The sequence below is a fragment of the Mesoplodon densirostris genome, chromosome 12 (genome assembly GCF_025265405.1).
Source record: "Mesoplodon densirostris isolate mMesDen1 chromosome 12, mMesDen1 primary haplotype, whole genome shotgun sequence".
Taxonomy (NCBI): Eukaryota; Metazoa; Chordata; class Mammalia; order Artiodactyla; family Ziphiidae; genus Mesoplodon; species Mesoplodon densirostris.
Genome location: NC_082672.1, coordinates 77,546,648 through 78,700,080, shown reverse-complemented (window position 1 = coordinate 78,700,080; position 1,153,433 = coordinate 77,546,648). Strand labels below are relative to the sequence as shown.

General features: G+C 37.4%; 1 protein-coding gene and 1 non-coding gene across 2 annotated transcripts; one reads left to right on the top strand and one right to left on the bottom strand.

Moving 5' to 3' along the window:
• Positions 1 to 213,159: 213,159 nt before the first annotated feature.
• On the bottom strand, positions 213,160 to 1,003,125 carry ADGRB3 (adhesion G protein-coupled receptor B3). Its single transcript, XM_060114602.1, has 30 exons — positions 1,002,369 to 1,003,125; positions 690,244 to 690,354; positions 683,573 to 683,734; positions 677,328 to 677,492; positions 663,028 to 663,192; positions 662,386 to 662,550; positions 644,946 to 645,047; positions 644,487 to 644,593; positions 617,140 to 617,334; positions 599,536 to 599,604; positions 595,265 to 595,373; positions 568,357 to 568,506; positions 567,197 to 567,272; positions 547,583 to 547,685; positions 534,133 to 534,176; positions 360,618 to 360,744; positions 358,912 to 359,015; positions 354,374 to 354,476; positions 270,158 to 270,308; positions 267,431 to 267,500; positions 265,047 to 265,113; positions 262,077 to 262,162; positions 257,655 to 257,753; positions 257,159 to 257,330; positions 245,769 to 245,864; positions 244,291 to 244,330; positions 239,843 to 240,486; positions 229,379 to 229,414; positions 219,634 to 219,738; positions 213,160 to 213,348 (listed from the first exon to the last, which is right to left on the bottom strand). The coding sequence occupies exons 1-30, from the start codon at positions 1,003,123 to 1,003,125 to the stop codon at positions 213,160 to 213,162; spliced, it is 4,569 nt and encodes a 1,522-aa protein (XP_059970585.1).
• Positions 467,607 to 467,713, top strand: LOC132500454 (U6 spliceosomal RNA). The gene has a single exon (XR_009534045.1). It is a non-coding gene; the product is annotated as a U6 spliceosomal RNA (small nuclear RNA).
• Positions 1,003,126 to 1,153,433: the final 150,308 nt, after the last annotated feature.

The following is a 1,153,433-nucleotide window of genomic DNA, read 5'->3' as shown; positions in this document are numbered from 1 at the left end:
CAATGTTGATTCTTCCAATCCAAGAACATGGTACATCTCTCCATCTATTTGTATCATGTTTAATTTCTTTCATCAGTGTCTTATAATTTTCTGCATACAGGTCTTTTGTCTCCTTAGGTAGGTTTATTCCTAGATATTTTATTCTTTTTGTTGCAATGGTAAATGGGAGTGTTTCCTTGATTTCACTTTCAGATTTTTCATCATTAGTATATAGGAATTCTAGAGATTTCTGTGCATTAATTTTGTATCCGGCAACTTTACCAACTTCATTGATTAGCTCTAGTAGTTTTCTGGTAGCATCTTTAGGATTCTCTATGTATAGTATCATGTCATCTGCAAACAGTGACAGCTTTACTTCTTCTTTTCCAATTTGGATTCCTTTTATTTCCTTTTCTTCTCTGATTGCTGTGGCTAAAACTTCCAAAACTATGTTGAATAAGAGTGGTGAGAGTGGGCAACCTTGTCTTGTTCCTGATCTTAGTGGAAATGGTTTCAGTTTTTAACCATTGAGGACGATGCTGGCTGTGGGTTTGTCATATATGGCCTTTATTATGTTGAGGAAAGTTCCCTCTATGCCTACTTTCTGAAGGGTTTTTATCATAAATGGGTGTTGAATTTTGTCGAAAGCTTTCTCTGCATCTATTGAGATGATCATATGGTTTTTCTCCTTCAATTTGTTAATATGGTGTATCACGTTGATTGATTTGCGTATGTTGAAGAATCCTTGCATTCCTGGAATAAACCCCACTTGATCATGGTGTATGATCCTTTTAATGTGCTGTTGGATTCTGTTTGCTAGTATTTTGTTGAGGATTTTTGCATCTATGTTCATCAGTGATATTGGCCTGTAGTTTTCTTTCTTTGTGACATCCTTGTCTGGTTTTGGTATCAAGGTGATGGTGGCCTCATAGAATGAGTTTGGGACTGTCCCCCCCTCTGCTATATTTTGGAAGAGTTTGAGAAGGATAGGTGTTAGCTCTTCTCTAAATGCTTGATAGAATTCACATGTGAAGCCATCTGGTCCTGGGCTTTTGTTTGTTGGAAGATTTTTTATCACAGTTTCAATTTCAGTGCTTGTGATTGGTCTGTTCATATTTTCTATTTCTTCCTGATTCAGTATTGGCAGGTTGTGCATTTCTAAGAATGTGTCCATTTCTTCCAGGTTGTCCATTTTATTGGCATAGAGTTGCTTGTAGTAATCTCTCATGATCTTTTGTATTTCTGCAGTGTCAGTTGTTACTTCTCCTTTTTCATTTCTAATTCTATTGATTTGAGTCTTCTCCCTTTTTTTCTTGATGAGTCTGGCTAATGGTTTGTCTATTTTGTTTATCTTCTCAAAGAACCACCTTTTAGTTTTATTGATCTTTGCTATTGTTTCCTTCATTTCTTTTTCATTTATTTCTGATCTGATTTTTATGATTTCTTTCCTTCTGCTAACTTTGGGATGTTTTTGTTCTTCGTTCTCTAATTGCTTTAGGTGCAAGGTTAGGTTGTTTATTCGAGATGTTTCCTGTTTCTTAAGGTGGGATTGTATTGCTATAAACTTCCCTCTTAGAACTGTTTTTGCTGCATCCCATAGGTTTTGGGTCGTCGTGTCTCCATTGTCATTTGTTTCTAGGTATTTTTTAATTTCCTCTTTGATTTCTTCAGTTATCACTTCGTTATTAAGTAGTGTATTGTTTAGCCTCCATGTGTTTGTATTTTTTACAGCTCTTTTCCTGTAATTGATATCTAGTCTCATAGCATTGTGGTCAGAAAAGATACTTGATACAATTTCAATTTTCTTAAATTTACCAAGGCTTGATTTGTGACCCAAGATATGATCTATCCTGGAGAATGTTCCATGAGCACTTGAGAAAAATGTGTATTCTGTTGTTTTTGGATGGAATGTCCTATAAATATCAATTAAGTCCATCTTGTTTAATGTATCATTTAAAGCTTGTGTTTCCTTATTTATTTTCATTTTGGATGATCTGTCCATTGGTGAAAGTGGGGTGTTAAAGTCCCCTACTATGATTGTGTTACTGTCGATTTCTCCTTTTATGGCTGTTAGTATTTGCCTTATGTATTGAGGTGCTCCTATGTTTGGTGCATAAATATTTACAATTGTTATATCTTCCTCTTGGATCGATCCCTTGATCATTATGTAGTGTCCTTCTTTGTCTCTTCTAGTAGTCTTTATTTTAAAGTCTATTTTGTTGATATGAGAATTGCTACTCCAGCTTTCTTTTGGTTTCCATTTGCATGGAATATCTTTTTCCATCCCCTTACTTTCAGCCTGTATGTGTCTCTAGGTCTGAAGTGGGTCTCTTGTAGACAGCATATATATGGGTCTTGTTTTTGTATCCATTCAGCCAATCTGTGTCTTGGTGGGAGCATTTAGTCCATTTACATTTAAGTAATTATCGATATGTATGTTCCTATTTCCATTTTCTTAATTGTTTTGGGTTCATTATTGTAGGTCTTTCCCTTCTGTTGTGTTTCTTGCCTAGAGAAGTTCCTTTAGCATTTGTTGTAAAGCTGGTTTCGTGGTGCTGAACTCTCTCAGCTTTTGCTTGTCTGTAAACGTTTTAATTTCTCCATCAAATCTGAATGAGATCCTTGGTGGGTAGAGTAATCTTGGTTGCAGGTTTTTCTCCTTCATCACTTTAATTATGTCCTGCCACTCCCTTCTGTCTTGTAGAGTTTCTGCTGAGAGATCAGCTGTTATCCTGATGGGGATTCCCTTGTGTGTTATTTGTTGTTTTTCCCTTGCTGCTTTTAATATGATTTCTTTGTGTTTAATTTTTGACAGTTTGATTAATATGTGTCTTGGCATATTTCTCCTTGGATTTATTCTGTATGGGACTCTCTGTACCTCCTGGACTTGATTAACTATTTCCTTTCCCATGTTAGGGAAGTTTTCAAGTATAATCTCTTCAAATATTTTCTCAGTCCCTTCTTTTTCTCTTCTTCTTCTGGAACCCCTATAATTCGAATGTTGGTGTGTTTAATGTTGTCCCAGAGGTCTCTGAGACTGTCCTCTGTTCTTTTTTTTTTTTTTTTTTCGATACGCGGGCCTCTCACTGTTGTGGCCTCCCCCGTTGCGGAGCACAGGCTCCGGACACACAGGCCCAGCGGCCATAGCTCACGGGCCCAGCCGCTCCGCGGCATATGGGATCCTCCCAGACCGGGGCACGAACCCGTATCCCCTGCATCGGCAGGCGGACTCTCAACCACTGCGCCACCAGGGAGGCCCCTGTCTTCTGTTCTTTTCATTCTTTTTTCTTTATTTTGCTCTGCATCAGTTATTTCCACTATTTTATCTTCCACCTCACTTATCCGTTCTTCTGCCTCAGTTATTCTGCTATTGATCCCATCTAGAGTATTTTTCATTTCATTTATTGTGTTTTTAATCGATGCTTGATTCATCTTTAGTTCTTCTAGGTCCTTGTTAACTGTTTCTTGCATTTTGTCTATTCTATTTCCAAGATTTTGGATCTTGGAAATAGAATCTTGGATCATCTTTACTATCATTATTCTGAATTCTTTTTCAGGTAGACTGCCTATTACCTCTTCATTTGTTAGGTCTGGTGGGTTTTTATCTTGCTCCTTCTCCTGCTGTGTGTTTTTCTGTCTTCTCATTTTGCTTATGTTACTGTGTTTGGGGTCTCCTTTTTGCAGGCTGCAGGTTCATAGTTCCCGTTGTTTTTGGTGTCTGTCCCCAGTGGCTAAGGTTGGTTTAGTGGGTTGTGTAGGCTTCCTGGTGGAGGGGACTAGTGCCTGTGTTCTGGTGGATGAGGCTGGATCTTGTCTTTCTGGTGGGCAGGTCCACGTCTGGTGGTGTGTTTTGGGATGTCTGCGGACTTTTTATGATTTTAGGCCACTTCTCTGCTAATGGGTGGCGTTGTGTTCCTGTCTTGCTAGTTGTTTGGCATAGGGTGTCCAGCACTGTAGCTTGCTGGTCGTTGAGTGAAGCTGGGTGCTGGTGTTGAGATGGAGATCTCTGGAAGATTTTCGCCATTTGATATTATGTGGAGCTGGGAGGTCTCTTGTGGGCCAGTGTCCTGAAGTTGGCTCTCCCACCTCAGAGGTACAGCACTGACTCCTGGCTCCTCAATTTGGGATGATTTGTTGTCTATTCATGTATTCCACAGATGCAGGGTACATCAAGTTGATTGTGGAGCTTTAATCCGCTGCTTCTGAGGCTGCTGGGAGAGGTTTCCCTTTCTCTTCTTTGTTCTCACAGCTCCTGGGTCTCAGCTTTGGATTTGGCCCCGCCTCTGCGTGTAGGTCGCCGGAGGGTGTCTGTTCTTCGCTCAGACAGGACAGGGTTAAAGGAGCAGCCTCTTCGGGGACTCTGGCTCACTCAGGCCGGGCGGGAGGGAGGGGCACGGAGTGCGGGGCGAGCCTGTAGTGGCAGAGTTCGGCGTGACGTTGCACCAGACCGAGGCGCGCCGTGCGTTCTCCCAGGGAAGCCGCCCCTGGATCCCGGGACCCCAGCAGTGGTGGGCTGCACAGGCTCCCGGAAGGGCGGTGTGGACAGTGACCTGCGCTCGCACACAGGCTTCTTGGCTGCGGCAGCAGCAGCCCCAGCGTCCCACGCCCGTCACTGGGCTCCGTGCTTTCAGCCGCGACTCACGCCCGTCTGTGGAGCTCCTTTAAGCAGCGCTCTTAATCCCCTCTCCTCGCGCACCAGGAAACCAAGAGGGAAGAAAATGTCTCTTGCCTCTTCGGCAGCTCCAGAGTTTTCCCAGACTCCCTGCCGGCTAGCTGTGGCACATTAGCCCCCTTCAGGCTGAGTTCTCGCCGCCAGCCCCAGTCCTCTCCCTGCGCTCTGACCGAAGCCCGAGCCTCAGCTTCCAGCGCCGCCCGCCCTGGAGGGTGAGCAGACAAACCTCTCGGGCTGGTGAGTGCCGCTCGGCACCGATCCTCTGTGCGGGAATCTCTCCGCTTTGCCCTACCCAAGTATGTGGGGAGTTTCTTGCCTTTTGGGAGGTCTGGGGTCTTCTGCCAGCATTCAGTAGGTGTTCTGTAGGAGTTGTTCCACATATAGCTGTATTTCTGGTGTATCCGTGGGGAGGAAGGTGATCTCTGCGTCTTACTCTTCCGCCATCTTACCCGGAAGTCCTATCCATCAGTGTCTTTTGATCATCTTGATGAAGTATGCCAAAATATTTTGGCTTCAACATCTGGTCATTAAAACATTGAGTAATCAAAGGCCTGAAACTATTATACTAACTGAAAATTGACTTCCTTGCTAAGAGGGCCAAAAACTATGTTTAATTATGAGCGACAATGCTTTTTAAATATTTCCCCTTTACAACAAACCATCACATTTCTCTACAAGATTTTTACCTATACCATATCATTCGACCTCCAGAGCATCATGTATATATATGTTACCAATAGGTTAACAAATGAAAAAATCTTAGTGAAATCATTTTAAAGAGGATAAAAAATTTTAATGGCTAGGAAAATTAATTTAGCATCAGATTTAAAGATGTGCCCCATTATGTGTCAGAAACTGGAACCCACCAGAAAAGATCTTACCCTTATTTTATATATGACATACAGTGGTTTTTAGTTATGCTTAGAGGGGGCATAGGGAAAAGTTTATTTACTCTTTCTTCCCAGAAGTAGAAGTCCAATCTTCATGCAGTTATTTATTTACTTCTTTATTTATTTTTAGTAATTTTTAAAAAACATCTTTATTGGAGTATAATTGCTTTACAATAGAGTGTTAGTTTCTGCTTTATAACAGAGTGAGTCAGCTATACATATACATATATCCCCTTATCTCTTCCCTGTTGCATCTCCCTCCTACCCTCTTTATCCCACCTCTCTAGGTGGACACAAAGCACTGAGCTTATCTCCCTGTGCTGTGCGGCTGATTCTCACTAGCTGTCTATTTTACATTTGGTAGTGTATATATGTCCATGCCACTCTCTCACTTCGTCCCAGCTTACCCTTCCCCCTCACTGTGTCCTCAAGTCCATTCTCTACGTCTTTATTCCTGTTCTGCCCCTAGGTTCTTCAGAACCACTTTTTTTTTTTTAGATTCCATATATATGTGTTAGCATACAGTATTTGTTTTTCTCTTTCTGACTTACTTCACGATGTATGACAGACTCTAGGTCCATCCACCACACTACAAATAACTCAATTTCGTTTCTTTTTATGGCAGAATAATATTCCAATGTATATATGGGCCACGTGTTTTTTATCCATTCATCTGTCGATGGACACTTAGGTTGCTTCCATCTCCTGGCTATTGTAAATAGTGCTGCAGTGAACATTTTGGTACACGACTCTTTTTGAATTATGGTTTTCTCAGGGTATGTGCCCAGTAGTGGGATCGCTGGGTCGTATGGTACTCCTATTTTTAGTTTTTTAAGGAACCTCCATACTGTTCTCCATAGTGGCTGTATCAATTTACACACCCACCAACAGTGTATGAGGGTTCCCTTTTCTCCACACCCTCTCCAGCATTTGTTGTTTGTAGATTTTCTGATGATGGCCATTCTGACTGGTGTGAGGTGATACCTCATTGTTGTTTTGATTTGCATTTCTCTAATGATTAGTGATGTTGAGTATCCTTTCATGAGTTTGTTGGCAATCTGTGTACTTTCTTTGGATAAATGTCTATTTAGGTCTTCTGCCCATTTTTGGATTGGGCTGTTTGTTTTTTTGATATTGAGCTGCATGAGCTGCTTGTATATTTTGGAGATTAATCCCTTGTCAGTTGCTTCATTTGAAAATATTTTCTCCCATTCTGAGGGTTGTCTTTCCATCTTGTTTATGGTTTCCTTTGCTGTGCAAAAGCTTTTAATTTTCATTAGGTCCCATTTGTTTATTTTTGTTTTTATTTCCATTTCTCTAGGGGGTGGGTCAAAAAGGATCTTGCTGTGATTTATGTCATAGAGTGTTCTGCCTGTGTTTTCCTCTAAGAGTTTTATAGTGTCTGGCCTTACATTTAGGTCTTTAATCCATTTTGAGTTCATTTTTTTTTTTTTTTTTGCAGTACGCGGGCCTCTCACTGTTGTGGCCTCTCCCGTTGTGGAGCACAGGCTCTGGATGCGCAGGCTCAGCGGCCATGGCTCACGGGCCCAGCCACTCCGCGGCATATGGGATCCTCCCGGACTGGGGCACAAACCCGTATCCCCTGCACTGGCAGGCAGACTCTCAACCACTGCGCCACCAGGGAGGCCCCATTTTGAGTTCATTTTTGTGTATAGTGTTAGGCAGTGTTCTAATCTCATATTTTTACATGTAGCTGTCCAGTTTTCCCAGCACCACTTATTGAAGAGGTTGTCTTTTCTCCATTGTATATTCTTGCCTCCTTTATCAAAGATAAGGTGACCATATGTTCATGGGTGTATCTCTGGGCTTCCTATCCTATTCCATTGATCTATATTTCTGTTTTTGTGCCAGTACCATAATGTTTGTTGTCTATTCATGTATTCCACAGATGCAGGTACATAAAGTTGACTGTGGAGATTTAATTCTCTGCTCCTGAGGCTGCTGGGAGAGATTTCCCTTTCTCTTCTTTGCTCACACAGCTCCCAGGGTTCAGCTTTGCATCTGGCCCTGACTCTGCGTGTAGGTCACCTGAGGGTGTCTGTTCTTTGCTCAGACAGGACGGGATTAAAGGAGCAGCTGCTTCGGGGACTCTGGCTCACTCAGGCCGGGGGTTGGGGGGAGGGAGGGGCACGGAGCCGGGGCGAGCCTGCGGCAGCAGAGGCCGGCGTGATGTTGCACCAGCCCGAGGTGCACCCGTGCGTTCTCCCGGGGAAGTTGTCCATGGATCCCGGGACCCCGGCAGTGACAGGCTGCACAGGCTCCCAGAAGGGAGGTGTGGAGAGTGACCTGCACTCGCACACAGGCCTTTTGGAGGCGGCAGCAGCAGCCCCAGCATCCCACGTCTGTCTCTGGGGTCCACACTTTCAGCCACGGCTCGCGCCCGTCTCTGGAGCTCCTTTAAGCAGCGCTCTTCATCCCCTCTCCTCGCGCACCAGGAAACAAAGCAGGAAGAAAAAGTCTCTTGCCTCTTCAGCAGCTCCAGACTTTTCCCCAGACTCCCTCCCGGCCAGCCGTGGCGCACTAACCCCTTCAGGCTGTGTTCACGCCGCCAACCCCAGTCCTCTCCCTGCGCTCTGACCGAAGCCAGAGCCTCAGCTCCCAGCCCCGCACGCCCTGGCGTCCTGGCAGACGAGCAGATGAGCCTCTCGGGCTGGTGAGTGCTGGGTCAGCACCGATCCTCTGTGCGGGAATCTCTCTGCTTTGCCCTTCACACCCCTGTTGCTGCGCTCTCCTCCGTGGCTCCAAAGCTTCCCCCTCGGCCACCCACAGTCTCCGCCCGCAAAAGGGCTTCTCGTGTGTGGAAACCTTTCCTCCTTCACGGCTCCCTCCCACTGGTGCAGGTCCTGGCCCTATCCTTTTGTCTCTGTTTATTCTGTTTTCTTTTGCCCTACCCAGGTACGTGGGGAGTTTCTTGCCTTTTGGGAGGTCTGAGGTCTTCTGCCAGCGTTCAGTAGGAGTTGTTCCACACGTAGATGTATTTCTGATGTATCTGTTGGGAGGAGGGTGATCTCCGTGTCTTACTCCTCTGCCATCTTGAAGGCGCCTCCTCTTCATGCAGTTTTTAAACATGATAATATTTATGTTAAAAAGGAACAGTGTGGGTCTGGAACACAGTGAAACCTGGTAGATACCTATCAAGACTCAGAGCTACATGCTATTATATAAAAAAATAGATAACTAATAAGGACCTACTGTATAGCACAGGGAACTCTTCTCAATACTCTGTAATGGCCTGTATGGAAAATAATCTAAAAAAAGAGTGGATCTATGTATATGTATACTTTGCTGTACACCTGAAACTAACAGCATTGTAAATCAACTATACTTCAATAAAAATTAACTTAAAAAATGACTCAGAGCTAGGTTGTGAGGGTAGGATAGAGAAAAGAGGGACAGAAAAGATGGGAGTAAGAGAAAAATCAAATGGAAGACCAGGACCACACCTATTTGAGGCGTGCTCTGGATAGATGCCTAGAACTCGAGTGTCTCTTCTCTTTGACCTTCCAACCCTCTACAACAGTGAGGAGCTAGGGTGAAGACAACTGAAAAAGTCCTTATAATGATGTTGTAAAAACAGAGTACTAGTTAATAAAAATGCAACAGTTAAAAAAAAACAACCTTGTAGACTAGACCTTCCCCGAGTCGACTTTTAGTGAATTAATTTACAGCTGCTTCATGTGAGCCAGACAGTGAGGTGTAGTAGCTATGAACTTTAGGAAAACCCAGCAAATGATTCATGAGTCTTTCTTATGTCATTCTTAAGTAAAAGCTGACAATTTAACTCTAAAATCTGACTCAGTGAAAGCGATTTAGAAATTATACTGAGATGGTAGTTCTATTTTTAGTTTTTTAAGGAAACTCCATATTGTCCTCCATAGCAGCTGTATCAATTTACATTCCCACCAACAGTGTAGGAGGGTTCCCATTTCTCCACACCCTCTCTAGCATTTATTGTCTGTAGAATTTTTTAATGATTGTCATTCTGACTGGTGTGAGGTGATACCTCATTGCAGTTTTGATTTGCATTTCTCTAATGATTAGTGATGTTGAGCATCTTTTCATGTGTTTGTTGGCACTCTGTATATCTTCTTTGGAGAAATATCTATTTAGGTTTTCTGCCCTTTTTTGGATTGGGTTGTTTTTTTTTTTTTTATATTGAGCTGCATGAGCTGTTTGTATATTTTGGAGATTAATCCCTTGTCAGTTGCTTCATTTGCAAATATTTTCTCCCATTCTGAGGGTTGTCTTTTTGTCTTGTTTATTGTTTCCTTTGCTGTACAAAAGCTTTTAAGTTTCATTAGGTCCCATTTGTTTATTTTTGTTTTTCTTTTCTTTTCTCTAGGAGGTGGATCAAAAAAGATCTTGCTGTGATTTATGTCAAAGAGTGTTCTTCCTACATTTTCCTCTAAGAGTTTGATAGTGTCTGGTCTTACATTTAGGTCTTTAATCCATTTTGACTTTATTTTTGTGTATGGTGTTACAGAGTTTTCTAATTTCATTCTTTTACATGTAGCTGTCCAATTTTCCCAGCCCCATTTATTGAAGAGACTTTTCTCCATTTAGTGCATGTATGTGGAATCTAGAAAAATGATACAGATGAACCTATTTGCAAAGCAGAAATAGAGACACAGACCTAGAGAACAAAGTATGGACACCAAAGAGGGGTAAAGGGGTGGGATGAATTGGGAGATTAGGAGTGCCATACACACACTACTATATATAAAATAGATAACTAATGAGAACCTGCTGTATATCACAGGGAACTCTACTCAGTGCTCCGTGGTGAACTAAATTGGAAGGAAATCCAAAACAGAGGGGATATATGTATACATATAGCTGATTCACTTTGCTGTACAGCAGAAACTAACACAACATTATAGAGCAACTATACCTCAATAAAAAAATAAAAATTATACTGATAAATAACCATATACTAACATTCATCAATCACTTAATATGTTCAGTTACTGATGTGTATTCCTTTCCATTATTGAATACAATTCATTGACAGCAGTGGTTTAGGACCTTTTCTGGATCACTGACTCCTTTGAGAATCTGAGGAAAGTTATAGAAACAATCAATATATAAACAGAAAAACATATAAACAGAGAAAACATATAAACAGAGTGGCTATTCAGATGGGCTGCACTGTGACCACATACTGGCTGGCAACTATTTGGTCAAGGATATACTCCTATCAGTGCTGCCTGAACCACGCTGGTTCTTAAATATTTTAAATGTCAGCCCTGCATTATTAGCACCCAATTTTTTATAACATGTCAGGAGGTTCCTGAGGTCTCCCCAGATATATTCCTGAACCACTCAGATACTATGGATCTCAAGGTAAGAACCCTTGATCCAGATAAGTGTGGACTGCTTATCTTTCAAAACATTTTCCATTAGTATCAGTTCTCTGACCCAGGTTTCTATTACTTATTTCTGTTACTTATCTCAAACAAGGGTTATATATAATTAGAGATGACTTCAGTACATTCTCCATCACTATTTAATTAAATTTTGGCTATATTCCCAGCTTTGGGCATGATTCACTTACCCTGATTCTTAAGATCCTTCTGAGAGCTGGGTCACTGACATTTAGCAGCTTCTCTTGCTATCAAGCCTTGCACAACATCTCTTACATGGATTGCTTTACTCTTAAATACTCATTAAATAGTGGTATATGGACCAGCAACTTTGGATCTGTTAGAACTGCAGAATTCATCCCTATTGAACAAGAATCTGCATTTTAACAAGATTCCCAGGTGATCTGTGTACTCAACATTTGAGAAGCAACTCTCTTTCTCTGAAGAAAGATTTATTTCTTTAGCAAGATTGTTTGTTCATTTGTTTTTGTCCTTTTTGTTTGTTTGTTTGTTTTGGCTGCTTGGCTTGTGGGCTCTTAGTTCCCTGACCAGGGATTGAACTCAGGCCCTCAGCAGTGAGAGCATGGAGTCCTAACCACTGGACTGCCAGGTAATTCCCTAGGAAGATTGTGGTTGCCCCAAGATACAGAGGAACGTTAGTAACACACTTTGTATAGGACGGCAAGTTACCCAACAATGGATTTAACTCTTTCCAAGTGAATCTACTCTGAAACCAACAAAGTTGCTCCTAGGATTTTGCTTCTCAGGTGAAAATTGGTTCTTGAGATTGAGTTCAAAAGAATGTATGCAGTTGGCTATCTCTTAACAATGATTCCCTTGAGGCATTGCACCAGACTCTTGCAACTTTCCATTCAGCAAAAATAGGACCAACCAAAATAATGTAGAAATTCTCATCTCCTTTGAAAGTTTCAGAAACTTTATTGCTGATGATGGTGAGGTCCAGGGTTGCCAGATAAAATACAGGACACCCAGTTAAATTTGAAAATCAGATGAACAAAAATGTCTTTTCAACCCAAATATTGCATGAGACATACTTATATTAAATATTCATGGGACATGATTATACTAAAAAAAAGTTGTTTATCCAAAGTTCAAATTTAACTGAGTGTCATATTTTTATTTGCTAAGTCTGGCAGCCATAGGGAGGGCAAAACTTGAAAGAGGCAAATTAATGGGAAATCAGAAGACAGTATTTGAATATCAATGTTTATATTTTGATATAAAACATAAAGGCACCCTTTGAGCCTCCAGAGATCATTCTCTTGGTATCGGGACAGCCAAATTTATTCCTACCAAATTGGTGAAGAAAGCAAATGGAAAAGACTTTGATTTTGCATTAATCCAGGTCTTGCTTTTAAAAATGAGTTTACCCTTGATGTAACACATCAAGCACCAGTCCAAATCTGAAATCAATTGCTATGATGTGAGAAAACCAGGTATGCTACCAGGCAATTAGCTCTTGACAGCTGCTAAGTTCAGTAGAGATTTCTGCAGCTATATCCTTTGAGATGTTAAATTCTGGGAGCCTTGACTGCACAGCTGCAGAAAGTAGGATTCCTCCAACATATTACAATCAACTGTCCTGTAGAAGACACACCTGTGGCTCTTTAGGCACAAGATATAGGAAAATGCTTGTTAATTCTGCCTTACAACTCAACCTAAATTAAATTTGACAAGTATTCCAAAATTACATAATTTTCCAGGTAACCAGTTTTTCTTCAGCAACTTAGACGATATGAAGAAGTCATAAATTTGTTGGTAATTAATTCCTTGGGTAACTTATTCCTATGAAATTAGCTTAGGCTATGAAGTGCTCCTGGGTAATTGTAAAGCGAATTATGCCAGAGCAGCATTTCACATCAGCAGTTTTCTTTATATATATATATATATATATATATATATATATGTATGTATGTATATGTGTGTGTGTGTGTGTGTGTGTGTGTGTGTGTATAATTAAATGCTGCAAGCAAACTGTTAAAGAGTCTAATTCATTTCAGAGTACCATATTTTGCATCATCTAAAGATGGGAAAGTTTTGTTTGTGGTAAATGAGAGAGTTGAACATTCAATTTAGAAATCCATACTTTAGGATGGATTTCCCCTTATGAATTCTTTTGTTTGTTATTTCACCATCATTATTTTTACTGAAAAAAATTTACTCCTGTTTATAACAACTCCTTAGTATGAAAAATATCAAACAATCACAAAAGCAGAGAATATTATAATAAACTCTCAGGTACCCAGAGCCCATCAGCACAATGTTTGCTCTTTCTCTTCATTTCTTCTCTCCATGCGGGATTACTTGAAAGTAAATCCCAGACATCATCTCTCACCTGTGTATATTTCAGAATGTATCTGAAAGACAAGGACTTCCCTTTTAAAATATAGCCACTGTAGGGCTTCCCTGGTGGTGCAGTGGTTGAGAGTCCGCCTGCTGATGCAGGGGACATGGGTTTGTGCCCTGGTCCGGGAAGATCCCACATGCAGTGGAGCGGCTAGGCCCGTGAGCCATGGCCACTGAGCCTACACATCCAGAGCCTATGCTCTGCAACGGGAAAGGCCACAACAGTGACAGGCCCACGTACCGCAAAAAAAAAAAAAAAAGAAAGAAAAAAGTATATATATATATATATATATATATATATATATATATATATAGCCTCTGTATTATCATTACACGTTCCCCCCAAAATAAACAGTAATTCTTTAATGTCACCTATCTAGTGGTCACTCTCCACCTATTGTTCTGTAAATATTAATTTTGTTTTTGTTTGACTTGGTATCAAAACAAGGTCTTGTTTCATCTATAGGTGTTTCATCCTTTTTTTTTTGCTTGCGTATTTTTTGTTGTTAATAAACTAGGTATTAGTCCTGTAGAAGTTGCTGATTGCATTCCTTTACCATGTTCTTCTGTCCCTTATTTACTATAAATTGGTATTTAGAGCTAGAGGTTTCATTGGCATTCTATTTCATTTTTTTTGGCAAAATTACATCATAAGTGGTGGTGGTATACTTCCATCAAGAGGTACATAAAGTCTGGTTGTTTATGTTTCTGCCATGATATCTGTAAAACAGTGCTGTGAAAATTCATTTAATAGCTGGAATAGTTATATAAGGTGATACTTCCCCTTGTTAACTATTTGCTTATGCTGAAGCATAGTACATATACAGGAAGCAGAAAAATGCTAGATTCTTTCATTTTATTTACCAGTTTTCAAAATTATGTTTTGGTTTCTTGTATACTACAAAGGTGATCAATGGTATTTTAAAAAAAATTTATCATTATGTACTCATAGACTTAAACATATATTATATGTTTTAATCTACTGCCGTTAGTATCCTTTTTGATGCTCAAATTGTTCTGTAGGAGCCTATTCACATTGACCCCTGAGTACTTTTGACATATGACCCTAGTAATCTTTGGTCACCTCATTTTGTTTTCTTTTGTTTTCTGGAATACCAAGATGTTTCAGGATCATTCTAACACATTTCTTGCCCAGACCTGGAATAAGCCACTTCTCCAAGGAGCCTTAGTTCCTTTTAGTGGGAAATGGTATTTAGACACAACAATCCAGGTGTTAGAGTTGTTCTTTGCTACCAGGCAGGATCCTGTTTCTAGGCATTTTAAGAACGATGAAGGTTTTGAGATTTTACTTATTTGTAATTTATGAAATTTGCCTTCCAAAGTTTCATGAATATTGGTGGAAGACAAGAGATTCCTGGGTCAAAGATGAAGAAAAGATTATTACTCAATTCAGTAGAAGTAGCTAGAGTATCAGCATTTTTACTTCAGTATCTCCCATTTCCCCATTTCCCACACAGTGGGCCAGGTGATACTGCACAGGAGCTGAGTGTGTTGTGCTGAGCTTAGGAAACCTGGATATTTTCTCAAGGGCAATAAGAATTTTTGCCCTGTGCTCTGGAGGAAAACTCTGTTTCCATCTTCCAAGGCTGTTCTCTATAGAAACATCCATGAAAGGATAGTTGGAAACAAAGGGCAGTCAGTAGCTCTGCTCATAAGATGTGCAGACCTGTGAGACATCCATGGATTATTGTATCCCAACAGGTGTTTTCAGTGGACATTTGAAATGAAACAATGAATCCATGTAGACATTTCCAATTCAAATTTGAGACAATAAGGTTTTTTACTTCATCTGTTGATGTTACATTTGTATTTTCTTTACCACATGCCCCATATCCCAGTTCTCATGAACAACAACATAATTATCCATTTTCCTTGTCTAACCCAAGGAAATAATACTCAGAATAAAAATACCAATACTAGCACTGAAAATATAAATAATATGATTCCTATAACAGTTAAATTGTTTTTTTGCATTTTGTTCTTACGGGTATATATACAAGAATATACAGTCAGTTTACAGAACAGAAACAGACTCATAGACATGGAAAACAATCTTATGGTTACCAAAGGGGAAAGGAGGGGAGGGATAAATTAGGAGTTTGAGATCAACAGATACGTACTACTATATATAAAATAGATAAACACAAGGACCTACTGGGAACTATATTCACAGGGAGGTATATTCAGTATCTTGTAATAACCTATAATGGAAAAGAATCTGAAAAAGAATATATATATTTAACTGAATCATTTTGCTGTACACCTGGCAACAAAACGTTGTAAAATTAACTATACTTCAATTTCAAAAAAATTAAAAAAAGAAAATACAGTCAAATTTCTATGCTTTAAAGTCATTTGAATTAGTTGCCTTTGTATGGTTATAACATCAACTGGATACACAATGTATTTTTTATGTTACTCTCAGTTTTTAGGAATTGTTGTTTTAAATTTAATTTGAACTTCTAAATATGTAAAGTATTTGCAAGACTTCAAAATAAAATATATGAAACAAGATAAATTCAGAGATGTCTAGCTTCTATTCCTGGTTCCTCCATGACAAATAGTACTAAAATATAAAGCCCTGTGGATTTATCTTTACATATTTTGGCCAGTCTAACTTTGGGACAGACAGAAGTGGGAACCCTGGATCAAAGGGTAGATGCATACACAAAGTGTTCCACAAGCTCAGTGTGTTTTAAGGTTTAACAATGTCAGAACTATAAATGTTAAAAACTTACAAAACTTATCACTTGATGGCTCAATTATTTAAATTTCATTTACATACTTAACCTTGTCAGTTGGAAAAATAATTTTCTAATTTTAATTTTTCAATCAATGTTTGCATCATCTATGAGAGAGCCTAAAAAGTAAATAAAAATTATTACTTAAAATTCACAACAGTATGTGAGTATATAAGAATATAAATAAACATTCAAATTATTTTTTGTAGGCTTATAGCATTTATTGTTCCGAAGTTAATAAAGCTTAAAAATGCCCTAAGACTTTTGGGATACCCTTACAATGCTGTTAGATAGTGTGTTCGTTTGCTAGGTTTGCCATAGCAAATTATCACAGATTGGTTGGTTTAAACAATAGAAATTTATTTTCTCACAGTTTGGAGGCTGAAACTCCAAGATCAAGGTGCCTGCAGATTCGGTTTCTCCTGAGGCCTCTCTCCTTGGCTTGCAGGTGGCTGCCTTCCAGCTGTGTTCTCACACGGTCTCTCCTCTGTGCAGCTACATTTCTGTGTCCAAATTTCCTCTTCTTTTAAAGGCATCGGTCGGATTAGATTAGGGTACACTCTAATGGCCTCATTTTAACTTAGTCATCCATTTGAAGGCTCTATTTCTAAACACAGTTATGTTCTGAGGTACTGGGGCTTGGAGCTCCAGCATGTGAACTTTGAGAGGCTACAGTTCAGCCCATAACAACATCAAAGTCTCCTCCGTGCAGTGGTGACATGTAGCATTCCCACGAGCACTGCCTGGAGGTCCCCTTCCTTCACAGCCTCACCATCAGAGTACATTGTGCATCTTTTGAATTTCTAACAACCTGGTGGGTGAGATATGATGTCTCAGTGTAGTTGTTTCTGTAACTTATCTTGTTGAAGTATGATATGCATGCAGTAAAGCACACAAATGTAATGTAAGGGCTCCATTAACTTCAGAGTGAACATGCACATATTCACTGCCCAAACCAAGACAGAAAACTGCCATTATCCCAGAAACCTGTCTCAAGCCCCCTTCAGTCATTCTCCCCCTAAGGTGACACTCATTTGACTTCTATCACCCCAGATTCTGTGTGCCTATTTTTTGAACTTTATATAAATAATATCTTAGTCTTCTGTGTCTGGCTCATTTTGTTCATTTCTGTGATATTCATCCATATGCTTATACAGCAATAAAATACCCTCTTTCGTTGTATAACATCCCATTATGTGAACATACCAACATTTATTTATTCATTCTATTTATTGATGGCATTTGGGTTGTTTCTAGTTTGGTGCTACAGAATAACTATATTCAGCTTTAATAGACAGCAATTAATTTTCCAAAGTAGCTGCGCCAGTAACCTCCCCAGCAGCTGTGATTACAATTTCTTTGGTACACATCCCACCAACACTTAGTGCTGTTAGTTTTTAAAATTATAACCATGCAGATGTGTGTGAGGTGTTTTCTTATTATAGTCTTAATTTACCTTCTCTTGATGACTAATGATGCTGAGCACATTTTTATATACTTACTGGCAATTTGCGTATTCTATTTTGTGAAATACCTACTCAATTCACTGGACCATTTTTATTTTTCCTCATCAATTTGCCTTTTTCTTTATATATTCTGTATACAAGTTTGTTCTTTATGTTTTCTATATGTAAGTCCTTTCCTGAATATAAGTATTAAAAATATTTGTCCCATTCTGTGGTGCAAATTACTTTAAAAGTGAATTTTATTTTAGAACAGTTTTAGAGTGACAGAAAAATTGCAGATAGTACATAGAATTCCTGTATATCCCATACCCAGTTCCCTCTATTATTAAATCCTACATTAGTATTTTTCATTTGTTAAAACTAATGAACCAATATTGATACATAAATATTAACTAAATTTCATATTTTATTCAGATTTACTTAGTTTTTTACTAACGTCCTTTTTCTGTTCCAGGATCCCATCTGGGTTATCACATTACATTTAGTTGTCATGTCTCCTTAGGTTCCTCTTGGTTGTGACAGTTTAGTAGACTTTTCCTTGTTTTTCATGACCTTGAGAGTCCTGAAGAGTACTGGTCAGATATATTGTATAATACCCCTCTACTGGAATGTGTCCGATGTTTTTCTTTTTTTTCATTTTGTACTTAAGAGTATACATAGAAGAAGATACAGTCAATTTACAAAACAGAATCAGATTCACAGACATGGAAAACAATCTTATGTTTACCAAAGGGGAAGGGTGGGGAGGGATAAATTAGGAGTTTGGGATTCACAGATTAAACTGGCATCATGGGCTTTGCGGAGGAAGATCACAGAGGTAAAGTGGCCTTTTCATCACATCATATCAAGAATGCATACTACAAGCATGACTTATTGCTGGTGGTGATAACCTGATCAGCTGGCTGAGTTGGTGTTCTCTAGGTTCCTCCTCAGTTAAGGGTTTTCTCCTTTTGGGGGGAAGTCACTGTGTGCAGCCCACCCTTCAGGATTGGGAAGTTAAGTTGCTATGCTCCCCATCCTTGAGAGCAGAGTATCTACAGAAATTATCTAGAAATCTTTTGCACGGTAGATTTGTCTCTTCTCCTCTGTTTATTAACTTACTTCATTTATATCAATATGAACTCAAAGATATTTGTTTTATATTTTGGGTTATAATCTAATGCCATTTTACTTTGTTGCTCAAATTCTTCCAACTCTGGCCATTGGGAGCTCTTTCAATTGGCTCTTGTGTCCCTTTGATATACCCCCAATATTGTGGGCTATTTTGGGGGGAGCACATCCTTATTTTCTGGCTCTACAGAGATGCTCAGGTGTCATCTTATGTATTTTCTGTTCTAGTTCTAGAATCAGCCATTTCTTCAAGGATCCCTGATTCCTTTTATTAGAGGAAGGGTGCTAGGTGGGATCATTGCTAGTGGAGAGTCTCTGCTTCTATGCCCTTTCAGCTGATAGAGCAAGGCTGTATATGTGCATATACTAACCTGTGTATATGCACACATTTATAAATGTTTCTGTGTGTAAACATTGATATCTGCATTAGCTAAATGAGTTCATTACTGATGAGTTCATGATCAGCTAAATGAATTTATACACAGTGTCTAATCCATCACCACATGGATCATTCCAGCCTCTTCCACTTGCTTCTCAATAACCTCTGACTCCAACAGTAAGAAACCTGGATCCCACCTCCCACCATCCATCCATTTAATTGTTCAATTCTGGTACACATGGTTAGTGGTATCAGAATTGTTCATCTATGGCTCGACTTTATATAGAGTACAGTTTCTTTTGCCTCTAGTCTTATAAAGATGAAACTCATTTGCAAAGTTATTTAGTTTAAAACACCCACCTCCTTCAGTGAGGTTGTTTCATAAATGTGTAATACAGTTAGATTGCTTTGCCACACTCTACATTCCGTCAATTTGCTAAAATCACCATTTAAGTGTTGCTACAAATTTATGGCTCCAGTGACTTCTGCTCAGGGTAAGCTGATTTCAGTCGCTATATCATTCAGCATGTGCCTGTTTCTTCACATTATGGGTTTTTTTGAATTTTATTTTATTTAATTTTTATACAACAGGTTCTTATTAGTTATCCATTTTATACATATTAGTGTATGTATTCATCCCAATTCATCACACACATTCTTCACATTCTGAAGTCACTGTTTGCCCTGCAATCCCATTCCTCTGATGGATTAAGCAAATTTGTTTATATTCAGTTTGTTTATGTTTTTCTTGTTTAAGGGTGGAGATGATGACTTCCAAGCCTTTTATATGTTGGAGTTTTGGTTTGATTTTTTACACTCTTAATGATGTCTTTTGATGAATTGAGATGCTTTTTAATGAAGTCTGAATTTTTACCCTTTTTGGGTATTAATTTTTCCTTCTCGCTTAAGAAATCTTTGTTTTTCCAAGTTTGTGAAGCCATTTTTCTATGTTCTCATCTAACAACTTTGTTGTTTTATCATTCACATTTTGATCTATGATCCATCTGAGATTGATTTTTATGTGTGGTAGAGGTGGAACTAAGATTCATTTTTTTCCCCCATGTGGACTTCCAACCGATTTAGCACCACTTGCTGAAAAGTCCTTCCTTTCCCTACTGCATTGCATTGGCACCTTTATTGAAAATTAGGTGATGATTTATTTAGACTCTTTCTAGACTCTTAATTTTGTTCCAATGGTCTATTTGCTTATCATAGTATCAACATCACAGTGTATAATTACTAAATCTTTACAATAAGTCTTGATATTTGGTAGTGTAATGTCTTAATATTTAGTAGTAGAAGTCTTTTATTCATCAAGATGGTCCTCTCTATCCTTGCTCCTTTCAATTTCTGTAAAAAATTTGGAATCAGTTCAACAATTTTCACAAAAATGTCTGCTGAAATTTTGAATGTGATTGCATTGAATCTTAGAGAAAATTGAGAAAAATTAATATCTTAAAAATATTGACTCTTCCTATCCATGAAATGGTATATCCCTCCATTTATTTTGGCCTTCTTAAATTTGTTTTTAGTTTTTTCTCTAATGGTTTTACATCTCTCTCAGTAAATTAATTCCCAGGTAGATGATATTTTTGACTTATTATAAATTATTTTTAAAGTTCATTTTCTATTTGTTTTTTTCTAGTACATAGAATAACAATTAATTTGTATATTATCCTTATAGCTAGTTACCTTGTTAATTTAACTTAAGTCTAATAGTTTTTCATAGATCCTTTAGATTTTTCCATGTACATAATCTTATTATCTATGAATAATGACGGTCATGTTTCTTCCTTTCCAGTCCTTGTAACTTTTCTTTATTTTTCTTTTTGAAGTAATGAGGACTTCTCTTACGTTGTTGAATAAAGTCATGATAGCAGGCTGTCTTATTTATTCTCTATGTCAGAGGGTAAAACTTAAACTCTTTCAACTTTAAGTAAGACATTTGCTGTGTAGTCTTTTTTTAGGTAATATCATTGATTACATTATACGAATCAATGATAAGTAATAAGTAACAAGAAGTTTCCTTTTCATTCCTAATTTAATAAAATTATATATATATATTTGTGTATCTATATTTATAATGAATTTTACATTTTTTTTTGTGTGTGGTTTATTTTCCCATGATTATTTTTTGCTTTATTTTTTTTTATTCGTTTCTGCTTTATAACAAAGTGAATCAGTCATACATACACATCTGTTCCCATATCCCTTCCCTCATGCATCTCCCTCCCTGCCACCCTCCCCATCCCACCCTTCCAGGCTGTCACAAAGCACCGAGCTGATCTCCCTGTGCTCTGCGGCTGCTTCCCACTATCTATCTACCTTACGTTTGGTAGTGTATATATGTCCAAGGCTCTCTTTCGCTTTGTCACAGCTTACCCTTCACCCTCCCCATATCCGCAAGTCCATTCTCAAGTAGGTCTGTGTCTTTATTCCCGTTTTACCCCTAGGTTCTTCATGACATTTTTTAAAAAAATTCCATATATATGTGTTAGCATACAGTACTTGTCTTTCTCTTTCTGACTTACTTCACTCTGTATGACAGACTATAGGTCTATCCACCTCATTACAAATAGTTCAGTTTCATTTTTTTATGGCTGAGTAATATTCCATTGTATATATGTGCCACATTTTCTTTATCCATTCATCCGATGATGGACACTTAGGTTGTTTCCAGCTCCGGGCTATTGTGAATAGAGCTGCAATGAACATTTTGGTACATGTCTCTTTTTGAATTATGGTTTTCTCAGGGTATATGCCTAGTAGTGGGACTGCTGGATCATATGGTAGTTCTATTTTTAGTTTTTTAAGGAACCTCCATACTGTTCTCCATAGTGGCTGTACCAATTCACATTCGCACCAGCAGTGCAAGAGTGTTCCCTTTTCTCCACACCCTCTCCAGCATTTATTGTTTCTAGATTTCTTGATGATGGCCATTCTGACTGGTGTGAGATGATATCTCATTGTAGTTTTGATTTACATTTCTCTAATGATTAATGATGTTGAGCATTCTTTCATGTGTTTGTTGGCAGTCTGTATATCTTCTTTGGAGAAATGCCTATTTAAGTCTTCTGCCCATTTTTGCATTGGGTTGTTTGTTTTTTGCTATTGAGCTGCATGAGCTGTTTATAAATTTTGGAGATTAATCCTTTATCAGTTGCTTCATTTGCAAATATTTTCTCCCATTCTGAGGGTTGTCTTTCCATCTTGTTTATGGTTTCCTTTGCTGGGCAAAAGCTTTGAAGTTTCATTAGGTCCCATTTGCTTATCTTTGTTTTTATTTCCATTTCTCTAGGAGGTGGGTCAAAAAGGATCTTGCTGTGATTTATGTCATAGAGTGTTCTGCCTATGTTTTCCTCTAAGAGTTTGATAGTTTCTGGCCTTACATTTAGGTTTTTAATCCATTTTGAACTTATTTTTGTGTATGGTGTCAGGGAATGATCTAATCTCATACTTTTATATGTCCCTATCCAGTTTTCCCAGCACCACTTATTGAAGAGGCTGTCCTTTCTCCACTGTACATTCCTGCCTCCTTTATCAAAGATAAGTTGACCATATGTACATGGGTTTATCTCTGGGCTTTCTATCTTGTTCCATTGATCTATCTTTCTGTTTTTGTGCCAGTACCACACTGTCTTGATTACTGTAGCTTTGTAGTATAGTCTGAAGTCAGGGAGCCTGATTCCTCCAGCTCCGTTTTTCGTTCTCAAGATTGCTTTAGCTATTCGGGGTCTTTTGTGTTTCCAAACAAATTTTGAAATTTTTTGTTCTAGTTCTGTGAAAAATGCCAGTGGTAGTTTGATAGGGATTGCATTGAATCTGTAGATTGCTTTGGGTAGTAGAGTCATTTTCACAATATTGATTCTTCCAATCCAGGAGCATGGTATATCTCTCCATCTATTTGTATCATCTTTAATTTCTTTCATCAGTGTCTTATAATTTTCTGCATACAGGTCTTTTGTCTCCTTAGGTAGGTTTATTCCTAGATATTTTATTCTTTTTGTTGCAATGGTAAATGGGAGTGTTTTCTTGATTTCATTTTCAGATTTTTCATCATTAGTGTACAGGAATGCCAGAGATTTCTGTGCATTAATTTTGTATCCGGCAACTTTACCAAATTCATTGATTAGCTCTAGTAGTTTTCTGGTAGCATCTTTAGGATTCTCTATGTATAGTATCATGTCATCTGCAAACAGTGACAGCTTTACTTCTTCTTTTCCAATTTGGATTCCTTTTATTTCCTTTTCTTCTCTGATTGCTGTGGCTAAAGCTTCCAAAACTATGTTGAATAAGAGTGGTGAGAATGGGCAGCCTTGACTTGTTCCTGATCTTAGTGGAAATGGTTTCAGTGTTTCACCATTGAGTACAATGTTGGCTGTGGGTTTGTCATATATGGCCTTTATTATGTTGAGGAAAGTTCCCTCTATGCCTACTTTCTGAAGGGTTTTTATCATAAATGGGTGTTGAATTTTGTTGAAAGCTTTCTCTTCATCTATTGAGATGATCATATGGTTTTTCTCCTTCAATTTGTTAATATGGTGTATCATATTGATTGCTTTGCGTATATTGGAGAATCCTTGCATTCCTGGAATAAACCCCACTTGATCATGGTGTATGATCCTTTTAATGTGCTGTTGGATTCTGTTTGCTAGTATTTTGTTGAGGATTTTTGCATCTATGTTCATCAGTGATATTGGCCTGTAGTTTTCTTTCTTTGTGACATCCTTGCCTGGTTTTGGTATCAAGGTGATGGTGGCCTCGTAGAGTGAGTTTGGGAGTGTTCCTTCCTCTGAAATTGTTTGGAAGAGTTTGAGAAGGATGGGTGTTAGCTCTTCTCTAAATGTTTGATAGAATTCGCCTGTGAAGCCATCTGGTCCTGGGCTTTTGTTTGTTGGAAGATTTTTAATCACAGTTTCAATTTCAGTGCTTGTGATTGGTCTATTCATATTTTCTATTTCTTCCTGATTCAGTATTGGCAGGTTGTGCATTTCTAAGAATGTGTCCATTTCTTCCAGGTTGTCCATTTTATTGGCATAGAGTTGCTTGTAGTAATCTCTCATGATCTTTTGTATTTCTGCAGTGTCAGTTGTTACTTCTCCTTTTTCATTTCTAATTCTATTGATTTGAGTCTTCTCCCTTTTTTTCTTGATGAGTCTGGCTAATAGTTTGTCTATTTTGTTTATCTTCTCAAAGAACCACCTTTTAGTTTTATTGATCTTTGCTATTGTTTCCTTCATTTCTTTTTCATTTATTTCTGATCTGATCTTTATGATTTCTTTCCTTCTGCTAACTTTTGGGGTTTTTTGTTCTTCTTTCTCTAATTGCTTTAGGTGCAGGGTCAGGTTGTTTGCTCGAGATGTTTCCTGTTTCTTAAGGTGGGATTGTATTGCTATAAACTTCCCCCTTAGAACTGCTTTTGCTGCGTCCCATAGGTTTTGGGTCATCGTGTCTCCATTGTCATTTGTTTCTAGGTATTTTTTAATTTCCTCTTTGATTTCTTCAGTGATCACTTCATTATTGAGTAGTGTATTGTTTAGCCTCCATGTGTTTGTATTTTTTACAGCTCTTTTCCTGTAATTGATGTCTAGTTTCATAGCATTGTGGTCAGAAAAGATACTTGATACAATTTCAATTTTCTTAAATTTACCAAGGCTTGATTTGTGACCCAAGATATGATCTATCCTGGAGAATGTTCCATGAGCACTTGAGAAAAATGTGTATTCTGTTGTTTTTGGATGGAATGTCCTATAAATATCAATTAAGTCCATCTTGTTTAATGTATCATTTAAAGCTTGTGTTTCCTTATTTATTTTCATTTTGGATGATCTGTCCATTGGTGAAAGTGGGGTGTTAAAGTCCCCTACTATGATTGTGTTACTGTCAATTTCTCCTTTTATGGCTGTTAGTATTTGCCTTATGTATTGAGGTGCTCCTATGTTTGGTGCATAAATATTTACAATTGTTATATCTTCCTCTTGGATCGATCCCTTGATCATTATGTAGTGTCCTTCTTTGTCTCTTCTAATAGTCTTTATTTTAAAGTCTATTTTGTTGATATGAGAATTGCTACTCCAGCTTTCTTTTGGTTTCCATTTGCATGGAATATCTTTTTCCATCCCCTTACTTTCAATTTGTATGTGTCTCTAGGTCTGAAGTGGGTCTCTTGTAGACAGCATATATATGGGTCTTGTTTTTGTATCCATTTAGCCACTCTGTGTCTTTTGGTGGGAGCATTTAGTCCATTTACATTTTAGGTAATTATTGATATGTATGTTCCTATTCTCATTTACTTAATTGCTTTGGGTTCGTTATTGTAGGTATATTCCTTCTGTTGTGTTTCTTGCCTAGAGAAGTTCGTTTAGCATTTGTTGTAAAGCTGGTTTGGTGGTGCTGAACTCTCTCAGCTTTTGCTTATCTGTAAAGGTTTTAATTTCTCCATCAAATCTGAATGAGATCCTTGGTGGGTAGAGTAATCTTGGTTGCAGGTTTCTCTCCTTCATCACTTTAATTATGTCCTGCCACTCCCTTCTGTCTTGTAGAGTTTCTGCTGAGAGATCAGCTGTTATCCTGATGGGGATTCCCTTGTGTGTTATTTGTTGTTTTTCCCTTGCTGCTTTTAATATGATTTCTTTGTGTTTAATTTTTGACAGTTTGATTAATATGTGTCTTGGCGTATTTCTCCTTGGATTTATTCTGTATGGGACTCTCTGTGCCTCCTGGACTTGATTAACTATTTCCTTTCCCATATTAGGGAAGTTTTCAAGTATAATCTCTTCAAATATTTTCTCAGTCCCTTTCTTTTTCTCTTCTTCTTCTGGAACCCCTATAATTCGAATGTTGGTGTGTTTAATGTTGTCCCAGAGGTCTCTGAGACTGTCCTCTGTTCTTTTCATTCTTTTTTCTTTATTTTGCTCTGCATCAGTTATTTCCACTATTTTATCTTCCACCTCACTTATCCATTCTTCTGCCTCAGTTATTCTGCTATTGATCCCATCTAGAGTATTTTTCATTTCATTTATTGTGTTTTTAATCGATGCTTGATTCATCTTTAGTTCTTCTAGGTCCTTGTTAACTGTTTCTTGCATTTTGTCTATTCTATTTCCAAGATTTTGGATCTTGGAAATAGAATCTTGGATCATCTTTACTATCATTATTCTGAATTCTTTTTCAGGTAGACTGCCTATTACCTCTTCATTTGTTAGGTCTGGTGGGTTTTTATCTTGCTCCTTCTCCTGCTGTGTGTTTTTCTGTCTTCTCATTTTGCTTATGTTACTGTGTTTGGGGTCTCCTTTTTGCAGGCTGCAGATTCGTAATTCCCATTGTTTTTGGTGTCTGTCCCCAGTGGCTAAGGTTGTTTCAGTAGGTTGTGTAGGCTTCCTGGTGGGGGGGACTAGACCCTGTGTTCTGGTGGTTGAGGCTCGATCTTGTCTTTCTGGTGGACAGGTCCACATCTGGTGGCGTCTTTTGGGTTGCCTGTGGCCTTATTATGTTTTTAGGCAGCCTCTCTGTTAATGGGTGGGGTTGTGTTCCTGCCTTGCTAGTTGCTTGGCATAGGGTGACCAGCACTGTAGTTTGCTGGTCATTGACTGAAGCTGGGTGCTGGTGTTGAGATGGAGATCTCTGGGAGATTTTCGCCGCTTTATATTATGTGGAGCTGGGAGGTTTTTTGTGGACCCGTGTCCTCAAGTTGGCTCTCCCACTTCAGTGGCACAGCACTGACTCCTGGCTGCAGCACCAAGAGCCTTTCATCTACCCAGCTGTTCTGCCGGAGCAGCTCACTCCTGGTGGACGAGGCGCTCTTCCCGTTGGTGCATGCCTGCGCACGCACTTCTCTCAAGTTTTACATTTTTATCAAATGCTTTTTTGTTCTTTTTTCTCCTTATTTTGTTAATATGGTTAATTACATTAATTGATTTTATATTTAAAAAATTACATTCATGGATTAAATCCAACTTGATCACAATGTTTATATTTTACAGAGTTGATTTACTAATTTTTGTAGGTGCTTCACATCTGTGTTGTAGGAGAAATCTCACTGCAATGTTCCTTTCCTGTAATATTCTTGCCAAGTATTGATATCAAGGCTATGCCAACCTCACAAAATACTTAGAAAGTGTACACTCTTCTATAAATCTCTGGAAGAGTTTGCAAAACTTGGTGTTAAATATTTGTAAGAATTCATTAATGAAGTCATCTGGTTTTGATGATTTCTTTTTGAAAAGCTTTTAATTTATAGACTGTAGTAGACTATATCTGTAGGAGCGTTTAGATTTTGATTTTTATTGTGCCAATTTTGAGAAATTGGATTTTTAAAGGATTTTGCTCATTCAATACTATTATCTTTTTAATATCTGTAAGTTCTCTAGTGAAGTCCTTTGTTTACTTCTTAAAATGGCAATTTATGTCTTCTCTCATTTTCATCTTGATCAATTTTTCCAGAGATTTATTGATTTGATTAGCTTTTCCAAAAATCAATTTTTGGCTTTTAAAAATTCCTAGTTTTTTGTTTTATGTTTTATTTATTTCTGCTTTTTTTTCTTTCTCAATTCCTCCCTTGTACATTTTTGAATTTTACCTTTCTCTTTTTCTTCTTCCCTTCCTTCTTCCCTTCCTTCCTCCTGTACTTCTTTCTTTATTCCTTTTTTTTTTCTTCTAACTTCCTGATTTAGGTTGACAAAGAACCTTTTGTACATTATCAGGGACCTAGTTGGTAATGGCCCAATGAATCACTTCTGAAATCAAGCATTAAGCCCAATTATCTTAGGTTCATAGTGGTGGTTACCTGTAAAATATTGTCATTAAAAACAACCTCAAATATATTAGGATTCATAATCATAATCAAATGAATTATTTATAAGAATTCACAAGTGTTCATTTTTTTGCTTAATAATATGCTGTGAATATTCTTTCACAACACACTAATTTTTATAATGCAATTTTTAATGGCTACATAATGTTCTAGTGTAAGAACAAAGCATACTTTATTGTTACAGTTAATAAACAATTTTATATTGTTGGATATGTAAGGTGTTTCTAATTTTTACTACTGATTTACTTATTGTGCTCTAATTTAGTTAGTAGATATCCTCCTGAAAATTATGTAGAATCTAATTTTTTGTGAATTAATGGTTATTGTGGAGAGAACAAGCATGGTAATTCACTGTGTTAAAAGGAGTAATTTGTTTTCTAAAATATTTGTTTCAAACATCTAAATGTTTACATAAAGTTTGACTTAAAATTGGCTGACAGCTGTGATATCATGCTCTTCATTGAATGAATAATTCTTTTCCTCTCTTTCTCTAACACAACCATACACATTAATTTATATTTTCGGATTTGACCCATTGACTTTGTACAACAATAGATTGTTAGACTAAAGAGAACTTGAATTATTTTCTAGAATTTATAAAAATGAGCACTTAGACATAGGAAGATGATGTCATCTATAGTAAGAAGGAAGAAAGGGAAACAGAAGAGGAAGCTTTGCCTTTCATTGTGCTTATTGCCACCACCTTTGGCACCTGTGTGGTGACTGACAGGTATTTCATGTGGAACCTGCTGGCTTCTTGCTTCCCTGTGCTCTGGAAATCACCTAAATTCACCCTCTGTGGAACGTCTTCCCAGCATTATCCCAAGGGTTATGAAATTGTCAACCTAGTACATGATACACCAAGGCCGGGACCACTGAAGGGTTAAGTAGAGATTTTTTATAAAGCACTTCAGAAATGAAAAATGTTCTACAAATGCCAAGATTATTAAGGCACTTGGCAGCATTTCAGAAAGTGGAAATTTTTCTGCTGACTTAGGTTTTGCTTAATCTTTAAAATGAAGGTGTCAAACCCTCAAATTTCAATTTAATTCAACAAACATTTATTGAGTATATATGATTTTCAAAGTTTGTAGACTAAAATTAATAAAACTTGTTCGTCCCCTTCAGAGGTTTACTGTTTAGTGCCTGGATAAACAGGCACACAGCTCCTTATAATACAGGGGAAATCCCAGAAGTTCCTCAAAGAGGTATACGGTGATCACTGTAGTTGTCAGAGCCAGAGGGCACTTCCAACCGGAGTTAACTAGAGATTGAGTTGTGGAGGAGGAGACGTCTGACCTGGGCCTTGAAGGGTGTTAAAATTTTAACAGAGCAGATCCTGGGAAAAGGGCATTTTAAGCAGAGGAAACTAAGCATTTAGAGGTGGAGAAGGCATTTCATGGAAAATGGAAGTGTCTCAACTTTGTGCATCCTGAGCAAAGATTGGGCTGAGGAAGTAGGATGGGGTCAGATTATAGAAGACCTTTATTACCGGGCTAAGGAGGTAGTAGAGCACTGCTGAAGGCCTTTGAGAAGGGCAAGTGAGGACACAGGGCATGATTGGACCCAAAAAGTAGACACTCAATTGTTTATGGAGTCATCCAATGCATTACATTTTCTTAGGAACATTCTAATGCCAAGAGCAGTTTTCTTAGATAAGTTCCCCTTTCTGTTCAAGGCAATGGGTCGAGTTTCTATTAAGATCCAGGTTGTGTTTTAAGTATATCTGACCTCTTCCTTTGGCAGAAGTGTTTCTCTTTACCTTGTCTTCACCGTCCCATCTTGGTCTCCTCCCAGGCTTGCTCATCAGTCCCCCCATCCCCTTGAAGGCAAAGTCACTTCCCTGTTCACTCTTGTGCTGGCATCTCTGGTCGGGTTACTTTCCTTTTCTTACTGATTCTAGGTTCTATTGTTTCCCTTCAGATAATGGAGAGCTAGGTGTACCCATGAACTTCTGTGATTCTCTTTTTTTTCTTTTTTAAGTTTTCAGTGCTTAGATTGAATCACTGTAGAGAAAAGTGAAAAGTGCTAGTGAACAAAAATGAAACCCGGAGGGAAGAGAGAGCAGAAGAGAGATCTTTAAAGCATTTTTAAAAACTAGCTATTGAGCAAGATGATATCTCTGCCTCAGCTTCTTCGTGTGTCACAAGGAGGATGATAATGTGTACTGCATGTATTATTAAATGAATTAAATTAGTTCATATTTTGAGCAAAATGTTTAGCCAACCGACTTGTACAGGGTTACCATGCAGTAAAAGTTCCCTTAAACAGAAGGATGAACATTCAGTAGATATCCTAAAATAATTTTATCATGGAAAAACAAGTTTGCTTTTTCTACTATCGTTATTTTACTTTTCCTCCATCTTGTTCTAGATTTCTTAAGTATTTGTAACCTTGAGAAAACATAACATAACCTCTGTGTAGAGATCCTCCTGTCTTCCAGAAATCAGCTAGTAGAAGGAAGGCCAAGTAGCAGCTGAAGAGACAACCACCTAAACCAAATTTGTATTGAAATCTTTCTTGCTTAACTCCAAATTTCATTGGTTACTTCTTCTTCTTCTTCTTTTTTACACCTTTACTGGAGTATAATTGCTTTACAACGGTGTGTTTCTGCTTTATAACAAAGTGAATCAGTTATACATATACATATGCTCCCATATCTGTTCCCTCTTGCGTCTCCTTCCCTCCCACCCTCCCTATCCCACCCCTCTACGTGGTCACAAAGCACCGAGCTGATCTCCCTGTTGCTATGGTGCTGCTTCCCACTAGCTATCTATTTTACGTTTGGTAGTGTATATATGTCCATGCCACTCTCTCACTTTGTCACAGCTTACCCTTCTCCCTCCCCATATCCTCAAGTCCATTCTCTAGTAGGTCTCTGTCTTTATTCCTGTCTTACCCCTAGGTTCTTCATGACATTTTTTTTCTTAAATTCCATATATATGTGTTAGCATATGGTATTTGTCTTTCTCTTTCTGACTTACTTCACTCTGTATGACAGACTCTAGGTCCATCCACCTCATTACAAATAACTCAATTTCATTTCTTTTTATGGCTGAGTAATATTCCATTGTATATATGTGCCACATCTTCTTTATCCATTCATCCAATGATGGACACTTAGGTTGTTTCCATCTCCTGGCTATTGTAAATAGAGCTGCAATGAACATTTTGGTACATGTCTCTTTTTGAATTATGGTTTTCTCAGGGGATATGCCCAGTAGTGGGATTGCTGGATCATATGGTAGTTCTATTTGTAGTTTTTTAAGGAACTTCCATACTGTTCTCCATAGTGGCTCTACCAATTTACATTCCCACCAGCAGTGCAAGAGTGTTCCCTTTTCTCCACACCCTCTCCAGCATTTATTGTTTCTAGATTTTTTGATGATGGCCATTCTGACCGGTGTGAGATGATATCTCATTGTAGTTTTGATTTGCATTTCTCTAATGATTAATGATGTTGAGCATTCGTTCATGTGTTTGTTGGCAGTCTGTATATCTTCTTTGGAGAAATGTCTATTTAGGTCTTCTGCCCATTTTTGGATTGGGCTGTTTGCTTTTTTGATATTGAGCTTCATGAGCTGCTTGTAAATTTTGGAGATTAATCCTTTGTCCGTTGCTTCATTTGCAAATATTTTCTCCCATTCTGAGGGTTGTCTTTTGGTCCTGTTTATGGTTTCCTTTGCTGTGCAAAAGCTTTGAAGTTCATTGGTTACTTCTTACAAGTGAAGAATGGGATATCTCTTGTAAAAAATTAACTAGAGTCAGGAGGCCAGCAGGGGGCGCTCTCACACCCTCTGATGATGGCAGAGCCCAGTGGGGAGAAGAAAGACTCCTTTTCTTTCCTGGCAAGGACTCAGCCAATGAAAGCTGTGGACGCTTTGTTTACTCCAGCCCTCCCAGTTTCCTTTCGCCTCTGTGAAAGACTTCTCTATTTTTGCTGGGGACTTGGACGGTCACTCGCCATGGTTGCAGACCCCAAACTGCAATTCTCTACTGATCCTGAATAAAACCAGTTTTGCTAGAGAAATATCTGGCAGTATATTTGTTTTAGGTCAACACTCTGTACATATTTTATCTGATAAAGCTCACATATTTTACTCAGTCAATTTCAGTCATAATAGCTAGGATCAGTGATTCTCAATCAAGGGCACTTTTTTCTCCCAGGGAAGAGTTGTCAATGTCTGGAGACACTTTTATCACATCTGGGGCTTGCTGCTCATGGGTAGAGGTCAGAGATGCAGCTAAACATCCTACAGTACACACGATGGCCCTCCACACACACACACACACGAACGTTACTCAGGATCAAATGTTAATAGTGCCAAGGTTGAGAAACTCTGGATCATATTGAGAGGGTCTACGCTTCAGTGCCAGCTGAGAGTGAGGCTTTGAGGAGATGGTGCTAGAGGATGAGCAGGTGGAAAGTCAAGCTGACTACCTGGCATACCTGAGTGGAGGATTCTGGACCAGGGCAGGTAGGAGGAGGACCCTGTGATCCAGGGAGAATTTCTGGTGATTGGGGTCTGAAACAAGTTTTGCTTATTTGTCAACTTGGTCAAGACAATAGGAACAGGATATTCAGGGAATCACATGGCTGTAGGGAAGGGCTTGCTGTCATGTTTCTTCAGATGGAGACCTTCCCAAAAGGTATGAATGGTGACCTGGGCCAGGTTGAGGGGAGCATCCAGTGCTGATTAGCTCAGCATTTGTGGGCACATTGCAATAAAGTCAAGATAGCAGGAAGAAAACATGACCCAGAGCCAGAATCATTCAGAATATTTGCAATGAGATAGATATAAGGGGTGGGTTTAAAATATGTGAAAAATTCCTCGATGTTCCCTTCAAAGGGGGAGCCTAATTCTCCTCCTCTTGAGTTTGGGTTGGGTTTAGAGAATTAGGTCTAATGATGGGCTAAAAAAGAAGTAATGGAACATGACCTCCGTGGCTAGGTTACAAGATTCATGGCCTCTGCCTTCTTCTCTCTTTTTGGATCACTTTCTCTGGGGGAAGCCAGCTGTAGTGTCATGAGGACACTCAGGTAGACTCACGAAGACATATGAGGTAAGAAACGGAGGCCAACAGCCATATGAGTGAACCATCGTGAAGCAGGTCCTCAGCCCTGGTGGAATGCTCAGATGACTGCTTGAGGACACATGGAGATCCTGAGCCAGAACTCCCAGCTGAGCCGCTCTCGTATTCCTGACCCTCAGAAACCGTGTGATAATACATTCTTGGTGTTTTAAGGTGGCAGATTTTGAGGTAGTTTGTTAAACAGCAATATATAACTAGCACATAAATATTCAGGAGTGAGTTTTTTCATTAAGGATTGTTCTAGATAGTATGCAGGAGGTTTAGGTGTAACTTTTAAGGGGTAGAGGTGTCATTGCCTCTTCATTATAAGAGATAGAATTTTGATTCAGAATTGTGTGCTTAGGGATATGGACTTGTGAACAGACTGCCAGGATTCCAATGCTGATTCCCACGTACTAGCTTTGTGACCCTGGGCAGCTTAACCTCTCAGGATTCAGTTTGCTCATTTTTAAAACAAAGATAAGGATTAATAGTTGTAAAGTGCTTATAAGAGTGTCTGGAACATAGTAAGCATGAAATAAACATTAGCTGTTATTATTATTTCTGTAGTTGTATCACCTTACACTCAGAAGGTGATTCACATTTATAAAATACTCTGCGTATGTTATTGGAAAGCTTGGAGCCTGGGTCAGAATGGGCTCAGTGAATGAATTCTCAAATTTGGCATCAAGGGCTATCTTTATGTGGGACCCTGTCACACACAGTTTTCAGGCTGGCCTGGAGGCTGCAGCACTTAATGCCAACTGTGTGGTGGTTGCTTGTTCACTATTGTCATAAGAACAACCTCAAATACATTTGTGTGAGAGGCAATAAAATAGTCATAAAATGTTCATATTTTTTGACAGCTTGGCTTTTTTTTTTTTTTTTTTCCGGTACGTGTGCCTCTCACTGCTGTGGCCTCTCCCGTTGCAGAGCACAGGCTCCGGACACGCAGGCCCAGCGGCCATGGCTCACGGGTCCAGCCGCTCTGCAGCATGTGGGATCTTCCCGGACCTGGGCACGAACCCGTGTCCCCTGCATCGGCAGGCAGACTCTCAACCACTGCGCCACCAGGGAAGCCCTAGCAACTTGGCTCTTAATAAATACTCTTTCCCCTGAACTCTTAAAGAAAATTTATCTAATTTTAGTGCCAGGTACATTAACTTTTCAAAGAAGGAGATTTGATCTCAAATGTCATGTGCCCTTACATACAATACATTTTTACCCACTGGTTAAGGTTGATAATGATGTTATATGGATTTCAAGTAATTGGCACAAATCTGGAACTTGAAATATAAAATTTCAAAATAAATTTTAAATTTACCAAAACTCTTCTCAAAACTACCTTTCCGTTTAAATGAGGAGTATCAGCCCTGCTCCGCCCATTTGCTCTCTCTGTTACTTGCACCTGTGAGCTTTCAGAATAAACCCATCATCATGCCCTGAATGCTTGTGTCCCCTCCAAGATTCATAGCTGAAAACCTACCCCCCACAATTAATGGTATAAAGAGGTGGAGTCTTTGGAGGCAATTAGTATTAGATGGGTTTGCTTCTGCGGACACAATGAGAAGTCAGCCATCTGCAGCTCACAAGAGGGTCCTCACCAGAACCTGACCGTGGGGCACCCTGACCTGGGATTTCCAGCAGCCAGAATAGTGAGAAATGAATGTCGGTTGTCGATAAGCCATTCAGTTTATGGTATTTGTTATGCAGCCTCAGCTGACACCAGGCATATTTACTAAACAGCATCACACTCAAGTCAATTGTGTGTCTAAGGGGAGAGTAAGGCAGAGCAATGGATCACTTTGGATTTTTTTCTTTTTTTCTTTTTTTCCCTAATCTTGAAATAGCACAATAAGTGGAGAGAAATTTTAGAAAATTTTGCTGGAAAAATAAAATATGAGAAAATATGCCAAGAGCGTGTCTTTCTGCCATGATGGAAATGGCAGATTTCCATCATGTTTATCAGAAAGAAGGAAGAATAAAATCAAAGCACTTGAACTGCATGTGCTTTTAAAATATAGAAAGAGCTGTACTGTTCAAGAGACATATTAAATCAAAAAAAGACAGCTTAGCACATTTTATTGTGTGGGGAGGAAACTTACTTTCGCTAAAACTGACACTATTTAGAAAATCACAATACCACCTCTAATCACGGTGTATCTTGTATGGGTCTAACCTGTTTGCTTCACAGATTTTACTGAAATCAGTCTGACTTTGTTTTGTCATTTTTACTAGGACAAATCCTTAAGCAACTGCATTTCAGATTCTTTCTTGATATAAACTCTAGAAGTGATAGAAAGAAAAGAGAAAACTATTTGGGGGAAAATGCTCTCCTTTTTGTATGAAGAAAAAAATTTGAAATAAATAACTATATTTTGTTTTTCTATAAATAGGGATAATAATATTTTCAAATTTATAGGGTTGTTATCAAAATGAGTTATCATTAGGAGTCAATATTAATAAAGAATTTAGAACAGAGCCTTGTTCATAATGCATGTTATATAAGAGCTACTTAAGTGCATAAATAAGAGAATTTTTAGGATGCAATTGTTTAGGGTAGAAATAAGTGTTAGTGATAATGTGGCATGAGGTAGGTCACCGGAGGTGTAATAGGAGGGTAACAGTCACCTAGACGTTCATTTGTATGATGACTTCTGTTTGTTTCTTAGCAAACGAAGTTGACGCAAACCATTCAGACAGGTCTGCAGAGGTCTGAGCAGATGAGGACAGGAGATGGTTGCTTGAGTGCTGAAAATTCTTTGCTCTTCTTTCCTTTGTTAGGGCTTCACCCCTCCTTGCTTGGTTCTAGGAGAGGCTTTCGGATTTTTCTTTAAGGCTTTTTTGTTAAATTTCTTCCATCAGAATGTTTCCTACCCTTATTATCTTGCTTACTGAATTAGAAGAGTACAGTTTTAACATGGTGTATCGCCCCGAAACATGTGCTCACCCACTCATGCACTCACAGGAATATCCCCTGGCATGAATGCTGGACACATTTCAACTAAAGTTTGGTTTCTTTTCTGTCAGAATTCACTTATCCTCCAGGGCAATTATTCAGTTAAGGGAAGAAGGGTCTGGGTACTCTGATTCTCTCTGAAGTAGGCTTAAACTTTCTGCGATAATATCAACAGCTCACATTTGCTTCTGGCTTTGCAATTAAAAAATACTTTCTGGAAATTATCCCTTTTGATTCTCATAACAATCCTATAAAGTATTAATATTGTTCACTTTTATCTGAAGGGAAAACTGAGTCTCAGAGATTAAATTACCTACCCCAATACCACAACTATATGTAGAGTTAAGAGTTTCCAGACCTAAACTTTCTTCCCAACTTGCTTTCAGTCTATCACTCAGGGTTTTATTTTTAAAACCAGAATCAAGGCAAAAGATTCAATATGGTTAGCCATTTTATTTGTTTGTTAGTTTACTTTGCTCTCTCTCTCTCTCTCTTTTTATGTTTCACCCTCTCTCCATAGTTGCTTAAAAGGACAAGTTGGAATATCAATTAGCCACACATTAATGCCTTTAGCTTGAGGCTTTTAGACCTTGTGGGAGGAAAAATTCTAAAGCTGTCTCCTCTGATTCCCATTCCCTAGTTATCCCATCAAATAGTTGTCTGGACAGGGACTCTGCAGTTGTAACTAAGGTTACTAATCAGTTGACTTTAAAATAGCGAGATTATCTTGGATTTTCTGAGTGCACCCATTGTGACACACGAGCCCTTTGAAAGCTGGAGAGGAAATAGAAGAGAAAAAGCCAGAGGAATTCAAAGTGTGTTGACTCCATATTTTGTTGCTGGCTTGAAGGAGGAGGAGGCCAGAGAGGAATTCTGCCAACCACTAGTGAGCTTGGGTTAGGATACTGAGCCCCAGGTGAGAACTGCAGCCCTGCCTGGTACATTGGTTCTAGCCTGGTGAGACCCTGGGCAGAGAATCCAGCCACGCTGTGCTGGACTTTTGGCCTACAGATCTGTGAGATAATAAATGAGTACTGTTTTAATATGCTAACTATGTGATAATTTGTTATGCAGCATTAGAAAACTAACACAGATCTGTACATTTAAGTCTATATAATTCGAAAGAGAATATGTGAAATTTTTATTTACCACATTCTTGGCCTCACTGGACACTGAGATGAGAGAATGATAACAATCTCCATTCATCATTGTCAAAAAGCACATGGCTCCAGGGGATTCTAAATAGTTTCTAAATTTAAGGGAATTCTACTACTCCCTAAGCAGTAGTAACATTGCTCTACCTGGTAATAAAAGTAGTTTGAGTCACTTCAAGGGGTTGTGCATTTGGGTGATTCCAATAGTGATGATATTGTCTGCCAAGATGGCTACATGCTATTTCACCTACTTACACTGGCCAGGGCCACACATTTCTCACCATAGGGACTCTGTAGCCTTTATTGTGTGTGTGTGTGTGTGTGTGTGTGTGTGTGTGTGTGTGTGACTCTAATTGACCCCATGGTAATGAACCAAAGATCCCAGACTCCTTTGTAAGAGTAGAAAAAAACACAGCCAGCACCTAAGTCCCATCCATTGGGCATTTTGTTTGGAACATGAGTTCTATTCCCAGAGATTATAGGCTGAATTGTGTCCCTCAAAAATTCATATGCTGAAGCCCTAAACCCCCATTACCTTTTCTGGAGTAGGGTCATGGCAGTGGTAATGAATTAAAATGAGATCATGCTGGAGTAGGGTAGAATACCCCAGTCCAATTTTTTTTTTTTTTTACCGGTACGCGGGCCTCTCACTGTTGTGGCCTCTCCCGTTGCGGAGCACAGGCTCCAGATGCGCAGGCTCAGCGGCCATGGCTCACGGGCCCAGCCGCTCCGCGGCATGTGGGATCTTCCCGGACCGGGGCACGAACCCGTGTCTCCTGCATCGGCAGGCGGACTCTCAACCACTGCGCCACCAGGGAAGCCCCCCCAGTCCAATTTTACTGGTATCCTTATATCAATAAAAAGGGAAAATTTAGACACAGATATACACACACAGGGAGAATGCCATGTGGAAATAAAAGCAAATATTGGGGTGATTCAGCAAAAACCAAAGAACACCAAACATGCCAGAAAACCACCAAAAGCTAGGAGAGAGGCCTGGAACAGATCTTTCCTCACTGCCCTTAGAAGGAACCAACATTTCCAACACCTTGATCTTGGACTTCTAGCCTCCAGAACTGTGAGACTATACATTTCTGCTCTGTAAGCTACTCAGTTTGCAGTACTTTGTTATGGCAGCCCTAGCAAACCAATATACTGCATGATATAGAAACTATTCCCAGACCAGCCTTCATTACAGCTAAAGAATGACAGGGTAACCTGTCCCACAGGCTTGTGTCAATCTAGTTGTAATTCTGACCTTGATGGCAAAATTTTTCTGACACAACCAAGGTATTCAGCAATCTGGTGTCACCTCTAAACCTTTTCCAGATCAAGTCTGCCTGTACGAACCTATATTCATCAGTTACCCTGAAGCCCCACATGGAGGTGACAGCACCTAAGATAAGCACATGACTCATTGATTTGAGATGGGCCAAATTCTGAGAAATATTTGATTGCTTGTCATAAAAATGTGTTAAGTAAGACCACAAAAAGTATTTTCAAAGAACTACCATAGTTTCATGAACAATCAAGGCAATGGGTTTTCTGAAGTTAACAAAATCGACTTATTGGTCCTTTACATCAATATAAAAGTTTAGAATAGGGAAAATACTCAGCACTAAGCTTTTTACTAATTCTAATAGCTTCTTGTATTAAACACAAAAAATGCCAAATATGTTTGACAACATTTGTCTGTAAAATAGAACATACATTTAAGAACAAAATGTTGTTTTTCTTATCTATGTATTTAGCAACCTTGAAAGTTAAGGTTAGATGACAGAGAGAAAAAGGAAAAATCTAAGATTTGGGAAATAAGTGTTCCATGTCCAGTTTCTGATATCAGGCACAGTTTGGGGCCATCGTTGTAACCTCCCTCTGTCTGGTTCTTCATCTGTGAAATGGAAGTGGGTGGGCTGCCATGATAGTCTTCCCCGGAATGTTATGATGAGATGACTGTGGAAGTTCTTTAAGTTCTTTGAAAAATATATCCAGTAAGTATTTTCCCAAGGAAATATGAAAACTATTTCTGTACATGTGTGTGTGAAAACTCATCTGCTACTGTGGCTTCTAAGTCACCAGCTTATTGGAATCGTTTTCTATAAAGATTTGGTTGGAAAGAGAGGAAAGTGAGCAGGGCACGGAGGCTACAAGGTAGCAGTGGATGCGGCCTGTGTCAGGGAACCAAGGCAGGAAAGAGACCAGGAGGGGCAGCTTGACTGTTACAAGGGTCTACATTTAGTACTAACACTGATATTATCAATGCCTATGACATTTTGCAAAAATGCTGAGGTTGGGATGATTGGTAAGCTGGGACAAAGTGAGAGAGTGGCATGGACATATATATACTACCAAATGTAAAATAGATAGCTAGTGGGAAGCAGTGGCATAGCACAGGGAGATCAACTCGGTGCTCTGTGACCACCTACAGGGGTGAGATAGGGAGGGTGAGAGGGAGACGCAAGAGAGAGGAGATATGGGGATATATGTATATGTATAGCTGATTCACTTTGTTATAAAGCAGAAACGAACACATCATTGTAAAGAAATTATACTCCAATAAAGATGTTTAAAAAAATAAATAAAAATAAAAAATAAAAACCATTTCCAGGGTTACCTCTCCCCACTCTGTGACCCTTGCAAAAACACTTTAGTCTGCTGTAAGCTGGTAATCCCTTAATACATGGATACCCTGGTGGGGAAAATAAAATCGGATTGTATACCTTAAAAAAAAATGCTGAGGTTGGGATGATTTTATATATGTACGTATATGCGCACACACACACACACACACACACACACACACACTCTGAAGCTTCATATAATGAGGCCATATATAACAAGCACTTTATATAAAGACTAAAGCAATATGGAAAGACACACATAAGGCTTTCTAGTTTTGAAAGGTTTATCTCACAGCTTTCACCCTGACATCGATTCACCTGCATTCACAGATTCAGAGCGGTAAGAAACCCCTGAATTACAGGGTTGTGTGTACAAGAAATTCAAGTGGGGTAACTGCGGCAGAGTGACCCAAAACAGCTCCTTATAAAACCGTACTCATTCTCCCAGGCTCGGTCACTCTTTTCCATGGAGTGTTTCTGACCTCCCACTTCCCATTCTGATGCCCCCTGCACAGAACTGATTCATTTCACGCCCGTAAACTTATCACGTGGTATTAGCTCAGAAATCGCTTTCCCTTCCTCTCGCACAAGCTTTTGGTGCTGAGGTCACAGCAGTGAGTGGTAGGGCAGACCCTGGCAGGGACTGGATCTCCGCCCCTCCTCGACGCCACGCAGAACCCCTGGAGCTCACGCGCAGGCGATGGACCTATTTGATTCCATAATGCCGTGTGTTTATTCAGGACATAGGCCTGTGACTGTCTTCAGTCAAGTTCTTGCTTCTGCCTCTAATCTTTTCTGTAATGGGCCCGATAGTAAATATTTCCAGCTTTTTGGGTCATGTGGTCTCTGGTTGCTTTGCTGTCACAAGTGCAACCATAGATAAATGGACATGGATGTGTTCTGATAAAACCTTATTTGCAAATACAGGCATTGGGCCAGACCTAATCACTTGTCCTGCCTGTTTTTCTCTCCCTTCCTATTTTTCTGAGTTAAACTATTATCAAGATCCCTACCTAAGCTCTGGCAGTCGTGTCTATAACTGTACGCTGAATGAGCAAACAGACTTCTACACAATCTGATGCTGTGTAGTGTCTAGGAGCTCGGGCTCTGTGATCAGATTTGTACTGAAACCCTATCTTGGCCACTAATTAGCTTTGCGATTGCAGGCAAGTCCCTCAACTTCTGTAAGGCTCATCTGTAATATGCAGGTAACAATATTTACCTTACAGGGTTATTTGAAGACAGAATCTCATATATAATTAATTATCCTTATGATTTTTTTTTTTTTTTTTTTTTTTTTTTTGCGGTATGTGGGCCTCTCACTGTTGTGGCCTCTCCCGTTATGGAGAACAGGCTCTGGACGTTCAGGCTCAGTGGCCATGGCTCACGGGCCCAGCCGCTCTGTGGCATGTGGGATCTTCCTGGACCGGGGCACGAACCCGTGTCCCCTGCATCGGCAGGCGGACTCTCAACCACTGCGTCACCAGGGAAGCCCTTATGATTTTGTAATGTCTTTTTTTGTTTATGTCCGCTATTTACAGGGACCATCTTTATTGGCAGTTATATCTTCAGAACCTAGTGCAAGGCACCCTGATCTGGCAGTGAGTAACTTAGTGTTAGATAAACGGTAGGATCACGGCAGGTCACTAGAATTTTTGCAGGGACTTTTGTAGAGCAGTTTTAGGTTCACAGCAAAATGGAGAGGAAGGCATAGAGATTTGTGATATGCCCGCACCCCAAAATGCATAGCTTCCCCCCTTATCAACATCCTCCCCATTGATGAATCCATATCAATGAACATCACAATATGATTTTACATAAAAATATAGTTGGGATAGAGGAAGAGTCTCCCATGCAGGGAGGCCACTTTTGGACTCATATCATAGAGAAAACATATTTGGTTCTACTGATTTATTCAAATAAGAAGCAAGGGTCACAGAGATCTGCTCTCAGGCGTGTTTCCTGCCAGGACATGAGCTCTTGACACTGGGTGAATATTTCACATCCCCACCTTAGGTCAGGCCACGCTGACTGTTAGCTACCAGTGAGACATGTGTTACCAGCCTAAGGTCCACATCTGCCTCACCTGAGATAAAGGTGTCTTTAACTTTCTTCCTCTCAGGGAAAAGGGCATCAGCAGTCTGTGAAATTGCTTCTTGGAAATCAGATATAGGTTTTGCGCTTTGGGCAAACTCAGTGCTCCTCAAAATGTACTGAATTCTTGAAAAGAATATTTCTTAATGGACAATTTCACTTTGCTATGATATTGAAAGTAGCTTATGAAATTCTCACATGCAAAAATTTAACATTTTCATATAATTACAAAATAATATATACATATTGTATGAAAGTCAGAAGATACATCAAAGAGCTGAGAGGGTAACAAGAATCAAGATAAATATGCTGGATTCTGGATATACATATACACACGTATCTATGTGCATATATACATATATTGAGTTATTCTAAGTGTTCAAATGTATTGTGTCATTTAATTTTCATGATACTTCAGTGAGTTAAGTACAATTACTCTTTCTATTTCACAGATGAGGAAAATGAGGCTTAAAGAGACTAAATGACTTGACTGAATTCATACAGATAATTGTGGAACCTGAATTTTAACTCAGATGCTGTGATTTGCATTTCTGTTCTTCAGTCTCTATGGTGTGTGTGTGTGTGCACACACATATGTACAAAACATTTACGGTCATATTGTATATACTCTGTGGAAACCTGTTTTTCAATTGGTTATAAATATTTCTGATGTCATTAATATTTTTCTATGACATAATTTTGGGTTATGGCATAGTTATCCATTGTAAAGCAGGATTTGTTTATTTAAAAACACATCGTTAGGGCTTCCCTGGTGGCGCAGTGGTTGAGAGTCCGCCTGCCGATGCAGGGGACACGGGTTCGTGCCCCGATCCCGGAAGATCCCACATGCCGCGGAGCGGCTGGGCCCGCGAGCCATGGCCGCGGAGCCTGTGTGTCCGGAGCCTGTGCTCCGCAACGGGAGAGGCCGCAGCAGTGAGAGGCCCGCGTACAGCAAAACAAACAAACAAACAAACAAACAAACAAAAAAAACAAAAAAACAACACATCGTTAGACATTAAAGACATTCTCTGATGAATATCAATACTCATAAGTATAATGGTGTCTACAGAATGCATTCCTAGAAGGAAATTGCTGGGTCAAATGATGTGCAAATTTTAAGGCTTTCAATATATATTGAACGAAGTGTTCTAAGAATTGTTGCAACTTCTTTCTCTAAAACAGAGGTCTGTCTTACCAGATCTGGCCCAATGCCTGTATTTGCAAATAAAGTTTTATCAGAACACATCCATGTCCATTTGTCTATCGTTGCACTTGTGATAGCAGAGCAAACAGAGACCACATGACCCAAAAAGCTGGAAATATTTACTATCGGGCCCGTTACAGAAAAGATTTACAATCCCCTCTCTACATAGTAGATTATAAAAAGTATGTTTCCTTGCATTCCTGTCCATCTTGGATATAAACAGGTAGATGGACAGGTGTATATATATATATATATATATATATATATATATATACAGTCACAAATGTGGTAGGCTAGATTAGTATATCAATGTAGAAAAGAAAATTTCTTACATTTACTGTCCAGTTGCCTTTCTTCTTTTGTGTCCATTATCCTTTTTTTAGTGTTTTTACTCTCTTTATTTGCCATTTTGTTTGTTGAGTTCTTTATAAATTAAAGATGTCTACAAATTTCCCAATAGATGTATTTCCCTTTGAGCCATCTGTCTTTCATGTTATTTACAGTGGCTTTTGTTATATAGGAGGTTTGGATTGTTTTGTAGTGAAATCTGTCACTACAGTGAAATTTTTATTTAGGATTCCTTCCTTCAATTAAATTTTACTTAGGAAACCCTGTTTTCCCTTGTGCTTTGTGCAATTCACACGTATTTTCACTTGGCTCTTTTATAATATACTTATTTATTTTTGTAATCATTTATTAGTTATTTCTTTAATTCATCTGGACTCTCTCTCTATATATATATATTTTGCGGTACGCAGGCCTCTCACTGCTGTGGCCTCTCCCATTGTGGAGCACAGGCTCCGGACGCACAGGCTCAGCGGCCATGGCTCACGGGCCCAGCCGCTCCGCGCCATGTGGGATCTTCCCGGACCGGGGCACGAACCCACGTCCCCTGCATCAGCAGGTGGACTCTCAACCACAGCTCCACCAGGGAAGTCCATCTGGATTATATTTTGAATGAGGCTGTCAAGTGAGGAACTAGTTTAAAATATCTAGACAGTCAATTATCCAGCCTTACTGATGGGACAATTTTTCCCTACTGATTCACAATTCCACTGTTATCACCTGCTAAATTCTGGTTCACATGAGTGTCTGCTTCTGACTTCTGCGATAGTTCACTCATGTCTGTTCTCAGGTTATCCACTAAATTCGTACTCAGTTTTAATTGATGAACCAAATGCCCTCATTACATTTTTATATTTTTTTTACATCTTCTATCCTATTTATTCTTTCAGCTGAATGAACTTTTGAATCACTTTTTCATTTTTAAAAAAATTAATCAGGATTTAAGTTGAAATTCATTAGAACAATTATTTGAAAGAGATTGAAATCTACCATGTTAAGTCTTTCCATTGAGTCAGATTCTGTTATGTTTCTGAGAAATATTCAGTAGTTTATGCAGTATAGATCCTTCACACATTTTCAAATGTTTATTCCTACATAAATCAAATTCTCTTGTGCTAATAAACTTTCATCCATTATGTTTTCTAAATGGATGTTCTTGGTATTTAAAAAAAGCTATTATTTTTCTAACAGGTTACTTTTGTGTCTTCTCTTAATACTTTAGTTATTCCTCAGTTGATTCATTTGGGTTTTCTAGGTAGAGAATCTTTTAAAATATTATACTTCTGATATAAGGCTTTTATTGTGTCCATCAGAAATTTTAGATAGTGTCAAGTCCTAGGAGCAGCTGTGTGCATCTTACCTGTGCATCATTCCTCATTTTAAAGTAATTCCTTGAATGTTTCTCAGTTATACCTGAGGTTGGCTACTGGGTTAATATACACTTTCTATGTCATGTTAAGGAAGTATTCTGCTATTCCTATCTTATTAGGGAGTTAGTTGTTTAAAAATAAGTGTTTGCTGAAATTTAGCAAATGGCTTTAGATATCTGTCAACACAGTTTGTTAGTCTGTGCTTTTCTTTTTGATCTATGAATAGGAAATGTTATATGAATAAGTCCCTAATGTTAAACCATCTTCGCTTTCATGGAATAAGTCCTACTTGCCATGGGGTATCATTTTTTACACAGTGTTGAGTTTGATATAATAGCATTTTGTTTATTATTTTTAAAAATATATTTATGATGATAATGAACTGTAGTTTTAGTTTTATCTTTTTTTAGGTGTTGTTATTACGTTTTTTACAAGTTTGGTAACATACACTCAGGTGACTGCATGCTTTCTGTTGTGGTGGTAAGAACATTTAACACTAGATCTAACTTCTTAATAAAATTTGAAGTGAACAATACAGTATGTTAACTATAGGGGTGATGTTATACAGCGGATCTCTAGAACTTCTTCATTTTGCGTAACTGAAATTTTATACCCATTGGATAGCAACCCTGACTTCTCCCTGCCCCTAACTCCTGGCAAATACCATTCTCTGCTTCTCTGAGTTTGCCTATTTTAGAGAGTTCACATAAGTGGAATCATGCAGTGTGTGTCCACTTGTCCTTTTGTGACTGGCTCATTTATTTCATTTAGCATAGTGTCCAGTTTCATCCATCTTGTCATATATGACAGGATTTTCTTTTTTTTAAAGGCTAAATAGTATTCCATTGTGTGTATATACCACATTTGATTCATTCATTCATCCATCAGTGGACACTTTGGTTGTTTTCATGTCTTGGCTATTGTGAATAGAGCTGCAGTGAACATGGGAGTGCAAATCTCTCTTCAAGATCCTGATTTCAATTCTTTGGGATAAATACCCAGAAAGGGATTGCTGGATCATGTGGTGGCTCTATTTTTAGTTTTCTGGGAAACCTCTATATCAGCTGTGCCATTTTACATTCCCACAAACAGTGTACGAGGGTTCTCCATGTCCTCCCCAACACTTACCTTTTTAATTTTTTTAGGACAGTCATCCTGACAGGTGTAGATGGTATCTCACTGTGTTTATTATTTATTTTTATTTATTTTTATTTATTTTTTTTAGTTTTTATTTTTTGTGGTGCGCGGGCCTCTCACTGTTGTGGCCTCTCCCGTTGCAGAGCACAGGCTCCGGATGCGCAGGCTCAGCGGCCATGGCTCACGGGCCCAGCTGCTCCGCGGCATGTGGGATCTTCCCGGACCGGGACACGAACCCGTGTCCCCTGCATCGGCAGGTGGACTCTCAACCACTGTGCCACCAGGGAAGTCCTCACTGTGGTTTTGATTTACATTTCCTTGATGATTAGTAAAGTTGAGCATCTTTTTATCTACCTCTTGGCCATTTGTATGTTTTTTTTGGAGAAATTTTTATTCAAGGTCTTTGCTCATTTGTTAATAAATGTTCTGGAACAGTTTATGTAGCATGACAGTTATTAAAATTTAACAAAACTTCCTAGTAAATTCTGTGGGCCTAGTGACTTTTATAAGGTTGCCAGTAATGTTTTAAATTGGCTTCTCTCTGGCTAGTGATTTCTTCAAATATTTTTAAGGTTTTGGATGAATTTAAGAAGTATGCCCAATCAGAATATGATGAACTGTCCTGGGTACACAGCTTGAAGAGCACAGGACCTGTATACAAGTAAACTTTTCTAAATCACTAGTATTCAGTAACATCTTCCTGCTCTCAAAGTTCCTGCAGTCTGCCAGCCCAGACACACTCTGCATTACCATCTCTAGGGGGATAAACCTCTGGTTTTCTGCGAGGTGGGAGAGAAGCAGTTGGTGGGCTGCAATTGGGGAAGGGATTCTTTTGTTTTTAATCTCATCCTCAGAGGCAGCTGGTACTGCCAATGGCTGAGTGTTTGCTGGGATTCTGTAGGGTAAACTAGCTGGCTGTACACACCACTGGCTTCAGATTCAGCTCTTTGGATCTGTTAAGTCAATTACTACTCATTCATCTGCTTCCCTGTTTCCCAAGTTCTGTTACACCTGCTCATCTCTTTGTCCTTGTGGATTTATATGGTTTAAAAGTCACTTTTAGTGGAATTTTGTGGCAGCTAATGAAGCTACCTGCATTATTTACTTCCATATGTTTGGTTGTCTTCTTTTTTTTTAAACTTTTTACATTAAAAATATTCAAGTTTGGGCCTCCCTGGTGGCGCAAGTGGTTAAGAGTCCGCCTGCCGATGCAGGGGATACGGGTTCGTGCCCCGGTCTGGGAGGATCCCATATGCCGCGGAGCGGCTGGGCCCGTGAGCCATGGCCGCTGGGCCTGCGCATCCGGAGCCTGTGCTCCGCAACGGGAGAGGCCACAACAGTGAGAGGCCCACATACCGCAAAAAGAAAAAAAAAAAAAAAAAAAATTCAAGTTTATGAAAGTTTCAAGAACATTTCCCTTAGATGTATCAATTGTTAACATTTTTACCATGCTTGCTTTATCTCTCTACATATCTTTGATGTATTATTTTTATAAACAATTGGAGAGTAGATTGCAGATGTCATGATCCTTTATTCCTAAAATCTTCAGCATCTAGTTCCTAAAAGCAGGATGTTTTCTTACCTAGTCATAACACAATGAAAGTATTCAGGAAATTTGGCACTGTTGCAACACTGATGCAATATTGTATCTAAAAGACAGCCTGCATTCAAACTTTGCCAGTGTTCCCAGCAGTGTCTCTACAGCAACTTGGTTCTTACACTGCATCTAGGTGTCCTGTTGCTTTGGTCTCCTTGATGAGGAACTGTTCCTTTCATTTGAAAAGCTTCCTCAGCCTTTCTTCAATTTTCAGGACATTGACACTTTTGAAGAGCACCAGTCAGTTGTTTGGACAGTGTTCTTCATTTTTATCTATATGACTGACTCCCCATGATGAATTTCCGTTAGCATTTCTGGAGAGAACACTACTAAGTTATGCTGTGTCCTTCTAGGTATCACATCAGGAGTCACATGTTGTCAATTTCTCCCATTACTGATGATGTTAAATTTCATCACATTTACAGACTGAATTGTGTCTCTCCCCAACTCATATGTTGAGCCTTTAACCCCCAATAAGACTGTATTGGAAGACTGGGCCTTTATGGAGGTAATTAAGGTTAAATGAAGTCAGAAGAGTGGGGTCCTGACTCTATAGGACTGATGTCCTTATAAGAGGAAGAGGGGACACCAGGAGCATGTGTGCACAGAGGGAAGACCACGTGAGGACACAGCAAACAGGTGGTTGTCTGCAAGCCAAGAAAAGAGACCTCACTATAAACCAACCCTCCTGGCACTTTGATCTAGGACCTCCAGCCTCCAGAAATGTGAGAAAATAAATGCCTGTTTCTCAAGCCATGAAGCCTGTGGTATTCCATTATAGCAACATGGGCAAGTTAATAAAACTACTTAGTTAGGTTCTGTCTGCAAGAGTTCTCCATTTTATTTTAAAGGAAATTTTATCTCCCTTTGTAATCAACAGAATATTTCAGGAGATATTTGAGGTTGTGTAGATATCTTATTATCTAATGTGTAGTACTTTTTACCGCCATTATTCTTTTGGATGATCAAAATGTCCCAGATCCAGCCAGTGTCACCTCCTTCAGGCTGACTTCTTATTTTCTGGCACAAGGTGTTCTTTCCTACTTCACCTCCTATTTCCTTCCTACTTCACACCTGGAACTGGCCATTTCTCCAAGGAACCCACGTTCCTCTTACTGGGGCACATGGATGCACATTGCTGCTGAGGTGTCATTGTTTCTATACCCTTTCAGAAAACAGAGCCAGGAGAAAATTTTTTTAAGGAATGACTTCATACCAATACCTGAATTTCCATACAGTTTTTTTCTCATCTTCCTTTATTCTAATTCATAGTTTATTTCCCTTTTGATGGCTTTTATTTGCTAATAAACTAACAAATGATGTCAAGTTCAGCTGAGATCATGGAAGTGAAAGAAATAGTTGGAATTTTGAGGAAAAAGGAGATGCATTATCAGAGAGTAAACTTATTACAAGAATAGAGTAGGATTATGAGGTATGTTTGAGGGCCCCCTTAAGGTTTGGAGCAATAAAGTGGCTCTAATCTGTACACATGTGTGTTTTTTGTAAGCCAATGTCTACAGCTCAAGAACAAGCCTGGAGTAAAGAGAGAACTGAGTTTAATCAAGTTCAGATTTTGCCGACCTACATGATGAAGTCAAGGAAGTTGCAAGTAAATGCAAGAGAGGGATTAAAATGATCATGGCATCTAACTAGATAAGCAGGTGAGGGGGGAGATGAACAGTGGAAAAACGGTAGGATAAAGAGACAGGACAGAGGGAGAGAGTCCAAGGAAGTTGGCTGGAAAGATGAATGGTGGTGATCGGAAAGGCAGATCCCTGCGATGGACAGTCAGGAACTGCTGCTGATGTTGTCAGTGTTGACGTTTGACCACGGGATGCGTGGTGGAGTGGACCATGTGACAAAGCCACTTGGAGAGGAGGAAAAATAAAGAAATTGAGAGGCCAGTGTTTGGATGGGACCATTCATGTTGATATTGAAATAATGAAGAATCACCATAGAAGTAGTGGTAACAGTGGAATGGAGCAGGACCCTACGGTCATTCCCCCACCCCCAGGTCCTCTGCCTGCCTTTTATTTATTATTATTATTATTATTATTATTATTATTATTATTTTGTGGTACGCAGGCCTCTTACTGTTGTGGCCTCTCACGTTGCAGAGCACAGGTTCCGGACGCGCAGGCTCAGCGGCCATGGCTCACGGGCCCAGCCGCTCCACGGCATGTGGGATCCTCCCGGACCGAGGCACGAACCTGTGCCCCTGCATCGGCAGGTGGACTCTCAACCACTGCGCCACCAGGGAAGACCTCTTCCTGCCTTTTGTCTGTAGAAAAACTTTAGCCAAAGAATAAGTTTAATCAGAGAAATGAGAAAATGCAGAAGCAAAGGAAAGCAGTCAAATAAGATCAAATAATAATATAGTCATAAATCAAAGTCAAGGACATTTAATTCCTCCTCAATTGTCAAGGGTTATAGACAATATTCCGAGCCATGTCTTTTGAGCTCTTTTGTAGACACTGAAACCTTCACCAGGTGGAAGAAGTTAAGTGCATGATGACCAGACTATAATCATGACATAAGCTGCCACAGTTCAGAGAACTGGCCTCAAAGAAATGGGAACAAATCGACCCTGGGACTGAAAACTAACTGTATTTAAAACAATCAGGATGACACTGATCTGACCAGGGCAGGACCAATTTCAAGACGACTGTCAGAGCTGCCTGTGCTCTTTCTGCATGTAGCCCCCTCCCTCTGCCTGTGCACCCCTGAAACTCCCCTTTAAAAGCTCTAGTCCATTTGCAGTGACATGGATGGATCTAGAGATTTCAGTACTGAGTGGAATAAGTTAGACAGAGAAACACAAATATTATATTATATAACTTACATGTGGGATCTAAAAAAATGGTATGAATGAACTTATTTAGAAAACAAAAAATGGAGTCACAGATGTAGAAAACAGACTTATACTTACCAAAGGGGGAAAGGGGAGGGGGGAGGGATTAACTGGGAGATTGGGACTGACATATGCACACTACTATATATAAGATCACTAATTAGGACCTACTGTATAGCACAGAAAACTCTACTCAGTACTCTCCAATGACCTATATGGGAAAAGAATCTAAAAAAGTCGATATATGTATAAGAGATTTGCTTTGCTTCACAGCAGAAAATAACACAACATTGTAAATCAACTATACTCCAATAAAAATTAATTTAAATAAAAAATTAAAAATAATTAAAATAAAATCTCTTGCCCGCTGACTGGCAGGGGGAAGTCGGCCTTTGGATATAAGTCTGCCCTCACCCCCGGTTGCCGGCCTCTGAAATAAAACAAGCTTTCTTTTCCACTAACCTTGCCTCTTGAGTATTGGCTTTCAAGCAGCAATGAGCTGACCTGACTTTCAGTAACAACTAGGAAAGTCACAAACAAGGTGCTAAAACCTGGAAGAGGGTTGACTAGAGACTCAGTAGACAGCTCCCACAGGTGACATGTGCTTCAAAGGGGTAGAGATGGGGCTTCCCTGGTGGCGCCGTGGTTGAGAGTCCGCCGGCCGATGCAGGGGCCACGGATTCGTGCCCCAGTCTGGGAAGATCCCACATGCCACGGAGCGGCTGGGCCCGTGAGCCATGACCGCTGAGCCTGCGCGTCCGGAGCCTGTGCTCCGCAACGGGAGAGGCCACAACAGTGAGAGGCCCGCGTACCGCAAAATAAACCCCAAAAAACAAACAAACAAACAAAAAAACAAGGGTAGAGATTTATGAGAAAAGAGGCAAGAAAATTGTCTGAAGGTGTCGACAGGGAGCAAGGGGGACCCACCCTACCTCCAGACTCTGAAGTATATGCAACATTGGAGGAAAAAGGTCCTACAGGAGCAGCTACTGGCATAGTCCTCAGGGTGGGAGCAGATTTCTCCAGCAGAGAGTAAAACAAAGGCTCTGTTGTGAGTTTGAGGGTGAAGGATATTTTGCTGATATTAAGGTGCAAGTTACAGAATTTCCATCTTAGAAGGTCTCAGAGGGGTTAGAGCATGGATAGGATTAGGGGGTCTACAGAGCTGTGCATGATGATTCCAGGTTATAAAAGATAACCCGAAAGTCTGGGACTGAGGCCAGCAAGGACATAAAGCAGAGGATTAATTCCAATTTTTGTTTTTTTTTTGGAGGTGGGGAAACTGAACGAAGCTTACCTTTGCATCTGAATGTCTTTAAAATGAGAAACTCATGTATTTACCTTACTGGGCGTAAAGAAAGATAGTGATAAATGAGGTCGAGAACTTGAAAATGAAACTGACTTTTGATACCACGGGACAAATGTCGACCTCACACATTTGTGAACAAAATCATACAAGTATCATACCTTACATACTCTCAAACATTGAGCACTAAGCGGGTACAATAGAAGTAATTTGAAATCATCTTTACAAAATAGATATGCCCATTGAATCATTTCATTCAAAATAATTTGATGAAGTAAAATAGGAGAACTGATATTTTGTAAAATCAGATGATCAAGACAAAATGAAAGAATAATAGAAAAAACAAAATCAAATCAGGAAACCATAGGTTTAACATTTTATCTATGGATTTGAAGGAGAATCAGAATTAACATTTAGAAGCAATTTGCATTTATTCACTTTTTTTTTTCTGTTAGGAAAACACACTTTTTCTACATCTCATGCTTTCTTTCTGATCCCAAAGTCTGATGTTTTTTGTGTTTGGTAGCATACTGTCCCTCCAGCCTGCATTGTGGGCTGCGGTTATGTCATTGGGGCTGAGGACAAGTGAGAGGAAAGTGACGCGGTGAAGATGCAGCCTCACCACCTGTTACATTTAGGAACCCAACCCTTCGCTGATAATCCTTTATGCTATAATTAGACTTACAGGAATCTGGTTGTCACCTGTGAATGCCAAGTATGCTTCCACGTCGTGTTTCACGTTTTATCTGCAGAGACAGTACACCCAGGAAATAACCAGCTTAAAGAATGTGCAAATTCACACCCCTGAACTGCTGAGAATTTCTTTAGTCTAACTTAGTAGCTGTCAGGGGAGCTATATTTGCTCTCCCTGACTGACGTGTAACAGGAGTTCAAAAAGTCACTTATTTTTCCTTCCATTATTACAAATGTGACTGAACATAGAAGTAGAGTGCAAGGGTTTTGCTCCAAAGTTGAAAAAAAATCACCGTTTGAGCAGCACCTGCTACACAGAGCATGGTGACCAGCGTGGAGACTCCAGCCAGCCCTTCCTGGACCACTGAGGGCACCCGACAGACTGAAGGCTGTGATCTCCTCTGAGCAGGAAGGCCTGTGACACAGTGCTTTCCTTGAGCAAAGAGGACTCACGGCCTATGTGGGCGTCCTGGATAATTTCATTAGGACAGGCCACCAAAATATTTCTCCTGGTATTGACATTTCCTGGGAGTAATTTGAAAAAGTGGAGGCATAATCAAGACAATGAAATATTTCTATTTCTCCACTAACTTTAGAACTGTGGAGGGGATAAATGCCAAGGCTGAAACCTTGCAGGAAGGCTGACTGTTCCCAGAAGAGAGGTGTTTGCCGCTTGATGAGAACAAGAGGGAGAGACTGAGGAAAATGTCATCTACAAGAGACAGAACACGAACTTGAGCCCGAGGTTAGGTACGTCGTGGGCCTCAGCATGTGACGTCTACCTTGAGTTTAGATTTATTTCTTGGCATGCGGTGTGGCAATAAGTTAGTCTAGGATCTAGGTGGATGTCTTTGGAAACAGCTGGATCCTACAAGAATACTCTTTTTAATTTTATGACTGAGTATGTTGACAGCTCACGTCAGACAAGCAGACTGCAGCCTAAGCAATGGTGGGTGAAAGAGCTTGCAAAGTGGAGGTGAAAAGGGCATGAGGAAAACCAGTGTTACCTCTGAAATAAAGGAGGGCTTTTCAGGGCAGTCATATGGAATTTCAGCTGCTGGAGCACTCCTACAAAGAGCATCTAAAACATTGCCCTCCCCCCTCCCTCCCTTCCTCCCTCCCTCCCTCCCTTCCTTCCTTTCTTCCTTCCTTCATTCTCTCTTCCATCCTCCTTCTCTTTTCTCTTTTCTCTTTCTCTGCTTTTCTTTCTTTCTCTCTTCCTTCCCTCCTTTCTTCCTTCCCTCCTTCCTTCCTTCCTTGTCAGACAAGCCATGATTTTTACTGCTTCAGTGCTATGCAGTGATGGCTGTGGGTTTATCTTTGCTATGGTATTAAATTAGAGTCGGGTTAGTTTCATTTTGCTGATGAAGGATGTGAGTGTAAGATCATTTTCCATTCTTTCTACCCTGTCCCCTTCCAGAGGCAAAATGGTCTTTGACTTTCTTGACTCTTCACTTCATCCACAAGCTTGTTCATTTTATTATCCATGGTGATACTGTTATATCTAAATCAATCTCTCTAGAGCAGTGCTTTTCAAACTGACCTATACAGGGTCTTGAAATTAATTTAGTGGGTTGTAACCAGTGTTTAAAAAATGAAATAGAGGGGAATATTTGATGTGGGAATGCCTTGCACATTGGAAGAGTCTTGTTTTAATGAAATAGGTTTAATTTATATGTATGGCTGTACTAGAACACTATAAGAAATATATCCCTTCATGTGGACGCAGATAAGAAAGATTGAAAACCACTGCTGAGGGATGGTGGGGATTCACTGGTGGCTGCTGAGGGGTCCCAGAGGGCAGTGACCACAGTGGCCCACAGACATGCCATCTGGATTACTTGAGGGGGCGTCTGGTGCAGATATTGTTCTTCTGTTTTCTAAGCTCTTGGAGTTACATTAGTTTCCATTTTCCAAGCCTTGTCTTTTAGACAGTTCTATAAACTCTCACTATCCTTCTGGTAAAATATTTTGCTGCCTAAATGAACCAGTGTTGGACCATAGTAGCTTGAAAAGGTCTCGGAATTATGCCCTATGTAGAAGAGTTAAATGTTAACCCACCTGATACTGATGCTGCAAGAGTTCTCACATGGGGGAGGTCAGCTGTAACTTGGGTCACAAATCCAAAATTAATGTGGTTTACTCCCTTTCCCTTTTTCTCTGCCAGGAAATACAAAGAAAGTCAAGTTGATTTCACTAATTAGGGTCAAACAGATCCTCCAATGAAGCAGTATTCTGAGTATTGGTGATGTCATTTAGAATTTTAATGAAGTTTAATATGCCACATCACTCTTTTTTTTTTCCTTGAACACCTCTTCATTTATTGAATGAAAGATTCTTTAAATTTTATAGTTCTTTACAATTTTCAAAAGTTTCACACAAAGGATTTCATATAATCCCATAATAACCCCCTTTTTTAAAATCTCCCACTCCTGTCTTCCCCCTCCCTCCTTCCCTCTCCCCACTGGTAACCACTAGTTTATTCTCTATATCTATTTAGTCTGCTTCTTTTTTTGTTTTATTCACTAGTTTGTAGTATTTTTTATATTCCACATATAAATGACATTATACAGTATTTGTCTTTCTCTGTCTGACTTATTTCACTTAGCATAATACCTTCCAAATCCATCCATGTTGCTGCAGATGGCAAAATTTCATTCTTTTTATAGCTGAGTAGTATTCCATTATATATATATATATATATATATATATATATATATATATATATATATTCTTTATCCATTCATCTGTTGATGGACACTTAGGTTGTTTCCATACCTTGGCAATTGTAAATAACACTGCTATGAACATTGCGGTGCATGTATCTTTTCGAATTAGAGTTTTCATCTTTTCCGGATATATGCCCAGGAGTGGGATTCCTGGATCATATGGTAATTCTATTCTTAGTTTGTTGAAAAATCTCCATACTGTTTTCCTCAGTGGCTGCACCAATTTACATTCCCACTAACAGTGTAGTAGGGTTCCCTTTTCTCCACATCCTCACCAACATTTGTTATTTGTGTTCTTTTTGATGATGGCCATTTTGAAGGTGTAAGGTTGATATCTCATTGTGGGTTTTTTTTTGTTTTTTAAATTTTATTTATTTATTTATTTATTTATTTATTTATGGCTGTGTTGGGTCTTCGTTTCTGTGCGAGGGCTTTTTCTAGTTGCGGCAAGCGGGGACCACTCTTCATTGTGGTGTGTGGGCCTCTCACTATCATGGCCTCTCTTGTTGTGGAGCACAGGCTCCAGACGCTCAGGCTCAGTAATTGTGGCTCACGGGCCCAGCCGCTCCACGGCACATGGGATCTTCCTGGACCGGGGCAGGAACCCACGTCCCCTGCATCGGCAGGTGGAGTCTCAACCACTGCGCCACCAGGGAAGCCCTCATTGTGGTTTTGATTTGCATTTCCTTGATGATTAGCAACGTGGAGCATCTTTTCATGTGCCTGTTGGCCATCTGCGTTTCCTCTTTGGAAAGATGTCTATTCAGTTCTTCTGCCCATTTTTAAATCAGGTTGTTTGTTTCTTTGATGTTGAGTTGTATGTGCTGTTTATATATGCTGGATATTAACCCCTTATCAGTCATATCATTTACAAATATCTTCTCCCATTCATTGTTGTCTTTTCATTTTGCTTAGCCACTTTTTAAAAATATCTTTATTGGAATATAATTGCTTTACAATGTGTGTCAGTGTCTGCTCTACAACAAAGTAAATCAGCTATACGTATACATATATCCCCATATCCCCTCCCTCTTGAGCCTCCCTCCCACCCTCCTTAACCCACCCTTCTAGGTGGTCACAAAGCATCAAGCTGATCTCTCTGTGTTATGCAGCAGCTTCTCACTAGCCATCCATTTTACATTTGGTACTGTATATATGTCAGTGCTACTCTCTCACTTTGTCCCAGAGCTTCCCCTTCCCCCACCATATTCTCAAGTCCGTTCTCTACAACTACATCTTTATTCCTGCCCTGCCACTAGGTTCAACCTAACACCTATTTGTTTTTCTCTTTCTGACTTACTTCATTCTGTATGACAGACTCTAGATCCATCCACCTCATTACAAATAACTCAGTTTTGTTTCTTTTTATGGCTGAGTAATATTCCATTGTATATATGTGCCACATCTTCTTTATCCATTCATCTGTCCATGGACATTTAGGTTGCTTCCATGTCCTGGCTATTGTATATAGGGCTGCAATGAACATTGGGGTACATGTATCTTTTTGAATTATGGTTTTCTCATAGTATATGTCCAGTACTGGGATGCTGGGTCATATGGTAGTCTTATTTTTAGTTTTTTAAGGAACCTCCATACTGTTCTCCATAGTGGCTGTACCAATTTAGATTCCCACCAACAGTGCAAGAGGGTTCCCTTTTCTCCCCACCCTCTCCAGCATTTATGATTTGTAGATTTTTTGATGATGGCCATTCTGACCAATGTGAGGTGATACCTCATTGTAGTTTTGATTTGCATTTCTCTAATGATTAGTGATGTTGAGCATCATTTCATATGCTTCTTGGCCATCTGGATGTCTTCTCTGGAGAAATGTCTATTTAGGTCTTCTGCCCATTTTTGGATTGGCCACATCACTCTTAAGTAATGTTCGCTGAGAACCTATTGTTATACTTGGCAGTTAGAGTTAGAAAGGATTGTAAAGGGTAAAATCACCAGATGAAATTGTTTGAAGTAGGAAAATTTGTGTCTGTGCTAATAATTCAACCAAATATTAAACACTTATAGGGTTTAGGATCTAGGCAGAGTTCTAAGTTATAAGTAATATATATATAGAGAGAGAGCACTTCCTTTGTTCATAGTTGTACAAAATGAGACATAATCTAAACATTCATCAATAGGGAATTTTAACAATTAATTGGCTATTTATATAATTGACTGTGATGTAATGAAAAAAGAAAGTTTTCTTTATGTACTGACATGAAACAATCTCTGAAAAAAACTAATTTAAAAAAACAAGGTGGAGGGTGATGCATATAGTAAGCCTCATTTGGTTAAAAATAAAGAGAATATTACATGTTTATTTGCTTAGGCATAGAAACACCTGTGGAAAGAGCCACAAGAAACTGATGCCTTTGGCAAAAGAACCTGGAGGACAGAGAAGGCTACTTTCCTATTATCTTCTGGACATTTTGAATCTTGCATTAAAAAAAACCCAGTAAATTAAAAATGAAAAACGTCTTCTACATGCTGATCTTTGATCCGTTTTTTGAGTTTATTTAAGTTTCGTTTGCTCTTTTTACCCTAGCCTTGGCATGATGAAAATAATAGACTCTCAGAATTCCCCATTTGGGATAATGTGGAATTGAGATGAATAATTAGCCTTGATGAATCCTGAAATACTGGGGACCCAGCAGCACATGACTTTCCAAGGGTGAAATTTGGCCCTTGTCACTTGGACCAAGCATGTTTTGGCATGTGCGAGAGAGCAGCAGCATCTGTTTTATTATTTTGTATTGAATATATCACTTGTAAGTGTTTCTACAAATGGCAGGTATTTAAAGCATAACACCAGATGTGCACAAATAAAAATATCCCCATTGATGAGGACTTGATTGCTGTCATAACTCATCAGTGATCCTGAAATTGACTATTTTGTGACACCCAGGATTATCATTTGCTACGACTAAACCCTTGGTACTGTCCACTTCTTATCAAGGCATTTCTATGAATGTATTTGATGACTATAATTGTATTTTATATTTATGAAACAGATGAAAAAGTCTGATGCAATATACTGGTATTTAAAAAGGCACTATGTCCTACAGCATCAAGAACAGCACTTGGACCATAATCTTCTAAAGAACCCAAGAGAAAGGAAAATAATTAGATAACTTTTAATAGAATGCTTCTCTGTGCATTTGTTTAATAATTTAAACATCTATGCTTCTTATAATCTATATTTTTCCATGTTGTTTGAATTTTTCTAGTACCCAGAATGAAATAAACCCAATATGCCTCTCTATTTTTCCCTTTGAGCCCTCATTTAGATATTAGCATATTCGATCAATAAAAAATATATGTTGTCATATCCATAGTATATTTCAAAAACTTGACCTAAAATTCTTGACACATATTGGCTAAGTGGGTGCACTAATAATATTCAATATTCTATGAAGTTTTATTAGTAGAGGTATAATAATAAGATAAAAACAGTTTAAACTTTCAGGTTCAACTCCATAATATCTAATTCATTGTATGCATTTTAAAAGGTGTCATATTTTCCACGGATACAGCTTGCATACCATCTGTTTGGTGAGGGGATATTTGGAGTCATGCCAGTTGGCAGCAAAAGCTATTGTTGAAGCTTAAATTTGGCACTTAATACCCTCCTTCTTATCCCTACCACTTATCCATTCATCCACCAATAAATTTACCTGAGCTAAGTAGATAGGTTTAAACAATTCAACCATTCACAGAGTTTTTCTTTCTCTCAGACACAAAGTGATCCTGGTAGAATCTGCAGTATAGATGATTATCTCTCCCAATGCTGCCTGTGAATTTTGGAATAGAAAATGTTTTATCTAACTATCGGCTTGGCTATCTCTATGTGTATATCTATATATAGATTTAAGATTTCCCCCTGAGGGTGGGAGGGAGGGAGAGAGGGTGGGAGGGAGGGAGATGCATGAGGGAAGGGATGTGGAAACAGATGTATATGTATGACTGATTCACTTTGTTATAAAGCAGAAACTAATAAAAAAAAATACGTAAAAAAAAAAAGATTTCCCCCTATGGAGTGAGGCTCCACAACATAAAGCAGCAGTATCAAGAATGATAAGGATTCTTGGTTGAAGGAAACTGATGATTCTGGAAACGATGAGGGGGAAGGAGGAGAGAGTCCATTTGCAGAGTAACAGATGTCTTAGACTGGAAATAGATCTTGGGTTTGGCAAGAATTCGTAAAAGCTTCAGAGGTAACCTCTGCTACCAAAGTTGACATTACTTTTCTTTGTCCAGCAATCAGTTAACTTCAGTAACACCAGAACTTTGGGCCAACAATCTGGCAGGGAAGATGATTTAACTCAGAATAAAGATATTAATGTTTAAACAGAAACACCCTTAGGTTTCATGTGGTTATAAAATTGTTTTAAATAATGCAAACAAATGAAAACTTCAAATTAGATATTACAAATGTTATTATAATTTCAGTTTCTTCTTGGTAATAATACGTGCCTAGTGGTGCCTTTGCTACTTGGCCTCTGGCTTCCTAAAAAACTGCGCTACATAGGACAGAGCAATATTCAACCAGAAATGCATTTAGTTCTTTCCCATGGATATATATCTACATTTGTTTTTCCATTTGTGTTTCCAAAACATAAACTCTCATATGGATTTTGTTGAATTATTTCACTAGGAAACTGGTAAGTATATGTCCTTGTACTGATTAGGTATAATGACCTTATTTTGAGACTAGACATAGAGAAACACTGTATCAATTTATTAAGTACATGCATGAAACCATCTTTTTCAGCTTTGCTTTTGATAGTGACACACTCTTACTGCTATACTGTGTATCTATATAGTGAAACGCATCGATGTCCAGGGAGTGGAGCTTTAGGATTAAAAGCATGGGCTTTGGAGTAAAGAAAGTTTTGACGTCAGATCTCAGCTCAACAGTTATTGGCTATAGGACTTTGGCAGAACTACTTAATCTGAGTGTCAGTTTTCATTTGTAAAATGGGGAAAGTAATTATACCTACATCAAAGATAGAATTAAATGAATTGTGTGTGATGAGTATTTTTCTTCTGCTGTCAGTTAATTTCCTTTCTTGGCTTTTTGTCTAATATCTTATTGTTTTACTTATTGATAATCATGGTTTGTATATAATGCTAACTTATTATTATATTTGTGGTGAACAATCATTCCCAATTCATAGCCTTGCATTTTATTTACAATATTTTAAATGTGAAGTTTTAGAATTTTGATGTTGGCAAAATTGCCTTGTCCTCTCTAGATTATATCTTCCATTGTGCTTTACAGTAAGAAAGTCTTTCCTTACCTAGAGATCAGGTCCTCCTAGATATACAAACAGTTGATCTTTGAACAACGCCAGGGTAAGGGACGTCGACCAAACTCAGAACATGTAGTACTATCGAACGTATTTATCAAAGAAATCTGTGTATAAGTGGACCCGTGGAGTTCATACACACACACACACACACACACACACACACACACACACACGGTCATTCTTCAGTATTCACAGGGGATGTCAGGACCCACCCATGGGTACCAAAATCCATGGATACTCAAGGCCCATAGTTACCTTATCTGCTGATTCTGCATCCACAGATAAGGAGGGCCGACTGTATATGTATTTCTTGTTTTTATGCTTCAGTTTAACATTTATTTCTTCAATTTATTTATAATTAGCATATGATGCCAGATGACAACTTGAATTAATGTTCTTCCAAACAATTAGTCAATTTACCCAAAGACAAAAATCTTCCCACATCTTCATGTATTTAAAATAATACATTAAGTTCTTATTTTGCTAGGATTGACTTCTAAGTTTTTTTTTTTCTGTTACGCTTGTCTCTCTGTTAATTCTTCACTGCTTCACTTCACTGCTTCACTGCTTCTTCACCTATCTTTTCTTTTTAATTACTTCATAATATATTATTGTATAAATATATTTTTTATTTAAAAAATCTATTGCCAATGAATATTTAGATTGCTTGCAGTCTTTTGCTACTGTAAACAATGTAGCAATGAATGATTTCATCTTAAGCACATGTGTAAGTATATTTGTTGATCAATTCCTAGAGGTACAATTGCGGATCAAAGTGTATGTTCATATTAAATAGTAATAAATCTTTTTGATTTGACCTCCATAGATATTATATTAACTTGTACAGACATCAGTGATGTGTGATAGATTCTGTGTCAATACTGTATTACTAACACAAGAGATTATCAAGTTTGGTCTTTGTTGGTAAGAGAGGTGAAAAATGTTGTCTCATGGTTTTAATTTATAGTTGTTTAACTATGATTAAGTGATTTCCTCTGATATGCTTTAAAAATTATATTTATTTTTATTTGAGAAGTCAATGAATGTCTTTTGCCCATTTTTAAAATTAGAGTTTTGCTTTTTTTATATTGATCTATAAGAACTTTTGGAATATTAAGAATATTTGGTCTTTGACATGTATGTGGCAAATATAATTTTTCCATCTCTTCACTTGTCTCCCATAGTTTATGAATTTTTTTGAGGTGTAGAAATCTAAAGTTGCTCTGTGTGTCAAGTTAATCAATATTTCTTTCTGTGACTTCTTGGTTTTGACTTATCTTTTGTGTCAAGGTCTTGGTAGTAGGTCACATCTGTTGTTCCCTACATTTTCTGGATGCTATTTAGGAATGAACTCAGGAGAATTAAGGGTTAGGAATAAGATGCTCACGTTCTGATGGTGGTCCAGCCCAATTTAATGGGTTTTAAGGTGTGCCACCAGAAGATTAAAGTAATGGAGTCAGAGCAAGGCAATCATCGTCATTTCCATCTGTCATGAGAATGAGCTTAGTGTCTTCCTCTCTAGATAAGGACTGCTTGCTGGTGAACTGCCAACCCACAGGCCATAAGATATAAGCTATCATTTCCTTCCATTTAGTAACTTCTTTTCTTTGGGCAAGTTACTAAAAGTGGAATTTTAGACCCAAGAATAGGGATATTCTTAAGGCCTTTGACACCTATTCGTATACTATCCTCCATAATTTGTAGAAATTGGTACCAACAATGGATGAGAGTTCCCTTTCCTAGAGCCCTTGTTAAGGTTTTAAAATCTCTCCCAATTTGTAGGTAAAATATAAAATTCCATTAATTGTGTAATTTGTATTTTTTAAAAATTGCTAGTGAGGCTAAAATGTTTTTGCTTATTGTTTTTATGTTTTTAGAAATGATTATGTACTTAAATAATTTCAAAATTTTATGGTGTTTGACTTTTTATTATTGATTTATAAGTGCTCATTATATATTAAGTTTATTAATCCTTTAACTGTCATCTAGTGTACTGATTATTCAACAATCCAAATGTTCTGGGTTCTGTTAAAATATATGTATATCACATATTTATACTTAATTATTACATATCATTTTACCAGTTTTCTCTTACATATAAATGCCTATAAAAGATAAATGTTTATATAAATATAAATAAATGCCTATAAATATGCATTATTTCTTTTTAGATTTTAGATAACAATATGACTATAAAGGACATTCATTTACTGTGGCATATTGTTTTGAAATTTGTTTTAAAAATAGTGTAATTATAAGTCTCTTTGTTAAAATTTTAGTGTAAGTTTTAGAAGTTCTACCCTTCTAACCTTGTCTTGAGTATTAAGGACATTTTGCCTCTGTAATGTTGCTCCAGATGCTTTCTTTTATTAAGAACTCACTTACAGGAGGAGTGACATCAGCTTCATGGTGGTGTGAGATGCTGTCTTTTTCCCTTCAATTTACAAACAGTAAAACATCCATAACTCAACAAAGGTTCCTCTGTCCAACACACTAGGACACCAGAGAATCCCACACATCCATACTTCTGAAGGTGGGTGTATTGGAATATATGGAGGAGGAACAGCTGAGGAGAGCCCACAACCCAAGTAACCCTAGACACAGCAGAGGCACTCACTGTCCTGGTGCTCCAGGTGGTGACACCAGTGACAGCAGTGATACTGGCAGCAACAAGGCACCAGCAACCGTGGAAGCTCAGGTTCAACAAGGGCACCAGGTGACATTTCTGGCAGAGGCGATGGAGGGTAGAAAGTGCAGATGAGGAAGCCTAAGAGAAACCAAAAACTTGCGCTATAGCGCCACCTACTGAAAAATAAAGACATCTAATTATCAAGCTGTTGAATTGTTAGAATCAAGTGAAAACAAACAAACAAAAAAAAAAACCAAAAGAAAATAAACCCCTCTGCCTAAGGAAGAAAGGTGTTCACTACTTCAAATGCACTAAAAGAGGAACAACTTATCAAGCACATGATAAAACATGGTATCACAGTACTACAAAAAGAAAATGATAATTCTCCAGAAGCCAAACTTAAATTTACAGAATATTGTGATCTAACTGATAGAGAATTCAAAATAGCTGTCATGAAGAGACTCAATTAGCTACAAGAAAAGTCAGAAAGAAAGTTCAGTGAGCTCAGGAATAAAGTTAATGAACAGAAGGAGTACTTGCCAAAGAGATGGAAACAATAAAAAGAACCAAACAAAAATTCTGGAGCTGAAGAGCTCAATAATGAGGTAAAGAGTGCATTAGAAAGCACTGGAAACAGAGCAGATCAGATGAAAGAGAGAATTAGTGAACTCAGTGATAGAAATGATACAGGAGAAAAAGAGAGAGAACTCAGATCTTAAAAAATGAAGATTCTATGAGAACTATCCAACTTCATTGGGAAGTTCGGCATAAAGATAATGGGTATTCCAGAGGGAGAAAGGAGCAGAGACTTTATTTAAAGAAATAATAGCTGAGAACTTCCCAAACCTGAGAAGGAACTGGGTATGCAAGTCCAGGAAGCTAAGAGAACACCTAATTACCACAATGCACAAAGACCATTTCTAAGACACATTATATTAAAACTGTCAAAAGTCAATGACAAAGAAAGAATTTTAAAGTGGCCAGGGAACAAAGGATGGCTTTCTAGGCAGAAACTCTATAGACCAGGGGAGAGTAGAATGACTAACTCAAAATACTGAAAGTAAAAACAGTCAACCAAGAATACTCTATCCAGGAAAGTTATCCTTTAGATATGAAAGAGAAATAAAGGCTTTCCCAGTCAAACAAAAGCTGAGGGATTTCATCACCACCAGACCTGCTTTACAGGGTATTTTGAAAGGAGCTCTTCACCCTTAAATGAAAGGGCAAAAGTACAGAAAACTTTAAGTAAGGTGATAAATAGAGAGGCAGAATCAGAAAATTGCAACTCTATATCAGAAGAGGTTGTTAAACACTTAATTATAGCATAAAGATTAAAGGGAGAAAAAGCAGTAAAAATAACAATAGTTACTTCAATTTGATAACAAACTCCTAACATAAAAAGAGATTATTTGAGACAATAAAAACATAAAAGAGGAAGAGAAAATGGATGGAACTTGTATAGGCAAATAAAGATAAAATTTTATCAGCAGAAAAAGGACTATTTTTATCTATGATGTTTTTTTTGCATAAAAAATAGTCCTTTTATATAAAAGGACTATTTTATACAAACCTCATTGTAACCACAAAACATAAATCTAGAGCAGAGACAGGAAACATAGAAAAGAGGGGAACCTGAAAAAAGTTATAGAAAATCACCAAACTAAAATGGCAAACAGGAACACAAGGACAAAGAAAAAATGGTGATGCAGAGCAGCCAGAACACAAAAGACAAAATGGCACAACTAAGTCCTCATCTATCAATAATCATCCGAATTGTAAATGGATTTCATTCACCAGTCAGAAGACACAGAGTGGCTGGGTGGATTATAAAACAAGATCCAAGTATATACCTCTTCCAGGAAACACACCTCAGCTCTAAAGACAAACAGAGGCTCAAAAAAGAAGGGATGGAAGATGATACTCGAAGCAGATGGCAGCCAAAAGAAACCAGGTATAGCCATTCTCATATCAGACAAAATAGACTTCAATCCAAAAGAAGTAACGATAGACAAAGATGGACACTTTATATAAAGGGGATAATGCAACAAGAAAGTATAACAGTTATTAATATATATGAACCTAACATAGGAACATCAAACTACATAAAGCAATTATTGCCAGACCTAAAGGAAGAAATGGACACTACATAATAACACTGGGGGACTTTAACACCCCACTTACATCAATGGATATATCATCTTCACAGAAAGTCAACAAGAAAACAGCAGCCTTAAATGAAAGATTAGACAAGATAGACTTAAAAGAGTTATATACAACATTCCATCTGAATGCAGCAGAATACACATTCTTATCAAATGTACATGGAACATTCTCAAGGATAGAACATATGTTGGGACACAAAACAAGTCTCAGTAAATTTAAGAAGATTGAAAGCATATCCAACGTCCTTTCTGTCTTCAGTGGTATAAAACTAGAAATCAACTGCAAGAAGAAAGCTGGAAAAAATCACAAATATGTGGAGACTGAACAACATGCTACAGAAAAACTATTGGGTTAATGAGGAATGAAAAGAGAAGTAAAAAAATGACTGAAGAAAAATGAAAATGAAAATACAACATATCAAATTCTATAAAATGCAGCAAAAGTTGTACTGAGAGGGAATTTTATAGCAATTCATGCCTATGAAACTCAAATAAACAATCTAACATTACACCTAAAGGAAATAGGTAAAGAATTAAAAATGAGTCCAAAGTCAGTATAAGGAAGGAAATAATAAAGATCAGAGCAGAAATAAATCAAATGGAGACCAAAAAAAAAAAAAAAAAAAAAAAAAAAAAGAACACACATGAAAGATCAATGAAACTATGAGCTGGTTCTTTGGAAAGATAAACAAAACTGACAAACCTTTAGCTAGACTCACAAAGATAAAAAGAGAGAAAACTCAGATAAATAAAATCAGAAATGAAAGAGGAGAAATTACAACAGATACCACAGAAATACAAAGGATTATAAGAGTATACTATGAATAGTTATCCACCAACAAATTGGTCATCATAGAAGAAATCAATAAATCCTTAGACTCATACAACCTTTCAAGACTGAATCATAAAGAAATAGAAAACCTAAGTAGATCAATCACTAGTAAGGAGATTGAGATGGTAATTTAAAAAACCTCTCAAAAAACAAATATCCAGGACCGGATACCTTCCAGGTGAATTCTACCAAACCTTCAAAGAAGATTTAATACCTATTCTTTTCAAATTCTTCCAAAAAAATTGAAGAGGAGGTAATATTTCCTAACTCACCTTGCATGGTTAATAACACCCTGATACCAATACCAGACAAGGACACCACACACATAAACAATTACAGGTCAATATCTCTGATGAGCATAGATGCAGATATCTCAACATAATATTAGCAAACCAAATACAATACATTATAGGATCATACACCATGATTAATAGGGATTTATTCCAGGGATGTAAGATGGTTCAAATCGGCAAATTAATTAACATGACACATCACATTAACAAAATGAAGTATAAAAATCAAATGATCATCTCAACAGATGCAGAAAAAGCATTTGATGAGATTCAATACCCATTTATGATAAAAACTCTCAACAAGGTGAGTATATAAGGAAAGTACCCCAACATAAAAAAGGCCATATACAAGAAACCCACATTTAATGTCATACTCAATGGTGAAAAACGGAAAGGTATCTCTCTAAGATCTGGAACAAGACAAGGACGCTCACTCTTGCCATTCTTGTTCAACATAGTCCTAGCCACATCAGTTAGTCAAGGGAAAAGAAATGCACCCAAACTGGGAAGGAAGAAAAACTGTCATCATTTGCAGATTACATGATTTTATATGTATAAAACCCTAAAGACTCCACCAAAAGAACCATTAGAAATGTTAAATGAATACTGTAAAGTTGAAGGGTAGAAAATCAATATGAAAGTCTGTTGAATTTCTAGGCACTAATAACAAACTAGCAGAATGAAAAATTAAGAAAAGAATCTCTATGTCTTCTTTGGAGAAATGTCTATTTTGGTTTTCTGCCCAGTTTTTGATTGGGTTGTTTGTTTGTTTTTTGATATTGAACTGTATGAGCTGTTGTATATTTTGAAAATTAAGCCCTTGTTGGTTGCAACATTTGCAAATATTTTCTTCCATTCTGTAGGTTGTCTTTTCATTTTCTTTATGGTTTCCTTTTCTGTGCAAAAGCTTGTAAGTTTGACTAGGTTACACTTGTTCATTTTTGCTTTTATTTCCTTTGCCTTGGGAGACTGATCTAAGAAAGTATTGCTAGGATTTATATCAGAGAATGTTTTGTCTATGTTATCTTATAGGAGTTTTATGTGTCATGTTTATATTGAAGTCTTTAAGCTATTTTGAGTTTATTTTTGTGTATGGTGTGAGGGTGTGTTCTAACTTCATTGATTTACATGAGGCCATCCAGCTTTCCCAACACCTCCTGGTGAAGAGATTATCTTTCCCCACTGTATATTCTTTTATTTTAACTTTTTATTTTATATTGGAGTATAGCTGATTAACAATGTTGTGATAGTTTCAGGTGCACAGCAAAGTGACTCAGCCATACATATACATGTATCCATTCTCCACAAATTTCTCTCCCTTCCAGGCTGCCACATAGCATTGAGAGAGTTCCCTGTGCTATGCAGTAGGTCCTTGTTGGTTGCCTCCTTTGTTGAAGATTAATTGACCATAGGTGTGTGGGTTTACTTCTGGGCTCTTTATTCTGTTCCATTGATCCATATGTCTGTTTTGTGCCAATACCATGCTGTTTTGATTACTGTAACTTTGTAGTAGTGTCTAAGTCTGGGAAGGTTGTGCCTTCAGCTTTGTTCTTTTCCCTCAGGATTTCTTTGGCATACAGATGGCCAACAGACACATGAAAAGATGCTCGACATCATTAATTATTAAAGAAATGCAAATCAAAACTACAATGAGGTACCACCTCATACCACTCAGAATGGCCATCATTAAGAAGTCTACAAATAATAAATGCTGGAGAGGGTGTGGAGAAAAGGAACCCTCCTACACTGTTGGTGGGAATGTAAATTGGTGCAGCCACTTTGGAGAACAGTATGGAGGTTCCTTAAAAGACTAAAAATAGAACTACCATATGATCCAGCAATCCCACTCCTGGGCATATACTCAGACAAAACTATAATTCTAAAAGATACATGCACCCCAGTGTTCATTGCAGCATTATTTACAATAGCCAAGACAAGACAATAGCCAACCTAAGTGTTCATCAACAGAGGAATGGTTAAAGAAGATGCGGTCTATATATACAATAGAATATTACTCAGCCATAAAAAAAGAATGAAATAATGTTATTTGAAGCAACCTAGAGATAATGATACTAAGTGAAGTAAGTCAGACAGAGAAAGCCAAATATCACATGATATCGCTTATATGTGGAATCTAAAAAAAGGATACAAATGAACTTATTTACAAAACGGAAACAGATTCACAGACATAGAAACAAACATATGGTTACCAAAGAAGAAAGGGGTGGGGAGAATAAATTAGGAGTCTGGGATTAACAGATATACATTACTATATATAAAATAAATAAACAACAAGGACCTACTGTGTAGCACAGGGAACTATATTCAATATCTTGTAATAACCTATAGTGAAAAAGAATCTGAAGAAGAATATATATATTCTTTATACATTTATATATAAATCTGAAAAAAGATAATATACAAACATGTATATATATGTATATCTGAATCACTGTGTCATACAGCTGAAACTAGCACAACATTGTAAATCAACTATACATCAATAAAAAAATCTCATTTACAAACTCAAAAAAATAAAATACCAAGAATAAATTTAAACACTGAAAATTGTACACTAAGAAAGATAAGATATTGTTGAAAGAAATTGAAGAAGACAGAAAGAAATGGAAAAATATTCTGTGCTCATGGATTGGAAGGAATAAATTGTCAAGATGTCCATATTACTTACAGTAATCTACAGATCAATGAAATCCCTATTAAAATCCCAATGATATTTTTCACAGAAATAGAACAGAAAACTTAAAATTTGTGTAGAATCACAAAAGATGGCAAATAGCCAAAGCAATCCTGAGGAAAAAGAACAAAGCTAGAGGTATCACATGCTCTGATTTTAAATTATACTACAAAGCTGTATTAACCAAAACAGCATGGTATTGGCAGAAAACAGACACACAGATCAATGGAACAGAATAGAGAGTTCAGAAATAAACCCATATAGATACTGACAACTAATTTACAACAAAGGAGCAAAGAATATACAATGGAGAAAGACAGTCTCTTCAGTAAATGATGTTGGGAAAACAGGACTGCCACACACCAAAAGAAAGAAACTAAATTGCTACCTTACACCACACACAAAAATTAACTCAAAATACATTAAAGACTTGAATGTAAGACCGGAAACCATAAAACTCTTAGAAGAAAACATAGATAATACACTCTTTGTAATTGGTCTTATCAATATCTTTCTGGATTTTTCTTTTCAGGCAAGGGAAACAAACAAAAATAAATGTGACTGCATCAACCTAAAAAGCATCTGTACAGAAAAAGACATCATCAACAACATGAAAAGACAGCCTACCAAATGGGAGAAGATTATTTGCAAATCATATATCCAATGAGGGATTAATATCCAAAATATGCAAAGAACTTACACAACTCAAGAACACCAACAACAGAAAAAACCAAGCTGATTAAGAAATGGGCAGAGGATCTGAACAGGCATTTTTCCAAGAAGAAAAATGGCTCATAAGCACATGACAAGATGCTCAACATTACTAATTATAAGGGAAATGCAAGTCAAAACCACTCTGAGATATCACCTCACATCCATCAGAATGGCTGTTATCAAAAAGTCCAGAAATTACAAGTGCTGGAGAAGGTGTGGAGAAAAGAGAACCCTCATAAACTGTTGGTGGGAATGTAATTTGATACAGCCATTGTGGAGAACAGTATGGAGGTTCCTCAAAAAATTATGAGTAGAACTACCATATTATCCAGCTATTTCACTTCTGAGTATTTATTTGAAGAATATGAAAACACTAATTAGAAAAAATATATGCACGCTTATGTTTATTGCAACATTGTTTACAGTAACTTAGATATGGAAAAAACCTAAGTGTCCATCTATGGATGAAAGGATAAAGAAGATGTGGTATATATATATATATATATATATATATATATATATATATATATATATATATATGCCACCTGAATACTATTCAGCCATAAAAAGATGAAATCTTGCCATTTGTGACAACATAGATAGACCTTGAGGGCTTTATGTTAAGTGAAATAAGTCAGACAGGGAAGACAAAGACCGTATGATCTCACTCCTATGTGGAATTAAAAAAAATAAATAAAATGAACAAACCAAACAAAAACAAACATATAGACACACAGAGAAGAGAATAGTGATTGCCAAAGGGGATAGGGGTGGGAAGAGGGTGTAATGGGTAAAGGGGGTTAACTGTATGGTAATGGTTGGAAACCAAACTTTAGGTGGTGAGCACCCTATAGTGTATATAGAAGCAGAAATGTAATGTTGTACATGTGAAACTTATATACTGTGATAAACCAGTGTTACCTCAATTCCCCCAAAAAAAATATGTTCACTTGAGTAAGACTGACATATTTTGAAGTATGCTTCTTTAGTTACTTTCAAAATGAAATTTCTGCTTCCTTATGCTGTTATTTCAATGTGCATAGAATTTTGAAACTGAAGATGCTTCAAAAGGGATTCTTCATTTCCTTGAGCACATGCAATTCGTTCTTAAAACAAATCATTGGGTTGGAAGACTGTATAACTCAGTTGTTTATCTAGTTCACAAAATATGCCTTGTTGATCAATTTGTCATTTTCCTGTGTCCTTTTTAATGCTCATCTCATGATTCCAAGACTCACTTTGTCAAATATAAAGCAAGTACTATCACTACACTGTGCTAAGTACTGTTCCAAGTACTTTCACTTCATTGTCATTTAATCTTCACAAAAATTCTATAAAGTGAGGTATATTATTACCCCCAATTTGTAGATGAAGAAATTCAGGCATGGAGAGGGTGACTTTGCACAGATCATTCAGTCAAGGCAGCCAGGATTAGGCCTACAGAGCCCCAGGTGAATCAGAAAGTTGTATTTTAATGTAAAATCTCTAGATCTGTTAATGGTGGTAACTAACTCAAATAAATTTTAAATATTGTGTGAGTCAACAAAACGCAGGCAAAAGGCAAAATATCTGCACACTGAACACAGCAGTGCACATTCAGTTTTTGACTTCAGGCTCTTAGGATTCCTTGCTCATTTACATCTTCCAGGTACTCCTGGCTTTGCTCACCACTGCTGCCTCTTCTGAATCTTTCTATGGGCCATTTACCACACTCTGATTTCCACATTATTAAGTTGGGCTTGTTCACTCTCTTCTTCTCACCTTCTTGCAAGTAATTTAAGAGGACAAATAGGCACAATTGAAGGAGGTGGACTGTGGGTAATAGAAGGACATACATTTATTGAAAAAAAATCCACATATAAGTACACTCATGAAGTTCAAATAAATGTTGTTCAGGGGTCAAATCTACACTGAAATAGGCTTCTGAAGATGACTTCAGGAAAATGAAAATGTTATATTCTGAGATGAATCAGGCAATCTTATAAAGAAGCTGTTCCTTGCCTCTTACCCTCTTTAAGAGGTTATTTGGGCTGAAATACTGCAGCTCTCTGTCTCATTAGTGGAGTGCGTTAAGTCTGTTGTAGGATTATGTTATCTCTCATCTCCATTCTGTTGTCTATAACTTCCTTTTAGAGTTTGAAAACTCCTCATTTTAAGTTTCTTCCCCATGCTCTTTCTTGTGTTACATTGGTCACACTTATTCTCTTTTCTTCCTTTCTTTGTTTTGCATATATATTGCTAGTGGTACTAGTCTTCACATTTCAGCTGCAGTTTAATTAGGATATTTCATTTGAATCCTTAAGCTTGTCAGTTTTACACTGTGTTGCTCACAACATCCAGCAGAGAAATCAGTCCCATCAGTTTTCTCTTCTCTGGGTTGACATCGTTGAAGTACTCTACAGGAAAAGGAGGCCTTGATTCCAGACATAGAGAGAAACTTCATGAACTGAAGGGCTGGTGTGTGACCTGCAAAACCAAAAACAAGATTGACTAAACTGGGACATCTCTGCCTCTTCCTGCTGCACTAAAATAGAGAATATATTCGGGTGACCCCATTTGTAGTCTGCTGTTTGAGGGCTCTGTTATAAGGGCTAAATGATGACAGGGAATAAAATCTAAATGAATGCCAGGATTTAAAAAAATATATATATATTTACAAATTCCTTTAAAGATGTAACTGATTTTAACTACATTATAGTACTAATTATAACTACATTATAATTTTGTAAAAGAGATCATGATTGACAATTTTTTATTTTGTATTTGAAACATTTCCCCTCAGTTTTTGTGAAAGGACCCTTTTGACTCATCCAATAATGCTAAGCAACCAGGTATATAATACTAAATGATATTTTATCTGTATTTTCTCAACATTCTATGTACAATAGGAATTTGGATGTACAAGTCTTCCTTCCTTAGTGAAAACATGCAAATATCTCACAGAAAAGAAATGGGTACAGTAATCTTTGACATGCCCTGTTTCAGAACAGTGGCCATATACTCATTAGTATTATTTATTGTAATAAGAAGAAAATAATTATATAGCAGGGTGATAGGAGGTTTGGGATTTTCTTTAAACTATCCCATAGAAATCTGACAAGTTCCACTTATATTTTAAGGTCAGCGTTTATTATACCTCCTAACTCTGCCAGGCAGAATTAATTATTTATCTTTTCTGCTTCATAGAATTTTGTTCAGTCATAGTACTTGGTGTGTTGTATTTTAATTTATATTTCTGTCTCCTCAGAAGGACTGTGAAGGACTATATTCTTCTGGAAGAATATATGGTATATATCTGCAAAGAAAAGGATCTCACTCAAGTGTTAGTAATTATTAGCTTTGGATAGAGAGATTATTTGTGATCTTTGCAAATAAATTATTTTTGTTTCTGTTTACTTAAATTTTCTATTTTTTCTAGTATGTTGTCATTTTTTCCCAGCAAGTACGTATTGGCTTTTTGTCAGGTATTGTTCTAGGAATTAGGTAGTATGCTGAGAACAAAACAGAGCAAAATCCCTGTCCTCATGGAGCTTATATTCTCATGGGAGGAATCAGAAAAAAAATGTAAAGAAGGAAAAGAAGGAAGAAGAGGAAAAAAGGAGGAAGAAGAGAGAAGATGGAGAAGAAAGAAAAATAACACTAGTAGTAGAGATCAGTGATGGCTGGAGATCATTAAGAGGTGAAAGCAAGTGAAAGGTGGTTTCTAAGCCCGTGCACCACAGCTACTGAGCCTGCACTCTAGAGCCCATGAGCCACAACGACTGAGCCCACATGTCACAACTACTGAAGCTCATGTGCCTAGAGACCGTGCTCCACAACAAGAGAAGCCACTGCAATGAGAAGCCCGTGCACCACAATGAAGAGAAGCCCCCGCTCGCTGCAACTAGAGAAAGCCTGCATGAAGCAATGAAGACTCAACGCAGCCAAAACAAAAAAAAAAAATTGAAGACATTTTTCAGAAAGTAGGAACAGAGGATAAGTAGGAACACAAGTGATGGAAAATAGGAGAATATATATTTAAAAAGCAGAGGATCCATTCAGGAGGCCTAATATTTGACAAGTAAGGGCTCTAGTCAGGGAAACCAAAGTAATGGGACAGAAGAGATCATCGATGGACCTGTCATACAGTTTTCCAAGGGTCCGCCTAATTCACGCTCAAACCCACCAGTCAAATGTGAGGGCAGAACAAAGGCTCTTTATACATGTGGGGTCTCACAAAGTTATCTTCTATATATTTTCTGGAAGTTGGTAGAGGAAGCGCTCCACCAAAACAAGAGGGTAAACAATACGGGAGAGATGTGGGGTCGAAGGACAGAGGGTTCTAACAAGGGAGTGGGTGAAGCGAATTCCAAGCATGCGGGTGGAGGGAAGTGCCAGGGCTTCAGCTGGAGAAGCGTGGGCTAGAGCAGGAGGACAAGGGGCCACCACACGGAAGTCCCCCCCAAGGACCACCATGAACTGCTGACATACCTGATGGATTTGTACTGAGATGTATCTGAGAGTTTGTTAGGAGATTTTTAAAATATATAAATTTGTGATGAATTCATGGAAGACTAAGCAAGCAAACAAAACCAAGCAAACGAATAAGCAACAGTAACAAACAAACTAAAACACTCCAGTCAAATAGAAACACTAGAAAAAAGTAAATGAAGAGCAAATGTTAAGAAGAAAGAAAATATAATCATATATGTACTATGTGAATGAGCTGTAACTATGTATACATAATCACAATTTTGTTAAAAATGAATATTGACAATAAAAATTATGATATAACCACATTGTGAGAATGAGGTAAGATGTATATGTATTTGGTCATATAAGAGATTTAAAAAATGTACTTCTGTGTAGGGTGCCAATTGACAATATCTAAAAAATAATGATATATTATTTATAAGCCTGCTGTTTAGATATGGGAAGTAAAGCAATAGAATAAAAGGATAATATAGTTTAAAATGATTATCTTTTGGTGGTGGAAGCAAATGGTGAGGAAGGATAAAGCAGGACACTGGTGTTTTTTTGCTGTAAGTCTTGCAATAATAGTATTTGACTTCTAAAATATATACACATGTTATTTTGAGGAAGGAAGTAAAAAAAGGGAACAAAGCAGGAAAGGAAGGAGGGATGGAGGAAAAGAGGGAGGGATGAAAGGGGGAGGGCAGGAGGGAGAAAAGGAGAGAGAGAAAGAAAGGAAGAAAGAAGAGTTAAGAAGAGGCACAGAGACTACAGGCAAATAATAGAATAATAAGTACATTAGCCCTGCAGAATACATCAGCTATTTTTGTGTGTTATGAGGGTATTGGGGGTGGAGAGGAAGGGATGATCTATCCTCTACCTTTTTCCTCTTTGGAGCTAAAATCTCCAAATTCTTGTCATTATAGTGAGAATTCAACACCCAGCTTCACTTTCATTGACATGGAAGCATACAACCCCAGGCTGATCAGTGTTCTCTCATAATTCTGGACAAAGTGATTGGCTCAAGGATGGACACATCATTGATACAGATTGACATGGATACTGGGGGATAGAGTATGTCTTTCTTTTTCCTGGATTTCTTAGCTCTAACCCTGGAGCTGCTGGGGATCATCTTTGCTACCACGTGATTGAATCTTTCTAGAATAAAGCAAACACAGAGGAAATCAGAGGGTAAAAAGACACAGCCTCAGATATGGGATGATATCATGCTTGAAATAGGTCAAGGATTTCTTAGTTATCCATACCAATATATCTCTCTTGTGTTTTGGCTAGTTTGATCTGGCTTCTGCCATCTGCCACCAAGAGTCTTGAGTCACTGAGCCTTATTTCCATTCTCCATCCACTTTCTTCTTTGTCCCTGACTTGTTTATACCACCAACTTCAGAAATCCATAGCTCTCTTTTACAAAAATCCACATTCAAAAAATCTGTATAAACAGTTTTGGAAACAAATTAATATGTTATCTTATTTGGGAGTATTTGAGTGTTGATATGACATGAAATAGAGGTGAATATTAGGATGTTCTTTTGAATTTTGTTTTTTTAGGATATTACTTAATTTATTATTTGTTATTTATGTTGACTGATTGAAGTATAGTTGATTTACAATGTTGTGTTAGTTTCAGGTGTAGAGCAAAGTGATTCAGCTCTCTCTATATATATATGTATGTATATATATATGTATATATGTACATATATATATATATATGTTCTTTTTCATACTTTTCCCTTATAGGTTATTACAAAGTATGATGTATAGTTCCCTGTGCTATACAGTAGGTCCTTGTTGGTTATCTATTTCATATATGATAGTGTGTAAATGTTAATCCCAAACTCCTAATTCATCCCTCACCTGCTCTGTTATTTATTTATATATATATTTGAAAAAATTGTATATGCTTAAGGTGATGATTTGATATACATACACATAGTGAAATGATTGCCACAGTCAAGTTAATTAACATATCTTCCCCCATAGTTACCATTTTCATATGTATAGTGAGAGCACTTGAAATCTACCCTCTTAGCAAATTTCCATATTCAGTACAGTCTTCCTAACTACAGTCATCACGCTGTACACTAGACCTCTAGACTCATTTGTCCTACATCAAAACAACTGTGCCCTTTGACCAACCTTTCCCCATTTTTCCCACCTCCCTGCCTCTGGTAATCACTGTTCTATTATCTGCTTCTATGTATTTGACATTTTTAGAGTCCACGTATAACGGGATCATGCAGTTTTCTTCTTTCTATGTCTGGCTTATTTCTCTTATCATAGATCCAAGGATGGAGAGAATGAAACGTGCCCACCAAACTGAGAAGGTATCTTGAAACTGAAAAATGCAGGAGCCAGGTCCCTATAATCAATGGGTCAGTTTATTATTGAGTGACTTACATACAGTGTGGAATCAGGCAGACAGGGATCCCTCTGCTATTCAGCGATTCCCTGCACCACCAAGGGGCCACCACTGGGACAACTTTATAGTCAAACTCAGACATGAGGGTACGTGCTCAGAGACAGGGCGTGCATTCCTAAGTCAAGACTGTATCTGATCTATGATGGTTAACTAGACTTATGAGTGCCAGGAACATGTCAGAGAAAAATCTTAATGTTCAAAGACTAACAGAGCATATGGGCTACTTAATGAACATTAAACAGTATCTATTAACTACAAAGCCCTTGACAACAGAGAAGAGATTTACTACACAGTAAAGTCCCAGGTAGGGTCAGAGGAAGAAAAGGAGGAGCTGAAGGGGCCCAGGATGGTGTTAGTTATGCTAACAGCTGTACAACGTAACAGCCTCCAGGTTCATCCATATGTTGCAAATGGCAGAATCTCCTTCTTTAAGGCTGTGGCTATATATATATATATATATATATATATATATATAGCCACAATTTCTTCTTAATCCATCTGTTGATGGACACTTAGGTATTATTCATATCTTGGCTCTAATGAATAATGCTACAAAGAACCTGGGAGTGCAGATATATTTTTGAGATACTGATTTCATTTTCTTTGGCTACATCGCCAGAAGATGCATTGCTGGATCACAGTATAGCTTTATTTTTAGTTTTTTAAGGAACCTCCATACTGTTCTCCATAGTGGCTGCACCAATTTACATTCCCACCAACTGTATACAAGGGTTCCCTTTTCTCCACCCCCTCACCAACACTTATCTTTTTCTATCCTTAGGATATTTTAACTGTCTGGAAATCTAGGTGATAATTAGTCAGGCTTCATAAAAGAGAAAAGAAGTATGTTTTAATTCTTGCAAACAACTTGAAATGTTAGCAAAAGCTGAGGTTACCTTTAAGTCGTTGACGTCGTGTATGCATTTAAAGGACAACTTAATTCAGTCAATTATTTGTATCTTTTTAGAAACAAAATCATGTTTCTAGAATGTATAAATAGTCAAATAATTGATTTTTTTCTTTTTCAAAAGTTAGATATATGTCACATAATGTGTGTGACTGTATTTTTCCAACATTTCCCCTTCTCAATTATTCTTTCATTTCTCCTATCATTGCTAGAAATTTTAAGCCAACTAGAGAAATCCTTTTGTTGCTTCACATTTTTTGCTCCCTGTCCTCTTTCTCCAGGGTGGGTACCTTGATTCTGAGAGCTGGCCATGGTGATGAGGCCTGTGTGGGATGTTTTCCTTGGATTGTCACAATGTTTGTACAGATCTGTTTCCTGAATGAACTTTCTGGCTAAGGGCAAGCAGAAACTGTACTTAAAGGAGCTAACATAGAAGGCATTTTGTGGTTTCTGGATTCACCATATTAATCAAAAGGAAGTCACTGAATTGACCCTTTTTAAATTTTTTAATTGGAAAGTTCTCAGAAATCAGCTGTAATATAAATTCCCAAATGGAAAAACTGAAGATGAGCAAAATTGAAAAACTGAACTAGATAAATGCATGTGTGTTTATTTTACCCACTCTGCTTATAATTGTAAAATATATGCCATAAATAGGGTGAAAATTTTGGTAACTTGGTGTAAGTGTACATGTTTACTGCTGACAGTCTTCATTTAGATTTTAAGAGCTCTTTATAATTCTTAATGACTTAGCCTGAAACATTGTCTTTGTGAATGAGTAGTTCATCTCTTCACAGGTGTAACATCTGTACAGAGTACTGTTGTAACACAACATCCTTCCTGTGCCAGGTAAAGGTCAAACTCAGGAACTTCTTGTTGCTGTTGCAGATATGACTGGGGAGTTTTCATTACAGGGAAAGCTAAAGGTCAGACTGGAACTGAGCCAGCGCACACTTTATGTGGAAGGAATTGCCAGAACCAGATGGAGGACAGTGGAATTTCTATCCATGATATAGGGGTGACCCCATCACTCTTGAATGGCCCTAGAGATTGGGAATGAGGACACCTCTGTGTCAGTTAATGCTAGTTCTTCAAAGTACAATATTTGTGACAAGTTCAATTATGAAGATTTCCATCTGTAAACTTTTCCAGAGATTAAATTTAGTGATAACTGTTCCTACTTTCTCACTCTCAGGATTCACACTGCATGAGAATTGACATTCAGAATTACAGGGGAAAGAAGAATGAGAAAGAGATGTGCTTTGTTTACAATTAACCTGTAATCATAGAAAAGTTTCTGCCCCTTGTTCATTGCCTCATTTTCACATCTTGTTCTTTCTTCACATCATAGAGACCTCTAATAATAAGTATTAGTGTTTTAAGATAGTCAGTAGTCCATATACTATTTAAATAAAAAGTTGTTATTTTTAAGGAAAAAGTTTCCCAGAGTCACTGAAAGTAGAATCAAAGAACACCAATTCTTTTTTTTTTTTTTTTTTTTTTTGCGGTATGCGGGCCTCTCACTGTTGTGGCCTCCCCCGTTGCGGAGCACAGGCTCCGGACGCGCAGGCTCCGGACGCGCAGGCTCAGCGGCCATGGCTCACGGGCCCAGCCGCTCCGCGGCATATGGGATCCTCCCAGACCGGGGCACGAACCCGTATCCCCTGCATCGGCAGGCGGACTCTCAACCACTTGCGCCACCAGGGAGGCCCAAAGAACACCAATTCTTAAGTGCAAACTGCTAAGACAGTTTTCTCTGATATCAAAGCAACCTGAGATAGATTACCATGCATCCTGCTCCAAGGCTTTCTGAGGATGGAGATGGTACTAATGTCTGCAGAAGCTTCCTTTTGAACGTTATAATCTCTGTCAACAAAACTCTCTTATCTCTAGTGTCAGTCTCTTCTCAATCACAATTTAAATCCACTTCCCACCTTATATAGCCCTCATAGTATGGAAATACTAGGAAGTACCCTTTATATAACATTTTTCTACTTTTTAAAGTAGCCGTCATCCCATTACCTTCTTTTTTGAAGATTAAACAACCCATATGCTTTATTCTTTCTTAATAGGCTTTAATCATCCCACCCATAATCTTGGTCTGCCAAACGGGAATCTGTGCCTACTCTCATCTGGCCAACTCCTCCAAATATGAATTTTTAAAGAACTCAGTGCTGACTCATAATAAACTCATGGTCTGTTATCAGTTCCCACATTTAAAAAAATGTGGTCCTGATGTCTAGTCAGTGATTTCCACAATTAGGATAGTGTTTGGTTTGGGATTTAAAGGACTGGGAGATAAATGGTGAAATATTCCCCTTTTTCTAATCTGACATTAATGATGTATGGTACCCCCCATTGTGGAACGGTCAAAATTCTTTATCCTACTTTGGTGAATATAGTCTCATTAAGAACATGAAATGTTTTAAGTACTTCAGGAGGAGAGCTACTTGTCAGCCAACTTGACATTGTTGTGTAGAGATAGCTTCTCAATCAGTAGAAATAAGCCAGTGGTAATATTTGAGAAAAATTGCCAATCTGAAACTCTTCTCAAACTTCATATGTATTTATCTGCAATTTGTACATTAGCATATTTATAATACACACATATGTTTATTGTGTATCCTCAGTGTGCTAGGCAGTGTGCAGAAGGGAAACATAGTTCTAGTCTTTGCAAAATTTTGGAAAAAAATAACTTTGCAAAACTTCAGCATGTCACAAACAGAATATGCGCCTGTATAAATATGGTCACATGTATTTAAAATATATACATGCTATAATTCTGCTTTTCTATTTTGGCAGTTATTTTTTATTTTTTTCCCATTAAGTAGACCCAGGTAGATAATACAGAGCAGTGTCAGACATATGAATCTAAATGTGAGACTCACTCCTTCTTAGACTCATACTTTTTCTGAGATGAGCTTGAATTTAAGAAAGATTTTTAATGAAGGAGAAATGATGGTTTAACAGATGGCAGATGGGAGGTTGTTCTAGGTTTTCGAAATAGCATAAACTGTCCTATAAAGCATCTATAGAAAGAGACAGACAGAAGGGGAAGTGAGTGGTATTTCTTGATTACTGTGTTGGAAACAGGTGGGGGAAATAATGGAGGTGTTACAGGTAGGTGGGCTAGGGAGAGTGACACGGACATCCCGACTGATTGGCAATGCAGGATAAAGCACCATGATCTTCCTCTGAGGAGGAAAATCATTTTTGCAGCAGCAAAGGAAGAAGAACCAGCTATTTGCTAAGTGAGAAGAGATAGGATACAGAAAGTAAAAAGAGGAGACTTAGCATATGGTGAACATTCAACCCCTAGAAAGAGTTCCAGCTGCCCTTTCTAACTTCCCACCATCAACTTCCCTTCCTGAGGGTCAGCCTCTGAACTGAGTACAGTGAGAAGCAGGTTTAACTGAAGAGTCTCTATCTTCCATAAACACACATCCTTCAGCACTCCCACACAGGCATGTCTCCAGTCCACAGCACTGTGATCACAAAGGTGGGCAAAAGAGCATTCCTCCCAATCCTCATGGAAATTTTTTGGGGGAGGGATAAGAAAATAAGTAAGCAAAGAAGTAAATACCTTGCAAATTGTACTAGATGCTGTGAAGAGGAAATAAAAACGTGGAATAAGAGAGGCTACTGGGAAATGTCATGGGGTGGGGTGAGAAAACTATTTTAGACAGCATAGGGTTAATAGAAGCTTTCCTGAGGAGGTGATATTTGAGATTAGTCATAAGATCAGAGAAGTCAGCGCTCAGAGGAAAGAGTGTTTCAGGTAGAAGGAACAGCCTTTGTGAAGACCTTGAGGAAGGAAAGAGCTTAATGTGTTTGAGACTCTAAAGAAGGCCAGTGTGGCTGGAACAGGAGTTCAAGCATAGGAACAGGAGAGATGGGGCTGGGTCCGATCACAGTCTTATAGGCCATGTTAAATGATTTGATTTTGTTCAAAGTGAAATGGGAATAATGGGAATGCTTTTAACAGGAGTGTGACATGGTCAGATTTACTTTTTTGAAAGATTGCTCTGGCTATTGTATTGAAAATAGCTGTAGCAAAGTTGGCAGAATTATACACAGATATTGTAATAACTTGAGCAAGAGTCATTAAAGCAGTAGCAGCTGAGAGGAAGAGGCTCAAGATATTTTTGTCGTTGAGTTGATAGGGCTTGGAGGTAGATTAGACACTAGTGATGAGAAGGAAAGAGGGATCAAAAACAGCTCTCGGGGCTTCCCTGGTGGTGCAGTGGTGGAGAGTCCGCCTGCCGATGCAGGGGACATGGGTTCGTGCCCCGGTCTGGGAAGATCCCACATGCCGTGGAGCGGCTGGGCCCATGAGCCATGGCCGCTGAGCCTGTGCGTCCAGAGCCTGTGCTCTGCAACGAGAGAGGCCACAACACTGAGAGGCCCGCGTACCACAAAAAAACAAAAAACAAAAAACAAAACCAGCCCTCGGGTTTGAGCACCCAGTGAATGGTGGTACCATCTATGAGAATATGGAGGACACACAGGAGAAAAACTGGGAGGTTGAGTATTGTAGGCACTGTGTTTGAGACACATGAAATTTGAGATGTCTGTAAGACATTCAGTTGGAGGTATCAACAGGTCTCTGTTTGATATCACAATAAACACGTGAGTCTGGTGCTCAGAGGAGATGTCTGAGTTACAGAGGCACATTTGGAAGTTATCGTCTTGTAGATGGTAGAGGAAACATTCATATGGACATACACCTATTCTGTGGATGGGAAATATCCAGGGTACATAAACAGGTATATTCTACCACAAAGTTACATTTGCCATCTTAGATATCTCAGGTCCTATAAACTTTGAACTTTACTCTAGGATGGGCTTTAGAGCCTAATAGAATTTTGTGGAAACTTCAGGATACATTTGAAGATGGAAGGCTTAATTTGTTTTGAAGACTATGCTCTGCCAGGCAATTGGTGAAGAATCCAGTTAGGATTCTCTAATGCAAAACTCTAGTCCTCCTCAGTTTTGCAATTGTTACCTTGTTTTTGCTATTGGGCCCAATAGATTTTTTTCTTTATTCCTTTCACAGATGGTTGAGGACATCTGTATTAAGCCAAAAATGAGGATCACTGCATTATATTCTTCTTCTTGCCTTTTAGCTGTTATGATAATAATAAAAATTAGCATTTTGGAGTAATCTTTTATACCTTCAAGTTCTTTTTAAAAACACTTACTAATTATTCCTCAGTACACTCTTACGTAAAAGGAAATGCTTTTATGGATGTAAGGATGAGAGAGCAGGTAAATTGATATCATTTTGACAGCTGTTGTTTATTCAAACCATCACTGAAATTGCTAGGTGAAATTTCTTAGCTAGTGAGTACAATACATTTACTTTTAAAAGAACAGAGTGACAAAGAATGAGTTCATGTCCATAGAAAGGTAAATTTCAGTTATTCAAAAAACTGAGACTGAATCCTAAATAGCTGAACTATAGTCTATATAATTATGTAAGAAAATAGCTATACATATAAACATCTACATATATAAAATTTTATATAACTATATATTAACTTAAACCTTTATAACATTATTTATATTATACATAACTATATATACCTTTATATATGATATATAACTATATATATGAAAAGTTTGCCTCTTTTTCAGACTTGGAATGTCAACCATTTCACATAAAATATTTGGAAGAAAACTTTACATCTTCTTAATCAGAACAAACTAAACATAATTTAATATTTTCTAGATGACTTAGGATTATCACTATAAACATACACTATTGCACTGTCCTACAGTAATATGAGACCCACTTCCCAGGAGCTGTGGAAGGTTTTCTTCTGGTTTCTCCATGAGACGGCAAAAGATGGTGGTACTCTTGCCCTTATCTGCTTTCAGTACTTTGCTTCCTGCTCATGCCTGTAACTCTTTTCCTAAATTCTCCTTCATTTACTTATCTCTCATCAGTCTCATGCCCAAGTCGATGCCCAAGGAACCCTATGGGGTAAAAATCAACAAATTTTTTAAAAATGTAAATTTTTTTCTACTTTTTAAAGTTTGTTTTTTTATTGAGCTCCTTTAAGCTCTGTTTAGAGAAGTGAGTTATAATCAGAATAATAGAAATCCATCATATTTATCACGCATACTTACACGAGTACATATCATATTATGCATATCCACATACAAAATGATTATAGATTACTAAGTATAGATTGTCATTTGGATTACCCTCATGGTATCACAAGCCCAAACTCAGACAGTAATATAAAAAGTTGCCTGGAAATAGTGAACTCCATAGAGCCATGAACATGGCTAATTTAGAAATTTGCAATATGGATTTATTCCAGAAATGTGACTATGATTTAATAATTTAAAAAGTTAATAAATAGAATTCACCACATCAGTAGATTAAAGGATAAAAATAATTTTATTATCTCAATAAATGTAAATAAATAGTTGCTAAAATTCAACATATGTCCAGAAAACTAGGAATTTCTAAATCTTACAAAGGCTATCTATTAAAAAATCTACAGAAAACAACATACTTAATAGTGAAATATTGGAAGCTTCCTCCTGAGATTGGGAACAAGAAAAAGATATCCATTCTCACCACTTCTATTTAACATTTGTATTAGAAGTGCAGTAAAACAAGCAAAGAAAAAGGTATAACGGCTAGAAAGGAAGAAGGAAAACTGCTGTTATTCACAATGACATGATTACATTCACAGAAATTTTAAAAACCCTGTAAACAAAATCTTTTTTTTTTTTTTTTTTTTTGCGGTATGCGGGCCTCTCACTGTTGTGGCCTCCCCCGTTGCGGAGCACAGGCTCCGGACGCACAGGCTCCGGACGCGCAGGCTCAGCGGCCATGGCTCACGGGCCCAGCCGCTCCGCGGCATATGGGATCCTCCCAGACCGGGGCACGAACCCGTATCCCCTGCATCGGCAGGCGGACTCTCAACCACTTGCGCCACCAGGGAGGCCCACAAAATCTTAATATTAGAAATAAGGAAGTTAGGTTGCAAGGTATAGATCAATCTATTGTGTTAACAACCAACAAACAATTAAAATTAAATTAAAAACAATATCATTTACAATAGCACCAAAAATCATATAGATAGAAATAAATCTAGTAAAAGCGCACGAAAAACTATATGATATTGCTGAAAGAAATTAAGGAAGGACAAGTAAACAGAATGATTTACCATGTTCATGGATTAGAAAATTTAATATTGATTATATGTCAATTCTCCATAAACTGATCTTTATATTCAATTCAGTCACAGTCACAATTCTAACAAGGTTTTTTTTTTTCTTTCTTTTTGCGGTATGCGGGCCTCTCACTGTTGTGGCCTCTCCCGTTGCGGAGCACAGGCTCCGGATGCGCAGGCCCAGCGGCCATGGCTCACGGGCCCAGCCGCTCCACGGCATATGGGATCCTCCCAGACCGGGGCACGAACCCGTATCCCCTGCATCGGCAGGCGGACTCTCAACCACTGCGCCACCAGGGAGGCCCTCTAACAAGGTTTTTTTGATGGAAATTGACAAGCTGATTCTAAATAGGTAGAAATTCAAAGGACCTAGAATAAGGAAAGAAGTTATAAAAAGAAGAATAAAACTGTACACCTACTAACATACTTCTTTCCTAAGAAGAAATACATATACTAGCATATTAGCTACCTATATCATGTATAGCTAACTATCATATCAAGACTTATAGTAGTTACCTTTCAGGGGATATTGATGGATAGGAACCACAAGGATGCAGGAAACATTCTATGTCTTTACTTGTGTAATAGCTTAGGTATATATTACATATGCAAAAACTAACTAAGCTGAACACTCAAGATTTGTGTATTTTAATATATATAAATTGTATCTCAACTTAAAAATAAAATTGGTCTTTGGGAAGCCTTGTAATCTGGAAAGTGCTTTCTGTCAAAGAGGAGCTCACAGAAAAACATTACAAAGTACACAACAAAGTCCATCTCCAGGAGAGAAAGAATTTACTCCCAAGAACAGGGAACAATACAGTAATAAAAAAAATGTTAAAATAACTGTGTTTAAAACCAGAAGGATAAATAGAAGTTTTATCAAAGAGCTAAATGAATTAGAATCCATAAAACCAAGACAAAATATTTCATGTATGTATGATATATGTATGTATGTATTATGTACGTATGTATGTATCTTTCTCCCTCGCTTCCTCAAGGTCTGTTTAAATCTAAAATCCATGTCTTGCTCCTTTGTTCCAATAAATTGGCTCCATAATCCATTAAAAAATTAAAGAAACGAGTTCAATTCCCATACTGTTGGCACTGAAGTATTTAGAGTTAGGTTTTAGTGAAAGAATTAGTAAATATACATTAGGAAGTTGAATATTTATTATTAAATCTAAGAAAAGTAAATTTACTTTATATTCATACTTAAAGTTCTTTCTGTATATTAATAATACAATAGCCATTAAATATTTTAAAATAGAAACAGTTGAATCCCAAAATTATAAAATTAGTTTATTTTTTAGCTTAAATCATCATCTTTTGGTGCAGGCTGACAACTGCAAGTTGACTTTTTGTGTTTGTCTAAACATAAATATTAATTTTTCTCCATTAAAAAACTAATAATATAATGAACAAATTATGTAAACATGGTCAATATAGTATTTTACCATTTCTGATACCTATACTCCAAAATATTTCATCTACTTTGACTTCTAATTCCGTATGTGTGACCCCAACTGTACAAAGAAAGATTGTAGAATTAGCACTATTTAGTTGCTGTGAAGGAACAGAAATAATATGTTTACAAGATTCCGGGAGTTTGTTGTTCGTATACCAGAATGCTAAATTCTTGGTCATAACAATCGGGTAACATAGCTATAAAAATGAGTCAAGATGCAAATATTGGCCTTATACCCAGAGGATAAATCACTTGAAAACTCAGTAGTACAGTAAACTGACAATTCAGAGGACTTGTCAGGATACATTTTTGTCTTATGATGCAGACAAACCATAAATTCAGACTAGAGAGTACATTTTACCTTTTGTTTTTGTTTTGGAAATTGTTACTGAGGGTGATTTATGGACAATATTTAAAGTAATCTTTTTACATTATTGATGAATTTTATGACTTGAAAATACAGAGTATAGTTTAGTGGCTTTATTTTGTATCCTGAAGATTGTTATGTTAGATAAAGCTGCTCTCAGATCCAGAAGAATAGAATTAATCTCATGCGACCCGACATCTATGCTCTTGTGTTTCCTCCTCGACACTTCATCTATGATTACTCTTAAGTCCTCAACCATGCAGACTTGGTATATTACAGATGAGACAGCCAGGGAAACCCAGGGGTCCAGAGTTAGCTGGGCTGGGGACATATTCCTAGGTTTGGGAAAATTAGTCATTATTAGATAGACTGAAGGAAGAAAAGGCCTTCTTGCATTATCAGCTGGCATTGTAGTATCTGTCTGTCTCACAGTAAAGAAGGAAAATTAATTTTAATTTTTACACATTTTGGGGTGGTATTCTGAGTTGGGTTACTTCTAGATGTCTAGTTGTATCTGCTGGGAAGGAAAGGGCATTTATTTTGGATCTGAGACTTGGGTGATATCCAATTAGGAAACCCCTACTCCCCATATTATTCAACCCCTGAAAGCACACTACTTTAATAATAATAATAATAATAATAATAATAATAGTAATAATGGAAGTTATTTATTGAGCACTGACACTGACTAGGAGAATTTTGCCTTAACCTAGTTGATTAAATGAAGTTAATCAATGTGGACTTGTTTCAGTTTAAGGTTTTTTGTGATTTTGTTTGGTTTTTGCATATATTGTATTTATAAAATATATTCATATTTATGTTGCAAATACACATAAACATCATGTTTTAGAACAAATGTACAGTGGTTGTGCTACATTGATACACAATTTAGATACTTTTTTCCTTTATGCTCTATGTGGGTCCAGGGCAGTGTTGTTATTTGAGTTGTATTTGAAACTGGTATCACTTATTATCAGTTTTGTAATCTTGGGCCCGTCACTTTACCTAATGAAGATGATAATTGTGCCGACTTTGTTGGGTTATTGTGACACATTTATGAAAATGTGTGACAAGGAACGATATACAACAACAGACTGCTGTTAAAATTCTTTTTAACATTTTCACAAGGCAAGTCTTCAGAGATCAGGGATCGTATTTCTAGAGAAGTCTCTTGGTAAAATTCCCAATATTGCACAATGTGCCAGAAGGCTTCTGATAAATGCTGTTTGATTGCTTGATTCTGAATGATCAGGTAAGGGCGATTCAGAATTTAGGAGCTTTCTGGTGCTATAGATGAATGAGTCAGTAGAATGTAAAGTGATAATAAATTCAAAGATTTCATGGCATAATTTAGTAGCTTTTCAATGATCTGCTAGCTGTTCTTTGATTATGGTGTTGTCCTGCCTTAACCAAATTTACTACTGACATTAAGTCGGGAAATTAAATTCCTGTGATTATCAACATCCTATTGCTTAGCATCAAAACGAGAGCTCTCTGTTTGGTAGGAGTGGGTTTCTCATCATAGACCTTAAACCTTAGAACAGGGAGGACTGTCACTTTTAGGGGAGCATCATGGAAGTGTTCTGTTGATTGTGGAAATGTTAGCAGGTGTTCAAAGATATTTTTATTCCTATGTTTCCTCTGCAAACTAAGCTCTCTGCCAATATATACACAATCTCACACTTATCAAATTAAAAAAAAGAAAATAACAACACAGAATAGTGGGATGGCATGGAAGGGAATGTCACCGTCATATACTCAACTTCATTTCTGAAGAAATAGAAGACCTCCATGTTTTAACTTTGAGCGTCTTCTAATTTTTCTCTCTAGAATAATCATTGTGGTTCCATTTTAGGCCCTGGCATCAAATTCTCCTTGGATTTTTTGACCATCTTGTTTACTCAGAAATGCTAATGTCTTTCAATTAGCTAATCTAAAATTTATATAAGAAGTTCTTTAATTTTCTTGTCACTTCTTCAGCTATATAACTGGATAAACAGGGGTAATCCTTTGTTTTTATTTAGTTTTAAGGCTTTCTGTTACTCTCTGTGCTCCAACTTTTCTAGAATCATGTGCCTGATTTAAAGTTTAACTTTTAACTTCAAAATGAATTCAAAATACGTTTCTTTGATAATTCATAATATGCCCTTGAGATTATTTTGAAAAATGGCTCACATGGGTAGAAAAATACATATATATATTTATTTATAATATATATCTTTATACATAATTTTCTATATATTTCTATATAAATATATTCATCTAAAATTGCATATACATTTAAATATTATTCATATTTATATAACAAACTCATATGAAAAGCAAGAAATATGTGTAATAGCAAGTATTGTATAGAGATATTAATCCCATGGAGTAGGAGACTGGATTGCACTGATATTTTTAAGATACAAATTACACGTTACAAGAATTCTAGCCTTCTCTATTTTACACAGGGAGAAACAGAAGAATCAGACTCTAATTTAGCCATATGTATTGTGTTCCCAAGATTTACTTTAATTCCTGGGAATCCTGGAAAGAGACAAGGAAGACTGAATGCCATTGCCTTTCAGATTTTTCTCTCCTTTTCAATTCATTTCCTTTGAATTTATTTTTGGAAAGTGGTATAGGGTGTATTAGAAACTTAGCATGGTTGGGAGTTAAGCCATTGTTGAGCCCTCTCTTTCCCCTCTAATGAGCATCAGAATAATCCTTAATTTCTGAGACTCTTTATTTTTATCTGCATCTCCTCTTTTCTCCTCCATTCTTTTTTTCCTTGCGTAGATTCTTTTTGTTGTTCTGCCACCATCACGCTTTACAGAAAAATTTAAAAGGCAGTTTTATTAACATTAGTGTAGTACAGCCCACAGATTGCCTATGCAAATGACATTCTTTCCTACTTCCTTAGAAGAAAGCCCAGAATTTACTCCAAGCAGTGATGTATGTCTACGTAAAGTCTCCAGGTCACAGCTTGCAGATATGGTGGCCATGAGATGTTACTGGGTAGAGATTCCCAAAAGACTCCTCACAGGGCCTGACTTGGTAGGAGGTGTGCCCTTTGCCACCCCCTTTCATCCCTCTTCCTGCCAGGAATGCAGATGGAATGGACAGTAAGGTGACCCTGAGCAAGGAAGCCATGTTCTACTGGTGGAACCGAAAGGTATGAGAAGCCTCAGCCACTGGTAACCCTGGACCTGCCAGCCTCCAGATTCCCTTCCTCCAGACCTCAGTCAAGTGAGAGAAATAAATCTTTGTCTTGCTTAGGCCATGTACTGGGATTTTCTATGGTATGCTGCAAAATTAAATCCTGTATATGCACATGTACACATAATACAGGATTTGATTTGGGTGGATATCAGAGAATATCCAAAAGTATTTCAAAAAATTTAAATGTCTATACTGAATAGAATGTGTGTGTATACATATAATATACTATATATATAATATATAATATATATACATATATGTGTATATATACATATGTGTACATACATGTATATTCAATGTAAAAATTTGTTAGAATATGAAAGAGCATAAAACATTTAAGTAGAAACCACTTGTGACTCTATTACACAGAGACATACATTGTTAAAAATGTGTTTCCTTCTATTCTTATTTTGTGAGATTTTTTTTTTACAAAATTGAGATCTTCCTTTATTTACTTTATATCCTTTTATATCCTGTGTTTTTTCACTTACAATTATACCATATCATTAAATATTCTTTCAGAATCTGATTTTAATAATCACATACTTGTCCATCTTTTGGATCCACTGCAGTTGATTTACCTAATCTCCAGTTGTTGGATATTTAAATTGTCTCCAATGTTTTTTTTTTTTTCTTTTTGCGGTATGCGGGCCTCTCACTGTTGTGGCCTCTCCCATTGCGGAGCACAGGCTCCGGACGCGCAGGCCCAGCGGCCATGGCTCACGGGCCCAGCCGCTCCGCGGCATATGGGATCCTCCCAGACCGGGGCACGAACCTGTATCCCCTGCATCGGCAGGCGGACTCTTAACCACTGCGCCACCAGGGAGGCCCGTCTCCAATGTTTTGCTAGACTAATTTTTAAATCAATCTTTCCATACTTTTATGAGTATGTCTTTAGAATAAATTTATGAAAATGACATGTTAATCATAGTTTAAAATGACACAAACATTTCTTAAATCCTTGACAAATTTTGTCAAATGGTATTATACAAAGAACATTCTCTTCATCACTAATATAGAGTACTGCCATTTAAAATGTCTTGTGTAACTTGATTGATAAAAAGTTGCCTCTCTTTTTTAAGAAGATGTGCTTATTTGATTACTAGTGAAATCAAATCTTTTTCATACATTTTTTGGAAATTATCAGTTTTTCTTATCAGTTTATAAAAGTACATTGCAGATTAAGGATGTTGACAATTTGGGTTGAATATGCATTGTGTTGTCTGGTGCAATGTTGGCACCTAGTAAGTTCTGACAAATGTTTCTTGATTTGGGGCATTTTTCCTTTAATATTTAAAGGTAGGAACACAGGAAAGTGGTACATTTTGGTTTGTGGTAGAATATAAAAAGGAGACATTCTGTTTTGGATAAGTTGTTTTGGGGTGTTGATTGGGCATCTAAGTAGGAGTTGACCACACAGCAGTCTCTGGGAAGGTGTATGGGCACCACTCATGCTGTATGGAGAAAATATTGGAACATTTACTTGTGTTTATTTTTAATTTTTTATAAGGAATTAAGCTTTACAAAGTGTCACCTATGGATGGGCACTGGCTGCCCTGTGTGGTCCCTACATTTTTCACCAGGATGGGTTATACACAGTAAGTAAGATTTCCTGCACAGAGAGTTTAGTTTTGCCCTGAGAATTGGGCTGACAGAGGTCCCTCACATGTCTAATCAGGGCCCTGCCACACAGTAACATTACTAGATAAATGGATTTACAGAGCTAATTATTGAGTTTTAATAAATATACCTCAAAAATGGAAAAGAGGTTTAAATATTAATATGGAAATTAAACTTGAAAATGATATCAATAATATAAGAACCTGTGCACACAAGAAACTGTCAGAGTGACACTCGTGGTAGGAGCTCTTTGTCAGCCTCACTCCATGGTTAGAAACAGCGACCATCTGCTTAGATCTAACAAGGTCCACCAGATACTTTCACATTATCCAGATGTAAGTTTTATAATAACAGTAAGTGAGAAAATAACCGCCTTTTGTACTATACAGAAAATATATTGAAAATAAACATCTGGATATCTTTTCACCATTTAGCAATATGTGCCATTGATATAAATATATATACGTACTTATACACACACACACCCTCTACACACATTTAAGAAAATTGGAAACAGAATTTTCTAGCTAATTTAAAAATATTTCGTTATTGGATATTTGAAACCACTTATGAAAAATATAAAGTAACACTGTCTAATGAGTTTTCAAGGACAGTCGGATGAAATCAGAGAAAAAGCATATTTACCAGTTGAATATTTGCTTTAATTGACTGCCATGGCCAAATAAAAAATGTCTCACATAAATATCAAAATAAATTGAATTTCAAAACGGACCTGGAATCTAATTAATGTATAAAAAATATTAAACCAAGGTTTTCAAAAATAAGGCAACATATTTCATCTCATTGTATTCAATATATTTGGACAGAGTGGATAAGTAAAAGTTAAAAATACTGAAAGTGTTATATTGAAAATATTTAATCTCATTGTAAAATGATTTTATCTTTGCACAAGTGTTATAATATATGCAATATATTAATATATTAGTCCTTCAAAAACTTATACAGATAGGGGAACATTAAGCTCAGAGACCACTGGAAATAAAAATATAAGATTGCCGTTTTTAAGATATTGGGTAATTAAAGTCATTAGGGATTGCTTATCAAATGAGAAAAGGACTAATCAGACAGTTCCTCTATCTCATGACCATTTAGAATCAAATTATAGAGAGGAAGCCTAGAGGATGCATAATCCACAGAATCGATACTAGAAAGCAGGGTGAAAATGCAAAGGGCTTTGTGCCCAGAAGCCCTCACCTTCAATTCTGCTTCCACTATTCCTAGTTGTACAATTCTGGGCAATTTATTTCTCAGAAATTTAGGCTCAATATGTGTAAAATGTAAATAACACCTAATTCTTAGAATTACTCTGAGCGTTTCTGAGATAACCTGTGGAGGATACTTAGCCTCCCGCCTGGCACACTATAGGTGCTCAACCTATGGCAGTTTTTCTCACAGCATCTTTACAGGTACATTTTCAGTAGCCCGTTTGCTCAGTGTGATGTTATTGCTAGAGAAACTGGATATCCTACTAATTACCAGAAGAGGATGAATTTCATTTGAGAATAGGAGTCACTACCATTTCTTTTGTTTTATTTTCATTACTACACTGATGTGAACTAGTATTTACTCCAATCTTGTGATTTTGGATGGATATATTTCTGGTTGGTGGATAGGGTTATAAAAGATTCCTATTACCTATAGTAGGCTCCAAAAGGCATTTGTGTTTTATATCTGATCCTAGTCCATCTTGCATTTAAATCCTTTTATTAGACTTCACATCCTTTTGTTTTTCCTCTGTGCTGTTTATTAAATCATATTGCTTTATGATAGTATCCCCATGTACTCTTATCTTGCCCTTGCACCTCTCCACCCATCCCACTGTGATCAAGACACTACTTTTAGACCATCTATTTTTTAGACATAACATGGTAATGAACAGTGCTGCTGGCTGCCCTACCAGGAAATCTTGAAAACATCTTCTGTAGGCTTTGTAGTCTATCCACAGATGCTAGGAAATTCATATTTTATCAACCTCCTAGGGTCCAAATGGTACTCAGAAAATGCAGCTTTCAACTGAGCTTTGTGATTAATTGTTGCTATCAGTCATTTGTCAGCAGAAATGGTGCCTTCACTTTTAGCTTTTCACCATAAATCAAAAGTCTGAGGAGTGCCCTGGCGGTCCAGTGGTTGGGACTCTGGGCTTCCACAGCAGGGGGTGTGGGTTCAATCCCTGGTTGGAGAACTAAGATACCACATGCTGAGAGGCAAAAAAATAATTAAAAATAAATAAAAATAAAATTAAAAGAAAGATCTACATTTAAAAAAAAAGTCTGGATGAAGACAATCAAGAGGATGAGGGTAAGGGTAATGGTAGCTGATCTGAGCCTCCACCTAGAGATCCCTGGATGTCCCCTTCCTACTCAAGTCTTTCCTGTCTCCTGGAAGTGTCCTTTCCTTGTGACTCTTACAGACCTCTGTGGTTGTTATCTCTGCCAGCCTCCTCTGAAGCCCTGGGGCCTTGCTGACGTCCACCCCTGAAACCCCATGACATAGATGGGAGGGAAGTAGAAACCATCTGCAAGAGCAGCTCTTTTTTTATAATTTTTTATTGAGATATAATTGATATATAACATTGTATAAGTTTATGGTGTACAATGTGTGGAATTGATACATTTGTCTATCACAATATAATTACCACTGTAGCATTAGCTAACACCTCCAACATGTCCCACCATTGTCATTTCTTGTTTGTGATAAGAACACTTAAGATGAATTTCTTAGCAACTTTGAAGTATATAATACAGTATTGTTAGCTACAATCACAGTGCTGGGCACTAGGTCTTCAGAACGTATTCATCTTCTAGCTGCAAGTTTATGCCCTTTGAACAATATTTCCCCAATTCCTCCATCCACAGTCCCTGGTAACCCCCATTCTGCTCTCTGTTTCTACAAATACAGTATGATGTCACATGTATGTGGAATCTAAAAATGAGGCTGTATTTTCTGTGGTGGGAAAAAAAGATTTTTTAAATTCCATTTTAAAAACTTTCAAATGGAATGGGCTTTGCTTATTTATTTATTTATTTAACACACTACTAGTATTATGTATTTTATTTATTTCTATCTCCATTTCTCCAAGATCTTAGGGCAAACTCTGTAGGACTGACCCAAGGGAAAAATGAGAGCAATGCTCACATTATTATACCCCAAGTCAGTTGTTCTTATATCTGGCTGTACATCAAAATCATTTGGAAAATGTTTTTCTCTTTAATTAATTAATTAATTTTTATAGACGTATAGTTGACTTATAATATTAGTTTCAGGTGTGAGACATAATGATTCAATATTTTAGTGATTACACTCCATATAAAGTTATTACAAATTAAAGGCTATATTTCCCTGTGCTGTACAATACATAATTGTTACTTATTTATTTTGTCCATAGTAGTTATTATCTCTTAATCTCCTACACCTGTCTTGCCCCAGTCCCTTTCCCTCTCCCAACTGGTAACCACTAGTTTGTTCTCTATATCTGAGTCTGTTTCTCTTTTATTATATTCATTCATTTATTTTATTTCTTAGCTTCTACATATAAGTGATAACATGCAGTGTTTTTTTTTCTCTGTCTGACTTATTTCACTAAGCATGATACCCTCTAGGTCCATACATGCTGTTGCAAATGGCAAAATTTTATTTCTTTTTATCCTGAGTAATATTACATTGTGCAAATATATAACACACCTTTTTTATTCATTCCTCTGTTGATGGACACTGAGGTTGCTTCTGTATCTTGGCTATTGTAAATTATGTTGCTATGAATTTTGGGGTGCATGTATCTTTTCAAATTAGTGGGGGTTTTTTTGGGTTTTTTTCAGATAAATACCCAGCAGTGAGCTTGCTGGGTTATACGGTACTTCTATTTTCAGTTTTTTGAGAAAACTCCATACTGTTTTCCACAGTGGCTGCAGCAATTTACATTCCCACCAACAGTGTAGGAGGGTTCCCTTTTCTCCACACCCTCACCAACATTGGTTATTTGTATTCTTTTTGGTTATGGCCATTCTGACAAGTGTGAGGTGATATTTCATTGTGGTTTTGATTTGCATTTCCCTTATGATTAGTGATGTTGAACATCTTTTCATATGCCTGTTGGTCATCTGTATATCTTCTTTGGAAAAATGTCTATTAAAGATCTTCTGTCAATTTTTTAATCAGGTTGTTTATTTTTTTGATGTTGAGTTATATGAGCTGTTTTTTATATTTTGGATATTAACCCCTTATTATTTGTAAATGTTTTCTCCCATTCAGAGGTTGTCTTTTTGTTTTTTCAATGGTTTCCTCTGCAGTGCAAAAGCCTTTAGGTTTAATTAGGTCCCATTTATTTATTTTTGCTTTTGTTTCATCTGCCTTAGGAGATCAAAAAAAATATTGCTATGATTTATATCAAAGAGCATTCTGCCTATGTTCTTTTATAGGAGTTTTATGGTTTATGGCCTTACATTTAGGTTATTAATCCATTTTGAGTATATAGTGTGAGAAAATTGTCTAATTTCATTATCTTATATGCAGCTGTCCAGGTTTCCTAGCACCATTTATTGGAGAGAATGTCTTTTCTCCATTGTGTATTCTGGCCTCCTTTATCACAGATTAACTGACCATGAGTGCATGGGTTTATTTCTGGGCTCTCTATTCTGTTCCATTGATCTATGTGGCTGTTTTTATAGCAGTATCATGCTGTTTTGACTACTGTAGCTTTGTAGTGTAGTCTGAAATCAGGGATCATGATACCTCCAGCTCTGTGCTTTTTTTCTCAACTTACTTTGGCAGTTTGGGGACTTTTGTGGTTCTATATAAATTTTAGGATTATTTGTCTAGTTCTGTGAAAAATATCATAGGTATTTTGATGGGGATTGCATTAAACTAGTGTATTTCTTTGGTAGTATGGAAAGTTTAATAATATTAATTCTTCAAATCCATAAACATAGGCTATCTTTACATTTCTTTGCGTCATCTTCAATTTCCTTCATCAGTGTTTTATAGTTTTCAGCGTACAGGTATTTTACCTACTTGGTTAAGTTTATTCCTATGTATTTTATTCTTTTTGATGTGATTTTATGTGGGATTGTTTTTTTGCTTTCTCTTTCTGATAGTTCACTATTAGTGTATAGAAAAGCAACAGATTTCTGTATATTAATCTTGTACCCTGCAACTTTACTGAATTCACTTATTAGTTCTAATTATTTTTTTGGTGGAGACTTTAGAGTTTTCTATATCTATATCGTGTCATCTGCAAATAGTGACAGTTTTACTTCTTCTCTTCCCACTTGGATGCATTTTATTTCTTTTTCTTGTCTAATTGTTATGTCTGGGACTTCCAATATTATGTTAAATAGAAGTGATGAGAATGGGTATTCTTTTCTTGTTCCTCACTTTAGAGGAAAAGATTTCAGCTTTCCATCATTGAATATAATGTTAGCTGCATGTTTGTCATAAATAGCATTTATTATATTGAAATATAATATATGCTCCCTCTACACCAATTTTAATGAGAGTTTCTTTTCTTTTTTTTCTTTCTTTTTTTTTCTTTCTTTTTTTTTTTTGCGGTACATGGGCCTCTCACTGCTGTGGCCTCTTGTGTTGCTCCAGGCTCCGGACGTGCAGGTTCAGCGGCCATGGCTCATGGGCCTAGCTGCTCTGTGGCATGTGGGATCTTCCCAGACCGGGTCACATACCTGTGTCCCCTGCATCAGCAGGTGGACTCTCAACGACTGCGCCACCAGGGAAGCCCTTGATGAGAGTTTTTATCATGAATGGATAGTAATTTTTTGTCAAATGCTTCTTCTGCATCTATTGAGATGATCATGTGCTTTTTATCCTTGCTTTTGTTAATGTGGTGTATCATATTGATAGATTTGCAGATATTGAACCATCCTTGCAGCCCTGGGATGAATCCCACTTATCATGGTGTATGATCCCTTTTATATATTGTTGAATTTGGTTAGCTAATATTTTGCTGAGGAATTTTGCACCTACAGTCAGTAGGGATATTGACCTGTAATTTTCTTTTTTTGTAATGTCTTTGTCTGGTTTTGGTATCAGGGTAATGTCTGCATAGAATGGATTAGGAAGTGTTTTATTCTCTTCATTTTATTGGAATAGTTTAAGGAGGATAGGTATTAGCTCTTCTTTATATATTTTGTAGAATTCCCCTGTGAAGCTGTCCAGTCCTGGACTTTTCTTTTCTGGAAGTTTTTTGGTTATGATTTCAATTCCACCACTAGTGATGGGTCTGTTCAGATTACCTATTTCCTCCTGATTCAGTCTTGGAAGCTTGTATGTTTCTAGAAATTTGTCCATTTCTTCTATGTTGTCCAATTTGTTGGCATATAACTGTTCATAGTATTCTTTTATGTTTTTTTTGTACCTCTGTGATATCAGTTGTTATTTGTCCTCTTTCATTTCTTATTTCATTTATTTGGGGCCTCTCTCTTTTTTTTTCTTGGTGATCCTGGCTAAGGTTTATCAATTTTGTTTTTCTTTAAAAAAATACACCTCTTGGTTTCACTGATCTTTTCTATTTTTTGTCACTACTTTATTTATTTCCTCTCTAATTTTTATTACTCCCTTCCTTCTGCTTACTTTGGGCTTTGTTTGTTCTTCACTTTCTAATTCCTTTAAATGGTAGGTTAGATTGTTTATTTGAGATTTTTTCTATTTCTTGAGGTAGGCATGTATTGCTATAAACTTCTCTGTTAGAAGCTTTTGTTGCATTCCACAGATTTTGGAAAGAGCTGTTTCCATTTTCATTTGTCTCAAGGTATTTTCTGATTTCCTCTTTGATTTCTTCACTGACCATTTGGTTTCTTAGTAGAATGTTGCTTAGTCTCTATGTGTTTATGTCTTTCCCATTTTTCTTCCTGTAATTAATTTCTAGTTTCAAACTGTCGTGGTCAGAAAAAAAATCTAATATAATGCATATCTTCTTAAATTTGTTGAGACTTGTTTTGTGGCCTAACATGTGATCTACCCTAGAGAATGTTTCATGTGTACATGAAAAGAATGTGTATCCTGCTGCTTTTAGGTGGAATGTCCTGTAGATATCTAAGTCAAACTGGTCTATTGTGTCATTTAAGACCATTGTTTCTTCATTGATTTTCTGTCTGGATGATCTGTCCATTGATGTCAGTGGGTGTTAAAGTCCCAGACTATTATGGTATATATTATTGTACATTTTTCTCTTTGTGTCTCTTACTATTTGCTTTATATATTTAGGTGCTCCAGTATTGGGTGCATATATGTTGAGTGTAATAGCCTCTTCTTGTATTGATCCCTTTATCATTGTATAATACCCTTCTTTGTCTTTTGTTATAGACTTTCTTTAAAAGTCTACTTGGTCAGATATGAGTATTGCTATCCCTGCTTTATTGTCTTTTCCATTTGCATGAAATATCTTTTTCCTTCCCCTCAAATTCAGTCTGTGTGTGTCTTTAGCTCTGAGGTGAGTCTCTTGTAAGCAGCACATAGATTTCTCTTTTTAAAACTAATCATCCACCCTATGTCTTTTGTTTGGAGCATTTACTCCACTGACATTTAAAATGATATTGATAGGTATGGACTTCTTGCCCTTTTGCTACTTGAGTGTTTTCTTCATGAGAAGAAAACAGCCCCATGTCAGTCCCACTGGTTTTCTAACCAGTATGTGGACTCCTCTTTTCTGGTGATGAACCCCAGGGCTGGGTGCCCAATGTGTGGCTCAAGCCATTCACTCCCCAGGGTGGTTCTCCAGCTGTGAATTTCCCTTTTCCTCTGAGTCCCCTCCCAGGGACCCAGGTCCTGACCTGATGGCTTCTCCTCCCTTCCTACCTGATTCTGTGTAAATCTTTCTTACAGCCTTGGTAGTACAGGACTCTTTCTGCCAGTCTCCAGGTTATTTTCAGTGAGAAATGTAGAGGTAGATGATTTTTGATGTGTTTGTGGAGGGAGGTGAGTTCCATGTCCTCTTACTCTCTCATTGTGATCTCTCTGGGAAAGTTTTTTCTTTCTTTAATTCTATGTTTTGGAGCCTAAACTTAAGCTCCCAAAACTTACTGAATGCAAATGTCAAGGGTGGGACCCAAGAATCCCACCTAACCCTTCACCTATGAGTGACAGCCAGTGAGTGTTTCTGAACCGCGTTCAAGTACCATATTTTCCTCCTGCCTCAGAGTAATGTCTATGCCTGTTTTCTCCCTGATTCTCTCTACAATCTCCTTCTTGGAGCTTTTCCATCACTGGCCTTCAAATCTCTCCTCCTTCATCACACATGCTTGCATTAGTTAGAACAAGGAGATTAAAGTTAAGGTATAATTGTGAGGACAAATACAAATTTAAAATAAGAGACCCAGTTCCGTCTGTAGAAAATAAGGGAAGAAACTTTCCCCCCTCTAGTTTTTAGAGCATTTAGTTTAGTAAGCTCTTCTTTCTTTAAAATTTTATAAATACATTTGAGTACTAGATAGGCCTTTTGTTAGCTTTATTACCCAGGAATGACTTTCTCAAGGACCTGGGAACCATCCTTTGGAATGTAAATATCAAGAGCAATACTGCCCAGTCTCTCCATCTCTGTGGGAGGGCTAGAGCCTAACTTTGGGGGTGCCCGGCTACAAGTTGCAAAACAGCCTCCTGTCACAAAAAGATTAGATTGTTTTCCCCTGGAAAAAGCCAATTATCTAACACAGATGGTCACCCCAATAACCAGGTACAGTCAGGATGAACTCTGTGTAACAAATTGTGCTGTCGAGTCTTCTTATGTAAGCACTAGTTATTATCTTGCAAACATATGGAATGGGCTGTATCTGCTAGGCTGTATAAAGGGTGAGATTTCTCTGTCTTTGTATCTATTAGTGGACTGCCTGTGATGCACATCACAGTCTGGTTTAATGCTTATTCCATAATAAAACAGTTTTCTTTCTCCTCTCCCTTTCTGGGAAGCTTTTCTGGGTTGGGAGAAGATTTTTTTTTATTTTTTATTTTTTTGACTATGTTGGGTCTTCATTGTTGTGTGTGGGCTTTCTCTAGTTGAGGCAAGCGCGGGCTACTCTTCACTGCAGTGCATGGGCATCTTATTGTGGTGGCTTCTCTCATTGCAGAGCACAGGCTCTAGGTTCATGGGCTTCAGTAGTTGCAGCACATGGACTCAGTAGTTGTGGCACGTGGACTCTAGAGCATGCAGGCTTCAGTAGTTGTGGCATGTAGGGTCTAGAGTGCAGGCTCAGTAGTTGTGGTGCATGGGCTTAGTTGCTCCACGGCACATGGGATCTTCCCAGACCAGGGATCAGACCTGTGTCCCCCACATTGGCAGGCAGATTCTTAACCACTGTGCCACCAGGGAATATTTTGTTTTTAATTATATTTTCCTAACATAATCAGTGAAGGGAAGGCTCATGAAGGAAGGAAGAGTTTACAGTGAATAAGATAAATTTAACTGCTGGAGAAGTCCCTGATGAAGACGGGGAGGAGAAATATGGGGAGTGGACTGTAATAGGATATCTAGGAGTAGATGGGGCAGAAATGTACAGGTGACCTAAGACATCTAAGAAGAACTGTTACCATAAAATAAAAGGCAATGAGTGCCTTTTTTTCCTCTTACCATTGGGGCTGAGGTCTCAGAATGATCTGTGGGCTTTGGATTTTCTAATTTTCTAAAGCAGGAAGGTCTGGGCTGAAGATGAGAATCCAGGTGAAGGAATAAGGTTTCTTTCTCAAACCAAGGTTTGTGGAAATGATACAAACAGTCATAACTTAATGACATATTCTCATTAAGAAAAAGAAATTTTCTGACAAGAACTTCAAAAAAGTAACAATGACTAATGAAGAAATCAAGAAGATTTGAACAAAATGTTCTGTGAAACTGGGAGAATAAGTCTTTGGGGATCTGGACAGGAACAAATTTACTACAACAAACAAAAGACTTGCAAGCCCCTCTCTTCCCATGCCACCTGACAAGCTTCTGCTTCTTCCACAGTCTCACTCCCTCTGCAGATAGGAAACTGTCTGCCTCCCCAGGAGAGCCTGGCCATAAATGGTGAGTGCAGAGAACTGGGAGCAAGCAACCTTCATCCACTCAGATCAGTGCTTATGTGGTTTTCACTCACTTCTCCCTTCAGCGGCCCCTGGCACTTATCTGTAGATAGGCTTTTGACGGGTACTGGAATCGATTCATTTGTAAGAATGTTCTAGGAGCTCTGCTGCCAACTAGTGTGCAGATACAGACTGTACATCACCATGTATGAACTGCAGGCTGGGTTTGCATAAATGGCCCTATACCTTGTAGATAAACAAGGGTTAATCTACCTTCTGCAGCTCCACAGGGGGCAAACTGCCTGCATGTTGGCTCAGGAAATGTTTGAGCTCAGACGTTTGAGCCCTTGACAAGCCAGTGCATTTCTGTTTGCTTCTTGAACTGGGACAAGTATAAACAGTATCTGAGTATCTTTTTGTTCCAGTGTTTAAATTATTTGTCTAAAGTGCTATCACTTAGGCAGAAGGTATGGCTGTGTAGCTTCCAGGGCCTCAGAGCATCTCATAAATCATAAAGGAAGAATTTGAACATAGAATTGACCCTCTCACTTCTGTGAGAACATGGTACATCTGTCCAGTCTATCATACCTAAAGGTGATGTGCATTGTCTCAAGATGCCTTTACTAGGCAGCATGTAACTCTTTGCCTAAACGTCCATCATATGCATTTTTGAATGACCTATGATGGGACATCTTCTTTGGCTAGTTTGTACATTATGACTCAGGTGTTGGAAGACATTCTGTGTTTAAAGAATGAGAGCTTGTGAGCTCATGAGTATGTATGGCTCACTTTTGCCAAAATTTATTCAAATAAATCCATCAGATATTTGAGGTTACCTAGAGTATGCAGACTCCGGAAATAAAGATAAAACAAAAGAAATTATCCCAGTCCTTTAAAAGTCTACATTCTCATTGAGCATAAAAGATCAAAACACATGACTCAAAGAATGTAATGCAGTGTGTAATCTCAGTTGTTCAAATCCATTGCACTTACTTTTAAATAGGAAAAGAGAAGAAAAATACTTCAGGATGTAGATACAGCATCAACTGCTTTGACTAGTTCATAAAATGTGGTCAAATGGAGAGGACAAGGGGCCAGTCCAGCATAATCAAAGGAATGGAGGTGTGGGAATGAGCATAACTAATTCAACAAGTTCTAAAAATATCAGCTTGTCTGCAAGAGAAATTTCCTATAGGAAAATGTGTCACTTGGGATGAGTTACAAGTGCAGAGAAATCTTAATTAGTGGAGGATTTTGTTTAACATAGAATTGCATTTCCCACTCATGTGAAAACCCAGAGCTATGTGATCTGAGGACTATAGGAACACTCTGATGTCAAGAACCCAGGATCTTTCCATCCTGTGGCTCTGCCATATATTAGCTCCCTGTCAAAATCATTTGGTTGTGCATGTTGGCTTTTCCAGTCATCTGGGCATCATTCCAGCTGGAAGAAAAGGGCACACTTTCATCCTTTAAAGTCACTTCCTTCCTTTGAGGACAGTTCCTGGAAATTGCATACACAAGTCCACTGAATTCTCACGAATTTCATTGGCCAGAAGACACAAGGGAAGCGGAGAAGTGTAGTCTTCATTTCAGGCTGTCATGTGGTTAGCTTAAGAAAATTAGAGAATTAAGAATAAATATAGGGAAGAGAAAGACATCAGTGCCAAAAAGAGTGATGAGAAATAAGGTGGAGCACTTAGAGAGTCTAGATCAGGACTCTGCAAATGTTTTCTCTGAAGGACTAGATAGTAAATATTTTAGGCTTTGTGAGCTATACAGTCTTTGATATAACTTACTCAACTCCATTACAGACAGTAGTGAAAAAGTAGCCATAGACAATAAGTAAGGAAATGATCATGGCTGTGCTCCAATAAAACCTAATTTCCAAAAAACAGGTGGAGAGCACAATTTGGCCCACAGACTATAATTTTTGATTCCTGGTCTAGATTATAAACTTGACTTGGAAATTTCATGTGCAGGGCAATGTGAGGACTGAGCATGCCACGGTAGAAGGATCACTGAACTGTTGTTTGGAGACCTGGGGCCCCGTCCTGGTCTATCACAAGTTAGATCACAAGTTAGATCTGCAAGCTTGAGGAAGTCATTTTGCCTCACACAGTAACAGTGTCCTCATTTTGCTAATGAGGGGATTGAATAGAAAGTCTCTAATGTTATTTTCAATTCAAAAAGACTATGGAGATAGTAGACTTAAGATGTCTAATTGGAAACTGTTGCAGGGATCCTGGTGTGAAATGGTGAAGCTAGGGAACTAGCAGGAAAAATGGAAAGAAAATTTCAAAGACAATTTAAAAGGAAAATAAACAGAAAACAAGTGGTGACTAGATAGATAAGGTAGTTCAGGAAAGTTGTAAAATGTCTGGAAGATTTTGAGCAGCGGGGCTGAGAGAATGTTGATCCCACATCACAGACAGAAACATAGAAGGGGATACATCTTCAGTAAAACTTCCAGGGAGAATGACTCTTCTCCACTAAGATTCTTCCTTCTTTGTCAAGGGTCAGCAAACTTTTTCTGTGAAGGGCCAAAGAGCAAATATCTTAGGCTTTATGTGCCACACAGTCTGTCACAAACACTCAACTTTGCCACTGTATGGTGACAGCAGCCACAGACAATATGTAAGCAAAGGGGCATGGCTGTGTTCCGATAAAATTTTATTTATGAACATTGAAATGTAAGCTTCCTGTAGTGTTCATGGGTCACAAAATATTATCCTTCTTTTGAGTTTCTTCAATCATTAAAAAAATGTACAACCTATTTTCAGCTTGCAGGCTGTACAAAAACATGTGATGGGCCCATGGGCCATAATTTGCTGACTCCTAGCCTATGTGAGAGCTATTCTCTAGATTTCTGATCTTTCTCAACAACCTCTTTTTGGAAGTCTGTGGAGAGAAACTGGGCATGTGTAGCTCTAGCCCTTCTGTTCCCTTTGGTCTTGGAAGCTAGGGCTACCCTCCATTCTGCTCCCATCAATTGGGGATGTAATACAAGACACAATGAGTGAAACTTCTCTGGTCAAGACAAGGTACCTTTGTTTATTTCCAAGAAGTTCTTTAGTCCTCAGATATAAACTGCATCCTCCAATCCAGGTTTACCTGAGTGACATTTTGACCTGCCACAAATTGATCTTATTGGGTTCAGAACTTGAACAGTAAGAGAGAGCTATTTGTCAGGCGACCTCAAAGACCTTGGAAGTTGGCACGCATTCCCAGAGTCCAAAAAACCATTGCTTCAGAGATTTGGCCACAGACAGTGGTGACTGGGCTAGTGCCTAGGACATAGGAGTTAATGGGTAAGTGACTGGATGTGTAAACATGAAAGCATGGGAAGGTCCACCTTGATACTAGGAATAGGATTCTGAAATGGGGGTAGGGGACAGAGGTAAGTTGACTGTAACAAAACTGGGGTTATCTTCCTTCAGCTCTGAAACCGCCCATCAGCCGATACACACAGTTGTCAATGGTTTTGACTCAAGCTATTAGGACTGATAAGAAAGCCTGGGACAACAGAGAACTTAATTTAAACCATTAAGCCCTTCCTGTTACCGAAATATGGGCTTGACTTTAGAGACAGAAACATAACCAATATATGTTTTTTTAAATTTTAAGGAGCTGCTTGAGAAAAAAAAAAGAGTTAACTCCCTTTTGATAAAAAGCATGCTGTTGCACGTCTCAGAAGCAGAGAGGGAGAAAATCCATTAAAAAGAGATTTATTTGGATTCCTAATTAATGCATCTAAATACAACAGGCAAATTGACAGCAATTACTGGAACTGTTACCCAGATTTAAAACCAGTGCTAAAGGAGTTTACATTTTAGCTTTGTAAGCAATCTTGTCTCTCCTTGTTTTCATTCACCCCTTCTTAAGGTTTTTCTGCTCTTCTAGACAAGTTGGTCTAGAAAAGACCCTGGGCCTGTATCCCATTCTGTGGCATGTGTGCATGGTATTTCCCTTACACAGTACACATTCCATGTGGCCTGTCCAAGTGCAACCCTCTCTTCAACAGAAAGCCCAAGTTCCACTTCCTTTAGGTTATATTCCCTGACTACTCCAACTCTGATTCATTTTCCCCTTCTCTAAACTCAAAAAATTGATTCCCTTTTTTCAGGAAGATGGATGTTGTTAACATTCAAGACCTACCCATGTTGGGCATACACTGGTCTTGACAAAACTATAGAAGAGTATTTCCTAGATCTGCACATTTATTTTGTTGCATAATATTTATAAAATTGTTTAATATATATTGAGTAACTATAAATGGCACACTGGTAACAGTTGCTATTTGTGTGATTGGGCCTAATCAAGACAGATTGTGACTTATGTTCATTCTCCAGGGCTTTAATGTAACTCCATCCCTTTTACTATTGATGGAAGCCTAGATGAATACAAGTGAAAGTGAAGTTTGGTATTATGTGGTATTCCATGTGCCTACTGCTGAGAAAAATCCAGCCAAAATTTAGTGGCTTAAAACAACAATATTAATTTTGCTCACAAATCTACAATTGGGCATGGATGGTGGGATGGGACCACTTCGTGTCACTAGGGGTGACTCAGTGAGGGGCCAGAGGGTCACGTCCAAGATGGCACATGGGTGGAACATGGATGTGAAATTGGTTCTGGCAGCTGGCGGGAAGCTCAGCCAGAGCAGGGAGACCAAGGCCTGGCTTCCTTTCCATGTAGGCCTCCCTGTGGGCTGTTTGGGCTTTCTCACAAGTGATAACAGATTTCCAAGAGCAAACGTCCCAAGAAAACAAGGGGAGAGCACAGGGCACTGCTATGACCTTGCCTCAGAAGTCACTGATGTCTATCTTCCCTTCTCTGTTTGTTGAGGCAGTCTCAGAAGCCTACTTAGGTCCAAAGGAAGGGAGCATAAATGCAGCCTCTTGACAGAGAGTAGAAAGGGTCTAGGAGAGGATGTGGTGTAGGAGGTATTGTTGCAGTCTTCTTTGGAATATACGACCCATCACAATGGCATTTACTGTGAATGAATGGACTGCAATGCTCTAGTATTTTACCCACATTTTTGTAGAGGATCCGCTGGTTTATAACCCAGTGTTCTGGATTTAAATTTAAATTGGTCTTAAATTATTTTCCCCTGGTCGCAGGTGTACATGGCTTATTCCCCAAACTAGTTTAAAGGGCAAGGGCCATATCTATAGTTTTTAACCACTCACAAGGCTTGGTGGAATGCTGGAGACACCTAGGTGATTCAGCAAGTACACACTGGAAGGTGAGTAGAAAAGGGTTTGTGCCATAAATTCTGTCTAAATAAAGAAATGAGGCTTATGCTTTAAGCAAAACCTAAAGAAGCGGTAAAGAGACTGGCCCACAACTCTCTCTCACCTCAGCCTCATCATGCAGTTGTCTCCTGTACTCGGGGGTGTAAAGTGTTGCAGAATTCGGGAACAATTATGATAGAGGAATGGTGGGGATCAAGCCCTGTGTGATTACACGCCCTGAACCAGGTGATAAATCCACATAGCTGGGCAGAGGGAAGCAGTTATGAAAGCCAGGTGGCTTCTGTCTCTGTCCTAAGCATCACTTAAAAAATATTTTTAAGAAACGCCATGCTTTATTTGCTCCCATCTTGGAACTCTAAATTCCACGTTGATCTCTCTCTGTCTTCTGTGTGTGTGTGTGCATGAGCATGTGTGTGTTTAATACCTTGGAATGATTGTATACTTTTGATGAAACTTACCTTTAAAATGGAAATAAAAAGAAATAAGGATTTGGTTTGTACAAACATACCCCTGAGATATTGCAGGTTCATTTCCAGACCACCACAATACAGTAAATATTGCAATAAAGTTACTCACACACATTTTTTGGTTTCCCAGGGCATATAAAAGTTATGTTTACACTATACTGTAGTCTATTAAGTGTGCAATAGCATTATGTCTAAAAAACAATGAACATACCTTAATTAAAAAATACTTTATTGCAAAAAACTCTAACCATTATCTGAGTCTTCAGAGAGTCTGAATCTTTTTGCTGGTGGAGGGACTTGCCCCGACGTTGGTGGCTGCTGACTCATCCGGGTGGTGACTTCTGAAGGTTGGGGCAGCCGGGGCAATTTCTTAAAACAGGACAACAGTGATGTTTGACACATCGATTGACTCTTTCTTTCATTAATGATTTCTCTGTAGCACGCAATGCTGTTTGAGAATTGGAGAACTTCTTTCAAAATTGAGAACTTCTTTCAAAATTGGAGTCAGTCCTTTCAAACCCTGCCACTGCTTTATCAACTAAGTTTATGTCATATTCTAAATCCTGTGTTGTCATTTCAACAATCTTCACAGCATCTTCACCAGGAGTAGACCCCATCTCAAGAAAACGTTTTCTGTGCTCATCCATAGAAAATAACACCTTATCCATTCAAGTTTTATCGTGAGATTGCAGCAATTCGGTCACATCTTCAGGCTCCACTTCTAATTCTAGTTCTCTTGCTGTTTCCACCACATCTGCAGTTACCTCCTCCACTGAAGTCTGAACCCTTTCAAGTCATCCCTGAGGATTGGAATCAACTTCTCCCAAACTCCTGTTAATGTTGATATTTTGACCTCTTCCCATGAATCATGAATGTTCTTAATGTCATCTAGAATGGTGAATTCTTTCCAGAAGGTTTTCAATTTACTTTTCCCACATCCATCAGAGGAATCACTCTCTGTGGCAGTTATAGCCTTACAAAATACATTTCTTAAATCATGAGACTTGAAAGTCAAAATCGCTCCTTGATCCATGGGCTGACAAATGGATGTTGTGTTAGCAGGCATGAAAACAACATGAATCTCATTGTACATTTCCATCAGAGCTCTTGGGTGACCAGGTGCATTATTAATGAGCAGTAATATATTGAAAGAAATCTTTTGTGAGCAGTACAGTGGGCTTAAAATATTCAGTAAACCATGTTGTAAACAGATGTGCTGTCATCCAGGCTTTGTTGTTCCATGTATAGATCACAGGCAGAGTAGAATTAGAATAATTCTAAGGGCCCTGGGATTTTCAGAATGGTGAATGAGCACTGGCCTCAAGTTAAGTCACCAGCTGCAATAACCTCTAACAAGAGAGTCAGCCTGTCCTTTGAAGCTTTGAAGCCAAGCATTAATGTCTCCTCTCTAGCTATGAAAGTCCTAGATGGCATCTTCTTCCAATAGAAGATTATTTCATCTACATTGAAAATCTGTTGTTTGTGTAGCCACCTTTATTAATTATCTTAGCTAGATCTTTTGGATAACTTGCTGCAGATTCTCTATCAGCACTTGCTGCTTCACCTTGTACTTTCTTTAAACCTCATTAATCAACCTCTGCAACTTCAAGGTTTTCTTCTATAGTTTCCTAACCTCTCTCAGCCTTCAGAGAATTGAAGGGAGTTAGGATCTGGCTCTGGATCAGGCTTTGGCTTAAGGAAATGTTGTGGCTTGTTTGATCTTCTATCCAGACACTAGGAGTTTGCTATCTCCGTATCAGCAATAAGGCTGTTTCACTTTCTTATCATTTGTGTGTTCATTGGGGTAGCATTTTTAATTTCCTTCAAGAACTTTTTATTTACATCCACAACTCAGCTACCTGTTTGGCACAAGAGGCCTAGCTTTCAGTCTATCTTGGCTTTGGACGTGCCTTCCTCACTAAGCTTAATCATTTCTAGCTTTTGACTTAAAGTGTGAGATGTGTGACTCTTCTTTTCACTTGAACACTTGGAGGCCATTGTGGGTTTTTTAAAGTGGCCTCATTTCAATATTGTTGTGTCTCAGGGAATAGAGAGGCCCAAGGAGGAAAGAGATAGGAGAATGGCTGGTGTGTAGAGCAGTTAGAACACAAAAAACATTTATCGATTAAATTTGCCATCTCGTATGGGCAAGGTTCATGGTGTCCCAAAACAACTATAGTAGTAACATCAAAGATCACTGATCACACATCACCATAGCAAATATAATAATAATGAAAAAGTTTGAAATATTCCAAAACTACAAAAATATGACAGAGACACTAGTGAGAAAATGCTGTTGGAAGAATGGTGCCAATAGACTTGTTCCATGCAGAGTTGCCACAAACCTTCAACTTGTGAAAAATGCAATATCTGTAAAGCACCATAAAGTGAGATGCAGTAAAATGAGCTGTGTCTGTAATTGTAGGTGAGGAAAACTTTTCCCTTCTACTCTTCTAGGTTCTTTGGTTGGTCTAAAAATTAAATTGACATAAGAAAAATTAATGGGAGAAGAAAACATTTAATTTTGTAAATATGGGAACTCCAAGGATATGAGGTGCTCAGACAGTTAATTGAGGTTTATACAACATCCTGAGCTAAGGAGAAGGGGATAGGGGTCTGCGGCTTCAAAAAGGAAGAAGACAACTCACAGGAAGAGGAAGAGCAAACAACAGTTAAACAAATATTTGCCCTCAGATGTCTTTCTTATGTAAAAAGTTATCTCTGGGGCTTCCCTGGTGGCGCAGTGGTTGAGAGTCCGCCTGCCGATGCAGGGGACACGGGTTTGTGCCCCGATCCCGGAAGATCCCACATGCCGTGGAGTGGCTGGGCCCGCAAGCCATGGCCGCGGAGCCTGTGTGTCCGGAGCCTGTGCTCCGCAACGGGAGAGGCCACAGCAGTGAGAAGCCTGCGTACAGCAAAAAAAAAAAAAAAAAGAAAGTTATCTCTGGTAATAGCTCTTTTCCTGGTCCAGGCCCCCTGTATAAACTCTTCTAGGCAGTTAAGGAAGAGATTAAAAAACAAAACAAAAACAAAAAAAACTCTTCATGAGTTTATTAGGTCTTGATTGCCATCAGCTTAAAATAACCCACGTGCCAACGTTGCATATTTTGGGCTCATATATTCTGCTCCTGCTTGTAATACTTCTCAATCTGAGCATGTTTTAATCCACAACTTATAATTGTGTCTGTTGAGCAGATTTCTAAGATAGTGTTCATGCCTTTGTGTAATTCCCTCTTTTGAGTATGGACTGGACCTAGTCACTTGTTTCTAAAAAGCAGAGCACATTAAAGTGGTCGGATGTCACTTCCATGATTATGAGACCAAAGACTCTGCCTTCCATCTTGGTGACATGCTCTTTCCTGCTAGAAGGTTCTCTGTTGCATTCTCAGGTTTCTTGCTTTGAGGAAACAAGCTACTGTGTTGAGGAGGCTCATGTGGCAAGAAGCCAAGGGTGGCCTCTGGCTATCGGAAGGGGTCTCAGTCCAAAACCCATAAGGAATTAATTCCTGCCATCAACCACACAAATGAGCTCACAGGTGGATTCTTGCCTAGTTGGGCAGCCTGGCCACCAGGGTGAGAGACCGTAAAGCAGGAGATGTAGCTAAGGTTCATCTAGTTCCCTGATCTACAGAAACTGAGATAATACATTTTGGTATTTGAAGCCACAAAATGTTAGAGTAAGTAGTTACACCGCAATAGATAATTAATACACTGTGATGACTACAGCAAATCGTAATTCCATCATCTACAAGAAAATGAAATACAGCCCTGCTTTGGAAAATACAATAATCACCCCAAATCAGGTGATTGGTATGCAACTAGATATTTATTTTCCTTCTCATGACCTTCATTCCTTTCTTAAAAACACTTCATCAGTGAAAAACTAGTATTGGATTGAAGAAACAAAGTATACTGAGTTTAAAAGCATTGGTTTTCAGTGTGAGTTATTTCAAACTTTGTCAGGTGCCAAGTTTTGGTAAATGTTTTCAGTAGCACTTTCTTTTCTTTTTGCTTTACAATGAATGATACAAATAAATTTATTTATTTATTTTGCTGTAATTTTTTTTTTTTTTTTTTTTTTGCGGTACGTGGGCCTCTCACTGTTGTGGCCTCTCCCATTGTGGAGCACAGGCTCCGGACACGCAGGCTCAGCAGCCATGGCCCACGGCCCCAGCCGCTCCATGGCATGTGTGATCCTCCCGGACCAGGGCACAAACCTGTGTCCCCTGCATCGGCAGATGGACTCTCAACAACTGTGCCACCAGGGAAGCCCCAAATTTATTTTGACCTCAGTGATAATTCTGTCAGTAAGCCTGTATCATAAACAAATGCCAGTTGAGGGGAAAGCAATAAATGTAAGAACTAGAATGTAGGTGGTATGGGGCTTAGGTCATTTGAGCAAATGATCCATCCTGTGGGCACCAGTGCATGTGTATGAGTGTAGAGTCCCCATAGCAACAAGAATTTATATTTTGCAAAGATTTCATTGTAACTTTCTTTGGAAATTCTCCCGCCAACCCCATGTTGGAGGAAAAGCAGTGAAATGAATTCACTCCCTTCATTCGGGAATAATGGTCCAGTGATATTAAAATGATGATTGAATAAAATGGCAATTAGTCATTATTTCTCACAAATCTTTGGTCTCACAAATCAAATGTGGGTTTGTCAATTAGGTTTCCTTTGTTTCCTTTGGTGTGATGAAAGATAGCTTGTAACATAGCAAGTTACATATAGAGGAGTGAAAAACCCTGAAAAGGCAAGAATAAATTAGTTTTCCACCGACAGTTAGCAGTAGCTTGCAGTGGTCTTTGCCTTGTGTATATTTTTAATAAGTATGGAGCCTTTACAGTTGGAAACATTCATCCTGTGCTATTTGTACCAGATTCATATTGTTTAACAGTATCGCTCTATGAACTAGATGTTTCCTGGGAGACAACTGTTATGAGTGAGTTATTAAGATAACCTCATGGGAAAAATAAAAAACAATGATTGCTCTTCAATGGTGACACTTTGTTTAATGGGGTAATATATTTCCTTACAGAACTTATTGCTTTCTGGCTAAGGGTAATGAGTGAACACAGGTGGAGCTGTAGCCTGACTTCAGTTATTTTCAGGGTGTGAGGGGTGGGAAATTCCCCCTCAACATCAACTGTAACTGACAGGGGAATAAAGCTGCTGCATGGTAATGGCTTACAATTTTTTGTTTTTGTTTTCATAGAAACAATATGCACAGGAAAATATAAATCAATACAGAGGCTGCACTAAGTTTCCAAAATTTGGTACCAAAAATATATGTGAAGAGGGATATGCTTTTGCATTACCTATGACTAAGGAGGCATTTTTTCCTTCAACTCTCACAAGAAACATTAATATTCATCTTTATAGTTACATAATTTATGGGATTTACTAATAACTGCTCATTTGGCGAAATTTGGAGTATATAAAACATGCACAAATATGAAAACAAAAACGATGCACACTCCCACTGCTTAGAGAGAACTATGTGTTATGTTCTGGCGTGTGTGTGTGTGTGTGTGTGTGCGTGCACGTGTGTGTGTCCAGCTTTGCCTGTTACTGTCTAATCTTAAGCAAATAACTGAATCTCCCTGTATTTTGGCTTCTGCATCTGTAAAATGATGATAATGATAGCATTTTCATAAGACTGTTGTGAAGATTAAATAGATTTATACACACATATGCCTGGCCCATTATAAGTAAAAGCTATTATTCCTACATACACAGAATTTGATTCAAACTGATCTTATATTATACATATGATTTTTAAAACATTAGCAGTATATTAGGAAAATTACTTCTAGTTCATGAAATAGCCTTTTGTGATAAGATTTAAAATGGCTAGATAGTATTTTGTCATACGAATGTACCACAATTTAACAAATTCTTTCTTGTTAGATATGTCATTTTTGTCGTTATAAATAACACCACAATCTGCCTCCTTTTATCTCCATCTTTACCACAGATCTGACTCTTTCTTTAAAATAAAGATAAAGAGGGGAAATTCTTGAATCCAATGGCATATACGATTTTAAACTCTTTTTCTAAATGTTGCCCAGTTGCTCACCAGCATATACCCCTATGGGAAATCCATGAGACTTCCTTTTCCCTGAAACCAAACAATATGAAAAAACCCTCTTACCCTTCTTACTCCTTAAAAATCCAAACCAACACACCAAAACCAAAACCAAAATTGTAACAATTTTATATGGGTAAAAACAACATTTTAATTTCCATTTCTATTACTAGCAAAGCTGATTTTTATGTTTATTGATTATTTCTAGTTATTATTATTTTGGTCTGGATGGTCACCCTTGACATATCACTCTATGATGGTTTAGTTTCCTTTAAACATAAATTTAGTTTCCTTTAGACATAAATTTAGAGAGACTGATAACTAAGAAAAGATAAAGGAAGTAATTATTCTTCTATATCTTTGATTAAGGGCACACAGAGAGTGCCACAGCAACGTGCTACTCAAATCACAGGTAAATTAAGTTTCAGAAGTTTCAGCTTAACTAACAACTGACAAGGTTGATTAAATCAGTTAATACCTGAACTGATCTGGTTTAAAAAACAAAATATAAGTGAGATTTACTTGACTTGTGTCCACACGAGGGCTCTCAATGCTGCTAAACTTCATTTCTGGAGGAAACTTTTCTTTTTAGAGAAGACGCTTAATAGTTAGTGAATCCCATTTGAGGATTAAATTCTTTGGTCTTTAGGAATGTTCCACTATTTCATGTGAAATAAAATGTAAAGCAAAATGTTACAAATGGTGTGATTAACTGCCTAGAAAATCCAAGAGAATCTACAGACAAACTATTACAACTGAGACATGAGACCAACAATTTTGATGAATACAGAAATCACCACCAAAAAATAATCTCATTTCTATATACCATCAAAACCAATTAGAATGTGTGATTTAAAAAACTATTTTGATATAGCAAAAAAAAAAAAAACCCAAAAACAAAAAAACAAAAACTCTGTATGGTATCATCGAAAGATGAACTGAAGCACATTAAAATTTTCAAGAGTTTATTTGAGCATACATCAATTTGAACTAGGCAGCACCAAACCAGAAGTGGTTAGGAGTGTTCCCCCACCAGGAGCTAGGGGAGAGATTTTTATAGAGAAGATATGGAAGCCAAGCCAGCAAATTGTTTGATTGGCTATAGCGTAAGCAGTTACCTTATTTGGGAAAGGCTGGTTGGCTGTTTGTGACTGATTGTTCTTAAGTTTCATTTTCTCAAATTCCAATGTGTTGACTCTTAGGTTTTGACTGCTTATGTAACTACCAAGGTATTGGGGCTACCTCATTCTAACAGCCTCCTTGTTTAATTAATTTTACTGTATCTAGGAATAAATATAACACAAATCATTCAGGTTTATTATGGAAAAAAATTTAAAACCTTTACTGAAGACCTTAATAAGTGGAGAGAAATACCATGTTGTGTGTGGAAAGACTCGACATTGTAACTGTTTCTATTTTGCCGAATTAATTAATAAATTCAATACTATTCATATAAATCCCCAAAATACTTTTCTTGGAACTTGATAAGATTATCCTAAATTTGGATGGAAGATTGAAGGGCAAAGAATAGCCAAGATAATTTAACTGATTAATTAATGTGTTTTTAAATTGAAATATAATTGACTTACAATATCATATTAGTTTCAGGTGTACAAGAAAGTGATTCAATATTTTTGTAAAGTACAAAATGATCATCGTGATAAATCTAGTTACCATCTGTCACCATACAGTAATTATAATAATATTAACTGTATTCCTTATGCTATACTTGACATCCCTGTGACTTATTTATTGTATAACTGGAAGTTTGTACCTCTGAATCTCCCTGACCTATTTCACTCATTCTTCACATTGCTTTCCCCTCTGGCGACCACCAGAGTGTCCTCTGTATCTATGAATCTGTTTCTGTTCTGTTCTGTTTGTTTGTTTGTTTTGTTGTTTAGGTTCCACATATAGGTGAAGCCCTATGGTAATTCTTTATCTATCTGACTTATTTCACTTAGTGTAATACCTCTAAGTCCAACTATGTTGTAGCAAATGGCAAGCTTTTATTCTCTTTGTGGCTGAGTAATAGTCCATTGTATACATACCGCATCTTCTTTATACATTCATCTATCAATATACATTTAGATTGCTTCCATATCTTTAGCCAAGACAATTTTAAAGGAGAGGAAAGAAGAGGAGATGGAAGAGTGTTTATTTATTCTATCAGATTAAAAAACTTATAAAGTCATCATAATTAAAACTGTGGATATTGATACTAGATTAGATAAATAGGTTAAAATGAACAGAATTTTGAAATCTAGGGATAAGCTCATGTTTATAATAACTTGTTAAATGCTGAGGTTGCACTATACATTAGTAGAGAAAGAATAACTATTCAGTATGCCCTTTCTCCATATGGTGTTGAGGCAAAAAATCACTATCTCTATGAAAAAAGGTAAAATACTACTCTCAACTTATACTTTGCTTACCCCAAAATTGCAGGCATATTAAAGACTTAAATATAAAAAAAATAAATTCTAAAACTTTCATGAGAAAAATAGGAGACAATGTTTATGACATAAGGATAATGAAGTTTTTAAAATAAAACACAATATGCACAAATCATAAATGAAAATATTGATCAACTTCTCTATGTCAAAAGACATCACTGAATGTGAAGATAAGTTACAGCTTTGGTGAAAATATTTGTAAACCATAGATCTGATAAAAGATTAGTATCCCAAATACATAAAGGATATCTACCTTCCCCCAAGGAAAGACGCACATCTCTCTCCTTCCTTCCTTCCTTCCTCTCTGCTTCCCTCTCTTTCTTCCTTCCTTCCTTCCTTCCTTCCCCTTTCTTTCTTTCTTTCTCTCTCTCTCTCTCTCTTTCTTTCTTTCTTTCTTTCTTTCTTTCTTTCTTTCTTTCTTTCTTTCTTTCTTTCTTCCTACCTATTTATCTGTCTGTCTACCTACATACCCATGATTCAGAGAAGAAAATTGAAGGGCCAATAACTGAGGGTTGAAAATATGTTCATCCTCACTCATTGTACAGTCAGGATCAACTCAGGAGACATTAATCATACCAATCATTTGAACAGGGAGATATTAATACAAACACTAACTCTCAAAAAGTGGTTAACTGATAATAGAAGCTAAAAATGACTATAAGGGTACAGAAGTTACAAATGAGGAAAGCAGCTACCACCTCTAAGCTGTGGGAGAATGAACAAGAAAGGAATTAAGAGCTTAGATGACTCTGTCTCTCTTCTCTCTAAAGCTGCCAATGGGAAGAAACTTGCCGGAGGACATGAGCTAGCCAGGTGGCTGAGAAGCTTGCCTAGGGGCATGGGTAGGTTGGAGTCAGACCCTGCAGGCCGCTGAAGTGGGTACACACCACCAGGCCTCTTGTGTACCAATTTGCTGGCTGTTGTGCTAGACTAGAAAAGCACACTGGACTGAGGGAGGGACACCCCTTCCTCTTGCTGTGGCTTTACACTCCTTTCAGGGACCTCTACTGATGGAGCCATAAAAGGATGAAAGTTTAGAGGGTACAGCTCCAGTATCACAGAGCAGGACAAAAAGGATGGGTTTAAAGCTGAGAGTCAGTAAGTTGAAAACTGGTGCACTGGTAATCAATAAAGTGCATGTAAAACAAGGGGTTACCACTGACAAAACTTAAACAGGTGTGATAATAATACCAAGTATTGAAATGACAGCAATCATACCTTGCTGCTGAGAATGTAATCAACAAAGATGTTTTAAATTTATTTTTTATTGAAGGAAAGATTCCTTAAATTCTGTAGTACTTTACAATTTTCAGAAGTTTCACAGATGATTTCATATAATCCCATAATAACCCTTTAAAAATAATCTCATACCCTTATATTGCCCCTCCTCTCTTTCCTCTCTGCACTGGTAACCACTAATTTGTTCTTTATATCTGTAAGTCTGCTTCTTTTTTGCTTTTTTCACTACTTTGTTGTATTTTTTAGATTCCACATGTAAATATTATATAGTATTTGTCTTTCTCTGTCTACATAATACCCTCCAAGTCCATCCATGTTGCTGCAAATGGCAAACTATCATTCTTTTTTATGGCTGAGTAATATTACATTGTGTGTGTGTGTGTGTATAATATATATATATTATGTATATATATAATATATATATATATATTATATATATATACTATACCATATCTTCTTTATCCATTCAACTGTTGATGAACACCTAGGTTGCTTCCATATCTTCCCAATTGTAAATAATGCTGCTACAAACACTGGGGTGCACGTATCTTTTTGAATTAGTGTTCTTGTTTTTTTTCAGGTAAATATCCAGGAGTGGGATTGCTGGGTCATATGGCAGTTCTACTTTTAGTTTTTTGAGAAACCTCCATATTGTTTTCCAGAGTAACTGAACCAATTTACTTCTCACCAACAGTGTAGGAGGGTTTCCTTTTCTCCACATTCTCATCAATATTTTTTATTTGTGTTCTTTTTGATGATAGCCATTCTGACAGATGTGAGATGCTATCTCATTGTGTTTTGATATGCATTTCCCTGATGATTAGTGATGTTGAGCATTTTTTGATGTCCCTGTTGGACGTCTGCATTTCCTTTTTGGAAAAATGTCTACTCAGTTCTTCTGCCTATTTTTAAATCAGGTTGTTTGTTTGATTTTTTGTTGTTGAGTTGTATGAACTGTTTATATATGTTAGATATTAACCCCTTATCAGTCATATCATTTGCAAATATGTTCTCCCATTCAGTAGGTTGTCTTTTCATTTTGTCAATGGTTTCCTTTGTTGTGCAGAAGCTTTTAGGTTTCATTAGGTCTTGTTTGTTTATTTTTGCTTTTGTTTCCTTTGCTTTATTTATTTATTTTATTTATTTATTTTTTGTGGTACATGGGCCTCTCCCATTGTGGAGCACAGCCTCTGGACTGCAGGCCCAGCAGCCATGGCTCACGGGTCAAGCCACTCTGTGGCATGTGGGATCTTCCCGGACCGGGGCATGAACTCATGTCCCCTGCATCGGCAGATAGACTCTCAACCACTGCGCCACCAGGGAAGCCCTGTTTCCTTTGCTTTAGAAGATGGCTCCAAAAACAAATATTGCTGCAGTTTATGCCAAAGAGTGTTCTGCCTATGTTTTCCTCTAGGAGATTTATGATTTCTGGTCTTATATTTAGGTCTTTAAACCATATTGAGTTTATCTTTATATATGGTGTTGGAGAATGCTCTAATTTCATTCTTTTATATATAACTGTCCAGTTTTCCCAGCAGCACTTATTAAAAGTATTGTCTTTTCTCCATTGTATATTCTTGCCTGCTTTGTCATAGATTAATTGACCATAAGTGTCTGGGTTTATCTCTGGGTTTTCTATCCTGTTCTATTGATCTATGTGTCTATTTCTGTGCCAGTACATATTGTTTTGATTACTGTAGCTTTGTAGTATAGCCTGAAGTCAGAGAGCATGATTCCTCCAGCTCTGTTCTTCTTTCTCAGGATTGTTTTGGTAATTCGAGGTCTTGTGTGTTTCCATACACATTTAAAAATTTTTTGTTCTAGTTCTATGAAAAATGCCATTGGTAATTTGATAGGGGTTTCATTGAAACTGTAGATTGCCTTGGGTAGTATGGTCATTTGAACAATATTGGTTCTTCCAGTCCAAAAACACAGTATATCTTTCCATCTATTTGTGTCATCTTCAATTTCCTTTTTTATTGGCTGTGCCTCGAGGCTTGCAGGATCTTAGTTCCCCAACCAGGGATTAAACCTGGGCCCCTGGCAGTGGAAACACAGAGTCCTAACCACTGGATCACCAGGGATTTCTCTTAAATTTCTTTCATCAGCATCTCATAATTTTCTGAGTACAGGTCTTTTACCTCCTTAGGTAGGTTTATTGCTAAGTATTTTATTCTCTTTGATGTGATGGTAAATGGGATTGTTTCCTTCAATGAAGCCAGTTTAAATAGTAATTGTCAATCTTGAGCAAAGTTGAAGATATGCAGACCTCATCACCTGCAATGCTACTTCCAGGAACACACAACCCAGGAGACCTCCCACATGTGTACAAGGAGATGTGTATGATAGTATATATTTCAGATATATGTTTAATGACCAAAAATTGAGCAGAACACAAATGTCTGTCCATAGGGGTATTTCACAATAAATTGTGGCATTTTCAGTGGTATTTTAACTCTGCAGCAATTTGAAAATATGAAATATACCTAAAGATATCCATATTGATAATTTTCAAAAACAATGTGAGTTTAAAAAGGGAAGTTTCAGAAGATCTCTTTAATATGACATCATGTATATCCATTTTAAAAATGCAACCTAATACTCGATATCAGGGACTAGTAAAATTTTCTGTAAAAGGCCAAATAGTAAATATTTTAGGCTTCGTGAGCCACATATAGTCTCTGCTGCATATATGCATATTTTCTTTTCAAACTTTTAAAGATATAAAAACTATTCTAACTCATGGCCATACAGAACAGGCCATGACTGGATTTGACACATAGACTATAGTTTGCATACCTCTGCTCTATATTGTCTACAGAAATGTATGCATGTGAAAGCATGGATAGGAAGGCTATATAACAACTTCACAATGGTGGCTACTTCTCAGAAGGGAGTAATAAAATCAGATTTGTAGATTATGGTAGAATGTTAATATTTTCTAGCCTTGGGAAATGAGTACATGATATAGCTCCCTTACTGTACCCTGTATTTTCTGCATATTTAATATATATTTTATAATTAAACATAACTTGTAGAAAGTATAATGAAAACCATTGGCATACATAACCAGCAGATTGGGACTGGTATATTGCAGGTATAATCTAGTTGAAATAGGCAACTGAGAATTATTTTTCTGGTAATTTTTGCATTATTTATATAAATATTTAGAATTAAAGCTGAAAGTATGTCTCATTGTTAATATTAGTTTGCAGTTGTTTTCTATAATATTTAGGAAGAGGTAAAGGAAAAACTACTTAAGTAGTCTTGTTAAGAAAACAAACATGAAGAAGATAAGAATGAGGTCTAGAGATAAAAGAAAATTATTTGAGGCAGATATTGTCCTTGTGATGAAAAAAGATGAACAAGGCATAATATCAGAGAAACCAACTTTTTAAAATTATGTTTTTAGGATGAATGGGTAAAGAAGATGTGGCACATATATACAATGGAATATTACTCAGCCATAAAAAGAAATGAAATTGAGCTATTTGTAATGAGGTGGATGGACCTAGAGTCTGTCATACAGAGTGAAGTAAGTCAGAAAGAGAAAGACAAATACTGTATGCTGACACATATATATGGAAGTTAAGAAAAAAAATGTCATGAAGAACATAGGGGTAAGACAGGAATAAAGACACAGACCTACTAGAGAATGGACTTGAGGATATGGGGAGGGGGAAGGGTAAGCTGTGACAAAGTGAAAGAGCGTCATGGACATATACACACTACCAAACGTAAGGTAGATAGCTAGTGGGAAGCAGCCGCATAGCACAGGGAGATCAGCTCGGTGCTTTGTGACCGCCTGGAGGGGTGGGATAGGGAGGGTGGGAGGGAGATGCAAAAGGGAGGGGATATGGGAACATATGTATATGTATAACTGATTTAATTTGTTATAAAGCAAAAAAAAATTATGGGTTTAAATTTGAGGTATTATCTTCATAAACAATAACCATATCATGCACTGGGGGATAAGAAATTTGTTCCTGTTCTTAAATCCTTATGGGGATTCAGTAATATTTGAATTACAGAGTAAAAATCATGACAGATTTTATTTACCAGTTGTAGCTATTTGAATTTAAAAATATTTTGGAATGCAGTTGTTTCTGCTATTGGTTTGGTAATGATAAAATTCATGTCACAGAGAGCAGTGCTTTACAGAAATGCCAAGGAGACAGTCATAGCCCCTTTTCAAGTGGTTGGAGCTTTTAGGTTTCTATTACATCTTTGTTAAAGGTCATGGAGCACCCTTAACTTATGTGCAGTGTAATGTAGTCTAACATTAGAAATGAGTAGTCTTGTTTTAATTTTAACTTACCTAACATCTTATTGTATTATCTGCCAGGGAAGTAATTTTAAAAGTAATTTAAAAAATATGACCAGACCAAAAATAGAGATCATTATACAAATGCTAGCACATGTTCAAGGAGGTCAAATGCTCTTTAGAAGCATTAATTAAAATTTGTAGCTATCTAGAGAAGTAAATAAATATAATTTTTCCTATGGAGTAGTAATCTTGACAGAGTAGAGGATTGCTTAGCATGAACCTTAGTTCAAAGTCAAACGGTGAGTCATTACCCAGGATGTAGTTTAACCACCATTGTTCCTATCCCTCTAGTTTTGACTTCCCTGAGTGTAGTTTGATGTTGATGATTACTGTGAAGTACCTCACAGGCATTCTCAGTTTATGACATGATACATGAGAAACATCTTTCGCTTTGGGGGGAAATCTTTCTCTAGAAATTTGACATTCATTTTAGGTGATGAAACAGGTAATTACATCTACCAATGTAAATAAATTACTCATTAAGAGCACGTGTACAGTTATGTTCACAGTAAAGTGAAAACCATTCTTCATGAGGCAACTTAACAATTTATATAAACACTTGAAAGATATGATCTTCTAGAGCATTTAAAAATTCATATCATTATGTTTTGGAATGAAAGGATAATTGTTTTCACGTTCTATGATATATGGTCAATAATCACTCAACAGTGTTGCTACTTAGCCAGATATGTAATTGATACATTGCAAAATTCCAGAGTTGGTAATATAGAACAAGGGAAATATTAACAACACATTTTTGGTTGGTGATGGGATATTCCACAGGCTCTGACAAAAGGTGATCTCACATTAATGGTCATGAACCAGATGAATTGTTTATTAATGTATTAAATATTAAATCAGTAGATTCTGTTTAGAGGCTTCATTCAGGAATTTGCTTTCTTATAAAGGTATTACAATTGCTCCAACCAATTTAAAAACTAACCATAAAATCTAAAGAGTAAGTATAGGAAAAGCATTCACATTAGAGTATACTTTAGCAAATTTCCCTATGTAATTAATTTCATGGAATATTGCTGGGCTGGCATGTTCCCCCAACACTCCTGGGAATACTGGAAAGACAGGACAGCAACACTTAGTTCAGGGTTATAATAATAAGTTTAATTAAGATAAACCAACATTAATTCAATGGTTTGACTATGAGGTTGGCAACACCTTTTCCTCTGTGCTGCCAATGTCGTAATCTCATGAGTGTGCTTGCTTATTTAGAAGAGCTGAATGTGGGGAGTTTTCCTTTCAGACCTCTTTGAGGAAAGTGCACTTTCCTCTTGTTCAGGCCATTTTCATGGTTACTCAAGGCAATTCTAAACTTCTTAGGACCAGTAAAATCCCATGGTCAACCTCTCAACCTCATACTTATGAAACTTATCTAAAATCTAGACTCATGACAATGAACGTTTCATGATTTTGCCACAGGATGGGGAACTTCTAATTTTTTAAAATGGAAATATAGTTGATTTATAATATTGTGTTAGTTTCAGGTATACAGATTTGTGATTCAGTTATATATATATATATATATATATGTATATATATATATATATATATATATATATGTATATATAAATTTTTTCAGATTCTTTTCCATTATAGGTTATTACAGGGTATTGAAGATAGTTCCCTGTGCTATACAGCAGGTCTTGGTTGTTTATCTATTTTATATATAGTAATGCATATATGTTAGTCCCAAACTCCTAATTTATCCCCTCCTTTCCCTTTCTCCTTTGATAACCATCTTTGTTTTCTATAACTGTGAGTCTGTTTCTGTTTTATAAATAGATTCATTTGTATTATTTTTTAGATTCCTCATATAAGTGATATCATATAATATTTATCATTCTCTTACTTCACTTAGTATGATAATATCTAAGTCCATCCATGTTGCTGCAAATGACATTATTTCATTCTTTTTTATGGCTGACTAGTATTCCATTGTGTGTGTGTGTGTGTGTATATATATATATATATATATATATATATATATATATATATATATACCACATCTTCTTTATCCATTCAGCCATTGATAGACACCTAGGTTGCTTCCATGTCTTGGCTATTTTAAATAGTGCTGCTGTGAACATTGGGGTACATATATCTTTTTGAATTAGAGTTTTCATCTTTTCTGGATATATGCCCAGGAGTGGGATTGCTGGATCATATGGTAACTCTATTTTTAGTTTTTTAAGGAACCTTCATACTGTTCTCCATAGTAGCTGCACAAATTTACATTTCCACCAACAGTGCAGGAGGGGAACTTCTCTTTTCTGACCTGAAGGCTTAGAGGACTTCAAATGTCAGATTCATCACCTGGATATGGGAGCAAGGAGAGAAGAAGAAGTGTCAATCAACCCTAGCATTTTACTAATTTGCTGATTACTGGTGTACATGAACATGTTCAAATTGTAGTCTATGGATGATTAGAATACAGATTTGTAAAGACACTTGGGATTAAGTCCAGACTCACTCTCTTTTCAGGAATGCCCTCTGTGTGATCCTTTGTAGAAGAATCTTGCATTAGTCAGTGTTTCTGTAGTGATAATCCCAAAACATATGTTTCATATTCATTTTGATGTTGGTGGCTCTGGCTCTGCACATGTCTTCTCATTGCAGGACTGAGGCAGAAAAAGTTCCTAAATTCAGGACATTCTGGCTTTGTGGCCAAGGGGAAAAAGCAAGAGAGACACAAGAAACTCATAATGCCTCTGCAAGTTTAGGTGCTGCATAAAGCCTTGCTACTCAAAGTTTGGTCTGACGACCAGCAGCTGTGACATCACTTGGGAGTTTGTTAGAAATACAGTATCTCGGACCCCCTCTAGACCTACTGAATATGAACCTTCATTTTGACAGGATCTTCACCTATTTTTAGACACATTAAAGTGTGAGAAATACTGGGGTACATCACACCCCCTCACAATCATTGACAAAACCTCAACGTGGATCAGGGAAGTGCACACCCACAGGAAGATACTGCAGGTCACATGACAGTGGACAGAGATAAATAATCTCTCAGGAAGCAAAAACTTGAAAAAATAAGAACAGTCTACAGTCCTTAAAGCAGCTATGTAAAACCAGTGAGACTTACTATTTCTTGAGGCAGCCCATTTCAACAGCTGAATGTGTCTACTCATCTGGTTTTCATCCGTTGATTCTACTCTTGTCCTCTGCAATGAAGAATGCACCTACTCCCTATTCTGTATAACTTTAATTCAATGAGTTAAATGCACTGACTGTGTCTTTCCCTCTCCTGAGTATCATCCAGTGGAAACAGACCTCCTCTCCTCAGCATTTTCCTTGGGTTGTCCAGCCCATTATCCTGGGATCCCTGTTTGGTAGCCAAGCTATTCAGGTCAGGAAACTAGAATTGAATCTGATCCTTTAGTATCTGCCCAGCACATAGAAGAGTGAGACTATTTAATCCTTTTTTTAAAAATCAGGACAGAGTATTTCTATGAGTTTGCATTAGGTTTATAGTGGTTGTGTCATTCTTGTGGACTTCTAGTGTGTTTATGCCACCATCTTAGAGATTTTCATATCTCTTTCCTTTTCTATTCTGCATCTAAGCAATTGATTATTTGTGGTTAATATCAGGACATTACCTTAGTTCTGATAAATTAATCTGGGGATGTTGATTCATTCTTTTAGAAGCTGAAGATTTAAAAATTCCTGATTCCATCATACTGTAAATTAAATAGTCTACCCAGTTTCAATTTATCTATGGATTTATTAAGCTAGCATGCATGTGGGGCTGAAGCACATCCTGATCTGGGGATCCTGAAGCTTAATATAATTCTAGGAATTCTTTTTAAAGAAAAAGAATGCTAAAATACATTAGTTTTCCAAATTTCACAAAATCAATGCTAGGGCTCCTCCAAAGGCTTTGAAAGTGACCTATGGGAGTGAGAGCCTCTGAAAGTTAAGCATCATTAATTTCACAGTAATTCTGCCACTGAACTTGGGATATGATGTATGAAAAATTGAACAGTTGAAGTGTCACACAGTGTCAATATGCTTATTAAAAAGGTATTGATAGCTCTAGAATGGTAATAGAGAAAGAAGAAAAAGAATATGGGTAGAGAAGATTGAAAAATAGTTATCTATAAGCTGAAATCAGGAGCTTGAATGAAATGAGCAGTTAAAGCTGGATTAATACCCTGTCTTTCCTTCCTTCTATATCGTACAGATTATTAATAAAAATCATAAACCAGCAGGGCCATTAGAAAATTCAATAAAGTGTTAATTAAGAAAACCAATAAAAATGTGATTCCCTGTGATTCCCTCCACTCCCACAAAATCATTTTCTTCCTGGTTTCCTTCTCTCAACTGTCAGGTCCTCATGGTTCTGTGGTGTACATGATAATTGATGATGTAATTATTATTACGAATTATTGGGCTGGATTATAGTAAGTGTACATAGATGTACATACAATTTACTAGGTGTTTACTCTGTGCGAGGCACTGTACAAAGCACCTATGAAATGTTATCTCATTATCTCAATTAAATCCTTACATCAACCCTGAGGAGTAGCTACTATTATCTCCATTGACAGATGAGGCAACCAAAACACACAGAAGCTTTGTAAAAATTTAGTGATTTTAACAACAATAAAAGACAAAACTCACAACATAAGAAAAAAAATCTTTTCATGATGACTAGACAGCATCATTTGGTCTCCTCACTGTAATATCTTATTTTTGACAGGACTGCACAGGTACCTGTCATGAGAGGAACACCCATGTCTTCAGTTGACATGTACCTGCTTTCAGGCCACCTATACTGCTCTGTGAAGGGACTTCTGGTTACTGCCCCGGCCTGGATTTCAGACCTTGATGGTGAAAATTTCTGTACAACAATGAATTACATATCGAAGAGAGCCACTCTGTTTAATGACCCAAATCACTTTCTTCCAACTGCAGGGAAAGTCTCCATTCAAATAGAAGCTTCAGAGAGTTCACATTGCTTTAGAAGGGGTGGAAAATACAGTTGGATGGAAATGCTCACATGGTGCCCTTATCTCTGTCACTGCTTGGTTTAGTCTCTGAAGCTGCCCGCTGGGAATGACTGGTCTCTGTCATAGTGCTTAGGTGGGTAGGCTCTTGAGTTAGTCTGGCTCACCCTGTGCTTCATCACTGCCCATGAAACATGAGCAGATTGCTGAAGCTGGGTCTCAGTGTCGTCCTCTGTCAAGTGGGATTCATGACTGACTGACCTGGTAAAAGTGTTGTATGGACTAAATAAAATATGTAACACATTTAGTGCAATGCCTGGCCCACAAGACGCACTCAGTCTATATTAGAAGCTATCATCAACAGTATTATTAATAATTATTACATGAGTGAGCCACAATAGTATTAATAATAATAAATCTATGTCTACACTCCTTTATATGCAACCCAGTAGTTAAGAGTCTGGGCTCTAGAGCTGGGTCCACATTTGCTAGCTGTGTGTTTGGAGTAAAGCTCCTCTACCACCTGACCCTCAGCTTCCTCACCTGTATAATGGAGATAATAAGAGCACATACTTGGGCTTCCCTGGTGGCCAGTGGTTGAGAGTCTGCCTGCCAATGCAGGGGACACGGGTTCGTGCCCCGGTCCGGGAAGATCTCACATGCTGTGGAGCGGCTGGGCCCGTGAGCCATGACCGCTGGGCCTGTGCATCCGGAGCCTGTGCTCTGCAGTGGGAGAGGCCACAACAGTGAGAGACCCGCATACCACAAAAAAAAAAAAAAAAAAAAAGAGCACATACTTTATAAGGGAGTGAGAAATGATTTGAATCAATAATATACATAAAGCACTTGCTTAAAAACTGAATTGCGATTGTCATTCTTATCATGAAGCTTTCCTTCTTGGATTTACCTACCTGTGATGGTTTCCTCAGGTAAATATAGAAAATAGGGACTTCCCTGGCGGTCCAGTGGTTAGGACTTTGCCTTCCAATGCAGGGGGTGTGGGTTTGATCCCTGGTCGGGGAGCTAAGATCCCACATGCCTCGCGGCCACAAAACCAAACATAAAACAGAAGCAATATTATAGCAAATTCAATAAAGACTTTAAAAATGGTCCACATCAAAAAAATCTTTAAAAAATATATAGAAAATAAATAAATATACACACACACACACACACACACACACACACACACACACACATATATATATATATCATTCATTTCATCAAATAGCACATACTGAGTTTCATGGCTTATCTTGTTTTGGATTATCCTTCCCCCATCAAGGATGTAAGTCCCTGCCCAAAACGTTCATGTTAACATTGCCATGCACACAAACTGACCCACACATACCTCCATTTAATCCATATTTGCATCTGATTGACTGCAGGGTGCATAAACCCTATGAATGCTCAGGGAGAGCAAGTTATTTATTTATTTATTTATATTTTAACATCTTTATTGGAGTATAATTGCTTTACAAGGGTGTGTTAGTTTCTGCTTTATAACAAAGTGAATAAGTTATACATATACATATGTTCCCATATCTCTCCCCTCTTGTGTCTCCCTCCAACCCACCCTCCCTATCTCACCCCGAAAGCAAGTTATTTTGAGTGATTTGCAAATCATTCATTATTTTAACACACATATTGAGAATCCACTGTGTGCTAGCACTGTTGTAGGTTGTGGGGCTACCACAGCACATAAAGGGGATCCCTTTCAAAGAAGGGGGTTTTGTGTATCTCACTCTGTGGCAATTGAGGGTTGAGAACATGCTGGTGAAATATGAACGTGGAAAGAGGCGGCTGGAAAATGTTTGGTGACAAGATGCTGAGACAGATCGTATGGGAAGTGGAGATGTTGGTGATGTCGCAGGGATGCCTGAGGGTCGTCCTCCTGAGTCATAACTGCTGTCCAGGCTCCCTTTGCAGTGCGGTTTCTGCTTCCCTGTCTTGTTGCTACAGTTCCGTCCCAGCCCCTGCCTGGAGCCCTGTCCATCTCTCATGACATGGCATTTGCTGGACTTCTCACTGACTCAGATGCTTGCTAAATTGTGTCTCTCCTCTGATATTTGTCTGATATTTTCATGTGGGACAGAGAGAGAGGACACCATTCTAAAGGCTGGTAATTACTGATTAATCTATAAAAGAAGGGAGAGGCTAAGAAAATCAAATCCAATTTCTATGCTGTTTTTGTTTATATAATATCCATCTGACTAGTTTATAAGGATTAATCTGTGCTTAAAGTGCCCAGTAAAGCGCCCAGGACAACATGTAGATCATTTGTATTCTCTTGTTTTGTAGGGAATGGAGGTGGAGAGGAGAGACTACAAGGTAATGAGAGCTTCATCTGAGAGCAGATATGTACTTAAGCTCCTGGCAAGTCAAGGATTAAACACGACTTTTCTTCTTGTTGCAGTTATAAGACACCCAGGATCAGTGAAAAGCCTGCACAGAGATGCGCTGTTTTACTCACAAGATTTTTGGGTAAACTATGGTCTATCATCCTCCGATCTTATCATATTTATTCCCTCATCCAGCAGCATCTGTTTCCCAAATTATTTTTCATTCATTTCTTTATACCCTAGAACACTGGGATACAATGTTAAAAGATACACTTAATACTTAATGGGATAATAGTGCTGAATGGCATCTCTGTTGGTCACTCAGATATGTTTAATGGCAGAGACAATAATACTGGGTCAGTTTTTTTTTCTCAATTCTGACCTAGTCAGCCCCTGTACTTCCTTCTGACCCATCACAAAAGGGATAAATCTCAAAAAGGCTTCTCTTTTTTCCTAATCAATCTGCACTCCTTCTGAACCTGAATAATATCCTAAAAGGAAAAATCCAATGTTTTTATGTATGTGTATCTTTCTTGCCTCAATGTAAGCCCTCCTAATTGAATATGGTACCATTTCCAAATATTCAACATGTCTTCATAAAGTTAACTTTGCCTTTTCTATAATCTTGAAGTTGTTCCATGGAACTCACAGAAATCTCACAGGAAGTAATCAAGCCAAGCAGCTTAATTTAACAACAAAAATAAAATAAAAATGCAGTTGAGTGACTGTATATTAAACATATACTACAGCCACGTCTAGCCTGCTGTCAGCCATCAGATATTTTCAGCATGGCCAAGTCTACCAGCTCTGAAAATTTTGTAAAACAAAACAAATGCAATAAACTTAGGGTCTTGGGCTTGGGGTTGGATGGAGTGGGTGCAATCTTGGGAAGTAAAGGATTCTTCCCTTGTTCTATCGTTGGCTTTGAGGGGTCAAGGCTGGAGATGTTCCATCAGAACTGCAAAAACACAGTTGGCTCTCAGATTAAGATTTTGAGGGATCAAATTACTCAGCAAAATGATTTAATTGGGGCCTTGGCTGAGCGAATTGGTTGATAATAAAAATATCTGTCTAAAAACTGATTTTTTTAAAACCTTCACTTGTGACTAATATTTGTATATTTTTATGTTACTTTTAGGGCCATGGTTGAGAACTTTTTTTTTAATATTAGAGGACATAAGTTTTAAAAGCAAAAATTTAAATGGAACTTCAAGCTATCAGCAAAGCACTGTTCTGCCTGATGTTTGGTCTCTACTGCTTCACCCTAGGGATCTGTAGACATGGTTTGAAAGCCACTGTACTAGGATTTAAATTTCTAACAGCCTACGTAGACCAGTGGTCAAGAGGGCAGGTTCTGAAGACAGATGAATTTAGGCTCTAATTTTAGCCCTGAGATTTATTAGTCTTGTGAACTTGGGAAAGTCATTTGACTTTCCATGTTTCATTTTCCTTAGTTCTAAAATGAAGATGATAATATTATCAATGTCATAAGGTTATAAGAATTAAATGAGACATTTTAGTGGTTCTTAACCTTTTAGGTGCCATGAAACCCTTTGGTGTAATTGAAAATAACATTTTTCAATTCATAAAATATAATACATAGAATTAAAAGAAAACAAATCATTTTGAAATACAGTTATCAAAATATTAAAAATTGTGTGCCACACTAGTATACATGGTTCTTTACACATGAAATAATAAGATCTGAGGATAAGTCAAATAACTCATAATTTCAATGTAGTAATAAGCATAAACAAGTATTTCAAGGTATCTGTCATAAGTGTAATGTGTGATGAAAATATTTGTGATTTCTATTGAAAAAAATGTTAAATATCTGTTGAAAGAAGTGCTAATTTATGTTAAAAGCTAGGGAAAATTAAGATGTATCTTTTCCCATTCAAATGTATGGATCCCTGGATTTTATTGGATTTTTACTCAAGAACCCTTGTATTAGAAGGTTTTAGCACAGTATCTTATAGATTAGGGGTTTAAGGTATATTTGTTGTTGTTACAATTACTACCACCATCATCATTGTCACCATTGTCATCATTTCAGAAGGCAGGAATATGTATTTGTAATTATTAATTTAACAATAATGTTTGAAGCCTCCTAGGAGCTACTAAAAATAGACTAAAAGTTGAATATTCACTAACAATATGGAATGAAATATGACAGCATCAATTTGGGTATTTTCTTAAAACCAAAAGCAGAGGCTTAGAAATGTCAATAATTAGGTGCCTTCCTATCTGTAAAGTTTTTTTCATTTATATCTGTTGGAAAAGTTTTCTTACTTTTCAATTATAATGCTATGTTGTTCCCATCTCATCACTCATTTCCACATGTTGTCACATTGAATAGATAAATAATTTGGCTTTAAAAACCATTGAAATTCATATAAATCTCTTCAGAAGCTTCTTTTTTGGGGGGGATGTATTTGAAGCATGTATTTATTCAACACTACAATTTTTTCATGGTTTATGTGCATTACATCATCAGAACACTGAGGTACAGACTCCTACCTCACCTCATCAGTAGGTGCACTCTCCACTCTGAGGTTTACAGTTTGCCATACTCCTCTAGGCGCTGATCCCTATTTTTAAAGCTCACAGCCTGAGAATGTACTGTTTTCCCAGAACCACTTTTACTCCCCAGGAAGCCTTCTCTTTGTTCACTAAACTTTGAGTTTACGATTCATCACTCAAACTCCACAATACATTCTTTGCCACCTTCTTTCATAAGATAGCTACAGATAAACTAGTTAATCTGAATTCCATGAGCCATTATTTATTTCTAAGATAAATGCATAGTGTGTATTTATCTTAGAAATTCACACTGTGTATTTCTAAGAGGAGACTAGATGCTCCGTGTTCGTATGAGACACAGTAATCCATCTAGGAAAACCGGAAGTTGCCCTGAGATCAGGACTCACTCACTGGTCCCAAGAGGACAGAAGCTTCTTGAAGGGGCAGCAGTGGGAGAATTCTATGACCGATATCCAGTGAAACTTCCTAAAATGTTTTCATAACCATCTTACCCCTCAAAGACCCATTTACGGGTGTTGCTCCCTACCAGCGATCCTTTCTTCCTGTGGTTCACATGTCATAAGCATACGGCTCAATAAATGCTTACAAACTGAACTAACCGGCCCCTGGATCAAGACATAAAACCTTACCAGGAAATCCGCTCATGCTCTCCTTAGGGACTACAAGCCTCCAACTGGGTAACATGACCTGACCCTTAACATCTTAGATTAATTTTGCCTGTTGTGCTTTTAGAAACACACAGAACTCTTTGAGTCTGGTTTAATTCAGTCAACATCACTTTTCTGAGACCCATCCATACTAACTCATGTAGTTGAATTTATTAGTTGCTGAATAGCATTTCATTGTGTGAACATACCACAGTTTGTCCATTTTTCTGTATAGGCATTTGGTTTTTTTTTTTTTTTTTTTTTTTTTTGCGGTATGTGGGCCTCTCACTGCTGTGGCCTCTCCCGTTGCAGAGCACAGGCTCTGGACACGCAGGCTCAGCAACCATGGCTCACGGGCCCAGCCGTTCCATGGCATGTGGGATCCTCCTGGACCAGGGCATGAACCCGTGTCTCCTGCATCGGCAGGCAGACTCTCAACCACTGCGCCACCAGGGAAGCCCCTATTTGGATATTTTATATACATTTTGGATTAAGAATAGTCCTGATACGAATATAACACTCCCGGGCCTTAGCTGAACATCTGAATGACTTCTGTTTGGCATTCATCTATGAGTGTAATTATCGTGTCTGATTGTATAAATTAACACACAGGAAGGAATTATCAAATCAGACTCACATGAACCACAGAGATCTTATCCCTCAGCAAGCTTTACTAAATAATTTCAATTTAAAGGCGATTGACAATTTCAGAAAGAGCAGAGAGAGTTCAGGGCATCAAGGGTGGCTTCCCCGGTCTTGTCTTTCCTTGCCCAACATGTCCTGCTGGCCCAGAATAATAGATGAGATCTCTGTTACATTTGTGGGGTCACCACACAAGTCAGGAGCATTTAAATTGTGAAGCCATGGAGCTGTGTAGTTTAGGTGAGGTTCTCCAGAGGGCCATTTCTCACGTATCCTGGGTTCTTTTTCTCTGGGTAATCCGTAACTAGGACATCCTGCCAAGGGCATTTCAGATTTAAGGTCACTTCTCCCAAATATCATTAGTCTATTTACCTGGAGGTCTAGTTATAGAGCAGATTACACTGGATGACCCCAAGAGCCTTTCTCCCAAGAGCTCCCCTTGGTAAGGGCAGTGAATGGATCAAAACCCAGTTGCTTTAACTCCCTCCTCTCAGCATGGACAGTTTTAATAGAGAATGCCAACAAGATTGACAAAGTGGTTATACAAATTTACACTCCCAACAGTATTGTCGGAACATTCCGGTTTCTCTACTACCCCACCAGTGCTTATTTTCCATTATCATTTGCTTGTATATTTTCCTTTTCACCATCATTGTAGGTGTGTGGTGAAATCTATTTGTGGTTTTAACTTGCGTTTCTGTGATGACTGAAAAAGTTGAACACCTTTTCATACATTCGTTGGCTTTTTGGATATCCCCTTTTGTAAAATGTTTGGGAATCTTTGTCCATTTTTGACTGGGTTTGTGTGTTCTTTCCCTATTGACCTGTAGGAGTTCTTTGTATATTCAGGATAGATTTCTTCAGATATATGTGTTATGAATATCTTTTTCCACTCCAAGTGCTGCCTTTATACTCTCTTATTAGTGTTTTTTGATTAACAGAAAGTCTTAACTTTATTATCCAGTTTTCCATGTCTTTTTAAAATGTAAAGCCACCTGCTAATGACCTTCCCATTTTCTCTGCCTATTAGTACTAATTTGGGAAATAAAGGAACCAGGGAATTCTGAACAAAGATGATGCCTTAGGAGGGAAGGGAACAGGGAAGATGATTTTTGCTACTTTGTACATTTCACACATCCATGCAATTCATGTTGTCACATCTTATGCTCTGAATGGCTGGCCCTGTTGCTGTCTGACAGCTTTGGTGTTAGCAAGCCTGAGAATTTTGACTTTTTTGGGGGCTCAGCAGTAACTATTTGCTACTTTTGGCTCAAAAAAAATCACCTAATCCCTACTTTCCACATCAGACATTCAGACATGCAGAAACTCTGTGTATGTGTGTTCTCTACCCAACACTATAACTAAGTACATTCCATATCTGCTCTTGTTCCCAAGATACAAAGGATTTTCGAAAGCCTTCAGAGGAAAATGGACTTTATCACCAAGCACTTTCTTCAGCCTATTTTTAATGATTCACTCCTTTGAACAGGGCAATTGTAAGAAATTTGTCTATAGTTTCTTAAATCTAAATATGTAACTTTGTGCATTTGCTATTGTCAGGTTTTTGGATTTTATCCATTCTAATAGTAGTGATATATCACTGTGGGGTTTTTTTTGTTTTTTTGTGGTACGCACTGTTGTGGCCTCTCCCGTTGTGGAGCACAGGCTCTGGATGCGCAGGCTCAGTGACCATGGCTCAAGGGCCCAGCCGCTCTGTGGCATGTGGGATCCTCCCGGACCTGGGCATGAACCCGTGTCCCCTGCATCGGCAGGTGGACTCTCAACCACTGTGCCACCAGGGAAGCCCCTCACTGTTGTTTTAATTTGCAATTTTCTACTAACAAATGATGTTGAGCATGTTTTCATATGCTTATTTGTCATCTGTATATCTCCTTTAGTGAGGTGTCCATATCTTTTGCCCATTTTCCAAATGGGTTGTTTGTGTTCTTTTTTTTTTTTAATAAATTTATGTTATTTATTTATTTGGCTGCGTTGGGTCTTCTTTTCTGTGCGAGGGCTTTCTCTAGTTGCGGCGAGCAGGGGCCACTCTTCATCGCACTGTGCGGGCCTCTCACTGTCGCAGCCTCTCCTGTTGCAGAGCACAGGCTCCAAACGCGCAGGCTCAGTAGTTGTGGCTCACAGGCCTAGTCGCTCCGCGGCATGTGGGATCTTCCCAGACCAGGGCTCGAACCCGTGTCCCCTGCATTTGCAGGCAGATTCTCAACCACTGCGCCACCAGAGAAACCCTGTTTGTGTTCTTATTGTTGAGTTTTAAGAGTTTTTTGTATATTGTAGATACCAGTCCTTTAGCAGACGTGTTTTGCCAGTATTATCACCCAGTCTGCAGCTTGTCTTTTCATTCTCTTAGTAGTGTCACAGAGCAGAAGTTTTAAATTCTTTTTTTTTTTTTTTTTTTTTTTGTGGTACTCGGGCCTCTCACTGTTGTGGCCTCTCCCGTTGCGGAACACATCCCATGGCATGTGGGATCTTGCCAGACCGGGGCACGAACCCTTGTCCCCTGTATCGGCAGGCAGACTCTCAACAACTGCGCCACCAGGGAAGCCCTAGTATTGTATTTTTAATTTCAAATTACAATTGTTCATTTCTGATATATAGGAAAGCAATCGACTTTCATTGATAAACCTTGTATCCAGCAACCTTTCTATAATTACATATATTAGTTCCAATGGTTCTGTTTTCAATTCTTTGGGATTTTCTACATAGACAATCATGTCATTTGAAAAAAAGGCAGTGTTTTTCTCCCTTCCTGGTCTGTATACATTGTATTTCCTGTCTTGTCTTATTGAATTGGCTAGGACTTTCAGCACAGTGTTGAATAGAAAAGGTGAGAGAGGACATCCTTTCCTTCTCCCCAGTTTAGGGAGACGGCATCCAGTTTCTCACTGTAAGTAATGATGTTACCTGTAGGGATTTTTGGTAGGTGTTTTTAATTTGAGTTGAAGAAATTCCCCTCCATTCTTAGTTTGCTGAGAGTTTTTATTGTGACTGAGGGTTGGATTTTGTCATATGCATTTTTGCTTCAGTTGATATGATCTTTTGCTTTTTCTTCTTTAACCTGTTCATGTGGTAGATTACATCGATTGATGTTTGAATGTTGAACCAGTCATGCCTGCCTGGAATAAATCTCACTTGGTCCACAGTGTATAATTCTTTCTATGCATTATTGGATGTTATTTGCTAACGTTTTGTTGAGGATTTTTGCATCTATGTTCATGCAAGATACTGGTTTGCAGTTTTCCTTTCTTTTAATGACTATCTGGTTTTGGTTTTAGAGTAATGCTGGTCTTATAGAATGAGTTAGGAAGCATTTCTTCTGCTTCCATTTTCTGGAAGAGACTGTGGTGAATTAGAATTATTTATTCCTTAAATGTTTATAAAATTTATCAGTGAAACCATCTGGGCCTGGTATTTGATTCAGCATCTTTAATAGATATGGAACTATTGAGGTTTTTCTCTTTCTTCTTATGTGTTCTGCTAATTTGTATCTTTCAAGGAAATGGTCTATTTCATCTGAGTTATCAAATTTAGGGGCATGATGTTGTTAATAATATTTTATTATCACTTTAATGTCCATGAGATCAGTAGTGATGAGCCTTTTTTATTTATATTATTAGTAATTTATGTCTTTTCTCTTTCTCTTCTTGGCTACCCTGGCTAGAGGTTTATTAATTTTATTGAGCTTTCCAAAGAAGCAGCTTTTGATTTTGATTTTTAAAACTAATTTTTCTGCTTTCAGTTTTACCAATTTCTACTCTAATTATTTCTTTTCTTCTGCATGTTTTTGGTTTAAATTCTCTTTCTTCTTCTTCTCTCTCTCTCACCCAAGTTGCCTAAGATTATAAATTTTTAGATCATTCTTCTTTTCTGATATTTACATTTAATATAATAAATTTTCCTCTAAACACTGTTTTTGCTGCATTTCACAAATTTTGAGATTGTATTTTGTCATTTAAGTTCAAAATATTTTAAAATTTCTTTTGAGACTTTTCTTTGACCTTTATGTTATTTATAAGTGTATTATTTAATCTACAAACATTTTTGGATTTTTAAGCTGCCTTTCTATTATTGATTTCTAATTTAATTACATTGAGGTCTGAGAACATATCTGTATGATTTCTATTCTTTTAAATTTCTTAAGGTATTTTTATGGCCCAGAACATTGTCTGTCTTGGGCCATATTTCATGTCAGCTTGAGAAGAATGTATATTCTTTTCTTGTTGGATGGAGTATTCTATAAATGTCAATTACATCTATAGCTAGAAAGTGCTATTCTGTTCAACTATATCCTTATTGATTTTTTGCCTGCTTGATCTATTGATTACTGAAAGAAGGATGTTGAAATCTCCAATTGTAATAGTTGATTTGTCTATTTCACCTTGAAGTTCTATTAGGTATTTTCTCATGTATTTTGATGCTCTGTTGTTAGGTTCATCCACATTTAGGATTATTAGGTCTTCTTAAAAATTAACCCCCTTATTATTATGTTATGCCCCTCTATATTCCTGATAATTTTCCTTGTCTGAGGTTTGCTTGGTCTGAAATTAATATAGTTACTCAAGCTTTCTTTTGACTAGTGTTAGCATGGTTTATCTTTATTACTTTACTTTCAACCTATTGCTTTATATAAGTGGGTTTCTTGTAGACAACATATAGTTGGGTCATTTTTAAAAAATCTGTTTTGCCAGTCTCTGTCTTTTAATTGGTATATTTAGACTATTCACATTTTATATTTAGACAGATCACAATTTGATTATTGGTATAATTAAATCAATATTTATCATATTTGTAACTGTTTTCTATTTGTTATACTAGTTTTCTTTCTTTCTTTCTTTCCTTCTTTTCTGCCTTATCTGGTTTGGATTGAGCATTTTATATGATTCCATTTTTTTCCTCTCTCACCACATCAATTACATTTCTTTTTTTTAAAAAAAAATTATTGGTTGCCTTACAGTTTGCAATATACATATACAACTAATCTAAGTCAACTCTCAAATAAAACTGTATCATTTCAATTAGCACAGGTACCTTATAACAGAATATTCCCAACTTCTCCCTCCCACCCCATATTTCATTGTTGTCCATTTCACTTACCCATATGCTATAATCACCCAATACTATTATTTTAAACAGCTACCTATTAGACCAAATAAGAATAAGAAAAATAAAAAATCTAAAAGATTTTTATCATCTTTGATGTTCTTCCTTTCTTTATGTAGATCCCTATTTCTGACCTATATCATTTTCTTCATCCAGGAAGAATTTCTTTTAACATTTCTCACAGGCGGTTTTTATTTGTTTCAGAAAGGCTTTATTTCTCTTTCACTTTTTAGGGATAAATTCACTGGTACACAATTCTAGGTTAGTGGTTTTTTTCCTTCAACCCTGTAAATATTTCATTCTACTTTCTTCTTGCTTGAATATTTTCTGATAAGAAGTTCAATATAATTCATATCCTTGCTTCACTATGGTTAAGTATTTCACCCAACATCCTGACTTTTGACTTGTTTCAAGATTTTCTCTTTGTCTTTGGTTTCCTGCAGTTTGAATATGATAAATCTATGTTTGTTTATTTTACTTTGTTTCATGTTCTCTGAGCTTCCTGGATGTGTGGTTTGGTGTTTGTTATTAATTTTGGAAAATTCGCAGCTATTAGTACCTTAAATATTTCCTCTGCTTCTTTCTTTTCCTTCTGGTATCCCAAGTTAGTGTATGTTACACCTTTTGAAATTGTTCCACAGTTCTTGAATATTCTGTTCTGTTTTTTCATTCTCTTTTATCTTTGCATTTCAGTTTTGGAAGTTTCTATTGACATATTTTCAAGCTCACAGATTCTTTCCTCTGCCGTATTCAATCTACTGATGCGTCCATCAAAAGCATTCTTCATTTCTATTACAGAGCTTCTGATTTTTGGTATTTCCTTTTGATAAATTCTTAGAGTTTCCATCTCTCTGCTTATATTGCCTATGTGTTTTTGCATATTTTCTATTTTTTTCTAGTAGAGCCCTTAACATAGTAATTATCATGACTTTAAATACCTTATCTGATATCCCCAAATCTGTCATATTTGAGTTTGTTTCTGATCTTTGTCTCTTCAGACTGTGGATTATTATTATTTTTTTTTTGCCTTTTAGCATGCCTTGTAATTTTTTGCTGACAGTCAAACATGATGTATCAGGTAATTTGCTATGAGGTTTTATGTTACCTGGGGCTTTGTTTAATATTTGCTATAGTTGTGGGTGCCAAAGTCTTTGGTTTCATCTAGTGTCCTTGTTTTTGTCACTTGTCCTCCCTCTTTTGTCTGTGTCCCTAAGAAATTCTCTTAAATAGAGTCTGTTGCTAGCAGCTCCTTCAGATGTGGTCCACTGTTTTCTGGAGCTCTGCCATGGTGGTGGGGGAGAGGAGAGGGTCTATAATGTTGTGATTAAACCTCAGTCTTTCACTGGGCTCGGGTACCTGAACTGTGACTTTCACAAGTGTTCTTGAGCCTTTTCTTCTCCCCTTAAGTGAGACAGAAGGGTAGAGGAGGCTGGAATTGAGTAGTTGTCCTTCTCCCAAGTAGGATAAGGAGCTTATAAAGTCTTTTTCTTGGAGAGTAGCCCTTCATTATAGGGAAAAACTCAGAATGTAATTCAGAATGTTTACTTTCCTCCTCCCCCTCCCAGAAATGTAAGGGGGTTTTCCTTGAATTTTCCCTGTGAGAACCCGGTGGGGTTCCTGGAAGTAAAATTCATGAAAATGTGTCAGGTGTCCTCCTTCTTAAGTTGGTTCACACTCAGCCTCCAGCAATTCATCAAAATTACCATTTAACTGCTTCTACCAGTTTATGGCTCCAGCTGCTTCTGCTCCAAGTAAACTGGTCTCATCTGTGATTCTCTGGATTCACCTTATCTCTCCAGATCTTGAGGTGGTGGTTTTCCCTGTGACCTCAAGTCTCTAATGGGTCCAAGAAAAGTCAGATTTTCAGTTTGTTTGACATTTTTCTTGTATGAATTAGAACAACAACTTCCAAGCTCTTTACATGTCAGAGCTGAAACTGGAAATTGAATGTATTTTTTATAAATAAAAATATATGAAACTGTATCTTTTTCAACCTTAGGACCAATATAAAATTTTCACAGAGTTTCTTAGTTAAGATAACTTTAAAATAAATAAAATTGAATATACTTAAAATTAAAGTAGTGAAATCTCAGTTATCCAAAGGCTGGTTGTACTTACAGATTGTCGGTAGCTATGCCTTCTCACATTTCACCCAAGTGTCTCTGATTTGGAGCAATGCTCTTATTCAATTAAGACTTCCTAAAGTGATTGGGAGTGGGGAAAAAAGAGGAAGGAAAAAAATCCAAGACCATTTTTCTCTGTTAGAAACATCAGGGTAAGAAGTGAGGGACGAGGTTGAGACTAATAGATAAAGTGAAGTGTCAGGATCGTGGAAATGAGTTAGACTCTATCCCAGGCCTGTGTTATTATACCTAATTGAGTAGATAATATAGAATATAGGATTGGAAAGAGTTTGGTGAATGTTATTAAGGGAAGACCTTGCAAAGTATGAAATTCATCCTCTTCACCTTGTAAAATTTTTCACTTCATTCACAGTGGCTAGCAGAGTTTTCAAAGCTTTTAAATCATTTTCATCATCAGAGAAGGTCATCCTATTCAAGATTTGACAGTATGCTAAAGACCCACTTCTGTGACAATATGCCTCCACCAAAGAAGAAGGGTTATGCATTAGCATTTGCGATGTGATCTGTCAGTTCCTATGAGTTATATCATGAGGTCTTTAAATTTTTTCCTGCAGATGATCAGGTGACATCCTTGGAGCTTTATTTCTGAAGAGCATAGTATAAACTATGTTGGAAGGCAAATAAAATGCTTCTACAAGTATTAATGCTTAATTGGCAAAGTATAGCCCTATAACTTGTATTTAGATGTTAGTTTCTTATTGCTGCTTTCCAAAACACCCCAAAATTTAGTGACATAAAATGACAATAATTGTTACCAAGCCCAAGCTCATACTGCTCGCCACATGACAAGCCAATAAATCGAGAGATGAGTTGTTGGGACAAGGAATAGAGACTTTATTCAGAAAGCCAGAAAACGGAGAAGATGGTGGACCTGTGTCCCAAAGAAACATCTTGCCTGAGTTAGAATTTGGGTTTCTTTTATACTGAAAGAGGAGAGAGTAAAGTAAAACATTTCTTGGTTCCCATCAGACTCCAGAGAGGTTGTGTTAATATCTTCCTTCCTGCAGCCACTCACAGGTGGGTCTGGTCAGGATGTTTCCTGTGGGCTAAACAAAGGTATTTTAGTTGAATGCTCATCACCTGTGAGGCAGGGTTCTCAGAGATGGGCCATTGTGTACACTTTAACTTTCCTTCAGTGATGAACTTGTAATAGAACACAAAGATTCTTCCCTATTATGTAATTGTTTATCTTTCATTGTTTTTGTAGGTCAGGGGTTTGGGAAGGGCTTGCTGGGGCAAGTCCTCTCTTGAGGGTCTCAAGCAGTTGCAGTCAGATGTCAGCAGAAGCTGAAGTATCATCAAAGTATGCCTGGGGCTGCGGTCCCTGCTGTAAGGTGGCTCACTTAGCTGGCAGTTTAATGCTGGCTCCTGGCACCCAGGCCTCTCCAGTGGGTAGCTTGAGTCTCCTCACTGCACAGCCACTGGCTTCCCCCAGAGTAAGCAACCATCTGAGAACCCAAATGCCCAAGGTGGAAGTTGCAGTGTTTGTTATAACCTTACCTTGAAATTTACAGCCACGCCCACTGTGTTATTGGTCACTAGTAGTGTGATTCATCATGGGAGGGTGCTAAGTGGAGCATAAATAGCAAAAGGTATGGCTCCTTAGGATGTCTTGGAGGCTTGCTGCTGCTCAAATTTCCATTTCTTATTTTTAGAAATATGTAATAATTGATTTTATTAGTTCCCCCCAACAACTGTTCCTTAGAAGCAAACCCATCATTATTATTCAATTTTCTTATACTTCTGCAATTATTTCATTTTTATATCATTGCAATAGCCTAATGGACTAAATATTCTTCTTCTTTTTCTCTCTTCAATATTATTCTTAAAAACTGAAGTAGAAAAATATTTCTCTATAATAGCAATATGTCAGAACCATCAACTAAACTACTAGTCAGAGCCATCAAGTAAAATCCAGTTCTGTGTCTACAAGAAATCAGCCCATATCTTTATTTCCCAAGAGATATTCTGTGTGCAATAAGTTTCAAGGTTATATACAATTGTGATATTTTGGGTTTTGCAAAGCTAAACATGCTTTGTTTTTTTTTTTCTAGCTGGATTCTTTCACAGCACTAGTCTTTAATATGCTACATTCACTGCAGATTTCTAAGAGGGGGATATAATATGCAACACTTCCCAAAGTTCCTGGATCATGGAACAGTTTCCCCTTAGGACATTTTGCATTGGTGTTTTATGAAATATATTTTAGGAAGTGCTTAAATGTCTTATTTCACCTACGTGTTCCTTCTGTTTAAAGCTTAGCGTTGCCAGCAGTATTTGGGTTTAAACCCTTCCCCGTGCCTTCTTACAATTAATTTCCCCTTGCTACAGCCAGCATGTTCTTTTAAAATGTAACTATCACCCAGCTGCAACCAAAAAGTCAAATAATATTCCAGTTTTTCTTATGATTAAGCCCAATCTCCTTCACAAGAGCTTGCATGGTCGGGCTCCTCCACATGCACACCCACTCTCTGCACTGAGTCACACTGACCTCACCTCAGTGTTTACTGCTTGCTATGCTTTTCCCATCACAGGACTTTTCATTGCCTGTATCTTCAACCTAGAACCCTCTTATCAGCCCTATCTGATTAATTCCAGCTGATCCTCCAGATCTACACTCAAGGTTTAATTGAAATTTTTCTCCCTAGTCTTACTCTGTCAAGGCTCCCAGCATGCTCTACCCTTTGAAGTACTTATAGTATTTATAATTTTGTAATCATTTGTGTTATTATTTGATTACAGTCTGTCTCCCACAATAAATTATAAGCTCTCTTAGGGCAAATACTTTTGACCACCATATTCGATATTCCAAAAATATTTGTAAGTAACTAAATTGACTGCCCTCAGGAATTCCCCTGTCCTTTCTCACCATTACCATGCTGGTTCAGACGTTTATCATTCCATCCTTAAATTGCTATTGTCACCTGCTAGTAGATTTCCTTCATTCCAGTTTATCTACGTTCTAGTTCTTATTGAACACTGCAGCCAGACACCTCTTCTGAAACTACTAATTCCCATATGTTGCTCTTTTATGAAAATGTTTTAAATGGTGCTCCGCTCTTCAGAGCAGGATTGGCAAACCCAAAAGCCATCAGGTGAGGTCAAGCGGAAAACATTTGTTGCTGTTAAAGCCCATGGACCACCAGTTTATGACACTGATTTATAAGTATCTAAATATGATGTCTAAATTCCTTAGCTTTGTACTCAGGACTCAGATTTGGATTTAACCTGAGTTTCCATTTCTAATCTGTTCAACAATTACATCAATCACAGTTTCAGTCAAAAATGGCCTCTCTGGGCTTCCATGGTGACAGAGTAGTTAAGCATCCACCTGCTGGTTTCTTCCCTCCACTGTCACTGAACTGCCCCAGAGCCCAAAAGGAGGGTGGTCTCACTGAGGCTGCTGGCACTGGAGGGGACCCAGCAGCTGAAGCTGGGACAGTCCTGGGTATTGCAGGCTGGTTGCTTCAACAAGTAACTTAAAGACAAAATGGAAAAACAAGGAGGTTTGTGCCTGAGATCATGTTGCTATGAAAGCAGGGATGGCCACATTGTGCCAGCCATGTGGATGACAGGCTATTGGTGCTCCAGCTAGGCATCAGGGCTGTGTCTCTGAGGTGGGAGAGACAAGTTCAGGGCACTGGTCTACAAGAGACCTCTCAGCTCCATGTAATAACAAATGGTGAAAATCTCCCAGAGATCTCCATCTCAATGTCAAGGCAGACGTGGACCTGCCCCCCAGAAAGACAAGATCCAGCCTCATTCACCAGAACTGAGGCACTCATCCCCTCCAAGAAGAAGCCTACACAGCTCACTGAACCAACCTTAGCCACTGGGGACAGACAACAAAAACAACGGAAACTATGAACCTGCAGCCTGCAAAAAGGAGACCCTAAACACAGTAAGTTAGGCAAAATGAGAAGACAGAGAAACACACAGCAGATGAAGGAGCAAGGTAAAAACCTACCAGATATAACAAATGAAGAGGAAATAGGCAGTCTACCTGAAAAAGAATTCAGAATAATGATAATAAAGATGACACAAAATCTTGGAAAAAGAGTGGAGAAAATACAAGAAATGTTTAACAAAGTCCTAGAAGAACTAAAGAACAAACAGTGATGAACAACACAATAAATGAAATTAAAAATTCTCTAGAAGGGATCAATAGCAGAATAACTGAGGCAGAATAATGGAAAAGTGACCTGGAAGATAAAATAGTGGAAATAATTACTGCAGAGCAGAAAAAAGAATGAAAAGAAGAGAGGGTACTCTCAGAGACCACTGGGACAACATTAAACCCACCAACATTTGAATTATAGGGGTCCCAGAAGAAGAAGAAAAAAGAAAAAGACTGAAAATATTTGAAGAGATTATAGTTGAAAACTTCCCTAACATGGGAAAGGAAATATTTAATCAAGTCCAGGAAGCACAGAGAGTCCCATACAGGATAAATCCAAGGAGAAACACACCAAGACACATATTAATCAAACTATCAAAAATTAAATACAAAGAACAAATATTAAAAGCAGTGAGGGAAAAGCAACAAATAACATACAAGGGAAACCCCATAAGGTTAACAGCTGATCTTTCAGCAGAAACTCTGCAAGCCAGAGGGGAGTGGAAGGACATATTTAAAGTGATGAAGGAGAAAAAACTACAACCAAGATGACTCTACCCAGCAAGGATCTCATTCAGATTTGATGGAGAAATTAAAACCTTTACAGACAAGCAAAAGCTAAGAGAATTCAGCACCACCAAACCAGCTTTACAACAAATGCTAAAGGAACTTCTGTAGGCAGGAAACACAAGAAAAAGAAAAGACCTACAATAACAAGCCAAAACAATTAAGAAAATTGTAATAGGAACATACATATTGATAACTACCTTAAATGTAAATAGATTAAATGCTCCAACCAAAAGACATAGACTGGCTGAATGGAAACAAAAACAAGACCCGTATATATGCTGTGTACAAGAGACCCACTTCAGACCTAGGGACACATACAGACTGAAAGTGAGGGGATGGAAAAAGATATTCCATGCACATGGAAATCAAAAGAACACTGGAGTAGCAATACTCATATCAGATAAAATAGACTTTAAAATAAGGAATGCTAGAAGAGACAAAGAAGGACACTACATAATGATGAAGGGATCAATCCAAGAAGAATATATAACAATTATAAATGTATATGCACCCAACATCAGAGCACCACAATACATAAAACAAATGCTAACAGCTATAAAAGAGAAAGTCGAAAGTAACACAAAAATAGTGGGGGAATTTAACACCACACTTTCACCAATGGACAGATATCCAGAGAGAAAATTAATAAGGACACACAAGCTTTAAATGACACAATAGACGAGATAGACTTAATTGGTATTTATAGGACATTCCACCCGAAAACAGCAGATTACATTTTCTTCTCCCATGCACATGGAACATTCTCCAAGATAGGTCACATCTTGGGTCACAAATCAAGCCACAGTAAATTTAAGGAAATTGAAATCATATCAAGCATCGTTTCCAACAAGAATGCTATAGATTAGAAATCAATTACAGGGAAGGAAATGTAAAAAAACACAAACACATGGAGACTAAATATTATGGTATTTAATAACCAAGAGATCACTGAAGAAATCAAAGAGGAAATCAAAAAATACCTAAAAACAAATGACAATGAAAACACGATGACCCAAAACCTATGGGAAGCAGCAAAAGCAGTTCAAAGAGGGAAGTTTATAGCAATACAATCCTACCTAAAGAAACAAGAAGCATCTCAAATAAACAAGCTAACCTTACACCTAAAGCAAGTAGAGCAACAGGAACATAAAAAACCCCCAAAAGTTAGCAGAAGGAAAGAAATCATAAAGATAAGATCAGAAATTAAATGAAAAAGAAATGAAGGAAACAATAGCAAATATCAATAAAACTAAAAGCTGTTTCTTTGAGAAGATAAACAAAATTGATAACCCACTAGTCAGACTCATCAAGAAAAAAAGGGAGAAGACTCAAATCAATAGAATTAGAAACGAAAAAGGAGAAGTAACAACAGACATTGCAGAAATACAAAGAATCATGAGAGATTACTACAAGCAACTATATGCCAATAAAATGGACAATCTGAAAGAAATGGACAAATTCTTAGAAAAGCACAACCTTTCGAGACTGAACCAGGAAGAAAGAGAAAATATGAACAGACCAATCACAAGCACTGAAATTGAAACTGTGATAAAAACTCTTCCAACAAACAAAAGCTCAGGACCAGATGGCTTCACAGGCAAATTCTGTCAAACATTTAGAGAAGAGCTAATACCTATCCTTCTCAAACTCTTCCAAAACATAGCAGAGGGAGGAACACTCCCAAACTCATTCTATGAGGCCACGATCACCCTGATTCCAAAACCAGACAAAGATGTCACAAAGAAAGAAATCTACAGGCCAATATCACTGATGAACACAGATGCAAAAATCCTCAACAAAATACTAGCAAACAGAATCCAACAGCACATTAAAAGGATCATACACCATGACCAAGTGGGGTTTACCCCAGGACTGCAAGGATTCCTCAATATACGCAAATCAATCAATGTGATACACCATATTAACAAATTGAAGGAGAAAAAACATATGATCATCTCAATAGATGCACAGAAAGCTTTTGAAAAAATCCAACACCAATTTATGATAAAAAACCCTCCAGAAAGTAGGCATAGAGGGAACTTTAATCAACATAATAAAGGCAATATATGACAAACCTACAGCCAACATTGTCCTCAATGGTGAAAAACTGAAACCATTTCCACTAAGATCAGGGACAAGACAATGTGGCCCACTCTCACCACTATTATTCAACATAGTTTTGGAAGTTTTAGCCACTGCAATCAGAGAAGGAAAAGAAATAAAAGGAATACAAATCAGAAAAGAAGTAAAGCTGTCACTGTTTGCAGATGACATGATAGTATACATAGAGAATCCTAAAAATGCTACCAGAAAACTACTAGAACTAATCAATGAATTTGTTAAAGTAGCAGGATACAAATTTAATGCACAGAAATCTCTTGCATTACTACACACTAGCAATGAAAAATCTGAAAGTGAAATTAAGAAAACACTCCCATTTACCATTGGAACAAAAAGAATAAAATATCTAAGAATAAACCTACTTAAGGAGACAAAAGACCTGAATGCAGAAAATTATAAGACACTGATGAAAGAAATGAAAGATGATACAAATAGATGGAGAGATATACTGTGTTCTTGGATTGGAAGAATCAACATTGTGAAAATGACTATACTACCCAAAGCAATCTACAGTTTCAATGTAATCCCTATCAAACTACCACTGGCATTTTTCACAGAACTAGAATAAAAAATTTCAGTTTGTATGGAAACACAAAAAACCCCGAATAGTGAAAGCAATCTTGAGAAGCAAAAACGGAGCTGGAGGAATCAGGCTCCCTGACCTCAGACTATACTACAAAGCTACAGTAATCAAGACAGTATGGTACTGGCACAAAAACAGAAATATAGATAAATGGAACAGGGTAGAAGGTACAGAGATAAACCCACACACAAATGGTCACCTTATCTTTGATAAAGGAGGTATGAATATACAGTGGAGAAAAGATAGCCTCTTCAATAGTGGTGCTGGGAAAACTGGACAGCTACAAGCAAAAGAATGAAATTAGAACACTCCCTAACACCATACACAAAAATAAACTCAAAATGGATTAAAGACCTAATTGTAAGGCCAGACACTATAAATCTCTTAGAGGAAAACATAGACAGAACACTCTATGACATAAATCACAGCAAGATCCTTTTTGACCACATCCCAGAGAAATGGAAATAAAAACAAAAATAAACAAATGGGACCTAATGAAACGTAAAAGCTTTTGCACAGCAAAGGAAACCATAAACAAGACAGAAAGACAACCCTCAGAATGGAAGGAAATATTTTCAAATGAAGCAACTGACAAAGGATTAATCTTTAAAATTTACAAGCAGCTCATGCAGCTCAATATCAAAAAAACAAACAACCCAATTAAAAAATGGGTGGAAGACCTAAAGAGGCATTTCACCAAAGAAGATATATAGATTGCCAACAAACACATTAAAGGATGCTCAACATCACTAATCATTAGAGAAAAGTAAGTCAAAACTACAATGAGGGCTTCCCTGGTGGCACAGTGGTTGAGAGTCTGCCTGCCAATGCAGGGGACACGGGTTCGTGTCCCGGTCCGGGAAGATCCCACATACAGCGTAGCAGCTGTGCCCGTGAGCCATGGCCGCTGAGCCTGTGCTTCCGGAGCCTGTGCTCCTCAACAGGAGAGGCCACAACAGTGAGAAGCTCACGTACCGCAAAAAAACCCCACAAAACTACAATGAGATATCATCTCACACTGGTCAGAATATTCATCACCAAAATATCTACAGACAATAAATGCTGGAGAGGGTGTGGAGAAAAGGGAAACCTCTTGCACTGTTGGTGAGAATGTAAATTGATACAGACGCTATGGAGAACAGTAAGGAGGTTCCTTAAAAAACTAAAAATAGAGCTACCGTATGACCCAGCAATCCCACTACTGGGCATATACCCTGAGAAAACCATAATTCAGAAAGAGTCATGTACCACAATGTTCATTGCAGCTCTATTTACAATAGCTAGGACGTGGAAGCAACATAAGTGTCCATCAACAGATGAATGGATAAGGAAGATGTGACACATATATACAACGGAATATCTATCACTCAGCCATAAAAGGAAACGAAATTGAGTTATTTGTAGTGAGGTGGATGGACCTAGAGTCTGTCATACAGAGTGAAGTAAGTCAGAAAGAGAAAAACAAATACCGTATGCTAACACATATATATGGAATGTTAAAAAAAAAAAAAAGGTCATGAAGAACCTAGTGGCAAGATGGGAATAAAGACGCAGATGTACAGAATGGACTTGAGGATACATGGAGGGGGAAGGTTAAGCTGGGACGAAGTGAGAGAGTGGCATGGATATATATACACTACCAAATGTAAAATAGATAGCTAGTGTGAATCAGCCTCATAGCACAGGGAGATCAGCTCGGTGCTTTGTGACCACCTAGAGTGGTGGCATAGCGAGGGTGGGAGGGACGGAGACGCAAGAGGGAAGAGATATGGGGACATATGTATATGTATAACTGATTCACTTTGTTTTAAAGCAGAAACTAACACACCATTGTAAAGCAATTATACTGCAATAAAGATGTTAAAAAAAAAAAAAAAGAATCCACCTGCCAATGCATGGGACACGGGTTCATGCCCTGATCCGGGAAGATCCCACATGCCGCGGAGCAACTAAGCCCATGCGTCACACCTACTGAGCCTGCACTTTAGAGCCCAAGAACCACAACTACTGAGCCCTCATGCCACAACTACTGAAGCCCGTGTGCCTAGAGCCTGTGCTTCCCAGGAGAAGTCCTCACTCTCCGCAACTAGAGAAAGCCCACACACAGCAACGAAGACCCAAAGCAGCCAAATAAATAAATAAAATAAATAATTAAATAAATTTATATTAATAAAATGGCCTCTCTGCTTATTAACTCCTGAACAAATTTCACCCTAACTTCCAGACAAGTCTCTGGTCACCACATTCCACTGACTTAGAATCCTCTTCTTCCAGATCTATACTTTTCAGGTCCTCCAAAGACAGGAATGCTTCCTATATCCTAAGTCACTGCCCCAGCCAGGATTGAGCCCTATCCCCTAGTGGTTAGTTAGCACTAAGATATTAAGGTACAATGTTATCTTCTTTATATTTAAAATTTAAAATATTACTGTTATTTGCATTTCCTTATCCAAAATGTTCTTCTTATTTAGTAAATGCATAATAAATGTTTATCAGTTGCCTTTTTTAAACAATCAGCAGCAGCTGTTGTCAACAGGTGAAAATGTAGCAAAAGCTCCTTGAAGCATTACTTGTTAGGCTGAGAACTTATCACTTTCATTTATCTTCTTCAGTGAAGCCATCAAAGCAAGTTTCTTCAATTTCCCCATTATTAAAACCAATATGTATTCATTCAACTATGCAGAGAAATTATAAGTGTTATAAAAATAAAATAGCTTTTTAGGAAGAAAGTACAGCAGAAGTGGCTGCCATCCTATCCCATAGAAATCAATGGAGAAATTTTAGTTAAATTATTTTTGCTGGTCCCAGGAAAAGTAATGTATGAAATAAATTTGAGATAGAGCATTGTGATTGATGATGGTTTGGAATGTGTAGGAAATATTGAACAGAGCCACAGACCTACTTCCAAGGAAAGTGCCATGAGAATTCTGGAAATAATCCAGTAGTAAGGCATGTTTGAGCTGGATTGGCAGTTCCATCAGTGACTGAGTGGAATCTGAAAGGACCTGTGTGGTGGTGTGGAAGAAATGCAGCTATAGCAAAAAGTAATAGCAAGTCAGTACTTTGATGTTACTGTTAGATCCTAGAATTACTGAACTATTTAACTTGCCATGAGGAAATGGTTAATATAATATTGCCCACTTTCATTTAATATGCTCTCCTTGTGCTTTATTTTGAACAATCACAATCTCTTCACTTAAAGCACAGTCAAATATAGTCTTGTGAATAGAGACACCAAGTTCTTGGAATTTATCTCTGGCTGGGCATGTGACATTGAGCCAGTCGTTATGAATCTTTGTTTCACACCTGGAAGTAAGCCCATTAAAAAATCTCACCAGCGAAGGTTCTTAAAATTCTGTGAGATTTTGAAACGGAAATTTTATATATCACTTCTGTAAATGGTGAGAGCGCATATATATTTTATAAAGGACCTGTTAAGTCTAGCATTCTGTTTGTGTGGTTCATGTAAGATTTATCTATGACACTATTCAAATTATCATATGTAATTAATGTTATTGTTTTTAATGTAAGTATGCTACTTTATTGATTTTGTGCCCAAAGGCAACCTCTCTATTTTCTTGCACTGATGTAGCCTAAATTATGACTAATTTCCACTACCTTTTCTCTCCACTAACCCCTAGCTATTATTCCATTCCTAGTGCATAGTGACCAGATTGGCACACTCATTACCATTCCATCCCCTGCTATACTACAGAAACTAGCTGGCTACAAATCACACCTGGGGACTCCCTTGCAGCTGGAGTTCTGCACGTCTTTGAGTTCCTCCAAGCAGATACATCCACAGAAAACTGGAGGCAGAAATGAGCGATCAGAAGGGGGTGGCACCCCCTTAAGAGAGAGAGGGGTTCTTCCGGGAATACGTTTGAGAAAAACTGTAAGGCTCATATGCTGGAGCAGAACAGCTGAGGGCAGTGTCTCAGGGAACAGAATTGGCGATCACATCCTGTAGGTCCTTGTAAGATATTTTAAAGCCTTTGGTTTTACATTGAGCGAGATTGGAAACAACTGGAAGAGTTTGAACAGAGAGACATCATCTTACTTCGGTTTAAAGGGAGTGCTCTGGCTGATGTTGAAAAGAGATTGTAATGCTGCAGGGGTGGAAACAGAACGACCAGTTAGGAGACCATCACAAATATCCAAGAGGGAGGTGATGGTGGCTCCAGTTGGGTGTCAGCAGTGGAGGTGGGAAGAACAGTCAGATCCTGGGTGTATTCTGAAAGAATACCTAGGGGTTTCCTGGGTTTTCTCATCCCAGATGACAGATGACTCTTCCACTGGAGAGTGGAGTTGCCAAGTGTATCCAGGAGGGGGCGCACTAACCCACGTAAAATGCTGCCCGTAGCCTGAGGAGGGGGAGGATTGAGAAGTGAAAACGGGTCATGTGGTTGTTACAGGTGACGGAGACAAGAGTGGTTTTGGTGAAGCTGGGCATAAAAGACACATTGGAATGTATTAAGAGAGAATAGGAGGGCAGTTGGAGACAGTGTAGATAGTGCTTTCAAGGAATTTTGCTCTAGGAAAGCAAAGCAATATAGTGCTACCTGGCAGCAGAGAGACAAAGGAAAGTTGTTTTTTTTTTTTTTTTAATAGTACCAGAGAAATAACAGTGCATTTTCGTGGTAATAGACTAGCAGAGAAAATAAATGTATTGATGTGGGAGAGATAGAAGAGAATTGCTAGAATGATGCTTTTAAGGAAGAAAGAAGAGATGGGGTCCTATGTTTATGTGGATGGCCTGGTTTCAGATAGATGCAGGGGTAGTTCACTCTTAGTTACAGACAGGAAGGCAGAGCATGTAGATAGAGATGCAAGTAAGGGTCTGGAACTTCTCTTCTAGTTGCTTCAATATTATCAGTGAAAGAGGACTCAAGGGTAACAACTGCCCATGAGTTCGAGATGATTATTGGGTCAATTAATGAGTAGTCAGGTGAGTGGTGATGTATCACTATCAGGTTAATTCAGGGTTAATCACATCTTTGTCCAGTGCCTTGGCATGGCTGGATGGAGAGTAGGGGGAGGTGATTAAGAGAATGGAGTCTGAACTTCATTAGGAGGAAACTAGGCAGGAAGCAGGGCAGGGCATCCGGGACCAATTCAATAGAACTTGGGGCTCAGAAAAGGTACTGATTGCAGCAGGGGGTAGGATCTGGGAAACACTCTGAAAATCAAGGCAAACGGTGAGGATGCACACGGAATGGGGAGAACCCCTTGTGTGTATGGGATGCACAGACCCCACCCCAGGGACAGCTAGATCCTAGCAGAAACCCTGGCTCCTATCCTACTTCTAACAGTCTGTTCAGGTGCTAGGAGGGCTGAACTGACACATGGAAGCCCTTTGTTGCCTGGAGCTTGAGAAGCCTTTTGAAGCAAACGGAAAATGGCAGAATTCAGTTTATTTTTGGTCTATCTACGTAATGGTGGAATCCTATCCATTACATTAATGTTTTGTCCACACAAGCATGTAAATTTAAGCAAATAGCTGATCACTGGGCTTGTTCCAACACCGTCTCTGATATCTCAGAATAAGAATAATTTCTAAGTGAAGCAGATTATAAAATGTATGTTCCCTTTAAACAATTCAAATGTTCGTATACACTGTAACATGTTATTCTGAGAGGCATACACCACTGTGAATGAGAAAGCTGTGTGTTAGAGAGCAAAACATCCAAGATCACAAGTGGTGACTGACAGGTCCGGACCCCCAATTCTGATTTTGATTCAATGAACACTCACTAAGTTGCTATGTGCCAGACACCCTGCTGGGTGGTTTGTTTCAGCCTCTTTATTTCCAGCCCTCTGTTCTTTGCGCCGCCCCCCCCCCCCCAAATAACATCATCTCAAGAAAGCTGCATTACCAAAAGGACTATGTTTTTTAGACTAAATAATGTGAAATAATGGTCACATCTTGTATTGATCAATATCCTCCTATTATTTTCACTAATAAGTGATTTCAACTTAAATCTGCAATTATTTTCACAAGGAGGAGCTATAGCCATTTCTCCTGCAGAATTGCAATTGCCCATGTTCCAATTTTTATTGTTGTTGTTTAAAATATCATCTTCTGGGGCTTCCCTGGTGGCGCAGTGGTTGAGAGTCTACCTGCCGATGCAGGGGACATGGGTTCGTGCCCCGGTCCGGGAAGATCCCACATGCCACGGAGCAACTGGGCCCGTGAGCCATGGCCGCTGAGCCTGCGCGTCCAGAGCCTGTGCTCCGCAATAAGAGAGGCCACAACAGTGAGAGGCCCGCATACTGTTAAAAAAAAAAAAAAAATCATCTTCTGAAAGAATCTTATAAAATGAAGACTATTTTCAATTTGTTAGTCAAAGGAGAAAAGTGTTGGTGGTTTTAGTGGTGAGGCAATTAATGGTACTGAATTCATGTCCTGCCATTTCTCCAATGAATACTCTGTTTTTGACTTCAGACTAGTGTGCATAACAGAAAAATAGGAGGCAGTAAGAAAACTGTGCCTCTCTTGCACCTGTATTCATCTTGGAGGCAGGTGTTTATAGCTACTTTTAATGGGTTTTCAGATAATATGGTGAATTTTGTCATCACTATGCCAGAGCAAGTAATCAGACTCAAGAAGAGATATATATGCTTAAAGAAATCTGTCTAAGCTGACACAGTTGATCTCTATAAAGAGCTAATGGGTTTGACTGTTTAAGTGCTTGCTTGGGAGAGCATTATGAAGACAAAACTAACAATGCCAGTGGCAGTGCAGGCTAACGCTTCAATTATTTACTGTACTGGTATTTTAAGATCAATATTCCTTTAATTTATACAGTTTGGAGCCAGGATAGGACTTTATGTCTCAGAATTTCACTCTAACATCCAGGGGAGGTTGTTTTCTAAGAACGTACGCAACTATTTGAAAATTCCAACATGATGTGTGAGACTTGGCACTCCCAATCATAAAATATATATATTAAAGGTCTTTCTTTAGGAAACAGGGGGCCAGAAATTGGTACACTTGTTATGTTCTAAGTGTATTGGTTAAGTTCTCTGACTTTCCTCTGCCTAACCTTGTTGCTTATCTGAAACAGGAATGGGCTTCTTAATAGAGCAGTGCAAATAGAAATGGGGCATAGTTACTTTAATAAAGAGCTAACACATTAGAGAAAATCCCAAAGGAATTTTCAGAAACCTGTATTTAAAAGCTGATCTTTCAAAAATCTAAACAAACTACAATTGAGTTACCACTTGGTTCTCTTGCTAAAGAAAATAATTTTTATTGTTTAAAAAAATCTAGGGCTTCCCTGGTGGCACAGTGTTTGAGAGTCCGCCTACCGATGCAGGGGACACGGGTTCGTGCCCCGGTCTGGGAAGATCCCACATGTCGCGGAGCGGCTAGGCCCGTGAGCCATGGCTGCTGAGCCTGCACATCTGGAGCCTGCGCTCCACAACGGGAGAGACCACAACAGTGAGAGGCCCGCGTACCGCAAAAAAAAAAAAAAAAAAAAAAAAAATCTAGTACTTTCCCTAGGGCTGTTCACACCATTCCTACCACCTTCCTTTAAATTTTTTATACTATTTTTTACCTTAACTTTATTTAGGTTTTGAATGAATAATACTTTCATATGTTTCAAAAATAAAATAATATAAAAATATATACACAGAGAAGTTTTGCTACCACCCCTGTTTTCCCCCATCTCCAATAGGGAATAGCTGTGAATAAACATTTATTTATTTTCTTGATACTATTTGTTGAGAATCTCTAAGCTCTCTGGGGATGCAGCCGTCCTTCTCAAAGCAAGATCCATTCCAAGCAAAACCAAGTGAACTCTTGATCGTTGTTTCACTGAATAAATACTATGCAGACAAAAAAACTATAGAAACATGCTTCTCTTTCCCCTTTTGGTCTGCATAAACACATGGGCACATCATCTCTAAAAGTGGATAAGTCCATCCCTCGATGGGTTGTAAGTACCACAAAATCACAATATATACACGGTACATAGGAAATGATTCACTAGTTCAAAAGAAGTCAAGGCAGACAAAATGGCCCCTGAGGAACTGACTTCTTCAAGAAAAATGACCAAGTTTTAAAAAAATCTAATGTGTCTACTCGACAGGACTCAAATGCTCTTGCATTTATATAAACAGAAGAATCAGAAACTGGGACAGTTTTATTTCAGGTACTTGTGAGTACTGAATTTGAAAAATCAGTCATTGAACAGCAGAGTAGATACCACAGAAAACTGGATCAGTGAACTAGAAAAGCAGCTCAAGAAAGTCTCAGAGAAGATAAAGGAAAAAAATAAAGGACTAGAGTACAAAGGACACAGAGGATAGATGCAGAAAAGTCAAATATAGGCATAAAGAAAAATACCAAAATGTTTCCCTAATGTTTATGAGTGTAAGAGCCACCTGGACACAGTTAAAATGCTGCGTCCTGAGCCCCATCCTCAGAGATGCTAGCTGAGTATGTTGGGGATTCGACTGAGGTTTACCTGTTTTTCAAAATATGAACATGGAGTGATTTTAATGATATGAAAATTTGGGAAAACACTGCCACAAATGAAGAAAAAGTACCCAAACAAACAAACAAGCCAAAAAATTAAAATATTCATAGATATAATATTATTTCCAGGAGTTTTAAAAAGACTTGGTCTTCATAATACAGGGGTCATAAAATCCAAATAAAATTAATGATGAGACATAGTCTACTAAATTGAATTTCAGAAACAAAGGGAAAATCGTTCAAATACCTAGCCAGAAAATCTTATAGAAGGCAAAAAATCCTTTTTGTCATACTTCTATGAGACTAAACACTAAAAGAGGAGGAAGAAATGTCAACAGTTGTGGCATAAAAGCTATACTGCCTGAAAAACCATTGTTCACTGCAGTAGCAGAAAAGACATTTGCAGATAAACAACAGCTCAAAAAGTGCTTTATTTGCTTACCTCTCCTGAAGTTATTGCACATAGAGGAATATTAATCATAAATTAGAAATGGAAAAAGTGTAAGTCTAAAATTGTTAACATAGCTTAAAATGCCAAAAACATAATGTATTGAATTAGAATATATGTACTATCTGAAAAGAAAAATAATAATCAAGATAATCTGGATGTTTCTTTTTATTTATTTTTTAAAAAACATTTTATTTTCAAATAATTTCCAACTCTCAAGTGTTGCATGAATAGCATGACAAATTCCTGAATACCCTTGTCCCAAATTCAAGTTTTGCCCATTGTCAATGCCCTCATAACAAAAGGTCTAATTCAGGACCACACATTGTACCCAATTGTCATATCTCCCTGGCTTCCTTCAGTCTAGAAGAATTCCTCAGTCTAATTGACTTTAATGACCTTGACATTTTTGAAGGTCAGTTATTCTGTAGAAACTTTCTAAATTTCTGTTTGATATTTCCTCTTGTGTATAACCAGGTTATGATTTTATTTGCTGAAATAATAGAGAAGTGATGCTGTATTCTTCTTGTTGGATTTTTCCTTTTTTAGAGACAGATTATTTCAACAAAAACTTGGGGATGGGAAGAAGAGGAGGTAGAAATATATGAACCTTTCACCTTATGTGTGGCTATCAATAAATGTAGTTTATTTTTTACCTTGATAGACTAATATATGTTAAAATGTAATTAAAATGTGAATGCATGGCACCTGAAACAAAGACTACATTTCCCATGCTTCTTGGCAAGTTGGTGTGGCCATGGTGCCAGGAAGCGAGGGGAAGAAATTCCAGAAAAGAAAGAGACACAAGGGGGATCCCCCAAATCTGTGTACTGACTTTTCAAATCCTTCCACATGTGTGGAAGATGCCAGGATGCCTCAGGGGAAAACAGCAGCTGGAAGGCTGAAAAAAAGAAGCGGTACAGAGATTTAAGCAGCTACCCTGATGCTGGAGAGATAGAGTTTGGAGTTTGATTCCCACCAATGTTTGAGAAACACCCCAGGCTTTCCATGGAATCCAGAAGGCCATGGTTTAGGAATGGGACCCATGTCTCTGGAGAAAGGGCATAACTGAAATGCACCAGCTTTATTTAACAAAGCCTGAAACCACACTTCCACACTCTCAACGTGTTCTACCAACAATTTAATTATTTGCAGGAACAAAACTCAATACTTTTCAGAGGAAGTTAACACAGTTGTTTCTTTCTTTTTCTTTTTTTTTTTTTGCGGTACGTGGGCCTCTCACTGCTGTGGCCTCTCCTGTTGCGGAGCACAGGCTCCGGACGCCCAGGCTCAGCGGCCAGCCACTCCGCAGCATGCAGGATCCTCCCAGACCAGGGCACGAACCCACGTCCCCTGCATCGGCAGGAAGACCACCAACCACTGTGCCACCAGGGAAGCCCCCTAACACAGTTTTTTACTGGAAGCCAAGTGCACAAATAGATCAGTAGGATGGAATAGCTCAGAAACAAACCCAGATAAACAATGTATTAGGTAGTATTAGGTTCAATTGCATTTAATTGAGAACAAAAACAAAACAAAATGGAACCCTCAGATAACTCTTGCTTAAAAACCTCCACAATGTACCATCTACAAGGCTTAGTATACAATTAAAAAAATTTCTAGGTATATGACAAAACAGAAAATGTAATTCATAGTCAAGAGGAAAATATGGTTAACAGAAACAGAATAGCAGATCACCCAGATGATAAAATTAGCATGTTTAATATGTTAACAAATCTACAGAAAAATATGGAAGCAATGGGAAGAAATTAAGAAATTTCAGTAAAAAGAATCAAATAGAAATCCTAGAACTAAAAAATTACAATATCTGAAATAAAAACTTAATTGTATGATATTAATAGATCGTATAACTACAGCATACTTGGACTTAACATTTTAATTCTAAAAAATCTATCCAGAGAAAAGAAATATATGAAGATAGATATTCAATGATATACATATGTGTATGTTTATAATAAAAAATAAACATTCTGGTCTGTTGACATTTAAAGTGGTTATTGACAGGTGTATACTTATTGCCATTTTGTTACCTGTTTTCCTAGTTATTTTCTGTTCTTTTCTTCTTTTTGTTTCATTCCTTGTGGTTTGATGATATTCTTTAGTGGTATGTTTGTGTTTCTTTCTCTCTAGTTTTTGTGTTTCTATTTGTAGGTTCTTGATTTGTGGTTACCATGGGGTCCCTACATGTTATCTTGTAACTATATCTACTTGTTTTAAACTAATAGTCATTTAAGTTCAAACACATTCTTCAGATCTCCTTTTTTTATTCTCATTTCCCATGTTTTGTGTTTTTCTTTTTCTTTTTTTAAATTTAATTTTATTATTTTCTTAATACAGCAGGCTCTTATTAGTTATCTGTTTTATACATATTAGTGTATATATGTCAATCCCAATCTCCCAATTCATCCCACCACCAGCCCCCCTCCCACTTTCCCTCCTGGGTGTCCGTACATTTGTTCTCTACATCTGTGTCTCTATTTCTGCCCTGCAAACCAGTTCATCTGTACCATTTTTCTAGGTTCCACATATATGTGTTAATGTACAATATTTATTTTTCTCCTTCTGACTTACTTTGCTCTGTATGACAGTCTCTAGGTCCATCCACATCTCTACAAATAACCCAATTTCGTTTCTTTTTATGGCTGAGTAATATTCCATTGTATATATGCACCACATCTTCTTTATCCATTCATCCGTTGATAGGCATTTAGGTTGCTTCCATGACCTGGCTATTGTAAATAGTGCTGCAATGAACATTGGGGTGCATGTGTCTTTTTGAATTATGGTTTTCTCTGGGTATATGTCTAGTGGTAATTCTATTTTTAGTTTTTTAAGGAACCTCCCTACAGTTCACCATAGGGGCTGTATCAAATTACATTCCCACCAGCAGTGCAAGAGGGTTCCCTTTTCTCCAAACCCCCTCCAGCATTTGTTGTTTGTAGATTTTCTGATGATGCCCATTCTAAACAGTATGAGGTGATACCTCATTGTAGTTTTGATTTGCATTTCTCTAATAGTTAGTGATGTTGAGCATCTTTTCATGTGCCTCTTGGTCATCTGTATGTCTTCTTTGGAGAAATGTCTATTTAGGTCTTCTGCCCATTTTTGGATTGGGCTGTTTGTTTTTTAATGTTGAGCTGCATGAGCTGTTTATATATTTTGGAGATTAATCCTTTGTCTGTTGATTCATTTGCAAATACTTTCTCCCATTCTGAGGGTTGTCTTTTTGTATTGTTTATGGTTTCCTTTGCTGTGCAAAAGCTTTTAAGTTTCATTAGGTCCCATTTGTTTATTTTTGTTTTTATTTTCATTACTCTAGGAGGTGGGTCAAAAAGGTCTTGCTGTGATTCATGTCAAAAAGTGTTCTTCCTATGTTTTCCTCTAAGAATTTTATAGTGTCCAGTCTTACATTTAGGTCTTTAACCCATTTTAAGTTTATCTTTGTGTATGGTGTTACAGAGTGACCTAATTTCATTCTTTTACATGTAGCTGTCCAGTTTTCCCAGCACCACTTATTGAAGAGGCTGTCTTTTCTCCATTGTATATTCTTGCCTCCTTTGTCATACGTTAGTTGACCATAGGTGTGTGGGTTTACCTCTGGGCTTTCTATCCTTTTCCATTGATCTACATTTCTGTTTTTGTGCCAGTACCACATTGTCTTCATTATTGTAACTTTGTAGTATATTATGAAGTCAGGGAGTCTGATTCCTCCAGATCCATTTATTTCCCTCAAGATTGCTTTGGCTATTTGGGACCTTTTGTCTCTATATAAATTTTAAGAATTGTTTTGTTCTAGTTCTGCAAAAAATGCCATTGGTAATTTGATAGGGATTGCATTGAATCTATAGATTGCTTTGAGTAGTATAGTCATTTTCACAATATTGATTCTTCCAATCCAAGAACATGTTATACCTTTCCATATGTTTGTGTCATCTTTGATTTCTTTCATCAGTGTCTTATAGTTTTCTGAGTATAGGTCTTTTACCTCCTTAGGTAGGTTTATTACTAGTTATTTATTCTTTTCATTGCAATGGTGAATGGGATTGTTTCCTTAATTTCTCTTTCTAATATTTTGTTTTTAGTGTATAGGAATGCAAGAAATTTCTGTGCGTTAATTTTGTATCCTGCAACTTTACCAAATTCATTGATTATTAGCTTTAGTAGTTTTAGGTGACATCTTTAGGATTATCTATGTATAGTATCATATCATCTGCAAACAGTGACAGTTTTACTGCTTCTTTTCCAATTTGGATTCCTGTTATTTCTTTTCATTCTCTGATTGCCGTGGCTAGGACTTCCAGATGCTTTCGGTTTTTCACCATTGAGAATGATGTTGGCTGTGGGTTTGTCATATATGGCCTTTATTATGTTGAGGTAGGTTCCCTCTATGCCCAGTTTCTGGAGAGTTTTTATCATAAATCGGTGTTGAATTTTGTCAAAAGCTTTTTCTGCATCTATTGAGATGATCATGTGGTTTTTAATCTTCAATTTGTCAATATGGCATATCACATTGATTGATTTTTGTATATTGAAAAATCCTTGCATCCCTGGGATAAACCCCACTTGATCATGGTGTATGATCCTTTTAATGTGTTGTTGGATTCTGTTTGCTAGTATTTTGTTGAGGTTTTTTGCATTTATATTCATAAGCGATATTGGTCTGTAATTTTCTTTTTCTGTATTATCTTTGTCTTGTTTTGGTATCAGGGTGATGGTTGCCTAGTAGAATGAGTTTGGGAGTGTTCGTACCTCTGCTATATTTTGGAAGAGTTTAAGAAGGATGGGTCTTAGCTCTTCTCTAAATGTTTGATAGAATTCGCCTGTGAAGCCATCTGGTCCTGGGCTTTTATCTGTTGGAAGATTTTTAATCACAGTTTCAATTTCAATGCTTGTGATTGGTCTGTTCATATTTTCTATTTCTTCCTGGTTCAGTATTGGAAGGTTATACCTTTCTAAGAAGTTGTCCATTTCTTCCAGGTTGTCCATTTTATTGGCATAGAGTTGCTTGTAGTAGTCTGTTAGGATGCTTTGTATTTCTGAGGTGTCCATTGTAGCTTCTTCTATTTCATTTCTAATTTTATTGATTTGAGTCCTCTCCCTCTTTTCCTTGATGAGTGTGGCTAATGGTTTATCAATTTTGTTTATCTTCTCAAAGAACCAGCTTTTACTTTTATTGATCTTTGCTATTGTTTTCTTCATCTCTATTTCATTTATTTCTGCTCTGATCTTTATGATTTCTTTCCTTCTACTAACTTTGGGTTTTGTTTGTTCATCTTTCTCTGGTTCCTTTAGGTGTAAGATTAGATTGTTTATTTGAGATTCTTCTTGTTTCTTGAGGTAGGATTGTATTGCTATAAACTTCCCTCTTAGAACAGCTTTTGCTGCATCCAATAGGTTTTGGATATTTGTGTTTTCATTGTCCTTTGTCTCTAGGTATTTTTTGATATCCTCTTTGATTTCTTCAGTGATTTCTTGATTATTTAGTACCATATTGTTTAGTCTCCATGTGTTTGTGTTTTTTACATTTCTTTCCCTGTAATTGATTTCTAATGTCATAGCATTGTTGTTGGAAAAGATGCTTGATATGATTTCAATTTCCTTAAATTTACTGTGGCTTGATTTGTGACCCAAGATGTGTCCTATCCTGGAGAATGTTCCATGTGCATGTGAGAAGAAAATGTAATCTGCTGTTTTCGGATGGAATGACCTATAAATATCAATTAAATCTATCTGGTCTGTTGTGTCATTTAAAGCTTATGTTTCCTTATTAAATTTCTCTCTGGATATCTGTCCATTGGTGTAAGTGCGGTGTTAAAGTCCCTCACTATTTTTGTGTTACTGTCAATTTCCTCTTTTATAGCTGTTAGCATTTGTGTTATGTATTGTGGTGCTCCAATGTTGGGTGCATATATATTAATAATTGTTATATCTTCTTCTTGGATTGATCCCTTGATCATTATGTAGTGTTCTTCCTTGTCTGTTGTAAAATTCTTTATATCAAAGTCTATTTTATCTCCTATGAGTATTGCTACTCCAGTGTTCTTTTGATTCCATGTGCATGGAATATCTTTTTCCATCCCCTCACTTTCAGTCTGTATGTGTCTCTAGGTCTGAAGTGGGTCTCTTGTAGACAGCAAATATAGGGGTCTTGTTTTTGTATTGATTCAGCCAGTCTATGCCTTTTGGTTGGAGCATTTAATTCATTTACATTTAAGGTAGTTATTGATATGTATGTTCCTATTACCATTTTCTCAATTGTTTTGGGTTGTTACCGTAGGTCTTTTCCTTCTCTTGTGTTTCCTGCTTATAGAAGTTCCTTTAGCATTTGTTGTAAAGTTGGTTTGGTGGTGCTGAATTCTCTTAGCTTTTGCTTGTCTGTAAAGGTTTTAATTTCTCCATCGAATCTGAATGAGATCCTTGCTGGGTAATCTTGGTTGTAGTTTCTTCCCTTTCATCACTTTAATTATATCATTCCACACCCTTCTGGCTTGTAGAGTTTCTGCTGAGAAATCAGCTGTTAACCTTTTGGGGCTTCCCTTGTATGTTATTTGTTGTTTTTCCCTTGTTGCTTTCAAATAATTTTTCTTTGTCTTTAATTTTTGCCATTTTGATTACTATGTGTCTCAGTGTGTTTCTCCTTGGGTTTCTCCTGCCTGGGACTCTCTGCACTTCCTGGACTTGGGTGGCTATTTCCTTTCCCATTTTAGGGAAGTTTTTGACTATAATCTCTTCAAATATTTTCTCAGGTCATTTATCTCTCTTCTCCTTCTGGGACCCCTATAATGCGAGTGTTGGTGCATTTAATGTTGTCCCAGAGGTCTCTTTGGCTGTCTTCATTTCTTTTCATTCTTTTTTCTTTAATCTGTTCCATGACAGTGAATTCCACCATTTTGTCTTCCAGGTCACTTATCTGTTCTTCTGCCTCAGTTATTCTGCTACTGATTCCTTCTGGTGTATTTTTCATTTCAGTTATTTTATTGTTCATCTTTGTTTGTTTGTTTGTTAATACTTCTAGGTGTTTGTTCTTTAATTCTTCTAGGTTTTTGTTAAACATTTCTTGCATCTTCTTGATCTTTGCCTCCATTCTTTTCCCGAGGTCCTGGATCATCTTCACTATCATTATTTTTGTTTCTTTTTCTGGAAGGTTGCCTATCTCCACTTCATTTAGTCTTTTTTTCTGGGGTTTTACCTTGTTCCTTCATCTGGTACAAAGTCTTCTGCCTTTTCATTTTGTCTGTCTTTCTGTAAATGTGGTTTTTGTTCCACAGGCTGCAGGATTGTGGTTCTTGCTTTTGCTGTCTGCCCTCTGGTGGATGAGGCTATCTAAGAGGCTTGTTCAAGTTTCCTAGTGGGAGGGACTAGTGGTGGGTAGAGTGTGGTGCTACTCTGGTGGGAAAAGCTCAGAAAAACTTTAATCCACTTGTTTGCTGATGGGTGTGGCTGAGTTCTCTCCATGTTGGTTGTTTGGCCTGAGGTGACTCAGCACTGGAGCCTACAGGCTCTTTGGTGGGGCTAATGGTGGACTCCAAGAGGGCTCATGCCCAGGAGTACTTCCCAGAGCTTCTGCTGCCAGTGTCCTTGTCCTCATGGTGAGCCACAGCCACCCCCCACCTCTGCAGGAGACCCTCCAACACCAGCAGGTAGGTCTGGTTTAGTCTCCTATATGGTCACTGCTCCTTCCCCTTGGGTTCTGTTGCACACACTACTTTGTTTGTGCCCTTCAAGAGTGGAGTCTCTGTTTCCCCTAGTCCTGTCAAAGTCCTGTAGTCACGTCTGCTAGCTTTTGAAGTCTGATTCTCTTGGAATTCCTCCTCCCAGTGTTGAACCCCCCAGGTTGGGAAGAGTGACGTGGGGCTCAAAACCTTCACTCCAGTGGGTGGACTTCTGTGGTATAATTGTTCTCCAGTTTGTGTGTCACCCACCCAGTGGTTATGGGATTTGATTTTATTGTGATTACAACCCACTTACAATCTCCTTGCAGTTTCTCCTTTGTCTTTGGATGTGGGGTACCTTTTGTGGTGAGTTCCAGTGTCTTCCTGTCAATGATTGTTCAGCAGTTAGTTGTGATTCTGGTGCTCTTGCAAGAGGGAGTGAGCACACATCCTTCTACTCTGCTATCTTGAATCAATTTCCCCCAAGTTTTGTGTTTTTTATTTTATATTTTATACCATCATGTTTATCCCTTATCTGTTTATTGTAGTTATACAACTGTACTTGATTTTACAATTTTTGTCTTTTAATCTCTGTACTATCTTATTTAAGTGGTTTATCCATAGCCTTCACTATATATTTTCCTTTAGTAGGGGATTTTCCCTTTCCTATAACTTCTTATTTCTTGTTGTAACATTTTCTTTTCCACTTAGAGAAGACCCTTTAACAATTCTTTTAGGGTAGGTTTAGTATAGTTGAACATTTTTAGCTTTTGCTTGTCTGAGAAGTTCTTCATCTCTCCTTCAATTCTGAATGATATTCTTGCTGGGTATAGGGTCCTAGGTTGGAGGTGTTTCCCTTTCAGCACTTTGACTACACCACTCCCTTCAGGCCTGCAACATTTCTGTAGAAAAATCAGCTAATAGCCTTATGAGGCTTCCCTTGTTCTCTTTGTTTTTCTCTTGCTGCCTTTAGAATTCTCTCTTTATCTTTAAGTTTTGCCATTTTAACTATGATATGTCTTGGTGTGCTTCTGTTTGGGTTTATCTTGTTTGGGACCCTCTGTGCTCCCTGTACCTGGATATATGTTTCCTTCTTCAAGTTTGGAGCATTTCAGCCATAATTTCCTCAAATGCATTTTTGATCCCTTCCTGTCTTCTCCTTCTGGGACCCCTATAATGCAAATGTTGGTGTGCTTGCTGTTGGCTCAGAGCTTCTTTAAACTGTTCTCATTTTTAAAAAAATTTGTTTTTCATTTTGCTATTCTGATTGGGTGATTTCCATTATTCTATCTTCCAGACCATGTATGCGTTCTTCTATATCACCTAGTCTGCTGTTAATGAGAAGGTCCCTTGCCAAGTTATGCTTCACTGATAGAATATGTAAAACCTTTAATAATTATCATGTAGATACATGTTTCTCACTATGATATCTGTAATATGTTAAGTGAGGAAAAGCAGGTTTCAAAGTAAAATTCATAGTATGATCATACCTTTGTTAGAAATTAACATTACACACATTCATACACATGTGTATAGAAAAAAGTCTCATAATAAGCATCAAAATATTAAGCATGGTTATCTGTAGGTGGTCAAATTACAAGTGATATTTTTATTGTTCATCTGGGTTTCCTAAGCAAAATAATACAAGTAAAAGAAAGTTTCTGGGGACTTCCCTGGTGGTGAAGTGGTTAAGAATCCACCTGCCAATTCAGGGGACATGGGTTCAAGCCCTGGTCTGGGAGGATCCCACATACCATGTAGCAACTAAGCCTGTGTGCCACAACAACTGAGCCTGCACTCTAGAGCCCATGAGCCACAACTACTGAGCCCACATATCACAACTACTGAAGCCCGTGTGCCTAGAGCCCATGGTCTGCAACAAGACAAGCCACATCAATGAGAAGCCCACATACCACAACAAAGAGTAGCCCCAGCTCACCACAACTAGAGAAAGCCCACACACAGCAATGAAGACCCAATGCAGCCAAAAATTAATTAATTAATTAAAAATAAATAAATAAATACAGTTTCTGTAGACTTTTTATACACCTCCTGTGTTCTGGCTATATTCCTTGTCATCAGCTTATTGAGTAAAATAATCTTTAGAAAAATGAAGGGTTACTGCTGTGTAACAATTAGTGTCTCTTTTGAGGGGCACTTTGGGTTAAACAGGTTTCTGTGGGCTGGCATGTTCACTGTGTATAATGCTGACAGTAGGAGAAAATGAATCTGGGGTTCCAAATAACATTCTTAGGAATAAAAAATATTGCAGGATAAGAACTTCTTGTTCTTTTCTAGTTACTCTGTCCCTTTGGCAACCACTTGCTCTTTGGGTCATTGTGAGTCTCTGAATAAACAAGAGATAATCTGTGTTCATACTTTGAGTGGCAAGTTTAATTTAGACAATCCGAAAATTTGAGAAAAAGGTTCCATCCACTCTATCTGAGCTTTTCTTCCCCTCAAGTTGGCTAAAGCTCTTCCCACTGTGGCTGGGCTCAAACTTGTGTACATGGAGCTCTCTTAGTGTGGTTCAGTGCCAACATCCTGTGGAACTCAGTCCATTGTAAGCCATGAGAGTCCCTTTTAGAATCTCATCTTCTGTTTCCTGGGTTATGTAGACAACTGCACTCATGTGAGAGCAATACACAAATTTGTTACCAGGAGTGTAAGCTGCTTGAATTCTGTAACAGGAAGGAAGAAAATCAGAAACTGTGCCACATTTAGATTAAGCGTTGGGGAAAAAATGTGGGGAATTACATTGGCAATATGCTATTTCACGCTGAAATAGTAAAATTGAATGTCTATAAGGACAGTGTAGTCAAAGCCCAATAAATAAATAAACATGTTTCCTGTCTCCCTAGTTTGGAAAACCATAGGTCCCTTTTAGCTATTGGTGTTGAAATTTTTAAAAATTATTACAGGTTGTCCTTACTTTGCACAGTTGTGAAGGAACATTAAATGGCTGTGCCAGCTGACACAAAGCATGGGGATCTTAATCATAATTGGGAAAATTTATGATTGTTCTGTGCTATTAGAAACTGTCATCAAAACACTTAAAACTCTCTTACCATTGGTTTTAAGTATATAGGGAGATGTTTTTAAATACTAAAACTAATATTTATTTAACATACTGCTATTTAAAATATCAGAGGGAACTTCCCAGGTGGTCCAGTGGTTAAGACCCTGCCTTCCAATGCAGGGGGTGCGGGTTCAATCCCTGATCAGGGAGTTAAGATCCCACATGCCTCGCGGCCAAAAAACCAAAAACATAAAACAGAAGCAATATTGTAACAAATTCAATAAAGAGTTTAAAAATGGTCCACATCAAAAAAAAATTAGAAACATTAATAATGAAAGTTTCATTTATTTGTAAAAAACTTACCAAGGGTAGCTTGAACAGTGATGCCCTTATTGTTGTCATATACCTAACCGACTTGGCCGATTATCACATTCCTTCGTAAATCTGGATCAGCTTCCCATGTTGTATCCTTTTCCCTTTCAATGTTGTGAAATATCTCAAAGAATTTCTCTAATGAGACATTTTTGCCAGCGTCACTTCCTCTAAGACATCGTCCTCCTTTTCCTCACCACCATCTTCCTCCTGTCTGTCCACACTTGTCTGTCACCTCACCTCCATTAGGCTCTCCGGCTGTAGGTCTAGAGCCTCCCCAATGGTGGCTGTGCCAGTGTCCCCACAGTCAGCTGGGACTCCATGCAAGTTCCAGTGAAATATCTCTCCCAGTGTAATCACCCTCATTTATTTGCTGCACTTGCATTTTTTTCTTCACTCTTTATTGGAGTTTAATTGCTTTACTATGGTGTCTCAGTTTCTGCTGTATAACAAAGTGAATCAGCTATACATATACATATATCCCTATATCCCCTCCCTATTGAGCCTCCCTACCACCCTCCTTATCCCACCCCTCTAGAGGGTCACAAAGCATCGAGTTGATCTCCCTGTGCTATGCAGCTACTTCCCACTAGCCATCCATTTTACATTTGGTACTGTATACACGTCAGTTCTACTCTCTTACTTCATCCCAGCTTCCCCTTCCCCCCTGTGTCCTCAAGTCAGCACTTTCATCTTTGTTGACCACTTCCCTCTTTGATTATCCATTTTTGGAACGAGTCACTTGGAAGGAACCAGATGTCTTCAGGAACCACCTGGAGGCACCACTGTGAGAATAAAAGGGGTGCCATGATGTTACTACCCTGATGCATATACAGAGTGAAATATAATTTCATCTATAGGCTCAGTAATCTCCTTAACAGCAGTAACGCTAATAATCTTCATAATTTGAGAACCATTTATATCCAAATGAGAAGTCTCAGTAGTGGAACCTACTACTAATAACCTAGAATGAGAGACAAGGAGGCAACACAAGCACGTGCTTTCCTACCTGTGAACCAAACGGGATCTGCAGTGACAGACTTTGAAAGAAGCCAGGTGTTTGGTCATGATCCTGAAGCACATCTCTTATTTACCTGGTGATTTGTGGACAGTGGCTCACAGTGAAGTGTGTACTTTATGCAACTGCTCACAGTGATGACAACATGGTAACTGAAATTTGAACTTTGTGGTTGGGGTCTGCTGCTTTTTAAACTAAGCTCTGGTGAGTAGAGATCTTGCATAGTGAGGACAGCCAGTACTGGATCAGAATTACATCCTCAAAACTTAGTTGAGAGGAGACACAGTTCTGTGGGGAAAACTGGAGGCACTTCTGAACTTCCAGGGACACAACTCTTCTGAACTGTTGTATTTGAAGCTGTGGACTGAACAACAAATCACTTTGATGGCAGCACAACCCTAAAGACTCAGTTGTGTGAATACAGCTGACACATACATGGAATACAGCTGATGTGAACCAAAACTGACATTCAGAGTAAGCCTGTTGGCAGAATTGTAGGGATAGAAAAGAGCTGTTCATCTCGGTGTAATCAGAAGGAAATGAGGAAAGTTGGAAAAAACGTAGAGTGGTTCTAAACATCATAAGTAAAGTAGAGATACTCTGATTTCAACAAGGCAAGAATTTCCCACGGGGGCCCCTGGTTATTGAAGGAAGCTAATTACATTAATATTTTCTTCTTGTCTTTCCTCTGTGGTACAGTGAGTTGTTTTTCCAGGGTCTTAATATCACACCAAAACAGAACTTATTTTAAGAAAATTAAAAGGCTAACATAGTGTCTGGATAACTAAAGTAAAATTTGAAAGAAGAAAAGTTTCTAATAAATAAGGCAAACATTGTGCAGTGAACAAGAAGATTTTTTTAAAGTATGTGGGTGGTGCTGATTAAATCAATTAGCAAAAATATTTAAAATTATTTTAGAGTAGGAAAGAATTTGTCAAAACAGCTTTCAGGAAAATAATCAGAATGCTCAAGAACATTAAAATAGAGTCAAGAGATCAATCTTTGTTTTGATGCATTTTGTGAATCAATTTTGGAGCTCAAAAAAGGCAAGAATTCCATGCAGCCTAGAACTGTTATTTGCAGCTTCCTGAAAGATAGGTAAACACGTGAATTTAATATTAGGCCAGATGATTGTAGAAAAATCTGTACCTGTAGGAGGAATAAGTAAAATAATTATGAGAAGAGGTAAGAATAAATTCGATTTCATCTTCAGCTTTGATTCTTTCCCAATGGTATTACATTAGTAAATACACAGAATGTGGCTCTGCATCTGAGGTTTGCTGGAATAATTGATAGAGTGTCTTGTGAATTGGATTTATTTCCCAAACTGGGTTTAGCAGGCTTGGAGAAATGCAGCTGGGAATATTGCAATCTGGCTGACAAACCAAACCCTGATGATGGATGTGAGTGGGTCCAGCTGGAGGTAGGAAGGAACTGGTGGGGTGCCTCCCTAGTCACTGTTAGATATGATCATAATTAGTACTTTTATTAGGGAATCTGAATAAGGAGTAAATACCAAATTAATGGAAAGGCTGAAACATGAACTAGGAACATTAGTTTATAGCAGTGGGGAATGTCATAAAATGCAGGTAGGGGAAACTGAAGAACTGAAGAGAGAAAAAGGAAAGAAAAGAAAAACAAAATAGAAAGCTAGTGAATCATTTCCATAAGGATTTTCATCTGAAACTTAATTATAAAGTGCTCTGAAATGGCATAATAATAACTAAAGTTGCCTGCATAGACAATAAACTTGGGCATTATACATTGTGATCAGGGTTGTGTCATCTGCAATGAATTATTCTGCCTGCCTACACCCGTATCTCATCTGTAGCAAGGAAAGGCCAGGATGAAATGCCTGGATTGGAGTTTTTGTCGCCAGAACATCATACATACTGTCACACACACACATACAAATTGTCTTTGGCAAAAAAGCCCATAAGTATTTCCATTGGTTATGAAATAACCCTGGACTGCCTTTTATAATCACAGATGTAGGACAGAACCGTAGCTTCATGCTAAGGCAAATGGCGGGTCTGAGGCAATGAGCACCCCGTCAGGTTGAACCCTGAAGGGGGTGTCCTTTACAGGAGGAGCTACAGCTGGCAAGCTCCCGAGAATTTCTCCTTGCATCTTGCTTCCTCCTCCTGTGTCCCTCTGCCTTTTTTTCCCCCCTCATACATCTGGATATCCAAAGAATATATACGATGCTGGCTGTTTTTAATCTCTAAATTCCTTTTCATTACATTTTTCAATTCTCTGATTGATTAAGGAAGAACCTTCAGTGATAAATGGATTTCAGTGTCTACTTTAAGACTATAGATTTATCTTTCAAAAAGAGCGTTTTTCTGAAGCTTTTGGTTGGCCAAGCAAGAACCAGCTGCTAGGAGTTGTTATTTAATATCAAATACAAATTCCAAAAATTTTTCTAGCATTTAACATTTATACAGTTGCTCTTGTGTTCATTTGGAAAGTTGAATGGGTGGATAACATTCTTAATTAAGCAGCAAATCTAATGTAGCCAATGAAAACCAAACTGGAACCCATAAATTCACTTGTGAAGGCTTCCTAGGTTACTGTCCTCCAAGGAAAAAAGAGCAGCAAACTGAATTAAGGCTGAATATTTTTATGGTCTCTATGGAAAAACTTTTCTTCAACTTTTATTTTTTTACCTTTGTGCTCTTAAGTCAATTAAGATCACAGTTATAAGAGCAATTCCATCAACTTTGCCCTAACAGCCAAGGCCTTCAAATCCACTCAAATCCCTTCTGTTCTAATGTAAGACTTGTTCTATCTTTTTTTTTTTTTTTTTTTTTTTTTTTTTTTGCGGTATGTGGGCCTCTCACTGTTACGGCCTCTCCCGTTGTGGAACACAGGCTCTGGACGTGCAGGCTCAGCGGCCATGGCTCATGGGCCCAGCCACTCCATGGCATGTGGGATCTTCCCGGACCGGGGCATGAACTCATGTCCCCTGCATCGGCAGGCAGACTCTCAACCACTGTGCCACCAGGGAAGCCCTTGTTCTATCTTTTAACCTCAGACTCTAAGTCCCCTCGGCAGCCTGACAGATTCTTTTGTTGTCTCATTGTTGCCTCTAAACACACTGTGCCCTTCGTTTTTCTTGAATAAACTTAGCATTTTATGAGCAAAATGGTATGAAAGCTCTCTCTCAAATCTTTACCTTTACACCTCTGTTGGAATTTAAAAACAAAAATGAAGGCAAAAAAGTAAAACAAAACCAAATCCCAAGGTAGCCAATACCAATAATCAACAACAACAACAGCAAAAACAATGACAAAACATCAGGAATTTTAAACTAAGGGCACATTCAAATCAAGGGAGAAAATTTAACACAAACCACTAAAACATAAAATAAAAAATAAAACAAAAATAAAGCAAAATAAAACAAAATAAAAAAGACAAAAATAAAATCCTTTATTACTTATGAATGCTTTTTTTAATATAATTTTAACTAGCAGTTATTCTCCTAGTTAAGCCATATAGATATTATGCAAAGAAACAGATGATCTCATTTATTCTTATAACCTCATGAGAATACAGTATCGTTGTTCCTACTTTGGAGACAAGGAACGGGAGGCACAGAGAAGTTCAGAACTTGCCCAGAGACACACAGTCTGAAAAAAAGGTGTTGAAGGACCCACACTCAATCAGCTGTTCCCAGTCAGCTAGCTCCATTTATTTCTCATTTTTGGTAACTCCATGCTTAAGAACTTAAAAAAGAAACATATCAGGGCTTCCCTGGTGGCACAGTGGTTGAGAGTCCGCCTGCTGATGCAGGGGACGCAGGTTCGTGCCCCGGTCCGGGAAGATCCCACATGCTGCGGAGTGGTTGGGCCCGTGAGCCATGGCCGCTGAGCCTGCACGTCCGGAGTCTGTGCTCCACAATGGGAGGGGCCACAGTGGTGAGAGGCCCACATACCGCAAAAAAAAAAAAAAAAAAAAAAAAAAAGAAACATATCTCACTCATTTTAAGAAAGAAGTTCAGTGATGCAAAAGGCCCAGTGGCAATTCAGAGTGGGACTCCTCACTGCTGGGTGAAGTAAAGTGTTCATTCTGTTTTCAACCTTCTACTTCCAATTTAATCTCCTACAGCACCAGATGAGTGTTTATACTGAGCTGCCCAGGCCCTGCAGAGCAGGCAAATGTTAGGGAAGCTTAGAGGAAATATTTATGCTAAAATATGATTGACGGGAAGGTTTCCTGCATTTTTTCTTTTTTTTTTTTTTTTTTTGCTATACGCGGGCCTCTCACTGTTGTGGCCTCCCCCATTGCGGAGCACAGGCTCCGGACGCACAGGCCCAGCGGCCATGGCTCACGGGCCCAGCCTCTCCGCGGCATGTGGGATCCTCCCAGACCGGGGCACGAACCCGTATCCCCTGCATCGGCAGGCGGACTCTCAACCACTGCCCCACCAGGGAGGCCCCCTGCATTTTTTCTGATGGAGGGAAGAGGCAAGCTGATTACGGACCTTAATGATATCTGTAAAGTCTCTTTTACCAAATAAAGTAACATAATCCTGGGAATGAGATTCTGCTACATTGACAGTCCTGCCCATTCTCAAGGGGAGGGGATGTTTGCACAGAGAGGCAGGGATCTTGGAGACCAGCTTAGAATTCTGCCTACCACAGAGTAAGAGAAACTTCTGTGAAATTCGTGTTGCCTCACATACAATAGAGGGAAAAAAACCCTGAATATTTCATCTGTGCACTGATAAAGTCGATCTTTCCCCAAACCCTGGGACCCTGGAAAACAGCTATGGTTAAGAAATCCACCCACCCTTTTGTTTTTGGGAAAACTGCTAAATGGAAAGACCCAGTCTTCCCTGTATGACTGAGCTATAGCTCAGGGCTACCCCCCTTGTTTACCTCTGATGAGGCCAGACAAGGATCCTCCAAATTCCCACTCTGCCTCGTAAATGATTACCTAACTGCTTTGTCTCTACTAATCAATTGCAGCAAAATACGCATGAATCTGATATGATTGAACTTTAGTTAAGTGTCTCTCTTTCCCCCAGACCCCTGAACTTTAGTCCACCCTCAGCCTGCGTCAGCCCCTCCTAAGAGTAGGCTGACCCTGAGTCGTGCATTCTCTGACCCACTGTCTTGTCACTGCCATGTCCACACCACAGTCACATCCGTCCACTGCCCTACAGCAGGCGCCCTCTGGTTTCCAGATCTGACAGTCAGAGCATTCTCCCCATGGCAGTAATTCTTAGTCCCCACTCTTGCAATAATCTTTCCAAATAAAGTCTCTCCTTAACCTAAGTCCCGGTTTGTGTTTTTTTTAAACATACAGCTATGCCTTTCAAAGCGATATTCTATTCAACTAATGTAATTTTTTAAACCATTGCTCTGAAAGCAGGGCAATTAATCCTCCACCTCAGCTGCTGTGTGCTGAGACAATGGCCCAAGTGAGTCCTGCAGAAATCTCCACGGAGTCATAGTTCCTTTCCTTGGAGCAGTTAATTAAAAATCACCCCTCTCAGACTCCAGTTTAATCTGGCTAGCTGAAATTAACACAACTAACATTAAAGTAAGTAAGAATTTCAAGAAAGAAAACTTCAAGGAAAGGTCACAACAGTTTTAAATGCATGAGATTGCCATAGATGTTGGCAGTGTGGGAAAACTATTTTTATTTAGAGACTAAGTCAGGATAAAAGTAATCCTAATCCCTTGACTTGGTTGTGTCCTGGGATCCATATGGAATAAAGTAAAACTCACCCAGTGCATGATCTTCAAATAAGACCTTATAGTCCAGTCTAGGAACTATTAGTCACACTACATCTTCATTTGGAATGTTTAGATTTCTGATGAGGACAATTTGAAGTTATAACTGATTTTTAATATTTTTTCATAAACCATAGTAATTGGCCATTATTACTTTATTTAATGATCAACTTTACTATGAGATACAAATAGAAGATTCCACAGTTTAAACTACAAGAACCAACTTATTCTTTGATGCTGGGTAGGTCCAGGTTTTCAAAACTTGAATTAAGAAAACTCTTTGGATTACTGAGGAAATTTAGACCTTATCTTTCAAAGTCTAAACATTTGGTTCAAATTTTAAAAGCTCCATTTCTACTGAGGACAGTCCCCTTACCAGATCTAGAGATTTAAAAAGCAAAACGGAACTCAGAGCTTAGAAGTTATGGAGTCAAGCAAGTTTAAAAATATCTACTGGGCTGAATTCTCAGTAATAAACACTAGACTTTTATATTTGAATAATGTCATTTATCATACAACATCTACCATACTACATAGTTTAGAGGTGGAAAAGAAAGAAAAAACAAATCAAATTGATATACGTGTGATTTAAGACCTGATATATTTCTCTAGCCACTAGCAAAACAGAAAATCTGCTTTATTTAACATCTCCTTTTGCAAGTTAACATAAGCATAGTGGTAATTTGATTAAGGATATAAAAAGCCTGACTTAATGGCAATTAAGTGGGTCCATGTCAAGTCCTGTTATTATAATCTTCATCTATTTCTTCTTTCCTAGCCTATGTTTGAGAACACTGAATAACACTTAATCATATAAGCTGATATGATGGATTGATATGAAGTTCTTTGGAATTGGGGTACTTATAAATTTGAACATTCCTACAATTCTCTGGATCTCATTATCTTTGTAATATCACATGAACACCTTATAGATCAAAACATGGAACTAGTAGCACAGTAGGATATTTGGCAAACTAGGACCAAAAAGGGATAGAATTTGCTCCTCAAATGTAATTAGTTCAGGTACAATTTCAGAAGAAACAATAAAAGGAATCAACCTTGTCTAGATATTTCAAATATTTGAATACCAATACTTAAGCCTACAGATAAACTACTGTTACCCAGCATGGTGCTATGATAATGTCAACATCATCACCAATTAGAGTCAGGACACAGCCAGTCCTGCCACCAATTCATATGACTTGATTTTAGCGGGACCCACACCTGCGTCCAGTAACCCTTTCTTCACCTGTAAATGATCACTGGACGCACTGCTCGTGGTACCATGAGCGTGGTGCATTTCTATTGTCCTCCAATTCCAATTCCATTCTTACCATCTTTACTCTTTGTAGATGATTGCATATCAAGACAGGTCCACTACATAAGTTATTTACAAATTTTCTTTTCCATATCAAACTTTCTGCTTTTATTCTTCATATTCTTCGCTTCCACCCCAGAACAAGAAGTGAATTCTTTTTATTCCATTCCCTCTCACTCCCTCAGGCATATTGTGCATTTATTAAATCCTATTTCATTGGCTCCTATCCATCTGCCTACGGATATTTTCAAGCCATTAGTTTTCCCACTTTTTCCTTCAAGGTCAATTTTTTCCTTCAAGGCCCTTTTTCTCTAAGTTTGTATATGTCCATTTCCTCACTAGTTATGCAAAACTCTGTCCTCGGCAGTCTGGCTATTTCCCAACCATTAGTGACATCTCTATTGATTGCCTAGTTATCAAAGCTTTGAGAAAGAAAAAAAGGGTAGCCCCTAAGACCCCAAAACATTCAAGGCGGGGCCTTTCTTATAAGCTGGTCTGAGTCTCACAGCAAGGCCATATTGCTCTCTTGTTGGACATAAACAACGTCAGAGAATATCAACATCAGAAAAAGTCACTCTAAGACCATCATAAGTGGGACAAAAACAAGTTCACCGTGCAACATACAAAATAGCAAACATCCTGTGACCGCAACTTCCTTTACCAAATACAGCTTTAGTTTATCTATATAAAGTTATCTATGTATAGAATTTTATTCTCGTTTGCCAGCCTTGTATATAAGATTTACTGAGATACTCAATCACAGTGTGTGTGTGTGTGTGTGTGTGTGTGTGTGTGTGTGTGAATTACCTGGATCCAGTCACAGTGACCCATATCCCTGAAAAAGATGTCATGTTTCCTCTTCACATTGAAAAAACCCAATAGTGAGAAAGAAGAATGAAGCCAATAAGCAGAAAAGTGGGGTTAGAGAAGGAGTTGGTGTCCTGAGGTCTCTCTGCCGGTGCAGGAGTTTGTTCAGCTGTTCCTCAGATTCTGAGAGTTCATTAGTTTATCTTATTTGTTAAACTCCAACTGAGTTTCTGTCACATGGAAATGAAATATTCCAAACTGATATACTTATTAACTTTCTTCTGCCGGTCTGCATCTCAGTCTTTGGCGCCAGACCTTTAGAAAGAAGTTGACCCATGTTTCTGGCTGGAGAACTATAGAGGAGGATGTACTTCAAAGACAGACCCTGCTGACTTCAACCAAGATGTGTAGTTTTGGTTTGTTATGCATAGATAAGACCTATACTAGATCTTTCTGTGATCCTCCAGACATTTTTTAATTCTGGAAAAATATTCTAAATGATAAATGACTTTTGTTGATATGCACCACCCTTAGAGGATTTGCATGGGATGATCATGGTGGGAAAGTAAATGGTATATAAACTTTTGAAGATACCAACATCTAGCTAAATAAATTATGTTCTGATTGGAATTTCCTTTTTTTTTTTTCTAAAGAAACACACATACATTTAGGTCACAGATCTGCAATTTGCAGAGGTAATAAAATCTAGTCTTAGTAAATAAAAATGAATGAGCATCACTAACAGGTCTTATTTTATTACCAGATTTCTCCTGCATCTGGAAAAAGATCCTTGGTGTTAGCTCTAACAAGTGACTCAACGTAGGGGAAGGGACAAGCCACGGTCTTCAGACTTAGTTCCAGGCAACCTCTATTTGTGAAGTCTCAGGGTTTCTAGACAAAGACTTAACAGAGAGAAAGGAAAAGGGGACCAGAAGAAAAGATGCTTGATTTCTTGACGTTAAAATGGCAATGAATGTTTAATGTGGCCAGTGGAGTGTTACAATGAAAGAGTAATAACTATGCAAAAGAAACAAGGTTTCTTTTGATATTATATTCACATGTAACATGGTCCACTGGAAAGTCGTGAAGGACAGCATTGATTTCTTGAATCATCTATTCCGGAAGTTTTTGTTGAGCACCTGCTCTACACTACAGGCTATTCTAGGTACTAGCGATACAGTGCTAAGCAAAACAAACAAAGTCCCTGCCCTCAAGGAGCTTACATTCTCTAGTGGACAGCAATATATTGAGAATCCACGGTATGGCTGGTCTTCATCTTTGTAGACGGTGCTTGTGAAGACAACCACCATCTTTTTACATGCATGAGAAAGTTGCATTGTCCAAATGGAATTGCAAAAGCAGGCATCACTCAGCAAATTTTACAGTGGAAGCAAGACCCTTTGGGTATGCATTTGCCCCTGAATACCTGTTTTGCCAACATACTGAGGCCTGGTCACAGGGGATGAGGTCAACAGCCTTCTTCCTTCTATTTATATGGGAACTATATATAATTCATTTTCCAAACTAGGAGACCTTGGAAAGTAAAAGGAGGCACTAATAATAATTATGCCAGGACAACAGGCATCAAGTTAAGCCCTGTGACCATCAGAGCAGCATTCTCCAGATCCCTTATTCCTGCTGGGGAGGTATGAGGCTTTAAGCAGCCATCTGGTGCCACCTAGCAAGACCCTCGAGCTTCAGAAAAAGCTGGTTGACTCCAGGGATACATATGAGACTACAGTTTTGACTTCTGTAGTTTGTAGAGCTAGACAAAACTGTCAGCAGGGAATCCTTGATATTTTGACAGCCTCATCCCCAGTTCTACAAGGGAGGAGATGTTCTCTCCAAAAAAAGATCAATCTTTCTTGCTTTATCAGCTTCAGAAAAGGCTAAAGTACAGGGTTGAATTTTGAGACCTTGGGGGCCTGTAAGTTAAGAGTGAACTGTGTAAGAGCTCCCTACAGCGCCCCCACTGGGTAATTGAGCACATTGCACAATTCTCTAGGCTGCCACCCCAGGGGAGAGGGGCAAGATGATGTGACTTATAAAGGCCATTCAGTTTCTAATTTTTATGATATAATTTGTAATGCTTCATAAAAGTGACACTTTTACTAGTCCAGGTCATAAAACATGTAATCGTTTTGCTTGACAAATGTTGGTGCAGGAGATTAACAGCTCTGGATTTGTTGTTACTATTTATTATTATTTAACCTTGATTGAACTCCACTAGTATTGCTATTTCATAAGACACAGTCTTTGTGCTTTAAGAAACATATATTATGTTATTTAAAACTCATACACACGTATGTGAAAATTTGGGGGTAGGGACAGGGTGGGAGAGATTTAGGGAGAAGCTTGCCTTATCTTGGAGTAACCAGTAATTACCAACTTAATTTTACTTGATGAGTTAACCCACATTTCCTTCCAACCCCACTTGTTCAGGTCCCTTTTGGACCACTTTCCCCCGAGACATCTATGTCCCTTCCCACTAGCCTTCAGATCATTGCTAGAATTGCCTGGAAGACCGTACCTGCCTTGTTCTCTGTTGAAGTCCCGACACCTTGCACTGCTCATGACACAGTGGTTATTTGTTGAATACAACAAGTAACATTTTTAGAAATTTATGTGGGCTGGTAACGTGCAAGATGTCAGCAACATTGAAACATAGAAGCTGCCAAAATATGACCTATACTCTGGGGAATTATTTGACCACACTGTTGACATTTATAATTTCAGTTAACATAGTTTCTTCTGTATTTTAGAGATTAAGCAAGCATCTCTGTGATTTAATGATGTATATCTAGCAAACATTCCCAAAACATAAACCCTAATATATCATTTTAGTTCATTTCTTCTGAACTGAAGGACTTTCTTCAAGGGTCCCCTATTAAAATGCAAATAAACTCTGTACTGTTAATAAGCTCCATGGCTAAGGTGAGCTCCCTAGGGAACCTGAGATAGGGCTGCAGTGGTGTCCCTTGCACTGTCTGCCTCCAGTTTGCCCCACAAAGGCCATGGTAGCATTTCCACATAGGTTCCAAAATACCTGAAAATCTGCAGCTTTGTGGGGAAAGGCTCCACATTAATCAATATGTAACTTATTCAAGATTATACAACTTGAAAAATAGCAACTGTAGGCATTATTTTCTCTTTTATGAATCCACAGCTGTTTTGGGGGATAACAACCCTGGATCAAGGGGAGGAGGAGGATTTAGCTCTTATTTCAAATTAAGATAATCATCAGTTTTTCAAAAAATTATGAGTAGCAGTACCAGTGCTGCATTGGAGTTCATGTTATTTATTAGCTTTTCTTTCTATTTAACTTCCTTGAAAACTTTATTTCAGTAGTGTAGATAGGTTTTTGATGGATGGAGTGAAAACTTGTTTTTGCCTTTGAAAAATGTGTTTACTCCTCGGGCACTCAAATTTCTCATGGCAGTGTTGATAATTTGGAGAAAGTTGGGAGCATGCAAGTTATGTTTTGGGTTACAAAGGACAGAAGGCAGCACCTGTGAACATCAGATCTTCCCATCTGCTTGTGGAAGCACAGTCGCTACTTTAATCTATAATCAATTGTCTTCCTTAATCAGAAAAGTGCAGTGGGTGGAAGAATCTCCTTCAGCCTACAGTGAATGCTCTGCAAGGTCAAACTATTTTAAATACATACTGATGAGTCGATGGAAGTTTTAAAATGAAAATGTTATAACCAACAAGTTATAAAGGGGTTGCAAAGCACCAAGTGGATGATGGCTTAGAAAGAGTTTAGAAAAATGTTAATTACATGGAAAATTTGATGACATGGAAAAGAAAGGGTAAGGAGGTATACAAAATTAAAATTATGAATCACAGACTTCCCTGGTGGTGCAGTGGTTAAGAATCCACTTGCCAATGCAAAGGGCACAAGTTTGAGCCCTAGTCTGGGAAGATCCCACATGCCACGGAGCAACTAAGCCCAAGAGTCACAACTACTGAGCCTGCACGCTAGAGCCTGTGAGCCACAACTACTGAGCTTGCATGTCCAGAGCCAGTGCTCTACAAGAGAAGCCACCACAATGAGAAGCCCGTGCACCACAACAAAGAGTAGCCCCTGCTCGCTGCAAGTAGACAAAGCCTGCGCACAGCAACAAAGACCCAACACAGCCAAAAAATAAATAAATAAATAAATAAATAAATGAATAATGAATCACCCTTTCTACATAAATTACTTTAGCTAATTAACATTATGAAATCTTGGGCTTGTTGTAGATTTGCTGCACTGATGTAAGACTATTTTCACCTAAGGTGTTGTCACCATTGCCATTTAGACATCCTGCCTGTGATCAGCTTGTCTCTACCACACTTCACAAGCCCACACGTTCATGTTTCATCCAAATGTAATGGATCCAAAACGTGCCGCCCAACTAAGAAGCAAAGAATGTCAACCCTGAGCTCATCCCCTCTGAGGACAGATTTCTTAGCCCCTCTGAAAAAAAGACAGGTTTATATTTGAATTGATGTGGTACCATTATGGACAGGTCATCTATTATAGTAAATCCTATTTCAGATCTGTTTATTCATATAAGATGAAGGATAAAGCAACACAGAAAACAATAATGTGAGGTGTAATATAACACACTTGTTTTGCTAAGGATCATCCCTTAACATAAAATCTCACTATTCTCCTGGCTCTAATATAAAGGTTTTAGCTTTTATTTTATTTTACTTTTGAAATGTATGCATGTCTTACTGCTCTTCAATCTGTCTTCTTCTATTTATATTACCATATCATGGAATGAAAAGATGCCAAAGATATGCAGAGGCCAAGTCCACCCAATTTGATATTCTAAAATACAGAGAAAAAATAACTTCCGATGATATGCAGACAAGAGGAATTTTGGTTCTGGGGCAGAAAACAGTCTTCTCCTACTTTTCTACCACTTATTTCTCTGGGCTTGCTTAAAATATATAGTAAATATATATTTTTTACAATGGCATTGCAAAGATTCAGAAAAAAAATGGATAAGCTGAGCTGGAGAGATTTTATGCTTACCTCTCTCTTTTTCCACATTGTGAGCTTTTCCTTAGGGTTGCATTTATTTATTTAATTTTATCCCCAGCACTTAGCAAAGTGTTTGGCACATGAAAAGTTGGTGCTCAAAAATGTTTGAATGAACGAGTGAATACAAAATACATAAAGATGAGAATTAATAAGAAAAATTGAGACTAGGAAAAGTGACAGGCAAAGGGACCAGTCAGTTCACCATCCTTTACAAATATACCTTTTCACTGTAAACAGGAAGGTTTCGGTCCCCTGATCTTCTTCCTTCTACTATTTACCTTTATAGAAAAATAAAGCGGGCTTCCCTGGTGGCGCAGTGGTTGAGAGTCCTCCTGCCGATGCAGGGGACACGGGTTTGTGTCCCGGTCCGGGAAAATCCCACATGCCGCGGAGCGGCTGGACCCGTGAGCCATGGCCGCTGAGCCTGCACATCCAGAGCCTGTGTTCCACAACGGGAGAGGCCACAACAGTGAGAGGTCCGCGAACTGTAAAAAAAAAAAAAAAAACAGAAAAATAAAGCGCATTTGCTTCACTCTTGTTTTTGCCAAATGTCTGCCGCCTGAAGTTCCTGACTCCTGTTGCAAAAGAAAGCACATTCTCCTGTTTTTGTTTTTGTTTTTTTCCCTATAAGGAGAGTTTTTCCTACACTTCATCACTATTACCTTGACCCTGACCTGAATGCAGTAGATTCTCACGGTGGTGACTCAGGAGAGATCATGAACACACACACACACACACCCACACACATTGAATTACTGAATAAATCTAGCTTTGCTCAAGGGTTCTCAGTGATCCATTTCCTCCTCCTGTTTTTTTACACATAGTTTGTACTGTTGTGTTAGCAATAGGTCAGAGTTTTGGTTTTTCTGCATCACTGGAGAATTTAATTGATGAGAGCATTACCTTGAGTTTAACCCTCTTTGCAGTTATTTCCCTAAGAAAAGCCATGGCATTTATTTAAATGCATTTTTGTTCATATTTTATGATTTAAAAAAAAACACTTTATTGTGGGATAATTGGCATACAACAAACTGCACATACTTAAGGTGTACAATTGGTTAAGTTTCGATATCTGTATTCACAGGTGAGACCTTCAGCATACTCAAGAGAATTAACATACCTGTCACACCAAATTGCTTTTGGCCCATTTTCTTCAGGGTACTGGACTACTTCTGAAAGAAGTGAGGTAAAGGGGTGAATTCATTTTGTTTTAGTTATTCTCTCTGCCTATTCCTGGGGTATAATTAAAACTGCTGGGGTATAATTAAAACTTGTAAGAGAAATACTATTTTTACAGTTTAAGATGACTTTATTACTTCTTCTCTGTGACAGTGCTGAGGATTGCTTTTGTTTCTTCATATGGCAGAGAAGAGCTGGTTGTCCCCCACTATCCACACTTCCCCTTTTCCTTAATAAGAGCCACGCTGCATTGTAGCTGGACAGACACACGTCTTCTTAATTGACAGCCAGGTTTCCCAGTTTCCCTTGTGGTTGGGTGTGAGCAGGTTCTGTCCAATGGAGTGTAGACAAGAAGTAGTTCCTAGGAGTGCCTTGAGGGAAGGCATGTAATGCACTCTCCTTTAGCATCTTAGACCAGGAGACAGAAGCTGCAAGTTGAAGAGGGGAAGACAAAAAACAGAAGACACTCTCTCAGCCTGAGACTTTCCTAGCAAACTGTTATGTGGGAGAAAAATAACTTTCTGTCTTCTTTAAGATACTGTTACTTGGGGATTTTATTGTTGTTACTGTATCCAAACCTATATTCTAATTAATACCCTTCTATTTTATAAATAAGGAAAACTTGGACACAGAGTGGCTAAGTAAACAAAACTGCTCTGAGCCATCTTATTAAAATAATTATTTGTTTCTTCTAAAATAAACTGAAGGATAAAGTGTACTATTCAAAATCATTTCCAGTGAGGGGCATAAAATATGGGATATTTATTTAGGAAAATGTTCCAGCAAGATTGGCAACTTGAAATGCTTGCATAGCTGCTGCTTGGCAGACTTCAATGTAGTTCCATAAAGTCTGTTCCCAAGAATTGTCCTTTGGACAAATACTTGGCTAGACACACTAGCATCATTTATTATATATGAATGTTAATGTTCTTCCTATTTCTCTAGGCCATTGCTGTTTCACCTTCATTAGAGTGGCAGTTAGAAACTTTTCTAGATTGACAACAAGAGTTGATTTGATATCATCAAGGAAATGGCTCTTGCATGAGGCTTCCTTAATGCTCTGTCAGGAAGGACTGAGTGTTAAATATGTCATCATTTTATACTTTTTATGTGCAGAAAGTCTCATTTGACATTATCTCAGTGTCATAGCTGCACTGAATTTCCTTGCTGCCTTCACACCCCTCAACACTTGGAACTCCTTTATTAGAATGGTAGATATGATGTAATGAAGGTAGTTCTGAAAGGCCATAACATAACAGACGTTTACTGCTGCTGAATTGAAATATCAGGTTCAGAAGATGAACAGGTTGCCTAGCAACTGGTACTGCAAGCTCCAGTGACTGCTCATGCCCGCTGAGATTGACAAGGGAGCCATCACAGGCTGCCTGTACCTTCCTATTTAGCAATTCTGACAGTGAGACCAAAGCTCCCAAAGGAGGAAAAGAGGTGATTAAATATTCACATTTAAAGAGGGAAATATAGATATATATTGTATATACAAAATATACTGGCTATAATATAGTTAGAAACTTTTCTTAGAGAAATTCCAATATTAATTGAGAGAGAGAGAGAGTGAGAGAGGAAATCAAGACAATGGAGGAAGTAGGAAAATTAGGATTTGAAAAAGAACAAGATGTAAAAGGGACCTGCTGCGGGCTTTGGTTTTCTGTCTTCTATTGAAGTGCAGTTTATTTTGACTGAGAGCCTTACCTGATGCATGCATGACTGGGCATGCCCAAGAAAATTTATCTTAGACTATAACAACCATGAAATGACTTTTGAATATCTGAGCAGGTGTAGCTCCATGTTCACGGCACTGTTCTATATGCAATCATACTTATGATGTGTTTGCTCCAATTGTCCAGCAGTACCAGTAGTCTGACTTAGCAGTGCACATTTTCATCCACTGGGAAGGAGATTTTATTTTTTGTTGTGGTCCAAATAATTAACTATTATGAAGAATTCCTTTTCTACACTGTTTCACAGACAGCATTTATTCTCTGCAGTTTGTGAAATATGTAAACACGAAGCACCATTCAAAATGTATCTTTTTTAAATAGATTCAGGGTTTATTTATTGTGCATGACAATCCTTTTGTAAAATGTTCAAGCAAGGAATTGAAACCTCTTTTGTTTTAAGGGAAAAGAAAGAATTCATTTTAAGATCCTTCATATTTTGGAGGTAAATCATTGATTATAAGTTCTGTCCCATTTCAAATAAAATTAAATTCACGTTTTGCTGTAAATTTCATCTAGGAATTAATATTTTTAACCTCATGGATATAAAGCACATGGCCCAGCTAGAATATTTTAAAAATACATATACCTTCTGACCGAGCTTGAATTTATCTTAGAATGTGCTCCTGATGTATGAAAACATATAGGTTAAAGGACCCACAATAAAGTATTGATAATGAGAGCAAAAATCTGATAACTTAATTGTCCATTAATAGGGTACTAGTGACATAAATTATTGTTGCATATCCATAAAATGGAGTCCTAAGAATCTATTATATTATATATTATATATATGTATATGTATGTGTATTATATGTTTGTATTATATATGTGTGTATATATATGTATGTGTATACATATGCACATAATACATACTAGGGGTGTACATTTTTTGTAGGAAATATATTCAAAATACATTGTTCAGATGCAATTTGAAGAAGACAATATAAAGAAAACCACAGAATACATAAATGTTTATATGTGATACAAGCCTTTACAGCTGTTGTTTCTGGAGAAATGTTTAGGGTACACTGGCCGGTGAGTAAGGAGGGGTTTTTGCTGTTTACCATAAACACTTTTGCCTTTTAAAAAAGAATCACACACATGTATTACTTTTATAATAAAAAATGCTAAAACACATATTACTTAGTACCGACACTATAAAATACATTGTTTCATTTCTGCTTTGTGTAGACATATGCAAACCGAAAAAAACTTTTTTTCATATCATTTTAGCACAGCATCTTTAATATCATCTTGTTTTCAATAATCCTGTTAGGGAAAAGATCATAGAGGGTGTCTCGGGGTCTTCCTTGGGTCTTAATGTGTGTTTCTAGGGTCTTAAGTAAATTAACTCATGAACTTTCTGAATTACGGGCAATTATCTTTTGAAGTCTTGAGAAGAGTTAGGGGATTAGGAAGGAACAAATGTAATACTGATCTCTTTCTTTCTTTGGAGCCCCAAAGCCAAATATAATTATCTTCTATTAAGTCTATTTCATCCCCTGGTAAAATAATGAAGCAAGTAGCAGTGAAGTGGCTCTGGAGCCTTGATCATCTCTTATGCAAAGAGTGATTATTCAAGGATCTGTAGAGTCAATATTCTAATTGGGAGGAAACTGTGTGTCCACCTTGGATGGCACCACCCTTCTGAATGCTCCTACAGAAACACAGCTCATGTGTTTATTAGAGAAAATCCATGAATGACTTAGGTGCTGGGAATTTGACAGTTTATGAGAATGGTCTGATGTTTTGATGGTTTCCTAACTCTGGTCTAAGATGAGATGGTTCAAATACAATCAGTTTTTTTTTTTTTTTTTTAATTACAGCAAGAACATCTGACTTCTGGTTACCAAAGGTTTTCTGAAAGGAAAGTTAAAATACAGAGGCCCCTAAAGTGGATGTAGTAGCCAATCCATGGAAGGGCTCCAGGAGAGAAGCCTGAGCTATTTAAGAATTTGCACAAACTTACTCGCATTCCTTTGTAATATACTGGTTACCCCGTGTAAAATCACACTGTCAATCAATGTAAAATGAATGAATGAATGAGTAATATAGTTTAAATATCCCTTACTATCCTCCAACTGGGGATTACTTCAAAGTGGTTTTTCTTGAACATAAAAGGGTCTGTATTAAGCCAAAGGCCACTGTAGAATGCCCCCTCCCATACACCATCAGCACCTCCTGACTACTTTAATTAGTGGCCTGTTTACTGTAGTAATTGATATTCCCTCCACATAGATCCAGAAATGTTGCTTATAAATGTGAAATGTTATTCTGTCTCAGTCATTACTGCTGTGTAACAAACAACTCAAAGCCTAGTGGTCTGAAACCATCATCATTTAATGATGATCAGAGAGTCTGGGGGTCAGGAACTTGGACAGGGCACAGCAGGGATGGCTTATCTCTGCTCCCTGCCTAGAACTTCAGCTGGGGGACTCAAGGGTTGGGGACTGTGCATTGACTTGCCTGGAGGCTCTTTCACTCACACTTCTGGGCTGGGGCACAAAGACCCACACCAGCCACAGTGTGTTGAAAATATGGCCTCTCCATGTGGCATGGCTTCCTCACAGCATGGTGGCCACAGGGCAGTCCATCTTACGTGGGCGCTTGGGATTCTAAGCACAAGCATTCAAGCAAACAGGCGGACACTCACAGCCCCTTTACAGCCCTGCCTCAGATGTCGCACGGTGTCACCTCCAGTGAACACTCTTGGCTGAGGCAGCCACTACCCTGCACAGATTCTGGGGCTAGGGACGCAGACCCCACCTCTGGGTCGGAGGAATAGCGCAGGAGTTTGGGAGACAGTGTTTTGTTTTGTTTTATTGGAGTATAGTTGCTTTACAATGTTGTGTTAGTTTCTGCTGTACAATGAAGTGAATCAGCTATCTGTGTACATATATCCCTTCCCTCTTGGACCTCCCTCCCCCCAGCCCATCCCACCCATCCAGGTCATCACAGAGCACCGAGCTGAGCTCTCTATGCTATACCACATGTTCCCCCTAGCTAGGTATTTTACACATGGTAGTGTTTTTATGTCAAACCTAACCTTCCAGTTCGTCCCATCCTCCCCTTCCCCTCCCGTGTCCACATGCCTGTTCTCTGTGTCTGTGTTTCTATTCCTGCCCTGCAGATTGGTTCATCTGTATCATCTTTCCAGATTCTACATGTATGCATTAATATATGATATATATTTTTCTCTTTCTGACTTACTTCACTCTGTATGATAGACTCTAGGTCCATCCACATTTCTACAAATGACTCAGTTTCATTTCTTTTCATGGTTGAGTAATATTCCGTTATATATATATGTACCACATCTCCTTCACCCATTCTTCTGTCGATGGACACTTTTAAAATTACCACATTCTCATTTACAGAAACACATCAACACATTTGTTGGCCATGGAAAGTCTCTTAACATAAACAAGTATCATCCACAACCAGATCACTGAAGGCATAATTATGGAGCCTCTGCTCTTTGCCAGACCTGTATAAAAACCTCCTATGCAACAACTCTAGTTAACTGTAGTATTTTCAAATTAGACTATGAAAAACAAACCTTAGAGTAGGTAGAAGAGATCAGAATTTAGGGGCCATTTCGTTTAACCTTCCATGCAATACAGAAACCCTGTCTACACCCTCCCTGTTCTCAACTAGATTTCCATTGAATCCTTCTGTCATAGGAAGCTTACTCATTTATGAGAACTGTTCTACACAACTCTAAATACTATAATTTTTTCACTACAATGAGTAAAAAGATGTGTTTTCATTTTAATCTTTGGTCCTAATTTTGTCTATTATAGCAATGCAAATATAGTCCTCACCTATGTGACTGATTCTTTTTAAACAGCTGGAGAAAGCTAATATATTTCCTGTGTTTTCTTTTCTCCAGGCTAACTATCTTCAGAGCTTCAAACTTTCAGTTAAATATCTGAATTTCAGGACATATATGTTCCTAATCATCTTCCACTGAGTGCTTTCTGCTTTGTCTATGTTCTTTTTAAAATGCAGTTCCAGGGGCTTCCCTGGTGGTGCAGCGGTTAAGAATCTGCCTGCCAATGAAGGGGACACTGGTTTGAGCCCTGGTCTGGGAAGAGCCCACATGCCGCAGAGCAGCTAAACCCGTGTGCCACAACGACTGAGCCTGCACTCTAGAGCCCGTGAGCCACAATTACTGAGCCTGCATGCCACAACTGCTGAAGACCCCCTGCCTAGAGCCTGTGCTCCACAACAAGAGAGGCCACCGCTCGCTGCAACTAGAGAAAGCCCACTTGCAACAACAAAGACCCAACACAGCCAAAAATAAATAAATTTAATTTAAAATAAATGCAGTTCCAAAACTAAGCTCAACATCCACACTTGAGTTGATTAGGAAGAAATCAGCTACAGCTGAAAATTACCTCGTTTGATCTGGACAATATATTTCTATTAATACAACCCAATATTGCATTTGCTATTTAATTTAAGCACATCTTAGCACTACTCATGCCAGAGAGCCTTGCCTAGTGATTGCTTGTGAGGACCCAGAGTCAGAAGGCTTGGTTTCACATCTTAGAGCTATCATTTCTACTTATATGGCCTTAGACTAAACAGTCTGCCCCTCAGTTTCCTCAGCTGTAAAATGAGGATGGTGATAGTACGGCTGTGACACTGCATGTAAAGTACTTAGTGCTGCACTTGGAACAAAATCTATAGTCAGTAGATATCAGCTAGTCAAGTAAATCCAATTTATGTAAATTACTGTTAAATCAGCCCTCACTCCTCCCAGAACACCTGTCTTTGTGCAATGTTTTGAATATAAAGTGCATACCTTCAAATTACCCGTGCATATTCCATTGTGTTAGCTTGGAGATCAAACCTACTGGTATGTGTTTTATTCTTATTCTGTGTTTTGCTGTCTCAGGCATTTCCCCTGTTTTGTATCATCTGCTGAGCTCTTTGCTGTGCCGTCGCTGTCTTTGTCAAAGCCACTGATAATGGAACACAGGCCAAAGAACCAAGCCGCTGGAAACCCTTTCTTTCTTTCTCCCTCCCCGTCAACCCCACGCTCCTCCTCACCCTCTGAGTGACCGTCCTAGAGTGTCCTGTACAACTACCAATACTCTCACCCCATGGCCTGGCCTCAGACCTGCATTATTCCTTCCAGTTCTGAATCTCTGAGGCTCTGAAGAGTCCTTGTCCATTGCAGGCACTCAGAAAACAACCAAGCCAGCACTGCAAAGTGCTATGGGAAGACAAAGGAGGCATCTATTGATATGACCTTCAGCAATCAGGGAGGACTTCTTGGTGGTGGTGATGTTAGAGCTGGGCCTGGGAATCAGGAGTGTTATTCCTGGTGTTGAGGTGTTTATATAGACAACAGCACAGTAACTTCAGACCTACAGAGAAAGCCTTGTGCTGGGGCTCTGAGGGTAAACGTTTGTTGCTTATATTCAGAAAATTTAGCCTTAGGTCATTAGCAAATAAGAAGGGAGTGAGTGTGTGCATGCGTGCATGTGTGTGTGTATGTGTGTGTGAAAAGAGGGAGGGAGAGAGCAGGTGGGAGATGAGGCTGGAAAAGCAGAACTCAATTCTTCATAGCTTTAAGAGCCTTGCTAAAGAGCTGGCCTTCGTCCTGTGGGCAGAATGGCACAGCGTAAGGTTTGCTAAAGTACAGCTGCGAAATAATTAGATTTTTGTTTTGGAAAGATAACTGCAGACAGAAATGGATAGAAGACTGAACCGGGGTGGCAGCAGAGGGAGAGGAGATAATGGAATTGACTGATAAGAGTTTTAAAGGTGGTATCGATAGGACGTGGTGGCTGATGGAAGTGGGATGGGGGAGAGGCGTGGGCAGAGAGGGATGCTGGCTCGCTCCAGGGCATCCAGCTTGATTAGACGGGATGGATGAAGAGACCACTGAGGCAGTGGACAGTGCTGGGAAAGACAAGGTGTGCAATCCCGTTGCCTTGTGAGTCTGCGTCAGCAAAGGCAGACAGGAGTTTTTTATGTATCCGTTGTGTCATCTATCCGTGGATTCCTAGTGACCAGCACGGGCCTCACGAGCCTTGAGGGCAGCGTCTGGAAGCCATACAGCTTCCCTCCCTTGCTAGCTCTTGGCAGCAAAGTCTTTACTTATCCAGGTGTCTTCACCTGTAACAACACCTTCGGGGAGGGTGTGGCGTCTTTCTTCAGGATTTTAAGAAGAGAATAGACGGAGTTGAAAATAGCAGACGTCACACTAGGAAATTAGAACTAAATACGCTTAAGTTCAACCCAAAGATGGGGAATCTCTAAATAACCACATCCAAGTCTAGACGTTTTTCATTATGAAACTGGTGAAAGTCTTCAGTCAGATGGGGCGCAGATAATTCTTTCTTTTCCTCCAGGTGCTACAGGTCCGATTCTTTATTCCGTGCTGCTTTTGTGTCACACCAGAAAGTGTTCACCACCCATGAATTCATCAGTAACGGCTCAGAGTTTACTCAGAACAAAGCCATAATTGCATTCAGAGGTTCTTTATGTCAAATGCCTTACACTAAATATATGCTTTCAGTTGTTATTCCTGGTACTGCTTCCTTTCCCACACGACTGGTCTGCTCTCCCCACTCTTCCGTCTTGACTATTTGCTCTTCATTTTGCCCTTGTGAGCTTGGTATTCATTTCCAAGGGGAGGAAGAAAGAGCTAAGGAATACTAAATAGAGAATCAAGAAGGTATTCCTCCCTTTTTCCATGGACAGAACTGGCCTGACATTTACACATTGTAATGCTGCCTGCGTGATTGTATTAAAACGTTTTACTGTCTCTTGTACGTGTGGGGTTTCACTATCTTTTTGACTACCCTTGAATTGTTGTAGTTAAAGGCAAGAATGCACGTGAGATCTCCTGGTGAGGAGACTCTATAGGCAGCAGAGGGAGGCGTGAGGGGGTCCTGCTAAACAGCAACACACACAGAAGAAGGAGTGCGCGGCATTCTACCCTGGTACATGGGGGTCATCAGTTCCACTCCTTCTTTTTCTCTAAAATGCTCATAAGCCATTCATTTAATCACCCATTCCAGAATTCTGCTGGAGACCGATGCTAAGCTCACTGATGTATAGTTTCTGGAATTCCTGGGACGCTTGCCCATCTCGCCGGGCACATCTCCCAGGCTCTGTTATCTCGTTTCTCTGCACCATTCACTGTTCCCTGAGACTTGTGTCCCTGTAGAGGGCTTGGTGCTCTATCACCATCTTCTTGCCTCTCTTATGAAATCTAAATTCTGAATTTTCCTATTAATCTTAGAAGCTATCTTTTAACTCTATGCAATGAAACAGAAGATATGTTGGGGGAGAATGAGAAGATCTTAAACCTTATGGAAAACAAATAAAAAACATGGAATGCAAAAGTTATTCGATTTACCTATATTAAATTTAATACTCCGGAGTTGATTACTTTTAGAGAATGGAGTCCTTCTTTGCATCTATTGTACTTAATGTTCTTTTGGAACATTATTCTGTTAAACTATCAGTTTCTGATCACCCTTCCTCACCCTTAGAGTCTCACCTGAATTTTACATCTGCCATAATTTCTTCTCAGGTCACAACCTTAAGCTCATTAGGATCAAGTCTAAATGCATATACTCGAAGCCCATCAAAACAATGCTTAAACTGTCTGGACATTTCTCTTCCAGAAGTCCAGTGGCAGCAAGAGTTCTTATGGGGGCTCAGGTTGTCAGGGACCCAAGTGCCTCCTCTCTTGCTTCTCCTTTTATGCTTAGTGTTTGTTTTCACAGCCCATGATGTGTCACTGGCTAGTGACAGCCTTCACATTTGCATTTCAGCCAGCCGGAAGGAGCCAGGAAAGGCAACCTTTCCTTTCAATGAGACTTTCTAGAAGCCCCATGTAATACAGTATCTTCTCACAACCCATGGCCACACACATCTGCAAAGAGGCTGGGGTAACACTGTGACCAATTAAAAATCTAGGCTTTGTTAAAGGAAGAAAAGGAAAAGGAATTTCTGTCAGGCAACCAGCTATCTTTGCCATATTGTTATTCCTGAATTCGCATTATACTTATCAAAAATATCATTTACTGAGGATTAACTTTAATCATCCTTGCCCTCTTGAACTTGAGTGTAATTTTTTTTTTACAGTCTTATTCTTCTTTCCATAAGACACCCAGCTTTACGACTGCATCTTAGCACATCACAGAATGTCTTTGGGTGTGTCACTCTCAACTCTTCTCACAGTCCCTCACAGGAGTTAGGGACATTGGGGGTGAGTGAGAGTCACTTGATCTTTATGTTAAGGTTTTCATGATGGGCTGTCTGTGATGGGTAAGCTCCTGCTTGGATTTGATAAACACTGAAGAAAAAGCCATTAGAGAAGAGCAACTTTCAATCTCACTTATAGGTTCACCTGTGTCTCCCGGGAACTCTAGAGCATCCCTACATGGAAACGTGGAAATGTATGCTGGGCGTTTCTCCCCTTGACATAAAGTTGCTGTGTGGAATGCACTGCCCGACATCCGACTGTTTCCTCCCCACCCTTTGGCTCTTCCATCTGTAACCCTCTCAGGCCTCCCTTCCCTCTCCCTCCTCACTGTTGTGTTAGAGGTCATAGTTTCCTGGGCTCTCATGTCCCCTGATTCCTCTCTAGGGGCAACATCTACTCCACAGGTTCAAGGACCTCCATGGCCGACCATTCACACATGTGTTTCTCCAGTGCAAGCCTTCCTCTGGGTTGTAGACTGAGTCCCCCTCTTCTGTTGATGGTCTCCAAAGACATCTGAAATTAATTAAGACCCCAATTACACTCATGCTCTCTAGCCCCTCACTTACCCCTCTACCTGACAACCTCCTTCAGGTATCGTCTCTTCAGTGATTGCCACCGCCCTCCATCTTGTTGCAGAATCTAGACATCAGGTGGCGTCTTTGCACCTTCCTCTTCCTCCCTACACAATCCCACCCATCCTAAGTTCTGTCGACTTTACTCCCTTAAATCCAGTCACTTCTCTCCATCTTTTCAGCCAGGTGACTCTCACCTTTCACTTACTCTGCCACCTCCTAACATGTCTTTCCCATCCACCCCCACCCAGCCTATCTCTACGTCATGTACAGAGTAATGTTTTCAAAAGACAGATCAGAACAGGATCACTCTCATATTTAAAATACTTCAAAGCTTCCCCCATTTTCTCTTGGGATAAAACAGGTGCATACCATTACCTACCATGCTCCATTTGGTGGAGCCTCAAATGTGCACTTGCCCTTCTTTGGACACTTCATTCTCCATCTTACCCTCGACCACAGAGCCTTTGCACATGCCATTCTCTCTACCTCCTGCATCCACTCAGGTCACATGGGACAGCTCTTCATCATCACATTGCTGCTTCGTCATCATTATTTATGGACATGCTCCCGAAGTTTGCAACCAGGTCAAACCCTCCTCTTCTGTGTTCTCAGGGCACTGTGTCCTAGCACTTCTCTTCTTCATGAAATTTATTTGTTTTAGGAATTCCTGATTAGGAATTCCACCACAAGACTACAAGTTCCACAAGGTCTGGGACCATATTTGTTTTTGCTGTTGGGTCCTCAGTTCTCAGAAGAGCTCCCAGCTCATAGGGGACACTCAATACCTACTTGCTGAATGAATGAATGGCTCTAGTAAATCCTTCATAATGACAAGAACACATCTTTTAGGACTGATGCTCTCACAGTGACACCAAGACATTAGTTGCCTTTCCCACTGTGGTGATATTTGCACATTAATGGTGTAAACGCAACAGTGGTAAAACTTCTGGTGATTTTTAGCGCAAATAAAATCAGTGGCACCAAATGTTACTAAAAGTCATTCTGTTGTTCTTCACTGCAAGGCATTCTCAGTAGAAAAACAAAACAAAAATGAATAAAAGCAAAACAGAGCACAAAGCCAATTTCACATAAGAATGGCATTAATGAATCTATAAAAATTGTGTTACATCTTCACCCTGAGTATGTGTCCTTTTAGTATTGTGTAGGATAGAATACTACCAACCTGTAACTCACTTTGCAGCTGAGTTACAAACTGAATGAGCTACTTGATTCAGGAAGAAACATGTTTACTTGAAAGAACGAATTATAAAAAAGTACTCCCTTAGGTATTTGGGAGACATTTTTTTGAAACTGAACAAAGCAAACCTGCCACTTCAAGGAAACTGACGGACAGTATTTGTTGCCAATGATAAAATTTTAGCATTCAAGTGAAAAGTAGAATTTTGGAAAACTCAGGCCTGCCACCACAAACTTTATAGCTTCCCTACACTTAGAGACTTATCCGATGAGACTGGTGGTGATACGAATAAATGTGATCTTTTGATAGTACAAAAATGAAGTGTTTTAACACTAGGAAGAGCTGCATAACTTGTCCAATATTTTCTAAATAATCAATGTATGATATTACAAAATTGTTCAGAGTACAGGACACATTAAAAGTACAAGACAGACCAATGCATTTTAATGTAAGAGAATACGAAAATTTTATAACAATGATTTCAGATTTGACATTGCAACTTTTTTTTGAATTTTATTTTATTTTTTTATACAGCAGGTTCTTATTAGCTATCTATTTTATACATATTAGTGTATACATGTGAATCTCAATCTCCCAATTCATTACACCACCCCTCCCCCACCACTTTCCCCCCTTGGTGTCCATACGTTTGTTCCCTACATCTGTGTCTCTATTTCTGCCCTGCAAACTGGTTCATCTGAACGATTTTTCTAGATTCCACATATATGCATTAATGTATGATATTTGTTTTTCTGTTTCTGACTTACTTCACTCTGTATGGCAGTCTGTAGATCCATCCACATCTCTACAGATGACCTGATTTCATTCCTTATTATGGTTGAGTAATATTCCATTTTATATATGTACCACATCTTCTTTATCCATTCATCTGTCGATGGGCATTTAGGTTGCTTCCATGACCTGAATGTTCTAAATAGTGCTGCAATGAACATTGGGGTGCATGTGTCTTTTTGAATTATGGTTTTCTCTGGGTATATGCCCAGTAGTGGGATTGCGGGGTCATATGGTAATTCTAATTTTAGTTTTTTAAGGAACCTCCATACTGTTCACCATAGTGGCTGTATCAATTTACATTCCCACCAACAGTGCAAGAGGGTACCAGTTTCTCCACACCCTCTCCAGCAGTTGTTGTTTATAGATTTTCTTATGATGCCCATTCTAACTGGTGTGAGGTGATACCTCATTTTAGTTTTGATTTGCAAAACAAATGATTAGTGATGTTGAGCATTCTTTCATATGTTTGTCAGCAATGTGTATATCTTCTTTGGAGAAATGTCTATTTAGGTCTTCTGCTCATTTTTGGATTGGGTTGTTTGTTTTTTGCTATTGAGCTGCATGAGCTGCTTGTAAATTTTGGAGACTGATCCTTTGTCAGTTGCTTCATTTGCAAATATGTCTCCCATTCTGAGGGTTGTCTTTTCATCTTGTTTATGGTTTCCTTTGCTGTGCAAAAACTTTGATGTTTCATTAGGTCCCATTTGTTTATTTTTGTTTTTATTTCCATTTCCCTGGGAAGTGGGTGAAAAAGGATCTTGCTGTGATTTATGTCATAGAGTGTCCTGCCTATGTTTTCCTCTAAGAGTTTTGTCGTGTCTGGCCTTACATTTAGGTCTTTAATCCATTTTGAGTTTACTTTTGTGTATGGTATTAGGGAGTGTTCTAACTTAATTCTTTTACATGTAGCTGTCCAGCTTTCCCGACACAACTTGTTGAAGAGACTATCTCTTCTCCATTGTATATTCTTGCCTCCTTTGTCATACATTAGTTGACCATAGGTGCATGGGTTTACCTCTGGGCTTTCTATCCTGTTCCATTGATCTATATTTCTGTTTTTGTGCCAGTACCATATTGTCTTCATTACTGTAGCTTTGTAATATAGTCTTGCAACTAACTTTCAGGATACTCTTGCTGCTGAGTTTTGGTATAGTGTCAAAGAAGACTATCCAGAAGTATCTAAAAAGATTATTTAATGACTTCTTCCCTTTCCAATCACACATCTGTGTGGAACCTGATTTTCTTCATCTACTTCAACAAAAACAACATGTCAGAACACACTGAATGGGTGCATTGAAGGAATGCAGTATGGACCTAAGAATCCAGCTCTCTTCTATTCAGCCAGGCATTCAAAAGATCTGCAAAAAGTGTAAAATACTGCTATCTTTCTTATTAATTTTTTTTTGGTTTTGGAAAATAAATTATTCCTAAAATATGTGATTTATGCTAACAGGTTATGGATTTATTATTGTTATTTTTAAATAAATAAAAGTTAAAATAAGCTATTTAGATTTCTAATATGTATATTTCAGATATTTTAATAAAGAAACTATTTGGGAGGTAGTCAAGAATTTTTAAGAGCTTTAGAGCACAAGAAGAACTGGGAGCCAGTGTGTGCACAGGATCCCTGGGGCTGGCTCTTCAGTCTTCACAGCCCTTCAGCCTTGTCCTCTTGCCCCCGAGAACTCTGCAAGGCATGCCAGCTCTCCTCTGACGATGCACAAAGAAACGGGTACTTTGAGGTCCTTTAAGCATAAGAGGAACTTTGTGATTAAAAAAAAAAAAACACCTGAAATTGATTTCTCTACATGGCAGAATCATGACACAAGCTCCATTGCTTTGGCAGCCACAGCTCCAGGGTCTGTATGGCTGCAGGTGGGTCAAACTCCCAGAGGACAGGCGCGCATCAGCTCCATGGCTAAAGAAAAGCAGGAATCGGAACCAGTTTGTCAGAGACGTTTTGTAACCTTAATTGTTTTCTTAAATATCTTTCCCTCTGTAGTAGGTGAGACTTGAGAGGCAGTTATCTTGTCAGCATGTTTCCTTCTTGTTTTATGTTTTGCAATGCTTGGGTGATGATGAGGGGGAGTGGGGTGTGCTGCTATGGGAAGTTTTCATTCTGCAGTAAGTTGTGCAGCCAGTATTTTGAGTTTTTAATGAACATATTTTATTCTCTTTTGGAAATTGGAGAATTCACTTGGGGGCTACACTGATCCTAAAATGGTGGTGAAACCATCTCTATTACGTGGATGGAACCAGAGACTGTCATACAGAGTGAAGTAAGTCAGAAAGAGAAAAACAAGTGTTGTACATTAACGCATATATGTAGAATCTGAAAAAAGTTAGCATAGATGATCTTATTTACAAAGCAGACATAGAGACACAGACGTAGAGAAAAAAATGTATGGACACCAAGGGGGAAAGGGGGGTGTGGGATGAATTGGGAGATGGGGACTGACATATACTATTATGATACTATTGATACTATGTATAAATGGATAACTAATGAGAACCTACTGTACAGCACAGGGGACTCTACTCAGTGATCTGTGGTGACCTAAATGGGAAGGAAATCCAAGGAGGAGGGGATATATGTATACACAGAGCTGATTCACTTTGCTGTACAGTAGAAACTAACACAACATTGTAAAGCAACTATACTCCAATAAAAAAAAATAAATAAAAACCACACACACAAAAAAGAAACTCTAACTTCAACGATTTGATTGGAAGCAATTTGCCAAAAGAAGACAAATCTGTGATGGGCACATCTTCCTCAATGTTTTGCTGGAGACCTAAATTGCTTTGTGACAGTGATTATCTTCTTATGTACTTAGTGCTGTCGGCAGAGACGTTATAGGCTGATGTTATATCTGAACACAAGCCTTGCTTTAAGTAATCTTAACAATTTAAATAATTCAAATACTTGTCTTTACATAAAAGAAAAACTTAGAACATACCTTTTGGTAAATAAATTCTATTCTCTGAAAATCTTTGGAAGTGTTCCAGAAAGAACTGGACTGCAGGTAGGATAAATATTGACGTTATTTTGACAACTTTTATTATTATGTGGTTAGATAACATTTTTAAAGGTCATCACTAGCTCTCATTGTGGGACAGTAAGTAGCTGAAGGGAATTCTCTGCATTACTTGAGCAGTTCAAGGTCCAATAAGCCTACCTATGGATGTAATTTCAAATAAACATTGGCAGATTTTTTCTTTTTGTACAATGTTCTTTTTCTAAAACATAAGAGATCCTTGTGTTGCTTTTGGAAATAATAAATCAAACTCTGAGGTCTACAAAACAGGGATGATTGCTGCATAGTTTGCAAGTGTTCCATTGTGTGTGGGGAACCTGGGGTCAGTCATTGAGCTGGAGAAGCTTTTCTAGAATGTTCCCAGACTAAGTATGGTGGATAAGGTGAGATTCGGTGTCAGGGAAGATTTGACGATGGCTGCTGTCACCCTTTGAGCCTTAGAGCTCTCCAGAGGAGAAGCAGTCACGCGGGGCTCAGCTCACCAGGAACCGACTAGGTAAAAACAGTCACTTTACTAAACACCATCACTTTATGTTAGAAGAATTGATTTGAGAAGCCAGATTCAGCTTGTAATCAAATGGAGAACAGACCTTTTGGAGATAAGGCAGAGGAAATAAATGAGCACACCTCACAAAGGTCTGTGCTCCCTGTCACCAAGCAGTATTGGTGAGTTGTGGCTTTCTGTCACTTCCAATCCCTCCTCACTAATGTCCCCAAGTACCCTTTCAGCTTTGCTGACCACATCAGGAAATGAGTTGGCTACCTGCTAATCTACTTTTTAATAACTTAGTTCTTAAATGCATTTGTTATCCTAGTCAGAAAAGAAAAAGATTTCTTTATTCTCAGAAAAAGGAGTAAATCCTTGCTGCTACTGGGTATTTACACTGGGCCAGGTCAGTCTTATCATATATTTCAATAGCCTCTTACTCTCTTCAAAGAAAGAAGGCATTTTCTTATCACATCTCCTGTAAGATTATGTAGCCAGATTATGTTACAAAAACAACAATGGACTCAGTGCTCTCTCCTGTAATGTGATAGTGTGTGACGATGATCATGAAGTGCTAACTTTCTTCTCTTTTCTTTCATTAAAGTTTAGGAACATTCATAGTTTCACTTTCATTAAAAACAAAAATTTAGTAAAAGAAAAAAAAGCTAAAAATTTTCAAGGGCTTTGTCAAATTGTAAATGAGGCATGTACTATGAACTTCTCCCCTGAGACAGAAGCAAGGGACACTTTTATATTACTTATAAAGAAGATTTATATTTCAGAAACTTCTGCCATGGAATAAAAAATCACATGGCCTCTTTAATGACATTCATTTCCTCAATATGATCTTTATGTATTTTGATATATGAATTTTATGGCTCAAAATCCTTCATCTGAATTATAGACTCTTTAAGTGAGAGCAGGTTCAACATACCCTGCCTCAGGTAGTAAAGCTATTCTTAGATGTGCTTTGCTGTCCCACTTTCTACATAACTAGAAAGCATTATGTCCATGTACCCATGACCCCTCCTGTTTTCCTATTCTTCTTCTTTTTCTCCTCTGCCACATTTTTTCCTGTCCAGCAGATTCTTTTCATCTCCTACACATAAGTAATCAGAACATTTGTTCCTTTGGGCCACAGGGAATAGTAGTGTTTGCTTTTGTAATCAGTCAATAGTTGAGGCTGAATGAACTCTTGAAGGTAAAAAATCTTAGTCTTAATCTTGATCAGTACTTTAGCAAAATATAAGAATGGACTTCAAGCAGATGAAAAATAGCATTAGTTTCTCTAGATACAATATTTCTGTGGTGCCATAAATATGTTTCCCCAGTGAGTTTATACCATTTACTAGAGAACCTATTTTCTCTAGATACATAGGTAAAATATCTGTATTGGAAAAGCTTAAGCTTAAGAAGCTTTATTCCTTGTTCATAGCAACTTCTGGCCAACAGCTGGAAGTTCCCTGGACACCAGTCTTGACAAAGGACCCCACAGCTTAACATCCTGGTCAGTATCTCGGTGTGTCCTCTGCATTCTCATCACCTTCCTCCCTTCCTCCCCTCCCACCCTCTGTCCGGCCTTCTCATTTACGACACTCACGTGCTTCTTGGCCCCCCCCTTTTTTTTTGTGCAGTGTTTTTGATAAGGACTAGATGCTTTGTGATCTCCACAAGTCTTCATGCTTCTGGCCAGCAGAGAAGCATACGTTTGTTTTCTTTTCCCGAAGTGCTTTCTACATATGCCTTTTCTCTTTCTCTCAACTTAGCTCTCAGTTCTCATCCTGATGGCCTCTCTCTCTCTGTCTTCTTACCTCCCTCTGCTTCTCTTTCTTCCCCCCCCTCATCCACCAGCCCCTAAAAATAATGCTCATGGTTTTAATCGTGTGTTGCTGGAAAACACAGGTCACGACGCGAAGTGGCAAATCGATATTCATTCTCTAATTTACATTTTTGAAGACTTCTGGAAGAGGCTTTTTATAAATTTTTGAACAGCAGAAAGACTTTGATATACAAAAATTTGAAACACCTGGGCTTGTATAACTTGCAACTTAGGAGAAAAGGAGTCATTTCTAAGTGACCTATATTCCTGCATTTGTGGCCGTGAACAAGAAGTAGAATAGTTTGTTTAACCTCTTTCACCCTGAACATAGCAAGTATTTTCAGGGCAGCCCTCATCTGACTATACAATTTTGCAAGATGATGATGTGCAACTAGGCAGATGCCTGTGAATGCCTACAGGCTTTTCTTGGATGCATAGTTAAAGGAAGCAAGATGATTTCTTTTAATGATGAAATAATTTTTAGAGAATTTTCTTTTTGAGTGTCAAATGATAAATTCTGAAAAAACACCTACCATACTAGAATTATAACATTGGAAGTTAATTACACTAATTCAAATGAGGTTAGGGAGGTCTCTGCACAGCTGCAGTGAAGTGAAGCATTGGAAATTACGGACAAGGTCTAGCATCTTGCTATGTAAACACATGGCTGTCACGATGCTGGTTTCAACAGGAAGCTGTGCTCTGCCACATCCCAGAAAACGTGTAGGGGAAACACTGGGGCAGAGGGTCTCTGCTTGGGCTCCTGAGAAACCTGGATGCCATGTGCTTACTAACATTTTCTTGGCTGCTCCAAAATAGCGCTTAAACAATTGCCTTTAGGGCTTCCCTGGTGGCACAGTGGTTGAGAGTCCGCCTGCCGAAGCAGGGGACACGGGTTCGTGCCCCGGTCCGGGAGGATCCCACATGCCGCGGAGCGGCTGGGCCCGTGGGCCGTGGCCGCTGGGCCTGCGCGTCCGGAGCCTGTGCTCTGCAATGGGAGAGGCCACAACAGTGAGAGGCCCACGTACCTCAAAAAGAAAACAAACAAAAAAACAATTGCCTTTAAAAATAAATATACCAAACAATCTCTAGGATATGCTGGTCTTTTGATATCATCATAAAAAATATTAAAAAAAATCCCACAACCCTGCTTACAATTCAGGTATTTTTAAGATTTTAATAAAATTTTTTCATCAGATAGGTGATCTGCTCAGTCAAAGAAGCTGTGCTGAGGACAAATGCCTGGGGCCTGTTCAGTAGGTCACAGGATAGATTTCTGTGAAGTTGTCTGTAATTTGCTGCCAAACTTGGCAGGGACAGAGGTGCTTGTGGACTCTTCCTCCAGGCCTTTCCATGGCAAGAAGAGAGAACCTGGGCCGCACTGAGGCTGCTGCTTCATCCCAGGCATGGTAGGACTACATCAGCCAGCCCCGGACAGTTTCATAGGCACCTAGCAGGTGGGCTTCCCAGCAAATAAGGACACAGATTGGTGAAACTGGGGGACCGTGACAGGGATGGGAAAGCCTCAATTCAAAGCACAAAAGGTATGTGTGTTATATTTCCACCAGGCTCCATGAAGAAAAGTAGGTCCAATTCTCACCTCTAAGATAAATGCCCGAGAATGAAAACTGTGCAAAGAAAGGGCTTTGTCCAAGATCTCCCACGGATTGGGCCATTGGATATGGCTGATCTCTCTGCAAGTTGGGTCTAAGGAATTCTGGAAAGGAAAAAGAAAAGGAAAGGTACCCAAAAGCTGGGTGTACTACAAGATCCTGAAACAAGAATAAAGAAAATTCCTTCTCACAATGTCAACGTGGTGGAGGCCATTTGCTCAGAGTGATCTGTGGGAACGTCTCTCTATTTTTCAGGGAAGTCTGTCTGCTGATGTGATGAGATGGCTGGACCCTGGGATGAAGATGCCTTGCCAGGAGTTCACTTGGTTCTTTATTCTGCTTTCCTGATCCTTGGATCACTGGGGAGGTTAGGCGGCAAAAGAAGGACCAACCAGTTGCTTCTGGTGCTCAGTCTCTCTCTCCTCCTGTGAAGGGGAGGGTCAGGAGACAACAACCAGGTGGAATCCGTGGACCATCCCCATCGCCCATCTCCTCAGGTTCACTCTCTCTCTCTCTCTCTCTGTATATATATGAACATGGTATGCTTTAGTAACCTGATAATATTCTGTAAGCAAAACGTACTTTGATGTAAACCCTGGGATCTCATTCTGTCAGGTGCCCTTGTGTTGAACCAAACCCAGTCTTGTGCCCCGGGGAAGCAGTTGGCAGTTCTCCCTCAGCATCCTTCTGTATGGAAGGGGAGTGGTCTTCTGGATACCCATGTCTCTCTGCTTGATTCTGCAGATCTGTCCTTCATTCATCCCAAATACTTGCCAGTGAGTTTACCCTTCAACTTTCTACCCCATAAGCACTATTCAGTTTTCAGCAGAATAATAGGGAGCTTAGATTCTGGGGCCAAACTGTGAGGATGCATCCTGGCTCTGCCTTGTGTCATGTTGGAGGAGTTATGCATCCCAGTGTCTTTACTTGTAAAATGGAAATAATGATAGAACATGTCTCCTAGGCTTATTTTGTGGATTAAATTAATATTTATACATAAAGTATTTGCTAGCATGCAGAAAGAGCTTAAGATTATTACCAAAACCTCTGTTTTGGAAAGTCATCTTCATGGGTGATTTCTTGAAGTAGAATGATGTTCTCTTTTTGGATTCAGCCAGATCTTGGGAGAGCTTTGTATTTGTAGCACAATGTTTTGACTGTGAAAAACTGGTTTTGGTGATTGTACTTGGGCGGTAAGTATTTGTTTGTATTAGGATTCTCTAAAGAAAGAGAACCAATAGGGTGTGTGTGTGTGTGTGTGTGTGTGTGTGTGTAAATATTTTACAGAGAGAGATTTATTTTAAGAAATTGATTCATGTGATCACGGGGGCTAGTGAGTCTGAATCTGCAGAGGAGACCAGCAGCTGGAGATCCATGGAAGAGTTGATGCTACAGCCCTAGTCTGAAGGCCGTCTGGGGAAAGAACTTCCCCTCCCTTGGGGAGTCTCTTAAGGCCTTCCAGTGATTTCATAAGGCCTATCCATATTATGGAGGGTAATCTACTTTACTCAAAGTCTTACTGATTTGAATGTTAATCTCTTCCAAAAAATACATTCACCATGATATATAGACTGGTGTTTGACCAAATACTGTGCTCTAGTCAAGTTGAGACACAAATTAACCATCATATTACCCTTCAAGGAGAGACATATGTCAGACAGAGAGAGACAAAAACTGTATGATATCACTTATATGTGGAATCTAAAAAATACAACAAACTAGTGAGTATAATAAAAAAGAAGCAGATTCACAGATATAGAGAACAAGCTAGTGGTTACCAGTGGGGAGAGGGAAGGGGAGAGACAACATTGGGATGGGGAAGTGGGAGGTACAAAAAACTGGGTGTAAGACAGCCTACAAGGTTGTGTTGTATACAACACGGGAAATATAGCCAATATTTTTTTTAATAACCGTAAATGAGGTGTAACCTTTAAAAATTGTACAAAAAATAATCAGAAATATTTTTATGATCTCCTATATGTGGTATATTAAAAATAGAACAGGCTTTGTGTAAAAAGAGAGAGAGAGAGACATGAGAATTAAGTCTGTAAAGCTCAGGGAGCTGAGGAGGCCATGGGTATGGAATTCACCATGTAATGCAGCATGAGCGTTCATAAGAAGCACCTCTTGGTCTTTTGTGTCTACACAGGAGATGTTGGCTTTATCTTAGGGTCTTAGGGACACTGTGAACTACATAACTAATTGCAGTTTATGTATACATATATATGTATATATATATAAGATTCCATGCTGCACTGTGCGGCTGGCTTGTGGGATCTTAGTTCCCTGACCAGGGATTGAACCCACACCCTCAGCAGTGAAAGCACAGGGTCCTAACCACTGGACCACCAGGGAATTTCCTGCAGGTTCTATATTTGCACTGGTTGCTAGGAAGCCCAGAGCCTTTACTTGGTGTAGCTCCAGAGAAGAGTCTAGAACCTTGAGGCATACATTTTAGGTGTTAAGTTAGCCTCTATGTCACCTTGATTGTCCTTCCTCATGTTTTTTTACCTATGTATCAGTGTCTTTTCCTAGAGCATAAGTCCATTAAATTATTGTAATTCTCTTTGTTGGTCTGTCTGCTCCCAAAGATACTAAGTCACTTGAAAATGAGGACCATGCTTTCTTCACTGTTGAATCACCACCTCCTACCTCAGTATCTAAATATTTGTTGAATAAACATATTAATATATATATTTTTTATAAATCACCTCAAGTTCACTTCAGAATAAAGCACAACTTAATTACTAAATAAAATTATCTTCCAGTCTACATATAAAATTCTCTATGCATTTTAGAAATGCAATTCTAGATTTGAGAAAGAGAAAAAGATAGAGATACTAGATGATGCTAGGCATTCATCTGAAAAGTTGACACAACCTCGGAGCTGATTAAACAAAAGAACAGGAATTGAAATGCTGACCTTCACTTCTAATCTTTGACTCTCCTCTTTAGTTGAAAATTGCTTGTTAAAAGCAAGCTGGCTCCTCTTCCTGGAGTTTAGTGGTTTTGGTGAGGAGGAAACTGTAATCAGACACTTCTCAAGAGGCTCCGAGGTCAAGAGGCTCCGAGATCTCTGACATCGGTGGTTGCTTCCAGAAGAATCGTTTTCATGACGAATTGCTGTCTTTTGTAGGGGTGAGAAGTGGTTGATGCTTTGAGGGGACTGAACTCTAGTGGATTAAGCTTGCAGATGTCTTAACAGTTTAGTTGGCTTTTAGGTATCAGTGGATGAATTTACCTGTGACCAGGAAGATCTTAACACTCCCCTCGCTTGACCAAACTTCAGACAGTATTCTCTTCAACTCTAGGCCCATGACCTGCCTCTTCTTGGAGCTTTTACTTTAGAGAACTTGGAATCATTAAGTTCTCTATCTGCCTCTGTGAGATGTAGGTCTTTTAAAAAGCTTCTTGCAGGTTTTACAGTACAGGAATGTCTTTCTCAAGCACCTGGACCAAGTCTTTGAAATGTGATCTTCAAAGAAGGAAGGGCAAGGAGCCTAACTTCAGCAGAAGCCTTGCTTCAAGTGGAAAGTTACCTCCTCATAAAAAAAGGGGCAAGTTTGCATTTCTTTTGCGTAAGGCCAAACAGCAATCTGCATCCACATCCCAGCTCTATCTGAATTACAAACCAAAGTGCCATTTTTTACATTTTAGAAAGATCAGTATTTCTGAACCAGCACATTGTGTAGTGTAAAGATACAAGGAGTCCAAATGAAGAGATAATTGGTAAGCTCAGAATTAAAGAAAATTAGGTGTTCTCACCTAGCTTGGAATATTTACCACTTTCACTTTGGAATACTTTTTGTTTAAAGGGTCATGACTATTGTCTAATATGAGAAAAATCTTTTCTATAATCACTGCTGGCTGAACATGGACAGTTATTTATTTATTTTTTAATTGGAGGAAAATTGCTTTCCAATGTTGTGTTAGTTTCTGCCATACAATAAAGTGAATCAGCTACATGTATATCTATATCCCCTCCCTCTTGGACCTCCCTCCCTCCTCTCCCCCCTATCTAGGTCATCACAGAGCACCGAGCTGAGCTCCCTGTGCTATACAGCAGGTTCCCACTAGCTCTCTATTTTACACATGGTAGTGTATTTATGTCAAGCCTAATCTCCCAATTCGTCCCACCCTCCCTTTCCCTGCCATGTCCACGTGTCCATTCTCTACATCTACGTCTCTATTCCTGCCCTACAAATAGGTTTATCTGTACCATTTTTCTAGATTCCACATATGTGCATTAATATACAATATTTGTTTTTATCTTTCTGGCTTACTTCATTCTGTATGACAGACTCTAGGTCCATCCACATCTCTACAAATGACCCAATTTCATTCCTTTTTATGGCTGAGTAATATTCCATTGTATATATGTACCACATCTTCCTCATCCATTCATCAGTCATTGGACATTTATGTTGTTTCCATGTCTTGGCTACTGTAAATAGTGCTGTAATGAACATGGGGGTATATGTGTCCTTTTGCATTATGGTTTTCTCAGGGTATATGCCCAGAATTGGGATTGCTGCATCATACAGTAGTTATATTTTTAGTTTCTTAAGGAACCTCCATACTGTTCTCCATAGTGGCTGTATCAATTTACATTCTCACCAAAGTGCAAAAGAGTTCCCTTTTCTCCACAACTTCTCCAGCATTTAACGTTTGTAGATTTTTTTTTTTTTTTTTTTTTGTGGTGTGCGGGCCTCTCACCGTTGTGGCCTATCCCGTTGCAGAGCACAGGCTCTGGACACGCAGACTCAGCGGCCATGGCTTATGGACCCGGCCTCACCTCGGCATGTGGAATCCTCCTGGACCAGGGCACGAACCCGTGTCCCCTGCATCGGCAGGCAGACTCTCAACCACTGCGCCACCAGGGAAGCCCTGTAGATTTTTTTTTAAACATCTTTATTGGAGTATAATTGCTTTACAATGGTGTATTAGTTTCTTCTCTATAACAAAGTGAATCAGCTATACGTACACATATATCCCCATATCTCTTCCCTCTTGTGTCTCTCTCCCACCCTCCTTATCCCACCCATCTAGGTGATCACAAAGTACCAAGCTGATCTCCCTGTGCTATGCAGCTGCTTCCCACTCCCTGTGCTATGCAGCTGCTTCCCACTAGCTATCTATTCTACTTTTGGTAGAGTACATATGTCCATGCCACTCTCTCACTTTGTCCCATTTTACCCTTCCCCCTCCCCATGTCCTCAAGTGAATTCTCTACATCTGTGTCTTTATTCCTGTCCTGCCCCTAGGTTCAGCAGAACCTTTTTTTTTTTTTTTTTAGATTACATATATATGTGTTAGCATACGGTATTTGTTTTTCTCTTTCTGACTTCACTCTGTATGATAGACTCTAGGTCCATCCACCTAACTACAAATAACTCAATTTCATTTCTTTTTATGGCTGAGTAACATTCCATTGTATATATGTGCCACACCTTTATCCAGTCTGTTGATGGACACTTAGGTTGCTTCCATGTCCTGGCTACTGTAAATAGAGCTGCAATGAACATTGTGGGGCATGACTCTTTTTGAATTATGGTTTTCTCAGGGTATATGCCCAGTAGTGGGATTGCTGGGTCATATGGTAGTTCTATTTGTAGTTTTTTAAGGAACCTCCATACTGTTCTCCATATTGGCTGTATCAATTTACATTCCCACCAACAGTGCAAGAGAGTTCCCTTTTCTCCACACCCTTTCCAGCATTTATTGTTTGTAGATTTTTTGATAATGGCCGTTTTGACTGGTATGAGGTGACACCTCATTGTAGTTTTGATTTGCATTTCTCTAATAGTGATGTTGAGCATCTTTTCATGTGCCTCTTGGCCATCTGTATGTCTTCTTTGGTGAAATGTCTCTTTAGGTCTTTCACCCATTTTTAAATTGTGTTTTTTGGTTTTTTTTGATATTGAGCTCCATGAGCTTCTTGTAAATTTTGGAGATTAATCCTTTATCCGTTGCTTCATTTGCAAATATTTTCTCCCATTCTGAGGATTGTCTTTTCATCTTGTTTATGGTTTTCTTTGCTGTGCAGAAGCTTTTAAGTTTAATTAGGTCCCATTTGTTTACTTTTATTTCCATTTCTCTAGGAGGTGGGTCAAAGAAGATCTTGCTCTGTTTTATTTCAAAGAGTGTTTTTCCTATGTTTTCCTCTAAAAGTTTTATAGTGTCCTGTCTTACATTTAAGTCTTTAATCAATTTGGAGTTTATTTTTTGTGTATGGTGTTAGGTAGTGTTCTAATTTCATTCTTTTACATGTAGCTATCCAGTTTTCCACTTATTGAAGAGGCTGTCTTTTCTCCATTGTATGTTCTTGTCTCCTTTGTCATAGATTAGGTGATCATATGTGCATGGGTTTACCTCTGGGCTTTCTATCCTGTTCCATTGATCTATATTTCTGTCTTTGTGCCAGTAGCATACTGTCTTGATTACTGTAGCTTTGTAGTATAGTTTGAAGTCAGGTAGCCTGATTCCTCCAGCTACGTTTTTCTTTCTCAAGATTGCTCTGGCTATTTGGGGTCTTTTGTGTTTCCATACAAATTGTAAAGTTTTTTGTTCTAATTCTGTGAAGAATGTCATTGGTAATTTGATAGAGATTGCATTGAACCTGTAGATTGTTTTGTGTAGTATAGTCATTCTCACAGTATTGATTCTTCCAATCCAAGAACATGGTATATTTCTCCATCTATTTATGTCATTCATCTTTGATTTCTTTAATCAGTGTTTTATAGTTTTTTAAGTACAAATCTTTTGCCTCCTTAGGTAGGTTTATTCTTATGTATTTTATTCTTTTTGTTGTGATGGTAAATGGGATTGTTTCCTTGATTTCTCTTTCTGATTTTTTGTTGTTAGTGCATAGGAATGCCAGAGATTTCTGTGCATTAATTTTGTATCCTGCAACCTTATGAAATTCATTGATTAGTTCTAGCAGTTTTCTGGTGACATCTTTAGGATTTTCTATGTATAGTATCATGTTATTTCCAAAACAGAAAGAGCCATGACTATTGTCTAACATGAGAAAAATCATTTCTTTAATCACTGCTGGCTGCACATGGACTATTCTTGAATAATTCTTCTCATTCCAGTGGGCTTAGTTTCTTTCACTGTGACAGTGTTGAACTTTACCTGAGCTCTATAACTTTGAAAGATTGCAGTGGTTAAGAAATCCTCCACCCTTTTGTGTTCCAAAAAAAAAAAAAGTCTTACAAAATGCAAAGAACCACCCTTCTGATATTACTTAGACAAGACTCTCAGATGAACCTCTTGTCTACTTATGACAAAAGTCAGACACAGACCGTCCAAATTCCTATGCTTTGTCTCGAGATTACTAGCAGAACTGTTTGTGCCCATGGAAAATTTTGAACAAAATACTTGCTAACTTGACTAAACTTCAGTTGGGCATCTTCCTTTTCCCACGATCCTGAACTTTGGACCATCCTTGAGTTTAAACAACAATCAGGAGATTAAACAAGCAGGGAAAAATGGAACCACCTCCCCTGCCTATCTGTCCCAGAATTGTCTAGCCACTGAGAAAGACATTCCCAGTGTTACTTGGTCCCACTGTCCCCTCTTCCTACTCTCCCACCCAGTTCCTTCTTGTCTTGCTGACTCACCCCTTCCTGCTTGCCATCTGGGATGTTCTGGATCTCACAGTTGGAGTGTTCTCCCTACTGCAACAGTCCCTCTTCCCTATTGCAGTAGTCTTTTCAAATAAAGGTTCTCCTTATCTAAGTCTGGATTTGATTTTTGACACTCAGAAGAAGATAGCCATTTTCATTGGTCACCAAAATTTCTTCAGTCTCTATGTTCTTCTGGTTCTCTGTTCTTATTAAACCTCTTTTCTGTTGTAATATCCCAGTTACAGATAACTACAGAAACTTCTCAGGGGCAAGATGATTTTTTCATCATGTGAAACTCTGTGTAGATTGACATGCTGGAGACATGTTTGTCTCATATTCTCCAATGAAGTGCTACAACATTGTATAATTTCTTGAATTGATTTTGACATCAATAACTCTGGAAAACTAAAACTAATAAAGTTTTTGTAAGAAGCTGAGTGATTCAAAATTTACAAGCTGAATTTTTTGAAGTAGTGGGTTTTTGATTACGTCTTTTTTAAAAAAAGTTCTTGCGGCTATATATTTTTACCAAGTGTCTGAATCCAACCTGAAAATTCAGGTTGGCTTCTCTCTTCCATCTCCTGTTGCATGTGTGCAGGTAATAACAAAACTGGGTAAAACTTAAGTACATTTCAAGTGGGTTTGAGAAGTAAAGCAGGTCCAAATAGAACCACACAATGGACTCTAGATCCAAATCTGTTCAAAATCACATGTTATTTTGGATAAGCCATACTTTTCTGCCACAATAAGCTCCAGCCTCAGCACCCCCATGACAGCTAATGCATGTTTTCAGTTTTCTGCCTCTATGATTCACCTGAAAAACATTTCCATGGAACTTGTTGTTATTTGATTTGGGGATTTAATAATGTAGAAGGAACAAGTGGAAATACCGTGGCATCAGGGGAATGGCCCCAAAGTAGAAGTCAGAAGACCTGGGCTCTAATAGTGGGTCTGCCATTTATTTATGGTGATCTTAGGTAGCTCACTTAGCCTCTTCTGATCCCCATCTTTAGGGAAATTAATTCATGCCCCATGTGGTAATCTTAAGGACAAAAAGACAGTATAGGGTAATAAGAGCTTCTTAATATTTAAATAATATTAATACTTGTTTCACATATGTATCTCATATCTTCAGTATATTGTGAGCTACCTAAAACAGAGGTCTTATAGAAGTACGCACATAATAATTGTTCAGTAAACTCTTTTGGATGTGTGATGATATATATGACTATAAGAAATTTTAAAATAAATTCCACAAATAATTAGACAAATACTTATTGTGTGCATATTATTGTGGTAGGTCCCTTATAGATGCAAAAATGGATCAGATGTGAATCCTGCCCTGCAGGCACTTACAGTCCATCAGAGGGTATCAGAAATGTGTATAAGTAACAAGATAGAAGATTTTAAAAATCCTAGGAGAGGTACAGAAGCAGTGCTATAAGAGTTCAAAGGAGAATTTATTTTCTAGCTTGGAAAATCATGAATAACATCGTGAAAAAGAAATATGGCCTTATCCTGAAGCATAAGGAAAATCCGGTCATGCAGAAGGGGAGACCTTCCAGTCCAAGGGCACAAAGACCCTGTCAGGTTCTGAGTTGGCTCAGAGGGATGGTCCCAGCACTATCTGGGTGACAGCTGCACCCACTTTGGCAGAGTACGTGTGTAAGTGCAGTGGAAACTTCAAAGGCATGTACTAGAAGAAGGCTGCCTTAAAATGATGATTCCTTGATACTTACTGACCTGCATTTTTTTCTTACAGATTAAAAAACAAACGGAAAACACCACTACAACTCGGCATCTTTCTCAGAGTAAATTTACGTTAACATTTTTAAGTATGCAAGTTTTGGTTAGCTTTCATATATTAATCTAATATTTAGAGTTATTAGAACTAGAGAAAAATGGCAAAAAGTATAAGTTTTTGTTTTATGGCCATGAATATTATGGTTTTAGAAGAAATATTACTATAATATATTGAATTTATGTCTTTAAACATAAAGAATTTGTTTTCAAACATATGCCTATTGTGTTTTTTTTTTCTTTCATCAAGATTTTACAGTTTGAAATGGGGAACTGTATGTATGATTTTCACTCCCTCTACAGGGTACTGAGATGGAGCTGAGCATTATGGATTTTATATACATATATATGCATATGTATATGTGTGTCTATGTATATGTATACATAGACACACATGAATATATGTGTGTATTTATATATAATAGAGAAAGAGAGAAAGTGAGAGAAATTTACTAAATATTATCCTGCCACTGGAAAGTCATCTGATAAATTTAATAGGCATTAAGTATTACAATTACATTATAATTAGCATCAAGTTTATTTTTATTGAAAAACCAGTCCTTCATTATGTTGTATTCTTTTTTGCATAATGATGTCACTTTTATTTTTAAAATCTGATTAAAAATATACTTCTCACGTCTTTACATGAAGCACAGGAAGGGTATCTGACAGGAGTTGGGTTTTAAGGCTCGAGCTCAGAGGCGCCCTTGAGGTTGAAGCACCTTGGTGTCTGCCTCATGGCCTGTGGGCCGGGGTCCCCTTGGTCACTGGCAGCAGGAACCCATCTGAGTCTCAGCCAGACCACAGGAGACAGTGCAGCCCAGGCTTAACCAGCAAACTAAATAAACATCATAGAAATTTCAAAGCCCCCAATCTCCTCCCCACCCCCTTTACTTCTCTCAGACTGAAAAGCACAATCTCATCATCCCCGAAAGGATGAGGAAATTGCCGAAATCCTCTCCCCAACCTTCATCCCTGGTCCCCGGGTTCCTCTGGTGCCACCCTGAGGTGGGGGGGGGGACATCACTGTGTGGCTCTAACACCAGACAGGACACCAGGGAGCCTTCTGCAGTAGGCTCATGTCAGACTCTTCAAATCACAGATAAATCATCTGCCAATACATTCACTCCCCTTTCCTTCTGCTAGAGAATGTACAGATACAATTTTTTTTAAAATCCCAAATAAGTTCATTTTCCCCATATGCTATGAAGAACGGTAGTACAAGTAGTTTCTTCTGTGAAACATGCAGTGAACTTCATTACTTATAATAAACATTGTCCCTGTATTATTTTTTGTATGGTAACTTACTGTTTCCTACTAGCAGTTATCTTTTTTTGTCATGAGAGAGAAAAAACATAATATTTATGTAAGAGTATGATGGCAGCAGATTTCTGACAAGCCCCATTTACATGGTACATTGCTCCAAAGGGTGTGTGAGTAGAAAATACAGAAGCACTATACAGACCTACTATTACATTGGAGAAATCATTAGACTCAAAGGAGTAATAATGGTATGCTATTAAAACCATGAATACATTTTCATTATCTGTAGTGAAACAAAACTTTATAAATATGTAAATTTCCGTTCAACAAATCCAAAATAAAATGCACTAAAAAACTGATATGTAGACAAAAGTTTATTTACACCATACAACATTTTAAATATTTTATACACAGCTGCAGCAGAGAAAGCTACTCAGAGCTTTCTAGAGAAAACTGCAATAATAAAGATGTGAAATATATTATTCATATAAAAGTGAGATTATTACTTTATTGCATTTAAAGCAATGAAGAATGTAGCTCAACAAACATTCATTTAATGACAAAAACTTTGCTTTTATATTATAAAGTAAAAAGTGTAGTAATGGCCAAACAGACTGTTATAAACTTTAAAAACTGCATAAATATATACATTGTGCTTCATGGTGAAGTTTTTTTGAAAACTAAACCATATGAAGCGGTTACAACATGAATCGTTGCTTGAGGTTTATCTATAAAGTTTACCCTACAAATCCATTCCACGGGTACTTACAACACAGGGTGGTCAGGACTGTACACCTGGGCTTCTCTCCACTCGCCTGACTAGGGAGAAGTTACCAAAGCAAACACCACTGACATCTGGCATGTGGAGATGCTGACATAAGAGAGTCACACTGTCTGGATAGAAATGTCAGGCTTCCCAAGTCTTAAGTGTCAGTGCAATACATTTTGTCTCCACCTCTGTCCATTTTGATTTTGTTAGACTTCTGTTTGAAAGTCCCCCTCCTGCACATCCAGAGGCAAATTCAGACATTTCTCCCACTCTGCTGGCCTCAGTTCCAAGGTGTCCTTTGCCTCTGTATCTAAGACATTGATTGTGGTGTAATGTTGGTATTCACTGGGGTTTTTGAAAGTGTCCCATGGATTCTTGTTTGGTGCTGGGTTTTCCTGTCGAGAAGAGAGGGGAAGAGAGTCATTTATTTGATGACTAGGATTGCTGCTTGTTGAAATTTCCAGGAAGAGAGCCTGTTCCTTAAGCTTAATCCAGTTTATGTGATTCAGAGATGATTTGAAATTGTGGCCAGCTGCAGGAAATGGTTTTGATTTCAGTTTTCTTTCATTGAGCAAATTGATGAACACCTTTTTTTGAGTTACCCTAAAATTTTCCAGCAATCAAAGGAAGTGAATAGTATTATAGAAGGCAAGGTAGATGACGTTTTGTTTTGGGGCATCTTGTGAAGTGTCAGGATGGCTATATGTTCAGGTAGGAAGGAACGTTAAGTTACTGCTAAGATTAAATGTAGAAAATTTAAGTATTTTGTCAGAATCTCTGGAGGGATTAAAAAAATTGAGGATATGTCATAGGGCATGTTATGCAACATTAAAAACTGTAAACCCAAAGTAGCCATATTTCATAAAATGAAATTTTAGATCACTGTCTTTGTTTAGTTTTTCTGCAAGAAATTATCCTTTTTAGAATATGAAAATGCTGCTATGTGTAATCTATTTTTTTATCTGATGTATATTCCCCACAATTTTCTATATACTTGGGTGGCACACTAGCACAAATCCTTTCAAAAGCACACTTTTTTGGGAAACATATCCAGCAATATAAGCATTTTTAAAAATGTCTACAAGTCATTTATTCTTAAGTTTCACAGTCCACACCCTCTAATTACCTAAGATTTAAGATCTGCCTAATTATGACACCACCGAGACCTTCCATGTTATAGGTGCTCGATGACTGCATGAACAGACATCATTTGTGGTTTTTATAGTCTGGTATTTGCTGAAAGTTAGCAGTAAAATTTCTCTATTTTAAAGAAGTATGATTTAAAGATTTCTGTAAAATGAGGGGCTTTGAATAGGACACACTAAGCTGAATAACATCAAAGAACAAGAAGGAAATCATGACTGAAATCTCCTTAGAAAAAACTTAAAACAACTATGGTTGTTAAATGCGTCCTTTACTCCCTCTCCCTTCCCCCCTTATTCCCCCACAAATTCTGGCCTTCAACTGACTACAATCAATTACAATCAAAAACAGGTACTTGAATAATTATTTGGATTCCATTCAGTATATTAAAAATCATTCTCTGGTTGGGATAGGCCAAAGAGGTGACTTACAGAAATACTTATAACTAGAAATTACGTTATTAAAATTCCAATACATTAGATGTTTTCAACACTTATTAGCCTTAATCATGAGGACACACAAGAAAAAAGAAGCTAATAGGTAAAGATTTAATAAAAAAAGTTAACTTTGGGGATATGTACAGTGGATTAATTCTGATATAGTCTAATACCCTAAAGTCTCATGAACTATATAGTCTTGTAACTCTCCCCTTCTCTCTCTCTCCCTCTTTTCTTTCCCTGTCTCCTTCCTTGCTTCCCTTCAACCCATGTTTATTTATCAGCTGCTCTGTGCTGGCATCATGTTAGGTGCTAGGGAGAGTAAGGTGATAAATCACTTGGTGAAAAGCACATGGTCCACCAGGGAGCATAGATTTAAAGCCCAATACACACAGGACCAAATTCCAGTTACTCCATTCCATATGAATGTGACCTTGAACAATTTACACCATTTCTCTGAATCTCAACTTTACTATCTGCAAAAGAGAGATACGCTTTGTCTTTTGGGCCAAAGGAGTTGGCCAAAGGTGTAGCTCATTACCTACTTTGTGGGGCTTCAAAGATAAAAAAAAAACATGGAAGGGCTTAGTATGATGCCTGATTTTAATAAATGCTCACTAGATAGTAATCATACATATCATAAAGGTGTCTATAGTTAAATGAATGTATAAAATATACAGTTATATCCACATCTATGATCTGGAATAAATGCTGAGGGAGTTCGGAGGGTGGAAATACGGCTTCCCTTTGTGGAGCACAGAGAACTTTCTGAGAAAAATGACATTAAGGCTGGCATAGAAGCATGGGCTTTGTCATGAAGGCATATGTGTGGCTGGAGGTTGGGTGGCTGGAAAGGCACGTGTACCAAGAAGTACAAATCCAGAGAGCATGGAGATAGGACATCTCAGAACAGTGCCAATTCATTTTAGCTGGAGTGAAAAAGAATATCAGAAAAAAACGCAAAGGTGAACTGAAAGCCAGATCATAAAGGGCTTCGCCTGCCAGGCTACTTCCCTATTTGGAATTTATTTCGTAGGCAATGAAGAATGGTTGGACCTTAGAGGACACTACAGGGACCTGAGCCATCAGTCATCAATGGAAAGCCATGGGGTGGATTTATCCTTCTTGGAGGATGGCTGTCTCAAGGAGCTTTCTGGGAATCCTAGGTTTGACAGAAAGTCGAATTATTCAATCCTAAAAGCATTCAAGATATGTAAAGTGTTAGTTCACTGGCTTTAAAAATAAAGGTTTCATTATGTTTGGAACAAGTGTGATTTTCCTTTTATATTTTACAGATCAAGCACCATGGATACAGGAACTAAAAAGGCCCATTTAAAACTCTGTCAGGGTGTCTAGATTCTAATTTCAAATAGTATTATTGGCAGTACGGGACTGATCGAATTTCCGAGAGCTTCTATTAGTGGGTAATAAATTAGTTAACGTGGTTCATCTCCTCTGGCATCCCATAGTACTCCCTGCTGAGCTGTGGTTCTCACCACTGTTCCCAAGTGTGTGGACACCCTTGAGTGGAGAAGAACCGCCACCCCCAGCAATCAGGGTGGGAACAGGACCCCTGGGGAGTGAGGGGGCTGGAAGTCAGCAGGTGGTGCCCACGGGCCACCCATCTTCCTCTGTGCTTGGGGTGGATGGATTCTCACGTGGAAAGTGTAAACTATTCAACGGTCCAAGGAAAGATCAACCTTGGAACAGCCCGTGGGGATCACTGAATTCCACAGGGAGAGCCACCTAGGCCAGGAAAGCTTTCAGTGGAGGCCTAAATCCTGATATAAAATTCAATCAGAGTTGGTACAAGTTCCTGTCTTGATGTAACTGTTTTACATCGGTTGGTTTGCTTTTTGAGCTCAAGTATAGAACAGAGGCGATGTACTCAAACTGAAACATGTGTGATAAAGCCCTAATAAATTATAAACTCAGTATAAGCTAACATGCGTGAGGCTTCCAAAAATGCGAATATGGTCTTAGGCTGTATAAATAGAGAACATTAATGGAATATGAGAATTCAGAACCACCGGAAACATGGCCTGGGCTGCCTGCGTGTTTCCCGCAGTTCCCAGCCGGGGTTGAGGGTCGGGCAGACTTGTAAGTCCCTCCTGCCTCCATCCTTTCCTCTTTCCCTCCTTCCCTTCACCTCTTCTTCCCTCCCTCTCTTCTTTCTTTCCTTCCAGTCTACCGATCGCAGGGACAAAGTGAAAGAGAATGTGTTTATTTTACATTCTAAAAGAGGGAGAATTTGGAGTTGCTGCTTGCGCGGGTGGGATCCTGATGGAGACACTCACAGGGAAGGGCTGTTAACAATGCCTACCCCTTGTAGGGATTCAGGTGCTGTCCGGGCTGGAACAGGGAGATGGACTTAATAATCTTTTGGTTTCCCTTTGATTCCCCACATTCTACATAATTACCATCATTTGCAGGTGCCAGGCAGGTTTTGTGAGTTAGGAGCCGGAAAAAAAAATGAAACAGACTTCATTGAGGTTTCTGTTTTGAAAATGTCTTTCTCCACCCAATTATGCACTGTTCCATTAGCAATGTGCCGCTATGAATTATATGACTGAGTTAAGGATAGTGAACTCACTCACACGTTCCTTATTAATCAGAACTGAATCAGGATTTTTTTCTCTGTTCTCATGTATTTAGGACAATAGTGAAGCAGCAATGACAACTATCCTCGCCACTCCTAACCTCCCAAATGATAAATATTTATAAATCCTTTCCCGAAAAGGCAGGCTGCTGCAGAGATGTGCTGTAATTAGTAGACTATTTTGGTTGTCAGGAAACTGAGATACAGATATTTGTGCCATTAATGATTTAGTACCCAGACCATACAAGGGGAAATTATAGTCATATTATAGCAGTCAGCCAGCTGTATTGGTTGCATAAGGCTTTTGGATTGGTAAACATAACCTTCTCTTAAAAAAACCCAAAAAACAAAATGAAGTTTCTTCAATTCATTTCAATGTTAGCTTTCAACATTTCAAAATGAACAGCTAATAAGTTTAGGTCTAATTTCAATGGTGCAATTTTCATTTTCCTGCTAACTAAAAACTGACAGCTTAATATTTGGGGCAGGGGGGCGGTAGATGAGAAAGAACCACTCACTACGTGTAAGTGTTTTCTCTATGCCTATTGCTGTGTTGATGATTCCACATCACACATGATTCCTGCTGTATGGAGGAAAATAGACTGATATACACAAACTCTTTAGAGACCAATGAAGAGTTAAAGTGTATATACTTCTGATAACCTTCATTTAACAAATGCAGATTAAACTATTAGACATGCAAGAAATCAAGAGCGGCCGTTTACTGGTAACTTACCACGCATGACCAGCATCATACTTAGTACTGAGAAGAATGCAAGAAAAACACAAAGACACATAAATTCTTGCTGTTGATAAGCTAATGATACTAATCAGGAAGCCAGGATTAAGACCCATACACGTATGAAAGAATCACTAGCGTTAGAAAGTGACCCCAAATACCTTAGAGTGACATGTATTTCAGAACGCCAGAGGTTGGAAGGAATAGGTCCAGCCAGGGACTGCAAAAGTGTGAGGCAAAGGAGTGCCATGCTTGGAGAGGAGAAGCGTGGAGTCAGACGGCTGTCCCAGCTCCAGCCCTCAGAGCTGAGTCTCAGCTTGTAGCATCTCAGGGTCCCACCCGCTTTGGAAAGTGCATGGATCGAAGGAAGTGTATTATTGACTGTTTTTCTATGCCCAAATTAGAAGGAGAAAATTGAGGTTCAGAAATTGAACTTTGTAACTTGCTCAAGATCATTCTTGAGCTCTCGAGTACTTAGCAGAAGCTAACTATCTGCTAGAAAGCTCAAGCAGATAGCTCTTGCTTGAGCTTTCTTCTACAGATCTTCCTCAACTTATGACAGGGTTATGTCCCACTAAACCCATCATAAGTTGAAAATATCATAAGTCGAAATGCATTCAATACACCTAACCTACTGACGACCATCATAGCTTAGCTCAGCCGAACTTAAAGGTGCTCAGACACTTACATCAGCCTATAGTTGGACAAAATCATCTAACACAAAGCCTGTTTTATAATAAAGTGTTGAATATCTCACGTAATTTATAGAATACTGCACTGAAAGTGAAAAACAGAATGGTTGTCTGGGTACAGAACGGTTGTCAGTGTATCAGTTGTTCACCCTCATGATCTCGGGACTGAGTGGGAGCTGTGGATCCCTACCCCTGCCCAGCATCACGAGAGAGTACTAGACCACATCTCACTAGCCTGGGAGAAGATCAAAATTCAAAGTACGACTTCTACTGAATGCATATTGCTTTTGCACCATCATAAAACTGAAATATCTTGTCGAAGCATCATACTGATTTCTGGATGCCTGCTCCAGTGCTCTCACGAATAATGATACAGCCTTCTCTGGAGCTTTGATTGTGCCATGCACATAGTAACTGCAAAACATCATTTTATTTGATTACATCCTATGCTAGCATTATAGTAGTGGGAATGAGTGAAGAGAATGGCTGCAATCAACAATCAAAGCCCCCAGCGCTGATGTGTATCCTGAAACTCTGGTAGACAAAGCCCACCAGTCTAGTTTTAGGTAACAACTCTCTCTCTCTCTCCATATATATATATATATATATATATATATATATATATGGAGAGAGAGAGAGAGAGAGAGAGAGAGAGAGAGAGACAGATATATGTGTTATTTATATATTTATAATATATATTAATGACCTTAAAATGCCAGGCATTCTAATGAAAATATTTGGTCAAGTACTTGGAAATTTGAATTAACTGACTTTAAACTCTGATGATAAAAGGTCCAAGTGAATCCAGCACATTTTTGATATATAACTAATTCAAATTAGACCTTATAATTGAGAACATTTGAAATATGAATAAAACACTTAAAGACTCTGTCATTCCTAAGTTGCCTCTTAGTACATTTCAAAGAACCTTCGGGGGATTATTACTTATTTTTCATTTTGCCACTCTTGTGTTCCCAAGACAACTGGGAGATTCCTGAAGGCAGGGGGGACACCTGACATGATGCATCTTTATGGTGGCATCAGGCACCGATGAAGTAAAGCATACTCACCAGACTGCTTGTATTTGGTATATCCCGAAATCTGTCCAAAGTTTGAAATTTCTGATTGAGTTCCTGAAACAGTTCCATATGCCTCTTCCTTGTATGCATGACCTTCTGCAAAAGAGAGTAAGATGGCTCTTGTTTCTAATCTGATTCATGTGTTAAAAGAAGAGATTTAGTATTTTGCTATGCTAATAAGGGAAATCAAGTTTTGCAGGAACTAGAAAGTCCCAGAAGATGCCAAAAATGCAAATGGTTTGCACCAAATCCTTGTCTTATGGTCAGCACTTCTGGAACATGAAGAATTGGCTATTTCTTCCACTTACAAGATTACCAAAAAATAGTTTTCTCCTGTGGGTGTATTAAAAATATAGCAGTCATTCTTGTGTAAGAGTTTCATCATTCAAAGTTAAAGCTGTTTTACAAAAATTGTGACAATATAAAAAAAAAGTTTAAAAACGTTGACTTGTAAAGCACCACAGTCTCTCAGTGTTTGCCATGGGAGATATTACATTTTTATGTTTTATTTCTATAAACACTAAAATCTTAGCTGGCTGTACTTAAGGGGAAGCAAAATCCCAGGCCCTGCCATTTAAGGCTGACTCAAAGCACTAAAGTGTCTGAAATATAATGTGAGATCTAAAATCTTACACTTTCCTGGTGAATAGTGATTGAGCTTTGCAGAAGGAAAATCTGACCCATAGGTTTCACATATTTGTTTACAAAATGGTACAGAATCTTAACACTTAGAACTCAGAGCATAAATTGTGTGGTTGATAAGCTTCTACAAGCACAGATACAAATATATTGATATTCTTCATCCCTGGTGATATACTTCTTCCAACTTCATCATAACTCAACAAATAGAGTCAGAAATAAAAAATGACCTTGGGGTAGGTATAATATCATGAGCTGAATCTTTTTCTGTTACAGAGCATTTAAAAGAGCACTAACAAAGAAGAGTTAGATAATAAATCCCCTGTATTTACAAGTGTAAAGGAGAAAATACCTTCCTCTACTGTGATTTCCAAAGGTTAAAAATTTCAAAGTTTTGGTGGTTCTCCAAGATTATGCCTTCATGTTTGTGTAAGATTTCATAGTTTTTTTTAAGCATGTGATTCATAACTCACCATTTGCTCTTGTGGATTGCATGGGTATACTATATTCATGCCTAAGCTAGGATTTGAACATTTGGTCTATTGTTTTAATTATCAAATATTTTCAAAAGTAAGGATTTGTTTTGAAAAAAGAAATATATCTTTGGAGGAAGATCTATAATGCTCAGTTTTCTTCTCAAAAGACATTTGTGTAGAACATTTTTTCTCCTTGAGAACAAAAACGGCAAAAGAAAAACGCAAATGGCATTTTTAACATATCTTAAAAAGGCTTCTTCTCTCATGCCAACTTTAATTTCCTATATTTAATGAATCTGTGTTTAGGCAATACTTTGTTTAGCTAATTCTTCCATTTTCACTAGCCTACTTTCATAAGAGAGAATTCTGTCATTTTAAGTCTTGCTCTACTGGATTATTTCCACCTTGGCTCTTCTGAGCTCTAGGAGTTTGTTGTTGATGAATCAGGTGGGGAGGATGGGAACATGGCACCATCAGTGGTTACAGGAGCATGAAACACAGCACCCGGCTACAGAGTGATTAACTTCCCTGCAGTTTTGGGAAGAGTACAAGAAACAGATTTGCAGGGTTTACAGAGAAACACCAGGCAAACGTAACTTGACTAGTGATAGCTGATGCGGACTGATGGGAGGGGGATTTGCATAAACAACGCTATGGAGGGATATTGAGGACCAAGTAGCTGGCAAACAATGCAGTACATTCTGTCCTTAGGGAGGCAAATATTTCCAGCAGCACCAGGTCCTAAGACACGGACTAAAATACGGATTTGTGTTACAAGGAATGCTTTTTTTTTTTTTTTTTTCTTTTTTGCAGGAGCTAGACTCTGACGGTGGGGTGGGGATGGGCCGGTCTGATGACTTTCAGGGAACTTGGGGAGGGGAGGGGGGAGGAATGCTTTTAAAAACAAAACAAAACAAAACTATAGTCATCAGAATATTGACTCTGGCTCTAACTTACAAATAGTGTTTTTTCATGGTAACTAGTCTAACCACACAGTTACTTTGTGCTAGGGTGCAGTAGGAGTGATGTCATAGTACTGATATTACTCTAACGATATTTCATTCTGTCAGTTAATACATATTCATGACATCACATATCGAGCTAAACGGGGGAGTAACAATGGTGTGCAAAATCTGGTAGAGTCCCTGCCCTTTTATAGTTTGAGGTGTAATGGAGGACCTAGGTATTAATCACATAATAACTCAAATGAAAGTTAAATTAGATTGTGGTAAGGAAAACAAGTGGTGCTGTTATAGCAGTAAGTGACAGGGAAATTTGCTACGAGAAATCCACGTGAGGTCAGTTTCCCAATCTTTACATATTCATTTTTAAGTTGCAAATTCTCAAATCAGTTATTCCTGCATCGTGTTTGTTCTCTTTCTTCCATTTTATAAAATGCCGAGAATTCCTAGTACAACTTTTAATGTTATGCCCACATCCCCTTTCCTCAAGACAATCATTCCTTTCCAAAGAGATGGACTTATTTTCTTCTAAGATGGTTGATACTGCTGGCACAGCACGCCTGCTCTAAGGTGGCCCTGTGGTGGGTTTGCTGTGTCGTCTTCTACTTATCTTTTATTTCATCAGAGGGTCCCGACTTTGCACTGGGGAACTGTCCATCAAGGTCTTTACCATCTCTTTTCAAGAGGTGAGTTTTTCCATATCCTTCCAACAAAGTTCTCTTTTGTCTGTCAGTCAAAATCACTCTCTGTCTCTTGTAACCAAATATCCCTGACGGGTAAAGCATGTTTAATGAAGCAAACAAAGTGTCAAATATATCCCATGGAAATGAGGATACATTAACTGATAGGAGTTTTTAAATCATGTCCTGATTGAATGGGCAGTGCTTGATTCTGAACCGAGTGGATTTTATTTTGAGGAGTTGGATTGTTAAGACATTCTCAGAAATGTATATGGTGGATACCACTATGATACAACCAAAAAGCAGTTTGCAATGTTCTCCATAAGTTCCTGAAAGCTACTCTGAACAATGAAGCTCAAGGACCCTGAAATGAATATAAAGACAAATGAAAAATTTAGATGCTAAAATTCAGGGCCCTTCCTATCTAGAAACATCCTCATGCCAGATAACCATTCTAATTTGAAACTGCCTTCTTAGCACAGCCAGAAATCACCATAGCAATGATGGCCTCCTGGTTCTGAGAGGAGTGTCACATTAGGGTTGCCAAGGGACAGCTTACATATCTGTCATGGGCCCAGTTTGACCTTCCATGAATGATTCCTTCTTGTTCATAAACTCAAGTACATCTTTCTGCTTTTCTTAGTGGGGAAGGTTCCATTGACAAGAAAGCCAGCATCACAGTGAATATTGGATGGTTTCTATCCCAGTAATGTTCTGGGATAAAAACTTAAGCTGCAGTTTTAGTTGTCACAAGTAATAAGGGTTTCCCTTGATTTATTCACTTGCCTAAATAATTATTTATTTGAAGCAGTCATGCCTTTGATGATCTTGCTCACCTAATTAGAAATTTTCATGCTTATAAATCTTACTGGTTCATTTTGATGGCTCTTTTTGGATTTTTACAGGCCTTAGTGTTTATCTGTTTACATTTTTCTTTCTTTTGTGACCTAAACATCCTGTGTCTCAAAGAAATTGACTTCTGTGACAAAACTGTAACTCATGTGGATTTTCTACTTAAGCAATCAAATATATTCTAATTGGCAATACATATAAAATTCAGGTTCCTTCAGTTATAACGCCTTTCAAATATTACAGGCATCTTTTGCAATAAAGATAAACGCTTGGCAATGCTCCCTTGCACTCAGATTATTATCATTCAGCCTTTTTCAAAACTGTATTGAAGAGCCATCCCAAGAAGCCCAGCCACCTAAGTGCCTAAAAGTAGTGTCTCCCGAATAGCTTTTTTCATAGGACACTTCTCTTTTATTTTATCTTTGTAATTCAAGGGAGGCAGCCTTGGCAGCCTTTTAATTGTTGAAATTAGAGAAAAAGTGATACACTGTAAAACACTTTCATGAAATTTCAGATATTTGAGAAAAATTAAGATGTGAATAAACTTCATGTCTTGAGCTCCTATTACATCCCAGAAAATCTCCTTGATTAAATACTTGGGACATATCAAATCTAACAGCTCTAGGTCTGGACAAATTTGGATTATGATCCTACTTCCATGGCTTTCAAGTTGTGTGGTAAGAGGCCCAAAACCCAACCTCCCTTTAGCCACAGTTTCAGTAGTCAGAATAACCTTGTAAGATTGTTTTGAAGACTTAAAAAGGGCTATAAATCACATCACTGGAGCACACAGGTAAGAACCAGAGTAGCCATTATTATCTTCCCCAATCCTCACAATAACCTTGGGAGGTGGTGGGCCCTATCTCACTTGACTGATTAGGAGACTTAGCTTGAGAGGCCAGTAAAGCTCCCAGCTCACACAGGTAGTGGGAGGTTGGAATCCATTCTGAATCCAAGTGAGTTCTCTCTGCATGATGCTTGCTGTCTTAGATGGACCCCACAGATCCAGGGAGCATCCCTTATCAGACCATTCAAGTCTGTAATTATGCCATCTCATTTTTTCTGATGGAAAAGGAGATGAAACAGTCCAGGGTGGGTGAGGGGCCCTCTGTAGAGAGCCCATAAGCTCTGTGGATATTGATCACCCTGCAACAGTCCCATAGTACTGCAATTCTGGTTTGAAGGCTGGTCTCCTTATTTTGTCTCTGAACACCTTGTGGGCAGTGACTTTGCATCCCTGACACCTAGCACAGTGCTTGGCATTCTGCAGGTGCTCAACAGATGTGTATGGAATAAATTAAATGAATGAGATGTCATAGATAGATAGATACATAGGCCTTGGAAGGTCATCATCAATCTTGCCCCTCTCGTTCTATTCAAGAGGCCTCCCCACTGGAGGGAAGACTCATTTTATTGGCCCCAGACAAAAAGCCTCCCTCCCTGTTCTGGTCCTCTTGTGATCCCTTATTTCCTGTACAAATGTCTTATAAAGGGCCTGAAGGTGGTTTGAAACAAATGGAAGGTTTTCTCTTCCAAATTCAGAGTCTTGAATCATAGAGTTGGAATCTCTTTAAGTCTGAATTACAGATAAGATAGGCTTTACTATATATAAAGTTTTAGAAATGGAAAGAAATTGCTAGAAAAAATTGGAGAATCTCCCGACTATAAACTTTAGATTATGGGACTGGGAAATCATGTGCTGTTAGGAATTAGAAACCACTTGGCCCGAATTACCTTTTCAGTGTTAGGCATTTATATAGCTATACTGCCAATGTCCATATTTACTCATATAAAACTAGGTTTATCTCTACTCGTCTCACTGCTTTACAGGCTTCAATCCAGAGTGGGCTGTTGAATACTAGTCTGCAGTGATGTGAAAACCCATGTCAAGGAAGCCAGAGACACTGCAGGAATTAAGGTTGACTATCAAATCAAAGCCACATTGTGGGAAGGGGATGATTTATGTACTTTTCTTTGGCCAGAGTCCCAATGTATCCATAAGACAGAACCTGTAGCCATTTGAAATGTCTGACATTACAGTGTCTATTTACATTTCAAACATGTTTCTATTTGAATAAATATGTACTCAGGGCTTAAAGGAAACCAGACAAAAGGTCTGAAAAGACTGAATAAGGTGTGTGTGTGCATATATATATAGTCACTGTCACTCAAGAGTACACTTGGCTACAAATAAATACTTTTGCAATAGTTTAAATTTGGGAAGCTACAAGAGATGGATATAGCCAAGTTTGCAGTGCTCAAATTTTTCCTCCCAAAATGTGCAGATTGCTTAACAAAATGTACCCACTGCTGGGGGTCGGGGACAAAGCAGGAAGGAACCTTTTATGAAAAGGACATTTCTAAGAAATCATATGCTTTGTATTGATATTTAGAAATTAATTTAAATTTTATCTTCTATGTCATAGCTTAGCTGTGTTCACAGTGATATAAAAAGAGTATAAAATAACATTTTATCTTACTTGACTATATTCTCCCAAATGTTCCAATAAAATTAAGTCCCCACAAAGATAGCTCATGATCACCCTGGATCGATGCTGCCTTGTGCCTGCTGCCCACCACCATTGCCCATTATGAGAAGCATGGGTTTACTGGGAGTGGAAGACTCACTAGAAACATCAAAGGAACATTCTAAGGCATGTTTAAAAGGCTGCATGGTTCCCATGGAAGAATGTGACAAGGTTTATCCCCATGGTTTTGCAAGAGAAGATAATACCTCTCTCCATGTATTTTTAACATGGAAAGAATAACAATGTCTATTACGGTTTCAGAATGGAGGTTTATAATAGCGTTCCTTAGAATTCCTTGAGCTTCGTCCTCAATCCAAGACAGACAATTTAAATCACCTGCCAAATGTTTTTGTTTTAACATCATATTAGTCACCTTAGTCCTTAAAGTATTAAAATGCAACTCATCCTAGCTAGATGTCACCTTGGCTTCCCTGGATCTGTTTGTGGTACTAGTAGCAGAAACCCAGACTCAGACCCATAGAGCTATCTTTCTTCTGTTCCCCTGCCCTTTGACCCTATGCTCAGTTAAGGATCTGATCTTGACTCTGCAGTGTCCCTATGTCCTTTTCCTCTCCTACCACCTCTAGGAAGTGGACTTTCATTTCTTCTTTCTTTGACTAGTCACTTCCTAATTTATATTTCAACTTCCTCGTTCACCATACAATAATATCTCCTTCCTATTACTTCCATATTCATCTTTCCATAGCCCAGATTTGTCCTAAAAATATTCCTCACTAAAAATAAACAAAACAAAATACAACAGAAAAGACTAAGCAGCTTTTAGTAACAAATCAGGTAATTGTTTCCATGGTTGCAAGCCCTTCACTATATGGTCTCTAAATTACCCTCTCTGTCTGTGCTTTTCTTCCACAGACCCCATGTTATGGTGAATTTTGACTTGCTTCTTGTTTCTTGCACATGCCACACTCAGCCAATCTCTATGCCTTTTCCTCCTCTGGGAATTTCTACCTGCCATTTTTAGCTCCTTGAGTTATATTTGATGTGGGTAGCTTTGAAGTCCCATGTGGATATCTTTGAGGTGTTACCTCCATAGTGGTCCATTTTCTACACTGCTCTCTGCCTCAACTCAGATATAATGCTTGATCATTTTTTATTAAAGCAAACCAGATTAAAAATTCAAGTTTTCATCACTCACTCAACAAAGCCTTATTGGATGCTTATGATATACCAAGTCTCCACTTGGAGTTGGGAATACAAATCCAGTAAAAGATTTGGTCACAGAACATAGAGTCATCACTACAGTTATTTTCTGTGTAGTTTCCAGAAAGTAAGAATCCATGTTCCACCATTTTATGACCAGTCAACCTTTTGCTTTCTTTGCTCAATATCGTCTTGGAGATCAGCTCCATGAAAGGGCTCTTCCCATGTATGACACTTACCCACAGGGTTTTATGGATATGTGAGTTAAGAGAATATTGTTATCATGTGTAGTTTCTGGGGAGTGTGTGAAGGGAAGATGCTTTCAGGAGTCCAGGAGGCAAAGTTTGTCTGCCAGTGACAAAATGCCTGAGTTGGCCATTGTGTGGTAAAGCTTCCTGGGGTTGGGTGAGGGTTATCAGAAAGATTGACATAAACATACTTAATTTATCCAGCCTGAATTAAAACGGGGAGGGGACAACTTGAACTCCTCTTCAAGGACCATCCATAAAGAACAGATAGATTGTGTTAAATGTTTCAATGCATCCTAATTTTTCTGAACACAATCTATTAGACATCTGCTACATAACTATAGTTGCACATAGATGAAGGGGAGCACTATTGAACAGTTGCTTAAAAAAGAAGTAATACCTCAAAGACTTTTTCTGGCAAGATTTGACACCTATAGAAATCACGCAATAACTAAAGCAATTAAAGAGCACAAGAAAATATCCAGGGTTGCAGTGTTGCCACTTCCTTTCGTTACCAGCAGATGTTTCGATAATATCCTGGCTGTATGTTGGAATCCTAAGCACAGGAAGAAGGATCTGCTAAGGGAGTCTGCTACCAGTTGCCATAGAGAAAAATACAAATACAAATACAAAAGAAAAATAACAATTTTTCTAATGTTCCAAAGGACACTGTATGATTAGATTTCTTTTCAGTGCTGGCAATGACATAACTTTAGTTGGTTGCACTGAGACTTGATTTTAGATCTAGATTTTTACTATATTTTACCACTGATACCTAGTGGGTTAATTCCCACCTCCTTCTCTTTGTACTAACACAACAACTGATTGTTTTCAGGAATACACACACACACACACACACACACTCACACCAGATGATCCTCTTTTTTGGCTACCTGAAGAATTAATAGAAAAAACCCTAAAATATCTGTCCCTTAAAAGGCACTAAAGGATCTAAAATGAAGACTTTTGCTTATTTCTCTTTGAATGTATAGTCTTGATACTTTTACCTAAACAATTTAGAACATAATGAAATATTGGTTCTGTACCAGGTTACTACAATTGAGCCACATCAGTACTAAAATGTGCCACATAATCACTGAGGTCAGATTCATTATCATTACTTTGTATCTTGTACAAATACTCCTGAAATATGCCTAAAAAAGACCAATTCTCCTTAGACTCTATTCAAGGTAAAATCAGGACTTATGCACCATTGCAGTAAATAAAAACAGTTGTCTCCCTTTTGATACCTGATGTGCATTACTGAGCTACAACACGCATCTACATAAATGAAATGATGGAATTATGAGTTTCCATGTTCTGGGAGGCTTCTGTAATTTTAGGAATATCAGCTAAGAGTGTTGAGTTCTATGTAAGTATCACAACAGTACAAATATGCTGGAGAAATTGATAATGTACTATATCCAATTATGTCAGCAGGCTATGAATCATATCCAATTATCAAGATGCATAAGTGCATTTTATGTGATGCTCCAACATCATTAATTTTGTACATAGCACAAGCCACTCAAACGGTATGATTCCAGTAATTTCTAGCATCAGTATTACAGCAGCAATATAAATTCAATGTGAATTGGAAAATGAACATCTTCGTCTTGTTTTTATCTGTGAAAAAGCATTTACCAAACACAGGAGCACATTGAACCAACACTTGCTATTGGAAAAAAGAGTCTGGAAGGTACCACAGGGAGCCTATGGTACCACTGACTCAAAGCAAGTCAGTCCTGAGGAAGCTTAACTACCCAGCCAAAGCCCCTCACACGGCTCTCTTCACGTCCTCACTGAAGTAAAACAAACACAATTGTTTTAAATATGAAAAATCAAGAAACCGAAATGCCTATCTCCCAACAAACTGAGGGAGGTAAAAAAATTGACCAAGTTCAACTCTCAACATAAATTGTCTGCTTATCTTAGTGTTTATGAAATGGATTCTTTACTTGTCTGGAGAATCTCAGTCTTAGCATACACTTAAAGCAGTTAGAACTTAATTGTTTTTTTTTACAACTAGTTATACAGTAGGGATTTTAATTAAAAATGTTTGATTTCACATTTAATTTTTTAAAAAAGTAGAACTCCTACACAGATGCACAGGGTAATATGTTTAAGTAATTATACACCAACTTTGAATTCAAGTAATTAAAATTAAAAAAATAATCCTTAGACACTTACCTCAAAGTCAAGGTCTGAATATCGTGATTTTCTTCTCTGTTAGATATTTTTTAAAAAGAAGAAAAACCAATAAAGTTACGTTCAGTCATTCAAATAAAACAAAAATTACTGCTTTCAATAAGATAATCCTGCTTCATTGTGTTATAAGTATTTCGTGCACATAAGAATCTGTGAACATTTTTATGATTTCAAACTATTCCACTCACATTATTCCATTTTCACTTTGGACTTCCTTTAAAATTGAAGAATATAAATATACAACATATTTCTCTTGGCCTCTTAACTCTAATTTTTTCAATAAGGAAAAAAATTTAAGTGAAAATTCACACAAAACATTCAATCTTGAAGGAGATTTTAGGACTACTACAGTAAAACTACTTTATAGACACAAAGGGTTCAAAGCTGTGTGGGAAAATCATCTAGCTGTCTCAAGACCTTGCACCATCCCCCTGCAATCTTCATTTCTACCAAATTCTATCCAACCCTCTGCCTATATTCCAAAGTTCTATATAGGTCTCACCCATAAATTTCTTGGTATTTGGTAGTCCTCCATGACAGGAAAGTCCCTATCAGTGCTAGGCATTAGGATCTGAAGCATTTGTTCTAGTTTAGTAAAATGAATAACAAACAGTCTACACCTCAGCAGGACATGGATATTGATGTAAATACCTCACAATGCTTCTGACTCTGTTAAAGAGTTCCTGAATCTAGTTACAGATAAATATGCCTTGATAAAATCAGGAAACATGATTAAAATGAAATTAATGTGATTATATAATATAGTGCAGGGAAGGTGTTCTAAACATCTGCTCTAAGCGGTCACTGGATTCTTAGAATGATTAGCTGTAGAAGGAGATAGCTGATAAATACAGAAAGAGTTCACCAAATTGTTGGATATCAAAAGTTTCCATACAGCCTCTTTTTCTTTTTCTTTTTTTTTTTTTTTGAAGAAGTGGGAATGAAATACAGGGGGAATTAATAAATATTCAACAACATGTAATATCCAGGAAGTTGGGAAAATATATAAACCTTTGGAGAAACGTCTTCTGTTTTATTTTTTCCTCTTCTCCCATCCCAATAGCTATAGCATAAATTTCAACGACCTACAAGGGAATCATATCCAAGATAGGTGAGAGATTCTTGTAACTGTTGAGTATCAGGAGAGAAAGAAAGGAACTAATGCAGTTTACTGGAAAATATGACTAAATTTCTCCAGTGTGAGAGTTAAAATCATCACTATAGACCTGGAATCTTCCTAGGTAACCAAACCCCCAGAGCATGTTGCAGTAAACAGAAAGCAACATACCCAAAGAGAGATTTTGTTTAATAAAATGTTTAGAAGTTCTGAAATCATTTGATTTTGGTGGGGCTGCTTAAAGACTGAGAACCGCATCTTTCAGTGCCGTTGTGGAGAGCTCTGAAAAGGGGGCTGCTTTATTCAAGGGAAAGTCAGCCTGAGCTCACTTTACTCCCTGTGACCAGCATACCCTAGGCCAGCCCTGGTGACATCCTGCAAGAAGAGATGTGCGTGGGAAGCCGTTTAACCCAGCCCTCCTTTGCCATCTCCCTGCCACTGCTGTTGTCTGACTGTGCTGTGTAACAGCCAGGCTCCAGCGCACTGCAACCCGCTTTGCTGTGAGATGTTAGACCAATGTCAGGGTTTCCATTCTGCTCTTGGACGCTTTGCCTTCTTGGCACTGTGACTCAGCAGGACACCCCTGTAAGTATACGTTAAACAAAATTCTTTCCTAATACAGCAACATTCAAGCATGGAAACAGTGTTAAGCAATTATTAACAGAACATGAGTCACACAGTTTGCATTCCATTTGAAAATTAAATAGTGAAACTTAATGCAAAATGTTCAGTTAGTCAGCAAAGAGGCCCATCCACTGCACGTGTTGAGGGCTTCTCCGTTGCAAAGGTCCTAACAGCCATATGCTACCTTCTTCGTTGAACGCAAAGCTGTGTTGCCTAAGAACTGGAAATGTGGATGGATGCATATTGCTGAAGGCTCCCGATTTCAGGAACAAGAACAAAAGACAGATGAACGGCAGAGATAGATTCTCCCTATGACAGCAGATGCCACCTATGTGGATGAGAAACATGGAAAAGACAATGGATCTTCCCCCATAAATAAGTTTCTCTCTTGTCTATTCACTTTATGATAATCACATTCTAACCTAAGGGTATATAGAGGAACTAGTAACCTTGAGGGATTAGACTAGGAAATGAACATGTGAAGCAGATTTCAATCGAAACAGCTGAAAGATAGTTGGGGGTAAGGTGAGGAGGTGGGCTGGAAAATACAGCAGCGAAGACTTAAAAATTAGAGAGCGGAAAAAAATGTGGTGGACTTTGAGAGTCCAAGGGAGATAAAATGTGCACATTATTCATATCCCCACAACCCTGACCAAGTGTTCAGACCTTTTATAAAGTGCTTTCATGTTTGAACATGCTAACTGCCCTGTGGGATGGTTAGGAAAGTACTATGCATTATCCCTGTTTATGAATGAGGAAAACTGAGAACCAGAGGAGTTCAAATAACTTGCCTACTTCACCTGGGTAGTTACCACATGGGCTGGGATTCCCACTCAGGTCTTCTGCCTGCAAATGCTCTGTGTTCTCCGCTGTTGCTCAGCAATTGCTCAGTGGTATAAGGGGTGATGGTTCATAGCCAAGATAGTTTGCTGATTGTCCCTAGAACTCAGCAAGAATAACATTACGGGATACAGTCAATCCCAGGCTGACAGCAGTGGAACAGAGATGCTCTGCGAGCATAAAGCAACATCAGGCAGATGAACTTTTACTTGTCAATTATATTTTAAAGGAGGAAAAAAGCATCGATATGGCACTTATTTGAGAGAAAAATCTGATGGCAATTTACAATAATTTGTGTCAAATAAAATAACTTAAAATCATTCTAACATGAGATAGTTTATGAGCCATGATGCAACACAGTGGCAGGCTTCACTTTCATGATAGATCTCCCATCGCAAAATCTATTTTATCTTAAAGAAGTATCTACATTGGGAAATCTGTGATGGAATGGAAGGACTAGAATGTGAACTTCTGTTTATCAGTTCCTCATTATAACATTCATTATCTCTCAGTCTGTTTTGCAAAGTGCTGGAGAGTCTTTCAAAGCACTGAAGTCTGTGGAAACTGACTGGCTTACGTGCTCATTCAAATGTCCCTCTGAGCTCTCTGGAATGTTATTGTAAGGTAGGAAAGTGGTTAGAAAGAATGGTTATATGTTTAAAAGATGAGAATCGATGAAGAAAAGTGATCAAGTCATTACAACTTTTATGATAAGTTGATAATTAAAGAAATGCTACGTACAAATTTCAAATAAGCCAGGATGGTGTTGATATATTTTAGGAAGATATAAGTCCCTTTCTCTGTACATCCCCCAGTTCCCAAATAACTTGATACAAATCATCCTTTTTGTCATAGTAGGTGACATTTCTTTTATGCTCTTTCCATTTCTTAATTTCCCACTTAGAACTCACCCCCACTTCTGTTCTGTCCTCAACATTCCATTAAAATTCTTGTTTTCAAGGTCTCAGATGAGCTCCATCTGGACGGTTTCCGACGTCAATTTTCTCTCCTCATCTTAATGGACTCTCAGAACCTTTTGAAGGTTAATCCCTTCCTCATCTCTTTCAGCTTTTCCTTTTGTTTTCTTTTCCTCCTTCTTATTTTCTGTAGTTCTGCCAAGTCTCCTTTGTTGGCCCTTTCTCATCTCCCTGCCTTCTAAATGTTGAGTTCCATAGTTTTCTTTTTTCTTATATTCTTTCTTGGATGAAATCATTCATTCCCAGGGTTTTCAATACCATCTTTTAAGTTGCAAACACCCTTTTCTTTCCCATCACAGGAAATGTTGCATATCTAGTTGGTGAAGTCAGGCATTTAGGAGTCACCCTTCAGCCCTCCCTGCCTCTCATCCTGCACACCAAATCCACCAGCAGTGCCATCTGTTCTATATCCAAAACACATCTTAATTTGCCCTCTACAGTCAAAGGCATTCTTATCTTTTGTGTAGTTGACCTCAGTGGTCTCCTAACGGTCCTCCAGCTTTCTGCTCCACTTCTACTACCTCTCCCACTACCACTGGATCCTAATCCTTTCCATTCCAAACCATCAAAGTCATGGATGGTTGGATGGAGAAATGATCATGACAGTTGCTTAACTGTCCTCAATTTTTTCTTTCATTTTACAAAGTTCTGCAAAATCTGGTCTCTTCTTCCTATTCCAACTCGGTCTTAAGAAGCTTGCCCCTTGCTACATGTGTCTTCTAATCCTATGAGAACATTCCAAGCTCTTTCCTGGCCCAGGACCTCTTCACCTGCACTTTCTTTTGTCTGAAACACCCCGATCCTTCAACACCTCACAAGCCATGTTCCCCCTTAACTTCCTTGTTCATCCTGTGGAGCTTCAGAAGGCCTCCCAGATCACCTCATCTAAAGAAGACTGTCTCTCACACTCCATGGTTATTTCCCAGCACAGCACACTCTTTTAGATTATTCATTTGTTAACAGTTCATCATCTGTCTCTTCCATAGTGTTTATTCACCACCAGGGCAGGTTCCACATCTGTCTTGGCCACTTTAATATCCCTGGCATCTATCACAGGGCCTGGCACAATAGTAGACATTCACAAAATTATTGATGAAAGATTGAAGGAGCTACACTATGAAAGCCAAACAAATCCAAAAGAATGACTTGTATTTTGGTTATGTTTTGTTCTTTTTCTCAGGAATACTCCAGGAGAATTTGGATAAGCATGTGGGCTATATACACAAAGAAAACCATTTTGAATAGATCTATTAACAGCCAAGAGGATTGAGACCATTTAGAAGAATGCAGGCCTTCCACTAACAGAGGGGAAAATTCTTTAGGATGATTTCAGAGTAAGAAATTGCACACCAGTATGAAGCTACTCAGAGGAATACTTAGCAAGGATGTGTACAATGGCATCTGTCCATAGCGAGGCCTTGTAGAATGATGAATAATTTCTCAAAGGGAATACTTCATTGTTTGTGCCTTTGGAAATTAAGTTGGACAAGATACTAGAAGATTCACAGTGAGGAATAAATTCCATGGACTAATAAATGCCAATGTGTCTGCCATTAAAATTTCCATTACAGACTGAGCAATGAACCTACTCAAGGAGAAAGTTTTGATGTCAAATCCATTCAAAATATCTGTGTAAATGAAACTTGAGAATCATTAATTTTGAAAAATGAGTTACTTGAGCTAATTTTTCTTGTACGCCTGCATAAAAGACAAAAATTCCTAATCCAGGAGCAAAAACAAAACACTGAAGAAGGGCAAGCCTTTCTTTCACCACAGCTACATGAGGAAAAAAAAATTCAAAAAGAAAAAGATGCTCTGCCCAATGGTCAGTCCTACAATGGTTTCTGTTAGTGACAGAAGTATGGCCATAACATTTTGTCTAATTTCCTGAATACTGACCTAGTACAGCAATCAAGTTTCTTTACCAATATTCAAGATATAATGGTAATGAAATAATAATCACACGACCTTACATCTGAAGTGCCCCTTACAATGTTCAAAGGGTTTTTCATATACATTATCCAATTTGATGGTCACAGCAGCCATAAGGGAAGCACCTGAGATGTGCCACTATAGCTAAAATGCTTTACCTTTCAAAACCATTATGCTGAGCGCTCTATAATTCATGTCCAGAGGAAAACTGGTGTATAAAAAGTTAGCCTAGAATGGTGTCGCTTTTTTCCCATTTATACATTGAGAGAGATTTATCTGAGCATGTTTCGAGATACATTGTTAAGTTATATCTGAATGTTCAGAAATCTGGAGTAGCAGAACTTTGTTTAAAAAAGAAATTGTGCAATTTACTATCTAACTCTGTTTACTTATAAGAAAAGTTAAGGCAAAGCTAAGCTAAGCACTTAATGTGCTTACATTGTAGCAAAGTGTTTCACAGGAATCCCAGTGATGGAGGAACTGAGAAGTCACAAAAGGGATCACGAGGGAACCCAGGGATTTGCAGGAGAAGGGGCTACTGTCCATCCCCACCCACCAGGCTGGACGGACATGGGGAGATGACACAGTGACCTAAGCCTGGGGGCTGAGGCACCTGGCAGAAGCTGGAGGCCCTACAGAAGAACTAAGGAGACATGAGGTACTGCCCAAAGCAGAAAGAGGGGGGAAAACACCCTGGATTCCTTCTTTTCCCCAGCCTCCAATCTCTCACAGTGTTTCCTAGTGGCCAGTCTTCTCACCCAGCTAAGGACCTGTATCAACCCCGAGAGACAAAGGGGAAAAAAGGTGAAGGTGGACCTTGGACCTGCACACAAGTTGGGAAGGCTTTGAGTAAGGAAATGTGTCCTATTTAGATCTACCAGATACAAACCATCAAATGTTCCAATAAGTCAACAAATATTGACCTATCTTCTTACACTGATATATCTATAATTTTTCAAAAAATAAATAGAACCACAGCCCAAGGTTTAAACTATTGATATATCTCATAGTCCTCAATGGCTTGAGAATGCCGATACTTCTTTTTTCCCCACTTGCTTCACAGTACCTCGGAGTTTTTTGCTTTATATACGTACAATGCACTCAACACATTTTGCTCATTAATTGAAGGTGAATGACTTAAATGCTAATGACAATGTTAACCAATTAGAGGACATCTAGGACTGAAGCCATTGTGAGACATTCTACCATGTGTATGTTGCAATGAATCCCCAATTGTAGAAATCTAAAATTTTCAGAATCGCTTAACAAGTCCATTCTGGGAATGGATACAGTTTGGAAAATGGCAGATAACATATTACATGAAAGAAAGACACAAGATAATATTAAGATGGGAGAGGGCTTCCCTGGTGGCGCAGTGGTTGAGAGTCCGCTTGCCGATGCAGGGGACACGGGTTCGTGCCCTGGTCAGGGAGGATCCCCATGCCACGGAGTGGCTGGGCCCGTGAGCCATGGCTGCTGAGCCTGCGCGTCCAGAGCCTGTGCTCCGCAACAGGAGAGGCCACAACAGTGAGAGGCCCACGTACCGCAAAAAAAAAAAAAAAAAAAAAAAAAAAAAAATGATGGGAGAGAAGCTGGAAAATGCTTTTATGCCAAAAAAACTTGATACATTTATTAAACTTTCTATGCTGAATAATTGGAGGTTAGCTGAACAAGCTCTCCTGGAGGTTGGAGCCTTTTCTGCTGGCACTGCCTTCAGGGTTGGGAAGCCTCCCTCTTTCTTTGTTGCCTCCTGCTTAATTGAATAAATACTTCCACCCACTCTTTGGCTTTGTTTCTTTCTCCTTTAACTCTTGTTTTTCCTCGCCTGCACTCTTCCTCACCAATACTGAATTCTGGACTGCAACTGACAGGTTCTACCCTCTTCTTTCTCTTCTCCCACCACTTCCCTCTTTGTCAAATCATGAACACCCACTCCTCTGGAGGCAACTTCCTGAATTACTAGGAACATCTTTTTATTACTTCCCTGAAAAGTCCCTGAGGCATCAGGCCGTCCTCTGCCGTCCCAGTTTCCCAGGCAGGATGCCCCTGTGGCTGGAACCTCCCTTCTCACTCAGAGAAGACTCAAATTGTTCTATGGCCCCATGGCTGCCACATAGTCACTCACTTTCATCTTCGTATTGTCTTCTAGGTCTCAAGACACTTCCTGGCTACTGTTGCTCACCACAATCTATGTAGATACTCTAGTCATCTTTCTGCTTTTCCTCTATTGTCAGAATATCAGCTTGCCTGCTGGTTGACTGCAGACAGAGTGTGGCTCACTCCGCCCACAAAGGAAGTCACACCAGACTTTATCTGGCAACAGTCTTATCTCCAAAATCTGGCCACCACACTTCATGGCCACAGTCTTGTCTCCAAAATCTGCTAGCTGTATACATCTACACTTCATCCATTTCACGTCTTTATTCCATAAGACCAAGTGTCTGTCCAGGGTTAAATGAACTTTATAAAGTTACTCTCATGCTAATGTTCAGGCACATGACTGTTTCTTTGAGACAGCATAAAATTGATCAGGACAGAAAGATTCCAGTCCTAGATTTGCTGTGCACTTACTCTGTGACCTTGGACAAATTACTTTACTTCAAGGATTAGAACAACTTATCCGTCGTCCAGAGGTGTTGCGAAGATTAATTAATTCACGTTCTTAAGGTGATTTGAGGATCTGCTAATGAAAGATGCTATATAAATGCTAATTTTTATTATTCATTCCCACATCTATATATTCAGCTGTCTCCTAAAATGGTCACCTAAGCGATTACTAACTATTAAACTCTTTGAAAGAATGAAAATGAGGAACTGAAATTTCATTCTGAATCCTGAATTTTCTTCCTTTTCAAGATGTAAGCCTCGTGATTTCTAAGTCATTTAAATGCAGATCTTTTGGCTGAATCACACTTATATACGATGCTTATTCTTAATAATAAGGATATGGAGATTTGGAAAAGTTACCACTAAACAAAGCAGCACTCAGAAATTCAGTCTATTGTTCAAGCACATACAACCTGTACAATATCAAACCCAGCAAGGTTTTAAGCCTTTTAGACATAAAGCACTTTTATAACAAGCAAAATATTTTAATGCAATTCCATTCTAACCCCTCTAGCACATTTTAAAGAGCCATTCTATGTAGAAGACTCCATATGGTCTTTAAGATTATTTACAGTGTTATGTTATTATATGCACACTCACTGAAATTTCTTGTAAAAACTTCTGTGATTTTGCATAAATGTTATGTAGTTTGTGCTTACGTGGTCATTATTTTAGTAGACCTGCTAGTCTCTAGGATATGCAAGTTAGAGATGGAAACAGTAGCTATTCTGTTAATTCAAAATGACTGGGCGCTCTTGTCTACAGGGAGCTCCAGCCACTCAGGAGTGAACTTGGACTTACTGCTCCTATGCCTTTGGTTCCAAAGAATGATTCTCTTCAGAAACCCTATTCTGTTTAGGACTGATCTACTGATAGAATTTAGGGATTTATCCTAGATTCCCATCTAGGGCAGAATTTCCTCAATGCAGCTGGGAAAGCCCTCAAAATTACACCACACATCAAGTCACTCCAGCCTTTCAGGGTGTCTCTTCATCTTGGCCTCGCAGAAGGCACAGTCTTGTGGGAAGAAGGAAGGGGCAATTGCCTCTGGGCACTTTTGAACATTAGAACATTATCAGCAAGCTTCTGATGGAAAGAGTAGGAAACCGATTATATTGTCTTATGAAATAATCTGTTATATTAAGACAATTGGCAATACATATTTAAAAATGCATATATTGCATTATATATTGAACATATGCAATATATCAGCAGTGGGTTTACAGCAAAACTTCAAGACAGAGGATATGAAAGTCATATAGAAAACAGTAACAGGGCTTCCCTGGTGGCACAGTGGTTGAGAGTCTGCCTGCCGATGCAGGGGACACGGGTTCATGCCCCAGTCCGGGAAGATCCCACATGCCACGGAGCAGCTAAGACCGTGAGCCATGGTTGCTGAGCCTGCGTGTCTGGAGCCTGTGCTCCAAAGCGGGAGAGGCCACAACAGTGAGAGGCCTGTGTACCGCAAAAAAAAAACAGGAGGTATGTCAAAAGGAAACTAGACATTACTTGTCTTACATGACTTAGATCTTACTTGATTAATTGTAATACAATATGAGTGATATTGATACCTGTTGACTGCTCTTTACATCACTTTGTGGGTAGAAAAGAAGCTGAGGGGGCTTGCTTTTTCACAAAAGCCATGTGGTTTGACCTCAGAGTCCTGACTCTTGATCTGCTTGATTTACACCCCTCCCAAGAGTTCACAATTTAAGACCAAAATATTTAGTGGTCATAATTCTGTAAGAGCTAAGAAAAAAAAAACATTTCCTCTGAAAGATATCAGTCTAAGGTAATAATAAAGTCTATAATCAGTGTAATGGTAGATCTCATTGAAACATTCCAATTTTGTTATTTTAACAGCTGCCCTCACACAGAACACCCAGACCTTGGTTAAAGTTTGTAGTGCCATCCAGAAACTACTTGAACCACCAAAAGACTCTGGTACACAAGAAACATCAGGAGGATCTTCTGTTTGTTTAGAAGTGCTCTACTTGGTTCCCATTATGACAGATAGGTATCGTTTTAATTATAGAGGGTTCATTTTAAAAAATATGACCTCGAGAATGGGGATTCTGCTGCTCTACTGGAAAAAGCATATGTCCAGAATCTTAAACATAACATACCTCAAATTCTTAGACAATACATAATTGCAAAAGCTAATGTGACTCTTCTGCCCCAGTGCAGTGCCCCATGAATCTATCTATCTATCTATCTATTTATCTATCTATCTATCATCTATCTATCTATCTATCTATCATCTCTTATCTATTAATCAATCAGTCTATCTATCAGTTTATCATCTATCTATCTTTCAAATATCAAGGGAAGTCTTGTTCCATTGCTTACTTCTAAAGAACTCATTGATATCGTTGATCCAGTTTCACTTCTCGATAATCCCGCATTTTCATCCAACTCAGAGGCCATGAAGTTCTTCACAGCTGTGCGAGGCTCAAAGGGCAAATTCTGCATATGTTCCTGGGGTGCGAGATGTTGTTCTAAGTTCATATTGAACTGGTCCATGACAGGAGGATTCATGTTGAATTCAGGATTCACTTTGTAGTGCAATAGCCTTTCGTGTGGCAGGGTTTCCATGCCAATATTCATTTTGTTTTCTTCTTTCATTGATGGCTGGGTATTAACAGAACTTCTGGGCATCACAATATAGTCACTCTCCATCATTCTTTCTTGAGGATGGACGATGTCCATATCGGCCCCTCTCAAATTATCATCCGTACATAAGTACACAGTTCTCCTCAACTCACTGTTCTCTTTTTTCAAACATTGATTGCCCAGCTCATTCATACTCATGGGCATGTGCAGACCTGTGGGTTGCTGAATAATGACTTTGGAAATGACGTTTCCAGGCAATGTTGAATAGCTTAGCCCTTCAGGGTTTGTTCCCTTTTCTTCTTCATCATCATTTAGAGAAATCCTGGAGAGGGTGCCTGTTATTGTTGCTGCTCGGCAAGGACCAATATCCTTATGAAGAACTGTGAATTAGAACATAGAAGTAAATAAAAGAAAGTTATTGCACACTTATTGATTACTATTGTATTCTGTTGTCCCTCATTTTACTAAACATTTTCCTTAATAAAATAAAAATTATTAAAAATTACATATCTATTTTTTGCACATGGTCCAAATTACTCAGTCACCCTGTGTTGATTCTGATATGCTCTGATAGTTCTCAGGTAGCCCACAGATAAAACATATGGGAAAACTGATTAACAGACTTTCAAAAATCTCAGTGCCCTAACCCTAAATAACTCAGCCTAACTTTTCAGGGGAAAGGCAGATTACCAGAGAAATTTTCTCCATCAGTCTACTGCAAAGGGCTTTATAAAATTATGGATATATTAACAAGAGTTTGACTGTTTCCTAAAGGGTTTTCTTCTAAAGTATTCTACGAGTTCTACTCATTACAATACTTCTTGAGAGAGGTAATCAATGAGAATTTCATCCTACTACATCAGAAATCCCTTCAAAAATTATGCCCATTGAAAACTAATGAGCATTTATCTGTGAAGTCCATATGGTCAAGTAGATGCAGGGTTCAAAAGTATTTATCATCTTTAGTTCCATGCAGGAAAAGTAAGGCATTTTTTTTAACAAGAACAATCCATAAGTTCCAATACCCTTGAGGGGGTATTAAAAGTGCCAACTGACTTTAAGCAGAAAAAAGCTGTATGAGCCTCTAAAAAAAACCTGTATGATAGCAGAAAAAAACTGTATGAGCCTCTAAAACCTCCATTCCATTCTAAGCCTGCAAAATAATGACTTAGAAAACTTAAAAATGCATGATAACTTGTAGTAAGAAAGAGAACAAAATGAAAACATAAACCACACCAAGGAAAATCCAATCAACAGAAGAGTTCAGAATTCTTTATTAAAATATAATTTAGTTTTTTTCTCTTTTTTGCCTCTCTAGAAAGAAGAAAATCATATTTTATGTGTAATGGAGACAGAATGACTTGAAGCCTGCTTAGTTGTGGACAGCTGTCGGTTTTGAGGTCTGAGAGAATGAAATTCTGAAGATGTTTTCTTGGTCATGGTGGTGCTGAAAGCACACAGAACAGCACTGTGTAAAACCTGGTTCAACACGGGCTCCCAGTGCTGCCCTATCAACAAGCAGAGCCATTGCCATCGAATGTTTTGTTAGGCATAGGTAGCTATAAAGTATTTGCTTTATTATCTCTTCATGAAAAGTCTCAGACATATTCAATTTTACCCATTATTATCCAGTTTTCAAATAGCATTCTAATTATTATGCATTAAAGCAGAGTTTGCAAAATAGAAGACTCTGAATGTCTTTCTCTATTACAAAGAAGAGAAGCTTTCAAATTAATTCAAGACATGCATCATTCTTTTATTATCTTTTATCTTTAGAGATACTGTATTTAATCATTGTATTAGGTCTCTTTCGTCTTAGATATTCAAGATGTTATTCACCTATACTCCAATCAAAATTTTTAAAAAAGAGCAGAAAAAACCCCAAAAAACAAAACAAACAAACAAAAGATGTTAAGTTTACATTGTGTATTTTTTTATTAATCCGCAATTTGGTGTGACTTTTTATATTTAACTATAATGTTTAAAAAGTAGAATAATTCAGTTTAAAAAAGTTATTTCCAAACCTCTTAAAATATTAGATAGGTAATGAACTGTGGTTGCCAGGAACAATTTACTTGAAAATATTCAGAGATAAAGTATGTTAAATTAATAGATTTAGTAATATTCCAAATAAAATACCTTAAAATATCTCCAAATTCAGGGAAGAATATTTTTAATCCTTAACTATAGGCAAAAATTAACCCAAAATTGATAGCAATACAATTTAAAGGCTAGTTATGGGAACCTATTACATTTTATTAAGGACATATAATTTTATATGTTTATGAGTATTTTGTAAACTATAAAGTAAACCTTGGTACTGAATATTGATTTCATAATCTGCATTTGTATAAAATACATTTAGTTTGTATGAATGTAATATGATTTGTAGTTATAGTAGCACATTTTTATCAATGATACAGCTATCTTTGCTGAAAATTTGTATATCTTAAATATTTGGGGAAATATAATTCTTCTTATTAAGTAGTGTCGACTCTATATGAGAAATTTAACTGTTTCTTTGACTTACTTAAAATGGATATCCAAAATTTGAATATAAAACATAAACAAATCGACACCACCTACACATACAAACGTGATCTTGAAGTCAGGGGACTTTTGAGCGAAATTAGTCAAGTTGTGAAGGGCAAAATGCAAATAAAACCAAGACAAAACAAAAAGCACCTGAATATTTTGCATAATCAGATATACACTCCACCCTTTGGGAAAGTGAATTTCAACAAAACTTAGAGAAAGTTTACTCAGAGACCAGGAATTGAGACTTTAACACTAAATATATCTCAACATGGAAGGAAATCTTTACAAAAACACAGGGGCAAGTTTCTGATAAGCTCAGCTAAAAAGGGCACAGACAGAAAATGAAAAATTAAAAGAATTTTTTTCTAATAAAATAATGATACTGGCCTAATATTAAGAATACTAAATTTCAGAATACAATGAATCTGGGGAAAATTGGTATTTTAACAAAAGAGAACAAGATGAATATAACTCCTTTATTTGGAAAGTTTGGATGAAGATTTAGAAGGCATTCTTATCAAAATTTCAAAGGCCAAACAATTTCAAATGGATAGAATGGTAACCTAAAACCAGTAAGATAGTAGCAAATAGAGATAAATGCAAAGGCTAGATTTTTCATCAAGGACAAAAACAAACAAACAAACAAACAAAAAACCCCCAGAACTTTTGCATATCATAGACTGGGAAATCCCTGACAGCTACTACAAAACGTCTTGGAGATTTTAAATGATAATCAGTTGACACTAGTATTGTACCAGCTGCTATGAAATCAGATGCAAAGGTGGATAGCATTAATACAAGGAAAGAGCCAACTGTGATAAATCCTGGCTAAGTGTGGGCAGCATAGTTAAAACTTGGGCACCATAATTTCAAATGATTGACACCTGGGGTACCATGTCTGCCTGGGAGGATGCTCTGAGGAATGAGTGAAGAAACATGATTTGTTTAGTCTGGAAAAAGAAAAAAAAAAAAGACCTAGATTGGGCTAAGTAGTATTTGCTTTCAAATACTTGGATAGTTAGGTGAAGTGGATATTCACTCTTATTCTCAAAGGCACCACGAAAACCAATGAATAAAAGGTTAAATAAGGTATATTTTGTCCCAATATAAAGGAACATTATTCATCTACTTTTGGTGGGTGTCCACAGGCTGGAGAACAGACTTTGGAAACACTGTTCCTGGGACCCAGCTCTCTAAGATGGTGTGCGCATGCTCTGAAAATACAGCAACAAAGCTGTGATACACACACACACACACAAACACACTCACACACAATGGTATTTCATCCTTCCAACATGGAAGATGAAACTGAGGCACAGAGAGACATCAACTTGACTGGGCTTACACCTGACAACCAGTAATAGGTGGATGGAAGGCTTCTGTCTCCAAGTCAATGCTTTCCCGTGGTCACAGTGCTCCCAATCAACCATTCTCACTTCCTCGCATTCCCCATTCATATTCTCCCTCTCTCTGATTCCCTCCCCCCTCTCCTACATCTGCTATTACAATGCTTCCAGTTGAAAGACTCAATTTACACATTTACAGGAATATGTGATAGGTAAACCACAGCATTTTCTTTAAGATCAAAAATCATAAAAAGGATTCAATATCTAATGATTATATTTTCAAAATTCAAATATTCTTACCTGATCTACAAGCAATGTCTACATCCTTTTCAAAGTCTGTCTGTAACAAGAAATAATGACATAGAATCGTCATTTAATGAAGACCTCAAGTGACTTTTACTGACCAAATTATCTGAAGTTAACAAATATCTGACTACGAGATACCAGGATATTGTTTTGTGCAAAGGAATTTTATCAAGGAATAATCAAATTGTTTTCAAGAGTATTTTCTAGAGACCACATGTTGGATAAAATCAATGGGAACATGGTGTATGACTTTAATAAGGCAAAACTATACCCATGATCATCTAACACCAGATGTAAAAAAACAGAATTTCAAGGCAATTCCTTAAATCACAATAAAAAGATTGGAATGTGAAATATTATGAAGATACTTAAATAAATGTCTTTGTTATTTATATTTTTATGCATTCATTTTGAATATATTGTTTGTAATACAATATCTTATAATACAGCTTTGTCAAATCCTTAATAGTCAAACTAGGCTCTTCTGATGATCCATTTTCATGCAAATGTGACAAAAGACTTTCAGGCTTAGGAATTAAAATTGAAGATTAAACAATACTAATCTGGCAGAGAACCTGCTTAGAGTTTAGTTCCATCCTCATATTTTCCCCAAACTTTTACTGTAAACAAATTAGTTTATTTTTTAATGGTGAAATTAAATTAGCCCATCTTAATCAACATTTAGATTCAAGATATCAGTATTTATCTTTGTTTTTAATAAGGAATTAATTATTCCTTCTCCTCTCTTAGTTACTAGTATATCATTTAGACTGTTTTTGTGTTGCCTAATCCAAAGACATTGATAAAAAATCAAGCATATTACTAAGCAAACTCTATTTAAGCCATGATGTTAATGACACAGTTTAAACCTTACTTCACTTCTAAAATATATGGAAGTGGTTATGTGTAAAGTACCCCTTATCCCAACAACAGTCAGAGCTCATGTACAATGGTTGGCCTTCTTCTGGGAGTGTGTCTGCCCCTCATGCTTTAGGGCAGTGGCTCTCATCTTGGGCTGCCCCCTGGAGCCACCAATGCCTGGGTTCTATCCCAGGACGCTGGTTTCCTTGGTCTGGAGTGCGGCTCCTCTGAGGAATCTGAATGGGAAGCAAGGCGAGAACCACTTCAGGTCTCGCTTTAAGACCAGATGTGCAGGTACCATCCTGTTCTGATGTGTAAACAAACATGATCCTATGGACACAATGTTAACCCTAACTCTGTGTGAGGATGAACATACCCCCTGGTGTTGCCCAGAAACCCCACACTCAACACATCAAGGGTCCAATAACAGATCCAGGACTCCTAACCAGTCCAGACAGAACCGTCATCTGGTATCAGAGTTCCAAGCCTGTGACCGAGCTACAAAGTCATTCAAAATGGAATTTTGATACTATTTTATGACTAAGAATATTTGCTTATTCCCTTGAGAAATCATGACTGAATGAAGACTGAGAGGGGAATTAAAAGCTCACCATGATTTGAGCATGCCCGTTAGGAAAAGAACTGGAAGAATCAGCATTGATTGGGTCCTGACAGTTTCTTAATCGGCATCTAAATGCATCTTGAACCTGTGAAAAAAGGACAAACATTCATTTTCTTTTCTCTTGGTAATGACCAGATACTGTCTATATTGGCAATTGACTGAGAAAACCATTATCACTGTTTTGATGATCCAATACCCGTTTTGTTTACTTGGTGCACCTGGACTTTGGTCCATGCCCAGGGAATTCATCATTTGCCACCATCTGTAGAGGGAGGTGCTGGGAACTCCTCAGCTGTCCTGATACCTGTGTCTGGCTCAATACTGATTCTTGCAGGATTATTTCCACTGTTACAAACAGTATGCCTGTCTTTCAAGGGGGATTTACTATTATGGCATAATCTTCATAACAGCTTTAAACATAGGGAAAAATGAGATGACTCAATGATCTGTCGAACAAAATTGATCTGGGATTTTCCTTTTATGTCTTATGTAACGCATATTGGGGAGATCATTTCTTGTCTTGCTTCAAGTACTATGTGCCCTTATGTGCAAAAAAAAAAAACAAAAAACAAAACAAAACAAAAAAAAACCCCACACACAATGAAACAAAAAGATAACAAAAACTACTCTGTTTCTGGTTGATTCTCATGGAAAACAAAAACAAAAACAAAAAAGGCTACTTAGCAAAGCCAAACTTCCTTAATATACTTTCACAACTGGATTCTGAGCAAAGAACAAACACATCACAAGGAAATTCAAAGAACGTTAAATCCTTTTTTAAATAGTACGTGGATAAACCTGAATAGATGAATAACAAACACACAAATCAACCGACAGCTACTCTGAAGTCATGGTACCTCTGTGTCAGCTGGTCTGTCCACCTCCTGAGGCTCATTAGGTCCCTAACAAGCTTGCTGGTGGGCATCACCATAAGTCAGGTCAATGGCAACGTCATTTTACTAGTATTTGGCTTTTCTGACTTCACATTATTGTTACTCCCCTCCTTGTTTATTATAATCTGTCTTATTGGGTTACCAAACAAAGCACAGATGATGTGACATTCCTTCTATTTTCCTGAAGCACCATTGTAGGGAAACTTAATGATGTCCAGTGTTGCAAAGCATGTATATAAAATATCCTGTCACTGGTTGTGAGATGTGCATAGTTTATGTATTGGCCATAAAAAGCCCTGAACCTATTAAGCTGTTTTCAGCTCCTCTCACCCATTTCAAAAATTCATTAGCAGCCTCTTTCCCAAACGGCAAGATGTGGAAAGTGACATGAAGTTTAGTTACCACCACTGAGCCCTGACTGCAGTTCCATCATGAGACCTCTGCCCACGTGGTGGATTTCTCCCCTCAGGTTCTGATCCTGGTGATGCAACCACTATGGCTGTGAATTAAGTGGGGGGTGGGCTCCATATTCTCTGACCCTTCCATTTCCTGATTCTAATATTTCTTTTTTTAACCATTTTTAAATTGAAGTATACTTAACTTACAATGCTGTGTTAGTCTCAGGTGTACAACAGGGTGATTCAGTTATACATATACATATATATATATATTTTTTTTTTCAGATTCTTTTCTGTTATAGGTTATTACAAGATATTGAGTTCCCTGTGCTATACAGTAGGTCCTTGTTGTTCATCTATTTTATATATAGTAGTGTGTATATTCTAATATTTCTAAATCTGGAACTTTCTGGAAAAAAAGAACAAGGCGTTGTCTGATACAACCGGGTGAGGTAATTTCTTATTTCCTCTTTCAGACACATCAGGCTCAGTGAAATTTAGTCTGATCATCTTTTCCTGAAGACCTGGATGCATATTCGGAACTAATTCATCCAGCTTCTCCCTTGGAGGAGACGTGGTATGGACAAACTAGACTCTTTAGAAGCGAATGCTTCCTAGATTAAGAAGTAATAGCTGTGAGTCATAAAGTGATACAATTAATAATCAGAAGATCATTATACTCTAAGGTAATGCATCTCCAGTTTGCCAGATGATCTCTGTTTCTGTTACACAGAAATTTGCATTTGGGGGAAAACTCTAAGAAAGTATATCTGTTTCAGAAAAACAATTCTAAGAACTAATGTTAGAAAAATAGGTACTTGCCAATTTTCTGTTTGTGCCCCGAGGTAACTGTTAAAGAAGCACACACTTTATAAAAGAAGATAAATAATATGTTAGAAATGTTGCCTTCCAGGAGCTTGTCACATGAATTTGTTTAAAATCTGCTTCTGAACACCAGCATCCATAAAATATGAAAGGTGGCTCTTGGTAAAATGAAACATTAACTCTTGCTCATCAGCCATTCTATTTTCAGGCCTTCAAAGTGCAGTTGTCGAGGATATTTTTGTCTGACAATGAAATACGGAAAAGTAACTCCTGTAAGTTTCTCTTCAAAATCCACTATATGACTGCTTGAAGGAGATATAAAAGAAATCTCTTTTTCATAACACACACATACAAAATCGATACCTTAAACTACCAAACTCCCAAATATGACAATGGCTTAAAGGCATTTCCATACTGGAGAATGATGTCAGCTACATGAATCAGTCAATGCTAGTCACAAGAAATATAAAGCAGAAAAGCATAAAAACTCTACAGTAAATTCAAGGTCATTTTACTGGTCATATAAATGCCATGATTTAAGTGTTGGATTCTCTGACACTTTTAGTGCCTCTGTTCCTTCTAATTCAGAAAGATTTGCAGGAGAAACTCCTCTGTTTGATTAAAAAAAATCTTAAAAATGCATTCAGGCAATCTAGCTGAACTAACCTTAAATATTTATCCAACACTGACTAGACTAGACTAGATTTTGTACTGTGTACTATTTTCACGGAAAAGGGTGTTTCAAGCAGGACAGTACCTGGAAAATGCATCTGTACCTATTTGAAAACATTTTGATAACTAAATGAATGTTCTATCAGGTAAACAAAGAGACTTTTATCTTTGGTGAACTAATGTGTATTGTACTTATGGAGAACAACTTGAAGTTTTAAAAAACCAAGTCTACAAGGACCTTAATTCCAAAAAAGGAGAAAGCATAAAAACAAACAAAAGACAGAATCTTGATCTGGCTATTGCATGCTGAAATTAAAATTTTCTGTGCCAAAAGTAGCATTTACAACACTGGCCAATAATAGTCTTGGTGTCTTTCTTGCCTTGTGATTAAGACTGAAGAAAAATAACTGTTAGAAGATTCAGATATTTACTATTTAAACTCCTTAAGCTGACTGACTGTTTGTGGAGAACGAGTCACTTATTTGAGGTACCAATTTAATTTAAAATTTCTTTTTAGATAATAAAATCATTATACCTGAATTCTTCCAATATCAATCATGTTTTAAACTTATGTAGGACCAGTAAATACAATTTTTAAACAAATCCATCTAGAATAATGAAATATTTAATACCAATTTTGGCACAGTTAAAATCTAGATTTCAAAATGTCCTCTTTTTATAATACTCTGCCATAGATCTTTCACCTTGACATCAGACAGAGGGTTAAAAAGTATCAGGGGTGTAGCAAAGAATTGGTATGTGAATAGTCCTGGAATATTTAGGAGACTTTAAGGAAACCTGGTATCATGTCGTGAAATAAAAAAGAGTGGCAAGAAACATCTCCAAAAATAAGGTGAGGTGACCACAGTAGGCTAAAAGGTTGTCTTCTGAAAGGATCCTGCCAGGCACCACCAAAGTTATCCCGACCAGATCCTGCTGGGGCTGCTCTAAAATCTCCTGAAAAAGCTATCAACCCTTTTCCTGTGGACAGATTCCTGGATGAGACCAGAGTTCAAAGAGGTCCACAGGGCGTGTCTCTCTCCTGTCCCTCCCCTAGGGGCAGTGATTCAGTTCATCTCAGCAGCAGCCAGTGAGGGCTTCTCTGCTGGTCCCCGCTTCGAAGGCAGCTGGCAATGTCACTGCGAAAGTTGGTGCCAGATTTAGAGATTGCTGGGGAAGAGCATGGAGCATTGCTTGGCAGTGCTGCAATTTAGAGGAAGCTTCAGGAGAGAGCTGCACTGTTTGAAGCAGGCTCTGTATTTAGCTACAGACCACAAAGCTTCACCTTTTAAGAAGACAGCTTTACCTCCAGTTTTTCTTCCTGACTTCCCAATTCCAGAAGATCATTTTAAGCAAAGAAAAGAAATAAGGTTACATTCTTGTAATTCTTTTAGATTGTTAGCTTGCGAGGAGAGAAGTTTCTTAAATGTTCTGGTTATTTTCTGAATCTAATATCGACTATTGTTTCTATTGATTCACATCTGTATGAATGGCTTTTTTTTTTTTTTTTTTTTGTGGTTCGCGGGCCTCTCACTGTTGTGGCCTCTCCCGTTGCAGAGCACAGGCTCCGGATGCACAGGCTCAGCGGCCATGGCTCACGGGCCCAGCTGCTCCGCGGCATGTGGGATCTTCCCGGACCGGGGCACGAACCCGTGTCCCCTGAATCGGCAGGCGGACTCTCAACCACTGCGCCACCAGGGAAGCCCTGAATGGCTTTTTAATTACATGAAATTTCATATAATTTCACCATTAACTGAACAAGAGTGTTGTCAATTTCATGTGTCTAATACTAATTCACAGAAGCACCGTGAATGACTACACACTGTTAAAATATTATTTGACCTCTCTGATAGCAAGGGAAATGAACAAAAGTGGTTTCATTTGCTATATGTTGAAGGGAAAATATGAACTTCGGTCCCAAATTTCAGTCCTAATGATTTTCTATCGGAATTCTCTAACACCTAAAGGATCTTTCACTTAGTCTCAAAATTGTCACAGCTTTTACTCTTTTTTTGTATCAGATTTGGGGGTCACATAAGCTGTCCCAGACAGCATTTCACATACATGATATGAAAAAAATGTAACAGTATTTCTTCGGCATGCATAAGAGAAAAGAAGGAAAGGGAAATCATACACCAGCCACATCCACCCATGCCTTCACCGAAGCTACTTCATCATAGCCTCGTGCCATCCACGTCAAGGCAGAAAATAAAAACTTAACTCATGACCTCTTATTTCTTTTATTAATTTTATAACTTTATTTCAAACATACTCAACTTCCTGTCACCAGTTTAACACTGTTGCAAGCTGGGACTCTGGGGTCTGAAAAGAGAGAGAGGTGCGATTTGCCCTTCCATGCAGCCAGGCACTCCGAAGAATTTGGGGTAACAGTAAGCCATGGCTGGATGCTACCTGGCAGACATGCCAGAGTTTACCAATCTCTGCCATGAGCTCTCTGTGTCTTAATTTGTTCACTGACGCCATTGTACTAATCTGATTTCATGCTTTTGTTAGTCTCCTATATGGAGTTGGAGAACCACGCATGCAGATTAAGATGGATAGAAATATTCATGACATAATTGCAATTATGCTCCAATCAGGAAAACCTAATCTGGAGTGAGATATAAGACTTATATTCTCCTGCCTAAGAGATGAGATGACTATGGAGTGAAGGGAGCCTGGTGATTTCTGGGGAAAAGTATAGAGGGCTTTATATGGTCCTTCCGTGGGTCCTGTCCACGCTCCTATTTAAAGGCACTCTCTGTGCTTCCTACCCTCTGTTCCGATTAAAATCCAGCTTTATTGCGGTAGCTTTAGCCATCCTCCCACTTCCAGACACACATTCTATCTTATTAAAAACAAAACAAAAAAACAAAATCTTTAAATGTATTTCTTTTGAAAGCTTCAATTCAGCCCGACCAAGATAAAGCTCTTAGCAACCCACCTCGCTCTCCCTTTAACCCAACTTCCCTCCGAGCAAGGACGAGAACCCTAACGCTCCCCACCCTGGGCAACTCTCTCACTTTCTAAAATCTATTCTTCATGACACACTGTGGCCTCTCACCAAGGCTGCTGCACACCCCAAGGAGAAAACTCTAAAACATCACTTAGTGCTGTGCCCTTATATGTCATCAGTTCTGTCTTTCTTTTGGTGCTGCAGTCAGAGCCACTAAAAAAAAATCTCTCCACTTGTTTTATGCCCCCATGTGACCCAGGTGGTCTCAGAGGAGAGTCAACTCTCTACCACTCACCACAGGCTTCATTTCTTGGAAGTCGTATGCCCGGGACCCTCTCTCAATTTTCCTCCACTTGAAACTTTCGCTTTCTTAATCAAGACCCCGTTAAGTTCTGAAGTCTCCTATCACCCACTCCCTCATCTTCAAAACCCACTGAAGTCCCTGCTCTTCAGGGGGCTCTACAATGTACCTTCTTCCGTGGTCATAAGTGCTACCTAAATTCCCTGTAGATCAAGCTGGGAGATTCATGCAACTCTCCATCTGAACTTTTTTATATGCAATACGACCTCTTTTCAAATTGCTCTCTAGTTATTTCACCACTACTGGCCTCATTTATTTTTTAAAATGACCTGGGAAGAATATTGGTTTTAGATGAGATAGCTAAGGAGGCTTGTCTACTTCATATAGTGACTGTCATGTGTTTGTAAATAAGTTTGTTTATCTGTATTTTTACAAAAACAATAAGACAAAATGAGACATTGACAGAAAAAAATGGTGGAAGGGAGAAACAGAAAGAAAGAAAAAACTGTTCATGTTTATTTAAAGCATTTGCTACAAAATCACTTCCCAGGTTTGGATGAAACTTCTGGGACCTCCTCTGGCAGAGCCTGGCTCTCCTGCCAGTGCTGGAGAAAGAGAAAAGATGAGCTTGGCCCTGTTACTGATGTACAGAGCAGCCCTAGGATCCTCACATACCGATACAACAAAATTATCCATTTAAGTACTTTCCTTTTTCCCTTCCTTTCAGTGAAGGTGTTTTATTGTAGCTTATTTTGTACTACCATCTTGTTATTTTACCCCTCTGACATCAAGCTGTCTGACTGTCTTAGAGCCAGGCACAGCCAGAGACAGGAGAGATGTGAAGAATGGACAGGCACCAGGAAAGTGGTTTCCTAGCAACAGGAACTATTTCAAAGCTTTCATAACTCTTGTGCAGTTAGAATTTCCATAGCAATGTGGAGAATAGTAAATAGTGGCTATGTCACTATGTGCCTGTTGCAAATGAATTCTTCTCAAGAAATGATGGCTAAATGAAGGAAACACCTATATTTGTTCTGTTAGATCCTGTCTCATTATGTATGACACATATTAGTTTCCAAGGTCTAGGTTTGTTGCTGAAAGTAATATGTTGTGATAAATCAGATGGTTTAATTTTAAAAAATATTCTTATTCCCTCTTGGTGTTTCCACTTCTGTCAGTGACATCTGCTAAAGCAATTCAAAAGAGAAAGGGGCTTCAAAGAAGACCCTGTACTTCAAGAATACACATTTTATGAAACTGAAATATTAAGATATCAGCTCTGGAGGTCACAACAAACTGCTAGTCAAAGAATCAATTTGCTTTTTTAGAAAAGTGAAATATAATTGAGTTGAGATGGTAGTAGGGTGATCCTTTCTCCTTCTCCTCCTGACTTGAAATAATTTAGGTTTTCTAATTCGACCCACTTAAAGCAAAGCCACTTTTAAAATGGATGAAGCCCCACACACATCACATTCAAAATGCCACAGTTACAGTATTTCATTTCTTTCCTCCTTAAACTGCAAGGCTCTCTTCCCTTCTGTGCAGACCCACCTGCTTCACAGAAGACTATAAAAGTCAATATGGGTAAAGCCTTTTTTTGTTGTCTTATCTTTGACTTTTTTTTAACATCTTTATTGGTGTAAAATTGCTTTACAGTGGTGTGTTAGTTTCTGCTGTATAACAAAGTGAATCAGCTATATGTATACATATATCCCCATATCCCCTCCCTCTTGAGTCTCCCTCCCACCCTCCCTATCCCACCCCTCTAGGTGGTCACAAAGCACCAAGCTGATCTCCCTGTGCTATGCAGCTGCTTCCCACTAGCTATCTATTTTACATTTGGTAGTGTATATATGTCCATGCCAGTCTCTCACTTCTTCCCAGGTTACCCTTCCCCTTCCCCGTGTCCTCAGGTCCATTCTCTACATCTGCATCTTTATTCCTGTCCTGTCCCTAGGTTCCTCAGAACCATTTTTTAAAAATTAGATTCCATATATATGTGTCAGCATATGGTATTTGTTTTTCTCTTTCTGACTTCCTTCACTCTGCGTGACAGACTCTAAGTCCATCCACCTCACTATAAATAACTCAATTTCATTTCCTTTTGTGGCTGAGTAATATTCCATTGCATATATGTGCCACAGCTTCTTTATCCATTCCTCTGTCGATGGACACTTAGGTTGCTTCCAAAGCCTTTTGAATTCATATTGGATGATTCATTAAAGACTACAAACAACCATATTATGTTAGTAGGTATCAAAAATACACAGAAACAGAAATATGTTTATCTCTACACAGACCCTTTCTAAATTGAAGGGAATATTCCTTACATTGCTTATATACTTTTAAGAAAGTAAAAGACCAGGGAATTCCTTGGCAGTCTAGTGGTTAGGACTCTGCGCGTTCACTGCCGAGGGCCCGGGTTCAATCCCTGGTTTGGGAAATAAGATCCCACAAGGTGTGTGGCACAGGCAAATAAATAAATAAATAAACATTTAAAAAATAAACATTTAGCTTAGGTGCTGGCATACAGCAAGAACACCATAAATATTAAACAAATAAAAAAGAAAGAAAGAAAGAAAAAGTCCATATAAATTATCTTGAATTATTGTGACAAAAATATTTTAAAGTGAAGAAAGCAGTAGAAATAAAACTGTATTCCTAGCATCTCCTATGGGATTATCAAGTAGATTACTAGATTTGAGTCATTATACAATATTTTACAGGTAGCTATTACGTCTATTTGATTTGTTCTATTTTTTTTTTTTTTTTTTTTTTTGCAGTTCGCGGGCCTCTCGCTGTTGTGGCCTCTCCCGCTTTAGAGCATGGGCTCCAGATGCGGATGCGCAGGCTCAGTGGCCATGGCTCATGGGCCCAGCCGCTCCACGGCATGTGGGATCTTCCTGGACCGGTGCACGAACCCGTGTCCCCTGCATTGGCAGGTGGACTCTCAACCACTGTGCCACCAGGGAAGCCCTGCTTTGGTCTATTTTTATGAAATGTTTGTTCACAGGATATAGCAAGGATATGGAAAGATGCCTTATTCTCCTGGACTGTGGTTAATGCTAGGGCAGTGTGATCACAGGTAACATGAGATAGACCCATTGCTAGTGTTGGGCAACACACATTTAGAAGGTCAGAAAGAATTTCTGTGAATTCAGTGAGACATCCTTATGATGTGGTCTTTGGGATTTGCAAAATTTAAACAGGTTTTTTTTGGTTTTTCAGTAACAATTTCCACTGAGGAATTCTGAAAGAGACTTGCCTGTAACTGAAATCTGCTCTGTGTATTTATAGCACTGTTACAGGGTATTTTTAAGGGTCAATGAAAAAATATTAGATATGCAAGTTTCCATTTCAGTGTTGGAATGAGAGACATGACACTCTGCTATTAATTTATCATCTATAAAATTATTCAATTTGAACTAATCATTGAAAATGCAATAATAACAGTGCCAATATCCATAGTCTTATTCCCAATTAATACAGAAAATATATATTTACAGACACCTATTTAACAGAAGCATTTATTATATGATTTAATTACCCTTAAATCATGTTTTTAATAATTATTAGTCCAATTAGCAAGTATGGGAAAGTTCTGATGGAACTGAATTTTTGTGCCAAATATTTTTCTTCATGCAAGCAGCACAACTTTGATAATCAGCCAACAAAATATCTGTCACATTAAAACCTGAATGTTTTGATCATAGCCCAAGGCTTTTTAGAGAGCTTATTTCTGAAGAAAAAGAGAGGCTTACTTAGAGTTGGGACATTTTTTTCCTCTTTAACACCTAAAGTATTAATCTCTTCTGAAAATCTCATGCAGATAAATCATGGATCTTGCTTACAGCCCACTCTATTCATCCTTAATCGTCAATCAAAAATGTACCATGTGTCTACACACTTTGAACAATTTTGTTACATAAACATATTAGAGATAACGTTAACATATTAGACATAACATTAACACAGAAGACTCTCAGGATAGTTATGGTTGGAGAAGAACATAGCTCAATTTCTTTTTTAACTTTTAAGCAACTTTGGTCTATAAAAAATTCAACACTTGGAAGATTTTTAATGCTGATATTCTAGGTAGAAATTTGTGATGTCTTGGTAACGAAGACCTAGATCAGATTTTTTAAATGATGAAATCCCCCCTTCCCCTTGCAATGTGAAATCATTCTTCTGTTTTCATTGTTTTACATCATACGATGTTCTTGGAATACACATGTGGGTTTATTGCTGACATCTATATTATACTAAAGTGGCTCAGAAATACTGTTCTCCTCATCTGGTAAATGAGGTAAAAACCTTTGCTGACCTTCACTCATCGCTGTGAAAGCTATAAGATGTGTACTCAGATGCGCATGTGTCTTTTTGCAATGTGCACATCATAATAAAGTTATCAAACAAGCTAGATAATGTGAAATGACAGTGGAGACCATCTTCTCAAAATTACTAGCATGGCACTGTGTCACTGTGTGTTTTGGTCACCACCGTCCCCAGAGTAAATGCTCAAATGATTCATAAACCTTGTAAACACTGCATTGATGCTTGCAAGCACTCGGAATCATTGTTGCACCAGTTGGAAAACAATATTTTATCCCTAAACAACTCAAGTCTGAACTCCATCACTGATCTTGATGGATTTGGTGCAGGTTAGTGTCTCATGAAGGATGACTTCTTTCCTTCACTGCTGCCAAAACACCTACCCAGGACCTGCAGAAACGCTGTGATTATAGACCTACAGCCCTTGGGGACAATTACTGCCCAATCACGCTCCACTGTGTCTATTTTTTGTATTTTCTGAGCATTGACATCCATATGAAAATCATCCCCTTTGAGTAACCTTAACCGCACCTTAGTACAGAGACAAAAGAACCCCTCGTTCATCTTCAACATTTCCTTTCTAAAACAAAGTCTGTTAAGTATGAAGAATGGGGTTATGCTGTGTGTAGAAGCATGAGTTAAGGAACAGGTTTAAGAAATACCATCACAATTACATTTTAGGTACGCCGCCCACCCTCTTATCTACACCTATGATTGCATCATAGTCTCTCTTGAACCCACTGTCCCTGGCTCTTGGCACCTCTGGTTGCGTTTTCCCTTGCATCACCCCATCTGTTTTAATCTGTCACTTTCAGGGTCCAGGGAGCCCCCTTGAACTTTGCCTTAGCATTTCTCGTTAGTGTTGACTCCCAAATGACTGTCTTTAGAGGAGACCAGCTTTAACCTGAAGATCAAGTTATTAAAAGAAAAGATCCTATTTGTTAACATGGAAAATACTCTTCTAAGTATCATTCTTCTCTCTTGCAGAATGATCTTTCTCACCTCTCTCCGAAGAATGCAGTGGACCATGACGATCACAAAGCCTTGCAATGAATCAAACACAGCAAAAAGTATTTGAAACAAGATGGAGCGTTTGTCTGTCATGGCCAGAACTGCAGACATCCACGTCAGAGCCAGAAGGGGCAACACCACACAGGAGCTCCAAAGAGACGCCCTGTTGGAACACAGAGGAAGCGACATTACGTAGCTGCATGTACGTATGCCCCAGGCGATAACCAAACCCCAGTTCAACAAAGCATTCTTGTAGGTGGCACCAAGGCATTAACTTGGAAACCACAAAGCAGATAACATTTGATAGTTTTATTTATTTTTTGATAAACAATCCCACAATCGTTACAAAAGCCATTGCAAACTATAGATATTTAAGTATGCTCTTAGCTCTAATATTAGCAAACATGATTTTTTTTTCCATTGTAGCATTTTCTCACATGCACGGTAAAAGATTTGTCACAAGAAGATGTAAATGATTGGGACTAACATGGCGTTACTGGCGGTGGTGGCTGACAAAGCTGTTGTTGAAACTACTCCACACTTGGCACATTTGAGCGTCAAACCGCTATGAGGCTCACTCATCTGACTGCAAACAAACAGAACACCCACAAAAAGAACAAAATATTGAATTGTCACCAAAAAAAAAGTTGCCACTGCAAGTTAGCTTTTAAATACGATTTCATGCAGAAAAGCATATTTATCAAAGAAGAACGCTCTCGGTCGTGTTAAAGATGCATTTACACTACACATTATTTTTGTAACATTCACCGCTTAATAATATGGGTCTTTGTTACATGCGAAGCATATTTCCATAATTTACACCATAAATGGCCCTTATGTCTACAGATCAAAGTTGCCCAATACACTGAGTTAAACAAAAGCATGTGTTTGTGTAGACATACAGTGAAAAACCTTTATTCAGACCCTTGATAATCAAACAGGTAAGGATTCCTAGCTTCAAAGATTTTCAATGTCACTTACAGAAGACACGTAATATCAATTAAAATCTTCTGAAATGTACACATGTATCTCAGAAGTCCAATATAGCGAGATACATATTTTAGGCTTTTAGTCATTTGTGGAAGATGTAGTTTTATCTCAACATATTCATATTTGGAAATTTCTTATAGCATCAATGTACTATCTACATTTTAGGATGATCTGAATATAGGGCCTGATGAAATTTGATGAAATATTAGTTGATAATAAAAAGAGTGATAGTTTTCTGTTTAATAAAACACATTTAACATAGTCACCAAGTTCAAAATATTCTTTCTGCACATTTTGTCATAGACTCCAATAGCTTTTAAATGGTCTATTCAAGTCTAGAGGATATTGGAGGTAAATTCAGATTCAATCTGTTATCTCATAGAAGCAAAGTCACACTACGTAGAAAAACTTGACACATTTTTCTTTAGAAAAAATGTCCTTTGAAAATGACTGGTTTTTAGAACCCTATCATTTTAGGAGAAACCAAAAAGAATTACTTGAATCAAATTTCAAAACACTTTGAAATAATTTTCTGTGGTCTCTTGTCCATTCCCATGTGATGTTTATGTCTAAAATATAGGTTTGCCCAGTAGGTTTTTCAAAAAAATAATATTGTGGTGGGCCTGTATTACTATGTGTAAAATAAAAATGGCAGAACAGAGAAAGTCATAAGGGGCTCCTAATTCAGAAAGTCTGGTTTCTTTCAAAGAGGTGTCTTCACTGCTGAATTGCACTTGGATGTGATGATAAATCTGAAAGCTATTAAGTAAATTGATCCATAGATCCCCTGAGAAAAATCAAAGCTCTCAGAGTTAGATATGGGTATGGAGAATATGATTCTAAACCATTCACTTTACTGCTTCAACCCAGGGCATATGTACTAGACACAGGTGTCCAGACTTTTCCAAATAAGTAATAACAGTCTACCCAGTTTGGTTCATGAGTGCCCCAATGGCCGGTGTGTGTGAAACTGCTCCCAGGAGAATGCCTAGACAAGTGGTCTCCACAATATATACTTTAAAATAGTAGGTGAGAAAGTTCTGTTGCAGAAAAAAAAAGAGAAAATAAAATATTTTACTTGAGATGTTCTAAAAAGACACGTCATTGTATCTTGTTTTCATTCCTACCAACTATCATTTTATATAAGATGTGTTGATATTTACAATAAATTCCTCCTTGGTAAATACACCTTATGTATTAGAAAAAGTTAATCTAGTTTGGGTATTACAAAACTTGTCAAACTATTGTACTATTATTTAAATATTCATTCACTCATTCCTTTATAAATCTTTATTGAGCATAATCTATACACCTGGCAGTTTCTAATAATTGATGATAAAAAGAAGAAAGGGAATAGATAGAAGAAGTAGATAAAATGGGAGGAGGAACATCTTGGTACCATATTTGATTCTAAATAAATAATAATGTTTCAAAAGAAACACACACACACACACACACACACACACACACACACACACACACACACACATATATATATATATATATATATATATAAACAACCTGAAATGGTCAATATTTACAATTAGGGAGATCAATTGTTAAGTTAATGAACTATCTTCCTGCTCAATGTTTCTTTAGATAATTTTGATGATTTGTTCTTCACTGAAGTCTTTATCACTGGCCCCACTGCTTCTCTGTGAACTAAAAATTAGCTGCAAATACTCATATATTCTAAAAAATGACATTCAATCACACTTTGGAATAGAGAGCAAATTTCAATCTTTAAGTTAAAATAAGATTTTCTACTATAGAAAAAAAATTTAAGCCTAGAGTCATTAATTTGTTAATAGTCTTTTTCTGCTTTGGACAGTAACCAGCATTCTGATTCTACAACTTGTATTAACATCATTTCTATTTCTCCAGCAGTGGCCTTTGTACCAGAAAAAAAAAAAAAAACTGACTCAGTTTTTCCAGTAAAACAGGTATAACTTCTAATGATATTTTTAGAAATAAAGGTTTAAAAATTATTATGTAGATTGAAATGGATAATTTGTAAATTCATAATATGACAATGCTGTCATTTCCCCTAAACCTATATTATCTCTTACAAAGAGCTATGTGAATCAAACTGGATGTTACATATAAAATAATCAAATGAGAGAAAAATTCTGACTGAGTTTAATAAATCCTTAGCATTAAGCTCATTCTGATAATCTCGTCTTTTTCTGACTTCAGTGTCATGAATGGTGGAATGATGGATGCTTGATTGACAGAAGTTCAGGGTCCTTTGCAAGCAAACTGTCCAGCTTGGTTTCTTCATTTCACCCATCATAACAATAGCCACCAACTTCTGAGTGAGTGCTCGCTATTTGCTAGAAATTCTAATGAAAGTTTTTTACACATTGTATTTCATAGCCTCTATTATGAGGTGAGAGTTATTATCCCCATTTTACCGCTGAGAAGACTGAGCTGCAGAAAGATGAAATAACATGCCCAAAGACACACACAGTTAGGAAATTGCAGAAATAAATACTGAGCGTGGTTTGCTCTTTTATTTTAAAGCTTTATCCTAACAACTAACCCACTCCACCCCCCAATTAAAAACAATAATTATACAAATCTACACCACTAGTGGCATAACTGAGTTTCTATATCCAGTACCCAATATCAACAATTTATTCTAACTTGATTAATCTAGACAAGAAATAACTGAAGTAGCTATTGCTCCAATTCTAACCATACGTCAGGCTAATGAGTAATAGTGTGACAATTTCAAGTTCACATGGTATAGAAAGCTCAGTGTCTGTACAAGTTCAAGTCTGCCTATTTCAAGTTGCTTTAGAGATTCATCTGAAGTGAAGACACTCTCTAGATAGGAAGTGATTCCCCCTCAGAAAGGGGCCTCCAATGATGTTTTCATTCATCACTGCAAGTTCTAATGCTTGATATGAATGATATCCAAGTTTATACTGAAAGCCATTAAAATTAGTCTTTTACTAGGAAAAAAAATGCCTGGACTATCTTGTCTTATAAATCATTACATAGATTATAAATATGCGAAGGACTTGAAATTCCCACCAGTCAGTGATAAAATACTATGCCTATTCAATAATAAATAAATTATTAAAAAATGAGAACAATTAAGGGTTAAGTTTTAAATGAAAGTACAGTCAAACAGAAAGGAGAAAGCTATAAACTTTTTATAAAAAATGATACAAAGGGAAATTCAAAGGCATTAATATTTCATTCAAGTTTTTACAAATTTATATGAGCTAGCAATATAACTTTAAAAAGCTGCTATCAACCTGCTCATGAAATGTTATTAAATCATTAGCTATGGTGATATTACAATGACCGTAAAATTAAAGGACATGATTTTCAAAATTTTATAAGTGGTTAAAATGTGCAAGTGACAATTATGATTAACTCTTTGTAGCAAGTTATAGTGAACATGTCATAAAAATGAATACATATGATAAACATAGTATTTCAGAAGTGATTATTTCAAGTGAAGACTTTTTCTGATATATACAATGAATCAAAGAAAATGTAATATTTTGCCCTCCTAAGGTTCGCTTGTCCTGATTCTCTTGTGTCCCATACTGAAATTATGTTCAATCTACTCTCCTGTCCTTTGTGACTAAAACTAGGAGGTCTTTGGAAACCCTCACCCAAGGACAAGCATTTCAAGGCTAGCCTCAATATTTAATCTTATCTTACAAAGAGGCAATATGCACAAACAAATCCAGATTTTCTTAATGGTTTTTTTAATTATTTTCAAATTTTGATCACAGCTCTTTAGGAATAGCCCATTGGAAACTTGAATGGCAGAATCTACCATACACACCAGTTTGTCAAGAACAAAATTCAATGCACAGTCAAATGCAGTCGGTGACCTGGGATTGGAGTATGGGACGCACTGGTAAAGACCCTTTGAAATCCACCAGTTGCAGCTTACCCGGCTCTGTGTTTCAGCTTTCTATCTAGGATCCCATCTCTTGAAACAAGTTTATTAAATACCAAAATGCCAATCACCATGTTGACCTGTCAAATAGAAACAAAGGTTGGCCTTTCAATGATATTGAAGGGAATCAGGTCCCTGATTTTTCCTGAAAACCCACTTTTATCCATTCACAGCCTCGGCAGAATTATATAGTCACAATGGTAGTGACAGGAAGCACTTCTCAAATATTTTACAAGTGTGTAAAGGAAAACGGGACACTTTAACAGTGGTGTTAGTGTCTGTCTCTTAAAGGATTCTCATGAGTTGGAAAGGTGTGTGACCTTAATGTTTTAAAGTGCATTAAGCATATTTAATTTCTATGCTTTGCAGCTTACACTGAGGAAATTAACATTCAACTGCCGAACTTTTAAATTGCCATACCATGCCAAGCTGGCGTTCTTCTCTCTGAGTCATCCTTGAATAAAATAAATTGGTTAATGAGTTTTACCCTATGCCTGGGAATCAAAAGTCTTTGTCTTGCAGTGTGCAGCTAGGGTGAGCCCTGGCATCCAAAGGTGCTAAGGATTTGTCGTTGCTCCCAGCTGGGAGAAGAGAAAGCCTCAATTCTGCATAGTGTGCAGCTATTTCTCCCATGAGGTGGGGAGCATTTTAATGCACGATGCTTTTCTAGACAAAGGAGGAAGCCTATTCAACTCAGCAGCATCCTTTAGGATGTACACTAACACTAATTTTTACAATGTGCTCTGTTGAACACTTCTCAGCATTTTCTAAGACTCTCTCATCCACTCAAAAGGTCTTCTGCATAATACAGCTGAAATGAAATCACACATATTTGTCTTTCTCAAGTCAAATTGTAAAAAGCTGTAGAGATTGCTGTGGTCTATTTTTCTTTAAAGATTTATTTATTATGTATGTATTTATTTAATTTAGTTTTGGCTGCGTCGGGTGGTTGCGGCATGCGGGATCTTACGGGATCTTCCACGAGGCATGCAGAATCTTTCATTGCCGCGGGCAGGTTTTCTCTCCCTAGTTGTGGCACGCAGGCTCCAGGTTGCATGGGCTCTGTAGTTGTGGCACGCGGGCTCTCTTGTTGAGGTGCGAGAGCTCAGTAGTTGTGGCACACGGGCTTAGTTGCCCCAAGGCATGTGGAATCTTAGCTCCCTGACGTGGGATCGAACCCACGTCCCCTGCATTGTAAGGTGGATTCTTTAGCACTGGACCAACAGGGAAGCCCCACTGTGGTCTATATGTAGCAGCTTTACTCTAAGTGATCCCGGTTCTCTAACCTACCAGCGCTTCCTGATAAAGGAATCAAGTACAATGCTGGAACCAAGATAGATAATCAAGGAAAAATATTTTCTCCTTTTTCCCTTCTTGCCCCTCACCCTCCATGGTCAAAAGAATCTTGGTGCGACCCCCAATGCAAATGGTGAAGCCTTTACACTGAAACTAGTAGTTCACAAAATTTCTGTTTTAAATGAAGCAGGATGACCAGTTAATAAAAAAAGAAACTTCCACTTCTCCAATATGCTTTGGGCAGATGGAACATAAAGCTGAAATCTGCTGAATTACTGGTGTAAGGAAGATCCAAATCACCTGTTAGGTAAGGACTTAGGTGTCACTCTTCATAGCTTCCTTACAAGATACCATTTGATCAAGAGAAAGAGGTACTCATCTTTGTACGTCTATTATTTGAACTAAAAAAAAAAGTGTATTCCATGGATTCTATTAATCTACAATTTAATCATGAGGGAATTCATCACCACTCCAAAGAACTTTTATCTTTCAATTATACACATACTTTTTGTTTCTTCATTTTAGGGTTATAGGTATGTTAACCTAGTAGCCAAGGGAAATAATTCAATTGATTAAATAAAAATTTAATGCAGCAGACAAAAATGTGTGCAATAGTTCCATTTTCCCTATGCTCTTCTAACCCTCATGCCTAGATTTTCTTTTTCTTGTGAATCACAAACAGTTCCTGCTCTCTGTTATAATTTAGAGGCAGAAGAACAAGCTTTAAAGGAAGAAAAGTCATGCAGAGGTATTAAGATAGATATCGCTAGCTTCCAATTTATTGAATGAATCGTTCAAGAAACCAAAGGGTAAATTTTCAATTAGAAATCTAATTGTACAGCAAAATGGATCTTTGTATTTAATTCAGATTGTTTCTCTTCTAACATTTTTCAAAGATTTATTAGGCAAGAAAGATTTGTAATCAATAAATTCAGAGAGAGAGAAAGAAAGGCAGATTAGTGGGAAATTTTCATGTTCCTATAAACAAACATGTAAAGGAATTATTTTCTGATTCAGAAAAGAAAAATTTGTAAACCTTATGCATAACATATGGCAGGGGATCTCAACTGGGGCCGGGGCAGGGGGGAGATTTTTGCCCCCAGACAACATTGAGAAATGTCTGGAGACATTTTCTGATTGTTAACAACTGAAGGGTATTATTGGTATTTAGTAGGTAGATGCCAGGTGTGCTGATAAATACACAGGACAGCCTCACAACAAAGAAATGTCCAGCTCAAAATGTCTGCAGCACGGAGACTAAGAAACTTTGACCCACAAACATATATTTTTCTTGTTGCTATTTGGTATCAGCCACAGTTATTATTAAGAGATCTCAATAACAATGTAGCTCATACAGAGTAGTGTGAAGCTGAAATAATAATGATGAAATTCTATACATTAATGAGGAAGAATTTACCGAAACTTAAACTTCGTCACAAATGTGAAATTCCTGTAAAAGAAATCCCACACTCCCACGTTTAATATTCTTCAGCCTTCAAAATAAGCATATTTTAGCATAATAAAGGCCTGAATAGCAGTCAACATTCAAATTTAAGCAAAGATTCATTGAACTTTAAACTTTCTACACAATACAGAAGTGTCTCTCTAATGGAAACGAGGTAGCCTTCCTTTGCTAAGAAAACAAACTAAGTTGATTTCGGTGTTTACCAGGACAACAGCAGCTGCGGGTCCCACAAAAGCGTAGAGCAGTCCTCCTTCAAGGGAGAGCCAGCAGCTGAAAATAACATCAGATAAAAACTAACAAAAATTAGTGATAAGGGTTAAACCACTAAAGTGTGATACAAATAACTTGGAATTTTAGCATATTTCAAAGGTTTGTAGTTTAAAATAATAGCACAGAAGATGTGGAAAAAAGCTAAAATTAGTGCATTTTGTGAGTAAGAAATACTGCATACCTCTCACAGAAAAGACGCTTTGATTATAAGGTCTTACTCTTGGGCAGTTAAAACATTTTAGACAAATTACTCTTGCAGTGAGATTTTTATACTGACTTTCAGTACAAAGGTGATGATTAAGTTTTGTAAAATGCTGCTTTACATCCATTATGGAATTTTTCAAATATACTTTGAAGCAAGAACAGCGTGTTTTTAGAGTCTCATATGTGCCATTTACCTGTTCTTCTTTGAGGCCATTGAGGTAGTGGGAGACATTGGTTTAGAAGCCATCGTTGCAAAGAACGGATAATCTACATTTTGCATGTTTTTTTTTCTCTTTATTTTACTTTTTCCTAGACTACTAAAAAATCACTGAAGATAAGCTTTTGAATAAAAATAAATACAGCTGTGTTTGTTTCAATTACTAGATTCACCAAGAGATGCAGGTTTGCATCGATAGAGACATGGTAACCACTTAGGTAAAAACACTCATTCTCACATAGCAGAGGGCCATCAAGAGGTCTTCTTGAGGCAGAGTCATGCCCACCATTTCACGCACTTGTCTTTGACCTCTGACCCTTTCCATTTATTTCTCAGTCCCCAGAATCAGCAGACTGCCTCCAAAATGACCAACAATCAACAACTAACAATAACTGTTCTCTCTCTCTCTTCTAATAACTTTTCTATATTGGTTGTGGTGGTGGTTACATGACTTACACATTTGTTAAAACTCACAGAATTATATACACTTAATAAAGTGAATGTTACTATGTAAATCAGTGTATGCGTGTGTGCGTGCATGTGCGTGTGTGTGTGTGGATTCGAAGTCTGCATCTAGTTATTGCTCCTTGGCCATAACAGCAGATAGATAAAAGTCTACTTTCCCACTTTGAGGTCGACGATTTAATATCTATTTTAAAAATAAAATACCTGGAGAAAAAGCCCTTAGTCTGATAGAACGCTTCAGTTTGGTGTCTCTGAGACTGCCACTCAATTTCTACTGCATTTTTGTGTAAATTCGTCTTCAAACTGATACATTCCTCATCATATTGCATTCATTGTTAATCATACCCTCCTTGAAAGTTGGAATTGTGCCATCTATAATCCTACTCTTTCCATGTCCCCAACATGGTGCCTTTCAAAAAGAGTCATGCTACTCTGAAAAGCAATAGCTTAAAGGTAATGGTGCTGTACTAGGACTGCTTTACAGCATATATTACCAGGGAGGTTTTCCATACTGTAGATTGCATAAGAAAAGCAAGTGCTCTGATGACATGAGTTCTTGCAATTCTTTGGATGTTTCTTTCGGGTGGCAGGTGAAGTGGTGTCTTTTGGCACACTCTCCAATTGGATGTACCCACAGGAAGGCCTCATTAGTAATGATCCCTATCTCAAACCTGAGCACAGTTAAACACGACATCTCTCTTTAAGACGTATGTATGCCTCTAATAAGATGCACATCTCTTTCCTCATTTCTCTACTCTCTCCTCAACTTGAAAGAGCAGATGAAGTAAAATATGAAAGTGCATTGTTTCACATTTGGAATATTAAATGTAGTCTTGACTTATAAATTCTCTCATAGAATGTTACAAGTATTCCAGCTCTGATTAGGGTGGGCTGATGCCACATTCCTTTTTCCCCCTTCTAATTTCTTCCATAGCCCAGGAATTTTCTAGTTTGGAGTCTATTGATTCCCTGACCTACAGGTTTCAATATGCATTACCCTAACATAGCAACAAAACTTGAACTAACGTGACATAATTTGGTGACTACAAGTATATACCATCATCTATGAAATCAGAAGCTCACATTGGAATCATATTCTAAAATGTAAACATGTCAAGATTTATCCAGTTCTTTAAAAAAGGTACTGAGATTGAACATGCAAAGTAAATATTGAAATATTTTAGAAATTAAGGACACTGGTCTTACAAATAAATGGGAGACTGAAACAAGAATTCTGAATAGTTCTGCAGCATTTAATGTCTACCTTTTGTGCATTTAAGCCACTTACGTCATTCCTAAGTAATATGACATACCATTGTTAATGACTCAGTGATAAAGTGCAAGCCATCAGCAGTGCCAGCCAAGACTAATGAAGCATATTTGATGACTTACTTAATTATAAACAAGATTTATCACCGTGGACAGACTTACTAGTGATCAGTGCCATATCCTTTTGTCCTGGTGAAGCCTACTGATGTGGCCACCACTAATGCTGGTAAACCTGCAAGAAAAGCATTGTCACACTTTACATTCAGCTACAACCACTGTGCACACTGGCTCAAGCAAAGCCAGAACAAACTTGGAGTGCTGAAATCAGAGGAACTACCCTCATATGAATCACTTCATAAAGTATGCTTCCATTACAAAATTTCTTCCAAGTACAAAAACATGAGTACGCCAGCTGGGTTTTTAAGTCAGCGCATCTCTCTGATGTTGCTAGGTTACCACCGCATTTGACATGGGTTTAAAGGAAACTCATAACAGAGATTTAGTATATCTTTTTTTTTTCCCTAAGGGTTTACACTCTTATAAAGGAAATTTACATTTATAAAATCAGAAAGGCAAAAAAAGAGGATGTTCTGGTGTGATTGAATATCACAGAAATGGGACATTCAGTTGGCCTTATATTGATCCACAACAAGTTGTACTCATAATAAGATAGAAAAAATAAATCACTTAATTCTTTATGATTTACTTATAATAACAAGAATGTAGGAACAGGGTTAAGGGCTCTAGGAGTTGAGTTTTAGGCTTCCTGATCATCCTTTAACAATCCTAAACAAAGTTCAGGGAATTTATGCCAGTTTTTCTTCATGAACCTCTAGGTAGGTATCACTCCGGGCAACACTTTGTCCCTCTTGGCATTCAAGTGCCTGCATTCCTTCACCAATTCCGACCTGACACCTTTTAGTTTATGTTTCTATGAATCACGCTTACCTTGCTCAAGTTCAATGGAAACTCCCTGTGTTCGGTGAATGGGGTTCAGTCTAACCTAATGGTTTATCCAGTCATGCCTTTTTTTCAGGAAGACCATGTTTGTGTTTTCAGGTTGAAAAATCCATCATCTAATCATCTTCTTGTGTCCCCTCCATCCATCTTCTTTCTTCCTATTATTTTTCCTTATTCTCTTCTGGGAATCTTCAAATGGCATCACATTCTTTCACGAGGTTTAAATGGTGGGAACTGTAAAGAGCACCTCTGAGGGACACACCATGTTCTTTTAAACAAATGCTGGTCTCTCTCTCTCTCTGCATATATATGATATTATATGTATGTGTATATGTATATATCTCTCTGTATATATACATATATGTGTATATACACATATATATGTACACATATATATTTGTAACTATATGTATGTATGTAATTATATGTACAATGTCTCATCCTCCCCCTTTCTTGTCCTCCTTCTTCTCCTCCTTTTTCATATAGTTGACCTTTTTGATTGACCAGACCGAGTTTGTTAGAAAAAAATTCTCTTCTGGGTCCTAGCTGAAGAGCTAATAGTCTTCATTCCATACAATTTAGATTAAAAAATTTTCTAAATTATTATGTTGCACTTTGCTGTCATGAAACTCATATGCCACTATTCTGCCCATTCCCAGACCTCCTGACAGTCTAGAACCATTGGTTTAGCTTTTTTGCTACCCAGAGGAGTTTAATATTAGCAGTCATCCTGGAGACCAGCTGTGCACCCTTCTCCTCAATATCATCTTTGGTAATGGTATTAAATAAGGTAGTTAAGGTTCCTGAAAATTGCTACTTTTTATACTTCAAGGAAAGTCTTCATTTCCCTGCATACTATAGTTCTTGGACCTAATCATTTCCTGATTCAACTTTAGAAGGACTTTAACATGAAATCCAGGCAAAAATTTTAAGAAACTGTAAGTACATTACATTCTCCAATCTCTTCTTAGTGGTTTTCCCATTTCCCTGTACAGACATGACATCCCCTAGCTGAAACGGATGGATAATCTTCGTGTTCTTGGTCCTATTTTTTCCAGCATGAATTATTCTGGTATGGTAATAAGTCCACTTATTTGTAATTTTTCAGGGTCCCTCTAGCATCCTATTCTCTGGTACATTAGGCATTTGTTATATATTTGGTCCAAAATCCCCCAGTTTTTTAGTGCAGGTCTTTTACAACTCAAAGGCAAATAAGACAAAATCCTGTTTTTTTCCTCTAAAATTAGTTTCTTAAGTGAATTAAACTAATTAATTAATTAATTATAGTTAAACCAATTTATTAATTCCAATTAAACATTAGAATTGGTCCTTTGAAATGTATAGGTCTTCCAGATGTCCATTTCATAAGTCAATGTGACAGAAACTTTTCCTAATGAAGAATTAATTCATCCTCAGCCCATAATCAATTCTGTGTTTCCTTTGAGGACCCCACGGACCAGCCATGAGGTTTCACTCATGGTCTGAACAGCTTTCTCCTGTGACGCGAATAGCTCTACTGAAATGGAGTCCTCAGAGTTTTCTTGTGGGGAGTACAGTACACGGTTAGTGTACATGACTAGAACATCATGCTTTGAGCCCTGAACATCTTAAGACATTTTGTGTTTCCAGAACCTATTAGTAGAGAACACTTTGATTCCCTGTTTGTAGATACCTCAGGTCTCATTTCCTACCACGTGGGCACTATTGATTATCAACTGACCAGCTATGTGGTCATCTAATATTCACTCCTTTTTAAAGTTCCAAACGCCCAAAGAATGTTCAAATATGACCAGCCTCTTATATTTCCACTTCCACATATCAAATTAGACAAAGTAGCCTGGGGATAATCACACTCTCCAGCTTCATTCATTACAGAAGTGTTCAAGGTCATTTTAGCAAGAGCACAAAAGGGAATATTAATATGCTTACCCCATCCAAGGCACAAAAATCGTTTCCTTATAAGCCGCGTCCTAATTTTTCCAGTTACAGCCATATATGATTGCCACGCCTCAGTCAAAACCCAACAGAATGAAGCCAGGAAGAAAAAGTGCAAAAATGCAGTGGTGGTTGTACAGATGCTCTGTGGAAACAGAAAAGACTCACACTTAATATGCGGGCATCACGTGTCCTTCAGAAGGTTGTTAATCTCCAACTCATTGCTTTTACTTCAAATATCTACCTCTGCTTTGTGACAGAGTAATTATTTACAGAAATTAGAAACCCTGGAGTCTTTATGCTGTACATTATCTATGATAGAAAAAAATGTCCTAATTCCACTTGTGTGTTCAATTTTTTACGAGGTGAAGCCTGAATGTAAATTTAAACTCTAGGGAGATTTAAATTACTACTTTACTTGAATCTTTTTCTTCAAACATAATTATGGGAATGATCCTTTCTTTGGGTTAATTTAAGTTACAGACATCTTGCATACTTCTTTTTGGTACATTCTTTATCCTTCCTTTTTAACCAATAATGCTTTGTTGTATTATCTGTTGATGTTAAGATTATATCGCTGCAGCCTTTCAAAAGAAAAAAATTATTATGCTTTTTTATACAAGTGTGATATTCAAGATGTAAGGGCAAAGTACAAAATGAGGTCTGGCTAATAGCCTAGAAAAAAATAGCATACATATTTCAAAGTACTTAATACATTGCTCTGTGTTATTACACTATAATGTGTATCCTAATCAAATCATTTTGAAGAGCTAACCAAGTCACTGGCAGTACACAGCCATGATTTCAGAGATCTTTTTCTTTGTGCAACTTAATCACTTAAATGTGCCACCATTAGTTACTTGTGACTCGTCTGCAAAGATGAGCAGCTTCATTTTGGTAAAGGCTGCTACTTACTTCACTACTGGTATAGTTTCTTTGTGTAAATCTTGTTAAAATGTCAGTCTTTATAAACCAGTCCCAGTAACCAAAGTAATTTCTTCCTTTGTCAGTTTCAGTCTTGCTGTTTCCAAAAATTGAAAAAAAGCAAAACATAGAGAGCTACAAAAAGTATCACTAAACACTCATAACAAAGAAATAAAACTACAATCCCCATCCTCCCATCTCCATTCAGATCCACTATAGCAGAATATCTTTTAAAAAATTTAACCCAAATCATTCAAATTATTTGTTTATTCTTTGGAAATTCAACAGATGTTAATTTAGCTTTTCAGTTCTTTTAATCATATAAAAAAAAGTTACCATGTTTATCTCACCAGGTTGTTTTAATGAGGAGGGAGAATGTACAGATGCTGAATATGACTGTGCTAGGCAGATGGCAACTGCTTAACCAATTATGAGTATAATCATCATTTTTTAAAGTAGTACTAAAAATGTTGTTACCATTTTTCAGCACGGGATTCCTTATTTCATGTGGTACTTAAATCTACTTGGTACTTAAGTTTATTCTTACAAAACTGATGGGTGTTTGAGACTGACATGTACACACTTCTATATTAAAAATGGATAACCAACAAGGACCTAATGTATAGCACAGGGTACTCTGGCCAATATTATGTAAAAACCCAAATGGGAAAATAATTTTAAAAAGAATAGATACATGTATATGTATAACTGAATCACTTTGCTGTACACCTGAAACAATCACAACATTGTTAATTAACTCTAATATAAAATAAAAAGTAAAAAAAAAGCAATCCATAAAGAAATTGATAACTTTCAGTCTGAGAAAGTCATGGATTTCCAGCACCTTCTTCCTCATCTCTTTACTCCTGTTTCAACCATAATGTAGGAGCTTTAACCAAATGTGATTCTTCCTGTACTTGAGACACAGACTTTTTTCCACGTTGAAGTTTAAACATCTGCAGGCTGATTACTTTGCTCCTTCTTGATCTGTGGTCCCTGATCCCAACTTGAATTTCAAAGATAACCCTTCCATTCAATTCCTGGACTAGTTACACTTTCTAATTCACCTGTCAGTTCCTTCCAACTGGTCATCTCCTCTCAGTTGTATGTGTTTATTGATTTATAAACTATCAGTACAGGGTTATATGAAACAATGTAAAATGTTGAAATGTTTAAATGATAAGTGCTAGAGGCACTGAAATTTTATAGGAAGTAGTAAAATACTCAAGGTCTCACTACAGTGACTTAATTTGCTCTCGCTATATTATGCTTGTTACTTTGGGATTTCTGAGACTCCCTTTAATTCTAACGTAAATTGAAATACACATAATACAAATAATTTGGGGTTACTGACATTTATATTTCGAGAATTCATGTCTCTCGGGACAATAATATGGGCACAACATGTGTGGGGAAATATACAGTAATGAGAGAAGACCCATTTTTATAGGTGGTGGCATTCTACTATGATCAGATGAAATTCATAATCACCTAGAAAATGCTCCAAGTATGGAATTAACCTGTCTCAATGTAAGAAAGGTGTATCTGTGGACTAAAGAGGTCTAAAGTTATGAAACTAATATTGTATGAAGGGTACAGCAAAACCCTATGATGCTGAGAGAGAGGGAGCTACATTTTGCTTCATTATCATGTGAAGGATCAGTATACTCAGATATGCACTTCATGAAACACACACTGATTTTTCTACTGATGTGTTATATTTGCTAAGCTGTCTTTTAAAGTACAACTTTTATAAATAGTGATTTTCAAATAAAGTCTGTTATTTTCACATTTGTCCCATCAGTTTCCAGAAGGTGGCCACTCTAAGTCTGGGGCTCAGGATTCTCTGATTTCTTCTTCCACAGAACCTAAGTCCCACATCTGGAACCCATAGAGATCACCCATCCTTGGATTCCCACAGTATTGGGGACTTTTCCACTTATAAACTCAAACTCTGATTTTCCTTTTCTGTCAACGTTCACGTCTTGTCACTTGGTCAATTCTTCCTGCCACTGGACCCCCTGTGGTGACCTCCACCCTCTCACACTCTGTCTTTACTCAGCCCGTGTGTGTCTGCTCTCAACTCCATCAGAGCTGGGTCTTCACAGTTTGCCACTCAGTAGCTCTTCAAGCTCATCATCCACTTCTTTGGCTCCTCCTTCCCTGTCATACTCCAATTTGGTCCTGCTTGTGTATGACGAGTGTTGTTGACAAATATTACAAAACTTGGAAAGGTATTTAACTTGGCAAACTGAGGACAGTTTATACCTATAACCTTCACATACACTTTTCATCACAAATCCATAGGGACAACAGAAAAGTTTGCATAAAATAACTGGAAAGAAAAGATATATAAACTGTGGTAGACTAGGTACTGTGAGCAATGCCTGAAAAACAGAAAGCCGACGAGGGAGGAATGAAGAATACCAAGCCCAAAGCTACCCATTAGGAGCAGAGATTAAGACATGGAAAGTAGGAGATTCAAGATATATGGATGATACAGAGGTTCCTACATCTGTTTAAAAGTATTTTTGGAAGAAAAAAAGAGAGAAAATTTGGGGAGGAGGAAGCCTTTAAAGAAATATTATGGGGAAATTTCTCAGAACATTAAAGATCTTCTAGCTGAAAGACAGACAGACACACACACACACACACACACACACACACCAAGATCTATTGTGATGAAATCTGTGAACATCAAGAATAAAGAGAAAATCTTAAAAGCTGTCAGAGTCAAAAGAACGATTACTTCCAAAGGAATAAGAATCACATTGACATCAGATTCCTTGTGAGAAACCCAGGATATAAGAAGACAATAGGTTATCTTCAACATTCTAAGGGAATATAACTTTGCAGAATTCTACACCCAGAAAAACTATTATTCAAGTAGAGGCAGAAATAAAGACATTTTTAGAATGGAAAGGAACTTTGAAGTTTATTACCTTAAGATTCTCTCTGAAAGAATTGCTAGACAATAAAAACCAATAATAATAAAAAGTCCAGAAGAAGGGAATGAGACAAAAGAAGTCTCATGAATATCAATATTAAAATATGTTAAGTCTTAATAAATGCTTATTAAAAATTAAAAATATATATTCATTATATAGCCACTTGGATATATAATTCAAAATACTATCAATGAGGGCTAAAAGGTGAGAGATAAAAGTTGCAAGGGAGCAGGGTAATTTAAAAGTATGTTGAAGCCTCTTTTTTTGTCTGCAGGAATATTTCAGATACTGATTAACACTAGATGTTAGAAAAACATGTTTGAACATTTATGTTAACAATGTTAAGGTACCCAAAAAAGGTGGAAACAAATAATATATTTGTAAAATAGTAGAAAAATTGAACTAAGAAAAATCTATCAGTCCAATTAAAGGTAGGCAAAAGGACAACTAGAAAATATAATACAGAGAAAAATTAAATGAGGGTAAGAATAATTCCAAACTACAGGAATCACAATAAATGGAATGCTTTAGATTCACTAGTTAAAAGTTAAGAACTTTTATCCTGCATAAAAAAAGATAAATCCAGTAATGAGTTTATAAGAGACCTCAAACACAATGACATAGGAAGACTGAGAATAAAGAGATGAAAGAGCTATATTAAGCAAATGCTAATAAGAAAAAATCAGATGTCACAATGTTAATATTGAAAAGAGCATTAAAAGAGATGAAGGACTTTTCATACTGATAAAAGGAGCAGGCCATAAAGAAGTTTCCAAAGTAACACATTTTTATGAAACTCATCACAAGTTTCCAAAGTATATGAAACAAAACCTGAGAAATCTACAAGGACAAACTGTCAAACTAAGTTTACAATGAAAGAAAACTTATAGCTCTCAGAAAGTCACAGAAAAGTGGAGAAAAATAGTAATATGGAATAATATAACAATCAATAAAAGTGATTAATCTTCTTTCTTTGCAATATTATACATAAGAAACAACATGTGCAGTTCTTTAAAATACAAATAGAATATTTATAGCAGTTAACTAGTCCTAGGACAGAAAGTAGAATAAAATAAACTTAAGTAGTTTGATAACATACAGGACATTTTCACAAACTACAATGTAATGAATTTAGAAATCAAAATTAAAATTCTGTACCTCTTGGGGGAAAACTTTCAAATAATTAATGAATTAAAGAGAAATTAAAATCCAAATTATAAACTATTTAGAACCGAAAAACAGTATCAAAACTTGTGCAATTTTGCTATGACAGTACTCAGGATAGTTAAAGCTTTAGATAGGAAACAAGAGAAAATGAAAATAAATGGGCCACTTAAAGAAATCAGAAGGAGTTTTGACGAAAGCAGAAATTACAAACGAAAAAATTTAAAAACAGTCAAATTGATCTACAAAACCCAAGCTGATTCAAGAGGCTAATAAAGCAGCTACACCTTTGGTTATTGTGATTTTTTAAAGGGTGGAGGAGAAAGAAAAATAAATAACATTGGGAATAAAAAATGTTATTAAAAGTATCATAAAAGGATAGCAGGTAATATATATATAAAATTGAAAATCTACATAAGATGGATATTCTTCAAGAAAAACATAAATGATCAAAATTGGCCTGAGAGATAAAATTTAATCTTAGCTAAAATGAAAAGGTAGTAAAAAGTAATAAAAGAAATTTTCAAAAATGACAGGTTTCAGAAAAATTTACCAGAAATTCTAACAAACTTAATGTACTATAAGTCCCATTTTATAAAATATTTTCAGGCCAAAGAAAAAGATTAGAAGTATCTGATTCATTTTACAAGGCTAGAATAACATTGGCATCAAAATGAACAAGAAAACTATGAGCCACTTTCACTTATCTACATAAATGTGTAAGTATTAAATTAAAGATCAAATCCAGAAATACAGAAAAAATGATAATAAATCACTGTCAAATAAGTGTGCCCACTAATGCAAGATGATTTCAACATTTAAAGTGACCTCAATATAATTTATTTTATTAACAGATTAAAGAAACCATGTGGTCATATCAATAAATGTGAAAGAATTTGATAAAATTCAAAATCCAATGATCATTTACGATATCTTCATTACATATTACAAATAGAGGAGAATATTCTTACTTAATAAAGGTTATCTTTCCAAAATTTATGATTGAAAATTATATCTAATAGTGAAATATTAGAAGCATTCCCATCATGAATTAAAGCATGCCCACCATCACTTATACTATTCTAAATTGTATAGGAGGTCCTCACCAAAACATTACAAGAAAAAGTAATAGGAAAGAAAGAGACAATATTTTCATCATTGCAGAAATATATCTCCTTACTAGAAAACCCAAAAGGACCAATTTTTTAAACAATTGGAAATAATAAGAAGAATCAACAAGGTGGCTGGAAATAAGATCAACATACAAATATTATATTTCCTGTACACTGATATCAATATACAAAACTGATTTCCTTATATACCAGCAATATCCATTGGAAGATGTAGTACAAAATTTCTAATTAATCATGACAGATTTGTCTCTCTTCTCCATCCCAAACCATGTTAAAATGGCCAAATTTTTGAGCAACAGGAAAAAAAGAGAATAGGCAATAGACAAGAGTGAATGAACTCAAGGCATTGACAAATTCAGAAGATGCTGAGGGAAGGAGGTGTAACTGACTTAGAGTGTCAGAGAAAGTTACAGCCTAAGTTCTTGTAGGGTGAGGGGGTGGTGGAAGAAATACTGACTGTAATGGAGCCTATTCACTCTGCAGACCTTCAGAGGGTTTAACATGTGGAAAAAGTAGGGGCCAGAAATGGAAGGAAGACCCAGGTTTGCATGGGACTGAAAAAGAGCCAGGTTGGTTGAAAACTCTACATACAGAGTAGCTGAAACTATTTCTTCCCAGCTCAATGTAACCTAGCCCTGTCACAGGGAGGCTTAGTCTTTGGAAAATTCAGTGGGTTGGGTTCTGAACTCAGACACCAGTCTCAGTGGGTAAGTGTACAAGGCAGATACAAATGTATGTATTAAACCACAGGGCCTTCCCTCTCTTTCCCCCTCACTTCTACTCCCCAAATGCCAGCAGGTCAGAGGCTAAAATTCTCCCCCAATGGGGAAAAAATCTTCATACACTGGCTCATCCTTGATTAACATATAGATTACTTTTCAATAAGTCCATCTACCCTAGTAGAGAGCTTCAAGTCACTTTTTAGGGCCTTGTTTTATATATGATTACACAGCCAAAGATAATTAGATAATTAAAAAAATCTTCCAACATGGAAGAATGAAAAAATGCCAGGCAAAGAAAAAAAAAAGTGAGGCAGGAGGAGAGATAATAGAGGTAACAGAAAAATTAAAACTTCTAAAACAGATTAAGTCCTTCAGAAACTGAGAAAAGACATTGCACCTATAAAACAAAGTCACTAGGGAAAGATTATCAGATGAAAGAAAAGGTCCTATTCACAATAACAACCAAAATTATAAAACACCTCAAATACATTTAACAAAAATGTACCGGAGCTTCATGTAGAAAATTCTAGCATTTAATTAAAGTACACAAAACAAGACAAGAATAGATGGGAAATATATTATGTACATGAATCGAGAAGCTCAGTGTCATGTAAATGTCAATCTTCTCCAAATTGATAAATATATTCAATGCAATTCCCATCAATTTTTTTTTTTAAGTTTGACAGGCCAATTCTAAGTCATGGAGCAAACCAAATACAAAGAATCCTCCAGGAAGTCTCAAAAGAAGAATAAAGCAGGATAGAGGTTTTCCTAATGGCATAAAAGAGAATAACATGTGGTCAGATGATCACCATCCCCATTTGGCACATGAGGGTTTGGAGACACTAAGTAACTTGGCCCATGTTTCATGGTTACTGAATGAGGAGGAGCAGTTAAGACATTGTCTCTGACCCCAGAACTTGTGCACTTCCTTAACTACATAACTACACTGCATTTTGACAATGTGTTTTTGCTCATTAATAGCCTAAGCCTCACAATCTTTTTCATCTTTTTCAGGCCCCAACTTCCCCCCTTACTCTTATATCAGATGGGCTTGGCTTCAACATTACTGATGAGGTACGGACCATCAGTAGCATTGTTAACCTCATATTCCGTGGGACCCTTAGCTTCATCTACCTCTGCCTCCTTTCCAGAGCAGACCCTCACCCTCCCAGGAGCTGGTGCAATAGAGCTAAGAGGCAGGTTCACACACTGCTTCATCTGATGTAAAAATGAGTATGCTGACAGCACCTACTTTGTAGGACTCTTGTGAAGGTTAAATGGCATGATCTATGTAAAGAGCTTCATACATAGTAACTACTCTGGACCCTACATTTGGTTAGCTCTATACTCTCCCCATTTAGTTAGCTCCTATATGCTTATATACATAATCTCCTAGCCTACAAATCTGTTAAAATATCTATCTTCAACCAACAAACCAGCCAATCAACCTCCTTTTTATTGCCTTTTTTTTTTGGACTGGTTCTCATCGGGTTGCTTTCTCTCTTTCCAATTGTCAAAATTCTTGGAAGGTTAAGCTGTTCATCAACTTCTTTACTACCAGCTCACATATTCTCTTCTTGCCATACAACATCTCCCCTGAATTGCCCTCGCACATGAATATCCCATGACCTGTTAATTTCCAGAGCTCATGAATGGAATTTTTTTAGTTTGCCACACTAACTTTGGACCTCAACATTCTCACGCATAATGAGATCTTTACTATATGATCTTGAAAGACTTCCCTAGCTCTAAAATTCTACAATACCATGAATACTCTCTAATTAAAGACCTCATCAGGATATTCACTTCTTCTTGAATTAATTTAATTTTTAATTAATTAATTTTGGAAATTTATGTTTTCCCAGGAAATTATCCTTTTCATTTATATTTTCCAATGTCTTAGTATCTGATTATATACTATAATGTTCTCATAAGTTTTAAGAAATACTATTTGTTCATTTCTAAGTTTGATTATCTATATTTCTTATTTCTTATTAGGTTTATCAAAGATGTCTATTTGACTAGTTTATTTCAAATATTAATGATTCTTTAATTCCAACTTGAAAAAAATTTTACATTATTATAGTGAAAAATTTTTCAAAGTGTGAAATATAATTATTTACTCTTTTCATTTGGCAGATTTTCAAGAATTCTAAGAACAAAACACAGTGTTTACCTTATTTCCAACATTCAAATAAATCAGAAAGAAGGGTGTTAACATTTAAAAATAAGCAATCTTAGATAACTATTTTGTAAATATTTCAAAAAAGCAAAAGAGAAAATGCTTTTGATGAGAGATACATGATATAATAAAACCTCCATGGAACATATACAATGCAGAGATACCTGATTTTGTTAAAAATATGAAAAACAGAATATTGAGATGAAGCACTCCAGGAAAATATTTATAAACTATCAAACAGTATCAATATCCATATACTTTAATTTCAGCATTTATGGAGAAATCAAGAATTATTGCAGTTGTCACAACATTTTAACAATCTTAGGAAAACTGAAATAATTCCTTAATATGAATGAATTCGTATTTGAATTATTTTAATACTTTCCTGTATTCACATACTGATTTGTCCATAATAAATGAATTATAAATGTGTATACCTTGCTATTCACATGGAATAAAACATTTATTCAATACAAGACACACACAGCATAATTTTGGGATGCATCCATAACTCTTTACATATGAATGTTGCTATGGGAAGAAATTATGACTCACCACCATTGTGATGTTCAAAGACAGTCCTTTAAAGGCTACATTAGTAATTTCCTATTTGTAATTTTCAGAAAACGGTAGTTCTTACAGACTAAAAATGAATTGTTGTGATGGTGAAATAAGATAATGGATAAAAAGGGCTTTACACAAAGGTAGTACATAACTTCACATACAGAAAGTGCACAATAAATGATAGATGTTAATAATAAGATCATAATTAAAACCTTAATAAAACACATGAATTATTTTCATTTGGCAAAACAAACTTATTTAAAGATGTTTTACTACATTTTAAAAGATGATGAGAAAACTAAGTTGTCAAGCACATCTTCTGTCTTAAACACTAATTTCACAGCAATGTTACAAGGTCAATATTTATAAATGAGGAAATGAAACAGTGAAGTCATGTCTGAAGTTGCACAGGTAGCAAATGAAGAAGCATGTGCTCCTTTCACTACAATAGCCTGCCTGTGCCATGAAGGACCCGATTTTGCTAATACTCATATTTATGTGGTTATACTATATCTTTTCAAGCCACCAAAAATTCTTTTTGAAATAAAAGTGTATAGCTTTTAAATAAATAGATATTATTATAAACAAACAAAAAGGATATTAAGTGATTTGTCCTTATTGTCCAAATCATCACCAAATAAAACAGAAAAATGCACCATTTAAAAGTATAGCTTTACAACAAATAACAAATGTTGGTGAGGGTGTAGAGAAAAGGGAATCCCTGTGCACTGTTGGTGGGAATTGGTAAATTGGTACATCCACTATGGAAAACAGCATGAACTTTTCTTAAAAAACTAAAAATAAAGTTGCCGTATGATCCAGCAATTCCACTCCTGGGTATATATCCAAGGAAAATGAAAACATTAGTTCTAAAAGATACATGCACCTCAATGTTCATAGCAGCATTATCTACGATAGCCAACATATGGAAGCAACCTAAGTGTCAATCAGCAGATGAACGGATAAATCTACTCAGCCATAAAAAAGAATGAAATTTGCCATTTGCTACAACATGGATGAACCTGAAGGGTATTATGCTTAGTGAAATAAATCAGACAAAGACAAATGCTGTACATTATCACTTATATGTGGAATCTAAAAAATAAAATAAATGAATGAATAAAACAAAACAGAAACAGACTCACAGATATAGAGAACCATCTAGTGATTGCCATTGGGGAGAGAGATGGGGGAGGGGCAAGATAGGGGTAGGAGGTTAAGAGGTACAAACTATTATGTATAAAATAGGTAAGCTACAAAGATATATCTATACAGCACTGGGAATATAGTCAATATTTTTTAAAATGGGGCATAATCTACAAAATTATTGAATCACTATGTTGTACACCTGAAACTAATATAATATTGTCAATCAACTATCTTTAATTAAAAAAAGAAAAAAAATTGTTGAGACAGTAGGTTTTAATTGTTCTATTAGACAACAACAACAACAACAACAACAACAAGAAAGGTACACAAGGCAACTTTGGAAAGTGTTGGATATATCTACTACCTTGATTGTGGTGATGGTATAGTGAGTGTTTGTGTATGTCTAAACTCATCAAATTGCACACATTATGTATCTGCAGTTCTTTGTATATCAATTATACCTTAATAAAACTGTTTTAAAAAAAGTACAGTTCTGGTTATATAGATTCCACCAACACATATGCAAATGCCGAATGGAATGAATCATTAAAACCAGTAAGTGTTGTGGCTTTTAAGCATCATCATTTCACAAAACTAAATGAAAACTTTATGGTATTAAGGATTCAATCAGAATCTTTCTGTTAATGTCACTTCTTCAGCCTCCCTCATTCCATAGCTGCTGTGACATGCTACATCAACGGCAATGTAATTTGCAGAAAACTGACAAACATTTCTCATAGACCCAGATACTTAGCTTGTGCATTGTTCCCCTTGGATGTAAAGGAAAATATCAAGAGAAGAGATGTAATGGACTTCAGTTCTCTATTGAAAACTCTTGGCTCACCATTAAAATTTCTAATACTCAATTAAAAGCAGTGGCACAAAACTATGATGAGGAAATGTTATTATATTATTATCTCACTGATTCATCTTTTTTGAAAAAAAATTGAACAATAGAAGACATTGCTAAATAGTCGTGTATGATATGAAATAGTTAATGAGTAAAGGAACAATATCAATGGTTGGTAAATATGGATACCTCAAACAATAATAACTTATTTGCTAGATTTTTATAATTTCATGTTAAAATAAAGCAGCATTATTAAAAAGAAAATAAATGCTAGATAGATGTCAATAGACATAAAAAATCTGTTCCACAGATGTCAAAAATATGTATCTTGCAAAAACATGTTCCTAATTTGAAGACCTTGGAAAGTTTGTCACATATAATGGGGAAATCTAGTTCTTTGAAATATGTCCTTTGGGAATCCAAACATTTGTACATCACACACAGCAGATGCTTCATTATATACTGATATCTCCAGACTTAGGAAATAACAATTTTATTCAAAATGGAATGAAATAAGCCACTTGCTAAATAAGGCCAAGAGTTCATTTAAAGCTTCACTAATAACTTGGAATCTTCGAAATCTGTTATAAGCTCTAAGATACTTCCAAAAACTGACTTACATTGTGATCTGTATTTGTACAGGAAATCATTCATCAGTGAGTGTATATCCTCTGGTCTAAGCAAGGACCATATACAGTCACTCAAAAGGGTTAATAGTAACTCGTGTATAAAGTTGCCTTCAACTTGTAACAGCAGAGCAAATAAAATAAAACTCTGTAGTCTTTTTGCTGGGGTTTCTAGGCTTTGAAAATATTTCTTTGATGACTTGGAAGGCAGAGGAAGATAACAAGAAGAAGACACTTTTATATTAAGAAGACATTTATTTATATACTGTTTATCAAGTTTAATCAACTGTCCACTTGGTATCACAAGACTATTTAAATGTGGAGTGAAAACAACTTTTGATTTAGAGACCACATGGTGTGAAAAGGTCCTAGGTTTTAGAGGCAGGCTAGTATTTCTCAACTTTGGCTGGACAGGATTATCACCTAGGGAGCTCTAAAAATATGCACCTATTAGTGCGATCCCCTAAGATTTTGATGCAATCGGTTTGGGGTATAGCCTGGCCATTTTAGAATTTTCAAGGCTCCACTTATGATTCCAGTGTGCATCCAACATAGACAGTCAATAACTCCAGATGTGTGACCTTGCATACATTATTCAACTTCTCACAGCGTCAATCTTTCATTTGTCAGATGGAAGTAAAAATATCCACTACATAAGGTCACCTTAAAATTACATATAATTGGTGTAAAGTGCTTAACTCTTGGTGGGTTCTAAAAAGGATTAGCAATAATGACTATCCACGCAAATTCTCAACCCATTATAGTAACTTATCTAGTAGTAGTCAGTTCCTAGAAAGAATAACAAAAATGAGCCCCTGTGCTATGCATTCATATTTTAATTTATAATGCCAATAGAACTGATATACTTCTTTATAGAACCCCCCTATGAAAAGAGAATCAAGTAGCTAACAATGAAAGGTGTGGAAAAAAACAAGCCAAAACAGAGTAATGCTGTCCTTGGTGGTGCAAGGAGGAAGGCAGACTCCTCCAAATACTTGAGGGAAAATGCCTGATGCTGAAAGACCCCCTCAGTTAAATTATGCGATTCACTCGGCCAGTTATGGGACTCTGGGCATGATGACTTGTAGAAATCTCAAAGAACTTCTCCAAAGAACCAGTTTCAACCCTGAGATTGGGTGGTTCTGTTTGTGCTCACCTTTCAAATCTCTATTTCCTTATCTCCGAGCCATCCAACCCCAGATATTTCCAGTCCAATATGTCTAAAAATAAACTCTTCACCCTTCCTCTTTAGCTAGCTCCTCTTTTTCTGTTTGCTATTATTGAAAGAACACCCTCATTCTCATGAATGAATGAAATATAGATGTCAGCCTTGTAATTCCCCCACAACCAATCAATTACCCATTCCTATTTGAGTATATTTAATAATGATATATCGACTCCTCTGACCTTTCCATTTTCACAACCTTAGATGGGGCCGTCACGTGCTCTCTCCTGAACTCTTAGTGACAGAGTGAGATTTCGGTGCAGGACAACCCTTCTGCTGCCCCATCTCCAGCTCCTTTAGCAGGCTTCAGAGTAAGCACGGCAAGATGTCCCTGCCCCTCCCATCAACAATTTAATCAAGGAAAGGTCTTTGATAATTCAGAAAGAGTCATGTACAAAAATATTCATTGCAGCTCTACTTACAATAGCCAGGAGATGGAAGCAACCTAAGTGTCCATCAACAGGTGAATGGATAAAGAAGATGTGGCACATATATACAATGGAATATTACTCAGCCATAAAAAGAAATGAAACTGAGTTATTTGTAGTGAGGTGGATAGACCTAGAGATTGTCATTCAGAGTGAAGTAAGTCAGAAAGAGAAAAACAAATACCATATGCTAACACATATATATGGAATCTAAAAAAAAAAAAAAAAGGTCAGAAGAACCTAGGGGCAAGACAGGAATAAAGATGCAGACCTACTAGAGAGTGGACTTGAGGATATGGGGAGGGTGAAGGGTAAGCTGGGACGAGTGAGAGAGTGGCATGGACATAATATACACTACCAAACGTAAGATAGATAGCTAGTGGGAAGCAGCCGCATAGCACAGGGAGATCAGCTCGGTGCTTTGTGAACACCGAGAGGAGTGGGATAAGGCAGGTGGGAAGGAGGGAGATGCAAGAGGGAAGAGATATGGGAACATACGTGTATGTATAACTGATTCACTTTGTTATAAAGCAGAAACTAACACACCATTGTAAAGTAATTATAATCTAACAAAGATGTTTAAAAAAAAAAAGGAAAGGTCTTTGAATATGTCTGGTATATACTAAGTGCTAAATAAATATGTGGTGTTGTTATCAGTATTTTTATAATTATTAGAAGGGGATATGGGTACGATATTTATTTTCACAATGAGAAATACTAAAGTATGTTTAAATGTTAAGTGAAGAATCAAATAGAGAGAGAAAGTGTGAATCAGGAATGAGAAAAAAACTGACTGCATTAAGTTCAGGAAAATTCTGACAGAAATGAAATCTAAAGCACATGAGAAGAACGAACCTTTGAGAAGGTCCTAATTTAAAACAGGTAGGGAAGAAGAATGATGGGGTGAAATGCAGATGACGTGGCATATTTGTCGTGGGAACGTAAGGTCATTCTTCTCTGTGATGGCTGGCAGATTCTTTCTGGAGTAGGATTGAGACAGTTACTAAAGCTATAGAAGTAGGAGGGAGATCAGAGGTTTGAGTACATACGGAAGGACTGGGAATTCTCTTTGTTGAGAATTGGAGGGTCAGATGACATGGAATTGCTAGGCAGCTTTGAAGCCTCTATCCAGCTGAGTGACCATGCATGTATCAGCTCATCACCACTGGAAAACCAAAGACCTAGAGCATAGGCCCCCATCCAACTCTGAAGCCAAGGATTCCAGTCCCCTGCAAAAGTTGAGAAATACTGTTTCTGCTGTTTTTCTGTTTGGGTGTTTTCCTGGGTTCCATTTGCAATGGACCATCCAGTACACACATGGTTCCATTTTCTCCCTGCTTTGACTTCTTATTACACTCCCCTTGCTGCTGTGCACTCAGAAGACAGAAACCAGCTCCCTGGAAACAATTCAAACTATTGCCAGGAACAAATCAAAATTTCAGCACATTGGTTGGGCTATACTGAAATCACATTGTCTCAAACTCCTTATTCTGAAGGAAGATTGAAGATGTGTCTCAAGCTGCTTCTTATATTTTAATAAACAATGACTTTTGAAAGTTTGGAACCCTGCCAGGCTAGGTTCTCAGCTTCTCAGCATGTGGGACAGACAACTATGGTCAGAGTGCTGTGGTCCAGATTGGACAAAAATAATAGATCATAAAACAAACTATTTCCAGTATCATTACTTTTATAAGTAATGACTATAAATACCTTTTTGGAAGACATTCATTTATTGGGAAAGAATAGTTCAGCCCAGACAAACCCTAGATAATCTTTTTATTTATCATGCCTTAATAGGTTTTGCCATCAAGGAATTCAAGGTCAAAATATTTCTTGAGTATCCAGTGTATGGAAAATCCTGTATTAGGCAAGTTACAATATAAACATTTTACACAAGAACATAAAACTATAAATTACTTAAGTATAAAACACATCTGCAGCGGGCTTCCCTGGTGGCTCAGTGGTTGAGAATCTGCCCACTAATGCAGGGGACACGGGTTCGAGACGTGGTCTGGTAGGATCCCACATGCCGCAGAGCAACTAGGCCCATGAGCCACAACTACTGAGCCTGCGTGTCTGGAGCCTGTGCTCCGCAACAAGAGAGGCCGCAATAGTGAGAGGCCCGCTCAATGCGATGAAGAGTAGCCCCCACTTGCCACAACTAGAGAAAGCCCTCGCACAGAAACGAAGACCCAACACAGCAAAAATTAATTAATTAATTAATAAACTCCTACCCCCAACATCTTCTTAAAAAAAAAACCACACATTCTTAACATTACTTAATTTCTTTTATCAGTACAGAATATTAACTAAATTTTATGAGGACAATTCACTTTTAAATCTGGAGCTTAAATGACACTAGCACAAAATTGATTGAAAAGATGAAGCAAGTAAAAACATTATTTTACGTTATTTTCAGAACATTAAAACATTAGCAGTATATTACATAATAACCTCATACTTTGTTTAGAAATGGTGATGGCTGGATCACAATGTTTCTGGGTTGGCTAAAACTTTATTATTAAGCTCCTTTGGTTTCAAAGTGACATGTCATGCCTTATACCGTTTCCTTTTATCATATTTTAAATTTTTATTTAAAACCAAAACAGCAAAAATGTGTCAACAGGAAAAGAGAAGCGAAATCCAAAAAGCCATTAAGTCAAAAATAGGTCTCACTAAATATTTTAAGTGTAGTCTTTTATTCTTATATCATGAGTTTCAATTATACAGTTTAAAGTAATGTGGATGATCTGAGAAACTCCCTCCTTTTTTACTCACAAGCAAGAGTACGAGAGAGAGAGATCTGGGCTCAAGGTTGAGGGGGAAAGGGTGGGGAGTGGAGGAAGAGTGGAAAGGTGTTCCTGGTCATCTCTAGAGAGCTATCATTTCATTGCCCTAGTTTTAGGAGGGTGAAACCCGTTCCTCTCACCCCACCTCCAACCTTGCCTCCTTCTATTCTTCTCCATACATTTTTTTGCCTTCTGAGGAGAGGTGTGGCATAGTCAAAGTTAGTGTTGGAACAGAAAAGAGAGAAGAAAGAGAATTCAGTTACATCCAGCCACCTGTCCTCCTAGTTTGACCACAATGTCCTAATGTCAGGAGTTCACAAGGAAGAGAGCTTTGCTGCAGAATCAACTAGATTCCAATGAACCAAATACTATACAAATAACTGAATCAGTTCAGATCAAGCTAATATTATATAAATCATATCTGTCTTTTTCTAAGTATCTACTTATTTATCTTATTCAATTCAATATGTGCATGCCAAGTGTATGTTTCTAAGAGAAATCAGATTATGATTCATATTCTGTTCTCAATTACAGGCTCTCAATGCATGAAACACTCTCTTGTAGTACTTGAAGCACTTTGAGAGGAATACACATCTTTTCAGGTTTCTAGGATCCCATTTAATGCATGACTATAGCAAACAATGATTGTATCTCAGAATAGCACAACACCTTTTTTTTTTCTTCCATGAATTCAAAAACATTTTCTCTTGTATTATCACAGTATCTGTTGGAAACTACTATTTTTACGCTTATTTCAAAGATTATAGCTTTTAAGGATCAGGAATTTGTTTTCTTTTTTTTATGTTCAGTGGAATACCTGGCCCATAGATTTTATCCAGTAAATAATTATCTTATGAAAAAATTAAGAATGTAGCTCTGTTAATAATAAATTCAAAGGAGATTTTGGCCTGAATATACATGCTGTTGCTTGGTGGTGATTAAGTGTGAGGAGTTATCCATTATTATTGTTGTAGAGATGACTAGCTTCCTTCGATATTTGTTCACTCCTTGACCTCGTAACAGAATGTTAAAAGATAAGCCTCCAGAATAAAAACGGAAATTTTCCATCCTTTCTTTTAAGGTCATATGTTTAGATTCTTGCCAATGGAAGATAAACAAAAATAGTATGGGAACTTTGGAAAGTATCCTTTTCTTTCCTTTTTCCTTTTTGTTGTAAGATGGAAGGTTTACATGATGGCTGGAGCTTGAACAGCTATCTTGGACACTGAGTGGAAGTTGCAAATTTAGTATGGCAGAAAAATGTCCAAAGGACCTGAGTCCCTAATGACAGGGAGCTGCCTATATTTATATTAAGTATGGAATAAACTTTTATATCTTTTACATCACTCTTGTTTTGGATTTTCCCATAACTCAGAGCCAAAGTTAAATCTAAATATTATATTTGGTATCAATGTATAAAAGACAGACATGTATTATCATGCTCTTAATTGATAAAATATTATATATTGTGCTAGAGTAAATGCAGTCTGTGAACCAATTGGAATAAATTTTACTACTCTGCCATGCTCTGAAGTAAATCCAAATATTTACACTCCATTTAATATACTCTGAACCATATCTTCCTCATCTCCACTAAATGCTCCCTCACTTAGCAATAAACAATATTTGTGAGGTGAGGTAGGTGGCTTTCCCAAAGTCACACAGTAGGGGCAGAGCACGGACCCAAAGTCATGGTTTTTGACTTATTCCAGGTCTCATTTACTTTCCTTCACACTGAATGCTATTAGTAGATCTGTTTGAATTGGAAATGACCAATATCATCTAAAATTATTAAACTGGAGCAGATCCTAGATATCTAAAACTTCTCACTAAACAAAATTCTCACCTTGTTCCTCCCTGCCTTTCTAGCAGATGGAAGTCAAAATTCATGGCTTCATATTTTTCCTAGTGTGATACTGATGCCAGAATGTACACTTCAGTTTCACATTTAATTCATAAGTTGGGATGATCACCTCACCAATGTATTTAAGGCTGGGGACTCTGTAGCAAAGAGAGAGTAACATTTGTGCCAGCCACATCCCCCGACTATTCCCCCATCAGCAGGACCAGTTCCCCGAGTTCTTCCACTGGGATGACAAGTTGGCTTGGGCTATGGTAGTGAATTAGAACAGCTAGGAATGAGATCCTTCTGGGATCTTTAAGTACAGATCTTGAACCTAGAACTTGGGAGATTTCTTTCTTTTGAGGAAAAAAGTTCCTACTTGATTCAGCAAATAAAGGCAGAACCAGGTCAAGCAGAGAATTTCCAAAAGTGTCAGGGAAAGGTGAAGAAGAGCCATCCAAGAGATGTGGTTACCATGTAAGCTCCCTTTGACTATTAGTTTAAATAGGATGTTGCAGGAACTCAAAATGTATCAGTGTTCAAATTATTCAAAACCAGAGATTATGATACTTCACTTTTTGTAACCTGACTTTTTTTTTGACAATCCATTTTATTTTTAATTGTTTATTTTTTAACATCTTTATTGGAGTATAATTGCTTTACAATGGTGTGTTAGTTTCTGCTTTATAACAAAGTGAATCAGCTATACATATACATACATCCCTGTATCTCCTCCCTCTAACATCTCCCTCCCACCCTCCCTATCCCACCCCTCTAGGTGGTCACAAACCACGGAGCTGATCTCCCTGTGCTATGTGGCTGCTTGCCACTAGCTATCTATTATACATTTGGTAGTGGATATATATCCATGCCACTCTCTCACTTCATATCCACTTACCCTTCCCCTTCCCCATGTCCTCAACTCCATTCTCTAAGTTGCGTCTTTATTCCTGTCCCGCCCCTAGGTTCTTCAGAAACTTTTTTTTTTTTTAGATTCCATGTATATGTGTTAGCATACAGTATTTGTTTTTTTCTCTTTCTGACTTACTTCACTCTGTGTGACAGACTCTAGGTCCATCCACCTCATTACAAATAGCTCAATTTCATTTCTTTTTATGGCTGAGTAATATTCCATTGTATATATGTGCCACCTCTTATTTATCCATTCATCCTATGATGGACACTTAGGTTGCTTCCATGACCTGGTTATTGTAAATAGAGCTGCAATGAACATTGTTAACCTGACTTATTTTTAATGTGGATTACTCAAGCATGGCGATATCTTTTAGATTTGCTTAAAATGCAGCACTTAACACAAGTGTGACTCTGAAATCCATAAAAAAGTTAATTATATTTTTAATCAGTTGCAATACAATTGGCTCTTTAATATCATAACTTTATAGAAGATAATAACATTAAGAGATTTTTAGAATCAAATACACATCAATGAAAAGGAGTAATTATTGAGAATGCAATGAAGCTGGACTTAGAACTGTAGTTTGAAACTAGAGTATGAGCACAGTTGAGAAAGCAAGAAAGTTGGTGGTGGCAAAAAAAAAAAGAGTTATTTTTACAAGTATAACTGATACAATATCTTAAGAACAAAGCATGGAGTGAGGAGAATGAGGGGGTAGCATTGCCCTGCAATGAAACAGAGGCCACAGTAAGAAGCTATGATCTTGTGGTGAGTAGGAGTGAATAAGGTGGAACACTCTGGAAAATCTTGCTGAATCTCCAAAGTCTGCCATGTACCTTCCTATATTCTTGGGCCCCATCCTCTTGGATAAGCACCACTGTATTATCACCACTCATTTAATTGTCTATCTACTCCCACTCCACACTGCCATGCACATGTTCAGATGAAAGGACCAAGAGGAAGCTTCGGTTCGCTGTAACTTTGTTGCTGTTCATCGTTATAAATGTAGAATCAAGTCTGACCTGTATTAAGAAATAAAAACTCTCGGTTGCTGAATGAATGAGTGATTGACTGAGTGAATCACTGGATGAATGAACACTTTCTGTCTTTGCATTGCTTTGTTTCTAATTACTGATTTCTCTGGCTTATCTCCCTGAATGCAAGCCTCCAGAAGCAGCTCTATCTCCAGTCCACTCCTCTATTTGTTACTGAGTCATGAATAAGAAGATGTTCTTATTTTTCCCATAAACGAGAAGAGGTAGCACCTTATAGTCTATGTATGACAAAGACTGGAGACTTTGGATAAAAGCAAAATAAAAGATAAGTTTTACTGGTCTTGCTTTTACAAAGAAACTATATGTCGGATGACCATACATCAAGACATCATTGAACTTATGTAGATAATATCATGATGGTGCTGGATGACTCAATGACACACTCCTGATTTCTATGGTATAAAAGAAAATTCACAGTGATTTACTCACCCCCAGTCCAAAACCAACATGTATTTTGAATCAATGATAACAGACCATATGAGGGCTTGAAAAGTTGAGAAAGCTCTGTGGTCAAGGAAACAGCCAGTATAGATTACTTACATGAGCCTGTGGTCAGGAGGAGTGTTTACCTGCAGCTGCACAAAGTGACCATTGCCCTAGGTCTGGTTCCTCTGTGGGCTGGTTCGTTTCACCCTGTTCTTTCTCCCACACCCTGACACACTAACCTTAACGAGCCCCAGAGGAACCGTGAAGGAACTTATGTGTAGAAATGTATAAATCTAACCTTAGTTCTAGAAAGAGGATTAAAGTGACCCAGGAGCCTCTCCTTTATAGCACAAGGGCAACAATTTAAGAAAAAACAAAAGATGACCTGATAATTCAAACAGAGAAGTAATTCATCCTCTATCAATCAGCCATCTCTATTAACCAGAAAAGTAGATTGTGCAGCTGTCATAATGTGAATATCTTGAGATTAATAATCAGAGAAAGATTGAAAGATGTTCCTTTGTCTTAGGAGCAAATATATTTAGGATAAGTGTAATTTAGGAACATTGTATATTCGATGGCCATTAAAGGTCCTGGGTTTTGTTTTTTGTTTTTGGTTGTTGTTTGTTTGTTTGATTTTGCTTTGTTTTGAGTGGCTGCTATGTGCTAGGCACTGTGCTAAGTGTTTTAGCTGCATTATTTCTAGACTTTATGATAGTCCTTCCAGGAAATATTATCACTTATTATTATTACCATATACAGATGAGGAAATTGAGGATCAGACAGATTAAGCAACATCCTCAAAGTCCAACTAATTGTAATGAGTCATGTTAAGATTCAGATCCAGACTCACAGAACTCCTCAGCCCATGCTCTTATATGACTCTGTACTTCCTCTTAAATATTGGAAAATTACAGATTCATGTATGGTACACAACAGATTTGGACACCAAAATATTCTATTAACTACACCATTTTAGAGAATAGACTAGTACATGCCTCCAAAACTGACAATGCTGATAGAAAGTGCTACCCTTATTCTAGAGGCAGATAAACTGAGAAAAATAAAGAAATATTACACCTCCAAAGCTTTGACATACAAAGACTGACAAAATATAACTACCAAGGAAGCAAAAGATAACATTCACTTGAGTTTAATGAGTTCAAATCAATAGACAGCTGGTCCCTGACTTACATGGTTTAATTTACAATTTTTAAACTTTACGATGGTGTGAAAGTGACAGCAGTCAGTAGAAACCCTACTTGAAATTTTGGTCTTTTCCCAGGCTAGTGATACATGGTCCCTCATGATGCTGGGCAGGGGCAGTGATCCACAGCTCCCAGTCAGCCCCAAGATTACGGTCGTGAACAACTGATAGACTGACAAGGATTCTGTACCCAGACAGCCATTCTGTTTTTCACTTTCAGTACAGTATTCCATAAATTGCATGAGATATTCAACAGCTTATTATAAAACAGCCTTTGTGTTAGATGATTTTGCCCAATGGTAGGCTGATGTAAGTGTCTGAGCACCTTTAAGGTAGGCTAGGCTAAGCTATGATGGTCAGTAGGTTAGGTGTATTAAGTGCATTTTTGACTTACAATATTTTCAAAGTATGATGGGTTTATCAAGACATAACCACACTGTAAGTCAGGGAAGATCTGTAGTTAAAACATAAGGAAGACAGTTGCAGCGTCTAAGATATCTAATTTCATTTACAGATCCAGTAGCTGTATTTTCACTATACTCCCACTGCTAGTAGGAAAAGAGTCTAAGAAACACATTGTCCCAGAGAGAAGAGAGAACATTTAAATTTTCTTTAAACAAGTTTTGAAATCCTAAAATCATGGGATTGAACTTATAGAATATGTTCAAGCCATGTAGATGTTATATTTTTGTTTTGATTCAAAGCCTGGAGAAAACAAATGGGGTTTTCCATCATGATCTAATTATGCACTTAATATTATTTTGAGGAGCAAACCTACAACATTAATAACTCAAGGATTAAAAAGTTCAACTTGCTTTGCCATTCAGTTATAAAGAGTGGTAAAAATGCAGTTCAACTTGGAAATTAGAAAATAAGTGTATGAACTCTTTTTCTTTAAACTTATGATTTGTTTAAAATTTTTGCATAGAAGAATATTATTGAAAGAAGAAAAAAATAACAGAAATGCATGTCAAAGCAGATAAAAGATAAAAATCTACAGTGAGGCCATAACAGAGCCTGAGCCTTGAGAGCAATTACAGACTGAGGAAAGCATGCTGAGGTCAAGGAAAATGTCCTTCAAAGAAGAATCAGGATTCATAGGAGATTATAATCAAGCTAATGATGGGGTCCTAGTATACAACTTAACCAAACCCCAAACTCAAAAACTAAAAGCTGCTTTTCCCTGGCCTCCCATTAAACAAAAGGTCCTCTAGAGATAGGTCAGTTTTATAGGTCATTTTTAAAATAATGTCTTTTATTGTGTAGGAGAGAAGACCTAGAATGAATGTCAGCAAAACAAACAAACAAAAAAACCCCAAAACCAAAAACAACAACAAGAAAAAAACAAGAAAAGCTTAAGAAGAAACGGACTCCAAAAGGATCAGATATCAGATGATGTGAGAGGAAGTGAATAAAGGCCAAAACTTTGTGAGATGGAAAAATGTTGAGTGTGAGGACACATCTGGTGAGCAGGGTGACCAAGGGCCTTCCCATCCCCTTCTGGACTAAACTTCAGACAATCTTCCTCTGACTGCAGGCCCCACCTCCCTTTTCTTAGAGCATTCACTTTGGGAAACTTGGAATTGTAACTCTTTCTCTGCCCCTTGGAGATGCAAATCTTCTGCCACCCAGGAATGCCTTTCTCAAGGACCTGGGAGCCACCTCTTTGAAATGGAAATGTCAGGAAGGTGGTGCCCCTCCCAGTCTCTTCGGGAAGGGTCACTAACCTTCCCCATCAACCCCCAGTGCTTTTCCAGTCACTGACACCAGTGTTTAATAATCCTCTCGCCTTTTGTTTCAGCAGAGTTGAATCAATCTCGTTGCCCTGTTGCAACTGTCTTTCTCCTCTATTTCAATAAAAAGTCTTCCCTGCCATTTTTAACGAGTGTCCAGTGCACTTATTTTTCTTTTACAAGGGGAAGGGACTCAGTGCCATGGACTGCCTAGTGTATGGTTTCATGTGACTCACAGTAACTCCCGAGTGGCCTGGACTCACATAAACCCCCAAAGGCCAAGTAACAAAATTGAACATACTTAGTAAGTGGAAGAACAGGGATTAAAACCATGAGCTCTCTCTGTGGAAGACCAGAACTAACGGCAGAAAGGATAGATGTTAAAAGAGTAATTTGACAGAAACTTATTGAATGTATCTTTCTTATTGAAAACAGCATCATAGAGACTTCCCTGGTGGTGCAGTGGTTAAGAATCCGCCTGCCAATGCAGGGGACATGGGTTTGATCCCTGGTCTGGGAAGATCCCACGTGCCGTGGAGCAGCTAAGCCCGTGTGCCACAACTACAGAGGCTGCACACCGCAACTACTGAAGCCGGTGTGCCTAGAGCCCGTGCTCCACAACAAGAGAAGCCACCGCGATGAGAAGCCCATGCACCACAATGAAGAGTAGCCCCCACTCGCCGCAACCAGAGAAAACCCACGTGCAACAACGAAGACCCAACGCAGCCAAAAATAAATAAATAAATAAATTTATAAAAAATAAAAACAGCATCATAAACAAACAGAACTAAAATATCTATTTCAAGACAACTCAGAAAGTACCTTTCATGTTCGTTCACTCGGCCCCTTCTCCTAAGGACCAGCTGGTGCCCTTCTTTCTGAGTTTATCTTGAATACTTCATGAACCATCTTTTGGAACTGTTTTGTTCTCCTCTCATTAAAGGCCAAAACCAACATCCTCCCCTACTCCACACCAGCTTTAGCCACCTGACTGCTGAGGGGGAAAACTTCAGAGCTTCTCCTTTAGCTTCCTCACACCCTAGTGATAGGAAATGAACGTACTCTAAGTAGCTTCACCTCAAAAAGCATCCTCAAACCAGGTTTTCTTGACGTAGCAGTTTCCTTAAGCTTTCCTAAGTGGTCTATAGTATTTTACTAATAAAAAGCAGAAAGGAATTTACAGAGTAAAACTTCCTTCGTATTTATTGGGCTGGAATATACCGGTTCTGTCAAGATCATATGTTGATGAACAACCTCCATTGGAAACAACCATGACCTCCACTGTCATCACCACAAAACTCAAAGTATCAAGCGTTGCCAACCAAACCTGCAGTTTCCATGGTTGATTTGGCTGTGTATCAATCAGGCTGCACTTACCCCTGAGTGAAGATCTAAGAAAGATGGGAGTTGGGACAAATGCTGTTTCAACGTGGCAAGACCATAATCTAAGCCTATGATATAACGAAACCCCGATTTTACCCTGTGGACATGCACTTGATATCCTCTGAACATCTTTTTAAAAGGCAGCTGCAAATTTTCACAAAGAATGTCTATGAATGGGACAATCATAATCCCAGAGTAGAGTCTAATGAGCCATGGGGTCCTGTGAAAGTGATGACAAGTCCCAAGGTGGGTTCAGACTTTTCTGCTGAGGATGCCATCAGGTATCATGTCTTGGTCTCATCTCCTTCCTAATATGGGTACGAGGATAATGCCACATGATTCCAGTGAATACATTTTGAAATTAAAGCCTGGTAAGTAAGGAGAATTATTTTTATTACTACGAGAGTGGCCATCTGTTTCTGAAGAATTCAAGTGAGAACATGACCATTCACTTTATAGGGTGTAATTTTCAGATAACAACATTTTCATCACCTCCTGGGCTAGAATGTTACTTGAGCTGGAAGATACTCTGTCTCATAATTCTCTGACATATTGAGGGTTTGGATTATTTTTAAGGAAGGCATCAAGTCCTATTAATGCTTGAAAAATATTGCCATGTCCCAAAACTTGCATTTGGGAGATGGGAGAAGTGGGGTAAGCAAGCAAAAATAAAATAAGTAAATAATGATGAGATTGGAAACACTTCTGAGTCTCTTGTTTGTAACTTATTATTATAAGAAATAACCATTTATGTTGGTTATTTAACTTGATTAATTTTCATGAGTCCATTTAATTCCTTGAAATTTATACTGCAATTCTGTAGATTGTACTCATTACAGCTATTAACAACGATAAAATCATCTCACCCATTTGGTGAGACCCATTTGGACATTCATCAACTTAGGTAACATGAATATTTTGACAGAAAGTTCCTTGTTTGGTAGGAGTCACCAACAAATCACAATTTATTGTTTAGCTTAAATGCCAACAGAAGAAATGAGAGTAACACAACTACTCAGACTAGCTGGAAGACATCACTAACACTCTACATATGCAAACATGATGCTACTAGTCCATCAAATAGGAAACACCTTCTCAGATTTCCTCCAAGATGGCCACGTGATCTCCTGACTCACAGACACATCCTAATCTAGCCTTCCCATGTGAGTGAGGGCTGTGCTAACGTTTGGAACAGAACAGAAAACCGGAGGCAATAAATATGAACAATCAGTGTTTCATGGCTTGGCAGTTGATTATATATTTTACAGGTTATTGACTTTCCTTCTTTGACTCCATTAAGAATGGTCCAGTACTGTCAACCATGAAGGTAGAATATTGCACATTATTAATACTTCAGGTGCAAGTGTGAGGGAACTTTGTTCCCTGCCCTGGTGTTTGCATGAGGGAGCATCTTCTCCCAGGATGGGAGAGTAACCAGTGATGCCTGCAGTCACCTCTCTCTCCTCTCCTTGTTGGGTGGTTTAAGGGGTTGAACATTATTCTTCCCAGGTGGTATGGCCTCTCTCAGCCTTGGGAGCAGTCTCTCCAATCCCCCCTCCATATTCTAAATCGCCCAGCCCTCTGGTGAGAAGCCTCAGGCTCTCCCTCTGATCTTCCTGTGTGTCCAGGAGAGGAAGGTCAGTTTGGATATGGTGGAGGAACAGGATGACCAGTTACCAAAAAACGAAGGCCAAGTTCCTCAATCCAGCTCTATCCGCCACAATCCTGACCCAAGGCTTGATCTGTTTCTCAACCGTGAGGCTATGATGACTACTTCAGAAATCCTGACTAAAAAATATGGGAACGGTCTGCAGCTCTTGATCACATGCAGCTCTGTTGTTCTGTTTCTGTTGTTGTTTGTTATTTATAGATTAGATCTTGATTCCAAAGGTCCTTGCATCTTCTGACATGGATAATTGAAAATCGGCTGTAGTTTTTAGTAACATCAAGCAGTCAAGTTGATGTCTTTGCTTTTCCTTCTATTGTAAAAGCTTGGCAGTGTCTGCCAGGTCAGACAGAGCAGGCTCGCTTCAGTGAGAGAGGTTTACAAGAAAAGGCACAGAAGCAGGAGCAACAGAACATGAAAAACAGATCCTTGATTTTTCTCAGTAATTATGTTTCCAGTGATGATTTGGACAAGGTGATATAGAATACAGAGTAGAAGTTTTAGCACCCAAATTAGGATTTTTAAAAATAAAAAATCTTATTCTTTAGTAAAAAGGAGCAAAGGTCAGAAGTCAGATATAAGTCAAATTCTTGTGCATTCCAGGAAAAAACAAAGAACAACAAACCTAGGAACTGAGTCATTATATAACCCAGGCAGCATCTCTCCTGAAGTGTTATCAAGAGAACAAATGTGAACATATCCAGGCGCACTGCACAGGTTTTCTCTCCATTATATAAGTACCATATGTGTAACTCTTATTTTAAGAGCTAGCAGTGCACTGCCCTAGTAGAATGACACGTGAAAGAGATCCAACGTGGGAAGTGTCAGAGCGGATTGCAGAGAACCCAAAGGCTGCAGCTCACCAACAAAGACTCTATATTAGGTAAGAGGCAGCATTTAGTTGAATCACTATCACTTTCCTGCCCCTCTGCCGGGCATGTTGAAATATTCCCCTTCTATTTTTCTCCATCTGTCCTATTTACCTTGTAACTCCACATGCAAATTTAGGTACAGCTAAATATATAAAGCCTTTGAAATACAACTTATGAAATGTGCATATGTTAGGAAAATGTTTCAATTTTCAGAAAACATCTTATACCTCTGAATCTACCTCTGTAATGGGGCCTGTTTTCTTTAGTCCTGATAAATGCACAGAATGACCAACTGCACACAGAAAAGATCACTGCAACCTAACGCTTTTTAAAAAGCTTTTCAGTGAACTATATCAATCAGAGCACAGTCAGGAAACAGAAAACTTTCTAGGTGTTTCAAGTAGAGGGAATTTAGTGCAGGAGATTGGTTAAACAGGGGAGAGAAGAGCTGAGGAGAAAAACAGAGGACAGTGATGTAACCCAGATGTGATATTAGTGGAAAGATGCCATCACCACCATCCTCGGGGGATTCCTCAAAGTCTTAGAACTGAGCAAGGTAGAAACTGCTCTGGGCTCTTCACTTTGGAAGACCTCTCTCTGCTCCTCCCCAGCCATGTTCCTTCCTGGCTGGGAAGAACTTTCCTTCCAGAGAGAAAAAAACCTCTGGGTCAAGAGGACATTCATTCCTAGATCTCATGCCCTGCCTCCTTCTAGACCATGTTCCATGTAAACAAGTCCTGGTCTTCCCACCCAGAAGGACAAAGCTTGTCTCCAGGGCCTGAAGAAGCCTTTTACCTGGGTCTGTTCTCTCTCTGACAGCACAGATCCCTGGGGCCAAGAGGTGGCCAAGAGGAGGCAGTTATTATCAAGTGAGGAGTGGGTGGTAGTGGTGGACAGAGTTTGTCTGGGGTCTGCAGTGTCCATGTAGGTGTACTTAAAGCTCCTTACATTGTAGACAGGAGCCAAGAGAGGAAGGGAAGGGGATGGGTAGCAAGCCCGAGGCCTGAGAGTTCTGAACTTGAACCTGGCCTTACAGCTCCAGGTTCCTCTGAGGAACTTAAAGGCTCAACACCAACTAGACTAGGGGATTAGGGGACACCTGTGGGCAGATAATTCTTGGCTTGGACTGGCTGGAGTAAATCAAAATGCCTGGCATCCCCACTCACAGGATTCTCATGGCTCCTAGACGTGGGGACGAGGAAGGACACATAGTCAAGCTTTCTGTGTGGGAAGTAAAGCCCCCGCTCTAATGAGTAAGAGAAAAGGGATATTTATCTTGTGGATTCCCAAGCAAGTGACTTTATTTTTTAATTTGTCATTATGAAGTTGTATTTGCCACACACACAAAAAAGGAAAATACTTTGAGTCGTATTTGATTTATAACTTTTAAATGTTGGACATAGTTGTGGGCCTCCTTTTGTATCCTCACCCTGGATTCTGCACATGCTGAGACAAGGCTGGCCAAAGCCCCCTGCTGGAACCTTTCAGTGGGGCTGGACTCATGTGGGGGCTGATGGGTGGGAAATAGGACAGCCTAATGGGAACCAGAATCACAGAGGAGAAGCAGCCACTGTAAGCAGAGAAAGACCCTGTCTTCTCACAACCTCCTCTCTCTAATCCTCCTCCAGAGCTTCCCAAGGGTCATCCTGCCCAGGAGACAGGAGGCAATGGAGTGTGACAAATTTGGTTCCCTAGGATCTGGAACAGAGCAGAGCAGTGCAAAGGGCAGGGAATGGAAGTGAGAGCAGGCAGACAAAGGATGTCCCACAAAACAAGTAAACTAATGCAGTCTGTTGTAAACTCCTTGACCTGGTCCAGATACTCTCTGAGAGAAAAATGTATAGTATGTACACACTCTTTTCAAGTGCACATGGAACATTCTCCAGGATAAATCATATGCTAAGCCATGAAACAAGTCTCAACAAATTTGAGAGGATGGAAATTATATCAACCATTTTTTTGGACCACAATGTTATGAAACCTGAAATCAATTACAGAAAAAAAGGGGGAAAGAACAAACATTTGCAGACTAAACATGCTACTAAAAAACAATGGATTAAGGAAGAAATCAAAGAGGAAATCACTTATATGTGGTATCTAAAAAACAAAACAATTGTATAGAGCAAAACAGAAACAGACTCATAGAAATAGAAAACAAACTAGTGGTTACCAGTGGGGGAGACAGTGAGGAGGGGCAAGATGGGGGTATGGATTAGGAGATACAAACTAGCAAGTACTATGTATAAAATACATAAGCAAGAAGGATATATTGTATAGCACAGGGAATTATAGCCATTATCTTGTAATAATTTAATGGAGTATAACCTGTAAAAATACTGAACCACTATACTGTAGACCTGAAACTAATTTAATATTGTAAATCAACTATGCTTCAACAACCAAAAAGAAATGTGCATCCAAAAAATTATATATATATATATATATATATACATACTATGTCTTTTTTGGTCTTATATATCAATTGCTTTCTAAATAAGGGAAGGAGAATTGGGGTGACCTGGGGGACAATTTGCAACCCCTCACTGTATTTCTTAATAAAAATTTTCCATTCCACTCCCACTATCTCTAGAAAATGTTTGCCCTGAGGTGAGGGGTTGCTACAGGCTTACTTCACTGAAAAATGCATATAAATTGGGCAGCTTCTGTAAACTGGGCTTCAGGGTAAAAAATATGGAAAATATTGTGATGAGAACTCCATTCTGAATACTAAACATAAATGCAATTATTTAATGCTAATGGTAGTAAGGAAGTTGGAATTCATAATAATAATTAAGAAAATTTTAAATAAGAAGTAACAAGGTATTTTTGGAAAACTATGGATTTCTACATTTGAATCCTAGTGTTGCTGCTTATCAATGGATATTGTATACCTTTCAGTGAAATACTGAAGCTCCTTTAGCCATTGTTCTCTCCTCCTTCAAACAGGGATAATATCCACCTATTTAGTGACAAGTTATAATCCAAGTGTGTAAATACTCTAGCACATGTCTGTTATGTAGCAGACACTCAAGTAATGCTTATTAATAGCTCTGATGATACTAATCACAGTAACAATAAAGAGAGCATTGATGGAATTCTGAGGCTTATCACAAGGAAGACACATGCCCACAGGCTAAAATAGTCCTCATTTCTATTTTCCAGAAAAGCAAATGAAGACATTCTCACAAAAATTGATGTGAGAAACATTAAGAAGAGGATGACAAAGCTTCCTTTAGAAATTCATTTCCAGTGTTTAATATTTTATTCCTCATTGCTAATCTTAATGCTTGAGCCAAACTTTTCCTGTCTATGCAATCAGCTACAACTAAAGCGAAAGAGGAACAGAAAGGGTATCATTCTGGTAAAGATGATAAACTTTGGCTTAGAATTATCCTAAGGGAAAAAATACTAGATGTTTAGAAAATGTATTTTGAATAAAGGTCAGACTTGTTATGAGCTTGTTTTAGATAGTCACATGTTAACTTTAACGTATATTTTAAAAAATTATTATATTATTTCCTTAAGGAGTTTCACACAGTTTTGCCTGGGGCACTATTATATATGGTAAACTCATAACGGCTAGAAAATTCCTTAATTAGAGTTTGTTTAGACTTTTGCTATGAGATGTATTTACTCATTTGTTTGATATTAAAACTCTGCTTTTTATTTTAGCATTTAATGCTTGTCAGAGAGTAAAAAGGAGATAAAGTTGCATGAGTGTGTTTGAACGTCACACATTTTGAATTTAAGGGGCGTTAGTCGCATACTGACAAATAGAATTAAAGACTTAGAATGTGGCTCAGGTCATTAAGTAGTTATCGTTCGTCATGGCAGGACAAGGAAAACGTGAACTGAAGCCACCAGTGACCTACCTGTATCTCTCATCTCTCCTTTTTCCTCTGCCACCTCCCGCCCTCAAGGGTTAATGTTTTGACAACTCCACCATCAATCTTTTCACTAATTATTTTAGAACTAATGCTGCAGCAACTTCTGCTGGGTGCGATTGCTGCTTTCCCATTTATGTCCCTCCCTTCTGTAATTAACCTTGCTATTCTTAGCTACAAAGCACAGATCTCATGCCAGTCTTCTCCACGATTCTATTTTCTATTTCAATGGCCGGTTCCTGTCTGATTTTCTCCTGCGAAAGGGTCTGTAATCACTCAGTTATATTAATGATCTGACCCCATCACACCCTTTTCACTCTGATAATCTTCTGCACAATTCATCCTGGGAGTTTAGCAACTGGAACCGAATCGTTTACTTGCTGCCGGATCTGCCACAATTCTGGTCCTGAGGTGTGTGAGCATCAGTAACCGGTGACAATTAAAGTGCCCAGTAAGAAAATTCAGTGTTTACGTGGGGTTTTAACAGGCTTCCTTCCTGTTAACCAAGAAGATGAGGTGATTCTCCAATGGCTGTACCTCATGCAGTCATGGATCACCCAGCCACTGACTGTCTGCAAAGGGGGTGCACAGGATGCAGGGCAATTAGTTACAGACAGAAACACACCTGAAGGCCAGACACTGCTCCCAGCTCGGGCTGCCTGGCCCTATTTGCAGCGGAGCCAAACCTGCACGGCCAGGGCGGGGGTTATGGGACGGAAAGGCACACGTGCATCTACCACAGATCAGGTGCCTGGGCCTGGGGGGGGTCAAGTCCATGCACACCTGGAGGAAGCTCTTTTTGGTGCCACGTGCATGCAAGTGTCTGTGAGTCACAAAAGGCCATATAACCGGGTGGCTGGGGGATGCAACTGCAAAGAAAAGGCTGAGGAAGAGCTACAAAACCTGAAATAAATCTGTTCTTACTGAATTAGGAAGGGGGAGCGGCAGTGAAAAATAACTCCCCCTCTTTTTTTTTTTTTTTTTGTTTTCCTTTGGTCAGAGATCCATAAAAGTGCTAAGGGATTCTGGTGGTTGTGACAACCTGAGCCTTGACTGAGGTCCACATGTGTCCCAGGCGTGGCAGCTGGGTTGGGACCTCTGGTGTGCAGAGGTACATTCAGGTGATTTTCTCAGGCTGTGATGGGTGAGGCAGCTGAGGCTCTACCACTCAGCATCATCTCTTTATTCACTGCGAGGTCGCTTACCTCTTTGGCGATTGGTTGAAAATTCACACAATTCGTGCTGCACTCTTGGGCAGAAAACCTGGCTCTGTCTCAGGAGGTCCCCTCTGAGATATCCTCGTGCTACTCAGGGAGCCATGGGATAGACACCTTTCTCAACACTTATTTTAGTATTTCATCCGCTACCTGCCTTTTTCTTTGGTGGTTGTTGTTTGGGGGGGAGGTGCAAATAGGCGAAAAATAAATGAACGCATGATAGAGACGGTTTGCTTTGGGGGTAGGGGTGCAAATAGGGGTGGAAGGCCATAGAGGTGGAGGAGAACAAACAGGAACTGGGCTTCTTTGAAGGAGAGATGACTTTGCTCATACCAATCATGGCACCTTGACATGCTAAGAAATCTAACTTGATGGAAAACATTTTTTTCTATCATCCCATGTATAGAGGTGTCATCATTGTCAACAAAAATTGTGCAGCAGGTCTTTAATATAAAAAAAATAAAATTTAAAAATGGTTCTGAAAAACCTAGGGGCAGGACAGGAATAAAGACGCAGATGTAGAGAATAGACTTGGGGACACGGGGAGGGGGAAGGGGAAGCTGGGACGAAGTGAGAGAGTGGCATGGACATACATACACTACCAAACGTAAAACAGATAGCTAGTGGGAAGCAACCACATAGCACAGGGAGATCAATTTGGTGCTCTGTGACCACCTAGAGGGGTGGGATAGGGAGGGTGGGAGGGAGGGAGACACAAGAGGGAAGAGATATGGGAACATATGTATATGTATAAGTGAATCACTTTGTTATACAGCAGAAACTAACACACCATTGTAAAGCAATTATACTCCAATAAAGATGTTAAAAAATAACAACAAATAAATAAACAACCACAGCGGGTTGGGGGGGAGCAAAACCACAAACTTGCTCAGAAAGTTCACCAGCGTTTAAGCCAACGACCCCCTCGGGGAGTAGAGATCTTCAAGAATTGCCATTAGACTGTTGAACCTTAAGCCAATCCATCAAGATGTAACAATGGAAGAAGTTCGGAGTGAAACTTCATTTCAGTTGCTAGAGAATGGTAAGCGATGAACTTGAAGGAAAGCAAACAGTTTCAATCACAATGTAAAAGGTACTGTCAGGAACCACGTTTTGTTGCTACTGCAAGTTTCAGCTGCCCCAATAACAGAACACACTGAGAATTCAAATCTCCACCCTCTACCTTTTTTTTTTTTTTTTAAAGGCAGGTGTTTTTTTTTTTTTTTTTTTTTCTGTACGCGGGTCTCTCACTGTTGTGGCCTCTCCCGTTGCAGAGCACAGGCTCTGGATACGCAGGCTCAGCGGCCATGGCTCACGGGCCTAGCCGCTCTGTGGCATGTGGGATCTTCCCGGACCGGGGCACGAACCCGTGTCCCCTGCATCGGCAGGCGGACTCTCAACCACTGCACCACCAGGGAAGCTCTCCAAAGGTAGGTTTCTTGAAAGTTGCCATGTGTTTTAAAGTAACTTTCCCTGGACCTTAGAAAACAAAATGATTGCACTGAGACTTCTGGAGTTATATCAATACTTTGGGGTTTCTCAATTACAGAAAAGATTCAAATAGAAATTCAGGCAATCATACGAATCACTTTCATCCACAAGACCCATTTGGTTTATTAGAATTAGAGTAGAAACTGAGAAAAGTCCATATTCAGAGAGGAGTGTACAGTGGAAGAGAGGGTGGGATTGCAGTCCAGGGCAGCTTGGACTCTGTCATATATTATCTGTGTGACCTTGGCCTTCATGAGCCCCAGTCTCCTCCACAGTGAAAAAATGGGGACAATTACATGGCCACTGGGTTGTTGTGAAGTTTCAATAAATCAACATTTGTGAAGGTACCTGGCTTGATGCCTGCCACATAATCGGCTCGTTTTTCTTTCCTACTGAAACAGTTTCTTCAATGAGAAATGGTGGTGAACGCTGACGCAAGTTATTTCATCTTTTAAACAGAATCCACATGTTAAAAGTTTGCTCATCAGTCTTCCCTGGTGGCGCAGTGGTTGAGAGTCCACCTGCTGATGCAGGGGACACGGGTTCGTGTTGCGGTCCGGGAAGACCCCACATGCCGCGGAGCGGCTGGGCCCGTGAGCCATGGCCGCTGAGCCTGCGTGGCCAGAGCCTGTGCTCCACAACGGGAGTGGCCACAACAGTGAGAGGCCCGCGTACCGCAAAAAAAAAAAAAAAAAAAAAAAAAAAAAAAGTTTTCCCATCATCCTCTCCTCCCCGAGATAAGCTTAATCCATTTGGGGAATAGAGGCGTTTGAGGTCCCTTCTCACTTAGCGTCCTGTCCACTCTGCAGAGAGTGTCAAAGAGCAGACATAATGTCCTCAGTGACAGACACAGCACGACCTTGAAGGAAGAGGTGAAGCATGCACAAACACACACACCATACACACACAACATACACACCTTACACACACACATGCTCAAAAACTACAGCCTTCAAACTGTTTTTGGTTTTCTTTGAGAGCACCTTATGTTCATATATTATGAACAAAACATTATATGATGTGAGTATGGGATCCAGAGCCACAAACTTTGAAATGGCTGCTCACAGGGATGGCTGAATAAACTCCATAGAACTTTTGCATTATGTGGGCTTGATAAATGTTAGGTTAAAGAAAATCATGCTAACTTTACTCTCATCAGAGAGGCTGACGTAGTTGGTCACCAGCATACTATGTATTTAACAGCACAGGTATTACATAGTAATTTAATACCTGAGAAGAATGTGAAGATTTTACAGAATTTGATTCTACCTCCTGTTTTGTTGAGTTAGAATTCTGATTCCCTTTCCTTATAATAAGTTGCTCCCAAACTAAGAGTTAGATGGATTCCTTGGTGGATTCAAATATGGGGGCTTTTAAAACACAGCATTTATGCACATTTCAGTTTTGAAAAGACTCCAGCACAAGTTCTCCTGGTTTAATATTTGTGTCAGCAATGGCCTCCTCCACTTGGATCCAGGGGCACTTTCTGGCAGGCCCTTCTCTGGATCACGCTACCTACCTGACATCCCAGCCCCCTGCACCTGGGGTTTCTGGCACACACAGCCTTGGTGACAACAGTTAAAAAGGGAAAGTCAACATCTCCTTTGCAACTTGGGGCTCCCACACTGCTGTCAGAAATGAGCCCTTGAAAGGAGGACGGAAGAGGCCCAGCATGCCCAGCATCAATGGGGGAGGAATCAGGAGGGATAGTTAGATGAGAAGACTATGAAAGCAAAGGATTAAGAGAAAGGAAGATAGGGGCAAATCAGATGAGGGACAGTGAGATCAAGCAAATGTTAAAGAGAGATGGGAAAATATACGGTTTAGAAATGAAGGATATATTTCTGAAAGGTTTCTTGAGCCAGAAGAAAATGGCATGATTAAGAATGAAGACTGTCAGGAAAATTTAGCCAATGCCAGCCTTTCCCTAGGAAGTCATTTTTTTTTTGTTCATCCATTTTTTTTTTCAGAAACCTGCTTTGTAGACACACAAGTGGAACAAGAGTGGGCCAGGATAACAGGAAGGCCCACGTTTCAGAAGCGAGAAACCAAGTTGGGGAGAAGCCAAGCAGGGAAACAGTCCATGATTCCTTTGACTTCTTTCATTAGGGTGGCATTTAACTAAAGGAAAGCTCTTGATTTGTCTGCTGGTGGTAGAACTAGGCTGGCATCTGCCTAGAGAGAAGAGGTAAACAGAGAGGCCCGACTCCAGGAGGTCCATGTGGGGAAGAAGCTGGATGGGGAGGGTGTGGACAGGTGATGTAGAACCTCAGAGTACAGAGAGAGGCTTGAATATGCTGCTGCAAGTAGTTCTGGGGTAGGAGACTGTCACATAAAAGCACCACTTTGACAACCTAAGTGTCCATCGACACAGGAATGGATAAAGAAATGTGGTACTTATACACAATGGAATACTACTCAGCCATAAAAAAGAATGAAATAATGCCATTTGCAGCAACATGGATGGAGCTAAAGATTATCATACTAAGTGAAGTAAGTCAGAAAGAGAAAGATAAATACCTTTTGATATCACTTATAGTGAAATCTAAAAAAATGATGCAAATGAACTTATTCACAAAACAGAAATAGACTCATAGACATAAAAAACAAACTTATGGTTACCAAAGGGGAAAGCAGGGGGAGGGATAAATTAGGAGTTTTGGATTAGCATATACACACTATTATATATAAAATATTAATAGATAACCAACAAGGACCTGCTGTATAGCACAGAGAACTATAGTCAATATTTTTTAATAATCTATAAGGAAAAAGAATATGAAAAAGAATATGTATATTATATAAAGTATATTATATATAATATATATAAAATATATTAAATATAAAAACTCAATATATATATTATATAAAACTTTTATAAATATATATATGTATAACTGAATCACTTTTCTGTACATGTGAAACTAACACAACACTGTAAATCAACCCTACTTCAATTAAAAAGAGATTATGATGTGAATGGAGTGGAGGATGGTTTGGAAGCAGGGGCTACTGTGAGGCTACTGGAGGAAGGTGGGTTTGTGGAGACAGAGGTAAAGGAGCCAGACTACAAATGAATTTATCAGAGGAAGTTCATGATCTCTTCCTTAACCATTCACTCTCTAGAAGCAAAGTCATTTCTATTTCCTCTGGCAGGAAACAGAAGTATTTAGACTTCTTAATATTGGGAAAAGGTACCACTATCTCAATCCCCATAGATTATTGAAACATTTACGCCTCTTGGGCAAACCCATAAATTCTTCAAAAGGAAAAACCCATAAATTCTATAGCTTTCTGTGAGTACCTTATTACTCCCCAAAGGTGTTACATTTTTTAGTGTTAACTTTAATCATTTCTTTATTTTCAATGAGTAACTGTATTCTTAATGCTTTTTCTCTGCAATTTCTTCACAATTTCATTTGGTAAATATAACTTTTTATTTCCTTAGTGTTTTTCTTACAATTCTCAATTCTCCTTGATTGTTTTCTGCACCAACAAAGCCATGATAGCTGAAAGCCATCGTTTTTTTTTTCTTCTCTCAATGTTTTTAATGAAGAAGGGTAAATCAGTGCACACAAAAAATGGTACATACCCATGACTAGATATTTCAGGAAGCCCCTTTAGTCAATTATCAGGTTAAGTGCCAATGTTCGAGTAAATCTAAGTAAACTCAAGTTATTTTTTAATTTTTTAATTTAATTAATTAATTTATTTTTTGCCGTATGTGGGCCTCTCACTGTTGTGGCCTCTCCCGTTGTGGAGCACAGGCTTCGGATGTGCAGGCTCAGCGGCCATGGCTCACGGGCCCAGCCGCTCCGTGGCATGTGGGATCTTCCCGGACCGGGGCACGAACCTGTGTCCCCTGCATTGGCAGGTGGATTCTCAACCACTGTGCCACCAGAGAAGCCCAACCCAAGTTATTTTTGAAAGCAAGATACACAATGCCAAGAGAAAGAAAGTCCCACTTCAATTTGCATTTATTTTCCTTTTAGAAAGATTCAGAGAAAGGGCCAGATGTTGAAAAGCAATAACCAGGGTCCTGGCCCAATTTCATGTGATGCCTGGCCAGGCTTAGTCTTCATTCTGATAGTTTGCAGCCCTCTCTAGTTGCCAGTGTAGGAACCACGATGCTGCTAGTCAAGCAGATCAAGTCAGCTGATATGATTCTATTCTCTGACCTTTACCAAGAACACAGCAGGGATCAATTATTTTCATTGCCCAATAACGTCCAGAGGAAAGCGGGACTACACATGTAGTGGAAAAATATGATGACTCTACACAAAGTAAATGCATAAAGGCAGCAGCTGGAGAGAAGAGATGGAAAGTGGAAGGAAGATGGAGGGTAGCCGAGGAAATCTCAGGACCCTCATCAGGCCAGCACTGCCAGGCAAGGTGAGGGGTGATAGACCTTCAGTTCTACTCTGCTGGACAAGCCTCCAAATAGAAATATTAAGAACAATAGGACTTAAAGCTTCTTTGTCACCTACAAATAACAGTAGTAAAAGTAGTTTGGGGTAAAAGAAGCATCATTCCAGAGCCCCTTTTGTGGAAAAAGCCAGTAGCCCATGAGTCACTGTCATTATTTTTCTCTTCAGGGAAGGGCTTACAGACTCTAGGAAGTGTCTCATGCTCTGGATTTCAGTAGGGGAATATGTGTGAAGCTCAGCTGTCAGTTGACACCACCCTGCCTGAACACACTTGCTTGGTCTAGTAATGTCACAGTTGAAAATGTGAATGCCTTACCCACTTGTGCTGAGACTTCTTTGGGATATCTGTGAATTTCTTTGAATATATAGTTAATGAAGGAGAGTACACATCAGTTTACAAAAAGAGTATTCATGGACTCAAAGTAAATATATGGTCTGTAGTTCCTATTTGTAGTCATAGCTGCTAGCTATTGCCTTTTTCCCATATCCCAACCAATGTGCTAAACTTTCTTCACAGGAGAAGAAAACTGATGGGTGAAGAACTCAGTAACCTTCCCAAGTTCACACAGCCATGGTCTGAATATAGGTTCCACCACAAGAAACCAAAATAATGTCCAGCTTCTTTGGCAGGTCTTCCCTCGTGGGATGGAGAAGCCCAGCCTCCCACTGCACTGAATGGGAGGACCCTGCACAAACATGGTGGCTGTTACACAGTCAGCTGGGTGGCAAGATGCTCATTCTCCAAACCCCGAAGAGAAGTGTGAAGAATGCATTGTCTGCAGCCCCTGGGCTTGCCAGCTCTGTGCGGTATCATTGGTAGATCAGTCTTACTTGGTTTTCATTACAGTCTAATCTCTTGCTCAAAGCATTTTCTAATTGTGTTGCTACCTTGTTACCAAAGAAAAGCAAAAAGATATATCTTTTAATATATATCCCAGTCCCCCTGGCAATCTCCAAGAGAATAAAGTTTCAATCATTTCCCCAGGTGCATTCCTCTTTAATCCCACTTCTGACACCCTGTGTTTGCAGCAGCCCCTGGACTGCTAATCATTGTTCTATTCTTGCCTTGATTTTCTCCTTTGCACATTTTCCTCATTAGTCCACCTCTAGCTATTTATTTTCTGTCCATCCTTTCTTTGCTGGCCCATAGAATTTTACCTGAACCTCCCAGCTTCCACGTATCTTAAAATGCTTTGAATGGTAAGATGACTTTGCTTCTATATTTTAAGCTACTTAAAGGCAGGAATTGTGCTATGTTCATTTCTATTCCTCTTACATGATCCTAACCTAGTGATCAACAAGTATTAATATAATTACTTGCTAAGCTCCACCCCATAAATTCAGATTTAGTTTATGCAGTTTATGGTCACCTGATAAATATTGGGCAGTTTAAACCTCAATAATCCCATTATTAATCCTTTTACATATTTTCCACCCTCCCACCTATCCTTTATGAGAAAAATCCAAATGCAAACTCTTTATCATAATTCTGACTTAAGCCCTTTAAGTACTTTATGAAATTGAGATTTTTAAAAAATCAATTCTTAAGAGTCGTATTACTTACATGGAGTGGCCTAAGTGCATTTCAATTCACTTTTTATGAAAGTAATTCAGACTCTTCACTGCCTTCTTTAAATTTATGTTTTTTTAAAATTTAGTTTTGTGAATGTGTGACTATATGTTTGTTGGGACTTTTCAACTGCTCTTTTAGATTCTCATTTAGTGCCCTTTTTCTTGAGAAAACTTGATGGGAAGTGGAAGCAAGACCCCTTGGAGGATTGGGAGAGACAGACTGCCGTCTTAAGCCTCTAAGCTCTGGGTACCCAGGGAGGGCCTTGATGGACGTTCATTGTGAACCACCCTTTACTCCTTGTGAGCCTCGTAAGCTGGAGGGATCCCCCCTTACTGAGCTTTGCTCATCCCCTTTCCCAAGAACATGCCTGGATCAGGACACCAATAAATTCTTAAGGAAGCTAGCTTAGCCTCACCACTGGGGAATTTACTTTTTGCTCCAGGAATATGATCTGTCATGCAGAATGTAATAGATTTCATTCACTGTCATAGCTCTCCATCATGTAGCTTCATTTGACACCCAACACAGGGCAAGGCTTTTGTATTTGCCTAAAAGAGTGGATTCCCTCCAAAGGGAACCCTAGTACACTGTTGGTGGGAATGTAAATTGGTGCAGCCACTGTGGAAACAGTATGGAGGTTCCTTAAAAAACTAAAAATAGAGCTACCATATGACCTAGCAATCCCAATCCTGGGCATATATCTGGAGGAAACTCTAATTTGAAAAGATACATGCACCCCAATGTTCATTGCAGCACTATTTACATTAGCCAAGACATAGAAATAACCTGCATGTTCACTGACAGGTGAATGGAAAAGAAGATGTGGTACATATACATGGTGGAATACTACTCAGCCATAAAAAATGAAATAATGCCATTTGCAGCAACATTGGTGGACCTAGAGATTATCACACTAAGTGAAGTAAGTCAGATAAAGATGAATACCATATGATATCACTTATATGTGGAATCTAAAAAAAATGATACAAATGAACTTATTTGTGAAACAGAAATAGACTCACAGACATAGAAAACAAACTTGTTACCAGAGGAAAGGGGGGGTGGCAGGATAAATTAGGCATTTGGGATTAACAGATACACACTACTGTATATAAAATAGATAACCAACAAGGACCTACTGTAAAGCACAGGAAAAAATACTGAGTATCTTGCAATAACCTACAACAGAAAATAATCTGAAAAAGTATATATATATATATATATATATATATATATATATATATATATATATATATATATATATATGTAATTGAATTACTTTGCTGTACACTTGAAACAAACAGAACATTGTAAATTAATTATACTTCAATAAAAAAAGAGTTGATTCTCCCCAAATGATCCTTTCTCAATCGCCTCCCTCATCTGGCTCAGCCTGGACACTGGTCTCTCTTTCAGAGCATTCTGCCTTCCCTGGGGGTGTTCCCATGCTGGGTAGCCTGGAGCTGGGCGGTGCAGGTGTGCTGAGAGCGCTCTACAGGGGCTTGAACCATCCCTCCCCCACCTGAGCCGCGCCTCCAGGGTCTGTAGAGGGGTGACAGCTCCACACTGGGTGCAGCTCTTCTACGTGAGGCACCCATGGGAGAAACACACTAGCTGTGGATACCACACTGTTGACAGCTCTCTCTCACCACAGTTTCCTCCTCCAGTCCTCCCCACACCCCTTGTTCTATTACATGTTTCCTGGAAAGTGAGTCAAAGTGCTCATTTCTGTGAATCTGTATATGTGTCTGAAAATGAGTTCACATCCCCTAATAAATATGTGTCAGAGCCTGGTGCTAGATGCTGTTGGGCCCACCCTGTGGGCGGAGCTCCCTTTTTCCTGTCTACCTTGGAGCGCGTTGGACCAGCAAGTGGAAAAGCAGCTGAAGAAGACCTGCCTGGGCACACAGGCTACGGTGGCCAGGAATGCTCTAAATTACCAACAAAGCTGTTCCTTGGTCTGTGGCTCAATTAAATGCTGCCAGGCTGACTGAACTGCTTAGTTCTCCAGGTAGCATTGTCTTTTCCACTGAGCTTCATGTTAATTAATTGGCCTGCTCCTGTATTTCAGGAGGGGATTCAGAAAGGCTGGTGACTAGGACATTTTAGTTTGAAAGGAAGGAGATCCCACTGAGATTCTGTTTCTTTTTACAAAGAACTTTTTTTTTTCTAATATGTTTCTTATACATTTTGTTTTTTTTTTCTTTTCTTTTCTTTTCTTTCTTTCTTTCTTTCTTTCTTTCTTTTTTTTTCTTCTTTGGTAGTCACAGAAACATACAATTTTCTTTTGCCATTAAAACCTGCTGGGGTATTTGCCCTTTGGAGCCCACAGATAGCTTTGTCTTTGAGAATCATGTTAGATACACATTGTGTGCCAGTCATCATGCTGGGTTCTTGGGATGAGAGAGATTGATTAAAATCTGTTACTTTCCAAGAAAGTAACACAGACACTTGGCTGGCACTTACTGTGTGCCAGGCACTCTGCTAAGTGCTTTTCAAATATTAACTCATTTAACATTCACAGTATTAACATGAGGTAGATATTATTTCCATTAGACATAGATAGATAGATAGATAAGGTAATTGGACACAGAGAGGGGAAAACACATGCCCAAGGTCACACAGCCAGAGGTGATGGAGCCAGGATCCAAAACCAGGCAGTCGGAGGCCAGAGTCCTTGATTTTAATCATAATACAAGACTGCTTCTCAGGAAGACACAGAGAAACAAATATCTGTACGACACTGACATTGGTTCCATGTGGGATGGTGCCCCAAACAGGAGCTGACAGGTCGGTTCTACCTGGTGAGGTCTGGAAAAGCTTTAAGATTTGTGAGCCACAAATGTGAAGTGTTTTGTAGCTTTGCCCATTGAGATATACAGGCGATCTAGCCTCAGCCTTCTGTTATAAGGCAGAATATTGTTCTGCATGCAGCAGAATAGAGAGCCAAAGTGAAAACCAGGAACGTTTATTTTTAAAAGTCCCATGTCTTGCCATCCCTCCTTCTCTGGCTGTCAGATCTCCTCTGAGGAAAGCATCTCCTGCCCGTCACTGGGGAGCCTGGCCAGGAACCAGGGGCGCAGACACCCCACAACCGTGGGAGGCTGCTGACTAAAGCAGCAAGAGGCTTTTCTCTAATGTATTTTTTGCCTTCTTGGAGGTTTTGTTGGAGAGGCAAGATACAAAGAAGGGGTACCAGCTGCCAAGTGTAAGAAGATGAAACTCAAAGATAGTTCCAGTTTAATGCAAGTGAACAGATCTTTCCCAAGCTCCCATGTTGCCCTTTAATTTCTAGGCAAAAGAAAAACTTAGCATCTTTCCTTAAGAGGGCTGGATTCTATAGACATCGCAATTTTACTATGTGGCCAAAAGCGGTCCACATTTTAACTGAATTGGTTAAGGTAGCAGGTATTAACCTTGACACTGGTCATGTCAGGATGAAGCCTATTTATCAAAAATTTCAAAATCAGTTCCTCTGGTATATACAAAAATATATAACTGATATCTGATAGATCAGAATCAGAGTCAAATTTTAAATGTAGGAAAGGAGGCATCATTTAAGAAACAACTAGATAAATATACACATATATTTAAAGTGCTATCTGAGGTATCGAGGAATCAAAGAAGGGAAGTGAGAGGTGAATTCTTGGAAGAGAATTCTTGTTATAGGACTGTGAAAATCAGGGCATTGAAAAAAAAAAGCTTTCATTTTCTTTCCCAAGAATTCCATGAAGTTCCTTATTTCTGGATCATATCTAAATGTGCTATTAATTACAGTTTAAATATAGTGAGTACTTTTCTCTATGCCAGGGACTGCTAAGTATTTTATATATCTCCTCACTATCTTTAATCATCAAATAACTGTCTAAGACAGACAGTATTATTACTCCCATTTTACAGATGAGGAAATCAAGGCCAAATCAGAGCAGGAAAGCAAAGACATAGGAATTTAAACCAGGAACTCACACTGTTTACCATGATGATGATTTACTTCTTGTAGTTGACTATGAACAAATGTTTACTAATTTTTTGAAAACCTGGTTGTCATGTCTGTAGTCTGAAAGAGTTATAGATGCAGGAGGGTTAATACAGAATTTGTTCAATTTATGCTTTTGGTTAGCTGTCAATGTTATTCTGCAAAAAAATCAGATTGGGTGAAGTGAAGAGCAGTACAGGCATCAAACAATAGGTAGAAAATAATTCATGAGATAATAGGGGAATTCTAATACTCCAACTGTTGTACCAAATTAATTCATCACTAATATACTACCACTATGCACCATGGAGTTTTTACCAAAGTTCACTAAATTCAAATCTATGATGATTAACCCTTTTCTAATGCCTTGAAATGAGTAAGAAGTTATAGCAAAGTGTTTCTTGCTTTCTCATAAAAGCAACTGATCACAATGTCTGAATAATTTTCATGTATGAATATATAAAAATTGTCTTTCCAGGATGCCACGTGATAGGAAAATGCTAAACACCAGCTATTTTTTTTTCACAGTGTCTGTATGGTACATTGACATTGGAATTCTGTGAAAGTGGTTATGAATCACAAAACCCTATTCTTTTTGGTTGTTGTTGTTTTCGTTTTTTAATTTTATTTTTGGCTGCGTTGGGTCTTCATTACTGTGCGCGGGCTTTCTCTAGTTGTGGCGAACAGGGGCTACTCTTCATTGCCGTGCAAGGGCTTCTCATTGCGGTAGCTTCTCTTGTTGCGGAGCACAGGCTCTAGGTGTGCAGGCTTCAGTAGTTGTGGTGCCTGGGCTCGGTAGTTGTGGCTCACAGGCTCTAGAGTGCAGGCTCAGTAGTTGTGGCACACTGGCTTCATTGTTCCATGGCATGTGGGATCTTCCCGGACCAGAGATTTAACCCGTGGTCCCCTGCCTTGGCAGGCAGATTCTTAACCACTGCACCACCAGGGAAGTCCTTAAAACCCTATTCTTTTAAGAAACATCTTGTTTTCTGTCAAAAACATGTTTATCAAGCATCAAGAAGAAAAAAGACATGGTGTGTGCAGAGGAGGATATTAGTAAAAAGTAGCACAAATGTCTCCAAGGATAGAACTTTATTCTTGGTACATGATACAATAATTAAATAGCAGTAACAGTAATATTGGGCTGGTCAAAAAGTTCGTTCAGCTTTTTCTGTAATATCTTAATGGAAAAACCTGAACGAACTTTTTGGCCAACCCAGTAGTTAACATCCATCAAACTCCTGTTATATGACAGATACTGTTCTAAGCACTTCACTTGTATTATCTCATTTAATACTTACAACAATACTATGAGCTGAGTCCTAAGACCACTTCCCTTTTACAGATTCTGAAACTAAAGCAAGAGTGACTAAATAACTTTCCCAAGGTCTAAGAGCAGGAGGTGCATCCAGGGAACCAGACCCCGGGCTTGTGTTCTCAACCGTCATTTCTTCTGTTTGCTAATGACAACGATGGGGTGATGATGGTGGTGATTGGAGGTGAGGGGAACACAGCTCTCTAGAAGTCATCAGTAGCAGACCACAAGTCTAAAATGCGGCTACTGTCCTACCTGAAAGCTCACATTGTGGCAGTTTCTGAGATGACAGCTGCAAACCCCTTTGAATTCCCTTGGAAATGCTTATTCTACAAATCCGCAGCTCCCCCTTGAACTGTGCTAGCTCCATGATCACTCCATGAGATCTGGTATCCAATGTGTTTATGCTGATACTTGACATGCAGGACAATGGGCCACTATGCTCACAAGAGGAACAGTGGTGACTGGTAGAGAACAGTGTTCCAAAATCCATTTCTGGGTGAATGGATGGAGAAGGGGTTTAAGACTGTAGTGATGATTTTGTGTTCTTAAAGCACCCTATACATCAGAAGGTGCCACAAGGCTGGAAGGTCCTTAGGTTGATAGGCTATGAGGCGGAAGCAGCGAGGTGAGCTAATTCATACCATCTACATCTTGTCAATGAATCCATCCTCAGAAGAGCTGCTTGTTCCCCACTAGTGGCTGATGACAAGACCTTGGAAAGTCCTCTCTGGGCCCTGGAAGGAGCAGGGTTAAACCCTTCTCATAATATCATGTATGTTAAAAAAACCAAAACTTTGGCCATCATTAAAAAGTCTACAAATAACAAATGCTGGAGAGGGTGTGGAGAAAAGGGAACACTCCTACCCTGCTGGTGGGAGTGTAAATTGGTGCAGTCACTATGGAGAACAGTATGGAGCTTCCTTAAAAAACTAAAAAAAGAACTACCATATGACCCAGCAATCCCACTACTGGGCATATACCCAGACAAATCCATAATTCGAAAAGGTACATGCACCCCAGTGTTCACTGCAGCACTATTTACAATAGCCAAGACATGGAAGCAACCTAAATGTCCACTGACAGAGGAATGGATAAAGAAGACTTCCATTCTATATATATATATGGAAGTTTACTCAGCCATCAAAAAGAAAGAAATGCCATTTGCAGCAACATGGTTGGACCTAGAGTTTATCATACTAAGTGAAGTGAGACAGAGAAATATCATATGATACCACTTATAGGTGGAATCTAAAAAGAAATGATACAAATGAACTTATTTACAAAACAGAAACAGACTGAGAGACATAGAGAACAGACTTGTGGTTGCCAAGGGGGAGGGGTTAAGGGAGGGAAGGACTGAGAGTTTGGGATTAGCAGATGCAAACCAGTATATATAGAATGGATAAACAACAAGGTCCTACTGTACAGCACAGGGAACTATATTCAATATCCTGTGATAAACCATAATGGAAAAAATATGAAAAAGAATGTATATATATAACTGATTCACTTTGCTGTACAGAAGAAATTAACACAACATTGGAAATCAACTATACTTCAACAAAATTGAAAAAAATAACCCAAAACTTTGACAGGAATTCATCCATCTTCCTCTTTTACGGGGACTCCCTTCCTCCCCACCTGCCTTGGGGTATTTTTATTTTAGATTAATTCAGATGTGGACTGACTTATGCTTGATAGGTTATTTGCTTCTTTTTAAAAACTCATTTGAATGCCCCTTGACCACAGCTCTGATTTCTTAAGATTGCTTATTTCAATTTCTTCTCCTCCATTTGGTCCCTTTCTAATATCTAGATTTTTAGTGTCATTTGTGAATGTAATTAAAATGGTTGCAATTTTTCTCTTCCTGATGGTGTCCTCTCCCTCTTCCTAAGTATAAATGAAGATATTTTACAGAAATCTGGTAAATACCAGATGCTCTAGAAATCTAGGAGAATCCTCTTTTAATTCCTCATTATTTTTTTCCACAGTTCTGTCTACATTTTTTACCTTATGGGAACAACCAGTGTTAATGCCAAATTTGAATGAAGGGATATTTTCTTATTTAATACAATTTAACACCATGCAAAGAATCACAATTAATGCTTGGTTACCATGGAAATGTTGCAATTCAAGTAAAAAGGAAGAATGGCTAGGACTTAACTTGCATTTGGTGGAATGATATTGAGAGAAACCTTATAGCATATATATCTGAATACAACGTTTTTCTTATTTTTTTCTATTCTTCTTTCCTCCAGAAAGTATTGACCATTGAAACTCAGGAGAAATCATTCCATTAACCTCAAAATACTCGGAGGCCACTATAAATAATTATTTTCATACAATCGCATGTGCTGAGAAAATATCTGCATGTCTGTTGAATTTTGCACTTACACCTAGCCCTGGGCACTATTTGACTTACAATTATCATTTTTGATCTTAAGGGTCTTCTTTATTCAAAGTGTATCAACAATTAATGCCGGGGCGGGTCCTTTCATGAATTTTACAGGGAAAGCTTTCCTGACTGTGTTTCACAGTGGTATCTGGATTATAAAGAACATAATCTCAGGTCCTGCCCTCCCCTTCCCCCTTCCCCCAAGAAAGTGAAGTTTAAAAAATGCCTTACATAGAGGCTACTGCTGGGATTTCTAGTCCAATGTGGAATTATCATTACTAATACAGTAATATGTCATCCTCCCTCTCTCCCTCCCTTTCTATTTTTCCACTCAAGTTTTAGTCTCATGAGCATTTTTTCCTAAAGAATTGCAGTTGAAGTAAAGATGATGAGGAAACTATAGAGTTAATGACAATGCAAGCTCTGGAGCACTTCTGAGCTTTTGCACAAGGAATTCAATCTACTCCATGTCGTGGTCAGTGGGGTTCTGGAAAGAGGCAGTAACAATGAGATCTTAATATTCTTGGCATCCCAGGCCTACATGGCAACATTGGGGCGCCTACTAGAAGCATAGAATGGTCGGTCTCTGTAAATCCATGACAGCCCCCAAAGCGTTCGCTTTCTCTTGTCAAGAACAATTCTCCTCCAAACCTACAAGGACTGACTGGGTAGGAGCTAATTATGCAGGCCACCGAATACAGGACCTAAGTGGGGAGGGAATGGGATGGGGAGAGAAGCAGTGCGTTGGTACATTTCTAAGACTTGGTTTCACTCCTCGGCCAAAGGTCCCATTGGTGTTTTATTGCTGCTCGGCCCAGACCCTCCTCGGTAAGGGGATGTACGAAGGATTTTAAGCCCTTTCTGTTGTCTGATTGACTTCTTTCAGAGCGCAGCCTCATCTGTCCAGTTGGATTTAACTTTCTATTTGGCTAGAATAAAAAAAGGAAATGCAACTACCATCATGAAAGACAACCTCCTCCTCAGCACACGCTTCCCACACTGCACACGCTGCTCTGTAATCAGCTCCACGGTTCTTTGCTTCTTGGCATGAACACTGCAAGTCAGGTAAAAATGTTTAGCTGTGTGTGACCTGGGGATGGAGGGTAAAACTCACAAAATTGGTTTGGCTTAGAACCCAAAGAGTTTTCCAAGAGGTGAAAGGTTTGTGTACCAGCAACACAAATATTGATGTTTGTTTCTTTCTTCGCAGACATTTTGAAGAGCAACTTGGTATTGTGAACACTTCAGTGTATGGATATTCTTTTCACCTCCCAGACCTTGTTTTGCTCAGAATGCCCATTTCAGCTCCTTGTAGGTTTCAATAGAGACTTGCTGACTTGGGCTGTTTCTATTCATGTATTTACCCCAACTTCTGAAGAGATCCACCAGCAGCACGCCTCCACAGGACTCCCACACAGCTACCATCCAGAGTTGCCCTTTCTATTCTTTTTTTAAATTAATCAATTAATTAATTTATTTATTGCAATTCTAATTTTTTAATGTCCCTCTATTTTCACAGTTTTCAGGGAAATAAAGCATTTTAGGAAATTTAAAATGCTGGCAAGCTGCCTGAGCCTTAAAACCAAGAGATTTTGAACCAGTTGGTCTCCTTGTAAGTTTAAAAACAATATCAGTTAAAATTAGGTTTCACAGAAAATGGCAGAAACATCAAGGTAATAATACATTTTTAAAAATGGGTAGAAATTACTTCTCCCCCATGTAAATGTACGTAAATACAGATAATCCAAGGTGGACAAGAAATTTCCATGACCACTGGGTCCCAGCTTCTTTCTTTCTTTTTTTTTTTTAACATCTTTATTGGAGTATAATTGCTTTACAGTGGTGTGTTAGTTTCTGCTTTATAACAAAGTGAATCAGCTATACGTATACATATATCCCCATATGTCCTCCCTCTTGTGTTTCCCTCCCACACTCCCTATCCCACCCCTCTAGGTGGACACAAAGCACCGACCTGATTTCCCTGTGTTATGTGGCTGCTTCCCACTAGCTATCTATTTTACATTTGGTAGTATATACATAAGTCCATGCCATTGCAGCTCTGTTTATAATAGCCAGGACATGGAAACAACCTACGTGTCCATCGACAGATGAATGGATAAAGAAGATGTGGCACATATATACAATGGAATATTACTCAGCCATACAAAGAAACAAAACAGTTATTTGTAGTGAGGTGGATGGGCCTAGAGTCTATCATACAGAGTGAAGTAAGTCAGAAAGAGAAAGACAAATACCGTAAGCTAACACATATATATGGAATCTGAAGAAAAGCAAACAAATGGCTCTGAAGAACCTAGGGGCAGGGCAGGAATAAAGACACAGACGTAGAAAACACCCTTTGTATCCTAATTCAATGCATCATCTGTTTCACCGGGTAGCTGCTGAGCGATGCAAGTTTGCCCCAGGAACACACTGCTCTCCACTCAGCCCGTATGGACATAAAGGCCCCTGGAGCACAGCCTTCTACAGCAGAAGCAGAGCCGCTCACACCTGAAGTCTCTGTAACCCTTCCATGGCTACCCAAGGCTGTCTTCTTGCTTTTCCTTAGCACTAGTGGTCTCTTAGAGTCACACACAAAAAACTTGAAAGCCGTCTCATTGTTCTGTGTTTAACATGCAAAAATTCCCATAATAGGCCTCCAAAGAAAATGACCAAAACCAAGGGAAGAAAGCGCTTCTGATGCTGACCACTCCTGAAACCCTGCCCGATTCTGTTTTCAACACACCGACCCCAGCTGCTGGCCTGAGTCTTCAAAATCTTGGGTAACACAAACAGCCAACACTAAGGATTTCTGGATGCATAATACAACCCACAGAAAATTAAATTTTCTGTTTTTTCTAGACTGCATGCATTCACCCTTTTTTACCAGGCTGGACGTAATCAATCAAATTGCGATTCTAAGCAGCCTCCCTTTCTTTTTGAGAAAATGGAACGTGGTGAGAACATGATTTACACACTTTCCCACAGGCAAACCTGAACTTGGATTAGCGGAACCTGACCAGACCTCAGAGGCACAGAAGTGGATTTGGATGGAAAATAATTATTTTAAAAATGGTAATAAAGCAAAGAGTTACCAGGAATATAACATAGAGGGGAAACCTCAGACTTATAGAATGACTGAAAAGTATTTATTGTGCGCCCAGATGATACCAGATCGGGGAACGGGTGAGAGTCCTGGGTTGATGGCAAATCCTTCCCATCCCCTCCTCTGCCCCCAAGTCCCGCACCCCCAAGTCCCGCACCCTCTGTGGCTGCTCTGCCTGGGGCTCAGCTCTCACCTGTCTGTGGAATTGGCTGCCTTTTGTTTCCCCATCTCTCTTCTCTCCTGACTCCAACCCCTCCCGTACACTGAGGCCAACTTCATTTCTCTCAAGTTCAATTCTCTCCCCACATATGTACCATGGCACTTGGGGCCCATCTCAACCCAGCTTCCCCCCTTCTGTTCAGTACACACTACAGGCCCTGACTGCGCTGTGATGCTGGGTACTGCTTACCCCACTCTGTCTGTCTTTCTTGTTCGGCAAATTCCTATTGATACATCAACTGCTTTGCCAGTTCCATGTCCCCTGTGGAGCTTTCCCTACCGTCTCCTCCCCATTCCCACTTGTGATGTGGGGATTGATTTCCTATCTTCTCTTCTGAGCTAGAGAAGCGCCACACTGTGTCCTAATTAATTATCTGTTGACCTGCCCATCTCCTCCAGGGCAGGAATGAAAACCATTTGTCTCTGGATCCCTAGCACCTGAGAGAAAGGAGAGCTAAAACAATAAATGTCAGCACGTATTCCAAGTTCAGATGGAAATTTCTACAACTATTGGGACCAAATTTTCCTACACCTATCTTTTGGGCAGGACTTTGTGTGTGTGTGTGTGTGTGTGTGTGTGAGTGTGTGTGTGTATATGTATGTGGGCGCGTGCATTTGCTTTGCGTTTATATCATTTTTTTCTTTACTTCTTTTTTGTTCTTAATTATTTTTCTTAATTTGTTTGGAAATATTTTGTATGAGTCACTTTTCACCTTTCACATAAGAAGAGATGTGTGGTATCTGCAACAATAAGAAGTGGTGCCTTGTGCACTGCAATTTTGCTAATAAGCAAGGAAAGATTCAGATCTTAATAGGCTCTGCTAAGTCAAGAAAATGCAAGTGAGATACAGAGCCATAGTAAAGAGCAGGGGTGGCAGGGATGGGGGGACAGAGGAAGAGAGAGAGAGATGGAGGGAGGGAGAGATTGATTTACATCATTTCTGACCTGAAATGAGTTCAATAATATGTTTTCCATGATGTTTTGGCTTTGAATAGGAAACTAAAATTCAGAATAAAATACCATAATGCTACATAATTAAGGGAAGTTTGATGCTGTCTTGTTGATTTACATATTACCCAAAATAGTATTGATGAACAGAAAAGGAATCTGGATGAATGCGTTTTAAAAAAAATTATTTAACTTTTTGGACTTCGGGTGTGCAATATCGGATTAACCTTAATCTCTGGTCTAGGAAACAGTCTCCTCACTGTTCTCTGCATGGCTCTCTTTTTTCATTCACTGATCCATTCATTCATGGATGTATTAATAATGTAACACGTACTCATGGCCCAGCCACACAACACAAAAGATAGACCCTTGAAAATAGTTTTTATACAGCCATCTGGTCCTTTGCCAACTGACCTCCTCGATTCTTAGCCTATGGTGACCAACTCTAGACACCTGTTAACTGAGGTTGCCCTTTCCTTATTATTCAGTTTTATTTCATATTTACACATTCTCACATTGAATCCTTCCTCTGGGGAAAGGAAGTCTTTAGTCTAGTTCTTACTAGTGCTTACTACAACAATATTGGAGAATTCTTCCATTAATGACACAATTTTTAGCTTTCCCAATTCAATACAAATTATGCATGTCTTTATGGTAACTGATCATTTGAAGGCAAATGTTGTCAACTGATCCAAAGCCAATGAAGAGAAAATTGTCATACTACCAATTTACTGGATTGCCTGAAAAATGCCTATCTCATGTAAATTTGTCCATTTAAAATATTATTAGTCTCATCTACTGTAATAAAACAGTATGAAACAAAAATGAAAATATTTAGAAAATCAACTTAAATTTGTAGACATCACTGCAATAATCTATGTGCTGTATTGAATGAATGTGGGAAAGTGCCATTTTTAACCAAAGAGTGGGGCAGATAGTTGAATTTGAGATCCCAATGATTTGCAATATGATTGAGGCTTACAGTTCAAACTGTTATTAAAATTTGACTGTCAATTAAATCGACAAACAGATTTGGAGTTTTCCTCAGTGTCCTCATGCTTTAAGTTCCTCCTCAGTAAAATGTACATAATCAGCTCTACTTCCCTTAAAAGGACAATTTGATTACTCTTAAAGTTTCTTTCAAAATAGTAGACACCTTGTTTTTCTTCTCAATATTGAAGTCTTGTAGACTGGTACACCTTATTGTTAAAAATATTTATATTTCATTTTAATCATGCCCATAAGCCTACCCTTGACACTGAGTGTCTGAAGTTCACGTGAGAGACACTGGCCAAATCAGGCTGACGTTTACAAAGAGGAAAGCGCATATTCCACATCCCAAGACTTATCTCTGAGACAGCCTTTCTTCTTGTTGCTGTGTGAGCAACAGTATGCTCGTTTAAAATTAATTCATTTAACTGATGAATGTACTTGACATTATGTACCCAAAGCTCTAATCATGAAAAGCCTAGTGATCTAAAACTCAACTTTGACAAGAATTCACTGCTGGAAATCTAACATCAAAATGTCAGCCACAGTGGAGTAACCATGCTCATTAAGAATAAAAGGCCCATTGCAAATTTCCCAAACTGCCATAATCACACATACAACTCTGGTGAGCCAAGGTGTACAAATGAGAAACATTACACTTTATACCTTTGTGTTCTAGAATACTGTCCCTTAATTAAGAAAATTGCTCTCAAATTTTAATTTTACAGTCTTTATCAGTGTGTTAATACTACACATGCTTTTGCTCATATTTAGTGAAAGGATTCTATAAGACAGTGAAATATAATGTAGTTTCTAAAACACTTCAGTTGTTTTTAAATTTCAAAAGGGAGTTAGTATATATGCAATCCTATGTAATAAGCCTAAAGCACTAAGAATATGATACACTAACTAAATGAAACATTGTAGTGATATAAATTTTACTTCTTGGGCCATTTCTTAGTCCTTTCCTGTAAAATCATATGATACTACAAAATGATTATTCCTGTAGGCACAGCAATCATGATATTTCTTGATTTGACTGGAGGTATAAAAGATTTAATGCTAGTATTGACTATTTTAGAAATCTCAAAGCTAATGCTAACAAAATATAAAAATTATTTGATAGCTATGCATTTATGCAATTCAAATTCTAATAAAGGAGAACCACTTGAAATATAACATTTTGAATGAACAATTGTAAGCATAAACTCCTTTGTCAAAATGCACACATCAGCTTTTATCTCAAATTACAGGAACAACTATCACTTTAAGATGAAGTCTTTACATTTAAAACGTTTTACATGATGGTTCCTTTTAATATTTTTTTATCCTCTTCAAAGGAAATCTCAAGGAACACCTGTAGTCAATGAAGACAATTTTTAATACTTCATTTTTCTTTATATTCTAATAAACACCTCTGTATTCTGTTGTAGCTTAGAACATTTTCTGGAATTAGACAAGCTTACGTTCAACACTTAGTTCTGTCTGAACAGCTGTGTGACCTTGTGAAAGATAGTTAACATTTGTAGGTTTGAGCATACTCATTTTAAAGGGGGTTGATAAAAGAACCTATTTGAATGGATTGTTGGAGGAGAAAATGTGATGATTTATATAAAATGCTTAGCATAATATGTCACAGAAGGTAAATACTGAATGCATGTTGGGTGTAATAACAATACTTATGGTGATGATGATTATAAGTAGCAGGCATAGTAGACCAACAGCACATGCGAAATATGTAAACCAAGAGAACCTCATGACCATCTGTTCATCTCATTTTAGAAAAGAAAACGTCAAGGCCCAGACAGCTTCAGTGATATCCCCACTGTGTCAGCCCTCTCATGCTCTGCAAAGCACTCTGTTAACTAACCAGCCCGACGCCCTGCCAGCCCATTTTAGGAGTGGGTAATGCAAGGAAAGTAGCCTAAAGTTAAGGTGAATAGAGATTTTCCTCTAATGAACAGAGAGAAATCATGCATGACAGAAGAGCAAAGTTAAATCACTGTATCGATTGCTCAGAAAAATCAATAGGAAGTTTCTATCTAAAGAGCTGTTTCTGAGCTGAGAACAAGGGGTCACAAAGCCTGAGAAATAAAGGACACGGCTCCCCCCCAGGACAGGATGTGCCAATAGTTGCTGTGGATGCCCACAATGCCCTGGGAGTCTGAGAGCAAACCAGCCCTCCGGGTCACCTTACAATGTTAGCGGGGTCATCTTGTCAAAATGGTGATGGCTTAGAGAGAAGTCTAACAGGAACAGCAATAAATGCAACTGGATATAATGTCATAACCGTTTAATGTAATACTGGGTCTGACTTTGACTTCCTACCTAACCAAAAAGAAGCAGGCTCTTTGAGTGTATAGATCTTCCTTGATTTATGATGGGGTTACCTCCTGATAAACCCATCATAATTTGAAAATATTGTAAGTGGAAATGCATTTAATACACCTAACCTACTGACCATCATAGCTTAGCCCAGCCTAGCTTAAAGGTGCTCAGATACTTACATCAGCCTACAGTTGGGCAAAATAATCTAACACGAAGCCTATTTTATAGTAAAGTGTTGAATATCTCATGTAATTTATGGAATACTGTGCTAAAAGTGAAAAACAGAATGGCTGTTTGGGTACAGAATGGTTGTCAGTGTATCGGTGGATCACCCTCGTGATCGCAGGGCTGAGTGGGAGCTGTGGATCTCTGACCCTGCCCAGCATCACAGGAGAAGATTGGACTGCATAGTACGAGCCCAGAAAAAGATCAAAATTCAAAAATGAAAGTATGGTTCCTACTGAATGCATATGGCTTTCACACCATCTTAAAATGGAAAAATTGAAATTCGAAACATTCTAAGTCAGGGACTGTCAGTGCTCAGTTCAATGCTCAAGAAAATAAGATATACTCATTACATTTGCTTTCAAATAATTCTGCTATGAACTTGGATTTAAAAATTATAATTGGATATTATAAACACATAAAATAGAATTTCACATTATAAAAACATATTGTAAAAACTATAAGTCTTCATAGTTACTTATCCAAATACTGTCACTGTACTGTTAAAATCCTTATTGTCTGATTTTTAATAAGATTCAAAAAGTTGAAAAATAATACAATGATACATAAATCTAAAAAAATCATTCTAAATGTTTTCGAAGGTTGGTTAGTCAAAAAAAAAAAAGGATCTTCAAATCTTCATATTTTACAAATTGTGAATAGAAATATTTTTGAGATGAGTATGCTTCCTGGTTTGTAAATAAATATTATACATTCTTGAGTAGTTTAATGTAAACAGAAACTGACAACTATGTTGAATCAGAAATTATTTACTGGTGAACCAACCATTATACAAAAGTAACATCATTAACTTCATGCCATGATTTTCAGGGCTACACTCAAGATTTTACCATTGTCAGAGTGATGGCAACCCTGACAAGGTATTTGCTGCCCAGTGGCCAGTGAATATCAGATGCTTATTGCAGGATGACATGAGTCCCAAACTTAGTTAAAATTGCTAAATTTAAATCTCATGAAAATTAAATGGAAATATAATCAATTTTTCAATTGTTTTAAATAACATTTACTTTATTACAGCAATAGTTTTTAAGGCTCCAGTGGCTTCCACATAAAAGGAGCATTTTATTTGATATTTCAAATTATATTAATTATATTTATATATAATTTATATAAATAAATAAATGTGGCTTTTAAAAATAATTTAATAGAAAAGATTATTGAGTATTTTACTAAAATACAACACTGAAACTGGTGAACAGATTTATACCTGGACACATACAAATTACTTTTATGTTCTTTCTGTCATACTACATCTTTTGTAGCCCGAGATTAGCCTTTTGTGCCAAGATTTCCACAGAAAGAAATGTGCATTGACCCTCAAGGGGGAATGTCTATCTATATTTAAGTAAGGCTTCCAGAGACTTTGCAAAGTCCCCCAATATTGCAAAGTGCATATAAGCACTGAGAAACTAAAATAAATACCCTTAAATTAAAAACAAAGAAACAGGGCTTCCCTGGTGGTGCAGTGGTTGAGAGTCCGCCTGCCGATGCAGGGGACACAGGTTCGTGCCCCGGTCCCGGAAGATCCCACATTCCGCGGAGCGGCTGGGCCCGTGAACCATGGCCGCTGAGCCTCCGCAACGGGAGAGGCCACAACAGTGAGAGGCCCACATACCACAAAAAACAAAACAAAACAAAACATACAAACACATTCAGATTTTGTTTTTTTATCCGTTACTGTCAACAAGAAACCATGAATACCCTGCACCGTCCTTTGATAACACACACAAATATCTAACTATTATCTTTATCTATCCAGTAAATATTTCATGTCAGTCAGTACCTCTGAACCATATTTTCCTTTTCAATTTCCTCTCTTTTTGAAATTATCAGGCAGAAAAATATAAACAGAAAACTTACTGACATAAAAGCACTGCTCTTTCAAAAAACTAAAAGCTTCTGCAAACTCTCCTTTATCTTCATGTATTTTCTGAAAGGACTCAAGTAATTTGAAGTATTTCTGTAATTTTTTTTCACATATTAAGCATGTAAATAATGGGCCATGGAATGAAGCAGGGACTGAGCTAAACAAACTGCATTTGCCTGAAGGAGTCATTTGTCTTCTGTATAGGAGCAGGTTATTTCCACAAGGGAAGGTGATTCTCTTACCTCAGTCCATCATAGATTTGGGTTAAGCTAATTGAAAATGTCCTTCAGGACACATGTGGAGACAGCATTCAGGGAAAATAGAAAGGAAGTGACCAGGAGAAATTTCTATTTTTAAAGCTAGCCAATAAGCTCCAGTTTTTGAAACCTTGGAATACAGAAGGTCATATTTTGGATTTTTTAAAATGTTGGGTTAAAATTATTTCTTATTTTTGGAACATGTAATTTGGTAACATTCATCTAAATCAGGTTAAATTTAGAGACGCTTTCATAATGAAGTTAAATTTTAATCAAATTTACAGATTTTCTTTTTAAGAAATACATAATGCTAGGGAGTTTCTCCACCTGGAAGATGAGTGCTGTTGGAAGAATCACATGGAGAGAAACTTCAGTCATGCTCATGAAGAATGTCCTTACGGAGGTGAGGGTAGGTGGTGAGGGATGAAGTGTACGGATGTTTACCTTCTGCTCTATGGATAACGGACTATCCCACCTGTGTCAACCATGCTTGTCACCTTACAGGGTCTATTATAAACTGTGTGTCCTGGCTGCAGAGCAGCATCACTTGTGATGCTCTGTATGACCCTCATCCACTGACCTCAGCTCTCAAAGGTTCTAATTCAATTTCATGGTCCAGTCCCAGGACTCCCAGCTTTAGAAAGCTCACTGGGTAACTCTGATGAGTAACCAGGGTTGAGAACCACTGTCTAAGGCAATGTTCCAATTTATTTGTTTCTGCTGAAAGGCTATTATTTGGACTTCAGCAAGAGATAGAAAGAAGGAGAGAGAGTAAGGAGGCTAATTATATTTTGGATAGTGATCTTACTAAGAGAGAAACGAAAGAAACCATGTTTCTTGGAATTCACAATTGACTTTCCAGAAATTTAATGCATCAATAGAATACAATGAACAAGACAGTTGAGAATACCTTTCGACCACTAATATAAAAACAAGTAGATATTTTTCTGACAACTATGAAAAGATGTTTCTTTTTAATGTTGAAAAGAACTCTCAGCACAATCCATTGATGTTATTTTGTATCCTATGGGATAGCTTGGTGAGTGTTTGAGGCGAGCTGGGATGCATACTGTTAACAGGCACATCTGAGACAAGACTTATGGAAAGAATGCAAGTAAGAGTTCACACAGGAATCTGAGACAGCAGATGTAGCACTACATGGGTTTTGGTAGTAAAATACTCGTTATACTTGAGTATAAAGATGAGTATACTTATCTTTATTGGGATATAATTACTTTACAATGGTCTGTTAGTTTCTGCTTTATAACAAAGTGAATCAGTTATACATATACATATATCCCCATATGTCCTCCCTCTTGCATCTCCCTCCCACCCTCCCTATTCCACCCCTCTAGGTGGTCACAAAGCACCGAGCTGATATCCCTGTTCTATGTGGCTGCTTCCCACTAGCTATCTATTTTACATTTGGTACTGTATATATGTCCATGCCACTCTCTCATTTCGTCTCAGCTTACCCTTCCCCCTCCCTGTGCCCTCAAGTCCATTCTCTAGTAGGTTTGTGTCTTTAATCCCGTCTTGCCCCTAGGTTCTTCATGACCATTATTTTTTTTTTAGTTTCCATATATATGTGTTAGCATACGGTATTTGTCTTTCTCTTTCTGACTTACTTCACTCTGTATGACAGACTCTAGGTCCATCCACCTCATTAGAAATAACTCAATTTCATTTCTTTTTATGACTGAGTAATATTCCATTGTATATGTGTGCCACATCTTCTTTATCCATTCATCTGTTGATGGACACTTAGGTTGCTTCCATATCATGGCTATTGTAAATAGAGCTGCAATGAACATTGTGGGGCATGACTCTATTTGAATTATGGTTTTCTCAAGGTATATACACAGTAGTGGGATTGCTGGGTCGTATGGTAGTTCTATTTTTAGTTTTTTAAGGAATCTCCATACTGTTTTCCATAGTGGCTGTATCAATTTACATTCCCACTAACAGTGCAAGAGGTTTCCCTTTTCTCCCCACCCTCTCCAGAATTTATTGTTTGTAGATTTTTTGATGATGACCATATAAACAAATGGGACCTAATGGAACTTAAAAGCTTTTGCACAGCAAAGGAAACAATAAACAAAATTAAAGGACAACCTTCAGAATGGGAGAAAATATTTGCAAATGAAGCAACTGACAAAGGATTAATCTCTAAAATTTACAAGCAGCTTATGCAGCTCAATATCAAAAAAACAAACAACCCAATCCAAAAATGGGCAGAAGACCTAAATAGACACTTCTCCAAAGAAGATATACAGATTGCCAACAAATACATGAAAGGATGCTCAACATCACTAATCATTAGAGAAATGCAAGTCAAAACTACAATGAGATCATCTCACACTAGAGTTTTTAGCACACGAAAGCAAAGCCCTGCTGGGCTTGAAATAGCCTTGGTGGTTTCTAGGTATAAATCTCCATAGTCTATAGATCACAGATACCCTACTTGTAATTAACTTCTGTACTGCAAGTAAAATAAATTTCCCTAGAGAGATTCCTCCTCACTTTGTAAGTTGGCTTTTCCAAGAAATTTTAATTGGATATAGTTTTTGCATAATGTTTGCCTTAGATTTGATTTAAAAAATGGGGAGAAGCAGTGAATAAAGATAGAAATTTATGTCATCTCTGGATGAGTGCATTTCTGTGTCCAAGGACATTGTCCTTGTAGCCTCTACAGTTTTGACTCCAGAGTTAAACTGGCTGATATGAAACATAAGGAAATAAATGCAGTGAGAGGAACATTTTATTTACACAAAAGATAACTAAGTGAGGTTCACCTGGGCAGCATATACATGGAGGAATCTGATTCTGTTGCTGATTATTTGCTTTGATCAACAATCTACTTTGCTGTTTCCTCATTTGTAAAGTGAGAGGTTTTGAATGAAGCTAATCATTAAGACATTACAGTTGACCCTTGACAATGTGGGGTGAGGGAAACTGACCTTCCTTACTGTCCAAAACCTGTGTATAACTTACAGTCAGCCCTCTGAAAGCACGGTCCCTTCATATCAGGGTTATTCGTCCACAGGTTCATCCAACCGTGGATGGAGTAGTACTACAGAATTTACTACTGAAAAAAAAATAGGTGTACAAGTGGACTGGTGCAGTTCAAACCCGTGTCATGCAGGATCAACTGTATACAAATCCCTATGAGACATCACGTCTACCTCCCTTACCATTCAATCTGCCTGAAAACTCACTTGCCCATGAAGCCTCCTCAAATTAATCAAAAAGCAGACAAGTGAACTGCCCACATTTTAACATGAGTTTGGAACTTTGAGGGCTGCAGTTCTTGAATTTAGACTCAATTGCTAAACATAAATGCAACATACAGAAGACGGACGCATAAGGCGAATAGAACACACGTGTCTCTGCTACATTGTTGTGGCCGCCAAGTTGTGAGGACCTATGAAAGCCACTTAGGAGAAACCGTTGTTCCACTCATGGGTCATCCTAATTCCTTGTGTCAAAATGCAGAAGTCCTTTAGGGGTCACCATGCAAAAATCTCCCTTCTCATCATCATGATCCTTGAAAGAAAAATGAAATTTTTCTGAAGCATAATCACCTATCTTAAATATAGCAGATGAAGAACATTCACTGAATTAGTGATGGTTCTTCTCCCGTTAGTGTATAAAGACAGAGCTGTTTCCCTCGATTGCCTTACACACAGCTAACTGAAGAAAGCCATAGCAAAGCGATGATTCTTGCTTCCTTTAACACCTCCTGAGAGCTATTTTTTCTTTTTACTGAAGATAAATGATACTTACAATTAACTCTAACTTTAGCTTTTACTTTTTAATAAATAGATTCCTGAAAAGTTTTCAGTCAACCAAACCCAAAATGGCTCCCTTTGGGGGAAATTTGACATCTGTATTTAGAAAATGTTTTCTGTAAAGTCTCAACTGCACTATTATATTAAAAACATTTGTTGGAATTTTCATGTGAGATTGATGAGAAAAATTTAGGACCTGCCAATAAATGATAGATTTTTTGGAAAGAGAGTTAGAAGCAGTTAAAAATAACATGTCACACTAAGGTCCTAACCACCCACAGAGAAAATCCCTTGTGTAAGTAAAGAACTGGTATTAATAAGACCAAGGAGGATGAGGATGGAAAAAGAAATAAAACTCCTCCTCAAAAATACTCATCTTTGGACTTCCCTGGTGGCACAGTGGTTGGGAGTCCGCCTGCCAATGCAGGGCACATGTGTTCGTGCCCCGGTCCAGGAAGATCCCACATGCCGCCAAGAGGCTGGGCCCGTGAGCCATGGCCGCTGAGCCTGCACGTCTGGAGCCTGTGCTCCACAACGGGGGAGGCCACAGCAGTGAGAGGCCCGTGTACCGCAAAACAAACAAACAAACAAACAAACAACCCTCATCTTTCACATGCTTTCAAGTCTGCTTATCTTTTCTACTGAAGACTTCTAGTTTGTAAGGTACCAAAAATTTATATATGTCTAGGAAAAAATGAAATAAAATAGTCAAGAATTAGCAGGCAAATAAAATTATCATTTTTTCTTCAAGGTAGGATCTGTATGACCCACAGTGAAACTCTAAACAACAGCACTGTTTTCTATAACACACACCATAATTTGATACAAGACCAGTGTATCTTGGACCCCATTCAAAGTATGCTGACTTAAAGACAAGAAACGGTTGGTTATTTCTGGCCCTTTGTGGCACATTATGTTACTTTTTCCCCTAAAAATGTTACTTTTCTCCCTATATATTCATAGGAGATACAGAATGCCTTTGAAGGCAAGGAATGTTAACATTGACTATAAACGTTTATAATCTGTTAATATTGACCCTCTAATTTAATCTCAATTGTTTCATAAACATTCAATAATGCTATATTTTTTCCAGCACTAAGAAAGAAATACCAATGTGAATACGGAATTCTCAACTAATCTTAGGTTCTTGCAATTCTGGTCATACTTGACTATATACTATAAAATTTTCCTTTATTCAAAAGTGTGAAAATGCTTTGGCCTTCACTGGTAATTTTCAACTTGATTGGTTCAAATAAATGCTACATAACCTAAATCAAAGAGTTACCACTAAGGACCAAATATTAGACTTTATTATATATAATGACTTGGAAAATCATTACATCACATGAAACATGGATTCATATATACTCATGGGTTTATTCTTTTAGGGCTTTGTCATTTTACATGGCACCTGAATAAAAGTATAAAAAGTTTCTTGAATAAAACACTTGAATGATTTTACTGAGACTGTACAATTTTCTGATAGATGAAATAAACATATATAAATTGGCCTATTTATACAACAATTGTACAACATTCAGCAGTCACTGAATCTGTATTTTGAGGTCAAACTTATTTTCAGTTCTATCCAACTGACAGTTCTTCAGTCTAGATGAACTTTGATTTCAAAGGAATATCTTAGTCATCTACCACAAAGTTCATTTCAGCTCTGTTTACAATAGACAGGACATGGAAGCAACCTAAGTGCCTCATCAAAGATGAATGGATAAAGAGGATGTGGCACATATATACAATGGAATATTACTCAGCCATAAAAAGAAACAAAATTGAGTTATTTGTAGTGAGGTAGATAGACCTAGAGATTGTCATACAGAGTGAAGTAAGTCAGAAAGAGAAAAACAAATACTGTATGCTAACACATATATATGGAATCTAAAAGAAAAAAAAAGGTTCTGAAGAACCTAGGGGCAGAACAGGAATAAAGATGCAGACATAGAGAATGGACTTGAGGACGTGGGGAGGAGGAAGGGTAAGCTGGGACGAAGTGAGAGAGTGGCATGGACTTATATATACACCCAAATGTAAAACCCATAGCTAGTGGGAAGCAGCTGCATAGCACAGGGAGATCAGCTTGGTGCTTTGTGACCACCTAGAGGGGTGGGATAGGGAGAGTGGGAGGGAGATGCAAGAGGGAGGAGATATGGGGATATATGTTTATGTATAACTGATTCACTTTGTTATACAGCAGAAACTAACACACCATTGTAAAGCAATTATACTCCAATAAAGACGTTTAAAAAAAGGAATATCTTAGTTTTTTCAATCTCCTAATAAAACCTAAAAATATTGCTAGCTGAACTTATGGCATTTCTGAAATTCTATCAGTTCTAACAGCTTGAGACCTTTCTCTTACAAAAAACATGCAATTCCCTGCAGGTTTCTGAAAAGCTTCCCAGCAGCACTCATTAAGAAAGTCCACAGCTATAGATTAGCTTTGCTGCTACCATTTTCCTTTTAACGTATTTTTTTGGAGACAGTTTCCTATTCAGTAGTGCATCTGCATACCATTATTCAAATACAAAAGCCTGTTGTAAAAGAATGTGGGGGTGATGCAAAAACACCAAAAGCAAGTGAACTGGTGTGACTTTAGACACAACTTTGTCTTTCACTGTATTTACCAACAATTACCATTAGGAAAGATGTTTAAGAGACTGAGGGCAGATTTCGCCCATTTGCAGGTAGATAATGTTCCTAAATAAAATTTAGACTGGTTCAGATGTATAATAAACAAAATAATTTGCATCTTTGGTATACTGATGCATCATCACTAAATTGTGGGGAAAAAACTACAATAGCAACTGCTAATGTCCATATTTTGATACCAGGACGCAGGGAAATGGGAATATATGAATGGAACATGCTGGTCTAAGATGGAGTTTATGGAAATCACAACTGGACAAAAATACTGGACAAAAAAATCCTTTTTTCTTCTAGGTATGAACCCTAGGCTCTTAGAGGTGTAAGGAATTTAAAGGCAGTTTCCATTGAACCCCTCCAAGCAGAGTCCAACGCTGCCCTTACTCCACCTGGCCATCCAACCTACACCAAACATATACACACATATTTCCATTCTGCTGTTAAGAAAACTGCCGTTGAGACAGGCTAGACTTGCCTAAGGTCATCTCTGGATAAGTGACAGGGTTAGGGTCTGAGACAAGGAGGGCCTATTGTTTATATGTGCCTAAATTAGAGACTTCTGGAAGGAAGAACGCTAAAGCCTAGTGAGATGTATGGAAGTCTATAGCCTCACTGTATAAAAACATAGACACAAACTATTGCCGCCCCAAATCTGTACTCATCCAGTCTGGTCTATTATGTATTAAAAGGACAAGATAATTTAAAATTTATTTTAAGTTTGATTTTCAATACTCCCCTCCCATACATCCTCTCTCCCTCCATAACATAGAAAAGTACCAAAAAAAAAAAAAACCCTGTAACTCAGCACAAAGCACATCACACACACACATACAAACATACACACGTACAAACATACATCTTACTGGAGTAAGAACTCCAGTACTTACTTTTATTCTCTGATGTATTCAATGCCTTCTTATATCTGATTCCATTAGTATATATAATATTTATATGCATGTATAATATTTGCTGGATTATACTCTAGGACATTATTGAAAATAGATAAGTAGGGAGAAAATCTATAAACGTATTCTTGTTAAACTTTTCAAGGTGAAACTAAACATATGTTCCTGAACACAGGCACAGAGGCTACATTAAATAAATGCAGTCAGAGGGCTGACAAAGTTGGCTGCAACAAGGTAAGTCATTGCAGACTTTAAAAAGACTTAAAATTATTCCCCGTGTAGGCCCAGCTATTGTTGAGTCTCATCTGCTTGGAGCTGAGAGCTTGTATTAATTTTCTGCAAAAGTACTGACTCACTTTCTTATTAAGCAAATTTGAAATGGTATGATATTTTTAGCTTTGCTGGATTCCTTTCTCTTAATATCTTGTGCTTTTCTCCAAGAAGGCCAAAGAGTTAATATTAATCTTCATAACATTGCTGTGACATATTCTTATCCTTACTTGACACACAGTAAATCGGAGGTAAGTAGAAGATTACACGGAATAGACCAAAACAGGAGAAGTATTGATGGGCAAACTTCAGCCTTGTATTCCTTACCCACTTTTTCATTTTCTGGTACAAGCTCTGAGACCAGTGATTCTGAACCAGAATGCCGATCCTAACAACCTGCAGGGTATTTTCAATCTGTTCCCACCATTCCTGAGGGCAAAGTTTGGGGAGGACGCGGGGAAGGAGGGTTGAAAACTCTCCATGTGGTTCTAAATGCCCTGGCTCCTTTACCCTAATTGACAAACACTATTGTCTCAGTAGTTTCCCAATATGAGCACTTTGGTTCTTAAATGTATTTCCCTTTATAAATCATCTTTTAAATGATTATAATCCCATTATAATAATTTAACAATTCCTACTTTGGGACCCTGAACTATACACTGCTTAGTCTTTAGAAAAATGGTTGTGAGATCTAACATTTTTGACACATAAAGGTAATTTATTTCTTTATTGACTTTGTAATATTCACTTTATTGAATGCATTAACTTTAGTATTTAATATTTTCATACTCAGCAAAATTCCCAACTTTCTTCACTCCCGTATACACATGGATTCAATATGCAGACATTTCTTATGTCAACAAGTTATCCCTTTTACCAGTATTCTATGAAAAGAACCCCAGTATTATACTTTACTCATGTTCCCATAAAGTTACAAGAATAAGAAATAATCAGGTGGGATGAACTGGGAGATTGGGATTGACATACATACACTACTATGTATAAAATAGATAACTAATGAGAACCTACTGTATAGCACAGAGAACTCTACTCAGTGCTCTGTGGTGACCTAAATGGGAAAGAAATCCAAAAAGGAAGGGATATATGTATATGTATAGCTGATTCACTTTGCTGTACAGCAGAAACTACAAACACAAATATTGTAAAGCAACTATGCTCCAATAAAAAATAATAAAAAAAGAAATAATCATGGCTGCGCGGGATTATTTTTTATATTTAAAAATATACCAAAGCAGCTCTTCTCCATCAACAATATTTCCAATTCTGAAACTTGGTAGTTTTTCTCTAATCCTCAAGAATTCCTTTATTGATCTTAGAATTCTCCCAGCAGAAATAATTGTCTCTTTTTTTATCCTTCTCTGTGAATACAATTCCATTTCTGAAAATGGAGCTTAAGCATTTTCTTTATGTCGCTAGCTGTGGCGATTTCATTCAAATTCCCCTTTTCCAACAAATGGGCTCTGGAGGCTTAACAAGGATCCTCTTCATGCCTGGACATGAGGCTGGGGAAGATGCATAAACACACTCCAGCCATCTCCACCTTAGACTAACAACCCCATCTCTACAAATAGATAGATCTGTCAAGAAGCGTTAAGGACACTGTGTGAGCCACCCTGCGTGATTCCCCGAAGAATTGTGTTTCCCCTTGATGTGCATAGCTGAGCTCTGTTATCACCAAAAGAAATTACAAGTGGGCATCCAGGGGAGAATGTAGGCTGAAAATGTACTTTGCTCATAAAACTCACAGTATCCCCCTTGGAGACACTAACACAGACCAGTCAACTCAATCTTGAACCTGAGCAGCAGACGAAATGGAAAATAAATAACTTTTTCCCCATCTGTGGAATGCATTTTTGTCATTTGTTTACAACTGAGATTATCACTGCTTGTGAGATGTGGAACTAGGTAAACAGTATTTTGTTTACTTCAGATGGCATTTCTTTTTTTATTTACAACCCACAGTTAATAAACCCAAATGAGAGGACTGATGGATGCAAGGTTGCCAGGGATGCAAATGGGTGCAGGATGGAATATAAACACATTTCAGGGAAAAAAAAATCGGTCCTTATTGAATATGAAAAACAACAACAAGATAAATCTGGGAAATAGCTATAAGATATATAGCTTTAGGATTTACTAATCAAAGAAAATGCATCACTTTTTCTTGACAGTATAGAAAGTAAAAGGAAAAAAATATAGAAATGGTTATGCTATACACTCCTGTTTCCATATTCCTGAAACAGCCTCACGGGGAAAAATAGAAAAGCCTTTCTAATAGGAAAACACAGTTTATACTCAACAACATCCTTTCCAGTATTTGGGAAAAATATAGGCACACCCATGGTATTACTTTACTAGGAAAAAAGGACCAGGCTCTACTAATGACACACGGATAAATGTCTTATTTTACCTTTTGAATAACAACATTCATTGTGTTTACATTAATAGGCAAAAGAGTGGCTATTTTCAGATATTTGGATGCTGAGCAATTTAAAGGAAGCCAGATAACAGAATATTACCTATACTTTTAAAAAAGAAAAACCTAGTCAGTGAAATTTAAAACATAAATGGTTTCCAGACCGAATATTCACTAATGGGTTTTTAAATCTGTTCTCACTCATTGGAGATGAAGTCAGAAGTGGTCTGCTTGGCATAGATTCTGTCCCTTATGCTCCTTTCTCCCCCTTAATTTGAGAACTGCTTTGCTCCCATGTAAAAAGTGTGCCTCTGACTTGCCGGAGGGGAGCATAACTGCTCACTGTCTAGTTCTCTAAAAACACTTTTTTTTGTGCCTAGTCATAAGAGACATCAAGGGACAGGCCTATGTGCCTAAAGAGAAAGTGGTCCATGAACTTTTGATCTTAGACACAATTTTGCCTCAGCTGGTAATTAACAAGCTCAAGAAATTGAAAGAGATGAATTCAGTCTGTAATTGCATATGTTTTGATGAAAATAGACACCATTTTGGAAGGAAAACGCTCCACATTTTAGAGAAAACTTATGTAGGAAGTAATCAAGTGAAAAGTCCCAAAAGAGTGAAGGATTAAAGAACAAGGGAAAAATTGCTTGGAGCAGAATACTTTCCCTAGAGCAGGACACAGCTACCCCCATCAGTGACACAGGACACTGATTCCCCTCAACTATTTCTTGAGTTTAAACATGAACATTATACCAGAGCCAAAACAACATTGCAGTGTATGACACTCCTTTCTTTCTCAGTATCCTTATCCAATTGGTCACAAAGTCTTAACGATTCTACTTCATGAAGCCAATCCATACCCACTGCTACTAATTTAATAATAATAGTTATTGAAAGTAGATATCAGTTCTTCCCTACATTAACCAGAAGTGCAATGCCAACAAAATTGCAACAGATGTTTTTTGCAGAAATTGACAGGTTGATTCTAAAATTCATTTGGATACCCAAAGAATCTAGATCTGGCAAATCTAGTCAAATGATCTAGATTAGGTAAAATAATCTTGAAAAAGAAGAATGAAATTAGAGAACTCAAACTCTGATTTCCAGACTTACTATAATTTAATTTTTTACGAAGTTACCAAAGTAATTCAAAGGGGAAAGGAAAGTCCTTTCAACAGACAGTGCTGGACAATAGGGTATCCATATGGAATAAAACTGAACTCCAATCCCTACATCAGATCATATAGAAGAATTATTTTGATGTACCATAGATTACATAAAAGCTAAAACTATAAGGCTTCTGGAAGGTAATTTAGAAGAATATCTTCGTGACATGGAGGAGTGAGCAAAGATCTCATAGAATACTCACAAAACACAAACTCTGAAAGAAAAATATGATAAGCTAGATTTTAAAAAAATAAAAAAAACCCTTCTACTTAGCAAACAATACCATTAATAAAATACAAAGATAAGTCACAGACTGGGAGAAAATAATCTGTACATATATATATCATATATATGAAAGGTATATAAACATTATATATATATATATATATATATATATATATATATATATATATATATAACAAAAGATCTGCATCTAGAATACATTAGTTTAAAAACCTCTTACAAAGCAATAATAAAAAGAGAAACAATCCAATTTTAAAAGGGAGGAAAGGACTTAAACAGAGACTTCACCGAGGTGGCTATAAAATGGCCTATAAGCACATGAAAAAGAGCTAAACACTATTACTTATTAGGAAAGTGTAAATTTAAATGTTCGCATGGGTATAGAACACTGGAACTATCATAGATTGCTGGAACAAATATGAAATGGTACAACAATTTTGGAAAAGTGCTCAGCAGTTTTGTTTTGTTAGAAATACTCTAACCTCTCAATATTCTGTGATAACCTACATGAGCAAAGAATCTGAAAAAGAATGAATATATGCATATGTATAACTGAATCACTTTGCTGTACACCTGAAACTAACACAGCATTGTAAATCAACTGTACTCCAATAAAATTTAAAAAATACTCTAACTTCTTTTTAACCCAGCAATTCTACTCCTAGGTATTTAACCTAGAGAAATGAAAATACATGTCTGTCCCAAAACTTTTATAGGAAATTTAAAGCAGCTTTATTCATAATAACAAAAAACCCTGTAAATAATCCAGCTGTCTCTCAATTGGAGAATGGATTTAAAAATTGTGGTGTATTCGCACCATGGAATAACACTCAGCAACATAAAAGAACTAACTACTAATACACACAACATGCAGCTCAGAGACACTATGATGAGGAAAAAAAGCCCTGAACGAAAAGGTACTCATTATCAGATTCCACTTGTATGAAATTCCAAAACAGACAAAACGAAGGTATGATGACAGAAATCGGAAGGATGGCCGTCTCTAGGGACGGGTGGCTGGAAGAGGACAGATAATTTTCATGTGGTGGGAACGTTCCCTGTCTAGACTGTGGTGTTGGTTACCTGGTGCAGGTTGGTCAACCCTCACTGTGTTATTCACTGTACATCTCCCTGTGTGTACATTTTATCTCTATTAAAAGCTTATCGTGTGCTGGACACTCTCTTAAGTGTCATTTTATTTGATCCCCACTTTGATTCTCCCCACTTCTAGATTTGAAAACAATGGCAACTTCAACAACTGAGAGTTAGACATGCCCTGCATATGTATAGGGACATTTGAGGAGTGCCTGCTGTTATGTGCCAGGTGCTGGTCTGGGCCGGGGGTACACAGTGTGAATAAAGCAGACAAGGTCCCCTCCACTTTTATCTAAAAATAAGATGACGAGTTACAGTGATGATTATGAAGAAAAAGAATGGGTTCTTTGAAAAGAGCAATGAGAAAACTATGAGTGTTTTGGTTTGGGGGAGTGGCGTTTTTAGGGAAGGACTCTCTGAGCAGATTAGACTTGAGCTGCAGCCACGTGCCAGTGAAGAGGCTAGTCTCGGAATGAAGGCAGAGAGAGGGGATGGGGGACAAAGGCCTGAGGTGGGCACAGAGCGTGGCCAGGCCCAGCATACAAAGGTGGACATGCGTGAGTGGCCTGCTGGTCTTTGGACCAGGACCACGGGCACAGATCAGGTGTGAGGTCATCTGGCCGCTGGCTTGCTGGGTACCCTCCATGGTGTTTTGGAAGGAAAGCCAGTGAGACAGGAATGCAGGGAAGGAGGGGAAGGAATGAATATGAGTGGTGAGGGGGAGAAGGACTCTGGGTCAGGTCATGTAGGAGCTTGTGGGCTGTGATATGGGGTCTGGATTTCATTCCAGCTGTAACAGAAGCTTCACTTCTTCTGACTGAAGGTTTTAAAGCAGACAATCTGACTTACAATTTAAAAAGAGCACTAGGCTGGCGTGTGGAGAATGGAAAAGTAACTTGAAAAATGGCATGTAGCCAGTGGGTGGTAGAGCTTAAGGAGCCTTCAGGTGAGGGTAAGGGAAGCCTCCACTCCACCTGAGTGATGAGACACCTAACAGCACATCCTCCGCCCCCGACCAGCCTCCACATGACCGTGGCTCTCCCACATCTAATAGCAGCCCCAGGAGAGATGCTGAGCAGAGCTGCCCACCTAGATCACACCCACATTCCTGACTCAGAAACTGGGAGGACTGCAAATATTTATTTATTTTTAGGACCATTTAATTGGAGGGAATTTGTTTCGCAGCAATTGATTACCCATTTCGTTTCTATAAAAGGTGCTCTTCCTTAGGTATACAGAACTCACTTCGTAACTTTCTTTTGGAAATTAGGAAAATATATAACAAAAGTTTCTAAACAGAGAAACAGATTCTCTTATTTTTAACAAAAAGAAACAGAAGTAAATTATCTGTATGAGAAAAAAAAGAACTAATTTATATTAGTTAATATAAATATATATTTATATATAAATATAATAATTTATATTAAAAGTAATATACACTATTCTTGTCCATTAGGAGAAATCACTTTAAAATACAAATAGAATTTAATTAACAATAAGAATGTAAAATAGACACAGGTAAGATTCATTCAAAATCCTTTGTAGTCCTAGTTGTGTGTATATACTGATGTATCATCTACCACAAACACATCTGTAGATATATGTAAAAACTATGTGTATTGTAGTTTGACATGGAACATGCATCCAGGTCCTCATCATGCATATTTGTGAATTAAAATTTAATTTAATATATAATTTAAATTATATATAATTAAAAATGATCATTCTATCATACATTTCTACTGTTTAAGCTAATGATTTCTTCTTTACAATTGAAACTTTAATCTTTGATTCAGTTCGCTAGCAGCCTAGATAACTATAAATATTTTAATTTACACACTTTGAATTTCATAAATCTTAAATTTCATATATAAGACTTAAACTCAACTCAATCATATGCCTACTTCATTTTTATGAGGCTTAAGATTTAAAATGAACTGACTAGCATCACAAAAGAACTAAAGAGTGAAGTTTAATCTTCAAACATGTTCATTTTTCTCTGGTAATAGGCATTAGTGTTTGTGCTTTAGTTCTGAGGTTTGCTATAGCAATGTTTATGATCTAACATACATAATAATAATACAATTTTTAGGCTAGAGTGAGGACCGGAGGCTGAGACATGACAAAAAGACTCTTGTCTATGGTTGAATTCAGTGGGGGAATTAGCTGGACTCTGCCATCCCTCTTTTCTGTGTCAGATGTTACTTTTCTCCCCAAGACTGTCAGATGAGAGAGACTTCCTCTAATAGGGGCTTCACCACTTATTGCTGTACTTTAAGAAGTTTTCTTCTACAAAGAGCCAGCTTTGTTGTCTCATGCACTGGGCATTTGTTAGCTGCTTTTAGCTTCTTCAATTCATGAAAGCTGTTACTTGGTCGAGAGTGATTGGATTCATGTTTTATTCTAATTTTATATATACTGGTAACTAATAGTCACCATATGAAGAAACTCTGTGTTTAGTTCTTGCTCCAAAGAAGGAATTCAAAGTGCATTTCCCTCCTTCTTGTCTCTGCAGAGGCCTTTTCAGAAACCGCCAAAGGTCTCCTGTTCTAGTTTTGCAGGCTACAGAGACAAAACCTTGGGTGGAGATTTCAGAACTGAAGGTTATTTTTACATAAAAGCATCAGCCTAAAAATGGGCTGGCCTCAGCTGACACTGTAGTTCTTCCATTTATATGTACAGTAGATGTTTCTAGAAAACTCAAAATTGTTCACGGTTGGCAAACAGTGACTTCATGTCAAATCCAACCACACCCATGTCTTAATATCCATGCTGATGCAGCTTTTGAATTACAACAGCTATGCTATAGCCCACAAAGTCCCAAATATTTATTATATGGTCCTTTACCCTCCAACCTTACGAACCCTTGAATTAGATCCTGAAGTATTCATGAAAAGAGCTCTCTTTGGCCACAAAGTTAACATAATGGACTATTGAAAATTCTATTATCATCTTATCTCAAGGGACTTTCACTTTTGTAAGAATATGATTTTAAAGAGTTCACTTTATGTGGTGGTTTTTTTTTAGTGCTTTAGTACTTTAGAGTGTATTCAGAATCCTCATAAACATTATAAGTTATAATTATACAACATGGCTCCCTTGTTGACATTAGACAAATTTCTGACCATTTCATATTAGGTACTGAGAATAGAGAAAGTTAAAAAATCACACATAAGGAGAAATTTGTAATTTCTCTACTGGTTTGATTCTAGGAGAGAAAAATAATCTTCAACCTTTCTGTCATACTCCTAGAGAATCATTTGACTTCTCAAATTCCCTCTCAGATATCCTTGCATCAAAATAAAATCTGACTTATGGTGACCTTCAAAAAGACCACAAATAACAAACGTTGGCAAGGATGGGAGAAAAGGGAACTCTTGTACACATTTGGTGGGAATGTAAATCGGTGCAGCCACTATGCAAAACCGCATGGAGGTTCCTCAGAAAACTAAAAATAGAGTTACCACATGATCCAGCAATCTCAGTTATGGGCATATATCCAAAGAAAACAAAAACGCTAATTTGAAAAGATACATGCACCCCAATGTTCATAGTAGCACTATTTATAATAGCCAAGATAATGGAAGCAACCCAAGTGCTCATCAACAGATGACTGGCTTAAGAAGAGGTGGTATGTGTATATATAAATACACACACACAGGTGTGCATGCATGCATGTACATGCTAACACACACACACACACGGAATGGAATACCACCCAGCCATAAAAAAGAATGAAAAAATGTCATTTGCAGCAACATGGATGGACTTTGAGGATATTATGCTTAGTGAAATAAGTCAGACAGAGAAAGACAAATACTATCTGATATCACTTATATGTGGAATCTAAACAATAAAACATACAAATGACTATAACAAAATAGAAACAGAGTCACAGATGTAGAAAACAAACTAGGGGTTACCATGAAAAGAGGGAAGGGGGGAGGGGAAGAATAGGGGTTGGGGATTTAAAGGTACAAACTACAATGTATAAAATAAGCTACAAGGATATATTATACAACACAGGGAATATAGCCAATATTTTATAATAACTATAAATGGAGTATAATCTTTAAGAACTGTGAATCATTATGTTGTACACCTGAGATTTTTATAATATTCTATATCAACTATAACTTAATTTAAAAAATTTCCAAGTAAACACCAAAAAAAAAAAAAAGAGAGTGACACCATTAGTCACAGCACTATAAGCTGCCCCAGTATTTTGCAAAATATTTTAGCTCTCTTTGAAGAGAGGACACTGTAAGAATGTGAAACCAAGTCATTTCTAAGATTTACTGAGACCTAATCACAATCTCTTCCTACTGTCCTTCCATGCTCTAATCACTGGAAAATTTGTCATTGTTTATTGTAAATCATATAGCGTTTAAACCAAAAAACCAGACTAGACTCAGAATGTCATGGAGCCCCCAAATTATTTATGACCAATAGGAAGAATTTTCATCTATGCAAGTCTGGTATACCAAAAAATATATATAACCCAGTACTACCAGCCATGATATACCTCCCCCATCCCCAAAGCCCCCAAACTCATTAAAAACAAATTCAAAATTGAAAAAAAAGATAAAATCTGTTTTAACTAATCATCTCTCATCAAAGAAAGGTCTCAGAACAAGTCTTAGGTGTTTTTCTCAAATACTTTTTCTCATCATAAAACAACAACAATAATTGACCTTGGTTGCAATTATCCCAAATAAGGCCCCCAATGTACATTATCCCTCATTTAATCGATAGAGCCACAGCTTCATTCATTCAACATTTATTGATTTCATACCATGTTTAAACAAGTGTTAACAGTAGTGGTTTTAAAACCTGAAAGCAAAAAAACAAAAACAAAAACAAAAACACCCTTGAGAATCACAGTAAGTGGGCAAGGTTGATCAGTGAATGAAAGTTGTTGGATAATGTTGGTGTTAAAACTAGAGGTATATACCACATGATATGGAGGTGTTGAAGGGCTTCATGAGGCTGATTTACATAAGCCAACGAAGCCAGGCGAAGTACAGTGGGACAGAGGCAAGGGTGGGCCCAGCACACACGGGCTAAGATGCACTGGGAAGCACAGAGATGGGCCCCCCGTCAGGGAGCAATGGTGGGAGACCAGAAGCTCTGCTGGAGGCCACCTCAGCCTGGAGAGACAGGAGTATTTTTATAACGCATCTGTCCAGAAGGAGTGCCCTTTCTGTGTCCCACAAAGTCAGTTTATGTATTAGAGGCAGCCCTGAATGTGGGTGATGTTCTGAACGTGTGGTTAATCTCATGAGCCCTACAGACCCAATGTAGAGCTGCAAGCAGGAGAATGACTTAATAAGGTGGGTGCTTGTTTTCCTTTAACTTTAGGATCTTTTGCACAGTAATATGCTAATGTAAACAAAGGCTAAGGGAGAAGACAAAAGTTGGAAGAATGTTATGCTTCTCCAGTGAGAAATCATGAAGGCCAGGTCTAAAGTGGGGTGGCTGGGATAGACACTAGGGATTGGCCAAATGGAGGAGTCTCTACATTGCCTGTAGAACATTTCTGCACGATTGCTTGAGGATGAATGCACAGAGGTAGTCAGAGTAGGTCTGACACCCTCCAAAGCAACTACTAGCACACAAATCTCCCCTGTTGAAGGATTGCTCTCTATCCAGGAGTTTTGTCCAGCTCTGGAGACTGACCTAAGAACACACACTGAATGTCCAAATGGGCTTCCTTGTCCCTCAAGCTTATTTGCCTCCTGTTTCTGTAATCCTTCCAGTCACTCCTTGTTGTCAAGTTAATACCCCTTCCATTTCCTTTGCTTGTTTCAAACCCATTCTTCATATTGATCTTTTGCCCTAATTTGAAGTTGACTTTGATAACATGATCCTTGGCTCCGACCACACATAACTGGAAACGTATGGTCAGGGGACAAGAAGGCTAAAGTGGGCCAGGAGAGTCCCTCCAATCCCATGCCTCTCAGTGTGTGAGCTCCATACCAACAAGGCACAATAATCCTCGCTGCCGGGAGCCTGGGGAAATCAGGAAACTAACCTACCATTCTGTTCCGTGGTTTGATGAAAGTTTTCAGGAACCTAGAAGAACCCTGGGAAAGTTAGTAAGATGCCTCAAAATGGACTCAAATGAATCACACCTAAGCTTATTATATCCAAATCCTTTTACAAACATCACAGCAAGTCAATAAATGAGATTTTCATAAATCTAAATAGGAAGCTCTAGCTTTAGCCATTGGGATCACAAATGCATTTGAGACAAAATAGACATGGATTTGGGACTTTATTGGCAGGAAGTGACTTCTATGAGAGAAGTTATGAATAAGCACATTCCTTTTGAAGGTTAAGAACATTATTTTACATGACTTATCAAGTGGGAATATTCACATTTGTTGGATTTCAGAGTTTCTAACTAAACCCAGGAACCAGATTTCCTTTAAAGCATGCATGGATCACTTAGAGCTTAAACCAGGCCCCAGGAAAATAGTCTTTATCACTATGTTGGCTTAAATTCTGTCTAGAATGGGGGACCCTAATCCTTGTAAAACTAACCACAGCTGTTAGCTCCATAGGTATAAGCCTAAATGATGAATTCAAATAAATTAATTCACTTATTCATTCAATAAAGATTTATTATATATTTACTGTACTCAGATTCTATGTTGGCAATGAATTTAAGAATGAATGTAACCTAGCCTTGCCCTAAGAAGTGTATAGCCTTGTTGGAAACAGGTAACAAAATACAAAACAGTAGATTTGTGCTAGGAATCATGGAACCTCAGAGCTGGGGTACCTAAATGTGGAGGATGGGAGAGGGCCTCACAAATGAGGAAGAGTGTCAAGGATGAGCACAAGCCAGACGAAGAGGTTTGGGAAATCAGGTGGGGTGCAGGAGAGTAACAGTGTTCCAGGCTGGAGGGGAGTGAGGAGTAAGCAATCACCATGATTTTGATGAACTGTAAGCAGCTTGGTATTGCCGGTGTGACTAAAAAAAAAAAAAAAAGTCAGTAAAATAGACCGAAAATGGAGAGGTCAGCTCAGGTCATGTTTAAAGTTTCTCAAGTTTGATAAACTATAGAACTCTTTCTCAATACAGTTTATTCCTGAGCCCCAATATATTAATGCAAGAATATCAGAGAATAGGAACCTTCACAGATAAATAAAACATTCTCACTGCTTGTGTCTGAGCACAGTTTGAAAATCACTTCTGTAGGAGGTCAGACAACAATACATGTTTGCTAAGGGGAGTGGAGTGGTCAGATTTGAATTTTAGCTCCATTACTTGAGCTACAAGGTAGAGAGTGGGGTTAATGATGCTGGAAGGTTAGTGAAGGTAATTCATACCTGATTGAGGCAAAAAGCTGGAGGTGAGAAATATGTCAGGGTACACATGGCACAGGGGGCTGATTTATTAGATTTACTACATGAGGGAGAAGGAGGTATCAAGGATAATGCTCAGAGTTCCAGCTTATGTAACTGGGTTGGAGACTACAGAAAGTACATGCAATTTATATATAATGTGTTTGAGTGTGGGGCAGGGACATGAGCAAAATGGGAAATTTAGTGGTGAGCAGAAAATTGGACATGAGGAAATCTGAAGCTCAGAAGAGAAATTCAGAATCAGATGTATATCCGTGAGTCATCACCATCATCACCATCACCATGATCACAAGAACTGTTTAAGGAGTGCTTACAAAGTTCTTCATATGTACTCTCATGTAACCTTGACAGCAACACTGTAAGGGAGATACTGAGAGGAAGCTGAGGTCCATGGAGGCTGAGTATCATGCTCAAGATCACACAACTAGGAAGCAGGAGATGTAGGATGCTTGGGTCTCTCTGGCTTAAAATACCTGCTCTTCACCTTCACCACTGAGAGATGGATGTCTCCAGGGAAGCCTGGAGAGCCTGACCCTCAAGAGAAGAGCAGACTGTTTCAGGCAGTATCAGAATGGACAGAATGGGTGGCTGAAAACACATACCCAGTATTCCTCCTCAGAAACTGAATACATATAGATTCAGAGGCCAGGCATAGAAGTATTGATAAATGTGTGGAGAATCTCAGTCTCTCACAAAAGAAAGTCATGGGAGAAATAAGTGAATTAGAGAGTCCTTCACCTAATTAAAGGATTAAAATTCAAGATTTTATTTAAAAAAAAACCACAATTCTGACAACACAAAAACACCTTCCATTAGAATAACCATAGCCTTCTAGTTTGGCCTATCTTTACTAATTTCCTCTAGGCAAACTACATAACAAAAACATAACAACACTTGATAAAGGATAAATAAGCAAGGATGTAGTAAGGAAACTTTGTAGATTTTGTGACTTTAAAAAAGTGCTCCAACACAGAGTTTTCATATTTTTTGCAAGACTGAATGAAAAGGCACAGGCCTATTATGTAATTCAGTGGTCCATACATAAAGAACTATGAGATAAATTCTTTCTGAAGAGTGATAAGGAAATGTCTGCACATCTGAAATAATTTGGGAAGCTTCCTTGATCTGTCAGTGCGGACTTTTGCTAGGTCTTGTAGGTCTCCTGGGACTAATGTTAGGGTCTAACTTTGCCCTCTCACATTTAGTTATTATTTTTCAAAAATAAGGATGTCTATTCAGGATGTCTATAATTTATTTTATAACACTTTGGTATTCTCAGTATGATACTATTGATATATATGTGCCAGTTAGTTTAACCTTTAATCCTAGGAGCTGTCCAGGAATGCACAGAACAAGGCAGTCAGCTGGCATTGTATTTGAAAGGGTCATACCCCAGAGTCTTGCAGAGTCAACTGTAAGTCCTTTGGATTTAGGTAGATGTATCCACAATCAACACTTCAATTATTATCACACTGACTGCAGGAGATTGGTCTTTATTGATGAACTAGTGCCTAGTCAATTATTATGATAGATGTATCAGTGGGTTCCCTTGGTGAAAACAAAGGCATTGAAAGATATGTAGATGATCTAATATAGTTAAACACTCCTTAGTCTAAATAGACTACAGGAAGATTCCATTGAAGCTTATATCCTGTACTTCATAGAAATGAGGCCCATAGTTTTATCCCCAATCATTCTGTACTCAGACACTCGATTAGGGGGATTTCTGATTGAAAGATGCTGATTGAAGGCACAGAAGCCTGTCTCTAGAGTATTGCTATGTCCACCTGAAGTGAATGTTGCATACAAGGTGTGGTCATGGTCAAAATATCTAAAATGACAGAGACCTATAGTTTCATTGAGTTTACAGAACAGGTTTTGCTCTTGATTTGCTAATAAATGCTTATCTAATAAATATCACACTGTCTATTGAATCTAGACTTGGCTTCCTTTCATTATAACCTGGTAGTGATGTTATAGGGAGAAGTTTTTTCTCAGAATCTTCTTGGGTGTCCACCATTATCTAACCAAAAAAAAAAAAAATACCCAACTGTTTTACCAAATTTGACTTCCATCAGTTATAAAGAATGCTATAAAATGGTTAATATGATAAATCATCTCAAAGTGTTTTAGAAGAATGTAAACATATATTTTTGTGATTAAGAAAACTATTCTCTGAATATATCTGTTTCCAAAATAACCTTTACTTTCTGCAAAATATTAGGTCTAAAATAGTCTACATGGCTCAACAAAAAGCATTTGCATACTTTAAGGTGCAAAGGAAATTCTAAAAATAAACAACATTCAAGTGATAAAGGAATATCCTGGTTGAAATTTAAAATACACAGAGAAATCAAAGGGCAATGACATTTTATAAGATAGCTTGAAATATAATGAAGTCAGTCATAATTACATTTTATAACTGCATTTTAAGAAGAGATAGAAGAAATGCATTTGATTCCTTTCTCTGCTGCCAGCAATTGAATCTATAGTTCAAAGATCTGAATACGTCATATTTTAAACAATGGATCATTTCAGCTTGTTTCTATCCCAACTCAAAAGAAAACAGAGATACTCAGTAGTGAGATAATTGAATCAATTATATTTCAACAAGCAATTTGGAGAAAGATCCCAGTCTGACACTTCAAAACCATTCTGGACCTCAGTATCAAATACCAATTTTCACACAAACTAGCCATGACAACTCTCAGAGGTAGTACCAAAGAACATGTTCATCAAGAAGCCCTCTCAGGGCTTCCCTGGTGGCGCAGTGGTTGGGAGTCCGCCTGCCGATGCAGGGGACACGGGTTCGTGCCCCTATCCCGGAAGATCCCACATGCCGCGGAGCGGCTGGGCCCGCGAGCCATGGCCGCGGAGCCTGTGTGTCCGGAGCCTGTGCTCCGCAACGGGAGAGGCCACAGCAGTGAGAGGCCCGCGTACAGCAAAAAAAAAAAAAAAAAAAAAAAAAAAAGAAGCCCTCTCAGATGCTTCCATTTTTCCAAGTGGGGAATGGTAAAGCATCAATCAAAATTTACCAGGGAAATCAAAGATAGGAATTTGATCAATTACAAAGTGCCCACAGCAGCGATGGGATCCTACACACACCCTAAAAAATATACTGTACCCACTGATAATAGTTTACCTTTTTAAAATACTGTCCTGGAGTTTATACAGATCATGAGTTTATACGGATAATACATTTTGGTATTTTTTCTCTTTTTTTTTTTTTTTTGAGACATCATTAATCCTCCAAACAGTGAATCAGGTATGGCTTTTCACATACTGCTATTTCACATATATTTAAAATGAAGTGAGGGCAATTTAATTGAATTCAGCCCATGTATCATAATAAAATATATGATTATTTCCCCTGGAAACTTGATATAGTTGAGAGTGACTAAGAATAAAACCCTACTGTGTTGTATTTTTCTCTCCTAGTCACTCCATAGTGGATTGTCCTAGGCTTGCAAGATCATCTACTCAGAGCTAGTAAAGTAAAATTAACATAGCATGAGAGAAAAACAATAATTTTTCATTCTCTTTATCATCACCACCACCTATCCCTCACTCCTCCCCACAAGCATCAACAGTGTAGCAGCAGAAATCAGCACAGTCTATCTGGAACAGGACCACCAGGATCCCAAAACCATATAGAATCTATTCTGCAGAAACAAAAGTGAACTGACCTTTTATTTTTCTAAACCAAGCCCATGCTGGCCATGCTTCATAATCAGAAATGAAAAGTAAAACTAGACTTGTCTTATCTTGCCTTTGATGTTCATAATATTCACACATATCTAGCAGACATTTTAATTAAAAAACAAAACAAAACAAAAAAAACAGGACATTGAGAACCTGGAAAAGCCAAAATGGGCAAGCAGAATGTAATTTCTCAAGACTGCTTTAATCTCTAAGTATCATTACCATTTAGACCTACACAACATGGTAGTCATTTAGTACATGGAGCCACTGAGCACTTGAAATGCACTTGGTCCAAACTGTGATGTATTATAAGTATAAAACACACACCAGATTCTGAAGACTTTATTTAAAAAAAATTAAAACACTGTATTAACATTTAAAAATAGTACTTATATGTTAAAATGGTCATCTTTTGGATATACTGAGTTAAATATATTATTAAAATTGATTTTGCTTGTTTATTTTTACTTATTTTAATGTGGCTACTAAAATATCACTATTACATACATAGCTTGCATTTGTGGCCTACAGTGTAGTTCTATCGAAGAGCAATGATCCAACAGAAATACACAACAAACACTAAAATATGTGGTAAACCTTGTGGAAAATTCTACTATTTGACCATTTGGCTTAGAACTTGTAAAAACTTTGCCAGGCAGCATAACGCAGTTTTAAAAGCATATTTCCTACTGAAGACAATGATGCTTTCCATATTCTAATGAGGGACATAACTCAAGAGTGTTTGGAGGGTAAAAAATGACAAGGAGACTTTGGTGGAAAAAAAAAAAAACAAAAACTACCAGCTCAAGCTAACTCTAGCTCGAATTTTTCTGGTTCCCAGACCCAGTAAGTGATTTCTACTTCAGAGGAAAGCTCTCCTTCTTTGCACGGAGGTTCAGGGATAAACAGTTAAAGAATTGTGACCAGGTATGAACAAGTGAAGGAACATTCCTAAGGGCTCTGAGGTCCTGCCTGGTGAACAGCGAGGACAGGGGTGAGATGAGGGATTCTTCACTGCTCAGGGCTCACAGGACATCTCCCCTCCTTCATCTCCAGCCCTTTCCTTCCCTTCCCAGCTTGCTTGCTCCTACCCCCATCCACTTCCCCTCTGCTGGTTACTCTGCACACTTCTTTTTCCCCTCCCAATTCCAACTGCATCTCCCTCACTGTAGTCTTTTTCCTTTCTTCCTCTGACTTTCCTTTTCCCATGAATTTCTTGTTAAATTTAGGTTAAATAGTCAGAAGGTGGCCTTGAAATATATTTTAATAGACTTTACATTGTCTCACCTTTTTTAAGAAGACACAGGAAAGAAATGGGAAAAGAACTAAACATTCAGATACGTGAAAGGTGAAAGTGTTTTTTACTTCTACAAGGCTCCTTATTGGGCTCTTACTGTTGTTCCCTTTTTTGCTTTTGTCCTTCATGGTTAGTGACCTTCCGCTTATCCCCCCTCCCCACAGTCTTAGAGTAATATGGGTCAAGACAAAATCTTCATCAGAATCACCTAAGCAGTTTCCCAGGCCTCTCTAGACCCTAAATTGTATTCTTTGGGTAGGAATCAGATTCTTAGGAGTGTAAGTTAGCAAAATAAATAAACTATCCATAATTTTTGATGTTGATACATGTCCTACAAATATCTGATATATCAAAAGTACCCACTGAAAAGTACATTGGATGTTCTAAAAATGATAGCTTATAGGGAAGAAGTTCAATTATTGACTTTAGTATTTGGAAAAAAATTAAGAAAAGAACAAGCCCAAACTGACCAGCAAATATTATCAAAGCATTTTTTAACAGAATTCTTTTGAGGTTGGGGTAAGTTAATTTAAGATTTCTATTATGGGTTTCTTGGAATGTGTTTCAGAGTCATTTAGCAAAAAGACTGACAGTCATTTCTCAAAAAACATGGTCATTCAACTCAAGTCATACATTTTACATTCTGCTGAAAGTGATTACACAGTTAAAGAACTACAAAACTGTTTAAGTATCAAAATACTTTTTGCATAATAAAACTTTTTGAAAGGCATAAAATCTAGAGTCACTTCCTCCTAATACTGTCTTTGGTTATTGTCTAAAATAAGTTTTTTGGCGGATTTTTCAACAGCTATGTTACACTAGTTAGCAATTTATAGTTGAATTTTAGGAGTCAGTATGTTAATAAATTAGATCAAAACACAGGAAATTCTATTACAATTAGGATAATGAATTAAAATTTGTGCTTTTGGTGTTCCAAGGCTTTGAACTCATAGAGCTTTGACATAATGTTTAATAAACACATATGTTTACTATTATAAACAGCCTCTCAATCCCCAAGAAATTAAGCCAAGGGAATGTATTTCTGGACTGAAATAACAAGTACTTTTATTCAGAAACAAATAAAATATTTCTATTTTTAAAAATAATTTCATCAGAAGTTCCCTATTTCATCAAGAATAAACATTTAGATTATCATTAGCCAACTTTATGTCACAACATAAACACAGAAAGGGAAGCAGAAAAATCACCAGTCATACCTTATTATGTGTCTGAGTCTGTCCAACCAGGATGAGGATGTTGGATGAGATGATCGACAGGCAGAAGTTAATCAGAATTATGGACCTCTCAGAACGTATGTACCTAGCCAGAGAGAGAAAGTGTCCAACTTTAAAATTCAACAGAAAGATGAGAAATTCTCTATTATGTAAATTGGTGGAATTCATCCAGAAAAAGACATTAACATGAAGCCTTTACATGAGAAAAAATATTTAAAAAGTTGTTTTTAAGAAAGATTATTCTTAGAGACCCAATTTTATAGTGACTTATAGTGTCCAAGAGACCTTAAATTTATTTTTCTTTAGACATTAGTGTGGACAACATGGCACTTCTGACAGAAGCTAAATTGCACATCTGTTATCACCATAACTTTTTTTACTAGAAGTACAAAATTTCTTAGAACGATATCAATTAGTATCATTACCTTCCTATTTGTGTATATGTAATATGCTAATTATTATCATTTACATCAACCAGTAGAAACTGAAAACCAAAAGGAAAAACCCCATTCTCAAATAGCCTCCTTATTTACTAGGAAGATGCCTTTACTCTCATGAAACCATGAACAATTTTCATCCACCACTTCACTCGCTCAAGTATTTTTATATAGTTAGGCTGTTACTCTTTATGTTTTTCTTTTCCTGAATAATTGTTCCAAAACAAGACAAAAGAAAATGAATCTTTACTGCTAAAATCTAATCCAATCCACAGATGATAATTCATCATTAGGCTGGAAAATTAGCTGGAGCCTGCCCTATTTTACCCATATGGGGAAGTATTTATATACAGTCTGTCATATAATTTTTAAGCACATCAAGAATGTAAGCCCAGGGGTAAAATGGGAATAAAGTCGCAGACCTATTAGAGAATGGACTTGAGGATATGGGGAGGGGGTAGGGTAAGCTGGGATGAAGTGAGAGAGTGGCATGGACTTATATACACTACCAAACGTAAAATAGATAGCTAGTGGGAAGCAGCCGCATAGCACAGGGAGGTCAGCTCCGTGGTTTGTGACCACCTAGAGGGGTGGGATAGGGAGGGTGGGAGGGAGGGAGACGCAAGAAGGAAGAGATATGGGAACATATGTATATGTATCTTTGTTATAAAGCAGAAACTAACACACCATTGTAAAGAAAAAAAAAAAAAAGAATGTAAGCCATGGAGAAAACTGCTCAGAATCAAATGTTCTACCAGGTGTTTACCCTAAAACGGTAGCAGCTATCTTGCTTTACTGTACCCTGTGGTAGATCACTGAGTGATAGTAACAAAAAGATATATTTGTTCTTGCTATGTATTTGAGAGTGTTCAATTTGTGTTAGAACATGAACTCACTGTCCACAGCCCACAGCGTGGGCTTCCCTGTGCAGTGTTCCATGGGGGTGCCAGAGATCTGAAGGCACTCTTTGGAAGGTAAAAATCTATCAAAGTTCTCTCTCTCTGTTTGTGAGGAATATTTAGGCAGAGATCCTACATTCCATCACATGTTTCAGAAAAGAAAGTAAAACAAAAACAAGAGTAATAATAAAATATACAAAGACATTTTTTAATATAAAAGAATCTTCCTTTCTTCACAGAACAAACATAGAATGAACCTAGGTGGACCCTCAATAAAAATGGCCTCAAGAGTAGCTTAATCTTGTCCCTGCATCATCAGTATCTAAAAATATAATAAACCACACACTGGGATGCTGAAAACATCAAATATTAAGTTGTTTCTTTTTTTTTTTTTTGGTTGGGGATGTATCATTAAAACGTTTAAGGGCTGCACACAGTTGACCCTTTATGTGATATTAAAGGTTTCCATGATAGCACAAGTACACAGATGACATTACTGAAAGGCTTTCGTTGATATTATTTGCTCAGTAAATAGAAAAATCATGGTAATGAAGACCTAGACTGACCACTCTGAAGAGTCTTTAGATGTTTTCATTTTCATTAACATTGTGACATTATTGCCTTAAAAATTGCTATAAAATGTCTCAACTTTCAAAACTTTTTATAAATGTGCTTTATGTTTTAAACAAAATTTGTGAATGCATCATTTCAGTACATGGATTAAAAGGACATGCTCAGTTGCTCTGTGATGTAATGTAATTCTACAGAACATATCTGTAGATGGAGAGAACGTAACAATGGATTCATTTTTTGATGAATATTTCTAATGAGCTACATGAGACATCAGCAAATTTCAAAGTGGTATATTATATATAAAATAATTATGATGTTCACACATTTTACACATCATTAGAAAAACAAAAAATAAACTAAACCTTTTAATTAGAAAAAAAAGGCAGTAAGATCCTGACATGAGTATTATCATATAGGAATGTTACTAGGTATATTTAATGTTTACAAAATGCATTGAATTCGTCATGCTACAAGATTCACTTAATAGTTTATGAATCTTGAAACTTCTATCAAATTATTAAGATTACTTCAATTCTGCTACCTGTAGACAATGAGTTGATGGCCACTAATGGTTAGGAATTCAAATTTATGTTGTTTCTTAGTACTGTCTTCTAAACTTCTCAGTTTCATGTCAAGTTTGGATAGATCCTTTCAGGTGGTAATTCCTAGAAAGCTATTGCGATAGGTGATTTTCCTGGATTTTCTGGATTACAGCAAACTTCCCTATGGACTAAATAATCCTGTACTTCTTTGATAAATTTTATATATCATTTATACTAGCAGTGTTTGTGCTAGCGTTAGCCATATGTATTGAGGCGTGAAGAGAAGGTGTAATTGGTGGCTGAACCCTAAGTACTGAGAAATGGAACTTGGTTCTGAATACTTCAGTGAGTATGAATTATGATGCCATTGATGAATTGTGATACTATTACCTAGTATTCTGGCCCATAAACACTACCTCATTTCCTGAGAAATACCATTCAGGCAATTGTGGGAGAGAAAGTCTTCTTCCCAGCCGTTGTCTGTCTTGCTCTTGCATTACCAGGACAATGCCTGCTTGACTGAGCCCTGAACCCTGGATTCTACTGTCTACAATGTTATGCAAGCATTTCTTCCATTTCATGAGACTGGTCATATATTATCAGATTCCCTCATTTGGTATTTCACTACCCTGCATGGTAAGGCAGAACCTCTATTACGTATCTGTACCAATGGACCAAGAATGTGTACATATTTTATTTTTGTATGAAGCATGAAAATCTTAATACCTTTGACAATATAATATCCTGGACAATTAATTTTTGTCCTCAAAAGAGTAAAAAATATAATGAAGAACAATGATTTTTTTTCAAAAAATGGATGTTAAATCAAATGATCTTTCCTTATTAAATTGCAATTACTTTTTCAATGAAATTGTTTTTTTTTTTTTTTTTTGTTTGTTTGTTTGTTTGTTTTTTGTGGTACGTGGACCTCTCACTGTTGTGGCCTCTTCTGTTGCGGAGCACAGGCTCCGGACTCACAGGCTCAGCAGCCATGGCTCACGGGCCCAGCCACTCCACGGCATGTGGGATCCTCCCGGACCGGGTCACAAACCCGTGTCCCCTGTATCGGCAGGCGGACTCTCAACCACTGCGCCACCAGGGAAGCCCCGAAATTGTTTTTTTATCTTAAGTAAAACCTAAGTAAAATACTAGGCCTGGCTACCTTTGGAATTTTAATATTTCAAATATTCAGGAAATAATACATAATTATTTATTTGCTAATATGGTAACTGTTTTAGAACATTTTAAAGTAATCAAAATGAATATAAAAATGTTTAACATTTGAAAATTTATTGGGAATTTTAGTTATACACTAGTTATCAATATGTCAGTAGACATAATAAACTTCACAAGTCTAATTCTTATTAACAGAACAAGAACAAATCTTAGAGAACTACTAAATTTTCATATAATGTCAAACAGATGTAATTTCACATATTATAGAACAGTATTTTTCAATCACTTCCCCTTGTTTATGTATTTTTATGACTTTTTAAAATCAGTTTGTCAAAATCTGACTTGTTGGAAACATTCAGCTGAGAAGTCTTTTCTAAAGCTTTATGGTATTGTATTAATGCATTAATATTATAGAAGACTTTACACATTGGGGCACACTGAAAGCATGTGTTTAAAACTTAAGCATTTGGAGACCATATTTCTATAACAGAGAAATTAATTTGACTGTATCATTAAACTCTCAAGCTCAATAGCAGTTGGGATAAATATAAACAACACATAGACTGAACTTGGGGCATTAAGAGTACCATGCTTGGGGGTAAGCAACTTGTTGAAGGCTACGATCATTTGAATTGGGAAGAAAAGTGTGTGTGTGTGTGTGTTTTGTTTACTTTCCCATTATAGGAAAATACAGACAAGAAAATTAAGTAAACACTTATTTAGTGTTATTGAGCTCATTTACTATAGCTCAATCACGGCAATTATAATTCTGTTTTCAAAGTACTTCTTTCAGTAAATTAAGAAAACATGAGACATATAATAGTTATTATATTCCTTGATTTAACTCTGAATAACTGAACATTCCATTTCTAGTGTATTAATTGACTACATACCTCCATAATGCTGCATAGACAACGGCTAGGGTGATCAAGGCCAAGCAAGAAAGGCCACTGCCTACAATTAGGGTAACTGAAGGTGTACTAGAGGATTCCATGATCTGTAAATTAAACAAAAGAAGCAAAAAAAAAAAAAAAAAAAAAAAGAGAGAGAGAGAGAATTTTTAAAATAAATTAAAATAACTTCTAAACTCAACAAAACTATCCTAACACTCAAAAATAGCCAATATAGTTGTTATAGTAACCAGATAATTACCCAGTAACCACTCTGTTCACATATTCTCAACCTCTAAAATGAGTAATTCTAGCTACTCCCTCTCTCCCACTGTGAAGTAATGAAGGCCTTAAGAGTTTTCAATGCTTGATTGTGGCATATACCCACTTACGGCTTTCTAAAATAAATAAATGAAGCTACAACTTGGTCAACATTAACATGTTAAATTTCATCTAGTTTAAATTTGAAGCAGTATTTATTTTTCTTCAACTAACTACAGTTCAGTTATATCACAAAATGTATTTTGTTGAAATTTACTTTGATCCTCCCATTATGTTATCCAAATCTGGTACCTAGATATTGAAAATTTTTCAAACTTTCTGACTTTGGACAACTTTGTTCTAAGTCAAGTATTCTCTCATTTAATTTCACTAGCTTGGCCTCTAAGAATATAGAAGAAAATCAAATTTCAAGTGTAAGACCTTAGAATATATTTGTGATTTTTTTTCTGTGAACAAAATATATAGAGATAATCTTCACAATGTCAATATTAGTCTCTAAATACTTGACCTTGAAAAATAAGCCTTATATCTTTTAAAACATATATAAAGATCAAAGAGATTTCTTTCTTTAGACACTAACATGGTACTAACTAATAAAATCTGCTGTTTTTCATATTTTTAGTATTGGAAGTTTAAAGAAATACACTTTAAGATCAAGTGTGTTCCAAATCTTAGATATGCACAATCAATTTTATAGGCATTTTTGGCTATCAAAATAAGTAAAATGAGTGATGCATACTTAGGCCAGATTTAGACAGAAAGTCACATTTTTCTTAATAATTATTTTTCACCACTTCAATTTCTGAAATAATTTTTCAAAGTACATTTGATGAGGATGTTATTTTTTCTTTCAGACAGTTTATACAACTGTCTGTTTCAGAAACTAGTTTTACAAACCTATATACTTCTAAGGAATGATTTCACAGTTTCTGACAGTCTCTGCTTTCATAAAGATTTCACTTAATTAAAAAAAATAAATATCCAAGGACACCCCAGAAAACCTGTACTGAAAATATCCAATGCAGATATGCAATGTGTTTGGCTATAGTGTCTGGGGTCTTCATTCTACTACCAACAGTAACCTCACAAATTCCCCAGAACAGCTTTAGAGTTCTAAAATAAAGGTTAAGCTGACAAGTATTTTTATTTGAAAGCTTGCAGCATATTAGCAATATGATTGGAGTACATCCTCAAAACTATACTGCAGAAATTTCAAGTTAGAAGACATGAAATTGAGTAGAATTTAGTTATAGCACACCAACTAGAATTCATTTCACCAAGCTACTGTAGCTAAGGAGGAGACGAACCCAATTTTGCCACCCTGCAACATTTTCCATTTCCCCATTTAAAATGCAGTTCCCTGGAGAAACACTCTCCACAATGTCCCTGCCTTTGCATTAAAGCCGTGTTTTCCCTTTGTTACTTACTATTTCTCTAGGTTGCTGAGCCAAAATGGCGAAGGTAGAGAGACGATCACATAAGCATTTCGTATGGGATGCATCGGTAAGCACAGTTTTACATCCCTGGGTGGACCAGGTTCCCAAAGACTCGTTCCTGCAAAGGGTGGGGGGTGGGGGGGGAGATCGGGATAAATACGCCTGACTGCCAAATCCGTAATGAAGAAAATGCAATTTAATTGAGAGAATCGTCTACTGTAATTCCCGTACAGGGGAAAAAAAAAATCTACTTGTTGTTGAACAGGACGTAATTTAGATGCATCTCCAGTAATGCAAAGCGAGAGTGTTTGGAGAAAGCAGGCGGGCGGCGGTACGGCGTGCAGAGAGCTGTCCAGCGCCGGAGGTGCTGAAACCGGGACTGGCTCTGTCCAGCCCTCTGCGAGGAACGGCGGCGGCGGCGGCGGCGGCACGAGCAGCCGCCAGAGCGTTGGCAGCCACTTCCTATGCTCATCGGATCGTTTCAAACACTCACAGAGTGTAAAGAGGCTTTTCACATTGCATACCAGCTCTGACTCCCGTCCCGTATTTTTGGATCGTGAACGCTGACTTTTAAACCGAGGATTTCTCTGAAAAGCCTGCCTAAAAGGTTAGATAGCTTGTATTGGGTGATATAGAATCTTCTCTGCTGGTTAGGGATTTTTCCTCCCTTTAGAATTAGCTGCTGTGAAAATTTCACCCTGGAAATGGGAAGCAGCAGCAGCGGCATCAGCTGGTTCCGACTCCCTTTGCCTTTGCCTGATATCCAGGGGAGGGGTGGGTTTCAGACATCAGCTTCCCACTCCACACTTCACTCAGCCCAAGCTCTTCTGAAGCCCTTGACATTTCTTCCCGTCACCCACCTCTCTGCCCCGGGGGTGGAAGCACTAAGCTAACCCCGAGTCTGCCAGAACATTTAGAAGAATAACCCCACCTCAAAGTCCGGTAGGAAAGGGGAAAGAGGGCCTGCTTCAGTCTTCCCTTTGGTGTAGCCATTCAAAATTCTAAAGCATATGGTTTCTTTCCCACCCCAGCAGAACAATAAAAATGGTATCAACCTACGCCTTCTTGGTGGGGGGTGAAGATGGGGGAGAATCCTTCCACCCCCCGGCTGAACTACTCTACAGGAAGAGGAAGAAAAGAAAAAAAAAAAAAGCTATAGAGTTCAACCAATCAACTTTATTATCATTACACGTGTTATATACTGAATGCACCAATTGTCACTTCCCCTCCCCCAGGCACGGAACTCTCCAAGTAGCAAACCTGTGTGTATGTGTGTGCTTAAATTTCAAACCAAGTTACTATCTATGTTAAAAATGACTCTAAAACTCCAGAAGGATAACACATAGCTTGTTGTTAATTTTGATATGGTACTTTTTATTTCATCTACTCCATATCTCTGAATGCCTAAAGCTATTGGGTTAAATATGAATGTAGTCTATTTCTGAGCTATTTCAATGACAGAGGTTTCACTGTGACAGCTGGACTTCCAAGTTGAGCTGTAGAATATAATTCACCCTATCTCTTTTTGGGATTTAGATGCAATATCTTTTTAATATTCATTAATTTGATTTAAATATTGATTTGATATCACTAATATGCATGACTCAAAATACTCTTAATTACAACTTTTTAAAAAAGGAATAGACTATATTTGGGGAGAGGTACAAAAAACATTATACCTAAGTTCACCCAAATACTTCTAAGTATTAGCCAATTAAAAATTTGGTAGGTCTCTTTTCTTTCTCATGATGTCATACAACCATGCAATATATATATATATATATATATATATATATATATATATATATATATATATATATATATATATATTTCAGTCATATCTCAACCAACTGCAACAGTATTAAATTCCAATTCTACCTAACCAGAGCAGCACTTCAATTTATTTTATTGGCTGCCTGTCTCTTATCGTCTTGTGACAAACAGTTAAGGCCAAATAAAAAACATTTATCTCAGCTGATTAAAGTTTAAAGAAGAAAGATACATTTAAGAGAATCTGACATGTTTTAAACACAACATTGCATTATTAATCCTGTATGGCAGCTTTACTTTAATGCACTATTTGTGCTTTCAAGATGGAGTCCAATACCTACACTTTTCACATTATGTGGCTATGACCAATAAACCAATTCAAAGTCTTACCAGGAAAAAAGTTTACTGCAAATAAGACCTAATGAGACAAAGTGATATATTTATATCTAGATAATGAAAGTTTGTTTACTCAAGAAAATGTTAGTATTACTAACCTTTGGCTGTCAGATGTAAAGTCTTTGTTCAATATAATGTTGCTAGACTCTGAAGATCATGTAAATTTTATATGACATCTTCAGAAATGTAGGTCAATTTACTCTGCTCTGTACAATGATTGCAGTGCTGACATGGCACAGCCTCAGGCAAAACTAGGAAGTAAGTGACACTGGTCTCCATGTTTTAATCTTTCATTTCCCCCCGAGCATGAAGTGTTTCTAATCTCACTGGGCCCCTTTTGATGGGTACCTTCCTGAGGCTTACATAACTTTTCTCCTTACCTTTCTTAGGAATTATTATCCCTTTGTTGACTTTATCTGATGAAACTAAGGGAAAATATTATGAGTGACTGAGTACAGCTTGATGTGCTCTCCCCAGTTTAATACAAGTTATAAAACACAAAATAATGCATCTGATAGCAGAACACCAGAATATGATCAGATGAGTAGGAGTGAAAATTTTGAAAGGTGAGGAGGTAACTACCAACTTCTATATTTGGTTGCTTGCAAGAGTTGAGTAATAAGTGTGATGCCATCTGATGCCAAATTTTAAATTGTTTCATAAAACCTCTTGATATTTTGAAACCAGATAAAACTCTTATAAATTAGATTTTAAAGTCACTAGCATACATGTCACTACTATTACAAAAACTATAGTATATGTCACCTGTATTTTCACACACTTCATAGCTATTCTTACTGTACAAAATTCTTTGAAAGCACGGTACATGTGTCTGATTGACTTCAGGGAGACCTTGTAAAGCAAACTGATGTGTGATAGAGCTAATGTGAAGCAAAACAGCTTCCCCAGTCTGCACAGAACAAGGTTTTAAAGCATGTGGACTATTCCAGCAGTCACATTATTCTTTTAATGTCATATATTTGCATGCCATGATTAATGGTATATCTGTGAATTATTCTTAGTTATTAAGTCTAGCTTGTCATCAATGGGGCAAGCAAATACAATGAAATATGTATGAGCATTAAAGATATAATAAGAATAACAGACTGAGGATGTCAGAAGCAAACACAAAATGATGATACACATGTTATACTGAAAAATCACATATTTCTTTTTCATAGTGTCTTTTCTGAGCATTAATTTTTTTCCAAATAGATTTCAAAATAACTAGGCCTGCAGAAATTTCATATAACCAGCACATTCTTCGTTGGCTACACCTACATTTACCCATGTTAGCTCTTAGCTGTCATCTGTACCTCTTCTTCTTCCTATTATTAGGATGGCTAAAAGAAGAAAAGAGTCTGCCTGTCCCAAGTATTTGAAAGTACATACCCACAAGGACAGAATTCTGTGAAAATATATGACACAAAATCTATTATTTCCACCCTAATATTTATTTGAGGCCTTTCCCCAATTTCCTAAGTCTCTACATGATTCCTTTTTGGATCGGAGTTCATTGTTGGGGTCTGGATTTCATGGGAGAGTTAAATAATATAGCATGTGACTATATACTCTAGCATTTAAGATTAAAGAAAAAGATTATTCATTCACTCCAATGAAAAGTTGTTTAGGAAAAAACTGATAGCAAAAACTTATAGTGACACATTTCAAAACTGTTTCAAGAAATCAAACTTTTACCTTTTGAAATACCCATACAACTAAATATTTCACTTAAATCAGACTTTTATAAAACCATCTATTCTGCTTCATAATACATCAGTGTGTAAAGTATTTATCATGAATAAGTTATAAACTTTAGCAGGTTTATATCTCAAGGTCGATTTTTAATTTAATTTTTATTTTATTTTAAAGTATAGTTGATTTTCTTTCTTTTTTTTCTTTTTATTTATTTAAATTTTTTAACTTAAAAAATTTAACATCTTTATTGGAGTATAATTGCTTTACAATGGTGTGTTAGTTTCTGCTTTATAACAGGGAGAATCAGCTATACATATACATATATCCCCTTATATCCTCCCTCTTGCTTCTCCCTGCCACCCTCCCTATCCCACCCCTCTAGGGGTTTACAAAGAACTGAGCTGATCACCCTGCGCTATGTAGCTGCTTCCCACTAGCTATCTATTCTACATTTGGTAGTGTATATATGTCTGTGTCACTCTCTCACTTCGTCCCAGCTTACGCTTCCCCATTTCCGTGTCCTCAAGTCCATTCTCTATGTCTGCCTCTTTATTCTTGTCCTGCCTCTAGGTTCCTCAGAATCATTTTTTTTTTTAGATTCCATATATATGTGTTAGCATACAACATTTGGTTTTCTCTTTCTGACTTACTTCACTCTGTATGACAGACTCTAGATCCATCCACCTCATTACAAATAACTCAATTTCCTTTCTTTTTATGGCTGAGTAATATTCCATTGTATATATGTGCCAGATCTTCTTTATCCATTCATCTGTCAATGAACACTTAGGTTGCTTCCATATTCTGGTGATTGTAAGTACAGCTGCAGTGAACATTGTGGTACATGACTCTTTCTGAATTATGGTTTTCTCAGGGTATGTGCACAGCAGTGGAATTGCTGGGTCATACAATAGCTCTATTTTTACTTTTTTAAGAAACCTCCATACTGTTCTCCATAGTGGCTGTATCAATTTACATTCCCACTAATAATGCAAGAGGCTTCCCTTTTCTCCACACCCTCTCCAGGATTTATTGTTTGTAGATGTTTTGATGATGGTCATTCTGACTTGTGTGAGGTGATACCTCACTGTAGTTTTGATTTGCTTTTCTCTGATTAATGATGTTGACATTCTTTCATATGTTTGTTGGCAATCTGTATGTCTTCTTTGGAGAAATGTCTATTTAGATCCTCTGTGTATTTTTGGATTGGGTTGTTTGTTTTTTTGATATTGAGCTGCATGAGCTGCTTGTATATATTGGAGATTAATCCCTTGTCAGTTGCTTCATTTGCAAATATTTCTCCCATTCTGAGGGTTGTCTTTTCATCTTGTTTATGGTTTCCTTTGCTGTGCAAAGCTATTAAGTTTCATTAGGTCCCATTTGTTTATTTTTCTTTTTATTTCCATTGCTCTAAGAGGTGGGTCAAAAAAGATCTTGCTGTGATTTATGTCATAGAGTGTTCTGCCTATGTTTCTCTCTAAAAGTTTTATAGTGTCTGGCCTTACATTTAGGTCTTAATCCATTTTGAGTTTATTTTTGTGTGTGGTGTTAGGGAGTGTTTTAATTTCATTCGTTTACATATAGCTGTCCAGTTTTCCCAGCACCACTTATTGAAGAGGCTGTCTTTTGTCCATTATATACTCTTGCCTCCTTTATCAAAAATAAGGTGACCATATGTGTGTGGCTTTATTTCTGGGCTGTCTATCCTGTTCCACTGATCTATATTTCTGTTTTTGTGCAAGTACCATACTGTTTTTATTACTGAAACTTTTGTCTGATGTGTGGGAGTCTGAATCCTCCAGCTCTGTTTTTCTTTCTCAAGATTGTTTTGGCTATTTGGGTTCTTTTGTGTTCAAATACAAATTGTGAAATTTTTTGTTCTAGTTCTGTGAAAAATACCATTGATAGTTTGATAGAGATTGCACTGAATCTGTAGATTGCTTTGGGTAGTAGATTCATTTTCACAATATTGATTCTTCTAATCCAAGAACATGGTATATCTTTCCATCTGTTTGTATCATCTTTAGTTTCTTTCATCCATGTCTTTTTTTTTTTTTTTTTTTTTTTTTTTTTTGCGGTATGCGGGCCTCTCACTGTTGTGGCCTCCCCCGTTGCGGAGCACAGGCTCCGGACGCGCAGGCTCCGGATGCGCAGGCTCAGCGGCCATGGCTCACGGGCCCAGCCGCTCCGCGGCATATGGGATCCTCCCAGACCGGGGCACGAACCCATATCCCCTGCATCGGCAGGCGGACTCTCAACCACTTGCGCCACCAGGGAGGCCCTCATCCATGTCTTATAGTTTTCTGCATACAGGTCTTTTGCCTCCTTAGGTAAGTTATTCCTAGGTATTGTACTCTTTTTGTTGTAATGGTAAATGGGAGTGTTTCCTTAATTTCTCTTTCAGATTTTTCATCATTAGTGTAGAGGAATGCAAGAGAGTTCTGTGCATTAATTTTGTATCCTGCTACTTCACCAAATTTATTGATTAGCTCTAGTAGTTTTCTGTTAGCATCTTTAGGATTCTCTGTGTATAGTATTATGTCATCTGCAAACAGCGATAGCTTTACTTCTTCTTTGCTGATTTGGATTCCTTTTATTTCTTTTTCTTCTCTGATTGCTGTGGCTAAAAGTTACAAAATTATGTTGAATAATAGTGGTAATAGTGGACAACCTTGTCTTCTTCCTGATCTTAGAGGAAATGGTTTCAGTTTTGCAACATTGAGGACAATGTTGGCTGTGGGTTTGCATATATGACCTTTATTATGTTGAGATAGGTTCCTTCTATGCCTACTTTCTGGAGGGCTTTTATCTTAAATGGGTGTTGAATTTTGTCAAAAGCTTTTTCTGCATGTATTGAGGTGATCATATGGTTTTTCTCCTTCGATTTGTTAATATGGTTTATCACACTGATTGATTTTAATATATTGAAGAATCCTTGCATTCCTGGAATAAACCCCACTTGATCATGGTGTATGATCCTTTTAATGTGCTGTTGGATTCTGTTTGCTAGTATTTTGTTGAGGATTTTTGCATCTATGTTCATCAGTGATATTGGCCTGTAGTTTTTGTTCTTTGTGACATCCTTGTCTGGTTTTTGTATCAGGGTGATGGTGGCCTCGTAGAATGAGTTTGGGAGTGTTCCTCCCTCTGCTATAGTTTGGAAGATTTTGAGAAGGATAGGGGTTAGCTCTTCTCTAAATATTTGATAGAGTTCACCTGTGAAGCCATCTGGTCCTGGGTTTCTGTTTGTTGGAAGATTTTTAATAACAGTCTCAGTTTCAGTGCTTGTGACTTGTCTGTTTCTTTCTGGTTCAGTCATGGAAGGTTGTGCTTTTCTAAGAATTTGTCCATTCCTTCCAGGTTGTCCATTTTATTGGCATATAGTTGATCTCTCATGATCTTTTGTATTTCTGCAGTGTCAGCTGTTACTTCTCCTTCTTCATTTCTAATTCTATTGATTTGAGTCTTCTCCCTTTTTTTTTCTTGATGAGTCTGGCTAAAGGTTTATCAATTTTGTTTATCTTCTCAAAGAAACAGCTTTTAGTTTTATTGATCTTTGCTATTGTTTCCTTCATTTCTTTTTCATTTATTTCTGATCTGATCTTTATGATTTCTTTCCTTCTGCTAACTTTGGGGTTTTTTTGTTCTTCTTTCTCTAACTGCTTTACGTGTAAGTTTAGGTTTTTTATTTGAGATGTTTCTTGTTTCTTGAGGTCGGATTGTATTGCTATAAATTCCCTCTTAGAGCTGCTTTTGCTGCAACCCATAGGTTTTGGGTCATCATGTTTTGTGATTTGTTTTTAGATATTTTTTGATTTCCTCTTTGATTTCTTCAGTGATCTCTTGGTTATTTAGTAGTGTATTGTTTAGCCTCCATGTGTTTGTATTTTTTTACACATTTTTCCTGTAAATGATATCTAGTCTCATAGCATTGTGGTTGGAAATGATACTTGATATGCTTTCAATTTTCTTAAACTTACGAAGGATTAATTTGTGACCCAAGATATAATGTATCCTGGAGAATGTTCCAAGAGCACTTGAGAAGAAAGTGTACTCTGTTGTTTTTGGATGGAATGTCCTATAAATATCAATTAAGTCCATCTTGTTTAATATATCATTTAAAGCTTGTGTTTCCTTATATGTTTTCATTTTGGATCATCTGTCCATTGGTGAAAGTGGGGTTAAAGTCCCCTACTATGATTGTGTTACTGTCTATTTCTCCTTTTATGGCTGTTAGCATTTGCCTTATATATTGAGGTGCTCCTATGTTGGGTGCATAAATACTTACAATTGTTATATCTTCCTCTTGGATTGATCCCTTGATCATTATGCAGTGTCTTGTAATAGTCTTTATTTTGTCTCTTGTAATAGTCTTTATTTTAAAGTCTGTTTTGCCTGATATGAGAATTGTTGCTCCAGCTTTCTTTTGATTTCCATTTGCATGGAATATCTGTTTTCCATCCCCTCACTTTCTGTCTGTATGTGTCCCTAGGTCTGAAGTGGGTCTCTTGTAGACAGCATATATATGGGTCTTTTTGTGTCCATTCAGCAAGCCTGTATCTTGGTTGGAGCATTTAATCCATTCATGTTTAAGGTAATTATCATTATGTATGTTCCTATTATCATTTTCTTAATTGTTTTGGGTTTGTTTTTGTAGGTCCTTTTCTCCTCTTGTTTTTCCTGCCTAGAGAAGTTCCTTTAGCATTTGTTGTAGAGCCGGTTTGGTGGTGCTGAATTCTCTTAGCTTTTGCTTGTCTGTAAAGGTTTTAATTTCTCTGTCGAATCTGAATGAGATCCATGCTGGGTAGAGTAATCTTGGTTGTAGGTTTTTCCCTTTCATCACTTTAAATATGTCCTGCCACTCCCCACTGGCTTGCAGAGTTTCTGCTGAAAGATCAGCAGTTAACCTTATGTGGCTTCCCTTGTATGTTGTTGCTTTTCCCTTGCTGCTTTTAATATTTTTTCTTTGTATTTATTTTTTTTTATTATTTTCTGCTTTATAACAAAGTGAATCAGTCATACATATACATCTGTTCCCATATCCCTTCCCTCTTGGGTCTCCCTCCCTCCCACCCTCCCTATCCCACCCCTCCAGGCAGTCACAAAGCACCGAGCTGATCTCCCTGTGCTATGCAGCTGCTTCCCACTATCTATCTACCTTACATTTGGTAATGTATATATGTCCATAGCTCTCTCTCGCTTTGTCACAGATTACCCTGCCCCCTCCCCATATCCTCAAGTCCATTCTCAAGTAGGTCTGTGTCTTTATTCCTGTTTTTCCCCTAGGTTCTTCATGACATTTTTTTCCCTTAAATTCCATATATATGTGTTAGCATACGGTATTTGTCTTTCTCTTTCTGACTTACTTCACTCTGTATGACAGACTCTAGGTCTATCCACCTCATTACAAATAGCTCAATTGTATTTAATTTTTGATAATTTGATTAATATTTCTCTTGACATGTTTCTCCTTGGATTTATCCTGTATGGGACTCTCTGTGCTTCCTGGACTTGATTGACTATTTCCTTTCCCATATTAGGGAAGTTTTCAACTATAATCTCTTCAAATATTTTCTCAGTCCTTTTCTTTTTCTCTTCTTCTTCTGGACCCCTGTAATTCAAATGTTGGTGTGTTTAATTTTGTCCCAGAGGTCTCTGAGACTGTCCTAAATTCTTTTCATTCTTTTTTCTTTATTCTGCTCTGTGGTAGTTATTTCCACTATTTTATCTTCCAGGTCACTTATCCGGTTTTCTGCCTCAGCTAGTCTGCTACTGATTCCTTCTAAAGAATTTTTCATTTCATTTATTTTGTTGTTCATCATTGTTTGTTTGCTCTTTAGTTCTTCTAGGTCCTTGTTAAATGTTTCTTGTATTTTCTCCACTCTATTTCCAAGATTTTGTGTCATCTTTACTATCATTATTTTGAATTATTTTTCAGGTAGACTGCCTATTTCCTCTTCATTTGTTAGTTCTGGTGGGTTTTTACCTTGTTCCTTCATCTGCTCTGTGTTTTTCTCTCTTCTCATTTTGCTTATCTTACTGTGTTTGGGGTCTCCTTTTTGCAGGCTGCAGGTTCGTAGTTCCCATTGTTTTTGGTGTCTGCCCCCAGTGTCTAAAGTTGGTTCAGTGGGTTGTGTAGGCTTCCTGGTGGATGAGGCTTGTTCCTGTGTTCTGGTGGATGAGGCTGGATCTTGTGTTTCTGGTGGGCAGGACTGCATCCAGTGGTGTGTTTTGGGGTGTCTGTTAATTTATTATGATTTTAGGCAGCCTCTCTCTTAATGGGTGGGGTTGTGCTCCTGTCTTGCTAGTTGTTTGGCATAGGGTGTTCAGCACTGTAGCTTGCTGGTCGTTGAGTGTATCTGGGTCTTAGTGTTGAGATGGAGATCTCTGGGAGAGCTTTTGCCCTTTGATATTATATGTAGCCAGGAGGTCTCTGGTGGACCAGTGTCCTGAACTCGGCTCTCCCATCTCAGTGGCATGGGCCTGACACCCGGCCGGAGCACGAGGACCCTGTCAGCCACACGACCAAGTATGTGGGGGAGTTTCTTGCCTTTTGAGAAGTCTGAGGCCTTCTGCCAGTGTTCAGTAGGTGTTCTGTAGGAGTTGTTCCAGATGTAGTTGTATTTCTGATGTATTTGTGGGGAAGAAGGTGATCTCTATGTCCTACTCCTCCACCATCTTGAAGGTCTCTCCTATCTCAGGGTTTTAATGGTCAATTTATTCAAAACCAAAATAGCTACAACAGCAATTCTTTAAAAAATTACACACATCTTCTGAGTACACTGTCCTTGCAATATATGTGCACTGAAAGAAAGTAATTATTTTCCAATCATAACAGTCATTAACTTCTAAGGATTAGGTGAATCTATATCACTTTTAATGTATATGTCATACCAAAATGAATAATGCATATAGTTTCTTTGTGTAAATTATTCTCATAATACAGAAAATTTTGGAGTACAGATAAAATATGTTCACAATTTTGAGTAAAATACTGTCTTTAAGGACAATTTCTACTTTTCAAGACATTGGAAATACTGAGAACTTTGTTATCTCTAGCAACCATTATTATGTTAAAACACAGTGAATTTAGGAATTTTTGAAATTATGAAATTAGGAAGTTTTGCTAGAAGTAACTGTAGTGATCACCTAGCCCGTTGGTTTTCAACACTTGCTGTATATCAAAGTCACCTGGAGACCTTTAAAACTTAAATCCTGAGTGGGGTCTGGGCATTATTACTTTTCTAATGCTCCCCAGATGATTCTAGTGTGCAACCAAGGCTGAGAACCACTGATCTATCCCAACCACCTAGTGTTACAGAGGAGGAAAGTGAAGTTCAGGGAATTCAGGAAGCTTATTTTAAGGCACAGAGTGAGACACAACGTTGGGTTTCTCATTTCCAAATTAGAGATTTTTTTTAATACTAACTTTTAGTTGTAGTCAGTTTTAAAGCAGAATGTAATGAACAGTCTTATAAAAAAGATATGAATATCATGCCTATTTACACTTGCAAACAATGTGGCCCTCTGTAATGGTTTTAGCAAAGTATGAGTTATCAGTGGATGAAGTTAGCTAAGGACAGATTGTCATGCTCTGGTGTTCATCCTGTTTTTTAAGTGATATATCCTATGACATGTAAAAAAAACATTGATTTTATACCAATTTTTCATGACATAAAGCATCTCTCATCTCTAGTGAGATCATTTATAATTTGAGGTGATATAAAAGTTGAAATTACAAATTCTGAAAACATGATACTGAGTAAAACTTATAAGCTCTTTTTTCCTTTTAAAAATATTCTCTATTTAGATACAATGGAGGGTTTTTATATCAATTATCATAATGTCTGCATATAGTATTATACACTAGTATACACAGACACATATATAATTTTTTTAATTTAAAAAGAATAATACCAACATAAAGCATTTATAGTTCATTCACTGTGGTGAAATTTAGAAGTGAGTACTTTGCTACCAGCAGGAAGAGCACTTATCATCCACTAGGCTGAATCTGGAGTTAATATTGACCCCTCCAGACCATAATTAACACCAGATTTCCAACACTCTTTCCAACACTCCTCTGTGCATATTCATGTTTTCTGTCCAACATTAGAATATTAGTTGATAAATTCACCTCACTTTATTTATAAAATTAACACTCTCCATGTCACGCTAGAATATTAGTGCTTTTGACAATTGTTTCTTGTTCAGATTTGAATCTGTGACATACCACTTTTCACTTAGTAGGGACTTAAAATATTTGTTCAGTTAATTTAATAATTATTTACACTTCAAGGGATGGCTTCTAATGCTGTTGGACCCAGACAGATTGTCTTAGCTCCCATTCATTTGCTGTCCTTCAGCATATAGCAGAAATGCAATCTGAAGAGTATCAATGAATCTTAATAAGCTTATCTATTTGCTTTTGCTCTTCAAACATCATTTGATGATGAACTCTGAAAGACTCAGCATCCTGCAGTGATTATGTTCATTCCAGCAGTGAAGCCTGAGGCTTCACTAAGCAGTCAGTAAGTATTTAGTGAGTGCCTTTCAAATGCCAAAGTAGAAGACACATACAAAAAGAAAACTAACAGTTTCTTTCTTAGAAAAGTTGACAATCTGGTTGGAAGACTATATAATCCAAGAATGTTTTCTATCTTATTAGTTTTACAAATTATTCCAGAAAATGCTGTTGATACGGCCCTTCTATTTTAAGCCACTATCATCTCCCCTCTAGGTAAATATCATCACTGGGCTCCTTGTTCCTTCCCTGCTATCTATGCTCAAGTTCAGTTTCAACACAGCAGCCAGAGATCCTGTTGACACATATGTGAACTCACGTCACTCTGTTCAAAACTCTATCAATGGTTCTTCCCATCTCACTTGGAGTAAATGACAAAGCAGTTAAAATAACCTACAAGGACCTTTACCAGCTGGTCTGTCATTATATCTTTATTTATTTATTTATTTATTTATTTATTTATTTTTGGCTACATTCGGTCTTCATTGTTGTGTGCAGGCTTTCTCTAGTTGCAGTTAGCGGGGACTACTCTTTGTTATGGTGTGCAGGCTTCTCATTGCAATGGTTTCTCTTGCTGCAAAGCTAGGGCTCTAGGCATGAAGGCTTCAGTAGTTGTGGCTTGCAGTCTCTAGAGTGCAGGCTCAGTAGTTGTGGCGCATGGGCTTACTTGCTCTATGGCATGTGGGAACTTCCCGGCCCAGGGCTCAAACGCATGTCCCCTGCATTGGCAGGCAGATTCCTAACCACTGAACCACAAGGAAAGCCCATGTTATTACCTCTTTACCTTCCTCTTCTAACACAATGCCTTTGCCCATCGTTTCCAACCACACTGAGCTCTTTGATTTCTCACCTTGGCATTTTGCACTGGCAATTCTCATGGCCAAGAATGTATTCCTCAAAGATAGTAACGTTGTTATTCCCTCACATCACGTAGGTCTCTGCCCTTATGTCACTCTCCCAGAGATGTCACTGACTATCCAACTTAAAGTAGTAACCCTGCATCTGTAGTAGGTTAAAATGGGCTCAAACTCTATACAATTCTTCTCATTAAGAGGTGGAATTTCCTTCCTCTTCCTTTGAATTTTGATAAGCCTGTGACTTGATCTGGTCAGAAAAATGCAGTAAAAGTGATGTGTGACTTTGCCTGGAGGTCTCAAAAGGTCTTACAGTTTCTACTCTCATCATCCTGAAATTCTGCTTTCATGTGAGGACAAGAAACCAGCACCAACTACCAGTCATGTGAGTGAGGCAGTATTAGATCATCCATCCCTAGGCTGAGCAGTCAGGTGACTGTAGCCTCGTGAATGACACCAGAGGAGACCAGCAGAAGAACCAACCAGCTGAACTCAGTCAAAGAGCTTTGAACCATGGAATCATGAGCAATAACATGATTCTTTCTCTAAGTCACTAAGATCTGAGGTGATTTGTTACATAGGAAATGATACACTATCCAAGACTTTCCCACATGTCCTTGACCTTACTCTGATCTATTGTTGCCCACAGCACTTATTACATCTGATATATTTATGTATGTATTTTTAAACTCACTTTTTGCCTGTCTTTGCTAACTAGAATGTAAACTTCCTGAGGACAGTGATATTGTTACATTCATTTCAGTCTTCCCAGATCCTAAAACAGTGCTGGACACTTAGTAGGTGCTCAATAAATATTTGTTGAGTGACTACCTGTTATAGACTTTGTCCTAGTGTAGTTGGACTTTCTGACCACATTATTTCATTTGTTTTTTTGTTTTTTTAACAAATATTTATTCATCATCAAATAGATTCAGACACTGTGCTAGGTTATTTTGTGGACATACAAATTTCCACTTTGCCTTTTGGAGCTTGAGAGCTTCTGTGGAAATTATCTTGCAGGTGTAGTGTCATTGCCACTTTGTCATAAAATACACATTAAAACCAAGAATATGTTACTCTTGAGGGTCACTGAATAATATTTACAAGAATGGTAGCACCAGTTTTATTTCCAGTAATATTATTTATTTGTTTACTTACTTACATTTAAAACTGTGGTAAGAACACTTAACATGAGGTCTACAGTATATACAGTTGACTGCAGGCACAATGTTGTACAGCAGATCTCTGGAAATTATTCATCTTGGATAATTGAAACTTTGCCCCTGTAGAACAGAGACTCTCCATTTCATCCTCCCCCAGCCCCTGGCAACCATGATTTCAGAAGTATAGGCAACAAAAGCAAAAAAAAGATAAGTGGCCTCTATAAGCTAAAAAGCTTCTGCACAGCGAAGGAAGCAAACGTGAGTGAAATGGCAACCCACAGAACGGGAGGAAATACCCTCAAACTATATAAATGATAAGGGGTTAATATCTAAAATATATAAGGAACTCTTACAACTCAGTCACACACACACAAAAAAACTATTAAAAAATGGGCAAAGTATTATCTTTTTTGTTGTTTTTTAAACTGGAAATGTGAGAGTAGAAAGGAGTATGGAAAGTAATAACATTAAGGGAACCAATCTACTGGCTTATAAATATGTATAAATATCTTCACCATGATTTATTAATAATTAAAGGTTAAAATATGCTAGCTGCCATTATTAATTAGTCAATAGGCAAATAAAAAATTATCATGCTAATGAAAATAACAGCTAACATTTACTGAGTGTCTACTCAAAGTTAGGTGCTGTGGTAGATACTTTAAATACATTTATGAAAAAAAATCCTAAAATGGAATATCAAGGTTGGATAGTACTGACAAATAGACCTAATGCATCCATATGGGATCATGAGGACCCTGGAGAAAAAAGAGCCTGGAGTTGGAAGGTACCTAGATATCTCCATCTGTATAAGATCCATGTAACCCCTGGACGCCTATCTTTGGCTTTATTATTATATGTTTAAAATACAGAAATGGTGACTTTCCTAGGGTCATTCAACTGGTACAGGGCTATGCCAGGAACTGAGTCCGAGTCTGTGTGACTTCAGAGCAGATTCCCGTCCCTCTGCTCTCTCAGCGATGAGGAGATAGGAGACGGCATATTCTGAGCTAGGAATGCACAGGGAGAGCACCCAGAAAGGTCACGGTTTTGGGAATTAAAACTTGACAGATTGTCATACAGGGTGAAGTAAGTTAGAAAGAGAAAGACAAATATCATATAATATCGCTTATTTGTGGAATCTATAAAAATGGTTCAGATGAACTTATTTGCAAAACGAAAATAGAATCACAGATGTAGGAAACAAACTTATGGTTACCAAGGGGATAAGTGGGGGGAGGGATAGATTGGGAGATTGGGATTGACATATACACACTACTATATACAAAATAGATAACTAATAAGAACCTGCTCAATGGCACAGGGAACTCTACTCAATATTCTGTAATGACCTATATGGGAAAATAATCTTAAAAATAGTGGATATATGTATATGTGTAACTGATTCACTCTGCTGTACACCTGAAACTAACACAACAGTGCAACTCAACTATATTCCAATAAAATTCACTTTAAAAAAATCTCACAGAAAATAGGTGGGGAGGATCTCATAAAAAGGTGATTGGAAAGGGCAAATACTTAAGAGAATAAAAAGATGTGGCTTGAGAATTGACACTGTGGGCACAGAGGACAGTAAGAACATTTGAGAGAACGATTTTCATAGAGGTCTCAGATGGAGACTAGACTTCTGGAAGATAAAAAAAGGAACCCTGTGATATCGAAGAGGTTAGCAATAGAAGAAAAAAGACTGCATGCAAGTCAACACAGAAACATAACATTTTATCAATTATGTTTTTACTTTGAAGTAAGAATAAATCTCCTAATGCCTTCCGATGCAGACCTTAACTGTCCACTGAGAAGAGACTCTGATAAGACATAACAATGGTGAGACAGAAGTCCCAGAGTTTAGCTCAGTGTTGGTATGAGAAAGTGTTATTCGTGTCAATAAAATGAAAGAAAATTCAAGAATAAAGTTTCACTCTGTGTATGGCTGATTCATTTCGTTGTGCAGTGGAGGCTAACACAACATTGGAAAGCAACCATACTCCAATAAAAATTAAAAAAAAATTTCATTTATATCATTTTAAGCCTTTTTTGTCCTCAGAAATGTCCCCCAAATTTGTTTAGACAAATTTAAAGGAAAAAAAGAGCAGAATCAATGGGCAGAAAAAAAAAAAGAGATGGTTTGCAGGATACGGAGATAACATTTTGAATGGAAAACTGGAAGAGACTGCTATAATATATTTTAATTTATTGATGAATTATGTATGGTATGTCTACTAAAGTAGCAAAAATACACTTTAGTTCTATCTATAACTAGACTAAGAAGTATTTCCAAAGTCATTCTTGGGTGTAGGTAAGGGAAGCTCCTAAAAGTTATTTTTCCTCTCATTTCTTTTTAAAACACTTTCAAATTTCTTGAACACTGAGTGTTAGTTAATCTCAAAATCACAAAATAATTCATTCTATTTGGATATTTTCCTTCCTCCAAAAAAACTGTTTATCTGGGCTAGTATCCAGTTTCTAGTCTGATATAATATGCAACAGCTGAGATGCACAGCCCTAGAAAAGCAGGATTATTGAAATAAAACAGAGCACATGTAAACATATGTTACTTTCCACACTAGTTCTCAGATAATATGGACACAAAGCAGTCCTGGGATATGGCTAGACCATTGTAAATTTATAAAACAACAATGTGTATCCAAGCTCTGTCCAATTACAAATTAACTTGCTCATTTCCTGATTCTAATGGCTTTTGTTTCTTTTTGTACAGGGTTAATTCCAAATGTGTAAAATACACATATAAAAGAGATTGAAAATATATTTGACAAATTAATTACAGTAGTTGCTTCAGGGTATTGAATTATAAGTATTTTTTGCTTCTCTATATTTTTCCCATATTACTATATTACCTCTATAATAAAAAATTGTTTTGTGATTCAAAAATAAAATTATGTGAAATAATATCAAGCTAATATATGATTATCAGAAGACTGATTCTTTCATAGTCTTTATTTGTAGAAAATGAATATTTCTTCATAAGTACTTTTATAATTTGCACCACAATAGTCTCCTTACCAGAAAACTAAAGGGATAAATTTAAGGAAAATCTATATATAGCTTTAAAACTGTACATATATTTATATGCGATTCAGGAATATAAGAGAGTTCCATTTTAAATGGATCCTCCAAATCTTTTATTATTGGATATCAAAAGTCATTTTGTAGCATATAAATATTTTCTCTTAAACTACAGTAGCATTATGGCACACTGAATAGAATTAATAATGGTTGGGGTCATAAACTGATGTTTAATTTTATTACTTCCCACTATTTACCAAAGGAGGTATAATCTTATATAATTTTTTGCTATAGTTATATAAATAATCTACCCAGATTTATAGTGATAAAGCAGACTTTGCAAACTGACATTTAACCACTGACTTACAATGGTCATCTTTAAGCTTTAGCCACTATTTTGCACAAGACCCAGTAAAAAAGACAACTTATAAGAGAATATATAGTCCTGGACCCACAAGGGAAGGTCAGCTGTTTATACTGGAAATTTATGCTACATATTTTGGGACAAGTTGATAAGTGTTGTGAATTCTTACAGAGTTCTTAGCACCTTGAAGTCAAATCACCAAATTGTTGAAAATTATCAACTAAAAATACTTCACAAACCATTGTAAAAGGTACAACTATGATTCATAACAGTTTTCTATAGGCAAAAATCCTGGCACAAAAAATTTCAACACAGAATCACTGAGTAAGCGTCTAAGGCAGTTATTTGTATTATAGAACCTTTTTTTCCCCTATTCTATTTGAGATTATAATTATGATGTGGTTTGGCTGTAAACTGGTCTAGTCATACTTTTGGCACTGGGTCACGGGCCAGCTGTTTTCCAAGTTAAAAACTGGAGCACATGCCTGCAATGTTAACCTAAACTGGAAGAATAGTTCTCAACAATTTACTATTGAGACATGAAACTGAGGCATCACTTAGTGGTGGAAGCTTAATTCACGCAAAATTCTGACTCATTGTTTCTGGGATAAAGCTAAAAGTCTGTTTTTAATATTGGAGTTATTATTTTCAAGAAACAGAAATTTTAAATCTTGGGTTAATAATACTTCAAAAATTATGATTCATCATTGCCTACACAGAAACTGGAAAAACGAGGATTCATTAGACGTATATATAGTCTAAATGACTATCTGGGTGACACGATATTCTTAGAACTCTGAAAAAGGGAGCCCTGAGTATTAGGGGACTGTTTCTCTGCTCACTTCCTCAGTGTATTATGTGCAAATTTGGGAACGTGGATATTCACAGAGAGGAAATGGAAATGATTGTAGTGTCAGAACAAAGTATTACTGCATACAAACATGTGGACGTGAAATAAGATAGTCTATGAAAAACTGAATTCAATTAAAATATAAGCTAAGAAAATAATCTGTTCACCTCAACCAAGTGGTTCCTGGTCGTATACTTATTCAACTAACACACTAATTTTGTACCAGCCCCCCATATCACTCATCTGCAACTACTGAATTCTTTATAAATGAATCAATATCCCAGCATTGCAGTGTTGAAAGTCAAAAAGCTCATTCAATAAAAGCCACACTACAAACGTTTTGTACCTACTTGATGACAGAGATAAGTTCTTACACCAAATCAAAATTGTAATAATGGCATCAGTAAATATTCTTTTCATTTGTTTTTTTCCTTCTAATTAAAATTATGCTTTGAATTTACTTGCAACTAGTTTCAAAAGACCTTGCCAATTTTCCTCCCTTTTATATCATCTATAGAATTTATGAGAAAACAAATATCCTTGTCCTGCATAGTTGTGTCGTCTTTGTTTTTTAAAGTCGCAGATGTGGCAACGGGAAACACAGTTTCTCCTTTCAGCACCACCACAGTACTGTTATCTGGAGGAAATCCTTAGCCTAACCTGGGACTCAGTATCCTCATCGATAACATTCAACAATTGCATGTTTTAGCTGCCTTTTTGGGATTTGTGTTGAAAAAACTCAAGATAATAGATATCCTTACCAATTATTTATTTAGTTGCTATATGGCCCAGGCATTATTAATGGGAATGAAAATACTTTCTCTAAGGAAAGTTAAAAGTTCTATATAAATGCAATATATTATCATGATGATCACATCTACCATTTTATTGACAAGAAAACCATGTCAGAGGAGTCAAGTGACATGAGCAAGACTATCCATCAAAGATTCTCTCTCTTGCCATTGCATCATAACATTTCCAGGTTTAAGAGTCCGGGTTTGAAAGACCCAAAATTAAAAGAAATAAAGTAATTAATATCCTCCATGAAGAAGAAAAGAGAGGGTATGAATTGATTTTTCACCATGAATTTGTTTTGTTACTATAAAGACCTAAAGAATTGAAAACAGAACCCTGAATTAGCAAATTGCTTTGTGATCACAGAATCACACAGCCAACAGCTACATCACATATTGTTTTTAAGTCATGGGTGGCTAGTGAACTATCAAGAGAAAATGTATACATTACCATAGGAAGGATCCATGTCATATCCTGAAATGAAATACAAAGGATGTGATCTTTCTATCTCCTAAACACTGACAAGAAATTATCAGTGAAAACCTCCCATTCAAAGTACTCTCTCTGGAAATCATGACTATTTAAAACAAATGCCCTTAGAAGTATGGTCAAGAAGAACAATGTGTGAAATTACAAAAATGTAGTAATTTCTACAAAACTGTGGTTTTGAGGAAACTTGAAGATAGATCAAAAAGATGTCAGGTAAGTGAGGATAGAGGACCTCTACTGCTGATGAGAGTTCACGGAGAAAGCATTGTTCCCAGACTCTAGAAACTCCTGGATCACCCACCTAGCCAGGCATTTGCTAAGCTAACCACTCTTGACTACATGTCAACTTGACCAGAGAGAAGCAATGGAAGCCTGTGCTTAATTCCTCAATGACAGCAGAAGCAGAAAGGATGATAAAGAAGCAGTAGTGACTTTAAGTGAATTATATAATGTGGCTTTTTTAAGTTCAGTGCTTAACAGTGCTTAATGTTTAAGTTGATTTTTAAATTCTGACATAAAAGTTGAAAGAATGGTATTCTCTGAATTCTTGGGTAGGTGAAATTAAGGCTTTTTAGGTGCTGATTTAGACACCATAAAATACTGACTTTCATCATTTAGAGAACATGAAATTTTGCTTTAACCTCATTTATTTGTAAACTTATATAAAATGTTTTAATGCTTTTTTTTATGCTCTGCACCATATAGGTTATAGAGATTTCAAAGACTGAAAGATACACATAGTATAACATGAAGACAAATACTCAGCTTGTCCATCTCCACTCCCAATTAAGAAAATTTCAAACCCTATAACCCAATTAGAGACAGTAAGAGTGTGTCTAGTGATCTGGTGACAAAGGGAAACAAGTGTGTGAATCCATTTCTCAAAAGTTTGGCATTTAAAGAAATATGTGTTGCAGGTACTTAAATAAATATGTTCTATCTTCTATAGGCAGAAATCCTGGCACAAAAAATTTCAACACAGAATTACTGAGTAAGCGTCTAAGGCAGCTATTTGTATTTTAGAACATTTTTTCCCCCTATTCCATTCGAGATTATAATTATGATGTGTTGTGCTCTATCTTCCTATGTGTTCTATCTTCCTATCATGCTGTGGTTCCACTGGTACTATGGCTTCTCTGTACATTAAAAATGCGAGCTGTGAAAATTCATGGTTGAAGGACAGCCCTGAACCCTCCATGGCACAATTAACATTTTAATAAGAAGTCAGGACCTTTCGTGTTTTGGATCTCAACTCTTTGTCGTCTGAGTGGACCTCAATCTGTTGAGCTCAGAGAATGGGGTGATTCTGTCTTAGTGAGATTTTAAACAAAAGTAGATCACACAGGCCACTGTTTCGGCTTGATACTGCTCTCTCCTTCGTTAGCAGAGCTCCCTTATATTCGAAGGTGCCACGTCAGAGTCCAACAACTAGTTTTCAGCTCTGGCTTCTTTTTTAACAGGTACAAAAACTGTACCCACAACACACATTCCAGGAGTGGCTAATTGCAGGTCCCTCTCATTTGCAAGGTGCAGCGGGCTAACTGCTATTTGGGGAGGCAATAACTTGAAGAGGAAGCATTGGGTAATGCTTGTTATTTAATTATTTGCAAATCAAACTTTGCCTCATACACGAGAGGCACTAAACTTCTTCATTGGAGACAAGTTTGAAGGTCATTAAAAAACTATTTGTTTTGAGGTTTCAAAACAAAAAGTACCTTAAAAATATTCTAATGTTTAGAAAAACACTTTTACTCCTAGATAACATCTTTCAAAAAACATGAAAAACCAATCTCCTATTTTCATTACTAGGCAAAATAAAAAACTGTCATGAGAAACATTCTTATGGGAAAGTTTCAAGCATTTTAAAACGAGGCTTATAATAAGAAAGGCTTCTGTCTTACTATAACATCACTAATATAAAATTCGGGTTGCTTTTCCCTTCTTCATATCTCATTTCTGACTACTGCAGACCCATTACTATAATGTATGTTACACATATAGCACAATATTTGTTATATTATTATTCTTATAAGGTAAAGGCTTCAGAATCTCAGGGAATTTTGGCTTTTATTTCTTAGTGACAAGAAAACATAGCTCTAGTTATCTCTAAAGAAGTGAACATTAATAATGCACATACATATTGAAGTAGTTCAACCACTACTTTAAATTTTGCTTACTGATTCAGTCAAGGACAGCATGCACATTTACCTATGAGTTACATAATCTTTTAGCAAAGTTGAAGACTCCAGTTGTGCTCATTTTGTCTTTCAGCATTCCTGTTTTCCTCTTAACCATAATCAAGGATTTTAAAAAAAAACTTAAAGTATAGAAATGTCTACCATATTTAGTTGATTGATTTTATGAAGAATATTTGTCACATGGTGTCTGCCACTGAAGTGAATGTCATATGGAGAAGAAGACTCCAAGTTCTCCAAAGAGAATCAGACATCAACATAATGCTCCACAATATAAACTACCTGTCTTTGTAGCCAGCGATCTAGGATACATAGAAGATCCCAGAAAATCAGAAATACTCCTATTGAGGATGCATTTGGGAAGGCTGGTATGAAGACTGTTTATCCTCAGAATGGAACAGAAAATTCATTTTGCACAATTTCCAACATTGCAATTTTAAGACAAAGAAACAAATTACCTATGTTAAAACTTCTCTAACTCAGGCCATTAGATGTATCTTCAATGTCCTAGAGTTTAACTGTAGCCATTTGGAGCGACAGACACAGAATCAAACACAGCCCTGGGAAGTGTAACAATGAGTTCTGGAGCAGTGGTTTTATATTACTAAGGTGGCTTCTGGACTTTTAACACATGAGACAAATGCAGATAGAAATCCACTTCACCTTCAAGTAAGAGTGATGGTATTTCATGAACTGGTTTGGGAAGATATTTAAGAACCCTGTAGATGTATAGAAAATCTGTTGCGGACGACACGGTAAATTTCCACTGGCTCCACCTTTGTCCGATGAGTGCTACTCTCCCCCCTTCCTGAACTGTGTTCACCTAATTAGGCTTCTTTTGCTACCAGGCTTGCCAAACAAAGCCTCTTCTAAAGGCAACAGATTCTCTATGGAAAGTCAAGTACAAAAGAAGAGGAAGAAGAGGGAGAACTTGCTTCTGGAGTCCCCTGTCTCTAGCCCCGGAGTTCAATAGGATTTCTTTTAGGTTCTGAGTACAGACGTCCTTATGGTAACATTTATTCATATCCTTGTGAGTTTGTTTTCTTTTATATCTTACGTGAACTGTTCACTGTTATGCAGCTTCTCTTCCCAGAACCAAAGAGATTCTTGGTTTGTATATCTACACCAGGACACCAACGACCCAGAGCTGCAGTTTATACAGAAAGCTGACACAAATAGAGCTTTATAGGTGGAAGAATATTACTAATGGATTCTAAGATTGGACTGTTATTTAAAATATGATTAGGTCCCATTTGTACAAGCCTCAGTCTTGACATTAATGAGTTCAAATACTCAACAACAAGGACTTAGGGACCGCTCTGGACAGAAGTGTTCATACTGATATAACAATGGCTGCTTCATTTGCAGTATAATGCTTGAAAGACCTTGATCTTTTTTTCAGATGGAGATAAGGATTTTACACGCACAGCCAAAGGTATTAACGTTAAGTGTAAAAAGAAGTGTCTCAAGACAATCTCCTAGATATCAGAGACCTTGAATCCCTATTCAAGAGTCAGATACACTGGGCCCAATATTCTCCATCACCTCTTTCATACCTTTGCATTTTTAAAACTAAATACCTATCTAGCTCTAAAGGGGTGGGGTGGCAGGGGAAAGGGATATAGTTGCATTACTCTTAATTCGGCTAGGTTCAAATCTTACTTTCAGATATACCTCAGGAAGGACTCAAGGACAGAGAACTCTCCCACCTGACAGCCAAGGGGTCTGCGAAGAGAAGTGAATCAGGGTTTTGAATCATCCTAGCAGTACAAAGGAGGAAACACGCTAACACCAAATCATCCATCTCCCGCGGTCTCTTTCAGCCAAATTGAAAGCCATGCAGGACCAGCGTTGGATCTGCTGCAGCCCAGATGGGATGTTGGGTGACACACTGCTTCCTTTGCCTTGCAGCTAAGCCACCTTGAACAAACCGCTGCATTCCTGCTGTGTCACACAGCCTTCCTTACCAGCCATGTCACCAACTATAGATAATTTAGGACTGCTACACTCAGGAATAAGGGACAGGAAAAACAGATGCTCAAGGCTGGGTTTTACCAATTTTATTCTGTGTGCTTCCAATTGCTTCCTAAAAACTTTTTCCCCATAAGTTTTAATTGCAATCACTGTGCGGGTGGCTCTTAGAGACTTGAGGTAAGGAGGCCAGCCACTGCCTCAGACTTGCCTTCAGTGTGGTGCTGATAAGTCCCCTCCCTTCTCAGTGACTGCTGCCAGGACTCAGGCAGAGCCTCAGAGGGTTTGTCTGTGCTTATGAGGACCACGTCTCTGGAGGGACCCATTCTGGACGAGGCATCTGCACCACCCACTCAGGACTCAGAGAAGCTGAGGGTTCCCTCTTGTCAGTCATTGGCTGGACTGGATCCAGAGTGGGTGAAAGGAGGTGTGATGATTTATACACTCCTTTTGTTCCAGGAAGAAGGATCATGCCCTTGAGTGTCTTTTTCCTTTTCCTCAATAAGCCCCTTCCTGGCTTCGGGACAAGATAGGCTGCAGGTGCACGTGAGGCTGGCTGAACTGTGCTGTCCCAACTCTAAACCCGAAGGCCTGCAGTTCCTCTGTTGATTGACAGCTGATTTCATCATCTCCCTGAAGACCATTAAATTCAAAGCCACTGGGATCCCCTGCCCCTGAAATCTAAACACAGTCATTTTCAGGACCAGTGGGCGGGCTCTTTCCAGTTATTCTGGCCAAATAGATTTTTGTATACTTTGGGACTCCGTGGATGCTTCTAGGGCTTTCTAGGCTGTTTTTCTGTTTCTGCAGAACGGACACACATGGGGCTTCCTTTTATATGTTCTTGGAATTGCTCTGCTCAGAGGACTCTATATCCCAGGGTTTTCTCTTTCCTCTGGTCTCTCACAGTGGGGCCTGTAGTTGAGGACATTTATGCAGCCCTGGTCTTACCCACAGGCATTGCACAGACTGTTGACACAGTCTCACTTACCTCTGAGCTCTCTTTTGTCTGGGCAGGGGCATCAGTGCCCACCATGACCCCAACAAATCCCTGCAGTGACTCTTCCCTTCACAAAGTGTTAAAAGCCCTTCAAACCACTAAGTTTCTTGATAGGAATCTTGATCTTGAAATAGACTTAAGCAAATTTTCTCACTAATTCTGGTTATTCAAATGCAAATGTTCCCAGGCAGTAGTCTTTGGGGATGTAAAACAGTTCTGTTTAGACCCATTAGCGTCTCTCAATCAAGCAAATTCTTTGGCCCAAGGCCTCCCATTCATCCATCCACTTAAACAAAGTGTCTACTATTGTCAGGCATTTACTAGACTTTGGGGAAGATGAAAAAGATACTTTGTCACCAAAACCATTATCATCCTTAAAATAAGGTCAATATTTAGTAGCAACTTAAAAACATGATGGGCAGAAAACACATTTATTTCTATTGTAACTTCCTTTGCCAGCAGAATATTTTGAAAATAATCTTGCATTCTAGAAAGTCAAGATAGATAAAATCGGTTCAGGAGATTTAAACTTATTTTAACAATCTAGGTCAACTGTGAAGAAGAATGAATGGGTTAGCGACATTCTGCTTGAGGGTTATCAGGACCTAAGAAATGTATTTCATTGTGTAAAAGACAGCCACCCACTCTTCTCCCCCTCTAACAAGAAACGACAGAAATTTTGTTTTAACTGTGGGAGGAGGTCTTTAAATCATCAAGAATATTATTATGAGAGAATGGACAAGACCACCACTAATAAACTCTGTTATGATTATTAGTTTGTCTGTTTTTTATTTTTTGTTTTTCTCCCTAAGTCTTTAAAATGTCTCTAATGAGAATTGTGGGGAGAAGTTACATTAGGTCTCTTGTAGGTCTTATAATTCTTTGTTACAGCAAAAAACTTGAGTTTAGTCAATATTTTCCTGGAAAGAAAATGCCTTAACTTTTGAAAGCAATAGACATTTTTTTTTTGTTTTGTAAATGGTGAATTTTGTTCAAAGATTTTTTTAAACATCTTTATTGGAGTATAATTGCTTTACAGTGGTGTGTTAGTTTCTGCTGTGTAACAAAGTGAATCAGCTATACATATACATATATCCCCATATCTCCTCCCTCTTGCATCTCCCTCCCTCCCTCCCTATCCCACCCCTCTAGGTGGTCACAAAGCACCAAGCTGATCTCCCTGTGCTATGTGGTTGCTTCCCACTAGCTATCTATGTTACATTTGGTAGTATATATATATATATATATATATATATATATATATATATATATCCATGCCACTCCCTCACTTCATCCCAGCTTACCCTTCACCTTCTCTGTGTCCTCAAGTCCGTTCACTACGTCTGCATCTTTATTCGTGTCCTGCCCCTAGGTTCTTCAGAACCACATTTTTTTCCCTCTTAGATTCCATATATATGTGTTAGCATATGGTAATTGTTTTCCTCTTTCTGACTTACTTCACTCTGTGTGACAGACTCTAGGTCCATCCACCTCACTGCAAATAACTCAGTTTTGTTTCTTTTTATGGCTGAGTAATATTCCATTGTATATATGTGCCACATCTTCTTTATCCATTCATCTGTTGATGGACACTTAGGTTGCTTCCATGTCCTGGCTATTGTAAATAGTGCTGCAGTGAACATTGTGGTACTTGACTCTTTTTGAATTATGGTTTTCTCAGGGTATATGCCCAGTAGTGGGATTGCTAGGTCATATGGTACTTCTATTTTTAGTTTTTTAAGGAACCTCCATACTGTTCTCCATAGTGGCTATATCAATTTACATTCCCACCAACAGTGCAAGAGGGTTCCCTTTTCTCCACACCCTCTCCAGCATTTATACATATACACATATATATACACACACACACATATATAATTATGTTTATTCTGTCACCTTTTTTTTTGAAGCTAGGTCTAAGAACAAAAGGAAGTGGGAAGAAACATAATTTATAGGTTCTCTCTTTTTTAACATTATATTTTGAAATAATTTTAGACATAAAAATGTTGCAAAATAGTACATAGAATTCCTGTATATCCTTCACCCAGCTTTCCCTAATATATTAATCTGACAGAACAACAGTGCAATTAATCTAAGTCACGATATGAACCTTAGAACATACTATTAGGACTTCCCTGGCAGTCCAGTGGTTAAGACTCCAAGTTTCCACTGCTGGGGGCTTGGGTTTGATCCCTGTTCAGGGAACTAAGATCCCACATGCCACACCGTGCAGCCAAAAAGTAAAAAAAAAAAAAAAAAAAAAAAAGAACACGCTCTTAGCTGGTCTGCAAACCTTATCTCTACTGTCCCTTCTGTAATGGACCATCCTATCTGGGATGCTGCACTGTATTTAGTTATCCTGTCTCCCTAATCTCTAATCTGGGGTAGTTCTCATTCTTTGTCTTTCATGATCTTGACCACTGTGAAGACTACTGCCCACTTATCTTGTAGAACCTCCCTCAATTTAGACGTGTGTGTCCTTTCTTAAAAGTAGACTGAGATTGTGCATTTTTAGCAGGAGTATCACAGAAGTGATGTTTTTGTCTTACTTGTACATCATATCAGAAAGCACATGACACACATAGGTCTTATTCCTGGTGAAGTTAACTCCAATCACTTGATTTAGGCTGCATCTACCAGATTTCCCCACTTTTTCCATTTGTAATTAAGAAATATCTTTGGGGGAGATATCTATGCCCTTTTTTTTTTCTTTTTTTCTTTTTTTTTTGCGATACGCGGGCCTCTCTCTGTTGTGGCCTCTCCCGTTGAGGAGCACAGGCTCCAGAAACACAGGCTCAGTGGCCATGGCTTATGGGCCCAGCTGCTCCACCACATGTGGGATATTCCCAGACTGGGGCACGAACCCCTGTCCCCTGCATCAGCAGGCAGACTCTCAACCACTGTGCCACCAGAGAAGCCCTATCTATGCCCTCTTTTTGAAATTATCACAGGGGTGATTCTGGGGCACCTTTTATAGGGACAGGAAGCTTATTTCCTTCTTAACACCTAACATGCTCTATAGTCATCCCCATGGCTCACTGGGCAGTGCTCCTCTTAATTTTAAACCTCAGCAGAATTGGGGAGTCAAGTCTGTACAGCTAATGTCACCAGCTTGGCTGTGGTTTTAGTCACTTTTTAAGTTGATCTTTGTCAGAATTTCCTTCCACAAATACATTGTAGTTCCTGAATAGAATGCATGGCCCAACAATATAAAGGCAGTCTCTTTGGCCTAGCAGAAAAATAAAATGGATCTGAATCAGCAGGAATGGAGTATGCTTTAACTCAGTACCTAGTCAAGCAGACTGACAGCAGTATTCAAGGGCTGCTGAGAACCCAGATCAGGTACCAAACATGGTCATTTATTATCAAGCTGACACTCCAATGCAATACTAGCCCCAACTGACAACTGGAACAAAAAGGGAATTAAAGATTTTCAAAACCGTCATGCACATCCACGTCTCTGTGCCTTTGCTAAGACTGTTCTTCCCTCTTCTCCCGTTTGTATCAACATCCTTCCTTCCTTAGTCCAGGCCAAATGCTATCTCCTCTATGAAAGCATCCTTGACCTCCACCTCAGGGCTGCCAGGATTCTCCGTGTCCAGATAGCATTTGTAGCGAATCCAATATTGTACTTGGTGGTTGTTTGCCATGGTCTCTTTCACCCATACTCAGTTTTCAGGTCCTCAGTAGCAGAGACTATATCATTCTACTTGGAACCACAATATATAGCTTTGAATATATCAGGTGGTAACTACTGAGAAATTAACTACAAACTTCAAAAACATTGAAACAGTAAATGCTATATCATTGTCTTTCTAAGTATCTACTTATTGACCCATCTATCTATCTCCTCTAGCTTTACCCTTCTGGTTACAGAAAGATTTAAGGTGACATTTAAATATATACAATGAAAGATAAAAATAATAATACTAAACAAAAATAGATATGAAAAAGCAGGGGTGAGGAGAATGGGCCAGGAGTGTATCCAGCGAAATATATTTTATAATATCCTATACTGTTGCTAGGAATGGGATCTGTTTTAAACTAAGTCTTATGATAAACATGAAAAAAATAGTTCCCAAACTGTCATGAAACCTAAGGAACCATGCTGTGTAGCCACAGAATGTTCTGTTTGATGATTCTATAAAAAATTCATAAGCTGAAACCTCACTTAAACGGGGGGTGGGGGGAACCAGAAGGGGACCTTTCACTTCCTGTGATGTTGGCAGAGCCCAGCAGGAAGAATAAAGACTCCTCTACTTTCCTGGAAGGACTCAGCCAATGAAAAGCCATGGACTCTTTGTTTGCAGCCCTCCCACCTTCTTTTTACCTCTGTAAAAGGGTTCTCCTTCTTTTGCCATGAGAGAACTTGCAAGTGGCTCACCATGTTTGAAGACCCTGAAATGCAATTCTCTGCTGATTCCAAATAAACTCATCTTTTCTGGAGAAGTATCTGGCAGTCTATTTATTTTAGGTAAACTATTTCTTTATCCTAAAGCCAACATACAGTAAGTATTAACTTCTAAAAGCAAAACACAAAAATAATCCTTAATTCATGCAAAAATCTTTAGTGATTGCCAGTCAAGGTTTGTTGAAACAATCCACACACCTGCTTCCCATTCATGTTGATACATTTGGAACAAAGCTTCCTTAGAAACCAGGCATAGGTATGCTAACCATAAGTAAATTCAATATGAGGGTTAAGAGCAAAGTGACTCTCCTGTTTGTTGGATTTATCTCATTCCTAGAATTAGTATATAGGGAAGAAAATTGTGTGCATTTGAAAGCTTTCTAAAGGGGAAATGGTGGAGTGAGATATGAACAAATAGCTGAATTTGTTTATATGTGTTCACTTTAATCTTATGCTAATTGTTCACATTCATCACAATGTAAAGTGACTTCTCTGTGAAATGAATGCTTTATCTATAACTTGTACCTACTCAGGTATCTCATTAGATCAGTGGGTTAAAGTGAAACATTATTTGATCACACTACTGGAATACTTTGGTCAAGCTATGCATCAACTTTGTTACACAAGATAATATAATTTTTTCCTCTCCTTTATAAATTTAAAACGAAATAATGTCTGCTACCTCCCATTAGCTATCTACTGCTGCAAAGAGGCATCTCAGGCCCACAAATCAATGAGAAATTTCTAAAATCAGCAAGTTGAAAAACTGGTTCAGACTTGCTGATAAAGGTTACTTGCAAAGACCCTCAATCAAACACTACCCATTCTTCTTTTCCAATACATTAAGTTTTCTTATCAAACCAGTGCTTTCATGGTCTGTAATGGGGTTTGAAATACAGATAACTAGCCAATTAAATATTTCAAATATTCCGCCTACCAAATCAAGAAAAGAGAAGTGCAGTCAAGGAGTGCAATTTTACGAATGTTCATTAATCTGGAGGAATAAAAAAAAAGGGCTTATTTCAGTTTCTACTGGGGAGTCCTCTTTTTTTCCCCCCTTTTCAAATAAAATTTTTATGGAAAAAATAAAACAGTTAATCACCTTTAACTTTAAATTCATTTGGAAAGAGTTGTATATTAGCTCTCTCTTGTTAGGTCATCTTTTGAAAAATTCAATGCCCCACATAAAGTGGGAACTCAAAATAGTGTGGTCTGAATTACTCTTAAATACAAAGTTTTGCATTGCTTCCATTTCAGGCTGAAGGAACACATGCACCCACTTTAATTTTTTAAATGTAGCTGCATATGATTTACATTTTCAGCAATTCAGCAAAATAATTGGAGGACAATATTGGAAAAGGCCATCAGCAAATACATTTCACAGGCAAATAAGTGACAAGTAGAATGAGTTTTGATTTTTTTTTCTGATGTTTTATTGCAACCTTATTTGTTGCAATAGGTTGTTGCAATATGTGTTACTGCAACCTTATTTGATTTTCTGCAAATTTACTATGTCAATATTGGAACTTAATTGTACTGCTACATCAGAATTTATAGAGGCCAGAAAATATTAAACTTCTTTTATATTTAAGAATAAAAATAATTCCACTAAATAGAATTAAAAAGTGTAGTCTTGGGTTTCTCTCTTCTCTTGATATTTCTCCAGATTATGTAATTTCTGAGCATGTACCCCAAAATCAAAAAATGCTGAGGTATGTAAAACATATGTAGCCTAGTTGTAACTCACACAGAATTGACCTTACAAGATTACACGAGGGAGAGCAACATAATTTGGTGGCTAAGTGAATGGGATTTTGAGTCATCTACTCATATATATTCAACTAATCTTGTTCCAGGCTCAGCTGTAGATTCTGGGGATATGGCAACAAGCAAAGCAACATTCCTGCCCTTACATTTGAGTGGGAAGAAGATGATAATATAAACTAATAAATATTTAATAGAATGTAAACCAGAGCAGGGTAGAGACATAGTCAATGACAGAGAGAGTCCAGGGCTTCTATGTGGGCGAGTTGGCCTCTTTAAGCTCAGTTTTTACATCTTTTGTGATAACGCTTACCTCACAGAGTTTTTGTAACACCTTAAATAATATAATGCATGGAAAATGCTTTGGCAGTACCTGGCACTTAGATGCACTAAAAATATATACATATACTGTAGACTCACAGGATTAGGTTTGCCAGAAAACCCCAGATGATATTCTCTTACACATAGAAACTGAAGGAAGGTCGACCTGAGCTGTGTCAGGGACCCTGATTCCATCTCTTTTATTACTTCATCATGCATGACCTCCAGTTCAAGCACAAAGATGACTGATCCCACTCCAGGAGGACCATCTCCATTGCAGCCAGCATGAAAAAATGAATGGAAAGATAACTTTCTCCCTTTCCCTAAGGATACTTCTTTAGAGTTACATATACCACTTCTGCTTGGGTCTCATTGACCAGAACTTGGCCAGATTTAGGTGAAAGGGAGGCTGGGACATGTGAGATTGTTGTTTGTTTTGTTTTTAAATTTTATTTATTTATTTTTGCTGCATTGGGTCTTCATTGCTGCATGCGGGCTTTCTCTAATTGCAGTGAGGGAGGCTACTCTTTGCTGCGGTGCACAGGCTTCTCATTGCGGTGGCTTCTCTTTGTTGTGGAGCACTGGCTCTAGGCGCACGGGCTTCAGTTGTGGCACAAGGGCTTCAGTGGTTGTGGCTCGTGGGCTCAGTAGCTGTGACGCACAGGCTTAGTTGCTCTGCGGCATGTGGGATCTTCTGGGACCAGGGCTCGAACCCGTGTCCCCTGCATTGGCAGGTGGATTTTTTTTTTTTAAACCAAGGTGATTTTTTTTTTTAAAGATGATGGGGGTAGGAGTTTATTAATTAATTAATTTATTTTTGCTGTGTTGAGTCTTCATTTCTGTGCAAGGGCCTTCTCTAGTTGTGGCAAGCGGGGGCCACTCTTCATTGTGGTGCGTGGGCCTCTCACTATCGCGACCTCTCTTGTTGTGGAACACAGGCTTCAGACGTGCAGGCTCAGTGAGTTGTGGCTCACGGACCTAGTTGCTCCGTGGCATGTGGGATCCTCCCAAACCAGGGCTCGAACCCACGTCCCCTGCATTAGCAGGCAGACTCCCAACAACTGTGCCACGAGGGAAGTCCCGGCAGGTGGATTCTTAACCACTGCACCACCAGGGAAGCCCCTATGTTCCAGCTCAAAATGAAAGGAGTTTTTATTGTAGAAAAAGGGGAGAACAATGGTGACAGTCGCAGTCTCAGACACATGGGAACAGTATTATTGAAAATATTTCTTTACTAAAGAACCCAGGCATGAAAAACCTCTTCCTCTGGGCCAGCTTTGAAATCCTAATATCTTCGAGGGTAGAGAAATGCTGTAATAATGAGGACCCCAGATGGTGTGGGTTAAATAAAGCTTTCTTGTATGGAGTGGACTTTAGCTAACTATTAAATCAATATATTGATAATAAGAGCACTAAGCAATAATCCATTACACAATACTGTTTTAATAAGGCTTATTTCTAGCTGGGTTTGCTTTATGTTTAAAATTATACAAATTATTTAGCGTTAACTTGGGTGATGTTTTAAATGAAGGAAATATGTGAGCATATAATATAAAAAGATATTTCTTACATAATATAAAATAAATCCAGCTTTATTATACTAGATTTTGCTGAATATTACATTAGGAACATGTTAACAAGCACACCATAACTTTTAGAAATTGAAAATTCTATAAAGTATACAAAACCTACTTTCTGCTTTTAGGTGTCCTTAACGTTGTCCATTAGTACTGGAGCTATAAAAGAAATTGGTGATAATTTACAACAATTCCATGATTTTACACTCTTGGAAACTAGGTCAGGGAGGTTAAAGGACTTGCTCAAGGGAAAACAACTAATGGTGGCAACTGGAAGGTGAGTATTCTAATTATTAGATGAGTTGTTTTGTAAAAAAAATATATAAACAGTATTACAGAAAAAAGAAATATGATTTGTGTCAACTAAAAAATATAATGTTCAATGAAAACACTTTTGCCTCATGGAAAAGGGAAAATTATTTTGAGGGCTCTGGGCTTTTATATCTCACACAGAATATGTGTGAAATAACAACTTGAGAGCCAAGTTAATTTGCAGAGAGGCTCTGAAAGTTCAAGTTAATGCGCCCAGGAAAAAGGTTAAGCTTATTCTTAGTGCACCACTGGTCAGCCAGCCAGTCAGTCAATATCCTTTACTAAAAACTGAATGTGTTCAGGGCACAGCTTTGGGAGTGTTAAAATATATGTGGTAGTTCTGTTTCTCATATCAAAATGGTTAATTACCATAAAGATAACTGATAAACTTCTCAGATGAAAAACTGGAGGTGACATATATAGAAAGCTAGTGGCAACCCTCTTGGCTTCTGTACATAAGACCAGAGGGATCACAGGAATTACTCATACACAAATTTTGGTAGTGAACTGAAGAAAATTAAACCATGAGATTGCAAATGATGCATCCCATCAAAAGAGATTTCCAGTTCTTTGGAATGACATATGATGGTCAGTTGTGTGGAGTTATGTGTGATGATACCGATATGATTGCTAGGTTAGAAGAAAGATGTATGGGAGATAAGAGTAGGTAGGGGTTACAGAGAACAATGCAAGAGCAGGAAGTAGAAAGCACTGTGGCTGGAGGAGTGACCAGGGGCTAGTGACTGAAGGAACTTAAGGGCCACATTTCCAAGACTGGCCTTCACCTTGTAGATGATAGGTCAACACTGAGAGATTTCAAAGGAGAAGGACACGTCTTCCACCAGCTCCAATTTCTCCTATAATTCCCAGCGTGTGTGCAATTCTAGTATAGATAATCATGGGTGAAATAAAGAGAAGGATGAAAAAAGAAAATTAGAAGAAGTAAAAGAAGCAAGGACAAGAGAAAGAGCTCTGCAGTTTTTTGACCCTAAAGCCAAGGTCTCCACTCAATCCTGACAATACGTCTTTTTGCTGATGAATGATGTTTCACAAAGTATAGTTGTTCAAAACCTACTCAGTGATAATAACAGTAAAACTATGGCAATGATGATCTGTATATCAGACAATGCCCTTGTACTTTCCCAGATTAGAGTGTGAGTTAAAACTGTTTTCACAATGTCTTTGCATAATGCAGTGTTAATTTCACATGGAGTTTTTGATGAAATACATGTATTCTTAACTGAGCTCCTCTCGGGCCTCTGCACTCTTACCCTTCAGTGCTTGGGATAAACATGTTACATTACATGATTACTATCTGTCATGGTGTTAGTTTTCACGTACTGTTTGCTGTTATGATTAGGCACTAGCAGCTGGGAAGACTAATTTATTACTTGGCTATTATCATTGAAGGTCATGTAACTCCAACGTTCTGTTAAAGCATTTTATCACATTCTGCAGCCTCGGCCAGAGAAAGGCTTTCTTCCGGAACTCCTCAGGTTTCTGTGGAATTTATCATTTCTTCAACCACCAAAGTTGAAGCAAGTGGGTACTTATTTCTGGTGGCTGCCAATAAAGTATTTGATTTCTCAAATGCCTCTGTTCTCATAATGCAGCTTTCTCTTGATTCAGTTAGTTGTAAGAAATGGTGTTTATAAAATTTCAGCTATCTGTGCCCTCAACCTTTAACTATCTGTTGGAGACTAGCTTGGTTCTAAATATTTGAAACCTCAACTAGGAATAATCTTCATTGTATTATTTCAGTATATAGAAGAATACTTTCAACTCTAGGTAATAAAAGTTCTATTGATATTGCAAGTGTATGTTTTGGCTTATAGGATTTTGAGACAAGCAGAGAAAGAATTTATCTATCTATCTATCTATGTAAATAAATGGAACAGAAAGTATGGATTGGAATGTTTTAGAATTTAGTATAAGTGGAATAATGCAACTGGTTAAGTGTCCATGTCCTAGATGAAAAGAAAAAAAGAGTCAGGATCCACTTCAGGATATAGATAATGTATAGAGGTTCTTGGAATCTGTCATAGATACCATAGAAAACTTTGCAATTAGACATTAGTTAAATCTCAGAATTCTTAATATTGCAAAACAGAAGGGGAACCTAAAACATCAATTTCATGAGACAACTTGCCTATCAACATTAGAATATTTATAACTAAAACATAGCCTCAGTAGATTAACATCTGTGGGTTAACAGAAGCAATATATCCTCAAGACAAGCCCAAGTTCCACTTCTGAATGTAGAACCCACATAAAGGATTGCAAATCTCCCTGGTGGACCAAGCTGAGATGTAGGAATGTCATCATGTCCTGCTGGTACACTTTAAACAGAGTTCAAAATACTGAGAGCTGTATAGTAGAACTCAGCTTTTTACCTGACTAAGATTTTAATCGTGATGGTGATGCCATATTTTTGGACACCTTATTTGTGTAATTTTAAATCACAAGGAGACAACAGAAGATATATTGGTATTTGGTGAAATGACAGGCTGAATTGGAGAGTGGTGGGAATATTCTGAATGTGGTTGAAGCAGTCTGTTCAGAGAAAGAGTAGGGTCCAAATGGGAACTCTGTAAACAAGAAGCCTCATGGAAAAAGAGATACAGTGTAGGATGGACCTGATGATAATATCTGTGTAGTTATAATTCTGGAATGGACAAGAGAGTGGTAATGCTGATAATGATGAAGTTAAGAACACAGGCATATAAAGAAGGCAAAATGGTCTACTTATGCTATTTTAAATCAATAAAGTATAGATGTATAGGAGAGAATGGAGCCCAAATCAGAACTCTAGGAAATGGTCTCATTTAGGAGTTAGGAAACAAAAAGTTGGAGGCATCAGAGAAAATGAGGAGGATGGAGGAGGTCAGAGAGAAAATACTATGAACAAGGCAAGATACACACACACAGATACAGACACAAAGGAGGTTGGGAAAAAACCAGCAGAGAATTTCAAGATCAAGTAGGTAGTCAATAGTGCTAAGTGTCCCAGAGAGAGGTTCAGAAAGAAACAGCTGAGACAGAGCCCTGGGAGCTGGAAATATTAAGGAGTCAGAGGAGGATGTGACATCCAGCCAAGGTGGAGAGAGTGCAGAGGCAGCAGGTATAGACCCTCCCATGAAGATTGTTCAGTAAAGCACTTTAAGAAATGGGTGTTAGTTCAAGAGGAACCAGGGAAATATTTTAAGATAAGGGAGAAATAGTAAGGGTGTTATTTGTTGTTGTTAGTTTATTTCTTCATTGGGAAAGAATGTGGATGGAAGTGTGTGAAGAAAGAGTGATTTACGGGGCAAAGCCTTGTGACAATGGAACAACAACAGTGATTTCTGTGTTAAAACTACAAAGTCATATGCTCTGTGAAGCATTTTTTCATCTTATGTTACTTAAACGAGTGTATTTTTTGCATTTCTTTAACAAATCAATAGCCATTGGAAAGCATGCCCTCAGTCCTTTGGAAACTGCATAGGGAATGGGTTCTAGCTTCGGCTTAGAAAAACTTCTCTTCTACTTCTATTTCCGACTGCTTTTAAAATTCCACCTTGGGGATCTAGGAATTGGCTTCTTCTAGTTTCTCCAAAGCCACCTGCTTGCAGATTTCTGTTTTAGTCTACAGCAAAGCCTGTGGGTCTCCAAGGAGATGTGGCAAAGGAGCCTTACAGAGGCAACCACAGGTCTCCCAGATGCTTTTTTCAGATCATAATGGCCGCTAACTTTTCTATATCTGCTTAGATTTCCGTTTTGAACAGAAATATTCTATCTTTGGTTAGAGTCCTCAGTTGAATAAAAATTTCATGTAGACAACACCTTGTTGGGGTCTTGGACTCTGACACTCAGCATTTTTTCAGGTGTCATCAGGGTTTCTGTTCTGAGGCCTCTGCTCCTTTCTAATCCACACGTCTCTCTTTAGTACTTTGATCAGTCAACATGGGTTTAATTTCATTTGTATACTGATGACAACAGATTGATGCTATAAAATTAGCCATAATGTTCTCTCTGCCACATCTGTGCTATATGCTTGCCAAACTAATGTCAAGGATAGGGTATCTAGAAATTGTCTTCAACTTATCACTACCAAAATAGTTTTTTTCATGAAATGCAGGCACACTCTTACTCCTTGGTTTCTCCTTCCCAGTTTCTTTAAACTTCATATTGGAAATCAACACCTTGAACATGAGAATACCACACCCAATAGAGTATTCTCTTTTAATTTTTCTGATTAAAATTTTATTTCTGATTTTAAAAAGAAAAAAGTATACATAGAGCAGAAAACTGTTAACATAAAGTTCTAGCAATTTAAGTATTAAAAACAACACTTTACTTCTACTTCAGAAAGCAAAATACCAGGGGGTGAAGCCAAGATGGTAGAGTAGAAAGACTGTGAGCTCATCTCCTCCTATGGGCACACCAAAATACCCAACTATTGAAAGGGCAAGTACCTATGAGAAGGACCTGAAGACTAGGAGAAAAGGTTCTTCACAACTAAAGATATAAGTGCAAACAACACAAGATTGGTATAAGGGGCAGAGACACAGTGTTGGCAAGACACATGCCCCTGGTTGTTGACCCACAAATGGGAAGATAATCACAATGCAGAACCCCAAGGAGTGAGGGGGCCCAAGGCTTACACTGGGCTCTACAGCCCAGAGGTCTTACATCAGGAAGATAAGCCCCCAGAATGTCAGGCTTTGAAAGCCAGTGGGGTTTGTGTATGTGAGAGCCAGAGAGTTGTAGGAAACAGAGATGCTACACTTGAAGGGCACATGCAAAATCTCACACACTCCAAGTCCCAGTGCAGAGGCAGTAATTTGAAAGCCGCCTCGGTCAGACCCATTTGCTGATCCTGGAGAGCCTTCTGGAGAGGCAGGAGGCAACTGGAACTCCTCTTCAGAACAAAGATGTTGGTGGTAGTCATTTCTGGGAGCTCATTCACTATGAAGACACTGATGCTGGAAAGTGCCATTTTGCAGTCCTCCCACTAGCCTATTAGTTCTCCCACCAGCAGTCCAGCACCAGCTCCAGGATCCCCAGCCTTGTAGTCTACTTCCCTGGGAACCAACCCCATCTACCAGTGGGCTGGCAGATACTGCACAAGATGGCCTGGCCACCAACTGGGCCAGGGGTCAATCCAGGCTACAAGCATACCCACAGTAGTCAGCACAACCACAACAGAAGCGTCCCTGCAGCCCACATAAGGGATATCCTTAGAGCACGTAGATCTGGTAACCAGAGGGGAGGGTGCTACCAGGCCCCATAAGATGTCTCCTACCTAAAGCCACTTCGCTTAGATTGAGAAATGTACCTGACCTACATAATACATAGAAATAAGCACAGAAAATTAGACAAAATGAGGAGAAAGAGGAATATGTTCTGAAGGAAAGAACAAGACAAAACTCCAGAAGAAGACCTAAGTGAAGTGGAGATAAGCAATCTACATGATAAAGATTCAGGTAATGATCATAAAGATGCTCAACAAACTCAGGAGAAGAATGAATGAATACAGTGAGAATTTTCTTTTTTAACATCTTTATTGGAGTATAATTGCTTTAGAATTGTGTGTTGGTTTCTGCTGTATAACAAAATGAATCAGCTATACATATACATATTTCCCCATATCCCCTCCCTCTTGCTTCTCCCTCCCACCCTCCCTATCCCACCCCTCTAGGTGGTCACAAAGCACTGAGCTGATCTCCCTGTGCTATGTGGCTGCTTCCAACTAGCTATCTATTTTACATTTGGTAGTGTATATATGTCCATGCCACTCTCTCACTTCTTCCAAGCTTACCCTTCTCCCTTCCTGTGTCCTCAAGTCCATTCTTTAGATTTGTGTCTTTTTTCCTGTCCTGCCCCTAGGTTCTTCAGAAGCTTTCTTTCTTTTCTTTTCTTTTTTTTTTAGATTCCATATATATGTGTTAGCATACAGCATTTGGTTTTCTCTTTCTGACTTACTTCACTCTGTATGACAGACTCTAGGTCCGTCCACCTCACTACAAATAACTCAATTTCCTTTCTTTTTGTGGCTGAGTAATATTGCATTGTAAACATGTGCCACATCTTCTTTATCCATTACCCTGTTGATGGACACTTAAGTTGTTTCCATGTCCTGGCTATTGTAAATAGTACTGCAATGAACATTGTGGTACATGTCTCTTTTTGAATTATGGTTTTTTCAGGGTATATGCCCAGTAGTAGGATTGCTGGGTCATATGGTACTTCTATTTTTAGGTTTTTAACAAACCTCCCTACTGTTCTCCATGGTGGCTGCATCAACTTACATTTCCACCAACAGTGCAAGAGGGTTCCCTTTTCTCCACACCCTCTCCAGCATTTATTGTTTGTAGATTTTTTGATGATGGCCCTTCTGACCAGTGTGTGAGGTGATACCTCATTCAACCCAATCCAAAAATGGGCAGAAGACTTAAATAGACATTTCTCCAAAGAAGATATACAGATTACCAACAAACATGTGAAAGGATGCTCAACATCACCAATCATTAGAGAAATGCAAATCAAAACTACAGTGAGAATTTTTAACAAAGAGTTATAAAATATAAAGAAGAACCAAATAGAGACTGAAGAATACAATAACAGAAATAAAAAAAATACACTAGAAGTAATCAACAGTAGATTAGATGATACAGAGGAATGGATGAGTTAACTGGAAGACAGAGTAATGAAAATCACCCAAGATAAACTGAGAAAAGAAAAAAGAATGAAAAATTGAGGAAAGTGTAAGAGACCACTGGGACAATATCAAGCACACTAACATTTGCATTATAGGGGTCCCAGAAGGAGATGAGGGAGAGAAACGGGCAGGTAATTTATTTAATAAAATAATAGCTGAAAAATTTCTTAACCTGGAAAAGAAACACACCAGGTACCTGAAGTACAGAAAGTCCCAAATAAGATAAATCCAAACAGGTCCACATCAAGAAACATTATAATTAATTATGAATTTTAAATTATAGTCAATTAAAAATGAAAAATATTAAAGATAAAAAGAGAATCTTAAGAGTAATGGGGAAAAGGGACTAGTTACATATGAGGGGACTCCCATAAAGCTATCAGCTGACTTTTCAGCAGAAACTTTGCAGGACAGAAGGGAGTGACAGGATTTATTTATTTATTTATTTATTTATTTATTTATATTTATTTTTTTTGCAGTACATGGGCTTCTCACTGCTGTGACCTCTCCTGTTGCAGAGCACTGGCTCCGGTCGTGCAGGCTCAGCAGCCATGGCTCACGGGCCCAGCTGTTCCATGGCATGTGGGATCTTCCCGGACCAGGGCATGAACCCGTGTCCCCTGCATCGGCAGGCAGACTCTCAACCACTGCACCACCAGGGAAGCCTGACAGGATATATTTAAAGTGATGAAAGGGAAAAACCTACAATCATGAATACTCTACCTGGCGAGGCTATCAGTCAGATTTGAAGGAGCCATAAAGAGTTGTACAGACAAGTGGAAACTAAAAGAATTCAACATCACTAAACCATCATTACCAAAAATGTTAAAGGGATTTCTCTAAGCAGAAAAAAAAAACAACTAGAAATATAAAAATTATAAATAGAAAACTCTCATTGCTAAAGGCAAATGTACAGTAAAGGTAATAGATCACTTATAAAGCTAGTAGGAAGATTAAAAGACAAAACTAGTAAAATCATCTGTATCTACAATAGGTATTAAAGAGATTCACAAAACAAAAAGATATAAAACACTAACAGTAAAGAAAGTCATCAAATCACAAGAAGAGCAAAAGAAGAAGAAAGGAAGAACAACAATAAAGAAAATTTAATAACAACCAGAAAAAATGGACAAAAGGGCAATAAATACATACCTACCAATAATTACTTTAAATGTAACTGGACTAAATGCTTCAGCCAAAAGACATAGAGTGGATGAATGAATAAAGAAACAAGAGTCATCTATATGCTGCTTACAAGTCATTCACTTTAGATCTAAAGACACACACAGACTTGAATGTGAGGGGATGAAAAAAGTTATTCCATGCAAGTGGAAACAAAAAGAAAGCTGGGGTAGCAATATTTATATCAGACAAAATAGACTTTAAAACAAAGACTGTAACAAAAAACAAAGAAGGACATTGCATAATGATAAAGGGTTCAATCAAACAAGAAGGTATAACAATTATAAATATATATGCACCCAATATAGGAACACCTAAATGCATAAAGCAAATATTAACAGACATAAAGGGAGAAATTTTTAGTAACACAATAATAGCAGGGGATTTTAACACACCACTGATATTCATAAACAGATAATCCAGACAGAATATCAATAAGAAAACCCTGGTCTTAAAGGACACATTAGACTAGATGAACTTAGTGGTTATATATACAGAACACTTAATCTAAAAGCAGCAGAGAACACATTCTTTTTAAGTGCACACAGAACATTCTCCAGAAGAGATAACATCCTAGGCCACAGAACAAGTCTCAGTACATTTAAGAAGATTGAAATCACATCAAGTATCTTTTCCAACCACAATGTCATGAGACTAGAAATTGTCTAAAAACATATGCTGCTAAACAACTAAGGGGTCAATGAAGAAATCAAAGTGGAAATCAAAAAATAACTGGAGACAAATGAAAATGAAAACACGATCATCAAAAAACTATAGAACACAGCCAAAGCAGTTGTTAAGAGGGAAGTTTATAGTGATAGAAGTTTACCTCAGGAAACAAGAAAAACCTCCAAAAAAAAAAAAAAATCTAACCTTACACCTAATGGAACCAGAGAAAGAAGAACAAACAAAACCCAATGTTAGCAGAAGGAAAGAAATAATAAAGATCAGAGTGGAAATAAATGAAATAGAGATAAAATAACAATAGAAAAGATCAATAAAACTAAGAGCTGATTCTTTGAAAAAATAAACAAACTTGATAAGCCTTTAGCCAGCTTCATCAAGAAAAAAAGAGGACCCAAATAAACAAAATCAGAAATGAAAGAGGAGAAGTTACAACTGATGTCACAGAAATACAAAGGATATTAAGAGATTACTAAGAACAATTATATACCAATAAAATGAACAGCCCAGAACAAATAAATAAATCCTAGAAATTTACAATCTCCCAAAACTGAATCAGGAAAAAATAAGAAACATGAGCAAATCAATTACCAGTAATAAAATTGAATCAGTAATTTAAAAACTCTCAACAAACAAAAGTCCAGGACCAGACTGCCTGACATGCAAATTCTACCAAACATTTATAGAAGAGTTAACACCTATCCTTCTCAAAGTATTCCAAAACCTTACAGAGGAAGGAATGCTTCCAAACACATTATATGAGGCCAGTATAACCCTGATACCAAAACCAGACAAAGACACTACAAAAAAGGAAAATTACAGGCCAATATCACTGATGAACATGGATGCAAAAATCCTCAACAATATATTAGCAAACTGAATTCAACAATACATTAAATGATCACACACCAAGATCAAGTGGAATTTATCCCAGGGATGTAAGAATGGTTCAATATCCACAAATCCATCAATGTGATACACCATTTTAACAAATTGAAGGGAAAAAAAATCATATGATCACTTCAATAGATGCAGAAAAAGCTTTTGACAAAATTCAACATCAATTTATGGTAAAAACTCTCTAGAAAGTGGGTGTAGAGGAAACATACCTCAATATAATAAAGGCTGTATGTGACAAATCCATAGCCAACATTATACTCAGTGGTGAAAAGCTGAAAGCATTTTCTCTAAGATCAGGAACAGATAAGAATGCCCACTCTTACTAATTTTATACAACATAACATTGGAAGTCCTAGACACAGCAGTCAGACAATAAACATAAGTAAATAAAAGTAATCTAAATTGGAAAGGAGCATGTAAAACTGTCACTCTTTGCAGATGACGTGATATTATATATAGAAAATCCTAAGGATTCTACCAAAAAACTATTAATACTAATAAATGAATTCAGTAATGTTTCAGGATACAAATTTAATATATAGAAATCTGTTGTATTTCTATACAATAATAATAAACTATTAGAAAGAGAAATTGAGGAAACAATTCCATTTGCAGTTGCATCAAAATGAATAAAACACCTAGGAATAAATCCAACCAAAGAGGTATAAGACCTGTACCCAGAAAACTATAAGAACAAACTGAAGATGACACAAATGGGAAGAGAAACAATGTTCAAGAATTGGAAGAATTAATATTGTTAGCGAACATACTATTCAAGGCAATTTACAGATTCAATACAATCCCTATCAATGACGTTTTTCACAGAATGAGAAGAGATAATACTAAAATTTTTATGGAAAAACAAAAGATCCTGTATAGCCCAAGGATCTTGAGAAAGAAGAACAAAGCTGGAGGTACCACACTCCCTGATTTCAAACTGTACTACAAAGCTATAGTAATCCAAACAGGCATAAAAACAGATGCATAGATCAATGGAATGGAACAGAATAGAAATCCCAGAAGTAGGCCCACCCTTACAGGGTCAATTAATCTACAACAGAGGAGGCAAGAATATACAATGAGGAAAAGACAACCTCTTTAGTAAGTGGTGTTGGGAAAACTGGACAGCTACATGTAAAAGAGTCAGATTGGACTACTTTCTCATACCATGCACAACAATAAATTAAAAATGTATTTAAGACTTAAATATAAGAACTGAAATCATATAACTCCTAGAAGAAAAAAATAGGCAGTATTGTCTCTGACGTCAATCTTAAGCAATGTTTTTTGGATTTGTTTCCTCAGGCAAGGAAACAAAAGCAAAAATCAACAAATGAGACTACATCAAATTAAAAAAACAAACAAACAAACTTTTGCACAGTGAAAGACACTAATCAAAAAACAAACAAACAAAAAAGCTGCTTAGTAAATGGGAGAGGATATTTGCAAACAATATATCAATAAGGGGCTAACATGACATGCAACATATACAAATAATTCATACAACTCGACAACAAAAACACAAACAACTCTGTTAAAAATGGGCAGAGGACCTGATTTAGACATTTTAATGAAGAAGACATAATGGCCAAAGGTCCATGAAAAGATGCTCAATATAGCTAATCATCAGGGAAATGCAAAACAAAACCACAGTGAGATATTACCTCACACCTGTCAGAATGGCCATCATCAAAAAGACAATAAATCACAAGCACTGGTGAGGATGTAGAGAAAAGGGAACCCTTGGGTACTGTTGGTGGGAATGCAAATTGGGACAGCTACTATGGAAAACAATATGAAGTGTCCTCAAAAAATTAAAAATAGAACTACCATATGATCCAACAGTTCCACTTATGAGTATTTTTTCCAAAGAAATCAAAAACACTAATTCAAAAAGATATATGTACCCCTATGTTAACTGCAGCATTATTTACAATAGCCAAGATATGGAAACAAGATAGTGTCCATTGATAAATGATTGGATAATGGAGATGTGGTAATTTATATACAACAGAATATTACACAGCCATAAAAAAGAATGAAATCTTTCCAGTTGTGATAACATGATTTTACTTACATTAAGTGGAGTAAGTCAGACAGATAAAGACAATTACCTCATGATTTCACTTTTATGTGGTATCTAAAAAACAAGACAAATGAACAAACAAAACAGAAACAGACTCATAGATACAGAGAACAAACAGATGGTTGCCAGAGGGGAGGGGCGTGGGGACGATGAGTGAAATAGGTGAAGGAGATTAGGAGGTACAAACTTCCAGCTATAAAATAAATAAGTCACAGGGATATAATGTACAGCATAGGGAATATTGTCAGTAAAATTATACTAACTTTGTGTAATGACATATGGTAGCTAGACTTACTGTGATATTCACCTGTAAAGTATGAAAATATTGAATTGATATGTTGCATACCTGAGACTAGTATAATATTGTAAGTCTATTATACGTCAATAAAAAAGAGCAAATGCCAGAACTGACCCTATCCCTTTTCATCTCAGGAAACTATCTTCTAATCAACATCGAAAGGCTCAAAACTTTTAATAACAAAATAACTAACATTTGAATAGGGTTATAAAGATTTCAAAGGACATTTATGAAAATGATCACTTTTACTTCATATGAAAACCTTGCAAGAGAGATATTATTATTGCCCTCATTTTGCAACCAAGGTCATGAAGAATAGAAAGCTCAGATAACCTCCACAAGACCACCTGTAAAGCAGGTCACCAGTAAGGACCAAGTACAGGGCTTTGGGGTTCCAATCTCAAGATCTTTCTATAATTCCACATTCCCTCCAAGCCATCTGTTCAGTTTCTGAGAATGTTCATGTCTTCTATCACAGTAATGTTTTGTCCCAAACTACTGAACATGAGAATAGGATGATGGGCTTTCCTCTCCTAGAAAGAGGCAGATCCAAACTTAGCTTTTAGAAACTTGGAGGATTTACCTTGGTAAGACTGAATGTCAGGAAAAAAAAAAATCTTTTCCTGGTTCTAATAAGAATAGTTAATATTTCTGGAACAATGATCTCATACCAGGAACTCTATTAAGAGCTTTAAATGAATTATCTCATTTCATCAGCAGATGGGGATTATTATTATCCCCATCTACTGATGCAGAAACTGTGGCACTGGCAATTTAACTTGCCCAAGAGCACCCAGCTGGCTTAATAAACACTCTGATTCCCGAACCTGTGTGGTTAACGTCTGTTCATATTCCGTTTCAGCTAAAATACTTCGAATGCAGTTGGTTTACCAAGAAAGCTTGCTCTCCAGAATAGTAATGTAACACCTAAGGAAGCGTTGGCAGAGATGTGCTCAGCAATGGAAAAGAAAAGTGAGAAGAATAAAGTTTTTGGTGTAAGTCTCTCCACTGCAGATATTTACTGGCACACCGTCGCTGTTGGGGCATTTCTGCTTCATCTCTGCGGGTACCCTTGCTGCTCTGGCAGCACCAATAATGGATCTGCATTTAGTTACATACCCAGGTGCTCTAGGGTTCTCATCATTTGCTCCAATGAGCCCAACCCTTGAGCTAGATTCACATAAAATGATCGGACTTCTTTTGTGTTTTGATGGAGTGTGTGATTAGCAGGCATAAAATGGTATTTTGGCAATTAATCCATTAATTGCTCCAAAGCAAAAGTACTTGGACCACACTGTATTTAGGCACCACTGACCCCCATTTTCATTTATTCATTCATTCAGCAGATTTACAGTACTTGCAAAATAAAAACTAAACTCTTGGTTGACTCTGCGACACTATGTGATCTGACCCTGTTAATCACATCAGACTTGTCTCTTACAACTTTCCCCGGTGCTCCCTTATTTGCATTTTTTTCTCTTAAATAAGCCAAATTTATTCCTGTTCCAGAGCCTTTGTAGTTGCTGCTGCCTTTGTCAGAATGACTTGATCCCCCCAGTCCTCAGATTCTCACTTGATTCGGGAAAATCTGCCCAAAAGTCACTTTTTCCCAGAGTCCAGAGTTCTCCCTCATCACCTTATCTAAACAACACTCACCCTCCCAGTCCTATCCCTTCACAGTGTCTTTCCTTTCTACCACTTATCCTAAGTGATGACAGCACGTGTGTGTGTGTGTGTGTGTGTGTGTGTGTTCATTCCCATTTTTCTACACTAGAATATAAAGTCAGGGGAGTAAGGGCTTTGTCATCCATCTATGTTACCAGCACCCTGAACAGTACTTGGTTCCCTGTAGGTGCTTGAGTGCCTAGTTTTTTTCCAGGCACTTCTCTAGATTCTGGATACAGCAATGAAAAAGACTGACAAAGTCCTGTTCTCACAGAGCTTATACTCTGATGGGGATGACTGATTTAAAAATAATGATGTACCATGTCAGATGGTAATGAATTAATAACGTGTATACCTACAGTACATACCACTGTTAAGAGGTTCAGAAACACAGAAGTAGAAAACGTCATCCTATCTGACAAATTTACAATTATTCATATAAATATAAAAGAATAAAAGAGAATGAAAAGACAAAGCAATGATTAGGGAAGAGTAAAGACGTTAGGGAATCAGAGGAGGTAAGTTTTGAATTAGGTAACGGAAGACAGGGTGGGTAGATGTGAACAAAGGGAGGAAAGGCTCCGTGAACATGAGATTAATTTTTTCCAAAGTGCTTTCTGAATCCTTCTTTATTTCAGGTTCTCTTATTTCCTCCCAGCCTTTCAATTGTCTAGCCTCTCACCTTTGGTTGACATTATACCCACATCGATGGAACACCTACACTTGATATCATTGTAATATGAAGGTTTAATTTACACCCGACTCCAAACTTTTTCGGTGCCTCACCTGCCTGAATTAGATGAGCGAAGGGGACCAGGAATCCTACATTTAGAACAGGTGAGTGGAAACGTAAATTTGTAAAAATCAGTGGAGATCTAAGCTGAGCATCTGATATACCATAGTTATTCCTTTTCCATGAAACAGCATGTTCAAGGATACATGAGTTTCTGCACAATTTCTTCTTTTGAAGTCCCAAATTCGAGGTTTTCATTTAAGTGGGTAACTGAAAAATCCACCAGTGTGAAAAAAAATCCATAGAATAATGATAAGAAAGAAGATCTTCTGTTAAATGCTCTTACCATACACACAAAAATAAGATGTTGGTAGGAACTTTTGGAGGTGATGGATATTTTTATGGCATGAATTATGGTGATGGTTTTCTAGGTTTGTACATATCTCCAAAATCATCAAGTTGTCTACATTAAATATGTGCAGTTTTTTTGTATGTCAATCATACCTCAATAAAGTGATTAAAAAAAATAAAGCACATTGCTTTTGAAATTTAGGCAGAAGCTAAATCTAGTTACTCAATATAATATACATATATATGCAACATTAAAAACAATTACCATATGTAATTATATACATATATTTAAAAAATAAAAATGCTAAAATATTTTTGATTTGAGAAAATGGCAAATATACTGGTTGTATATTAGCACTACTGAATATGAAAAGAGAGAATATTAAGTTGACCAGTAGAAGTTCAATTTAGACCAAAACCTACTAGCAGAATATTTATCTCACCTTCTATCTTGCATTCAAGGGATACCAGTGTACACAGTATTAATATTAACAATATAAGAATAAAAGCTATTAGACACACACATAAACATGTACAGGTACGGTTCGCAGAGTGCAAAGTGCTATTATTTCTTTTTTTCTTTACAGTCTAAGTGTTTATTTATCTATTTATTTTTGGCCACGCTGCGCAGCTTGCTGGATCTTAGTTTCCCAACCAGGGATGGAACCCGTGCCTTCAGCAGTGAAAGCTCTGAGTACTAACCACTGGACTGCCAGGTATTTCCCAGTGCTATTTATTTCTAATTCTCACAACAACCTAGCAGGGCAGTAGTAGTAGTATCTTTGTTGCAGCTGTAATATTGAAGTTCTGAAAGGTAAATTACCTGCCTGAAATAATGCATTCAAATTCAGGTCTATCTGAACCTAAAGTCTGTGCCTCTTCCACTCTGCCTCATTGCATTTCATTAGATGAAAAATAACCCTTCATGAAAAACCAAGGATTTCTCCTTTTTTTTTTTTTAAAGTAAAGGGCAGAATGGATAGCTTGAGTAAAGGCAAATACATATGAAGAATTTCGCTTGTGGCAAAGAATTCCCCATGACTGGTGTGCAGAGAGTGAAGAATCTTTCTTACATGCCAAAATAAAAAGTTTGGATTTTATCGTATCTAGAGAGTTGTTATTGATCAGTAGCATCACCTCGTATGTCTGTATCAGGGAAGGATTACAGGAGTTAGTGTTTGTGAGGTGCTTAGAACAGAACTTGGCACATAAAGCTGCATAAGAATTAAACAGATAAATAAACAAATCTTTCATATTGTATTTTAACTATTCACTAGAAGAACTCTCTTTCTCTTATGCATGTTACTTTTTTTCCCTCTAGGGAATCTATCCATCTAAACATAAAATAGTATGCCTACCTTCTGTAAACATCTCATTTTAACTAATTAATTTAACTATGTATTAATTTGTTTTTATTGATGTATTATTGACGTATGACATTTATAATGGTTTCAGAGATACAACATAATGGCTCGATATTTGTACATATTGCAAAATGATCACCACAATAAATCTGAAGTCTCTTTTTAAACAAAAACAAGTGTACCACAGGGAACTTATTTGCTCTGCTCTTTCATTATGTAAATGTTATGGACTGATAATTGTCCTTCCCAAATTAACATGTTGAAGTCCCAAAGCCCAGTACCTCAAAGTGTAACCCTATTTGGAGACAAAGCCTTTAAAGACTAAGTTAAAATGAGGCCAGTAGGACTGGTGCCCTTATAGGAGGAGAAAGGGACATGGGGCAGAGGTGGAGGGACATGCAAAAAAAAAAAGGCCACGTGAAGACACAGTGAGAGTGGGATGTTTACTAACCAAGGAGAGAGGCCTCAGGAGAAACCAGATTTGCTTACACCTTGATCTTGGGTTTATAGCCTCCAGAACTTCAAGAAAACAAATGTCTGCTGCTTGAGCCACCCACTCTGTGGTATTTTGTAATGGCAGCCCTAACAAACACATGCAATAAAGTTGACCTGTTTGACATTTTATGAAGGTTGACATGACAGATCTATTATTACCTGGTACTTGAGTTAGGGCTTTAATTCCCATGACATTAGCAAGGGAGAAGATCTTTGCTATGCAAAAGTTTATGAGTTTATGCACTGGTGCATTACATTATACACATGATAAGAGGAAGGGAAACTTCTGTTTAGAAGTGATTTAAGGTTCTCTGAGTGGTATAAAACTTTTGTCAGAAGAATATTCATTTCTCCTTTGAAATCAACAGTTGTTTCTTAAACTCCAAATTTCTAAAGATAAATAAGGGTTTGTGACATATTTATACTTTGGTGAAGCATAGAAAAGGGAGTTTGTTTAAAATGGTGTTTAGAAAGACAGTAGAAACCAGGGAGAGAGACAGGGATTGTGATTACACAGTCCTGGTACAGTGTGGCCTAGTCTGGCCTTGTATATAGAAAACCCCTTTGTGTATTGGTTTCTCCAAATGTAGAACCAATCGATGAAAACCTGACCTCCCTGACAGGAAGCAAGGAGAAGGTGTGGAAAGAAGAATGGGAGAATAATGGATGAAATCTGGGCTTTTGAACTGCTTTCTTTACAAAGAGCAGCCAGTCTTTTAAACTTTGGAAACTAGTGTCTGCCATTTGTATAGCTTTGAAACAGTTCCATTAACGAAACTCTGAAAACTGAAAAAGTTCAAGTCCGATGTTTCCAAGGACCCAGTGAAAAGTAGGTATAAGCGGGGAGGCTTGCCCCTCAATTCCTAGGGCATCTGGGTGTCTCTCTCCATTTCCAATACTGCTCAAGTATAGCGGGGCCAACGTGCCTGCCAGCTCGGACTTCTCCTCTATAAGCAAACACCCACCTCCGGCAATGGAATCCAGGTATTTGTCCACTTGATAAGCGAAAAACATTAACAGCTAACATTTAACATTAACAGCTATGTGCCAGGCAGTGCTCTCAGCACTTTACATGTAGCAGCATACTGAAGTCTCATAATCCTTTAGGACATTAATTACAATCATTATTACATTATTATTATGTACAATTATTACAATTCACTGTACTGAGGTGAGAGAAATTAAGTGCCCAAGACCATACAGCCAATCAGCACAGAGTTGGTCTCAAACTCAGGTAGTGTAGCCCCAGAGGCTCCACTCTTAAATATCGAGTGCTGTGGGCTCAAAGACTAACAAGATCCTATGGGATCCTGGTCACCAAGATCCCTCTAGCATGGTTAAGATGTTACCCTAACTAGGGGTTAAGAGAGTTGATCACCAACACATGACTCATCAATAGTGGAACCAGATCTGGAAGCCAATACATCTCACATCCAGGCTTCTTCTCACACAATAAAAAGCTGTTTTGGGCAACAGAGAATGGAACTCAGTGCTAATCCACCTCTTTGTCTTAAGCTGCCAAACCATACTCTTATCAAGGAGGAACCAGAGAGGTATTAAGAAATTCTCCCCATCTTCTTTCTGGAACACCTGGAGAGGATGTAGTTATAGCATCCAGGCCCAAAGGTAAAGGCCTCCCCAGCAATGGTACAGCCCAGGCAGCATCACCATCACCCACTGTGTATGCCTCCCTCTGGGGGACAGAACATGGCACCAAGTGCTGTGTAAGTCCAGTTGCGTGCAAACACACACTCTCTCAGTGCAGGTCTGTGTGGTGATACTCTTTCCCACTGCTCTTTGATTTTGAGGAGGCTTCCTTCCTATTTCCTTCACCATCTGTCATATGACTTACATTTCAATTAAAAATGAAAACACATTTCTTTTGTTGTAGACCTTTATAGCAACTGCAGAGGTAAATGGAGAAATAAGAAGGAGAGAAATTCCAAAATGGAACTCATTGATTTGGAGATTTATAGAGAGAAGTGAGAGGGATGAGAAGGATGGGAGGAAGAAAACATCATGAAAATGAAATGAACACAGTGGATGGAGAAGACAGGTAAGAGATAGACCATTAGCTGGAGGAAGGAAAATGAGCACCACAGGTCAAGGAACAGAACAAACTACAGCCTTATCTCTTTTCCTGGCTCTATCAGACCTGACCCACGTTTCCCATGGGTCAAGTTCTAAAATAATGTTATCTTAATTTATGCTCTATTTGATAGTTCACATAGCCCTTCTTGTCCCTTAATACACAGAATAATCCTATGACATACTCAAAGTAGGTTATTATCTTACTTTCTAGGTGAGAAAACTAATATCTGAAGGGTTAGGTAGTTTTGCAAAGGTCATACAGCCAGTCTGTGGCAGAGCCTAGGTATCCCACCTACAAGCTCAGTGTTTTTTCTCCTGCAGGATGCTCCCTCTGCAGGGTGCTCTTCAATGTGGTGTCACAGTGTCAGGAAAGGGGAACTAGCATCTCGATGTCTCCAACTATCTCTATCTCTCTTTGTCTCTTTCTCTCTCTCCTGATTTTGTATGAGATTGAGCTAAGAAGAGAAGACTGAGAAAAAGTACAGACACTGAAGCACACCTGCGTCCACCAATAGAGGCTATTTCCTTCATACAATTCTCGTCAAGACAATGAATGCAAAGGCTCATAAAGTCACAGAACACTGTGTTCTAGGTATGTTTTCTTGCTGGCAAGTACCTGCCATCTCACCATCAGGCCACCTCACACTGCTCTGGCCTCCTCTGGGAGAAGAGGGAGCCACAGAAGTGGGGCTGCTGAGTCACGGGGAGACGGGACAGGTGTGGAGAGTGAAATGGGAGGTGGGATGAACTTGGCAGGTAGGGTCAGGCAGTCCAGAAAAACTAGCAGAGAGTAATTCACACAAGAATAGGGAGACTGGGATTGACATATATATATATATATAGACACACACACACATATATATATATATATATACATATACATATATATATATATATATATATATATATATATATATATACACAGCTGATACTATGTATAAAATAGATAACTAAGGAGAACTTGCTGTCTAGCACAGGGAATTCCACTCAATGCTCTATGGTGACCTAAATGGGAAGGAAATAAAAAAAAAAGGATGGGATATATGTGTACATATAACTGATTCATTTTGCTGTACAGTAGAAATGAACACAACATTGTAAAGTAACTATACTCCAATAAAAATTAATTGAAAGAAAAATAATCTTGAAGAGTCCATTCAAGTAAGTCTTCATTTAAGAGCAAAAAGAAATCTAGTTTAATGTACCTTAACTTGATGGTTTGTTTGGACTCATGATATTGAAACATAACAAAAAGAACATCAATCCCGCATATAAGTTCTCAGGAAATAAGTGCTTAGCCAAGTATATGTTTCCTCCCCAAACTAACTGAATTTGCAGCAAAATGTTGCAGTCAGCAGCGAAAAACTATGATAAATATCTGTAGGTAAAAGCTCTAAGTTGGGGATGTGTCTGCCTTGTTCATCGTTGTTTCACTCCCAGCGACTTTACTGTAGAATATAATGGGCCCTGGAAAATGTCTCTTTCATGAATAAAAATGAATAAACACCCATGAATGAAACAGATACGTTTTTCAAAATATAACCAAGATCTCATAAGAAGGGATCAGCACTGTCTACACACAAAGAAATGGATAACACAGATTGGTCTTCTTTGAAATAAGACAAACAAATCATTGAAAGACTCCAAGTTTTAGAACCATTTTACCATTTTATACTCTCGACAAGAGAGAACTTATGGGCTGGAATTCCTGAGGCTAAGATTAAAGCTAAGGGTTATTAGATCGCTAGAACATTGTTTGCCAAGTTGCCCTTCCCTTGCTCCCCGTAAGCTAGTTTTAAATTCCCTGCTCTAGACTTAGATCAGGAAACATTCACTCACAGTGGTCCCAGAAGCACATGTAGCTTACTTTCCAGGCAGCAAGGTGCAGAGGAGAAAACTTTTAACTAGGAGTAGGAAGACATGGGTTTCGGTCTTAGTTTCACCACTACTGACTGTGTAATCTCAAGTAAGATCTTAATATTTGGAGGCTAGTGGTATTTCACTTCAAGGGGGTAGTAATACTTGTTGAGAGAATCACATGCAATCAAGTATATGAAAGCATTCTGTAAACTCAAAAGCACCATACAAATATAAAACATTATTATGGTTATATTCTGAAAAGCACCTCTCTATCTTAAAATAAGATTAGATGCCATTAGTAAATAAGATTCAATATGCTGTATGTATCTTACAAAGTAAAGAGAATAGAATTTTATTGATGAGCAGTCTAAGGTCAACTGCTGACTCATTTTAGCAGAAATTGGCTTAAATTATAATAGATGTGCCTATTTATAATTCTGAGAGATTCCCTAAGGAGAATCATATTGAGCTAAATGGTATTTTTACCAGACAGACTTCTTTTCCACAGAATTGAATGTGAATATTAATATGTGCTACTCTGGTTACAGTCACATTAATAATTTCATAACATTCCTAACAAAGCAATAATAGAAGAAGTTTATGCTTTTTTTGTGCTGAGTCAATAGTAAATCCTGAAACCTTTCATTGCTGATGTAAAATCTTTAATATGAAAGAGCACCACTGTGGACAAATAGTAGAAAGAATTCTAAGCATGAAAAGTGCTGGTGTAAATGCAAATATCAAAACATAGTTTAACAAATAATAATTTTTAGGTGAATATTTCCCAAAGAAACTGACTCTTTGGGGGTCAATAATGAACCATTCAAGTCCCATTTCTGACTCCATGAGAGAAAAGATGTTATAATAAATTCTGACATCCATGCATTATCTCCAGTTGTGGGACTGTAGTTTTTCTTCCATTTCTAAGTGTTCCTAAAGTACCCAAAATGCTCCAGAAGAAATGATGTTAATGTCGATGGTCATCATTTCACAAGTGACTGTGGAAGAGGAACACAGAACTGCTTCCTGTTCCATTAAGTTCAACATTTTACCTTTTACCATAAAATGCTAGAGCATTTGTGATATTATATTTATTTTATCTTACTGTATATACTTAATTTTATTTCATAGGAAGAAGTATTTATAATTAAATTTCAGTTATTTGTGCTAAATGGAGGCAAATGGTTTATACAATGCTATAACGCTAAATGGAGGCAAATGGTTTATCCAGATATGCACATCCAAGCAAATTTGTCTGTTTTAATATTTATTTATTTATTTATTTATTTATTATTATTATTATTTTTGCGGTACACGGGCCTCTCTCTGTTGTGGCCTCTCCTGTTGTGGAGCACAGGCTCTGGACACACAGGCTCAGCGGCCATGGCTCACGGGCCCAGCCGCTCCACGGCATGTGGGATCTTCCTGGACCGGGGCACGAACCCGAGTCCCCTGCATCAGCACACGGACTCTCAACCACTGTGCCACCAGGGAAGCCCTGTTATAATTTTTAAAAATTTAAAAATGTTTAATCCCAGACACACAGGTATTTTTCAATGATTTTTATATTTTTTGTTTTCAATATTATGACTTGAACACAAAATGGCACCCCAAAAATGTATCTGCTGTGAAAAGTCATGAATCATAAACCTAGTAAAAAGAGACTCCAGGAAGGACACATAGTGAAAATGGCCTTAAAATATTCCTTGGGTACTCATTCACAGAGCAGAAGGCATTTCATGGAGAATACTCTGTTTTCTATCAGTGTAAGAAGCAAAAAACAAGAAAACGATTACAGTTTTATTAAAATGATAGTTCGCTGACTCTGGACCTCACTCCCTTCTCCGACCACATCCAGAACAAGGCAATACTGATCACATAATACCTTCCTGAGAACAGAAGCTTGAGAAAGAGGACTCTTACAAAAGAAATCACACCTCAGTGTGATTGCTGAAAGGAAACAGTTTGAGTTCTTTTGGTTTACCAGCACTGTAGTTATCACTTGGACAAGCTATAGAATAATTCATTTTCTGAATGACCCCACATTAAAGGGACTTGACAGCCTTCAGGTCCTCCTTGTTTTTTGCTGATGTCAGGACTATCTGGGTTCGCAGAACTTGGTGACCAGCCAATGCTGGCTCATTCTGTATCTCTAGCAGCTTTTCCCTTTCACATCCTCTGTGCTCTCAAGAGCCTGCTCTGTCAAAACTGTGGAAGCTTCATAGAAAAGTGGGCTTTTGAAAGTTCCTATATGTAGAATATCTACCTAGACAACATCCTTCTTTGATTTGTGTTAAAACTGATTTGCATTCTGCTTTTAAATTGGCTAAGCTCCAGGAAACAAAACTCACCAGGCAACAACTTCAAAGGGGATGTGAAGTCACAGGATGAATAATCCGACGTGAAACTATTACTGCTGGTACATTACTGCCTAAACTTCAATATTTCACGAGTCATATAATTTCACTTTCAAGATAAAAATATCATTCCGTAAAGACCTGATCTAATACAAGCTATTGTCTACTAGTCCTGTCAGAAACCATCATTATACAGATGTTCCCTTGTAATTTGACTACATCACCAGGTAGCCTCATAATAACTGTTGGCAGCTGTCATTGCTCTAAGCCTTATATCAGGTAAAACTCTTATCTCTGGCCCTTATGGCTTCAGATTTAACATTATAGGTAAATATCCTATTTTTTTTTAGTTTTAAAGTTGTTACTTAAATGAATTACCTAGAAAAAATTTTAAAGCAAAAATGATATCGCTCCCTCTCTGTCTTACTCCCTAACCACTACCCCAGCCCTCATATATACAAACACAAAGCAATATAAAAACCACGAAAAAGTACACATTACTTTTGATTCCACCTTTATAATTTCAGGAAGGAATGAGGGAAAATCAGAAAGAAAAAAACTCACATTTCAAATGTTACCTTTACCATCCTAATTATCATTCTAATTATTGTTCTCTCATAGTTGAATCTGCACATTGAAAAATCAATTCAGCTGTCAACCTACTTAAAAATAACCTTGCTATGGGTATACAAGGGATTAGAGACCCAAGCAACTGGTAATAGCACAACTTTGTTTAAAAAAAATGTGTGTACACACACACAAACTCAGACATATATGAGCACTGTCTCTGGCTTTTCCTACTCTTACAGACTGAAATTCAGTTTGGTTCTGGTATTGGCCCAAACAGCATATTTGAGGAAATAAGAGTTTTAGTTCAAGATTAATACAATAAGTTGGAGATTTTAGTTTATTCTGCATAACCATTTACTTATTAAAATCTGTATTAAAAATAGTGACTGAGCTTTTACTACATGCCAGGCAATTTTTTCTTGTATTCTCATTCTACACTGGGTATAAAATAAATGGAATTGGTGATGATGGGAGCAACAGAGCTTCTATTCAAGTAAGTTTTTGTCCATCTTCACCACTGATTCTAAATTTCTAAGTGCAAGGAAATCAATGCTGCCATTTGGTTCTATGAAAAAGATGAATAAAATGTGTTTAGATCTATTACTCTTAACATAAGAAACATGGGGCCTATTTGTTTAGCTGTGGCCAAGGACAAAGATAACCTACAAAGTTTCATTTGCTCAGTAAAGGGTTGAGGGCCCGTCGACAATTGTTTTGTTGCTGTTTTATTCGGTGGCTTATTTGAAGAATGACTTGAATGCCCAATGCAGCATCATACCCGGCCTCTTTTAACCCTCTGAGCAGGCTTTACCCAACTCCCTCTGTAGAAGAAATCTCCAACAAGGCTAAGTGATTACCCTCCCCCTACCGACACATGTGTGTGTGTGTGTATGTGTGTGTGTGTGTACACATACACCATGTGTATTTCAAAATCTAGAATTCTGATTTCCCTTCTTTTACTCTGCTTGATCACTTTGGTCCTTTTGCTCTATTCTGTCTTGATGTGTTTACTGCTAAAAAAGAGACTTCTTACACAAAGATATTTTATTGGAAATATAAATGTATCAGATGCCAGATTCTTGTATAAGGCTGTCATTTATCATTTGGGAGTTCACAATATGTTAATTGCTTCTCAGAGCATATAGAAGTCATCTGTATTCTTTGCATCTTAAAAGTCAATGATAAATATATTCTGCCTTTGAAAGATAAGGCACATACACATATTTTATTTCTTTCGGTTACATGAATAGAGACCTAAATAGAACCCCATGAAATAAGATAAACATATGCTTCTTGTAAAAGAAGTGATAAGAATGAGTGAGGTCCTTTAAGAGTTTAGAAAGCACTTCACTATTCAGAGGAAACATAGTGTGAATAGTGAGAGAGAAAACGAAAGGAGAAATACCAAGAAAGGCGACTCTGGTCCTTGAACCATTATGCTGTGTTCTGTTCTGTGCTGTGCTGTTCTGAAAATGTTCTTGGATCTGGTCTAATCTGGTGCCTCAGTTACATGGTCGTTTTTCTTTCATGAATGATGTGTGAGGGTTTATACACTCTCTTACCATTCCTATGGCCAAGAAGAGTTGCAGTCAAAACTTTTAAACAATACATCAGTGAATAAAATTCTGTCAAACTATAAGAAGAGGTTTCATGCTATATTATTTTCTGTTCAGCATTTTGTCAATATTAGAGTTGGATGAAGCAGGTTATATGTACAGTGCAATGATAGGTTCTTGAATTTTCATTAAACCCAACATCCAAAATGGCTATACAAAAGAAGGTAAATTTACTGCCCTGTTCTTCCATATATGTTATTTTCCTCTAAAGTAGCATTGGAAGGCTAATCCCAGTTTAGAAAATAATAAAATAATTTATATTAAAAAAAATAAAAAATGAATTGAGGATGTTTGACAAGTCTACGTGTGTGTAATGCATGGATGGATCTTTGTGCTTAATTTAAAAGAATCACTGTCATTCAGAAAACAACCTTCTCTCTCCACGGCATATGAAGAAAATAATTTAAAGCAAGTAATCTTCAAGTAAGGTTTAGGGCACATTATCTTCTGCCCCAACAAATATGTCCCATGCAAATTATGTATTTAGAATAACAAGGATATTTTTCAAAATATTTTCATTTACATTGTTTTCTCTTCCCTTAGCAGTTGTTCTTCTGGGTTCATATGAAAGTATCTTTTATCCTTTCCACAGATCCATGTACGCTTTTTTATAAAAGAAACCAATAAGATAGAAATATATTTTGAAAGGTCAAATTCTTCCAGTAAGGCAATAATGTCAGGCCAGTTTATAATTTTAAAATAAAAATAATGCTGATTTTGGACTTTACAGATGTTTTAGGATGGTAAACTCTATACATTACAGAAAATTACAAAACTCCACATACAACTAATGTACACCCACAGATTAATGATGTATTCTGTATAGTTTTTTTTCTTTTACATAATTTTTAGTTTGTTACTATTTTTGTTGATGGTGGTGGAAGCTATGATGGCAACAGTCACTTTTATTTGGGTTGGAGGAAAGAAAGATTACATTTGCATTTTCCCCCAAGTCACATGAGAAAAGTCAAACTGTCACATTCATTTTCCTGTTTCTTATAGCACTTAGGACATGTATGTACCAAGCAATGGACATGACACTGGAAGCCAATGGATGGGAACCCATTTCTTTATAATGGATGAACCCACACAGAGTCACTGGTTTCAAACAAGATTTGCTAAGTTTATTAGGACACAGAAGTGCTTTGAAACTGTTGAATCCATTTCTTTATGGACAAACATAAACTGTCCTGGCCACCAGCCTCAGCTGTTATTTGATTTATGAAGATTAAAACAACATTACTCTCTTTTGCCTACACACCCTTACCTTTTCTAGAGTTATTATACTAGCTTTTGTGAATTTATTTTTATTCCAATTGGAACCAAATGACTGCATTAATTAATTTTTCTTAATAATAACTTTTACCATAATGACATGGAAGATTAAGGGCATGTAATTTTTTTTACATTGTCCATATTCATAGGTCACAAGAAATAATATTAGGGTGTTTTTTTTCCATAAAAATGAGTTTGTTCAGACCTATGAAATTTTTATTTTCATTCATGTCTCTTCAAGTCTATAGTATTTCAGATTGTCTAATATAAACCTCTATATCTCGGAGGACCAGAATTTAAGGATGTGAGTTAACATTTGAGGTTAAACTATGGATCTGCTTTCATTCTTCACACATATCATGTAAGTTCTTAATTGCAGATTGAGGGAAAAAAGAACCTAATAATCTGGCCATGTACTCTTAGAAGTAGCTCAAGGATTTTTAATGTATAATACATACTTTTGTAAGGAGCTCTGTACCAGAATCTCGAGTCTAACACATTCAGCAATTTAAACTTGCTGGAGCACTTCACAAATTGCAATTCCAATTTGAATGAGTGAAGGTCCCCTAAAGACCCACAGCACTCCAATAATTTTAAATTATTTTCCGCTTCATAAGTTCAGAGTCCATACTGCTTATAAAGAGACACTTAAAACAAAAAGGAAAGTACCACAATCATTTCAAATCACCATGTATACTGTAGGACAATTTTAAGACAGAAGTACTTGTAGGTTTTCCCATTTCATTTGAAGACTTTCAATTTGAAAGTAAGTCAAGCAGCTTTTACAATGGAACAATTCAAAATGCACTAAGTGATTTCAAACGGAACCAAAACTATGACAAAAGTAGAGTGCACATGGCTATAGAAAAATATAAACATAAAGTGTATCCTCTGAAATACAAAAGGAAGTTAAATTGCCCTATAAATTAATTGGCATAAAATAGTGGGAATGGGGGGGGTAACATCCACATAACAGTAATATCAGATCTTTAAAGGGATAACAGAGAAAGTAGTTACTGAATTTTATAAGGAAGGATTAGAAAAAGAACAAGATCTATATTGTTGAATGTTTGATCCAGTGTTATGCTGGGGTCAGTTCCTCCAGGCTCACGAGAGTTGATCGCGCACCTCGTCCTCATTCTCTACTGTTATGTAACATTATGTTGGTAGCTTGAAATAAGTCACAGTAGCAGTATTTACATCGTGGAAACTGACAAAGGCTACAAATTAGTTCTTTTTTCCTCTGGAGAGTTAGTTGTTAGACATTTACCAACATACCATTGGTGCATTACATCTAATTCATTTCTGTGCTAGGCTCTTTCAGTTGAAAGGGGCAGTGATCACTCAGATTGCCTCAAATAATGGAATGGATAATGGTGGTTATGGGAAGAATAAGGGGAAAATGAATCTTACCCAAGAGAAGAGTTCCAGTCCCAGTGATTAAGAACCTGCCTGCCAATGCAGGGGACACAGGTTCGAGCCCTGGTCTGAGAAGATCCCACATGCCGTGGAACAACTAAGCCTGTGCACCACAACTACTGAGCCTGCACTCTAGAGCCAGTGAGCCACAACCACTGAGCCTGCGTGCTGCAACCACTGAAGCCCGCGTGCCTAGGACCGGTGCTCTGCAATAAGAGAAGCTACTGCAATGAGAAGCCTGAGCACCGCAACCAAGAGTAACCCCTGCTAGCCCCAACTAGAGAAAGCCCACACGTAGCAACAAAGACCCAACACAGCCAAAAATAAAAATAAATAAAAATTTAAAAAAGAGAAGCTAACACAACATTGCAAAGCAACTATACTCCAATAAAAAAATAAATAAAAAAAAAGAATCCAAGGCAGCCTAGGTTCCTCAGTAGAATCTTAGCTTAGGATTCCTCGGCTAGATTTCTGCTTCATTGTGCAACTCCACACTCATCTCCCCTCTGCTAGCTGGTTTCTTCATACGCTACTTTGCAACTTCTATCTATGTCATAGTTTATGCTTACTCATGATTTTGAATCACTCACATCTCTGTTTTACACGTCTCTTTAAGATCCCTCCTGCCTTATGTGTGCATCTGTGTGTGTGCATCTTTTCATTTTAAGTCCTTGTTTCCTGACAAACACTGATTATTTCTATATTTCCATGTCAAAATTACTGAGGTTGGGAAATCTGGTGAGCCAATTTCTGCCATGGAAGTCCTCTTATTGGAATCATGGAATTTTATAGAATTGAATTGTGTATTGTATATCTTCTCTAGGTATTAATGGAAACACAATGCTAAGTAAGATTACCCCTAAATACAAGAAATTATCAAACCTTTTGACTATAAAAAATCTAGTTGGCTAAAGGACTATAGTAAAATGTAATAAAATAGAAGAAGTAAAAAGATAGTGCTATGGACATTCAAAAAAAAAAAAAGAATATACTTCTGGCTATGTGAGGGCATTTTTCAGGGAAATAGTTTAAATGGCCTTTGTAGATGGATAATTTTTAGTAAAACAAAGCTTTAGAAGATGTCATTCTAGGTAGAAGAAAGAATCTGGAAATTTGGGGGCGTGTAATTCTCCACAGGTTGGTCACATTTCTGCACATCTTGAGAGCAAATCACTGATGGTCATTTTTCCTGCAATCTGTTCCAAGATAGAGATAGTATCTCTCTTTGGAACAAGGGATGGGAATTCTCCCTCTTCATCATAAAATATTGAAGCTTCCTAAGCTCGGGTTTGGTGCCTCTCTTATAGCACAACCCATTGTTAGCACTAGTACTGTCTTGCTCTCTGTGTCAACCTACTTGAAGTGAGGCTTGAGGAGCTGGCCCCCAAAATGACGATACTCTGCTCATAGTTTTGCATTGAATAATCAGCTTTCCTTTGTCTCTGTTCCAGAGTCTTATGGAGTCTACCAGCATCTATGAAGCTGCAGCCAGCCAACTTAATTGACTGCAAGTAGGAGGACATCTTGGATGCCTCACTGTTCTTGACAGAAGCACGATGAACAGGCCACATTCCATGTACAGGCTGGAACCTGCATATGTATATAGGAGACTGGAAAGAAATACTGGAAAGTCCACCAGGAGCTCCTCTCTCTTTGACTGTCAGGATGAGGTGTTTGTATTCAGTCAAGTAGTTGGTGCTGAGCCACTGAGAGGTTTTTGAGCAGAGAAATGGTTTCAGAGACATATCTGAGAAAGCTTAGTCTGACAGCAGTGTATATATAGTTCTGATTTGAGTGAGAAGAGGAAAAAGCCAGAGAGGAAACTGCTGAGGAATGAAGACACACTTGTCATTCAGGTCTGGACTGGAATAGTGGTAGTGCCAATAAAGAGGTGGGCTTGACTTGAGGCCCAGGGCAGAAGCAGAATTAACAAGAATCCACTATTAGCCAAACTTCAAAAAGGAGGAAGAACACAGAGTGACGGATAATCCCAAAAGAAGCTTAATAGAGCCGCCATGTTTGACTCAGTAATTCTCTTGGGAATCAACCTAAGGAAATAATCTTGAAGATAGAGGTTTATGCAGAAAGATAGTATCTCAATATCATTTATTACAGTGAAAGATTGAAAATAATTTAAATATTCAAGTTTTAAGAAGTGATAAGAAAACTGTCATAGCCATGCAACTAAAATATTTATTAAATATTCAAATTAAAAGTATTTAGTAAAATATATTTCCTTAAAAATACCTTAAGGAAATATTTTTGAAACACAGGGCTATATTTATTTGACAATATATATGAAATAAAAGAAAACATGGTATGATCTAAATTGTATAAAACTCTTCAAAAAAATTCAAAAGGAATTTAGCTACTAGGTAATGAAATTACAAGTATTTTCAACTCTACACATCTTTACCTCTTAGATATTTTTATAATGCATATCTAGTACCTTTATAAGTTTAAAAAAATAAAATTTATTTAAACTAAAAATTGGGTTTATGAACTCAACCTATGTGACTGTCAAAATGTAGTCTTATCTTTTAAAATGAGATATATTATAAAGGAAGATTAAACATGAAGGACATATATCATAAATAAAACATCAGTAAAAACAAATAAACCATTTCATTTAAAATAATGAGAGTTTTATTATTTATCAGTAAGTGACAGAAAATCCCTTTCTCTAGTTCTCTGGAATCTTCAGCATATCAGCTAAAGTATTTTCTGCCAAGAAGGGCTTAGATAGAACTTGGAAGTGAACAGATTCCCATTTTCCCATGTCCATCCTTACCTTCTGCATTACACTTTTTCCATCCTGGTCACAAAACCCTTTGGGTACTCCCAGCATGGTTTCATTTTCCCTGTATTCTCAGGCTTTCTCCTAGCAGTGTGGATTCACACACTGTTCCATTCCCTGACCTTCTTTATCCACTGGCCATTATCTATTCAGTATTTCTCCCACTCCTTCCAGGTCCTACTCTCTGCTGGGTAACGACAAAGAGTAGTAATGACTTAAATCACATAGAAAAAAAAATCAATGCTACAAGATTAATGAACTATTGGAATATCTCTTCTGTTTACCTAATGCTTTCATTGTGTGAAAATAAAAGTGTCCACAAACTTATGGTTACCAAAGGGGAAAGGCAGGCAGGAGAGGGATAAATTAGGAGTTTGGGATTAACATATACACACTACTATGTATAAAATAGATAAACAACAAGGACCTACTGTATAACACAGAGAACTCTACTCAATATTTTGTAATAACCTATAAAGGAAAAGAATCTGAGAAAGAATATGTATATATATATATATATATATATATATATATATATATATATATACATATATATGTATAACTGAATCATTTTGCTGTACATCTGAAACTAACACAACATTGTAAATCAACTATACTTCAATAAAAAATAAAACTATATATATATATAAATAAATACCCCCCCAAAAAAAGAAAATACACGTGTCCAACTTCATCTCCAGTGCTACTATCTTAGTCTAAGCCAACACCAGTCTTCACTTTAAACTGCAAATAGTTTTCTTACTCTTGTTTTATACACTGAGTGATCCATCAAAATGTAAATAATAAATAAACAAAAAGCTAATTACAAAACTAGGCCATTTAGTCTCCTGTTTAAAAACTTACTTAGTGGCTTCCCAGTCCCTTAGGAAAGAATGTGAATTGGTCTCCTGGCCTAGGGGGCCCGATCTGGCCTGGCCCTGCCTGGGAACTCCTGTTTCTGTATGTCCTCTGTGTACTCCAGGTGCACTGCCATTCTTCCTGTTTCCATCTCGAGCCTCTTGTGCTGTCCTGCAGGCCACAGCTCCCCAAGGAGACCTCCCTGACTGCACAGAGCAGCCCTTCTCTCCTGGAAAGTCTCTCTTCCACTTGTTTACTTGTTTATTACCTTTCCTTCCCCCTTTAGTGGATCTTGTCTGTGTAGGTCACTGCTGCTCACCAGGGGAAGGGCATGATTAAATAGAGATGTAGCTGTTCTATAATATAAATGACTCAAAATACCAGTAGTTGAAGGAAAAGAGACACTTATCCTTCTCTCATATAAAAGGAATGTGGTTAAAAATGATATGGAGGCCCCACGACCTTACTAGGAACTCAAGCTCCAATCTGTCCTCTGCTAATCCTCAGCACACAATCTCCAACCTCAAGGTCACAGCATGGTCGAGAAAGCAGCTAATAACTCAAGCCATGAAGTATGAGACCTCCAGCAAGTCATACAGAACACTTCTGCTTGCAACTCACTGGCCAGATATAGTCCTATGGCCACACCTCTCTTCAAAGGGGGCCAGGAAATGGAGTGTTAATTCTGCATGGCAATGTGCCAGAATCAAACATCGAGATCCATTACTGTGGAAAAAGAAGAAAATGGATATAGGGTAGCAATCTCTCCCATAGGATACAGAGTTAGAACAGGCTTCTTGATGTAACATAGGGTTCTCTCTACTTTTTCTTCAGCGTTGCTCCCGAGTAGTTACAAGATACTGCTTAGCATTCTTTTGTTCACATCCAGAGAGAGAGAGAGACAGAGAGACAGAGAGAGAGGGAGACGTATCTCAGGTTGCTTTATCAATAGAGAGAGGAAGCACCTTTCCTATACAGCCCAGAAAGTGTCTCCTCCAACTTCATTGGTCACAACCAACAACTACTTCCAGGGGAAGGAATTGAATGCATTAGCCTGGGGCCAAGTCATTTGCACCTTTCTAGAACCAGAAGTTAAGCCGTTGTGGCCCTAAGCAAAGGGACTGTGGCTAGGAGGTATGGATCCTGGATGAACAAGGAGAACAGTTACCCAGAGCAGGAGGAGGAGAAGGTGGGCAGGTCATTTTGGGGACTGCATGTGTTTCTCAGCCCAAATCATACAAATACATGTTGAGCAAAATACATGGTATCTCCTCGTTTTCTTCAGTTTCTTTTTTCTTTAGTTCTTGTCCTCATTAACTAAAATCAGCTCAAGTTAAGAACTGCACTGTCCAATAAGGGAGCCACCAACTACATGGGATTATACAGTTTTTGAGAGTTAGCTCGTAGGGATTGACATGGGCTGTGAGTGTAAAACACACACTGGATTTCAAAGACTTACTATGTAAAAGAGAATGTAAATATCTCCTCAAAAATTTTTATATTGATTGCATATTAAATGTTAATATTTTAGATCTACTGGGTTAAATGAAAGATATGATTTAAATTAATTTTATTATTACTTTTTTTTACTTTTGAATGTGACTACTAGAAAATTACAAATTACATAGGAGGCTCATATTATATTTCAGTTAGACGACACTCATCAAAATGGTTTTAGATTGTCTTCTAAGACACTGCCTTGCTCAAGCTCTCCACCTGGACTTCCTCTACCTTCAAGCAAACTTGAACGACTTGCAGCTGACACGCTCTAGTTCCATACCCAAATCCCACCCCCTACTCACTTTTCAAGCTCTTGTGCCAAAAGGCCATGTCTTCCATAAAGTGGTACCATGATACCTTTCCAACTTTCTTCCCCCTTTTTGAATACGACTTTACCTGTGCAGGTTTATGGCAGGGAACACCATTTTCTATGTACTACAATGGATTCTTTACATGGTTTAACACCTTTACAGACTTCATGCTTTCTTTTCTGGGTAGAAGTTTTTCTTCTAAATCTTTCTATCTCCCCTTAATTCCTTGGCTGCTGTAGGACTTTAACAAAATATCTGAGGATGAGAGAATAAATAAGTGCTGCTGTAGGGGGTAAAAAAGGGGGAGACTGATAGGCCTACTCTTGAAGAAAGGCTGAGAAGTTCAAGAGTGAGTGCTAAAGGAAAAGCAAGGGCCCCAAGGGACTTTTGAAAGCGATGAAATACCAGTTAGGGGTCATAAAGAAAAAAAAAAAAGCACTTCCTATGAAAGCTAAAAGTATGCAGGTAAGAATCCACATCATTCAAATAATTTAGATCTAGAGGCTTTTCAGCAAAATGCTTTATTTTCTACATACACTTGAACTGAAAATGGTTCAAGGGAAAAAGTTATAGACTTGGCCTTATTATAAAAATTGGGAAAATTACTTTTGAGTGTCTCAAAGCAATTCAGTCTAAAATCCTAGTAAAATGTTCTGGGGTCCCTTAAGAGCAGGGTAAGGAAAATCCATCCAAAGCTTCTCCTTTGGGTCAACCTCCCCTCATTGGCACTTAGAAATTGCCGCACTCCCTGAAGCCTGAATGGTCTCCTTGAGCTGACGTCTTGGTGGAATTATTAGCTTTCAGGAGTGCACCAGAGAGCCTTCTAGTCAATTCTAAGTTTTTCTGCATTTAGCCAGCCAAGGACCCCAGGGCTGCTAAGACAGAACAGAGGCTGTGCAGGATAATCTAGCCCAAGGTCAGGCTGTAAACTATCATCTAACCAGGCCATAGCTGCCAGGAAAACGTTCATGAGCCACTGCATTAGACAAGGTTAAATCTTCCCGAGCTTTAAACTGGAAACCAGTAGTTACAGAATATTATCCTTCTTTATATATTCCCCAAATCTTTATATTTAAGGTCAAAACAATCATCGGCAACAGATTCAACTTGCAAGGTCCTTAATACTTATTGCATTTGATTTATTTTATTTATAGCACACTTGTGTTTTATGATAGGTGACAGCATTGTACAACATAAATTTCAAATAAATAAGAGAAATAGGCAAAGAAAATAAGGCTTAGTAAACTCTAGTAGATGTTACATTGAGCACATTGTATATGCTAAGAAAACCTAGACACTTGCTAAATGTGGTTGATGTATCTCAAAATAAGCTGCATTTCTAGTAGTCAGTTGTAAAATTGTATAATGAGGATTTATACTTTTTTCCCAATCTACCCATCTGATCTCGTTTCCCCCAACACCATTTGCTTCCTTTTAATGTATATTTGTCCCCTAGACAAGATGGCTACAGAGGAACTGTCTTTTTGCCTGCATACAGTTCCCTCTGTTTTATTTAGTATAGCAGGTACAAATTACATTATTAGAAAAAGCCACTGAGAGTGAATCCCTTTGAAACATATTAAATTTTTATGGTAAATATTGAAAAACAGAAACAATAGTAACAAGTTAAATTGAGATGTTATCTTAGAGTAAATAATTAATTTATGATATGCTTATCTTAATAAATTTAGTTTATAATTCAACAAGGCATCAGTTCTTATAACCACTGTAGACTGAATCAAATGCTGATTTTTTCCAATAGAAAACTAAGATAGAGCAAAGTGGAATTCTGCCAATAATTCTGGTACGATATGAGTAATTCTACCAACTTACTTACAGAAACTTCATGAAATCAGATCTTGCAAAATTTGGAATTTCAGTCTGCAATTGATTTGCATCAAAATGAAATTTTAAGTTGGACATTTAATGTGAGTCATAGTCAGTGAGAGACTGACTAATAAAAGGCTTTGATTGAACTGGCGTGCATAAATGTTACTGTGAATTGGGTAGGTTGTTTTAATGGGGACTAGTTTTATAGAATATTACTTCATTGGAGAGTGTTTTCCTTCAAGTGACCTTTGGTTCTCCATCATCATCATCAAAACTTGGGTACTCAGATAGTGAATATTTGGGTAATTTGTATACCCCAACATTAACTAGTCATTTAAGTCTCTTTGTTGCTTCTCCATAGATTTTGTTCCCCCGTGCTAGAATTCTGCTTTTAGTTCCACATTTAATAATTCAGATAACTACAGACATATTTCCTGACACTGCTTTTTAACTGGTGAAAACGAACTTGGCCATTGCCCTGTCCTCATCTACTTGGTGGCATACTCTTAATTTCCATTGATTAAACAATTTTCCTTCATAGTCACTGGGTTGTAGTTTATTTGATTCTAAACTATGCAGCAAGTCAGAATTTCAGGCCACATAGGTATAGAGGATGTCAAATTTCTTTAATTTTCTAAAAATTAATTTGTAATATGAGCCTTGATTCTGCATCCATGCTCCAGGGATGTAAACAATCTTTAATATGAGCAGATCGTGCATCGTCCCTCACTCTGGACTGCAAGGTCACTCTAAATCCAACTCCCACCCAGTTATTAATCAGAGCCCTCAGTTATTTCTCAGAACCCTTCTTGAACACAAAGAAAAAGTTCCATTACTGTGGGAACCTCATTGAGGTTGCCTAAGAACTTTACCCATCTCAGAGCTAGGCTCCCCTGCTCCTTGCACTGGCAACTAAGAACTCTAGAGATTGACTTAGATCCTCTGCCCGGCTCCAGTACAGGCTGCCCAGCCATTTCCATGGTGCAGCTTCTTTACTTGCTGGGGAGCAGAAAAACTCTGGGATCTGGTTATTGTATTGTGCTCTCTTCAGGAATACATACATATCCTTTCTGTTCTAATATTCACACACATATCTGGGAAATGTATTATCCTCCTAGCCAGGGAAGACATTACTTAAAATTGGAGAAAACAACCAGAAAAACCCAAATTACTAAATTTAACTGTTTGGCAAGGAAATCCAGGAAGAAACAGTGGACGATCCTAAACCAATTGGGATTAACTTGTATGCACTGGAAGGATAGAGGTATGGAATGAAAATGAGGATCAGCTTTAGAGAAAGAAAGTTTATTTCTTTTTCTGAATTTTTGTACTTAAAATTTGTACCTTCTAAAAATTCATATCTGAGTATGTCACTTCTTGTTCTAAAATCTGCAATGACTTTCTACCAAATACAGAATAAAGTTCCTACTCCACATACTGGTCCTCAAAATCCTCCTGACTTGGCCCCAAGCTACATTTTCAACCCATCCTCTTTGTATTATAAACTATAGACACAATTATCTGTTTGCCAATGTGAAGACATGTACAGAAACATAGTTCTACTCAAGCTGCTCTCTGTAAGTGATGCACAGGACCAGAAACCTCCTCTCTGAGAGTGAAACTCTAAATAAACATGCAACAAAACAGAGAAGATATGCAAAAAAAAAAAAAAAAAAAGGAATGTCAACGGAATAAGACTTTAGTATACTCTAATTGTTAGAATAAACAACACTCAAGAATTTCTTTTTTTAACATATATATTTTTATTGAAGTATAGCCGATATACAATATTATGTAACTTATATATATAAAATATAGTGATGTACAGTTTTTAAAGGTTATATTCCTTTTATAGTTATTAAAAATATTAGCTATATTCTCCATGTTGTACAATATATCCTTGTAGCTTATTTTATACATAATTATTTGTAACTGTTAATCCCCTGCTCCTATGGTGCCCCTCTCTCCTTCCCTCTCCCCATGGGTAACCACTAATTTGTTCTCTAAATATGTGAGCTTGCTTCTTTTTTGTTTTATTCACTAGTTTGTTGTATTTTTTACATTCCACATATAAGTGGTGTCATGCAGTATTTGTCTTTCTCTGTCTGACTTACTTCACTTAGCATAACACCCTCCAAGTCCACCCATGTTGTTGCAAAGGGCAACATTTTCATTCTTTTTACAGTTGAATAGTTTTCCACTGTGTATATAAACCACATCCTCTTTATCCATTCATCTGTTGATGGACACATAGGTTGCTTCCATATCTTGTCTATTGTAAATAATGCTGCTATGAACATTGGGGTTCATGTATCTTTTCAAATTAGTTTTTTGGGTTTTTTTCGGATACATACACTGGAGTAGAACTGCTGGATCTTATGGTAGTCCATTTTTTTTTGTTTTTTGAGGAACCTCCATACTGTTTTCTACTGTGGCTGCATCAATTTACATTCCCACCAACAGTGTACAAGGGTTCCCTTTTCTCCACATCTTTGCCCACATTTGTTATTTGTCTTCTTTTTGATGACAGCTATTCTGACAGGTGTGAGGTGATATCTCACTGTGGTTTTGATTTGAATTCCCCTGATGATTAGTGATGTTGAGCATCTTTTCATGTGCCTATTGGCCATCTGCATGTCCTCTTTGGAAAAATGTCTATTCGTGTCTTCTGCCCATTTTCTAATCAGTTTGTTCTTTTGATGTTGAGTTGTATGAGCTGTTCATATATTTTGAATATTAATCCCTTATCGGTCATATCATTTGCAAATATTTTCTCCCATTCAGTAGGTTATCTTTTCGTTTTATAGGTGGTTTCCTTTGTTGTGCAAAAGCTTTTAAGTTTAATTAGGTCTCATTTGTTTATTTTTCCTTTTATTTCCTTTGCTTTAAGAGACAGATCCAAAAAAAAAATATTGCTGCGATTTATGTCAAAGAGTGTTCTGCCTAGGTTTTCTTCTAGGAGTTTTATGATATCCAGTCTTACATTTAGGGCTTTAATCCATTTTGAGTTTATTTTTGTGTATGATGTTAGGGAGTGTTCTAATTTCATTCTTTTACATGTAGCTGTCCAGTTTTCTCAGCACCACTTATTGAAGAGACTGTCTTTTTCTGCATTGTGTATTCTTGCCTCCTTTGCCATAGGTTAACTGACAAGAAAGAATTTCTTAAATATACAGTGAACTTGTTGTCAGTGACAGAGCCTTGGTAGAGAAGGGAGTCAGGGAGAAAACACTGACCGAGAGCTGACTGGACTGCTCACAAGAGGGTTGCTTGCCATCACTATCAGCACATGATGGGGTTGTCTCTATAACACAGATGGAACAATAGGCATATAGGACCTAATGATGTAACCCTGGTATTTAATATCTGTGAGCATAGGATCTTTGTCCCTTTTTGATCACTGTTGTATTCCTCAGTGCAGTGAGTGGCATATAGAGGTACTCAACATTTGTTGGAAAATTGTCTCACCATCTGCCAGAGCTCTGATCTCTGTGCTTCTGGCAACCTTTTAGTAATGATGTAACTTCTCATGCAGATATGACAACAAGGCATGAATGTACTTATTAGGGAATGGATGATGAATTAATAAAGTATCACTTTAATTTTTATATATTGGTTTCTGATGATTTTAAGCCAAATAAATCTAAAAACTGATGATCCTTAGAAACACTAATACTCAAGGCTGTGAATCTACAAAGCTCAGAGTGAGACTATGTGATCTTAGAGGGTGAGACTATGTGACCGCACCAGGGTCTTCCTCATTGTGAGAATCTGAGAGGCCAAGTGATCTTCCCTATTTAACGTCCTTTCTCCAAGCTACAGAACCTGCCAAAACTTCTGTTTTCATCATCTTCACCCACAGACCAGCCCTCCTAGAAGTCTTCCCAAGCTCACCTGTTCTGTATTCTGTATTCAGATTTCATAGGAAACACTCTATCAAGGAGTTAACTCTCCCCCCACTGTTAAAGGGGGGAACTAAAATGTGCCTTGCTGAAGGATGATTACTATTACTGATAACATAAATTTCCAAGTGCAGTGAGAGTAGTCAGTGCTCAGCAAATGGCAGCTATTATAAGTATCATTTCAACAATTTGCTGATGTTTCTAATACTGCATTTTGAATCAGTTCATTTTAATAAACATGTTTTCAGATGAACTTCTTGACTCAAGGAATTAAAATTTAACTTCTCTATGCCTTGGCTTTTTCAACTATAAAATATAGATAAAAATAATACCTACTTCATAGACTTTTGTGAGGTTTAAATTATGTTATATAACACACTACTGTATATAAAAGATAACTAATAAGAACCTGCTGTATAGCACAGGGAACTCTATTCAGAGTTCTGTAATGACCTATATGGAAATGGAGTCTAGAAGAGAGTGGATATATGTATATGTATGGCTGATTCACTTTGCCATAGAGCAGAAACTAACACAACATTGTAAATCAACTATACGTCAATAAAAAATAATAATTAAAATAAAAAACCTAATGGCTGCTCCTTAGGGAAGTAGGGGATGTAATACATATTTCATTTCAACTCTGTTTAAAATAAAGCATCAAGGTGCTAAATTTTTTTTAATAATTAAAATATTATATATATATAAAATGGTTAGAACAGGGCCTTATGCAATTATAAGCTTGGATTAAATACTAGCCATATTTAGTAGTGGTATTAGTAATACTTCTAGAGTTTAGAGGAGTGACATGTAAGTAATGATGATTATAATATAGTAGGACAAACAACCTCAGAGGTATGAGAAAGAACCACAGGTAACCCAAGGAAATAAGGGATGATTTTTATTAGAGCCTATTGAAGGAGACTCCCCAGAACAGGTGAAAGGTGAGCTTGTTTTTTTTTTTTTTTTTTTTTTTTTTGCGGTATGCGGGCCTCTCACTGTTGTGGCCTCCCCCGTTGCGGAGCACAGGCTCCGGACGCGCAGGCTCCGGACGCGCAGGCTCAGTGGCCATGGCTCACGGGCCCAGCCGCTCCGCGGCATATGGGATCCTCCCAGACCGGGGCACGAACCCGTATCCCCTGCATCGGCAGGCGGACTCTCAACCACTTGCGCCACCAGGGAGGCCCGTGAGCTTGTTTTTGAAGGGTGATTAAAGTTCACCAAGCAGACAGGGGACAGGGTTATGAGATGACAGCACCAACTCCAGGAAGATACATGGAGTCCAGGAGAGCATGGTTTGGTTGGTGTGCAAAGTGAGGTTAGGGGTATGACTGCTGGGGGTGAGGGTAGTGCCAGAAGATGACACAGAAGTGACAGATAGCTTGTGTCCTACTAAACAGTTTGCATTTTATCTTGGGATTCTTAAGGTAGAGTTCCTAGACCTCTATCAGGCTTAAGAAATGGGCTTCAGGAAGATCACAGACACCTAGAAACTGGGTACAGAATCTTGTGCTGTAGGTGCATTTTAAGTAGGAAAATGACCCATGGCTTTCATCAGAGTCTCAAAAGGATCTTCTTGACCAAAATGAAGGACCACTGTTATCTGCTGGAGGTGACATTCAGGATTTGAAGCAGGATCAGGTGTGGTTTTAGAAAGGTCCCTCTAGTGGCAGTGAGAAAGAAGGCTTGCAGGAGATTTGAGTGATGCGTGAGGAGACTCTCAAGGGTCCAGGCAGAGATAAGGGCCCAAGGGAGGAGGACGATGGACATGGACTGGTACCACTCTCCACTTGGTATTAGAAGGACTCATTCATTCTACAAGGACCTGTGGATGCCTTATATATTCCAGGCACTGTGATAACTACTAGATAATATTGATAGAAAGTTCTAGTGCTCAGAGAGCCTTGAAACTAAAAGAAGAAACAGAAAATGGAAAATTTTCTAATTATAATTGTGATAGGTACTATGCTTCCCCATTAAATAGATATTTCCAGAGTTCACAGACTGTGCCTTATTCGTCTATCTTCTAACAGTGACTTGCCCACAAGAAGTTCTTGATTAATGCTTGTTTCATGGAATAAATATCTTGATTTATCCCTTGAGTGGTGACCTGTCACATGGTGACTTGTTCTGAGTGGTTACCTGACCTGACAATAAACACATCTATACAGGCTTCCGAGCTGGTGCTTTCTCATCCATTAATGACAAGATTTTGCTTTGAGAGAAGAATCTTACCCTAACCTAAATTTTGTAAGTTACAAAATAATGAATTCATTTCTCCAGGTAGTTCATGGAATCATTTCAATGTCTGGATATGTGATTACATCTGATTGCCTCCTTTCTACTTTGGCAAAAAATACTAGAGATACAGAGCTAAATCAGACATAACTTGCACCTTCAAAGATCTCACAACCACATGGATGATTCTGCCTTTAAGAGAGGCAGGTAATACTGAAGGAGGAACAGGGTCATACCTGGAAGTTGTCTCCTTAGGCTATTAGGAAAACTGCTCTAGAATTTAGGAGGAATTAGAAGAAGTCAGGGTTGAAACTAGAAACAGCTCACATAATGCAATATTTGCTCTTAAACTTACTTACTCACTCAAATAATGCCATATTTTCTCACTCTTACTGAACGTGTTATGCAATATTTATCCATTCAAGCGGCCGCTTAATCTATCCTCAGGCAATCTAGGTGATGGGCATCTATTTCACCTGGGCTTTGGGTCGCTTCAAAGCAGTGGTTCTACCTACGATTCCTGAAGTGAATTGTTCAGCATTTGTAAGGTCAAACTAAAAACGCATCTTGTCTCTGCCTCTTTTAATTTCTTTTCGTATGATTTGCATGGTTTCACTTGCTGATTTTCTGGGTCATAGGGAAACTTTTCCAAATTGCATACATTTGTGCTTTGTCGAGCATTACTTATTTATCTTGTGGCAATATGGGGGGTGGCTGGTTGCAGTGCAGGCAGAAAGCCATTGCTTGATTAAGATAAAGAATCAGGGCTTTGATATACTTCTCGATGTATGTGCTAACTTTTCCATTATTGTCGCTATGGCTGAAATAGTGCCAAGGAAAACACCTACACTTGGGCCGCTGTCCGTGGAACCCGTGACTTTAAGCTGTCATGGGTTGATGTGATGGGTAATGGTTAGGGCATCTCTGTCCCCTTCTCTCTTTTGGAGATGATTAAGAAAATGGATAACATGTTGAACTAAATGGCAGCCAAAATCAGTGACCAGGAAGTGAGAGCAGACTGAGGCAAGTGAATTGACTTACAATAAGCAAGCCAAGGAAACAGAACCCTCAGCCAGGGGGGCTAAGCTGCCCCCTGCTGCTGCAGCAAAAGAATATGGAAACTGCCGTTGAGACTGGATGTCCATGACTCCGGGAGATGGGATGGGAACAGCTGATGGGGTGAGGCAGGCTGTCTACTTATGAATCTCCCACACTTTTAAAGCCATTTGTTTCTACCTTTAAATTAAAATAATTTTCCTTTCATTTTATGAAATGTTGCTCTATTTTTTATGTTCATTTTCTTAGCAACTTTAACAGCTATTGTGTCCTTGAATATATTATTAATTTGCAGCCTAGTCTACGTTTTCAGAGAGAGAAAGTTATGTTGAATGTCTGTACTTATGTATTTAGAACTGTCAATTGCCTTTATCTTAGAATGTTCTTAGTGGCCAAACCTAAAGTACCTTTTCCAATAGTCCAGCCTGAACCCTCTCTCAATTTAAATACATCTTTAGTGGTAAATAAGGGGACCAAATTGTACTGAAACCCTTAATGAAATTTAACTCCACACAGATCTTTTTATATAACCTTGAAAGTTATTTTCAAATATCTCATTTATAGAGGAAGTTTAGACTAAAAATTGGAGGCAAAATTGTTAAATATGTTGATTAAAAAAGAGTTAATTTTCAAAACATAAAAGAATATTAATTATATAAACATAACACTTATCATGTAGATTACTGCAATAGCTTTCAAAAGTCTCACCTCCATTTTCACCTCCTCTCCATGCTGCATCCCTCCCTGTCGCTCACTTCCTTAAAATTATCTACAGCAATGGTTCTCAGACTATGGTCTCCAGACCATTGCCATCGTAATCACCTTGGCCACCAAAGACTCCCACCTCCTGGTATTCACACCCTTCCACTGAGTATGGCTGGATTTAGTGACTTATTTCTACCAAACAAAATATGGCAGATATAATGGGATGCCGCCTCCAAGATTAGGTTACAAAAAGATTGTGGCTTTTATTTTCGGGCTTCTCTCTTGCTCTCCTGCTTGCTGTCTCTGAGGAAAGCCAGTTGCCATGTTGTGAGTTGCCCTGTGAAGAGTCTACATGGCAAAGAATGGAGGAAGGTCTTCAGCTAAAAAATAACCCAATCAAAAAATGGGCTGAAGACCTGAACAGATATTTTTCCAGAGAAGATATACAGATGGCTAACAGGCACATTAAAAGATGCTCAGCATTGTTAATTATTAGAGAAATGCAAGTCAGAACAACGAGATATCACCTCACACATGTTGAAATGACCATCATCAAAGAGTCTACAAATAACAAATGTTGGAGAAGATGTGGAGAAAAGGGAACACTTGTATACTCTTGGTGAGAATGTATATTGGTGCAGCCACTATGGAAAACATTATTAACCTTCCTCACAAGAAATAAAAAAAACAGGGCTTTCTTGGTGGTGCAGTGGTTGAGAGTCCGCCTGCCGATGCAGGGGACACCGGTTCGTGCCCCAGTCTGGGAAGATCCCAAATGCCCCAGAGTGGCTAGGTCCGTGAGCCATGGCCACTGAGCCTGCGCGTCGGGAGCCTGTGCTCCGCAACGGGAGAGGCCACAACAGTGAGAGGCCCGCATACCTCAAAAAAAAAAAAAAAAAAAAAAAAAGTAAACAGAACTACCATATGATCCAGCAATCCCACTCCTGGGTATATATATCCTCCCCAAAATGAAAACACTAATTTGAAAAGATACATGCACCCCAATATTCATAGCAGCAATATTTACAACAGTCAAGACATGGAAGCTACCTAATTGCCCATCAACAGATGAATTTTTTTGTTTTTTTAAAGATGTTGGGGGTAGGAGTTTATTAATTAATTTATTTATTTTTGCTGTGTTGGGTCTTCGTTTCTCTACGAGGGCCCTCTCTAGTTGGGGCGAGTGGAGGCCGTTCTTAATCGCGGTGCGTGGCCCTCTCACTATCGCGGCCTCTTTTGTTGAGGAGCACAGGCTCCAGACACACAGTCTCAGTAGTTGTGGCTCATGGGCCTAGTTGCTCCGTGGCATGTGGGATCCTCCAAGACCAGGGCTTGAACCCGTGTCCCCTGCATTAGCAGGCAGATTCTCAACCACTGTGCCACCAGGGAAGCCCAAATGGATTAAGAAATGAACAATGGAATACTACTCAGCCATATAAAGAATGAAATTCTTTCGTCTGCAACAATGAGGATAGACCTACAGTGTCTTATGCTTACTGAAATAAGTCAGAGAAAGACAAATACTGTATGATATCACTTATATGTAGAACATAAAAATAATACAAATGAATGTATATATATGCAAAACAGAAAGAGATTCACAGATAGAGGGAACAAACTTGTGGTTACCAAAGGGGGAGTGAGAGAAGGAAGGGCAAATTAGGGGTATGGGATTAACAGATACAAACTACTATGTATAAAATAGGCAAGCAACAAGGATATATTGTATAACGCAGGGAATTATACCCATTATCTTGTAATAACCTATAATGGAGTGTAATCTGCAAAAATACTGCATGACTACATTGTACACCTGAAGCTAATATAACATTGTAAATTAGCTATATTTCAACTGAGAAAAATGGGAAGGAAGCCTTGGAAAAAAAGAAGCAGTTTCTCCTTCAGTCAAGCTTTCCAATAAGACCACAGCCCTAGCTGACACTTGGGTGCAATCCTCACTTGGATTCTTGACCTACAAAAACTGAATAAATATTTGTTGCTTAGAAAATTCGAGGGTCTATTCCAGACCTATTGAAACAGAAACTTTGGGGGTGGAGGCCAGCAATCAGTGTTTATAACAAGTCCTCCAAGTGATCCAGATGCACTTTCTTTTTTTTTTGTTTTTTTTTTTGAACCATTTGAAAAGTCTTTACTGAATTTGTTATCATATTGTTTCTGTTTTATGTTTTGGTTTTTTGGCCCCGAGGCATGTGGGATCTTATCTACCCGACCAGGACTTGAACCCGCAACCCCTGCATTGGAAGGCAAAGTCTTAACCACTGGACCATCAGGGAAGTCCCCTGATACACTTTCAAATTTAGAACCACTGCTTTATAGGAGAAAGTCTAAAATCCTTAGTTAAGCCCACAAGACCCTTTCTATGGCTTTTTTTTTTAACCTTTGTTCTCTCATCCTATGTCATTCATCCCTAAGAATTCTCCTCCCCATCAAATTTCGGCAGCAGCACCTGCAGCCGAAGAAGTTTTAGAAGCCACTGACTGTCTTTTTAGCTGATGCAAACAATGCTAAGTAAATTGTATACATTATTTCATTAATTAATAATTATTAGAGTCATGATAGATACCACTTGAATGCAGACTACATATCTGGCCACTCTCTAGGTCATATCACATGAGAATCTCCTAACCAAACCCTGTGAAGTCTATAGTGTTATTATTCCTATTTTAAAACTGAGGAAAATAAGTTTCATAGAGGTAAAGTCAGTTGCCTAAGATCACATGGATAACTTTCAGAGTCACGATTTGGCATGATTCTGACTATAGCCTTTGCACATGGAGCCATCGGTCACACAGGCAGAACATGCATTTACAGTTCCTTGAGCAGTTCCTATGTTCTCTCAAGTTCCGAGGCCTCTTCCCTCTCTCTGGCATAGATACTTGCTCACTCATTCATGTTTACTGAAAGCTTATTATATGCCTGGAAATATTCCAGGCATTATAAATATAGCAGTGGAAGAAAAAGCAAACAAACCAACAGACAAAATGTACTGCTTTGGAGCTTACATTCTAGTTGGGGATTGGAGGAGACAGCCTAAAAGGAAATACTTGAAAACAAAGAGTTATTCTAGATGATTATTCAAAATAGCATACAATAAATCAGGAAGTGTATAAAGAACCTGGTGGTAGTAGAGGGAGGGTGTTATGATATTAAATACAATAATTAGGGAGGCTGGCACTGAAAGATAACATTGGAGCAGATTCCTGATGCAGGAAAGGGAGGTGGTTTCTGGTTTGGGTAGGAGAATGCCATGATTGGAAATAAGCAAGTCAAGTGAAAAGGTCCTGAGGTAGGAGATGTCTGCCATGTTGGGGCAATGGTAAGGAGACCTGAACAGCTGGAGTAGACTGACTTAAGGAGCAGGTAGCAGGAGAGGAGGCCAGAGAGAGAATGGAGGGTAAATATTAAGAAGGGTCACGTAACATATTGGGAGGAATTTGGGGTTGTCTCTGCTTGGGATGGGGGGCAGTGGAAGGGTGTTGAGCAGAGGGAATGTCATGGTTAACTAACATTTCAGTAGATCACTTAGGCTGATGTGTTGAGAATAGACTACACAGGCCAGGGTGGAATCAATAAGCCCGTTCGGAGTAGTTATAAACCCATCTCAATAACCTGGGGTCTAGACCACTGATCATGGAAGCTTGAGCCATGATGACAGCAGTGGGATTCATAAGTCTCTGTTTAAAGACAGGGCTGACAGTATTTCTAAATGATTTGATATAGAGTGGGAAAGAAAAGGAGTCAGCTTTTCTGGTCTGAGCAGTTTGAACAATAGAGTTGTCTTTTACTGAGATGAGGAGAATGTGTAAATTGTAGGTTTGAGACAAATGTTCAAAATTGTGGGTTTGTATTGTTAAGTTTGTAAAGTAGAAAAGTTATCAAAGTGGAGATGTCCAAGTGGAAATCAGATATACGAGACATTCAGAGGAGCAGTTGATGCTGGAGATACAAATCTGGAAGTCATCAGTTAATACACAATATTTAAAACCACAAGACTGGCTGAGATTATTAAGAGAATGAATAGAGATAGAATCCCTGGGACTCTTTGAAAAAATCTGTCTACTCAAACATAGCCCTTTGGGTTTCCCTGGTGGTGCAGTGGTTGAGAGACCGCCTGCTGATGCAGGGGACATGGGTTCGTGCCCCGGTCCAGGAAGATCTCACATACCGCGGAGCGGCTGGGCCCGTGAGCCATGGCCACTGAGCCTGCGCATCCGGAGCCTGTGCTCCACAAAGGGAGAGGCCACAGCAGTGAGAGGCCCGCATACCACAAAAAAAAAAAAAAAAAGAAAGAAAAAGAAAAAAAATCATAGCCCTTTCTCACTCCTTCCTGTGCTTCCTAAATATTTACATAATAAATATCTATTATCTGCTTGGCAACCAGCTGGACCTGGTTGGTCTGCTTGTTCATTTCTCTCCCCAAATAGAGCAAGAACCCATTGAACCAGGACTCATTTATATTTACCTTTCCATTCCGGGTACCTGGCATATAACAAGTTTTTAATCCATGTTTTTTGAACAAGTTGTTAACTATAATCAAGTCTACTAGGAATTGAGGTAAGAAAATAAAACACAAAAAAAAAATTAAAAAAAAAAACAATTATAGTCTGTCCATAATAATTATGACCATGGTTAAAATGCTGGTGGCATGTAAGGAAAGGCTGTTCATTTTACTTTAGAACCTCTACATTCTACTAAATGATGAGAGACTTTTATTAGAACATGGAACTTAAAAGTGGGTTAGAAAGTTATGGAAAAAATTTCAGGAACAATGAAAGGAGATGCATTAGAAGGAGCTGAGGTCTAGTCACTTATGAGTGTCTACTTTCAGATGTGCTATAGAAATCCAAAGGACATTTTGGAACTTCAGACATTAGACTAAAGCGATACTTTCTCAGTTTCCCTCACTTGAAACTGGAGAATAATTTCACAAGACATAGCAGAGAGGAAGGGGCTTGGAACCCGAGAGAAATGAGAGAAGATGAACAATGCTGCAAGAAAACTGGAGTTAGGAGTTCGGTTCTGCCTTATTTGAATCTTCAAAAAGATTGAAAAATTGTGTTAATCAAATGATATTATAGTCTGCATTATGGTATTCTTTACTTTGGAGTTGGAAGAAAAGCAGCTCACTCTGAAAAGTGCTCTTATGTTCACTTTGAAGCAGATGAGAAAAAGCTGAGTGGAAACAAATGAACAAAAAAAATGATGTCTTCAAGCAGTTTTCAGAGAAAGCTGTCACAATACTTTAGCAATGCTGGAAGACTTATAGACAGGGATACTTCTTCCCCCATAAGATCCTCCAATGAGTAGTATCAATAAGAAAAGTTTATTAGCAATGTAAATTCAAAATAAATTTTATTTTTCTTTTACTATTTTTATGAAGCTGTATTTAATTCAAGTGAGGCATAATTCTTAGCTGGAATGTCTTTGAATTAGAGCAACACACATCTATTACATTTACCTTGCAACTGCTCAAGCCTTGTTTGTATTGCTTTCTTTGACTGAACTTTAGCTGAGGGTGAGAAAATGAATACTTAATGTAATGTGTGTTTTTCAGTCTATGTTTAATTATCTTAGGTTACATGGAATTAGAGATATGAGAGATGGGAGAAGGAAGATTCAATTATCCAAAGCTCTTTTAACAGTTCAATAAACATTCATCAAGTTCATTTTGTACCCAAGGAACTTTATTAGGTATTATGGAGGGGTAAGGGGAGAAAGAAATAAAAACCAATCCCTGTCTTCAAATTATTTACAATATATTGGGTTGGCCAAAAAGTTTGTTCAGGTTTTTTCTGTTATCTTATGGAAAAACCTGGACAAACTTTTTTGTCAACCTAATAGTAAGGAGGAATCATAGAAATAAATAGTGAATAATAAAAGCATCATAAATACTATTAGGGTTCATACCTATTTTACTTGTATGATAAGATTAGGCAGAAGATGGCATTAAAGAGATCCAATTACTATTTGTTGAAAAAATGGAATGATCTGGGAGAGTATTTCAGACAGGATGATTCTACTCCAAGTAACAAAGCACCAGGCCAAAGAGGCCCAGACAAGAGAAATTTGTTAATAAAGTATACTTAAAAAGAACTCCAGATATAGGTAGTTCTCTGGTTGGAGAATTCAGCATCTCAATGATTGCCAGAATCCAGTTATCCTGTGATACACTTGGGGTTTCCTCATGGTCACAGGGTGGCTGTCACCACTCCAACCATCAATTCCTCACATAGAAATATCCAAAATCATGGATGGGAAAAGGGGAACTTCTCGGGAGGATTTCTCTCTGGAGTGCGTAGCTTTGACAAAAGTTGAAAATTAGCCACGTATTTTCTTAGCAACACTGGTCTTCCTGTTTCCACTTTTGTCTCTTTACAATCCATTGTCCACACAGCAACCTGAGAGATCTTTCAAAAATTAAACCAATCATGTTTTTTCTTTAGCTAAAGAACCCCTGTTGGTGAGGATGTGGAGAAAAGTGAACTCTTCTACACTCTTGGTGGAAATGCAAATTGGTGCAGCCACTATGGAGAACAGTATGGAGGTTCCTCAGAAAACTAAGCAATCCCCCCCCGGGTATGTATCTGAAGAAAATGAAAACATTAATTTGAAAAAATACATGCACCCCAGTATTCATAGCAGCACTATTTGTAATAGTCAAGATATGGAAGCAACCTAAGTGTCCATCAAGAGATGAATGGGCAAAGAAGATGTGATCTCTCTCTCTCTCTCTCTCTCTCTCTCTCTCTCTCTCTCTCTCTCTCTCTATATATATATATATATATATATATATATATATATATAATGGAATATTACTCAGCCATAAAAAAGAATGAACTGTTGCCATTTGCAACAACATGGATGGACTTACAGGGTGTTATGCTAAGTGAAATAAGTCAGACAGAGAAAGACAAATACTGTATCATATCACTTATATAGAGAAACTAACAAATAAAACAAACTAATGAATATAACAAAAAACAATAGATTCATAGATATGGAGAAAAAACTAGTGGTTACCAGTGGGGAGAGGGAAAGGAGGAGGGGCAAGATAGGGGTATGGGATTAAGAGATACAAACTATTATGTCTAATATAAATAAGCTATGAGCATATATTGTACAGCACGGGGATATATAGCCAATATTTTATAATAACTATAAATGGAGTATAACCTTAAAAAATTGTGAATCACTATGTTGTACACCTGAAACTTGTAAATCAACTATACCTCAATAATAATAAAAAGAATGCACATACACACACACACACACACACACACACACACACAGAAGAACCTTAACAGAAAATAAATTTAAATCAATCATGTTGTTCCTTTAGCTAAAGGGCCCCATATGACTTCTCATGGCTTTTATTTTTTTAATATAAATTTATTTATTTATTTATTTGTTTTATATATTTATTTTTGGCTGTGTTGGGTCTTCGTTGCTGCGTACAGGCTTTCTCTAGTTGTGGCGAGTGGGGGCCATTCTTTGCCTCGGTGCATGGGCTTCTCGTTCTCGTGGCTTCTCTCATTGCAGAGCATGGGGTCCAGACACGAGGGCCTCAGCAGTTGTGGCTCGTGGGCTCTAGAGCACAGGCTCTGTAGTTGTGACACACGGGCTTAGTTGCTCTGCCACATGTGGGATCTTCTGGGACCGGGCCTTGAACCTGTGTCCCTTGCATTGGCAGGAGGATTCTTAACCACTGCGCCACCAGGGAAGACCCTCGTTGTTTTTAGAAAATAACCAAACTCCTTACAATGTCCTAAAGACTGTGCATGATCTGATGTCAGATAAAACTCTGTTTTCTCAACTAATACATCCCTCCTCACAGTGGCTTGTCCTGAGCTGCTGTCTCATCCCCCGCTCCCTTCCCCCAGCCTCTCTGCTAACCCAACTGTTCTTTATCACACTATCCTGCTTTCTTTCCTTCACAGAAGATTTCCATTTTCTGAAATCATCTTGTTCATTAATTTGAGGGTACAGAAAATGCCCATCTTCTTAACCAACACCTCGAATAATAATAACTTGTTGAAAAGGAGCTTACCATTTCTGTGAAAGACAAGTACAATATTTTGGTGTTTAATTGACAGTAAGTCTCAATTAAATATTTTTAAATTAAATCAATCAGCATATATAAAACAATACTAATGTCTCCCAATTACAGTTATATTTTTTGACTTTCATTAAATATATATATAAGAAACATAAGGACCTATATAGACAGTGTCATATTGCCAAATCAGTGAAAAAAGACTAATTTTCTTTCAGGTTTTGGCCAAATATCGGCATTCAAATAATTACTGTCATGTGATTTCTCTCATTTGCAGCTTCCAAATGAAGAAACAAAGCTTTCTCCATTTTACTTAACTACGTCTTCCTCCTCTCAGAAGCAGTTGAAATTGTTGCAGTTTTTAGAAACAGATTGTCCTATGAAGAATTTTTTTAGCTGATAGAGATTATTCGTACTTAGCCTCTGCTTTAGAAACAGCTCCCACGTGAGGTGACAGCAGTAGACTGATTGGGATGGATGGGGGAGCTGGCTGTTCTTAACTCCCTATGCTGTGAAGATTCAATTTATTCCTGCATTTAATAATCTTTTAAAAATCCTATCAGCTTAAATTTTGTAATAATATAGAATTTATAATGTACCTTGACAAAGGGCAAAAGGTATTATACATTGAGGTACATGATGGCCTAATGTCAAATTTCATATTTTCTTGGAAGTTGAAAACTTGATTTCTTGTAGTCAAACAAAACATAGCGAACTGTTATTTCTATTTTGGCAGATGGAAAGAGCCCACACCACCTGCTTAGTGGCCGACACCAAAATGTAGATGTTTTTCTTGTCCGAAAGTTAATAGAGGCAGTATTTTGGGAGATGTGTCTAGAAGGGCAACATTGCCAAGGTGTGAAATATTCAGTTTATTCCTTTCTCCCTTCTTATATATACTGGACACATCCTTCCACAGGAGGGCAATTTGTCACATTAGGTTATTAGCTACATGAGAATTAGCTCTCAAATGCAACTTAAAAAATCAGCTCTTAGATTTCAGAACACTTGTAAAGACTATCAAGGGTTTCAGTGCTACTTAAACAACCAGATGAAGGCAAAATGCATTTTCAGTGTTCTCTGTTCAGTTGATCCCTTTGAAACTGTCAAAGCTACTACAATTTTAAAACCTTTAAGCTGGTCATTCTTTACTTATGAGAATATGCTATCTCAGCAAGGAGCAAGGGCCTTATAAGTGCGATGAAATCCAATACCTGTTGTCTGAAGGAGTGGATGGATGGACGGATGAAGACTGTGGCCGACTCACATACACCGTTCAGTCCAGCTCAACAGACAGTGGGCATCTAATATGAGCCAGGCGCTGTGCTGGCTGCTGGGGATATCGACTTGAAGTGCATGTCTTTGACCTTTAGCCCTGCCCTCTAGGGCGGAGACTGCCCATAACACAGAAGCTCGTTATCACGCACTGTGTGCTAAATAATTGGTCGCTACGAGGTGCTCTGAGCATACAGAGGGATGGGCTGAAGTTGTGACCTGAATTTGCCAGGCCCAGACGAAACGCATGGAGAGACTCAGCAAATGGAGCAGCAGGAAGCAAGGTGTGTCAGTGTGTTGGTTGGAAAACAATAGCCTGCTGACTGCTGGGACAATAGGGCAGGTGCAGGAGGAGGACAGAGCATGATGGAGACCAGGCTGGACCCTGGAGCCTACTAAACCACGCTGAGGAACCTGCACTTTATCTAAGGAGCAAGTGGGGAACCAAAAGAAAGAGAAAATATTCTGGTAGAAAAATGGAAGATGGATTCAAAAACCAAAGACCAGGGGTCGAATCACATCTCCTACTGCAACTGTTGATTATAAGAGCAGGTCTCGCACCATCACATGAAAAGTAGGAGCTGCCGTTAAACCCCAGCATTGACCTCGTAGGGAGACAATGAATACGTAGAGGTTGGCTTTTACGACGTCTCTAAGGTAGTTTAAGTTATTCCTACTGAATTCTAAGGTTGCAGTTTTCTGGGGGTGGCGGTCCGAGATAAGTCAAATGATCATTGTCTGATGGATTCCACTTGAAATGTCCCTCGTTTCTTAAACTTTACTAATTCTTCTTTAGGATAAGGCTATGGTGTTCTCCATCACTGAGAAGAGCTTTCCCTTTCTGTGAAACACAGTTACATTTGGATGCAAAGTGCCAACTTCTCTCTCTTTCATTGTTCTCTCCATTTACTTTTCATCTTATTTTTCTATAATCCTTCTTGGCCTTTAAAAAAAAATTCCCCCAACCTCCCTTTCCCCGTATTACTCCATCTGTTTGTGTGTCTTTAAGTCTTTAGGGTTATCAACCTTGACAAAATACCCCGTACAATTCCCTGGACCACAAGGCTACGTGTTTAGAAGCAGGGAGAAGGGTGAGTCTTGAAGGACAACTTTATAATGTTCTTCTCTCTGTCTCCATGCTACACTTTCTGGCTTCTGTAAACATTTACTTTTTCACAGAGTTTATAATTGAAAATCTAACTTTGGGCTGTTTTCTTGGGTTTCCTACATTTTAGTGATAGTTTTTTCAATATCTGGGAGTATACTTCACCCAGAATTCACTTCTAGGGCTATATATTGTTGGTTATGACGCCAAGCTCAGCATCTAAATTTGTTTTATCATCTTTTCCTTAAAACTGTGGCTTAAATATATATTAGAAAATAAGTGCCTCAGTGCAGCTCCAGGACCCTCAGTTTAGCCAGAGAGATATAAATGGCCCCCTTTAAAATCTACTTAGACTTTTCATATAGTATCACAGTATAGTATTAAAATATAGATATAAACCCAATTTATCTACCTGCTCCACCAGCTGTCTAGATATTCAAGCAGATACTATTGTAGAGAATACTATACAAAATCAATATAAATGTGTCACTGAAAATACCTTAAATGTGTCTCAGTTGTGAAGGGTCAACTTCGATATTTATAAGACAAAAACACATACCTAGTTCTGCTTATGAATTCAGGCACTTAACACACTTGTAGGTTTAAAAACTGTATAGCCAACACAAATGCCCCTCTGAGTGACTTGGGATACAAGGAATTAGCTGTTTGTGTTCTTGTGATGAGGAGCAAGTCACTAACTGCACCTGTAGTTAATCACCTGCTCACCTAATTACAGAATCACAGATTAGGTATTCTGGAAAGCGATTCACTTTCAACACTTCAGATTAAAGATACAGATTTACATAATAGGACAACATTTATCCCACTGATGGTTTCTAATAAATTCACACTAAATTTGCATTCAGGAGAGTCACAATTGGGACCTGAATTTAAACACTATCTTTCCAAGATTTCTCTCTGGTGCTAGCTTTGGAAGCTACAAGAAGCAAGGCCTCCACCAGATAAATCCATTTTGGAGTATCAAGTGTGGAATAATGCATGTCTTTTGGACCAATAAGAATAAGATGAGCTTGAAAAGAAATACGATTACTCTTTCCTCACTCCCAAAGGCCACCTTTAAAGAACAAAAATAAAATGCATTTGCTTTGGTTGGGCCCTTTCAAATATGAAATATAACAAACTAGCCAAACCATTTAAGGTAACAGAAATATATGGTCAAAGGCCCCTAGACAGGAATGTTAACAAGACATCAGCTTCATTCATTCATTCAACAAATATTTAATGACTACTTGCTCTATGACAGGCATTGGATTAGATGTAGCAGTAAATGAAACAGACACAAATCCTTCCCCAACAGAGCTTGCATGGTGGGCAGGAACATGTAATAATCCTGATAGTTAGGAAAAGTAATACAGTGTTCGGGCAGTAAATGTTAAGGAGAATAAAGAAAGCGGGAGAAGGGAGATGGGGAGTCAGTGTGGGGGAAAGGATTAATATTTCCTCCGAAGGGTGACAGAGAATGCCCCCCGAGAAGGTGATGAAGGAGAAACTTCTAACAGAAACGAGGGGGCAAGTCCCACAGGCATCTAGAGGGAGAGCGTTCCAATCAGTGCAAAGGCGGTTCTGGAGGGTGCCTGGTGTGCAGGAGGGAAAGCAAGGAGGCCAGAGAGACACGGAAAACAAGGAGGAGAGAAGTAGGAAACCAAGACAGAGACGTAATCAGGGAGCGGGTAGTTCATGCAGAGCCTTAAAGGTCGTAGTACAGACACAGGTTTATTCTTTGGGTGAATAGTCTGGGAGGAGCTTTGTCTACTGATAGCACAGTAAAGGAAAACGTAGGTTGTAAAGTTTGAGACATTGAGAAATTGGGGTATCTGAGTTATGAGCAAGCCTGAGTCTTCCATTTTAAGCTGTTGAAATCAAAGCACAGAGCAGTTGGGATCTGCCTACCTGTAGCTAGTCAAAGGCTGAATTCTAACTCAATCACATAGGCTGTCTCAAAGTCTCACAGACAGGTTCAGGAAGGAATGTGTCTTAGCTTCAAGGATGCTGGAGACTCGGAGATGAGTATCGACGCGTTTAGAATCAGTGACCCTAAGCTGAACAATCACATTAACAAAATATTGGTGGGAAAAGGAATTCTCTAACATTATGCTTTGATCTTTCTTTTGGCAAGTATTTCATTTACTGAATGTTTTTAATCTGATCATGTTCCATGAAGAAGATTTGGTTGGATTGATCTGTCTCTACATTTTCTCTTCAGGGGTTAACTTGCAGTGGTCTCAAAAACTCTTTATAGGACATATAACAGTGGTTTGCATATGCAAAGAGCATCTGTCTTGTCTATAGTTGAGTATGAGTGATGTGCATAGATGCGCAGGGCTTCATGGGAGTGCTCTATGTCCATTTGGCTTAGTGTGTGAGGCTTGAAGCTAATTAAGTTGAGAGCATGAGGTCTTCCCCATGTGGGCATGTACCTTGACCCTGTCACAGCTGCAGAATACATCCCAAACCCTGGCCAGCTGTCTTGAAAATGCATGCCCTTGGTCAGAAGGACAGAACCACACAAGTCAATCACCGTGGATGGAAAAAAAATGTTGCTCAGAGCACGTGCCATGATAATGGTGGCATGCAGCATCCTCTTAAAGCCCACGGTGATCAGTCTTGAGGTGGAATAAGGTGGTTAGTTCCCCAGCTCATGACAACAAAGACTAAATGAGCAGCAATGCTGTTTCTCAGTGTGGGTGTCTTTCTCAAGTGCAGGGGTCTCTGCTGAGAGTGTCTTTCTCAGTGGTTCTCTCTGTGTTGGGGTATGAACATGCTCTAATCTGGGATGTGATCAAGGAAGAGTGCATATTTGTTGGTTTTTCCTCTTGTTTTTATTCTATGCTCTTCTTGAAAGTCTGAGTCAGGTTACTATTTTCATGAATTATCTTATTTAACCTTATTTATGAGGCTCTTGCATTCAGAGTGTAAACTTAATGATATAATATTACCAATTAGTATGTTGTTATTAAGCTTAGAGTCTTTCCACTAAGATGCTGAAAGGACCAGGTTTGAAAGAGTTCAGTGAGTCATCGAGGCTACATGTCATAGTGGCAAGAATATTCACTCTAGTTCTTGTCTGTGCTGTGCTTCTGACAATTAACTTACCCTGAAATAAGGGAATTTCATTTCTCTGGGTCTCCATAAAATAACTGCTTTAGATAAAGGGATCTCTAAATTTCCTTCAAAATATAAAATGTTTCTAGTTTGCTCACTTCATGTTGAGAGTCAACGTGAAAATATGTATTTGAAGTCAAGATAAACTAGTTGAAAATGACACAAAAAGACAACCTACTGACTGAGAGAAAATATTTGCAAATTATGAGACCAACAAGGGCTTACTTTCCAAAATATAGAAAGAGCTCATACAACTCAATAACAAACAAACAACCCAATCAAAAAATGGGCAAAGACCTAAAGAGACATTTCTCCAAAGAAGGCATACAGGTGGTCAAGAGGCACATGAAAAGGTGTTCAACTTCGCTAATTATTAGAGAAATGCTAATCAAAATTACAAGGAGGTACCACCTCACACAAGTCAGAATAGCCAACATTAAAAAGTCTACAAACAATAAACGCTGGAGAGGGTGTGGAGAAAAGGGAACCCTCTTGCACTTCTGGTGGGACTGTAAATTGGTGCAGCCACTATGGAGAGTACAGAGGACCCTTAGAAAACTAAAAATAGAACTACCATATGACCCAGCAATCCCACTCCTGGGCATGTATCTGGAGAAAACTCTAATTCAAAAAAATACATGTACCCCAGGGTTCATTGCAGCACTATTTACAATAGCCAAGACACGAAAGCAACCTAAATGTCCATCAACAGATGAATGGATAAAGAAGAAGTGGTATATATATACAATGGAATATTACTCAGCCATAAAAAAAGAATGAAATAATGTCATTGCAGCAACGTGGATGGACCTAGAGATTATCAAACTAAGTAAGTCAGACAGAGAAAGACAAGTATCAAATGACATCGCTTATATGTGGAATCTAAAATACTACATAAATGAACATATCTACAAAACAAAAACAGACTCACAGACTAGAGAACAGACTGTGGTTGCCAAGGGGGTGGTGGAAGGGGAGGGAGGGGTTGAGAGTTTGGGATTCACAGATGCAGACTAGTATATATAGAATGGATAAACAACAAGGTCCTATTGTATAGCACAGGGAACTATTTTCAATACCCTGTGATAAACCATAATGGAAGAGAATATGAAAAGGGAAATATATATATATCTGAATCACTTTGCTGTACAGCAGAAATTAACACATTATAAATCAACTGTACTTCAATAAAATAAAAAAGATAGACTAGTTGTTATTAACACAATGGGTGTCAGCCCTGGAAAGACCTGTGATCTAAGCTTGTCTCCTACTTAGGAGTTACCGGGTGAGCTTGTGCAACTTGCACAGATTTGAAAAATTGTCTTCTCATTTGTAAAACAAGTATAAAAATCCAGAAACCATTTTTGGGAGGATTAACTTAGGTAACATACTTCAATAATTTAATGGCATGTAAAAGTAAACAATAGTAGCTATTATTAACTCTTTTTCCCACACATTTCTACATATAGTTCATGGATATAAGTCATTTCATTATATTAGTAATGTAGAAATCAACACATTTCTTCACATAAAGGCAACCTTATCCAACAGATATATGTCATAATCAAGGGACAGGGAAGATACAACCACAATAAAATCTCGCACTGAAAGCAGAATGCCGGAAATTCCTGTGTCAGCAGTTACTTTTCACACTAACAGGGCACAGAAGAAGCAGTCGTAATATCAGTAGATCACTCTGCCATTTTTGGCATTTGACTGGCTGCAGGAACAAGCCTTTGCGGCACTGCTACCAGGCAGAGAAGTAGTGACAGCAGGGGGTGTGTGGGTGAGTAGAGGGGGCTGGTAAAACACTCCCTTGAGGAAGCCCGGCTACCAGGTGAAACCAGGTATCTGGTGTGGGGACAGGCTGAGGTGAAGAAGCATGAAAATAGGGTTGAAAAGCTCCAAAAATAGGAGGGTCACCATGTTCTGAGAGTCAGAACTTGGTAAGGCACCTGCTTTCATAACCACACATAGACACGAGTGGCAGTTGTCTTACGTCGAGCCATTTTTTCAGTACTGATCAGTTTTCAAATAGAAATTCTTGGGCTTAGAGTAAACTCACAAATCAAGATCTGCTTTTTCTGAATAGAGCCATGAGCTAATTTCAAAGTAAAGTAATATTTTCCTCTAGAGTCTTCTGATGGGCATAAAGGAAGTTTTCTCCCATGAACATTTTTCCTCTTATAACCTCTGCTTTCCTTAGTCACTTGAATTATGACATGAATTTCATCATAGAGTTCTCCCTTTCAGTCTTAATGGCAGCTTTACAATGGAATATTCTTATTCCTCATTATAATTCATTAACTTAGCATTTTATAAACTTAATGTTATAAATCTCATTAATTTGGAGTTCAAGGAAGAAAAAAAAAATAGTAACCCCCAGTAAAAAAAGAATTCATCATATCTGATAATTCACTTTAATCACCAAAGAGCCTGACACTGGGCCACCCTCCTTTCTCCAAGAAAAGAACTTATGGAAAAATCAAGTAAGTTGTTGATGGGAGTGTGGAGGTCGGGGGTCATTAAGGATAGTTTTAACTCTCACTCTCACTTTGGCACATTTATGCTGTGAACACTTGACTACCATCGAATAAGTTTATCAGTAAACTGTGCTGATACCATGATGGCACCAGGTCAGGACAATTTCACAGCTATGCCTGAGCCCCAAACAGCTCTGGAAGTTAGCAGCTGAATATATTCAGGCACATGGAGGACCCTGAAATAGTTACCCATAAACTGCCTGTGGCTAGTGTCTTCCAACTACACCTTTCCTGATGCTGGGACAATGTTACTGAGTAAAATAGATGGGACAGAGACTACCAGCTATTCTACAAAAATATTTTTTCCCACATTCCTGGGAATGTAACTGAGCAGGACCCTATGGAGCCATCCCAGGACAGACCCGCTCCCCCACCGACCATGTCCTCTGCCAGCCTTCAGTGTATAGAAAAACTTTAGTCAAAGAATAAGTTTAACCAGAGAAGTGAGAAGATGAAGAAAGAAAGGAAAACAGTCAAGCAAGACAAAATAATAATTGTTTAGCCATTAAACAATGTCAAGGACTTTTAGTTTCTACTCAAGGGCTATAGATAATATTCTGAGCCATGTCCTTGAGCTGTTCTGCAGACTCTGAAACCCCACCAAGTGGGAGAAGTTAACTGCATGCTGCCCACAAACACATAGACCCCAGACAGGTTGGAACCAGAAGGTTGATGATGTTGACTCCCAATTACCTCCCCACCAGCCAGTCAGAATAATGTCCATGAGCTGATCACACATCCCACAACCCCCCTTCCTGAAAGCCACTGGGGGCTTTCAAACCCCTTCCTGAAAGCCATCAGGGAGTTCAGGCCATTTTGAGCACTAGCTGCCTGGACTCCTTGCTTGGCACCTGTAGTAAACACTGCACTTTCCTTCACCACGACCCAGTGTCAGCAGATTGGCTTTAATGCACTCGGGCGAGTGGACACGAGTTTGGTTCGGTAACAGAAACACATTACACCATACATTCCTGGCTTCTTCCCTGTCATTAGGTATGGTCATTATGTTGTTATTATATATTACATTGTATTATATTGTACTCTATTGTATTATATTACATTATATTTTATGTTATGTTGTTATATTTATAATTGTATCTCTGTGTTTGTTTTTATTTAGGTATGGTACAGTTTTCACCAATAAAATGTACCTAGAAGTGGTATGTACCATTTCTAGGACTGGATCATTAAAACCTCCCATCCTTGTTCTTCCCTGTTATTTTCTACTTTCTCTTGTATGGAGTGGACCTGATCCCAAAGCAGCCTCTGCAGATATGTTGCCAATGGAAACATATCCTCCCACTGGGTTCCTGCATGACAGGTTGGAAGAAGGTCACTCTACCAACCTCTTTATCTCCTTCACTTCATGACCTCTCAACAGGAAGAGGAAGGTATCTATTGTGTTTGAGACACAGTAAATTAAGGAGCCCTTTCTGACAGCAGCTAGCATACTGTACCTAATATGAAGAATACTACAATTTGAGAAGCTGATGTTTCAAGCCACGGATATTTATTTATTTGCTTGTTTGTTTTAATTTACCATAGTATAAACTAATTCATCTAAGCTAGCCAAGTAAGCACAGGAAATATAGGTTCACTTTATCATTTTACAAATTAGCAAGGTCTGTAGCAAAGGATAAAACTACTGAATATAACCTATTGGGTAAAGAGTAACATAGTTGACAGAAAAACAAGTCTGTATAGAGACAAGGGGAAAGGACTTTAGACTTTTATGAACTTTTACATGAGTCCACACTTGACACACACAGAATTCAGGAGTTATGAGGGACGTTGGTCGTCTATTTTAATTTCACATTTCAGGTCCCAAAAAGACCTTACAAAAAAGAAACACTACTGCATTTGTTGGGTAAAGAGAGAAAAAATATTTTTTACTAGAAAATATATATATATATATATATTTTTTTTTTTTTTCTTTTTGCAGTATGTGGGCCTCTCACTGTTGTGGCCTCTCCCGCTGCGGAGCACAGGCTCCGGACGCGCACGCCCAGCGGCCATGGCTCACGGGCCCAGCCGCTCCGCGGCATATGGGATCCTCCCAGACCGGGGCACGAACCCGTATCCCCTGCATCGGCAGGCGGACTCCCAACCACTGCGCCACCAGGGAGGCCCGAAAATATATTTTTTTAAAGAAGGAAATTAACAGTGGGGAATTGAAATCTGTTCTTTACTCAATAAAATCACTGGCCCTATAGAAGATATTATCTATTCATAGTAGGTAATATGTTTAATATACAACCAGAAAATGCCACAAAGAGCTGGGCATTATTCAAAGTAGAAATATAAATATTCTCCTCTAGGTGTACATATAAATAAAATAGGCTGTTACTTGAAGTTCTGGGTTCTAAATATAGTCTGGATATTAAAGGAAATAAAGACAGTTCAGAGAGGATCCAAATAATAAAAAATAATCAAAGACTGAAGAATTCTTCATTTTGAAGATGGAAAAGTGTAGTAGGTAGAGAATAACCAAAAGGAATACAATCATGAAGGGAATGTTTAAAAGAAAATAGATTTGTTTGTGGAATTCTAAATTTATTGACCTAGAGAAGTAGACAGAAAATTTAATATTAAATAAAATAAGCAATTAATTTTCAATATAGTAAGATGTATATTCTGTAGCAAAAACCATTGGTAGTATTTTGTGTGGGCAGGCCACTACATATTCACATTTGTAATTGATACATTCATAGAGAAAAATAGATGTCAGATATATATTCTTAATTGGGGGGGGTTAGGTGTATAAACCTAATCATGGATTATAATTGTTTTTCCCCAGAAATTATTTTATTATACTAGTGGTACTTATAGAATATGGGAAGTAATATTTACAACTATATTCATATATTTGTATATGCACATACACACTTGTACACAGACACACACACACACACGTGGATACATACATAAACATTTAAAACTGTATATATAAACACATATGTATAGTCATGTTAACTAAGGGCATATTTCTGAAATTCTTTCTTTTTTTATATCTTTATTGGAGTATAATTGCTTTACAATGGTGTTTTCGTTTCTGCTTTATAACAAAGTGAATCAGTTATACATATACATATGTTCCCATATATCTTCCATCTTGCATCTCCCTCCCTCCCACCCTCCCTATCCCACCCCTCCAGGCGGTCACAAAGCACCGAGCTGATCTCCCTGTGCTATGCGGCTGCTTCCCACTAGCTATCTACCTTACATTTGATAGTGTTTTCATTAGAGAATATGCTAGGAAAGAGATATCACAGTTATTATTTAATTTTGGTCCCTGCAATTTTCTTCCTTCTTCAGTGAAGACTAAATCAAAGTTATGCCTTGGTACACTTCCTTGTATTTCATTTCAATTACACAGGGAATCTCTTGGAGAGGGAACAATTTCTGTTTTACATTGTTTATTGCCACAGACTAACTTGTTATAACTTTACCAAATTCAACACTTGGCACTTTTTCTACTTCTCTTAATTGCCCCTGTAGTCTCTTTTTCTGGTTATTATGGACCTTTTTTATCCCCAGGCAGATTTTTGAAAATCTTAAGTCAAAAATCAGGAGTTGCTGAATTTTCCAAGTCAGATTTTAAATGGGTCCTTTGGTATTGTTTAGACACAAGACACTGCAAATTCCTAGTAATAATCATGCTTTAATTTCCTGGATTGTTTTGCCAGGACAAGAATTTTTTTAAATAATGACATAGAAAATGTACATGCTATGTTATCTGTACTTACAAAATTTATATACACAAAATTAACTCATGTATAGCCTTTCTCCTTGCTATGACAGAACATTTATTCTGTTGAGTGAAGAGAAGCTTTTTTTTAAAAAAGATAACTACACTTTTGTTGGCATTAAACTAGCCTATAGAGGACACTTTTATGGACCTTATTGAAATCAATGTCACCAGGTAAAAATCTGAAAATTCTTTAAAGAGGCCTGATGTAATTCATCAAATCCTTTCCACATAAAATGTAGTTGTTATTTTTGCTGAATAGTACTTATATCTGTTAGGCTACTTCCAGAGGATACCAGAAGATAAGTCTATAATGGACAAAAAAAGGTCACTTGCTTAGCATAAACAGTTCTGCTACTTATTTGGAATTTACAAAGCTCCTTCCTATTTTAACATCTGTTTGATGGTCCTTCCTTTCTCAAGGGAGTACTTTGAGGCTCTTCTTAAATAAAATTCTCAATGTATTTAAATTTATACCCCTCAGAATACACTGTGGAAAAAGATGATCTTTCCAGAAAACCAAAAACAACACTATCCACAGGGATTGCTTGTATGCGAAAGGTCCAGTTTACCTTTAGAAAACATACACGTTAAACCTATGTAATCGAGCTTCCCTGGTGGTGCAGTGGCTAAGAATCTGCCTGCCAATGCAGAGGTCATGGGTTCGAGCCCTGGTCCTGGAAGATCCCACATACCATGGAGCAACTAAGCCCGTGTGCCACAACTACTGAGCCTGCATGCTGAAACTACCAAAGCCCACATGCTTAGAGCCCATGCTCTGCAATGAGAGAAGCCACCACAACAAGAAGCTTGTGCATCTCAACGAAGAGTAGCCCCTGCTTGCCACAACTAGAGAAAGCCTGCATGCAGCAATGAAGACCCAACACAGCCAAAAATAAATAAATAAAATAAATTAATTTTAAAAAATCTTAAAAAAAATAAAAGAGACTATGTGATCAACCTCTGACTGAATGTATTCTTTTTTTTTTTTTCTTTTTTGTGGTATGCGGGCCTCTCACTGTTGTGGTCTCCCCCGTTGCAGAGCACAGGCTCCGGATGCGCAGGCTCCGGATGCGCAGGCCCAGCAGCCACGGCTCATGGGCCTAGCTGCTCCGCGGCATATGGGATCCTCCCAGACTGGGGCACGAACCCGTATCCCCTGCATCAGCAGGCGGACTCTCAGCCACTGCACCACCAGGGAGGCCCTGACTGAATGTATTCTATGGGAATGTTATTCAAATTCTTTTGATAGCTAGCTTGTATTTCCTTACTGTCCAATTGCTCATGTATGGTCTTAAAATTAATTATTCTCCACTTATATTAGGTATGTATGTATATATGCCCCCTCAAGTGGAGAACCCACTTTGTAGGTTCATGAGGGCAGAAAATGTCCTTCTGATCAACTTGTATCCTTCTGTCCTCCTTTTTCCAAAGTGGCTAGTGTTTACTACTGTACTTTTAAAAATGCAATAAGAATCACACGTGTGATGTGACACAGGAAGATCCATGATAGTTACAGAGAAGCAAAGGGCATGGCCTCTAATCTCAAGTGTGTTCTCAAAATTCAATTGGCAAAGTAAGACTCAGAAAGCTATCTGTCAACAATGTAGTGTTTGGTGACCAGAATAAATAATCAGTGCTTTAAAAGATACAGAACTTTATGTTGATGAGGAAGAGCTTTCAAAAGAAAGTGGGACTTGAGCCTTCAATGGAAAGTAGGAGTTGAATATGTAGAAAAGAGTAGAGAACATACATGGTGACAACAAAGGGAGAAGGGAGTGAATGTTCTGTAGGTTGAATGTTTATTTAAAGCAGATGTGTGGGTTGAAGACCAGATTACAGAGTAGAAGGACTTGAGCTCACCTCCTCTCATGAAAACACCAAAATCATAACTAACTGCCAAAGAACTATTGACAAAAAAGACTGGAACCTACCAAAAAAAGATACCCTATAGCCAAAGACAATGAAGAAGCCATACGAGATGGTAGGAGGAGTGCATATGTGATATAATCAAATCCCATACCCAGTAGATGGACAACCCACAAAATGGAAAATAATTATGAGGATCTCCAAAAGGAGTGAGAGTTCTAAGTCCCACATCAGGCATCCCAGCCTCAAGGGCTGGCATCAGAAGGAGTCCCCAGAGCATTTGGCTTAGAAGGCCAGCGGAGCTTGATCACAGGAATTCCATAGGACTGGGGGAAACAGAAACTCCACTCTTGGAAGGAGGACAAAAAGTCTTGTGAACATCAAGACCCAGGGAAAAAGCAGTGACTTCATAGGAACCTGGGCCAGACCTATCTGCTGGTCTTGGAAGATCTTCTGGGGAGGTGCAGCGGGGCGGCTGTGGCTCACTGTGGGGACAAGGACACTGGTGGTGGAGGTACTGGGGAGCACTCATTGATATGAGCACTCCTGGAGGCTGCCATTTTGACACCAAGACCTGGCCCCACCCAAAAGCTTATAAGCTCCAGTGCTGGGATGCCTCAGGCCAAATAACCAACAGAATGGGAACATCCCCACCTATCAGTAGACAGGCTGCCTAAAGTCTTCCTGAGTTCACAGGTGCCTCTAAACATACTCCTTAACATGGCTGTGTCCACCAGAGGGACAAGACCCAGCTCCACCCACCAGTGGGCAGACACCAGTCCCTCCCACCAGGAAGCCTGCACAAGCCTCTAGATGAGCCTCACCCACTGGGGAGGGGGGGCATCAGACACCAGAAGCAAGAGAAATTACAATCCTGCAGCCTGCAGAACACAGACCACAAACACAGAAAGTTAGACAAAATGAGATGGCAGAGGAATATGTTCCCAAAAAAGGAACAAGATAAAATCCAAGAAGAAGAACTAAGTGAAGTGGAGATAAGCAATCTACCTGAAAAATAATTCAGAGTAATGATAGTAAAGATGATCCAAGACCTCAGAAAAAGAATGGAGGCACAGACTGAGAAGATACAAGAAATGTTTAACAAACAGAAGATGTAAAGGACAAACGGAATTGAACAATACCATAAGTGAAATGAAAAATACACTAGAAGGAATAACAGAATAAATGAGGCAGAAGAAAGGAGGGTCGAAATCACTGTTGCAGAAGAGAATAAAATAAAAGAATGAAAGAAATGAAGACATTTCAAAAGAACTCTGAAACAACATTAAATGCACCAACAATCACATTATAGGAGTCCCAGAAGGAGAAGAGAGAGAGAAAGCTTCTGAGAAAATATTTGAAGAGATAATAGTTGAAAACTTCCCTAACATGGGAAAGGAAACAGTCACCCAAGTCCAGGAAGTGCAGAGAGTCCCAGGCAGGATGAAAACAAGGAGGAACACATGGAGACACATAGTAATCAAATTGAGAAAAATTAAGGAAAAAGAAAAATTATTAAAAGCAACAAGGGAAAAGCAACAAATAACATACAAGGGAATCCCCATAAGGTTATCAGCTGATTTTTCAGCAGAAACTCTGTAGGTCATAAGGGAGTGGCACAATATTTTTAATGTGATGAAAGGGAAATACCTACAACCAAGAGTACTCTATCCAGCAAGGCTCTCATTCAGATTCGATGGAGCATATGCTAAGAGAATTCAGCACCACCAAACTAGCTTTACAACAAATGCTAAAGGAATGTCTCTAGGTGGAAAAGAAAAGCCCATGACTAGAAACAAGAAAATTACAAATGGGAAAGCTCACCAGTAAAGGCAAACATACAGTAAAGGTAGCAAATCGTCCACACACAAATATGATGTCAAAACCAGAAATCATGAGAAGAGAAGAGTACAAATGCAGGATATTGGAAAGGCACCTGAAATTAAGAGACCAGCAAATTAAAACAATCATATATATATATATATATATATATATATATATATATACACTGCTATATCAAAACCTCATAGTAACAGCAAGCCAAAAATCTACAATTGATACACACACACACACACACACACACACACACACACAAAGGAATCCAAACACAACACTAAAGATATTCATCAAATTGCAAGACAAAAGAACAACAAAGGAAAGGGAGAAAAAAGACCTACAAACACAAATTCAAAACAATTAACAAAATAGCAATAAGAACATACATATTGATAATTACCTTAAATGTAAATGGATTAAATGCTCCATCCAAAAGACACAGACTGGCTGAATGGATACAAAACAAGACTCGTATACATGTTGTCTACAAGAGATCCAATTCATATTTAGGGACAAATACAGACTGAAAGTGAGGGGATGGAAAAAGGTATTCCATGCAAATGGAAATCAAAAGAAAGTTGAAGTAGCAGTATTCATATCAGACAAAATAGACTTTAAAATGAAGACTGTTATAAGAGACAAAGAAGGACATGACATAATGATCAAGTGATCAATCCAAAAAGAAGATACAAAAATTGTAAATATATATTACCCAATATAAGAGCATCTCAATATGTAAGAAAAAATGCTAACAGCCATAAAAGAAAAATTAACAGTAACACATTAATAGTGTGGGACTGTAATGCCCCTGTAATACCCCTGTAATCCATGGACAGATAATCCAGACAGAAAATTAATAAGGAAACACAGGCCTTAAATGACACATGAGACCAAATAGACTTAATTGATATTTATAGAGTATTCCATCCAAAAGCAGCAGAATACACATACTTTTCACGTGCACATGGAAAATTCCCCAAGCGGGATCACATGCTTGGACACAAAGCAAGCCTTGGAAAATTAAGAAAATTGAAATCATATCAACCATCTTTTCCGACCACAACTACAACTACAAGAAAAAAGTGTAAAACACACAAACACTTGGAGGCTAAACAATATGCTACTAAACAACCAATGGATCACTGAAGAAATCAAAGGTGAAATAAAAAAAATACCTAGAGACAAATGAAAATAAAAGCATGATAATTCAAAACCTATGGGATGCAGCAAAAGCTGTTCTAAGAGGGAAGTTTATAGCAATACTATCTTACCACAGGAAACAAGAAAAATCTCAAATAAACGACCTAAACTTACACCTAAAGCAATTAGAGAAAGAAGAACTAACAAAACACAAAGTTAGTAGAAGGAAAGAAATCATAAAGATCAGAGCAGATATAAATGAAAGAGAAACAAACAAAGAAAACTAGAAAAGATCAATGAAACAAAAAGCTGGTTCTTTGAGAAGATAAACAAAATTGATAAACCTTTAGCCAGACTCATCAAGAAAGAAAGGGAGTGAGCTCAAATCAATAAAATAGGAAATGAAAAAGAAGTTACAACTGACACCACAGAAATACAAAGGATCATAAGAGACTACTACAAGGAACTATATGCCAATAAAATGGACAACCTGGAAGAAGTGGACAAATTATTAGAAAAGTACAATGTCCCAAGACTGAACCGGAAAGAAATAGAAAATATAAACAGACCAATGACAAATACTTAAATTGAAACTGTGATTTAAATATTTCCAAGAAACAAAAGGCCAAGAGCAGTTAGCTTCACAGGTGAATTCATTCAAAGATTTAGAAAAGAGTTAACATATTTCTTTCTGAAGCTATTCCAGAAAACTGCAGAGGAAGGGACACTCTCATACTCATTTGATGAGGCCACCATCACCCTGATACCAAAACCACACAAAGATACCACAAAAAAAGAAAATTACAGGCCAGTATCACTGATGAACATAGACACAAAAATTCTCAACAAAATACTAGCAAACCAAATCTAACAATACATTAAAAGGATCATACACCATGATCAAGAGGGATTTATCCCAGGGATGCAAGGACTTTTCAATATCTGCAAATCAATCAGTGTGATACAACACATTAACAAATTGAAGAATAAAAACTATATGACCATCTCAGTAGATGCAGAAAAACTTCTGACAAAATTCAACACCAATTTATGATAAAAAATCTTCAGAAAGTGGGCATAGAGGGAACCTACCTCAACATAATAAAGGCCATATATGACAAACCCACAGCCAACATCATACTGTACAGTGAAAAGCTGGAAGCATTTCCTCTAAGATCAGGAAAAAACAAGGATGTCCACTCTCACCACTTTTATTCAACATAGTTTTGAAAGTTCTAGAGATAGCAATCAGAGAAGTAAAAGAAATAAAAGAAATCCAACTGGAAAAGTGCAAGTAAAAGTTTCACTGTTTGCAGATGACATGATACTATACATAAAATTCTAGAAAATTCTAAAGAGGCTACCAGAAAACTACTAGAGCTCATCAATGAATTTGTAAATTTGCAGGATACAAAATTTATACACAGTAATCTGTTGCATTTCTATACACTATCAACAAAAGATCATAAAGAGAAATTAAGGAAACAATCCCATTTACCATTGTATCAAAAAGCATTAAATACCTAGGAATAAACATACCTAAGGAAGCAAAAGACCTGCAGTCCCCAAACTGTAAGACGCTGATGAAAAAAATCAAAAATGACACAAAGAGGTGGAAAAATATACTATGTTCTTGGATTGGAAGAATCAATATTGTCAAAATGACTATACTACCCAAAGCAATCTACAGATTCAATGAAAATCCTATCAAATTACCGATGGTACATTTTGAAGATCTAGAACAAAAATCAGAATTTGTATGGAAACACAAAAGACCCCAAATAGCAAAGCAATCTGGAGAAAGCAAAACGGAGCTGGAGGAATCAAGCCCCCTGACTTCAGACTACACTATAAAGCTACAGTAATCACAGGAGTATGGTACTGGCATAAAGACAGACTTACAGACCAATGGAACAGGAAAGCCCAGAAATAAACCCACACATCTATGGTCAATTAATCTATGACAAAGGGGGCAAGAATATACAATGGAGAAAAGACAGTCACTTAAATAGTGATGCTGGGAAAACTGGACAGCTACGTGTAAAAGAATGACATAGAACATTCTGTAACACCATACTCAGAAATAAACTAAAAATGGATTAAAGGCCTAAATGTTAAGACCAGATACTATAAAACTCTTGGAGGAAAACATAGGCAGAACACTGTTTGACATAAATCACAGCAACATCTTTTTGGATCCAGCTCCTAGAGTAATGAAAATAAAAACAAAAATAAACAAATGGGACCTAATTAAACTTAAAAGCTTCTGCACAGCAAAGGAAACCATAAACAAAATGAAAAGACAACCTACAGAAGGGGAGAAAGTATTTGTAAATGATGTGATTGACAAGGGATTAATCTCCAAAATACACAAACAAGTCATGCAGCTCAATATCACAAAAACAAACAACCCAATCAAAAATGGGCAGAAGATATAAGTAGACAGACATTTTTCCAAAGAAGACATACAGATGGCCAAAAGGCACATAAAAATGCGCTCAACATCACTAATTACTAGAAAAATGCAAATCAAAATTACAATGAAGTATGACCTTACACTGGTCAGAACGGCCATGATCAAAACGTCTACAAAGAGTAAATGCTGGAGAGAGTGTGGAGAAAAGGGAACCCTCCTGCACTGTTGGTGGGAATGTAAATTGGTGCAACCACTATGGAGAACAGTATGGATGTTCCTTAAAAAACTACAAATAGAACTACCATATGACCCAGAAATCCCACTCCTAGGCACATATCCAGAGAAAACCATAATTCAAAAAGAAACATGCACCCCAGTGTTCATTGCAGCACTATTTACAATAGTGAAGACATTGAAACAAACTCAATGTCCATTGAGAGATGAATGCATAAAGAAGATGTGGTGCGTCTATGCAAAGGAATATCACTCAACCATAAAAAATAATGAAATAATGCTATTTGCAGCAACATGGATGGACCTAGAGATTATCATACTAAGTGAAGTCAAACAGAGAAAGACAAATATTATATGATATCACTTATATGTGAAATCTAAAAAAGATACAAATTAACATATTTACAAAACAGAAACAGACTCACAGATACAGAAAACAAACTTGTGGTTACCAAAAGGGAAAGGTGTGGGGGGAGAGCTAAATTAGGAGTTTGGGATTAACATTCACACACCACTCAAAATAAAATAGGTAAACAACAAGGACCGACTGTATAGCGGAGGGAATTCTACTCAATATTCTGTAATAACCTAGCTGGGAAAAGAATATGAAAAAGAATAGATAAATGTATCTATATGTAAGAACACATATATGTATATGTAAAACTGAATCACTTTGCTGTACACCTGAAACTACCACAACATTGTAAATCAACTCTATCCCAATATAAAATAAAAATTTAAAAAGTAAAGCATATGCGTGAATGATTTTTCAAATAGTCCATTTAAATTTGTGGGCTTCATCTGCAAACCACCACATGGACACTGTACTTGTTGCTATTACAAACTATGGACTTGTATTCAAACTTCAATCTACTTTTTTCAACACCATTTGGTACTAGACGTAATGAGTGTCTAGTAATGAGTAGAGTGTCACCTCTCTACTCTGCTTTAAATATAATTTTCAATATTAACTTTCAGTATTCTACTGTTTGACCTCCATGATAATGCAATGATTTCTAATTAAATGCCTTATTCTGAAAGGCTATTGAGTTAAACACTCTTCTTTTTTCTAATTTTAAGATAATTTATATTAGGTAATATAAATTATTAATATAATTAAGATAATTATATTTATATTAGGTTTTAACTTTGAAATAATGGCTTTCTTCCAAAACTTGAAATTCATGGCTTCTTTTCAGAATATCATTCTGTTTTAATGGTTCTTACTTCTCATCTGGAGATTTTCACAAAAAAATATAATTATAAATTGGGGGAAAACTAGCAAATAACTATGTCTTATATCATTTGGTATTAAACAAAGATTAAAAACATGTTCAGAAACAGACTGAGAGAGGTCGCTAATGGGATTTGCTTGGTGGAAGAACTACTAAAGGATGTATCTCAAGCAGATGAAAATTGATACAATAGGAAGGACTAAATTTAGAAGGAAATAATGGGAAAAGCATTTGCTAATCACATGCAGGTAAAACTTAACAGGTACAACATTTAAAACAAAAATAACAATGCGTAAATTTGGAAAGTATAAACATAAGGTAGATATCAAAGCCTGGAAAAAAATAGTGAATGTCAGGAGGAGTTAGAGTTCCAAATCTTTGTACTGTTCTGGAAAAGGGCTGAGATACTTATCCACACTAAACTCTGTTAAATCAAGTTTATAAGTTAAAAATAATGGACAACCATTAGGTGAAATGAAACAGAATATATAACTTCTAAAACCAGAGAAGGGGAAAAAGGCATCACAAAGCCTCAAATTATCTAAAAGAAAGAAACAGAGGAGAAAAATAAGTCAGGGTGGGGGGGTGGGAAACTTCCAAATCTACTTTAGTCAATTTAGAATAGCACTGTCCCCTCCCTTTGAAGGGTGTTATTGTCAGTGGGTGATACGAGCATGTAAGAGGGCAAATATGTGTTGAATGAATATGAGTTGTGAACTGGGTATGTTCAGGAAGCCAAGACAACACACAACAAGAATGATAACCAGGGCTTTCCCACCATCTTTCAGGCCAACTAATCTCTACAAAAACTGGTTAGAAATAATTAGGGTAGATTATTTACTGGGAAGGGAAAACTGGTAATGAGACAGAGTCTGGGAAAGGTATTCAAGGAGAGGATTGACAGTGTATTTCTGCACCAAAAAGGATCCTCAGTGAACATTTCCTTTTCTGATTTTGTACAATATAAAGACTCAGTGGATAGTAAAATGCATCAACAGCTGTAGTCCAGTGAAATAATTCTCCTAGCATCTCTACCTGAACACATGTCTGATTTGATTCACATGGGACCATGATTGGGAGTCTGAGAGATTATGGTGAATGTAATACAGGAAGAAATAATCTAAACACAAGTCCATAGATCTTTAAAAATAGAGCTTTTTTATTTAAAATTTTCAATGTATGATACTTTTCCCAGCACACCAATAATGTTTTCACAGGCTTTTTCTGTTCAATATTCTCTTCTTCCAATATTCCTTCACCCCTCACCTCAAGCAGGCTCTTTTAATTCCTTTCTCCTATTTGCACCATGAAATCCTGCACTTGGGCTAATTTCCTCCTTCACTGTTTCTTATCCTCTATTCTTTCTTTGATGCTACTCTCCAACTTCATTATTCTACACTTTTCTCTTTCACTTTTGTTTTCATCCCATCTACATTATCTACATTTTTTAAAGAAATTCTATTAGGTTCCAGAGGAGTTTATTTAATTCTACACACATACACTGAATTCTTAACTCCACTAGTTGATACTATAAGGTAGAACTCAAGAGCTGCCTAGGTTCATATTTTGGTTACCTTACATACTTGTTGTATGGGTTTGGCCAAATCACCTTCTGTATTTCAGATTAACTTCAGGTTAACTCAACTGTAAAGTAAAGATAATAGTAATACCTATTTCATTAAGTTCTGAAGATTAAATAAATTAATGCATGTAAAGAGTGTAAATGAGTGCCTGACATACAATCAGCATTTTATAAATGCTATCTATCATTATGTTTTATGCACTGTGTTAGTCTCTAGGCAGATGGATGGTTCAAACATAGATCCATGTTCACAAGGAATTTATGGTCTAGTGGTGTTCCAGCAAGTTAAATTATCTACCCTAGGAAGAGGCTGGCTGAAACAAGCTCTACATGGAAAAAGAATTCATAAACTATAAAGAACTGGTCTTGCATGTTCACTGCATCATTATTCACAATAGTCAACATAGGGAAGCAACCTAAGTGTCCACCAGTGGAAGAATGGATAAAGAAGATTTGGAGTGCTTGCTTTGGCAGCACATATACTAAAACTGGAATGATACAGAAGAGATTAGAATAGCCCCTGTGTGAGGATGACACACAAACTCGTGAAGCGTTCCATATTTTTATGACACATTAAAAAAAATGGACTTAATTGATTTTACAGGACATTCCATCCAAAAACAACAGAATACACTTTCTTCTCAAGTGCTCATGCAACATTCTCAAGAATAGATCATATCTTGGGTCACAAACCAATCCTTGGTAAATTTAAGAAAATTGAAATTGTATCAAATATCTTTTCCAACCACAATGCTATAAGACTAGATATCAATTACAGGAAAAAATCTGTAAAAAATACAAACACATGGAGGCTAAACAATAAACTACTAGACAACCAAGAGATCACTGAAGAAATCAAAGAGGAAATCAAAACAAACCTAGAACAAATGACAATGAAAACACAATGACCAAAAACCTATGGGAGCAGCAAAAGCAGTTCTAAGAGGAAAGTTTATAGCAATAAAATTCTACCTCAAGAAACAAGAAACATCTCAAATAAACAACCTAACCTTGCACCTAAAGCAATAAGAGAAAGAAGAACAAAAATCCCCTGAAGTTAGTTGAAGGAAGTAAATCATGAAGATCAGATCAGAAATAAATGAAAAAGAAATGAAGGAAATTATAGCAAAGATCAATAAAACTAAAGGCTGGTTCTTTGAGAAGATAAACAAAGTTGATAAACCACTAGTCAGACTCATCAAGAAAAAAAGGGAGAAGACTCAAATCAACAGAATTAGAAATGAAAAAGGAGAAGTAACAACAGACACTGCAGAAATACAAAGAATCATGAGAGATTACTACAAGCAACTATATGCCAATAAAATGGACAATCTGAAAGAAATCAAGAAATTCTTAGAAAAGCACAACCTTCCCGGACTGAACCAGGAAGAAATAGAAAATATAGAGACCGATTATAAGCACTGAAATTGAAACTGTGATTAAAAATCTTCCGACAAACAAAAGCCCAGTACCAGATGGCTTCACAGGCGAATTCTACCAAACATTTGGAAAAGAGCTAACACCTATCCTTCTGAAACTCTTCCAAAATATAGCAGAGGGAGGAACACTCCAATACTCATTCTATGAGGCCACCATCACCTTGATACCAAAACCAGACAAAGATGTCACAAAATATCACTGATGAACATAGCTTCAAAAATCCTCAACAAAATACAAGCAAACAGAATCCAACCACACATTAAAAGGATCATACCACATGATCAAGTGAGGTTTATTGCAGAAATGCAAGGATTCTTCAATATATGTAAATCAATCAATGTGATACACCATATTAACAAATTGAAGGATAAAAAAATATGATAATCTCAATAGATGCAGGAAAAGCTTTTGAGAAAATTCAACAGACATTTATGATAAAAACCCTCCAGAAAGTAGGCACAGAGGGAGCTTTCCTCAACATAATAAAGGCCATATATGACAAACCCACAGCCAACATTGTTCTCAATGGTGAAAAACTAAAACCATTTCCTATAAAATCAGGAACAGACAAGGATGTCCACTCTCACCACTTTTATTTAACACAGTTTTGGAAATTTTAGTCACAGCAATCAGAGAAGAAAAATAAATAAAAGGAATCCATTCAGAAAATAAGTAAAACTGTCACTATTTGCAGGTGACATGACACTATACATAGAGAATCCTAAAGATGCTAGCAGAAAACTATTAGAGCTAATCAATGAATTTGGTAAAGTAGCAGGATACAAAATTAATGCACAGAAACCTCTTGCATTCCTATACACTAATGATGCAAAATCTGAAACAGAAATTAAGGAAACACTCTCATTTACGGTTGCAACAAAAAGAATAAAATACCTAGGCATAAACCTACCTAAGCAGACAAAAGACCTGTATGCAGAAAACTATAAGACACTGATAAAAGAAATTAAAGATGATACAAACAGATGGAGAGATATACCATGCTCTTGGGTTGGAAGAATCAACATTGTGAAAATGACTATACTAGCCAAAGCAATCTACAGATTCAATGCAATCCCTATCTAACTACCAATGACATTTTTCACAGAACTAGAATAAAAAATTTCACAATTGGTATGGAAACACAAAAGACTACCAATAGCCTAAGCAATCTTGAGAAAGAAAAATGGAGCTGGAGGAATCAGGCTCCCTGACTTCAGACTATACTACAGAGCTACAGTAATCAAGGCAGTATGGTACTGGCAGAAAAACAGAAATATAGATCAATGGAACAGGATAGAGAGTCCAGAGATAAACCCACACACATATGGTCACCTTATTTTTGATAAAGGAGGCAAGAATATACAATGGAGAAAAGACAGCCTCTTCAATAAGTGGTACTGGGAAAACTGGACAGCTACATGTAAAAGAATGAAATTAGAACATTCTCTAACACCATACACAAAAATAAACTCAAGATGGATTAAAGACCTAAAGGTAAGACTGGTCACTATGAAACTGTTAGAGGAAAACATAGGAAGAACACTCATTGACATAAATCACAGCAAGATCCTTTTTGACCCACCTCCTAGAGAAATGGAAATAAAAACAAAAACAAACAAATGGGATCTAATGAAACTTAAAAGCTTTTGCACAGCAAAGGAAAATATAAACAAGATGAAAAGACAGCCCTCAAAATGGGAGAAAATATTTGCAAATGAAGCAACTGACAAAGGATTAATCCCCAAAATTTACAAGAAGCTCATGCAGCTCAATATGAAATAAACAGACAACCCAATCCAAAAATGGGCAGAAGACCTAAATCGACTTTCTCCAAAGAAGATATACAGATTGCCAACAAACACATGAAAGGATGCTCAACTTCACTAATCATTAGAGAATTGCAAATCGAAACTACAGTGAGGTACCACCTCACACTGGTCAGAATGGGCATCATCAAAAAATCTACAAACAGTAAATCCTGGAAACAGTGTGGAGAAAAGGGAACCCTCTTGAACTGTTAGTGGGAATGTAAATTGATACAGCCACTATGGAGAACAGTAGGGACATTTCTTTAAAAAACTAAAAATAGAACTACCATATGACCCAGCAATCCCACTACTGGGCATATACCCTGAGCAAACCATAATTCACAAAGAGACATGTACCACAATGTTCACTGCAGCACTATTTACAATAGCCAGGTAATGGAAACAACCTAAGTGTCTATCAACAGATGAATGGACAAAGAAGATGTGGCACATACATACAAGGGAATATTACTTAGTCATAAAAAGAAACAAAGTTGAGTTATTTGTAGTGAGGTGGATGGACCTAGAGACTGTCATACAGAATAAATCAAGTCAGAAAGAGAAAAAACAAATACCATATGCTAACACGTATATATGGAATCTAAAAAAAAGCGTTCTGAAGAACCTAGGGGCAGGACAGGAATAAAGACACAGATGCAGATAATAGACTTGAGGATACAGAGAAGGGGAAGGGGAAGCTGGGACAAAGTGAGAGAGTGGCATGGACATATATACACTACCAAATGTAGAATAGATAGCTAGTGGGAAGCAGCCATATAGCACAGGGTGATCAGCTCGGTGCTTTGTGACCACGTAGAGGGTGGGTTAGGGAGAGTGGGAGGGAGATGCAAGAGGGAAGAGATATAGGGATATATGTATACGTATAGCTGATTCACTCTGTTATACAACAGAAACTAACACACCATTGTAAAGCAATTATACTCCAAGAAAGATATTAAAATAAAAAATAAATTAAAAAAAGAAGATACGGAGTATTACTCAATCACGAGAAATAACAAAATCCTGTCATTTGTGACAACGTGAATGGCTCTTGAGTGCACAATACTAAGTGAAATGAGTCAGGCAGAGAAAGACAAATACTATATGATATCGCTTACATATGGAATCTAGAAAAGCCGAGCTCATGGAAACAGAGAGTACAGTGGTGGTTACTAAGGGTGGGAGGCAGGAGAATTGAAGAGGTGCTGGTCAAAGGGTACAAACTTCCAACTAGTAGATGAATTCCTTCTGCGGATCTATGGATAGCATTATGATTAAAGATAACAGTACTGTACTACATACTTGAAAGTCTCTGAGAGGTTAGATCTGAAATGTTCTTACAACAACAAAAAGGTAATTATATGATGTGGTGGAGTTGTTAGCTAACACTACAGTGGTAATCATATTGCAATGCATGTGTTTCAAAATCAACACACTGTACACCTTCAACTTACATGACCTTATATATCAAGTATATCTCAATAAATTGGGGGGAAAAAGACTTAGATGAGACCCATTGACTCTGTGCAAATTTAGCAACCCACAGTAGGAGGGTACCTCAGGTTTATCCTTATATTTTTATGAAAGTCAAGTATTGTAAAGCAATAAGAATCATGGAATTATGATTATTGTGAAATTGGGATAGTAAGGCCCCTACACGGGAGTAACTAAGTTCTTTGAAGATAGTCTGAAAATAAATAATTTAAATAGCATCAAACTTACACACTGAAAAAAGGTGAGAGGAGAAAGTAGCACCATCCATTTACATTTTTATTGTGTGGCTTGTTGAGAAAGCACTAAATATAGATTGCTTGGCTTCAGGCCTGGATCAATGATTCTTGGAGCTCTTTTTTTTTTCTTTTTTCCTTTGGGGAAGAGAGGTCTATATATGCTATGTGATTTGCCAAAGAGCAGAAATAGACTTTGGAAGAAATTCTATGATTCCAGTTACTATCCATTAAAGGCAAAGAAGGAACATTTTAAATGATCATTATTATCCCTGTAGAATAAATAATTGTCTTCAACTCATGGACTACAGGATCCCCTAACAGCTTTCTTCATTTAAATGGAGGCTTTAAATTTTAATAAATGACTCTAAGCTGTGGATTTTGTCATTTTGGCTTTGGGGAATTAAGTCTTTAGGTAAAATTGTGATGTGGCAAAGATACCGAAATACGTTTTACTTTCAAATACAGGGAGAGCTCTTATATACTTTTTCTTGTGAACAGACAGGTGACAGTGAGGATAAGCAGACGTGTCTCAAATACTGATGATAAGCACACACAGTGTTCACAGGGGCTTTCACTTTTCATAGATTGGGTGCAGTCCTGCTACAATGTCTCACTGGAAATAGAGTAACTGGATTTTTTTTAATGGAGAATGTGTCCATATGTGAACACATTGTGCTGACTTTTTTTTTTTTCATGACTTTATTTTTTATTTTATTTTTTTGAATGTATAAATTTTTTTTTTTTTTTTTTTTTTTTTTTTTGCTGTACGCGGGCCTCTCACTGCTGTGGCCTCTCCCGTCGCGGAGCACAGGCTCCGGACACACAGGCTCCGCGGCCATGGCTCGCGGGCCCAGCCGCTCCGCGGCACGTGGGATCCTCCGGGATCGGGGCACGAACCCGTGTCCCCTGCATCGGCAGGCGGACTCTCAACCACTGCGCCACCAGGGAGGCCCTATAAATTTTTTTTTATTTTACAAATTTAATCAGTTATACATATACATATGTTCCCATATCCCCTCCCTTTTGCGTCTCCCTCCCACCCTCCCTATCCCACCCCTCCAGGCAGTCACAAAGAACCGAGCTGATCTCCCTGTGCTATTTCCTTTCTCTGTAGGGAGACGGCTCTAGTATCTCTTTAGGGGGCGGGTATGAAGGAGACTTTCAAAGGCACTTGTGTCCAAATGCCATGCCAGAAGAAACACTGTTACCTTGGTTGTAATCTTGCTGTGTGGGCCCTTGCCTCACACAAATACCTGGGCACTGGAGCACTCCTGGAGCAAAATTTTAACACTTGGAAGTTGGTACCAAGCTGTTACCAAGGTGTTCACAGTATCAAGAATTTTTGGAAAAAGAAATCACACCTAATATATGAGGTTGACATATTCTGGAATAAAATATGTTCTGTAGTGCGAACAAAGAAAGGAAGAAAGGTTAAGTTTTTTGAATACGAACCATGATTCACATTGAATTTAATACTCTTTGAGTAGTTTTATTACATCCTCATTTTTATAACAGAGGGAAAGTAAGATGCAGAGGGCTAAGTGATATGTCCCAAGTCACCCCGTGATTAAGTAGAAACTGGATTAGAAGCTACATCTGTAGTTTCAAACCTAGAAATAACCAGACCATCACACACTCACTTGATGGTTACAGAAAGCATCACAATGACTGACTTCATGTATCTGAAGATATAAGGGAAATTTTCTAACATGGCAGAGTCTACTCATGTTCAAGAATGAGAAGCCAGGAAACCACACATAAGCAACATGAATTAAAACAGCAGTCATTTCTTTTAGGATAAAGAAGAAAACAGAAATTATGGAAGTCTCCAGTTAGGTGTAAATATCAGTACTTAATTTCCAAAAGAAATACACTATGTGGTTTAAAAAATGTGTTTTCTCTTAGTATTTTCAAAGCAACATTGCCTATCAAGACTTGAATATGATGACGAAGGTGGTAATTACTGTGGAACAAATAACACATAGCAAAATTTAATGGCAGATTTAGACGTTAACTGATATTAAGGCCTCAAACCTAAAAAACAATTTTGTGTAGTTTATGGGTCAGACTGACCTGTACAGGATCAATTTTGACAGGAGTCAGAAATCAGAAATAGACTTCTAAAGGGACAGAACATAGCTTAGGCACTGTCATGATAGAGAGAATCATGTAATTTTGAACGAGAGATTTGCAGACTACTATGCACTTTTCATAAAACATAGCGAAAAATCCAGTTTGGAAATTGCAATTTAGGAATACCATCTTCACTGAGAAATTACTCAAATTTGAAGGCAAGAATTATAAAGTTTAGTTTGTTTCAAATTCATGTCAGCCAAGACATAAGCAAACAGTCATTAATATGAGGATGTCAAGAAGGAAATGATGCCAGAAATATTGTGTTATCCTTTTCCCTTCAGTGCATATTTACTGACTGTGTAAAATATGTTAAGGCAGAACCTGGTGCAAAGTCTAAGTAGAAATAATAATAAACAAAATGTGTCTTAGTGGGCTTGTAGTAAATGTTTTAATGCCATATCTAAGCTTCAGGCTTCAGGATTGAGATTGGGAAGAGACATCTCCGTTTCTGACCTCCTTTTCAGTTTGTAAAGGTATGAGGCAGATGGTTTGGGGCATACCATGAGTGACTTTGGATGATTCTGTGTGATAACTACATTTGGACCTCAGAGATTGCTGGAACATTAATGAACGGCCATTGTGGTGCCTAAACCCAATTTCTAAGGGAGACACATTTGATTTTATCTCTTAGCATGGAAACACAATTACTATCTAATTAGTGATAAATTAGGTATTTTTATTAGACAATGTTTGTAAAGCACCTTACTATAATGTGCATTACTGGGTATGAAGAGCTCAAAATTATACAGTCAACATTCAGCTATGGGTGGATGTGAAACTCCTTTCTGTATTTATTTTAGAATTGCTCTTGGTTTTCTTCAGCATGGTCCCAGTCTCAATCAGTAGTGATTTGATAAATGTTCTCCAGCCCTACAGTTTTCTCAGTAACATCCAGATTAAAACTTAGTGTCCTTTGGGTGAATACAGTCATATTCAAACATTTCCATGATCTCTTTTCCCTTTCAACACTCTTCCCAAACTCCCTTTCCTCCTACTCTCAAACCTGATTTAAATCTGTGTCAGAAAAGACCAAAGAATATTTGCACAAAAGGAGCTTGTGAACAAATTGGTGACAGGCTGTGAGTACGGTTTGGGTCACTTCTCTGTTGGTCAGTCCTCACCTCATCTGTCCAATGAACACATCCAGCTTCGGACTCCATGGGTGGCCTGTTTGATGGTTCAGGGGCATCCAGCTAAGTGACCATCTATGGTCTCCTGACCTCATGCATCTCCCTGAAAAATGGCCACCTCTAATGCACAGTCTATCCCCCTGCCTTCACAGGGTCCTCTGCCTCACTGGGTGGGACATGGCAGTCCCTTCCCTGGTCATCTTCAGGCCCATTAAAAAGTACAGAATTCCCATCCTGTTCATTTTGACTTTGTAGGAACCTGAGGGAAGAGTGATTTTTTACCTTTCCTTTAATTATTTATTTATTTAATTAATTTTTTAATAGATATTAATTGGAGTATAATTGCTTCACAGTACTGTGTTAGTTTCTGTTACACAACAAAGCCAATCAGCTATATGCATACACATGTCCCCATATCCCCTCCCTCTTGAGCTTCCCCCCATCCTCCCTATCCCACCCCTCTAGATCATCGCAAAACATGGAGCAGATCTCCCTGTGCTACGCGGCTGCTTCCCACTACCAACTCTTTTACATTCAGTAGTGTATGTATGTCGATGCTACTCTCACTTCACCACAGCTTCACCCTCCCAGCCCATGTCCTCAAGTCCATTCTCTATGTCTACCTCTTTATTCCTGCCCTGCAACTAGGTTTATCAGTACCTTTTTTTTTTTTAGATACCATATATATGCGTTAACATATAGTATTTGTTTTCTCTTTCTGACTTACTTTACTCTGTATGACAGACTCTAGGTCCATCCACCTCACTACAAAAACCTCAATTTCATTTCTTTTTATGGCTGAGTAATATTCCATTGTATATATGTGCCACAGCTTCTTTATTCATTCATCTGTCGATGGACATTTAGGTTGTTTCCATGTCCTGGCTATTCTAAATAGTGCTGCAATGAACATTGGGGTGCATGTCTCTTTTTGAATTATGGTTTTCTCAGGGTATATGCTCAGTAGTGGGATTGCTGGGTCATATGGTAATTCTATTTTTAGGAATTTCCATACTGTTCTCCACAGTGGTTGTATCACCTAATTTATTTTACAACTCTCTAATCTCTCTACAGCCCTTTGATGGTGTTGGAGAGTGGAGTAATAAGAGACGAGGTACATCCTAGCCAGGGAACTGGGTGCTAATCCCCCTTGTGGGTTGAAATCCTGAAATGTGGGAGGGAGACACATCCACAGGCTGGAACAGGGAAGACTAATGACCTCGCTTCTTCTCCCCACACACTGTTCTCAAAAGTTCCTCTCCTCCCTCCAGCCTCTGACCCAATCTCACCTCACTACACTCGTCCCTAGTATCTTCCTAAAGGCAAATTCCAGTGAATCCACTTGGCCTCATGTTCATTTTGGGAAGAAGAGAGTCTGGTCCGAGGTTATTAAGGTTCTTTAATTTAGGAGCTGAAGCATTAACCACTATGGTTCTCAGCTTGGAGATCCCACTACGTAATCTGGCAAACTCATCTTAGGGTTGAAAGGGTCAATCTCTAAAGGAAGAGAAGGAAGGGAAGTTCTTGATGATATGACCTCCCTGTGTTAAAAATGACTATGTTAGCCCTTGGACCTAAGCCACTCACAATCCATAGTCAGAAATATGAACTGGGGAGTGCAAACTAAAAGATGTGGTCTTGACTTGCGTTCCCAAATGTGGGACAGAGCACACATTTTCATCACTTTGCTGCTTCCCCAATTCACTGAAATGATGTCAAATATATTCTTAAGATAAGTCCCAAGGTCCAAGTAGAAATTTTGAGACCATGGATGCAGACGGAATGAGACTGGAAGAGAAACCAGAGTAGAGCCAACTGCCTTCAAGGTGAGAGGTGAGCGTTGTTGTTTTCAAAGAAGCACTGGAGAACTTTCAGAGTCACTAAAGAAATTAAATGAAGAGGAGCGAGTTAGGTGCCCTCCTCCTGTTTGGATGCACATAGACTAATTGAGTTAAAGCTTGAGAAGTCTCCAAAGAAAGTGCCTGGTCTGTCTGGGGAGGGCTCCAAATATCGGTTTGGGAGCTGAAGAAAGAATCAGAGTGGAGGATAAGGGGAATCTAGACTCCCACAAATGATACGGAAGAAGGGCTCACACAAGGGAAGGCAGCACTGTCCAAGAGGGATGTTAAGCTGGGAATTGCTTGGTCTGCCTGCTTGTTCCCTGCCCATGTGCCCTCAGAGGAAGCCTGCCTCCTACAGACCTCTGCCTGGTAATGCAGACCCTGCAAGGAGTCCTTGCAGCCAAAGGGAGACTACCCATGGGATTCTCCCATGTCAGATGTATAGATACAAACAAAACACAAACAAACCATGTCTTTCATCCACTAATATGGACTGACAACTCTGCACCTCAAGGCTTCTGAAGAAAACCAATGGCAAAAAGAAAAATACCAGGAAGTAGATAGACAATGGCAGACTCTAAAGGAAATAGAAACTATTAGGGGAAGAAAATAATTTCACATTTTTCTAATTGTTATCCTCAGGGAGATTTGATAGCATATTGCATACATGGACAAAGAATAGGCTGCTCTGTAGAAAGAATGAGTCAAAAAGTGAGAAAACATCCTTGGAAATTGAAATTATATTTGCCTTAAATTTAAAAAAATATCAAAAGAACTACTCAACGATAGAGTGAAGATACTGAATGCTGAATTAGTGACCTGGAAGATAAAGAGCTAACATTAGTTTTTCATTTGATATGAACTCATTTACCCCACATAGCATTCCTACAAGGTAGGTACCATTGTTATTACCCTCATTTTATGGATGGAGAATCACAGACAACACAGAGATTAAGTAATTAGCCAAAGGTCCTACAGCAAGTAAGTGGCAAGGACAAAATTCTAACTGTGGCAGTCTGTAGTGTAGAAAAAGATAAATATATGGAAATTAAAGGAAGAAAAGTTAAGAGATGTGGGAAGATCTAGAAAATCCATCATCCTTCTTACAGGAATGTTAGAAAGGATGAGGAAATAATCTAAGAAATAATAGAAGAAATTTTCATGGTGTTGAAGAAAGATTAGAATCTTGAGCTACATGAAAACAACTTTTGGAAAAAAAGAAACAAAATACCCACTTAGACACAAACTCTATGTAAAATACAAAGAAGATTAGAAATGCTAAACATTATGGAGAGTTTAAACTATCATCTACGAAAAAACACAAACCATAGTCCCATGCGGTGCTGCGTGGTGGGGGTCAGTGGTGACTCCAAAGTTTATGGGGATGATGACTTAATCCCAGAAGCTTATTTCTAGGCAAGCTCTCAATCAAATGAAAATGCAAAAGGAAGAGATCTTTGGATGGAAGCCAGATCACGTAAGTCCTCTGCCCCAACTCTCCAGTTTCTATTTCACGCCAAGTAATTCAGTCCTGACAAAGGCCCACAAGGCTCTCTATATTTTGCATCTTGTTGTCTCCATCTCTAAAATTGCTGTCACTCCTCTCTGGTCATACTGGCCACCTTGCTGCTCCTAGATGTGCCCCAACTCCAGGCCTTTGTAGCCCCTCTTCTGACGAATCTCTTCACCAAATATCCACCCGGCTCGCTCCTTCACACCCATGAGGTTTAGACTCAACTGTCACCTCAGGGACTCCTTCCTTAAGAACTCTATGTAGAATTCCCTTCCCCTCACCTCCCCATTATCAATATCCTTCTCTCTGTTTTATCTTTCTTCATAGTGTTTATGACATAGCATGTGTAGCATATTCTGTAATTTGCTGATCGTATTTATTGTTTGCCTCCATCCACTGGAATATAACTTCCAGATGTGTGTCTATTTAGTGCACCGTTGTAGCTCAGGCATCCAGAACAGTAACAGACACACAGGAGATCTATAACATACTTTTGGTGAATGATTGTTGAACATTCTGCAAGAATATGATTAGAGAATTTCAGAGGTAGGAAATAAAAGTTTCCAAAACAGGCAGATGAGTATTGACATAAATTGTACTTATATGAGACAAGACTTTTAAAATCTACTTTATTATTTAATCCTATTGTATTACCTTCACTCTCTACTGAATGTAAAAAAATACAAAATGTTAGTTAATTTTTAATTTCCCAGCCTAGTGATGTTCGTCTATGCTCTGAAAATGTATTCATTTCTATGTAGGCCATAATAGCTCCTCAATCAGAAACCTAGAATAACAAAGACTACCATGATTAACTATTAGGTGACATTTGGAAATCAAAATGGCAGAACCAAGCTGGTTTCAAACATACGTATATAGTTTTGCTAAAACACTGCCGTGGCAAAAATATGTTAGTGACTTTGAATATAAAAACTCATGCTGTGTAACAACTTCTTTAAACCTTAAAACATTCTTTGTCACCACATAGACTTGGTTTTAGCGAATAGCTTGAGTATTTTTTCTTATAAAAAAATGAAAGAATAATGAGTTTTCCTGGAAACATGGTTCCAAGACTACATCTCCCCTTGTTTTTAGATTACTTGCAGACTTCTGTAAACTCAGAGACATCATACTCTACATTTTCTAGAAAAGTAGAAAAATGAACCTAAAGATTGCAAACCAAATTTAAACAGATGCTAAAAGATAACCGCATACATGTAGAGAAGCAAATTCAAATTGAAACAGGTTTTTCTATTTTCTAGTAAAAATACAGACTTCTCTTTTCTTTCTATATCCAAGGGAGGTAAAGAAATTACTTAATTCAAACAATTATTCCTTCTACCAAGTCACAAAAGTAGCATGATCAATCTGTCGATGACACACAACGTTTCTCAAACTTGAGTGAGCATCAGAATCACCTGGAGGTCTGGCTAAAGCACAGACTGCTGGGCCCCATGGCTAGAGTTTCCTATGGAGAAGGTCTAGCATGGGGCCCAAGAGTATACATCTCTAACATGTTCCCAGATGATGCTGATCCAGCTGATCCAGGGACCACACTTTGAGAAGCACTGCAGTATACAAATACATACTCTCCAAGCTTTTGGATTCAGAACTCCTGTTCCCTTCCCACAAACCTCGTCCATGGGTCGTTTCCTCCATCTCACTTAATGGCAACTCCATTCCTCCACAGCTCAGACTAATTTCTCTGAAGTCTTTCGTGAATCCCCTACTGCTTTCATACTGTGAATCCAACCTTGCAAACATCTTACGGCCTCTACTGCGACCATCCTGATAGAGACACCAGCATCTCTCACCCAGATCACTGAAACAGACTCACATTTGAACTTCCTGCTTATATGCTCCCTCACGTACAGCTTGCAGTAACACAGTAGCTACAGAAAGATACATTTAAAATGTAAGTTTATGTCATTCTTCCGCTCAAACCCTGACAGGACTCGTGTCCTCAGAGCCAAATCCCAAGTCCTTGTAATGGCCCAGAAGGCCCTGCACCATGTGGCCTTCAGAGCTCTCCAAAGTAACCTCTTGTTAATCTCCCCCCTCACAGCACTACAACCACTCCAGACTCCTTGCTGTTCCTTGGGCAAGCCTGGCACTCTTCTATTTCATGCCTTTTACCTACCCCAGCTGCCCCCTCTGGCTGGCATGCTCTGTCTCCAGAGGGTCACGGGAATACATTTTCTCACTTCCTTTGTCTTTGCTCCAATCTCCCATTTCCATGAGGGCTTTGCTGGCCACAGCCCTGCCCCAATCCCCACCCACATCCTTTTGCTCTACATTTTATTGTTCCCATAGCATGTATTACCTTCTATAACATGATGTGCTTATGTATTATGTTTCTTGTTTATAGCCTGTGTACCCATGTTGGAATAGATGCTCTGAGAGGACAGAAATCGTGTGTTTTACTCACTTCTGTGTTCCAAATCCCTACTACGGTCTCACACACAGCAGGCACAAATAAATACTGTTGAATGAATGAGTGAATAATTATCCCTATTCACTTAACGTTTCATCAGGCTGATAAATTTCATGCTAACAATCTGCTCTAGAATCAGCCACTCATCAATAATTCTCTCTGAAATAACATTTTAGCTCAGCGAGACAAAGAAATATAAATTATCAATAATTTCTGACTTCTGTGTAAGTCAGTAGTTTTCTATGACAGTGATTAACTGGCAAAAAGGCATTTATATGGTGGCATGTGAACTCAAACTACTGTTAATAACAAATGTCAGCTTTGAGAAATCTGTAATCTAGAGTATCAGGATATGTCCATTACAATGGCAGCTCTAATTCTTTTTGAGTAGAATAAAATATGAACAAATTAGAGCTTAACTCATATTATATTCCTTTAGGGCATATTTATCATATAGTCTTCATTTCAAAGGAAAAACAATATTTAGAATATTGTCACCAAAAATACAGTTTTCTTATAGATAGACCAAATATAAATTTGGTTATTAATTATTAATTAATCATTTTAAATACTTTATATGGTAATATATTCCCATTTAAAATAAGTATATGTACATACTAAGGCATATTTTTTTGATAAAACAGTGGCCTATTTATGGGTTTCTGGTACCAATCAGATATTGAGAACATCTGGGACTGTGGTTTGACTCCCTAAAAAACTATTCCAACCTCCAGTCTGGTGTGACACCTTCTGCTGCAGAGGCTGGGAATCTGAAATGGAACATGTCCTAGAGGCCCTGCAGCCAGGGCTGAATGTCACTTAGTTTTCATCAACCACATGCACTCACATGAGGGCTGAAGTTAGAACGGAGCTGAACAAGAAGAGCAGAGGGTGCCAGGCATGCATCCCGTGGTGCAGATTGGTGTCTGCCTTTCTTTCCTGTAGGCAGCTTCTTGATGATAGTAGGAGTGTCACTTATCCAGGTGGCTGGCTAAGTTCTATGTTGAGGCTTTGAGGGTCTCTTCTAGAAACCAAGCCCAGTGGATTCAGTAAGCCATTGAATACCACATGCTAACCTTGGAAAAGCAAATTGTTTCCTGGTAGTTTGACCAGAACAGAATCCCAGGTCTGGTACCTAGTCATCAATGCATGAGTTAGAACAAGCTTCTGGTCTCCAAAAGGGTGAATGATACCAGAATTACACCATATCTGGGGGGATCTCAATGCTCATGTAGTTTAGCCATTTCATTTTACAGGTAATGTAATGGAGCCAACTGCTTTCTCAATTTGATTGATGATAGAGCCACAGCTAGATGTCAGGTGCCCCTGACTGCCTGTTCAAAGTAATTCTTGTTATAATCACGTAGACTTGGGCCTAAGCATTCATTACACTGTTACTTCTGTGACTTTGTAAAACGCATGTATTGGTAAAAGAGTCAGAAAACAGGAATGGAAATTCTGGATGCTGCAATCAGACAATGCTGTTATCTTCACGTTTAAAGAAAGTCATTCTAGAAATGGATGATACAGCTTTGAACTGAGGACATCAGCAATTCCTAAAACAGGCAGTAGTGAAGGGAAAGGATGCTCTTTGGAGGCCATTGCATAATAAGCTCCCAAACTTAATTTTAACCTAATTCAATAAAACACATCATACTCAGACACAAGAAGACAAGACGATAGTTACAGGGCATTGAAATTTGTCTTGGGTTTGAAACTTTCTGCCTTAAAGCTCAAGATAATATAAAATTTAAAAACAAACTGTCCTTGATTCATCACCCTTATTTCTGAACTTGTTGAAATAATTACATTTTAAATTAATGTTTACTCCTGAAATATTACCTATTGCCTGTGAAAGTCTGGCTTACTGTAATATGGCTGTGATATTACTTATTAAGGGGTGATGATTTAGATAACACAAGTATATATTTTTCTCTTCCTTCCTTTTAAAGATAGAAAAAATATATATATATATGCCTGGTGGCTTGAGAATCACCAAAACCTCAGGAATGTATATTCTGTTGGAATAACATACTTTGCACTTTATTGGGGGATTATACATTTCAACAGTAGTAGAGAATATAAATATAATGGAGTTCTATGCAACCCTACCAACAGTTGTAGAAATATATTTATTGACATAGAACTATATTAATGATACAATAAATGAAAAAGCAGGGCATAAAACTGTATATAAAGCATAAACCCATTTCTGCAACTATATTCTCATTATATCCAGAGCCAGATCTATATTAACATCCTGGTAAAATTTTAAAAAAAGGTTTAAGAATGTGTACCAACAGAGATGATGGGATTACAGGTACTTTTTTGGTCTACACTTTTCTCCAGTTTCTTTCAGACACTATGTATTGGCTTTTGTAATAAAATAATGATAGTGGAAGTATCCCAGAGGCTTTGACTTATGAAATCAGCACAGCCCAACTGGAGGGAAGGGGCATCCAGCAAGCAGACCGCCAGCCAAGGTCCAAGACGGCAGGTCTGTGCCCCTTGCAGCACGAATGAAACCCGTGCATCAGCCAGGCACATGAGCACGCCTGGCATGCCTGCTGTCATAATGTGTTCTCAGAGCTCTGTCCCAGGCCATGAGCCACCTGCCTGAGGACGGTCCATTGGTTATTGAAAGTTGTCTTCTGAAAACCATATATATATTTTTTGCTCTGACAATGAAGTTTATTTGTTTATTTTATTGGAGTAGAGTTGATTTACAATGTTGTGTTAGTTTCTGCTGTTTAGCAAAGTGAATCAGTTATGCATATACATATATCCCCTCTTTTTTAGATTTTTCCTATATAGGTCATTACAGAGTACTGAGTGAGGTTCCCTGTACTCTACAGTAGGTCCTTATTAGTTATCTATTTATATAGAGTAGTGTGAATATGTCAACCCCAATCTCCCAATTTATTCCCCCCCCACCCTGTCAACCCCTGGTAACCATAAATTACTTTTCTACATCTGTGACTCTATTTCTGTTTTGTAAATAAGTTCATTTGTATCACTTTTTTAGATTCCACATATAAGTGATATCATATGGCATTTGTCTGTCCCTGTCTGACTTACTTCACTCAGTGTGACAATCTCTAGGTCCACCCATGTCGCTGCAAATGGCATTATACCTTTATCTCACTCTAGCTGTGTTACGCTTAAAGAAGACACAACTGTTGTTGGATACTATAACTTTCAGGACCTCCACCTTCTTCATACCACCTGGAACAAAAAATTGCCTTCAGTTTTCATTGTAATCAGTGAAAATAAGCACCCACAATCCCCGATTTTTCCTCCTACAGCTTACATGGGTCTCATCAAAGAAAACACTTAGCCCTGGCCAGTCAGTCCTCTCCCTGTCCCTCCATCAGGTCCTGCCCTTATTCCCCCTAACACCTGAAGTCTCTCTCTCTCTCAGTATATCTTTCAATAGGATATATATAAATAAATAAATAAATAAATAAATAAATAAATATATATATATATATATATATATATATATATATATATATATATATATATATTCTGTTTTTTTGGAGAATCCTGACTGACATGCCCACACCCACTTTGACTTAGATGTAGTAAGAGTTGGGTAATATTCAAGGATTTTGGAACCAGAGAAAGAAGGGGGAAACCTTGGTCTTGTCTTGAATGAGTCCATCACTTTTCCAGGCTTCGGATTCTTTATCAGTAAAATGATGTACTCACCTAAGGGTTCTTGTAAGGATTAAAAGTGAAGCACTTATGGGCTTCCCTGGTGGCGCAGTGGTTGAGAGTCTGCCTGCCGATACAGGGGACATGGGTTCGTGCTCCGGTCCAGGAGGATCCCACACGCCACAGAGCGGCTGGGCCCATGAACCATGGCCACTGAGCCTTCGCATCCAGAGCCTGTGCTCTGTGATGGGAGAGGCCACAACAGTGAGAGGTCCATGTACCACAAAAAAGGAAAAAAAGAAAGTGAAGCACTTAGGACAGTGCCTGGGACAGAGTGAGTACTCAGGGGTACTGACTTAAAGGAAAAAAAAAAAGATGAAAGCCATGTTGAAATGCTATGGGTATGCTCCATTTTTTTTCTCCCAAAATGTCATTGTTTGGGTCCTTCATTGTCCTAGGCACCAGAAATTCTGCAGAAATCCTAGTATTACACTGGGGACATAAGAGAGCAAGTAATGCAAATCTCTGTTTTAAGATGCACTTGAAAGAGAGCTTCCTTGCTCTGTGAATTCTAATACCCAGGCTGACTGAGGGGACATGATTAATGTCTGTTTAAATCAGACCTAAAGTAATAGTCATTCACTTATTTGGTACTTCAAAGCATTATTAGGAAAAGTCATAAAGATAAAAATTATACCCACTGCACCACACAGGAAGTCTTTGAATAAATCACTTAGCTGAAGCAAAATAATTGACTGATGGCCTCAATCATGTAAGTTTATCCTCTCATTTTCATGCCAGGAAACATTGCAACAAATAATATAAACTTCAGGACTAGGTAATATGTAAACATATTTAGTCATTTTGTATAAATATTTACAATCTATTGAAGTAAAAATTTGCTTTCTCATTTAATTTACTGAGAATTAAAAAGAAACTGGAATTAGCCATTATATTGTGGTTACTAATTATAACTTTCCTTTATTTTAGTTTTTTTAGAACTTGAATTTCTGTTAATTTGTAAAATCACGTAAGAATTAGAAAAAGTATTTCTCTGGGGAGTAACTGGAGGGGTGTGTGTGTGTGTGAAATTTATGTGCATAATACACATAAAACACACATAGATATGTATATGTATAAGATGAATATTTTATGGTATTAATGTTTTAGAAAAATGGAAAATGTGCATGGAAAATGCACATTTAGAAACATGGAAAAATGTGCATGAAGTGCATACTTAAATTGTTTCTAGTACTCTCATCTCTATAGTATTAGAGTCCTAGAAAGTTTTAGCCAGAGACTACACTTCTCAGCCTTTATTGCTACCTGGTGGGACACATGGTTTTGAGTAAGTGTTGGTCAAAGGGACGTGAGTGGAAGCAATGTGATCGGCTACCACATCACATTCTATAAAGGAAAGTGTTCAACCTCTACCCCTTTTCTTGTCCCTTTCTGCTATTCTGCTGGGTTCAATGGGGCCTCTGCCTTTGATCCAGAGGTAGAAGCCAAGCAGAGGACGACAAAGTAGTACCACCTGGGAAGGGGGTGGTCCTCAGGTGAACTTGTGGACTGAGGCACCTCCCTTCTCTGGCTGGCCTGCCTGCCCACGTATGGACTCTTATGAACAGACAGGGTAACTTCTTCCTTGTTTGAACCCCTGCATTTTTAGGTCTGTTTGTTGTAGTAATTTACTCTATGTCTTAAATATCACAGGGCCCATTTGTAATCAGGAGATGCCAGTGACCAAATGATGAGATCACTTCTGCCTGTGAGAGGATCTCAAACCACTGGGATCTATAACGGATTACTTCATGGCCACTGAAAGTGACCCAGATGCCAACACATACCCAATAGTCTACCCAGCTGGAAAATAAGTCTTTCATTCTTTCTATCAAAGGTATCACAGACAGGTCTTTGAACCTGATGGCTCATATGTGCTCAATGGTTCTGTTTCTCCTGCTTTTCACAAGTCTGAAGTGAAATGACATTTTCATTAAAAATATTTCATTGTGGCAGTCACAATTATCTTGGTTCATGTCATAGAAAACCAAACCCAAACTGAGTAAACAATTAGACAAACATGTTGAGTTGTTTAGCTGAAGAATCCAGTGTTAGTGTGAAGTTCAGGTATGGCTTGAGTCAGAAGTCCCATGATGTCACCAAGGATATACTCATATTCCTTCCTTTTTTCCATGCTGTTTCCCCGTATGACAGTTTTTTCCTAATGTTGATTCCCCAAGGTCACAAGATGGTTGCAGGAAGCAACCAGGGCTTCATACTGTTTCATTCAGGCCACAGAAAAGGGAGACAGTTGTTGCAGAAAAAGCCATAAGCTGTGGTTTTTATGGACAGTCCTAGGTCAGGTGCCCACCCCACATCCATCAGGTGGCCTTGATTTAGGTTAAATGCCATTGCTTTGGTTAGGAATAAGGTCAAACTTACACAAAACCTATGGTTTTATATGGAGGAATGATTGGTTCTCCTAAGGACAATGGTGATATTCTTCCCAGAAGGAATGGGACTACATGTTGGGCAGCAAAATAGCACTTAATATATTTCAACCCCAGTGTATCTGGAAGGTCCCTAAGTGACTGTAATATGCTTAAGTGAGATATGATTCTAATAGTGTTTGTGTGGGGAGCATCCTATTTGTTGGTAAAAGTCTCTTTATACTACAATATTATTTCATGAAAAACTAAAGCATCAAGAATAAACCAGGGGCTTCCCTGGTGGCACTGTGGTTGAGAATCTGCCCACCAATGCAGGGTACACGGGTTCAAGCCCTGGTCTGGGAAGATCCCACATGCCATGGAGCAACTGGGCCTGTGAACCACAACTACTGAGCCTGCACGTCTGGAGCCTGTGCTCTGCAACAGGAGAGGCTGCGATAGTGAGAGGCCCACGCACCACGATGAAGAGTGGCCCCTGCTCGCTGCAACTAGAGAAAGCCCTTGCACAGAAACGAAGACCCAACACAGCCAATAATAATAATAATAATAATAATAATAATAACCCAAATCCATTTGATATTTTGAATAATGATAAAAAACATAATACATTTTCAAGAAAAATTTCCTAGATGTATTCTATTTTTGTGAGGTTGAATGTTCCCACAAATGGAAAGTTTAATCAATCATGCATATTCCACTGAGAAGCTGAAGAGCAAGATTTCAAAATGTTCACTGTATGTAGACTGAAGATAACAAATATCAACATTAGGAAGGTTGTTAATTTTCCTGCTTTCTTTCTACACCCCTGGAACTATCAACAGCCTGAAAGTTAGGTACAAAATGTTTATCATTTACCACTTTAGATAAGGTTTGTATTATTCTACAAAATAGATGGGATTTTAAAATTATTGTTAATTTTAAAGTAACTTATCTTCTACCACTTTAATAAGAAAAAGGAAAAAAGATAAGGATGAAACTCGTTTCAAGAGAAAAGTTTGGGACTTGATTACATATGCATTATTAAAATAAATTCTACAACAATCAATGAGATTTCATCAATACAAGATGCTTTTAAACTTCTTCATAGTAAGTTCTGTCTTTCTATAGCAATTTCCTATCTAAAGTATGATGACTTAAAAACAAGGTCCTACTTACTGTGTAGCACAGGGAACTATATTCAATATTCTGTAACAAACCATAATAGAAAAGAATATAGAAGAGGAAAATGTGTGTGTGTGTATATATATATATCTGAGTCACTTTGCTATACAACAGAAATTAACACAACATTGTAAATCAGCTGTATGTCAATAAAATTAAAGAAAATTATGATGACATTTTTTTCCCATTTTCAACACAGAGTGACTTGGCAATCATAAATCATTCACTACTGTTAGGGATATTATGTCCAAAATATGGTCTTATTCCATTTTTAACTCAATACATGGAATGTTTTAATCTCATTGTTAAACATGGGAGTTATTCCAGAGTTAAAACCACAGCCTAAAAACAGGAGCAACAGTTCATATACTTAAAAAAAAAAAAAAAAAGCAGAAGGCAATCATAGTATCACTGTGCCATTTCCATTTTGAAAGCATCATGGCTATTAGTTATAAACAACAGTGACAATGACACCTTAAAACAGCAGAAATCATTCAACACCGTTTGCACAGGGAGGGAATTGGCCTTAGAAACTAGACTTGCTACACTAAACCCAGCAAACTGTATAAGTTAATCTTATCATCTTCTCACCCCACTGAGTCACCAAAACAGAGCTCTGACAGCTATTGACCCACCACCCCCAATACAGGGAGTTGGGGCAGGCACTCTGCCATCAGACAATCTGTGATGGAGCCCAACTCTTCCCTTGCTAGCTGGACAAGTCACCTAACCCCTGGAAAGCTCCATTTTCTCTTCTGTTAAATAAGGCTAATAACACCTACCTCACAATTTGAATTAGATAATGAATGTGAAGCCCCGTAGCATGCTTTCTGGTAATCCACATTACCTATTATTATTATTACTATTTTTATTGAGTTACATGACATCTAGCAGAACCAGATAATGAAGCGCAAAGGAATGTGAGGGTCTGGGGTGGGTGGGGCTGGGAGACAATATCGATTCTGAACCTCTCACTGGCCCTTGGTCACTGATCTTGGAAGCATATCCAAAGAGTAGGCAGCAGTAAAAGAACTTCTACATCCCTCTTTAAAGAACAAAATGACACTTCTTCTTCCCCATTTATTTCACTAATGAGATACAGTTTTAGAAGAAATCCAACATTGGCTAAAACATGTCATCAAACTGGCTCTCACTTTGTGTATGCTAAGAGAAACGGAATCCCAGAATCTTACAGGCCACTGTAGTGGGTTGTCTTTACAAAAGCATAGATGGGATAAGGTCACCCTCTAATTGAATGCCCTCCAGTGGCTTTCCATTGCCCTTGAACATGGCCAAACAGGAGGCGCCCGAGACACTCTCTGTTGCTTCGTAATGACCAACACTGCCCCCTCCCATCACCTTTGTTCTTCACTGAGCTTCCCAGCTCAGAATATGTAAGTTATGTGATTACCTCCAAATGAGGCCCAGTTTCTTGCCCCATCCCCACAAGATCACTAGCATTTCAGATCCCCGAGGGCACCAAACCCTTTCCCTGTCTGAAGTCCTCCCAGCACTCCTCCAGATCTCTCCCCTGACTGACTCTTATCCATCATCAGACCTCAGTTTGATTTTCTGTCCTCAAAAAGGCCTTGGATTCCCCTGAAGTGAATTCTGACCTCCACTCCATTCTCCTCCTTCCTAGGATCTTGTCTTTGCTATCCCTGCCCTTATCCCAATCTCTCATCTCTCTCGCCAGTTACAGATGGAGCTGACCTTAGAACTCCAGTCCATTTGACTCCATTTCCCACACATATTACCAGGCTGGTCTCACAGCCTAGGTACACACTCAGTTTCCAACACTCGCTGTACTCAATCTCCAGGGCATCGGAATTGCAATGCAGGAAATCTCTTGGCTCAGTTTGACAGTGACAGTACCTCCTCAAAGAAGGAGGGCTAACAGCCTCTGTGACTTGGAGCTAAGATTCCTAGTCCTTTCCACTGACTTACCTCTTGGTCTACACAATCGAGACAGTGTCTTCTTCTTTGGCTCCCACTTTTTTGCTCAGTGATATATATATATATATATATATATATATATATATATATATATATATTTTTTAATAGTGTATTTTGTGACTGCTAGTAACCCACACACTCTTGGTTCACTTCTCACGAGGAGAAAGCTACCGTCAAAGAAGGGTTTTAAATAAGAAGCAAAACTCTTTTATTCCTAGAACCCTGAATAATGCTTGGCATGTATTAGACACAATAAATATTTGTTAAATGAATAATTTTCAAGGGTTCTAATGTATATTTAATGTCATAGATTAAAATAATACAGGTTTGAAAGTGATGTTTTTATATACATTCAGTGTACTTGAAGAAAGAAATATCAGTTTTAGGAAAGCTGGATTTTTAAAACTCTTTTGCTCATCTTCCTAAGCAGAAATGTATCTAAGGTTTTTGCTACTTAAAAGAGCTTAACTAATAAGAAAGCACACAAACACACTGTGTAATTTTCTTGTAGAAGGTTAACAAAGATTAGTCAGAGTCTATTGTTTTGCTATGTACAAAGAACATCAAGGATTTATTTAGACATCCTCTGATGAAGATAATTATTGAACAGATTTATGTATAATAGTAGCACGAAGATCCTGGATGAAGTAATACGAGTTTTGAGAGACTGAAGAGTTGGGCCAGATGTATGTTTTCATAAGTTAATGTGCTTGGATCAAAACTGCTTCCATTTTGTTTTTTTCTAATAGGAAGGTTTTTATCCCGGCCATGTGCAGGGTCCACAGCTACACCGTACGGCTCCCCTAGTGGGGGACTCTAAGCACATTTAAATCCCGACATGACTTCCTTCAGCTGTGTAGATACTCCGTTCCTCTCTTCCACAGCCACTAGCACACCAGTCATGTTTACACTCCCACGTACTGCAGGTATGAATGGATAATTCACAATGAGTGCTTTCCCAGAAGCACTACCCTTTACAACAGAAGACCCTTGAGCAAAGTGCCTTTTCTGGCTTTACAATATAGAAGACTCTTAGAGCCTCTGGAAAACTGCTGAATCCATTGAATTCTCCAGGTGAACATGGGGATCTGACTAGTGATGATATAATTGAAATAAGTTGACTGAAGAACAAAAGCTTTTACTGACTTAGATACTCTTCAAAAGGTGGTTTACTTTCTCTCGGGAGGGACGGAGAACACAAATGCATTTTCTCACATTTTTAGTGCTGTTGGGACAGGAAAAATAAGGCCTGATAAAAGTAATAGGTGGCAGAAGTACAGCTTCAACCTTGGCCTGTGGGGCTCTGCACAACACCATCCAGTTAAATGCAATTTAAACCTCATTACTACCATATGCCTGAAAGTGTGTGGAGAGACAGGCACACCTCAGCTAGGTGATGATGGTGACATTGGCAAACTAATGTCAAAAATGTCAAAATGTAAAACGTAAATGATGTTAACAAACATAAAGAAAAGTAACAAAATTATTATCAGGTTTGATCATTGTTATAAAATAATGTTCTTAGGTTATTACTATTTTTGACACAAAATTTAACTTTTACAGCTGTGTTTGGTTCAGATAGCCTGGTTAATAAGAAGCCTTCTTGGAAGTCTATTTCTTAATGGGATCACAGTGATCTGTGTTTTTTTTTTTAAATATGACTATTTCCAAGTTCTCTAGCTGAAGTTTACTTCATTCTGTATTTATTAATTGATTTCATGGTATTTTTAGCAACTAGGAAAAAAATCAACTTTTTAGTCAAGGAGAAAAATGTATATAAAGTACATGGTTTTCTGCAAACCAATCTGCCATGTGGCAAGGAGAACTAGTTCATGGCAAGAGGCTGGTAAAGTCAACCTCAGATTATTTTAGCAGCTGTGGTGTGGAACATACACATAGATCTGAGCTTTAGATGAGACATTTCTTTCAGTCTAGAGTTGGCGGTACACAAATTATACCCACTATACATCCATTCCATTTACCACTACTATTAGTATTGACTAGCTTCCTACTTCACTTACTTATGGAGCAATTCTTAAGTCATTTGATATAAACCACAGCACTAAAGCAAGTTCATTTTCCAAATGTTATAAGAACCATAGCAAATTCATATGTTGTGATATTTGGCTTCTCCCAATAAGAAGGTATTTTAAAAGAAAGGTATCTTTTAGATAAAAATGGAAGAATAATGAAAGATACATATTTGCTTAAACTTCTTTGAGGTAGGCAACAAATAATTTGTTTAAATATGAATTTTTCCTAGAAATTTCCAGAAAAGTAAATTACCAGAAAACGTGTGGATTAAAAAAAAAAACAATATATCGAATTATTGAGCTACTGGGGAAGGTTTTATTGAAACAAATATGTTTTCAATATTATCCCTTGGTTCCTTACCACAAATGTAATTGGTTAGGAGTTTCCACGTGTTTTCTTTATGATATTATAGAAAAGGGCAGAATATTCTTTGTACAATAATTTTATTTTGTTTATAGATTTTTATGTCAAAGACTGCAAGAAATCTTATAAAAACAAAAAATCACAAACTAAAGATTAACAACAAGTGAAATTTGTGTTCTGTCCTAGACCTTTAACGAATTAAAATATAAAATTTCAGGGAATCTAGAATACAAACAAACATTTCAAACTTATAACATATTATTGTCCAGAGCCCGGCATATCCACGTGTAATTTAAATATTAATGACAGGACCCAGGAAAGCCTTGAGATAGGTTCCAATTGTTACTTAGTTTCCATACAAGTTCTCCCATTGTTACCACCTGGTAACTGTTAAACACAAATGCTTCTGCCTTAATAGATGCGGCTTTATAATTATAAATGTATTTTGCAGAAGTTCACTTGGATATATAGATGACAAAGAGAACTTTTCTGAGTGCAAGTGTAAGAGAATCCATGCAATTACCCTTCTTCATTATTTTCACAATTCATTACAGAATGGAACTATGGATGGCAGCTATAGGAAATAATTAAACATCTTTAATCAAGTTTAGGAGCTCATAAAAGATTTTTAAAAGTTGGATACATGTCATAGATTTGTCATAATTAGTAAATATCTAAAGGTTCATTGCTAAATGAGACTTTTTCTTTCCTTAACCAATGTATTAAGAAAAAAATGATTATGGAGACAGAAGGTAAGGACATTTTACTTGATTGACAACTGGCACACTCTAGTTATGACATGTATAGTTAAATCTATAAACATAACCTGCTTAATGTAGCCATCTAAGCAGAGCTATAGATAATAGTTTTTTTGATGCTTACTTTGCTTAAGGAAAATTAGCTTCTCTTGAAACATTGGCATGGTGTAAATTTCATTCCAGTAAATAATGTAACAATTTCATAGTTATGACTTATTTCTTTCAACTGAATGAAACATAATTTCAGTATACCAGAAACATTTGGATTCTTCTAAAGATCAATATAGCTGAATTTCATCTGTACGTGCCCAAATATGGATTATGCCACCTCCCTTACAGAGGTCAGCAGCTTTTCTTATTTGTTAGTTGTTTGGAGGACAACATCTGAGCACTTTATAATATTCATTTTGAGAATACCATGGAAATGAATTCATTCCAAGCATATTTTTCTTGTTGGAATTGTTGTATGAGAACGAATACACAATATAACACAATATCTTTTTTTTTTAAACAAAAAATACTGGAGGTAAAGAACAATAAAAGAATGAAATGAATACACTTTGGATTCTATGGTTGTCTATTCTTACGGAGAAATCTGAATAAATCTAAACATAAGAGTTAGCTACAGCATAAAATGAAAAACTGCACAGTGATAATTTATTCAAGAGCCCTCACATGAAGTATATCAAAAAAAGGTTACAAGTTTCTTTGAAAGAGGTCAGTTGTATCTGGACTTTCATTACAAGTCCAATCTATTCCATAAATCAGACGTGGCACCAGGTAGCCTCTTTTCTACCAAATAATCAGTGCAAAATTACTGAAGCTCTCTTTTCCATTTGGGCTCCCCCAGGACACCTTTGTTGCCCCACTGTTCACTGATCCGTACCTTAACACCACCTTATACTCATGGTGACATGTGCACCTCTGCTCCTGTTAGCCCAGGGAACGCGGCCTCAATCACAGAGCCAGAGACCTTTTATCCCTAATGTCATGTATTTAGACAGCTGCTTCTTAAAGGCTAAAACAGGGACTTCCCTGGTGGCGCAGTGGTTAAGAATCCGCCTGCCAATGCAGGGGAAACAGTTTAGATCCCTGGTCTGGGAAGATCTCACATGCCACGGAACAACAAAGCCCATGTGCCACAACTACTGAGCCCACGTGCCTAGCGCCTGTGCTCCACAACAAGAGAAGCCACTGAAGTGAGAGGCCTGTGCACCACAATGCTCGCTGCAACTAGAGAAAGTCTGCACGCAGCAACGAAGACCCAATGCAGTCAAAAATAAATAAATTAATTAATTTAAGAAAAATAAAGGCTTAAACACATTATAGACACAAGTTTGTGTTTCTTGCAAGGAACTTTAGATGTACATGAAAAACATTACGTGTACAAAAACACACATATTTGAAATATCTTTGCAGGCTTATTCTAAGTTACTCACCATACTGACTTACTTACCCTATTTATAAGAATTTCAGGACAGATGTATCTCTGCTGTTTGGGATCACTTTATGTAGTTCACTACAGCATATTAAATGATTCTAATGTGAAGACTTCAAGCTGACTGACTATGCAAATTTTGTACTTAAGTGTTTTTAAGATGGAGAGTCTTAACATATTATATCAGGAGAAAATATAGTATTCACACTGGAGTAGAATGTCTAGGTTCAAATCCGATTCTAACCTCACTAGCTTAGTGATATTGGACACTTTAAAATTCTCTGTGCTTCATTTTCTCTTGTATAAAATGGGGATGATACTATCTTATATGGTTTCATGAGATTAAACATAGTTGTATATTAAAAAAAAATTGGAACAGTACCCTGCACCTTGGAAGTACCATATAAATGTTTCTCAGAAGAATGGTAAATGGAAGTTCAAGTCTATTCTTTCATAGTCTACTTGTGTAAGAAAGATATAAACAGTGTGAAAACCTCAATGGTTCAGTGGCAATTCACCTCTGATTCCTGTCTTTTACTCTTCAGCCCTTTGTTCTGTAGCACACATACATGATACTATCTGATATTTGCACTTATAGCCCTAATGATCTTCAGCTCTCTCAAAACTTCTAAGTCAAAACAAGGAAATAAAATTGTTTTAAGAAATATTCTACACAAAATTTAATTTTGCTGTATTGTAAAGCTCTAAAGGGCAACGATCTATACTCCTGGTGTTAACCCACAGGGAACCAAACTATTCATTTAAGCTATTCTTCACCGTGTAAGCATTTTAGATCCCTTGAGGGGAGCTGTTAATAGTGATCAGATCCAAGTTGCCCTTAATCTGGGGAACAATGTAGAGCATGAAATCTCATTTGTAAAGTTAGAAAATTCTCTGTCTCCTGTCCTGATCTTGCCATGTGTCTGGAGATGCTTGTCCTGATCTGCAGCTGGGACTTCACCAGCATCCTTCTCCTTCCTTCTCTCCCTCCCTTCTTTTTCTTTCCTTTCTTTCATTAAATCTACACTTTTTCAGATAAGGAAATTGACCTTAAAGTCTTGTTTTAGAAGGTCAAAATTTAATAGTAGTTGTCTTTCTGAAATTATGATACCCAGTTTTAAGTTATCTTTTGAAACAGTTCTAGCAGCTGGAATAGTATCAAGGTCTTATCTTATTTGAAACTAGAAGCCAATGTGTGATCAAGGAGAGGTCTGTTTATGTTCCCACTGGCCCATACGCCCCAACACATTTAATTTAGGGGAAAGGCAACTGTTTTACTTGAGTAAAAGCTCTCCAGTTATTAAAAAATAGTAGAATTTAGTTTTTGCTTTTCTTTCTCTCTTTCTTAAAACAAAAGCAACTTTTCTTAGGGATCTAAGTCACACACAAAAAATATTAGTTTAGAGAAGCAGGCATTTTTTCATCTGTTATGCTAGATGCTGAAATTCATAGCTGTGAATAACATTGTTTCTCTGTTTATCACTCTGAGTATAAAGAACATGATATACACTGCAGTAAATTGGATATACCTCTCAATTGTACAACAGAATAAGCAGAAGCATAAAATACATGGTATTTGTTAGAGGTTATCCGTGCCTCAGTATACAAATAACTTTTTAGGATTGATTCTGAAGGCACTATTTTCCCGGTAAATATTTTATGGATTGGAACAAAAAAATTTTTTTTTTTTGGTTTTTATATTTCAGTTATTCTACATCTGGTTACAGCCCTCCAAGTGAATAATGAATAGTATGTGTTTTTCACAGAATACAAAGGACAAGAGCAATAAAAACCAAACAGTAAGGAAGATTGAAGGAATAAGTTAACATATGAGATACATTTAAGAATTATAGATGTAAACAGAATGATTTACAGAGAATTCTGCATCACGGTGGAGGGAAATTCTTTCACTCATATTCCTCTGCAAATGGGTATTTGTAATAAAAGTTAAAATAACATCTAGAGGGAGGCCAGTAGTTGTTTATTTTTTTAGAGGAAATACTCTTTCTTAATTTGTTCATGTAAAAATGACTTATGTGTCTAAATCTAATAATAAGGTTTATAAAATTGACTTTAAAAGTATTTTCTACATTTGGAATGACTCCACATTTTCCTGTCTTGTTCTTTATGTATATTAATGCAAGAGCCACAAATATTCACACAAAGAAACAAAGGACTGAAATATATTTCATAGTCCATGTGTAGATAGATCTCTGTGGGTGATGATTTACTTAGTTCAGCTTGCATGATACTGGGCACGGAATGCTTAAGCAGAATTGGCTCTTGGATGGTCTCACCCAATGTATGGCTTTGCATTGAATGGTGGCGAAGACCACATTTCTGCCTCGTGGGAATGAAGGAATCTATTTTCATCTCAGATCCCCATCTGGTAAACACAAACATGTTCAGAGTGTATATATTTGAGGGAGAATTAGTGAATGGGCACCTAGGTGGTAGAAAGTATAACAAAGTGAAAAGTGAGGAAGGCCACCCTTTTGGGAAAAAGATTGGAAGCAGGGCCTTCCCTTGGATACTAAGGATGAAAGTTTTACTTACAAACTTTACACTAATGCATAAGCAAAAAAGAAATACTTTCTGCTAACAGTAATATGGCAGGCGTTCCTGAAACACATAGTTGCCATATGTAAGGAAAACAGTACTAGATGTAGGTTTTAGTAGAATCTGAAAGCAAAGAAATTCAGGCTCAGCCAGAACAGAAACTGTCACTCTCTTAAGCAATTCGACTATATCATATCATCAGTACCTTGGGTTAAACTGTAACAAAGTTTCAGAGCCTCATCATTATTGCATTTTGGACTAGATAATTCTCCATTGTAGGGTATTGTCCTGTGAATTGCTGGGTATTTAACAGCATTCCTGTCCTCTACCCACTAGATGCCAGTGGACCCCCATCCCTGTTTGACATCATTGGACGTCTGCTGGGGATGGTCACCCTCAGCTGTGAACCCCCAGAAGGAACATGATGCTGATATCAAAACTGCACACCATATTTTTATAGATGTAGGAATTTAAAATTAAGTTAATTAAAGATTCCCCCAAAATTGGTGCTCGGAGAGTGCACTGGTACTAATAAAGTTTTCATTGAAATGAGATAAAATGAGAAAAATATAGGACAATATAGTGACTTTTTGTCCTAAGTAAATGTACTTCTTTTTTTCCATTAACATTTTAAAGTTATCATTTTATGTGAAAAAAAAAGTCCTTTCTTAATGTTCTTATCATAATAACATACAGTTTTATTTGGATTATTCTAGTAAAATAAGTTAATAGCCATTTCTTGGGAACCAATAACATCCCAAGTGAATACCTAGTAAGTATGAGTATGTATCTCATGGTGTGCTTCACTCATTCTCAAAAAATTCTTGTGCTGTTTTCCTAGAATCCCAAGTTAGTAACACTTGAACTTGGTAGTTCATTTTAGTCATGATTCCAGTACTCAAAGTAATAAAACTCAGATAAGATGCCCTCCTTCTTCAATTAAAGTTTTACTTGTGTGTGCACATGTTTGAAGAACAGAGAATACAATAAAGGAGTGGGGGAAAAGAACTGATAAAGTGGAGGCAGTTTATTCAAGTCAGAAATCATTCAATGGATAATTCAAGAAAATAACCTATTTTACCTAAATGATCTAAATCCAACTGTGTAAATGAGGCCACAGAATATCTGGTTTTAATGCTAACATAATTATACTTTTACTTTTTCTTTTCATATTGATTACTACAACTATTTCATTTATTGAATGAAATAACTCATTAATGTTTAAAGGTTTTTATCTGTTTCCTAGGATCTTTGGAAGGAAGACTATAATGTTTAGCTATGGTGAATATATTTGTGTATTATTCTGGGAAACACTTCCAAAGTGCTTGGTATATCTAGATTTTTCCAGTATCTTCAGCAGCCCATGAGATACATAATTATCCCTCAGAGACAAACTGTTTCAAGCACATAGACATGACCAGTTAGGAATATTACATTGGGCTCTGCAGGAAATGCTTCTCATTGAACAATTCCAGGGATTACAAAAAATGCAATGTGTTTTCAGCAAAAGATTAGTTATTTCATCCATGATCTAGCAGTTATTTAAAAAAATACATTCTTTAAGTAAAATCATTTAATCTAAAACTCTTCATTGAGTAATACTGTCATTCACTTGAAATGTTTAAATCCATAGAGTCATCTGTATTATTCTTATTAATCTGGCCACCCTGTAGAACTTAATCTGAATCATAGATATTCTAATCTCATGATGTGGTAAGTGGCGTCCACATGACCTACCTTTAAAAATTATTGAACATTCTCAAAGATAAAAGGAAACAGAATGTAATATTTACCTCTCTTTACTAGCTATAGCTTTTAAAGTGAAATCACTTTCTTAGTGTCCTATTTTAGTCTAATATTAGAGGACATCAGGGTCCCCTTCTAGTATTTATATACGGCAAAAATTCAAACAGCTAACTCACAGAGAGAATGAGATTCCTCTTTCTTTCAGATGCAATGTAAATTCCATTTGGACTCCTGAGAGACCTTGCATTTCGCTAAACATGTCACTTGAAATGCAGTGTGTAGTGTGGTTAAAACACAGAACAGAACCTCTGGGTCCCTGACCGGCTCCCTAAGATGAAATGAGGCTCTTACGGATCAGAAAGGTATTGTTCTTTTCTCTGGCAAAAATGAGACTTAATGTGCTTGAAGAGTGTACCAGTGACTTTTAAAACTCGTTAGCAGCTATGAGAGCACAGTCATATGCGTAGAAATGACCAGAGCAAGGTTTTTACAAAGAAAAAAGCACAAAGAATAAGCAAAATTTTATGGCTTGGGCTTAGGAAAATATCAGATTTTAAGTTAAAAAGCTGAGAGTTTAAGTACTTAAGGTAGTGGGAGAGCTAACATTCAGAGTTTTTTAAAATAAAAACATAAATATTTTAGCAACATCAAATAGTTAACATAATTGTGAATGCTCCTCTTACACTCGGGGAAATCTGGATGTGCATATAGATGCACAGAATAGATGATGATTTAATGGGTGATGACCAAGGTAAAGAAGAAATCCTTCTCTTTCTTGAGCAGGAGACAATCATCTTCAATCAAAGCAAGCTCACAGAGCTTTGGGACTTGACTTGGTTTTTCATCCTGATGCAAGGCATCAGCACATAAAAATGATAACTTAAATTTTAAACTTCTGATGATAGCAGTTTGCAGTGAAATATTAGGAAGGCTAAAATATGCATTTATGATCTAATGGGACTTTCCAGACTTTGTCATATTAGAAACATTTCAAATGGAGTCTTTAAAAAGTTCCAGAAAGAAATGGAAAACTCCACTAAAAAGTGCAAAGTCAATCACAGAAAAATCTGAGACAAAACAATGAATAGAAGTGTTGATTTTTAATTGTCATTAGAGGTGCTCTAGGTGCCCCGATCTTTATTTTAGATTATTATTCTTTATTTATATTTGTTCTATGTCTACTCAATATTAAAAAAGAAATAATCTAAACTAGGGTCATATGGGACATATAGAAAAAAAGCAATATGCAATGTAACAGTACAAACAAGTGTGTGTGTGTGTGTGTGTGTGTGTGTGTGTACCGCCCCAGGTTTTTGAAATACTGAAGTAAAAAAATTGCAATAGGCATCTCTGTTTGCCAAGTTCTAGGAATCACTTTGTGATTACTTTGCAAGGTAAATAAATGTCTTTCATATGGCCAGAATACATGAACTAAAAAGTAAAAACAATACTAAAGCATGGCACTTTCTGCCAGTCAAAGCTATTAAAACATTTAGGTAAAATAAAAACCTTACTGCTAAACTCAATTTTCTTAGCCTGGATTTTAAATTTACTCACCAGTCTCCCCTACCTTATCATCCTAATTATCATTATTTTCACTAACAAAATATGTTGGTGTGCCTTTGAACAAATTTACTAACCACCCCCTCTATGTCTAAGCTGTTGTCAACCATGCCTCCCAAGGACCTGTCCCCTGTGCTTCTGCAAGGCTGCACTCAACCTTCACAAAATCCACTTCAGAACTCTTTGCTGAAAGCCTTCTATGATCAAAATTTCCCATTCTTATGGCTATTTTTTCAAATTAGTAATTGCAAAACCAATTCAGTAAATCTACTGTTCTTCTGCTTGTTCTTGGCATTTAATCCAGATTTTCTTGACTGCTAGAACACTGTGAGTGCCATATGTGAAAAGTAGCCTGCAGAAAACCACAGGCCATTCAAAAACACGGGGTTTATTTATTCTGACTTGGGCTAATTAGAACAAAGGCATACACAGTCAAGAGGGAGTGAGTTATGAAATATCCCCATGCTTAACAAAGGCCTGAAGCATAAAGGCTGCGCTGATGCCTCCTAAGAGACCTGTAGCTTTGGTTATCTTAGCGTAGCTCAAGTCAGAGGTAGCTTGTGATCTGCATTATCGTAAGTGCTCCTAAAAGTGTGCTGACATGTACATCTTGAAGTTCTCTAAATAAGTTTTCTGCCTCACATGGGAGTGATCTAGGCATTGGTGGTCTCTCTGCAAGTGGGCAGGTATCCACGCCACATTATCTGACTAGAAATTTAGATTTTTTTCAATGTACATAAGCCATTCAATTAAAAAGAAACTTTAATCTTGTGTTCTATACAGATAGTCAACCATGAATATCTGAATGATATATCAGAAAAAAAGTATATTTGATGGAATAATGAAAGCCAACATCTGACGACTGCATTATAAACACAGAATGTCACATGGCTTTCAACATCTGCTGAATAATTCAATTTCTCCTGTTCTGGGTGTCAATTGAACTTGGATGTATGCATCCAAACGGTCAACATTAATTAGCATTTGTGGGTTAGTCTACCATTTGTACTCAATCAGAAAGTAGTCTGACCTAATAAACATCAATACCAGCATGTCTGTTAGTAAACACAGTAGCAACTAATAAGGGAATAGTTTTGAAAAGAAGAATTTTCACCTTTAATCATTTCAATAATTATTAGGTCAGAGCATGAGGGAATCATCAATTTTGATGTCTAGGGAAATATATCAATTACGTTTCCCTCTGCAATAGAAAAATTATCCACAGAGAGAAGGTGAGGCATAGACCCTCTGCTTCGGCCCTTAGAGTCGTTCTCCACTGTTCTCCCTCCCTCTGCCCTGTGTCCAGCTGGTCACCAAGTTCTGTTGGTTTTCAGCCACAGACACCCCTCTGACCTGTCCACACCTCTTCATCCCCTTCCACTGTCCAAACTCCTTTCTGTCTGGCCTGGATTCCCATGGGGCCTCTGAAGAAGTTTCCTGCCTGTTGCCTTGATCCCTCTGGTTCAGTTTCTTTCTCCATCACTATCTAAATTAAAAAAAAAAAAAAAAAATATATATATATATATATATGTTGGGGCTTCCCTGGTGGTGCAGTGGTTGAGAGTCCGCCTGCCGATGCAGGGGACGCGGGTTCGTGTCCCGGTCAGGGAAGATCCCACATGCCGCAGAGTGGCTGAGCCCATGAGCCATGGCCACTGAGGCTGAGCCTGTGCGTCCAGAGCCTGTGCTCCACAACGGGAGAGGCCACAACAGTGAGAGGCCCACGTACCGCAAAAAAAAAAAATAAATAAATAAAAAAAAAATATATATATATATATATATATGTTTCCTTGTAAATTTCTCTGGTTTCAATAATTTTTGTGGCTCTCCGTAACTTTGAAGAAAAAGTCCGAACTCTCTAGCAAGGCAAAAACAGCTCTCGCCCCTCTGGCTCTGACTACCCATAGTTCTTGGGGCTGCCCACCCCCTGTACTTAGGCTCCAAGCATCCCCGGCAAGCTAGGTGCTCCATCACTACCCTCCACACCCTTACACATGCTGCTTACTCTGTTTAGAAAAGTTCCTTCCTCTGCTCCCAACCCACCCATCCAGCACTCCCCTGACTATTTAATAATTCAGGCATCACTCCCTCTGAGAGACTGCCCCTGGGTCTCCTAATCTGACAGGTTCTATATGCACTCTTTTGTTTGTCAACCGTCTCCATATGTTCACTTTTCTGTTTTTACCACTACACTAATTGTAGCTTCTTGAGGGAAGGCTTCATGATTCAGTAGGTCTGAGCTGGGGCAAAATCTGTGTTTCTAACAAAGTTCTCGGATATCAGTGGTTCTCAACCGGAAATGATTCTGCCGCTTCCCATCGTCGTCAGAGACACTTGGCAACATCTGGAGATATTTTTGTTTGTCACAAGTAACGGGGAGTGAAGTGTTACCAGTCTCTAGTGGGTAGAGGCCGGGACGCTGCTAAACATCCCATAGTCCAAGGTGGAGAGAAGCTGCTGGTTGGTGGAGATGGAGGGAGTGCTCTAGGGATGTAGCATTACCTCAGCCTGGACCACACCCCTAAGCAGATTGGATAGGGGAAGGTACATGTTAGAAAGATATAGCTTAAATGAGTAGGGCTGTAAGATGGTTCTTCACTTAACTGTAAATTCTTTAACCAGGAGCACTCATTCTCCAACAATGCTGGATAAATGAGATGCCAGTAAATCACTAATTTATGTAACACACACAATAGAGGCTCGGAAATGTTCCTGATATTCCCAGGTATACTGCAAGGGAGACACTAGTTCAGAAAAAAAAAATGATGTAACTTCATTCATTGATTCATTCAACAAAAATTCCTTTTGATGTACAATTGTTGAGTGCCTAATTGACATATCCGACAGAACTGAAATAGTCTACTTTCTTTGTAAAGTTAATGATTATGCCTAAGTTCAAGTTACGTCTCAATAAATATTCTGTGTTAATATTTTTTGACATGTTTAATTACAGTTTGAACTGATTTCTACCCTGCTGACATAATACTATTCATGAAAAAAAATACTATTCTGTACTTTCAATAATAGTAGAAATCTGCAAATGACTATACTGAGCATTTTAAATATCAGAGAACAATACAACGCTTGATCTTTAGGGCTTCAAAGAATTTCCACTAATTAACCCTTTATCTCCTTAAAATGAAATTATCTCTCCCGGGCACTTCAAGACAACTGTAAGCCACCTTTTCTAAATCTGTAATATCAAAACATAAGAATCGTTACTTTCACCAGCTGTGGTTGATTTACCATTTAGCAGAACAAATTAAGAACTTATCAGTAATTATGAAAATAATTTCCTTCTTTTATTGAAATACTTTGCAGCCATGGCAGCTTAGCACATTATTATTCTGGGTGGCGTAGGTGTTGTTGAAAGGCAGTGTGAAAATAAGAGGCCGAATTATGAATTCCTCCCATGAACACTGAATCACTTTGTGTTTTCTGTGGCAAAAAACTTATTTTTCTCTTGAAGGAAAAAGAAGAACAAGAACATTTTAACTTTCAGGAACACATAGATTGCTATATTGAGCTAGATGATCTACTAACTCTGAAACAGTATTTTATTCTTTATATATGTCATAAAACTTACCATTTTTTGTGTAACATATCTATATGGACAAGGCAATAACCTACACACATTTACTATAAAATTGAACACTTCAGGTTCAACTTGGTAAATATTTATTCAATGCCTACTCTGCCTAGGAACCATTCTAGGTGCTGAAAAAGCAGAAATAGAGTGATACAGCGAGGGGATTCACAGAAACCTGGGGATGAGGGGAGGCCTCTTAAGAAAGCCAATGGCATGCAACACCATCTAATAAGTTTTGAGTGCCTGAAACTAGAAAACGTACTTTCGTGTCCTTAGTTTTGAAAGGTATCTTACACTTCAGCAACGTGTGATCTGTACACAGAGCCAGCCGAAAAGATCTGTCAGCATAGGACCTACATTGAGCTGAGGCATAAATGCCTTTTAATTACCTTTAATTGCCTTTTAATAATAATTAGTGATTATTCAAAGGACAGCTGCTCACTTGTGACCTAGACTCATGGACGGTCTGAGGTCATTCCAAAGGTGTTATATTTCTTTTAGCTGAAACACAAGCTAGTGGTCTATAAGCTGTTTTCCAATTCTCCCTACCTATACCTTTTACATAGTTTCTTTTATGTTCCCAGCGTCAGTTCAGTATGTAACAGCTGTAGGAAACCAGATATTCTACTTTCCAAATTTCTAACTTAAGAAGGTGGATGGTAATGGATTTAGTTAGGACAGTGATGTTAAATTCTACCTTCTAAGTCTCGGCTCTCTTGTCCTGAGGTTTAAAGTTGACAAAGATTAAAGAAAATAAACGAGATTCCTTCTGTAGGCAGCAAATATAGAGGCAGACTAGGCCTCTTCTCTGACTTCAGTTTCAGTGTAGGCTCAAGTTTCAAACTTTAAAGCATCCATATATGTGTATGATTCCTAAAAAAGGAGCTGACTGGTTGTGGACTTTGGTAAGTAGTACTTTATTGATACTACATGGTACATTATTATAATTATGTTTCTAATAAAAGAGCTTAGGCAGTGTGCAAAGTTTTCCTTGTTACTAGAACACTTTTGTGTGTGTGTGAGGAGGGGGTGTGCCTTGCTGAGTTAATAAAACTTCAGAATCTGCTTAGTTAAATGTATATTTCAAACACACAGGCATCCACACATAGCAATTCCCAGGTGGCTGCCACTGTGAGGCTGGAAATGTTTTAAAATACTCTATTGGAAGACTTCTTTCAATGCTACTCCTATTTCCCCTTCCCCTTCTCCATAAAAATCAAACAAAAACCTGGCACCAGGTTTCAGGTATTTAACGATATTTTCAAATACAGTTTCATAAAACCTAGTAAACTGAACCACACTTTTTTTTTTTTTGTGGTATGCGGGCCTCTCACTGCTGTGGCCTCTCCCGTTGCGGAGCACAGGCTCCGGACATGCAGGCTCAGCGGCCATGGCTCACGGGCCCAGAGCCGCTCCGTGGCATGTGGGATCTTCCCAGACCAGGGCGCGAACCCGCGTCCCCTGCATCAGCAGGTGGACTCTCAACCACTGCGCCACCAGGGAAGCCCGAACCACACTTTTAAAGATCGCAACTACATCAACTAGTGAGAGGGAACAATGCCACCCACTCTGAGTTAGCCTACTGAGCAACCCACCTTAGAACAGCGCTGGCTTATGAAGCTGGTGAAAATTCAGGGCAATGAAACTTGCCTAGTTCTTGCCAAAGCCCAGTTCTAGAAATAGCATTAAAAAGTAGTCACATAACAACAACAGGACATATGAAAACAGCTGCTTATAGAAAGCACAGAGAGTGGCTAGACAATCTTTTGTGTAATATGTATTGACAACATAGTGTTTTAGTCTGATGTTTCAATATAGATTTCCAAATTACTTTCTTTTTTATAGACCATATTTTTTAAAGCAAATTAAAATTTTTTTTTGCTTTTTTTCAATTAACTGATTTATTTTTTGGCTGCATTGGTCTTTCTTGCTGCATGCAGGCTTTCTCTAGCTGCGGTGAGCGGGGGCTACTCTTCATTGCGGTGCGTGGGCTTCTCATTGCGGTGGCTTCTCTTGTTGCGGAGCACGGGCTCTAGAGCACCCGGGCTTCAGTCTTTGCAGTGCATGGGCTCAGTAGTTGTGGCTCACAGGCTTAGTTGCTCCACGGCATGTGGGATCTTCCCGGACAAGGGCTCAAACCCATGTCCTCTGCATTGACAAGCTGATTCTTAACCATTGCACCACCAGGTAAGTCCCTAGACCATATTTATACATATTTTAAATGATTTTTTTCTGTGTGTGTGGTACGCGGGCCTCTCACTGCTGTGGCCTCTCCCGTTGCGAAGCACAGGCTCTGGATGCGCAGGCCCAGCGGCCATGGCTCACAGGTCTAGCCGCTCCGCAGCATGTGGGATCTTCCCAGACTGGGGCATGACCCCGTATCCCCTGCATCGGCAGGCAGACTCTCAACCACTGCACCACCAGGGAAGCCCTAAATGACTTCTTTTGTTTTCAATCTTTTCAAAATATTGAATCTGCAATAAGAACTCAATTTAACTCCAAATAAAAATTTTAAGATATTGGGGTTATAGTTGTTACTTGATTCATAGCTCTCAAGTACAAATGAAAATGATTAAATAGTAAGTTTAACTTTTTTAATGAAAATCATAACTATTACATACATTCTTATCCTATTGTTTTTCCTCAATGGTCCCTAAAGTTAAATCTATAACCTGTGGATTTATTACCCAACTTTAAAAAACATTGGTCTCACATTTCCTAATGTTCATTCACATTTTAGATAATTTGGAAGAGAATATTATTAAAATTTTTAGAGATATTTATGAATATATAGTGAATTTCTTGGTTAATGGGATCTAAGGAGAGATGACATTACCTATCTTTAATTACTGAATGTATTTAACACAGAAGCTGTCAAATGATTATTAACCATGGTACAAGTGAACAGTTCTGAGGCTTAAAATTAAAAAAAAAGTCAATAGCAAATTAAATATTAAGAAAAATGTCCAGTCTGTTGTTTATAGGCTATATAAGTAGGGGAAATTTTTAGCCTAAGTCATTCAAAGAGCTGAAAAAATGGAGCTCTAAAATTATCTAATATAAATTCTCTGCAATTTAAACCTGAATCTGTTCAGAAATAGAACAACAGACACTGGCAAATTAAGAGAGGTTCACCAGGGACCTGCCCTTACCAGTCAGCTCCTGTTTCTTCCCATTAATACCATATCCAGTAATATTTTAACAACCTAATTTTAAAAATCCTGTCAAAAGTGTTTCCTGGAATCAGCCCAGGGCTCCTGAGAACAGTATAAACTGGAGAGAAATGTTGGATGAATTCCCAATTTTGCTAGCACTGATTTTTAAAACATTCAGTTTAAGTAAATACTTTGACTTCAGTCACTGTGAAGATGACTGGGAGAAGGAAGGCCCGTGGGTGAGAGGTAGAGCAGGTGCAAACGCTGATGAGAGTTTCCACGGCATGGACGCCTCTCTTTGGCAGCATTGCTTGGCTTTACTTTGCCCAGCTTATTTCTTCCCTTTGCATCCTATAATACTACTCAAGGTATCTGACATCTTAAAAAAAATTACTTTTCCAGATATATTAGGCTCATTGTTCAGACAAGGGAATATGGGTATCTATCCTTCCCTGTTAGAATATCCCAGCAAGTAACCAACCGCCCAGACTTTATTGAAGTTCTGCCATGTTCCAGTCACTGAACCAAGCATGTCAGAGCAGATTCTCTGCTGATCTTCATGACCTCCGTATGCAATAGACAATACTATGCCCATTTTTACTTTTTAGGAATCTGAATTTTAGAGTATTTAGATATGTTAAACTTATTTTTATTATCATATTTTTCTATATTACTGATTAAAAAGTTGAGGCTAATTTTCAGTTTCATGTTCTCAAACACGTAGGCAGCCTTACTGAGAAATTGAGAGCCCCTACTTCCTATAGTATTTTCACTGAACTTTGAAGAGGAATACTGTGCAATATTATTCCTTCAAAAATTGCACTTTCCAGATCATTATTCATAGAGTAAATAATTGACTGTAAAAAAATATAAATCTAGATATCATTTGTAATATTTTGGTTTTAGAAATGCCTATGGATAAAGTCAGAGAGTTTTCCTTTCTGAATTTTTATGGCAAGTAGAAAATGAATCGACTCTGCCTATTTAGTGTTTTCTTTTCTTTAATTTTCAGCTGTTTCAATTTCAGAAAATATTTAACTTTCATAGTTTATGTCTACCACTTCTTTGGCATTACACAATTTAGTTTCATAGTTGGGATAACTGTGGGAACAGAGGGACAGGCACTTAGACTGCTGAGTATAAATGAAGATGGAAAGCCAGACATTTAATGAAAGGTAACTGGAAAGGACTGGAAACTTCACCACCAAATGTAACAGCTAGTTAGGTAGCCTAGGAAAGCACCTGGTCAAACCCGAGGAACCAGAGATGGATCCTGAAGTGATACCTTGCTCATTGGGAATATTTATTGTTAAATAAATATTGTATAATAAATGGTGGCATATTAGAATAAGTCAATCAAATGAATAAAAATAAATCAACTGACTTAAATAGCACTCTCTACTCTCCTATCTTGATCAAACTCGCCATGACATTTTTTATCTTTTAACACACTATATAATTTATTTATCTATTATATTTGTGTTCTTATCACTCTTACTTCCCCCATCTTCCCATATAGGCTCCATAAGTCAGGTATTTTTGTCTGTTCACTAATATATGTGTCAGACACCTTGAATATCAGAACAAATAATAGGTTCTAAAGAGATATTTGTCATATGAATTAATGAATTTACTCAGCACACTAACTATTTGCAAATCTCTTTGCTAAGCATAGAATTTACAAAGGTGAATGAGACACACTTCCAGTCCCCTAAGTACTCAGCTATACAAGGAAATATCAAATTGCTATAATACAAGGTAGAAAATATAGGGTTATCAATGATAGACATAAAGTAATTTAGGGCAGTGCTTCCAACAAATAAGGTGAACTGTTCAAGAATTAGAGGTGTGGGGCTTCTTGGGTGGTGCAGTGGTTGAGAGTCCATCTGCCGATGCAGGGGGCACGGGTTCGTGCCCCAGTCCGGGAGGATCCCACATGCCGTGCAGTGGCTGGGCCCATGAGCCATGGCCACTGAGCCTGCATGTCCGGAGCCTGTGCTCTGCAATGGGAGAGGCCACAACAGTGGTCCACATACCACAAAAAAAACAAAAACAAAAACAAGAAAACAAACAAAAAAAAGAATTAGAGATGTGATAAGATATTGATTTAGATTTCCGATTTCCAGCAATAAGTTATTTTTCAGATCAGTCCTCCTATGTGAATACTGATAGAAATGCTGGGATACATGAGGAAAAATTGGGACAATGATGCAGTCCTCCTGTAGATTTGCAGCTTGGGTTGACATCACCTGGATGGTCCAGGAAACCTCAAGACTGAATTGGAATCCCGGGTAGTAGTATCAACAAGTGCTCAGAAGAGGCAAAAACAAATCATCTTTGGAAGATGATACCTTAATAATAGGCCTCAAAGAATCCTCACAAATAATATTTTAAGGACAGTTAGGATGACATAATCTGGCACACTTGGAAATAAGGTCCTATGAGTGAGAATTAAGAGAAACAAAAGACAGCAGAACAGACCCACAAAACTTCAAATACAGAAATTATTAACCATTGATTATAGAACTTCACTTACTAAGGTGAAATAAATAAAACATAAGTTTAAAAATACCTGCATAAACTAGGAAAGTCTAAAAAGTAATCTAATTGATTTAAAAATTACCAAATGGAAACTCTAGGAGTGAAAAAATGATAATAACTTTAAATCAAAACTCTATGGATAATTAAACAACAGATTAGACAGAAGTGAAGAGAAAAATAGTGAACTGAATTGTTAGGTTAAATTTTTTTCCAAAATATATTACTGAGAGAAAAAAAAAACAGAGCAGAAAATCAGGAAGAGAGGTTATGATACAAGGAAAATAGGAAACAATATTCTTTAAAGTTCTAGATAATGATGAAACACTATAGGTGAATATGTATTTGAAAAAATAATGATTGCAAATTCTCCATAACTAATTTGCTAATGGTTCTCTCCACCCTTGGGCGCCCTAACATGACTCAGCTTTCAAACATTTCATTCATTAATCCCAATGTGCTGTATAATTATTTTATATGTGTGCCAAGACATGAAAAATGCTGGAAAACTCTTTTTTGGGGGAGGAGTTGCCAATTTTTTTCTGGAAAGGACCAGATAGTAAATATTTTAGGACTTGTGGGCCATATGGATTCCATTAAAATGACTCAATGCAACAGTTGTAGGACAAAAGCAGCCATAAACAATATGTAAACAAATAGGCGTGGCTGTGTTCCAATAAAACTTTATTTACTGAAACAGGTATCAGTCTGGATTTGTCCCACAGGCTCTAGGCTACACTTTGCCAACTCCCATTTTAGAGGATGAAGGGTTACAATAAAAAACATGTGGTGCCATTTTACTCCCAACATTAGTTCTCAGAATGCATGTTAAAGGCATAATGCAATATTTCTTGAACTTTATAGCTCACAGTAATGGACATAGTGGGTTGTTAATAATATTAGAGGCACTTGTATAAACTTTATCAGTTAAAAGGGATAGCTTATACAATAACAAATCCAAAACTATGCTTTAGGAACTAGATTAAATTGCATAGAATCTATGATGTAATTTAAAACATTCTAAATTTTTTTTCAAACACTTTAAAGGATGAAAAGAAAACTCTTGAAGAAAGCTGAAACAAGGTCATTTTAAATTATAATGGATTTACGAGAAAACACACAATTGTGGATATATGAAAACTTCAAAAAGTAATGTACAGTCTAAAACAGAAAAGCAAAAGTAAAGAAAGCTTCATTTAGCTTCTTACCAATGAATCTTTAATTATATTGGTACTTTCTCAGAAAATTAAGGTTTTTCTAATGCTTTTTGTAGTACTTTTAGAAGACTACAGCTGTTTTATGAACAGAAGCAAAAATTTTATCAATTACAAATCTGAACACCAGTAACTATTATGAATTTGGGCATGATTAATATTGACCATGATAAAATATTTAATTTGGGCTTCCCTGGTTGCGCAGTGGTTGAGAGTCTGCCTGCCGATGCAGGGGACACGGGTTCATGCCCCAGTCTGGGAGGATCCCACATGCCGCAGAGCAGCTAGGCCCATGAGCCATGGCCGCTGAGCCTGCGTGTCCGGAGCCTGTGCTCCACAATTGGAGAGGCCGCAACAGTGAGAGTCCCGCATACAGCAAAAATAATAATAATAAATTTGTTGGAAACTGGGTAAGTTTTAATTTACAAGGACTCATGTTTTGATAATGCAAGCATCTAATATTCTTATTTCTGTTAACATGTGCATAATCAAGGGGATAAAAAGTACAACACTTTTTTATTATTATAGAATTGATCATTGAACCTGAATGGATAATGGCAAATTCTATGGAATCCCGACATCTTAGACACAAACACCATAAATTTAACTTAACTGCTTCTGCAGTTGGATCCATATGGGCTCTGAATATACCCACTGAAGCAGAATTACATCAAGTGCCATTCAGAACTAGTTATTTCTTACCACTCTAACTACAGAAAAGCAAGCATGACCTCAGAGACTATCCAGTAAAATTTAACATACTGACACCTAGGACATATATTGAACATATTAGAGAATGCACATAACAATGTCAATTTGGAAGCTTGAATGTCGTAAGATTGTCATATAGTCATGTAATTTCTTTCCAAAATATTGACTTCTATGAGACATTCAGTTAAATTTTAATATTTTAAAAGACCAATCTATTGAATAAGAATAATAACGCTTCTCAAAGCTAAATAGTTTTAAAATCCTGTCTCTGGTTAATTGCACCAACAAAAATTCCAGTGATCTATTGGAATCATGACTGTAAGTATGCTGAATGTTTTGAATATAGACTTTCTTTTTTCATTGCTTCTCAAGAAAAGTTTTCAGTCAGGTAACTTCATGTCTGTAAAGGATGTTTCCATTTTCCCCCCTATAACAATATGACCAAACTATTACTGTTTTACATAGCTGTTCTTGGTCTATTTTCTTTTCTTTTTCTTCCAGTTTTTTTGAGATATAATTGACATATGGCACTGTATAAGTTTAAGCTGTACAGCATAATGATGTTGCTTTCATACATCATGAAATGATTACCACAATAAGTTTAGTGAACATCCACCATCTCATATAGACACAAAATTAAATAAATAGAAAACAGTTTTCCCTTGTGATGTGATTTGCACTCTTAACAACTTTCACATATAACATCCAACTGTGCTAATTATATTTGTCCTGTTGTACATTACATCCCTAGAACTCATTTATCTTATAAACTGGGAGTGTGTACCTTTTGACCACCTTCATCCAATTCACCTTCTCCTCACTTCTACCTCTGGTAACCACAAATCTTATGCCTTTTCCTATAATTTGTTTGTCTATTGGTTGATTTTTGAAGCATAATTGGTCTCCTTCCTTTGTTAACTATTTTATAAATTGTCTCCAACAAGAGCTCTTCCTTGTTGTTTTTGTTCTCTTATAATAACTGTAAGTTATTGAGATTATTAACTTCTGTCCTTATCAGTTTGCCCCAAGTCTAGCAGTTTAAGGAGAGCAGTTTGAATAGAGTCTATAAAGGAGCTTTATTATTTGGAGGGTAAAGGTTGGTTATCCAATAGTAGCAATGTTTTGTTTAATTGCTCTGAACTTCTAAGAGCTAACAGGTCTTTCTTAAAGTATATGTTCCTAACAGTATAACATATTTTCCCCTAATGACACAGATATGTTGGTCACCTAAAGAGCAAGGATGGTGATAACAAGCTCTCTGGAGTGATGGGATGAGGCTAGAGAGTTAGTTTTATATTTTCTAGGAATCATACCATGAGGTCAATGAAATGAAGACTTCCAATATGAGTAATAAAAAGAGGATGATGTTCTGGGTGTGAAGGAATAAAGATAGCAAAAGCAAAGAAGAGGAATCACTGAAATTCAATTACATAACTTTGAGATAAAACAAGCCAGTGTCAGTCTCAGTCAAGATGTGATTATTCCTACTTCCAACTCCAATAAATCAGTCTAAAATGTAGAGAAATGGAAAGTCTAGTCTGTAAAAGTTTTGGTTTCGACTATAAGGTAGGAAAATAAGTTATAAATGTATTGATAAAACTGTTTATCGATAGTTAAGAAGGTACAATGAAAATTCTTGCAATTAAAACTCTCGATGCAGGTGGGAGGGGCCCTCCCAGGCTCCAGACCAGAGGAGCAGGAGAGGAAAGGAAGGCATTTGTCCCACCCACTCAAGCCCAGGAAGCCTGCTGGGCTCCCAAGTGAGGTCCCCAGCCCTCTGAGGCCAGGGGTGGGGGGCACACCTGGGCCCCTTATGTTCCTTGAGCCTAAGGCCCTCCCCCCACAGCCCCCAAGGCCTTTTCCAGCCCTGTGGTTCCTGAGCATTGGTCCCGCCCACCACCCAAACCTCACCCTTGCTTAGGCCTCACTCTCACAGCCAAGGCTTTTCCCCGCCTCCTTTTTCTTCTTCTTCTTCTTCTGCTTCTTTACTGCTATTGTACTGACATGCCTTATGGTTGCTGATTCATCTATATGTTTATTTTTACATTCTTTCTAACATCACTATTAGTTTGCTAGTCTAATTTTATTTTTTACTTTGTTATTGTTTTCTCTTTTTTGCCACCCCACGTGACTTGTGGGACCTTGAATTGAAAGCACAGAGTTGGACAGAAGCTCCTGCAGTGGGAGCTCCAAGCCCAAAACACTGGACTAACAGAGAGCCTCAGACCCCAGGAAATATTCATCGGAGTGAGGTCTCACAGAGGTCCACATCCCAGCACCAAAACCCAGCTCTACCCAATAGCTTACAAACTGCAGTGTTGGAAGCCTCAGGCCAAACAACCAGTAAAACAGGAACATAATCCCATGCATTAAAAAAAAAAAGACAGCAAAAAATATGTCACAGATGAAGGTGCAAGGTAGCACCTATAAGACCAAATAAATTAAGAGGGAATAGGCAATCTACCTGAAAAAGAATTTAGAGTAATGATAGTAAAGATGATCCAGAATCTCGGAAATAGAATGGAAGCACAAACTGAGAAAATACAAGAATTGTTTAACAAAGATCTAGAAGAACTAAAGAATAAACAAACAGAGATGAACAATATAATAACTGAAATGCAAAAATACCCTAGAAGGAATCAATAACAGAATAACTGAGGTAAAAGAAAGAATAAGTGAGCTGGAAGACAAAATGATGGAAATAACTGCCAGGGAGCAGAATAAAGAGAAAACAATGAAAAGAATTGAAGACAAACTCAGAGACCTCTGGGACAACACTAAATGCACCAACATTCGAATTATAGGGGTCCCAGAAGAAGAGAAAAAGAAAGGGTCTGAGAAAATATTTGAAGAGATTATAGTGGAAAACTTCCCTAATGTGGGAAAGGAAATAGTCACCCAAGTCCAGGAAGCACAGAGAGTCCCATACAGGGTAAACCCTAGGAAAAACATACAAAGACACATATTAATCAAACTAATAAAAAAAACCTTAAAATCAAAGAAAAAATATTAAAAGTAGCAAGGGAAAAACAAAAAATAACACACAAAGGAATCCCCATAAGGTTATCAGCTGATTTTTCAGTGGAAACTCTGCAGGCCAGAAGGGAGTGGCAAGATATACTTAAAGTGATGAAAGAGAAAAACCTACAACCAAGATTAGTCTATCCAGCAAGGATCTCATTCAGATTCGATGGAGAAATCAAAAGCTTTTCAGACAAACAAAAGCTAAGAGAATTCAGCACCACCAAATCAGCTTTACAATAAATGCTAAAGAAACTTCTCTAAGTGGGAAACACAAGAAAAGAAAAAGACCCACAAAAACAAATTCCAAACAATTAAGAAAATGGTAATACAAACATACATATTGAGAATAACCTTGAATGTAAATGGATTAAATGCCCCAACCAAAAGACACAGACTGGCTGAATGGATACAAAAACAAGGTCCATATATATGCTGTCTTAAAGAGACCCACTTCAGACCTAGGGACACATACAGACTGAAAGTGAAGGGATGTAAAAGGATATTCCATAGAAATGGAAATCACAAGAAATCTGGAGTATCAGATAAAATAGACTTTAAAATAAACTGTTACAAGAGATAAGGAGGAACACTACATAATGTTCAAAGGATCGATCCAAGAAGAAGATATAACAATTATAAACGTTTATGCACCCGACATAGGAACACCTCAATACATAAGGCAAATGCTAACAACCATGAAAGGAGAAATGGACAGTTACACAATAATAGTAGGGGACTTTAACTCCCCACCTACACCAATGGACAGTTCATCTAAACAGAAAATAAATAAGGAAACACAAGCTTTAAATAACAAAATAGACCAGACAGATCTAATTGATATTTACAGAACATTCTACCCAAAAGTGGCAGAATACACTTTCTTCTCAAGTGTACATGGAACATTCTCCAGGATAGATCACATCTTGGAATACAAATCAAGCTGCAGAAAATTTAAGAAAATTGAAATCTTATCAAGCCTCTTTTCTGACCACAATGCTAAGAGATTGGGTATCAATTACAGGAAAAAAAACCTGTAAAAAACACAAATATATGGAGGCTAAACAGTGTGCTACTAAATAACCAAGAGATCACTGAAGAAATCAAAGAGGAAATTAAAAAATATGTAGAAACAAATGACAAGAAAGACACGATGACCCAGAACCTATGGGGCACAGCAAAAACAGTCCTAAGAGGGAAGGTTATAGTAATTAAATCTCACCTCAAGAAACAAGAAAGATCTCAAACAAACAATCTAACCCAACACTTAAAACAGCTAGAGAAAGAAGTACAAAGAAAACACAAAGTCAGTAGAATGAAAGAAATCATAAAGATCATATATGGCACATATATACAATGGAATATTACTCAGCCATAAAAGTAAATGAAATTGAGTTATTTGTAGTGAGGTGGATGGACTTAGAGTCTGTCATACAGAGTGAAGTAAGTCAGAAAGAGAAAAACAAATATTGTATGCTAAAGCATATATATGGAATCTAAAGTAAAAAAAAAATAAAAAAATGGGTACTGATGAACCTAGTTGCAGGTCAGGAATAAAGAGGTAGACATAGAGAATGGACTTGCTGACATGGGGTGGGAGGGCAAAGCTGAGGCAAAGTGAGAGTAGCATCAACATACATACACTACTGAATGTAAAATAGTTGGCTGGCGGGAAGCAACATCATAGCAAAGGGAGATTGGCTAGTGCTTTGTGATGACCAAGAGGGGTGGGATAGGGAGGATAGGAGGGAGGCTCAAGAGGGAGGGGATATGAGGAAATGTGTATGCATATGGTTGATTTGCTTTGTTGTGCAAGAGAAATTAACACGGTATTGTGAAGCAATTATACTCCAATAAAGATCTATTAAAATGAAAAATCTCTCAACAGAGTGACTGAGATGGCAGAGTAGGAAAACATGGAATTCATCTCTCCCCACAAACACATCAAAAATACATCTACATATGGAGCAATTCTCACTGAATCTAGCAGAAAGACTCCTGCATAACTAAGGCTGCAAGAAATATTCCCATGTAATCAAGTAGGATGGGAAGAGAATAGATCAGTTGGGGACTTGTGCTCCTGGGAGGGAACTCAGAGGAAAAGGGAGGCTACACAGTTGGAGATCCTCCCTTGGGAGTGAGCAATTTGAGCCACAAATTGGGCGCCCCAGGCATGGGGTCCAACTCTGAAAAGATGAGTCCCCTAGACTGGTTGGAGGGCTGGTGTGACTAACAGGAGGGCTGTGGGGAGCATGGACTCTGCTCGTGAGGGATGTGGAAATGTTTGCTTACTCCCAAAACAGGGAAGAGAGGGTGGATTGAAATGGTGTGGATAGCTGGCCTGTTTCCTATGACCACCCTGACATGTGCCCCAGATGGAGCTGAGCAACCACTCTGGACCCCCTTGCTTCCTGATGTAGCTCCACAGTGGGGAAGGACTGCTCTGGCCAAGGAGAGAACTCGGCATAAGGCACAGAGTCGACTGAGACCTGAAGAAGCATCTGAGCAGGGTGGGGGTAAACATTACTGGCGCTCACACAGGCCACATATCAAAAGCAGTCTGGGGCACTGACTATGGCCAGGGCCAAAACAGCCTATGTCCAGATCCATACCAAGCAACCACACCAGCCCCTCTTGCTGCTGGACCTCTGGGGTGACAGTTCCAGTGCTGGGAGAGGGGAGAGGATACATCTAGAGGGAACAAAGCCAGCTCAGACCTGACCCTCCAAGCTTTTGCTCCAGTAACTTGGGACTAAACCCTGCCCCTGATAGGTTGGTGATTGTCACTGAGCACAGGAGAAGCCCTGATTCACACTTTGCTCTGGCTCTCTTCCCTCCATATTCAGGTCCATCTCCTACCAAGGTAATAGCTGCCAGCACACACCAAGGAAAAATGTGACTTTTGTTCACATCAAATTCAACTCTCCCACCAAAACCACTGGGCACGTGCAGACTATATAGGAAAGCTATATAGGAAAGCTCCTATATAAGAACACCCATTTACCACTTCATTAGGTAACACTTTCACCTAGATTCATAGGGACAGAGAAAGTTAAGCAAAATGAAAAGGTAGAGGAACTACTTTCAATTGGAAGATGAGGAGAAAACCTCTGAAAAAATAATAAAACAGAAATTTAAAATTTAAAATTTAAAATTGACCAGATAAAGAGTACAAATCTTTAGGAATGCTAACTGAATTAGGGAAAAGAATAAATAAACACAGTGAGACTGTTAACAAGGAACTAGAAAATATGAAAAAGAACTTATCAGAATTGAAGAACACAATAATTAAAATTAAAAACACACTAGAAGGACTTACCAAACTAAGTTATATAGAAGCACACTTCAGTGAACTGGAAGATAGAATAATGGAAATCACCCAATCAGAAGAGCAAAAAGAATTTTTTTAAAAAATGAGAACAGTTTAAGGGACCTCTTAGACAATGTTAAGCATACCAACATTTGAATTACAGGGGTCCCAGAAGGAGGAGAAAGAGAAAGGGATCAGGGGGACCTTCAAGATGGCAAGGAGTAAGATGTGGAGATCACCTTCCTTCCCACAAATACACCAGAAATACATCTATACGTGGAACAACTCCTACAGAACACCTACTCAACGCTGGCAGAAGACCTCAGACCTCCCAACAGGCAAGAAACTCCCCACGTACCTGGGTAGAGCAAAAGAAAAAAGAAAAAAACAGAGACAAAAGAATAGGGATGGGACCCACACCAGTGGGAGGGAGCCGTGAAGGAGGAAAGGTTTCCACACACTAGGAGCCCCTTTGCAGGCAGAGACTGAAGGTGGTGGAAGGGAGAAGCTTCGGAGCTACGGAGGAGAGCACAGACACAGGGGTGCAGAGGGCAAAGTGGAAAGATTTCCGCACAGAGGATCGGTGCCAACCGGCACCCACCAGCCCGAGAGGCTTGTCTGTTCACCCACTGGGGCGGGTGAGGGCTGGGAGCTGAGGCTCAGGCTTCGGAAGTCAGATCCCAGGGAGAGGACTGGGGTTGGCTGCGTGAACAGAGCCTGAAGGGGGCTAGTGCAACACAGCCAGCTGGGAGGGAGTCCAGGAAAAAGTCTGGACCTGCCTAAGAGGCAAGAGACCATTGTTTTGGGGTGCACGAGGATAAGAGATACAGAGCACTGACTAAATAAACTTCAGAGACGGGTGAGAGCCATGGCTATCAGCACGGACCTCAGAGACAGGCATGAAATGCTAATGCTACAGCCACCAGGAAGCCTTTGTGCAAGCACAGGTCACTATCCACACCGCCCCTCCCAGGAGCCTGTGCAGCCCACCACTGCCAGGGTCCTGTGATCCAGGGACAACTTCCCCGGGAGAACACACGGTGCACCTCAGGTTGTTGCAATATCACGCCAGACTCTGCTGCCTTAGGCTCGACCCCCATTCCAATTTGATTACCATACTCCTTCCTCTCGCCAACCAGAGTGAGCCAGAGCCCGCTAATCAGCTGCTCCTTTAACCCCCTCCTGTTGGGGCAAAGAACAGATGCCAGAGGGTGACCTACATGCAGAGGCTGGGCCGAAATCAAAGCTGAACCCCAGGAGCTGTGTGAACAAAGAAGAAAAAGGGAAATTTCTCTGTACAGACTCAGGAGCAGCAGATTAAATCCCCACAATCAACTTGATGTACCCTGCATCTGTGGAATACCTGAATAGAAAACAAATCATCCCAAAATTCAGGCAGTAGACTTTGGGAGCAACTGTAGATGTGGGGTTTGCTGCATGTGACTGAATTGTTTCTGATTTTTCTGTTTATATTAGTATAGTTTTAGCACTTGTTATCATTGGTGGATTTGTTTATTGGTATGCTTGCTCTCTTCTTTTGAAATTATTATTTATTTTATTTTAATAATTAAAATTTTTATTTTAATAATTTTTAATATTTATTGTTATTTTTTTCTTTCTTTTTTCCCCCTCCCTTTTCTTCTGAGACATGTGGCTGACAGGGTCTTTGTGCTCCAGTCTGGTGTCAGGTCAGAGCCTCTGAGATGGGAGAGCTAAGTTCAGGACATTGGACCATCAGAGATCTACTGGCCCCATGAAATACCAATCATCAAGAGCTCTCCCAGAGACCTCCATCTCAATGCTAAGGCCCAGCTCCACCTAACAGCCAGCAGGCTACAATGCTGGACGCCCCATGCCAAACAGCTAGCAAGACACAACTCCACCCATTAGCACAGCAGTTGCATAAAATGATAAGTTCACACACACCCCAAAACACACCACAAGACACAGTTCTGCCAACCAGAAAGACAAGATCCAGCCCCACCGACCAGAACACAGGCACCAGTCTCCTCCACTGGGAAGCCTACACAAGCCACTGAACCAATGTCACACACTGGGGGCAGACACCAAAAACAACAGTAACTATAAACCTGCAGCCTGTGAAAAGAAGACCCAAAGCACAGTAAGTTAAACAAAATGAGAAGACAGAGAAATATGCAGGAGAGGAAGGAGCAAAGTAAAAACCCACCATACCAAACAAATGAAGAGGAAATGGGCAGTGTACCTGAAAAAGAATTAAGAAATGAGAGTAATTATGATCCAAAATCTTGGAAATAGAATGGAAAAAAGACAAGAAACATTTAATAAGGAACTACAAGAAATAAAGAGCAAACAAACAATGATGAAAAACAAAATAAATGAAATTAAAAATTCTCCAGAAGGGATCAATAGCAGAATAACTGAGGCAGAAGAACAGATAAGTGACCTGGAAAATAAAATAGTGGAAATAACAACTGAAGAGCAGAATAAAGAAAAAAGAATGAAAATCGAGGACAGTCTCAGACCTTTGGGACAACATTAAATGCACCAACATTCAAATTATAGGGGTGCCAGAAGAAGAAGAGAAAAAGAAAGGGTCTGAGAAAATATTTGAAGAGATTATAGTTGAAGACTTTCCTAACATGGGAAAAGAAATAGTCAATCAAGTTCAAGAAACACAGAGAGTCCCATATAGGATAAATCTAAGGAGAAACACACCAAGACACATATTAATCAAACTATCAAAAACTAAATACAGAGAAAAAATATTAAAAGCAGCAAGGGAAAAGCAACAAATAAGATACAAGGGAGGCCCCATAAGGTTAACAGCTGAACTTTCAGCAGAAATTCTGCAAGCTGGAAGGGAGTGGAAGGACATATTTAAAGTGATGAAAGGGAGAAAGCTACAACCAAGATTACCCAGCAAGGATCTCATTCATATTTGATGGAGAAATCAAAAACTTTACAGACAAGCAAAAGTTAAGAGAATTCAGCACCACCAAACCAGCTTTACAACAAATGCTCAAGGAACTTCTCTAGGCAGGAAATAAAAGAGAAGGAGAAGACCTACAAAAACAAACACAAAACAATTAAGAAAATGGTAATAGAAACATACACATCGATAATTGTCTTAAATGTAAATGAATTAAATGCTCCAACCAAAAGACACAGACTGGCTGAATAGATACAAAAACAAGACCCATATATATGGTGTCTACAAGTGACCCAACTCAGACCTGGGTACACATACAGACTGAAAGTGAGGGTATGAAAAAAGATATTCCATGCAAATGGAAATCAAAAGAAAGCTGGAGGAGCAATTCTCATATGAGACAAAATAGACTTTAAAATAAAGACTATTATAAGAGACAAAGAAAGACACTACATAATGATCAAGGGATCAAACCAAGAAGAAGATACAATAATTGTAAATACTTATGCACCCAATGTAGGAGCACCTCAATGCATACGGAAAATTCTAACAGCCATAAACGGGAAATCGACAGTAACACAATAATAGTGGGGGACTTTAACACCCCACTTTCACCAATGGAGAGATCATCCAAAATAAAAATAAATAAGAAAACACAAGCTTTAAATGACACATTAGACAAGATGGACTTAATTGATATTTATAGGCATTCCACCCAAAAACAACAGAATACACTTTCTTCTCCAGTGCTCATGGAACATTCTCCAGGACAGATCATATCTTGATTCACAAATCAATCCTTGGTAAATTTAAGAAAATTAAAATTGTATCAAGTATCTTTTCAAACCACAATGCTATGGGACTATATATCAATTACAGAAAAAAAACTGTAAAAAAATACAAACACATGGAAGTTAAATATTATGTTACTAAATAACAAAGAGATCACTGCTGAAATCAAAAAGTAAAGCAAAAAATACCTAGAGACAAATGACAATGAAAACACGGTGATCCAAAAGCTATCAGATGCAGCAAACTCAGTTCTCAGAGGGAAGTTTATAGTAGTACAATCCTCCCTCAAGAAAGAAGAAAAATCTGAAATAAACAACCTAAATTTACACCTAAAGCAATCAGAGAAAGAAGAACAAAAAATCCCTAAGTTAGCAGAAGGAAAGAAATCATAAAGATCAGATCAGAAATAAATGAAAAAGAAATGAAGGAAACAATAAAAAAGATCAGTAAAACTAAAAGCTGGTTCTTTGAGAAGGTAAACAAAATTGATAAGCCATTAGCCAGACTCATCAAGAAAAAAAGGGAAAAGACTCAAATCAACAGAATTAGAAATGAAAAAAGAGAAGAACTGACACTGCTGAAGTACAAAGAATCATGAGAGATTACTACACGCAACTATATGCCAATACAATGGACAACCACAAAGAAATGGACAAATTCTATGAAAAGCCCAACCTTCCAAGACTGAACCAAGAAGAAATGGAAAATATAAAGTCACCAAGCACAAGCACCAAAATTGAAACTGTGATTAAAAATCTTCCAATAAACAAAAGCCCAAGACCAGATGGCTTCAGAGGCGAATTCTATCAAACATTTAGAGAAGGGCTAACACCTATCCTTCTCAAACTCTTCCAAAATATAACAGAGGGAGGAACACTCCCAAACTCATTCTACGAGACCACCATCACCCTGATACCAAAACCAGACAAAGATGTCACAAAAAAAGAAAAATACAGGCCATTATCACTGATGAACATAGATGCAAAAATCCTCAACAAAATACTAGCAAACAGAATCCAACAGCACATTAAAAGGATCATAAACTGTGATCAAGCGGGATTTATCCCAGGAATGTAAGGATTCTTCAATACATGCAAATCAATCAATGTGATACACCATATTAACAAACTGAAGGATAAAAACCATATGATCATCTCAATAGATGCAGAAAAAGCTTTCGACAAAATTCAGCACCCATTTATGTTAAAAACTGCCCAGAATGTAGGCATAGAAGGAAGCAACCTCAACATAATAAAGGCCATATATGACAATCCCACAGACAACATCACTCTCAATGGTGAAAAACTGAAACCATTTTCACTAAGATCAGGAACAAAATAAGGTTGCCCACTCTCACCACTAGTATTCAACATAGTTTTCAAAGTTTTAGCCACAGCAATCAAAGAAGAAAAATAAACAAAATGAATTCAAATTGGCAAAGAAGTAAAACTGTCACTCTTTGCAGATGACATGATACTCTACATAGAGAATCCTAAAGACACTATCAGAAAACAACTAGAGCTAATCAATGAATTTGGAAAGGTAGAAGGATACAAAATTAATGCACAGAAATCTCTTGCACACCTATACACTAATGATTAAAAATCTGTAAAAGAAATTAAGGAAACACTCCTATTTACCATTCCAACAAAAAGAATAAAATACCTAGGAATAAACCTACCTAAGGAGACAAAAGACCTGATTGCAGAAAACTATAAGACACTGATGAAAGAAATTAAAGACAATACAAACAGTTGGAGAGATATACCATGTCCTTGGATTGGAAAAATCAACATTGTGAAAATGACCCAAAGCAATCTACAGATTCAATGCAATCCCTATCAAACTACCAATGGCATTTTTCACAGAATTAGAACAAAAATTTTCACAATTTGTATGGAAACAGAAAGGACTCCGAATAGTCAATGCAATCTTGAGAAAGAAAGATGGAGCTGGAGGAATTAGGCTCCCTGACTTCAGACTATACTACAAAGCTACAGTAATCAAGGCAATATGGTACTGGCACAAAAACAGAAATATAGATCAATAGTACCGGATAGAATGCCCAGAGATATACCCATGCACATATGGGCACCTAATTTACAACAAAGCAGGCAAGAACATACAATGGAGAAAAGACAGACTCTTCAATAAGTGGTGCTGGGAAAACTGGACTGCTACATATAAAAGAATGAAATTAGAACACTTTCTACCACCATACACAAAAATATACTCAAAATGGATTAAAGACCTAAATGTAAGGCCAGACACTGTAAAACTCTTAGAGGAAAACATAGGCAGAACACACTATGACATAAATCACAACAAGATCCTTTTTGACCCATCTCCTAGAGAACAGGAAATAAAAACAAAAATAAACAAATGGGACCTAATGAAACTTAAAAGCTTTTGCACAGTAGAGGAAACCATAAACAAGAAGAAAAGACAACCCTCAGAATGGGAGAAAATCTTTGCAAATTAAGCAACTGACAAAAGATTAATCTCCCAAATATACAAGCAACTCGTGCAGCTCAATATCAAAACAAAACAAAACAAAACAAACAACCTCATCCAAAAATGGGCAGAAGACCTAAACAGACATTTCTGCAAAGAAGATATACAGATTGCCAAGAAATGTGTGAAAGGATGCTCAACCTCCTTAATCATTAGAGAAATGCAAATCAAAACTACAGTGAGGTATCACCTCACACCAGTCAGAATGGCCATCATTAAAACATCTACAAACCATAAATGCTGGAGAGGGTGTGGAGTAAATGAAACCTTCTTGCACTGTTGGTGGGAATGCATATTGATACAGCCACTATGGAGAACAATATGGAGGTTCCTTAAAAAACTAAAAATAGAACTACCATATGACCCAGCAATCCCACTACTGGGTATATACCATGAGAAAACCATAATTCAAAAAGAGACATGTACCACAATGCTCATTGCAGCAGTATTTTCTATAGCCAGGACATGGCATGCAAGCAGCCTAAGTGTCCATTGACAGATGAATGGATAAAGAAGATGTGGCACATATATACAATGGACTATTACTCAGCCATTTCAAAAAAATAAATGAAATTGAACTAGTTGTAGTGAGGTGGATGGCCCTAGAGTCTGTTATACAGAGTGAAGTAAGTCAGAAAGAGAAAAACAAATACCATATGCTCACACATATATGTGGAATCTAAAAGAATAAAAATGGTTCTGTAGAACGAGGGCCAGGACAGGAATAAAGACACATATGTAGAGAATGGACTTGATACATGGGGAGCGGGAAGCACAAGCTGGGATGAAGTTAGAGAGTAGCATTGACATATATACACTACCAAATGTAAAATAGATAGCTAGTGGGAAGCAGCTTCATAGCATGGGAAGATCAGTTCTGTGCTTTGTGACCACCTAGAGGGGTGAGATAGGGAGATTGGGAGGGAGACACAAGAGGGAGGAGATATGGGGATATATGTATACATATAGCTGATTCACTTTGTTATACAGCAGAAACTAACACTCCATTGTAAAACAATTATACTGCAATAAAGATGTTAAAAAAATCTGGAAAAAAAGACTACCTGTTTGAAATAAGTAAATACAGTCATGAGACATTATATATGAACCTCATGGTAATCACAAATCAAAAACCTACAAGAGATACACAAAAACCATAGAGGAAAGAACACAAGCATACCATTAAAGAAAATCATTAACCCACAAAGGAGGAATCTAAAAAGAAGAGAAGACCTACAAAAACAACCAGAAAACAAGTTGTAAAATTGTAATAAGTACATATTTATCAATAATTATTTAAATTTCAACAGACTAATTGCTCTAATAAAAAGACATTGGGTGGCTGATTTGAGAAAAAAAAAGACCATTTATATACTGCTTACAAGAGACTCACATCAGATGTAAAGAAATACACACAATGAAAGTGAGAGGATACAAATGGAAATGTTGAAGAAGGGTAGCAGTACTCACATCAGACAAAATAGACTTTATAAGAAACTCTTTCACAACAGACAAAGAATGACATTATATGAGGATAAAGGGATCAACAAAAGAAGAGGATATTACATTCATTAACATATATGTATGCAATATAGGAATACCTAAATATAAAAAGCAAATATTAACAGACATACAGGGAGAAATTTATAATAGTATAATTACAGTTGGGGACTTTAACACCTCACTAACATCATTGGATGGTCATCCAAACAGAAAATCAAGAAGACAACAGTGGTCTTAAATGACACAATAGACCAGTTGGACTTAATACATTTGTACGAGACTTTACATCCAAAACCAGCAGAATACACATTCTTCACAAGTTCATATGGAACATTCTCCAGGATAGATCACATGCTAGGCCACAAAACAAGTCTCAACAAATTTTAGTGGATAGAAATTATGATATATAGTGTTTTTTTCCCCAAACAAAATGGTATGAAACTAGAAATCAACTACAGAAAGAAGAATAGGAAAATAACACATGGAGACCAAACAACATTGTACTAAAAAAAACTGGTTTGATGAAGAAATCAAAGGGGAAATCAGAAAATATACCAAGACAAATGAAATTGGAAACACAAATTTTCAAAATTTATGGTATGTATCAAAAGCAGTACTAGAGGGAAGTTTACAGTGATACAGGTCTTCCTAAAGATATATATAAAAAAAACACCCAAATAAGCAACCTAACCTGCTACCTAAAAGAATTAGAGAAAGAAGAATAAACAAAGCCCAAAGTCAGCAGAAGGAAGAAAATAATAAAGATCAGAGAGGAAATAAATAAAACACAGACCACAAAAAGAAAAAAAAAAAGTCAACTCAATGAAACAAAGAGCTGGTTTTTTGAAAGGACAAAAAAATTGATAAACCTTTAACTGTCTCACCAAGAAATAATGAGGACTCAAATAGCCAAAATATGAAGTGAAAGAGGAGAAATAACAACCAACACCAGAGAGATTCAAAAAATCATGAGAACAGTATGAACAGCTATATGCCAACAAATTGGACAACATAGAAAAAATGGGCAAATTTCTGGTGACCAACACCTGCCAAGAATGAAACAAGGATAAGCAGACAATTTGAACAGAACAATTACCAGTGGTGAAATTGAATTTGCAATTAAAAACTTCAAGCAAACACAAGTCCAGAACTGGACAGCTTCATAGGTGAATTCTACTAAACATATAAAGAAGAACTAATAACTATCTTTCTCAAACTATTCCCAAAATTAGAGAACACAACACTCCCAAATTCTTTCTATGAGGTCACGATTACCCTGATACCAAAACGAGACAAAGATACTACAAAAACAGACATTTACAGGCCAACGTATTTGATGAATATAGATACAAAAATTCTCAACAAAATATTAGTAAACCAAATTCAACAATATATAAAAAGGATCATACACCATGATCAAGTTGAATTTATTCCAGGGATACAAGGTTGCTTCAACATTCACAAATCAATCAGTGTGTTTCACCACAACAACAAAAGGAAGGATAAAAATCACATGATCATCTCAATAGACACAGAAAAAGTGTTTGACAAAATTCAACACCCATTCATGATAAAAACTCACCAAAGGGGATATAGAGGGAACATATCTCAGCATAATAAAGGTAATTTATGGCAAACCCACAGCTAACATCATGCTCACTGGTGAAAAGCTGAAAGCCTTTCCCCTAAAATTAGGAACAAGACAAGGATGTCTACTTTCACGACTTCTATTTAACATAGTACTGGAAGTCCTGATCACAGTATGAGATAAGAAAAAGAAATAAAGATATCTAAATTGGAAGAGAAGAAGTACAACTGTCACTGTTTGCTGAAGATAGCATAATATACATAGAAAACCCTAAAGTCTCCACCAAAAATCTATTAGAACTAATAAATGAATTCAGTAAAGTTGCAGGATACAAGAAATCTGTTGCTTTTCTATACACTAATAGTGAACTATTAAAAAGAGAAAGCAATAAAACAATCCCATTTACATTTGCATCAAAAAGAATAAAATACCTAGAAAAAACTTAACCAAGGAGATGAAACACCTATACTCTGAAAACTATAATACATTGAAACAGGAGACTGAAGATGATACAAAGAAATGGAAATATACCTCATGCTCTTGGATTGGAAATATGAATATTGTTAAAATGGCCATACTACCCAAAGAAATCTACAGATCTAATGCAATCCCTATAAAAATGACATTTTTCACAGAACTAGAACAAGTAATCCTAAAATTCATATGGAACCACAAAAGAACCTGAATTGACAAAGCAATCTGGAGAAAAAAGAACCAAGCTGGAGGTATCTTGGTCCATGACATCAGACTATACTACAAAGCTACAGTATTCAAAACAGCATGATACTGACACAAAAACAGACACATAGATCAATGGAACAGAATAGAGAGCCCAGAAATAAACTCATGAACCTCTGGGAGAAAAGACATTCTCTTTAATAAGTGCTGCTTTGAAAATTGGACAGCTAAGTGTAAAAATCTGAAAACAGAACATTTTATCACACCATGTACAAAAATAAACTTAAAATGAGTTAAGGATCTAAATGTAAGGCCTGAAGCAATAGAACTCCTAGAAAAGAACACAGGAATAACACTCTGAGATAACTTGTAGTAATATTTTTTTTGGATCTGTTTTCTCAGGCAAAAGAAACAAAATAAAATATAAACAAATGTGATCTAATTAAATGTAAACGTTTTTGCACATCAATGGAAACCACTCACAAAACAGAAAGACAACCTATGGAATGGAAGAAAATATTTGCTAATAATATGGCTGAGAAGGTGTTACTTTCTAAAATATATAAATAGCTCATACAACTCTATATTAAAAATCCAAACCACCCAATTAAAAATGGGCAGAAGACCTGAATTGACAGTTTTCCAAAGAAGACATACAGATGGCCAACCGGCATATGAAAAAATGTTCAGCATCACTAATCATCAGAGAAATGAAAATCAAAACCACAATAAGATATCACCACACACTTCTCAAAATGTCTAACATCAAAAAGTCTACAAATATCAAATATTGGTGAGGACGTAGAGAAAATGGAACTCTAGTACACTGTTGCTCAGAATGTAAGTTGGTGCAGACACTATGAAAAACAATATGGAAGTTCCTCCAAAATCTAAAAATAGAACTACCACATGATCCAACAATTCCACTCCTTGGTATATATCTGAAGAAAACTAAAAACACTAATTTGAAAAGATACATGCACTCCAATGTTCATAGCAGCACTATTTATAATAGCCAAGATATGAAAGCAACCTAAGTGTCCATTAACAGATGAATGGATGAAGAAGAAGTGATATATATATATATATATATATATATATATATATATATATACTACTCAGTGATATATATTATATATATATATATATATATATATTACTCAGCCATAAATAAGAATGAAATTCTGCCATTTGCAAAAATGTGGAGGGACCCAGAAGATATTATGCTTAGTGAAATTAGAGAAAGACAAAATCTCTGTGTTTTCTTTTATATGTGGAATATAAAAAATAAATAAAATGAATGCATATAACAAAACAGAAACAGATTCACGGATATAGAGAACAAACTAGTGGTTACCAGTGAGGAGAGGGACGGGGATGGATCACAAGTTTGGGGTATGGGATTAAGAGATACAAACTACTGTGTATAAAATGAATAAGCAACAAGGATATATTGTACAACACATGGGAATATAACCATTATTTTGTAATAACTTTTAATGGAGTAAAATCTCTTAAAATGTTGAATCACTATGTTGTACTCCAGAAACTAATATAATATTGTAATCAACTACACTTCAATAAAAGAAAGCAAAAAACAAACTCCAAAATATTTTCTGAGAATAAACATATTTCACAGACAGGTTAGAATCAGATGGTGCTACTGAAACCCATGGAGAAACACCACAAGTTCACATAAAGGAAGGACTATGGGTTTTCCAGTGAAATCCCATGTGTGTAGTCAACACACATGATCCAATAACAAAAATCCAAATTTGGAGTAGCCCAAAGAATGTGCAAATTATCAATCACACAAGTGTAATAAAATAACAACAACAACAACAATAACAAAGCACTTTCTGTAACTAAAATAAGCCTTTTTCTGAAGTGAGGAAAGTACTTTCAGTTTATTTCATGGGTCACCCATGATGAAGCATTTTCTGCATCCTGTTAACCAGTTACTCAAAGCAGAATAAAAATGTCTTTTATAATTGTCTAAAACTGTTGAGCCTAAGCAGAGTAAAATAAAATGGTTTTGTTTGGGATTATCAGGGTAGTAGATTATCACTAGAGTTAAAGTTAATTGTTTATGATGGACCTTAGTACTGTAACACACTGAAGCATTCTCCCTTCAATCTTCCAATCTAATGATTGCTAGAAGTATATGTCACTAATAAAATGAAACATAAATGAAAATAATTCTTAGGTAAAAAAGATACCTTAGAAATATTCAAACATTTATTCTTATACAAAACTAACCAATAAGTATTTGTTGAATTCATACTATGTGCAGGTGTATCAGTCATTAGTGCAGTTAATGAATAAGAAAGGTAAAGTCTCTCTCTTGTGGTATTTACTCTCTAGTGGGGGAGACAGAGAGTAAGCAAGAAAAATAAATAAAAAGAAACAATGCATGCTGTGAAGAATGTAAAATAATGTTATATAAAGAGAACAACAGATAACGAGTTGGACTGAAAGACCACCTCAAGGAGGGATGTACAAGGAGGTATGCAGAAGAACAGTTTGTAGAATAAAATAAATTGAAAACCACTTCAATGCCACCAATATTGGGAATACTAGATAAATTATGATATATCTATACAATGCAGAAGGTACAAGGGATAAAACATATGTAGTGAAATTTTAAAACTTCCACAATAATCATTGAATTAAAAATTTAAGATGACAAGTGTTACATACAGTATGACAATATTTATGTTAGATTAGTGTTAATTTCTATGGTTACACATGTGTGTCAATGCATAAGTAGATGCCTGAAATTATACATAACAAAATATAAGTAGGAATGACCTTGGAGAGGTGGTGGATGTGGAGACCCAAGGTATTAATGATTAATGGGGTCTTGTGCCTTAGCAGTTATGTTTTATAGTTTTACAAGTAAAATATACTCATGCATTATTTTTGTAGCTAAAATTTAATTTTAAATATTTAAAAGTAAGGCAACTTGATATTGCCAGAGGGGAGGGGAGATGGGGGTGGGTGAAATGGGTAAAGGGGGAGGGTCAAACCCTCCAGTTATAAAATGAATCAAACCTGGTGATGTGATGTACAGTACACAGGGGATGACTATAGTTAATAATATTAGATTGCAAACTCAAAAATTGCTGAGAGCAAATCTTAAAAGTTCTTAAAGAAAAAGAATTTGTAACTATGTATGGTGACAGATGGTAACTAGACTTACTGTGGTGATCATTTAGCAGTGTATACAAATATTGAATCATATTTCACACCTGAAACTAATATAATATTATATGTTAAATATACCTCAATAAAAAATTAAGGCAATTTGATTATGTAAACCAAAATTACAAGACAACTTCTAATTTCAACTTTGTTACTGCAATCCTGAAAACACCATTTAGATCAACGCTTTTCTGTGTAAAAAGGAATAGTTGTATCTCTTCATTAACTATTCTTAGAGGTCTTATACTCAAAGTTAACATCATTGCATCGATAAAACTATTGTGTATGTGAACACGAGATAGTGGCATAGACATATATACACCACCAAACGTAAAATAGATAGCTAGTGGGAAGCAGCCACATAGCACAAGGAGATCAGCTCGGTGGTTTGTGACCACCTAGAGGGGTGGGATAGGGAGGGTGGGAGTGAGGGAGACGCAAGAGGGAAGATATATGGGAACATATGTATATGTATAACTGAATCACTTTGTTATAAAGCAGAAACTAACACATCATTGTAAAACAATTATACTCCAATAAAGATGTTAAAAAAAAAAAAAACAGAAGAACAGATGTGAAGAAAGAAAATAAAATTGTCTTAACCTTCACTGTTTAAAACTCACCCAGAAAAACAATTTAATGATGAAAGAGCCTGGTAAAACGTGTGATGGGATGGACATTCTGTCATAGTGGAAAGCTTTTTGATCACCTTTCAGATACATCAAGGAAACATGAACTGCACTGATCTCTGGAGATAATCTGATCTGAAAGGCAGCTAAGCACACCTCCTCTCTCTCGTGAATTGTTTTCTTCAAGGACAACTGAAATTTGTATAGCTAAGACATGTTCTTTGTGATGGATAAGAGTTAGCAGATGTTAGAGGAAACAGAGTGTGCTTGATTCCTAAACTTAACACTGACCTCAAGCCCCAACAGTTTTATAAATTAAACTTAAAACCTTAGAAAAACTGTGAAAGCAAACCCAGAGAGGCACAAAATAAGGGAATATTGTTTCTTCTGTAATATCACTGTAAGTCCCGAAGGTCTTTTGGAATAACCAACACGTTCCCCTTTTTGGATCAACATAGAAGCACATTCTACCCACTAAAAAGGTAATAAAACTAAATAAAAGTTGGTTATTATTCATGGAGATATGCAAGTATCTGTAATCAGGTGCTTAAGATGGCATGTTTTTCTTGAGTAGAAAACGTTTAATTAGATTTTTGTAGGCTTTTATTTTTCCCTTGTCTGTACAACATACTAAACAGTGCCTTAGAATATACTACCAGCATCTTCTCTGGCTATTGGTATAGAGGAAATCTTGCAAAAATTCTATGACCACGGATTTCTCTATGTGGTTTTAAAAAGAAAAAAAATAATAATAATGACATCAGTGAGAAACATCCAGCTCATGTTATCACCAGAACAAGTTGGGATTCTCCATATGCACTAAGGTTCCTAGGAGAAGAGGATCCCTAGAATATCAAAGTCTATAGCAAAAAATCATGCTTAATATCATTGATTTTTCACCCACATAAATACTAGTTTAAATTACCTCAGTATCCTAAGAATTAGCACATTTCCAGTAGGTTTGCTCTTTACCTAGAAAGTCTAAGAATGTCCCTCTTCTAGACTCTCTGTAACTACTGATGAGAGACAAGTAACATCATAAAACCTTAGATGTAGATCCGATTTAGGGTGAAGAACGTGGGGGGAAATCTTAGAATACATAGAACCCAACAATGTGGTGCGTTAACTGACAGCATATACATGGTGGTATTAGCTTTTGAGATTGATTGACATTTATCCCCCTTCCAAGCAAAACAAAACAAACCAAGATTGTATAACCTGGCTATTAAACTGAAATAAACCCACAGAAGTACTTAAAGTTTGGGAGTCTAATTAAGCCTTAATCATGAATTTTTCTGCTCTTTGAGACCTTAGAATCTCATAGCATTACCAACGAGATTAAGATGATTTTGACCAGATATATTGCAATTACTTGTTACAAACAAAGTAATACATGGAAGAATTATTCATCCTTAGTATATGAATAAGAAAATTAAATGTCACTCAATGTTTTTATAACAAAATAATTTGGAAGGGCCATATAAATATTGCATTACTCTGATAATAGATTCAAGGTCATGCAAGTAATGTATTGGCTAAATGACCATAGAGATTGCTATTTTATTCTGTGATTCTAAGCTGAATTACTAGGGCAAAATGTTGAAATAGCATCTGAGCTCCTATAATTTTAAAATATTAAGAGCTTTTAAAAATCCTCATGGAATTCGCATTGCAATGTGCCTTACACATCAGGTAATGCAATCTTACCTTGGGATGTAACTTGATGGCATCATCACACACAAACACATTCATCATGCTGTCCTACAGATTCAAAAAGGAGACTGCTTTCTCTCCTAGTGTAACTCACATCCCACTAACTTATATTCCTGTTGACTAGAAAGCAGCTGAAATATCTTAATGTGCTTTGAATATTTAGTCCAAAGTCATGTAAGAAAACATCTGTCACTTACGTTTTTGAGTCATCCCATAACACACAATAAGGATTCAAAGTACCCTAAAAATAAACAGAGAAAGAATAAATGTATCTTGAGTACATACATAAAAAACTGAAGGATTATGTGAAATGCAAAAAGAATGGCACATCTTTTTATCCTGCAGTAAGATTCTTTAAGGATTCCACCTCTTTTTTTTGCATTAGAAATTTGCATGTCCTTTCTCACAGGTTTAATGTCTCATTTTATGAAATTTTATTCATGAAAACTTTACATTTATTCCAAATATCATAACCCATAGTTTGTTTTTTTTAAAATTATAAGTGAAGGCCTCATAAATGACAAGGTCTATACTTTGATGATTTCTATTTCATTTTTTCCCCTAAAATAGTAATTGCTGGATTCTTTCTTTTAAGAAACCAAAGTATTTTCAATATCTAATATTTATAATATTTATAATAATTCAATCACAGTGAAACTTTCTGCATTAGGCACACCAGCCACTTCCTCTTCAGCCTCCAGTGGTGCAGCTTCCAAAAAGCAAGACATGGCTGCATTAATTGTCCATTTCCAGAGAGTCTGTAGACTTGCAGTATTTTCATAATCAACAGATCATATTCCTATAAAATCACATCTAATAAAACTATGGGGAAAACATGCTAAATGTTTATTCAGTTTAATCATTATGTAATGACCTTCAGCATGACACAATGAGTTTTCCACATTGGATTATCCACCAAGTACCTTCTGTTTTGAAGAGACTAATTGTTGGAATGCTTTTCTTTCTATCTTTCTGTCACATTCATTGGGCCTTATTTTTCCCGTTGAAACTAACCTAGTAATTCTTCTTCTCTGATATTGTGAGCTACCCACAGATCCTCTTCTCTTTTCTATTAAACACACTCTGTAGCTTTCAAGTTCTCTCATCCTCCACGACCTTCATCTCCTGGAGCACACACTTTAAAGTGTGTTTAGGGAACCCATCCATCTGTGTCCTACCTGCACAGGACAAAGCAGTACTATTGTCTCTGCAATGTAGGTGCCATATGCCTAATAATGCATTCCAACAGTGTATGGGATATTTTGGTAATCTTCCCCTGAGCTTGACAGGTATTATTACCCACTGAAGTCTCTCAGGAGCTTTTTGAATTCTGATTTTGATATCACGTATATTCACTCTTTAACTTTGTGTCACTGCATGATTAAGAAACAAACATGATATCTATGGGTTCATCCAACAAGTCAGTGATAAAAGTGATGAATAGGCCAAGGCAGGTGAAATTTACAGTCCTGAAACAGCCTACTGGCTCCTTCCCGCAGGGGGTCATGCTCCCTCAGAGAACCTGCCCTCGATCTTGTTTCCAAATAGATAATCCCTGGTTTGTATCTGGCAAAGCAATATCTTTAAAAGTCTAGGCAAGTTCTTTGTGAAACACTGCCTTTCTAGTGCTGTTCACTGAGTCCATTCTAGAATTCCACTAGGGAAAAGAAACTTAGCTCATTATTCTAAAATTGGTGAAATTTACCACAACTTTCATTGTTCATTTTAATTGGGACATTTACTAACTCCCATATTTTAGCACCATTACCATTCTACAAAATCTCTCAAAGACCACATCTCTAAAGCATCCTTCTTATGAGATGCTCATACCTATAAACTATGCTCTTAGAACATAAAAAAAATTCCCTTCCCTGAAATGGCTTATAGCCTCACAAAGATTGAAGAGGAACACACATGGAATGTTCATATAACAAAAAAAGAGACATGCTCATATAAATGTCGCTAGTTGATAATTTACTTTTTAAAGGACAAATGATGGACAGAGCATCATGGCCTGTGTCAGAGAGAGTTCCATGGAAGAAATGAGTCCTTTTCTAGTTCTCACAGAAGGCATAGATATGGATGTTCAAGAGATGGGGAGGGGGATAGTGTTTCAAATTTGTTTCTTTCTCTGTCCTATGAGACGCTGTCTGGTTTTACCTGAAATCCTCATACAGCTTGTGACTTCCTAAGAAATCCTCAGCAGAGCTACAATGTCATATAATAAAGTTATGCTATATTTATCTAGGGTTCTGTTCAAAAGAGCTCAGAGCACTTTATAGAAAGCAAATTTGATGGTCATGGGAGTATACATGTCTTGGATATAGACTGTATGCATAGGTGAGGACCTTGAGATTACAGGTACTCTACATCGAGTTCACTTTTTCAGTAATGTATGAGTGAGATTAAGTTCAATCTCTATATAAACCAAAGCAGGATACTGATTATAGGATTGCTATTTCATAATTAGAGCTCATAACAGGTTATGACAAAAGGTAATAATATTAGAAAAGAAATAGAATATGAACTTAATTGTTTAGATATCACCTTCCATTTTACTCCTCTAAAGACACTAATTTCCACCTTAGAACGAAAGTATGAAGGTGAGAAATGCCTCTTCTACTCTTATCTATGCCTCTGTCAACCCTCAGTTTCACCCACTACCTTCCTCACCCCTTACCCCTTAGACCTCATGATTTTCTCTCTTTCTGTCCTTGTGAAAATTTAGAAACAATTCACATGAGAATTATAGGTTCCAAAACACACCACTCAATCTTGCATTTCACTGTACATTCCAGACCTACACAAAAGACAGACACCTTTCTGTGAAAATTCATTCCAGAACAGTCACCCATACGTGGGTCTATGAGCTGAGGCCAGTTATGGAAACATCTGAAGTTTAGAAAAATAAGCAGAACAAATAAACTAGAGGAATCTTAGTACCTGGATAGACCAGTCACTTAGAGAATAAGAATGAGAGATGGTAAAGAAAACAAAACCCAATGATGAATGAATTCTATACATGAAAAAAAAAAACCTGGCTAAAAGAAACCACTTGTAAAATATTTGTTATAATTTTCAAATACTTTTCTCAAAGGTACTCTGCTGCAAGATCTGTTATGAAGAATTTACAGAAAATCAATAACAGGAAATGGCAAGCCCAAGAGAGAGCGGGAACAAAACGTAATGACAGAACCAAGAGGCAAATAGGTTGGCTGTGAACCAACTCACAGAAGTGGATTTAAGAAAAGCATGAAACTAAGAAACCAAAAGCTGTCAAGTAAATGAGCCAAACTGGTTAGAGAAGATTAATTTATAGAGCTGTCAATATAATTGACACTTAAAATATTAAAACTGTAGTTTTTTAAGGAACCTCCATACTGTTCTCCATAGTGGCTGTACCAATTCACATTCCCATCAGCAGTGCAAGAGGGTTCCCTTTTCTCCACACCCTCTCCAGCATTTATTTTTTTCTAGTTTTTTTGATGATGGCCATTCTGACTGGTGTGAGATGATATCTCATTGTAGTTTTGATTTGCATTTCTCTAATGATTAATGATATTGAGCATTCTTTCGTGTGTTTGTTGGCAGTCTGTATATCTTCTTTGGAGAAATGTCTATGTAGGTTTTCTGCCCATTTTTAGATTGGGTTGTTTTGTTTTTTTTGTTATTGAGCTGCATGAACTGCTTGTATATTTTGGAGATTAATCCTTTGTCAGTTGCCATATGACCGAGCAATCCTCCTACTGGGCATATACCCTGAGAAAACCATAATTCAGAAAGAGTCATGTACCAAAATGTTCATTGCAGCTCTATTTACAATAGCCAGGAGATGGACACAACCTAAGTGTCCATCATCGCATGAATGGATAAAGAAGATGTGGCACATATATACAATGGAATATTACTCAGCCATAAAAAGAAACGAAATTGAGCTATTTGTAATGAGGTGGATGGACCTAGAGTCTGTCATATAGAGTGAAGTAAGTCAGAAAAAGAAAGACAAATACCATATGCTAACACATATATATGGAAGTTAAGAAAAAAAATGTCATGAAGAACCTGGGGTAAGACAGGAATAAAGACACAAACCTACTAGAGAATGGACTTGAGGATATGGGGAGGGGGAAGGGTAAGCTGGGACAAAGTGAGAGAGTGGCATGGACATATATACACTACCGAACGTAAAATAGATAGCTAGTGGGAAGCAGCCACATAGCACAGGGAGATCAGCTCGGTGGTTTGTGACCACTTAGAGGGGTGGGATATGGAGGGTTGGAGGGAGGGAGACGTGAGAGGGAAGAGATATGGGAAGATATGTATATGTATAACTGATTCACTTTGTTATAAAGCAGAAACTAGCACACCATTGTAAAGCAATTATACTCCAATAAAGATGTAAAAAAAATATTAAAACTGAATGTATTTGAAAACTTTTGGAAAGAATACGCTGTTCTTGAAAAACATATTTTTGGATAAAAAACTGTCTCTTGACTCCACTGAAAACAGTGTAGTTGAACTTAAGTTAAACATTTGTACTCACTCACTTTTAAGCATTTAAAAATGTACAATGACCCTAGTTTCCTAATTACCATAGATGTTCTACACAGCACTTTTCGTGCCCTTAACAGTCTTTGATATTTTCTTTTACTTCTCTCCTCTATCTCAACATCAAGCAAACCATTACTGATCATCCCTGACTGGTGATGGGGTTACATTCTGATAAACCCACTGCAAGTTGAAAATATCATACGTTTACAAGGCACTTCATACACCTAACCTACAGAACATAATTGCTTAGCCTAGCCTACCTTAAATGTGCTCAGAACACTTACATCAGCCTACATCTGGGCAAAGTCATCTAACAGAAGACCTTTTTTATAAAAAGTGTTGAATATATCATGTAATTTATTGAATACTGTACTGGAAGTGAAAAACAGAATGGTTGTATGGGTACAGAATAGTCATAAGTATATCAGTTGGGCACTCTTGTGATTGTGTGGCTGACGGGGAGCTGCGGACCACTGCCCAGCATCATATGGGAGTACCCTACTGCATATCTCTAGCCCAGAAAAAGATCAAAATTCAAAATAAGTATGGTTTCCACTGAATGCGTATCACATTCCCACCATCATAAAGTAAAAAATCGTAAATTTATGACTGTCTGTGCATCTATTTAACAATATAGTACATCACTGGCTTTGTCCATGTATTTTTATAGGTGTTTCTCTCTTTTCCTCTGATCTTCATAACTTTTCTATTTTCTTGTTTGTAGAATGGGAATTTAGACATCTTTTCTAGCCCTAGCCCTTAATGATTCTAGAGTGACATTTAGAAATGAATTCCGTTTCTTTTACAAAACTCTCTTCCAAGTCTTTTTTTTTTCCCCTATGGAATATTTTCAAAACATCTCACTATGGTATAAAGAGAAGAAGTCAGAAGAGTGAGCCAGGAAGATGATCAAAACAAGCTCATCCATTCATGCAAAAGTCACTTAGCAAACACCTGTAACATTCCAGACACCTTGGAGGCACTGGGGCTACAGCGTTGAACAAAACAAAATCCTTGCCTCATACACTTAGCTATAGTGAAGAGGGCAGGGAGAGAGACAAAAAACATAAAGAATTAAATATATAATATGCTAGGTGGTAATATGTGTTATGATGAAAAGTAAAATACATGAGTAGGAAAGACTGTGAAGTTGAATGGATTGCTATTTTGTATATTGAGAAGGCTTCACCAATAAGATGATATCTGAACAAATGCCTCAAGGAAGTCATTTACAGAAAAGATAAAAGTCACAATAAACATGAATGCTGAACCAAGTTACTTTAATTTTTCCTTGGTACTTTTAAGTTCTGAATAAATTCAATTCACATGCTATCTTAATTACACTCTTGCTGTCTTCATGTTTTTAAGACGTTTTCTCTGAACCTACTCTAGAATCACCTGGGATGCTGATGAAAAATGTAGGTTCCTTGGCTCCAGGAATTTTGAGATTGAGGCTTAATTTAGGAACATACATTCTAACGACTCCCTCCACTCCTTATAATTTTTAAACTATATCACATTTTTAGAAGCATGGACACACAACAGAAATAAGATGGTTACTTCACTCTGCTTTTCTTTACATTTTCGAATGCTTGGTCCTCATATGCCAGAGTAAATTCCTAATCTGGAAACCTCTTAACTTTCTTGTACCTTTCATACTCCTCTTGAGACAAAAAATATCCTTTTGTCTGTAGAGGTAAAGCAAGCTCATAGACAAAACTTCTAAGGACTTGGAGAAGGCCAGTGACCTCCTTGTCACTCTTTCAACATTTCCAGTGCTCTGAGCAAGATGTTCCAGGGCGAGTCCTTGTGTCACATCTTCCAGTTAATTGCACATTGAGTTCTTGTACGTGGACAGGAGAAAGACTCTTCAACTGAGACTCCATAGCCTCTCTTCATTTCCAAAACTTTAGATATTAAGGCATTACATTAATAATATCTGGATTTTGCTAAGCTTACCCTTTTTCTATCCCCACTGTTAATTGTATTTATTATATAACTGCACAAAAAGATTTTGGGAATTCCTAAGCACATTTCCAAAATACCTGGCCTGACCCACAAAAGACTAATTTATATCCTGCCTATAATTCTAATACTACTTGAGAAAAGCCACATTTTAAAAAGCTCAGGAATGCATTCTAAGGGAAGTAAGTTTCTCGCAGATGTAAATTTTTCCACAGACAAGTCACGAAAGCTGATCAGTGTGAAAGGGAGCCCTTTCTGGATTATGTCTTCTAACATATAAACATCTTCATAATCCCTGAAAATGTAATACACCACCCAAGGTGATGATGCAGTTGAAAAGGTATCATATCACATGCAGCTCTACAACAGGAAGACAGTCTGTTGAACGTTCTCCATACCTCTTCTCAAGGTTTTGAGAGTATTTTAGCATTTCTAAGTGATACTTAAAAATACTTAAATCTGGGTCTAACTCTCATTTTTTGACAGGGTAGCTGACATATACCTGAAGCCCAAAGAGCCTCATTGAGAATGCAATACTGTGTTCTTACTTAAAAGGAGATGGAGATATGGCATTTTTCAATTTACTTACATGAGTTCTACAGAAAGCACCTCACTGAGAACCAGTTAAATCAAGAAGATGGAAAAGGAATAGTTGTCTTTAGCTAAAGCAGAAGAGCATAGAGGCCACTGAAGTGAGGAAGGCAGAGTATGGTTCTATCAAGACAAGTCACGTCTTCCAGGACTTGGCAGCCATTCAGTTAGAACACAAGGGGAGGGTACGTGTGTAATACAGCTTCTGCTATCTGGTTACTTAGGAGCCCACCTTAACCAAATGACTCTATTTTTGTGGCTGTGATAACAGCTTGTTTCTCTAATTTCTTAGATATATCACTAGTCATGGAATGTACATTATTTCCTGACAAATACTTTCTATTTGACATGTGGGAAGTAGTAAAAGTAGAACCACTATCAGAAATTATTTATATGTGCATCCTTCAAAGAAAATCATTGTCTCCACATATATGTCTTAGAGGGTCTTCCCCATATGTGACTGCATCACTTCCAACAATGGCTGCACAAGTCTGGGTGCACCTCTCAAAAAACAAATGGTTTATCTGTGAGTAAAACTCTCCAAGTTTGAAGTGGCAAATAACTTTAATAAACAAACACTCAATTAACTAGATTCCATATAGATATAGCATACAGCTTGTCTTTTCCTTTTATATCCAAGAGGTTGTAACAATGTGTCCTAGTAGTGCTTTTATGGGGTTGTAGCAGAGACAAGGGCTGGCCAGGCTGTTTTGCACAGTTTCAATCTATCGGCTTCCAGCAGAGAAGTTTTGCTAAATTGCTTCAAGAGTACAACACCTCTGCAAATGTCACAGTTGCTCCTAGCATCCTCTAGTTTTCCCTAATATCCCACCACCACTTTACAATGGCCATTCTCATTGTCTGGTGATTCCTTTAATCAGATTCCTAAAGAGTTGGCATGATAATCAGCATGGCAAAATGTAATCTCTAGTTGCTAACTGACTTTCATTGAGTAATATATTATCATTATTGTAGTTTATCTGATTCAAAATGGCACTGTTACTGTATGCATATATATTATTTTCATAATCAAAAAATTAATTTTGCAATGCTCCAATGCAGGCTTATTAGTTTTCTATTGCTGCTGTAACAAATTACCACATACTTAGCAGCGTAGAACAACACAGATTTATTATATCATGGTTTCTGTGTGTCAGGAGTCTGGTGAGCTTAGCTGGGTTTCTGCTCAAGAAATTCACAAGGCTGGTATCAGAATGTTAGCAGGAATGCAGTCCTTTCTGGATATGGGGATGAAACAACATCTAGGCTCGTTTGGGTCTCAGGAGTATTCAGTTCCTTGTAGTTGTAGGACTGAGGTCCACACTTCCTTCCTGGTTGATAACCAGGAGGTGTTTTCAGCTTTTAGAGGCTGCCCATATTCCTTGGCTTGTGGCCCTCATCCTTCATCTTTAGAGTCAGCAATAGCAGGGTGAGTCCTTCTTACCTTTCATCTCTCTGACTATAGCTGGGAAAGGCATTCCAATTTTAATGGCTCATGTGATTAAACTGGATCTACTCACATAATCCAGGATAAATGCCCCATCTCAATGCTCTTACCCTTAATCCCATCTGCAAAGTCCCTTCTGACATGTAATATAATATATTCAAAAGTTATGGGGGTTAGGATATGGGCATATTTGGGGGGCCACATTCTCTTTACCATACAGGGGGTGACGACTTATGCAGTCCAGGGGCCAAATCTGGCTTGCTACTTACTTTGTAAATGATATTTTGTTGTAACAGAGCCACATCCATTTTTATATATTGTCTCTGGTTGCTGTCACACTACAATAGCATAGCTGAGTAGATGTGACAAAGACCATTATAGCTCATATGTCTAACCTGACTCAACTGAAAATGTTTGCTGACCCCTGCTCCAACAATAGCATAATTAGTCTAAAATCTTTTTGAAGAATATCAGTGTTGTATTATGAATAAGAATAAACTGAATGTGAAATGTAAGTGGGAAGAATGCTTACTCAAGTTTAGGAATTTAGGATAAAACCAAAAAAAAAAAAAAACTGTAGCTAGAGAATAATTTCTATCCAATTTCAGCCGTTGGCAGCACCATCAATCTACTTGTCTAGTTAGCATTTCAAGACTCTCCCATGAAAACTACCAAGGGGTTTAAGCAGGCAAAACATCAGAAATCTTTTCCAAATGGACACAAGTTAGGGTAGAAAAGTAATTTTAAAAGTAAAGGGATATGGGCTTCCCTGGTGGCGCAGTGGTTGAGAGTCCACCTGACGATGCAGGGGACACTGGTTTGTGCCCCAGTCTGGGAAGATCCCACATGCCGCAGAGTGGCTGGGCCCGTGAGCCATGACCACTGAGCCTGCGCGTCTGGAGCCTGTGCTCCGCAACGGGAGAGGCCACAACAGTGAGAGGCCCGCGTACAGCACAAAAAAAAAAAAAAAAAAAAAAAGGTAAAGAGATTAAAACCCCCGCTTTTAGAAATTATAGATGTATAGAATGAACTTCTTTAAGCTTTTCCAAGTGATTTTTAATTCGCTGGGTTTGCTATTCATGGAAATAGTCACTGATGAATGTTGGAATTTCTTTTCATTGTTTCTCATGCTAATGGTAAAAAGCCTATTCATCACAGTTTTCCATTGTGTTTTCCACTATGATTTACAAAGGCCATGGCTCATGATTAATTTTAGTTTATACACATAAAACAAACTCCTTAATTTGTTAGCTAGATCCTGTTACTAGGTCAACAAATACAGCAAAGAAAATAAAACCGCAAGCCCCAATTCCCATGAGATCGTTTGTGAATATGACCCATCTGTGAACTACAAAAAAACCCAGTGGATTTTCCTCAGTCCTGAAAGATAGCAGGTTGGCCCTACCTAGACCATGAGAGTTGCTGCTTAGAGGAAGAAATAAAAAGAAAGGCGAAAATAGACTGCAGAGGCTGCAGGCCAGGGGAGTTCAATGTGTCCTTCCACCAGAAATGGAACTACATTTAAGACTTTTTATTTGAGAAAAGTGAACTTTCAGGCTTGCAAAGTTGATAGAGCACGAGATAACTAAAATGCATTTATTTTCTTATTCTTCTAACTCATCTTTTAATGATAAGGATGTTATATATCTTGGAAATTCACAGCAGGCTCAGACCTATCAGGACAAGGCATCCTAATGGTGGGTGTGAGCATGTGTGCATGTGTGTTTGCTTATGTGTGCACATATAGATCCATTCTGCTGCACTTATTTAGGTTCCAATAACGACTTTCAATAAATGTATTAACTTTCCTTGAACATTATGGAACCTAACAATATTGATAAGTATAAATGTCACAGTGAAGAAACCTTAAGTAATATGAAAAACAAAATTCTTTTTCTCAGAAAAGCAAACTTGGTATTTCCTATAATCAAGCAATTGCTATGCCCAAGCACTAAGGACCACAAACTCAGACTCTACAGATTCTTATAACAATAAAGCCATGAGCCTAGAAAACGGAACTAAGAATACTATCTTACTCTTTAATGACTTACGAACTGGTTAAAACTGCAAATGGCCTTGCTGAATACAATTTGAAATTTCAAGATTTCATGTTCTATTATCTATTTCTACCCGTTCCCAAGGGCCTTATTACACTTAACATACTTTAAATGTTATTTATTTAAAAACTTTTTAAAAAAGAACATGTTTTGTTTAAATAATGTTAACAGGCTTTTCCCTAGATTCATTATAACTATTAATTTCCTTCCTTCATTTTGTTTGCACATGGTGTATACAACAGATATAATTTGAAAGTCATTATTCTCTTCTGAGCTTAGAAAAGGGCAGCAGATACATTTGCTATAAGAAAATAGGTGAAAGTAGACAGTCTTAATATAAGCAAGATGTCATATCTAAAACAGCTCAACTTTGAAGGCAATACCAATGATAATACATCTGTATCTACATAGTTATAATGAAATTTCAGCTTGTTCTAATCAATTTTAATTTTCATGCTTAAGATACATCTTTTCTTCACATTTTAGTGAAGACTATTATAAGTCAGCATAGGCTCTTCTGACTATCTCTTCAGTGAAAATAAACTAAAATCAGAGCATACTTTACAAGACACTCAATAAACCAGTCATATATTCCTTCCCTCAGTGTACATTAAAGTCCTCAACAAAATCTAATCTGCATAGTAAGTATAAATATCAATGCAACAAGCACTGGAAATTTTAAACAGTAGAACGTGAAGGACTGTAGGTGTGGTAAGACAACTGTGTGGGAGGTATCTATAAAGTGGAGGGAAGGGACTTCCCTGGTTGTCCAGTGGTTAAGACTGCACCTTTCAATGCAGGGGCTGTGGGTTCTATCCCTGGTCGGGGAGCTAAGATTCCACGTGCCTCGCAGCCAAAACACCAAAACATAAAACAGAAGCAATATTGTAAGAAATCCAATAAAAACTTTAAAAAGCGAAGTGGAGGAAAGAAATGAGGGATGGAGCAGCCCAGAGAATCTCCACCATGTGGCTGGGAATCAGGATGGCCTCTGAGGACAGGCAAAGGTGGGCACTGTTCCTGACACAGGATGGACGCGGGTGGGAACACCTCGAGGCAATTTCTTCTCCAGACTAAACTTTTCTTCTTGTCTCTCAGGTCCTTTGTGTAACGGATTTGTCTATATTCTCTTAAATCTAGGCCTTCCAGAGTAAAGTATTGTTTTAGGAATCTGGTCAACTTACTCAACTTAAAATGCTGAAAGAATTAATCCTAAGTGACTTGCGGTAATCATCTCACCATTCTTATATTCTGACTTTCATTGCCACTCCAGAGTGTAGCTGGTACTTCATAAAATTTATTGACCATACACTTTGGTTTCCGTATGTAGAAAATAATTTTTTGTACATGATTTATCTCTTTTGAAATTGGGCTGACAACATGTGCCTCCAGAAAATTTTGACTCAAAGCTTAAATCTGTTCATTTCAAATAGTTCTCTTGAATTGAAATAATGAGATTGTTTTATCGGCATTATTTTTAAGGTTACTCTTTCTTCAGCTTATGAAAGACAAGCCATTTAATTAACATGTTCTTTAAAATCTCAATAGTGATTTTATCTTTATTTAGGAAAGTTTTGTGAATGTTCATTTACAGAATTGTTTACTCCATAAGAAAGAGGATATACATTCTGACATTGCATTGCTTTTTCAGTAGGCAATTCAAGGAATTATTATCTCTTACTGTGTTTCACCAATGCTTATAACTGGATAGACATTACCATGATAAACAATATATACAAACAAATATGTAAATAAATATTTTCTAATACATGTTGAAGGTACATAGCTCCTTATTCAAATATTATGTTAAATGTATCTCCTAACTTTCAGTGCAGTGATGAGATTAGGGTCATTAAAGGTATGAGGAGGTAGATATAACAGAAATAAAATACATTGTGAAAGTTAGATAGAAGCCGTATGGTCACATTTTGGCAAAACTGGGAAAAGGCCGAATACTTTAAGTATCAATTATGATGTTTAAAACTTACTGCTGAGAGATTTGAGATTTTCATTAAACAATTTAGGAAGCTGGAACACTTTTGCAAAAAGTGGTTTATAAGGAAGATAATTGTCATTTTTTAATAAAATGAAGTGGAGTTTTTTAAAATCAGAAATTATAAAATACCAGAAATGTACAGGTTTTGTAAACTAAAGGATGTGAGAATCAATTTCATCATTTCATTCACTAACTATATGAACTTGGGAAAATCACAATCATTTTGTGCTTTCATTAATTGTATGCAAAAGTCAAGTTCATAGAAACTTTGCAAGGGATAAAAAAAAAGCTATGTATATGCAACATATGAGACAGTTTAACACAGGAATTGTAAAAGCATAATTAAGAAAGTCTTAATAGGAATAACTTTCCTTGCCCCTTAAATCAATGATTTAGGTATTTAAGGTGGATGTATAAAGGATAAGTAGATATTTTAAATTTCTACATAAGGTCTGAACAAGGTCTAAAGAATTTCAGTTGCAGGTGGATGGATTTAACAAAGGGTTCTTGTCATTCTGGATGGAAGAGTTGGATTTGAATCACTGGAGCACCCAAACAGTTACAAGGAGGCTCCTCTGATCCTGGGTGTAGCACTTTAAAAAGTTGCTTCACTGACTCTCCTACCCTGGGGTACCCTGGAGGACATAACTGCCCTTTGCTTTATGTCTGTAGCTTCTGTTGCTTCATGCACCTTAAACCTCTGTGTTTACATGGCAGTCCTCCTCATCATGTGGCAAGACTGGTTCTTTCATCTTGATCTCCCCCACTTCTTAGCTTAGAGCCCAATAAAGATGTGGGCACTGATAAACTATTAACTATTATCCTGGAGAAATTGAAGAGAGTTCTATTATGAACAAAAGCATAGGATAATGTGTCATTTTGTTTTTATATAATACATGTCTTCATAACAAATTAATTCATTTGCAACTCTAAAGAGTTTAGAAAATAGGTTCTTGTCTTATCAGTCAAAAGAAGGACTGTTAACCTTCTTTAAAAGGTAAATTCTACAAGCAACTCAATGCCAAGTGGATGATACTTACATTAGCCAAATGAGCTAGTTCTATCTCCAGGAATGAATCAGTTGTCTTGGGTTCAGGCCTTATGGTGACCACGATGATTTTGGAATTAACGACAGTATAATTTCTGAAACAGAATAATTATGATTAAAAGGAGACAGGATTGATGATGAATATGAATTCCTACTGTTCGATACATGTTGTGATGACATTTTTAATAAATGTATCCTAAGTAAAGACGTAGAAACATCACTCAAATAGATTTAAAACATGATACTGAACTACTATTCATGGAAAGATATAGTTGATTTTTTGTTATAAATATACCCGATCTGTAACTAGAAAACTTTAGGGGGAGAAAGCTATTGCTGACTGTTACCATTTTAAAGGCAGGAAAGATGGAAAAACAATAGCACTAACAATTACTTAAATCTGATTCACCTGCAAGACAGGTGGATCATGAATTCAAAACTTCAGGCAATTTTTAAATGAATATAATCCATTCATCTCAAGGTGGACCTAACAGTTTGGTTTTCCAAAAGACCAAATATTCTTCTTGCAAAGTGCTGTTTTGTTGGGTTTTTTTTTAGACTATCTCAAATTTTGTTAAGATAAATGATTAGAAAGTGGTGTAGAATGAAAACAAGTAGAAACTAAATATCAATAAACTTTGTTGCTAATTACTGACCATCATTCATTTCAACAATAGAGATTTACAGGCCACTTCTTTATCTCAACATGCTAGATGTAAAGAACATATTTATAACAGGTAGCAAGACAAAGTCACTTTATTTTTTCCTATTTTTTGTTGTTTAAGGCGTTATTTATAGGTAATAAAATTCATCAACTTTAAGTGGACAGTTTAAAGCTTTTGGTAACTGTATGCTACAATGCAAGCACCACCAAATCCACACAGACAATCCTCCACAGTTTCCTTGAGCCCCTTTGCACTTGATCCCCACACCCCTCCCCATGGTTCCAGGAAACCATGGACATATTGTCACTATAATTATGTCTCTGTAGAATTTCATTATATAGAATCATACACTACATAGACTTTGTGTTTGACTTAATTCACTCATCATAATGTTTTTGAGATTTATCAGTCCTGTTTCTCTTTATAGCTCAGTAGTATTTCATGACATTGAATTTGTGATCTATTCATCAGTTAAGTAAGCAACCTTTAGGTTACTTCTGATTTTTAGCTTTTATGATTTTTAGCAGCTATTAATATTTGCCTATTATGAATAATTGGTATACATACATTCTGGATGGACATATATTTTCATGTGTTAAGTAAATAACTATGAGTGGAATTGCTTGCTCATGTGGTAAAAGCATGTTTAATTTTAAAAGTTATTGCCATACAGTTTTCTAAAATGGCTGTATCATCAAAGTCATATAATTCTAATATTATAGAACCTCACATTCTTTGTGAAAATATTTTCTCTAATGGTCTGATTTTTGCCACAAAATTTCACCAGAAAAAAATGCCAACTATGCCACACTTGGAGGAATATTTAGTAGCAGAGGAACTATAAACGTATTCTGAGTGGGATAACATTTTTTAACCCATATATTTACTAATGTCAAATAACAAATTCTAGAACACTTAGGAAGTTTCATGGTACCCAGCCTAACAGAAAAATAGTAAAAAACAACAAAGTATAAATTTGTCTTCAGTATTCCTTAAGAGGAAGGGGTTGTAAACAGAGAAAGTTGGTTGACTGTTATTTATTTCATTTAATACGAAATAAGTTGGGCTTCCCTGGTGGTGCAGTGGTTAAGAATCTGCCTGCCAGTACAGGGGACACAGGTTTGAGCCCTGGTCAGGGAAGATCCCACAACTAAGCCCATGCACCACAACTACTGAGCCTGCTCTATAGATCCCATAAGCCACAACTACCAGATCCCTTGCACCTAAAGCTCATGCTCTGCAACAAGAGAAGACACCACAGTGAGAAGCGTGTACACCATAACAAAGAGTAGCCCCTGCTTGCTGCAACTATAGAAAGCCTGCACTCAGCAATGAAGACCCAATGCAGCCAAAATAAAATAAATAAATTTATTAAAGAAAAATACTAAATGAGTCAACTGAAGCTAAGGGGCATTGAGAAGCATATGGAAGTAAGCTCTAAATGTCAAGCTTCCTTTGTAACCTTTGTCAACCTTCCTTCCCTGTTTCTCTGTGAGCAAAAGTAATCAAAGGATCAAGTGAGAACAGATGGGATTAACTGTGAGGCGATACCAGTTGATTAATTATGTTAACAGATCTGACAGGATTCCCAGAAAATGACTATATATATATAGTCATCTATATCTATATCTATATCTATATCTATATCTATATCTATATCTATATATCTTGTCCCATATATATATAACTTGGAGTTGGGGACAAAGTTAATCTGCCACCACCAAAAAAAATTATGACAGTTTCTCCCAAAGAACAGTCCTGGGACACAGATTCAATTTCCTTTTTCAGGAATGAATACATTTGAGTTCAGGTTTAGTTATCTGAAACAAAAATATTTACACATCACACAAACCCAATCTGCCCTCTTATTCTGGTCGGGTTTATAATCCCATTTCCCTGCAATAAATAAAACTAAATGCTAATTTATAAACTGCTAATTTTAACAAATTTTAGTTAAATTTGATAGTATACAGATATTTTATATTATTTTAGAAGTTGTATACTGATTTACTGGAAAATACAGATGTGGGTATTCCAAACAGGAATTTATAACTTGTCAAGATATTTATGAAGTTCTTCTTGTGTGTTTGGGCTTGTGGGTATTTTAGCCCTAGGAAATTGGATGGTAGAGAGTCAAGTGGCTTAGATAAGCAGCCTTCTCTAGAATATTTACTCTGTGGCAGGTTCACCAGCTACCTAATCAGCCTGGCGGAGAAGGTCCCTAGAAGATGAAATCTGCCTTATGGCTTTTGCTAAGTATGTGTCTTGGGAATGGGGGGAGAGGGCATGTGTGTGTATGTGTGTTAACTCATTTAGACTATATCTGAGGAGGGATATGTGTCAATATATTTATGCATATGGATGTGCTTATAACATTATGTGAGTCCCCTCCCACCTTGAGTTACTACCATGTACTAGCTCTACCCCACACCCATTAATGTTATGTATGTCTCCTTCCACAATATTATAGTTCAAGGAGGGCAAGATTTGTATCTAGCATTTACATATCCTCATTTACATTATGCATGGCACATTTTAGGACTAACACATATTTTGAATGACTTATTAAATACCACATAATAAACAAAAATATCAAACTTTTGGCCAATGTGATTTAAAATATAATGTCAATATCACAGTATCCAAATATTTAATGAAGGAAAAATAAGCAAATTTACATTATGCAGTGGCTCCCTTTTAAAAAAGTGTACAGTGTACAAAATTTCTTTAATTTATTCCATCAATTTATTCGAATTTGCATAAGTGAATACCTGGCTCCTCGTGTGCCATGTCAGGCTTTGTGATCTACTAATGTTTCCTGGCTGGGTTCACATTTGTATTCACTGCTGGAAAAGCAGATCTTACAGCCAAATGGATTTCATGACTAAAGTAATAAAGATCTTTCTTGTCCTTGAGATTAGCACTAGTCAGTGTCAAAAACATTTTAAAATGTGTAGAGTTCTTTATTCAAAGAAGGCTCAACTTAATCTTCACAATTTTTACAAAGGCTTAAGGTGCTTAGGGTACATGAATCATATCTTAAAGAGAGTACAAAAGTGACTATAAAATGCAATGAAACTGTTTGAAAGAGACTCACTTTAGGTATAGGGCCATACATAGGCTGAAAATGAAAGATCTAAAATGATACTGTATACAAATGATAACCAAAAGAGAGCAGGGAAGGACATATTTGTATAAGACAAAATAGACTTTAAGCAAAAACTGTAATAAAAGACAAAGAAGAACATTATATAATGATAAAGGAGTCAATTCACCAGGAAGATATAACAATTATAAATATATGTAGCTAACAGCAGAGCACCCAAAAATATGAAGCAAACATTGGCAGAACTGAAGGGAGAAATAGATAGTAACACAATAATAGTAAACTATTTCAATACAATACCCTGCTTTAATAATGGATAGATCAATCAGTTGTAGATCCATAAGGAAACAGAGGACTTGAACAACACTATAGATCAATTGTACCTAACAGACATATACAGAACACTCCATCCAACAGTAGCTGAATATACATTCTTCTCAAGTGGATACAGAGAATTTTCCAGAATAGATCACAGGTGAGGCACAAAAAAAGTCCTAACAAATTTAAGACAACTGGAATCATACCAAGTAACTTTTCTGAACACAGTGGAATAAAACTAGAAATCAAAGGCAAAAGGAAAACTGGAAAACTCACAAATATGTGAAAAGTAAACAACACACTCTTGAACAATTAATGGGTTAAAAAATAGATCACAAGGGAAATTAGAAAATATCTTGAGACAAATGAAAACACAACATACCAAAACTTATGGGATGCAGCAAAAGCAGTACTGAAACAAAAATATATAAGGGTAAATGCCTCCTTTTAAAGAGAAGAAATATCTCAGATCAATGACTTAACTTTACACCTCACAGAACTAGAATAAAAACAAACTGAACCCAAAGTTAGCTGAAGGAAGAAAATAATAAAATTAGAGCAGAGATAAATTAAATAGAGAACAGAAAAACATAGAAAACATCACCCAACTAAGAGTTGTTTGAGAAAAAAAAAAAGATAACAAAGTCTTAGCTAGCGTAACTACTAAAATAAGAAGGAAAACTCAACAAAAATCAGAAATCAAGATGGGACATTGCAACTGATGCCACAGAAATAAAAGGATCATTAGAGACTACTATGAAAAATTCTATGACAACAAATTGAATAACTTAGAAGAAGCAGATAAATTCCTATAAACATACAACCTACCAAGATTGGTTCATGAAGAAGTTTAAAAATCTAAGCAGACCTATAACTAGGAAGGACATTAAATCAGTAATGAAAAACCTCTTGACAAAAAAAAAAAAAAAAAAAAAAAAAAGCCCAGGACCAGATGGCTTCACTGAATAATTCCACTGAGCATTTAAAGAATAATTAACACCAATTCTTCTCAAAATCTTCCAAAACATTAAAGAGGAGAGTATATTTTCAAACGTATTTTATAAGGCCAGCATTAGCCTGATACCAAAATCAGACAAAGATGCCTCAAGAAATAAAAACACAGGGTAATACTGATATTGAATATTGATGCAAAAATTCTAAACAAAATACAGAAACAAATTCAACTACACATTAAAAAGATCAAATACATGATCAAGAAGAATTTATCTCTGGGAAGCATAGTTGGTGCAACATAAGAAAATTAGTCAGTGTAAAACACCATTATTAACAGAATGAAGAACAAAACCCACAGATCATCTCAATTGATGCAGAAAAAGCATCTGAAAATTTTCAACTTCTCTCATGATAAAAATTTTCAACCAGTTAGGTATAGAAGGAATGTACCTCAATGTAATAAAGGCTATCTATGAAAAACCCACAGCTAACATCATACTCAATGGTGAAAAACTGAAAATGTTTACTGTAAGATGAGGAACAAAGCAAGGATGTCATCTATTGCCACTTCTATTCAACATAGACCTGGAATTCTTAACAATCAGGGGATGCCTAGTAGCCTAACAATCATGCAAGAAAGAGAAATAAAAGGCAACCAAATTGGAAAGCAGAAACCAAAATCATCTCTTTTAGTAGATAGAATGATCTTACATGTAGAAATTCCTAAAGATTCCACAAAACCCTTTTAGAACTAATAAACAATGTGGAAAAGTTACAAGATACAACACTGACACACAAAAATCAGTTGCATTTCTATATACTAACAATGAATCATCCAAAAAGGAAATTAAGGAAACAATCCTATTTACAAAAGCATTAAAGAGAATAAAATACTTAGGAATAAACTTAACTAAGGAAGTGAAGAACTGCACACTGAAAACATGAAAATATTGTTGAAAGAAATCAAAGAAGACACAAACAAATGGAAAGACATCCTATCTTCACGAACTGGAAGACTTAATATTGTTCAAATTTCCATAATACTTAAATCAATCTACAGACCAATGCAATCCATATCAAAATACTAATGACTTTTTTGCAGGAATAGACAAAAAAAAATCCTAAAATTCATATGGAATCTGAAAGGACCCTGAAGAGCCAAAATGATCTTTAAAAAGAATATGAAAGCTGGAGGTCTCATACTTCCTGATTTTAAAACATGTTACAAAACTACAGTAGGTCAAAACAGTACAGTACTGACATAAAGACAGAGACTGATGGAATAGAATAGAGAGCTCAGAAATAAACTTTCACATATATGGTCAAATTATCTTTCACAGGGTTGCCAAGGCTATGCAGTGAGGAAAGGATAATCTCTTGAAAAAATGCTGCTGGGAAAACATCCCATGTTTTCAGTATCCACATGCAAAAGAATGAAGTTGAACACTTACATTGCACCATATATCAAAATTAACTTAACATGGGTTAAAGATCTAAACATAAGATTTGAAACAATAAAACTCTTAGAATAAAACATAAGAGAAGAGCTTCATGACATTGAATTTAGCAATGATTTCTTTGATATGACACCAAAAGTACAGGCAACAAAAGGTAAAATAGATATATGGTACAACATCAAACTTAAAAACCGTAAAGAAAACAACTGACAGAGTTAAAAGGCAATCTATGTATAAGACAGAATATTTATAAGCCATATATATAATAAAGGGTTAATATTGAGAATATATAAAGAAATACTAAAATTCCACAATAAAACCAAACAAATTAAAAAGATTAAAGATAAATTTTTAAAAGATTAAAAAGAGACAAGACAGATATCTCTCTGAAGATTATATACAAAAGGCCAATAATACATGAGAAAACACTCTACATCACTAATCATCATGGAAATGCAGGTCAAAATCACAAGGAAGTATTCCTTCACATCCCTTAGGATGGCCAGGATCAAAAAAAACCAGAAAATAACGTGTTGACAAGGTTGTGGAGAAACCAGAAGGTTTCGGCACTGTGGTGGTAATATAAAATGGTGAAGCTGCTATGGATAACAGTAGGCAGAGTCTTAAAAAAATCAAAAATATAGTTACCATATGATCTAGAAATCCCACTCCTAGGTATATATGCAAAAAAATTGAACTGAGGGGACTTCCCTGGTGGCACAGTGGTTAAGAATCTGCCTGCCTAATGCAGGGGACACGGGTTCGGCCCCAGTCCGGGAAGACGCCACATGCCACAGAAAAACTAAACCCAAGCTCCACAACTACTGAGCCTGCGCTCTAGAACCCATGTGCCACAACTATGTGTCAATACTACTGAAGCCCACGTGCCTAGAACCCATGCTTCACAAAAAAGAGAAGGCACCAAAATGAGAAGCCTGCACACCACAACTAAGAGCAGCCACAACTCACTGCAACTAGAGAAAGCCCACACGCAGCAACGAAGACCCAATGCAGCCAATAAATAAATAAATAAATTTATTTTAAAAAACTGAACTGAGGACTACATAAATCTCACTGAGCTAAATACATTTACTTTTTTTTTTTTTTTGCGGTATGTGGACCTCTCACTGTTGTGGCCTCTCCTGTCGCAGAGCACAGGCCCCGGACGTGCAGGCTCAGTGGCCATGGCTCACGGGCCCAGCCGCTTCGTGGCATGTGGGATCCTCCCAGACTGGGGCATGAACCCGTGTCCCCTGCATCAGGAGGTGGACTCTCAACCACTGTGCCACCAGGGAAGCCCAATACATTTACTTTTAAAACTAAAATTATCCTATGGCTGCTACAAGTAAGGTTGGGCTAACTTAGAACTTTGAAAACTAACAATAATTTCAACTACTGCAGCCCAGAGTGCTGTAGTCCCCCCTGCGTGGGCAGGACAAGTGCAGAGAGCTTGGAGGAGGGGTGCCTCCATGAGAGTGGCCTGGCGGCAGATGGCGAGAAAGATTTGACTGCAGAATAACTCAGTGAAAACAGCACAGCTGAAAACACGGACCGTCAATGACAAAGACATGAAGCAGAGGTGCTCCCCAGACACAGCAAAAAATCATCAAAGTCCTTGCCCTCTTTTTTCCAATGGCCAGCAAAATGGAATTACCTATAAGAAAGCTTATGCCTGGACTAATACAGCTGTGTGGCTGACAGGGACTTGGTGCCCTGCCTGGGTGTCAGGTCTGAGCCTCTGAGGTGGGAGAGCTGAGTTCAGGATACTGGACAACCAGAGACCTCCTGGCCCCACATAATATCAATCGGAGAGAGCTCTCCCAGAGATCTCTGTCTCAATTCTAAGACCTAACTCAATGACCAGCAAGCTCCAGTGCTGGATTCTCCATGCCAAACAACAAGCAAGAGAGAAACACAACACCACCCATTGGCAGAGAGGCTGCCTAAAATCATACTAAGTTCACAGACAGCCCAAAACACACCACCAAACATGGCCCTGCCCACCAGAAAGACAAGATCCAGCCTGATCCACCAGAACAGAGGCACCAGTCTCCTGCACCAGGAAGCCTACACAACCCACTGAACCAATGTTACCCACTGGGGGCAGACACCAAAAACAACGGGAATTACGAACCTGCAGCCTGTGAAAAGGAGACCCAAACACAGTAAGTTAGGCAAAATGAGAAGACAGAGAAACACACAGAAGATGAAGCAGCAAGGCAAAAACCTACCAGACCTAACAAATGAAGAGAAAACAGGCAGTCTACCTGAAAAGGAATTCAGAGTAATGATAGTAAAGATGACCCAAAATCTTGGAAATAGAATGCAGAAAAGACAAGAAACATGTAACAAGGACCTAGAAGAAATAAAGAGCACACAAACAATGATGAACAACACAATAAATGAAATAAAAAATTATCTAGAAGGAATCAATATCAGAATAGCTGAGGCAGAAGACTGGATAGGTGATCTGGAAGATAAAATAGTGGAAGTAACTACTGCAGACGAGAATAAAGAAAAAAAGAATGAAAATAATTCAGGACAGTCTCAGAGACATTTGGGACAACATTAAACATACCAACATTCAAATTATAGGGGTCCCAGAAGAAGAGAAAAAGAAAGGATCTGAGAAAATATTTGAAGAGATTATAGTTGAAAACTTACCTAACATGGGGATGAAAAGAGTCAAACAAGTCCAGGAAGTGCAGAGAGTCCCATACAGGAAAAATCCAAGGAGAAACACACCAAGACACATATTAATAAAACTATCAAAAGTTAAATAAAAAGAAAATATATTAAAAGCAGCAAGGGAAAAGCAACAAATAACATACAACAGAAGCCCCATAAGGTTAACACCTGAACTTTCAGCAGAAACTCTGAAAGCCAAAAGGGAGTGGCAGGACATATTTAAAGTGATGAAAGGGAAGAACCTACAACCAAGAATACTCTACCCAGCAAGGATCTCAATCAGATTCAATGGAGAGATTTAAACCTTTACAGACAAGCAAAAGTTAAGAGAATTCAACAGCACCAAACCAGTTTTACAACAAATGCTCAAGGAACTTCTCTAGGCAGGAAAAGCAAGAGAAGGAAAAGACCTACAATAAAAAACCCCAAACAATTAAGAAAATGGCAATAGAAACATACATATTGATAATTACCTTAAATGTAAATGGATTAAATACTCCAACCAAAGACATAGTCTGGTTGAATGGATACAAAAACAAGACCCATATATATGCTGTCTACAAGAGACGCACTTCAGACCTAGGGACACATACAGACTGAAAGTGAGGGGATGGAAAACAATATTCCATGCAAACGGAAATCAAAAGAAAGCTGGAGTAGCAATTCTCATATCACACAAAATAGGCTTTAAAATAAAGACTACTAAAGAAACAAAGAAGGACACTACATAAGGATCAAGGGATCAATCCAAGAAGAAGATATAACAATTGTAAATATTTATGCACAAATCATAGGAGCCCTTCAATACATAAGGCAAATGCTAAAAGCCATAAAATGGGAAATTGACAGGAACACAATCATAGTAGGGGACTTTAACACCCCACTTTCATCAATGGACAGAACATCCAAAATGAAAATAAATAAGGAAACACAAGCTTTAAATTAAACAAGATGAACTTAATTGATATTTATAGGACATTCCATCCAAAAACAACAGAATACACTTTCTTCGCAAGTGCTCATGAAATATTCTCCAGGACAGATCATATCTTGGGTCACAAATCAAGCCTTGGAAAATTTAAGAAAATTGAAATCATATCAAGTATCTTTTCTGACCACAATGTTAAGAGACTAGATATCAATTACAGGAAAAAAAATCTGTAAAAAATACAAACACGTGGAGGCTAAACAATACACTACTAAATCAACAAGAGATCACTGAAAAAATCAAAGAGGAAATCAAAAAATACCTAGAAAAAAAAAGACAATGAAAACACAACAATCCAAAACCTATGGGATGCAGCAAAAGCAGTTCTAAGAGGAAAGTTTATAGCAATACAATCCTACCTCAAGAAACAAGAAACATCTCAAATAAACAACCTAACCTTACACCTAAAGCAATTAAAGAAAGAAGAACCAAAAAACCCCAAAGTTAGCAGAAGGAAAGAAAGCATAAAGATCAGATGAGAAATAAATGAAAAAGAAATGAAGGAAACAATAGCAAAGGTCAATAAAACTAAAAGCTGGTTCTTTGAGAAGATACATATAATTTAAACCATTAGCCAGACTCATAAAGAAAAAAGGGAAAAAACTCAAATCAACAGAATTAGAAATGAGAAAGGAGAAAAAACAACTGACAGTGTCAATATACAAAGGATCATGAGAGATTACTACAGGTAACTATATGCCAATAAAATGGACAACCTGGAAGAAATGGACAAATTGTTAGAAAAGCACAACCTTCCAAGACCGCACCAGGAAGAAATAGAAAATATAAACAGATCAATCACAAACACTGAAATTGAAACTGTGATTAAAAATCTTCGAACAAACAAAAGCCCAAGACCAGATTGTTTCACAGGTGAATTCTATCAAACATTTAGAGTAGAGTTAACACTTATCCTTCTCAAACTCTTCCAAAATATAGTAGAGGGAGGAACACTCCCAAACTCATTCTATGAGGCCACCATCACCGTGATACCAAAACCAGACAAAGGCATCACAAAAAAAGAAAACTATGGGCCAATATCACTGATGAACATAGATGCAAAAATCCTCAACAAAATACTAGCAAAGAGAATTCAACAGCACATTAAGAGGATCATACACCGTGAGCAAGTGGGTTTTATCCCAGGAATGAAAGAATTCTTCAATATACACAAATCAATCAATGTGATACCTCATAATAACAAACTGAAGGATAAAATCCATATGATAATCTCAACAGATGCAGGAAAAACTTTCAAAAAATTCAACACCAATTTTTGATAAAAAATTAAAAAAAAAAGAAAAATACCCTCCAGAAAGTAGGCATAGAGGGAACTTACCTCAACATAACAAAGGCCATACATGACAAATCCACAGCCACATCATTCTCAGTGGTGAAAAACTGAAACCATTTCCACTAAGATCAGGAACAAGACAAGGTTGCCCACTCTCACCACTAGTATTCAACATAGTTTTGAAAGGTTTAGTCACAGCAATCAGAGAAGAAAAATAAATAAAAGAATCCAAATTGGAAAAGAAGTAAAACTGTCACTGTTTGCAGATGACATGATACTATACATAGAGAATCCTAAAGATGCTACCAGAAAACAACTAGATCTAATCAATGAATTTGGTAAAGTAGCAGGATACAAAATTAATGCACAGAGATCTATTGCAGTCCTATACACTAATGATGAAAAATCTGTAAAAGAAATTAATGAAACACTCCCATTTACCATTGCAACAAAAAGAATACAATACCTAGGAATAAACCTACCTAAGGAGACAAAAGACCTGTATGCATAAAACTATAAGACACTAATGAAAGAAATTAAAAATGATACAAACAAATGGAGAGATATACCATGTTCTTGGATTGGAGGAATCAACACTGTGAAAATGACTCTACTACCCAAAGCAATCTACAGATTCAATGCAATCCCTATCAAAGTACCAATGGCATTTTTCACAGAACTAGAAGAAAAGATTTCACAATTTGTATGGAAACAGAAAAGATCTTGAATAACCAAAGCAATCTTGAGAAGAAAGACTGAGCTGGAGCAATCAGGCTCCTGGACTTCAGACTGTATTACAAAGATACAGTACTCAAGACAGTATGGTACTGGCATAAAACCAGAAATATAAATCAATGGAACAGAATAGAAAGCCCAGAGATAAACCCATGTATATATGGTCACCTCATCTTTGACAAAGGAGGCAAGAATATACAATGGAGAAAAGAGACCCTCTTCAATTATTTTTGCTGGGAAAACTGGACAGCTGTGTGTAAAAGAATGAAATTAGAAAACTTCCTAACACCATACATAAAAATAAACCCAAAATGGTTTAAAGACCTAAATATAAGCCCAGCCACTATAAAACTCTTAGAGGAAAACATAGGCAGAACACTCTATGACATAAATCACAGCAAGATCCTTTTTGACCCACCTCCTAGAATAATGGAAAAAGAAGCAAAAATAAACAAATGGGACCTAGTGAAACTTAAAAGCTTTTGCACAGTAAAGGAAACCATTAACAAGATGAAAAGACAACCATCAGAATGGGGGAAAACATTTTCAAGTGAAGCAACTGACAAAGGATTAATCTCCAAAATATACAATCAGCTCATGCAGCTCAATATCAAAACAAACAAACAAACAAACAAGCGAATCCAAAAATGGACAGAACATCTAAACAGACATTTCCCCAAAGAAGATATTCACATGAAAGGATGCTCAACATCACTAATCATTAGAGAAATGCAAATCAAAACTATGATGAGGTATCACCTCACACAGGTCAGAATGGCCATCATAAAAAAATTCTACAAACAAGAAATGCTGGACGGGGTGGGAAGAAGAGGGAACCCTCTTGCACTGTTGGTGGGAATGTAAATTGATACAGCCACTATGGAGAACATTATGGAGGTTCCTTAAAAAACTAAAGATAGAACTATCATATGACCCAGCAATCCCACTATTGGGCGTATACCCTGAGAAAACTATAATTCAAAAAATAGTCATGTACCACAGTGTTCATTGCAGCACTATTTACAATAGCCAGGACATGGAAACAACCTAAGTGTCCATCAACAGAAGAATGGATAAAGAAGATGTGGCACATGTATACAATGGAATATTACTTGGCCATAAAAAAGAAACAAAATTGAGTTATTTGTAGTGAGGTGGATGGACCTTGAGTCTGTCATACAGAGTGAACTAAATCAGAAAGAGAAAACAAAATATGGTATGCTGACACATATATATGGAAGCTAAAAAAAAAAGTGTTTGAAGAACCTAGGGGCAGGACAGGAATTAAGACGCAGATGTAGAGAATGCACTTGAGTACATGGGGAGGGCGAAGTGTAAGCTGTGACAAAGTGAGAGAGTGGCATGGCCATTATACACTGCCAAATATAAAATAGATAGCTAGTGGGATGCAGCCTAATAGCACAGGGAGGTCAGCCTAGTACTTTCTCTCTACCTAGATGGGTGGGATGGGAGGGTGAGAGAGAGACGCAAGAGGGAGGGGATATGGGGATATATGTATACGTATAGCTGATTCACTTAGTTATACAACAGAAACTAACACACCATTGTAAAGCAATTATACTCCAATAAAGATGTTAAAAAAAGATAAAAGATAAGAAAAAAAAAACTAATGAGAATTTCAAGTTAAGTTTGCTGAGGGAGGCAACACCTAGACCCACAATGAAGCCAAATGATCAGGGATTTAAATTCACTTTCAAACAGTATAGCCCAATTAAACTCAGATTTTTGTAAAGAATGTACTGACTAAGCAGTATTACAATATTTTATAGTATTAGTCATGCCAATTTGTCATCCCGATGGATAATTTTAATTTCTAATGTTCCCAATGTAGGGCATTATAAAAAGATACAGAGTATCACAAAACTACAGAATTTCATTGTAAATTCAGAATGAAGTGGGAAGGTTTAGCGTTTGGTCCTCAAGTTGAAGCAAAGGTGCTCTTGAGGGAAATCAGTACTTCAGGTCCAGTGCCTTCAGGATGTATTGGTATAAAAGCGATTGAACTAGAGACTGTCATACAGAGGGAAGTAAGTCATAAAGAGAAAAACAAATATCGTATATCAATAATTTTATTACTTAATCACATTAATTATCATATTAGTTAATTAATATTATATTAATAATAAATATATATGTAGAATCTAGAAAAATGATACAGATGAACCTATTTGCAAAGCAGAAATAGAAACATAGATTTAGAGAACAAACATATGGACACCAAGCGGGGAAAGGGTGGGGTGGGACCAACTGGGAGATTGGGATTGATATATATACACTACTGTGTATAAAATAGATAACTCTTGAGAACCTACTGTACAGCACAGGGAACTCTACTCAGTGCTCTGTGGTGATCTAAACAGGAAGGAAATCCAAAAAAGAGGGGATATATGTATACATATAGCTGATTCACTTTGCTGTACAGCAGAAACTTAACACAACATTGTACAGCAACTATACTGCAGTAAAAATTTCTTTAAAAAGTGATTATGTTTTCATTTTTGTATTATTTCCAATATTTTCTAGTTCAACTGTTTTTCCTGTTTGTCTTTAATTCCTATAATATTAGGAACTCAAATGGGTTCCATTTCCTAAATGTGAAAAACATTAGCATCATTTATTTTTTATTAGGTTGGTGAACTTGACAGCAAATTTATGTGATTTTGCATTATTGATTTTTCCTTTTTAAAAGATAGTTTTCATGTTAGTGGCTAATGAGAACATTGGGGTATTTTTTGTTGTTTATTTTTTGTTTTCTTTTTGGGGGGTTCATTTGTATTTTTCCTGGCACTATAATACTATACTGTAATTTGCATAAATTTTTAATTAGATCCTTTACGATATCTTGAGTGTTAATAGCTACATTAATGTGCCTTTTTTATGTTTCTTTTTTTCTATTTTTTTCTTTTTTTTTTAAACAGGACTATATTTTCCATACATCCTACCAGGAAATGTACACATTGATCCCATGCTCAAAAGTATTGTAATCTTCCTATAGAACTGGAACTTGGCTTTATTAAATGAATCAGAAAATGGGTTGATTACAACTGTTTCTTGAAGTCCTTGGTTTGAATGTATGATTGGATATACTTTTGTTTCCTTAGACATAATTTCTGTCAGATATATTCTTACAAGTGACATTGCTAGATCAATGAAAATGTATTTTTAAAGCCTCCTGGAGTTACCAAATAGTCCTACTTAAAGGTACTACAGTTAAAATCCTCACCAGCTGTGTGAGAACTCACCATGCTGTGTGTAGTCATTAGTTCTCTAATGTGAATGGGGCCTGTGTGGGTGGTCTCAGCTCCCCCCAAAGGACCCCTTGCCCTTGGCTGGCCAGCTTTCAGCTATCAGCCCCAAAAGTGATCATGAAGGGTGGGAAGAGTCCAGACCTTGTTGCCCATAGGTTGTGTTGGGGCCACCAAGTTGAGGCCAAGCACCTTGAGCTGCCCATGCACAGCTACCTCCTCCTGATCCTTTCAAGATTTTCTGTGGAAGATATATGTGTATTCAAAGGAATGTAGAAATTTGAACTGCTTAAAGGAGTAGATATGAGCATCACAGAGGCAGCAAGACAGTGGAAGTATCCTGGTTTTGGAGGACCAAAGACTTGAGACGGACTAGAACCCACCCACCTACTGGACATATAATCTTTGGCCAGTCAGTGAGACAATAAGGTTATCTTGTCTGTAGAATGAGAGCTCTGGATGGCATAACCTTTAAAGGGCTTGCAGCACTAATGTCCACTGGCTCTATGCTTTTTACTGTAAGACATTATTCCAAAGAATACAGTTGGGAGGCTGAGAATAGCCCTTACTTAATTTGGACTTGAGTAGAGCACATTTCCTTCAGATGAAGGCATAATTTGAATCTACTTAATTGTAAAAGGAAAGACAACCCAGCAGTAAAATTGAAATTGCAGCTTGAAGAATAGTCAAATGCATATTAGGGCAGGAGAAGAAAAAGAAATATCAAAATGAAAGAGTCAACATGAAAAGTTACTTCTGTCTTTGTAGGAAGGAAAATTTCTAAATTATATCTATTCAAAACATTATGTCAAGTTCTCCTTTTGGGCCCCCATGAAGGGAATTATGCAAAGTATTGTATTAAAATATTGTATCAAAATATAAAATTTCTGGCGACTTAACAGCAAGCCTAACATTATTCTGTGTCTGGGAAACTTGGCTCCAAAATATTCAACAGATAATTATTAGTAAAATGATCACAGAAGAAAATGTGTCACGAAAATTTAGTAAATAATAAGTAAACATATAGAGCAAATTTGTGTATTTTTCATGTTGAATAAGAAGATATTTCCTTTTCTATTGGGTTCAATTCACACAGTTGAATTTTACAGTAAAACAACAGAATATATGTATTTTATTCCTTTGTTCCTAAAATATTTGAATAGTGTAAACACTAAACTTCTATGTACCTAATTTTTGAAAAAAATGGCTTATATAGAATATTTTATCAGATAAGACAGTTATTCCAGTAAACATTTCTTGGAACTGTATTATTTATTAAGCACTGTTCTGGGAGTTTTGACAGTAGAGGAGATTTAAAATCATTAAGACATTTCGGTGAGGAGGGTTGTTGCTTAGTAAATGTTTGTTAAGTTACTATAAGACAAAGACATCACCCTTGTCCTTTGAAAGGCTTATTTTATTCACTAAACTTTCTGGAACAACGTTTTGAAAAGGAAAAACAAAACAAAACAAAAACAAACAATCAAACAAAAAACAAGCCGAGATTGCTTAGTGGTTACCTTATTTTACAGTATGAAGTAAAAGAAAATGAGAAGTAAATGCTAATATTTCACTTTTCAAATAGTGCTTAAACAAACTTTTCATCCTGAACATTCTATTGTAATTATTTCTAATGAATCCAAAGGTGAATATTGTTTTTCTATATTCATTTACCTAATTATACTTAGAAAGTGTGAGTGGGTAGACATATTCATAATTCTTATACAAAGGTTATTAAGAACTTCAAGCTAAAAAAATATGTTAGAACGCCACAACCCTACAATTTTACTGAAATAAAGACAGGGGATTTTTGAAGTTAAAAAGAACCTTTGAGTCTAACCCCACGATTCATAAAGTCAGTGACTTGCCCAAAGGCTAATCTGCATCTGTTTGTGTCCCAGGTAGTACTAGGGGGTGCAGTTCTGGACTTTTCCCAGTTTTACCCATTCAACCGCCCACAATATTGTCATTAGTCCACCCACAACTGACCACTACCTCTGCAATAATTTCAAAAATGTTGAAACACTTTTTTTTTTTTTTACAAAAAGGCTGATATCCCTAGATACACTTCCAATTTCCTTGACTGTATAGCTTTATGAAACTTGGAATAATCTGACTTTGTGTAGGTGAGTGAGTTCTACGGTGTTATTCAAAATAAGATTAGTCATAATGAAACTCTGTTAAACATGTACCAGGGAAACTAATTCACAATCTACAATATTTTATGTTGAATATTTTATTTGCATTCACTATGTCCCTCTGCAGCAAATGGAATGAATATTGCATATAAAGGTGCTTCTATTTTGAAGTTGAACTGAAGACAGATGATGACTGAGTGACTGAACAAGTTTATAAATTTCTTGTTATGTTAAATTGAAATTAAAACCCAAGTCATCTGATTGTGAGTTAGTGCATAGTCTAGAATTCCTGCAAGATTAGCTTTACACAAACAAACCCCCAGTGGAAATAAGGGTCTGACTTTGAGTATCTGGGTACTTTTTTAAAAAATACTTTATTTATTTATTTTTGGCTGCGTTGGGTCTTCCTTGCTGTGTGCAGGCTTTCTCTAGTTGCGGTGAGTGGGGGCTACTCTTGGTTGTGGTGTGCGGGCTTCTCATCATGGTGTCTTCTCTTGTTGAGGAGCATGGGCTCTACGCACGCCAGCTTCAGTAGCTGTGGCTCACGGGCTAAGTAGTTGTGGCTCACGGGCTGTAGAGCGCAGGCTCAGTAGTTGTGGCACACAGGCTTAGTTGCCCCGTGGCATATGGGATCTTCCCGGACCAGGGATGGAAGAACCCGTGTCCCCTGCATTGGTAGGCGGATCCTTAACCACTGCACCACCAGGGAAGTCCCTATCTGGGTACTTTTAACTTTAGCACATTTCTCCTCAAATAAACATCATACACAGCAATAGAGGTGGTGTAACTATAAATCAATTTTGGCTGTGAGTAACCGTACAGACCAATGTGTTTTAATAAAACCCATGGCAAAGTTGAGAGTAAATATATTAGCTTTGAAAATCTGTTAGTAGAACAAAACCAAACACAAACCTATTCAAATTCAGGAAACCCAAATTCCATCCAGAGAGGAAGGTGTTAAAGAAAGCTAGATTTCCCAGAGTTGTCTCTGTGGTCAAAACATCCCTCTGGATGATTCACAGACTATAATAATAATTCGCTGCACATAGATTTTCTCCAAATAATCGTGGTTAACTGCAGCTGTTATTGCTTCCTTGGGAGACCTTTTCCTGCTGGACTGAACTCTAATTGTTTTTATTTATTAGACCATTTGTTAGGTCCCTGGTATAACTGTACACATCATTCGCAGTCTCTCCTCTTGAAAAACTTAAAGCTTTACTCATGAGGCTGTGGGTACGTGCTCACGGCCGTATGGCTGTATTTAACTAAAATACAACTTTGTCTCAGTCCTCCACAGTGAGGTGGGGTGGAGGAAAGAGGTCACCAAGAGTGAGAACAGCACCATCCAGAGAGATGTGTATCATGTTTTCTGTACAATCTGGTAAAATAGTTAAGACGGCAGAGGAAATAAATTAATGTTGGTAGAATTACTATCTGTAATTGTTTCTTTTTAATGTCTAGGAGGAAAGAAATCAATGGATTTCTTCCAAAATTAGTCCTCTAATTGAACAACGTTTTTCTTAATGTAACTGTAATTGAATATTTATCTAGAGGCAAACTGAGATCTTGTGCAGATGAACAAAACCAAGTATTCCCAACCATCATGACACTCCTTTAATTTCATGTAATGCTGATGAACAGTACAAGTAAATACAAATAAAGGGAGAAGACAGATGCATTTTAAAATGATCCATTCTATTATAGAGCCTTGAGGTTTTCTTTTTCTTACTTTTTTTCCCCTTGGTCTTAAGGCAAGTCATGATTAGTTACAAAAGAATTACATGGCTATAATCAGGAACCAAAATTGTCTTTCCTAGTTGTTTTGCAATGCATAATATGCTAATAAGCTGTTCATTAAATTGGTATTTTCTATTTCATTTAAGAAAAAAGCCTTTTGTATTACCAAACTTTGCTTGACTATTTTCATAGAATGAGCTATAATCACATATTTGGAATAATTTACAGAGATTACAACAGTTTATTACTTTGTAGCTTACCTCAGAGTGGGCAAAATTAGATCTAAGTTTTTGTACAGGACTGCTCCAAGAACAAAGACTGATGATTCATCTAATTCTAGAAAGAATAAAATTTTAAAATATTAGCAAAACAGCAAGAATAATACTGTGTCTTATAAAACTTTAATCTCCTAATTACAAGGGGATTCCAGTATCTGCTGATGCAAAGCCAGATATAAGAAATGCCTTCTTAACTGTGCCGAGAAAGTCAGCCCACACACTGCATGCATTAATTGTAACTCCAGAAGATGTATTTTCAGTGGTTTTGTGTCATGAAGTAACTTTCCTGCAGGCTGAGACAAGAAGCGGCTGTAGATACAGCTAAGGAGTTTAAATTCCCAATGATATAGGGGAGAGCCAATTATCTTTTGGAGCTCTCAGTTAAAATGTCAAAATTTCCAACGTAAGAATTAAGACCACAATGTCACTTTTGAAAAGGGCCATTAAGTTTTAGAGGCTACTGAAGATGTTCTTAAAACTTTTTTGTTAGATTTGTTGTTGTTGTTGTTGTTGTTGTTGTTGTTGTTGTTGTTTGTGGTACACGGGGTTCTCAATTTTGTGGCCTCTCCTGTTGCGGAGCACAGGCTCCGGACGCACAGGCTCTGGACGCACAGGCTCAGTGGCCATGGCTCACGGGCCCAGCCGCTCTGTGGCATGTGGGATCCTCCCAGACCGGGGCATAAACCTATGTCCCCTGCATCGGCAGGCAGACTCTCAACCATTGCACCACCAGGGAAGCCCGTTAAATTTGTTTTTAGATACCAACTTCTTTTTTAAAAAGTGAGGCAGAAACAATTATTTTGCATGGAATGGAAAATCCAAAACATTTCAATACCTAAACTTAAAATCTTAGGCCAAGTGTTTTACACTGGGATGAGACTGTCAGCACTGAAATTTGACCCTGACAAGCTCAGGTCTATAATTTGCACTTGTATTTTTTTTTCCATTTTAATAGAGCCTTTCCTCAAGTAAATTCAGATTTAAAGCCCAAATTAGGTTTTCTATAGTTACGAAATGAGTTTAGAGTCGTGATTGCAGACTGTTTCCTAAATTGCTTAATACATGGGAATTTATGTCAAGTGTATTATTAAATTGAACTTATAAATTTTTTGTTTGAGGCTTAAATTATTTCACATATTTACCTTTTGATGATACGGGGGTAAAGATGCTCTTTGGAATGACCACCCTGTCTTCTGAGTTTCTTGCCCAGTCAACCATGCCCTTCCGTCCTTTCATTGGGAAGTTGATGTCTGTTAGAACAGAGGCTGCAGGAAGCTTCTGAATGCTAGCCACTGTGAAAAAAGAAGTAATGATGTCAACTAAAATCTTTCAGTGTTATCAAAATTGATCACATTAAAGCTTGCAGTATATTAAAAACAAAATTTCTAGTCCTAATTATATTTATCAGAGCTATGAAACATGCTGATTCCTTAAAATTAGAGGATATTCATTAGGGCTGCTGACTTTTCCTTATTAATTTGGTTTCTGTTGCTTTCAGCAGGGATCATACAGTGACAGTCAGTGGCTGGGTGGACGATCTCATGAGCGCTGACAGCTGTGGCCATCTTGGTTGTTCATGGTTGGCCTCCATTCCAATTGCTAGAATCCTCTACTGTATTTTTGTTAAATATTTTGATGAACACACCTGATTCACAGACTGACATTTTCATTTAAATCTGAACTTTGTCTTCAGAACAAGTTTTCTGCACCTACCTCTGAACACTGCCTTTGGAACAAATATTTCCTGGATGAGATGGGGTACCATGAAGACATGAGAAACAAACACATTGCTCTGTGAGACAGAACTGTCAGGATTCAAATAATGAAGCACTAAAAATGCCATAACCACAGAGCCAATATAATATGCAGAAGTGTTTAACGAATAGGACAGTAATAACAAACGATTCTTAACATGCACACCCACAATTGAAATTAATAAATGTATATATGTGAATGGAGAATTCTGTCTTTACTCACAGTAAGTATTTTAATATATATTGAGAAAATTAATGAATAATATGTTTGGTAATGCCTGAATATATTTTTATTATATATATACACACACATTCACATCTATATATACAACAAAACTATGATAGTAAACACTCAAGCACTTATTGAGTGCACACAGTTTCAATTAAGGAATGTAATCTGTAGAGCTTTTGCATAGATCCATACTTGTTCCACATTAAAGTTTCAGGTGTTCCCTGGAAGACTTAAATGGAAATATGATGAGGGAACTCTAAAAGCTATCCCAATAAGAAAGGTGAAGTAAGAAACCATTAGACTCCTCATAAGTGGATTTCATTCAGAAGAAACTTGTAATTAAAACAAGAGAGGATAAAAATTAAGAATTTACCAATATTAGTTGTATAAATCTATTACTGTACCACTGGCTTAGTTGCAAATTAAACTGGTTATGTATTACTATACTTTATTAAAGCTCTTTCAGGAAATTATACACATCCATTTTCAGCATAGGATAGAATTTCATTTCTCCTGTAATTTGACATAATAAGCTTAAAAAAGGATTTTGTAACTAAATGTTGAAGGACAGAGGGTGCTGGGTAACTCATAAATTATTATGGATGTGAAAGCATGCTTTTTCTTAAGGGCTCTGCAAGCTTTATCCAATATGCAAAACTAAGTTCATCTACTTCCAAATTCCTTGACTCTTACTTTGGTTGTCTTGGTGTTTAGAGGAAATTTATTTCACCTCTCTTCTCTAAAAACTGATGAAAAGAAATGAAGGTTTTTCTGATTTCTGGTTTCTACTATAAAGGAAAACAAACAAGAGATAAACTGTTGGATCTTGAGGTCTAATAATTCCTCTGTTTCTATATACATTGGATAGAAAACAAAAATAAATAAACAAACAAAAGGAATAAATAACTAATGGAGGTACCTTATTCTGTACCAATTATATGTCACTTTATCCTGAATAAATGCTGGTCTAATACCTTATTCTTAAAAATATAAAAATGAGATAATTATACATGCATGTATCTCACATTGTAAAATGCATTCATTCTTTAGTTGGAGGTACATTGGGTATTAAATGATGACTATATAGATTAGATCGACTTTTGAGTCTAGACTGAAGTAATATAAAAACCAATTAGGATCACTAACTTCTGCAAGAAGTCCTTTAAGTTGCATAGTATTGAGCATCAGAAGGATATAAAAACAAACATGTATTCATTAATTTTAGTAGATATGTAGTCCATAAAGTAAGATGGTATTTTCAATAAATACATTATGAAAAGGGATATGACTTCACAGACTGATAAGTTTCAAATATAGCCTTCAAATGATCAGTATACATGTTCTTTAAAATATGCAGAATTTAAAATTGTACTTCTTTACCTTAAACCTACTTAGGAAGATGCCTAAGGTGACACTGTGGTTCTTCATGACCCTGCAGTGATTAATTAACATGAAAAACTATTTCCATACAGCAAAAATGATTTAAAGATGACTTTTATTTTTTTCTTTCAGTCCCTGTACCAGACACTTGGACCAATCCAATCCTCAATTCCTTCCCTTCTTCACTGAAGTTCTCCAAAACCCTTAGGTAAAATTTAGATGCAATTAGTCTTTAGGGAACTAGGGAGCTTAAAAGAGGTAAGATTAAAAATGAGGGCTTCCCTGGTGGCGCAGTGGTTGAGAGTCCGCCTGCCGATGCAGGGGACACGGGTTCGTGCCCCGATCCCGGAAGATCCCACATGCCGCGGAGCGGCTGGGCCCGCGAGCCATGGCCGCGGAGCCTGTGTGTCCGGAGCCTGTGCTCCGCAACGGGAGAGGCCACAGCAGTGAGAGGCCCGCGTACAGCAAAAAAAAAAAAAAAAAAAAAAAAAAATGAATACCTTACATATATCCAGAGAAAACCATAATTCAAAAAGATACATGCACCCCAATGCTCATAGCAGCACTATTCACAATAGCCAAGATATGGAAGCAACCTAAATGTCCATCAACAGATGAATGGATAAAGAAGATGTGGTACATATATACAATGGAATATTACTCAGCCACATAAAAGGAATGAAATTATGTCATTTGCCGCAACATGGATGGACCTAGAGATTATCATACTAAGTGAAGTAAGTAAGACAGAGAAAGAAAAATAGCTTATGATATCATTTCTATGCAGAATCTAAAAAAGTGATACAAATGAACTTATTTACAAGAGAGAAATAGATTCACAGACATAGAAAACAAACTGATGGTTACCAAAGAGGAAGGGGTGGGGGAGGGATAAACTAAGAAGTTGGGATTAACATATACACACTACTACATATAAAATAGTAACTAACAAGGACCTACTATATAGCACAGGGAACTAAACTCAATATATTGTAATAACCTATAAGGAAAAGAATCTGAAAAAGATACAACATTATTAATCAACTATACTTCAATAAAAAAATAATGCCTTAAAGTATGTCTAGAGTACATATGTGTCTAGCACTGCCAAAGGACATCAGTGCAAAGCATGAGGGCACAATCTACGTACTTTGCTTCTGTAACAATTGCTGCATTAAAACCAATCGTGAGTATTTAGATGATAGAGTGTCTTCCCTCAAAAATTGAGAAAATGTCTTTCTTACAGAAGATTAAAGTGGTTAAAAAAAATCTCAAAGTACACAATGTCCCTGAACAAATAGGCATACCTTGAATGCTCCAAGAACTACCCTAAATTCACTGCATCGTGTTTTAATTACAACTCTAGATTTGATTTCTTATGTAATAAAAATAGGTGACTCATTATGGATAAACCTTGGAACAAACCCAGCTGACTTTCAGTTTGCATTTTTAATGCTTTCATTTTGCATTTGGATATGCAGCATAAAATCCTCTGACAGCATCATATATGTTATTGGCCAAACTCTCAAAGGATTGAGGTTCAGTATAGATTTTTGCTCATCAGAAAGCATAAGGGAATTTTTGCAAATGGGTCTAAAAGTACATGAGCTGTTCTTTTGTTTTTGTTTTTTGTAACCACTGAGCTCTCCTTTGGTTCATCAAAGCAGGTGGTGCTTTGAAACCTGTTCCTGAGGAAAATCATGAGGTTTTATCCCTTTGTCCCTATTAATTGAGGTCCTGTACAATGGGGACTCTTGTCCTTTTCATCCTTGTAATGTGAATGGCCCACTACAGTTGAATCAGTTGCATGATGAACAAGAAAATAAGGGATAAATTAGGAGTTTGGGATTAACATATACACACTGCTATATATAAAAAAAATAGATAATCAACAAGGATTACAGGAAACTCTACTCAGTATTTTGTAATAACCTATAAGGGAATATAATCTGAAAAAGAATATATAAGTATATATATATATATATCACTGAATCACTTTGCTGTACACCTGAAACTAACACAACATTGAAATGAACTATACTTTGATTAAAAAAAGACATAATGAGAAAAACTAAGGCATCTGGAAGGAAAATGCTAGAGATTGAAAGTGTATGGTAAATGGTGTAGGAAACAGTAGAATGGGCAAATGAGGGCCAGCAGAGGTAGGTGGCAGTTTACCAGAGTGGGGTAAGTGTGGACTCTGGATCTGGGCCCTGGATTCAAATCCTTGGTAGTTTAGGCTAACTATGACGTCCTAGTTTTTTAGGGCTGGTGCCAGTTCACCTCTGATATTTTGTACAGTTATTATTAACATCCCCTATCACTCTCAAAAGTCTCACTTTAGAAGATAAATTCCAAGTTCATTTTATACATTGTGTGACACTGGGCAAATTGCCTAACCTCTCTGTGCCTCAATTTCCTCTTCTGTACTATGGGAATAATAATATTATCTACCTCACTAGGATGCTGGAGGATGAAATAAGTAACTATATGCCAAGACACGGGAGTTGGGTGCCTAACTAGGACCTGGAGCATGGGTGGTCCTATGGAAGTGTTGGCTATTCCAGTAGGTTTTCTCATAATCACTTCCAAGGGAACTTGGAAACTACCTCACTGTATGTCCATAGTATGATAAAGTATTTGACTTTTACAACAAACATTCTGTTTTCATTGTCCTTCAGTGACCTTAGGGATGAGATTGGGATTACATAGTCAAAACTTAATGTTGAGGGCTTCCCTTGTGGCGCAGTGGTTGACAGTCTGCCTGCTGATGCAGGGGACACGGGTTCGTGCTCCGGTCCAGGAAGATCCCACATGCCGCGGAGCGACTGGGCCCATGAGCCATGGCCACTGAGCTTGTGCATCCGGAGCCTGTGCTCCGCAACGAGTGAGGCCACAACAGTGAGAGGCCCACGTACCAAAAAACAAACAAAACAAACAAACAAACAAACAAAAACTTAATGTTGACTATATTCAGATGATCAAAGGCAGGAATTGCACTTAAAATAAATAGGGATCATCCTTTAGTACTTTAATTCACCACTAGGGAGTGAAAAAGCCTTCCTTTTTACTTCTCCCTTCCCTCCGTCCCTCCCCCCGCCTCCTTCCTTTTTTCTGATAGCTTCTGCCAGAGACAAGGGGGGCCTTCTCTGGTTATTTGGCTACACAAGGTCAGTCAGGTTAAAAGTCTATTGGCTGCATCGTGAATGACAAATTCAATACTTCCGTTGCAGCTACGGCCACAGACTTCACAGAGAACTTCAAAAGCACTACTTTTAAGCACTGACCTAAGTGCTTAATGCAGTGACTCACATTCTGTAATGAGTGGATGAAACTCCCATGGGAGGACACCTAATAATCCTAGGCCCTTCATCATCGGGGGCAGATAAAGAAGAAGTTGTTTACGGGATGCCCTAAAAGCAGTCCTTCTTATTGCTTCCTCCTGTTGATGTTTCCCATATATTTAAGGTTTGCATCATTTTTCATGTTGATTCAGAGAGCACAACTTACAAACGGGGTCCTGACTCACCAATATTAGAAAATTGTCCAGTTATCAAAATGGAATTGCTTGTGGAAAACATCACTCGATATTACTAGTTGGTCACCTGCACAGTTTCAAAATCCTGTAAGTAAACCTTGGGAAGGAGGAAATGATGCATTGCATCAGTGTGTTAGAAAGCGACTCAACCATAATAGAAAAGAATATGAAAAAGAATGTATGTCTATGTATAACGGAATCACCTTGCTGCACAGCAGAAATTAACACAACATTGTAAATCAACTCTACCTCAATAAAATAATTAAGAAAAAAAAGGAACTCAGTTCTGCTCTTGAACCCATATCAAGCACATGGGGGCTGAGCAAAGCCTCTATGTAGTGTGACCCCCCTGGCACTTAGCAGCTTAAGAAGCCATTATTTTCCTATGGAAATGCTGAGTGGCTTGTAAACTACTGAAGGTGTTTGGGAGGGAAGAGAAGCACAGCTGATTTTATTGCACACTTGCCATGGCCTTGGCATTGTCATTAACTGATTCCTTAACTGATTCAGCACGCATTTATCATGTGGTTCCTCTGTGCTAAGCTCTGTTTCTAGCACAGCACTTGGCCAGATGCCTTAAACATGATACCTTATTTAATATTTAAAACAAGCCTAGGAGGTATTGGTGTTGACAGTATCCTCATTGCTATTATCTGTACCTTCTTTATTTTTATTTTTATTTTTTATTTTGCGGTACGTGGGCCTCTCACTGCTGTGGCCTCTCCCGTTGTGGAGCACAGGCTCCGGACACGCAAGCTCTGCGGCCATGGCTCACGGGCCCAGCCCCTCCGTGGCATGTGGGATCTTCCCTGACCAGGGCACAAACCCGTGTCCCCTGCATCGGCAGGAGGACTCTCAACCACTGCGCCACCAGGGACGCCCTGTACCTTCCTTTCTTAAATGAGGAAGAGGACACTTAAGTGGTGGCATTGCGATTCAAATCTCAGTTGCCTACTCAGAAGTATAGGATTTTGTACTGTGTGATGCAGTTTGATTATACCTAACACATAAACAGCAAATTTACTTTGCCTTACTGTAATATTTTTGCACTAAATATAAAAGATCGACATAGTGACTCAATTAGAAGAAATAAAACTATCTTACTTGCCCAACAGAGGATCAAAACTAGGCACCACTGAAGAACAGTGGTTATCAAAAGGGAATGCAGATATTATATATACACACACTTTAATTCGTCCATCATGATCTCCAACATCGTTTCCAGGAAACACTCAGAGATTCAAACAGAGAGATTTTTAGTTTCTCTCCTCCCCAATCTATTTCCCCCATTTACTCTGTCTCCTTCCCAAAGGCTGGGATTGGAGTGTTGAGGGCTGTGGGCGAAGAACAGGCTCCCTGAGAGCAGCCAGTAGCCACCATTTCCCAGGAAACAGAGGAGGTGGGAAGTGCGTCTGCAAGGACCAGGGTGCTGAGAGCTGAGAGCATCCATCGGTTCAGCCGCCACCATCCCCACTATAGGGTGTAGCATCCCCACATCCCAGAGCAGCACACAGAGATTTAGTTGAGTAACGTTCTTCCCATTAGGAATTCACAGATTTGTTTTAAGAGAAAAAGCAGGCTCCCCTGATATTTAAAAGTAGACAAACTTGATAGGCAGTCAAGAAAGTAACCATGTGGCAAGTCAAAGATTTTCTTCACCTTGCTAGTTTCCAATGACATATTATACATAGTGAAACTTTAAATAATTAACCATTTTGTGTATTCCTTTCTGGTGTCAAAATCGAAAAACCTGTGAATTATTTGTGAATTATCAGCTTCAGATTCTGTTTTTTATCCATTAGCCGGTTTCAAAGCCTGGGAGACACTGCAGCACAAGGCCTGTTTCTTATTTCTGCTCTTGGCCTTTTGGCCGGACTTCAGTGCTCTCTACGGAGGATCTCCTCAGCTTCTTCTCAGGTCACTCTTATTCTTCAACATGTAATCCTGCTGACACACATGTTTACATGATTACATGGTACATCCCTGGGCATACACACCACCCTTGTTCAAGCTGAACTCTCTCAACCAGGGACTGGCAAACTACAACCTACGGTCCAGATCTGTCCTACCAGCTGTTTGTGGATGGCCTGCAAGCTAAAAGTGGTTTTCACATTTTTAAGTGGTTGAAAAACATCAAAAGAAGAATTGTATTTCTTGGCATGTGAAAATTAAATAAAATTCAAATCTCACTGTCCACAAATAAAGCTTTATTGGAACACAGACACACCATTCATTCACATAAAACCTAGGGCTGCTTTTAGGCCACAAGAGCAGAGTTTAACAGTTACAGCAGAGACTGTACGGTCCACAAACCCTGAAACGTTTACTATCTGGCTCTTTACAGAAAAGGTTTTCTTACCCCTGTTGCAGACATATATCGGAGAAGCTATTTTTAAATATTACAATCTTTCTTTAAAGAGAAATACATTCTAAAATATCTTATTTTCTGCACTTTTTCTGTTAACTATTGCATATTCTTTCTAAAGGCCTTTTTCTTTCTACACTATGTAAAATTTAATGAGGGAAATTTAACCTGATTATACCAATTTTCTTTCAGGTTTTAAAAAGGGTATGTCACTTATAAATTTTCATCTTCTCTACACAAGTAGTTCATGATTTCATTCCTCACATAAATACAAAACAAAATGTGATATGCAAATCAATTTTGCATGTATACCTGAATGGTAAAACCAAATCAATAAAGAAAATGCTTTAGGAAGTAAATTCTCCCTCTTCTCCTAACCAGTGAAATGAAGAACAGCATTCTTATCCTTCCTTTCTAGAGGAAGGACCTTTAGATGATAATAAACCAAGTAAAAACAAATGAGAGCATTTGTGTATGCAGCATTGTGTGTGTGTGTGTGTGCGTGTGTGTGTGATGTATTGTTTTGATATCTATAGGTATTCAAACCTTACCAGGGGAGTGAGGCAGGAACCTGTGAGAAGTCAAGCATCCATGCAGTCAGGAAACAACAACCAAAGCCAACAATCCCAGGGCTTCCCGAGACAGTGATCATCCATCCCCAGAAGATTACTAGCAATGCCAAGTGCTACGACTTGACAAGAGAACGATCATTGTAGACTCAAGAGTTCTGTCTGGAAATTCATTCATCCAGCAAATTTCTATTGAGCCCTGAGAGTGTTGCAAGCAGGGTCTTATCACTGAGGACCTAACAAGTGAGCAAGAGACACAAAGACTTTATCTTTAACGAGCTCGCAGTCTAGCGGGCAAATGCACACAGTTCGTTAGTGAGAAAAAATTCAGATAATTCAAGGTTGTGATAGGTGGCATGAAAGAAATAATTGATGAGATGGCGTGTGGTCAGTCGGCCAAGAAAGGCCTCTCTGAAGAGGGAGAATGTGGGCTGTGGTTTGACAGCTGAGTATAAGTTAGGGGAAGAAGAAAGAGCCTGTGCAGACCCAGAGCCTGGAAAAGGGCTGTGATGTTCCAGAAGTATCAGAATAGCAGTGTTTGGGGTATGAGGTGAAGGAACTTACTGTGCCCTAGAAAAAGAGTAATGTTTTTAATAGAGCATGAAGGTTTAGGTAGAGAAGCAGTCAAACAAAGGGCTGGAAATGACACTTTAGGCTAAGTTTTCTGAGATCTGAAGCATGATCAAATTTAGAACTTAGAGATGTAATCTGGTTGTCTTCTAATTAGAAGTAATATAAACAATGAGGTCCTGCTGTAGAGCACAGAGAACTATATTCAGTATCCTGGAATAAACCACAATGGAAAAGAATATGGAAAAAGTTGTATACATATACTGAGTCACGTGTCTGTACAGCAGAAATTAACACAACATTGTAAATCAATTATACGTGAATAAAATAATTTTTTTAAAAATAAGTAATAGTTGATAATGTGGACATGGATAAGTTTCCCCAAAAGAGAGAATACAATGGACAGATTCATTCATTCAACAAATATCAATTGAGTACCTATCACATGCCAAGCACAGTTCTGGGCACTGGAAACACACCAGTGAACAAAACAGTTAAAGTCTCTGCCCTCATGGGACCAGCATGGTATCTGGGGAAAGACAGAGGATGAACAAACAGAACTAGATCGAATGTCAGTAACAGTAAATGATCTGCTAGAGAATGGTGAGTGGGGTCGGAGACCTTTACTAAATAGTGGGAGCTTCTTTGGTCAACTGGCCTCCGTGCAGACACCTGCAGAAGAGACATGGTGAGCTGTGCAGACATCAAGAGGATGACAGAAAAGAGGCTGAGAAGTGTAGTTTAGGAGAGATTCACTTTTAGAGGGTAAAGAGAAATAATCAGGGAAAGACACCAAAAATAAATGGAGAGAGAAAAAGATAAACCACAATAGTAAACTAATTGTGCAACAGAAAGATGTATTTTAATAATGCCAGCGTGGCTTTACAAGAAAACAAAGGCTTTATAAAGACTATGGAAAAGGGCCACTGGTTTAGAAAAAGGAAAACCATACTCTAAAATTAGGTTCTGACCATGCTCTACTGCAGAGCTGGTAAACTTCCTATAAAGGGCCAAAAAGTAAATATTTTCAGCTTCGAGGGCCACCGAGCCTTCTAGGAGGACCTGGAAGACACCCTAGACAATTCATAACTGAATGGTTATGCAAGAAAACGTGTATTTAATCATAGAAGAACAATTATCTGATGTGACCAGTATTGTGGTTCTCTAGTTCAACAAACGTTTTTGGGGGCAAAACTCTTGACTTCCTGCCACAAAAGCACTTCTGCTCCATCTTCCTAGAAGGTGCCACCAGGTACTCAGATGTTTGAACCAAAAACACAAGGGTTGTCCTGGTTTTCCTGCATCTCCTATAACCATCCATCAACACCATGCTTCTTCCCTCTATCTCCTTTCCAGATCCCTCTGGACGCCTCCAGTATCTCTCACCTGAGCTAATTCAAGGGCCGCCTGACTGGCTTCCCTGAGTCCACCCTTGTTCCTTCAAGTCCTCCTCTCATAAACCAGAGTTAACGTTTAAAAATGTAAATCACACCATGTTGTTCTCTCCCTTGAAATAATTCAGTGGCTCATCAGTGCTTTCAGAGTAAAATCCAGATCCACACGAGGGCCTCCCAGGCTCCGCATGGCTGGCACCTGCCTGTCTGTGGATCACAGCCAAATCGCTGTCCTGCTCGCTGCCCCTGGTCTTTCCTCTCCACCACAGGGCTCTTCCTCTCCAGCTAGAATATTCTTTTCTACTCTTATCCTCGAGTGTCTGCTAAATTGTGTTTTCCTTAGCTTGGTCTGTCTGAACCGCCCAATCTAAAGAAGTTCAGCTCCCTCGTTCCTCTCTATCACTTGTTTATTTTCTTTATGGCTCTATATTCATAGGTAGATATTATCCAGCTTTATGTTGATCTATTATCAGCCTCACACACTGGACTATAAGCTTCAAAAGGAAAAGAATTCTCCCTATTTACTGATATGCACTAGGGTCCTAACATCTCGTAGGTTTGACACAGCTCCTTGTAACTTTTTGTAATGAATGAGGTTTTCCAAAGGCTAACTAGCAAGCACTGGGGTTTAATATGATATCTTTGGGCCCTGAAGACAAAGACACTTGGTTTTCCAATTACTTTGTGATCTTTGGCAAGTCATTTAATTGTGTTTTACTTTGACCACCTGTAAAAAGTCAATAGCCTTTCATGAGGATTAAGCCAAAGACAGCTCATTTCTTATACACAGTAGGACATAATATATGCCAATTTCCTTTTATCCTTCACCTCAACTATTTTCCGCCTTGTATAAAACACCGTGGAAGATCCAAAATTTAAAAAGAAAAAAATCCTTACATAGAAAGAAACTACGACCTGGTGAGACAGCTGTTTCACACAAATATCTTCAGTATGAGCTGAATGGGTATAAGAACTTTTCTTCTGAACTCCAAACCTGCCTACTTCCACTCTTCAATGGTATGTCTCCAGGCATCTCCAGTATAGCATCTCTGGAGCTTAACTCTTGATTTCCACCCACTCTTCATCAAAATATTCTTTCCCTTAGCAGCCTTTTCCATCTCTAACAGGCTACCTCCACCTACCCTTTTCTCAGGGCACTAAACAGTAAGTTATCCTCCATGTTCACCTGCCAGAAGCTCATTCATCACTGTGGTCACTGTTTCTCTTCCAAAACATAACTCAAACTTGGATCCTTATCTCCTCCTTGATGGGCCCCCAAGAGCCCACCAAGACGTGGAAGCAATCTAAATATCCATCGACAGAGGAATGGATAAAGAAGATGTGGCACATATATACAATGGAATACTACTCAGCTATAAAAAAGAATAAAATAATGCCATTTGCAGCAATATGGATGGACCTAGAGATTATCATACTAGGTGAAGTAAGTCAGACAGACAAATATTGTAGGATGTCACTCATACATGGAATCTAAAAAACGATACAAATGAACTTATTAACAAAACAGAAACAGACTTGTAGATATTGAAAACAAACTTATGGTTACCAAAGTGGAAACATGGGGGGAGGAGGGATAAATCATGAGCTTGGGATGAACACACACACACTACTCTATATAAGATAGCTAACCAACAGCAACAGAAAAGAATGACTTGGGAGGAAAATGAATACCGGAGCTCTACGTTTGTGAGCATCGTTTCTTTCCCCTCAAACTCAGAAAACGGTTTTGGTCTTTGGATCATAAAACCAAATAACCCAAAATAATCCCCAAATAACAATTACTCTTCCTCACTACACACATGCATGCACAAACACATAAAAACACACTCTCTAAGACTGAGTGCTCTAGTTCACTATAATAATTTATATGTCATTAAAAAGGGCACACAAACCAATTCCAATTTTGCTTTGCCTATGGAGTCTAAATTGTATTGCTCAATAATATACTTACTTTGTTGTTAAGAAATTGATACTTTAGAAGTAAACATTACATATTTCTAATCCACTAGGATACTTTTTGAAGTATTATGGATTCTTGGAATAAATTTTAAAGATGATAGAGGTTATCCTCTTTAGTAAAAACATTATTACATTTTAAGGAAGGCAAAGAAAAAATTGAAGGAGTTAGGGAAAGTTAAAAGATAATTAATTAGGCAATGAGTTTGGGGAAAGCAAAAGGAGACTGCCTAGAAAAAAGGAGAGGGCAATTAAGGCTCTCAGATAATGAAGACAAGATTCTTCAAAAAGAGGAAGGTTCATACTTCAAAAAGTAATAAAGTAACCCAAATGGATATTGAAGTTGACCATTAAAACGTTTTGCAGTGGCAAAGGAAACATTGCAGTATCTTCATCCCAACTATATCCCCCTGTATTCCTACTGCACTTTAGAGCTCTTTCAATAATTTCAGCATATCAAGCTTTATTTGATATCAGAATATATATTTGGATATATTAACTTTTATCCAATGTAAATCATTCCTGTATGAATTGTTCAGTCCCTACGACTATAACATCCTATTTTGTAGTTATCAGCTGCAACTTGAATAAAATTACTGTCCATCATATAACGTTATGTGGCCTTTACAGCCTGTTATTATTGGGTTTTCAATTCAGTTTAACTTTTATTAAAAAGTATCTTCATTCTTTGATGTAACTTTAAAGGAAAAAACACGACTTTTCCCCCAAGCCCATAGTATAAATTTTAATGGTATCTAAAAGAACTACATTTCGGTTGCTAAATATTTTAGGACATATACAAAGGGCAAACTCATTCACACCTGCTCTCTCGTATTCATATACCACCGACCAAAACAGAAGATAAAATTTAAAAAAAACACATTAAACTAACCACATAAGTCATTAGTTACATTTCTAAAGTTAAAGTTCTTCACATGAAAAATTACGTGGGCAACAAATGCAGAAATATATTCTGGACTATGCAAAATACATTATTTAAGTACAAAAGAGAACTAATTCATTTATGAATTCAGGAGGATTTAGCACTACAGAATTATTTAATGCATCTATAGAGACAGTTGATACAATTTTGCAGGTGATGGATTACATGTTAAGGAGCAGAAATTATAAAATTAAAGCCAAAAAAATTATTCTGTATAAATCATTCAGGAGAGCTAGGATTTGACTAATGACAAATATATACATGGAAGAGAGGAGCTTCTTAAGATAGCAAAGTGCAAGTACCAATGAAAAAATTTTGGGCTATTTGTGTCATTACACTACAGAAGACAACTGCATAACAAACTATTATGGCATGGCACCGGTGATTTTCCAAATTTAGTTATAGTAACTACCTAGAAGTCTGGGATCCTGGCTGATTTGTTAAATAAATAATAAGTCTATTATTGAGATTAAAAATAACAACAACAAACAAAAGCTTAGGGTCTTAAACTTAGGTAGCAACTTTGGAAGCTCCCTGGAGGAGCAGACTGTACATATGGGGATGGAGTGACCTGACCAAAGTCACAAACCCTATCAGTAGCAGAGCCCATATCTGGCCCTACATTTGTCCACTACCAATTACTGAGGGCCTATTACATGCCAGATGACATGTATATCTTTAATCTTTACAATAACTCTTCAGGAAATATATCATTACCTCTACTTTAGAAAGGAGCACACTGAGCGATTTAGAGATGAAATAGCCTGCAGAATGTCAAGTTAGTTGTGATATAGCCAAGGTTTGCAGCCAGTTGGGCTCGAAAGCCAGCGTGCTTTCTTGCTTCCTTTTCCTGCTTCCACCGTGTTAAAGAGCATCAGTCTTTAACTTTAACCTGGGTCAGAGTTTTCTGTCAAATTCAGATGAGAACTTTTTTTTTTTTTGGAATTCAGTGAAGGAAACAATGGAGAAGAGGAACAGTTTAGCACAGAATTATTGGTCTAACCAAATAAAATAAGACACTTGAAAAGGTCAAACCATAAAAAGAAAAAAAAATGATAAAAGGGAATCAGTACTTCTTTTCTCTTCACTGGTTATTGTTGTAGAGGCAAACGGCCATTTCCATAGAGATAAGCAATTATTGCCATAGAGACAGTTAAAATGGGACCATATTTCATATTCACACAAACTCATGGCAACATTCTTCTAATACAGTTGAACAGCAAAATCAGAAAGATGGCCTGCTGTGTGACAATTTTAGTGATTCCAAATCCTTATGGCATAAACCAATAGAGACCCGACATGTTATCTTATAACATTCAAATGTTGTGTTTAGTTGGCTTTAGGTTTTACATTTCTATTCTAGGCTGTAAGTGTGAGTCTATTAGATTCTGAAGGAACTGATTCAAAGTGAAGAATGAAGTCAGAATGGGAAGACCTATCCTTCCAGCATCTTATAGAGGCAGTGTCTGCAGCGAAATAGGAAGCCATCACTTTCCAACATGGCCCTGTGCTAATCCCACCCCTGAAAGCCTTTCCCTGATTGGAATCCTCCTCCTGATACCCAGCTGATGGACGGAGGCAAAGCATGGATTCCTTTAGGCAAAGCTCTTCACAGCTTCCTGAGGGCACACGTCACAGTAACTTCCCTACAGAAACTCATGTTCTCTACAGAAAATAGTTAAAACTCAAATCCAAAACGTTTGTGGTTAGGTCTAGGTGTCAATGCATGTGAAACCCAATAATTCTGTTTGCATTCTCACCAGAAATCTTAATTTTTGAAATCGTGGGTTTCTATCTCAGGACAGCTTCCACAATTCATGTCCCATACACCAAGATGTAGCCCTAAGACATACCTCTTCACCGTCTCTGTAACACACATTTCATCCTTTAGGCTTTAAACTCTTCTTCCTTAGATATGCACAACTATGCTAGAAGCCAGCTTGTCCTCTGCTTTTCCTGTTCCTGCTTCTACGCTTCTGAGCATCACTGTGACAGTGTATGTTGCACATTTCCTACTGAGGTTTGTGTGACCTCATTAGGTTTCTTCAGACCATGAGCATTTTCCCTGTAAATATAAAATCCAACAGAAATGATGGGCCTAGGCCAAATATTTGGTCTTTACCTAGGCATTTTCCCCCAGACAGTTACTGAAGGGATGGAGAACAAATTAATGACAAATAAGTTCACAAAATTTTCACTGGCCAAGATATGTTATAAAAGATTCAGAAAAAAAGCATCATTCAGGCAGCGAAAGGTTAAGCCTCATTTTACTTTGATGTAGAAATACTGAATACATGAGTAAGATTTCCCTAGAGTCATATCAAAAGCTACAGTGAAGTTCTTTATGTGACAGAAGTAGGTTAGCGTGTATTTGGCTGAGCAAGATAATGAAACAAATCTTTAACTTTCAATTAATAAGATGCAAAGGGATAAAAAATGCATCCACTCTGGGGCTTCCCTGGTGGCGCAGTGGTTGAGAGTCCGCCTGCCGATGCAGGGTAGATGGGTTCGTGCCCCAGTCCAGGAAGATCCCACATGCCACGGAGTGGCTGGGCTCGTGAGCCATGGCCGCTGAGCCTGCATGTCCAGAGCCTGTGCTCTGCAACGGGAGAGGCCACAACAGTGTGAGGCCCGCGTCCCAGAAAAAAAAAAAAATGTATCCACTCTGAATGGAAAGCACTGATGAGAACACATCGCGTGGGTGCCCTTAACGCTCTGGCAGCAAGGTTGTATCATGAGTATTTGTGAAAGCGTTAATTTGGGAAACACTGTATAATACAAGGGATGCTTTACCAAAGCTTTTCTTGGAAAGCCTGAGAAATACAAGTAGAAACAAACAAATAAAAACATTTTCCTATGCATTGTACTCAAATGGCACTTCTGAAAAGGGTTTCTTAGAATAACAGTCACTGTCTGATACTAAGGAATTTTCATTAAATTGGATACTCAGATGATGTACACATAAGGTGCTATAAGAAAGGAGGCATGCCAAAATAGCAACATGTAGACTCTCTATTCTTTCTTTTTTAACATATATTCTTTTTCATATTCTTTTTGGGCAGGGGAAGGAGGGATTGGGAGGCTGGGATTAGCAGATGTAAACTAATATATAGAGAATGGATAAACAACAAGGTCCTACTGTAGAGCACAGGGAACTATATTCAACATCCTGTAATAAACCATAATGGAAAAGACTCTATTCTTTCTTAACAGTAAATTAAACCAGGGTAAAGAAGTAAAAACTATTCAAGATCCAGAGACCATGCGAGCGATTCACAGCAGAGTAGTAGTTAGGATTAGAGCTAGCCGCTGGCAGAGTACAGGGACACTAGAGGGAAAGTTTATGGCATCTAGGTTACTCAAAATGAGAAAGAACAGCTATTAACAATGTTTTCTAGTTCAATTTTTTTTCAGGGACAAGAAGTACTATTTAATAATGACTCCATGAATAATCGTGTCCTTGTGTAGGGCTGTATAAAGCAGATTAGATAGATAAACCTGGAACTATGTAACAATGTAACAATTATGCAAATATGTAGCCATTATTGTATGTAACTATTATGTAACTATTTTCACCCCAGTTACCTTCTAAAAGAACACAGACCTACTGTTAATTTGAAACACTATCACATGATGAGAGTTTTCTATGTTGAGGTCCAGGGTTGTAATTATTTAAGTATTACTAGTAGAAATAACATTTTTTAAATTGAAGAGATAAAGGTTTGCAAAGACCTTTGCAAAGATCTTTGCAACTCAGATAATAAACTTTTATTTATTATTTATTTTCCAAAAAAACTAAAAAAAAAAAATACAAAATAGTTTAAGTAGGATGAAGCTGACAAGTTTATGGCTGGACTTAGTTGATCCATAAGTGTTCTTCCATTCTTGAGGTCCCAGGACTTTATAAATAGAAGAAAAAACACAAAAATGGTAGGAAAGGTAGAATTTATTTCATGTGTTAACTGGTACCTTTAAAAAGTCATTTTAATGAGCAATTTCATTCTAGCTTTTGACCAAGGATTCAGGGGGTGTAATGATGACAGAATGCTCATGGCTTCAGAGTATAGAACTGCTTAAACTGCAAGAGCGAGTATTTGTGTTGGACTCAGGAACAAGACTACATAAAAAAGAAACAGCATGGTGACTATAATCAACAATTGTCTATTATATATTTGAAAGTTGCTGAGAGCAGATCTTAAAAATTCTCACCCAAGAAAAAAAATTTTACCTATGTGTGGTGATGAATGTTAACTAAAGTGATTATGTTAGTCATTTCACAATATATACATATATCGAATCATTATGTTGTATACCTAAAATGGATACAATGGTATATGTCAATTATATCTCGATGAAAATAAGGAAAAAATAAATGAAAGAGATTACTGTGGATCCTAAATTTTAGAGATATTTAAATGGCCAGCAAAGGAGGTTTATGACATTTGCTTATAGTATAGAGATTTGGAAACTAACCTGTCTTGTTTTTGTAGTTGGGTTCTTGGAGATGAAGTGGAAACATTTCCTTGACAATCTCTTTCTTACACACCCTATTTCTAGCCATCAGTAAACTCGGTCAGATGTACCATTAAAATACCTCCAGCATCTGGCCTCTTCCCACTATTTCCCCTGGCATCTGGTCCAAACCACAGAGTTCTCTCGCCTGGCCTATTGCCATAATTACCCTCCTGTCGCCCTGTATGCTCTCATACTCCCAACAGTCCATAGTCAGAATGGTCCTTTCAGGACATATACCAGATCCGGTTGCTTTTCTGCTCAAATCCTTGAATGGTTTTGCATCTTGTTCAGAGACCTACAGTCAAACGCCCTCCACAGTCTGGTCCTCACTCCCCTTCCACCTCTCACAGTGCCTCTGTCAGCCACTCCACCATCAGCGGCCTCCTCCAGGCCTCTATGGCGCCAAGCACGTGGACACATCCTGGCCTTTGTGCTGGTTCCTTCCGATGGAGATAGTCTGTCCCCACATGTCACCGTGCCTCATGCTCTCAAGGCACCCAGGTATATACTCAACTAGCACTTATTCCCGACCATCCCCGCCCCGTCCTCTCTCCCCTCTGTGTCCCCCTTCTTGATGACTTGTCTTCACATCACTTAGAACCACTGGGCATGTCAGAGGGTGCTTGACTGACCTCTGTCCCTGCCGCAAAACACAAGTTCCATGAGAGCAAGAGCTTCATTCGATTTGTTCACTGAGAAATCCCCAGAACTTAAAACAGAACATGGCACCCTCTTAAAGCCAGTTAAATCCATGCATTATTCCCAAACTATTACACTGACACTAGGGAGCATCTAAATGAGGTTCTCAGTTGGGTGGAAGGGAGCCCATCATATCCCCATAAGGAGTATGTCTTTCCTACCACTAAAAGAGCCTGGTATGGCCCTTTCTCAGCAGCCTCCTCAGAGCGCTTCACCCCAACCATTTGGAATAACTGTATCATAGAAAATGCAATGAGATAATTCCTAGTAAATGAGAAATAATCAAAGAACTCAATGCTACATATTATTCCAAGCCATAGTTTTAAAATGCTGCTTGAACTGTTTATTTTCTCAAGGGAACCAGTATGTTAGTATCGTTAAAAAAAAAAAACAGGTATTTTTAGTTTGTTCTTTCTGACCTACAGAAATACACACCATTTGCTTCACAAGTCTAGCAAGAAAACGTGTAGTGAGCCAGGCAGAGAAGGTAGAATCTGACACTTCCAGACTCAAGTCTAGCTGACTGAACCAACGTCAGGTGCTACAGATAAACAACAACAACAAGAAGATGTTAAATTGTGTATTTTTCAGGCTCGGTGTCAACTCACTACAGGCATCTTTTCTCCAAAGAAAGGAAGTTAAACAAGTGATGGAGGTGTATGAACCACAAAATGAAGCAGTGACAGAAAGGAAAATAGGCCTAGAAAGAGAAGCCACTTTATTTTTATAAGTACATCATCAGATTGAAGACGGGTTTCTCAATTGAGGAACAAGATATTCTCTAAAGGAATGATTAAATTTACCAGTGAGTGTAAGAAATAACATAGGTTTGATGTTGATGAGACAGCATTGTGGAGAAAAAGGAGATGTCAAAATTGCATCATGCCATTCTTAAGATTGAATTTGGATTCGATTTCAGAAAACACCAAGTATGAATGTTCATTCTGAAAAGCCCAGCATTTCCTATTTCTAAACCAAGAATAGACAGTGCTATTTAGCTTGGCAGAGAAAAATGTCTTAACATTAATGTTTTCAAGACACTGGCCTTATTGGATTACTAGAGAAAAATGGAAACTATACTTTCCAGAATATTCTATCTCTAAGGGTGTATATAGGGGTGACTTCTGAAATTCCTTACAGCCAATAACTTTAATATTCTGTATCTTGAGACTTTCTTAGCATAACAATATTCCTTTTTTATCTGATATTTCAACTTTGAAGAGTTCCTAAGGAACTGTTGTGAGATAGTATTACATGGATGGAGCAACATTGATCTGTGCAGACTAAATCCTTAGAGATAATTGTTACGGGTAAATCCATTGAAACCACCTAAAGAGCTTGGATATTTAGATCTCATTCATTGTGTCTGTGCTTTTCCTGGAGAACTCTTATGTTTTACCACCAGAATCACAAAATCACATAAGATTTTGCTTAACTCCACTACTCTGAACTTTATTAGAAATTGATATTAACTACAGTATTGTTTTGAAATGTTTTCTCTCTCCTATTAATTACATGCCACTGATTTTCTACTGCCCTGTTCTGGAACTCCTACTACCTCTGACTATTCTTATTCTGATATCTGTAATGATTCTTTGTTTTTGTTTTTGTTTTCCCTCAACATTGATTTCTATTCTATAACTTACATGATCTCTTCCTAGTATAATGTGTAAATTTTATTTGTAAACAAAATATATTTCTTAACTTGGTTTATTACTATACATACCTTTTCAGGTAATAATATATCATAGAGATCTCTCCATAGTCATATATAGAAAAATATTTTGAGATATAATTGACATACAACATTAGTTTCAGATGCACAACATAATGATTCAATATTTTTATATATAGTGAAACTATGACCACAGTAAGTCTAGTTATCATCCATCACCACACATAGTCAGGATTTTTTTCTTTTTAAATATAGGCATCATCTTCCATCTTACCCCTCTTATTACTGTCCTGATAACTGAAAAAAGCTTTTCTGGCTTCAACCATCACTTTTATGCAGTTGACTACCAAAGGTATATCATAAATTTGACTCCTCTACCAAAACTCAAGACCACATTTTATTTTTCCACTTAAGGGGTACATTTGCATTTAAACATTAATATGTGAAAGACACTCTCAAATGTTCATTGAATAAATATAATCCCAATTCCTCCCTTCTCTCTGACACCACATTCAGTTACAGAATGCCATCATTTCTACCCTCAGAGTCTCAAACTGATAATTACATTTTGGTTTCTATACTTACTACCGCTAACTCAAGTCTTCATTATCTCCTGCAAGGATTATTATAAAAAGCCTTCTGGTCTCTGTGTTAAAAATATGTTTCAATCTCAACAAATTTTATTTCTGCTGTAACCTGGGTCTTTCCAAGGCATAGCTCTCACCCATCCATGAATCCTCAGGAGCTCCCTACTCTTCGGAATTGGGAAGCATGTTACACCATGTCTCGGCATGCCTCTCCAAGTTTATTTCATTTCCTTTACTTCCATACATAGATGTCTTTATCAAAATAGACCACGTATCCCCTAAGCACTATCTCAACTTGGACAACTCTATACTGTATTTGCTAAAAGAATGTTCTGGAATGTCACCAGCTCCTTGCCACTCACTGTGCCTCATGTTGGACTGTCAACAATCCAGCCATCCTTCAACATCTACACTAAATGATTCCTTCTTTAAGAACATTTTCCAGTCCCTTACATGGAACAACATCTCTTGGAATGAATCTCTGTAACATTTGGTTTGCATGACACACACCAAAGTGCACTTGGTATGTTATTCATCTATGTAATTCTTTTATGCCCACAACTGGACTGAAAACTCTTTGTAGATGAGAAGCTTATTCCTTTACTGACCTGAATCACTAAGGAAAGGGTTTGCTTATAGTAAGAGATAAATTCTTTTTGTTTTTAATTGAACACAGTCAGTGGGCTGCAACATACATCACATGACAGATCCTCCTTGAATTCAGTTTGGTGAACACAATTCAGGTTTTAAGTCCAAAACTAAAACACTTAGTTTCTAAAGAATAGGCTATTCTTACCAATAAATAAGACAAACACAATATGCTACTTGAAGTGATTATGGAAAATATACGACTAAAATCATAATAAAGAACTATAAAACACTCTGCCACAACTTTAGACAAATGCTCTAGAGCAGCTGTCATCCATGCACTTGCCCTGTCACTCTGATCAGGTGAGGTCACATACATCCTATTCTGTCTTGGGAACTGCAAACAGCTAGGCCTCAAACAATGTGCTTGTCTCCCCTTCAGTGCATGCTCTGCTTTGTTTTACATTACTGCCTCCAAAAATTCTAAATATCTCTGAGTCATGAGTAATGTTTATCCCTTAATTCTATTTTATAATATAATACATACACAAATGTTAAAAGAATGGACAGTTTCAAGAGACAGTGTGGTTCAATTTGGCAATTGGGAGTTTCCAGAAGGCTTTTCTGAGGGGAATTTCAGGAAAGTGATGAGAGAAGAATGGGGCTGAAAAGAACTAAAGAGAAAATGTTTGGAGAGAAATGGTAGAAAGTCAGTTTAAACACTCTTCAAGAAATATTCTTGTTGAAGAAAAATAACTTGAACACATATTAAATCATATTAAGATATAGTCCCCCTGACCTAATCGATAATAAATATTTTAAAAATATATTGAAAAATTCACACTTTTCACTGAAGAAGATCACTTGCTTGTACAGCATATTTAGAACATGTAGAATACAAGTCTATGATAAACTGAGGCATATTGAAAATTTAAATCTCTCTGTAGTACATCAATTTTTCATATTCATTCACTTATTGAGTAATTATATAAGCTACTTAGTAGTGTTTACTAAGTGCTCACTAAATTGTATTCATTAGAATTTATCATGTGTCTATTTTGAATGTCATATTCATATGTGATATGAAAAATACTCAATTACTTTATAAATGCATTGGCTTGTTTAACACCTTTGTTCATAGAATACGTTTTTTCCAAGGCTTGTGTTAATAAATTTTTGAGGTCATAAGTCATTTGAGAAATTGATCAAAGCTATAGACCTGTTCCCTCCCACAACGAACAGGCTCACATTTATACCAACATGCTCATAGTTAGAATGTAAGAGCATTTCAGTCATCAAAAGCTGACACAGGTAGGGACTCTTTTCAGATAAAAGAAGCTTCAAAACTTTTCATTTGAATTATTTTGGAAGAAAATATTTCCAAGACATGTCACTCATTTTTCCTGCCATCTTAATCAGATTACAGAAACTTTTATCTTGATGAATAATGCTGTTCCCACCATATGGGCTCCACTCTGCCAGATTCTTTCAGAACTTCTTTTTCTTTATTGTTTCAGGTATTCTATCTGCTATGTATGTGATTCTAACAGCACCATCTCTGCTCCCAACCCTTTCTGTCAAAACCAGGAACCAGAAAACAGAAAGCCCAAAACTATTTAAAGTTGAAATAAAATAAGCTATCTGCCAGGTTCTGAGACTCTCTTATTAAATGGTATGGTCTTTCTTTTATTTGTGGTTATTCAACTCTGTCTCTTTCTTCAAAAACTTATTTATATTCCAGAAAAGTGAGGTGCTGTGCATACAGGCTTTATAAAAATATTCATAGTCTCTATAAGACATGATGATCTTTTGAAGTTCTTTAAGGAGTCTTTTGTTAATTATTTAATTTTATTTATTTATTTATTTTTGTACAGCAGGTTCTTATTAGTTATCTATTGTATACATATTAGTGTATACATGTCAATTCTGATCTCCCAGTTCATCACATCACCACCCGTCGTTAAGGATTCTTGTTCCAACACACTGAAAAAAAAAATGGTCATAAGCAATAAACAAACTTTCTTAGTTACCTAGTCTCTATTTATCACTAACATGCTTTGTGTATGTGTGTCTGCGAGCTTGCAAGCATGTGTGTGTGTGTGTGTGTGTGTGTGTGTGTGTAAGATCGATGTTGGATAATTAATATTTGGACTTAGGACGTAAAACAAATGCCAACTCACACAGTTTACAAGTTGTCATTGCAAATTATTCTCTCTGTGTGTCCTTGTCCAAAAACATTGGACATATATGACACAACACTATAGTCATGCTTTACATATACTAGTATCAAATTGGATAACAGGAAGAATGTGAATAGTAAGTGATTATTATTTATATTACCCAATTTGATACGAGTGGATTGCGATGGTTAATTTTATGCATCAACTTGACTGGGAGAGGAATGCCCAGATGGCTGGTTAAACCACATTTCTGGGTGTGTCTGTGAGGGTATTTCTGGAAGAGACTAGCATTTGAATCAGTAGACTGAGTAAAGCTCTCCCTCACCAATGCAGGTGGGCATTTTCCCATCCATTGAGGGCCTGGATAGAACAAGACGTCAGAGGAAGGGTAAATATGCTCTCTGCTTATCCTGGACATAAATCTTCTCCTGCCCTTGGACATTAGCACTCCTGATTCTTAGGTCTTTGAATTCAAAGTGGGGCTTAACATCATTGGTTCTCAAGCCTTCGGGTTTGGACTAGAATGACACCATTAGCTTTCTGGGCCTCCAGCTTTCACAGAACGGATCTTGGAACTTCTCAGCCACTGAAATTGCATGAACCAATCTCGCAAAATAAATCTATTTCTATGTACCTACAGATATCCTATTGGTTCTGCTTCTCTGAAGAACTCTGACTAATATATGGATATACTTTGGAAAATTCTTAAATATTATTGAGAATAACCTTCTTCTGGTCGTCAAATAACAGTAAGTCAGTCCCTGGGCTATTATTTGGAGAAACCAAAATAAATAAAAACTCTTTTGGGTGGTGTAATAATGTTTGGGATACTTATTCACAGAATATAACCTTTTCTTATATGGATAATCAGTGAAGCGATCAGAAGGCCAAACAATCACACTGTCCTTACACAAGACTGAAGACAATATAGGACAATATTGGTTTTACTTGCAGCATTAAATTGCTTTGTCACTATGCTTAATATACTTCTTAAAGCTTAGTGATGATAAAGGAAGTAGGCAAACCTAGGAAAAGCATAATTTTCACACAAAAACCCCACAAATTTTTCAAAAATACAATTTTGGTAAGTCAAAAGAAAGGTAAAGAGGAATAAAGATTTGCAATTTATGGATATTTATGGAATTTTTGTCATAAATAATACTAGTACTATAGGGCATTTGGTATGCTGTTATTCAAACAGCCTACTTTAAGTTCAAATTTAAGTTACTAGACTCTAAGATTGGTTTTGGTTTTTAAAGTTTTTCCAAACACATTCTGAACAAGTGTCATGTTTTGATCTGATAATACTTTTATTTAGTCATGTGTTTTAGAATTAGGTGCTAACATTAACAAAAATCAAGAAAAAATAGCTCCTTGCCTTTTCCCCCTCTGTTTTTCTTGTAAATTACTATTGTCCAATCTGGCGTAGCAACCTTCCTGGTTCCTTCCTCCCCCAAAAAGTCATAGGCCCTTAGAAGAGTGGTTCCATCTTGAATGACCAGCGTCCCCAGAATCTCTCTAGGGTTTTCCTTCCATGTGTCCCAAACTCATAGTCTAACTTGCTACCTCCCTTTTCCACAGATTTTACCTTTCCTCTCTTTGCCCAGCCACTTTTGGAATGGATATTTTATTTGGATTTTCTCTGATTTCTGAATTCATCCTTCAATAAAGATACTATTTTCGGTCACTTTTTCTTCTCCTTGTCCATAGCAAGGAAAGGTCCCTTCATTCGTGAACCAGCACAAGCTGCTGGACATCTACTCTCAGGAAAAGTTTGGGCCCTCCACCACCTCTGGAAAGTGGATTAAGGCATAACTCTAACTCGTAAGGTCTCAAGCTGCATGAAGATGGCATGTGGGCATGGAACCATCTTCAGACCTTTGAGGTCTCCATTACACAGGTTCTCTTCAACTGAAGAATATTACCAGTAGTTAGCTATTACCAGTTACAAGTTGAGGTCACCCTGGCAGAATATATCTCAGAGTCAAATAAGTCACTATAGGACTAAAGGACCTTCTGAAGAAATCAAGTATAAAACGAACCACCAAAGCTGTAATCATAAAAATGTTACGTTCTATACCATGTGAACTCCCCTAGTTAATCCCTCCCAAAAGTTAGATCTCTTCCTGATCTAGAAACTAAAACTTAAACATCCTTTGAATAAGAATGTGAGGTAAGATATTGATTTAAACACATCTTTATCTACAGTTAGTAGTCTTCATATGAAGATTGCTAAAACATGACAATGAAAGAAAATCTGAGTCATAGTAACATCACAAGAGGAAGCTGTAAAGAAATAAAACTGTAAACCTATATCAACTCAATGCATATACTATTTAGGAAGAATATTTCTTTGTTCTTGCAGTTTTTTTAACTACAAAAAGAAATGTGCCATTTGGTTAACATAATTGCTATTGACTGACTGTACAATAATTGTAGCACTGTAAGAGGCCGTGTGGATTTTGCTTCTCTGTGTAATTCCTCCCTCTAAAAGACAATGTTATAGACAGCTAAAGGAAGAAAGATTTTCACTTTACATTACAGAATCCACTACAGAGACCCAAGAGATGCACCGTGTCCTGGAAGTTACTCAAGAAAACTTCGGCAGCAGCAGCATTATGACAATGACCCCTAAAGGTCTGTGAAGAGTCCCATCCTTATGGAGATTCAGCACTTCTTTTGGACCCCCAGCAAGAAAGTGACTCGGCATCTTCATGAACAGTGTTTGCAAGACCATGAAAGCTTATTTTTTATATAATCACATAGTATATACTGTATATTTTCAACATGAGATTGGATAGCAATAAACATTTGCTATATACGTGTACAGATAAATACAAGTAGGCTTAAATAAATGTACACAAATACACTCAGATGAATGCGAATGTGTGTGTGTAGGTATGTGTCTATAGTGCATATGTGGTTGGCCCATTGAAAAATCAGACACCAAATATCCACAATACATTACTCATGTAGACTCAAAGATATGAACAATGGGTACCACACTTAAAAATGTATGACTCAGATACTTGCAAATATTTTTAAAAATTCAGTCAGATTTTGGGAAAACATCCTATTTCTTACCTACATTTCCAGTCATTAAGTATGAATTCTGAAAGTCCATCATCCCCATTCCAACAATGTGTATAAAATCTTCAATCACCTGCATTAACTCTATTGAGCCCGGATAAATCTACAAAAATAAGCAAAGGTTAGATGGAATTTTAAAAATCTATATAATAGAATATATAACTGGAATTTTAAAAAGACACAATGAGATCATAAATGATCTGATTTATTTGAAAACATTTCTCCAACTAGCAGCAGCTGTATTTTTTGTTTTTACTTTTTAAAATTATTTTTAATCATTTTATTTTATTTTTAAATTTTTATTTATTAATTTATTTGTTAACCCATCTAACAGTTGTATATTTTTTGAACTAACAGTTGAGAATGACATCAAATGTAAGACAGCAAGAACTCTGGAGGTGATATGATGCCGTGATTAATCCTTCATAAATCCAAGAAAACTCAAAATATCTAACAGATTGTACACTTAGAAGTAGCATGTCTTTACTTTTGATGGGTTCCTTTCCTCACTTAAATATAACATAGAACAAACACTGAAATTGTGGGCTTTTTACATTTTTTTTTTACTTAGCACCTGTACAATGAACACTGGGAGAAAAAATAATTATTATTGCCATCATGAATATTTAAAGACTATGAAGTTCACTGCAAAATAACTATCTTGGGAGAGACATTTATTTCTAATAATTGTAATAGCTGCTGTATGAATAATAGCGTTGGCAGTACTTGCAGGATCATAAAACAGTTCTAGTATAGGTGTTTTACATGTACATATGTAAGACACGCCCAACACCATCCGCCTCATACACTGCAAACAGATGAGTGTTTGCTTAAAGATGACCTGATTCTGGCAATAGCTCAGAGTGAGTGGAATGTGAGGTCCATTTGAAAAGACAAATGAATTTTAGCATGTGTAACCCATCATGCTGACAAAGTCAGCCTGCATTATATAACCAGATTAAAGCAGAAAGTCTTTTGAAGTTACGTTCCTTGCTTTTAGCCATTCAGCACCACTGCAGCTTCAAGTCATGAAAAATTTAAGTGGATTAGAGAATTTTAATGGCTTTGTATTTGCAAAGGCTTGTACAAAAGGGGGAGAGACATTCTGATTAGCAGAAAGACATGTCGGGCAGGGTAGCCAGTAGGCACAGTATGTATATTTTACAGGAGCTTGTGGCCTCACCCATCCAAAAATCAGACACCTCGAATGCATCATATACTTACTCACATATGGTTGAAGACACGAACAATGGTTATTACAGTTAGAAACATATGGCATAGATAGTTGTATTTTTTTTTTAATTTCAGGAAGATTTGGGGACAAATGCTATTGCTTACCTATTCCATTCCCGAAATGTGTGTGAAATTTCCTCCCCATTCCAAAAATGTGTGTGAAATTTCCATCAGCTCCGAACTTCCTGCTGCTACTGTATTTTTTCTTCTATTTTTGGTGTGTGTAGGTGTGTGTGTCTATGAATATGTGTAGTGTGTGGGTAAATACAAATTAAAAAGAAGAGGCTTAATCCTCCCTGTTGAAAATAGAGAAGAGACTCCCTCCCTAACCCCTTGCCCCCCTCCCTTAAGAGCATTTACTTTAGAAAACGTGTCATGGTTAAATTCTTTCTTTGTCTCTTTGAAATGAATGTAAACCTTTTTGCAAGTTAAATAGCCTCTTCCCAGCTTAAAGACCTAGGGATGTCTTTCCGTGGAAAGTAATCCTCCAGATTGCTGTGCGGTGGGAGGGGCAGTGGGAGGGTTAGATCCTGCCTTAAGCAGGTGCCTCGCTCTGAGTTGCAAAACTTCCCGCAGTCATTAAGATATCAGAGCTCATTTTTCCTCTGGATAAAGCCAATTAACTAACAAGGTGGTCACCCCAATTACCCAGTGCATTTAGGATGAACTACCGAAAGTCCTCTTACTTGAGAACTAGCTACTGTTTGCCTCAAGAACACGTGTGTAATGAGTTGGACATCCGCTCGTCTGTATTAAAGGATGAGGTTTCTCTGTCTTTGCATCTCTTAGTGAACTGCCTGTGATGCACGTCACATTCTGGCTTAATGCCTATTCAATAATAAAACTGTTTTCTTTCCTGTCTACTTTGGGGAGAGGTTTTCTAGGGTGGCAGCAGATTTTGTTTGTAGTTATATGTTCCCAAGAGTTTTCAAATGTCATAGAGCCGGGGCTGACTTTTTTATTTTTATTTTTTTTCTGTAAAGGGTCAGAGAGTGGCTTTGTGGATCACAGGGTCTCTGTTGGAACAACTCAGCCATGTCCTTGCTGTACCATACCAGCCATAGGTACTGTGGCCAGGATCCCAAACTTTATTTACAAAACAGGTGCCAGCCTGGATCTGACTCAGTGGCCACAATTTATGCACTCCTGGAGAGACACAGGAGAGTTCAGTATAAAAAGGAAATACTGATGATCAAAATGATCATGGCTGAAACGGACTGTCCATTCCAACTACAATGATGGTGTATAAAACAGTGCTATATAGAATGCAGCCTCTTTTTTTTTTCACTTTAGTATACTGTGTTTTTAGTAGGATGCTTTAGCTAAACATAGTTTCATCCTTCATAACTGGGTTTTATGTGTAGTGAACAAACTACGAAATGACATTGTTTCTTGTCCAAAAGTGTGAGTTCTAATGGCAAAACCCTTCTGACTTCAATATTCACCATTTTACTCAGCTAATCTTCCAAATGCACACAGAGCTATGCTTTATATTATATTTTGTTGAGACTATTCCTCTAAAATAGACAAAGGATTGTCTTTGGTAGATTTTAAACAGCTCTTATTTCTGAAGAGTTCACCCTATGTGCCAAAAACTTGGAGGCTCATTTACCACTTGGCTGCATTTATGAAAACACTGTTACAGAATAGTTGCTTTTATTTCAAATAATTACTTCAAAGAAGCATTAAAGATCATCACTACTGAAAAATATTTAAAAGATAAGAATATATTTAACTCAAAATCACAAGTAAAGAGGTGGATTATGGAGTCAGGATTTTCCATTGACATAAAGTTCTGCCACTGTTCATTATTTGCTCAAGTTGGGACCTTGCAGTAAATAACACCATCTGATGGATTGCAGTCTTGTTTTAAATAGGGTATTATACATTTGTTCTAAATATATCCATAATTAATAGTCTCCAGCACTCTACAAAGATGTGCTTAGCCTCTGCAGTGTATTCTAAGGAAAGACACCATTTTCTCACAGTGAGTGAAGGAGGTTCTCCTCTACAATGAAGCCAAGGACAAATACATAACTCAAACTAGTAGGAAAAGATAGATTCAGTGTCTTAAACTAAGGAGTGATTTTTTTTTCTTGCTATGGCCAGAAGCATAGCACTTGTACCTGATAATGAGGTGGACCCACACTGGACTATTTTTAGAGTCTATCCATAGAGTTCCTATGATAATAGAAATAAAGGGAATGCTTTACTCCTGAAGAACAAGAATATGATTATAAAGGGAAAGGGAGAGAGAGGGTCCACTTTAACCTCAGGAAATATTCATTTTCAATATTTCATTTTTCTCACGGAATTTTTAACAAGGGTCAAGTAGAAAACTTTTAAATTAAATTTCCACAGGATTTTTATAAACATGCTTATTCTCCCTTTCTTAACTTCTAACTCATATTTTCTGAGATTTAGAAAAAATAGTATTAACCATGTGTCAGTGAGCATAGCACAAATGGCAGGGCCAGGGATTTTTAAAACAATAACTAAACCAATAAGGCTAGTTGCTACAGTTACCATGCTTAGCAGAAAGAGAAAAAAAAGCAGAATACATTTCTTTTAATGAGAACTCATTTTCACAGTTCTTGGCTTTGAATCAAAATGCACATCTGTATACATAATTCAGATTATACATAACAGAGTAAATACAAATGATTTTACTAGTTAGTACTCCCACAGTTTAGTTTGCAATGTGTCCGTTTAGATTAGCTGTTTTTCCTATAGTCTGTAGACAGGAAAGAAAATGATGGGTAAGGCATAGAGTCATTATGTATTAATACCTTAAAGTTAAACATTACTTAAACCTGCTCTGTTTTATCACATTTTAAATGTCATTGATTCCATAGATTGTTATGATAAAGGAGGTCACTTGTTTTCTCTAAAATCAGTACGAGATAATCTAGAACGACTTTAAAATTTTTCCTATTATGTTCTTGGAATGGCGAGCCATTACTTTTTTTCACATATTATGAAGCCTTATTTAACCAACTTCATTTTAATTTCTGAAATAACTTCAGCTTTACCTGTTGTGCATCTTCCCACTTTTCCTTGTTGTCTTCATCTAGAAGGTTGCTAACTATTTGAAAGAAGTTCTGTAAATTAAATTAGATAAAAGGTTTAATGTTACACGAGGGAATATCCTTTCCAACAACATCTGTTTGAACTGATCCTGCGCTGAGGGTATAAACACTTTGCAATACTGCTTGATGACCCTAACATACTATTCTAGAAGATCTCTGAGGACCCTCTCTCAGCAACATGATTCTGGGATTTCTAGAGAACGTCACATATTCAGAAGACATCACAATAGGCACGACACTTACTTTCTATCACAGTTATATGCTCTGCATTCCACTCTGTCATGCCACCGTATAATTATTCCTTACAAAGAAGCTCTCTTTGTAAGCTCCTGTAAGAAAATCCCCTGTGTTTGTCTTATTAAAGTCGTCCAGTTCCCTGTGAGGAATGACTGCTACTCACACTGCTGGGTCAAAGCACAGCCCACGGGCAAAGCTGAGGCCAGTGACGCCTTCCTCTGTTGGATCCTGGCTTTGTCCCTTCCTGGCTATTTTACTTTAACGTTTACAACTACTTATTGTAACGACGACATGAAATTTTTCAAGTCCCTGCATGGTAAGTGCTCAGGAAGTCTTGGCTATTTTCAAATTCCCATTCTTAATTCCCCTGCCTTTTGCAGCAAGCCAAAACGGACGGATGTCCAAATCCTTGTCATCCCCCTGGTCCCTAACTAACTGTTGGAAACACATTGGCTTTAACGTGTTCCAGCAGTGCCCGCGATGAGTTTCGGTTTTCCCTTTCCAGGCAGACAGGCACCTCTCGGTGTTCGGTTTTTGTTTCCCACACACCCGCATCGTCTGTGTTAGTACTCACTTCACACACGAGGTGTCTGTACCAAAGAGAGACCTTCCTATCCTCTCACACTCGCTGTGAGCCAGGAGAGGAAAACCAGGGTGTCAGGGACATGGGGTCACAGGAGACCTAAGAAGTGTAAAGTGAAGCCTTGGCATCTGTCTGAAGCTACATGGATGGTGGTCCCTTGCTTTTATCCTCAGAGTCCAGCTCTTCTGGCTGCTCTGTATGTTATGAACAGGAGAACCACCTTATGTTGATACCTTCGCTTAGGACAGGTCTCCCTGCAGGGGTTGGGGGCCAGGTAGTCACATTTTTTTAGCCTCTTCAGCCTTTTTCCCTATCCAGTCAGCTTTTCAAGATACGCCTTTACTCTAATTCCAAAGAAATTCACCTGCGTGTTTTTAGAAGGAAAACCAAGCAGCTTCATTTCCTCTTGGGGTTTGAATCTGTTAGCATCTATATTTAATTGCCCTATTTGTGCTATTCATTTTAATAGTTCCCTGCAATCATATGGCTGAAACATGTTTCGAGTCACAACCTCTATAAAAGTTACAGAATATTTTAGGCAAGTCTTGAAAAAAAAAAAAAAAAAAAAAAACCAGAAACGGCACATCTGTTTGAGACCCGTTTTCTAATTCATTTAACCTTTTTGTACTACCAGCTATTTTTTCCACTTAAAATGTCCCGGCTGGGGTGATTACATTTCAAGGGCTTTGTCCACTGAGCTGTAACTCTACGTATGGGCAGAAAGAATTAACCTTCAGAGTTCTCCGACTGCCTGTGGCTGGTGAACTCAGTACGGGACGTGGTGCTAGTGAGACAAAAGTTGCAGATTTCATCCCCTTTCACGCCGTCCGCCTTGCTGAGGTCCACGACCGCGCCTGCGTCCTAGCCCCTGCCTGCTCTCATACAAAATGCATGCTGCTCCTAACAAGGGTACTGCAAGAATGGGAAGCAATGTGTGCCAAGGTATCTCCGTTTCTGGGAAACCATTGCACAAAGCGTGTTTTACTGACAGCGGGTCAGCAGCTCTGCGCTGTACGTCAAGGCCAGTGAGCACACGCGATTCCTTGATCAAAATGATACATTCAGAGTTCGGTGTTTCAAAATCACCAGAGGGCGTACATAAAAAACCACAGATTATTAAAATATACATTCTAGTAAGCAGAGAGTCTTACAAAGGCAGTTGTACTATTTTCCAAGGCCAATAAATCATACATGACTAAATGATCATGGGAATGCCGCACAGAGTAAAGCTCTCTTTCTATCTCCCTGTGGATGGAATTGGAAAATGATCAGTTGTGGGTTCGTGTAGGGGGACAGAGGCTAAGCCTCAACATCCCAGATGGGGGAGGGGGAGGGACATTTACGGGGATACTGAGCTTTGCTTGTTCCTCAGTGTATCTTCGTCCCATGCAATGCCTTGCCCACAGCAGGTGGTTAATAAAGTCCTAACTTAAAGGAAACAATGAAATCACAAACTCTGTTTCTCCAGCAAGACTCAAGCATCATTCCTCTGAGTTGACCCTGCTGTAATCTGTCTCACACACATTGAAAAAAAATGTACTTCGATATATCAATTCACTTATACATTTGCTCAAATATCAGACTGACAGATGTAACAAAGCAGAACCAAACAGAACAGCATTTTGAAGAGGGGACTCATAACCTTTCAGGCCACTTGACTGACTTTTTGAGAAAAGTATAAAGCAACTTCCATGGCAGCAGACACACAACTTCTAGAGTTTTTCAAGAGCTCTGCTACCTGTGGTCAGACCTCTCCTTTGATGATATGTGGATCAAGTCCCTCAGCCTCTGAATTGCATCTGACAGGTTTCTGTTTTGTTTTGACCACGTCCCGATCTCTATGGCCTAGACTGATTTGAAAAATTCAGTGTCCTTGGCAGAGTCTGAGTTTGGAGCTTGAACTAGGCAGACCTGCTTTAAAAATTCCCCCAACATTTATTACCTATGTGGTACTGGAGCTAACGTTGCCCAACTCTGCCTACATTCTCTACCCTGTAAGGCAGAGATGCTAACACCTGCAGGGCAGAGCAGCTGTGAAGCTCAGAGCTAATTCTCAGCACAGTATCCGACACACAATAGTGCTCAATATATGGCAGCTTTATTATTTTATTCCCTTTGTGTTATCTTTTTACGACTGGCTGCATGATTTGTATTTATAGCCACATTATGGCCCATGATTTGTTCAGCAGAAAGCTCTCCATCCTAAGAATGTCCTCTGCTGGGAGGGGTTTCAGCGTTGTGATGATGAGACACTCAGCGCGTGGGAGACCCTGAGCAAACGGCAGTGGGACACCGTGGGCAGGAAGCAGGACTCTGGTTTTCCTTGGCAGGAAGTATTATTAAAATCAGCACAGTGAATGCATGTCGTAAAGAGAGGCATCGATGTCTCTGCCCCATTCAAAGTGCAAGTCCTAGATTGGGCCATGTGGGACTAAAAGGACACTCGATTTTCTTTCTTATTGGAGGATAATTGCCTTACGATGTCATGTTAGTTTCTGCTGTACAATGAATTGAATCAGCTGTATGTATACATATATCCTCTCCCTCTTGGACCTCCCTCTCACCCTCCTAATCCTCTAGGTCATCACAGAGCACCTACCTGATCTTCCTGTGCTATTCAGCAGGTTCCCACTAGCTAGTTATTTTACACCTGGTAGTGTATATATGTCTATACAAGTCCATTCTCTACATCTGCTTTTCTATTCCTGCCCTGGAAATAGGTCCATCTGTACCATTTTTCTAGATTCCACATACATGTGTTAATATATGATATCTGTTTTTCTCTTTCTGACTTACTGCACTCTGTATGACAGATCTTCTAGAGTAATGAAAATAAAAACAAAAATAAACAAATGGGACCTAATTAAACTTAAACAGTTTTGCATAGCAAAGGAAACCATAAACAAGACAAAAGACTACCCTCAGAATGCGAGAAAATATTTGCACATGAAGCAATGGACAAAGGATTAATCTCCAAAATATACAAACAGCTCATGGAGCTCAATATCAAAAACAAAACAAAACAAAACAAAACAAACAACCCAATCAAAAAATGGACAAAGACCAAAATAGACATTTCTCCAAAGAAGACATACAGATGACGAAGAGGCACATGAAAAAATATTCAACATCACTAATTATTAGAGAAATGTAAATCAAAACTACAATGAGGTATCACCTCACACTGGTCAGGACGCTCAATTTTATGAAAAGCAGTAAGTACGTAATTCTTTGTTCTATAACTGGTTGGCTTCCACTTGACAAATTTCTCAAGGACTATATACAATTTTCTATAAATATATTGAAGCACATCTTAGCATGTACTTTTGCTGAATTCCTTACTGAAAGAGAGTTGTAGATTAGGTTCATGATCTGAGATATCTAAGCCACAAGAAATGTGTTCTCTTCCTCCTAACCCAGCAGCAAATGCCTGGGCACTGAGAGACAGAGACAGGCCCCAAGGAACAGAGCTAAGAAGGAGAACTGAAAGCTTTCAGGAATGGTGGTGGTCCCAACTTGAAATATAGAGGGATCATAAGAGAGGCTTAAAGGCTAAGCAAGGAAGCAGGGACACACCATTAGGATTAAAATGGCACAGCCCAGGACAGTCATGCATCCAGAGAGCAGTTGACAGCTGCAGGTCAAGCGTGATCCAGCCCCTTTCCATCTCTACACTCTCTCTTGAGCAAACGTGTCCCCCACTCTCTCTACTCCAGGCTCAGCAGACTTCTCCATGCATCCCAAACCTGTTTCTGCCCAGTCTCCAGACCTATATCATGCTGCTCCCTTTCTTCAACCACTTTACTTCCTGTTCTTTACTTGAATAACCCTTTTTTTTTGTTGTTCTCCACATCTAGATTTACATGCCTTTTCCCCAGAAAGGCTTTCTCCCACCTCCACCCTGTAAGTATACAAAGCCTGCACAGTCTCTTTATGTTTCTGATTCTGAGTAGTGATTTTTTTTTTATTTTTCATTTACCAATACTGTCATCATTCATGCTTTGCCAAAAATCCATGGAAAAAAAGAAACAGCCCATTCCTGGAAGTAATCACCTAAAATAATAAGACGTGAAGGAAGAGGTTCTACTGACCAGAAGGGACCCTCGTTCTCTGTTCTGAGAGTCAGCTTTCCCCAGTACCTGGGGAATTATTAGTATGACGGTCTCTGACTCTCCCGGCCTCTACATCCATGCATGAGCAACCCAGCAAAACTACTGTGCACTCACCCAAGGACGAATAAGTACTGCTTCACCCTAATGTAATGAAGGCAGCAGCCAGCTGTAAGGGAGCCACTCACAGGGCAGCAAACATGCGGAGTTGCACTTGCACTGTGTAGATTTCTTTTGAAGTATATCACAATTCGTAATTACAATGTATTTGTATGATGATCACTTTAGGGCTTTTCCTCTACCAGTTTATAATTTAGTTGGGACTGTTTCCATTTCGTTCACTCCCATGCCCCCAGGGTACAGCATGAGGCATAGGAAAATGTAAATACTCAAATATTTCAAGTTGACTGACTGCATGCCTACTGTGTAGAAGACCATGGGATAAGCACTGGGGGAATTAAAAATCATAGATACACGGTCCCCACCTAATGTGTGGCCTCCTTTCAACACCCTCCTCTGCTCTAGACCCAGGGTTCTTGTAGGTCCAGGGAAGGAGATAGGGTGCTTATTTTTACAGATCAGAAAGCTGGTTCTCCTGATTAAATATGGGATCGAACTCTTCCTATCTGAAGGCATTTTGAAGTCTCAAGGCCATCCTGGTCACAGACACCCACTTTTGAGAAACTGTAGGGCCTCACAAGTAGAGGACACAGTGGAGGATGTTCGGCCCTGGTCCTCTCCCAAGGAAGGGGTCTCCTCTTCCACACACAGCTGGTTCTTTGCCAAACACAGTGGAGCCCCTACACACCACCACTGCTGCCCCATCCCTGACGGAGTGAGGGCTACCTTGTTTAGCAGCAGAGGATGTTGGGAGAGAGAGAAAAATGCACTCCAGACAGCAAAGCTGGGGGCTTGGGGAGGAAGAAGGCTGGGGAAGGGAACATCCTGGGGACACTTTACCAAGAGCCCGAGTGAGAGACAGTGAGGACAGAAGTGGGCGTGAGGGTGGAGGTGAGGAAAGACCCAGGGGATGCTTGAGAGGCAGAAAGGCACTCACTCCTTCAGGAATATTTCCTGAACACCTACTGTGTACTTGGCCCTTTTCTGAGTGTAGTGAATACAACAGTGAGCAAGACACATGAGGGTTCCTGCCCTCATGGAGCTTACACTGTGGTGTGTCAAGAAAGGACATTTAATAATAAGTAATCATTTAAAACATGACTTAAGGTGATGAATCAAAAATAAAATAGTATATGGGGCAGGGGAGGGCTGTGTAAGCGTGTGTACCTGTGTGGACATGTGTATGTGGGTGTGTGTATGTGCGTGTGTATGTGGGTATCGGTGTGTTTGTGTGTCTATGTGTTTATATGTGTATGTGTAATTGTGCACGTGTGTATATGTGTGTATGTGTATATGTGTGTGTGTGTAACTGTGTGGACGTGTGCATGTGGGTGTGTGTATGTGTATATGTGGGTATCTGTGGACGTGTGGACATGTTTGTGTGTATGTGTTTACGTGTATATATGTGTATGTGTGTTTGTATGTGTATGTGTGCACACGTGTGTGTATGTGTATATGTGTGTGTGTGTGTGTGTGTGCACAAGGGTGCTTCAGGTGGAACAGTCAGCAGGAAAGACTTTTCTGAGGAGGTGACATCTGAGCTGAGGACAGTGATGAAGGCGGCAGTCATGGGCAGGCCCGAGGAAGAGAGCCCCAGAACAACTGTGGGACGAGGGAACACAAACAGAGGGGAAGCAATGCAGCTGGCATGGCCTTAAGCAGGGAGCTGGAGGGGGAGGGGAGAATATTAATACAGGATGTAAAAGAGAGGCGGGGCTCCGATAGAGAGGGGCCTGGATCCTACCATAGTTACGTGACATGAGTTTCAGGAAAAATAAAAATCTAACGTTGGCTGCTGAGTGGAAAACAAGTACAAGGAGAGTGAGAGTGGAAATGGGGAGGTCAGAAAGGAGGCCGTGTTGTCTGCTGGCTTGATTAAGGAACAAGGTGTCGTGGTAACGGAGGGAGAGGGCAGAACCCGGACCGGGCCCTGGTCCCTAGAGGACACACAGCTCTGCTGAATACGCAGAAGACACAGCAGAGCTGCGTGTGCCCAGGGATGGTGGGCTCAGCTCTGTTCTGGCTGAGCGTGAGGGGCCTGGGATAGAGCTGAGAGCAGACGCCCAGCTGCCACTGTCCCTACAAGCCTGAAGCTCAAAAGGTCAAAACTTGAGAATCCTTAATCCTAGTTGAACCCTGGAGCCTTTGGGGGAAAAATTAAAACGACCAGGAATAGAGCTGAATGGGATGAACTCAAAGTTAAACCCTGGTGATAAGATAGAGAGGAAGAGGACCAGGTGAGGTGAGATGAGGGCTTAGGGATAAGGAAGTAGGGAGGGGGGCAGAAGTCCTTTGCAGTGGGGAGGTTAAGTCAGATGAGATGGACCAAGTCTGCAGCAAGGTAAAAACCCAAGGAGAGCTCAAGATACAATGCCTTGGTCTCCTGTAGTTTTTTAGCCTCCATGCACTTGGGTGATGACACTTGCATGTGAGATGTGCAGAACCAGGAACACACCCAGGTTACAGATTAGGGCCTGGAAAACTGAGGTCCAATCCCTGTGATTGGGCTATGACTCTACTTCTTAGCCTCCCAGTCAAGAAAGTGCACAGAACTAAAATTGAGCAAGAGGAATATTATTACACAAATAATCTTTGGCTTGTTCTACTGTATTTTTTAAAGTTAAATAATCCCTAAAGAGTGCTTTGCCTATTTTTTTTAATAGGTGGTCTCTCAATGGATCAGGACAAAAAGTCACATCACTCTGGTTTAATCTTTTTTTTTTTTTTTTTTTTTTGCTGTACGCGGGCCTCTCACTGCTGTGGCCTCTCCCGTTGCGGAGCACAGGCTCCGGACACACAGGCTCCGCGGCCATGGCTCGCGGGCCCAGCCGCTCCGCGGCATGTGGGATCTTCTGGGATCGGGGCACGAACCCGTGTCCCCTGCATCGGCAGGCGGACTCTCAACCACTGCGCCACCAGGGAAGCCCTGGTTTAATCTTTTATCTAGAATACTTATCCTAGAAACACATCAACTGGCCATTGGCAATGAGAAACCCTCAAGGATTCAGGAAGCAGCAGATAATAATTAAGGACGCCCTCTGGAAGACATCACGGACCAAGATATATGGAGAATATGATTCAGAGACAAGAAACGGATGCACTGGAAAATGAGAGGATCAATGGGGGGACAAAGGGATTGGGGTATCAAGGTCAGAAGGTCAGCCATGGGGTCTCCAGCAGGCTGGGTCACCAGCCTGGAAGGCTGTGGTCAGAGGGCTCTTGCCAACAGGGTGGGGCTGTCCCAGACAGACCAGTGTCACATGCCAGATCCAGAGGGTGTGAGAGCAGATTATTGAAGCAAATAGTCCCTAACGTGCACGAGTTTAGGAGAAAAAAGTCCAGAGTCCTTAAGGACACCTTTGTTTTTTCTTCTCGTTTTAGTCACAGATATCACAGAAGCTCTGACTCATTTTGGAAACAACATGAAACAGGGGTCCAGGAATCTCGGGCTGCCTTTCCCACTAATCTCACTGCTCTGCCGAGATGGAAGACGGTTCCACCTGTGGTTTTGGAGCTGCTTGGATGGCCAACTTCCTACACAATGCTACGAGTCTTTCCAGAGCAAGTGTAGGATGGAGGGCTCCAGAGAGAATGAGCAGAGAGTGGGTCTGCTTTGAGGTGCAGGTGACAACCAGGATGGGGGAATGGAGAGAAACAATCTCTATTGTCAGCACTTAGGGAGGCCAAGCTTGGTGCTGCTTTACAGATGAAGGGTAAAAACATTAGTGATGCTGAAATGATTAGATATATTCATCAATTATTCCCAAGAGGGAGCCCTGCCGAGCAGCCAGTCATAAAAACACCATAACAAGTGCGGCAAAATCTTCCTCAAACCCAGACAAAGCACAAGGTGAGAAGTGATCGCTGCATTTGGTTGGGCAGGACTGGCTGATACACCGAAGGGCCACCGGGGCAGGAAACACACACGCATCACAGGTTCACCCCTGGGATGTTGCAAGCAGAGCCAAAGAGGTCCTGTCCCTGGGAAGATGCCTGGCACATACCTTTCTTGGCTAAAGGGAAATCCTCACAGTTCCTTCAAGATCCCCTGTTGTGTGCTGAATTGTGTCTGGCCCTGATCCGTATGCTGAAGCCCTTAGCCCTCAGTACCTCAGAATTGATTGTATTTGAAAACAGGGCCTTTGAAGAAGTAATTAAGTTAAAATGAGGCTGGGTCCTAATCCAATGTGACAGGTGTTCCTATAAGAAGAGGCATTTAGGACACGTGAAATCATCAGGGGTGACACACACAGAGAAAAGGGCCATGTGAGGCTACAGGGAGAAGGCAGCTGCCTGCAAACCTGCCCACGCCTTGATCTTGGACCTCCAGCCTCCAGAACTGGGAGACAATACACTTCTGTTGTTTAAACCACCCAGTCTGTGGTATTTATTATGGCAGCCCTGCAAACTGATACATTCCCCCATTCTTTTTTAAAAGAAAAATTTAATAATAAGTGGAATCACAATAGAAGACTACCTGTACACTGTGCACATGCAAATCACAACATTTTCTTGACTCTGATGGAAATAATGAGGGATTCTGAAATGACAAAACTACCTATCAGATGCTTTATCATATTTTTCTTAAGCTCTACCAAAGTCATTCATGTACATCACATGGCATGTACCAGTTGATAGGCTTCATTCCACAAATACCTAACCTTCTTAGTCACGCTTCTTTTTTCCCCCATCATTGTGAATACTCTGTATTCCCCTATGGAGGTCCTCAGTTCCTCTCAGCCTGCAGCCATCTTCCAAATTTTGTTCACGGTAGGATTTACTCACGTTGGTGGGTGAAGCAAGGTGTGTTTATTAATATCTCACCCATTTAAGGCAGGTATTTGGCATTGAATTTCTTCTTTCCATCTTATAATAAGGGCACATTCTCCACACTATCTAGAAAGAGCTTTTAGTTGTACACATTCTCTCTACCACAGAGTAAGATTGGGGAACCGTCTCAGGCTGGAAGCATTGAAATGACTGCCATTTTGTGACTTGGAGTGATAGTCAGCTGGGAGTTGACATCCTGGGCTCCACTTGATTCCCACAGATCCAGGAATCCTGGTTATTGATTCAAGCCGTCCTCTCATCCACTTGCTGGCTAACTTTGAAATGGCCTTGTGGTACCGGCCTTAAGGACTAACACTTCTTTTCTGACTTCCATTCTCCTCGATACATTCCCTGCCCTTCTCCTCTACTAAGAGTGGGGCAGGGGGAAAGAGTGGGAAAAAAGCAGTGGGCCATTCTTGCATAGGTAATGCCATGAAGAATATTTGACCTTCCTTTGTTCCCAGGAGCCATAGCAAAATACACGTCTGCACTGGCAGCAGATACCTGTGGTCCAGAGATGCTTCAGGTGTTTGCTCCATCAGAATCTCACCTTCCCGGATCATAAGGGTCATCGCCATGTTCCTTGAGCTTTTACTCTGTGCCATGTGCTGTGTAAGTTTTACACAGTAACTCAACCCTCACATCAGCATGGGTACCAGCATCCAATACAGTGGAAGAGAGATGTCAGTGCAGGGAGGTCCAGTCACCTGTCCAGCATCAGATAGTTAACAAGTAGCAGAGCCTTGACCAGAAGCTCGGGGTTCTGACCACGAACAGGCACTCTGAGTCATCACGCTCTACTGCCTTCCCTACCTCTCCGACTTATGTTCCAGGAAATTCTTAATCTTCTGCTGCACAATGTTCTTTAAGCAGAGGATCTCAAGTCATAAGGTACTGGCTTGTAGGCTAGAGTTATACTACAATTCCAAACCTAAAGGGCCCGTACTAGATCTTATTTGCTCAAGAGAATTAGTTTCAGCATTACATAATGGCTCTGGATTGTCATAGCCATAATTGCTTCCCCATTAATCAGACCACTCTTTTGTATACAAAAAGTAAAAACATCTCTCACTGAAAGCGTCAGAGAAATAATACTCAAGAATCCTCACCTAGTGCTGGATGGGTAGAATTAGAAAGATCCAACATACATGTTTGCCTGTCAAGTGTTTTAGGAAAGAAGATGCTTGGCTTATCCAAAATCACCAACTCTGCTTTCAGTTTAATTTCTTGATCACCGAACTCTGAGAATTTTATTTAGAATGTAGTTTGCCTTTAAGAAAGAAATTGGAAGCTGAGTTTTGAGCTTCCTCTTTAATCTTAATCATTGGGAAATGAATTTTCAAGCCTAGAGAACATGTTAGACAAACAAGTGATTTTCAGACATTGAGTGGAGACCTTTTTGAGTGTCATGATCGACTTTTCATAACCAAATAGGAACGCATAGAAAATACAAGAGTGCATTACCCACAGAAAAGGGAAATATTATTTCGTAAAAGTCTAGTTTTCAATTATATATTGATGTAAACTGGGTGCCTGACTGTGGGTCATAGTCAAAGACATTAGGAAAACACTGAGTTAGACCAACAGAAGTTTTGTCAGGGAACAAAAGCATGCCTGAAAAGAGACAAATCCTTGCATCCAGGAAGTTTGAGGGCAACTTTAAACAAGGAGTCTATGTGGATAGTCCATGAATGTATTCTTTCCAATTTTTCTTTCTTTACCCCAAAATATAAGCTGTCTCCGGGGCCTGCCTTTCATTCCATTAAGTGGATCATGCCTGCTTTTCTGATCCACTGTCACTGAAACATGCTTTCTTTTTTCCAACCTCTAGGTCACTGCTGTAGCCTTTTCATGGGTTTCTTTCCCCCAGTCTTCCTTTACTCGCTAATCGTCCTTATCCACCTTGGCCAGATCATCTTTCCAAAAACAGCACTCACATTTAGTAACTTTGCTTATAGAGAATAACATTCAAACTCTCCTCTAGCCTTGATTCTCCTGCCTTCACGATTGACATTTTCCAACGTGAATTGCATTATTTACCAACTGTGGTCTTTTGAATGTGCCACACTCATACCATTTCTGTGGCTTTGACTGGAGTTTGATTATTGTTTCCACACCCAGCTTGTTTCTCCAAATTCTATCTCAAGGCCTAAGGCTCCCATGAATTCTTTTCTTGTTGCTGCAGTTCAGATTCTATGTTTTGAGAGTTCCTGGAAGTGAGACACTGTACTCATATCTCTCTTCCTCATTACCGGTCTAGCCTCATTCATGAGTTAGCTTTTCCTTCAATGACGTTGTAAGCAGCTTGAGAGCAAGGCCCATCTTTTACTTTTATGTTAAGAGTTACAAGGCCAGAACTAAGGGCATTACAGAGCACCTACTCTCTGCTGGACGACTCACAAATACCATCATGTATGGGTTGTTACGTATTTAACCTGAATTACTTCTAAGCCTCACAACAACACTGGAAAATAGTTACCATCGAACTTCATTACTCATGGATTCCGTATTTGCAAATTCAACTCCTCACTACAATTTATTTGTAACCCCCAAATCAAAGGTCATAACTTCAAGGACACGCACAGTGGTGAATTTGAGTCACTCATGCACAAGCGCCCAGCTCAGGTCACATGACCGTGCTCTGAGTTTTGGTTTCAGCTCATATCCTGTAAACATGCTCTTTTCGTGGTCTATTTAATGCCCAGATTTCTTTCCATATTTTTCTTTTTGGTAATTTCACTGCTGAGAATGGCCATCAGCATTGTGCTGGAGGTCCATCTAGTATTCCTAAACCCAAGAAGGCTGTGTTATGCCTTATAGAGAAAATGTGTGTTAGATAAGGTTTGTTCAGGCATCAGTTATATATACACAATGTATATATAATAATAACATATATATTGTTATATGTATAACAATAACAGAAACACACATAAAACAGGTCATGTATTAATTGGTCAATGAAAATTATATGACAGATTCTTGAAGGAGCCCATCCTGTAGTTTCCCTATGAGTAACTGATTCAGTATTCTTTCATTTTAGAGAATATAACTACCGTGACTAAAGAGAATAGACTGTACTACTATTTCTTCTTTAGATATGAAGAAATAAGGTAGAGAAAGATTAAGTAATGTGTCTGAAGACATCAAGATATTTATTGGACAAACTGGAATTTCAACTTGCATGTATGATTCAACTTTGTCAAGTTCCTGGTGTGGGTGCTGTGAGTTCATCCTCTGCTGATAGAATGAGACTCAGTATGAATTTTCCCAGGGGTTGGAAAAAAAGACAAGCTTTCCTCTCCTTTTCTTCCTTTCTCTTAATTGGATGTTCAGAGTACTTTTCTTAGTTTTTTGTGAAATAAATTCCTCAAATATTACTACATTACACATATTCACTAATTACTTGAACAAATATTTGCATGTCTACTATGCTCCAAGTGCCAAGCTAAGCCCCAGGGACCTAATTGTCTCTCCACAAGTTTAACATTTGCTGCTGAAGGGAGGCCTGAAAACAAATAATTACAATGTTATGTGAGAGACCTGCTCTAGTAGGGATATTTGCAAGGTTTCAAAAAGACCAGACAATTAGGAAAACACTGAATTCTGCCTGAGATCTGAAGAGAAGACTTTTGAGTAGGAATGATTTTTGAGCTGGATCTTGAAGGACTTTTGCATCAGATTGGAAATGGGAAGAATAAATTACATAGAGGACCAATACGAGCAGAGGTTTGGACATATGATGAAGCCCCAAGGTTTGGAAAGAATGTGCCTGGAGGGAAGGGACTTTTGGAGCAATTTTCTACCAGTTGCCCAAAATAAAACTATTACTATGTTTTATCCTTCCAAGACATAAAAGTACACTTTATTTTTTCACCCAATTTTAACAGGTTGTAGCTATACTATCTCACTTTCATCAATGTATCAAGTCAATTGTTTACTGAATCCAGCATCACCAGACATTTTACATAAAATGTCTTGCACATAATTACATTTAAAAGAATATATTCTCTTTAAATAGTTTTCCTTAATGTCTCTTTGGTCTTTGATCTTTTCCCAGTTTAAAAAAAAAAGGATAAAAAAAGCTCAGTGGTATCTATGTAGTTATTAATTTTGTTGTTAATTAATTCAACAAACATTTGTTGAGCAGCTTCTATAGTCAAGACTCCTCTTTGGGGAGAGGAGAACCTGGAGCTCGGCTAGTATCCAAAGATGGATCAGGGATATTTCTTCTTTTTCAAAGATTTGCAGATGAGTACTCATAACTCAAGACATAAAGAGATGCAGGAGGAAAAGTGTTTCTGGAATTCAGAGACCCAGGGTCTGTATCAAGAGACTGATTTAGGAGACGGAGACAGACAAGCCAGTCCGAAGGCATAGAGGAGGCGAAGGCCTGAAGCCAAGAACACACAGTGCATCCAGGAAGCAGGAAGTAGTTCACTTGGCTCCAAGTCTGTGAAGGGAAAGAGTAGTCCATGCACACGGGTGGAAAGGCAGGTGACCTACGTATGGCGGGCATACAAGAAACCAAGACACAGGCTTCAGTTTATCTTTGAGGAGGCCTTGGAGCCCCGCTGAAGATTTCTGACTGAGGAGTGACAGAATCAGGGCTGTCCTAGGACAGCCAATAGGACCATGGTGTACAAGATGAGGAGGAATGTTGATAAGGATCTGAGGACGAAAGGAAAGAGGCCATGGAAATAATGGAGGCTGGGGTAACTGGAGGCCAAGAGGGGGGAACAACAGTGGGAAGAGAGAGGAAAGACGGACGGAAGAGGCATCACGTAGGCTGACCCAACAGGAAAGGAAGAGAAGGGAAAAGTCAAGATGACATTACAGGGGCCTCCCTGGTGGCGCAAGTGGTTGAGAGTCCGCCTGCCGATGCAGGGGATACGGGTTCGTGCCCCGGTCTGGGAGGATCCCATATGCCGCGGAACGGCTGGGCCCGTGAGCCATGGCCGCTGAGCCTGCGCGTCCGGAGCCTGTGCTCCGCAACGGGGGAGGCCACAACAGTGAGAGGCCCGCATACCGGAAAAAAAAAAAAAAAAAAAGATGACATTACAGTTCCAGCCTATGGACCACTAATTCTGCAAGGCAAAGTAGAAAATACAAGAAAACGTGGCACTCAAGACAAGTTTAGCTTACTCCATATGAAGCCTGTGGTGCTAGCCGACCACAAGTGCCCAGAGCCCTTGAAAGTGGAGGACTGAAGTCGCAGTAAGGCTGTAATCAAACAAAGATGATGCATACGTCCAAAAGATTTGTATAAAATTGCTTGTGGAAAGTAGAAGAAAAGTGGTACAAAGTTCGCTAGAATTTCAGAGATGAGAAAGGTCATTTTCAGATGGAGTTTGGGGCTTGCAGGCCTGGCAGTCAGAAAGACTTGCTGGAGCTGTGCCAGGAGTTTGACGGGCAAAAGACGGAAGAAGAAGGACTCTCAGAAGAGGAAGGTTTCCAGGTGCCCGAAAAGACACTAATAAAGACAGTGAAAGAGAAAAACACATCTCCCGTTTGTGAATGCCTAGGACACCAGCCTGCTGAGAATTCTGTGCGCATGTGGAGGACTAAGGAGAGAGCAGGGCAGAAACAGAGGAAGGTATTTCTGACCATGTCACAAGGACACCACCACCATCAGCCACATTGCTCTATTCAAGTCATGCCAGCTGATGTCCATGCCGAAGCCTGTGGTTACACTAATTGTCCATGGAGTCTGCACACTCTAATGAGAAGCTCAATCATAATATGTCCCCAATACAACCTGGGAATCTTAGTTTCCTGAATTTCAGCACCTAAAAATATTAAAGCCCTACACTCATGAGGGTTCAAAGAGGCCCAAGAGCTCACTGTGTACCGCCTTCTGCCTGATGTTTCACCCGTGAACACAAGGATCTGAGGTTTTTCAAAATTACAGCTTGTATTTTATGTCAAGGGCTTCAGATGTTATTTTTCAATGTAAATGCCAATGGATAGAAGTATCTCAGAACTACAGGGAAAGGTTGTACTTGGCTTACTTAGAACATTTTTAAAACTGGAAAATTCTTTCACTCTTTGTAAAGAAACAAAAGCATCTTGGGGAGTCCCTGTGGTCCAGTGGTTAGGAATCGGCACTTTCACTGTCAGGGGCCCAGTTCCATCCCTGGTCAGGGAACTAAGATCTGGCAAGCCATGCAGAATAGCCAAAAAAATAAATAAATAAAAACAAAAAAACCTCACAAATGCATCTCTGAAATGCTCAAATGACAGTAATCTTCTACCTTCCCTCCCTACTATTTTTTTTTTTTTTTTTTTTTTTTTTTTTTGCGGTACGCAGGCCTCTCACTGCTGTGGCCTTTCCTGTTGTGGAGCACAGGCTCTAGACGCGCAGGCTCAGAGGCCATGTCTCACGGACCCAGCCGCTCCGCGGCATGTGGGATATTCCCAGACCGGGGCATGAACCCGTGTCCTCTGCATCGGCAGGCGGACTCCCAACCACTGTGCCACCAGGGAAGCCCTCCTACTATGTATTTTTACAATGAAAAATATATTCCTGGACACTGATGATAAAATATAGAATGCAGTTCCACTAACTCTCATTGCAGCTACTTTCAGCAGTATATGCATATAATTTAAATACTATATGTACCTCTATACAAATTAGGGCATTTAATATTATTTATGAATAATTCCATGATTCCAAAAAGCCTTCTATTCCTCTTTCCCTCAATAGCTGATCAAAACAAAGCAAAACAAAAGCAAAACAAAGAACAAAACAAAAAAAAAACACCCTCTGAATTCTCCAAGTGAAATGCAAATAAAACTCCCAAAGGAAGAGTGGGCTGAAAGAAAACTACCTGATGTGGGAGTTTTGCCAAAACTTGCCAAGATACAGGAAGAACATTATGTTGGAAATGCAAAAAACAACTCAACATTCTTGGCAGGCGTACATTTTAGCCTAGGCACAAGAAGAGTTCATCTGAAATGCAAACTAGAGTTGCATTAAATATGCTTTTTTTTTTGCCATTCAACAAGCTTTGTCTTAATGGCAAAAGCAATTCTAAAATTAGATGAATACTTAAACTTTACTATGGAAATAAATGATGCTGTTCTAGAAGTCTTCCATGACAAGAAAAATATGCTGTGAGGAGTTACTGAATTCCTTATTTTCCTACCCAGAACAATTCCCTACTCACCTGATATTTTCAGGCAATGGTTCCACAGAATTAAACATGGCCTTCCCCCTTCTAATAGCAAAACCCCAAACAAAACTTAAACTGTGTCTTCTCTGCATGCTATAGTTAATGGGCCTTCATTATGCTTAATGTACTTTTAATAGTTTCCTATGGCAAGATGGTGATATCAAATGTGGGAATAAAATATCCATGCTACAACCTGGAATTTGCTATAGTGCCTTTCTGCTGAGGACTCAAATCACTTCACACACATTCTCGCTCACTATCTCCTGGAGGTGCATTACATGCGTTTTACAGTTGAGGACACCGAGGTATATAGAATGACTAAGGATCTGAGGTCATTTCCACAGCTCAGCTGAGCACGGCCTGGATGCCTTCCCCAGCAGGAGTGAGCACCCTCCCCTCCAGGCCAGGAAGCCCCCATGGTGGCTGCACTGGCTTCTCAGGACCACAACTGATCCCAAGCTCACTTGCTTTTCCTTCATGGAATCACCTCCCTTACCTGGACGCCATCAGATGCAGGGATGTAACTTGCCCTTTTAAACGTGTCTGTCACATTCCTGAGGATTTCCACGGACATCAGAAGATCACCCGCATAGAAGTTTTTCCTCTGAGTTAAATCCAGCAGCGTCTTGGTGACCTGGGACATCCCATCACCTGCCAGCATTCTCTGCCCTTTCGCAAGGTGTTCTTTGATCTGTGATGGTCAAAAGAGTGGAATAAACATCAGAATCTTCATTACTGTTTCTTCATCAAACGAATGTATTTAAAACTGCAGGGACAACATTCCAATAGCACAGAAAGACCTGGGAGGATTTCAAAACTAAGTTGTGTGTAGCCCAAACTCACATGGATAGACCTCCGCATCCATGTCCACACTTTGGCTAACTTGACGGACTTGCCTTTTCTAGTTTTCAGAAAACATAATTTAACACTTTGCAGAAAGCATGTGTTAATTTATGTTTTTAATTGAAATATAAATAAAAATAGTTTTGCACGTGGTAAACAGGGGAGATTGTTCAGTGAGGTGTGAGCAGAGATGGGAGATTATAAACACTTCAAAATATCCTTTTATATTAACAAGCTGAGGTTAATAATTTTTGCCTCACCCCTTAAAATAAAGACATCTTTATACAGCAGCAAAAATAAAAAAGAGATTTCACAGGGACATTTAGCTTAAGAAAGACATTTAGTTAAACTTTAAAGGACTACTATGACAGAAATGACTGAAAGCTGGATTATTTTGGCTTTATTTTAAAAAATATACAGCAACAACAACAAAAACCTCTCAGCTAGGTCTTCAGCAGCAGAATGAACTATTGAGATGCAAGCTTAAATTAGTTTGATGGGGCCTCCCTGGTGGCGCAAGTGGTTGAGAGTCTGCCTGCCGATGCAGGGGATACGGGTTCGTGCCCCGGTCTGGGAGGATCCCATATGCCGCGGAGCGGCTGGGCCCATGAGCCATGGCCGCTGAGCCTGCGCGTCCGGAGCCTGCGCGTCCGGAGCCTGTGCTCCGCAACGGGGGAGGCCACAACAGTGAGAGGCCCGCATACCGCAAAAAAAAAAAAAAAAAAAAAAAAAATTAGTTTGATGGCCAGGGAAACATGCTGTCAGTTTTCATATTTGCTCATCCTCCAGCCCAAGGGAAGAAAATCAACTTATCATGTGGAAGAATGTTAAGGAAAGAGAAGGTAAAGTGACAGCACAGGGCTTCCCTGGTGACGCAGTGGTTGAGAGTCCGCCTGCTGATGCAGGGGACACGGGTTCATGCCCCAGTCTGGGAAGATCCCACATGCTGTGGAGCGGCTGGGCCCGTGAGCCATGGTCGCCGATCCTGCGCGTCCGGAGCCTGTGCTCCACAATGGGAGAGGCCACAACAGTGAGAGGCCCGCATACCGCAAAAAAAAAAAAAAAAAAAAAAAAAAAAAAGTGACAGCACAGATCTGTAATACGTTTACTTGTTTACTAAAAGGTTAATTGTTGTCATTGCATTGTTAAATTTATGATAATGACGAGTTATCAAAGGATTATGAAATAACCAAGAACTCACACACCAGAGAAAGACTGGACTAGAAAGGTTAAAGTGTAATAACTATAATCATCAATTTCCCATTAAAGAAAGTGCCAACAAATTCTTTGAAGTAGGGCAGCCAATCTGAGCGAATCCTAAAGTTAGGAATGTTCTTTAAAATGGATTTTAAAAAGTGCTACCTTGACACTTCAGATATTTAACTTTTCTCTAGTCTCTAAAGCTGTGTCTAAAAATATTTTGGGAAAATAAAAATCTTCAGAGACATTCTCTGTTCCCATCATGTTATATTAAAAAAACAACATATATAGGGAGTGTGTTTCTTGCCATTTTCTTATTTCATTTCTCTCCTGTCTTCCCTCAGTGGCAGCCATCAACCCCTGACTAAAGCCAGAGGATGGGTGAGACATCAGTGATCTAGTCCTTGCTGATCTCGGTGGTCTCAATGCCCATCTTAATTAAGATGCAGACACTGTTGGCCAATCATAAAGGATGCTGAACTCCAGTAGAAGCCAGCTAGTGCACCACAGTGATGTGTGCTATCAGGTTGACCTTCAGTCCTGCTTCTAAATTAGTGATAACTCTTTGCAATTTCCTGTTCAGGTCATGTGTGCCATAACATCCTATTTTTACACTGGATATGCTAACCTCCTCCCTTATATTGTCTCATGTTTATACACCACTCAAATAGTCCTGGTTTTTCTAAATATCTAAACAGAAACAATCAACTCCTTTTCTGTGCTGTCTCTTAATCCTTGTATACACCAACCACTTTATCACACTGAATTAAATATAATCATTTGCTTATATGTCTTCTGTGGGTGGTCTTTCCGAACCTTGAGGGTAGGTTCCCTGCCTTCTTCACAGCCTTAGAACACAGCACTGTAAAAGTTTGGTAGAGTGAATTCAGGTACGATATTCTAACTAGTGCTTTATGACAAAGTACGATGGAATGGGCTTTGGAGCTGGGGCTGCCTAGGTTTTTATTTAAACTTTTCAACTTATTATTTATGTAATTGAAGCCATCAGAGACTCAGTTTTTCATGTATCTTCTAAGCCTTGAAAAATATGCCTATATGGTTAAAAGTTTTAAAAATCATTAAAAAAAAAATTCAAGTGAACTCGTACAAGCCTACCATAGTCAGCACAGCTACTGCACACGGGAAAGCTCCCTGCTTCATCATGGTCTGTGTGCCCTACATGATCTGGTTCCTGGAGACTGCTAACACTTTCCCTCTGATTCACTGTGCTCTGGTCACTCTGGTCTCTTTGATCTTCCTCAACAACATTTCATACAGGTCTGTCTCAGGGCCTTTGCATGTGCTTTTCCTTTTGCCTGGAGCAGTCTTTCCACAGAGATCCACATGATTTTGTCATTTCCTCAGAGAGGTCTTATCTGACTTCCTATCTAAAATGGTATCTTTGTCATTCTCAATGATCTTACCCTTCTATTTATTTACATATTAATTTATGTATCTCACCTTTATAAAAAATATTCACCTTTCTTCTTAGTGCTCAACCTTACCTACCACTGTGCATCTATCTTTTGGATTATTTGTTTTTCTGCTTCCCTCATTAGAACTTGTGAAAGAAGAGATTTTGTGTATTTTATTTACTGTTACATTCCAGTACCTAGAAGACTTACTTAATATTTTGGACAAAAGAATTAATGAACAAATGATTGAATGAGTCCTTCTAAACTCATGTGAAGTCATGGGATTAAGTTAGGCACACTTGGAAGTCGTCCTAAACTGTTCATCAACATAGTCCATAGAAAACACTGGTATCAAACAGCATGAGATAAATCAACTACCTGACCTACAGAGACAGTGCAGCTCCTGGGCTCAAAAGTGTCTGCTTCAGCAGGTGGAGTGTGAAATGCTGAAGAGAAATGAAATTAATAAGGTCTATGTTAAAAAATGTCATAGAATTCAGTGTTCAGTTTGGTGATGGAAATGCAAACCACAGCTGAGATGCTCAAAACCAAGGAGCACTTAGACTGTTCTCCACTAGGGATGTGGTGAAGCAACGGTCGCCAAGGTAAACTTCGTCTGACTACTCAACTCAGCTCCCTATCTGTTATTTTGGCAACACCTACCTATGTCTGTGAGGGTCTAACTCAGGTAGACAAAATTCATCCTTCCCCACAAACAAAAGCATCACAACATTGACTTGAACCTTGAGGAATACAACAGTCAGACATGTTTTCTGTTTGCAGTAAAAATAACACAGAAGGCTTTGGATGGCTCAGCTAATCAGAGCTAGGAAAGGCAGTCTTTCACGTCTGGGTCAGCACCAAATGTGGCCCAGTTAGTAATAAATTAATAACATTACTGCCATCTGACAGCTGGAATGAACTGTTCTCAGTCCTGATCTTTGGAGACAGATGTGCCCAGACCACAACACCAGCTCCCACAATTGGCACTAATTAGCATCCTTCCTGGCACTGTCAGTGGAAGGCACCCAGCCAAGGCATAACAATACCTTGTAATGTTTGTACACACTAGCATAGGCTACTGGTAGCATTTATGAAGGATGTAAAGGGTGTTCAGATAAGACAGATCCAGAACATATTTAGGTGGAAAACAATTCCAGTCTCTTGACCTTCCTTCTGTATCAGAAGAGTCCTTACCTTGTGCCTACCCTTTCACTACTTTTTTCTAGAATAACAAATCCATGTTTATCTGCTGGACTGTTCTGGATGAAGAAATAGAGTTCAGATTGTGTTTGCTCACCTCACCTTTCTCTATTTTCACACTGTTCCTTTATTTGCATCCTTAATTTTCATCTCCATGATTTAACCCTATGATTAACCTCTATGATTTTGAATCCCACCTGTTCTTCAATCTTCATTCTTCTCCAATCTTTCCCTCTCTCAAAAATATGGCCTGATTTGGGTATCCTATTTAAATACCAACACCTCATGTTGCTCTATCCTTTCAATTAGTCTTCATTGTTTCTCTTCAAAATCAAAATCAGAGGTATGAAATCTGATTTGAAACCCACAACTCTTTACATTGCAAATTAAACTCAATAATTACCTACTAAGCATTCTCTCTGGAAATCGTACTAGTATATTATGTTTAAAGAACTGTTGGAGCCATAAAACCTGGATTTAAATGTAGTTCTAATATTTACTACTTAGGAACACTGGACAGATCTTTCCTAGAATCATTTGATTTGTCTGTAAAAAATAGCAAATATCATAGAATGTTGTTATGATGGGTTACTGCAAAGATAGAGATTAAAATTAGACACAGTGACTCTTTCTCTTCCTTATTTTTCATCTTCAATTTCTAGTTCCTCTAAATACTAGCTATGTAATGTCTCTCATATCTATCCTTCTTACCTCTGGGCGAGATGGAGCCTGGAACATGTGTTCAATACCTATCATCACACTCTTTTACATAGGCTCCTAACTGGTTTTACTGAGTCTTTCCCCAAGCTAAACTATCCTGCCTTTCACATGTCTGGACATATCACTTCTCTGCTAAAAATAATAATTAAAAAAGTCCATCATAAAATCCATCCATTTTCATATTAAATCAAATATGCCCTCCATTATTTGACTTATGAGGCCAAACAAATATAATCTTAACCAACAATTCCAATCTTTTCTCTATCTCATTTTATCCACCCAACTCTATTCTCTCATTATTTCTATTGTTAGTGATTATTTCAGTCCCACATTTCCATCTTTATAGCTACTTAATAATTCAATCACTTTGTTTCTGAATTCCTCATGGTAGTCTTTACTATTATTATTTTTGATTTTTCAAACTGGTGATAGGAGATTTGCTCAAGATGGCGGAGTAGAAGGATGTGCGCTCACTCCTTCCAAGAGCACCAGAATCACAACTAACTGCTGAACCATCATCGACAGGAAGACACTGGAAATTAACAAAAAAGATGCCCCACATCCAAAGACAAAGGAGAAGTTGTAATAAGACAGTAGCAGGGGTACAATCACAATAGAATCAAACCCTATAACCACTGGTTGGGCAAGTCACAGACTGGAGAACAATTATACTACAGAAGTCCACCCACTGGAGTGAAGGTTCTGAGCCCCACATCAGGCTGCCTAACCTGTGGGTCCAGCAATGGGAGGAGGAATCCCCAGAGAATCAGACTTTGAAGCCCAGTGGGATTTGATTGCAGGATTTCAAAAGGACTGGGGGAAATAGAGACTCCACTTTGGAGAGCCCACACAAAGTCTTGTGTGCACCAGGACCCGGGGGAGGGAGTAGGGACCCCACAGGAGACTGAACCAGACCTACCTGCTACTGTTGGGGGGTCTCCTGCAGAGGCAGGGCGTGACTGTGGCTCACTGTGGGGATAAGGACACTGGCAGCAAAAGTTCTGGGAAGGACTGAATGGCGTGAGCCCTGAGCCCCACCAAAGAGCCTTTAGGCTCCAGTGCTTGGTCACCTCAGGCCAAACAACAAACAGGGAGGGAACACAGCCCCACCCATCAACAGAAAAGTGGATTAAAGTTTTACTGAGCTCTGCCCACCAGAGCAATACCCAGCTCTACCCACCAGCAGTCCCTCCCACCAGGAAGCTTGCACAAGCCTCTTAGATAGCCTCATCCACCAGAGGGAAGAGAGCAGAAGCAAGAAGAACTACAATCCTGCAGCCTGTGGAATGGAAACCACAGTCACAGAAAGAGAAAAAATGAAAAGGCAGAGGATTATGTCCCAGATGAAGGAATCAGGTAAAACCATAGAAAAACAACTAAATGAAGTAGAGGTAAGCAATCTTCCAGAAAAGGAATTCAGAATAATGATAGTGAAGATGATCAAGGATTTTGGAAAAAGAATGGAGGCAAAGATCGAGAAGATGCAAGAAATGTTTAACAAAGACCTAGAAGAATTAAAGAACAAACAAAGATGAACAATACAATAACTGAAATAAAAAATACACTAGAAGGAGTCAATAGCAGAATAACTGAGGCACAAGAATGGATAAGTGCCTGGAAGACAGAATGGTGGAAATCACTGCCACAAAACAGAATAATGAAAAAAAAGAATGAAAAGAAATGAAGACAGCCTAAGAGACATTTGGGACGGCATTAAATGCACCAACAATCACATTATAGGGGTCCCAGAAGGAGAAGAGAGAGAGAAAGGAGCCGAGAAAATATTTCATGAGATTATAGTCCCAAACTTCCCTAACATGGGAAAGGAAATAGCCACCCAAGTCCAGGAAGCACAGAAAGTCCCAGTTAGGATAAACCCAAGGAGAAACATGCTGAAACACAATGTAATCAAACTGACAAAAATTAAAGACAAAGAAAAAAATATTAAAATCAACAAGGGAAAAATGACAAATAACATAAAAGGGAAATCCCAAAAGGTTAACAGCTGATTTCTCAGCAGAAATTCTGCAAGCCAGAAGGGAGTGGCATGACATATTTAAAGTGATGAAAGGGAATAAACTACAACCAAGAATACTCTACCCAGCAAGGCTCTCATTCAGATTTGACAGAGAAATCAAAAGCTTTACAGACAAGCAAACCTAAGAAAATTCAGCACCACCAGAACAGCTTTGCAACAAATGCTAAAGGAACTCCTCTAGGTGGGAAAGAGATTAGCAACCTAAAACAGTCCTGTACATATATAGACTGCTATATCAAAACTTCAAGGTAACAGCAAACCCCCAAAAAACGGTAGATACACACACAAAAAAGAAAAAGCAACCCAAAGACAACACTAAAGATGGTCATCAAACCACAGGAGGAGAGAACAAAAGAGGAAGGAAAGAAAAAAGAAACCTACAAAAAAAAAAAAACCAAACAATTAAGAAAACGGCAATAGGAACACACATATCAATAATTACCTTAAATGTAAATGGATTAAATGCTCCAACCAAAAGACATAGACTGGCTGAATGGATATGAAAACAAGACCTGTATATATGCTGTCTACAAGAGACTCACCTCAGACCTAGGAATACATACAGACTGAAAGTGATGGGATGGAAGAAGGTATTCCATGCAAATGGAAATCAAAAGAAAGCTGGAGTAGCAATACTCATATCAGACAAAATAGACTTAAAAATAAAGACTGCTATGAGTCAAAGAAGGACAATACATAACAGCCAAGGGATCAAACCAAAAAGAAGATATAACGATTGTAAACATATATGCACCCAACATACGAGGACCTCAATATATAAGGCAAATATTAAGAGCCATAAGGGGAGAAATTGAAAGTAACACAATAGAAGTGGGGAACGTTAACACCCCACTTTCATCAATGGACAGATCATCCAGACAGAAAATCAGTAAGGAAACGCAAGCTTCAAATGACACATTAGACCAGATGGACTTAATTGACATTTATAGAGCACTCAATCCAAAAGCAGAAGAATACACGTTCTTCTCAAGTGCACATGGAACATTCTCCAGGATTGACCACATCCTGGGCCACAAAGTTAGCCTTGATAAATTTAAGAAAATTGAAATCATATCAACCATCTTTTCTGACCACAGCACTATGAGATTAGAAATAAACTACAATAAATGGTAATAATTATTTTAACATCTTTCTTGGAGTATAATTGCTTTACAATTGTGTTAATTTCTGCTGTATAACAAAGTGAATCAGCTATACGTATACATATATCCCCATATCTCCTCCCTCTTGTGGCTCCCTCCCACCCTCCTTATCCAACCCCTCTATGTGGTCATAAAGCACCAAGATGATCTCCCTGTGCTATGCAGCTGCTTCCCACTAGCTTTCTATTTTATATTTGGTAGTGTATATATATCAAAGCTACTCTCCCTCTTTGTCCCAGCTTACCCTTCCCCCTACCCATGTCCTCAAATCCATTATCTATGTCTGCGTCTTTATTCCTGTCCTGCCCCAAGGTTCATCAGAACCTTTTTTTTTTAATTCCATATATATGTGTTAGCATATGGTATTTGTTTTTCTCTTTCTGACTTACTTTACTCTATATGACAGATTCTAGGTCCATCCACCTCACTACATGTAATTCAATTTCGTTTCTTTTCATGGCTGAGTAATATTCCATTGCATATATGTGCCACATCTTTTTATCCATTCATCTGTCAATGGACACTTAGGTTGCTTCCATGTCTTGTCCTGGCTATTGTAAATATTGCTGTAATTAATATTGCAGTATATGTCTCTATTTGAATAATGATTTTCTCAGGGTCTATGCCCAGTAGTGGGATTGCTGGGTCATAGGGTAATTCTATTTTTAGCTCTTTAAGGAAACTCCATACTGCTCTCCATAGTGGCTGTATCAATTACATTCCTACCAACAGTGCAAGAGGGTTCCCTTTTTGGCACTCCCTCTCCAGCATTTATTGTTTGTAGATTTTTGGATGATGGCCATTCTGACAGGTGTGAGATGATACCTCATTGTAGTTTTCATTTGTATTTCTCTAATGATTATTGATGCTGAGCATCCTTTCATGTGTTTGTTGGAAATTTGCATATCATCTTTGGGAAAATGTTCGTTTAGGTCTTCTGCCCATTTTTAGATTGGGTTATTGGGTTTTTTGATATTGAGCTGCATGAGCTGCTTGTGTATTTGGGAGATTAATCCTTTGTCAGTTGCTTTGCTTGCAAATATTTTCCCGCATTCTGAGGGTTATCTTTTCATTTGGTTTATGGTTTCCTCTGCTGTGCAAAAGCTTTTAAGTTTCATTAGGTCTCATTTGTTTGTTTTTATTTCCATTTCTCTAGGAGGTGGGTCAAAAAGGACCCTTGATTTATGTCATAGAGTGTTCTGCCTATGTTTTCCTCTAAGAGTTTTATAGTGTCTGGGCTTATATTTAGGTCTTCAATCCATTTTGAGTTTATTTTTGTGTATGGTGTTAGGAAGTGTTCTTATTTCATTCTATTATATGTAGCTGTCCAGTTTTCCCAGCACTGCTTATTGAAGAGGCTGTCTTTTCTCTAATGTATATTCTTGCCTCCTTTATCAAAGATAAGGTGACCATATGTATGTGAGTTTATCTCTGGGCTTTCTAACCTGTTCCATTTATCTATATTTCTGTTTCTGTGCCAGTACCATACTGTCTTGATTACTGTAGCTTTGTAGTATAGTCTGAAGTCAGGGAGCCTGATTCCTCCAGCTCCATTTTTCTTTCTCAAGATTGCTTTGGCTATTCGGGATCTTTTGTGTTTCCGTACAAATTGTGAAATATTTTGTTCTACTTCTGTGAAAAATGCCATTGCTAGTTTGATAGGGATTGCATTGAATCTGTAGATTGCTTTGGGTAGTTTCATCATTTTCACAATGTTGATTCTTCCAATCCAAGAGCATGGTATATCTCTCCATTTGTTTGTACCATTTTTAATTTCTTTCATCAGTGTCTGATAGTTTTCTGCATACAGGTCTTTTGTCTCCTTACGTGGGTTTATTCCTGGGTATTTTACATTTTTTGTTGCAGTGCTAAATGGGAGTGTTTCCTTAATTTTTCTTTCAGATTTTTCATCTTTAATGTACAGGAATGCAAGAGATTTCTGAGCCTTAATTTTGTATCCTGATACTTTACAACATTCATTGATTATCTATAGTAGTTTTCTTGTAGCATCTTTAGGATTCTCTATGTATAGTATCATGTCATCTGCAAACAGTGACAGCTTTACTTCTTCTTTTCTGATTTGGCTTCCTGTTATTTCTTTTTCTTCTCTGATTGCTTTGGCTAAAACTTCCAAAATTATGTTGAATAATAGTGAAGAGAGTGGGCAGCGTTTTCTTCTTCCTGATGTTAGAAAAAATTGTTTCAGTTTTTCACCATTGAGACTGATGCTGGCTGTGGGGTTGTCAGATATGGCCTTTATTATGTTGAGGTAGGTTCTCTCTTTGCTCACTTTCTGTAGAGTTTTTATCATAATTGGGTGCTGAATTCTGTCAAAAGCTTTTTCTGCATCTATTGAGATGATCATATGGTTTTTATCCTTCAATTTGTTAATATGGTTTATCACATTGATTGATTTGTGTATATTGAAGAATCCTTGCATTCCTGGGATAAACCACACTTGATCATGTTGTATGATTCTTTTCATGTGCTGTTAGATTCTGTTTGCTAGTATTTTGTTGAGGATTTTTGCATCTGTGTTCATCAGTGATATTGGCCTGTAGTTTTCTTTTTTTGTGACATCTTTGTCTGGTTTTGGTATCAGGGTGATGGTGGCCTCTTAGAATGAGTTTGGGAGTGTTTCTCCCTCTGCTATATTTTGGAAGAGTTTGAGAAGGATAGGTCCTAGCTCTTCTCTAAATGTTTGATAGAATTCACCTGTGAAGGCATCTGGTCCTAGACTTCTGTTTGTTGGAAGATTTTTAATCACAGTTTCAATTTCAGTGCTTGTGATTGGTCTGTTTATATTTTCTATTTCTTCCTGGTTCAGTCTTGGAAGGTTGTTCTTTTCTTAGAATTTGTCCATTTCTTCCCAGTTGTCCATTTTATTTGTATATAGTTGATTGTGGTAATGTCTCATGATCCTTTGTATTTCTGCATTGTCAGTTGTTACCTTTTTCATTTCAAATTCTATTGATTTGAGTTTTCTCCCTTTTTTTTCTTGATGAGTCTGGCTAATGGCTTATCAATTTTGTTTATCTTCTCAAAGAACCAGCTTTTAGTTTTATTGATCTTTGCAATCATTTCCTTCATTCCTTTTTCATTTATTTCTGATCTGATCTGTATGATTTCTTTCTGTCTGCTAATGTGAGGTTTTTTTGTTCTTCTTTCTCTAATTGCTTTAGGTGTAAGGTTAGGTTGTTCATTTGAGATTCTTCTTGTTTCTTGAGATAGGATTGTATGGGTATAAACTTCCCTCTTAGAACTGTTTTTGCTGCATCTCCTAGGTTTTGGGTCATCGTGTTTTCATTTTCATGTATTTCTAGGTATTTTTTTATTTCCTCTTTGATTTCTTCAGTGAACTCCTGGTTATTTAGTAGTGTATTGTTTAGCCTCCATGTGTTTGTACTTTTTACAGTATTTTTCCTGTAATTGATATCTAGTCTCATAACGTTGTGGTTGTAAAAGATACTTGATAGAATTTCATTTTTTTTAAACTTACCAAGGCTTGATTTGTGACCCAAGATATGATCTCTCCTGGAGAATGTTCCATGAGCACTTGAGAAGAAAGTGTATTCTGCCACTTTTGGGTGGAATGTTCTATAAATATCAATTAAATGTATCTGGTCTATTGTGTCATTTAAAGCTTGTGTTTCCTTATTTGTTTTCTGTTTTGATGATCTGTCCATTGTTGTAATTGGGCTGTTAAAGTCCCCTACTATTATTGTGTTACTGCCCTTTAGTTCTTCTAGGTCCTTGTTAACTGTTTTGTGTATTTTCTCCATTCTAATTCCAAGATTTTGGATCATGTTTACTATCATTACTCTGAATTGTTTTTCAGGTAGACTGCCTATTTCCTCTTCATTTGTTTGGTCTAGTGGTTTTTTACCTTGCTCCTTCATCTGCTGTATATCTTTCTGTCTTCTCATTTCGTTTAACTTACTGTGTTTGGGGTCTCCTTTTTTCAGGCTGCTGGTTTGTAGTTTCCATTGTTTTTGTTGTCTGCCCCCAGTGAGTAAGGTTGGCTCAGTGGCTTGTGTAGGCTTCCTGGTGGAGGGGACTTGTGACTGTGTTTTGGTGGATGAGGCTGGATCTTGTCTTTATTGTGGGCAGTGTCTTGCCTGGCAGTATGTTTTGTGGTGTCTGTGAACTTAGTATGATTTTAGGCAGCCTCTCTGCTAATGCATTGGGTTGTGTTCCTGTCTTTCTAGTTGTTTGGCGTAGGGCATCCAGCACTGGAGCTTGCTAGCCATTGGGTGGAGCTGGGTCTTAGTGTTGAGACCGAGATCTCTGGGAGAGCTTTCATCATTTGATATTATGTGGGGCTGGGAGGTCTCTCATGGTCCAATGTCCTGAACTCAGCTCTCCCACCTCAGAGGCTCAGGGCTGACACCAGGCCAGAGCAACAAGACCCTGTCAGTGACATGGCCAGGTACATGGGGATTTTCTCACCTTTTACGAAGTCTGAAGTCTTCTGCCAGCCTTCAGTAGGTGTTCTGTAGGAGTTGTTCCACATGTGCATGCATTTTTGATGTATTTGTGGGGAGGAAGGTGATCTCCACATCTTACTCCTCCACCATCTTGAAGGTCCCCCTGCAATAGTAGACTCCACTGATGATGCCAACCTCTGCAAGAGCTACAGGTGCAGAGGCATTTTTTTCAGATGGTTTGCAGCTTGCTTTTTTTTTTTTCTTGTCCTTTGTGCTTCATTTAGTTTCACTTGTTCACAGGGTGCTTCATGCAGAGGCCTCACACCCTGCACTTCAGATCAGAGTGCCTAGTGAGAAATGGTTGTGCCAACACCTCAGCTTGGCCAGTGGTAATAATTTTAATCCAATCTATTTATTCACTATTACTTTTCAACCATTGCTTCTTACATTCTCTTCTTCTTTCTGAACATAGTTTCCTTTCTTCTAACCTTTTAGGAGTTGTTTTAGTAAGGTTCTGTGAATGGTAACTCTTTCAATCTTTGACTTACATTTTTTAAAGTTATACTCACTTTCAGTTGATCTTTTTCATGGGAGTGTTTATTTTTCCCTTTGCATTTTCATAATATGACTTAGTGCCTCCACTGGTGCAAAGTAGACAGCTGATACTCTGTAAATTACCAGTCTTTTCTTTGTGGTAGCTTTAGTGTTTTTCTTTGTGTTTTTAGTACAATGAGGATTAAGTTTATGTGGATTTTCATGTATTTATTCATGATTCTTTTTAATCTGAATATATTACCTGTCTTCACTCTGGAAAATTCTTAAGCACTAACTCATAGAATGTTGCTTCTCCTGCAATCTCTATGTAGTCTCTTTCTGGAATACATTTCCATTATATTATATACATTTCTGTTAATTGTATACTAAATTATCTCTTTTTACTCTTCATTTTCTAAGTTCTCCTTTATGATTTTCATTTCTTTATCTATTCTGGCTTCTGAGTGATCTTTTTCCAAACCTAACTTCTGATCACTAATTCTTTCTTCAATTGTGTCTAATTGTCTCTTTATTTTGTTCATTAATTTCAATGACAATATTTTCCACGTATAGAAGTTCTAGTTCATCTTTTTCACAGTCTTTCATTTCTGAACTGTGCTTTCTGTTCTTTCTTTTATTGCTCAAATTATTTTAAACAAATATGTTATAATTTCTTTCATATTTTCTAATATTTCTACTTCTTGCATTGCTAATTTTCTTGATTCTTGCATTTGATAATTCTCTCTCATGATATTTGTAATTATTGCCAACTCATATTCATTAAGTGTGTTTATCCTTTAAGACCCACATGTTGTTGTTTTGTGAAAGAGTTCTAAAAAACTAGCTTTGAGTATGTTTCTCTGAGGGTGAGGGCCTCAGGCAGTTCAATGATACTGGATCATTTTATGTTAATTTCCACGTTAATTCTTCTGTTTATGGTTCAGCTAAGAGTTTCAGTTTCTGAAAGGTCATTTCTTTCCTCTTCCTCCCAAAACCTTGTATAAATTTAAATTTCTTAGACATATCCTAGACCTACAGAGTTTTTCTTGACCATGAAGCCAGAGCAATCAAGATGGTGCCAGCTTGTTGCAGGGAGCTAGGTATAGTATCATGACTTGTGTGGAAAGGGCTCTTGTGAGCAAACCCAAGACAGCTTTAGAATCTCAGCTGCCAGTACCTAGGACTCACATATAATCTGAAACTCTCCCAGGCTGTTGAAGCATCAGCTTTCCCCTATCACTCTGGCTTTCACTTTTTCCCCCTCATTTCTGATATCTAAGTATTTCTCTGTCTTTCTTTTAAGCTCAGCAATAACATAATATTTGAAAATATATTCTTGCTGTAGTTTATGCAGAACCTCAGTATGATCTGTGAAGTACTAGCTTGGTCCATCCCACTGTTCCTCTCCTGCTGCAGTTCCCTAATACCAACCAGAATGAACTATTCACAGTTCCCCAAAGAAAGCCCATAGATCCTGCTCTTACTCCCCGACTTATGTGCTTCTATAAATTTAAATGCTTTCCCCAGAACCTTTTGTTAAATTGTTTTCTTTTCTCCTTCCTGAATTCTTTTCAGATAACTGCAATCATTATATGATCTCTACTTTCAAACCTCATATAAGAAATCTTGCTCTATCTTATATTATTATAGTGTTTATGTTCTTATCTTATCCATTCTATTAGACCATAAACTCCTAAAGGGCCTGTAGTTTCTTTTTTCAACTTGTTTACCCTGTAATTTCCAGCACATTGTCTGACACACAGAAATATACTCTCAAAGTGCTTGTTAAATTAAACTGAAACCACAGAAGAATTTTCTTTTTCCTTTTATAACTATAATCCTCAAAAGTCAACAAGGTAAAAACATAGCTGTCCACAATTATTCAAAACAAAGAAGTATGTAATAATTAGAGAACATGTACATTTTCTGACAGAATTGTCTTTTAAATGATATCCAATTAATATAAATAGGCAAACTATTTCAGAAATTTTAAATTTCTACAGTTATAGTTACAGAATTTCTACCTTTTAAAAATAATGATAATTACAACAAAATATAGCATTTATTAAATGCCTATTTTATGGCAAGCATGGGACTATGTTTTACATAAATTATCTCATCTGAGTTTTAAAACGACCATTGGAGGTGCCATAATTATCCACATTTAACAGATGAAGATGTAGAGACACAGTGTGTTGACATGAGTCCCCCAGGATTGCCTAGCTCCTAAATTGTACCAGGATTTGAGCTCAAGCAGTTGGATTCCAGGGTCCATGCTCTTAACACCACACACTTAACTAGGTTTTATACAACACTGTTGTTAGAGACTATCACAATGCTTAAATATTTAGAAGTCATCCTCAACCACGTTGGTTTTAAAGAGACACTAAATCTTTTTCATATGTAGAAAGAATATAAAAATCAAGAGGCTTGAAGAGCAACTTTCCAGGCTGTTGAGGTACTGTCAATTATTTGAGTAGTGGTCAGTATTTTTTAATGCAATGCAGAAATGTCCCTAAAGCCATTTAACAATATCTATAAAAGATTTTGTAGGTAGTTTTATTCAAGTGGAGAGAAAAGTCCCCATGGATACATCAAGGTTTCTGTTTCCCTTGGGCTTTATTTTTTTTAATTCTCTTATTTTAGTCACTGAAGTAGTTCAGAAAGATTTATAATTTTAATATTTCCTATAAAATTATAATTGTCAGTGATTATATCTGCTCACATTGTTGTACTCTATGAACATTTTTTCTCCAAAGGACAAGCTTTAAAAGTTTCTGTGTCATTCACATTTAATACTGTTGACAAGATCAACAGTGAAAGGCAAAAAAAAAAAAGTCTCAAAATAGTTGCTTTTTATACTTCTGGATTAAGCCTCTTTGTTCTTTACATAGAGAGATGTGGTTAGGGTCATGGTTTAAAGAGTAAGTGTGTTTCTGAAATAACCTTATTTTTTTCACTTTATGCCTCCCACTGCCAGCCACAGTTGTCTCTATTGTGAATCCTAAAAAAAGGGTCATTGTAGTCACTCTGTGCAAATGACACACTTTAAACATCATATATTCATATATTATTTTCAGCTTCAACTCCTACAATCCATCTGTAAGGTATATTAAAGGTTCTCACAGCTCTAAGTGGCTTCAATTAAAAGATAATTATACAAGAAACTTCTTTTCATAAAGCAATGATCTAAATATACATCTTTTGCTTCAGTTAATAACTATCATTTTCTAAGACAAAAGTCACTCACTGAATGATAGTTTTAAATTATTTACAGGGGCTTCCCTGGTGGTGCAGTGGTTGGGAGTCTGCCTGCCAATGCAGGGGATGCGGGTTCGTGCCCCGGTCCGGGAGGATCCCACGTGCCGCGGAGCGGCTGGACCCGTGAGCCATGGCCGATGAGCCTGTGCGTCCAGAGCCTGTGCTACACAACGGGAGAGGCCACAGCAGTGAGAGGCCCGCGTACCACAAAAAAAAAAAAAAAAAAAAAAAAAAAAAAATTTACAGGTTTATCTGGTGTCTCCAGGAAAGACAGAGATCATTCTGTATGGAAAAGAAAGTATATCTTTTGTTCTAGTACATGAATATTTCTCAATTTTCCCTATATTTGATATTAAAAAAATACATTCATCTTAGGGCTAGGACTTCAAATATGAAAAGACAATTCTCCTCTAGAGACAATGTGATAGGGAGATTTAGTTAAATATTACCCTACATAAATTATATATTATTGCCCAGAACCCAGGATGAAAAGCATTTGACCATAGGCGCATTGAGTATCATAATTTCTTGCCCCAGGAATTCCTGAAGTGAGAGAGAGGATGCCATGAATTTGAGCATTACAAGGTATTGTTATGAGAATAAACTGAGTCATGAAGAAATCTGAGCCGGGTATACACTGTGCATATTTCCTTATAAAACCTGGAAAGTTCCAAAGTAAGAATGAAAGCAGAGTAAACGTACCTCCTCGCAAAAAAACTAGGAATAGCTTTAATTTCTAGTCAAAATTTAAAAGTACAATTCCCGAGCATAGGCCATAGGTAGGTGGAATTTCTTTTCTTAACACCAAACAAATCTAGAATGATTATTAATATTCTGACACAGGGGACAGCACTAGAGCATATGCATGAGCTCAAAGTAGTATGGTGGTTCCAGATCGGGACCCAAACTTTCAGGCACCTGCCCAATGGGAGGCAGAGCAATAAGTAACCCTCCTTCTCTGAGGCTTTTTCAATTCTGTTTCTGTTACTTGGTTTCCTAGTTCTAGAGATACTGCATCAGTCAGAATGGGATAGATTATGCTGTGATAACAAACAACTCCCAAATCTCAGTACCTAAAAACAAAAGATGTATTTCTCACTCACTTTACATATGCAACCCAGGTCGTCAGGGAGGCTCTGTTCATGCTAGTCACTCAGGGGCTTAGGATGACAGAGGATGAAGGATTTTGCACTGGCAAGGACATTCCCAAGCCTGAAATAAGAAAGATCACTTCCATGCACAACCAGTTGGCTGGAACTTCAAGGGGTGAAGAAGCACGATCCTCCCATTTGCTAGGAGAGAGAAACTAGGTATCATTTAACATACTATGCGTTTCAATGGTATGGAGCTGGCCAGCACTTATTTAAATTCTTTGCATCCATTCAGTAAAACTTCAAACCTAGATAAACTCTACCACAGTACTTCTTAAATTGTAATGTGTATATGAATCACAAATGTAACTTTTCAAAGTGCAGGTCTGGGATAGGTTCTATATTTCTATTAAGCTCCTAGGTGCTGCTTCTACTTTTGGTCTTCAGAAAACATCTTGGCTCTACCAAATGCATTCTCTGCACCTGCATCCGAGTAGCTCAACTTTCCTGGAGACAAGTCACATCTACACTGGCTAGTTCTACTCTAAGTTCTTTATGTCACACTTTTATACCATGCAACCTTTGGCAACCCCTAAGCCACCTGTCTCAAGTTAACCTTCATTGTCTTGCCTTCTCATTTCAGAAAATGATATCACATCAGCTGCATGTTCTCGCTCAAACTTAATAAAGGGTTCCATCATCTCTCCTCTGGATTCTGCAGTGAGCTCCACAACTTCCCATCCTGCCCTCTACATTCTATTCCCTATAGAACGCCCCCCTCACCCTCTTCCATTATATTGAAGCATATCACTCCTTACTGTCAATGGCTTCCCATTCCCCTTAGAATAAAATCCAAACTCTTAGCTAAGGTCTTTAAGGCACAGAATAATTTTTTCCTTACCCAGTTCTCCAACTTCATCTCATGACACTCTTCTTGCTCAATATCTCTGACCACTGGATCAAGTTTCACTTCCTTAAACACCTCATGGTTTTCCCACACGCTATTCTCCCCAGTAGAATGTACACTCATGCTCTGAAAAACTCATTCTCTCCACTCTTTGCATGTCTACATCTATCTCATCTTTCTGGTCACTCTTATAATATCATTTCCTCTTTGATATCTCATTGACTTTCTTATGTAAAGTAGTGCCCAAACTTTATTCCCTATGTTGACACTTTGTTAAGCTCCTCCAACATATCACAGTTTGGAATTATTTCGTCTCTTTTCCTGTCTACTTTATTTTGTATTTGTTGTGTGTGTCATATTCAAGTTGCATACTTGGGTCCTTACACTGTGTTGCACCTAGTTAAAGCCCAGTAGATATTTGTAGAATAACTAATGAGTAGTTGAATGGGGGGATGAATGATTAAATAATAGAGTACACTTCGATTTATAATATTTTCCTTTGGCATTAGCCTAAACATAATTATCTGTACAAGTATATTCCATTAAATCATCCCATGAATAAGTTTCAAGTCAGTGGATTTCAATGCCTAAAACTAATTCTAACATTTCTTCACCAAGTTACAATAATCCATAATAAGGGAGAAGCTTAAAAATCTTCTGAGATTTATAGATATAATCAGTAATATGTTGTGCATTTTTTATAAAGAGGAAATAAAGTATAATTTTAGAAGTATTTCATTATACAGCTTTGTAATAGACTCCCTTAAAATTCCCTGGGAAACACTATCATATGTGCCTAAAGATTTTTTTAAATATTTTATAATACATTGAAAATTTGTCAGTTTAGTAAAGTGTAGTAATTCCTGTAAGGCCAATGTGTTTGCCACTACAACTAGGAAAAACCATATAAATTACAAAAATCATATTCTTCAAGCTCGCAGAGCTTCAGCGAGCTATGGATGAGATGAACTAAGTTTCCAGAAAGAAGAGATCCTTTCTGAGGTAGGCAAACAATTTCAGCCAGCTGTTTTTTATCCCCTTAGGAATGTTTGCTAAATTTTGGCAAAAAGTGAGGGGAAGGTGTGGCCAAGGCAGAGAACTTCTAGGGTAGAAAGAGAAACTAATGTTCTTTGGTTGCTCAGGGCTGAAGAACTATAATGGAAATTGAAGGGTCCCTAAATATCTTACTGGGATTTCTCTCCATGAGTCGTTGGCTGGATTTTTGGAATGTGTAGGAAGCTGAAGAGTTAGGATAAACACTTGTAAAAAGCAGAGTGCAGTTTTCTCCATCCTTGTAAGTAGGCATTCAGAAACAAATGCCTAGTGAGGGAGGAGTCCAGCTTTAAGTAACCAGCTGCCTCCCACTCAAGACATTTGATGTATTTGAAATTGCCTGGGCAGAAAGCCTGGACACTCTGAAGGGCAGAGCTGAATCTTCTACAGTTTCTCAGGACTGATAGGATGGGCACACATGAGCTCTCTATCCAAAGCGTATAAGAACACACAGTGGAGAAAGGGAGACTAAGGAGATGTGGTAGTCTGATGAAAACTGAAAAACATCTTGACCCAGATGAATCCTTGGCTGCTTTAAAGTTCTGTTCCTAATTATGTCTGAAAAAGTGGGAATGCTTTTTGGTGGACATCAACGCTGTCCCCAAATCCTACATTTGCTTTACACAATGACTGAGATTTAATTAAAAATTACTAGGGCTTCCCTGGTGACGCAGTGGTTAAGAATCCGCCTGCCACTGCAGCAGTCATGGGTTCAAGCCCTGGTCTGGGAAGATCCCACATGTCGCGGAGCAGCTAAGCCCATGCACCACAACGAATGAGCCTATGCTCTAGAGCCAACGAGCCACAACTACTGAGCCTGAGAGCTACAACTACTGAGCCCATGAGCCACAACTATTGAGCCTGTGAGCCACAACTACTGAGCCCATGAGCCACAACTGCTGAGCCCACGAGCCACAACTACTGAGCCCACAAGCCACCACTACTGCAGCCCACACACCTAGAGCTCCACAACAAGATAAGCCACTTCGATGAGAAGTCTGCGCAATGCAACGAAGAGTAGCCCCCACTTGCTGCAACTAGAGAAAGCCCGCATGCAGCAACAAAGACCCGATGCAGCCAAAAATAAATAAATAACTTTATTTTAAAATATTTACTACATATGTCAGATGATGTGACTGATGAAAGAAAAAAAAAACAAGCCCTTCACAGACTATCCATCTTAGATTTTGCTGAAAAGAAATTTTAAATGACTTGTTAAGATGTCAAAGAAAACAGAGAAGAGAAGAACAAAATAAAAGTCCATTCTCTGATGGAGAATTCTAATAGAGTTGAAATGTTAAAAAAAAGAAACCAACTTAAAATAAAATGTATATTATAGACCAGGAGTTAGTGAACTACAGCCCCTGGGCCAAATTCAGCCCATTGCCTGTTTTTGTAAAAGTTTTATGGGAACACAGCCATGTTCACTAATTGTCTATAGTTCCTCTTGTGTTACAACACAAGAGTTGAGTATTTAGAACAGACACCATATGGAATATAAAGTTTAAAATATTCTCTATCTTGTCCTTGAAATACATTGTAAACTTTGCAATATGAATTGCTTAAAATATCAAGATTTAATTAACATCTTCCTTCCAAATTTATTTTTCAATCAGCTCCTTCAGGGTAGATAGCATTCAATAAATGTGAGCTATATGAACACTCAGTAAGCTCATCATTTTATTTAGGACCTCACGTTGAAAACTTTGGGATTGTGAAGTTGAACTCAGATGCCAAAACCTTAACATATGGCCTTGAATAAATTAAGAGCCTTCTGTCCATTTTAAAGGAAATAATGTTTTTCAACATTTCCTTGGCATTGTTGGATTCTGCAATAATTATTTGAGCTCTGGGAGTGAGGATTCTGAGAAACCTGAAACTTGGCAACAGAAATAAGAAGGCAGCCATGTGCTGTGCCTTGAGTACTTAAAAGGAGGATGTCCACATTCTATCATGAGAGGGCCAAGTAAGTAGAAATACATGTATATGAATGCCAAATTAATGTTGTAATCAATAACAATAATAGTTCACATTATTGAATGTGCGCTATAGTCTAGTAACAAATCCACTTAACTGGCCTTGGGTGAACTTCCCAAATTGGTATTTTTTAAAGAACAACCACATGGTTATTATGTTCAGCCAGGATTAAAATTCTACTGATCTAGCTTCTTCTTCCTGATTTCCCTATCACTTGCTGTGTTCTAATGTTCTACTGTTCTCTCTCTCTCCTAATAAACACTGACATTATACTGCAAAAAACTGGCAGAACAAATAACTCTTGTTCTCTCAGGCTCACTTACCTTTACTTAAGTGATGAATATTCAAAAATTAAAATCATCTACTAGTTCCACTGGTTGGCTGGACCATAGCACTCGGTTCTTTGTGTTGCAATTGCTCATTAAAAAAACAGTAAGACTTGTCTACTTTTCTGGCTCAAAATATATTTGGGGTAAACAAAACTATGGTGGCCATTGTTTTCTTCCTTTCCTCTAAATAAGCTGCAGTCATCAAATGTATTAGCCTCTTTTAGTCAATGTGTTTGGCATTTGTGCAACTAGGTGGTGGCCAACAAAGTGTGATGTGTGAGAAGTTTTGTTGTAATGGAGCAAAATTCACCTGGAAGGTAAGGGATATGGGTTAATATAAAGCATGTGCTATGATGTGATTTATTTGGTATTATGATTCCTACTCAACTAGTGTGAAACTTACAGGATTCAAGCTACCTTAAGACACGATGAAGAGCTCAAAATGAGTCACAGTGGCCAGCATGAACTTCCATGCTAGTTGTTTTGAAACATCCCCTGTAGGACTCTGAGTGTTTTGGAGTGATAAACTAAGAGTGTTACTTTAGACAAGAACATTGACAGGCGACGTACTTCACTGGAACAGAGGGAGAATGAGTAAAGTCAAGACCCCTTTTCCTGGGGTAACTGTTACTCCTTAAAAAGAGACCACTAAGCTGAGTGATGTGAAGACTCTTCCCTGGAGGACCCGACGCCACGCAGCTGAGAGCCGTTCCCATTGGAGGGGATGGCAACTCCCCACTCACGCTTGTCCAAGAGATGTTGCCAGACCAGAGATCACTGCCTCCTTCCTGAACTTTTCCAGGAGGGGTTTGTTACTCCCTCTTCTATTTTCACAACTCTGTGTTGAGTGCTTATTGTGTGTAATAAACTGAGTGATTCACTCACTCTTTGGTGCACCTCCAATCCTGTGTCACTTGCCCTCCTGCTGGGCCCTGCAAGAAGCAGCAAGTACATTCTCCACCCCAGCCTCTCTCTGCCTCTGTCTCTGTCTTTGTCTCCCTCTCACTCACCCTAACCTTCCACCTTATCTCTCTCTCTCATTCTCTCTCTCTCTAATTAACACTCATAAAAGTAGAAGAAAACTGGAGAAACAAGTCCTTAAACCACAATTCCAGCTCCTTGACATCCCTTCCCACAAAATCAACCCTTCCATGACCAGACAGATCATTGCTCCAACTTCTGTATCTATTCATCTTCTAAATGACATCTTGAAAAATAAAACAGAGGTTATAAAGGACAGTGACCTCAAAGAACACATTTATACCAATTCTTCAAATTTCCATGTGGAGGGACTTCTGCTAGGGGAATATCTGTGACCTTGTTCTAGAACTGTCTAACTGCAGAGGGCATCCATTCTGCTAGTTCTATGTCATCTGTCACTTCGGGGGTGTGTGTGTAGGCATGTATTTGTATGTGAATAAAAGAGAGAGAGAGAGAGGTACCCTGATTGTCCAGGTGCACCAGAGACAAGGCGGTCTGTTTGTTTAATTTGGGGAGAGGTGGGACTAGCCCCCTTGGTCCACAATATTCACCCATTTTCTCCAAATATTTTTATAAGTAAAAGAGACTATTCTTAATGTGCCTGAACTCCGTGCCTATTTCTCAATAGGTTCAGAAATTATTTCTACCTTGCTTGGTACAAAATTCAAAAAATATCCCAGAATATGAAATGAAATATTAACATATGGAAAAAAACACATGAAATCCCCAAGAATGCCACTACATTAAGCACTTTATTCCTCTAGCCTCACTTTTTTAAACTGTGTGCATTTGTTTGTGACTTTTTTTTTATAAATAGCAGTTGGATCACAGTTCTTAATTTTGTATCTTACAAAATTTCCAAGAGACTTCATGAATTTTAGCTTACTGAAATTCTTCTGCAATGGCCAAGTAAGTTCATGAAGTAATGTCATAAGTCACTCTACATTTCTAGATATTTTGGGGTTAGGAAAATTGCATGTGCGGGATAATACTTATTAATTTCATGTGGTTAAAGTTCACGAACATTAAGTCTGGTACATCACCTTCTTAGAACTCTCCAACTGCCAGCATCTCCCTCCTGATAAGAAAAGTGGCAGAGTCATTCTTTACACAAGCACCTATGGAATATCTAGAATATGCTTAGCATTGTGTTGGGCACTAGAGAAATGAAGATTAAAAGAAATGGCTTCTGTCCTCAAGGAATTCAATAAATGTTCAATATGACAGATTAGTGATTTTATATATTAAACTAATTAATGACACATTTCTGTCTATCTCAATCGGTTTATAAGTATGAGAGTTCACAGAACACACTTAACTAATGTTTGTTGATGATAAAATGGCATTTCAAACTTAGTCTTCATATATTTTATAAAATGGGCATATAAAATATTGTAATCTATGTGGAAAGCACAGATCTACTTATTTTAAATAATTATCTGCAGTAGGTGACAATTAACATTTAATGAGTTTTATGAATATAGAGTAGCAAGAAATGGAATCCCCCAAAGAAAATAGAATATTAAATTGTGAAATGACAAACTCTACTAGAGAAGAGGCAGAGTCTTCAAGGTAATTTAAGAAATTGTGGGAGACAGAACTATTCTACATCGTAAGCACTACCTAGCTTTGCTACTCAGGCAAAGTATGTGAAGCCACAAAAGTACAAGCATGCAAGGAAGGGGATTTTATTTCCAGCTCCAACTGACTTTTCAGAATACACATGATGAGCTCGATGTACTAGGTAACCATTCTTTAAGGCATACATTGGTCCTATACTTCCCTGAACTTGTAAAAGAGAAGACCATGGTCCCTAGGCAAGTACTAGAGACATGTATGTATGGATGTATAAGTATGTATATATTTCTATATGTGTATATAAACAGAATTCATCAGCAAAAATACATGTGACATCTGGGACTTCCCTGGTTGTGCAGTGGTTAAGAATCGCCTGCCAATGCAGGGGACACGGGTTTGAGACCTGGTCGGGAAGATCCCACATGCCACAGAGCAACTAAGCCCGTGCTCCACAACTACTGAGCCTGTGCTCTAGAGCCCGTGAGCCACAACTGCTGAGCTCACGTGCCACAATTAATGAAGCCCGCAGGCCCTAGAGCCTGTGCTCCACAACAAGAGAAGCTACTGCAAGGAGAAGCCCACACACCTCAATGAAGAGTAGCCCCCGCTCACCACCACTAGAGAAAAGCCCACACGCAGCAACGAAGACCCAACAATGAAGACCCAACGCAGCCAAAATAAATAAATAAATAAATAAATAAATAAACAAATTTACTTTTAAAAAAACCTCACGTGATTAAAAAAAAAATACATGTGACATCAATACTATCCATCCATCCATCCACTCAATTATCCACCTGCCTACCTACCTATCTATCCATTCATCTATATCTATTTGTATTTTTCCACATGAAACATTCAAGTTAATAACTTGTTGGGTTCTAAAATTTTACTCTTATGGAGATAATTTTTAACACAACCCATTTTCTTTACCTGTAGATATTAATACCTCAGAGTTACAAAGCACTTTGCTTTGCAAACATCTCACATACAGTATCTCATCTACTTTTCCTCAAAACCTCCAGAGGTGCTAAGATGAGGCTACCAATTTCAGTTGTAAATAGCAAGCCAAGACTTGAGTGAGATCAATGACTTTTCCGAAGGACACACAACCAGAAGAAGGTGCCTCCAGCACCAGAATCTAGGGCAGAGGATTTCAAATCAAAGGCTCAGGAGCGAGTAAGTCCTCCAGAAAGGAGTTTAAGTTTTGGAACAGTTGTACCTGGGATGCAAATTTCACCCTTGCCTCAGGTAACTGGACTGCTCCCCAGCGGAGCTTCAACCTGGGGCAGGGATGCCCACTTGCAGGTTGTGGTGGGGACTGAAGTTAATTTGTGAAAGTGCCCAGCTGAGTGTTTGGTCCTCTGTGGAAGCTGAATGCCCTGAGGCTGCTCCTTATTCTACAAAATCACGCACTTGATTTCTGTCTGCAAGTCAGCACGGGCACGGACACATCGGCTGTCCAATCACTGCGTGATTTCTATGAGACTCAGAATCCGAGACCATCTCTCCTGTTTCACTGAGTGTTTCTGTTTCTGTCCATTATCAGATGACCTGCACTCACAGAATGCAGACTCATTTAAATACTACTGGACAAAACACTGAATTTAGGAAGGAAAATTTTTCTGTCAAGAAGTGATATTATTAATTCTTAACAAATTTGTAAGAATTGACTTATGGTTTACTTAATCCATGCAATATTCTCATATTTATTACCATGAATAAACAAGAACTAAATATGGATATTATTAAGATTAAGTAAACAGAGTCGAATGTCTAAAATTAGGGGAAAATAAAATTCACTAAAAATTAAATTCATAAGAAAGTCTTGGTTATATATATATATACTTAATTCTGAAATATTTCAATTTTGACAGAAATAAGGCTCAGTGAAGCCAAATATCACCAAATACTGATATGCACATAAATATATATTATTAAACATATGTATTTGTGTGTAATCGGTATACATATATATATATATATATACACACACACACACAATAACATGTATGTATATATATGAATGTACATACACACAATAATAGAAATAAGGGTCTGTGTAGCCAAATAATCATCAGTTTAATTACTGATTTGGTAAGTAAGCGTATTAGACAGCATTTGGTTTTCAGATGTTTTTAAAATGTGTTTTTTGTTTTTCTGATAATCAAATACATTTACTTCACTAAGAAGCATTCTTATTGTACAAGCTACTTCTCCATCCACAAGCAAAAATGTTCTTTAGGTTTTTTAAGAATCAGGCTTATTTGTGAGCAACGGTAAGAAGATGGAAAGAAAACATAAGCACAACAAAACGTCAAGGCTCTTAACTGAGCAGCATCCCTGCCAACGTTGGGCTCTCCAGCGGCTCCGGCTTGTATTTTGTTCTGAGCCCCGCGATGTTTGTTCATGCAGGAAGCTCTCTCAACTGCCAGGATGAATGACAACAGTCTCCGAAAATGACAATGGCTTGCACTTGTAAAATACCAAGTGACACTTAGCTGTGCTCGAAATATTCATACAGCATACTCTGTGAATAATTCAATGATGTGTGGGAGAAGAGGGGCTATTTTGGGAAATTTGTCCCATATAATCTTTTGCAAGCAGCTAATTTTCTCTGATACAGTAACCCTGTCCTTTTTTTTTTTTTTTTTTGGTGTCTTAATGTCAAAATGCAGTGAGAAATTTGATACCTACATGACACAGCTTTATCATTTCCCACCTACTAAAGTTCTAAATAATTTAATTTAAAAATGTATGGTATTTTGAAATAAGTCTTATGTACTATGTAACACAGATTTGTGCCAGTCATAATACATAGTTTAACTCTTATAGATAAGCCTGAGTAGCAGATTTTATTCATGCCTTTCCCTCATTGGACAAGGAATCCATTCATTTGAATAGCAGGATCTAAGCAGGATCCATAAAAACCCAAACCCTAGGAACAAAACTGTTTAGCACTGACTTATAAAAATTAGCTTTCTAGCACAGCCTTTTTTCCTTCAGGCATTTTTTTTCAGAGATTTTACTGATTTGATTGTATAGCAGAAGATTAAATTCTCACACAGCGATCATTAGCAAAATATAAACAGAGCAAGTACTAAAGCTGGCTTTTGCACCTACTGAATGCTGCAAGTGTCTGTACTCATTTGATATGCATCTTGCAAAGCTCGGCTGTTCCCAGAAGGCCACTCCGTGAAGACTGAGCGAGCAGCGTCTGCTAGCGGTGCCTGCAAGTCACAAAAACAGAGAGCTTTACGACAGGGAGGCTGGGAGGTGACACGGAACTGGGAAGCGGGCTGAAAACCTGGGTTTGTACGTTTTCTCGCTTTTAACAAACATGCATGTGAAATTGTTACTTTGATTATTTTTACAGTGCATATTAGTCACACTGAGAAACCACTGCATCATCACGATTTTCCAGGTTTCTTCGTTGTCTCCACTTAGGAAGCCCTTTACTAAAATTGTTTTATTAACTGCTTATTGGACAGATTGATTTTTGGATATAGGACAAAGCATGGTGAGGAACACAGCATACTGCTCTTGGTGGGTGGTCAACTTTGGAGGGTCATCCTACATCACCTGTGGCATTCAGTGGGCACTGATTGAAGGCCAAGTCTCCTGCTGGAGTCCTTTTCCACACCATCGACATCAGGTAATCCTCTGGGCATATTTCATAAGGTGCTGCAATTTAGAACAGAGGGACTTGAATGCCGGTGGTGTTTATTTTTTAAATGTTGGCTATAAGCAATCCTGAGACGCACCTCTGTGACTGCAGAGAGTTTTCATTTCTTAAAATTGTATTGTTTACTGAAATGTCAAAGATGTCTTCAGAAACAAAACACCACTAGCTTTCATTATCTACAAAATTCTCACAGAAATATACTTTCTTTGGAAAGTGCTTACTGTGCAGGCTTTTTAAAAAGGTCATTTGGATTTGCCTATAAATTGAACATTATATTCAAGCATATACATAAAAATCTTTCCAGTATTTACCTATATTCATAAAGTTTGGGGATGTCATACAATAAAGTGATTTCTAATAAACTGAAAGCCATATCAGAATTATTAACTGCAGGTGATAAGAGTAAATAAAGGGCAAAAATACATAACTTTTCATTTCTTCATATAAGTATATCAATCATACTACATTATATAAAAATTAACAGATTTTATCTTTTAGCCTTATGCTTTTCAAAAGCTCCATTTGATTACTGAGGTGAGGAAGTTAAAGGGAATTTCAAGAATAACAGATGCACACCAGAAATATGTTCATGGAAAGCCAAAGAATTCGTGAAAGAAGAAGGTCTGTCTGGGCTTCCCTGGTGGCGCAGTGGTTGAGAGTCTGCCTGCTGATGCAGGGGACGCGGGTTCGTGCCCCGGTCCAGGAAGATCCCACATGCCGCGGAGCAGCTGGGCCCGTGAGCCATGGCTGCTGAGCCTGTGCGTCCAGAGCCTGTGCTCCGCAGCGGGAGAGGCCACAACACTGAGAGGCCCGCGTACCGCAAAAAAAAAAAAAAAAAAAAAAAAAAAAAGAAGGTCTGTCTATGTTGCATCAAACCTGAAAGAACACATTAGTCCTTTCTCCAGACAGAACTCCTATTGTGCTTTCACACAGAATTGCCATTTATATGTTCTGATATTTGTCCTCACAACTTGTCTGGGATAAGTTGGGTCCTCTCATCTCTGTATCTTGCACTTAAAGGTGTGTCTGGCACACAGAAGTTGTTCAAAGTTGAGTGAATACATGAATGACTATATGGCCATAGAAATACCTTTAGTAAGTAAACAAGGACCTACAAAATAACAAGTATCTAATATATACAGGAGCGTGATATCCAAGGAGCAATTTCTTCCTTTGGGGACAATATACTATTTAACCCATTCTAATGTAATTCTACTGAAACAAATTCTACTTCAGAATGTATGACCCCATTAGGACCCATTACAGTTGTTAGTAGGTGAAGAATGCAGCTTGAGACATTGCCATCTTGAAATAATATTCACTTTATAATTACCTGAAATAAGATAAGTGGTTGAAACTCGTGGGCATTCAGAACTGAGAGTGGCCCTGAAGATCACCTAATCCACTTCCTTCTTCTTTACAGATGGGGGCACCAGGGCCCCCAAAGAAGAGGCTCGTCTAAGGCAATGGAGCTGGTGGAGGTATCAGCAGAACTGGATTCTAGAACCCTGACTCCTGCACACCCTCTTCACTACCTTCACCAGGCCCTTCACCTTCATAAATATCCCCTCCTCACCCACCAGTGATGTCCTACTGGCCAAACCCAACATGCTCACCTCGGTCATCACTCACTAAACCTTCCCTGCAGTACTTTTTATATTGACTTCCCCTTCCTCCTTGGAAATCCTTTCTTTAGGGTCTTAGAAAGCTCTTCTCTCTCAGGCCTCCACCAAGCACTTGGACCATTCTTTCTCCCCATCTCATTCCCTGCATTCTTTGCAGAATCATCCAGCCCTTACATTTTCCTTATGTTAAATGCTTTCCCTAGACAATTTCAAACCTTTAATAGCAGTAATGGCGTTGAGCCCTTATTAACAGTCTTACATGAATGGGCTCATTTAATTTTCCCCAACAACTTTATAAGTCAGACATTATTATCCCCATTTATCAAAAGGGAAAACAGGCAGGCACAGAGAGGTGAATTGATTTTTTTTTTTTTTGGGATTCCAAATATATATTTTTTAATTACATGTGGGAGGCAGGGTGTGAAGTGCTACAATTCTCCAGCAACTTCCTTCTTTTATGCCACATCAAAAAAGTAATCTCTAAAATGAAGAGTACTCCCATAACTTGCTGCATAAAATTTTCCATGGTTCTCCAGTTATCTGACAGGATAAAGAGGACTGTGCTTGCTGTGATGAAAGGGTCCTTCCAGCAAGCCCTAACCTCGTTCTCCAATTATGATTCACATTTATTGTCCCATGGACCAGCCACACAGAACTAACTGTCATCCTCCAGATACCCCGTACCAATTTACACTTCCCTAACTTTGCAAAAGCTATATCCTCTACTTAAAATACTCTCTCCCCTCCTTGTTTTTCTGTTTGTTTGCTTGTTTTGGGTAATATTCCTGTATATCTTTAAAACACATCTTAAGTGGTGTATTCTCTGGGAGGCCTCACTCAGTATCTCAGTCATTGAATATACAAGTATTATATCTCTTCTCACAATGGATGGAAAACATCTGGTTACAGTGTGAGCCTCCTCAATTCCTAAATTTTGCCCTTTAGGAGACTAATTATGTTTTACTTTATTTCTCTTTAATCTGCTGTAAGGAACTGCTAAGCTGTGTAGCACATAGTAGGTGTTCAGAACATGTTTGTCGAGTACATCTGTTCTACTGAGGAAACAACATAATAGATTAGCCATCCAGTAGAACTTTCTGCCGTGATGGAAGTGGAAATTTCACTGTCCAATATGGTGGCGTCTAGTCAGTGTGGCTATCGAGCACTTGAAATGTGGCAAGCAAGACTGAGAACTGAGTTTTAAAGATATCTATTTGAATTAATATAAGTTGAAATTTTAAAAGCTACCCCTCTGGACAACACTGGAACAGATGATAATTGTGTTTCTGTAAATGTCAACCAAAACTATCACAGAATATGAAAATGAAACTTATAATACATGTTAAAACTCACAAAATGCATCATGCATAGTTTATTCCATAGTTGAATTCTATAAAATTAATTAATTGATATAATTCTATAGAATTAATTAATTAACCTGGTGTTACTATGACCCTTTATTATTCTTTTTGTTTATCTATATCCAACATCTGCTCATGGTTTTCCTCATTAACTCTATCTTTGTAATCTTTCACTTCACTTGTAATTTTTTTCTGTTTTCAAACAATTTCTTCAGCTCCATTGATGTTGAAGTACATTTTGTAAAACTTGTTGCTATAGTTTTCAGTTTTTTTTTTTTTTTTTTTTCTGATTCAGGCTTTACATAAGCCAATGAAGGAGCAATTTGTACCCGGAGGTCTTCATTTCCCTGTATGTTTTCAGAAAGCTTTCCACACATATTGTTTTGGTTTTTTTTTTCATTATCCATTCATCTGTTTTTGTTGGGGTTTTTTGAATTCTTTTTTTTTTTTTGAATTTTATTTTATATATATTTTTATACAGCAGGTTCTTATTAGTTATCCATTTTATACATATTAGTGTATACATGGCGATCCCAGTCTCCAAATTCATCACCCCCCCTCCCACCTTGGACACGTATTGTTATTCCCACAAGAGCACCCTGCCCCCGCCGACCTTAGGGTCAGAAAATCTGGTAATTGCAAGCCATCACCACTAGATGGCACGGGTGAGCCAACAGGGTGAGCTGTTTACCGGGTCCACACCTGAAAATGATGAGGTTCAAAATCAAGGCAGGATATGGGTGACCGCTCCACTGTTTTTTAAAGGTATACCACGTGGGGGAAGGTCCTTCTTTCCATGTAAGTACAACGCTGAGCCATGAAAGGAGTGTCAGCTACAAGGCGCCTCAGTCTGGCCCCTTCCTCAGCTCCCCCCGTCCACGCTCACTGCCCCCCGGGGGCTTCTGCAACTCCAGGAGGACCCTCACCCCACAGCCTGTGCACCTGCTCTTTCTGCCCAGGACACGCCTCCCCCTTCCCTCCCTAAACCTCCTCGTGGCTCCTGTCCGCTGCCCTCAAGCTCTTCTGGAATCCCGCCTTCTCACCCCAGCCCTTCCTCGGCCCGGCTGTTCTCCAAGACACCCCTCACCGTACACTGCTACACCGTGTCCTCCCTTATTTATTAGTACTAGATTATTAGCCTCCTGCTAGAATGTGAGCGCCGTGAAGACGGGGCTTTTTCTGTTTTGTTTCGTTCTTAACGGCACGTAGCACTTATAGGTCCTGGTAAATGACAGTGGGAACTATAGGCACACGTGTACTTTATTTATTATTATTATTATTATTATTATTATTTTGCGGTACGTGGGCCTCTCACTGTTGTGTCCTCTCCCGTTGCGGAGCACAGGCTCCAGATGCGCAGGCCCAGCAGCCATGGCTCATGGGCCCAGACGCTCCGCAGCATGTGGGATCATCCCGGACCGGGGCACGAACCTGTGTCCCCTGCATCGGCAGGCGAACTCTCAACCACTGCGCTACCAGGGAAGCCCCACACGTGTACTTTTAACCAAAAACTACCAAATACGTTCAGAAGATCTATACGTTCAGTACTCCAGTGCTTAAGATGACAGAGAATGAGGATGATTTTGCAAAGTACTGAGGACTCTGTGTGTGTGTGTGTGAAATAGGCCAGCAGAAGGTAGTCATTTTCATTTAAGAGCAATAAGAGAGAGAAGTTAGCTACCATAGTTTTCCTAAAAATTAGCCAAAATGGGTTTCCATGGTACTGGATATTTACAAAAGTTGACCTTGTAGGGCTGTGCCTGACTTGGTAAGGGTCCAGGAGACCCTGTTCAGAAGCCCCTGATATGAACTGCATACATCCTAACTGGTCAAGGAAGAAGCTGATTCAACAGTTATTTTTCCAACCACACCACTCAAGTAAGTGTTAGTTCCCATTTACCTGGTGACAATCAATGTGAGGTACTTTAACCAGACCAAAAAAAAAAAAAAAAAAAATCACAGTAATTGTTTTAAACCTAGAGAAGTCAGCAAACTTTGTTTTCTCCTCTAAATGCATGAAACTTTGGATTTGCCGTGCTTCTTGTAGATAGAAACTCAGTACACAATGATAAGAAGGTAAGATGACAGAGGAATCAGAGGTTCAAAGGTGCAAATCAGTTCAGGATTTTCAGCTTTTTAGAAGGAATGTCAAATCCCGCAGCTGCTTTAAATATTTCATCAAAGGTGATCTGGCATCTTTGAAGATTAAATCTTAAAAAAAAATTAGTTCAGAAAATAGGTCTATTTCTGCTCATACCCAAAGCAAAACAGCCTAGATATTAAAATGACAATTTATTTTCTTCCATCTCAGGTTTATGAAGTCCCCAGGGGTGAGAAATTTCCTGGGGTCTTCTCAGTGACAGGAATGGAACTCATTCATTCTACAAATACTTGGACACCTATCATGTCCCAGTCTCCTTGGGAAGTGCTGCACAAAAAAGGAATAGACAGGGCTTCCCTGGTGGTGCAGTGGTTGAGAGTCCGCCTGCCGATGCAGGGGACGCGGGTTCGTGCCCCGGTCCGGGAGGATCCCACATGCTGCGGAGTGGCTAGGCCCGTGAGCCATGGCCGTTGAACCTGCGCATCCGGAGCCTGTGCTCCACAGCAGGAGAGGCCACAACAGTGAGAGGCTCACGTACCGCAAAAAAAAAAAAAAAAAAAAAAGGAATAGACGGAGCCTCTCAACTCCAAGATGTCGAGGGCCACAGAAGTAGAGATATTACAGTGCCGTCAGGCTCCCACTATGATCAGAGGAGTCCCGGTTGCTCTAGGTGTACTTTAGGGGCAAGCAGGTCAGCAGAGGATTTCCAGAAGGATGTCCAAGTTGAGATGTGAAGGACAAAGTGGGGAGCCAACAACAAGGATGGGCAACTGTGCCTCGGGAACCACCGGGGCAAGGAGAGCCTGGTCCATACAAGGCATGGGGAACATCTCCTCTGGGAGAGCTGAGGCTGGACAGAGGTGGGTCACTGCACTAGGAGGAGGGGGTGAGGATGATGATGTAAACTAGGGGTGTGAACTTAAGGGCGAGGGAAATAGATGTCATGTTTTGAATGCTGTCCCGGCAGTTTGGAGAGTGGGTGGCAGGCAAGGGGATTGATGTCAAGGAGGCCTGTGCCAATCGAAAGGGTGTAACTGGGGAAGAAGGGCTGTGAAATCACAGGAAGTGGCTGCAGGAAGTGGGTGGAGTCCAAATGTGTTTAGGAGGAGGGATGGGCTCAGCTCTGGGGCAGGTGTAGGAGGTGAGGACGAGAGAGGGAGTAAAGATGAACTCAGGTATCCAGGGAGAGAGTCTGGTGTGCTCTACCCTGAGTGACAGCACACGGGGAGGATATGGCTTGGGAGAGAAGATGCTGAGAACAGTTCTGTGTGTGAGCTATCTGAGCACATCCTGGTATCAAAAAGCTGTCTGGTGTATGGCACGAAAGCGCAGGAGGGAAGCAAAAGCTGGAGATAGAGATTTGTGTTAATGTTTTGTTTTGTTTTTTTCTGTTTAATGCTACCTGCGTGCACTTTGTAAATTAGAAAATGTATAATTAGCTCAGGCCACGCTGCTGTGCTCAAAATAAAAACATATTATTGTGTGGCAATATGAAGCACTTGCTTTTTTATGCCTCAGCAAAATGGAACCACGACTCTGTCCATCAGGTGAAAGATCTCACTGTTTTCTGTCACTAGTGCAAAGATATAAAAACCCATCTGTAAGATACAACTGTAGTTGAAGGCACAAGTACATAGTTAGCGTGCGCCCTTAAAACAAGGTGGCAATTACCTAGTGATTAGCTGTTAATCTGTCTATTCAAACTGATTTTCTGTCTCTTAAAAATAGCAAAAATTATACAGGGTTTAAATTAATTTGATGTGGAAAATTAGTTTTCACCACTTATGCTAGAATTTCAGCATTAAAGAGAAATTGATTCTAAACTGTAGAGCTGCAGGCAGAAAAAGAAAAGAAAAAAATATGCACGATGCATGACCCCGTATTTCAAATTTCACTTGCTGGCAATTCATTAATTCTTATATTTTGGGAACCCCCTGTGCTGGGGGGTACAGAGGTAAATAAGACATATTCAGCCTCTGTGCTCACGCAGTTTACAGCTCTAATTCAGCAGTGTAGCTTACACATGTGAAGACTTCATGCAGCTACTAATAAGGCTGAAGGGAAAAAGAGCGGTGTTTATCAGATGTGTTTCATAATAGCCTTCCTTCTATAGAGAATGATTGTTATCAGTCTCAAGTTGCTACACCGTTACAACAGCAATATTTACACATACTATGAATTAGGCAATCTTCTAAGCACATTAAATATTTTCAAATAACTATCAGATCCTTTAAAGTGGATGCAATTATTGTCATCCCTGTAAACATGGGCAAAACAAGGCAGAGAGAAATCGCTCAGTGAGGAGGTGGTGTACCTCAGTCCAACAGCTCTTTCAGCCAATTTTCAGAGAATGTTACACCATCTCTAAGCATTTGTTGCACTAAAATAAGTACATAAGTATTTTGCAAAAATTTGTTTCTAAGTCTGGAAGTCAGCAAACCACGAACTTTGAATTCTCTAGCGAACAGTGTGCATTTCAGGTTGCCTGTTTGAGTACTTGGTCTGACAATGTGTTATATATAACACACACCCCAAAATTCTGAATTAGTATTTTTTTAAATTCTATATTTCAACTTAGACAAGGTCGCCCTACTTCCAACTTGTTAGCAAAGTTAAATAATAATTTAAAAGATAGCTAACTTTAACTGTGGGGAATAACTCTTAAGTAACTATCCTTTCATGAGACAAAGTTTTATACTGGAGCACCCGTGAGGTTTGTGCTGTGCTTACTTGCCTTTTTACATCATTTTAGGAACTGCTGAGGATAACAGCACTCCACAGCTTCCCCAGGTCACAGCAGATGGAACAAATGATAACATTTGGATGGGCAAGGCTACTTCAGGCTCAAGGCCATGGGCCACGGCCTCCTGTCTTGTGAGCTGCCCTAAGGCCTTAAGAATCCCTATTTGGGCAAACCTGGGACCCATGCTAGCCCGACAAAATGGCTCCGAGGCCACCTTGAGGAGCTCTGGCCTAAAAGAATAAGCTGGGCTGAGATTTGGGGAAACTGAGTAACTTGCTATAGAAACTTACATATTTTTTTTTTACCCCCAACATCTCGATGATTTATTTCTAAAGAAGGAAGGATCGTGTCACAAATTCTAACTACAAAATAAAAATAGTAGATGGGCTAAAAACATCCATTCAAATTCTAAGTAAGTAATCTAACAGCATTTTGAAAGAGTAAAGTCAGATTATAAAATGTATTACTATCATAGTCATTTTGAAGTGTATTCACATGCTTTTACACAGGTGATTTCATTAGTCCAGTTATAGATTTTATGATATGGAATAAATACATTCAAAAGAGCATATATCTAAGGACCTGCTACAGTCAGTGCAGAGTAGGGGATTTGGAAAGTGAAAATATATAGCTCATTTGCAATAAACTGGAATTCTAGCTAAGAGGTATATAAATATAAATATATATATATATATATATATATACATATCTATATAATAAAATATAATAGCAATATATAATAATGGAAGCACAAAGCAAGTTTATAAGGGTTCAAAAAAGAAAGAACACCCGTGCAGTTGTGGGAGAAAGAATGCTTAAGTGAGAAGACAGCTTCTAATGGTTTGGGCTCCCAAGGTGCTCCTATTTCAGTAGGTGAAGATGAGGGCCCAGGACACTAGGGGAGTCCAGGTGAACAGGAGGGCAAGCAACAGAGAAAGGACAGGATACGTGCCTCTCGATCCAGGAACCAGAGACTGCGTCTGCTTGGTTGTTTACATACAGAGATTTGCCGTATGTACAAATGAGCCACGGATGAGGACACTACTGTCCCCGGGATCTCAGTATGCATGGAATCAGGCAGGGAACCAGAAGCCACGGAAGTTTTTTTAATGAGCGAGTCACATGATTAAGGCCGTGGATAGGGGAGAATCATCAGATAAGAACCTATGTGGAAGAGATTAGATAATGGGGTTGATGTCATAATATGGGTAATGGACATAGAAGACCTGGACTGCACTTTAATCACTCTAATCTAGAGTATTCTATCACTGCATCCTTGAAACAATCCCCTGGGCATGTATCATTATCCCATTTAATGTATGAGGACAATGAGGCCCAAGTCAACCTTGGTTTGACCACACCCCCCAGACTTTCCGCTGGAAGGCAGTGACCGGGGGAGGAGAAAGCAGGGCCCCAGGAGGAAAGGCTTGACCCAGGTGGACTCCCCCACTAGGGAAGAGGTTGGAAAGAAAGAGGGAGAACTTCAGACAGAAAAGCTCCCCTGGGGGCATAAGGGTCTCATTTGATACCCCAGTTGGAAAGGTCTCTTAGGTGCCAGTTCTCACACAGGTGACAGCTGGAGAGAGAGAGAAAGCAATCAAAGCACCAGGGGCAGGATCTCAGGGCCATTCACGCTTCAGGATGTGTGAGGGGAGGAAAATAAGTGGGGATGAGAAATGTCAAGGGCCAACGTTCAGGTTTAGTGTCTTGGGAAAACTTAAACCCCAAAAGGTGTTTACTAATTGCATTAATGTTCATTTTATTCATTAAAAATCATTAAGTGATCCTTAAAATATGTTTATTTTTATTGTCAAAGCAATGTGGACTGAAAGGAAGAAATAAAAGACATAAAACGTGCTGCTTAAATTTTCTGTTTCCTTTTGCGAATGATCAGCATTCAGCATCATCAGAATGATTGCCAAATATTTCTAAACTGGTCAAGGTAGAGTAATATAGGATTACAACAAACTGCTTGTTAAGTTTTTGCTGTGCAGAAGCTGTGAGAGTTTTCTTCCAGCTTCATCTGATGAGCAATCTGATAAGGCGAATTATGATAATAATTATTTCCATAGCAACAGGTTTGAATAGCAGGCCTAGAGTACTATCTGGCATATATACTGATTATGTCAGAGCCCAGTGGTTCTCCCTTAATTCTGCCTCTAACACTGAATTGATTTGCTGTAGAATCTCGGACAGGAGCAGGTCAGGAAACCCCGGCTTTTCGGGAGGATGGGATGCTTCCCTGGAGATTGGTTAAACACCAGGAGGCCTCTCTCCCTATGGGGTACCTTCAAGTTCTAATTTATTTCCCTACTTTGTAGAATGTATCTGAGGTGACTTAGCAAAAAAAAAAAAAAAAATAGGACATTGCAGAGGAGAAAAGTCAGTCCCTAGTGCCACGTATGGCCACCACTGGACTCAGTGGTTGGTTTCAGGTGAACGGTTGGTATGAACTGTGTGGGTGTGACATTACTTGCCATGTCCAAAAATGTGCAGTGAAACACTTGCCTTAACCTTTTGAAACTGAACAGGTAATAATATAGTTCCTTACGGGGTATACACATAACATCTGACAGCAAAAATAACAGCAATTCTAATGAAATAGGAGCTTTTTTAAAGTACTAGTAGTGATTAGTCTTGTGGTCTGGAATCAAAAAGGTAAAGCAGGTGCCAACTTGTATGTGAATATTTCAATAGAGACTAGTATGCTGCTTTTTTTAAAAATAAATGTATTTATTTATTTATGGCTGCGCTGTGTCTTTGTTGTTGCGCGCGGGCTTTCTCTAGTTGTGCTGAGCGGGGGCTACTCTTCGTGGTGGTACATGGGCATCTCATTGCAGTGGCTTCTCTTTGTTGCAGGGCACGGGCTCTAGGAGCTCGGGCTTCAGTAGTTGTGGCACGCGGGCTCAGCAGTTGTGGCTTGCGGGCTCTAGAGCACAAGCTTAGTAGTTGTGGCACATGGGCTCAACAGTTGTGGCTCGCGGGCTCTAGAGCGCAGGGTCAGCGGTCATGGCTTACGGGCTTAGTTGCTCCGCGGCATGTGGAATCTTCCTGGACCAGGGCTCGAATCTGTGTCCCCTGCATTGGCAGGAGGATTCTTAACCACTGCACCCCAGGGAAGCCCTATGAATTTTTTTCTCTTTAAAATATGTAAATTTTACACTTACATATTTGGGTTTCCAAGAATGATTACGTTTAACCCTAAAATACGGTGGTCCACACAATTTAGAAGTCTAACTTTTTAACTTATCTCTAACAGAGACAAAATATTTATATCGATAGTGATTAATTAATTCCCCACTCCTCCAACTGGGAACTGAGAACTTTAAGTCGATGTGCACTCAGACCCCATCCTCCGCCCTGACACCCAGCCCAGATATTATCCACCTGTGTGTGTATAGTAGCTCAGAGCCTTGGGGGACGGAGCAGTGAAAGCACACTCCTGCTACAGAAGGTCTGTGTCCTGGTGGGGCAGAGCCTCACATCAGACAGGTCCCAGTGACACCCCTCCAGCTCCCCACAAAACAGGAGTACTACTGCTGTACAACTGAGCAGCTCTGCCTAAACCATCCCACTTTGTCTACAGGAGCTAGTTAATTGCCCTATTTTTCTGTTTTATTTTGGTTGAAACAAGAATTGGGTAGGGAGACTTGAAATGCATTGTCTGTATTTTCATTATGAACTGACTCCAGAAACAATCCCTTCTTATTTATGTGTGAAGAAGTGTGAATAAGACAAAATTCTGCAGCCTTATTCAGATGATACCTTAACTTTCAACAGTGGAGCTGAGGGGGAGAACTGTTTCCACTCTTCGTGAGTTTTATCACTAATATTTATTTAGTTATTTAGTTACTTACTTACTTACTTATACTCGAGGCTGGTGCAACCCAAGGGGTAATCTGCAGCATCATCACCATCATCTGGGAGCTTGTTAGAAATGCAGATTCCCAGGCCTGGACCAGACCTACTGAATCAGAATCTTGTGGCAGAGGACATTGGCTCATGAATCTCTGTCTTAACAAGCCCTCTGGGGGCATCCTTGGTGGTTCAGTGGTTAAGGCTCCACGCTCCCAATGCAGGGGGCCCAGGTTTGATCCCTAGTCAGGGAACTAGATCCCGCATGCCACAACTAAGAGCTGGTGCAGCCAAATAAATAAATAAAATAAATATTAAAAAAATAATAATAATAAAATGAAACAAGCCCTCTGGGTAATTCTTTTGTACTCTAAAGTTTGAGGTGCATGTATCTTTTTAATTATAGACTTGTCTGGATATATGCCTAGGAGTGGGGTTGCTGAATCATATGGTAGTTCTATTTTTAGTTTTTTGAGGTACCTCTATACTGTTTTCCATAGTGGCTGCACCAGTTGACATTCCCACCAACAGTGTAAGAGGGTTCCCTTTTCTCTACACCCTCTCCAGCATTTGTTGTTTGTACACTTTTTAATGATGGCCATTCTGACCGGTGTGAGGTGATACCCCATGGTAGTTTTGGTTTGCATTTCTCTAGTAATTAGCTATGTTGAGCATATTTTCATGTGCCTATTGGCCATCTGTATCTCTTCTTTGGAGCAATGTTTATTTAGGTCTTCTGCCCATTTTTCAAATGGGTTGTATTTTTTTGTTGTTGTTATTGAGTTGTATGAGCTGTTTGAATATTTTTGAAATTAAGCCCTTGTTGTTCTCATCATTTACAAATATTTTCTCCCAGTCTGCAGGTTGTCTTTTTGTTTTGTTTATGGTTTGCTATGAAAAAGCTTGTAAGTTTGATTAGGTCCCATTTGTTTATTTTAGCTTTTATTTCTATTGCCTTGGGAGACAGACCTAAGAATACACTAGTATGACTTATATCAGAGAATGTTTTGTCTATGTTGTCTTCTAGGAGTTTTATGGTGTCACGTCTTATATTTAAGTCTTTAAGCGATTTTGAGTTTGTTTTTGTGTATGGTGTGAGGGTGTGTTCTAACTTCACTGATTTACATTGAGGTGTCCAGCTTTCCCAACACGACTTGCTGAAGAGATTGTCTTTTCTCCATTGTGTATTCTTGCCTCCTTCACTGTAGATTAATTGACTGTAGGTGTGCAGGTTTATTTCTGGACTCTCTATTTCTGTTCCATTGATCCATATGTCTGTTTTTGTGCCAATACCATGCTATTTTGATTGTAGTAGCTTTGTAGTATTATCTGATATCTGGGAGGGTTATGCCTCCTGCTTTGTTCTTTTTCCTCAGGATTTCTTTGGCAAGTGTGGGTCTTTTATGGTCCCATATGAATTTTAGGATTATTTGTTCTATTTCTGTGAAAAATGTCATGGGTAATTTGATAGGGATTACATTAAATCTGTAGATTGCTTTGGGTAGTATGGCCATTTTACCAATATTAATTCTTCCAATCCAATAGCATGAGATATCTTTCCATTTATTTGAATCATCTTCAGTTTCCTTTATTAATGTTTTATGGTTTTCAGCATATAAGTCACCTCCTTGGTCAATTTTATTCCTAAGTATTTTTTTTATGTGATTTTAAAAGGGATTTGTCCACTAAATTTTGAGAAGCACAGCTTGGGCAATATCGAGAGGCACTCAGAGAAGGTAGGAGCCCAAAGGAAGCAAGCATGGTGATGCTTTCTTTCTACTGAAGGAAAATTACTCAGAAACGAAATGAACGGCTCTCTTGGTCTTCAAAGAAGACATAATTCTGTTGGGGAGCAATCTTGCAGAAACAGTCACTCCAGAGGGGTGGGGGGCTGTTGAGAGCTTAGAGTCAGCACATTACAGGGGGCCAAATTCCAACACAAATGCATCCCAATGTGCAAGACAAGTCTGAGCCCACAGCATCACTGCTGACTTCCCTTGGGATGAACATCTAGAGTTCAGTATCCCAATAATTGCTCCATCTCTGGTCTAAGTTGATGTTACCATGCACATTTATGGTATGGCACACTTACTTCAAAGTTTTTCTCAGAACATTTAACCTGCAGGCTTCACTTACCACTTGCAGACAAAGCAATGGTGACTCCAAAAAGGACATTTTATGTATAAATTAAGTGTAATGTCTCTCTGTGAATGGCAGTTTCCAATTTAGCAACTAATGACTAAAGAGTCATACATCCTATAATTGGGCTCTGGAAAGAGCAAACCCTTCCCTGGGAGCAGAGCAGGGAGGCCCTGGGAAGCCTGGGCTAATGTAGGCCAATCACCAGTAACTCTGCTTTCTGAATGATATTAATCAGTGGAATATTGGGGGAAAAAACCAACCAAACGAAAGATTAAAAATAGTATTTTTTCACATTGTAGCAACATAACATAATTAGGGGAGCTATTAACTTTCTACTATTTTAACCCTCAAAGCCTGGGTGTACAATAAGATTGAGATCAACGAAATCATTACTTGGTGAGGTTGACCAATTTAAAAATTGGGCAACTTAATTATCTCCTTTGTAGCTACTCTATTCTTTAACTAACGGTATTTTAAAAAAGTAATAATATAATTTTTTAATCCCTCTAATTCTCTTTTCTTATGAAGACAGGGGCATCATTGATGCCCTTTTTAATACTTTCATTTTATGTATTTACCAGGAAAGAAATATCCTAATCTTGATGGGAAAACATTTTTTATTTTCCATTTTTAGTAGATGCCATAACAGCTTTTGATTAAACCCAGATGACTAATCATTATTTTTATTAATTATCCAGACAAAGATGTGCATATATTACATTTCTCCTTCCTGATAACTGAGGGTCTCTTGGAAAACTTGATTAATTTGTTTTGTATCCAAATTAAGTGAAGCATACAAATAAATACTAGTTTATTTGCTTCCAGCAAGAGGAAGAAAAATTAAGAGAGAACAGTACTAAAAATAATACTAGAAAAAAAACGTTGTTTCAGAAGAGACATTTGTTCAGGCTTTATCACTGACAAAATGAGAAAAAAATGCCTTAGCAACTGTTAAGATAATTTGAAAGTTTTCTCAATTTATATTGTCAATGTGTAAATTTGGAGCAATCTAATGGCAGAAATTAGGAAACCTATGCTCTAATCATAAAGGAATATATATTAACTACAGAGAAACAATTGTGTGGAGTTGAAAAGCCAATATATAAATCAAGTCCACCGTGGAAAACTGAATTATTTATAAATCCCACTTTCTTGATAAAATAATCTGGGGATGACATGGCTGTGCACTGAAAAGTTAAAGGATAAATATTAAAAGTAAAAACCTCCTTTATTTTGATAAAATTTCTATACTCTACAGAGGCAGAAAGCATATTTGAAATTGATAGTCACATATAATTTTTAATGGATAATGTGATTTGTATGAAGGTGCAAGATTAGGATATATGTTCAAAAGCTTGGTACATATATTTATTTTTTTTACCCCTGTATAAGCACTAATTTGTGAATTGTTTAACTGATTCAATAATTCATTTTAATTCAAAAATGTTATTTACGTACATGAGGGGATTTCAAATCATATTTTTGAAAAGAGAAAAATGAAAATGTTATGGTTAATACCAAAATTATATATATATATATGTATATATATATATATATATATTATATAATCTAAAAAGTGTTTACAGTTTTATATGATAATTTTTCAATCTCCCTGTAAGCACGAAAGCCAGTGAATAAACCTAGCCAATAAGGTATAATATCTTTTTTGTAAATAGATATGTAAAATGTTTTCCAAACAGCAGGTGGCAATCTTTATAAAGCTGATTGCAAGCACCACCATCTTACCTCTATATATGCAGATAAAAGTCAGTTTTAAAGGACCAATTAAGAATCTTGGTATGCTCAGACTAGTTCAGATAACTTCAGATATTAAAAGGGTCTTATTTAGTCATGCCTACTGTTCCAGTGAAATTTCTCCCTGGGCAAAAGAAATGTTTTTGTTAATGCTTCTTAATTCTTATGCAGCACAGTAGAAATTTCATGATGCTTATCTGTATAGGTATCCTTCTAAACAGAGTCCTGCATGCTGGTTACTTCTTATCATACTGGATTCATATGGCCTTAAGAATTAGCAAAACTAATTTTAGATCTTTTTTAAGAACTAAGGAAATACTACTGATATACTGTTATCCTTAGAGTCCAGTTTCTGTTGCTATTAGTGTTGAACCATGAAAAGTCTTTAGAACTCTAAATTTGGAGAAATATAAAGTTTTGATCCCTGGATAGCTCTTAGAATTCCTTGGTTTTTCTAAATCCCAGTAGTCATGTTACATAGAGACAGAAATCCATAGTTTCCTGAACTGAAAAGGAATCTCAAACAGCTGAAGTCACCACACCCACTAGGACCAGATAGCCCAAGATCTGCGAGCTTGCCCACAAGAGTTACTAGTGGCAACAAGGGCTGTAACTGGGTCTTCAGATTCTCTAAGCTCAGAACTTTATACCCAGCTATGAAGTTTTAAAATTCCATGCTATTGGCTTTTCCAGCATGTTTATAAAATGTTGTCAATGGTATCATTCTAAAATCCAAATTTTCACTTATTTATTGAGTCTTGAGTGTGTCAATAGTATTTTATGAAATGTACACACACTTAGGAAGGAGTCTTTGTTCTAAATGAGCTTTTAAAATATATGACCTATAATATAATATGATTTATACTCTGGGCAATTTCTGACCTTTTCTTTTTTCTATGCTCATATGTAAAATCATCCAATGTAGCAATACTTCCATTTTTTCACGATGAATTAAGGCGTGATGCTGTTATAAAGTGAGTTCCTCACAGGAATTTCCTTTTACAGTGGGACTGGGGCAAGGGCTAGTAAACTGGAGTGTCCAAGGTCACACATCAGGATGGATTAACAGCAGAATTTACAAGTTTCTGAGTTTCAACCTCGTCTCTTTATTTCCTTACTAATCTACCTCACACTGATGTCTCTATATTTCTAGTAAAATAATCTAAGGCAGGGGCTTCCCTGGTGGCACAGTGGTTGAGAGTCCACCTGCTGATGCAGGGGACAAAGGTTCGTGCCCTAGTCCGGGAAGATCCCACATGCCGCAGAGTGGCTGGGCCCGTGAGCCATGGCCGCTGAGCCTGCACGTCCAGAGCCTGTGCTCTGCAACGGGAGAGGCTACAATAGTGAGAGGCCAGCGTACCACCAAAAAATAATAATAAAATATAATAATCTAAGGCAACTTGTTTTGTGTTCTCAGTAAACAAATATTTCATAGAGAGAGTGAAAAAAAAACAGTACCCCAACCTAATTTCAAAAATTTCTAGCCGTGTTATTGTTCAACATGCCTACTTTGGTGTTTTTACACTTTTCAATGTCATTTTTCAGAAAATAATTTAAAAATGTATAGAAGACACAGTCTATGACACATAAGCAGACAAAACCTCATACATTATGGAAAGAAGAAAACTGCCACTTATTATTAGCAATACTTCCATTGAGGAAATACGGCCTTTAACCAATGACAATGTTTTTAATCCTTTCTTTTTTCTCCCAGGTACCAAAGTGTTTCCCTGGGGACGATCTGAGCTCACTCACCAGGACATCGCTGCTCGCTGCATCTTCTCACTTCCTCGCCTGTCCCTTCACACGGCTGCCCGGTCACCGCCACACCCTGGCAGGTCCTCATTCGCCTCTCCCAGCCGCCGTCACAGGACTTGGAGCACCCACTCCAATGACCCCACTGATTCCACTGACCATTGGCTGAAAGAAATATGTCAAGGTCAGTGGCAGTCATCCAGTGCACACTGCTTTAGGGATTCGAAAATCTGAGGCCCATGACTGTCTGTTCAATTTTTATTAATCTACTGCCATGAATAAAACGGACACAAATATTTAACTTGCTGGTCAAATTTAGAGCATTGTGATGAACAGAAGTTTCTGTAACTTTGTCAGAAGCTGCAAATGGACATTGACCTTTAATTGTAAAGAACATGAGCTCCGTGCTAGACTTCATCAGGTTAAACAAAATTTAATGTAATCTCATTAGTTTCATCTAATTTAAGAATCTGTTGAATTTTGTTGCTGTATTCATGTAACATACAGTAGAATGAGCTCTGGTACAACTGGCTTCATTGACTAGAAATGTATAATTACCTGACGATGCCACGACCGTCTGGCATGATTCTGTCACATTATCTAAAGGGCAGGCATCCTTCGCATGCAGTCATCTGGCCTCACCTGTGCACTCGGGGTTGTAGCACTCTCTGCTTTCTGCCCAGGGCCCTCTGCATTCGGAGCCCCCGTGGGCGGCTGCAGTACACTGCCGGCTCCTCTGCTGGGTCCCATTCGAGCAGGTCACGGAGCACCGGCTCCAGAAGCTCCACTCCTGCCACTGTCCATCAACTGCCAAAGCAGAAGCAGAGACAGTGTGAGAAGGTCTTCTAGAAGAGAAGGCTGTACACAGAGTACACTCATGCCTTTACTGCACTGTACAGATAATGCATTTTTTACAAATTGACGTTCTGTGGTGGCTTGCCTGGAGCAAGCCTACAAGTGTCATTTTCCAACAACATTTGTTCACTTTGAGCCTTTGCATCACATTTTGGTAATTCTGTCAATAACTCGAACTTTTTCTTATTATATTTGTCATGGTGATCTCTGATCAGTGACCTTTGAGTTAATATTGTCATTGCCTTGGGGAACCAGGCACGTATAAGACAGGGAACTTAACAGAGAAATGCTGTGTGTGTTCTGACTGTCCCACCCATTGGCTGTTCTCCCATCTCTTTCCCTCTCTTCAGGCCTCCCTGACACAACAATAATGAAATGAGGCCAATTAATAACTGTACAATGGCTTTTAAGTGTTCACAGGAAAGGAAGAGTCACGCATCTCTCACTTTAAATCAAAAGCCAGAAATGGTTAAGCTTTAGTGAGGAAGGCATGTTGAAAGCTGAGATAGCCCAAAAGCTGGGTTTCTTGTACCAAACAGGTAGCCAAGTTGTGAAAGTAAGGGACAAGTTCCTGAAGGAAATTAAAAGTGCTGCTCCAGTGAACACACGAATGAAGAAAGTGAAACAGGGTTATTGCTAATATGAAGAAAGCCGTAGTGATAAGATAATTCATGAAGGTGGCTACTCTAAACAACAGATTTTCAATATAGACAAAACAGCCTTCTATTGGAAGAGGACACCACCTAGGACTTTCATAGCTAGAGAGGAGTCAGTGCCTGGCTTCAAAGTTTCAAAGGACAGGATGACTCTCCTTTTAGGGGTTAATGCAACTGGTGACTTTAAGTTGAAGCCAACGCTCATTTATCATCTGAAAATCCAAGGGCCTTTAAAAATTATGCTGAATCTCCTTTGCCTCTGCTCTATAAATGGAGCAACAAAGAAGGAGACATGATGCACATCTGTGTACAACATGGTTTACTCAATATTTTAAGCCCAATTTTGAGACTTACTGCTCAGAAAAAAAGATTCCTTTCAAAATATAACTGCTCATCAACAACGTACCTGGTCCCCCAAGAGTGCTGATGGAGATGGACAGTGAGATTAATGTTGTTTTTCATGCCTGCTAGTCATTTTGACTTTCAAATCTTATTAAGAAATACATTTTGTAAGGCTATAGCCAACATAGATAGTGATTCCTCTGATGGACCTGGACAAAGTCAATAGTAAACCTTCTGGAAAGGATTCAGCATTCTAGATGTCATTAAGAACATTCATGATTCATGGGAAGAGGTCCAAATAGCAACATTAACAGAAATTTAGAAGAAACTGATTCCAACCCTCATGGATGACTTTGAGGGGATCAAGACTTCAGTGAAAGAAGTGACTGCAGATGTGGTGGATATAGCAAGAGAACTAGAATTAGATGTGAAGCTTGGGGAACTCTTCTTAATATTATGTAACAACCTACATGGGAAAAGAATTAGAAAAAGAATAGGTACATGTATATGCATAACTGAATCACTTTGTTGTACACCTGAAACTAACACAACATTGTTAATCAACTATACTCCAATACAAAGTAAAAAGTTAAAAAATAAGTAAAAATAAAAGTAAGGGAACATAGGGACTTCCCTGGCAGTCCAGTGGGTAAGACCCCCTGCTCCCAATGCAGGGGGGCCCGGGCTTGATCCCCGATCGGTGAACTAGATCCTGCATGCATGACACAACTAAGAGTTCACATGCTGCAACTAAAGATTCCGCATGTCGAAACTAAGACCTGTTACAGCCTAAATAAATAAATATTTTTTTAAAAAAGTAACATTAAAAAAATAAGGGAACATGAAAAAAAAAGAAAGAAGTGGAGTCTGAAAATGTGACTGAATTGCTGCAATCTCATGATAAAACTTGAAGGGATGAGGAGTTGCTTTTCATGGACGAGCAGAGAAAGTGGTTTTTTTGAGATGGAATCTACTCCTGGTGAAGATGCTGTGAAGACTGTTGAAATGACAGTAAAGGATTTAGAATATGACATAAACTTAGTTGATAAAGCAGCACAAACATTTGAGAAGATTGACTCCAATTTTGAAAGTAGTTCTGCTGTGGGTAAAATGCTATCAAACGGCACTGCATGCTACAGAGAAATCGTTCATGAAAGAAAGAGTCAATCCATGTGGGAAACGTCACCTTGGTCTTATTTTAGAAACTTCCCCATCTGCCCCAACCTTCAGGAGCCATCACCCTGATCAGTAAGCAGCCACCAGCATGGAAGAAAACGCTCCACCAGCAAAAAGATTACAACTTGCTGAAGGCTCAGATGATGGTTAGCATGTTTTAGCAATAACATATTTTAAAGTCAAGGTTTGTACGTTGTATTAAAGACACAATGCTATTGCACTCTTAAGAGACTACTGTCTAATGTAAACATAATTTTTATATGTACTGAGGAATCAAAAATTGGTGTGACTCACTTTACTGTGATATTCACTTTACTGAGGTGATCTGGAACTGAACCTGTGATATCTCTGAGGTGCCTGTACAAGATAAAACTAACCTTGAAGATGAGCCCCGACCAAGAGGCTCTAAATGAGTGCAGTTAGATTTTATTAACCCCCAAACAACTATTACCTGATTCTGCACTTCTATTTACTTTATGTGTCTGGTATCTCTTTTTATTGACCACTCAACAAGCCAAGACCTTGATCTTGGAGATGGGTACAGGGATCAATTAACACAATAAATGATGACCAGTAATTCACAGAGCTCATATTTTAGAAAAGGAACCCCTAGAATGAGTTAACTAATTAATTCCATGCTAAATAAATTAATTCTACAGCATTGTTGCAAAGGATAATTTCAAGACACTGTGAGATAAGGGTTTACAGAGCCTGGGGAGTCTTCCCAGACAAAGTGAGGTTTCAAGTATGCTTGATTGATAATAGGAAATCCCTACACAAAGATACACAAAGATCCTAGGCAGGACTGAATGGAGGGCATTGTGAACAGCACCCAGAGAGCCAGGTGAATAACTACACAGAGGAGTTTGGGAAGAAGACAGAGGTCAGATTTTGCAAACTTTTGGTCAACTGTGTTATGGATTTTACCTGTTTTTCACAGATCATTAAGAAGCCACTGGAAAAAAGAAAAAAAAAAAGAAGAAAACAAAGAAAAAGAAGGAAAAAGGAGAAAAGATAAAAGAGAAAATTAAAAAAAAAGAAGCCATTGAAAAATTTCAGTAGGATCCTCTGATCATATCTAATGCAGGGTAGAGAAAGAATCACGGGAGACGGTGAGAAGGGTCTGAGCTGGGATGAGGAGGAAGTACCAATGGTGCATGCTGGGGAGATCAGGGCCACACGGGAAGGACTGTGAGTGGAGAGAGGACCAAAATGACGTCCAGGTGTCTGGTGACCAGAATGGAATATAGATGGTTGAATTTGTCTTTGGAAATTCAAATTGAGATGCATTTATTTATTCACTCATTCGAATGACTGTTAAGAATCTCTTAGGCATCAGACTCTGTGGTAGGTGTTAACAAGAAATATAAGAATTTGAATTCCAACCTCAAAATTAGGATAACAGTAAAAGAAGTACTCTACACATACAAATAAGTAAATGAAAAATTAAGATCAATACATCTTAACATAGCAATGAAGACTTTCAGAGAACAGATCACACCTACTTGGGGAGTAATTATGATTTGGATAATTTAGACAAAAGAGACAGCATTCATGAAGGTATAATCCCACAGGCCACAAACTACAAGGGAGCAAAGGAATAAGGCAAAAATATTTACCTAATTTAGAAGGCATAAACTATCATATAAGTGTTATAAATGCACTAGGATATGACTCTCTACTTTTTCCAATATCATTCCATGGCTCTTGGTCGATTTCATTACAGCGAAAGACAGTTCACCATAAATCCAAAGTTCCAACATTAACTAATGCTGCTGTGAAAACCCACCTAAACGAGAAAGCCTGGCAGAATAGGAGTGAGTACTTTCAACCTAATTTCAGGTCTTGATGGTAGCTGTTAAAAAGAAACCTGTTTAATATGTGTCTAGCGGTACTTAATAAACACTTTGTGAGATGAAAAATCACAAAATGCCAATTTAATCATCCCATTCATGTAATTTTAGCACCTCACTTTATTAAAATTATCTGACACAATCTTATTTGCTATGTAATCCGTTTGCCAGACTAAAAAGTCTAGTGAATCAAGAGGATGATATAAACTATCCACTTCCTCTGTATGTTGGCTTTGAAGATGAAAGTGTTTTTCATTTCAGAATTTTGCTTTTCAAAGGTAACACTTATTAAGTTTGCTTTCGAGAAGAATGGTTAAAAAAAAAATTCATGCCTGCAGCATATGTACCATCTATTTGGCAAAAGAATATACAGGTATTCAAATTTTTGAGAACATTCAGAAAGCAACACATAAACTAAGATGAATTAAGGAATGCCAACCAGTTTAGTGCTCAGTGGGCAGAATAAAAGAATATCTCTTTTCCTTAAGAATTCTGGTTTGAGGTAAATGTTTAGCTTTTTTTTTTAATGAATATAATAGCTACACACTCACTGCAAAGAACAGAGGGTTAGTGTCTGGCTAGGAAGATGTGCACGTGGTAATGAGTCAGAGGTGGAATCAGAGAAGATAATTTGGCAGGGGGTTGTATTATGGATGAGGAAGGAAGAAAGACCTTGCCTAAGAGAGATTAGGAAAAATATTTGTGAAGTGTTTTGCTCAGAAGCCTTTTTTTGAAAGAAGACTTTGCATCACCATTGTTAAAATTTTTTAAACATTTTAAATCCATACATTTGTAATATTAGTTCAGTCCTTTCTGCCAAAGTACACATTTTCTGTTTTGGCTAAAGTTCAAGAATGAGTTAAATTAGATATTTGAGGGAACTTTTGAGGTTCACCACCACCATAAACATCAACAAAACATATTTTAGATATGAACAGTTTTATTTATAAATCAGTTACAGAAATAAATAACAATGAAATTGAAGATGTATCAAGTGGATGTTTTTGACGTTTTATTTTACACTGAGAACTAGAAGTTTCTTTTACTGAACATTCACTGCACCAGTATGAAAAAATGGACTTGACAATGTAACTGATTGGATATTTTTAAGAAAGAGCAAAAATCCAATATTCCTTTAGTGTGTTATAAAGTGTGGTAAGGCAAAGTTCCATTTCCACTGTGAAAATGGAAAATTGAGAGGTTAGAAAGAGAGGGGTATGTGAAATTAATTTAAAAGATTAGACAATTGACTTCTATGTACATGAAAGAGTTTCTTTAGTGCCAAATGTGGAACGTTGTTTTATTTTATGTTTTTTGTTTGTTTCTCATCCTAGAATTAAAAAAAATCATTAATTATGTTCTGGGGAGAGGGATAAATTAGGAGTTTGAGATTAATATATATACACTAATATATATATAAAATAGGTAAACAACAAGGACCTGCTGTATAGCATACTCAATATCTTATAATAACCTACAAGGGAAAATAATCTGACATAAAAAGATATATATGCATATATAATTGAATCACTTTGCTGTACACCTGAAACCAACTATATGTCAATAAAAAATTTAAAAAAGAAAACAATATCGCTGAAATCACCTAAACCAAAAAAATAAAAATAAAAAAGATCTTTCAGGAAATGGTAGTGTCATTTTACTGAATGGGAAAAAGTAGAGGTTTTTGAGAGGTGGAAATTAAGAGTTCTGTTATGGGCATTTAAGCATTTCCTAGTCTGAAATAATGCATATTAAATGTTGGGATTAAAACCAATTATCATATGATACACCTAAGATTTCTATTTCATAACCTCTTGTCTAGGTACCACACAAGACATGAAGAGACTATTTTTCTTTTTCTCTGATGCTTAACTGGGATCCAGAATGGTGCCAAAGATCCTTCTCCTTCAGCTGCATTCAGGTTTGCTCTCAACCTGGGTGAGTACGGAGGCAAGAGACCACCAAGGCCCTCCCCACCCTACCACCCACCCAGATATGACTGCCTTCCACACTTACAGGGAGAACCCCCAGACTCACTGCAAAACCACAAGCTTGAAAACACCTCAAAGCTGTCTTTCTAGACCAGTGTTCCTACTGAAGGCTAATTAGCACCTTGTCATTTTGTCAGAAAAGTGTTCCCAATGATTTGGGGAAATGTAAACATTCCCAAACTGGCTCCTCTGCACTCCTGAGTAAAGATGCACAGAGCATCCGCACTGTGACCTGTCTTGTTCTGTTAGACTCAGGGGAAGCTGTGCTGATAAAGACCCACCCAGCTCTGCTCTCCTGGAACGTGTAGTCTGAGGGGCTGTGGTGGAGACAGATGATGATAAACAAGCAAACAAATGAGTGAACAGTAGAGTCATAGCTGGAAGTGTTCTGAAAGCAGTGTGACCACAGGAGAGCTTAGTCCCCATCACTAGAAGAAGCCAGAAACATAAGGCTCTGTGGAAGGCTCTACCCAATTGAGGTCTTGAGGTCTAGAAAGTTTTGTATATTCGGGGACAGAGACAAGCCTGGTCGCTCGTGGGGCTCATGAAGAGGGGGACGCAGCAGGAGGTGGGTTTGGAGGGTGAGCAGAAGTCCGATCCTGGAGGGCCTGGTGGGCATGGGGCCAACAAGGTGAGGCACCATGAGAGGACTTTAAAGTAGGGAAGAGATGTGGCATTTTAACCCTTCATTTTGCAGTCGTGTGCAGATTGGATTGCACAGAGACAAGAATGGGTATGGGAGATGTTGGGGACTAGAGTGTAGACCAGACATGGGTAAGTGGTAGAACCTTTTACTGAATTGTGTTAGAGTAGGTTTCAAACAGGTCTGCGGGTACACAGTCCTGAAATAAGAATGTCTGTTTGGGACACATTGAATTTGTGATGCCGTTATAGACCTAATGCAGGGAGTCCTACTCTGAATAGACTTTGTTTAAAGCTGTATCTCCCAAATTTATTTAAAAATCAATCCTCTCTCCCCTCTTTCCCTTTTTTTTCCTTTTCATGGGACACCATTTGGTAAACATCATATTAGAGGACATAATTTCTTCCATGATAGGCAGTCAAGTTAAGAATCAGCACTGTCTTTTCATTTCCATCATAAGCATTTGCAGTTGGATTTTGCCAGTGCTATTTTTCAATTTACAAACTCCAAATGCCTATTTCTTAACGAACCATCCCACAAAGGTGACTAAGAATAGAAAACGCGAGACTGTATTTTGAAGCTAGGAGGACGCTGAGATCAGCCTGTCCTACCTTCACGTAACGTGCTTCCTTATACAAGAGTGTCACTCTGGGGACACAAAGTTTTTTACAGCAATATGACACATGACCAGGTTTTTCTGGACCCAGAAGAATTAAAATTGCAATGGTTAAAACATTAGATTACTGGGGTTTGCTATGTTAAAAAAAACTTCTTTCTGCAATTGTGTTCACCCGGAAGAAAATCCTGTCTCCGATGTGCAGGGAACAATTCCTATGATACATTTTATCTTATTTTATTATTTAAAAAAATATTTATAGTTGATTTACAATGTTGTATTAATTTCTTCTGTATAGCAAATTGATTCAGTTATACACATATATACATTTGTTTTTATATTCTTTTCCATTCTGGTTTATCCAAGGATATTGAATATAGTTCCCTGTGACTTTCATGCATTTTAATGAAAATACTATGTTTCACTCTATTTTCTCATCTTGACCAATAACTCGTGACACTATAGTATAGGTTGGATAACAATAATCACAAGTTAAAGTCATGAATATTTTGAATACTAAAGCCATCATTTCAACAACTGTTCTGGGTTGATTGCTGATGACTGATTAAGTTACCTGTAGGGAGGAATCAGGAGGAGAAGAGTTCTGGTCCCTGACTTTCAGGCTGTCTGATTCAGGGATGTCAAAGTTGGAAAGCTCTGATTTTTACTGAATTGGGAGTTACCCAGGGAATGGGAAAGACTCCTTTGGGATACAAGACTGAAATGTAGAAGAGCCATATGCTGAAGAGCAAAAACCTATGTTTCTTATTTGCCATTTTAAAATAAATGACAAAAGAGGAAAATCAAAATGAAATATCATTTAAAAAAATTAAAGTTAAGAATAGAAGCAAGTTATCATGGTAAGGGCTAAGAAGGATTTAAAAAAAAGGTTGGTAAGTAAATTAAGACAAAGTATAAATGAGACAAATATTAAATAATAAAAGATATCAAGCCAGGATTAAGAAAGACACACTTTTTTTAAAACTCTCATAAGCTAAGCACTGAAAGATCACCAGAATAATGCTGAAAATATGAAATGACACAAAATGAATACAATTGCCACATAATAGACTAGAATGTTAAGATGATGAAATGCAAATTTTAATTAAAGACCAGGTTAATGAGGCAGCATTTGTGTTTTAAATTATAACATCCTCATGTTGAGACAATCAGGGACCTCTGAACCAAGGTAGGGCAAAGGCTCAGGATCTTTCCACTCTCTGTCATCACAGGAACGTTCCCTGAAGAGGGACTGTGGGGGAGGTCACCCTCTCACAAATGCTGAAGGATCAAAATACTAGGACCACAGGAGACTGAAGCCTCTTGCTCTAGATAACAGATGTTAGGTTCCAGCTGTTTTCCTCAGGACCTATCGTTGGGTGGTTCTTTCCTTCTTCTTAGAGTTTATGAGTCTGCAAATATATCTGGAAACTACAACCTAATGGGATCTGTCTGGAACGGTTCTGGATTCTCAGGAATGAATTTCTCAAATGCAGGACTGCTCAGCCCCACAGACTGAAACGGGCCCGTACACAGCCACTTCTCCCTAGAACAATCCTAGCCAAAGATTCCCTTTGAGTGTCTGATGAAGGCTATCCATAAGAAATAAAGCTCAAAAACTATCATAATATCCTGAGTTTACTTCACCAAATCCCTTGCTTTTAAAGTAATATTCCCATATAAATCATGATCCTCGACTTTATATTGTTTTATAGTTTTCAAGATACTTCCACCTAATTTTAATCACATAACATTCCTATGATATAGAAGGGTAATGAACACCAGCTCTATTTTAAAAATGAAAGAAGTGAGGAATAGAAAAGAGGAAGAAGTCTCCCAAGTAAATATTTAAAATTAAGGATTAGAAAATAAATACATAAATACATAAGTAAATAAATAAATAAAATTAAGGATTGGGACTAAACCTTTATCCATGTCTTGTGAACTCCAGACCACTGAATCATATAATTATATTCATTTATACATAGCCCCATATATAAATGAAAACTTTTCAATAATTCTTTATTTCAGTCTTCAATCTGTCACTCACTTATTTATCCCTACCTATCCTCTATATTACTTGTACTCTACTTCATAAATATATATCAGAAAGAGAACTGTCAAAACTGAAACAAAGAAGGCCAAACTTAAATAATTGGTTCTTCCAGTCTTCAGCTACTGACAGAAGGGAAAAAAAAATATTACTATGAAGTAAAATACTACGAAGAAAATTACCATAGAGCTTGAGGCTTTGAACTAAAAACTTAAGCTTTCATTTTCCCAAAATAATTTAATTTTGGAAAATACAATTTCAATTTTATTTTGCAGATACACATTATATAATTTTAATGGAGGGCCTACCTAGAAAATGCAAACATTCCATATGTCTGTCACTTTTCTTCAGCTGAATATTAATCAACATCAAAAATCGTTATAAACAGAAGCATCTAAAGTGATCAAATCACCCTGGAGGACGAGTTACCTCCAAGGTGACACCCAGGTTCAGGTCTGACACTTAGACAGACCTCAGTATTGTTGGCTGCTTCCTTGGTGTCACAGCGAGGCTGTGTTATCCCCTGTTGGACCTAAAGTCACCAGAAAACACATTAATAACCAGACAAGGTCACTCTTAGAATGTGATAAAAATGAGGTAAAACAAGATCACTTCATAGACAAAGACAAGGTCCCCGTGGAACACACAATGTTCCAAACATTCTCCTCTCTCAGCTAAGATGAGTGACTCACTTCTTCACTAACTGCATCTGGTCTTCCCTCGTCCTAGGTAATTTACTAAGATACCCAATCATAGCATTGTCCCCCTTCCCTGACACCATCAAATGTGGAGCAAAGCCCCACTCTTTTAAACCTTCTGTGAAATCACCCAACACAAGCCCAAACCCTTGATAAATCTTTCCTAACACCCCCTTACTAAGATGCTCTGCAATTCCCTATGTTGATTTCCCCTCACTGCCAAGAGTAACAAACCCAACTTGTTCAACTACAAGTGTCATCCTGATGGACTCTCACTGGAAGACACTGACATGATAATAATACTAGTATTAGAGAGTGTTTGCTAGTTTGCTACCTACCATGGTCCTCTCATGAAGAGGGTATTACTATATTGTCCTCATTGTACAGCTGAAGAAACTAAGGATCAGAGGGGCAACATGCATATGAAAAGATGATATCTAAATTTAAATATGTGTTCCCTTGCAAAAGTCCAAGATTTTTCGCCTACAACAAATTAATGTATTATTAAGTAGGCACAGAAAATATCCTAGAAAAATTTGGATGAGTATTAGAAATTCATACATGTCAAGAAAATCCAATTAATAGTCATCTATTGCATACCACCAGGTACAAAGTTGCATGGAGAGATAAACAGGAAATAAAAGAGCATTTCCTTGTCCTCAAATATATCAATTATGAGCTTGGTGCTCAGTTAGAGACTGCAATGAAAATTCAAAGAAAACAGAAAACATAGGTTGGACTGCCAGCAGTTCTGAGTTTGGTGATAAGAGAAACATATCCCAAACACCCCTGAACACACACATACGTACACACATCCTTCCATAGTATCACACGTAATTATTACTACAGATGGGAAAAAGAGGAAAACGAAGTCCCATCACGTTTATGAGCCAGTGATTGAATCACAGTGAAATCCTTTTGTTGCTCTGTATACCTCTGGCTCACCTCCCCCAACCAACACCAGTCACTGTTCTCAGACACAGTACACAAGTCGGTAACTAGTAGCTCAAACTAGGAAATATCAGATCAGATCTACCCTTTCCGTCCTTTCTTCTCTCCTATATGGATCTCAGGCAAGTGGTTTATTTTCACCTCTAAAGAAGTTGGGAGAAAGTTGGACATTGACTAAGGAAAGTATCAGATAAAAATAGGATGCCATTTACTTAGCAGTAGACATCAGAATTTGCATAACTAGAACCATTTCATCATTTAATGTGAGCAATATTCATTATCCCTACATAGTATCCACTTCATTATGGGGGTGATATGTGCTTCCTAAAAGCAGGAAGCTGGGACGCTGCTCTGACATGATCCCACACTAAAATGTCACTGCCCATGACCACAACGTGCATGGTCAAATCTTGCAAAGGTGGTGAGCACAGACCCAGTTTGTTGTTTTGAATGTTTCCTCTGCTCTATTCTGTTCTTCATTCCACAATCAGCCTAACCAAGGAGAACCAAATGTGGGTCTTGGCCCACTTCTTCATCACTGACAGTTTTCTCATTATAGGTTTTCCCTTAAGAGGTTTTCTTAGGGATCTCAGGTAGGATTGCTACAAGAAATGGAGGTTGAAACCACTTAATATTCAAATTACCACCTCTCATTGAGACTAGAGTATATGTATGTGCTTTTCAGAATTGCATTCAATTTTTCACATACTTATTTCTAAATCCTCAGAAGATATTACAAATTTCTTGAGATCAAGGACTATATATTCTTCTCAGTAGTGTCTTACATCTAGTTGATACTTAATAATGCTTTATATTTAGTGAAGGTGCCTGAGATTAGCTATAAGAAATTAGTTCTAATTCTTCTAATATCTAGGAAGAATTTGAAATATTTGTACCAAACATATCTTATATAATTTAAAAACATAATGCCAAAATGTTGAGCAGAGTATAAAAATATTTTTTTTTAAAAAAAATCATAGCTATAAGAGTTCCCGTTCAGACAGTAAGGTAATTGGGATAAAATATGGTAAGAATTTTATCTTTTATGATGTAACTAAATCCAAGAATGGAAATAACAGAAGTCAGAAACAACATATTTATTAAGTATTCAAGATAGATCCATAATGCTCATTTTATGAGAAAACGTGAGCTAGGCCATATTTACAATTAGCATAATCATAACTCCCCAAAATTAAAGACCTAACAAAAGAAAGCCAACCAAATTTAAGGGTCTTAGAGTAGCTCCAGTGATAGTATAATACAGGTAAAACACACATGGTTACTACTTGAGTGATAAAGCAAAAACTACATCAATTTAGAAAAATGAGTTTTCTTATCTAAATTGTAACAACTCAGCATCTCTGTGGACTCATCCAAGGTTTTTCCTGCTAGAAAAAATTCATGGAAAGTGGACTATGAAAAACCTGGTTGATACCATTTTACTGATCAGTGCCATTTTATCTTTGTACTTATGAGGATCAACTGAGGTAAAATAATTAATTAGAAACTAATATATTAAAATATAGTCTATAGTTAGCTATAATTTTTTATTTCCCAGTGTTATCTATTTTTTCACCCTCCACAGAAAAATAAGAGTGAACTCTGGCTCCCCATAAATATCACAGCTCAGCAGTCAAAAAATATTCTAAAATTTGTATAAATTTACTCAAATCTTTGGAAAAAAGACAGAACATAAATATATATGTTTGTGTCTGTGTACCTATGTGTATGTTTACAGGGAGATAGAAATAAGACAGAACATCAGTAGATTTTCTGAGAGTGATTTGCAAATAAGGAATCATGAATATTGACACCCCAATATTCATAATACCTGAATACTGAATCATATGAGTTGTGTTAACTATTTGTAGAATTCATAACGTTCTAAAAGTGAAGATATTACTCAATACAAGTACTACATATTTACATGTATATTCCTAAGTGTAGCAAGCCAGTAAAAGAGAACAATTAAGCTTTTTAGATGACTGTTGCTTCTCTACATTTTTGGATGTTTTTCAGTCTTCAGATGTTTTAGATTCTTAAAATTTCCAGAAGAACTTCGAATCACTGCCTTATAATATAGTATATTAACTTGGGGAATTTAGAGGGCAAATGGGACTCAGTGTGAGTTGAATAATGTGTCTGGAGGTCACTATTGGCATCCCAGCTCTGTTGCTTGCATGTAGAACATGTGACAGCATGGACAGGTGAGAAACTCTCCCAAAGAGAAGATGATGCTTATTTATAATGGTCCCATTTTCATTTTTGTTAGCCTCTGCCATTTGCCACTCCTGTCTGTGTCTTCCTCTAGAAGTGTCTTTGCTTTCCCTGGGGAGATTCTATCATTTGTTTGTTTTTATTTTCTCTCATAAATTGCAAGCCCCTTCAAGGTGGAGATCAGTCTTTTTCATTTTGTAGGTATCTGTTTTATGTGTGACTGTTTCAGCAATCTAAATAATAGCATTACAAAGACTTCTCTCTGGAGTAATGGGTGGAATTAGCAAAGTCGGGTAAAACAGAATTGAAATATTTTGAAGGAAAACATTTTTAAATAACATAAATACACTCATAATCACATAAAGACTGTATGTCATTTATGATCTAACCATTTTATGCATCTAGCAGTGAACCTAGAATGTCTGATTTCCTAGCAAATGTCTATCATGCTCACACGTGGTCAAGGGTGCATCCCACTCCTTAGCTGAGTGAGTGTGAGAGAATAACATCAGAAGGATTGCCTCCACACCAGTCTCTCTAGTGCCAATGTGGATGCAACAGTCAATTCAGGTCTTTGGGATGGTTTATAATTTTTCCAGGAGGGAAATCCAATTATAGATAAAATCTTAGTGGGAATCATTAATATACCTATTTATAGAAATCCAATAAAGGTCAGCATTCATTGGTACTCAGTCAAGGAAATATTATACAAAATTACATATGATAGAATCAAGGAAGGTACCCAATTTTATTTAAGCAAGAACCAATAAGCAAATGACACATTTTTCGGTGTGACTGAATGAAGGTTGTACTCTTAATATCTCCTAAGTATCCTAGGGACCATACACAGGGACATAAATGCCAAGTTCCCCAAATCCAGAACAGGCTCACCTGGGCAGAGAGCGATATTACAAGGCTTATGATGAGTCTCGGGTCCTTCACACGGCCTTCCCCCATACTGGGGTGGAGTGCACGCCCGTGTTCTTGTTCTTTGGCCTCGACCACATGTGAATGAACACAAACTCCACGGAGACCACTCCTCCCAGACTCCATGGACTGTAATAAAGCAAAGAAGGTTCAACAACAGAAGCAGAGAGGCGAAGTCAAAGATTATTTTTCTTTATAATTAAGAAGGAAACTCATCGAATAGACAAGTATGAAGATATTTTAAAAATTCAATTGAATTACTCTTATTTGTCACAAAATGTAAATTAAGTCAGCAATCATTTAACTAATGGAAAATTGCATGTACCTCTTTTAGTATTTGAGCAATTATTTATGTTATAAACTTTAAATGTTTTTTTTTTTTTAATGGAAATGCACCTCTCTCCCTCATAGTAAAATAGTCATGAGTTACTTCTATGTAAAAGTAACATCAACTAAATTTCTTAGAGTGACCTTCTGGAGTTAAAATTGCATTTAAATAGATAAGGGTCAATTTAATTCTTCCAACATTTACAAAGTTTCAGGATTAATAAATTTTATGATGTCAGAGAACGAAAAAAAATCTGAAAATTGATGGTACATATTTTAAACAGCTTTTTGACCTCACATTTTAGAAAACATATTTTTGCCATTTAAAAAATGTGGGTGTTTAAAGTCACCGTCTTTTGAATAAGAGGGAAATTTCAAGAACTCCACCTACTTGTATAAGAACCTCCTCTCTCCCCAGTTTTAAAACGATGGGCAAATATGAAGACCTCTTTCTAATAGCCAGAAAAACAGCAGATACCTGTCCTTTTCCAGTAACTGGAGAGCACTGGAAATCCTCCTAATTAATAAAAACTCTAGAAAAAACATATGATCTAACTAAGTTATGTCTTGTATAACTATCAGTACACCAGTACTTCAAATATGCCATTACAATGAATACACACTTGATCAGAAATACTAACATAATTTGTGTTTCTCCATAATAACCGCTGCAAATAAATGTTGACATCTTTTGCAGAAAGTCCATTAGGGTTCAAAGTTTAGGTCACTTTCTTGCACTGTCAAGTCACCAATCCCATCACAATTCTTAACATTTGGAACAGTAAGCAGTAGCACTCCATGGATAATACAAATCAAAAGAAGCCAGGCAAAATGTGCTTTTCACTTCAAAATTCCCGTCTTGATGCTGAACCTCTGCCTTAATCTTAAAAGTTCCTCAGCAGATGTTTGATATAACACCCACTGACATGAGTAAGGGGAGTAGAAATTTATCACAAAACATGACAAAGATGTTCATTTTCTCCTCAACATTGGTCGGGGTAAGCAGAAGTGTCAGAGGACACATGCCAATAAATATAGTACATCTAGAATATTTTGCATGTTATCTGCTGACCAAGTGGTTACTTTAAAAACACAGATATGACATCCTTAATTATGAGGCAGCCCGTTCTCTTCTATTTATACCATTTAGTTGCCCAACTTGTGAAAATATGTTCAAATATTGGAAAAATTAGCCAAATGTAGATAATATCCAATGAAAAAATCTTTAAGATTCTGTGAAACTTGCTGGAAAGTATATTTCAAACATGCTATACAGAAAAATTGAGAGAAATTAAGATGTTCGCATTTTTCCCATTTAAGTCTGAGAACACCAAAGACAATTTGTATCCATTGGTATAAGAATTAATAGGAAGTCTGTATTTAAGTCCAAGGAAAAAAATACACATATACCTATATTTACATATAGGTATATATGATCAATTACAGCAAAATAATTTAAAAGTAACATATATGAATGTACTTTGTTATGTAAACTGTACATCTGTAAGCAACTTTCACATTTATTTCTAGTTACCAAATGTCCTCCACTTAAAAACCACCTTTTCTCCCCGATTTTCTATATAAGATGCTAATAGACTATATAGTATTTTTATTTCTGGTTCTGTTCTGTTCTGGCTCTGTTGTCTTCTATCAAATCACATTGTTGCACATGCAGTGAACAATCTCAGAAGAAAAAGCTGCAAAATTGGCAGATTTTTCTCTAAAATCTCAAGTAAGTGTTCATTAATCTTGATGACTTAGTTAAATTATGGATCTGGAATCCTCTGAAAACTAATCTTAAAAAAATTTTTTTTTGAATTTTATTTACTTATTCTTTATACAGCAGATTCTTACTCACTACTTTTTAACAACCTTTATTGCTCCATGGTGAAATTTCATTACTTCTCCACATCAATTTCAAAAAGCAAAAATATGTTTTTTCATTTGAAAAAGACATACAGTTATTAATAATTTACTTTTGATACTTGATACTATTGAATTAGTAGGAAATTGTAGCACAAATCTTGTAATTTTATGAATCCTTTTCATAAAGATTTATGATAAATATTAAATATTTTTATTTTAATGGAAATTCATTGGATAAACTACTTTATTTTCAGTAAAGTATGAAAATCTGTAAATGATCTAGTCCATTTGAAAAATGTACCTAGAAACTAAAATCAAATTGATCCATTTTTATAGTTTACTTCTTTAGACACTAGCTATAATATCATGTCTCTGATTTATCTAGAGATGAAATAAGGAATACAAAATACCCAAATTATATTACTACCAGGTTTCTGAAATAAGTATACAAAATATCTTGTTATTCAGATTGGGATGTATAAAATAACTCCTTTAAGTGAAAGCTTTTTTTTCTTAGGGAAATAAATGGATGTGAAAACTGTGACGTTAAAAAAAATCAAAACCATTCCTTAGCCTAAATCAGCTTTATTCTAAAAGACTGGAATATAGCGTAGACTAGTGGTCCTCAACCAGGGGCAATAATGACCTCCCCCTCTCAGGAGACATTTGGCAACATCGGAGACATTTTTCGTTGTCACGGCTCAGGGGAAGAATGGGGGCTACTGGTATCTAATGAGAAGAGGCCAGGGATGCTGCCAGACATCACCAAATCCTCAGGCCAGCCCCACAACAAAGGTTTATCCATATCAAAATGTCAGTGGTACCAAGGTTGAGAAATACTGGAAGAGGTCATAAAACTGTAAGTCAGAAACCAGGACAGTAAATACATAATTTCATGTAGCTCTCTATTTTTCTCAATTTACTTTCTGTTTATCCTGATCATTTTCTGCCCTGAGCAATAAGAGTTTCTGAAGACACTATGATGTCAGAGCAACAATTTTGTAAAAGGCTGGATATCTTAGGATTCATATTAGAAACAACATTATTATGCAATTTAAAAACTCTTTAAATGTGAATAATGTGGGTGAAAGTTTACTAATTTATAATACTATTGCTTAGTCTTTAAGAGTACAAATAAATATAAACTCTAGTTCTATCATCCCACATATTTTGTGAAAAGTGACATTAATATTCAGTTTGTCCTTGTATCATTTGCATTAATTGAATAACAAATACCCTTGCTTATTCACAGAGTGACAAGTAAGTTATTTCTGAGATAATTTTCTTCTTGGGAATAAAGTATTTCAGAAAGATATTTACACTGTTCAGCATACTATGTTAGGCTTTAAATTCACTTTTTGTCACTGTTTTCATTATATATTGTGTAAACACATACATATTTACCAGCATGACAAATAACTGAACAAAATATCGAACACAAAATATTCCATAACAAGCACAATCACCATCTGAAAGGTATCACAATTTCCTGTAGTGGGATACTTATTCTACATTTTTAAAATAATAAAGTTGCTGAATTATTCTTCATGTTTGGAAAATTAAAAATAAATCAACAAAGTGCTTTTTATTTTCTTTAATTCAACATCTGAACTATAACAATGATTAAAAGATACGTATTTCTTATCATCAGTACTATTTAAGCAAATTTAAAAGATAAACCTATACGTATACGAAGGTGAAGAGAAACCAGTAATTAGTATGTACTTCTTCAGTAGGCATAATAGTAGAAGGTTTAAGAAACTGAGGAAAAGCTTTATAATCATAGAATATTATTCAGTTTTCTGGACATGAGAGGCAGAGTGAAAGGGAGTGCACACTGGTCCCACTATACATGGTCTCCACGCCCAGTGAGGGGATGGATCAACAGCCTCGGGCAGAAGGATGGAGATTTCCATACGTCAGCCAGGCGAGTGTTCATAACTAGTGTTTGGAAAGTAAGCTCTGAATGGAGAACTGTGGAGAACACGTTAGAACACACTCAGACTTCCATCTGGGGATCTGTTTGCCATTAGAGTCTATCCCTGTAGAAAGGATCTTGACTCTTCAAAAGGATGCTGACAACGTAAATGTATATGTCAAGTACAGCTTAACTCTCTGTTGACACTTTTCTTGTTGCCGAGGACAGGGCACTTGATCGTGGAACCCTTAACATAAATACTGTAAATAGGGTCCAGCTTTAAGTTCTAGTCCAGGCAATGCACTTAACCCACACCCACCTGAAAATCCACTAACATTTCCTCATGAGGTCCTTTTACCTATAAAATTTAGACACATTACAATTTCTAAAATGCCCATCTCCTTACTGCTCCTTTCCCTTCTCTTGACTAATGTACGTGAGTATGTTTGCTCTGTGACCCCTGTTATTGTCATCTTTTTTCGTTGTCTTCCCCACCCATGATCTCCGTAAGCATTTCCCCCCTCTGTTATCATTTTATGTTTCATTTCATGTTATTTCTCATCTAGTGTGATTCCCTCTGATTCTCACTGACTTTTCTTATTTTCAGTGGAACCATTGCTCTTTTCCGACTAATTCTGTCTTCCCTCCCTCATACTTTTCTGCCCTGTTTATCTTTTTTTTTAAATTGAAGAATAGCTGATTAACAATGTTTCAGGTATACATCAAAGTGATTCAGTTATGAATATATATATATATATATATATATATATATATATATATATTTGCCTGTAGCAAAGGGATCTCCCATCTCACTGCAGCATCCTTCCTCCACGACTGCCCACCACTTCCTTCCCCTTTTATTTTTTCCAGCTTGCCTTTTCTTTTATTGGAAAATGTATCATCTAATCCTTTTAAAATGTACAGTTCAGCAGTGTTAAGTATATTCATAGTGTTGGGAAACAGGTCTCCAGAAATTTTTCATTCTGCAAATCCAAACTCTCTACCTATTAAGCAGCTCATTCTCCAAATTGTTTTTGAATGGGTTGCCCTCGTCCCTTCTTCTGGGAAATTGGGATTGTCCCTGCCCCTCCCCTATGCCACCCACTCTGTGCTCTTGCTTTTAGCAACTGCAGAATTAGGCTTCTCTGGAGATGGAACTTGCCAAAAGACTTAAGCACACTTCACCAGATGAAAGGCGGCTGTAGTGCCAGGCCCTATCTTTGTGCCCACCTCACTCCAGAGGCCTCTGGGAGGGCTGTGAATGCAAGTCCATTGTCAACTGCAGTGGTCTGAGTCGGCATCACCCATCCACCAAATGGCTGAGCAGAAACACAGACCAGGAGATTCACAGGATTATGTGCTTCGGACTTCTTGAAAGAAAGCCCAGAATCCTTTTAGTACTTATTTTTACATGAAAGTCAGTGGTCTGAGAAGAAGAAATGCTTATAATATGCATGTATGAACCGACGGACAAAACAATGTTGATGTAACATGGAAAATCTGATCCTAAGTGGGTAAGCTATTACGTTATGCTCCATTTAACATGAAAGTTTTTTTTTCCATTAGTGACTTTAAGTTTACAGAGCAGAGGATGGCTCTGATGAGGGTAGTCACTTGAATGAAATAAACTAACAGAAAGTCCTTTGGCCCGGGGCACTATTTTCCCCTGATGGGGTCAAATAAGTGATAGGAAAATAGCTGACTGCCTTAAAGGCTGTATCAACCACTGCTTTAAACACTGGGTACTGATCACATTTCCAGGCTGCTGACAAATTTCACTATTCCTCCAACATTCAATCGGACATTTTCACCATCTAAAATAAGGAAAGAATTGGAACCTTAAATACCATTAGAAACAGATACAGAATTTCAAGCTTATAGCTGTAGTGAGTAGGGAGACACTTTTGTAATTTCTTGGCTGCTCTGAAAGCGGAAAGAATCATATACATAATAAAATTTCACAGTTGAATACAAATTACACTTATCCACTCTAATTAAAATGCCGATACCAGGTTCATATGAAAATAACACATCGTTCCAAATGCGTAGCATGACACAATTCAATAACATCCACAGTTGTAGTTGCTGCTAACACTACCTGGACAGAGGGCAGTGTTATTGCAAACCCTTGATTCTCTTAATGGGCCGCTGCAGTGTGTCCCGTAAGGTGATACGCAAGTTCTGGTTCGCACCTGCGACCCCTGACCACAAGTAACTGAGCATGTGCTCCACTGGGACCACTCTTCCACGCCAGATTCACCTGTGTGCAAGACAACAAATAAACATGAAATACTGTATTGAATATTCATCTAGTAAGCATTATACCAAACTGACATTATGACATACAAGAAAAATTTCAATGTAAAAACATGACAGTACATCAAAGGTACACAAAAACATTTCAGAGAAAAAGAAACTTAAAGAGAGATACTATTACACTGATGCAAGATCCAAGTTAGCTATAACCTTGTTAGCAAGACTCCACTTCACAAATCCACTGGGCCGTGGATGCTATGAAGAGACAAGTCAGCATTTTTCAAGAATGATTGTTGGAGCAATTCTCTTCAAGTCAATCTAAAGGTTTGTCCTTTGATGGAAGAGGAAACAAAATGTATTGCTAAACTTACTCTGGCTTTGGTGAGTAGGAATATATAGATGTATCCTTCCCCAGTCGTTTGTTCCATAATCTCCTTTCTAATGCTGGATGAGGTAGGGCTCTGAGAGTTTGGGCATATCTAATTTTTATTGTGTTGAATACTCACACATGTTTATAATTTATTCCTTGTGCAAATTCCTACTTTTTCATCCTATGACATCTATTTATTTTGTGATAATTTGTTCAAAAACATTCTGCTCACAATTTTCCCCATGATGATATACAGTAGAGAAGTAAGTTTTACTTGAAATGAAGGAAAATTCCTCTATGATTTCTCTTAATTTAACCTGGAACTAAAATTTACTTTAAAAATAGGGCTTTAAACGTCACTGAATGTTTGAATTCATTAACTTTCTTGGAGTAGGCATCACCCTGAAACTACATCTAAGTTCTATTATAATCCAAAGTCATGTCCCGAGGAGACTTAAAGTCAAGAATTTCTAAGACCATCTCAACAGGCTTCTAATTCTATTCTGGAATGGTGTTCAGGATAGATTTTTAACTCTAATTTGAAAACTTGCAGTTGCTTTTTTACAAATACAAAATTGGGCCATTTATCTGCTGGCCGGAACTAGTTAAATTAAATTTAGACTTTGTTGAAGAAGACTACTTTTGCTTCACTTGGTGAAGTGTTCTGGAAACTCTGCATCACTGATTATATAAATCAAGGAGCAATTTATATTTTACAGATTCTGTTTAGAATCTGATTTGCATTTAGCAGAGAATTCAACTGATAGAGTATGATGATCCATTTTCCACCTTTTTTGGAAAGGTTAATACATGACTTAGAAATGACTTGCAGTGCAACTCAAGGCACCTGGTCCACGGGCTGGGACTCTAAGACAGATGAAGTTTGGACCAGAGTGTAACTCAACTTGCTGATCACTGAGAAGTTCTTTTTCCAAAAAAAAAAAAAAGAGTCAGGCGAAATAAAACATGTGTTTGATAAAGTAGTTCAAGTTACATTCTGGTGTAAGCTTCTTTTCTCCTCTAGGGCCCATGACAACTAGGTCACAGACAAGCACTTTGAGTAGAACTGTTTGGAAGCATTTGCTCTTATACTGGTCTGCAGTATGCACCCAGAGGTGTGAATAATATAATGCATTTATAACTGGATATATATCATAAGGGCACAGTGGTAACTGGGATGACATATTATATTAAATAGGACATCTTTTCAGTGTTGTGATCAGTGTTTGTCCTGGTCATGCTCTATACATCACCCTTGATTATTTCAATATTTTTTGCCTTTACCAATTTATATATAACTAATCTATAAAAATGTTATTCAATGACCATTTGAATAATATTTAAAGCTATGCCTCATAGTTTGTTCTTTTACATGAAAGAATACTCTATCAAGGTTAAAATAATTATTTTAGAAATCCTATAATATGACAATGGTTAAAAAAAATCTACCCATATATATATACGTGCACATATATATTTAGCAGTGAAAAAATTTTAAGCTTAAAGTTGGGGAAAATCTAGTGCAATTATTTTTCTTGTGATATTTCAACCTGTGTTTGTGATGAGATTAAGTGAAGTAGAAATATTATGGTTGAATGTGATTAATTAAAAGCCAGAAAACCTTGAACCTTGTGAATTCTATAATAAGTAAAATGATAAAGTTTATGAATACAATCAGTTCTATTTTTCCACAAGAGCATTGCATTGTTATGATGGCAGGAAAAGAAAGTTTAATTAAACTGAGTAATGAGTCAGGATCAAGAACTATTTTTCTGTGCATTTCTGTAAAATTTTTAAAATTTAGGGTTGCTTCTGAATGTATGAAGCTACAGTGATGTTAAACAAGCTAAATAATGGTGCCTGAGTCATGAGGGATTGATAATTAGTGCTCAGAATTGGCATTATTCACTCCCCCTCAAACTGGTGGTTCGTTTTGTTGATCAAAACCAAAACAAATAAATGAATAAGATATATATGGGCTTCCAAATTCTGAATCAAATCTTGCCATTGAAATACTGGCCCACCTACCAAAATGACCCCGTTATGTCTCAATCTATAATTTCAAGTGACATTTCCATGAAATAGTTATGATTTCCATGCTGCTACAGCCTCATCCCAAAAGGCATGAAGGCTGTTCTAGTCAAGCACATTGGGGCTTTGTGAGAAATACTTTATAGCAAAGATATTCTGTAAAAAATTCACTGACATTAAGACAGTATGGTATACTATTTTTAATATATATGTCTTTGGAGATAGCACAAACTAATTTGGTTCCTTAACTTGTAACTTAAGGCATATTACACATTATGTAGAAGGATTCAGTATCTAAAGTTCTATTAAGGCTCTTTATTCTGACGCGAAACAGGAAAGGAAACTGAAAAAGCACTGCTATTAAAGTCAGAAGTTCTGTCGTTGATGGAAAGCTACTGCATATTAGCTCTGTGACCTTGAGAAAGTCACTTTATTTCTCTGAACCTCTCAATAAAATGAGTAATACATCTACCTCAAAACCTATTTGTGAGGATTAAATGAGGTAAGGTATGGGAGTGCATTTTAAACTATAAACAAAATACTAATAAAAAACGTTGCTAGTATGTTAAAATCATGAAATTAGAAACACACAATTTTATTTTTCTGTTTTAGATAACATGTGATATACTATTTTCCCCACTGGAATAAAAGACTACTTTCCTAAACATGTTTATAAGATCATTTGATAACTATGATGTTAAAAAGCATCAGTATGTGTAATTAAGATGTCTTAAGCCATCTTGTTGGTATTTAATTTAGATGTCTATATTAAATATCTATATCTTATCATGGCATTTCACTTCCATCGACTATAAATACAGCTGTGTCCTAGACTATTGGAGCATCGTACAATTATGTCCAAACTAGCCTAACTCAGTTACCAAACTGACCCAAATGGTCAAGTTATTTTGATAAAGTAATGTGACTTTACTAAATATTACTCTTCTAAAAACATTGCCAGTCACATTATTACTTTATAGAAAGTTTGTTTTTAAATACTGGGTTGACTGATCATAATGATTGAAGAGGCCAGGTTACTCATTTTGAGAAGTAATTCTTAAGTTATACAGTCTGATAGCTTTTGCTTTGTTTTTCCTCATGACTAACATAAAAATATATTGTATTTTATTATTCAGTTTTACCCCTATTGCATTATTCTTTGTTCTCAAATTAATGCTAGCAATTACTCATCATTATTTACATGCAACACCAATTTCTTGGTTTGAAAGACAAATAGAAAAGTCTAAATAAAACAACTTTTGTAGAATTTTATTGTGTTATACTGAGCTGTATTTATTCAGACTACCTTAACATCTAGCGAAAGTATAATCTCAGAAAATATTTAAGGGCAAAAAAATTAAAAACCTGCTCTGTTTAGCTTTATAATTGCCTCGTGTCAAAGTATGCATTTTAAAAACTATGTTAAATATTTAACTATGTTAAATAATGCAGTTTTCCAGTCTTTAATCAGTATCATAGAAAGGTAAATTTAAAATGTCTTATACCTGTATTTTTTTTTTTTTTTTTTTTTTTTTTTTTTTTTTTTTTGCGGTACGCGGGCCTCTCACTGTTGTGGCCTCTCCCGTTGCAGAGCACAGGCTCTGGATGCGCAGGCTCAGCGGCCGTGGCTCACGGGCCTAGCCGCTCCGCAGCATGTGGGATCTTCCCGGACCGGGGCACGAACCCGTGTCCCCTGAATCGGCAGGCGGACTCTCAACCACTGCGCCACCAGGGAAGCCCTATACCTGTATTTATATTTACCTATACTATATTTGGTTTAAAATGAAATAATAACTATATGTTATTCATTAGTTAAATCATCCAATCAATATTTTCAGAACTTTAATTCTGAAGTTCATTGACTTTTCTGACTTATTGTTAACAACATGGGGAAATAGATTTAAAGCCCCTCATGGATCTATTTAAGAAGCATTTCATTTATTTATTTATTTATTACCAAATTTATTTATTTATTACCAAATCATGTGTCCCTATATATTAGATACAAAACAATGCCTGGAAAATAGTGAGTAAATTAAAATGGAAACTAGTAATTCCTCACAAAGAAAATATAATGTTCCTTGTGATTTGAATTTTCAAAAAGGTTTCTGGCTGAAAACTCTCAATTTTCTTGGTATGTGTCACAGGCAAATCCAAAAACTGAATTTACATAAAAACTCCTGGCCAAATTTCATAATATTTATGCATAAACTAATTTTGCTACATAATTGGAAATTTAAACTATGGTTCACCATTTCATTATTAAGTGACCCCAATTTTAAGGAATTTCAGTAAACAAATGTCTGCCACTTCTTTTGCAAAATGCCAGGACACCTCTAATCTTACAGAAATGCCCCATGAAATGGCACAAGAAGGAGGCTGAGTAGTCAGCCCATGCCCTATGTCTTTACTTAGAGTCAATCATCCCCTAATCTCTGGTCAGTAGTTGAGACTTTTTGATCCGTGTAAGGGAGAAAAATTCATTTAGAAATTTGAAAATTTGCCTGAACCTGGTCATGCACTTTTGGACTTGTTCAATCAAATAGTAAAAATATAAATCACCTTTTCTTAAATAAGAAGGTGCATGAAAAGCAATCCAGATTAGCAAGTTTTCTTCATTTCTGGATTTGGTTGCAACATATATTTTTAAAAAGCTAAAAATTTGTCCTTAATGTAGAATTTATTCTAAATGTTCTTCCTTTTCTAAGAGTTCTTTGACCTACTTGTCACTAATGTATTCAAGTCTACTATTCACCCATTACCAAGAGCACAATTCATTAAGAATATTTGCATTTTTGAGTTATAGATTCAAATCTAGTGTTCTGAATAAGTATTATCTTAAGATCACATGAACTAAAGGAAATATTCATTCTTCAAGGGAATTTCATCAAAATCAGTCTGAATGTCATGTCAAAGAGCTGGTCATATACTTGAAACTTCTGTATTAATAGTAAAACACATCATCTAGATTGGAATGTATAAGACTTTATGAAGACATAGATAAAACTGTTAGTTTGCAATTTTTTGCAATAAAACTGACAGATGAAAATGTTTATAACACAGATTAATCATGTTTTCATCTAAGAACGTTCTACATTCAAAATAAAGAGGGGGGGGCTTCCCTGGTGGCGCAGTTGTTGAGAGTCTGCCTGCCGATGCAGGGGACATGGGTTCGTGCCCCGGTCCGGGAAGATCCCACATGCCGTGGAGTGGCTGGGCCCGTGAGCCATGGCCGCTGAGCCTGTGCGTCCGGAGCCTGTGCTCCACAACGGGAGAGGCCACAACAGTGAGAGGCCCACATACAGCAAAAAAATAAAAAATAAAAAAAATAAAAAAAATAAAGAGGGGGAATTATAGCCCATATATTATGATGAGCCAAAAGAGGAATGCATCTATTTGTGTGTGTGTGTGTGTGTGTGTATATATATATATATATATTTGGAGGGGTGTATTTTAAAGTAATGTAATTCATTTAGGATTAAAAATGTTATAAACCAAAAAATCATTTTTGTTGATAGTTAATTATTTTGAGTGTATTATACCTTACTGATAAAGACTGTCAACTTTTTTTTTTTAAGACTGTCAACTTTTTATTAAACTTATATAACAAAACTCTTTTCAAATTAAAGATATTAAATTCTAAAAATGTTTCTAACTAATTGCTATACACTTTAACAATCAATTAATATTTATACGATACATGACAACTGAAAAAATATTCAACATATTAAATATTAAATTTCATCATCTAAAGTCCTGCTTAATACATTAATTCTGAAAAGTCCTAAAATAATCAATTATTGATGAAATAACTTTGCTGAGTTTCTTTAAAAGTTTAATATACATTTTAAGTAGTTAATTAACATAAGTAAATAATAATATGTAAATCCTAAATGTCCCACAATGAAAGCAAAATAAATCTTACACAGTTTTTGTGCACTTTTCATTTCACGGCTACTCCATTTATGGACTTTAACTGGTGACAAAAAAAAAATGGCTCAAAAAAATATCAGCTCCAAAAACTGACAAATGTGCAGCAAAAGATTATGAAGACATGCAGTGGTTTCATTAAATTAACAATAATAAATAGAAAAATGTAACTAACGTATTACCAGTTTGTGCCATAAATTTAGCAGCATCAGCTTGTTCCTGAGGGACCCTTTTTTCATGAACAGATCGAGGTCGCTGACTTTTAATTGTATGATCTCCCATCATTCCAAATTCTAAAGACAGAATAAAGGTATATGAAAGCTTGTGTGTAGACATTTCTCACAAATTACATCAGTGTCTCATGCAATATGTTCCTACACAGACCTAGAAGTTACTGATTAAATCCACGATTCTAAATTTTTTAGGCTGATCTGCTTGGAACATTTCTAAACTCAAGTCAACAAAATCTGTAAACAAGAACAAGGTTTCAAGAAACAATGCTAACAGTCAGTGAAATGACACATCAAGTTTTAAGTCAGCTGAAGTAACAGAAATAGTGTATTCTTTTCTGATCGTGTTTTGAAGCAATACATGAGAAAAAATACAAACACAGGACTAACTTTTGTTTTTCAGAGATAGAATCCTGATGCAAACCAGCTGCTGCTTTGCTGAAGAATAATCACCCCGACAAGGTTTTTCAGCACTTCCTTGAGGAGTGAGTAATCCTGTAACCTAGCTTACCTAAGGCAAACATTCACTTGATGGACTATTTTCCCAAAGACGAGGTTGCCCTTAGTGTCCTCCAATGCTTATAGAAAATGGTGGCTTAGATAACTCTCATTCTCTCCTGCCTTGTGCCCACATAATTCTTCATCCCTTCTAACCACTTGGAAGAGAGTGTTTTCTCTTTTAAAAGTTATGTTTAAGAGAGAGAATGACTCCAGGTTTTTGTTATTTAATCCTTTCAACATATACCTCCTAGGAAAGTAAAATAATCTGGGCCTAACTCAGAGACAGATGGGGGAGAGAAAAAGTAAGCTGAACAAAAGAATAGATTCCACATAACATATATTTTTTAATCTATATGCTTAGAACTCTGTAAGCATTCCATGCTTATTTCACTGTTACTGTAAAATAATTTGAATAAAACCAAAGCCTGATGAATGGAGTGGTTAGTTCCGGCTCACAGGACTTTAGGTGGGGGAAGAGCATTGCTGAGGGGCAGGGGTCAGTGGTGCTCAATGTTCCAAGAAAACTTTTGGGTCTTTAACACCAGGTCTTTCATACATGACACACATGACTGGGTAAAATATGTTCTAATGATAGTGCAAATAGATTGCTAGAACTGATAATAATGTCAACATTTAGGAATGGATAATTTCACCAGCTTATTGTTTTGGCTTCTCCCATCCATCTTTAAATCATCTTCTACTAAAATATTACAATGTACCTTGTACGATTAAGCAGTGTATTTTTTTATGCACAACTCTGATCTTTTATGCAAGGAGAAATGACTAGCACATGATTTTGTCCAGCCTGGCAGATTTCCTCATAAATATTAAAATATGGCTTCTGACAGATTGATTTGTCAGAAATTCTTTCCAGATATTCTACACAAGAGAACATCCCCTGAGAAATCTAAACGTGTGTTTGTTTTTGTCAGTTTAGATAAAATCCAAGGCAGGAAATGGAAATTTTCATAAAATGTCAGTTGGTTTAATCTCGTAAAATCCATCACTGTTTTCCATTACTGCCAACATCCTTTCATTCCAATCATTTATGTGTACGTTATGTGCTGCCTAAACCATGCTTCATTCTGCTAATGAGAAGTATCTAATCACCTATCATTTAATGATTTTGGAAAGTGACTACATAGAAAATTTATATCTAGACTCCTGCACTATCCAATATTTTGAAGTACAATATATAACTGAAATTTCTCTGGATCTGAATAAGCAAAAGAAATTTAATAGTAATTTTTTATTAACAGTATGCTTTACCTTCTGTCCTCTTGAATTTATCATTTAAATTGTGTACGTGTGTGTCTATCATTTAGGGCATCTGAGTCAAAGCACATGTTCACATAAGTAATCTGGGGGCTCTGATGCTTACACTAAGGTAGTTTTGGCACCCGGAGAGCAAAGGACACCAAAGAAAGTATCCCATGCCTACAACTTCCTAACTACAAGGTAACTTTATTACCTGTTCTAGTAGAAGACAGTTCTTCAACTCGGTGGCATCACGATAATAGCCTGCAATTTGTTTTCTAAGGAAAAATAGTTTACAGGGACTATGATCCTGAAATTTAGGGATCTGAGGATATAGATTGGCTCTGAGATCATTTTAAAAGTGTCATATTCAATTTTTAATGATTTCTGAAATTTAAACACAAGTAACGTACTATTTTTTTTTAAACAGGCATTAGTTTTTCAGTGAACTATTTCATATTATTAGCTGGAATGTAATTGAAGCTTCTCAAATACAAATTACAAATTTTATATTACAAATTAACTTTCTATATTCTTCACTCTAGTCACTTCTACTTATTAACAATCAATGTTATATGAGCATTAGTGCTAATACCTTATCATGTGTCACAGCATTTAAGAAAATTTTCAATCATCAGTGGACTTGATTACCTAAGTTTTACATAATTGAAAGTTTAAAATAAATTTTCTGATTATTGCTATCAATATATTTTATATTAAAACTTACTTAAAAAATTAAAACTATTCAATAATATGAGGTCTTGATATAACTAAATTCCCTATAAGATAGAAGACATGCTAACAATTTACTTCTTTTTCTCAGATGGAAAAGCAACACTATGGTGGTATTTTTTAATGTGCTAGACGGATTGTTTCAGACCTAAAACAATCCTAATTTGTAAGTGAAACACGTGAACTCTTATCTAATTGAGTTTCTTCTGCCAATGTTTATGTGCCAAGTGTTTGAAAAAAAAACTTCTTTGTTTAAGGGTTGTTATCAATGGTAAAATTTAACAACAAATGTTATGGCTCCATCCATTTCTCACAATGGAATACTTTTTAAATATTTGTGCTCTCTTTCAAGATGATATCATCTTCTTGATTTCTCATGAATATAAAGGCCAATTGGATCATCTAAACTTAGGGAGAAAAAGCTATAATTTTTTGCTATTATTCTCTTATTTAGTGAATATGGGTTGAGGTAAACCTTTAGTGTGTTATGCTTTCTGAATAAGTTCTTCATGGTTGTTGATTTATATTCAAATGATTCTGAGGTGGCAAATATCATATACTACATTAGTTACACGAGAAAAACAGCATAGCCAAATAAAAAGATGATCTGCTTTAGTGAAAGCAATGAAAAGCAAGTTATGGAATCAAATGTAGTCATGTACAGCATAATATTGTATATGTACATATGGTACATGGCTTATGAAAATACTGGTTTATTTCCTATATCTTTATGTTGATGGTATCGATGAAGTGGTGGATAAATAACTGCATTCATATATAAAACTCATATGGCTTTCCATGTTTAGGCACATTTTCTCATATACACTCTTTCACTGTGCTTCTCGATAAAAAGCAGTAGTCTCTGGAAGTACAATACAATCAAAGTCACATGGAAAAAAGGTTTTGAATATCTGTTGCTTTAGGTATAGTTTTATGTCTTTTCTTCCCCCATCCAGGAATATTATAAGTAGATCATTAAGAAACAAATACACTTGAAAACTGACTCTTGGTAGTCAATTGTCAGTCATGAAGTTTTTGTCTGGAAATGAAGGGCTATAATAATGTGAAGTCATCAAAAAGTTAAAAACACACATATCCATTTGTTATTTTACCATATTTTTTCTTCAATGTATGGACAAGTAGAACAACAAATTAGTCGATAACAGTTATTACTGCAAATTATCTTGCAATATAAATATTAACTTCACATTGTTAGCTAGCTTTCCTTCTCATTTCTACAGAAACTATTCTAGCCCACTGTTGCTTCTCAAGAAACTCTCAGAGATATGCCGTACTTTTAATCTACAGCCAAATTGCACTACTTTTTGTCATGGAAATGGTCAAGCCAACGCAGCCTTTCTCTTATTTCCTCCACCTGAAACACCTGCTCCTCCAGCCATGCCTGCAATAAAGCCCTCTCCAAGTCCACCTCAAATGAAACCACCTCCATGAACCAACCAACTAATCAGAATCAGCCTCTGTCTGCCCTATCTTCTGTTCTGCTTTGTATCAATAATGGGCTTTTACTTATTAGACTGTGTCTTATTCCCCGAACTGGATTATGAACTTATATGGGAAGGAAGTATGTCTTACAAGTTTTAAAAGCACCTCCTGTTTTTCATATAACTGGGGTTCAATAGTTATTCTATAAATAAATTTCATGCTAAGAATTGCTTCTCCAAAAGGCAAATTTCTAGATGCCTAGAACCATTTCTTTAACTTGTTTGGTGGACAATTCAATGGGGAAAAAATAAAATTCTTAGTGAAGTACTTAAAAGTTAATTATGTATGATTATGATGGTCAACATTTCTTTTGTCAACAGAGTTAACTATTGTTGCTATTGTGTCGATAAATATATTCAGATTATTATTTAAATAATTGAAATATTACTTTATTTAGAACTTAAATCTCACTGTCCCAAAACAAAGCTTAATGCCCTAAAACAATGCTTAATTTTTGTCAATAAACATTTATCAATTACTTACTGTTTTAGATATTAAAATTACAAACATAAGTAAAAAATAGTCTCTGATATTCTCACACTCAAGAAAACCCAAATAAACATGGCCTGATCCTTTCAAATACACAAAATTATTTACCTTAATCAAAACATTAAGCTGCACTTGTATGCTATTAAATTCATTCATTTAGTTTTACACTTACTGGAAACAGAGTTGGCACAATTATTTTGCATGCAGATTTTTTTGTGTGCATAAGATGGCCTGGAGATATTTAGGTAGTGAAGAAGAGACCGGATCATCAGTTATTATGATATTCTTCTGTTTTCTGAGATTATTTTAAAAATATTTTTGCAATATGACTAGACGTAAAAATTGTTTTCTCTCCCTCAACAACTCTTTGTTGAGTGCGTATATAGTCAGGTGCTTTATGAAAACATAGAGCTGATTGGGAAAAATAGTATTATCTTTTGGAGTCTACATCATCAAAGATATTTCTAGAACTGGCATGAACTATTGGAAACAAGGAATTTTAAAATTAGACATCATTAGCTGAAATTCTGAAGAACGCTGTTTAAGAAATGCTTTTTACTGTTAATTATACATACACTAATTTCACTTTCCCAAAGAACCAAACAGGAATAGAATAGGTGGATGAAAGACAATTTCCAAAGAATTAATTCAAATTAATGACAATTATATAATAAATATCAGGAAATATTTAAATAAATTTTGAGAAAATAAAAAAATAATATTAAGAAATATTTAAAATAAATGAATACATGTTAAGAAATATTAGAAGTCTGAGAAATCCATCATTAAAATTTGAAAGGTTAATTGATATTCTTTCAAATTATTTCTTGGTTCCATTGATGTAATTAGATACGTGGTTATAGGCATGAAGATGCTATTTATTACAATAATAAACAGAATCTTGCTTTTCAAAATACTCCCACAGAAATGATTTTATTAGGTAGTTGGCCATGACTCTGTTAAGTAAATGGGTGATTTTATGGCACTTCTAAAATGGACAAAACATAGTATAATGAAACAATATACTGCTAGTGTGTTTATAGAAAATTTTTAAGTGATCAGACGTTTTCAATTAATTTGTTAAATTATGAAACCCAAACTATTTTATAGAAGAGATTGTCAAATATATTTAGTGTCTATACTCTTAGTCAATGATGATATATTCTAATTCATTTTATTTCCAAATAGAAGCTTTGAAATAATTACATATAATGATACATCCCTTTTAGATCTTTTCAAACATGTATTCAAAAATTATATTATAAAACATCTTATCTAGAATGATTCCAGGACATTTGGGGTGTAAACCCTTAAATCATCATTTTTACACTTACTCGGTCTTACTTCTGGGAAATGTTAGTAAACTGGATGCACCGTTCCATGTAAGAAATCATCAATGTGTGAAATCATGTAGGAATGATTTGTTAATACTTCTTATATATTATCCAATTTCATTTTATGATCTCATCTCTTTTTGAGATAACTTTTGGATTTTTATAAACTATCAATAATGATTTGCTTGAAAGATACTTTATTTGTTGGTGATGAGTAAAATAAATGTAGAAGCACATAAGTAATAAAGTAATTCTACTTCCAATAGTAAACTAGTAGGATTCATCTTTTCTTGTTGACCTGTATCAGAATTTAATTTAGCATTTTAGTACATCAGTGGCAAAATAAGATGCTATATTGCGAGTTCCAGCACCTTTTGTAGGGGACTAAAACCCTCATACTATAAGACGTGAATAATCTTATTGTTAATGTGGCCCAATAAGATCTTAGGGAATGTGAATTACAAGAAAGTAAACTGAGCTGTCCCTGGATGAAACATTTCTATATTTTCCTAACAAGAACAAGGCTGGCTTGCTTTCCTGCCAAGCTCTCTGACATGCAGAGGGAATCAAGCCCACAGAAAGCTTCTTTGAGGCCTTATTAAGAACCCTGGAAACTATCTCTATCCGATTAAATGTGAAACTTTTGTAGGGGTTTAAGAGGCAATGAGTGAGAAATCATGGTTTGATTTGAATTTTAGATAGATTACTGTAATTGAAGAAGGGAGAGCAGAGTCTAGGGGAACAAAATTAGAGGCAACATAAACTATGAAAAGCTACTGCAATTGTCCATATACAACTATTTGTGACTGGGTAGGGGGTCGGGTTTGATAGATGGGTCACCAGCAGCTCCTAAGCCTGGGGAGCAAATGGATGGGGTACCACCATTAGATAAGAATCAGAAGTCCCAGCTTACTGCAGGTTGAGTACATCTTTGGACCATTGGGTCCAAATTGTTGGCAACTAGAGCAATTGTCAGTGCCCCAAAAGTTTACAGGGAAGTGTTTTATAAGAAAGTTTATACTTGAAAAATGTGATACATTTAGTATGGTATTTTTGAGAGATGTTACCTTTGTATAAATATTACATTATGCATATTGTATTATATGTATTATATTATGTTTTCATTTAGAATGTTTAAGAAAAATGATTCCTCTTTGATTTTTAAATTACGGCTCATATCCATATGGTACTTTTCCACTTGCTGAAGTTCAATCTCATTTCCTATAACAGTACAGCACAGAAAAATTTAACTTAAAGCAATATCACTGAATGCATATTTACTGAAAGAAATAATTTAACAAGACACCCTGTGAGAATAATCAGTACATTCTACACTCCAACTGAAAGTTAAAAGATTAGGTAAATGGTTGCTTGATCCAAACATCTCAACGTAAATACACAGTGGGTAAGCCATGAAATGGACTTTTCATGCTTTTTCATAAGGCACTGGTATCGGGATAGTTCTGAAACATATTTACTGCACTTAAACCACCTTCATGTGACTCACATGATCTCAAGGTTGTACCTGGAGGTAAGAAAGGAGAAGTTCCTCTGTCATTTATGCTTTTAAACTCATCCATTTTGTTCCCACAGAATTTCTTTTTTAGAGAATCTATAAATATCAAAATAAATAGTTCTACTCATGTTTTTACCATTTATTGCTATATTTTTGTGTCTTATCACATAATGTTTTAGTTTACAACAGTATCATTGTATACATGTTTACTGAAAGAAATATCAAAACTGAGTTTTTAATGAAAATGATTCCACTAAGACATACATATAGTGCTTACAGTAATTTCTAAAAATAACTATAATACCATCTTAACTATCCTCTCAATACTGTAGCTTATTTTTCAGGGACACATGAATACATGTGGATAATAGTTTCAGTATCTTTCTAGTCTATAAATTATCCTTATAATCAATTAACATATATTCAAACTTGTTTCCATCATTTATCTTTATCAGTATTGAAGCCCAAGGGGCATTCTGTAGAGAGAACTAAAAATGATTAGCCATTTCAAAGCCGTGTTTCAAATACCTAGAGACAAGGAAGACCATTAAACTAAGATGTAAGCTACAGCTGAATTGTCAGGGTGGACAAATAAAGTGAAGACCAGCAGATGCAGCTCCTGTTTTGAGCATCACATCTGAAGTTCTCCGAACCTGTTTTCTCCTGTTGAAAAAGGGGATTCTAGGAACAGGGTCTCTGAGGTCTTCTGAAGCTCTCAAATTGCATTATTTTCTCAGGTCAGAAGTTGTCATGTGAACATAACATACAGGCCATCTCTCAGCAGACCTGGAGGCCTAGAGGCTCTGACCAAGGTGGACTGGGGTGCGCAGAGACACACAGGCACCCAAGTCTAAGTAAAACACTGAGTTGTAGTTGCTTCTAAATCTTTTCTTAAGTCACTCAGAGTGGAACAGTTCTCTGGATGCATGTCTAAGCACCAAAGCAAGGTTTACTTTGCATGGGAGGTCTCAAGATTGCACAGTATTTATTTAAACACCTTAGCCAGCATCCACGCTGGAGAGGGATTTTTTAGAAGACAGTATGCTTTCAAAGGCACTGAGCATGAATAGAGTCCATTTGTTCAACAAACATTAAATGAGCAATTACTATATTCCAGACAGGATTCTAGGCACTGGTGATATAGACAAAAAATTGTTTTTCTGAGAGAAAATTTTATAGTTATTCCTAGTCTGATAGGCAAGGCTTACAAAATCTTTCACAAATATTAAATTTACTAGCCAGCCCTTGGAAAGTTTCATTATAAGCAGTCAAATATACATTTGTCAGATTAATAACTTATAATTTCACTCTTTCATTCACAAACTGCTTCAGATAAAACTGATTTAACTGCATGTCTCATCCATATAATTCAACAGAAATCGGTAAAAAGGACCACTTAGATGAAAATGGTTGACTCAAAAGCCAGGTCACCATATCCAAAAAAATGCTGTGGTCTCATTGGTTTCTCTTCTATTAACTTCAGAGTTTTCTTTCCTTTCAATTTTAATTGATTTTGCTATACACTGATCTAGTCTCTTTATACCCCTTAAGAAAATGTTTGTTCTTTCTCATTGCATTCACTATTGTCATATTATATCTTATATATCTTTTTATTTTTGTAAACGACCCAAGAAGACATAAACATGCTTTCATTATACCATACCTCTCTATTTTCCTGTGGCCAGATATTTACATCTATGTTGCCTTCAGAGGTTTGCCTCTAGAGGAAAGATTCCTAGAAGTGGTTTTGCAGTGTGATGTCATCTCCCATCCAAAATATACTTCACAACAAATAGTGAAGGGAGGGAAAATGTTAGATTTTGGGGGGCTATTTTCTGTCAAAATACAACACCCCTCTTCATTCTAATTAGTACTTTTTCTTGTCCAATTTTGCTTGATATTAATACTATTTTTGCTGCTTTGTTAATGTCTTTGCTACATTTTTTTCCATATGCCTTCTACTATTCAATGTCATTTTGCTTTAAGCACACATCTTATATAAAACATGTATAGTTGTATTTTAAAAATCCCATCTGATCCTCTTACTTTTAGTAGGAAATTAAATCCATTTACATTCATTATATTTATTATAAGGTTGGACTTATTTCTTCCATCTTATATTAGGATTTCTCTTTAGCATATTTTCTTGCTGTTTCTTCATTTTTCCCCTATTTAAAGTTTTTGGATCAGTAGGAATTTTCAGTTACATTTTTTCCTTTAGTTATCCTTCTTCAATTATTCTATGTGCTGTACACTAATTTTATCACATGTACTTAAGTAAACTTTTGTTTTGTTTTGTTTTGTTTTGTTTTGCGGTACGTGGGCCTCTCACTCTTGTGGCCTCTCCCGTTGTGGAGCACAGGCTCTGAACGCGCAGGATCAGCGGCCATGGCTCACGGGCCCATACGCTCCAGGGCGTGTGGGATCTTCCCCGACTGGGACACGAACCCATGTCCCCTGCATCAGCAGGCGGACTCTCAACAACTGCGCCACCAGGGAAGGCCTTAGGTAAATTTTTAAATCTATCAATATCTATAGTGAATCAGTATCTGTACTCTTTCCCAAACCAAGACAAGAATTTGAGTGTGCTATCCATGTCTCACTGTCTTGATACTCACATATCATTCATTTCCAAATGATTGTATATTGTGCTGCAATAATTAGACTTACCTATTCATCTCAGCTATTAGTCTAACTATCAGTATTAATTTCTCTGTTGATCTTTCTTAGATTTGTTTAATTTTGCTCAAGTACATCCTTTAACAGAGAAGGGACTAAAATAGACTCATCTGACCTTCACACTTGAATGCTAGTTTGGCTAGACCTAGAAATTTAATGTCAATAACTTTTATCTTAGTTCCCTGACCAGGGATTGAACCTGGGCCCACAGCAGTGAAAGCAGCAAGTCCTAACCGCTGGACTGCCAGAAAACTCCCAAGGTCGAGAAGTTTATTTTTCATACTGAACTTTGATGATAACTTGGACCCTGAATGCCGGTATCCAGTGTTGCCTATAAGATGTCTTCTGGTAAGAGAATCTGTTTTTCTTTCTGGAAGGCTTTTTTGGGATTTTTTCTTTATCCTTGGAAATTTTATCAATGTATGTCTAGACATCAGTCTTTCTCACTCAACTTACTTGGTACTCTGTTCCCTTTCCATACAAGCACCAACCCTTTAGCTGAGCACACTGAGGGCTTTTCTCTAACCTCCTCTTTTCTTGGTTTCCTTCCATATCGGGTTGTGGAGGTTCGGAGTTACTGCAAGCTGCCTTCTGCTTCCATCTGAGCCCCTCTGTATCCACTAAGAACTTCCTCTGAGAAAAGTCAACCCCTGATTTCTGACTATTAAAGTGTAAGTGCAAACCATATTACTTTCCATGTCGTTCTCTGAACAGTTCTCTTTCCTACTTACATAAGCCTTTCAAAAGCGTATCCTCTAATTGCTCACTTTCCCCTCGCCCAATAATGTCAGGCTATCTGACTTCAAGCCTCCTTCCCGGAATGAAACTGCTCTCTGGGTAGTCAGTTGCCTCTTAGAAACTGTCACATTCATCCTGATTCCTTCAGCATTTGACACCCTCCCACGCTCCCCCGTCCCACAACTTTTCCTAAAGCGTTCACCTCCCTTGGTTTTCAAAGCTGACGATTTGATTTTCGTCCTCTTCCTGACTGCCTTCCATCTCTTCCATTGCTTTAGTGGCTCTTCATCCTCTAAAAGCTAAGTTTTCCCCTCGGGATTCATCTCAATACTCTCTCCCTGAGAAATTCCACCCATTCCTACAGACTCAGGTACCACTCTTGGGCAAGCAACCATCAGTCTTCCACTCCTCTAGGCTGAACTATCTCCAGACCACCTACACTACAGTGCCCCCTAGATACTGTGACACAAACTTAGTATCTACAAAAACAAGCTAATCCCTGCCTTTACGAGAGCCAATCCTAGATGAACATTTCAAATTTAGTTTTAATAAACATATGGTGCTCAAGATAAATTGTTTGTGAATAAAGAGCAAAATAAAAGTTGAGCAGAAATAATGCAGAAAATTTTCTTAGATTTATCAAAAATATCCTGATGGACCAGTTTGATTATGTAAAGATGGGCCTTGGCACTAAATCAGGAAAATGAAGGTGATAGAGAGATATTATTTTGCATAATAACAGAGTAGTAATTTGAAATTTACTGAGGCTGCCAGGGAGAGAAGGTGAGGCTTCCTGGGGAAAACAGAGGAAGGAGGTGAGGTTAAAAGGAGAGGTTTAAGGAGTAAGGAGAGAACCGTCCAGAAAAATGGTGGAAAGTTGAGACCAGAGGAGAAAACTGTGAGATTCCGTGTGGAAGGAATGTCAGGATCAATTTTAAGAACACTGATACTTAAGTATAAATGTATATACTGTGCTGGGGTGAAATAAAATCCCTCTACACTACAACCAACTTTTATTAAAAGCCTATACCCTGTATTAGAAAAATTTACAAAGAAGTGATTAAAGAAAAGAAAGATTGATTTCACATTGAGGTTGGCAAGGGACAGAATAAAGAGAATAGCCCAGACACAAAATACAAAGCAACGATTGATGATATAGCTAAAATACATGTAAGAGTGTATAGGCAGGAACACATAATTCCTCCCTCAAAAAATCCTTAGAGATATTGGAAGTATATTGAATGTATAGTTCTAAATTATGTGGCAGATCAAGCCAAGTGTTTGTTTAAAAATTATACTAAGGTAAAGAAAGTCTTCCAAAGGCTGGAGAATTTGGGAGCACATCAATGATAACTGTAGGGTTACAACTTGACATTCTTATACTGGGCTCTGGGTAGCTCAAACTGTAATATATATTAAACATGGTGCCTCAGCTGATTTTGTACTTTCTGAACCATATGCAAACTCTAACCTAATCTAGCAAGGAGTCCTAAGTTGTTTACTAGTCATCACCTAAGTGGGTTCTACAGGACTTGTGGCCAAGTGGTCAAGGATTGGCAGAGGGGGTTAAAGATGGCATCTCTTATATGCTAAATCCTTCCTTATTTAGGTTTAGGGCTTTTTCTTCTTCCCTCACCCCAACCTTCACAGAAGACACTAGATTTGATTACCCAACTATTGTGACCTGTTTCACCAAGACTTAAGTGGAGGACATAATTAAAGTTTTGCTTTTCTGAAGGAAAAACAATGTCTTCTTTGTGTTGTAGTTTTAATTTTTTAATGTTTTCCTTAATTATAATAGCTCTTCAAATCTATGTATTCTGCATATTATTATCCCTTTGTCAGAAGTATATGTCAGGGTATGTCTTCTAGGCTGGGATATACCTGGCATAACAAATTAGTTTAAAGTGAGTATATTGGCAAGAGGGAAGCGATATAGGAACAGATGTATATGTATAGCTGATTCACTTTGTTATAAAGCAGAAACTAATACAGCATTGTGAAGCAATTTTACTCCAATAAAAAAAGGAAAAAAAATAAAAAAATGAATATATTGGGTTTTTGATGACTAAAGTTTGATGAGTCAACACTGTAAAACTGCTGTACCAAAACTCAACAGAAATTTTGAGTTTGGGATTGACATGTACTCACTGCTATATTTAAAACAGATAACCAACAAGGACCTACTGTATAGCACAGGGAACTCTCCTTAATATTATGTAACAACTTATATGGGAAAATAATTTGAAAAAGAATAGGTACATGTGTATGTAGAACTGAATCACTTTGTTGAAAATAACACAACATTGTTAATCAACTCTACTCCAATACAAAATATTTTTTTAAAAAAGATGATTAAGAAAAACTTTGGTTGCATTTTTTAAAGCATGGAATTCAGGACTTTTTTTGTTCTACTTAGCATTTAGTTGTGGTCATTAGTGTTTTACAGAGGAATATTGATAAATATGTAGAAAGAATAATGCTCAGAATGGTAAAAGAGTGAGAAATGGAGTGAGGACTGTCTCAAAAATTATAGTTTAGTGTCCGGCTTATTTTGGAAGTAAATTTTGAGTGCCCAGTGGATAAGCACTTCAGGGAAAAGAATCTAGTAGAAAAGCTAGGGAAAACTTAAAGAATCAAACCTCATTTTAGAATTATAAGCTCATAAGTACCACAAAAATAGATTCTTATTAGAATCAAACACTGAGTATGTTTAGCTTGGAAAAAAACTCAGGAAGAAATGATGATTTTCTATGGATATCTGGAAACCTCAAGTAGCAGAAGGATTACAAATAAATTAACTATGTTGTTTATTAAGAAAGAATTAAGGGGAAAGGTCAAGTCCATAGGAAGAAATGTCTAACAATTTGGAGTCCATAAAACAGAGTGGGTGGCCATATGAAATACCAAGCTGTTAACCAGTGGAAGTATTTAAGCAGTGGCTGTGTGACTAATGAGTATTGTAGCAATAATTCCTACATGGATGTATCTCTGATTCCTAGAATCTGTGATTCTTCCTGTTCCCCCAACCCCATAGTCTATCAATTTTCCACTGTCATGTCTCCATCTGAAGCATGTTCCAAATCTGTCAAGGTCTCTTCAGCTCCACCACCACCACTCAGGTCCACACCCCACTAGCCTCCAGCACTGGGATCATTGCAATGACCTCCTAACAGCCCCCTACCCCTGCCACCACTTCTGCTTACAATCTAGTCTCCACATAGCAGAAAGGCAGACCTTTTAAAAGATAAAACCGATAATTTAATCCTCTTCTTAAATTCCTTTCGTGTCTTCCCAACTCTTAGAATAAAATCTAAACTCCTTAATCTGGGTCTTATTAAGAGTCCTATGTAATCTGCCCAGGCTACCTTTCAAAAACCATCTCACATCCTTCTCCCCATGACGAACCATGTTCCAGCCACACTGGCCTTCTTTTAGCTCCTTAAACATACATTGATTTCTTTCAGTGGAAAGCTCTTCTGATCTTTACATGGTTGATTCATTCTTGTCATTTTTATCAAAGCTAAAATCTCACCTCCTTCCAGAGGTGGTCCCTGACCACCAAATACAAATACAATCATTCTCTAAGACCTGAATTTAATTCTCTACAGAACTTATCAATATCTGTGTTTTTTTTATGTATTTGTTTAATAACTGTATCTATCAACACACTAAAATATGAGCTTCATAAGACTAGGAGTCTTGTCTATCTTGTCCATCACCAGATCTTGTGCCTATAAGTGACTAAAAAGTACTTTGGAATGGAGAGAGAGAGGAAAAACAGAGGAAAAAAGGGGAAGAACTTTATTATTATTGAATAATATCATGATCTTAATCTTACTCACTGCACTCTGGGTGACTTCCTCAGATCTACCTTCCAATTCATGAACATTCCCCTTGACAGTGTCAAATTAGTATTTAACCCATCTACTGAATTTTTAACTTCAGTGTCTATATGTTTTATTTTTGGTAGTTCTATTTTTTCCAAATCTATTTTCTGTTATGTTGTTCTGTATATATTATGTCTTTATTATTTCTATTTTTTTTTAAAAATCACTTTAAACATATCTCTTTTATGGTTTATTTAAGGATTTTGCTTGTTTGTTGTCTATTTCAGAGTATGCTTCTTCCATTACATCTGCTGATTCCCCTGCATGGCTTTTGTTTTCTCTTATATTTCATTTTATTTTGTATTATTTTATTGAGTGTTCATCTCACAGAGCATTTTCTCCTCTATGAAACTCCTATAATCCTCACTGTAAAAACATCCTTTCACAGCAGTAAATTTCTTGGTTCTAGGTTGCTATATCACAAAAGCATCAATTTCTATCATATACCTGCATGGCATGTGCTACTATTTGTTTCTTTTGTTGGGGGGTGTGCCTTTTTTCTCCCCACCAAGGCTCTTGAAAGAAGGTGAGTTTCTTTCTCATTGTTTCCTGGGGCCATCAAATAAAATTTCTCTAAACCTCCTTTGACAGGAAGGATAATTCTGTGAAGCCTCAGGCTTTATGTATTTGAATTGATTTTAGTTCTCCAAACCTACACAGGTTGAGGACATTCTTCTCTCCACATAGCAATAATGAAATCCTAATTCTTAACCATTTAGAGCTTATAACTATCCAAAACATTTAAAACCCCCCAGCTTACCCCTAATACTTTGTCTTTTTATTGTTGCTGTTGTATTTTATGGGCACCTATAAATCTCTTTTTATTTTCAGTGTGGTTCACTGTTGTTGTCCTAACATTTTATCCAGCATTTCTATGAGTTTTTATCAGGGCTGGGGTCCACCCACATCACTCATTCTGCCATATTGTTCGAATCCTTTCTAAAAGTTAGGTATTGTGTTTAAGTGCTCTCTTCATCATGAGTTAGGTTCTATTATTATTCCCATTTTAGACATGGAGATGATGACGTTTCAAGAGGTCACATTACTTGTCCATCATTATACAGTGAGGATGTTTTGGGATTGAGATTCAAAAAGATCACATATAATTGATGCCCAAGCCAGGCTTTCAAGTATAAGGCCATATAATTAATAGAATCCCTTTCAACTTTAAAATTAATTTTATATCATTGCACTTTGCATGGTTTATTTCCTTACATTGGAATATGTGGTTTCATGGTGTTAATCATGATGGAATATATAATCAGGTTAGTGTTTGCTCAGAGATTTAATAATCTCAGCTGCAGATCACTTCTAATTGCTTTGTAGGTTTTCTGTGATACTCCATGGGAAGGAAAATATGCTAAATTAAGAGTTTCACAATGTGAATTAATATTAAGATGCCCTAAAAATGTATAATCTTATAGTGTCATTAACATGAGGTTGACTATAATGGAAATATTTTAATGGTGAGTAATGTATCATACTGCTCCTTCCCTAATGTTTTCACCCTTGGCAATAGATACCTTTTTAACTTGCCTCTACCAAAATTTCCTTTGCTGAGCATAAATAAGAAGATGCATTTATATTTTCAATAAAGAATTTATAAGTGTGAGTACTAGGCCACATTACATTCATTCGGGAAGAGGCACATAAAAAATCAGAGAAATTTATATATTCAATTTTTAAGTTACTGAGACTGAAAAGGCATTAATTTTGGTGTCCTCTACAGACTGTAAAGGTTTTCTGACTCCAATTTTAATAAAAGAATAAAACTTTACAACAGTACTCAATTCTTCTTAGTAAACAGCCAAAAAAGAACTGAACTCCTTTACCAGACAAGCAATCCGTTAATCATTCATAAAGGTCACGACTGAGCCACACAAGAACTTAATTTTTCTGTGTGACAGTGCTCTGTTTTTCTCATACCCTATGGTTTTAGAGGATAAGAATTTCCCACTACCTCAAAACACTAGCTTGACCTCAAAAACAAGTCTGGAAAAAATATTCTTCCAGACATTAAAAAAATGAAACATGAACAACTATCAAATAATGTTTGACATTTAAGAATGACCTTTGTGCAGCAAATAAAGTCATTTTCCAAAAAGCCAACATTCAAACTTTCCCAGAAACACATTTGCAAATGAAAAGACATCACCAGCTAAAAAAGTAATTGCTAGCCATAAACCTTTTTTTTTTTTCAAACACCACTGAAATTAGTGAAGTTAAATGCCCAGATTAAGAAGAAATGCTCCATTGATTCTCATGTCACTTTTGTAGCACTGCTGAATCGGTTTTGGTAACTTTACTGAATGAACATTTTCTTTTTGCTAACTGACTTCTCTTGCAGCCTCCTCTAAAGATGGAGAGCATGTTATGCCGGTATCCAGACAGTCTCACTAAATTTAGTGACTTACAAATTTAAAGGAGGTTCATGGTTTGCTGTCTTGACCTTGTCCTTGAAATCTCACACTAATTCTATAAAAAGCAATCTCCAGGCTTCCTGGAGCAGGTTGTCTGGAAAACAGTGGTTAGAAGCATTTTGGTTCTACCCTGAGACCAGCCAGTAACTGATATCAGCAGATACATTAACAAAGTTACCATAAAATGCTTATATGGGGGCTTCCCTGGTAGCACAGTGGTTGAGAATCTGCCTGCCAATGCAGGGGATGCGAGTTTGAGCCCTGGTCTGGGAGGATCCCACATGTCATGGAGCAACTGGGCCCATGAGTCACAACTGCTGAGCCTGTGCGTCTGGAGCCTGTGCTCCTTAATGAGAGAGGCCGCGACAGTGAGAGCCCCCCCCCCACTGCAATGAAGAGTGGCCCCCGCTTGCCACAACTAGAGAAAGCCCTCGCACAGAAACAAAGACCCAACACAGACAAAAATTAATTAATTAATTTTTAAAAATGCATATGCCTGGAGAAAACAATAATTCAAAAAGACACATGCACCCCAGTGTTCACTGCAGCACTATTTACAATAGCCAAGACATGGAAGCAACCTAAATATCCATCAGCAGAGGAATGGATAAAGAAGATGTGGTACATATACACAATGGAATATTACTCGGCCATAAAAGGGAATGAAATATTGCCATTTACACAGCTGTGGATGGACCTAGAGACTATCATACAGAGTGAAGTAAGTCGGAAAGGGAAAAACAAATATTGTATAATATTGCTTATATTTGGAATCTAGAAAAATGGTACAAGTGAACTTATTTGCAAAGCAGAAATACAGACACAGATGTAGAGAACAAACTTATGGATACCAAGGGTATAAGGGTGGTGGGATGAACTGGGAGATTCTGATTGACATATATACACTACTGTGTATAGAATAGATAACTAAAGAGAACCTACTAATAATAGTGTCACTTACACTGTACATTAAAGCGCTGACATTCAAAATTAGGTATGTCAGTTTTCAAGGTCTATGTTCATTGCTCTACAATATTCAAATAAATACACAAAGGGACAGCATCTATTCCCTGAGTAAAAGTAATTCAAGTTCATTATGGAAAATAAAGATGCCAGAAAATAAAAATTATGTTTATCCCTATTCTAAAAATTTCTTACTACCATTATCTTCCAAGCATTAAACTTTCTTTTGGGGGGAGGCATATGTCATAAGATGTTATGAGGTTTCCTTTAGAACTTGTACAGTGTTGACATTATAGTGCAAAGATTTCACTGTTGAGAACAAATTTACTGAATTAAATCTCCAGCATCTACCATGAACACAAGAACAGCTTTTACCATTGAAAGTCATCCCAAGGTAAGGGTATTGATGGTGTTTTTCCCAAAAGAAGAAAAAGAGGTCTCTGGAGAATCTGATATATTTAGGGGAGACTAAAACGTTTCCTGGTTGGGCATTTACTGAAATCATCAGACTTGCTTGTCAGCTGTGTGTTGTCAGATAAAGAGGAGAAAGCACCAGTGGGACATGCTTTCATGAGACCAGGTCAACTAAAAATACAAGAGTGGGTTAGATTTTGCAGCTGAGGGAGGGAGATGAGGAGCTGGATAACTTCAGGGTTTAAAGATAACAAGATTTAGGGGCTTCTCTGGTGGTGCAGTGGTTGTGAGTCCGCCTGCTGATGCAGGGGACACAGGTTCGTGCCCTGGTCCGGGAAGATCCCACATGCCGCAGAGCAGCTGGGACCGTGAACCATGGCCACTGAGCCTGTGCGTCCGGAGCCTGTGCTCCTCAACGGGAGAGGCCACAGCAGTGAGAGGCCCGCGTATGGCAAAAAAAAAAAAAAAAAAAAGATAAGATTTAGAAGGAAGGGAAGTGATACCTTCTATGGGCAATCAGGAAGTCGCAACATGGAATTACTTTTGAGAATTTTATGACTTCACTTTCAGTTTAAGATAAAAATGAAACTTCTTAGTGAAAATGTAGGCAGATGAACTAAGAAACTCAATATGAGAATATATATATATATATATATATATATATATATATATATATATATATATATATATATATATATATATATTTTGCAGGAAACACTTTTAACTGGCCAAGGAAAAGGGTTTTGTTTTTGTAAAAAGTCAGATCAATATATTTCCAGTAAGTAATTTTTACCCCTACATATTTTCACATAGAGATGTTGCTCTTTTTCTATTTACAGTGCTAGGTACAGACTAAGTTTTTTTTTATTTTTTTATTTTTAAATTTATTTATTTATTTTGGGCTGTGTTGGGTCTTCGTTTCTGTGTGAGGGCTTTCTCTAGTTGTGGCAAGTGGGGGCCACTCTTCATCACGGTGCACGGACCTCTCACTATCGGGGCCTCTCTTGTTGCAGAGCACAGGCTCCAGACACGCAAGCTCAGTAGTTGTGGCTCGCAGGCCCAGTCACTCCGCGGCATGTGGGATCTTCCCAGACCAGGGCTCGGACCCGTGTCCCCTGCATTAGCAGGCAGATTCTCAACCACTGCACCACCAAGGAAGCCCCAGATTAAGTTTTTAACATAAATACTTATGACTTGATAAGTTGGTTGAAGATAACCCAGACTTGCCTGAGGCATGGAAAGTACAGGGTGAAATAGGAGGAAAGAAATTAGGGATGGGTGAATGTGCATAAAAGAGGACTCTCCTCTCTGGTTAATAGCTTGCCCAGGTGAGAAAGTGCATTTGAAAATTTCCAAAAGATCTCTCTCCAAGAGCAAACTATTATTAATTTAATTCTTTAAAAACAGAAAATAAAATCGTAATTTTGGTTTCTAAAGCTTCCTCATTTTAAAGCTTATTGACTTTTCCCTATGATAAAGGTTTGGTGAGGTCTACAAAACAAAGAAGGATCAGAAACTGCTTTGGGAGAAGGCCTGCATTTGGGATTGGAAGAGGAAAGTGGAACTTTGAAGTAAGATTGAGAGAAATAGTGAAAGCAGACAGAAAACCTAGGAGAGTATTTCACCAGGGAAGCCCAGCATTCAATGAATAAAAGGGAGTTTAGAAGGTTACTGGATTTGGAGATTAGGTAATCAATGGTGACCCTCAAGAATCAAATAATTTTCAAAAAGATGAAAGAGAAATAACTTGATTAGAAACAGAAAAATTAGAATTGAACATTGATAAAGCCAACAGATGTGTCTTTTTGAGATTCTAACAAATGCAATGAAGAAATAAAATATGCATAAAATTAAAAGGGGAAGAGATAACTACATAACATTGATTTTAATATTAAAGAGAATATTATATTTGTAAATATTAAGACTTTACTGAAATTAATAATTTTCAGAAAAAAATAGCAATAGTAATTCAGGAAGCAGGAAAAAATACTTAATTGTCCAATAAACAAAGAGGACAGAAAATATTGTTAAAGAACTATATGCAAATAAGGACCAGTTTCATATACCTTGGGAGAGGCTGACTTTTAAACTTTTATAACAAAGTTATTTCCTGATATATACAAAATGTTATAGAACTTGCAAAAGATGAAAAACTACCTAATTTATTTTATAAAATTAGGATATCAAAGATAGCAAAATATAACAAACAAAATGGTTAAAAATAAAAAGCATAAAGCAAATAATTTATGTGAAAATCCTAAATAAAATACTAGGATGAAATTAATAGTGCATGAGAGGAAAATGTCTCTTACAACCGGGTAAGGTCCGTTCATGGAATTATGTATCAATATTGGGAAATCTTTGATAAAAAGTATATCTTTAGAGAGATCTGGAAAAGCCTGAAATTCATCAACTTTTCTTAATTAAAATTCTTTTAAAACTAGTGTAAAACAAAGACTGTTGCCCACCTTCCAGTTCTACAAGGTTCAAGTCATTAGCCACTGCAGTCGCTGACACAGTGCACCTGAAAACAGGATGTTCAGGATGAAAAACAGGATAAAGCGCTCTGTGCTTTGGAAAAACAGGCCCCTTAGATAGTTAGGATGCATGTCTCAGGAAAAAAAAACTTTAGTGAGCCGAGATTCTAGCATCTTCCCATACATAGAAAAACACTGAAACCATTAACTGAGATGCCCGCTCCTCAGGACTAGAAGTAATCTTTCACCCAGAAGTATGCTTGGCTGCATGCACCCTCTTCGCCAAAATCATACATACACTGGCCTCTCCCTTTACCTCTTCAGAGGAGCAGTTCCTCAGAATTACTGAAAGGCTGTCTCCTGGGCTAGAGTCCTCAGTAAGGTCCCTGAATAGAATTAAAACTCACAGCTCTCACACTGTGTGGTTTTGTTTTGTTTTGCTATTTCAGCCAACACTCAGAATCCTCAATCTGATTAGGGAAAACAACCAAAGAAGTATCAAATCAACAGCCTTATCATACTTAGAAACAAAACTCTAGAGACATGCTCATAAGTTAAAAGCACAAAACAAGGATGCTCATAATAACAACTATTGCTTCACATTGGTTTGGAAGTAGAACCAACACAATTAGACTCAAAACATTTAAAAAACACACATAGTGGGAAAAGAAATCAATTTTCTTTATTTGCAGACAAAATTATTTACCTGGACAGACCAACTGAAAAACCAGTAGAATTAATAAGATGTCATTATGTCTGCATATGTGATAAATACCCAAATTAATAGCCTGCCTACAATCAAAAATAATAAATTATAAATATTTTCTTAAAGTATACTAAAATTATAACACAAGCAATTAATTTAGCAATAAATACGCAAAAGCTTTCTGAAGTAAAACTACAAACCTCAGTCAGAATTACGGAGTGTGCCCGACACAGTGCTTCACAGTATGACGTACAATTACCCTTCATATATGTATAATGTTGTTTTGAGGTTTATGAAGATGAATAGCCTTGTCTAATGTCTCACAGTTAAGTGACAGGAGGAAGACACCAGGAGGGCAAGAAAAAGGGAGGAAAAAGAGAAAGTGGCGGTTACACAGGCAAATAGCCACAGACATAAGAGATTTTACTGTTGAAGAATTTCTGTACACAGTAAAGATTTGGTTTATCAGAAACATCATAAATATAAGCTAAGGTTTAACAGCAAACCGGCAAAGATATCTGTGGTACTGTTACGTGGATACACAACCAACATACAGGGCTTCCCTGGTGGTGCAGCGGTTGAGAGTCCGCCTGCTGATGCAGGGGACATGGGTTCGTCCCCCGGTCCGGGAAGATCCCACATACCGCGGAGCAGCTGGGCCCGTGAGCCATGGCCGCCGAGTCTACGCGTCCGGAGTCTGTGCTCCACAACGGGAGAAGCCACAGCAGTGAGAGGCCCATGTACCACAAAAGAAACAGACAAAAATGATAATAGCTAATACACATGCTGACTCCACTAGCAAAGCAGATTCGATAAACTGCAAGAACAAAAAAATATTCTAATATATTAGATTAGCAAAAGTTCAAAGTGAGACAATCCTTTTAAGAGCTCATTTCACAAAGTGAATGCTCAAAGAATGCTCCTGGAATCTGAACTATCTCAACCTCTGTCTTTAGCAACAAGGCGATTTTTACCAGGAACTTTAAAACTGTCAATATTGTGTATTGACTGGGCAACTCTACTTTCCTGAATATACTAATATCTGATTAAAAATACTGGAGATATTGTCAAACATGTATGATCAAATGTTTGTTTGTTTCTAATAGCAAACAATGAGAAACTAAGGAACTAGGAATTAATGAAATGAATGCAGCACTTAAAAACCATTCCCAAGAAATTTTAATGGCAAAGGAAAATGTTCATGCTATATATATAAGCACAGTAAAAAAACAACCAACCAAACAGGCAAATAACTCAAAAACAAACCCAAAAGACAAAAATAGTCCCACAGTATTTACCTCTGTGAAATAAACAATTTTTGTGTGTCTTTATAATTCATTGTATTTTCCAAGTTCTCCACAATGATTATATGTTATTTCTAAAAGTCAGGAAGGGAACATTTGAAAAAAAAATTGTTTTCAGCACGATTCCTCTAGAATATAGGGAGAAAAACTAAATTCATGTATATAAGGAGAGTAGGTGGTGAGAAAATGGAGACCGTGATAAAGTCCGTCCCTTCTGTAACTGTGAAGAGAGAGGAGGAAACTGGGACAACAGCTAGAGGGAAGAATAGAGTTTGAAAACTTGGGAAAATTTTTAATCTAATTTGTAAAACTCATTTACAGTTTGGAGACAATCAAAGAATGGCTGTGAAGCAAGGCGCCGTGCTCAGTGCTGGGCAGTGATGAGGCGGAGGATAGAGATCATGGACCAGCCTGCAGCAGGTGTCTCTGAAGTGGGACACCTGTATTTATCTGCTTGGCCAACCAAGCAGAAAGGGAAGCCTGCTAGAGGCCTCATTGCTTAGTGATTAAAAGAGATCACTGCATATTTTGCTACAAAATATATCTATTCCCAAGTAGCCCTACAGCTTTAGTCCATAATAAAGCAAGTGTTTTTCCTCAATCCTTATGGACAGTAAATTATGAGATCTCACAGAGTTCGAAACAGGATGAACTTATTATCTGTTATTCTTAATGTCAGAGGCTTGGAAAGAGGCTTTGTGGAGTTTATGTCAGCTGCAGAAAGGATAAGAGTAGCACTGACAGCATAAACCTGAGGATGAATTAGAGGGCTCTTATATATGTATCCTAAATCATATGTCGTTCATCTTTAGGAATAGAGCTCTAAAAGCTCAACATGGTTTTGGACCTATTATTTGGGGCTATTACTAAAGATATGATTATAAAGTATAATGACGCTATACACTGGTCAGATAATGTAATACAAAGGAGACAGTTCCATCAACCTAAATATACATTTTCTTCATTATGATGTCACCCAGTAGGAGCCGAAGTTGGCAGCTATACACAGTGGTCACGTTCATCTTTATAAGCAGAGTAAAATTCAATTCTCAGATAACAGCTCAATTTTATGAACATGCCTTACTTTAACTTACAAGAAGAGGAAGATTTACATTCTTAATGGTCCTACCATCACTGAAATCACAATAGAGCTTCATTAGATTGGGTGTTTGGGGAAGAAATGGCTCTGGGGATTAGTTTCAGTATTTGAAACAGGATCATGATGGAAACATGCAAAACAGAAAGTCACAACAGAGGGTCCTTGGATGCCCATGGTTGGAAGTATGTCCATGGAAACAACCTAAATATCTATCAATAAGCAAGAATGAAATTAGGATACAGCCAAAAATACAGACTATTTTGCAAGCAATGAAAGATGAAGCAGATGAATGTGTATAGACTTGGAAGAACCTCCAAAGGCACATTGTGAAGTGAATAAAGTGTGACATAACTTGCACCTGATTCCATTTATTCAGACCTTCACTAAAACACGAGTGTGCTCCTGTGTGTGCTTGCATGCATGTACAAATGTCTCCGAAGAATCACACCAACTGTTAACATTGGTGACCTCTTTGTATCAAGGTCAGATGGGGAAGTATGAAAGTATGTGGTCAGTATACTCTTGTACTGTTTGGGGTTTTTACAATAAATATTACAATACATATTTTACAATAAATATTAATATTCATGTTAACTAGGATAATAATTTTAAAATTGGCACTGAACAGTTTTTAAAAAGCCTAGAGATTACAAAAAAAAATGTCAAGTAAGTAAAGTACACGAAAATTCAGAAAGGTCCTAATCCTTGTAAATCTACATAAATGAATAGGAGATTGTATACCTCACAGGCAATTGTAAGCTGGAGGTGGCTCTGGACTTCAGGCACATATAGGAAACATGATCTAAAAGCTGAGCTTTAGGGAATGTAACTGAAGAGAGAGGTTCTCACAGTAGGAGACCACAGGGCAAATTCACTCTTCATCACCATGACACTCCCCTGGTTTGGGCAATGATGTGGGTATCTCTTTCAAGTCACGACTAACTCAGTTCTGCAGTCAAAATGCAAAGAAATGCTGATCCCACTGAGCTCTCGGTCACTTCCACAGGCGCGATCGTTTGCATTATTTTGTTTCTAACATAGTTGTACTTGCAGGGACATTCTCACACAAGTCTTTTTGAAATATGATTCTCAAAATGAATACTTTCATGCCTATTTAGGCACTTTTCCATTTTTAAAAAAAGTTTTATTGAAGTATAGCTTATTTACAATATTGTGTTAGTTTCAGGTATACAGCAAAGTGAATCAGTTATCCATATACATATATCCACTCCTTTTTAGATTCTTTCCCATATAGGCCATTACAGAGTATTGAGTAGAGTTCCCTGTTGGCACTTTTCCTAATGTTAATAATTAGAAGAGGCTGAGGCGTGCTTTCTCAGAGATCATATGATGCAGAAATTACTAAACTAGAAACCTAAGGTCACACAGAAGAATGTTATACTCCCATCAAGCCTGCCTGAAATGTCCTGCCACTTAAATTTTGCCCTATCTCCTTTCATTTTCAAACTTTTAGAAGAAATAAATTTAGACCATGTTTAAAAAAGTTTAGATTGCCTAGGAAATACCTGTTATAGTTTTTTAAATATATATCAGTGCCTAATTCAGACCCATTGAATCATAATTTATGGTGAGGAGCCCCAGGAACAGGGATTCGTAACTAGTACCTGGCGATTCTGCAGTCCATCTTTGCTTCCTAATAATCACCCCTCCTCAAAAACATTTATCAACCACCACAATGTGTCTACAAAAAAAGTTTGGTTTGGCTTAAAACATGCCTTAAGAATTTCACAGGAAATCTATATTTCTGACTTCTATTTAAATGTCTGAAGATCTAGCAATTAAGGCCAGCCTTCTTCTATGGAAAAAAATTCTTTGGACTAGATAGGCCCTCTCCAGTCCTTAGTATCTCCACGAGTCCCTAAATACCTTTCTTACCAGTTTCAGTAATTGATTTTACCTGTTAGGACTCGTGGTTGCCAAGGGGGAGGGAGTGGGAGAGGGTTGGATTGGGAATTTGGGCTTAGCAGATGCAAACTATTATATATAAGATGGATAAAAAATGAAGCCCTACTGTTTAGCACAGGGAACTATATTCAATATCCTGTGATAAACCATAATGGAAAAGAATATAAAAAAGAATATATATATATATATATATATATATATATATATATAATCACTTTGTTGTAAGCAGAAATTAACACATTGCAAAACAACTATACTTCAATAAAATAAATTTAAAAAATTCTACCTGTTTTAGAAGCTCCAGACTTCGGAATTTCTCACACCTACATAAAATCTGGCTATTCCATCTCATAACTCAAACCTAATGTCTGACTTTCAGACTGAACTTGGTAGAGGACCCCTTATATATGCCACTGTGTGCTGAAAGGTCTAACTAAATGATTTGATTTGATTCCTCAAAAGGGCCTTGAAAGATGACTAGAATTTCTTCAGATTGAGTAAGTGAGTGAGATTTAGTTATTGCTCTTAGGGTGTTAGAAGTATTACAAGTATTATCAGTATTACAGGCAGTATTGTCATTTAATCAAGTTTCAAATAGCATTAATTCAATTGTAGGCATCCTAATTAGGTAGGACTTTCTATTACAGAATACTAATGGGATATTGGCTGGTTAGCTCTTTCATGATTAAAAGTCTGATCCCTAGAATAATAAATACATACTGAAGCAAATACATATGTGTTGGATAGCTTATAATGTTTTTGAAATATCATCATCAAATTTGTAATCTTGTTCCATTCATTAAGAGATAGGTACTCCATACTTTCATGGTGGCTTTTCATTACAAGACAGATCATTTTGGCTACTTCTCAATTTTAAGTAGTAAGAGATTTAGAGACGCAATACTGTTCAACATCATCACCACCATCATTATTATTATCCTGAAGCTGTTTAACTTCAGACTGTCAAATCCATTATATACTGTCATTTATCATTGACTGTTACTTAGAAAGTTGCTCTTGTCTCCCCAGACAATTTATCTCCTTTTCACAAAAGACTTCATTCATGGTTAGATCACTGGGCCTATTGATAGTGAGCTCAGTTCAGAAATGGAAATTATGGGCAATTAGTTTTTTAATCTTTGTCACAGATTAAATTATATGTCCTAGATTTCTAGAGGAGTCCAATTAAAAACTTCTATACCCATAAATACATTCTTACATATCAGAACATGTGGATTGATATTTGTTTCTATATTTCATACTCAGCCTTCACAGGCAGCAGAGACCTTGCAAAGGGGTACTCCCTGATATAAAACAATTTAAAAATACATCGAAAGCATATTATTACATGAGGTCAGAGAGACTTTGAAATCACATTGTCTACGCCCTTCATTCTACTCCAGCACACAGAGGTTAAGTTAAGAGTTCTAGTGCCAAGATCATCAGGTAGGACTTTTTTTTCAGTTTATCAGCCAAATGGGAAAAGGAGCGTATGATTATTTTTGGAAAATGAATTTTTTTTCACATTTATAGCAAAGAATATAGTTAGTCCCTCCAACACCTTATCTAAACAAGATTGTAGACTCTTTCACGGCTTTTTTTCAAGATTATCATATATATGTATAATATATATATATATAATATATACAACATAACATACAACCAAGTATATTAAGCACAATTTGGTGTTGAAATCTCAACTAACAGTATCCTAATTACTTGTAGACTGGTTTCAGAATACAGATAAGAAAATACGTGGTACAAAATTGTGGATTCTCTATACACCAGGATGACGTTACTAAAAACCTGACACCATGAGTGATAGAAGTTTCGCAGGGAGTCATCCCTACTCCTAGTCATGTCCACTTTATGACAGTATGTTATTCAGAAATATATTACTAATACAGACTTGGGGAACAGATGTAGGGGACACTGTAAGAACAATAATGCCACAAGCATGGGAAAAACATCATGTTTCATTTACTGGGAAATGAATTCCTATGTTAGAAGAGCTGCTCTTTGGAATGTCACAACAGTGGATAAGACCTTCTATAAACCCACAGATGACAGTGTCGGCAGAAGTGGTGTGGGGAAAGAAGAGTGTCTGTTTTAGTACATGTTGCCCCTTCCATGATGGAAGTGGTCTCACTGGTTGACCTCTTGGGGAATCCTGGCACATCATGGCCTTAGTGTTGGTCTCCACTGCTGGCAGCCTGAGCATGCACACTGGAAGTGGATTGCTGTCGGTATGTGGAGGCCCATGTTGCTGAGTCTGTGCACAACCTCCTTCCTCATCACCACGGCCACTTTGGTCATGAGCCTCTGGGGTGATGAGAAGAACGGCTGGGGAAGGAGATTGACTGAAATTCACAGAATGGGTCATCTTATCTACTTATTAATTAAAATTCTTCTCTGCTGTGGTCACCCTTTAGTGAGCCTTCCAATGAGATATACATATCTTCAAACTAGTTTGCCTACTTGGAGAGGTCTATCCATGTACCTCCTCCCCAGATTTCTTTGTGACCAATTTTCCAAGCACGCTCCTCCCGAGTCCCTGACAATCTATCCAAGCATTTAGCCACGATCTGCAAATCTCTGTAGACCTGTACTTCTGGTTATGCAGCACTAGGTAACAAATACACTTAAGAACATTCTTAGAAATGGGATTACAGGATCAAAGGTAATAGTAATTTTAATTATTTTGAGTTATTATTTTCCCACTACCATTAAATTTTTTCACTGCCACCAAACAATATGAGAGTATGTTCATTTGACTGCTACCTTATTGTTAATTATTACGTATTGTTTTTAATTGGTGATTTAACTACTGTGTGCCAGGCACTGTGTTTAATGTCTTATTTTATCACCTTCAAGGAAAAATGTCAAGTTCCATATTTTGTGTTTACCCTCACCATGGTGTTCACGTTTTGTTCTTAGTCATCTGTTGAACACTTAATTTAAAAATATTGGTTTACTGAAGTCTTTAAATAGTATATTTTAAACTTTTAATAGTGTTATATATGCTTCACATTGTTCAGGCAGAGGTTTAAAATATGTATATACTAATCTTTTGTAACTTTTTCTTTCTAATACATTAAACCTTAGAAAAATACTTTTCTGAGACATATGTGGTCCTATTATTGCTATATTTAGTTTTTTATATTTAACATTTTAGTCCATTTGGCTTACAGTTTGTTACATAGATATTATCATAATGATGTAAGAATGGTAGAAGCATTTATCTAAGCAATAGTTTTATCGCACACAATTTTTTTCCAAAAGCCTTTTAATATTAAGTTGTAGGTAGCTGTAAACTAATTTTTTTAATTAATTCTTTTAGATTAGTCTTAGATGTACAGAAAAGTTCAGAAGATAGTACACAGAGTTCCTGCCACCATACACCCAGTTTGTTCTATTGTTAAAATCTTCCATTACTGTGGTACATTTGTCACTACTCATGAAACAATACGACTCATGTTACATTTTTAGTAACTAAAGTCCACATTTTTCAGATCTCCTTAGATTTTAAAGTCTTTTTTTTTTTCTGTTTCAAGATCCCAGCCAGGACACCACATTAGATTTAGTTGTCAAGCCTCCTAAGGGTCCTCTTGGTTATGATAGCTTCCCAGACTTTCCTGGTTTTTGATAACATTAACAGTTCTAAAGAGTTCTGGTCAGGTATTTTATAGAATGTTTCTCAACTGGCATTTGCCTGATATTTTTCTTATGATTAGACTGAAGTTATGGGGCTTGGGGAGGAAGGTCACAGAGGTAAGGTACCATTCTCATCACATTATGTCCAGGGCACATGCCATGAAGATGACTGATCACTACTGATGCTGACCTTGGTCACCTGGCTCGGGTAGTGTTGACTGGTTTCTCATCTCCACTGTGAAGTTATTCTCCCCCCTCTTGCCATACTGTACTCTTTGGAAGAAAATCATGTATGCCGTCCAAACCTAAGGGCTGGGGAGTCATGCTCTATCTCCACTCTTTTAGAAATATGTGCCAAAAGTAAATTTTCTCTCAAAAAAAAAATACTCTGGAGCTTTGCTATATATAATGTGTTTCTCTGCATTTCTTGCAGTAGGTATATTAAATCTGAAGTGTTGATGTTTTACAATAAAATTATCTTCATTTCCTCTTCCTTCTGCAATCCTTTTATTTTTTCAGTATTTAACCACCCTCCCACCAGCTACACATACACCAGTTTAGACCAGTTGGTGGGTTTATTGCTAAGTGTGTTCTAGCCTGGAAAAAGCACGGCTGAGATTAAAGTCTAATACCTCAGTGAAGCTGGGAGAAAAATTAAGTCTGAGGTTGATCTTGTAACCCAGGTGAGGTACCTAGACTGGCAGCTGGGTATGGCCAGGGAACCAAGAGACTTATTGACTACAGATAAGATAATTAGTTTTTTTTGCTTTGTTTGTTTGTTTATTTAAAGCTAGAGGCTCTGATTCTACGAATCATGTGTTAGAAACCATCTTTCTTACTATCAGGGGAAGCAAGAGAATCAAGGTGCCTAAGCCCAGCAGACAGGCACTTTTATCTCTGATGATAGGGTGGGATCAGGTGACAATTTAGAATATTAGTTTTCTTTAAAATTCTTAATGAAACATCAGATGTTCAGTCCCCATCTCCATTCTCATTCCCTTTACTGTTTCTCTCCTTTCCCCACATAACTTGTGCTTCCCAAGCAAGAAATAGGTTTGTGTTCTGTGAAACATACACACTTACAAGACTTTACATTTTTCTAGTAGGATTAATTAAGGCAGGAATGTGACAGTTGGGAGAGGTCACAGTCAATTAAAAAGAGAAAACTGGCTCTTGACTAAAGGAAAATTCTTCTCATAATTTTCCGCTTGCTCCATAATTTTAGACTTGTAACTTAAAAAAATATATATATTTTCTCTCTCTCTTTCTAACAGCTAAGGACTCTCATTTTTTTAAAAAAAAATATTTTATTGTTTTATACAGCAGGTTCTCATTATTTAGCCATTTTATACATATTAGTGTATATATGTCAATCCTAATCTCCCAATTCATCCCACCACTACCCCTCCCCACACTGTCCCCCTTTGGTGTCCACACATTTCTTCTCTACATCTGTGTCTAAATTTCTGCCTTGCAAACCAGTTCATCTGTATCGTTTTTCTAGGTTCCACATATATGTGTTAATATATGATATTTGTTTTTCTCTTTCTGACTTACTTCACTCTGTATGACAGTCTCTAGATTCATCCACGTCTCTAAAAATGACCCAATTTCGTACCTTTTTGTGGCTGAGTAATATTCCATTGTATATATGTACCACGTCTTCTTTATCTGTTTGTCTGTTGATGGACATTTAGGTTGCTTCCATGTCGTGGCTATTGTAAATAGTGCTGCAATGAACATTGGGGTTCATGTGTCTTTTTGAATTATGGTTTTCTCTGGGTATATGACCAGTAGTGGCATTGTTGGGTCATACAGTAATTCTCTTTTTATTTTTTAAGGAACCTCCATATTGTTCTCCATAGTGGCGGTATCAATTTACATTCCCACCAACACTGCCAGAAGGTTCCTGTTTCTCCAAACCCTCTCCAGCATTTGTTGTTTGTAGATTTTCTGATGATGCCCATTCTAACTGGTGTGAGGTGATACCTCATTGTAGTTTAGATTTGCATTTCTCTAATAATTAGTAATGTTGAGCAGCAATTCATGTGCTTCTTGGCCACCTGTATGTCTTCTTTCAAGAAATCTCTATTTAGGTCTTCTGCCCATTATTGGATTGTTTTTTTTTTTTTTTTATACTGAGCTGCATGAGCTGTTTATATATTTTGGAGATTAATCCTTTGTCCGTTGATTCATTTGCAAATATGTTCTCCCATTCTGAGGGTTGTCTTTTCGTCTTGTTTGTAGTTTCCTTCGCTTTGCAGAAGGTTTTAAGTTTCATTATGTCCCATTCATTAATTTTTGTTTTTATTTCCATTACTCTAGGAGGTGGATCAAAAAAGATCTTGCTGTGATTTATGTCAGAGAGGTTCTTCTTATGTTTTCTCTAAGAGTTTTACAGTGTCTGGTCTTACATTTAGGTCTCTAATCCATTTTGAGTTTATTTTTGTGTATGGTGTTAGGGAGTGTTCTAAATGCATTCTTTTACATAAAGCTGTCCAGTTTTCCCAGCACCAATTATTGAAGAGACTGTCTTTTCTCCATTGTATATCCTTGCCTCCCTTGTCATAGATTAGTTGACCATAGGTGCATGGGTTTATCTCTGGGCTTTCTATCCTGATCCATTGATCTATATCTCTGTTTTTGTGCTGGAACCATATTGTCTTGATTACTGTAGCTTTGTAGTATAGTCTGAAGTGAGGGAATCTGATTCCTCCAGCTCCATTTTTTCCCTCTCAAGACTGGTTTGGCTATTCGGGGTCTTTTGTGTTTCCATACAAATTTTAAGATTTTTTCTTCTAGTTCTGTAAAAAAAGCCATTGATAATTGGATATGAATTGAATTGAATCTGTAGATTCCTTTGGGTAGTACAGTCATTTTCACAATGTTGATTCTTCCAATCCAAGAATGTGGTATATCTCTCCATCTATTTCTATCATCTTTAATTTCTTTCAGCAGTGTCTTATAGTTTTCTGCATTCAGGTCTTTTGTCTCCCTAGGTAGGTTTATTCCTAGATATTTTATTCTTTTTGTTGCAATGGTAAATCGGAGTGTTTCCTTAATTTCTCACTCAGATTTTTCATCATTAGTGTATAGAAATGCAAGAAATTTCTGTGTATTAATTTTTTATTCTGCGACTTTACCAAATTCATTGATTAGCTCTAGTAGTTTTCTGGTAGAATCTTTAGGGTTCTCTATGTATAGTATCATATCATCTGCAAACAGTGACAGTTTTACTTCTTTTCCAATTTGTATTCCTTTTATTTATTTTTCTTCTCTGATTGCCCTGTCTAGGACTTCCAAAACTATGTTGAATTATAGTGGTGAGAGTGGACATCCTTGTCTTTTTCCTGATCTTAGAGGAAACAGTTTCAGTTTTTCACCATTGAGAATGATGTTTGCTGTGGGTTTGTCATATATGGCCTTTATTATGTTGAGGTAGGTTCCCTCTATGCCCACTTTCTAGAGAGTTTTTATTGTAAATGGGTGTTGAGTTTTGTCAAAAGCCTTTTCAGCATCTGTTTAGATGATCATATGGTTTTTATTCTTCAATTTGTTAATATGGTGTATCACATTGATTGATTTTCATATACTGAAGTATCCTTGCATCCCTGGGATAAATCCCATTTGATCATGGTGTATGATTCTTTTAATGTGATATTGGATTCTGTTTGCTAGTATTTTGTTGAGGATTTTTTGCATCTATTCATCAGTGATATTGGTCTGTAATTTCCTTTTTCTCTAGTATCTTTGTCTGGTTTTGGTATCAGGGTGATGGTAGCCTCATAGAATGAGCTTGGGAGTGTTCCTTCCTCTGCAATTTTTTGGAAGAGTTTGAGAAGGATGGGTGCTAGCTCTCTCTAAATGTTTGATAGAATTCACCTGTAAAGCCATCTGGTCCTGGACTTCTGTTTATTGGAAGATTTTTAATCACACTTTCAATTTCATAACTTGTGATTGGTCTGTTCATATTTTCTACTTCTTCCTGGTTCAGTCTTGGAAGGTTATACCTTTCTAAGAATTTGTCCATTTCTTTCAGGTTGTCCCTTTTATTGGCATAGATTTACTTGTAGTAGTCTCTTAGGATATTTTGTATTTCTACAGTGTCTGTTGTAACTTCTCCTTTTTCATTTCTAATTTTATTGATTTGAGACCTTTCCCTCTTTTTCTTGATGAGTCTGGTTAATGGTTTATCAATGTTGTTTATCTTCTCAAAGAACCAGCTTTTAATTTTATTGACCTTTACTATTGTTTTCTTCGTTTCTATTTCATTTATTTCTGCTCTGATCTTTATGATTTGTTTCCTTCTACTAACTTTCGGTTTTGTTTGTTCTTCTTTCTCTAGTTCCCTTAGGTGTAAAGTTAGATTGTTTTTTGAGATTTTTCTTGTTTCCTGAGGTAGGTTTGTATTGCAATAAACTTCCCTCTTAGAGCTGCTTTTGTTGCATTCTATAGGTTTTGGATCATCCTGTTTTCATTGTCATTTGTCTCTAGGTATATTTTGATTTTCTCTTTGATTTCTTCATTTATCCCTTGGTTATTTAGTAACGTATTATTTAGCCTCCATGTGTTTGTGTTGTTTATGTTTTTTTTTTTCCTCTGTAACTGATTTCCAATTTCATAGCATTGTGGTCAGAAAAGATGCTTGATATGATTTCAATTTTCTTAAATTTACTGATGCCTGATTTGTGACCCAAGATGTGATCTATCCTGGAGAATGCTCCATGCGCACTTGAGAAGAAAATGTAATCTGCTGTTTTTAGATGGAATGTCCTATAAATATCAATTAAATCTATCTGGTCTACTGCATCACTTAAACCTTGTGTTTCCTTATTAATTTTCATTTTGGGTGATCTGTCCATTGGTGTAAGTGAGGTGTTAAAGTCCCCCACTATTATTTTGTTACTGTCAATTTCCTCTTTTATAGCTGTTAGCAGCTGCCTTATGTATTGAGGTTCTCCTATGTTGGGAGCATATATATTTATAATTGTTATATCTTATTCTTGGATTGATCCCTTGATCATTATGTAGTGTCCTTCCTTGTCTCTTGTAACATTCTTTATTTTAAAGTCTATTGTTTCTGATATGAGTATTGCTACTCCAGCTTTCTTTTGATTTCCATTTGCATGGAATATATTTTTCCATCCCCTCACTTTTAATGTGTATGTTTCCCTAGGTCTGAAGTGGGTCTCTTGTAGACAGCATATATATGGGTCTTGTTTCTGGATCCACTCAGTGAGCTTGTGTCTTTTGGTTGGAACATTTAATCCATTCACGTTTAAAGTAATTATTGATATGTATGTTCCTATGAACATTTTCTTAATTGTTTGGGGTTTGCTTTTGTAGGTTCTTTTCTTCTCTTTTGTTTCCCACTTAGAGAATTTCCTTTAGCATTTGTTTTAGAGCTGGTTTGTTGGTCCTGAATTCTCTTAGCTTCTGCTTGTTTGTAAAGCTTTTGATTTCTCCATCAAATATGAATGAGATCCTTCCTGGGTAGAGTAATCTTGGTTGTAGGCTCTTCCCTTTCATCACTTTAAGTATATCATGTCACTCCCTTCTGGATTGTAGAGTTTCTGCTGAGAAATCAGCTTTTAACCTTATGGGAGTTCCCTTGTATGTTATTTGTCATTTTTCCCTTGCTGCTTTCAGTAATTTTTCTTTGTCTTTAATTTTTGCCAATTACTCTGTGCCTCGGCGTGTTTCTCCTTGGGTTTATCCTGTATGGGACTCTGTGCTTCCTGGACTTGGGTGGCTATTTCCTTTCCCATGTTAGGAAAGTTTTCAACTATAATCTCTTCAAATAGTTTCTCAAGTCCTTTCTCTCTCTCTTCTCTTTCTGGGAGCCTTATAATGCAAATGTTGTTATGTTTAATGTTTGCCCAGAAGTCTCTTAGGCTGTCTTCATTTCTTTTCATTCTTTTTTTCTTTATTCTGTTCTGCAGCAGTGAATTCCACCATTCTGTCTTCCAGGTCACTTATCTGTTCTTCTGCCTCAGTTATTCTGTTATTGATTCCTTCTAGTGTAGTTTTAATTTTAGTTATTGTATTGTTCATCTCTGTTTGTTTGTTCATTAATTCTTCTAGGTCTTTGTTAAACATTTCTTGCATCTTGTCAATTTTTGCCTCCTTTTTTTTTTCCAAGGTCCTGGATTATATTCACTATTATTATTCTGAATTCTTTTTGTGGAAGGTTGCCTAGCTCCACTTCATTTGCTTGTTTTTCTGGGGTTTTATCTTGTTCTTTCATTTGGTACATAGCCCTCTGCCTTTTCATCTTGTCTCTCTTTCTGTGAATGTGGTTGTTGTTCCACAGGCTGCAGGATTGTAGTTCTTCTTGCTTCTGCTGCCTGCCCTCTGGTGGATGAGTCTATCTAAGAAGCTTGAACAGATTTCCTGATGGGAGGGACTGTTGGTGGGTAGAGCTAGGTGGTGCTCTGGTAGGCAGAGCTCAGTAAAACTTTAATCTGCTTGTCTGCTGATGGGTGAGGCTGAGTTCCCTCTTTGTTGTTGTTTGGCCTGAGGCAACCCAACATTGGAAACTACCTGGGCTCTTTAGTGGGGCTAATGCCAGACTCTGGGAGGGCTCACACCAAGGAGTACTTCCCAGAATTTCTGCTGCCAGTGTCCTTGTCCTCACCCTGAGACACAGCCACACCCCGCCTCTGCAGGAGATCCCCCAACACTAGTAGGTGGGTCTGGTTCAGTCTCTATGGGGTCACTGTTCCTTCCCCTGGGTTTCCATGTGCACACTATTTTGTGTATGCCCTCCAAGAGTGGAACCTCTGTTTCCACCATTCCTGTCAAAGTCCTGCAATCAAACCCCACTAGGCTTCAAAGTCTGATTCTCTAGGAATTCCTCCTCCCATTGCCGGACTCCTAGGTTGGGAAGCCTGACGTGGGGTTCAGAACCTTCACTCCAGTGGGTGGACTTCTGTGGTGTAAGTGTTCTCCAGTCTGTGAGTCACCCACCAAAGTTATGGGATTTGATTTTATTGTGATTGTGCCCCTGTTAAAATCTCATTGTGGCTTATCCTTTGTCTTTGGATGTGGGGTATCTTTTTTGGTGAGTTCCAATGTCTTCCTGTTGATGATTGTTCAGCAGTTAGTTGTGCTTCCAGTGCTCTTGCAAGAGGGAGTGAGAGCACGTCCTCCTACTCTGCCATCTTGAACCAATCTCTCCTCCAAGATTCTTTACAGCACATTCACCTGACCATTCAGATGTATCACCTGGCACAGCGCCCAGGACTATCTTTTGAATAGAAAACCTTCTGCATCATATCATGGCAATCTCTGACCATGGTTCCAAGGTAATGTGGATTTTTCATCTGTTCTCCTCTCTATGTAAGTGTGTATCAGGACATAAAGTACTTTAAGAAACTATTATAAATTCTCTAGTTCTTTTATATATTTTTCAAAACCCTATGTGATTATTAGCTGCCAGGTCCACCAGTTCCAAGGGAATTATAGCTTTCAGGGATTACTTGTACCTGAATCCCTATCCTTCTCCTTCTCTTATCCATCATTAAGTGTGTATGTTCCCCTTAAAAGAAGCTTCCGGTTCCATTAATCTTTTCAATTCAAAGAAAGGTTGTGCTAACCTTCTTTCTGACTCTTGTCCTTTTCCAGAATTTTAAGTCCCCCACACGAAATTGCTGTCCACACAAAGATTTACCACTGTTTTCATTTCACTTTTGCCCTCAACTTCATAACTTCCTTTAATAACATATGAAATATTTTGTTTTTAAAAACTATTACTTTGATTTGTTATAACTTTTTTGTCTGCTAGTGTAGTTCAGCTTTGTTATAAACTGTTTCTTCAAGGATATACACACTAATGACCATTCAGCAAAGAAATGACATCCCTTAACATTCCTGGCCACCTCCCCACCCCCTAAATATTCACATTTGATTTACCTACTGTGGGCCTTGGATATTCTGTGTTTGTAACCAGTTTCTTGGTGATTTTACTCATCAGGAAACACTGGGAAACACTGATATGAATAACTGACATACTGTGTAATACATTCATCCTTTACCAATGTCAAATTTTGAGACAGCAAGACATAACATTTATATACTAATGTTTTGAGACATGGAATATTTTCATGTATGAGAAATTTAGTTTAATCCTCTTAAATGCTTGCATACAACAAATACTCCTCCCCTCCCATAGAACACATGGAAGATCTATGGCATAGAATACAGAGAGATTTGTTCAATTCCACCCTCTTTGTACATTCTAGAACCCCAGACCCAGAAAAATGTCCTCTTAAGCATCACAGAAATTTGCAAATCCTGGACCCTAAATACACATTCCGCAAGACTTGCAAAAATAAAACAAAGAAAAATGAGAGTGCAAAAGACATATTTCAAGTCAGTGTGACTCATTTCAAACATTTAGTCAGGAAGTGTAGTCTGCACACACTGAACTTAGGGGGAAAAATAAATTTCAGCAGAATCATCAGCTTGTGAAGTCAATGGAATATTTCTGAATTAAGAAAAAGGGTATGCCAAAGTAGAGTTATGTCTGGGAAAGGATTATTATGTTGATAATTATGCTCTGTTTCAGAGGGGAATGCCTTCTAGACTTTTTGTTTCTTGTGTTTAAAAAATGTACTTAATACCACCTCAATTATTTTCCCACTCACTCCCTTTACCTATGAGATCTAGATTTTGATAACAGTGTTTTCTTTTTTTTTCAAAATGCTTTTTGATAACCTAAAAATGCAGTCCATTAGGAATCACCAAATGATAATGGAATCCCATCTAATTATATACACACTAGAACACTGAAATTTAAAAAAAAATATGTTAATTCACATAGCAATTGGATTAATAGTTATTTGAAGTAACAAATTAAGCTTGTATCTTAACTCTTATGATTTGAAGGGAAATGTTTATGCCAAAATGACTGGGGAACACCACATGTTCCTCAGACTCATTTAAATTTTTGAAATCAGAATGAGTTAGTGTTTTGACAGAGCTATCTAAATAATTACCTCATCTACAATTTTTTTTTTCATACTAACCAATCCATCTGTGTATACAACATGAGCTCACAAGGTAATTATCTACTTTCTAACATGTCCCTTTGGGCAAGGGAGGAAGATAAAGGAAAGACATAGTCTTTCAAGGACTCATGTTATAATTTTCACCACTTGAAACTCATCTGCCTTTTATTTTCTCAAATTCTCTACCTAAGGAGGCATAGTCCAGCAACAAATTAATGATAAAAAATTTGTAACTCGCATAGTACAGAGACTCCTTCCCCAGAATAGAAATTCTAGAAGTTCAACAGTTATATCAGAAGAACCTTACAGAGCTCATAAAATATGTCCCATTTTTACATCCTAAGTTATCATTCAGAATACTAAAACAGAGACCCATTTTGCTTTTATTCTTTAATGTAGGACTTTAGCCGACTGTACTGTATTCCCATGTAGGGAAGGTTCATGATTATCTAATTAACAGGCACCACGTGCTAAGTAATGGGTCCTGGAGTAGCTACATTAAATTCAACAGGAAGATGAAGGAATTAGAAAAAGATTTCAAAAGAGAGGTTATTTTACAGTATTATTCATAAGATTATCTTCAATTTGGAGACAATTTTATTGGACTAATTTTTATACTTAAGGCTTAATTTTTTTTTTTTTTTTTTTGCGGTATGTGGGCCTCTCATTGTTGTGGCCTCTCCCATTGCGAAGCACAGGCTCCGGACACGCAGGCTCAGCAGCCATGGCTCACGGGCCCAGCCGCTCCGTGGCATGTGGGATCCTCCCAGACCGGGGCACGAACCCGTGTCCCCTGCATCGGCAGGCGGTCTCTCAACCACTGCACCACCAGGGAAGCCCAAGGCTTAATTTTATATTACTAAAATATATTGTTAAAATCACATATGTTCATTGCCCCCCCAAAAAATCACATATGTTATCTATATTTATATAATCTATACCCATCTAAGAAAGTTTATGTTTTTCAAACAGCTTTCTGGAGTCACCCATTTGGATATGGGTCTAAATTTCAGATGAAGGAAGATATATAAGTATTTGAATAGAGTTAAAGTTAGAATTATAAGCTGTTTTTTAAATCCAACTTTATTTCCCAGACCCTTGGTATTTACAAAAACTATACATCAGCATAAAAAATTAAATACATGGAATTTATTTTTAATTTAGATATGGAAATAAAATTAGAATTTAGTAAACTCATATTTTTGAGATAAAATGTGCCTGCTTCATACTAGCATATTCAGTTATACTTTATTTCTTTTTGTCCCTTTATTTCCTTCTTCCATCACTGTCCTTTTCCTTTTGTATTTTTACAACATTCATAGTAGTGGAACAGGAAGCATAATACTGGGGGCAGGGGGGAAGAGCTGCTTGTCCTGGAGATACCTTTTTAATCAGTAGATATGAACCCTCATTTTAAAAACTAAGGAAAAATACTGGCTTTCATATATGTAATTTCTTTATACATAACCTTTAAAAGACAAAGACCTTTTAAAAACTTAAAAATGATGCACCATCAATTTCATTCCTAGTGAAATAAAATTTTATTAAAAGTATTATTCTCTGATTACTTAAGTGATGGTAGCAGTTCAACAGGCCAGCTGCTTTATTTCACTCATATAATGAAAGTAAACTACTATTTTTCTGAGTGATAAATTGGTCCTAATTTCTCATGCATTTCCAAGCGAAAACAGATCCTTTCACTTTCTCTGATACGCTGTCAATATCAGAACCAAATGTTTTATTTTATTTTGTTTTCTAAATGGTACTAATGGGGCTTCCCTAGTGGTGCAGTGGTTAAGACTCCACCTGCCAATGCAGGGGACACGGGTTGGAGCCCTCATCCAGGAAGATCCCACATGCCACGGAACAACTAAGCCTGTGCACCACAACTACTGAGCCTGTGCTCTAGAGCACACAAGCCACAACTACTGAGCCCACGTGTCACAACTACGGAAGCCCACATGCCTAGAGCCCGTGCTCCACAACAAAGAGAAACCACCTCAATGAGAAGCCTGTGCACCACAACGAAGAGTAGCCCCTGCTCACTGCAACCAGAAAAGGCCCTCACACAGCAACAAAGACAACACAGTGAAAAATAAACAAATACATACATAAATAAATATTTTTTTAATTAAAATGAATGGTAATAATAGTAGTGTCTACCTTCCATTATTATTGACAATTCCAGAAAATACCCCGAGCAAAAGCGTTGCAGTGCTTTCAACGGTCATAGAAACCTAAAGAATATATCAGAGGTAGGCACTGGAGGGGTAGCTAAGAAATAAAACCTTCCTCTGATGCAGAAAGAAGCTGAGTGGAGCTAGAGAGGCTGGAAATTCCAGGCTTGAGGCTCTACAAAGTGCAAAAGTTACACAACTTTATTCCACATGAAGTACTACCCAAATTGTGTCTTTCAACACATATTATTTTAGTTTCTTCTCTTTTAAAAGACTTTTCCAGGTGTATATTTTACCAATCTGTTTGTATAAGTTCCTCTGAGCATGTATTTGCTGAAAACAGACTTATTTCACAGCAACAAGAGATTATTTATGGAAACTTGTTTGTAGTTACATAGTCTTTGTCATGCAGTCTTTGTTGGTATTTGATCAACACTCAACCAATATTTATTGTGCACACACCATATACCAGGCACTCTGAGAGGTTTGAGAAATAGAAGACACACATGATCCCTGCCCTCAGGGAGTTTATAGTCCAGTAAGGGAGGATGAGGGTAATATATAGGTAACTGAGTACAAATTATGATCTGTGGCATAAAAGAAATAAATTGTTGAGTTGGAGAATACGAGGGCCATCTGGCTATTTTAGATAAAGGGCTCAAGGGAGACACCTCTGGGGAAGGACACTTACACGGAGACCTGAAAGACTGAGAATAAGGGATACTAGAAAGAGCAGGGGGAAATGAGGGAGGGGCATTAGAGAAAGGAGGACGAAGGCCTGGCCTTGGATGGGAGATTGAGATTGGAGATGCCTCCTCAGAGCCGTGATGCAGTAGCTTGGACCTTACTGCAGACACTGAAGAGGCACTGGGGAATTTTAAGCAGGGAAAGGACATGTTCCAGTTGCTATTGTAGGAGTGTCACTTGGTGGCTGAGTGGAAATGTGATCGTGGTGAGACAGAGTGTGTTAATCCTCTCTATAATGCACGTATCAATGAAGTAGCTATGTAGCTATTTAAAGTTGAAACTAGTTAAAATTAAACAACATTTACAACTCAGGTCCTCACTAGTCCCATGTGGCTGCTTGCCACCAAGCGGGACCACAAAGATGGAGAACATTCCCATCAGTGCAGGACCTTCTCCAGGCAGTGATGCTCTGGGACACCATCCACATCTTCTTGGGCTCCATCCTTACCTCCTCACCTTCCCACAGAACCTGCCAGCTATAAGATCCCTCTCGGTTTCCTCATCCTCACTCCTCATTTTTCCTGACTGTTCCACTTTTATGCCCATTTCTATGCCTCCTGCCCCATCAAAACTTTTCTTTCCTCTTTCTCTGTTCCAGAAACAGCTTTCCAGCAGCCTGTTGTACATCTTCCTAGAACAGCTACTATGGCAGTGTAAATTCAAGATGCCCATAATTGTATTATTTTTCCCTGTGACCATGAACTCCTTCTGACCCCTCTATTTTTAATTAATGGCACTACCAATGTCTTAGTCACCAGATGGAAGCGCCCTGCACTCCTTTCTCAGGCAGCTATTCAATCATACATAATCTACTTTCTTAATGTCTCTTACCTATTTTTTATTTCCAATATTACCTAATTAATTCTTGCCTGGGCTAATTTTATAATTTCCCCAATAAAATTCATTCCAAATCAGCATTGGTGATACATCTTCTTAAATTAAAGTTTAAATCCATGTCTTCAAAGATACTCCTGCTCAAAGATACATACTCTTTTCCCGGTACAGTGATGCTGTGAAAATAATGTTAGATTTCCGATTTTACTTAGCTTGTTTGCTGTTGCAGGAACCTATCCTGTGCATTTCACCCTAAAACTTTGTTTATGCAATTCCCTTTCCATCCACGAAACATCTCGCGTCCACTTATGACTATCCAAACTCTCCTTTACGATCCATCATAAATACTACTTCCTCTCTGAATTTGTTCTTTAGATTCAAAACTTGCTATTTTCTCTGGTTAATTCAAAGTAAAAAGGTTTTTTTAAACATCTTTATTGGAGTATAATTGCTTTACAATAGTGTGTTAGTTTTTGCTTTATAACAAAGTGAATCAGTTATACATATACATATGTCCCCGTATCTCTTCCCTCTTGCATCTCCCTCCCTCCCACCCTCCCAATCGGACCCCTCTAGGTGGTCACAAAGCACCACGCTGATCTCCCTGGGCTACGTGGCTGCTTCCCACTAGCTATCTATTTTACATTTGGTAGTATATATATGTCCATGCCACTCTCTCACTTTGTCCCAGCTTACCCTTCCCCCTCCCCGTATCCTTAAGTTCATTCTCTAGTAGGTCTGTGTCTTTATTCCCGTCTTGGCCCTAGGTTTTTCGTGACCTCTTTTAAGTTTTTAATGCCTTTTTTTTCTTGAGTTTAAAATTTTTCACCCTGCATTACAGAGTTTATTAATTTCTTATATCTAATAATCTCTAAGATCAAAAATAGTGTGCACGTACTTATATCCAAGGCAGCATCTAACATATTTATTTAATTGAATTAAGTAGAATATACAAACATCTCCACATTCATTACAGATTTCATTGTAGCTCTCAAGGAATACCCTGCCTAGATATATCTAGGTATCAAAAATGTCTAATGTCCTTGTAAAGATTGCTCAAGTATAGTGTAACAACATTCCTTTAAAAAGTTTGGGAGTGAGAACTGAAGTCTTCTGTCACTTTGGAATCACTTTAGATGGACTGCTCTTACCTAAGAAAAGAAGCATAAAATATTCTGTTTTGTCAGGGAAAAAGTATTTGTTAAGGATAAATTGAACATCCTATGTGAAATTCTCAAGTGATAGTACTTACCTATAAGTCAACCTCTGCAAAGATTTCAATTCTCAGATTCTTTAGCCCAAGTTGAATTCCTGAGAATGTAAAAGTCATGATCTGCTCTTGGACACTGAGCACAGTTTTCTCGATGGGCGGCACATACTGTGAAGGACAGATATGCTGACATCTTGATGAACTAAGTACTTTAGTGCTCCCTTAGGACATTATTGAAAGAAAGATTGCAAGAAAAAAATACCTTTATCATTTAAAAATAAATATGTACAGAAAATATCATTGAATTTTTATTATTTGCATATTCTTTTGGAGAAATCACTTGAAATTTTTTGAAATTCATAATTATTTGATGATCATAGGTATAGAGTTTTACAACAGTACTTATTATTTATATGTACATATAGCCCTATATATAATGGTATACATAGGTAGATAGATACAAAAGAATATGGAAATTTTACTCCATAATGTTGGATTAATCTTGCAAACTCTGTTAATGCCATAACTGCTGCTCATTTAGATGTCAGAGATATTTATTTGATGTCAGCTAGAGCACCAAACAGGATAGTCTAAAAGATTGATGTCATATACCTTGTTCCATTAGTGCAGCTGGATAAACTCATTGTCTCAGGTCAATTAGCCATCAATCAAAATCCAGGACCCAAATGTTGATGTAACTTTTGTAAGAGTCATTGTCCTAAGATGCTACTTTTTGTTGTTGTTGTTATCATAACTTAAATCATGTATGGAAATCAAGATGCTGAGCTAAAAGGAAGTCTCAAATTCAATATTTGGATAGGAACAATGTTGAATTCTTTAGTCATTAGAGGTCATTAGTCACACCACTAAAACATTTTTTAAATAAATTTATTTCTTTATCTATCTATCTATCTATTTATTTATTTATTTATTTTTGGCTGCATTGGGTTTTCGTTGCTGTGCACAGGCTTTTCTCTAGTTGCGGCGAGTGGGGTTTACTCTTTGATGTGGTGCACGGGCTTCTCATTGCAGTGGCTTCTTTTGTTGCAGAGCATGGGCTCTAGGCACACTGGCTTCAGTAGTCGTGACTCACAGGCTCTAGAACACAGGCTCAGTAGTTGTGGTGCACGGGCTTAGTTGCTCTGCAGTATGTGGGATCTTCCTGGACCAGGACTCGAACCCGTGTCCCCTGCATTGGTAGCTGGATTCTCAACCACTGCCCCACCAGGGAAGCCCCACTAAAACATTTTTTTTCCACTAAAACATTTTTGTTTAAAATTTATACATTAACAAATTCTACTTTTTTCCCACTATCTTACCTACCCTAATTCAGCTTATCTTTCCCCTGACATCTACCTCTATCAGCCTCTGTCTTTAGACATTTCTAACACTAAAATAAAGTGTGTCTAAAAGAAAATACATTAATGAACATAAACTTTATATGCCACGCTTTCTATTCATTTGGGGCAATTATGAAGTTAAATGTGAAACAGTAATTCAATAAGAAATTGAGGAAGTAGTATAAAGTTTCCAAAGTAATCACTGAATGTGCTAAGAATCAAGCACACTCCTGTTTCAGGGCCTTCAAATGTGCTGTTCCCACAGACTTGATTTGTTCAGGGAGTAAATCATTATGTACTATTACTGTATCTCTTATTAATAGATGGAAACAATTATTAAACTGCATTAATAAGCCCACTATTGATCTCCTGTAAATACTTGAGAAGGGTGGTTACACATACTCTGCAGAAGCATTTTCTTCTTACTCTCTCCTGTCTCCTCTGTTCTCACTGGATTGGTCTCTGAACCCCATCAAATTATGATTTCCCACTGTCAATCTCGAACTGTTCCTCTACCCCTAAATTTCCACCTACGTTTCTAGTTTTGAGAAGGATATATTTTCTTTAAGTAACTACGATTTTGTGTAAGAAACTGAAAGGCATTGCTCTGGCATGCAGTAAGCACAGCATTTAGAAAGGGCTGCCAGTGACAAGAGTGAAAACTCAGCTCTTGTCACCCACCAGGTATGCGAGCAGAGATTTCAATTTTTATGATAATTCATACTAACTAACTTTGAAATCTTCTACGTTATGCTACCTGCTCAGATACTGGTGAATATAAGTTTCACCTTCAGTGGCAGTACAGGGGTACCACTTAAATTTTGACTTTTACAAGAAATATCTCTTTTGACGTATTTTAGGTATTTTTATGAAGATAATCCCCATAAGAGAATGGTAAAATAAATTACATAAGATAATGTTGGTAAATGTCACCACTTTTATTCACTTTCATTAAAACAAACATTGAATAAAGAGTTTAGTAAAATGAACACTACTGATGTTTAAAAATACCAGGTGTTTAGTATGTGGATTTTTTGCTACGGCACAAAAAAAGTGTTTTGCAATAAAAGAATAGACATAACAAATCTAATTATTTCAATAATATTTTAAAGCTAGTTGTGTTGGTTGATGGTCATAAAAAATATTTAAGAAATTGGTTTGAACACTTGTGGGAAATGGTCAAAGAATAAGAACAGTTAGTTCAAAAAAGAAAAATGCAAATGACCTATGAATGGAAGAATATAATGTTCACCTACAAGTAACTCACAAATGTAAATTAAAACCCTGAGATATATTTTCTAGATACTAGACTGCTCATTGTTTTATTGTTGAAAGAGTGAGGAAATGACTGTTTACATATTCTACCTAGGGGGTTATCTGCTTCTATATGACAATTTGAAAGTACGTACGATAAGACATAAAATTGTACAACTTTGAACTAACATCGTGTTTAGAAATTTACTCCAAAGAAATAATCAGACAAATGTGTGAATACACACACACATGCATATATATATGTATATCTCTATATGTGTGAGTAGGCAAATATTTTGTGAAAACAGTATTTATAGTAGAATATATTAGGAATGATCTAAACATACTAGAAAGTTACTGAAATAAAATTTAATAAAGGTTATAGGGATGATGCTGTTTACAATTATTCACTGAAAAGACATTCACAACTAATTATGGTTTGAGAAAAGTAGGTCATATAACAGTAGGTACAGAATGTTCACATTTTCAGTACATAAAATATGATCACATTTCTGTAATAAAAGATATTTTATGTGTATGCAGAGGAAATAAGCTGACATAAATCAGTGGTTATCTCTGGCTGGTATGATGATGGCTGATTTCAATTCTGTTTCTTTTTTCTAGTTCAATTTTCTTAACTTGGATGAATTTTTAAAAATAACTTTAAAGGCATTTTGAAAAATTGCCTAAAAAATATACAAGATATTTTGGTTGGAGAAAGTTTATTAAACAGTGAGTTATGACTCATTGTCTGGAAAGGAACTGTGGATAGGTCTAAGAATGATTTTGGAAAGATATTCTTGAAGAAGGAGAAAAAGAGAGTATATGTGAAACAGTCTATATTTCTGACCAGTGGTCCACTTATACTCTCCAGGAAGAGACAAGTTATAGCACTTAAGGGTCATCATTGCCCAAGTTATGCCTAGTAGAAGAAAGCCACATGGAGGGTTATACAAACAAAGTACAGCCACTAAGTAATGAGTATTGCCCTTTTGGTTTATGAAAAATATTAGTTAGAGAGAGGTAAGTAAATAATGTCAAATAGGTAAACACCAGCCCGCTAATACTAGCAAGTATAAACACCAGGATTTGACAGCAATAGCAATACAAGTGCTTTCACTTACTATGCTAACAAGAAGGTGACAGTGTAGGCTGAAACTAGACCACATTTCTAGTTGATGTGTAAGCTGTATATCTTACTGGAAAATATTGCTGTTACTAATTTACTGAATTAGAATGCATCCAACATTCCAATTGATTAAATAGTGACAAAAACTATTCCCCAAATGTATGAGGTACAAATTTCTGCTTTCTAGGACTCCTCACTTTTCCTTGAGTTCCATATCCAAACAATTACCCAGTCCTGTCTCATCTTGCTTCCTTACTTTTGTTTGATCTCTCAAAAATTCTCCTTTCTTTTCATTTGCATATCCATCACTCCAGTCTTTACTGACTCAGGGCAGGATTCTGACTCCACGTTTCTAAATGTGACAACCACTTCTTCTTTCCAATTCCTTTGCTAAGGCTTTCACTGGATACTTTTGACCTATTTGATTCCAACATTTCCCTGCTCCAAAGCCTACAGGGGGTCCCTGTGACCCATATCATGAAATACACATTCTGAAGGCTGGTGTTTGGTATGATTTGCAATCAAACTGCCTGACTTCTGATTATGTCACCAAATTAGAGTGACCCCAAAACATCTTCCGATTTCCCCTTCTATAATATCCACTACTATTGGTCCTGAGATGTCATAAACCCTCCTCTCAGGTTATTCAAACACTCTCAGTTTTTCAAGATCCCAAACGAAGTCCCTGACCACTGTGGACCTCTGAGATGTCACTGTGTGCTCAACTGATTAAGATATTATACATGACTTGCTTATTATAGTTTTTTGATTTTGTCCTGAACTATAAATTTGTTATGATTAATTATCATTTCCTAAGTTCACGTCTTTTCTATCCAACGAGATTATAAACTCTCTTGAGTACAGAGGTACTCAAGTTCGGTATGAGTACTACCAGGTGGGAAATGAAGCCTTTGAAGGAACATCTTCATATGCTTAAATTCCACATGGATTCTGACCTGAAATTATTTAATTGAGAACCCAGCCTTTTCAAAAAAGGCACAACTGAGTAGAGCCAATGTTTCCATAGAGCTGGAACTCCCAGCTCGAGGTCTCTTCCTCTGCCATCACAGAACTGCCCTGGAGCCTGAAGGGAGGGTGGCCTCACTGAGGCTGGCGGCTCTGGAGGAGCCCCAGAGGCCAAGGCCATGAGAGTCGTGGGGACGGCAGGCCAGTTGTTTCAACAAGTAACTTAAAGACAAAATGGAAAAACAAGGAGGTTTGTGCCTGAGATCATGTTGATGTGAAAAAAGGGATGGCCACCTTGTGCCAGCTGTGTGGATGAAAGGCTCTTGGTGCTGCAGCCAGGCATCAGGGCTGTACCTCTGAGGTGGGAGAGCCAACTTCAGGACACTGGTCCACAAGAGACCTCCCAGCTCCACATAATATCAAATGGTGAAAATCCCCTAGGGATCTCCTTCTCAACACCAGCACCCAGGTTCACTCAACAACCATCAAGCTACAGTGCTGGACACCCTATGCCAAACAACTAGCAAGACATGAACACAACCCCACCCATTAGCAGAGAGGCTGCCTAAAATCATAATAAGTCCACAGACTCCCCAAAACACACCACCAGATATGGACCTGCCCAACAGAAAGGCAAGATCCAGCCTCATCTACCAGAACACAGGCACTAGTCCCCTCCATCAGGAAGCCTACACAACCCACTGAACCAACTTCAGCCACTGGGGACAGACACCAAAAACAACGGGAACTACGAACCTGCAGCCTGAAAAAAGGAGACCACGAACACAGTAAGATAAGCAAAATGAGAAGACATAAAAAACACACAGCAGATGAAGGCTCAAGATAAAAACCCACCAGACCTAACAAATGAAGAGGAAATACACAGTCTACCTGAAAAATAATCCAGAATAATGATAGTAAAGATGATCCAAAATCTTGGAAATAGAACAGAGAAAATGCAAGAAACATTTAACAAGGACACAGAAGAAATAAAGATGAAACAAGCAATGATAAACAACACAATAAATGAAATTAAAAGTACTCTAGAAGGGATCAATAGCAAAATAACTGAGGCAGAAGAACAGATAAGTGACCTGGAAGACAAAATAATGGAAATAACTGTGGCAGAGCAGAATAAAGAAAAAAGAATGAAAAGAACTGAGGAAAGTCTCAGAGACCTCTGGGACAACATTAAACACACCAACATTCGAATCATAAGGGTTGCAGAAGAAGAAGAGAAAAAGAAAGGGACTGAGAAAATATTTGAAGAGATTATAGTTGAAAATTTCCCTAATATGGGAAATGAAATAGTTACTCAAGTCCAGGAAGCACAGAGAGCCCCATACAGGGTAAACCCAAGGAGAAATACACCAAGACACATATTAATCAAACTGTCAAAAATTAAATACAAAGAAAACATATTAAAAGCAACAAGGGAAAAACAAATAACACACAAGGGAATCCCCATAAGGTTAACAGCTGATCTTTCAGCAGAAACTCTGCAAGCCAGAAGGGACTGGCAGTACATATTTAAAGTGATGAAGGAGAAAACACTACAACCAAGATTACTCTATCCAGCAAGGATCTCATTCAGATTTGATGGAAAAATTAAAACGTTTACAGAAAAGCAAAAGCTGAGAGAGTTCAGCACCACCAAACCAGCTTTACAATAAATGTTAAAGGACCTTCTCTAGGCAAGAAACACAACAGAAGGAAAAGACCTACAAAAACAAACCCAAAACAATTAAGAAAATGGGAATAGGAACATACATATCGATAATTACCTTAAATGTAAATGGATTAAATGCTCCCACCAAAAGACACAGACTGGCTGAATGAATACAAAGACAAGACCCATATATATGCTGTCTACAAGAGACCCACTTCAGACCTAGAGAAACATACAGACTGAAAGTGAGGGGATGGTAAAAGATATTCCATGCAAATGGAAACCAAAAGAAAGCTGGGGTAGCAATTCTCATATGAGACAAAATAGATTTTAAAATAAAGACTATTAGAAGAGGCACAGAAGGACACTACATAATGATCAAGGGATCGATCCAAGAAGAAGACATAACAATTGTAAATATTTATGCACCCAATATAGGAGTACTTCAATACATAAGGCAAATACTAACAGCCATAAATGGGGAAAATGAAAGTAACACATTCATAGGTGGGGACTTTAACACCACATTTTCACCAATGGACAGATCATCCAAAATTAAAATAAATAAGGAAACACCAGCGTTAAATGATACATTAAACAAGATGGACTTAATTGATATTTATAGGACATTCCATCCAAAAACAACAGAATACACATTTGTCTCAAGTGCTCATGGAATATTCTCCAGGATACATCATATCTTGGGTCACAAATCAAGCCTTGGTAAATTTAAGAAAATTGAAGTGGTATCAAGTATCTTTTCTGACTATAAAGCTATGAGACTAGATATCAATTACAGGAAAAGATCCGTAAAAAATACAAACACATGGAGGATAAAAAATACACTACTTAATAACGAAGTGATCACTGAAGAAATCAAACAGGAAACCAAAAAATACATAGAAACAAGTGACAATGGACACATGATGACCCAAAGCCTATGGGATGCAGAAAAAGCAGTTCTAATATGCAAGTTTAGAGCAATACAATCCTACCTTAAGAAACAGGAAACATCTCGAATAAACAATGTAACCTTGTACTTAAAGCAATTAGAGAAAGAAGAACAAAAAATCACCAAAATTAGCAGAAGGAAAGAAATCATAAAGATCAGATCAGAAATAAATGAAAAAGTAATGGAAACGATAGCAAAGATCAATAAAACTAAAAGCTGGTTCTTTGGGAATATAAACAAAATTGATAAAGCATTAGCCAGACTCATCAAGAAAAAAAGGGAGAAGACTCAATATAATTAGAAATGAAAAAGAAGTAACAACTGACACTGCAGAAATACAAAAGATCATGAGAGATTACTACAAGCAACTCTATGCCAATAAAATGGACAACATGGAAGAAATGCACAAACGCTTAGAAATGCACAACCTGCCAAGACTGAATCAGGAAGAAATAGACAACATGAACAGACAAATCACAAGCAGTGAAATTGAAACTGTGATTAAAAATCTTCCAAAAAACAAAAGCCCAAGACCAGATGGCTTCACAGGCGAATTCTATCAAACATTTAGAGAAGAGTTTACACCTATCCTTCTCAAATTCTTCCAAAATATAGCAGAGGGAGGAACACTCCCAAAGTCATTCTACGAGGCCACCATTACCCTGATACCACAACCAGACAAGGATGTCACAAAGAAAGAACACTACAGGCCAATATCACTGATGAACATAGATGCAAAAATCCTCAACAAAATACTAGTCAACAGAAGCGAACAGCACATTAAAAGGATCATACATCATGATCAAGTGGGGTTTATTGCAGGAATGCAAGGATTCTTCAATATATGCAAATCAATCAACGTGATACACTATATTAACAAATTGAAGGAGAAAAAACATACGGTCATCTCAATATATGCAGAGAAAGCTTTTGACAAAAGTCAACCCCATTTATGATAAAAACCCTCCAGAATATAGACATAGAGGGAACTTACCTCAACATAATAAATGCCATATATGACAAACCCACAGCCAACATCATCCTCAATGGTGAAAAACTGAAAGCATTTCAACTAAGATCAGGAACAAGACAAGGTTGCCCACTCTCACCACTCTTATTCAACATAGTTTTGAAAATTTTAGCCACAGCAATCAGAGAAGAAAACAAATAAAAGTAATCCAAATCAGAAAAGAAGTAAAGCTATCACTATTTGCAGATGATATGATACTACACATAGAGAATCCTAAAGATGCTACCAGAAAACTAGTGGAACTAATCAATGAATTAGGTAAAGTAGCAGGATACAAAATTAATGCACAGAAATCTCTGGCATTCCTATACACTAATGATGAAAACTCTGAAAGTGAAATCAAAAAACACATCCATTTACCATTGCAACAAAAAGAATAAAATATGTAAGAGTAAACCTACCTAAGGAGACAAATACCTGTATGCAGAAAATTATAAGACACTGATGAAAGAAATTAAATATGATACAAATAGATGGAGAGATATACCATGTTCTTGGATTGGAAGAATCAACATTGTGAAATGACTCTACTACCCAAAGCAATCTACAGATACAATGCAATCCCTATCAAACTACCACTGGCATTTTTCACAGAAATAGAACAAAAAATTTCACAATTTGTATGGAAACACAAAAGACCCTGAATAGCCAAAGCAATCTTGAGAACGAAAAATGGAGCTGGAGGAATCAGGCTCCCTGTCTTCAGACTATACTACAAAGCTACATTAATCAAGACAGTATAATAGTGGCACAAAAACAGAAAGATAGATCAATGGAACAGGACAGAAAGCCCAGATATAAACCCTCGCACATATGGTCACCTTATCTTTGATAAAGGAGGCAGGAATGTACAGTGGAGAAAGGACAGCCTCTTCAATAAATGGTGCTGGGGAAACTGGACAGGTACATTTAAAAGTATGAGATTAGAACCCTCCCTAACACCATACACAAAAATAAGCTCAAAATGGATTAAAGACCTAAATGTAAGACCAGAAACTATCAAAGTGTTAGAGGAAAACTTAGGCAGAACACTCTATGACATAAATCACAGCAAAATCCTTTTTGACCCACCTCCTAGAGAAATGGAAATAAAAACAAAAATAAACAAATGGGACCTAATGAAACTTCAAAGCTTTTGCCCAGCAAAGAAAACCATAAACAAGACCAAAAGACAACCCTCAGAATGGGAGAAATTATTTGCAAGTGAAGCCACTGACAAAGGATTAATCTCCAAAATTTATAAGCAACTCATGCAGCTCAATAACAAGAAAGAAAAAACCCAATCCAAAAATGGGCAGAACACCTAAATAGACATTTCTCCAAAGAAGATATACAGACTGCCAAGAAACACATGAAAGAATGCTCAACATCATTAATCATTAGAGAAATGCAAATCAAAACTACAATGAGATATCATCTCACACTGGTCAGAATGGTCATCATCAAAAAATCTAGAAACAATAAATGCTGGAGAGGTTGTGGAAAAAAGGGAACCCTCTTGCACTGCTGGTGGGAATGTGAATTGGTACAGCCACTATGGAGAACAGTATGGAGGTTCCTTAAAAAACTACAAATAGAACCACCATATGACCCAGCAATCCCACTACTAGGCATATACCCTGAGAAAACCATAATTCAAAAAGAGACATGTACCACAATGTTCATTGCAGCTCTATTCACAATAGCCCGGAGCTGGAAACAACCTAAGTGTCCATCATCGGATGAATAGATAAAGAAGATGTGGCACATATATACAATGGAATATTACTCAGCCATAAAAAGAAACGAAACTGAGCTATTTGTAATGAGGTGGATAGACCTAGAGTCTGTCATACAGAGTGAAGTAAGTCAGAAAGAGAAAGACAAATACCGTATGCTAACACATATATATGGAATATAAGAAAAAAAATGTCATGAAGAACCTAGGGGTAAAACGGGAATAAAGACACAGACCTACTTGAGAATGGACTTGAGGATATGGGGAGGGGGAAGGGTAAGCTGTGACAAAGCGAAAGAGAGGCATGGACATATATACACTACCAAACGTAGGGTAGATAGATAGTGGGAAGCAGCCGCAGAGCACAGGGAGATCAGCTCGGTGCTTTGTGACCGCCTGGAGGGGAGGGATGGGGAGGGTGGGAGGGAGGGAGAAGCATGAGGGAGGGGATGTGGGAACAGATGTATATGTATGACTGATTCACTTTGTTATAAAGCAGAAACTAATAAAAAAATAGAAAAATAAAATAAAATAAAATGCTGCTTTTACAAAAAAAAATACTTCTAGTAGTGGACAAAAAAAAAAAAAAAAAAAAAAAACAGTTATGTACCAAAATATTCATTGAAGCTCTATTTATAATAGTCAGAAGGTGGAAACAACCTAAGTGTCCATCATCGGATGAATGGATAAAGAAGATGTGGCACATATAAACAATGGAATATTACTCAGACATAAAAAGAAATGAAATTGAGTTATTTTTAGTGAGGTGGATGGACCTAGAGTCTGTCATACAGAGTGAAGTAAGTCAGAAAGAGAAAGACAAATACCATATGCTAACACATATATATGGAATTTAAGAAAAAATAATGTCATGTAGAACTAGGGGTAAGACAGGAATAAAGACACAGACCTACTAGAGAATGGACTTGAGGACACGGGGATGGGGAAGGGTAAGCTGGGACAAAGTGAGAGAGTAGCATGGACATATATCCACTACCAAATATAAAATAGATAGCTAGTGGGAAGCAGCCACATAGCACAGGGAGATCATCTCGGTGCTTTGTGACCACCTAGAGTGTTGGGATAGGGAGGGTGGGAGGGAGGGAGTCACAAGAGGGAAGAGATATGGGAACATATGTATATGTATAACTGATTCACTTTGTTATAAAGCAGAAACTAACACACCATTGTAAAGCAAGTATACTCCAATAAAGATTAAAATAAAAAATGCACATCTTCATAACACGGACCCCTTCTCTCTCCATATCTGTCCCTTTCAGATTGTTCCCATATTTAATGAAAGCCCTAAGCTGGCCTCAGGAGTCCCATGATGTACTTTCTGTCCTCTCTCTGCAGCCTCATCTCAGACACAGACCCTGTCCTGGACCTCTGGGAGATTTCATGCCTCTGCCCAGCGCCCAGTTCTGCTTCACTCCACCCTCTGCTACGTCTCACTCCTCTGATTTCAGCTCAACATTCTCACTCTGTCAGAGAAAGTCCCAAGTCTCACTCTAGGTCAGGATCATCCCGCTATTGTCTCCACGACATCCTTGCTGCACTGGTCACAATTTCTATGTGGCTACTGATTTCTGTGATGATGTGCTGTATGTCTCCTCCTGGACCCAGGTCCCACAGCACAGGAACTGTTCCTGTCACTGCTTCATCCCTCTGCCCAGCAAGGTGCCCAGCATGAGGGAAGTAATCAGAGTATAGCAAAGACGATTTTGATTCTCAAAATTATATCTATTCTAGACTTAAATGAACTTTGGAGATCTTGAAAACCACATTTAGTGAGGGACGAGGCAGGGACTCAAACCCAGCATGTGGATTTCTAGTCAAATTCTCTTTGAATTCTGCCACTCTCATTCATAATATATCACTGAACAAATATCCATTGACAGAACACCAATCTAAGCAGTATGCTTAACTTCTTGTTTGACTTCAAGCCTCATTAATTCTAACTGTAATCAATTACATGAAATGTCTACAGTTTTAAAGGTATCTCCCTTCAGTATTCCCATCTGTATAGTATGGTGATTCTTCACAAAAGCAGCTTGGGGAGACTATCAGAAGAACGGACTATAAAATATCTAATTTCTTTATCACTTTGGTACTTGGAGAAGAAGAGGTTTGATCTTTCTTTTAATCATTTACCTAAAAGAAACATAAACATTATAACATAGTCAGTTAAGAATTAACGGTAATGAAATACTTAAGACAATTAATTCCTCTCAAATGCCTTTCTATAGGAACAGTTTCACAGAGCATCTCAGAAAGTCAAATTTGCCACCCTGAACATTTTCTAGCTCTGAAGTCTGGTTCCTCACACCTGACTTACAAAACCAGTAATGGAAATGGCAGCCAATGGAACTGTCTTCTTACCGAACGGGTCTTCCAGGGCAATAAACATTAGCGGCCTCTTTCATATTACATTATCTCAAAAAGTCATTTTAGCTGGTGTATAAAGGTGCCTATAGTAAAAGAAGGGAAGAGGAGGAAATCTATATTGCCACAGAAAACACCTCACATAATTTGTGTAAACTAGCATAGTTGAGGTTTCTTATGTCACAGGATAAGGGAGCCACCTACAGATCATTAAAAAGAAAAGGGGTGATCCCATCCACAGAGTAAATTCAATTCAGAGAGAGAACATAAAGGATATTATCATAAAATAGAATAAGGTGATACAACGTGAAGGAAGCATAGTATTCTTTGAGACTATAATCTATTTTTTAAAAATCACAACAAAGCATCATCATTTTATTGTACATTTAATACAATAAAATGGAAATCTATAACTCTTCAAATGGAAGACCAGTACTATATTTACATGGAAAATTCCCAACAGGAAATGAGAACTTCATATCCTGTGGCTTAAATGTTACACGTGAAAGAATAATAACTATTATTTGCATGCAAACTACACACATTACCAATATTGAATCACTACTTCAAAATATTTTTTTGAAATACTTCAGGACTCTACAATCTAAATATATTTTTTCCTTGTGGTAATAGAGCAATTACTGATAATATCTATAATTTTCTGCAGAATAAGATCCATATTACGCCACAGGTTTAGAAACAGCATTAGAGGAATATTTATGAAATTAATGGGAATGTAACATTTCTAAGTCAAAGTCAAATAACCTTTAAGAGAACATTAAAGGCTGTTAATAGATCTAGTTTATCAACACTTAGGAGGATACAATAGTATATGAAAAAGGATTCATATATTTCACATAAGCAATTATGAATGGATTATCATAATCACAGACGTGCGTACACAAAATCTGGATATGACTTGCCTAGCAAAATAAAAACCATAATTATAGTAATACTTAAATATACATCAAATATTTTGTTTACTCCAGTATGGAACAGATGAATATGATAATCATTTTTACTATTTTAAACTGAAACACAAGCATAAAGGAAGCAAATCCTCATTTTATTCATTTATCAAAAAAGTTATTTAAAAACTATCTATTAAAAGAGAGAGCTACCTTACAAAACATTAATCAGAATGTTCCACAATGAACTCTAATCTCCAAGAGATTCCATGATCTCTGATCTCTGAGGCTAAAACCCCATAACCCTTTGTTCAGACTGTAATGTTGCCTTATAATAGGATTTGTGTCATGACTTATCCCCAAACACCTATGCACACTAAGTGGAAAGCTTCATGAAGAGAAGTAATGTGTCTTAGTCAACTTTAGGTTGCAGAGAATACAGCCCTGTGCACTCAAGATCACTTAGGAAATATTTCCTGAAGGGAACGTAGTTCATCCATTCAACATATACTAGCCACACACCTACTCTGTGCCAAAATTGTGCTAAGCACCGAACAAAGCAAACATCGTCCTTGCCCTCAAGGAGGGCTCCATACTAGATCTGTTTCTTTTACTTTAACCTTTCTGTTCTGTTGCCTATGCTTAGTCATGCTAGCTCTGCACCTTTTGTAAAAGAATGTTGCCTATAACCTGAAATATACATGACAGCCCATTCTCAAGGCTCTGACCTTTAAATGTATAATACATTTCCATTTATATAGAGATAAAAAATTGCAGAACAGAGAATAACACTTGTCTTGTTGGAGGTTTACAGGAACATCAGGACCTGACCTATGTGGACAGCTGCAAGAACAAAGGATTCCAGCACCAAGAAGTTTGCAATTATCAGCCACCACACCACCACCACCCCTGCCCCTTCTAGTATAAAAGAAGCCTGAATTCTGACTGCGGTAAGATGGTTCTTTGGGACACTAGTCTGCCATCTTAGTCTCCTGGCTTTCCAAATAAAGTCGCTATTCCTTGCCCTGATGACTCATCTCCCCACGCTCCCCTCCAGAGATAACCACCACTAGTATTTTGATGCATTTCCTTTTTAATGTCTCACAAACTTGATACAGATAGTGTTAAACTTTTGATTAGCTTAATATTCCCTGGCCTTTTAATTTTTTTAAGGTAAGATCTATACTTTTATGATTAAAAATAGACCTTTGACAACAGTGCCTAGAATATTATAAGCAGCCAATATCTGTTGAATAAATATATGAATACACTATATTAATTTGTTCTGGGGATGATGGCTCTTTTGATTTTCTTCTTCCTGTGTGCTGTGAAAAATGCCCCACCTTTTATTTGAATTGCAAAGTCTCCTCTTGTGCCTTCTTTAACTCTCTTCTTTATATAGTACAAACTCTTCAAAAAGCATTGGTTTGGTAGTTATTTACACTGTGGTATGAATTAGGAGAGTTTTGTGGTTCCCTTATGATACACAGGATATCTAGCCAGCTTGAAATGAGAGTGTTGTTAGATACAGTGGGAAGAGATGTTTTGGAGGGTGGGGTAGCAAAAGAGATAATTTAATGTAACAGAAGCTTTGACTGTATAAACATTTTTACACTTAAAGAAAAATTTGACTTAAGTGTCCTTTTTAAAGTGACAATAATATTACATAATTGTACAGGAAACAGGAAGGGATGACGCAGGCCATCTTTAACCCTGCAACTTATGGCCATGACTCGTTTTAGCTGCAGGAGTTGTGATCAGAGGAGGCAGCCTGTCCTTCTGAGTCAGTGTCACAGCCAGAACCCAATCATACCCTCCCCTTAACCCCAGGCAGTGGGTGTGCAAATCTGGAGGTCAAAAGTCAGGATCTCTGGCATACCAAACCTTCTGGTAATATAACAATGTCCCCTGATTTAGAAATCTCTCCTCTTTATGTAGTTTCAAGCAGTCTGATCATACCTAACTATTATTATAAAGGGGCTACAACTTGCACATTGCCATTTTATAGAAATTGGTTTGCATCTCACAATTTGTTATGCAGTCATGTAGACAAGCTTTGAACTCAATTGACCTGGGTCAACGTGCCAGTGGGTTGCCAATAATACCCCAAGTGACTTGGATGGTGCATAAGCTAAAATTTGTCAAGGCCTGATCACAGTTTGAACTCAGAAAAGATGCACATTGAAAGACTGATTCTCTGATTTAGTCTGCTAATATTTCTCAGTACCTAAATACATAAAGTGCCTCAGAAAACCAAAGGCTTTTGACACAAGACTCTTTTAAAGTTTGAAAATAGCAGATTCAGAAAGATAGAAATATTATGATCACAAGGAAGCAAATAACTGAATTCTGAGGTCATTGAGTAAGAGGAACACCCACCAGTGGTGTTCCCATGTGGGTTCTCTCCCTCCCCCCTCTTCTCCACCCTGCCTGCTGCTCTTTAATCTTGACTTTAAACAAGTCAATTACAAGAAGAAAACTAAGGGATTTAATTTATATGAGTCCAAAAAAGTCCTGATATGTTTACTTTTAAAGAATTTACTGGATCTTAATTTTACTTTTCTTAAGTATGTGTGTATACATATATATAATCTAGTTTTTTAAGTGATTTAAACTATTAGAAGGTGAAGCTAATAATCTTAATAATCTTTAATAATAATTTTTAATAATCTTTATCACAAAACTGTTAACTCTGTCACTTCCATTAAGGACAACGCTCAGTGTGTAAGTTTTTGTGAACTCATATCTCATTTAATCCTTATTAATGTATTATTATATTATTGCATCCCATCTTGCTGAATAGGAAACTGAGTTTTAATCCAAACATTGTCGCTCTATAGCAATTACAGTTAAAGTAGATGAGAGTAAATTTGAATACTGTACCTTAAATCGCCCCAATTTAGAGGATATTTGCCTATGCAATCATGTCCCTTTTACAACAATCATACTTGTGTAGAATTCTTAGATGACACAGCTTTTAAAATAATAATCTGAACTTTTATTATGCCAATATATAGAGTTAAAAATTGTTACAAAGGTCTCATTATAAGACTACTATAAGGATAGGAGAACTTTAGAATTTTTAGTAATATAGCATTTTATACAAAAAATATTCATTGTAGTCTAATTATGCTTGATTTAAGTTAATTGTCTAGCTTTTGCAACTGGCTTTAGTCATCAATATTTGATTTATGTACTGGCTATGTGATCATAATGAGCTTTAGAACAGTTAATCCATTCATTTTTATTTCTGTCATTCTCTATCTTGTGCTCTCTTTCTCCCTCTATCCTTCTCTCTCTCTCTCTCTCTCAGTATAAAACAGTCTATGATTTCATTTTACAGGTACGATGGTACACATCTATAATTTTGGTTCTCTGGCATATATTTACTCCTATATATTTATTCTCCAAGTGAAAATTCTATTTCCTCTGGGGAACCACATTTACTTCTGCTTTCGTCATGTGGTTTGGACAAGGCTGATGCTAGCTCTGTTCTCCTGGAAGGTGCTGGGGTGAGGAGGATGGAGGCATGGGACCCGGGCCCATCCATCATAGCCTACTTCCTAGTGATGACAAGCTCAGAGGTGGGGATGGAACTCAGGCTGAGACTATGAAAACCCTCCCTGGAACTTCCACTGACGTCACTGGAAAGATGCACCCTTAGGCTTTTTCTGCCAGGGGTGCCAGCCAGGAGTGGTGGAAACCTGCTTTGCCACCAACTGGAAGAGAGTCACTGACAATGAAGCCAACCAAAAGGAAAGGAGAGAAGAAAGATGGAGAGTCAGATTTCTGAGCACCTGGGTCCAGTCAATACATAAACAAATCCTTTCTCTTCCTTAAGCTATTTTAAGTAACTCATGCAAATGAAAGAATCCTGACAAAAACTGAAGTGGTCACAGAATACACATACTTTTGTATCCTGGAGAAATTAAAGGATTATCCATTATCCCATATTTGGATCTTTAGATACCTTCCAAACTTTCATTAATATAAATAGCATAGCAATAAACATCTAAATCATAAAGGGTTTTCTATGGTTTGGATTATGTCTATAATTTTTTAGATGATTACTGGGTAATGAGAATTATTTTTTACAGTTTTGTCAACAATCCATCGAAGTTATTGCAAACACTTCACCCTCAGCAAAATTATTAATTTTTTTAAACAGGCAAAATAAACCAATCTTCTGGACCAGGTAGCTGTATATAAACATGGCTTTAATTAAGTGCCTCGAAATTTTATCTCTCTCTAATAATAACAGAATAAGCACTTAAAACCCTGTGAACTTAAATCAGGATAAGAATAATGAAATGTTTTCCAATAAGCACAAGGATAAAAAAATATAAACCATTATTTTAAAAGTTACTCTAAAAGATTTTCTTGAATATATTAAAATCTAAATGGAATAAAATAAAAGAAAGAAATTTTGAGCTTTAATATAATGAAAAGTTACAGCAGCAAGAATTATAGGGACTTCCCTGGTGGTGTAGTGGTTAAGAATCTGCCTGTCAATGCAGGGGACACAAGTTTGATCCCTGGTCTGGGAAGATCCCACATGCCGTGGAGCAACAAAGCCCGTGTGCCACAACTACTGAGCCTGCGCTCTAGAGCCTGTAAACCACAACTACTGATCCCACACGCCACAACTACTGAAGGTCACGTGCTGGAGACCGTGCTCTTCAACAAGAGAAGCCACCGCAATGAGAAGCCTGTGCACAGCAATGAAGACCCAAAGCAGCCATAAATAAATAAATAAATAATAAATAAATAAAGATACATGTCAACTAAATACTTTGAATGATTGTTAAAAAAAAGAATTATTGTCATCGTGGAAAAGCTGACGTGATCCTATGTGAAAATTAAACACTCAAATTCCACTAAATATCACAGATTCTAGTCATTTCTTTATTTCCTAATGAAGTTGGTCATATATGACCTGATCTTGATTAGGTACTTGAACAGTGAAATAAAATTACTTGACCCCAAGTTTTAAAAAAGGGAACAAGATTGAGCTGTCAACTTTGCAACAAAATTTACCTTTTATGATAATTATTCTACTTAGCAACTAAGATGGTCTACTAACCAGAAATGTTGCTATACATTATTTTTAAACTGTATTTTCCTGTTTCATCTCTTACTATACATCAATGTAAAGTACTTTTTAACAAATGAATTGTGAGGAAGGAAATATCTTATCTTCAATACTTCAGAAAGATATTCGGATATGTCTAATTAGCTAAGACTCATTAAAATTGGGGATGTGCTGGGAACAAAGCCCCCTTAGGAATATCCATTTGGAAGACCTCCCCCCCACCTCAATGAAAGCATGATAAGTGAAGAAATATCAGTAAAAAAATGATGATGGGCTTTTTATGGGGATAAAGTCGTCTTATGTGGACAGGAAATATTTTTTATCATTCCAAATTGTGAGAATGTTTTATGGTTTGCTTAAGGATTGTCTTGAATCTAAATACAAAGTATAATAAATCCCTAATCCTTTCTTTTAAACTTATGTATTATTATTCACCATATTTTTCTAAATGGTGGCAACTTTCTATGTGTATGTATAACTGTTCTCAAACGCTGCCACCTAAAGTTTAAAGTTGGGCACATCCTAATCATGTCTAGAAACCAAAAAAGTACAGAACCTGAAGATTCACAGAAATCTAATCATCTCATTATATCCAAGTGTTAATTTACATATACACTTATCTACCTGAATGTTTTGAAGAGAAATATAGAAGTAAACTATTAAATATTTAATGAATATTTTATCAATGACCTTACCAAATAAAAAAGGTAAAAGAATCAAGAATGACTTAAATATGTACCAAAACACTACTATTACTATTACTACTACTACTATTACTACTACCACTACTACTACTACCACTACTACCACTACTGAAAATTAAAAAGATGTTTTATGGGTCATTTTACAAATTAAAATGTTTGAAGTATTTTTTTCTGATCAAACATTTAAGGTTATGATATAGCTAAATGAGACCCATTTTTGTCAATGCATTATTGGCTGGTTATAAATTGATATTTCTAATTTTGAGAAAAGGTCAGTAAAATTCATCATGCAAAGTAGTTAAAACCACCAATAAAAATCAACCTTGGCCATACGTAAAACTACTGAACACACTTGGTCTGAAAATATTTTGCAGAAGGCAAATGCCCAGGTCAAATCCAGATGACTACAGTATATCCAGGAAAGACAATACTTAAATGTAATTGTTAACCTACCTAATGATTTTATAATGGTGCTTTTGGTAACCCACAAGAAGAATACACAATACAACACAGTATTCTTAAACTTATGCAATGTTATATGTCAATTACATCTAGATAAAAGCTGGAAAAATTAAATTATGTAAACTTACAATTAAATTATACTAAACACAAAAGAAAATAAAGAACAAAGCAAAATAAACATTTTGCAGTGTTTATTCATTACTTCCCATAAAGATTAACATTATCTGGAAAATTCTGGCCAGTGAAAAGGTATTCTAGGAATAGATTGGAGATAATTCCCTGGAAGAAAACTAAATCATCCACCTGTTGACACCATCGAAAACCCTTTGGTATGATTATATATTTATCAAAATCTTTTTTTTTTTTTTTTTTTTTTTTTTTTTTTTTTTTTGCTGTACGCGGGCCTCTCACTGCTGTGGCCTCTCCCGTTGCGGAGCACAGGCTCCGGACACTCAGGCTCCGCGGCCATGGCTCGCGGGCCCAGCCACTCCGCGGCATGTGGGATCTTCCGGGATCGGGGCACGAACCCGTGTCCCCTGCATCGGCAGGCGGACTCTCAACCACTGCGCCACCAGGGAAGCCCCTATCAAAATCTTCTTCAATACTTTCAAGTTCCAGGCACTTGTTATGAAGGCATTACATAGTGTCACCTTTAGAAATCAATAAAATATTGCTTTGGCTTTTATACCTCTCTCTTATGAATTTAGTTAAGACGGGTCTGTTTATCAAGGGTTGATCATCTCCTGGTAGAATGATACAGTTTGGCTTCAGAAGCCACAAAGAAGGCTCTGCAGACTCCACCAAGAAAGACACAGTTCATGGAGGAAGTTCTACACAAACAGCAGGTCACCTTTCTGTCGGATGTCTTTTTAGCTGTGATTCATCGTGTGTCTGTGTATAGTCATCTCAAGACAGGAAGGTCCTTGAAGGCAGAGACTCTCCATTTGGTTCATTCGACCTCTAAGCTCTGGTATAGTTAATACATATTTACTGATTGAATGAATAAATGCATTGTTTATATTTAAAATTAAAATGTATACAGTTGTTTATTAAATCAGATGTGAATGGAAATAAGTTTCAAATATAAAATTTTACAAATTCATATCCAAAATAACTTCCATGAAGCTTCATTCTAGCTTATGCTTTAGCACTGAATAGAAAACATTGATAAATTAATTTCAACACACAGTGTATGGACAATAACAGTGCTTGTAATTTTCTTGGGCAAACATGGTACACATTAGTAAGCTTCTCATTTGAAATTAAAAAAAAAATTAAAACTGCTTGTCTAATAAAATATTCTCAGAAAATGTTTCACTTAACACCAAAATCATTTACTTGAAATAAAGTAATTTGGTTGTATTTTTAATGTGATTAAAATAGTATCAACAGAGTTAATACTTAAAATATATGTTAACACTTTGGAACTCAGAAGGCAGATACTCAAATCCCACCACCTTTCTGCTACTTCAACAAAATACTCAATTTCCTTAATCCTTAAAATGGCAATAATAATACTTATAAACACATAGGAATGTTGTGTCAGCATAATGAAACAAAATAGGATCTGAATAAATGATAGGCATGCATCAGGAAGAGGAAGAACATCTGGTAATTGACTTGAGCTCTTTCTCATAGTCCTAAGTGGACATGTGCCCTTGTTGCTAGATGTGGTCCTTGGACGATGTCATCAGCTGGGTGAGACCATTTGTTTTATGTGCAATGGCTCGCTTTCAAGCTTCCCATTTAACCCTAACAGAATTGTCAGCTGATTTTGTCAAGTATTGATAAGAAAAAGATCTAAAACCCAGTGGTGTTTTCGTTTTGTTTTATTTTGTTTTACAGTTTTGCTTTGGAGAAAAAAGAAAGAAGGAAAGAAAACATTTGTACCCACACTGATGCTTGAGGTGTGTTGTCATCAAGGCACTGCTGTCTGCATCAGGACCAGTTATCGTTAACACCCAGGCTTTCACTCACAACATGAGGCACCGTGGGACCAAGCTTGCTCCCAGCATATACCTTTGCTCCACTTACTATAATATTCAGTCATCAACCTACTTTACTTATGACTCCTTAATTAAGATTTATGAACAGCAAACGTACTATGTGAATCATGATCACAAAGTCATGAGACACATTCATGGATGGACAGATTAACTGAACAATTTAATTGCAAATTCCATGAAAGTCACTAATAGTTATTTAATACCTGGTCATCAATGTTAATAATTAATGGACAGTGGCTTTATTTGAATTTCAAGTATGGAATTCCACTAGGATCTGGCTCTATACATATGAGTTACTAAAATATTAATACTGGCCTCCTCAATTTTCCCAAAATCATATGGTTTTTGTTTAAGGTATATAAAGAGCATTTTCAAGTTTGCCAAAATATGAAGCTTAACATACTGAGGCATAGAAAGCTAATTCAGGGCATAGGGAAAGTTTTATTTATTATTAACTTTCTAAGAGGCCAGGGTGTAATCCAGATGAAATGCTCCTTGAGGTAGGAATTTTAAAAGGTATATTGAAGAGTTTATGGTTAATAATTCATTATCCATAATTCATAATTCATAGTTTTGAAAAATTTATAATCATAAGAGTCAAGCTTGGAAACTTGAGTGTTACCTGAAAGTGTAATAATAAATTATGAAGGTACAACATGTTATTTCCCAGAATGTCATGTTTTAAGAAAACAGTTACAGTAGCAATACTTATGTGAATTCATACATTTTTATATTTGCCGAAAGCACCTTTAAAAACAGAAGCATTTATTTTCGGGAATATTATCCCATCTATCAGATTATAAACAACGTCACATGGCATAAAAAAATATGCACAGGCAGCATTTCCGATTTCAGAGTCGGTACCTACTGTGATGCGTGGAATATTAACATCCAGACATCTTCAGTCTGGAATCATTAGATTTACACTATTTAACAACCAATATAAATTTAGAGCTTTCATTTAATATTTAGGATTTTCTGAGTTATGTTAACTAATTTGGAATGAAGAGAGAATATACGTTAAATTTTTATAAAATAAAAATGTCCTTCAAAACATACCGAATTACCTTTAGAGAAATGTAATGTAAGCATTTTGAATACTTAATACACTTCCCGAGTATAATGAAGTTATCATTCCTTCATACTCCCCTCATTAAGAATGAGTATTTTATTAATGTTGCTTCTTTGGTGAAGAAACTTGGATCTTGTAAGATCTTGCACTTTTCACTGTTGGAATTCAGTCAATAATCTAAGGTTGAATCTTACACATTATTACTTCAATGTTACTGAAAACAGCAATTGAAGTCATTGGTATATCACGACACTTCCCTCAAGGCACACAGAACCTTGTCCCCCTGCCCCCCTTTCTCAACTTTCCTAATTTAATCCTTACTGCTGATGCAATGACTCCTGTTTTACCACTGGCACTTACAGCACCCACATCTGTTATCCTAAATGTTGCCCCGGTTATTTCTTCTCCAGGGATTAATGGCATTACATGCAGAGAATTTTCATTAGCCTTCACAGAGAAAAAGACATGAAATATAGCTGTAATCCAAACTACAATCTTACAAAAAGTAGCCAAACCTAAAAAAAAGAAATGATTAGAAATGATTCACCTGCTGTTTAGAAATGATTTTCATCCATTTTCTTTGCTGAGACTGATTCAGAATTACACAAAGCTAATACATTTACCATAATACATTTTTTTAAAGACTTTTTGATGCAGACCATTTTTAAAGCCTTTATTGAATTTTTTACAATATTGCTTCTGTTTTGTGGGGTTTTTTTTTTGGCTTTTTGGCCACGAGGAATGTGGGATCTTAGCTCCCCGACCAGGGATCGAACCCACACCTCCTGCATTGGAAGGCGAAGTCTTAACCACTGGACAGCCAGGCAGGTCCCAATCATACTATATATTTATGCTACATATTTTAACACATCTTGAAGGATCTGTCACAGTTTTAGTCACTGCAAACTCTTCATTTATAAGTGTCTAGCTCAGTTCTTTTGATTTCTAGGAATGCCGTTTGCCAAAAATCAGCACGTCTTCAAGATGTCTATGTGAAATTTCCAAATATTTAAAATTTTAAGGAGGCCAAGCACAACTGTAGTTGAAAGCTACCTATGAGTCACCAGTTGTTTTTTTCCAGAGCCAGTGCCCTAAATCTCCCCTACAATACTCATTTGGCAGTGTGTTTAGTGGTCATTTCTCATGGAAAACTCAAGGCAATGATGTCACTGGTTTTGGACACACTGTGAAAATCCTGTGGCAACTACATCAAGAAAGATGAGTTTGTCTTACACTGCACAAGAATATTGTTGCTTTTTAAAGCCCTGTGTGTGTGTGTCCCTTACATAAAGTTGGATTTTAAAATAGCTCTTTATGATTTTCCTTATGTGAGAGTGATTTCAGAACTCTAAATCAATTGAAAACTTAGATACTTTTTCTTATTTTCTTTATATCAGGAATATTACTTTTGCTTTTACATTGTATTCATAAATAGAATGATCTAGCTGACTTGACTACACAAATATTGTTTACTAAGTTTTACTGTCAGCTTTTATTCTTTGCATCATAAACGCTCAATTTGATCTTCGATTTTCCTGCATGATTTCTCTCCTTGTTTCCAGTCTAGAAAATTTAAGCTTCTATAGATATAATTATCAACCTAAATTTGAAGCATGAATATGGCATACTCAAAACAACTAAAGATATTCCTTAAATTTTCTATTGCAGAAAAATCTCTCTGTGGTTTTAGTCATAGTTAAAATTATAAATATATAAAGAACTATGTATGTCAACTATAAGCTATTCACATTTCTGAAAGGACTATAAATTTGTTTTTTTTTTCCTATTCTTATATTTACCAAGTGAACGATAGATGGAATTAGTAATTGCAATGATAAATTCATAATAATTGAAATGCAAGCATCTTGTAATTAGTTTCTCTCTGATGAACTTTAGTTTCCAGTTGACTGCTGAGAAGGATAAAATCTTTGAGGTTAAACACATTAGTTTTATTGGAATCTTCTGCAAAGGATTCATTTTGCTTTGAGAGGCATCAGCAAAACCAAAGCATAAAGTTTTAGAGCTGGATGGGATGCTGAGATGAAGTTCACACACACACACACACACACACACACACACGCACATGCACACACACCACTATCTGCCAGTCTTTTGTCCAGAGTTATATTTAGTGTATAAAATACTTCTCATTATTAGCCTTCCAGTAGTTTGTATTATTGGATTGCAAAGCTGCATGTCATCACACATCTGGCATATGCCTACACAGAAATATTTCACAAATGTGTATTATAATATTTATTCAAAACATCTCAGAGAATGATAATAATAGTTATCAAGGTTATGACAATTCCTTAACTAGATTTTCCAAAATAAACCTAAAAATAGCAGCATTTTATACCCACTTAAAAGCAGGCATTTGGGGAGCAAGAGAAAATAAATGTTTATTTTAAATGTGTGTTGTGAAACTACTGTATAATTGCTTAAGCCAAATTTTGTGGCTTTCATTTACAAATTAGATCATTCTGTATAAAATGATATGCGGTCCCCACTAGGAACATCATCCTAGACATAACGGCACGTAAAGTGGGACTAGTGCCAAAATTGGACACAAATAATTTTTTTTTTTAATTTTGCGGTATGTGGGCCTCTCACTGTTGTGGCCTCTCCCGTTGTGGAGCACAGGCTCCGGACGCGCAGACTCAGCAGCCATGGCTCACAGGTCCAGCCGCTCCGCAACATGTGGGCTCTTCCCAGACCGGGGTATGAACCTACATCCCCTGCATCGGCAGGCGGACTCTCAACCACTGTGCCACCAGGGAAGCCTGGACACAAAGAATTTTTAAGCAACTCTTCTTTCTGAAGAGAGGTGCCTGGAAATTGGAACCAGATCTCTTCCCCATGGGTCGCTAAGAATCAAGAGATTACAGAACCCCTCCTTATCTCTATCTAGTAAATAGATGGGGGAAGAGCACAGGTGGAATCAAAGTGGTTACATCTTGTGAAAATTTGATGCTACCGCTAGGAGGCCATGGTGAAAAGGAGGGGGACTCCTATGCTGTCGCATGGCTGGACATCTGCTGGGGTAATAGATTTACTCTTGTGACTCAGGCTCTTTGGTCAAAAGAGAACTGGAGAGAGACAGCAGGGAGGGTGGATGGAGGGGATAGGAGTGGCCCCTACATGCCACATATACACGTTTGGTAGAGGAAGGTGTCCATGGACCATGGGGACACAGAAGGAGGATGAGGACTTGTATCCTTCCACTGGCAGCCCACACAGGATGAGCCTTCCTCCCCTCGATGAAGGGACCCCTGAGGCTGGAGGGTGTCTGTACTCCACGAGGGGTGAGGGCTAAGAGAGCTGCAAGGTCAGTTCCAGAAGGATCTCCCACTCCCACACTAGGGAACTGAGCCACAGGATGGGCCCTGCAGGGCCCCTCCACGAGACACCAGCATTTTGTCCTATCATCACAGAGAAGTTGAACCCTAACAGTGAGATGGGGTGAGAAAAGGCAGACCCTTCTCTTCCCTTACCACTCCAGGCCCCTCAGCCAGGACCAAATTTGTGCTTGGAAAAGAAGAGAAAATGAAATATTAAGCAAGGTTGAGAACTGAACTGGGCTTTTAATAACCAAATTCCCAAGAAAAATTAGCAAAATATCCAAAACGTTGTTAGACGATAGGAAAGGGTCTGAAGAAAATTGTAAGATTAAAGAAAGAAAAAACAAACAAACAACAACAACAAAAAAAACACGCCTATTTTAGATTAAACTTCCCCCTGAGTTAAACTCCTCAATAAACTGGGGTTTCAGCAAGACTCAGGTTCCTTTTGGTCTTTATTCTATTCTATTCCTTGAATCTACATTTGGAGAACAGGTGGCTGAAACTAGAGGTACAAATAACTCTGCAGACCAAGATTTATAGGCCGCAGGAAAGTTCATCATTCCTTCAAATCCTTCAAGAGGCCAAAGATAATAAAAAACTTAGGGTATATTGTTTAGTTTTTCAATTGGAGTCAGAGCCTAAGAAGACGAAGAAAAAGAGTCCTGCTCTAATCAACACCTCATTCAGGCAGCACTGGCTTTATTTATCATCTAGCAAACTAATAACCCAACAACAGCCAACTATCTTCACAAATCTAGTGTTTCAAACCTCAGGGCCTGAGGAGAAGAGACTGAAATAAAATCTACTGAGGTTTTAACTGAAGCCAAGAGCAAATGAACTGGCCAGTATCTTGAGCAGAGAAGATGCTGTCTTCACACAGTTAACTCTTCACTTATACTAATTAGGATTAATGAGCAGAAGCATTAAAAGACTCCAAATAATGGTGGCTTAAACAAAAGAGAAGTCATTAACTTTGCCGTTAATTTGGGGGTCTCTGTCAGCTTTCCACTACATCATCCTTAGGGTGTGACTCTCATCCTCTCCTCACCAAGGGAGAACTGTGCGATCTAAGCAGTTGGATATAGAGAGGCAGAAAAGCAGACCGCTTCTTTTAAGGCTGTGTCCTGAAAATGGTACATTTCCCCTCCATCTCTTTGTCCAGAACTAAGTCACAAGGCTGCTCCTTCCTGGCTGCTGGGGCCCAATTGAAGGTGAAAGTTCTACTACAGTAGAAGGAGCGTATAGGGGCCGACTAGCAACCAGCAGTTACTAACACATCCATCACTTTTACAACAAGCTTAACTAGACATAGATAAAGTCATAGCTAGGAATTAACTAATCGTATATTATGGACAGTCCAAATAAGTGTTACAAACCCATGCACTAAGCTTTATTCACACAAGAGCCCTTATACCCACACTATTAGTTTTTACCCTCATCAAATAATTTTGATTATATGGTACAAAGCCCACAGTTCAAGAGAAGCAACCAGTTATAAGAAAGGAGAGTAGATGAAAAAGGAAGAAATGCCAGATTATAATGAGCTCTGGTAGCCCCAAAGCAAATGTAACTAAGAAAAGGCACACCTCAAACAGCACAGAGATCTAGAACATTTAGTATAAGGCACATACTATTCATTCATTATTTTACCTTACAAGTATCTCTGGAATAATAACCGAGGTTCATTATGAGCTTTCAAAAAAGGCTGGGCTTGGGCCGCCCTGGTGGCGCAGTGGTTGAGAGTCCGCCTGCCGATGCAGGGGACACGGGTTCGCGCCCCGGTCCGGGAAGATCCCACATGCCGCGGAGAGGCGGCCCCTAAGCCATGGCCACTGAGCCTGCGCTCCGCAACAGGAGAGGCCACAATAGTGAGAGGCCCGCGTACCGCAAAAAAAAAAAAAAAAAAAAAAAAAAAAAAAAAAAAGGCTGGGCTCTTTTAAGGAAGGCAGGGTTAAATGTATTGCAGTTTTGGAGTGGCTCAGTTAAGCTGCTTTCTGTGCTTACAGACAATAATCACCAGGCATTTCAAAGACTCAGTTATTCAGAAAAATCCATTCTCTATATAAGCCAGATATCTGAGAGTTTCACTTTAATGTGTCCCTGTGTGCATTCTTAAGTGTGTTCATCAATAAACAGCTTTTACGTTTTTGGACATACAGATTTTTAAAATGTGTGAGATTGTAAATTGATTGCATTACACATAAGGGGGATTATAAATGTTACTGAATATCAGTAACTAGGGTTCATAATCATTCTAATAGATATATTCATTTTACCCTGAAACGACATTATAACTTGTCCTAATTGTTGAAGTGTTCCAAATTACCTTAAACTTGCCCCAGTGTGCAATGAGAAACACTGTAGATTGTCTTGTTTTATAAATATAAGGTAATTATTATTATTATTATTTTTTGCAGTACATGGGCCTCTCACTGTTGTGGCCTCTCCCGTTGTGGAGCACAGGCTCCGGACGCACAGGCTCAGCGGCCATGGCTCATGGGCCCAGCTGCTCCGCGGCATGTGGGATCTTCCCAGAGCGTGGCATGAACCCATGTCCCCTGCATCGGCAGGCAGACTCTCAAGCACTGCACCACCAGGGAAGCCCTATATAAGGTAATTTTAATAACTAACTTTTAATATTAAATTAAATGAGAATATCTATTAATATATTTCTCTTAGATGAATACATGTGACTATTTCTTCTCATCTGTACTGATAAAATTGGATTTATGAGTATTTAAAATATCTCTGAAAATCCAAATAGGTGGCAAATAGAACGTGTCAATTAATGAAAAGAAAATGACTCTTTTAGTTGCAGGTCCCTTATAGAATGTCTTGTGGGAAAATGCAGATAACTGGCAAACATTTGGGGATTAAAACGGTAGTAAGTATGCACAAAACTTACAATATGAAAATTGTAATAAAATGAAAATAAAACATAATTATTAACTTTGGGGAAGACAAAAAGTAGTGAATAAAAGGAAAAGTAATCATAGCTGTGAATAGCATCTATATAATCATAATAATGTAAATATTTGACACTAATCTACACCAAAATTATGACACAATCCTATGAAGAATCTTTCAAGGGTGCACATGCGTGATAGAGCAGAGAAAGAAAGAGAAGAACCAATTCTGGCCTTCTGTAGTGAAAAGTTAAGAAATCATTTCTAAAACTTCAAATCAAGAGGAAGCAGTACAAACATATCCTGCCGAGACTTGAAGGTGAATGCTGAATGCATCATCCAAGAAGTGGTGGCTCTAACAGTAAGAGGAAGAGTATAAGGATTCTTATTTTATGAACAATCTTTTATTTATATTTTTGATCTTTTAAACTATAAGTAAGAACAACAGTAGACAAAGTTGGGGGAGGGAAATTTAATACATAGAAGCCAGGCAAGCTTGGCTAAGGCAGCTCGGGCAGACACTATCCCATACTGATGCTTTCTGTGATTTGCAGCAAGTTACTCGATCTCTCTAAGCATCGGTGCTCCTAACCCCATTGCTGTAAAATAGGATAATACTTTCTTCATGGAATCACCATAAAGATGAAAGATTATGTAGGTAAAGAGTTAACACCATGTATGGTTAAATGCACAGGGTCCTGCTTAGTCCCCGTCTGCTCTCTCCTGAGCTGTTATTATTGTGTAATAAAACACTAGGATGGAACACTGACTGTTCCCATTTCATCCATGGTGTCTATAGGTTAAATAGCAGACACAAAAATGAGAGAGACATACCCCATAGACAGAATTAAATGAAGGAATAGTTGAAAACCAATGCCATAACTTTTGTAGTTTTTAAAATTTTTATTGAAATATAGTTGATTTACAATTTAATTCTTACTGAAATATAGTTGATTTCAGGTGTATGGCAAAATGATTCCTACATATTATTTTCTTTTTTATTGGGGTATAGTTGCTTCACCAGGTTGTGCTAGTTTCTGCTATACAGCAAAGTGAATCAGCTATACATATACATATATCCCCTCGTTTTTGGATTTCCTTCCCATTTAGGTCACCACAGAGCACTGAGTAGAGTTCCCTGTGCGATACAACAGGTTCTCATTAGTTATCTATTCCATACATAGCCATGTATACATGTCAATCCCAATCTCCCAATTCATCCCATGTCCCCACTTGGTGTCCATACATTTGTTCTCTACATCTGTGTCTCTATTTCTGCTTTGCAAATAGGTTTATCTGTACCGTTTTTCTAGATTCCATATATATGCATTAATATATGATTATTTGTTTTTCTCTTTCTGACTTAACTGCTCTCTCTATGACAGTCTCTAGGTCCATCCACATCTCTACAAATGACAGCATTTCATTCCTTTAAATGGCTGAGTAATATTCCATTGTGTATATGTACCACATCTTTTTTATCCATTCCATTGTTGATGGACATTTAGTTTGCTTCCATGTCCTGGCTACTGTAAATAGTGCTGCGATGAACATTAGGGTGCACATGTCTTTTTGAATTATGATTTTTCTTAGGGTATATGCCCAGTAGTGGGCATTCTTTTCCATTATTGGTTACTACAAGACATTAATAATAATGAGTATTAGTTCCCTGTGCTATACAGTAAGTACAGTAAGTCCCTGTTTGTTATCTATTTTATATATAGTAGTGTATATAGGTTAATCCCAAACTCCTAATTTATCTCCCCCCACCACTTTTCCCTTTTGGTAACCATAAGTTTGTTTTCTATGTCTGTGAGTCTATTTCTGTTTTGTAAATAAGTTCATTTGTATCATCTTTTTTTTAGATTCCACATATAAGTGATATCATATGATATTTGTCTTTGTCTGACTTACTTCACTTAGTATAATAATCTCTAGGTCCATCCATGTTGCTGAAAATGACATTATTTCCTTCTTTTTTATAGTTGAGTAATATTCTATTGTGTACATATACCCCTTCTTTATCCATTCATCTCTTGATGGACATTTAGGTTGCTTCCATGTCTTGGCTATTGTAAACAGTGCTGCAATGAACACTGGGGTGCATGTATCTTTTCGAATTAGTTTTCTCTGGATATACACCCAGGCCTGGGATTGCTGGGTCATACGGTAACTCTATTTTTCTCCACACCTTCTCTAGCATTTATTATTTGTAGATTTTTTGATGATAGCCATTCTGACTGGTGTGAAGTGATACTTCATGGTAGTTTTGATTTGCATGTCTCTAATGATTAGTGATGTGGAGCATCTTTTCATGTGCCTGGTGGTCATCTGTAAGTCTTCTTTAGAGAAATGTCCATTTAGATCTTCTGCCCATTTTTTAATTGGGTTGTTTGTTTTTTCTGATGTGGATCAAGAATATCGAAGGTGGTCAGAACATGAAGACGAGGGGTTTGTGAAGACTTTTATTTGGAAAGAGTCAGAGTAGATCCCCTCCCCCTATAAGAAATTGTTGCTGGAGTCAAGGTCTGCTCTCTTCTTAACCCTAGAGTGAGGGCATTTCTGTAAGATAAGTCAGAGAGCTGGAAATAAGTTCCCTGTGGTTGGGAGCCAGGGCAGGACAGTGCCTGACTCACTTCTGGAAAAGCAAGAGTGGCCAAGTGCAGCAGCATAAGATAACAACAGTAGTAGTAGTAAATAACAGCATGCATTCATCTAGTCCTTACAATATGCCAGACACTAAGCACTTAACAGGTACAGTTTCACCTTATTTAATTCTCACAGCTTCCTCAAGGGCATGAGGACTCTGAAGGTGCCACAGATAGAAAATGGTGGAATCTGGGTTTGAACGGAGAAAAATTAGCTCCTAGAATCCTTGTGTCTAAAAATTATGCTAGGCTACTTATCACTTAAGATGAGATTCAACTAAAATTGAGTACCTTGCCAAAAAGAAACTGAGGGGACTTAATTTTGACATGGTCTCTTTGACAATGAAATATGCTGCATTTGCACATTTGTGTAACTGTGGTTTACTGAAGAATGCATAAAATGTTCCAGTTAGACAGCTGGTGAGTGGTAGAGCTGGAATGCAAACCAGTCCAGCTGGAATATAAAGTCCAGGCATCGTCCACTCAACTAGAGTCAAATTCATAACCTGCAAACAGAGGGTAATAGGATTTATTTCATATGGTCTTTTGTTTTTCAAAAGCAATGACTAGCACAGTGGTTCTCAAAGTGTGGTCCAGGAACCGCTTGGGGCACCCAAGATACTTTTGGGGTCCACAAGGTCAAAATCATGCACAGGTAAAAGATCCACTTGAAATTCAAAACAAACCAACAGACTTTGATGTAATGGGTGTGCAATGTGTATTGGCATGGCTTCCAAGTTTACATTTAACTAACTTTAAAGAAAATACCACTTATTGAGTTTTAGGAAAGCACTAAATAATACCCATAGGTATTTGAAAAGGATATTAAAGAATCATCCCTTTTTGAACCATCTATCTGTGTGAGGCTTGATTTTATTCTTACACAGAGTCAAAATATCATATCAGCATATACATAGTCTAAGAGCAAAACATACACACTCAATGCAGAAGCAGATACCGAAATCCCACTATCTTCCATATACCTAGACATTAAAGATATTTGCAGAAACCTAAAATGATGCCGCTCTTCCCATTGTTTTTTGTTTTATTTTGAAAAATACAGTTACTTTTCATAAAAGATTATATTGCTACTAATATGCCATAGATTTATCATTTTATTTTAAATGAACTAACACATACTTTAAATTTTTCCCAGTTTAATTTCAATTAATAGATATAACCCATATAAACAAAAATTGGGGGAGCTCCTCAATAATTTTTAAGCATGTAAAGTAGTTCTGAGTATAAAATTCTTGAGAAAAATTGGCCCAATAAATACCAATACCTTCTCTCTTAATTTGGTCAGTAATAGGTATAGTTTTTAAAAAAATCTTTTAAAATTTTATTTCTCATTGCAACTTAAAAAAAAAGTCATTCTACTATGTAATAATGTACTAGTTCTGAATGCCTATGTTATTCAGTTGCATAAGCATTGTGGAATTGATACTAATCCAGTACATTCTTAATATTTAGTAAAACAATGAAGACTATAATGTTATCATTTTTCCATTGCTCTTTACAGAGTAAAATTTATTGTCATCCAACACCTTGTTTCAAAATTATTTTGTTTAATAATGGTGTATATTGGAGAATACAAATGTCTGATCATCTCAAATAGAAAAGCAATCTATAATACCTCAGGAAAAAAGGATAAAATTTAGCACAATATATTTATTTTAAGAAATCACTAATAACATAAAGGTTTCGAACTAGAAATTACAGATGCTTTTAGTTTTGAGGGGTTTTTGTTGTTTTGTTTTACTTAAGTATTGAAATTTTAATTTTATGAATCACAAAGCTTATGTTCCAGTACACTCTCATTCAGATAGTAGACATGAAACTATTTGAAGACACTATAAAGTAAAGCTATATCTGCGATTTACAAACATTTAAAATTAGAGTTATTGTTGTCTTTAAAAAGCCTAGCCCACAAGCACCTTGGTTGTAGATACTTGAAGATGTTTAGAGTTTATATCTACTAAGAGACAGCCATCAAAGAGTTAAACAGAAAATTGAACTTTCATAAAGGAAATAATAATGCAGCACACAGTAAAAGACATGGGGCTCAAGGGGAGCTCTTTTATGCCAAAATAAGTTTGGAAGCAGGTTCCTTCCTGACCAAAGCTGTCCTGCTTGGGTCTAGCTCCTTAGGCAGAGACTGGAGAGGTGAGAAGCTACATGCAGGAGGAGGGTACAGGGAGGGGTTCTCAGAGCAGGTCCAGCAAGAACCAGGATGCCCTCCATGGATACCCTGCCCTGAAGGAGAAATGAAGACAGATGGGGGAGAGCCTGGGATCTGCAGCCGTGGGGACACAGTGTGGAGGGCAGAAACTGGGTCAAGTTCAGATCAGAAAGGAATGTGCCCTAGCTTCAGAGTTGGAGAGAACGAAGTTGAATACACAGTGAATAACATCTGGCAGTTGAGACTCTAAACCTGCGAAACCATGGCACAGACAGGACATTACTTTTCTTCGTAGCCAAACCCTTTGCCAGGATGAGAAATTTCCTAATGGGCTGGTCAACTCTCTGCACCACCCAGCCCAGCTCTATAAGCTGAGCTCTTGAACTTGCAAAGATGCAAACTAAATAGAGAAAAACTATTTCCAGAAAACTAGCAGCCATGGGCAGAGATCTGCAGAGACTTCTCAAGAGAAGGAAACAATAAGTGCTAGAGAGGGACAGTTGATAGAGTCTTGGCCCACAGAATCTTTGATCAAGCCAAGACAGAAAACCTTTAGAATGAGTCTTGATAGGAAGAAGCAGCCGGCCTTATACAGATCACTACAAAACAAACACAGCAAGAAACAAGCAGATGGTGCAGAATTAAGAATCAGGATGAATAATAGAAGGTCTGTAGAGGACAGGGTTGAAGAAAATTCCCTTTGCACACATGTGGTTAAGGATTCCAGCACTTCCCTGGTTCTGCAAGACTGAAAGTAAACATCACAGCTCCAGTATTTGTAATCTATGCTATTCTTATTCATGTTTCAGTGAACTTTCTAATAAACTGTATATGTTATGTTCCACGTGTGATCTCAGTCATTCTCACATCATTTACCTTGTATTTTGCAAGTCCAAGTTCAAACAACCTCTTCACTTAGTGTTAAATGAAGACATAAAACAGATCCCAGTTCACAGATACTGAGAATATTCCCAGACGCAGCAGATAGCAGTGCTGCACCCCTCACAAAGCTATGTTTAATTACGTTTTTTACTCAAAATATTAACAGAAACATTTCAGATTTTAGTTGTTTTCCCCACTGCCCACATGTTGTTTCTCTGTGTAATAACATTTTTGATTTCATATTTCTTCCAATAACAAAATCCGGGTTGTATTTTTACTTAGAAAGATAAGAATCACTATAGAATTAAAAACATTATTAAATGTTTTGCCAACAGTTGAATGAAACCACTCATTTTTTTCAAACTTATGGTTATTAAATATGAGACTTGAAAATCTTTTGAAAACAATACAGGTTATGAAATCTCCACTCAATTATAACATAAGTTAATTGCTTTTTTCCCAAATGCATTTTTCTTTTTACTTACTCTGGGTGATTTCTGTCAGATATTGTACAAAGATATATCATACATTGTTCTGCTTTGGATTGTCATGATTGCAGAAAAGATTAAAAGTTTACCCATGGGTAAAAATAAATTATATACACTAATGAATAAGAGTTGCAGGAGAAAAAAATAGTCTGGTCTCTAGAATGCACACAAAGCAAACGGTATATAATTTCAGGAATTAATTTAAACACTGATCCTAGTGAAATTGATTCCATCTGCACTGAGGACATTTTTGTTGCTGAGCAATACACACAGCTCATCATTTAATATTCCAGTCACAAAGGTGACACAGTTTCCATTCGTGGCATTTTACTCAATTGAGCCTAAAGAAGTAACTCATTATTCTGTACTCAGAGCCAACATTATCTACTTGAGACACAATTCTAACAAAATTAACATGAGAGGAGGATAGTATTAATTCATTTCCAGCTAAATTAGTTCTCCTGTCTTTGACAGCCTGTGTTGCCCCCATGTGCAGGATTGAAAGCAACAGGGTTTTATTTAAAGAAAAAAATAGGTTTAGAACTTAAAAGACACAGATTGTGTTCACGTAGCATTTTTTGCAGAGGGACACCATTAAAAAAATGCCACTAATGATGCTGACATAAATCCTAAATGGTGGATTTTGTTTGTTTGTTTTAGGTGAAAAGGTTTCATGATGCCAAAATGCATTTATTTACCCCTGAAACAAAGCAATTTCAGATGGTCTTTATGAGTTTTTTATCAATAACTCAAGTGTTTATCCATAGTATTTAAAGATACAAAAGTTATTGGGTATCTACTGACACAGTTTTCTACTAACTGTATAAAATAATTTGAGCATTTTAATCAGAGATCCATTACCATAATTCTTTTATTTTGCTATATTAGGCTAACTTAGTGTATCCAAAATATACTAACTCAGCTTTAAAGACTCCTAAACCCTTTACAAAAATGCTTTTATCTGTGGAGACCTTACTGATTAAATATAATAGACATTAAGTACAAATATGATTTTTCCAACACAGAGGCTGCAATTCAAATTGAATTCAACTTCAAATTCAAGGCTGTTACAAAATAGCTGATAAATCTAGACACTCATGACTAGAACATATTTGTAAGTACTTGGTCTTTGATATATGATTTTTAATATCATTTAAAAAAAGAAGAAATATAAATTACCAGTTTATTTAAAAAGTAGAATAGTAACAACTAGATTAAAGCATAAGGACTTAAATATCTACTATGATAGATTATAATAATCAATGTTGAAATGAATAGTCAATAGAGATTTTAAATATGTGCTTGTGTCTTACACATGTAAGAAAAGAAAATGTGCTCATTGTATAATGTAAATAAATAGCTTATATTTTTATAAATCAGTCAACAATATCAGAGGATAAACTGGATCCATGAAAATCATATGTTTAATGCAAATTCTATTTACTGTGCTGAAGCTCTTCAAAGTCATTTTACCTACTAATCAGAGGAAAAAAATATCAGAGATACATTTAAGGACCATCTACATACATTATGATAAACTTTCTGTTGTTAACTAAGGGCTATTTTAAAAATGCAAGATATTTTTCAATGCCACAGTTCATGTAGCATAATTGTCTCAGAAATATAATGATCATAAAAATTATATGTGGGGTTGGGAAAATAATTTGACAATGTATGTGCAGAATTTTAACATTAAAAAGGGACTTCTGGGTTAAGATGACTAAAATATCTTCAGAGTATTAGCATTTTCTCCACTGATACCTAATCATGAACAAAAAAGGGTCACACACACACAAAAACATAACCAACAGTATCCAGACAAGAAACTAGGCTAACATAATTCAATGATCTTCAAAAACTAGCAAGCAGGCTTCCCTGGTGGTGCAGTGGTTGAGAGTCTGCCTGCCGATGCAGGGGACACGGGTTCATGCCCCAGTCTGGGAAGATCTCACATGCTGTGGAGCGACTGGGCCCGTGAGCCATGGCCGCTGAGCCTGCGCGTCTGCAGCCTGTGCTCCGCAATGGGAGAGGCCAAAACAGGGAGAGGCCCACGTACCGCAAAAAAAAAAACAAAAAAAAAAACAAAACAAAACAAAAACAAAAACCTAGCAAGCAAGACAGGGAGAGAGAGAAGACTTAGAGGAAGAGAAAGAGGAATAAAGAGAGAAAAAGAGAGAAGAGAGAGAGAGAGAGGGAAGACAAGCCAGAGATATGCTCTCTGGGGTGGGGTTGCTGAGGTCAGCCCTTGCTGGCACCTTTCTCTGCCTCTATACTACTGAGTCACACGCTTGATAACCCTCAGTAAGGGTGCTTAACCTGTAGGGGAGTAAATCTGAATGGACATCCTTATTAGTCAAGTGCAGTAGAAGTGAAGAGTCTGGAAGATATGAAATGAATTGGAGGGCTGATCCAAAGACCAAGGGTTAACCTTTTGAAAATCATAAATACCTTCACCCCTAAAGTCAGATGAAGTGGATCTAGAATTGAATATTTGACAAAATTTCAGATGGAGAGAAAACACTAACAAACACTGTGCACCACCTCAGCTCACCCTCCTAGTTCCACTCACTCTGCCATGCTATAAAGCACAGCAAGCTCAGCTCGGTGCTCTGTGACAACATAGGTGGGTGGGATGGGGGGGTGGGAGCGAGGCCCAAGAGGGAGGGGATATAGGTATACATATAGCTGATTCACTTCATTGTACAGCAGAAACTAACACAACATTGGAAAGCAATAATGTTGCAATTAAATTTTTTTAAATTAAAACAAAATTAAACTATGACAAAGGATGCAAAAATATACAATGGAGAAAAGACAGTCAATTCAATAAGTGATGCTGGGAAAACTGGAGAGCTACATGTAAAAGTGAAATTAGAACATTCTCTAACACCATATACAACAATAAACTCAAAATGAATTAAAGGCCTAAATGTAAGACCAGACACTATAAAACTCCTAAAGGAAAACCTAGGCAGAACACATTTTGATATAAATCACAGCAAAAAAAATTTGGATCTGTCTCCTACAGTAAAGGAAATAAAAGCAAAAGTAAAACAATGAAACCTAATTAAACTTAAAAGCTTTTGCACAGCAAAGGAAACCATCAATGAAACAAAAAGACAACCTAGAGGATGGGAGAAAATATTTGCAAATGATATGGTTGATAAAGATTGATATCCAAAATTTATAAACAGCACACACAACTCAACATCAGAAAAACAATCCAATAGAAAATGGGCAGAAGAAGTGAATAGACATTTTTCCAAAGAGGAAGTGAAGGTGGACAACAGGCACATGAAAAGATACTCAACATTGCTAATCATCAGGGAAATGAAAATCAAAAGCAAAATGAAATATCACCTCACACCTGTCAGAATGGCTATCATAAAAAAAAAATGTTGGCAAGGATGTGGAGAAGAGGAAACATTCCTACATTATTGGTGAGAATGTAAATTGGTGCAGCCACTGTGGAAAACAGTATGTAGTCTTCTCAAAAAGCTAAAAATGGAAATAAAAATATGACCCAGCAATTCCACTCGTGGGTATATATACCCCCCCAAAGAAAAACCCAAAACATTAATTTCAAAAAATACATGCGCCCCGATGTTCATAGCAGCATTACTTAAAATTGTGAAGGTATGGAAACAAACTAAGTGTGCATCAAAAGATGAATGGACAAAGAAGAAGTGAGATATATACACACACACACACACACACACACACACACACACACACACAAGGGAATACTCAGCCATAAGAAAGAATGAAATATTGCTGTTTGCAGCAACATAGATGGACTTGGAGGATATTTTGCTAATAGAAATAAGTCAGACAGAGAAAGACAAACACTGTACAATATCACTTACATTTGGAATCAAAAAAGTATAACAAGCTAATAAATAAAATAAAAAAGAAGCAGACTCACAGATACAGAGAACAAACTAGTAGTGGTTACCAATGGATTACCAGTAGTTACCACAGTATAATAGTGGGGGAGTGGGAAGCACAAGCCACTGTGTGTAAGGTGAGCTCAAGGATGAACTGTGCAACACAGGGAATATAGCTAATATTTTGTAATAAGTGTACATGGAAAGTAACCTTTAAAATTGTATAAAAATTTTAAAAATAAATTTAGATACATGTAACCAAAAATAAAGAAAAAAACAGGATAAGAAAACCAAATGTACAGCCCTAAATCTGCAGCTCCAAAAGAATACTTCACTGGTGTCGGATATAGTGGAAAGAGAACAAATATGTCAACCGTATTTTATCAGAGCAGATAAGGCCTCTGTAGAATTCCTGATATGAGCAACTAAAGGCAGAAAGACCAAGTTTCTAACACCAAAGAAAAATAACTGATGGAACAAAATGGAATTCCTCACAATTATTTCATGATATAAAATAACATTGAGAATGTGAATTCTGCAAAAATGAGCTCAAAGATGAGATGAAACGACTACATGAGATTAAAATCATTATCAGAAACTTGAGAACAAAAATCAAGGATCAAAATTCCAACATTACATAACAATACATAATATAGAAACAGTAGAAACAAAATTGATTAAAGATCAAATAAGTGATAATCAAGCAATGAAATGGAAACTGTGATTAAAAATCTTCCAAACAAACAAAAGTCGAGGACCAGATCACTTCACAGGTTAATTCTATCAAACGTTTAGAGAAGAGCTAACACCAATCCTTCTCAAACTCTTCCCAAAAGTTGCACAGGGTAGAACACTCCCAAACTCATTCTACAAGGCTACCATCACCCTGACACCAAACCCAGACAAGGATATCACAAGAAAAGAAAATTACAGGCCAATATCACTGATGAACATAGATGGAAAAATCCTCGACAAAATACTAGCAAACAGAATCCAACAGCACATTAAAGGGATCATACACCACGATCAAGTGGGATTTATTCCAGGGATTCAAGGATTATTCAATATATGCAAATCAATCTGTGGTGCACTACATTAATAAATGAAAGAATAAAAAAAATGATCATCTCAATAGATGAAGAAGAAGCTTTAGACAAAATTCAACACATATTTATGATAAAAACATTCCAGAAAGTGAGCATACAGGGAACCTACGTCAACATAATAAAGGCCACATATGACAACCCTGCAGCAAACATCATTCTCAATGGTGAAAAACTGAAAGCATTTCCTCTAAGATCAGGAACAAGACAAGGGTGTTCACTCTCACCACTATCATTCAACATAGTTTTGGAAGTCCTAGCCATGGGAATCAGAGAAGAAAAAGAAATAAAGGAATACAAATTGGAAAAGAAGAAGTAAAGCTGTCACTGTTTGCAGATGACATGATACTATACATAGAAAATCCTAAAGATGCCACCAGAAAACTCTTAGAGCTAATCAATGAATTTGGTAAAGTTGCAGGATACAAAATTAATACACAGAAATCTCTTGCATTCCTATACACTAACAATGAAAGGGTAGAAAGAGAAACTAAGGAAACAATCCCATACATCACTGCCAAAAAAAAGAATAAAATACTTAGGAATAAACCTACCTAAGGAGACAAAAGACCTGTACACAGAAAACTATAAGACGCTCTTGAAAGAAATCAAAGATGACACAAACAGATAGAGAGGTATACCATGTTCTTGGATTGGAAGAATCAATATTGTGAAAATGACTATACTACCTAAAGCAATCTACAGATTCATTGCAATCCCTATCAAATTACCAATGGCATTTTTCACAGAACTAGAACAAAAAATTTTACAATTTGTATGGAAACACAAATGACCCCGAATAGCCAAAGCAATCTTGAGAAAGAAAAACGGAGCCAGAAGAATCAGGTTCCCTGACTTCAGATTATACTACAAAGCTACAGTAATCAAGAGAGTATGGTACTGTCACAAAAACATAAATATAGATCAATGGAACAGGATAGAAAGCCCAGAGATTAACCCAAACACTTAGTCTATGACAAAGGAGGAAAAAATATACAATGGAGAAAAGACAGCCTCTTCAATAGGTGGTGCTGGGAAAACTGAACAGCTACATGTAAATGAATGAAATTAGAACACTCCCTAACATCATACACAAAAACTCAAAATGGATTAAAGACCTAAGTGTAAGTCCAGACACTATAACTCTTAGAGGAAAACAGGCAGAACACTCTTTGGCATAAATCACAGCAACATCTTTTTTTGACCCACCTTCTGGAGTAACAAAAATTAAAACAAAAATAAACAAATGGGACTTAATGAAACTTAAAAGCTTTTACACAGCAAAGGAAACCATAAAGTAGACAAAAAGACAACCCTCAGAATGGGAGAACATATTTGCAAATGAAGCAACTGACAAAGGATTAATCTCCAAAATTTACAAGCAGCTCATACTGTTCAGTATCACAAAAAACAAACAATCCAATCAAAAAATGGGAGGAAGACCTAAATGTACATTTCTCCAAAGCAGACATACAGATGACCAAGAAACACATGAAAAGATGCTCAACATCACTAATTAGTAGAGAAACGCAAATCAAAACTACAATAAGGTATCACCTCACATGAGTTAGAATGGCCTTCATCAAAAGACCTACAAACAATAAATGCTGAAGAGGGTGTGGAGAAAAGGGAACCCTCATACACTGTTGGTGGGAATGTAGATTGATACAGCCACTATGGAAAATAGTATGGAGGTTCCTTAAAAAGCTAAAAAAGCAACTACCATATGACCCAACAATCCCACTACTGGGCATATACCCAGAGAAAAACATAATTCAAAAAGACACATGCACCCCAATGTTCATTGCAGCACTATTTACAATAGCCAAGACGTGGACTCAACTTAAGTGTCCATCAACAGATAACTGGATAAAGGAGATGTGGCACATATATACAATGGAATATTACTCAGCCATAAAAAGGAATGAAATTGGATCATTTGTAGAGAGGTGTATAGACCTAGACAGTGTCATACAGAGAGAAGTAAGTCAGAAAAAGAAAAGCAAATATCATATAATACTGCATATACATGGAATGTAGAAAAATGGTATAGGTTATCTTAGTTGCATGGCAGAAATAGAGACACAGACATAGAGAACAAATGTATAGATACCAAGGGAGAAAGCAGTCGGGTGGGAGGAATTGGGAGACTGGGATTGACACACATACATTATTGATAATATGTATAAAATAGACGACTAATGGGAACATACTGCATAGCACATGGAACTCTACCTAATGCACTTCGGTAACCCAAATGGGAGGGAAGTCCAAAAAGGAGGGGATATCTGTATGTGTATGGCTGATTCATTTTTTTGTGCAGTGGAGGCTAACACAAGAGTGTAAAGCAACCATACTTCAAACTAATAAAAAACAAATTAAAAAAAGATCAAATAAGTGATTTGAGGAAACACTGAGGTTTATATAGTGAATGCTGATTTTTTTTAATGTAAGGGATTAAAATGATTAAAGTAAAACAAATATAGAAGCAAGACAAACGGAATCCAGCATAAAGATCATTTATGTTCATGAAGTAGAGATGCCCACAAATGCAAAAGAAGATGCATTTTAAATCACTAATATAACTCCCTCAATGAAGAACTGAATCTACACATTAACTAATACACTGTGTTGGGCTTCCCTGGTGGTGCAGTGGTTAAGAATCCTCCTGCCAATGCAGAGGACATGGGTTCAAGCCCTGGTCCAGGACGATCCCACATGCCACAGAGCAACTAAGCCCGTGTGCCACAACTACTGAAGCTCACGTGCCACAACTACTGAAGCCCGTGCACCTAGAACCCATGCTCCATGGCAAGAGAAGCCACCACAATGAGAAGCCCACACACCACAATGAAGAGTAGCCCCCGCTTGCCGCAACTAGAGAAAGCCCGCATGCTGCAACAGAGACCCAACTCAACCAATAAATAAATAATATTTTTTTTTTAAAAAAATAAAAGAACACACTGTGTTTCAAACAAATTTAATACAGAATAGTCAATGCCAAGGCATGGCCTGGTCAACCTACTAACTCCACAGAGTCCCGTAGTCTCCCTTAAAAAATTCCTTAATAGGGCCTCCCTGGTGGCGCAGTGGTTGGGAGTCCGCCTGCCGATGCAGGGGATACGGGTTTGTGCCCCGGTCTGGGGGGATCCCATATGCCGCGGAGCGGCTGGGCCCGTGAGCCATGGCCGCCGATCCTGCGCGTCTGGAGCCTGTGCTCCGCAACGGGAGAGGCCACAACAGTGAGAGGCCCGCATACCGCAAAAAAAAAAAAAAAAAAAAAAAAATTCCTTAATAAACATCAGGCTAGCAGCAGATATATCCATCTTTCAATGCAAGAGGTAATAAAGCAATGTCTACAATGTTCTAGGGTAACAAAAGTGTAACCCAAGAATTCTATAACCAGTCAAGATGTTATTTATGTAAAAAGGCAATAGGCAGATACTATTCTTAAACAGGAAAAAATTGAGATAATGCAATGCCCAGAAGCCCTTGTTGAGAAAGCAAAAAAGGAACAAATACAGGTAGACCACTAATACGTCCAATTAAGAGATAAATGTAAATAAACACTGAGGAATTAACAAGCTATGTTAAAAGTACTGGTGAGGAACATGAATCCATTTACACACAGAAATATTAATAACACCCCATGGGATCTCGGGTTATGGAACAAAATATGAATGTCATATTGGACATGGGAAATGTAAAAACAATAATATGCATTGTTAAAATGAGTTATAATATATTCATCTTTTAAACAGAGAGTTGATAGAGTTAAAATTGAAGTAGATAGTTTGGGGGAAATTACTACTTTTTAAAAATGTATACTTCCTTCTTTCCTGTCTTCCTTTGCCTTTTCTCTCCTTTCCTGACCACTTCTCCACTCTCTATCCCAGTCTCTTTAACCTTAGAGGCATATTTTAAGAAGTACTAAGTTGTAGTGAAGAATCATTTGTTTGACCCTAAAATTTTTCATTTTCGTGTCAGTTTATTTTTCTTCTATGAAATTCAGATGAAACTAAAGTTAAGGTTTTTACTTAAAAACGCATCTATACTACAGTTCCCATATTATAAATTATTTCCGTGTTTTCAGCCATCCAGCCACCCATGCACCCAGATATTTAGCTGTATTTCTGCACAGAGAGAAGGAAACTGGTCCATTGAAAGATGGGCTGGTGTCCAGCTAACATTAAAAGTTATTATTTTAGAGTGGTAGAATTTAAATTTTCATCTTTAATTTTCAATATTACTTGTATTCTTTAAGCATGTATAATTATGCCTCCCAAAATGAAATATTTTTTTTCTTTAAAAACTGGAAGCAAATGTGTAAAAATGGCACACTATTCAAATTTTCAGTAGCTGACTCCTAATGGAAGATTAATGACAGGTTTGATTTGGATACTCTGGGTATTTAACAATGTGTATACAATTTAACTACTCATCCCTTGAGATTTCCTCTCTTAAGATATCATTTACAATTTTATCAAATCTTTTTAAAAATTGTAAATCTGAATTTAACTTAACTATGCAATTTAGATGCCAGTGTCTGCATTCTGGTCTTTCCTTAGACTTCCCTGCAAAATCTCCAGACACAGATTCTAAAATGATGTTAGTAAAAATATGTCATAAAGTACCTCCACTGGGAAAGATTTAATTTAAGGACATTCATGTTTTCCAAAAGCCCTTTTTCATGATTCAAGAACCATTTTTCACCTAAAAAACATCAAAGCAAATATCATTCCTTTTCAAAGCCTTCCTGATAAACAACTCAAACATTTCATTCACCACAAGTCTGAGTGAGCATTAACACTTTTAGAAAAATGAATCAGCCTTAGAGAGCAATCTTCTGTCTTTCCTCTAAAAAATTTAAGTGAGGTTATGGCCTTCTTATTTACTGGGAAGAAACATCAAAAACTGTGTTAGTATTTGAATTGTCAATGTTCAAAATTCAACAAACAATTCACATAATGCTAATATAACTTCAGAAAAATATTTTTAATGTTAGTATATATGTAATAATTATTGTTTTATTAAATTTTGTTAGCATTGATCAAGGAAAAAATAATAACTTCTAGGGTGAAATAAATTTCAGCAAAACAAATGAACAAAAGCACTTTTACATTATTTTGTTCCTCAGTTAGAATTTTCCTTTTCCCTGTTGATCTTGAAACTGTGAGTCTATAAACCATATAGAAAAATACAAAAAGCATATTTTAGTAGAATTATGGAAAACATGATAGAAATACATGTCATGAGTCTAAGAAAGAGAAGACCCTTTAAAAATATAAATGGAATCTAGAAAAATGGTACAGATGACCTGGTTTGCAAGGCAGAAATAGACACAGATGTAGAGAACAAACACATGGACAATAAGGGGGAAAAAGGGCAATAGGATGAACTGGGTGATTGGGATTGACAAATATACACACTAATATATAAAAAATAGATAACTAATGAGAACCTGCTGTATAGCACAGGGAACCCCATTTCACTGTATAGTAGAAACTAACATAACATTGTAAAACAACTATACCCCAATTAAAAAAAAAAATATATATATATATGGGATATTTGGCAGCTAGTTCCTTAGATTAATGCAAAACAATAGCCATTATGTTGTTTCTATGCTCTTAAGAGTCCATATATTTATAGAAAAAGCTAATTTTAAATGAAAACACTGAAAACTTGAGTTTCAACCTGTCTTCTTAGTTAGTATTTTTTAACAGTGAAGATTAGCATTTTTCCTTCAGCTCTTTAGATGAAAGTTTTTATTGTTGTTGTCAATGGTAATCATAAACTGTCTTATTTATACATTATTTACCAAAGTGCAAGATGAAGTAAAGAGACCCTGGGACATAATATCCAATGTGAAAGATTTATGCTTTTCCTTTCACCTCTCTTAATTGCATTTTTTTTATACAGCAGGTTCTTATTAGTTATCTATTTTATACATATTATTGAATACATGTCAATCCGAATCTCCCAATTCATCACATCACCACCCCTGACACCTTCCCCCCTTGTGGTGTCCATAAGTTTGTTCTCTACAACTGTGTCTCAATTTCTGTTCTGCAAGCCAGTTCATCTGTACCATTTTTTTGGGTTCCACATATATGTGTTAATATATGATATTTGTTTTTCTCTTTCTGACTTACTTCACTCTGTATGACAGTCTCTAGATCCATCCACGTCTCTACAGATGACTCACTTTCATTCCTTTTTATGGCTGAGAAATATTCCATTGTATATATGTACCACATTTTCTTTATCCATTCGTCTGCCGATGGGCATTTAGGTTGCTTCCACATCCTGGCTATGGTAAATAGTGCTGCAATGAACATTGGGGTGCATGTGTCTTTTTGAATTATGGTTTTCTCTGGGTATATGCCCAGTAGTGGCATTGCTGGGTTATATGGTAATTCTATTTTTAGTTTTTTAAGGAACCTCCATACTGTTCTCCATGGTGGCTGTATCAACTTACATTCCCACCAACAGTGCAGGAGGGTACCCTTTTCTCCACACCCTCTCCAGGATTTGTTGTTTGTAGAATTTCTGATGATGCCCATTCTAACTAGTGTGAGGTGATACCTCATTGTAGTTTAGATTTGCATTTCTCTAATAATTAGTGGTCTTGAGTAGTTTTCATGTGCCTCTTGGTCATCTGTCTGTCTTCTTTCGAGTAATCTCTATTTAAGTCTTCTGCTCATTTTTGGATTGGGTCATTTGTGTTTTTAATATTGAGCTTCATGATCTGTTTATATATTTTGGAGATTAATCCTTTGTTGATTCGTTTGCAAATATTTTCTCCCATTCTGAGGGTTGTCTTTATGTCTTTTTTGCAGTTTCCTTTGCTGTGCAAAAGCTTTTAAGTTTCATTAGGTCCCGTTTATTTTTGTTTTCATTTCCATTACTCTAGTAGGTGGATCAAAAAAGATCTTGCTGTGATTTATGTCAAAGAGTTTTATATCTTGCTGTGATTTATGTCAAAGAGTTTTATGCCTTAGAGTTTTATAGTGATTGGTCTTATATTTAGTTCTCTAATCCATTTTTAGTTTGTTTTTCTGTCTGGTGTTAGGGAGTGTTCTAATTTCATTCTTTTACATGAAGCTGTCCAGTTCTCCCAGAACCACTTATTGAAAAGACTGTCTTTTCTCCATCATATATCCTTGCCTCCTTTGTCATACATTAGTTGACCGTAGGTGCGTGGGTTTACCACTGGGCTTTCTATCCTGTTCCATTGATCTATATTTCTGCTTTTGTGCCAGTACCATATATTCTTGATTACTGTAGCTTTGTAGTATAGTCTGAAGTCACCGAGTCTAATTCCTCCAGCTCCGTTTTTTTTCCCTCAAGACCACTTTGGCTATTCAGGGTCTTTTGTGTCTCCATACAAATTTTAAGATATTTTTGTTCTAGTTCTGCAAAAAATGCCATTGGTAATTTGATAGGGATTGCATTGAATCTGTAGATTCCTTTGGGTAGTAGAGTCATTTTCACAATATTGATTCTTCCAATCCAAGAACATGGTATATCTCTCCATCTATTTCTATCATCTTTAATTTCTTTCAGCAGTGTCTTATAGTTTTCTGCATACAGGTCTTTTGTCCCCTTAGGTAGGTTTATTCCTAGGTATTTTATTCTTTTCATTGCAATGGTAAATGGGACTGTTTCCTTAATTTCTCTTTCAGAATTTTCATCAGTAGTGCATAGGAATGCAAGAGATTTCTGTGCATTAGTTTTGTGTGCTGCAACTTTACCAAATTCATTGATTAGCTCTAGTAGTTTTCTGGTGGCATCTTTAGGATTCTCAATGTAGAGAATCATGTCATCTGCAAACAGTGACAATTTTACTTCTTCTTCTCTGATTTGGATTCCTTTTATTTCTTTTTCTTCTCTGATTGCTGTGGCTAGGACTCCCAAAATTATGTTCAATAATAGTGGTGAGAGTGCACATCCTTGTCTTGTTCCTGATCTTAGAGGAAATGGTTTCAATTTTTCACCATTGAGAATGATGTTTGCTGTGGGTTTGTCATATATGGCCTTTTTTATATTGAGGTAGGTTCCCTCTATGCCCCTTTCTGGAGAGTTTTTATCATAAATGGGTGTTGAATTTTGTCCAAGGATTTTTTTGCATCTACTGAGATGATCATATGGTTTTTCTTCTTCAATTTGTTAATATGGTGTATCATATTGATTGATTTGCATATATTGAAGAATCCTTGCATCCTTGGGATAAGTCCTACTTGATCATGGTGTATGGTCCTTTTAATATTTTGTTGGATTCTATTTGCTAGTATTTTGTTGAGGATATTTTCATCTATATTCATCAGTGATATCGGTCTGTCATTTTCTTTTTTTGTAGTATCTTTGGTTTTGGTATCAGGGTGATGGTGGTCTCATAGAATGAGTTTGGGAGTGTTCCTTCCTCTGCAAATTTTTGGAAGAGTTTGAGAAGGATGTGTGTTAGCTCTTCTCTAAATGTTTGATAGAATTCACCTGTAAAGCCATCTGGTCCTGGACTTTTGTCTGTTGGAAGATTTTTAATTACAGTTTCAATTTCATTATTTGATTGGTCTGTTCATATTTTCTACTTCTTCCTGGTTCAGTCTTGGAAGGTTATACCTTCCTAAGAATTTGTCCATTTCTTCCAGGTTGTCCATTTTATTGGCATAGATTTGCTTGTAGTAGTCTCTTAGGATGCTATGTATTCCTGTGGTGTCTGTTGTAACTTCTTCTTTTTCATTTCTAATTTTATTGATTTGAGTCCTCTCCATCTTTTTCTTGATGAGTCTGGCTAAAGGTTTATCAATCTTGGTTAGCTTCTCAAAGAATGACCTTTTAGTTTTATTGATCTTTGCTCTTGTCTTCTTTGTTTCTACTTCATTTATTGCTGCTCTGATCTTTATTATTTCTTTCCTTCTACTAACTTTGGGTTTTGTTTGTTCTTCTTTCTCTAGTTCCTTTAGGTGTAAGGTTAGGTTGTTTATTTGAGATGTTTGTTGTTTGTTGAGGTAAGAATGTATTGCTATAAACTTCCCTCTTAGAACTGCTTTTGCTGCATCCCATAGGTTTTGGATTACCGTGTTTTCATTGTCATTTGTCTCTAGGTAGTTTTTTGATTTCTTCTTTGATTTCTTCAGTGATCTCTTGGTTATTTAGTAACGTATTGTGTAGCCTCCATGTTTTTGTGCTTTTTATGTTGTTTTCCCTGTAATTGATTTCTAATCTCATAGCGTTGTTGTCAGAAAAGATGTTTAGTATATTTTCAATTTTCTTAAATTCACTGAGGCTTGATTTGTGACCCAAGATATGATCTATCCTGGAGAATGTTCTATGCACACTTGAGAAGAAAGTGTCATCTGCTGTTTTTGGATGGAATGTCCTATAAATATCAATTAAATCTATCTGGTCTGTTGTGTCATTTAAAGCTTGTGTTTCCTTATTAATTTTCTGTTTAGATGATCTGTCCATTGGTGTAAGTGACATGTTAAAATACTCAGCTATTATTGTGTTACTGTCGATTTCCTCTTTTATAGCTGTTAACAGTTGCCTTATGTGTTGAGGTGCTCCTATGTTGGGTGCATATGTATTTATAATTGTTATATCTTCTTCTTGGACTGACCACTTGATCATTATGTAGTGTCCTTCCTTGTCTCTTGTAACATTCTTTATTTTAAAGTCTGTTTTTTCTGATATGTGTATTGCTACTCCAGCTTTCTTTTGATTTCCTTTGACATGGAATATCTTTTTCCATCACCTCCCTTTCAATCTGTATGTGTCCCTAGGTCTTAAGTAGGTCTCTTGTAGACAGCATATATATGGGTCTTCTTTTGTATTCATTCAGCGAGCCTGTGTCTTTTGGTTGGAGCATTGAATCCATTCATGTTAAGGTAATTATCAATATGTATGTTCCTATTACCATTTTTATAATTGTTTTGGGTTTGTTTTTGTAGGTCCTTTTCTCCTCCTCTGTTTCCCACTTAGAGAAGCTCCTTTAGCATTTGTTGTAGAGCTCTTAATTGCTTTTTTTAATGTTTTTTTTTTTTTTTTTTTTTTTTTTTTTTTTGCGGTATGCGGGCCTCTCACTGTTGTGGCCTCCCCCGTCGCGGAGCACAGGCTCCGGACGCGCAGGCTCCGGACGCGCAGGCTCAGCGGCCATGGCTCACGGGCCCAGCCGCTCCGCGGCATATGGGATCCTCCCAGACCGGGGCACGAACCCGTATCCCCTGCATCGGCAGGCGGACTCTCAACCACTTGCGCCACCAGGGAGGCCCAATGTTTTTTTTTAAATTACTTACCACTGTGTTGTTTTCTGTTTTAAATGTTCTAGTCCTTTTTAATTCATAAACTTTTTTCATTTTTATTTAACAACTTGTTATTTAATTTTACAGTATGCTTAATAAACTTTATTGCTTCCTCATATTTAAGTCTCTGAGGTTTTTAAAAAGCATTTTACATTGATATCTTTTTTGGACTTAATTTCTCAGTCATATGATAGAAGTTCTTAAATTTTTACTTTGTTAATACTTCTTTCTTTTTTTTTTTCATTATTCTTTTCTTTTGAAAATGTCATCCTCTCCTGGTTCCTTTTGAACATGGCTTTTATACTTTAGTTACACCTTCTAATTTCATATGCTTAACAGTGGCCAATGGGGAACAGGATTGGAAGGCTACGACTAGACAAAGTCTACACCACCAACAGGAGATTCAAACTTTCTTCCTAGCAGTTTGTGCCTGTCTAAAATTAGCTCATCAGAGGGCCTCCCTGGTGGCGCAGTGGTTAAGAGTCCGCCTGCCGATGCAGGGGATACGGGTTCGTGCCCCGGTCTGGGAGGATCCCATATGCCGCGGAGCGGCTGGGCCCGTGAGCCATGGCCGCTGGGCCTGCGCATCCGGAGCCTGTGCTCCGCAACGGGAGAGGCCACAACAGTGAGAGGCCCACATACCGCAAAAAAAAAAAGAAAAAAAAAAAAAAATAAAATTAGCTCATCAAAAAGTCATATCCCTGGGTACTTGGAAGAATGGAAGAGTAAACATCCCTAGGACAGTAAGTCCTGTTCACATAGAAATGGTAAACTTGACCTTTTAGAATTATGCTGTATTTGACATTCTACACAATCAAATCATCATATAAGAAGCTGTACAGGGACTTCCCTGGTGGTGCAGTGGTTAGGAATCCACCTGCAGGGGACATTGGTTCAAGCCCTAGTCTGGGAAGATCCCACATGCCATGGAGCAACTAAGCCCGTGAGCACAACTACTGAGCTGGCACCCGAGAGCCTGCAAGCCACAACTACTGAGCTCACGTGCCACAACTACTGAAGCCCATGTACCTACAGCCCGTGCTCTGCAACAAGTGAAACCACCACAATGAGAAGCCGGAGTACCACAACAAAGAGTAGCCCCCACTCACCAGAGCCAAAAATAACTTAATTAATTTTTTAATAAAGGCAGCTGTACATTCTGAAGTTCATGGTTTCAGATAAACTTTGACTAAATGTCCTACAACACTGGAGTAGAATGATGGCAGAATAATATGTACAAATGCACCTGACCTTCCTGAGAAACTAGATGGTGACAAACTCCTATGAGAAAATGACAGGAGAGGTTCTTGTATTTCTATCACAGGATGTAAATGAAGATCATATTTCTAATTTGTACCACTGTGTTCACGACTAGTCATAGCAAGGGAGTGAGAGAGAGTGACTCTCAGATCATATGCCCATTTAGCCTTCCCTCTGTGTTGACTTCCAGGAACTGAGAGCTGATTTAGTCCCACTTCTGGTCTAGTCTTTGCCTTGACTTAATTTTGTTCCAATTATCTGCTCATATTCTACATGTCTCTCTAAGCCACTTCAAACAGATTTTGGAATGAAGAGGAGTTAAAAAATCAAACGCACACAGACACATGGAACAGTCACCAAACAACCTTTTAAATTAGTTGAAGCATCTCGTCCACTTTGTTTATCAGTATATAAGGCATGGAGCAGTGAAGCCATTTATACAAACCAAGTCAGTATATAAGTAACAGATCTAGAACTCTAAACTTAGGACCCGAGTCCTACTTAAACCAATGTTCTTTTCAATATCTCATTTGGCTATGCTACACATTTTAATTTTACTAACAGAAGAGTTTACCAAATGAAAGGAATATACTATTGATTGCTGTTATATCTAATCTGGATGTGTAGTATTTGCAAATAAGGTAACTGTGGAATAAGAAAAGGGGACAAAGAAGTAAATTCAGTTCTGTTCAGGAATAAAGTGTGCTGTTGTTATCATTTGTTTCCATTAATACTTGATAAGAGCAAAAAAACAAAGTGAGGCAAATTGCTGCCTATGCTCCAGGAGCTACTTTTCTGCGTGTGTTGTAGTAAACAGTTGAGCTGCAGGGGGCAAGGGGACCAGTGTTAGAGCAGGCTGATTGTTCGGACAAGACATTATCATGACAGAGCTAATGTTAATTCCTCAGTTTTGAAGAGACTTTGGGAAATGGGCCTAGTAAAACATGAAGCTTCTGGAAAGCCATGTTAACTGCCACATCTACTGACTGGTTTCTGAAGCCAGCATCCTGGTAACAGTCTTCAGAGTTCCTGGCATCCCTTACCTATCATATTCCAGGTTGGTATTTCCCTATATAGTTTTTTTTTTTTCTTTTTCTGAATTCTGCTTTTTCCCTCTGATTATATTTTTCACATGAAAGTGAAAATGTAGGAGTTGAAAATTCAAGATCTGGAATGAAGGCAATGGCCATCAGAATAGGCTTGGAAGTTAACCTTGATGGGAGATACTACAGCTCAGCTTGAGATACTGTTTGGTGGTCGCTTCTACAAATAGATTTTGAACCTGGTTAAACCCTCAGACAGCAGCATCCTCCTTAAAGAGTGTGAGTGGGAGTCCAAGTACAAAAGTGGCTCTAAATGATAAATTCACTCAGACGAAGCTTGGCCTTCAGAAGCCATTCAAGAGATCCCAGGTCAACAAACAAATTTTTCAAATGAGAAAGACTATACTCCCACCTTGGAAGGTTATCTTTAAGCCCATATCTATTTCTTGGGCTAGGACCATAAACTATCCCTGAATGACACAACTAAGTTTTTAGCCTATTTCAAGCCTTCAGAAAGAGCAAATGAAACTCTTTGTTGATACCCCTTTTTCTTTAAATTACATGCACTTAAATGAAATTCTTGCATTTATCTACCTTACACAATACAAGTTACAGATTAATTTTACCATATTATTTATAAAAATATTTGAATAGTTGTGCAAATAACATAGTTATGCTCTATATAAAGTGAATATATTATATGAGTTAATTTAAGGCAAAAATATATCAACTATAAGACTTTTACACGTTTTGTGCTTATTTTTCTAGTTTGAATTATTATTATTCATTCTTATATTCTCATGCATCTTATGGTGTAGCAAGTAACAAAAGGACTGGTCTTACGAATCACGAGTGTTAATTAATTCCTGTACCCCAGGAAAGCTTCATAGCCAGCAAGTTAGTTATAGAACAAAGCTCTTTAGTTGTGCTGTGTTTTCATCCAGTTCCTGGTTTTTGATGTGTATCATTCTAGGAAGTAATGCATTTCTCCTGTCCAAGGGTTTCAGTAGGAAAGAGATGGTGGAACAGCAGGGTCAGTGGTTGGATTGGTGAGTGTGGGGCTGCAGTGGGGAAAGCCAAACAGTTTTTCAATTTCTCTAAACATTTTTTTTTTTTTTGGCTGCATTGGGTCTTCGTTGCTGCACATAGGCTTTCTCTAGTTGCAGCGAGCAGGGGTTACTCTTCATTGCAGTGCAGGGGCTTCTCATTGTGGTGGCTTCTCTTGTTCTGCAGCATGGGCTCTAGGTGCGCAAGCTTCAGTAGTTGCAGCAAGTGGGCTCTAGAGCACAGGCTCAGTAGTTGTGGAACACGGGCTAGTTGCTCTGCTGCATGTGGGATCTTCCCAGACCAGGGATCAAACCCATGTCCCCTGTATTGGAAGGAGGATTCTTAAACACTGCACCACCAGGAAAGCCCTAAATTTCTCTAAATTAGGATCCTCACAAGGGAGCTTCCTTTTTTTGAGACACATGGACTTTTAACACCCTGAATTCACAATCAGATGAAAATGAATGTTGAAGTCATAAGCACTGTACCTTCATGTTGTTTTCACCCCTCGTCCACACATCCTCTTTCACAGACATTTTACTCTTAAAATAAGGTTCATGGAGATGAGAGAAGAAATTATGCATTGTTATTCTTTAAAATAACAGTTAAAGATCTGGAAATAAGGTTGCCTTGCCTGGTTCTTCTTTCTGAAACTAACCAACAAGAATACAAATACGGGAAAGATGAACTTGTCTTGGTGAAACTAGAAAATGGCCACAATCCTGACGAAGGATCTAGGAAGATGGGCAGCAAAGAGCAGTAAAAACTGGTCCTGGTCCAGGGAAGAAGTATAGAGGGCCTCCCTGCTCTGCAGCACTTAGGCAGCACACGGCCCACAATGCCAGGCCAGTGTCCCTCATCTAGAAAGACGGGATGGACCTGTGAGGGCAGATACGCAGGGAATCCCTGAGCTCCTCATCCCAGGGCAGCAGATGGGAAAACACACATCTGTGGCATCTCCAACACAAGGCAGGTTTTTGATTTGTCACATGGAGGAGAAAAGTCACCTCTGCGCCTGTGCTTTGGTGTATTAGAATAAAGCAAGGTGTGATACCCAGGACTGGTGACATGTAATGAATCGCTGGGAGACTACCCGCAGCCCCGCTAGCCAAGAGCAGAGGCGATTTCCCTGCAATGTGGAGTGGGGGGGGTGCTGGAGGGGTGCAGCCCCAGCATAAACCAGCTAATACCCCACCAGCTCACCTCCCCACGCCAAAATTACAAAACTGCTGGGTCAGGGAAAAGAGATCACCTCCACTAAACAGTGAGTACGATTCCGGAAGAAAAACGATTTTAAGCAAACTCAAGTCCAAAAAGTGCCACAAGAGAAAGAGAGAAATGACATGAAAAGCTAAAGGAAGATAAAGCATCTAAAGCAGAAAAATTATGCTGTAAAAGACTCCCTGAAACCTAAGAAATTGCAGAAATTATGACCTCTCTAATACATGAACTCTCTAAATGCATGTAAGCGCTCAAAAAGTAAAAAAAAAAAAAAAAAAAAAAAAACAGAAACAAGAGATGAAATTTGAGCTGGAAGAGCCAGAATAAAAATGAAAAAGAAAAACAATGGTAATAGGATTATGTCTCATGTTTACATGGGATGGAATTTGTTTCCTTAACGACTCATCTAGACGATTTTCATTTACATTTAGGGTAGTTATTTTTTCCTAAGATAATTGAAAAAGAAACATAACACACACTTCTTTCTTATGAAAATAAGAGAACAAGGAAGCACCACATCATGTGCATACATTTTGTCTAAATATAAACTCCATGGGAAGATCAATCACTTCAAATCACTGGACAACTACTTAAATTGATTGCAGTGATATCAGTTCAAGCTGAATCAGAAAATTAGTGTCGGCAATGATGGCAAGTCAGACAGCCTAACTCCTCTGTGCCGACTGTCAAGACCCCTCCAGCCCCCAGAAAGCAGCAGGTGAGTACATGGAAAGCATCGAATATGTCTCCTTACTTTAGCAGACCTAATACTAAGCATCTTATCTTGAAGTCCTGCTGTATAATCTCACAGTATTTTATGTATATCTACTTATTAAGGTGGTCTGATGATTCCATTCTGTAACTAGTGTTGACAAAAACTCCTGAACTTTCTTTTAAAATGTTTCCCTAATACAGTGTGCCAAATAATTTAAGGGTTGACATGACATAAATAAATACATATTAAAAGTTTTTAAATGGCCTAGCTATTGGTTTTCTCAACTGAAATATTTTCCATCTAACCAAGGCATAATGTTTAGTTTGAGGAAAAAAAATATTTATGCCTGATTTATCCAAAACTTAAAGGTTTCACCCTGATTCTTGAAAACAGAATCTTGAACTTGATTTTGTAAACAGTATTTCACAAGCCCTTCTGAATTTGGGCAGGATCTTAGTATTTTCCTGCTTCAGTGACTCATCGGATCAGAGCAAGAGGCCACCCATAAATATATTCTTCCAGGCTCCCTCCACACTGAACAGATGGAGTATCCATGAATAAATGCAGCAAATCTAACTCAGAATATAAAAAACTGCGGAAACATCAGCTGAAGTATTCTCCTGAAGGAGTTCATCTTGGCTGCAGTCTTCTTGATTTCTGGTCCTCCACACAAGGTGGCTATTTTTTAAGTTGCTTCGTTTTATAACTTCTGAATTCAGATCAACTAGTTACAGAATGGAACCATCAGTCTGCTTTAAACCTTTTATATTTTTGATTTTTAAAAGTAAACTTTATACGTAGATATACACAAAATCGTAGGCACAGTCCCATTATTATTTTAGCAATATCTTATTGTTCCCGAATTAAAATAATACTGGCCCACACTCAGGAGAACTTGAAGTTCAAGTAATTATTCTTACAAGTAATTATTCATACACAGTTGGTTATTATCTTTGTGTTGATCTACACACACCTTCCCTTAGTTGAAATTTGACCCCTGTACATTACCAATGAAAGGGAGGAGAGCATGGGGACCTCAAGACCTGGCTGTGAGGGCACGTGGCTTTGGGTATTGTACAGACTGGAAAAGGGACCAGAGCTGATCAGAACGATGTCAAAGAGTTTATTGGTCTCGGTTTACATGTTCCTTTTCTTTGTGTGGCACAATTATGTTGATTTATAAATACGATATGGTTCCCAGATTATCAGATTCATTTTCATTCATTTAAAAATCCTTATTAATTACTTATACGTAAGCACTATTCTTGGTGCAGACGGTACTGCAGAGATCAAAGCAGACATGAAGCTTACACTCTAGTGCAAAGGAAAACGATTTCCTCTTGACTGATTATAATGTCAAACAAATTAACATTTTCTTTTCCCTTGTTTTTATCTTTTCTAATTCCAGAAAATATGTTTGCTTTAATTTTTTGAAGTAATAACTACAAAATTTTTTCCAGCAATACTAGAACTAAATCATGTATAAGTTATGAACCTTTTTAGCAGAGTAATTATCAAGAAAATAGTTATTTTTTTCCATTTTAAATAAATTTGCAGTAATATTAATGAACTTCTATTGTTTTAGTAAGTTTAATAATATTTAGCAAGTTGATATACTGATTTCAGGAAAATAGGAAGATAATAAAGTTTCTGACTTCAAATAATATTTCATCCTTTAAAGTGAGAATGCTTAACTAGTTAAAATAATAATGATTTTTTTCTTTTAACTACTTGCAAATATAAATACAATAATACTTTAGTTCAATGATTAGATTTCAACTTTAAGATTTGACTAAAGCCACAACCTGAATGACTTGATATATTGTGTTCTTTTGACAGTAAAAGGCCTTCATCGTACCAATAATATAATAGACTGAGTAACTATAATATTTTCAATCTCTGTATTCCCATACTTATTCAATTTTTTAGTTAATTTAGTTTTTATACACTACTTTAACATTATTTTTAATGAAAAAAATTTGCATTCTACCTATTAATTTGTTTCATTTATAAAATAATTTTCTTAAAATAATTGAGCATGAAAAGTTATTTATAATCGAATCAAGAAATATTAGTGTCTTGGATTTTTAGATTGCCTATATATGCTCTTTCCCATACAGAATGGAGATGGCTATTTTGGTTTAAAATCATAGGCCTTTGAAATAAACATGTCTTTTTAAAAGTCATGTTTTAAAACATAAGACAGCCTTATATTCCTTAAGTGTGGGCTGACTGTATTTCTGAGCACTCTGCTGGTAACAGCGCACAGGAAGGTACACAGCAGCAGATGCTAATAGGTCAATATTGGAGGATCATCAATACAGGGAATTCAGGTCTCAGGCAGCACACAAAAAAATGTGCTGTTCCTTAAGAGCAAACATGCTACTGATCCAGACCGAATAGATATGTTCTTTGAACTCATTTTCCAGGTATGTAAATGGACTTGTAAATAGTTTTTCCACTTCTGTCTACCCACTGCCCCTTTATTTTTAACCAATATTCCACAACTGCAAATGTGGCCAAGGTTAAGACTGAATCTGTGACTCTGAGAAAAAGAGCTAAAAGCTGCACACAGAACTCAAATCCTAGGTTGATCATATTAGTACCACACTCTAACCAATCTAATCACTAGTCAAAGCTGTAAGAAGAAAATTAAAGAAACTAATCTGAAAAACTGTGAAACACACAATGTGATTTGTTTTCATTGAGGCAGGAGTAAAATTTAACCTCATCAAACCGGATAAATGATTTTTGTTGATATTTTGTTGATATGATATATTGAGAAACATTTCACTTTATGTCTAATTTTGGACTTTGGGTCTGGAGGCAAAGCAATGTGGGCAACTCAGAGATGAGTCAGAAGACTCCTCTCACCAGGGAAATTAACAGTTTAGTTGAAGAGGTGAAATACCTAAATAATTACAAAACAAAGATTCAAAAATGATGTATCTTTAAGACTATAATGATATAGATGTTTTAATAAATGGTAACTTAATCAGCATTATACTTTATTTACACTTTATTCATAGAAGCATAAAGTTATTTTAATAATTGAGTTAAATACTTTCTGAATGTCTTGAGTCTGTTTTTTACAAATATGGTTATGTCATATAACCTCAAGGATCTTAATGTTAATTCTATTCAATCCTACTAGGTTCTGTATACTTTGGATACGAAGTCCAATTTAGAGCATATGCTTTAAAATACACATAGGTAATTCAAATGAAAGGCTATGATTTAAACTCCTTAATATTGGGACACCAACAAGAAAAGGTAGTAAGCAGGTTCTTAATTCAATCATTGCCCATGATCCTGGTAGCAATGAGATCATTGACTCTGTAAGTTCATCTGGGCTCAGATCATGGTAAGAACAGTCAAAAGTGATCTGCAAGAGGGTTTGGCATTCTAATGATGTATGGCTGGAAATACCCTTTGGGGCAGGGGACATAATTTACGATATAATTAGGATAACTCTTTTCCCCAATCTTCGAAGCACAACTTATTTTGTCATTTCATTTGATTTTCTGAAGAATCTGATCCTTTTGACCATTGCCCTCTTCTTAACACTATGCCCTCTTGACTTCCCAGCCCTTTTTCTCTCCTGGTCCTCTTCTCACCTCCCGATGACCTCCTCAGCTAATGGCTTTCCCAGGGATCCACACTTGACCATCTTCTCCCCACAGCCCACAGACTTTCTCCAGGTCTCATTCACTACCCTATTCAATGACTCTGAAACCTTAACAAGGTAGACTGGTGTATCTCATAGACAGAAAATCAGTTCTAAGGAATCTGATAAATACAACTCAGTCTTCTCTCTTGGGTTCTACCCTCATTTTCTCAACTGCTGAATGACCTTCCACCTAAATAGTCCACAAAAATCAACACGTCCAAAATCGTTAAAATGAGGATTTCCTTCTGTCTTCTCCACTTTATCATTCATCGTTTGCCTCAATGAGAAAGAAGCCTTGGGGACATCTTTGTTCTTTTACACTCAAAGCTGGTTCATCACCATGGTTTCTATTGTGACTCTACAACTTTTCCAAGTGTGTCCTTTCTCTATACTCCTTTTCTGTTGGGCAGTCAATTACTGACATTTTCAGGTCTATGGTATTTTTAAGCATATAATTTCTGGCCACCTAGGCACAAAAATTGTCAATGAATTAAGTTCAGAGAAGGAATTCACTTTGCTTTTCTAAATTTTTATATACCAGTTGGTTTAATTTAAACTGAAAGACGTTATTATTGTCTCTTAAAGCAAATAACATGTAGATGTGAGAACTAGGACAGAAATTCCAAGTTCTATATATTGCTTTTAAACACTGCATCTGTGGTTGGAATTGAGAGGTGTAGGTGACAGAAAAAGTTGCTTGACATTATAAATTCCAAATCTGAATATGAACCTTTGCTTCCTTTGAATTCTCTCATCTTCCCTCCTTTATCTAGCATTTTATTGTCCATATGACAGTAAAGGGCAAGGTATTTCCAGTTCTGATACCATCATAGATCTTAAAATGTCAAAAATAACACTTGCTAATGGAGACTGTTAACTGGCTCTGATTATGATTCACAAGAAATCCAAACATTTCTTAAAACCAGCCTCATCTATCACTATTCTGCTCTAAGGTGAAAGTTTAGACAGCTCGGACTATATCTGCTGTGACAGTAAGATCTTAGTTGTTTACTGCTCTTCTTAAACAAGGTATAATTCTACTCACTGATGATCATTTTGTAAATTCAGTATGTCTGAAGAGCAGATGTAGCTATCTATTTCAAATACTCATTCTTTTATGTTCTATCTCATACGAGATTATTTTATTTCATCTTCTAATAATAGTAAATTCCATTCAGAACACATTCTATGTTAATCAATGTGCAAAACAATACTCTTGTTTTGTGATAGTAATTTAAATATGAATGTGGGAAAATTAATAACAATTAACCCGAATAATCTGACTTCAAAGTGAGCTCTTTTGATTATACTTCAATTCAAAAGCAGATCCCAAGAAAGAAGTACCTGAAGGTACCTAAAGTATTTGTTAATAAAAATGTTTCCTGTTTTATATTCATCAAAAACAGGACATTAGGTTTTAAAACAGTTCTATTAAAAGCATGTTGAATAATTAATATTTTCTCTTTATCACAGCTTATTAACTCCTTCTAACAAGAAGGCACTGCTGAGCATGGTGATTTCACTTTGAATCAACACAAGTCAAAGAATCACACCAGCACATGCGCACCACAACACTCAACTTACCGAAGTTAATACATCTTTGAAAAAAGATGAATTCTTTCTAAAAGATTGAATTAATTCTCTATTAAGGAGAATACAAAAGTTTCGTCCCCTGCCTCCATTGATGCTAAAATAATACAGAGTATTGTATTAAAGATCCAAGTAATTTTATATAACACCTCACCCCACCTTAATTCCTTCATTCCCTTGGCTTTGTGTCATACATTTCTCTACTCGTTTTTATGCCATGAACTGTTAGGACTGACTTTTGCTTTCACACTGCAGCAATGACATTATAGCAGTTATTTGAAAGGTACATGGATTAAACCTTTTCTGTTCTACCTGAGATATGGACTTCATGAGACATCAATTAAAGGGATAATACAGACCTTGAGGCTGCACTTTTAGGGATGGAACTTCTTTAAAGTGAATGAAAGATTCTTTAAATTCTGCAGTGCTTTACAATTTTCAAAATTTCACACACATTATTTCATATAATCCCGTAATAGCCATTTTCTTTTTTTAATCCCTTACCTCTCTATTCCCCCTCTTCTCTTCCCTCTCCCCATTGGTAACAACTAGTTTGTTCTCTATATCTGCTTCTTTTTTTTGGTTTATTACCTAGTTTGTTGTATTTTTTAGATTCTACATATAAATGATATCATACAGCATTTGTCTTTCACTGTCTGACTTACTTCACTATGCATAATGCCCTCCAAGTCCATCCATGTTGTTGTTCCATGGCTGAGTAGCATACCATTCTATATATACCACATCTTCTTTATGCATTCATCTGCTGATGGAAATTTAGACTGTTTCCATACCTTGACAATTGTAAATAGTGTTACTATGAATATTGTGGTGCACGTATCTTTCAACTTAGTGTATTTCTTTTATTCAGGTATATGCCCAGGAGTGGGATTGCTAGGTCATATGGTAGTTCTATTTTTATTTTTTTGAGAAACGTATGTACTGTCTTCCACAGTGCCTGTGTCAATTTACAAGCCCACCAACAGTGTACAGGGGTCCTTTTACTCCACATCCACAAAGCTAACATTTTATTTGTGTTCTTTTTGATAACAGTCATTCTGACAGGTGTGAGGCGGTGTCTCATTGTGGTTTAGATTTCCATTTCCCAGATGATTAACCATGTTGAGCTTCTTTTCATGTGCCCACTGGCCATCTGCATTTCCTCTTTGGAAAATTATCTATTCAGTTCTTCTGCCCATTTTTTAATTGGATTGTTTATGGAGGTCTTTTTTTGATATTGAGTTGTCTGAGCTGTTTATATATGTTGGAAATTAATCCCTTACCAGTCATATCATTTGCAAACATCTTCTCCTATTCAGTAGGTTGTCTTTTCATTTTGTCCACGGTTTCCTTTATTTTCCTTTTAATTATGCAGCAGTCTCTTTCTGTGTCATGCATACTGTTAATTGCCATTTCTACCTTGCAGAGTACAGTCACACGGTGGGCACATGCAGAAAGACAATGTGGCCCCTGACCCTCAGGTGTGGAATTAGGTCTATATACTCTAGCACTCTCCTGATAACCACATGAGCAGCAAGCATCAGGATCAAGCACTCTTTTACAGTAAGTTCCCTACCTACGAATTTTCACACTGCGAACTTTCAAAGATGGGCACGTGCCTTCCAACCATGTCAGGCATGAGTGAAAGTGCAGTTTGCCCTCCATCTCCTATGGCTGGCGATCCTTCAGCTCTACCATCTCCCACCTCCTCTTTCTCCTCCAGTCAGTAACTCTTCTTTCCTGCTCACTGGATGCCAGCCCCTGTGTGCCCGCTGGTGTACTGGACTACTGTACTTTTCCAGGGACTGTACTGTAAGATTAAAAATGTTTTCTTTATTTTTGTGTTTGTTTTTTATGTATTATTTGTTTGAAAAGTATTATAAACCTATTATAGTACAGTACTCCATAGCTGATTGTGTTAGTTGGGTACCTAGGCTAACTTCTTTAGACTTATGAATGGGCTCTCACAATGGACCTTGTTCATATTTATGGGACTTACTTGTATTTGACTCCTGCTAGGTTTTAGCTATTGTTGAAGTTCTCCTGATTTTTGGATATCAGCAAGATATTTTAGACACACTGTTTTATTCCTCATTTTGTTGTTTGTATATCAGTTGAATCAATGTGGAACCACTGATTTAATTTTTTTTGTTTAAATTTTGATTTCCAACACCCTGCTCCCATAGGCCTGCTCACACTTCAGCCTCAACATACTCCTCTAAAGACATGCTTTTCCCAGACCACTGAATGCTTTATTTCAGTAGGAAAATATTATACATATTTGAGGCAGTGCTATCTCTAAATTATAGAAGCAAAATTAAAGGTTCTTAAATTGAAGCTTAATTTTAGATGTCTAGGTAACATTTGCTGTGTACATGCATTTTCTTCTTTTGAACAAAGTGGCAAAACATCTTCTTCAAATGTAAAATGACTTGCTGGCTTACTGAGATTACATTTTACTTGTTAACATATGTTATCCAGGCAGCAGAGAACTAAGTATAATTATGAATGTAATCTACTTAATCTGTATACCACCTAGGCAGCCAAACTGAATAGCAGGAAGCATCTGCCTTATGTACTTTGTATCCTATAAATTAAAAATATAAACTAAAATTAAGTACATTTTTTAAAAACAAAAATGTATCTCGTTCATACCATTCTTGCCAATCAATCAGTCAATAATGAATGTCACTGTTTGCTTACTCAGTATACTCTGTGCTTTTTATATATTTTAAGAGATGTGGTCCAGCCTCATGTGATTAAAGCCTAGTGGTAAAGACTGGCTTTCAGCAGATGATCCCATGATTGAATGGAGTTACATCCTTGGGAAATGTTACAAAGGTCTGAATGAAGCCATGGGTAGGTACCCTTGGAAGCAGATGTACTTGCTATGCAAATGTTCTGTGGTGAGCAGGGAGCTTCCAGGGACCAAAGGTCATTGTGGCTGGACCATAGAGAGAGACTGGAGTACGCAGGGTGTTTCATGCTGCACTACCAAAGAGGATGCATTACGGTTGTCAAACTATCTGGCTATTTCTGACAATCTTGTAGATTATATGAGCAGAAAACCCATCCATGAAACACCTTAGAACAAACATCCTTTTAAACCCCGGACTTGCCTCCACTCATGCTGCATTGCATCCATGCCTTCCCATCTATTCCAGAGTGAAGTACCAGTAGTCTCCCTTCTCTCTCCTGCATCATCAATTTTTCTCTCTTCATTTTTTTCCCTCTACAAACATGCCCTTTTCACCACCCGAATAATACCCTCTTTCAGCCTCACTTCCCTCTCCAGCTATGGCCCCATTTTCTTGCTTTGTTAAAAGAAAAAGCATTCCCTTTCTTCTCACGCTCTCTTGAACTCACTCCAATCAGCCTGAAACCTCCCCTCCAGACTACAAAGCTAAGATCCAATCACAGTCTTCCTCTCCATGCTGTCAGCATTGCTCGCTCACTTGCAACTTCCTCACTTCCAGGACGCCACAGTCCTGGTCTCCCTTCTAATACGGGTCCTGCTCAATTTCAATCCACTTTTCTGGTTTCTCTTCATTTCCAGACCTCACAATGTAGAGCTCCCAAGACTAAAGCCCTAGAATTCACCTCTTTTCTATCCTTACTACTTTGGGGAGCTCATCCAGTGTCAGGGCTTCAAATCTACATATTGCTGCTCTCCAAATTTATGTCTCCAGTCCTACCCTGTCCCCTGAATTCATGTTCTCTTTGAAGTCTCCACTGGAATGCTTAGTTGTCAATGTCAACCTAATGTCTCCCAAGCTGACCTTCCCCTCCAGATGGTAGGTACCCTATTCCCTTCTCCGTCTCTGCTAATGGTGAATCCATCCTTATAGCTGTTCAGACCAAAAACAATGTGGTCACTCTGGACTCTACTCTTTCACACACCACAACCAATCCATGGACAAATCCTGTAGGGCTGTTCCTAATAAATACCTCCAGAATCTGACCCCTTCTCACCACCTCCACTGCTGTCACTCCAGTAAAACCACCACCATCTGCCATCTGGGCCCCTAAGATGGCCCCCTGGCAGATCTTCCTGCTTTATCTCTTTCTTTTTTTTTTTTTTTTTTTTTTTTTTTGCGGTACGCAGGCCTCTCACTGTTGTGGACTCTCCTGTTGAGGAGCACAGGCTCCAGACACACAGGCTCAGTAGTTGTGGCTCACAGGCCCAGGTGCTCCATGGCATGTGGGATCTTCCCGGACCGGGGCACGAACCCATGTCCCCTGCATCAGCAGGCAGACTCTCAACCACTGCACTACCAGGGAGGCCCCCTGCTTTATCTTTGACCAACCCCAGTGTATCTCAACACGGCAACCAGGTAGATCCCTTTAAACAAATCAGATGACACCATTTCTTTCCTCAAAATCCTCCAAAAGCTCCCAACTCCAACGAGTTGAAGCTAAACTTTTTCCAATGTCTGCACGGTCTGGACCTGTTCTGGCTCTGACTTCATCAGCTACTGACCTCTCTGTAATCACTCTGCTCCAGCCAAGCTCCCGTGTTCTTCCTTTTCCTAAACCAACTTTGGGCTGTTGTGGTACTTTTTACTGTTCCCTTTGCCTCAACTATCCTCCCACATAACTTCCTTACTCACTCCCTCACTCTCTTCAAGCCTCTCTTCTTAGTGCGGCTCTCCCTCCCTGAGTATAACTTTCAAAGTCTAATTTCTTCCCCCATGAACACTCTCTCTATACTATTCTCCTGTCCTATCCTCTGTAGCATTTATCCCATTGGACATACTCTGTATGTTACTTACTCATTCTAAGTATTGCCTCATCCTTACTACAATGTAAACTCTCTAAAGGCAGAGGATTTTGTTTATTTTGCTCTTTTCTGTGTCTGCAGCAAGTAGAATCATATCTGAAACACAGTGGGCATTCAGTAACTATCTGCTGAATACATATATAGGTGAATGAATTCCATATAAGAGAAAAACTTCCGGCACAAACATAGGGAAGAAGCTGAACACCAGTGTGGATGGTTAGTCCTGAAAAATTACTGTAAATGGTGGTCATTTAGAGTTCTGCTTCTTAGTCCATGGGGAGTGAAAAATGTATTAATTTCATTATTCTGTTTTATTTACATATGATATATATATTACTTACATACGGATTCCCTTACGTATATGAAAAGCCTCTTTATATGTGACATATTACACAATGAAAACTTTAAACTGATCTTGGATACCTGTGGAGCACCGAGAAAGAAACAAGCACAAATTCTCCCCTGAAGAGCATTTCCACACTAAATTAAAGGTCAGGCAGAACTGTCAGATGAAAATGTGCAAAACTATGTGCTCACAGAGCACATTTACAAAACACAAAAGGAGCAAAGCAACCATGAGCATAATGCATCAGAAACAAAATGAAACAAAAATCCAACCATAATTAGACCATAAGAGGTTCAAATTATAGAACTACCTGGATGCCCACCACAAAACAAACACATTTAAAAGCTAAAGACACAAATAATGAGTGAAAATATGTGAAGGCAATATGATACTATCAAAAAAGATGAGAAATGTTAGGAAAAAATAACTAATATAAAGGCTTTCTGGGGAGACCTTCAAGATGGCAGAAGAGTAAGACACGGAGATCACCTTCCTCCCCACAGACACATCAGAAATACATCTACACGTGGAACAACTCCTACAGAACACCTACTGAATGCTGGCAGAAGACTTCCCAAAAGGCAAGAAACTCCCCACATACCTGGGTAGGGCAAAAGAAAAAAGAAAAAAACAGAGACAAAAGGATAGGGACGGGACCTGCACCAGTGGGAGGGAGCCGTGAAGGAGGAAAGGTTTCCACACGCTTGGAGCCCCTTCGTGGGCAGAGACTGCAGGTGGTGGAGGGGGAAAGCTTTGGAGTAGCGGAGGAGAGCACAGCAACAGGGGTGTGGAGGGCAAAGCAGAGAGATTCCCGCACAGAGGATCGGTGCCGACTGGCACTCATCAGGCCGAGAGGCTTGTGTGCTTGGCCGCCGGGGTGGGCGGGGCTGGGAGCTGAGGCTTGGGCTTTGGTCGGAGTGCAGGGAGAGGACTGGGGTTGGCAGCGTGAACACAGCCTGAAGGGGTTAGTGCACCACAGCTGGCCGGGAGGGAGTCCAGTGAAAAGTCTGGAGCTGCCGAAGAGGCAAGAGACTTTTTCTTCCCTCTTTGTTTCCTGGTGCATGAGAAGAGGGGATTAAGAGCGCCACTTAAAGGAGCTCCAGAGACGGGCGTGAGCCACAGCTACCAGCATGGACCCCAGAGATGGGCACAAGATGCTAAGGTTGCTGCTGCCGCCACCAAGAAGCCTGTGTGTGAGCACAGGTCACTATCCACACCCCCCCTCCCAGGAGCCTTTGCAGCCCGCCACTGCCAGGGTCCCGTGATCCAGGGACAACTTCCCTGGGAGAGCATACGGCATGCCTCAGGCTGTTGCAACATCATGCTGGCCTCTGCCGCTGCAGGCATGCCCCGCATACGTACCCCTCCCTCCCCCTGGCCTAAGTGAGCCAGAGCCCCCAAATCAGCAGCTCCTTTAACCCCGTCTTGTCTGAGCAAAAAACAGACACCCTCAGGTGACCTACATGCAGAGGCGGGGCCAGATGCAAAGCTGAGCCCCAGGAGCTGTGCAAACAAAGAAGAGAAATGGAAATCTCTCCCAGCAGCCTCAGGAGTAGAGGATTAAATCTCCACAGTCAACTTGATGTACCTGCATCTGTGGAATACCTGAATAGACAAAGAATCAGCCCAAAACTCAGGCAGTGGACTTTGGGAGCAAAGATATACATATATTTTTCATTTTTCTCTTTTTGTGAGTGTGTATGTGTATGCTTCTTTGTGTGATTTTGTCTGTATAGCTTTGCTTTTACATATGTCCTAGGGTTCTGTCTATCCATTTTTTTTTTAGTATAGTTTTTATCACTTGTTATTGGTGGATTGATTTTTGTTTTTGTTTTTTGTTTGTTTGTTTCATTGCTGTCTTCTTTCTTTTTTTGATTATTTTTTAATTTTTTTCTTTTTAATAATTATTTTCTATTTAAATAACTTTATTTTATTTTCTCTTTCTTTCCTTCTTCCTTTCTTTCTTCCTTCCTCCCTCCGATCCTCCTCTCTCTCTCTCTTTCTTTCTTTCTTTCTTTCTTTCTTTCTTTATTTCTCCCTTTCTCTTCTGAGCCATGTGGCTGACAGGGTCTTAGTGCTCCAGCCAGGTGTCAGGCCTGAGCCTCGGAGTTTGGAGGGCCAAGTTCAGGACATAGGATCAATAGAGACCTCCAAGCCCCATGTAATATGAATCAGCGAGAGCTCTCCCAGAGATCTACATCTCAAGGCTAAGACCAAGCTTCACTCAACGAACAGCAAGCTACAGTGCTGGACACCCTATGCCAAAAAAACTAGGAAGACAGGAACACAACCTCACCCATTAGCGGAGAGGCTGCCTAAAGTCATACTAAGTTCACAGACACCCCAAAACACACCACCAGACATGGTTCTGCCCAACAGAAAGACAAGATTCAGCCTCATTCACTAGAACAGAGGCACCAGTCCCCACCACCAGGAAGCCTACACAACCCACTGAACAAACCTTAGCCACTGGGGGCAGATGCCAAAAACAATGGGAACTATGAACTTGCAGCCTGTGAAAAGGAGACCCCAAACACAGTAAGTGAAGCAAAATGAGAAGACAGAGAAACACACAGCAGATCAAGGAGCAAGGTAAAAACCCACCAGACCTAACAAAGGAAGAGGAAATAGGCAGTCTACCTGAAAAAGAATTCAGAGTAATGATAGTAAAGATGATCCAAAATCTTGGAAATAGAATGGAGAAAATTCAAGAAACATTGAAAAAGGACCTAGAAGAACGAAAGGGCAAACAAACAATGATGAACAACAAAATGAATGAAATTAAAAATTCTCTAGATGGAATCAATAGGAGAATAACTGAGGCAGAAGAACGGAAAAGTGTCCTGGAAGATAAAATAGTAGAAATAACTATTGCAGAGCAGAATAAAGAAAAAAGAATGAAAAGAATTGAGGACAGTCTCAAAGATCTCTGGGACAACAATAAATGCATCAACATTCAAATTATATGTGTTCCAGAAGAAGAAAAGAAAAAGAAAGGGACTGAGAAAATATTTGAAGAGATTATAGTTCACCACTTCCCTAATATGGGAAAGGAAATAGTTAATCGAGTCCAGGAAGCACAGAGAGTCCCATACAGAATAATCTATGGGGAAAGACAGATATTAATCAAACTATCAAAAATTAAATACAAAGGAAAAATATTAAAGCAGCAAGGGAAAAACAACAAATAACACACAAGGGAATCCCCATAAGGTTAAAAGCTGATCTTTCAGCAGAAACTCTGCACACCAGAAGGGAGTGGCAAGACATATTTAAAGTGATGAAAGAGAAAAACCTACAACCAAGATTACTCTACCCAGCAAGGATCTAATTCAGACTCAGCCGAGAAATTTAAATCTTTACAGACAAGCAAAAACTAAGAGAATTCAGCACCACCAAACCAGCTTTACAACAAATGTTAAAAGAACTTCTCTAGGCAAGAAACACAAGAGAAGCAAAAGACCTACAATAACAAACCCAAAACAATTAAGAAAATGCTAACAGGAACGTACATATTAATAATTACCTTACATGTAAATGGATTAAATGCTCCAACCAAAAGACACAGACTGGCTGAATGGATACAAACACAAGACCCATATAGATGCTGTCTACAAGAGACCCACTTGAGACCTAGGAACACATACAGACTGAAAGGGAGGGGATGGAAAAAGATATTCCATGCAAATGGAAATAAAAAAAAAAACTGGTGTAGCAATTCTCATATCAGACAAAATACACTTTAAAATAAAGACTATTAAAAGAGACACACAGAGACGCTACATAATGATCAAGGGATCAATCAAAGAAGAAGGTATAACAATTGTAAATATCTATGCACCCAACATAGGAGCACCTCAATACATAAAGCAAATGCTAACAACCATAAAAGGGGAAATTAACAGTAACACAGTCATAGCAGGGGATTTTAACACCCCACTTTCACCAAGGGACAGATCATGCAAAATGATAATAAATAAGGAAACACAAGTTTTAAATGATACATTAAACATGATGGACTTAATTGATATTTATAGGACATTCCATCCAAAAACAACAGAATACACTTTCTTCTCAAGTGCTCAGGGAACATTCTCCAGGATAGATCATATCTTGGGTCACAAATCAAGCCTTGGTAAACTTAAGAAAATTTAAATTGTATCAAGTATCTTTTCCAACCACAACGCTATGAGACTAGATGTCAATTAAGGAAAATATCCAAAAAAATACAGTTAGAAGCTAAACAATACACTACTTAATAAACAAGAGATCACTGAAGAAATCAAAGAGAAAATCAAAAAATACCTAGAAACAAATGACAATGAAAACACACTAACCCAAAACCTATGAGATGCAGCAAAAGCAGTTCTAAGAGGGAAGTTTATAGCAATACAATCCTACCTCAAGTAACAAGAAACATCTCAAATAAAGAGCTTAACCTTACACCTAAAGCAATTAGAGAAAGAAGAACCAAAAAGCATCAAAATTAACAGAAGGAAAGAAATCATAAAGATCAGCTCAGAAATAAATTAAAAAGAAATGAAGGAAACAATATCAGAGATCAATAAAACTAAAAGGTGATACTTTGAGAAGATAAATAAAATTGATAAACCATTAGCCAGACTCATCAAGAAAAAAAGGAGAAGACTCAAATCAATAGAAATAGAAATGAAAAAAAACAGAAGTAATAACTGACACTGCAGAAATACAGAGGATCATCAGAGACTACTACCAGCAACTATATGCCAATAAAATGGACAACATGGAAGAAATGGACAAATTCTTAGGAAAGCATAACCTTCCGGGCCTGAAGCAGGAAGAAGTAGAAAATATAAACAGACCAATCACAAGCACTGAAACTGAAACTGATTAAAAATCTTCAGCAAACAAAATCCCAGGACCAGATGGCTTCAGAGGTGATTTCTATCAAACATTTAGAGAAGAGCTAACACCTATCCTTATCAAACTCTTCCAAATATAACAGAGGGAAGAACACTCCCAAACTCATTTTCCACCCCAGTCAAGTGGGGTTTATCCCAGGAACGCAAGGATTTTTCAATATACACAATGAATCAATGTGATATACCATATTAACAAATTGAAGGTTAAAAACCATATGATCATCTCAATAGATGCAGAAAAAGCTTTAGACAAAATTCAACACCCATTTATGATAAAAACCATCCAGAAAGTAGGCATAGAGGGAACCTACCTCAACATAATAAAGGCCATATATGAAAAACCCACAGCCAACATCGTTCTCAATGGTGAAAAAATGAAACCATTTCCACTAAGATCAAGAACAAGACAAGGTTGCCCCCTCTCACCACTACTATTCAACATAGTTTTGGAAGTTTTAGCCACTGCAATCAGAGAAGAAAATGAAATAAAAGTAATCCAAATCAGAAAAGATGGAGTAAAGCTGTCACTGTTTGCAGATGACATGATAGTATACACAGAGAATCCTAAAGATGCTACGAGAAAACTATTAGAGCTAATCAATGAATTTGGTAAAGTTGCAGGATACAAAATTAATGCACAGAAATCTGTTGCCTTCTTATATACTAATGATGAAAAATCTGAAAGAGAAATTATGGAAACACTCCCATTTACCATTGTAACAAAAAGAATACAATACCTAGGAATAAACCTACCTAAGGAGACAAAAGACAAAACAAAAAGTTTTCTGTAGGCAGAAAACTATAAGACACTGATGAAAGAAATTAAAGATGATACAAACAGATGGAGAGATATACCATGTGCTTGAATTGGAAAAATCAACATTGTGAAAATGACAATACTACCAAAAAGCAATCTACAGATTCAATGCAATCCATATTAAACTACCAATGGCAGTTTTTACAGAAGTTGAACAAAAATTTCACAAGTTGTATGGTAACACAAAAGACCCTGAATAGCCAAAGCAATCTTGAGAAAGAAAAATGGAGCTGGAGGAATCAGGCTCCCTGACTGCAGACTATACTACAAAGCTATAGTAATCAAGACAGTATGGTACAGGCACAAAAACAAAAATATAGATAAATGGAAGAGTATAGAAAGCCCAGAGATAAACTCACACACATATGGTCACCTTATCTTTGATAAAGGAGGCAAGTATATGCAATGGACAAAAGACAGCCTCTTCAATAAGTGGTACTGGGAAAACTGGACAGCTACATGTAAAAGAATGAAATTAGAACACTCCCTAACACCATATACAAAAATAAACTCAAAATTGATTAAAGACCTAAAGGTAAGGCAAGACACTATAAAACTCTTAGAGGAAAACACTGGCAGAACACTCTATGACATACATCACAGCAAGATCCTTTTTGACCCACCTCCTAGAGAAATGGAAATAAAAGCCAAAATAAACAAATGAGCCCTAATGAAACTTCAAAGCTTTTGCACATCAAAGGAAACCATAAACAAGACAAAAAGACAACCCTCAGAATGTGAGAAAATATTTGCAAATGAAGCAACTGACAAAGGATTAATCTCCAAAATTAACAAGCAGCTCATGCAGCTTAATATCAAAAAAGCAAACAACCCAATCCAAAAATGGGCAGAAGACCTAAATAGACATTTCTCCAAAGAAGATAAACAGATTGCCAACAAACACGTGAATGAATGCTCAACATCACTGATCATTAGAGAAATACAAATCAAAACTACAGTGAGGGTCTTCCCTGGTGGCACAGTGGTTGAGAATCTGCCTGTCAATGTAGGGGACATGGGTTTGAGCACTGATCTAGGAAGATACCACATGCCATGGAGCAACTAGGCCTGTGAGCCACAACTACTGATCCTGCGCATCTGGAGCCTGTGTTCCACAACAAGAGAGGCCGCGATAGTGAGAGGTCCGTGCACCGCAATGAAGAGTGGCTCCTGCTTGCCGCAACTAGAGAAAGCCCTTGCACAGAAATGAAGACCCAACACAGCCAAAAATAAATAAGTAAACAAACAAACAAACAAACAAAAACTACAGTGAGGTATCACTTCACAACGGTCAGAATGGCCATCATCAAAAAATCTGCAAACAATAAATGCTGGAGAGGGTGTGGAGAAAAGGGAACCCTCTTGCACTGTTGGTGGGAATGTAAATTGATACAGCCACTATGGAGAACAGTATGGAGGTTCCTTAAAAAACTAAAAACAGAACTACCATACGACTCAGCAGTCCCACTCCTGGGCATATACCCTGAGAAAACCACAATTTAAGTAGAGTCATGTAGCACAATGTTCATTGCAGCTCTATTTAGAATAGCTAGGACATGGAAGAAACGTGTCTATCAACAGATGAATGGATAAAGAAGATGTGGCACATATATACAAGGGAATATTACTCAGCCATAAACAGAAACGAAAGTGAGTTATTTTTAGTGAGGTGGATGGTCCTAGAGTCTATCATACAGAGTGAAGTAAGTTAGAAAGAGACAAATAAATACTGTATGCTAACACATACATATGGAATCTAAGAAAAAAAATGGTTATGAAGAACCTATGGGGAGGACAGGAATAAAGATGCAGACATAGAGAATGGACTTGAGGACTTGGGGAGGGTGAAGGGTAAGCTGGCGTGACATGAGAGAGTGGCATAGACTTATATATACTACCAAATATAAAATAGATAGCTAGTGGGAAGCAGCTGCATAGCACAGGGAGATCAGTTCAGTGCTGTGTGACCACCTAGAGGGGTGGGATAGGGAGGGTGAGAGGGGGACGCAACGGTGAGGACATATGGGGATATATGTATATGTATAGCTGATTCACTTTGTTATAAAGCAGAAACTAACACACCATTGTAAAGCAATTATACTCCAATAAAGATGTAAAAAAAATGTTTTCCACTATCATTCTATTTATATACACACACATATAAATATACAGTTATACACTTGAAATCAGTAAAGTTTATTTTATGTAAATTATACCTCAGTAAAGGTAATTTTGAAGAAAGTTACAGAAAGAGAAAATAATCATTGAAATAAAGATGCAGAGAATGGTGTAAGCAGTAGGTTACTCATGATATGAAAAGTAGTGACTTAGAAGATGAAGGTAAATATGTTACTCAGAATTCTTCATAGAAATCTAAAGAAATGGAAATATAAAGAGAGGTTAGGAGATGTGGAGCACAGGGTAAGTCTCTCCTGGCTCTAATATGACTTTCACAATGAGAAAATTGGTACAGTGAAAGATGGGACATAGTCAAAGTGAAAATGGATAAAATAGTCTCATAAATGATGAAAGACATGAAACCTCAAATGTAGGAAGAAGAGTCCACAGCAAGTCAATTATAAAGAATTCCACAGCTAGGCACACAGCTCTAAAACTTCAGCACAGTAGGACAATGAGAAAAATACTACAAGCTGTCAAAGAAAAACTTCTATGAAGGAATAACTGTTAGACAAGAAAGAAACAACAGAAATCAGAGGATAGTGTAGTAAATTCTTCATTTTTCAGAGAAAATAACAAAATTAAATAGCCAACTAAATTATCATACAAGAATGTGGGAATTATTATGACTTCTTAAATATAAAACCCGAGAAAGTTTACCACTAACAGAAACTCACTTGGAACTTCTAACATGATAGGAAAAAGCAATGATTACTTAGTGTAGGAAAGCAACTGAATTTCATTTCCTGTTTTATGACATGACCTCAGAGTCAAAACATCTTTTCAAACTTCTCACATCATCTAACAGGGCACATCAAGCATGAATGGCTTTACATGAAGACTGCTGGTCAGTGACATGATTATTAACCAAAATATGATTATTTCTTATAAAAATCATACCATAAACAACTGGCAATAATATCCATGACTGGAAAAAATGTTCTTCATAATTTATCATGAAGATCTTAAAAAACCAAGAACAAGAACATAGAAAGGTGATCATATTTTCTTCTTCATTACCTTAGTGAGCATCCCCACTGTTTAAATAAATCATAGAATAAAGAGAAAGGAGAACTTGCTATAACATTTTTGAGGTAAACTCATTTTTTTTCCATCATAAAAGTAATAATTTCTCATTCAAAGTGTAAAAACGCCTGAAGTATGAAAAGTACCTATAGTTGACTTCCTCCATTTTTCTCTATGCCCCATTTTTTAGAATCATGGTCATATTGAATTTTGTGCTCTGAACATTTCAATGAACATTAATAGTGCATTTTAGTGGCTCCATACTATTCCACCAAACAGACGAAGGTTTGAAACCTGCCTGCCTCTGCCCCGTGAGAGCCTCTTCAGCTGCTGTGAATTATCTGAGAGTAGCAATCATCTTGGAGCCTAAAACATTTTGTGCTTTATGTTTATTTCTTCCAATTAGATTCCTAGAAGTGGAATGACTTATTCTTTAGCTCGGGAACCAATACAGCTTTCTTGTTGGATGTAAAAGGAAATGATGCTTCCAAAGATTCTTAACTTAGTTGGCAACACAACCTCTTTAAGAAATTGTTACTATCTCTAATGACCAGAAAGTCATTTAATTCAGAGTCTAAAATGAAATACCTCATAAAATGCTTGGATGACAATTTCTATTTCTCAAGATCTCTTATAGAATTTCTTAAGGTATAGTCCAAGGTTCTAAAACTGAAACTTTATACAGAAACATTTTTTTTAAATCTGCATGATGAGCTATTCCTTTGGTTCATCCTTTGGAGATCTGGTAGTTCAAATCAAGATCAGATGGACCCTAATGGCAGCTTTTGAATTTTAATAAGAAAAACTGCTAAACAATAGGAACATTAGCTTTCAGAGGACACAATAACTCTATCTGAAGAAAGCTTTTAAACTATTCTTAATTGACAATGCATCTCAAATATATCAAATAATAGGTATTTCAAACGGAACAAAATGTGGGAAAAGAAGGAAGTAGTCAAAAAAGAGCCAGATTCTGTAATATCAAAAAGATCTCACCTGGCTGCTTCTGATCCCTGTGTTCTGATAAATTTTGGAATTGTATGCCTCAAATTACAAATAATTATTTCTTTTCCCCCTAACTTCTCTTTTTGTGCCTTCTCCTTAAATTTATTATTCATCAATTTGGAGATGATAGAATTGGTTACATGAAAAGCTGTCTGTTAAATTGTGCCTGATATATTAGGAACGCACTTGAGATCAGCCTCTCAGCTCTTTATTTCCTTTATGGCATCAGTGTTCCTTTTTCTCATCTCACAGGTACATACATCCCTAGGGAGAGCCAGGAAAGCAACATTCCTCAGGGCACAGAATCTGAAGTCAGGCTTTGTGGATCCCCGAGCCTTCTACTGTTGGACAATTTACATGATCTCTGGGTGCTTCACGTTCTCCATCTGTAAACCTGAATAATAACAGTGCTGGACTTCCATGGTGGCTGTAAAATATTAAATGGGTTAATATCTCTCTTAGGAAGAGTGTGAGACACACTAAGTACAAGCCTCATTTTAACTAGTATTATCGATAATTTTCCAATTATCCAATTGAACCATGGAACTAAATTACTTTGTTTCTTAATAAGATACATGTTGGAAAGTTATAAGTAATGTCTCTCATGCAACAAAAGTTTAAATAAAACAAGGCAGCTTTGCTATCAATTGAGTTTACTAAAATTTTCAATCTTTTCCTAAGCTTTCTCAGTTTATACAACACTATGCTAGATTTTGTCAAGATTTTAAAAATAAGAGGCAGATTATATATATGGTCCATTTCAATCAACACTTAAAATTTTTATAGAAACAACTAAACAGATGAGGTCATTAAGTCATGCCATTGAAAATATATTATCAAGCAGCAAAATGAGACCACTCCCAATACCACAGTATTGACTAATATTTGTATCTAAGTAATGAGTAATAATATCTGTATCTAAGCAATTAACATATATTTGAATATCATTTATTCAATTTAATAAATATCTGAGAGTACACCTGTATAGTACACTGGGCTAACCATTGCAGGGTTAGAAATATAAGTAAAATGAAACCCCTGCCTTTTTGGTGCTTACAGACTGAAGGGAAGATAAAATAAATATACAAATCAGCAGAGCATAAAGCATGTAATACAAATGCTATAAGACAAGGTAAAAACAGATAACTAGGAGCTTCAATTATTTATTTGTTCAATTATTATTTATAGAGCATTCACTATAACCTCTTTTTAAGGTGCTTGGAGGGAGCTTTTTTTTTTTTTTTTTTTTTTTTTTTTTTTTTTTTTTTTTTGCGGTATGCGGGCCTCTCACTGTTGTGGCCTCTCCCGTTGTGGAACACAGGCTCCAGATGCGCAGGCTCAGCGGCCATGGCTCATGGGCCCAGCCGCTCCGTGGCACGTGGGATCTTCCTGGACAGGGACATGAACCCGCATCCTCAGAATTGGTAGGCAAACTCTCAACCACTGCGTCACCAGGGAAGCCCGAGGGAGAATTTTAAAGAGAGAAAACATGAGTGAAGTATAGAGATATGTATAGCTACAGTAAAACTAATTGGGTTAATTAGTTTGAATGCCAGTCAAAGCAGAAGGCCATGGAAGCTACTTTGAAGGAAACTTGTACAATCAATAAGTCTAGCCTAGCAGAGATGTAGGATGGATCAGAATAGGAAAAGAGATGATGCAGAACCAATTATAAGGGTATTTATTACAGTAGCTCAGGAAGAAGGTAACAAAAGATGGATGGTGATAGTGGAGGGATAAAGAAGTAGTGACTTTGACACCAACTCGCTACTCACTTTCCACTATGGAGAAAAATTCCATAGCACAAAGCAAACAAGAAGCGAAAGGGAATAAGAAATTGAAGTTTTCTTTGTAATTTCAAAGCTGATATGTACTACCAGGGTAAGAAAGGAAGGAGAAAAAAATCCCCATGAGGGAAGCAGCGAGTTTTGCCTTAGGACTTTGGGCGTTGAGGTGCCCAGTGGTGCCTCTTGTTGGCAGAGATACCCAGGACCAGCTGGATATACACACGAGATGTCAGGACCACATGTAGAGATTTGGGAGTCACGGCGCTAGAGGTACTAACTAAACTCAACTTGGGGTCATGAACGAATACACCAAGAAGGAGAGTCATACAGAGAACAGTCACCTGAGGATGCAACCTGGTTGCAGACAGGAGAAAGGCAGGCTAACAAAGGAGACATGGAATGGAGGGGAAATGCACAGTGGGGCAGAGGAGAAAACGTGTATGGTTGAAGGGGCCATGCAGTGCAGAGACATTGAGGAGGAGAGAGAGTAAAAGCATCCAGGAAGCTAGAGGGTCGTTGAAATGGGAATGAGCAGTTTTAATGGAGTGAAGCTGGTGAAAGCCAGATTTTAAAGAGGTGAGTGAGTGTCACGGACATACACATGTAATTGGCAATAAGCAGCTAGTTACAGATGAAGGTAGGTGTGTGCCATTGCTTTCAGAGAGAAAGGTGAGAAAAATGAAAGAAGTCTGGATATACTGAAAGCTGGATAATTTCTTTAGTGGAATAAACAATACTCCACTCATTCAACCATCACTGCTGTAACAGATGACAGCTGTGAAATTTCAGGATAAAGAAGCATCTGCCATGTGCTTTGTTCCTTTTAAGTCAAATGTTTTATACACTGAAACGTGTACTTATCAATCTTTTATAGAAACACTGTTGATTTCTTGGAAATTTATCTTCCTCAGAGAGTTGGTTTTCTTTAAGAATTTGAAAGAGAGAAAGTCTGGAAGATTAAATAAAGAATGGAGAGGCTTTCTCATCCTTGAATTTTCTTTCAATTTTTTGTATTGGCAAAATATCATACCATTCCTTTGGGTCCATCTGTCTGTGGATAAGAAGACTTGCTAGTTCTTTCTGGAACCGTAGATAATTAGAGCTTCAAGTAATAGGTAACTAACCCTACATTATATGGGAGAAAAATGAGGTCCAAAAAGTTCCCAGGGACCAAGATTATATGGCTAGTGGGAGAAAGCCTTTTCTCCTTTCCAAGAAAGGTTTCACGCTAGCTATGCAACTGACTCTAAATCAAAATTTCCTTCTCTTAGACTTCCCAACCAAACCAGGCTGTTTCATTTCTCCCATAGTGTTTTCACACATCACAGATGTTTGGGCAGAGGCTCAAGAAGAGGAAAGAGGAGGGAGAAAAACTTGAGGACCTGCCCTGTGCCATGCTGGATGCTACTTCACTCCTCACTAGTGGAGGTGGGCACCCAGCTTCTGATTATACGTGACAGAGTGGAGACATAAAAGGCGTGAAGCCAGTAAACTGCATGTGCTGATTTCCACTCACACTGCAGAGGCAGTGCAGATGGAGAGGCTGAGGGCCCAGAGAACCATGCCTGTGATTTGCATTCTTCCTCCTCTGAAGAATTTAGTCTGTGAGCTTCTCACCTAACTTAGCAAAGCAGAAGGAATGGGTCCCAGTTACTAGAACAAAATGCTACTCTCTTCCCTAAGCTTTGGTTCCTTAAAAAAAAAAAAGAGAGAGAGAGAGAGAGGGAGAGAGCGAGAGTAACTCAGTTACTTTCTTTTCTACTTTCCTCCTTTCACCTCCAGACAAAGATACAAAACATGACACTAAACACTTGAAGCACAAGCACAACAGTCATTTTACAGTAATGAGCAGGTAGATGGCAACACAAATGGTGAAACCAGATCAATTATTTTTTTCTCAAAGTTCTACCATACAACGTTCCCGTGTGTAGTAGCATAACCGCTCTTTTAAATTGCCTCTCTGCTACTCACAAATGCATTTGGCTTGAAAATCAGCATGAAATACGACCATAGCGACAACTTATTGAAGGTTTACGACAGATGTCAGTCACTATCCTAGATACTTTTTTAAAACATTTTTACTAAAACTTGCAACCGTCTTAAGGATTATTAGAAGACTTTTTTTTTTTTTTTTTTTTTTTTTTTTTTCCTGAACGCGGGCCTCTCACTGCTGTGGCCTCTCCCATTGCGGAGCACAGGCTCCGGACGCACAGGCTCCGGACGCACAGGCTTAGCGGCCATGGCTCACGGGCCCAGCTGCCCCACGGCATGTGGGATCTTCCCGGACCGGGGCATGAACCTGTGTCCCCTGCATCAGCAGGTGGACTCTCAACCACTGCTCCACCAGGGAAGCCACAGAAGACCCATTTGACAGAGGCATTTGTGTGTTGCTGAATGTTTTGCTAGTTATTTTCTATACACAGGACTTGTATGTTTTAACTTAACAGTCCTCTTAGCATTCTAGCAGCATACCACATTCAACAGCCTTTTTAGACTATACAGTGATACCAGCTGGAAAAGAGTATTCAGACGTAGGGAGAAAAACTAGCTAGAAGAATAAAGTTAATGCCTTAAAGGGAAAAAATATGAACTACAGAGTCACAGATTTTATACATATAAGGACAAGTAGAAAGAATAAATAAACTTTCACCATTTATTACCTCATAACTGATTAAATAAACCCTCTATCTTTGGCATTTATATCAAGTTAGGTACTGAGTCTTTCTTCTACTCATTGATTCAACAAATATTTACAAAATATCCATAGTGGTCAAGTGCCTGGTGCTGCTGTGGTGTTAGCCTCTGAGAAACAGAGAGGTGAGTAAAACAGGTGTTTACTGTTCAGAAATTTTAGTCTAGCAGGGGAGAAATGTATGGAAGGCAAGTATATTTTATAAAAGATATCATAAAAAATACGTTGTGAAGATTTCAGCCAGTCTCTCTGGGTTAGGAGATAGTCTCCACGTGTTTCCCAAATAATATTTGAGAGAATAACAATTGGTGGATTCATACTGGACTAGTGAGCCACCGACAAGAAATTTAGAAGGTCACTGTGGGATGGTATTCAACAGAGTTTTGAGTTTTGATGGGGCAATGGGAATCATGAGAAGCCAACGTAAATACCCCTAAACAGAGGAATGGATAAAGAAGATGTGGTACATATATACAGTGGAATATTACTCAGCTATAAAAAGGAATGAAATAGTGCCACAGACATAGAGAATGGTCATATGGATACTGGGGATCGGGGCAAAAGGGGTGCTGGGATGAATTGGGAGATTGGGATTAACATATATACACTACTATGTATAAAATAGATAACTAATGAGAACCTACTGTATAACACAGGGAACTCAGTGCTCTGTGGTGACCTAAACAGGAAGGAAATCCAAAAAAGAGGAGATATATGTATAGATATAGCTGAATCACTTTGCTGTAGAGCAGAAACTAACACAACTATAAAGTAACTATACTCCAATAAAAATTAAAAAAAAAACCACCACTTCATCCATCATTATACTACACTTAAAATGACTTTTTCTTTTATCAAGGATTTCCTCTCCTGGGCCTAATCATCTTTCTGTTTTAATAGGCATCTTTTTTTTTTTTTTTAAGATGTTGGGGGTAGGAGTTTATTAATTAATTTATTTATTTTTGCTGTGCTGGGTCTTCATTTCTGTGCAAGGGCTTTCTCTAGTTGTGGCAAGGGGGGCCACTCTTCATCGCAGTGTGTGGGCCTCTCACTATCGCGGCCTCTCTTGTTGTGGAGCACAGACTCCAGAGGTGCAGGCTCGGTAGTTGTGGCTCACAGGCCTAGTTGATCCACGGCATGTGGGATCCTCCCAGACCAGGGCTCGAACCCGTGTCCCCTGCATCGGCAGGTGGACTCTCAACCACTGCACCACCAGGGAAGCTCTAATTGGCATCTTTAATCAAAGTCTAATTTACATGCAAAAAAACACACAGATTCCAGGGTATAGTTCAATAGATCATATCACAAAGTACACACACACTCGGTTAATCACTACACAGGTCCAGAAACAGAATATTACCCTAACCTAAAAGCCCCATCATGTCTCCTGACAATCTGTATCCCTCCCTTTTCCCCAAGTGTAACTTCTCTCCTTACCTCTGTCACCATAGATTAGTTTTGCTTATTTTCAAATGCTATTTAAATGAAATCATACTGTATATGTTTCCTGTGTAGGTGGCTTCTTTGATCAATCTTGTGTTTTTGATATGAATCCATCATGTATGTAGCAATAGTTCATTATTTATCTTTGTTGTGTGGTGTATTATATTGTATAAATAAGCTATAATTTGTTTATTCATTCAAAAAAACAAAACAATGACCAGGCCTGGGCTGAGGAGGGCTGGCTGCATGTGTGGGGACCTGGTGCTGATGTAGCCCCTGAAGGCTGCTTACATGGAAGGGGATTGAAACACATAATTGAAGGGAATAAAGGGTGTGCCAACACCATCTACAAATAATTTACAAATATTAATTTGTTTAGGTTTGGGTCTGTCTTTTTTTTTTTTCTTTCCTTTTTCTCATTTGTTGTAGCCTTTGTGTGATTCCATGAATAACTTTAAGGCCAAGTAAGGAGAAACAACTGAAACTTTCATGCAGTAGGAAAGGGAGGTTGCAAGCATAAGGATTTAGAGAAAAAACAATAATATATTTGTTTCATCAATAAGAATTTGCAAACCAACAAGAGGGAAGAAAGCTTTCCTCTTTAATCTGGTTGTCATTAATACTGCAGGAATTATTTTTGCACTCCTGTAGAGCTAATTACAAATCAATTTTATATAATTAGATATTAATACTCTCTGTTATGTTTTCTAATAACTCTCCATTTAAGAGTCTCATAACTCAGTACAGATTCTTAATCATTTTCACAGTAATAAATTATCATAACTTTTATTCCAATAAGCATTGGCTGCTTGTTCCAAACTAAATACTTCTAGGTTTATTTCAGATTTAAATACATCTCAGTATATTCAAGAGTGCCTAAATTACTTATTCAAAGTCAATTTAACTTAGTTTGTTAATTTAAAATCAATTAAGTAGCATTTATTTTCCTATATCTACTAAGTTTTATACTTTCATATAGAAGCTTTTGCCCACTGCATTTAATTTTATTCAATCTTTGACTTTATTCTGTTCTTCCTCCAGGGACGGATCCTTGTCCTTCAGGAACTTTCAAAGCTAAAAATAGAAGAAAGGATGTTGGAAGACACCTTCCCCCTGTCTGCCTACACGATTGATGGTTTTCTTTCAAGATATACATTTTTTTTGTGTTTTTTTTTTTACATCCTTATTGGAGTATAATTGTTTTACAATGGTGTGTTAGTTTCTGCTTTATAACAAAGTGAATCAGCTATGCATATACATATGTTCCCATATCTCCTCCCTCTTGCGTCTTTCTCCCTCCCACCCTCCCTATCCCACCCCTCTAGGTGGTCACAAAGCACAGAGCTGATCTCTCTGTGCTATGCGGCTGCTTCCCACTAGCTATCTATTTTACGTTATCACAACCAGTTTCAAACCAAAAGCATATACGCTCCAACAAATAGGAAAGAAAGCTGAAATACTATGAATAGATACTATTTTAAAGGCTCTCTAACGTTTTTAGATAAATTGTAATGTCCAAAGGCAATTGTCTCCTGTTACCATATTCGTTTTATGACATATTTTTGTTCCAAAGTATTTTTATAGTCTAAAATTACAACATATTGTGCCATTAAAATTTCAGAGAAACTGCAAAAGATTTTAGAAGTTCTTTAGTCTGAGGAGGGAAATAATTTGCAGTTGAAAGTTTAATATTGCACGAGAAGAGACTATATAAAATGATTCTGAGTCTGGTAAATAAATCTATCAATGTGAGTATGAAAAATATGTGTAATACTATGACTTTTTTAAAAAAAGTATTAAATATAGCATAACATATACCAACCAAATTATTACATTCTTTTTGGAAATATGTAAAGCAATGCAAATATTAAAGTTCTGTGGAAGTAGGATTTTTGGCTGTGTATCTTTAACATATGTCTATTTTGTGCAATTATATATGCAAAATATTCTTAAGGCCAGTGATTTTTTCTTTGGCTGAGTTCCATAATTCAGCAAGAGTTTTCAGGGTACTATTATCTCAGGCATGGACAACACACACTCATATTCTCACACATAGATAAGTATTCTTGATAATCAAATCAGCCATGTGGGTATCATGAAAGTTGAATATTCAGTACTGAAAATATTTGTGGAACAAGAAAAAGTACACTAAGAAAATAAATATTTCCTTTGGGAAGTTAATAAGAAGGGTCTCCTAACTCAATAACATTAGGCAGAATGCTGTTGTTTTACTTTTTCACAAAAATTAGACTACTTCAGTAAACTCTGATAAATTTTAGCTGGTTGGCTAATAATGCCAATGTTATAATTAACTTATACAAAGATTCAAACTACATAAGGCCCATTTTTTGAGATTCAGTATTTAGTTTGTGAAGACCATAAATAAAGGAAGAGAGGAAGAACTGAAATTTAAGTTCTAACTTAAACTCCATATTGAACACTTAAAGCATCTGAGCAAGGAATCTCTTAATGATTGTCTAATGGGTGTGAAACAAAGCATTACATTATACATGCAAAGTCAAATTCTTTTCACCATCTGGTTACTGCATGTGCTAAGTTAATGCGGGCCTACATACCTGCTACAAGGTAATATTAGGTCCACTATCTGGTATTTTTGGAAGCCAGCTTATAAGTGTCACTATTTAACATATTTAGCTGACACTACCAAGCACAATTTAGCCCAGTAGGTACAAAAGTATTATGCTGTATTGAGGATGTTAAGAGCATTTAGGTTCCCTGGACTCAATTCTTGAAGAACCTCTAAGTAGCGATCTTTGTACATGGCCCGGTGGGAGCAACATTCACAGTTAAGCATCTGATAAATGACACTTAGTGAGGAGAATAAACCTTAATATGCTACACAGGCCACTAACGGGTACAGTCATTCAGAAATAAGAATTAAGGTAGATTAATCTACCCTCAGCATATTTAATCATGTAAATATTTCTATTATCCCTAAGCTTTCTGCTGTCCACAGGATACATTTCAAAGTCTACTAGCCTGGCATTTAAGACTCTTTACAAGTGGGTCCCAAACAGATATACCAGTCATCACATGAGGTCCCTGCAAGAGCAGGGGTCCATCTACTAACCTATTTGTGTCTCCCAAAACCACTTTACAGTTGCATACTCATATTTTTATTCATGCCGTTGCCTCTGCACCTCTTGACACCTGTTCAAACTCCAGGTTTGACAGTGGCCAAATAATTCTAATTTTGCCATTACAATCGTTTCTTTACTACAACGAAAAATGAATTCTTCCTCACTCAATTCTTAGACTATTCACTGGCTCAACCACTCAAAATTATTCATATGTTTAATAGCAGATCATTTCTGTGTATGTGTATGTCTGTCTATCTGCCATCATCATCTGTCTGTCTCTATATCTCTAGCATATCACATTTCTCCCATGGCATCCTGAAAAGTGCTTGGTCCATTCTGATGTTCTATAAGTAACTGGTTAAAAAATTAATTGATTTGGCATGATGGAGAGATCTAACACTAAGTCATCAAAAAAAAAAAAAGAAAGAAAAAGAAAGAAAACTCATGAAATATAAATCCTAGTCAGATCCATATGGTTTATGCCATATATAAACTTCAGTTTGTTTATATATAGATGTAGAAAACTCAGCAAGTTTCCAATACACAGAAAATGCTAGTACCTAGGAATTAAAATGTTCTTATCCTTAATTATTATTATATAAATAAACAACTAAAGATGTTGTCATTTCAGGTCATGTCCAGGGCAATGATTCTCAATGGGCTGGTGTTTTTGACGGCGTGACTGTTTTCAGAAGCATTTATGGGACATTTTGAGTTACAGACAACATTACTCCATTCTACCCTAAGGACCTGACATGCTTCAATCCTCCCCGGAATCACAGCCGCCCAACACAGCCTACGTTATTGGCCAGGAGTTACGTGCTTGTCATCGGTCACTGATCCTTTGAGTGATTTTCCATTTATGCTCCTACATAAGGTAATAATAACAATAACAACAACAACAGAATGAAAAGGAAATTAGTCGAATGCCAGAAAAAAGTCAAATATTAACATCTTTGGACACCCATGAGGAAGTTAACTCTCCTAAATCATGTGGTAAAACCAGGAACCCACAAAATTCTCTTACTACAAAGCTCAGAGCATTTTTGCATAAAAAATAAAAATGAACTTTTCACTAAATAATGTATGCTAAAATATGTATTTTTTGACATTAAATTGTCAGAGCTGTGGAAAGAATTGCCTTGATTTGCATATCCTTGTGTTGTGATTCAACTTCAAACGTTGGAGGGAAAAGATGCAGAGATTAATATGTTTTGAACAGAGATTAAAATGTACAAGTCAAAAAGAGTGCCACAGGAAATGTATTTTTCATTAATAATCAATAGTTTTGACACTGATATTGGTAATTTTTTTTTAAATGAAGGAAATCCAAAATTAGCATTTGACCTTTGGGGCTGTGAATTCATTTCTTGTTTTTCTTTCTTTTTTTTTTTTTTGCAGTACGCGGGCCTCTCACTGTTGTGGCCTCTCCCGTTGCGGGGCACAGGCTCTGGATGCGCAGGCTCAGCGATCATGGCTCACAGGCCCAGCTGCTCCGCGGCATGTGGGATCTTCCCGGACCAGGGCACGAACCCGTGTCCCCTGCATTGGCAGGCGGACTCTCAACCACTGCGCCACCAGGGAAACCCCATTTCTTGTTTTTTCATGCTATTTTTTTTCTCAGATGAGAAAATTTATATAAATTATATAAATAGAGAAATAGTTTTATACTCTCAGAAGTCATAATAAATATGCTCCCAAATGTATTTTTTTAATTAAAAAGAACCCCTTTTATTAGCAAGGATCAACTACCATTATGTGTTATTTAGGTGATTTTTATATTATTTGCCTGGGCAAAATATGTTCCAACATCAACAGATTTAGAGTAAATATGTTGGCATACAAACAGCATTTGGTATTCAAATTCTTAAAATAATTTGTATGCTTCAGCAATTCATAGACAGGCTATACCTACACCACTTAATTACTGTGTTACTTAAACGTTAATTACACTCATCATTTAGGTTCTCATGAAAGAAAAACACTCTGTAGGTAAACAGTCATTCTATCCTAATATGTCCCTGCTTGCATTTCAAGGATAAGCCTTCCAACAGGAGTGAGCAGTAAGTGAATAAGCCCTCATCAGTTTCTGCTTTCCAATGCATTCTCCATGGAAAGTCTATTTTCTTAAAGGGTTCTGTGCATTTCTACTGTTCTTAATGCTTGAGAACAAGTCAAAATATATGAGTAGATTTTCTAAGCCAACACAATCTTTTTAAATCAGGCTATGGGTCAGAATTTTTAGTTAACTTTACACTTTGAAATCAGTAGATTTCAAACTTCAGTGGGCACAAGAACATCTTCGGTGCTCCTGAAAAATACAGATCCCTGAGTCCTGTCCCAAGAGTAACTGACTTAGCAGATATGGAGCCGCATGCAGGAAGCTCTGCTTCTAACAATCCCAGTGTAAATGCTTTTACAGGTGGTCCTCTGACCACACTAAGAAAAATACTGCTGTAGCTGATTCTCTGATGACACCTGCCTATGCAAGGACCTTCTTTTATTCATTTGGCATTCATTTTATTCCTTTCTCTCCTCTCCCTCTGCTCCTTTTCATCCTTTCCTGTCTCCTCTTCCTTCCTGAGGATATCCACCCTTGAATGGATACAAAATGTGCTTTTTGTGAGTTATCTTGTATAGTATCTCAAGGATGTTAGTACATTCTGAGGGGTATTATGAAATATACAAGTATTATATCTGGAGTCTAACTTGATACATTCACTTTACCCATTCCTAGCGTATAGTACTTTGGGGACAAAAAGAACTGTTCAAGAGGGAAAAAAAATACCATCTGCATAGTATTGAAAAGGGATTAGATTTGAAAAAAAAAATCTTAAGTGTAGCAAATGCATACTTAGGGATAGCAAAAGAAAGGTTTTGAGAAGTAAGGTATTTTTGCCAGACTTATATAGATAACAAGCTTGTGGGACTGAGAACAGTTCCAGAGACATTATCTGAAAGAGAAGCCAAATCTGGACTCAGTGTCCAGCTGACAAGGTGATGGATGAGTCACCAAAACAAGCACCCCTTCCTTTGACTGGACTTTTGACACCCCTAAATGCCAGGTCAGAAACTACCACACTGGAATCCCTGGAAACCTGATTTAATTTTATTTTGGCTTTATTTTTTCAGAGATAAAAAAGAAATCAGATCCATCTGACCTTGAAATATGCTTATTGAACTAACTTTACAAATATTTTAGAGCTTTCTTAAAGCACAACAAAGTTATTGTGACTAGGTATTAAAGGAAATGCAAATAAAAATTTGCATACTTAAATGTTTTCCTCACTCTCAGTCCCTGAAATTCTTTCTACTATTAACTAATGATACATTTAACTAACTGAGCTGTTGTACGTGGCTCCACACAGTATCCTAGACAAAAAACTCTAGTTTTTTTTCCCCCCTAAGGTTTCACAGATTTCTGATCTCTCGCTTAAGTGAAATACACATAAACATTTTTTTAAATTAATTTGAAAGAACTCTGTCTACAGTCTACTGATAATTGAAATGCTACTGCCTGTGCATCATTACCATACTGTCTCTATTTTTATTTTGGAATTTATGGTCAAATGGCAAGCAGAGAACACATCACTAATCACTGTCATGTTAAAAGAAATTAATAGCTATTTCAATGGGATAAGAAAAGAACAAGTCCAATGTCACCATCATCTCCCCTTATCTATAATAAAATTGGGTTTTATTTGAGATATTTTGTAACGTGCAAATTCAGCAATTCATGTTAAAACAGTTCTTTTTAAATGTTCAAAAAGGCTAAGTTGTGTTACATCGTTGCTGTTAGGAATTAACTTCACATAACCTTTTCTTGATGCTGTCTAGTGCACAGGTATCAAAGCCTTAAAAATGTGCATACATTTAACATTACATTAGGAATTTATTTTAAGTAACTAACAAGACAACTGCATAATGATATGGATGCTTTCCATAGCATTGCAACAAATTAAGTATATTCTAAATGTGCAATAATATGGACCACTTTAGAATTATGCTATATTTCAGAAAGGAAATACTATGCAGATAACTCTTATTTATAAATGTAAAAATTGGTCATAATATATATTAATAAGATTTCTGTTTATAATTTGTATATTTTTATTATATATTAAATGGTCACATTTTAAAATATACACATATATATTTATATGCCTGCTTGTATAAAAACTTAAGAAGATAGCTAGATATTTATAATATTCAAGATATATTCTAATATATTAATTGTCATTGTTTCTGGGAAGTGAAATTATAAGTACTTTTTCTTTTTAATTCAGGCTGCTTGCTGACATATAAGTCTATACAATAAACTTGACTATTTTGTAAGTAAATATTAATGAGTGTATTATGTAAATTTTAGAATATCAGATCTCTAGACTACTATGCAACCATTAGAATAATAATATAAAAGATTTTAACAACACAGACAATTCTGTTTGGCAATATGTGAATACACAGAACACAAAACTGTATATATGCTAAGATTCCAACTTAGTGTCATAAAAGTTATCTGGAAGGGAACACAGAAAGGTAATGCCAATGATTTGCTAGGTTCTGAAATTATGAGGGCTTTTTCCTTTTTTAACATTTTAAATGTTAATAGTGTTATAGTTCATTAAAAAATCTGAACTCAGGTGCTTAGATCCAAAGTTGTAATCTACAAATATGAAGCACCTATCCTAAAGTTCAGACTATGAGTACCTATTTATTTCTGAACCTCTGGTAACTGGGTAAGGTCCCCACTGACTATAAAAGAAGAATGTGGGCTGTGATTATATAAACCAAAGTGTTCATATTAAAAGTTAACAAGTGTAATCATAAGGACAGTTTATTTATATTATGCTTACAAGCAATGTCATGATGTCTGTATATTTTTTTAAATGACAAAAGCCAATCCTCAGGAGTTAAAAAATAATCCATCTTAACTTTAGTACTTTAATTTCGTCAAATCATGAACATCGATTTTGCAAACACTTATAATCGTAAAACTACACAGGAAAGATAATGTAATGAATTTAAGTGTGTAAAATAATTACCATGGTCATTAATTCATGCACATCTATAATCACAGCCCCTCACTGAGCTCTGGCACATAAGTGCCTTATGCAGTCACCTAAGACTTGGTTCCGGCAATTGAAATGTGAACCAGTTGGTGAAGGCAGGCGCCAAACACCTCCTCCCACAGTTCAAGAGCTATAGATACTCTGAATTTTATTTCTGGTATCAAGGCCTTCAGAGGATGAAAACAATTCCATAATGTCCCCTGAGGGATGGGAGTTTCTTTCTTTCATGGGTTTAATAAGACAGAACTTGCCCCATATTAGGCTTTCTTAACCATTCAATTATACTCATTAGCAAGACGGAGTTCAATTAAGTAAATCCAATAAAATTAGACTTAGAAAAGAAACAGCTATCAAGTGAGTGATCAATATTGGGGGGAGATTTAGATTTTGTAAAATGTTCACATTCTGTTCTGTAGAGTACATAGTCAGAGTATAAACTCATTTTAAGCTGGCATTTTTTCAGAACCATGGTCTACACATTTTAATAGAACATGAGAAACCAGAGAAAAGTCAGAGATAAGAAATCATGAAAGATGAAAAATAAGAGCTACAGTTAATATTAATTGAATTTGAATGATCAGATATGTAAACAAAAAATTGAGAAATTATATTTTAAAATATTAATGTAAAATATTGAAATCTGGAGACTTCCCTGGTGGCACAGTGGTTAAGAATCCGCCTGCCAATGCAAGGGACACGGGTTCAAGCCCTGGTCCAGGAAGATCCCACATGCCAAGGAGCAACTAAGCCCATGAGCCACAACTACTGAGCCTGCATGCCACAACTACTAGAGCCCACGCACCTAGAGCCCGTGCTCCGCACCAGAAGAAGCCACCATGATGAGAAGCCCATGCACTGAAGTAGCGCACGCTCACCACAACTAGAGAAATCCCATGTGCAGCAATGGAGGCCCAACGTAGACAAAAATAAATAAATAAATTTATAAAAAAATAAAACAAAATATTGAAATCTGTTGTAGTCATTACAGCAAACACTTTCTCCCTGACTGCAAATTCACCATTTAAATTGTAGAAAAGCTAGTTTTTATTCAATCTCTTTCATCAGCTTATTTTATAGAGATATGTGATATGAAGGAATATTATAGAATTGCCCTCACCAAAGAGCTCTGATTGAGGACAAACTATTATCAAATAAATCAATACTTAGTGACCACTTACTCTGTGGTAAGCACTGTGAATGTAAAGATGAATACAGACCCTAACCTAACTGAGGAAATAGTGTAATGAGAAAGAGAAAGTTTTAAAAATACTTTCAATATATGACACGAACTATTACTGAAAGTTTGTAATACACATAAAACATGGGAAAGCAATAGAGGCAGTTGCTAATTCTCCATGTAATAATTAGAGAAAGCAGGTGGTCCAGTGGGAATGACATTTGGGAGATAATTTGCAAGATAGGCATGACTTTCTCAAGTTGAAAAGTGTGAAACAGCACTCTAGACACAGAGCAACAGTGTTACCCAAGGCCTGGAGGTATGAGTGTGCATGGTATTTTGGAGGCCTTCTGGTGTGGCTCTAAAAGGTTAGGCAAAAGTTAGATTGTATTAAAATGTGACATGCCAGTACGTTTATTATGTAGGTAATGGGGAGCCACTGATGATAGTTGAGGAAAGGCATGTCCAACTAGGTTTTCAGCTCCTAACAAACATGAAAAGAGTCAGAAAAGTAGGAGCAAGTACTGGAAAATCCATATTCTTCAAACCAGAAGTGGGCAGTATTTCATGAAAGAATGCTGGAGAAAAGTGAAGAGAATGAGAACAAAGATGGAAAGAGCATGGATTTAGACTTCAGAACCACGTCAGTAGTGCAGGGAGACTTAACAACTGAGAGCACGGAATTGAGGAATAAATAGAATTGAAGTTAAGTCATAGGTATCCACTAGCATTTCCACATAGTTGTCATCAAATAAAGAGCAAACAATGAGCAACGTGGCAGATGCTGGAGAAAGAATCAGAGATACTGGAAAACACTGTTGTTTAAAATGAACCAAAATGTACATTCCTGCCTCCTTTATCAAAGATAAGGTGACCATATGTCCATGGGTTTATCTCTGGGCTTTCTATCCTGTTCCATTGATCTATATTTCTGTTTTTGTGCCAGTACCATACTGTCTTGATTACTGTAGCTTTGTAGTATAGTCTGAAGTCAGGGAGCCTGATTTCTCCAGCTCCGTTTTTCGTTCTCAAGATTGTTTTGACTATTCGGGGTCTTTTGTGTTTCCATACATATTGTGAAAATTATTGTTCTAGTTCTGTGAAAAATGCCAGTGGTAGTTTGATAGGGATTGCATTGAATCTGTAGATTGCTTTGGGTAGTAGAGTCATTTTCACAATGTTGATTCTTCCAATCCAAGAACATGGTATATCTCTCCATCTATTTGTATCATCTTTAATTTCTTTCATCAGTGTCTTATAATTTTCTGCATACAGGTCTTTTGTCTCCTTAGGTAGGTTTATTCCTAGATATTATTTTCTTTTTGTTCCAATGGTAAATTGGAGTGTTTTCTTGATTTCACTTTCAGATTTTTTCATCATTAGTGTATAGGAATGCCAGAGATTTCTGTGCATAAATTTTGTATCTTGCTACTTTACCAAATTCAAAAAAAATTAAAAACAAGTAGAGTGTAGGTTGACAGAAAGGAGGTAGTGGAAAAGAAGATATCAAAGTTATGAGAAATAGGTCATCATCCGAGACAAGGGAAGGGACGCAACAGAGAGCACAACTGGGTGATCTGGAAGGGGACACACTGCAACGTGAGGCAGGGAAGCCAGAGTGAAGGCATGGATGGGTCTACTGGAAGCTGAGGGTACAGTATGGTCGAGTTCACACCGACCAGCTGGTTTCTCAGTGAGTCAGCTGAATGAGCTTACGTAAGGGCAGCAGGACTGGAGAGTTGAAAATAGTGGTAGAGTTGAACTGGCCACTCTGCAGAATGAAAAAAGAATGCAACTCTGGGTAGGGAAAGGGACAGCTGAGTAGCCTGGAGGGTCCTATGAATATGAGATTCCAAATGATAATGGAATCCAGAAGCAGTTATTGGAGTCTCAAGTAAGTTGACATTTGATGGGGCTCTTTGAAGAAGTCATAGGCTTTCAACCAGTAAAGAAGGATCAGGGCTTCCCTGGTGGTGCAGTGGTTGAGGGTCCACCTGCCGAGGCAGGGGACACGGGTTCGTGCCCTGGTCCAGGAAGATCCCACATGCTGCGGAGCGGCTGGGCCCATGAGCCATGGCTGCTGAGCCTGCACATCTGGAGCCTGTGGTCCTCAACGGGAGAAGCCACAACAGTGAGAGACCCACATAACGCAAAAAAAAAAAAAGAAGGATCAGAAGGACATTCCAATAAGACAGATAAACATAGAGGCCAGAGGTGAGTGTGTGGTGTATACAGGCAAAATAATTAGGAGGCAGTTGTTCAATAAAATGTATGCAGCAGAAAATTAAAAAGAAAGAAAGAAAGAGAGAAGAGTTTGGCTAGAAAAGAGACTGAGGAACAGGGACCAGTGACACCATTGAAAAGGTAAGCCAAGGTAGATGGAGAGGACCCTGACTGCCATATAAAGAAGTTTGACATTCATTCTGTTGGAAACAGGGAAAAATATTTTAAATAAAGGAATTGAATTAAATGGAGTGTTTTAAAAAGGTAACACTGGTAGGAATGTGGAACCCAGACTGGATTGCTGGAGACTGTACTTATCTAACCACCTACCTGGAAAATCTAATCCCCAGCTATTTACAGAAATAAATTTTAAAAACTCTAACATTATCTACACAAGGCCATTGGTTTAACTGATTAAGTTGATTCATTAATCAAGTATTAGTTCAATTAGACTTGTATTTCAACTGACCAGTTGTTTCTGTAAACCCACATCACTACGATTATTTTGTAATAGTCTGCTATTTTACACAAGATTCATGAACTTCAGAAATTAAGTGTTAAGATTTTATACTCTTTGTCAATATTTATTAAGTTCCCCATCCTCTAAGCAGATCTAGTCAAAACTATTGCTTCTCCATTACAAGTGAATACAATTTGAAGCTTGAAACACAAAGAGAAATTAGCCAAGCATTACTGTACTTCTTTTTCTGCATCTGTAGTATGATGCATCCACATATTACCATGTTTGTTTCTCAAACAGTGCTCTTGTTTCCGGGAGTACAGTAAAATTAATCCACCTACTCAATGAAAAGAATTAGACTGTATTGAAAATTCAGTTACCATGGCATTTCTTTGTGTATGTGTGCATTTTTTACTTTATTGGAAAAAAAATAGTCTAAGGTTTGGAAACTTGGGTACATGTCTGAGTTCTACAAAATTCAGTTTTTTGTCTTTAGATGCATCCATTAAATTTATTGGATTTCAATTCCTTTAAGTGAAAAATAAAGTTGGATTATTTCCTTTTCTTGCGTAAGGATCTAACGTTCATTTTTTATGTCTGCTTCATTATTGTGTGCTTTCATCTCTTATAAATCCTAGAATCTATGTAGCCGAGTTGTGCTTAATCTTAGGCTATGTCCTCTGCTGTAGTTCAGACATGTCTGGGCATATTTGTCAGGCTAGTGGGACAGACTGGAGAAGAGTGCATTTATCCACTCCACGTGAATATCTTTCTTTGGCTTAAGAAGGAAGGGGCAAGCCTTAGTGCTCTTGGTTGAGAGGGATTGGGGAGATCAAACACGATAAGGACAGGATAGAGACACTCTTTCTGTTGAGTTTGAAGCCTGTCTGAAGCCCCACACTGGAGGAGAGTGATACTAACAGCCTCGGGGAATAAATCATGACGCTGCACAGGGGAGAGAAACCTTTCTGTTAAGATGAGAGCATCTGATGAACCCACGTTCTGCAAACTCCTAGAAATAACACAGGGCAAAGGAGACTGAGATTTCCCACCATGCACATGGGCAACAAGCAAGTAAAATAATTAAATGAATACGTATTAATTAAGCCTAAACACACAGGCCAATGGAACTGGAGAAAACTGAAAGGATATTAGGTTATTATCTCAGCAGCAGCGCTGAGTCCCTTTCCCTTCTGTCTCAGAATCAAGTTTCTGCACGAAACAGTTTGTCAGGAGGAAGCGGGCCTCCTTGGTCCCAGGTGCTCTGGGCTCTGCCATCGGCTGCTTGCTCTGTCTCATCCGCCGTCTGCATTTTAGACACTATTTCCTGTTCCCTGCTCTCACTACAGTTGTTTGTACCTGTCTTGAGCAATGATACTCTCCTTTTTGTACAATAGTTTTATATGGACTGGTCTTAATTACGATTTTTAACATTTTCTGCAATAATTTTTTATAAGGGAACTTCTAAACTGAAAAAGGAAAACAAAAAAACCAAATGGCTATAGTAAGCACACAGGAAGCAAGGGAACTTCCCTCCCAAATATTCTTGGGTAAGAGCCAAATTCCTTCTTTTTTTAATTAACTTATCAAGTGTAATTAATTTACAATGTGTTAGTTTCAAGTGTACGGCAGTCAGAATATATATATATATATATATATATATATATATATATATATATATATATAATTTTTTTAGATTCTTTTTCATTATAGGCTATTACAGGCATTGGGTATGGTTCCCTGCACTATATAGAAGGTCCTTGTTGTCTACCTATTTTATATATAGCAATGTGCATATGTTACCTTAATTCCTAATTTTTCAGCTAGATCATTCAAAGGCAGAATCCTGTTCATTTTTAAAACTCTGCAGTAACTCAAGGTTTAATTATCTGACCTGTCAGTAGCATTGACATAATTGATCCATACCCTCCTTCTAGTGATATTTTTATCAGTAAAATTCATAGATAAGATGCCTCAAATCTCTCAGTGTTTCCTCTCACGCTATTTGCCAGCGCCCTTCTCAGCCTGATTTCTGCATGCCTCCAGGCTCACTGCCCCTCTGCCCTCTTTCATCCATTGTCCTCCAGTCCAGAAGATCCCATTCACATCCACACTGATGACTCCCAAGTGTAGAGCTCCAGCTGGAACTCTCTCATAACTCCGGACATAGTGGTCCAACCATGGACCCGACATCTCTTCGTAAATGTCCAAAGGCATCCCAAGCTTAATATGTCCAAAACTGCACTCTTAATCTCCCCATCTTCCATATTCCCCCCAAACTGTGCTCTTCCCACACCTTAAGGTCTCAGGCCAAACACCTAGCATTCCTCCTTGGCTGTTCCTTTTCCTCACCTTGGGACTCATCCATCCATACAGCCATATATTGCAATACATATGGATCCTAAGCACTGCTCAAATCCTCAACATCTCCCTAGTCCAAGATGCCATGATATCCTCCTGAACTGCTGAAACTGCTTTCTAACTCGTCTCTCTGCATCTGTGCTACCTTCCGATGATAAATTTTCTATGCTCCACAGCCATCACAATCTTCTAAGGACATAAATCGGATCTTGCCACTCTGATGGCCAAACTCTTCTGCCATAAAATCCCAACTCTCCTCTATGGCGGGGCCACTTCCTCTCTCTCTGAAACTCACTTCCTACCCGATTTCCCACCTTGGCTGTCTCCACTCCCACTCGATGCCAAAATTACCCCTGTTTCCTGTTCTCTCTTCCAGATCTTCATGTGGTTGTCTGCTTCATTCATTTCTCCAATTAAATGTCACCTTCTCAGAGGGAAGATATTTAGATATTTCTAACCGTCTTGCCTCCAGCAGGCCTCCCAGCCTACAGCCCCTGCTGGCTTATCTGCTTTAGTTTTCGCTAGAGCACTAACCACCATGTGGAATTCTATTATATAATCTTTTTTTGCACATTATTCATTCTCTCTACAGACTGTGAACTAAGAACAGGAGATTTGTCTGGTTTTTTTTTTTTTTTTTTTTTTTTTTTTTTTTTTTTTTGCGGTATGCGGGCCTCTCACTGTTGTGGCCTCCCCCGTTGCGGAGCACAGGCTCCAGACGCACAGGCTCCAGACGCGCAGGCTCAGCGGCCATGGCTCACGGGCCCAGCTGCTCCGCGGCATATGGGATCCTCCCAGACCGGGGCACGAACCCGTATCCCCTGCATCGGCAGGCGGACTCTCAACCACTTGCGCCACCAGGGAAGCCCTGGTTTGTTTTTTATATGTACAGCACTTACAGCAATGCTGGCATCTAGCAAACACTTGAGGATATTTGTTAAATTAATGGATGATTGCTTCTTCCAAAACATCTTCATTCCCATCCTTTGTCTAGGTAGGTGGTACCACTTCTTGTTCTTCCTCCAAGACCTGAAACCTGGAAGTAATCTTGGGCTCTGTATTCCTCACTACTTAAATCCAATGAGCCACTAGTTTCTGGGGATTCTCCCTCCTATATATCTTCCTATTCCCTTCTCCATGACACTGCCTTAGTGGAATGGTGGCTATGCTGTGACTTTATGTGTATTTAGGTTTCAATATTTTATTATCTGTTTTGGGATTTTGTAACCGTTTCCGAACTAGTCTCCCTTATCGAAACTTGCACTCTTTTTACCTTCTTTTACCCACCAACATATTCTTTAAACTGAAAAAGTATTTATTTTTTCTATTATGTAAGTCTGTTCAATTATCTTTCTTGCCTTAAACCCTCTTGTCTTCCCACAGCCCAGAGGGTAAAGTCGAATCAGTCAGGTGGGTATATAAGACCTTTGCCCCAGCCCTGCCAGGACCCTACCTCTTCCTGCTGTCCTTCCACACTTGAAGTTTAAGGCCAATGCACTTAACCATTCCTGAGCAATTCATGGCATTTCACCCATCAACAACTTTTTTTTTAATTGAAATATAGTTGATTTACAATGTTTTGTTAGTTTCATGTGTATGGAAAAGTGATTCAGTTATATATATATATATATATATATATATATATATATATATATATATATATATATATATTTCAGATTATTTCCCAATATAGGTTATTACAAGATACTAAATATTATTCCCTGTGTTGTACACAGGGAATTCTTGTTGCTTATCTATTTTATGTATAGTAATTTGTATCTGTTAATCCCATTTCCCCCTAAGCTATCCTAATTTATCCCTTCCCCCTCCCTTTCCCCTTTCATAACTATAAGTTTGGTTTCTGTGTCTGTGAGTCTGTTTCTGTTTTGTATATAGATTCATTTGTATTATTTTTTAGATTCCACATATTATAAGTGAGATCATATAATACTTGTCTTTCTCTGTCTGACACAGTATGATATTTTCTAGATCCATCCATGGTGATACCTGCTTAATTAGTCCTACTGTATTTATCTCCTTTAAAAAAACTTACATTATGTATCAGATCAATACATAATAATATGGACTATAAAATTTAAATATCCAATATATATTTCTTACTTTAATTTTTGATCGGCCCACATGTAAGATTCTACATATAAGTGATATCACATGATATTTGTCTTTCTCTGTCTGACTTACTTCACTTAGTATGATAGTCTGTAGGTCCTCCCATGTTGCTGCAAACAGCAAAATTTCATTCTTATTTATGGCTGAGTAGTATTCCATTGTATATATGTACCGCACCTCCTTTATCCATTCTTCTGTCATCACTCATCAACATCTTTACACAGAACATTCTTTCTACTGGGAAGATTCTGCTGTCTATAACTTGCTCCTCCTAGAACACTCCTTTGCTGTTTGAAAAGCACAATTTGAGGTTCCTTTCTCCAGGAAGCTTCTCCTTCCTCTCCAGGCTGAGTCACCCTCTCCTCAGCATCCTCTCTGTATTTTAAAAGTGCTCCCACTGCTGCACGCTGTATTCAGTGTTCCAATTCATTAGCTTAAATATTTGGCTTCCCTACCAGTCTTAGAACCCTTTGAGGCTGGGGCCAATGCTTTATTCATCTTCTAATCTTCCACTTGAAGATGGAGAATGGAATCCAGACTAGAAGCCTTGTGAATGCATGCATATTTGCCAAACTCAATTAAAATACGCTTCCATAAATTGACGTCATGTATAGGTTTGTTGTTTTTCAATAAACCATCCATGTTAATGAGTATATTTTCAATTTTATTTAAAACTTTCAGCCCTTGACTTGCAAAATAAGTCTGCTCCTGAGGAAGGGGTAGCAGGAAGAAGTTCTTTAATTTTAAAAGTGCATCTTAGAGAGAATTGCTTCCAACTAGAAAGAGAATAATGGAAATGTCACACTGAGAAAGGACAAGGGGATGGAAGGAAGCCTGATGAGGGTAGAAAGGCACAGCGGTACATCGGTGACAGGTTACAACACATCCAACCAAGATGCTTTTCAGTGGTTTACTAATAAAGCAAATGTTATTACATGGTTTCAGCTTTCCGTTTAAGGTCTACGGTCCAACAGAGGTGAAAATAACATGACTGAAGAGAAATCCAAATACAAATGTGAGGAGCATCCCTGACCAGAGGAAGACTCCTTGTCTCTAGAAGCCACAGCCACGGAGCACCCCGCGAGATGACACATCACTAGGGCAGGAGCTGTAAGCCTTCAGCTCAAGGTCAATGACTTAACTCCATAAACAGAAGCCTCCAGGCCAAGCCCTTAACCACTCAGAACGTCTACCCACACTTCTGTCAAATGGGAAACTGACTCTTAGGAGTGTTGCAGGGGGACCCAGCTCCCTCCCTCCAGTGGGTGGATGGCTTCCAGGTTTCAAGGGGTGCAGTTATCCCTTCCATCCTTCTGCTGAAAATGGTCCTACTCTCCACCTGCTGAGACTCAAATGGAAAGTATCTTCAGAAAACTTCCCCTTACAGCTTCAGGAAGGGTGGAACATTTCCCTACATTGTTTTCCACAATGTGCTTGTTTACATGTCTGTCTCCTCTCAATGTCCTCCTCCTCTTCCCTGTAACCAGAAGCTTCTATCTCAGCGTTCGAAGATGCTGGACACCCAACCCACGTGTGTGGAATGAATGGATTCGGGAAGGACAGGTACAAGGGACCATCATCATGGCCCATTCGTTTCTGGGAGTGGCTCACTTCAGCTGCCAGACAGGCCTTCAGATGAGGACAAGTGGACATATTTTCCCTAAAAACCTTCAGAAATTAGGAAAACAAATTCTTCTCATGTCTCTGAAAATATTTTCAAATAGCTTTTATCATCACCTGTGAGAGTCTTTTCTCTCATTTTACAAAGGAGGATGCAAAGCACAGATACATAAAACGTATACACTTTGTTCTCCTACACTATTTTTCCCCACAGAGGCTACCGATACATAAGCACCTAAGAAACTGCACCCAGTGGTCTGGCAAAACCGTTCTATTTTATTTCATTTCCAGAAAGAATTGTGCCTAAGTTGTTATAAGTGGACAAAGGTCTTCCCTGGACTGATTGTATCCGAAGTTATAGAAGCAAACATTTCATTTCACAGTTCTCTGAATTTAGGTCAATAATAGTAGGACTGTCACCAAGACAGCAGAGACTGATGCAGTGAACCCCCAAGACGGGCCAAGTACATTCCCAGAAGATCTGCAGTCGGAAAGTGCTTAACTGAGGCTTTTGGAGAAAACAGGAAATTCTCAGAAATCACTTGGAAAAACTGGTGGCAGAATGATTACAGATACTCTGACATAAACATATGACACTTCAAAAGAAGGGTAAAGGTAATGGGAACACTTGTAACCCCAAAGTAGCAGGAAAGCCTGGAGGAGTCGTCAGGCAGAAGAGGGTTTAGACTTGTAATATATGAGTGCAATGCTTCAAAAAAAAAAAAAAAAAAAGAAAGAAAGAAAAAATAGAGGAAAATTACATCTTGGCAGATTCCAGTCAGTAGAGTGTATAAAAGAATATATCTAATAAAATGGTGAAACACAGAATGGAGTATCTTGGACTAAAATGGAGTTCTATCTGGTATGTATGTGTGTGTGTGTGTGTGTGTGTGTGTGTATATATATATAATTTAATCCATTACAACCTTATGCTACATAATCACCATTATTACAAGTAAGGAACGATGAGATTCTAAAACTTATGAAATGTGACCAAGTATCAGGGAAAGCTCTGAACACAAATTCTACCTGGCTCAAAAGCTCCTTTTTTTCTCCTTTCACAGGAGTGATTCTTAAGCAGAGGCTTATCTTCACTTGGCAGCAAAATCAGAAGAGATTCACAAAGATGGAACCTGGAATTCTAGGAGCCTATGATTCTACAACATTATACAAAGCCATTAACACACGTTAGGTATGAAGTCTCCAAGCCAGTCCAGTTCACAGATAGGTTAAAAAGAAAAAGAAAAAAAAAATACTGTTCTAAGGAAATAAATATTAAGAGTTTTTGGACTCTTGGAAATCTGATGAAAGATACAGACTTTCTCCTCAGATGCTTTGCATTTTAATGCAAGGTGTTCTTGGAGACCTTCAAGCTCACACACGACTGTCTGGTGTTTACTTATTACTTAGCTTAACCTTTTTCCAAGGACTTCCAACAATTTCAGCTTTTAGATTCTTCATAAATATTCAACCTTTAAAAATTAAAACTTGACTGAGGAAAAACTCTGACGTTTTGATTTGAGAATAAAACATTGATTTAACCTCTAGCTAGCTAAGAGCACCTTAAGATTTGCATTTCTATCACTGTATACTTGCATCTGATTATTTTAAGAAGAAATATCAAACTGCTCCTGTATTATCAGAGCAGCCTCCAGCTTCTTGAATGTTGTATCTACCTTTATTTAAAAAAATATATATCTCATTTGTCTTAGAGTTCTGTGTCTTTCTATACTATATACTTTGCTTTATTTCAAGATATATTTTTTTCCTTCAGGATTATTTCATTTACCTGTAGTTTATCAAAGATAACTTTAATAACTGCCTGTTTTTATCTCCCTTCTTTCAAAAATTCCACGGGCTGATTGCAAGTCTTAAGATGTATGATTGTTGAAATTATGAGTTTCCAATGGCATATGCATGAAAGCCCAGATAACAGCTAGCATCCCTGAACTCACCTGATGGTCCAGGGGCTGAAGATTTAAATGCTACACACGTGTTCACTTTCATGTTCATGGAAACGTTACTAAAAAGCCCCATCACTTGGTTCCACCTGGGTACTTCTGGCTTTAGTCAATATTTTATATAATCTCAAAATTAGCAGAAAATAATGATGGTTAAGAATAATAACGTTTATGACATTTTTATAGACCTTCCCCAGGAAATCAACTGAGAACGTTCTGGTTGATTTATGTGAACTGAAGGAAGATATATAACATGCTGCCATCTTAGGACTCCAACAGTGCCTGGTATTAAACTTTTAAATTATCTGAGCACAGTTAACAGTCAAGTACAGGACAAGATCAAGCTGGATTTAAGTGATGAGACTCCAACACCCCTGTGATCCTTTCTACACACAGACCTCTCAGGGAGGATTATCTATCGGGGAAGGACTTCCAATCCCTGATTCAGCCTCTTACTGATTTGCATTCCTAACAGGCATATGGTTCATCATTGTAGCTTTCATTTCCTTCAAAACTACAAAGTAAATAAAGCCACTAAAATAGACCACCGGATTGTAGATATGCTAAGTGCCACCTGGGTAAACTACTTAATTTCTTTAGGGCTCAACTTATATGTAAAGTGGGGATAATCATGGTACTTGCTTTATAAGTTTGTTGTGAATATTAAGTAGATGAGCATATAAAGTGGTGCATGGTCTGTGCTCAGTACGCTGGAGCTATTACCATAGCATCAATTTCTTCCCCAGGTAGCATCTCATTTTGCAGAAGAGTAGAACATAAATACTTGCATTTCAAACTGATTGCACCACTTTAATAGTTCTTATATTTCATTGATCTATGTTTATATATTAGTATAAATACACACATACAGTATCAAAACATAAGATGAGTTAATATCACATGGCTCTCCCTTAAGCAATTATATTTTGATTCACCTATTTGCTCTGGCTAAAGCTTTGAATCATTTCCATATTTAAATGATACATAAAATTTGCTAACATACATAAGCAATTTTACCATCTAGGAGCTCCAGCCTCGGTTTGGTTATATTGTAGAAAGTAAGAAACGGGATATTTGAGCTGAAATACTGCTTCTCACATACAATTCCCAAACTGTGCAGGCGATTTTTAACACTTAGAGTTCTAATGAGACAAGTTTACGTACATCTTGAGAAAGCGGCTGCAGAAGAATTGACTCTGTCCTGAATACAAGGGTAGTAAATAACACACTAACTGCTTATAGTTTCCAGATTTAAATATGAAGGATTGTTTTCAATGATGAGTGAGACTGTAACTAATATAAACTAGTTGATAAAAAGGGTGATAATTGTAGCCAGTTAAAATTTTAAAGGACAGAGTATAAATTTGAAGAAAATTATAACTGCCCTAAGAACAAATTCATGCATGAAGCTAAGAAAGCAATTCACACTGGACTATGTAGATAAAGGGACAACCTCTGGATGTAAATATTGTTGACCCTTGAGCAACACAGGTGTTAGCAATGCCCATCCTCCATGCAGTGGAGAATCTGAGTATAAATATAGTCAGCCCGCCATATATGCGGCTCCTTCATAGCCCCAGTTACACACCCCCACTCTCAATCAATCCCGTGTACTACTGCAGTATCTGCTATTGAACAAATCCACTTATAAGTGGACCCAAGTAGCCCAAACCCACACTGTTCAGGGGTCACCTGTAGTGTATATAAATATACATACACACACACAAAGAATACAAAAGATACAGACAAGTTTCACTTGGTAAGACACTGTGGGCTGTTGGAATTATAATAACAAGCAGCAAATTTTAAAGATCAAAACCCAGCTATCCTCCCACAGGGGTAGTAGGCCAGCAGGGGGTTAAGAGCCTGGAAGACCCACTGGGCAGGCTCTCAGACACCTCCCTCTGCTCTGTCAGAACTGTGTGCCCGTGAAGTCTTCTTTTAGGTTTATCCAGGATCCTAAATTGAACTGAATCATAAAGCCAAATGCTTTTCATGGAAAAAGTTACCAGAAATAATTCCAAATAATTCCAAATGCTTGATAAGAGAAATGAGGGGGAAAAACTGTCATACAGAGTGAAGTAAGTCAGAAAGAGAAAAACAAATACCATATGCTAACACATATATATGGAATCTAAAAAAAAAAAAAAAAGAGAGAGAAAAAGATGGCTCTGAAGAACCTAGGGGCAGGACAGGAATAAAGACACAGACGTAGAGAATGGACTTGAGGACACGGGGAGGGGAAGGGTAAGCTGGGACAAAGTGAGAGAGTGGCATGGACATATATACACTACCAAATGTAGAATAGATAGCTAGTGGGAAGCAGCTGCATAGCCCAGGGAGATCAGTTCGGTGCTTTGTGACCACCTAGAGAGGTGGGATAGGGAGCGTGGGAGGGAGGGAGATGCAAGAGGGAAGAGATATGGGGATATATGTGTATGTATAGCTGATTCACTTTGTTATACAGCAGAAACTAACACACCATTGTAAGGTAATTATACCCCAATAGAGATGTTAAAATAAAAAGAAAAGAAAAGCAGCCACTATATAAAATGACCAGAAATGCGTCCTCTGGAGATAAAGTGCTGCATTGGCCAAGGGCTCCTTTCCTGGGTCTCCTTCGCTTGTGGGCAATGAAATCATCCAGGGGGGAAGCCCAGGCATTTGCTCAGGTATCTAAATGCAAACACTTCGGTCGGGGTGCTAAGTACTCTATCTACTCTCTCTACTAAGGTCAATGAATGAAAATTGTACCGGGAGCAGGACGGTAGGCATCGCCCAAGCATACGGGGTGGGGAGGGGGGCCGTAATGGACTAGATGGTGAGATTTCTTCCCTCAGCTTCCCTCCTCCTGGCACTAGCGGTCTTGTAGCTTTGTGTAGCCCATTTGGCCATCCGACCTCTCATCCCAAATAACACGAGACATATAACAGAGCAGGGAGCAAAGACGCTTCACCTGTGATGCAGCTCAGCTATGCCAGGGTGAAGGGCGGGAGCTTGGGGGAGGGGTACTTTATTGTTGACAGAATATAGCCTAAGTGTCATCCGATGAGCCTTGTTTCTGCTCAACATGAGGCATACCTACAGCAAACTGTTTCTGCTAAGAGGGTTAAAATGCCAGGGCTCTTGACAGTGAGAGCAAAGGTTGACTGTGCAGAGCACATGAAGCTGCCGGGGACATCACAGATACAGACACGGAAGAATTCAGGCTGGAGAGGTGGATGGCTTCAGCACCACGGACAGCGTCACTTGGTCGTTTACACAGGAGGAAAAGCAAAGCGTTACTCAGAATTCAAAGACCACCAGACAAGAGACGAAGCACCTACCGTAACTAAGCAACAAGGGCCCTGAAACAAGACTGGACAGCGTACCTCCCAGCACAGGGGCCACACCGGCCACTGTAAGGACCATGAAGGAAGCCAAATTCCACTCCCTGCTGTCGGGTAGCGCCTATCCTGGCGCCCCCGTAAGGAGGAGAGGAGGAAAGGCAGATTCACAACCAAGCACCTGCACTCAGGTGTCCGTCATTCTCACAAACACGCTTACCACAAAAATTTTTTTTGAGTAAAATAATCTTTAGGGATACCTGACTCCGGAACACCCCCTATAACACTTTTAATCAAGATTCTAGGGCCTAGAAGCGGTAAAGGAGGAAAACAACGCTTATCTTTCTACCAAATTCTTTCTTAACAAAGATTCTTTCTCTGGCCGAGCTACAGGTTATGCTATCCCTGCTCTAGTGCAACACCTGTCCAACTGCATTGACCAGAGACTTTGGACTCTGATTTCATCCCTAGAACTTGTCTTTCTGGGCCTTCCAAACCATAACTCGGATTTACCCACAAACATTATGATAATACCCTTGGCTTATATTGTCACATTTAACTGACTTCTAATTGACCTGACGGAAACATTAAAAATCATTTCCAAAATGTAATTTGAATACTTTGCTCATCAAAGTCTCATATTTTTAAATATAAAAAAATATTTATTTTCAAAAAAAATTTCAGGTTGCTTATGTGGAAAACGAGGTATAGTTTCCTCATTCAAAGTCAGCCAGCTCGTTCTCTAACTCAGAGAATCTGCAGTGTCTACACGCTACACAGCATTTGTTTTTTCCCAGTAGGAAGCTGAATTCCTCTAGATAGTCAATTTCCATAGAAACAACATCAAAGGAGTAAAAAAAGTAATAAAAACCATAATCTAATTTTCTCTGTATTTTATATTGTATATATTCATCATATTTATACTGCATATATTTATAATTTATATACACACAAATTTGTTTTTAAAAACAATGCTTTCTAATTGTCACCTGCACAGTCATGAATCACTCTGTGAATATATGTGCACATGAGCACAGTGTGGAAAAAACATAAAGCAATGTTCATTTTAGAATCATGACACTGACAATTTTAAATCTTTCCTCTGAGTAATGCCTGTTGACAAGTCAGAAGAAGATATTACCAAGGAAACTCAGAAAGTAGAGATATAAGCTGTCATTTAAAAATCTAAGATTTTTTTCTTTTACCAGGTGTAGATAAATCAATTCCAATATAGGGTCATTAATACTGAATTATTTTCCTACATAAGTAGCAGTGATGAATGTCTGCGAGAATCAGAATGTCTTGCATCCTTTCATATTCTGGTTATTGACCATAAGTAAGTCCAGCCACTTCTCTTCTCCACACACTTAACTTGCTTTAAACACAACATGTGGCACCTCCCTAGAGAATTTTGACATTCAAATAAGTAAAATGAACACTATTAAACTCTGTAATGAAAAAGAAAATAAGAAAAGAACATGGACTATTTCAATATTAAGAATTCTTTGCTGATTAAATCTGCTTTGCTGATACGAAGCTACCTCCATTTTAACACAGATGATGTATAACTCAAATGAGTTCCTAAAAGAAAGTAAATAAATCAAAGAAGGCAGGAAAATCATTTCTCACCTGCTAGTGAGCAGACCAAAAATGCATTTCTACCTCTAAAGCATCTTGCAACATAATGGAAACGAGGTAAAGCTAAGTTTAAAGCTCATATAAAAACATTCAATAGCTTTCTATTTTCTGAAGAAATTGATATCCTTGACAGGTGACATTTCTGAGATGTAGACGATTGCCAAAGGAAAAAAAAATTAAATCCATCACAAAGTCCATTACTGAGAAGTTATAAATGTGCATGCAGATACAAAAGGAAAAAACAATTCACAGAAAAATGGGGGGAATTATATGGAAATTTAATTTCTTTAAATAAATACATGACATAATTATAACAGAATAATGAGAGATAATTTTGAACCAAGTTAATAGAGAGCTCAATCAAGCACTTATAGCAGAAGCCTACTCAAATATCACCAACCTCTTTTCAGTAACATCGATTTACACTGATGAATTTAACAAAGAATGGTCAGTGGTCAGATGAAGCTGCTGGCATTTCTACTTGACTAGCATGACACTTAAGTTCCAGTCTGTTTTTTCAGGACATCTTCTGACATTTCCCCAGTCCCAGAACAATGATTAAGTCTTATATGAACATGTCATAACACCCGCCTCACTGCAAGCAGGGGAGATCTTCTAAAGCAAAACTGTCCAGGACTCTCCACAGCATACAGTCATCAACAGTTTCCCACTTTCTCCTGGATGAAGTGTCCCTTGAATACGACATGGTTCTCACGTGGCTCCTGGCTTCCTCACCTTTTCTCTTACCACAAGTCCTCTTCCCACGCTGGGTTCCAACAGCCCCGTGTTACCTGCTCGTAGCCAAGTTTTCCAGGCTCTCAGAAATGTTATTCAGGCCTGTCACCGCTGTTCTCTGCTCTGACCGCCCCTGCCTTTTGGTTCCCCTGGAGAAACCCTCACTCCTATTCCAAGTTCACCTTGACTGTACTGTGTCCTCTGAAGTCTCCCCTGCCCCCGGGACAAACTGGTCACTTATTCTTTTGTACCTTACCCTATACTCTGGACACAGAAAAAATCCTAGAACTTCGAACACTTTATCGTACTTAGGAAGGCCATATAGGATTTTAGATTCAGATGGTCTAGGTCAGAATCTTTGCTATGCAGCCTTGTGACCCTTGGCAATACACCTAACCCCTGAAAGCCTCAATTTCATCATCTGTAAAATGGGAACAATAAACACAACTCAAAGAGTTAAATGAGGAACTACATTTAAATCATTTATTATCATTCCTGGCACCTACGTAGTACCCAATGAATGTAATTGGGTAGTAAATACGAGTTGGCAGCAGCAATAAGGATAGTCGTTGTTGTTTATATGATGGCCTCTTCCTAGAAAACTGATCATTTCTTCCCAGCAGAGATAATGTGCACTTCAGCCCTGACTTTTGTGCTCAGCAGCAAGCCATCAGGTGGCATGTCTGTTAAAAATGAGAAGTACACCTGGTCCAACACTATGTGGCACTTTTGCTCTCAGATCCATACCCACTCTTCCTTTCTTATGCTTGGAATACATGTGGGTGTGAAACTATATTTCCCCCCCTGTCCAGACATTAGGGTTCAGCTAAGTTTGGCTGGTGGGTGGCACTGGTTTAACATGGTACCTCTGTTTCCTGGGGCCCAGTCACCCCATCTCTGCTCTTTGCTTCTCCAGCGAAGGCAGACAGCTTCTGGTGCTTGTCAACCTGCTTGCTTCACTTTCCCATGGTTATTCTTGTAGCTCTTCCATCTAATTCTAACCAACCTATTTTAAATGCTCCATATTAAAGTGAGAGAGTGGCATGGACATACATACACTATCAAATGTAGAATAGATAGCTAGTGGGAAGCAACCGCATAGCACAGGGAGATCAGCTCTGTGCTTTGTGACCGCCTAGAGGGGTGGAATAGGGAGGGTGGGAGGGAGACGCTAGAGGGAGGAGATATGGGGATATATGTACATGTATAGCAGATTCACTTTGTTATACAGCAGTGACACACTTTGTTATAAAGCACTAACACACCATTGTAAAGCAAATATACTCCAATAAAGATGTTATAAATAAATAAATACATACATACATACATAAATACATATCATCTATTGATTTATCTGGTACAAATATGCCTTACCAGCTGCACCCAGTTTTTTTGTGAATGGGTCTGATGTTTAGTCACAGGGGCCCACAAAGCTTAAGTGGAGATAATAAAACATTTGCTCTGCCTATTTCACAGGGTGGTTGTGTGGGATCCAGGAAAATTCTGCCCATGAAGTATTCTGAAACTATAAACGGTTGCACAAATGTAACATTTTGCTCTTAGCATTTTCAGTTGCAAAGGAACAGCTTAGATTCACTGATCTATAGCAGCAATGTTCCAAACGATACCGATGTCTTCCAATGACATCATGCCTGTAATGTGCACAGTTGAATAAAGGGGAGGACAAAGTCCAAGAGGTAACTGAGCTTGGCATTGCAGAACTCCTATGAGCTCATAAGTCAGAAGACACTGATAGAAACAATGAAAATTATGATTTTACAGAAGACGAGGAACCACTTGGAAGACAGCTACCTTAGACATTCTCCAAGTCTTAATTTTGCAGATGAGCAATCACAACAAACTCCACAGGAATTCATGCAACGGCAGGTTATAGTATCTGCCTATTTGAGAACAACACAAAAGCAAAAGCAAAACATAAATGCAGATAAGAAAGCTTTGCTTAGGAAATCCAATTTTCAAGTAAATTTTTGAGTTCTGAATTAAGACATATTACAAAGCAGCTATCTGAAACACAATAATTTTAAAAACAATCATTAAGACATGAGAAATAATGTTTTTTTAAAACTGCATAATTGTGAAATTCAAATAAAATCTATAGTTACTGTTAGTGTACCAATGTCAATGTCCTTGTTTTGATAATATATTCTGGTTATGTAACATGTCATCACTGGAGAAGCTAGGAACTCTGTACTATTTTTGCATCTTCTTATAAAACCAAAACTATTTAATTCAAAGTAAAAAGCTAAAAAAAAAGACAGTATTTCGTATGCCAAGGGGATGTATACAGGAAAAAATCCATTAAAATTTGAAGTGCAGACTGTGTACTCTTAAAAGGACTGTCTGGGACTTCCCTGGTGGCACAGTGGTTAAGAATCTGCCGACCAATGCAGGGGACACGGGTTCGATCCCTGGTCTGGGAAGATCCCACATGCTGAGGGACAATAAAGCACGTGTGCCACAACTATTGAGCCCGTGTGCCACAACTACTGAAGCCCATGCACCTAGAGCCCGTGCTCTGCAACAAGAGAAGTGACCGCAATGAGAAGCCCTCACACCACAATGAAGAGTAACCCCTGCTCGCTGCAACTAGAGAAAGCCCACATGCAGCAACGAAGACCCAACGCAGCCAAAAATAAAAATAAAAAATAAATAAATTTTTAAAAAAAGGTCTGGATGAAATTAGAAATGCAATTCTTGCTCTGTTGCGTGACCAAGCTACTTATGCATTTTCGAATCACTCCACAAACTTGCACCATCAAGACATTATGCACTCATATGTTACAACATTTTCCTCCTCAGGCCTTTTAACCATTTGGAAGATGTTCTACAGTCTTTTCTGAACCATCCTTCACTTGGCCATGGGTTTCAAGCAATTTAAACTCTTCTGCTTGAAGTTTACTCACTCCTCAGGAACATTCTAGGACAACTGGTCACCAAATACCCACAACTCACTTTTCAAAATTTCAAACAGACCACATTCCTGTTAAACGTGAGGCTCTGACCACTTCCCATTGATATTTACCTCTTGGTTGATATGTAAGGCTTGTATGAGGACTAGGAAAACATCTGGACAAATAGCACAGTTCCCTTCTTAACCATGTAGATGTCTGGGGATGGACCCTTAGGGATGGGTTCCTTTCAGAGTCTAGTGATGTCCGCAGTTACTCAAAAGGATGCCTCGAGCCCGACACTGACAGGGAACATGATTATGTCAATTCTGACAGCCATCCTGACTTTCCTCCAGATGAAAAAACATACAGGCATCTTTTTCTTGGGCTCAACGGAATTCTTCAAGCTCTGACGTTACTTTCAAAGAAACAAACATACTCTTAGGGAAACTGCTCTATAGGATATGAAAGTATGTGTCCTGGGGGTTTATCTCCTTCCAAAATGTTACTTCGACACACAGGCATAGCTTGGGCGAGAAACAGGGAAAGTAAGAAGTCAGCAGGCTCCCTCTCATCCCCTCCGTCAGATGTAAAGAACTGCTGTGGGTGCACCATGTATAGCATCAATGCTGCTGTCTGGCTGGGAACGTTTTTAGCCTTTCTGTGCCTCGTATAAAGTACCACCGCGTGTTTGACGTCTGTGATTAGCTTGGATGAATTGTGCACAGTGCTTGGCTCACAAGAAGCCCTTTGCTTCCTGAAAGGTAGGAAGTCAGAGGTAGCCCTATTATTCTGAAATACCTGGGCACTGACTCTGCTCTCTTCCCACTGATGACTGATACTGATTTTAGCTCAAGATCAGGTGCGCCAAGTCTTGATGAAGATTCCCTCCCCAGTCCTCCACGATGTGCAATTCTTCTGCAAAGTCCATGTTATCCCTGAGGGTCACAAGGATGAGCAGTAAGAACTGAACCCTCCAGGGCTTCACAGACCCCATATTGCCCCAGCAGCATCATATGGCCACTGTGGGGCCCTGTTAGGGACTCTAGGGAGGGGACCTTGGGGGAGGGTGTATGTTTGTGGGGAGGGGGAAGTGGGGAGGTAACTTTGCTGTATCTGCTGTAGCTTTAAATGCACTTCGTTTACACTGGGATGCTCTTTACCTTTTCTAGCACACACACACACACATGTACATATAACATGTGTGTGTATATGCATTGTGTGTGAATAAATATATATATTTTTAAAATATCTTGACAATAAAATTGGGAGAGTGATCTCTTCTCACCAGTTCAACCCCATCGTAAACAGTGCAGCCCTCAGTGATGGTCTCAGCTGCGGTGACCCTTATCATCGTCTTCTTTCTTCACTGTAGATTCATCTCCATTTGTTATACTCACCCTTTGGAAACCTGAGAAACCATGATCAGGTTTTGATGAGGTCCAAACCAGAACTGCCTTCCCTGTTCCACCAGATGGCAGTCCCGCATCAGGACCAGAAAAATAAAGGGGAGTGGGAGGGAGTTGGTGGTAATATTTTGGATATAGAAGTATGTAATTCTGGTATTTTCTGTGATGGGAAATACTGACAAATATACAGGCTGATTCCGTAAGAAACGAAGTGTAGGTGTTTTGTACAAACTCATCACACATGTTCTGCAAAAATACAAAAGCAAACAATTGGAACTGCACACATTAAAAATATTTTAATGACTAACCTAAGCTTCTGTTACCTGACACTGAGAGTTGAAAACAATCTTACAAAACATAGAATGTGTTCAAGTATGTGGTTACAGCCACTATCTGGATTTGGTTAGTATTCTAAATATACCTCTGCTTCACAGCTAAAAATTACCTCCAATTTTTCATTTGGAAAGTGAATATGTCCTGAAGACATACTGCCATAGAACTAAGTTAGAACCTGGGCACGTTTAGTGAGCAAGCTTCAAGGAATTGTCTTTCTGTGGTGATAAAGGGCTTTTATAAAATCTAGTTTTGCCCAGCAACATGGGGTGTATGAAACCTTTCCATCTGTCTTTTTCTCACAGCAGCCTTTAGCAAGGACCAGGCTAGACAGTTCTCATCCATTCCTGGGAAATCCAGTCCAGAATGTAACACACGTCTCGTGCCAGTGGCTTGGCTCTACTTCAAGACCTTGTCATTCTCTGGCAGTAAGTGATGCTAATGAAATAGCATCTACTTCAGGATGCCTGATGTGATGTCCATGAAGGGCTAAAGGGCAAGCTCCATAGATAAGAATGGGCAAACTCATGCTTGTAGCCTTTTACCTACAGAAACTGAATGTGGCATTGGCCTCTATTGTTTTGTGGGTTCGTTGTTTTTAGGATGTGCTAAGTTAACTAGATCAGGATGATCTGGCTTTACCTTGCTTATCAAGGTAGCATTTTTCAGCATGCTCTGAACATCACCTCAATCAACCTTTAGCTTCAGCTTTCAATTTTGTATTTTTGAAACAAACTGTTGTACATTTCTGTGCATGAGTTTTCTGGACCTTCATCTCCTGTTAGTTGGAAGTCATATGTAAACCCCTTTGACGGATGGTTCAAAATCTTTTCTGTGGGTAGATGTTAACATATCATGCTTCTCTTTAGTAGTTTTCTTAGTTCCTGGAGAGATTGATTAATTGTTCCCTATGACCTTTGGTCCCATTAGCAGTTTTCCAGTATTAAAGAAGCTGATGTTTCTGTTTTTAGCCATTTGCCACCATTGTTTTCATGTGTCCAAAGACATTTTCCCCTTTGATACTGTGTCTTTTATCACAGATTATTTACTTATTCTGATTATCACTGGTAGGTAATAAGAGTTTGTACTTTGCTTCCCTAATATATATTTATCTTGTATGATCCAAGTATAGAGAGATTTAGAGAAGGAAAATTATTTGGAAAAAAAATTTCTACATTTCTTCGAGAATTTTGGATCAGGCATATTTTTTTGTTCAGGTATTACAACCAAAATGTTGATGTCTACAGATATGTGTTAATTGTAACATTGTGCAAGTGAACTAAAACCAATTAATTTAGCACAAAGTTTGTCAGCAATGGTAAAAATACCACTATGCTTTTGGAGATAACATACACATATGCACCATTACAGTGCATGGTTCAATTTCCCCTGCACATGAGGGAAGGCATAAAAATGGAGCTTGGACAAGTCTGCATTTTATGACAATTGAATTGCATTATATCACAAAAGTCATTATCACATATTATAGATTCAACAGGAAAAATAAAAGTAGGTCTGCTAGGCTGTTTTGCAATATTTTCTATAATCAAGTAGTTAAATGGATCACAATGTAATACTTTATATATTTGTCCTAACCCAAAGGCCCTGTAGAAAATCGACTTAACTAAAATACTTTTCAGCTGACATCATGGTTCAAATGGTATTTTCCTGCAAAGAAAAATTACATGGCTAGAAGAGTGTCTGGTAGTAATGTGCTTGCTAGGTGTTTTTTTCTATACCCTGAGAAAACCATAATTCAAAAAGTCATGTACCACAATGTTCATTGCAGTTCTATTTACAATAGCCAGGACATGGAAGCAACCTAAGTGTCCATTGACAGATGAATGGATAAAGAAGATGTGGCACATATATACAATGGAATATTACTCAGCCATAAAAAGAAACGAAATTGAGTTATTTTTAGTGAGGTGGAGGGACCTAGAGTCTACCATATGGAGTGAAGTAAGTCAGAAAGAGAAAAACAAATACCATATGCTAACACATATATATGGAATCTAAAAAAAAAAAAAAAAAGGTTCTGAAGAACCTAAGCGCAGGACAGGAATAAACATGCAGAAGTAGAGAATGGACTTGAGGACACAGGGAGGGGGAAGGGGAAGCTGGGATGAAGTAAGAGAATGGCGTGGACATATATACACTACCAAATGTAAAATAGATAGCTAGTGGGAAGAAGCTGCATAGCAAAAGGAGATCAGCTCGGTGCTTTGTGACCACCTAGAGGAGTGGGATATGGAGGGTGGGAGGGAGGGAGATGGAAGAGGGAGGAGATCTGGGGATATATGTATATGTATAACTGATTCACTTTGTTATACAGCAGAAGCTAACACACCATTGTAAGGTAATTATACCCCGATAAAGATGTTAAAAGAAAAAGAGTTTCACCATTGTTTTTAAATGTTTTATATTATAGCTCTTATAATTATTATAAGAAACACCAGTATCATATTTACCAATGAAAGAAAGGAATGAACTGTAAGTCTTTAAATATAAATTATATCACACACATTAGAATGGCTGTAAAAATGGCTTTAAACATTTTACAACCTATTATGAGACAAAAAAATAAATCTCATCAATGGTGATTCTCAAGGTATTCAGGAGACTATTAATAAAAAGTCTAGAAAAATAATTGTGTGAATCTCTACTAAATGTAAAATAGATGGCTAGTGGGAAGCAGCCACACAGCCCAGGGAGATCATCTTGGCGCTTTGTGTCCACTTAGAGGGGTGGGATAGGGAGGGTGGGAGGAAGACGCAAGAGGGAGGAGATATGGGGATATATGTATACATATAGTTGATTCACTTTGTGATACAGCAGAAACTAACACACCATTGTAGAGCAATTATACTCCAATAAAGATGTTAAAAAAAGAGAGATTTTAATTTTTCCACTACTGTGAATTTTATTTACTTCTGAAATGAAGGTTAATGATTTCTTTTTGATTATTTCCTATGAAAATCTTCAATAGAATCCAAGTAGATTAACAGCTTTAGAAACAGAGTTAATACTCATCAGACTACAGCCTTTCACTGTGAGGACGCACTATAATCAGCAGTATCATTTTTCTTAGGTTTGTTTACTTTCCATTACTCATAATTGCTTCTTTTAATTGGACCAAGCCAGCTCCGTTCAGACTCCCCTGGAGAGTGATGTTGGCAGAAATGATTGGCAGTTCCCTCTCCTACACGGTGCATCCTGAAATTGCAAATGTCAGTTAACAGGCTTCTTTCTGTCTCCAATGCTTAAGAGTGGGAGTCTGCATTTAGCAGAAAGTAGTCTGGGCGCACATAACTCTGAATAAATGCATGTGAAATTATGCCTTCAAATCATGGAATCAGGGGACTTGAAGGATGCCAGAGAGGTCAACCACTCCATCCATTGCCCGCTTTCCAGTCCTTCATCTATTTGTCAGCCACTCCGGGCAGGTGAAACTATAGCTTACTTTTAAAGATCGTTATGTGTAACCCCTTCTCAGTTATCTATGGTAGAGGGTTAAGAACAGCAGCACTGACTTAATTTTCCAAAGCAATTTTTTTTAATATCACAACTCTTTGCACTAAGGCTTTTATTAGGTGTTCTGACCAGGAATAAAGTGTCAATTCTTAGTCCCTTACCTCATTATTTTTTGTATCCAATTAAAATTGAGGTACTATTAGCAGTGAAATGGCCATTAAGTGGGGGGGAGTGTGATAAGCAGAAGCTATTGAAGTAACAGAGTCTGTGTTTGTCCCAACCTCTGGATCATAACTGAACACATGCTCTCTATGTACTACAGCATGTAAGGAAAATACTCAGCCACGTAAACCTATGCTGGAATGACACAGCACAAGGTGGGAACCTTGACCTCCAAATCCTTATCTATCATACCACTGAAAACAACAAAAGTAAAGTCTATTACTGAATAAATGCTATACGAATAAAATGTTTTTATAATAAATCAGCTAGGTGTTTGTTTTAAGGGAAAGAAAGAAAAGAAAAAGAAAAAAAAAAGAAATTCTTTGGGCAGCCAGGCTGCCTGGATTCAAAATGAACTGAGGAACTCTAGAAGAGGAAGGTCCCCAAGGTTAGGTCATAATTAGTGGTGGCTAAAGTAGAGAAATCTGTGACCAGAGTGGATAAAAGGAGATGAGAGGCCCAAAAAGGAATCTTGCTATCTTTAACTGTCATGTAGGAAATCTGGGAGAAGTTTTGGTTGCTGACTTTTATTTTATCTGAAACAGTTACATGCTTTGGCAGCCACTGTTCTGAGTGCTTTAGAAACATTAACTCATTTTAATCTTGGGCATCCAGGTTAAGAATGAGACTTGGGGGCCTCCAGCTGCTGTCTGCATGGAGAATTGAAGTTCCTGCCTTAATCTTACTGTCTTCTCCCTAAAGAAGGCACTGTCTGGCCTGCACTCCCCATGGCCATCTCCAGGGAACTGCAGCAGCCAAGGGCCCATAAATGTTACATGATGTACAGAGGCAGCCATGTTCTGTGCCCCTGGAGCAGTGGCAGTGTCCCCTCAGGTCAAAGAAAGGCAAAAAGGCACTAAATCCCCTGCCTGGTCCTCACTCTTTTCGATTCCTATTGCTCACTCCCCATCCCCACCCCTGCTCCATGTCAGGAGCCATGATGAAATGCAGACTGGACTTCAAATGGATGAAGGAAGGAAAATGAACACATTTTTTTTCTTTTCTTTTTTTTTTTTCCTGAGCAATTACCTTGTGAGAGGCACGGAAGTAAGGGTTTGTGGAACTTATCTCATTCAATCCTCATGAGAAATGTTTTTATCCCTGCTTTACAGGTGAGGCTGTATTAGTCATGAGCCTTTCTCTCCCCATTCCCCAGACCTCCCTGTCTCCTGCCCAATTACTCTCTTAACAAACTGAAATGTCTCTTGCCTATGAAAAAAAAGAAGCTCTCTTCCAGAACTCCTCTTCCCAAAACCTTACAAGATAAGGACATATTTATAGAGCAGGATTTTGCTTAGGGACTGGAATATATTTGTTGAATCCTGAACAGGTTTTTTGCTGGAAATGTGTTTACTGCTATGATAAATACACTTGTTGATAAAATGTTACTGTTGTAATTTTCATGTGGGTGAAAAATGTTTCAAAATAACCTATTTGGGGAGCCAACTGGGATAGAGTCCCAGGCCTCCTATTGTATTTCACATCTTCAGAAATATTGCTGAGAAACAAATGTGTCTGTGAAGCATGACCTTTTCCTGAACAGAAGTATCACTGGAAAAGAAAATAGCAATGAACATAAGAAGGCCACATGCCACTGCATGCCCAGTGTCCACAATCCTTTTCCTGTAATTAAAAGTATTTAAAAACCTGTGTAACGACAAAAGCAAAACTGGGGGAAATTAATCTAATTTCATTCTGAAGCTGTTAGAGCTAAATTCACATATTTCTGAAAGCGACATTGAGGATACCAATACTAAGGAAGTTCAATCAAAACTTCAGCGATTCCATACCCCCAAAAAAAGGAAAGGAGGCAAAGTGGAAAATTCAGCATTATTCTGTCTAAAAATGGCATAAAATGCACAAAATACGGGCTTCCCTGGTGGCGCAGTGGTTGAGAGTCCGCCTGCCGATGCAGGGGACGCGGGTTCGTGCCCCAGTCTGGGAAGATCCCACATGCCACAGAGCGGCTGGGCCCGTGGGTCATGGCCGCTGAACCTGCGTGTCCGGAGCCTGTGCTCCACAATGGGAGAGGCCACAACAATGAGAGGCCCGTGTACAGAAAAAAAAAATGCACAAAATAGATTATTAGAATTCTGAATCCAGTTCTTATCCTGCTCCCTACACACCCTCTGCTTTCTTAGGACCAATGACTTAACAGACAATAATATAAAGAATCACAAGGATACTTCACTTATTCAGGAATACCTTAGTTCACACAAAACCATTTTCCAGAAACATTAAAATTTAATAGTAGGCATTACAAACTTAAAATCTTGATAGAAACCTGAAATGTGTTAGACATTACTCTGTCCTCTGTATAGAGAGAATCCATGACATATAGTTTTACAAATTTACTTGTAATTTAGGTGTCAAGGCCCCACTTTGCCTTCCGCCTATTACCTCTTCGAATTCACATGTGGATACCCCACCACCTGACCCGTTATGCTCCAACAATACCGTTCCCGCTTAGGCCTTCCCATCTTCAGGTCTTGCTGCCTCTTTAATAAACTCAACTCATCACATCACACTTCTGATTTCAGCTTAGATACTGTAACCAGCAGGACCCTATGGGGCCTTCCCTGGATGGACCCCTCCCCCATATCCTTGGCTTTAGCCACTCCCTGTAGTACCCAGATAATGGTGTCTGGTACACATTCCTGAGTTGTGTTACACACGATCAACCCTTACCAATGGAAGAAGTTAACTACCTGATGACCATGAGCATGTAGCCCCCAGGCCTACTGGAGCCTGAGGACTGATGACATTAAGCCCTGTGACATCACCTGGTTACCTCACCATCAACCAACCAGAGAACTGTGAGTGAGCTGATCCCACACCCTTGGATGCTCCTCCCTCACCTGGCCTGTCAAAATGCTTCCCTGAAACCCATCGGGAAGTTTGGGTGTTTTGAGCATTAGCTGCCCATTCTCCTTGTTTGGCACCTGCAGTAACTGCTGTACTTTCCTTCACCACAACTGGGTGTCAGCAGATGGACTTTACTGAGCACTCGGGTGAGAGGACCCAAGTTTGGTTCTGTAACAGTGTCACCTCCCATGCGAAGTCTTCCCTGACCCTCTGAATCTGGAATCCACGATACTCCTGGGTTGTCATGGCATCACACACTTCCTGGAACAGAGCTAACCACGCAGTCCTTATAACTGCCTGTTTATTCCTCTGGCCTTTGGATTAATTTCTACCTCACGCATGTTTGATCCTCTCAAGTGAGTACACTGCCCAACGCATAGAAATCAACAGATGTGTGTTGAATGAATGAACACATTAATGAACACAAATGACCTCACTATGCACTAATATGAACTAACTTAACTGGGTTCTATCAAGGTTTGTGAACTGAACAACAGGTTGGTATTGGTTTCACTGATGTGTCCTAATTTAAGGAGTTGGCAGTATTTAGGATGACATCAGTGCTGTGAGTACAGCAGAAGACAGAAGAAGGAATCTGTATTCTTTCCATTAAACAGTAGCATAAGGAGCTGGCCTTGAGTCCTAACTCTGCCACATATGACTTGGGCAACTTTGGGAAATTGGTCAGTTTCTTTAAACCTTAAATTCCTTCTCTGTTAAGTAAGAATAGTCATAGTGAACCCACAGGTTGTTGTCGTGGAAAGAATGAGACAATGTGTGCACATTTTTTAACAAGCTATAAATAGCTCCTTGTGTCATGTCTGTAATTACTATTCCTAACTAATATAGGGCTATCTGTGCCTACACTACCCTGAGCTGCCTTAGTTTTATTCCATTTCAAATGTCTTGACTTTTCACATTAGAGTACCTGATGGAGTACCATCTCTCAGAATTGGTTACCGGTATGGTAATTCATTACTGACACTTTGGTTCTTTTTTTTTTTTTTTAATCACATGTCCCAGCTATTCCATTTTTATTCTGAACATCTTTACTTCCAAATATGCATCTTGAATTTCACTCTTTCTTCTGAAATCTGGCCCATAGCTGCATGAGATTCCTGGATACCTCAAATCAAGAGCCCTATCATTACCTCAAAAGTCCCCATCAGAAATTACCTGTCACAGCTCCAGAAACCTGCTCCCATATCCATTTTCCATAACTCCCTTCATGGTTTCACCACACTTTCCTGGACTCAGGTTCAGGAAACCTTCAGAAGCCCCTCCAATACCCTGACCCTTCCTCCCTACTCCATGCACACACTCAGCTGCAAGCCTTTTCAGCTCTGCATCTGCAATGCTTCAGGCCAGTCCGCTCTGTGACCATCCACTACTTGCTTGCTTGGGGAGTTGCTACGCCTTCCTAGCTGATCCACCTCAGTGAGATCTTACTGCTCTAATTCCTCCCACAAAGTGAAGTGGAACGCTATTCCCCTTCTAAGTACAGCTCTCCTCACAGGCGTCCTCTGCTTATAAATAGAAGGGAGCATTAGCAGAGCTGTTAAAGGTTTCCCACGCCTTCAGGAGGCCACACTCCATCCCCAAGCACTCCCGCAGGACCCCATGCAGTTGGATCCACAGTGCCTGGAAAACAACATCTTCTCCCTCAAGTTCAACTTATCTTTTCTGTGCTGTAACCTCTCCCTCCCCTGCCAGTCAGATGCCAAGGGGATCAGAGAACTCTTCTCTATACATCTTATCCAGCCAAGCACATCAATAGCACACCACTGTCCATCTCCTTACGCTGCTGTTTTTTCCTTTGTGGCACCTGAAACTACATGATATTAATACCTTGCTTGTTTGCTTGTACATTATCTGTCTCTCCTTGTGAGAATGTAAGTTCCCTGAGAACAGGGACTTTGTTTCATTCACTGTTGTATCCTCAGAAACTGGACTCAAGAATGTGCACTCGAGACTTCCGGGTAAGATGGCGGAAGAGTAAGACGCGGAGATCACCTTCCTCCCCACAGATACACCAGAAATACAGCTACGCGTGCAACAACTCCTACAGAACACCTACTGAACGCTGGCAGAAGACCCCAGTCCTCCCAAAAGGCAAGAAACTCCCCACATACCTGGGTAGGGCAAAGCAGAGAGATTCCCGCACAGAGGAGCGGTGCCGAGCGGCACTCACCAGCCCGAGAGGCTTGTCTGCTCCCCCGCCAGGGCGGGCGGCGCTGGAGCTGAGGCTCGGGCTTCGGTCAGAGCGCAGGGAGAGGACTGGGACTGGCGGCGAGAACTCAGCCTGAAGGGGGCTAATGTGCCACAGCTAGCCGGGAGGGAGTCCGGGAAAACTCTGGAGCTGCCGAAGAGGCAGGAGACTTTTTCTTCCCTCTTGGTTTCCTGGTGCGCGAGGAGAGGGGATTAAGAGTGCCGCGTAAAGGAGCTCCAGAGACGGGCGCGAGTCGCGGCTGAAAGCGCGGAGCCCAGAGACGGGCGTGGGACGCTGGGGCTGCTGCTGCCGCCGCCAAGAAGCCTGTGTGCGAGCGCAGGACACTGTCCACACCGCCCTTCCGGGAGCCTGTGCAGCCTGCCACTGCCGGGGTCCCGGGATCCAGGGGCGGCTTCCCTGGGAGAACGCACGGCGCGCCTCGGGCTGGTGCAACGTCACGCCGACCTCTGCCGCTGCAGGCTCGCCCCGCACTCCGTGCCCCTCCCTCCCGCCCGGCCTGAGTGAGCCAGAGTCCCCGAAGAGGCTGCTCCTTTAACCCTGTCCTGTCTGAGCGAAGAACAGACGCCCTCCGGCGACCTACACGCAGAGGCGGGGCCAAATCCAAAGCTGAGGCCCAGGAGCTGTGAGAACAAAGAAGAGAAAGGGAAACCTCTCCCAGCAGCCTCAGAAGCAGCGGATTAAAGCTCCACAATCAACTTCATGTACCCTGCATCTGTGGAATACATAAATAGACAACAAATCATCCCAAATTGAGGAGCCAGGAGTCAGTGCTGTGCCTCTGAGGTGGGAGAGCGAACTTCAGGACACTGGTCCACAAGAGACCTCCCAGCTCCACATAATATCAAACGGCGAAAATCTTCCAGAGATCTCCATCTCAACACCAGCACCCAGCTTCACTCAACGACCAGCAAGCTACAGTGCTGGACACCCTATGCCAAACAACTAGCAAGACAGGAACACAACACCACCCATTAGCAGAGAGGCTGCCTCAAATCATAAAAAGTCCGCAAACACCCCAAAACACACCACCAGACGTGGACCTGCCCACCAGAAAGACAAGATCCAGCCTCATCCACCAGAACACAGGCAGTAGTCCCCTCCACCAAGAAGCCTACACAACCCACTAAACGAACCTTAGCCACTGGGGACAGACACCAAAAATAACGGGAACTACGAACCTGCAGCCTGCAAAGAGGAGACCCCAAACACAGTAACATAAGCAAAATGAGAAGACAGAAAAACACACAGCAGGAGAAGGAGCAAGATAAAAACCCACCAGACCTAACAAATGAAGAGGTAATAGGCAGTCTATCTGAAAAAGAATTCAGAATAATGATGGTAAAGATGATCCAAAATCTTGGAAATAGAATAGACAAAATGCAAGAAACAGTTAACAAGGACCTAGAAGAACTAAAGACGAATCAAGCATCGATTAAAAACACAATAAATGAAATAAAAAATACTCTAGATGGGATCAATAGCAGAATAACTGAGGCAGAAGAACGGATAAGTGAGGTGGAAGATAAAATAGTGGAAATAACTGCTGCACAGCAAAATAAAGAAAAAAGAATGAAAAGAACAGAGGACAGTCTCAGAGACCTCTGGGACAACATTAAACGCACCAACATTCGAATTATAGGGGTTCCAGAAGAAGAAGAGAAAAAGAAAGGGACTGAGAAAATATTTGAAGAGATTATAGTTGAAAACTTCCCTAATATGGGAAAGGAAATAGTTAATCAAGTCCAGGAGGCACAGAGAGTCCCATACAGAATAAATCCAAGGAGAAATACACCAAGACACATATTAATCAAACTGTCAAAAATTAAACACAAAGAAATCATATTAAAAGCAGCAAGGCAAAAACAACAAATAACACACAAGGGAATCCCCATCAGGATAACAGCTGATCTCTCAGCAGAAACTCTACAAGCCAGAAGGGAGTGGCAGGACATACTTAAAGTGATGAAGGAGAAAAACCTGCAACCAAGATTACTCTACCCAGCAAGGATCTCATTCAGATTTGATGGAGAAATTAAAACCTTTACAGACAAGCAAAAGCTGAGAGAGTTCAGCACCACCAAACCAGCTTTACAACAAATGCTAAAGGAACTTCTCTAGGCAAGAAACACAACAGAAGGAAAAGAACTACAATAACGAACCCAAAACAATTAAGAAAATGGGAATAGGAACATACATATCAATAATTACCTTAAATGTAAATGGACTAAATGCTCCCACCAAAAGACACAGACTGGCTGAATGGATACAAAACAAGACCCATATATATGCTGTCTACAAGAGACCCACTTCAGACCTAGAGATACATACAGACTGAAAGTAAGGGGATGGAAAAAGATATTCCATGCAAATGGAAACCAAAAGAAAGCTGGAGTAGCAATTCTCATATCAGACAAAATAGACTTTAAAATAAAGACTACTAGAAGAGACAAAGAAGGACACTACATAATGATCAAGGGATCAATCCAAGAAGAAGATATAACAATTGTAAATATTTATGCACCAAACATAGGAGCACCTCAATACATAAGGGAAATATTAACAGCCATAAAAGGAGAAATCGACAGTAACACAATCATAGTAGGGGACTTTAACACCCCACTTTCACCAATGGACAGGTCATCCAAAATGAAAATAAATAAGGAAACACAAGCTTTAAATGATACATTAAACAAGATGGACTTAATTGATATTTATAGGACATTCCATCCAAAAACAACAGAATACACATTTTTCTCAAGTGCTCATGGAACATTCTCCAGGATAGATCATATCTTGGGTCACAAATCAAGCCTTGGTAAATTTAAGAAAATTGAAATTGTATCAAGTATCTTTTCCGACCACAATGCTATGAGACTAGATATCAATTACAGGAAAAGAGCTGTAAAACATACAAACACATGGAGGCTAAACAATACACTACTTAATAACGAAGTGATCACTGAAGAAATCAAAGAGGAAATTAAAAAATACCTAGAAAAAAATGACAATGGAGACACGACGACCCAAAACCTATGGGATGCAGCAAAAGCAGTTCTAAGAGGGAAGTTTATGGCAATACAATCCCACCTTAAGAAACAGGAAATATCTCGAATAAACAACCTAACCTTGCACCTAAAGCAATTAGAGAAAGAAGAACAAAAACATCCCAAAGTTAGCAGAAGGAAAGAAATCATAAAAATCAGATCAGAAATAAATGAAAAAGAAATGAAGGAAACGATAGCAAAGATCAATAAAACTAAAAGCTGGTTCTTTGAGAAGATAAACAAAATTGATAAACCATTAGCCAGACTCATCAAGAAAAAAAGGGAGAAGACTCAAATCAATAGAATTAGAAATGAAAAAGGAGAAGTAACAACTGACACTGCAGAAATACAAAAGATCATGAGAGATTACTATAAGCAACTCTATGCCAATAAAATGGACAACCTGGAAGAAATGGACAAATTCTTAGAAATGCACAACCTGCCAAGACTGAATCAGGAAGAAATAGAAAATATGAACAGACCAATCACAAGCACTGAAATTGAAACTGTGATTAAAAATCTTCCAACAAACAAAAGCCCAGGACCAGATGGCTTCACAGGCGAATTCTATCAAGCATTTAGAGAAGAGCTAACACCTATCCTTCTCAAACTCTTCCAAAATATAGCAGAGGGAGGAACACTCCCAAACTCATTCTACGAGGCCACCATCACCTTGATACCAAAACCAGACAAGGATGTCACAAAGAAAGAAAACTACAGGCCAATATCACTGATGAACATAGATGCAAAAATCCTCAACAAAATACTAGCAAACAGAATCCAACAGCACATTAAAAGGATCATACACCATGATCAAGTGGGGTTTATTCCAGGAATGCAAGGATTCTTCAATATACGCAAATCAATCAGTGTGATACACCATATTAACAAAATGAAGGAGAAAAACCATATGATCATCTCAATAGATGCAGAGAAAGCTTTTGACAAAATTCAACACCCATTTATGATAAAAACCCTGCAGAAAGTAGGCATAGAGGGAACTTTCCTCAACATAATAAAGAAAAAAAAAAAAAAAGAATGTGCACTCAAACAATACTTATTGGATGAATGGATGAACATGGCTGTGATCACATTAGGCGATAAAATACAATAGCTGCCTACCTTTAAACCTCTTCTATTAGAATATAATCTATATATGAGCATGGGCACAACTCTTGTTTATATCCCTTTTAGCACCCATCATGGTCTTGACACATCATAGATGTTCAGTAAGTGGTGAATAAAATCGTATCATATGCATACCTTGGGTATTTGATTTTTATTACTGCTCACTTTTCAACCTCTGAAGGAAAAGAAATTTTACACATTCCAATTATTCTGTTTTTGAACTCACCAAAGACTGATATGTGGAAATTGAAACATTTCCATAATGAAAATAAAAGTTTACATAGTAAAAGTAGAAATTCAATATTAAGATAATTCACTATAATCCACTAATGGCCGCACTCTTCCCTTGATCAGTGTAAAAGAACTTTCACTCAGCATTCATGGACCAAGCAGATGCTAATGAGAGGCAAACAAGGCAACAGATAATGCATAAAGTGATGAAAAGAGGGTCTACATATCTCCAACCTTATAACTTGAGACAGAGACGTGCATTACCAAAATTACAACATCAGTGATTCTGGCAACCACTTATCAGACAGTGTTGCTGTTCCCTTCATGTATTCCTTCCAGAGTGCCTGTCTTACTGGCTAAAGAATCAATAAGAGGCCTGGCATAAAAATGAGAATGAAGTCTCAGTATCCATTTACTGAGGTTTGTGTATAAAACAGCAGAAAATAAAGTTGCAGATTTCTTTTTCTCATTCTATTAGGATGATAAAGACAGAGTTTGTCAGTTCAAAATGAAGACAGCCAGAGTAATTTGAAATACTGACTGAATAAAGATATTCCATGCCATGTTTTTAATGATTGAGCTTCAGTTAGTTTCAATAGGAAGTCATTAAAAATTTAAGGCATTCTCTCAGGGGTCAATTCTCAGTTTCCCCCATCTAGACTAAGAGGACAAAGGGTTTAGAAATGAGTTCTTACCTGATTGATAGCTATACTTTTAAACTTCTTTAATAAAAATTATTTCAAATATTTTTAACAGAACTTCATTTCCTAAACATGAGAAAATACTGCTACATGTCCCATTTGTTTTCATACAATTTAGAACTTAACTTTGAGTATTTAATATTTTCAAGAACAATAATCCTGAGATTATGCTAGATCCAAAATTCATATCAATATATTACAAATGCATTATGAACCACTATGCTAGAGTACTTAATATAGATTGAAATGTCTTCTATAAGTTGAATTATGCCATATATCAAATGAATTTGTTTCACAAAAGAAGGCTTGCAATAAGAATGGGAAAAAAATGGCATTTGTGTTTTGTGTATTTTTTTAGTTGAATTAGATAAATGTTTTTTAAGTTTTGACAATGAATACACATCTTTGTTTTTCATCTTCTTTAACCAAAAGGAGATTGCATACTGTCACTAAGAAAGAAACTGAAATACAGGCACACCTCAGAGATATTGCAGGTTCAGGTCCTGACCCTGACAACAATGAAGTGAATATCAAAATAAAGCAAGTTCTTTTGGAATGTCTGTCTTTTCTTGTCTACCTGGTAAAGTTTTACTCATTCTTCTATACAGGCACACCTCAGAGATATTGTGTGTTTTGTTCCAGACCACTGCGATAAAGTGAATATTGCAATAATGCAAGTCACATGCAATTTTTGGTTTCCCGGGACATATAAACGTTATGCTTACCCTATACTGTGTCATCTATTAAGTGTGCAATAGCATTGTGACTAAAAAAGCAATGTACCAATACCCTAATTTTAAAATATTTTATTGCTAATAACTGTTAACCATCATCTGAGCCTTGAGCAAGTTGCAATAGTTTTACAGGTGGAGGGTCTTGCCCTGAGGCTGGTGGCTGCTGACTGATCAGGGTGCTGGCTGCTGAGGCTGGGGTGACTGCGGCAGTTTCTTAAAATGAAACAGCAGTGACGTTTGCTGCATCTCTTCCTTTCACGAGCGATTGCTCTGTAGCCTGCAATGCTGTTCGACAGCATTATACCCACAGTAGAACTTCTTTTCGACATTGAAGTGAGTCCTCTCAAACCCTGTCCCTGCTTTGTCAACTAAATTGATGCTAATATTCTAAATCCTTTGTTGTCATTTCAACAGTCTTCACAGCATCTTCAGCAGCAGTAGTTTCCATGTCAAGAGACCACTTTCTCTGCTCATCCATAAGAAGCAACTCATCCATTCAAGATTTACCATGAGATTGCAGCAGTCCAGTCACATCTGAGGCTCCACTTCTAATTCTAGTTCTCCTGCTGTTTCCACCACATCTGCAGGGACTTCCTCCACTGAAGTCTTGGACTCCTCAGAATCACCCTTGAGGGTTGAAATTGATCTAAACTCCCTGTTAATGTGGATAGTTGGGCCTCTTCCCATGAATCTCATATGTTCTTAATGGCATCTAGACTGATGAATCCTTTCCAGAAGGGTTTCAGTTGACTTTGCCCAGATCCATCACAGGAATCAGTATCTGAGGCAGCTATAACCTTACAAAATGTATTTCTTATTTAATAAAATTTGAAAGTCAAAATAACTCCTTGATCCATGGGCTGCAGAATGGATGTTGTGTTACCAGGCATGAAAACAATATGAATCTCCATCAGAGTCCATTTCCATCAGAGCTCTTGGGTGACCAGGTGCATTGTTAATGAGCAGTAATATTTTGAAAGGAATCTTTTTTTACGGAGCAGTAGGTCTCAGCAATGAGCTTAAAATATGCAGTAAACAGTGTTGTAAATAGACATCCTGTCATGCAGGCTCTGTCGTTACATTAATAGAGCACAGGCAGAGTAGATTTAGCATAATTCTTAAAGGCCCTAGTATTTTCAGATGGTAAACAAGCACTGGCTTCAACTTGAAGTCATCAGCTTCATTAGCCCCTAACAAGAGAGTCAGCCTGTCCTTTGAAGCTTTGAAGCCACGCATTGACTTCTCCTCTTTAGCTATGAAAGTCCTAGATGGCATCATCTTCCAATTTGAGGCTGTTTCAACTACACTGAATGTCTATAGTTTAGTACAGCTTCCTTCATTATCTTAGCCAGATCTTCTGGATAACTTGCTGCAGCTTCTACATCAGCACTTGCTGCTTCACCTTGCACTTTTATGTTATGAGGATGGCTTCTTTCCTTAAACCTCATGAACCAACCTCTGCTACTTCAAACTTTTCCTTCTGCAGATTCTTCACATCTCTCAGCCTTCAAAAAATTGAAGAGAGTGGAGGCCTTCCTCTGGATTAGGCTTTGGCTTAAGTGTATGTTGTGGCTGGTTTGATCTTCTGCTCAGACCACTAAAACTTTCTCCATATCAGCAATAAGGTTGTTCTGATTTCTTATCATTCATGTGTTCACTAGGGTAGCACTTTTATTAATTTCCTTCAAGATTCACAACTTGTCTACCTGTTTGGCACAGAGGCCTAGTTTTTTGCCCAGTCTTGGCTTTCAACATGCCTTACTCACTAAGGTTAACCATCTCTAGCTTTTGATTTGAAATGAGAGACATGTGACTCTTACTTTCAATTGAACACTTGTAGAGTGATTAATTGTCCTAATACAAATACTGCTGTGTCTCCTTGTAAGGTCATTAATTGTCTAATAAAATATTACTATGTCCCAAGCAGAGGGAGAGAGGGAACAGCCAGTCAGTGGATCAGTCAGAACACATACATTTATCTATTAAGTTTGCCATCTTATATGGGCATGGTTCGTGGTGCCCCAAAACAATTACCATAGTAACATCAAAGATCACTGATCACAGATCACTGTAACGAACACAATAATGAAAACATTCAAAATACTATGAGAATTACCAATATGTAACCAAGACACAAATTGAGCTAATGCTATTGGAAAAATGGCACCCACAGACTTGCTTCAAGTGGGGCTGCCACAAACCTTCTATTTGTAAAAAACATATTATCTGAAAAGTGCAATAAAAGAGGATTTGCCTGTCTTGTAGAAGAAAATTCAGTCTTATCTATAGAAAAAGGAATTTTACTGTGAGGCAGAGATTCTAAAATATAACAAGCATGATATTTTAATACAGATTCTCCTGTCCAATGTTACATGTCCTGTGGCTCAGGGCAGGCTGTCCCCAAATATGCCAAGGTGGCATATTGATTATTTTAACTTAAAGTTAATGGAGAGACAGCTGGAACAAAAAGAAAACTCTGGCCCTCCTCTGTCCCTGTGAAAGCAGGAAACAAAGCTCCAATGGGGAGGTATCCTCCGTATGGCAGGGGGATGGAGGGCATCTTATTGCCAGAGACAGGGAATTCGAGGCCAAGAAAGCTGTCTAAACAAACTGTGTTACTTCTTCATTAATCTGCTACTCCAAGCAAATCCCCTTTGTTTCATCAAGTCTTCACACATATTTGATTCTTTGCCTAAAAAGGTATATCAACACCTGCTTCAGTCACTTCTTAGTTCCCTTACCTATAGGGCTTCCATATTTACAAAATTAAATTTGTTTTTCTCCTGTTAATCCACCTTATGTCAGTCTGATTATTATACCAGCGAAAGGACCTCAGAAGTGTAGAGGAAATCCGCTACACACACACACACACACACACACACACACACACACACACACACACAAGCTTCATGGTGGAACTGCTGCATCTACTAATCTTACAATTTTCTTTTCTTTATTGTCAACACCTAGAATATTTTTGACATATAAAATATAACAGCAATGATTTTTATCATATATGCAGCTAGTACCAATTTTTAACTTTAAATTTTTTAAGTTTAAAGAACCGCAGATTTTTTCAGCCAAGAGTTATATTACACTATGACTTTAAAGGGAGAGATTATGCACAACTTTGCCCCTGGAATCTTTTAAACTACAACTTCCCAAATTGTAGTTAAATCAGTATTGTAATGTTATTTATTCTAATTCATAAAACTTAAGAGATGGGCCAATATACTCTGATCATTTCTACATCAGTGATGTGGAGAAGCTAAGATATAATTTATGCCTCTAGAAACACACAATTAAGGAGCTAAAAATAAATAACCTTTAAAAAAGCACTTTTATTTTAAAGAAAGTCTAGAGTTACAGAGAATACAGAAAATATAGAGAGAATGTAGTTCACCTGGCATTAGCAAATATGACCATGTAGGGTCAGAATGTATATGAGAAACCCTAAGAAGGGTGTGCTGATACCATTTATCTTGGGAACCATGGATTACAAACCTGTGTGTTACAAATGAACTACTGTTTCTTAATCAGGTTTCACCAAGTTGATCTCTGCATCAGGAGTTGATTTATGTACTTATCATTAACAGAGACTCTATATTTGCATCATGGATAAACTATAACTTTTTTTCTATAGAGAATCTTCTATGGATATGTCTCTTTTGGAGATTGTTCCAGTGGGAGTAGTGGTTGTGAAGTGTCTAAAGAGGAGTTGGACAAGAAATAAAAAAACATTTTTAAAATGACTACTGCCTGGGATCCTTTCATGGACTTGTTAACAATAATCTGTAAGGTAAATTGTTTATTAAAACAATCAAGAAAACATAAAGTAAATATAAAATTATGTTCAAAATAGCCTTATCTATGAAGCATCAGCAATTGCATTAAAGCAAAAATAATGTTATTTTTGTTCATTACATTGCAAATTGCCTTTAAGATCTATAATTCTAGATCTAGGAATAACGTGATCCTGAAAAACAATGCACTTTCACACATAGAGCTATTGTGTGTATAAATTGGCACAGACTCTGTTAAACAACTGTCAATACATGTATAATCCTTTAAAAAGTTCCTACCACATAGGAAGCAGCTAGTACAGTACTTCCAGGAAAACGTTTAGCCAAAAACTCATTTAATAGAAAACATGAAAAACTGAAAATAAATAATCTGAGCATTCAGTGGAATAAGTTAAAAAAGGAAGACAGAATTAATACAAGAAATGTAAGGAAAAGGAAAAATTGAGGGAAAAAGTAATTAAATAAAATAGAAACTAAGAACAAAAAAAACACAATTGATTTGGTCAGTAAAAATAATTTCCTGTGTTTTGAAAAAGAACCCAAAAAATATCTGACAAGATTAAACAAAAATAAAATAATAGCTCACATAATATAAAAATGTAATATATATATCTTCACATAAATTTGTGACTTTAAAATACATAATTTATCATTAAAATATGTCACTAAATTTGAAAACATAAGTGAAACAATATGTTCCTAGAAATTTGTTAATATTTAGAAATATACAAGTTACCAAAATTGACCAAAGAATAAAAATAGGTGTCTCATCCAAGAGTATTTGCAGAGATTTTTTTTCTAAAATTTCAACTAATAGATAATCCTTATACACATTGTTCCATAGCACAGAAAAAAATCCAGAATCATCCAATTTTATGAAACTAGTATAACCTTGATCTTAAGGCATCATATGTAAAGAAAGTTATAAGCTTGTCGAACTTATAAATAAAGATGAATTTAAAAAGACAAGAACCTTGCAGGAATCGATAATAACACACTGTGAACTATGCAGCATGAATAACCCAACATTCTGCTGCAGTTGGCTATTTAAAATATTTATATATCATGGACTTCCTTGGTGGTGCAGTGGTTGAGAGTCCGCCTGCCGATGCAGGGGACACGGGTTCGTGCCCCGGTCCGGGAAGATCCCACATGCCACAGAGCGGCTGGGCCCGTGAGCCATGGCCATTGGGCCTGCACGTCTGGAGCCTGTGCTCCACAACGCGAGAGGCCACAATAGTGAGAGGCCCGCGTACCGCAAAAAAAAACAAAAAAAAACAATATATATATATATATATATATATATATATATCATAGACAAGAAAGGTTTTTTCAATGGTGCTTCACATTTAGGAAATCTACCCATGTTATTTCATCACATAAAGGATATGACCAAATTTAATAGATGCAGAAAATGTATTTGATAAACCTTAATGTCTATTCATGACAAAAAGCATCATGAAAAACTCGGGGAAAGTTACCTCCTTAGTCTATTAAAAATAGTTATCCCTCTTCCTCAGACAAATGTAAAGTAAATATCATGTCTGATTGGTGTAACTTTACAAGCAGTCCTTAAAAATCAACGCATGAGTGTCTGGTATTACTTCTGCTGTTCAACATTGTCCTAGAGGCCCTCCCAGGACAAAATGATAGTGAAAGTAAGGAAAAGGTATGAGAATCATAAAGCAAGAGTCAAAACTGACACATTCTGCAGAAAATGGACATTTATGATCTTCATATGAGCCCAGAGAATGTACAAACTCTTAGAATTAATAAGGTCAAAAAATCGCTGGATATCAGGTCAACATGCTAAATTTAGTAACATTCCATTAAACCAGCAGTCACCAAACAGAAATTTTAGTAGAAAAATGTTGAGGAGTAAAATTTTCTAAAATACAATGGGATAAAGTTTGCCAAAATCTGAAACATTTTGCAAATGAAATTATACATTATTATTGAAGAACAAAAAAGAAGACACAAATAAATGTAACATGTTGAAATATTTAAAGATGAGTTAACCAATGAACTCAATTCTAATCAAAATCCCACCAGGAATTATTTGGAGAACATTTTTTTCTGATACAAGAATAATGTTATTAAAGCAAAGAATGGAACATAATTTCAAAGGACATTTCTAAAGAGACTCCATCTCCAGCATCTTCCCTTTTAAATCTTCCTTGAGGAAGTGTGAAAGATTACATTCACTTTATCGAGTGCTGCTGTTCTGGCTCCTCTTGGTTTGGTTATCTCACCTTCATTTCTGATTCTGGTTCTGACAGGAGTCATATACACTTCTTTATTCTTTTCATTCTCCTTCTGAGTCATGGTCTTAATCTGTTTGGTATCCTATGATGTTACAGCTCAGTCACCATATTCTTTACCTCTTTTTTCTAACTGAATCGTGATTTTCTCTAAAACTCTGACATGTTCTAACTTTTACTTGCTCTAGAACTTTATTCAATAAAACTAGAAGGTTTTTTGCAAGTAAACTTTTGCAAGAACATTAACTACTGATTGTAACTACTTTTGCAAGAACATTACTACTTATTGAGAGAACAACTGTGCACAAAAATTTTATAAAGCCCAATGCCTGTTTGTGTCTAAAAATATTGTTTTAAAAAAAGGAATAGAGGGCTTCCCTGGTGGCACAGTTGTTGGGAGTCCACCTGCCGATGCAGGGGACACGGGTTCGTGCCCCAGTCCGGGAGCATCCCACATGCCACGGAGCGGCTGGGCCCGTGAGCCATGGCCACTGAGCCTGTGCATCCGGAGCCTGTGCTCCGCAATGGGAGAGGCCATAACAGTGAGAGGCCCACGTACCACAAAAAAAACAAAACAAAACTTTGTTTCAAAAACAAGCAAATAACATGAAATCATCCTTAATGATCAATCCTCAGATGCATTTCCATTAAAATCAGAAACAAGACATGAATCTCTGCTGACACTTCTAACAAATTCTTCTTAACATTTAAACTGTGCATCCCCATCATCCAGTCATTTTAGTAGAAGGAAGAAATCCTTCAACAGGTGCAAAAAGGTGGGTATATGAAAATGTTCATTTCTAATAGGGGGCATCAACAATCAATATAAATGTCCACCAATATGACATAAATGAATAAAATGAGTAGTCCATTCTTTCGAATCATTAAAACCTAACAGTTAAAAGCAGAGTTCTCTCTTAAACATGTGTGTGTATATCAAAAAGTTCATCTGAGTGTTATAATATTAATAAAGTAAAGCAACCTAAATAACTACACACAGGAGTGTTTTAAGTGATTATAAAAAGTCAGACTAAAGTTTAAGTTATGACAGAGTTTTGTGAGTTACTTGAAATCTAAGACCTGTGTTCCTCTCCTGAAGATCACAGAGATTATAATGTGAGATTCACAGAGGATTAAACATGGTATTGTAAGTAAACCACTTATCAGAGTTCCTGACATGATGTAAGGTTTCAAAGAAGGATAGGTGGTATTACTATTATTACTATAATTCTTATTTCATTATTTATATCTGTAAGTCATATTCTTTGATAATTGTATTTGGGTTCCAATTGTTAGTGATCATATGATCATATTATTTAACTTTAAGTATAATATAGCATTTAAAATTTATGCAAAAATGTTTATGATTTATTTCATTGCTTTCTTGTTTAGGTGAAAGGTTAGAATGCAATCTTTCCTTTTTCACTTTCTTTTACTTTTCAGGTAATTAATTTACCAGTCCTACTTATTGAACAATTCTTTGATTCATTAATTTGGGGGTCATATCTATTACTCATTGTATATTTATCCGTACTTGAGCTTACGAGGGGGTGGATTTATTTTGGCTGAATCTTATGCTTTATCTATACAATACTAATTTAATTATTGTGAGTTTACAGTAAGGTTTAGCACAGAAATCAAGCTGCTCATTATTACTCTTTTTTTTTTTTTTTTTTGCGGTACGCAGGCCTCTCACTGTTGTGGCCTCTCCCGTTGTGGAGCACAGGCTCTGGACACGCAGGCTCAGCAACCATGGCTCACGGGCCCAGCTGCTCTGTGGCATGTGGGATCCTCCTGGACTGGGGCACGAACCCGTGTCCCCTGCATTGGCAGGCGGACTCTCAACCACTGCCCCTCCAGGGAAGCCCCTATTTATTTTTTTTAAACAAAACATAAACGTATTTCTCACCTGTTTACTCTCCCATATAAACCCCAGGATTACTTTCACAAGCCTTAAAAAATGGATCAGAAAAAAAAGGAAAAGTTGAAGGAGGAAAAAGAAAAGAGAAGGTTGAGCAGAAAAAGAAGCGGGAGAATGGGGAAGAGGGCAAGGCTAAAAAGGCTGCAGTTAATACGTAGCATAGTTTGGAAAACAGTGATATTTGCACATTACTCACTTTGACCAGCAAGGGGCATGGTAAATCTCTCTACGATATTTAAATATATTTATATACTTACTAGGTGGACATTTTAGATCAAAGTAGACTTTAAATGTGGTGTCATGGTTTAAATCAGTATATGAATGATGAAAATCTGTCATTCTTCAAATACCATATGATATCACTTATATGTGGAATCTAAAATATGACACAAATGAACTTATCTAAGAAACAGAAACAGACTCACAGGGAATTCCCTGGCAGTCCAGTGGTTAGGATTCCAGGCTTTCACTGCTGGGGGCCCAGGTTCAACCCCGGTCAGGGAACTAAGATCCCACAAACAGCATGGTGTGGTCAAAAAAAAAAAAAACAAAAAAAAAAAAAACAAAGAATAAAAGAAACAGACTCAGAGACATAGAGAACAGACTTGTGGTTGGCAAAATGAGGTGGGGGAGGGATGGATTGGGATTAGCAGATGCAAGCTGTTATATGTAGAATGGATAAACAACAAGGTCCTACTGATTAGCACAGGAAACTATATTCAGTATCCTGCAATAAACCGTAATGGAAAAGAATATGAAAAAGAATGTATACATGTGTATAAGAGTCACTTTGCTGTACAGCAGAAATTATGCAATATTGCAAATCAACTATACTTCAATAAAATAAATTAAAAAATAAAATCTGTCATTCTTATACAAAAAAATATTAGGCAATAAAACGTTCATATACAATACCTCTCAGATAACCCCAAACTTGACCTACATATTATATATTTGACCTCATAAGAACATCTTCCATTTTTCAATTACTATTTTGGAAGACATGCAAGTATAATGATGAAAAAATCTGACAGTAAAATAGATTAGCAGTTTCATGTTTAAAAAACTTAGACTTAATCTGAGGAAAAACAAGTTGGACCACCTCTCAGAAAGCAGAACCTAAACAAAGATAAGGGAAAAATAATAAACAGGCCACTTAACATCAACTACAGTCTATATGATAAAACAGAAAATAGAAAATACATGGTTGGATCATACACAATGTGGATCATAGGAGCATAGTAACTTTGTGGACTCCTTGAAGAAAACCTACCCAACATTCTGTAATAACCTATATGGGAAAAGAATCTGAAAAAGAATGCACATATATATATGGATAATTGAATCACTTTGCTCTACAGAAGAACCAAACACAACATTGCAAATCAACTATACCCCAATAAAAATTTAGAAAAAGAAACAAAAAAAGAAAACTAAGCAAGGCCCACACAGATACTCCAAGAGGCTGCCAAGGATACTGAAGGATGGCCTAAGCTGTCCTGGGTGTATAGTAAGATACACCAGTAGAGGTAGAGCCTGATTCAGGCCCAAGGGAGCCCACCCCAGAGACTAACAGGGCAAGACCGAACCTGACCACATCCGGTACCTACTAAACCTGGTTGATTCAAAAGAGGGGACCAAATAAGGAGGTTTAGGGTATCTGTATAAAGTCATAAATCCAAGCATGCTAGTGTGAGACTATTTAGGGCACTGCCTACCTTCTACTTGTCTCCCTGCTGCCTCTGGGGACTGGGAAGTGGGGAACTCCTTGCCCTGAGAGGGCATGGGGCTGAGCTGGGCTGCAGGAATCAAACGAGTATTTGCTGCTCTGAGCAGCCTGTCCCTGAGGACCACTAAGGAAGAGTCAGAACACCCACTGGAGGAGGTTGCTGGAACGGAGACCTAGGGAATCGACTTTTTTTTTTTTTTTTTTTGTTTCCCCAACATGGAAACAACCCAAGCTATTTAGCTAGAAGGCAAGGTGCAAAAGCATGCTAATATATTTTAAAAATTATAAGATTGGCAAAAAGAAAAATGATAGGATTTGAATATTTTCCCTTGCTTCCACTCTATGTCATATATCTAAACTGCAGCTGGCAAATTTATTCAGAGAACTGAATGTGCTGCACTTATAGCGTTCAAGGGTAGGCTCAGCAATTGGACACCAAATCCAGCTAGATTTCATCCCCAGTTATGTTTTACTGAGGAGCAATCTATCCTGGCTAATGACAGGGTTTCCTCTAGCTGGAATACTAAAAGGGTCACTGCCCACCTGCATGGCAGCTGCTACTTCACAGATTCTTCACCAGCAGCCACTATTTAATAGAGTTGTGGGCATATTATGTTTGTGGTTTTCCTTCTGACACAAAGCAAGATGAGTTGACTGGAACTTTTGCCTTGAGTTGTTTTCATAGTTTCTATTATTTTTTAGGAAATAATACTTGGTAGTGTCATTTTATTTAGTTCTCTCCAAAGCAAACCTCTGATATTTTATTAATTACTTATCTCATTTTAATAAGGCTTAACATGGAAAATTAACCTCCTATATATTCCTAATTAGTTTTTAGTGAATTTTAGCTTCTCTGTTAGAGAAAGATCTATCCAAGTAACTACTAGGAATTTAATCTCCATTACTGAAGCATATGACAATCATCCCTAGGGGAGAAATGTCCTTGAGGGTGTGTGTGTGTGTGTGTGTGTGTGTGAGTGAGTGTGGTGTGAGAGAGAGATAGAGTGAGAGAGACAGAGAGACATTCTCAGAAATAACTAAAATACCTAATTTTTCCCTTCAACTTTGATGGCATATGGAGCCAGCATCATTTGCAACTAATGAATGACTTTTATTATGAAATACTGAGTATAACATAAATTACATGATGCTCAGATAAGCAGAATTGCTTGCTTCAGTTTATATCTTATGTTTTTAATCAAGATTTAATAGAAAATAATGGACCTAACTATTAGATAATTAAATAGAATTTTCCAAGTTAAGAATACATTGACTAAAAGGAAACCAATGGCATATATAGTACAGCAAAAGGAATAATTTCAAACGATTAAGATATTACTTTAGTTAATAAGCAAAAATTCATGGGGTTTTCTTAGGTTAAATTTTGTAGTATATGATAAAGTAATTAAATGATTTGTGCTACTAACATCCATTTTCTTCAACTATAGCCCTTAATTTTTATCTCTCAATTGACCTACTTTCTTTGACTTTTCTGGAAAGAAAAGTTACTTTTCACATATTGAGAAAATTTTCATTAACACAAGAACTAATCTATGTTTAAATTGTATTTGAGTTTAAGAAATACTGGATATACATTTAGGGAATATCTCATATACAAAATAATCAATTTGATCTAAAGAGTTTATGAGCACCATTTTATATAAAATTAGGTCATGTCAGAATGTAAATGTAAAAGTAGCTCTGGAATAAGGAAAGCAGTGGCCAAATATTACACACACAGTAACTATATTAAAAATAAAAAGAAGCCGGGATGGGAATTAATACAGACAATGGAAAAAAAGGGCTTGCCAGGAATGTTAGTTAATGAGGAGCACCCATTTTGTTAGGCAAGAAGAGGTGAATTATCTTTTAAGAACTGAATAAAAGAGCTATAAACAGTTCAGAGTAATATATAAATCTTTTTTTACTCATAAATGAATAGTAAATTAATTTAAATATTTTGGAATATATTGATTATATTTTCTTTTCATCTTGCCTCAATATAAGGAAAATAAATGCTTTTTATTGAATAGCTATGTACTCTATATAATAATAAATAATAATAAACAGGCCACAAGCCATCAAAAAAACACATATTTAAATTACCCAGATCTTCTGTAACTCAGAATCTATTCTTTTCCCAGCAGGTAAGCAAACAAGGTAGTTTACTTGTTCTATACTTTATCATGAGTAGCTCTTCCAGTGGAATGATCTTTCTGGGTTTTCAAGCCACAAGAGTTCATGGCCTAGAATTTCATATTCTGGGTACCTACTATATTTAAATACCTTTCAAATTATGTGTGTTTGCAGGCCTATATATATAAACTGTCAGTCTCAGAAATCACCCAGTTGAGGTACAAAGCTGGTTGTAATTCAAAAAGGAATGAATCCACGTAGTTATCCTAGGCAGCTTTTAGGCTTAGGAGAGGGGTGGTCAAATAGACAAATAAGTAACTCATTATACTACAAGCAAAATAACATATATGGCATAAAGCTCTAAAAAGTTCTGAACACACATAATGGGAGGAATATTTAATCATTCATTTCCAACTAGGGGCTGTAAAATTTGCTTTAAGAAAGAGGTGCTAATTCAGCTGGACTGTATGTGTAAAAAGGCACAGGTAAATAACATTTTTGGCTGATAAGACAACAAACACTAAGGTGCAGGAAATGGAAGGTATGTGAAACCCTGTTGTTCAAACTTGAGATGTTTGGAAGAACACGTTCTAAGACGAAATCGTAGATGACATAAATGATATTATGAGGAAATGGGTTACAACTGGAAGTTTTTTATAACAAAAGTGACACAATGAAACTCTCTTTTACAATACTGTGTTACAGTTGTGTTACTGTGGGTGGAAGCAAATCAGCAAGTAAGGGATAATGAGTGAAATCATCACGAGATAGAAACCCGGTGCTCCAATAACTAAGGTGATGATAATGCTGATGGTGATGATAGTGGTTTTAGTGATGCTGGGATACTGGGATAATGATGGTGATGGTGATGGTGATGGTGATGGTGATGGTGATGGTGATGGCAGTGATGTTGGGATGATGCTGGTGATGGTGATGGTTGTAATTAGTGATGCTAGGAATCCACATAACAGGGACCACTTACTGAGGTCTTCATATGTATCAAGAACTTGCTAAAAGTTAATATCCATTACCTCTAAACTTAATAGAAATTCTGAAAGGTCAATTTATCTCCCACAGATGAATACATGAGCCTAAGAAGAAGTAAACAGCTCTCCTAGGGTCACACATGTATTATCAGAGACCAGAATGAAAAGATGGGTCTGTAAGGCTCCACAGCCCACATATGTAGACTTTCACCAGTATGCTTCCCATCAGTGAAAGGAAAAGGACACACATTCTAAAAACCAAGAAGATGGAATGAGGAGTTTCTCATCAAAGCTGCAAGTGGAATCAAGCAACAAGTAGCATAAATATTGTAAACAAATACCCAAATCAGTCATTTTAGAGGTCCATGGTAATGCTAGAGAACATTTCCATAAGTAGTAACCATGGAAACTGACTGTAAGTGACTAAAATGGTGGTAAGCTTCCAATAGTTCTTCAGGGAGATAAGGATATAGGTTGTTATTTTGAGGGAGGAAAGCAAGACTAAAAGGTTATTTATTTTTTGTTGTTGTTTTGCTTATTGCAATAGGAAATTCTCAATCATCTTTAGGGCTTGCAGAGATAGAGCTGTAAAAGGCAAGGAGGAAATTACAGGAGCATATGGGGAAATGAAGGGGCACAGCACTGGAGAAATGAAACTGCATGTGATTAAAAGCACTGGTAGATAAGTGGGCCAAAGCCAAGGATTTAGAGCCTACAGGCATTTTATTTTCAAATCAATGGTCAGGTAGAGAAGGAATCTTAGACTAAGAATCAGTCAGACCAATGAGATGGAGATAAGAAAACTGCCAAGATTCAGGCACTAACTTCAGGATTTCTGCTTAGCAGAAAGGTAGTTCCCAATGATGAAATCTGTTTTTCAAAGTACAGGCAGATGGAGAGTCCATATAAAGTTGTGGGAGGTGACCACACTGAAGGGGAAATCAGGAGAGACAATACTCATACATCTGGACAGGTGAAACCAAGCAGGACCCTGTGGGGATTCTGGGCACAAAAGCCTTTCTGTGTGTCCCATTCCCATTTCTTGATTACAGGAAATAGGCTTCATTCAGCCTCCAGGATCTTCCCTGAGTTCCAAAGGGCAGGTTCAAACAGTTGCTAATCTGGGAAGGGAGGGGATGCAGAGACAAGGGAGGAGCAGTCAGGAAACAACAGTGCAGCCTTGGGACAGGGTCTTGGTTCCCCCTCAAGGGATACACATAACCATGACTTTGAGCTCTTCTACAGATTCCGAAACCCCCACCAGGGGGGAGAAGTTAATTGTATGCTGCTCACAAGCAGTAGACCCCAGATGGGTTGGAACCAGAAGGTTGATGATGCTGACTCCCACTTACCTCCCCACCAACCAATCAGAAGAACGTCCACGAGCTGACCACGCCCTCTTTGAACCATTACTATAAGACTCCTCACTACCCCCTCCAGGTTGGGAGACATGGTTCTGAGGTCACTAGCCTGCTGTGGCCCCCTTTGCCTGGCAAAGCAATAAAGCTACTCTTTTCTACTTCACCCAAAACTCTGTCTCCGAGATTTGATTTGGTATCGGGATACAGAGGCCGGATTTGGTATCACAGATGGAGAAATAGGTCCTTAAATTCAGCTTGGGGTCCTGGTTAAGAGAGATTCTCCTCTGGAAGGGGCTGTGCACTCCTTCTGATAAAGAACAGAAAGACGGGGAGGGATGACTATACAGAAATCTATGACCAAATTGGAGGGAAGCTGATGTGATTCTCAACACACTGCTGTTTCTCACTGCTCAGAGAAGCAGGGATCTGGGAGTGTGGAGAAGAAGGTGTGACAATATGAGAAAAGCCAGGAGGTGTGTAGCAGCCATTCTGGGGAAAGAACAAGAGCCTCAGACATGAGAGATGGAGCTGAAGACAGCACTGCGAGCTCAGCTGAACACCTCACAATAATTTACAAAAGGAAAGCACATGTTCTGTGATTAAATGTCCATTACCACACTGTGAGAAACACTGTACCCAAATTATAATCACTCCTGAATGTAAAAATGTACTCTGCACAGAAGCAGTGTGTCTGCAGCTATTAGAAGACCCAGGGTTTTGGAATAAACAGTCTCTGATCCTTGAGGCACATTCTTCCAACATTAAAAACAAACATGTGAGAAACAAACTGGCCCTGAGCTCCCATCTGGTCCCCTGTATGGACCCGGAGAGATTTTTTTGGTATTGAATATGGCCTGCAGGAAAGCAAACACAGGTGTGTGTGTCCTGCACAAAAGGACAACAGCCCATCACCATCCTAGCCAACAGGTTTCCTTTTTTTTAAGGCGTTTTTAAAATTTTTTATTGAAATATAGTTGATTTACAATGTTGTGTTAGTTTCAGGTGTACAGCAAAGTGCTTCAGTTCTTTATATTAAGTAGAGTTCCCTGTGCTCTACAGTAGGTCCTTGTTGTTTATCTATTTTATATATAGTAGTGTGTATCTGTTAATCCCAAATTCCTGATTTATCCCTCCTTGCCCCCTTTCCCATTTGGTAACCTATGTCTGTGAGTCTACTTCTGTTTTGTAAATATGTAACCCACCGCCATCCTAGCAAACGGATTTCCTAAACATGGAGCCTGTGCTTTGATTCACTTCTTTATGTTTGTATCTGAGCAATTGCCTGCTTCTGCAAGTCCAGCTTTCTCTGCTATCTCTGTGACCACTATTCCCCTCGGATTGAAGGTGTTCTGTATGCTCTTGAAATATTATCTTATTAAATTGTTTTCGTTCTTAACTCTCAAAGCCATGGGGTAGATAGGAAGGAAGCAGTATTATTTAATTATAAAGTAACTTTCTCCTTAACCAAATGCTTTAAATTATACCAGGGCAATTTTTTTATTGGTGGCATTTAAATGGAAGTTATATACAGCCGTCTCCTGGGGCAGGAGTACTCTGTACTTTACCCTTAATTTGACCTGCAGAGATTTTCCAGAGCTAAATTAGCCAGCATGCCCATCAACCAGAATTCTAGACTTAGAGGACACATATATCAATGTTTTCTAAAGGCTCTTTCTAACATGGCCTGGAAACAGACAGAGGGGTTTTTACTTTACCTGAGAATTACCTTCCTTTAATGTGCTCCTGTTTGACAAGCATTTTATTTTAGTGGAAATTTAAACAAAGGGACCATGTCTACAGCAGAAGGTTGACACAAAGCTACAAAACACCCTTTATCAGAAAATAGGATGTCTTAGGTGCAATGTTCCAAAGTAAATGTCCTCAGTTAACTCTTCAGAAAACTATTTCCTCTGTGTCTGTGACCTTCCCTCTTCCGGAACCAAAGAACTCAGCTCCTGTTCTTCTCTCTTCTATCATTAATATTTTGAATCTTTCTCCACGCTTGTGGTTTCTTTCCTCCTTCCTTCAAATCCTGAGTGCTCAGTTTTCCCTGGGCTGATCTCTGTTCCCTTCAAACTCCCACCATCTTTATTCATCTTCCACTGATCCCCTCCCTCAGGGCTCCCTGCTGACCATTCTTTCCTCTTTCAGGTCTAAGTCAGCCCCATCGTGGGTAGGTGACCTTACCATCTAATTCTCCAAGAAAGACAGACAGAACATTGCCTCTATAATGAGCTCATACCTAGGGTTCCCACCACTTCAATCAGGGACCCTAATGTCTCTCATTCTTCTCTCCAAGGTCAAAAATTAAAGATATCCCATCCTGCTTAGTGGGGCCGAAGCTGCCCACACCTCCCTCCCCAGGTGGTTTTTCAGGAAACCTCATCAAAGGCAGCATATTTTCTGTCTTAATTGTCTTGCTATCTTTCCTTTATATCATTTTTTCATAATATGCAACTATTTACTTTTTAATTTATTTTATTTTATTGAAGTATAGTTGATTTAAAATTGGTGCTAGTTTCAGGTGTACAGCAAAGTGAGTCAGTTATATATATATATATATACAAGTGTGTGTGTATACATATATACATAGATATACATAGATATATTCTTTTTCAGATTCTTTTCCCTTATGGGTTATTACAAAACATTGAATATAGTTCCCTCCGCTATACAGTAGGTCCTTGTTGGTTATCTATTTTATATATAGTAGTATGTATATATTAATGCCAAAGTCCTAATTTATCCCTTCTGGCCCCTTCTTTCCCTTTGGTAATCATGTTTGTTTGTACATCTTTTTATGTTTGTTTGTTTGTACATCTTTAAACATAACTGTAGGGCTTCCCTGGTGGCGCAGTGGTTGAGAGTCTGCCCACCAATGCAGGGGACGCGGGTTCGTGCCCCGGTCCAGGAAGGTCTCACATGCCACGTTGCGGCTGGGCCCGTGATCCATGCCCGTGAGCCATGACCGCTGAGCCTGCGTGTCTGGAGCCTGTGCTCCACAACGGGAGAGGCCACGGCAGTGAGAGGTCTGCGTACCATAAAACAAACAAACAAACAAGAAAAAACATAACTGTATCAACAAATAACCTGAGGAAAACTCACCCCCCACCCTCACAATGTGCTTGACCCTGCTGTCCACTCACATGGCCCTCAGTTCCACTCAGGACCCCCACTTCCACTTCAGGACCCTCAGTTCCACTCTTATTGGTGCCTGCAAATTGGCTCTGCACCCACTCCTTTGTGCCAGATGCAAAGGAGCTCACAGGGCTGGTTTCACCACAGGCACGTGCAATCACACCACACAGAATCCTGCTGACATGCATAGCCCTTGTTCTGGGGACTCTCCCTTTGACGCTGTCACATAACTTGTCCTGTGTCCTCCGGCACCTTCAGTGCCTCATCTGTTTGACTGGCGGTCCTTGTTTGTGATGTCAGCACACGTCTCTCTCCCCTGTCCCCAGCCCTTCCCTCAGGAACATTACTCAGCTCCTCAGCCCTCTGCGACTGCAAAGAGTGTGTCTGCAATCACGTCTGCAACTTCCCAAGTGGTGGTTTGTCAAACTGCCCCCCTCACGCTGCACACACAACATGTAACATTGCACAGGTAAGCTCTCTCTTAAATGAGAGTCTCATCTAGATTTCTTTATGAGTTACTGGAGCTCAGGACCCATATTTTATATTTTATACACTTCTCATTCCTCAATTCCCTTTGCAGAAATTGTAATAGGGAAGAACAAATCTGACTTCATATTGGGTCCATCCCTTTTATTTTAACATTTGTGTTCTATTGCTTTTTTTTACATGTTAATCACTAAAGGGGGGCTGCCTATAGCATAAAGTATACATAATTGCACATCTCTAGGAACCCCGCCTCCTATGCAATGAGTATTAAGCTAAAATACCTTTGTTTAGCTCACAAGAAACATCCTGACCAGATGCAACTGTGAATGGCTACAGGAAATAAGAAATTAACACATCCCCTCCAGAGTCTGGCAGAAACCAGGAGGTATTTGCAACAACTTATTGCCTTATTTTATTTTGCTTCTTCACTTCTCCCCTCTTTGTTCTATAAAAGAAACTAGCATCCAAACCCCATCCAAACCCCAAGATGGTTCTTTGGGACACTAGTCCACCCATCTTCTCAGTCTGCTGGTTTCCAAATAAAGTCACTATTCTTTGCCCCAACAACTTGTCCCTCGATTTATTGGCCTGTTGTACAGCAAGCAGTACAGGCTTGGACTCAGTAACAATAGTGTGCATTCAATAAAAATTTGGGGGCCACCTATGTGGTACAATGTTAAGTGCCAGGAAGAGAAGACAAATGAAACACAGTGCATTCTTGGTGAGTCTCCCAGCACGGAGGCAGCACCGGGGATGGTAGAGTAGACATGTACATAGAGGGGAAGCCCTCACTCCTACCTTCTCAGTTCTGAGCTGCCCTCCATCATTACTCTTATCCAGACTCCCTGCCCCCACCCCGACTTCTTGGTCTTTAAGATTCTCTTCATCTAACCAGAGGGCTGGCAGGAAAGATGAACAAACGCCTGCCTTTCCTAATCCAACATGGGGATAACACTGTCTGTTCTGCCTCACTCATGATTGACATGAAGGTCAAATATGCAGTGCACTTGAAAGCAGTTTGTAAATATTTTATCCTTAGTTTTAATCTCTGACTTCCAGAGAAAAGTAAAGCTTTTTTCCTAAGTCACCCAAACCACAGTGTGACACTAAGCTTTCCCCTCAGGGACTTGCTCTTTTACAGAACTCACACCTCCTCTGGATTTATATTCATTTTATATTTTCAGCTATTACCTCAAATAATATACCTTCCCTGGATACCAAAGTCCTTCTATTTATTTATTTATTTATTTTGTTTTTTGCGGTACGCGGGCCTCTCACTGTTGTGGCCTCTACCGTTGTGGAGCACAGGCTCCGGACGCACAGGCTCAGTGGCCATGGCTCACAGGCCCAGCCGCTCTGTGGCATATGGGATCCTCGCAGACCGGGGCATGAACCCGTGTCCCCTGCATCGGTAGGCAGACTCCCAACCACTGCGCCACCAGGGAAGCCCAGCCCTTCTATTTAAAGTGATTTAATTTCTAAATCTCATTTTAAAATGACCTTGTGTTTTTAAAAATTGCATCTCTGACAGTCTATCCAGAATTTCCAACTTGGTACTCTTCCAAATCTCAAACCAAATTTTTCACATTGTCTTAGGGATACATCAACCCCTCTAATCAGCACCAGACCGCTTTACTTTTGTAAATGACATATCATCTTAAAAACACACCAAGTTAGGAAAAATGACTTTTCTTTACATTCACTTTCCTACTCTCAGTCAGTTACTGAGATTATGTTTTACAATGTTTCTTCATCTGTCCTGTTCTTTGTTTTTTCCATTACAGTTGGCCCTCAGTATCTCTGAAGAATTGGTTCCAGGACCTTTCACGGATACCAAAATCCGTGATGTCCAGGTTCCTTATACAAAAGGAAGTGGTACAGTGAGCCCTCCATATCTGTGGATGTACAACCCAGGCATACAGAGGGCTCTACTGTATTCTCCCCTCACTATGGAGGACTTTACCTGGACTATTATAATTAAGCAGCTCTGCTAGCCTTCACTTCTACCCTCAGATCAAATAATGCATCCTTATTCATAACTCCCCTTAAATGTTTTCACAGCAGCCTTATACTTAAAAATCTTCCATGGGCATCCTTTGCCAGAAAGGAAAGATGAGTTCCAAATTACTCTTTGCCTACCTTACCGATCTGATGCCCATCACTGAACCTGCAGACACTGGGAAGACTCAGCTGATTTCCTCTCATGTCTTTTTTCCATTTTCTCTCTTACTCTTCCTGAAAGGTTCAGCTCAAATCCCATTCTGTCCAAAGAACTTTCTAACCAATCTCCTTTGTTGAACACATGCCCAATTTTGACATTTTCTTGACAGGTGAAGGCTTACGTTGTCAGTGATATTTTTTTGTGTATGAATTCTGTTCTCCTTGTAAATCATGGATGGAGCATTAATACTACACTCTATCCTTATCTCCTAGGGTGGTGCCTTTTCCATAGTAACTCTCCTTATTCTTGATGAAAATGCTGATGATGTGCTGTCATCTCTTCAGCCTCAGGCTGTTAACACCTTCCACATGTACCTGTTCCAACACCATCTCTGTGAAAACAACACAGTCCTTCACTTCTCATCAGCAGCTTCTCAATGATTTTCAAAGTTAACTGCATTTTCTTATGGCCCAAGGCCTGCCTGAATCTTTGATGTTAACTTACTTCCTATTTCTCCCATCACTAAAATATTTTGCAGGTCTGTGCCAGATTTACACATTAAAATATGACTTTATCAATCGAAACCAGTTAATCACACACATACTGTATGTGCTTGATTCTCTGGAGCAAGAACGTCAATGCTGCCTCTTGAATGTTACCCCAGAAGCTCAGTGTGACTCCCATGAGTGCCCATCAACTGGACCCATCTTCTCGTTTCACATACTTCTCTTTATTTAATCTGTACATTTTGAGACTTGTTCAAGGATACCTTCATATTTCAGGAATAGTCTACTATAACTGAAAAGCCATTACCTTTTTTGAGCTAAGCCAATTCTTATACTTCTTTAGTAAGCTAACTAATTCCCTATCCCAACTTTAATTTCTTTTAATATTTATACTGTGTTATCTTGCAATTTGCTTATATATTACTTACAAATCATGTCAACTTTTCACACACACATTTTTACCCAATTACATCATAGGTTCCTGAAAGCTAGAACCTGTGTTGTAAATGTCCTTGTATTTTCTAAAGTATTTGGCATGGGTTGATGTGAGATGAATAGTCAGCTAATGGTAATTGAATTAACACAGAATTACAGGAAATACATAATTAGTACCCAATTATTCGTATCACTATATCACATCCTTAAGGGCGTGTATGTTATATAGACAGAGGATTTACAGTGGTGTCACACACAAAGTTTGTACTCAATAAATATATACATATATATATATATATATATATACTTAATAATATATACTTAATATACTTAGTATATACTTAATAATAATACTTAATAATAAAATATAATATATACTTAATAGTAAAATAATTGCAATATGTCTTCTTCCATTTATATTCTCTCTGCATATGAAACAGAATTTTCTAGCAGTGAATGGACTCCAGTTTTGACAATGGCTACAAACAGATGGAGGAGTGAGGACAGGATATATCTGTATTTTTCTTTTTAAACCATCAGCTTTTCTTAGTTCTCTGCAAGTTGCATTTTAAATTATTTGCATGCAAAACGCTTCCTTGATACAGGGGAAATTTTAATAAGCCTTTTGGTTATGTAAATGTGTTATAATACTTAGGAGACAAGCATTTTGCATAATAATATATTTTAAACAGGTTTCTTCCTTTCTCCATGAATTTACATGTCTGCCGTTTTATCATTTTATTTTAACTTGAAGGCTGAGCTGTGACTGGGCAAAGGGAGGGCGGGTGGAGACTTGTTTTTGAAACTCTGCTGAGCCTTAGCAGATGAAGGACAGTGCGGCAGGGAGGGGAGGAGGTGGGCACAAACTGTTTGGGGGTGAGCTGGTAAAGGAGTGGGGGTGAACTGGCCTCCAAAACACAGAAGAAGACAAAGCAGGGAGTGCCCAGCGAGGGACCAAGTCTTGTCCTGTGCAGCCTGAGAGCAGTTATATCAAGCACGGAGTCAGAGTCATTCTTGCCCATCTGACATTTTCTGTAAATGTTGTGAGCAGAGCTTGAACCCAGCTATGCTCTGAGTGACAGGCTTGGTGGAACAGCTGTCCAGGAGAGGAACAGCCATCCTGGGAGAGGGATGCTGCACATGAGGTGTAGAAGACAGCCAGAGTAGGTAAGATCTCAGTCAACCCAGGGCAGACGGATGAGAAAGGGAAGAGTTCCAACTCTCAGAAACACGTGAGAATAGGAACCTGGTAAAGGACAGGCTTCCTGCAGCCAGGCCTGCTGCAATTTAGACAATGGCGGTTTGGGCCTTAAAGTCTGAAGGCTGCAACGTGCAATTAATTGCTTTAAAACTGTACACTTTTCTGGCTTATATTACACACATCTTCCACCAACCCGTACCTCCCCTCAGCCGGCTCCTACACCCCCAGTCTCTCCCCTGGTCAATGACAGGTAAGAAAATATGTTGAAAGAAACATTGAATGAATCATTATCTTCATTTAATTACAGATATCATACAGCACTCTGATTGCAAGATCTGCATATTATCCATTATAAATATTTCAAGGCAAGTACACTCCAAGAGTTCTCTAAATATGGGTCCAAACAAAACAGCAAAACAGGTTGTTAAAAGTAAGGCAGAGGTGAATGGAAGTGTCGCAGAATAAAGAAACTTGTTAAATGCCAGAAAGAAAAAAAAATGTCATGGACAAAGTTTAAGCAAAGATAAAATTAAAGATTAATTGATAGGACTTCCCTGGCAGTCCAGTGGTTAAGACTTCACCTTCCAATGTAGGGGGTGCGGGTTCAATCCCTGGTCGGGGAGCTAAGATCCCACATACCTTGTGGCCAAAAAAACAAAACATAAAACAAAAGTGGGCTTCCCTTGTGGCGCAGTGGTTGAGAATCCGCCTGCCGATACAGGGGACACGGGTTCGTGCCCCGGTCTGGGAAGATCCCACATGCCGCAGAGCGGCTAGGCCCGTGAGCCATGGCCACTGAACCTGTGCGTCCGGAGCCTGTGCTCCGCAACGGGAGAGGCCATAACAGTGAGAGGCCCGCATACCGCAAAAAAAAAAAAAAAAAAAAAAAAAAAAAAACAGAAGTAATGTTGTAACAAATTCAATGAAGACTTTAAAAACTGGTCCACATCAAAAAGAAAAAAAAAAAGATTAATTAACAAGTTATTTGTTCATACATATTTGCTTCAGTGCAAATACACAGAGGAACTACATTTGATAACATGGAAAAATAAAGGCTAACGTACTCTATGCATTCATTTATTTATAGGCTCTAAACAATGGAAATACAAAAACACTCTTCTTGTGTCAGTAGATAACACATATGCCCTATTTTGAATGACCCTCTTCCACACATTCCTCCTACCCTCAGTCACATAGGCAGAAACTGTGTACTCAATACTGTATAGTTCAGAAACATATAAAAGCTTTTAGGGCTTCCCTGGTGGCGCAGTGGTTGAGAGTCCACCTGCCGATGTAGGGGACACGGGTTCGTGCCCCGGTCCGGGAAGATACCACATGCCGCATTGAGGCTGGGCCCGTGAGCCATGACCACTGAGTCTGTACATCCGGAGCCTGTGCTCTGCAACAGGAAAGGCCACAACAGTGAGAGGCCCGCATACCGAAAACAAAAACAAAAAAATATAGCAATTCAGTGATCACAACAAGACTCAGTGCTTAATGAAAGACCCTTGATTTAATATTAGCTTAAATATAAAATATTCTAAAACTCCCTACTTCCTTTTAGAGCAATACTTTTTATTCTTATCACAAAATATGTGGATACTGATGTTTATGGCAGCAATGTTAACTGGTGAATTTCAATAAACCCAGTTTCATAATTCAGATGCTGAAATTTTAATGTAAATTTTTTTTCAATTATCCACTATGGCATAAAATGGAAACACAGTTAAATATTCTGGTTACCATAGAGATGTTTTATGTGGGTTACCAATTATCCAAGAATTACAGCACACTAAAATAGTCAGTTCCTCAATTTTTATAAAGTTTCATTTTTTATAAAAAATGACTGTGCTTCAGGAGCTTGTATTACTATGGAGTCATATATGTCTATCAATATCCTTACAGATATTTAGAAATGCTGCTACACACCAGGTACCAAAGGCTTTACCCTAAGTTTGACTATTGTGACATTTTTCCTTAGTCACAATCGTTGACTTAGAATGCCAGAATTATTCTTTACATATCCTGCAACTATACAGCAATTACTGCTGCAAAATGTTAGACTAGGTAATTTCTGTGATTGAACCATGGTGACTTATGAAATTTAGTGACACTTTTGTTTCCTGACAGACAGTGTTACTGGACAGATTGACAGGGACGTGAAACTTAATCATGAGGTAGGTATCTAAAACCACTTTTATTCAACATTACAATACTAGACTAATTTACATGCAATATTGCCAGTGAAATGCTAATACTGTTAATGACAATTTTTACCAAGTGACAGTATGAATACTGTGGGCATTTTGTTGCCAAAAATACTCTCAACTAGATAATTCTGATGATTTCTAGGTTTCACAATCTCCCATGAACTATTCAAAGATTCTTCCATTTCACACTTTCTTATCAACCTTCTTCCCTACTCTATGACTTGTGCCAAATGTGCAAATGCAATTGGCTGAAATGGTTCCATGTACAGTACTTAGATGAATTACGCTAAAGTGTATGGAAATGGTGTATCAGTTTCTGAGTCGATTCCAGGAGACTCGTTCTGTTGCTTGAAAATGCTTAGGTTCAAATGGACAAAAAGTATAATTGATTAAAAAGCATGTCATCAGACTGTAAAAAAGAGTTCTTAATCAGTTGCTCCATTACCGCAAACTCTGCCCCGAATACGAATGTTACAGAAATGTTTGTCTTTGAGTGACTTCACTACTTTTGCTGCTCACCACGCATGTGTGGATGATTCATTGCCCTGAGAAGCAACACACAGGCTCACATTCACAGGAGCTTATTTTTCTGACCACATATCCAGACTCTTCATTCAGACAGGCTATGTTACACCAAAGGCATTTTTTCAGATATATAAATATATATTAATACATAAATAAATTCATGCATTACATGTGATTGGGTAACTTAAGTTCTTATTTCCGTGGGCCTCCCCGTCTCTTGCCCTGCTCACCCGAGCCCTGTGTAAGGCACCCTAGTACACGCTGCCATAACTTATGGGAACTATGAGCTGACTATGAGGCCGTTTTTATTTATTTATTTATTTATTTTGGGCTGCATTGGGTCTTCGTTGCTGTGTGCAGTCTTTCTCTAGTTGTGGCAAGTGGGGGCTACTCTTCGTTGCAGTGCAAGGGCTTCTCATGCAGTGGCTTCTCTTGCTGTGGAGCACGGGCTCTAGGCATGCAGGCTTCAGTAGTTGTGGCATACAGGTTCAGCAGTTGTGGAGCACAGGTTTACTTGCTCCGCACCATGTGGAATCTTCCTGGACCAGGGATCAAACCCGTGTCCCCTGCATTGTCAGGTGGACTCTTAACCGCTGTGCCACCAGGCGAGTCCCCCATGCTGCTTTTATGACCAATAGATTCTGTACAAAAGACACAAGAGCCCAATGACAGAGCAAGTTCTGCAATCCACAGGGGAAAACAAAGGGACTATGGGACCAACAGCATAGAGCGAAATATTAGAGGATGTGAAAATCAAATTATCTTCAAAGAGTATTAAATAGAATTAAAATGTTAGTTTAAAAGGGTTAGAGAGAGTCAAAAATTTACTTGAGAAATCAAATGAATGTTTTTGGAGAGTCTGGAAAAACCTACAGGAGAAAAAAGTAGAAGAAAGCAAGCCCAAGGATAAATAATAAAATGCTCTACTAGAAAGAGTGAAAAAGGAGAACATTTTCACAACCAAAGAAAGAAAGGGCTAAAAGGCCACTGACACAACATCCATGTCACAAGGACCTGTGTGATGAGCTTTATTTAGACACGAGAAGTAGGATTCTAATCACAGTTTAGTATCACATCCTATTAAATAAACTCCAATTCAGCTGATTCTCTAAAGACTATAAGCATTTCTATAGTGAGATTCTTTCTAAACAAAGTTGCAGAATGGGTTCTTGTAAATTAATAAGGAGACAGCAACAATCATAATAAAAAGGCAGAAGCTGGCTAAGGATATGAACAAGAGGTATCCGGAAAACATACAAATCATATGGTACATTAAAAATGACATTAGCAAACACTGTTATATCTCTAGATAAACTATTTAAATTGATATTACCCAATATTGGCAAGGTTATATCAGACATTCTCACTTTTGTGGAGGTTAATTTGCAGTACCAATTTAAAAAAGAACAAAGGTATAAATATAAATATTCATGATTGAGAATTCCCCTTATAGGAATGCATCTGTAAGAAAATTTGTACAGAGTTGTTGACTGCAGCACTTTCTACAATATGTCCATCAATAGAAGAATGACTGACAAGTGTTATGCTGTCAAAAACTGTGACATCATTATAATCAACATAATCTTCCTCACAAACTGTATTGAACAGACACAGAAGGAGAGCTGTGTTATGTTGACAAGTACCAAAGGCCAGCTGCAGCACAAAATAAATAATAAGCTCTTGCTTGAGAGAAAACAGTAACCAGTTATACGTATGTATGTATATATATATATTTTTATATATGTATATACATTTATATTATATTTATAGGTATATTCTAAATTAATTTCTAAATATATATATATATATAGATATAGGTATAAGCCATAATATATAGGTGTATATATAGATATATATGTGTGTATGTGTCTATATAAATGTATACATACATTTATACATGTACACATGTACACATAAATGACATATATGTATGTGATTCACAAAAATCCTGTGGAAGGATACATACTGATTTTTAAATTTTCTTTTTTTTCAAGTTTATAAAAAATATTTTATTTATTTATTTTTTGATATTTATAACAGCTTTATTCATAATCACCAAAACTTGGAAGCAACCAAGATGTCTTTTTAAAAAAAATATTTTATATTGGAGTAGAGTTGGTTAACAATATTGTGTTAGTTTCAGGTGTACAGCAAAGTGATTCAGTTATCCATATCCATGTATCTATTCTTTTTCAAATTCTTTTCCCATTTAGGTTATTACAGAGTATTGAGCAGAGTTTCTTTACTGTAGTTAAGAAACACGTAACACAAAATTTACCATCTTAACTGTTTTTAAGTGTACAGTTCAGTAGTGTTAAGTATATTCACATTGTTGTGAAATATCTCTAGAACTTTTTCATCTTGCAGATCAGAAATTCTATACCCATTAAACAACAGCTCCCCTTTTCCCATCCTCTTTCAATTATACAGACTCAATTTTCAAACAATGAACCTTATTTCTGAGAATGAAGGTTATAGACAGTGTTTTTATTTTCTCTTCTCCCTCTCTCAGAGTCAAGTCCCAGAGGAAGTAGGAAATCTGTCAGATTCGTTGTTAAATGTCACTGGAAAAGCTTGAATCTTCATTCAGACATTTATGTTGAGATATACTATATAAACAGTGTGCTTAATTAGCACTGAAGAATTCACAATGTACACTGAATTTGAAACTGTTGTACATCATGAAGAAGCTACTCATTAGCAATGATTTGTGATAAGACTGGGGGAAAAGAAAAAAGCAACTTATTTTCTAGGATTTCACCAAAAGTCAGTTGCAAGGCAATCGTAGTGAAAGACGTCGCTGACTCGTAGCTCTTATTTCAGAGAAAGTGTTCCTGCATTATCTTCTTCATTTTTAGGTACAATTCTTCATACCAGATACATGCATATTCAGCCCTTTCACTGAACTTTCAACAAAGGAATTTGCTCAAAATCTTTATGAGTTTTTTAAGGTTGCCCTTCTTTCCAAAGCAATGTAGTCACTCGTGAATGGTGATGAGAGAATTTACACACTTAGCTAAAATACTGTAAGAAAAAGAACGTAAAAAAGACTGGAAATATATTTTAAAGAAAATTTCATCAGAAGCAAATATATTCAGTCTCTAAGGAATTAACAACATGAATCCACAATGCTCCCCCAAGAAGCCAGTTTGCTGTGATCACCCTTCTCTGTGTAGGATGGAAACGGTGACATGACCTGGTGGGTAAGAAGGCCAGGTTGCTTGTGGTCAAATGCCAGCACCACCCCGTGCTAGCGGTGTGACTTTGGGAAGGTTCCTTTATCTCCTCTACCTCGGTTTCATAATCTGCATCACATAGATAAAAATAGCTAAAATAGTTCATTTTCAGTGACAATTCATTTCAGCTCCCCAATTCCCTCAGCTAACCTTCAGATCACTGTCTGTATGACAGAGTATGGGGCAGGGCTGGGTCATACGAAGGACGCTTACCAACATCCCCCTAACTATGCTTCAGTTTCTACAAACTCACTTAATCTTTGTTAAGAGTGTAAGACAATGGAACACAAGGTGTGTCCCAATTTAAATGTTATTTAAAAAAATATTACTGCTGTCCTTCTACAAGTACACTGAAGCTAGTTTTCCAAATGTATGGATACAAGTAAATATTATGTCTTACTGACACAGGAAGAACGGATAATGCTGCAACTACTGCATACATGTTTTTAAAACAAAAGCTCATGTAAAAATGAACACTGACATGGTGGTCCATACAAGGCCAAGGTTCCTACAAAGTCCATGGTTCATTCTCACTAGCCAACTTGAATGTTTCTGAAACAGTGTAGCGAATTCTAAACCTACACTTCTGCCATATTCCCACCTGAGGTTAATGTTACAAGTTGATTTTTTAAATAGATTTTATTATTATATTTTAGGTCACCTTTAGTTTACCTTGGATCATCTTTCTTCAAATGATATTTTCTCTTTTTTTGTTTTTGTTTGTTTGTTCATTCTTTTTTTTATTGAAGTATACTTGATTTATAATGTATTAGTTTCAGGTGTACAGCAAAGTGATTCAGTTATACATACATATATATCATTTTTTTTCAGATTCATTTCCCTTATAGGTTATTATTGTACAAAACATTGAGTAGAGTTCCCTATGTTCTACAGTATGTCCTCCATGGTTACCTAGTTTATATATATAGTAGTGTGTATATATTAGGAGTTTGGGATTAACATATACAAGTTGATTTTTAAGTTGTTTTAATTATCTATCATAAGAATGTTTTTTGTTTGTTTGTTGTTGATATTTGTTTTCCACTTATCACTTTATGGATTTTTGTAACAAGAACTCTTTGAAAAGCTTGCCATACCTACAACACTGTATATGATTATAAGTAGTTCAGACTCCCACTCACTGAAATATATGCTGAGATTTGTTTTGAAAGGAAACTTTTATTGATCAGCAGAAAGCAGTAGAAGCAGAAACCATTATAGGTGGCCAACTTTGTGAGGATCTACTGCTTCTGAATAATTGGAATTAGTCTCCCATGGTTGTACGTGTGTTGATGAATATTGTTGTTCACTTGAAAATACTAAAACAGCTTCTCCCTTAATAAGCTATAAAATTTTGCTACCAATAGTCCAGAATGTTGAATAAAAGCAAAGAAAATTACAGTAAGTCCCCTACGTACAAACGAGTTCCATTCCAAGAGCGTGTTCCTAAGTCCAATTTGTTCATTAAGTCCAACAAAGTTAGCCTAGGTACCCAACTAACACAATCGGCTACACAGTACTGTACTGTAATAGGTTCATAATACTTTTCACACAAATAATACATAAAAAACAAACAAAAAAATAAACATTTTTAATCTTACAGTACAGTCCCTTGAAAAGTACAGTAGTCCAGTACACCAGCTGGCGTACAGGGGCTGGAATCGAGTGAACAGGCAAGAGTTACTGTTGCCTGTAACAGTAACAGAGAGGAAGTGGGAGATAGTAGAGCTGAAGGACCGTCAGCAATAGGAGATGGAGGGCAAGCTGCACTTTCACTCATGCCTGACGTTGGTGGCACAGGTTCTAGTCCCTGGCTGGATCCAATTCTATCTAACTTCTTGAAAAAATGATCCAGGGATGTCTGGGTAGTAGCTCTTTTCTCATCATAGATGACACGGTAGCACTGGATTGCATTCTGAACGGCTGCTGCAACCTTCATGTACCGTTCTACATTCAGGTTCTCTGCTCAAAAACTAACAGTGCCTCCTCGAATAAAGAAAATCCCCTTGCCATTTCCTGCATTGTGAATCTCTTCAGTTCTTCAGTTACACTTCTTCCTCTTGTCTCTCTTTGCCCTTTCTCTGGGCCTCCAATTCCATCAGGTAAGCTCCTCGTGTTACACAGCAAGGAGTTCAGTGAAGTCGTCCTCTTGCAGATCTAGCTCCAGCTCCTCACTGAGGGTCACTACGTTGCTGAAGACCTCTTTGGACTCCTCATCCACCTTCTCAAATCCACGAAAATCATGAACAAACTGTGGGCAAAGGTTCTTCCAACCCCCATTCATGGTTACGGCTGTAACCTCATGCCAAGCAAAGTCAATGTATTTTACGGCCTTGTAGATGTTACAGTCCTTCCAAAATCGTCTCAAGGTTGTTTCTGATTCCTCACTCGCCTCTACTGCCTGATGAAAAGTGTGACATAAATAATACTTCTTGGAAGTCGCTATAACTCCCTGGTCCACAGGTTGGATGTGTGATGTAGAATTTGGTGGCAGATGTACTACTTTATTTTATTTTATTTTTATTTTTTTTGGTGGTACGCAGGTCTCTCACTGCTGTGGCCTCTCCCGTTGTGGAGCACAGGCTCCAGACACGCAGGCTCAGTGGCGATGGCTCATGGGCCCAGCCGCTCCGTGGCATGTGGGATCTTCCCAGATCAGGGCACGAACCTGCGTCCCCTGCATCAGCAGGCGGACTCTCAACCACTGTGCCACCAGGGAAGCCCAGATGTGCTACTTTGACATTGGGATGAAAGATGTCCTTGAATGGCGGGTGGCCCAGAGCACTGTCAAGCAGCAAAAGAATACTGAATGGGACATCCTTCTCCAAGCAATATTTCTCTACCTCCGGGATAAAGTAGTGGAAAAACCAGTCCTGGAACGTGGCCTGTGTAACACAGGATTTGGGGTTACGTTTCCACACAACAGGAAGAGAGTCCTTTGCTATGTTTTTAAGGGCTCTTAGGTTCTCTGAATGATAAACTAAGAGAGGCTTCAGCTTCAATTCACTGGAAGCATTGCCACCAAACAACAGAGTTAGCCTATCCTTTGCTGCTTTATAGCCTGGCATCAACTTTTCCTCCTTACAGATGTAACTTTGGTCTGGCATCTTCTTCCAGTACAGTCCTGTCTCATCCACATTAAAAACCTGCTCAGGTAAACACATGCCTTCATCAATAATTTCTTGAAGAGTTTCAGGAAATTCCCAGGCAGCTACCATATCTGCAGTTGCTGCCTCACCATGTATTTTTACGTTGTGAAGTTTGGCTCTAGTCTTCAACAGATGAAACTAGCCATGGCTGACATTAAAGGATGTACCCTCTGATTCTTAGCCGTGTTTCTTCTTCAAGTCTTCATAAAGGCTTTTAGCTTTCTCTTGAATTAGCATTAAGCTGACCAGGACACAGCACTGATGTTGATCCTTCATCCGCACGCTGAGAAGTTTCTCCATCTCCTCCATCACTTTTCCATGCTTCTTCGATATTTTGTCAACATTGTCAGCACAGCAGACTTCACATGTTCCATGATCTTGTCCTTGTTCTTTAGAATCATGTCAATGGTTGAACAATTCATGTTATAAGAATGAGAGACGTCAACCATCTTTCTGCCTTGCTCCACTCTCTTAATTGTTTTCACTTTTGTTTCCATCGTTATCACTTGGCAATTCTTAGCAGTACCAGCTCCATCACTGGTGCTTTTATGCTTGCTTCCAGACATCCTGGGCTTGAACTAAAAATACTGTACTACTGTACTCTATACAGTACTGTACGGTTAAGTACACGAAAGCACAACCACTTGTAGAGGATGCACACATGAGACAATGTACGCCAGACATGTGAACTAACTTACGTGACTGAACACGTGAATGCACATTCACATCTTTGAAAGTTCGCAACTTGAAGGATCATAAGTAGGGGACTTACTGTACTTAAAACCAAGCAGATGAGAGAATGAAACAAAATGACCATTGATAGTTTAAACTCTCCACAAATGACAAGAGATGGCGTGAGATCTATTAATAATTAACCTATAATTTGAATATGTGAACACGTGGAATGTATTTAGTACTATGATTTTTGAAAAATAAGTCAGAGTTAAGAAAGGACAATTCACTTTCCCGGCCAACTATTCCACATATTTTTTTTCTTTCTAGACCTTCACCACCTCCCATCCTCACTTGCAGCTGAGTTTATAATCACAAATTATAAACAAGCAGAAAATAGTTTCCAAGGACTCTCACCTGTGTACCTACCATCCATCTGCATCTGTACCTACAGACTCTGGTTCTTTCATCTCCTCCAGGCTCCCATCTGAAGAATGGCCCCTGAATTGTGCACCAGGATCCATCCCCCTCTCACCTATTTAAGGGCAAGTTTTCATCCTCTCAAATTGTTCTCCTCAGAATAATTCTTACCAGCATATTAAAGCATCCTGAACATTTTCTCACCTTAAAAAACAAATCACAACAAAACTCCTGCTTGACTACACATAACTTGCCAATATCCAGCTCTGTGCCCCTTCCCACCAAAGTTCCCAGAAGGAGTTGCTTTATTTGTTGCTTCCGACCGCTCTCTTCCTATTCACGCTTGAACCTAATCTACTTGGGTTATGCAGATTTCTTTCTGGTAAAACTGCACAGAAGTGAAGAACTCTTAGCGTGGCCATCACTGACCACCATATTCCTAAGTCAGTGGTCAGAGATCTGTCCTCAGTTTACTGACCAACAACAGAACATGCAATGTTACCTCACGCCCATTCCCCTTTCTTTCTTCTCTTCCCCCCACCCACTCAGAGGCACACAGTGCGTTTATTGTCAATAATTTATCTGTCTTGTCTGTCACCATTTCCTCAGAACCTATAGAACCTATGGAGGGTTTAGTGCTGCTCAAGTAATTTTTTTAGTATTTTTTCTTCTAGTTTTATTGAGATATAATTGAAATGCAACACTATAAATTTAAGGTATAGTGCATAATGATTTGACTTAAATATATCATGAAATGATTATCCCAATAAGTTTAGTGAACACCCACCATCTCATAAAGATACAAAACTAAAGAAAGAGAAAAATAATATTTCTCCTTGTGATGAGATCTCTTAGGATTTACTCTCTTAAAAACGTTCATATGCAACATACAACAGCATTAATGATATTAATCACAATGTACATTACACCCCTTCCCCCTTCTCAACTTGAGTACAGGACACTACACTCTTAGTTTTCTATCTTAGGACAAGTATCTCTCAGTCTCCTTGGCTGTACCCTCTTCATGTCTCCAAATATTAATGTCGGATTGAGTGAGGTCATAGTTCTCACACCTCTTCTCTATTTAGAGTCACTTTCTTGCTACGATCATAAAATTTTGTTTCTCAGATTTATCATGACCCAAACCAAACTGGTTATCTTCCTGCAAAACTTGCTTCTTCCCTGGGCTTCCTTATCTCAGTAAACAGCAGCTCCATTCTTACAGCTGCTCAGACCAAAATCCTCAGGGTCATCCTCACTGAGATGATGACCCTCTTACCTTCATGTTCTATACTCATCATCCAGGAAACCCTGGTGGCTCTACCCTCTAAGTACAGCCAGACTTGAATAATTTCCCACCATCTCCACCACCTTCTTCCTACCACCACAGTTATTGCCCTCATTCAGTCCATCATCATGTTCTGTCCTGGCTCATGGGAATAGCCTTCTAATGGGTCTCCCTGTTTCCACTGTGGTCCTCCAACTGTTCTCAGCTCAGGGGCCAACATGATGCATTTAAAACTTTTGTCAGATCATGTCACTCCTCTACCAACATCCTCTGAGGATTCTCCATCCCACAGGCCTGTTGTGAGGACCTGCAAGATGATACAAGTCCTGGTCTCTCCCCATCACTCAGACTCCATCTGCGACCACTCCCTCCCCTACTGCGGTCATACAAGCCACAGAGGACATCCAGATTATGCTCCAAATCGCTAGCAGTGTTCTTGTTTTATGTCTCTGCATTTGCCATTTCATAACCGTTTACCTCAAAATATCAACATGGCTCACTCCCTGCTTCCTTTCAGATCTTTGCTCACAGATCATTTTCTTATTAAAACTTGTATTCCACTCTCCCCAGCAAGGCTGTTCCTTTTCTCTTTTATTTTTCTCCATAGCACTATCACCACCTGGCAGATTATATATTTATAATTGAACGTATTTACTGTAAGCCCTCCCCACTAAAATATGAACTCCCATAGACAGATATTCCTTGTCTACATTTGTACTACTCTATCCTTGGTCCCTAAAGTCTCCCCTAGCTCATAGGTAGCTTTCAATAAATATTTATTGTTCGTGACTTGCAGTCTCACATTTTTTGGCTTTACTTTGAAACAGTCTTGTATAGGAAGCTGAGCTGATTTCTGGCCACTGAGAATGAGGTGATTGCTAGAAACCCCAGGGAACCCCCAGGAAAACCCCCTTTTATTTCAGGGCCCTCATGTTCCCTGGCCTCAGTTTCCTAGCATATATCTCTACAGTCCTGCCACCTCCTGCCTTCCATCCAGTGCCTGATAATAACTTCCTGATTGCAGATGGGTAAAGTGGCAAAAACTGGCATTTTTGGAGCCTGAATACCCTAATTCAAATCCTGATGCCAGCCTTAAGGAGATAAACGATTTATTATTAAAAACAATGTCCTTATATTTTAAATGGAGATTTATAAAGTAATAATACATAATAACAAAAAATTGAAAAATATACAAGTGCCTTTCCTTTAATTTTTTTTTAAATTGGGGTATAGTTGATTTACACTACTGTGTTAGTTTCAGCTGAACAGCAAAGTGATTCAGTTATATACAAAATTTTTTCAGACTATTTTCAATTATAGGTTATTACAAGATATTAAATATAATCCCTTGTACTATACAGTAAATCCCTGTTACTTATATTTTTTGTATATAGAGGTGTGTATCTGTTAATCCCATACTCCTAATTTAACCCTCCCCCTCCCCTTTCCCCTTTGGAAACTATAAGTTTGTTTTCTATGTCTATGAGTCTGTTTCTGTTTTGCATATAGATTCATTTGTATTATTTTTTAGATTCCACATATAAGTGATGTCATAATCTCTCTCTCTCTCTCTCTCTCTCTCTCTATATATATATATATATATATATATATATATATATATATATATATATCACATCTTCTTGAACCAATCATCTGTTAATGGGCATCTAGGTTGTTTCCATGTCTTGGCTGTTGTAAATAGTGCTGCTATGAACATTGGGGTAAATGTATCTCTTTGAATTAGTGTTTTCATTTTTTCCAGATATATACCCAGGAGTGGAACTGCTGGATCATATGGTAGCTCTGTTTCTAGTTTTTTAAGGAACCTTCATACTGCTTTCCATAGTGGCTGCACCAATTTACATTCCCACCAAAAGTGTAGAAGTGTTCCCTTTTCTCTTCACCCTCTCCAGCATTTATTATTTGTAGACTTTTTGATGATGGCCATTCTGACAAGTATGAGGTGATATCTCATAGTTTTGATTTTTCTCTAACAAATAGTGATGTTGAGAATCTTTTCACTTGCCTGTTGGCCATCTGTATGTCTTCTTTGAAAAAATGTCTATTTAGGTCTTCTGCCACTCTTTTGATTGGGTAGTTTGTTTTTTGATATTGAGTTGCATGAACTGTTTGCATATTTTGGATATGAACCCCTTGTCAATCCCATTGCTTGCAAAATATTTTCTCCCAGTCCACAGGTTGTCTTTTCATTTTGTTTATGATTTCATTTACTGTGCAAAAGCTTTTAAGTTTGATTAGGTCCCATTTAGTTATTTTTGTTTTATTTCTATTGCCTTGGGAGACTGAGCTAAGAAAGTACTACAATGTATGTCTGAAAATGTTTTGCCTATGTTCTCTACTAAAAGTTTCATGGTATCATGTCTTCTATTTAGGTCTCTAGGCCATTTGGAGTTTGCTTCTGTGCATGGTGTGAGGGAGTGTTTTAACTTCATTTATTTACAAGTAGCTGACAAGCTTTCCCAGCACCACTTGCTGAAGAGACTGTCTTTTCTCCATTGTATATTCTTGCCTCCTTTGTCGAAGATTAATTGACCATAGATGTATGGGTTTACTTCTAGGCTCTATATTCTGTTCCATTACTCCATATGTCTGTCTTTGTGCCACACTGTTTTGATTACTGTAGCTTTGTAGTATTGTCTGAAGTCTGGGAGGATTATGCCTCCAGCTTTGTTCTGTTTTCCCAGAATTGCTTTGGCAATTCTGGGCCTTTTGTGGTTACATATTTTAGTATTATTTGTTCTAGATCTGTGAAAAATGTCATGGGTAGTTGATAGAGATCACATTAAATCTGTAAATTGTGTTGGGTAGTATGGCCATTTTAACAATATTAATTATTCCAATACAAGAGTGTGGGTTATCTTTCCATTTCTTTGAAGCATCTTCAATTTCCTTTGTCAATATTTTATAGTTTTCAGTGTATACGTTTTTCACATCCTTGTTTAAGTTTATTCCTAGGCATTTTTTTAATGCTATTTTAAATAGGATTTTTTTTTTTACTTTCTCTTTCTGATGAAAAAATATACAAGTGACTTTTAAACGTGAGGAAAATGTGCAAAATCACTAGTAATTAAATAGATGAAAATAGTATTGATATCATTTTTCCTAGTAAATAACAAGTTACAAAATACTCAGTGCTATGAAAGATGTGGGAAGTTGGCTCTTGGCTGAAGGAAGATTATTTGATACAACCCTTCTACTTCATTCATGACTCTTAATACAGTAATCCCAGTTATGAACATTAATAACCCGAGGCTCACATAAAGATTTAAGCATAAAAATACTCATTGACACATTATAAAGAAATGTTGGAAAAAAATCACCAAATTTTTATAAGTTAAAAAAATTATGATGTGTTCACAGACTAGAGTATATCATAACCATATACAGTATTTCCTGTTACACAGGAGAATGCTCATTATGTCTTATTAAGGGAAATAGTCTTATTGAAAGGTATGGAACATTAAAATGCTAAACATGACTCAATCAAGTGTGTTAATAAAAGATGGAATGACAGAAAGTATAGCAACTATTAGCAGTGAGTGACTCTGGGTGTTGGGACTACTTTTCTTAATTAAAAAAAAAAGTAAATATATTGTTTTAAAAGTTTGCCTACTTCCTTTAGGACTGTAGGATAATGTAGAATAAATTCAAAGATGTTGAATTAATTTAACAACAGAAATTATTTGATATCCAGCCTTTTATTTTCATACAGCTAAATCTACATTCTCCTTCAGTCAAAAGTTCACAAGTCCTCTAAAGGACTCTAAGTCCCCAGTCTTGTTTTGGGGACTTGTCAAGTCTTCCCCCTCACCCTCTCTGTTACTTATCCATCCAGAGGTCTTTATCTTAGAGCCTTCAATTAAACCCTATCAGCATTTACACAGAACAACAATATACCTGCATTTAAGACCAATTGGTAGAGACACTCAAACTGTGGGAAAACAAACCTTGTTGTTTGTTTGCAGATAAGTGGAGTTCAAATGAATACAGTTTAATATATTTTTTATTTTCATGGAGATATTCCATGAATATTATTATTATTTATATCGTAAATTTTTTAAGAATTATTTTTCAACTTCCTGTTACTCTGATAAGGACAATAATCACTCTTGTAATCATTATTATTATTATTATTTCAAATTTAATTAGTTCCATTTTGTCATAAAACATTGATAAAGTCATACCATTCTCCACCCATAATGCAAAATTCAAAGCCAATAATTATAATAAAATAGTTTTAGGAGAAAAGGAGAATTCAGTGGCTGTTGCATTATAAAAATTGTAAAAATCTTTTCACTCAAAACCTTTCACCAAAACTGAAGCATTCATCTATTTTAAGACACATGGGAAAAAATAAGTTTCCAGAGTTTGCCCCTAATCTGGGATTATGCAATATCTAGGTTTTTTACTCTATAAATTAAATCCAGTCTAATACCTTAAGCCTCCACCGAATAACTGTTTCAAGCAAGGCATGGTGATAGGATAACCCACAGTATCCAGGTTAGAAGCCTTTCCAGATAATAAGTTTGAAGATGGAATTTTTCCCTCCTAATTTTTTTATAATTCCAAAGCTAAGCATGTTAAAAAGCTCAAAAATGTGTAATCAATTTAATTAGGCAAAACTTTAGTTTCCAATATATTTTAATATGGGCACAATCATATTGTTCAATCATCATAATCTCCTTAGTACTTTCCAAATAACTGCCCAGTAAATTAATAGATGTATTTCTATCTTTAGTTTGTAACACTATGTTCACCTGTTTTCTTCTCTATCATATACATTTACACAGCCTATAATTGTAATGCAGTCTAATTATTCTTAGATGCTAACAAGTCACCATTGTGTCCTCCATCATAGAAAAGTAAAAATGTGTTAAATGTTCTGAACACTAAACAGGCTTTTAGAAACTGGGGTAAGCCTAGTTTTTGTTTTTTTTTTTTTTTTTCATGTCAGACATGTCTTAGATTCAGCTATCTATACTTTATAGTTTAATTAATAACCTTAATTCTAGAATTTGATTCTAGAACTTGATTATTCATTCTTTCAAATAACATTTTTTATCACATGCCATGTATATACTAAACATGGCACATAATAGCAGTGAATCAGCTAGAATAGATTGTTTCCAGGAGATGGCAGGCTAGAAGGGAAAAAAATGGAGGAAATATTCCCATGTATGGTGAGTGTTATAAAGATGGTTATGGAGCTCATAACCAGAGACCCTAGTAGATACACCAAATTCAGGAAGAGGTGAAGTCAGTAGTATTCAAAGCAGAGAGAACAGCAAAGACCATGAGGCAGAAAAGATCAAGGTGAATTTTTAGTACCTGAATTGAGTCCCAGATGGCTTGAGGACATTAAACTGAACGGGGGAGAGAGCTGAACAAGATGAGGATGGAGATGTACAGATTTATTATTCTTTTTTTATTTTTATTTTTTACTTGCAATGGGAAACTAAGAATAGTAAATTAGGAGTGACATGGGCAGTGATAAAATGATCACAATGCTTTAAGTTTTTCTTGAACCTTTGAATCGGTATTAGTCATTTTCATGATACGGCTGAACTTGTGTGATCTCTGTATTTTACTACTTCACTTTACTCATTCAAGTACTGGATTTCCCGGAAGCCCAGGTTAGACTCTAGCAAAAGGGTAAGAAGTAGGAGGTCTTTCAAATGGACTGACCAACAGACCTAATCTGATCCAAAACCTGGACTCTCTCTCCTCCCATGCAATGTTCCTATAAAATAGTTGACTATTCTTCCAAATGTGTCATTAAAAGCCAATCCAACATCCTCCTCATTCCTCCTTCTTTTTTGTCGGTGACAAATACGCCCCCTGGATAGATTGCCAGGTAGCCTTCTTGCCCTTGAATGTACTTCATATCCTGTTCATATCTACCTGTTCCCATTTTCATTACCATCCTCCACCATCTGGGATAGTTCTCAAATTTCTTACAGAATGTTCTTACAAAATCCATGTTTTTCTTCTACATTACCATCACCCTGGTTATACATTGAAATATCCATATGGAATGGCTCTTTCAAAGTTTCATGATGTCAACTTCAGTGTCTTCTTGTATTTATTCCTTCTGCACATGCCCAAGACTTAAACCACATCCTCAGGATAAAAGGCAGAACTTCATGTCACTCACCAGAACATACTGATCTTTCACCCTCTGAATTTTCAAAAACCTCAGAACTCCATATCACTAGCTTCTTTAATCTTCTTGATAAAAGTACCTCTAAGTATTACTTTTGCCAAAGGTATCCCCAGCATGGAAAATCTCCAGTCAAGATAAAGGGGAAAGATGTTAATTTTTCAATGAGAATGCCTACCTATGAATAGGTAGTAAGAACCTGACAGAAGATAATCTGCAGGTTCACAGAGCTCAGAAAGGAAAAATGGAAAAGTGTTCAAAAATCAAACGTTCAAAGCCACTCTGAGGGAAGAGGGGAATATGTCTTTACTCCCTTCCACCTGGATTCTATATTCCTCTGATATATGTCATCATTAATAGTTCTTTCCTTCTCAAGTCATATGAGAAACTTCCATACACCCTACAATTTTACTTAACTATATTCTAGTACCAAATATTTCTATGAACCTCGTTTTACTTTCAAGTTTCTGTTTATATATCTGTGATATCACTTCTTCCATGAAGAATTTGAGAAAGTCCCCTCTCTAATTATTGATTAGCACTCTTGCATCTTCAAACTAAGATTCTCATAAGGATGGTAAACAGTGTTTCTCAGAGTATGGTCCCAGGCCGACAGCAATTCATGTATTTCTGAGATGGTATCAGAAATATAAATTCCGTTCTGCCCCAGCCTACCTGAATCAGAAACACTGGAGTGGGGTCCAGTAACTTGTGCTTTAACAATCCTCCAGGTGATTTTGATGCTCTCCAAAATTTGAAAACCATGAATAATTTTCCTTAACCATGACAGTACCTTAAAACTACGTGGGATATTTTAAATAAGACCCTTGCCTAGGACTCACAACAGACCATGCAAATCCCAATATGGCAGCAGCCCCAGGTTTTACCAAGACTCTGATACACAGTGAGGGTGGAGTCTACATTTCCTTCACCCCCCGCACAGATCTCCTGAACTTCAGTCTGACTCTTGTCCACCGTCAGAGGAACACTCTGCAAATCATCCTGGACTTCCTGTCCCCCAGTTCCTCAGACCTCTTCCCAGTCTCCCTGTCACCCACCATCTCTCCAGGTCCACACCACAGTCTGAGCAATGGTCCTGTGGTAGGACAGCATGGGCTCATATCTTCTTCATTCATGTCTGAATTTCAAATTATTATAGCTTTTATAACTAGAAATAACTCTCCTTTAAAAATAGTTCAATATTTAGTTTAAAACAATTAAATTGAATAAAATTTTAAAACTAGCAAATTACATTTTTAAATCACTAATTATGTAATAAAGAATGATTTCACTATTATAAGGAGTAATACTAAAGTTAATTGATTTATAAAAATACATTTATGAGTAGATAAGCTAAATATACCCACAAAGGTATTACTGCGTGCTTTTTCACTCTATTAAAGAACAACAAAATCTTAGAAAACAACCCAAAAGCACTGAACAGATATATCTGTATATATGTCCATAAAAGGAGATATATATATTTAACTTGTTAATAACTATAATTTATTCAAGTCTATTACTTTTATAAACAGTGATCAATTTTTGTATATAGTGATGTGATCCACATGTCTATAAATTAGTAATATCTAAAAAAATCTCATTTCTTTTTCATCCTTGAAATTAAATAATTTTACATTGTAAAAGTGACTATACTTATATTATTAATTGTTTTGCTATAAATGAAAATAATTTCATTTAGGCATATGTCAGTGTATGCTATAAACTATGCCTGTGACTAAAGCTTGAGTAATCCAAAAAAATGTATAAAAATTATGAGTCTGATCACCAGTGACACATCATATTATTAGAAAGTGCAAAAGTTTTGACAAATATCATTTTTAAAAACATTTAGGTTCTGAACTTGAAGCTTTTTAATAAAAGAATCAGCATTGTAGATCATATTTTCATGTCATAGTTGAAATTTTAGGCTTTTGTTTTTTTCAATAGCTCTTTTTGTGTGACTGGTTTGTACTCATCTTGACATCTTGAAATGCAGCTTAAGCTATGCATTAAAGTATAAGTATAATATAGTTTATGTTATTGATCAAAGATATGCATATTCCTTGTAAAAGACTCAAATAGAAATAACTTAAGTCAAACCCTAGTGGAGTTATGTTTCTTTTTGAAAAAAAAAAATATATAATCGACCTATAGTAAATCAGTATCATGAGGATTAAGATATCTATGGGCAAACACTCTTCTGAGAGAAAAAGATTATACATGAGATTATTGATCAAATATTCATTTATATATCTGTCTCACTGTCACTTTTATTTTCAAGTCTCTTTCATCTTCAGAAGACTTGGAAGGAAGTGCTTATACATCTTTTGTGACTCTTATAATACTTTCTTCAACTTGCTCAAACCACACATTTGATTTCCTCTTTGCTTGGCTGTAATCCAGACAACTCATTAATTCCTTCTTCTTTTCTCCCTAAAGAAGCTTTTTTTTTTTTTCCCTGCCTCTGTGAATAATTAAGATTTTTCTTCTTCCTTTCTGAACATTACTCTGCAGGTCTGTGATTCACATCAAAGCGGTTCACTGTCTCAATCTGCAGATGAACATCTGGAACAAAAGCTAATTCGGCCTCATGACTAACGAAAACAAGGGCACTCATGCATCAAGGAAAGCTGCATATAATTAAAAAGCCCGGGACTTCCCTGGTTGCACAGTGGTTAAGAATCCGCCTGCCAATGCAGGGGACACAGGTTAGATCCCTGGTCCAGGAAGATCCCACATGCCGCGGAGCAACTGAGCCCATGAGCCACAACTACTGAGCCTGCGTGCCACAACTACTGAAGACTGTGCACCTACAGCCCGTGCTCTGCAACAAGAGAAGCCACCACAATGAGAAGCCCGCGCTCCGCAACGAAGAGTAGACCCCACTCGCCGCAACTAGAGAAAGCCTACACTCAGCAACGAAGACCCAACACAGCCAAAAGTAAATAAATAAATATTTAAAAAAAAATTAAAAAAAATAAAAAGCCCCATTTAAGCCATTAGCTTTCACATCTTCCACTACTACTTCCCTTTGTAACCGAGCTTCCTGAAAGTGATGGAATCTACCTTTAAGCATTACCTCCTTCTTTCCGGCTCACCTGTTAGAAGGGTGAGAGCCCAATAATGACCAAAGCACGGAGCAAACTGGGGAGAACGAGGGAGGACTCTACAGCTACAGCCCTTCAACAGCCAAGAGGCAACAGCGTGTGGCTTTCCTCCACGGGGGCCATTTCAACATGGACGTGCCCACGTTTCTAATTCTTCCTCAGTGTCTGAGTCATCATTTGTGTTGGACGTTTGCTAGATGTGTGTCATAATTCCATCTTAAAATGCAAACTGCTAAAGGAAAGAGATGTCATGGTGTTTACATTCTACACAGCAGTGCAGACGTATACACAGAAATGAAACGTTACTCGTCTCATGGGATTAATTTCATTTTCTCTTGCAAAGCTTCATCAAAACTCTTATGATGGATCGTTCTAGAAGTTTGGTGGTAATGACTTGTACAAGATCACATGATTCATTTTCTACGGCTAAAAGCTACTAAAAGTTTAAGTATAACTTTACATTTAATTGAATATAAGAATGTAGATATTTACCTGATTCAGCTTTGAAAAGATTTCTAAGTGCCAGACATTTATAAAGATAAATAAGAAACTGACCCTCTTTCCCAAAATTTCACTGTTTACTCAGAGAAGCAGACAAGTAAACAAATGGAATAGGATATAGTCTTGTTTGCAAATACCAACTGCATTATTTTTCAAGCATCCTTTTGCTACTAAATAGTAAACTTCTCTAAGGTAAAGTCGGTTTCTTATTCATCTTTGTACTCCCAGAGCTGAGACTGCTTTTACCAGTTTATAGCTTGGCACAGTAGATTTTTGGCTTCTAGAAGTGGGAGCCATACTATAAAAATATAGAGAAAAAATGTGTATTTATAAATGGAGAATCAGTAAAGCAAGGAGCAAAGCCATTATCTGACTATGCTCCCCTCAGCACGGCACTGCTATTAACTGCTCTGAAAAGTGCTACCGTAATAGCAACATTAGCTGCAAGAACTACAATTGAGCAATAATTGAAACTTTGGCCCTGATTCTGTAAATATAGCAGTTAGCCGTCGGAAAGAGATTCTCAGGTATTCTTCTATGATCCCAGCCTGGCCCAGGGCCCTTCACTGCCTGCCCTGGAGCACAAGAGTCCCGCAAAAATTCAGGCTCTGGATCTCCAGGAACCAGAGACACCCCTCCAGGCTCTGCTCCCTGATGGTCTTTCAGATTCTCCTGCTCCGGCCTTTGATCTGCAGTGTCCATCACACTCTCTAGCACTAGATGGGGCACTCTGAATTTGGGGTTACTTGGTTGAGAAATCAGATGGCATGCATTTCCTTAAAATAATCATGCTTACTAAGATAAACAGAGACTTAACAAAACACATGAGAAGCTTGTTGATACATCGATACTGATTTTTATATGGAGAACTGAGCATTTAGAAAGGATTGTAATCCCAGGATTACATCTTCCAAAGGGACTTCATATTTTCCTGATGACTTATCCGAGAAAGCCCCAGGTACTGACCTCTAGATGGAGCAGCAACAACACCAACAAGGCCAACAAGGGGAGCTTTCAGGGCAGCTCTGCCATCCAAGGGCGTGGCCAGAGCAGGGCAACCGGGCAGAGGGACAAGAATTCCTGTGGGTAGACCAATACCGCCTGTTAATGCTGTTTGGAAAAACTTGATTACAAAGCAAAACTCTTCCTAATTTACTTACTCTTTGAGTGTTTGGATTATTCTACCCCTATATCCTCAAAACTTCTTGCCTACGTCAGTGGCTTAGCTGAGTTTGTTACTCACTAGAGGAAAGCGAAAAGGCTCATGAATGTCTCTTAATGGAAAAAAAAAAAAAGTACTGTGTAGAATTCTGGCTTGAGTAAGAACTTCTTTTTTTAAATCTTTTATTTGAAGTAGAGTTGATTTACAATATCCTGTAGTATACTTTCAGGTATACAGCACAGTAATTCAGATACATATATATATAGATAGATAGATAGATGAATATATAAATATATACCTTTTCAGATTCTTTTTCCTTGTAGGTTATTACAGAATATTGAATAGAGCTCCCTGTGCTCTACAGTAGGTCATTGTTGGTTATCTATTTTATATATAGTAGTATGTACATGTTAATCCTATACTCCTTCTCTATCACTCTCCCACCCCCTCTCTCCCCTACCCCCCTTTCCCCTTCGGTAACAGTAGTTTGTTTTCTACCTCTGTGAGTCTGTGTCTATTTCTGTTTTGTAAATAAGTTCATTTGCATCATTTTCTTAGATTCCACATAAAAGAGGGATCATATGATATTTGTCATTCTCTGTCTTTCTTTGTCTTTCACTTAGTATGATAATCTCTAGGTCCATCCATGTTAAAATTTAAAAGTAGGGGCTTCCCTGGTGGCGCAGTGGTTGAGAGTTTGCCTGCCGTTGCAGGGGACGCGGGTTCGTGCCCCGGTCTGGGAAGATCCCACATGCCGCGGAGCGGTTGTGCCCATGAGCCATGGCCGCTGAGCCTGCGCGTCCGGAGACTGTGTTCCGCAACTGGAGAGGCCATAACAGTGAGAGGCCCGCGTACCGCAAATAAATAAATAAATAAATAAAAACAATAAAAAAATAAAAATAGAGCTACCGTATGATCCTGCAATCCCACTCCTGGGCATATATCCAGAGCAAATCATAATTTGAAAAGATACTTGCACCCCAATGTTCACAGTGACACTATTCACAATAGCCAAGACATGAAAGCAACCTAAATGTCCATCGACAGAGGAATGGATAAAGAAGATGTGGCACATATATATAATGGAATACTGTTCAGCCAGAAGAAGAACTTCTGATAGTTATTTCGCGTCACTGGGAGCAGCACTCCACGTAGCATTTTCAGTCAGAGCTGCACAGCACTGTTTATTGGGTAGGTTCAGGGACCCAGGGATCAAGCTGTCTTGTTGAACACAGCTCTGCTGCCTTTTGCTGGCTGTCTCACCTTGTGCCTCAGTTTCCTCACCTGTGAAACAGGCTAACAACAGTTCTTCTATCATAGGGCTGCTATCGAGAACAAATGACATGAATTACATATATAATTTAGAAGAATGACTGGCACTCATTGCTATGAAAGCATTTACATGGGGCTTCCCTGGTGGCGCAGTGGTTGAGAGTCCGCCTGCCGATGCAGGGGAGACGGGTTCGTGCCCCGGTCTGGGAAGATCCCACATGCCGCGGAGCGGCTGGGCCCGTGAGCCATGGCCGCAGGGCCTGTGCGTCCGGAGCCTGTGCTCCGCAACGGGAGAGGCAACAACAGTGAGAGGCCCACATACCGCCAAAAAAAAAAAAAAAAAAAAAAAAAAAAAGCATTTACATGTATACATTTGTGTGTTTTTGCAAAATAAAATATTTTGTAAAGAAAATTAGACTCTTTATCTGGTCTGGAAATTCAGTGACTGTGGGAAAAAAAAATTCTTCGTGGTTTCAGCAAGTTTTTTTGTTTGTTTGTTTGTTTGTTTGTTTTCTGGTTCCATATCCCTAGACTGGGAGATAAGGGTTTTGTGGTATTCATAGACTGCCAACCACTCAATTTGCTTACATAAATCTAGATACAGAAAGCTGTACTGCAACATTGTCAAATATCATCTGGACTTGGAGGGGAAAGTATGGCTTGGGGAGCTACCAAACAGCAGCAAATATGTCATCAAGCTGCAAAGGAAATCAAAATGTACCTTAAAATGTCCCTTGGGTGTACTCTGTCAATATTTTATTTTTCAAAGAACACAGCCTATCTCCTAGAAATTTCATTAATGTGTTAAACCATCAAAATGTCAATTTGAGTGAAACTTACAAGCAAAGGCCATTCTCACAGAAGAGTCGGAAAAATCAAATCAAGAAAAATCCAATAAAAATGCCCAGATCAAATAAAAAAAAAGAAATTTATATTAAGCTTCTGATAAATAAATGCCTGATTATTTCATTCTCAGAAACTATTAAAAGTTCAGCAGTCCTCTTGGTGAAGGAGTTCAGCTGGCCTCTGAGAAGTGTTTTTTGTCATCTGATTGAAATGACAACCATTTTATCACCGAGAAGGACGTGCTGTCAACAAGTTGGATGCAGTATGCTTAAGGGAATTCACACAAAAATTCCTAGCACCAATTTTCTAGTTTTTCACTTGACATTTGGATTTCCAAGCAATGGCTATAGAACGTAAAGTCCCAATGTAAGATAAATCTCATGGACCTTTAAAAGTAAACTGAAAAAGTCCCAATGAAAGAAAATATAGAATTGTAGTGACTCCTTACAATGACAACAATGCCTTAGTCTAAAAAGTGACTTCTGGAAAAAAGGGGGTTAAATTACAATGTACCACCACAGATTTCTGTGTATACCTCTTTTGGTTTTTCTCAAATTTTATGGAATAGTACTGAAAGCAATTTGGGAAGGCTGTTTAAAAACAATCAACCAAGAAAGAGCATCCTACTAATTATGTCTTGGTGTAATTCTTCTGATAACCTTTAATGTTCTGATAATATTTAATGATTACATTAAATTATATATATATATATATATATATATATATATATATATATATATATATATATATATATTTAACCTAAAGGATTTTTAAAAATTTTTATTTTATATTAGAGTATAGTTGATTTATAATGTGTTACTTTTAGGTGTACAGCAAATTGATTCAGTTATACATGTATACATGTATCTATTCTTTTTCAGGATTTTTAATTTCTAGTTTTAAATAAGTTTTCTAGGAGTTTGCAACTATGTCATTATGGGCAACAAATAATAAGCCTGGACTTATTATTTATAGTTCTGGGTTTATATTTGTTTTTCTGTTGTATAGATACAGTTTAAGTGCATTTGCTTTGACAGTTTCAACATAGTAAATTAATACTTAGAACACTTGGCTACACAGAGCTACTGACTCTGAATCCTTCTATTGCAGAATCATGGAATATGCAAGCTGAAAGGGGACTGGACATCAGGATTCACAAGCCCAGTGCCTTCAGAGGCCATGACCTGAATACCTGACAAGAGGACCTAAGGTATCCTAGGGAAAGCATTTCTGGTTGAAGACATTAAAATTCCAACAGTTGTGTAAGCTCGACCAAACAAGCCTTTAATGGACCTCAAAAGACCTCCAGTTTCAAACCCTGACCTAGTCCAATAAGGAAACTGAGGCCCATAAAGTGTGAAGTGTCCAAAGCACAAAGTAGCACACTTGGGGTCGGAATCTAATTTCCCTGATTTCCACCCCAATGCTCTACTTCACCCTTTTCTCCCTCTAAAAGCAATGCATTCTGCTCCATTTTAACATTTTAACATGTACAAAATACAGCAGGTCTAATGAGAAGACACAGAGGTCTGGAATCATACAAAACAGGAAATCAAAGTCAGTCCTCAAAAACCCCACAGCTCTAGGAATTTTCTCATAAATATTTTGCATCTTCCATATTCCAAATCTGGGAATAACCAAACCCCCCAAGTAAAAGATTTTCCATGCCCTGCCCACATGGTCCATCTAAATGCATCTCAGCAGTCTCAATTCCTAGGAGTCCAGACTGAGCTTCAAGACAGATGGTAGCAAACCATGCAGAACATCTCTGCAATGACACAGCTCATTTGTTTTTCTCTGCATAGAAATGACCTCTATCTTTCTGTGCACAGAGTAATGGATAATATACCAGACCACGAATCAAGAGGCCAATCCCAGATTTGGTTTTACAACTGACTGTGTGCACATACTGGGCAAAACACTTAACCTTTTTGCTTCTAATTTCCTTTTCTCTAAATTGAGTAAGTCGAAAAGGTAATCTATAAAGCCCTTTTCTGTATCCCTCTGTTATTTTTGCATGGGTGTACATACCTTTGGGTGAAAGACATTCACTCAGATGATAACAAAAAAAAATCACGGAAGAAAAATTTCCAGCTAATAATGTTTGACAAGTAATCCTCACCAGAACTAATCTAATCTAGATAGCACCCCTCCAACATTTTTGGCTTTTACCCACAAACATGATGGAAAAATTTATAGTCAATAATAATAGTAATAGCTTCCTAGCTGCCAAATCCATAGGCCTCTGTCATAGCCTTTACCTTTCTTAGACTTTCTGCAAAATTTGACACTGTGGTTCATCCTCCAGCCTTCCTCTATTTCCATCTTGATTACTGTGACAACACTCCTTGAACCTGTATTTCCTTAATTTAATTTACTTTCAGAGTCTTGGCTTCTTTTCATCAACCCTGTCTTCAAACTTCTGTCAACTATGACCATTCTCACTCTGTGCTGGTTACAGACACATCCCCTCTTGGTATCAGAACTACCAACAGTAGTTACTAATGATTCTCAGATCCTAATCTCTGACTCCATCCTCTCTCCCAAAGGATCTTCCCAATTGCTTCCCAAATGCCGCACAGCCAACTAAAAACCTTTCATCTGAAAATAGGTCTTTGGTCTGCATCTTCCATGTCACCCAAGCTAAAACTATGGCATCATTCTTAAGTTGTTTTTTATTACTTCTGGCATCTAATTGGTCATCAATTCCTTTCAATTTGTGATGAAAATGTTGAAAAACACCCCATTCTCGGGGCTTCCCTGGTGGCGCAGTGGTTGAGAGTCTGCCTGCCGATGCAGGGGACACGGGTTCGTGCCCCGGTCCAGGAAGATCCCACATGCTGCAGAGCAGCTGGGCCAGTGATCCCTGGCCGATGGGCCTGCGCATCCTGAGCCTGTGCTCCACAAGGGGAGAGGCCCGCATACCACAAAAAAAAAAAAAAAAAAAAAATATATATATATATATATTATATACCCCATTCTGGGCACTGTCTTCTGGCTTCATTCCTATCTTTGGTATGTGGACGGCTACCACAACCTCCTAAATAACTTCTGTCATTCTAGTTTTCCTTCTGTTTAATCTATCAGCTGAACTCCTGAATTATCTTTCTAAAACAAAAATCTAATCATGCCATTCCCACTGCCTTAAAAATTTAGCAATCTAAATTCCATGAAATAAATCCTAAAATTCTCAGCACATCCTATAGCATCCTTCAAATTCTAGACTGTGCCACTGTTTTGCCTACTCCTCCTCCCCCAATGGGTGGAGGGGCATCGGTTTCCTCTTTTTGAAATTTGTGATGCATGCTTCTATTACAGTGCCCTTGAACGTCACATCCCTTCTGCCCAGAAATCCCAACCCCTTCCTAATCTATGAAGCTTTCTTAAGCTCCTCAAGGCAACTGACAGCACAATTCTCTGACTACCAGTAGCATAGCCAGGAGATCTGAGAAATACAAATATATTCATGGAAACCATAGGTTAGATTACTAAACATTAAGACAGCATTAGAGATACTGGGATGTATGGTGGCCTTAGGCACGCCTTTGTTACAGCAATTGTAACTGTATTTCTATCAAGAGCACTGTCTTCCTCTGGTTTATATTCCTAGTGACTAACAAACTGCTTATACATCTCGTCCATGAATTAAAGTAAATGGTTCTTGGACAGTTTGTCCCAATGACAAAAGTAAAAAAGTAGAGATGATGGGCTTCCTTGGTGGTGCAGTGGTTAAGAATCCACCTGCCAATGCAGGGGACACAGGTTTGAGCCCTGGTACGGGAAGATCCCAAATGCCGCAGATCAACTAAGCCCATGCACCACAACTACTGAGCCTGTGCTCTAGAGCCCATGCTCCACAACTACTGAGCCTGCACTCTAGAGCCCGTGCTCCACAACTACTGAGCCCATGCGCCACAACTACTGAGCCCGCATGCCAAAACGGCTGAAGCCCGTGCGCCTAGAGCCCTGCTCTGCAACAAGAGAAGCAACCACAATGAGAGGCTTGATCACCACAACGAAGAGTATCCCCTGCTCACTGCAACTAAAAAAAATGAAAGGCCGTGCTCAGCAACAAAGACCCAAGGCAGCCAAAAAATAAATAAATAAATTTATTTAAAAAAAAAAGAGATGAATGGGAAAGACTCTTCGTAAGAGCTCATAAAGAAATGTGAATTTTTACAGACAATTCACTTTTTTTAAATCTGTGCTTGTTTGTTGTATGCTCTAGCTTGGATATGCCAGGATCTAGAAAACAAAGGGACACACAAAGTCAGTAATCAGTTCTCTTCTTTTGGCATCTAAGAGTTCAAATTAAAATTTTATGGTTATTTATGCATTTATTTCGCTTACCTCTAATACAAAATTTTGTGTGAGTTTGTGTGTGTGTGTGTGTGTGTGTGTGTGTGTGTGTGTTTAAAGATGTTGGTATCCAGGAAGTAGAAAAGCTTGTTTTCACCACGAGCCAGAATTATTAAATTAAATACTTCTTCCCAGGACAATAAACCATTGAGATTTAAAGACCTGACCTACAGTTGACATATTTTGGCCATGCCCAGAAGTCAATAAAAGTCCACTGAACCTCTAATTTAATTTCATATTCCCCACTTTGCAGTTAAAATCTGTTTCTAGTCAGGAATTTGGAATCCGTGCAATACAAGCTAAAAAGAATCAATGTCTGAAATCTGAACTTCTGAATGTGATACCATGACATCTATATGATTCTTGAAACTATCTGTGAAGACTTCAACATTTCCTGGACCAGTACATAATAAGCAAATTATAAAATAAACGGCCGGATAAAAACAACATTTCCACGGAGGCTATTTCCTGAATACTTTACATATACTACCAGGTCATGAAGAAATTTATTTCCATTTTTTTTTTGTCCTTTTTTTTTTTTTTTTCGGTACGTGGGCATCCCACTGCTGCGGCCTTTCCCCTTGCGGAGCACAGGCTCCGGATGCGCAGTCTCAGCAGCCATGGCTCACGGGTCCAGCTGCTCCACGGCATGTGGGATCTTCCCAGACCGGGGCATGAACCCATGTCCCTGCATCGGCAGGCGGACTCCCAACCACTGCGCCACCAGGGAAGCCCTCTCCATTTATTTTAACATCAGGTCAAGGTTTCTCAAACCTGGCACCACTGGGCTGGATATGCCTGTGATGTGGACGAATGTCCTGTGCATTGTACAGTACTTAGCACGTGCCTCAGTGGCACTAGATGACACTAGATGTCAGCACCGCTCCCCAGGTGTGACGCCCAAACATGTTTCCAAATGTTGCCATAGGTCCCCTAGGCAGCAAAACACTCTCCAGTTGAGAATCACTGCTTTAGATGGAGAGCAAAATGGCTAATACTTTTTTATATAGTCACCACATAGCACCTCATCCAGCACATAATAGGTATTCAATAAATATTTCCCGGAATAAATTAGTAAGTGCTAATTATATTTAAGACTGTATGCCATACTCTAACTCAGCAATCCTACAATTACATATGTATTAGCCCCAAGGTATATCCAGTCCATAAGTACTAATGAAAGATCAGCAACTCCCACCACTCCTGGGAAACGTACAAAACCAACAACATGTGACTTCCTTATGTGTAAGTAAGTTGCACAATATTCTTCTATGTGAGAGGGAACACAATTGACCATCATTCCTCTTCAGAGATTACAGACTCATAGTACAAGTGGGAAATAACACTGCCTTCTGAGGGTTAAGCTGTCAAACCATCACTTAGCAGATAAGACAGAAGTCATAAAAAGTCATCTTAAAGGGGTCAAATGTCTCCAAGATTGGCAGACCTTGGCTGTAACTTCACTGAATGTATTAACATCTGAAGATGGAAGATGCCAGTTAAGAGAGAGCTACTCAAGCTGGAAAAAAAGTCACGAAGGCAAACATGGGGTCTGGGCAATCCAGGGACAGACGCCATGTAGCGTGTTATCTTTTGCAAATCACATCTTTTTACAAGCAAACTACACGGGAAGCCAAATCATCAGAAGTTTGCTTGTTGGGCATAAAATCAGAACAAAAGAAGTTGGTTATATAACAGAACGTTTAATATCTGCAAACACTGTCATTTGAGTACAGCCTTGTCCACAGGCAAAAATTCACCAAATGAATGTCACCATACAAAGCCCTCAGGACACCCCAGGTTTGCCCTCTGAGAGCACTGTGCCCTCGGGGGCCTTTTGTGGCCTGTAATTTCCTCCTTGGAACTTCTAAGATATTTTTTCTTTTCCTGTTTCATTTGTTTGCTTGTTTTCTTGGTCTGATTTCTAAATGAACATCACCAAATGCAGTAATTAAATGTAGATAACATGGGGTCACTCCGTAAAATTATCTTTTAGGAAAGAAAGAGTTGATTTATATTTGAGACTTCACACAATGTCTCATATTATGGAACACTTTCTAATCACTTTATTTTTCAAAATAAAGTGCTATTGGTGGGAACGCACATCAGCCTGAAATGACCTCAAGCAATGATGGTTTGAGATACGGAAGGAACCTGATAAAAGCAACTAAAACAAGAGGGGAAAAAATTTAACGCAAGTCATTATTCAAGGCAGTATAACTTCATCTTTTAATAGCAAAATCATTCAGTGGCACCTATGAGCATACACCTTAGGATCAATTTTTTAAATCCTCACATTATGCAAATAAATATTTATGGCTTGCAATAAAATTATACACAGATTTAAAAAGTGCTGCATTTCAAATAATTTGGTAGGAAGCAATGATATTGTCAATCTGTACTACATAACTCAAAAAATAATCCTGGTGATGATGTAGACACAGCTCTGTACAAAATGCATATGAAAATAATGAAGAAAATTATTTCATAAAATGTGAGTGAAAAATGTTTAATAAAATTTTATTGCATAGTTACATTAATAAATTAAATATGATCAGCTAAAGAGATGTTTAATCTACATGTAAAAATTCATTTAAATTTGTCCTCCTCTCTGAAAGATCCTCACAATGGAGAAGGAGAATTTACTTAATATTACGGGTTGCCACCTCTTTGGACTCATAGATCAATTTAAAGTATGGCTTTCTCTTCTTCTGCTTTGCTTGAACGATTTAGAGGAGACCAGAGCAATTTATTTTACATATATACATAAATATGTTTAAAGATACATATCAAATGATAGTGATAGATACCTACAGATAAATATATATACATAAATAAAATATCTATATATGGATGTATCTCCATCTATAGATACCTACTGAGACTGAGGTGATAATTTAGGTGGATGCCTCACTTTTCTGAAGAATGGAAAATTCTCAGAAAGCTTGAACACCGTATCATCAATATAATGACTATTTAAGACATGAAAATGACTGCTACAAAGGAAAACAGCATTATTATCTTGCTAATCCAAGCTCTGTCTACACTAATTGACAGGACAATTCTAAGAAACAAAATATTCTGTAAAACAAAATATCCAAAGGATGCTTGACTGCTCTCCTTACTCTGCAAGGTGACATCAGTAACGGCCTCCCTTCCACCCTGCTCCTTTTCATCACGTGCTAGACAGGGCTCTAGCCTCTGTCCTTAAACAGTTGTATGTGCATTAAAAATCAACTCCTTGAATTTGCACTTTTCCACACCCATAGGATTCTCATCAACTATGTTCATGCACAAGGAAGTTTAACTGAATTTCAGTAAACACAAGTGCAGAGATGATAAGTACACAAGTAAGCTGGGGAAACGTAAGATCCCCCTTTCTCTACCACAAATGACAATGCATCCAAGCCCTGCACCAGCCTCACCCTCCCTGCTTTTCTCTTTCCCTATGGTTACTTGGTATCCGACCTCAGCACAAGCACACACACTCACAGGTAGAATCTATGTGTGAATCTTTAGGCGTTTCTAATTTCCTTCTTTCATGTTTATCTTGGCATATTTCATCTTTGAAAATGTGCCAGTTCATCAGTGCAAATGCTGAAGGACCCTAGAAAAAAAATGGAAACTTAGGAATAAGACTTTATATTTCTAAGAGTTTGGGCCTAACTTTTGAAATTGGTTTCTCGTTTTACATCCAAACCTTAGAGTACTAGCCAAAATACAACTAGGGATCACAACAGAGGGCTCAGAGCTATCTTGTAGACTTTATTAATTCTTCTCTCTCTCTCCCTCTCACTGCATGCAGTTCATCTTTAGGTAGAACTATTTATAAACCCATCTGTTTTTTCCTCTATCTGCATGGTCCAATATGGTTCAACTAGCTACCATATATTAATTTTATATTAATTTAAATTAAATTAAGTTAAACTTCAGTTATTCAGTTATACTAATCACATGTCAAGTACTCAATAGCCACATGAGCCTGTGAATTTGAAGCACAGGTACAGAACACTATCCATCATCACAGAAAGTTCTATGGCAGCACTGAATGACACCAAGGACAAGGGCTCAAAATCAAACTGATGCAGGAATGGGAAAAGAGTTTAAGTTTATATTTCCATTTTTGACATAATAAACATATTTCCCAACTATTTCTTCATTTTTTCACCAATTATTTTATATAACTTACAGGGCACCAAATCTCTACAACACATTCTATTAAACACTAATACACAATTAGTATATAATACAGCACATATTCTAGTTCTGGGTTGGCAAACTCTAAGGACCCAGGTAGTAAATATCTGACTTTGAGGACCATTGGTCCCTGTTGACACAACTCAACTCTGCTGTCTTAAATGATGTGCCGTCAAATGGGCATGGCTGTGTTGCCATAAGACATTATTTACGAAACAGGCATGGGCTAGACTGCCCACAGACCACAATTTGCCAACCCCTTCTCTAGTTGATGGGTAAGCACTTACCTAATAGGTACAGAAGTCTATATATATATGCAAGATACACTGTGATAAATGCTATCGCATGTTCAATGTCTTAGGGAAACACAGAGTTGAGAGAGAGATTTTGACTGAGTGAACTGGAGATTTCCCAGGGAAGGGGAGATACGAAATGGGTCTTGAAAGATAAAAGTGACCTCAGTGAGTAAATATGAAAAGAAGGGAATTTCAGTGACAGGAAACAACCTGAAGAAAGACAAAAGGCTTAACAGCATAGGACCTGCTCAGTGAGTTGGGGGCAGGTCCCTGTAACTGGAGCTGACAGAGGCACCTGGACATATATTAGTAGGAGGCCACCATGCTTTCTAAGAATATGCCAGGATGTTCTCTCCTAACATCAACAGGAAGCAGTAAGTGGTCCATGGCTCAGCTGCATCATCTCTGGTGTTTGTTAAAGTTTAGAGTCATGGGCCCCAGCCCCCAGAAATTCCAATTCAGTGGATTTGGGGTAGTGCTTAGAAACGTCCATTCTGAGCAAACATTGCTGTGATTCTGAGGCACATTTTTAACATGTGAGAACCACTGACATACATGGTTAGTTAAAACATCTCTAAATACAATTCTTAATCATTTAACACAGATGGAATAGTTTGAACAGGTAAAACGAGCTAAACATTGAATAAAGGTTGAAACGTCTGAGAATTATCACTGAGCCTGTTTCCATCCTTCATCCTCCCTCTAAGTAAAAGCTAATTTACTCCTCACTGTTTAAGTGGTTTCAAGAAGTTCCTCTTCATTCTAACTCATTTCAATTCACTGCACGAGCCTGTGTTCACCGTATTATTCCACTGATGAATGTTTATACTTTAGTTATTCCCTTTTCCAGGCCTGTTTTCTGGACTGAAATATATGACTCCTTGAAATGATTCTCACTCACACCCCTTGCCTCACATTTTCCTGACCAAATCATTTGTCCAGTGGAATTTCTCCATAACACATTCTTGAGACATACTAACGAAGTTTATGTAACATGGCAGAAACACATTATGTTTTATTAATTCACAAAATCATAAGAAAAATATTGGTAAATTTTATATCCTCATTAAATATGGCTAGTGATGTGAAGACCTCTCTAATCAATAAAAGTCCATCAAATTCTTAAAAAAAGAAAGGCCGCTTCCAGCCCTTTCTTGGTACAAGAGCTGTCTTGGACCCAAGTGACTTCCAAGCAGAATCACTTTTCCCTAAAAGCATGACCTTGAACTCGTCTACACTAAAACTCATTTTTATCTTACTCATTCAGGAAGACTTTCTATAGAATAATTTTTATTTTCATCATTTTGAACACCTAAGACATTTGTAGACCAGAAGTTGTTATGATTTGACATTCTAAAATCTATCATTTTTAATGCCAAGGCTTTCATTTGAATTGGAGAAATTAACATCTCTAACTGGAGCTCTAAATTTGGAATTATTATAAAATACAGAGAATTATGTTTAGCTCTATTGCTATATGGACCTTCTTAAGAGCTATGCATACGTAACATTTAAAACTGTTGATATAGCAGAAATAAAAATTTCCCTTAATGATGGTCCTTTATTGAAAGGTGGTTCAGGCAAATTGAAGCAATTTACTTACAAATATGTTATAAAATATAGTGGTACTTTTTGAAAAATAAGGTCATTTTCAAACAAAACATTCTTGAGTAGAACTTGAAAAGTGCTGAATATCCTACATAGCGAGATAAGCACCTAAGTGAGAAGTGAAGAAAACCTATCACCAGGTCTTTTCATGGAAATAAAGAACATGAGAAAATTAATCCTACAATAAAGAAATATCTTTGAATCTTAAGTTTACAGGCTCAGAGAAAATAAATCACTTCCAAAAGTCAGAGCTTATCTCTAGGGAACAGGAGGGTAAATTATTTTGCTTAGATGAAGACTCTTCACAAACCTCCCAAGTACGTCAGCAGACTTCCCAGCAGAAGAGTTAAAAGCAGTAATGAGCTTGAAAAAGTTTAACAACTGGTTCTCCTGGGATGTGAGGAAGGAGGAAGCTCTGATTTGCAGTGTCTGACAATTTCTGTCGTAGAAATACTCCTAGTTGGCAATTTCAAGCCACCAATGTGAGGTCACTGAATGTGGAGTGAGGAAGGAATGTCAGCTCTGTGAGCTTGTGTGAGTTGGCTCTACTACATCTATAGAAAAGGAACCAAAATGAAGCTGTGATACAAATTTTAGCATGTCCAAATAAATACAGAAAATAGAGTCTATATTACAAGACCAGTAAAACATGGGTCCACAACTTTAGGAGATGTTTAATATCTCCAGGGTTCTTTCATGAGTATGGACATACTAAGTTGCTCAAGCAGTTGATCAAGTAGGATAATATTTCAAATCAACTAAACTACATTGTACTTACACATATAGTCTATATGAATATATTTATGTATATGAGTATACATAAATATATTCATACAAAATAAGCAATGAGAATTTACCCTACAGTTTAATGGAGGCAGATGAATACATCAACTCCAGGTGTTCCCAAGGCATTCTTATGGAAGAATGGTGGTGTGGTCATTGGAAAAATCACAGTATTTTCACCTTTACCCTAACTGCATGTACATTTTAAATTGAAACACCCTCAAAACAATTTTTCAACATGCCAATTATATTGTGGTACACAGAACATTCCATCCTGCTGTGTTTTGTTACATGATCAGCATTTTTCATCATTATTTTCCAGACTGCCTACCAGGTAAAATAAATCCATGAACCTAAGTGTGGTTTGTGCACACCTGTGCATCACCATCCAACTACCACCATATGGTGATAAAACTTGTGTAAACACTGACAATAGTGTCACGTGACTTGAACAGAATGAAAAATACCATGTGTGCAATAACCTTTAGACAAAAAGGTATTTCCATAACTGAAAATCTACTTATTGTTTTGGATATGTCCTCTAACATCTTATCTTTGGAAATTAAAAAAGAAAGTTGCTTAGACTACACTGATAAATGCTCAAAATATTTTGAAAATAATGTACAATTAACAATATTTTTTCAAATTCAAAAGACTATTTCAGAAATCAGAGCCTTAAGTCCAGATAAAAACCACCAAGGCACCAAATATTTTACAGAAGTTGCCAAACAACTGTCTACAATATATAGGTAAGAACATAGGTACAAAGTGTTTAGACTGTATGTAACCAAGGAATACTTTTTTAAAACATCTGTTAGCAAGTATTTACTGCCCCTCTAATGAACAGAAATTACTCCATAATGTTCCTTCCATGTAAAATGTTATTTATATTTTAAATGCATATATAAAAAATAATATAAGTGTTTAAACTTATTAAATAGATATAGATGAATTATCTTGGGATAAGAGATATTAAATTCAACTTTTTAGGTGTAAAAGTAAAATTTTCACTTGGATTTAAGATACACATGTGAATATCTGAAAGGAAAGCAGTTGCCCTTTGTTAGCCTTGGAGTGTTCCAACTAAAGAGACAATACCTGATGGGAGGTTATAGCACAGGGGACAAAAGAAGACAATCTGTTAACAAGAAGGGTGGCAACGGAAGACCCACAATGGGTCATGAATGTAGAAGTTAGGGGACTTCCCTGGTGGCATAGTGGTTAAGAATCTGCCTGCCAATACAGGGGACACAGGTTCAAGCCCTGGTCTGGGAACATCCCACACGCTGTGGAGTCACTAAGCCCGTGCACCACTACTGAGCCTGAGCTCTAGAGCCCACAAGCCACAACTACTGAGCCCATGAGCCACAACTACTGAAGCCCACATGCTCTAGGGCCCGTGCTGTGCAACAATGAGAAGCCCGTGCACTGCAACGAAGAGTAGCCCCCACTCGCCGCAACTAGAGAGAGCCCGTGTACAACAATGAACACCCAAACCAGCCAAAATTAAATAAATTTATTTATTTAAAAAAAAAGTAGAAGTTAAGTTGTCAAAGCAGATGTTAGGGAGAATTAAGAAATTTCCATTCAATTCAGAAAACAATGGATGGTCAGAGACAGAGACCCAGAGATGCAGAGACAGAGCAGTGACACTGGGTGAAATGCCTCCAGTAGTCAATCTGGGAATGATTTTGTTATCATACAAATTACGCCTCAGAGTTAAAACATAACTCCAGGGTACAGTGGAAAGGGAACTGGAATCTTCCAGGTATGAGTGCACGGAGTGTTTGCAGTGGGAGCAGGTAGTCAAATGGCGGGCGCTCTGGTTTTATGACTCAGAACAACATTCTCTGAATGAGTGCTCACAAAAATTGAAAATTGTGTTAAAGTGCCTAATCCATTTACCTCTGAGCCTTTTCTTTTCCATCAAGGTGTCGTTTTGTTATTGTTGTTCACACCATATGTTTTCCCTAATTAGACCATAAAGCTGAATTTGATTTGAAAGAAACGGCTGAGAAGTACAAAATATCTGCTGATTCAAAATATAACCTTCAGCTATTTTGGGTACAAGGTAGCCTTAATAATCCAAAAACAAAAACAAACAAACAAAAAATATTTTCTGCCAGTATTTGAGGTGTTTACGCCCGTATAATAAACTAACCAAAATCTGTAAGTCCCAAAACAAATCTATAAAAAAATTATTTCATCCTTCAGCAAAACTATCAGTATTCAATAAGATTTATTTTAAAACATCAAAATTTTGAACCCTGAAAATTGAAGCTGGCAAGCTGCTTCCAAGGAAGAAAGGGGTTCTCTTAACTATTATAGAGGGATTCCAAATAACAGTGATAAAAGTTGAGAATGACTATTATCCAAGTAGATAGGAAAGAGAAAAATCCATTCAACTGGTCTAAACATCCAAAGTCATAATTTACTGAACTTCTCTTTCATGTTTTTCTCTGTTTTTCCTTGTCTGTCCATGGTGTCCTTTTCGCCAATACTTTCTCCTATATTTCTACCTCTTTGTCTCCATCCATCCTCCTTTTCACAACATTCCTTTTCATAACTTCTCATTTTTACCCCTACATTCTTTCTCCTCCTGATTTCTGAGATATGCAGGGTACTAGTATAAGAATACAGATTCCTAGTGATTTTGACCAGGTAAATAATAAAATATGCTAGAGGCAAAAATTCACATTTGGCATTCTCGTGTTAGAAGCAAAGCTATTAAAATGAAAAAAAAAAGGAGTTTAAAATGAATTTTAAATAGTAACTATTGAAATGCCTGTGGTGAAGGCCAAGACCAAAAACATTAATATAGTTGTGCCCTTGAAACCCAGCAGGACCCTGGGAGGCCTTGACAGTGACAAATCTTTGAGTCGCCACTATGCAGAAACCAAGACCCTCACCCAGGTGGAGGATGGTGACTACATGCTGACCACAGGCACGTAGACCCCTGACTGACTGAAACCAGAAGGCTGATGACTAAGATTCCAGAAACAACATCACCCTGTTACCTCACCACCAACCAACCAACCAACTTATTGTTACCAAAGGGGATAGTGGCCGGGGGTGAGGGGGATAAATTAGGAGTCTGGGATAAATTAAGAGATACACACTACTATATATAAAATAGGTAAACAACAAGGACCTATTGTATAGCACAGGGAACTATACTCAATATCTTGTAATAACCTATAGTGGAAATGAATCTAGAAAAGAATATATATATTTTTATATATGTATATATAACTGAATCACTTGTACACTTAAAACTAACACATTGTAAGTTAACTATAATTTAATTAAAAGAAAATTGAAATAAAGTCCATGAGCTGCAACTCTCATCCCAAACCTTGCCTTTAAAAACCCTTCCCTGAAAGCCATTGGAGAGTCCAGGTCTTTTGAGCACTGGCTGCCCTTTCTCCTTGCTTGGCACCTGCAATAAATGCTGGACTTTCCTTCATCACAATGCAGTGCCAGTAGATGGGCTTTCCTGCACTGCGGGCGAGCACACCCAAGTCCAGTTCAGTAACACTCTTTGCCCTCTCGGTTATAGTCACCAGAAATTGCTGCCTCTTTATTTATTTTATTTATTTATTTTTGACTGCATTGGGTCTTTTTTGCTGCGTGCGGGCTTTCTCTAGTTTAGGCTAGTGGGGGCTGCTCTTCATTGCAGTACACGGACTTCTCATTGAGGTGGCTTCTCTTGTTGCTGAGCACAGGCTCCAGGCGCGCAGGCTTCAGTAGTTGTGGCACGTGGGCTCAGTAGTTGTGGCTCACAGGCACTAGAGCACAGTCTCAGTAGTTGTGGCTCACAGGCTTAGTTGCTCCACGGCACGTGGGGTCTTCCCAGACCAGGGCTCGAACCTGTGTCCCCTGCATTGGCAGGTGGATTCCCAACCACTGTGCCACAAGGAAGCCCTGCCTATTTATTTATAAAAGGTCTTTTATTTCTGCTGAACTCAGACAAGTTGCAAAATAATGATGTTCCACACATAAATTAAGCCTCTGCTTGACTTCCATTCCATAAAAAAATTTTAGTGCACTTTGGAAGTCAATAAATGTATTAATAATATTTTGGCCTCAGTCATTATTTTTGGAACTTTGGTTCATACTTTTCAAGGACATTCATCCCAGAGTTATCTTTTGTTTCCATAGCATAATATTTCAAGCTAAGAACAGACAGAATCTTTAAGATATAGTCACGTTAAAAGTATGGATAAATTGGAAGATTAGGATTGACATACACACACTACCATATATAAAACAGATAACTAATAAGGACCTACTGTATAGCACAGGGAACTCTACTCAATACTCTGTAATGGCCTATATGGGAAAATAATTTTAAAAAGAGTGGATATATGTATAACTGATTCACTTCGCTGTACAGCAGAACCTAATACCACATTGTAAATCAACTATACTCCAATAAATAAAAAACTATGCCTTTCCAAACTAATATAACATTGTAAGTCAACTATACTTCCTTAAAAAAAAATAAAACCAAGACAAACAAAATATGCCTTCCAAACAAATCATGTTCCCTTAAAAGCCACTACTTCCAACCCTATCTCATTAAGTAAGGTAATTTCACAGTGTTTAGTTTACAAAAATTTTCATGTTAATTAGGTTTAATGTACTAAGGGACAAGAACCATGTTTCTCTGGGTGATGTGATGAGTCCCTGTGCAGACCTAAGTTTATCAGTGGTCATGGGTGTGAATTAATCAGAGTGGCTGCAGAGAATGAAAGCAGCAGTGGGCCAGCAAGCAGTCTGGACAGGACAGGCTGACAGCTGACCCAACAGCCAGGTCAGCCTCATTCTCCTGGAGCTAAAATCTCATTGGCTTTTCTGGGCAGGCTGAACCCCAGATAAAAACCAGAGGCTGGCAGGGGGCACCCATGCAGAAAGTCAAGGGGCAGCTGTGGGGAATATTAGAAAGCACACTTAGTTCCTATTTCAATTTGAATTAAGCCTTCAGAAGGTTTTCATTTCCATGATTCTCATTATTTGCTTATTTTGTAAATTCCACTTGCTTTCCCATGAACTAATCATAAGAACTCATACAAACTAGAAATCATTTTATGTGTTGTTTATAAAAACTGTATGGTGAAAAAGAGATTCGAAATTATAAACAGTTTACCAGTCTTCTGGAGGGAAAAGGAGTCCAAGACAAAGAAAATGTTAGAGGAGGTGTAAAAGTGAGAGAGAGAGAAATGCAAGCAGTTCACAGCCTTGGCAGGAGGAAAGAAATAAGGCCTTAAGTTATGGATCTGGGATCTAGAAAGATAAAGATAGCATCAGTTGCCCTCATTCCATAAGGATGAAGAGAACTGGCCTGGGTGGAAAACAAAGGATGTATAGACACAGACAGAGACTCACTGGGGTCAAATTCACAGCAGCCTGAGGGGTGAGAAGGGAGAGTGGAAATTAGGGTAGTTAACTTCCCACCAAAGTCTTTCTTTTATTTCAAGAAATGGAAGGGAAGGAGAAAAGACAAGGGATCCCAGAAAGAAAACTACTGTGCGGGGTGTGGGTGGGAAGCCCTCAGGGAGATTTAAAACTATCAATGCACACGTCTGGGAGTCCAATTTCCATGAAGACCAACCAGCTGAACCTACAGTAAGGGAATGATGGGAACCCTGGGCAGAGCCATCCCCTAGTCTAAGGCTCTGAAACTAGGGTAGAAGTTGCGGCTGCCCTCTGATCATTAGTGGCTTCTGCAAAAGGAATGGCCCACAGCAAGCTCAGTAGAGATGCACCCACAGGGGCTGGGATGCTACACCAGCACTGTTCCCGGACCATCCCCTCAACTTCCTTGCAGCAGCAAGAGAGAAGTTTCTGCCTTAAACTAGAAACATCCTAACAATGGCGTACATGTAGGAAATGGAACCTGGTTCTTCTTTAAACAAAAGGAAAAGTGCATCTGCCACCGGAAGCCAGATAAACCCAAATAACAGATGGCACTAATCGCTAGAAATGCCACACTCAATACAAAACAAGAGCAGGAACAGAAGACTGAGAACCACCCAGAGTAAAAGTTGTTGCAGAACAGGCTGGACACGGTGAACCAGGGGGCAAGAAAACAGAAACTCATAGCACCAGCTCTGAAGTGGATTTAATGACATACAAAAAGAATCAGGGGATGAAAGGGGATTTCAGGGAATGAGGTTTCGCTGATTCTTCTGAGACGAGCGCAGGTTCAAGGTTATATCTGAAACACTTTTGAAAAAAACACAGCCTACATCTTTGATTTTACTCTACTCCCGGCATCCACCCACCAGCCCCTGTAACCTCAGGATGATGGAGAAGTTGACAGGATGAAACCTGGAGCCAGACCACCTATGGGGACATCTGCTGTAGGACACCAGGTAAATGACTCCACCACCAGCGGAGTTTTTGCTTATAAAATATAGATAATAAGAACCTCCATTTTATATGTTTATTGTGAGGATTAAGGGCAATAATCTTTCAAAGTAATAACCAGAGTCCATCACCCAGTAAGTGTACAGTAAGTGTTAATGTGTCAGTTATTCTTTTTTTATTATTATTTGTATTTTTATTAATGTAAGATTAAAATAAAAGGAAGAAAACAGCAATAAGACTTAAGATAAAAGGAAGACATAAGCAAGGGCTAAAATGAGGAGTAGGAAAAACATAGTGCGTTTCAGCTTCTTAGGAACCAAAGAGCATAATCATCTACACCAAAAGAAAAACCCATCGACCTGAAGTAGTCCTTCAAGAGAATTCGTACATTTAGGTCAAGTCTATAAACAGAAACTTCCTTTTGCCTATGTACTGTGACACAAATAACGTATCCCAGTTTAATATTTTAATATAGGAGCTGTGTCCTTGATGAAAATACCCCCCCCTAAAAAATCACACTATTTGGAGAAAATAGATGCTTTCTCCTCTTGGCATAGCCAACCGTATACCCTCCCAGTCCACAGGCTCTGTAAACTCAGCTATAACACTGAGGCACATTTTAAACACTGAAAAGTTTCTGAAGCTTGAGAGAGCTAAGAAAAAGCCCCCTGATTCTACTAACAGATTCATTAGTGGAAAAGCATGCACTTAGTATTCAAGTAATGTTATTGTTATGTAAAATTATTTTCTTAAATCTGATACATATTTGCATGGGAGGAAAGCAACATCATATAATTATTATAATTTTTGCAAAGCTAGATTAATTTAAAATAGTGTGATAGAGCTTAATGTACATTTTACCTCTTGTAAAATGCATTAGAATACGATTACTATGCAGTACTTCACCTCAACTGGAAAAGAAAGAAATCAATGTGACCAATGGGAACGGGAGTCACTATTAACAGGCGGACACAGCAGTGAGGCTAATGTACCTGCATCTCATTTTGGATTTAATTATTGCAATAACATCTCATTTGCTTTAAGGTATTACAATTATCTCCTGTTTTAAATTGAAAGGTATTTTAGAAAGAATGTGGTCAATGAAGCAAAGGTTCAAAATGTCCAAAGCACTGAGCTTTAAAGAACCACCTACATTTTAAAGGAATCCTCACTGAAGGAGTGCCTGGGAAATGCTTTCCCTCCCATCCTAGCCCTAGTGTCTGTGGCCCTGAGTGAGGCAGAAAGGTTTTTTGCTGATTTCAATGCTATTAAATAAGAAAATCATATTAGGTACAGGTTGATAATAGGCATTGATGTGAATCAAGCTCTTTAAAAAGAAGCTCACTTTCAGAAGTTCATAAGACACCATTTGCAAGTATGAAACATTTGCTTAATTTTTTGGTAAAATAAACCTATTTTAAAAATAAAATCAAGTGAAGCTTCAAACCTGATATGTATTAAGAGTCAGCCATTATCTTGTTCTTAATTAGGTATTCCTGAAATAATTCAAAATATTTGTTTAAATATTCAGGATAGATGTCAGTGGTTAAGATCTTTTTAAAGGTAGACCTCTTTCATTAGAAGTATCTTTAGTTTTTGTGTCTTAAAAATCTAACAATGGGGCCTCCCTGGTGGCGCAGTGGTTGAGAGTCCGCCTGCCGATGCGGGGGACGCGGGTTCGTGCCCCGATCCCGGAGGATCCCACATGCCGCGGAGCGGCTGGGCCCGCGAGCCATGGCCGCGGAGCCTGTGTGTCCGGAGCCTGTGCTCCGCAACGGGAGAGGCCACAGCAGTGAGAGGCCCGCGTACAGAAAAAATAAATAAATAAAAAAAAAAATAAAATAAAAAAAATAAAAAAAATAAAAAAATAAAAAAATCTAACAATGTGTGATGATCCGAACTTCTGATATTTTTATGGAATGTATGTGTCCGTGAACTGAGCCTTCCAGAAATCTTGGTGGAGAAATGCCTTTTTCTTAGCTAGGACAGCAGGCCAGTGCTCTTGAGACAGGCTGGGACCTGGGACCTGGGACCCTTTGCTACACCTGGACAAACCTGTCCTCAAGGCACAGATACAAATAAACCACAAGGGACTAAAAATAACTGTGTGCATGCACAGTTGGAGCAAATTATGGACAAGACGATACTAAAAGTACAAAAAAAAAACCCGTCACTTATGAAGAGCAGGGACAAAAACAGTGTGTCGGGAGCAAAAGCAGGGCACCGCCCATGCCCCCGCACTCATCACCACCAAAGGGGTGGGCACACCACCTAAGCCACCCCTTGACCTGACCCCTGGACACAACCCTACCCTCACGCCATATAATGGAACCAGCTGGCCCCACCTTGGAGAGCCAGCAAGGGAACCTGTTACTTGTTTTCACTCTTCCCTGCTGCAGCAGGTGTCCCAGTAAAACCTTGCCTGAATTTCATGTCTGGGCTCTGATCAACTTCTCTTGATGGGGGACGGTTGAGAATCCTGGTTGGTATCACTCTGATGGGGGGGAGGGGTTCAGATCAGAATAATTAATCTCTTACTGCCCCTACACTGCTAGACGTCCTCCTAAAAATAACTTGCCCAACTTCATTCTTCCATTTACCAGTTAATGCCATTATAATGATTTGATGAATTTATTTCAAATAAGAACAAAGATTATTTCTCAATAATTTATAAGTGTAATTACTTCAACTCATACTTACATGAAATTATATTTTAATCTTTAGCCCATCTGATTGGATTATAGCAATTGAACATGTAAACATGTAAACTAGGAACAACTGACACATGGATAAAAATAAACCCATTTGGTCTTTGTTCAGAGTATGATTGTTTATAATAATAAACTGTTTATACTTGAAAACTATCTCTTCACATACACACACACACATACACACACATGCATAAATACACAAATGATCTTACCTCACTTTTAACAGAAAATATTTAACCAAATGAGTTTCTTAAGGTATTTGGATACACAATGCAGATGTGGTGTTAGGAAGGAAGATAACTACAGAGCACAATTAATCCAAGAAGATATGATTTAAACTCTATTTCACCTTTGTTTCAAGGCCAATGTCAATATAATCCATCAGATGATCAGTTCAAATGGGCTATACAAAAACAAAAGAAGACCTTTTTGTCACTGGTAGAGTCATTGTCAGCAAAATCCTTCAGTCAAAACAAACTTAATTATAATTGAATTACTTATTGGTGGATATATAATAATATGTATGCATTAAAAATTATTACATATCCAAGGAGTAATACTAATATTGAATAAATCTTTATTACATCCCAGGACTTGTTCTCACAACTTGTACATCTCATCTTATTCCACAACAAAAAATACTGTTATCCCCATTTACACAGATGTGGAAATGAACACACAGAGATATTCAGTAACTTGCTGAAGGTCACAGAGGTAGTAAGTGGCAGAGACAGGATATGAACCCGCCAGCTTGGCTCAGAGCATGTGATCAAACACTGCGGCCACACAGACACACAGAGGTACATCGTGCTGTACACACGCAGTCCCTTCCTTATTCACAACAAGCTTCACTTTCTCACAGGCTAGGTAAAGCAAAAGTTTACTTTCACCAAATTAAATTGTTTTTCTGCTTTAATTACATTGCCGTATCTTTAATGTCTTCAGCCCATTCTTGATATATTTGACTTAGAAGGTAACTCTCAAATCAGAAGAAAGTTCAAAGGTTAGGAACCTGAGAGATTTAAATTGTGTCTATGCTCAGAACACCAAGAACAAGGAAATTATAGAGACTGATGTATGCTAAGTGACTTACATATTTTTCTTTCTTTCAATCTTATGACTACAAATTAGGTCTTACTGTTCACATTTTATTGATGAGAAAATGGCTTTCAAGGGAATGAACTATTTGTCTAAAGGCACCAGCCAGTGAGAGTATGCATGATTAGTCCCCAGTGACCCCTCCTGTCTCGTGTGCCCTCTTCTGCCTGGCCCTTTGCTCAGGAGGATGACCTCTATACATGGACTCCCTTGCTGCCTGGCCTCCTGTTGGGTTGGCCAACTGGGGTATTTATTCTTCACTCTCCAATCCTCCCCACACCCAGCTCCGTTTTTCACGGGGTCAGAATTTTAGCAGCAGCCTCCTGCAAGCCCCAGCTCCTGCAGTGTCCTTCCCTCTGCCCCTCAGGGTTAGAGATGGTAACAGCTTCCGTCTGGCCTGGCTCCTTTGAACCCTCTTCTCAACCATGCCTCAACTTTTGAACTGCTGTGTCCATCTTGGCATTGCCCGATTTTAGCAAAAATTCTGCTAAGTCAGTTTACAGAGAATCCCACACCCTCAATATCTGATCACGTTGATATCTGACCAAGGTGATGATCATCTGGATCCTCCAGGTGACACCTGATCACACTAGCCTACCTTCTTAAGCATCTTGTCACAGCAGTTTAGCCAAACACCTCCCTTCCACCACTTTATAGCAGTGTTCCATCCACTGACCCAACCCTGCTCCTGGGCTATAAGTTCCCACTGTCCATGCTGTACTCAGAATCAAGTCCAGTTCTGTACCGAGGACTCTCTTCCTCTATTTCAGCAGTTCCTGAATAAAATCTGTTTTTGTCGCTTTAAGTCCTGGCCAATTTTTTTTTCCTTAACACGAGCCCTTGAGCGCTTCCTATCTCGGCTTGGTCAACTTAAGCCTGCCCACACCTCTAAATGGCCCTTCATTAAACTTTCTTCAATGAAACCATACATCTGCTTCCTAGAGGCCACTGACTGACCCAGAGAGACCTAGAATCGTCAACCTAGACTGACTCTACCAGCACTCTTCAAAGAAACACACATACTATGGAAAAGAAAAGGGAGGGCCCTGAAATTAGTTTGCTCTCTTTCAAGACTGCTGAAATGCTGACTGGAATTAGAATGGCCCTGAGAGAAGGCAGGCTTCAGAGGATATAAGTCAACTGTTCCAATTCACTGAGCACTTACTTTGTTCCAGAGGGGCTACAAGCAGCAACGAATGGGCACTGGAGAAAACAATCCCTGCCCAATTTGGGCTTAGATCCTAGGGGAGGAAATATACAAGTCAACACAGTAGTAAGCACTACAGAGTGCTATACTTGGGAGAAAATAATAACATAGATGAGCCAGTTTTCAGGTACAGGGAAACAGACCAAGAGAAAGTAACTCTAAGCTGGTACCAAAGAGCAAAGGGTAGCTGAACAAGTGAAAGAGAAGCATGCACATTCCAGATAAAGGAAACCATAGCCTAGAGATCTGTGATCTGTTCCAGGCATGATATTTCAAAAATATAGCATTCCTTTGTCCAGTAACTATTCTTAAATGCATTTGTAATCTCAAAACTATTTTTTCTAGTATTTCTTCAAATAAATCTATACTAACATACTTGTAAGTACATTTGAAATATACTGTTTATGATGTAGCTAAATTACTAAGAAGATGTTACAACTTTCAAGGACTGGTTTTTATTTTTTCATTTAAATCCAAGACAAAAGTATACCTCATATTATAGGATTTTATTTTTAATGGAATTTTAAAAGTTTTCACTTTTAAAAGGAGCCCTTTGCCATAAAGTGAGGTTTCCACATGGCAAAATATTTTGCAGCCATTTATCAAATCAAAGCACAAGTATATATATTTGAGGACTCCCAACTAAACTGAACATTTTGAGACTTTGGTTGTTTGCTTCTTTGTTTTTTAAAGCAAACCTGTATACGCTGCTTCTTTATTTGGACTGCTCTTGAAGTGAAAGAATTTCATTCTCAGATGCAAAAATGTCAGATCATTGCAAGATGGGTCCATAAACTGCAACCTCAATAGACTTATAATCTAAAAATTATTAACAGAAATATTTTCTAAAAAGAGTGAAAAGCTTTAGGGCTTCCCTGGTGGCACAGTGGTTGAGAGTCCACCCGCTGATGCAGGGGACGCGGGTTCGTGCCCCGGTCCAGGAAGATCCACATGCCGCAGAGCAGCTGGGCCCGTGAGCCATGGCCGCTGAGCCTGCGTGTCCAGAGCCTGTGCTCCACAACGGGAGAGGCCACAACAGTGAGAGGCCCACGTACCACACACACACACACAAAATCAAGAGTGAAAAACTTTAAAGTAGGTGAATTCAAATTTGGTTCTGTTAAAAATAGCTGCTTCCTAGAGCATGCTGTTCTCTTCTTAACTTTTAATGAACTCTTGAAAGCTCACTTGAGAATGATAATCAGGTTGGCATTATTCTCTAAATGCCCCAAATCTAAAAACAGAGCAAAACTTTTACAACAACAAAGATATATAATACGTGAGGTTAATATGCCTTGATGCTTCAATAATACCATGCTTACCTCAATATTCCAGAGGCTCTCTTTCTCGTACTTTATTAAAAAAAAAACTTTAATTTACTACCTGTAAATTAAATACAGACATGTGGAAAACAGTATGGCGATTCCTCAAAATATTAAAAATAGAACTACCATTTTTCCCCTCTAATTTTTAACTTGTCTCTAGTATGTGCTTATCACTTTTACTTTTACTATCTTAATTTTTTCTGATTACAAAACTAATATATTGTAAAATGTATCACATGCATATTGTAAAATATATCAAGAACTCAAGCAATTTCAAAACATTTCATGTAGAAAATTGAAGATTGATTTTTTTAAATAACTTTAAAATCCACACACACAAAAAATAGAACTACCATATCATCCAGCAACCCCACTTCTGGGTATATTCAAAGGAAATGAAAACAGGATATTGAAGATATATCTGCACTCCCATGTTAATTACAGCATCATTCACAATAGCCAAGATATGGAAACAACCCGTGTCCACCAACAGATGAATGGATAAAAATATAAGGTGTGTATATATATATATGATATATATATATATATATATAATATATATATGCTATATGATATATATAATATATATGATTATATATCATATATATGATTAATAGTGTGTGTGTATATATATATATATATATATGTATATGTATATGTATATTATGGAATATATTCAGCCATGAGAAAAAAGGAAATCCTGTCATTTATGACAGGATGGGCCTTGAGGACATTATGCTAAGTGAAATAAGTCAGACAGAGAGAGATAAATTCTGTAGGATATCCCTTATATGTGGAATGAAAAACAAAAGCACCCAAAAAAATAGAAAATGGAGTAGTGGGCACCACGGACTCAGGAGTAGGGGAATGGTAGAGATGTGGTTTAAGGGTACAAAACGTGCAAGCAGTAGATAAATAAGTCCTGGAGATCTAATACACAATACAGTGATTATAGACAACAAAACTGTATTTTAAACATTACACTTGCTACGTGACTAGACCTTTCCATCACTAGAAAAAACTGATAATTATATGACCCCATAGAGGTGTTAGCTAATGCTACAATGTATCAAATCAATATGTTGTACACCTTAGATTTACACAATATTATATGTGAATTATCTCAGTTAAAAAATTAAATGCAGACAGTGCTTCATGGTAAAATATAAATAACCAAATAGGTTATCAACATGTATTAGGGACTTACATATCAACAACACTGTTCTTATAAGCTTCATGCAAAGGCCTCCTTTAAATGCAATAGGATGACATACTAATTTCAGTGAGGCTTCTTGTATTTAATATTTTAGGCATTATGCAAAAGTGTCAAGTAGGGCTTCCCTGGTGGCGCAGTGGTTGGGAGTCCGCCTGCCGATGCAGAGGACACGGGTTCGTGCCCCGATCCCGGAGGATCCCGCATGCCGCGGAGCGGCTGGGCCCGCGAGCCATGGCCGCGGAGCCTGTGTGTCCGGAGCCTGTGCTCCGCAACGGGAGAGGCCACGGCGGTGAGAGGCCCGCGTACAGCAAAAAAAAAAAAAAGTGTCAAGTAAATCCTTGAAACAGGAAAGGTCCTCAGTTTTAGCCATAATTCCTCTTAGAAATTATGTGAAATGAATAACAATGTTAATTTCTTACATTTCAGTTATGAATCTGGCCTTCATGAGTATATGACAATGCTCCCAAAGTTTCAAAGTCCTTTGGTGACTACAAAATAGTGGTAGTATATAAAAAAGACTGTTTAAATTGTATTTAAACATGCTTTTCTTATTAACTCTTAGCTAATTGGGAGAACAAAAACTATTGATTGTGAAGTAAATCACTGATTCTTTTTATTAATTTTTAAATAAATTTTTATTGAAATATTGTTTTATGATGTTGTGTTAGTTTCTGCTGTACAGCAAAGTGAATCAGCTGTAAGTGTACATATATCCCCTCTTTTTTGGATTTCCTGTAAATCATTGATTCTGAATGTCAAAAAAGAAATTGCTTTGGAATCTACAAAATTTGATATTTTTTCCAAAATTTTATTATGAACATTTTCAAACATATAGCAAATTTGAAAGAATTTTACAATAAAGAGCTGTGGACCCACTACCTTGACTCTACTGTTATTATACTTATTTTATTAATATCAAGCCACTATTAACCTTTCCCAACAACCATCAAACCATATAATTTTGATGTACTTTAAACATTTTTAAAAATCATAGATCTATCTTAAGTACTCTGTGAAATAATCGTCAAAAAGAACACAAAAGATATGCCACTTCTAACCATGCATAAATGTATCCAGAAAATAAGAGTAAATCCTACATATTTTATATTTCATCCAAGTGCATCAGCCAGTTTGCAATTAGGAAAACAGAAACCACTCTGAGTAGTTCCAAAAGACCAAAATATTACCATGAGAAATTTATGATACTTTTATCTTGGCTGATTATAGAGTCTCTCAGCTTCATACACATTCTTATTAATGGGCCTGAAATATTAAGAGGCCCTAACATTGAACCCTAAAGAAGTTCACTGTTGTGCCCTTTTGGCCTCAGATTCTTCCCTAGCCCACTCCTGATCTACTCTGGGGGGCAGGAAGGACTGACCCTCTCACCAACAGGCTGCCTCTGTACACGGACACTCAAGTCATTAAGGAGTTAAAAAATAATTTGATGAATTGCATAAATGCACTCAAAGATTTATATATAAAGTAAATTTTGAAGATTCTAAGACAATTTATCAATCCTTCGAAACCAGAATCAACCATCCCCAGTCTCTTTTGCTTCCCCCAGTCTGGGGAAAAAAAACTAACACAAACTGAAAACCTCAGGTGTTTATGAACACCATTTCCATCTTTAAAAAGTGATTAGGACAACGGGTGAATGTGGGAAAGGAGGATTTCCCTGGCCTCATGTGTCTGCAGCGTTTGATCTGGGAAACTTCAGATTTCCTTTAGTGAGGCAGAAGAATAATGAACAGCCAATTTAAATGGCTTTCAAAGCCCAGGAGAAGAATGACTTTTTTGTTTTGCAAGCTGCCAATCAAGAACCCTGAACCAAGACGTGGTTAAAAAAAAGAGAGAAAGAGAGATCATTAAATAAAAGAAGCAAGTTTTCAAGAAGACGTTCTGTTAATTTGAGATGAGGCAGAGCTATAATCATAGCCACAAACACCTTGCAAAACAAGCTTTGAATGTTGTTGTTGTTGTTTTTTTTGTTGTTTTTTTTGGCTGCACAGCACAGCTGGCAGGATCTTAGTTCCCTGAGCAGGGATGAAACCTGTGTCCCCGCAATGGAATCACGTAGTCCTAACCACTGGAGCACCAGGAGGGAATTTTTCCCCCTCTAATCCGTGCAGTTACCAACGCAATTTTATATCCCTTAAAAAGAGGAAGAGTGGATTTTTATTGTACATGTTGAAAGGAGGAGGTATGAGTATTATGTATTTAATTTGGACAAACCATAGTCTTAATGGAGCTGTGATCTGAATTTGTTACCCTGGACTGGCCATTGCATGTACATACAATATGCTCTTTTGGATGTAAATCTTAGAAATGCCGTATGAATGTTATCATTAATGAAAACATTATCCCAGTCTAATATATATATATATATATATATATATATATATATATATATAAACATTCACACTAATAGGGGGAGGGTGAATAGGGTTCATCTTCTGTGCCAGTTCTGATCAACTGGTAGTGACAGCCTGGGGTCCCTCTCCCTTCTCTCCAGTGTGACTGTGCGTCCTCATTTGCACCAGGTGGGAAGGATGCCTGAGTAGTGGTTGATGGCTACTGCTGGAAAGGAGAGAGGGAGCTAGCAGAGATTCATGTTTATTTGTCAACCTTGGCCCAAGCATTAATTTGAAATTAGTGTATAGTCATTGGCTATGAAATATCCAGGTAATATAATTGATTTCTTGGTTTTAATACTGTACCCTTTTCAACACTATGTGATTTTTTCAGAGGCCATTTGCTTGCTGACAAAAATAAATGACAGTTTCATAATGTCAAGTTTCATTGATTATTCAGATCATTTCAGAATGCTTTTCATGGTGCTTCAGTATAGTATCAATGATATCAGTTAGGATATCTTAAGGCTTTCATGTGTTCTACAGAATTCCTGGACTAAATCTAAAAAAGTTATAAATTATTTATCCTAGTTACAAATAAGGAAAAGGCCCAAATGTTCCTTAATCCCATGATAACGAACAACTGATATATCAAAGGGTTTTCTATTTGTTTTTCTTACACTCAAAACTGTTTAGATGTTGGTGGATGGGTAAAAAATAAAAAAACATACACACATTAAAAAAAATAAAGTATCACTGCATATAGTTTGTATTTGTTTTAATTGCAGGAGTTAGAGGAGAAAAATAACACCAGATCCCTTTTATACTCTCCTATGATTGGGAAATACTAAATTGAATCCAACTCACTCAGCATAGATTTTCTTTTTAATCTCTTCTTGTACTGAATGCAGTAAGTGAAAAAAATGTTTTGAAAATAAAATAGATCTATTTTGAACAAAAATGTGTTTTATATGACTTTAAAAGTGTGTAAATATTTGGCGGTGTATTTATGAGATACCTACTTGAAAATCTGCTGTGGGCAAAACCTTTCTGAATTTGGACCTTTTGCCCTGTCTCCACATTACAGTCCTCATTCAGGACCAGGCTTTCTCCCTGCTCCCTGACCCAAACACCTGTACGTGCTTCTGCATTATTTATATAAATATCTGACTCTGCATTAAAGATCAAACCTCGTCCATTTACTTTTTCTTTGATGCCTTTGTCTCCTCTAGTCTCTGGTTTCTTTTTTTTTTTTTTTTCTTTTTTTGCGGTATGTGGGCCTCTCACTGTTGCGGCCTCTCCCATTGAGGAGCACAGGCTCCGGACGCGCAGGCTCAGCGGCCGTGGCTCACGGGCCCAGCCGCTCCGTGGCATGTGGGATCCTCCCGGACTGGGGCACGAACTCGTGTCCCCTGCATCGGCAGGCGGACTCTCAACCACTGAGCCACCAGGGAAACCCTAGTCTCTGGTTTCTTAGTGTATGTGTGCATTTATGTGTTGTACAGACTTCCTAATGATGGCTAGTGAAAGAAGGATGTGAAAGAGGTGAAAGAAGGATCTGAGTCACAGGGGTAAGGGTGGAGATGCCTTTGAGAACAGGAGGGACCACACCTAGGCAAGTGTTAAGTGTTGAAGACTGTCCTCTGCTGGAATCACTAACTGCACCTGGGACTCAGGTGTCTCTTGTTTGTCCTCCAGCCCTGGGATGACCACTTAGAGCTGGGCACGGGGTAGGGGGTCCCAGGAGCACATCTCGCATACGCTCACCTGCTCTGGGTGGTGATACATCTTCTGCCTCTTGTTTTTCAAGCTAATACACAGTTCTGGGGGTCTGTATTTTGTGTGTGACTGTGTGCCCAGGCCAGCAGGTCTGATTTGGTTCTCCAAATGAGAGACGCTCATTTAAATCAAAGGAAACTATGGAACGTTAAAGGAAGAGCCTGTATGAACAGAAGAAAATGTGATCGATCTAACACCACCAGCTGCTGCACATGATACATTCTCAATTTCACCCAAATTTATCCTAAAATCTTAAAATGTTTATCAGTCAAACTATGAAGATTCATCCCCTTTTGCCAGTATTCAAAATAAATCACTACATCCCAAGAATATCTCTTTGGTTTTAAAAAAGTTTTTGAAATATTGAACTCTGAACATTTCTAGGAATGTTAGTTGGATTTACTCTTTAGAATTACCTCATTTATGTGGCTGTTTTTTTCTCAATAGCAGTAATTTACACAAATAGATACACCAATCTAAGATTAGCCTGAAGTATCTGCAAATTATACAGTGTTTATTCAAAGAACAAGTTTCCCCAGCTGCTGTTAAATGGGGAAGGATTTATGTCCATTCATATTATGGAACTCGACTTTTCAGGATTTGTGGTCCAAAATACGTAGTGTGCAAGGAAATGATTTCATCATAAATAAATTCTTCCTTTTAAAATGGTATTTTTAATATGCATTTTGTTAAGTAGTTTTTCTGGAGAAAAAAAAAAAACTACAGAAAAGTTAGAGACTTCTATGTTGAAATAAAAACAGCAGTAGATATGTACCAGAATCACCTGCGAATCACCTGGGAAGCTTTGCACTAATAATACATGTGCCCAGATATACCTATTCTAGATTCTGACTCAACAGGTCCTATTATCCTGTGCCAGTTATCTGTGTCCTTCTTGCTTTGTTTTACCTGTAACTCACAAGGCTGATCACATAACCATCTCCTCCATGAACCTTCTCCGAACCCACAGATTGGAATAAATACCACTGCTATTAGCTTTCCTACCACCCTCTCTCTCCAGCATATTTTATGCTATTATTGATAACCATATTCTCTCTATATTACCAGTTCTAGTGCCCCTATGCCCATCACTAACACTCAGAAAAGTAAAATGATGCTTTTTGTCTATCACATGGTAAGATATTCAGTGATATCAGTTGAAATAAACAAAGACTGAAAAGAATGAATAAAATAAACAAAATAAATGATCTAAGATGATTAGATAAACCAACAAAATAGAGCAATTAATAGGTAATATTATCTATGGATCAAAGTTTTCCATTTATCGTGGAAAATTCATTTCAATTCACCATGGTATAATTTTAGTTCTTTACAATTTGGTCTTTCCTCATTAATACCTATCCTTTATGTTATAATCATTAACATTCTTAAATGATTACTGTCTCATTTATACTTTGTATAAGACTTGACTTTTTTCTGTTTTGATGACCTTTCCTAGGTTTGCTCACCACCAACTAGATAAAGAGCATTCAATTCAAAACTGTTCTAAATTGGAAGGCAATTCAGGAAAATTAAAATATAATTAGTATTCCATTGGTTAATTACAAATCTGACACAAATGATAATCATGTAATCATTATATTATAGTATAATTTAACTGTAATAGCTATAATATTTTGTGTTCAGTAATCTATATCAATTTCTATATATATCTGTAAATCTATACATCCATTTGATGCTTACAGTAACCCTAAACAGTAGGTATTATTCCAATTTTACAGATGAAGAAACTCTAGTTGATCTTACAAATAACATGCACAACATTATTTGAATATAAATTGGTGGAGCCAGAATTCAACCTCAAGTTCTTCTGATTACAAATTATATGAACTTGAAAATATTCAAGAGCAAAGAACTAGTCATGTGTCTGGGAATCAGGGCAATATGGAAAATGCTCAAAGGTGTCTGTTTTACCAAAGGTTAATGATTAAATGACAGGTGACCAGCACTGTGTCACCCACCAACAGTAACAGTGCTTGTCCAGTATTTTGCACTGAAGAGAAGAAAAGGAAGGCAGAGGATGGTTGAATCCTTGCTTTCTAAACAGTGATCACCATTATTCCAAAACAAACAGCTATGTCATTCCACTAGGATGATTGAAATTCTTAATAAAATAGTCAGCATCCCCTATTAGAATGGCCAAAATCCAGAACACTGACACCACCAAATGCTGGTGAGGATGTGGAGCAACAGGAACTCTCATTCATTACTGTTGGCGATGCAGAAGGGTGCAGCCACTGTGGAAGACAGTTTGGCTGTTTCCTACAAAACTAAATATACTCTTACCATGCTATCCAGCAAGCGTGCTTCTTGGTATTTACCCAAAGGAGCTAAAAACATATGTCCAAGCAAAAACTTGCATGCAGATGTTTATGGCATCTTTATTCTTTTTTTTTTTGTTTTTTTTTTTTTTTTGCAGTTCGTGGGCCTCTCACTGTTGTGGCCTCTCCCGTTGCGGAGCACAGGCTCCGGACGCGCAGGCCCAGCGGCCATGGCTCACAGGCCCAGCCGCTCCGCGGCATGTGGGATCCTCCCGGACCGGGGCCCGAACCCGTGTCCCCTGCATCGGCAGGCGGACTCTCAACCACTGCGCCACCAGGGAAGCCCGGCATCTTTATTCTTAATTGCCAAAACCTGGAAGCACCAAAGATGTCCTCCAGCAGATGAACAGATAAACGAAGTGTGGTGCATCAGACACTGGAATATTATTCAGTGCTAAAAAGAAATGAGCTACCAAGTAATGAAAAAGACATGGAGGAAACGTAAATGCACACTAAGTGAAGGAAGCCAATCAGAAAAGGCGACAGACTATATAATTCCAACTATATGACCCTCTGGAAAAGGAAAATCTACAGAGACAGTAAAAAAAAAACAAAAACAAAAAAACCCAGCAATTTCCAGGGTTGGCCAGGGCAGGCTTGAATAGGCAGAACACAGAGGATTTTTAGGGCAGTAAAAATAATCTCTATGATACCGTAATGATAGATACATGTCATTAGACATTTGTTTAAACCCAAAAAATGCACACCACCATGAGTGAACTTTAACGTAAACTATGGACTTCAGGAGAATGTGATGCGTCAAAGTAGGGCTCATCAATTGTAACCAATACGCCCCTCTGGTGTGGGATACTGATAAGGGGGTTATGTGTATATTAGGGCAGTTGGGATATAGGAAATTTCCATACCGCTCTCCCTATTTTGTTGTAAATATAAAACTGCTCTAAAAATAAAAGTCTTAAAAAATAAAAATAAAAAAAAGAAAACAACAACAGATGGGTCAATAAGAAAGAAGGTTATTTTGAGGAATTAGCCTCCTAAAATAAAGATAAATGAGTGAAAAAAGAATATGTGCACAGAAAAGTATTTCATGTGTTTTTATAAGAACGAATAATGTAAATAAACACTAGTTTACAAGCTCAGAGAGGAGAAGCCAGTCATTTGCCACTTGGACTAATATAAGCAAGGATATCAATAAAGATGACCAAAAGCAGAGTGTATAAAAAAATTTCTAACTTTAAATATAACAGAATCCTTATTTTCAGAGGTTCATTCTGAAATGAACCATGAAACAACTGGTTAATTAAAGTGAAACAGCAATTTTATGGAATTTACCTGTGTCAATATAAATGTAAAATTGATGTTCCACCAAAAAGGATGGTGTTAATTTTTAAGCAGAAGTATTAAAAGCTGTATTTAACATAAAATCACGGCTGAACATTTTGATCTCATGTTTGATCCATCTCACACTCACTCCCTCAGAGAATACCTTCATAGGATCCTTTACATCACCTGGGGTCTTTTTATTATTTTCCCACTGACTGAGCTGACAGGTGATAATCCTTCAAGAATAAGAAGCACCACACTATGATAGCATCAATTTACAGGAGAATGAACCGTCCTTTAATTAATCAAAACAATCTGGGGCTTTCTAGATGTTCTTTAAAGCAAATGCTCGAGCAAAGTTAACTACAACTTTGCTAATTTGCTTCACACTGATCTTCTATAATATATAAGTAAATGGCTAATTTTCTTGACTGAGGGACGTATATACTTTATGATCTCTAAAACCGTTTAATGTTCAACTCTTTGGAGCCAGATTGGAAACTGCCCCTTAATTACTTATAATCATTAGGACAAAAATTACATAAGTGTTTAGGATTCAGAATTTTTCATATAATGTGAAACATCTGATTCTCGTTAAACATTTTAAAATGAAGCTCAGGAGGAGATTTGTTTTTCGTCCAAACAATAAGATATGAAATTCCGGGGCTTTCTTTATCAAAACAGTCTCATTCATTCAGTTGTGGTTTGTATTTTACTTTTAAATGAGGCTGTGCAAAATTTCATAATTTTCCCTTTTAGATTTTCTCTTTATTTTTTAGGATACAAAAGTGACAAATCTCAATTTTCAAAAACATAACAAAGTATAAAAAAATTAAAGCCCCCAATTCATAGACTATATTAATATCATTGTATAGGTCCTTTGTATTTTTAATGCAGGAAAAAAAAACAATATTCACTTTTAATTTCAAAGATAGGCAATTGATTCTACAGTGACACAATAATTATGAAAAAGCCAGGCTTTGCCTAAAGAGACAATGAGAAATTCTAAAAGTTCCCTTTAAATATTAAGACTCAAGCTTGGCTAATTCAGATTGTGAAAGCTTACTATTAACCATTGATAACAGGATGTAAGACAAGTTCTGCCCAAGCAGGAAGAGGAAGGGAAAGCTTTCAGAGGAGAGGAGGGGAGTCAGTTAACAGACTCTGTAAAGCAACTACCACTTTGGCTTCAGCCAGATATGGGTAGGGGCTGAGAGAATCCACAACAGAAATTCCAGAGGTGCAGATGAAGACCTGAGCATGTGGCTGAGATGAAAAATATCTGAGCATGTGGCTCCTTCACCACCACATTTAATGTCACACAGGCTGTTTTTTTACCTCTGTAGGATCCAAAACACTGGGAAATGATGCAGAAACTATCTGGACTCTCAGAGACCTTCTCCTATGCTGTCCTAGAGAGCCAGCAGTCTGATCCCATCAACGCTGGTTAGACTAGGGGAGGTGACCCATAGCAAGAGCCACCAAGAACAGACCAGGCGTCCTAGCTGCTGTGGACTTTGGCAGCAGGGGGTGAGCCATGCCCAGACACCAGACCTCTCCAGCCCCAGTCTTTAGGAGACCGAAAGAGACCTAGATAATGGCATGCAATCCAGGGGGCCCCTTCCCATCCCCAGAAGACATAGCCGTAGGCTTTCTTTCATATCCTGATGCCATCTTGGAAAGTGAAGGAAAGAATTCTCATGAAAGAGGAGGATTTAGTCAGAAGAGATCTTTCACTGAAAGTTTAGATTTCCCGTCTGCTCTCCCTGCTACTCACCTGCACCCACTGGTGACAGAGGAGCACAAGTAGAATCTATTCAGAAAGAGGGACAAGCTTTTCTTGCAGGCAATCTGAGTTGCAATGAGTAAAATTCATATTTAACATGCTATAAAGCACTTCCCAGATGTGATTTTAGGAGTGCCAGATATTTAGTCATTATAGCCATTTCTTTAAAAGCCTCATAAGTCTCCCTTTTGTCCTTTCCCCACATTCAAGCAGCTACCTGTGCTAGCCAACATAGCAGCCACTAGCCACATGTGGCAATTAAAACGTAAATCAAATAAAACTGAATTAAATTAAAACTTCATTTTCTCAGTCTCACTGGCCGCATTTCAAGTGTTTCAGAGCCACGTGTAGCTATTGGCTACCACACTGGACGGCTCTGGTAAAGAATATTTCCAACATCACCACAAGTTTTATGGACAGCGCTGACAGCAGACTATACCATCCCTGCTGCCTTCTAACAGGAGATATAAAATAGCCCAACACAGAGAAGAAAGGAGTACTCCTGACTTTAATTTCTGAAAGCCTAAACCCATAGGGACACATAGAGAAGTCCAAGGCGTACCCACAATGTTTAGGAGAGGGGGGGTTAAGGAGACTGAAGCTTTCTCTAAAGATGGGAACCCTGGTCTGGGGAGCAAGGAGTTGGTGATTATGGGATAGAATCCAGAGATGCAGTGGAAGTAGGCAGTTGCTGGGATTTTGAAAAGCACAGAGTACATATTTCCTTACCCTAATGTAGCCTGGAAATAATCAAATGTTGCCAACTTTGGAAAGTAGAGGGCACCAGACCTTAAGAGGTTGATCTGACAGGAACACAGCATGTCTCTGAGGTAACCTATGGGAACAATAATTGAGGGCCATATGGGATGATGGCCATCTCAGCAGACCTCTGAGTGTGTAGACAGAGGACCTGGAAACCAGATGGATTAGCCACCGCCGCATCTTCCCTCCACCCCACTTCCACAACAATATCTTGATACAGTTACCCCAAACTTGGATAAAGCTCAGGGAACTGAGGGGGAAGGGTCGGCTCAGAAACTCACTGAAATTGACTTTCTGCCATCTTAATGGATGGTGATTCCAAATGGGTCTATATGCCTTACCACACCCAAGTTGAGAAATGATATTCATATTCTTTACAATTTCTTACAAATAGGGTTCCATATGTCAATTCACCAGGCCCCTGGCATTATGCCTTGTGCAAAAAAAAAAAAAAAAAAAAAAAAAAGCCCATTTTGTCAACAGTGCCAAATTCACAAATGATACTTTTGAGTGCTTTCCAAATTTGAAGGTAGATGCTCTGTGTTCCTGGTGATTAATGTGCACCTAATTTGTCGATTAGTCTAGAACACCCACTCCTGCTGATATCGTAAGTTCAGGATGAAAAAATATATATTTTGCTAACTCATAGGCATAAACATACATGAAAATCAAAGACCAATATACATCATAGGAAAATAAACACAAGAGTATATGGTATCATGCAGTACTTAATTGTAAGCAAATCCAAAACCGTTCCTAAGGAATCAGGGGAAAATGATATGCCATATTCTAGTTAACTGATTTATATTATAAAATATGCAAGGTTCTAGCAATATCTTTTTAATAATTTTAAATTTCTTAAATGTTGAAGACCATCTTTAAAATATTGCAATGTTCTTCTCACACTGGGTATGTTTCAATAGATGGCCAACCCCCAAGACTAGCAATTCATTTCATTTACTCTCTTTGTTGTGCAATTCATTTTCATAAGCCTAAATCCCAGAGTTGGAAATATAGGGACATATGAGGAAAAATGTGGTCAATGAACTATATCACCCATTGAACTCACAAAAGAGTGGAGATTTTTATCAAGAAAAATCTGACCTCAAGCAATTTCCCACTATTATTTCCTTCCTTAAATTCAGTTACCTTTAAAATTGAACATGCTGCCTGTTTGAAGCTTCTAAATTTCCTTAAATTGATTACATGGAGCTGAGTAGTCATATAAGCACCAAGCAACAAATTGTTTGTTTTTTCTTCAGTATGTGGTTTTAAGTCTGTGATCTTAAGAGCCCTTTTGAAAACATTATCTCATTGTTGACATTTTTAAGGAGGCAACTCTGTCTGCACGGGTAGCTACCACTCTCATTTATCTTTACAGCCTCCTTTGCAGTAGGAAAAATCATTTTCCAACATCTCAAAATAGGAGTGAGAGTCAAAAGGCAAACTTTTTAAAACAATATTGAGTTTTGAAATTCTATCCGCTTCAAACTTCTAGTAACACACACAGCCATGAAATGTATGATAACCTCCAACAGACAATACTGATCTCAAACAACCACTTCAGAATATCCCTAAGGCTTCCTTTGCTGGTTTGGTTTCAGCATTAGTTAAGGACCATTGATGGTGAATATGTATTTCATGGGCTTTTGGGTAGCTACAGTATAGGTTTAAGTAACCTCTGGTATACTTCAGGTTTTTTCTAACCAAGGTGCAGACATCGTGTAACATACGGAATATTTAAATGTAATGTCTCACTTCTTAAAATTAGAAAGACAAAAAAAAAAAAAACCTTGGAGCTTAGAAGCATAAACAAAATTTGAGCAGCATGAATTACATTTTTTTCAGTATCCTAGCTTACAGTCCTGCTATTCTTTACGGGTTTTTTTTCTCTGTCATTTTAAATGTGGAAGAAAGCAGATTTCATTATTTTAAACACCAAATTAACTTCCTAGGGAATAATCAAAGTAGTTATTCCATATGTAAACAGCATTTTAAATGACATCAAAGCTAATGGACTCTAAAAACTGATTTCAAGAGATTTTGCATAGTTACTTCAAACATTAGAAAATGTTTACCCTATTTCAAGTTTCCTAGGGAATATATTTAAAATTATTTTAGGAATAAATATTAAAATCCTTTTATAATTACACAGCAGTCTAAATATTGGAATTAATCCATCATAGATTTTGTATATATGAATGTGTATGTACACAGCTGTGTAATTGTGTACATATGACAATTCTTTTGTCAATCCTCTATATGGTAGCATTTATTTGTGAATTAAGATCTAGGTTCTTTCATTGAATTCATTAGTATCTGTTAGGAAAATATAATGCATTTCAAATTTATAAGCAATCCATATATATATATATATATATATATATATATATATATATATATATATATATATATATATATATATATATATATATATATATATATTTTTTTTTTTTTAAATGGGGGCTAAATTTACTTAGATATTTATAAATTGTGGTCCTTTTAATTAAGGCTTAGAATAGTACTCAGTCTCAGGCAGAGTAGAAATAGAAATTGGCACTTTAATAAGTGCTTACTGTTATTATTTCATGGTCAACATTATCCCCTATTGTAGCTATCTATGTACTGAAATAATCTGTGATCTGAAATGGATAGTTATGAATTTATTTTAATGATGTGAAATATGAATTTAAGACGACTATATTAATGTCTTTCCAATGACTGCCATCATACCTAAGATTGTTGGATAAGAAAGTGGCAATTGGGGAATTCCCTGGCGGTCCAGTGGTTAAGACCCTGTTCTTGCAATGCAGGGGGCACGGGTTTGATCCCTGGTCGGGAAACTAAGGTTCCAAACACCGTGTGATGCGGCCAAAAAAAAAAAGAAAGTGGCAATTAAAGAACCAATGCATTTAAAATCCATTACACTTTGGTGGGTGTATATATAAAATATATTAAATTTAAATACATGGTCTTCAGTCTGGGGAGTTCACTAACTGAGATACTGGATAATAAAGAAATTTCCACCAGTGTATATAAGCTGCTGCAAGTCACAGACACATAAATTTAAAAATTTCCCCAAGAGGGATAAAACTCAGACACTGCACATTCATCTGTCAGTTGACCAAATGCAAGTTCCTTGTTCCAAGGCTCTGGAAGGTTCCTGCAGCTGAGCCTTAGACTCTTACAAAGTCAGCAGCTATTTTCAGAGAGAAGAGAACAAACATGATGAGAAACCCATCCCAATGCCTCTACAATTCTGGCGTTTAATTAAGAAAAATAGTCATGTCCTCTATATAACACATTTCATTTTGTTTAAGATCCATTCAAAAACTCAACTGGTGCCCCTACAACTAAAATGGGCACATGATTACATCTAAACCTATGGGTATTTTAATCTACTTCATCCTAAAGTCTACAGCAATAACAAGTGAATTAAAATCAGTGAAAATAATTTGGGGCAAATATTTATCAGGTCCTTAAAATATGTAGAATAAGGTGCCACTGTTGGATAAAGCACCCAGTTGTCTAGAAAAAAATATTACAGTCATTTTATAAAATGATTACTGGTATTCGTTTTTAATTCTTTGAATAATTTATTCCTTTCCTTGAGAAAAGTATAACCCAGAGGCAGAGACCAAGATGGCGGCACAGAAGGACATGCAGCTCACTTCCTCCCACAAATACATCAAAAGTACCCATACATGTGGACAATTCTCACAGAATACCCACTGAATGCTGGCAGGGGATCTCATACAACCAAAGCTGCAAGAACGATCACGTAACCAAGGAGGGGAGGGGAGGAGAGGGAAGGGTAACCCAGAGTGGCTTCTCTATGAAATGAATAGGAAAACAGACATAAAATAACAAAGCATGGAGAAAAGATGAAAAAAAGGGAACTGTTATATTCGGGGTGCCGACCATATGCTAGATACCAAATAGAAGTAGTTTAACCTGTGTAAATATATTTAGTCCTTACACAAGGTAGCTGTTATCCAAGCTCATATTATGAAAGTTAGGCTTGGAAGTCAAGCTCAATCTCAGAAAACAAGTAAAGTGAATCAAACTGAATCTTTTCTAAATCAAAAATCTACATTCATCCATTACCCCAAGAGAATTGATGGTTTAACATTATTCAGGGGTTAGAAATGCAAACTTTTCTTCTTAGTTTTTCTATATATTTAAAATATAAAGGAATTTGATCCTGTTTATGGAGAACATACAAGTGGGCAGAAACATTCATTCTGATGGCAGCAAACCTATTATTATATCGCCCAAAAAGGAGTTATTCCTTCAAGATTTAAATTCTGAGAGGAGGAAACTTGTATCCCCTAAATATATGTTAAGCTGTGTTTCCATGCCTCCAAACGCACAAAGAAAAAAAGGGCATTATAATATTTTCAAATCTTTTGGGGACAAAACCTCCCACACACACCAGAGTTGCAGTTAGTCCCACACGTTGGTCCTGGCAGCTCAGTAGCACATAAAGTCTAAGATTTGCACCCGCATCAATTATTCATTTCTTCTCGGATTGCAGGATCCAGGAAATCAGACAGGGAGGAAAGGCAAGGCCGTCTCTCCCTGGCCAAGAAGGGCTTTACTGTCACACCCACGTAATCCTGTCACCACCAACACACTGGACAAGGACTGTGCCCAGAAGGCTCAGGACAGAGTGCTTTCTAGGAAGTTGCTGGTGCAGGAGCTGTAAGTATAAGCATCAGGAACGGCAAAAGACATGAGACGAGACAGTCAAAATGCTGTTGGCAGGCTGGCGGATGTCCCGGGCCAGGAAGCTGTTCTGTGTTCACAGGGGAATTTATTGTGTGCTTAAACTACAAGTCACCCTCCTTTGACAGTATGTATTCTTCACAAACATATTTAGCAATAAATCCCTCAGTATTACATGATTTTATGATTTCACACTGTAACCGAGAAGGATGCTATGGGGCTTTCCCAGGACAGAACCCTCCCCCCATGTCCTCTGCCTGCCTGTTGTTTGTGGAAAAGCTGAAGTCTCCCATGCCTCCCATGAGTCACAAAGTCCTGACTCAAGAATTAATGATTGAGGGGGCTTCCCTGGTGGCGCAGTGGTTGAGAGTCCGCCTGCCAATGCAGGGGACGCGGGTTCATGCCCCGGTCCGGGAGGATCCTGTGTGCTGTGGAGCGGCTGGGCCCGTGAGCCATGGCCGCTGAGCCTGTGTGTCCGGAGCCAGTGCTCCGTAACGGGAGAGGCCACAACAGTGAGAGGCCCGCGGACCACAAAAAAAAAAAAAAAAAAAAAAAGAGTTAATGATTGAAAGAATGTGAACACATAGTGACAAAAGTAGCAGCTGGACCAGGAGAACTGGTAACAACTTAAACAAGAAATCAGCCGTGTGGCAGCCACAGAATCTTTAGTCCCTTCCTGAAGTACCTACATAACAGTGTGTGATGCACATTTCCTGGGTTGTTTTACAGATGTTAAGACCCCCACCCAATGGAAGAAGTTAACTACTTGATGACCTTGAGCATGTAGCCCCCAGACCTACTGGAGCCTAAGGACTGATAATGTTAACCCCTGTGACACCACCCTGTTACCTCACCATCAACCAATCAGAGAACTGTGCATGAGCTGATCATATAACCTGCAACCACCCTCGCTCACCTGGGCTTTAAAAATGCTTCCCTGAAATCCATCCAAGAGTTTGGAGTTTTTTGAGCATTGGCGGCCCCACTCTCCTTGTCTGGTACCAGAAGTACAATAAATGCTGCACTTCTCTTCACCACAACCCGGTGTCAGTAGATTAGCTTTACTGAGCACGTGGGCAAGTGGACCCAGTTTTGGTTGGGTAACAACAGCCCCTTATGGACTTTTTTGAATTGTTTTGTTTCTTTTAGCCTCATCATCAAAAAAGCAGAACAGGCAACAAAACAAACCAAACAAAAATGACAGCAGTGTTGCTTTCTTCTTCATGTAGTTTCAATTAGTGGTAAAGACAGTTTAATTACTGGTAATGTTAGAAATTCATATAGACATGTACCCAGGTAATCAAGTAGTAATCTGCATTATTCAAGACTTTATTTCAAGGGTACTTGGAACCTGTGCTGGTTAACTCTGGTTTGTTCCCCCACCATATCCATTGTCTGCCTTTCTGGGCTCTGCTTTGTACCCTATGAACTGCAGCACCCAGGGTCCCTGAGCCTCTGGCGGACCCCTGGCAGCAGCCAGTTGAGAGGCATCAGCAGGAGACCTGAGGAGGTCCACCTGGGGCCGCTGCTGAGCGCTCTGCCTAAAGCCCCACTTCTAATTCCAGCTGAGTCCGCCATCCCTCCCCCTAGGGGCCTCAGGCCTCCCAGGCTCCAGTGCTAGCACTTCCGCCATTGACCCTGCCAGGCCTGGGGTAGCTGCTGACAACTTCCTACTGAGCCAGTCTCTGGGCACTTCACCGGAACCCTAGCCACACCTCTGTAAACAGGCCTTCCTTAACCTGCATCAGGGAAAAACTCTGAGGGTGTCTTTTGTGCCTGTGTACAATATGACAGTGACATAGCAACAATTAAAACAATGGGAAATCATCCATGGAACGATTAAACAATCCCAGAGAAAAGCCTAGACTTCAGAAATGTATTCCAATCAGGTTCTACAGTCCATTGATCAAGGTAGGTTGCAAATCTGATTCCAAGCTTTCAGAGACCAGAGGCTCATGTCCTGTGAATTCAATGGAGCTTCAGCTTTAGGGCCCCTTGCTTGCAGGGATCCTTTTTTTTTTTTTTTTCATTATTTTAAAATTGAAGTCTAGTTAATCTACAATGCTGCATTAGTTTCAAGTGTACAGCAAAGTGATTCAGTTACATATATATATATATATATATATATATATATATATATATATATATATATACATACATACATACACACACACACACACACAGGAGAGAGATACATCTATTCTTTTTCAAATTCTTTTCCATTATAGGTTATTACAAGATATTGAGTATAGTTCCTTGTGCTATACAGCAGGTCCCCATTGTAAATTAGGAGTTCGGGATTAACATATACACACTACTATATATAGAATGGGTAAACAATGGGGACCTGCAGGGATCTTCTTAAGATCCTGGGAGGGAACCTAGCAATATGCTTACCTGGTAATTTATTTTGTCAAATTTGCATAAATAAGATATTTCAGTTGCAATCAGTGAAGTCCATTGTCTCTTTCTAAGACAGTTTTGCCTCTATCAGATGGGGTGACAATACAATGGCCACGGGCAATCTGAGATCCAGCTACGGTGAAGGTAACTAAAGAATCCATTTAGTTTGGGTCTTGTGAGATCTAGGTATGTAGTCAGAGTAATCAATGTATCATTGCTGTCCTTCCCAAGGGAGGAATGGATTCCTGGAATCCTCTTGGCTGGTTATTTTCCAGGTATTGTCACACAAAGGTTTTATCACAATAAAAGCATCTCCTACCGTGCCCAGTAGTGGAAGTATGTGGGTAGCAGAGGAGAAAAAAAAAAAAGATTTGCAAATATACAGAGCATGATGTGAGTTCTGTAGAAAATTATTCCAATCATCAGGCCTATAAAACTCTAAGTGGAGAATTTGGTTCTCATCAATGCCTAGTCAAAATAGAAGTTCTCTGCTATCAGCAATACACTTGACAAACAACCATACTTTCTCTCTTATGGATGGGAATTTTATGAAATAGAATTTATCATGACCCTTGGGTTTTCAGAACACAAACCTGGAGCAGTACTACAAACAGCACATAGGCCGTTGTGCAAAGTTGCATGTATTCTTCATTTCGACTATCAATAATAAAATACATGCTAGGGGAAGACTGAATTAACTTCGTATTTTTCTCAGGGGGAAAAAATATAAAATCAATGTCTTATGCCGAAGAGATTAAAAAAGTAGGCAGTCAAAAATATAGAAAAGTGTTTTAAAAAGCTATCTCAGTCACTGAACTACTGAAATTATTAAGGTATTGCTCTGAATTTCATGACATTTGTGGCATTTATCAGGTTTTTTATTGTTTTTGTTTTGTTTTCTTTTGTTTTTGCGGTACGCAGGCCTCTCACTTTCGTGGCCTCTCTTGTTGCGGAGCACAGGCTCCGGACGCGCAGGCTCAGCAGCCATGGCTCAGGGGCCCACCTGCTCCGCGGCATGTGGGATCTTCCTGGATCGGGGCACGAACCCGTGTCCCCTGCATCGTCAGGCGGACTCTCAACCAGTGCTCCACCAGGGAAGCCTTTTCAGTTTTTTAAATTTGCATTTTCTTATGAATTTGTTTCTTATGAATATAGTTTTGTATTATTTCCTTAAAGAGACTTCAGAATTGGTTAAGGATGCAGAGACCACAAAACCTCTTTTGCTTTGTTTCTTGTTCTTCCTTGACATGGTTAAGCAGAGATCACCAACTAGATAAACATTCTCCTTAATATTAAAAACTATATGTACTTTTATTAAGAGGAAGTACACATTTCCTTGCACTTGTGTCTGTTAATAAAGGAATGCAGAATTCAGATCAGTAGTAATGTTTATGTTTTTTAAAAAAATTAAGAATGAATATATAATACCCAGGAGAGAAAAATGAAGTTAAAAAATTCCACAGAATTAAACATAGATTGCTTATATTCGGTGTACCCCTTCTATTTAACACTCACCATATAGTTTATGTTTGTTGGGAGTTATTAGGGACATAAATGTAGGACAGGCCTTTCATAGAAAACCAAGACAGAAGCACAAGACGTATTTCTATAATCTTACAGTGAAGCCTGTGATTGCACAAAAATCAGTGCAAAGGACAATATACGCTGTGAACCTGAATATGAAATAGCCTGGATTTGGGAAGGAACAAACCAGAATAGGTGAGGTTGGTGCCCTCCTTCTAACAGAAAATCCAGCAGGAGGAAAAAGATAAAATCATGACTCAGACTAGGTATCTCAGGGATTGCACCTTTACTGAATCTTTCAGGCTCGGGTGAATACCAAGTATCATACCTAATTAAGTATAAGTAGTTGAAGGGAAAATTATAATCTCTTACAGACTGGAATATTTAAATTTAAAGAGAAATTAGAACCTTTAAAAGTGAGATGGAATCTAAAATTAACCTCATTGATCATGGCATAGGGGAGGAAAGAGAACAGAAGCCTTAAGATCAAGTCACCTGCTTACCTATTCAGCTCCCACACTTTTCTGACACTGGGAAAGTTCCTTGACCTAAATTTTATCATGTGTAAAATGATGGGGCTGGAGTTGAATTTCTTAGGTCCTTTCTCTATCAACAAGCCAAGCCTGACAACTCGGTCCTATGACTGGTGCCTGGATCTAAAGAGCCCCAGTTTTCCTGATTTAAATTTCTTTGACAAGTTACTCAATCTCCCTGTAAATCAACTTCCCCAAGGGCCAAATACAGATAACAGTATCATTCTGTCTTTCTAAATGTATTGGACAGGAATTGTGAAAAAGTACATTGTTCTTACACTAAAACTTAGTGAGCCTTAGTGAATAATGCACCTCAGAAAGTTCACTTTATAAATGCTAGTTTTTAGGGGAAAATATGCTTGGAGACTTTCAGGTAGTTTACATATGAAAACTAAGCATATTAAAGAACATTTGCATTCTCATAGCACTCTCTCACAGAACCTATCAAAATTGCTAGTTGTATACTATTCGTGTAAGTTACATATTCAACATCTCTGAAAGGTAAGATTCATGGTCAGTGGTATATAAGAAATATACAATATGTGTTTTTACAGACGTACATGTATGTTATATTCAAAGACCTTCAAAAACAGCAATTGTGCAATCTTCCACGGTAATCCTTTCCATCAAAAATATTTTTTTAAAAATTCTTTATCTTTGTGGTTTTGGGCACAGAAACGTTAGATTTCCACCTTGTACACAAGGATTCTCACCTATCTGAATAATTACTTACTCTTTTCCTCCTCTATCCCTACTGTTATCTTCTGCTCTCTAAGTGGCCCATAAACTTGCACTTAGCATACTCTAAGTTTCTTTATTCCATACCAATTTTCATGAATTCGTTGTAGCTTACAGAAGAATTACAGGTACTATATCCTCTCATTAAAAAAAAGTCTAATTTTCAGGAAGATATAACTTGATCATCTAAAAAGTGATCTCTATAAATTAAAAAGTGATTTTTAAAAAATATATGCTTTCTGAAACATTAGGTGCATTTAGTGATTTTTAGTAGCTCGGGGTTATATATATGTATACATGGTAACAGTTGCATTCTATCAGTAAAATATCCATTTTGTGTGTGGCAAAACTTCTAATGGTCTGAATATATGGAAAAAAATCCTAAATAACAGCTTTGAGTCAGGGAAAAACAAGATTCCCTTATTAGTGTTATATGGAGAAAGATATTTAAATTTAACATTACATATGATTCTTCTTTTGAAACTTTTATACACACACACCCCTATATAATGAACATATTATATTGGTACATGAAAACTATGAACATTCTCAATTTTGAGTCAATACCATAATTACATAGAGTTTGCTATTCTAATTCGTTTCATGAACATAAAATAATGTTCCAGAGCAAAATATTTTCTGAAGTTGAAGTAACAGGCAAAGACTTTCCAACCACATGTAGCCATATTTTAAAGCCCTACCATGCCATGATCTCTCCAAGAGGCACTGCAGGTGTATGCATCAATAAGATAAAGCCTCTAGGGACTTGCAAGCTAGTAGGTTAGATATACACTGCTAAGAAGCACCTTAAAGCTACTGAGTGTCCTAAGGGCAACCAGAATGAACTGGTAAATACTTGGAAACAATGAGGCATCATTAATCTGCTTCTGGATTGGAGAAAATCAGAGAGAATTTTTTTTTTTTTTTGTAGTGCAATCTGGTTTTATTAACACATTTGGTCTGAGGAACTCATCTCCCTTTCCTGATGGACAGGTGGGACACTAACAAGGCTCCGATGATTCAGGTTCCAGAAAGGCCAGCCACCCACAGAGCTTGGGAGTCTACAGGAGACCTTGAACACTTAATGGAGTTTTCTGAAGAGTCCTGAGTGGCTTGGAGTAGAATCATGGGACGCTGGCTAGAAATTCTAGCAGTGCTGTTCTGAAGATGAATGTCAGAGCTTCTTCTCGTCTGGCAGGACAGGCTGTTGTACAGATGGTGCCCCAGCAGGCTGGCAGACCGATGCACTGCAGTGCTGATACACCAGTCCTTTGAGTGCCTGCTTTGCCACTGAGTCCACGAGACTGCAGGTGGAAATGCTGAAGCACTGGTAGTGAGAAGGAGACGGCAGGTCCAAGGCTTCCTGGACAGGGACCAGTTGGGTTTGATAGTTGTCTCCAGTTTAGGGCATCCGTTTACCAGCATGTGCCCCTGGGGCTGGAGCAGGGCGTTTGTGCTGGGTGTGGCCCAACAGTTCTGTAGGCGCAGCCCTACATGATGACTTGCGTCACAGATTTCTCTCTGATTTCTGAGAAATCAGACCTGCATCTTAAAATTTTAAGTTGGAATTCTGCACAGTTTTAGGTATGTCCACATATCTGAGGATATCCTCTTCTCTGTGAGCCACCTTCTGTACTGGCTGCTTGCTGGGCTTATGTACAGATTACCAGGGAGCACTTCCCTTTGTCATTAATCTGCAAAATCCCTTCACCCCTCCCTGAATTTAATGTTTTACGGATCCCATATCTTCCTCTTTCTTTGTTTACATATCATTTTGCTGTATACCACCTAGAAGCTTCCTGAGAAAGAATACTGGGAAGCAAATTTTTGCAATTTTTTGGTCTTAGAGTGTCTATAGTCAACCTTTATGCTGGATTGATTAGTTAGGTATAGAATTCTTGGTGGAAAATCATTTTACTTGAAAAATTTGAAGGAATTTATCTTATTATCTAGTTTAGAATGTCTCCATGAAATAACATTCCTTTTGTTTTGTATTCACTGGATAACATAGACCTTTAGTTTCTTTGAATTTATTTTTTCTTTAAATCTTTTTAAAAATTTACTTTTTTTTTTTTTTTTTTTTTTTTTTTTTTTTTTTTGCATACATGGGCCTCTCACTGTTGTGGCCTCTCCTGCTGCAGAGCACAGGCTCCGGACACGCAGGCTCAGCGGCCATGGCTCACGGGCTCAGCCGCTCCGCGGCATGTGGGATTCTCCCAGACCGGGGCACGAACCCGGTCCCCTGCATCGGCAGGTGGACTCTCAACCACTGCGCCACCAGGGAATCCCAAAGTTTACTTATTTTTTATTGAAGTCTACTTGATTTACAATGTTTTGTTAATTTCAGGTGTACAGCAAAGTGATTCGGTTATACATACATATATATCTATTTTTTTTCAGATTCTTTTGCCTTATAGGTTATTACAAAATATTGAGTATAGTTCCCTGTGTTATTTAATAGGTTCTTGTTGGTTTTCTGCTTTATATATAGTATTGTGTATATGTTAATCCCGAACTTTTGATTTATCTCTCCCTGCCCCATCCCCTTTGGTAACCATAAGTTTGTTTTCTATGTCTGTGGATCTGTTTCTGTTAAGTTCATTTGTATCATTTTTTTTTTTAGATTCCACATATAAAGTGATCTCATATGATATTTGTCTTTCTCTGACTTCCTTCACTTAGTATGGTAATCTCTAGGTCCATCCACATTGCTGTAAATAGCATTATTTCATTTTTTTTTATGGCTAATCAATATTCCATTGTATATAAATATCACATCTTCTTTATCCATTCATCTGTTGATGGACATTTAGGTTGCTCCCATGTCTTGGCTATTGTAAGTAGTGTTACTATGTACGCTGGGGTGCATGTATCTTTTCGAATTATGGTTTTCTCTGGATATATGCTCAGGAGTGGGATTGCTGGATCATATCTTAAAAAACTAAAAATGAAATGACATTTTAACTCCCTATTATCTCTACTGTTTATGTGCCACCTGTTTCTCTGTTTTGTTTTTTTGCTTTTCTGGAAACTTTAAAGATCTTGCCTTTATTCCCAATGTTGAGAAATTAATAACGAATGCTATGCCTGCACCTATATCCTCCAAATCACTGTCCTGGGAAATTGGGTCCAAATCTGGATACCATGTCCTTTATTCTTTATTTCTGAAAAACTTAATAATCAATTACATATTCTTATTTAATTTCTGCCCATGATATTTTTGTATTTTTGGAATTCCTATAAGCCATTGTGTCTTACAGATGGATTCTATACCTTTTTAATTCTTTCAGTTCTCACTATCCATTTTTGTACTTTTACTTTCTGTTATCTTTAATTTTATATTTCAAACTCATATATTGAACTTTTATTTTGCTTCTCATACTTTTAATTTCTGAGATTCTTTGTTGATTTCCTTTTTATTTTGTTTTAGAGATACAATATATTCTATTTCTCTCAAGATAATAATTTATATTTTTTTTGAAGTTTTCTTTTGCTCTCTGAAAGTCTTAATTTCCTGTGTTCCTTGTTTACCCTTTTTATTTGGATTCATAATATTAGAGGTTTTCGTTAATTTACTTAAGAGTAAAGCACTGGGTTTCCCTGGTGGCACAGTGGTTGAGAATCCGCCTGCCAAGGCAGGGGGCACGGGTTTGTGTCCCAGTCTGGGAAGATCCCACATGCCGCAGAGTGGCTGGGCCCGTGAGCCATGGCCACTGAGCCTGCGCGTCCAGAGCCTGTGCTCCGCAACGGGAGAGGCCACAACTGTGAGAGGCCCACGTACCGCAAAAAAAAAAAAAAAAAAAAAAAAAAAGAGTAAAGCACTGAATAAGTGGCCTGTCACTGCAGCTTGTGTCCAATCAATGGGGTTCACAGATGCAAATAGAGCTTTTCCACCAGAAATGAGGGTCAGTGTTCAAATGTGTGAAGGTCTTTTGTCTGAGTTGGTTCAATTTCTGTTGAGTCTTTCCCTGGAGGATGTAAGGGTTTGAGTATCTGGGCTCTCCTGGAGTACAGGAGTAAAGCATGGTCTCTTTCTTGACATATTTTCACCCCCGTTTTGTCCAGAACATCACCCCACCCCCCTATGACTGTGAGAACCAAGTCCAAACACTCTCTGGTTCCATTATTTGTGTATTTTAAACATACACAAAAGTATAGGTTCCTATTTTAAAAGAGTGATTATTTTCAAAAAGAATTTTATGATGATTTTAATGACAAGAATTAACGTAAAATTAAGCTATAGCCATATGTGTCTATGGTATATGACATTAGTTCCACTCCAAAAGATAATCTGTTTATGTGTAGCTAGTCTACTGTCTCTTATAAACACAACCTAATTTTTTTTCTGGAAAATTGTCTCTATATTCATATTAGAATCTTTCATAATTGCAATTTATATCATATTGCTCTCATTTTCCTCCTCCCAATGGAAATTTCTCTTAATAAAGGCTATATTAAAAGAGCGGGGCCTCATTAAAAGTAGGCCAGACGTCTCAATTCAGATTTCAATGACCCCATTATAAAATGTAGGATTAAATCTTAAGAAATGGCCATATTCTGCATTTCTTAAGTGTTGAGGGTCTAAAAAATACATCTTTTGTACCTTTTTTGTCCCTGAGCTAAAAAGATTGTTATAAAAAGAGCAGACTGAGCTTTTTTTTTTTTTCCTAACTGACTTAGTATGAACTGTACAATGCAGTGCAATTAATACGAAGAATAAAATGTCCAGGAAAGGCATTGCATAGGCTCAAGAACAAACCAGATCAATAAATAAGACAGATGGGTAGATAAACCAACTACATTAAATCCAGAGTGACAGAGAAAACTGGAGGGCAGTACTGACAGCTCTCAAGAAACTACTGGAACAGTACAAATTATCCTAAAACACTAAGAATGAGAACAAGACAAAGCCTACAAGTGAACATTCCAGAGCTAGATTTATCCCACATCTGTTTGCCTCACATTGTAAAAGTTTAAATTCATATGAAAATCTACAGTTTCAATTCTTCTTGATAATGTTAGATCAAGTTACACTTGCCCCCATTTCCAATGACAGCCATCACTTGGCGCTAGGAAGCAGGTTCCCCTCCAGAGTGTTTACTGGTGTCCTCACCACTCACACAGTTCAGGCATGCCCATGTACTTACCCCTGACATGCTTCAACCAGTTCTGTACCTGCTTGGTACAAAAATGCCCTTGCATTTGTTGTGTCTTGTATGAGGCACTAGTACAGACAGAAGAACATCACCTTAAAGGTTAAGTGCAGGAAAGTGTTAACAGGTATTTATAAACCTAAGTCAGCTAACATCACTCCTCTGCTCACAACTCTCCACGGGTCCCATGTCTTACTCCAAATGGAAGCCAAAGGCCTTATGATATCAACAAAACCCCCATCTGCCAGGCCACAAAATTAATCATGATTCCAATGACCAACTCATTATTTTTAATGTGAATATTTACCTAATATAAAGAAATGCATACTCACTATAGAAAACTTTAAAAATATGAAATATGTAAAGAAAAAAATACTCATAATTCCATAGTCTAAAATAATCACTAAGCTGTTTGTTTGGGGTTTTTTTCCAGCTGCTATATACAAATTATGTTACTGGGTTTTATTTTAATTAATTTTTATTGGAGTATAGTTGCTTTACAATGTTGTGTTAGCTTCTGCTGTGCAGCAAAGTGGATCAGTTATACATATACATTTATTCACTCTTTTTTAGATTTCCTTTCCAGTTAGGTCACTACAGAGCACTGAGTAGAGTTCCCTGTGCTACAGAGTAGGTTCTTATTAATTATCTATTTTATGAACAATAGTGTGTATATGTCAGTCCCCATCTCCCAATTCATCCCACCCCCCCACAACGTCCCCCCTTGGTAACCGTAAGTTTGTTCCCTACATGTGTGACTCTACTTCTGCTTTGAAAGTAACTTCATCCATACCGTTTTTCTAGATTCCACATATAAGGGATATTATCCAATATTTGTTTTTCTCTTTCTGACTCACCTCACTCTGTATGACAATCTCTAAGTCCACCCACATCTCACAAATGGCACTATTTTATTCCTTCTTATGGCTGAATAATATTCCTTTGCATATATGTACCACATCTTCTTATGAATTCCTCTGTCAATGGACATTTAGGTTGCTTCAATGTTTGTTTTTAATACAGATATCTTTTTGTTAACCTGCTTGTTAAAATTTAATAATAGTAATTGTGCAAACAAATTTACCATGTCAATAAAAATTTTTGAAATAATGTTTGTTTTATGACTGTGTCATATTATTCATGTTATGTTTGGGTACCTTGCTTATAATATAGTGTATTATAAATACTACCATCATAAAAATATTTATTAACACCTCAGATCATTTTTGGAGATAAATAATGGGAAGAAGAGTTATGAACCAATTTATTTAAAACTATACAGGTAAACCAACTTACATGATTCTAGCAGTGTGTATCTTAAGCCTTAATCTAACCAGTGTTGGTTATTTTTACTTTAAAATACTTAGTTATTTTGTTTTTAGAAATCATTGAATCAACTACTCATGTGTCATTTGTCATTTACTTTGTTTATGGTGCTTGGTATATACCAAAATTTTTTTTTATCTTGAGGAGTCAAATATACTAAACTATTTTGTTAATGGTTTCTTCCTTTCCTTCTTAAGGTAAAATGTCCCACTGCTGTGAAGACCAGATAGTCAATAAATTTCTTTAAGAATTACAACTGTTTATTTGTTCTTTTAGAAAAAAAAATATTAATACTTCTGAAACTCTATTTAGTGTATGATGGGAAGTTTCTTTTTTTAATTTTTTTAAAGTTTTATTTATTTTCTTATACAGCAGGTTCTTATTAGTTATCCATTCTATATATATTAGTGTATATATGTCAATCCCAATCTCCCAATTCATCACACCACCACCACCCACCCCCCTCTTTCCCCCCTTGCTGTCCATAAGTTTGTTCTCTAAATCTGTTTCTGCCTTGCAAACCAGTTCATCTGTACCATTTTTCTAGATCCCACATGTATGCATTAATAAAGGATATTTGTTTTTCTCTTTCTGACTTACTTCACTCTGTATGACAGTCTCTAGATCCATCCACGTCTTGACAAATGACCCAATTTCATTCTTTTTATGGCTGAATAATACTCCATTGTATATATGTACCACATCTTCTTTATCCATTCATCTGTCGATGGGCATTTAGGTTGCTTCCATGACCTGGGTATTGTAAATAGTGCTACAGTGAACATTGGGGTGCATGTTTCTTTTTGAATTATGGTTTTCTCTGGGTATATGCTCAGTAGTAGGATTGCTGGGTCATATGGTAGTTCTATTTTTAGTTTTATGAGGACCCTCCATACTGTCCTCCATAGTGGCTGTATCAATTTACATTCCCACCAACAGTGCAAGAGGGTTCCCTTTTCTCCACACCCTCTCCAGCATTTCTTGTTTGTAGATTTTCTGATGATGACCATTCTAACCGGTGTGAGGCGACACCTCACTGTAGTTTTGAGTTGCATTTCTCTAATAGTGATGTTGAGCAGCTTTTCATGTGCCTGTTGGCCATACAATGGGGAGTTTCTAAACTCATATTTTTTTCTGCCAATTAAATTTAGAGTGCCTCGCACAATTGAAAGTTATCAATGTAAATAAAAATATTAAAGTAATTTATTGTTCTGAATTTATTTTCTTAGGTTTAATTTCCAGCTTCAGGCTACCCTGATTGTTATCTTCACTTATGTAATAAGTTTTGTCTTCAAGGGTATTCCCGATTTGGGGGTAAAACAAAATAAGATGGCTTTGAGTGCAACAGCATTATTTATTTATTTTTTTTGGCTGCATTGGGTCTTTGTTGCTGCACGTGGGCTTTCTCTAGTTGCGGCGAGCGGGGGCTACTCTTCATTGTGGTGTGTGGGCTTTTCCTTGTCGTGGCTTCTCTTGTTGTGGAGCACAGGTTTTACGCATGCAGGCTTCAGTAGTTGTGGCGCACGGGCTCAATTGTTGTGGCTCACGGACTCTTGAGCACAGGCTCAGCAGTTGTGGAGCACGAGTTTAGTTGCTCCGTGACATGTGGGATCTTCCCAGACCAGAGCTCGAACCCATGTCCCCTGCACTGGTAGGTGGATTCTTAACCACTGAGCCACCAGGGAAGCCCCTGAAATACCACTCTTAAGAGCTTCTTGTAAAAGATGGTCAAAAGCCAGTAGGGTATATTTGAGCCACAACAGCGTTCAGGAAGGAGAGCTTCAGCTGCTAAGGGTTGAGTAGAAGGACACCCATCTGCACTGGTTCACCAAGCACAGTGTCCAGTGGTTTCTTCCTTGGACCCTTGGTTTCATGGTCGGCCTTGACCAGGGAACTGCTCTTGCTGGGCTGTCAGAATCTCCCAGGTGGCTGCTTGCATGTGACCTGCTTGTCTCCAACACCTCTTCTTCACACTATTGGACCTTGTCTATGCCTCACCTTGAGCCAGCACTTCAATCCAACGTCACAACAGAGTAATTGCAGAGGTTCCTAGGACAAGTTCAAGAATATGGTCTCTGCCAATATCGAAATTTGACCTAAATAGCTATAGAATCTCTCCTGAATTAAATGGAAATAAGTTCTAAGCACTGTAACCTAATGCTTAGTTCGAGGACCACAGCCTGACTGCTCTTGTTATAATGATTATTATTTACTTTCCTAGAGGCCAGTCTGTAGCTAGCGTAGCTCTATAGTGAATATTCTGATCTCAGATTTAAAAAGTAAAAAAGAAAGAGAAACAATGCATCTTGAGAAAGAAAGTCATTTTTAATTAAAAGCCATGATAGATATACATTAATCCATGTTTTCTTTGAAAACTAGGTAGTTAAGTATATTTATACATTGAGTGCTTCATAGTGCCCTATAGTTAGATTAATAAGTGCTCAAAAATTGATGGAAATTTTCCTAGAAGTTTCAGATGGTTAATTTTATGTGTCACCTTGACTAGGCTACAGGGTGCCCAGATATTTGGCTAAACATCATTCTGGGTGTGTCTGTGAGGGTGTTTCTGGATGAGAGTAACATCTGAATGGACAGACCCAGTAAAGCCAAGGCCTTGCCCAGTGTTGGTGGGCTGCACCCAATCCAATGAAAGCCTGAACAGAAAAAGAAAGGCAGAGTAAGAGAAATTTTTCTCTCTCTGCCTGACTGTCTCCAAACTGGAACAGTCTTCTCCTGCCCTAGGACTCAGACTGGTACTGGAACTTAGACCATCAGCTGATACTGCTGGTGGACTGCTCTTCCTGGGACATAAACTCCTAAATCACATGAGCCAATTCCATATATATATGAATGAATATATATAATAGAATGAATGAATATATGAATATATACTTATATAATAGAATGAATGAAGAAACAAACACTAATGGTTCTGTTTCTCTGGAGAACCCACACTAATACAGAGTAAAAAATAACTCAACATAAAAAAAATACTGAAAGAAAATGTGTAATTGTTTTTCTAAAAGAGTCCTTGATTGTGCTGATATAAAAGTAGCAGTCATGAAATGTGCGTTTCCATCAATATAAGTGTCCCAATAAATTGGAATTTTCTCATTTAAGTCCCAACAGATTGCATTTAACTTGAAATATTTTCTCCAAAAAGTCCTTTGGAAATGCATTTCTTCATTTTTAAAACTGTGCATACCAGGTATATCATAGATATCTCTAACTTACTTCATGACAGCATTTTGCCCACCTAGTAAAGAACTGAATTGTAATGTGAGCATTGTTCTCAGACTAGGAAATAGAAAGGTGTCATCAGAAGAGTTTAGGTTCTGGGTGCAGACAATTCTTGGTTCTAAGTCCAGATCCACCTGTGGGATTTAGGAAGTCACTCACTTCAGAAATGGCTCACTTTCCCTTCAGAATTATGAAAATAGAATTAGCCCTAAACTGTAGGGTGATTAGAACGTTTTAGATATTATATAGACAATGTCTGCCACATTACATGGCATTATTAGCCTCACATTTTTTTATATCTCTAATCTGAAAAGTCAGATCACCAATATTATTAGAATTTTTATAAATTAAGTTAATCAATCCTCAAAACAGCTTGAAAATATCCTCTGATAAACTGAGGAATCTTTAGTAGCAACCATTATGACTATAATATCAGCCTGATCAGAAACTTTGTTTCCTTCATCTAAATGTCCAGGTATTAAAAGGACTGCATGGCTATAAATTCAACCTCATTAAAAATATTAACTTTATTAACTGATTTCATTTTAACTAACTTATTAAAGATATTAACTCTATTGTATCTCAACAGATTTTGGAAAAATTTGATGTTTTAGAATAATGACACAATTCACTAAAGATATTTTGTTTTAGAGGAAAAAAACAAAATAAAAAAGTATAGCTTTAAAAATGTCCTGGGGCTTCCCTAGTGGCGCAGCGGTTGAGAGTCCTCCTGCTGATGCAGGGGACATGGTTCATGCCCCACTCTGGGAAGATCTCACATGCCGCGGAGCGGCTGGGTCCGTGAGCCATGGCCGCTGAGCCTACACGTCCAGAGCCTGTGCTCTGCAACGGGAGAGGCCACAGCAGTGAGAGGCCTGCATACAGAGAAAAAAAAAAAAAGTCCTAATATGTTTCCAACTTCATGACCCAGATAACGTACATTTAATTTCTGATAAAATAATGTCACAGAATTTGAGCAGAAGTTAACTTTAATTGGATAATAGAGTAAGAAAGTAGTAGAGATTGAAATAGCATTATTCCATGGGATAGTTTAGAGATTTCAAAGGTTATGTAAATCATTTTAAATATTACAGGTAAGCAAGAAAAGATGCAAAGGTAATGAATAAGAAGACAGGCGCATTTATCCCATTATAACTAGAATCTCTTTCCTTTTGGGATGATTTTAAAGTATCGTGTTGAAATCATCCTTACCCTCTATGCTATGTTCTCATATTACGGACAAACTGATCTCCTACATACTATGTAATTTATGGGATAAGAGCTCTAAGTCTTCTGATGGTAACCCTACAATCCCACAATTCTGAAATAGAAAATAAATTTGTCAATACATAGTTTAATTTCCAAGTTATTTTTTTCTTTATTTCTTTTGGCTGCATTGGGTCTTAGTTGCAGCATGCAGGGTCTTCCTTGAGGCGTCCCGGCTCTTTGTTGTGGCATGCGGGCTTTTCTCCAGTTATGACATGCAGGCTTAGTTGCCCCATGGCACGTGGGATATTAATTAGTTCACCGACCAGGGATGGAACTTCCATCCCCTGCATTGGAAGGCGGATTCTTTTTTGTGTGTGTGTGGTACGTGGGCCTCTCACTGTTGTGGCCTCTCCAGTTGTGGAGCACAGGCTCCGGACGTACAGGCTTAGCAGCCATGGCTCACAGGCCCAGCCGCTCCACGGCATGTGGGATCTTCCTGGACTGAGGCATGAACCCGTGTCCCCTGCATCGGCAGGCGGACTTCCAACCACTGCGCCATCAGGGAAGCCCAGTAAGGCAGATTCTTTACCACTGGAACACCAGGGAAGTCCCTCTAAGTTTTACTTATTTATATGTATTTGTATTTTTATAAATATGAATTTTATAAATTCACACAAAATATATATAATTTATATGTATATAAAAATACTTGTATCTTATTGTTGTTAGTAACCTGTTAATAGGTATATGAATGTACACCTCAAAGGAAGGGTAAACTAACTATGAGACCACTTTCAACTGATTCCATTTAGTTCTTCTGGTTCCTGATCCCTAGGCTTAGAAGTTAATTTTTATGCTGTTGGGTAGCTCCAGTTACTCCATTCAGAGTAGCCTAAAGACTCCAGGATTAAAGTAGATGAAGTTCTCTGCCACATTTCAGACACACTAAGAGTCTAGAATGCTCCACAGCCTGTTACTAAAGTGCATAGCTGAGCCTGTCCTCAGGTACACACTTCAAAATTTCCTTTCTTAGTCCCTGTCCACTGTCAGCCTCCTCTGCTTGGTTTGTATATGTCGATTTTTACTGCCTCTACCTTTCCCCTTTTGTTCTTTTCTTTTTTTCTTTTTCCTAGCTTATTGTTTCTTGCTTTTTTTCCAGCTTTATTGTGGTACAATTGATAAATAAAAAATTGTATATATTTAAGGGAAATAACATCATGTTTCATATATGTATAGGTTGCAAAATGATTGCCACAGTCACTGCCACAGTCACGATAACTAACACATGTTTTGCCTCTCGTAGTTACAGTTTCTTTGTGTGTGGTGAGAACACATAAGATTAAGTCTCTTAGAAAATTTCAAGTATATAACATAGTATTATTAACTGCAGGTACAATGCTGTACAGTAGAGCTTCAGAACTTATTCATACTACGTAACTAAAACATTGTACCCCCTGCCCAACATCTCCCCATCTTCCCCACCTGTCAGAACCTGGCAACCATCATTCTAATCTCTGCTTTTAGAAGTTCCACGTTTTTGCATTTCACATGTGAGATCATGAAGTATATCTGCTTCTATCTAGCTTATTTCATTTAGCATGATGTCCTCCAGGTTCATCCATGTTGTTACAGATTTCCTTCTTTTTTAAGGCTGAATATATACATATATATCTCTCACATTTTCTTATCTAGTCATCTGTCAACAAACATTTAGGTGGTTTCCATATCTTGGATATTGTGAATATTGCTGCAATTAACATGACAGTGTAGATATCTCTTCAAGATACTAATTTCATTTCTTTTGGATAGATACCCAGAATTGGGATTGCTGGATTATGTGGTAGTTCCATTTTTAACTTTTTGAGGAACCTCCATACTGTTTTCCATAATGGTTATACCAATGTACACTCCCGCCAACAGTGTAAAAGGGTTCCCTTTTCTCTGCATCCTTGCCAACAAACTATCTAAAAAGGAGATTAAAAAACAGTCCCAATAGTAGCAAACAAAATGTATAAAGTACTTAGGAATAAACTTAGCCAAAGAGTTGAAAGACTAGTACACTGAAAATTATAAAACATGGATGAAAGAATTAAAGGAGACACAGATAAATGTAAAGACATTCCATGTTCATGGGTTGAAAATTTAATACTGTTAAAATGTCCATACTACATATAGTGGTCTAAAGATTCAATGCAACCCTTATCAAAATCCCAATGACAATCTTTACAGAAACAGAAAAAATGGTCTTCAAAATCATATGGAACCACAAAAGACCCAGAATAGCCAAAGCAACCTTGAGGAACAACAGAGCTGGAGGCATGATACAAAATATATTACAAAGCTACAGTAATCAAACCAGCATGGTACTGGCATAAAGACAGACCCAGAGACAAAGGGAACAGAATACAGAGCCCAGAAATAATAACACACATCTACAGTCAACTGTACTTAGGTGCCAAGGATAAACAATGGGGAAAGAACAGTTTCTTCAATAACTAGCATTGGGAAAACTACATAGCCACCTGCAAAAGACTGAAACTGTACCCTTATCTTACACCACATACAAAATACAAAAATCGACTCATAATGGAATAAGACATATATAAGACCTGTAACTGTAAAATGAATAGAAAAAATATAGGGAAAAAGATTCCTGACATTGGAGCGGGCAATGATATTTTAAGTTATGACAGGCAGCAAAAGCACAGGCAGCAAAAGCAAAAATAGACAAGTGGGATTTCATCAGACTAAAAATCTTCTGCACAGCAAAGGAAACAAACAACAGAATGAGAAAGCAACCTACGGAATGGGAGCAAATAGTTGCAAACTATACACCTGATAAGGAGCCAATAAGCAAAATACGTAACTCAAATAACTCAATAGCCAAAAAATAATAATAATAATAACCTGATTAAAAAATGGGCTTAGGACCAGAATAGACTTTTCTAAAAAGAAAACAGAAAAATGCCTATCGGTATATGAAAAGATGCTTCCTTTTGTTGCATCCTTTTTCCCTCCTCCTATACTCATCTGACAGCAGTATACTATGAAAAATAAAAATTTACATTTACTGTTCTAAATTTTTTCTCTATAGGAAAAAATAACTGAACTCAGTTTATTTTTCTTTCAATGATATCTTTCTTCTGAATGTGTCCTCAAGTTGTTTATTGTTTACTTGTTTCTCCTTGGAAAATGATGTTGACCTCTTTACTCATCAAAGCCACTGTGATCAGTACAGAATGAGGTTTCAAATAGAAGGATTCATTAATTGTGGAAAGTAGGATTGACTAATTTTTGCCAATAAAAATGTGAGCAGAAGTGGCTCTTCTAGTCCATAAGAAGCAGGTGTGTCTTCTTTACAAGCTTTCCTTTTTGTCTACTTGGGTATAAGAATCTCCATGTTCCTAAGGGGTAAAGAGCCACAAGAAAAGAATCTGTATCCTGGGACTTTCCTGGTGGCACAGTGGTTAAGACACTGCACTCTCAATCCAGAAGGCCCCGGTTTGATCCCTGGTCCAGGAACTAGATCCCACATGCATGCTGCAGCTAAGAGTTAGCATGCTACAACTAAGGAGCCAGCAAGCTGCAACTAAGGAGCCTGAGAGGGGCAACTAAGGAGCCCACCTGCTACAACTAAGACCCAATGCAACCAAATAATTAAATATATAAAAAAAAAGAATCTGAGTCCTACTATCACCCCATAAAGGAAAGCCGCCCACAAACCAGGAACACCTTCATTGAACTGTTACATGAGCAAGAAATAAAATTCTACTCTACTCAGCCACTAAAATTTTGGAGTTTGTTACAAATTAACACACTATCACACTATAAATCTCAGTGATTTTTTTTTTTTTGGTCTGGTCTTGAATATTTTCATAGTAATCAACAACTACTTAATTTTATGCAAGTGCCTCCTATACAAATTGAATGTTGAAGTCCCATCATAAATATTCAAAAGAGGATTCATAGAAAAAAATGTAAAAAAATGTGAAAACCTAAACAATGAATAAACTGGGATAAAATTTAAAAGAAAAGGAGTTAAGAAAAGCCATTCACTTGTATTTGTGTGCATAACGCCAAAACATCTGTCAGGTAAGTCACTGGAGATCTTGAAATAATATCCTTTTGATGTCTTTTTATTATTATTATAATGTTCCTTTGATTTTGTTATTAGATTTTAATTTACATATCCTAGACTTATGAATTCTGGAATTAATAGAGTGTTAAGATTTTTATACTACTGACAACCTTGAATATTAAAAATTATAATAAAGTTAATGAGTATGAGAAATTCTAGAAGTGACAGATGCAAAACTGGCTATTAGACCCAACAGGGAGGAATCCTGAAAATAAAGATCTGAACCGGGATGTACTCTCCAATTTTATCTTTCAGTCCACTTAATTTTCCTCTGATCTCACCAGCATTCCAACTCCAAAAGAATTCAACCTTTTGTTTTTTAAACCACTGTTTTTCATTCTATATACTTGTCACTTATTATCTGTTCTACAGCAGAGATCACAAATCCAAAAGCTTAAAGGGGATGGGGCCGTGGCCCAGGCCTGCATGTTCTCGGCAGTGGTGAGCTTGTGAGGAAATGGGGGAGGCAATGCGCCCTCTACAGGGAGCAGATGCCAGGCTCCAAATAATGCCTTGTGGACATGTCAGTCTAGCAATTCTGAATCCTCTGATTTTTTTCAGAAAAATTAACATTCCAGAGCTGCATGTGAAATTAACTTAACTTCTGAGACACTGGGATGCAACCAAAATACATGGTGGATGGAGCCCTGACCTGTGTTCTAAAGATTCCACCTGTCTGTGAACAACTGAGGGTGTATTTTAAATTGATAAAGAAAATGAAAAGCAACGAGCTTTCAGGAGCAATGATATTTTGGACTCTCTTTTGATTTAGCATGACCTAAAGAGACAAAATGGCATTTTCTATGACACTTTTATTAATGATAGATTATCAATACTGTTATTTTTTTCAGGATTATACTTGATTCCATCACATTTTTTTTCATGTAAGTGAATAAAGAAAACGAAATTTGGATGCATCTTTTTGTGTAGCCCCCTCTATTATTACTTGAAATTACATTTTAAATTCCTACAATTCCATTTATATCAATAAATTCTGAATGTTCCCTTGAAACATTCAGGTGGGAAAAAAAAAGGGAAAAGTAGTGACATCCCATAAAATATTCTGAGATAGCATCTGTAGTGACAAGAAGAAAATAATTCTTCAGAAAACTGAGAATTATCAAATATTTGTATTGAACCAAAGCCAGTAGAAATGCACTGAGGACAACAAATCTTTTACTATTTAAGAAATCTATATGCAGCACAAAAAAATAGACTTTCAGTTTTACACAATGTACATATTGTTTTGTTCAGTTGTCAGCCTTTTAAAAAATACAAATGTCTGAATAAAGGAAAGGGCAGAAACTTGCCATATAAAGCAAATATTTTTGCCAAAAATTAACATATGGAGTACTTACTCTTTATGTATACTCTTTGCCAAAAAAGACAAGATGAGCACTAAATAGGATTTAAGAGCTCTAGAATCAAACGGCAAATGTAATTAGAACAAACAGTATTCTGAAATGGCTGGGTCCTGGGTAACTGCATCATATTTTTTTGCAAATTGAATTAGGGAGTCTCAGAATTTTTTAAAACATGTCCTTTTAAGGAAGCTATTTCCATTTAAATGTAGGTTTATTAGACTGGAAATCCTTGGTTACATAGATATGTTACCTGACTCCTTATATGCAGAGAAGAACTGTATCATTAATTCAACTAACATACATTAAAAAGCACATTGTACTCAGCACGATACCAAGAGCTAAAGAGAACATAAAAGCAATAAGATGCTGTCCTTGTTCTGGGGGATTTTACAGTCTGGCTGGAAACAGAAGACCAGAGAAATATTAGAAAACAAAAGCAAGTGCCTAATAATGCAGTTTGCAAAAGATTCACATCATAGGTAGGTGCTTAAACAGCCGTTCTTTGGCTGTGAGTTAGCTTTATTACAGTTTCATTATTACATTAGCATTCTAGAAAGACAACACCATCCATAAAAATGGCACAATTTCACTTAGGAAACAAACAACAAAATGTTGGCAGACAATTTTAAAGGAGAATACTATGTAGGTCAAAACATTTTGCATAAATATGTACAAGCTATTTTTTTATATGAATGATAAAATGGGACAAAGAAAATAAAGCATTTTTGAGGTGAGTGGAAAACAAAATGGTGAGCTGGCAAAGAGAACAGACCTTTCTATAATTGTATAAAAAATTTAAATTATGATAAATCTAATCAGAGAAAAACAAAGATACAGAAAATCATCAAAGAGCAGAATTGACATTTATAAACAATGGATTTGTCAATTACTGCTTATGTGGTGTTTGGGTGATTAGAGAAGATCCCAAATAAAAAAGTGATTGAGGACCTTACCTAAAGCTCCCCTTCGAGGGAGATATGGGGAAACCCACCTGGGTGATGAGGGGCTCCCTCACACAGGGCTTTTACTCTCTCCATCTTATATGCAGGTTTTAGCCTCTTACTTCACTTTGGTTTCAATTTTTCTTTCTAATCTAACATTTCTTTCACTCAACTTTATTTCTCAGTCTAAATACTATTTTTAGATTTTAAGCCCAGTCGTAATCATTTTTCTTTTTCTCCTGCTTTTGATCCTTTATATCTCCTATCTTAAATCTTCTGTGTACCTGTTTCGTTCACTACATTTTATTCTAGTTACTAGTTTTAAGCCTGAATTTAAATGTCACAGCAATAACTTATTATTTACTTCCTTCATTTTCTCTTCTTTGAACTGACGACCAGCAAGATGCCAAGCTTAGAAGAATGTCAATATATCATACCAAGGAGAATGGAGGTTATTTAACTCCCAACTACCCTGCACCTTTAACCATGGGTTCAGAAGAAAATGTTAAATTTTCCCTGACAATACCAACTGTTTATGACTGCCAACTAAAAATTGTTGCTTCCCATCTGGTTCTAGAGGAATAAAGCCACTGGCCACTGCAGCCACTGACTTTCAACACCCCCTGAAAGGAGTTCGGGGTGGAGATCAGGAGGGAGGCCCTCTGTGCTCTGGGAAAAACTGGCAGAACAGGCCTTCAGATAGTTAGGTATCTTCTTCCGGAGGAGATATTATGAGCCTCACTTCTTGCATCTTCTCATATCAAGAATGTCACTATAATCATTAACAGTGGCATCTGCTCCTCGTGACTAGAAGCCAGCCTCCACCAAAATGTGTGCCTGACTGCACTCAAATCACATATACACCGACCTTCCCTACCTCTCTGGAGCAGTTCCTCAGAGCTACCTGAGAGGCTGTCTCCCGGGCTATACTCCACATCTTGACCCCAATAAAACTTAACTCACAACTCCCACGTGCATTTTTTTTCCTAGTCAACACAACTAAACTGCATTAAAGTTAGGACTGGTATATAATAAATGCCAATATTTGCAAAATTAGCCAGAATTAGGGCATTCTCTGAAACAGAGTCCAAAATCTTAACTTAAAACTAAATTTCCTATCATATATCTTACTTTAGTCCACACCCTCTGTCCAGGCAAAACTTAACTAATCTATGGATCCCGAGAATGCCCCTCTGCTCTCCCAGGACAGTTTTAGAAAAATAGAAGATTTGGACCTAGAAACACTTGACTTTTAACGTTGCTTCTTTTCTCAACTGGTCTGACGCTCTGGGAAATGACTCACCTGAGCCACTCCTTCCACGTGGGCTCCAGTGAAAGTGGTTCCCTTCCCTCTCCTGTTATTTGATCTATGTCCCCTTGCACAGGGTACACATCAGGGTTCCTAACACCCCTCTTCATGCATCCCATTAATTTGCTAGAGTGGCTCACAGAACTCAGAGAAACATTTTACTAACTGGGTTATCAATTTAGTATAAAAAAGATATAACAAGGACCTACTGTATAGCACAGGGAACTCTGCTCAATAAAATGTAACAACCTAAATGGGAAAAGAATTTGAAAAAGAATAGATATATGTTTATGTATAACTGAATCACTTTGCTGTACACCTGAAACTAACACAACATTGTTAATCAACTATGCACCAAAATAATTTTTTTTAATTTAAAACATTTTTTTAATTAAAAAAAAAAAAAGATGTAACTCGGGAGCAGCCAGATGAAGAGATGTGTAGGGCAAGGTATGGGGAAGGGCTCCTGGCTTCCAGGCTCTCTAGGTGCCCCACTCTCCCAGCACTTCCACATGTTCACCAAACCAGATTTTCTCCAAACCCCTGATCCTCTTCGGTTTTTATGGAGGCTTCAGAGTCATGATTAATCGCTTGCCTTTGGCGATAGATTCATCTCCCCTGCTGGAGGAGGCTGGGAGTTGGGGGAGGCTGGTTACTGAAACCTCCAATCCTGTAGTCACAGCTTCTCCTACCAACCAGCTCCCGGGGCCTTAGTTTACTTCAGTCACCTCATTAACATAACAAAAGACACCTTTATTGCTCTAATCACAGGAAATTCTAAGGGTTTTAGGAGCTCTGTGTCAGGAACTGAGTCTAAGAACAAATAAATATTTCTTATTATAAATTACAATATCACACCTTCCTGATATGACTTCCTACACTATTGATTTTGGAGTACTAGAATCTACATTTCTCAGACTTTCCTATATGCAGGGTTTTTGACCTAATTTAGCTGCAGCTTATTAGACAGCACTGTACAATATTGGAAAGAGAGGTGCTCTCTGCCATAAGGTTGCCCATGAAAGCATCTGTCTTCAGGGCAGTGGTCCCTTAGCGACGGCTGCTGAAAGACAACCCTGGGCTTTAGTCAATGGCTCTGGCAATGGCTGCACAGTTTTGAGCCAATATCTGACCTGGCAACTTCCTGTTCACTGACTCGTACCAAAGGGGATTATCACAAGTTAGCTTATACTGTACAGTATTTAGCAGCTTAAAACCACAAACATTTATAATCTCTCAAGATTATTCGGGTCATATATGTGGTTCTTCTGAGCCTCAGGCAGTCCCAGCTCCAGCTGGATGGTCACACATCTGTGTCCATGGTGGAGATGGCAGGGACAGCTGGGTACACCTGGGATCCCTAGCATGGCTGGATCCTCTCTCCTGTGGTCTATCACTTTCCAGAAGGCTAGCTCTTATTGCAAGCATTTTTCAATGTTCCATTGGCCAAAGCAAATCACACAGTACAGGTGATTGAAAATGGCAACCATATTTTGCAGCTTCTCCCATCCAGCATCTATTTCCTCATCTCATGAATCTGGGCTACCCCTGATACTTATTTTGACAAATAAAATATGGTAGAAATAACAACGTGATGCTTGGACTCCTAGGCACAAAGATGCCCTGGGCACACAAGCCTTTCTGTGTCCCCCATTTCTTGATTACAGGAAATAGGTTTCATTTGGCCTCCAGGAGGTTCCCTGAGTTCTAACAGGCAGGTTCAAACAGATGCTAATCAGGGAAGGGAGGGGATGCAGAGACAAAGGAGGAGCAGTCAGGAAACAACAGTGCAGCCTTGGGGCAGGGTCCTGGTCCCCCTCAAGGGATACACATAACCATGATTTTGAGCTCTCCTGCAGATTCTGAAACCCCCATCAGGGGGGAGAATTTAACTGTGTGCTGCCCACAAGCACGGGTAGACCAAGTAGACCCCAGACGGGTTGGAATCAGGTTGACAGTGTTGACTCCCACTTACCTCCTCACCAATCAGAAGAATATCCACGAGCTGACCACGCCCTCTTTGGACCTTTACTATAACACTCCTCACTACCCCCTCCATGTTGGGACAGTTTTGAGGGCACTAGCCCGCTGTGGCTCCCTTTGGCTGGCAAAGCAATGAAACTATTGTTTTCTAATCCTTCACCCAAAACTCTGTCTCCGAGATTTAATTTGGTGTCCAGGTAGAGGCTGGACTTGGCTTCAGTTTCTGCTGTTGCTTTTTTGGGACTCTGAGAAGCATGCTGTGAAAAAATGCAATCTAATCGACTAGAGACTGAGGACATGGGGGAGAGCCAAGATACCAGCTGATGTGCGTAAAGCAACCTTAGCTACTCCGGCCCCATCAGGACATAAGAGGAGAGCTGTTGTGCCCTTTATCTGTGTAAACATCTAACCTTCTCAAGCCCTCTGTGCTTAAATAGCTAGTTGTTTAACTGAACTTACTGCAATTTTTATCATAATATGTATGTATTGCAGGAATAAAGTATATCTTCTGGGATTGGCAAGTTTTAACATTACTATACAGTACTTCCTTCTATGCTCTTTGTACTCAATGGACAAAAAGAAATTAGAAACATGAAGAAGCAAATGAAACCAACCCATAATCCTACTAGAAGTAAGACAACTAACATTTAGGTGTGTTTCTACATAGTCTATACATATAGACGTAATCTAAAACCAAACTTTGGCTTCATAATCACAATTTTTCTGTCTCTTTTCACTTAACATTATATCATGGTCATTCTTTTATGTCATTAAATTTTCAAAACCATGAATTTGAATACTCATTATTTCATCATAAAAATATATCATAACTGAATTAATCATTTATTTATTATTGGGCACAAGAAGTTTCCAGTTACTGATAAATATAAAAATTACACAAGAACATTACATAAAGATTTCTCTGCAAATTCAGTTATATTCTTAGAATGAAGAATTACTGGTTTAAAGCTCTTAGTATATATTGCCAATTCCTTTTTATATAGATTTTATCAATAGTAGTCAAAGAAAAGACACCTATGATTTCACTCTTATTATCACTATTATCTTCTTTAACATTTTCTGATTTGATAGATTAAAAATTGATATCCAAAATCGCATCTTAATTGCTGTTTCAGTCATGTTTCATTACTAGTGATGTTTGGTATCCTAATATATTTACTGTACATTTGGATTTACTTATTTGTCTATTCTATTCATATCCTCTATTCTTTCATTACAGTATTTTCTGCTTCTTTATTAATTTAAAATAATAATGCTTTCCAAGCCCAGTGGAAAGCAGAAATTTGATTTATAAGAGCTATTTATGCAATAAGGACATCAACCTATTAAATGAAATATTTTTTTAAAATATCTTGCCTATTTGGAAATTTGGCTGTTAAGTTTGATTATAACATTTTCTGCTATGTATTAGTTTTCTTTTCCTTTTTTTCCTCTTTTTTTTTTTTTTTTTTTTTTTTTTGAGGTACATGGTCCTCACACTGCTGTGACCTCTCCTGCTGCGGAGCGCAGGCTCAGCGGCCATGGCTCACGGGCCCAGCTGCTCCGCGGCATGTGGGATCTTCCCGGACCGGGGCATGAACCCGTGTCCCCTGCATCGGCAGGAGGACTCTCAACCACTGTGCCACCAGGGAAGCCCTTTTTTACTTTTTGATGGTCAATTTTATCAAAATTTTCTTTTGTATTTTCTTTCATTTTTTCTGTTAAATACCCTGAGATTAGTTAAGTATCAATATTTTCTTTCAAATTTTGAAACTACATTCTTACATTTAACACAGATGTGAAGATTTTTAACCCATCCAGATTTTTAACCTTTTAGCATAAGATGTGAGGGGAGATTTTAAACTTGAATTGTAGTTTTCCAAATAGCTCTCCAATGCTATGGGTTGAATCCTTGATTCCACTTGTATTTGTTAGTGATGCTTCTCTTACTGAATATTAAGTTCCCATTTACAGTAGGGTTGTTAGGGCTTTATATAACCTCACTGATATATGTTAATGTTGGCTAAATACTGACACTCTTTACTTACAACTTTATAATTACTTGATAATTGAATTCCCCTCAGAGCTCTTTCAATTAAAAAAAGTTGTTATTAGAATAACATTTGCAAAACTTTCCATTTGAAAAATCTACTAGAGTGATAATCTGACTTTGGAAAAATTAACATTTTCATAATTCTTAGATTTATCATCTAAGAAAATACCTTATTTCTCCATTTTAAATTTATGTTCTTTACCAAAGCATTGTATGTTTTCTTCAAATATTCCCAATAAACTTTTATTAAGGTTGTCTGTAGTTACAGTTTTGAAATTTTGCTATTGCTGCTATTGTGAATGGACTCTTTATCATATTGATTTCTTTTAAAAATTTATTTGGAATACATATTAATTCTAAGAATTGTTTGGCTCTCTAAGGTTCTATAGATACAAAATTCATACTGTCAGAGTTCCTAAAGTTTATTTTATGAGTTTATTGCCTTAAGTTAAACAGAGGAGTACCACTGCTGACTTTGAGCAGAGAAGGACCTATGAATTAGCATTTTCACATTCAAATCCAGTTTCAGTAGAAGTGTGAAAGCACCAAGCAGTTTGATGTGTTCTGCTTAAATCTGTAATATTAAATGTTTACTTTCATCATACTATGAGCAAATAATTATTTTAAAACCTTATCAAAGCCCCCATTTAAGTAATGTCTTCTTAGTCACTTTAGAATTATAACTCAAATTATAAGTTGATTTCAGCTAACGAAACCAAGTTTGATATTCATATTTTACTTATATTTCCCCCAAAGTAAAAAAAAAAAAAAAAAAAAAAAAAAAGCACACAAAATACATCAGTTCTATATGGAAGACCATCATTGGTTATAAGGCAGTTTGCCTGTAAAAATAATCTGCTAGAACAACTGAACAAAAACTCTTAATGTTCCAGGTAGTATTCCTGACAGCAGTGGGTCAACTTCATATTTATAAAATACTAGAAATAATCATTAATTTGGATATGATAGCTTTTTTTTTCAAAGGGTACAAACCACTTCCCTTTAAATTACCTCATTATCTTGACCTTTAGCCTACTGAAATCCCATGACTATTATATCAAGGTCATTTGCCATTATTTTTTTGGGGGTAGTCATCTAATTATGCTTATGGAATTCAAAATAAGTTACAGTTTTGACACTCACAAGTCTTCAACATTATTTTAAGAGAAAAATGAAAATACCAGTGACAAAACTGATTAATGTTAAGACAGAATCTAAATTTGCAATTTTTATAGTGAATTAATAATACATTTTTTCCTTGAAATACCTTTATAGACTGCAAAATAATGAGCACTTACAAAATAGTAATATATTATTTTCTGGGACCCATGACCAAAACAGAAACAGCCATTCTTCCCAAGTGGAATATGACAGTTACATGTATTCACCAAAGAGCATAATGGATGGAGCAGGTGGGTGCAAATAAAGACCAATTTGTTCATCTCTCTAGCAGAAAGGAACAGTCATATGGATATGCAAAGCCTTTAAAGTGGGAAGCAACCTCCTAGATACAGGTCTATGAGTCAAAACCTCAATTCTGTCCGTGGTCACACACCTAACCTGAGTGTATAAAGCAGTGGTACATAAGCTGTAGAGTCTGAAAAGAACTGGTGACCCTGACTGAGGCATTTAAATTAAAAAATGCTTTGAACTCTGTGCTAATACATCAAAATACTTCTCCAGACAGATTCAGGTCTGCTAGTCTATGATTCTAGAACTCATCTATGAGATATTTCAATAATGAAGACCATGAGACTCACAGAACAGAAGTGTTTCATCTAAGGTCAGGGTAAATAAAGCCTATGAATATATTCTAGTTGGGATACATATATAAATAATTAAAAGATACTATATTAAACCTCAGAATGCATCTATTTATCAGTTGATGTTAGATAAACAAATATAAGGAGATCATACTGAATCACTAAACTTGGGAATACATAAATTAGACACTAATATATTGATGCTTATGTGATATAGATTTACAACAGTATGGATGCAGCTTATAATAATGTCATAGCTCATTTCATGTATCCACTGACATTAAATTCCCCTTCAAAAAAGAATTATCAAAATTATTTTATTTCATCAGTTATTACATTCAGAATAAAGTATTTGTAGAGTCACTGATTTGAATTAATTCAGAATTTAAAGTGAAATCCAAACAAAACAGACATATAATATTAGCCCCCAAAAGCCTCAACCATGATGATGATGATGATGATGCTGATGCTGATGCTGATGACAGCTAAACATTACTGTGTAATTATTACAGTATATAGTACTTGGCTAAACACTTTGCACATCTGTCAGCTTCATTAAACCTCACCAGACTTCTGGGCAATAGCCACCATTGCAGTTTTTTTTTTTTCGTCCAGAGGCATACATGTTGTACTAAAATATTATAATTTTAATTTAGATAAAATTCTTCTGAGAAAAATATTTTAGTCTACAGTTAAAGCCTGCAAAGGATCTGTATCTTGCTAAACCTTTTTTCAATCCCTGAAACCCAACAGGGACAATAAAACAAACATAAAGAGAAAGACGAACTCTCCAACCCAATGGGCTCAATGAAACATATATAGAGGGCAAGACTGACTTCATTTTCATCAAAGAAATGAAACCACCCTAACCTTTCAAACACCAGCCACAGAGAACCTACAAATACCATGAGGTGGGGAGTGTTAATGAAGAGCGGTACTTCCCTCCTCACCCCTCCAGCAGGATACCGAGTTCCCTAGAGCATCCTGCTGGGTACAGAGGGCTGAATCTGATGCTTGGTGAAAGTGGAGGGGGTAAGATCCTGTGACTTAAATTACCTAATCTGATCCACACACTAGGCGTCTGAACACAGAAAACTGAGAGACTGGCCCTCAACCAACCACCAAAAAGGAATAAAAAAAAAAAGAATGTTTACGACTATAAACTGTAACGGAAGTCGCTCCAACATACTCACTTGCAACCACACTCTCTCCGCCCCCCCAAACACGCTCACTTGCCCCCCTCCTATGTAATTTTTCAGCAAATATGTGGGCACAGTGAAGCGCGGAGCGGTGGTGAAGGGCATGGGCTCTGGGGACTGACTGCCTCGGTGCAGACCAGCGTCCTGCCTGTGAGTCCTCCAGCAATAATTACACGTAACCGCTGGTCCTCAACTTCCTCAGTTGGGCCAGAGCACATGAACACACTAGATGACAAGATATTTTATCCTAAACATCAAACACGTCTCGAACATTTTCACATTGCTCAAAAACAAATACAGTTTTGAGGATGATGGCCTGGCAGGTTTATGGAGTGATAGTATTGTAAAATAGAAAAAAATGTGATTAAGATTATTTATTCTATTTTATAAATGTAGAACACACTAGGGGAGCTAAAATAAATTAGGGCAAATGAGAACATTGATCATTAACAAAATGACAAATATCACTCAGCATATTTTGCTCCATTTACAAATAATCCTTTTATCCCATGAATGGAACTTCTGTGTTCAAATTTTGCTGACAGGGTGATTTTCCTATTGACTCTCATGCTTTTAGTGAAAATTAAATTGCACAGAAAGTGCCACACTGCAGATGTTTCAGTTGGGCTACTTGTAATTTATAGATAATGTAACTCTAAAGATCGCAATCTGTGGTATACAAAAATACTTGAATCATTTGGCTTTCCCTTATTTAATACTGAAGCTTAGAGATGAAGAAGACACAGTGGAAGGCCAAGTACTCTGCTCAGCTGTTTGTATTTAACTCCTGTTGAAATCAAGGCAATGTGCTCATTGATAGATGGGAATTTCTATTTTAAAATTATTTTTATTCAAAGCTATTAACAACTTCCAAAGAAAGACAGGAAACATTTCAAGCGAGCAACGCTGAATCCTATCTTCTTTAAAGGTAAAATGTGTCTTTCAAAGTAACTCTGAATTCCTACAGTGTACTGTAGGCAGAACACATAGAGATATTAATGGCAGATTTCAGCAAATACAGGCAATTTAATAAGCATAAAATTGGCTGCATAGGTTTGGATGAATAATTTAATCCTATTAATCTCAAATTGAAAATCCCTAAAATATTATATACAGATTTTTTCAAATACTAAAATGTGATATGTTTATGCATAATTTATTGTGCAAATTTTTGGTAATCATACATTTTTTTAAAATTCTAAGAAGAAAAAAAAATGTTATTCCAAAATCAAGAACTACTTTCAACAGCTTTCAAAATAGAACTGATGGGGAAATGGTACAGTTCTATGAAGAAATTATATAATGAACACAAACTATAATTTACTGTATACAAAATACCATTAAAATTCTTTCTTAGAATCTAGATAGTCTACTTCATATTTATTTATGAACCTTCAGAAAACTGAATTAGAATAACAGAGAAAAAAATAGTTATTTAAATTTTTTTCTTATCTATTTTAGTTCTTATTATTTTGAATAACTTGTTGAAAGCTGATAAAATGAACATAATAAAAATTTATTGTTTATTTGACAAACAAGATTATATAATATCTGGGAAGAAACTTATAGCAACATTTTTTTTCATGAGATAAATAACATCAATTCTTAAAATCTCAGGTGTTATTTTCTCTTTTCATTTTTCCCCTTTAAGGGACTAGTAATTCTAGATTAGTGATTTTTATATTTTGTGACATAGTGCCAATGAAGAAAGGCAACAAGCACTATTTTCATGATTCCCTTGTAATAAAATTAATGTATATACATGAGATTTTTAACAAGACTAAAAATGATATTTTTATATATGACACATTGTGGTATAAACTTTCTATAATGAGTGGATTTTATATTCTAACATTATTTTAAAAGTACTTTTGCCATTTCTGTTACAGAGTCGCAAGAATAAAACTTTTCACTTAACTCAATGACCCCTAAAAGACAGTGTTTAAGAAATACTGAAAGAAGAAATAGGTTTATATTTTGACTCATCTCAGCTCTCTTTTTGCCTTTCCTAGCACCATTCTGATTTTAAACATTAGACTTTACAATGCTTTGGGAAAAAATACAACTCCTGAAATGCATGTCCTATGACAACAGCTTTAAATCCTCACCAAAAATTCTTTACTTAAGCCTTCATATCCTGTTTTTACCTCTCACCATTTGGCTACTCTTGAGGACTCCCAGTGATCTCGCCCTAGACTCCAGACTTGACACCAATTCTCTACCTCACGTTGTCAATTTTGATCATATGAAATAAATTATTCCTCTGAAAATTAACTTAGAGTACTTTCTCCAATTATTTACTATTTTCACCAAAATTATTAAGCACCAATTACATGCAAATAACTACTCTAAGCTCCTTAGATACTTGATTTCTGTGTTGATTCCCATAGCTATTAAGTGACAGAGCTATAATATGAAAGACCGTTTGCTTTTTCACAGGACACGGCCAATTTCATTATCTGCCAAAACCTCAGACTCATCATTTATGAACCATACTTGACTGAACTTGAACCAGCTCCCCTTTGCAAGTTGCTAACCTGTCCCAATGCCACAATCATCAAAACTCAGACCTTTTCTTTCCCTCTGGTACTTCATTTGAAAAATGTGTCACCTCATGCCATTTTAAACATCTCAAATGGATCACACAGCTCTTCACCATAGCTTTTCAATTATTACTGTTTAGTCACGCTTTGTTTGGATTACTGCAGAAGCCCCATCACTAGCCCCTGCAAGGCGTCTGATGCCCTACATCCCTTCCCAGATAGTCTAATTCTGTTAGTTTAGACTGCATTCAATCTCTACCTTCTTGTCAGCTTCCCACACACTCATCATGAAATCCCTTCAGATTAGGTGCCTAGCCTAAATAAAGAACCCTCTGACCTGCCCCACCTAAGGCTATCTGTGTCCATACCTCTTATAATCAAATGCCCACACCACTGAAGAGTACTGCATAAACATCTCCTGGTGTGATCTCTGTTAAAGCTGTTTCCTTCACCTCAATTACATTCTTGCCAATCTTTGAACATTTAATCTAATTCTCAATGGCCATGAGCCATATTGATCTTTTCTTTTTGACCTTCTATAGTGTTTTCTTCTTTTCAATAATGGCAAAAATCTTAAATACTCTTCTCATTTGGGATATGTATTAAATGCATTCCCTATTTCTATTACATGGCTCTGATTTCAAGGCCAAGAACATAATATATGCAATTAATACCTGTTTGCTATTACTGGTTCATCACTGGTGATACCATACCTAGAGACACTTCTTAGAAAGCAAAGTTCCAAAACAAATATTTTGTATATAATTCAATTCAGCTGACTACATCACCCTGAGATACTATGTATATGCCAGTAATTGCATATTTTGAACTATGATATATATAAACTTCATATAATTTTATTTTTCAAAAATGGTCTCAGGGAAGGAAAACACCAAGAATCATGATTTTTCTTTCAGTCAACTATCCAGCTCACCTCATACGAAATATATATATATATATATATATATATATATATATATGTATGTATATATGTGTGTGTCTGTGTGTGTGTGTGTGTGTGTGTATATATATATATATGCCATTTACAACCATTGTAACATGGCATGAACTAAATAAACCTTTTGCTAAAGACAGGACGCACATGGCAAAACTAAATCCTATTCCTTGACAAGAGCTTAAAAACTGGAATTAGGGCTTCCCTGGTGGCGCAGTGGTTGAGAGTCCACCTGCCGATGCAGGGGACACGGGTTTGTGCCCCGGTCCGGGAAGATCCCACATGCCACAGAGTGGCTGGGCCTGTGAGCCATGGCCGCTGAGCTGGCTCGTCCGGAGCCTATGCTCCGCAATGGGAGAGGCCACAACAGTGAGAGGCCCGTGTACTGCAAAAAACAAACAAAACAAAACAAAACTGTAATTATTGCTGTACTACTGAAGCATTTAGCTAGAGATGAGACATTTTAAAAGAAATCCATTACGGTTTACTTTATAAGAATTTCAACTTTATCTCTAATTGCTTTCACTCTATTAACTATGCCTAGAAATTTAGATATACAGGATTAAAATTTTTAAAGGGAGGGGTATCAGTTTGTGGGATTTTGAGTAAATTGAAAGGACAATTCATTCTACCTAATGATTATTTTTTTAAATTGAATCAGAAAATTAACCATTTTTCACTGGAATCTGAGCATGAGATCAAGATCATGTAACATTTCTAACTGAAAGCATCCCAAAGTTATCAACATATTAAATGAAAATAGATTAATAAAAAAGTAGATTTATTTGAAAAGATAAAAACTTACAGTATTAAAACATACTGTACTTATTATATATTACACATATTGTACCTACGTTTATAACCTAACAAATATATTAAACATCTTAAAAGGTGTGTGTCAATCATTATCTACGAACCAATTCAACATTAAGGTTCTGCTAAATATGACAGGGCTGTTACTGCAGTGTAGTTTATTGCCTAAAGTATGCTGATTTGCATGGCAAGGAAATTCTAACTATCTTAATTATCTGTATCGACTATCAAGGATTAGCTTTCTTTTTACAGTTTATGATAATGAATTTGGAATCTGATTTTAATCAGTGTTATTCCCATTTTTCATATAAATTTCAGCTGACATTCTACAGCTTGGAATTCTCAAATCTTCTTTTCCCTTTTTAAGTAAATCCCTATAGCAAAAGAAAGCAAGAATTAATAGTAGTTAATCCTTCCTAGCGTTTGGGAGTGCATCAGGGATCAATGTAAAAGATGGTTACTGCTGCCTTAACTCTCATTACTCCAGCTGTTAACCAGATGTTCAAAACAAGTAAGTTACCGAAATGTTTTTCTAAATTATTTTTCTTAATCTGCTGAATTATGCAAATGCTAGAATATTTTTAATCATGTACCTAAAGTCCTGCTACAAAATTAGCATGATATAAGAATTTAGGAGTAATTCAAATGCAATACCTTTTGAAATAATGAAGTATAAAAATAATTAGTATTGGGTCTGACAGGATATAAGATATATTTATGTTGATTAAAATGTAAGATCTATAAAATTCAATAAGAAACACAGAATAAAAAGTTATTGGGGAATATGTTTTCCTAGCTCATATAAATGTGAAAGAAACTCAAGAAAACATAAAATAAATGAAGAGAAAATGGAAATAAACCTTAAATCTTGTGAGGTAACTGAACTTTTCAGAAAATTATTTTTCAGTTTTCTTTTCCTCTTTTTGCTTTATGACATTTACCTACATAAAGTCTCTGAATTCCCCTTCTTAGAATAAATGGAAGAGGTGTTCTTTTTATGAAGAAAAATAATTTTATTTTGATTACTCCCTCTCAAGAAACTCTTACAGCCCCAAAACACTTAATCACTATCATTCAGAGGGAAAAGTTGGCATCAGCTTGATTTTCAGTATTTGAATGTTACCACAGTTAAGAAAATTCCACAAAGAATGATTTTAGTCGGAATAGATCATGATTTATTCTTTTTCCCAGTAAAACAGTATTCATTTTCAATGCCCAAGCATATAAAAGTTGAGAATTTAAAAAGAACATATCAAAATTAATTTAAACACAAAAATTAAATAAAATATTCTCTGAGCTAGGGAATGAACTTTTCAACTTTTTTTCTTTTTATAAGTATCCTATATTTTCTAGTATTCAAGAAGCTTAATCTAACTGTAACCTATTTTTGTCTAATATAAATGGCATCTTCCCAACTTAAAATCATTAACTTATACAAGAAAAGATAATTGTCATTCTAATTTTATTTTGATCTTCTACCATCATAATTACAGAAAAGATTAAGCACCTCATTGTGTTAATATGGTACTAAGTAAAGTTCAATCAATTAAACCATAACCTTTACCAACCTTCCTCTTGAAACCTAAGAAAGTCATATTTTATAGAAAACTATTAAAACAGACTGTACTTATATCTCAATGAACATGTACATTAATTGCAAATATAAAAAATTCAAAAATGTATGTGTAAGAGTAAAAAGGACTTCATAAGCATTGCGTGTCTCAGAGCAGGTCAAAGTCAATACTCTTATTTTCATCAGTTGAGGTTTCCTGGGAGAGATGAGACTGAAGACTTCTGTGAATAATGGACTTGGTTAAAGAAGAAAGCTCCTTTACTAGTGAGGCTCTAACACAGGCTATAGCTTGGGAAAGTCTGAAGGCTGAAGGAGCATTAACAGATCAGAGGCTACAACAAACACAGGAGGAATTGGACTTCAGAGGGATTAAAATAAAACACTATACTCTTTTAAAACATCTTATAGTTCCACAGGATTGCAAGAGTTAAGCACCTTTGCAATTGTTCAAAATATTAGACTGGATTCATGTGTACAGAGTAGAGGTATACTGTATGGATTAAGAGAAGAATTCAATTTCAGTTCTGCCTTCTCAGTGTCATTCTGGCAGGTCACTCAGCCCTGCTTTGTCTGAGACACCTCATCTGGAAATAATAACATCTCAGAGGAGTCTTACATTAAAAGAGTTGATATCTAAAATTGTACCTGACACACAGATAGGTATTCATTAGGACTGTGATTAGAAAATAAACACATTTACAAAAAAAATACATTTAAAAAGTATAAGCTGGGTAGTCTGTTTTGTTCCATTTGGATTCTCTTCAAAATATCCATTATGCATAGTAAATTTCTATTAAATGGATATCTAAAGTATCCGGTCCCCACTGATGTCAGGTTAACAGAAAAGTTTACGACATTAGGGGGTTAAGTTGTACAATGCCAAGGTGTAGGAAGCTGGAAGTCAAAATATTTAGGCTTAAACCTGAATTATGGAAAGTTTGTTTTAAAAATCTGAATATAGTCTCACCGATTAAGTTTGCTACACTTGTTCAAAAGCACAAAACTGAGTGTTTTTAAAAACTGTTTACCAAGTATTAGGTTTGCCAAAACTCTTTAATTATTTTAAGTAGAAAGTAACGGGCACGGTTTTCATCTACTAAACTTGATGGATAATCCCATCAGAACAACTACATGTCTGGCTACTACATCACATTTGACCTCGGAAATATTCCCACCTATGACCTATAGAGAAGACCAGATTCCAAACTGTAGTCTTCTCAGGACTGATACAAAAACACTCCATGAAATTAGGAAGCTCTATCCACATGTATCCATATTTTAGTCTGTTTCAAAATTTACCCTGATGCAAAATTTACCTAATTTGTATTCCTTAAAGATTCATATATTTAATTTTTAATTACTTGATATGGGGTAGAGAAACCCTTGCTTATTTACATGTAGCTTTTGTCCCCTAGAGAAAACAAGTAGTTCTGTAAAATTACAATTTCTCCCACACAGTTTTTTGGCACTAGGGATAAGGTTTCGGGCAAGAGTTCATCTACTCATTCTCCTCCAATGCCAGGTCTTGACTTTCGAAGACACAAAAGGGAAGAAAGGATGTGTTTATTTTCAAACTGCTTCTCTGACCGACATGGACTGGAAGCTTGTTATGGAGTGATATGTTTTACTTCTGGTCTTCATCTACAGATGAGGAAAGCTAGAGCTGAACACAATTGAAGTCATACTTTAATTCACTATGGGCAGCCAGAAACTTAAAGTGTTCCATTACTTAAAAGCTGCATTAAGAGAACTGACCACTTCTGCATTTCTCATGCATTAATCTTAATATTGTTTTTGTACAGACTACATAAAAAAAAAGCAAGAGCATAGAGATATGATCTCTCTTTTACAGACAAAGAAAATGTGATTCACAGATACAAAGCAAATTGCCGAAGGTCACAAAGTTGGCAGAAGGCAGGGCTGGGAATCAAACTAAAAGGTTTGAATGTGCAGCTCAAACTGTCACAGCTTCTGCTGACATAGGAAAAAGAAAAAAAGAAAAAAACCAAGGGAACAGTGTTTTCCTAGGGACAGATCAGTCTTACCTAAAAACGCCAAGTCCAACAATCCATCCAACAATCTGTGATATTTATTAACACAGGACAGGACCATTATTTCACATGCACACTTGCCAATGAACTAAACTAAAAGACTTAATCAAATTTACAAGCTAATATTGTCAATGGCAATAATAACAACATTTTTGGATGCCCCTCTTCATTTTCGTAATGGCTTTCATATAAAGTACAGCTTTACTTGCCATACAATCCTATGAGCTTCAGATGCCCCAATTTTATTTTTGTAACTGAGCCAACTGAAACTGTCTCTGAGAGATAACGTGACCTGCCTGAAGTCATGGCAAATCTCATCCAGAAGGCAGCTATTCAGTCTTCTAAGTGCTCTTCCAAATACAAAGGGATGTAGAGAGTTAAAGAAAATCTAAAGCCATGTTGTCAATTCTCTTGTTTATAATGGCAAAAGTAAAAGTTTCAGAAAAACCAAAGTAAAAAAGTATGATCTTTTGAAAAATATTGCATGGATTTATATTTGATTGATATTTTCTTACAGTAAGCCTTAGAATAAATGTTACCAAGCAGGCAGCAAGCAAGATATTTTTCCAGGAGATCTGACTCTGCTCAGAAGGAAAAAGGGATTCATTGCAGGCCAAGATGTAAGTTAACAGTTTGCTTCATTTTAACATGCATACCAACCCTAAGAAATCAGGATATAGATTTTAACTTGTCTTAACCAATAAAATGTGAATCCATTTAAACCATAATGTTATGGAGAAATGACTAGCCCAAAGGGACATAAATATTTTCAGGAAAATACACAGAAGATGAAGTTGATTAGGTGGACAAAATACAATCAGCAATGCTTTCTGATTAGAGTGGCCCCAGGTCTTTGGGAGAACATCATTTGGGTCAATCACTCTTTGTCAAATCATCTGTGAATATCACTGGCTAGTCTGTTTTAAGAGAAAAACGATGATGTTGGGAACAGAGTGATTCACTTCTGAAATGAAGCGGAAAGGAGAACAGATACGGCACCTTAACTCAGACTGTTTTTCTCAGGACTGTGAGGCTTCAGAGGGAAGAAAGGATGAAAGATACAGTGCATTTCTCCGGACTACATGACCCAGGAGGCAGTTTACTTTCCTTGAGGTCATTTAAATAAATTGATTACTTTTTTATTACAAATCAAAATTTTATTTGTTGCCTAAAGGAATCTCATGCAGTAAAGGGTTCCAGAATCATCCAATTACTGAAAGGTGACATTTATTGAGCCTGTACTACACAGTCCAAGAATCATGTTAACTTTTTATATTAATGACCTCATTCAATCTCTCAATTACCTCACTACAATAATCACCGACAAGAAACCGAGGTCTAGAGAGATGCATAATGTTCTCTATTAGAAGTGGAGAAAATGAGATTTGAACCCAGGAGGTCTGACTTCCTAACCATTATGAAGTGTTGACTCTTGCAGCAATTTTTGTTTTACATTAAAATTAAGTTCTATAAGGAAATATCTAAAGTCTGAAACTGAATTAATGGCTGTGGGATGTGTGGGATCTAGTATGTAACAAGTTCCAGAGGAAGAAAATAATCAACGATTAAAAAGAATTTGAAAGAGTGTTAATTTGTTATGATATAATATATATGAATTTTTCAGAAATGCAAAAGTTAAATTATTCACTTTTTTGAACTGACATTTATTTTCAACTTTTAGAAACTTGCTTGGCAAATGATTTACTCTTATATCCTAAGTAAAACTTTAATTTCTGATATCCAAGAAGATCCACAGAATACTGTTCTGAATGTATTTGTTAAAAGGACTCCAAGAGCATTTTCAAACATATCAATATAAATGTTAAAGCTTCCCTTGCAAATGGTATCTTTATTCTTCATCATTCCTGTGATTTTCTCATAAGTCACTCTAGGTAGATTTATATTTAGTAAATATTTAGTTAATTAATGCAGTTTAGCGGGGAATATATTCTCAAACTATTGAAAAACGTTCATCTTTTCAAATCATATTGTATGTAATACCTGTGAGCATTTAATGCCACAGATTCATGCATATGTGACTGGGTATGTGTGTGTCCCACAGATCAGATATAAAACACGTGGGAAGGAAACTGACAATTCATTGCATACCTGGATTTTCTTCAGAACATGATATAAAATGAAAAAAAAAAGAAAGTGTTTGTGCTCCTTTTTGTTTTAATTTCTCAGTTGCTCAATGTTCTGTATAGCCCTGTTGGAATCCTGAAGTGTGTCTGTTATAATTAATGAGCATATTATAATCCAAACTTGAGAACAGGAGAGGCAGGGAAATAACGCAAGGTTCAGCCCAGTGTAACAAAACTTGCCCATGTACCACCAATATTCACTCCTGCTAAGGAACGCTCAGAGGCTTGATCAAAGTTCACATCAGCTCACTGTTCCCTCCCACCTCTCCTGGAAAGGAACAAGGCTTCTCAATGTGGCAAAAGCCCACCTACTCAAACGGAAGGTTAATTATTACTACATAATTAACCTCGCTATAGAAAACTGTTAAGATTAATGAAGCAGTGATGATAAGCTCCCCTTGAACTACCCTAGAAATATTTGTTTACCACAAACACCTACATGTATATTGATAACAGATTCTGTGCAAATTATTGCAATATGAGATCTAAGTAAACACATATAAATCATAGCCTATGTATCTAAAAAAAAAAAAACAAGAAAGGAGAAAGAGGAAGAGGGGAAGGAGGGGGAGGGAGGGAAGGAAGAATTAAGATAAAGAAAAGAAGGAAGGATAAAGGACAGGGAACAGAACACGTTTTTACCTTTCAGCAAGAACTGCCATGCCAAAATGGATGCTTCCTACTTAGTTCTTTGACAGTCATGACTCGGCAAAAGACCATGATACCCTCTCTAATCTGGGTGAGTTGAAAATATAGAAAAACCCAATAACTTTAAAAAATAGAAAAACCCAATAACTTTAAAAATATGTCAAAAGAACAGGCTCTTGTAATCTAAACATACATTGATTATAGTTAATTTAGTATTAATTTTAATTAGGCTAAAACAATTAAATACTGATAAATACTACCTAAAATGAGGCCCAGAGTGTTGCTAACGATAAGTACAAATTCAGCTACCCCAGAGTACATTGTAGGAGATGCAGGTAGGTGAGTTCCTCTCCACAAAACATCACAGACCTGTCTGGTCACCACATCATCACAGCTCAATTACAGAACACACCACCAATGTAACTCATCACCTTGTAGCACCCTCATTAGCACCACTGTGCCCCAATCCTCCCTAAGTGGACACTGTATCAGCTAGAATATGCTAGGTTAGGCTGCAGGAACAAAGACAAACTCCAAATCCTAGTGTCTCAAGACAGAAAAGGTCCTTCCTAGCCCAGTCTTCAGGACCATCACAGGTCAGCAAGGGCATGGGGAGGGGGCTCCTCTCCTTTCACACATTCAAGGACGCAGGCTGACACTGGAGGCCCTTCTCTCTGGCACAGGCCTCCCTGCCAGAGGTCGAGAGACCTTGGTGGTCTGACTCCAGCAATGAAATGACCCAGCTCAGAAGTGAGGAGTGCCACTGCTGTTCACGACTCATTGGCCAGAGCCAGTCACATGACCCCATCCAACCACAACTGGTCCAGAAAACAATCCCTACCTGTGCCCAGAATGGTGGAAGGCTGGGACTATTGGAAGAGCATTAATAACACCTCAGCTATCCACTCATGTCTATGGAATGGCAACACTAATACACTTTCGGTTGTTGTTTTAATAACCTGCTTCAGTTGTGGATATCCATTATGTGTGAACAATCAAAGGAACTCAAAATAAATCCCATGCCCTAATAACTTTAGTTTATTCCAAGAAATTTGACCGTTTGCAACTGAACTGTTTGGGGATTAACAAAATATTGAGGAAGAAAGTCAGAATGAACACCACCAGAATATAGTACATTTATAAAGATTTAACGTTAGGGCTTCTAACTGTTTATCAATTAAAGATGCAAAAGGATTCTAAGACAATATTCATTTTTATCTGGGTAAACTCTAGTCTGTGAGCAAGAGGTATGATCAGAATAAGTGTATTTGCAGGTTTGGGAACTCCGGGTGGAAGAAGTTTGGAATACAGATGACAAGACAGAACAATGGAGAATTGGGGTGTTCATCCTGAAATCCTACATGCAGCCCCAGGACGAAATGACTCCAGAGAGACCATGAGGGAAGTGTGCACAGGACTGGCACTAGGGATGGGTCATGAGCAGCTCTCTCATTCCACAAGTTTGACAGAAAGGAGAAGGGGGGGCAGTCTCACCTCTGGAGACCCTTTAGGCTAGGCTCTGAACCTCCTGTCCACCTCAACGAAAGCAGCTCTATTTTTAAAAATCTTTATATATATATATATATATATATATATATATATATATATATATATACTGTCGTTTATTTAGAAAAAGAGTTTCCACTGCTAAGGGAAAAAAAAAAGCTGTATTAATTCACATCCAACACATACTTATTTCTTTTGCATTAATCAGTTCTTGCTACTTAGTGGATTAACTTCTAGTCGGCTCCACCTCTGTGGTTTCTCTGGCCTAAGGATGCAGAGACCAGTGGCAAGGACATGTAATATTCATTATTGCCTAGAACTCATTTATGCTCTTCATCATCAACCGAACACCAAAATATAGTCATCAGAAAACTCCAGGAAAACCACTAAACAGAAAGAAGCCATACATTTTTAAGAAAATGGATTGTTAATATATTACAAGCTAAGGAAGGCATTAAATGCCTTCTTATGCCTTCTTAAATGCCTTCTATGCCGTACCACTGGAACAACAGTTCTTCCTGGCATTTACTTCAGATGGAAGAGGTGAACTTGGTTAATTTCTCAGGCACCACTTAAAAAATATACAGTGTTTGCCCTCTTAAGTTACAAAAACCAAGGCCAGCCACAGAGCTGACCACAGGCTGACATTTCTGTAAAGGAAGCTGACCTCTCTGGGAATCCAAAATAAACTGGAATTTCTCAGCCTACAGTGCAGAAACAGATCTTTGAAAATTTTCCAGATTTATGTGGAAAGATTATATAAAGTAAACAGATTTCTGGCTTACCAAGGTGCCCTCTTTTCCACATTACAATTATTATGAGCCAATGTTAGAAGAAATATTTCCAAAAGCATCCACTGTATAATAAATATTTGTTATGTACCACCTATTCAGAAAACAGAAGGTCAGAAAAAAAAAATAATAAAAAAAAGGTTAGCCCCTTTTTTTGTTTGTTTGTTTGTTTTTTCTGGTACGCAGGCCTCTCACTGTTGTGGCCTCCCCCGTTGCGGAGCACAGGCTCCGGATGCGCAGGCTCAGCGGCCATGGCTCATGGGCCCAGCTGCTCTGTGGCATGTGGGATCTTCCCGGACTGGGGCACGAACCCATGTCCCCTGCATCGGCAGGCGGACTCTCCACCACTGCGCCACCAGGGAAGCCCAGCCCCTTCAATTTTTTGAAGTTACTTTTCTTTTTGCCTCTCAGGACACTTCCTTGATGTGAAGGGCAACCTCAAGACCAACACAGTTAAGAGTTAAAAATTGCAATTTTCTTAATGAAATTATAAGGGCAAACTTAACTGCCTTGGTTTCTTTTTTTGCAATGAAAGGAAAGAAAAAAATGTCTTGTGTGAGTCTTGTTGGGTTTTTCATTGTTGTTTTTGCTTTCAGAGGTATAGTGAAATCAACAGGCAAAATGATACTTATATTAGCAACTGAAATTCTGTTTTCATTTTATATTTCCATTATTATAATCATATAAAATTAGAACTAAATAGTAATCTGTCAGGATTTTTTACGTTTTATATGTGAGCCTTGAAATTACCAACTTACAAAACTTTCTTTGAATACCCAGGCCAGTTTCAGTGTTCTGCGGTCACATCAACACTGAAAAATTGTATGGAAGATGTATATGAATTGTATACATGTTATGTGATTTTAAAACAAGCTAAGTAATCAACGAACCAACAGATAAATACAGAAAAGCTCTTGGAGAGGGCCTAAACTCAATGGAGTAATGAAGATGAACACATATTGATCCTGAGTTAGGACCAAGTATAAAAAATACCACATCAACTGAGCTTTAAAAAATGACCAACTGGTTTTCACTTTCATTAACTCAATTCTTTAAATTATTTATTTATTTATCTATTTATTTATTTATTTACTTAATAGGGCTGGCCCATATGCCAATCTCCAAAAGGGCTAATCATTACATAAGACCTTCAGCACATAAAAAGGAAGGATCGAAAGATCAAAACTTGGGCTTCCCTGGTGGCACAGTGGTTGAGAGTCTGCCTGCCAATGCAGGGGACACGGGTTCATGCCCCCGTCCAGGAGGATCCCACATGCCGTGGAGCGGCTGGGCCCGTGAGCCATGGCTGCTGAGCCTGAGCGTCCGGAGCCTGTGCTCTGCAATGGGAGAGGCCACAACAGTGAGAGGCCCGTGTACTGCAAAAACAAACAAACAAACAAACAACAAAAGATCAAAACTTAAAATGCTGATTTCAGACCAATCCCAAAGTAATTAGAAATCACCTCACCACCAAAATCATACACCCCTTTACCAGTCAGGATCCTAGTAAGAAACAGGTGGTGTCCTCAAGTTCAGTAATTTGAGAAGAGCATAAGGCATGGATAGAGGCTGGAGAAACCAAGGAGACAAGAGTACAGTCCTGGGGTGAGAATCAGGGGGCAGGCAGGCCTCAGGAGTGAGAGGAGAGAGGGGTCTCCAGAGAGCCCAGGGGAAGGCCACCCCACAGGAGCCGTGACCTTCAGTACAATGACGGGACCCTGACCTCACTGCCCCAACCTACAGCAGTATTTCTCAGTGCACCATGGGATAACTAAAAAATGTGACATGTTATTTCTTTAAAACACAGATTGCGCTAGAGAAATAATGAAATGAAAATCCAAGACAGACCTTGATAAATCATTTTCCTAAATCTGGACAGACTCTGTACTTGAAACACATTGCTCTTTAAATTTAATGAGCTTAGACTGAAAATCAATAGTTTTTTGAGACCTGCATCACGTTTGTTTAAATAATATAGGACAAAAAAAAAATCTAATGAATGAAAGCTCTGATTTGTACAGACTAGTCTGTATTCAGTAGTCTAGCAAAGTATACTCTGATTATTGTCCTGGCTGGATACCAGGTAATTTTTTTTTTTTAATAATTAGAACTATCCCACCATCCTAAATGACTGTCTCTTTTACATTATAGAAATGGCATTAAATATAAACTCCAAGAACACTTATGTTCAGCTGAAATAATGTTCCCATGATACATCTGCAGATTGGGATTCCTTTAATTAGGAAAGATTTGGACTAAGCTAATGCCTAAAGCCCTTTATGAATCTGAGAATTTGTGATTCAGATTCAAGTGTTCCAGAAACAGTGAGAAAATTCACAGCTTTGAAATTCTGTAGTTTTTCATTTGAACCAATTTGTATTAAAATTTTTTAAAAAAGGAAAGCCATGGTCAGTCTTCAGGGTATAACCAGCCCATGTTGATAATAGATGTCTCACACAGTTACTGCCCAAGTAAAACAATTTGTGCCACAGACCTTTGTAAACTGGAAAGCACTTTCTCAACATCAGGTTTCATTATATTCTTTTAATTTATAAAATGTTTACTAAACCACTTTACGTCTTTATTTTCTTAAGAGTGATATGTAGATGAAGCTTCTCTTTAAAATAGTTTATTAGAGAACAAATTATCCTTATTTATATATGCAAGCATAGATATTAATTTTTAAATAAATTTTTAAATTTTATCAAATTTTAAACATTATTTTTAAATGGAGGAACACCAGTAGAAATGTTATGAAATAAATACTCTAAACCATTCACCCAAGTTGAACTACCACTACCCAGGAGGGCAAACATTTCTGTGACATTTCGATCACCTTAACATATTTATTGCTAAAAAGTAATTCACCAAGGTAACTTTCTCTGGTTGATTCCACAACTGTTTTAATGCTTTGGATTATGTCTAAGTGCATGCAAACTGCATTCTGAACATTGTAATCTGGTTCCATCAGTGTTCCAATGTCTTTTCCATGCACCCATTTGCTCAGTTTTCCCAAACAACTCTCAGTAGCCAAAGAAACTTGTTATCTAGAAGAAATAATTTGAGACTATAATAGCCAAGATTAGGTTAGCAGCTAAATTAGTTCACTTAACATGGCAGAAACCAAAGACTAACCATTTGGCCTTCGTATTTTACAACATGTTCCAATCATAAGGAATGTGTCGTAAGGCAGTGGTCCCCAACCCCGGGGCCGAGGACCGGTGCCGGTCAGAGGCCTGTTAGGAAGTGGGCCGCACAGCAGGAGGTGAGTGGCAGGCCAGCGAACGAACCCCATCGCTTGCATTACTGCCTGAACCACATCTGTCCCCAGCCCCGACCATGGAAAGACTGTCTGCCATGAAACCTGTCCCTCGTGCCAACAAGATTGGGGACCGCTGTCCTAAGGGGTTGGTTCTGAGGAAAATGCGAAAATGCACATCAGCAAACATGTCGGATTGCTGAAAAGACACCTATTCAGGGAATTCGTTTTGAGAGAAATACCTCCATACTAATGTATTTACTATGCATTTGTTACTTAATTGCACTTTCTTTGCAAACTAGAAATATATTACTTATTATTCATTAAATATAAATATATTATATATATAATTAATAATATAATAAATATATTATTTTTCTATTTATAATATGTTATAAATATATTTATAATAATAAATAATAATATAATAAATATATTACTTTATTATTATAAAGGTTAATTATTATTAACCTTTAACAGATACGTAGCTGGTCATTCTCTGCACGTGAGCAAAATTCCTGAATGACAGTTGAAAGATAATTGAACATAGAGCATTTAGCATTTAATTGAACATAGAACAGTTAGCATTTTATGGAGTATTACAGATGGCATTCTGTAATTCTGCTTTAAGAAAATATCAGAAGCTGCAAATGAGTAGTAACAAAATTTTTAAATCTTCTTTTCAATACCTGAATATGCAAGCCTTTGGGGGACTCTTAGGGCTCATTGGCCTATAATAACTGATCATAATTCAGTGAAAAAAAATTCCAAAAAAGTTCTACTTTTTTCCAAATGGTTTAATATAGACTTAATGTTTCAAGCTAATTCCTTTTCAAAACAGATCTCAAAACATGAACTTAACTTTGCATAATGCAGCAGAGTAAAACACTTGGAAACTGTTTAATTTACATTTAAATTTTACAGACTTTACAAAGGATCAGCAATAATATCCAAAGGACAGCTTCCTAGCCCTGGGATGACTCACAGCACTAGCTTGGTCTATTTGATGTATTAGTCATGCCACCATCAGCACAAAGGTATTGAGATGGGAACTTTTCTTTATATAATACAAAACAGACATAACTTCAAGATGCTTAATGACCCTTTGTTAAATGCCCTAAATTCCTAAACAAGTTCAAATAAATAAATGACAACCTACTTCATTATATTATCAATCCTCCATCATTTGTAGCTAAAAGATAATAAAAAAGAGGTTTCAAAAAATGAATTGAGGGCCTAATATAACTTGAGCATTTGACTAAGTGTCTTTCATGTGCAATCTCATTTAATACAACACACCACTACAGTACAGATTGCTGAGTCAAGCTCAGTAAGCACAGTCCCTTGTCAAAGATGCTATGAGGTGGCTGAGTCACTGTCAGGGCCCAAGTGCATCTTATAACAAAATACACCTTTCATTTCAATGAAGTGACCACAGTTAGAAAAACTGAACACACCTTTCTGATTTGTATTAGTTAATTGAATTAGTAAGGCATTTCCAGAGGGCTGACAGGAACTAAAATATTCCAAGCCATTAATTTCATTCGTTTTTTGTTTTTTTGGGGTTTTTTTGTTTTTGTTTTTTACTACATAATGACATATCCTGTTCTTCTGTACCCTGAGGAATAAGCATTACTAGCAACCCAAGAAGGGAAGTAGTTGACACAGCAGAACACAGTTCTGAGGTGAACGTACAGGTTTAAACCTGGCTCTCTCTGTTCAGAATCTTTAAACCCAGCTCACGGTATTTTGAAAAAGTAAGAAAGGCTGATTTTTGAACAAACATTGATTTTCGATCCAAGGACCGGATGACTTTTACAGGTAATATATATCAAAGTGACTCTAAAGAAACTTATATTTTATAAAAGTATCCCGTTTAACAATAAAATCACTACTATTAGGAAATGAAGTATAGGAGTGCATGAAGCTAGATTCTAAGTAAAGTAAAATTCCCATCTCAATATTGAAGAAAACCAATCTACGGCACATTTATCTACAGCCACCACTAAAACCGTAACAGGGAAGAACCAAATCTGATTACATGTTAGATCTGTTTCTTTTACTTTAACCTTTGCTTTCCTTTGCTGCTTTTGTTTTCTAAAAGGACACCGTCTCTATATAATGGCATGCCTTGGGGAACCCTGCCCCTCTGCCTGAATGTTAAACCAAAGTGCCTTTGTTCAGGGAAGCATCCCGACCCTGTCCACCTGTGGATGGCTGCAAGAAAGAAGAAATTAACACATCTCCTCCCAAGGCTGGCCGTTCCAGGGGATATTTGCAAGACTTATGACCTTTTTACTTTACTTCCTCATCTCCTCCCCATCTCTGTGCTATAAAAGAAACTGGCATCCAAACCCCAATAAGGTGGTTATTTAGAGACTTTAGTCTGCCATCTTCTTGGTCTGCTGGCTTTCCAAATAAAGTCTATTCCTTGTCTCAACACCTTGTCTCCGATTTACTGCCCTGTCGTGCGGCAAGCAGAGCAAGCCTGGACTCAGTAACAAAACCTGCCTGACACACGTGCATACACAAACATTTTCTTGTTAATATTTTAATTTACTGTCTATGAAAAAAATGTTGCCATGTGATGGAGTTTTCATTAATACTATATATCTGAGTCACTTCCTGAACTATTGGACAAAATTCTACAATGGCAAAAGTAAAAATTAGGGCATCTTACTTGGCCAGGCCTACAATTTTAGTAATATTATACTATTACTATATGTATAGATTACAGCATAAGTAAGGAGTAGGTAACAGAAGCACTGAACTTGACCTGCAAATATTCTTCCTATTTCTTGGAAAGAGTTTGCATACGTTTCTCTTCAAACTGTGGAAGAAAAGATTTGGGAAATGTCATTTCTGGAGAAGTAATGTTAGAGCCAGAAGAAAGAAATGTAGATGGAAATGAAGGTGATTAAAACAGATAGAAATTGGCAAATTTTCTTACCCCTGTTTTTGCAGACAGCTGTGTATAGAAAGTTTTATTTATCATTAATCTAAACTATTAAAATAAACACATAGGGAATTAAGACTATTTCTCAATGACTCCATTCTTGTTCTTTTAAAAATGTTATTAAACAATACCTTGAGATAAGGTATTGCTATATAAATAATACATTAATGGAACTGGAACTGCTATAAATGGTAGCTGTCTCAATTTATTGCTATCTTTCCTATTAAGTTGTTTTGTTTTGTTCATTTAACATTCATTTCAACCAATATTTATTGAAGGTCTGTTTAGACTGTGTTAGACTATTGGAAGACCAAGTCTGTACACTTGAAGAACTCGCAAGACAAGTAGAGGAAGATGGAAAAAGAAATGGAAATATGTGCTAGAACGGAAGTACAGTATGTGCAAAGGGCTGTGGGTCCAGCCAAGGGGCAGGGCAAACTGTCACTTATAACATACTCAGTAGATCTTTCTACATTCTGATAGAGTGTGGGATCATGGCATTTACAAAGGAAGTAAGATCAAAGGAGGGTAAAGAAGAAGGGGAAAGGTGGCAGAAGCAGTAATGAGGGCAGAAAGAGCAAAGTTAGAAAGAAATGAAAACACTTAAAATGAAACACAAATTGCTCTAGACATGCAAACTCACACACAAACACAGGCTAGATTTTACACAGGCACATGGTGAGACTTCCCTTGGGCGGTTGATTATCAAGGATTAGCAGAGGCAGAATGAAAAGACAAATAAGTGTGTGTGTTCAGATTTCCTGGAATCTATACAGGGATCCCAATCTCCCTTCACATAAGTAGCTCCATTGATGTAATCAGGAAACAAAGGTTCCATTAAGGCTTATTATGTGATTTAGATATGCTGGTGTGGAATTTTTCTCTCCAAACTGTTTAAATTACTTATTTCAAGTGAAGTAGTAAGAAATAAGATCATACATACATCACCTTTTATATTTTAGCTATATAGTCCAGAATCATCTTTGGTAAAAGAGTCTTATAAAACATATTAAAGACCTCATGAATCAATGTCAGTCTTGCCCCACACTCATATCTGAAAACCAGGTAAACAGCAACGTTATTGGAGTTTTCTTTTAAAAATAGTTATATACACTGTACATAGACAGTTTTTTTAAAACTGCCTGAAATAAGACAACATTCTTTTTAAAAGGCTTCATTTTGTTGATTTACCTGGTTTTCAAAACTTCACGTAAAAATTGGGAAATGACAACAAAGTTCCTATAATCACATGGCACCCTCAAATATGTCAAATACAATCTTAAATAGGAAGATACTGAAATGCACTAAAATCTCACACTTCTAATGAAGCATCATTCAATAATTTACTTTTATAATGTATTCAAGATAAAATTTGTAATTGTTGGTGTTGTCACTTCAAACAATGACAGACACCTTATTATTTTCTGGCTATGAAATTCTTAAGTACATGAATGTATTATTAACAAATATCTTAGTAGAAATCCTATCAATATCCCATTGCTGGGAGCCCATAGTTTCCTCAAATACTAACTAAATATGATAATTTCAGTGGACACATATTCCAAAATATTCAGTATTTAGTATACCTTTGACATCATCACTATCAGCATCACATAAAAAAAAAAATTCTGAAACTGCATTTACTGAGTGTAAAGACACTTCTGTCAAATTTGTGCTACCTCTATGATATAATAAACATCAAAATATTTCTACTCAAGGCTTCTGAGTCAGTACTTATTACAGTGAATAAAATGGGAGTCAAAAACCATGGAGAATAATCTTGTATACATTCCCCTGATGATTTACAGGATGGTTTATTTTTCATAGAAAATAGAAATCATAAAGTAATATAAAATGTAAGTGGAATTTTTAAAACCCCATTTTAGAAGTTGGGATTACATGTTAACCAAATAAAGTGAAGACATTTTGGAATAAAATTAGATATGAGTAGCACAACTATATGTAATTATTACATATAGCCCTCAAGCCCTGTGAATATCATTACGTGGTAGTTTACTTGAAATAGTATTAAATAATTCTTTCATAAGATTTTACATATCATTTATATCAACTATTTAAGATTTAATGTACTTTGCATAAATTTGACTAAATTATGCATCTGCAGGTTTTCAAGTCTTTCCTACAATGCAGCTTAGCCTAAAAGATCTTCTTTGATTGAGGTAAGGAGTGCTATAACCATATTTTATAAGACTTACTTACAAATGCATCAGCTACAATTATGTCATCAGGAATTACTTATCATTACCTTTCTGACTCAGAACACCTAAACAATTCAAGAGCACAAATTTAGAATAGAGACTAGAGGCTGTGCAATTTTACTGATACAGCATATATTCTTCCCCTATTACATAAACTTTCCCTTGTCAGTTCTATTAACGTGCTAACAATTTTAATACAATCTTTGAATGGTCTGTGGAGGTATTTCGTTCTCATTTCACCAGCTAGTTAGCCAAAAAAAATGTACATTCTCCCCCATGATTTAAACATCTAATGTCTAAAATCACTCTTATTCTTCGTCGCATACTAAAACGAATGGCCACCTAGTCCAAATTCTATAAATTCCAGCATTGTCCTAACCCACATCGCATGATCATGACCAGCAAAATCTCTGAAAATCATGCTTAGTGTGCACACAACTTTGTTTTTTGTCACTTGTCACCATTCACAAAAAGGGGTTGTACAACTGGATTCTCCTTCCACTGTCATTAGCAGTCAATTTGATGATAAAATTTTAACCACTGAAGATACAGATTTTCTCAATTTTATTAGGACAGCAATAAAACAAACGAGCAAAAACCAGTTTCTGGTGTTAATTGTCTTATTAGCCAGCTTGTAACATCACACTTTCCTGGCGTACTGTAGCTTCTTATTCTAGGGGACATTAATTGGTTTGAAATGGCGTTAAACACCATCCCTGCAGTTGCAAGTGCTTCTCTGGGATTTTTACTAGAGAAAAGAACTCCTGCAATTTAAAATCACTTTGCTTTCTTCAGTCACAGCTGTTAGGGAGACACTGACCTGTAGAAATCTTAAAGGTTTTTCACGCCTTTCCCAATGCTATCAGTCTGTATTTATTTTTTAAGGCTTCTTTGCCCCTTGAGCCATGGCTCTTCCGTAACTCCCATCCCCCAAAATGCTTTCAGAAGAAAAATCACCGCTTTTCGCTGGTTAATCCCTTTTCTCTCTCTTTCCCCACCCCCGCCCCTTACAAAACCTTGGCTACCCTTAAAGAAAATTCTCCAACAACGTGTCAATTTTATATTGGCCACAAAGACAACTTCTGTTGGGAGAGGGGAGGAAAGAGGGACTGGAGCTTGGCTGTGCCTTTCCACAGACAGGGATCTTTGTGACGATCGGAAAAAACTTCCTACATAAAAATTCAACACACTCTCTGGGTGCAGGGCTGGGGAGCAGAAGCGACTATGTACCAGCAGTGCCCTCAAACGAATAGAACGCATCCCCTAACCTTCCAAACCGGAAAGTCATTTTTTTCTCAAAATGTGTCAGCTTTTTTGCCTTATTAAACATAATCCACTGTCTCAGATCCCGGGGCAGCTCCCCCTCGAGCGTCTGGGTGAAAGCTGTAAATCACTCCTGTACTTTCTCTCCTTCCTCTGCAACTCTCCTTCCTGTTGCACTGTTTTTGCATCTAGCTCGGCTCTGACAAGCTCGCGTTCCTCGTGGCTATCAACAGGGTACCGAGAAGCTAAGAGCAAAAACTCCCGTGAATGGGATACCGGGTCTTGCAGGACCCGCCTGTGTTAATTCCGCCCCCTCCCCCTGCCACGTGACTTCACCGCCCGGAGACCCGAGTCTGCACCCCCAGTGGGCTTCCCTGGACGAAATACCCGGCACGCGGGCTCCTTCCCAGGCCTGGGGAGGAGGGGCACCCTCGCCCTCCTGTGTCGCCAAGTCATTTGGTCCACAGAGGCTTGCCACTGAGTTTGTGTCACCTTTCGGTCACGAAGCCCCAAGTTCCAACCTGGAAAGGGGTCACGGATGGGAGGGTGGGCCGGAGGCGAAGGGAGAAGTCTACAGATCCATTCACAGGTGTGTGTGTGTGCGTGCGTGTGTGTGTGTGTGTCCGTCTCCCAGAGGGGCTGCAGCCTAATAAAGCGCCCCCCCGCCACCCATCCCTCCTCACCGACCTCCAGCGCAAACTGGCTCCACGTTTTAGCACCTCATTTCTCCTGAGCTTACCCCTCGCACCGGGCGTCAGGTTGCTGAGCGCCATCCCATCCTCCCCGCCCCATCTCTCAAATCTTGAAACGTAAAACTAGCTTTGGGAAGATCACAAGTCAAATCAATCCAAAGGTGACAGAGGAAAGGGGCAAGGGTTGGGCCGGTGTGTGACACAGCATGTTTTAACTCCATCCCCCAGCACCACTCCCCGCCCAGCTCCCCCTCCCGGCCGGCGCTTACCTTCTTTGGGCGGTCGCTTGGCCTCCCTGGTAAGATTGCAGACCTGGGTGGTCTGCAGCTCTTGGGTCAGGCAGCCTTCGGTCTGCTCATTCAGGGGTAACACCACGTTATTTAACAAAACCAGCGACTGGTCGTCGACTCCCCACTCTCCCAAGTGCTGAGGGCAGGTGCATTTTGTATACATTATCCCGCAGGTCTCTGTTCTCCCATTTTCTGATTTCAAGCAGCTCTCCAACCAAGTGCATAATACGTGGCAACCAAACTGGCTTGGACTCACCTTGTTCAATACCAAAAACTCAAAAAAAGATTTCTGGTCTTCTTCCCCTTTTTTCTGTAATCCTGGGAAATCGGTTGGAAAGACCCGACGTATCTGAATAAAATTTTTATCATACTGTAGAAAAACGAAAGCATTCTTGGATTCGCAGAGTTGCATTATAGAATGATTCTTTCTTAAAAGATCCTTGATTTTTTCATGGGAAAAATGATCAAACTGATAAGCCAGGAGGGAAAAGTTAGAGCAGCTAAGGTCCTTTTTGGAAAATTTCAGGTAAATGCTATATTTGGTTGGATCTGGATTTTCCAACGTCCAAGTGCAGTTCGTAAAGTTTTTGGGAAACATTTCACTTACAGAATACGATCCATAAATGACTCCTTTCACCAAAGTTGAACACCAGAAGTCTTGGGCAGCATTAAATCCAAACATAACCAGGAGATAGGTGGAAAATATATAAATCAGCAGGTTACGAACAGCCTTCATCCTATGTCATTTGGCCTGTAAAGATGGCAATGAAAGAAAAATGCAAGTAGGAGTCTACGCGCATGGAAAAAAATAAATTCCTTTCAATATCACAGCCAGCTGTTTTCAAGATTTCAGTAAAAAAACCCTTTTTAAAAGAAGGGCAGGTAATTTTTATTTTATAACGCACGAAAATTATCTGTTGCTGTGTGAACAGCGCCCTCACGTGGTTATTCACAGTGGCCAAATTCCCTACATTCAATTTAAGAATAATATTCAATAGATAATTAATAGGAATGCTCTTAATTTATCTACCAAGATTTCCTTCAAGTGCGTGGTGATTCTACTGAAAGAAGAGGAAATTTGTTTTTTAAATGTAACAGCTTAAATGTTAATTTTTGAGATATTTTAAAGCAACCTTTACAAACCTTTTCTCCCCCCTCAGCCCTCTGCCTGCAGTAAACAACATCACACAAAATCTAATCTGATAACCTGAGAACAGCTGTCGACATATTATTTCTTTTCTTTTAAATGTGAAAAGCAATTATGATCAATGATAGCCTCAATTTTAAAAGCACAAATGATAATTTGTTGCAGCTGAAACATCATCACCCAAACCCTCCTGCTCATCTTCGCAGGGGCCACTGGGTGAACTGGTGGGAAATTCCTGTGCAAAAATACAGGTATTCGTGTGGATTAACAGAATTTGTGAACCATCATCCAAGAAAGAACAGATACACAGGGAAGACCTGCTTTTGGACATTATCATTGAGAACCAGAATTTAAGGGAGTCATTTCAATGTGACATGCCCTCTTGGGATACATAAAGTAGACCAGTGAAAAATCCCAGAACCACAGTAACTGAGCTCGTTTCAGCTTTTTCTTTTTTAATAGGGCTATTTTATCTAGAGTTATCTACTGTAATTTAAGATTTACACATGGTACATAAAAGATATTAGCATTGTCTTTCCTAGCCGATTTCAATTATTGAATTGTTCCCTCTCCAACAACAGCTTCAAAGCTCCTTTTTATCTCTAATTTTTTAACCTGGCCTTGCATAATACAGTAATCCTTGGTTATATTTACCTCTGTAAGTTGTCATCCAAAAGTAACTTGAATATTTTTCAGCTGTAACCTTTAAGAAGTTATTTCTTAGAATAAATGACACTGCTTTATTTATTTATTTTTTGTTTTTGTTTTTGCTTAGCCTTTGAGCTAAGTGATGCCAAGTTAATTTTAAAAGTCTTTAGGCTGCAGTCTCTTCCACTGTTCTGTAAACAGAGACAGACTCACAGACATATAGATAATTAAGAGTTTTCATGCTTTTGCCTGGGTCCTCTCTGAACCAAAGGATATAAACACTCTTCCTTCCCGTTGCATAACACACACCAACGCATGCACACAAAATCCAGTGACTTAAGTCCCTGAAGACAGATCTGCATCCCCCAGATCATAATACAAATTCTGTTTTGATATAAGCAAAAATGACCCCAACTCTAAATCTCCATATAGCAGCAGTTTAAAATAACATCAGAATTGCGGGGACTATCAAAACAGTGTTTTCCTAATTCAAACATACAGTTCAATGAATAATGCATTTTCTTCCTGAGAAAATAAAGCCAACATGTAAAGGTTAAAAAAATAGGGAAAGTTATAGGAAATTCTGGAAGGAATTTTCCTTTTTTTTTTCTTTTTTTATTTTTCTCTCTCTCTCTCTCTCTTTTTTTTTTTTTTTTTTTTTTTTTGCTGTAGCACTTTGCAGGCAATGCAGGTCTGCGCAGTGTTCTTCAGGATAGAGTGTAGGCGTTGAGAGCCAATGTGACAATAAGTGTCTAAATTAGGAATTCCATCCATGAAAGGGGGCTTTATTTTATAATCGCCAACTCAAAAAGGGGTCTATTTCTTTTCCTAATGAAATCCGGTACTTTTGCTTCCATCTATTTGACAGTGCAAGTCTGCATTGCTGTGCTCATCAAGGATTAGAAAGAGTGAGGAAATGGCTCTGATTTCACTTTCAAGCCGGCTCAAGAAAGCCCCCTCGGCGTAATGCTCTTTATTTTAATCATTCAGCCTTGGTGTACGGAGTCTCCTTTTATTCTAACTAATCACAAATGAATCACTGAACTGGCGCTGCCACCACCCCCAGCCCTCGCCAGCCCCCGCCTGCAGGGCCACTTCAAACAACTGTATTTCTCGCTTTAAGAAAGAAAGACGAGGGTGAGGGTGTCGAAGGGCCCGGCCCCCGCGGTTTCAAGGATGTGACATTTATTTATTTATTTGCTTGTTTCTTGCTGAGAGGCAAAGCGGCGTTTAGTTTAGCTCTCCTCAAAACTGATTCTCTGGATGACACTTTTCAGTCGAACATAGACGGCGCCATCACTCCACTGAATTTTTTTTCCCCAATGGAAGACCCACGGCCTCCCCTTAACTTCCTTTTAACCTGAAATTTCCCCCCATCAAATTACCCCAATCACACACAACTGTCAGGATTTCTAGGTCTCCCTGCCGATTCCTTCCGACCCAGCCCATCTCTGGAAAACCAGACTTCCCCAACTTTTCAACTGCGGCGTTTAAGTAAATGCAGGCAGTCGGGTGTGCTCGCAGCCTCTCCATCCGCCAGCAACAGCCTGGCCTTTGCAGGTCTCCCCTCCGCAAACACCCGGCGGAAAGCTCCTCGATGGCGCCCCCGGCAGAGGGAAGGTGACCCCCGGACCCCCGTCCTTACCTTCCACTCCGAAAGCTCAGGGAGGCTCTTGCTCTAAGACACCAGCACAGGCACGCGTCCCAGCAACAGTGACGGAGAGACTCCCCTTCGGTCCCAAGCACCGTTGCCCATTTTCCCCGGCTGAGCTTCAAAAATCAGGATTGATTTTGTTCTAACGCACTCATAAGAGAAGCAAAAGATGGGGGGCGGGGGGGAAGAATCAAAGAGTGGAGGGGTGGGAGAAGAAAAGCCCCCAGGACCCCGGAGCCTAAGCCGTAGCCAAGTGAATCCAACCTCCAACCCAGGCGGGGGCGGGGGGAGCCCCCCGAAGACAGACACTAAGGAATCAAAAAAAAAAAAAAAAAAAGCAAGTGGCTTAAGAGCGAGGATTTGTTTTTCCAAATCTACCCCCCAGTAAACCGGTCAGCCAAGAAGCCGAGAAAGCGCTGAGACGAGAAGCGGCGGCGGCTGCTAAGGCAGATTTGTTGGGGGCGGTGGGTTTATTACGGGAGTGTTCGTGGTCGCCTCGGAAGGCTGGAGCTCATGCTTTCTCCTCTTTCCGCTCTCCTCCCGCCTCCTCCTCCCCCCTCCCCCCCACCGCAGGTACTGATGGACTGACGGCGACTAAGGAGAGGGGAAAAAAATCCGCGTCTGGTGATGTCGGAAAGCTGTTTGAACGCCGGGCGAGGAGGGAGGCGCGGGAGGGAGCGAGATAGTAAAGCTCTGTCTCGGGTGTGCGCGCGGCGCGCGGCGCGCGGCGTTCGCTCTCCCCGGGCGCGCGAGGGAGGGGGCGCGCGGCCCCGAGGCGCGCGCCGGGCCCCGCGTGCTCGTGGGCGCTCGCGTGCAGCGCGGTGCGCCCGGCTGCCGCCCGGGGTCCGCGAGCGCAGCGTGGCCGCGGCTCCTCGCTGAGATCCGCCTGGGCCCTGGCGGGGCGCGGAGGGAGCGGCGCCGGAGGGCGGCGGGAGGGGCTCCAACCCGGGCCGCGGTGCGCCTGCACGTCACGGCTGCTCCGAGCCCAGCACGTCCCGGGAGCGGTGCTTTCTGCGCCTGGGAGGTCTGTGCCTTCTCAGTTCCCAGCGCCGCTGCCGGCGGCGACCGGCCGTCTGAGAAACTCCCGGGGAGGCGAGGCCAGGGGGGTTGCGGAGGACGGGAAGGCGACTCCCGGGGCTGGGGAGTAAATGCCGCACTTGATCGTCTTTCTCTTTCTTTCAGCACCGACCTGTCGCAGCTCTGATTTCCGCACCGGGATTCGGAGGGATGGATTGCCCACCGCGGAGGGGGCAGGTCTCAGTCTCCGAACTGCTCGCATTCCCCGGGTGGAATACTAGTTTTTCTCAGCGAGACTGCAATTAACATCTTACTTGCTCTGGCTGATAGCGGCGACCGAGGTTGGGCGTCTGCGTTGTTTTCTGCATGGCAATGGGATCGTGGTTATGGGGTCTAAACTTTTGTTTTCCTAATGTTTCCGATTCTTTTTCGAGTTTCCCTAGTAACAGTTTGGGGACGCGGATGGGAAGGAAGGAGGAAAAGGAGGAGGAGAAATGACCAGATTCTCGATTTAGCAGGGAAAGGAGGATAAATTTCCACCACTCCCCACCTCGATTTTCTTGCCTTCTGGACAGTTGGCTGTCAGGTATTTGATGAACTAGATTACAGTACGTGCTGCAAAAGGTCATTCTCCTACCGATTCTGCCTCTACTTGTAAACGCAGTTGTGGTTTGCAAAACAGGTGCTAAAATAGTGCGTTGAAGTGGTGGGAAGAGACCACACTGGGTAATTCATATAAAGTGTGGAGTCTTCCTATGGGCGAATTGCTTGAGCGACAGGTGAAGTTGAATAAAACAAATTCCCACCATTTTCTCTCCGTACTTTTTCTGCATTTTTTCTTCCTCTTATTCCTCACCCCTAGGGCGATTGGATAGCCAAGAACATCATTTTAAAAGAGGATTGTAGTGCAAACAAACAAGGGAGGTGCACTACAGTGATCTTCTATTCACAGGAGTTGTTTGAAATATTAAAATTGGCCCTTTACTGCTCAATACATATTAATAGGGTGACCCTCTTTAAGTCTTTTTCTTCTGGGACAGGTGTTCAGAATAACACCCTGTAAGGGAAACAGTTAAGCATTCCCCATCCAGCAGGCTTTAACCATGTTCCAGGAAAATTCACTGCTGAGAGAGCCGCCTGGGTGGCGTTTTGGTTTTGTGTCATTTTTGGTTCATTACAGTATTTTTTATTCATTTAAGAGAATGCAAAAGGAAAATAAGCTTTATGTCCAGGGCATAATCCAAAACATTGTGTCTGCAGCAAACACTTTAAAAACGAACAAACAAACAACATTCAGCAACAGAAAGAAGAAACACATTTCATTTATTTCAACTTCCACAGAGATTGTGATTATGATATTTGCAAGACATTTTGGTCAATTCTGTTATTCTTGCCAGAAGCAAAAATAAAGAGACTAATGACATGCAAAAAAAAAAAAATGGAGAAAAGGAGAATGATTTGCATGATTTGTACATAAAAGGAACCAGTGTGAGGTTTAGAAATACTTCTACTTTGCATCTAGGGGTTTCTCACATTATCTTTGAACTCTGATTTCGATGTCTCTTTAAAAATCTTGTGTGTCTCGTGACAGGGACATAAGAATAACAGCCAAAAGGGACAATTTAAAAAAAGCTTAATCCTGCAGGGAAGGGAGCACTCGCTCTCAGGGTCATTTATATTCAAGTGGAATGCAGGATTGGGTTAGGGAGAAAGCCACCCTTAATAAAGCACTTCACCCTTCACACTGTTTCCTATAACCTTCATAAATTGCAGGCTACGGAGCCGGCCTGATGATGATCCGGCTGAGGTATATTTATAGCAGATGATTTGTGGATGATAAATATGCAGGGCAAGACGCGGGCTCCAGTACCCCCAGGCTGGTCTGACTTGCTCAGGGAGTCAGAATCAAGAATCACAAAAAGACCCTTACATGGAGAATCTGGTCTCGGGCCCCTGGCAACAGCATGCTCCTGAGGCACACGGAGGGAGAACCACCCTGCTTCGTGTCTGCCCAGTGTTCCACGTGAAAGCACTGCTGACACATTTACCCTCCCCCCCAAAAGGAACACAACAGTTGACATGCTGTAGGCTCTCTGTGTCCTTTCCTCCCTTTTGAGATTGGTCTATTTCATGCTTTTATGCGTTTTAAATTCACCATTTCAAATTATTATCATCAGCTTTCCTTGGCCTCTTTCACAAGTCCATGTATGTGTCTGTACATAAACATGTGCACACACAAGTTTTACATACACGTGATACATGTGTGCACATATGCACACAGTATACGTAAGTGTACATACACACATAAATATATAATATGTACATATGTGTTTCAGTTGTTACCCGTGTATTTGTTTGGGAGGATGGTTTCCCTGCATTGTTGTATATTTCTCTTTGGTAATTTACTCTAACCCCTACACTGCCAGATTAATTGTGTAAACTAATTTTCATTTAAGTGTCCTTTCCCAACTTTCAAAAGGACTACTGGGAAACCAGTGTTCACATCAAAATATAGTATTGTATTTTAAATTGGCCCAGGTTTGTAAAGTTAAAATCTTTCAAATTTCCTTCTCCTATTTTTGATGGCTTTACTAAGATTACTACAGAAAAAAATGAGATTTCTGCGTAATTTATCGCGTGCCTTTTCTTCTATTCCTTTTTTTTTTTTCTTGCTAGGGCTGATCCTTCTGCATTTGAAAATCACCCCGTCTTCTAAAATCATTGCTTAAAATTCAGTATAACTTACATAATTTTCAGGCTCAAAAAATGTGTTTTGAATATGTTTACTCAATTTTAGGAAGTGTTTTCTCTCTCCTCACCCCTTTCTCTCCTAGTCTTTCTGGTATTACTATATTACCACGTTCTAAATTTTATAACTTTTCTTCAGTAAGGCTTTAAGAGGGACAAATAAGTTTGTAGAGTATTCCTTGTTCAATACGCTCTAATTTTTCAATACTTAATGTCTCCAATATACACCAGAAAGGACTTTTGGAAACTACTAACTCCTTTTAAACAATTAATGTAATGAAGTTATAGTAGTTTCCAAAAGTCTTTTTTGGTATAAAGTAGATAACTGATGAGAACCTACTTTATAGCACAGGGAACTCTACTCAGTGCTCTGTGGTGACCTAAATGGGAAGAAAATATAAAAAAGAGTGGATATATGTATATGTGTAACTGATTCACTTTGCTGTACAGTGGAACTAACACAACATTGGAAAACAACTCTACTCCAATAAAAATAAATTGAAAAAAGAATTAATGTAATAACTTCAGAGATATGAACCTTAACTACCTTATTATTTACTATAATCAACTAATGCTTATATATGTTTTGTTAATAGGATGATCAAAATAGTACATGATTAAATTGTTGTGAGTACTTTCCTTATGCTTAAGATAAGCATATTTACTATGAATCTAAACAACTTCTCTTTTTCCTCCTCTTTCTTCTCCCCTTCTTCTTCCTTATTATCGTTAAATATTGAAGTTTCTTAGGAACTTAGCTGATCCTCTTCAGTCTCTAAAAACAAGTTGGCTGTTTTCACTTAGACATCCCAGAATAGAAAGTACATGACAAAAGTACTAAAAAGTAGAAGGATAGAGTAAAGGACTATGGGACATGGTCCTTATCCTGGTTGGTTAGTCCAACTTGCCCCATGCCAGACACAGCCAGAGTTACTTCTAGTTGGAAGAGCCCAGCTACATCATGTTTCTATTTTTGTCTTTGTGTCCCTCTACAGTGTCACATGTATGGAATTTAAAATGGTAAGAAGTTTTAGCCATCAATTCCCAAGAATTCATTTGAGTCTCAGGAAATGCCATGGCTAGGTAACACATAATGTCACATTTGTGTGTTGTCAAAGCATCATGGGAAATGACTTTGAAAGCTCAAAATATATGTTTTCAGTTAAATATGAATTCACCCCCAAATCCTTCCCTTGTCAGCTATTTTGTCTATTTTTTTTTGTATAAAGTTATTATGCCACTATATTTTATCCCCAGAATTTCAAATGAACTAAAAATCAAGGTTCTTCATTTTTATCCCTGAACCTGACACTGTTTTTATACCTGGTCATGGATGAGATGCTGTGGACTCTCTGGGCTTCAGCTGCTTCCCAGGAAAGAGTTTGAGGAAATAATTTCTAAGGTTTTTCCTGATATCTTCTAACTAAAAGAAGGTATCTCACAAGAAGTGGCAGCAATGAGAGAAAAATGCAACAAAGTTATAGACTAGGAAGAATCACAGTTGTTCCTTTCAAGCACTGGAAACTCCTCTATCATAATTTTTAAAACCTCCATAGTTTTACCAGCTTTGGTCTTTCTTGCTAATTAGTCACCTGCTAATGTAAAGACAGCCCTTTACCTTCTTATCTTCCCTCACTGTGATCATTTCTTTCCTAAGATTGAGTTCCCACACTACCAGTAATGACGACAAGAACCAAAGCTGTGAGGACCAGTATGTCTGTTGACCTTCATCAGCACCAGAGATTGAGGTATATTAATCACCCATTATTTCTGAGCTCTTGTACCTTTCCAGCCCGGTTCCTTACCAATACTGAACCACCTATTCCTGTTTCTGCCAGATTCTCCCACGTTGCCTTCTAAGAGCTCCTTGCTGTCTGATGCCAACACATCTTCTGCAGGACAGCAACCTCTGTACCCTCTGTTGACTGAAAACTGCTCTCTCGTGATGAAATGATGTCTCTTATTTGCGTGCTTCTTCTACACCCTGATTAACTAGGGTTTATGGGGAGACGGGATCATTTTCCTTGCTGTCCATTGCTGGTTTCAAATCTTCACTCCTCATCTGCCTTTTACACCTTTTTCCCCTTCACCAGCTTCACCTCTTCCTCCTTGCTATAGAATCTCCTGACTTGCAACGTTTTACTTTTTGTCCATGCAATCCTTTAGCTGCTGGTTCACAGCTTCTCCATCCAAGTTCCAGTCTTCCTTCTCATGCTTCCAACATCCATGTCGATAGCTTGTATGGCACAACTTCTCGGTTCCATTTCTGTATTTCCCTTCCTACCCACTCAACAAAATGTTTCTCTGGTCTTCAACTAAAGGGGTCATAAACCAATGACTGCACCATCTTCAGTATTTCAAATTTAATGTTTCAGTCTCTAAGTACAACCTTCTACACTTGTACACTCACCTGCTCAATAACCACATAGAACCAAGTCTTCCATAAAATTTAGATCTTTAATCCATTGACCCTGCCAATTTCTTCTCCCTCCTTATACCCTGTTTTAGGCAGCCCCTAACCTGGCCCCCAATAATCTCTACTTCCTGTCATTCATGCCCCTGTGTAATCATCACCCCTGGACTGTGGGCTAGATTTAGAACTTTGCTTCCAATGAATAGAATATGGCACTAGTAATAGGACGTCACTTCCTGGATTGGGGTATAGAATGGCTGTGTCTTCCATCTTAGGAGCTCTTTCTCTTTTTACTGGCTCTGAGGTCAGACAGTCGCCAAGGTGAGAGACAGCCCTGTCGGGAGGCTCGTGTGAGTTTGACTTAGGGGCGGATCTTCTGAGGCCTGTCCTCAGCCATGTGAGTGAGTCAGAAGGGGAAGTTTCCCCAGTCAAGTCTAGCCATACCAACATCTCAGTAGGAGCCTTGTGAGAGACCTTGAATCAGAACTACTCAGCTGAGTTGTTCCCAGTTTCCTGACCTGCAGAAACTACAAGATACCAAGTGTTTGCTGTTTCCGATTGCTAAGTTTGGGGATAACTTGCTATGTAACAATAGATAACTAATGCATTGTGTCTCTTTTGCTGGTTCTTCTTCTTCTTGAAATGCCACTTCCTTAGAGGTAAATCTTGGGTTTACTTCCCTCCATATCTCTACCATGTCTTCCTTGGTGATCTAATACATTCCCTGATATCAAATATCACTGTAAGAATGTATGCACATGTACATACAAACATATATATACACATACTTACATACAAATCCACAGGCACACACATATATATTTCTTTAGCCAGGAACTCTCTTCTGAGCCCTAGATTTTTATATAGTCACTTGTCTAATTGATATCTCTACTAAAGATGCCTCACCATCATCTCAGACTTAAGTAACCCAACAAAATTCCTGGTTTCCCCAAATAAATGAATTCTCCCGCAGTCTTTCCATCTCAGGAAATGGCACCACTATGCACCCAGTGATTCAACCTGAAAACATCAGAATTATGCTTGTGGCCTCACCTTCTATCACTCTCAAATCCAACCTCTTGATAAGTGCTGTCTGTTCCACTTTGTATCCATTTGCTAGGGCTACAAAACAAAATATCACAAAGACTGGGTGGCTTGAAAAACAGAAATATATCTTCTCATGGCTCTGGAGGCTATGAGTCCAAAATCAAGGTGCTGACAGTGTTGATTTCCTCTGAGGTCTCTCTCCTTGGCTTGCAGATGGACACCCTCTTGCTGTTTCTTCACGGGATGGTCCCTCTATGCCTGGTTCCTCTGGTGTCTGTAAGTCCTAATATCCTTCTTTTATAAGGCCATCAGGTAGACTAGATGAGGGCCCACCTTAGTGACCTCATCTTAAGTCAGTCACCTCTTTAAAGACCCTGTCCCCAGATACAGTCACATTCTGGGGTACCGAGGGTTAGAGATTCAACATATGAATTTTGAGGGGACACTATTCAACCCATAACACATCTCAAACGCATATATCTCAAATCTAACTAATTCTTTCCCTTTTCACTTACATCTTTATTTTCCAAACCATGTAGTTTGTGCCGAGTTGACTGTAGTAAACGTCTACCTGGTGTCCAATATTCATTAATCTACCTTTAATCAATTATGCTCAAGGCAAAAATGTGCTCTTTTAAAAAAGATTGAGAATCTTTTTCTTTTTTTTAACCCTAGTTACTTCTCATGGCACATATAATAAATCCAAACCCTTAATCATGGACAACAGGGCCTCACATCACCAGACTCCTGTTTCCCTTTCATCCTGCACCGCTTTTCTGCTTACTTACGATGCCCATGCTACTTAAATTTTCTGTGTCTCAAAGACACCAAAATGTTTCCTTTCCTTACAGCCTTCCTGTAGAAGAAATGGACTTCCCTTCTCTTGCTGTTGGGATAAATTTCATTGGCCTGTCTTTTTCTCATCCTTCAGGTTTCATCTTGAAAGTCCTCTCTTCAGAGAGGCTTTCTTAAACTACCCAATCTATGGTCTCTCTCCTTATATTCTTTTCAAGATACTTATGTGTCTGTTTTTTAGTATTTGCTAATTTTTAATTATTTAATTGTTCTTTATTTCTTTTCCTCCTTAGCCTACAAGCTCCATCATTATATACTCTTCCCTAACACTGTGCAAGGCAACAGTAAGGGATTATTAGGTATTAAGTGAATGAGTTGGTTGGAATTTGCAACATGATAAATTCCATACATTGGTATTAGTTGGGCCCACTGGGGTATTTTCTGTTTTAATAGCTGTATAACATATACGTGTATCACAGTTCAGCTAGAGTTCTCTCTTCCCTGGACTTTATTTCCTTCAGTCATTTCTCATGTGCCTTGTCTCCAAACTTTCCACCTTTCTGGCTGCTTTCAAATGAATTTATTTCAGTTTGTCACAGTTCTTGGATGCCCTAATTTTTAAAATGACTCCTTCTTTTACTTTCCCAAATACGTAAAATAATCCTATTTAGTGTATTCAGTTTAAACGAATAAACATTTACTGAGCATCTACTTAGCCCAACTCTGTAGTTAACAAGGATGAAAATCTCATGGTCTTCTATTTGCAGAGAAGAAGGCTTTAAACCCCCTGAAATAAACCAGTCATTGATGTATTTAACACATAATTACTAAGCACATACTCCATATAAGGCATGTTGTAAGATGTTTGGGAAACGGAGGTGTTACGAATAGTCCCTGCCACTGTGATGATTGTGTCTGTTGGCAGAGGTAACTAATGAACAACTAGCCACTTCTTAGTTATACATTGCAAATGTGTCAAATGTCTCAGAGGACAAAGCTATGGCATTCTGAAAGGTGAGGAGTGTATGTGGTGGGGGAAGGAGTGTGTATGACCAGGTATGGGAGGACAAAGAATATTTTCCTGAAGCAGTGGTGTTTGATCAGAGATCTGAAGGACAGTGAGAGATTACTAATCATCCCAGGCAAGGGGAACAGAGAGCAGAAGGATATTGAGGCAGCTGGGAGCAGAACACATTCTAGAAAAAGAAAATAGGGCTTCCCTGGTGGCGCAGTGGTTGAGAGTCCGCCTGCCGATGCAGGGGACACGGGTTCGTGCCCCGGTCTGGGAGGATCCCACATGCCGTGGAGTGGCTGGGCCCGTGAGCCATGGCCGCTGAGCCTGCAGGTCCAGAGCCTGTGCTCCGCAACGGGAGAGGCCACAACAGTGAGAGGCCCGTGGACCGCAAAAAAAAAAAAAAAAAAAAAAGATTAGGATAAAAATCAGTAGGTCTTTATCCTAATAGCAGTATTGATTGAAGGATTGTAAACAGAAAAGTAACTCATTGAGATTTATGTTTTTAACAGTCCATTCTCACTTCAGTGTGAGGAGTGATTTGAGGGAGGTAAGAATAAACGTGAAGAAACAACTTAGGAGACTACTGTGTAAGTGACCACAGTGGTGTCAGTGGAGATGGAGAGAAGAAGGAGTATTCAAGAGACATTTGGAGGTAAAATCAATAGAATTTGTCAATGTTTACATATAGCAAGAATGACTGGATTTAGATAAGGGCGTCTGTTAGTGAATCTGCATTCTGCTGGTTCATATTGAACTAACAGTCAGTTTTAATACTTTGATCAATGTATTTATGTACTTATTTATTTATACAATTATTTTATCCTGTGTGTGTGAGAGAGAGAGAGAGAGAAAGAGAGGGAAACCACATCCCAAGGACATGGTGGCTTAATAACAATCATCTATTTTTCTCATAAATATGCAGTCTGAGGAAGGCTCTGCTTGCAGAAAGGTTTGCCTCTGTGTCCTGCAATGTCAGCTGGGATAGATTGTTCGACTGCATCCAACAATAGGCTTCCAAGATGGCGCACTCAATGACCGGCATTTGGTGTTGGCTGTTGGCAGAATTTGTCGGTGGCCTTTCCCATTGGCCTCCCCAGGGCTGCTCCACTTTCCATGCAGCACTGCAGCTGTCTCGCATGGGTCAGGAAAAGAAGGCTGCCAGTATCTGAAGGCCTATGTCTGGAAGTCGGTGCAGCATCACATCCAGCATTATTCTACCAGTCAGAGCAGTCACTAAGCCTGCCCAGACTCAAGGTACCTGTGGAAGTGGTGGGGGGGACATCTTGATGTAATCACCTCTCCAATGGAAGGACTGTTAATGAATGTGTGATACATGGTGCCCACTCTGTTTATTGACATCTTATTGGTGGATAATATTATTCAAAACTTCCCTTAGTCAATGGCATCTGTACATCTGATGTGCTTATCCAAGTCAATGGACCATGTTAAATAGATCAGGTCCAAATAGAGTGTCCAATAAGATACCATTAGGACCTTCTCTCCATTAGAATATAAATTTCTGGAAAGCAGGGATATTGTCTTATGCCATGGCATTCACCAGATGAATATTTTTTGGCTAGCCCACTAACTGACATTCTTTTAGTTGTTATAGAATGCATTTTAATCAAACAGCCCATGCTTATCTTTCCTTTCTCCAGGAATATGCCAGATTATGCTAAATACCTTGTAATCAGAAGCATAGGCATTATCCTTATAACATTTCTCTCTTGTAACATCCCTAGAAGTAACCATTAGATCAACAATATTGTTTCTTAGTATGTCCACGGTGGTTCCTCTTTGTCACCATTTTGCTTTCTATATATTCACAAACTACCTATTCAATAATTTATTCTGTAATTTTTCCAGGGATCAATATTGAATTTGTTAAGCTGTGATTTCTAGAAATTAGTTCTCTCTCCCTTTTGAAACAGAGTCAATATCTACCATTTAATGATGTATTTTTCCTGTGACTACTTACATTCCAGGATTTTTCAAACATCGTTGAAAATGCTTTCATAAGAACATTTATACTTTCTTTATACTGTGATGCAGTTTTTCTAGACTAGGGCATTTGACTCAATATAAAGGGTTTAAGGGTCCATTTAATATTTTCTTGACTTCTTGAGTATCATTTCACTCAGACATTGTTGGACCATACTTTCAAGGCGAAAGATTATTCTCTTTTTAGTGGAAGATAAAATCAAAGTAGGAATTGAATAATGCTGCTTTTCCTGTCTTCTACTGTCATTAAACATTCTGGGCTGTGAAGGCAGGATTTTCTTCAGACTTTCTGTTATTATTACACATTTGAACATTTTTGTTTCTTTTATCTTTCTTTATGTGGTCATCTTTCTTTTTAATATTCTTACAATTTTTTTTAAGTTATTTTATCCTAATGATGCAACTGACTCACTCATGTAATTTTGGCCTTACTGAACAGGAATTATATAGATTATCCATTTGAGGCGATTTATTTTCTTAATACTTTTTTATATTGAAGTATAGTTGATTTACAATATCATGTTAATTTCAGGTGTACAGCACAGTGATTCAGTTATACATAGAGTCCTTTTCAGATGATTTTCCCTTATAGGTTACTATAAAATATTGAGTAGAGTTCCCTGTGCTACACAGTAAGTCCTTGTTGGAACTTTCTTAATACTTTAAAAATATTTTTCCTTGAAGATAAAATGATCTCTCAAAAATTTCAGAGTCTTTTGGAGGGAAATTTGTTTACTGAAACCTCTTGTAAATATCCTGAATTTTAATACTGTGGAGAATTTGACAGTTCCAACTTGTAGAGAAGACATTTCTCTCTAAGTTTCATAACCTATAAATAGGTTATTTTTGATTTTGCTTTTGGAGATGAAATCTCAGACAAACCTGCCATTTCTGTGTCAACACCATCTCTCTATGGTTTTACCTGCTCTGCTAAGGGAAACATTGGTAAACAACTCCTTACAAAGTTCCCTTTTTAAAGGGCACCTGACCTCCCTAATTGATGCTTTCAGTGTCAACATCTGGAAGAATGTCTGTATCTCCCAGAGCCTGCTCAGGGCTGCTGCGGAGTTTGCTGCCTAGATTGCAGGCAGAGCACCCAGCAGACATGCTAATCCATAGAGCGCTAACCATAAAGGAATTATTCAGTGACTTAAAAAAGAAGGTCAAACTGCTGATGTGATGCCAGTCATCAAGATGCATCCTCATATTTTGTTTTTAGGAAAGAGGAGGGGATTCAATATGGATTTTATTAATCTTTTCCCTCTGTGCCTCTCTTGAATCACACAAAATTAGAACTAGTAAAAACTTCAAATTAATCTGCCATATAAAAAGCAGATTCATATCAATGTATTCAGTTTCCCCTAGGCTAAAAGGAAGTCTCCTCATCGAATAAATGTTACCTTCTGAATTACTGAAAGCGTTAAACACAGAAAGAATTTCATGCTTCACACATGCAACTCTATTTTTTTTTTACTCAAAATTTCATTCTTCATGTTGTCCTCGTGTCAGGACCGCCAGTAACAGCAGAATATATAGACTATATTTTATATATAGGCTACATTTTATTTTATAGGCTACATTTTATTTTCTTCAAGAAAGTAACTTACAAACTGGAAAGAAAAACCTAGATTAAGTGCAAGTATTGGCACTTAATGATAAATCATTCGGTTTATCCACTCTCCATTTTTCTACAGGAAAGTTTGCAGAGTTATAAGATAGATTATGGATTTTCATAACCATAAGCAATACTAGAAGCAGTTTACTCCTGTGTTTCTGAAACTTGCCCCATCATCAGTGTCAACAAGGATCTTTATTTAAATACACATTCCCAAGACTCTTCTTCAAGGATTCTGATTCTCTAGGCTTTCCATAGTTATATTTTTAACTTTGACCCTAAGTGATTCTTATGATCAGATGAGTTTGGGAAATAACGGTGTAGCTCAAGGTCCTCATTTACAGATAAGGAAAAGGAGACATAGGCTTCAACAGTGAACTATCTGATATTGCCTAGCTGGTTGATGACAGAGCTGAGATGGGAAGCTAGGTTTTCATGGCCTGTTGCTCTTTCCCATTTCCAAAATAATTTCTATTTTGATGTTTTTATCTTGATTCCTGAAAGACGATTATTCATCCAGTTCTCCTGAGTAGAGGTTTTTATCATTATATGAGCTTATTTGAACAAAAAAATATACTGAATTATTTTCTCTTAGCTGATGGTAAGACATAGGCATTGCTTATCTTTCTGCACTGGGACCTGCAATATACCTGCATTATACCTGCATTATAGCTGCTCAACCTTCACATGACGGGAAGCCATCTGGTGACCCCTCTTAACTGGGCCTGGAGAGAGAGCTGCTTAAATATCTTGTAACCACTGAGAACTTTGATAGGTGCACTTGGAAATTAATTAATTAAAATTGTGGATGAAGTTCATGGAAGTAAAAGAGGGCTATTCTTAAAACTAATGAACTTTTATTAATGCATCAATTTAAGAAGAATGTTTATTGTACCTTTGTTTCTGCATACACATATTATATTTGAAGAAATTCGAAAAGATCATCATGGCCTATAGTGCAAAGATAACCAAAACATGTTAGTGATGTAGTATAGGTTTTGAGACAGACTAAAGCTTGAATTCTGACTTGGCTTCCTAGTGACTGTGTAGACACAGGCAAGTCACTTTACATCTGAGTCTCAGTATTTTAAAAACTCATTTATTAAGGCAATACAACTTATTTCACATCATTTTCACTAGGATTAGGGATGACATGGGAAGTGCTAAATATGGTGGAAGAAATGAGAAGGACCCCATTTATAAAAATATATAACTATTATAATTATATAATTATAATAAATTACCATTATAATAAATGGTAACTGTTAGCACTATTTACAAACATATTGTTTGACTCTGAGTCATATATACTGACTCAAATATGCTGAGTCAAACAGTGGTGATATGAGGATGAGAACAAGAGTTTCCTGTTCTCAAGGTCAAGGAGAGGTTAGACCTGGAATATTGCCCACTTATATTACATATATAGTTTAGACTAGAGACTGCTTGTTGTATCAAACATTCCAAGCCCTTGACAGAGAAAGGTTAAAATGAGCTAACATAGTACACATTTTGTGTTATGGTTTAACTGTTAAAATATAATTGTTTAAGCTTATTTGGCTATATATATTTTTTCCTTGAAAAGCAAAATAAAATCCAGATATAGAAAAAAAATATTTGAATTAGTTTTCTAGAGATGGTAACATTCAGGTCATAAACTTGGGCATCTGAATGATTATCAGTAAATCCTAAACATGTTTAATTTCTTTTCAAAAAATGTTACTTGTATGATAGGATATGAATTATGTATTCATAGTTTAACATACTTAAATATAAATCTGTCCCATACGTGGATATAGCATTTGCTATTTTATTTATTTATTTTTATAAATTTATTTATTTTATTTTTGGCTGCGTTAGTCTTCGTTGCTGCACATGGGCTTTCTCTAGTTGTAGCGGGTGAGAGCTACTCTTCGTTGCAGTGCACGGGCTTCTTGCGGTGGCTTCTCTTGTTGCGGAGCATGGGCTCTAGGCCCACGGGCTTCAGTAGTTATGGCACGTGGGCTTCAGTATTTGTGCCTCGCGAGCTCTAGAGCGCAGGCTCAGTAGTTGTGACGCACGGGCTTAGTTGCTTCACGGCATGTGGGATCTTCCCGGACTAGGGCTTGAACCTTTGCCCCTACATTAGCAGGCAGATTCTTAACCACTGCACCACCAGGGAAGTCCCAGCATTTGTTATTAGTGGTATATAAAACCAGCATTCAGATACATTCCTAATTATATTGAATAATTTTATATAATCAGACTTGAGTAATGAATAATGAGTCTATGGTTCAGAAAAAATATTAGTGTTTTAAACTTAAATTTAGTTTTATTTCTGTGAAAATAAGAGAAATAAAATATCAAAATATCTATTAAAATTCTTCTACATGTAAGAAAATGATACTGGGATCTTTAAACTTACTTTTCATTTCAGATTATTTAATAATAATAGTCTTAATTTTCAAGGACTGTATAAGAATAAATTCAAGACATATGCTAACTAAAAATTTTCATGGGCTTCCCTGGTGGTGCAGTAGTTGAGAGTCTGCCTGCCGATGCAGGGACATGGGTTCGTGTCCCGGTCTGGGAAGATCCCACATGCCACGGAGCGGCTGGGCCCGTGAGCCATGGCTGCTGAGCCTGCACGTCTGGAGCCTGTGATCTGCAACAGGAGAGGCCACAGCAGTGAGAGGCCCGCGTATCGAAAAAAAAAAAATCATGTTTTTTTCAATCCATGTTGTTAAAAAGTTTGCTGAAAGAGGCTTTGAATGTAAAATTTTATTCTGAGATGAACATTGCCAGCTAATGTCAAATTATTCATAACCTCCTGAAAAACACTCAGAGAATATGACTTTGGCAGTATAATTGAGTGCTTCCATAATAAAACCCAAGTAATTGGAAAATTAATTTTCTGTAGTGTGCTTACAATAAAAAGTAGGTTCTAATAATCATTGAAAATTTAGTTCATATGAATTAGAATTTAAGATTAAACTCTAGCTGTTTTTAGGTATGACTTTTAGAAGATGTTAAATGGTGTTAAATGTTCTGGGATCATTGTTATGTGTTACTAAATAGTGACACCCTTTTCAAGCAATTGCTAGGTATAAGAGTCAATTTGATACAACCACCAACATTTTCATTTTATAAAAATTGCTAAATGTATCAATTATTTTAATACAAAAAGAGAAAAGGACTCATGGAAACATTTGAAAATAATTTTTACCAGTTGTCAGACAAATTCTTCTTACTCTCTTATTTATTTATTTATTTATTTATTTATTTAACATCTTTATTGGAGTGTAATTGCTTTACAATGGTGTGTTCATTTCTGCTTTATAACAAAGTGACTCAGTTATACATATACATACGTTCCCATATCTCTTCCCTCTTGCGTCTCCCTCTCTCCCACCCTCCCTATCCCACCCCTCTAGGTGGTCACAAAGCACCGAGCTGATCTCCCTGTGCTATGCAGCTGCTTCCCACTAGCTATCTATTTTACGTTTGGTAGTGTATATATGTCCATGCCACTCTCTCACTTTGTCACAGCTTACTCTCTTTTAAATCTCCATAAATAATCACTAAGTAACGAAGACACCACATTCATACATCATTGCCCATGGAGTTCATAAAACTTCAGAATTCCATTGAAATTCAATAGGAATTTTAGAATCAAATTATCTCCCTTGTTACATAAAGAAAATTAATGTTGAGATCTGAACAGCATTTCGGATCTAGTATACTATACAAGAAGACATTTCATTCCTCTTTGTATAGTCTCCTCATATCTGTTAGGAATGTGGAATGTGGAATGGAGCCAGATTTCAGGATGAACAAACCTCAATTTTGATCAAATATCTATAGCATCTGTTTGATACTTTTAATAATTTAATTTATTCTTTCTTTTTTTTTTTTTTTGGACTGCATTGGGTCTTTGTGGGTGGAGGCTACTCTTCCTTGCAGTGTGCGAGCTTCTCATTGCGGTGGCTTTTCTTGTTGGGGAGCACGGGCTCTAGGCCACAGGCTTCAGTAGTTGTGGCACACAGGCTCAGCAGCTGTGGATCACAGGCTCTAGAGCGCTGGCTCAGTAGTTGTGGTGCGTGGGCTTAGTTGCTCCGTGGCATGTGGTATCTCCCTGGACTAGGGCTCAAACCCGTGTCCCCTGCATTGGCACGCAGATTCTTTTCTTTTGTGTGTGTGTGGTACGTGGACCTCTCACTGTTGTGGCCTTTCCCGTTGCAGAGCACAGGCCACAGTGGACGTGCAGGCTCAGTGGCCATGGCTCATGGGCCCAGCCGCTCCACGGCATGTAGGATCTTCCCGGGCCGGGGCACGAACCTGTGTCCCCCGCATCGGCAGGCACAATCTCAACCACTGTGCCACCAGGGAAGCCCTGGCAGGTGGATTCTTAACCACTGTGCCACAAAGGAAGCCCCTAATTTTTTCTTTCTTTTTAACACAGGTATTTCATTTCCACCTTTTCTCAACTTGTTTTAGTTATAAATTTATATAAGAGATATAGTTACCAGATAAGGTTAAAAGAGCATTTGAAACCTATGTATGAGAAGGAAATATTTGAATAAATCCCCTAGTAATGAGAATGAGTAAATCATCTTATGTAATCTGGTAAGTGAGTTAGCTGGAGTTTTGTTACCATAGCTTCTACCAGATAGATGGATACATAAATTGGTAGATAGATGAGAGGTAGGTGATAGATTATACATAGATACATAGATACATGGATAGATGACAGACATATGGATAGATAAATAGACAGATGCTAGATGGAACAATCAGATGTCATTAGGAGTCTTCTATGTCTCCTGAGATCTTAAAAGAATGCTTCAAAAACTCAATCCCAGTTCACATCTGTGGAGTGATTATATTACAAACCACTGAACATACAATGTGACATTACACATTATACAGTCATACTTCTAAAATTCTCTTTAATTATATAGCCATTTTTCTCTCCTCTTCGATCTTTCTTTTCTTCCCCTCCAGAAACAATGACCAGAAAAATTCTTATTTTCAATCATGTCTCTGTACCCCTGTATTCAAATCTTACCTCCAAGCAGCTCACCAATGTAATTTTCCAAATAAAGATATATTTCCTCCCTGAGTAAAGTTGTGGTACCAGCTATAAAGATTGTTTCAATCTTATACTATATAGTTAAGTCAATATAAACATTGGTATTGATATTGCTAATTATATTTTGCATATTATACTGGCTAAGAGAGTGAATTCTGAAAAAGAGAATACTGGGTTTAATTTGTAGTTCTACCACTTATTTGAGTTTCTTAACATCTCCTGAATTCCAATTTCTTCATCAGTAAAATGGGGAGACTAGTGCTCATCTTATAGAGTTGTTGTAGGCTTAATGATAAGGAATATTAACTACTGACTACTATTCTCAGTGTATCAAAGGTATTCCGTTTCCTCAAATCTAAAATGGAGATAATAATAGTACCTGCTTCATAAAGTTATTGTGAGGTATGAATGAAAAAATTTCAACTAAAACACTTAGCACAGTAAGTAGCACAGGACACAGTGGTGAGCAATATATTTTACTGCTATTGCTATTAGTGATAACTCAATGTCACTTTTCTATTCACACTATAAATTTCATATACCCAGAAATTAATAAAAATAACTGTTCATTATTTATCTTATTTTAGTAATACTTTTATACATAATATTAAATTAGATAGTTTATTACTGTCCACCGTATAAGCAAGTCATTCTACTGGATCCACAAATTCAAACTCAAACATTAGCATGTATTTAATAGACAATGTAAAATACCTAAGAAGAATACAGACTCTCCATTTCACAATCCTTAATGTCTTAGCCATTATTTAGTAGTAAATTTCACATTAAGATAAAAGATAATCTGTGATCCTCATTATCTACTCATTTAAATATTTATAATAGAATGACAATATTCTGAGTATAGTCTTCATAGGTTACTATTTCTTATGTGTGTACGTATATGTATGTGTTGAGGGTAATAAGGGGAGAAGTAAAATAGAAAAATACATAAATCATGATAATAAACTAGATCAAAATGACTAATTTAGGAAAGTATAGGCAGTTTTAATTGTATCACATAGGAAGATTCAGGTACATCTAACATCTGTTAAACAAATTGTCATCAGAAAGGAGAATAACTCAAGTGATATAAAAAAGATTTCTAACTAAATCCTTTGGCTAGATTCATACTCAGTTGCTTAGTTTAGCTTTTGAAGTAGTGACCTAGAAATAATTCATAAAGGTCCTTGCTTATTAAAATGATTTGCTATTATAGCAATAACACAATCTCATTCTAGATAACATCTGAAAGAATCAGTACAATGCTCCACCTCTTTCCTCCAAGTCTAGGGTTTAAAAGAAAAATTTTTTTAACACATATCTCTATTCTCCTGGCTAAGTTCATATCCTCCTGGTTTCCAGCCAATTTTTAATTGAATTCGGTTAGTTTAATTGCTCCTCAGAGATGTCCATAAAATGTACTCTCCCAGATTTCCTAGCAGAAGTGCCATTGTCTCTGTTCAGCATTCATTCTCAAGCAGACAGCAAAACTACCATCAAGTTCCGTCTTGCTCAACAATGACTCTTTAATGTGGTCACCTCATGTGCTTTGTATTTCAATTATAATTTAGAATGATTTAAAATCCATTTAAATGGATAGCATTACCTCTTACTACCCTGATCAAGCTCTACTTCAGAACATTCTCTTTAAAGTAGCTCAGTAAAAGTGTGAGTTATATTATAGATCCTTAATTTTATGCCATCAATTTAATTCCCCTTTATAACTTAATCCTCAATTTGTGTCGATGTTCATCAACCAAATAATATACAATCATGTGTTTATGCCATATATGCTTCATAGGTGAAACATCAAAATTTTACACTTAAAGATATATTTAAATTCCAGGAGTTTTGTGTTTCAATATTGTAATGTAGATTTTAGAATCAAGTTTTTTGTGGAAGTTACTAAAGTTATTTGCTATTGACTGAAGAATCATGTTATGGTGTTTCAACATAAAAGTATCTCATAGAATAAATTCTAAGCTTATGAAATCATTAACAATAACATCATGCAAGTGTATAGAAATTTACATTTTATGTGGGAGTTCATTCCTATGTATTTTGTCATTTACGTCAGCCCTGTCAAAGAGCTGGGACTGACATTATTACTCCCATTTCGTACATCAAGAGTTGGCATACTGTGGTCTGTGGGCTAAATCTGGCCAGCCACTTGTTTGTGTAAAAAGTTTTATCCAATCACATCCGTGTTTAATCATTTACATATTTTTTATGGCTGCTTTGGATCTTCAAAGGCAGATTTAAATAGTCATGACAGAGAAGTATAACCCACAAAACCTAAAATATTTACTATCTGATGCATCACAGAAAAAGTTTGTCCAACTTTGTTATAAATACCTAAAATGAAATTCAAAGTTTGATTAATGTTACATATTTATATATCTAATCTAATGCACATGTGCAATCACTCAAATGCAAATCCTACTCTTCTGAATCCAAGTCCAGGTTTATTTTCTCCTTAACATAGTATGAATATTAGCCAAAAACTCCTGTCTCAACAATGAAAAGCCTAACAATCCATTGTTATTTGATATGATTACACAGATGTCATTTCAGTGTACAACTACTTAATTATCTGGACTCTACAAGGAATAAAAACGATGAGGGGGGAAATCTGAAGTATCAGAAATCACATTCCATAGCTGGTATATCAGTGCATAGGAGCTGGCAGTACGAGGCTATGCAATCTTTGCCATAGAGTGATGCAACTTTGCAGAAGCCCAAACTCAGGAACGTGGTACCTAAATGGAAGGAAGCTTGAGTGAGAGGGGTTATTGATGGAAGATGAAGTCAGAGGGAACTCTGAGGACCAAAGCTGAAGTTCTAAACAAACAAACAAAAATATCCTGGATTCCAGAGCACTGCTGTGTCATCTGCTCTAACAGTGGCTTTTTAGACTCCTTGAGCTCCTGGAGGCTCTCCTCTGGTTATTGTGATAGATTTTACTGTACTAATAAAAGCTATCTGGATTTTTATCATAGACCTCACTCTCATCTCAACAAATACCATGATGATTAAACACATTTACTTTCTTATTCCAATTTCTGTGCATGGCTTGACAATCTCAAACAATTTTAGTAACATTAATAAAGCTTAGGTTTTTTTTAAGTCATTTTTCTTCAATATAGGTTACATTTTATGTTAGCCCATTGCTTTCTTATATTTATTCAAATATTTTCTTTCTCTTTATAACTCTATTTCTCTAGTGGAATAATATGCTCTATTTTTAATTTTTTGCTCCAAGTGAATTAGGATTTAATATATGTCAATACAGATTTCATTTAAATCATTTTGGCTTGTAAATTAAACCTTTTGCAAACACTACAAGTTTTGGGCCCCACTCCCACCCACATAATACTAACAGATGAATAAGTCCCTCAATTTGCATATGTTAACTGAGTTATGGATGTAATTCTTAAAAGTTGCATATACAAATAGTATATATAATTTAATAAGGAACATATGTTCATTAAGAATGTGACCAGTTTGAGGAAGAAAATATTCAGAACTAAGCATGGTAAGATTTCTATTTATAATCATCCACATTGTTGCCTATGCATAAGTACCTTTAAGCACATATGCACAATTGTGTCATCCTGTGTATAATATTTTGTAACATATTTTTAATTAAGAATAATTTTGAAATACCTTAATAAAGTGAATGATGTAAAGACATATATTATACTTTTCAAATTTCAAAGAAGTAAAGTGGAAAAACTAGTACTACAATATAAAGTCATTTGTGTAAAATTTCAAAATCATCTATTATATGGCACACAGAATAATAAGGGTAACAACACAGTCAGGAAACAAACATAACAGTTTCCAGATAAGTGTTGACTCTGGATAAGAGAGAAAGAAAAGGATAGTGATAAGAGGGTTTTAAAACTGTAGCTAAGTTTTATTTCTTTATAAAATAATCAGTGGGAAATATTGCAAAGATTTAACATTTGTTAATGTGACTATATTTGACACTTGGACAAGAATTTGAACTGTGTAAGTTTACTTATACAGGGATTTTTTTCAATAGTAAATACTATACTACACAATCCACAGTTGGTTGAATCTGTGGATATGAAGAAACTATGTATTTGGAGTGCTGATGAAAAATTATACTTGGATTCTTAACTGCACAGAGGGCCATAACATTTGATGACCACATTGTTCAAGGGTCAAGTGTATATCATTCTGCTTTTATCCTAGTACCATACTGTTTTGATTACTATAGCTTTGTAATATACTTGAAATCAGTACATGTGATGCCTCCAGCTTTGTCCTTCTTTCTCAAGTTTGTTTTGGGTATTTAGGGTCTCTATAAGTTCCATATGGTTTTCTCTGAGTATATGTCCAGTAGTAGGATTGCTGGGTCATATGGTAACATTATTTTTAGTTTTTTAAGGAACCTCCATACTGTTCTCCATAGTGGCTGTATCAATTTACATCCCTACCAACAGTGCAAGAGGGTTGCCTTTTATCCACACCCTCTGCAGCATTAATTGTTTGTAGATTTTCTGATGATACCCACTCTAATGGGTGTGAGGTGATACCTTATTGTAGTTTTGATTTGCATTTCTCTAGTAATTAGTGATGTTGAGCAGCTTTTCATGTGCCTCTTGGCCATCTGTATGTCTTCTTTGGAGAAATGTCTATTTAGGTCTTCCACCCATTTTTTTGATTGGGTTGTTTATTTCTTTGCTATTGAGCTGCAGGAGCTGTTTGAATATTTTGGAGATTAATCCTTTGTCCATTGATTCCTTTGCAAATATTTTCTCTCATTCTGAGGGTTGCCTTTTCATATTATTTATGGTTTCCTTCATTGTGCAAAAGCTTTTAAGTTTCATTAGGTCCCATTTGTTTATTTTTGTTTTTATTTCCATTACACTAGGGGGTGGGTCAGTAAAGATCTTGCTGTGATTTATGTCATAGAGTGTTCTGCCTATGTTTTCCTTTAAGAGTTTTATAGTGTTGGGCCTTACATTTTGGTCTTTAATCCATTTTGAGTTTATTTTTGTGTATGGTGTTAGGGAGTGTTCTAATTTCATTATTTTACCTGTAGCTGCCCAGTTTTCCCAGTGCCACTTATTGAAGAGACTGCCTTTTCTCCATTCTATATCCTTGCAACCTTGTCACAGATTAGTTGACCATAGGTGCATGGGTTTATCTCTGGGCTTTCTATCCTGTTCCTTTGATCTATATTTCTGTTTTTGTACCATTACCATACTGTCCTGATTATTGTAGCTTTGCAGTATAGTCTGAAGTCAGGGAGTCTGATTACCCCAGCTCTGTTTTTTGTTTGTTTATTTGTCTTTTTCTCAAGATTGCTTTGGCTATTTGGGGTCATTTGTGTCTCCATACAAATTTTAAGATTTTTTGTTGTACTTCTGTGAAAAATGCCATTGGTTATTTTATAGGGATTGCATTGTATCTGTAAATTGCTTTGGGTAGGATAAGCATTTCCACAGTATTGATTCTTCCAATCCATGAACATGGTATATCTCTCCATCTGTTTGTGTCATCTTTGATTTCTTACATCAGTGTCTTATAATTTTCTGAGTACAGGTCTTTTACCTCCTTAGGTAGGTTTATTCCTAGGTATTTTATTATTTTTCTTGCAATGGTAAATAGGATAGTTTCCTTAATTTCTCTATCTGATCTTTCATTGTTAGTGTATAGGAACGCAGGAGATTTCTGTACATTAATTTTGTATCCTGCAACTTTACCAAATTCATTGAATAGCTCTGGTACTTTTCTGGTGGCATCTTTAGGATTTCCTATGTATAGTATTATGTCATCTGCAAACAGTGACAGTTTTACTTCTTCTTTTCTTATTTGTATTCCTCTTATTTGTTTTTTCTTTTCTGATTGCCATGGTTCGGACTTCCAAAACTATGTTGAATAATAGTGGCAACAGTGGACATCCTTGTCTTGTTCCTGATCTTAGAGGAAATGCTTTTAGGTTTTCCACCATTGACAATGATGTTTGCTGTGGGTTTGTAATATATGGCCTTAATTAGGTTAATGTAGGTTCCCACTAGGCCCACTTTCTAGAGAGTTTTTGTCATAAATATGTATTGAATTTTGTCAAAAGCTTTTTCTGCATCCCTTGACATGATCATGTGGTTTTTATTCTTCAGTTTGTTAATATGGTGTATCACATTGATTAATTTGCATATATTGAAGAATCCTTGCAACCATGGGATAAATCTCACTTGATCATTGTGTATGATGACTTTTAACGTGTTGCTGGATTCTGTTTGCTAGCATCTTGTTGAGGATTTTTGTTGTTGTTGTTGTTGTTGAGGATTTTTGCATCTCTATTAATCAGTGATATTGGACTGTAATTTTCTTTATTTTGTAATATATTTGTCTGGTCTTGGTATCAGGGTGAAGGTGGACTCTTAGAGTGAGTTTGGAGTGTTCCTTCCTCTGCAAATTTTTGGAAGAATTTGAGAATGAGGGGTGTTAGCTCTTCTCTAAATGTTTGGTAGAATTCACCTGTGAAGCCCTCTGGTCCTGGACTTCTGTTTGTTGGAAGTTCTTTTTTTTTCTAACATCTTTATTGGAGTATAATTGCTTTACAATGGTGTATGATTTCTACTGTATAACAAAGTGAATCAGCTATACATATACATATATCCCTATATCTCCTCCCTCTTGCTTCTCCCTCCCACCATCCTTATCTCACTCCTCTAGGTGGACACAAAGCACTGAACTGATCTCCCTGTGCTATGTGACTGCTTCCCATGAGCTATCTATTTTACATTTGGTAGTGTATATGTGTCCATGCCACTCTCTCACTTCATCCCAGCTTACCCTTCCCCCTCCCCATGTCCTAAAGTCCATTCTCTACGCCTGCATCTTTATTCCTATCCTGCCCCTAGGTTCTTCAGCACCATTTTTTTTCTTTTTATATTCCATATATATGTGTTAGCATATGGTATTTGTTTTTCTCTTTCTGACTTACTTCACTCTGTATGACAGTCTCTAGGTCCATCCACCTTACTACAAATAACTCACTTTTGTTTTTTTATGGCTAAGTAATATTCCATTGTATATATGTGCCACATTTTCTTTATAGTTTCAATTTCATTACTTGTGATTTGTCTGTTCATATTTTATATTCCTTCATGGTTCAATCTTGGAAGGTTATACCTTTCTATGAATTTGTCCATTTCTTCCAGGTTGTCCATTTTATTGGCATAGAGTTGCTTGCAGTAGTCTCCTAGGATGCTTTGTATTTCTATGGTGTCTGTTGTTACTTCTCCTTTTTCATTTCTAATTTTATTGATTTGAGTCCTCTCCCTCTTTTTCTTGATGAGTCTGGCTAATGATTTTTCAATTTTGTTTATCTTCTCAAAGAACCAGCTTTTAGTTTTATTTATCTTTGATATTTTATTCTTTGTTTCCATTTCATTTATTTCTGCTCTGTTCTTTATGATTTCTTTCCTTCTACTAACTTTGGGTTTTTTTCTTCTTCTTCTTTCTCTAGTTCCTTTAGGTGTAAAGTTAGATTGTATTTGAGATTTTTCTTGTTTCTTGAGGTACAATTTTATTGCTATAAACTTCTTTCTTAGAATTGCTTTTGCTGCATCTAATAGGTTTTGGGTCATTGTGTTTGCCTTGTCATTTGTTTCTAGTTATTTTTTTTAAATAAATTTGTTTAGTTATTTATTTATTTTTGACTGTGTTGGGTCTTCGTTGTTGTGCACGGGCTTTCTCTCATTGTGGGGAGTGGGGGTTGCTCTTCATTGTGGTGTGTGGTCTTCTTATTGCAATGGCTTCTCTTGTTGTGGAGCATGAGCCTTAGGTATGTGGGCTTCAGTAGTAGTGGCACGTGGGCTCAGTAGTTGTGGCTCTAGAGTGCAGACTCAGCAGTTGTGGCACATGGGATTAGTTGCTCCACGTTATGTGGGATCTTCCCGGTCCAGGGCTCAAACCTGTGTCCCCTGAATTGGCGGGCAGATTCTTAACAACTTTGCCACCAGGGAATTCCCATGTCTCTAGGTATTTTTTGATTTCCTCTATGATTTATTCAGTGATCTCTTGGTTATTTAGTAGCATATTGTTTAGCCTCCATGTGTTTGTGTTTTTACAGAACTTTTTTCCTGTAATTGATTTTTAATCTCATAACATTGGGGTTGGAAATGATGCTTGATATGAGTTCAACTTTCTTAAATTTACTGGGGCTTGATTTGTGACCTAAGACGTGATCTATCCTGGAGAATGTTCCATGTGCATTTGAGAAGAAAGTGTAACCTGCTGTTTTTGGACGGAACGTCCTGTAAATATTAATTACAACTATCTGGTCTATTGTGTCATTTAAAGCTTGTGTTTCCTTATTAACTTTCTGTCTGGATGATCTGGTGTAAGTGAGGTTTTAAATTCCACTACTATTATTGTGCTACTGTTGATTTCCCTTTTTTTTTTTTCTTTGCGATACATGGGCCTCTCACTGTTGTGGCCTCTCCTGTTGCGGAGCACAGGCTCTGGACACACAGGCTCAGTGACCATGGCTCATGGGCTCAGCCGCTCCGTGGCATGTGGGATCTTCCCAGACCGGGGCACGAACCTGTGTCCCCTGCATCAGCAGGCAGACTCTCAACCACTGCACCACCAGGGAAGCCCTGATTTCCCCTTTTATAGCTGTAACATTTGCCTTATGTATTGAGGTGCTCCTATGTTGGATATATATATATATATATATATATATATATATATATATAATTGTTACTGGCCACTGTAAATAAGGCTGCAATGAACATTGTGGTACATGACTCTTTCTGAATTATGGATTTCTCAGGGTATATGTCCACTAGTGGGATTTCTGGGTCATATGGTAGTTCTATTTTTAGTTTTTAAAGGAACCTGCATACTCTTCTCCATAGTGGCTGTACCAATTCACATTCCCACCAACAGTACAAGAGTGTTCCCTTTTCTCCACACCCACTCCAGCATTTATTGATTCTAGATTTTTTGATGATGGCCATTGTGACCAGTATGAGATGATATCTCACTGTAGTTTTGATTTGCATTTCTCTAATGATTAATGATGTTGAGCATTCTTTCATGTGTTTATTGCCAATCTGTATATCTTCCTTGGAGAAATCTCTATTTAGGTCTTCTGCCCATGTTTGGATTGCCCATTTTTGGATTGGATTCTTATTTTGTTATTGAACTACATGAGCTGCTTATAAATTTGGGAGATTAATCATTTGCCAGTTGCTTCATTTGCAAATATTTTCTCCCATTCTGAAGGTTGTTTTTTGGTCCTGTTTATGGTTTCCTTTGCTGTGCAAAAGCTTTTAAGTTTCATTAGGTTCCATGTGTTTATTTTTGTCTTTATTTCCATTGCTCTCGGAGGTTAGTCAAAAAGGATCTTGCTGTGATTTATGTAATAGAGTGGTCTGCCTATGTTTTTCTCTAAGAGTTTGATAGTGTCTGGCCTTACATTTAGGTCTTTAATCCACTTTGAGTTTATTTTTGTGTATGGTGTTAGGGAGTGTTCTAATTTCATTCTTTTACATGTAGCTGTCAGGTTTTCCCAGCACCACTTATTGAAGAGGTTGACTTTTATCTACTGTATATTCTTGCCTCCTTTATCAAAGATAAGGTGACCATATGGGCGTGGGTTTATCTCTGAGATTTCTATCCTATTCCACTGATCTATATTTCTGCTTTTGTGCCAGTACCATACTGTCTTGTTTATTGTAGCTTCGTAGTATAGTCTGAAGTCAGGGAGCCTGATTCCTCCAGCTCGATTTCTTGTTCTCCAGATTGCTTTGGCTATTCGGGGTCTTTTGTGTTTCCATAAAAATTGTGAATTTTTTTTGTTCTAGGTCTGTGAAAAATGCCAGTGGTAGCTTGATAGGGATTGCATTGAATCTGTAGATTGCTTTGGGTAGAATAGTCATTTTCATAATGTTGATTCTTCCAATCCAGGAACATGGTATATCTCTCCATCTATTTGTATCATCTTTAACTTCTTTCATCAATATCTAATAATTTTCTGCATACAGGTCTTTTGTCTCTTTAGGTAGGTTTATTCCTAGATATTTTATTCTTTTTGTTGCAATGGTAAATGGCAGTGTTTTCTTATTTCCTTTTTCAGATTTTTAATCATTAGTGTATAGGAATGCCAGAGATTTCTGTGCATTTATTTTGTATCCTGCTACTTTACCAAATTCATTGATTAGCTCTAGTAGTTTTCTGGTAGCATCTTTAGGATTCTCTATGTAGAGTATCATGTCATCTGCAAACAGTGACAGCTTTGCTTCTTATTTTTGATTTGGATTCCTTTTATTTCTTTTACTTCTCTGATTGCTGTGGCTAAAACTTCCAAAACTAGGTTGAATAATAATGGTGAGAGTGGGCAACCTTGTCTTGTTCCTGATCTTCGTGGAAATGGTTTCAGTTTTTCACCACTGAGGACGATGTTGGCTGTGGGTTTGTCATATATGGCCTTTATTAAGTTGAGGAAAGTTCCCTCTATGAGTACGTTCTGGAGGGTTTTATCATAAATGCATGTTGAATTTTGTTGAAAGCTCTCTCTGCATCTATTGAGATGATCATACAGTTTTTCTCCTTCAATTTTTAATATGGTGTATCACATTGATTGATTTGTGTATATTGAAGAATCCTTGCATTCCTGAAATAAACCCTACTTGATCATGGTGTATGATCTTTTTAATGTGCTGTTGGATTCTGTTTGCTAGTATTTTGTTGAGGATTTTTGCATCTATGTTCATCAGGAATATTGGCCTGTCATTTTCTTTCTTTGTGACATCTTTGTCTCGTTTTGGCATCAGGGCAATGGTGGCCTCATAGAATGAGTTTGGGAGTGTTCCTCCCTCTGCTGTATTTTGGAAGAGTTTGAGAAGGATATGTTTTAGCTCTTCTTTAAATATTTGACAGAATTCACCTGTGAAGCCATCTGGTCTTTGCTTTTGTTTGTTGGAAGATTTTTAATCAGAGTTTCAATTTCATTACTTGTGATTGGTCTGCTCATATTTTCTACTTCTTCCTGGTTCAGTCTCGGCAGGTTGTGCATTTCTAAGAATTTGTCCATTTCATCCAGGTTGTCCATTTTATTGGCATAGAGTTGCTTTTAATAATCTCTCATGATTCTTTGTATTTCTGCAATGTCAGTTGTTATTTCTCCTTTTTCATTTCTAATTCTATTGATTTGAGTCTTCTCCCTTTTTTTCTTGATGAGTCTGCCTAATGGTTTATCAATTTTGCTTATCTTCTCAAAGAAACAGCTTTTAGTTTTATTGATCTTTGTTATCATTTCCTTCATTTCTTTTTCATTTATTTCTTATCTGATCTTTATGATTTCTTTCCTTCTGCTAACTTTGGGGGGGTTTTTGTTCTTTTGTTTTTGTTTTTGTTTTTTGTCCTTATTTCTCTAATTGCTTTAGGTGAAAGGTTATGTTGTTTATTTGAGATGTTTCCTGTTTCTTAAGGTAGTATTGTACTGCTATAAACTTCCTTCTTAGAACTGCTTTTGCTGAATCCCATATGTTTTGAGTTGTCGTTTCTCCTTTGTCATTTGTTTCTAGGTATTTTTAGATTTCCTCTTTGATTTCTTAGGTGATCACTTGGTTATTAAGTAGTGTATTGTTTAGCCTCCATGTGTTTGTATTTTTTACAGATCTTTTCTTGTAATTGATATGTAGTCTCATAGTGTTGTGGTCAGAACAGATACTTGATACAATTTCAATTTTCTTAAATTTACAAAGGCTTGCTTTGTGACTCAAGATCTGATCTATCCTGGAGAATGTTCCATGAGCACTTGAGAAAAATGTGTATTCTGTTGTTTTTGAATGGAATGTCTTATAAATATCAATTAAGTGCATCTTGTTTAATTTATTCTTTAAAGCTTGTGTTTCCTTATGTATTTTTATTTTGGATGATCTGTCCTTGGGTGAAAGTAGGGTGTTAAAGTCCTGTACTCTGATTGTGTTACTGTCTATTTCCTCTTTTATGGCTGTTAGTATTTGCCTTATGTATTAAGGTACTCCTATGTTGGGTGCATAAATATTTACAATTGTTATATCTTGTTCTTGGATAGATCCCTTGATCATTATGTAGTGTCCTTCTTTGTCTCTTCTAATAGTCTTTATTTTAAAGTCTATTTTGTCTGATATGAGAATTGCTACTCCAGCTTTCTTTTGATTTCCATTGGCATGTTATCTTTTTCCATCCCTTCATTTTCAGTCTGTATGTGTCTCTAGGTCTGAAGTGGGTCTCTTGTAGACAGCATATATATGGGTCTTGTTTTTTATCCATTCAGCCAGTCTGTGTCTTTTGGTGGGAGCATTTAATCCATTTACATTTAAGATAATTATCGATATGTATGTTCCTATTCCCACTTTCTTAATTGTTTTGGGTTTGTCATTGTACGTCTTTTCCTTCTATTGTGTTTCTTGCCTAGAGAAGTTCCTTTAGCATTTGTGGTAAAGCTGGTTTGGTTGTGTTGAACTCTCTCCGCTTTTGCTTGTCTCTAAATATTTTAATTTCTCCATCAAATCTGAATGAGATCCTTGCTGGGTAGAGTAATCTTGGTTGTAGTGTTTTCTCCTTCATCACTTTAAATATGTCCTGCCAGTCCCTTCTGGCTTGCAGAGTTTCTGCTGAAAGATCAACTGTTAACCTTATGGGGATTCCCTTGTGTGTTATTTGTTGTTTTTCCCTTGCTCCTTTAATATGTTTTCTTTGTATTTAATTTTTGATAGTTTGATTAATATATGTCTTGGCATGTTTCTCCTTGGATTTATCCTGTATGGGACTCTCTGTGCTTCCTGGACTTGATTAACTATATCCTTTTCCATATTAGGGAAGTTTTCAAATATAATCTCTTCAACTATTTTCTCAGACTCTTTCTTTTTCTCTTCTTCTTCTAGGATCCCAATAATTCGAATGTTCATGCATTTAATGTTGACCCAGAAGTCTCTGAGACTGCCCTCAGTTCTTTTCATTCTTTTTTCTTTATTCTGCTCTGCAGCAGTTATTTCCACTATTTTATCTTCCATGTCACTTATCCGTTCTTCTGCCTCAGTTATTCTGCTATTGATCCCTTGTAGAGTATTTTTAATTTCATTTATTTTGTTGTTCATCATTGCTTGTTTCCTCTTTAGTTTTTTTAGGTCCTTGTTAAATGTTTCTTGCATTTTCTCTATTCTATTTCAACGATTTTGGATAATCTTTACTATCATTATTCTGAATTCTTTTTCAGGTAAACTGCCTATTTCCTCCTCATTTGTTAGATCTGGTGGGTTTTTACCTTACTCCTTCATCTGCTGTGTGTTTCTCTGTCTTGTAATTTTCCTTGTCTTACTGTGTTTGGGGTCTCCTTTTTGCAGGCTGCAGGGTCGTAATTCTCGTTGTTTTTGGTGTCTCTCCTCAGTCACTCAGGTTGGTTCAGTGGGTTGTATAGGCTTCCTGGTGGAAGGGACTAGTGCCTGTGTTCTGGAGGATGAGGCTGGATCTTGTCTATCTGGTGGGCAGATCCACGTCTGGTGGTGTGTTTTGGGGTGTCTGTGACCTTATTATGATTTTTAACAGCCTCTGTGCTAATGGTTGGGGTTGTGTTCCTGTCTTGCTATTTGTCTGGCATAGGGTGTCCAGCACTGTAGCTTGCTGGTCGTTGAGTGAAGCTGGGTGCTGGTGTTGAGATGGAGATCACTGGGAGATTTTTGCCATTTGATATTATGTGGAGATGAGAGGTCTCTGGTGGACCAGTGTCCTGAAGTTGGCTCTCCCACCTAAGAGGCACATCACTGACTCCTGGCTGCAGCACCAAGAGCCTTTCATCCACATGGCTCAGAATAAAAGGGAGAAAATATAGAAAGAAAGAAAGAAAGAAAGAAAGAGGATAAAATATAATAAAATAAAGTAAGATAAAATAAAGTCATTAAAATAAAAAAAATTAAAAATAAGTATTAAGAAAAAGTTAAATATATATATAAAACAAACAAACAAACAAAAACAGACAGATAGAACCCTAGGACAAATGTTGAAAGCAAAGCTATACAGACAAAATCTCTAATTGTGGAGCTTTAATCCACTGCCCCGAGGCTGCTGGGTGAGATTTCCCTTTCTCTTCTTTGTTCACACAGCTCCCGGGGTTCAGCTTTGGATTTGACCCTGCCTCTGCGTGTAGGTCACCGGAGGGCATCTGTTCTTCACTCAGACAAGATGGGGTTAAAGGAGCTGCTGATTCGGGGGCTCTGGCTCACTCAGGCTAGGGGCAGGGAGGGGTATGAATGCAGGGCGAGCCTGCGGCAGCAGAGGCCGGCATGACGTTGCACCAGCCTGAGGCGCACCGTGTGTTCTCCCGGGGAAGCTGTCTCTGGATCCCGGGACCCTGGCAGTGTCGAGCTGCACAGGCTCCCTGTAAGGGGTGTGTGGAGAGTGACTTGCACTTGCACACAGGCTCCTTGGTGGCAGCAGCAGCAGCCCCAGCATCCCACGCCCGTCTCTGAGATCTGCGCTTTTAGTCGCGGCTCTCGCCCCTCTCTGTAGCTCGTTTAGGTGGTGCTCTTAATCCCCTCTCCTCTCACACCAGGAAACAAATAGGGAAGAAAAAGTCTCTTGCCTCTTCGGCAGGTCCAGACTTTTCCCAGACTCCCTCCCTGCCAGCCATGGTGCACTAGCCCCCTGCAGGCTGTGTTCATGCCACCAACCCCAGTCCTCTCCCTGCGCTCCGACCAAAGCCGGAGAATCAGCTCCCAGCCCCGCCCACCCCGGCGGCCAAGCAGACAAGTCTCTCAGGCTGGTGAGTGCTGGTTGGCACTGATTTTCTGTGCGTGAATCTCTCCACTTTGCCCTCCGCACCCCTGTTGCTGTACTCTCTTCCGCTACTCCGGAGCTTCCCCCTCCACCACCCGCAGTCTCTGCCTGTGAAGGGGCTCCTAGTGTGTGGAAACCTTTCCTCCTTCATGGCTCCCTCCCATTGGTGCAGGTACCGTCCCTATCCTTTTGTCTCTGTTTATTCTGTTTTCTTTTGCCCTATCCAGGGACATGGGGAGTTTCTTGCCTTTTGGGAGGTCTGAGATCTTCTGCCCGCATGCAGTAGGTATTCTATAGGAGTTGTTCCACGTGTAGATGAATTTCTGGTGTATCTGTGGGGAGAAAGGTGATCTCCAAGTCTTACTCTTCTGCCATCTTCCTCAACCCCACCCCAGAGTGTATAATTTTTATACAGTCCCATAGGGGATTGTGTATGTCTACATTCCTTGCAGTGTGTTGGTTGTAGAAGTGAGCAGTTGGAAGCATTTTCATCTCTATTTCAAGGGAGTAAATAAGTAAAATGTGCTTGATGCATGCCATGTTGTACTGTAGTTAGATGCAACTGATTTGAGGTCCACATGACAATAAGGGCAGATCTTAAGTGACAATGCTTAGTGAAAAAGCTGAGAAAGTGGTTTAGCTATACAATACAAGCCTTTATGAAAGGTAAAAATTCTGGCATACAGAACGATAATATACATTTTGAAAAATCACCAGCAGACATAAGATTAAATGGTTGCCCAGGCAGAGAGGTTGAGGGAGAGGAAGGGATAGAAGGGAATCAACAAATCAAAGAAGAAAGATGGTACACCCCCTCCCTGCATACAAGCTGTGTGCTCTACACTGAACCTTAATGACTTATCCACAACCACCAAATAAGAAATAGCTCCTTTGTTGTTACAGTAACAAAATGTAGCATGAATACAATCCCTAAATTAAATGTCTGTGAATAGGTGACTATGTGATAGCTTTTATAAAATAGAATGGGTCTTTATATATGAGAACTTTTAAAAATATGGTGAATTAAGAATTATTCTGCTTGGTAGAATTGTTAAACAAGCCACAGTCTGTTGAAAACATTTACATGTAATCTATGTTTTTGTGCTCTAAAATCACTAAAAATCCCATATATGGAACATAAATTTCTGAACTTTATATGCTGGAGAATGTACTACACAGAAGCCAATTGAGAGATAGTTACTGAGTGTAGGTTTTAAATTGGTCTCTAATAGGAAGTTAGAGCACACATTTGTGATTAGTATTAAATTATATTTCCCCCAAAAGAAGTCTGACCAAAGTGGACTGGTACCTCTATGCTGAGCATTCTGTAGGTAAAATACTTAAAAATTTTTCATGTGCCACTTGAATGAATGACAGTATTATTACTTAAGTAAAGGGGGTATGACCTCCACGGGTAGGCAATATCCACTAATAGATATGCAAATTTGCCTTTCTTCGGCAATGAATACTGTTTAAAAGAGGACGTCATGGGCAGATGTCATTAATAATTTCTTGGATACAGAAAAAAATCATCGAGCTTTCACCACAGAGTACCAAGCAGCTTGTGTCTTCTTGTCTAGGTACTCCTCCATGGATGCTGTTATACTCAGTTTAGAACAATTGATACTTTTGTCATTTTATCTAGGCAACTGAAGGAGTTAATAGTTTTTACCTTATTTGAAACTTTTTTCCTACTGATTTATGGAAATAATCCAGATATATAATGATATTTATTTCAGAACTGCCAACCAATCAGCAACATCCATTAGACATTTCATAGGTTTAAAATGTCTCTTGGTGATGCAAAAAACGATATCATTAAACAGTTGTTCCAGTACACTGTCCTTATTAAGAGTCAGTTTGGACTTTAACAAGGTCAAAATACACTCAATAATGTGACCATAGCATGTTAGAAACACAAAAAGAGTAATTACTGAAGTCTGTGTTCATAGGTAGATAAGAACCTGTGCTGAAACTAATTTGACACAGATGAATATTCTCTGTTTGACCTAATGTACTATTTTTCTATCTCATAGTTGGACATGATACTTTAAAAAAATACTACTACACCAGTATAAGCCCAATTGCATATAGAATTCCTGACGTGTTGTGCTTGCTGATTTCAAACTAAACCAAAGGACTGGGTTTATGCTGATGGGCAGTGCTATTCTCCCCTCAAGCTAGGATGAACATGAAGGTCTGGAAAGCTAGTAGGAGAAAAAGAGATTGTAAGACCACCAGAGTATCTTTGTGCTGTCCTTAGGATTTAACAAACGAATGTAACTGCACTCTTAAATCTTCCCTTTCAAGTATGGGTGAGGAGAGCAGAAAAAGGCTAAATTCTGAGAGTTAGTAAAACAAGTGCTTCCCATCAGATATACATGTTTGTTTATTTTTAAGAAATGCTTGATTTAGAAAAGGATTTTCTTTGAAAATGTAGTATCAGCCTTTAAATATTTTAAAGTCTTTGTAGAATTATTATTTTCCACAGAATTAGTCCCTTTGTCACAATATTTGGCATTTCTCCAGTGAGAATTCAACCAATTAAAATGTTGTGACACAATGATTATTTGATCTTATTGAAAATCTCCCACCCTTCCTCCCTTTCTTTCTCTCTCTCTCTCTCTTTTCCTCCCTCCCTCCCTCCCTCTTTCTTTCTTTCTTTCTTTCTCTGTCTCTCGATTGATTTCTTTCTTTCTCTGTCTCCTGATTACTTTCTTTCTTTCTTTCTTTCTTTTTTCTTTCTTTCTTTCTTTCTTCCTCTCTTTCTTTCTTTCTTTCTTTCTTCTTTCTCTCCTTAAAGCTGAGTTATGTGTTGTACTGCAATTTGACTCATAACCATAACTTTTAAGATGGCAGGCACTTAGGATATATTTCATCATTTGCATTATTACACAGCCACCCACTGCTGGTTCCAAATCAGTCAAACAGGGAAACAATAGGGACATTATGTGTTCTTCAAGTGCCAGTTGCCATGCGTGTGTGGGAACAAATATTTTCTTCTACTACCAGCTGTATTATATTCAGATATTTGACTACTTTTGTTACTTCTTTAAGCCAAAACATACATTTTACTTTGACAAAATAATTGAGATACTTTGCTTTAGATTACTTTTTAATAGAACCCTGCGTTTGAATACAAATATCTTATGAATGTGACAGTTTCAACATCGTGGGGAACATAGTCAATAATAATGTAATATCTTTCTGTGGTGACGGATGGCAACTAGACTTATTGTGGTGATCATTTTGTAATGTATCAAAATATAGAATCACTATGTCGTGCACCAGGAACTAACACAATGTTATGGGTCAATTATACTTCAAGAAACAAACTCCTAGAAAAAAAGTTCAGATCTGTGGTTACCAGAGGTCAGGGTAGAGGGGATGGGGAATTAGATGTAGATAGTCAAAAGCTACAAACTTTCAAGATAATTAGAATTTAATCTTCTGATGGAGAGATTAATCAGGGCACTGTTGCACTACCTAATCTGGTTTTTGAAATCTGTAATTCATTGTCATGAGGGAATTTATACTAGGCATGCATTTTAAAGATGCTAGTTTTATTCACTCTAAAACCTCAGACTGTATTCTTTTACCTTTGAAGAAAAACTCTTATCTGTATCCATATTTTATGAACAAAAACTGTGACCATGAATTCCATTTGCGATTTTAATTGAGGTCACAGGAAATTGAAACAGTAGAATGTGAAGGTTTTCTTCAGAAAAATAGAGTTAAATGGCACCACCAAACGATGCTACTTAGGCAGGAAATGATGTACTTACTTCAAAAAGAGGGAGGAAAAATCATCAAGAAAGTTCAGCACAAGCTTTGGGCCTCAGTGGGTATCTGGCATTAAAGTGAAATTAAGCCCCAGCAGATAAAAAAAGAATAGAGTTTTGCTGTCATTAAGTTGGGCAAGATATTGTCTGATATAAACCTAGGTCTGGAGTCCTATTATTTTTGAATCTTAAAACCTTCTAAATGATAGAAGCTGTAAAGCCTTGGTGTAATGGTCACCTGGAAATAACTGTCCCTGACAAGAGATTATCTGGTCTTTTCCATATGATGTTGATGTTAATAATAACACCTTACAGTATTTTACAATATTCAAACATTGTATCTCTTGGAGCTAGAGCCCAACCAAACTTGGGGCAAAGGCATTATTTCTACCTGTAATTTCTCAGTGGAAAAAACTAAAGTTCAGCATGAATTGTCTATGGTCAGACAGATAATAAGTGTCAGATATAGACCTTGAATATTGTTCCTTTGATTCTAAGTGCTTTGCCTCTTTATTTCACTGGAGTTATTGCAAAGTGTTATCTGGAAGGATGAATTTTGACATGTTTAGAGAACAGGACTTTTTTTTTTTTTTTTTTAATGAGTTGGGAAGTTGAAACATGCTTTGAAATGGAAGTTGCAGCATTGTGGGGTCAGGTTTTGAAAACAACACTTAAGAGTTGAGTGAGTAGCATTAGTCTGTGTCTTTTTGATATCTTGGTTTGCCTGTTTATGAAGCGATAATAAATACTTGCTCCACTTACTTCTCAGGATCATTAGAAGATTCAAGAATAATACCCACATTTTTATAAGATATACTATCTGTGCCTGCATGCAGATATGTACTGAAAAGTACTCCACGCAGATGCATCTGTTGACCTACATTTTGTGTGTATCGTTACATGTTCAGCAAACACTGTTAAGTCATATTACTGAGGAATCAGGTTTAAAACCTGGAAAAATTGCCTACAGGGATACAGGAAAAATGCTCTTCTCCCTCTCCCATGCCCTCCCCCACTTTTCAAGTCACTCAAAACTTATTTCACTTTAACTTTTTAGAGATTTATATAAGAATCTCTTTTGGTAATTTTTAGATGATTTTGATAATGGGTCTCACTGATACTCTTGGTGTCTCACCCAGATTCTTGAGGATCCCTTTTAACAGCAGCTTCAGCGGCTGCTAAGGTCTCAACTTTCTGAAAAAATTCCCTGGACCTCTCCCTTTGGCTTTTGGAGCTGCCTCACTCACTAGGAGTCCAGACAATGCCTGACTGTATTGGATTGCAAAGGCCCTTCCTTCAGGGAGATGGACTCTGTAGTGAAATGCATGCTCCACAGCTCGACGGGGGGATCGGGCTGAGCAGGGTCCCTGAAACCACACCCTCACTTCCCTTCTCCCCTTTCCTGATGCAGGCTCATTCAGGATCTCATAGGCTTCTCCTGAGGCCACGCCCTTGATACAGCCATCGTAGACATAAGAATCTCAATCTCAGGCTCTCCTTCTAGGGACTCGACCTAAGACAGACCCTGAGCCCTGTTAACTAACTCAAAGCTACTTAAGGAGTGACATTTTTGGTGTTTTTCAGTAACATTATTATTGATCATAAAACCAAACTTTGGTAGAAAGTTAAAAGGAGAACCGGTTGCTCAGATGAAGGTTAAGTAAAAATTTGAGAGGAAAGTCTCTTTGGCTACTTTACAATTCTGCATAGGCTAAAGCAGGATAAAGAGTTCCTAGGCTGTGTTCCTGAGATAAAAATTCATCTTTATTCAAATATTATAGAAACAATGAGTCACTCAGCCTCACAAATAATCACTTTAGTTTTAAAGCAGAATTTCTACGTTTTGACTTTCACTTTCCCCTTTAAAGTGATCATTTAAAATACATTCTCCTGTATCCATTTTTCATTTCTGCCTTTTATTGTCTTTTTGTGTGTGTGTGTGCTCTAGTGTCTCATAACTATAGATATGGATGACCTTGTTTTCGGTGTAGAAATAGTTCATTCCTGCACACGTTTTGGCTTTTGGCCTGAGAGCAATGATGGATGTTTGTCCACCACATGAAACAATATCCATTTTTGGAGGGAGTAGTGTTACATATCATTTTATAGTTGTAGTGTTGCTACATATTTAAGAATAACAATAAAATGCTCATCCCTGACTTTGTTTCCAAAACCCCAGGCTACCTGTGGCCATCCTTCCTGTTCTGCCTTTACTCCTGATCTTCAACTTTCTCCCAAGTCGTCCACTGAGCAGCATCTCAAACCTCCTGCTTGGCCTCACCTGGTCACCTGTTGCATAATCCTCATGTATTACTTAGTCACGTTTGGAAGTCTCCCTGGCTCCCTAATAGCCACCAATGACTCAAGTGTATCAGGTAGACTTACTCTTGACACCTCTCCACTCCTTCCTCTTATTTATTTCGTGCAGGTGAGTGGATAGTGGCTAAATCCCTATGAGAGGGCAGAGTGAATCAAAGTTGATGTCTTATTATAGGGGATGTAAGCAAGGGTGAAAAATCTTCAACAGAAGATGGATTGGCTGTGTCACAGGGAGCAAGATGGTGAGGGATCCTAGGTTGGCTCATTATTCCCTTGTTCTATACTTTTCTTGGCATTTTCTACATAATTATTCAATCTGCAACATCATTCTGGAGGTAAATATTATCGACTCCATTTTAAGATAAGAAAACTGGGTTCAGAAAGCTTCAGTAATTTAAGAGATAGTGTAGTCAACATTTCAAACCCAGATTTGTCCCACTCAAAAACATAATTATCATTATTATATAATTGACTTTCCAAATATTTCTGATCCAAATATTTGAGTTGCTTATTCTCTTGACATAGCAAGAATTAATAGCTGAAAAATACAGGCTTCATACAAAGACTCCTTAGACACTCCAACAACCTCTCATGACTTTTTTTTCTTTTTTTCTACACATTTTTTTTGGGGGGGGTCTTGATGTAGGGTTGAGAATATAGTATGAATGCTCCTGCTAGTAATTTATCTGCTTTCCAGTCTTTATATTTTTTCTTTCACCTATTCTTCTGTAGACCTATTCACTCCCTCTCCTCCCAGTTTTAATTCATTCTTCTTCCTTTTTCTTCTAAGTCACAGTACAAGGTTTTGTTTCGTCCAAGGGCTTTCATTTTTCAACCAGTTATTTATCATTTATTCCAAGTCTTTTCAATCCCTTTCTATTCTTTTATCTCGGAAAAAGTTAGTGTTATGTGGCTAAGTGATAGGGGCTCTATGAAAACAGAGTTGTACTATAATATCCCCACTCACTTGGAATCATTCTGGCTCATAAAGAAATACTATCTGTTGTGTTCTTCTACCAGTCTGCAATTTTTTGATAGATGCAACATGTTCCCTCAATCCACCTCATAGGAGAGTGAAAGAGTAGTTTGATCACAGATATTATAACTCCCTGCATAGCCCTTAGATAACAAATGATTAAAAACAAAATGTGGCTGTTTGAAAACAAGCAGAAATATAGCAGTTATTAGATACAGTAACTTGAGAATAAAGAATTAAATTATAATTACTAAGGTGAGAAAAATATCAGATATTCCCTGGATACGTGGAAAACATCCACTGTGGAGTTTGTCATATTAATTCTCTTCAGCTAACTTCTCATACAGGAGAAATGATTCAACACTCATAAGTCAAATAATTTTGCTATCTTAAAAACTCACAATTTATTGTTCTATAAGGAATCAGTCCATTCTAATGATCAGACTTGCTTCAAGTAGAATCAGATCACAATGAGGGCAAAAAAAATATGCAATTCAAAATAAGATTTCATCAAGATGAGGCTCATACTCTGACTCAGTCAAGAGCAAGATGCTTAAGCATCCTAATTTTATAGAGTATCTAAAATAAAGATGCAATAGAGACTCCAACCTTGATGGCTTGTTTGGGGGGCACTGAAATATATATAAAACATATTGCATAGTGCTAGCAAGACTTTTTTATATATTAGATAAATTAGTGCTATTATTATCATTATCTGAAAGTTTTATGACTGGAGTAAACACTGATTTATTTATGATCACCTGACATTTAGATTTGAATAGTTCTGCCTATAAAGTATTTATTTATTTGGTTGAGAAGTTTTTTTAATATAAAATTTCAAAATGCTTAGTTTCTTTTGTGTGAAGACTAAGGAATATTCTTTGAGGGGATGTTTTACTCTCTAATAGAAAAAGTATATCATTTGCCACCACCAAGAGATCAGGGCTGAAATGGGATCTCTATTTCTTTAGCCCATTTGGAGCAGTTTCACACCATTACCTTGAAGGGTTATGAGTCTATTACATGGCCATTAGTGGACTTACCAAAGACAAAACAAGGAATTATTTCTACAGTTCATTCAGGCAATGGATGAAAACTCACAGGAATTTCCAGATGGAATATCAAGACTCTGCTGGGGAAAGAAAAAAGTTTTAGTTTTGGGTATTTAGAAAACCTAAAGGAGGGAAAAAAAAACTGGGTAACTTACGATACTGTTAGGGTCTCTAGTTCTAGAAAATATGAATAAACTATATGATTTATGGTCTGTCAAGATGGAGATGTTACTAAAACTTTTAAGAATCTTATACACTTGAAGATCTGTTACAAGTCTCACTTTTTATTATAATATTATTTTATTGGCCTCTACTGTTGTTATAGATCTATAAAGCCAAAATTCCAATTTGAAGTAATAGTAGATGTTTACAAATTTATATCAAGAAAGTAAATATCTGTACATGAAGCACAGATACATAACTTATCTATCAAAAACATAATTTATAGACATGTAAATTCTATAATTGAATCCACTAATTTCTGTTTGACCAAATTCAAATGACACTTGCATACACTTTCAACATACCTCAAATGACTGTTGTCCATTTAGTAATTACTCCTTTTATGAATAAGCATGTGACATTGATATAGATATAATCTCTAGTTTTTTTGGGGGGGTTTGTTTTTTGTTTTTTGGTTTTTTTTAGTTAGCAGTGATCAAGGCATCTCTTTCTTTTCATAGCACTTCAGTATTGTGTTCATTTTCTACTTGTGTTTTGTGTATGTTTTCCTTGTTGTAAAGGGAGCTGTAAAATATACATCATGTTACTACATAGTGGATCCTGCATTGTGTGATATTGTAACAGGCTCAAATGTCCAGAGGAATAGTTGTGAGCCAAGAGACAAGGCTCTGACAAATAGTAAATTTCCTAGGGATCTCAACCCATGTGAGTTTGGTCACTGTGAGTTTTCATGAACAACTATTTGTGGTCTTTCTGATCCTACCCTCTGAAGAAAGTCATCTGAAGGCTGGAATGACCATGGTAGGAATCAGGAAATAACACCAAGCAAGAGATTGTTCTCGCTCCTAGAGAAACAAGAGTTACAGGAATGAGTCCCTGAGCGCTGGTCCTGTTTGTGCACAAGCCTCAATCAAAGCACAGTAAAGGATCAGGGCAAACTGGCAATCAGCCCTACCTGTAGATCCTTCCTGTAACAGATGTTGGTGGGGAGGAATGATGAGAGATGACACACAATTAAGTTAGAATGACAATCAAGTGAGAAAGAGAACAGTTCTTCTTTTTCTTTTTGGCCTACTTGTGTAGGTGAAGATTAATTTTCTCTTCTTTATTTTTTCATCTTTTATTTTCTCTTCTCTCTTTAAGAATCCCAATGCATAATCATTTACCTCCAGCTGTGCAGACTATCTGTACCATTCCTTTTTCCTGTCTTTCAATAAAATACCCATCTTCTTATCCCTAGAAATTTTACATCCTCTGCAGAGCTCTAAAATCTTATAATTGGAATTATGTTTTTAGAAAGTCAATATATGTTTGCAAGTCTTGTCACACATTTGCCTCATAGAGATTACTTGTGATGACAGATTGTCAGCATCTAATGGGCTTAGAGCTACTTTAAGGTTTACATTTTGAACAGTTCTTAGCATAATGCCTTGTGTTCAGTATATCAGCTGGCTGGTGATATGTTAACTGCATGCATTAATTGATGTTTTTCTTTCCTTTTTCCAAGAATTATGTAACTCTCACCCAGAAAATAAAAACCTTGTAGTTAATATGAATATCTTCATTCATACAACTTGACCAGCTTTTTTTTTCTTACAAAGTAAAAATATTATCTTAAAAGAGGCAAAGATCAAAGTAAAATATTTTCATATCTATTAAAGGATATGAAAGAGAACCAACTCTTTATTGTTAGAAAGATACAATTCTTTTTTTTAAAATTTGTGTTAGAGCTGAGATAACTAAAAAATTTTCTTTACAATTTAAAAAATAATTTCAGTGTGAATAGAATACAATAACTGAACAAATTATAAAAAGGCAAAAACTTATAATTGCCATGAAATATCAGTGCCTCCTCCTCTTATAATAAATGTCAGCAACACATGTAAAAATATTTCTTAGGACAAAGTCCTGATATCTTTTTATTACATAATGGCAGGAAGGGTCAAGAAAAGACAAATGAACAGAGAATGTGTGAACAAAGGCTTGTGCCTCCACTGACTCATCAGAGACTTGAACAAAATATGTATAAAAAGGTGCCCTTCCCTTCCAGGCAAACGCAGCCCCAGGCCAGGACCCACGCCTTCAAGAGCAGAATGAGGGTGGACTTCAGTCCACAGTCATTTTCTCAGACTAGTCCTTGTAGCAGGACACTAGTGTTTACCAGTCGAAGGAAACCCTGATGATAATTGTCGATCACCTATGAATGTCTTAGGAGTTAAAGAACATCAGAATTAGTCCCCTTCTACCTGCATTTTCCAGCTTTATATTCACATGCAGATATTCTAGGTAACATGTGGAATGATATCGATGGTAATCATTTCTTTTTTACAGAGCCTAACACTATCCTCACAAGATTGAGTAATTCAACCTGTGAGGTATTTTTCTAAATTGCTTTCTTTTGTGGACTGGTAGCCCTAATATTTTTGAACAAATTTCATATTTTTCCTAAATGAATTGTGATGCCCTTTAGTTTTTTCAAAATTTAACTTCACTTGGAGGTTTGGGAGAGAGGCTTTAAGATACTCTCAGAACAAGAACCAGAATTTAGGAATCAGCTCTTTAGAAAGTAGCACAAATTGCTAAAACCTATTGGCTTTGATTTTACTCTTTTCTTGCACCCTGGTCTCCTTGTCTGATTTTGATTGTTGCATACTAATCTCTCTCAGTTTCTTAGTTTGGTATTTGCTGCAACTTGTCTCATGATTATTACAGAATAGCTCCATGTTACTTTGCAATTTATCAAGCTCAGATTAAACAACTGATTTTAATGAAATACTTTTCTGTCCTCCTTGGGATAATGTGTTAACATTTATTCCTGAGATTACCCCATTTCTAACGGCAGAGCAAACATTTTCAAGTAAACCAGATTCCCCATATTTTGTTAACGTTGGTGACCAGGTAGAATCAACATATGACATCTCTTGATTCTCCTGAGTTAGGAAGATTGTCATTCCATCATAAAATGAAATTTGATCAATTTGAAAGATTGATAAATAAATATCATATTTTGCATAAATATTATGCAAAAGTTCTATTCTATTCTTCTTACTATTACAAAATTCTACAAACTGAATTTACTTGACATGTTCTTATATTTTCAACCAAAAAATTATGACAGATAGGTAAATTGGTATCTTTCATGTTGTTAAAGGAATGAAGATCAGGGTAAGAACTGTGTTGTGTACTTCTGTATTCACCATTGCAAAGTTCAAACTATAGAGTAGTGACTGATACATTTCTGTTGAATTGAATTTCTTTTCCATGATCTAGATTATAGTTTCATATCAGTTTTCCAGGTCTAAAAAGTGACTGCTAGTAATTTTGTTGAAATCCTAAAAAGACGTATGGTGTATGTATGTATGGTGTACACTGAGGAACATAAAATAGGAATACTTCCTTAAAATACCTAGAAAATTCTGAATGGGTTATACTGTGCCTTCAGGCAAGGATAATTTGCCCAAACTCAAAGTTTTGTGTGAATGTGTGTGTGGCTGTTGGTGTGTATAATATTTTGAGATTATATACCATATTTTGATATATGATTAGGAAATGTACCAGAAAAACAGAGACTACTTGCAGGCCGGCATACACATGTATAGTGTGTAGTAATCGTGAAAAAAATCCTTCTCAATCTTGAAGAATATGCAAAAGCCTTAGTTAGAGAAACAACATAGAGCTTAATTAGGAAATAGTGTCAAATCTATAGGACTGGGTCTAGGAATATTTTATATTGCTTTGTTACAGAAAGAACAGAGATGAAGGGTAATTTGTATGATGGGCTTGCAAGGGATCACATGGACAGGAATGGGCAGCAGTGTAGCACATTGGAACAGTGTACATTTACTTTGGGATGCAGCCTACTGACTAATTAGTCCAGATAGGAAAATCTTAATGCCATGATATTTTTTCCTTGAAAACCATAGAAACAAAAACATTTGCCTTAATTTTAAAGATCAGTTTAATTTTAGCCATCGTTAGTTTTACATGTTTATTTTCCCTGAATTCATTTCACTGACATTTTACTTCACGGCCTCATAGAGTTTAGGAGAAGGTTTGAAGCCACTAAATCAGCTATCAACAGCCATCCAGTACTTTGGAATGCAACAGAGAGCAAAGAAAAGCTCAGCATGTTACATTTAAACTTGAGTGAAGTCTATAGTGTGGGTCACCCTTTTAGTGGTGGCTAAATTTTTACATGAAATAGAACGGTGTGACTATTTTGTACACCAGAATTATAATATTTAATATTGTTATCACAACAAGGAATAAACAATTGCGTAAGGAAATGGGTGCTTCTGGTTCTCTGAGCTACAGTGCTGACTCAGTCATGCAGAACTAATTTCCTGGCAGTCTCTGAATGCACATAAAGCTGCTCTGTAGCTGCCGCTGACAATGAACTAGTGACTGGAGAAAGGAATCTTAAATACAGTCACATCTCTAGACTGTTAAAATCCTGTTCACAAGGCAGGCTGATCTAATACGCTGCATGACAGGAATAGCATTTTTTTAAAAAAATGGCTAAACAGTATACAATGCTTCTAATCTTTTTTGGGAGGTGTTGCTAGGCAACTGTATCATCTCTACATACATTCCTCAGAGCACCAAAATTCTATTTTGGCTATTTCTTTCCAATGAATAATTAAATGTTGAAAAGTTGGCTTGATACATGATTTTATAGTAAATATTTGTCATGATATCTTAAATGAGGCAATTGTTTAAATTTAGAATGACCATTTAAAAAAAAAAGTCCTACAACAATTTGAGTAGAGAGTCTTATAGGAAGAGTGTTAATATCTGATACTTAAAAGGAACAGACCACTTTAACCGATTTCTAACCTAATTACAAAGGTTGGCTTGCTAATTAGGGTTTATTGATCGAGATGGATCACCTGATTGGGTTTGTTTAAGGTGCTAATATTAGAACCATACCGATCTCTCACACTTTACTACTTGGCAGGAAATAAAGCTGAAAGTTGCATCATACAGTCACCCCATGTGGGTTTTGCAAGGGACTGATTGTACTGGCGATCCTCCTGGGCACATAACAAGACTTTACTGCCCTCTAGTAGTTACAGGGTTTGCCAAGTTCATTTCAGAAATTGATTGCATTTAGGAATTTAGAACTATCTGAGAGAAAAATAGCATCGGTTATCTGAGTAAAGATTAAATGTGTTAGAGTTGGAGATAACTCTAGATAAATTTTTTCTACTGTCTTCATGTGAGGTAAGCATTAATATAAAATTCAATTTGAATATAGTCGTGTTGGCTTCATCCTTTTCATCAAGCTTTATTCACCTTTTCATCACATGTGATATCCTCTAATCTATCACTTTTTTGAAAAGAGTTAAATATGAAGAAATAGGTTATTTCATGTATGGTATAGAATAAAACAAGTTGGGGCTTTAAAAATACACAATTAAGCTGATTAAAGTAGATTTTATTAAGCTCAAACTATGTATATAACATCTTTATTGAATTGGTCATTAATTTTAAACATGAATAAACAATGCTTTCACTTAATTTAAAAATAATGATGGGCTTCTCTGGTGGTGCAGTGGTTAAGAATCTACCTGCCAATGCAAGGGACATAAGTTAGAGCCCTGGTCTGGGAACACCCCACATGCTGCAGAACAGCTAAGCCCGTGCACCACAACTACTGAAGCCTGTGCACCTAGAGCCCGTGCTTTGCAACAGGAGAAGCCACCGCAGTAAGCCCATGCACTGCAACGAAGAGAAGCCCCCACTCGTCGCAACTAGAGAAAACCTGCATGCAACAATGAAAACCCAACACAGCCAAAAATAAATAAGATAAAAAATAAATAACTTTATTTAAAAAATGGGGCTCATTAACTTAATATACTCATGTATGTTTCAACTCATCAAACCCTAGAAACTTGGAATTAAAAAGAATCTTCTTATTTAGCCCTATAATTCAGGAGGATTTTAAATTTTTCAAGTGTTTGAATTTTTAAACTGTAAAGATTTGTTTTTAGTGTCTAAATCCAAAAAGTATAATTTAAGTTTTGGAAATTTGTGACTTTTTATTTGTGTTCCAGTTTATAACCAATTTCTGAAAAAGTTTTGTGGGAAATTAAAGATATTTACTATTTGAGAAGTTCAAAATATACATATCAACACTTTTCCTTATTATGTTTACAGTCCTCCTTGTCTTCATATTTCTACTAGATCTGTCATAGAATGATTACTGTGTTTTTAGTTTCCATACACTAATTATATTATTTTTTCTAAGCTTTAATTTATTATTTTTTTGTTTCCTAATATATTTTCTTGCTATATTATTCAATTAATAGAGGTCAGTCCATGTTATGTGTTCATTATTCATTGAGCACTCATCAGTATAAATATTTGTTACATGTGCTTTTTATTTGCATTATTTTCTTGATGGAATAATCCAATTTTACTTTTTATTCTTTGCAAACTTTGTGCATCGTGTTTTCTTTAATAAACTTATTTATTTATTATTTATTTTTTGCTGTGTTGGGTCTTTGTTGCTGCACACAGGCTTTCTCTAGTTGTGGCGAGCGGGGGCTACTCTTCATTGTGGTGCGTGAGATTCTCATTGTGGCGGCTTCTCTTGGTGTGGAGCACGGGCTCTAGGCACTCGGACTTCAGTAGTTGTGGTGCCTGAGCTCAGTAGTTGTGGCTCATGGGCTTAGTTGCTCCACTGCATGTGGGACCTTCCCAGACCAGGGCTTGAACCCGTGTCCCCTGCATTGGCAGGTGGGTTCTTAACCACTGTGCCACCAGGGAAGTCCCCCTGTGCATCATTTTTGTTTAAACATTTTTATATCATGTTAGTCCTCTTGTGACCGGTGGTAGTGACGGTCTGTCACTGTTTGCTCTTCATCTCTCCCTTCTGTGAACACTTCTTCCTCCTCTGCTTGTGGGGTATGATGTATTCCACCTTTGCTCTGTGAGTCCCACACACCTGACCATGGTGGTTGGTTCAGAAAAAGATTTGTAGCCCTGGTTGAGCTGATCAGAGGCTTTTCTTACTCTGTGAGTCACTCATGATTTGGAATGTTTAAATCTGTAGCTGTGGTTTGTTTACATCGTGGTCACCAGATGGAGAGAATTTTCCCATGAAGGAAGTTAACACCAGGAAATGAAGGTGAAAGATGGAAAGCCATGGAGTTGCAGCTGTTTTTGAACCACTGCATCCTCTCACATCTGAAACCAGTCATGCCACTTATGCTTTGCAATTACATATGCCAAGAAATTGCATACATCGAGTTAAGTTTCTGTGACTGTAAGCAAAAAGAGTCCTGACTACAATGAAAATACACAATTGTATACTTTTTATCTCAATCGGAGCGTCTGTTTATTACTGAATAATTAAAATCATTTTATATTTACTTTTTAATCAAATATATTTTGATAAATAATCTTATCATAGTTTATTTGTTTTAACTATCTCTCAGTGTATTTACAATGATTTTAGATGATATGCCACATTGGTTAAGTGCACAGTTTCTGCAAACATCTTGACCAGTGTCAAATTCTGTCTTTGCCACTTCCTGGCTGTGTGAAGATGGACAATCAGCTAATCCACTTCTGCACAGTAAGGGGAATGGTGATACCTACAGCCTAGGGTTCCTGTTAGAATTCAGATTATATGTAATTTTAATAAGGATTGAGAGGATATGTTAAGTGCTTAGAAAATGATGAGCCACCTCAGTGAATATACATCTTAACCAATGTTTTTGTTTTCTTTTAATTTTCCTTTTTAATGAACTAGGATTTCTTTATATTTTCTGTGAGGGAGAATTATTCTATCTATCTATCTATCTATCTATCTATCTATCTATCCATCTATCTATGTATTAAAAATGTACTAGTGGTTTATGTTAAGTTAAAAATAAAGCATATCTACTTCTATATAAACGTAGGCATGGGCTAATTCTGTTTCTTCTTGCATATCATTATGAGCAGAAAGATCTACAGACAGATTTTCTTCCACATGTACAGTTTTTATTACAATGATTATACTTTTATCATTCATTCTACTTCATTTGCTCTCATTTCTTCTTCAGCAGCACCTATAATTCATGGGTTGGTCCCCATTCTCTGCCCTCCTTATTTATCATCTATTTTACTTTCATCTGTATTTCATTTTCCCTGAATTCGTAGGAAGCTTTTTCATTTTGTCACTTGGCCATTTCTCTGCAGTGTTGATTCTGGGGAACTTAATTCCGATATTTCATTTTAGGTACTTTTCATTCTTGTTCTATCCTTTTTTGAATCGCTTTTTATTTTGATACCCTGAGCCACTCAGTCCATTGTCTTTTAATCTAATATTTAATCTCATATTTCACAATAGCCACATCTTGTATTGGTTTTACAGCTGTGCAAAGTAGATGCTTTCCAAATATTTATTTTGTCTGCTAGGAAAAAAAAATTAAAAATGTACAATTTGTCCAGCTTTAGGGAAACTCTCCCTTTGTCTTAACTGCAGAATTTTCTCTCCTTTTCTCTGCTGTTGCTAATGATTTACTCATGTGAAAGTAGGATAGTCCTGTGTTTGGACTGAAGTTTGCCAACAGAGGAGATGTGAATTATTTTTCATACACATTAGTGTTCACTGGGCATGGACAGAGTCCTTCTTCTTGGTTTCAAAGTCTATAGTCTAGAGGTATACACACCCTCATCAAATTCCCATGACCTTGTAGCATTTGCCTAAAATGGCTTTAATGCTTAAATAAGGAATGTTTCTTGATCCTATTGACTAGATATCTCTGTGGAGAAGAATGTATTCCTGTATAATAAAAGGCAATTTGTACTTTTTTGACAGAAAGGAATATGTAAAAACATAATTAAAGTAAACTGTACCTAGGATCCTCTCAGATTTCACTTCTAATACCTGCTTTTGATTCTGAGAAACAGAAGGAAAAGAACACCTCCCTGGTCTCCTGGGCTTAGCTGATGATTTAGTACAACGTTGGCCTCTAAATGGATGGAGGAAGAAAGGTATATATGATGATCAGGTGGTTGTGAGAAGTGGCAGAATCAGCGTGTGATGAAGGGGTTGCAGAGTAGACTGCTCTCAGAAATAGATTCCCAGAGAGTAAGGCATGAATATTAAGTTTCTGAACTGATGAACTCTGAGATTCTGTAGTACCAAATCTTTAGAGAGCCGGGTTCAATCTAAATCTAACAGGCTTCATGTTCAAACCTGTTAATTGAGTATATCAATCAAAGCATCCATTGATCACTGATAATTTCTCAATAGGATTTCTCTTTGAAACTTTAACTCATATGGTTGTATTTCACTGCTGTTATAATTTTTGTGACTTTCTGTGAGTTTTCATGGCTACTCCTATTAACTGCTATTTTATTCTGAAAGTAATAGTATACATAAACATTTTTAATATACTTCTAGTTCTAGCAATGCATCAGACAAATTCATCTGAAAAAGCTGCTGTTATAAAATATGCATAAATTCTGGATAAAGTTTTATCAAATATATTTTTAAATGGCCACTTCACTTGAGCATTCAAGAAACTAAGGAAAAAGCTAAAAATCTAAAATAAAAAGTGAAACCAAAATCTAACTCTCTGCACTGACTCTAAGGCCATCCTGGAGGGTTTCCAGTTGATAGCTTAGGGGCTTGGTTATTAACAACTTCCTAGTGAGACAAGATAAGACCTTGCTTGGATGTATTTACAAGAGGGAATGGGAGGGAATCAACCCCCTGAAACACTAGGATTCAATCCACCACAATCAACAGATCAAGACTTTTCTATAATTCTATTTGGACTCCAGGTCAGAAAAAATATCTTAACTGTGAATTTGTAACCAAGAGTCTAAACCCCCAATATGTTTGGATTTCAAATATATGCTCTCTGTGTGGTCCAGAAAGCAGCAATTTGAGAAGTTAAGATGAGACTACACCCCAAGCTGAGAAGCACCCGATTAAAGCAAATGTGAAGATGCTCTAAAGGAAAGCAGACTCTACTCAATTCTTAGAGGATTTCCACAGAGGAATTTTTGTTTAAGATTAGCTCAGGGATTTCTTCCCCCAGTGTTGGTGAATTGTGCTAACCAGATTAAACCTCTGGACCAGAACAAATGAGAAAGTGGGATAAATATAGATCTAGACCTAGCCCTAGGTGGATAATGCTGTAGATAAATCTGCACCAAGGTGTGGGAAGTTACCAATATGGTGAAGAAAGGTGGAGCAAGATCTAGGAGAGGCTAGAACTCCAGAGACAAGAGGTTAGCCTTTGGGTCTCTTTTTACTCTGGAGACCCTGGTTTATCTTGAAGGGGATTGATGATCTGAGAAGTTGGGGAGTAGTTTTGACAATTCCATAGGGCTAAAGATCATCAAGGACGTGTGACATCAAGGACTTGCCAAGTGGTTTATGCTAATGACCATGCTTTCTGAGCATGAATTGAGATGGAGGGGCTGCACCCTAGGATAAGAATGAGCCAGAAGCATTGATACAAATAAACTAACAGAGACTGTAGCTAGATGTAGATGATCTCAATGCCTGAATCGGATTGTAGTTCTCTCAGAATGATTCTCCCCAGGCACCTGGCAAATGCAAAGCAAATTCTCTGTGGAGGAAAATAACATTATCCTGGGCCTGAAATTATTTGTATGATTTTTATATACAATATCCATCACTCAATCAAAACAAAGCAGACACATCAGGAGATAAAACAATGTGATTCTAAACCATGACAAACAATAGATAGCTGAAACAAATCACGGGGGATCCAGATAATGGAGTTGCCAGAAAGTGACATTAAAATAATCATGCTTAATAGGCATAGTAAAATAGAAGCAGCACCGAGATTTTCAGCAGATACTTGGAAAGTATAATAAAAACCAAATAGAAATTCTGTAACCAAGAAATAGAATAACTAAACTTAAGAAAAGAGAGAACATGGTATCTTTAATGTGGACCCTTGATCTTTTCTCCAACACATGCCCTTTCAGTTTGGTAAATGTTCTGGGGTTATGGTAAATTCTGGTTTATTCTCGTACACGCAGTGTTTTGTGAGTTGACCCCAGGTGGTTTATTATTATTTTTGAAAATACATTTCAGTTGAGACCATCACATTATATTTTACATTAATTGGTTGACTTTATTATGTATGTGTCTATATCTATCTATGTTTCTATCTACCTATCTATCCATCTCTCCCATACCTAATGTGTAGATATGTCCCTGTTTCTCTCATCTTTTGATTGTGTCAGTGGGCATGTAAATAAGATTTCAGCTAGGCCTTATAACGAATAGATCCTTCATGAGTATCTTAATGAAAAACTTGAAGGAAAAGTAGGCACTGATTGAATCTACCTCTTAAATTTGAATGACATCACTTGAGATACTTTTTGATAACTCATCCTATCATCTAACTCTTAAAGATTGTTTCCTTCTCTGTGTGCCAGTAATTCATTGTCACATACTGAAGTTTCAGTGATAAACAAGAAAATATCCCTTCCCTCAAGGAGCATATGTACTGAAGGGGAGATGGTTAAATAAACAGGCAATTAGAACTCAGTGTAGCTTTATGTTAGAAATTAATGCAAAATGGGGCCGTTTTTTAAAGTAAATATTTATTTATTTATTTTTGGTTGTGTTGGGTCTTTGCTGCTGCACGTGGGCTTTCTCTAGTTGTGGTGGCTTCTCGTTGCGGAGCATGGGCTCTAGGCAGGTGGGCTTCAGTAGTTGTGACATGAGGGCTCAGAAGTTGTGGCTCGCAGGCTCTAGAGCACAGGCTCAGTAGTTGTGGTGCATGGTGCAGTGTGTGGTGCACATGCTCCATGTCATGTGGGATCTTCCTGGACCAGGGCTCGAACCTGTGTCCCCTGCATTGGCAGGTGGATTTTTAATCACTGTGCTACAAGGGAAACCCCCAAAATGGGGCCTTATGGAATGATATTTCACCCTGTCTACAGGGAATGGGAAAGTCTTCTTGTAGGAGATGTCTTTACCCTAAACCTGAAGGATCAGTATTTGAGGATTGGAAAGGAATAGCATCTCAAGTGATAGTTACTGAAATCTGTAAAATTCTATATGGATGGAGGAAGAATCTAAGGGCAAAAAACTTAGGTGCCAATATTTTTGGAAAGAAAAACAAATCTGCATATAATCATGAAGAGTATTATCCTATTAATGAACTTCTACTACTAGCAACATGGAACTATTCAAGACTTTTAAAGATGGAAAATACTATAAATATTTTGTTTTTCCAAAAATCCATCTAGATGCAGTATGGTAAAAAAAAAAAAAAAAAAAAAAAATTGCTCAGATCTTGTCCAGAAGCCGAGATATAATTTTTAGCAGTAACCCAGAGAAAATCTATAGGGCTCAAATATGTTATTAGTAGGAACAAGATAAGAGCATGCCATCAAGAAATATTAAATAGAAGAGACAGGACCTGGATATTGGTTGGACCTAGAGAAGAATGAGAAAGATGCTTCAAAAATGAACACCAATTCCTGACCTGTGAAATGTGTAGATGCCACTGTGTTTGCAGAGATATGGATTTCTGGAGGTGGAAGCAGTTTTGGAGGGAAATACCGTAGGCCCAAGCTCAGTCACTTTGAATTTGAAATGTCTGTAATTTGTTCTAAGGAAGTTTAAAATAGAAGAATTTATGGTTTTGAATTTTGAAAATGTATTTTTACAAAGATTTAAAATTTGTGTTTTATTACCTTAGAGATAATACTGAAGTCATTGTAGTAGATAAGAACAACTCAGACGGTGATTTCAAATTATGGACAAAGATCTCTTTGTGGGTCATGAGTAAATTTAGAAGCACCATAACTTCATTTTTTAAAATGAAATAAAATAACACAGAATACAGAATAGTAGACAGCATTGCACACAATTCAGGTATAAGAAGCATGGAAAAAAAATTGTTGGGTATAGAAATATGCAGCCACTACTGGCTCCAATGTCTTTCTTTTTATTCAAGGGAAAAAGAAACTTATGAGTCATAATTGACAGCCCTGTCTCACTCAACCCCCACTTCATCAAATCTTGCTGATTTAACTTCCAAATATTTTGAAGGTCTTTCCACTCTTCCCCATTGTCATGACCAGTATGCTAGTCCCAGTAGCCGCCAATATTTGTGTAATAACCTCTTCATTGTTCTCTATGTATGCAATTTTATACTCCTTAAGCTCTTTCCAGGCTGCACCCAAAATAATCCTTTCAAATAAAAAAGCACATCTTATTTACTCACCACACCCAGACTGATCCACTGTAATAATTCTGATACACTACTTTTCATTCATTTTTGTATTTGTAAGTTATGTGTATGATTATGATTATTCTAAGTATTTCAATTTTACAAAATTGTAGAAATAACCCTCTAAAGAAATTCATATCCTACTTTTAAACATAGCACTATGTACTGATAATTTATTCCATTTTAGTACATATTTTCCCAAAGCAGAGGTTTAATGGTCCCATAACATTGCAGAATCTTCATATATACGTATTTAATTATTATACTACGACAGCCTTAAGTTGTTTCCAATCTATTAACCTTTACAAACTAATTATAGATACATGCTTGTATATATTTCTTTTACCATATTTGATTATATATTTAGGAGAGAAACACAGAAGTTATATAATGTGAAGATTATTCAGTATAGAACCACATCAATTAAATTGTTTCTACATAGGATAAGAACATATTTCTATTTCTTAAAAATATTGACAAGTCCTTCCTTGAAAAATTCCACATATTTATACTCCCACCAATGGTGTGTAGGTACCTCTGCACTATTGATTTTCTCTCTGTGTACATTTTAAAACCTTGCCCATCATAGTTCTCTTTTCTTTAGTCTTACTTTTTCACTTACTTTTTTTTTTATTTTTAAGACTTTTTTTTTTTTTTTTTTTTTTTTTTTTTTTTTGCAGTACACGGGCCTCTCACTGTTGTGGCCTCTCCCATCACGGAGCACAGGCTCCAGACGCACAGGCCGAGTGGACAGGGTTCATGGACCCCGCCGCTCCACGGCATGTGGGATCCTCCCAGACCGGGGCACGAACCCACGTCCCCTGCATCGGCAGGCGGACTCCCAACCACTGCATCACCAGGAAGCCCTAATACTTTATTTTTAAGGGTGATTTTAGGCTTACAAGAAAATTCTGAGGGAGGTACATGGATTTCCCCTGTACCATCTACAACCACACATGCAGTCTCCCTGCTTTATCATCATCACTCACCACAATGGTACATTTTTTTTAAACATGAACCTACCTTTGTACATCATAATCACCCAAAGTTCATAGTTTTCCTTAGGGTTCATTCTTATTTTTTTTCTTATTTTTTTTATTAGTTTCTGCTTTATAACAAAGTGAATCAGTCATACACACACATCCGTTCCCACATCCCCTCGCTCCTGCATCTCCCACCCTCCCACCCTCCCCACCCCACCCCTCCAGGCAGTCACAGAGCACCGAGCCGATCTCCCTGAGCTATGCGGCTGCCCCCCACCATCAATCTACCCCACGTTTGGTACTGTATATATGTCCATGCCTCTCCTCTGCCTTGTCACAGCTTACCCTTCCCCCTCCCTATATCCTCAAGTCCATTCTCAAGTAGGTCTGTGTCTCTATTCCTGTTTTACCCCTAAGTTCTTCATGACATTTTTTTTCTTAAATTCCATATATATGTGTTATCATACGGTATTTGTCTTTCTCTTTCTGACTTACTTCACTCTGTATGACAGACTCTAGGTCTATCCACCGCATTACAAATAGCTCAGTTTCATTTCTTTTTATGGCTGAGTAATATTCCATTGTATATATGTGCCACATTTTCTTTATCCATTCATCTGTTGATGGACACTTAGGTTGTTTCCATCTCTGGGCTATTGTGAATACATCTGCAATGAACATTTTGGTACACGTCTCTTTTTGAATTATGGTTTTCTCAGGGTATATGCCTAGTAGTGGGATTGCTGGGTCATATGGTAGTTCTAGTTTTAGTTTTTTAAGGAACCTCCATAATGTTCTCCATAGTGCCTGTACCAATTCACATTCCCACCAGCAGTGCAAGAGTGTTCACATTTCTCCACACCCTCTCCAGCATTTATTGTTTCTAGATTTCTTGATGATGGCCATTCTGACTGGTGTGAGATGATATCTCATTGTTGTTTTGATTTGCATTTCTCTAATGATTAATGATGTTGAGCATTCTTTCGTGTGTTTGTTGGCAGTCTGTATATCTTCTTTGGAGAAATGCCTATTTAAGTCTTCTGCCCATTTTTGGATTGGGTTGTTTGTTTTTTTTGCTATTGAGCTGAATGAGCTGCTTATAAATTTTGGAGATTAATCCTTTGTCAGTTGCTTCATTTGCAAATATTTTCTCCCATTCTGAGGGTTGTCTTTTGGTCTTGTTTATGGTTTCCTTTGTTGTGCAAAAGCTTTGAAGTTTCATTAGGTCCCATTTGTTTATCCTTGTTTTTATTTCCATATCTCTAGGAGGTGGGTCCAAAAGGATCTTGCTGTGATTTATGTCATACAGTGTTCTGCCTATGTTTTCCTCTAAGAGTTTCTGGCCTTACATTTAAGTCTTTAATCCATTTTGGGCTTATTTTTGTGTATGGTGTCAGGGAATTATCTAATCTCATACTTTTACATGTCCCTGTCCAGTTTTCCCAGCACCATTTATTGAAGAGGCTGTCCTTTCTCCACTGTACATTCCTGCCTCCTTTATCAAAGATAAGTTGACCATATGTGTGTGGGTTTATCTCTGGGCTTTCTATCCTGTTCCATTGATCTATCTTTCTGTTTTTGTGCCAGTACCACACTGTCTTGATTACTGTAGCTTTGTAGTATAATCTGAAGTTAGGGAGCATGATTACTCCAGCTCCGTTTTTCGTTCTCAAGATTGCTTTGGCTATTCGGGGTCTTTTGTATTTCCAAACAAATTTTGAAATTTTTTGCTCTAGTTCTGTGAAAAATGCCAGTGGTAATTTGATAGGGATTACATTGAATCTGTAGATTGCTTTGGGTAGTAGAGCCATTTTCACAATATTGATTCTTCCAATCCAGAAGCATGGTATATCTCTCCTTCTATTTGTATCACCTTTAATTTCTTTCATCATTGTCTTATACTTTTCTGCATACAGGTCTTTTGTCTCCTTAGGTAGGTTTATTCCTAGATATTTTATTCTTTTTGTTGCAATGGTAAATGAGAGTGTTTTCTTGATTTCACTTTCAGATTTTTCATCATTAGTGTACAGGAATGCCAGAGATTTCTGTGCATTAATTTTGTATCCTGCTACTTTACCAAATTCATTGATTAGCTCTAGTAGTTTCCTGGTAGCATCTTTAGGATTCTCTATGTATAGTATCATGTCATCTGCAAACAGTGACAGATTTACTTCTTCTTTTCCAATTTGGATTCCTTTTATTTCCTTTTCTTCTCTGATTGCTGCGGCTAAAACTTCCAAAACTAGGTTGAATAAGAGTGGTGAGAGTGGGCAGCCTTGTCTTGTTCCTGATGTTAGTCGAAATGGTTTCAAGTTTTCACCATTGAGGACAATGTTGGCTGTGGGTTTGTCATATATGGTCTTTATTATGTTGAGGAAAGTTCCCTCTATGCCTACTTTCTGCAGGGTTTTTATCATAAATGGGTGATGAATTTTGTCAAAAGCTTTCCCTGCATCTATTGAGATGATCATATGGTTTTTCTTCTTCAATTTGTTAATATGGTGTATCACATTGATTGATTTGCATATATTGAAGAATCCTTGCATTCCTGGAATAAACCCCACTTGATCATGGTGTATGATCCTTTTCATGTGCTGTTGGATTCTGTTTGCTAGTATTTTGTTGAGGATTTTTGCATCTATGTTCATCAGTGATATTGGCCTGTAGTTTTCTTTCTTTGTGACATCCTTGTCTGGTTTTGGTATCAAGGTGATGGTGGCCTCATAGAATGAGTTTGGGAGTGTTCCTCCCTCTGCTATATTTTAGAAGAGTTTGAGAAGGATAGGTGTTAGCTCCTCTCTAAATGTTTGATAGAATTCACCTGTGAAGCCATTTGGTCCTGGGCTTCTGTTTGTTGGAAGATTTTTAATCACAGTTCAATTTCAGTGCTTGTGATTGGTCTATTCATATTTTCTACTTCTTCCTGATTCAGTCTGAGAAGATTGTGATTTTCTAAGAATTTGTCCATTTCTTCCAGGTTGTCCATTTTATTGGCATAGAGTTGCTTGTAGTAATCTCTCATGATCTTTTGTATTTCTGCAGTGTCAGTTGTTACTTCTCCTTTTTCATTTCTAATTCTATTGATTGGTGTCTTCTCCCTTTTTTTCTTGATGAGTCTGGCTAATGGTTTATCAATTTTGTTTATCTTCTCAAAGAACCAGCTTTTAGTTTTATTGATCTGTGCTATCATTTCCTTCATTTCTTTTTCATTTATTTCTGATCTGATCTTTATGATTTCTTTCCTTCTGCTAACTTTGGGGGTTTTTTGTTCTTCTTTCTCTAATTTCTTTAGGCGCAGGGTCAGGTTGTTTACTCGAGATGTTTCCTCTTTCTTAAGGTGGGATTTTATTGCTATAATATTTCCCCTTAGAACTGCTTTTGCTGCATCCCATAGGTTTTGGGTCATCGTGTATCCATTGTCATTTGTTTCTAGGTATTTTTTTATTTCCTCTTTGATTTCTTCAGTGATCACTTCGTTATTGAGTAGTGTATTGTTTAGCCTCCATGTGTTTGTATTTTTTACAGATCTTTTCTTGTAACTGATGTCTAGTCTTATAGCATTGTGGTTGGAAAAGATACTTGATACAATTTCAATTTTCTTAAATTTACCAAGGCTTGATTTGTGACCCAAGATATGATCTATCCTGGAGAATGTTCCATGAGCACTTGAGAAAAATGTGTATTCTGTTGTTTTTGGATGGAATGTCCTATAAATATCAATTAAGTCCATCTTGTTTAATGTATCATTTAAAGCTTGTGTTTCCTTATTTATTTTCATTTTGGGTGATCTGTGCATTGGTGAAAGTGGGGTGTTAAAGTCCCCTACTATGAGTGTGTTACTGTCGATTTCCCCTTTTATGGCTGTTAGTATTTGCCTTATGTATTGAGGTGCTTCTATGTTGGGTGCATAAATATTTACAATTGTTATATCTTCTTCTTGGATCAATCCCTTGATCATTATGTAGTGTCCTTCTGTGCCTCTTCTAATAGTCTTTATTTTAAAGTCTATTTTGTCTGATATAAGCATTGCTACTCCAGCTTTCTTTTGATTTCCATTTGCATGGAATATCTTTTTCCATCCCCTTACTTTCAATCTGTATGTGTCTCTAGATCTGAAGTGGGTCTCTTGTAGACAGCATATATATGGGTCTTGTTTTTGTATCCATTCCGCCACTCTGTGTCTTTTGGTGGGAGCATTTAGTCCATTTACATTTAAGGTAATTATTGATATGTATGTTCCTATTCCCATTTCCTTAATTGTTTTGGGTTCGTTATTGTAGGTCTTTTCCTTCTGTTGTGTTTCTTGCCTAGAGAAGTTCCTTTAGCATTTGTTGCAAAGCTGGTTGGTGGTGCTGAACTCTCAGCTTTTGTGTGTCTGTAAACATTTTAATTTCTCCATCAAATCTGAATGAGATCCTTGCTGGGTAGAGTAATCTTGGTTGCAGGTTTTTCTCCTTCATCACTCTAGTTATGTCCTGCCACTCCCTTCTGGCTTGTAGAGTTTCTGCTGAGAGATCAGCTGTTAACCTGATGGGGATTCCCTTGTGTGTTATTTGTTGTTTTTCCCTTGCTGAATTTAATATGATTTCTTTGTGTTTAACTTTTGACAGTTTGATTAATATATGTCTTGGAGTATTTCTCCTTGGATTTATTCTGTATGGGACTCTCTGTGCCTCCTGGACTTGATTAACTATTTCCTTTCCCATATTGGGGAAGTTTTCAAGTGTAATCTCTTCAAATATTTTCTCAGTCCCTTTCTTTTTCTCTTCTTCTTCTGGAACCCTTATAATTCGAATGTTGGTGCATTTAATGTTGTCCCAGAGATCTCTGAGACTGTCCTCTGTTCTTTTCATTCTTTTTTCTTTATTTTGCTCTGCATCAGTTATTTCCACTATTTTATCTTCCACCTCACTTATCCGTTCTTCTGCCTCAGTTATTGTGCTATTGATCCCATCTAGAGTATTTTTCATTTCATTTATTGTGTTTTTAATCGATGCTTGATTCATCTTTATTTCTTGTAGGTCCCTGTTAACTGTTTCTTGCATTTTGCCTATTCTTTTTCCAAGATTTTGGATCTTGGAAATAAAATCTTGGATCACCTTTACAATCATTATTCTGAATTCTTTTTCAGGTAGACTGCCTATTACCTCTTCATTAGTTAGGTCTGGTAGGTTTTTACCTTGCTCCTTCACCTGCTGTGTGTTTTTCTGTCTTCTCATTTTGCTTATCTTACTGTGTTTGGGGTCTCCTTTTTTGCAGGCTGCAGATTCGTAGTTCCTGTTGTTTGTGGTTTCTGTCCACAGTGGCTAAGTTTGTTTTAGTAGGTTGTGTAGGCTTCCTGGTGGGGTGGACTAGTGCCTGTGTTCTGGTGGTTGAGCCTCGATCTTGTCATTCTGGTGGACAGGTCCACGTCTGGTGGTGTGTTTTGGGGTGCCTGTGGCCTTATTGTGTTTTTAGGCAGCCTCTCTGCTAATGGGTGCGGTTGTGTTCCTGTCTTGCTAGTTGCTTGGCATAGGGTGGCCCGCACTGTAGCTTGCTGGTCATTGACTGAAGGTGGGTGCTGGTGTTGACATGGAGATCTCTGGGAGATTTTCGCCACTTGTTATTATGTGGAGCTGGGAGGTCTCTTGTGGATCCGTGTCCTGAAGTTGGCTCTCCCACTTCAGAGGCACAGCACTGACTCCTGGATGCAGCACCAAGAGCCTTTCATCTCCCCAGCTCAGAATAAAAGGGAGAAAAAGTTGAAAGAAAGAATTAGTAGAAGAAAGAAAGAGAGAGAGAAAGAAAGAGAGAAGGAAAGAAAGGAAGGAAGGAATGAAGAAAGAAAGAAAGAATGGAGGGAGGGAGGAAGGATGGAAAGAAGGAAATAAAGGAGGGAGAGAGGGAGGAAGGAAAGAAAAAGAAAGAGTGAATGGAAGAAGGGAGGGAGGGAAGGAGGAAGGAAAGAAATAAAGAAAGAAAGAAAGAAAGACAGGAGGGAGGGAGGAAGGAAAGAAAAATAAAGAGTGAAAGGAAGAAGGGAGGGAGGGAGGGAGGAAGGAAAGAAAGAAATAAAGAAAGACAGGAGGGAGGGAGGGAGGAAGGACAGAAAGAAAGCAAGAAAGGAGGGAGGGAGGGAGGAAGGAAAGAAAAAGAAAGAGTGAAAGGAAGAAGGGAGGGAGGGAGGAAGGAAAGAAAGAAAGAAAGACAGAAGGGAGGGAGGGAGGAAGGAAAGAAAAAGAAACAGTGAAAGGAAGAAGGGAGGGAGGGAGGAAGGAAAGAAAGACAGACAGGAGGGAGGGAGGACGGAAAGAAAGAAAGAAAGGAGGGAGGGAGGAAGGAAGGAAAGAAAAAGAAAGAGTGAAAGGAAGAAGTGGGGAGGGAGGGAGGAAGGAAAGAAAGAAAGACAGGAGGGAGGGAGGGAGGAAGGACGGAAGGAAAGAAAGCAAGAAAGGAGGGAGGGAGGGAGCAAGGAAAGAAAAAGAAAGTGAAAGGAAGAAAGGAGGCAGGAAGGGAGGAAGGAAAGAAAGAAAGATAGAATGGGGCGGAGGGAGGGAGGGAGGAAGGGAAGGTAGGAAAAATAGAAAGAAGATAAAGTAAAATAGAATAAAGTATAAAATATAGTAGTGTTATTAAAAATAAAAAAGTAATTATTGAAAAAAGAAAAAAAAAACAGACTGATAGAAACCTGGGACCTATGGTGGAAGCAAAGCTATACAGAGAAAATCTCACACAGGAGCATACACATACACATTCACAAAAAGAGAACAGGGGGAAAAAATCGAAAATCTTGCTCTCAAAGTCCACCTCCTTAATTTGGGATAATTCATTGTAAAAAGAGGAAAAGGGAAAAAATCTTAAATCTTGTCCTCAAAGTCCACCTCCTCAATTTGGGATGATTCGCTGTCCATTCATGCACTCCACAGACGCAGGGCACATCAAGCAGACCGTGAAGCTTTAATCCGCTGCCTCCGAGGCTGCACAGAGAGATTTCCCTGTCTCTGCTATCACAGCTCCCGGGTCTCAGCCTTGGGCCAGGCCCCGCCTCTGCGCGTAGGCGCCGGAGGGCGTCCGTTTTTCGCTCAGACAGGATGGGTTTAAAGGAGCCGCTGATTCGGGGGCTCTGGCTCACTCAGGCTGAGGGGAGGGAAGGGCACACAGTGCAGGGTGGGCCTGCGGCGGCAGAGGCCAGCGTGACGTTGCACCAGCCCGAGGCGCTCCGTGTGCTTTCCCGGGGAAGCCGTCCCTTGGACCTGGAATCCCGGCAGTGGTGGGCTGCACAGGCTCCCGGGAAGGGGGGGTGGACAGTGACCTGCGCTCGCACACAGTCCTTGTGGCGGCGGCAGCAGCAGCCTCAGCGTCCCACGCCCGTCTCCAGTGTTCGCGCCTTTAGCCGCGGTTCGCGCCCATCTCTGGAGCTCCTTTAAGCAGCGCTGTTAATGCCCTCTCCTCGCGCACCAGGAAACAAAAGGGAAGAAAAAGTCTCTTGCCTCTTCGGCAGCTCCAGACTTTTTCCCCGGACTCCCTCTGGGCCAGCCGTGGTGCACTAGACCCTTCAGGCTGTGTTCATGCCGCCAACCCCAATCCTCTCCCTGCGCTCCGACCGAAGCCCCCGAGCCTCAGCTCCCAGCCCCGCCTGCCCTGGCAGCCGAGCAGACAAGCTTCTCGGGCTGGTGTGTGCCTGAAGGCACCGATCCTCTGTGCCCGAATCTCTCCGCTTTGCCCTCCACACCCCTGTTGCTGTGCTCTCCTCCGCTACTCCGAGGGTTTCCCCCTCCGCCACCCGCAGTCTCTGCCCATGAAGGGGCTTCTAGTGTGTGGAAACCTTTCCTCCTTCACGGCCCCCTCCCACTGGTGCAGGTCCCGTCCCTATCCTTTTGTCTCTGTTTATTCTTTTCTCTTTTGCCCTACCCAGGTATGTGGGGAGTTTCTTGCCTTTTGGGGGGTCTGAGGTCTTCTGTCAGCGTTCAGTAGGTGTTCTGTAGGAGTTGTTCCACGTGTAGATGAATTTCTGATGTATCTTAAAGAGCACTGACTTTGATGACAAAAACGAAGTCCCAGCCAATCTGTCAACTAGCTGTTTAAATGCAGACAAGCTGTGCCTTTCTGAGCCATAATTTTCTCATCCCAAGCAAGAAGCTGCGGCCTCATGCACGTTCCCGCCAAAGCCCTTTAAATCGCACTCGCAGGGCCGGTGCAGCCTCAGACCAGTTCCAGCTGGGTTCAGCTCCAACACCAAATAGCAGGGTTCACTCTTAAGATTGCATATTCTATGGGTTTGTACAAATGTTTAATGATATATAGCCATATTTATATTATCATAAAGAGTATTTTCTCTGCCCTAAAAATGGGGCAACCACTGATTTTCTTACTGTCTCTATGGTTTACCTTTTCCAGAATGTCATAGAGTTGGAATCATATAGTATGTAACCTTGTCAGATTGGCTTCTTTCACTTGAGAATATGAATCAAAGCTTCCACCTGCATTTTTATGGCTTGATAGCTCATTTCTTTTTAGCTCTGAATAATATTCCATTATCTGGATGTGATACTTATCCATTCAGCTACTGAAGGACATTTTGTTTACTTCCAAGTTTTGACTATTATGAACAAAGCTGCTATAAACATCCTCAGGCAGGTTTCTGTGTGGACATAATTTTTCAGCTCCTTTGGGTAAATACCAAGGAGCATGACCTGGATTCTATGGTAAGAGTATGTTTAATTTTGTAAGAAACAGCCAAAATGTCTTCCAAAGTGGGTGCACCATTTTGCATCTCCACCAGCAATGTAGGAGAGTTCCTGTTGCTCCGCATCCTCACCAGTATTTGGTGTTGGCACCATTCTGGATTTTGCCTGTTTTACTAAGTTTGTAGTGTTATTGTGTTGTTTTAATTTATGTTTCCCTCAATGCAAATGATGCAGAACATCTTTCATGTACATATTTGCCATCTATATGTCATATTTGGTAAAGTGTCTGTTAAGGTTTGGGGGTCAGTTTTTAATTGGGTCATTTGTCTTCTTGTTGTTCAGTTTTAAGAGTTCTTTTTATATTTTGAATAATAGTCCTTTATAAGGTATGTTTTTTGTAAATATTTTCTTGGAGCATGGGGTTTGTCTTCTTAATTCTCTTGATACTGTATTTTACAGAGAAGAATATTTTAATTTTAATGAAGTCTGGCTTAATTTTTCTTTCATGGATAGTGTCTTTGGTGTTGTATCTAAAGAAAGAATCACCATGTTCAGGGTAATCTAGAATTTCTCCTCTGTTATCTTCTAAGAGTTTGATAGTTTTGTCTTTTATGTATAGGTCTATGGTCCACTTTGTGCTAACTTTTGTGAAGTGTATAATGTGTGTGTCTAGATACATTTCTTTGCATGTGGGTGTTTTGTTGTTCAAGTGCCATTTGTTGAAGATGCTTCATTGTATTGCCTTTGCTCCTTGTCAAAGATCAGTTGACTCTACTTATAGGGGGTCTATTTCTGGGCTCTCTCTTCTGTTCCATTGATCTATTTGTCTGTTTTTTCCAACAATGCCACACTATCTTGATTACTATAGCCTTATAGTAAGTACTGAGGTCAGGTAGTTTCAGTTCCCCAACTTTGTACTTCTTCAGTTTTATGTTGGCTATTCTGGATCTTTTGCTGCTCCGTATAAACTTTAGGATATGCTTGTCTGTATCCATAAGATAATTTGCTGGGATTTTGATTGGGATTGCATTGAATCTATAGAATAAGTTGAGAAGAACTGACACCTTAACAATGTTGAAAGACATGTTCTTATCTTTTTTTTAATTAATTAATTTATTTATTATTTATTTTTGGCTGTTTTGGGTCTTCGTTTCTGTCTGAGGGCTTTCTTTAGTTGTGGCAAGCTGTGGCCACTCTTCATCGCGGTGCACGGGCCCCTCACTATTGCGGCCTCTCTTGTTGAGGAGCACAGGCTCCAGACGCGCAGGCGCAGTAGTTGTGGCTCATGAGCCCAGTTGCTGTGGCATGTGGGATCCTCACAGATCAGGGCTCGAACCAGCGTCCCCCGCATTGGCAGGCAGATTCTCAACCACTGTGCCACCAGGGAAGCCTAAGACATGTTCTTATCCTTGAATGTGGGATCTCACTTCATTTATTCAGTTCTTCTTTAATTTCATTCATCAGAGCTTTGTAGTTTCTTCATATAAATCTTTTACATATTTTGGTAAATTCATGCCAAAGTACTTCAGTTTTTGGGTGCTAATGTATAGCATATTGTGTTTTTAATTTCAGATTCCATTTCTTAATTATTGGTATATAGGAAAACAATTGACTTCTTTTTTTTTGGCTTTGGAGGATTTATTATTTTTTTTAATCAGTGAATTTTTTTTTCTGGACATCATCTCCACTTAAGCAATATTATTTATTTTTATAAAACTTATACATTAATGATAGGACATTTTAATTTTTTATTCAGTTGCTACACACTTTTATGCATTTTGTTTTTTGTTGTTCTTTTTGTTTTTAAAATTAATTTTATTTCTCTATAAAATTAGATTATACAGGGTACTGGTATGTGATGAAGTATTGAATTATCTATGCTATTTTAGAGACCTCAGATATTCTCCATAGTTTTAATGAACCCCAAATCACTAATATTATCAAAATAGGTGGTAAATGTCAGAAATTGAAAATACTATTCTCTAATAATTAAATTCTAATCTTTTGGCAGTTTCTCCCAAATTATTCATTTCCCACTTTCAAGATGTATAATTAAGGACACATTGTCTTTTAATTAAATTAATTAATTAATTATTTTGATGGGGGCACAGGAATATGTATATTATTTTCTTTCATATTTTAATTTTTTAAATATCTTTATTAGAGTATAATTGCTTTACAATTGTGTGTCAGTTTCTGCTTTATAACAAAGTGAATCAGTTATTCATATATATATGTCCCCATATCTCTTCCCTCTTGCATCTCCCTCCCTCCCACCCTCCCTATCCAACCCCTCTAGGTGGTGACAAAGCACTGAGCTGATCTTCCTGTGCTATGTGGCTACTTCCCACTAGCTATCTATTTTACATTTGGTAGTGTATATATGTCTATGCCACTCTCTCACTTTGTCCCACCTTACACTTCCCCACCCAGTATCCTAAAGTGCATACTCTAGTAGGTCTGCTTCTTTATTCCCGTCATGCCCCTAGGTTCTTCTGATCATTTTCTTTATTCTTTCTTTTCTTTTTTTCTTTTTTTTTTTTTTTTTAGATTCCATATATATGTGTTAGCATACGGTATTTGTTTTTCTCTTTCTGACTTACTTTAATCTGAATGACAGACTCTAGGTCCATCCACCTCACTACAAATAACTCACTTTCGTTCCTTTTTATGGCTGAGGAATATTCCATTGTATACATGTGCCATATCATCTTTATCCATTCATCTGTTGATGGACACTTAGGTTGCTTCCATATCCTGGCTATTGTAAATACAGGTGCAATGAACATTTTGGTACATGACTCTTTTTGAATTATGGTTTTCTAAGGGTATATGCCCAGTAGTGGGATTGTTGGGTTGTATGGTAGTTCTATTTATAGTTTATTAGGGAACCCCCATACTGTTCTCCATAGTGGCTGTATCAATTTGCATTCCCACCAACAGTGCAAGAGTGTTCCCTTTTCTCCACACTCTATCCAGCATTTATTGTTTGTAGATTTTTTGATGATGGCCATTCTGACCAGTGTGAGATACCTCATTGTAGTTTTGATTTGCATTTCTCTAATGATTAATGATGTTGAGCATTCTTTCATGCGTTTGATGGCAATCTGTATATATTCTTTGGAGAAATGTCTATTTAGCTCTTCTGTCCATTTTTGGACTTTTTTTTTTTTTTTTTTTTTTTACTATTGAGCTGCATGAGTTGCATGTAAATTTTGGAGATAAATCCTTTGTCAGTTGCTTCATTTGAAAATATTTTCTCCCATTCTGAGGGTTGGCTTTTCATCTTGTTTATGGATTCTTTTGCTGTGCAAAAGCTTTTAAGTTTCATTAGGTCCCATTTGTTTATTTTTGTTTTTATTTCCATTTCTCTTGGAGGTCAGTCAAAAAGGATCTTGCTGTGATTTATGTCATAGAGTGTTCTGCCTATGTTTTCCTACTAAGAGTTTGAAGGTGTCTGGCCTTACATTTAGGTCTTTAACCCATTTTGAGTTTATTTTTGTGTATGGTGTTAGGAAGTATTCTAATTTCACTTTTTGCATGTAGCTCTCCAGTTTTCCCAGCACCAGTTATTGAAGACACTGTCTTTTGTCCAATGTATATACTTGCCTCCTTTGTCATATTAGTTGACCATATGTGCGTGGGTTTATCTCTGGGCTTTCTATCCTGTTCCATTGACCTATATTTCTGTTTCTGTGCCAGTACCATACTGTCTTGATTACTGTAGCTTTGTAGTATAGTCTTAAGTTAGGGGGCCTGATTCCTCCAGCTCTGCTTTTCGTTCTCAAGATTGCTTTGGCTATTCGGGGTCTTTTGTGTTTCCATACAGATTGTGAAATTTTTTGCCCTAGTTCTCTGAAAAATTGCAGTGGTAGTTTGATAGGGATTGCACTGAATCTGTAGATTGCTTTGCGTAGTATAGTCATTTTCACAATGTTGATTCTTCCAATTCAAGTACATGGTGTATCTCTCCATTTATTTATATCATATTTAATTTTCATCAGTGTCTTATAATTTTCTACATACAGGTGTTTTCTCTCCTTAGTTAGGTTTATTCCTAGATATTTTATTCTTTTTGTTACAATGGAAAATGGGAGTATTTTCTTAATTTCAGTTTAAAATTTTTCATCATTAGTGTATAGGAATGCCAGAGATTTCTGTGCATTAATTTTGTATCCTGCTACTCTACCAGATTCATTGATTAGCTCTAGTAGTTTTCTGGTAGCATCTTTAGGATTCTCTACGTATAGTATCATGTCATCTGCAAACAGCGACAGCTTTACTTCCTCTTTTCTGATTTGGATTCCTTTTATTTCTTTTTCTTCTCTGATTGCTATGCCTAAAATTTCCATAATATTTTGAGTAATAGTGGTGAGAGTGGGCAACTTTGTCTTGTTCCTGATCTTAATGGAAATGGTTTCAGTTTTTCACCAGTGAGGATGATGTTGGCTGTGGGTTTGTCATATATGTCCTTTATTATGATGAAGAAAGTTCTCTCTATGCCTACTTTCTGGAGGGTTTTTATCATAAATCGGTGTTGAATATTGTTTAAAGCTTTCTCTGCATCTACTGGGATGATCATATGTTTTTTCTTCTTCAATTTGTTAATATGTTGTATCACGTTGATTGATTTGCGTATATTGAAGAATCCTTGCATTCCTGGGATAAACCCCACTTGATCACAGTGTATGATCCTTTTAATGTGCTGTTGGATTCTGTTTGCTAGTATTTTGTTGAGGATTTTTGCATCTATGTTCATCAGTGACATTGGCCTGTAGTTTTCTTTCTTTGTGACATCTTTGGTTTTGGTATCAGAGTGATCGTGGCATTTTAGAATGAGTCTGGGAGTTTTCCTCCCTCTCCTATATTTTGGAAGACTTTGAGAAGGGTAGGTGTTAGCTCTTCTCTAAATGTGTGATAGAATTTGCCTGTGAAGCCATGTGGTCTTTGGCTTTTGTGTGTTGGAAGATTTTTAATCACAGTTTCAATTTCAGTGCCTCTGATTTGTCTGTTCATATTTTCTATTTCTTCCTGGTTCTGTCTCGGAAGATTATGCATTTCTAAGAATTTGTCCATTTCTTCCAGGTTGTCCATTTTATTGGCATAGAGTCGCTTGAAATAATCTCTCATGAACATTTGTGTTTCTACAGTGTCAATTGTTACTTTTCCTTTTTCATTTCTAATTCTATTGATTTGAGTCTTCTCCCTTATTTTCTTGATAAGTCTGCCTAATGGTTTATCAGTTTTGTTTATGTTCTCAAAGAATCAGCTTTCAGTTTTATTGATCTTTATATAGTTTCCTTCATTTCTTTTTCATTTATTTCTGATCTTATCTTCTTTCCTTCTGCTAACTTTTGATTTGTTTTGTTCTTTTTTCTCTAATTTCTTTAGGTATAATGTTAGATTGTTTACTTGAGATGTTTCTTGTTTCTTAAGGTAGGAATGTATTGCTATAAACTTCCCTGTTAGAACTGCTTTTGATGCATCTCATAAGTTTTGGGTCATTGTGTTTTCATTGTCATTTATTTCTAGGTTTTTTTTTAATTTCCTCTTTGATTTCTTCCATTATCTCTTGGTTATTAAGTAGTGTGTGGTTTAGCTCCCATGTGTTTGTATTTCTTACAGATTTCTTCCTCTAATTGATATCTAGTCTCATAGCATTGTAGTCAGAAAATATATTTGATTTGATTTCAATTTTCTTATATTTACTGAGGCTTAATTTCTGAGCCAAGATATGATCTATCATGGAGAATGTTCCATGAGCTCTTGAGAAGAATGTGTATTCTGTTGTTTCTGGATGGCATGTCCTATAAATATCAATTAAGTCCTTCTTGTTTAATGTATCATTTAAAGCTTGTGTTTCCTTACTTATTTTCATTTGGATGATCCATCCATTGGTGAAAGTGGTGTGTTAAAGTCCCCTATACTGATTGTGTTGCTGTCAATGTCCCCTTTTATGGTTGTTAGTATTTGCCTTATGTATTGAGGTGCTCCTATGTTGGGTGCATAAATATTTACAATTGTTATATCTTCTTCTTGGATTGATCCCTTGATCATTATATAGTGTCCTCCTTTGTCTCTTGTAATGGTCTTTGTTTTAAAGTCTATTTTGTCTCATATGAGAATTCCTACTCCAGCTTTCTTTTGATTTCCATTTGCATGGAATATTTTTTTCCATCCCCTCAGTTTCAGTCTATATGTGTCCCTAGGTCTGAAGTGGGTCTCTTGTAGACAGCATATATATGAGTCTTGTTTTTTTATCCATTCAGCCAATCTATGTCTTTTGGTTGGAGAATGTAATCCATTTACATTTAAGGTAATTATTGATATGTATGTTCCTATTAGCATTTTCTTAATTGTTTTGGGTTTATTATTGTAGGTCTTTTCCTTCTCTTGTGTTTCCTACCTAGAGAAGTTCCTTTACCATTTGTTGTAAAGCTGCTTTTTTGGTGCTGAATTCTCTTAGCTTTTCCTTGTCTGTAAATGTTTTAATTTCTCTGTGAAAGCTGAATGAGATCCTTGCTGGGTAGAGTAATCTTGGTTGTAGGTTTTTCTTGTTCATCACTTTAAATATGCCTGCCAGTCCCTTTTGGCTTGCAGAGTTTCTGCTGAAAGATCAGCTGTTAACCTTATGGGGATTCCCTTATGTGTTATTTATTGTTTTTTGCTTGCTGCTTTTAATATTTGTTCTTTGTATTTAATTTTTGATAGTTTGATTAATATGTGTCTTAGCATGTTTCTCCTCAGATTTATCCTGTATGGGACCATCTGTGTTTCTGGAACTTGATTAACTATTTCCTTTCCCATATTAGGGAATTTTTCTACTATAACCTCTTCAAATATTTCCTCAGTCCCTTTCTTTTTCTCTTCTTCTTCTGGGATGCTTATTATTTGAATATTGATGCATCTAATATTGTGCCAGAAGTCTCTGATTCTGTCCTCCACTCTTTTCATTATTTTTTCTTTATTCTACTCTGCAGTAGTTATTTCCACTATTTTATCTTCCAGGTCACTTATCCATTCTTCTTCCTCAGTTATTTTGCTATTGAGCCTTCTAGAGAATTTTTAGTTTCATTTATTGTGTTGTTCATCACTGTTTTTTGCTCTTTATTTCTTCTAGGTCCTTGTTAAATGTTTCTTGTATTTTCTCCATTTTATTTCCAAGATTTTGATCATCTTTACTCTTGTTATTCTGAATTCTGTTTCAGGTAGACTGCCTATTTCCTCTTCATTTGTTAGGTGTGGTGGGTTTTTATCTTGCTCCTTCATCTGCTGTGTGTTTCTCTGTCTTCTCATTTTGTTTATCTTACTGTGTTTGGGGTCTCCTTTTCACAGGTTGCTGGTTCGTAGTTCCCGTTGTTTTTGGTGTCTGTCCCCAGTGGCTAAGGCTGGTTCAGTGTGTTGTGTAGGCTTCCTGGTTGAGGGTCTAGTGCCTGTGTTCTGGTGGATGAGGCTGGATCTTGTCTTTTGGTGGGCAGGTCCACATCTGGTGTTGTGTTTTGTGGTGTCTGTGACCTTATTATGATTTTTAGCAGCCTTTGTGCTATTGGGTGGGGTTATGCTCCTGTCTTGCTAGTTGTTTGGCATAGGGTGTCCAGCATTCTAGCCTGCTTGTGGTTGAGTGAAGCTGGGTGCTGGTGTTGAGATAGAGATGTCTGGGAGATTTTCACCATTTGATATTACGTGGAGCTGGGAGGTCTCTTGTGGACCAGTGTCCTTAACTTAGCTCTCCCACCTCAGTGGCACAGAACTGACTCCTGGCTGGAGCACTAAAAGCCTGTCCTCCACACGGCTCAGAATAAAAGGGAGAAAAAGAAGAAAGAAAGAAAGAAAGAAAGAAAGAAAGAAAGAAAAGAAGGAAGGAAGGAAGAAAGAAAGATAAAATAAAATAAAGTTATTAAAAAATAATCATTATGGAAAAAAATTTTAAATAATAAAAGAAAAGAAAGAACGACAGAAAAAAACCCTAGGACAAATGGTAAAAGCAAAGCTATACAGACAAAATCTCACACAGAATCATACACATACATACTCACAAAAAGAGAAAAAGGGAAAAAATATATATATATATTGTTGCTCCCAAAGTGCACCTCCTCAATTTGGGATGATTCGTTGTCTATTCATGTATTCCACAGATACAGCATACATCAAGTTGATTGTGGAGATTTAATCCGCTGCTCCTCAGGTTGCTGGGAGAGACTTCCCTTTCTCTTCTTTCTTCTCACAGCTCCCAGGGCTCAGCTTTGGATATGGCCCTGCCTCTGCGTTTAGGTCACTGGAGGGCGTCTGTTCTTTGCTCAGACAGGACTGGGTTAAAGGAGCAGCTGATTCAGGGGCTCTGGATCACTCAGGCCGGGGAGAGGGAGGGGTACGGAGTGCGGGGCGAGCCTGCGGCAGCGCAAGCCAACGTGACGTTGCACCAGCCTGAGGCGTGCCATGCATTCTCCCAGGGAAGTTGTCTCTGGATCCTGGGACCCCAGCAGTGTCGGGCTGCAAAGGCCCCTGGGAGGGGAGGTGTGGAGAGTGACCTGTGCTTGCACACAGGCTTCTTGTTGGCGGCAGCAGCAGCCTTAGCATCTGATGCTCGTCTCTGTGGTATGCACTGTTAGCTGTGGCTCATCCCCGTCTCTGGAGCTCATTTAGGTGGTGCTCTTAATCCCCTCTCCTCACACACCAGGAAACAAAGAGGCAAGAAAATGTCTCTTGCCTCTTCGGCAGCTCCAGACTTTCTCCTGTACTCCCTCCCAGCCAGCCGTGGTGCACTAACCCCCTTCAGGCTGTGTTCACGCCGCCAAACCCAGTCCTCTCCCTGCGCTCCAACCAAAGCCCGAGCCTCAGCTCCCAGCCCCGCCGGCCCCAGCGGGTGAGTAACCAAACTTCTTGAGCTGTTGAATCCAAGTCGGCACCGATCCTCTGTGCGGGAATCTCTCCGCTTTTCCCTCCACACCCCTGTGGCTGCGCTCTCCTCCACGGCTCTGAAGCTTCCCCCTCCGCCACCCGCAGTCTGCACCAGTGAAGGGGCTCCTAGTGTGTGGAAACCTTTCCTCCTTCACGGCTCCCTCCCACTGGTGCAGGTCCTGTCCCTATCCTTTTGTCTCTGTTTTTTCTTTTTCCTTTTGCCCTACCCAGGTACGTGGGGGAGTTTCTTGCCTTTTGGGAGGTCTGAGGTCTTCTGCCAGCGTTCAGTAGGTGTTCTGTAGGAGTTGTTCCACGTGTAGATGTATTTCTGGTGTATCTGTGGGGAGGAAGGTGATCTCCACGTCTTACTCCTCCACTGTCTTGAAGGTCTTCTCCTCTTGTGTATTTTGGATCAGTCTGTCTATTACACTTGGGGCAAAAGTAGATTTTGTCCTTCTGGGGAGTTTTGTCAGAGTCGTTCTCCACAGGTTCCTATCACTTCTTGCCCACCCAAGAAGATGATAGCAGCATCAGCTCCTTAAATTATTTACTGGATGCTGAGTTACTCTTCTTTTTAGTTTACTGTAGTGGTGTCAGAGCACAGAAAGGGTGATTATTCTGTCTTTCAGGTCTTAATACATGTTTTAATACTTAAGTGAGATTTACACAAATGCAATTAGCAATTTAATTCAGGTTAAGGGGTTGCAAGAGAATGGGGAAATATTCTGTAGTTCCTCTCACCCCCACTTCTATACACACCAAACTCTCTTAATGTGCATCAACTCTCATCTTGGCCTGGAGGAGACCTGGCCTTAGTATAATTTTATTTGTTATCCCATTAAATTACTTTTCTCATATAAAAGCTGCACATATTTATTGTAAAAATTTTGGAAAATGTGGGAAAAGACAAAGAATAAGATAAATATAATCTCATATCTACTTCCTTTAAAGAGGTTCATTATGTGGTATTTGAAAATATTTATTTCCTTGGATGCAAAATGAATTGTTTTTCTTTCAACAGAATTCAGGAACAGTAAGTTGAAAACTTCAAATTCTGTTTAGAGAGAATGGAAAAGCATTCAGGTAAAATAGTTCTAAATGTCAGTTTTTTCTTTTGACATAGTAATAAAAAATATTTGTACATTTGTTTATTTGCCACTGTTTCAAGTGTCACTCAAACATGGTTTTAAAATATTTTGCCTGATATATACTCAAAGTCTGTAAAAGAGATTATACAAAAGGGAATATTTCTAAGATTATATTTTAATAATTTATGAAAGATGGTGATGTTTGCAATTCTGCCCAGAGCAGTCATCACAGTGATTTGGTGGTAGGAAATGTTGTTATTCATAGTTTCCCCTAAAGCCAGCTAAATCTGTATTGATAAAACTTTGAATCTCCTTTCACCTGACTTAAAAGAGTCACCTCTCATAACCTGTCAAATGTGGGAATATATTACAAGAGGCAAAAAGAGGAGAAAACACACAAGTTTAAGAGGGCATCCATAAAGCTGCCAAGTATCTAAGGATATGCAAAAATTCTCTCTCATAGTCCATTTTCCTGATTTAAACAGAAAGCACTTCTATAGCATAACCCTCTCAGAGTGAAAGTACAGACAGTTCTTCAGAAGTCTCAAAGGACCACAGATTTTCTTTTCTCTGAATAAATGTTTCTTTTCTTTCCCATTCTTACCTTTCTTTCTTTCCTTCCTTCCTGCTTTCTTTCTATTCACATGTAATTGACATACAATATCATATTTGTTTCAGGTGTACATCACAGTGATTCAATGTTTATATAAAATTAAAATGATCCTCATCATAAGTCTAGTTACTGTCAGTTACCATAAAAAGTTACTACAATATTATTGACTATGTTCCCTATGAACTGTATATTACCTCCCCATGACATTTATTTTTATAACTGGAAGTCTGTACCTCTTTAACCCCTTCACATATTTCACCTGCCTCCTCAATACCCCTTCCCTCTGGCAACCACCAGTTTGTTTTCTATATCTATGATTCTGTTTTTCTTTTGTTTTATTTGTTTGTTTTGTTTTATAGATTCCACATATAAGTGAAATTCTACTGTAATTGTCTTTCTCTGTCTGACTTATTTTACTTATCATAATATAATCTAAGTCCATCCATGTTGTTGCAAATGGCAGGATTTCATTCTTTTTTATGGCTGAATAATATTCCATTTCATATATAATGTATATATATATATACATATACATATGTATTTCATATATATATATATATGCACACACACACACACCCCATATGTTCTTTATCCATTCATCTATTAATATCCTTTCTTGTAGGTTGCTTCTGTACCTAAGCTATTGTGAATAAAGCTACAATGAACATTGGAGTGCATATTTTTTTCACATTAGTGTTTCTATTTTCTTCAGATAAATACCCATATCTGGAAATGCTGAGTCATATGGTACTTCTACTTTTACTTTTTGAGGAAACTTCATAATGTTTTCCCTAGTGCCTGAACCAATTTATGAAATTTATGAACCCACCAACAGTACACAACTCTTCCCTCATCTCCACATTCTTGCCAACACTTGATATTTCCTGTCTTTTTGATAACAGCCATTCTGACAGGTGTGAGGTGATATCTCATTGTGATTTTGAATTGCATTTCCCTGATGATTAGTGATGCTGAGCATGTTTTCATGTGCCTGTTGGCCAATTGTCTCCATTTTTGGAAAAAAAAATCTATTCATGTTCTCTGCCCATTTTTTTTTAAATCAGGTTGTTTATTTTTGATATTAAGTTGTAGGTGTTCTTTGTGTATTTTGGATATTAACCTCTTATTGAAAATATGATTTGCAAATACCTTCTCACATTAAGTAGGTTGCCTTCTTGTTTTGTTAGTGGTTTCCTTTGCTGTGCAAAAACTTTTTATTTTGATGTAGTCCCATTTGTTGATCATGTGCTTTTATTGCACTTTCCTGAGAAGACAAGGCCAAAAAAAATGTCAAAGAGGATATTGCCTTTGTTTTTTTCTATGAGTTTTATGGTTTCAGGTCTTACATTCAAGTCTTTAATCCCTTTTGAATTTATCTTTGTAAATGGTGTAAAATAGTGATTTAGTTTCATTCATTTGCAAGTATTTCTCCAGGTTGCCCAATACCATTTATTGAAGAGTATTTTCTTCATTGTATATTCTTGCCTCCTTTGTCATATATTAATTGGCTTTAAGTGTGTGGGTTTATTTCTGGACCCTCTACTATGCTCCATTAATGTATACATCTCTTTTCATGCCAGTATCACACTGTTTTGATTAATATAGATTGTACTAAAATCAGGAGTCATAAATGTCCATATTTTTCTTCTTTCTGAAGACTGTTTTGACTATTTGGGATTTTTATGGTCTTATACATATTTTATGATTTTTTTTTTTTTTTTTTTTTTTTTTTTGCGGTATGTGGGCCTCTCACCACCATGGCCTCTTCTGTTGCGGAGCACAGCCTCCGGAGGCGCAGGCTCAGCGGCCATAGCTTACGGGTGAAGCCACTCCGCAGCATGTGGAATCCTCCCGGCCCGGGGCACAAACCCGTGTCCTGTGCATCGTCAGGCAGACTCTCAACCACTGTTCCCCCAGGGAAGCCCTACACATTTTAGGATTTTTGTTCTACTCCTGTGAAAAATTCCATTGATATTTTGATAGCGATTGTATTGAATCTGTAGGTTGCTTTAAGTTGTATGGACATTTTAACAATTTTAATGCTTCTAATCCATGAGCATAGTATAATACATATATTATAATAATATGTATATTATATATAATATCTAATACATATATTATGTATGGTAATATATTATATATTATTATAATATATGTATTATATATTACTATATTATATATCATATAATTGAAATATATACATATATGAATATATTTTATAATATATATTATATGCAATGTTATATATATTATATATAATATAAGAAAATCATATATTATTATATATTATAACTATATAAAATTTGCAAATATAAAAAATATATAAATATGAATATATAAGTATATAAATATATAAATATAAATAGTATAAGTATAAGTATATTATATTAAAATATAAATATTTTGAATTATATATATTATGCATGTGATATACATACTCATATATGTCTATATCATATACATATATATGAATATATATATAATGTACAATATATTTATATATTATATGTTATTTTATTATATTATATAATATATGTATATATTTATATAGTATGCATTTTATAATATATGCATTATATATTATATCATATATAAATATAAAATATAATTATATTTATTTTATGTATTATATATGATATATTATATCATGTAACATACATGTTATACATTATATAATATATATATTATATAATTATATATATTTCATATTGTATTATATTATTAGGTTTTGTTTTATTATATTATAGTATATATTATATATTATTATATATTAATATAATTATATATTATTGTAGATTATATATTATTATAACATATATTTATATATTATATAATATATTATGTAATATATATTTTTATTATAATATATTATATTATGTATCATTACAACATATTTTTATATAATAATAGTTATATAATATTATTATAATAATATAATAATATGATATAATAATATGCTATAAGATATATATTGTTATATACTATTACATATTAGTATATATCATTATAGTTATATGTTATAATATATACTATTATTATTGTTATAATATATATTATTATATCTTATAACATATTATATTATAATATATTTAATATATAGTATAATTCTATATTATATTGTATATATTATGTAATATATATTATATACATTATCATATGTCATATACATTATAATATGTTATATATACAACAATATATATGTTATATGCTTTTCCATTATGGCTTATTATAGGATATTATGTATAGTTCCTTGTGCTATTCAGCAGTACCTTATCTATTTTATACATAGTAGTGTGTATCTGCTAATCCCAAACTCCTAAATTATCCCTCCCCCACCCTCTTTCCTCTTTGGTAACCATGAGTTCTTTTTCTCTGTGAATCTGTTCCTGTTTCGTAAATAAGTTCTTTTTGTGTCATATTTTAGATTCCACATGTAAGCAATATCATATGGTATTTTTCTTTCTCTTCCTGACTTACTTCACTTAGTATGATAATCTGTACATCCATCCATGTTGCTGCAAACTGCATTATTTATTTTTTATGGTTGAGTAATATTCCATTGTATATATATACCACATGAAATGTCCTTCCATCCATGGACATTTAGGTTGTTTCCATGTCTTGGGTATTGTAAATAGTGCTGCTATTAACATTGGGGTGAACTTATATGTTCCAATTGTAGTGTTCTCTGGATATATGCCCAGGAGTGGGATTGCTGGATCATATGGCAACTCTATTTTTAGTTTTTTGAGGAAAAGATGCTTGATATGATTTCAATCTTCTTACATTTGATACTTGCATTTTTGCTTCATATGTGATTTTCTGGAGAACATTCCATATGCACTGGAAAATAATGTGTATTCTGCTGCTTTGGGATGGAAGGTTCTATATATATGTCTCTTAAGATTATCGGGTCTAATGTGTTGTTTAAGGCCAGTGTTTCCTTATTGATTTTCTCTGGATGATGTATCCATTGATGTAAAGTGAGGCCTTAGACTCTTATTGTATTACTGTCAATTTCTCCCTTTATGTCTTAATATTTACTTCATATATTTAAATGCCCCTATATTGGGTGCATAAATATTTACAAATGTGTATATCTTATTATTGCACTGTCCCCTTTAATATTAAATAATATTCTTCTGTTTCTTTTATTACAATATTTGTTTTAAACTATATTTTATCTGATATATGTATTACCACCTCAGTTTTCTTGTCATTTCCATTTTTATGGAATATATTTTTCCATCTCTTCCTTTTCAGTCTAAGTGTGTCTTCAATCTGAAGCAAATTCTTGTAGGCAGCATATATATGTCCCTTGGTTTTTTAATTCATTCAGAATACACTATGCCTTTTGATTAGGGCAATTAGTCCATTTACATTTAAAGCAATTATTGATAGGTTCATATTTATTTCATTTTGTTCATTGTTTTCTGGTTATTTTTGTAATTCTTCTCTGTTCCCTTCTTCTTGTTCTTTTTTCTTCTGGTCTGATGATATTCTTTAGTGTTACATTTGGATATGTTTCTCTTTAATTTTTTGTGTATCTATAATAGGTTTGTGGTTACCATGAGGTTTATATATAACAAGCGATATATAAAGCAGCCTATTTTAAGTTGATAGTCACATAAGTGTGAACACACTGTAAAAGCACTACATTTTTACTACTTCCCCCACATTTTATTTTTACATCATATTTTACATCTTTTTATTTTGTGAATCCATTAACTATTTATTGTAGTGCTAGCTGTTTGTACTTCTGTCTTTTAATCTTCATGTTGCTTTATAAATGGTTGATCCACTACCTTTTCTATATATTTGCTCTTACCAATGAGTCTTTTCTTTCATATTATTTCTTATTTCTAGTAAAACCTTTTTCTTTTCCATGTAAACGTTTCTTGTAAGGCCAGTTTAGTGGTTATGAACTCCTTTAGTTTTTTCTTGTCTAGGGAAATTCTTTATCTCTACTTCATATCTGAATGATAACCTTGCTGGGTAGAGTATTCTTGGTTGTAAGTTTTTCTTTTCAGAACTTCGAATATATCATGACACTTCCTTTTGGCCTGTGAATTTTCTGCCAAAAAATCCATTTATAGTCTTAAGGAGGTTTCTTTATATAAAACTATTTTTTCCTCTTTCTGCCTTAAAAATTATCTCTTTATATTTGACTTTTTAATTATAATATGTCTTGGTGTGGATCCCTTTGGGTTCATCTTGTTTAGGATTCTCTGTGTTTCCTCCATGTGGAAATCTGTTTCCTTCCCTAAGTTAGGGAAGTTTTCACCTATTATTTCTTCAAATAGATTTTCTGCCCCTATCTCTCTTTCTTCTCTTTATGGGGCCCTAAGAATGCAAATGTTATTATGCTTGATGTTGTCTCAGAGGTTCCTTAAACTAGTCTCTTTTTTTGTGTGTGTGTGTGGTACACAGGCCTCTCACTGTTGTGGCCTCTCCCATTGCGGAGCACAGGCTCAGGACGTTCAGGCTCAGCAGCCATGGCTCACAGGCCCAGCCACTCCGCGACATGTGGGATCTTCCCAGACCGGGGCATGAACCCGTGTCCCCTGCATTGGCAGGCAGACTTTCAACCACTGCGCCACAAGGGAAACCCAAACTAGTCTCATTTTTAAAGATTCTTTTTTCTTTTTGCTGTTCTGATAGGATGATTTCCAGTACTCTGTCTTCCAGATCACCCTTCCATTCTCCTATATCATCCAATCTGGTGTTGGTTCCCTCTAGTGTATTTTTCTTTGTTATTGTGTTTTTCAGCACTGATTGTGCTCTTTCTTATATTTTGTAACTCATTGTGGAAGTTCTCACTGTGTTCATTCTTTCTTCTCTCATGTTACTTGAGCAACTTTATTACTATTCCTTTGAATTTTTTATCAGGTGATTACTTATCTCTCTATCAGTAGGGTCTTTTTCTGAGGTTTTCCCTTGTTCTCTTGTTTGGAACATATTTCTCTGTTTACTCATTTTCTTGTTTCTCTGTTGGTTTTGTTGTTGTTGTTGTTGTTTGTTTGTTTGTTTTTGCTTCTATGTATTAAGAAAAACTAGTGCCTCTCTCAGTCTTGAAGGAGTAACCTTGTGTAGGTGATGATCCTTCTCATTTAACCCTGCCCTATCTCTTTTTTTGTCTCAAATTTTTGTGGTTATCTATACCTCTGGTTTATTCTTAATATGCCCCTGCTGTTGAGGGTGTGTCAAGATCTGTTAGTGTTCCAAGTGGAGGAATCTCATTTAGCTCCTAGTTTCAGCCTGATTGAAGCCAGACTCTCAGGCTGCAGCTAAAGTATGCAAATATATACAGTCTCATAGAGCAACAATTATAGTACCTATCTACTGCCAGTCTAGGAAATCTGGAGAGCACAGTTGTAGAATTCACGCCTTCAGATGAGTGTAAAGTCTCCTTTCTTAGAGGCCTCATCAAGCTGTAATGGGCAAAAGAGGTGTGTAGGAATGGTATCTCCCTGCTTATGTTCCCTGGGAGCTCCTCCTGAGCCTCTAGAATTGTGTTATGCCTGAAGCCTGTCCCTCAGGGTGAACCTCCAGGTTAAGTAAAGAGGCTTCTTTCACAGGTAGACTAGGGTTATGGTTCAGTTGGCATCTGCGCAGTGATAAGAATGGTTTTTCTGATTGTTAAAGTCCCATGAAGTTCAGAAACTGCAGCTCTCTTGGTGATGAACGGGTATCTCTAGTGTGGATTGTGCATACCTGCTGGCTTTAGATAGGCAACTGGAGAGGGCTTGCTCTCTTGCTTCAAAAAGGCAAAATGACATGACACAAGCACCTGTGGGTTTCAGCAGTGCAACAAGGAGTGCCTTTTCCATGTGCATGCATCAACTATAGGCCAGGAGTGGGCAAATACTGTGACTGTCACCCACCAGCCCCAGCCAGGGAGCAGGGGAGTGTCACAGCTACCTACACTTGCAGACTTTAGCTAGAGTGAAGAATGCTGCAAAGTTTCATGCTCACCTGCCACAACAAAGGAGCAGGGGAGTGCTGCAGTCACTGGACTTCTCCAGCTTCAGCAGGTAGTGGGATAGTGTCATGATTGCTTGCTCCCTCATCTAAGCTTGCCCACTTATGCTAGTAGGTTATGTGGGGATTAGAACAATGGCATCGACCAGTGCCTTCATCTCCAGGGAACATTTGAACCCTCCCCTGTTCCTCCAGCTATGCTTTTAGATTTGTAAATGACTCTCCTTCACATATAGTCTTGGCACTTTTCAAACTGCTGTTACTTTGCTAGGTCTTGTGGTGAGGGAAGCCCCACATGGACCTTTTAAGAGGACAGTCTCTGTTTCCTATAGCACTTTGGTACCCTTGGATGTCAGCCTCATTGGTTTTCTAAGCTAGACATTTTAGGACCTCACCTCTCTGGTGTAGGTTCCAGGGACAAGGTGCCTGATGTGGATGCTCTCTTGGAGAAGCACCTATGATGTAAGATCCCTCTCTATTGTGTTTTACCCCACCAGGGCTGAGATTTTGGGCCAGACTGTCTCACTGCATCTCTTACTCATCTCATTGTGGTCCTTTTTATTCTTTGTTGTAAAATAGATGTTCAGCTAGTTATCAGGTTCTTTTTAGAGGGAATTGATCCATATGCAGCTACATACTTGTCTCCATGGAAAGAGGTAAGTTTAGGCTCTTCCTACACTGTCATCTTGAACAACTTCCCTTTGCAACTGACTTTTGTATATTAACATTTTTTCCTAAAATCTTACTATAATTGCTTATTAGTTCCAGGAGTTTTTTTTTTAATTCTTTCAGATTTCTATATAGATAATCATGTTATCCGTGAACAAAGTCAGTTTTATGTCATTCTTCCCAATTTTATACTTTATGTTTCTTGCTTCCTTGCATGATCAAGGACTTCCAGTATGATGTTGGAAAGGAAGGGTGAGAGGGGACATTCTTGCCTTCTTCCTGATCTTACTGCAAAAGCTTCAAGTTTCTCACCATTAAGTGTGATGTTAGGTGTAGGGTTTTTTTTTTTTTTTTCTTCTGTAGCTATTCTTTCCAAATTGAGAAGAGTTCCTTTCAATTCCTATTTCCTGAGAGGTTTTTTTTTTTTTTCCTATATCATGAATGGACACTGGATTTTGTCAATTCCTTTTCTGCATTTATTGATATGATCATGTGATTTTTCTTTTTTAGTCTGTTGATGAGTTACATTATTAATTTATTTTTATTATTAAACTAGTCTTTCATACTTGCAGTAAATCTCACCTAATTGTGGTGTATAATTGTTTTTATACATTTTTGGGTTTGATATGCTAATGTTTTTTTTGAAATGTTTGCACCTATTATCATGAGAGATACTTTTCTTTTTTTAATCTTTTAATGTATTTTTCTGATTTTGATAGTAGGATAATGCTGGCCTCATAGAATGAGTTAAGAAGCATCCCCTCAGCTTCTACCCTCCAATGGAGATTATAAAGAATTAGTATAATTTCTTCCTTTAATGTTTGGTAGAGTTCTCCAATGAATCCATCTGGGCATGGTACTTTCTGTTTTGGAAGGTTCTTAACTATTGATTCAATTTGTTTAGTAGATGTAGGCTTATTCATATCATCTATTTCTTCTTCTGTGAAATGGTAGGGTTGTCTTTCAAGAAACTGGTCCATTTAATCTAGGTTATCAAATTTGTGGTCATAAAGTTGTTTATAGTATTACTTTATTATTCTCCTAATTTCCATGGAATCTGTCATTGTCTTCTCTTTCATTTCTGATATTACTAATTTATGCCATTGCTCTCTCTCTCTCTCTCCTTTTTTTTAGCCTGGCTAAAGTCTTACTGATTTTATTGATTTTTTTCAAAGAACCACCTTTGGTTCTGTTGATTTTGCTCAATTGATTTCCTATTTTCAGTTTCATTGATTTCTGTCCTATTTCTTATTATGTTATGTCCCCCTCATTTTGGATCTAATTTGTCCCTTTTTTCTAGTTTCCTAATGTGGTAACTTACATGATTGATTTTATTTTATTTTTTTAACTTCTTAATGTTATATTGGAGTATAGCTGATTAACAATATTGTGATAGTTTCAGGTGCACAGCAAAGTGACTCAGTCATACATATACATGTATCCATTCTCCCCCAGACTCACCTCCCATCCAGGCTGCCATATAACATCGACCAGAGTTCCTTGTGCTATACAGTAGGTCCTTGTTGGTTATCCTTTTTAAACATAACAGCGTGTACATGTCAATCCCCAAATCCATAACTATTCCTTCTCTCCACCCTTCCACCCCTGGTAACCATAAGCTCATTCTCTAAGTCCATGAGTCTGTTTCTGTTTTGTAAATACGTTAATTTGTATCATTTCTTTTTAGATTCAGCATATAAGTGATATCATACAATATTTCTTTCTATGTCTGACTTACTTCACTCAGTATGACAATTTCTAGATCCATCCATGTTGCTGTAAGTGGCATAATCTCATTCTTTTTTATAGTTGAGTATAGTGCACTGTATATATGTACCACATCTTCTTAATCCATTCCTCTGTTAATGGACATTCCATGTCTTGGCTATTGTAAACAGTGCTGCAATGAACATTGGAGTGCATGTATCCTTTCTGACCATGTTTCTCTCCAGATATATGCCCAGGAGTGGGATTGTAGGGTCATATGGTAGCTTTATTTTTAGTTTTTTAAGGAATCTCCATGTTGTTCTCCATGGTGGCTGTATCAGTTTACATTCCCACCAACAGTGTAGGAGGTTTCCCTTCTCTCCACACCCTCTCCACTATTTATTGTTAGTGGATTTTTTGATGATAGCCATTTTGACTGGTGTGAGGTGATATCTCATTGTAGTTTTGATTTGCATTTCTGTAATCATTAGCGATGTTGAACATCTTTTCATATGCTTCTTGGCCATTCATATGTCTTCCTTGGAAAAATGTCTATTTAGGTCTTATGCCCATTTTATGATCAGGTTGTTTGTTTTGATGATATTAAGCTGTGTGTAAGTTTTGGAGACTCATCCCTTGTCAGTCACATAATTTGCAAATATTTTCTCCCTATCTATGGGTTGTCTTTTTGTTTTGTTTATGGTTTCCTTTGCTGTGCAAAAGCTTTTGAGTTTAATTAGGCCTCATTTGTTTATTTTTGTTTTTATTTCCATTACTGTGGGAGACAGATCAGAAAAGATATTGCTGTAATTTATGTCAGAGAGTGTTCTGCCTATGCTTTCCTCTAAGAGTGTTTACAGTGTCCAATATCACATTTAGGTCTTTAATCCATTTTGAGCTTTTTTTTTTTTTCTTTTTTTTTTTTGTGGTACACGGGCCTCTCACCATTGTGGCCTCTCCCATTGTGGAGCACAGGCTCCAGACGCGCAGGCCCAGCAGCCATGGTTCACGGGCCCAGCCACTCCATGGCATGTGGGATTTTCCCGTTCCAGGGCACGAACCCGTGTCCCCTGCATCGGCAGGTGGACTCTCAACCACTGCACCACCAGGGAAGCCCCTTTTTGAGCTTATTTTTGTGTATGGAGTTAAAGAATGATCTAATACCATTTTGTTTTTTTACATGTAGCTGTCCAGTTTTCCCAGCACCATTTGTTGAAGAGACTGTCTTTCCACCATTGTATAGTCTTGCCTCCTCTGTCATAGATTAATTGACCATAGGTGTGTGGGTTTATTTCTAGGCTTTCTATTCTGTTCCATTGGTCTATAGTTCTATTTTTATGTCAGTACCATAATCTTTGATGACTATAGCTTTGTAGTGTTGTCTGATGTCAGGGAGTCTGATTCCTCAAGCTCAATTTTTCTTTCTCAAGACTGCTTTGGCTATTCAGTGTCTTTTGTGTCTCCATACAAATTTTAAGACTTTTTGCTCTAGTTCTGTGAAAAATGCCATTGGTTATTTGATAGGAATTGCACTGAATCTGTAGATTGCCTTGGGTAGTATAGTCATTTTGACAATATTTATTCTTCCAATCCAAGAGCATGGTATATCTTTCCTATTTGTGTCTGATTTCTTTCATCAGCATCTTATAGTTTCTGGAGTATAGGTCTTTTGTCTCCTTAGGTAGGTGTATTCCTAGTTGTGTTATTCATTTTAATGCAATGGTAAATGGATTGTTTCTTGAATTTCTCTTCCTGATCTTACATTGTTAGTGTAAAATGCAACAGATTTCTGTGTATTAATTTTGTAGCCTGCAAATTTACCAAATTCACTGATGAGCTATAGTAGTTTTCTGGTAGTGTCTTTAGGATTTTCTATGTATAGTATCATGTCATTTGCAAACAGTGACAGTTTAACTTCTTCTTTTCCAGTTTGGATTCCTTTTATTTCTTTTTCTTCTCTAATGGCCATGGTTAGGATTTCCAAAACTATGTTGAATAAAAGTGGTGGGAGTAGGCATCCTTGTCTTGTTCCTGATCTTAGAGGAAACACTTTCAGCTTTTCACCATTGAGTATGATGCTAGCTCTAGGTTTGTCATATATGGCCTTTGTTATGTTGAGGTAGGTTCCCTCTATGCCCACTTTCTGGAGAGTTTTTATCATAAGCATTTGCTGAATTTTGTCAAAAGCTTTTTCTGCATCTATTGAGATGATCACATGGTTTTTATTCTTCAATTTGTCAATGTGGTGTGTATCACACTGATTAATTTGTGGATATTGAAAAATCGTTACATTCCTGGGATAAATCCCACTTGATCATTGTGTATGATCTTTTTAATGTATTGCTGGATTCGAATTGCTAATATTTTGTTGAGGATTTTTGCATCTATGATAATCAGTGATATTGGCCTGTAATTTTCTTTTTTAGTGGTATCTTTGTCTGGTTTTGTATCAGGGTGATACTGACTTCATAGAATGAGTTTGGAAGCTTTCCTTCCTCTGCAATTTTTTGGAACAGTTTCAGAAGGGTAGGTGTTAGCTCTTTAAATGTTTGATAGAATTTGGCTATGAAGCCATCAGGTCCTCAACTTTTGTTTGTTGGGAGTTTTTAATTTCAATTTCAATTTCAGTGCCTGTGATTGATCTGTTCATATTTTCTAATTCTTCCTGGTTTAGTCTTAGGAGATTATACCCTTCTATGAATTTTTCCATTTCTTCCAGGTTGTCCATTTTATTGGCCTACAGTTGCATATAGTAGTCTCTTATGATCCTTTGAATTTCTGTGGTGTCATTTGTAACTTCTCCTTTTTCATTTCTAAATATATTGATTTGAGTCCTCTCTCTTTTTTTCTTAATGAGTCTGGCTAAATGTTTATCAGTTTTGTTTATCTTTTCAAAGAACAAGCTTTTAGTTTCTTTGATCTTTGCTATTGTCTTATTTGTCTCTATTTCGTTTATTTCTGCTCTGATGTTTATGATTTCTTTCCTTCTACTCACTTTCAGTTTTGTTTGTTCTTTCTCTAGTGGCTTTAGGTGTGGCTTTAGATAGCTTATTTGAGATTTTTCATGTTTCGTGAGGTAAGGTTGTATTGCTATAAACTTTCCTGTTAGAATTGCTTTTGCTGCATCCCATAGGATTTGGATCATTGTGCTTTCATTTTCATTTGTCTCTAGGTATTTTTTATTTCCTCTTTGATTTCTTCAGTGATCCATTGGTTGTTTAGTAGCATATTGTTTAGTCTCCTCATGTTTGTGTTTTTGTAGCTTTTTTTCTTGTAGTTTATTTCTAATCTCATAGCGTTGTGGTTGGAAAAGATGCTTGGTATGATTTAAATTTCCTTAAATTTACTGAGGCTCGCTTTGTGGCCCAAGATGTAGTCAACCTTGGAGAATATTCTGTGTGCACCTGAGAAGAATGTGTATTCTTCTGCTTTTGGATGGAGTGCTCTGTAAATATCAATTAAGTCCATCTAGTCTAATGTGTCATTTAAGACCTGTGTTTCCTTATTGATTTTCTGTCTTGATGATCTGTCCATTTATGAAAGTGGGGTGTTAAAGTCCCACACTATTATTGTTTTACTGTCAATTTCTCCCTTTATGACTGTTAGTATTTGCCTTATATAGTGAGGTGCTCCTATGATGAGTGCATATATGTTTGCAATTTTTATATCTTCTTGAATTGCTCCCTTGATTGTTACGTAGTGTCCTTCTCTGTCTCTTATAACAGTATTTTTAAGTCTATTTTGTCTGATAAGAGTATTGTTACTTGAGCTTTCTTTTGATTTTCATTTGCATGGAATACCTTCTTCCATCCCATCACTTTCAGTTTGTATGTGTCCCTAGGTCTCAGGTGGGTCTCTTGTAGACAGCATATATATGGGTCTTGTTTTCATATCAATTCAGCCAGTCTATGTCTTTTGGTTGGAGCATTTAATCCATTTACATTTAAGGTAATTATCGATATGTGTGTTCCTACTGCCATTTTCTTAATTGTTTTGGGTTGGTTTTTGTAGGTCTTTTTTCTTTCTTTCCTCTTTTCTTCTCTTCTCTTGTGGTTTGATGACCATCTTTAGTGTTGTGTTTGGATTGGTTTTTCTTTTTTGTGTGTGTATCTATCGTAGTTTTTTGGTTTGCTGTTCCCATGTGGTTTCAGTATAGCAGTCTATATATGTACAGGTTGTTTTAAGTTGCTAGTCTCTTTCCCACCTAGAGGAGTTCCTTTAGCATTTGTTGCAAAGCTGGTCTGGTGGTGTTGAATTCGCTTAGCTTTCACTTGTCTGTAAAGCTTTTGATTTTTCCATCAAATCTGAATGAGAGCCTTTCTGGGTAGAGTGTTCTTGGTTGTAGGTTCTGCCCTTTCATCACTTTAAATATATCATGGCACTCCCTTCTGGCTTGCAGAGTTTCTGCTGAGAAATCAGCTTTTAACTTTATGGGAGTTTCCTTGTATGTTATTTGTCATTCTTCCCTTGTTGCTTTTAATAATTTTTCTTTGCCTTTAATTTTTGTCAATTTGATTACTATGTGTCCTGGTGTGATTCTCCTTGGATGTATCCTGCCTGGGACTCTCTGCACTTCCTGAACTTGGGTGGCTATTTCTCTTCCCATGTTAAGGAAGTTTTAGATTACAATCTCTTCAAATATTTTCTCGGGTCTTTCTCTCTCTCTCTTCTCCTTCTGGGACCTCTATAATGCAGATGTTGGTGCATTTTATGTTGTCCCAGAGGTCTCTTAGGCTGTCTTCATTTCTTTTTTTTTTTGTCTTCATTTCTTTTCATTCTTTTTTCTTTATTCTGTTCCATGGCAGTGATTTCCACCATTCTGTCTTCCAGATCCCTTCTTCATTCTTCTCCCTCAGTTATTCTATTGATTCCTTCTAGTGTATTTTTCATTTCAGTTACTGTATTGTTCATTGTTTGTTCTTTACTTCTTTTAGGTCTTTGTTAAACATTTCTTGTATCTCTCGATCCTCACCTCCATTCTTTTTCTGAGGTCCTGGATCATCTTCACTATCATTATTCTGAATTCATTTTGTGGAAGGTTTCCTATCTCCACTTCATTTAGTTGTTTTTCTGGGGTTTTATCTGGTTCCTTCATCTGAGACATAATCCTTTACCTTTTCATTTTGTCTATCTTTCTGTGATTGTCATTTTCATTCTGCATTTCATTCTGTCATTTCATTCTGCAGGCTGCAGGACTGTAGTTCTTTTTGCTTCTGCTCTCTTCCCTCTGGTGGATGAGCCTACCTAAGAGGCCTGTGCAAGCTTCCTGATGGGAGGGACTGGTGGTGGGTAGAGCTGGCTGTTGCTCTGGTGGGAAGACCTAAGTAAAACTTTAATCCACTTGTCTGCTGATGAGTGGGGCTGTGTTCCCTCCCTGTTGGTTGTTTGGCTTGGGATGACCCAGCATTGGAGCCTACAGTCTCTTTGGTGGGGCTAATTGTGGACTCCAGGAGGGCTCACGCCAATGAGTACTTCCCAGAACTTCTGTCAGTGTCCTTGTCACCATGGTGAGCCATAGCTGCCCCCAACCTCTGCAGGACACCCTCCAACATTAGTAGGTAGGTCTGATCAGTCTCCTATGGGGTCACTGCTCCTTCCACCTGCATCCTGGTGTGCACAAGACTTTGTGTGTGCCCTCCAAGAGTGGAGTCTCTGTTTCCCCCAGTCCTGCCAAAGTCCTTCAATCAAATCCCACTGGCCTTCAAAGCCTGATTATCTGGGGATTCCTCCTCCTGTTGCCAGACCCCCAGGTTGGGAAGACTGACATGGGGCTCAGAACCTTCACCCCAGTGAGTGAACTTCTGTGGTATAATTGTTCTCCAGTTTGTGAGTTGCCCACCCGTGGTTGTGAGATTTGATTTTATTGTGATTGAGACTCTCTTACAATCTAATTGTAGCTTCTCCTTTGTCTTTGGATGTATCTTTTTAGTGAGTTTCAGTGTCTTCCTATTGATGATTGTTCAGCAGTTGTGATTCCAGTGTTCTCTCAAGAAGGAGTGAGTGCATGTCCTTCCATTCTGCCATCTTGAACTAACCCACATGATTGATTTTAGATCTTCTTTTCTAATACATGCATTTGATGGTATAAATATACCTCTAATCACTGCATTTAGTACATTCCACACATTTTAGTATGTTGTGATTTCATTTTCATTTTTTTCAATATATTTTATTTCTCTTGAGTTTTCTTCTTTGACCCATGTGTTATTTAGAAGTATGTTGTTTAATGTTCACTTTATTAGGGATTTTTCATTTATCTTTCTGTTAGCAATTCCTAGTTTAATTCTACTGTGGTCTGAGGTCAGACATTATATAATTTCTATTATTTTAAATTTGGTAAGGAGTGTTTTATAGCCAAGAGTTTGGGCTATTTTGGTGAATATTTCATGTAAATGAGAAGAATGTGTATTCTGTTGTTTGATAAAGTAGTCTATAAAAATGTCAATTATATTGATTTAATTGATGATGATGTTGAGTTCAGTTATGTCCTTACTGATTTTTTACCTGCTGAGTCTGTCCAGTTCTGATAGAGTAGTGTTGAAGTCTCCAACTATGATAGTGGATTCATCTATTTTTCTTTGTAATTATATCAGTTTTTGTTTCACATAATTTGACACTCTGATGTTAGGCATATACATGTTAAGAATTGTTATATCTTCTTGAAGAATTCACTTCTTTATCATTTTGTAATGCCCTGCTTTATCCCTAACATCTTTTCTTACTCTGAAGCTTGTTTTATCTGGAATTAATATAGCTACTCCCTGTTTCCCTTTGATTAGTGGTAGCATAATATATTTTTCTCCATCCATTTACCTTAAAAATAATTAATTAATTGATTGATTGATTGATTGATTGATTGGCTGCATTGGGCCTTTGTTGCTGGGCGTGGGCTTTCTCTAGCTGTGGTGAGCAGGGGCTACTCTTCATTGTGGTGCATGAGCTTCTCATTGCTGTGGCTTCTTTTTTGCAGAGCATGGTCTCTAAGCACATGAGCTTCAGTAGTTGTGGCAGGTGGGCTTTAGTAGTTGTGGCTTGCAGGCTCTAGAATACAGGCTCAGTAGTTGTGGCACATGGGCTTAGTTGCTCTTCAGCATGTGGTATCTTCCTGGACCAGGGCTTGAACCCATGTCCCCTGCATTGGCAGGCAGATTCTTAACCACTGCGTCACCAGAGAAGTCTCCACCCATTTACTTTTAATTTATATGTGTTTTGATATTTAAAGTGGGTTTCTTTTAAGCAACATATGGTTTGGTATTTTTGATCCATTCTTATAGTCTCTTTTAATTCATGCATTCAGACCATTGACATTCAAAATGATTATTGATATAATTGGGTTAATATAAACCATATTTGTGAGTTTTCTATTTGTTGGCTTTGTTTTTTGTTGCTATTTTTGTCTTCCACTATTTTTTTGTCTTTTGTGGTTTTAATTGAGCATTTTTTATAATTCCATCTTCTCTCCTTTCATAGCATTGTCAGCATATCCATTTTACTTTTTTTTTAAACTTTTTAAAGTGTTTGCCCTAGAATTTGCAATATTCTTTTACAACTGATCTAAGTCCATTTTTAAAATAACTTCATGGTAGTGTGAATACCTTATAGTTACAGAATAATCCTAATTTCTTCCTTTTATCTCTTGGGTCATTGTCATTTGTTTCAATTATAAGTAATATACACACATGAGCATACATAATTAAAAATTTATTATTTTGAAGGATTTAATTTTTTTCATTTTTATTTTATTCTTATCATTTTGAAAAAATGATCTGTTAGCTGTAATTCTTACCTTTGTTCCTTTATAGTTAAGATATTTCCTCAACCTCTAGTTTCTTTCAGGATTTTTTCTTTATTTTTGAGTTTCTGTATCTGTAGCTTGAAGATGAGGTGCATAAGTGTAGTGTTTTTATATTTATCCTGCTTGGTGTTCCGGGGTTTTCTTCCTGAGTCTGGGGCTTGTTGTCTGACATTAATTTGGGGGATATTCTCAGTTATCATTGCTTCAAATATTTCTTCTGTTCCTTTCTCTCTATCTTTTCCTCTGGCATTTACATTACATACATGCTACAACATTTGTTATCCCACAGCCCATGGATATTCTGTTCTGTTTTTTTTTTTTTTCTTAATCTTTGTTCTCTTTGTTTTATGGTTTTCAAGGATTCTATTGATATATTCTCTAGCTCAGAGGTGCTTTCTTAATTTGTTCCCAGTCTAATGAGTCCATCAAAGGCATTTTCATTTCTGTTACAGTGTTTTTTTATCTCTAGCATTTTTTTTTTTTTTTGGTTCTTTCCTAGGATTTTCATCTCTCTGCTTAAGTTGACCATCTGTTCTCACATGCTGTCTACCTTATCCGTAAGTCATAGCTGTTTTACATTCCTGGGCTGATAATTCTCAAATCCCTGCCCTGTCTGGTTCTAATGCTTGCACTGTCTTTTTAACTTTTTAATTTTTTTTTTTTTTTGGTTTGCCTTGTGTTTTTTTTCCTTGATGGCCAGACATGATATGCTAAGTGAAAGAATCTGCTATAAATAGGCCTTTAGTGAGGTGGTGGTGAGATATGAGGGGAGGTAAAGTGTTCTTTAGTCCTGTGTTACAGCATCAGCCTTTTATCAATAGTCTGTAAACTTCACAAGTGTTTCTCAGTTTTTTTTTTTTTTGTCTCCCCTCTTAGGTGGGACAAGAAGGCTAGAGCTGGCTAAAGTTGTGTATTTCCCATCCCTAGTTAATCTCCAATAGTACCCCAGCAGGCTAGGCTCTGCTTAGTTTCCCCTGATAGCGGCCTTGTTAAGGAGCATACAGTGCTCTGGGTATTTTGGAATGGTTTCTTTTTCCTTCCTCCTACTGGAAGTAGGAGGGTGATATTTCTCTGATGTTTACTGTGGAAACCTGGCCGAGCTCCTGGAGGTAAATCTCACGAGTTTGTGGCGAAACCGCCCCACCCCCACACCATGACTGTGATTTGTCCATTACAGTTCTGATTTTCCTGCCCCAACACTGGTTTCCACAGTGGTTTCTGCTTGTGAGTCTCTGCCGTGGTACGCTATGATTTTCTGTGTTTGCCTGTCACTCCAATCTTGTGGGTGATGGTCTGCCTGGTGTCCCTACCCCAACCCCCCATCTTATGGATGCACGAGGAGCTGTTGGTTTTTCAGTCTGTTTGGCTTTTGACTTGTTGTTAGGATGAAGTGGCAACTTCTGAGCTCCTTGCATGTGAAACCAGACAGCCGTTTCACTTATTTTTTTAATTGGCCTCTTTCTTGAGTTTCCCAAGCCTAAAAGAAAATTTTAGAAAAATCTGTAAATTCTCCTTCTTGGGCAACCAGTTAGAAAACTGTTTTCTTTGTATTCATTGCCAAAATACTTGAAGGAGTCAACTACATTCGCTTCTCAACACTCAATGCAATCTACTACCCCATCACATCATCAAAATATTTATTGCTAAATCAGTGGTGTATTTTCAGCATTCATCTTATTTAACCTTTCCAAATCATGAGATAATGCTGCCTCTCTCTTCTTGATATTCTACTCTCTTACATTTAGTGACACATTGCTTCTAATCCACACTTCTTTCCAGGTTTGCATATGTTATCAATTTTCCACCAGCTCTTTACCTGAAAGCCCCACAATACTTAAAACCCAACGTAATCCCCAAATGACTGTGTGATGACCTGCTCCCATCCTTACTCCTCACTTTACACCTGCTCCTCCTTTAATTCCTCCTGCATTTAATGATGAAATTTATCAATCTCTGTCTGGCTCCTTTGTCCTAACCAGGCCTCTCTCTCTTGTTAGACCTGGGTCTATTGTCTGCTTCTTCCAGATGTGGATTTTGCCACATGCCTCTTTGTAAACTAGTTCTGATTAAGGCAAGGAAACTGTCAATTGCCTCAGAAACCTATTTGCGAAGTTCAAAGTAAGTTACTCTCTCAAATCTGGGATCTGGTGGCATATCATCCCTTTACCTAAGATTTTCTACTAAACCTTCTGTGTTATCTCACCCATAGAAGTGGGTATCTATTTTTGTCCATCTTCCTAGATTTTTCCAGGCTCTTTTCCAAGAGCTTCTCCCACTCCATTCTTCTGTTCTCATTCCATTCTCTATGGAAACTTTCTAAATCCTAAATTCTGCCACATTATTCATCTGTTTAAAAACCTTATATAATTCCCTATAGCTTCTTGTCAATATGTGATGAAGAAGCTTCACAAGTTAATAGTCACTTATTTACCCCGTAGTCTCACTCCATAGAACAATTCTCCAGACACCTAATACAGAGTAGTCACTTTGCATATTTTGTTGCTGTGGGTGTTTGTGATCCATGTAGTAGGCATTTCTGGGAACACAATAGTATTAAAAAGCTGTTGTTTCCCAGTCAAAGTTTCTGATATAGTAGGTAGAGTTGGTGTATGGCCCACACTTTAATGGCAGTTAAATTTAAAGTTATAGCAACTTATAGTCAGTCCTAGGTATAGCCTCTGATTTAGGATTATGCAGGTCATATGATGGAACTATATTGGACATGCCCTGGTAAATAGTCATTAGTTGAGGATGTCATTAGCTCAGTGGTATGCAAGTTCAGATTGATGTGCAAGTACTGTCATTTAAAATATAGAGTAAGAGCATGTATACTATAGTGTATAGTATCTCCATGTCTAAACAGGGTTGACACCAGGAGGTCAGAGAAGCAGGGGAAAATCTGGGTCAGCTAGTGGAGGTAATATAACTTTAGCTAGAAGGAGGAGGCAAGACATGGATCAAGGGAAAGAAGTATAACTCATCAAGGCAAGGCTGGATGTTATCCACACTTTAAAAATAGGAAGCACAGTAGAGACCTAATTAGTTGGGGAAGGCACTGTTACGACAGTAAAGGATCAGAATCTGATGAGACTCTGTCAGCTAGGGCCTTTGATTTAACTTAACCTTTGCAAATCATCATATCCATTGAATAGGGAAGAAATCTAACAGGAACTGCTAAAGTCAGCTTTGTAGGAGATTAATGGCTAGAGCCTAATGTATAAAAATGGGCTTGTTCTAGATACTACTTTTCCCTTGGAGGAATCCCAACTTCTTAAAAAATAGCCAAATCTCTCCTAGTTTGTGAAATATAAAAAGTTTACAACACTATGGTTTCCATCAAATAAGCCTGCAATTCAAGGTAAATCCAATCATGTACTAATGAAGTCCTAAATACTATGGTATCGGTGTAAACATTTATATGTATTTAAAGCATGTTCTTTAGAAGTCAAATTTATATGAGTATATTTCTCTGAAAATTGTAAAACTATGTCCTAGAATTTTTCACTTTATAATAATTGCTTGCTATATGTTTATCATTGCCAAAGAATAAACTATCAATTGTGATTGTACATAAATAAACATGGTGAAAATTCTAGAAGAGTTAACCCAGGGGCTGCTTGGGGCAAAAAGGGAGCTATTTAATTGAGAGAAATTTTATTGCACATCTTACAAAGCACTATATGTGTTATCCTTTCCAACAGGGGTCAAATCTCCTTCAGTGGCTAAACACAGAGACTTTATCTCCTTGAACACCCACTAGTGGTTCCTTACTTACAATGGTATATTCAAACTTCTCCAGGATGCTCAAGTTCTGGACACAGCAGGTTGAAGCATATTTACTACATTTAAAATAACATCACATGGGTAAGTAAATAATGTGGTTAGGGCCTCCAAATACAACATAGTTGAATGTTTCTTCAAAAACATCTTTTTGTGTTTTGAAGTTATGAGCAGCTGGAAATAGTTACATAAATATTTGCCATACATATATTTATTGCCAGTAAGTCACAGATTTTTAAAACTCCTAGACTGATGTACACATACACAATATACATATATAGCAAGACAATTGTGTTGTGGTAAACGTAATTTTCTCTAGATAAAAACTTTAACCCATGATACTTATTCTATACTTCCAGCATAAAAGAAAAGCACACTTAAGGCAAATGTAAGTTACGTATAGCAAAAGAGTTTGAAAATACAGAATGTTATATCCAAAATTTTCCAAATTTCCTGCCTACTACCTAAAGACTTAAAATTCTATTTCATAAGACAGAAAGTGGTTCAAGATTTAAAAGAAAATTATTTCCATAGAAAGAATTGCTTCAGACCTTTAGCAGGCTTTACAAAGGTAGTATCAAATGCTTTGCATCAACTAAAATAAAGTCCACACATATTTTAATAGACCAGTTTTTTAAATTAATTTGACAATCATAATGTATGTCAGTTCACTCATTAATTAATGGTTATGAACATCAAAATACTGAAAATTACTGATAATAAAGTAACACCACAAAGAGTATTTTTCTTAAAGCCCAGTTTTAATATACTTTATAACTATTTCTAATGATTACAACCAGTTTTTTTATAGTACCTTAGAGTACACAATGCACTTTCACATATATTCCTTCATTTAACTTATATCTATATTCAAATTTGTAACTGAAATAAAAGCTTAATTCAGTGTGATTTTTTTTTTGTTGTTGTTGTTCTGGCTTTAGAAGACATCCTAAGGGAAGGAATTGTAAACAGTGTTAGTTTCATTTGAGGATTATTTTTAAAGAAATATAAGAAAAGAGAAAGTTATAAATAATCAGAGGGAAACCAGAAGAGCATGAATTATGTGACTGTGAGTTCTTCATTACATGTCATTCTGTCAAATACGGGCAACAAAAGACATGGCCAAATACACCTTGATATTCAACTTATCTTAAAACCACTTAAGAAATGATGAGGGTAAGGACAAAAGATGCTCATATAATTAACGGATCATAGTGTTGACAGGTTAAAAAATCATTTTGGAATATTCAATGAATGCTCTCCATGGGTGAAAATAACAAAGAAATATGATCATGATATAGAATTACAGCCTTGATATTGTTCCTCTTTAAGCTTACCAGATGCTTTAGTCCAGTAGGTCTCAGCCAATTCACTCTCTCATCACACTTTTTAGGACATCCCATCCCAACACTTTTTTTCCCCAGACTTCAGAGAAGCCATAGAGATGTGCAATCTGCTAAGGTGAAAATACACACAGACACACACACACACAGAAATGCTGTTTAGTGTATAAATCACAGAGCAATTCAAAATATCTAGTTATTGGACAAGGAAGGACAGCAAAACACTATGTCCTGCATAACTAGAGGTAACTTTGAAAGAAATTAGTAATTACCAGCTAATAAAATGATGCAGATAGTAACCATAGATGTAATCGTCCAACTTCTCCATGGTCTGTGAGTTCTCCAGCAGAGTGCTCTTGTGGATGGAGTGATGGAAAAATCAATGTTTCTGGTCTTCTTAGAGCAGAGGACAAATGCTTTTGTTCAATGTTTCTTAAAAACAACAAAACATATATCCCATTTATCTTATTAGAGTAGAATTCCTTTCTCTTGTATTATTTCTCGTGGAGTGAATGTATAGAGAAGATATATGCATGGCCAAGATATGTCTACAACATATTTTGCTCATCTTTTTAAAGCTAGTTTTCTAGGCTGAAAATAGAGCTTTGGGTGTGTCTGGGGGGAGGAGATTCAGATGTGGGGAGACTGCATTGTTTGGGAAGGTGAAATAAATTACCATTGAAAAGTATGAAAACAGTGTACAGTAAGTTAATTTCTTAATGTGAAAACCAATTTGTTGTTCAAAACACTGCATTAAAACCCTAGATCCGGGCCTCCCTGGTGGCGCAGTGGTTGAGAGTCCGCCTGCCGATGCAGGGGATACGGGTTCGTGCCCCGGTCTGGGAGGATCCCATATGCCGCGGAGCGGCTGGGCCCGTGAGCCATGGCCGCTGAGCCTGCGCATCCGGAGCCTGTGCTCCGCAACGGGAGAGGCCACAACAGTGAGAGGCCCACATACCGCAAAAAGAAAAAAAAAAAAAAAAAAAAAACCCTAGATCCAAAATTGGAGTTTCCCTTTTTTTTTTTTTTTTTTGTTGTTGTTGTACGTGGGCCTCTCACTGTTGTGGCCTCTCCTGTTGTGGAGCATAGGCTCCGGTCGTACAGGCTCAGCGGCCATGGCTCACGTGTGCAGCCACTCTGCGGCATGTGGGATCCTCCCGGACCGGGACACGAACCTGTGTCCCCTGCATCAGCAGGCAGACTCTCAACCACTGCGCCACCAGGGAAGCCCCTGGAGTTTCCCATTTTTAAGCTGTTTTATTGTTAATGGATCACCTTCAGAGAGTCTCAATCTCTGTGAGTAACAAATCCTCAAAAGGAAGGGTTTAATTTTCAAGTATTTCTGTTTTTCAATTTGAATTAGAACTATTCTCATATGAATATGTATATATGCAATCATTTATATGTAAGCATGTTTTTAAAATAAAATAAATGTCCTTGATGTCTCAGATTTGAAGTGACTAGACACAATCACTGAAATGTAGCCATAGTCTTATCCAAAATTTTTGTTATATTTCTCATAACAGAAGGCTATTAAAACACCCAATTTTTCACTCAAGGGAGTTGGGAAAGGTAGTGAGGTGACAGTGTAAATTATAGATTTCATATTGCACATGCACTGATTAAGCAAAAACTAAGTGTATTAGTTCCCTGTGGCTGCCATAACAAAGTACCACAAACTGGGTAGCTTAAAACTATAGACGTCCATTCTCTCTTGGAACTGAAGGCTGGAAGTCTGAAATGACGGTGTTGGCAGGGCCATGCTTGCACTGAGGCTTTAAGGAGCAGAGCTTTGCCTTGTCTTAGCTTCTGGTGGTTGCAGACAATTCTTGCTCTTCTCTTGGCTTGTAGCTGCATCACTCCAAACTCTGTCTCCAATTTCACGGGCCCGTCTTCCCTGTGTATCTCTCTGTCTCTCTCTTCTTCTCTTCTTATAGAACGTATTAGGTAACTACCTTACTCCAGTATAAACTTGTATTAACTGAATTAATTACAGCTGCCATGACTTTATTTTCAAATAAAGTCTAATCCTGAGGTTCTAGGAAAGCCATACATTTTTTTTTGTGTGTGTGTGGATACTATTCAACCCAGTACACTAAGAATGTTTATCATCTTTTTGTAACTTTCATCACTGGAAAAAATACCTTGAATTGAAGACCATGTGATTAAATGTCAAGAAATTTCACTTCAAATTTTAAGTTACAGTAAGTCTATGTATCCTAAAATTTATTGAAATAATATTGAATAAGGTGGCACCTTATTCAATATGGGCTGAACAGCATATAAAATTACTGATATAAATGAATGGAGCCATTTACTGAAATTTCCTTTATATATTTGATAAAACAGAAATAAATTTTGGACAGAAAAATGGAAGAAGTGTTGATGGGATTAATCAGTACACTGATGGGAATAGAAGCTAAAGAAAACAGCCTAAAGCAATAGATACTTACAAGCAGATATTTGAAAAAAAATCTCATTTTTCAAGTATTTATGTGAGGTATTATTATTATTATTATTATTTTTTTTTTTTTTTTTTTTTTTTTTTTTTTTGCGGTATGCGGGCCTCTCACTGTTGTGGCCTCTCCCGTTGCGGAGCACAGGCTCCGGATGCGCAGGCCCAGCGGCCATGGCTCACGGGCCCAGCCGCTCCGCGGCATATGGGATCCTCCCAGACCGGGGCACGAACCCGTATCCCCTGCATCGGCAGGTGGACTCTTAACCACTGCGCCACCAGGGAGGCCCTATGTGAGGTATTATTAAGAAATTCAGGTGTATCTCAAGGTAACTATCATTATACCATCACTGTTTAATAAATATTTATTAAATATCAGCTATGTATATAGCTCCATGTAGGTATCACGCAGTACAGAGAGAAGTACACATATGTTTTTTATTTCTAGTCCAAAACCTTGAGCAAACTTTTGTATCCTAGATCTGCAGTGATACCAACCTAAATTATGAAGGAATGATAATACCTACATAGTCGTTTGACTTACAAAACAACTTTAATAGTTGCATATAAGAACCTAAATTAAGAAAAGACAGTGGAAAACAGAATGCCATTCAATCTTACAACTTTTAATTATGTCTGTTGTTCAAAAGCAGAACAATATTTATAGATGTCTAATAATTTCATATTGAACTAATAGAGAATTTTTAAGTGAATTGTACTGTGTTCTGCTGTCTTTCTTTGTTCTTAATGCACTTGTCATAACACAGAACAATTTCTCACTGTCATGAAAACACACTTGATTTCCAGTAGTTCTTGCTAAGGGAATATAGACTTCAGCAGAGTATTTGTATGGACTAAGTGCTCTTACAATTGTTTAAAAGGTCAGCAAATTTTCTTATATTTTAGGCTACTTCTTCCACTTAATGAAAACTATTTTGGACGTTTATTAGTTTTCCAAGTGTTCAAACTGCTGTTTAGTAAGTTCTTGCTTCCTTTAACTTGAAAGAATTAACCTTTTTGAAAACGTGGCAATTTTTAAGAAAAGTTTAAAGAGAACTGGGCTCCAAATGATTGGACAACATAGAGGTGAATTTATTTTCCTTTACCTACACAATGTGAGGTGGCATCCATATGAATGACATTGTGTTGAGCAGTGTATTTTGTATGTGAACTAACTGGAACAATAGCAAAATAAATTTCTTACAAGTTCATAGTCAGGAAAACATTGCCAGATGTTACATTTGTCATATTACTTAATTCAAGTGAGAATAAATTAGAGAGAACAGGGATTAACTTTAATGTTAATTCATTTATTTATTGTTAGTCATTCAGTAAGTGTTTGTTAAGGGCAGACATTGTTCTGTACACTTGGGACACATCAGTGAAAAAAGAGAAAAACATTTTTATATTCAAGGAGCTTATCTTCTGGTATCAGTGAGACAATAACAAATAAATATAATAAATAAGTAAAATTACATAGTTTTTTTAAAAGGTTTTAAGTGTTTTGGAAAAAGAAAAAAATAGAGTAGGGTAAAGGGAACTGAGCCTGACAGCTGTGGAGGTGTTTGCTTTATTTTATTAAATAGAATCACGTGGATGGACTTCATTGAGCTTGAAATCTGAGCACAGACTTGGAACTCCATCTAGGAGAAAAGCATCCAGGTGAAAGGAAGAGTTAGAGCAGAGACTCCAAGGCAAGGTATCTGAGGTCATCCCAGTGTGACTGGGATGTAGTGGGTGAGGGATAGAAGGGTGGAGAGGATATTAGAAGAGAGATGGGAGAGCCAGATGGAGTAGAGCCTGCTAGGTAGGCCATCTAGAGACATTACATTAACTCTGAGTTCAATGGAGAGTCATTCTAAGCAAATGAGTGACTTGATCTTATTCATGTGTTAACCGGTGACTAGGGAAGAGCAAGGGTAGAAGGGGAAAGCTGCGGGATAGTTTTCTAATTCTAGTGAGAGACAGTGGTGACTTGAACCAAATTAATAGTCATGGTAGATGTGATGATAAGTGGTCAGATTCTGGATATTCTGAAGGTAGAGCTCACGTGATTCTCCTACACAGTGAGTGTTGCGGTGAGGAGAAGAGAAGAGTTTATGATGCCGATAAGACTTTTGGCAATTGGAAGGAATGAATTTGGTATCAACTGAGATGGAAAAGCTGGACAGAGAGCAGGGTTTGGGGAAAAGATGTTCAACTTTGGAAATATTCCTAGGGACGATATCAAATTGAAAACTGAATTTCATGATTTAAATTCAGAAGATAGGACTAGAAAGGAGATTTAAAAACAGCACTGACATAACAGCACCAGAAACAGATAAATCATTTCTGAATATAAAGTATATTTAAATCCTTGGGAACGGACAAGATAATTATATGTGTTTCCTGTGGCTGCTGTAACAAATGGTCACAGCCTTGATGGCTTAAAATTACAGAAAACCGTTCTCACTGTTCTGTAGAGAAGTCCAAAATCAGTTTCTCTGAGAAGAAGCCAGGGTGTTGTCAGGCTGCTCTCCCTTTGGAGGCTACTGGATGTTCTGCTCCTTGCTTTTTTTTTAAAAAAATTTTAATTTTTTTTAAGTAGAGTTGATTTACAATGTGGTGTTAGTTTCAGGTGTATAGCACAGTGATTCAGTTATACATATACATATATTCATTCTTTTTTAGATTTTTTCCCATCACAGAGTATTGAGGTCATCAATTGAGGCCATCAGAGTATTGAGTAGAGTTCCCTGTGCTCTACAGGAGGTCCTTGTTGGTTATCTATCTTAAATATAGTAGTATGTTGCTCCTTGCTTCCTTCAGCTTCTCATTTCTTGGCTTGAGCTCTGTCTCTCTAATCTTTACCTCCGCAGCCACACTGCCTCATCCACTTCTCTCTCTGTCAAATCTCCCTTTGTCTCCCTCATTTATGCATGTACCTGATTACATTTAGGACCCACAAGGGTAATTCAGGCTAAACTTCCCATGTCAAGGTACTTAATCATATCTGCAGAGACCGTTTTTTCCAAATAAGGTAATGTTCTCAGGTTCCCAGGATCAGGACCTGGTATCTTGTGGGTGTTATTCAGTTTACTACAATCACCAAGGGAAGGAATGTAGATAGACATGGGCAAAATAATGAGCATTCATTGCCTCTTTTATTGTTTATATCTTTATGGAGGTATAACTGATAGATAACAAATGGTTTATATATTGTGTACTGTTTGATGAGTTTTGACATTAATGAACACATTACCACCATCAAGGTAATAAATATTTGCACCGTCTAGAGAAGTTTGTTGTACCCCTGCGTAATCTGTCTCTCATCTAAACAATGCTCAAACTAAACAATGATTTGCATTATGTCATTATATATTACTTTGAATATTCTAGAATTTTAAATAAATAGAATTATATTTGGAAACATACCAAGAAACTATTAAAAATAAAACACAAATTTAAAAAACACAGAAAGAAAGAAATAGAGATGAGTGAATCCTGAGACATCAAGACATACTCTTTGCAGGTAGTGGTAGGCTAGGGCAACCATAAGTCTCATCTTGTTTGTTTCCCTTCTCTCAAGGATCATTTTCCTGTGCTACTTGTCCAACATCTGAAAGCTGTTGCTTCATATATTTTGGCCAGTTTATTATTGCTTAAGCCTGAAATGTAAATCTGGTTGCTTACTATATCATGACTAGGAGTGGAAATTCAGAACATATTGACTCTGACCAATGTTCTTACTATTTGGCTTTTTCTTTATTTCCTTTGATCAAGCCCCTGCCTCGTCCTTCAACTAGTTTTTACTTATATTCCCTCAAGCCAGAATTCCTTATTGGTATTCCAGATATTTCAGAGATAAGAGTACTACTTTTGATCTTACTCATGATGCTAGACTGTGTTTTTTTTTCATTTCTCTCAGTAAGTCTTGCTAATCCCTTCTGGAATGCTCTGAAAACAAAATGCCTTCTTAAACTTTCCTGACGTATATGTCATCTTCCTGATAACAATTCATCTTACATTAACTCATGAACCTAGTTATATTATCTCAGTCTCTGAGTTTCCCTAATCTCCTCCTCTAGCCCAAGTTATGTGAGATCTATCTTCCTGAATATAAATCCCTGGTCCTTGCCATGGAAATAATTTGTCCACAAATATATCTATTTCCTAAGATGCTTATCATTTAGGAGATATCATATCCTCTGAATTTGGGGGTTTTTGTTCTTTAGCTGTATAAATCTTGTTTGGAGATCTAGAGAGAAGTCTATATTTAGGACTTGACTTCTGAATAGATGAAATATGGTGCTTGGTTTTCTGCACACTGAGAATGTTCTTGTGCCAAAATTGTTTCCTCAAACCTCAGAATTTTATATGGAAAATGTTGCTTTTAGACATTTGAAAGAAATATGCTTTAGTCTTAAATATATTTTACTTACATGTTACAAAGTCACAAATGCACTCTGAAAGGGATAAGAACATAAGCTTTATCTAGTAAAGGAATAGAGAAATCTTCAGGAATGACTGAAGTGAAGAGGGAAGCCCTGATGTGCATGTAGGCTAAAAATAAACGGCCCACTTTACAATTTTGTCTGAAGTTGGTCCTCAATATAACAAAAACACCAGAAATCAATGGGTTTTCTGGAGCCATGTGGCTGAATGAATCCACAGTGACCAACAAAGGGGCCACTGACAAATATTATACAAAAAGCCAAAGCTTTTCTACTTAGTAATCTACATTACTACATCTTCTTGGGAAAGAAAGAGGAAGTTTGTTCTAAAAGTAAAAATAGAGTTTAAAGATGTGTTCTGTCTGCGAAGGTTCTATTTCAGTTTCTAGCTCAGCTGTGGCTAGTTATTTTAACAGATGTTTTCAGTTCCTTTAGAATGCACAGATTAAGGAAACTTATGTTGAGGAAATGACCACATATCAAGATGCTTTGTCTTACATGGTCAAAGGCCATCAAGGAAGAATTGAGACATCTGAATAAGGAAGGTATATTGGTCTCACCTAAATTTTTATTCCTGAAAGGTGTTGGGGAAGGAGAGAAGGAGGCTAAAACAATAGCAGAATCCACCTGCTCTAAATGACAATCCTATTTTAGTAGCAGACCCAGATTTCCCTGGCAGGGCTATTCAGGGAAGCATATGCTTACTTGAATCAGTTCACATACAGGGAACATGTATTTCTTGATGACACATGTGGCTTCTAGAGCCACAAAATTAAAATGTCTACTTTCCTTTTTTTGCAAAAAATCTTTTTTAATTGAAATACAGTTGACATACAATATTATGTTATTTTCAGGTGTACTACATAGTTTGACATTTGCATATATTATGAAATGATGACCACACTCTGTCCACATACAAAATTATTATAATATTATTAACCATATTCTTTATACTGTATATTACATACACTTGGCTTATTTATTTTATAACTGGAGGTTTGTATCTCTTAATCCACTTCACCTATTTTACCTCCTCCCCACCCCACCTTCAGGCATCCTTCCATTTGTTCTCATTACCTATTAGTCTGTTTTGATTTGGTTTTGTATTTTTTAGATTCCATACACAAGTGAGATCATATAGCATTTGTCTTTCGATGTCTGACTTATTTCACTTATCATAATACCCTCTAGATCCAACCATTGTTGCAAATGGCAAGATGTCATTTTTTATGGATGAGTAATATTCCATTGTATGTATATACCACAATTTTTTATCCATTCATCTGTCAGTGGAGCTACTGTTTTGTTTTCTTTGGGTAAATACTCAGAAGTTGATATGCTGGATCATATGGTAACTCTGTTTTTAATTGTTTGAGGAATCTCCATACTGTTTTCCATAGTTGCTATACCAATTTATATTCCCACCAACAGTGTACAAGTGTTCCCCTTTCTATACGTCTTCACCAACACTGTTTTTTTTTTTTTTTTTTGATAATAGCCATTCTGAGGTGGTATCTCATTGGATTTTGACTTGCACTTCCCTACTCATTAGTGATGTTGAGCATCTTTCTATGTGTCTGTTGGCCATCTGTATGTCTTTGGAAAAATGTCTATTCAGGTCCTCTGCCTATTTTCTGATTAGGTTGTACTTTTTGAGGTTGTGTTGTATAAGTTTTTGTATATTTTGGATATTAACCCTTATATATCATTTGCAAACATCTTATCCCATTTGGTAGGCTGATTTTTCATTTTGTTACCTTTACCATGCAAAAATATTTTAGCTTGATATAGTCCCACTTGTTGTTTTTTGCTTTTGTTTCTCTCACTTGAGACAGATCCAAAAAAAGTATTGCTAAGACCAACGTCAAATTGTGTACTGTCTGTTTTCTTCTAGGAGTTTTATGGTTTCAGGTCTTACATTCAAGTTTTGAATCCATTCTGTGTTTATTTTTTATATGGTGTAAGACAGTAGTCCAGTTTGATTCTTTTGTATGTAGCTGTCTAGTTTTCCCAACATCATTTATTGAGGAGGCTATCTTTTTCTCTATTGTGTATTCTTGACTCCTTTGTCAAAGATTACCTGACTATGTAAGTGTGGGCTTATATCTATGCATTATCATTGATATATGTACCTGTTTTTGTGTCAGTACCATAGTGTTTTTGGTTCTGTTTTGTTTTCTTTTTTTGTTTGTTTGTTTGTTTAAAAATTTTGGTCATGCTGCACAGCAGGCACTATCTTAGTTCCCTGACCAGGGATCAAACCCATGCCCCCTGCAGTGGAAGTTCAGAATATTAACCACTGGACCATCAGGGAAGTCCCCTATACTGTTTTGTAGTATAGTTTGAAATCTGGAAGCATGATACCTCTAGCTTTGTTCTATCTCAACATTGCTTGAGTTATTTGAGGTCTTTTGTGTTTCTGTAAAAATTTTAGTATTATTTTTTTCCAGTTCTGTGAAAAATGCCTTTGTTATTTTGATAGGGGTTGCTGTAGATTGCCTTAAGGAATATGGTCACTTTAACAAAATTAATTCTCACAATCCATAAACATGGTATGTCTTCATATTTATTTTTGTCATCTTCAATTTCTTTCATCAATGTCTTAGAGTACAAGTATTTTTCCTCTTTGGTTAGATTTATTCATAAGTATTTTATTCTTTTGATACAATTGTAAATGGGATTGTTTTCTTAATTTCTCTTTCTGATAGTTCATTATTAGTGTATAGAAATGCAACAGATTTATGTATGTTAATTTTACATCCTGCAACTTCACTGAATTTATTTATTATTGGTAGTAGTTTTTTGGTAGTGTCTTTAAGGTTTTCTATCTCTCTATACATACAATATCATGTCATCTGCAAACAATGACAATTTTACTCCTTCCTTTCCAATTTGGATTCCTTGTATTTACTTTTCTGGTCAGGTTGCCATGGCTAAGACTTTCAGTACTATGTCAAATAAAAGTAGCAAGAGTAGTTATCTTTGTCTTGTTCCTGCTTTCAGGAGTGTTTTCAGCTTTTCACCAGTGAGTATGATGTTGGCTATGGGTTTGTCATATATATCCTTTTTCAAGTTGAGGTAAGTACCCTCTATACCCACTTTGTTGAGAGTTTTTTTTTAATAATAAATGAATGTTGAATTATGTCAAAATATTTTTCTGTATCTGTTGAGACGACCATATCATTTGTTTTCTTCATTGTGTTAATATGGTGTATCACATTGATTAGTTTGCTGATATTGAACAATCTTTCCACCCCTGGAATAAATTAAATCCCACTTGATCATGGTGTATGATACTTTAAACGCATTGCTTATATTTTGTTGATGAATTTTGTATCTATGCTCATCAGGGATATTGGTTTGTGCTTTTTTTTTCTTGTGGTGTTCTGTTCAGGTTTTGGTCAGAATGATGTTAAAATTTAAAAAAATGAGTTTAGAAGTGTTCCCTCCTTTTCTATTTTTTGGAAAAGTTTGAGAAGGATTGGTATTAATTCTTCTTTGAATGTTTGGTAGACTTCACCAGTGAAGCTCTTTGGCCCTAGTGTTTTGGATGTTGGGAAGTTTTTGATTACTGATTCAATATCCTTACTAGAATTCAGTCTTTTCAGATTTTTTAATTTTCTCATGATACAGTATTGGTAGATTCTATGTTTCTAAAAATTTATCTATTTATTTTATGTTTTCAAATTTGTTGGCATATATTGTTCATAGTAGTCTCATGATTCTTTATATTTCTCTGGTATCAGTTGTAATGTCTCCTCTTTCATTTCTAACTTTATTTATTTGAGTCCTCTAACTTTGTTAATTTTTTATGGCTTAAAACTGGATTTTTTTTTTTTTTGGTATCCCTTAAAGATGTTTGGATTTTATTCTGGCAAGCACTTAAGTTATTTGGGAATCATTGTGTTTTTTTTGTTTTTGTTTTTGTTTTTTTTTTTTGCTTTGTTTCTTTTTAGAACTTGATTTTAAGCTTTGTTTGCTTGTTATTCTGAGTCCAGATTAACTATTGTTCAGGCTCTAAGTTAGCCTCATTACTAAGGTGTGGCCCTTTAGGACTTAATGTAATATTCTCTATCATAAAATCTCTCCATTCCATCTAAAGGGACAAAGTACTCTTAAAGATATGTGAGCACTTGGAACTTTTTAGCCTATTTACTTCAGCAAACATGGGGAGTGTTAATCTAGGCATGCAGGCTTAGAGTAGACATCATTCATCCAAAGAGTAGACATGACTCTGCTGATTTTGCACTCTCTGAAAATTCTAGCCACCTCAGACTCTCTGAAATCCAATATATGTGTTCTCTACTTAGACTCCAGGCTCTGTTTGGATTTCTACTCTCTACATTGCAGCTTGAAATTTGACTCTGGGAAGTATCTGGGGAAATCAAAGGCTCACCTTGTTTTATTCTCTTCAATGGAATACTGCTCAAAAACATACAGAACAAACTATTGATACATGCAATAATTTAGATGAATCTCAAGGGCATGGCACTGAATCAAAAAAAGTCAATCTCAAAAGGTCACATGCTATATGATTTTCTTTATATAACTCTCTTGAAATAACAAAATTGTAGAGATAGAAGAAAGATCAGTGGCTTCTTGGGTTAGGAATAGTATGGGGGCAATTGAATGGGTGTAATAACAAAGGATTAGCATGAGGAAGATTTTTGTGGTAATGAAATAGGTTTGTGTCTTGATTGTAGTGGGCATTATATAAATATACAGATGTGATAAAATGGCACAGAACTTAACACCCACATTGTGCCAATGTCATTTTACTGGTTTTTATATTGTACTATAGCTTTGTAAGTTATTTATTTATTGGGGAAATTGGGTAAAGGGTACATGGGACCTCTCTATTATTTTTGCTACTTTTTGTAAATTTATAATTATTTCAAAATTTTAATACCATATCTCCTTCCACAGAGAAAACTCCAGCACCAGATTGTTTCATTTGTAAATTCTTTCTTACATTTAAAGAAGAAAAATAACAATATAATAACAATCTTACTTTGAAAAATAGAGGAAGAGAGAACACTTTCAGAGTATTTTATGATGCCTGTATAATTTTGCTCCTCAGAACTAACAAGGAGATTACAAAAAATGAAGTGGCAAATATTTCTCATGAGTATATACATAAACATATTAATAAAATAAAAAAATTGATTCCAGAAATATACATAAAAAATAAATCACCATAACCAAGTGTGGTTTATCCTATGTATGAAAGGCTGCTCAAACAATATAATTCACCACATTAAAATAATGAAGAAGAAAACCACATAACCACCTTAATAGACATAGAAGTAAACATTTTACAAAACTTAGCACCCATTATTGAAAAAATATATTCTCAAAAATATATATAAAAGATAATTTTTGCAATCTGATAAATGGTACTAAAATCTCACATCTAACTATATACTTAAAGTTGATATATTGATCGCTTTCCCACAAGATCAGGACTAAGGCAAAAATGCCTGCTTTCATGTTTTCTATTCAACATTGTACTACAGATCCTAGTCAGTGCAATAAGGCAAGAGAAAGAAATAGAATGAATAACATTTGAAAAGAAAACCTTAAAACTGTTTTTTATTCACACAAAACATAGTATATGTATATAAATAATTTTTAAATAATGATTAATAAATGAATTTAACACCTTTGAAAAAATACATATTTAATATAAATGTCAACTTTTTATTCTTATGTTAGCAATTTAACAAATGGAAAAATAAAATTATAATATCTTTACAGAAGCATACAAACTATAATACATAAGGAAAATTTAATCAATATAGGCAAGAGGCTATGTTGAAATATACAAAATATCATAAAGAAAAACTTAAAACCCACTTAAGTGGAGAGAAACACCATGTTCATAGATTGGGATGTTTAATATTTTACATTGTTAATTATCCCTAAAATGATCTATAGATTTAATAAAATAATCATAATCAAAATCCTAGCAAGATTTTTGATGTAAATTGGCAAGATAATTTTAAAATTTATATAAGAATGCAAAATATCTAGAATAGCCAAAACACTTTTAAAAACATAAAAATAAATTTGAATTATTTATATTACTCATCAAGATTTACTAAAAGCTATTGTAGTCAATTTAAGTATGGTTTTTTGTACAAAAATAGAAAAATAGATCAATTGAACAGTAATTAGAGTCCAGAAATAGACCCACATATATCATAATAAAATAACTAAAAACAAGGTAGTGTAGGTTTTTGCATATTTTGAGGTTATGTTAGTAAACATATCAGGGTAATAAAACTTAAGGGAAATCCACTCTTGTTTTATATAAAATGTGTATTAAATTCAGGTTTACCCTTTCCAACATGATAAAAACTTAAGCACAAGTGTTTAAATTTCTCCCTTTGATATTTTTATATCAAAAATATAGAAAGATTTTTAAAACATAAAAATAGAATCCCTGTAATATCATCATAAACAAAGAACCCAATCTAAATGCCCAATTTTCCAGATTTCTGACAAATTGAGGGTACATATAAGAAAATTTAAGCACAGTAAAGAGGGAAATTTTAGAAATTCTCTTTCTTACAAGAGAAGTATGGTGTCATGTTAGGTAAATAGAAACAATTCTGTCGAAATTGCATCATGGATCTTATGAGGAGCAATAAATGTAGATGACAGAAATAGATGGAAATTATAGATGACAGAAATGATGATGGTAAACAGATGGAAAGCTCTTCACTTGAACTGAATTCAATGCTACAGAAATTGAACTGAATTTCACTGATTCAAGAAAGTTCAAAATCAACGATCTTTGTTTATCAAGACCAAGTAAGACACACAAACACAACATCAACTACATATTATAATTTACAAAAGATGACAAAATATGAGAACTGTAGGAAGTCTTGAAATTACAGCTCAAAATGACTCAGGACATGCCAGCTAAGAGTTAGTCATATTGTGGACATTTGTTTTATAATGGTAAATCACCAGGCAGAAAAGTAATACAGTTTACCAATGAAGTAAGGAATGACTTTAGATTTTAGTCTGTAATATAAACATTAGAAGATAATGAGTCAAGTTGTGTTTGATACATTAAAAAGTTGTCTTTTTATATCACTGCAAAGGAAACAATCCCCATACATATGATAATCAATTCTGTGGTACTAGGGGATATTGTAGGTCATCATTTAATCGCATATGGACAATGTTTTGCTGGCTTCAACCAAGTTCTACAAGAGAAGAATTTAGTCTAGAGCAGCCAATTTTAAAGCAGAGATTAAAGGAGTGTTATGGGAAATTTCCTGGAAAGCTGCTTAAGGGAGGCAACTCAACTGAGAAGATTGTCATTTGCATCTTTGCTCTTTTTTTCTTGCCTGCAGACTTTTCATGTGATGGCTGGAGCCTCAGTATCCATCTTGGATTATGTGGTGATTTTTAGAATGGAGCATGCCCTTGGCAATGGAGTAGAAAGATAATTACCTTAGTCACTGATAGCCCCATAGAGTCTTCCTTGGACTTCCTCCTTCTAGGTTTCCTTTATATAAAAGAGAGAGGTAAACTATCTTTAATTCACTACTGTACTTTTTTTTTAAACTATATGCAGACATTTCTAACTGGTAAAATTGGGTATAATAAATAAGGAAACACAATTTTGTCCAGGTATATGGTTATCAACCTCAAAGAAGATTTTCACAATGTAGCTATGTAAATTTCTATGCAAATTATTGCTTATTGGAAGATCAAAGCGTCCTGGATTTTCACTGATTGCAACACTAACACTTGTCACTAGGGAGCTGTGCACTAAACCCTGCCTTGTAGAACACTGATCCAAGCGTCTAACTCTTTACATGAATTTTGATGTACTTTGTCTTTTCTAGGTCGTAGTAAGTTCTGGGTAATCAGAACATTTAAAATTAAATGTTAAAAGTACCATCCATAAACACTATAAAATGTTGCCAAGGAAATCTGCTGTGCAATTCAAGGATTGTCCTTCCAACTGTGAGGGAATGAGTCATGTTAGTGACTTATAACACTAGGAAGAGTCTGGCCCCAAAGTAGCACTGAAACAGGTTAGAAACACTGCCTTCAGTCATTCATTTAAAGGGTGTTGTGTTTTCCTGTTTATTAATTTCTTACTGGGGAGTTGTTCATGGACAAAAGTTGCTGACCTATTCCTTTTTCACTGAAATATTTTTCAAAATACTGTGTCATGCTGGGGAAATTTGGGGGAAGCATATTGAAAAATTGATATCTACTACAGTGATCTGTTATGTGTGAACTACTAGTATTTTCAACATTGATTATTTTTAAAATTGTTATTACTTCTTTGAAAAATGCTTAACTTGGGAGAATTCTGTTTGAAATGATTGGGTAACGATATATGAAGGATAAAAACCAATTCGGGGTGAAAGAGAATAAATTAATGAATATTAAAGTAAATAATTTGCTCTCTGCTTGACCTGAATTTAATGTAGAATTAGATATATAAAATCGGACATTCATTCATGCAGTTGATGAAAGATTTTAATGTCCTAGAACATTATACTTTAATATGTTTTAAAAGTACAATTGAAGCTTTATTTTAGTGGGTGTAAGGTCAAGACTGGGAAGAATGATGGAAATGATGACTCACACAGCAGTTATTTAAAGGTATTTTTAAAAATTATTTATTTAATTAATTTATTTTTGGCTGTGTTGGTTCTTTCTTTGCTGCGTGCGAGCTTTCTCTAGTTGCGGTGAGCAGGGGCTACTCTTCATTGCAGCGCACAGGTTTCTCATTGCGGTGTCTTCTCTTGTTGCAGAGCATGGGCTCTAGGCTGCCGGGCTTCAGGAGTGTGGCTTGTGGGCTCTAGAGTGTAGGCTCAGTAGTTGTGACACACGGGATTAGTTGCTCCATGGCATGTGGGATCTTCCCGGACCAGGGCTCGAACCCATGTCCCCTATGTTGGCAGGCAGATCCTTAACCACTGTGCCACCAGGGAAGCCCATGGCAGTTATTTAAAACTATGGGAATTCTATTCTTTACAGTAGAATCAGAAAATATTTTGTATATTATATATTTAAAAAAGAAGTAACTTCTCCATAAATGCCAAAATATATGGTTTTTATATAGTTAACATATATTTACTATATCATCTTACATTCCAAAAATAATATGAATATGTAATATACCTCAAAAAAGCATGTGACTGCTAAAAAATACACTTGTTTTAAATTTCTTTGGATTATTTACGTTTTTATAGAGATGCCTCAAGGAGTTAAATAAAAATCAAAACTGACAAGAATATATCTTTCTAATCCCTTTTGTTAATATTTCCATTTTTTGAAGACAGGGACAATGTTTAAAATAATAGCAGTATTTTAGAATGGAAATGTGATCTCCAGCATCTTTCTGTTTATCATAGAATATCTAATCCTTTTATATTCTAAGTTTTCATCCTTTTTTAGCACATTAGAAGGAGCCATTAGAAATGACCCTGAGTGCATTCTACCTTTTAACATTAATTATGTGAGGAAAGGATGATGGGGCAGGTGGACAACACATAGCATCTCAATGATACAGATGCTGGAGATGATCCATTCCAAATTCTTTATTTTGTGGGATATGAAGCTGATTGCCAGAGGTTAATAGCATGGAAGAACCAGTAATCAATTGTTGAACTAAAACTAGATCCTGATTCTCTTAATTATTCACAGTCCAATGTTCATACTGGAACATTTCCTTTAATTACTTCTACCTATATAAAATTTTTCCTTCCCCAGATTGATAATTTTATATTATTGTAAAGTGTTCATTCGTTCATTGCTAATATGACAAAATGTGCATTTTTATTTTAAAATTTTATTTAGAAATGTTTATTTTTTATAAAACATATAAAATATATTTAAATATTATTTCATTATTAGGCCTATCAGTTTCTCAGAATTGATTTAGAAATATTTTACATATTATTTTGGCAAAAAAACACAAAAAATGAATAAAGGGCCCATCTTTGTGTCTTGGACAAATAAATAGTTGGAGTAGTGTTTAATACATGGTAATGTGCTTATTACCATGAGTCTATATGAAATTCTATTCCCAATATTTTACACTTCTTTTATAACATGTTCTTCTTAATTTTTCAACATTAACATCCTCAAAGCTGTCACTGGAGATGCCATATATATCATGACCCCATATCCACTGGTTCCCTGGCCTTGGTCAATGGGTGGTTATGTGAACTAAGCTAAGTTGAAGAGGTCCCTAGGGCTTTTGCAATTAGGACTAAAGAGAGCATCAATACTAACTCCCACCAGTTAGAGAAGCCATGGAATTTAGAATTTGGCAAATTTAGTAGCCATGTGTCTTAAAAAGTGAAATAGTCAGTCTGCAGTGTGAGGATGTACTCCAAATTCAGAAAGAAAGAAAGAAAAAAATTAACCAACAAATCAATCACCCACTGCCAAAAAAAAAAAAAAAAAAAAGGAGATGGGGAAAGTGTTCTACAAATATAACTTAGATCTATGCATTCCTGAGTGCAAGGTGCATCCCTGTCCTTCACAGGGCTTCATTATTTAAACTTCTTAGTGTCTCATAAGTCAAAGCATTTCCTCTTTTGTTTAAGTCTATGTCACTTGCATCTGAGAAAAAGTATCTGAGCGAGGCAGGGTTTGGGAGGGGCAGTGAGTACCCCATGAGCTGGACTGGAAAGTCATCACTCCTTGTTATAAAGGAGCAAAGTACTTGGCTAAATCAGATTCTGAGCATGTGGCTTGAGCTTCAAGAAATAGTTGGCTTCAGGAGACCTGATAAAATATCAACAAATGGAGAGTTGTTGTAGCCTTCAGTAAAGGGTTAAAAGATTGAACCCAATTACAATACCATCTGAAAAGTTATGTAGAACATCAGCACAAATGTGTAGAGTTCTCATATCAACTTTATGAGGTATAACTTACGTATTACAAATTTGCCCATTTAAGTGTATAGTTCAATGAATTTTGACAGATATATACATCACTACAACAATCAAGATACAGAATATTTCCATTATTCCCCAAAGTTTCCTGCAGTCCTTTGTAAATTCCACTACCCCTAGCCCCGGGGAAAAACTGACCTGTTTTGTCATTATTAATCAGTTTTTGCCCGTCCTAGAATTTTCCATAAATAGAATCATGTGGTACCTTTTGAGTCCAGCTTCCTTTTCACAGACTAATGTGTTTGAGATTCATCCTGGAATTATAGTTGAGATTGCTTTGAACCTACAGCTTAATTTGGGAAGAATTGAATTCCTCAAATTATTGTCTTCCAATTCATAAGCATGGTGTATCTCTCAATTAGGTCTTCTTATAGTCTCTCATCAATAAGTTGAGGTTTTCAGTGAGCTAATATTGTACTTTTTTTGGTAAAATTTTGTGTAATTATATTACTGTTTATGATGGCTATTGAAAATTTATTTTGAAAGTTTAATTTTCAGATTGTTCACATAATTAATCATTCTTATTGAATGTTTTCCTTGTTGAGTTCTGGGAATTATTTGTGTATTCTGGATATAATCCTTTAATAAATTATGAGTTTGCAAATAAATTCTCTCCGTGTATGACTCATTTTTTCATTCTCTCAACAGTGTGTTATTCAAGAAGCAGAGTTCTTTATGCTGGCACAGTCAAGTTTATCAATGTGTTCTTTTATGGGTTATGATTTTGGTTTCATGTCCAAGAAATTTTGCTTCACTGAAGGTCACAAAGATATTTTCTTCAAAATGTTTACTGTCTTATTTTTCTTTTTTAGGCTTGTGATATATTTGGAATTAATATTTGTGCATATTATAAGATAAGGGCTGTGTTCCTTCCCCACCTCCATGGATAGACAATAATGTTCAATCATTTGTTGATAAGACTATGTTTTTCCATGGAATTTCTTGGTTACTTTTGTTGCAGTTTATTTGAACATATAGGTACACTATACTAACACAAATATCACACTGTCTTCATAACTCTATCTTTACAGTATTTCTTGCTCTTCTTTTACAAATTTGGGTTAACTCTTCTGGGCTCTTTGAATTTCCATATCACTTTTGTCCATTTCTAATAAAAAGCCCTCAGAGATTTAAATTCTCATTGTTTTAGATAGAACTGTTTAGAAAAAAATAATATTTTAAGAATATTGAACCTGTCAATATACAAACATGATGCACCTTACACCTCTCCATTTACTGAGATCTTCTTTAGACATTTTCATCGTGTTGTAGTTTTCTGTGTGCCTGTCTTATACATGTCACGTGTTTTCTTCCTTTTAGCCCTCTATAATTTACATTCATTTACCTAAATTATTGCACTGGCTAGAATCTTCAGTACTAAATTAATTACAAGTAATGGTAGTCGTTGTCCTAGCCTTGATTTTTGCCTTAGTAGGAAAGAATTCAATATTTTACTCAAGGGTAATATTAGTTATACATTTTCCATAGATTCCCTTTATCACATTGGGAAAGTTTTCTTCTATTACTAGTTTGTTGAGAGTTTTTTTTAATCCATATTGAATAGTACATCTTGTCATTTGGTTTTTTTACACAAATTGAAAATAGCTTTTATCTCTTATTTTGTGAATATGTTGGATTATATTGATTGTCAAATATTAACCCAACTTGAATTGCCATGATATAACATACCTGGTCTTGCTGGATTATTCTTTTTATAAATTGCAGGGTTTGCTATGTCAGTATTCCATTAGGATTTTTTGTATCTCCATTCATAAGGCATATTACTCTGCAGTTTTGTCTTGTGATCAGAATCTTTGCTAGGATTCTGTAATTTCATTTTATTTTTGTAATGTTTTTGTAAGGTTTTTCTTATTAGGGTCTTTCTGAGGAGGGGGCTTTCAAAATTAGTTGGGATTTGATCCTCTTTTATTCTGAGAGGGTTTTTGCTAATTTAGATGTATTGTTTTCTTAATTGTGTGATAGAATTCACTAGTGAAGACTTCTTGGTCTGTAGTTTTCTTCATGGGAAGGTTCCTAACGAAGAATTTAATTACTTTTACAGATACAAGGCTATTCATATTGATATTCTTCCCTCATTTGGCTTTGGTAATGTTTGAGATTCAAAAAATTGTCCATTTCATCCTAGTAATTAAATATATTTGCTTAAATGGTTTTAAAATATATTTATTTATTATATTTTTATTGTCTGTATTATCTGTGGATATATCATTTTTCACTTCTGATATTGCCAATTTGTTTCTTCTCTCTTTTTGTCTGGGCTAGTCTAGCTAGAGATTTATCAGTTTTATCAATCTTTTTAGAAAAACAGTTTTGGTTTCATTGATTTTTTGAATTGTTTGTGTTTTCTACTCCATTGATTTCTGCTATTTATTTTTATTATTTCCCACCTTCTACTTATTTTGGATTCATTTTACTATTCTTCATCTATAATCATAAAATGATATCTTAGATATTTGATTTTAGACCTTTTTGATTTTCAAACATAAATATTTGAAGCTTACATTTGCTTTGAAACTTGCTTAGTATTTACTACACAGAATTTGATTTGGTTTGTTTCTTATCCTTCATATAAAATACTTTATAATTTCTCTTGTGATTTATTCTTTAATCCATGGGTATTAGTTTCTAAATATGACCATGTGCCCTTGTATATTCTACTGTTTGTTTGGACTAGTTGGTTGATAGTGCTGCTCAAATATTCTACATTCTTACTGATTTTCTACTTATTCTACAAATTGCTGAGAAGAGTGTTAAATATTCCAACAACAATTACAATTGTGTATTTGTCTATTTATTGGTATCCAGCAAGATTCCATCAGAGAAGCAGAACAACTAAGATGGAGATAAATATGTATGCATATTTTATACAATATCTATATAAACACATATATAAACATGTGTGTGTATTACATATATAGCTACAGGGATTTTAACGTGTAATTATGGGAACTGGTTAAGCATTCTTTGTGAAGAACTTGCCTTCTCATATGAAGTTGGAGCTGAAAGCCTCAGAAAAAGTAGAGTACAAGAGAAGATGAATGTTAAATTGGGGAGAGGACGGACAAGCTGAAACTCAGAAACATGAGGTGGAACCACTAGGATTGGTTGAAACCCATATCAGTCCCCTTCCTCTCTAATCTTGATGGTAGTTTTTATTTTTAATATCTATTTCAGCATATTAGATATGTTGGTGAATGATACATTTATCATTTACCCCATGTATTGCTTGACCATAAAAAAATATATTCACTTGGAAACTCTCTCTACTTTCAGCTCAATTTTTCTGTGAACTCAAAACTACTCTAAAAAGATAAAATCTATTTTTTTTAAAGCCACATTCATAAATTTTGGAGATTAATCCTTTGTCAGTTGCTTCATTTACAAATATTTTCTCCCATTCTGAGGGTTGTCTTTTGGTCTTGTTTATGGTTTCCTTTGCTGTGCAAAAGCTTTGAAGTTTCATTAGGTCCCATTTGTTTATCTTTGTTTTTATTTCCATTTCTCTAGGAGGTGGGTCCAAAGGGATCTTGCTGTGATTTAAGTCATAGAGTGTTCTGCCTATGTTTTCCTCTAAGAGTTTGATAGTTTCTGGCCTTACATTAAGGCCTTTAATCCATTTTGAGCTTATTTTTGTGTATGGTGTCAGGGAATGATCTAATCTCATACTTTTACATGTCCCAACTGACAAAGGATTAATCTCCAAAATTTATAAGCAGCTCATTCAGCTCAATAGCAAAAAAAAAAAAAAAAAAAAAACAAACAACCCAATCCAAAAATTGGCAGAAGACTTAAATGGGCATTTCTCCAAAGAAGATATACAGACTGCCAACAAACACATGAAAGAATGCTCAACATCATTAATCATTAGAGAAATGCAAATCAAAACTACAATGAGATATCATCTCACACCAGTCAAAATGGCCATCATCAAGAAATCTAGAAACAATAAATGCTGGAGAGGGTGTGGAGAAAAGGGAACAATCTTGCACTGCTGGTGGGAATGTGAATTGGTACAGCCACTATGGAGAACATTATGGAGGTTCCTTAAAAAACTAAAAATAGAACTACCATATGACCCAGCAATCCCTCTACTAGGCATATACCCTGAGAAAACCATAATTCAAAAAGAGACATGCACCAAAGTGTTCATTGCAGCTCTATTCACAATAGCCCAGAGATGGAAACAACCCAAGTGTCCATCAACAGATGAATGGATAAAGAAGATGTGGCACATATATACAATGGAATATTACTCAGCCATAAAAAGAAACGAAACTGAGCTATTTGTAATGAGGTGGATAGACCTAGAGTCTGTCATACAGAGTGAAGTAAATCAGAAAGAGAAAGGCAAATACCGTATGCTAACACATATATATGGAATTTAAGAAAAAAATGTCATGAAGAACTTAGGGGTAAAACAGAAATAGAGACACAGACCTAATGGGGTTGGGCTTGGGGATATGGGGAGGGGGGTTTGTGACGGGGCGGGGGAGAGGCATGGACGTGTATACACTGCCGGGCGTGGGGTGGATGGTTGGCCACGTGGCGCGGGTGGATCGGCTCGGTGCTTTGTAGCCGCCTGGTTGGGTGGGATGGGGAGGGTGAGGGGGAGGGAGATGCAGGAGGGAGGGGATGTGGGAACAGATGTATATGTATGACTGATTCACTTTGTTGTAAAGCAGAGACTAATAAAAATAAAAAAAAGAAAGAAAAAGAAAAAAAAACTGGAAAAAAATAAATAAAGCTACATTCAAAGATGGAAAGGAATGAATAACAGGCAGAGGTACCAAATCTGGAAGTGGATGAAATTGTTAGTTATGAGTTTGGTTTATTTTCTATTGTAACAAGAGTGAAGGTATTCACAATTTAATGTGATATGTCCAAAATAATATACCTAAAATATATTCTGGGGAAAGGAGAGAAAATTTTAAATTGTGTATTTGGGAATAATGTATTGAGAAGCCAAGGAGGTAACTGTAAAATAAATTTATGGTATTACCTCTACACATGGACAAACTTTTCTCCTGGACACTTCCGCTCTCCAACGCATCCCATCTCTAGAGAGCTACCATGTTCTTCTCAAAATACACGTCCCTCACCAAAGGCCCAAGTGTGACCATAAGCCTGCTCTCTCTTGTCAGAATTGGAAATCAAAGAGAGTCAGTAGATACTGTTCCCTATTAAAACATATTCAACATCCTTATTTTTCACTAGCAGAAACTGCTTCCACTTAAGGAGGACTAGAAATGACAAAACTCTTTTCTCACTAAAAAAAAGTTTATAGCAACATTAAAATTTTATTCCTTTTTTTATTTAAGTGTAGTGACATACAATATTATTGTAGTTTCAGGTGTACAAATAGCAATTCAACCTTTATATAGATTACAAAGTGATCACCATGATAAGTCTATTAACTCTCTGTCACCATACAAAGCTACTAAAATATTACTGACTATATTCCTCATGGCATACATCACAATGATTTACTCATTTTATGACTGGAAGTCTGTACCTCTTAATCTCCTTCAACAATTCACCTAATCCCTGTGCTCTTCCCCTCTGGGGACCTCCAGTTTATTCTTTGTACTTATGATTCTGTTTATGTTTAGTTTTTTTGTTCATTTATTTTGTTTTTTAGATTCAAAATGTAAGTGAAATCATATGATATTTGTCTTTCTTTGTCTGACTTATTTTGCTTAGGGTAATAGCCTCTAGGTCCATCTATGTTATCACAGAAACCAAGATTTTTTTTTTTTTTATGGATGAATAATAATACATCATATATACACCACATATTCTTTATCTATTCATTTATCAATGAATACTTAGGTTGCATCCATATCTTGGCTACTATAAATAATGCTACAATGAACATAGAAGTACATACATCTTTTTGAGTTAATGTTTTTGTTTTCTTCAGAAAAAATACCCAGAAATGGATTTGCTGTATCATATGATAGTTCTATTTTTTTTAATTTTTGGGGAGACATTAAACCTGTTCTCCATAGTGGTTTCATTTCACCAATTGATATTTCCAAAAGAATGCATGAGGGCACCTTTTTCTCCACATCTCCATCAACACTTGTTACTGTTGTTCTTTTGATATTATCTATCTGACAAGTGTGAGGTGATATCTCATTGTGGTTATGATTTGTATTTCCCTGATGATTAGTGATGTTGAACATATTTTCATGTGCCTGTTAGCATTTGTATTTTTTTTTTTTTTTTTTTTTTTTTTTTGCGGTATGCGGGCCTCTCACTGTTGTGGCCTCCCCCGTTGCGGAGCACAGGCTCCGGACGCGCAGGCTCAGCGGCCATGACTCACGGGCCCAGCCGCTCCGCGGCATGTGGGATCCTCCCAGACCGGGGCACGAACCCGTATCCCCTGCATCGGCAGGCGGACTCTCAACCACTTGCGCCACCAGGGAGGCCCTTGTATTTTTTTTTGAAAAAATGTCTATCCAGGTCCAGGTCCTCTTTCCATTTAATAATCAGGTTGTTTAGTTTTTTGATAATAAGTTGTATACATGCTTTATATTTTTTAGAATTAAATCCTTATTGAATATATGATTTGCAAATATCTTCTCACATTCAGTAGGTTGCTTTGTGTTAGTTAACGTTTCCTTTGCTGTGCAAAACTTTTTAGTTTGATGTAGTACCACTTGTTGAGTTTTGTTTTGATTCCTTTGCCTGAAGAGTCATGGCCAAAAACAAATATTGCTAAAGTAGATGGTAAAGAGAATACTGCCTTTTTTTAGTGCTAGGAGTTTTATGATTTTGAGTCTTATATTCAAGTTTTTAATCCATATTTATTTTTTGTGTATGTTATAAGATAGTGGTCCAGTTTTATTATTTTGCATGTATCTGTTCAGTTTTCCCAACATCATATATTGATGAGACTGTCTTTTCCCATTGTATATTCTTGGCTTGGTTGTCATAAATTAATTCACCATGTAAGTGCAGGTTTATTTCTTGGCTCTCTATTCTGTTCCATTTATCTATGTATCTGTTTTTGTACCAGTACCATACTGTTTTGATTAATATAGCTTTGTAGTATAATTTGAAACCCAGGAGGATGATACCTATAACATTAGTTTTCTCTCTTAAGATTGTTTTGGCTACTTGGGGTCTTTTGTGCTTACACACAAATTTTACTATTATTTGCTACAGATCTGTGAAAAAATACCATTGGTATTTTGATAGGGATTGCATCAAATCTGTAGACAACTTTGGGTAATATGAATATTTTAACAATATTCTTCCTATTTGTGAACACAGGATATCTTTCCATTTGTGTCATCTTTAATTTCTTTCATCATTGTCTTATAGTTGTCAGACTACAGATCTTCCACCTATTTGGTTAAATTTATTCCTAGGTATTTTATTATTTTTAATGCAGTTATAAATGGAATTGTTTCCTTAATTTCTCTTTCTGATAGTTATTAGTGTGTAGAAATGCAACTGAATTCTGTACGTTGATTTTGTATACTGCTACTTTATTGAATTCATTTATTAATTCAATAGTTTTTTGATGGAGCCTTAGGGTTTTCTACTGGTATCATGTAATCTGTAAACAGAAACATTTTTATTTATTTCTTTCCAATTTTGAATTTTACAATTTCTTTTTCTTGTCTCATTGTGACTAAGACTTCCAATATTATGTTGAATTAAAATTCTGGTAGTGGGCATTCTTGTCTTGTTCCTGATTTTTTGACAAAATGCTGTCAGCTTTTCACCATTGGGTATAATGTTGACTATAGGTTTGTAATATATGGCCTTTATTTTGTTGAGGTAAGTTCCCTCTATAGACGCTGTGTGGAGAGGTTTCTCAGAAATGGATGTTGAGTTTTTGTCAAATGCTTTTTTCTGCCTCTATTGAAAAGATCATATGATTTTTATCCATAGTTTTGTTATTGTGGTGTATCACATTGACTGATTTTGTGGTTATTGAATCATCCTTGCATCCCTGGAATAAATTCCACTTGATGATGTTTTTTGATCCTTTTAATGTATTTTGAATTCAGTTTACTAATATTTTGTTGAGGATTTGTACATCTATGTTCATCAAGGCTCTTTCCCTGTAATTTTCTATTTTTGTGGGTCTTTATCTGGTTTTGGTACCAGGGTAATTCTGGCCAAATAAAATTAGTTTGTAGCATTCTTTCACCTTTTTTTTTCCATTAGTTAAGAAGGATACATATTAACTCTTTAAATGTTTTGTAGAATTCACTTGTTAAGCAGTCTGCTCCTGGAGTTCTGTTTCTTGGGAGTTTTTGATTACAGATTCAATTTCATTGCAAATGATTAGTCTGTTCAGATTTTCTATTCCTTTCTGATTCAGTCTTGTAAGATTACATGTTTCTAGGAAATTATCCATTTCTTCCCAGTTGTCCAATTTGAGGGCATATAACTGTTCATAGTAATATCTTATGATCCTTTGTATTTCTGTGGTGTTGGTATAACTTCTTTTTCATTAGAAATTCTATTTATTTGGACACCCTCCCCCTTTTTTTACTTACCACTTCTGTTTTTTTACTTGTTGTTTACTTTGATGTTTCTTTTCAAAGATCCAGTTCTTAGTTTTATTGATCTTTTCTATTGTTTTTTAGTTTTTATTAAACTTATTTCTGCTCTGATCTTTATTATTTCCTTCCTCTACTAATTTTAGGTTTTGTTTGTTCATCTTTTTCTAGTTCCATTAGGTGTAACATTAAACTGTTTATTGGAGATCTTTCTTAATTCCTGAGGTAAGCCTGTATTGCTATGAACTTCCATCTTAGAACTACTCTTGCTGTGTCCCATAGATTTAAGATCATGTGTTTCCAGGTAGTTTTTCTTTTGATTTATTCAGCAACCCGTTGCTTGTTTAGAAGCATGTTTTTTAGTCTACACATGTTTGATTTTCAGTTTTTTTTTCTTCAATTGATTTCTAGTTTCATACCATTGTGGTTAAAAAAGATGTTCAATATAATTTCAGTCTTCTTAAATTTATTGTTTTTTTTTTTCTTTTTTTCCTTTTTTTTTTTTTTTTGGCCTAGCATGTGATCCATCCAGGAAAAGAATGTGTAATCTGCTGTTTTGGGGTGGAATGTTTTATATCTATCTAATAAGTCCATCTATTTTAACACGTTGTTTAGGGCCAATGTTTCTTTATAGGTTTTCTGTCTGGATGGTCTATCCATTCATGTAAATGAGGTGTTAAAATTAACTATTATTTTTGTATTACTGTCAATTTATCCCTTTAGGTCTCTTAATATTTCCTTCTTATATTTAGGTGTTCCTACGTTGGGTACATAGATATTTACAAGTGTTTTTTTCCTCTTGTTACATTAATCCCTTTATCATTACATACTCCCTTTTTTTGTCTGTTACAGTCTTGGTTTTAAAGTCTATCTATCTGATATAATTATTGCCATCCTAGATTTGTTTGTTTTTTCATTTCCATTTGAATGTAATATCTCTTTCCATCCCATCACTTTCAGTCTGTGCATCTTTGGATGAAAAATGAGTCTCTTATAGGCAGCATATATGTGTTTTTTTTTTAAATCCAATCATCTGTTCTAGGTCTTTTGATTGGAGCAATTAGTCCTTTTACATTTAAAGTAATTATTAAAAGTCATGTACTTTCTGGCATTTTGTTAATTGTTTTCTGTTTGTTTTTTGGTTCTCTTTTCCTTTCTTCTCTTCCCTTGTGATTTGATGACTTTCTTTAGTGTTATATTTGTATTCCTTTCTCTTTATTTAATTTTTTGTGTGTATTTGTAATAGGTTTTTGATTTTTGGTTACCATGGGGTTCATTTATAACAATGTGTACAGCAATCTATTTTAAGTTGATGGTCAAGTTTGAGTGTATTCTAAAAGCACTACATTCCCCCCCCATCCTTTTTAGGTTTTTATGTCATACTTTGCATCTTTCTATTTTGCATACTGCTTAAGTTATTATTTTAGGTAGAGATGATTTTACTACCTTTGTCTTTAAACTTCCTCCTAGCTTTATAGATGATTGACCCACAATTTTTACTATATGTTTGCCTTTATCAGTGAGATTTTTTCTTTCATAATATTCTTTTTCCTAGTTTTGTCCATTTCGTTTCCATATAAACAGGGTTGATTTAGTGGTGGGAAATTCTTCAACTCCCCTTCCATACCAATGAATATCTTGCCAGGTAGAGTATTTTTGGTTGAAAGTTTTTTCTGTTGGCACTTTGACTATATCATTTCACTCCTTTCTTGCCTATAACGTTCTTGAAAAATCAGCTTATAGTCTTATGAGAGTTTCCTTGTACGTAACTAGTTGTTTTTCTCTTGCTGCTTTTAAGATTCTCTATCTTTAGTTTTGACATTTTAATTGTAAATTATCTTGGTGTGGATCTCTTTGTGTTCATCTTGTTTGGGACTGTCTGTTCTTCCTGGACTTGGATATCTATTTCCTTTGCCAGGTTAAGAAAGTTCCAACCATTATGTCTTCAAATAGAATTTATATCCTTTTCTTTCTCTGTGTCTTCTTCTGGGACCCTTATAATGCAAATGTTAGTATGCTTGCTTTTGTCCTAGAGGTACTTAAGCTATTCTTTTTGTTTTTCCGGTTCCAACTGTGTGATTTTCACTACCTTGTCTTTCAGATTGCTGATCTGTTCTTCTGCATCCTGTATTTTACTGTTTATTCCTTCTAGTGTATTTTTTATTTTAATTTTTGTATTCTTCAGTTCTGATTTAGTTTATATTTTCTATCTATTTGTTGATGTTCTCACTGACTTCAAGTATTCTTCTCCTAAGTTTGGTAATCATGTTTATGATTACCATGTTTAAACCCTTTATCTGAATTGCTTATCTCCATTTCACTTAGTTCTTTCTCTGTGGTTTTGTCTTTTTTTTTTTTTTTTTTTTTTAGTTTGTTTGGAAGGTATTCCTTTGTCTCCTACTTTGGCCTAACTCTCTGTGTTTGCTTCCTTGTATTGAATATATGATCTATATCTCCTGGCCTTGAAAGAGTGGTCTTATGTAGAAAGTGTTCTCTGGGGCCCAGGGACACAATCCCTCTGGTCATCGGAGCTAGGGGTTCTATGTGCAACCCCTGTATAGGCTGTGTGCAACCTCCTGTTGTGGTTGGGCTTTGATTCCTGGTGGGACATTGGTATGGGGGACTGAGCCATAGCCTGGTTGTCTATAAGTCTTGGCTGTGACTGCTGTGGGTATGTTGGTGGTTGGCCCCCAGTCTGACTGGCAGAGAGGTCCAGCCATGACTCTTGTGGGCACAATGATGTGAAGGGCTGGACCCTGACTCAGATGGCTGTGAGGTCCAGATATGACTATTGCAGGCATGCTACTGTGTGGGCCGGGGCTCCAGGAGCAGAATTAGTTTTGGAGGGGTGCCAGTGCCACTCCAGGTCACCTACCAGGTAGGGAGAGGTGGGAGCTGTTTTGGAGGGGTATAGTGCCAGTCAGCATTATTGCTAGGTGTGGCAGTGTGGGAACCACTTTGGAGGATCTAGTCTGGCAGGCGGGTTGGGCAGGGCAGGTCCTTAGGGGAATGCCAAGGCAGAGTACACAGTGTTATTTAGGTTAATGGAGAATGATAGACTAATGCCCACCAACACTGGGCCAACTGGGTGAAAGGAGAGTGAAAAAAAGGTACCTGCAGTGCTTCTATCCATAAAGAAACTTTCACCAGATCCCTGCCCTTCAAGCACTTGCCGTAAAATTGGTCAGTGAATCTCTTCATGTGACCCAGGTTCTTTTCAAGCTGTTGCCTCTGTGCTGGGACTCAGAGTGAGTGAGTTTGTGCATGAGCCCTTCAAGAGCAGAGTCTCAGTTTCCTGCAGCCCTTGGGCTCTTCCAGACATAATCCCTGCTGGTTTTCAAATATTTCAGATATTACGGGGACTGTCTTCCCAATGCAGGCCCTGCCTGGGGAACTCAATGTAGGGCTTGGGCCCTCACTCCTCATGGGGGACCCCTATGGTTGTGATATCCCTCCCGCTTTTAGGTTGCCACACTGAGGAGTGTGGGCTCTGACTAGACCACTTCTCTGCCCCTCCTACTCATCTTGATGTGGCCTTTCCTTTATATTCTTAGTTGTGGAAAAATCTATTCTTTTCATCTTCAGGTTGTTATTAGAGTAGTTGTTTTAAATGTATTTGTAGTTTTGGTGTGTCCATGGGAGGAGGTGAGCTCAGGATCTTAGTACAACTCCTCAGTTTCTCACTTTTGTAGGTGGGATATGGGGATGCAACTCAATTCTGTCCAATTAGACCCTGGGAATTTCTGGAAATGAGTGTCTCCCTAACTGAAGGAGATGCATGGAGAGAAATGACCTTTCCCTTAGATCTGACTGAGAAAGGATGCAGAGAGTTGTATGAGACATCTGAAAAGAGCCCATGTCAAACTGTAGACAAGCCAGCAGGGTAAATGTGGAAAAGAGAGAGATGGGAAAAATATCTATCACTTTGATTCAGGCATCATATTAACTAATTCTGGAAATGCTTCCCTACAAAAACAACTTCCAAAGTGAAAGATCTGGGAGATGTATTATTCTGTAGGAATCATCTTGAATAAAATTATTTCAATCTTTTTATGATAGATGAAGGTCTAATTTTAGAAAGCAATTATTGGCAGGTCTGTTGCCTATTAGGGGAATAAAGTTTCTCTGCTTTTAGAGAGTACAAAGCTTGGGAAATGATTAACACAGAGAAGAAAAATGATAGTCTTAGGAGCATTTATATATTGTGTCTGAGCTTTCTTTGGCCTCAGTTGTGACTACTTGACCATTTTTTTCAATTGAATGAGTTATACAACTCCTCCCCTTTAGTGTTTACATTATTCTTCTTTCATTTCTGATACTAGCCACCAGACTCCTAACTAATATACCAATACACTTTAGACAATATCAAAATCTTTAGCAATCTGTCTGTGATGATTCACCTGCACCAATTTTGACTCATGTGCAAAGTGAAGCTTCCTGAAGTGAAGGTATGACTGAAAGAAGAATTTTGGGAAATACATATTGAAGTATTCCCAGATATGTAGTATGGTATTTTGCGAATAGTAAGAGGTCAGGATATGTCTGTTAAACACCAGAGGAAGACATTTTGGGGAAAAAATTATATATATATATATATATATATATATATATATATATATATATATATATATATATATATATATATATATTCCATACTAGAGAGAAACAGATTAGATTACTTTAGCTAACTTTTTTCAAATCATTTAAAATAATATGACATGTATGAAATAGTTACTTTATCTTTAAATTTTTATTTTTGTTTAACTTAGCTGAAAAATGTTGTTCAGTGCACGCTTGCTGTAGCCAACAACCAATAAGTGACAATCTACAATATTGCACTGACAATATTGCATTATCAATGAATTAAGGAGAAATTTAAAATCCTCTATATTTGTTTTGTCTTTTACATGTCCTGAGAGAAATGTCAAAATGAAAAAAAAATGTGGCTACTTCATGCAATACAATTTTGGAAGAAAATATGTAAGTTAAATCAGTGCATTTTTATGATAATGGACCTCATTTCATGTGGTGTATAGAACACAAAAAACACTATATAAATATGGTGACTAACAATTTATGTTTTCTGTTTGATAGCATCCCTAAATATATTAAACTTGGGAATGGGAAGAGCCTTTGACAGTTTGGTTTGAAATTCACATTATATAAGCACTCTATAACAGTTCCATTACTCTGGGATTATACCTGAGTTGTGATTTTGAAACAGTCAGTGGTATTATTCAGAGTAACAAAGAATACTTTGGTGGCATTTAAACTCCTTTATCTGAAACTCTAATGAACCTCATCAGCTGGTTTGGATCAATCAAAATTTAGTTTTAATTTTAATTCAGGGAGAAAATAGATATAGATTTTTAGTTTTGTAATCAGAGTTTGTTATTAGAGACAAGTCTAACACATATGTTTAGAAATTTTATTTTTCTTGTGTGTGACAGAAATAAAGAGAATAAAGAGAAAGGGAAAATTAGAAAATTATTTTTCTGAACTTATCAACAGTGACTAAGAACTGTAAATTCATTTAAATAATTTTATATTAGCTATAATTTAAGGTGCTTTATTTTTGCCTTAAAATAAATACAAACATGCATATAATTTAAACACACACACACACACACACACACACACACACACGCTCACGTCAGTATAGAGGTATACAATATTACACCTAGTTCTTTACCCAATCCTTATTTGTCAGCTTCCTTTACCTTTTTAATAATAACACTTCAGAGGCTCATAGTCAGCAGAAATCAGAATAAGGCTTGCTAGGAATCCTTTTTTTTTCAAGAAGAAAATAATTTATTGTAGAAATATAATTTTGGTCATTATATATTTCATGTTTTCTGTAGTTTTCCAATTGTACTTTTAAAAATTAATTTTTATTGGAACTTAATTGCTTTACAATGTTGTGTTAGTTTCTGCTGTACAGCAAAGTGAATCAGCTCTCTCTATATATACATATATCATCTCTTTTATGGATCTCCTTCTTATTTACGTTGCCACAGAGCACTGAGTAGAGTTCCCTGTTCTATACAGTAGGTTCTCATTAGTTATCTATTTTATACATAATAGTGTGTATATGTCAATCCCACTCCTTCCTTCCTCCTTTGGTATCCATACGTTTGTTCTCTATATCTGTGTCTCTATCTCTGCTTTGCAAATGAGTTCATCTGTACCATTTTGCCAGATTCCACATGTAAGTGATGTTATACAATATTTGTTTTCCTCTTTCCAACTTATTTCACTCTGTATCACAATCTCTAAGCCCATTCATATCTCTGCAAATAGCACAATTTCATTCTTTTTTATGGCTGAGTAATATTCCATTGTATATATGTACCACATATTCTTTATCCATTCCTCTGCGGATGGACATTTAGGTTGCTTCTATGTCCTTTCTAATGTAAATAGTGTGGCAATGAACATTACAGTGCATGTATCTGTTTGAATTATGGTTTTCTCTGACCAATAGTGGGATTGTTAGGTCATATGGTAGTTCCCTCTATGCCCACTTTCCAAAGAGTTTTTATCATAAATGGGTGTAGAATTTTGTCAAAAGCTTTTTTTCCACATCTATTGAGATGATCATATGGTTTTTATTCTTCAATTTGTTAATACTGTGTATTGCATTGATTGATTTGTGTATATTGAAGAATCCTTGCATCCCAGGGATAAACCCCACTTGATCCTGGTGTATGAACCTTTAGGGTTTTGTTGGATTCTGTTTGTTAGTATTTTGTTGAGGATTTTTACATCTATGGTCATCAGTGATATTGTCCAGTAATTTACTTTTTTGTGATATCTTTGTCTGGTTTTGGTATCAGGGTGATGTTGGCCTTGTAGAATGAACCTGGAGTATTCCTCCCTCTGCAAATTTTTTGGGAAGAATTTGAGAAGGATGGATGTTAACTCTAAATGTTTGATAGTATTCGCCTGTGAAGTCATCTGGTCCTGGATTTTTGTCTGTTGGAAGTTTTAATCACAGTTTCAATTTCATTACTTGTGATTGGTTTGTCCATATTTTCTATTTCTTCCTGGTTCAGTCTTAGAAGGTTGTACCTTTCTAAGAATTTGTCCATTTCTTCCAGGTTGTCCATTTTACTGGCATATAGTTGCTTGTAGTAGTCTCTTATGATCCTTTGTATTTCTGTGGTGTCAGTTTATAACGTCTCCTTTTTCATTTCTAATGTTATTGATTTGAGTCCTCTCCCTCTTTTTCTTGATGAATCTGGCTAAAGGTTTATCAATTTTGTTTATCTTCTCAAAAACCAGCTTTTAGTTTCATTGATCTTTGCTATTGTTTTCTTCATTTCTATTTCATTTATTTCTGTTCTTATATTTATGATCTCTTTCCTTTTACTAACTTTGTGTTTTGTTTGTTCCTCTTTCTCTAGTTTCTTTAGGTGTAAGGTTAGGTTGTTTATTTGAGACTTTTCTTCTTTCTTGAGGTAGGATTGTATTGCTATAAACTTCCCTCTTAGAACTGCTTTTGATTCATCCCATAGGTTTTGGGTCGTAGTGTTTTCATTGTCATTTGTTTCTAGGTATTTTTTATTTCCTTTTTGATTTCTTCAGTGATCCATTGGTTATTTAGTAGGATACTCTTTACCCTCCATGTGTTTGTGTTCTTTACATTTTTTTCCTGTAATTGATTTCTAATCTCATAACATGTGGTCAGAAAAGATGTTTGATATGATTTCCATTTTCTTAAATTTACTGAGGCTTGATTTGTGACTCAAGATGTGATCTATCCTGGAGAATGTTCCATGTGCACTTGAGAAGAAAGTGTATTTTACTGCATTCAGATAGAATGTCCTATAAATATCAATTAACTCTATCTGGTCTAATGTGTCATTTAAGGCTTGTGTTTCCTTATTTATTTTCTCTCTGAATTGTCTGTGCATTGGTGTGCTGGTGGATTCTTGTCTCAGGCTGGCGGGCCCAGGGCTGATTCCTAAGGAGGCTTTGGTTGGGGCAGCACTCAGAACTCTGCAGCCTGTGCAGGTGGAGGATACCTTGGCTTGAGAGGCGAGTGAACCTGCTCAGATGGGTGCCCATCCCAGTGCCCGCAGTGGCAGGAGCCTGTGGTGGGTAAACGGTGTTACAATGGTGATTCCACCCCTTAAACCCCACTCAACAATGGCATCTTGCTTCTATGGTGACCCAGGCTTCTTCCACAAACTTTTCCAGTTGTGGAGCTCGTTGCTCCCATCCTTTTAGGTTGTCTCTTCACAGCCAACAGCTGTCCCCTCCCTGGGTCTGTGCTCCAAACCCCACTTTCCAGCACCTAGACCCCCTCCACAGCAGGAGACACACGACTCAGTCTGGGGTGCACAGGGCTGTGCACAGACCATGCACACACATCTTACTCTGTTCTGACTTTCCCAGACTGGATGCTGCATTCCCTTCTGATCTCCTGAAGCTCCCTCTCTGCTCCAGATGATTTCCCAACTGTGAGGGCGCTTCTCTGGGTGCAGGAACCTCTCCTCACCTTCAGCTTCACCAAGGGTGTTGGTCCTTTCACATTTCCTCTTTTCTTTTTCTCTTTCTTTCATTCTACTGGGTTGCATGGGGATTTTGCTTGTGCTCTTAGGTGTCCAAGGTCTTCTGTTAGTGTTCAGCAGCTGCTCTGTGAGAATCATTCCATCTGTAGACGTCTTCTTGATGTACTGTAAGGAGAGGTGAATTCTGCGTCCCCTTATTCCACCATCTTGACTCCTCCTCTCCTAGAAAACTTAAAATTATGCTCTGGACCTATGAATGTGAACATCTTACTTGCTAAATAGGATATTGTGTAAAACAAAATGCAAAATTGTTGGGAAAAGCCACAGCTCTCAGAATAGATCTTTACCCTTTCTCTTTTCTTTCAATTCACTTGAAAGTTGAGTGCAGGCTTTGCATGTTTGGTAACGGTCATGCTGTTATTTCAAAGTTACATTATCAGCCACAGGCATATTACCTTTTAGCATTTACCCTTAAGATAAGTGATGCCCTTTAACATTATGATGTGTGATTATACTACACTAAAAATAATGAGAAAACTCAACAACTTGTAAGAAATATAAAAAAAAAAGTTTAAAAGCGATTTTTGTTAAAAATACCTAAAGCACCACATAACTCCTCCATTCACTTTTCAAAAATGAATAATATTCTTTGGGGGATATGGGAAAAACTGGAAGAAAGAGGGAAAAGGACAATAAATAGAATAACAAAATGGAAAACAAGTTATGAAAAAGTATATTTGTACTTATTTTGAAAAAACAAAGGCAATTTACTAACATAGTGTATTTCTCCCAGCCATAAAAATTAAAAGGAAGAACATAAAATTCAGCCTGTGTTAATGTAGAGTAGGGAACATTCGAAAGCATTGATTGAAAAGGATAAAATGACATACTCTTTATTCTCTAGAATATAGAGTTACTTTCAAAAGTAAAAAGTAATTGTGAATGGAAGACAGGGAGTAGCAGAAGAATCTGCCTATTTTGTAGGTATATTTTAGCTTTGGCTATTACATAAGGCTGTTATGAACACTTGTCCGTGGTTCTTTCTATGGCCTTATACTTTTTTTTTTTTTTTTTTGCGGTACGTGGGCCTCTCACTGCTGTGCCCTCTCCCGTTGTGAAGCACAGGCTTCAGACGCGCAGGCTCAGTGGTCATGGCTCACGGACGCAGCCACTCCGTGGCATGTGGGATCTTCCTGGACCGGGGCATGAACCCGTGTCCCCTGCATCGGCAGGCAGACTCTCAACCACTGCACCACCGGGGAATCCCTGGACTTATACTTTTATTGCTCTTAGGTAAATACCTAGGAGTAGCCTGGTTGGATTATGTAACCAGTATATGGTTAACATTTAAAAAACTGGCTTCTAAACTGGTTGTCATATTTTACATTCCCACAACAGTGTATGAGAGTTCCAGTCTTCCACTGTCTTGCCAAATCAGTATGGACTGTCTTTTAAATTTTAGCTATTCTAGTAAGTGTATAGTGGTATCTCATGGTTGTTTTAATTTTTATTTCTCCAGTTACTAATGATGTTGGGCCTCATTTCATTTGGTTATTTGCCATTTATACATCTTCTTTGGTGAAACGTCTGTTCAGATATTTTGTCCGTTAAAAAATTGGGTCATTTGATTTCTTATTATTGACTTTTTAACAATATCTTTTTTTATTCTAAACACAAGTCCTTTATTAGATATATAATTTTAAAATATTTTTCCCAGTCTGTGATTTGTCATTTCATTCTCCTAATAGTACATTTTGAAGAATGGAAGGTTTTAATTTTGAAGAAGTCAAATTTATCAATTTGTTCCTTTGTGGAATGTGTTTTTGATGTAATATCTAAGAATTTTTTTGCTAACTCAGCTTCACAAAAATTTTCTTCTATGTTTTTCTGTAAAAGCTTTAGAGTTTTATAGATTTTACGCTAGGTCTATAAACCATTTTAGTTAATTTTAGTGTATGGTGATTTATTTATGCATTTTTGGATTTGGATATCTGACTGGTTCAGCAAAATTTGTTGAAAAGATGATCCTTTGCTGAATTGCCTTTACACCTTTGCCAAAAATAAGTTGTCTATTAATATGTGGGTCTCTTTCTGAACTCTCTTTTATATTCTATTGCTTTATTTGTCAGCCTTCATGAAAATACAACATTTCCTTGACTATGCTCAGCACTCTTTGTTGTTCTTTATCAAGGTTGTTTTAGCTCTTAGGTCCTTTTAATTTTCATATAGACATTGGAATGAGCTTTTCACATCCTACCAGTAAGTATATCAGTATTTTGACTGAGAATGCATTGAGTCAACAGATCAGTAAGGGGGGAATTGATAGTTTTACAATATTGAGTCTTTTAATCCATAGTCCAGGTATATTTCTCTATTTATTTAGATCATCTTTAAATTTGTTCCAGAAATATTTTGTAGTTCCATTGTATAGGCTTTCTAGAGGTGCTTTGAACATTTGTGTTGTTAGAAATTTATTCATTCCATCTATGTGATTTAATTTATAGGCATAGTTTTACTTACCATCCATTTACCATATGTAGAATAGAGTCATGTCACTTCTCCTATTCCTGAAATGATAATTTGTATTTTATCCTTTTTTTGTTGTTCTGACATGGGCAGAGATTTATCAATTTTATTGTCCTTGGCAAAGAACCAGATTTTGGATTCAATAAATTTTTTCTATTATTTTTATGTTTCTTATAGTTATTTTCCTATTTGATTATTATTATTTCATTTCTTCTTTTTAATTTTAGTTTAATTATCTCTTTTTCTAGCATCTTAACATAGAAACTGAGATCTTTGACAAAATATTTGATGTTTACTATAAAGAATGATAAATATCACCCTAATAACTGTTTTTCAGCATCCTACAAAATCCAATGTGCTGTGTTTCTACATAAGATTAAAGTTAACTATACATTTCTTTCGGTGTTTTTGACCCATGATTATATAAAAATATCATTTAATTAAAAATATTTGTGGGTTTTACAGATATATGTCTGTTATTGAGTTCTAATTCAATTCCATTTATTATTACTTGAATTCTCTTGACCATATGAAGAGTTGTTTCCTGATTCAAAATATAGACTATCTTAGTAAAATGTTCTGTATGTACTTTACAATAATATGTTATTTGCTGTTGGTGGTGAAGTGTCCCATAAATGTCAATTAGGTTAAGTTGTTTCATAGTTTTTCATGTCTTCTACATATTTATTTATTTACTGTCCACTTTTTCTATTATTTATTAAGAAACGGATCTTGAAATTTCCAACTACAATTGTGGATTTTTCTATTTCTCCCTGTGCTTTTACCAGTTTTTCTTTCATATATTTTGAAGCTATTTATTCACTGCATCCCATTTAGAATTTTATACCCTCTTGATTTACACCCTTCCCTTCTATTTAAATTGAAATGAAGTTGATGTACAATATTATGTTAAAGATTTACTACATAGTGATTTGACATGTGCATACATTATGAACTGATCACCACAATAAATTGAGTAACCACCTATCCACATATAATGTTATTACAATATTATTGACCATATTTCCTATGCTGTATATTACATCCCTATGATTTATTATTTAACTGGAGGTTTGTAGCTCTTAATCCCTTAGACCTATTTCTCCCAACCATCCACCGCTATACCCCATCCCTTTTGGCAATCATTCATTTTTGTTCTGTATCTATGACTCTGTTTTTATTTTGTTTTTTTTCTTTGTTTTGTATTCACTTATTTGTGAGATCATGTGGTATTTGTCTTCTGTTTGACTTATTTCTCTTAGCGTAATACAATTTAAGTACATCCATGCTGATGCAAAATGACAAGGTTTCATTTTCTACAGCCAATAATCCCATTGTCTATATATGTACACACACACACACACACACACACACACACACACACACACACACACACACACACACATATATATATATATATATACCACATTTTCATTGTCCATTCATCCAACAATGGACACTCAGATTGCAGCCATACATTGGATATTGTAAATAACACTGCAATAAATATTTGGGTGCATATATCTTTCTGAATTAGTGCTTTTGTTTTCTCTGTGTAAATACCCAGAAGTGAAATTGCTGGATCATATGGCAGCTTTATTTTTAATTATTTGAGGAAACTTCATACAGTTTTTCATAATGGCTTCACCAGTTTGCAATCCCACCAACAGTACATGAATCCCGTTTTCTCCACATCCTTGCCATCACTTGTTATTTGTTGTCTTTTTGATGGTAGCCATTCTGACAGGTGTGAGGTGGTATCTCACTGGGTTTTGATTTGCATTTCCCTGATGATTAGTGAAGTTGACTGTCTTTTCATGTGCATCTTGGCTATCTGTATGTCACAGGTCCTCTGTTCATTTTTTAAATTGGGTTGTTTGTTTGTTTAATGTTGAGTTGTATTAGTTCTTTGTATATTTTGTATATTAACTCCTTATTGGATATAATGTTTGGAAATGTCTTCTCCCATTTATTAGGTTGGCTTTTCATTTTGTTCATGGATTCCTTCATTGTGAGAAAGCTGTTCAGTTTGATGGACACCTCCCATTTTTTAAATTTGCTTTTGGTTCCCTTGTCTGAGGACATATATCAAAAAAGTTATTGCTAAGACTAAAGTAAAAGGGTGTATTACCTATGTTTACTCCTAAAAGTTTCTTGTTTCAGGCCTTGAATTCAACTCTTTAGTCTTTTTTGAGTTTATTTTTGTATATGGTGTGAAAAAGTAGTTCAGCTTGATTATTTTGCATACAGCTATCCAGTTTTCCCAACACCATTTAGTGAAAGGTGTTTTTTTTCATTGTATACTTTTGTCTTCTTTGTCATAATATAGTTGACCATATAAGAATGGGCTTACTTCTTGGCTCTCTACTTTGTTCCAATGATTATGTGTCTGTTTTGTACCAGTACCTTACCATTTGATTACTGTAGCTTTGTAGTATAGTTTGAAATCAGGGACTGTGATACCTCCAGCTTTGTTATTCTTTCTAAAACTTAGTCTGGCTATCTGGATGTCTTTTGTGTTTCCACACAAATTTTAGAAATATTTGCTTTATTATGTGAAAAATGCCTTTGGTATTTTGAGAGGGATTGCACTGAATCTTTAGATTGCCTTGGTTAGTATGGTCATTTTAACAATATTAATTCTTCCATTACATGAGTATGATATATCTTTACAGTTGTTTGTGTTGTCTTCAGTTTTTTCCATCAATGTCCTACAGTTTTCAGAGCATATATGTTTTGCCTTTTTGCTTATATTTATTCCTAGGTATTTTATTATTTCTGGTGCAACTGTAAATAAGATGATTTTCTTAATTTTTCTTTCTGATAGTTCATTGTTAGTGTATAGAAACACAAGAGATTTCTGTATATTAGTTTTGTATTCTGCAAATTTACTGATTTCATCTATTAGTTCTAATAGATTTTGGTGGTATTTGTAGAATTTTCAGTATATACTATTGTGTCATCTACAAACAGTGACAATGTTAGTTTTTCCTTTCCAACTTGGATGTTTTAAAATAGCTTTTTCTTGTCTGACTGCTGTGGCTAAGACTTTCAGTACTCTGTTGAATAAAAGTGATGAGAATGGGAATAAACATCTTTTTCCTGATCTTAGAGGAAACGCTTTCAGCCTTTCACCATTTAGTATAATGTTGGCTGTGGGTTTGCAATATATGGCCTTTATTATGTTGAGATATGTTCCCTCTATACCCACTTTATGGAGAGTTTTTAGTCATAAATAGATGTTGATTTTATCAAAAGCTTTTTCTGCATCTATTGAGATGATCATATGGTTTTTATCCTTCAATTTGTTAATGTGGTGTATCACATTAAATGATTTGTGGATATTGAATAATCCTTGCATCCTTGGGATAAATCCCACTTGATCACATGTATGATCCTTTTAACACGTTGTTAAATTTGGTTCCCTACATTCTGTTGAGGATTTTTGCATCCATGTTCATGAGGGACATTGGTTTGTCATTTTTATTTTTCAGTGTGTTTTGTCTGAATTTTGTATTAGAATGATGCTAGCCTCATAGGTTTAGTTATGAAACCTTATTACCTCTTCATATATGAACATTGGGATGCATGTATCTTTTTGAATTATGGTTTTATCCAGATGTATGCCCTGGAGTGGTATTGCTGGATCATAAGGTAGCTCTATCTTTAGAGAAGTGTTAACACTTATATTCTCAAACTGTTCCAAAAAATTGCAGAGGAAGGAACACTCCCAAGCTCATTCTACAAGGTCACCAACACCCTGATACCAAAACCAGGCAAAGATATCACAAAAGAAGTAAATTATAGGCTAATATCACTGATGAATATAGACACAAAAATCCTCAACAAAATACTAGCAAACTGAATCCAACAACACATTAAAAATATCATACACCATGATCAAGTGAGATGTAAGCATTCTTCAACATATATAAATTGATCAATATGATACAACACTTTAACACACTGAAGAATAAAAGCTATATGATCATCTCAGTAGATGCAGAAAAAGCTTTCAACAAAATTCAACACACATTTATGATAAAAACTCTACAGAAGTTGGTATGGGGGAACATACCTCAATATAATAAAGGCCATATATGACAAACTCACAGCAAATATCATTCTCAAGGTTAAAAAACTGAAAGCATTTCCTCTAAGATCAGGAACAAGACAAGGATTTTCACTCTCACCACTTTTATTCAATGTAGTTTTGGAAGTCCTAGCCATGGCAATCAGAGAACAAAAAGAAATAAAAGGAATCCAAATTGGAAAAGAAGAAGTAACAGTGTCACTGTTTGCAGATGACATGATACTATACATAGAAAATCGTGAAGATGCAACCAGAAAACTACTATAACTCTCCAATGAATTTGGTAAATTTGCAGGTACAAAAATAATACACAAAAATCTCTTGCATTTCTATACACTAACAACAAAAGATCAGAAAGATAAGTTAAGGAAACACTCCTATTTACCATTGCAGCAAAAAGAATAAAATACCTAGGAATAAACCTACCTAAGGGGGCAAAAGACCTATACTCAGAAAACTATAAGATACTGATGAAAGAAATCAAAGATGACATAAAGAGATGGAGAGATATACCATGTTCTTGGATTGTAAGAACGGATATTGTCAAAATGACTATATTACCCAAAGTAATCTGCAGATTCAAGGAAATCCCCATCAAATACCAATAGTACTTTTTACAGAATTAGAACAAAAAAAATAGTGTTTTTATAGAAACACGAAAGCCCCCAAAGAGCCAAAGCAATCTTGAGAAAGAAAAATGGAGCTGGAAGAATCAGGCTCCCTGATTTCAGACACTACTACAAAGCTACAGTAATCAAGACAATATGGTACTGGCACAAAAACAGAAATATAGATCATTGGAACAGGATAGAGCATCCTGCGATAAACCCATGCACCTATGGTCAACTAATCTATGACAAAGGAGGTAAGAATATACAGTGGAGAAAAGACAGTCTCTTCAATAAGTGGTGCTGGGAAAACTGGAGGGCTACATGTAAAAGAATGAAATTAGAACACTCCCGAACACCATACACAAAAATAAACTCAAAATGGACTAAAGTCCTAAATGTAAGACCAGATACTATAAAACTCTTAGAGGAAAACATAGGCAGAATACTCTTTGACATAAATTGCAGCAAGATCTTTTTGGATCCACCTCTTAGAGTAATGAAAATAAAATCAAAAATAAACAATGGGACCTAATTAAACTTAAAAATCTTTGCACAACAAAGGAAATCATAAACGAAATGAAAAGACAACCCACAGATTGGGAGAAAATAATTGCCAATGAAACAACAAACAAGGGATTCATCTCCAAAATATACAAACAGCTCATGCAGCTCAATATTAAAAAAAAAACAAAAACAAAAACAAAAAATCCCCAAATAACCTAATCAAAAATGGGTAAAAGTTATAAATAGACATTCTGCAAAGAAGACAAACAGATGGCCTAGAGGCACATGAAAAATGCTCAACATCATTAATTATTAAAGAAATGTGAATCATAACTACAGTGTGGTATCACCTCACAGCAGTCAGAATGGCCATCATGAAAAAATCCAGAAACAGTAAATACTGGAGAGGGTGTGGAGAAAAGGGAACCCTCCTACACTGTTGGTGTGAATGTAAATTGATACAGCCACTATGGAGAACAGTATGGAGGTTCCTTAAAAAACCAAAGATAGCCACATGTTTTAATTGATCAATAATCAAATTATCAAAATTAACCTCACCAACAGTGGGAGAAATTGTAACCATGTGTTCCCTGATAGAATGCAAGGAAAAAACATAACTTCTGTGATATCTTGCCAGAGGTGATCTATACATATTCATGAGGAACATTGGGCAAATGTAAATTAAAGGACATAGTAAAAATAACTCAGCTATACCATTCAAAAATAACAAAGTTATGAAAGACAAAATAAAATAAAGCAACATGAAATTTGGGTGCAATACATGATTCATTATTTCATTTTACTGTAAAGTACATTGTTTGCACACTTGCAGAAAATGAATGATGTTTATAGTTTAGATACTATTATTGTGTCAATTTAAATTTTCTGATATTGATCACTGTTCTCTGGTGTCATGGATGAATATTTATTTTTTTAGGAAAAACATGATATTTTTAGGGGTAGTGGGGCTTCATATTTACAACTTAATCTCCAATGATTCAGAAAATAAAACAGAGTGGGAGAGAGAATAATAAATTATGTGTGATAAAGTGTTAACCATGGGGAATTCTGAATGTACAATTTCTTGTATTATTTTTGGTTGTAGTCTACATCTGAAATTAAGCCAATATACAAACATGTTTAAGAAGTAAAAAAAAAAAAAAAGGAAAAGACAAAAGCAGTACATGTTTTGAATTTACCAAGCACATCTAACATTGCAGGAGAGAGGTGTCCTATAAAATTTAAAGCAGAAGATTTATTTAATAGACACATAGGAAAAAAAAGAAGCCAACTTTAGTGAATTCAATTCAGGTTATTGCAATTTTATTGAGTATATACTATGTGCTATGCAGTATGCTCAAAGTTGGGGAATCAAAGAAGGATAAGACTAGAGATAGGGACAAATTTAGTATGCTATCATATGATGTGGAAATGGTGTATGAAGTACCTATAATAATTTCCTTTCCATTTAGAATCATGTTTGGTGTGAGAGATATGTAAATAATCTATTGAATTGATACATAAGAATTAATCACAAGGAAAATATTTGAGAAGGTGTCAAGGCCAAATAAAAAAATTCTCATTAGTGTGCTTCTAAAATAAATTGTTGAGGTTGCCGATGAATGACAGCTTCTGCAAAAAAACACTCTTATTGGAAAATTCATTTCTGTGAATATATTTTTCCTGAGAAATGATACCTTAATTGAATGTGTAAGGTTATTTTATATTTTTAAGAAAATAGTTTGAATATATTTTCTCTTAGATAGTAGGTAAATGATTGAGTAAAAAAGAAATGTGAATGTTTTCTTGTGGGAAACAATTAACTCAATAAATATTCATTTATATTTACTAATTCTTCATATTTATTAAGTGCTCTTTTTGTGCTTATTTTGTAGTAGGTTCTTCTAAATTCTGAACTATTAGAAAGCTACATCTACAATAATTGAGAATTCATAAAAAAACCCTTTAAGATAGTTATCTTGAAAATGTTTTACCTTTGTTATTTTATTAAAACATATAGTAAATTAAAAATTATAACCTCTCTAGTTTGAAAAGAATTATATCTTGTTTTAATCTTTTACTAGAAAATATGTTCAAAACAGTGTATAACTTTAACATACTGTAATGGTTAAATTGTAAATTCATGTAAATATTTTGTGGGAATGATTTATATGTCAGATTTATATAAGCCAGTTTTATTTATTTCTTGATAAGAACTGTTTAAGCTGTCTGCCTTTTTTTTTTCTTTTTTCTTTCTTGAAGTTAAGGAAATTAAGAGGTAGGCTTTTGAGGAATTAAATGAGTTGATTTTAGTTCAAATTAGAAAGCTATTATACATCTCTCCTGAGTGTCAGTTTATCAGTTTAACAGCTAAGATATGAGAAAGAGGAAGATGGGGATGATATTGAGTTGTGTTGATCAATTAGTTTACTATTTCTGTGTAGTATATCTCTGGAATTTCAAATAGAAATATAGAAGTGTTTTTTTTTTTTTCAATGAAGGAGGGTATTCAGGGCCGGAGGTAGAGACATCCAACATCCATCTATTCACTGATTTATTAAACTAATATCATTACTTAGTATGTTCCAAGAAATTCCCTACATGCTCTAATTATAAAGGTTGATATATGAAGCCAAATAAGTATAGAAAAAATTCCCCCCAGACTGCAATTTTGAATGAGAAGAAAGAAGGACCAAAAACTAATCTCTGCAAAATATCTACATCTCAGATTTGAATAGAGGAAGCAGGGACATAGAAGGGTACAGGGCATTTCCAGAGAAATAGAGGGAGATCAGGAAGGAACAAAGAAGAAAGACTCCCTACCACAGAGACCATAAGCTGTGATTTGTCCACAGCATCAGGAACCATACAGAGTTGTAAGAGTGCCTGAAAAGCTGGGGTTCTAAGAAAAAGCTACTACATTTACCAAACAATAGTAAATTAGTGACGTACAAGCCTGGTAGAGTCTGGGAGCTGAGGCAAGTTTCAGAGACTTAAGGAAGAAAAACAAGGTGATGGCTAGAGAACCAAGAATAAATTATTCCTTAAAGATACTTAGCAAGGAAGGAAAAGAGTAAAGGTTACAATAGTTTAGGAGGAAGAGGTTAGTGGAGAGAGGATAGGGAATATATTTATTAGGAATGGCTCATAAGGAATATATTACTATAGCATCTTCCTTATATATTAATTGACTCCTAACTTCAGAAGGAAGTGAAATGAACTTTAGAGCAAGCTGGAACACTGGGAGGAATATGAGGGGATATATCACCCCACCTATGCCCAACATGTAAGCTGGACAGTCTTCAGTTCAGAAAAAATATAGAAAAACAAAAGGATCATAAAAAATAAGAATTTCTGTCATCAAAGGATACCATAGGAAAATTGTGAAAAGATATTCTCAAATCACATATATGATGAGTTTATTATCCAAAAAATTAAACGATTTCCTAAAAGTTATTAAGAATTAGATTAGGAAACTAGCAGAAAATGCTGCGACTTACGTCTACTTACATAGACCTTTCACAGTAGATGAAAGAGTAATGATCAGTGAATACATGACAATCTGTTAAGCAACTTTAATAGTCGGGAAAATGCAAATTAAATTTACAATAAGATAAAATGTAAAACCACAAGATAGCAAACATTTTAAAGTCTGATAATACCAATTTTAATTGAATATTATAGCAATAGGAATGCTTAATTACTACTAATGAGAGAATAAATTGCCACAAGTATTTTGGAAACAATTTGACATCACCTAACGAAGTTGGAGATGTGCATACCTACAACCTAGGTTTCCAGATGTACTCAGGAGATATTAAAAAGCATTAGTAATGTATTTTTTTGAATTACAAAAATAATGAAAAAAGTGAGTATCTATTAGGAGGATAATTATTAAATAAATTGGTTATAACAGAATATGATATGAAGTAAAACAATACACAGTAATAGGTCTTAATCTTAGTAATGTTGAATGAATAAAACAAATATGAAAAGAAAGTATACAGAATTATTCCATTTCTGTGAGTGCCAAGTTATATATAAATAAACAAAATATTATTTAGGGATATATATAAATTGGTAAATCTACAAAGAAATGCAAGGTAGCAATAAACTTTAGAATAACAGTCAACTCTGTGCAGATAGAAATGGTGATTCATAGGAAGAAACATAAGATTCTCAAAGGTATTGACAGTATTCTATTTTTTAATCTCCACGGAGGACACTGGGGTGTTCCTTACTTGATATTCTTTTAATTATACATTTATTTTGTATATACTCTTTGCAGTTATGATATACTTCATAAAATTAATTTTTAAAGGACAATGAATAGAACAATGAAGAATATACCTATAAGCCTCCATAATAGCCAATGCAGTTTTTCAGAAAGCTGACACCTTCACTGTGTAAAATACTGTTACCTTTTCTAGTGACTCAGACTTCAGAGTTGTGTTATCTGTCACTAATATTTTGAAATACAGAGATGGTATTTCTATTGAATATTTTTTTCCTGTCTGAAAAGACCACTTAGTTGTAGGTATTATGTAGGAAAATACCCACAAGATATTTAGGAGTACAAAATTTTTATTGAAACTAGTGATATGTTTATGAGGCACTTTTTATAATAGAAAATTATATTTAATATTGAACTGGACAATCTAGGTTTGAATATAAGTTTTTACAGTTTCTGGTAGTTATATTCTTAGCAAACTCCCTCATTCTTGTTTTTTCATTTTGCTAATCTATAAAATGGGGATAACAAGACCAACCCCATAAGGCTGTGTAGTTTTTCCCTTTTGGAAGAGATGGTCATGGTTCAGCATCATCAACAAGGGACAGAGAAAATACATGTAAATATTGAAAATATGGGTTCTGAGGATGGGTAACTTCTGAGATAATTAGAATAGTTAGCTCTATTTTAATATTCTCATGATAAAATAAAAACTGAAAAAGACGTTTTTGTTTTGAGAATTTACACTATATATTTTTGGCCTTGAATCTTAAAGCACATCATGCTTACAAGAAAAAAAGGAGAACCAACAATTTCTAGAGAACTTTGAAAATAGTAGCTAATTTATGCCATTCAAAAACCATTTAGCATTATATACTAAAATCCTTTTGGAATGAAGAAGTGGATCATATACATTATTCTATTTACAAGTTTATCAGTCACAGATATGAGAAAGTAGTTTAGGTTTAATGGAGACAAATAAAATGTTTGCCTATATTTAATCCATAGAAACCATACTAAATGTGGGCTAGATTTGCACATATTGGTAACATTTTTAATGTCAGGAAATATATGTTTTAGAATATATAATAAAGATAATACTTTTAATGTTAAAGTGAAAAAAATGGTATTTGATATAATTTTAGAAAATATTTTACTTAGATGAGAGAGAAAGAAAGAAAAAATGAATATAGAGCCAAATTAGAGTTGCTTACTTGGATAAAGTTCTGTTTTATAAAAATCTTGTAACTATGGAATCATTTCTCAAAGCAAAATCTTACTTGAAGTTCCCAAAATGAAACCGATAAAAATGGATCAGCTTTGGTTGAAGATGTTAGTAGGAAGCAGGGGTGTCTCCTTGCCATGCCCCTCCCATCCCCCAACCATACCTGCTGAATATCTCCTCATACACTTGGAAAAAGTAAGATAAAGGCATGGATTCTCCAGAATTTCCTCTTGCTCAAAATATTGATATCTTTGCCTCCTGTAAAGAGTAAGTCATTGAGCCAAAACACAGCTCTGCAGGTGAGTTACTAACCTAGGATGGACAAAGTCTCTAAACAAAAAATGCACTAAAAATGTAGGTTGGGATGTTGAAAGTTTGGTGAGTCAGTTTGGAGTGTAGAACACAGCTCAATAAAGTAATGCTCTGTTTCTCTACTAAAGAGACTGCTCAGCCCTCTGTGGTTTCAAGTATTAACATTAGTTGGGAGCTAGAGAAGAGTGGCAATACAACTGAGATGAAGAGGGAACAAAACATAACCTCCCACCCTTTCATGAAATGAAACTTCTAGAAATGAGTATATAACTATCTAGTCTGGGGGTCTCCTACATTTTTATGTCATGCATTCCTATCAGTTAACTTTTTTCAGTGTACACTCTCTAAAAATATGCATATTTATGCATTATTTCAATGTACTATATTACTAAAAGTTTCATGATATAAAACAAAAACAGAACTTAAAAAAGGATGAGAGGAAAATAAATACAAAGAGATGGCAAAGGTTTTTCTTCCACTTCCCAACAGGAGACAACTGCTTAGGTTTTCATGTCACATTGATTTTGTACCCTCCATTGAAGGATTATAAAGGGAATAGTTTGCAGTAGATGAGCACCATCAATGTAGATTTCAGTATATCTCCTAAGATAAAGGCATGCATAATATTAGAGAAAGAATATTATGAGATTTATAAGTGACATTTTAAATAATAGTGCTGACAGATCTTGCATATCTTATTCTAAAATTACATGATATGTTTTGGTGGAGGATTCAAGCTTAAATTATTTTTAAAAAGTCGTTAAAGTTGTTTTGAACTGCGTCAACTAAGCTGATTGTTCTCGAGTTTTACTTTTAGTGTGGCTAAGTTTATTTTAATTTTCATCAGAAACTATCTTGTAGATTTATTTAAACTCAAATTAGAGATATTTGTATAGGATGACTGAATGAAAAGCAATTTATAAGTATATGACACCTACTGAAATCATAATGTATTTCTGAATGCTAAGTGATTAGGAATTATAAAACTTAAATATTTGTATTTATTCTTGCCATGTGTAATTCAAAATTCAGAATTTCTCAAATAAGGAGTTATTGCTCCTCTCTCTTATGGGTGATATTTTCTGTTGGAAATAAAGGATGATTCATGTCAACAGTGGACTGTAAAGTCTCCATCCTTTATTAAAAAGCTCTCCAAGTTCTTTTGATCACTCTGCCCTTGTTAACATATTAGAGGCATTCTGCATTAACATTACATTATGTAACACCCATAAGATTACAGGGCATAAATGTGCAAGTAAACAGCATTGTTGCCATATTTTTAAAGAAGAAAAAGTAAAAATTTCCATTTTACTGCTCATGCATTTTCACCTTTCACTGACAAAGCCATATGTGAATTATTGGAAGTTACATTTTTCCAACTATTCATGGGGCATGTGATCCTACCTTCTAAACTTGGATTGTTGAAGACTATGCATGAAGAAGAGAAGGATGACAATACCACATTTAGCCTAAAACACTTTTTTTTCAGAAGAAAAAAGTAAGCAAACAGATTCAATAAACAATATAAGATTGTTGGATTAACAGATTTCTGAAGAAAAAGGAACATAAAATAATACAAATATCCAGTTATCTTAACTAAATTGATTTAATTTTATTTTATTATCATTATTATTATTATTTTTGTGGTATGCCGGCCTCTCACTGTTGTGACCTCTCCTGTTGCGGAGCACAGGCTCCAGATGTGCAGGCTCAGTGGAAATGGCTCACGGGCCCAGCCGCTCCACGGCATGTGGGATCTTCCCAGACCGGGGCACGAAACCGTGTCCCCTGCATCGGCAGGCGGACTCTCAGCCACTGTGCCACCAGGTAAGCCCTAAATTAATTTTTAAATTGAGATATAATTGACATACAGCATTGTATAAGCTTAACATATACAATGTGATGATTTAATACACATATATATTGTGAAATGTTTACCAAAATAAGATTAGTTAAAACATCCTTTACCTCACGTAATTGCCATTTAGTTGTTTGTTATGGTGAGAACATTAAAGCTCTGCTCTTGTAGCAACTTTGAAGTATACAATACAGTCTTCTTAACTATAGTCATTATGCTGTACCTTAGATCCCCAGAATTTTATAACTGAAAGTTTCTACCCTTTGACCAACATTCCATATCTTCCCCACTGCTAATCCCTGGCAACCACCATTCTATTCTCTGTTTCTATGAGTTCAGTGATTTAGATTCCACATAAAAATGAGATCATGCAATACAGGCATACCTCATTTTACCGTGCTTTGCTTTATTGCACTTCACAGATATTTCATTTTTTAAAAGTTGAAGGCTGGTGGCAACCCTATGTCAAACAAGTTTATTGGTAGTCTTTTTCCAACAACATTTGCTCACTTTGTGTCTATGTGTCACATTTTTGGTAATTCTCAGAATATTTAAAACTTTTTTCTTTTTATTATATTTGTTATGGTGATTTGTGATGTTACTATTGCAAAAACAATATGACTTCCTGAAGGCCTAGATGATGGTAATCATTTGTCTACTAATAAAATATTCCAAATGAAGGTATTCACATTGTCTTTTTAGACATAATGCTATTGCACACTTAATAGACTATAGTATAGTGTAAACA

What these genes read in the sequence shown, in the direction of transcription:
- ADGRB3 (XM_060114602.1), bottom strand. Translation starts at nt 1,003,125, where the DNA reads ATGAAGGCTGTTCGTAACCTGCTGATTTATATATTTTCCACCTATCTC. An exon ending in CAAGCGACCGCCCAAAGAAG is followed by an intron (nt 690,355 to 1,002,368) that starts GTAAGCGCCGGC and finishes TTCTGTCTTTAG; the next exon opens with AATTTGGAATGATGGGAGAT. An exon ending in CTACAACCCCGAGTGCACAG is followed by an intron (nt 662,551 to 663,027) that starts GTGAGGCCAGAT and finishes TATTTCTTTCAG; the next exon opens with CCAATGGTCAGTGGAATCAG.